Raw genomic sequence first — 1153433 nt, forward strand, 5'->3', positions numbered from 1 at the left:
GAAAGATTGAAGGCAGGAGGAGAAGGAGATGACAGAGGACGAGATGGTTGGATGGAATCACCAACTCAATGGATGTGAGTTTGAGCAAACTCTGGGAGATAGTGGAAGACAGAGGAGACTGGTGTGCTAAGTCCATGGGGTCTCAAAGAGTAAGACACAATTTAGCGACTGAACAACAACAACAAAGCAAATGGGTGTTGAACCAGATCCAAGAAAGAGATGTGCCTAAAAAAGGAATGATGAGAAAAGGTCAGACTGGGGCTATATGATGGAGTCTTGCCAACAGGATTTGTTGATGGCTTAGGCATATAAGCATGAAAGAGCAGAGTTGAGGATACTTCAGGATTTTTAGATGGTGCCCTGTGCTGAGGTGGAGAACATCACAGGAAGGTTAGAATTACTTTTGCTAAAATGGGAAGAAGTCAGTTTGTTTTATTGTATTCATTTATATTTATTTGGCTGTGCTGCACAGCCTATGGGATCTTAGTTCCCCAACAAGCCCTCAGCAGTGAAAGTACAGAGTCTTCCCTGAACCTCCAGGGAATTCCAGGAGGAAGGCAACTTGAAGCTTTCAAACTTTGTCTTTACATTCTTTGTTTTACAAATTTGGGGATTATTCATAACATAAAGAGTAGTGGGTAATTTCTAAATCCATAGAAAAGATAGCTAAAGATTTCCATATAATTTAGCTTCCTCAAACTTCACAGGATTCTGTTGCCTAATGTTGACATCTGATCAATCCAAGAAGTCAATTAATATTTGGAAATAATCTTCGTTTTGCAAAGCCAATGTACTCTCCCTTTGATTCATTTCACTAGGCAGAAACAAAAGATGAGAAAACAGCCCATTGTTGCCTTTCTGCAGTGTTTGGAGACTTCTGGACAATGCCTTTAAGAGATATAACTCCTGATCCCCAGGAGTGGTAGTTTTTCTTCATTAGGGCAGAGGTCCCCAATGTCCAGGGTCTAATGCCTGATGATCTGACATGCAGCTGATGTAATAATAATAAAGATAAAGTGCCCTATAAATGTAATACACTTGAATCATTCTGAAACCATCCACTGCCCACCCATCCATGGAAAATTTGTTTTCCACAAATCAGGTCCCTGATGCCAAAAAGGCTGGGGACAGCTGATTAAGGAGATACTAAAGGCAAGGTCTTAAATGCATCCAGGGAATTTGGTTTTCCTTACTTGCTCAAAAGTACATTTTTAAATACTTACTGGTTCTTCAGCAGCCAGGCCAGATGTGTCCTTGTCAAACTGAGTGGATTCACTCCCTGGGTACTGGCCAGTCACAGACTGCTACTTATCTTGGCCTTGTAATGGTGGTCATGGGGGGAGATGGGGAAGCCAGGGAAAATATAGATCAGAGAAAGAGCTTCAAGAACCCTTAACGATCACACAGATCAATGATTCTGAGCCTTGCCTGCAATGGGAATCACCTTGGGGATCTTCTAACAACACTAAGGCCTGCCTCCTACCACTCAGATTTTGACACAAGTATCTGGGAGTGTAGCCAGGACATCAGTAATTTTTAAACACTCCTCCAGTGTTTTTCATACACAGCTTGGGTTAAGAACCACTGACTTTGTTCCCAGTGAGAACAAAGCTCACTGAATCCCAGAACTTCTAGGCCACATGGTTTGTGAGGTAGTATATGAGGTTTCAAACTCAGGCTTTGCACATCTTCTGTCAATGGTCTCAAGAAGAAGGAGGCATAGCCAGAGAGAAAAGAGAGGCAAACTTATTTAGAAGGTTGGTGGGAATGCTTGTGAATTCACTGAAAGTAGATAATTTCTGTGGTTCACCTAAGAGTTGTGATTAGATCACTTCAATATGTTCCCCAGTGAGGGGGCATGGCATGGGCAACCACAGACAACAGCCTGGTTAGCCTTTCTCCTCCAAAGCCATACCCTCCCTTGGGATTGGTGCTCACCCCTCTGGGTAACAGAATTCAAGTGAGAAAGAACAGAGCTCATGGAGAATGCTGGTTTTGGTCTTGGTATTCCCAGGGCTGAAGAATGTGAATGGGAACAGGACACCTTTGCTTATGACATTAAAGGGGATCATTGGGAAAGTTTATAGGAACAAAAAACAAAGTTAAGAATTCTAAAACTTTATTTTTTTCAACTTCATTTATTTAAAAAATTTTGGAGTATAATTGATTTTCAATGTTGCACTAATTGCAACTGTACGGTAAAGTGAATCAGTTATTCATATATATGTATCCATTCTTTTTTAGATTCTTTTCCCATATAAGTTATTACAGTGTGTTGAGAAGAGTGCCCTGTGCTATTCAATAGCTCCTGAAACAACTAGCATTTTTTTTGTGTGCTTAATAGGCTTTTGGAAGTCTTTTCTGGTGAAATGTGTATTCAAATCCTTTGCTCATTTAAAAATTAAAGTATTAGTCATGACTGTATTAGCCGTAGGAGTTTGAGTTTGTTTGCTTGCATGTTTATGTTTTGATAGATTCTTTAGGATTTTCTATACACAGAATCATGTCATCTGTAAATAAAGACAGTTTTTTACTTCATTCTTTCTAATTTCAGTTCAGTTGAGTCACTCAGTCGTGTCCGACTCTTTGTGACTCCATGAACTGAAGCATGCTTGGCTTCCCTGTCCATCACCAACTCCCGGGGCCTGCTCAAACTTATGTCCATTGAGTCCGTGATGCCATCCAACCATCTCATCCTCTGTTGTCCCCTTCTCCTCCTACCTTCAATCTTTCCCAGCTTCAGGGTCTTTTCCATTGAGTTAGTTCTTTGTATCAGATGGCCAAACTATCAGAGCTTCAGCTTCCTATGAATATTCAGGACTGATTTCCTTAAGGATTGACTAGTTTGATCTCCTTGCAGACAAACGGACTCTCAAGAGTCTTCTCCAACACCACAGTTCAAAAGCATCAATTCTTCAGCACTCAGCTTTCTTTATAGACTTGTTTTATCTCTTTTTGTTGCCTTACTGCAGTGACTAGAACCTCAAGTACAACATGAAATAGGCCCGATGAGAGGAGACATTTGCCTTGTTCCTGATCTCAGGGTAAACCAATCAGTGTTTCATATTTAGTATGAAGTTAGCTGTAGGTTTTCCACAGATACCCCTTTACAGACTGAGGAATTTCCCTTCATTTCCTGTTTTATTGAGAACTTTTATCATGAACGGTGTTGCATTTGTCAAATGCATTTTTTTTTTGAGCATTAAAATACTTTATAACAACAGAAGGTAGCTGGAAACACTACATGCTAACAGACAATATGACACATAACTCGGGGTGGGGGTGCAGAGGAGTCAGCTGGGAGTGTGGCTGAGGCCACCGGTTTAGACCAAGAGCCTTTCGATGGACTGCTGGGTGGACTGGATCTGCTGCTTCAGTTGTGAGCCCTCTTTGATGGTGACGGAGCAGGCGATGACAGGGCTGGAGACCCCGCAGGCTCGCCCCAGAGCCTGCTTGGAGCGCACGAACACCTAGGGCACGTTCTTGTCCTCACACAGCAGTGGGAGGTGCAGGATGATCTCCAAGGGCTCCACATCTGCAGCCATCACGATGAACTCAGAGATGCCTCTGTTGAGGGTTTTGGTGGCCTCATTGGCTCCTTTTCGAAGCTGCTTGTAGTTACATGACTGCTGAACAAGGTTCAGTAGTTTCTTGGTGAGGTGGGCATCTGCAAGAGGGTAGGCCTTTGGATTGATGTCAGCCTCGGTCATAGCTGCGGTTCAGTGGTACTGTCCCTCCTCAAGAAGCACAGACAACGTCAGAAAAGGTCAAATGCATTTTTTACAAGTGTTTGAGATTTGATAGACCTAATATTGGAAATAGACCGTGGGTGGAGCTGGAAGAGGAAAGTCTCAAGGCTGCAGCTGGAGGATCAGAGGAAAAGTGATTAAAGGCATATTACTGGATTCAGATTGCTACTGTTTATTAAGAATTATTGCATTGATGTTCATGTGGATCAGCCTTTAGTTTTCTTGTGATGTCTATCTGGCTTTGTTGTTAGGATAATGCCAGCCTCATCTAATGAAGTGGGAAGTGTTCCGGTATCCTCAATTTTTTGACAGATATGTAGGAGATATTATTATTTTAAATACTGAATGAAATTATCCAGGTGAACTTTTACAAGCTTATTTCAAATTATGTCTCTTTTTGGCTTAAAATCCTGTTGGTTTCCTTTCTTTCATTTTTCTGGTTGTGTGGCTTGCAGAGTCTTAGTTTCCCAACCAGGGATTGAACCTGGGCCCTCAGCAGTGCAAGTGTAGAGTCCTAACCACTGGACCACCAGCAAATTCCCCAAATACTATTGCTTTCTATTTCATTTAGATCAAGACCCAGCCTCGTCACCTGACTTATAAAAATCCTAAGTGGCCCCTTCTGTCTACTGTTCCAAACTCACCACTTACCTGTCTGCCACCTTCTCTTATTGTACTTCAGCCACCTGAGTTTTGTGTGTCCCTCAAACATACTGAACTTGCTTTAACCACACACAACTTGTTTCCACCTCTGGACCTTTGCATCCGTTGCCTTCTGGTCCTGAAACCTCCTTTTCCCTACATGATGTCATCATTGGTGCCATCCTGTTTTTAGATCTCAGCCTGAACCTCACCTCCTCAGAGAGGCCTTTCTTAAGATTAAAGGATCTAGTTCATCACTCTCTACCCCATATCCTGTTTTAATTCCTACATAACAACTACCTTGGAGTTTTTCTTGGCTATTTATTAACCATTTCTTGGTTATATTATTAACCATCTTATTGGAATGTAAGCTCCGTAAGAGTAGAAACCTCATTTTTTTTTTCCTGGCAAAGACTTCCCACTACCAAGAACATTACTGACACATAGTAGGGGGTCAGTAAACGTTGGTTGAACAAATAAACATCTCTAACAGCTGCTCTTTGGGAGCAGGCACTGATTAAAGTGTTTACAAATGATATGTAATTATCATAACCCTAGATGCAGATATGATCTTCCTCCATTAACTGAGAAGGAAATGAAACTTAGAGGCACTAAGTAACATGGTCCTGGCCACCCGCCAGTTAGGGTGCAGAGTGAGGGCGCACCCCACTTTGTCTGATGGCAGAGCCAGAGCCAATCTGTGCCTAGACATACCTCCTCATTGGTTATAGACAGAAAGAGGTGATCCAACAAAGGACAGGTAGTGACCTCAGGCTGACAAGCCTTTGCGGAAGCCCAGGGTGAGGCCCCTTGGTTCCGAGCAGTGATCTGTGTGGACCAGAGGAACTGCTACCAGGGGCCCCTTCCCTCTCCCCAGACAGGCTCAGGCTGTGCTTTCACATCCTCTTTTTGAGAACAGATTCGCTTCCTTAATCACAGCTGACTTCATCTTGTGCATAATGCAAATTCTTACTCCTGTCTTTTGTGAAATCAGTCAGTGACCTCCACATGTCTGTGAGCTAAAGCATTGGTCTTTTAGACAGGCTGGTCCCAGAAATTAATAATAACTAAGAATCACTTGAGAGGTCTTCTGCTCTAAGCACCAAGAACATCTCAGGGATGACCTCACATCATCCTTGCAACAGCCCCAAGGGGTAATTCTGACTATTATCCCATTCTATGGATTAGAACTCTGAGGCTATACAACATTATGATTTATAAGAAATATATACAATTAGATCTACCAGATGATCAGAGTATATTTCTCAGATATATTTGGTCTTCATCCACAGTTCCCCAAACCCTTGACATTTCCTGAGCAATAAGAGGAATGGGAACATCTTTTGTTATAATATTTGGTCTCTTGTCCTTAATTCCTAAAAAAAGGAACTTCTTCAGAGCCAAGAAGATTAAATTGGTGCCTTGTTACTTATAACAAGCCCTTTCCACCACAACTAGGTTTATGTTAATGAGACGACTTCTGTAAAGCATCGAAGTGGGGAGGGTGTTGCCATAGCAACCACATAGGCAGAAAGGATTGGAACTTTTAGTCTCACCTATGATTTCCAGGGAGGAAAGAGGGGCTGGAAGTTGATTCAGTACCCAGTGGCCAATGAGTTAATCAATCATGTCTATGTAATGAAGCCTGCATAAAAAAATACACACACACAAAAAGAAGGCTTTTGGAGAGCTACCTTGGTGAACCAGAATACTTCCACGTGCTGCTGGGGCCAGGCTCCAAGCTTCCCAAGGACAGAAGCTCCTTTGTTGGGAACTTCACCCAGTGTATCTCTTCATCTGGTTGTTGATTCATATCCTTTGACATCCTTTGTAATAAATTGACAATCTAGTGAGTAAATGGTTCTGTGAACTGTTCTGGAAAATTCATCAGACCCAAAGAGCAGGTCATGGGAACTTCTGATTTATAGCCAGTCAGTAAGAAGCACAGGTAACAACCTCAGCTTGCACCTGGCATTTGAGGTGAAGGGCAGTCTTGTGGGGCTGAACCCTTTACCTGTGGAATCTGATTGTGTCTCTGGGTACATATTGAGTTTGTTGGTGTGGGAAGCCTACACACACACACACAGACACACACATTGGAATTGGATGCAGGAACATTTTCAGGCTCAAGGAGGTTAAATTACGTGTCCCAAATCACATAACTAGTCCAGGGCAGGTCTAGCACAGGATATGAACCTATATCTGTCTAGACTGCTACTGCCTACACATGCTTACATCACTGAGTGCAGTATCTGGCAGAGAACCAGGCATTATGTGATGTTTCAGTTCAGTTCAGTTGCTCAGTCGTGTCCAGCTCTTTGCGACCCCATGAATCGCAGCATGCCAGGCCTCCCTGTCCATCACCAACTCCCGGAGTTCACTCAGATTCACGTCCATTGAGTCAGTGATGCCATCCAGCCATCTCATCTTCGGTTGTCCCCTTCTCCTCCTGCCCCCAATCCCTCCCAGCATCAGAGTCTTTTCCAATGAGTCAACTCTTCGCATGAGGTGGCCAAAGTACTGGAGTTTCAGCTTTAGCATCATTCCTTCTCTTACCTTTATACAACAGAGAGAAAACGATGGTGATGAGTTTGCGGCATTTTGATGGCTACATTATCTTACTAGGGCCCTCTACAGGGTGCTGTTGGGTCCACACTCATCACTTTTAATTGGCTACCCTTCCCACGACAGTTGGGAATGTTGGCTTCTCACAGCTCTCATCTGTTTCCTCCTTCTGAGGCCTGGGCTGCCTAGAAATGATTGCTTCCCTCTGTCAGCCAAGAACTGACAGATATGGGCTGCAGAAGCACAGTCCCTTGTCTCAAGGCTGGATAAGTCTGGTGCCATCAGTGCTACAGAGTTCCCTGTGGGGTCAGACTGAGGTCAGAACTCAGATGCGCCACTTCTTTCTCGGCTTCTTCCTCTATCCTCTTCCACGTCCCTCATTCCTCTTCTCCCCAGAGCGTTCCTACCGAGAATCTCCAACTCAGGTCTTGCTTCTGTAGAACCTCGGACAAGCCCTATGAGTCCACAGCTACTCTTTGTATTTTTGCAGAGTGAAATTGTGGAGGTGCTGCCCCAGTAAAGTCACCTCACATAGCTTCTGGAGGTGTGACATGACTTTGGGCTCCCTGTCCAGGGAGGGGAGGTTTCTCCTCTTTGAAACTACTGCTTCCCGAGTATAAGAGGAGAAATTTCACCTTCACAGGCTCTCCACTGTCTGGGTTCACTCTTATTTCATCCTTTCCCTGGCTTCTGTCTCAGCGTTGTCCTGCATCATCTGCTGTGGACCAAGGCTATCGGACACACGCAGGCAAGCTAGGGGCTGAGGCAGTCATGGATTTTATCTGCTGGCATGATTTTCCTGAAGGATGATGCTGTGAAGGTGCTACACTCAATATGCCAGCAAATCTGGAAAACTCAGCAGTGGCCACAGGACTGGAAAAGGTCAGTTTTCATTCCAATCCCAAAGAAAGGCAATGCCAAAGAATGCTCAAACTACTGCACAATTGCACTCACTTCACATGCTAGTAAAGTGATGCTTAAAACTCTCCAAGCCAGGCTTCAGCAATACATGAACCGTGAGCTTCCAGATCTTCAAGCTGGTTTTAGAAAAGGCAGAGGAACCAGAGATCAAATTGCCAACATCTGCTGGATCATTGAAAAAGCAAGAGAGTTCCAGAAAAACATCTATTTCTGCTTTATTGACTATGCCAAAGTCTTTGACTGTGTGGCTCACAATACACTGGAAAATTCTGAAAGCAATGGGAATACCAGACCACCTGACCTGCCTCTTGAGAAACCTATATGCAGGTCAGGAAGCAACAGTCAGAACTGAACATGGAACACAACAGACTGGTTTCAAATAGGAAAAGGAGTGCGTCAAGGCTGTATATTGTCACCCTGCTTATTTAACTTCTATGCAGAGTACATCATGAGAAATGCTGGGCTGGAGGAAGCACAAGCTGGAATCAAGATTGCTGGGAGAAATATCAATAACCTCAGATATGCAGATAACACCACCCTTATGGCAAAAAGTGAAGAAGAACTAATGAGCTTCTTGATGAAAGCGAAAGAGGAGAGTGAAAAAGCTGGCTTAAAGCTCAACATTCCAAAAACTAAGATCATGGCATCTGGTCCCATCACTTCATGGCAAATAGATGGGGAAACAGTGGAAACAGTGGCTGACTTTATTTTGGGGGGCTCCAAAATCACTGCAGATGATGAATGCAGCCATGAAATTAAAAGACGCTTACTCCTCAGAAGGAAAATTATGACCAACCTAGACAGCATATTAAAAAGCAGAGACATTACTTTGTCAACAAAGGTCCGTCTAGTCAAGGCTATGGTTTTTCCAGTAGCCAAGTATGGATGTGAGAGTTGGACTATAAAGAAAGCTGAGCGCCGAAGAATTGATGCTTTTGAACTGTGGTGTTGGAGAAGACTCTTGAGAGTCCCTTGGACTGCAAGGAGATCCAACCAGTCCATCTTAAAGGAGATCAGTCCTAGGTGTTCAATGGTGGGACTGATGTTGAAGCTGAAATTCCAATAATTTCGCCACCTAATGCGAAGAGCTGACTCATTTGAAAAGACCCTGATGCTGGGAAAGATTGAGAGCAGGAAGAGAAGGGGTCAACAGAGGATGAGATGGTTGGATGGCATCACTGACTTAATGGACATGGGTTTGGGTGGACTTTGGGTGTTGGTGATGGACAGGGAGGCCTGGTGTGCTGCGGTTCATGGGGTCACAAAGAGTTGGACATGACTGAGCGACTGAACTGAACTGAACTGATGATTTTCCTCCTGTCCTTCCCACTGATAACACAGCTTGCCTCCCCACCCCCACCTGATTTCAGCCACATGTGGGCACATGACACGGCTGAGCCAGTGCACTGTCTCCTTCAGGGTGCAGAGACTTGTTCAGAAGTGAGTGCATGCTCAAGCCAGGCCAATTGGCCCCAATAACAACCAATCAGAGCCCTTATTGGGGCTGTTTTTTGGAAACCAAGAGAAAAATCTGCTTCTGAGATGCTGGAAGGATTTGAACCTGGGTCTGTGAGGGGCCATCTTCCCTGCGATGTGGAAAGAGCCCTTCTGAGGTCAAGGAGACTAAGCCAGCATCCAGGGAGCAGCAGCACCAAGAGGTGGCTGGAGAGAAAGCAGTGGTCCTGACAACATGGTGCAGTCCTGGATCTGTATGCAGGATAAATCCTATCCTTCCCAGTTACACAAGCCGGGGCAGGCCTGTCATCGATTTCTGTCTGTTGCACTTGAAAAACTTCTCAGCTGCACTGAGCACAGCTAGATGTAACTTGCAGGAGGAAGCATTCCAGGAGACAGGCGAGATTTCCCAAGGGCATATCACCAGCTCCATCATCAGAAGGTGAGAATTAGCACATCAGAAATCAGTTTCTCCTGATTCTGGGTCCTATTCCTTTTATTACAACCTTCCAGTTTTTCCAGTGAGAGAATTACCAGCCCTTGCACCTGGGTAATGAATGATCAGGGTGCAGATCAGCTAGAAAGAAGCTCTGAAGATGTAACTATGTCTAGGTGCAATGGTTCTCAACCTTTTTTGACACGAGGAACTGGTTTCATGGAAAAGAGCTTTTTCATAGATGGGACGGGGAATAGTTTTAGGATGACTCAAGAGCATTAAATTTATTGTGCACTTTATCTCTATTATTATTACATCAGCTTCACCTCAGATCACCAGGCATTAGATCCCAGAAGTTGGGGACCCCTGGTCTAGAGAATCTGATCCAGCCAGAAATCCCCCAGCAGAGCCATCTTCCCCCAGGTCTTTCCGACAGGCAAGGATCTGAAGTCGGGAAAGGAGCTTGCTAAAAGGGATATCTCAGGGATATTTTTGGCCTTTGCTGAACCCCAGCAAGGCAGGGTGTCTTCATGGGACTTTCTGTCTTACTGTGGTTTTTGCTACTAAGTTTATTCCTCCAGGGAAGTTTTAGGAATCTTCTCACTGTGTGGTTGGGAGTTCTGATTAGAGTTCTTGCAGATATGAGCCACCCCAGGTCTGGCTGGTTCTGGGGGACACAGGGAAGTACACACCAACTTCCCTCTTTTTCCTCCTCCACATCACCTGACTGCATCTCCTGTGGCCATGCCCCTCCCTGCAGTAAAGTCTCTTCTTAGGAGGGGATTGAATATCCTGTAACTATGCCTTCATGTGGGTTTTCCTGGTGGCTCAGATGGTAAAGAAACTGCCTGCAATGTGGGAGACCTGGGTTTGATCCCTGGGTCAGGAAGATCCCCTGGAGAAGGGATGGCAACTCACTCCAGTATTTTTGCCTGGAGAATTCCATGGACGGAGGGACCTACAGTCCATGGAGTCACAAAGAGTAGGACACAGCTGAGCAACTAACACTTACACATGCCTCCATGTGAATATGACACATTGCATCTTCTTCTCTAGGAGATTTTGGGAGCTAGATACATATTTGGGTAATAAAAAATAAATTTGGGTAATAGTTTCCTGTTAAAAGATTTCAGGGAGTGATAGGTATATGAGGCTTTTTTTTTTTTTTTTTTTTTTGGTGGGAATGGAGAAAAAAGTATCTCTCCAGAACCTTCTGTTTTCATATATGAAGATGGTGGTACTGATGTTCAGTCGTGTCTGCCTTTTTGTGACCCTATAGACTGTAGCTCACCAGGCTCCCCTGTCCATGGGATTCTCCAGGCAAGAATACTGGAGAGGTTGCCATGCCCCTCTCTAGGGGGTCTTCCTGACCAGGGATTGAGCCTGGATCTCCAGTGTCTTCTGCATTGCAGGTGGATTCTTCACCACTGATCCATTAGGGAAGCCTCACATGTGAGGCAAGGGATTCAGGTTTGATCCCTGGTGGGGGAACTAAGATCTCACATGCCATGTGGTGCAACCAAAAAAAGAAAAAAAATTCCTCATCTGTATCATGGAACCTCAGCCAAACTTAGATGACCTCTGTGGCCTCATCTAACTCTCAGTTTTGCACAATTATTAGTCTGGCTTTCTTTTTGGCTAGGCACAATAAGTAACTATGTCTTTTACACAGAAGTCAAAGTCACTCAGTCATGTCCGACTCTTTGTGACCACATGGACTGTAGCCTGCTGGGCTCCCCTGTCCATGGAATTCTTCAGGCCAGAATACTGGAGTGGGTAGCTGTTCCCTTCTCCAGGGGATCTTCCCAACCCAGGGACTGAACCCAGGTCTTCCGCACTGCAGGCAGATATTTTACTGTCTGAGCCACCAGGGAAGCCCAAGAATACCGGAATGGGTAGCCTATCCCTTCTCTAGGGGATCTTCCAGACCCAGGAATCAAACTGGGGTCTCCTGCATTGCAGGGAGATTTTTTAATCAACTGAGCTATCAGGGAAGCCCCAATGTCTTTTACAGATATTAAGAAATCAAGGTCTAGTGATGTATGAGGACACACTGCTCTGGCTAAGGGTGAACTATAACCCAGTCACTTGTCTCTTCATTTCCATTAGATCAAAGAGTCATAGAAGAGGTCTTTCTTACATGTATTGTGTTTGGATATAGAACAATCTGAGCCTGTTTCAACAGTGTTGGAATCTTGAGATGAGAGCTCAAGGTCAGACCAGGACTTGAAAGTCAGAGTCAAGGTGATGAGGAACAGCTCAGGGTGATGAATTAAAGTCAACTTTCAAGTTTATAAACAGCTACAAAGCCTCATGGTCCCATGAGGGAGTGCCGCTGGGATTACTATTTTGGAATGAAATCAGGACATTTTTTTTTAACCTATTAAGGGGCTTTTTATTAAAATCTTTCTGTTTTCTACCTTATCAGTACTTACAATTTTCAATCTTTTCATGAGAAAAATGGAAGAATATATCACGAACGAGAAGAACAAATATTTCAGCCATTATAGATGGGTTGCTTGGAGAATTGGCTTCTAAAATCCTGCATAGTTCAGAGAAAAACTACATTGAGTACTTTTAATAGGGTGGTTGTTTATTCACTCTTTCTTTCATTAAACCAAGGAATGCTGCTGCTGCTGCTAAGTCGCTTCAGTCGTGTCCGACCCTCTGCAACCCCATAGACGGCAGCCCACCAGGCTCCCCCGTCGCTGGGATTCTCCAGGCAAGGAATATATACATACATATTTTTAAAATTTATGTTATTTATTTATTTTATTGTCAGCTGTGCTGGGTCTTTGTGGCTGTATGCCGGCTTTCTCTAGTTGCGGTGAGCAGGGGCTCTTCTTTATTGCAGCGGGCAGACTTCTCACTGTGCTGGCTTCTCTTGCTGTGGAGCACAGGGTCTAGGCACATGGGCTCAGTAGTTGCCTCATGTGGGCTTAGCTGCCCTGTGGCACGTGGAATCTTCCCAGACCAGGGATGGAACCTGTGTCCCCTGCATTGCAGGGTGGATTCTTACCCATTGGACCACCAGGGAAGTCCCTTAAGAAATATTTTTATTAAACAACTACCTTATGCCAGCTACTATCCTAGACCCTTGGGATACATCAGTAAATAAAATGGGCAAAAGCCCTTGTCCCTATGGGTCACACATTATAAATATATTTGATGGAGGGTGGCTCCAATTACACCACCCTCAAATTACAGGTCACCCTGTAATTTGGGTCTTTGGTGACCCAAATTACAGACAGGTCATTTGCGTACGCCATGCGCAATGGCAGAAACACTGAGGGCTATGGGACAGGGGGACTGCTCAAGGACCATTCATGGGAACTGAGTCGCTGAGGCTGAGTCTTGGGCAGCTGTTTCCCCCTCCCACCTACGCAGCTGCCTCTCCTTTCAGTGGTTGTACACATGGTCCAGATGGAAGGGTGGGCACTTGTGCTGCCAGATCAGATTCTGTGGTTTCAGTCTTGGCTAACTGCTCCCAGCCCCTACTCCTCATCTATGTGGTTGTGGGAAAGTCACTCTCAACTTCTCTGAGCCTCAGTTTCCTCCACTGTAAAATGGAGCCGTGTGAGGATGACTTTCTATAGTGGTCATGAGTATTAAGGGGCTTCCCTGGTGGCTCAGTGGTAAAGAACCCGTCTGCCAATGCAGGAGACGTGGGTTTGATCTTTGAGTTGGGAAGATCCCCTGGAGAAGGAAATGGCAACCCACTCCAGTATTCTTCCCTGAGAAATTCTTCTGTGGACAGTCTAGGGGTCAAAAAAGAGTTGGACACAACTTAGCAACTGAGCAACAACAACAACAACATATGAGTATTAAAGACTGGAAAATTCTTGCCCCAGAGTATCCCTGATTCTGTTACCTGTTTGCACTTCTGGTGCTGGGCTGGGATGAGCCCTGGGGCAAATAGTTAGCCTGAGATTTGAGCAGAACTGAGGAAGACAAGCCTGTTTGTGGATGGGTTTGAGAGGGCAGACAGGGGGCACTGGGGATAGCTGGGAGAGGGCAAGACATTCATTCATTTGTTTATTCAAACAATGTTCACCAAGCCCTCCTATGTACCTGTACACTGTTGAGACCCAGAGAGGTTGAAAGGAAAGATGTTCACAGTCAGGTGAACGGGACAGACAAGTAGCAACTCCAATACAGTGTCATACATGCTCTGATAGAGTCAGGCACTGGTGGGCTTCCGAAAAGGAGGCTCATCTCCCAGCCTTGCCATGGGGAGAGTGTTAGAGAAAGTTTCCCAGGCCACATCACCACTGAGCTGAGGGCATTAGCCAGATGGAAACACAATCCAGGCAGTGGAAAAGCAAGGGTAAAGGCAGAGTGGTGAGGGAACATGGTGATTCGGGGGAACCCATGTGAGTGTGGCTGGAGTTTAGGCATTGAGCAGGGAGAGGCCCTTCAGGGGTCAGAACATGGAGTGCTTTGGTTGTCAGGCTAAGGAGCTAGGAAATACTAACCCGACATAACGAGGAGCTGTTGATGGGGAAAGACATGACTAGACTCATTTCTTTCCTTTGGGGTGTGTGTATGTGTAGAGCCACGTGGTTTGTAGGATTTTAGTTCCCCAATCAAGGATCAAACCCAGGGCCCTGGCAATGAGAGCTCCAGGTCCCAACTCCTGGACCACCAGGGAATTCCCTTAACTCATGTTTTCAAGCTGTTTCTCAGACTGCATTGTGGAGAGTGAGTTGGGTGGGAGACATTAGGAGGCTCTTGCTCAATTCTGGTGACTATGAGAGTGGCCAGACCTTAGGAAAACAGCCATGGGGCTGGACCAGTCATTCTGCCTTTGACTGCATAGAAATCACCTAAACAAATTTTAAAAAGACACTTACGTCAAGGCTATACCCCAAATTAATTAACTTAAATTATCTTGGGTGGGCTTGGCCATAGGTTTCTAAAGTTCCCCCAGTGACTGTAATGGGCAGTCAAGGGGGGAAGACCACTGGGTTAGAGAGATAGGGGAGAGGAAATATCTTTGATGGGGTTTCTTAGAATTACCTGGGAGCATTTATTAGAAGTACAGCCTCCTAGTCCCATCACTCAAGAGTGAATCTGAGTCTCCGGAGTCCTGATCTGGGACTCTGCATTCACAAAACAGTGATTCTTAATGCTCCAAGGTTGGAAAAGCACTCTACGGGATAGTAAGGGTGGTAGCCAACCGAACCTAGGAGGAGCAGAGGTCTTCCTGCTCCTGGGAGCACTGCCAGCAGAAGTCCAAGAGGACACAAGGGAGAAGGGACCCAGGGATCACCCAGACAGGGATGGAAGGTCAAGGGAGCTCCATCCGGTCCAGCCAGGAGTTTCCATCGCATGCCTGGGCTTGGGCATTGTATTCATTAGTTGGGCTGCCATAACAAAGTACCACAGACTGGTTGGCTTAAACAACAGACATTTGTCTTCTCTCAGTACTAGAGGCTGGAAGTCTAAGATAAAAGTGTCGGTTGGGTTGGCTTCTTTTGAGGCCCTTCTGTTTGGCTTGTAGATGACTGCCTTTTCCCTGTATCTTTACACGGTCTTCCCTCTGTGTGTGTATGTGTGTGTGTCCTAACCTCCTGTTCTTATAAGTGCCTGGTCATATTAAATTCAGGTCCATGCGTGAGTGTTCAGTTGCTCAGTCATGTCTGACCTTTTGCCACCCCTTGGACTGTAGCTTGCCAGGCTCCTCTGTCCATGGGATTTTTCAGGGAAGGACACTGCAGTGAGTAGCCATTTCATCCTCCAGGGGATCTTCCAGACCCAGGGATGGAACTCATGTCTCCTGTGTCTTGGGTCCACCCTAACTTAAGTACCTCTTTAAAGGCCCCCACCTCCAGTCACATTCTGAAGTACTGGGACTTCGGTCTTCAACAAATCAATTTTGGGGCAACACAGGCAACCTGTAACAGGCATCTCAGAGCTGGAGAGGGAGAGGAAGACTGATAGGCTCTGACACCCATAAGAAATGAGAGCACAGAAATAGATCCTTTTTCTCAAAGGCAGGCTGAGAGAACACAGGCCTGAGATATAGCAAGAGGGTTTTAGATTACACCTCAGAAAGCCTCTGACAGAAGGAAGCAGATCACTGGGAGACCTCATTCAGAGACTGAGTCAGCTCATCAGGGTCGTGAATAAAAGGGACAGAGTTATGATTTTAAAAAAAACCTAGAAAAATATTATGGAGGAGAGGACAAAAAATTGTGCTTATGGTTGATGGCAATGGGAAGGAAAGTTCTTTGTATTTGTATCAAATATTTTGTATTAAGACTTCAAATCCCTTCCAGGTAACCTTCTAGCAAAGTGTCTGGGTGTGTTTGAATAGATTCTGGTGTGAAGGCAGGGGGATGGCTGGGTAACTCCTGGGCTTCATTTCAATCCTCCAGTTTCATCAATTTCAGGTTCCTCTTTGGTCCAATAACAGTTTTATATCTCCCAGTCTGAACTCTATTTCTGCATCTGACTTTTATTTCCTTTCAATATAAATCAACAATGAAATATTTACTACGCCCTTGAGAGAGGCAGTATAGCTCATATCTATATTAAACAAAATGATAAAAGAAAAGGAAATTGTTCTTTGGATAGAGACTGGTAGAGATGTACCTGCTGACCTTTAAAGAACACTGTGTCCTCTTGTGTTTATAAAAATCATTTAAAAATAGCTTTCAAAAATTATGGCTGATTCATGTTGATGTATGGAAGAAACCAACACAACCTTGTAATTATCCTCCAATTAAAAACAAATAAATTTAAAAAAATTACATCTTCAGTTTACGATATTGTTCAGAATGAAATGGTCAACATAGAGTTTTTGTAAAAGAAATGTTTAAAACAGTTTAAATGTTTACCAATAAAAGAAATGGTTAAATAAATTATTGCTTACCAGTATGATAGAATATCCTGTAATTTTAAACCGGAGGTAGATTTATATGTATATAAAGTTGCAGAATAATGTGTTATAGAATACTGTGATCCCATTTTTTTCTTTTTAGTTAATTTTCCCATTTTATTTTAAAATTAGGTAAGTTTATGTATAGATGAGTGTATGTTTAGACCAAAAAAATAAAAAAAGACTCAAAGGATTTTTTTTAAAGGATGTTCACTGTAGTGAATAATATGGTGTCCTCCCTAGCATCCATCCACGGTTGCATGCCCCATTGTCTAGTGACCTGAGTTTGAATGGAAAGGACCCTATGTCCACCTCTAGAAATTGGCCCTATTCATGGAGCCAACTAGGACAATTTCATACTTTCTGCCATAAAGGTTGAATTCAGGAATGGGAATTGACCCAGTCAATACTTGGCATTCCCCAGGCCTCAGTGGTGTGTTCATAAATAAGCATGTGGCCAGATTTGGTCCGATCAGAATGAAGCCTGTGACATTCACTCCATGGTTGCTGAGTTTCTCTCTGTCTTGCTTTTCTTTCCCTCCCTTCTCCCCTCTTTGAAGAAGCATGTGGCCCTTTTGGCAGTGTTGGGGAGAAAGAATTTTCCTCTACCCTTCAATGGTTCTTTTGGCTGGTCTAATAATCAAATGGATATGAGACAGATTAATACAAGAAAAAATAAATTTTGCACATCCAGGAACCCCACATACATGGGAGATTCAAAGATAGAAAGGTAAAATGAAGGATATGGCCATCCTGAGCTGAGGAATAGGGTAGGTTCTGGAGCTTCTGAGGACAGAAGTGTCATTCACAGGACGATAAGAAGGGGAGCAGATGGTGGGTGATTACCTGTTCGCCCTCTCATACAGACTGGTCCCTCAGATGATGATACTCATTTTGGGAAAGATCTCCAATTTAAATTCTTCTAGGGAATTCCCTGGCTGACCAGTGGTTAGGAATCAGTGCTTTCACTGCCAAATGCCTTTTTAGTCCCTGATTGGGGAGCTAAGATCCCACAAGCTACACGGTGCAGTCAAAAATAAACAAACAAATTCTTCTAGGTAGTCAAGGAAGGGTAGAAGTTTCTCTTGACCCCACAGAGTCTCCATTACTTTAACCTCAAAAGAATCCACATGCCATGGGGACTTCCCTGGCCTTCCAGTGGTTAAGACTCTGCACTTCCACTGCAGGGGGCTTGGGGTCAATCTCTGGTCAAGCAACAAAGATCTCACATGCCACTGGACACAGTCAAAACCAAACAAACCAAAAAGCGTAGCTTCTGTGTCTAACTGAATCACTTCACTGTGCACCTGAAACTAACACACTGCAAATCAGCTGTGCTGTTGTTCAGTCTCTAAGTTATGTCTGACTCTTTGCAACCCCATGCACTGCAGCGTGCCAGGCTGCCCTTCCTTCACTCTCTGCTGGAGTTTGCTCAGACTCATGTCTTTTGAGTCAGTGATGCCATCCAACCATCTCACCCTCTGTTGCCCCCTTCTTCTTTTGCCCTCAGTCTTTCCCATCATCAGGTTCTTTTCCAAAGAGCTGGCTCTTTGCAAAGCATTGTAGCTTTAGCTTCAGCATCAGTCCTTCCAATGAATATTCAGGACTAATTTCCTTTACAATTGACTGGTTTGATCTCCATGAAGTCCAAGGAACTCTCAAGATTCTTCTCCAGCGCAATTAGAAAGCATCAGTTCTTCAATGCTCAGCTTTCTTTATGGCCCGGCTCTCACATCTATACATGACTACTGGAAAAACCATAGCTTGACTAGACGGACCTTTGTTGGAAAAGTGATATCTCTGCTTTTTAATATACTGTCTAGGTTTGTCATAGCTTTTCTTCCAAGGAGCAAGTGTCCTTTTAATTTAATGGCTGCAGTCACTGTCCACAGTGCTTTTGAGCCCAAGAAAATAATCTGTCACTGTTTCCACTTTTCCCCATCTATTTGCCATGAAGTGATGGGACCAGATGCCATGATCTTAGTTTTCTTAGTTTTCCCTCTTTTACCCTCATCAAGAGGCTTTTTAGTTCCTCTTCACTTTCTACAATTAGAGTGGTATCATCTGCTTATCTGAGGTTGTTGATATTTTTCTTGACAATCTTGATTCCAGCTTGTGATTCATCCAGTGCAGAGTCCTAACCACTGAATCATAAACTATGTGGCTGATGGCAGACAGTGGTGAAACTTTGAAGGGACTGATAATATTCTGTTTATTGAATTGGCTCCATGTGGGAGTTTGCTTTGTGAAAACTGAGCTTTCACCTTAGGATTTGTGTACTCTCCCACATGTAATGGGTTGATCCAAAAGGTCCTTCAGGTTTTCCCACAATATTTTACAGAAAAACCAGAATGACCTTTTTGGCCAAAGCAATATGTTAAACTTCAGTAAAAGATTTACATAAAAACAATGCAGACTTTCAGGAAGAGGGTCTGCCAAGTTTAAAACCATGTCAATTCAAAAGCGTCTGCCATTGAGACCTAGGTGCGAGGGGGTATCTGCCATCTTTTAAGGGGATGGTACAAATGATATGTTTTTTTCCCCTTATTTTAGCAGTTAACTAATGCTTGATATACGGCTTCCCTGATAGCTTAGTTAGTAAGGAATCCACCTGGAATGCCAGATCACTGGGTTCGATCCCTGGGTTGGGAAGATCCCCTGGAGGAGGGAAAGGCTACCCACTCCATATTCTGGACTGGAGAATTCCATGGACTGTATAGTCCATGATGTTGCAAAGAGTCGGACATGACTGAGCAGCTTTCACAAGCGCTTGTTATGGGAGTAGCTGAATTTATTCATTTATTCCTTCAACACTTTAAAAAAAAAACTCTCTGCATGCATTGTGATAAATGCCTCAAACACTAGGATGAAAAAACTGTGTTCTTGCCTTGAGAAATTTCCCATCAAGCAGAGAGAAGTAGGTGTATAAACAAAATTAGAGAAATAAAGTGTTATTCAGGCTATAACAGAAGTATGGATAGCTTATGAATAGTGGGAGAGAAACAGGAGGAAAGATCAGAACACCTTAGCAGGTGGGTGTATCAGGAAAGGCATGCAGAGAATGGAACTGTAGAAAGAACAGAGGGTAACTGGGTGTGCCTGTATTTGGCTGGGATTGAGAGAGTGTCTAGAAAGCTCTTCCAGGAAGAGAGAATCACAAAGGCAAAAGCACAGAGGTGTGAATGAATTATCCAGGCAAGTTTGGGAAACCAAGGAGATTTTGCTTAGTTGAAGAGGCAGGGACTAGAGGAATGGGGAGAGTCGTGAGAGAACAGCAGCAGGACACAGATGAAGAGGGCTTTCCCTACCAACCAAACAGATTTTTAAAACCTTTATTCTATAAACAGTAGCAGAGGAGTAGCATGGTCAGAGTAACTTTTTGGAAAAAGTGCTGTATAACAGAAGGTGGAGGGAGTTGGACCAGAGGAAGACACATTGGCAGGGAGACCATGGCGATGATACAGGCAAGAGATGGTGGGGGCCTGCAATAAAACAACAGGAGCCTGATAGAAAAGGTAGGTCTGATATAATGAATGTCAAGAAGGTGGAAGAGGTCAGTCAACAATTACCTGCTGCTTGTAAGGTGTGAGCAAGAGTGAAGTCAAGAGGAGATGTTTTTAGGAGGCTGGCTCAAGCTGACAGTGGATGGAGCTGTAATTCTCCAAACTCAGCATGTCCAAGGCAGACCATGTTATCTTTCCCCCCCAAAACCTGAGAATCTTCAACCTACCTTTATTGACTTGGAGGGGTTGTATCTCAGGGCTCTGTGGAGATGAGAGGAGAATTGGGGAAAAGTAGCGCTGAAGAAAGCTGAGCGCTGAAGAATTGATGCTTTTGAAATGTGGTGTTGGAGAAGACTCTTGAGAGTCCCTTGGACTGCAAAGAGATCCAACCAGTCCATTCTGAAGGAGGTCAGCCCTGGGATTTCTTTGGAAGGAACGATGCTAAAGCTGAAACTCCAGTTCTTTGGCCACCTCATGCGAAGAGTTGACTCATTGGAAAAGACTCTGATGCTGGGAAGGATTGGGGGCAGGAGGAGAAAGGGACAACAGAGGATGAGGTGGCTGGATGGCATCATTGACTCGATGGACGTGAATCTGAGTGAACTCCGGGAGTTGGTGATGGACAGGGAGGCTTGGCGTGCTGCGATTCATGGGGTCGCAGAGTCGGACACGACTGAGCAACTGAACTGAACTGAGACACCATAACTTTTACTTTTTACATTAGCAAAAGAAAATGCAACAGTGTTTTTTTTCTTTTTTTTTGAGTTTATATGACTCCATTTTCCCCTTTGTACTTCATTCTTTTTAATTCCCTCTTCCTCCCTATCTTTGATGGCCCACTGAGCTGCAATGTCTCATTAGTTCTGCTCAGTGTCCCTTGGCAACTTCTGATGGGGTTCAGTACAGTACAGTCTGCTTCTGCCAAGGAAGACCTACCCTCACAATCTAGATGGATATTCTGGAGAGAATTTTTATAAATATTTTGATTGCAAAATAAAACACACACATTGCAAACCACACACACACACACACACAAAGTGTGGTGTAGTAAATTACTATAAAGCAAGTGCTCCCCAGGTCAAAAACTAGAACTTCCCCAGCCACGCCAGAAGCCTGTTTAACAGGGCCTGTCTTCATCCTCACTCCAACCCCCTTCCTCCCCTAGGTAAGCACTATATGGAGAGAATTGTAGGTCTGTATATATTTACACAAAGTTTGAGCTAATTTTATCACAGAATCTTCATGCCTATATTTGCCCTTTCCTGCGATGAAGTGAAAGTGTTAGTCACTCGGTCATGTCCCACTCTTTGCGACCCCATGGACTGTATATAGCTCACCAGGCTCTTCTGTCCATAGAATTCTCCTGGCAAGAATACTGGAGTGGCTAGCTGTTCGCTTCTCCAGGGGATCTTCCAGATCCAGGTATAAAACCCAGGTCTCCCATATTGCAGGCAGATTCTTTACTGTCAGAGCCACCAGGGAAGCTCTGAATATTCTGGTGACATAGGTAGGCCTCAGAAAATTCCCACAAACAGGCAAGGTATAAATACCTGGCTAGGGAATTAGCTATGTATGGATGTGAGAGTTGGACCATAAAGAAGGCTGAGCACTGAAGAATTGATGCGTTTGAGTTGCGGTGTTGGAGATGACTCTTGAGAGTCTGTTGGACTGCAAGGAGATCCAACCAGTCAATCCTAAAGCAAATCAGTTCTGAATATTCATTGGAAGGAATGATGCTGAAGCTGAAGCTCCAATACTTTGGCCTGATGTGAAAAACTGACTCATTGGAAAAGACCCTGATGCTGGGAAAGATTGAGGGCAGGAGGAGAAGGGGACTACAGAGCATGAGATGGTTGGATGGCATCAGTGACTTGATGGACATGAGTTTGAGCAAGCTCCAGGAGTTGGTGATGGACAGGGAAGCCTGGCATGCTGCAGTCCATGGGGTCAAAGAAAGTTGGACACGACTGAGCAACTGAACTGAACTGAAAGGAATTAGCATGAGATAGTGGAATCAGAACCATTCCAGTGTTCTTGCCTGGAGAATCCCAGGGACGGGGGATCCTGGTGGGCTGATGTCTATGGGGTTGCACAGAGTCGGACACAACTGAAGCGACTTAGCAGCAGCAGCAGCAGCAGCAGCAGCAGTGGAATCAGACAGTGTGTGTGCGCTAAGTCGTTTCAGTTGTATCCAACTTTTTTGTGACTGTATGGACTGTAGCCCGCCAGGCTCCTCTGTCCATGGATTCTCTAGGCATTAGAGTGGGTAGCCATGCCCTCCTCCAAGGCATCTTCCCAACCCAGAGATGGAACCCATGTCTGCTGCATGGCAGGCAGATTCTTGAGTGCTGAGTTACTGGGGAAGCCCTTTCCTGGGATGCCCCGCTATGTATCACTGTTAGTGTTCATCCCCCTGAAACTTGTCCAGATTGCCGTTTTCTCTATGTTGAAGGACCACAGTGTGTGTGTTGAGCATCAGTGAATCCCAGAGGGTAATGCCCTAGGTCCTGCTCCCTCTCTGTACTGTATTACTAGTTATTCATGTTTTGTTGTTTGATTTTTTTCCCTTTTGTCAGTTTTTTCCCCATATGTCCCCCATTCCTGACTATATTGTAAGTCTTTTGAAGTAGAAACCAAACCTACTGCTCATGCATTCCAGACCCTTGACCCTTTCTATTCAGAGGGTGGGTCATATGCCAGTACTGGCATCACCTAGGAGTTGGTTAGAAATGCAGAAAACTGGGCCCCTCACCAGGCCTATTGAATTGAAATCTGCAACTTACCAAGATCACCAGGTGGTTCTTGTGCACATTCCAAGTTAAGAAGCACTTTCCTGGAGAAGTGCTTTCTTAACTTGGCTACAAGTTGGAATAACTTGGGGGTCTTCCCAAAACACTCATGCCTAGGTCCCACCCTTAGTGCTTCTGTTCCAATTGATCAGGGAGTTGATTTGGACCTTAGGATTCTAAAGTATATCCTTACTGTCCCATTTTTCCTAGAATTTTTTTTTCTTTAATGTTAAGACCAGAAATATCCTTAGCAAATGAGGGCAAGTCGGTCACTCTAGACCTGAAGATTATAACATGCAGATAGAGTTAAGATGCATTGTTTAAGAGCAGATGTCAAAGGTAGGGATGCAGGTCTAGACCATTCTTTTAAGTCCCTTAAAGATAGATTGCTTAAGAGCAGATATCAAAGGTAGGGGTGCAGGTCTAGACCATTCTTTTAAGTCCCTTAAAGATAGATTGCTTAAGAGCAGATATCAAAGGTAGGGGTGCAGGTCTAGACCATTCTTTTAAGTCCCTTAAAGATAGATTGCTTAAGAGCAGATATCAAAGGTAGGGATGCAGGTCTAGACCATTCTTTTAAGTCCCTTAAAGATAGATTGCTTAAGAGCAGATATCAAAGGTAGGGATGCAGGTCTAGACTATTCTTTTAAGTCTCTTAAAAGTAGGCTTCCCTTGTGACTCAGTGGTAAAAAAATTTGCCTGCCAACGCAGGAGATGTGGGTTTGATCCCTGGGTCAGGAAGATTCCCTGGGGAAGGAAATGGCAACCTGCTCCAGTATTCTTGCCTGGAAAATTCCATGGTCAGAGAAGCCTGGTGGGTTACAGTCCATGGGGTTGCAGAGTTGGACACAAATTAGCAACAACAACAATAGCAGCCAAACAGTGTATTGATTAAGAGCAGGGCTCAGTGAGCTCCACTCCTGGGTTCATTAGCAATGGTACTTAACCTTATCTCTAAGATGGAAATACTGTTAATACCAGCTTTACAGGGTAGTAAGGGCTAAGTGGACTCTTTCCTGCTATATCCTTAGAAGTCATGACCTTAGCAAGTGGCTGTACCAGAGGTAACTGCAGCTGAGGCTCTTATTGCCTGCTTTGTTTTTTGGGGCTTCTTGTCCTTTCTTCTCTTTCTTGCATAAATACCTAGGATTAGGGATCTGGCTTCAGACTTTTCTTATGCACCTTCCTTACCTCTCTTAACCTTCATTGCATTGAAGGGAATTAGGGCTTTGTTCTGAGTGGGGCTTTGGCTTAAGGGAATATTGTGTTTGGTCTGATTCTCTATCCAGATCACTGAAACTTTTTTCATATTAGCAGGAAGGCTGTTTTGCTTTCTAACCATTCATGTGTTCCCTGGAGTAACACTTAGTTCCTTCAAGAACTTTTCCTTTGTATTTGCAAGGAGGCTAACTGTTTAGGGAGAGAGGTCTAGCTTTTTGGCTTATCTCAGCTTTTGTAATGCTTTCCTCATAAGCTTAGTCATTTCTAGTCTTTGACTTACAGTGAGAGAGGTGTCAATCTTCCTTTTATTTGAACACTTAGAGGCCAGTGTAGGGTTATTAATTGGCCTGATGGCTGGTGACAGAGCAGTCAGAACACACACCACATTTATCAGTTGAGGTCACCATCTTATGTGGGCTTGGTTTGTGGAGCCCCAGATGATAAAGAGACTGCCTGCAGTACGGGAGACCAGGGTTCGATCCCTGGGTTGGGAAGATCCCCTGGAGAAGGAAATGGCAACCCACTCCATTACTCTTGCCTGGAAAATCCCATGGATGGAGGAGCCTGGCAGGCTACAGTCCATGGGGTTGCAAAGAGTCAGACACGACTGAGTGACTTCACTCACTTAAAACAATTACAATGGTAACATCAAAGATTCCTGATCACATATCATAACAAACATAATAATAATTTTTGAAGTTTGAAATATCTTGAGAATTAGAAAAAAGTGAAACACAAATGAGCAGATGCTTTTGAAAAATGATGTCAATAGACTTGGTGAATGGGCTTCCCAGGTGGTGCTAGTGGTAAAGAGCCTGCCTGCCAATGCAGGAGACATAAGAGACATGGGTTTGATTCCTGGGTCGGGAAGATCCCCTGGAGGGCATGGCAATCCATTCCAGTATTTTTGCCTGGAGAATCCTATGGACAGAGAAGCCTGGCTGGCTATGGTCCATAGCGTTGAAGAGTCGAACACTGAAGTGACTTAGCATGCAGACTTGCTAAATGCAGGATTGCCACAAACCTTCAGTTTTTAAAAAAATGCTATCTACAATAGAATGAGGCATGTGATGTAAAAGTCACTCAGTTGTGTCAGACTCTTTTCCATCCCATGGAGTGTAGCCTGCCAGGCTCCTCTGTGGGATTCTCCAGGCAAGAATACTGGAGTGGGTTGCTATGCTCTTCTCCAGGGGATCTTCCTGACCCAGGGATCAAATCCAGGTCTTCTGCATTGAAGGCAGATTCTTTACCATCTGAGCCACCAGAAAAGCCCCCAAATGAGGCATACCTGTATTGAACATGTAAAAGGGAATAAATAACAAAAAAAGACACCACTCAATCTGTGTATTTCAGTAGTCAGGTTCATGTGCTTTTACCCAAATGTGACTTTCCAGAGTGTCCTGGTGGAAGCCCTGTTCTAAGAATTTGAGATTTCACAAGATTCACAAAACTTCCAAAATCCTTAAATATACTAACAAGTCCCAGGAAAAGCTAGTGGGACTGGATTAAAATTGTGACTATTAGTTTAATTCTTGGCTGAGTACCAAAGAATTGATGCTTTCAAAATGTGGTGTTGGAGAAGACTGTTGAGAATCCCTTGGGCTGCAAGGAGATCAAAACAGTCAATCCTAAAGGAAATGAGTCTTAAATATTCATTGGAAAGACTGCCGCTGAAGCTGAAGCTCCAATATTTTGGCCACCTGATGTGAAAAACTGACTCATTGGAAAAGACCCTGATGCTGGGAAAGACTGAAGGCGAGGAGAAGGGGACTACAGAGGATGAGTTGGTTGGATGGCATCACTGACTCAATGGACATGAGTTTGAGCACACTGTGGGACACGGTGAAGGACAAGGAAGCCTGCATGCTGCAATCCATGGTGTTGCAAAGAGTCGAACAACAAAATCCTTTCTCACCATTATTCATGAACATTGTACTCCTGATGACCATATTAAAATTTCCAAGAAACTTTAAAGTATTATTAAAGTACCTCATGTACTTTGCCTTTCCATGGTTTCGCTTCAGCAATGGGCAAAATTGAAGGTTAGGATGTCTACCTCTCAGACTCAAGCCTTCTCATCTCCCCCCACTTTATTTTTTTTTAAAGTAGACTTTAATTTTTAGGATAGATTTTTTTGATAGATTTCAGGAAAAATGAGAAGATAGTATAGCAAGTTGCCATAAACCCTGTACTCCGTTTCCCCTATTATTGACGTCTTATGTTAGCATGGTACATTGCTTTAATTAGTGAAGTATAACTGATACATTTGGATATGAATTTGAGCAGACTCCAGGAGATAGTGGAGGACAGAGGAGGCTAGCATGCTACAGTCCATGGGGTCACAAATAATCAGACACAATTTAGTGACTGAACAACAACAAATTGATACAGTATTATTAACTAAGGCCCCAGTTGTTTTAGAATTTAACCTAATATTCTTTTTCTGTCCCAGGTTCCCATCTAGGAAATAATGCACTTAATTGTCATGTCTCCTTAGGTTCCTCTTGGCTGTGACAGTTAAGCCTTCCCTTTTATAACAGTTCAGTTCAGTTCAGTTACTCAGTCATGTCTGACTCTTTGCGACCCCATGAACCGCCGCACGCCAGACCTTCCTGTCCATCACCAACTCCTGGAATTTACCCAAACTCACGTCCATTGAGTCGGTGATGCCGTCTAACCATCTCATCCTCTGTCATCCCCTTCTCTTCCTACCCTCAATCTTTCCCAACATCAGGGTCTTTTCAAATGAGTCAGCTCTTCACATCAGGTGGCCAAAATATTGGAGTTTCAGCTTCAACATCAGTCCTTCCAATGAACACCCAGGACTAATTTCCTTTAGGATGGACTGGTTGGATCTCCTTGCAGTCCAAGGGACTCTCAAGAGTCTTCTCCAACACCACAGTTCAAAAGCACCAATTCTTCGGCGCTCAGCTTTCTTTATAGTCCAACACTCACATCCATACATGACTACTGGAAAAACCATAGCCTTGACTAGACGGACCTTTGTTGACAAAGTAATGTCTCTGCTTTTTAATATGCTATCTAGTTTGTTCATAACTTTCCCTCCAAGGAGTATGAGTCTTTTAATTTCATGGCTGCAATCACCATCTACAGTGATTTTGGAGCCCAGAAAAATAGAGTCAGCCACTGTTTCCACTGTTTCCCCATCTATTTCCCATGAAGTGATGGGACTGGATGCCATGATCTTAGTTTTCTGAATGTTGAGCTTTAAGCCAACTTTTTCACTGTCCTTTTTCATTTTCATCAAGAGGCTCTTTAGTTCTTCTTCACTTTCTGCCGTAAGGGTAGTGTCATCTGCATATCTGAGGTTATTGATATTTCTCCCAGCAATCTTGATTCTAGCTTGTGCTTCCTCCAGCCCAGCATTTCTCATGATGTACTCTGCATATAAGTTAAATTATTATATTATTGTAAGTTATTTTGTATTAGTTACCATTTTGATCATGAAATAGAATGCATAGTACCTCTACACATAGTTTAACATCAATATAATGACAAATTATAAAAAAGAAGTAAAATAATATTTAACATGTATTTGCTTTTGTAAATGCTCATATCTGCATCAGAAGTCAAAACATAGTAGTTAGATCAGTTCGGTTCAGTTGCTCAGTTGTGTACGACTCTTTGTGACCCCATGGACTGCAGCACCCCAGGTTTCCCTGTCCATCACCATCTCCTGGAGCTTGCTCAAAATCATGTCCATTGAGTCGGTGATACCATCCAACCATCTCATCCTCTGTGATCCACTTCTCCTGCCTTCAATGTTTTCCGGCATCAGGGTCTTTTCTAATGAGTCAGCTCTTCACATCAGGGGGCCAAAGTATTGGAGCATCCGCTTCAGCATCAATCTCTCCAATGAATATTCAGGGTTGATTTTCTTTAGGATTGACTGGTTGATCTCCTTGCAGTCCAAGGGACTCTCAAGAGTCTTCTCTAACACCACAACTCAGAAGCATCAATTCTTCAGTGCTCAGCCTTCTTTATGGTCCAACTCTCACATCCATACATAACTTCTAGAAAAACCATAGCTTTGACCAGACAGACCTTTGTCGGCAAAGTTATGTCTCTGCTTTTTAATATACTGTCTACGTTTGTCACAGCTTTTCTTCCAAGGAACAAGCATCTTTTAATTTCATGGATGCAGTCACCATCTGCAGTGATTTTGGAATCCAAGAAAATAAAGTCTGTCACTGTTTCCATTGTTTCCTCATCTGTTTGTCATGAAGCTATGGGACTGGTTGCCATGATCTTCGTTTTCTGAATGCTGAGTTTTAAGCCAGCTTTTTCACTCTCTTCTCTTGCCTTCATCAAGAGGCTCTTTAGTTCCTCTTTGCTTTCTGCCATAAGGGTGGTGTCATCTGCATATCTGAGGTTATTGATATTTCTTCCGGCAATCTTGATTCTGGTTTATGCTTCATCTAGCCCGACATTTCGCATGATGTACTCGACATTTAAGTTAAATAAGCAGGGTGACAGTGTTAAAGCCAAGGGAAACAGACTCACTCAGGACAGTGTGGATAGTGGAGTGCAGTTTGTTACATCGGTGGGTCTGAGGCAGAGTTTATTCTTTAGCCAGGGACCCCAACCAACTTTTGTGAAAACCTTATATACCTTAGGTGTAAGTTCTCAAGTCCACATCCCCAAATTCCTTAAATCTAGACTGGAAAATGTTAAAGGGAGATACAATCAGGTTATAGCCATGACTCATAATCAGAAGGGTCAGCTGGCTATACATTGTAACCCACACCAGTGGGTGCCATAAAGATTGCAAAGGTGATTGACTACATAGGGGATTATTACATTCTTTATGGCGAAGGGAAATCTTAGTATGGAATCTGGTGTCTATCAGTCCAGGAGGCCTGTTCAGCCGTAGGTATGTGATCTCCATTGCTACCAGACATATAGTCCAAAGTTCACTGGGAATGTAAGATGGAATTTCCTTCTTTTTCAAGATGGTGTCAGCTCAGCCTATTCCTTTCCTCCTTCAACAGTATACAGCCCTGATGTACTCCTTTCCCAATTTGGAACCAGTTCGTTGTTCTATGTCCAGTCGCTTCTTGACCTGCATATAGGTTTCTCAGGAGGCAGGTAAGGTGGTCTGGTATTCCCATCTCTTTAAGAATTTTCTACAGTTTGTTATGATCCACATAGTCAAAGGCTTTAGTCAATGAAGCAAAAACAGCTGTTTTTCTGGAATTCTCTTGTTTTTTTTCTATGATCCAATGGATGTTGGCAATTTAATCTCTGGTTCCTCTGCCTCTTCTAAAACTAGCTTGAACATCTAGAAGCTCACAGTTCATGTACTGTTGAAGCCTAGCTTGGAGAATTTTGAGCATTACTTTGCTAGCATATGAAATGAGTGCAGTTGTACTGTAGTTTGAACTTCCTTTGGCATTGCCCTTCCAGTCCTGTGGCCCTTGCTCAGTTTTCCAAATTGGCTGGCATATTGAGTGTAGCACTTTCATAGCATCATCTTTCAGGATTTGAATGAGCTCAACTGAAATTTCATCACCTCCACTAGCTTTGTTCATAGTGATGCTTCCTAAGGTCCACTTGACTTTGCACTCCAAGGTGTCTGGCTCTAGGTAAGTGATCACACCATCATGGTTATCTGGGTCATGAAGATCTTTTTTGTATAGTTCTTCTGTGTATTCTTGCCACCTCTTAACATCTTCTGCTTCTGTTATGTTCATACCATTTCTGTCCTTTATTGTGCCCATCTTTGCATAAAATATTCCCTTGGTATCTCTAGTTTTCTTGAAGAGATCTCTAGTCTTTCCCATTCTAATATTTTCCTTTATTTCTTTGGAAGGAAGGCTTTCTTATCTCTCCTTGCTATTTGGAACTCTGCATTCCGATGGGTATATCTTTCCTTTTCTCCTATGCCTTTCACTTCTTTTCCTTTCTCAGCTATTTATAAGGCCTCTTCAGACAACCATTTTGCCTTTTTGCATTTATTTTTCTTGGGGATGGTTTTGATCACTGCCTCCTGTACAAAGTCATGAACCTCAATCCATAGTTCTTCAGGTACTCTAATAGACCTAATCCTTTGAATCTATTTCTCACTTCCACTGTATAATCGTAAGGGATTTGATTTAGGTCACACCTGAATGGTCTAGTGGTTTCCCCTACTTTCTTCAATTTAAGTCTGAATTTGGCAATAAAGAGTTCATGATCTGAGCCACAGTCTGGTCCCGGTCTTGTTTTTGCTGACCATATAGAGCTTCTCCATCTTTGGCTGCAAAGAGTATAGTCAATCTGATTTCTGTAGTGACCATCTGGTGATGTCCATGTGTAGAGTTGTCTCTTGTGCTGTTGGAAGAGGGTGTTTGCTATGGCCAGTGCATTCTCTTCACAAAACTCTGTAGTTAGGTATTTATACCCATTTAAATTTAAGAGCCGTAAGACAAGACTCTGGTATATTATTAACACTTTTTCTTTATTTTTGACATTTTGAGGTTAGAGCTAAATAAAAATATTTAGATACATGTTTGGAATTACTGGGCCTGTGACAGTTACGCATTTGACAGGTGCTGATGTATTGATTGCTGACTCACAAGCCATGAGTGGGACTGGTGTCATTGTCCTGATTTTTCAAAACAGTGAACAAAGTAGTCTTCCCTAGATTTATACAGTAGTTGCATTTACAGAAAATGCACTGTGTATTCAAGTGGTGCAAAAATATTTTGCTTATATGGAAAACAGAGTTGAAGTTCTAATGTAATAGAAGCATATTTTAACTGCCCCAAAAGTCCAATCTGACATATGAAGCCCATGCAGGACACAAACAATCACTGTGTTGCAAAATCCTGGCCTGGCAGGTCCTGCAACCTCCTCCACCCTCCACTTAAATGCCACTTCCCTCTGCCCCTTGTTAGACTCAATTAAAGCATCTGTAAATTTCCAAAATACCCCCTAGGGGGCGGTACTGTTCTGGGCTGTAGTGCTAGAGTTTAACAGGAGACTTACCATCTTTTTTTTTTTTTAATTAACTTTTATTGGAGTATAGTTTTTTAAACAGGAGATTTGCCTTGATATCTTCCTTTGTAAAATGAGGAGAGTAGTAAAGGGATGGAAACAATTCATGTAAAACACTTAGTGAGGTGCCTGGCACACAGTACATGCTCCAGAATGTAAGCTAATATTATCTCCCAGTCAGTCAGCAGAGATTGTTCCCCCAGGTAGATGTGGGTGAGTGAAGATAGGAATCAGGCACGCACCACATCCCCTGCTTGCATCAGCAGTGAGTTATTAAACACTTACAGTCCGCAAAAAGGAGAGCCCGGGGAGAGCTGGAGTCAGAGAAATCTTTCTGGAGGAGACAAGAACGGCTTATTGAGCCAGGGCAGCTGCAACTTGAAGGAAATATATTTATCCCATGAATAATAAATAACTCCTGGATCCTTGCTTTGAGAGTGTGGTCTTCAGACCAGCGGCTTCAGCAGTGTCTGGGGGTTTGTTAGAAATTTTAGCCTGTACCCCAGACAGATTTAGAATCTGCATTTTAACAAGAATCTTGGGTGTTCAATTGCACATTACAGTTGTGATGTGATGGACTAGAGAACCAATTGAGGGACCAGAGGAAAGAACAATGATACTTTATCCTTTGAGAAAACACAGATCTTGGGTGTGTTTCTGACAGAGGGAAGGAGGGAGAGGGAGGAGGTGGGGAGAGATGATGAGTGAGTAGGGGGCAGGTTAGTCAAGATTATGGAGGGCAGTTAGACAGATTCTCAAAGGTGGTCGTACAGCAAATCATCTACATTAGAATTTGTATTATTTAAATGAATATTCTCAGCCAGATCCCAGATCTACTGAATCAGAATCTCAAATAACAAGGAGTCAGTATTTAAATAAATTTAAAAAAGAAAAAACTTCTCCAGATGGGTTAAAAATGGGGAGGGAGTATTTTTGTTGGTAAACTCCCCAGGTGATTCTAATGTTTGTGAGCTAGTGACAGGAATTAAATGGGAAAACCCGGAGGAAAAGTCTGGGTGGGAGGGAGTAAGAGGTGTCTGCAAATACCTGAAGGCTGTTTACCTCAGAGTGAAAGTGAAAGTCACTCAGTCTATCCGACTCTTTGCGACCCCATGGAATATGAGTCCATGGAATTCTCCAGGCTAGAATACTGCAGTGGGTAGTGTTTCCTTTCGCAAGCAGATCTTCCCAACCTAAGAATCGAACCTGAGTCTCCTGCATTACAGACAGATTATTTACCAACTGAGCTGTCAGGGAAGCCCCAAATTAGAGGTCGCTCAGTCTCACCAACTCTTTAGTCCTCGGAATTCTCTGGGCCAGAATACTGGAGTGGGTAGCCTTTCCCTTCTCCAGGGGATCTTCCCAACCCAGGGATCAAACCCAGGTCTCCCGCATTGCGGGCAGATTCTTTACCAACCGAGCCATCAGCGAAGCGCCTCAGAAGACAGAAGCAAGACCAGTGGGTAAAGTTTATTTATTTTTGTGTGTGTGCTCAAATAATCATAGCGTTTTTCTTCTCCCCCCTCCATTTCCCCCTTTCCTAGCAAGAAGGGGCCTTTGAAATGCCCTTGTCCACCTCTTAAAGTTTGTAGTTATTGTTTAAAAAAGGTAAAGTAAATTGGCCAAGGTCAACTCAGATATTCTCAACCCATCCCAACGGCAGCAACAAAATGAGACCCTCTTCCCAGTGCTAGTGATATTTCCACTGCACGACAAAGGTATTTTAATCCCACTCGGATTTCCATCGCAGGCAAACCGAGAATGAGAAACTGGTTACTCTTCAAAAAACAGGGTGCCCTCCCCCAGAGTAGGCAGGCTTTAAATAAGGAATTGGCATTTTAGAAGACTCATTAAATCTTAAGACTGATGATATACATAGGAAGAAGAAATCTATCTTTGTGAATCTGGATACGGATATTATATTCAAGCCGAATCTGAATAATGGCCGGTCCCCTTTGGCACCTCTCCGGGTTACACCACAGGGCGTGGGTCCCAGGGTGCACCCACCTCGTTGGTTCGCTGCGGAGACGAGCCGGACCGCTCGCCAGGGGTCGAGCTCCGCGCGGTTAGAGGAGGGAACAGCTGGCCGCGCCAAGGAAGCCAGCGGAGGGCTTCCAGTAGGAGGGAGGCTTCGATCTGAAGCCTAAAGTATCAGCAAGACTTGGCTACTCAGAGAGGAAATAGCTGGTGGCGGACAGGCTGGATCCACGGTCCAAGGGCAGTCTCAGTGGTAGTGGTGGTGGTGGTGGGGCGCGGTTAGGGTCCAAACTTCTACAGAACGCCCTGTGGTCCTAAGACACCCGGTCTCTTTAAGTTGGTGTGGAGGGTAATCGACGCTCTTAGAAGACGACCCAACACCGGTGGGGGTGGAGGCAGGTGAACCTCGTTCTCCTGAGATGGGCGATGAGGATGGCAGCCCAGGCAGGAGACCCTGCTTAGTCTGTGAAGCCCGTGCAGCGCCAGAGAAGGGTGCCACATTAGGGCGCTGACCGCTTTCCTAACCAAGCGCGGGCACAGCCTTCTCGGACAGTAAAGGAAGCGGGTCCGAGGCGATCTCCTCTGCTCACCATCCCGCGGCACGAGTGGGGCGGGTCTCCCATCACACCCTCAGCAGGCCCTGCCCGGGTTTCTGCCGGTCCCGGCTTTCCCGGTAGCCCAGCCCACACCCCCGAGCCTCCGGGCTTCAGGCCTGGCCGGATCCCTCCCTCCCCACCGGCCTCGGGGCGCGGGCTCCGGCGCCGGGGCCTCGGGGCGGGTCCCTGCCGCACGCACCTGCCCCCGGGGGCGGAGCGCGGCAGCTGCTGCTGGGCCCGAGTCTCTGCCACCGGCCACGCGAGCCGCGCGGCTCCCGCACACCCCCCCGCCCCCTGCCGCCGCCGCACCTCCACTCCGCGGCGCCCGCGCGGTCGGTCCGTCCCTCCGCCCGCTCCCAGCCGCGGCGCCTCGCACTTCTAACTCGAGTCCCCGCCGCGCTCGTCGTCGCCGCCCGGACCCGCCGCCCCGCGCCATGGAGACGGCCGCGGGCAGCGAGCGCCGCGGCACCCCGGGTCCCGCAGTCCCGCCGCCGCCCAGGGGCCACGCGCCCTTGGCCACCGCCTCCGGCCCGCTGAGCTCCCCGGCGCGCGAGCCGCCGCAGCCCGAGGAGGAGCGGCAGCTGCGTATCAGCGAGAGCGGCCAGTTCAGCGACGGGCTGGAGGACCGAGGTGAGCGCGCGCCGCCCCGGGCCCCTTCCCCTGGCCCGGCCCCTTTCCCCGGCCGGGCGGGCGCGATGAGGAGCCGCTGCTCGGGGCCCGCCTTTCCGCTGGCGGGTGGGGCCGGGCTCGGCGCCTCGGAGCGCGCTGGGGCGCGGAGCTCCGACTTCCCGCGAAAGCGTGCAGAGCAGAGGGCGGCAGCCCCACCTTCCGCGGCCGGCACCGCCCGAGTCGCGGCGCCTCCGCCGGAACCCGAGAACCCGACTGCCTCCTGGGAGACCCCGCCGGGGCCCGCACCCTCCTCTCGGCCAGCCTTGGCTCCTCCAGCGCCCACTGGAAAAGTTTCCTGGAGGCGTGTGTGTGTGTGTGATTTTTTTTACCCCCCTCCGCTTTCCGAGCCGAGCGCTCCCGGTTGACTGCGGGTCGCGCTCAGTTGGGAGGGTCCTGAGCTCAGAGCATGCTCCTTCCCAAACCCCGTTCGGCTCCGTGGGTTAACCAGGGAGAACTAACTTATGCGGATTCAGCTTCGAGGGGCGACTGCCCCGGCGAAGGGGAGTCGGGTGACCTCCGACCCTCATTTACTAGAGACCCAGTTTATCGTGGGTCGCTGCCCCGCTGTCTGCCGATACAGAGGACTGGGACACTTGGATTTGGACCACTGATCCTGGATGGATGCCGCTGGAACCTGGTGGTTCTCGGAGCGCGCATCCCAGCCCCTTCAAAATCCCTGGATGCTGGCAAACGTCCCTATCCCAGGAGGCCAAGCCCGACCCTCCGACAGATAGCCGGTTACCCCTTTGAATTGCCCACATAAAACGCGAGAGACTGCCCTATTCATTCCTATGTCTATCTCCTACATTTCTCTTTTTTCCCCTCCCTAGTTCCCTTTCAGCCCGCTTCTTGGCCACGTCTGTACCTTTTTTGTTTCTTGCAGAATCGAATCCAAATCGGCCCCCTCAAAAAGACTCAATGGCTCTGCTAAAACCGGTTAGTGGCCGAAACGGGATTCTGACAGCCGGCCGCTCAGGGGGGAGCGGCTCGTCGCCACCTCCACCCCCTGTTCTTGGAAGCCTTATTTTGTTGGCTGTGGCGGATTTGTATATTTCAGTCTTAGCAGGTTTCTGTATATTCTTGGTATCTCCTGTACATTTTTATTCCGGTTTAGTGTTCGGAGGCACGATCTCATTCCTTAGAAATTTTAAACTGTAGCATGTGAAAAACAGAATGACATGGAAGCGGCAATTCCCAGAGAATCGGCAGGGATGCTCGGGCGAGAACTGGAGCCACTCCGGTTGCAACGAGTTCCGCACCTATGTTGCAGTTTCTCCTCCTATTCTCACCTAACTCGATTATCATTTTCGAGCTGATGATGGGTGACATCACAAGCACCCAACAAAATCTATCATTTTTATTGTAGATCGTGTTAATTACCTTTCTCTCTGCAACTGATGCTGTAGAATTTAAAATTTTTGTATTGAAGAAAGACCGAACTCTGGGATGGGCTTATTTTTGTAACATTGCAGGTCTTCTGTATCAAGCTGGCCTATTTCTCCCTATCTCACAAAAGGATAGGAGGGGAAAAACGTGCTAGGGCAAGTTAATATTTAGTGTCATTTTGTAGCTTGGGCTCAAGCGTGAAAAGCCCGTCTAAATTCATTCTTAAGGTTATTTTTCACTGGTCAACTGAATTTTATTTTCCATTATGTTATTGCATGAAAGCATTCACTGTTCATAAACTGTCACTGTGTAAAAGCGCTGCTGTCACACACTGCCAGTCTGTTGAGTCCTGTCCCCCAAAGAACCCGGCTTGGTGTGGCCTTGAAAGCTGAAAGTCAGTGTGACATTATTCTGTTTGACCCGTTCCTGGTAGCCAAGAGTTAATGCTGAATGAGTCGTTTCTATTAAATAAATCAGAAGCTTATCTAGGGAGGTTTCTTAAAATATTTTTGTGTCATTTTTTCTTATGGGGCTGCATCTTTTCAATATCGATTTTTTTTTTTTTTTGTATCCCTTGGGAATGGTTCGATTGCTACTACTGCTATATTTTTCCTAATAGTGAGAGGCTTTGGAGAGGAGGAGGCCTCGGCAGCTGCCTGCTATGTATCTCTACATCATGCCTGGCTTGCTTGTGTTCTAAACCTAAATACCTACCTATGGGTGTGTGGGAGGGTGGACTCCTGGTTCTGTACCCATATTTGGCCTTCTCTCTTGCCATAAATTCCTTCTGAGCTGTCAGGACCCTGTTAACAGTCTCAATCTAACTTTGATCAAAGGCTTGCTTATAAAAATCTAGTGTTCGGGAACTTTAGAGGTTTTTTTTTTTTTTTTCCCCCATAGAAGTGATGTGGCTGGTTCCCAGAAACCTAGCTAGCTCATATTGTCAGTAACTGCAGTGCCATTTGGTTGAGCCTTGTAGTTCAGGGAGCAAGAGCTTTGCGGTCCAATACTGACTAAAACAAACAAAACATAGGCCAAGTTTGTCTTAGGCATTTCCACACCCTCCCTTTCAATGCCCACTCTTCTCCCCACAAGTGTTTCCCATCATTCTGCCCCAAGGCTTAGGGCCCTAAGAGTGTTATCTGCTTCAGCATTTTCTACTGCCTTCCTATCTAACGAATATTCCCCTTCTTTCTGAGAATCCAAGCATGACCAGTTCTTAGGAGAAAGCGGGGGAACTAATTCATACTAGCATGGAAATGACTGATGGCTTCAACCTCCCTGTGTATATTTGCATCTCCTCAACCCCAGTATCAGTCCTCCATTAATACAACCCTTATGCTTACTTATGCTTACCTTATGCCAGGGTCCAAATTACAAATAGGTGAAATTTGAGTGAGATTAACAATTTGAAGGTGGAGGCCAACTAAAGGCCTCTTTCTTGTAGGAGCCAGCCATGTGTGCAAATGTGAGACCTGCCTTGGGTTCTGTAGGCTGTGCTACCTTTCTTATACTTTTGAAACACAGCTTCCTGAAAATTTTAGAAATTCTCGTCACATCTCTGGCTTGCACATGTGCATGCAGCTAACACAGGTTGGAGGGGGGAGGTAGAGGAACCTGTGTGCAGACAATTCATTTATAAGCCAGGTCTTCATAGATCATTATATCCCACTTCCCTTTGAGGAGTGGAGAGTCATCCACTCTAGGTTTTAGCTCTGTTTTTAGGAAGGAAAACTAGTAGGAAGCAAGTGAAGGTTGAATAGGAATGGGAAAGTTTCTCCCTTCCTGGACAGTCTCCATTACATTTACTCCGGTGTTTAAAGTGTGAAACGTCTCATGGGGAAGCACATACAGGATCAGATCTGGGGAAGAACTATGAATCCTGCTGACTAGGTGCAATCCTGCACCACCTTAGCAGGACAGTGCAGTCCAGGTGAGCTGGCAGCCCACATTCCCCCAAGGGGAGTGCTGGCCCCCTCAGGGGTGAGGTGTGTTCACTGGCCGTGCAGTCAGCTCCAGTCACATTGTTGGAAACAGCTGGCTTTGGAAGGAAAAAATAAATGTCATGTGTTGGAATCAGAAACCCAGATCATGGTTGTTTCTCTTAGAAAATTAAGTCTTCTAGAAGGAACCTTGTTTTTTCACCCCCAGTGGATAACCTCTTGAGATTGTTGCTGTCAAAGTACCCAGCAAATGAACTGCTTACTTGAGTCAGTACTTAAATGTTACAGCTTCACTTCTCTTGAAAATCAATTGGCCAGGATGAAAGAAAGATTTCTGTGTCATTTGGGAAAAGGGAAATAAATTATAGGGAGTCAGTGGGACCTGCATAATATTTTTGGTTGTAGCTTAAACTGGAATCAAGGGTGATTGCAGTTGAAAATTAAAATGGGTGTTTTTAGCAGCTAGGGAAATAGGCAAAGGGACAAAAAGAAGTAGACCAAGGGACAGTTTGAAATCATTTGTACCCAGGGCATAATGTGATGGGAGGTTTTTCTTTTTTCTGTCCAAGTGCATTTTTTAAAGGAAGGTTTGGTGAGATTTTTACAGTGAGGTGATGGAGTTTATACCTACCTTTTGCAAATTCATCTCCCTTTTGGTTGTAAATGTGTCTGCAGGTTTCAATGACTAAAAAATCCGGCTGTACACTGGACTCACTAACCAGGCTTCATGACTTTTCCCTGTTGTTCAGGACTTGTGATCTGAGTAGTTAATGGAACTGGGAACTGGGAACTGTGGTGTTGGAGAAGACTCTTGAGAGTCCCTGGACTGCAAGGAGATCCAACCAGTCCATTCTGAAGGAGATCAGCCCTGGGACTTCTTTGGAAGGAATGATGCTAAAGCTGAAACTCCAGTACTTTGGCCACCTCATGCGAAGAGTTGACTCATTGGAAAAGACTTTGATGCTGGGAGGGATTGGGGGCAGGAGGAGAAGGGGACAACAGAGGATGAGATGGCTGGATGGCATCACTGACTCAATGGACATGAATCTGAGTGAACTCCTGGAGTTGGTGATGGACAGGGAGGCCTGGCGTGCTGCGATTCATGGGGTTGCAAAGAGTCGGACACGACTAAGTGACGGAACTGAACTGAACTTGTTATATTTCAAACATGATGCAGTTCTCAGTAGCCCAGTGCTTAATGTGGTGCCCAGTCAGTCTAGTGGGAAGATGCCTTCTTACACTATGTGTAAGTGTGATTTGTTGCATGCTGTGTAGTATTTTACACATGGGTGCTTAAACCCTGACTACCAGTTTCTTTATCATTTGGAGCAGTTGTGATAAGGCTGTTCCACCTCTACGAAGTATATAATGGGTTATTTGGCTAGAGATGGTGTCCTGTTTATGTGGAATGTGTGCTTAGTCACTCAGTTGTGTCCGACTGTTTGCAACCCCATGGAGTGTAGCCCGCCAGGCTCCTCTGTCCATGGGGATTCTCCAGGCAAGAATACTGAAGTGAGTTGCCATGCCCTCCTCCAGGAGATCTTCCCAACCCGAGGATGGAGCCCAGGTCTCCTACATTGCAGGCAGATTCTTTACCATTTGAGCCACCAGTGGGATGCTGGGCTGAGAATTTGGTTCTCCATGCAACTAAGAGATGCCGTATATGATCTCTTTTCAAAGGAGAAGAAAAAATGTCCATCAAGATCATACTGATGTTATACTTTGACTCAAGGCTGTTGAAACTTGGGCATTGTCTCAGAGGCATCCTGTATTTCTGTTGTTGAGGACTCAGTGTCGAAAGCATAGGAGATGAAATCAAACCTTTTATTGTATGTGGCATGCCTGGGAAGAGACCCCTAGTTTTAGTAGGTTTACCCCACTTAGTCTGAGAATTTTTTGACATAAGCTTGATACAAAGGAATAGATGCTATAAAGCAGAAAGAGGAGAGAAGAAAACATGGCATGTAATTTAGGTCAGCTGGCTGTTAGTTGTGTTTAAAGAGAAACGGTCCGTCTGTTAATTGATGAGGGGAGCCACGAGGGCATTTGTATTCCATGACCCATTGCTTTGGGCAAAACCCAGTCCACCAGTACCGGCCAGGATGGTGGATCAACGCAAATTGGTGCTGCAGTTGAGGAGCCCAAAAGCCCAACCAGATGTGGGCTATTCATGCTGTTTTCTTAATGAAAGGCTTTGTTAGAAGGAGCTGCACCTGCTTGAGTCAGTGAGCCAAGGGAGTTAACACAGGGGCAGGGGCATGGCTGGGGTCATATGTCCTCAGGTCAGAGGTTGGTGGGCTGGCAGGCTCCTTTATAAAGAAGACAGCTGGCATTTCCCTGTGGGAACATGAACCAGATACGCTTGAGCCAGCGATCTTTCAAGAGATGCCCCAAAGCTTGATTTCCATGCCACTCTCCTAAAACACCTCTTGGATAACTGACTCACTTTGCTGCACACTGAAACTAGCACAATATTATAAATCAACTATATTTCAATTAACAGCCCCCCCCCCCCCCCAATCTTGGCCCACAGGCTGTCGGTTTATAATCCTTGGATAAGAACATATAGCTCTAGTTGTGGGTTTCTTAATAAGGAAATGCCTAACTTCCTTTTCTCCTTGTATTTGTCAGGCTTACTAGAAAGCAGCACTCGGCTAAAACCTCATGAAGCCCAGAACTACAGAAAGAAGGCGTTGTGGGTCTCCTGGTTCTCCATTATTGTCACACTGGCCCTGGCGGTGGCTGCCTTTAGTGAGTATTCAGTCTTGCTGATCGATGTAGTTTATGGGTGTTGTCGGTTTTATTCTCGACTCCTGTGGGATGCACTTTTGCTTTTAGTTGACTATTATTGATGAGTAAATTTTTTTTCGATGGTGACATAGTCACATGCTTATAAATTAGTAAAATGGCTTCTCTCCTCTGCAGAGGCGAGAGGTAGTTAAGAAGAAGACTGGGAGTCTAGGCTCTAATCAGTATGCACGTTTGTGGCAGTCAATTCTGGCTGCCAGCTGAAATAGTGAAAATATTCTCTTGGTGGATGCCTTCAGCCTGGGCTGACATGTGACAAATATATATCCTTGAGACTGGTATTTTGAACCTCATGCTACCAGATGAGTGTAATATTGTAGTACAACCTCTCCTCCCCACCCCCACCCCTGAATTATATTTGCCTGAGGTTTAGAATAAAATCATCTGAACATTTTAATGCAACAAAAATGGGAGGATCCCCTTGCAAGTTTTCAGTGGCCTTGGAAACAAAAATATTTATCATAATCGAGAAGAACTAAGAAAACTGAACGCTTTCTGCCCATGGATAATCCAGTTTCCCCGTTAGGAAGCCCCATGACATGCATTTTCTCTACTAACATTTGCAGCCTATAGAAATGTGCATGTGCTGTTTATTCTTATTAATGTGCAGTGATTCGCAAGCTTAAGCAGTGACATTCAGCTTCAGCTCAACCTTGCTGGAATCCACAGTGATTTTTTTCTTTTTAATGCTAGGAAAAAGAATGTATGATATGCATTCTGTGATTAATTTATGGCCTTAACAGATTTATACTCTAAGTAATGAGTATCATACAAAGTGTCTCATGTGACAACCGCAGAGTAGGAGAAGGAAGGGCTGTGTTTGCTGGAATATACTACCCTGTGTGTTTTTAAAATTCCATTCTGCACAGTTAGAGCTGCTGCTGGAAATTGGTGTTGGCTCCCAAGGGGGAATATTAGAATTTGACCAAGTGTTCCTTGCAAAACTCAGTGTATATTCCTTGAAGCAATATCTATTTGGAAACACTGTACCACATCTTGGCTTTTTTTTTTTTTTTGCCACTTATTTAGCAGCCAAGGATAATTTCAGGGTAGAAGCATTTATCAGTGAGCCAAAAATCTGATCAAGAGGAATTTTGATCCCTGAAAATAGCTACTCCTTCCTTTTTTTAAAAAAATCCTGAAACAAGAGTAACAGCCCTATTGACATCCCTGGAGGATAATTTCGTTGCGGTGGCTGGTGGTGGGCTCCAAATCTGACCCTGTGATTTACATATGTAAAGAAAGAGGAATGGCAGGAAGGGAAGTGATTTACAAACAGCGTAATAGTTACTCTGACTGATAGAGCTGTTATGACTTTATAATGTGATTGTTTGAATGAGGACCTGAATGTGGAGAAATACTGAGCAAGTTTTTCCTTTGGGAGAAGAATCCTACATTTGATGTGCTTAATCAGAATAAGAAAAAAGTTAGGAAATTTTGGGTTTCCATATTATGCCTGTTCAGCTGGGTTATCTTAAAAATTTTGTTCCATTTCTTATAATAGGAAAAGACTGTTGCATAATGCATATGCACTTATAATATTGCTTTATGAAAAGGGTTCTGTTTCTCTTTAAAATGATTTTACCCCCTTTTTATAGCAAGTAATTTAACTCTTGTAACTTCTTGCCTATAAAATGTTGGCATTGGGGTATACATGGCATCATGATTTTTGTTGCTTTCTGTGGTACATTAATTTGTTCCCAAGTTGCTTTCAACTTGTTTTGGTACAGTTAAACCAAAAAATGTAAAAGCTAAACTATGTATTTTCTCATTTTAACTAGAGTAACTTTAATGTGTGTGCACATGTGTGTGTTTTATCTTTTAGACCTTCGAGGTGGTCTGTGGCTGCATTGTTAGGGTTGTTGGTTTTATTCTTTAGTTCCCTAAATCTATTTGTAATATGAAATATTAAAAACTTTTAAAACATCACTTACATGTTGATAGACTTTCGCTCAATCCTTTTCACAGTTTTGAAGGGGAAGAAAGTCAATAGAGATTAAGCAATATAAGCTGACTTTTGAAATTGTTTAAATTAGTATTTAAAGGAAAATGGTATGTTTCAGAAAGCACAGTAAATGTATTTTTTAAAAAGGCTCAGAAGGAGCCCTCAATATTCTGCAAGGAGGTGGTTGACAGAGAGATGGGATAAAATGGAATAGGCTGGCTTGGTGAACAGCTGTTGTATCCAATGAAATGGTCAGGTTGAACCAGTTAACATTTTAAAGAGAACTGCTATGGAATGCAGTGCTGTGAGATGGCAGAGAAGTGTGGTGTGTGTGCCCGTGTGTGCATATGTGTGTGGTGTGTGTGAGTGTGGTGGTGTGTGTTGCCAGGAGGTGATAGTCATGGTGAAGAAGAGGACGATATTTATTGTCACGTCTTCTTGCTACTACTGGATGGTAAACTCTTCGGGGCAGGATGAACATCCATTTTTACTTGGAAATCAGTATTCAAGATTGTTGAATGAATAAACTGAGAAACATTTTCTAAAATGCAATTTTTTTTTTTAAGTTGGGGGAAGCAAAAGATTTCTTAGAAATAAATTTCATCTAAAGATTTGTTTAGATACCAGATTTAGGTCTTATTTATTTTATAAACAATTGAAATCTATTTAAGACAATTGGATAATCCTATGGCCATTCTCTTACTAAGGGCCTTTCTTGGAGCTCTGTGGCTGGTTCAGTTAGAAACCCATCTTTGTCTCCTTATCTGCCATTTCCTCTTTAATTGTACATGCTGATTTTGAGCTGAGCATCCTCTGGAGAGATGCTGTTGTCTCTTTTGTGTTTGGAAATGAGGCTGATGGATATATGTAAGTTTGGGGATGCCTCTTTTTTCAGGACTGGAAAGATTCATATTTTTACACAGTGTGTACATTTGCAAATAAAGACTATTATCCTTCACTTCCTACCAGCTTCCAAGTAATCAGGTACACTTTATTTTCACAGATTAGTAGTTTCTAAAAGACCCAATGATAAAAATAGCTTTGTTTAGTATTACTGAGTGATCGGTGATAAATCACTTACACATGTAAGTATGGATACAGGATGTCTGACATACAATGGATGATGTAAATGGATGTCTGGTATAGTCTGAAAAATTAGGTGAGTTTTCAAAGTTTGTGTCTTTGAAAGTATTTTGAGAGGAATATGTGCTTTGAAAGGGAGATGAACTATTTTTGGGAATCCTTGGTAATGTAGTGATTTTTGGACCTGCTCAAATGCTGATATAAAACCAGATGGTAATACATCTTGAATATTTCAGAGAGAGTTTTAGTTTGGCTTTAAAATTACTTCTGTTTATAATCGGTAGGCAGCATGGAAAATGGCAATCCTGTTATGAACAAACCTTAAAAAATCTGTTTTAATAATGAGGTTAGAAAGAGAACAGAAGTTCTGTTTCACAGTTCAGGGTTTCGACATCATTGATGTCTTTGTTAGAATGATTTAGGAAAGTGCATTCTGACTCTGAGGTTTGAATGAGTGTGAGTTAATTTTTAGGCACTCAATACATGTTCTGTGGGAAGTGAAGATCTATTTGAAACATTCTCAGGGGAAAACCTTTTCTAAGATACACAGTTCCACTTTGAAAAAAAAATCCAAACCAAGATCTCAGAAAAAGTTCTCTCAAAAATTTTGTGAATCAGTAGATTTAAGAATTGGAAAATTTTCTGAAAGGAGTGGTTTCTATACTTGGGGGTTTTAAAATAATGTATCTGATTGTTGTATAAACTCTTAACCCTTAAAAATGGTGGAATAAGTATACTTATTCTTTTTATTTTTAATTTGTGAGTCTAAGAGTTGAGCAGAGAAGGCAATGGCACCCCACTCCAGTACTCTCGCCTGGACAATCCCATGGACAGAGGAGCCTGGTGGGTGCAGTCCCTGGAGTCGCTAAGAGGCAGGCACAACTGAGCGACTTCACTTTCACTTTTCACTTTCATGCACTGGAGAAGGAAATGGCAACCCACTCCAGTGTTCTTGCCTGGAGAATCCCAGGGATGGTGGAGCCTGGTGGGCTGCCATCTATGGGGTCGCACAGAGTCAGACACGACTGAAGCGACTTAGTAGCAGCAGCAGCCAAGAGTTGAGAGATAGATAAAATGAAATTATAGGTGCTTTTATAAACTCAGCAAAATATGTCTAGGAATTTATTATGGTATCTCTCAACTGACACGTGTGTGAGGTGGGAAAGGCAAAAGACTCTCCAGTGGCCCTCTGGTGCCCTGAGAGAGACATCTAAAGAGTTACAGTGGCTTAAAATGTGTGGCCTGACCTGGCCTTTGCCCCCCCTTACTCAGACATCCCAACTTCCCAGGACTGGAGCTGGCATCTTTCAGCAAAACATCTTCTGGTAGACCTTCATGTGGCTGAATCCTTTGAGGGCCTCACCAGCCATAAGGACTCATTTCCCAGAGTAGTTTTATTCATTCTTCGGTGTGTTTTCTTCATGCCAGTTTTCCCCTTTGTGTCCCACCTGCATTAGGTCAGGATGCCTGTGAGACCCTCACTGCTCCTGCGGCTGAACCTAAGACCCAGCCCCTACACCATTTCCCTAAAGACTTAGGGGGCTTCCATTCTGCTCCTTCCTGTCATTCGCTGTTCTTGCTTATTTTTCTTGATGAAAGAAGGACATGCACATTATGAAAGTTCATGAGGCCGGAAGTACACAGTGCCAATCTCTTTCCCATCCTCAACTTTTTCTCAGTTACCCCTCACCAATGACAAGCCTTGTTGCCAGGGTCTTATATTTCCTTCTAGACGTTCTCGGGGCATAGGAAATGCAGGTGTGGTCCCTGTGTGTACAGTCCCCCGTTGCTACTTAGGTTAGATATGGGTCTTATTCTTGCTGATCTTTCAAGGAGCCCGGCCTCTTTCCAAGGTGCTGTTTCCCCAGGGTAGTGTGGTGGGGAGTTTTCCGGAACAACTTCCCAACCACTGCCGGTCTGGGCTGCTGAGCTGAGCGGGGAGGATGTGGGCAGGAAGTTTGTGAGCCACATCCTGGGCCTCTTTAGGGGGATAACTTGCTCCCCGGGAGAGCGCGGGACAAATGATAACCAGAGATGCTGATTCTGAGAGGTGGAAACCAGGAGGGAGGAACAGCTGAAATTCGGTTTGGGCACCTCATGTTGACAACACGCCCTGCCTCTGGGTTCTTCCTTCCTGCCCTCATGTCCTTGTGGGTTGTGGACTCAAAGGGTGATGCCTCATCTCCCCACCCCAAGAATGCCGGCTCACAGATGATGCCGGCTCACGGATGCTTAGTATCTTAGTTCCGCCCCTTTGCTCACCTAGAGGCCCCTTCTGATCTTGCCCCTCCTGCCTGGCTGAACTCGGCTCCTCCCATCCCCCCAGCCAAGCTTGCCCACAAATGCTTCCTGCAGTTCCCCAGACACTGCATCCTGCTCTTCGCCCCCACATCCATGCACCTGCTCTGCCCTTGGTGTCAGAGGCCCTGTGTTCCTGACCCCTATGTTTTCTTTTCTAGCCAAATTTTACTTATCCCTCAAAACTGAGATGAAAGAGCCCCTAGTCCAGGAAGCCTCCTCTGACCCTCCGTTTTCTGATGAAATGCATTTTGGGAATATAGCCAATATTTTATAATAACTATAAATGGAGGAAATATAATTCTTAAAAATTGTGAATCACTATGTTGTATACCTGAAATGTACATAAGTAAGTAAACTATACCTCAATAAGAATGATTTAAAAATGGAAAGAAAAAAAAATGCCCTTGGTTTCCAGAGCTTCGTGGGCACTGGACAGTGTATCAGGAACGTGATACACGATACTTACATCATTGTGTTGTCACTCGGTGAACCCTCCTCAAAGGCAGGGCCCCGTTTTCTCTGGTCTGCCTTCTCAGCCCCTAACACAGTTGGCGCTCAGATGCTGGTTCAGTTAGTTCAGTTCAGTCTCTCAGTCGTGTCCGACTGTTTGGGACCCCATGTACTGCAGCTTGCCAGGCTTCCCTGTCCATCACCAACTTCCAGAGCTTGCTCAATTCATGTCCATGCCATCCAACCATCTCATCCTCTGTCATCCCCTTCTCCACCTGCCTTCAATCTTTCCCAGCATCAGGGTCTTTTCCAGTAAGTCAGTTATTTGCATCAGGTGGCCAAATATTGGAGTTTCAGCTTCAGCATCAGTCCTTCCAGCGGATATTCAGGATTACTTTGCTTTAGGATTGACTGGTTTGTTCTTCTTGCAGTCCAAGGGACTCTCAGGAGTCTTCTCCAACACCACAGTTCAAAAGCATCAGTTATTCGGCACTCAGCTTTCTTTATAGCCCAACTCTCACATCCATACATCACTACTGGAAAAACCATAGCTTTGACAATATGGACTTTTGTTGGCAAAGTAATGTCTCTGCTTTTTAATATGCTGTCTAGGTTGGTCATAGCTTTTCTTCCAAGGAGCTAGTGTCTTTTAATTTCATGGCTGCAGTTACCATCTGCAGTGATTTTAGAGCCCAAGAAAATAAAGTCTGACACTGTTTCCACTGTTTTCCCATCTATTTGCCATGAAGTGATGGGTCTGGATGCCATGATCTTCGTTTTTTGAATGTTACATTTTAAGCCAGCTTTTTCACTCTCCTCTTTCACTTTTATCAAGAGGCTCTTGAGTTCCTCTTCGCTTTTTGCTATCATAAGGGTGGTGTTATCTGCCTATCTGAGATTATTGATATTTCTCCCAGCAATCTTAATTCCAGCTTGTGCTTCATCCAGCCTGGCATTTCGTATGATGTACTTTGCATATAAGTTAAATAAGCAGGGTGACAGCATACAGCCTTGATGTATTCCTTTCCCAATTTGGAACCAGTCTGTTGTTCCATGTCCGGTTCTAACTGTTGCTTCTGATACTGATGTTTCAGATACTGGGTGGACTGGAGTAGTTTTTAACATCTCCCTGCTGAGGCCACTGTGGCTGCAGCAGGTTGAGGATGTATGTTTGTAGGTGAAAATCTCAGAAAAAGGAATGGCAGCTTTTTCAAGTGAATGGAAACAAGCGGGAAAGCCAGTGGGGATGGGGGATGCAGGGCCCTTGTCTCTCCCTCCCCCCACACCCCCACCTTCCCCTCTCCCTCTGCCTCCTCTTGGGCCAACAGATCCAGGGTTCCATTGATCCAGACTCACTCATGGCTGTTAGGAGAGTGCATCTTCCCAGTCCCCAGGCTTACAACGAGCTGTTGTTTCCAGCCCACAGTAGAGGAGGGGTCTTAGCAGCTGCCTGCTTGTTCTGCTTCCCGTCTCCCTGCATTCTGCACACAGCCTTTAATTAAAATGTGGCCAGGGTGTATTAGCACAGAGGTGTCCTTGTCGCACAGCCCCGGCGCTGACTCAGGGAAGCTGGGCAGTGAGCCTTCTGGACTCATTAGGCCGGGTGGGTCCTTGCCCCCTCCTTGCTTGTGTCTGGGCTCTGCTAACAAGCCTTCCAGAGTCCTGTGGGAAACTCCTGAGGGCTTTTCCTGTTGCCTCTCAGGCTCTTTCCAGGCACAGTTGTTAGCCGGTGGGACAAGAAGGGGTTTTCTGGTCTGCTTGTGCTTAATGACTATGATCTGGTCCTCTGGGGATTTTCCCTTGAAGGTGAAGTTTCTGGCAGAGTTGATGAGAGGTTATTTCCTGGAGCCTTGTCCTGAGGGCTGAAGATGAGGTTGAAGGGACGGAGAGGACTCTCCTTTTCCCAGTAAAGGAAGCTGTTTCTCACTTTCTGCTGTTTCCTCCTGCGTGTCCTTCCAGGCTGTGGCTGTGTCCATCCAGTCCTTAGCGAGAGCCTGTTGCCTGTCTGGTGTTCTGGGTACCACAGAGAACACTAGGGCCTGGGACAGTTTGTCATTCCCTTGATAAGCTTGGGTCTAATGGGGAGGGGATTCTGTGGACGCTGGAGCAAATGATAGGGTAGTGGGGTAGGGCAGATAACCTGTCAGACACATAGGATGCTCAAGAAAAGATATCACTGGTCTGTTAGAGAAAGGACAGTCTGCAGCCTCCCCAAGAAAGAATTAAAGGAAAATCAGAGCTATGAATGCAGAAGCTAAGGCTGTCCCGAGGCCGGAGTGCAGGAAGACTTAGGAGGGGCTTTGGAAACTAAGGTTTTGGAATAAAGTGAATGCACTAGAGGATTTTACCTTCAGTGAAGAGATGGACCAGAATAACCCACCCCATCAACCCAGGAAGACCACTCAACTCTGTGTGTGGGGAGGCTTCTACTAGAATTTGTAACCATGGGAATGACCTTGTGCTCATTTGCTTTTGAAATTTTCATAGGTTGCTTTCCTAAGAAATAGACTCTGACTCGGAGAGTCACTGCAGGAGGTTTATTAGGAATGGGGGCTGGGAGAGGCTCTCAGGAGAATTTCTGAAAGGAAGCAAGGGAAGCAGGATTGGGCTGGGGGAGAAGTTGAACGACAGTGCTGTTACCTCAGAGACTTGTCCCATAGGGACTTGGAGCCGGGCTGGCCATTCAGAATTGTCTTATTGAAGCAAGGTTGCTAGACTCGTCATTGGTATGGGCTGCCCCATGGAGAAGCGTGACCTTGGGAGAGGCAGCTTCCTTCAGTAGAGGGCGGATCCAGGAGAGGGATGAGCTGTGAGCCATTGGCAGCCCTCATTCCTGGCAGCTGAAGGAATGAATGGGGAGTCCCCGAGGGAGAATCCAAGGGGTACACCATGGTGTCCTATATAGGTGCTCATCCTGCCCGGGTATCCTAGGAACCCTCAAGCTGAGATACTGACATGGATCTGGTTCCATGTTGCAAAGACCCCTGGAATGCCTGAAAGAAGCAAGTGTAGAACCTCCACTAAGTCCCAGTAGCCTCACATGGATGACACACCACCAATGCTGAGCTCATAATCCAACATTAGGAAGCTCCTGAGAAAGGATTTTAACTAGATGACTAACAGCATGATTAGAACTTGATGAGAAGAGACTCTGATAGAATCTGTAAAATGCATATATTTAATGAATAGACAATAAAAAAAGGAATCAAGCATGTGAAGGACACTGAAAAGAACAACTGGGAAACAAACAAATAAATATGTATTTTTGTTGTTTTTATGGAAGCCATAGCATGAGTGTAGTTTTGTTTTTTGCTGCACCGCACAGCATGAAGGATCTTAGGTCCCTGACCAGGGATTGAACCTGTGCCCCCTGCATTGAGAGCACAGAGTCGTAACCACTGCACCACCAAAAGAAGTCCCATGTGGGTGTGGTCTTTAAAGTTAAGAACTGTAACAGCACCGCGCCCCCCATCCCCGCCCTGCCCCCGCAACTCTCCTCTCTGTTTCGTCCTCATCTCCATGCTGGCAATCACTTGGCCTCTCTAGTTGATTCTTTTCTTATACCTTTAAAAATAACAGGCTTCTAATGCCAGTTCTTGAATTTTTGTTGTTAAGGTATTGCTTGTTGACTTCCCAGCAGGGAAGAAGATAATTTACTCTCTCCTCTCCTCCTGGCCCCACACAGACATGCTGACTTCCTGAATTCCCATCCTTGCATAATAGTTATGGTTTGCATTATTATGCCTACATAAATCTTGCTCACTGAGCTATATGGCAAAGAATGATTGCCTCTTTCCTGCACCATTTTTTATTTTCTCTGGTTTTAGTATTTGATATGTAAGTTCTGCTTTGTTTGTTCCTATGTTTACTTTTCCCTGCATCTCTTTATTTTTGAAAAATTATTTATTTATCTTCGTTGCTGCTCTTGGGCTTTCTCTGGCTGCGGCAAGAGGGGCGATTCTGTTTGTGGTGCACGGGCTTCTCACTGCAGTGGCTTCTCTTGGTGCAGAGTGCGGGGTCTAGGACATGCGGGTTTCAGTGGTTGCAGCACACGGGCTTAATTGCCCCACGGTGTGTGGAATCTTCCCCAACCAGGGACTGAACCCGTGTCCCCTGCATTGGCAGGCAGATTCTCAACCACTGGACCACCAGGGAAGTCCCTCTGCATCTCTTTCTTATTAAATTCTAATTCAGCATTTTTATGTCAACCTCAGCTTCTTTGTAATATATTCAGATGCATCAATAATTCTGTCAGTGTTTTCTTGAAGAAATCTCTTTCAGAGCTGTTTGACATTTGTTAATCTGTTTGGTTGCCCTTTCTATTTGATGGGCATCCTAACATCCTGCATCCTAGCATCACCCTTCACCACGGATTTGGGCATTCCCTGTATTTCTCCTCTGTTGAGTCCCCTGTTTCCTGGATGCCATGTTTTTCTCTTCTTTGGTTGACACGCTTATCTTCTCTTAGCTCCCCTAGGAAGGAGCACATGGGAAGGGAAGCTTTTTCAAGCCTAAAATGTCATTAATATATCCTGACACTTGACTGATGGCTTAATAGAAAATTCTCAGTACAAATAATGTTCCTTAAGAGTTTTGAAGCTCTTATTTCTAGGGTTACTATTTAAGTCCTAAACCTTTCTAAATCATAATCCTTTGTATGAGACTTGCTGTGGTAGGGTCTTTTTCATAAATGTATGCCCCTCCTTTCTATTTTTTTTCCCATTTATCTTTTTCTGTCTCTCTGCTCTACATTCTGGGAAATTTCCTCCACTTTATACTCCTATGTTTGTATTGAGCTTTTCATTCTTACTGTCAAGTTTATTTTTAATTGCCTGAGTGTGCCTTTTAAAAAGTCCTCCGACTCTTGTGTTACTGATCTTTTTCGTAGACCTTTTCTTATCTTTTTGGGAAAATATTAATGACATTTAAAAAAATCTTTTTCTGGTTCTTGTATTGTCTTTCTCTGAGGTGCTATTTTTTCCATTTTCCTTGGGTTTATTGTTTTTGTGAGGAGTCCTGTGAGCGGTAATCCTTGATAGGTCTGCTCATATTAAGAGTGGGTGTTAAAAAAAGTAGATGTGTACCCTATGTTCATAGCAACACTATTTATGTTAGCCATCCCTCCCAAAAAAACCCCCAAAATACAATAGTCAAGACATGGAAACAACCTAAATGTCTATCAATAATGAATGGATAAAGAAGGTATGTGTATATGCTACAATGGAATACTACTCAGCCACGAAAAAGAATGAAACAATGCATTTGGGAGCAACATGGGTGGACTAGAGATTCTCATTCTAAGTGAAGTCAGGCAAATACCATGTGCTATCACTTCTGTGTAGAATCTAAACTATGACACGATGAACTTACATATGAGACAGACTCACAAACATAGGGAACAGACTTGTGGTGGCCAATGGGAGGGGCGTGAGGGAGGGATGGATTGGGAGTTGGGGACTAGCAGGTTGAAACTATTATACCGAGAATGGATAAACAACAAGGTCCTACTGTAAGGCACAGGGAACTAATTTCAGTATCCTGTGATAAACCATAATGAAAAAATTAAAAGACAAAAATAGTAGGTGTTTAAAAGCTGACTGGAGTTGTGAATATATGGGTGGACTTTGTGGTGGACTGTTTTGTTGGGTGGATCCCAGTTTAATGCTTCCTGGTCCTTCCTCCTGGGCTTCCCAGGTTGCCCAGAGAAGGGCCTTCTGATCTGCATGGAGGGTAGACACTTACTGCTTGAATTATGTGTGCTGAGTTGAGGTGGAAGATTGAGATCTCATCATTCTATTTGGAATTCTTCACTTGGTCTGCTGGGTAAGAGTTCAGTTCGATTTTCCCACCTTTAGCTGAGTCTGGCGTTCCTCAAATAAGAAACTGTTGTACCTTCTTCAGAGCATAGATCTCTAATGTCTGACAGGAGTTGGGGAGGGAACCTGGAAAGGGCTTTTAAAATAGACTTTGAACCAGTCATTCTGTTTTCAGTTTTCTCTTTGTTACACTGTGCTACCAATTCTGTTTTTTCTTCAGTGCCCTGAATGTAAATTGAGTTGGCTTTTTGCTTTCACACTCTGTCTTAGGAATTTGCTTTCTGGAGTCTGTTAAATCAATTACTAGTTGCCCATATGTTTTCTAGCATCTAAAAATTGTTTTTGTTGCTTCTTCCATTTTCTTTTTCTAATGGGTTTGTCTTTCTTTTTTTTTTTTTTTTTTAATCTTTCTACTCTTAGTTTAGAATTTTTTTTAGGAGAAGCAAAGGGGCTTCCCTAGTGGCTCAGATGGTAAACCTTTAGTGCAGGAGACCCAGGTTTAATCCCTGGGTCGGAAGATCTGCTGGAGAAGGAAATGGCAGCCCATTCCAGTACTCTTGCCTGGAAAAATCCCATGGACGGAGGAGCCTGGTAGGCTACAGTCCATGGGGTTGCAAAGAGTTGGACACGACTGAGTGACTTCAGGAAAAACAAAAGTAACCGTGAGGAACCATCCTGCCATATTTCCCTGGAAGTGGCACACACAGCAGTTTATCGTGAAAATATACGAAGTGAATTAGAAACCAATCAGAAATAGTGAACCAAAATATAGTCTGAGAAACTTACTCAGAATGTAGCCCAGAGTGATACTTCTCTTTCATGTTTTCTAAGAGACATGAAATTATGAAAATTTCTAATGTAAATGAATAAGAATTCTAAAAGTAGAAAAAAGAGGAAATAGAGAATAGTCACTGTTTTTAGAGGTGTCTGAGACTGTTTTGGAATTGGTGGAAATTTAAAAATTGATGTCTTTGAACTATATCATGCTGACCATTGTGTGAGTGACTTGATGTCAGAGATTTTAAAATAAGAAAGAAAAGTACACTAAAAACATGTCTCTTTCATTTAAGAAAGTGCTGGTCACAACCTATCAAACTGATTTTATGTGCCACCAATGGGTTGTAACTTTCAGTTTAAAGAACACTCACCCAGTGGGTCAATATAGAACCATGCATCCAACAAGTCTGTTTAACGTTATGGAACATTTATAAATGTGACCACTTCCATGGTTATGAAAGAAGTCTCATTCAGTTACTAAGAATTTGTATTTTACAGTGTTCTTTATTCACAATGCAATGAACATTTGAAATAGCATGTAGCTAAAATGCTTCTGTATGTCACAACATATGTGGGAAATTAACACCTTTCTGAGTATCACAAGGGGGAGAGGTGCTAAATATTTAAAAATATTTAGAACTTCAGTTCAGTCACTCAGTCGTGTCCGACTCTTTGTGACCCCATGAATCGCAGCATGCCAGGCCTCCCTGTCCATCACCAACCCCCAGAGTTCACTCAGACTCAGACTCACGTCCATCGAGTCAGTGATGCCATCCAGCCATCTCATCCTCTGTCTTCCCCTTCTCCTCCTGCCCCCAATCCCTCCCAGCATCAGAGTCTTTTCCAGTGAGTCAACTCTTCGCATGAGGTGGCCAAAATACTGGAGTTTCAGCTTTAGCATCATTTCTTCCAAAGAACACCCAGGACTGATCTTCAGAATGGACCGGTTGGATCTCCTTGCAGTTCAAGGGACTCTCAAGAGTCTTCTCCAACACCACAGTTCAAAAGCATCAATTCTTCAGCACTCAGCCTTCTTCACAGTCCAGCTCTCACATCCATACATGACCACTGGAAAAACCATAGCCTTGACTAGACGGACCTTAGTCGGCAAAGTAATGTCTCTGCTTTTGAATATACTATCTAGGTTGGTCATAACTTTCCTTCCAAGGAGTAAGCGTCTTTTAATTTCACGGCTGCAGTCACCATCTGCAGTGATTTTGGAGCCCCAAAAAATAAAGTCTGACACTGTTTCCCCGTCTATACTATATAAAACAAGAGACTAAGAAACAGAAAAGCAGTAAATCCAACATAGGTGAAAGGAAGAAAACAGTACATTTAAGAGTACAAATTAATGAAAGAGAAAAAGATAAAATAGAATCAATAATACTAAAAGCTATTTAATACAATTAGGTTCAGCTCTAGACAAACTGATCATAACAGAAAAGGAAGGAAGGAAAATTAATTGCAAGTTAAATGAGGAGTAATAACTAGGAATAAAGAAAAACATAGTCAATCAGACTGTTCACAGTTTTATGCCCATAAATTTGAAAGCTTAGGTGAAATGCATAGTTTTCTAGAATCATAATCTGTTATGATTGACTCAAGGAAAAAAGTGACCAAAATGGCAACCCACTCCAGTGTTCTTGCCTGGAAAATCCCATGGATGGAGGAGCCTGGTTACAGTCTATAGACTACAGTCCATGGGGTTGCAGAGAGTCGGACACGACTGAGCGACTTCACTTTCATGCTTGATTTAAGTTAAAAAAGTTAATCTAAGCCATTGGTTCTCATCCAGGTATGATTTTACACCTAACTCTGTGCCCCCTCCTTTCCCAGAGGACATTTGGCAGTGTCAGGAGACACGTTTGGTTGGCACAACTGGGGCAAGGAATGCTACTATCATCTGGTTGGCAGAGGCCAGGGATGCTGCTGAACATCCCACAATGCGTGGGGCAGTCCCCCACAAAACAAAGAATTACCTGGCTCGAAATGTCAATAGTGCAAGGTTGAGAAACTCTAATCTAGGCCAACATGGTTTTATAGGTGGTTTTATGAATATATAAGGATTAGATAATCCCATTCTTATGTATTCTGTTTCACTGAAAAAAAAAGGAATACTTCCCATATAATTTTTAAAAAATTTATTCTTAATTAATTTTGCCCAAGCCATGTGGCATGGGGGGTCTGTCTAACCAGGGATGGTACCTGCGCCCTCTGCACTGGAGTCTTAACCAAGGGACTGCCAGTGAAGTCCTCAATGTTATTTTGAGGGTACCTCAATACCAAAAATGAAAGACCTTAGAGAAGAATTTATAGATAAGCAAGCTGAATCTGTGTTTATATAACAAAACAGTAAATAACCATCTTTACCACATTGTGTTAATTTTAGAATGCAAGGATGGTGTAGTCCGAATAGTTATTATGTAATTTACCATGTTTGTAAATTAAGAGGAAAAGTCATAGTGTCTTTCGGTAGATATACAAAAGGCATCTGATAGAATTCAAGGCAAGATAAAACTTTTAGCCAAGAAGGGAATTACCCTGATAAAGACTATCTAACTTAAAATGTTAACAATTGTAAGTGGTAAATATTAGAAGCAATCTTGTAAAATCTAGAATGAAGATAAGGATGCTGCTGTTATCATTTTTCTCCAACATTATTTTTGATGTTCCAGCCATTGCGGTAAGGCAAGGAAAAGAAACAAAAGTACATACATAGACTGGAGATGGGGAAAATAAGAAACCAGCTTTGCTCATGGATAGTATAGTCTGCTCTACATAGAAAAGAAAAGATAGTTGGCAGACACTATTAAAAGAAATGAGAAATTTCAGCAAGGTTGATGGGGATGAGTAGAAGTTTAACATACAGAAATCAAGTGTGTTCCTGTACAATAGCAACACAGTTGCTTAAAGTTGTTTTTCAGTTGCTCAGTCGTGTCCAACTTTTTGTGAACTCATGAACTGCAACACACCAGGCTTCCCTGTCCATCACCAACTTCCGGAGCTTGCTCCAACTCATGTCCATTGAGTCAGTGATGCCATCCAACCATCTCATCCTGTGTCGTCCCTTTCTCCTCCTGCCTTCAATCTTTCCCAGCATCAGGGTCTTTTCCAGTGAATTGGCTCTTTGCATCAAGTGGCCAAAATATTGGAGTTTCAGCTTCAACATCAGTCCTTCCAATGAATATTTATTCAGGGTTGATTTCCTTTAGGATTGACTGGTTTGATCTCCGTGCAGTCCAAGGGACTCTCAAGAGTCTTCTCCAGCACCACAGTTCAAAAGCATCAATTCTTCGGTGCTCAGTCTTTTTTATTATCCAGCTCTCACATCCCTACATGACTACTGGAAAAACCATAGCTTTGACTGTGTGGACCTTTGAGGCAAAGTAATGTCTCTGCTTTTTAATATGCTGTATTCAGTTCAGTTGCTCAGTTGTGTCCAACTCTTTGCAACCCCATGGACTGCAGCATGCCAGGCTCAGATGACATCGCCGTTATGGTAGAAAGTGAAGAAGAACTAAAGAGCCTCTTGATGAAAGTGAAAGAGGAGAGTGAAAAGTTGGTTTAAAGCTCAACATTCAAAAAACTAAGTTCATGGCATCCAGTCCCATCAGTTCAGTTCAGTTCAGTTGCTCAGTCGTGTCTGACTCTTTGTGACCCCATGAACTGCAGCATGCCAGGCCTCCCTGTCCATCACCAACTCCCAGAGTTCACCCAAACTCATGTGCATTGAGTCGGTGATGCCATCCAACCATCTCATCCTCTGTCATCCCCTTTCCTCCTGCCTTCAATCTTTCCGAACATCAGGGTCTTTCAAATGAGACAGCTCTTCGCATCAGGTCGCCAAAATATTGGAGTTTCAGCTTCAACATCAGTCTTTCCAATGAACACCCAGGACTGATTTCCTTTAGGATGGACTGGTTGGATCTCCATGCACTTCATGGGAAATAGATGGGGAAACAATGGAAACAGTGACAGACTTTATTTTTTTGGGCTCCAAAATCACTGTGGATGGTGACTGCAGCTATGAAATTAAAAGATGCTTGCTCCTTGGAAGAAAAGCTATGACCAATCTAAACAGAATATTAAAAAGCAGAGACATTACTTTGCCAATAAAGACCTGTCTTTTCAAAGCTATGGTTTTTCTAGTAGTCATGTAGGGTTGTGAGGGTTAGACTATAAAGAAAGCTGAGCGCTGAAGAATTGATGCTTTTGAACTAGTATTGGAGAAGACTCTTGAGAGTCCCTTGAACTGCAAGGAGATCCAGCCAGTCAATATGCTGTGTAAGTTTGTCATTGCTTTTCTTCCAAGGAGCAAGCATCTTTTAATTTCATGGCTGCATCACCATCCATAGTCATTTTGGAGCCCAGGAAAATAAAATCTGTCACTGTTTCTATTGTTTCCCCATCTATTTGCCATGAAGTGATGGGACTGGATGCCATGGTCTTCATTTTTTGAATGTTGTGTTTTAAGCCAGCTCTTTCACTCTCTTCTTTCACTTTCATCAAGAAGCTCTTTAATTCCTGTTCGCTTTCTGCCCAGGAGTAGAATTTTTAATTTTCATCACAATGCCATGTCTTATACTAACAAACCAAAAGGAATAAATCTAATATACAGTTCCTTAAGTTTTAAAATATCAAAGTGCATTAAATCTGAATAAAGAAACAAATCCTGTTTTCATGGTTGGGAAGACGATAAAGATATCAATTTTCCTTATATTAACCTGATTACATGCAATTTTGCTAAGAATTCCAATAATTTTTTTCTAGTAAAGCTGTAAAATTTATGTGGGGGAATAAAGGGCTAAGTATAGTTAAAGTGATTTTGAAGAACAAGGTACATGGACTTGTCAAAACTTTAAACAGTAGAGCAGTTGAGGACTTCTGTGGTGGTCTACTGGTTAAGACTCAATGCTTCCACTTCAGGAGATGCAGGTTCAATCCTTGGTCAGGGAACTAAAGATCCTGCAGGCTGATCCATGCTGCATGGCATGGCCAAAAATAACAATGACAAAAAAAAACTAGAGCAGTTGAGATTATGATATTTTTAGGGACAAATAGACCAAGGAAGTGAAGTAGGCAGTTCAGAATTAGTACCACACATATGGAAATTTGATATTGAGAGAAGTAGCCTCACAGATTGCGGAGGGAAGTAACCGTACTGGAACAACTGGCTGTCTGTGCAGAAAAAATGAACATAAATGTCTATCTCCCACCACAGACAAATACAAATTCCAAGTGAGTTAAGACATTAAACTGAAAATCAGGAATCTAAAACTTTTAAATGGAAGTATGAGAATATGCATATGACCTGGCAGTAAAGAAAATTTTAAAATTTAAGACACAGAGAGCACAAGCATCAGTTAATTTAATTACAACCATAAAAAATGAATAAATTTAACAGTAAAATAAACATTCATAAATTTGTCTACAAGCAGACTGAAATCTTTGTGCATAAGAAAGAACTATATAAAATGACAGATGAGCCTACAACTGGGAGAAGATATTTACAAAGCACGCAACTTTTATACGTGTTCAAGGAGATGCACAGACTGTTCACAGCACTTTTGTTTGTAATGGCTAAACCTCGGAGGGAGACAGATGTCCACCAACAGGAGAACTGATAAACTCCATGTCTTAATTCTGTGACTCTCTCTACATAGCATCACTTCAGCTTTGTAAGATCCAGGGTACCCTTTTTATAGTTTTCATATATATATGTTTTTAAATTATTTATTTATTTATTTATTTTTGGCTGTTCTGGGTCTTCAGTGCCGTGCAGGAACGTTCTCTAGTTGTGGAGAGCAGGGGCTACTATCTAGTTGTGGTACACAGGCTTCTCATTGTAGTGGCTTCTCTTGTTGCGGAGCATGGGCTGTAGGGCATGGGGGCTTCAGTAGTTGTGGCTCTGAGGTTAGTTGTCCCAAGGCATGTGGGATCTTCCCAGACCAGGCACTGAACCCATGTTCCCTGCATTGGCAGGTGGATTCTTAACCAGTGGACTACCAAGGAAGTCCTATAACTCATATGTTACCATACCCATTCTACTATCTTAAAATAAACTCCCATCTATACATACAATTTATAAAAATAACATTATATCCTAAATGCAAAGTAATGGAAAAATAAAAGCAAGATAATTTTGAAGAAAATCGTGTATATGTGACTGTATAAATGCTTGGTATGATGATATTTTTAGATACAGTTAAGCAGTTGTTTACACTTGTGTATAAGGAGGAAATTGGGGTCTAAGAGAGAAGATTTCGTTGTTTACATTTTATACATGTCTACAAAAGATGGGGCATTTTGAAAGAAGGACTGAAGAGGTTGATGTTGTTGACGTGGACATGTAGAGTCATGACAAGTGTGACGCCTACGAGGACAGATTGATACAGATACAGATTGATTGATACAGATTGTTTTGTATTGTGTCTTGAAAACCTGGAGTGGAGTTGCTATTAGTGACCTAATATTTTGAACTGGTTTATAACTCTTTGTTAAAGTCTCACTAAAACCAATCATGCTCTCCTTTTCATTTACATGGTATTTCCTGTAAAAAATCAGTGTATATATAAAACTATGCAAAAGAAAACAAACAAACAAAGTTTCCTGTAGAGGTAAAAATAGAATTGAGTTCTAGGCTCAGATACTTTTTCACCTAAATGAGTATCTTGTGGGTTTTCTGAAATCCTATGGGAAAAGAGAAAATTTTTCATTGCACAGGAGTCTCTTCAACATTTTAGAATATTAAGATCCTTGGCTCCCTGTCGGTCACTAAATACTACCTTCTCCCCAGGCCCACATTTAACAACCAGTGACAACCCAACACATTTCAAACATTACCCCTACTGTTCTATTGAAAATGGCTCAACTAGAACTTCTAATGTGGATTCATTGGAAAACAGTGCTTAAGAATGGAAGACTCTACCAATGATATAATCTTAACCAATACTAATGTGTTGTTAACTACTGCAGTGTTTGTGAATACAGAGGTGTAATAACAAACATGGGAATGGTAAGATAAACTCAGGATGGTGTCTTGCTTGGAGTGGGTGGACACAAGGGATCAATGAAGGATATACAGAAGGCTTTATCTGTAACAGTAATGTTCACAATCCCCCCACCAAACCAAAAGTAATAAACAATAACCAACCCCCAAAAATACCCTTTTGGTGTAAATGTAGTGAAGTGTTAAGATTTTTCAAAACTGATGGTATGTGTAAGGTGTTCATTCTTTTATTGTTGGATCCTTGCAATATAATGTCAAGTGAGACAAAAAAGAGGATGACTTAAGATAAAGGTCAGCTAAAGGATTAAGGTTTTATCTGTACTTAATTTTTGCTTCCATCCCTCCCCGCTTTTTTGCCGTTGTCTACTGATTCCTTACTATGGATTAGTAACCTTTTCTTTCTCCTCCACTGTTTTCCGTAGCATCTAATTTGAAATACCCTTTTCCTCACAGCATATACCCATAAGCAGTCAGTAAACATGTTTTTTTCATATACTCTTTCCCAGGGACAGAGGAGCCTGTTGGGCTGCCGTCTATGGGGTCGCACAGAGTCAGACACGACTGACGTGACTTAGCAGCAGCAGCAGCAGCAGCTCCCTGCTTCTTCTCTCTTTAAAATATTATATAGTATTCACATTGTCAGATCAATGTGTAGGGAATTCCCTGGCAGCTCAGTTGGTAAAGAATTCAACTGCAGTGCAGGAGACCTGGGTTCGATCCCTGAGTTGGGAAGATCCCCTGGAGAAGGAAATGGCAACCCACTCTTCTTGTCTGGAGAATCCCGTGGACAGAGAAGCCTGACGGGCTACAGTTCATGGTGTCACAAGAGTCGGATACAATTTAGTGATTAAATCACCAACCACTATATTGTGTTTCTTATAGCCATCATTTAGTCTTAGTTTTACAAGTAAATACTATATTGTTGTATATTGTCTATTGTTGACAGTCATTGCCAGTCCTTATACTGATGTTTCATTTCAGTTCTTTCTCTGCTAGATTCCTCAGGGAGAATTCATGGGAACATTTCTGGAACTCTTGCATGTATATAGTATTTTTTTACCTTTATACCTGAAGCTCATTTCAGTTCAGTTCAGTCGCTCAGTCATGTCCGACTCTTTGAGACCCCATGATTCACAGCACGCCAGGCCTCCCTGTCCATCGCCATCTCCTGGAGTTCACTCAGACTCATGTCCATCGAGTCCGTGATGCCATCCAGCCATCTCATCCTCTGTCGTCCCCTTCTCCTCCTGCCCCCAATCCCTCCCAGCATCAGAGTCTTTTCCAATGAGTCAACTCTTCGCATGAGGTGGCCAAAGTACTGGAGCTTCAGCTTTAGCATCATTCCTTCCAAAGAAATCCCAGGGCTGATCTCCTTCAGAATGGACTGGTTGGATCTCCTTGTAGTCCAAAGGACTCTCAAGAGGCTTCTCCAACACCACAGTTCAAAAGCATCAATTCTTTGGCGCTCAGCCTTCTTCACAGTCCAACTTTCACATCCATACATGACCACAGGAAAAACCATAGCCTTAACTAGATGGACCTTAGTCGGCAAAGTAATGTCTCTGCTTTTGAATATACTATCTAGGTTGGTCATAACTTTCCTTCCAAGGAATAAGTGTCTTTTAATTTCATGGCTGCAGTCACCATCTGCAGTGATTTTGGAGCCCCCCAAAATAAAGTCTGACACTGTTTCCACTGTTTCCCCATCTATTTCCCATGAAGTGATGGGACCAGATGCCATGATCTTTGTTTTCTGAATGTTGAGCTTTAAGCCAACTTTTTTGCTCTCCTCTTTCACTTTCATCAAAGCTAGTGGAGGTGATGGAATTCCAGTTGAACTATTTCAAATCCTGAAAGATGATGCTGTGAAAGTGCTGCACTCAATATGCCAGCAAATTTGGAAAACTCAGCAGTGGCCACAGGACTGGAAAAGGTCAGTTTTCATTCCAATCCCAAAGAAAGGCAATGCAAAAGAATGCTCAAAGTATCGCACAACTGCACTCATCTCACATGCTAGTAAAGTAATGCTCAAAATTCTCCAAGCCAGGCTTCAGCAATACGTGAACCGTGAACTTCCAGATGTTCAAGCTGGTTTTAGAAAAGGCAGAGGAACCAGAGATCAAATTGCCAACATCCGCTGGATCATGGAAAAAGCAAGAGAGTTCCAGAAAAACATCTATTTCTGCTTTATTGACTATGCCAAAGCCTTTGACTGTGTGGATCACAATAAGCTGTGGAAAATTCTGAAAGAGATGGGAATACCAGACCACCTAACCTGCCTCCTGAGAAACCTATATTCAGGTCAGGAAGCAACAGTTAGAACTGGACATGGAACAACAGACTGGTTCCAAATAGGAAAAGGAGTATGTCAAGGCTGTATATTGTCACCCTGCTTATTTAATTTCTATGCAGAGTACATCATGAGAAACGCTGGACTGGAAGAAACACAAGCTGGAATCAAGATTGCCAGGAGAAGCTCATTTTGGCTAAATATAAAATCCTTGGTTCACTTCCCCCGCATCCCCGCCAAATATCTTAAATATGTTACATCATTGTCTTACGACATAAGGCATTCCTGTCAATGTTTAATGACATTGATTTTCTTTCTTAAGAGTAATTTGGTCATTTTCTCAGATGTATAAATGATAACTTTCAAAAAATGACCAGGAGTCTTCCCAAACTATATTTTAGTGATTGTTTTCTGGATCAACTTTTCCCAGATAGAAGGTGTAGCTTGATGCCTTTCTATTTCAGAAACGTTTCTGAAAGTATCATTTTTAGTATTCGATTCGATTGCTTTGGTTTTATGCCTTAGAAACTTCAGGGGTGGGTCTGTTGGATCTTCTTTACCTGTCATCTATATCTCTTGCTCAGTCATATCCGACTCTTGATGACTCCATGGGCTGTAGCCTTCCAGGCTCCTGTGTCCATGGGATTTTTCCAGCAAGAATACTGGTGTGGGTTGCCATTTCCTTCTTCAGGTGATCTTCTGACCCAGGGATTGAACCTGGGTCTCCTGAATTTGCAGGCAGATTCCTTATCACTGAGCTACCTGGGAAGTCCTCTGTATCTCTTAATTTTCCTCATTTTATCTTTCAATTCTTTTTGAGTTTGAAGATTTTCTTCCTTTCCATTTTCTAGAAAATAGCACTACTGTTTATTTATTCTTGTCATTCTAGTGTTCTCTTCATTGCTGACATGAAAATTTTCTCTTGGTTTTAAGCCTTTGCTGAGTTCTGTCACCTTTTTTAGAAGTTTTGTTTCTCCAGCCACATGTTGCTGGAATTTTAAATTCCGGTATGTATATATTTCCATATGGGCTTCCAGGTGGCACTAGTGGTAAGGAACCTACCTGCCAGTGAGGGAGACGTAAGAGAGACGGGTTCGATCCCTGGGTCAGGAAGATCCCATGGAGGAGGGCATGGCAACCCATTCCAGTATTCTTGCCTGGAGAATCCTGTGGTCAGAGGAGCCTGGTGGGCAACAATTCACAGGGTCACAAAGAGTCGGACGTGACTGAAGCGACTTGGCATAGCATGCACATTTCTCCATACACATGCCACTTTCTTTATTACGGTGTACTCCTTTTTGAGATCCTGTGTTAGAGTTTGCATCACTTTGGTGAGTGTGTGCTTTGCATCACTTTTTTCTAGTGTGCTCACCACATAGAGGGATATTTTCCTGCTTCTCCTTCTTTTATTTACTTGAATAATATTTGAGTGCAATCTTTTTCTGTGACTCATGTTTAAGTAAAACAAGACCTCCTTTACATCTATGAGGAAGGATAAGTCTGGAGAACTTTTTGAGCACAAGAGCTTCTAGGTCTTTTTTTCCTATAAAGCAATTTAAAAAAATATGGCCTCCTTCCCCGGATTTGCCTCTTTGGTTTTGCTCCTGTTTCTCATCTGTCATTATGATAGAGCTTTTCTTTGCCCCAGTTGCTTGTGGCCTATTTAGTTTGAATTCTGTTCTAGTAATTTCTCCCAAGTATGGAGCTCAATCCTAAGAGAGAGCTTTGCCTTTAGTTCAGCACACATAGCTTTAGCAGACTTAATTGCTGTCCCGTGTCCATGAGTTGGAGTTTGTAAGACTTTCTTGCACTTTGGACTGCCTTCTAAGATTGACTTACTACTAATTCCAGTGGTTATCTGTTTTAATTTGGTGGTTTTTCCCTGTTTCTTCTTTTTTAAAAAAATCTATTTATTTATTTGGCTGTGCCTGGTCTTAGTTGCAGCATGTGGAATCTTAGTTTCCTAACCAGGTATTGAACCTGGGCCCCCTATAGTGGGAGCATGGAGTCTTAGCCACTAGATCACCAGAGAAGTCCCTCTGTTTCCTTGATAATTTCTGATCAGTGTTCAGATAAATACTGATCACAGTGTTCAGGTCAGTGTTTATATTTTATGCTTTCTGGCATTGCCTTTCAGCTAGTTTTGTTGTCAGTGTTTGAGTTTTTGTTTTATTTTTATCCTACTTTCTCCTATGTTTTTATTAGAGGACTTCAGAGAGATTAATAAGCACTACTTACTGCCATTTCCATTTTTCCAAAAAAAAAAAAAAAAAACCCTTGGAGTTTATATTTCTTACTTGGGTCTGTTTTGCATAGTGCTTTTTTTAATCCAAGGAAATTTCTGGCATTTCTGTTACTTACATTTAGAAACATTATAGCATTTTTCTATGACAAGTGAACTTTGTTTATTTGATGAAGTACATTTTCAAAATGGAGACTTCTTGACTTTTTTTTTTTTAAAGAATAATGTGTATATATATTTTGTGAGCGTTTGGATCTAATCCCAGGTTATTCTTTACTGGGAATGAGGAAATCTGGTATCAGAACTGAAGAGATATTTATTATTGAATAATTGATGTACCAACCTCCTGAAAGCAGAGGCTTAAACTTTACATGTCCCATAAATAGAGCATTCTTAGGGAATGATTTTTATACAAAAGATGGCTATCTTTTTGTTCTAAGCAGGGACAGATGCAATTTATTTCTGATGAAATAAGAATAACTTCTTAGTTGCAAATAGATTTCATTACCTTTAAGTGATGAAGTCACTGTGCCAAGGACACTAGTCCTTCAGTTCTCTAGTACTCACACCATAGATCAGGCACCGTCATATCTAAATTACCATTGTGGGTCGGGTCTTCACTCTCCTTTGCACAGACCAGCACCCTAATGTGTCTCTCTTAGTGGTCAGGGTATCTCCCCCCACCCCATCACACTGAAACATCTCAGCAGCAGGCACCTGTTCTCTTCTGTTGGGTCTTGCCAGCACCGTGACACTGCCTGCCTGGAGCCAGTAGCCGGGTGGTCAGGGTTTATTGAACTCATTGATTCAATGAGTAAGTTGAATAAGAGTAAGTTGTTTCTCAGAGTCAGAGAAACCCTGTACAATTCAGGGTTCCATCTTTATTTTCATAGTTTATTCGGGTTACTTTGGCATTTGTATTTTGCTAGTATTAATGGCACCCCACTCCAGTACTCTTGCCTGGAGAATCCCATGGACGGAGGAGCCTGGGGGGCTGCAGTCCATGGGGTCGCTAGGAGTCAGACACGACTGAGCGACTTCACTTTCACCTTTCACTTTCATGCATTGGAGAAGGAAATGGCAACCCACTCCAGTGTTCTTGCATCTTTACTTTCTTCTCTCTTTATTTTCATAGTTTATTCGGGTTACTTTGGCACTTGTATTTTGCTAGTATTAATGGCACCCCACTCCAGTACTCTTGCCTGGAGAATCCCAGGGACGGCAGAGCCTGGTGGGCTGCCGTCTATGGGGTCGCACAGAATCGGACACGACTGAAGCGACTTAGCAGCAACAGCAGCAGCCTTTGCATTGGTGGAACAGCTCCAGTTTTGATTGTACAGGGTCTAATGGGTTAACCTGGAGAACCTCAGTGTAAAGAAAGCTGAGGTCAGAAAGTTTTTAATTGTCTAAGCTTGGGTCAGGTTAGTAAGCTTTTTTACTAGTTTGTTCAAGGCTCTGAAGAATTCAGTGGCTTTTCCTCTGATGAATTAAATCTATCCTTCACCTGGATTAGTGACTTTTTATGAATTGCTGATGTAGCTTGTTAGATAAATGGATGGATTTTCAGTTAATGTAAAGCCAGAGGGGCAGGTTGAATGTTACTTCTGGGCTGTATGTGCAGTTCTTTGGAGAAACCCCATTTTTAAGAGGGGACGGCTATAATACTTGCTTAGGCATTCATTTGAAATAAAGTCCATCTGTTGTGATTTATGTTACGTTGAACTGTTCAAATTAGGAAGCCATAATATTTGGTTGGGTTTCTCAGGTGGCTCAGTGGTAAAGAATCCACCTGCCGACATAGGAGACATATGTGGGTTTGATCCCTGTGTCCGGAAGATCCCCAGAAGAGGAAATGGCAACCTGCTCCAGTATTCTTGCCTGGAGCATCCCATGGATGGAGGAGCCTGGTGGGCTATAGTCCATGGGGTCACAAAGAATTGAACATGACTAAGCATGCATGGGGTCGCTAAGAGTCGGACACGACTGAGTGACTTCACTTTCACTTTTCACTTTCATGCATTGGAGAAGGAAATGGCAACCCACTCCAGTGTTCTTGCCTGGAGAATCCCAGGGACGGGGGAGCCTGATGAGCTGCCGTCTATGGGGTCGCACAGAGTTGGACACGACTGAAGTGACTTAGCAGCAGCAGCAGCAGCAAGCACACATGCAGCAGCATCAGCCATATTTAGTTAGAATAGCTCAAGATATTAGCTTTTCTAATTGCATCTGTCTTGCTTAACTCATTCATAAGTACTGGGCAAAGGTGAACTGCAAATGTTTTCCTCTGTTTGTTCTAGCCTGGGAGCAGATCTCTCTGAAAGCCCCTGGGTCCCCATTTCCTCCTAAGTGGTGGCAAGCTTCTTAGGCGGCATCATCTTGGAGGGGATGTTATAGCACTGATTGTTTGCGAATGTGATCTGGATGGCCCATGAGTCTACAGCAGAACTGTCTAATGGAAACAAAATAGAATTTGAGCCACAGATGAGAGCCGCTGCTGCTGCTGCTGCTGCTAAGTCGCTTCAGTCGTGTCCGACTCTGTGTGACCCCATAGATGGCAGCCCACCAGGCTCCCTCGTCCCTGGGATTCTCCAGGCAAGAACACTGGAGTGGGTTGCCATTTCCTTCTCCAATGCATGAAAGTGAAAAGTGAAAGTGAAGTCGCACAGTTGTGTCCGACCCTCAGTGACCCCATGGACTGCAGCCTTCCAGGCTCCTCCGTCCATGGGATTTTCCAGGCAAGAGTACTGGAGTGGAGTGCCATTGCCTCCTCCGGATGAGAGCCACATAAGCCATTAAAACATTTCCAGGAGCTACATTAAGCAAAATAAAAAGAGACGGGTAAAATTAACTTCATTGATATTTTTAATTACCCTAATATATCCAAAATATCCAGCATTTTGTAATAAAATGTAAGAATCATTAATGAAGTGTTTTACCCTTTCTCATGCTAAATCTTTGAAATCCAATGTGTGTTTTGTACTTACAATGCATTTTATTTTATTCACACTATATCTCATATACTCAGTAGTTACATGTGTTTCCTGGGTATCATACTGGACAGCATCCTTCTCAAGAGTGGGTGTGTTTGTGTCTTGGGAGCGAAGATATTCCATTGTTCAGTATTATGAGATATTTGAGTAGGATTAATACTTTGATGAAAACTGAAGGTCAGATTTTCTGTTACTGCCAAACACCTGTTGTTTCCCTGGAAATGAATGTCTATGAATGCGTCTAGTGGAGAAACTGTTTTAGCTGAGAGATTTGGTGATGGGAGAACTAATTATTTCCTCCCCAAATTACAAACTTATTTTTACCTATTTAAGAATATCTGGAGGATTAAGCATTCCCATATAGAAAGACTGGGAGAACATAGGAGTTTGTATAATGAGGAAATTGTTAGGGGCTTCCTTGTTAGCTCAGCTGGTAAAGAATCTACCTGCAATGGAGGAGACCTGGTTTGATTACTGGGTTGGGAAGTTCCCCTGGAGAAGGGATAGGCTACCCACTCCAGTATTCTTGGGCTTCCCTGGTGGTTCAGACAGTAAAGAATCCACCTGCAATGTGGGAGACCTGGGTTCTATGCCTGGGTTGGGAAGATCCTGTGGAGGAGGGCATGGTGACTGTTTTTGCTTGGGGATTTCCCCATGGACAGAGGAACCAGGTGCGCTACAGTCCATGGGGTCGTAAAGAGCTGGACACAACTGAGCGACTAAGCACAGCACAGAGATTTTCAAGTTTCTCCTTTGCTGTTGGTTGATTGCTATATTTTCATAGTGTGTCTTGTGTATCTACTGCAGTGACATTCCTTTTATTTTATTTTCTGTCTGCCAGCCTCTCAACCCCTCTCCTGTCTTTGGAGACTCTCACCATTTGGTCCTTGGTGGGACCAGTAGGGCTCTAGGAGAAAGTTGCTTTCCCAGGGCCGAGGCACAAAGCCTGCAGGGGATTTGAGTCCAGTGAGGCTGTCCTTTAAGGTTCCTTCCTGGCCAGGAGTCAGGTAGCTTGGTGCTGAGTGACCACTAGCGGCATTGTAACCAGAGTCACCTGGCCATATTATTGACTCTGTTCTCAGCACCTTGTCTTGCTCAGTTTCCACCAGTGCTTGTTTTGTCATCCTTCTGGTCTGTCTTCCGAACTCAGAACTCCTTCCAGGGCAAATCCCTTCTCTTTCTTTTTTTAAAAAAGTTATTTCTTTGGCTGCGTCAGGTCTTAGTTGTGGCACACGGGATCTGTAGTTGTGGCATGTGGGATCTCGTTCCCTGACCAGGGATCAAACTCAGGCCCCCTGCACTGGGGGTGAGAAACCCTTAGCCACTGGACCACCAGGGATGTCCCCCATCTCTCTGTGTTAATCAGAGGTGCTGAATGGTGTTAGCAACCAAGAATTAAGCTCCTTGAGTTTGGGAACTGTTTCCACACTTCTTTGTACCATCCTGTGGAACGTGGCTCATCATCTGGTAATCAGATAAACTGAGTTCTGCTTTTCACTAGTGATTCATTGGTGAAATAACCCTGGGTACATACACGTTGATCGTGGTGTGTGTAGTCTATGAAGAATTGACCTCCACTCGGAATAGCTTTCCTTAATTGTCAGCTGGATCATGCATTTCATAGTTACGTAAGACCCAATATTACCATCTCTGCTGTACGCGTGGTCACAGCCACATGCGTCACTTCTAGAGAGGTCTCTGGTCTGTAGTGTTTGCGTAAATTGTTGAGATGTATCTGGAGAATAAATGCACAGTGGTTGTGTCTTGTTAAATTTTTATGTATTTAAGATGAATTTTATTTCTTAAAATGATACATGCTGATGATTGCAGTCAGAGAGTGCTAAATTCGATAACAAAAAACTGTTCCCTCTGTGTTCACTCCCCTCCTTCCTCCTCACATAGCTGTGCTTACCCCAGAGACAGCCACTTCCCAATGGTTCTTCTGTGCTTTTCTGTAAACCCTGTGTTTCTCAAGTCTTTACTTTTTGGCGTTTCTATGAACACATTATGGAGATTTTAACTTTATTCCCCATTGGGAGATAATTCTCTCTGGGTCCTGGGTATTTCCACATGTCTTGCAAGCAGAGGTGCTAACTCCTGTGTTTCAGATCATCTTTTCAAAGATACAGCCTTCAAACTAGCAGTAATATCTCCTCCAGAGCAGAGAGCGGTTTGCTTACAGTCTTGGAGGGAGAGAGTGTTTTCCTCCAGACATAAGAGCAGGTCTGCCTACTGCCTGTGAGGAAAGGTTCAGCTTTAGAAACCTGGGGTTCTTCTCTTGCAACACAACTCATGATGTGTATAGGTATCATGAATGTGCATGGCCGGGGGATAGAGGCTTTTAGAATCAAGGGGAAAATGAGGGTCTTCCCTGCTGGTCCAGTGGCTGATTTCATGCTCCCCTGAGTGGTCAGGGAACTGGATCCCACATGCCACAACAAAGAGGTGTGCCACAGCTAAAAAAGATCATGCGTGCTCCAGCTGGGGCTCCCATGACCTGCAGTGAGGATTGAGGATCCTAAGTGCTGTGGCTGGGACCTGGTGCAGCCAAATAAATAAATAAATATGAATATTTAAAAAGGGAAAGATGTCACCCTGGCTACTGCTATTGCTGTGAGTAATAAATTATCCTTTGTCTCTGACCCAAAAGTCTCATGTCTTCTTCCAGCATCAAGAACCTGTCAGGATAACTTGTTAGTTTTAAAGTCAGGTAAAATCTGTGACCCTTCACAACTTTTCATTTTTACCTCTCCAGTTTTCCCAGAATTAAGGTTTTTGGTTAAATCTGTATTAGGTATAATTTTGACTATATAAAGATTGTACACTGATGAGGCGAGGAGCATCTGTGATTATACCTCCTTTCCTCTATAATTTTTGTTGCTCGTAAAGTTGCTAATTGCCTTTTAAAGATATTCAGTTGATGAGTTTTCTTTTTTTTTTTTTTAAAGTATTTATTGATTCGGCTACACCAAGTCTTAGTTGCAGCAGGGAAGTCCCTGGTGAGTTTTCTTTAATCTCTCTTCACATCTTCCCATGATTTCTAACAACTCTATAATATGTTAAAAAAAAAAAAAAAGACAGAAGCTGAGAGATAGACTGTCAGATAATCTACCAGTTCTTTTTAACCGTAGACCTACCTCTTGGAGCAACCACCATCCTGTTCTCACGTGTACCTATTACTTTTAGGGGCTCTATAGTTGTTTTCGCTGAGCCTGTGGCAGGCTTCCAAATCCCCATCCATAACTACTTCCCCATTCTTCCATCTGCTTAGAGGCTGGATATGTTACATTTTCTCTTCCCTAGCTTCTGCAGTCTGGGGTGTCTATGTAAAACTTCTGGCAAGTGATATATGAGCAGGGGTTTATCAGGGAAAACTTTTACTTTCCTGATAAAAAGGACAAGAAGGACTCAGGTGGTATTCCTTTCCTCATGCTCAATGGTGGGCATGATACTAGGACCTGTGACAGTCATTTCTCTGAAAAGGACACAGGGGTTTATAGGATAGTAGGGTCCTTGGCCTAAGCCACACCTAACATTAGTTTTGCTCTAGATTTTCTTTTTGTAACATGAGTCAATATTTCTCTTTTTTGCTTAGGCCAGTATGGTTTGGATTTTCCAACTCTAATGATGAAAAATTCCAAATGATTGTAAAAGCTTTTCATTATTCCTGACCTGGTAATGGAGAGTATGATCATGTTCAGGAATCTCTAAGGTGCAGAAAATGGGTTTAATGACTCTCTGATTGATTTGTAGACAGAGAATCCTTTCGTAGTTTTGACTGTATTTCCTTCTGCCATGTTCTGTAAAAGTTTTATAGCGATGTCATGAAATGCTGATGGAAAGAGGTGGGAAGTGGGGCCTGTGGTGGGTGTTCTGGATCCAGTTAAGCTACTGGTGGACCTTTCAGTGACTTTTCTGGAAAATCTCTAATTTTATAACATATGGATGTAACCTGATGCCAAATTATGCTTTATTACTCATAAATAATTCATTTCTTTAATTTGATATTCTTAGCATTCTCAACTGCTATTTTTAGCAAAGGGCAAAATTTCTCCCCAAATTGCTCATGATAAAAACTTCTAGTTACTGATTGGGTTGTTGATTTGTTGTTTTCTACCTACTGTGATTGAAAAAATATTGCCTGCCCTGCCAGTAAACAAACAATGTTGCAGCCATTGCATTATAGTCGCCCTGATGAGGGAACTCAGGATGGAGGCAGGATGTCCCCCCATCTAGCAGTCAACAGCTGCAGCTCCCCCACTGCCAAGGTGCACCCAGAGATTCAAGAGGAGAAAACACAAGATACTGGTCCCAGAGAGCTGAGGGGCATTTCAAAGGAATGATTTCAATGAATCATTCAATCACCTGAATGCAAGTGACTCTTGCATTTTCCCATAGATAAAAAAGCAGTAAATTTCTTGAGATGTCTGATTTTCTTTCACAGTAATCTTTTGATGTTCCAACTACCTGGTCTTTATTACAAAAACTCCTATGTATCCTGGCTCCCCACTTGCCTCTTCTGAGCAGTGTCTCAGAGTTCTCTGAGATGTCAGTTTCGTCCACCAAATAAAACACAACTCATCTTTTAGGTTGTGTATATTTTTTCAGTCAACATTACCCAGAGGTCTTCTTGGATTAAAAATTTATTATTCAGGATGTTTCAATGATATGTGTAGAGGAAGAGAGTCCTAAGTGGTAGGTTTATAGTGGAAGTCTAGAGCAATTAACTGAGAATTTTGGAAGCAGTTATTTTTAAAGATCAGACATCCCTCAGATGTAAGGAGTGGCTTCAGGAACCTACTCAGCCATGATCTTTAAACACTGTGCTTGACTTTGGGGTGGGCGCACATTCAGCCAATTACTTGTCAACTTGGAATCCAAGGGAAAGTCTGGAGAAGCACTCCTGTTTTATTTTAGTTATGACACCAGTGAGGTAAGAATGTGAAGACTGAGACGTAGATTGGAGAGAGTGGGCGTTGTTGGAGTGCCATCTTTTTCCGTTTATCTGTTTTTTAGCTGAAGTATAGTTGATTTGCAATGTTGTGTTAATTTCATGTGTACTGCAGTGCCAGGTTTTGTGTGGACCTTGATCTTGGGAGCTCATTCATTCTGCTCTATGTCTTCTTTCTGGTGTTGCCAGAACGCTGGAGTTGTAGGGCACCATTTTGCTCTCACGCCCTTTTTTGGTACCTTTAGAGTCCAGCCTCGCCATCTGATGGCCCAACTCCCAGGGGCCTCCCTTGGAAGAAAATGCCCTTCCCATCGTCCCTAGCCTTGAGAGAATTTTCCATTCCTTCAAGGCCCTGCCTAAGCTTTCCCTCCTGCTCAGGGTCAGAATTAATGGCCATGCTTCTTCCCACTTATGCTTCTACATTACTGCTGCTTATGGTTTTACTTGGTGCTCATTTCATCTTGCCTTGTAGTTGAATGTATCTATAAACTTCACTAGAGGAGCCCCTCGAGTAAGCTTTGTAGTTGATAAATTCTTTCAGTTGCTAGATGATAGAAGATGTTGAGTTCAACATTTGTTAAGAGAATGAATGGATATGTGGTGTGTGTAATAAGGCAGAGACCAAAGGCTGTGTGTTTTCTCCATGACCTGAGACTGTGCGCTGAACTTTTATGTGTCTTGCTTTCCCCAACTGAGATAATGATACTTGATCAGAGTATTGGAGCTCATGCATGCCACTGCTTAGGATGTGGGAGCACACACACAGGTGGCAACTATTGTCATCAGTCGTTGCTAATAAATTGCCCACTTTACTGCTTTGAATTTTCTGTAAGTTAAACTGTACTCTTCAGAGACCACTTGAGAAATCAAGGGCATAGTGTAAAAAAGGGTTCCTTCTGTGTTCCCAGTGGTAAGGATCTTAGCATCTTAGCAAATTTAGGGAATTGCTGATCAAGTCACTTTAGTGCCTCCATTGTCCTTTTACCTGTTACTGGCCACATTTCTTTTCATAGCACAATCTGAATAACTCCCCTCCACACCCCCATGTCTATCAGACACTTGCGTGAAGCCAAGAGCTGTGCTGGGAACCCAGGATAGAGTAAGGAAGACCTGCCATCTGCCATTCAGTGTGTCCAGAAATGAGCAGGACTTATTACAGATTGGATCAGGAGGTTTGCAAAATCTTTATGAGCAGATATTTAGGTTCTGGTGTCAAGTGATTCAGACTTTGGAATTCCCCCTGATGTTTGCTCTATCAGAAAAAAAAAAAGTTCTCAAAAAAAAAGAAAGAAAGAAAAGATATTCCTGTTGTTTGGAGCTTAACAAATGAGCTTGGTTTGAAATTAGGGGTAAGTGCAGTGGACAGAGTATGGAATGGGAAGTCAGGAGGCTTGGGCTCCCAGCTTGGGACTCTGCAGTCGCTGCTGTTCCTGGAACCTTGGCTTCCACACTCTTTGGCAAGATCTGAAAGTGAAGAACTCCCTGGGGGCTCTTCCAGCTCTAGCAGCCTGTGGTTCTGAGGACTTAGGACACCTTTCCCATTAATTTTAACCCCATATGCCTTTCCTAAAGGGAGGGACAACCGATCCCTGTGGTTTACTTTGCGTGATGATGAGGCATGACATGATCAGCTGACTGAGACATGGCTTTGACCGCCCCCCGCCCCCCAAAATGAGCTGAGTATGATCTTGGCTTCCACAGACGGGAAGAGAAATTTTAAGCTGTGTGAAGCAACCGAGGAAAACAAATACAAATTTGCAAGAAAGTTCCCCATCCTCCAGCCTTTCTCAGCCTCAGCTTTGCAGGACGATAAAGCCTTACTGCCTGAGGAGGCATGCTGAGTGCAATGAATTAGTGCCCGTCTTGTGCATCTAGAAGAATGGAAGCCATGCACCGTGAGTGAGGAAACTCAAGCCCACCATTTTCTGGGGCCTGTGGTTGAGATGAGGAATCCTGGTTGGAATGGATTGTAAGGCCAAGTGGCAATCTCTGGGTTAATCACATGCAGAGTCTTCTGTATTCATTTTCTCAGACATCTCTTAAGTATTGGGCATGACCATTGTATCTACTACTGTGGGCAGGAATCCCTTGGAAGAAATGGAGTAGCCATCATGGTCAACAAAAGAGTCTGAAATGCAGAACTTGGATGCAATCTCAAAAACGACAGAATGATCTCTGTTCATTTCCAAGGCAAGCCATTCAATATCACAGTAATCCAAGTCTATGCCCCAACCAGTAACGCTGAAGAAGCTGAAGTTGAATGGTTCTATGAAGACCTACAAGACCTTTTAGAACTAATACCCAAAAAAGATGTCCTTTTCATTATAGGGGACTGGAATGCAAAAGTAGGAAGTCAAGAAACACCTGGAGTAACAGGCAAATTTGGCCTTGGAATGCGGAATGAAGCAGGGCAAAGGCTAATAGAGTTTTGCCAAGAGAACGCACTGGTCATAGCAAACACCCTCTTCCAACAACACAAGAGAAGACTCTACACATGGACATCACCAGATGGTCAACACTGAAATAAGATTGATTATGTTCTTTGCAGCCAAAGATGGAGAAGCTCTATACAGTCAGCAAAAACAAGACCAGGAGCTGACTGAGGCCCAGATCATGAACTCCTGATTGTCAAATTTAGGCTTAAATTGAAGAAAGTAGGGAAAACCACTAGACCATGCAGGTATGACCTAAATCAAATCCCTTATGATTATACAGTGGAAGTGAGAAATAGATTTAAGGGCCTAGATCTGATAGATAGAGTGCCTGATGAACTATGGACTGAGGTTCATGACATTGTACAGGAGACAGGGATCAAGACCATCCCCATGGAAAAGAAATGCAAAAAAGCAAAATGGCTGTCTGGGGAGGCCTTACAAATAGCTGTGAAAAGAAGAGAAGCGAAAAGCGAAGGAGAAAAAGAAAGATATAAGCATCTGAATGCAGAGTTCAAAGAATAGCAAGAAGAGATAAGAAAGCCTTCAGCGATCAATGCAAAGAAATAGAAGAAAACAACAGAATGGGAAACACTAGAGATCTCTTCAAGAAAATTAGAGATACCAAGGAAACATTTCATGCAAAGATGGGCTCAATAAAGGACAGAAATGGTATGGACCTAACAGAAGCAGAAGATATTAAGAAGAGGTGGCAAGAATACACAGAACTGTTCAAAAAAGATCTTCATGACCCAGATAATCACGATGGTGTGATCACTCATCTAGAGCCAGACATCCTGGAATGTGAAGTCAAGTGGGCCTTAGAAAGCATCACTATGAACAAAGCTAGTGGAGGTGATGGAATTCCAGTTGAGCTATTTCAAATCCTGAAAGATGATGCTGTGAAAGTGCTGCACTCAATATGCCAGCCAATTTGGAAAACTCAGCAGTGGCCACAGGACTGGAAAAGGTCACTTTTCATTCCAATCCCAAAGAAAGGCAATGCCAAAGAATGCTCTAACTACTGCACAATTGCACTCATCTCATACGCTAGTAAAATGACGCTCAAAATTCTCCAAGCCAAGCTTCAGCAATATGTGAACTGTGAACTTCCAGATGTTCAAGCTGGTTTTAGAAAAGGCAGAGGAACTAGAGATCAAATTGCCAACATCCGCTGGATCATGGAAAAAGCAAGAGAGTTCCAGAAAAACATCTATTTCTGCTTTATTGACTATGCCAAAGCCTTTGACTGTGTGGATCACAATAAACTGTGGTAAATTCTGAAAGAGATGGGAATACCAGGCCACCTGACCTGCCTCTTGAGAAACCTGCATGCAGGTCAGGAAACAACAGTTAGAACTGGACATGGAACAACAGACTGGTTCCAAATAGGAAAAGGAGTACATCAAGGCTGTATATTGTCACCCTGCTTATTTAACTTATATGCAGAGTACATCATGAGAAAAGCTGGGCTAGAAGAAGCACAAGCTGGAATCAAGATTGCTGGGAGAAATATCAATAACCTCAGATACGCAGATGACACCACCCTTACGGCAGAAAGTGAAGAGGAACTCAAAAGCCTCTTGATGAAAGTGAAAGAAAGAGAAGAGTGAAAAAGTGGGCTTAAAGCTCAACATTCAGAAAACTAAGATCAGTGCATCCAGTCCCATCACTTCATGGGAAATAGATGGGGAAACAGTGGAAACAGTGGCCAAGTTTATATTTTTGGGCTCCAAAATCACTGCAAATGGTGACTGCAGCAATGAAATTAAAAGATGCTTACTCCTTGGAAGGAAAGTTATGACCAACTTAGATAGCATATTCAAAAGCAGACATTACTTTGCCAACAAAGGTCTGTCTAGTCAAGGCTATGGTTTTTCCGGGGGTCATGTATGGATGTGAGAGTTGGACTGTGAAGAAGGCTGAGCGCCGAAGAATTGATGCTTTTGAACTGTGGTGTTGGAGAAGACTCTTGAGAGTCCCTTGGACTGCAAGGAGATCCAACCAGTCCATTTTAAAGGAGATCGGTCCTGGGATTTCTTTGGAAGGAATGATGCTAAAGCTGAAACTCCAGTACTTTGGCCACCTCATGAGAAGAGTTGACTCATTGGAAAAGATTGATGCTGGGAGGGATTGGGGGCAGGAGGAGAAGGGGACGACAGAGGATGAGATGGTTGGATGGCATTACCGACTCGATGGACATGAGTTTGTGTGAACTCCGGGAGTTGGTGATGGACAGGGAGGCCTGGCGGGCTGCGTTTCATGGGGTTGCAGAGAGACTGACACGACTGAGCGACTGAACTGAACTGAGGTGGTTTTTCCTTTGTAAGGTGTGTACCTCTTTCCTAAAGCACTAGCTTTTTAGTTATTACTTTTAAAAGTTCCCCTTATTTTTGGTTTCCTCATTTACACTCATAAAAATAAACCTACCATGAGGGTGCTTTGGGGAATATGAAAACTATACTGGCCACATATGGACATCAGGTTGTTTTATTCCTCGAGGAAAAAGGTGCTTGTTGATCAACCACAGACCCTGATTGACGTCTCTGTGCTGGATGCCAGGGTCATCACATGGCAGGCAGGAGGACTTGTATACTGTGTGTGATGCGGATGCTCTGCTCAGGAAAGGCATGGTGCCTGGGTCCAGTCATGGAGGCTGGATAGTGGGGTTTCCAGGTAGCTCTTATGTTCCTCTTTGGTTAGGAGACTGTGTGCATGTATTGGTGGGGGCAATAGGGAGAAAGAGCTCTTCAAAAGCCTTGTGCCTTTGGGAAATTGCAGGTTGTTAGATCAGTTTGACAGGAGCACAGAGATGGGGTTTGTGTGAGAGGGGCGACGTGAAGTCAAGCTGAGGAAGTAGGGACAGGGAATGCAGGGCTGGCTTTTCTGGCAGGGAGAGGAGGCTCTGTCTAGCAGTACTGAGCAGGGTCACTGAAGGAGGTCACACGAGAGTGTGGCACAACCTGGTGTGTGTGTCAGAGACGACCACGTGGCCTGTGTGGGGTGGAGGAGGGTGCCCTGCTAGCTGGCTGTGGTGGACACTTGGGCAAGAAAGGAGGGGCTTCATTGTGCATGTATGATGTGCTGAATGGACAGGAAAGGATAACTTAGGAAGTTAGGGTTGCTGTCGAAGTGCCCTTAAACCACCCAAGGATCTCAGGCAGTTAATCTAAGTTTGGTGAAGACATACCTTTATTATCCAGTCTCTATTCTGCATTATCAAATGCACCCTGTTTAACCAAGTTTTTGCTTTTTTTAGTTCCTTTTTTTTAAATTAACTAATCCATGGCGGTTGTAGCAGTAACCATTATAAAACAAATCTTTGTTGAGCACTTCCTGTATGTCAGGCCGTCTTCTAAGCCTTTCTTATGTTTTTGTGTGATCCTCATAACAACTCTGTGTAGAAATGGCAGCGTGCGGAGGTTAGCAATGCGCTCAAGGTCCTGCTGCCCACATGTGATGGGGCTGGCTTCCAAACCTGGGCCCCCCGGCTCCAGCGAGATGGTCGTTCTTTCTGCATGAACCCTGAGGAGAAGAAGCCCTGCTGGCCTGAAACCTCTGATTTTCTGAACAGGAAAGGGAGGCTGGTCCCACTCTCGTGAAATGGACAATGGGCAGCAGGTAGGGAACTGTCTGTCATACAGATCGGCTGTCTGAAGGACTGATGGGAGGCCTGTGCTGCCACTCAGTTTGTAACGAGCCTTTGGGAATACAACACCAGTGGAGAAATACAAGTTTTGGTGATTTAGTTAATGAAAAAGTGAAAAATATGTGGGAGGTGGACATTTGGTTAAATGTGACTAGTGACTTTAAAGGCTACTATTTATAGGTTTCTTCTTTGTGCCTTAAATCCTGCCTTTGATTTAGTCTTTTAATTTAATCCTTTTATCACTCCCTTGTGGGTAAACATCCATTTAAATGAAAATTCCATGAAAACAGTAATGAATTATTTAGAAAATGATTAAAAATTTTAAGATCTCATTAACATTTTTTGCTCCAAAACCTTATGTTGAAAACCTTATTTTCCCATGCAGCCATTTACGTGATTTAGACTTCTAAGCTAGCAACCTCCTTCGCCAGCTCTCATGCTGAGTGGCACAGAGCCACGGAATCCAAGGTATTTCTGTCCCTGTTCTGTGGATACATTGGTTCCCTTGTGTTTTCAGAGGAGTTGGTGTTTAAGAAGTGTGCGTGCCAAGTTGCTTCAGTCATGTCTGATCCTTTGTGACCATATGAACTGTAGCCCGCCAGGCTCCTCTGTGCTCTCCTCCAGGGGCTCTTCCTGACCCAGGGATCGAACCCACATCTCTTAGGTCTCCTGCATTGGCAGGTGCATTCTTTACCACTGAGCCACCAGGGAAGCCCGTTTAAGGAGCAAGTTAGGTTTATGCAGCTCCAGGGTGGAGTCATTAGGGGAATGGGAGGCGGGGCAAGTCTCTGGGCAGAGTGGAAGAGGACCTTGTGGGTGAGCCCCTCCCAGTGGCATCACTCAATTGTGGGGTGGTGGTGGGGATGGGGATGAGCTTCTGGGGTTAGGAAACTTGTTTCTAGATAGGGCACCACTTACTAGCTCTGTGACCTTGAGCAAGACCTTGAGTCTCTCAGAGCCTCCCCACCTGTCTGTACAATAGGGACAGTGATGCTCACCATTGGCCCTTTCCAAGGCAGGTATATGAATCAAATTAAATGCCATAGAAAGCCCTGGTCTGCTCTGGAATCATTTTACAGCTCCTTACACTGCTCTTCCTTCCAGCGCAGAGCTCTTCTCCACTCCATCACTTGGATGAAATCGCTCTTTCTAAATGTAAATTCTTACAGGAGCCAGGAAGGCATGAAAATGAGTGAAATGGGCACAGTGGGTGGGGTCCATGGCACACACCTGTCACCTATTTGAAATGCCACTGTGCCTTAAGTGGAGGAGAAGACCTCTTCTTTTTTTTTTTTTTCAAATTATTTATTTGTCAATACCAGGTCTTAGTATGGCATGCAGGGTCTTTAGTTTCAGCATGTGAATTTTTGGCTGCGGCATGTGGGATCTGGTTCCCTGACTGGGGGTCAACTTGAGCCCCCTGCATTGGGAGCACAGAATCTTCGCCACTGGACCACCAGGGAAATCCTGAGGAGACTGCTTCTAATATGTGCAACTGAAAATGAATGAGTTTGTTCTACAGCTGATGGACCAAACAAGTAAAGCTATATAGTTATATACATGTATGGAACATGTTTGGTCATAAGTACATATTCTCTAGCCGAGGGGTTGGGGGTCAGTAGTCCCTACCAGGATGGCTTTGCTGGTTGTTTAAAGACCACTTGGTGAGCAGCCACTGGCCCAATCTCCCTGCCTCCACCCTTGCACCCACCCCTACCCCCTGCCAAGATCCTGTGGACATACCCACTAACCAGCTGCTGAAAGGGTGTGGGCCTCCAGGCCTGACCTCAGCCCAGGAACAGATGCTGTTCTTTATGGCTGATGGAGGCCAGAGCTCTGTTGTCAAATACGATGATCATCATCTCTGTGTACAAGGCTATTGTTTTTCTGTACATACATAGATCTTGACAGTGTTTTTCACCAGGCGAAAGATTGGCATGGTCATCTCTTGGGGAAACAGTTGTTCTCAAATACAGTGGCCTCATTAAAATCTGGCTTATCTACTTGGAGTTAGAGGTGAACAAAACAGCTCAATAAAAATTCATTTTAAAGCAATTAAAAACCAATAACTTGAAAGATTAGTGTATTCAGCAGGCATTTATTGATCCCCTGGAAAAATAATAACATATCCCAAGCAGTGACCATTGGCTTGGCTCAGTGAATGTATCACAGCTTGTGATGGCTCTGGATCCTTGCTGCCCCGGGTACCTCCGGTGGTTTGGTTTTACAGGTTTGGAAAATGAAGGAGCTTCTGGGGGTGATTTGAGTAGCAGAGACTGGGTGTAAACCCAGGTCTGAAGATTCCAGAACCACTGCTCTCACCTCGATGCCCAGCAGCCTTGCCCCTACTAGGGTGACCGGAAGGCTGAGTAAGATAGATGATTCTGGATTTTGCTGCAGGAGCTCATTCTAGTGAGAAAGATCTAGACGTAAACATAAACAGTCCCCACAGCACCATGTTACTTGCAAAAAGAAACCTTGTCCCCCTTTTTTCCTGTGTAATTCATAAGGCCTGGAAAGGCAGCCAAAGAGAGGAACACATCCCTATGCTCACGTCAAGGGAGGGGGGACGAGGCAGGTTGCACCTTGTGTATTGTTTTGGCAGTGAGCCTCGACTCATGTCTAGCTTTCAGAATAGTGGGATTCCTCCCTGCCCTGGTGTAGCCTGTGAACCTTAAACCTCAGAGCTCCTTGGGGTCTCTGTCCAGCTCTCCTTACTCTTGGGTGTTTGCTAGTGGCTCGGGGAAAGGGCAGATGTTAAAGATGATTTTCAAGGGCTCAGTGCAGTTCTAGAAAATATGCCTTCTGGAGCTGCAACAGCAGAATCAGTCCTGAGACCAGAGAGAAAAAGTAACCCTGACCAAGAGCGCACGGCAAGTCCTGTTGGGGCAGGGCTGGCCCGCATGTCTTCCTGGTTTGGCTGCAGGTGAGTTTTCTGGAAGGTGGAGGAGCTTTTCACGGCCAGAGCTTCTCCTTGCTGTTAAACCCTATGAGGAGAATAATGACCTTGCTTGTTCTTGCCGAGGTGTCCAGCAACATGGGAAGAGCTGCTGTCCATTGCATTATGAATTGATGTAACATGGGTTGCGTTTAAATTAAAAAGATAAAAGGCTACTTGGGTATTTATTACCAAGTAATATTATGACAGTAACACATCATTTGGGGAAAAAAAAAAAAAAGTACTCCTCTGTTCTCCCATATCCCAGGGACAGCCATTTTAATATTTTTTGTTCACCCCTGAACTTTCTTAATCTATTTTAAGAATCATATATCTGTGGTCGTATTATAAATACAGTTTTGTATTCTGTAGTTTGGGTCGACTTTGTTATAAACAGACCTTCCGAAATAGAAACTATCTCCCTTCTATGCTGCCCCTGCCCTGAAGTGAAGTCTTCTTTCGCTTATAAGAGTTTAAACCATGGTATGCTTTTTAAAAAAGGTACTGAAAGATGGTGGTTTCTTTGTTTTAAAAGGCTACCAGCACCTTCATCTTCTGTCTTCCCCATGCTTTTGCTACATGGATTTTGCAGTAAGGTTTTTGTCCGTAGTGTTTCTCTTACGAGGAGTGGGATTTCATTGAGGGAAGGGCAGCCAGATGAGCTGCAGAAACTTGGGAGATGCTTTTGAAAAAAGCATTTATTTATTTATTTTTTTGAAAAAAAAAAAGAAAAAAAGAAAAGGCCCCATCACGGCATTCCAGCGGGCCTCAGGCTTCTTGCAGCTTCCTTCCTCACATATGAGAATCCTGGCACGTCTTCAAAGGCAACCTTCCTCTGCATGGTCAAGGCTAGGGTGTCTGTGGGAGGAAGGCAAAGAGCAGGGTCACGAGCTTTGATTGTACAGCCCTCACAAGTTACACTAAGGGGATGTGGACACATTCATGGTATTTTACATCCTTCTGCCTAGGGCCTGTGTCTGTGGAAAAGAAATTGACAACAGAAAACATGGATACTCCCCTCAAGTTTTTCCTGCCCTATTTACGATGTCTTATCAGTTGGTTCTAGGAGAAAACAGTGAGGGTGGTTAAGTTTTTCACTTCGCATTGCCTCATGTAGCACTAACTCACTATAGTCTGTTCATCCCAAGTATTTTTTTCCTCTCTCTCTTTTTTAAAAATTATTTTATTTTTGGTTGCATTGTGTGTGGCAAGAGGGTTCCCAACCTGCAAGCGTGTGGGCTCTGTAATTATGGCACGTGGGCTAGTTTGTTGAGGTGCACAGACTTAGTTGCCTCGAGGCATGTGGGATCTTAGTTCCCCAACCAGGGATTGAACTCTCATCCCCTGCATTGGAAGGCAGATTCTTAACCACTGGACCACCAGGGAAGTCCTATTCCCAAATATTTTTATGTTTAAAAATATATGTATAAAATTACATGATGTCATGTATGTGAGATACCAGAATAGGCAAATGTATAGAGGCTGAAAGTATATAAATGTTTGCCTAAGGCTGGAGGTGTTGGGGGAAAGTTAAAGGTGACTTCTAGAGTGTAAGGAGTTTGTTTTGGGGAGGGTGACAATATTCGATTATAATATTCTAAACTAAGCCACAGTATTGTTTTTACTTTGGCTCCATCTCTTCATTCTTTCTGGAGTTATTTCTCCACTGATCTCCAGTAGCATATTGGGCACCTAATGACCTGGGGAGTTCCTCTTTTGGTATCCTATCGTTTTGCCTTTTCATACTGTTCATGGGGTTCTCAAGGCAAGAATACTGAAGTGGATTGCCATTCCCTTCTCCAGTGGACCACATTCTGTCAGTCCAACTCTCACATCCATACATGACCACTGGAAAAACCATAACCTTGACTAGACGGACCTTTGTTGGCAAAGTAATGTCTCTGCTTTTCAGTATGCTATCTAGGTTGGTCATAACTTTCCTTCCAAGGCAGTGAATTATATGGTGTGTAAATTATGTCTCAATAACACTGTTTGAAAAAAATATGAATACATATATGTCCAGTGCAGTACTAAACAATATATTAATATAACCCATCAGAAAGATATGTGTTTGAAGAGAGAACACACAAAAAACCCAATTCTTTATGTAAGAATTCATGGAGGTTCAGGCATGTCTGTGAGATATCACAGTTTTCTTTTGTTCTTTTGAGAATGGGTGAAGAGGTACTCAATGGAGTCTTCTGGCTTTTGAGAGCCAGTTGCTAAATTTTCAGGATTTTTGTAAATTCCTGACATTGAGCTAGTAGCTTGAAATTGGCAACAATGTGTGTATTTACACAATGGAAATTGGCAAATGCTGTAAGTCAGGGCTTTTTCTCCCTCCAGGGAGCCACCACAAGACTGCACCTTCATTGTACCTTGCATCACACACAAGTCAGCTTTCCTCCTGGCCATTGAATTAAGAGATAAGTTTAGGAGAATTGTATTGATGAAGGTGAGAATGGTGTGGTTGGGAGAATCATTGTCCTGGGTCCTTGCTAAGCTCTCACATTCTTTCTGTCTGAAAGCATCTAATTGACATGTTTCTTTGCCCTTGGTGGCTAACCTGAGGGGTCTTCTCTTTTTTGGGAGCTGTGCTCTGTGGAATGTTAGGAAATCATCAGTGATAGCTTTTGCCTGGCTTCTTGGCTTTTGAGAAAGAAGACAATTTGATTCCCAGATTCCAAGACCTGATCAGTTAGTGCCATTCTCCCATGGAGGTGGCCCTGTTGTGGCTCTAGATAAAATTTCCAACTATGACTTGTAAAGCTAAGGGACAGAATCTACTTTCCTTCATATTCATCTTCTTTAATTAATTCAATCTGATTTAGGCTTACATATCTAAAAGTAATTTTTTCCAGGCAGGAAATATCTGAATTATTCATATAGTCCCCATTATGAACTGTGCATATTGGTCCCCTGAGAAATCAGAGCTACGTGTCTTACTGCTGTTCCCCTGTGGTAGTTTGTCAACATCTCTCAGTGAGATTAGTAATTAGACAGCCAGCCATGCTGGAAATTGTGGAAATAATAAAGGGTTTTGGAAAACCTCAGGTGATCCAAGTGGCTGAAGTTGAAACCCAGATACAGTTATCTTCATGCCTACATGGTTCACATTTCTTTCATTGGTTCATCATTTTTTATTAATAAGAAAAGTAGTGGAATGATGTATTTCATTGAATTATATTAATACTTGGTCTTTTTCCTTTGTGTGATGATCAGAATGAAATTTTGACATGAAATTTCAGGAAATGAGTTTTTCCCTGAAATAGAAATTTCTTCATATATGTCTTTTTGTTTTAATACATATTTATGAAATATGATTAGTACATAGAAAGTAAAAGCTAATGTTTAATCTTGTCCTCAGAGGTGTCCCTCCCTCAGATGAGGAAGAGATATTTTTGTATTGAGAAAATGCCTGTGATACCATATATTAAGTGAAAAAAAGGCAGATTAGAGACTGTTGTGTATAGTACTATCTGATTTATGTACAGGAAAGTATACCCCTAATATACCCCTAATATATCTATATGGAAGAATTTATATCCTGGATAAAAGTGTGTGTTTGTATGTATCTATAAATGATAAATATATCAACCTTTTGTTTCCTAATGAATGTGAGATACTTAAACTAGTCCCCTGTTGATAGATGCTTAGAAACACAGTTTTAGAATTCTGAACAGTGACGTAATGAGAATATCCTACAATATAGTTGTGTATATAGGCTTTCCTGATGGCTCAGCGGTAAAAAATCCACCTGCAGTGCAGGAGATGTGGGTTCGATCCCTGGGTTGGGAAGATCCCCTGGAGAAGGAAATGGCAACCCACTCCAGTATTCTTGCCTGGAAAATCCCATGGGCAGAGGAGCCTGGTGGGCTACAGTCCCTGGGGTTGCGAAAGAATTGGACGTAACTTAGCGACTAAACAACAAATAGTTGTGTATAGTAATTTATGTTAATTTCCTATTACTTCTGTAATAAACAACCACAAACCTAGTGGCTTAAAACCCACACAAAGTTATTATCTTACAGCTCTTGAGATCAGAAGTCTGAAGTCAGCTTCAGTGGGCTAAAATCAAGTTCTTGACAGGGCTTTGTTCTTTCTGGTTTCTCTGGGTCTCCCCGGAGCTGTTTTCTTGCCTTTTCCAGTTTCTAGAGGCTTTCCCACTTCTTGCTGTGGGGCCTCCATTCATCCAGCAATCATATCCCTTCATTCTCTCCTTCCATTGTCACTTTCCATTCTCCTCATTTCCTTTATAAAGACTGTTGTGATGATATGAGGTCCACCTGAAGTATCCAGGATGATCTCTGCAGCTCAAGATCCTTAATTTAATCATACTCACATAATCCTTTTTGCCATTAAGGTAAAATCTTGACAGGTTCTGGGGATCAGGACATGGACATCTTTGGGGGGCATTATTCTGTCATATGATTTAAAACAAACTACTAGCTTATACTTGCTTATGTTGTTCAAGTCATTTTCATATCTGAGCACTCGGTCCTAGGAAAACAGAAATGAATGGCATAGTTTTTCTTGGGGGTGGGGGACTTTTCAGGGAGTTATAGCACTGAACGGAGAAGGCAACTCATGAAAGAATGTGGGCTGTTGGAGGGTCTGTGGGTCATTGAAGTACAAGGTGAGAGAGAGTTGGAAATGAAAGTTCTTCAGAGGCAGACCAGCAAGTGCTGGTGTGAATCTATGATGTGGGCCTTGACTTTTCGATCAGGGCTTCTTATCCTAGGTTAATGGAAGGACACCAGAAGTCTCTTGTACCACCTGACCTGTGTGTGAAAGTTGAGGTGTTGTGCATTTTCCTGTGGTGGGGGTTGATGATGTTTATTAGATTTTATATGGGGTTTGTAAACCAAAAGCTCGGGAGGACCACAGCTGTGGTAGGACCCTGGAGGACTCCATGCAGGGAAATGATGGTGTGATTTAATTTGCACCTTGGAAAACTGGTCCCTGTGGGGCTTTGGGGGGCACAGATAGAAGCAGAGACATCCTCAGTAAGCCCCCCAGGGATGGCAGCTAGCGATGGTGAGGTTGGGCAGATGATGGAACAGAGCAGCAGTAGTGGTCTATGGTAGGTGAGAAAGGAAAAACTGATGGGAACAGGATGACTTTGATTGAGGGGGGTGGAGCATAATTTGCCAGTATGCAGGATGGATGACTTTAGTGGACTGAAGTAATGTAGGATGATGGTCAGGATTAGGGGTCATTCATTTTCAGGTGGGAGGGAGATGATAAATTCAGTTTTGTGTATATTCATGTCATGTGGCCTATGTGGTCTATCCAAGGGGAGGTCAGTAGTATACAACATATAAGCACAGAGATTTCTGGATTACAGAGGTGTTGTTGTTAAGTCGTGTCTGACTCTTTGCGACTCCATGAACTGCAGTACGCCAGGCTTCCCTGTCCTCCACTGTCTCCCGGAGTTGGCTCAAGCTCATGTCCATTGAGTTGGTGATGCTGTCGAACCATCTCATCCTCTGCTGCTCCCTTCTCCTCTTGCCCTCTGTCTTTCCAAGCATCACAGTCTTTTTCTAGTGAATTGGCTCTTTGTGCCAGGTAGCCAAAGTATTAGAGCTTCAGCATCAGTCCTTCCAATGAATTTTTTGAGGTTGATTTCCTTTAGGATTGACTGGTTTGATCTCCTTGCTGTACAGGGGTATAGATACTCACTAACTGTGTTTCTATATTTTAATTTCTTCCCATGTAATACCATCCACTCTGTTCCTTAATGGTAGAGTTAAACCCTTAAAATGAGCAGGATCCTAAGGTTAGGGATTTTGTGGGGGAGACAAGTAGCAATGGCTATAAATTTTTCATACTTTTATAATTTACAGAGTATTTTTTCACAAACAGAATCCCCTTCTATCTTTATATCCATCTTATGAAGGGTGGCAGTAGATGAACTGTAAGTGATGTAAGGATAATGATAATAATTGTTGATAACATATATCCAGCATTTACCATGTCAATCTAGGTTCTGAGTATTTTACACATATTAGCTTAATTCAGCTTCACAATAGCCTTCTAAGATGGTTTCTTTCACTATCCTATTGCACAGAGGAGGCAGCCAGGGTCCAGAGAAGTTGGGTCACTTGCCCTGAGTCACAAGCTAGTGATGGATGGAGCTTGGCTTTGAATTCAGGGTGGAAGTGTTAGTCGCTCAGTTGTGTCCGACTGTTTGCAACCTCATGGACTGTAGCCCGCCTGGTTCCTCTGTCCACGGAATTCTCCAGGCAAGAATACTGGAGTGGGTAGCCATTCCTTTCTCCAGGGGATCTTCCTGCCTCAAGGATCGAAGCCAGGTCTTCTGTGTCTCCTGCATTGCAGGCGAATTCTTTACTGCTGAGCCACCAGGGAAGCCCAGGTGTGACTCTTCAATTCTGTGTCAGGCCTCTCAGTAGTGGGGCTCAGCCTGCATTCCTGCTGATCATCTCCACTTCCGTGCTCCTTGCACTTCACCATCCTGTCTCTCCAAGGATGGAGGGAGATGACAGTTGCGTTTCAGTTTTATAGCCGGTGATGGGAAGGAAAGTGCCCCAGGAGAGGGTGAATGGGGCAGTGTCAGGATGGAGAGGAGCAGCATTCCAGGGGTCAGCAGGATGAAACAGGAGTCTCAGTCCCCAGCTCTGGACAGAGGACTTGGTTTGGGGCTTTAACCCTGGGAGGTTAGTGTTCCCGGAGAGTCAGGCTGTGGAGAGTGATTCCAGACACAGGAGGGCATGTGTATTGGTGTCTGGTGGAGCCAAAACAGTCTGGGAAGAGTTAGTAGTGACTGATCCTAGAGGCTTTCAGGGACCAGGAGTTGGGGAGGGGTGGGCCTTCTCGCTGGTGGAGCAGCTTGGGTGATTTCAGCAGAGAATCACCTGAGTGTGTTTGGGCCTCTGAATTGGCTTTGCTAATAGTGAGGATTCTGCAACCCAGGCAGTACTCTCAACCTTTGGGGACCTGAGTGCCTTGGGTCTGGTGCCAGTCTCAGCATTGTTAGTCTTTATTGAGGGCCAGTGAAGCACTGGCAAGGACAGACAGGGCACGTGGTCCCACTCACCAGGCTGCAGACAAGGCTTCGTGGGTCGATGGAAAACCTCTCCAGAGGGAAGCCTTTGCAAACAGCATGGTGTATGGAGGGCAGGCCTTTCCCAGGACGGGGACTGAGTTACTCAAAAAAGATGAGCCATCTGTAAGGACAAAGGGATCAGCAGCTGAAAAAAAGAAATGAGCCAGAAATGAGCAAAAACATCCCAGACGCGTTTTATTTATGTAGGCACCTAACACGGTGTTGGTTTCAAAGGCCTCTAAAATCGAGGACTTTAATGTCAAGTATTTGGCTCTCTGTGGAAAAGTATCTAGCTACAGATGATCGATCTCGCATTCCAGCCAAACTCGGTTTAAAGGCCTCTGGTTTCCTGAAATGGAACCTCCCTGATCCCAGGGCACGCCCTGCTCCCTTAGCTGTTCCCAGTAAGCCTTTCTTCCCCTTACATGTCACTTCCTGTTGCTGCCCACAACCATTGGATTGTAGCAACTCTAGCCAGTTGAGTGTCACCAGTCCATTTTTTTGTTTTGTTTTTGATTGACAAGTGAGCCTGATTCCCAGTGTCAGAGGCTTGCTCACTATAGCTGTTGTAGTGGAGGAAGGATGGTGTAAGGGCAAGAATGCTTAAGATGGTGTGGAGAGGCCCCCATTTCACCCACCTCTGTGGGTCCTCTGCTGTGGGTCTGCTCTTCGGGAGCACAGGAGGTCCCTTCCCTTCTAGCTCTGAGGATTACCTAACCCCAGTTTGAGAGGCCTTGAGGTCTCTCAAGGAATCCTAAAAGAGGTATTGTCAACATCTTAAAGTGAAAATTTAAACTCATTTTTTAAAAAGTGCCATTTAGCCTACCAGAAGTTGAGTTGTGAAACTACATGCTGATAAGATGTTCTAAACATACCCCAGAGATGGTAAATAGCTATCTTGGGGGATAAAGATCCTGGGTTCCAGTCACTATGTTGCATAAAAATATAGTGGTTCCAAACCAACAATGACCTGCATTTCGTGGTTTCTGTGGGTCAGACATTTGGGTGCAGTTTAGCCGTGTGGTTTGGGGCTGGGGCCCCTGGTGAGGTTGCCATCAGAGAATGGTTGTGGTTTAGGTCATGTCAAAGGCTTGTTTGCTCACATATCTGGGGTTGTGAGGAGACCCTTGTACAGCTGGGGGCTGGCACAGAGGGGACTTCGTGCACATCTCTCTCCACTCCCATGGAGTCTTTCCATGTTACCTCTCCAGCACGGTGGCATCAGGGTCACCAGACTTCTTTGTTGGCTCAGGGCTCTGAAGGTATGTGTCACAAGAGAGAAAGAATTGGAAGCAGATGTAGTTTGTGTAGTGTAGCTTAGAAGCTGTGCCACGTTCTCTTTGTTGAAGTCGCAGAGCTCTACCCGGGTTCAAGTGAAGGGAATGTAGACCCACCTCTTGGTGGTAAGTGTCAATGTTACTTTTGTCGATGTTACGTTGTGAGATGCACAAGTGGGATGAGAGAGCTACTGGTGTAGCTGTCTTTGGAAGCTGGCTTGTCAGAGCTGATGAGCTTTGGAATTGGAGTGTTAGAGAATCTTCATTAGGGATCCAGTTTCTTTCTTCCAACTGAAGGCACTGTTTACAATAGCCAGGACCATGGAAGCAACCTAAATGTCCGTTGACATATGAATGGATAAAGAAGATGTGGTTCATATCTACAATGGAATGTTACTCAGCTATGAAAAGGAATGAAATTGAGTCGTTTGTAGAGATGTGGATGGACCTAGAGTCTGTCAACAGTGAGGTAAGTCAAAGAGAAAAACAAATACTGCATATTAATGCATGTATGTGGAATCTAGAAAAATGGTACTGATGAATCTACTTTCGAGGCAGGAATAGAGACACAGACATAGAGAATGGACATGCAGACGCAGTGGGAGAAGGGGAGGTTAGGGTTGACATATATACACTATCGTGTAAGCTAGCTAGTGGGAAACTGCTGTGAAGCACAGGGAGCTCAGCTTGGTGCTCTGTCGTGACCTAGAGGGGTGGGATGGCGGTTTGGGAGGGAGGTACAAAAGGAAGGGGATGTGTGTCTACATACAGCTGATTCAGTTTGCTGTAGAGCAGAAACTGGTGCAACATCGTAAAGCAATTATTCTTCAATAAAAATAAAAGTTTAAAAAGTGGGGCTGGGGGGCATGGAGGTGACTAGGGCTCTTTATTCTTATATTTTCTTTTCCCGTGTGATTGGAGGATAAGATTAGATCTGAAATGACTCCCTAGGCCATCGCCAAGATTGGAGGGACTTTGCAAAGGGAAGAAACAGCTCAGAAACATATGATTGGGCATCAGAAGGGGTTTCTGTTAGCTTTTGGGGAGGGACTTTGGTCCTTATAGAGTGAGCAGATCCTGGAAGTGATCAGAAGAATTTCCATTCACTCCCTTGTCTTGTTTTTCACCAGTGAGGGCAGGGAGCCCAAGGCTCTGCTTGAGCAGGTTGCTGCTGTGGTTGGGAAGTGGCCGTGGGTATACCCTTGCCACTTCTTTGATTGCCTCCCCTGTGGTGGTCTCTTTCATGAGGCACGAGGCCTGAAGTGCTGCATCGCTTGGTATGAGAGTTCCCTTAGGAAATGTCATTTAGTCAATGAGGAGGACAAGTGACCTCATGTGATGGATTTTCACTTCCCAAGTGTGAAACAAACATGGGCTCATCCTGTCTCAAAGGAAAATGATGTAAACACCCAACCTCCTTTGTAAATTATTTTGTGGTTGGGTTCTTCAGTCAGTTCAGTTCAGTTCAATTGCTCAGTCGTGTCCGACTCTTTGCGACCCCATGATTTGCAGCATGCCAGGCCTCCCTGTCTATCTCCAACTCCCGGAGTTCACTCAGACTCACGTCCATCGAGTCAGTGATACCATCCAGCCATCTCATCCTCTGTTGTCCCCTTCTCCTCCTGCCCCCAATCCCTCCCAGCATCAGAGTCTTTTCCAATGAGTCAACTCTTCACATGAGGTGGCCAAAGTACTGGAGTTTCAGCTTTAGCATCATTCCTTCCAAAGAACACCCAGGACTGATCTCCTTCAGAATGGACTGGTTGGATCTCCTTGCCGTCCAAGGGACTCTCAAGAGTCTTCTCCAACACCACAGTTCAAAAGCATCAATTCTTCGGCACTCAGCTTTCTTCACAGTCCAACTCTCATATCCATACATGACCACTGGAAAAACCATAGCCTTGACTATTGATGCTTTTGATCTGTGGTGTTGGAGAAGACTCTTGAGAGTCCCTTGGACTGCAAGGAGATCCAACCAGTCCATTCTGAAGGAGATCAACCCTGGGATTTCTTTGGAAGGAATGATGCTAAAGCTGAAGCTCCAATATTTTGGTTACCTCATGCGAAGAGTTAACTCATTGGAAAAGACTCTGATGCTGGGAGGGATTGGGGACAGGAGGAGAAGGGGACGACAGAGGATGAGATGGCTGGATGGCATCACGGACTCGATGGACGTGAGTCTGAGTGAACTCCGGGAGTTGGTGATGGACAGGGAGGCCTGGCATACAGCGATTCATGGGGTCGCAAAGAGTCGGACACGACTGAGTGACTGAACTGAACTGAACTGACTAGAAGACCTTTGTTGGCAAAGTAATGTCTCTGCTTTTGAATATGCTATCTAGGTTGGTCAAAACTTTCCTTCCAAGGAGTAAGCGTCTTTTAATTTCATGGCTGCAATCACCATCTGCAGTGATTTTGGAGGCCCCCCCCCCCCAAAATAAAGTCTGACACTGTTTCCACTGTTTCCCCATCTATTTCCCATAAAGTGATGGGACCAGATGCCATGATCTTCGTTTTCTGAATGTTGAGCTTTAAGCCAACTTTTTCATTCTCCTCTTTTACTTTCATCAAGAGGCTTTTGAGTTCCTCTTCACTTTCTGCCATAAGGGTGGTGTCATCTGCATATCTGAGGTTATTGATATTTCTCCTGCAATCTTGATTCCAGCTTATGCTTCTTTCAGCCCAGCATTTCTCGTGATGTACTCTGCATATAAGTTAAATAAGCAGGGTGACAATATACAGCCTTGATGTACTCCTTTTCCTATTTGGAACCAGTCTGTTGTTCCATGTCCAGTTCTAACTGTTGCTTCCTGACCTGAATATAGGTTTCTCAAGAGGCAGGTTAGGTGGTCTGGTATTCCCATCTCTTTCAGAATTTTCCACAGTTTATTGTGATCCACACAGTCAAAGGCATTGGCATAGTCAATAAAGCAGAAATAGATGTTTTTCTGGAACTCTCTTGCTTTTTCGATGATCCAGCAGATGTTGGCAATTTGATCTCTGGTTCCTCTGCCTTTTCTAAAACCAGCTTGAACATCTGGAAGTTCACGGTTCACGTATTGCTGAAGCCTGGCTCGGAGAATTTTGAGCATTACTTTACTAGCATGTGAGATGAGTGCAATTGTGCAGTAGTTTGAGCATTCTTTTGCATTGCCTTTCTTTGGGATTGGAATGAAAACTGACCGTTTCCAGTCCTGTGGCCACTGCTAAGTTTTCCAAATTTGCTGGCATATTGAGTGCAGCACTTTCACAGCATCATCTTTCAGGATTTGAAATAGCTCAACTGGAATTCCATCACCTCCACTAGCTTTGTTCGTAGTGATGCTTTCTAAGGCCCACTTGACTTCACAGTCCAGGATATCTGGCTCTATGTGAGTGATCACACCATCATGGTTATCTGGGTCATGAAGATCTTTTTTGTACAGTTCTTCTGTGTATTCTTGCCACCTCTTCTTAATATCTTCTGCTTCTGTTGGGTTTTTAAGGGATCAGTTATTTGTTTAAAGTTAATAAACTCTGTGTTTATCATATGTAAATCCATTACAGGATATGAAGAGGAGAAAGGCCACTAGAAACCTCTTTGCCTCTTTTCTTTCTTTTTTTTTTTGCACAACCTCTATATTAATAGTGAGAGAGGAACCAGAAATGGCAGAAACAAACAAAAAAAAGGTGAGGATCTGCTACCTGGGGATTGAATTTGGGATCTGATTATTTGGAAGAATTTTTTTTTTGCATTTTATAAGGAACTTAATTAAACATTTTTTTTTCAATTAACATGCATCTTTATTATATAGTTGCCAATAAAAAGGACAGGGTACATATTTATAAAGTAGTATAGGGACAGACAATACATGAATAAATGAAACAATAGCAACAACTCATCATATTGTGGTTCCAAGGGAATGAACAGGGTAGAGGAGGTGTCTTAGTTTTACTGCTGGGGCGTATACATAGGGGAGACAGGGAAAGCTCTCCAAAAGGTAACGCTTAGAAGAGAAAAGGGATTAGAAGAGCAACAAAAACATCTTAACAAATAATTAAGCAATGGATTTTTGACAAAGGGAATAACCTGGGTTGGGAAAATTCCCTGGAGGAGGGCATGGCAACCCATTCCAATATTCTTTTTTTTTTTTTTAATTTAACTTTTAATTTATTTTTAAAATTTATTTATTTTAATTGGAGGCTAATTACTTTACAATATTGTAGTGGGTTTTGCCATACATTGACATGATCAGCCAATGATCAAGAGACTTTGTATACCACAATCTGTATTCTTCCCTGCCCCACCCTGACTTCACCAGTTACCTGGGTGAGAGGAAGATGTGGCCAGTAGTGGGCACACATCCAGACACACACACGGAAACTCTCAGCTTATTCCAGAAGAGGGTTGTGTGCCGACTGGGGTTGAATGGTAATGTGCCAGTGGCTTATGGGTTTGATGGATTATTCTTTTGTGTTTGGGGTTTTCATTTTGTGTCTTTACTAGTTTTGTTTCTCTTTCCAGTGCCTACTGTCAGGCTGTTTTTTCCTTTGGTTGTGGGGTTTTGGTCTCTGCCCCCGAGAGTCTCAGCCTGAGTATTCTACTAATATGGGAAGTGAGGGTGAGTCTCCATGGTCTTGCCCTCCTGGGCGGGGCTGGACCCACAGCCCAGATCCAGTAGCAGCAGGTCTGGAGCTTTGTCCACTAGAGTTCCAACTGTGTGGTTTCAAAAACTTGGCAACACATTGTAAATGTCACTGAATGCGTTTGGTTGAAATTGTCAGATTTAGACTATTGGATTGATTTTTCTTCCCATCTCAGGAGATGTAATGATTAACTGTACAGTGTGTGACTCATTAAACAAATAACACTCTAATACTCTAGCTGACTGAGTGTTCCCTTCTAAGGAGTCACTTTGGGATATTTCACAGAATGTTTTCCTTGCTTAAAATGTATTTTAAACTTTTCTTTTGCAATTACATTTAGAAACGATTCCATGTCTGAATTCGCTGGACTGTAGGTTTGTTTGCTCTGAGAGACCCCAGTTGGTCGTGGCTTAAGCACACTGCTGAGGCATACGCGGTCCAGGGCTCCTGTGACGGCTCCATTGTACCAGAGAGGCTGTTTCCTTTCTTTGTGCTCTGCTTTCTCTAGCATGTTGATTGCCTCCACGTGGCGAGATGCGCTTTCCATGGCCTAGATTTCATGTTCACATGCCAGCCAGTGGGAAGGGGAATGAGGTGGGGATGCAGGGGAAACACCACAAGATCAAGGCCACAGTCCTGCCATTGGCCATAAGTTCCTCATGGGGCCATCCCTAGTGGTAGGGATGCCGGAAATAGAGTCTTCATCTGGGTACTGTGCTGTTCAGTCGCTAAGTCGCGTCTGCCTGCTTGTGACCCCATGGAGTATAGTGTGCCAGGCTCCTCTGTCCTCTACTGGAGTAGATACTGTCCTCTACTGTGTCTCCTGCAGTTTGCTCAAATTCATGTCCATTGAGTCGGTGATGCTATCTAGCCATCTCATCCTCTGCTACCCTCTTCTCATTTTGCTTCAGTCTTTCCCAGCATCAAGGTCTTTCCCAGTGAGTCAGCTCTTCACCTCAGGTGGCCAGGGTAGCAATAGTCCTTTCAATGAATATTCGGGGTTGATTTCCTTTAGGAATGACTGATTATAGTCCAAGGGACTCTTAAGAATCTTCTGTAGCACCGCAATTGAAAGCATCAATCCCTCAGAGCTCATCCTTCTTTACAGTCTCTCATATCCATACATGACTACTGGAAAAACCATAGCTTTGACTATGCAGACCTTTGTCAGCAAAGGTCATGTCATATGGCCAACTATAAACTGGGCTTCTGCAGAAGAAGAACAAAGAGGGAATAGATACTGAAGGATGACCAGCAGCCTCTGCCACAATTGATTTTTAATTCTTCTCACATGGAGCACTTTTTTTGGTGTGTGTTTGATTTGGGGTAATATTAGACCCTTTGAGCTAAATGGGCGAATAAGAATGTTCAAGCAGTAGGTCATATTCGTGCTGGGATAAACAAGGAGTCATCATGAGTGCTGAATGGAGTTCCCTAGTAAGGCTTATACTCTGGGTCAGAAAGGTACAGTGTCATCGAGGGCTTTCAGTGATGTTCTGAGGATGGAAGCTTTGATAGAAAAGACTGTGGCCTCCCAAAGCGACATCTCTGAAGGGAAACCATCAGAGTATGTAAATTCTGGTAACAGGTTACATTTATTGAACACTTACTGTATGCTAGACATTGTTTGTTATGTGGGTTATCTCATTTAATCCATGTAAAATCTTTATATAGATGATACTGTCTATATTTTTATTGAAGTATAGTTGATATACAGTGTTGTGTTAGCTTCTGGTGTACAACAAAGTGTTTGTGTGTGTAAACTTTTTCATATTCTTTTCCATTATGGTTTATTACAGAATACTGAGTATAGTTCTCTGTCCTGTACAAGGAACTTATATCTATTTTGTTGTTTATCTTTTCTATATAGTAGTTTGTATCTGTTAATCCCAAACTCATAATTTCTCCCTCCCCCACCCCCATCCCCTTTTGCCTTTGGTAACCACAACTTTTCTGTCTGTGAGTCTGATTCTGTTCTGTAAATAAGTTCATTGTATCATATTTTAGATTCCACATATAGCGATATCATATGGTATTTGTCTTTGGCTTACTTTGCTTCCCTTGTGGCTCAGCTGGTAAAGAATCTGCCTGTAATGCGGGAGACCTGAGTTCAATCCCTGGGTTGGGAAGATCCCCTGGAGAAGGAAAAGGCTACGCACTCTAGTATTCTGGCCTGGAGAATTCCATGGACTGTACAGTTCATGGGGTCGCAAAGAGTCAGACACGACTGAGCAAATTTCACTTTCACTTTCTTTCCTTTGCTTAGTCTGATAAGCTCTAGTTGTATCCATGTTGCCGCAAATAGCATTATTTCATTCTTTTTTATGGCCAAGTAGTATTCCGTTGCATGTATCTACCACATCTTGATCCATTTAGCCTGATACTATTATAATCTCCTTTTTATAGATGAAGAGCTGGAGTAAATTCTCCAAGGTCATAAAATGAGAAGGTGGTGAAATAGGGTTTTGAAGCCAGGTAATCTGGCTCCAGAGGCCCACTTTGCATCCTGAAGTGAAAGTCTGCCCCTCTGGATGGTGAAGCTGATGAAGTGCAGTCTTCTACTTACTCCAGAGAGCCAGGGTTATTCCATACACCCCCAGGCAGGAGCATGGAGGGCTCCTACCTCAGCAGTTCAGCCTATCCTGGCTTTGCTAGAGGTGAAGAAGGTGGGCACCAAGGAAGGGCTTTCGAGGCAGAAGATGCGGCATAGGTGGAGGCAGAAACAAGAATGGATTTGAGGAAGCAGTTCCGTAAGTTTGGAGTAGATGGTCTGCGTGGACGAGAATGAATGATGACGAGTCGGTAGACTGGAGAGATGGGCCCCTGATGGAGGAGCTGGATGGGCAGAGTATGGTTCTTTTTTAAAACAGTTTATTTGTTTCCCTGTGGCTGTGCGGCGTTTCATTGCCGCGAGGGCTTTTCTCTAGCTGCGGTAAGTGGGGGCTACTCTTTAGTTGCAACGCTCAGGCTTCTCATTGCAGTGGCTTCTCTTATTCCTGAGCACAGGCTCTACGGTACGTAGGCTTCTAGTGGTTATGGCAGGTGGGCCTAGAAGTTTTGGCTCCTGGGATCAATAGCTGTGGCCCGTGGGTTTAGTTGCTCTACACAGCATGTGGAATCTTCCCTGATCAGGGATCGAACCCGTGTCTCCTGCAATTGCAGGCAGATTCTTTACCATGGGCCACCAGGGAAGCCAGAGGACATAGCTATCAAAAATCTTCCTACTCTCTTTTTGTTGCTATTTCTAATAATTTGAGAACAGGATCAGATCTTAGAGGGAGCTGCTTACAAATGTGTCAGTAAACATATTATCAAGAAGGAGGCTTCTGTTGATCAGAGTAGGGCATGGCCATTCAACTACCTTAAAAGCAGTTTCAAGTCACAAAAATAACAGAAGTAAATGTTTGAGTGCTTTCTATCAGCCAAGCAGAACTTAACACACATCATCTCATAATGCTCTCAATAGTTCCTTAATACTTGACAGAGGCTGCTTGTGGTGTCCCCAAGTTACAGATGCAGAAACCAAGGCACAGAGAGATTAAGTGACTGGCTGGACCACAGGGCCAGTGAATGGTGGGGCCTTGTGTTGAATTGGGCTCTGTAACCACTTTGCTGTGCTCTCTCCCTCTCTGTAAGTTAAAGAGAAGGGAGGGGGTGGGTACGGTGTGTACTCACTCAACTTGCAATATTCATAGTGTTCTGAGTCCTCATCAGATCTTCCAGGGGACTGACCATTCCTCAAAGTGGCATTAGGTGTGGTGTGGCCAGGGATAGATGGAGTGCAGAGTTCTCAATGTGTGGATCCTGACCAGCTATATCAGCAACACTGCCGTATTAGTTTCCCATGTCTGTTGTTACAAACTACCAAAATCTAGTGGCTCAAAAAAACCGAAATGTATTCTCTTACAGTCTGGAGGCCAGGAGTCTAGGCTGAGTCTTATGATGCTAAAGCCTGTGGAGAGTTTGTTCTTGCTTCTTCCAGCGGGTGGTGGCTGCCAGCATTCTTTGGCTTGTGGCCACATCACCCCAGTCTCTGCTCCTCATTGTCACATTGCCTTCTCCTCTTCTGTCATTGACTCTTCCCTAGCTTGCTTCTCATAAGTACCCTTGACATTACATTTGTGACCTACCAGACAATCCAGAATAATTTTCCTATCTCAGCATCCTTAACTGAATCACATCTGCAAAGGCTCTATTGCCATAAAACCTACATATCTTTGTGTGGGAGGGAGGAGGTGACATTATTTAGCCTATCATACTGGAAACTTTTAGAAATGGACTTTTTTGACCCCCTCAGATGTGTAGAATAGTGGTCCCCAATGTTTTTGGCACCAGGGACTGGTATCATGGAAGAGAATTTTTTTCACCCGTGGGGTGGATGTGGGGGATGGTTTCTGAATGGTTCAAGTGCATTACATTCATTGTGCACCTTATTTCCATTATTATCACATCGGCTTCACCTCAGATTATCAGGCATTAGATCCCAGAGGTTGGGGACCCCTGCTGTAGACACAGAAACTCTAGGGGTGGGGCCACTGATTCATGTCTTAACAAGTCCTCCAGATGATTTTGTTGGATGCTGAAGTTGACATTGAGCTCACATAGCTCAGCCGGTAATTGGAAACTGCTGAATCAGGGGTCAGGGAAAGGGTAGTCAGGGCTACAGGGATCTTGTGTTACTCCTTATTGATGTCCACAAGGGTGTGAGTGTTAACAGGAACCAATATGCACTAGGCATGATGAGAGCCTGACTTTGCTGCTTGCTAGGGAACCTGGTCTGAGGATTCTAGACCTGGAATTTATGAGACAGTAGAGGGCTACATGGTGTACATAATGCCGTGACGCAGGTGGGAGAAGAGGAGGAGCCACAGAACAAAAGTGGGAGAGATTACAATGGTTGGTCCCTTTAGATCACATCTGTAGGGTTACTGAGGGTCAGCAGGTTGGCCAGGTTGGATGTTTACCTGACAACGTGGCCTCGGGCACTTTAGAGCATCTGAGAAGGAACAGGTGTGGTGGAAAGGGCAGGATTCAAATGTTGAGTGTCTCGGTTTTGTTACCTTCTAGCTGGGTAGCCTGGGCATGTTACCTCCTGTCACCACATCTCCTCTCAGCTGTGGGATGGAGGCAATTCCTGCCTTGCAGGGTTGGAGGAAGGTGTGGGGAGATGCAGGAGGCTGTGTGCACGGAACATCCGCATCCTTGCCCAAGGTAGAGAAGATCAGTGCAGTCCTCTTGATGGTGCTTCAGACTAAGACCACAGCAGGGGTGCTCAGGCAGAAAGCGCCCTGTGATGCAAGTATTTAGAGCACTTGACCACACCTTCTAAACTATCACCCTTCAGATTCATCCCAGAATGCAGTGCAACACTGGTCCATACAGCCAAGCCGGGGCCTCCTACAGGGCTTATTACTTTGATTTTTTTAAGGAAGTGGCAAGGAGTTAAAAGGAATTTTGATTTTATGAGCTTCTGGGGTCTCTGCTGAGTTCTGTCCTACGTGTTTGCTTCATGAACCAGACTGAGAACTTCAGGGGCCACCCCACAGGCTTCAAAATGTTAGGACTAATGAATTTCTAAGAAGCAGAAACCATCCTGAAGTGTCTTCAGCCAAAATCAGGGCTGAATCCTAAGGCTTATTCCTATAGGAGGGGGGACCTGGAGCTCAGAGCTTGGACTGTCACCAGGTCCTAGAAAGCTGCTGGGACTACAGCCCTCATCTCCCACCTTCGTGCCTCTTTCTGGGTCTGTTTAATTTCTTCTTTTGCTGCAGCTGGGCTTTCTTCACTGCCCAGGCCACTGGGTGAAGTAAGGGCTTCTGCTTATAAGAAAGGGTTGGTCACACAAAGGGAGAGAAGAGTCCAGCAGATCCAGTTCAGGGTTTTCTGGCCAGATGGGCTAATTGGCCTGCGGTGGGTGCTTTATACAAATCATGTCATCAGTGGTGGTCTGGAGGATACTGTTGCCCAAGTCTACCAGGCCTGGCACAGAGAAACTGTAACTTGGTTATTAGGCATAAAGTATAATGAGAGGTCTTGGAAAGCCCCTGGTTCTTCCTCATTCTTTGGAAGCACATGATTAGAAGTGTCTGGGGTTCTGGTGGATTTCAGGTCAGTGGTGTCAAAAGATTGCTACTGCTAACTCACTCCAGTCGTGTCCAACTCTGTGCGACCCCATAGATGGCAGCCCACCAGGCTCCCCTGTCGCTGGGATTCTCTAGGCAAGAACACTGGAGTGGGTTGCCATTTCCTTCTCCAATGCATGAAAGTGAAAAGTCAAAGAGAAGTCGCTCAGTCATGTCCGACTATTAAAACAAATAAATTACGCCCTTTCTCCCTTCATTTCTTCTTTCTTAGGAGATAAATACAAAGGAAGAGAATAATAATCACTCACTTCTCAAATCCCAGAATGAGTCACTATCAACATTTTAATTACATTTGTAGCTAGTCTTTTCTGTATCTGTCCAGAAATTGAAATTATATGAAAAATTATGGACAGAACATCACGCATTAAGTTGTTTTTGATCAATATTCCCTTTCTAGCCTTGATTCCAGTATATCTAAAGATAGCCACTTTTGTGAGTTTGTCATATATCATTTTGGTCCTTTCATTATATCTTTCGTTACATCTTTATGTATGAACTCTACCCGTTTCAAATATCCATCTTAAAGAAGGGGAAACTATATCATATGTTTGTGCATTGGTTCCTAGGGTGGAAAGTGAATGAATGAAAGAAGTAACCCACAAATATTTCCTTGAAAGGCTAAAATTTTGTTATTCGTTTTGAATTCTGACTCCATTAAAAAACAAGACACCATTTTTATTTATTTTTATTTACTTATTATTATTATTATTTTTACTTTACAATATTGTATTGGTTTTGCCACACATCAACATGAATCCGCCACAGGTGTACATGTGTTCCCAATCCCGAACCGCACTCCCACCTTCCCTCCCCCAACACCATCCCTCCGAGTCATCTCAGTGCACCAGCCCCAAGCATCCTGCACCCTGCATTGAACCTAGACGGGCGATTTGTTTCTTATATGATATTATACATGTTTCCATGCCATTCTCCCAAATCATCCCCACCTCTCCCTCTCCCACAGAGTCCGGACGACTATTCTATACATCTGAAGACACCATTTTTAAAATCACATGATTCTCTAGGAAATACACAGAGTCTTCAAGTGCTTAATCTTGGATTGGCAATATATTTTTTCAAGACTGTGTGAGCTGTGCCAAATTTGCTTAATGTCTGAATGAAGAGAAGTTAAATTAGTCTTTATTCAATAGAATTTGCATGAGTTCTGTATTGTGAATGACTCACTGAGGTCATCATAAGCCTCTTGAAACTTAACAAATGTTGCTGTGTCCTACCTGAAAAATTAAGGACTTGCAAAGTCTTCAGATCCAGTTGCATAAGTTTTGTCTAGAGAGGCTATAGAGGATTACTTAGGGATGATGCTGTGCTGCTGGGTGAAGCCGTTGTTTTGGAACATGAAGATGGCTACAGATATCACTTGCCAGTTAAATGAAGGAAGTTCTCCTTTGAATAAATACCAAGTGAAAACAATGCCTTGGTATGTGAAAGTACTTTTTTCCTAGGGTCTCCTTCCATTTCTGAGCTATCAGGAAAACACTATTTCTCCCTTTCTCTTTCTTTTCTCTCTCTCTCTGTCTCACACACACAGCCATGGGGCACTTGTTTTGGAGATCTCCAGCAAAACCAGCATGCATGCATGTGACTACCTGGCTCAACTATTTAAAGTGCAGAGCTGCTGGAGATCTGATTTAGGTTTGTCTAATGGCCTAGTTTCTCTTGCTCCTCTCTGCCATAGACTGGCCCCATGGTAGACCTTAGTTGGCTGACTTCAAACGCTGGCCATGGGTTGCCTGGTGGACCTTGTTTGGAAGCTCAGGTAAATCAGTACCACTACAGAGAGATGTCTCTAAGGATGCACTGCTGATTTGGGGATCAGGAAAGGAATTGGTTTTATTAAAATCAATTTGTTTTATTTAAACAAAAACAATTCCTTTCAAAGCAGTCTGATTTTCTACCAGGGACATGCTTTTTTAAAAAAAAAAAAAGTTAAAAAAATTTACTTATTGATTTATTTTTGGCACGCTGGGTCTTCGTTGGTGTGCAAAGGCTTTCTCTAGTTGTCGTGCATGGGCTTCTCACTGCGATGACTTCTCTTGTTGGAGAGCACAGGCTATAGACACGTGGGCTTCAGTGGTTGCAGGACATGGTCTCAGTAATTGTAGCTTATGGGCTTAGTTACTTCAAGGCATGTGGAATCTTCCTGAACTCATGTCCCCTGCATTGGCAGGTGGATTCTTAACCACTAGACTACAAGGGAAGTCCCTACCTGTGACATTCTTGATTTACTCTTTCTTCTTATCCATCCATCCATCCAGTCCCTCTGAATTCCATTAGCAGTTGTCCAAAATGTTCCCTGTTTGCCCAATCCTCAACCATCTCTGCTGTTCCAGGCCACCATCCTCTCTTGTGGGTACCATTCCAGTGGCCTCCGACCAACCCTGCTTCCAGTCCCCTCCCAGCTGCCTTATCTCTCCCTTTCAATAGCAGAGAGATCATTTTTTTTTTTTTTGAACTATAAACTAAACCTTCCCACTCTCTTACTTTAAACTCTTCCATTGCTTCTCCATTTCTCTGTTATATGAAAATCTAAATTCTTTCCCCTGGCCTAGAGATCTGCAGTGGTCTGACCCTACTGGCCCTTCAGACCTCATGGGTAGACTTCCTATGACTTACTCCCTATAGACTATAGCCACTTTCCTTGGTTATCCAGCATACCCAGATTCCTCATCCACATCTTGCCTCAAAAATCTCCTCTGTGGAGGCCTTCCTTGATCCTCGTCTAAAATAGCCCCCTGTTGCCCATATCACTTGATCAAATCACCTTCTTTTGTATTTTTTGTAAGTTAGACATCACCAAAGGTTTTCTCTTGTCTTTGTTGACTCTTTCCCTTGCTTCAGTGTAAGCTCAGTGGTGGGGACTTGTCTTTCTCTCTCACCAGGACACCCTCAAGGCTTAGAACAGAAGGTACTTGGCAAATGTTTGTGGAATGAATTAGCTAACATGCCCACAGGAGATGGTACCAGCCAAGGAGCAGGCCTTACTGTTCCTTGCATGGTGTGGATGGTGGCAAGCCCCGAGATGCTTCAGTCACTTTATGGTGTGTTCTGAGAGGTCCTTCACAGGAGGGATCCTCAACCCCCAAACCAGGGACTAGTATAGATCCATGGCCTGTTAGGAACCAGGCTGCACAGAAGGAGGTGAGCAGCGGGCAAGCAAGCAAAGCTTCATCTGTATTTATTGCTGCTCCCCATCGCTCGCATTATTGCCTGAGCTCCTCCTGCCAGATCAGTGGCAGCATTACATACTCATAGGCTCGTGAGTGTGCTGCTGTGAACTGTGCATTCAAGGGATTTAGGTTGTGAGAATCATCCTGAAAAACATCCCTACCCTCTCATCCGAGGAAAATTTATCTTCCAGGAAACTGGTCCCTGGTGCCAAGAAGGTTGGGGACCACTGCTTTACAGGGTCTGTGCTCAGTATGGCAGGGAGCAGGGTCAGGGTGGGGTGAGGCCCTTGATCTTCTTTTCATCTCTCAGACTTTAAAGTCTGTTGTCCTTACTCTTTTAGAAGCATTTTAAGCTTCTTTGCAGGTCAGAGTTTCATAAAAACGTAAAGGATTTTTATGTTATCTTCTCTTTGGAATATGCGTTCTGCTTTTCATCTGCTAATACAGTTGTTTTGCTCATGTCAGTACTCAGAACAAGGCCAGTGTATTTGTTCTGAAAACATTAAAAAATACTTAATTTTTCAGATTTATGCATTGTGTCTCTGTATCATGTGGGGGTGGAGGCAGGGGAAGAACTTGTAATTCGAACAAAACTCATAAAGGCCTTTCATATTATTTTTACTATCTTTGACTTAAATAGAATTCTGAATCGAAAACTGGCTTTCTGTGACCTTAGAGCTGTTGGGTTGGAACAGTGAACATTCATGGCTGAATTTTTTCTTAGCAGTTTTCTTTCTGCAAGGGCTGCTCATGTTTTGGGCTGTTGCTTTGTGTCCTCATAGCCTTTCACCCACACATCATAGAAGCTTCCTGAAGTCTGTAGGAATCTGCATGTGGATGGCTATGACCCACCTACTGAGTAATAAAAGTAACAATAATATTTGATTCTCGTTCTTACCTGTTACAGCTACTTCTTTGTAAAACAGGCTTTTACTTAGAAATAAACCTTTCAATCTCGAATTGAAACTTTGTCAACACCTATAATTTCACTGCTTCAACACTATTTTAATTTTTCACTTATTTCACTTATTTGATTTTGAATATACAGACGGTTAGGTTCTTTTAATTTAAAAGTAACACAGGTTGATAAAAAAGTATATGTTATAGAGAAAAGTATATATTATAGTTAAAAATTACAGTTTCCAAGCATACTTTTTAGGTGTTAATGTTTGAAATATGTAATTCTAGATTTTTAATACATATAAATCTTTTTTTTTTTTTTTACATAAAAATGTGGTCATACTGTGCATATTGCGTTATTGTTTAGTTGCTAAGTCATCCGACTCTTTTGTGACCGCATGAACTCTAGCCTGCCTGGTTCCTCTGTCCATGGAATTTTCGAGGCAAGAATACTGAGGTTGGTTGCCATTCCCTTCTCCAGGGGATAGCCACGACCCAGGGATTGAGCCACCGCCCCTAGATTACAGGCGGATTCTTTACCACTGAGCCACCTAGGAAGCATAGTGCCCCGCACCGTCGTTTTTTACTCTCAATAATACATGGTGGACATCTTTGCATGCTGCCACATAAAGACCGACTGCATTCCTTAGTGTGGCTACACATAGTGTTCTCTTTTGTGTTATGTTAGGTGCTTCCTCAGTAGAGTTTATATGAGGTTTTTTTTTTATTTCATTGGAGTATAGTCAGCCCTAAAGGAAATCAATCCTGAATATTCATTGAAAGGACTGATGCTGAAACTGAAGCTCCAGTACTTTGGTCATCTGATGCGAAGAGCCGACTCATTGGAAAAGACCCTGCTGCTTAGAAAGATTGAAGGCCAAAGGGAAAGAGGGCAGCAGAGGATGGAATGGTTAGATAGCATCATTGACTCACTCGACATGAATCTGAGCGAGTCTGGGAGACAGTGAAGGACATGCTCTAGTCCGTGAGACCGCAAAGAGCTGGACGAGACTTAGTGACTGAACAACAAATAGTTGATTTACACTGTTGTGTTAGTTTTACACGCACAGTAAAGTGAATTAGCTATACACATACCAGTCTTTTTTAGATCTTTTTCCATATAGGTCATTACAGAGTATTGAGTGAAGTTCCCTGTGCTATGCAGTAGGTCTGTATTGTTTTATACACAGTAGTGTGTATATGTCAATCCCAGTCTCCCAAGTTACCTCCCCTCTCCCCACTTCCCGTTCCCCATTCCCCACTTCTGTATCTGTGAGTCTATTTCTCTTTTGTAAATGAGTTCATTTGTATCTTGTTTTTTTAGTTTTCACATATGAGTGACATCATGCGCTATTTGTTTTTGTCTGGCTGACTTCACTCAGTGCGGCAGTCCCTAGGTCCACCCATGTTGCTGCAAATGGCATACCCAGTGTTCTATAGCAATAGTTATGTTATTTCACCCATTCCAATGGTTCCAAAGTTTTAGTTATTAAAATATGCACTCACATTTTAATGTAATTTCAGGGTACTTTCAAGTTTTTAAATCATTATACACATTTATCCATGTTTTTGTTGTATAGTTACTGTCTAAAAGTGACACCTTTTAGCCAAAACATTACCCAATGTTTTGTAATGCTTCTAAATTCCACCTCTTCATTACTATAGAGAGTACTTCAGTGGATTATGCTGCACTGTTGTTTGCAGAAGGGACTGTGAACATTTCCAGTGCAGCAGGACTTGGAGGATGTATTGGTCACTGGTATTAGTTCTGAGTACTGGGCATGAGAGGGGTTTAGAGGGGAGTGAGTGTTTGTGTTCTACTGAGCATGAGACTCCTTAAACTTTTGAGTACTGGTTGAAACTGAACATTTCAAGTGTTTATTTCCTTTTCTATGAATTGTGCACATGTAGTTTGCCCATTTATTTCTTGAAGCTTTGATTTTTTTTAATGAGTTTGAGATTTTGTGTATCATATTTTGTTTTTTAGCCGTGAGCCATCCACTGTAGTAATATCCTGAGGAAGTGTTTACTTCTGGTTGAAGTGAATCATTTATGTCCCATATTAGCGAGGGTTGAATGAATGTAAGAAATATCACAATTTAATACTGTTGGCAGGAAGTAAGTTCTTAGCACCATGAATCATGAGATTGACTTCAGAAAGGTTATTATAATTAGAAGCAGTAATGCTTACACAGATTGCTTCGTTATAAGTTTGTATGAGATTGTTGTCCTTTCCTTTTATGTCTGAGTGTATAATTCAAATAGAAATGTAAATACAATACTTTGTTGTTGCCAGTTGGACATTGGCTCTTCTTCACATACTTAATTTGTGTCTCTTCTACGCATCAGTTGGTTTTCCAAATATTCAAAGCTGGCGGTGGGCAATGTGTGTTTATTTTTTAAAAATAGATTTATTTATTTATTTGGCTGTGCCAGTCTTAGTTGTAGCTCATGGGATTTTTAGTTGCGGTATGCAAAGTCTGAGTTGTGGCATGTGGGATCTAGTTCCCTGACCAAGGATCAAACCTGGCCCCCACTGCATTCAGAGCATGGAGTCTTAGCCACTGGACCACCAGGGAAGTCCCAGGCAATGTATTTTTGATGTGTTGGCGACTTTTCAATATCTGTGGGATATAGAGAACATAAATTCTTCTATCAGGTGACTTTGGCTGCCACCTCCACAATTTACATTGAACTTGGCTGCTCTATCCAATGAGAATTTAAATATTATTCCCACTGTACACGAGTGCTCAGAAATTATTGAAGAGAATCTTTCACAGGTAATTTTAGGGATTGGTAGAACATTCAGAGACTGTTAGATTCTAGTTCTGTTTGATAGATGAGAGATGCTGGGGTGGGGAGAACTAACTTTTATAGTTTAAATTTTATAAATGACTGAGATTCTTTCATTTATGACTGTGTTTTGTGTATAAATGCTTCCTCTTTATCAGTTTTCTTTTTAGTGCTTAATAAATATGCTTCCTAGACATTTTGATTAATGAGTTAGTGGATAATAATATAAACTCAATTTATGTTGGAAGGGAATATTGGAGGGGTCTCCCTTTTGTGAGTGAGGGAATTAAAGCATGGAATGGTTAAGTAGCTTGGCCAAGAACCCACAACTGACTGAAGACAGGTCTGGTTTTTCTGAGACATATCTAGTGTCTTTCTTTTCCGTCTCAAGTTGAAAATTTGCACTATGCTTTTTGTCAGTGTTGACAGAACTTTCTGAGTAATTTGGGTCTGGAAATAAGGACCCAAATTGGGAATAAACTTTAGCTGATTTGCCTTTAGCAATTATATAACTCCAGGTGAATGCAAATTATGAAGATGAATTGTTTGTAAATATGAGTTATCATGAACAGTTTCTTGTGTGGATTTATCATGAATCTAACCACAATGTGTTTCAGTCCTCAGGCTCTTTCTAATGACCCAGTCTTTTCATTTAATTAGAAGAAGGAGAGTAGGTGTTGATGCTAAAAACAAACAGATGATCATCAAAAAAGCTATTCTGTGCATGTACATATTGAGACTCTATTACATATATTAATCTTCAGTTACTGGAAGTAAATAAACATACAGGAGAAACTTAATATTAGAGGCAAAATCTGTTTTTTGAAAACTTTACTAAGTTAACATAGAGTAAAATTGACTTTGTTTTGGTATATATACTACTATGGCTTTTAAAACATGTACAGACTTGTGTAATCATCTCTGTAACCAGGATACAGAACAGTTTTATTACTCCCCAAAAGTCTGATTGTACCTGCCTCTCACAACTAAGCCTTGCTGCTGCTGCTGCTGAATTGCTTCAGTTGTGTCCAACTCTGTGCAACCCTATGGACTGCAGCCTGCCAGGCTCCTCTGTCCATGGGATTCTCTAGGTAGGAGTACTAGAGTGGGTTGCTGTTCCCTCTTCCAGGGGATCTTCCTGACCTAGGGATCGAACCTGGGTCTCCTGCACTGCAGGCAGATTCTTTACCGCTGAGCCACCAGGGAAGCCCAGCTATGCCTTGGCAACCACTAATCTGTTCTTTTTCACCATAGCCTTGTCTTTTTGAGGATGTCATACGGTAGAATTTTACAGTATGTAACCTTTTGTGCCTGGCTTCTTTCACTCACTTAATGTCTTTGAGATTCATTAAAATTGTGTGTCAACAGTTTGTTCCTATTTCTTATTGGCTAGAATACCATTGTATGGATATAACACAGCTGATTTATCCATTAACCTGTTGAAGGACAAACATTTGGGTTGGTTCCAGTTTTTGATGATTATAAATAGCTGCTCTGAATATCTGCATTTTGTGTCAATTGAAGTTCTTTTCTCTAGGACAGATGTTGGCAAACTTTTTCTGTGAAGGGATGGATAGTATTAATAAATATTTTTGGCTTCGTAAGCTGTACAGTCTTTGTTGCAAGTGTTCAACTCCACTGTTGTCAGAAGCAGCCAGAAACAATACAAAAACAAATGTGTCTGGTCCAATTTGGATGCTGCTGAATTTGGCCTGAGGGCTGTAATCTACATGATGGTAAATTCTTAGGAACAGGATTGTTGGACTGAATGGCAAGTTTATGTTTAACTTCTAAGAACCTGTCAAATTCTTTCCCCGAGTGGTTCTATTATTTTGCATTCCTACACTGATAAGAAGCGTTCCAGTTGCTCCATATCCACTTGGTATTAGCAATATTTTTTTTAATGCCATTCTAATGGAGTTGTATCTTACCAAGATTTTCGACTGCATTTTCCTCTTGGGTAATGGTGACAAGCACCTTTTCATGTGCTTGTTTGCTATCTCTGTATCCTCTTTATTGAAGTGTCTTTTTATTCATTAAAAATGAATTTTCTCACAGTTGAATTTTGGAAGTTTTTTTTAATAAATTCGGAATATAAGTCTTGTTTGATACATGATTTGAAAATATGCTCTTTTAGTCTGTAGCTTGTCTTTTCATTCTCTTTATTGTGTCTTTTGCAAAAAATGTTTTTAATTTTGCAAAGGCCTTTTATCAGTTTTTTCTTTTATGGATCTTGCTTTTGGTGGTGTGTTTAACTCTCTGGCTAACCCAGGGCTCCAAAGATTTCTCTTAAAATTTTGATAGTTTCATGTTTTGCATTTATGATCCATTTTGAATAAATTTTTGTACCATGTGTGAGGTATAGGTTGTGACTTATTTTTTTTCCTTTACATGTGAATGTCCAGTTATTCCTACATCACTTGTTGAAAAGACCATCTTTTCTTTATTGAATTGATCATATAGCTAATTTGTAGAAGATCAAGTGGCCACATTTGTGTGAGTCTGTTTCTGGACTCTTGTTTCGTCGATCTATTTGTCTTTTTGCTGATACCACACTGCCTTAATGACTGTAGCTTTATAGCAAATTTTCAAATTTAATAGTATAGTTCCTTTAATATTGTATATTTTTTTCAAAATTGTTTTAACTAATTCTTTTGCCTTTCTAAATTAATTTTAGAATCAGTTTGTCTATATGTAGAAAAAAAATCTTGCTGAAATTTGACTGGAACTGTGTTAAATGTACAGATCAGCTTGTGAAGAATTTGCATCTTTACTATGTTCAGTCTTTCAATCCATAAATATATAGTGCCTATCCATTTATTTAGTTCTTCTTTGATGTGTTTCATCAGTATTTTGTAGTTTGAACATACTGCTACTGGACATGTTTTATTATGCTGTTGCTGCTGCTAAGTCGCTTCAGTCGTGTTTGACTCTGTGCGACCCCATAGACGGCAGCCCACCAGGCTCCGCCTTCCCTGGGATTCTCCAGGCAAGAACACTGGAGTGGGTAGCCATTTCCTCCTCCAATGCATGAAAGTGAAAAAAGTGAAAGTGAAGTCGCTCAGTCGTGTCCGACTCTTAGCGACCCCATGGACTGCAGCCTACCAGGCTCTTCCGTCCATGGGATTTTCCAGGCAAGAGCACTGGAGTGGGGTGCCATTTATACTCACCTGTATTTACTTTTTTAGCGCAATTGCTGCTGCTGCTAAGTCGCTTCAGTCGTGTCCGACTCTGTGTGACCCCATAGATGGCAACCCACCAGGCTCCCTCATCCCTGGGGTTCTCCAGGCAAGAACACTGGAGTGGGTTGCCATTTCCTTCTCCAATGCATGAAAGTGAAAAGTGAAAGTGAAGTCGCTCAATCATGTCCGACTCTTAGCGACTCCATGGACTGCAGCCCACCAGGCTCCTCCAGTACTCAAAAAGTTGTTTTTAATCATGCACTGTTAGTGCATAAAAATTTGGTTGATTTTTGTATGTTGATCTTATATCCCATATTCTTGTTAACCTTACTTATTAGTTACATAAGGATTCTTTTTTTTTTTTCGCTGTTTTTAAGATTTTGTATGTAGACAATGTCATCTGCAAAAACAGTTTTCTTTCTTTCCAATCTATTTGTCTTTTATTTCTTTTTCTTGCTTTATTACACTCGCTAAGGGTTCTAGTGTAATGTTGTATAGGAATATTGAGAGTAAACATTCCCTTCTGTTTGTAGTTTGTAGAGTTTTTGACATGAATGGATGAATATTGAATTTTCAAAATTTTCAGTTGAGGTGATCATGATGTTTTTCTTGTTTATACTATAAGTATGTTGGATTACATTGGTTGATTTTTGAATATTTAACTGGCTTTATATTCCTGGGATAAACCTCATTTGCCCATTATGTATTGTTCTGTTTCATATAATTAGACATTTGTTGTGAATTTTTGCATCTGTATTCATGAGGGATATTGGTCTGCAGTGTTTTCCTTTTATACTTTCTTTGATTGGCATCGGGGTAATACTGGCCTTATAAAGTATTCCCTCTTCTTTTATTTTCTAGAAGACTTTATGTGGAATTGGAGTTATTTCTTTCAATTTTGGTAGAATTTGCTTGTGAAATTATGTGGACCTGGAGATTTAGTCTGCAGAAAGGTTTTAATTACAGATTCAGTTCCTTTAATAGTGATAGGGCTATTCAATTTTTCTTTTTCATTTTGAGTGAATTTTGGTAGTTTGTTGTTTATTTGAAATTGATCAATGCAATATAAATTGAAAGAATCATGTGTATAGAGTTTTCTGTTATTCTTATATCCCCTTATTCTTTTAATGTTAGTGGAATCTATAATGATGTCTCCTCTTTCATTCCTGGTGTTGATAATTTGTGTCTTCTCTCTTTTTTGGTCAATCTTGCTAGAGGTTTATAAATTTTATTTTTCAAAGAACTGGCTTTTAGTTTTATTGATTTTTTTCTCTTTCATTTCTTTTCTTTCAGTTTCATTGATTTCTGATCTTTATTATTTCCTTTCTTCTGTTTACCTTGCTTATTTTGCTCATCTATTTCTAGTTTTAAAAGGTAGAAGCTAAGATTATTGATTAGATACTTTTCTATATAGGCAAATAATCCAAATGTTCCTTGAGGCACTGCTTTGTCTGCATCCCATAAATTTTGATACGTTGCATTTTCATTTTAGTTAAAAAATTTCTTTTGCAATTTCTTTTGAGATATCTTGTTTAACTCATGAATTATTTAGAATTATATTAAGTTGTAAATATTTAAAGTTTTTGGGTCAATTTTCCATTGATTTCTATTTTATCCTGTTATGCTCAGAGAATATATTTTGTATGATTTCAATTTTTTTATTATTAAGATTTGTTTTATTGACTCAGAATATGGTCTCTCTTAGTGAATATTCTGTGTGCACCTAAGTATTTGTTCTACTGTAATGGGTTAGTCTATATATGTCAGTTAGTTCCAATTAGACGCTAGTGTTATCCAGTTTCTACTTCCTTGCTCACTTTCTTACTAGTTCTGTTAATGAGAGACTAGTATTGAGGTATTCTACTGTAATTATGAATTTGTCTATTTCTCCTTTCAGTTCCTCTTTCATGTGTTTTGAATTTCTGTTGTTAGGTGCATATGCATTTAGGATCTTGTGTCTTCTTGATGACTTGACCAATTCATCCTTACATAATGTCCATCTTTATGCTTCGTGGTTCTTTGTTCTGAAATCTACTTTGAAGTGATGTGAAAGTTGCTCAGTCATGTCTGACCCTTTGCAACCCCATGGACTGTAGCCCACCAGGCTCCTCTTTCCATGGAGATTTTCCAGGCACGAATCCTGGAGTGGGTAGCCACACCCTTCTCCAGGGGAATCTTCCCGACCCAGGGATCAAACCTGGGCCTCTTGCATCACAGACGGAGTCTTTACCAATGAGCCACCAGGGAAGCCCTGAAATCTACTTTATCTGATATTAATATAGCTTCTTCAGTTTACTTTTGATTCATGTTAACTAGCATATCTCTTTGACTTTTCACTTTTAACTTATTGATATAAATGTTATTTGAATTAATTTTTTTCCAGGTGTCAGAAAATCAGGTTATTTATTTAATTAACTTATTTATTGGGCACTCTGCATGGCATGTGGGATCTTAGTTCCCTGATCAGGGATGGAATCCGTGCTCCTTGCAGTGGAAATGCAGAGTCCTAACCATTGGACTGCCAAGGAAGTCCTGATAATCAGATTATTTAAAAAATTTTTTCTATCTTTTAAAATTGATATTTAGACCATTCACATTTAATGTAATTATTGCCATACTTTCCTTTAAGCATATCATTTTATTATTTGCTTTCTGTTTGTTCCCTCTGCTTTTTGTTCCTCTGTTTCTTCTCTTCTGCCCTTTTTGAGTTATTTGACTAATTTTTAGTATTCTATTTTGACTATTGAATTTTTGATGATCTCTCTCTAGATATATGAACATGTATGTATTTCTAGTAGTTTCATTCATTTACATATCATTTTCTCCCTCAGCCTGCTGCTTGACTTTTTATTTTCTAATCATATCTTTTTCTGAGGAGAAGACTTAAAATTTAATTTCTCTCTTTTTAAAATGATCTTGCTTTCTGTGTTATATTTAAGAAATCTTTGCCTATCCTCAATTTGCAAAGATGTATTCTCGTGTTTTCATCTAGGAGTTATATAGTAGCTTTCATGTTTATGCCTACAGTATTTCAAGTTAATTTTTATGTATGGTGTGAGATAGGAGTCAGAGTCTGTTTTTTTCCTTTCAAGTGGATATTCATTTATTCCAGCAACATTTGTTAAATTGGTACGCCTTTTGCCCTTGAAATATCCTGGCATTGCATCTTTGTTGAGAATCAGTTGATCATATATATATATGTGCATCTGTTTCTGTTTTTTATGTTCTATGCATTGTTTATTTAACTGTCCTTATAACAATTTTGATTACTATTGAGCATTTGCACTCATAGGCAGTTTCCACTGGTTTTCTAGTTATTTTTCCTTTCTCACTGTGCCCTTTATGAACTTTCTAAACAATGCTATGCACCTTTTCTTTTTCATGTTTGTAGTATGTTTGCACATTTGCTTGCTGTTTGTCATATGGCTCAGCTCAGCATGTATAGCTCTGTTTAGGCCTATTTTTTATTTTAATAACATGAAGCTGATTTCTCCATGACACCCTTTTCATCTGAAATGATACTTGCTTGCCTTCCTCACTGAACTGGAATTTGAGGACTCTTAGTATTAAAAAAATTTTATTCCCTGAAGATACACTGTGAGTGGAAAGGGTGGGGAATGGAGCTTGGTTAAAGCTGGGTACAGCCATTTTGAATGACCTGAGCTGTGCTTTCTCTTCTGAGATTTGGTTAAAGGTTTTAAACCTGGATTTACCCTCTTAGAGTTAGAGATATGCCTGTTCCCATGAGGTGAGAGTACGTGCAGGCTTGGAAGCATTTTCCCAGTTCCCATGACACTTCCCAAGTAACAAGCTCTGCCAGTGTTCCTGACTTCTACTAAGATCTCGAGATACTACTGTGATGGTTAGAACTCATTCCTGCTCATGCCACTGAGCTTGATACTTCTTAGCTATTATCCATTTCCTCATCTTGCTTCTCTTTAAATTGATGGGTGTTGATAGACATTTTCAATGTGTTGCAAAAACATACTGCTTCATTTTTGAAAACCTACCCATTTTGTTTTTTTCTCTTTTGGGGCTTCTATTTTTCACCATTTTGTTAGGTATTAATTCAGGGAAGGAGTGCTGGTCCTTAAGCTTTGCCATCTTTACCCAGTTGTCTGAAAGAATCATTCATTTTTCCTTTTTCTGGATTATTTATAATTTTACCTTTATAAATTTTACCTTTATGGATTTTGCATTTTATGCCCATTTTATTGACATGAGTTTTAACCTGTACCTTAGTACTGGTTGCAGAGCTGGTACTTTAAAAACTGGAGCTCTATTATGGTAAATAGAAGTGACAATAAAGGGAAGCAAAGTCTTAGATTCTTACAACTTGGGAACACTGATTCTTTTAAGGGAAGTTAAATTTTAGGCATTGTTTGTGTTTGAGAGAGAAGTAAGGAAATGATTTAATGTCTGAAATTTAATTTGCTATTCATTTATAATTAAATTTGTAATTAAATTTAATTTGTTGAATTTAATGATGTTACTGACTTGATAGTAAAGGAATGAACCAAAGAGACTTTAGCATTTTCCTTCCCTGGAAGAATGGGGCATATTCAGAAAAACTAATTTTCATTTCATTTCCAACAGTAGTATCTAATACCCTAAGCTTTGGGAAGAGTTATATGTCATCTTTTGATTTGCTGCTTGTTTTTGTGACATTTTCTAGGTCTTTATTTCTGATTTAGCAAACGAATTGCTATAACTAGACAAAAGAGTCCTCCACGGACAAGATTATACACAAATACAGCACATTTAGATGGCAGCTTGTGTTAGTGACATTTTGCTGTGAGCCTCTTAGATGCTTAGCAGCTCACAGCATCTCCAATGCAAGCAAAAGGCTACCAGAAAATGAGAAATTGGACTTGGAACCAGAAACCAAAAATAAAAGTAACCATGGCAGTGTCTAAGCAGTGTGACAGTAAGCTGATTTTCAGATGGTGGGACTCTTATATTTGTCATGATACTGAGGTGTTCGGGGCCAATAGTCCTGAGATTCTGCATGTCAGTTGCCTCCGTTGTCTTCAGTTCTCTGCTTTTTTTTCAGTGAAGCCTTTTCTTTGACATGGGAACTCTGACTGTCTTCCAGTTTTCCTTAGAAAAATCTCATTTTCCTGCTGTTCTTGAACCCTGTGTCCATTCTGCTTGGTTGAATGCAGCTTCCACCCTGCTTCCTTGCATTTCTGTGGTGTCTTTTCCTGTTGTGTTGAAGATTGGGCCAGGATGCCGCATCATCCCTTTACTCCTCTGCTGTGGGCTTCTCTCTCCCTTCAGGCTATTCTCTACTTGACTGACCCCTCTGTTGGCTTTCATGACACACTATTGTGCTTTTTGTTCCTGTCCTTTCTGTTCGATTGCCTTGTCTTGGCTTCCTAACTGTTGGTGACACAAGAGAGGTGGCATCCTGCACCCTTCTTTCCTTGGGTGGTTCTGTCTGATTCCAGTCATCTTTCTGGGTGCCCTAAATTCCTATTTCCATTCCTGTCTCCTCTCTTGAGCTTGGTGAGACATTTTCGTCAATAAAGTTAGTAAAGTCTACCTGGTTGTGCCATAGACTCTCCACATCACCACGGGCAGCATGGAACTCTCCTTCAAGTAGAAGAGTGCAACCCACACTAAGGGTTGTGTTTGCTACCCATGTCCTCCTGTGGTCTTGAAATCCCTTAAAATTTTTTTTTTAATGTTTTAAGGTATGCTGCTGCTGCTGCTAAGTTGCATCAGTCATGTCCGACTCTGTGCGACCCCATAGACAGCAGCCCACCAGGCTCCCCCGTCCCTGGGATTCTCCAGGCAAGAACACTGGAGTGGGTTGCCATTTCCTTCTCCAATGCATGCATGCATGCTAAGTCACTTCAGTCATGTCCGACTCTGTGTGACCCTATGGACAGTAGCCCACCAGGCTCCTCTGTCCACGGGATTCTCTAGGCAAGAATAGTGCAGTAGGTTGCCATTTCCTTTTCCAGAAATGTGAGTATTTATTTAGAATGAGAAAAGAAATCACAGCAAATTAGGAATTTTTAGAAATGGACAACATCACAGACTCCCAAAATAAAACATGACATCTTTGTTAACTGCCCAAAATACTTTTTTCCTTTATTATTTTTGGTTACATATTCTTTTTTTAATTCCAATTTTATTGAGATGTAATTGACATACAGTGCTACATAAGTTGAAGGTGTACAGCCTATGGTTTGACTTATATACATCATGAAGTAAGTGATTGTCACAATAAATTTAGTGAACATCCATCATCTCATATAGGTACAAAATTAAAGAAATAGAAAATTTTTTTTCTATGATGAGAACTCTTAGACTTTGCTCTCTTAACACCTTTTACATGTAGCATGCAGCAGCAATAATTATGGTTATGTTTTACCTCACATCCTCCCCTTTCTCTCTCCTTGCCCTCAATCACATCTTCCCACCTGCACATCCCTGCACCTTCTTAACTACTCTTTTTCTGTCATCCCCTTTCCTTGAATCATTTACGCTCTTCTGTCCAGATGTCTCACCTTGACCTACAGATGTCTCTGATCTTGTCTCCCTTTCTTTTCTTGCCTCTGCCACTCACTCAGGAACATTCAGTGGTGCATACACTTTGACACAGCATTTCTACTTCTACTAGGATTTATCTTGCAAATTTACATAGACACGGGCATGCCAAGACTGACACTCTGTTTTTGTGCTGTCTTGTTTTTAACAGCTGCTACTGCTAGGTCACTTCAGTCATGTCCGACTCTGTGCGACCCCATAGATGGCAGCCCACCAGGCTCCCCCGTCCCTGGGATTCTCCAGGCAAGAACACTGGAGTGGGTTGCCATTTCCTTCTCCAGTGCATGAAAGTAAAAAGTCAAAGTGAAGTCGCTCAGTCGTGTCTGACTCTTAGCGACCTCATGGAATGCAGCCCATCAGGTTCTTCCATCCATGGGATTTTCCAGGCAAGAGTACTGGAGTGGGGTGCCATTGCCTTTTCTACAGCAACAGGGGATAATAACCTCTGTCCATCAATAGAGCACTGCTTGAATGAATAACGGTAGAGCTGTATAGAGAATAGGATGTTCTATGGCGATTAATAATAGTGAGGTATGTATGTATTTGCTGACATGTAACAACTCCAAGACACATTGGTCAGTTGAAAAAAAAGGGTAAGGGACATGATAGTTGTTGTTCAGTCACTAAGTCATGTCCAGCTCTTTGCAACTCCATGGACTGCAGCATGCCAGGCTACCCTGACCTTCACTATCTCCCAGAGTTTGCTCAGATTCATGTCCACTGAGTCAGTGATGTCATCCAAGCATCTCATCCTCTGTCGTCCCCATCTCCTCCTGCCCTCAACCTTTCCCAGCATCAGGGTCTTTATCAGTGAGTCAGCTCTTCATATCAGGTGGACAAAATATTGGAGCTTCAGCATCAGTCCTTTTAATGAATATTCAGGGTTGATTTCCTTTAGGATTGACTGATTTGATCTCCTTGGTTTGATATCTGACAAAATGTGCTCCACTGGAGAAGGGAATGGCAAACCACTCCAGTGTTCTTGCCATGAGAACCCCATAAACGGTATGAAAAGACAAAAAAGTATGTATTTTAATATGTTTCTATTTGTGTTTTTTAAAAGCAGGATGAGTTTATATACACAATTGAATATTCATAAAATATTTGTGGAAGTTTACCGGACAGTTTTGCAGTTTATTTTTAAACTGTGTGTATATATTGCATTTTTCCTACAGAAAATTTAGAAAATAAATAAACAAAACCCTTCAGGCACTTCTTGGGGCTATAGAAGCAAGTCTGAATTTCTGAACCAGCTTTCAATGAAAATGCTTTTAGATATGGCACTGTGGGTGTTGCCAGTCTCGTATGTATTCCTTCCTTTTGTACGGTCTTTATCCCAACCTGAGCCTACTGAAGAAAGGCATAGACCTCTCACCGTTGGTTTGGTAGGTGTGATTTGGGCACAGCCCCAATTGAGGGGCTGTCACCACTGGGTGTCATGTTTTCACTTTAGTAAGTAGATTGCGTGGACAAGTGAGAAGTTGGGGAGGGTAGCCAGGGTTATGGTAGCTGAGTTGGGTAAGACAGGAGAGGGTGGCCTGGGGAGATAGTCATATACCTTCTGATATGGACCTTTGGGGGGTTTTAACAATTGGCCAACCATTCTGTTCTCTCCCCTCAAATATCACCCCAAGGCATCTTTTCTGTGGCCTCTGCTTGCTAGCTAAGTATGTGCCTGTATCCTTTGGTCTTTTCCTCTTGGAACACCCTTCCTAATCTCTGCCTTTGCAGATGCACCCACCCTTCAAGGCATGCTAAGATCTTCATCTTCATTCCCTCCAGTTAGTCAGTTCAGTTGCTCAGTCGTGTTTGACTCTTTGCAACCACATGGACTGTAGCACCCCAGGTTTCCCTGTCCATCACCAACTCCTGGAGCTTGCTCAAACTCATGTCCATCAAGTCAGTGATGCCATCCAACCATCTCATCCTCTGTTGTCCCCTTCTCCTGCCTTCAATCTTTCCCAGCATCAGGGTCTTTTCCAATGAGTCAGTTCTTTGCATCAGGTGGCCAAAGTATTAGAACTTCAGCTTTAGCATCAGTCCTTCCAGTGAATATTCAGGACTGATTTTCTTTAGGATTGATTGGTTTGATTTCCTTGCAGTTCAAGGGACTCTCAAGAGTCTTCTCCAATACTACAGTTCAAAAGCATCAGCTTTTGCACCCTGCTTTCTTTATGGGCCAACTCTCACATCCATATGTGACTACTGGGGAAAAAACCATAGCTTTGACTCTATGGACCTTTGTCAGCAAAGTAATGTCTCTGCTTTTCAATATGCTGTCTAGGTTGGTCATAGCTTTTCTTCCAAGGAGTAAGCGTCTTCTAATTTCATGGCTGCATCACCATCTGTAGTGATTTTGGAGCCCAGGAAAATAAAATCTGTCACTGTTTCCATTGTTTCCCTGTCTATTTGCCATGACATGATGGGACCCAATGCCATGATCTTCGTTTTTTGAATGTTGAGTTTTATGCCAGCTTTTTCACTTTCCTCTTTCACCTTCTTCAAGAGGCTCTGTAGTTCCTCTTCTCTTTCTACCATAAGGGTGGTATCATCTGCATATCTGGGGTTATTGATATTTCTCCCGGCCATCTTGATTCCAGTTTGTGCTTCATCCAGCCTGACATTTCTCATGATATCCTCTGCATAGAAGTTAAATAAGCAGGGTGACAATATACAGACTTGACCTACCCATTTTCCAGTTTTGAACCTCTCCATTGTTCCATGTCTGTTTCTAACTGTTGCTTCTTGACTTGCATACAGTTTTGTCAGGAGGCAGGTAAGGTGGTTTGGTATTCCCATCTTTTGAAGAATTTTCCATAGCTTGTTGTGACCCACACAATCAAAGGCTTTGGTGTAGTCAAAGCAGAAGTAGATGTTCTTCTGGGAGTCTCTTGCTTTTTCTGTGATCCAACAGTTGTTGGCAGTTTGATCTCTGCTTCCCCTGTAGGTTATCAGGGTCTGCTCTCTGAAGCTCTGAGCCTTTTGTGTGTCTGGGTTTTCACATTTATCTTTTTCTTTTCCACATCTTTCCTTGCCTTGCCTCCCCTGCTGATGACATGCTGATAAGACCAGAGTAATTCATCACTATATTCTCTTTGCCAAATGAGGTTTCCCAGGATTCCTGTGGTGTTGAATGTTTGGTCTGGTCCCCTCTAAACAGAGTGATATTCCTTAGTCCAGTGGTCTTGTGAAATGGAATATTTCCTGCCATATCAATAAACAAGTGTGTCATAATAGCCATTCCGACCCTCCAAATGTGAATTTCAGAGCCGGAGGGCAACCAGGAAGGAGAAGGGTGAGCCAGGAACTAAGGATGTGAAAAATCAAGTCAAAGGATGCTGGCCCCATATAGCTGAGATGCATATGACAGGAGTGATTTCCTTTAAGCCCAGACTCTTGTATCTTCCCATACATAGAAAAGTGCTAAATTCCTTAACTCGAGATACTTGGTTTTCCTTATTTACAATGATCTTTTGATGTTCAGGCAACATGCCCCTTGTTGGAAACTTCTATATAACCTGAGTCCTCCCCTCCCCTCCTCGGAACAGTTCTCTCAGGGTCATTGAGATGCTGTCTCCTGGGCTTGAAATCCTATAAGTTCCCACCAAATAAAGCATAACTCTCAATTTTTATGTTGTGAATATTTTTTAAAGTCGACAGTCTTGACTTCTTGTTTGGAAGATTTGGACCCTGAATGATGGGTTAAGAGAAAGGGAGAAGGATGAATTGTATTTCTGCTCCTTTAGCAAAGGAAATTAGCAAAGCCCTTTCTGGGGTGTGTCGGGGGAGTGGGGGGCTCAAGGATGCACTGAACCAAGGGCTGGAAGAGCCCTCCTCCATGGCAGTGAGCGCAAGTTCCTGTCACCAGGAAGTAAGGTAGTAGTATTGGTATTTTTCAGATCAGTCCAAGAAGCTTAGCAAGGAATCAGATGGTAATTCTCTCAATGTGCAGTGTAAATGGACTTTCATAAATGTGTTTACTTATGTGTTTCTCTAATTATTTTTTCAAAGGTATTTTATTTTTAATTTTTTAATTAACTTCTTTGGCTGCACTGGGTCTCTGTTGCAGCATGCAGATCCTTCGTTGCTGTGTGAGAACTCTTAGTTGTGGGATCTAGTTCCCTGACCAAGAATTGAACTCTGACCCCCTGCATTGGGAGCCTGGAATCTTGGCCACTGTATCTCCATAGAAGTCCTTCTAATTCATTATTTTCCATGAGACTTTTTCGTGTTTTTTAGTCAGTCCTTTTGTCCTCCCTTTTCTTTCTTCTCAAGAACAAAGAAGCACTAAACTTGTGAAGCCAGCTGTCAACATTGGAAATTCTGCTAGGTGAGATACCTGATCATTTGATCTTACTTTGTCTCGATATGTTTCTCATATCTCTGTTATCTTCTCTAAACTTAGCTGCTAGAGTTAGAAGTTTAAGAACGTGTGCCTGGTTTGGTTCTATTCCATCTTTTTATTGCAGAGTCAGTGAACTCTGGCTGATTGCTCAGTCACTAGCTGTTTCTGAGAAAGCTTTATTGGGATACAGCCACACCCATTCATTTATGGATTGTCTGTGGCTGCTCTCCTGATGCAAAGAGTTGAGTAGTTGTGATGAGGACTATATGGGCCTCACACCCTAAAACAGTTACTCTCTGGCTCTTTTCAGAAGAAGTTTTCTGATCTTTGTGCTGATTTGTGTTAAATTGTCTTCCACTCCGTCTCCCCACCTCTACCCCGTGATCATGTTTTCTTCTTGGTTGATGCTTTTCCAGTGTTCAGACCATGTTGGTTGGTTGGTTTGTTGCTAAGTCATGTCCGACTCTTTTGTGACCCCATGGACTATAGCCCACCAGGCTCCTCTGTCCATGGGCTTTCCCGGGCAAGAATACTGGAGTGGGTTGCCATTTCCTTCTCCAGGGGATCCTCGCGACTCAGGGATCGAACTTGCGTCTCCTGCATTGGCAAGTGGATTCTTTACCAGGGAGTCACTAGGGAATCCCCTCAGGTCATGGCAAGTATTCAGGTATTCAGCAGACAGGACTGGCTGGTAGAGAGCAGAGCTGCTCTTCACCTGGCTGTCTTTGGAGGGGGGTACTAAGTCACTGGCCTTCCTGGTGCCCATGGAAGAGGGTCTGGAGGAGGTGTTGAACACCGCTGCTGTTGTTAAGGAAGCAGGTGCTAGGCTCAGTGCTTCCCATGCTAGGGCTGTGCTTAGTAGCTCAGTCGTGTCTGACTCTTTACGACCTCATGGATGGTAGCCTGCCAGGCTTCTCTGCCCATAGGATTCTCCAGGCAAGAATACTGGAGTGGGTTGCCATGCCCTCCTCCAGGGGATCTTCCCAACCCAGGGATCAAACCCAGGTGCAGGCAGAGTCTTTACCAGATGAGCCACCAGGAAAGCCCTTTCCATGCTTAACCTCCCACCGCTTACATGTAGAGAATGGTATCATCTTTGTTTTACTGGGGGAAAAGGAGGCATGGAGCCGTTTATTAACTTGCTGCAGAACATGACGGGCAAGGGCCAAGCCTGAATATGCATCACGTCTAAGATCTGTCTGACTCCAGAGAGCAGTGTCACCTCCTGTGCTTGGCTGCTGCCTCACTGAAACCAAACCCAGCCTGAGGCGCCACAGGCTTGTGTTCCAGCTGGTTGTACTTGATCTCTCTGGTGCGATTGAATGCCTGCCTACTGTTGGCTTCCCTACCTCTTCCACCTAGAGATAGAAGTTCTTTCTTGGTTTCTTTACCGTACTCTTCCTCTTTTGCATCTTAAATCTAGGCACTCTTTCAGATTCTTCTTTGTCACCCGTCTCTTAGGGATCTTATTTGTGGTTGAAGCTTGAAGAGCCAGCATTCTACAGAAAACCCTAAACCTGAAACTTTTGGAACTAAACCTTGGTCCTGTTGTTCTCCCAAAAGTTTATCCCTTTCTTTCTATTGTCTTGGTGGACTTTTCTTGGGTGTCCCCCTGAGATCATGAACTCATTTTCTTCCCTGGGTTTCTGTACATGGCACTGCTGTTCTCTCACTCGTTGAGACTCAGAATGTAATGGCCAGGTTTCATCTTATTCTTTCCTCTCAGTGCTTCTTGTGTCTGCATTATCTTGTGTGTTTGCTGCATTTCTGCCACATCAACCCCACGGCAGCCCTCACAATGCCTTTTGCTTAGACTGGTAGACTGACTCTTTCTGCCTATCTTTAATGTTTCAGGCCAGGAATGACAGGCTGCTTCATGGTTCTGTCTTCTCTTGGCCAGACTGGGCTTCAGAAGCCTTCTTAACACAGTCAGTGATGGCACTCCTGTCCATCCCTTCTCTGATTTATTTATGCAGTTACAGTGATATAATTTCCTGAAAGTGCAGCGCCATTTGTATCATTGATCTGCTTAGTAGTTAGGCAACTGAAAGATCCCAATGGTTCCTTGCTTCCCACCCCCAAGCTAATCCTTCTCAGAATGCCTTTCTCATCTTGCAAAGCTCATCTCAGTTGCTGTTTCTTCTGTGGTTCCTCTGATTTCCAAGCTAAGGTGAGTTTTCTCCCTTCCAAGACTCCATTTTGCTTTGATTAAAACTTTCTTATGGAACTTGGCTCTTTACACATGTGTTGTGACTGGTGGACTTATCTAATTTGTTTATTTACTGTGGTCACCCATGGCAGTGGGGTGGCTGTGGCATGCAGCAGCTTGAAAGGGGGTCTGTTTCCTGACCAAGGGCTGAACCTGAGTTGGATCAGTGAATCCTAACCACTAGACTGCCAGAGATAAGTGGCTAGGAGCAGGGCCCCATCTCTTGTCTGCTCTGAAGAAAAACCTCAGCAAAGAAATGAGAAGTAGTGAGGCAAGTAAAATGTTTATTAGGAGAAAAGATATGTGCAGAGAAAGCATGGGCAGGCTTAGAGAGAGGGGGATGCTGTGTTTTTGTATTTAAATCACTTATATGGGAGCAGTTCTTCTGGGTTTCCTCTGGCCAATCATTTTGCTTTGTCTGGCTTTGAGTCCGCCTTTGGTCTGACTCAGGGCCCTCCCCTGTGTGCACCCCTATCTTTTAGCTAAGCTGGATTCTAGTGCAAGCGACAGAATATATTATCATATGGCGCCCCCTCCCCTGAGGATCCTTTCTGCACATGCCTAGCTTGAAGGAGTCAGGGGAGGGTCTCCTTAACCTCAAGAATGAGAAGTCTGTGACCTCTTTATCTTTTATCCGAGCAGGACTCAACTTCTCCTTGCCTCTATTATCTTTGTCTTGGAGTATCTGTCCACAGGGGACAGATTCCAGCTGCTCAGCCTGGAGCCCACCTCTGTCCTGCCTCAACCGCGCTGCCGATGCACTGAAGCAGGGACTCTTCTTGACTTAACTAATGTTCAAGATCCCTTGAAAATGCTTAATAAATATTTGTTGAATCAGTTCGAATGGGAGCATAGGAGAAAAGTCATAAGGTTGGTCATGAAGTTTAATAGCTTCTCATTCCAGTATCTCTAATATACTATTAAGTTCTTCAAAATATGCCTTTGGTAACATTCAAGTTTTGAAATACTGTCACCTTCAGTTTAAGCCCCAGTACGAGTCAGTTCATTACGACAGAACACAAAGCACCAAGGAGCAGCTTTCATGGCACGTCCCTGTCTTGGTTTCTAACTCAGCTCTGTGGCATTGAGGCTGCCTCTTGGCCTTTCTAGGCGTCAGTTCTCATCTGCAAACTGGGTGTGGATGAAGATCCTTTTGTTTTCTTAAAAATTAAAAAAAAAATTACTCTGTTTTTGACTGTGCTGGGTCTTCGCTGCTGCGTTTGGGCTTCCTCTAGTTCCTGTAAGCAGTGGCTCTTGTGGGGCTTGGGCTTCTCAGTGCTGTGGCTTTTCTTGCGGTGGGGCACAGGCTTTGGGCATGTGGGCTTCAGTAGTTGTGGCACATGGCATGTGGAATCTTCCTGGACCAGGGATCGAACCCTTGTCCCCTGCACTGGCAGGTGGATTCTTACCCACTGCACCACTGGGGAAGTCTCAAGATCCTTTTCTGATAGAGCAGCAGTGCCAGGGGATGATTTTGTTTCCTAGGGGACATTTGTTAATGTCGGTACATTTTGGGTAGTCCTTACCCAGGGATGCTGCTAAACTCCCTCATTGTACTAGACAGCACCCAACAAACAATTATTTGGTCCAAAATGTCAAGAGTGTTGACGAAACCCTAAGGTACAGGATACTATGACTCAAAATTTTATTTTAATTGAATAAGTATCACAAATCTGATATTTTAATTATGATTTAATGGAAGACATTCTTTTTTTCAGAGGTGTTCTGAGATCTAAGATTGTTTTCATTTTTTAGTGTCTAAACAAATGGGAATAATTAACATCAATGTGTGTGTGTGAGTTACTTACTCAGTTGTGTCCGACTGTTTGCAACCCCATGGACTGTATCCTGCCAGGTTCCTCTGTCCATGAGATTCTCCAGGCAAGAATACTGGAGTGGTGGAGGGAGGGTGGGGAGTTTATTTATTTATTTATTTTTTAAAAGAATATTGGAGTGGGTTGCCATTCCCTTCTCCTGGGGATCTTCCCGACCCAGGGATCAAACTAGGGTCTCCTTCATTGCAGGCAGACTCTTTTACCTGAGCCACCAGGGAAGCCCTGATTAAACGTCAGAATGGAGGCTTAAACTGTTTGTAAAGTCATATCTACCTTCATCACATTGGGTCTCTAATTCTACAGGTTTCTGTCTTATTAGAACATTTGAAAGAATTTGCAGGGAAGAAGTTTAAAAAAAATTGGAAACCATGTGTATGTGGGCTGAACGTAAATGGAGGAATTAAAAGTGAAACATTTTGCCCTCTTATTCCTCTAAGTACCACATTTACTGGTGTTGTCTGGGGAAGTTCCTGAAGCCTGATGAAGGTGGGGCCTGGGTAATTTGAAGGTGGGACTATTTGCTATTCCTTGGGACCAGTACCCAGTTAATATTGCTTTGTAATATGGAAAGTTTATCTCGCTAAAAACCCCAAAGCCCAGAAAAGGAATAAAGCTGGTGTGGAAGTAGCAGCCGGGTCCAGTGTTGTTTAAGTAATTGTTCCCTTGGAATACCAGGGACCCAGTCTGTGTGCCCCTTGCCAACTGTAGAAACCAAAGGGGATACCCTCTTACCATGGATGTGTTTGGAGTGAGTTGGGAGAATAAGGTCATTTTCTCTTGCTTCTTCCTTTTCTTCATCCATCTCTCCACAGATGAGCTTTGGAATGCTACCAGGTACAAGGAGAGAAAATGTAGTTTATGGAGAATCAGTTTTGGAATGAACTCAGAATCGCATTCTAAGAAATTAGTGTGAAGTTGGAACAGTTGCAGTGAATGGCAAAAATACAAAAATAATTGAAATATATTGGAGTGAAATGAAACTGTTCACTAATTAAAAGGATTAGATGATTTGGTAATTGCACCTAATTTTACTGTGGTGCCATTAACTGATAATGAGAGAGACGCCACGATTCCAGCAGAATTCCTGCAGGAAGACATGTAGAAAACCTGACTAGGGTGACTTAGCCGAATGGGAGGTTATTCTTCTAGTTTGAATCCAGAGGAAGGCAGTTCAGAATCCTGCCAGGCTCCCAGACTTTCTAGCTTTTACTTCTCTGTTCTTAGTAGCATTAGAGTTTCATTGTCATGTTCATAGGATTGCTATTTCGCTTCCAGGTTTGGCATCCCACATGCTTGGCAGACAGAAGAGGGGGAAGGGTCTGAGCATGCTCTGCTCATAACCCATTTGGCTGGTTCTGGTTCACATGGCCACCTTTGTTGCAAAGGAGCCTGGGAATCAGGCAACCTGGATCAGGATATTGCTGTCTTTCCAGAAGTGGAGTTGTCATGGAACAGGCTAAAGCAGAATGAATCTCAGAGAGGCCCATGGAGTGTCTGCTGCTCAGTGCTTTTGTCCAGTAGACCTCACGGATTGTAAGCTCATTCCTTCATTGGCCTAGGAGAAATAGATCCGGGAAAAGAATTCTCCCCATGTTTTCCTGCTGCCTTTCTCTTTCAGTGGCTGGGCTGAGAGTTTGTCTTGTATTTGATTCCTTTTTGTTGCCAGAAAGACTTTAAAATTATCCTTTGCTATGTGCAGCATCATTGTGTGATTTCCCTGCCAGGACTGAAATGTTCACTTCCCATGCTGGGGCATAAAGGCTAGCTTAAAGGCCTTTGAATGCTGCTCCGGTGAGAGAGGCTGGAGAACATGGGTGCGTTTTAATTTAGAGAGAGGAGCATGAGCCCCTTTTTATTTTCATGTCGGTTAAGTGTATGGTGAAATGTTCTTTCAGAGGAAGATGCCAGCTGTTCAGGTTACCTGTGTTTCTGGAATTTTCTACTCATGAGTGGGTGGCAGTTCTGTGGAAACTGGTAAGCAGTGATAGCCACACAGATGTTGGCTTATATGCTGTATGCTGACTGTAAGGTGAATACAGACACATGCCTGCCCAGATGGTTTATTATTCTTTATTGTTCACTGTGGTTACTGAACAAGGCGTGTTTATATTTTGATCTATGTCAACTGCCTGCGACAGTCAGAGCCTCACTGTCCACCCTGATTTACTGCTGGCCCATTTGAGTCAGAAATCTGATGAACCTCCTTTGGGGCTTTTTCCTTTTTATTGGTATGTCCTTCTCTATACCTTGAAGAGACTCTGGGCTGCCTTTAATCCATTTCTTTTAGGTTCCTGTTTGTACTTGGTTGCTGATTTTCCTTTTTCAACCAATTTTTCTTTTTCTCAAGTGTTTGACACTTAGCTGAATGAGGCTGTCAAAATGTTTTCCTTCTATCATTAGCATAGCCTATCTTAGCTCGGTATTGTGTGTGTTTGTGGTAGGTTTTTGTTTAATCTGCCGAGCCACAGATTAACAGCCAGACCTCCCCCTCTTCCCCTCACACATCTCCCATACAGAACACAGATATAAAAAATTAGTTTCAAAAAGCATCCTAGACATTTCACATCGCTGAAGAGGACAGGCTGCCTGCCTCACTGACTGGAGGTGGTGTGTCTTCTTGATGGAGGGTTGCCATGGCAACCGTGTGCAAGCTAAGGCGTCCTGGGAAAGGGGGAGGGGGTCTAGCTGTCAGACCCTTGTTCAGCCCCTCAGATATGTCTTATTTCTTACCGCACTCTTGGGATTGACATTCAACTCTCCAAGTGCACGATGGATGTCGACGTGTGGAGATGGCTTTGTCAACTGTGCCCTTATCTTGGTTATTTCCTTGTGCCTTTCTGTCACATTCCAGTATCAGGTGTTTTCCCCTCTTCCGGCATCTCTTACTCTCTGCTCAGTGCTGCATTGGAGATGAGGGGCCTTATAAAGAAGATTCAGCTATATTAAGCCATCACTGACTTGAAAATGCTGGAAATGAAAGGAATATTATTTAGAGGGTTTTTTTTTCTTGCTTTTTGAAATGGGCTGGTTGTGTGGTAGGTGCATTAGGAGTGATGATACCTTTCTTTTATTAGGTATCTACTGTGTTCGAGAAACTTATCACATGTTGTCTCATTTGCTCCTCATAGCAATTCTCAAATGTGGATAATTATTATTCTCACTATACAGGTAAGAAAAATAGGATCAGGGAGGTTAGATAACTTCCTTAAGTTCACAGCAACTACATGACAGAAGTTAAACCCAGGATGTTACTCGTTGAATATCGTGAACAATCCTGACATAGTAGGCACTTACAATGTAGGTTGCATGATTGAATTCAGTTGCTACTGACAAGGGCCTCAGAGGGTCTGTGAATACTGATATTGATGTACAATTCAACATGTCCTCTCATTAGAAAATGAGTAGCTCACTGATATTCAGATGTAGCTGTTTCCATTAGTTTGGATGTCTACCTGAAATGCCCAGTCAACACAGATCAATTTGTCCATCAAACCCTTTCTTCACAAGCAACAGATGTCAACTTTGAGCCAGCCCAGCTTGGAATCACAAGTTCTGAATTACTGTTTCAGGAAAATTACTGTTTCCTTTATTGATAAGGCTTTGCTTCTGTGTGAAATCCATGCAAATAATTCTAATGAATATACTGATAGAGTTTTGTTGGAGAACTTGATAAGAGTGATACTGAAGTTTATTTAGAAAAGTAAATATGCAGAAATAACCCAGACTTGGGACAGAGATTGGTGACAAAGGACTAGGGTATAACCAGAATTACAATGAAGTTTAAATTGAAGACTTTAAAAATAGAATGGTGCAGGCCTGGTCAGTGAGAGAGAACAGAAAGACCAGAAACAGCATCCCCTTACCACCCCCAAGTGTCTATAAAAACTGAGCGTACGATAAGGCAGATCTTATAACTACCAAAAATTATTATGTTAATATATGCTTTTACATCAAAATATAACATATATGAAAGTTCAAGGTAAAAGTAATATCTTTTCTTCCTGTAATCTCACTCCTAAGAAGAGATTATTAATATATGTTTTTTGATGTATATTACAAATGTACCTACAGACATGCATACATTTTGGGAGACAGGCAGCACGGTGCGTTGGTCGTTGTTGTTCAGTTGCTCAGTTATGTCCAACTCGTTGTGACCCCATGGACAGCAGCACGCCAGGATTCCCTGTCCTTCACCATCTCCCGGAGCTTGCTTAACCTCATGTCCATTGAGTCGGTGATGTTATCCAACCATCTGGTCCTCTGTTGTCCCCTTCTCCTCCTGCCTTCAATCTTTCCCAGCACCAGGGTCTTTCCCATTGAATTGGCTCTTCTCATTGGGTGATCAAAGTATTGGAGCTTCAGCATTAGTCCTTCCAATGAAGATTCAGGGTTGATTTTCTTTAGGATTACCTGGTTTGATCTCCTTGAAGTCTGAGGGACTCTCGAGAGACTTCTCCAACACCAAAGTTCAAAAGGATCAATTCTTCAGTGCTCAGCCTTTTTTATGATCTAACTCTTACATCCATATATGAGTATTGGAAAAACCATAGCTTTGACTCTACGGACCTTGTCGGCAAAGTAATGTGTCTGCTTTTTAATATGCTGTCTAGTGAAGTTAAGTGGGCCTTAGGAAGCATCACTACGAACAAAGCTAGTGGAGGAGATGGAATTCCAGTTGAGCTATTTAAAATCCTAAAAGATGATGCTGTGAAAGTGCTGCCGTCAATATGCCAGCAAATTTGGAAAACTCAGCAGTGGCCACAGGACTGGAAAAGGTCAGTTTCATTCCAATCCCAAAGAAAGGCAATGCCAAAGAATGCACAAACTACTGGACAATTGCACTCATCTCACACACTAATAAAGTAATGCTCAAAATTCTCCAAGCCAGGCTTCAGCAATACATGAACCGTGAACTTCCAGATGTTCAAGCTGGTTCTAGAAAAGGTAGAGGAACCAGAAGTCAAATGGCCAACATCTGCTGGATCATCAAAAAAGCAAGAGAGTTCCAGAAAAACATCTATTTCTGCTTTATTGACTATGCCAAAGCCTTTGACTGTGTGGATCACAATAAACTGTGGAAAATTCTGAAAGTGATGGGAATACCAGACCACCTAACCTTCCTCTTGAGAAATCTGTATGCAGGTCAGGAAGCAACAGTTAGAACTGGACATGGAACAACAGACTGGTTCCAAATAGGAAAAGGAGTACATCAAGTCTGTGTCTTGTCACCCTGCTTATTTAACTTCTATGCAGAGTACATCATGAGAAATGCTGGGCTGGAAGAAGCACAGGTTGGAATGAAGAATGCTGGGAGGAATGTCAATAACCTCAGATATGCAGATGACACCACCCTGATGGCAGAAAGTGAAGAGGAACTAAAAAGCTTCTTGATGAAAGTGAAAGAGGAGAGTGAAAAAGTTGGCTTAAAGCTCAACATTCAGAAAACGAAGATCATGGCATCTGGTCCCATCACTTCATGGGGAATAGATGGGGAAACAGTGTCAGACTTTATTTTGGGAGGCTCCAGAATCACTGCAGTGGTGACTGCAGTCATGAAATTAAAAGACACTTACTGCTTGGAAGGAAAGTTATGACCAACCTAGACAACTGTGGTGTTGGAGAAGACTTGAGAGTCCTTGGACTGCAAGGAGATACAACCAGTCCATCCTAAAGGAAATCAGTCCTGGGTGTTCATTGGAAGGACTGATGCTGAAGCTGAAACTCCTGTACTTTGGCCACCTGATGCAAAGAGCTGCCTTATTTGAAAAAACCCTGATGCTGGGAAAGATTGAGGGCAGGAGGAGAAGGGGATGAGAGAAGATGAGATGGTTGGATGGCATGACCAACTCAATGAACATGAGTTTGAGTAAACTCGGAGTTGGTGATGGACAGGGAGGCCTGGTGTGCTGCGGTTCATGGGGTCTCAAAGAGTTGGGCGCGACTGAACAGAACTGAACTAGGTTGGTCATAGCTTTTCTTCCAAGGAGCAAACATCTTTTAATTTCATGGCTGCAATCACCATCTGCAGTGATTTTGGAGCCCAAGAAAATAAAGTCTGTCATTGTTTCTGTTGTTTCACCATCTATTTGCCATGAAGTGATGGAAGTAGACGCCATGATCTTAGTTTTTTGAATGTTGAGTTTTAAGTCAGTGTTTTCAGTGTCTTCTTTCACCTTCTTCAAGAGGCTCTTTAGTTCCTCTTTGCTTTCTGCCATAAGGGTAGTGTTATCTGCATGTCTGGAGTTATTGATATTTCTCCCGACCGTCATGATTCCAGTTTGTGTTTCATCCAGCCCAGCATTTCTCATGATGTATTCTGCATAGAAGTTAAATAAGCAGGGTGACAATATATGGTCTTGATGTACTCAACTTCCAATTTTAAACCTGTCCATTGTCCATGTCTGTTTCTAACTGTTGCTTCTTGACTTGCATACAGGTTTGTCAGGAGGCAGGTAAGGTGGCCTGGTATTCCCATCTCTTTCAGAATTGTCCACAGTTTGTTGTGATCCATACAGTCAAAGGCTTTAACGTAATCAATGAAGCAGAAGTAGGTGTTTTCCTGTGATTCTCTTGCTTTTTCTTTGGTCCAGTGGATGTTGGCAATTTGATCTCTTGTTCCTTTGCTTTTTTAAAATCCAGCTTGAACATCTGGAAGTTCTCAGTTCATGTATTGTTGAAGCCTAACTTGGAGAATTTTGAGCATGACTTTGCTAGCATGTGAAAGTGCAATTGTATTGGTTAAGAATGTTGACTTTTGAGGTAGGACAGTTAGTTTCATGTATGGATGTGTGCCCTTGGATGTGTTATTAAAACTGTGTGCCTCAGTTTTTCTCATCTTTACAGTGATGGTAATAAAAGTACTTGTAGGGTTTTTGTAGGGGTCAAATGGCATAATATGTGCAAAACTCTTAGATAAAGCCTAGATAAAGATAAGCACATAAAACATCATAAATGTTCAATAAAAGTTAGCTTTTAAAAGTGTAAGGCTGTACCAGGTATGTTTTGCAATTAATTTATATTTGTTGTAGGCATATACTGTGAGTGGATACTCTTTCATGTATGTGTGTTTCATTCCTTTCCTTGACTGTATATTGTTCCATTGCACCAGTTTATCAGACTCCTGTTGGTAGTGTGTGGGTGTTTCCAAGACCATCCTCAGGCTTACTGGTTCACTAGCAGGACTCACAAGATGTAGAAAAGATGTTACACTTACAGTTATGGTTTATTACAGGGCTTCCCAGATGGCTCAGTGGTTAAAAAAAAAAACAACAAAGAACAACCACCTTCCAGTGCAAGAGATGCAAGAGACATGGGTTCAGTTCCTGGGTCAGGAAGATCCCCTGTAGAAGGGAGTGGTAACCTACTCCAGTATTCTGGCCCAGAGAATCCCATGGACAGAGAGGCCTGATGGGCTATAGTCTATAGTGTCACAAAGAGTCAGACACAACTGAGCACACACGCATGCATGGTTTATTACAGTGAAAGGATATAAACTGGAATAAGCACAGGGAAGAGGCACATGGTAATGGGGTCAAGTCAATAGAAACCAGAAATCAGCTTCCAGATTTTCTCCCAATGGAGTCACATGGATGCACTTAGTTCTTCCAGCAATGATGTTTGACAACACATGTGACGTCTTGCCAAGCAGGGATATTCACCAAGCCAGGATATTTATCGGGAGTCATTATGTAGCATGCATTGCCTGAGTGACTGGCCTCAGCTCACCACACTCTAGCCTTTCAGAGCAAAAGCAGGTGTCAGCCATATATCATATTAGCATAAACCATCTGATCAAATTGGTACTGCAGGCATACAGATACACTCTTATCAGACAGAATGTTCCAGGGGCTCAGAGCTTATCTCCCCAGAGCTAGTCAAGAATCAGTCCTGAAGATGGGCCTTCCTTGGAAATGTGCAGAGTCTGATCAGTATGGGTCTATTGATTTAACCCTATTCCACAGATAGGCATTTAGGAGCTTTCTAGCATCTTGTAAATATTGTATGTAAAGAATACTTGAAGAAGTAGCTGTATACATATTGTCTTAAGGATTTCTGTGAGTGTTTTTATAGTATAAATTCATAAACCTGTTGAGTCAAAGAGCATATAGAATTCAGCTTTTGACAGTTGTGTGATTTTATCCATGAGAAGGTTGCTCTCACACTCTGACCAAGGAAATCAGTGGTGGCATTCTGCTCCCCTGCCACAACCCTGCCACCCTCTAGAGTGTTTTATATCCTAAACCTTGGTGATCGTTTCCAAACTGATCATGACAACATGTCAGTTTAATTTGCAGTTCATTGTGATAAGAGAGATTGTCCATTTTTAATTTCTTTGTTTGAGTTGAAGTAGCCTGTCAAATTTAAAGGATAGAAGGCTACAATAGAGTCAGGACAGTTGGTTAAATTTCTTTGAAAAAGAGTAGGTTTATATTTTTCTCAATATGCAATAAAGTACATCTCGGATGAATTGCTTTTCTGTAAAGGACCAGGTAGCAAATACTTCAGGCTTGGTGGGCTGTACCGTCTCTGTTGTATGTCCCTTTCTTTTTTCTCGAACAGCTCATGGGCCATAAAAAAATAAGTAACAAGTCTCATAGTTTGCTGGCCCTGTATTTAAACAATTTACTGTAAGAAGTGAGTCATCTGATTCTTACATGGTTAGTATGAGAATATTTTTATATTAAGTAAGACCCAAATATAGAACATTTTCTACTTGCAGTTCAGTGTTCTGTTATACTCCAATTATAAGCAATAAACAAAGTCAACATAAGGGAAAATAATGTACCAAAGGGAAGAGCCTGATGACTAAACACAATTTTTAAATGAGGATTTAACGGTTTAGTCCCAAACATCCATAAATGCAGTGCAAAAAGAAGGTGAAGAACTAGATATTTTAAAAATGCCTTTATAAAACATATTAACCAGTGTAACAATCTTAATGACAGACATGGCTACCCACTCCAGTATTCTTGCCTGGAAAAGTCCATGGACAGAGCAGCCTGGCGGGGTCCAGTTCATGGAGTCTCGAAGAGTCAGACACGGCTGAGCCACTAATACACACACAGGAAGAAAAGTCCTGTCATATCAGAAAATGGGCAAAGGACACAGCCAGACAATTCCAAAGGAAGAGATTCAGTTTACTAGTAAATATGACACCTGGAACACATTGTCACTGGAAAGAAAAGAAATACATGTTTAAACATTAGGCTAACATTTCCAACCAAATTAGCAATGATTGAATAAAATAGTAATATTTCATGATGGCACAAGTGGTGTGAAATGAGCACTCTAATACGCTGCTGCTGGGCATGTAAATAAAAGGTCTTTCCAAAGGACAGTTTGCAAAGCTCATCTCAAGAGCCTTAATCAGGAGCTCAGATTCTTAGATCTGAAAATAACTGCAGGAATGCTGAATGATTTAAACGATACAATCGGTATTTTAGCTTGGGCTACTGTAAGAAAACATTGTAGACCCAGTGGTTTATCAATAACAGAACTTTATTTCTCATAGTTCTGGAGGCTGGAAATCTGACATTAGGGTGCCAGCCTGGTTGGCTTCTGATCAGGGGCCCTCTTCCTTGTTACAGGTAGTAAGCTTCTTCCTGTATCTTCACATGGTGGAGAGCAGAGAGACAGAGCCAGCTCTTGTGTCCCTTCTTACAAGGGTGCTAATGCCATTCATGAGGGCTCCACCCTCATGACCTAATTACCCCAGAGGTCCCCCCTCCTCATTCTATCACAGGTTAGGATTTCAACGTATGAATTTAATGGGGAACACAAACATTCAATGCTCTTAACATATCTATTTCAACATACTGAAAACACCAAAATATTTAGAAGCAATTTGATAGAAACCATACCTGAGTATGTTACTTACCCATAAGAGGGAACATTAAACATGCTAAAATTCATATCCCTGGAGAGTGTTTTACTACTAGGTGTGTTTTAGGCAGAATAAGCCCCACCCTCCACCCATGTTCGTCCCTGGAACCTGTGAATAGGTGACCTTACACGGCTAATGGGACACTAAAGAGTTAGGTGTGATTAAGTAAGGGATATTGAGATGGGAGGATTATCCTGGATATTCTGAGTGTGTCTTATGGAATCACAAAGCTACTTCTATGAGGGCGGCAAGACGGTCAAGGTCAGAGAAGGTGATGTAATGACAGAAGCAGAGGTCAGAGTAATATGGGGCCAGGAGCCAGGGAATGCAGGCCACCTTTAGGAGCTGGAAAGGCAAGGAAACATTACAGAGCCTCCAATAGACTGCAGCCCTGCCAACACCTTGAATTTTGCTCACTTAGTTGCTCAGCGACTTAGCAGCAGCAGCAGCAGTTGCTCAGTAAGACTGATTATGGACTTCTGACCTCTCAGTTCAGTTCAGTTCAGTTGCTCAGTTGTGTCCGACTCTGTGACCCCATGGATCACAGCACGCCAGGCCTCCCTGTCCATCACCAACTCCCAGAGTTCATTCAGACTCACGTCCATCGAGTCAGTGATGACATCCAGGCATCTCGTCCTCAGTCGTCCCCTTCTCCTCCTGCCCCCAATCCCTCCCTCTCTGATATAATAAGATATAAGATATTATATATCTTAACATATAATAGATATGTTAAGTTGACTCTTTTCCAATGAGTCAACTCTTCGCATGAGGTGGCCAAAGTACTGGAGTTTCAGCTTTAGCATCATTCCCTCCAAAGAAATCCCAGGGCTGATCTCCTTCAGAATGGACCGGGTGGATCTCCTTTCAGTCCAAGGGACTCTCAGGAGTCTTTTCCAACACCACAGTTCAAAAGCATCAATTCTTCGGCGCTCAGCCTTCTTCACAGTCCAACTCTGACCTCTAGAACTATAAAATAATGAACTAGTGTTGTTCTCAGTCATTAAATTTGTGGTAATTTGCTATGGCAGCAGTAGGAAAGCCATACTCTAGTGGAAAGCTCACATAGTGACAGTGGGATGGGGAGACAGGATGTCACCACAGTGAGGTGGTTGTTGGGGGGTGGTGCAGCCCCTGCAACAGACTCTCTGATAAGCTGTTGACCCTGTCTGCCGAAAGTGTACACTTGCTGGATTAGACAACTTTAGGCTTAATGTTGTCCTGTGTCACAGTCCTTTTTGTATTACTGTTTAGGAATGACATATGAAACGATCCGTTTTTCCTTTTTTAAAAAATATTTATTTGGCTGCTTCGGGTCTTAGTAGTGGTGCATGGGCTCAGTAGTTGTGGCCCGGGCTCAGTAGCTGCTTTGAGGCATGTAGGATCCTAGTTCCCTAACCAGGGATTGAACCCAATGCCCCTGCACTAAAGGCGGATTCTTAACCACTGGACCACCAGGGAAGTCCCATGATCTGTTTTTCAATGCATGATATTCGCAGCCATTCAGGACCTATCTGACTTTTGAGTTAATTTTAGCATCAGCCAGGTGACATCTCACATAAAGGAAAATTCAGAATCATGTCCAGGTATCTCTGCTTCCAACCTCTCAAATCCTCTGAATGTTCATCTCCTTATAGTGTTCTGTATAGTGACTCTGGCCAAGAATGGCACATGGCTTGTGATCACAAAGTCCTCCTCTCCCCCAACCCCAGGAAAGTAAGGATGTGCAGATGAATTCCATCAAGAAATGTTGCTAACCAAACCTTGTGAAACTTGCTTCACCTGTCTGGGCCCCATATGCCTATATTCCCTTAATAAAAAATAGGTGAGTTTAGATGTTGGGAACTTTCTGGTCTTTCCATGTTGAATGTTCTAGAATTCTTAGTTGAATCTAGTCCTCAGATGTGAGTGCCACTTTCACAAAGTGTAAATGGAGGTCACAAGATGAATTTAATATGGTTGTCCCTTGGTATCTGCGGGGGATGTGCACCCTCCCCCTCCCCCTGCAGATATCAAAATCCCTGGATGCTCTAGTCTCTTGTAAAATGATATATGATTTGCATACAACCTGTACACATCCCCCGGGATACCTTAAATCACCTAGAGATGACTTAATACCTAATAAAATGTAAATACTATGTAAATAATTGCAAATACAATGTGCATAGTACAGTGTAAATAGTTACCAGCACAGCAAATTCAAGTTTTGCTTTTTGGAACTTTCTGGAATTTTATTTAGAATTTTTTTCCCATGTCAAGGCATGTGAGATCTTAGTTCCCTGACCATGGATTGAACCTGTGCCTCCTGCAGTGGAAGTGCGGAGTCTGAACCACTGGGCTGCCAGGAAATCTCCTTTTTGGAATATATTTGATCAGGGACGGTTGAATCTGCAGGTGCAGAACCATGGATACAGAAGGCTGATTGTATACGCCTGGGTACATAGACTTAATTGATGGCTGGGGTTTGCATGGTTACAAAGGAAAAAGAACACACAAAGTCAGTGTTGATGAGAAGGTGAAGTTTCTGTCCCTTTATTTTTTCTTCTGTTCTTTTTCACTACCACCAGAAATCATCAGAAGAGGGATAGAAAACAGGATGGGAGGAAAGATATGGTGTGGTCCCCTGAAAGTCCTTCTTAAGAAACTGATGCATGGGCAGAGGTTAGAAAACATTCTTGCTGATTTGTGTTTTTGATACCACCTCTCTGCTTCTACCTTCTTTCTGCTTTCTTCCTTTGGTGAGAATAGATTTTGTTTAGTGCTAAAATACTCCAGGGGCTCCCCTGTGCTTCTGTGTAACCAGTGCTCCATTCAGCAAGCAGGCTAATAGTTTTTCAGAACTTGAGAAGATTGCTCGATTTAATATTATAAGAATCAACACACACCATAACTTAAACATCTGCATCTGGAGTTTTCTTCTCGTAATACTTACTGCTGGGAATTTACTTTTAAGTCAATGGGGGTTAATAGAAACCAGTATCATTTATCCCAGTACTGAAGGACATACCACACTCTCTTAGTGTCTTAGGCACTTGGAAGCCAAATGCTTTAGTACCAGTTTCAGCACAGCCTGTTGGGGATGCAAAGACTAGCCTTTGCTGTAATTTAGCAAAAAGATCTTCTTGGCAAGTTTCATTCCACAATTAGCATTCTCCCTGTTAGGGAGTGAAACCATGGATTTCCTGCTGCGGGAGTGACAGAGGCAGTGTAGGGATGGAAAACAAACGTATTTGCTTTGCTATCCAAGCTATGATTTTTGTTGAGGTATAATTTACGTAGAAGATCTGACAGTTGTAAAATTATTGAGTTATGCAACCATGATTCATTGCCTCAGCCCCCAAAGTTCTCTAATGCCTGTTCACATTCAGTGCCTGTTCCTAGCTCTAAGTAACCACAAATCTTTGTTTCTATAGATTTGCCTTGCCTAGAAATCTCATATAAAGGAAACCATGTAACATGTAGTCTTTCATGTTTTGCTCCTTTCAGATGGTTTTGGGTTTCATCCATGTCCTAGGAGGTGTCAGTATTTTATTCATTTTATTTAATTGAAATATATTTGATATATAATATTGTATAGGTTTAAGGTACAGTGTGCTAATGTGATACATTTATATACTGTAATATGCTTATCATTTTATCATTAGCTAACACCTCTATCATGTTGTATAGTTATTATTTCTTTTTTGAGCATCAGATCTCCAGGACTTATTTATCTACTAGTTGTAAGTTTGTAGTAACACCATCTCCCCAGGTCTGCAGTTCCTCGGCCCCTGGTAACCATCATTGTGTTCTTTGGATGTTTTGTGGGGGGAGGGGCCGCACTGCACAGAATGCAGGATCTTAGTTCCTAGACAAGGGATTGAGTCTGTGCTTCCTGCAGTGGAAGCAAAGAGTCCTAACCATTGGACTGCCAGGAAATTCCTTCTGTTCTCTGTTTTTATGGCTTTAGCTTTTTAAAGATTCATACAGTGAATATTCATATAGTGGTATCTTATAGTATTTGCCTTTTTCGTCTGATTTACCGTCATTTAACATAATGCCCTCAAGGTACCTTGTTACTGTTGCAAATGGCAGGATTTCCTTCTCATGGCTGAGTAATATTCCATTGTATGTATGTACCATATCTTCTTTATCCATTAATCCATTGATGGGCTCTTGTTTCCACATCTTGGCTATTGTGAACAATGTTACAGCAAACATGGAAGTTCAGACATCTTTTCCATATGCTGTTTTCACTTCCTTGGATATACACCCAGAAGTGGTATTGCTGGATCATATGGTGATTCTATTTTTAATTTTCTGAGGACCCTTCATACAGTTTTCCATAATGGCTGAGCCAATTTACATTCCTACCAATAACATTCCCTTTCCTACACATCCTTGCCAACAATTGTTATACTTATCTTTTTAATAATAGCCATTCTAACAGGTGTGAGGTGATATCTCATTGTGGTTTTGATTTGCATTTCCCTAGTGACTAATTATGTTGAGCATCTTTTCCTGTATCTTTTGGCCATTTGGATGACTTCTTTGGATATGTCTATATAGTTAATCTGCCTGTTAAAAATCATATTGTTATTGAGTTGTATGAATAATGTATATATTTTGGATATTAACTGCTTATTGACATTTGGTTTGCAAATATTTTCTCCCATTCCATGGTTTGCTTTTTCATTTTGTTTATTATTTCTTTTGTTGTGCAACTTTTTAGTGTGATATTGTCCCACTTTTGATTTTTGCTTTTGTTGCTTGTGCTGTTGGTGTTAGATCAAAAAAAATATTGCCAAGACCCAACGCCAAGGAGCATCTTCCTTTTGTTTTCTTCTAGGAGTTCATGGTATTAGGTCTTATGTTTAAGTCTTTGATCCATTTTAAGTTAGTTTTTGTGAGTGGTATTAGGGTCTCATTTCATTATTTTGCATGTGACTTTCTAGTTTTCCCAGCGCCATTTGTTGAAAAGACTATCCTTTATCCATTGAGTGTTCTTAGAACATTAATTGACTGTATATGTGGGGTTATTCTTTTTAATCGTTGAATAGTGTTCCATTGTACAGATACCCAGCATTTAATTTATCCATTTAGTTAATGGGCATTCAAATTGCTTCCAGTTTGGGGTCTTTATTAGTAATATGCCTATGAATACTTATATATTGTGTGTATTTTCATTTTTTTATGTAGGTTTTCGTTTCTCTTGGTTATATATTGAATTATATGGTAACTCTTTGTTTAACCTTTTAAAAACTGAAACTGGTTTCTAATGTGGCTGTATCATTTTACATACCTATTAGCAGTATATGAGAGTTATATTTTCTAAATCTTCTGCTAACATTTGTCACTGTTTGTTTTTCTATGGCTAGTCATTCAAATGGGTATTTAGTAGTATCTCATTGTTTTAATTTGTGTTTTCCTAATGACTGATGTTGTTAAGCACCTTTTCATGTACTTTTTAGCCATTTGTTTGGTAAAATACTGTTTAAATTATTTGTCTGTGTTTTTAATTGACATGTTTGACATTGAGTATTATGATATATATATATATGTATGTATATATCAGTCATTGATCAGAAATATGACTTAAAAGTATTTTCTCCCAGTATTGGCTGGTCTTTCCATTTTGTTAATGGTATCTTTTGAAGTACAGAAGATTTACATTTTTATCATATTCAGTTTATCAACTTTTTCTTTTATGGATTGTGCTTTTGGTATCATATCTAAGAAATCTTGACACTTAATCCAAGGCCATAAAGATTTTCTCCTACTTTTCCCTCCACAAGTTTTACAGTTTTACAAGTCTTATCCATCTATTTTAGTCAACTGTCCATTTTAGTTAATGTTTTTTTCAGGAATAGGAAAGATTTTTTACTTGGAGCAAGTAAATGATCCCCAAAGCAGTATCTCCCATTTTAGTTAATTTCTTTTTTGTATAGGGTATAAGGGTAAGGGTCTGTATTCATTTTTCTTCTTTTGTGTGTAGACATTTAGTTTCCCAGTGCCATTATTGAAAAGGTTGTCATATCCCCTTCGAATTGCATTGGCACTTTTATCAAAACTTAATTCACCATAACTTAAGTTTTTTTTTTTTTTTTTGGACTCTCAGTTCTGTTTGATTAATAATTGTATCTGCTTTTATGCTAATATCACAGTTTTGATTATTATAGTCTTTTGCTGCTGAAATCAGATACTGTAAATCTTCCATCTTTGTGTGTCTTTTAAACAATTATTTTGACTTTTCTAGCTCCTTTGAATTTCTATATAAATGTCATGAACAGCATGTCCTTTTCTTTTTATAAAAATATATGGATTTTCAGGACTTCCCTATTGGTCCAGTGGCTAAGACTCTGGGCTCCCAAAGCAGGGAGCCTGAGTTCAATCTCTGGTCAGGGAACTAGATCCCACATGCTGCAACTAAAAGATCCTATATACCATAACTAAGGCTAGGTGCAGCCAAAAAAAAAAAAAAAAAATATATATATATATATATATATATATATGTATGGATTTTCATAGTATATCTATTAAATTAATAGATTGATTTTTGTAGAATTTCTGTCTTGGCATTACTGGATATCATAGTACAACATTTTCCCTTTCATTTAGCTCTTTAAGTAATGTTTGTAGCTTCTAGTGTAAAAACCTTGCACTTCTTCTGTTAATTTTCCTCCTAGGTATTTCATTCTTTTCAAACCATTGTGAATGAGGTTGTCTTCTTCATACCATTTTCAGACTGTACATTTGTAGAATATAGTGTATATAGAATAACATTGAACACCTACTCTGTGTCCAGAGCTCTGTTTAGTGCTGAGAATGTGATGAGACATGGGCCAGAAAGTGGCAGTACTCTGGGGATGAGACTTTTTAAGGAGCCTCAAGCCCAATCTACCTCCTCTGCAACTGGGAGTGCAGCCTCAGCCGAGAAGAGGTGGGCGTAGTTTCTCCAACCTCTGGTCCATATCAACAGTCTTTTCTGGCAGTGGTGCTACTAGTTTTCACATTCAACTTGGCCCTTGTATCACCATCCTATTCATTGAACTGGGCTGGGTGGTCGCTCTTGTCAGAGTCCTACTGTACGTACCCAAAGCTGAGCATTATTTTATGAACATATGCATCCCAATTTATCATATGCCTTTCATTATTTTCCAGAGACCTGAAACGATTGTTTTGACAATTTTATCCAGGTATTGGGTTATTTTTAGAGAAGGGATTTATTGACGTCTTCTTTCCTTTCCTTCCTTACCAGAAGTCCTGCCTATGATCTTAAATGTCTAGACTATGTAAGGCATGGTGGAGTATGTGTGAAAGCCTAGTGGAAGAAAAACAAGGTTTATAATGAACCTCCTTCTGGCATTCCCAATTATATATATTGTGATCATTTAGTAATATGAACTCAAAGTGAGTGTACAACACCACCTTGTGTTGATGGGACCCTCCATCACAGTTCTCCTTCTGTCATAGTGTTCTTATTTAGAGAAACAGGAAAAAATCTTATTTTCCCAATGTGATAATTTTATGAAGATAGGACGTATTGATGGAGGTTAAATGAGAGAAACTTGTTTGTGTATGTGTGTGCTCAGTGGTGTCTGACTCTTTGAGACATTGTGGACTATAGCCTGCCCTGCTCCTCTGTCACTGGGATTTTCCAGGCAAGAATACTGGAGCAGATTGCCATTTCCTTTTCCAGGGGATCTTCCTGACCCAGGGATCAAACCTGCCTCTCTTGCACCTCCTGCATTGGCAGACAGATTCTTTAGCACTTGCCACCTGGGAAGCCCAAGAGAGACTTAAATACTGTTAAAATTAGACTTGGTTGGTTTGCCACAGATATTAATACTTCAGTATTCAAGTCTACTATACTTTGAGTTTCAATAGAATTTACAGAAGAAAATACAGGTTATAATCCAGTTTAACAATGCCATTTAGGTAAATAATATAATAATATAATTAATACCGATTTTTAGTAATTTGTTAGTTTATCATTAAAGGTTTAGGACAAAATTCTAAGGTTACTGTAAGCTTTAAAGTTCTGAGGCATCACACAAATTAATCACCTAGCACAAGCAATATTATTTTTAAATTTCTAAGACAAGTTGGTCAGTCTTCAGTGCAGCATTGTAGTCTTTAAAAACTTATTTATTTTTGGCTGCGCTGGGTCTTCATTGCTTCACCCCAGCCTTTTCTAGTTGCAGTGAGTAGGGGCTACTTTTTGTGGTGGTGCACAGCCTTCTCATTGTGGTGACTCCTCTTACTGTGGAGCTTGGGCTCTAGGTGCCCAGGCCTCAGTAGTTGCAGCCCTTGGGATCTAGAGTGTGGGCGCAATAGTTGTGGTACACAGGCTTAGTTGCTGTTTACTGTGTGGGATCTTCCTCCACTAGGGATCAAATTGTTTTCCCCTGCATTGGCAGGCGGATTCTTAACCACTGGACCACCAGAGAAATCCCCAGTATTCTGTTTTTAACAGTGATAGCAAAGATCATTCCTCAAGAAGGCAGGATTATTTTATTTTCAAAGTTAAAATGTAGGCTATGTATTGTCAAACTGAATCCATCAATATGTAAAAGCATTATACTCAATAACCAATGAGATTTATCCCAGGATGCAAGGTTAGTTTAACATCTGGAAATCAATTAATGTAATACTTCATATTAATAAAATAACAAAAGTCACACAATCATCTGAATAGACACAGAAAAAGCATTTCACCCTACCCTTTCTGGGGGCTTCCCTCGTGGCTCAGCTGGTAAAGAATCCGCCTACAATGCAGGAGACCTGGGTTCAATTCCTGGATTAGGAAGACCCCTGGAGAAGAAGGGAACGGCTACCCATTCCAGTATTCTGGCCTAGAGAATTCCATGGACTATAGTCCATGGGGTTGCAAAGAGTCGGACATGACTGAGCAACTTTCACTTTCATTTTATTTCATCCTTTCTGTATCAGAATCCTCCACAAACTAGAAATAGTTACCCTAAATCTGATAAAGAATGTTTATGAAAAACCTATAGCTTACCATCGTACTTAACAATGAAAGACTGAATTCTTTTTCCCTAAGATCAGGATATCTACTCTCACCATTTCTATTCAGTGTGGTTCTGGAGGTTCTAGTTAGGGCAATCAAGCTAGAAGGAGAGATGTATCCAGATTGAAAAGGAAGAAGTAAAATTGTATTTGTAAGTGACAAAGTCTGGCTCCAACGGTAAAGAATCTACCCACAATACAGGAGACTCTGATTCCATCCCTGGGTGGGAAAGCTCTCTTGGAGAAGGGAATGGCAACCCACTCCAGTATTCTTGCCTGGAGAATCCCATGGACAGAGGAGCCTGGTGGGCTACAAAGCATGGGGTTGCAAAGAGTTGGACATGACTGAGTGACTAACACTTTTTCAGTTTTACTTTAGTCATCCATACAGAAAATACTAAATATTCACTAAAAAGCTCTTCGAACTAATAAATGAGTTCAGCAAGTTCGCAGAATACAAACTAAATATACAGAGTCAATTATATTTTATGTAATAGCAGTGAAAAGTTTGAAAAGGAAGTTAAGAAAACAATTTCATGAACAATGGCATCAAAACAAATAAAATACTTAGAAATAACATTTTTCCTTAGGAATTTGTTTCCTTAGGAAAAGAAGTACAAAACTTGAATTTTGAAGCTACAAACCACTGTTGAAAGAAAATAAAGAAGATCCAAATAAATGGAAATACATCCATGTCTGTATCTCATCATACTTGCTAATCCCTGCTCCCCTGGTGAAATAAGATTCACTTTCCTTTCTGGCTTCACTGTACCCTATAGAAATAGCTGTCACAGCACCTTCAACACTTCATTATACTTTTGGTTTGTTTAGATACTTGTTGCTTTCTTTTGGCCTGTCAATTCCTTATAGGTAGAGACTATATTTCTCGGTCTTATTAATTTTTGCATCCCTACCTCTGTGCCTGGGGGTGTAGCAGGCTTTCAGCAAATGCTGAATGGATATGTGGGAGACTTAGGGGAAATCAAGTATGGGTGAGCGATCCTGGTCCCTTTCGTGCTGGGATAGCCTGGATTCTATTTTGTGGAAATTACAGGTGTGTGTGTGGGTGTGTGTGTGGTGTGTGTGGTGTGTGTGTGTGCTTCCCTGATGGCTTTAGTGGTGAAGAACCTGCCTACCAATGCAGGAGACCTAAGAGATGTGGATTCGCTCCCTGGGTTAGGAAGATACCCTGGAGGAGGGCATGGCAACTAACCTACTCCAGGATTCCTGGAGAACCCCATGAACAGAGGAGCCTCCTGGCTACGGTCCATAGGGTTATAAAGAGTTGGGCACGAACTAAAGCTACTTAGCATGTGTGTGAGTGTATGTGTATGAATGAAGAGAAATAGTAACTGACTTTTGACCACAGGGTACAAATTTTGGGTAATTGCCCATTAAATTTTTGGTTGTTTCATTTTTGTTTTATTTTATATTGGAATGTGCTTGATCAACAATGTTGTGTTAATTTCAGGTATTCAACAGAGTGATTCAGGTGTACATATACATGTATCTGTCCTTTTCAAATTCTTTCCCCATTCAGGTTATTCCAGAATACTGAGCAGAGTTCCCTGTGCTATACAGTAGGTCCTTATTGGGTATTTATTTTAAATATAGTAGTGTGTATATATTGGGGAAAGAAATGGCAACCCACTCCAGCGTTCTTGCCTGGAGAATCCCAGGGATGGCGGAGCCTGGTGGGCTGCCGTCTATGGGGTCGCACAGAGCTGGACGTGACTGACGCGACTTAGCAGCAGCAGCAGCAGTGTGTATATGTCAGTCCCAAACTCCAAGCTTATCCCTCCCCTAACTTGTTTTTTTTTTGTTTGATTTTTCAAAATACTTATATCAAGATCATTTGTTTTAAATTATGTCTTGTTTGTCTGCTTTGTGTACAGCATCCTGTGAACTAGTTATTTGAACATGGCTGACCTGCCTCTTGTAGAAGACAGTTGCGGTAGTTGAAATTACATTCTTGGTAAAGAAGCTCTTTGGATTTAAGGATTTTGCTCAATCTGTATAATTATCCCCAGCCCTAGGGTCCTTCCACTCACTCCCATTCCTTCCAATGATTCCCTAAGGCTGTACTTCTCAATCCTGCTGCTCATTGCATTCACCAGGGGAGCTTAAAAAAATATTTCTTATCCCCTCCCATGGACAAACTGCCTCCAAATTTCTAGGGATGAGATCCAAGCATGGATAGCTTTTGTAAAACTTCCAGATCAAAACTAAGCAGGACTCTTGTGGGGCCTTCCTGGGTCTTAGAAACTTTCTGTGTTCCCTGATTATTGTTTGTAAGGAAAAGACTTCATCCTCCCAGACCTTCCCTGAGTTCCAAAGGGCAGATTCAAGCAGGTAGTGATTAGGGAAGTGAGGAAATGCAGGAACAAAGGAAAAGCAGTCAAGAAAGAATAGTAGAGTAACAAAGCCGAGTCATGGTCCCCCTTCAAGGGATGTACTTAGCAATCTGGTACACATCTTAGGGTTCTTCTACCAGAACTAAGGCCCCCAAACAGGTGCAGGATGGTGACTCCATAATGAGTACAAGATTCCTGGGGCACTGCTCTGTTACCTCACCACCATCAATCAGAAGAAAGTCATATACCCTGAATCTCAAATGTTGTTTTTAAATAAAAAGTGTTGGAGAGTTCGAGCCTTTGAGTATGAGCTTCCCATTCTCCTTGCGTTTAGCCCTTGCGATAAATAAGCCTTTCTCTGCTCCAAACTCTGAGTTTCAGTTTGTTTGGCTTCACTTAGCATCAGGCACAGAGACTTGGGTTTGGCCATGAGGCAACTGCTGTGCAGACAGTGTTGAGAATCAAACTCTGTGGGCATCCTGGGGGTCTTTCAAGAATGATGCTGGCAGTATGTGTTTGAACTTTTGAGTACAAATACCTTCTTTGGGAAGATGAAATAAAGCAGATTCTCAAAGTGTGGGTCAGCAGATCAGCAGCATCAGCATCACCTGGAACTTCATTCAAATATGTATGTCCTTGGACCTTCACCCCAGACCTACTGGATTGGAAACTCAGGATTGGGGCTCAGCAGGCTCCTTTCGCAAGCACTGCAGATGACTGATATGCTCTGAAGTCTGAGAATTACTGTGTTAAAAAAAAATCAGACCTCTGTTCTTGTAAGGCATGAGGCTAGACCACAGCTGGCGATGGTCCCCGAGCTGGGCATCTGCACTCAGGCCTCCTGTGTTGCAGGAGGTAATGTGGGGTGTGAGAGGATGGTCACATCCCCGGTCTTAGGTGAGTCCCTGGGATGACCACCAAGTGTGAGTTCTTGGCTTCATGCAGGAAAGAATTCGAGAGTGAGCCATAGTACAGTGAAGGAAGGTTTATTCAAGGAGATATAGGCTCCATAGACATAGTGTGGGCCATCTGAGAAGGCGAGAGGCTCCGAAATATGGGGTAGTTAGTTTTTATGGGCTGGGTTAATTTCGTAGGCTAGGGAACAAGGATTATTCCAACTATTTTGGGTGAGGGGGTGGGGATTTCCAGGAGTTGGGCCATTGCCCATTTTTTGACCTTCTTGGTCAGCCTCGGGAACTGTCATGGGCCCTGTGGGTGTGTCATTCAGCTTGCTGATAGGAGTTACAATGAGTGTGTACTGAGGCTCAGAGTCTAGCGGAAGTCACCTTATCGACCACCTTGGATTTAATCAGTTCTAACCAGTTTATGTTGTCCTCAAAGGCTGTCATTCTTTTCAAGGTTGTGCCCTACTCCCTTCCTGTCTCACCTGTACCCTCAACAGAGCAGAGAGCCTGCCTCTGCCTTGATTAAGGAGGTGACGGTCCATCCTGGGCTAGTTTTGTTTTCAGCAGCCTTTACCCCTCCTCTCATAGGTATCGGACCTCCTTGTTCTGGTAAAGATGGTGCCTTGGGGTGTTTTGTTTAGCCCACCTACCCTTCCGGCTTCTTGCAGGATCTTCAGTCCTTTTGCCTCCCCCTCACTCAGCATCTTGGGTTTTCTCTCTCTGCTTTCCCCTTCCTGGTCCCCTGCAGACCCTGTTAGCCTCACCCATAAAACCTTCCAGCGTTTTCAACACCGGAGTGCCCAGGAGTCTATACTTTTTGCTGCGCCACATACAAGCCTATGTACCTGTAACTCACTTCTTCATTATTCTAGTGAAACTGCTTTTCACGGAATTAAAGTTTACCAAATCTAAATCCTCCCTTCCCCCACCATTAATCATAGTCTTCTTTGAATTTTCTGTGTTGTTCGATGTTCTTGGTCACTGTTTCTGGATTGATAGATACTTTGTGCCATTTGTGTGTCACCCTCTTAATTTTGTTTTCCCTGCCTTCCATTAGTTTGGCCCCAGAATTCTGTCCTCTGCTCACTTATTCCTCTGATGTTGACATCCATGCTGTGTCTGACGCTCTGCTTGGTCCTGGGGATACCATAACACACAAGACACAGCTGTCACCTTCCTGGAGGCCGTGGTGCCCCAGCCTGACTCTTCCAGGGAGATGGGCTCTGGGAACACTTTGGGCGGAGTGATGATTCTGCAGGCCTGGTCAGGAGTGACTCAGAGGAGGGGACTTTGTCTCAAGGAATGCCCAGGAATTTGCTCGTGGCAAGGGCAGGGAAGAAAACATTCATTGTGAGCAGGGGAAACAGCATGCCATTTTCGGAGAGCAGCGGTTTTAGTGTTAGATCGTGGGATTCATGACAGCAAGTGTTGGGATTTGAGCCTGGAGGGGTTTGGGGAGCCAGATAAAGACATTACATGCTGTGTTTAGACATTTGTAATTTATCCTGAGAGCAGTGAGTTAAAAAAATACACATATACGTTTCCAATTTAACTTTTGCCCCAAATAACCCATTCTCACTATATCTCCGTCTACAGTATCCCCTCTGTAGTACTCAAGTATTTAAAAGGAAAAGTGAATGCCCTCCCCCACCAGAATCATCCCAGGGGCCGACTTCTGTTACCAGTTTCTGTGTTCCAGATATTTATAAATATAAAACTTGCTATAGTCCCTTGAATAATACATTGCTGTCATCTTTACACGCCAGCATGTTTGGATCTGCCTCATTCTTCTTAAGACCTGTGGCATTTCCTTATACCAATGTCCTGTATTTTGTTTAACCACTTTCCTATTGATGGGCATTGAGCATTGAAGTTGTCAAGTGTTCACTATTGTGAATATGTAACAGTGTGCATGCGCGCGCGCACACACACACGCACGCACATAGCAGCACACATCCTTGTCTATGTTTCTTTGTTCTTTTGAGTTCTTCCAGTAAACTTTGAGGAACTTCAGAGGAAACACAAAGGGGAAACTGCCAAGCCCAAGATTAAGCTCATTCATGTCCCTCCAAGGTGCTTGGAGCCAAGAGAAACTTTGCCAAACTGATGGGTGAAAAAGAGGCACGTAATATTTTAGTAGATATCCCTTTTATGAGCAACATTGAGAATATTTTCCTATGTATGTTGACCAATAATTTCTTCTGTGAAGTGTGTATCGTTTGTCTGTTTTCTTACTGGGCTGCTTTTTTTCTTACTGATGCAGGGAGGTTTTAAAAAGATTTGAGTTATTATTTTTTCATTGGCATTTAATTACCATTTTAAATTAATATACAGTTTGTGAATACTTGTAGATACAAGTTTTGAATACTCATGAGGGCAGTCGCTCCATCTCCTTCCCTCAATCCTATTCTGTGTCCCCTCTGCCCCAGGGCTCTTACCAGTTTGGGGAGTGACTTTTCAGTGCCTTTTATATCCCTTTAGACACCTTTGTATTGAGAGAAAATATCTTCAGGGTTTTGTGTTTCATTAGCTGCTGAAGATACATTTCAAGTTCTGAAACTTTTTCATGAGCAGTATGTCTAGTTCATTTTCTCTGTTGCTATCAATACATATAAAACCAGCTATCATGCTTACCTGCTGCATAATATTCTGTATGTGGCCGTAACGGGATTTATTTAACCATATCCCCCATGGATTAACCTTGCCCCCTTTCCCCCCAGTCTATCCTGTGTTATAAACAGTGCCACACTTATAATCCTTGTGCATTCCCCCTTGATCACTCCAGTGTTTGTCCTGAATGGTTTAAAGCAAGAAAGTTTGGATCAGAAGTGTCTGCAGGAGCCACTCTGACAACAGAGTGAAGGAAAGGCAGCTAGGTTGGAACCAGTTAGGAGGTTATTGCAATAGTCCAGGTGAAAGAGAAAATGAATCTGAATTGATGCAAAGTTTGGAGAAAGAGGAGACCTGTGAGATGGGTGTGGAGTGGTTTAGACTGCCCACAGACAGTGTTTGAAAATTGGAACAAAGCTTCTTTCTTTTTGTTGATTAAGTTGGTGCATGGATTTGGCAGATATGAGTAGAACAGTGCCAGCTGTAGCGTTGTCTTCTGCAATGCTAGTCCTTGGGGAAGGAGAGAGCCTTTAGCCCAGGGAGGGTTACAGGTGACGCCTGTCACTCTGTCTGGCAGGACCCAGTATGTGCTTAGGTCAGGGGTGTGTGTGTGTGTGTGTGTGTGTATGTGTGTGTGGTCCTAGTGACCTGGAATCCTAAGGAGTGCTACTTGATATTCTTTTGTCAGGTAAAGGACAGCAGCTGTGTGAGTGGTTTCCAGAAGGTGCCATAGTAGTCACTTTGTCTAGCCATGGGCAGAGCACTGGAAGACTGCTGCTTTTGTGGACTGCTGCTTTTCTGGGAATATATGGGGTATATTCACTCACTATCTTAAATTACTTGGCTAAAATCTCTCATGATCTTCAGTTCAAGATTTGAGTCCCCTTTAGGGCCAAATCCAAACCCTAATGAAATTCCATCATCTTTTATAATAATATATAGAACCTTTGAACTTGAACTAATTTAAAGGAGAGCCTGGTAGGGAAAGGGCAAAAACCTTGTTAAAAGATAAAATATACCTATGGCCTTGTGCCTAGAAGGGAAATTTTCTGGGTAATCACTTCCAGCAGAAAGATAGAAGGTTGAAATGACCTGCTGTTGGATATGGGGCTGGGAAAGAAAAGTGGGAGTCAAGAGCGACTTTAAATTTGTAATTCAGGTGACCAGAAGGATAATGTATAGATGGGACAGCAAAATACATCTGTGTTAGAATACAGATTTAAGTTCACAGTGCCCATAGCCCACACATTAGTCAGGGCTCTCCAGAGCAACAGAACCAATAGGAGAAACACCCACGTAGACACACACGAACACACACGCACACACGCTCACGCAGACGCTCACGCGGTTATTGTTCAGTTGCTAAGTAACATCTGACTCTTTGTTACTCCATGAACTGTAGCACTCCAGGCCCCTCTGTCCTTCACTATCTCCTGGAACTTGCTCAGACTCGTGTCCACTGAGTCAGTGATGCCATCCATCCAACCATCTCATCCTCTGTTGTCCCCTTCTCCTGCCTTCAATCCTTCCCAGCATCAGAGTCTTTTCCAATGAGTCGACTCTTTGCATCAGGTGGCCAAAGCATTGGAGCTTCAGCTTCAGCATCAGTCCTTCCAATGAATATTCAGGATTGATTTCCTATAGGATTGACTGCTTTGATCTCCTTTCTGTCCAAGGGACTCTCAAGTGTCTTCTCCAACACCACAGTTCGAAAGCATCATTTCTCTGGGGCTCAGCCTTCTTTATGGTCCAGCTCTCACATCCGTACATGACTACGGGAAAAACCATAGCTTTGACTATATGGACTTTTGTCAGCAAAGTAATGTCCCTGCTTTTTAATATGCTGTCCTGTGGTTATGGAGACTGAGAATCCCCCAAGCTCGAGGTCTAAGAAAGAGGTGGAGTAGTTTAGTCTGAGTCTGCAACCCAAGGTTCCAGTGGTGTAAATCTCACTCTGAAGGCAGGAGAACACAACATCCCAGCTCCAAAGTCAGGTGGGGAGGCAAGTTCTCTTTTTCTCAACCTTTTGGTTCTATTCAGGCCCACTGTAGATTAGATGATGTCCACCCACATTGAAGAGAACAGTCTGCTTTCCTCAGTCTACTGATTCAAATGCTAATCTCATCCAGGAACATCCTCACAGACATAATCCAGAAATGATGTTAGCCTAATATTTGCTCTCCCTGTGATCCAATAAAGTTGATACATAAAGTTAACCATTGTGTTCCATAAGATAGATGTGTCTCATAGGGATTACAACTCAAGATAGGTGAGGACTACAGGTACACTGTACCTGCATAGGTACAGGTGCACCAGTGACTGTGAAAGTGAAACAAAGATTTTAGAGTGAATGGGATCCTCAGGAGGATGTGTCAGTCAAGTTAGACCACTGTGTGTCAAGGATAGGCAGAAGAAATGGAATAGCTAGTGAGACAAGCAGAAAATCAGGGAAGAAATGGGTTCTTGAAGTCTAAGGAAGACATAATTTCAGGGAGGAAAAGATGAGCTAATTTAGACATTCCCCTAAGATGAGATTTGATTAGTGTCCTTGGAAATCAGGACATCTTCATTCACCCTTTTCAAAAGAGGGTGCTGGTCATTTCCATTTTAAGTATTTGCTCTGTTGGGCTTCCCAGGTGGCACAGTGGTAAAAGAACCCGACTGCCAGTACAGGAGATGGAAGAGACATGAATTCCATTCCTGGGTCAGAAAAACCCTCTGGAGGAGGAAATGGCAACCCACTCCAGTTCTTGCCTGAAGAATCCCCTGGACAGAGGAGCCTGGCAGGCTACAGTCCACGGGGTCACAAAGTGTTGGACACAACTGAGCGTGGACACAGACAGATCTGTTCTTCAATGGTGTTCTCTTGTGGCATTCAGAGATTTCAGTGTGTCTATTGCAAAATTAGGGCAATTCAAGCTAGCTGCTGTAATAACAGTCCTAGAAATCTCAGGGGCACGACACAATTAACTTATAGTTTCTCACTGTATATGGGTAGAGCACATATGGGGTACCACACACTATATGGGTAGGGCAGCCCTCCTTGGCAGCAGCCCTCCAACAGTGATTTGGAGGACTGAGACCCTTTTATCTTATGATGCTGCCATCTTTAAAATGAGATCACTTGAGTATTCTTGCCTAGAGAATTTCATGGACAGAGAAGCCTGGTGGGCTATATTCCATGGGGTTGCAAAGAGTCAAACAGTGACTGAGCAACTAACTGTTAACTGTTTGTAGTTGCTGAGGAAAGGCAAGAGAGAGCATGGACAGTATTGCAGAGGTGTATGGCTAGCTCTGGAAGGAGCGTAATTAACTTCCATTCATATTCTTTTGACCGGAACTGAGTCACATGATCTCGACGTAATTGCACAGGAAAGTCTAGACTGGGAAATGGTGAGCATTTAACCCTTCTCTGTCACAATACCAAAGGCATACCTACAGCCTTCACCTCTGTCTCTAGTTACAGGGTCCACATGTCTAATTTCTTAGTGGGCATTTCAGGCTCTACTTGATTGAATTACAATTAACCCTTGAACAATCGGGTGTTAGGACACTGACCTTCGGAGCTGTTGAAAATCCATGTATAACTTATGGTGACCCTCTGTGTATGGAGTTCCTCCATATCCATGATTCTTCTATGCAAGTTTCCACATCCTTGGATACAACCAACCTCAGATGGTGTGGTGTTGTGGTACTTACTATTGGAAAAAAAAATTGCATATAAGTGGGCCCTTGCAGTTCAGATCTGTGTTCCAGGATCAACTGTAGATCTTACTATTCCCTTCTTCCTGCTATAATAGAGGTTGCTTTCAGTGGCTGATAACAGATTTTAGTTTTCTCCTTTAATTTTCTCCTTAAGTTCCTTTCAGTTAGGGAGTCAGAGAGGTACATTCCCTTCTCCAAGCCCTTGCTTGAGCTATTGCCTCTTGCCGGAATGTTTTCCTTCAGGTATTTATCTCACTGCTTTCGTGTCTCTGTGAAACTTCACCTTAGCTAGGATTACTTTGTCGTGTCTATTTAATATTGTGATACACACCCCCACCTAGAATTCCTGATCCTCTGCATTCTACCCTCTTTCTTTATATTTCTTACACCTTCAAATGTGCAGTATGCTTGTTTATTATACTTAGTTTTATATAGACTGTTGTCCCAGAAGAATATTAGCCCCAGGGCAGGGAGTTTTGCTTTCATTTCTTAACCAGATAGATCAAGTGTCTCAGACAGTACCTGGCATATAGGAAGCCCTCTATAAATATTTGTTGAGTGAATTGCATTTGGATTGCTTAGACCAAAAAATCTTGGAATCTGTATAGAAGATAGGAGCACAGTGAGGGTCTGGTTGGCCGTCAAGCCCAGCAGAGTTGTTATTGCGGTGGCCTCTTTTCCCTGGCATGCTCATGGTTTAGTTACTGCTGCTAAGTCACTTCAGTCATGTCCAACTCTGTACTACCCCAGTGATCCCATGATCATTGTATGAACACAGTTCTTGTACATGGTCTGGTTTGTGGGATGTAGGTGGGGGGATGTGGCAAGAGAAACCTGATGTTCCTTGTTCCCATGACATAGGTTTAGGTTGACTTGTTCTTTGTAATAGGCAGTCAGTCAGTTCAATCACTCAGTCATGTCCAACTCTTTGTGACCCCATGGATTGCAGCACTCTAGGCTTCCCTGTCCATCACCAACTCCTGGAGCTTACTCAAATTCATGTCCATCGAGTTGGTGATGCCGTCCAACCATGTCATCCTCTGTCGTCCCCTTCACCTCCCACCTTCAATCTTTCCCAGCATCAGGGTCTTTTCAAATGAGTCAGTTCTTTGCATCAGGTGGCCAAAATATTGGAGTTTCACCTTCAGCATCAGTTCTTCCAATGAATATTCAGGACTGATTTCCTTTAGGATAGACTGGTTGGATCTCCCTGCAGTCCAAGAGACTCTCGAGTCTTCTCCAACACTGCAGTTCTAAAGCATCAATTCTTCAGCACTCAGCTTTCTTTTTAGTCCAACTCTCACATCCATACGTGACTACTGGAAAAATCATAGCTTTGACTAGATGGACCTTTGTGGGCAAAGTAATGTCTCTGTTTTAATATGCTGTCTAGGCTGGTTATAACTTCTTCCAAGGGGCAAGTGTCTTTTAATTTCATGGCTGCAATCACCACCTGCAGTGATTCTGGAGCCCAAGAAAATAGTTTCTCATTGCTTCCCAATCTATTTCCCATGAAGTGATGGAACTGGATGGATGGATCTTAGTTTTCTGAATGTTGAGTTTTAAGCCAACTTTTTCACTCTCCTCTTTCACTTTCATCAAGAGGCTCTTTAGTTCTTCATTTTCTGCCATAAGTGTAGTGTTATCTGCATAGAGACTTTCTTGGTGGTTCAGAGGTTAAAGTGTCTGCCTCCAATGCAAGAGACCTGGGTTTAATCCCTGGGTTGGGAAGATCCCCTGGAGAAGGAAATGGCAATCCACTCCAGTATTCTTGCCTGGAGAATCCCATGGTCGGAGGAACCTGGTAGGCTGCAGTCCACGGGGTCGCAAAGGGTCGGACATGACTGAGCAACTTCACTTTCACTTATCTGCACATCTGAGGTTATTGATATCTCTCCCGGCAGTCTTGATTTCCAGCTTGTGCTTCATTTTGCATGATGTCCTCTGTATATATAAGTTAAATAAGCAGGGTGACAATATACAGCCTTGACGTACTCTTTTCCTGATTTGGAACCAGTTTGTTGTTCCATGTCCAGTTCTAACTGTTGCTTCTTGACTTGCATAGACATTTCTCAGGAGGCAGATAAGGTGGCCTGGTATTCCCATCTCCTTAAGAATTTTCCACAGTTTATTGTGATCCACACAGTCAAAGGCTTTGGCATAGTCAATAAAGCAGGTGTTTTTCTGGAACTTTCTTGCTTTTTCAATGATCCAGGCAATTTGATCTCTGGTTCCTCTGCCTTTTCTAAAACCAGCTTGAACATCTGGAAGTTCATGGTTCATGTACTGTTGAAGCCTGTCTTGGAGAATTTTGAGCATTGCTTTACTAGCGTGTGAGATGAGTGCAATTGTGCGGTAGTTTGAGCATTCTTTGGCATTGCCTTTCTTTGGGATTGGAATGAAGATTTATCTTTTCCAGTCCTGTGGCCACTGCTGAGTTTTCCAAATTTGCCAGCATATTGAGGGCAGCATTGTCACAGCATCATCTTTTAAGATTTGAAAGAGCTCGACTGGAATTCCATCACCTCCACTAGCTTTGTTCATAGTGATGCTTCCTAAGGTCCACTTGACTTCGCATTCCAGGATGTATGACTCTAGATGAGTGACCACACCATCGTGATTATCTGGGTCATGAAGATCTTTTTTGTATAGTTCTTCTGTGTATACTTGCCACCACTTCTTAACATCTTCTGCTTCTGTTAGGTCCATACCATTTCTGTCCTTTATTGTGCCCATCTTTGCATGAAATGTTCCCTTGGTATCTCTAGTTTTCTTGAAGAGATCTCTTGTCTTCCCCATTCTATTGTTTTCCTCTATTTCTTTGCATTGATCACTGAGGAAGATTTTCTTATCTCTCCTTGCTATTCTTTGAAACTCTTAATTCAGATGGGTATATCTTTCCTTTTCTCCTTTGCCTATAGCTTCTCTTCTTTTCTCAACTATTTGTAAGGCCTCCTCAGACAACCATTTTGGCTTTGCATTTGTTTTTCTTGGGGGTGGTCTTGATCACTGCCTCCTGTACCATTTCACAAACCTCTGTTCATAGTTCTTCAGGCACTCTATCAGATATAACCTCTGAATCTATTTATCACCTCCACTGTATAATCATAAGAGATTTGTTTTAGGTCATACCTGAATGGACTAGTGGTTTTCCCTACTTTCTTCAAGGTAGTCTTGAGGGCCTAAAAATAAAAATATTTTAAAAAATATTTTAAATAATAAGACCCATAAAAATATTTTAATTTCTTTAAAAATCAATAGAAAAGTAGAACTTTTAGGTTAAAGCAAAAGTTTTCATCTATAATAGAATATACTCATATACAAAGTTGGAAAATATAATATGTAATTAATAGATCCTTGCTATGTAACTAATATATAAATGCTGGCTGCTGCTAAGGCACTTCAGTCGTGTCTGACTCTGTGCGACCCCATAGATGGCAGCCCATCAGGCTCCTCCATCCCTGGGATTCTCCAGGCAAGAATTACTGGAGTGGGTTGCCATTTCCTTCTCCAATGTGCGAAAGTGAAGTCACTCCGTTGTGCCTGCCTCTTAGCAACCCCATGGACTGCAGCCCACCAGGCTCCTCTGTCCATGGGATTTTCCAGGCAAGAGTACTGGAGTGGGTTGCCATTGCCAAGAGGCAAAAATGACCAGTGCTTTTAAAAGTCAGACCCCTGGCTGTGACTTGCCTGGGGTCAGCTAGAATATGGTGGACTTAGGCCTAAAATTGCTTTCAAGTCCCTTTCCTATGAAACTGGGGCCTAAAGAGGCTGTGCTAGGCTGAAAACCACACACTATTGAGCTGTTGAGGTCATTTGTAAGTCTTTTAAACCTCTGGCTAATGCTTCTTGCCTGTGTGCTGTGCCCGTCTGCCTGAAAAACCTTCCGAAGAAGTAACTTAGATGGATATCATTTCCAAGTATATTTCATTTATTTTAATTATTTCAACAGATGATTATTGACACTCTATTCCTTAGTCATTTATAAGGAAGTCAGCAGTAAGTGGCTGTGCAGTTTCAATCACTCTTCAATCATGCTAGATAAAACTTTTTACTGTTACTAATAAGCCAAGTCTTAAAGGAGAGTAAGCTAAGGGGCCATTAGGTCCACAGATACTACTCTTAAGGAGGAGGAGACCTGCTGTACAGATTTTTGTGTTTTCAAATGAAAATGCATCTGGGGGCTTCTGGTCGTGAGCAGTCAGGTATGACTTGATTCCTTTCCTTTCTCTTCCATTAGGCAACATTTTTAGTCTTCTGCATGCATCATGTTTTATGCTATTGTTTGTTCATTATCCTGTTGGATCAGAGACAAGTAAAGAATTAAATCATATAAAACAATTAAGTCACATATAAAGACCGCATTCACCTTCATTACTGTTTCAATTCCCTATGCTGTTTTGCTCATCTAGACTGAGTTCCACCTGGCCCATATGACAGCTGCATTTCATTCTCATTCATCACTTGTACAGTCATTCATTCAACAAATGTCATTTGATTGCCTTGTAGGTGGTGGGCAATTTTCTAGGCACTGGGGATGCAGAAGTAAGCAAAGCTGGCAAACCCTGCTCTTAAGGAGCTTGATGTCCAGTGTGGGCAGCACTAGATTTGTTTGACAGTGTTTTAAATTTTGACATTCTCGATAGCTCTGATGTGTGTGTGGGGAGTTTATATGTGTAAAAACTCCTACACATAGCAGAAGCCTTTTTATCAGATCTGATTAAGACTGGGTGTTTTGTTTAAGAAAAAGTACAGTAAACCTGGGAACTTAGAGATATCATCAGTGTTAATTGTAATTTTATGTGTTTATGCGTCTACACCTAAAATATGTCCCCTTTTTAAATATGGATTCAGTGGTCAGTGTTTTGAATTGAGCTTGTTATGAACCATATCCAGAACATGCTGCCCCTGATTTCCAGTTGCCTGGGGTTAATACAGAGCAAGCATGTACATGTCAAGACATGTCAGGTCATCCAAGCCCAGGATTTTACATTTTTATGATTTTTTCCTTTCTTCCCAGTCTTTCACAAATATCTTGTCCATACCTGGTGTGAGTTGGTTATTTTTCAACAAAATGGTTTTAGCAAGTCTTTCTAAAGCATTTAACCTAATTTATAGAAACTGTGTTTTCTTTTTTATCCTGATGAATACCAATCCATCTAATATTTGTGTAGGCTAGCCTAGTAGTTGAAAGTGCAGGCTGTGGAGCCAGACTGCCTATGTTCTATCATAGCTCTGCAGCATTTAGCTTGAAACTGGGTTGTGGCCTGTTTTCTCATTGATAAAATAAGCCTAATTATCAGACATATCTCACAGGATTGCTGAGAGAATTTTATCAGGTAATTAAAACAAAGTCCTTAGAGCAATCCGGGACATAGTATGTGTTGACTCTTATGATTACTGTAAATATTTAGTATTAAGTAATTGTATTCAGAAATTCAACTGGCATTTGCAGGACTGGGAGCAGGCAACAGCGTTTCTTGGCTAAAAACTGGTGAAATTGGAATGGAGAGGGCATCCAGGGAGAATAGTCTAGATCCTTGGGCATCTTATAGTAGGACTAGTGGCTGCGACTCTGGCAAGTATGTTAGTGGAGATGAGTTGAGAGAGCTTATGCTCAGTGTATTATTGATCATCTATGTGCAAATCCTGTAATTCAGAACATGCATTGAGCTGCCTGTTAATATACTGTCCATCTTTTTATTTTGTTCAGTGAAAGCCATTACCTTGTTAGAAAACCATTCTCTCTGATTCTCTCGGAGAGACAATGAGAAAGAGAGACTGGTCTTGAGGTCATGCTCCATGTCACGCTGTGGAGCTAATATTCTGCAGACTCTTTGGGATCCAGAGAACTGGCCGCTACACTCTCTTCTGAATTTGGCACACTGTGGGCTTGAGGAAATATTTACTTACTGATTAGCTACACTAGTAGATGGAAATAAACTGAAAGTAACCAGCTCAGCAAGCAGAATATCTGCTGTGGGCGTGCCTCCCTGGTTTACAGTTTTGCCGCATGCATCCTCGCCTCTTGTGACGGGGAGGGTAACTTTTTGCACCACATATGTCTTTGTTTTTATCCTGCTGTGTGTGTGAGAGGGCATGGTGACAGGCAGCGTATAAATAGTTAGCTTCCATTTTTATTTTTAGTGGTAGTGACTTTTTTTTTTGAAATGTGATTTCTTATTTAATACATTCTGGGGTGTAATTACCACCTCGTCAGAATGCATCACGTTGATTTGCAACTCTCAGTAAAATTGAAGTCCACGTATAATAGAATAAAGTAAGCCTGGTAATGAAACAGATAACCTTTAGGCTGTTTTAATGTTCACTATTTCCCTCTCTCTCTCTCTGCCTCCCTCTTTCCCTTCCTTCCTTCATTTTTAATAAATTGGAATTATGCTGCTTAAAGCTGTTTATGGAGTGAGCTAGACGGCACGTGTTTTCTGATATCCCAGCTCTCCCATTGTTCAAGGGTTGTACTTATAAGTGGATTTTCCCCTTTGCATCTTTATTTACATAATTGCCCACAGCCTTTAAATTTGTCCATCTAGAGAACCTGAAGTCTTCATTAAATGACTTTCCTGTTCTGTATCCAGACAGGCTATGTGCTGGCAGAATAGCCTTCATAGGGGTTAATCCCTACAAGACCGCCAGCATCTTCCTGAGTTAAATCTCTGCGTGCAAAAAACCACCCCAGAATCAGAGTCATCTTCAATATTTTATGAATCACGCTTTTAGTCACTCGAAACCATCAACCCTGCAGTCGTAGGCGTTCTGAAGGGCCTGTGTCCAGATTGGAGAAGCAGTGACTAACGGCCGGTTTTGGACTTGGGTTACCTCCCACCCTCTCCCATCCTCTCCGGCCCCCTCCCTACTGGGCTCTGTTCTTACCATTCAAGGGCTGCACATCCAAGGCTTTTCATCAGAGTGTTTCTTAGGTGATCCCCTCCGAAGAGAACTGCAGACAGCGCCAGGGCATGTGTCTATTGAAGAGCGTAGTGTTGGCTGGTCCTGCATAGCTTCTCGGAGGTGCAGAGGGCAGTGGTGAGGGGACTGTCTGCTTCTGCCTGGGCTGCTCTTTTCAGCAGTCAGTCTTGCGGGCAACAGCGTGGTGTCATGCATTGCTTCCTCATTGACTGTCGGCTCAGTGCTCAGAAAGGGGTTCCTCATGTCATCTTAAGTGAATGCATTTAGAATCACAGTGGGACTTTTAGGGGATTTTTATGTCCTCTGAAAAGCTGAGAGCACCTTTTTCTTCTCCTTGTGTCTCAATTCTGCCCTCACCTCTAGTTCCTTTTTTTTCTGACTGCACTGTGTGGCATGTAGAATCTTAGTTCCCTAACCAGAGATCAAACCTGTGTCCCCTGCTTTGGAAGCATGGAGTCTTAACCTCTGGACCACCGGGGAAGTCCCTACCTTCACCTCTAAAGGTCACCTCAAGTTCTCGTCTGGCCTGATGGCAGGTCCTGTGTGTTTACATGGATTTCTCCTTTCTCTGAGCTCATAGGAGCTTAATCTGTACCACACAGCCCAGATATTCATCACTTATTTTGTCTCATCTTCCTGAAAGCTTCATATTTTTATTCACAATGAAACAGAAGCCCCTGGAGCCTAAGCAGATTAGATGATATTATAACACTGGTCTCCTCTCGTTTCCAAGGATATATGATATTTATGTCATGCCTGTCTGATATGTGCACATTTCTGGGTTGTGAAGTCTTCAGGAAAACATAACCTGGTGGTTCCTCCTAAGAGCCAAATGGGAGGCAGCCGCACATATAAGGCATGGCATTTGACTGGCTGTGGGAGTCCTAGAATGTCAGACTGTGGAATTCGAGCTTTATTTGGTAGACACTTGAGGAGCTATGATTGAGGTCATACCTGAATGGTCTAGCGGTTTTCCCTACTTCCTTCAATTTAAGTCTGAATTTGGCAATAAGGAGTTCATGATCTGAGCCACAGTCAGCTCCCGGTCTTGTTTTTGCTGACTGTATAGAGCTTCTCAATCTTTGACTGCAAAGAATATAATCAATCTGATTTCAGTGTTGACCATCTGGTGATGTCCACGTGTAGTCTTCTCTTGTGTTGTTGGAAGAGGGTGTTTGCTATGACCAGTGCATTCTCTTGGCAGAACTCTATTAGCCTTTGCCCTTCTTCATTCTGCATTCCAATTTGCCTGTTACCCCAGGTGTTTCTTGACTTCCTACTTTTGCATTCCAGTCCCTATAATGAAAAGGACATCTTTTTTGGGTGTTAGTTCTAAAAGATCTTGTAGGTCTTCATAGAACCATTCAACTTCAACTTCTTCAGCATTACTGGATTACTGTGATATTGAATGGTTTGCCTTGGAGACGAACAGAGATCATTCTGTTGTTTTTGAGACTGCATCCAAGTACTGCATTTCGGAGTCTTTTGTTGACTATGATGACTACTCCATTTCTTCTAAGGGATTCCTGCCCACAGCAGTAGATATAATGGTCATCTGAGTTAAATTCATCCATTCCAGTCCATTTTAGTTCGCTGATTCCTAGAATGTCGACATTCAATCTTGCCATCTCCTGTTTGACTACTTCCAATTTGCCTTGATTCATGGACCTAACATTCCAGGTTCCTATGCAATATTGCTCTTTAGAGCATTGGACCTTGCTTCTATCACCAGTCACACCACAACTGGGTATTGTTTTTGCTTTAGCTCCATCCCTTCATTCTTTCTGGAGTTATTTCTCCACTGATCGCCAGGAGCATATTGGGCACCTACTGACTTGGGGAGTTCCTCTTTCAGTATCCTATCATTTTGCGTTTTCATGCTGTTCATGGGGTTCTCAAAGCAAGAATACTGAAGTGGTTTGCCATTCCCTTCTCCAGTGGACCACAAATTCTGTCAGACCTCTCCACCATGACCCTCCCGTCTTGGGTGGCCTCACATGGAATGGCTTAGTTTCATTGAGTTAGACAAGGCTGTGGTCTGTGTGATTAGACTGACTAGTTTTCTGTCAGTCATACCATTCAGGAATGACCTAAATAAAATCCCTTATGATTATACAGTGGAAGTGAGAAACAGATTTAAGGGACTAGATCTGATAGATAGAGTGCCTGATGAACTATGGAATGAGGTTCATGACATTGTACAGGAGACAGGGATCAAGACCATCCCCATGGAAAAGAAATGCAAAAAAGCAAAATGGCTGTCTGAGGAGACCTTACAAATAGCTGTGAAAAGAAGAGAAGTGAAAAGCAAAGGAGAAAGGAAAAGATATAGGCATCTGAATGCAGAGTTCCAAAGAATAGGAAGAAGAGATAAGAAAGCCTTCTTCAGTGATCAATGCAAACAAATAGAGGAAAAGAACAGAATGGAAAAGTCTAGAGATCTCTTCAAGAAACAGTTCATGCAAAGATGGGCTCGATAAAGGACAGAAATGGTATGGACCTAACAGAAGCAGAAGATATTAAGAAGAGGTGGCAAGAATACACAGAAGAACTGTACAAAAAAGATCTTCGTGACCCAGATAATCATGATGGTGTGATCACTCACCTAGAGCCAGACATCCTGGAATATGAAGTCAAGTGGGCCTTAGAAAGCATCACCATGAACAAAGCTAGTGGAGGTGATGGCATTCCAGCTGAGCTATTTCAAATCCTGAAAGATGATGCTGTGAAAATGCTGCACTCAATATGCCAGCCAATTTGGAAAACTCAGCAGTGGCCACAGGACTGGAAAAGGTCAGTTTTCATTCCAATCCCAAAGAAAGGCAATGCCAAAGAATGCTCAAACTACCGCACAATTGCACTCATCTCACACACTAGTAAAGAAATGCTCAAAATTCTCCAAGCCAAGCTTCAACAATATGTGAACTGTGAACTTCCTGATGTTCAAGCTGGTTTTAGAAAAGGCAGAGGAACCAGAGATCAAATTGCCACCACCTGCTGGATCACGGAAAAAGCAAGAGAGTTCCAGAAAAACATCTATTTCTGCTTTATTGACTATGCCAAAGCCTTTGACTGTGTGGATCACAATAAACTGTGGAAAATTCTGAAAGAGATGGGAATACCAGACCACCTGACCTTCCTCTTGAGAAACCTGTATGCAGGTCAGGAAGCAACAGTTAGAACTGGACATGGAACAACAGACTGGTTCCAAATAGGAAAAGGAGTACGTCAAGGCTGTATATTGTCACCCTGCTTATTTAACTTCTATGCAGAGTACATCATGAGAAATGCTGGACTGGAAAAAACACAAGCTGGAATGAAGAATGCTGGGAGAAATATCAATAACCTCAGATATGCAGATGACACCACCCTTATGACAGAAAGTGAAGAGGAACTCAAAAGCCTCTTGATGAAAGTAAAAGAGGAGAGTGAAAAAGTTGGCTTAAAGCTCAACATTCAGAAAACGAAGATCATGGCATCTGGTCCCATCACTTCATGGGAAATAGATGGGTAAACAGTGGAAACAGTGTCATACTTTATTTTGGGGGGCTCCAAAATCACTGCAGATGGTGACTGCAGCCATGAAATTAAAAGATGCTTACTCCTTGGAAGGGAAGTTATGACCAACCTAGACAGCATATTGAAAACCAGAGACATTACTTTGTCAACAAAGGTCCATCTAGTCAAGGCTATGGTTTTTCCAGTAGTCATGTATGGATGTGAGAGTTGGACTGTGAAGAAAGCTGAGTGCTGAAGAATTGATGCTTTTGAACTGTGGTGTTGGAGAAGACTCCTGAGAGTACCTTGGACTGTCAGGAGATCCAACCAGTCCATTCTGAAGGAGATCAGTCCTGGGTGTTCTTTGGAAGGAATGATGCTAACACTGAAACTCCAATATTTTGCCCACCTCATGCGAAGAGATGACTCACTGGAAAAGACTCTGATGATGGGAGGGATTGGGGGCAGGAGGAGAAGGGGACGACAGAGGATGAGATGGCTCGATGGCATCACCGACTCGATGGACATGAGTTTGAGTGAACTCTGGGAGTTGGTGATGGCCAGGGAGGCCTGGCATGCTCCAATTCACGGGGTCGCAAAGAGTCGGACACGACTGAGCGACTGAACTGAACTGAGGAGCTATGAACCTTTGTAAATGGAAGTGGTGTGAGGATGCTCTGCATTTCGAAAGACTTATCTGGAAACAGTGGGCAAGAGCTGGTTGGAGCCAGACCACAGGTGTGAGATAGGGAGCTGTCGCAGTGGTGCTCATGCCATGTGAAAGCGGCCAGCCTGAGTTGGGGACTCTGAGAGCAAGGGGGAGGGTTGGGTGGAAAATTTCAGGGAGGGAGGCAGGTAAGAACATAGGGCTAGAGACAGACAAGCTGGTCTGGCTACTGGCTGTGTGACGTTGGGCAAGTTCCTTAACCTTTCTGTATCTCTACTTGGTCCTGGTCTGAAAATTGGGTCCTTAACCTTAAACTTCATAGGATTGGATTAGGTGTAGCTCATCAGTAACTCTTAGAAAAAATAAGAATCAGAGGATCTTGGGACTTGGGAGGATAGGGGAAAGCCTGAAAGATGATGGAAATTTTAAGTCTAAGTGACTGATGAATAAGAGCAAGTTATCTTTATCCTTCAAGTTCAGATTGTATGACTGTTGCTGTTAGTAATGTAGTTCTTGATTTTCTACCTCCCTCAGGTTTCTTAAGGGTTTGGGGCAGTGCGTTAGTCTTATTTGCATTGCCAATGCACTGCATGCAGTAGGTACTCAGTGCTGAGTGCTGGCGTCTTCTTTGATCTGTGCCTTCTCTTTCCAGTGCCCAGGTCCTGTGCGTTTTGTCTGTATGTCAGAGCTCACCACCTCGGTTGCTCTTTCTGCTGCTTTTTGCTTCTGGATATCAAGAACTTGTACACAGACCATTGCAATAACTTCGTAATTACACTCTGCCTTCAACCTTTGTCTTGTCCAGTCCTTCCTGGGGATTCCTGGGTAATAGAATAAACTTTTTAAAGCACATGCTGGGAGGGATTGGGGGCAGTAGGAGAAGGGGACGACAGAGGATGAGGTGGCTGGATGGCATCACCGACTCGATGGACATGAGTTTGAGTGAACTCTGGGAGTTGGTGATGGACAGGGAGGCCTGGCATGCTGCGATTCATGGGGTTGCAAAGAGTCAGACACGACTGAGTGACTGAACTGAACTGAGGAGCTATGAACCTTTGTAGATGAAAGTGATGTGAGAAAGCTCTGCGTTTCGAAAGACTTATCTGGAAACAGTGGGCAAGAGCTGGTTGGACCCAGACCACACGTGTGTGTTCCCTCTAATATTGTGTTCCCTCTAATATTCAGTGACCCCCATTCCTTGGAAAATAAAGCCCATATTCCTTAGTCCTCTGTTTAAGGCCCTATATGAACCCTACCCTACCCTTCAGTCTAACTGGTCTTCTGTCCTCCACCAGGAATGGCCTCCTTTTCTCTTGATTTTTTGTATATCTGATTACCATCCTGCAATACTAAAGCTCAAGTGTCACCTGCAGCCCTTCTTGATTCCACCATCAGCAAGCAATCTTATGGCCTGTTGGACTTTTAGGACAAACTTTACCTTGTGATACATTTGCCTTGTGAATTTCCAGGTGTCAGGGTGCATGTGTATATTCTGGGGTATGCACGTGGGTAGGTTCTTCACCACCTCATCTGATAGATGTCTTTTGCACACCATAGGTGTCTAATGAACATTTGGATGGAAAACTCTCCTTCTGAGAGGAGCTGTGGTGTAGCCTTGGTTAATGGTACGTGCCATCCCTGTGTCCTGGGAGGGTCTTGTCAGTGTCCTGAGAGGGTCTTGTCTTCCCTCAGATTTCATCTGATTTTAAACTTCCCTCCAGTTTTATCTAATTTAGGGACTGTAGATTGGACCCCAAGGTGGTAATTATGTACTTTTTTGGCTTTGCTTCTCTGGTCTGAATGATGCTGTGTGTGTGTGCATGCTAAGTCACTTCAGTCATGTCTGACTATTTGTGACCCCATCGACTGTAGCCTGCCAGGCTCCTCTGTCCATGGGATTCTTCAGGCAAGAGTACTGGAGTGGGTTGTCATTTCCTTCTCCAAGGGATCTTCCTGATGCAGGGATCAAACCTGCCTCTCTTTGTGTCTCCTGCATTGGCAGGCAGGTTGTTTACCACTAGCGCCACCTGGGAAACCCTGAATGATGCTGTGATATGAGGTGACTGGCTTAGGTAGGCTGTGGAGGCAGATGCCTTTACTGCAAAGTCCTCTCTCTTTCCCCCTTCTTTCTTGTTCTCTAATTCACTCTTTTCTCTTGGAGTTGCCAGAGAATGGCTTTTTAATTTCATTCACAACTTAACAGCTTTCCAGGTCTGTGGGCTGACTGGTTCTCCAGGTTCTTCTCAGCTCTCCATGCAGTAGGGTTTTTTGGAAAGACAACAGTCCTCATTCACAGCATGAATTCACTTGGCTCCAGAAGTGTTCACTTAGGACCCCAAGGTAAGCGGACTTGGACTTAGGGAGATACTACAAGTTTGGTACGGATCTACCTGACATTGAAGGGATTTGGGTTCATTTCTCCCCCCTGGGCTTCTGTAACGTTTTATTTCCTTTTAGCTGTGGCAATTTACAGGCATTGTAAACTACAGGGTTATTTTTTCTGGTAGCACAACAGGGAACACAATGAAGTTGCTTTCTTCCTGAAAGTAAATTAAATATAAACACTGTGGTCATTGGATTTGAAGTGCATCCCTTCTTGTTCTATGTTTGAAGACCTTTTCATCAGTGCCTGGGAGGTCTCTGGAGCCTTTAGGTTTTTAACATCACCACGTGGCTTAACTGAATCTCTGTTACCCAGGAAAGGAGTCCCACCAGTCGGAAACCCTGGGGCAGCATTTGTGCCTCTCTGCTTAAGCGGCTGCTTTCCTACTCAGAGTCTTAGCATTCCAGAATTAGGGTTCCTTGGTCCCTGTGCTGTGATTTATCTAGGAGTTCCTGTCTCTTTTGTGTCTTCATCAGCAGGAACATATATGCCCAGACAACATGTTTTGTGTACATGGCTCTTTTAACCCAGCTTCCCAGGTAGAGGTGATATTTTGGTTCAAGGTAAAGGGTAAATCTTCTTCTTTTTTTTTTTTTTAAGGACTTTAAAGACCATAGGCTTTCAGAACTCTGGAAGGAGATATTAAATAAAAAATTGACCCTTAATCAACCCTTCTTTTCCCACCTTTTCATTTTCCCCAAGTCTCATGGGAAAGGAAGTGCTACTCTGTCCTCTGTTCTTAGGTGTGGAAAGGATAAAAGGATCCTTTTGGATTTTTCTGGTGAATTAAATGTTGGTGATGCTTGCTTTAAGATGACTTGCTATAATAACCCCTGCTGCTCCACTACCTTTATGTGGTTAATTAAATCCTTCATAACGGCTGCCACTGGGACCTACCACCAGCCTGTGATGGGGTCTGGGGTTCTGTTGGGGCTGCAACACCAATGCCACCAGCAGGACAGGCCTGGACTCTTGTCAATAGCTGTTATGGGTTGACTTGCATTTCCCAAAACTCATACGTTGAAATCCTAACCCCTAGTACCTCAGAGTGTGACCATATTTGGAAGTAAGATCCACAGCTGTAATTATTCAGTTAAGATGGGGTTATACTGGAATAGGGTGGGCTGCTAATCTAGTGTGCCTGGTGTCCTTATAAAGAGGAGAAATTTGTACATGACACAGGGGGAATGCCATGTGAAGACAGAGTCAGAGAATTAGGGTAAAGTAGCCAAAGCCAAAATGGACAAAGCTCACCAGTAAACGATCAGAAGCTAGGAGAGAGGCATGGAGCCCGTTGCCTCTTACAGTTCTCAGAAGGAACCAGTCCTGCAGACGCCCTGATCTAAGGCTTCTTGCCTTGAGAGCTGTGAGACGATACATATCTGTTGTTTGAGCCCTAAGTCTATGGTGCTTTGTCACGGCAGCCCTGGCACACTAATACAGACTTGGCCTGAGATTAAGGGATCCCCAAAGAAAAGAAGGGGCTTCCCTGGTGGCTGAGTGGTAAAGAATTTGCCAGTAATGTAGGAGATGCAGGTTCGATTTCTGGTCCAGGAAGATCCCCTGAAGGAGGGCACGGCAACCCACTCCAGTATTCTTGCCTGGGAAATCCCATGGACAGAGGAGCCTGGTGGGCTACAGTCCGCGGGGTTATAGAAGAGTCGACATGACTGAGCAACTGAACAACAACAGAAGAAAAGGAAGTTGCCCTCGAAACAGCCCTTTCTGCAACAAGTGTCATCCAAAGACTTTATACAGCATTTAATACCTTAATATAAAGCTTTTTACAACTGATGACCCAGATTTTGAACACTCTTTGGAGATCCTTAGGGCCTTGCTTGCTATTCATTACTATGATAAGGTGTTTGTACTAAAATTTTGGCTTTATGTAAGTAAGTTTTAGTTGCTCAGTCATGTCTGAGTGTTTGCAACCCCATGGACTGTAGCCTACCAGGCTTCTCTATCCATGAAATTCACCAGGCGAGAATACTGGAATGGGTTGCCATTCCCTTCTCTAGGGGATCTTCCCAACCCAGGGATTGAACCCGGGTCTCTTACATTGAAGATTGAACCCAGGTCTCCTACATTGCAGGCAGATTCTTTACTGTTTGAGCCACCAGGAAAGCCCACAGTTTTGGCTTTTTTTATATTTAATGAATGAAAAAGCAGCTATCCTTCTCTTTCCATGGTTGCATTTTATGAATGAAATATCTTAATTTGACATCATGTTTATAAGAAATGTTAACAAGAATAGCTAACATTTATTGGGCATTGACTATGCCAGGCTCTCTTCTAAGCGCCTTATTGTACTAATTTATTTGATTCTCACTTCAACCCTCTAAGAGGCAATGGAGGAACAGAGAGATTAAGTAATGTGCCTAAAGTTGCCCAGCAAGGAAGTGGAGGTGAGATGATAAAGAGTTTTAGAGATATTCAATTTGCAGCCTTCACCTGAAAATGAATTAGGTTAAGAGATTGCTATCTCTTTCTATTGTTTCTGAGGAGGGGTGGGTGGAAGGGTTGAATGTATCACTTTAACAAATGCCTTTCCATGTGATGTAGTTATAATAGACTGAATATGTCTGCAGGCAGAGCATCAGTTTTAGGGCCTGTCCTTTAAGTTCCTAAAGAACATCCAAGTGTCCATGATGTGTCTTGACCATGAGCATCTGTAGGGTAGTGGGCAGGTAGTGGGCAGAGACCTGTGTGCAGTTGGGGTCCAGAGCAGGGCCTTGAACTTTGCAACTTACCAGCTCTGTGGTTCTGGACAAATCATGGCCTGTGGTCGCCTGAGCTTCCGTAGCTGTAAATGGAAATACTACCTTATGTTTACAGGCTCATGCCTGAGCCTGTTGTTGATACTTTCACCTTATAGATGGTTTTGACAAACTTTCCAATATGAATCCAATATAGGTTGTTTTTTTCTTTCCCTAGCAAGAATCTTGGGTTTTCATCCTGTGTTTTTCAACTATTCTTTATAAAGCAGTTTCAGAGAGTTCTTTTAGAATGAAATGGTCAACAAATCTGTGGTTCTGGGTACTTTGTCTTCCAAATAAACCCTGAGGATTGTATCTTGCTTGAAACTTAGTTTGTGGGAGGAATTTTTCACCTGTGATTTTTACCTGGGTAACAGTGAAGGGGTTGTGTAGACCCCCAAGCAACGCTACTATACATTCTCTGGGTGATTGTTCCATGACTTAGGAGGAGCTCAGTGAATGCATGCCTTTGCAGAGGTTGCTTTGAACACCATAGCTGAGTCATGAGTTTGTGGTTTTTGTTGAAGGCTGTTGCCTTTCTTTGATCCAGCCTTCTATTGACAGGCTTCTATGTTTATGCTTTTGATTTCAAGGCAATTGCCTTGTTCCTCAGCTCTTCTCCTGATGACAGTTGAGAAATTTTACTTGGGTATATCAATCAGTTCAGTTCAGTTCCGTCGCTTAGTCATGTCCGACTCTTTGCGACCCCATGAATCGCAGCACGCCAGGCCTCCCTGTCCATCACCAACTCCTGGAGTTCACTCAGATTCACGGCCATCGAGTCAGCGATCCCATCCAGCCATCTCAGCCTCTGCCATCCTCTTCTCCTCCTGCCCCCAATCCCTCCCAGCATCAGAGTCTTTTCCAATGAGTCAACTCTTCACATGAGGTGGCCAAAGTATTGGAGTTTCAGCTTTAGCATCATTCCTTCCAAAGAAATCCCAGGGCTGATCTTCAGAATGGACTGGTTGGATCTCTTTGCAGTCCAAGGGACTCTCAAGAGTCTTCTCCAACACCACAGTTCAAAAGCATCAATTCTTCAGCGCTCAGCCTTCTTCACAGTCCAACTCTCACATCCATACATGACTACTGGAAAAACCATAGTCTTGACTAGACGGACCTTAGTCGGCAAAGTAATGTCTCTGCTTTTGAATATACCATCTAGGTTGGTCATAACTTTTCTTCCAAGGAGTAAGCGTCTTTTAATTTCATGGCTGCAATCACCATCTGCAGTGATTTTGGAGCCCAAAAATATAGAGTCTGACACTGTTTCCACTGTTTCCCTATCTATTTCCCATGAAGTGATGGGACCAGATGCCATGATCTTCATTTTCTGAATGTTGAGCTTTAAGCCAACTTTTTCACTCTCCACATTCACTTTCATCAAGAGGCTTTTTAGTTCCTCTTCACTTTCTGCCATAAGGGTGGTGTCATCTGCATTTCTGAGGTTATTGATATTTCTCCTGGCAATCTTGATTCCAGCTTGTGCTTCTTCCAGCCCAGCATTTCTCATGATGTACTCTGCATAGAAGTTAAATAAGCAGGGTGACAATATATAGCCTTGACGTACTCCTTTTCCTATTTGGAACCAGTCTGTTGTTCCATGTCCAGTTCTAACTGTTGCTTCCTGACCTGCATATAGGTTTCTCAAGAGGCAGGATATATCAATAAGGGCATCCAAAAATGTGATTTCATCGTACACAAACAAGGAGAGTTTAATGGTGCCTCCGTTTATCATTAAACCTTTATTTCTAACAATAGCATGCATTTTCTGGGCAGCAATCTTGTAGCCCATTTGTGTAGCACCAACTACGTGGCAGATGCTGTTCTAGATCCACGAACAGAAATCCTGATCCTTATGGAGCTCAAAAGAAACAAAATACATATGCAATTGTTAGTAGTGCTATGGAAAAAAGTGAAAATGAAAAGGGACTAGAGCACAGAAATAGCAGTTCCATGTTAAATAATGGGAGAGAAAACCTTACTGAAAAGATTACACATGCGAGGAGGATGTGAGGGAATCAGCATGCAGGTGTCTGGGGAGGTGCATTCCACACACAGGGATGGACAAGGCAGCAGGTCGTGAGCAGGGCAGTGGGCTTCTCAGAAGAGCTGCACAGCCAGTGTGCCCTGAGCAGGGGTGGGGCATGGGGGCAGGTATGAGTTCATATGAGAATCTGAGCACAGAATAGGAGCCTGCTGAAGTCTGAGAGTGTGGGTTGAAGGTAGTGCCCGTGAGTGTGGTGAGACTCCTTTCCTGGAATTCCGTCGGCTCCAGCTCCCTTGTTGGCCCTTGAATTCCACTTCAGTTGAAGACATGTGGCCTCCTGCATCTGAGGGTCTGTGGCCTTCTCTACAGGGGTTAAGCGAGAGGCCTTATTAGCCCTCAATTTGGTTTGTTTTTTCCTTCATTCAGTAGGAGGGTTTTTGTCCTCTGAAAATTTTGTCACTGAGTAACAAATATGAGCATCAATAGGGTGATGATGATGAGAGCTAATTATTAAAATCTTACCTGCCAGTAGGTGTTTACTTTATGTCAGGCTTCTCTGGTGGCTCAGACCATAAAGAATCTGCCTGCAACGTGGGAGACCTGGGTTCGATCCCTGAAGATCCCTGGGAGAAGGAAATGGCAACCCACTCCAGTATTCTTGCCTGGAGAAGTCCATGGACAGAGGAGCCTGGCAGGCTATAGTCCATGGGGTTGCAGGGCTGGACACAGCTGAGTGACCAACACTTTCACTTCACTTTCACTGAATGCTTTACACGTGTCAACTCCCTCCATACATGGCAACTTCATGAGCTGGAAATTATTATTCCCATTTTACAAGTGAAGAAACCGAGGCACAAAGACATGAAAGAATTGGCTCATTTTTCAATGCCAAGCAGGGGTGGGCTGAGTATTCAAATCCAGACCACTGGATTCTCAAAGCTGGTGCTCTGAGTAATTGCTTTGCCAATAGTAACATTCCAAGGGAGCTCCAGAGATTCCACTCCCACAATTGTAAATGAAAGTGAAGCTATTATAATATTTTCTTTTTTTCCAAACAATCATTGCACACTGAGATGCCTCCTAAAATAGAGAAGTATGTTTTAGTGCCATTGTTATAGGAAGTAAAGTAGAGATGTGTAGTAACCATGTGAGGCATGTTCCAGCAGATGGATTCTTTTCTACTTATTGCAGGTAAGGGGTTAAGCTCTTTGAATCCCCAGAAGTGATTCTTTTGACTTCCTCTCTCCCACTTCCCTCTGCTGCTGCTGCTGCTGCTGCTGCTGCTGCTAAGTCGCTTCAGTCATGTCCGACTCTGTGCAACCCCTTAGACGGCAGCCCACCAGGCTCCCCTGTCCCCGGGATTTTCCAGGCAAGAACACTGGAGTGGGTTGCCATTTCCTTCTCCAATGCATGCAAGTGAAAAGTGAAAGTGAAGTCGCTCAGTCGTGTCCGACCCTCAGCGACCCCATGGACTGCAGCCTTCCAGGTTCCTCCATCCATGGGATTTTCCAGGCAAGAGTACAGGAGCAGGGTGCCATCGCCTTCTCCGCACTCCCCTCTGCCTCCTCTCAATGTGGAGGCTGCCCCTCCACCTCCACCTGAGATAGCACCACCTCCTCTTCTTTGGGTGCCAGTGACTTAATGTTGCTATAAAATAAGGTATCAATTTGATACAAGATTATATTTTGCTCCTTCTTCCAGAGACTATTTATTATGATTAATTGGTTCTATGCACCTGGTTGTCCTAGAGGCAGGACCAAGTTAAGCAGAGATTTCTGACTAATCCAGTTGCATGCCTTTGCAAAACTTACTATCCCTGACCTAGCCTCTGCCCTCTCTTTATTTTATTTATTTTTGTTATTGAAATATAGTTGATTTACATTGTTGCATTAGTTTCTGGTATACAGCAAAGTGATTCCAATATATACATTTTTTTCATATTCTTTCCCATTATGGTTTATTATAGGATACCAAATATAGTTCCCTATGCTATTTAGTAGTGTGTTTCTGTTAATCTCAAGTTCCTAATTTGTACCCCCTCCCCAGCCCCTGGAAAGTGAAAGTAAAGTCACACAGTCGTGTCTGACTCTTTGCAACCCCATGGACTGTAGCCCTCCAGGCTCCTCCATCCATGGGATTCTCCAGACAAGAATACTGGAGTGGGTTGCCATTTCCTTCTCCAGGGGATCTTCCCGACTCAGGGATCGAACCCAGGTCTCCCACATTGCAGGCAGATGCTTTAAGCTCTGAGTAGGTAACCATAAGTTTGTTTTCAAAGTCTGAGAGTCTGTTTCGTAAATAAATTCATTCGTATCATTTTTTTTAGATTTCACATAGGAGTGATATCAGATATTTGTCTTTGATTTACTTCGCTTAATATAATAATCTCTAGGTTCATCCACAAATGGCATTATTTCTTTTTATGACAAGTAATATTCCATTGGACGTATGTACTACATCTGCTTTATCCACTCATCCTTCAGTGGACATTCAGGTTGCTTCCGTGTCTTGGCCATTGTGAATAGTGCTGCAGTGAACATGGGGTGCATGTATCTTCTTGAGTTACAGTTTTCTCCGGGTATATGCCCAGGAGTGGAGTTGCTGGATCATATGTCTGCTCCCCTCTTTTGTTCCGTTCTCTTTCAATAGGTATCTGTCTATATAGCACACAGCTTTCTTTCTTTCTTCCCTTTTTGAAATGATCATACTTGGCAGAAACCCTTTGAAAGTTTCCTCAATCTCCTGCATTTCTTGTGTCCTATCATGGACCTCTGCATTTGGTGTGTGTGTGTGTACACATGTGTGCAAATCTGAGCAGTTCTGATGAAGGTATCTCTTGGTATTTCTACCCACACTCAGGGTGATGGAGCTTCATGACACCATTTGGAAGGGGGGAGTCCTCAATTACAGGACTATTTTCCATTGAAAATATTTAATGGAGAATCAGTGGCCCAGAGGTTGGAGGGATAGTTACCTTTTTGGTTCTAGTGCTTCATTTTAAAGGTGTCTTCTTTATGATTGATATGGAATAATTAGTGTACATGTGCTGATATGTATGGTGGGAAAGGATGAGGTAACTAAAAGTATTAATAGAATGTCCCTTCATCAAGGTCATAAGAAGCTCTCCCACCCCAAAGAGTATGAAGAATATTCTAAACTCCTGTACCTGGGGGATTGTTAGGGGGTGGGCTAGGGGAGGCTCCATATAGCAAAGCAGCCAGAGTGGGCTGGTAGTTGCTTTTTATATTTAGATGAAAATGGACCCAGGTCTGAGCTTCCCTGGTGGTGCAGTGTAAAGAATCCACATCCAGGGCAGGAGACATGGGTTCAGTCCCTGCTCTGGGAAGATCCCACATGCCACAGAGCAACTAAGCCTGTTCGCTACAACTACTGAGGCTGTGCTCTGGAGCCCAGGAGCCACAACTTCTGTATCCCATGTACCGCAGAGCCTTTGCTCTGCAACAAGAGAAACCACTGCAATGAGAAGGCTGAGCACCACAGCCAGAGAATAGCCCCCACTCGCCACAGCTGGAGGAAAGCCCTTGCGGCAGTGAAGATCCAGAACAGCCAAAAATAAATACATAAAACAAAATAAGAAGCCAAAATGGACCCCAGTTCCGGAATGAATGTGAATTGTTGACATGCAGTTTTTCTTACCAAAGTAAAGTGGAGAATTTCAGGTATTTCTGAAAGAGACAAGCAAGGTGTATTGTTGAGTCTATGTGCATATATACACTTGTGAAGAGGATGTGAAGGTTGTTTCTGTAGTGTGTATTTTCTAGTTAATTAAAGAGAAGCAATTGTCTTTTTAAGAGGACAGAGGCTGAGTTACTTTTCAAATAGCTACTTTGGGTGATAGAAGGTTGGTCTTTAAAAAAGGCAAAGGAAAGAAAGAACAGAACCAATGGAAATGTTGCCTCAAGATGCTGCTGGTACCTCTGGACTCCAGGTTCTTTCTGCCGAATTGGCCCAGTGTGTCTAACCCTAAATGTGGCATCTCCCTGCTCTGACTCCATTCTTACTGGCACCAATGTCTACAATGGTCAGCCAGTTTGTCTTCATTACAGCATCTTGGAACTAAATTGAATCTTAGTGTTTACCTCATGAAACCTTTCCTGGAAAGGCTGGTCGGCCAGAACCACTATCCACATCTGGAGAAGGAAATGGCAACCCTCTCCAGTATTCTTGCCTGGAAATCCTATGGACAGAAGAGCCTGGTGGGCTGTAGTCCACGGGGTCACAAAAGAGCTGGGCCCGACTGAGCACACATGCGTACTGTCTGCATCTTCCCTGTGTCCTAAGGTTGTTGACCAAAGATGGGCATCCTTAGCATAGGGAATGAATGAAACCATTTTATTACATGTATATTAGTGTGTAGTTTGAGGGAAAGCTGGAGAGCTGAACAGGATTTTGTGTTACTCTTCTTTTTTTTTTGTAAAAGGAGTACTTTATAGCGTCATGTAGTCTGTCCCATCAACCTGCTTAATTGGGCTTGACAGTTAGGTTTTGGTTCTTAAACAGTTTTGTAACCCTCCTAATTAAAATCCAGTGTTCGGTGTTATGTCTCTTAAATTGATGGCTGTGACTCATGGGGTTGAGATGGACTAATTAATTTTCAATTCTTAATGAATTCTAACTCTTTTCACCTTTGTTTCCTTCACATTGAGGTCCAGACAATAGCATTTAATGTGCTGTGAAAATTCATCTTCTCAACTGAAGAGAATTCCTTTATTAACATGTGATTGGACAAGTGAAATACTTCTGCTTTGCTTATTGAAGCTCTTGATGAAAGCCTGGAGTTTCGATTTAAGTACCAAATCTTCCCTGGTTTAATAGTCAATAATGTGCTTTTTTCCTGTGACTTTATATTGTTTTTGTAAGGTTAGGTTTTTCAATTTGGTATCACATGAGATCTTTTATATCATATATAGGAAAAGAAATTCTTAGCATTAACCAATTGCCAAGAATTAGTTTTTTTTAAAGCAATATCCATAAATAAGTAAATTGGGTACTACATGATTGATATTTTACATATGTTCCTTCTAATTTTTGAACTTTGTGAGTTAGTATTTAACTTTTCAGAGGTGAAAACTGAGGTTTAGAAACATTAAATAATTTGCTCTTACTTATAGCTGATGTCATGAATGGATATGAGAGGTGTACTATAAGAAAGCTGATCGCCAAAGAACTGATGCTTTTGAACTGTGGTGTTGGAGAAGACTCTTGAGAGTCCCTTGAACTGCAAGAAGATCAAACCAGTCGATCCTAAAGGAGACCAGTCCTGAGTGTTCATTGGAAGGACTGATGTTGAAACTGAAACTCCAATACTTTGGCTAACTAATGTGAAAAGCTGACTCATTTGAAAAGACCCTGATGCTGGGAAAAATTGAGGGCAGAAGGGGATGACAGAGGATGAGATGGTTGGATGGCATTACTGACTCAATGGACATGAGTTTGGGTAAACTCTGGGAGTTGGTGATGGACAGGGAGGCCTGGTGTGCTGCAGTTCATGGGGTCGCAAAGAGTCAGACATGACTGAGCGATGGAACTGAATTGAATAGCTGATGTAAGGTTATAACTGTATTCAAATCCAAATCTGTCTTAGTGCCTTGTGTAGACAGCTTGACCCCACTACCCCTGAAAGAACACTTATTCTTCCTTGTAAGGGAACAATTAGGGGGAAAGGTGCTTAGTGAAAGAAATTTTAATTTTACTTAAAAAGAAAACATGGAGGAATGAATCACCCTGAAAAGACTGAGTCAGTTAGAGGATCAGTGTCCTGTTTGTAGTTAAACAGATTTATGGTGGTGTGGTTTTAAATCCATTTTGTTTTGTACTGTGAGAAAAACAAATGGAGTTTTGAAAAAGAATTCTGTGTCCACACTATGTATGTTTTAGCAAACTGGAAATTTTATCAGTAATCTTTGTGTTGAAAGCTCTTATAGGGATAGTTGCCGTTTTGTAGATACAATGGCGCCCCCTTGAATGGCCTTGGGTCAGCGGGGGGTTGCCAAGGACACAGTTACAGGGCAGCTGGGGCTGCTCTTGAAAAGCGGGGTGGGGCTTGGATGGACCAGAGCTACCCCTCACCCACCCACCTCCGAGTCTAGGAGGGCTTGATACCATCCTGCTGGGATTTTTGTTTGTTTGTTTGTTCACTTATTTATGGCCACATCAAGCCATGTGTGGAATCTTAGTTCCCCAACCAGGGATTAAACCTGGGTCCCCTGCATTGGGCTTCCCTGGTAGCTCAGCTGGTAAAGAATCCGCCTGCAGTGCAGGAGACCTTGGTTCAATTCCTGGGTCAGGAAGATCCCCTGGAGAAAGGATAGGCTACCCACTCCAGTGTTCTGGCCTGGAGAATTCCATGGACTGTATAGTCCATGGGGTCGCAAAGAATTGGACACGACTGAGCAACTTTCACTTTTCTTTCCCCTGCATTGGAAACACAGAGCCCCAACCACTGAACCACCAGGGACATCCCCCATCCTGCTGGACTCCTTCCAAGCGCTATGCCTGCTGGAAATTTCTGCTCCACCTTTTGATATCCTCTAGGAATAATCGAACCATGCTGTTTACTTTTGGATTGTCTATTTAGATATTGGATGGATTCAGCATAGAGGTTTGTAACTCTGTGGTAGGGGATTTGGGGATGGAGGGAATGCAATATATTAAGTTGTTGGGGACTAGAGCAGTCTTTTCCTCTTTATTTCCTCAGTACATGGTCAGGTACCACTTGGCTGAGCTGTTTAAAAAAAAAATGGTTGCTTCTTATGTACATGCATGTGGAGACACACACATACACACACACATGCATGAGTTATTTATGTATTCACGTGATCAGAATTACCTCATCTAGGCTTCATGTCAGATTCCTGGGACAAGACAAAAGGGGAGTAATTACCACTGCATATTAGTGTCATTTTGGATGTGTACAGTATTTTCATATTAACTGTACAATTGGGAAGTGTTACCTGATGCCTTTTGCAGTTTGTTACCAAATTAGTCTTCTCAAAATAGCTGCATGCAACATTACACATGCAGAATCTGTTAGCACACTGCTCGCCTGGACCTGTGCCAGGGTCCTAGGCTGGGCAGGGACCCCTTGCCTTGGTTGGGGAGGTTCTTTTTCTGTTTGAATTTGCACAGCACTTAAAGAGCACAAGCTTTTATTCAATGGTTAAAGAATGGAGAAGTGGGAACTTAGTTCCCAAATCAAGTTCTCAACCTGACTTGGGCTGAGTCACTATATATATACATATATGTATGAATATACCTATATAACACAGGTCCAGACAAAAGGGAGGGAATTGAGTAAAGGAAAGAAGGAATATTCATGAATTCTCTTAGGACATGGGTGTGGTTTGGATCCAGAGCTGAGTTGTTCAGTTGCTAAGTCGCGTACGACTCTGCAACCCCATGAACTGCAGAATGCCAGGCTTCCCTGTCCTTCACTGCCTCCTGAAGTTCACTCAAATTCATGCTCATTGAGCTGGTGATGCTATCCCAACATCTCATCCTCTGCCACCCTCTTCTCCTCTTGCCCTCAGTGAGTTGGCTCTTTGTATCAGGTGGCTAAAGTATTGGAGCTTTGGCTTTAGCACCAGTCCTTCCAATGAATGTTCAGGGTTGATTTCCTTTCGGATTGACTGGTTTCATCTCCTTGCTGTCCAAGGGACTCTCAAGAGTCTTCTCCAACACCATAGTTTAAAAACATCCGTTCTTCAGTGCTCAGCCTTTGTGGTTCAACTCTCACATCCGTACACGACTACTGTAAAAGCCATAGCTTTGACTATACACGTTGGCAAAGTGGTGTCTCTGCTTTTTAATATTCTGTCTAGGTTTGTCATAGCTTTTCTTCCAAGAAGCAAGTGTCTTTTAGTTTGATGGTTTCAGTCACCATCTGCAGTGATTTTGGAGCCCAGGAAAATATGGCAACACTCCTTTTCAGTCCTTATATGGACTCTTCCTGTTGTTGTCTTGGTGGTAGGGTATATGTCCTTTAGTCTTGGAGCTTCAGCATCCAGTCTTTCCCTAGTGGCTCAATTGGTAAAGAATCTGCCTGTAATGCAGGTGAATGAGGTTCGATCCCTGGGTCGGGAAGAACCCCTGGAGAAGGGAATGGCAACCCACTCCAGTATTCTTGCTGGAGAATTCCATGGACAGAGGAGCCTGGTGGGCTACTGTCCAGGAGGGTCTCAAAGAGTTGGACAAGACTGAGCGACTAACACTTTCCAATGAATTTTCAGGGTTGATTTCCCCTTACGATTGACTGGTTTGATCTGCATGCTAATACATTACAGTGAGTGTATAATGAGGCTCAGGGGTCTCCTGCCATCTTGGGCCCCTCGTGAGTTCTAACTAGTTTTTGTTTTTCTCTTTGCGTCTTCCTCCTTTCGTAATTGGACCAGAAACTCGGATAAGACCAGTTACTTTTCATTCTAGGGAGGGGCAGGGGTATGATTCTAGGGCAACAGCCATGGTAACGTAATGGCAGTGGTAAATGCATGACTGTTCACTTGTGTAGCAAGGTGAAGTATAATTGGCTGATGTGAATGTCACCCATGGCATTTCTGGTTCTAGAGAGATTATACTAGTGCAGTGGAGGCATTAACATCACCAAAGTGTCCTGCCCTTCCCTTTGGTGTGTCTATCTGGGTTCTCCTGTTTGACTTTGGTGAGAGTAATTGTTTTGAAATGAGCAAATCCAGAACACAGAATGTGAACAGAATCTATATGTGGACATTTTTTTTTTTCTGGTTAAATCCTGTAATTAAGACTTTTAATGTAAACCTGCCAGGATATTGCATATCTTATTTGAAAACTACCCTTCTCTTATTTTTAAATTATGAAACTCATATATTACCAAAATCAGGAAAATTGGAGGATTAAAGGAACCATTCAGCTGTCATTTCCCCTCATTTAGGACAGCAGTAGGTAACCTATGGGCCTTGAGGCTCACAGTGGCAGGTGGAGGAGGAGGAGGAAACACCTCCAGCTGATGTGGGTGTGACCTGGGTACTTGGGAGCCTCCTGCAGGCAATTGCAGGTAGGGAGGGAGGATGGGACACTTCCCTGGTGCCTCTGTCCTGGCTCTGAGCCTCTGGCAGAGCAGCCCTGTGGGGACTTCTTTCAAGAGCAGCACCTCTTGCTGGACTCTAGGCTCCTGCTGGCTCTGGGGACACTGTCACCTCCCCTTGTCACTCCAGCCCTTGAAGTGGAACTTAATGTTCACCTGTGGGTGACTCGCCATCTGAGTTTGCTCCCTTAACCCTGCAAGGGAAAGTCACTTCATTTGAACCACTTAGGGTGACTTCTGTTCCCTACTGGGACCTTGGTGGATGGAAGGGATTCTTGGGGAAAGGAAAGGACCATCCAGAAGAGAGAAGATGTGATTCCCTTAGAGAAAGAACAGAGATTTTGGTTTTCCAGAGGAGCTGATTTAAAGTCCATGCCGTACATTTATTGTGTGTGTGGTGTATTGAAATGTGTCGTGCATGTATGTTTGTATGTATATTATAGGCAGAATTTGGGGTGAGGGCAGAAGGGTGTGTGACTTTCTCCTGATTGGTTGGTGCTGAGGTGTTAATAACAGGGCGGTGCTCCAGGATTCTTGTGTCCCGCCTGAAGTTACCATCCTCCAGGTTGCTGGGGGTCTTAATTCTGCTGAAGAACTCAAAGATACTATTCTTTATGTTTCCTGAGGATGAACCAGGACTCTGCCTAGGCTGCACTTTGCTTTCTTGTTTGTTCCTCATTTGTTTCTGCTTTCCCTCCCTTTTCTGATGAGCAACTGTTTGAACCTGTCCTTTGAAATTCAGGGAAAGTCAAGGAAGGTGAATGAAGCCCATTTCCTAAAAAACAAGGAATAGGGGATAAAGAAAGAACTTGTACAGGGAGGGCCTCGCAGGGTCTTACTCTATTTCATGTATATATGACATACATATATCTGGCTATCTGAAATGCTAAAAAAAAAAATGGCCGTTGCCTTCATGAAGTTCAGGAAATATTTATGGGATGCCTGTTTTGGCTCAGCCTCTTTGCTTAGCCCTGGGGTGAGGTTAGAGAAGGGGCTTACAAATGGGAATAAGGTACTAATAGTTGCGGCCCCTGGGGAGCTTCCCAGCTGGAGATGTCAGAACCAGCAAACTGGTTTGTGTGGGCTGTGGTGGTGCACAGATCAAGGTATTTACAAGATTTAAAAAGCACTGGCTGCACAGCATATCAGCAGGGAGGATTATTATTAATAGTATCTCTGTGTAATGATAATTTCATTTTTAGCAGACTTCAAAGGATTGTCCCTACCTCCTATCCTCAGACAGCATTTGTAACTGAAAGAAAGGAACCCTTGTGCCTTAGAAGAACGGAGGAGGGCCTGCTTGCAAGTGCAAAGAGTGCTATCTCTGCAACTTGAAATGCTTGCAGATGTATTAGATCTGGGGGAAGGCGTGTCCCCTGCCGGCCCTAAACCCTCAGCTTTGTAAGCAGAGAGGCTCAGGCTCAGCTCAGCCATTATCTTCCTCTCCTGCTGGTTTGTGTGGGAGACCTTTCTCTCCTAGAAAAGAAAACCTTGGCCTCTGAGAGGCATTCAGCCCAATTGGTAGGGAATCCTGCTGGGACCTTTGTTGAGAGTTAACATTCTCACTGCCGCTTAATGGGTGACCTTGGTGGACTTTCATTTTGGGAGAGCTGACCTTGCAGGCTCCTCTGGGGTCAGACCCTTATAACTGAGTGTGCAGCTTTCCCTGTACACAGGAATACCAACAGCCCTATTGGCATTTTTTCAATTTCCTAATTTAGGGTTTAGTGAGAAATATAACAGCAACTGGCCCTTCAATGACTAAAACCACTTTGCAGAATTTCACAGAGAGGTCATAGTCTCCTACTTAGTATTTAGTGACTTTCTTTTTAAGATCGCCCACAAGTTCCCAAAGTCGTCACATTCCCTCTGTTCTTCCTTTGTCTCTTTTGCCCTCATTCCACCCACTCAGGTGAGCAGTCAAGTGTCCTTTTCTCAGAGGTTTGTCCACTGTTGATGTCCTGCCCCACCCGATGCAAATAAAAAATACAGAGACAGAGTTTGGAGGTAATAGAAAGGTGGCTTTAATTCTCAGCTTGCGTAGATGGGAAGACAGTAGGCTCAGGCCTCAAGAACTGTGCCCCCACTCCATGAGGAGTCTAGGGGCTTAGATAAGATGAGGACTCACAGTCAGGAGCTGGTGATGAGCAGAGCTGTTAGGATCTTGATTTTTTCCCTCTTTTCTTCTTTCAGAAAGAGTCACAGGCTGGTGACAGTAACCCGTAATTGTGTCTGGCAGGTAGCTCTGAGGCCTTCTTTCTGATACATAACCACAAGGGGAAGAGTGTCCTAAGGGTGAACACCAGATACAGGATGTATTTGGCATAGAGTCAAAGGAAAATAGGTGTGAAGTGTAGCTCCTGCAGAGTTAGGGGCACAAAGGCAAGCTTAGTTACAGACCTGCAGAGCTAGGAGCAGGTAAAAAACCAAACGAAACCGAACTAGGAATGCTCAGGCCTGCTCACTCTTCTCTTTATCTTCTTGGTTCTCACGAGTGATAGTCTCTCGGTTGTATCCAACTCTTTGCTACCCCATGGACCGTAGCTTGCCAGGCTCCTCTGTCCATGGAATTCTCCAGGCAAGAATACTGGAGTGGGTTGCCATTTCCTTCTCCAGGTCTCAGGAAAGGGAAAGAAAAAATCTCATTCCTCTTTTTTTTCCTTTTCACTGGGACATGCCAGCACACCCCTTAAGCACTTCAGGCACTAGACGTCCTAGCCCTCATTTTCCCCTTCCCCTTGGCTTCTTTTTTTTTTTCACTGGCTCTTCCGTTTTTTCCTACCTCTTAAGTATAGGCAGTCCCCCAACCTTCAACCTTTGCATGGTGAATTCCCCTTCCATACCCAGAGTCCTCTGTAAGCCATGGGTTTTGGGTAAAGAGAAGAATGGCTTTATTGCTTTGCCAGACAAAGGGAGACACAGTGGGTTCCTGCCCTTGAAAACTATGTGTCCCAACTCAGGAGGATTGGGTGAGGAGTTTCATAGCAGTAGCCGAGGGTGGTGTGGCTGATAAGATTAGGGTCTGTGCAGGGCCTGCACGCTTTAATCTTGTCTTCCTAATCTTGATGAGCTTCTCTTGTTCCTTTAATCTGGAATGAAGAATACTCTGTAGCCATCATGGCCAACAAAAGAGTCCGAAATGCAGTACTTGGATGCAATCTCAAAAACGACAGAATGATCTCTGTTCGTCTCCAAGGCAAACCATTCAATATCACAGTTATCCAAGTCTATGCCCCAACCAGTAACGCTGAAGAAGCTGAAGTTGAATGGTTCTATGAAGACCTACAAGACCTTTTAGAACTAATACCCAAAAAAGATGTCCTTTTCATTATAGGGTACTGGAATGCAAAAGTAGGAAGTCAAGGAACACCTGGAGTAACAGGCAAATTTGGCCTTGGAATATGGAAGGAAGCAGGGCAAAGGCTAATAGAGTTTTGCCAAGAGAACGCACTGGTCATAGCAAACACCCTCTTCCAACAACACAAGAGAAGACTCTACACATGGACATCACCAGATGGTCAACACCAAAATCAGATTGATTATATTCTTTGCAGCCAAAGATGGAGAAACTCTATACAGTCAACAAAAACAAGACCAGGAGCTGACTGTGGCTCAGATCATGGACTCCTTATTACCAAATTCAGACTCAAATTGAAGGAAGTAGGGAAAACCGCTAGACCATTCAGGTATGACCTAAATCAAATCCCTTATGATTATACAGTGGAAGTGAGAAATAGATTTAAGGGACTAGATCTGATAGATAGAGTGCCTGATGAACTATGGAATGAGGTTCGTGACATTGCACAGGAGACAGGGATGAAGACCATCCCCATGGAAAAGAAATGCAAAAAAGCCAAATGGCTGTCTGGGGAGGCCTTACAAATAGCTGTGAAAAGAAGAGAGGTGAAAAGCGAAGGAGAAAAGGAAAGATATAAGCATCTGAATGCAGAGTTCCAAAGAATAGCAAGAAGAGATAAGAAAGCCTTCTTCAGCGATCAATGCAAAGAAATAGAGGAAAAGAACAGAATGGGAAAGACTAGAGATCTCTTCAAGAAAATTAGAGATACCAAGGGAACATTTCATGCAAAGATGGGCACAGTAAAGGGCAGAAATGGTATGGACTTAACAGAAGCAGAAGATATTAAGAAGAGGTGGCAAGAATACACAGAAGAACTGTACAAAAAAAGATCTTCATGACCCAGATAATCATGATGGTTTGATCACTCATCTAGAGCCAGACATCCTGGAATGTGAAGTCAAGTGGGCCTTAGAAAGCATCACTATGAACAAAGCTAGTGGAGGAGATGGAATTCCAGTTGAGCTATTTCAAATCCTGAAAGATGATGCTGTGAAAGTGCTGCACTCAATATGCCAGCAAATTTGGAAAACTCAGCAGTGGCCACAAGACTGGAAAAAGTCAGTTTTCATTCCAATCCCAAAGAAAGGCAATGCCAAAGAATGCCCAAACTACCACACAATTGCACTCATCTCACACACTAGTAAAGTAATGCTCAAAATTCTCCAAGCCAGGCTTCAGCAATACATGAACCGTGAACTTCCTGATGTTCAAGCTGGTTTTAGAAAAGTCAGAGAAACCAGAGATCAAATTGCCAACATCTGCTGGATCATGGAAAAAGCAAGAGAGTTCCAGAAAAACATCTCTTTCTGCTTTATTGACTATGCCAAAGCCTTTGACTGTGTGGATCACAATAAACTGGAAAATTCTGAGAGAGGTGGGAATACCAGACCACCTAACCTGCCTCTTGAAAAATCTGTATGCAGGTCAGGAAGCAACAGTTAGAACTGGACATGGAACAACAGACTGGTTCCAAATAGGAAAAGGAGTACATCAAGGCTGTATATTGTCACCCTGCTTATTTAACTTCTATGCAGAGTACATCATGAGAAACGCTGGACTGGAAGAAACACAAGCTGGAATCAAGATTGCCAGGAGAAATATCAATAACCTCAGATATGCAGATGACACCACCCTTATGGCAGAAAGTAAAGAGGAACTCAAAAGCCTCATGATGAAAGTAAAAGAGGAGAGTGAAAAAGTTGGCTTAAAGCTCCACATTCAGAAAACAAAGATCATGGCATCCGGTCCCATCACTTCATGGGAAATAGATGAGGAAACAGTGGAAACAGTGTCAGACTTTATTTTTGGGGGCTCCAAAATCACTGCAGATGGTGACTGCAGCCATGAAATTAAGTACGCTTACTCCTTGGAAGGAAAGTTGTGACCAACCTAGATAGCATATTGAAAAGCAGAGACATTACTTTGCCAACAAAGGTCCGTTTAGTCAAGGCTATGGTTTTTCCAGTAGTCATGTATGGATGTGAGAGTTGGACTGTGAAGAAAGCTGAGTGCCGAAGAATTGATGCTTTTGAACTGTGGTGTTGGAGAAGACTCTTGAGAGTCCCTTGGACTGCAAGGAGATCCAACCAGTCCATTCTGAAGGAGATTGGTCCTGGGTGTTCTTTGGAAGGAATGATGCTAAAGCTGAAACTCCAGTACTTTGGCCACCTCATGCAAAGAGTTGACTCATTGGAAAAGACTCTGATGCTGGGAGGGATTGGGGGCAGGAGGAGAAGGGGATGACAGAGGATGAGATGGCTGGATGGCATCACTGACTCGATGGACGTGAGTCTGAGTGAACTCTGGGAGTTGGTGATGGACAGGGAGGCCTGGCATGCTGCAGTTCATGGGGTCGCAAAGAGTCGGACGTGACTGAGCGACTGAACTGCACTGAGTTCTGTAAAGAGCTGAAAGATACCGTTCTGTGCATCCTCTGCGGAGGGAGCAGGACCCTGCCTCGTGGCTGCATTATTGTTTCTCGACTGCTCCTCCATTGTTTCTCCATCCCTTCCCTTCCCTGATGGTTGTTGTTGCTCAGTTGTGTCGGACTCTTTGCAACCCCATGGACTGCATGACGCCAGGCTTTCCTGTCCTTTACCATCTCCTGGAGTTTGCTCAACTCATGTCCACTGAGCCAATGATGCCATTCAGCTGTCTCATCCTCTGTTGCCCTCTTCTCCTCCTGCCCTCAATCTTTCCCAGCATCTTTCTGAGTCAGCTCTTTGCATCAGGTGGCCAAAGTATTGGAGCTTCATCTTCAGCATCAGTCCTTCCAATGAAGGGTTGATTTCCTTTAGGATTGACTGGTTTGATCTCCTTGCTGTCCGAAGGGACTCTTGTATTCTCCAGCATCATAGCATTGAAAACATCAATTCTTCGGTACTCAGCCTTCTTTGTGGCCCAACTCTCACAGCTGTACTGGAAAAACCATAGCTTTGACTATACAGACCTTTGTCAACAAAGTGATGTCTGTGCTTTTTAATAGACTGTCTAGGTTTGTCATAGCGTTCCTTCCAAAGTCCAAGTGTCTTTTAATTTCATCGCTGCAGTCACCGTCTTCAGTGATTTTGGAGCCCAAGAAAATAACATTGCTGTGTTGATTCAGTTCAGTTCAGTTCAGTCTCTCAGTTGTGCCTGACTCTTTGCGACCCCATGAATTGCAGCACGCCAGGCCTCCCTGTCCATCACCAACTCCCAGAGTTCACTCAAATTCACGTCCATCGAGTCAGTGATGCCATCCAGCCATCTCATCCTCTGTCGTCCCCTTCTCCTCCTGCCCCCAGTCCCTCCCAGCATCAGGGTCTTTTCCAATGAGTCAACTCTTTGCATGAGGTGGCCAAAGTACTGGAGTTTCAGCTTTAGCATCATTCCTTCCAAAGAACACCCAGGACCAATCTCCTTCAGAATGGACTGGTTGGATCTCCTTGCAGTCCAAGGGACTCTCAAGAGTCTTCTCCAACACCACAGTTCAAAAGCATCCATTCTTTGGCGCTCAGCTTTCCTCACAGTCCAACTCTCACATCCATACATGACTACTGGAGAAACCATAGCCTTGACTGACCTAATCTGCCTTTTGGAACTCAGGGAAAGTCAAGGAGCCCTACAAACAAGGCACAGGGGACAGAAAGGCTTCTTTGCCCAGGGAGCCCCACAGGGTCCTGCTTGGTTTCAGTGCCTCTGCTGTTTGAAGATTGTCTCCCCAAAATGTGTCTTGTTGTGACTTGGAATATTCTCTTTGGCTCACCTGTTGAAATCCTGCCTCAACTTAAAATAGAACCAGGCTCATCTGTGAAATCTTTTGTGTTCTCTCCCAGCCCAATTTGACACTGTGCAGCTGCAGGAAATTCATTCTGCCTTCGAGAGGCTGGGCATGGCTCCCTATTAATGAGAGACCTATCTCATTAGAGGGTGACCCAGAGAGACGGTGTGGAGCTAGGAAAAATCCCAAGAACACCACCTATGTGTCTGTCTCGCCCACCAGACTGTGAGCCCTGGGGCAGGGATTTTTCTGTTCACTTCTGTGCCTGAAACTGTTGTTTAACTCAAGTCCCTGTGCCTGAGTCACAGGGAGGCCAGACAAATCGAAATGTCCGAGTTTGGAGCAGAGAAGGGTTTATTGTGGGGCCAAGCAAGGAGAACAAGGTGCCTTGTGCTCAAAAGACTGGAACTCCCAGATTATTTCTAGGGAAGAAATTTGGAGTGAGGGCAGCAGGATGGGTGACCTTTCTTCTGATGGGCTGGTGGTGAGGTAACAAGGTGATTCTCCAAGAATCCTTTGCTCAGCCTGAAGTTGCCATCCTCACCTGGGTGGGGGCCTTATTTCCCGTAGAACAGCTCTAAGATGTATTATCAGATTGTTACCACATCTCTTGAGGATGAACTGGGATCCTGCTTTATGGTACACTGTTGTTGGACTGCCTCTCCTATGTTCTGCATTCCCTCACTTTCCTAATTAGTAGCTGCTTGACTTGTCCTTTGGAACTCGGGGAAGGTCTAGGAGGCGAAGTCTTTTCCCTGCAAACAAGAAATGGGGGGATACAGAAAGGCTTTTGTGCCCAAGGGAGCCCCACTGGGTCCTGCTTGGTTTCACAACCCTGCACACATGGCAGGCCCTCCGGCAAAGGGTGTGGAGCTGAAATAAAGTTAGATGTGAGCACTACCCCAGGGAATTGTCTGACACCCTCAGAGGCAGTTCTAAGCCTCAGCTCCTGGATGAACATAAGCAGGAATGATGGGAAGCTAGAGGGGACAGGAGGAGGGTGGGGTTGGGCCATGGTATAGATGGGTTGGTTTCCAAGGTGCTTAATCATTTTGTAGGTGAAAACTAAGGCTGAGCATCTTTATAAAGGTATCCTAGCTATCAGTATGTGTGCTTTATGATCATTTCCTTCCTCTTAATTCTTTCCCCTTAAGCTGTGCTGAAAAAAAAATCCACCAGGGCGAAGGAGGTCACCTTTCTCCCTCCCCTCCTCTCTGCTCTGTCTGACCTTCCAGGCTGCATGCTTATGACTTACCTCCTTTCCCCCAGAGCTAGGCAGGTCTGGGATGGCCTGGCTAAGCAAATAGTTCCTATCTCACTCTCTACCACTAGGCCATAGGACACCTTTGAGCATGTTAGAAAAATGCCCTCTTTCCTGAATCTGGATGTAGGCCCCACAGCAAAGTGCTCAGCTTGAGTAGTCCACCAGCCCTCACTGAACCCCCTCGGCAGGAAGCCCTTGCACAGTGAACAACCTTCACAGCTGTACGGGGCTTTACATCAATCTGTGCTATCATGCGATCTCTTCCCATCTTGCTGCTGGGAAACCCGCAAGCACAACAGCTCCTGTTCATAAGTCTGCCCTACCATTTGGTCTTTAGAGAATTTCTTCATCCAAATTAGTGTTTTCTTTTTTCGTTTTAAAAAAAAAAGTTTTCCCTTATTTCTGGCTGTGCTGGGTCTTTGGTGGGGTGCATGGGCTTCTTTTTGTGGTGGCTTCTCTTGTTACAGAACACGGGCTCTGGAGTGTTCAGGCTTCGGTGGTTGGGGCGCCACCTTTAGAGCGCGGGCTCAGAAGTTGCAGCACGCAGGCTTAGTTGCCATGTGGCATGTGGGATTGTTCCGAACCAGGGATTGAACCCGTGTCCCCTGTGTTGGCAGGCATATTCTCAACCACTGGACTACCAGGAAGTCCCAAATCGGTGTTCTCTTGGTGCAGATTTGAGGAACACTGAAAGATCTTGACAAGTACTAAGTAATTTGGGGGTGGGGGCCTTGAGCACACCTGCCTGGCTCTTTGGTAAATAGTTGGTACCCTGCTTCTATTTTACTCTCTTCATACTTGGCCATTCCCCCACTATAGACACATGATAAGCAGATCTTATTTATTTTTATTGTATTCTCCCACTCTGTCTCCTAAGTTACCAGGATCTGCTGTTTCTTGACTGCTTGGCAATGTGCATTTTATTTCTCACTCCTAATTACTGTCTGGATTTACCAGTGTGTTCATAGTGGGTTTAGAAAATTTTACTCTAAACCCTTAGGAACGTAATTAAAAACACAAACTGCTGGGTGGTAACCAGGAGCTCTGGCATGCAGGCCATGTAACAGATGATAGCAGCCCGGACAAGCTCCTGGCTGTGGGTCCCTCTCCAAGTTCACCTGAGGGTCTTAACTCCCTGAGTGCTGACAAGGAAGCCAAAACTGAAGCTGGCATCTCAAGTATAATGAGCAAATTCTAGCAAAACACATTTCAAGTTTTGCCGAATGAAGGATACAAGCCTTAAAACAGTGAAATAAACAAACCAAAACTCTTTCTAAATATTTATTGCAATGTGAATCCTCTGGTTAATTAAGTTATGTTTTAAATTCCTTTTTAATGTTTGAAATTATATTTATGTATCATCATGCTTCACACTAGAGTACCACAGAATTCTTAGAATCAATCTGTCTACACATTCTTAGAACTGCAAATTGGCCTTTACCTCTTTAGAGTAGTTCTTGTCCTCAGCGCTGTTCATACTTTTGTCCAGTTAAATTTTGTTGGTGGGGTGAGGGGGGAGGCTGTCCTGTGCCTTGTAGGACGTTTAGCAGCATCCCTAGCCTCTCCTCACAAGATGCCAGGAGTGTCCCATCTCCCAAGCTGTGACAACAATGTCTCCAGACATTACCAGATGTCCATGCCTCCAGGTGAGAAGCACGGGGTTTGTACTTTTCTCATACAACTTGAATGTCACTTTCTAGACTGAGCCCCTTCTATCCATCAGTTTTTTTTAATTTGACACGTATTTCACAGTAGAATATGGAAGCAGTCTCAGCATTTGGGTCTCGCAGTTGTGGACTGCATACGACAAGAATCTGTTCTGTAGGGAAATGATCGGTTTTCTGTCTTCGTGTGCCTTGGGGCTCTCTTCCTGTCTTGTGATGATGATAATGTGCTGGGGTGCCTGAAATCTGTTTCCTCTGGCCAGGAAAAGCCCTTTGGTGTTCTTTCTTCGGCACACAGCTTCCTCAGGAGTTTGGGCGTGGAAGGCCTTTTGGTGGTCAATCTAGTGACTGTATTTCTGGGCCATCGGTGTCTTGGGCATAAATTTTTGCAGATTCAGCACTGTGTTGTACTTCTGGGGTAATCATAAATATTTAAATGAGGATGCATATACAGCATCTAAATGTCATATTAAATATCTTCCAGTGCAGGAGTGATTTTCATTAGTTTTCTAATTTTCTGTTGGTTCTTTGCAGAGCTGTACAGATTTGCACAGGTCATGAAGAGGACTTTATTTCAAATCATTAAGCACTTAAGGGCCTATAATAAACATATATGGTCTTCTGAGCGATGACCCTGGGCTGATAGAATAGCAAAAGGCACTCGAAGGTCATGTTACTTGATGTTGGGAGAAGAGGGATCTGGTTCCAGGTTTCTTTCTTTTTTTTTTTTTTTAAAGAAATTTAATGTTTATTATTTTTATTTATTAACTATTCTGTTTATACATCATTTGATGTCTCTCTAGTTGTTTTGGTTGTCTAAAGCTCATTTTGTAGTCGTTTCTTAAGGAAGGACTCGTGGGGATAATACCCCCTGATTGGTTCCAGTTTCTAGACACATTGATGATGGGGCCTCAGTCAAGTTGCCGCCCTCTCTGGACCCCAGTGCTTCTTCTGTTAAATAAAGACGTTGGACTAGACAGACCACCTCTAAGGACTCTTCCAGCTTTAAGTGAAAATGAATGATTTTAATTAAAGTGATAATGAGCTTGGTATTTTCAAATATAATTAGATTGAGTCAGAGAGGTGTCTTTTCTAAGAGGAGGGTTAGTGCTACAGTATTAAAAAATTATATGTATTCCATCAGTGAAACTTTCAAGTAATGGATGTAATTAATGTTACCATGGAGAATTTGTGGCTGGAAAATCAAAGCTCTCTTTGCATCTTCTTCATTTGCAGTCTCTGCTCTGAAGCAAACATCTTTGGACGATATGTGTCTGGAGGCCTAGGGTGGGACTGACTCTTTGTCTCTGTGAATCTGGAGACCTGGGTACCAGTTCTAGCTTTCCTCTGTGATCTTGGGCAAGCCACTTTGTGTCTCAGGGCTCCATTCTCACTTTGATATGAGTAATTAAGCTTTCGTCCTGTGCAGAAACTATAGAAACTATTAACTTAGCAGGTGGGCCACTGCTGTTGTAGAAAAGGCTGCTTCTTGGATGGCACATGTGGAGACTTGACTAGCAAAGCACGCATATCACACTGTCTCTCAGTGATCAGAATGGCTCACTGAGCATAAACTGTCTGTACAAACAGTGTGGTTTATGCTGAGCACCTGCTTGCCTTCTGAGAATCTGAGGTTTTGGTATCTGCTAACTTCCCAGGTGGCTCAGTGGTAAAGAACCCACCTGCCAATCCAGGAGACATAAGAGAAGTGGGTTTGATTCCTGGGTTGGGAAGATCCCCTGGAGGAGGGCTTGGCAACCCATTCCAGTATTCTTTCCTGGAGAATCCCATGGACATAGGAGCCTTGCGGGCTATAGTCCATAGTGTTGCAAAGAGTCGACATGACTGAAGCAACTTTGCATACATGCACACACAGACAGAAGGTATGTACAAGACGATCCCAATAAAATCCCCAGGTGCTGAGTCTCTAATGCACTTCTCCAGGAGTCAGCATATCCGCTGTGTTTCCCAACTTGTTGCTGGAGGAATTAAGCACGTTCTTCTCCATCTGCCTGGGAGAGGACTCTGGAAGCTGGGTCTTCCCTGGAGTTCTCTCCAAGCACCTTTTCCCTTTGCTGATTTGACTTTGTGTCATGTTGCTGTAATCAGCCTTAGCTGTGAATATGACTAAATGCTGATTGCCGTGAGCCCTTCTGGTGAAGGGCTGCTGACATAGGTACTCTAAAACTCTTCCAAAGTCTATACAGTAGCATTCTTTGGATATTTTTCTCCCATGCCATAGGCTTTCCCCAGTCCTGAACTGAGCTGGGAGACATCCCCCTGCTCTGTGGTTAAACCATAGCCTGAAAGTGAAAGTGAGAGCTGCTCAGTTGTTTCCTACTCTTTGCGACCCTGTGAACTATATTCTCCAGGCCAGAATACTGAACACTTTCCCTTCTCCAGGGGATCTTCCCAACCCAGGAATTGAAGCGGGGTCTCCTGCATTGCAGGCAGATTCTTTACCAACTGAGCTATCAGGGAAGCCCAAACCATAGCCTCGTTGGTTAGAAAATAAGCACCAGTGAGAAAGGATCACTGCGAAGTGAGTTAAGTAGGCAAGACCATTTCAGCCATCATCCTGTTAGCTGTGTGTTTTACATGTTGGTGCATCCTTCTTGTTGTTGAATTGGATATAGTTGGATTCTTAAGACTGAGGCTGTTTAAAATTTGAGGGGAGCTTACAGAAATCCTCCTGAGAATCGGTTCCTAATTTATCTTCGAAGTGAAGCCAACACGAGTGGGGGAGTCTTGTTTATTATTGTGTCCTGATTGAAAAAGACATTCATGTGTTGTAGCTGTCAAGATTGTTCCAGTTACAAGCAGGAGAGATCCCTCATTAATTTAAGCAAAGTAATTGAGAACACATTACCGAGTGCTGTTCGCTGGATCCGTGCCCTCACGTGATGTTGTTAGAATGCTGTTGCGCTCTCCTGCCTCTTTCATTCTCTCTTCTCTCCTTTCTTTTGTGTCAGCCTCTTCTCAAGCCGACTCTCCAATATATGGTGGCCTTGAATTATCCCCAGAGTCAGAGCCATTTTAGTAGCAATAACCCTCAGTGGGAAAGGGCAGATGTCCTCAAAAGAAAAAATTTATATTACCTGTGCAAGGAGCAGAGTGAGCAAAAATAACTGTCTTATGTAAGTGGATCCCATATAACAGTTCCATGGTGTCCACAAAATTGAGTCTATGGGGCCCCTTGATTGGTTGCGTCTTTAAGAACCATCACTGAATATGGGAATAAAATATGACTATTTTCCCTGATGGGTAATAAATGTATTAGAGGCTTGATATGGGCCAGGGGCTGGGCATTGTCTAGAATACCAGTCCCACCTACAAAGTCCCATCCCCTTATTATTATGCAAAGGGAACCTTCATTTACATGCATTTTCAAGTGTTTTTTATATTAATTAACTCTTTACAGCTAAATTTTGACAGAACCCTAAATCTTTTTTAAATTTATTTTTAATTGGAAGATTATCGCTTTACAATGTTCTGCTGGTTTCTGCCATACAACAGCATGAATTAGCCATAAGTATACATATATCCCTTCCCTCTTGAACCTCCCCTTTACCCCATCCCACCCCTCTAGGGGTCACAGAGCACCAGGTTGAGCTCCCTGTGTTATACAGCACCTTCCCATTAGCTATCTATTTTACATATGGTAATATGTATGTTTCAATGCTACTCTTGCAATTTGTCCCATCCTCTCTTTCCCCCATTGTGCCCACAAGTCTGTACTCTATGTCTGCATCTCTATTCCTGCCCAACAAATAGGTTTTATCAGTACCAGTTTTCTAGGTTCTATCAGTTCAGTTCAGTTCAGTCGCTCAGTTGTGTCCAACTCTTTGTGACCCCATGAATCGCAGTACGCCAGGCCTCCCTGTCCATCACCAACTCCCGGAGTTCATTCAGACTCACGGCCATCGAGTCAGTGATCCCATCCAGTCATCTCATCTTCTTTCATCCCCTTCTCCTCCTGTCCCCAATCCCTCCCAGCATCAGAGTCTTTTCCAATGAGTCAACTCTTTGCATGAAGTGGCCAAAGTACTGGAGTTTCAGCTTTAGAATCATTCCCTCCAAAGAAATCCCAGGGCTGATCTCCTTCAGAATGGACTGGTTGGATCTCTTTGCAGTCCAAGGGACTCTCAAGAGTCTTCTCCAACACCACAGTTCAAAAGCATCAATTCTTCAGCGCTCAGCCTTCTTCACAGTCCAACTCTCACATCCATACATGACCACAGGAAAAACCATAGCCTTGACTAGACAGACCTTAGTCAGCCAAGTAATGTCTCTGCTTTTGATATGCTGTCTAGGTTGGTCATAACTTTTCTTCCAAGGAGTGTCTTTTAATTTCATGGCTGCAGTCACCATCTGCAGTGATTTTGGAGCCCCCAAAAATAAAGTCTGACACTGTTTCCACTGTTTCCCCATCTATTTCCCGTGAAGTGATGTACTAGCTGCTCTAAGTAGGGCTGCTATGAGCATTGGGGTACATGTACCTTTTTCAGTTATGGTTTTATTAGGGTATAATGCCTAGTAGTGGGATTGCCGGATCATATGATAGTTTTATTTCTAGTTTCTTAAGGAATCTCTATACTATTCTCCATAGTGGCTGTATCAATTTACATTCCTACCAACAATGCAAGAGGGTTCCTGAACCCTAATTCTTAATAGCCAAAAAGGAAGTTGCTCTGCTTGAAATGAGGTAGGAGTGGGCTGGGAGATCTGTATTATCCCTAAAGGTTGTAAACCTAGAGAGCCTAAGGAATTCATTTCGAAAAACCCTGAGGTGGATGGGCCAGCCACGGTTAAGAGTTTGAAAATATTTCATTCTCTATCCTGATACATAGTTATGAGTTATTTATTAGCACTGAATGGAAATAAAGCTGGTCCTATCAGAAGAAATATTGTCATAGGATCAAGAAAAAGCCATGATTCCTCAGTTTTACTTTCTTCTGGGGAAATCAGCACTGATCCATCTTTGATTCATAACTCAGTATCACTGGGAGATTGTCCTGGTTCATATAAAATGCCAAACACACACCTCTCTACCTGTAAAATCCAACCAGTGCTCAGCACAGGCTGTTTGTCTCAGGGTAACTGTGAGTCTTTGGCTTAGTGACATCATGGAGTGTCTATATTTCACATTCAAGGCTTGTATCGTCCATGTTTGTTCTTGCGACTGAGCCTAGGCTTCTCCTGTGAAGTTGTATTGATCGTGTGATGGGTCTGCTGATGTCTTTTTTTTTTTTTGCTGTTGTATTCTCTCCACTTTAGAATGCTCATGGGGCACATGTACAGCTGATGCATTTGTTGACTTAGAAACCAAACTTAAGATTTCTTTCCTTTATTCTTGTTTCTACCTTTTTCTAGGCTATGACTATTCATGCTCGAGGTTAATGAAAGCTGACAATACTTTACTGAAACATAATAGACCTGGCTGACCCCCAAATATAACAGTTAACACAAGATTTCAAATACAGTAAAGTGAATACTGTTTGTTGAGTAAATTGCCTTATTCTAGTATAAATCTTATTTGAATCTCATTTTACTGTTTTGAGTAATAAGCATGCTAAGCTCATGCAATTAACTACTTCAGATGTGATGGTGGCTTTTATATAAGAAAATATATGTGTTTTTGGTAGTTTTTTAATTTTAAAAAATTTAAATTTTGTTGAAGTATAGCTGATTACAATGTTTTCTTAATTTCTGTTGTATAGCAAAGTGATTCAGTTATACATATATTCATAGATATTTCCATATTCTTTTCCATTATGGTTTGTCACAGGATATTGAATACAGTTCCATGTGCTATACAATAGGACCTTGTTTGTCCCTGAAAGTTTTCAACCCTTAACAGAGGGGGCAGTGTAGCCAAGCGGAGTCCTAACCTTTTTAGCTACTGCAGAATATATTCTCTGACCTTTGTGTCTAGGACACAAAGTGAGTGTCCGGGACAGTTGTATGATTGAGGATGTTTGTATTTGGTGCTCCTTTTCTTGGTTCTCCATTACCATCATCCCCAACTAGGAAGGCAATGCTTTGTTGCAATGGAGAAAAGGTGCTGTCCTGGAGCCATTAATTTTGGGCAACCTCTGACCTGTATTTTTACTTTGTTGCTATTGTTGCTGTTCAGTTGCTCAGTCATGTCCAACTCTTTGTGACCCTATGGGCTGCAGCATGCCAGGCTTACCTATTCTTCACTATCTGCTGGAGTTTGCTCAAACTCCACGCCCATTGAGTTGGTGATGCTATCCAACCATCTCATCCACTGTCACCCTGTGCTCCTGCCCTCAATCTTTCCCAGCATCAGGGTCTTTCCCAGTGAGTCATCTCTTTGCCTCAGGTGGCCAAATTATTGGAGCTTTACCTTCAGCATCAGTCCTTCCAATTATTCAGGTTGATTTCATTTAGGGTTGACTGGTTGGATCTCCTTGTAGTCCAAGGGACTCTGAAGAGTCTTCTCGAACACCACAGTTCAAAAGCACCTTTGGTGCTCAGCTTTCTTTATGGTCCAACTCTCACATCCGTGCATAACTGCTGGAAAAACCATAGCTTTGACTATATGGACCTTTGTCAGCAAAGTGATGTCTCTGCTTTTTAATACACCATCTAGGTTTGTCATTTACTTTCTGGATGTTGACAAATAGCAGGTCTAAGTGATTATTTTTTCTGTTTTTTGTTTGTACCATGCAGCCTGCAGGATAGTTCCTCAACCAGGGATGGAAGCCTGGCCCTCGGTAGTGAAAGCACAGAGTCATAATCATTGGACCACCAGAGAATTTCCTAGATGATTTTTAACTGGAGAGTGGGCCCAGGTGGTCTAAAAAGTCAAAGCCTAGCAACTCTAATCTCCATCTGCAGAGGCTTTTTGGCCAAATCCAGTTTAAGTGTGTGATGGCACATAACTGTAGTAACTGATCTGCAGTGACCATATCTAAAGTGGTTAGGCTTCTTTCTTTGGTTTTGGTGAATGAACCTTGGAAATACATGTGGGACATTAAGTATAAGTAGAGAGTAAAAAGCCAAAAGGATGTACAGTGGAATGAGAGCATCCTTTCAACTTCACGTTTGCAGTACCCTTCTGAGGTCATCATCATCTACAGTTTGTTGTGTAACTTCTCTGAAATTTTATCCATGTATGTATGCATTTATTTCTGCACATACAATCTATTACTTTGTGTTATTGACTCACTACATTTTGCAGCATTACAAACTTTTTTCAGAGAGCTTAATGAAAACATCTCATAGAATGAATGTGTGATAATTTATTAAATCACTCCCTTCGAAATGGATACCTAAATGGTTAATGTTTTGCTGTTTTACATCTGTAATAAATACTCTTGTATATATTCTTTCAGAAACTGTGGCAGTTCAAGTATAGAGTATATTTCTCACCGTATAGCTGCTGGGTTCAATGTATGTGTAGCTTACATTTTGCTAAACATTTCCAAGGTTTCCCATTGAAGAGATTTTCCCATGATATTGAATGAGAGGATTTGTATCCTATGCCCTCACCAACACTCAGCTTTTAAAACATCCTTTTATTTTTGCCCTTCTAATAGGTGAAATAGAACTGATGTTTTCTTGTATTCAATATTTTTGTCTTATGTTTATTGGCTGTTTTAGATTCATTTTTCTAAAGCTGCTTGTTCATGTCCTTTCTTCACTAAAACTTTTTAAAAAATAATTTTTATTGGAGTATATAGATGCTTTACAGTGTTGTGTTATTTTAGTTTCTGCTGTACAGCAAATAGAACCAGTTATACATATACATACTCTTTTAGATTCTATTCCCATATAGGTCATTACAGAGTATTGAGTGGAATTTCCTATGCTATATAGTAGGTGCTTATAGTTATCTATTTTATATATAGTAGTATGTATATGTCGATCACAGTCTCCCGTTGTATCTCGCCTTTTCCCCTTCAGTGGCCATAAGTTTGTTTTCTACATCTGTGACTCAATTTCTGTTTTGGAAATAGGTTGATTTGTACCGTGATTTTTTTTTTTTAAGGTTCTACATATAAGCAATGTCATAAGATATTTGTCTTTCTCTGTCAGACGTACTTCACTTAGTCTGACAATCTCTTAAGTTCATCCATATTGCTACAGATGGCATTGTTTTATTCTTTTTTATGGCTGAGTAATAGTCCATTATAAATGTACCACATCTTCTTTATCTATTCCTTGGACTTTAAAAAAATGCTGATTTATAAGTATTCTTGTGAAAAATTGAAGTATAATAGATATACACTAGAGTGTCCTGATCAAAATTATACATTTTAAATTTTCATGAAATGAACACATCTGTGTAACCACCACTCACACTCACTCATCTTTTCACCTGAGAATCCCTTCTCCTTCCCTCTCCCAGTCATTGCTCCCTGCCCCAGAGGTAACCACTGTCCTGAATTCTACCACCGTACATTGCTTTGTCTGTCTTCGAAGTTATGCAAACAGAATCATAAGTAGATTATCTGTCCAGTGAATGCTTTTTGTTTGTGTTCTTTTCCATCTCATCATCATTTGTTGAGACTCATACATGTAATTGTGAGTAGCTGTAATTTGTTTATTGTCACTGTTGTGTGGTGTTCCATTGGGTGAATATACAGTACCGGCCACTTATCCACTCTACTGTTGAATATTTGGGTTGTTTACAGTTTTGACACTTAGGAACACTGCTACTGTCAACATTTGGTAAGCATCTTTTGGTATCCATATGTGTGCATTTCTCTTGGGTACAGGGGAGTAGAATGACTGGGCCATAGAGCATGACTAGCTTTTATAGATACTGGCAACCAGTTTTCTAAAGTGTGCCAATTTACATTTCTACCAGCAGTTTTTAAGAGTTCCAGCTGTATCATCTCCTTACTAACATTAGAATGGTCAGCTTTTTTTTTCTTTTGTCATGGTATCTCTCTGTGGGTTTTATTTTCCTGGATGACTAACGAAGTTGAGCATATTTTCGAATGTTTATTGGTCACATATCCATCATCTTTCATGAGGAGCTTGCTTAAGTCTTTTGCCCATTTTCCTAGTGGGTTGTTTTTCTCTTTTTTATTCATTTGTTAGACTTAACATATTCTGGATTCAAGTCTGCTAGTAGTTATCAGTGTTATAAATATCTTCTACCCTGTGGCTGTTTTGCTCATTTAGTAGGGTCTTTTCATGTAGTTTAATCTAATGATCTTTCCCTTTATGATGAGTATATTTAAGTCCTATTTAAGAAATTGTTTATTGCCCACAAGATTATGAAAATATCCACCCATATAATATTTCCGATATCTCCTATGTTATCATTTACTTAGCATATTTATATCTATAGCTCATCTACAGTTGTGTTTTGTGTATGGTGTGAGGTAGGGTCAATGGCCCAGTATCATTTATTGAAAAGACCTTTCTTTCCTCCACTGTACCTTAGGATACCTTTATTGTCACCCTATATGTGTGGATCTTTTCATTCTGTGATCGTTTTGTTTATCCGTGTGTCAGTACTATTCTGTCTTAATTACTATAGCTTTGAAATAAATTTTGATATCTGGTAGTGACTGTCTTCGGAGAAGGCAATAGCACCCCACTCCAGTACTCTTGCCTGGAAAATCCCATGGACAGAGGAGCCTGGTGGGCTGCAGTCCATGGGGTTGCTAAGAGTAGGACACGACTGAGGGACTTCACTTTCACTTCTCACTTTCATCCATTGGAGAAGGAAATGGCAACCCATTCCAGTGTTCTTGCCTGGAGAATCCCAGGGACAGAGGAGCCTGGTGGGCTGCCGTCTATGGGGTCGCACAGAGTCGGACACGACTGAAGCGACTTAGCAGCAGCAGTAGCAGCAGTGACTGTCTTCTGTGTTGTTCAGTACTATCTAACTACTCATGACTCTTTGTATTCTGCTTAAACTTTAGAATCAGTTTATCAATTCTCATTAAAAAACTGCTAGAATTTTGATTGCTAACAGTAACTCTTCTAATCCACGAACATGGTATTGTCTCTTCATGGTGTGCTTACTCTAATTTCTCTCAGCAATGTCTTATTATTTTTCTTGGTAGAGCTCTTATGCATTTTTTATAAGTTTCCCCTCTAGATATTTGATTTTAATGCTGTACCTTTAAAAATTGTATCTTCTTACTATCTGGTATAGAAATAACTTGTATTTGTACATTGACTTAATGTCTGGTGGCCTTGCTAAATTAACTTCTCATTTCCCTTTGGTTCTCTGGTTCTGTCTGCCAGTTTGCCATACATCCCTGTCCTAATATCTGGGGATGTTTGCAGAGCTGCATGCAGCTTTGAGTACCTTTTCTCTATACATTTTCCATCCAGTCTCAGTTATAGGGAGCATCTTCCTGCCTTGTGAGCAAGAGAAGACTGCATGGCTGACAGTGGAACCTCTGCTCCTTTCCCTGAAGATGCCATTGATTTCCCAATTGCCTGAATCTTGTACCAGTGCTTTCTAAGCAACTGTTCCTTTGGTTTCACCTTCTTTGCTCTCTGGTGTGTGAAATGTGGGAAAAGGGATCAGGCATGGATGCTAGGACTCATTCCAAAACTTGCTGTTGCTTGTAAGGGGTCATCAATTGTATCCTGATGATTGTACTATTGAACTGAGGAAAATTCTGAGCTCTGCATAAGATTTGATTGACGTATATTATCAGCTCTCAGCACATTCCTTCTATTTCCTATAATGTAAGGTTTAATGTATTTGATCAGTTCAGTTCAGTTCAGTCGCTCAGTCGTGTCTGACTCTTTGCGACCCCATGAATCGCAGCATGCCAGGCCTCCCTGTCCTTCACCAACTCCCAGAGTTCACTCAGACTCACGTCCATCGAGTCTGTGATGCCGTCCAGCAAGTCCGTGATGCCATCCAGCCATCTCATCCTCGGTCGTCCCCTTCTCCTTCTGCCCCCGATCCCTCCCAGCATCAAAGTCTTTTCCAGTGAGTCAACTCTTCGCATGAGGTGGCCAAAGTACTGGAACTTCAGCTTTAGCATCATTCCTTCCAAAGAAATCCCAGGGTTGATCTCCTTCAGAATGGAGCGGTTGGATCTTCTTGCAGTCCAAGGGACTCTCAAGAGTCTTCTCCAACACCACAGTTCAAAAGCATCAATTCTTCGGCACTCAGCCTTCTTCACAGTCCAACTCTCACATCCATACATGACCACAGGAAAAACCATAGCCTTGACTAGACAGACCTTAGTCGGCAAAGTAATGTCTCTGCTTTTGAATATACTATCTAGGTTGGTCATAACTTTTCTTCCAAGGAGTAGGCGTCTTTTAATTTCATGACTGTAGTCACCATTTGTAGTGATTTTGGAGCCCCCCAAAATAAAGTCTGACACTGTGTCCACTGTTTCCCCATCTATTTCCCATGAAGTGATGGGACCAGATGCCATGATCTTCGTTTTCTGAATGTGGAGCTTTAAGCCAACTTTTTCACTCTCCTCTTTCACTTTCATCAAGAGGCTTTTTAGTTCCTCTTTACTTTCTGCCATAAGGGTGGTGTCATCTGCATATCTGAGGTTATTGATATTTCTCCCGGCAATCTTGATTCCAGCTTGTGTTTCTTCCAGTCCAGCGTTTCTCATGATGTACTCTGCATAGAAGTTAAATAAGCAGGGTGACAATATACAGCCTTGACATACTCCTTTTCCTATTTGGAACCAGTTTGTTGTTCCATGTCCAGTTCTAACTGTTGCTTCCTGACCTGCATACAGATTTTTCAAGAGGCAGGTCAGGTGGTCTGGTATTCCCATCTCTCTCAGAATTTTCCACAGTTTATTGTGATCCACACAGTCAAAGGCCTTGGCATAGTCAATAAAGCAGAAATAGATGTTTTTCTGGAACTCTCTTGCTTTTTCCATGATCCAGCGGTTGTTGGCAATTTGATCTCTGGTTCAGATGCATTATATTTACTCTTTAAATTTGGGGTTTGGGTTGGTCATTTCTTAGTGTCTCTGGTTATTATATTCTTTCTCTAGTTTTCCTTGCTTCGTGTTGCTTTGGTGGGTTTTATAGAGGACAGTGGTAGGGAAGGAGAGGAGAAAAGTCCTTTTTCTGCCTTGTTTACCTTTTATTCTCTGAGTGATAGTGTTAATGGTTTTCTAAGGACTTTGATTCAGCTCAATTAAGTACATATTTTTCAGCACAATTTTTTTTTAAAGCCAAGTCTTTAAAGTCTTATTCAGTGTATTCTTCTTCCCCAGAATATGTTTTTTTTTTTTTTAAAAGTTCCATTAGCAGTTGTTTTTACCAAAGAAGTCCAGTGTGTGGTGTGGTGTCATAGGTGCTGGACTAAGGGGCATCTTAAGTCATCTGACAAGGCTGGACTTGGGTGGCAGGATCTATCCCCTTGCCAGCTCTCATTGCCCATGGCATTAGCTTTTGATTAATCCTTGCATGTTAAATTAAAAACCAGATATTATTATTAGGTTTAGGGATTTCGCAAGCATTTATTGCTCAGTAAGCATTTATTATGCCCCCACTATGGGCTGGTGCTTTCACAGACCCTGGGGATAGAAAGTTGAATACTATGGAATGAGCCTGACTTCAGGTTTTCACAGGCTGGTTGGAGAAGACACCAGGATCTCTTCTGCGTGGTGAAAGGTGAGGGCAGCAGGGACAGGGGATTTGGGTGCCAGAGGAGAGATGCTAAGCCAGCTAAGAAATAAGGGTTTGAGAATGAGCATTCAAGCTTCAAATTTCTAGCAACCACACTCAAACAGGGGCTTCCCAGGTGGTGCTAGTGGTAAAGAATCCACCTGCCAGTGCAGGAGATTCAAGAGACACAGGTTCGATTCCTGGGTAGGGAAGATCCCCTGGAGTAGGAACGGCAACCCACACCAGTATGCTTGCCTGGAGAATCCCATGGACTGAGGAGCCTGGCAGGCTATTGTCCAAGGGATTGCAGAGTCAGTCATGACTGAGCAGAGTAGACACTCAACAAACTGTCAGGGTTCTGTTTTATGAAACTCTCCCACCTCTGTTTTCTGTTCAGTGAATGCTTTATTTATGAGGCAAAAGTAGCAGCATTCTGTCATGAAGGGATAGTTAGGACTTTTAGAGGCACGTTTTATCAAATCACTGGGCAAGTCATGGCTGTATCCCCAGCTCATCACAGCAGTGAATGGCACATAGTATATGCTCAATAAGTATTTGTTTATTGAATGAAGGAAGATTAAGGAGCTCAGGCTGCTCTGGTTGTTCTGGAGAGGGTTTCAGGTTAGGGTCTAAGTATCACCTGAGGACCCCTGGCCAGGCCTGTCGCCCACAGGCAATAGAGCTGTGCTGGCATCCCAATAACCAAAGCACAGGGGGGCGGGAGTAAAATAATATGTAAGGGGGATTGTTAGAAACGTGCAGGTGATGTTCCCCAAGAACCCAGCTCCTCCCCTTAGTTCTGGCAAGTGAGAACTTTGGGATGAATGTAGCAACCAGTGAGGGTTGATGGGTTACTCCACTGACAACAGTCTGTAAGTGATCATCAGAGGTGGGTAATTGTGTTTCCAGTAGCACTTCTGCCTGTTTATTCCTGGTTTGTAGAAGAAGGAAAGTGAAAATGTGCTGCTGAAGAAACTCTAGCTTGAAAAACTGGGCTTTTCATCCCTGAGCTAGTGCTTCTTGTGCCTAGAACCCCTGAGAGCCTCTCAAAGGCTATTTCTCCCTATTAAGTGGCAGTTGTCCCATTCACGTTCTAGGAAGACTGATTCCCGCTCTGGGATGGGGGTGAGTGCCTTTCATGTTACATTCACTGAAGCAGAGAGAATGACCATCTGCTGTGTGTTGGAAGGAGTGAGATGCCCTGGTGCAGGGTGGAGACTCGCCCTGGGTTGTTTTCATTCTGACTTCTTTTGAATATATGTGTACTCCTTATTCTGTCTGGCTCTTAACTTTCTGAGTTCAAGACTATTCTGGCCCTTCCCATAGTCCTAGAGTTTTGCTCTTTCCAGATGCTCCAAATTCTCCTTCAGGGAATGGGCCTTACAGAGGCTGCTTTCTCTGTGACACCCTGCAGAGTGCAGGCTGCCACTCCTGTTTGCTAAGGGAATGGCTGCTTGGTCACCCATCGAGGCCTCTGTGCATGTGGAATCCTAGTCCTGTCTGCTGTCTCCCTGAAGACTCTATTCACTGCAAGTTGGAGGTAAGGGGAAGGTATTATTTCAATCAGCCTATCAATCTGAGTGTTTTCATGTGTTCAGGCAGTGATTTGGGTATGTGAGAGACACTAAGGAATAAAAATGAAAAGCCTACAGCCTTTGTGGTGCTTACATTCTAGTGGGTGAAGGGGGCAAATGGTATACAATATTCGTAGATTAGTAAATGGGATGGTGTGGTAGATGTATGTGTTCTGGATAAAGGAACCCTAGAGCCTGGTAAAGGGAAGGTTGCAGTATTAAGTAGGGAAGTCAGGACAGGCCTACAAACTGAGCTTTGAGCAGAGACCTGAAGGCAATGAGGGACTGGATCAGTTGGATTCTGGGGTAAGAATGCTCTGGGTGGAAGTACCAGCTAGAACCCAGGCTTTCAGGAGTGTGCCTGGCTCAGGGGAGGTCAGTGAGCAGGTGCAGCTATAAGGGAAGGAGGTCAGCGCATGGGGCCTCATCCATCAAAAGGACCTAGGCCTTTCCTGGGCGTGGGGCAGGTAGAACCACTCTGGCTGCATGTTGAGAATGGGCTGGGGCAGAGGTGCAGGCAGGGGGACAGTTAGGAGGACGTGGGAAGTCCAGGCAAGACACTTTGGGATTTTCCTCCTGTTATAAACCTGAATGCAAGTGCATTGTTTACAGCAAAGCTGCCCAAGTCACCATCAAATGACATTCCCTGCTCCAGAGCAGTAGCTCAAGAGCAGTGATCTCTAACGTCTTCATACACATTCTTGTTGTGGTCACACAGGTTATTGTGTGATGGGATGGGGGAAGGAACTTTATGGCTACTTTCTGTACATGACTGCCTGTCTCTTGGTCACATGGAAGAAAGAGAAACCTTCATAGTCATTCCTGAGGTCTTGGCAAGGACTCTCTGCAGATAGGCAGAGCCCTGGACGGTGGGTGGTCAGTGCCCATGGCCTGACGGGGCTAATGAAAGCTTCTCAGATTCCAGGGAAGATGAAGCTCTCAAAGAATGGTGTAGGCTTTGAGAACTGACCCATGATACAGCTTTCTGTAATTTGCCAAGAGCCACACCTGACACTGGAGATGTCAGACGCTAGTGTTTGTGAAGCCCACGTGAATATTTAGCAGGCATTTTGCTGGGTATTGCAGGCATGGGGATGATACTGCTATCTCTTCCCTTAAGCTGCTCAGGGCTACACCACCAAGCCTGCCTGGTCAGCTACATACCCAAAGGGGCCAGTTGAGCGAGGCCAGCCAGGTCCGATGCTGCAGGAAAGACAGCTGCCCAAGAACACGTCCTGTCTGAACGCAGCACTGGCTCTGCTGAAAGGGACTGCTCAGCACCAGCAGATCTCGGGTTTTTGAGACAAGCCGAAAAGTCAGGTGGTTTTTTTCCATTCCTTCCTTCCTTTCCTCCCTCTCTCCCTTTTCTTTTCCTAATTTGTGAAGTCTCTCAATTAAAAATTTTCATATTTCTGATACTTGAATCATACTATATGGGTCGAACAAAAACTTCTAAATTTCATCCTCAGGGGGCCCTCTTGCAGATGCTGGTCTAGACAAAGTACAAGGCTGTTACTGTGCTGCCACTGAAGAGGAGTAGCTGAACAGGTTCAACAGTGTTGTTGATTTGTTTTTCTAACTGCGTCCCCTCTTTGCCGTCAGTGATGGCTGAATTCCACATCCTGTCACTCGTTTTTGGTAGTACGTTATATTCTTGTTTGAGTGGGAGGGAGCGTCTGCAAGCTGTCGGAGGTTCTGTTTAAGTGAGTCAGAACATCGGTCAATTTTGTCTCCTCCTGCTGCCTAGATTGCAGCCAGTATGATGAAACTGGATGATGGAAAGATGGGTTCACAAGTCGAGTTAGTTCCATGGCTGTGGGTGAGGTGGTTGCTAGGCATCTGAGTGACAGAGGTGGTCTAATTAAAGTGGGATTGATTTATTAATGGAGCTTTACTGGCTACATAATTTAGCAACCCAGAGGTGTTATGGGGCCTGGGGTATTACTAAAAGAGTGCTAAGACTCAAGACAATTATTGCCTGGCTTTGGTGAGAATGACAGATGGGTCCTCATTGTTGGTTAAATTTTGCCTGCAGTTGAAATGGCCTTCTTTGTTTCATCCTTGAGGGGCTCCAGGCCGTGACCCTCAGCTGCCTCGCTGGCTCTCTCACCTCTCTGCATTTCCAAGGCACTTTGTCTGCTCCTCCCGAAGCCTCTCCGGGAGCCCACTGCTCCTGCTGCTTACTCAGCTGCGTGATTTGCATGCGGTTGGGCCCTGACAATGGGTTGCCTGGGTCTGATCCATTTTCCAGCTGTCCTTCTGTTTGAATTGGAGTTTCCAGCTGAAGTGATTTCTGGCCTGAGTGGGATTTATTTAAAGAAGGTCTGGTCTTTAACTAGACCTGTATAAATATTTATTTAGGACTTCTGTTGCATGTGTGCTTCTGGGAGTGTAGCTCTTATTACCCCCTTGACATGTCAATGAAAGAAGAGTGTAGGACCCACAAAAACTAGGGAGGCTGGAGGACCCTTAGGGTGGAAGTGACATTCTGCTTGTGTCCCTGGCCTGTCTGCCCCCACTGAGCTTCTGAGAACTCTTTGGAGGCATTTCCAGGCTTTTCATGTAGGTGATGTAGCCTTGGGGAAATGGGTTTCAGAAACAGAGACGTAATGAAGATGTGTCCGGTAGCTCGCGTTCCTCTTAACCAGAAGCTCATGTGTGCTCATGAGCTCACAATGCCGCCTGCTCCCTGGTGTGCGTCATACATATGATTTCTGCTGCATTGTTATGAGTTGGGTAACTTTTCCCTCAAATAAAATGTATTTCTTTTTCTAATTTGAATGGACGTGTAGGCTGGTTGTGGAAAATATAGGCAGTACAAAGAAGTAGAAAGAAATCTATTCAAATATTCCCACCCACCAAAGATTAAGTGCTGTTATCGTTTGATGGATTTTTTAACTAAAAGTTGTTTTTAGTGCATTTCAGTGTATAAATGGACAGTATCACATATATCATCTTGTTGCTTACCTTTTCTACCTATTTTCAAACAGTAAGGAGATCTATTATCTCACATAGCTCCCCTCTTACTCCCTTTTGTCTCAGGCCAAATGGCCTCATACGTTCCAGGTACTCCATCTCAGGGCCTTTGCACTGACTCTTCCCGTTATCTGGACGTTTCTTCATCTAGATGACTGTGTGACTCACTCCCTCACCTCCTCCAGATCTTTGTTCAAATCTCACCTTCTCAGTGAAGCCCCTTCTGACCTCTCCATTCAGTTTGCATCTGTACCATCCAGGGGGCTTCCTTAGTGGCTTGGACGGTAAAGAATCTGCCTACAATGCGGGAGACACGGATTTGATTCCTGGGTTGGAGACATCCCCTGGAGAAGGGAAGGGCAACCCACTCTAGTATTCTTGCCTGGAGAATTCCATGGACAGAGGAGCGTGGTGGGCTACAGTCCATGGGGTTGCAAAGAGTTGGCCATGCCTGAGTGACTAACACTTTCACTTTTCAGCCAGAACTGCTCCTGACCTGGACCCATTCCTTTCCCGTGACACCAGTACACCAGCTATTTATTATCAATATTATTATTCTTTCTTGTATGCTAAAATAAGCATTAGCCAGCGGCACACTTCCTAAGCATTTTTGAACAGCTATATATATAGCTTATTCTTTAGATGGATCATTCTTTAATCATTACCCTACTGCTGGATATTTAAATTGTGTCCAGTGTTTTGTTATTATAAATCATGCAAACCTGCTATGAACCTTTCGGTAGAAAGTGTTTGTCCATTTCTTAGGCATTAAAAGAGATTTTTGGAAAGGGATGATTTGGGTCAAGATGTATTATATCCAGTGATACAAACTCAACTCAGACTGGCTGAAGTGGCTTTGGTTCGTTATCTTCATATCCGCTTTCCTCTGTATTGGCCTCATTCTAAGCTGGCCTTCATCATTGAGTGCAAAATTGCTACTGGCAGCTCCTGTTCTCATGCTGCCAGCTCTGTGTCCCCTCTTAGACAGAGACATCCTCTTCCCAGTATTTTCAGCAGAATCTCAGGACAGGTTCTCACTAGCTCAAATTGAATTGTGCCATCTTTAAATCATTAACTTTGGCCATGGGACAGGGGGTAGGCTAGAGTGGGGGTCGTGGTGACATCCCACCAAAACCCCATAGTCTGAGGGTAGGTGACCTCCTGTTTCCCAGAGGAGTCTCAGGGCCCTTCTGCCCAAATGGGGAATGGCTGCTAGGCAGGCCCCAAGCTGCAGATCTTCATTTGACTTAGGAACATCCTAAGGACTCTGAGTCTTAATCTATTAAAAAACAAACAAACAAACAAAAAAAAAAACAAGAAAGCAGGGAAAGTGAGAGGAGCCCCATTGCTATGTGTGCGTTTCTGGGTGTGTAAGGTCAGCCTAATCAGATGGCAGCCTGCTTTCACTCTCATCACGGGGAAGTGAGAGGTGGGGAGTAGTCTAGGTCTCAGCTCCTTAGGGAATGAGACTCGGTGGCCTGTAGGTAGTACTGCTTCCCTGAGTGCATGGTTCAGTGATGAATGTTAGAGAGAGTCTCTGAATGTGAGGACCAGAAACATTGCTGAAAATTTCCCCAGTTTCCCCACTGGTACCAGTGGTATCCAGATGAATCTGGAGGCTGCTGACAGTTGGAATGTGTAGCCAAGATTCATTGTCTGTACACTGTTGTATCATACTGAAATGTGGAGACAGGTTTGGGGTGAAGTAGCAAAGAATAGCTTTATTGCTTTGCCAGGTGAAGGGGGATACAGCCAGCTAATGCCCTCAAAACTGTCAATTCCAACCTGGAGTGGGTAGTGAGGAGTTTTATTGCAGTGGTTCAAAGAGGAAGGCATGATCAGCTCATGGACATTCTGTGATTGGTTGGTGGTGAGGTAATAGGGAGCATCATCAACCTTCTGGTCCTTACTGGTCTGGGCTATGAGTGCTTGTGGACAGCATACAGTTAACTTCTCCCACCTCATGGGAGTTTCAGTATATACCAAACTGCTAACAGATCCCTGGAATAGGAAATGGCAACCCGCTCCAGTATTCTTGCCTGGGAAATCCCATGGGAGCCCCTCCTCCCACAGAGGAGCCTGGAAGGGCTACAGTCCATGGAGTCACTAAGATACTGCTCTGTATATATCCCTTGAGAGGGAACCAGGATCCTGTTGTAAAGCCTGAACTTTTGTTTCTTGGCTGCTCCTCCCTTCCCTTATTAGAATCTGCTGTTTGGAACTCGGGGAAGGCCTTGGAGGCTGAGTGAAGCCTGTTTCCTGCAAACAAGAGAACGAGTGACGCAGAAAGGGTTTTGTATGCAGGGCCCTGCTCAGTTTCAGGTGTTCTATTCAGGAGCAGCTGCAGTATTAAACAGCCTCACACCACGTGCTGAGAGCCACAGAGGCTTCATTACCTTCAGCTGGACGTCTGCGTCAACCAGGAACAGCCTTCCTAGGAGAGCTTTGCCCTTGCAATGGGGTTGGACCTTGGCAGCTTGCAGCGTAATGGCCTGAGGTCAAAAGGGCCTTTTCCTCTTTGTTGTCCAGCATTGAGTCTAGCACTTGCGTGAAAAGCACCACTGGACTTTTGATGGATCTTTGCTGGCTTCACAGCTCCCCTCACCCAGGTACACGTGGGCTGCAGGGCCTTGCTGTAATCTCTGCCTCGGTGGGTCATTCTGGCCCAGGACTTCTTCAAATGGAACTCGTTCCGAGTGTGAGGGAGGTTGAAAATGCCATGATGAAAACCCCACAGGTGGCTCTCTTTCTGTGGGAGCAGGGGCTGTCTAAACTAGTCCCACCTTTGAGGCCCTTCTTATCCCAGAACTAGAGTATGTCTTGTCCAGTTATGGCTCCCCACACTCCCGCCCCCTCCAAGTCATTTACTCTTCAGAAACTCCTAAAAAGCTGACTGATCTCTTCCACTGGGTCCTGTGCTAATGACTATTTGCTGTTCTGTCATCTCAAAAGCTTGGGGATTGCTCCCATAGGACAGCTGCCAGAGCTGTGGCCAAGTGGAGGGCCCTTCAGTGCACCCTCAGTTCCCCACACAATCTTCAGCCTTTCTCATCTAGAAAATTAGATGGAACCAATTTAGAAGTAAATGGGACATGGGAATGCCTGCCTTCTCTTCTGGACTCTAGGTGGTCCTGGAGCCCTCCTGCTCCCATTTTCCTTGATGCATGGGGGTGTAGAACAACATGAAGATTTCACTTGTCCTATCAGTGATTCATCCACTGGGCAGGCTTAAGCCACACAAGCAGAATTTTCTAGTATAGTTCTGAAAGTACATGATATCATGGGCCTTGACTGCCATGGAGTCAGGGAAATCCCCTTCAGTGGCTGTATCCATTGCTGGATTCTAGAGTCTCTGAGACAAGGTTCCTTGTGTTTCTCAATAAAATCAAGTGGGTGTCAACTTTGAAATCTGTAACTTGTGGAGCCCTATGTCAGTGTCACAGGTGTGGAGACCTATAGCAAGGTCACAGGACAAAAATCTCTGGAATTAACCAGGTTCCATAGCAACTGTTGCCATGAGCCTCCTGATCTAAACCTGCCAATTCCTTGACCCCATATTAGGTAAAATACCCACTCTGTTTAATCTACCCTGGTGTCTCAGACAGTGAGGGAATGGCAACCCACTCCAGCATTCTTGCCTAGAAAATTCCACGGACAGAGGAGCCTGTGTTTATACCCCATGCCTGTCTCTCTGCTCCTCAATCTGTGTAACAAACCATGGCCAACCCTAGCTCTGATGTTTCCAAGTTTCAATTCCAACAGGGTACATTGACCAACTAGAATCCCAGTCTCAATTATGCGTTTAATTTTTAGTTGGAAACTTTACTAGAACACTTGCCAATCACGTGTCCCAATTATCTATAAAAATCAAGTCAGTAGTTGGTTGCTTATAACATTCAAAGGGGCTTTCCTGGTGGCTCAGTGGTAAAGAATCTGCCTGCCAATGCAGGAGACTCATTCAGTCCCTTGGTTGGGAAGATCCCCTGGGAAAGGAAATGCAACCTAGTCTAGTATTCTTGCCTGGGAAATTCTGTGGACAGAGAAGCCTGGAGGGCTACAGTCCCTGGGGTTGTGAAGAGTTGGACATGACTTTAGTCACTGAACGACAACAGCAGCATTCAAAAATCCATCAAATTGTTGCTAGGCAAAGAAGATAGGTATATTGACATACTAGATTAGGTCTACCAGGAACTTGGTCAGAGTTGGGAGAAATGAGTTCTTAGTGTATTTATCAGCTACATCCTTTATAACAATAAAATTCTTAGATTCTGTTTCTGCTACACAGAGGAATTCCTTATACATAGAAAATGAAACATGTTTGGGTTACCTTGGGTTGGATGTCCCCCCCACCCCCCCACCCCGTGGCTGAGGGCAGGAGTACAAAGCCCAGTATGGCTGCCTGGGGTCCATGTGGATAAGCATAGAGCAACTCTCAGAGAAGGGACAGGTGCTGAGTTGAGTGGGAGTCCAAAGGGATGTTGACTTCCATGCTCTGTATACACGCCTTCCTTATTCCTTGAGTGAGTGCTTGTAACACCTGTGCCTGGAACAATCCACTTCACAGCCTTGCTGACCCTCAGGGTTGGTTTTCATTCTTTGTTAGTGAGTGGGCATGTGCTTGTTTAATACGGCTTTTGCCTGGAACCTTGCCTTATTAAGTCAAATTGAGAACTGTCTTGGAAGCTGTACGTGGTTTTGGCACAGAACAGATCACAGAATCAGACAAAAGTGCTACCCAATCGACTTGCCCCCCAAAAGGTAGATTGGTTTTTGAGTATGGATGAAATATGTCCTAATTATAATTGTGGCACCTACTTTTGTAGACATCTCTTGTTTAAGATAATTTATTCTTATTTTCCTAAACAGTTTTATTGAGGTCCACACTGGATTTTAAGCTCTGGAGGGCAAGAGATTTTTTTCCAATTGTGCTAGCAATGGTGTGTGTATCAGTAAATACCTTATTATGAGAACAGTTCAGATGGTTACAGTTTCACTTTCAAAGTTTAATATGGTTCCTAGCCCTCTATTCCCAGTTGTTAAATTCTCAGAGTCTCAGCAGTCATTTGATTGACAGTCACTTGAGCGTTTTCATTCAGAAGCTGGCCCTTTGGTGCTTCAGGATACACTGGGAAGGGAGATCCTTGAAAGTGAAGTCTGGAATCTTTTCATATCACTCTTGAATTTTTTTTTTTTTAATTCTCAGAAATGACAAGTACAGTTAATTTTTAAATTCATTCTCATAGAACTTTTCCAGTGATGTTTAAAAGGCCATATCAAATATATGGATACTCTCACAAATGAGAGAAAATATTCACAAGATCTTAAAATATTCTGAATACTATTTTCTTTCTTTTTAGCTGTCTCCGTTATGAGGTACAGCGCCTCTGCTTTTGGGTTTGCAGTAAGTAACCTGAAATGTACTTTTATGAAGTTTTGCACGTTTCTCCCGGGCCCACAAATCTCATGCTGGGGCCTCTGGTTTAAGAGGGTGGTTAGCAGATGAGAGAGAGAGCATGACAAACATACCTTTTATGGAAGTCACTTCTACAAATAATTATAATTTGATAGAAATAAACTGCAACAACAGTGTATAATTCTCAACAGCTGATCAGGGCCACCATGTTTTCTGCAAATCCTTGAGAGGATTTTTTTTTTTTAAAGGGTTTAGCCCACTTAAGGTTGTAGGTTTGAAAATGGGCACATACTGAAGTGAAGCATTTGCTGGTGTGGGCAAAGGTGATGTGAGTTAAGATGGGGCTGCCGTCAATAGAATGTCAGTCTTCAGCCAGACTAGGGGTACCCTGGTTTCTGAACCTGCTTCCTGATGGGAGTTAGTTAGAGAAGATGGGTCTCAGATACTGAAAACTTGGGTAAAGTCTCCCCACATCTTCGAGAGAGCATTAGTGCTTGTAGTTTTCCAGACGAGAAGTGTGTTGGGGTGAGGTGACTCATGCAAAGAAAGCTCATTTCAACAGCTCTCCTGCTTCAGGGCTTCCTGTACCTGATGGTGTGTGTTCCTGTTCCCAAAGCCACTTTTCCTGTTGTTTTGAGAACTTAATGTTTTGAGGCTGGCAGATTCTTTTCAGAATCTTTTGAAACGTGTGGACTGTCTCTCCAGAAATTACGCACACGTCACCCTCCTACTCTGCCCACCTCTCTCACTCACACTCCTCTCTCCTTCCCCTCCTTTCTTCACTCTCTTCTTACACATTCACTTGTTCATTCGAACAAATGCATTGGTTTTTGTATCCAATTTCACAGTGTTGGCAGACTTCATGGAGCACCCTGGGTGACCCCACCCTCACTCCTGGACCCCAGGTAGAACAGTCCTATTGAGAGCCAGAAACACAGAGTCCTTGGGCCAAATCCTTTGCTTGGGATGTACAGGAAAATGCTGAAATTATCTTGCCTGCCCTGGGGAGACCAATTTCACATGTGTCATAAGTATCAGCACCCCACCCCCATCGCCAGCATTCTGGCAGTCAGGGGTCCCTGGAGCAGAGCTCAGCGCACATAGAGTGTGGCTCTCCCCGTACCCCTGGCAGCAAGCGACCAGGAGGAGCCACGACCCTAGCACCACGTGGGCGTGTTGGGTGCCCTGACTTAGAATTCCCAGGAGCTCCACCTTGAGGATGCTGAGTGGCCAGCATTGTAATGATGTGAAGCCTCTTTGCTCTGAGGTCACTGGTTCAGCTGTTCCAAGTCACAGAACAATTGCCATGTGTCCTCATGGTTGTGACCTATTAACTCTGGAAAACCACTAACGCTGTGTCTCCTCCTTCTAGTTTGATGCCATCCTCGATGTCCTGTCATCAGCAATTGTCCTATGGCGTTACAGCAATGCGGCCGCTGTACACTCTGCCCATAGGGAGTACATGTAAGTGGATTTTTATCTTCTTTCACGTTGTAGAACCCTTGCCACGTAATCAGGCTGTCAGCACGGCTCACCTTGCAGCTTTGGTACAGTGATGAGAATAAGGTCCCCAAACTGCCTTTGAGAGTGGCTGGTGTGATATCATGTATATGATTGGCCCTTCTGGGATGCTCAGAGAGATGGGGTGTGCCCTTATAATTTTCCCTGTTCTCTGCTCTTGAGCCTGGAGTGAATGTTTGTGTGCTTATTTGTCTGTCCATCCATTCACCTATTCATCGGTCAATCTGAAACTGCACAGCTCAGATTGGGACTTGAACCTACTGTCTTAATTGAAATCATACACTCAGTCTCAGGACTTAGTGAAGCTCAGATTCTTTATGGCTCAGCACAGAAAGAATTTAGTAAGAGACACAAAGTGACAGCTAAGAAGTGGATTTATTTAGAGAGATACACATTCCATAGACAGAATGTGGTCTGTCTCAAAAGGCTAGAGTGGCCGTGGGAGAAACACACTCCACAGATGATAGTGTGGGCCATCTCGGAAGGTGAGAGACCCTGAAATATGAGGTGGCTAGTTGTTTCCTTTTTTTAAAACAACTTAGTTGTGGCATGTGGAATCTAGTTCCCTGACCAGGGATCAAACCTGGGTCCCCTGCATTGGGAGTCTTAGCCATTGGACCACCAGGGAAGTCCTGGGGTGGTTAGTTTTATGGGCTGAATAATTTCATAGACTAATGAGTAGGAGGATTACTCCAACTAGCTTGGAGAAGGGACAAGTATTTCTAGAACTAGGGCCACCACCTACTTTTTGGCCCTTCATGGTTTGCCTCAGAACTGTCATGACATTGGCGGGTATGTCATTTAGCTTGTTAGTGTATTAACAATGAGCGTATGTATAATGAGGCTTCAGGTCCACTCGGCATTGGCTCTTCACTAGTTGGCTCTAACCACTTTTTGACATGTCCTGTGTCAATGCCCAATGCCCATATCCTATGACATGTGCCCACGTCATTCTTTTAAAGGTCATGCCCTGCCTCCTTCCCTCCTGTTCCAAATCCATCTAACATTCATCCTTCCATCTTCCTTCTCTTTGTGTTACCAAAATTTTTGTTCCTTTGAATTTTCATGCTTGTTTTCCCTTCCTTTTTAAGTAAGATGTGTTCTCCACTGTGATTTACGGAGGACATTTTGAAAGCGTTCTAAATTATTCTACTTGTCTTCTGTCCTTCTGTGTATTAGAAAATATTGCTTCCTCGGTCTCCGCGTTTCTTGGGTGATTATTTGTCTTTGAAGTACTTGTGTTTGTGACCATAAAGCATGTCTTTTTCAATTTCCATTTTTTATATTCTTGGTAATTCCCAGGTTCCAAGGTCAGATTTGTTGACTTTGAATCTCAGCTCCACAACTTGTCAGCTTTGTGACCATGGGAAGCTGTCTTAACTGCTCTATGCTTTGTTTCCTTATCTGGAAAAAAGCAGGTATTTGACAATTATGTGAGTGAGATACTAATCATCATGATATATGATATAATATCATATTATATATATAAACTTATGACAGTGTCTGGCATGTAGTTCAGTAAACTTTAGCTGCCATCATTATTAAGGGGGTTCCCCTGAGACTGAGTCACCGTGGCTTGTCATTAGAGCAAGAGCTTTACTCTACTTCTATAGCTTTTGGACAGCTGAATACAAACAAGGAAAAGCCCTGCTGCTGGTGGTGGTGCCCAGACAAGAGGTACTCTTTTTTTTTTTTTTTTTCTTTTTCGACAAGAGGTACTCTTGAGGGAGATGCTGTGTCACACTCAGCCATATAAATGTTGAGTGTCAGGGGACTCAGGAAATAGTAATATATCTGAGGTTGCTTGTGCCAGATGGAAAGATGATGCCAAAACTGACTTGCAAATGAGAGCCAATTTTAGTTTAGTTGTTGGCTTGAGATAGAGCACTAAAGCTGCTTTTAAGTGTTAAATTGGCCCTTTTAAGAAATATAATTAAAATATCAAATCTGTAACATCATAGATGATGTTATTTAGGATAAAGTTAAATTTTGAAAAAGTGAGTCAGTTTACTGGTTGGAAAAATCAAGAAGCAATAGTAGTAAACTGATTTTGCAAAAGATACTGATGGTTCCATAGTGATCAAAGTTGAATTACCAGCTGTCTAGCCAAAGGAACAGTGAATGCCTCTACCCAGGATGTTGCTGATTGGTCTTTGAGGAATACAGTAAGAACAGTCTAGCGAGTGAAGTATAGAGATATGCTCGACTTTCAAGAGCTAGTCCCTGTCCTGTCAGATGAACACATTCTTTGGATCCATAGTTCTGTTACCAATAGGGCAGCCACTAGAGGCTGTTTTAGCATTTACATGTGGCTGCTCCTGAGAGGTTAATACACACACCAATACACTATTAACAGAGGTTAATAAGATATACACCAAATCCCGAAGATGTAAGAAAAAAGAATACAAACATTTTATTAATATTTAGAAAACAATATGGATTACTTGTTGATATAAGAATATTTGGGATATATTGGGTTAAATAAACTATTAGAATTTTTACTTCTGTTTACATTCTTAATGTGGCTTTTAGAAATTTAAAATGACATATGGGACATGTATTAAATTTCTGTTGGGCCTTGCCCTCTGAAAAGAAAGCTCTTCCCTCTGCCTTGCTTATTTTAGAATCAATAATCCAGAATTTGATTTGTAATTCTAGAAGGAATTGTGTTCACTGTTTCTCAATTTCTGTTTTCTAATTTGCTTTTTAAATCTGATTTCCTTTATGCTGAAGTGAGTCTCTTACATATTAGTCACAAAGCCACAAATTATTGTGGCTTTTCTATAGTGCTGGGATCTCGGTGAACATTTACCAGGTGGCCAGCATGTTATCCAACATTGATTGATGATAAGAAATGTCACTGGTTTCACTGTTTTTAACGATTCCCAAATATATACCCTTAAAAGTGTGTCTTTAATAATACCCATAAGGCAGAAACTCACCAATTTGCTTTGATAATTCCCGGATGATTGTTCCATGTGATGATGCCCATGGATTCATTTGGAGATTCTTAATCTAGAAATTAAAACAACACTCAGAATCCTCTGTATTGTTGGTTTAGTTTAGAATTTCAATCCCTGGCTCATCCTATGTAAATTAAAAATTCATGAAATCACTGCCAGCTGAGAAACTGGTGTCTGCATATTAATGAGCATGAATGAATTATAAGGGGCATAGCTAGAAAAACTACTGGTTTTCAGTTAGTTGCTGGAGAATAAGTTTTGAGAAAATGAGGACATATCCAACCAGTCCTTAGTTAACTCTTCTAACTTTCCCTCTTTTATTTCTAAGCTTCAGAGTGAATCTTGAGCTTGGAATTGCCAATGCAAAGTGATAGAAACCCTGCTCAGCCTTCTGCCTGATGACTGTGTGCACTGACTGTGGGTGTGATGGGTGTTTGATACTCAGAGGGCGAGAGCGTGCCTTCAGCACCGCCACAGAGCAGAGCGCCAATAAGCTTTGCTTTGTGTCACACGTCTTTATTGTGGGGAAAAGCATGCCATATTTACCATCTTAAATATTTTAAGTTTACAATTCAAAAAAAAAAAAAAGTTTACGATTCAGCAGTGTTAGGTGTATTCATAGTGTTGTGAGCAGATGTCGCAAATTGAGACTCCATACTCGTTACACAGCTTCCTCTTACGCCTCCCCCAGAGCTTGGTAACCGCCCTTCTACTTTCTCTCTCTATGAATTTGATGACTCTAGGTAGGTCCCTCATATAAGTGAAATCGTACGGTTTTTGTCCTTTTGTGACTGGCTTGTTTTACTTAGCATGATGTCCTCAGGGTTTATCCTTGTTATAGCATGTGTCAGAGATTCTTTCCTTTTGAAGGCTCTGTAATATTCCATTGTATGTATAGACCATATTTTGTGTATCCTTTCATCAACCAATAGACATGTGGGTTGTTTTCCCCTCAGCCTTAATAAATAATGAACTGTGAGCATGGCTGTACAAATATCTCTTCATTGACCCTGCTTTCAATTCTTTTGGAAATATACCCAGAAGTGAGATTGGTGAGGCACATGGTAGGACTATTTTTAATGTTTTAAGAAACCTCCATACTGTTTTGCCATAGCAGTTGCTCCATTTTGTAATTCCACCAACTAGTTATCTATTTTGAAAAGCTCCAAGTTTAATCAGTTACCATCTTGTCACAGGGAATATGTACATGGGGAAAGCGAACCGTCTGGCTTACATGTTGTCAGGGTTTTCAACAGGAGACCCTGATAGAAGCAGGGGCAAGGGAGGGCTTCTGAGAACACACCAGGACATCCAGCTGGCTGAGGGCTGGGAGGGAGGACCAGACGAGGTGAGTGAATAGTCGTGCTGGGTTAGAACCCCACTGCTGTTGGTGGCTGTTGGTGTGGGGCACTGTCTTGACAATGGGCTGCTAAGAACCAGGATTTCGCAAAGTGGTTCATTTATTGGTGTGGATTTAGGGTGGGAGTGGGTGGCTGAGGTAGGTGGCTGATAACCTACTTACCCCTCCCCCCCCACCTTTCCCCTTTGATAACCATGTTTATTTTTGAAATCTGTGTGTCTATTTTATAAATAGATTCATTTGTGTCATTAAAATAATTAGATTCCACATATGAATGATACCATATTTACACATTCATCTTGCTCTGTCTCAGCCAGGTTTCATTAGGGCAAGGGGTAAGGGAAAGAGGTAGAAAAGTCTGGGTAGGTGGAAACTGGGAATAGGATGAACGTGTTAGTGAGGAAAGGAAGCAGGGCCACCCAGGAGGGCACCCAGGAGTGTGGCTGTAGGGTAGGGTGGTGACGGTTGTCCTGGTGACTGTGGGCTGTGAGGCCACACAAAAGAATGCAGCGCTCTTTGTACACTTACATTGTCATCTCTGAGGTTCACTAAGTGAGGAAAGCCTGGAACCAAATCGTGCTTAAAGTCTTTTCTCTTTGGTTTTAACAAATGAGATTTGCATCCACACAGACTGTTTGGACATATGAAAAAAACTTCTGTGAGCACACAGAGGAGACTGGCAGCAGGGTCGCCTCTGGGAGGGGGACTGGGGACAGAAAAAGAGGGCAGACACTTTCTTTGTATCCTTTAGACCAGAGCTGTGCATTGAACTCTCTGTGATCATGGGCATGTTCTCTGTACTGTCCAGTATGGTAGCCACTAGGCACATGTGACCTTCGAGCCCTAGACATATGGCTAGAATGATGAATGATCTGGATGTTAAACTTTATTTAATGTCAATTAATTTAAATAGTCATACCTGTGGCTAGTGGCTACCATGTTGAACAAAGCCTCTTTAACTAGTTTGATCATTTTTGTGGTGTTTTAGTCACTAAGTTGTGTCGACTCTTGCGATCCCGTGGACTGTAGCCTGCCAGGCTCCGCTGTCCATGGGTTTCTCCAGGCAAGCATTCTGGAGTGGGTTGCCATTTCCTTCTCCAGGGGATCTTCCTGACCTAGGAATTGAACCTGGGTCTCCTGCATCGCAGCATCATTTTTAATCTATTAAAAAAAAAAACCAACAAAGTTGTTAATAAATCAGTGTCCAGGGAATTTGGAAATGAGAGGAAGATATGGCGGGGAGGAGGTGATGGAGGCAGAGGGTGTAGGGGAAATTAGTGCAGGAGGAACTTGGCAAGGTTGGAAGACATGGAGAATTTCACGCCTCTCTTAGCCATGCCCAGCCCTGGGTACCGTGTAAGTCCACGGGAAGTATCACAGCCTCCCGCTGCCGTCTGCTGTGGAGGGCCATCAGGATGCTTGCCGTGGAAGGTACAGCTTGATGCTCGCTGGGGGCCGGTGACATTTTGCATATGATTGCAGCACAGGTGGGCAGCCCCCTGAAGGTGCCCCAGTGCCAGCTGTCTGTTTGGGCCATTTATCCATCAGCTCCCTGAGATGGAGAGGTGGAGGCATATGGGAGGCTGTGCACCTTTACAGGCTTCTCATCCTGCTACAATGAAGCAAAAACGGAGCCTGGGAGGTTATTCTCTTGTGCCAAATGTACCTCCAAATGGCATTATGCTCTGCAGCATTTCAGGAGGCAAATGTGAGAGGAATGGAGAAGTATTCTGAGACAGAATCTTTTGTGTGTCTTCTCCTGTGAAGAAGCTGGGACACGCTGATTCTCAAGGAGGCAGGGTATTCACTCTGTTTCTCTTTTCATTTTGCTTGGCCTGAAAACTGCCAGTTGACAGGATAGCTTGATAGTCTTTTGATTCCTGGTTTCAGCAGCATCCCTGCTGGTTTTGAAGCCAGTGCCAGAAAATGAAAAAGAAAACCGATGCAGTCAAGAAAGGATGGATTGGTAATTTGCTTTTGGCGTCTGGTCTAAGTGGATTGCAAAGGCGAGTGTTGTACCGGGAACATAAAATAGTACCACATCCCCCCACCCCACCTTCTCAGGGAGCATCCTATCTGATCATAAACTGAGGGCTCTGGGAAGGCGAATTGCATTTCCCCCACATTTGTCTAGTGCTCTTAACTTTACAAAGCTCTTGAGTGTGTTTTAGCTCAAGAGCAGACCTTGAACTAGAAAAATAAATAACTTCGGAGATGCCCTCTGTGACTGATGAGAGCTAATGTAGAAGGTAAGGCCTTCTATCAATAGCAGGACATGAGCTTATTCATCTGCCTGAAAGAATTTGGGTTTAGTCTTGCCTGAAGGCAGAAGGGAGTTGCTTCCAGCAACCCAGCAGCTGGCAGAGGCAAGGAAGCCTTCTGCCCTGTAGGTTTCAGAGAGAGTGTGGGCCTGCAAACACCTTGATTTCAGGACTTTAAGAACCCAAAACTGTCAGACAATAAGTTTCTTTTGTTTTAAGCCCCCCGGTTTGTGGTGCTTCGATAACAGCAACACGGGAAACTAATATGCTCCCTGAGAAGAGTTCTCTATCAGGCCTGCACTTCTTTGCTCTGAGCTTCAGTGACACAGGCATCTTTTGAAATTTCAGTTTTCTCTTGTATGAAAGGGGGAGGGCCATGATAGCTACCAAAGGTCACTGAGATGAAGCTTAAACACGATATTGAATGTGATGTCAATATATGCTCAAAAATGTCAGATCATTATGTTCCATCTTGAGAGTTTTGAATTTTTTTTTTCCAGTCATACTGGGATAGTTTTTCATTGTCTTCTCTATTGTTTTGTTTTCCTTTTCAAGAGTGTGGAATAAGAGACTCTGCAAAGAAAAATGGGAACAACTCAAATACATGGTTTGGCATATGTAGAAAGTTGCTGTCAGCCTTGAGCTATGGGGTAGCCGTGTAGTGAAGTGATAAAAGATTATTCCTGATTTCATCCCATACACTCCACACCCCCACCTCCCCCAAAGTCTGAAACAGGACAAAGCAATACATGATCATTGTAAAAGGTTGAGGTAATTTCCAGTGGCACAAATACAATAAAACTTACTAGCTATAGGACCCCCTGGAGCTAACATTTTGATGGTGTGTGTGTGTGTTTGGCATGTGTGTGCACTAAAGCACTCACGTGCATGGTTACATATACATCCTTTTTTTCCCCCATATTGAGATGATCTATATTTACCCCTTTGAAAACTGGGTTCTCTCTGCTACCACCATGTTTTGAACATCTTTTCATCTTAGGACAGAGATATGTTATTTTTTTTATAGCTATGCAGTATTCTATGTATGGATTTAACATAATTTGTTTAAGCAATTTTCTACTGAAGACATGGGTTGTTTTCAAAGTCTTGGGGTTAGAAACAACCTGAAATAACTGTCCTTACACATTTTTATTTTTATGCTTGTCCTCTTATTTCTTAAGGATAAATTACTAGGCATCTGGGTCAAATAATATGCTAACTTACAATTGTGATACCTGGTGTTAAACTATGCTCCAAAAAGGTCATACTGATTTACACTCCCACTGGCAGGGGTGAGGATGTGTGTTTACTCACTTTTGCCAGCACTGTGTTCTCATTCTTTTTGATCATAGCCCTCTGTCCAGGTGGAAAATTGTATTCTCTATGCTAAAGTACATTTAAAAAAATGTTAGTTACCAGTCTAGCTGAGCATATTCGCGTATGTGTTTTTGGCATTTGTATTTCTTTTGGAAAATGGGTTGCCAGAATTTCAAATAGGATTAAAAGTCTTTTATTTCCGTTTTGGGACATTGCCCAGACTCTGGTTGCTAGAACTTTGGTGACTGAGGAAGTACAACTTCCTTCTTGCTCTGGCCACCATCACTCATAATTATTTTTCTTTCTTTTGCTGTGCCATATTTTTTTCTTTCATAAATCTAATTACCTATGATATATTTAATAGATGTATTAGTAAATTTGTTTATTGTCCATCACCCTCGCAAGATTTTATACTCACAACAACAAGGGTGTTCCTTAACTGTCTTGTTCTTTTTATCTCCTAGAACAATGCCTGGCATTTAGTAGGTGCTGGTTAAAGAGCTGTGAAATAAAAAATTGAGCTATGGAACCCCTGCATCTTTCTTTAAATTAATTTTTATTGGAGTATAGTTGCTTTGCAGTGTTGTGTTAGTTTCTACTGTATAGCAAAATGAGTCGGCCGTACACTTACATGCATCCCCTCCCTTTTGGACTTCCTTCCCACTCAGTCACCACAGTGCATTAAGTAGAGTTCTCTGTGCTAGAAGTTTGTTAACTATTTTACAGATAGATGGAACATATATCTCATTTGTTATCTGTTTTATACATAGTATCAATAGTGTGTATGTGTCAGTTGCAGTTTGCCAGTTCCTCTCACCCCTGCCTTTCCCCCTTGGTGTTCATACATCTGTTCTCTGTGTCTCTATTTCTGCTTTGCAAATAAGATCACCCAGTGGAACTGCTTCATCTTATGTAAAGTTTTCATAGCCTTTATTAAGAGGATAATAAATATTCCCTGAGCACCTGCTCTGTGCCAGGTATGCCAGGATGTGCATTAGGTACAGATATTATTTAACACAATAGAAATGGTGAATATTGCTTCTGAAGGCTCATGGCTGGTAAATGGATGCACCTGGGGTTTGAACCTAGGTCTTGCTTGCCTGGACATTTGCATGTCTCCATTATGCAACCCTGCCTCTCCAAATGAACATTTGTGTGTCTTAGTTATACCACTTAAAAAAAAAATCCCTTCCACCCCCAGAAATGACCCTTGCTAGCAATTAACTGCAACCTAAAATAAATGGAGGGAGAGGTAAAGTGGAATTAAGAACTATAAAATTAGGCAACGTGAAGTGCCGTCCTGGGCTTTGGTTCTGTGTGTGGCGGTGAGATGGTTGGCAGTTGGCCAGACAAGGATAAACTGCCCAGGCCACCTTGGGAAAGGCTAAGGACTGGAGTGGCTCTCCCAGGAGCAGGTGGTCATGTCCTGGGTCACCTGGCAAAGGACGGCCATGACAGGCACTGTAGCCCTTGGTATCTGAAAAGCCTTGCAAATGAGGATCATTCGCCTTAGCTGCCATGCTCTTTGCAGCTTCGGTTGCTGTTTTCAGGCTCAGCTGGCCGCTGAGCAGGGCTTTCTGCACCGTGGGCTGAGGGCTTTGCCATCGAGGAGTAGGAGCCCGTGTTGGTCCGCAGCTGTGGCCTCTTCTCTGGCGCCTGCTGCGGGGTGGGTGCCTGCTGTTTAGTCTCACCCTCAGGTGGTCACCTTTGGAAATTTGGGCCTGAAAGTCTCGTTGTCTGTCACCCCTTTATCTTCCACTCTGGGCTGCGGTAGCCTAAGCCACTGCCTGTTCTTGGAGGTGAATGGGCTTAGTTCAGGAGCCCTCTTTGAAGCGGGAAGGTTTGAGGCCTTTGAGAACGAGGCCTGTCTCTCTGCTGGCAGGAGACGTTGGTACATACTTTCCTTCCTCTGAGGAGTCCTATTTTCAGAGGAAAACTCTGAGGGCTTGGTTCCTTCACAGTTTTCTTTGAAGGTTCAGGGTCAGAATTTTTATGTGTATTTCTTCTCCCTTCAGTCTCTAGAGCTTGTTCTGTGTGTTAGCTGTTGAACATGTAAAATTAAATTTTGTGTAGTACTTGCCACTAATGACTAGTTAACACTAAAATGTTGATGTTGGTGATAGCTGGTGGTGACTTTCTTCTGTATGCTTTCTGATTTTTCTGAAAAATATTTTCCAAGGTACATGCGTTAGTTTTTAATCCTGTCAAGCTCTCTATTTTTCCTCTGGGGGAGTATAAAAGGCAAGCCAGTGTGGGAACAAAGAATAAAGCTCTCCTCTCTGTTGGTTTTCCCTGCCATGATTATCCTATGGGTGCTGTTGTTCTCACCGTCAATGTCACAGGGTGCTTTTAGCTATGATACTGCCCAGCACCCAGCACAGTTCATGTAGCCTTCCTTTGTGGGTTGGGGGTGGGGGGAGTCAGTCAGTGAAATTGCCTTGATTGTAATTCTGGTAACTTTTTTCTCCCTGTCTCCTTTCTCTAAATAGACATACCCTTTTAAGCTTTTAATTAGCACAGGTTTTACAAACATGTCTATATGATTTGGCTTCTTCATATCACTAAATAGAAAGCAGCTAAAGGGATACTTCAGTTTTTTGGGTTTTTGTTTATTGAGAATAGTTTCTACCCACCTCATAAAATGGTTATGAAGAGCCAGTAAGATAATATAGGTCAAGTTTCTGGTCATAGTATTGCTTGTTACATACAGTAGGTATTGGATAAATAGGGTTATTTTTAACAGTAGGCTCTCTAGGCAAAATAGAGATAGGTTTGTTTTTTTTTTAATGGCTTTATTGAAGCAGACTTGGAGATCTAGAGAACAAACTAGTGATTACCAGTGGAGAGAGAGAAGGGGGCAATAAAGGAGTGGGGAGGAAGAGGTACAAACCATTAGGTATAAAGTAAGCTACAAAGTAGACAACAAGGACCGACTGTATTAGCACAGGGAACTGTATTGAGTATCCTGTAATAAGCCATAATGAAAAAGAATATGGAAAAGGGTATATATTTATATAACTGAATCACTTTGCTGTGTAGCAGAAATTAACACAACACTGGAAATCAGCTGTACTTCAATAAAACAAATTATATATATGAAAAGAAAAAATACAAGGATATATTGTACAACACAGGGAAGATAGCCAATATTTTATAGTAACTATAAATGGAGCTCAACCTTTAAAAATTGTGATTCACTATATTATACACCTGTAACTTATCTATTATTGCGCAGCAACTATACTTCAGTAAAAATATTTAAAATAGCCTTATTAAAATATAGTTCACACAGCATACATGTCAGGAGAATGCAATGGCACCCCATTCCAGTACTCTTGCCTGGTAAATCCCGTGGATGGAGGAGCCTGGTAGGCTGCAGTCCATGGGGTCGCTAAGAGTCGGACACGACTGAGCGACTTCTCACTTTTCACTTTCATGCATTGGAGAAGGAAATGGCAATCCACTCCAGTGTTCTTGCCTGGAGAATCCCAGGGACAGGGGAGCCTGGCGGGCTGCCGTCTATGGGGTCGCACAGAGTCAGACACGACTGAAGCGACTTAGCAGCAGCAGCAGCAGCATACATGTTTATGCACTGGAAGTGTACATGTCAATGGCTTTTACTATATTTGCAGTTCTGCACATCTATCAATATAATGAATTTTAGAACATTTTTACCACCACCCAAAGAAGCCTCATTCTTTTTAACTTTTACCACTCCAACCTCTCCTAATCCCCTTTCCCCCCTCCCAGTCCTTGGCAACTGTGATCTCCTGTCTGCCCCTGTGGTTGCCCATCCAGGGCCTCTCAAGTAAGTGGAATCATACCCTGTGTGGTTCTTTACTTAGCATGTTTTCATCCCTTAATTAGTCTGTCATTTAGCATAGTATTTTCCACATCTCCATACCATAGTGGGTATCAGTGTTTCCTTTTCGTTGCTGTAAAATATTCCACTGTATGGATGTGCCACAGTTAATTTATCCCTCCCTCCATTGATGGACATATGTGTTGTTTTACATTTTGGCTTTTATGAATAATGCTGCTGTGAACATTTCTGTGCAGATGTTTGCATGGAGACATGTTTTCATTTTAAGGGGGTTTATACCTAGGAGTGGAATTGCTGTGTTATATGGTGACATTTGAGGAATTGTCAAACTGTTCTCCAGAATTGCTGTACCGTTTTACATTCCTGCCAGCAATTATGAGAGTTCTAATTCCTCCATATCCTTGCCAGCACTTGTTATTATCTGTCTTTTTGATTCTCGCCATACTAGTGGGTGTGAGTAATATCTTTGTGGTTTTGATTTATATTTGAGAGTTCACATGCTTTGGAAAAATCACCGTTTTCTTCTTTGTTTTAGTCTTGGTCTTGATTCCCACAGACCCTTTAGAAGTTGCATTACTCCTGCTAGTCAGGTGGCTTGTGTCCAGAGAAGCCTTCCTCTGAGAGGTCCTCTATCCCACTGATGATGTCCTCTGGCCTCCTTCCGGCTCTGCAGAGTCTGGCTTTTGGCCTTCCAGGCTGAGGTTTGGTTTTAATGGCACAAGGACAGGGAACTCAGCTTAATCAAGCTTGTAGAACTGACTGTAAAAATAAGGTGCCAGTTTATCGGTGGATGCAAAATGTCTCCATCATAAGACCTTGTCTGGGTATCCATGTGGTTTTTTTCATCTTTGTTCCTATAGGTAGACCAGTGTAGAAATCCCAGGCATCGGAACAAGCAGGGGTTAGATGGATCAGTGTTTAGTGGGTAGAGCTCTGAGACCCCGGTATCGACATATTTTGTAGTACATGCTCAGTTGTGTCCGACCCTGTGACCCTGTGGACTGTATAGCCTGCTTGCCAGGATCCTCTGTTCAGTGGATTTTCCAGGCAAGAATACTGGAGTGAGGGGGTCATTTTCTCCTGCAGGGAATCTTCCTGACCCAGGGATTGAACCCAAGTTTTCTTTCATTTCATGCATTGGTTTTTTACCAACTGTGCCACCAGCAGAGATACTATTCAGGACTAAAAGGAACCACCTTTGAGACCAGGCTACTGGCTGAGAGTCTGTCTCCTTTGAAAAGCACACTTTGGAGGAATTTACCATATTTGTCTTCATGATTAATTTTTCTTTGTGTTTCCTTAGTTGACCAACCCATTTCTGTTTTATGAGATTTTTCTTCAGTTATGTCAATAGTGTCACCATCTGGTAGCAATGGAGAACTTCCCATTCTCCTTTTTTAATTCTGTGTTTTGAGTGCCTATAGACCCTAAACATACAGCTGTGACTTTCATAGCCTGTCAGGGAACGCTTGCCCGGCGTTGGAGAGCTGGGATGTATGCTGATGATCTGCGCTAAGCCCTGCTGGACTCCAAAACCTGGTGCTGCCTTCATTTTGGGATGGCTCCCTGTAGATTTTGCTCGGCTGAGAAGCCCCGTGGATTCCTTGTGTGCTGATGGCAGGAATGACTTGGGTCCTGAAGTAAGCGGGAGTCAGGAGAGAACAGCTGGAAACAACCCCAAATCTTCATCAGCACCCACAGGGATGTCTCAGGGCTTCCCAGTGAGTTGGAAAGGGTTGCTGAATGGATCTCCTTTATTTTTCCCAGCAGCTCAGAAAGAAGTCACCTTTCAAATTTAAGAGGCCCCAAAACCATGTTTCAGGTCTGTTTCTGCTACACAGAATGTAACTCCCTTTTGCTTTTATTTCCTCATTTATTAGGTAAAGATTAATCTTTATACCTGCCTTGGGGGTATCCAGTAAAATATGAAAAGAAGGGGTGTTCTGAAGAGTCAAAGTGTTACATCTTGTCTATGTATACATGTGTATGTACATATACATACATGTATACATAATATATAAGTAAATACATAACATTTTATATGTATCCTTAAATACAATCAAACTAATAAATTTAAATTCTTTAAAACAATCTTTATTTTATTGTAGTAAGAACACTTAAGATGATGATGTTGTTCAGTCGCTCAGTCATGTCTGACTCTTTGCAACCCCATGGACTGTAGCACACCAGGCTTACCTGTCCTTCACTGTCTCCTAGAGTTTGTTCAAACTCATGTCCATTTAGTCGGTGATGCCATCCAGCCATCTCATCCTCTGTCATCCCCTTCTCCTCCTGCCCTCAATCTGTCCCAGCATCAGGGTCTTTTCCAGTGAGTTGGCTCTTCGCACCAGGTGGCCAAAGTATTGGAGCCTCAGCTTCAGCATCAGTCCTTCCAATGAATATTCACCCCCTAAAAACAAGCCTGACTTTACCTACTTTTAGATCAAAGTTCAAATCCTCATCCTGTCCCAAGGTGAGTGAGGCCAAGATGATGGGAAAACCAGACTGTCCAAGGTGCAGTTCTTCCAGGATGTAAAGTTATATACCAGAGTCTAAAATTACATTCCCTTCAAAAATAGTAGTGGTACAGAGGCTCTGTTGACAAGTCCTGTCTAAGAATGGATGGAAATTTGACAAATGACATATTTGCATATTGCAATACCCTCTTTTATCCTTCTGTGGAGTAAACATTTTGTTTGCTCCAGCTAAGACCAATTTGGCTGTGTATCTGCTCTTCCTCAGGGCTCCTTTGGCTGCTGGGGTTGACAGTTCAGGAAAGGTGGTCCTGGAGGGGCTCCTTCCTGACTTCTGCATGTGTAGGAAGGATTCATGAATAAAGAGACTTCTGTGAAGTATGAGTGACTCTAAGCCTCATCCCTCTTTTGAGTTCTGTAGCTCATTTGCGTTTTTGGGTGATGATCTAGACATCTGGTTTCTGGTCGGATATGTGTTCTGTCAACTGTGAGGAGCTGAACTAAGTTATTTATTTGTTCACCTCATATGTGAGGAACTAAACTTTGGGCTTCCCAGGTGGCGTAGTGGTCAAGAACCTACCTGCCGGTGTAGGAGACTCGAGAGACGGGTATTTGATCCCTGGGTTGGGAACATCTCCTGGAGGAGGAAATGGCAACCCACTCCAGTATTCTCACCTGGAAAATTCCATGGACAGAGGAGCCTGGTGGGCCACAGTCAGCGGGGTTGCAAAGAGCTGGACACGACTGAGTACACATACTGCACTCCAAACTTTGTTTCGAAAAAGTCCAGTTTTCCTGATCAGGAGACGTATTTTCTAACACCTGACTCTGATATGTACTCATTGACTCAGCAGTGATTTGTTGAGTGCACACCAGGGGCCAGGTACTTTTTGAGAAAAACCAAGAAACAGGCAAACACGCTTCCGCTCTAATGGACCTAAAAGGAGGCGACAGAGAGTAACGTAATTGTATAGAGAAGTAAGAGCTATGAAAAAAATCAGCCAGGTATTGTGACAGAGAACGTGTGAAGGGCTTCTCTGAAGTTGGGGGTCAAGGAGGGTCCCAGAACTGTATTTCGGACGGCAGCAAAGGGCCTGGAAGAGAAACATCTCTGGGCAGAGTGATTGCTGCAAACAGAGGCCTGAATGTGGGAACCAGCTTGGTGTGTTTGTAGGTCAGAAAAAAAGGTTCTTGTGACTGGACCCAGTTAGTGGGAGGTGGGAGGAGAGATGAACCCAGGAGGTGGACAGGACTTTGGGGCCCTTGGGAGGAATTTTGATGATAAGAGCAGTGGGAAGCTTTGGGCAAGTTAAGCCGGCTGGGAGGGGCGTGAATTGATCTGATTATAGAACTGATGTCAGAGAGCTCAGGTGGTTTGTCATAAAGAAATTTGGCCGTTCTTATAAATGTATGAAGCTGTTTGTTGTTTCTTTAAAAATGAAAATATTTATGTTCATTTCACCAGTTGTAAATACACATATTTGTGGGTCAATTACGTTTCAATTCATAACATTTTTTTGAGAATTAAAAAAAGATTTATTTTATATTGTAGCATAGATAATTAACAATGTTGTGATCGTTTCAGGTGGACAGCAAAAGGACTCAGCCTTACATATATATATATATATACACACACATATACATACATGTATCCATTCTCCCCCAAAGTCCCCTCCACCCAGACTGCCACATAGCATTGAGCTGAGTTCCCTGCGCTATACAGTCGGTCCTTGTTGGCTATCCCTTTTAATACAGCAGTGTGTTACATATTGATCCCAGACTCCCTAACTAATGACTGATTTTTTTTTTAAAACAAAATGTTAGTTCATATAAATTTTAAAGTGAAACTTGGTCTCATTCATACTTACTTTCATCCTTTCCTCTTTCTCCCCCTGAAAAGAGAATTACACTGAACAGTTGTGTGTATGTTTTTCCAGAATATTTTCTATGTGAATACAATATAATACACTACCCATATGCTTTACATATACACACACACACACACACACACACACATATATGACTAGGTGTAAATGAAAATAGAATCTGTACATATTGTTCTGGAACTTTCCTCCTTTTTCAACATAAAACCCAAGGACATTTTAAAATCCCCTACCTATGGATCTAACCTACCCTTTTTAATGGCCTCATGCAGTTTTGTTGTTGACTATATCAGAACTGATTTTGCACTCTATTGAGAAATCTGAGTTGTTCCAGCTTTTCTGTTGTAAGCTATAATGCCATCTACTGCTTGTGTGTGAATCTGTACATACCTCTTTGTGTCTGAAATATGGGGTGCTTTTTTTCTTTAATGAGAGGCAGACTGTGAGTTGAAAAGTCCTGTAGTGCATCCTAGCCAAGTCTGTTTTCTGAATGTGGGTGAATGCTGGTCTGTTGGCAAGAGCATGCCTTACACAGGAGACCTGTCAGTCCTCACGTATGGTGGGGCTGTTGTTTGCCCCTGCTTCGTAACCTTGGCAGTTCTTGGAGTGGCCAATGTGATTGGAAATGGTGCCAGCCACAAATGCAGGGGAGAATGAGGAACATATGCAGGGGCTGGTAAGCTCACCTACTTTGTATGCATGTCAAGCTGGCAGGATTCCCCAGGCACCCCTCACTGTGTGGGCCCAGCTGCAGGTCTGCATGTCTTCCCGAATATCATGAGTAACTAAAGCCCGGGGACAGGCTTACAAACAATCAACTACCCAAAGCTAGGTCTGCCCTTTGCATAATTAACCTGCGATTCTGCATTTCCAGAAATGTGATGGTCGGAAGGAGTGCCAAGCCCGTTCAGGATCAAATACAGTTTCTTATTATCTAATCTGCATCTTGCAAATGTCACATTCTATTAAAAGCAAAGGAGCTTAGGAGGAAAGATTGGGCTGATGCAAAGTCTTGGGAGAAAGAAATGACTTAAGAGTAATTTTCTGCATGTGTGGTCCCACCCATTCCCTATGATGTGGCCATCCCTGAAAACCAGTCTCACCAATACTTTTGGGGAGGAAGTGCACGGCCCTTGGGGCTTGCTGTGTGTGAGTTGGACGTGAGGCCCGAATCCACCCCCATCCCCCTCCTATGGTCTCTATCCACTGCCTCTCTGTGCCCAGTCACCAGCAGCGAGGCCGAAGCCCCCCTGAGAAGGTGAATGGGCTTAGGGTATTAGCCAGAGTACATATCTCAATGGCCTTTTAAAAGGGGGCTTTTTTTTTTTTCCTTATGGCAGAGCAGCGCAAATGTACATGTTGTTACTTCCTTCTCCACATCAGAATCAGACTGTGGTATAAGCTGATGAAAGGCATCGGTGCTCAGGTCAGAAGGAATCAAAGCACAGAGAAGGAAATATAGCAAAGTCTGTCAATGGGTTTCTCTTTGGGGCCTAAGCATTTTTATATTTGGCCCATTTCAGAGGGAGAGTGTGTGTGTGCACATGTGTTGGGAAATTGTACTGTGGGAGGAAATGTATTTGCACATTAGTTAGTTTCCAGAAATAATTGCTTTGATTTATTCCCCCTCCAATCCCAGAGGGAAGCCCAGGTTATTAGGTTTAGCTCCAAAGAAGGCATATGTTACTGAGTTAGAGAAAAAGCCTTAAACTAGTAATTCACATTTTTTTCCTTTTTATAGAATAAAAAGTATCTGGATAGATTTATTGAGGAGGAGATTTATTGAGGAGGACACTTTTTGCATCTCTCGAGGGCCCATTTTATATTGGGAAGTCAGTCTCTTTTCCCTCTGCCTCTTAGAAAGTAGAATTGGGGGAATCCACATGGATGAAAGAGCTGTTTCTTGGGCATCTGAGCAAATGGGTGTTTGTAGGATGAAATTTTACTTTGGGATTCAGATGGGGATATGGGACTTCGTCGCCTGTGATTTTAATTTTCCTGTGAAGGCCTGGACAGGCCACTAGATTGGAAGGGACCTTGAGGCCCCCAGTGCATCTCTTCCTCAGTGTTGAAATCTTCCCTGTGGTGTTTCCATTATAATCCTGGGTGGGGGCCCTGCAGCCCCTGCCTGGATTCTCACAACTTAACCATTTTAAGATTTCTGAAAATTAGGGGTAAAAAAAAATGATGTTTTATGACTTTAATATATATTTATTATTTTAAAATTGAAAAATAATCTCAAAGTGTAAAAGTAAAAACTACCTCTTATCCCTCTCCCCAGAGAAAATGCTTAACTTTCTTTCCATCTCTTTGATATCCATGCACAGGTTTGTGGCTACTTTTACAAAGCTGAGTTAATGTTCTGTGTACTGTTTCTCTCCCACTGAATTTTCTAGAGAGTGAGCATTTCTCTGTTGTTAAAAATCTTGATATTTCATGAAAAAAAAAACATTTATTTACTTTTGTTTGCAAAAAGTAAACTTTTTTTTTTTTTTTCAAAAAGTAAACTTAAAAAAATTTTTGGCTGTGCTGGGTCTTAGTTGCGACATGCAGGATCTTTAGTTGCAGCATATATACTCCTAGTCACGGCTTGTGGTTTCTAGTTCCCTGACCAGGGATTGAACCCCAGCCCCCTGCACTGGGAGCGTGGAGTCTTAGCCTCTGGATCACCAGGGAAGTCCCTGATATTTCATGTTAAGTGTCAGTATTGCGTCTTATCAGTAACTGTTCCTGGTTGGTTAAATACTTGTTTTTCTTTTTCTTTTTCTATTATAATCCAGCAGCAAAGAGTGTGTTACATTCTTGCCTGTATCTGATTAGTTTTTAGGGAGAAAATTCCTTGAAATGGAATTTGTAATCTGATGTGATACATATGACTACATTGTCCTCTGAGAGGATTATATTCCAACTGACACTGAAGTTTTTCTTTTTTAAAAAATGGGCAATTTAAGAGGCAAAGTGGTATCCGTTACAACTTTGTTTGCTTTTCAATTTTTTTCTGAGACATGACCTCACTCCAAATTGATTGTGTTTAGCTAATCAAGATTTTCCAGAAGGGTTATCCAACCAGAATTTAGTTCACTTAACTGCATCCTCATTTCTCTATCTTGTTCATAAGAATGTCATAAGAAAAAAACTCTTGGCCTTCATGAAATAAAAATCTCTAATCCAAAGCAATATGCTGGTTTACCAGACTTCTAAAACCATCTGTGAAGGAGATGAAGTTCAGCCAGTGCAATTCAGATGGACAAAGTCTTGCTCATTTTGAAATCTTCTAATAAATCTGTTGAATAAGTCAACTAAGAGTTTGCAGTAAAGCTTTTTTACCAATCTTTAATTTCTAAGATCTGTTTAAAAATAATAAGACTTGTTTTCAGACCTATAGAAATATTTTCTGTTTGCCCTTGTTCTTTTTTCAAAGGCTGCTGGCACATTTTCCATAATAACATTGAATGGTGTTTCAGTGTTTGGGATGATGGGGTTTGGGACCTGGATGCTGTTAGTGTGACTGAGCACTTTTCTTGAGTCTCTCTGCGTGTGTGTGTCTTCATGAATTTTCATTTTCTGTGCTTGTGCCTTGTCCACTTGGAAGGTCAGGATGAAATGAAGAGGAAGTGGTGCTCGTTCTGTTTTTTTGGATCTTCTCTTAACATGGACCATTTTCTTGGGTTGGAACCCGCCTGAGAGTTTTTCTCTGAATAGCACTTGAAAAGGTTTCGTTTTTGCCTTAAAAATAAAAAAGATGTTCTCAAGGCTCAGCCCGTGTGGGACCTATGTTTAATATACGTATTTGCACTATGCATTTGATCATGTCTTTGAGTAATTAATTGGTTGAATATTTTCTTACATTCCTCTAAAATCTCACCTCATCAGAGAATTTCTCATGCTGTCACAGTGATGAATTTATGGGCATCTTTTCTTTCAATCTTGATGTTTTCCAAGCCAGTGCTCCTGGTTTCAGCCGGGACCAGAAATGACTCCCAAGATTAGGACAGGTAACTCTGGTAGCCTCGCTCAGGTTTTTGCAAAGACAGGAATTGGAAAGCCTCTGAGATGTTGGTCTCATTGCTACATGCTTCTCTGGAAATTATAAAGCCCTTGTCCCTTGAAAACTGCCTGCCACACCTCCTTCTCTCCACTCTCGCTCGGCCTTGAGCTATGTTAGAGCAGGATTTAGGACTCTGGGACTTTTTAATATCCTTTGCAGATATTCAGAATTTGTTTTATTCCCCTCTGGAAGGTTTTCTGTTACTTTCTAAAGTTGTTTTTTTTATTTTTTTTAACAAACTTTCCAAGCTCTCTCCCCTTCCTTCGTCTGTCCGTCTGTCTAGTATATGTATCTCTGTACATCCATATGTGCACACACACACACACAAACATGTACATGGCACATACATGTAGACACACACGCACGTATACATCCAGGTAGAGATTTGCAAAGGAGCCAGGAGGAGTGAAAATGAGAGAATGAAAGTGAGACAAATGTCTTAATGACAATGGATATGAGATTTATTCCTGGTTATAACTCATAGTCATGTCTGAAAATGGTCTGTGCTGACTGGAAAGGAAATGAGGAAATAGGAGATATACTTAAAACTCTAGAAATACTTAGCACTCTAGAAAGACAGTTATTTGCCCCCATTTTGTTTTGAGGTGAGACATTTTTATAAGGCCTTAAGGCCTTCCCAGGTGGCACTAGAGGAAAAGAACCTGCCTGCCAATGCAGGAGACGGAAGAGTCGCAGATTCGATCCCTGGGTTGGGAAGATCCCCTGGAGGAGGGCCTGGCAGCCCACTCCAGTATTCTTGCCTGGAGAATCTCATGGACAGAGGACTTAGCAAACATGGTTTAGGGCTCAAAGCTTAAAGGGTGAATGGTGGGAACCTCCATCTGTGCATCTGCCTCCAGCAGGCACACTGGGCCTCGCTGTCTGGTAGAGGTATTCTGTGCATTTTTTTTGAATCAATTTTTGCCTGTGCTGGATCTTGGTTGCTGCACAGGGGCTTTCTCCAGCTGCCGTGAGCAGGGGCTGCTCTTTGTGGCGTGCGCGGGCTTCTCATTGCGGTGACTTGCTGCAGAGCACAAGCTCCAGGTGTGTGGGCTTCAGCAGTCGCAGCACTCAGGCTCAGTACTTGTGGTGCATGGGCTTAGTTGCTCTGCAGCATGTGGGATCTTCCCAGACCAGGGACTGAACCCGCATCCTCTGCATTGGCAAGCAGATTCTAATCCACTGTGCCACCTGGGAAGACTTGTGTACATTTTTATTATTGGATTTTCCAGTGAAAATTTGATGGGAGCTGGTAAAAGACAAAGTGTGGAGGATATGTGTTTACCTTGTCCTTCTGAAATTCTGATGGCCCAGTTAGGACAAAAGCAGACACAGAACTTCAGAAACTATGATGTTTGGAAGTAGATTTCCTAAAGGACCTATCAGTGCACTGCATTGCTGGGTGGTGTTCTGTGCTGTTTCTAAGGCAGTGTGAGCTCCAGTTTTAGAAGTAGGTAACCTAGATGAAGAAGCTTCATGAATTACACAAGGGTTCATGTCAGGCAAGCAGGTTGTCTGTCATAGTGGTAGCATGGATTTTAATTCAACTCCTCCCCGACAGCCTTTTGACATGGGTAACCATTTTCCTTAAAGTATTTTACAAATCTTGGGTGGTTTTATAAAATTCTCTTGTCATGCTACATGGTCCTGAAGCATCCCTTCCCTTTTCTTTCTCTAAATAGGAGGGGGAACAATGCCTTTGTTCCTCCCTATTGGCTTTGGAAAAAGTGTATTAATTCCGAAGTGATAGTCATCGTGTTTTGGGACCTGTTGCAGGCAGAGCAGATCTAGCTATGAAAGCTTTATGCCCAGGACTGTGGTTGGCACTGGAAGAGACCTGGCCCAAACCATCTCTCCAGCATACTCTCTGCAGGAACTGCCTCTCCGAGCCTGAGGGGTGAATTCATTGTGCACTTTAAATACCTCTTCCTACCTGTTTGTGTTCCTGTGTTTCTCCAGCCTGCTCCCTCCTCCCTCCACTTATCCTTACCTGACTCCCCTGAAAGTCACAGCCTCCTCTGGAAAGGTTTTCTGGACTCTATACATATACTGGGTGTGGCAGGTTGATTAGAAGGAAAGGCCCCTTAAAGTCTGGCCAGGGACCAGGGCAGGTTCTGTGATGGTTCGCAAGTGGTGCCCACCCTGCACTCAGGCTATCAGGAGGCAGATTTCAGTGGGTCCTTCCCCAACTACAGAGTTGGAAGTCAGAGTTCATTTGCACGGTTCCAAACTGTCTATATGTGCACCTTTACCCCAGAGGTCAGTCTCAAAAGCACGTTCTCTAATCCACTGGGCACACCTTCATACAATGCCTGCAGGGCCACAAGGAAGGAAACCAGGGCCTTCAAAGGGCTGCTCAGTGAGTGATTTTGGAATAAGTGGAAGAACACAGTGATATAATTCCAAGCAATCAGAAACTGATGGGTGGCTGGGGACATGTCATTTACTGCAGCGCTGCTCACATTCAGGGGCCCTGGACCCCCTGAGGACTTGCCAGAGCTAACCTGTGGGGCCCACCCCAGAGTCTCTGATCAGGAATGGAATGAAGGTGAGAGTTTGCATTTCTAAGAAGTTCCCAGGTGGTACTGATGCTAATGGTCCAGGGACCACACTTTGAGTAGCCCTGATAAACTGTATTTGAAGACAGCAGTTCTTACTTGACTGCACATCAGAATCACTTTAGACTGCCCCTCAGACCAGTTCCCCCAGATGTCTGAGCATGGGACCCACATGTCCTGTGGCCTGGTGATTCCCAGGAGCAGCCAACTTTGAGAACCATTTTTCTAAGACTTCTGGGGATTACAAATGTTAATACATTTACAAATGGCTCTGGGAGGTTAAAATGCAGACCATGGTTCAGGACTGGAAATGGACCTGTGAGCTGCTGGCCCATGAGCCACATTTTGGGTGGCAAGGGGTGAAAATATTGGAGTAAAACAGAGTATCTTAGCTTCAGTGCTGTTGACATGTAGAGTCCGGTGATTCTTTGTTGTGGGGCTGTCCTGTGCATTGTAGGATGTTTAGCGGTGACCCTGGCCTCTACTTACTAGATGCTGCTAACACCCACCATGCATGTATGACAACTAAAAGTGTCTCTTCCTTTAGTTGTGTCCGACTCTTTGTGATCCCATGGACTGTAACCCACCTGGCTCCTTTGTCCATGGAATTCTCCAGGCAAGAACACTGGAGTGGGTTGCCATTCCCATCTTCTGGGGATCTTCCCCACTCAGGGATCAAACCCAGGTCTCCTGTATTGCAGGCAGATTCTTTACTATTTGAGCCACCGGGGAAGTCTTTAAAAATGTCTCCACATGGTGCCAAATGCTACCTGGGGGTAGAGTTAGGGATGAACTCACTGGAGTAAGGGGAATTAACTGAGGTTGGAAGGGCCCCATCTCCCTTCTTCACATCTCTTTTTCTTGAAAGGAAATTTTGTTCCTTTGAACTGGAGAAAAACCATTTATCCACATGTAGACTGATCCTAAGTGCTTGGCAGAGGCCATACAGTGACTGGAGTAATTCATAGCAAGATGCATGAAGCTTCAGCTTCTTTTGCCGAAGGCAGGGGAGGATGGCAGAATTATGATGAAGGAGTAGGTGCCTGAGAAGTTGTAGGGCTGGTGGGCTTGGGGTGCGGCACAGAGGTACCCAAATAATTTTTTCAGTAATGGATTTTGAAAGGTATCAGTAATTGCTTTATGTATATTTCCATGTGAAATTTTGCTTGTTCCTCATTCCAGTCATCTCTGAGTTTTAAAAACATTTTGAACATAACATGTCAGCTCATTTCTGTTAAGTGAAATTTTTGGCATGTGACCTTTTAACAAGCCCATGAATAATTTCCTTAATTGACTGGCCGGTGATGTTTTTATTCAGCCATGTCAGTAGCAGTCCAGTGACAGAACACACACTCCCACCCCGACCTACACACCCACTGACAAGCTATTAAATCAGCCAAGGGTGCAAATCGCATATCTCTTTCATGCTTTTGAATTGGAATCCTTTCTTACACAAAGCCTGTTAATGGTTAATAAAACTACTGTGTACACAGACATCAGTCTTTATCTACAAGACCCTAATTTTCTAATTGCTTGAACCACCTCTGGCATTAATGGTGCAGATTGAATGTACGTAGTGATTACCCAGGGCCTCTTTATATAGGCTCCATTAGGGGTGGTGTCGTTCTTTTCCATCTGTCAGGAAGCCATTGGGCTGGTAATTAGGAAGGGAATGGGCATTGCAAGGGCTGCTCAGAGCCACGTGGCATTTTTCTTTCAACATGTACAGGACCGTATCTTTCTTAAACCCTTTTTGTTTTTTTTAAGGCAGTGACAGTTTACTGTAATTCAAAACCACTAGGCAGGCAAATAGAGCAAAATGGGGTACTTGGAACAGTAGGTAGAATAATTATGATGGGAATAATAAATGACTTTCCTCTTTACTGCTCCCATGATCATTCGTTCCATGTGGCTGGCAACCTGTCCCTACCAGGATCTTTATGTCGGTGGTTGATAAAGTCTCTGTTAGATCTGAGGCCCCCAACACAGGCAGAGTGTATTATTCACAGATGGGCCCCTGTAGTTTCTGGTTGTGGGATTTAAGAGGGCAGATTATCTAGTATGTGTATCCAAGAAGCTCTAGGTTCTGACACTGTTAGTACCAAAATAGTATAGGAGACTAACCCGTTTAGGTGAGACACATTTCCTGTTTTAGGAGCTGGCTTCCCCGCAAGAAGGGCTGCAAATTCCCTTGTGACTGATCCACTGAGCTGGTGTTTTGTTTTATTTATTTATTTTTGATTCTCAGGGGAACCTCTGTCTTTTGGTAACAAAGTTGTCTCCACTCTCTATGGGAAACAAGTCCCCGCAACAGTCAGTGTCAGTAGGAGGCTCAGATGAAGGCCACTGAAGTACAGTGTCTGGGTCCCAGATTTCAGGGCACTCCAGAATCATCAGTGGAGCTTATAAGGCCCCAGAGTTGTGTGGGTCCACTGGAGAAATTTTCTACAGATTTGGGGTGGGGTCATGAAATGCTAGGTGCAACAGGAGCTTCAGATCATGCTTTGGAAAAGTGAAGATCCAGAATGAGGTGAGAAGCAGCATGGTGGGCAGCCAGAGAATGGGCTTCTAGTGATGCAGATGAACACAGGGCACACCTCAGCTTGAAAGCCTTCAACATGCTCCTGAAACCCATTGAGCCTTGGTTTCCTCATCTGCTCAAGCCAACCAATAACATCTGTCTTAAATGGGATAGTGTAGCAAAGCCTCGAGCCCAGGGCCTGCCCCTTAGTAGGGTTATTCAGGAGGTGGAGTTAGTTGGGCGTTGAAACTGACACCCATGGATCAAAAGGAATCGCTCTTGTCTGATGTGTCTCTTATTATGGGTATGTCCTTCTTAAGTAAGTTTATCTTCACCTTTCGTGCACAGAGGTTATGGCAGCCTTTCTCTGAGTTAATTGCTGCTCTTTCCAAAGGTTTTGCCCTGCATCAGTCCAACATGTGTTACCCAACTTAGATCTCTTCTCTCAGTTTGATGAACTTGGAAACCTGAAGTCCATGCACTGGGCATTGCCCAAAGAAAGTCACACACTAGAAATGATTGAGAGCAGGGTTTTTCAGTGTTGGCATGGTTGACATTTTGGACTGGATAGACCTTTGTTGTAGGTGCTGTCCTACACTGTAGAATGCTGTCAGCATGTCTCACCTCTACCCATGGCATGCCAGTAGCATCATCCCAAGCTGTGACAGTATAAAAACTCCAGGGACTTTCCTGGTGGTCTAGCAGTTAAGACTCTGTGTCTCCACTGCAAGGGGTACAGGTTTGATCTCTGCTTGGGGAACTGAGATCCCACATGCCTCATGGTGCAGCCAAAAAAAAAAAAAACAGTATCTCTAGATATTGCCAAATGTCCCCTCATCTACTGGAGGATAAAATCACCCCAGTTGAAAACCATACAGACTCAGAGCCTTGCCACTTCCTTAAAACTGATGTCCCGAGCCTCTTGCTTCATAAAATACCAGGAGAGCGCTATAAAAATAAAAATAAAAACAAAAACAACCACCACCTGCCTAGACCCTGCTGTAGACTAGAGTCAGCTCTTTGCAACCCCATGGACTATACAGTGTATGGAATTCTCCAGTCCAGAATACTGGATTGGGTAGCCTTTCCCTTCTCCAGGGGATCTTCCCAAGCCAGGGATCAAATCCAAGTCTCCCACATCATAGGTGGATTCTTTACCAGCTGAGTCACAAGGGAAGCCCTAGACTACAGAGTTGGAAATGTCAAGGAGTACCTACTAATCTGAATTTTTTTAACCCTATAGATTACTCTGATGAGCAGCTAGTTTGGGGACCCAGAAATGTACCTGTTGCGGTTCCCTTGCCGGTAGCTCTGGGTGGACTTGCCTGTTACAATCTCATTCTAAAGATGAGTTGGCTGTCTGCCTTGCTGGATCAAAGAATTAGTAATGGTAAAGGAAGATTGTAGATGAGGAGGCACTTTGGACTTCATGTGATGAGTTATAGGTCCCCTGTCATAGGAAGATGGGCATGTGGTCCAAGGGAAAAGTTTTTGTTTGAATCAGTTACGTTTTCTGCATCATCCAGCTATATGCGTGTGCCTGTGTAGTCTCTCAGTTGTGTCTGACTCTATGGACTGTAGTCCCCTGGGCTCCTCTGTCCATGGGATTCTCCAGGCAAGAATACTGGAGTGGGTTGCCATTTCTTCCTCCAGGGAATCTCCCTGACCCAGGGACTGAACCCACATCGCCTATGTCTCCTGCATTGGCATCACACTCTTAAAATAAAAACAAAAAAACCTCTGTGCCTAGGTTCTGTGCCAATAAGCTCTGTATGGGAATTAATTCATGGTAATTATTCCTATTACACAGATGGTGAAACTGTGGCAGAGAGAGGTTAAGTAGCTCTTCTGAGGTCATATATTGCTAATAAGCACTGTCACCACGATGTAGCCAGACCCTGGGTCCGAGCCTGTGCTTTGAACACTGCTTTCTACTCCCTCTTTTTGTATCAAGAATGAAGGTTTGAAAAAAGAAGCATAAGTCCCTCAAAAATTTTTTAAAGGAAAATAGAAAAAACAAAAAACAAAGAATGAAGTTTCAACTAGAGCTTTCACTGTTGCCAATAATTGGGGCATTAGGGTTGATTTCACAGAACTGAAATTGGAATTGAAAATGAATAATTCCTTTTTAGAGGTGTCCACATCCTTAATTAATGAGTTGACAAATCAGTCATTTTTAGGACATTGAATTGGTTATTTGGAGGAAGTGAGAATACATCACAGACAGGAGGCCTTTTAAAAATGGTCCCTCCCTCTCTTTGGTAGTATGTATAGTTAGCAAAATTAAAGCAAGATTTTCTTGATGCCCCTCACCCTTATTTTTTTCTTTTCTTTTCTTTTTTTTTGACTCCTCCATGAGGCATGCAGGATCTTAGTTCCCAGACCAGGGATCAAACCTGTACCCTCTGTAGTGGAAGCATGGAGCCCTAACCCCTGCACCACCAAGGAAACCCCACCCTTACCATTGTATTGGTTGTACGAGTTTGGTTTCCAGACAAACATGGAGGATAGGACTGGTGATGTGAACTATCTTGTCCTCTACAGTTGGTCCTCCGCATCAGCAAGTTCTGCATCTGTGGATACAGAGGGCAGACTGTATTAATTACACCATTTTCTATAAAGGATTTGAATATCCATAGATTTTGGTATCTGCAGAAGTCCTGGAGGGCTTCCCTGGTAGCTCAACTGGTAGAGAATCAGCCTGTAATGTGAGAGACCTGGGTTGGATCCCTGGGTTGGGAAGATCCCCTGGAGGAGGACATGGCACCCCACTCCAGTATTCTTGCCTGTAGAACCCCCATGGACAGAGGAGCCTGGCTGTAGTCCACGGGGTCGCTGAGGCTCGGATTGAGCAACTTCACTTTCCCTTTTCACTTTCATGCATTGGAGAAGGAAATGGCAACCCACTCCAGTGTTCTCGCCTGGAGAATCCTGGGGGTGGCGGAGCCTGGTGGGCTGCCATCTCTGGGGTCGCACCGAGTTGGACACGACTGAAGTGACTTAGCAGCAGCAGCAGAACAACTAAGCACAGCACAGCACAGTGGTCCTGGAACCAGCGCCTCGAAGATCGAGAGGGACAGCCCTGAAAAGTGTGTCTTACGATTCACTCTTTGTCTGCCTTTCTGATTGAACTTTTTCAGATGACTCAACACTCAGGTCCTCCCCTGCATCCTGGACGGTTGTTGTCCAGCCGCTAAGTCGTGTCCCAATCTGCGACCCCAAGGACTGCAGCACGCCTCACCTCCCTGTCCCTTACCGCCTCCTGGAGTTTGCTCAGATTCATGTCCATTCAGTTGGTGACACCAGTCAACTACTTCATCCTCTGCCGCCGTCTTCTCCTTTCGCCTTCAGTCTTCCCTGGCATTGGGTCTTTTCCAATGAGCTGGCTCTTCACATCAGGTGGCCAAAGTACTGGAGCTTCGGCTTCAGCATCAGTCCTTCCAGTCAGTATTCAGGGTTGATTTCCTTTAGGATTGACTGGTCTGATGTCCTTGCAGTCCAAGGGACTCTCAAGAGTCTTCTCCAGAACCATGGTATGAGTCTTCTGAGTCTTGTGGCCAAATTTCTTGTGTTCATCTGACCAGAGGAAGCTAGGAAGCTCACGTCTCTTTCTGCTTCAAACTCACCCCAACCTCCTAGTTCACACCCGGATGCAGCTCTGTTCTTGGTGCTTATTTGTGGCACAGACCTCAGCCCTGACTCAGCAAGGCCTACTTTTATGGAGCTGGTCTAGATTTTAAAGACTGCCCCTTCAAAGGAGGGGGAAAAAAATCACAGGACTTCAGAGGCAAAGTATATAATGATCTGAAGGGCGAAGTCTCACTCTCTTTGGCTCTCTGATCTCCTTTATTTGGTTTAGTTTATTCATAAACTAAATGATTTTGCTTCTGTGAGTTTCTTATAGGGTAATGGGGAGTTGTAGGGTCCTACAACAATTGTGCTCAAGACTGTTGCTTTTGGTTGGATGTTTAAGCCTGGGAGAACAGCCCAGTTCTGGGGGCCTTGCCCAGATTTAATCTGCAAAACCAGGAGAATGTTGAAGTGGCTGTCCTGAGTCTACGTTGGGTTGTTCCCATGGAAGTTTGTGATCAGACACTGAGTTTAGCCATGTTATCTTACTTTCTCTTTGACATTATACCATGGCCGTCTTTCCTCTCGACTCTTCCTGGAACAACTCCTGTCTCAGATCGGGGCCTCAGGCAAGGAGCTAGCTGCAGGGGAATGATGGGGAAGTGATTCTGGAGTGATCCCAGGAGGCAGGAGGAAGGAAGACTTAGGGAGGGAGGAGAAGCCAGTATAGAGGTTTGGAATTATGGTCCCTTCTGTCGTGGGGGCTTGATTCTCCCCAGACTCTGTCGGAGAGCCTAGAGCCTTCCACCAGCCATCATCTGACCTGGGGATATGATGGGCTCTAGACGCATCTCCTATACCTCCCAGCCTCCTGCAGTCAGGTGACACCCGCGCTCCCCACCCCCATCAGTGGTTTAACCCCACCTGTTTACTCCGAGATGTCCTGGTGTTTATTCTGCACTGCAGCAAGTTGTGTACAGATTCCTTAATTCCCCCATTCCGAAAATGGGCAGGGTGATGATGCATGTGTGAGTATTAGCGTTTCTGTCTTAAGATGGTATAATCTGTGATGTTTTTAGCTTATACTGCTGATTGGGTCCCAGATCAGTAGCCTGTTTTTAGGCAGATGTAAATTTTATAGGGAAGTGTTAGCATTTTCTGACTCTAATGAGAGAAATCAATGGAACTTAAAGTTCCAGAGTTCTTAGGAACTAGCTCCTCCAGGTGAATGCTTTTGCTGCTGCTGCTAAGTCGCTTCAGTCGTGTCCGACTGTGTGTGACCCCATAGACGGCAGCCCACCAGGCTCCCCCATCCCTGGGATTCTCCAGGCAAGAACACTGGAGTGGGTTGCCATTTCCTTCTCCAGTGCATGAAAGTGAAAAGTGAAAGGGAAGTCGCTCAGTCGTGTCTGACTTTCACGACCCCATGGACTGCAGCCTACCAGGCTCCTCTGTCCATGGGATTTTCCAGGCAAGAGTACTGGAGTGGGGTGCCATCGCCTTCTCCGGAATACTTTTAGGGTTACTTATTAATGTGCTTTTTCCACATATAAGTTAGTGAGGCTACAATGTATTTCACGTTATTCAAATAATTTAAAACTGTCACTCTCTTTGGAAAACTAGTTGCCCAACTCGATGGATGCATAACATTGTCTTTTAACGTGCTCTCTTTCGGTATTATCTATTTTTTTCTCTCTCACTGTGGGAAATGTCAGCCTTTCAAAAGAGTGGAGTGTGTAGGTCACGGAGAAGTTGCAGAAATAAGTAGGAGCCAAAAATGTGGTGAATTTTTCTTGCTGTCTGACAGCTCTGTCGTAATATATGAAGGGAAGCCCATAATTTATACAGCACTCAGTGGGAGACTCATATTTTTTCCCCTAACTTGCCAGTAGGTAAATAATACCCACTCTTCAGTTCTTACATCTCAGCTCTGCAAATCAATCTGTGCCTCAAACCTGTTGATTTAAACTAAAAAGCTGTAATGAGCCAGAATTCCCATTGCTACATTTAGACTTGAATTGTAGAATGTCAGGACCTTGGTGTTTAAATCAGCGTTGTTGATTTTCATATGAGGGTGGTGAGGTCTGGAGAGGTGTCACCCATTCTACTATTCTTCTCCAAGTTCATGACAAGGATAGATCTTGAACCCAGAGCTTCTGAGCTATTTAAGTTGGAAAATTCTGTAAACAAAACCATGTACAAATACCTTATGTGTCAAAACTGACAGAACATCCAAATAAATACAACTCTAGCTTGTCTGTTGTAAGGCTCAGGTCTGATTTGAGTCTCGAGTTAGCTACTGACTAGCTTTATAATCGTGAGCAGGTCACGAGCTCTTGCCTAGCTCTCTCTCTGCCTGAATCGTGCTCTCTCCGCCCTTTCAATTTATCAGATGGCAGCCCTGATACGAGATCAAGTCCATGGAAGTTCTCTGTAAACTAGACTCTTAGCCACATGCCAAAGGGTGTTTGCCCTGCGGGAATTCATACCTATTGGATTTGGTCCTAAGACCTGCTACAGACAGGCCATGCTAAATAGTGGGTCCCAGATACGGAAGAAAATGCCATAGGATTGATTAGGTTAGAAATGTTATTTTTATTAGTTTACATATGTTCAGTATCATCTTAATACCATACCATTTTATCCACTGTCTTCTCTGTGTTCAAAACAGTTTTGGAAAGGAAGTGGTATTTTTATCATCCCCATTCTACTTATAAGTAAACTGAGTCTTAGAAAAGGGGGCATGAATCACAGAGCTTGGGTGGAAGCTTACTATATTGTTCAAGCAACAGTACTGTAACCCACTGAAAAGCATGCCTTCTACCTGTGTGCCCCTCACTTTGCAGGACATAGAGTAGATGCTCAGTTAAAACCTGATTAGTTTGTACCATCAAAGACCAGTGTTTGCTCTCTTATGAAGATACAATAAAAGGAAATGTTAAAAATGATACAGCTGGAGAAGGCATTTTTAGACATTTTCTTTTCATTATAAAAGTACAACACAGAGAAAAGTAGAAGGAAAAAAAGTCCACCTTCTCACTACTGTTATTCTTCACTGTATTTCCTACTAAAAATTTTCCCCCATGCTTTAGATTATTTTTACATATTTCTAATCTCCATGGATATAATTTTATGTTTTTCATTTAATATTTTATCTGTTGAACACTTTTTTTTTGTTGGTAGAGACAGTTTTAAGTAGCACTTAATAGTCATCTGAATTGACATGTCACCTGTACTTAAACCCTCCTTTTGTGGCACATTTAACTCCCCCGTTTTTAAATATGAAGAATGCTATCAATAAAGAATTCAGACATTCTTCTGTAGAAAGCTTTTTCTTTAGGGATACATTCCCAGAGGTGGATCAAAGAGAATGAACAATTTAAGCCAATTACTTTAAATACAGTAATCAAGAAGGTTAGAAACACTGGAGAATAGGTTACCAAGGCAATGATACAGTATTTTTGTAGGGATGAAAAGAAAGAGAAGATTCAATTAACCAAGTCACGCTGATAAGCATGTCTCCTGAAGGCTCAGAGCCTTTCATTTCCCGCAGAGACAGAGGAGTGGAGTTGGTGCCAAATACCTGCAATGCAGAGGCGGGCCTTCCAGAAATCTAAGAGGCCTCCACTCTTGTATCCCTTTTTGATGCTGTAAGAGTAATCATTAAGAAGTGGTTTTCCTTGCATATCTGTGACACCAGGATTGCCTGCTTTACAAAACGGACTGAAATCTCTGCGATCGGGCTTCTCTCGTGGCTCAGGTGGTAAAGAATCCATCTGAAATGCAGGAGACCGGGTTCAATCCTTGTGTCAGGAAGATGTCCTGGAGAAGGGAATGACTACCCACTCCAGTGTTCTTGCCTGGAGAATCCCATGGACAGAGGAGCCTGGAGGGCCACAGTCCTTGGGGTCTCAAAGAGTCAGGCGTGACTGAGTGGCTAACACTTTCTTTCCACTTTACTCTCTGCTGTAAGCAAACTGTCGTCAGACGTGTTGTACAGCGGTCCTCAAATAGCCAATGGCGCACTCCAGTTCCAGGGCGGCTTTTTGGAGACAGCCTTTTGCTGCCACTGCCATAAGAGGTTTCTCTTTCAAGAACCTTATAACTGTAAGTTTTGCTGCAATAACAAACTACCCCCTCATCTCAGTCCCTTTAAGCCATTTTCCATTTAAGCTGAGGTTTCGTGTTGGTCCTTTTCCACCTTAGTTTCTCATTCCAGGTCTTGGTCCAGAGGATTGGCTCCTCTCTGAGGATTGCTGTTCCTCTGGCAAAGGGCAGAAATGAGGCCAACCAGACAGAGCTTCTGCTCAGGTGTGGTGTATGTATTGTACATCATCTCCACTCACATTTCCTTGGCCCAAGGAAGTCACATGTCCACGAACGTGGGCAGGATGCGCACTTCCCCTCCTCAGAGGTGCTGTGAAGCGCATGGCAAGGGTAGGAATGTGTAATTGAGAGGAAACTGCTGTGAACAAAGATGCAGCCTACCGACTAGGAACTGGCGTCCTTCTTTTCTTCTGATCTCCTTCCATCCCCTTGTCTGCTGCAATAGAGAACCTAGCTCTCCGTGTGAACTGCTTTGACTGCCCCCGGACGAGAGGGTCTCAAGATACAAAGGATTTGCTAACTGAATGTGTGACCTGTCGTTCCCCTATAAGAGATGATGCCTCTATCTCTTCTCTGTCATCTCAGCAGGCCTATATAGTCACTCATAGCCGATAGAATGTTCTGGAAGGATGCTGGAGTCTTCTGCCTGATTCTTGGGGATTGCTTGCTCTGGGGGAAGTCAGCTGCCACATATGAAGAAAACCTGACTGCCCTGAGGGATATTGGTTAACGTCTCTGGTCTAGAGTCCCCACTGACCTCAGCCTTCTACCGCCCCTGCTGGGGGGTGAATCATCTCTGTATTCAGTCTTTGTTATTATTCATCTTAGATTCAAAGACCAGGGAAAGAATATCTGATTAGCACAAGCTTGGGTTAATTGCCTAGGTTCAAGGCCAGCTGCAGTGATTGTCAGTCTTCTCTTTGAGGAGCTGCTGCTGCTGTGTTGCTTCCGTCGCGTCCGACTCTGTGTGACCCCATAGACGGCAGCCCACCAGGCTCCTCTGTCCCTGGGATTCTCCAGGCAAGAACACTGGAGTGGGCTGCCATTTGCTCCTCCAATGCATGCATGCATGCTAAGTCGCTTCAGTCGTGTCCAGCTCTGTGTGACTTTATGGACAGCAGCCCACCAGGCTCCTCTGTCCCTGGGACTTTCTAGGCAAGAATACTGGAATGGGCTGCCATTTCCTTCTCCATCTTTGAGGAGAGTGGGGCCTAAAAGGGGAATGATGCAAGTCAGAGCCAGCAGAACTACTCCAGTAGTTCGTGGGGGCTACTGACTGAGTCAGCTGTTGAAATGCAAATCTAATCATCTTACTCCATGTTCAAAGCCATTAGGGGCTCTGTATGGTTTTCATAAGAAAGTTTATACAACTTTGATTGGTCTGTGAGTTTCTTCAGCATTGGCTCTTGGCCCCTTCTCTCCCCAGCTTCCCAGACAGGATCCCTCATGGAAACTTGATTCCAGTCTTACTGAGGCACTTGTAATTGAACAAATGATCTCATCCACTTTCAAGGCTTTCAGTACAATCTGTGTGATGACTCCTGGTACATGTCCCGACTTGGACTTTGAAACTAAACTCTTGTCTCCAACTGCCTTCTCAGCATCTCCACGTGGGGACCTAACAGACATCCCTAGTAGTAAGTCCAAAACCCAAATCCTGATCACCCCTACCTCCCTGCCCCACCCCAAACCCTGCTTCTCCTATATTCTTCCCCATCTCAGGAAATGATAACTATTAGCCCTGTTTCTGCCTTTGCCAAGCAGCAGCAATCCTGTTAAAACATGTGACCTCATGTCTTCTCCAAGTCAGAGCCTCTAGTGGCTTCCAGTCTGTGTAAATACCTAAATCTTTACAGTGGCTTTAAGACTTGACATGACCCTTGGCCTCTGCCTTCACCTACCATTTTCCTGCTTCATCTTTAACCCTCTGGCTGCCTTGATGTTCTTCCATCAAGTCAAGCAGACTTCTGCCTCAGAGCCTTGCTCCTCCCTCTGCCTGGAAGGTTCTTGCCCCATATGTCTGTGTGGCTTCTACCTAGAATGGTGCCTGACACAATGAAGGCTTGTAGGGAAATGTGCTAAATGAATGGATTCTGACAGGCCTTTGGACATAGTTTCCTGGGAACATACTCTTCTATCAAGCTGACTTCTTTTGGTTCTTTCAGTCAACTTAAATCTCAGCTTCTCTAGGACTATTCCTGTGATTTATTAATATATATCCCCCTTTTTCTACTCTTTGAGGAAAAGGACTATGTCTTATTTGTCATTGTATCTAGTGTATCACAGGTTTCTTTGCATCTGGTTGACCCTCAGAAAGTATTTCCCTCAATCTCAACATTGATGCAGTATTTATTTTAATAGGTGGTACCCGTACATGGTTTACAAAATACATAACATGCATGCTAGGGTATATAGGGAAAAGCAAGCTTCTGTTCTCCACATATTTTCTGTAGAGACTGTCATCCCTCTTATTGGGTATCTCCCTGCATATATTCTATGCAGAGACCAGCAATTAAACACTCAGTATTTGTTGTTACTTTCTCTCTAAGTCTTATATGCCTCTTTGTGACTCCATGGGCTGTAACCCACCAGACTCCTCTGTCCATGGGATTCTCCAGGCAAGAATACTGGAGTGGGTTGCTATTCCCTTCTCCAGGGAATCTTTCTGATCCAGGGATTGAACCCACATCTCCTACACTGGCAGGTGGATTCTTTTACCACTGAGTTACCAGGGAAGCTCTAATATTCAGTATTTGTTTAAGAAAAAAAAATTGAGATTGGTGCACAGATAATTGACACCAAATATAATCTTAAATATAAACTTACTTACATATACTTACATGGTTCACTCTGGGTAACCAGTTTGCTTAAGTAGTAAGATTTCTTATTCTCCTGAAAAACAAGTGTTACCCTGAAAGTCCTTTTTAAATCTCTTTAAAGCCCATCAATTCACTTTGTACTTCCCTAGGTTGAAAACAGTGACTGTCAGTACATTTGCCTTGGATCTCTCAAGAGCTGTAGAAACCAGCCCTCTCTCCCCATCTCCACGTCTCCTGCCCTATTCTAGCAGCATCTCTTTCCAAGATCATTGTTGTTACAGAATTAAGTCTTGTGGGTTTTTCTAGGGCCCAGGGCTGTGGCGAAGGCTTTATTTCTCTTCCAGTTCCTGTAGCCAAAAACGAAACCAAAGCTGAGACTGAAGCAGTGGAGGCTTTATTCAGTGGTCTGAGAATGGAAAGGCAGGAACTTTGTTTACAAATCAACTTCTCATCCCTTGGTGAGATGGGATTTGATTTTAAACAGTAGAGACAAAGGGAGGAGGAGTGAGGTTGGTGAGGGGAGGCATGTGTACCAGTTCATCAGGGAAGGGGCAGCGCTTTTGATGGCATGGATACCACCCTCTCTTATCTTCTTTTGGTCCTTGATTTCTGATCATGATGCAAGTAGGTGTGTCATGCTAATGTAATAAAATCGACGTATAATGAGACTGTGTTGGAGGTCAGGTATGTCACCATCTTGGTTCCAACTGGTCCCATTTGGTTTTTGTTTTTCCCTTCCTATAGCTTCCTTTCTGATCTCTTAAAGATTTGTGATAACTCCTATTAAATGTGGGGACAGGTGGATTTTGAGAAAGGGAGCTTCCCCGATCGCTCAGCAGGTAAAAGAATCCACCTGCAATAAAGGAGACACAGGAGATGTGGGTCTGATCCCTGGGTTGTGAAGATCCCCTGGAGAAGGGAATGGCGACACACTCCCGTGTTCTTGCCTGGAAAATTCCCTGGACAGAGCAGCCTGGTGGGCTGCAGTCCATGGGGTCACAAAGAACTGGGTATGTATGACTTAGCGACTGAGCATGAACACTGGTCCTTGTTCTGGCAGCATTATCTTCCCTTGGCCTCCCTGCCTCCACCAATGACCCTCTTTGGTGTGCTCTCAACAGAGCACCCAGATTGATCCTGCGAAAAATAATGTGAGTCATTTCTCTGTTCAATCCATTGTTGGTTTCCCATCCTGCTCAAACTAAAAGCCGAGTCCTAGTATGACCATGTATGCCAGTCAGGAGGGCTCCATCGCTGTTCATTGAAAATGCTGGGTTCCCTCTGTTACCAGGCCCTTTCCAGATCCTTCAGCAGCAACACTATGGAAATGAATATCACTTCCATCAGACCCTTAGACCCTCAGATAAGCAAACCTTTCTTATTAAGAGAGGGAGCTTGTGCACAAGGGAGAAGGCAGAAGGAAATAGTGCCAGCTCCCTAAGTAGAAGGGACAAGCTGCTTTTATAACAAAAGGGAGGGTTTGCCTCATGATCGCTGATAATTTCCAGAAATTGTCCACCTTTTTTGATCAGCAGCAGGTGGCTCCAACTGGATATTGGGAATAGGGAGCGTTTCTGTGAAGGGAAAGGAGTGCAGGAGAATTTTCTGTGAGAAAACGTCTGAGCAGATGTGTCTAGAGTTTAGAGTTGAGGGACTTCCCCGGCAGTTCAGTGGTTAAGACTTCATGCTTCCAGTGTAGGGGGCAGTGGGTTCAATCCCTGGTTGGAGAACTAAGATCCCGCGTGCTGCATGGCATGCCTAAATAAGTAAGGCAGTCTTATTAAACCTTTTTCTATAGTTGAACTTCTTGTCTTCTGGCAACTAAGTATATTCTTGGGTGTAACACAGGTAAATTTAATGTTTTATTCCTGCAAGTCTGGCTTTTGTCTCTGGGACTTGGGCGTTTGTTCTTTAGTTGCCAAGGCCTGTTTTGCCCAAGGCTGTTTCTTGGCCTTATTTCCGGAATGGCTGCGCTCATATCTTCCTGCCTCGCCTGCATGGGCACCTTTGCTCCTCGTGCTCTCTGTCTAGAGTGCTCGTCCCCGGGTAGCTGTTCGGCTCACTCTCCATCTCTCAGGTCTGTGGTTAAACACCCCCTCCTTAGAGAAGGGAGAGGACTGTGTGTAGAATACAGGCCTGCTACTCTCCTCCTTTACATCTGTAGGATGTTCTTGTTTGTTCACATGCTTATTGTCTGTCTGCCCCTCCCCGTGTAAGCTGCATGAGGGCAGGCTGTTATTCATGTGCTTCTTTGGTGCTGAACCCTGGCACCAGAACACTGAAGGCATCAATTGGTAATTGTGGATTCAAGGACACTGATGAGGCTTGGGTCTCAGCATACAGCCCCCTTGCAGCATATATGGGAAGCAGAGGTACTGGTGGAGTCTGGCAGTCACTAGGAAGGTCGTTCCCAGTTCCTTTCTCTCCTTGCATCTCTCTATACCCAAGAAACAGCATCCTGAGACCTAGGGGCCCAGGAAAGTGGCCTGGGCAGCACGGCCTGGGTGATGCTGCTTCCATAAGCTCCAGGTATCTGGCTGTCTGGACATTGCTCCTTGAGCTTTGTGAGTCCTAGACTAGACTCCCCACCAGCTCCCCACCCTGGTCTCACTCCTCCTGCTTTGAGATGTGTCGCTACCTCTTTCCTTTCGGAAAGAAGGATCAGGTTTTCCTGGCATCCTTCTCTGCTGTTCAGTTGGTTACCAGGGTCCATCCCTTCTGCCTCCTCAGGGTCTTTCCTATTGATCCCTCTCAGCTGTCACGGCTACTCTGTAAGGGGTCATCACTCGTTTCCTTGACTACTAGCCTTGTCTCCCAGCTGATTTCCTTGCTTCTAGTTTCCTTCCCTTCAACTCTGCCAAACTCCCCCCAGTTAGAAGGTCTTTGTAAAGCGCAGATCACATCATGTGCCTCTCTTGCTTCAAACTGTTTAACAACTTCCTGTCCCCACTACAGGCTTCCTCAGCCTTAGGCATGTGTGTTCCACCTTGATGGTTTGTGCCGCACCACCTATGCCATTGCTTACTTAACATTTATTTAAATATAACCATATTTGACATTTTTCCTTCAGCAATAATATCCTTGTAGGCATGGAGTAAAAATCAGTTTTCCTAATGTATATTAAAGTACAAAACTATTATATATAATACACTGGTCTATGTACTGTCTAAGATGCATTGTAAATATCATGTTGTCAAATTCTTCCAAAAAATTGTGAAGAGGAAGGAACACTCCTAAAGAGATTCTCTGAAGCCACCGTCAGTCTGATATCAAAACCAGACAAAGATACTGCCAAAAAAGAAAGTTATGGACCAATATTTTTGAATATAGATGCAAAAATTCTTAACAAATTTCTTAGCAAACTGTATCCAGCAATATAAAAAAACTCCTACACCATGACCAAGTGAAATTCATCCCAAGTTCCTAAGGCTGGTTCAATACATGCAGATCAATCAGTGTGATTCACCGCACAAATGAAAGGGAAGACAAAGACCGCATGATCATCTCAGTAGATGCAGAAAAAGCGTTGTGCACATCGTGGGTGATGTTGTGCCTGCCATCTTGAGGGGACTGCCAGGACACAGAGGGCCTTTCCTCGTGTGGCTGTTGCACGGCTGCTCCCCTAGCCTGATGCTCCAGGCAGAGCCTCTCCAATTTGGATTTCCGTAGAAGCAGGAGCGACAGTGTGGGGTCTTATGAAGTTCCCTGTGCCTGGAGTGCCCTCCACAGCCTTTCAGTTTCTCTGCTTGGTGGCTCATGTCTAGTCCTCTAGACCCAGCTTACCTGTCACACCACAGCGCCATCCTTCCTTCCCACTCAGTCCCCAGGTTGTTTCATCGCTTTGATTTCTTTCTTCATTTTGTTCTTTGTCCATTATCAGTTTTCACATTCACTACTACTGACTGTCCCGTAATGGTTTTCAGGTTTCCTGTCCCAGGTGTGTGCTCTCGGGCGGCTGGGGCTAGGTTTTGTTTTCTTACCTTGGCATTCCATTCACCTTGAAATGTGATGAATGCAGTTACCCCAGTGGAGCAGCAGATGTCCTAGGATCGCTTGAGATTAGATGAGATCAAGAGTGAGGCACGTGAACCTGGGAGATGGGGGTTAACCGGACGGAGAGAGGAGATGCATTGATTGAGAAAGGCACCAAAGGCGCGATGTCCCTTCACAAGGCTTTTCAGAGTAGAACCTGCTAGACTTCCCTGATGGCTCAGATGGTAAAGAATTTGCCTGCAATGCAGGGGACCCGTGTTCAGTCCCTGAGTTGGGAAGATCCCCTGGAGAAGGCAATGGCAACCCGCTACAGTATTCTTGCCTGGAGCATTCCATGGACATAGGAGCTTAGCAGGCTGTAGTCCATGGGATCACAAAGAGTCAGATACGACTGAGCGACTAGCACTATCACTACCTACTGCTGGCCCACATCAACTTACCTGATTGTTCGTGTCTAAACAGATTGTTCGTTTAAACTAAACAGAGTTTTTGGTGAATGTCTGTGGTTTCAACCCAGCCATTAGAGTTCCACCATTCAAAATGGTTGTCACTAACCACATGTGGTCATTTGTTTTAATTAATTAACATTTTAATTAATTTAAAAAGCACTAAAATTTAATTTCTTCCATTGCATTAGCCACATTTGAAGTCTCTGTAGCCGCATGTGGCTAGTGGCTACCCTTTTGAACAGAACAGAATGGAACATCTCCTTCATCACAGAAAATTTTATTGGTCTGCACTGCTCTAGAATCTGAGTCTAATAAATCCCCCATGCTGATTTTTGTCCCTACAATTGAAGCCAAGAAGAAAGTCCCATGTCAGTGAGATTCCACTTGGATAGGATTAGTCAGCTTGTTTATTGTTCATCTGTTGAGTATGGAGAGGTTGTTAGTGATTCAGTCTTGAGGAGATGGATGATCTTATCATGGACAGGGTTTGACCATGTGCCTGTGGAGCCCTAGCCTGAGAGCCATCCCTGGTCCAAGCCACTGTCCCCCTCGCCACAGCCTGTTCACAAAACAGCAGGTGGATGAGGTTAGAGCTAAAGAGAGAAGAGAGAGGAGGACACAGGTAGAGAGAGGAGATGGAGATTTAGAGCCTCTGAGAGTCAAGCAGGTAAGATGAGGAAGAACAGAAAGCGAAGGGGAGCAAACTCCTGCAGTGGAAGAGGAGGTGGGTATTGGTGGTCATGGCATCAAGGGAGGCAGGGAGTCTTGAATCAAATGTTGGCTGTTTGGCAAAGCCATTATAGAGAATGAGAAATGGCTCGTGGCATTCCTGGAGCACTTTCTCTTGTCTCCTAGCTGATTTTGTGTGTTGTTTTACTTAAAATGGCAGACTACATGGAGTAAAAGAGGACCAGCTAGAATGAAACAGCATTAGAAATCATACATCCCTAAGAACCACGTGTACTTGCCACTTGACTGTCTTTCATTTTTTATTTCATGTTTGATTGAAGATGGACCCAGATTACAAGTGCTGTGGAGGCTGGGGTGGAAAATGATAAAACATTACACTTGAAGCTGTGGACTGAATTGGTAAAGTGCCAGAGCAACTGTGTTTGAAGGCTTTTTGTAAATTAGGGGATGATTAGAAGAAGTTTCTCTTTGGCAAATAACTTAGAATTGATATGATAAGACCCAGGCTTTATTCATATGATTTCAGGCCCTTAAGCCTATAGTTGACTGGGGACCAAACTTCCAACCTTCTCTCACTTGGGCTGTGAGAGTGTCTGCCAGTTGGTGTCCTGTACAATTTCAGAGGCAAAAATTAATGCTGACTGCAAGGTGATAGATTTACAATGCCGAAGAAATTTGCAGCTTTTAGGAGAATAAAAAAAAAATACCAGTGGCTTCAACTATTTCTTTGGATTTTGCTAATCTTTCAGATATTATTAATAAGTATATCTTTGACAAGATTGATACTACAGTGTTTCTCAAACTGCAGTGAATGTCTGAAGGAGTTATTAAAATACGGATTGCTGGATCCCCATCTGCAGAGTTTCTGATTCAGTAGGTCTGGGTTGACCTCCGGCATTTTCATTTTTAACAAGTTCCCAGGTGATGTGGAGACTGCTGGTCCATGGACCATGCTTTTATAATCACTGTTTCTGTGAGAATTTAAATGCAGCTTCAGTCTGGATTGGCACATTGTGTTCAAGGAGGGGGCAGCAGTTCATTTGAGGAGCAGGGGGTGACAGAGGATGAGATGGTTGAATGGCATCACCCACTCGATGGACATGAGTTTGAGCAAGCTCTAGGAGATAGTGAAGGACAGGGAAGCCTGGTATGCTGCAGTCCCTGGGGTCACAAAGAGTCAGACACAACTGAGTGAGTGAATAACAACAAGCAGTTCATTTTGCCTCTTTCTTTTTTTATTCAATTAAGTTTTATTTCTTTTATCTTGTATTTTTAAAAGTTGTGTTGAGCATACTATAGTTGATTGATAAGGTTGTGTTAGTTTCAGGTGTAAGCAAAGTGAATCAGTGATATCCGCTGTTTTTTTTAGATTCTTTTCTCGTATAGGCCATTAGAGAGTGCTGAGTTCCCTGCACTGCACAGTAGGTCCTTATTAGTTAGTAGTGTGTATACATCAATCCCAATCTCCCAATTTATCCCTCACCCCAATTTTATTATTTTTAATTGAAATATAGTTGATTTATAATATCATATTAGTTTCAGATATATAGCATAGTGATTCGATTTTTTTTTTTTGTAGATTGTATTCCATTAAAGGTTACTACAAGATATTGGAATAATTTCCTGTGTTATACAGTAAATCCTTGTTACTTGTCTGTTTTACGTATGGGCATTTGTATCTAGGAAAGGGAAAACTACAATAGGGAAGGCAAATGTATAGTGAGGATGGAAGAGCTCTTAAATAAGCCAGTACATGGATTAAGAAACAATCCAGAAAATTATAAAAGCCATCTTTTGCTTCTTCCTGGCTCAATGTTTTCCTGCTGTAGGGTTTGGGCTGGAGGGAGGAGTTGTGTTCGCTGTGGTGACCTGGCTCTACACTGCCTTCTTTCCCTGCCAGGCCAGCCTCTCCTGGTGAAGGCCGTGGTGCTCTGATGGAGCAGGTCCCTTCCCCCATCACTCACCGCCTCCCCACAAACCAGGAAGCAGCCCACACTTGCCCATTAGGAAGCAGCCATATTTGCAGCATTTGCTCCTGACCCAAATCTCTGCTTCTGGGAGATCGCTGCAGTCCCAGGGCAGTGGTGGCGTGAGGATGTCACGTGAAGGCCCAGAGCCTTTGAGTGGCCAGGGAGGCTGACCACTGGGAGGACGTCAGGAGACCTGGCTTCTATTTCTGGGTGGACTTCAGATTCCTGGGGTGACCTTGGGGAAACTTGCCAATCCTCCACAATCCCATTTTGACTCCTTGTGTCTGTGAAACAAACCTCTCTCCACCCCTGACCCCTCCAGTCCATGAAATAACAGAAAAACAAAAACCTAGGTCTGGTCAGTGGCCACCAGGGCATTTAGGAGCTGATGTGCAGAACTCTGAGTGCCTGAGGAGAAAGCTGCTGTGTAAACACAATATATTATTAATAACATGTTAAAAAAAATAGCATCACACGCTCAGCTAATAATAGCTGCTTTCAGCTATGGGGGAGCTCTGACACACAGGCTTCCAGCAGTGTTGATGAAAGAGTGACTGGCTTCTGAATTTGCAACACATTTAAAAGAAGATGAAAATAGGTTTTTAAAACATTTGGAGCATATTTGTAGGTATATTTTTGAGGCAAATATGATGACAGATCTGTAAAATTCGACATGAATAAACAAATCATCGATTTCTTTGGATTTTTTTTTCATTACATTTCGGAGTTGTTTTACAGTGTGGGCTATTCCACAGGCATTTTGGCTTAAGTGTTAGGAGTCTCTTTCCTCTTCCCATCCCCAGTGGTAAGTGGTTGATGCCCCTTTAAACTCTAGGGGGGGACGTTACAAATCAGTCAGTGGTTAGGTAATCAGTTAATATAGGGAGGTGGCTCAGCTGGTAAAGAATCTGCCTTCAATGCAGGACACCCAGGTTCGATCCCTGGGTTGGGAAGACAACCCACTCCAGTATTCTTGCCTGGAAAATTCCATGGGCAGTGGAGCCTGACAGGCTACAGTCCACAGGGCCACAAAGAGTTGGACATGACTGAGCAACGAACACTTCATTTCAGGGAGTCAAACCTTCCTGGGTGGACCCCATTTGTGGCTCCAATCAGTTAATGATTATATATACTCTACAGATGCTTGCAGGGGCACCTGCCAGGTGCTGCTATAGATACTGAGATGTGAAAATGTGGTTCTCACCCTTAAGGAACTTCTAGGTAGTTTTGGTTAAAGATATATAAGCAAGATATTATGTAAGCAGACCACTGCATCTCTTATACCTGTCTCCTTAACAGAATCCAACAAAACCCAAATCCGTATTATCAAGGTGTGCCTGTGTTGACCGGGAGAAAGAGAGAGGCCTGCAGCATCACTGGTCCCTGTCAGGAAGGAGCTCAGACATTTGTTCCTGCCCGCTCTGGGGAATTTGGAGATGGAGGCTTCTTGAGGATGTTGTGGTCAATGCTCTACAGAAGGTTTAGCACCCAAGTAGTGCCTCTCACTTGGGTTCTCTCATGCTTCAGTGAGAGAAGACTGATCAAGTAACGGGTGTGCTGCAGGTTTCTCAAGGAACGTTAGACCCCTCCTTCCTCAGCAGCTGGGGGTCGGGGGGTCCCTTCTGTTCAGAGAAGGATGCATTTTCCCCCATAGTGGAAGCTCTCTAAGGACAGGGCCTTCCCTTGAACTGCGCCTGGGACTCAGCCCTGAGAGATTGTTCAGGGAATTGCCTGGGGAGCTTTATTTTTCTACTGAAGTATAGTTGGTTTACAGTGTTCTGTTAGTTTCAGGTATACAGCACAGGGATTCTGTTTTATACGTGTGTGTGTGTGTGTGTGTGTGTGTGTGTGTGTGTGTGTGTGTATCTTCCCTGGTGGCTCAGATGGTAAAGAATCCGCCTGCAATGTGGGAGACCTTGGTTCGATCCCTGGGTCAGGAAGATCCCCTGGAGAAGGGAATGTCTACCCATTCCAGTATTCTTGTCTGGAGAATCCCTTGGACAGAGGAGCCAGCTGGCTATAGTCCATGTGGTTGCAAAGAGTCGAACATGACTGAGTGACTAACACTTTCACTTTTTCATGTATGGGTATATACATGCATATTGGAGAAGGGAACGACAAGCCACTCCAGTATTCTTTCCAGGAGAATCCCATGGACTCTAGAGAAGCCTGGCGGGCTACAATCCATGGGGGTCGCAAAGAGTCGGACACGACTGAGCAACTAACACTTCACTTCATATACGCACATACATACGTTCTTTTTCAGATTCTTTCCCCTTATAGGTTATTGCAAGATATTGAGTAGAGTTCCCTGTGCTGTCCAGTAGAACCTTTCTGTTTATCTACTTTATATATAGTATAGCATGGGTGCTCAGCTGCGTCCAACTCGACACAACCCCATGGACTGTAGCCCGCCAGGCTCCTCTGTCCAAGAAAGACAGTAGTGTGCGTATGTTAATCTCAAATCTCCTAGTTTATCCCTCCCCTACTCTTTCCCTTTGGTATCCATAAATTTGTTTTCTATGTCTGTGGGTCTACTTCTGTTTCTGAGAAGCAATTTAAAAAGCAAATACAGATGTCTGTATTCACCCCTAGAGATTCTGATAAGATTGACCCTGAGAAAAATTCCTCAGTGGGGTGTAAAGTGTGAGGGCTAGAAAACCGAGTTGGAGATTAAATTTATCTGAAAGGGTGAAGCAGAGAGAGCATGTGTGCTAGTCACTTGAGTGGAGGCCTGACTTTGAGGCTCTTTTCCTGAAATGGCACCTCTCACGGTCCCATTTGCTAGCAGGGAGAAGGGGTTACTTCAAGTGCTGGGCACCGTGGGTCCATAGTTGTTTGTCCTGTGGGATAGCTGGGCCTTGGGCCAGTTGCTTTGGGAGCTTTGATCCCCCAAGCCCTGGAATCCCTGGTCCTGCCCCAGTGTCTGGTCACTAAAGGGCCCTCCAGGAAGCCGTCTCATTCCTGCATGATGCCCCTCTTGGCTGTGGTCCCCTCCACCCTGATTACCCTGCCAGGACTGTGGTGACCAGCGCCAGGCACTTCACCTACTGTAGCCTTCTTCATTTCTGCTGCTGTGTCCCTGGGTGCTTTTTGCCTGTAATCTCTACACGCCCACACCCACCCTCCCACCCACCAACCCCCACACACCTACCTGTAATCTCTCTACACACATGCCAGCACACACACTCACACCCCACCACTCCCCCACCATCGCCCACCTTGAGTGTATGTTTCCCCCCAGGCTCTTTATGAGGATATATGGCACCTGGGGTGGATCACCTGCGTGGTTATAGGTCCAGGATTCTCTTTAGCTCAGGTCTGTACCAAGAGCCCCCGCCTGCTTATTACTTTTCCTTTTTTCTTTTGTGTTTCACCCCAGCCCACATTGATCACTTCTTTCCGTGTTTTGATTTTGTGATTTTACATTTTGGCCTCATGCTAGAGCATGTGGGATCTTAATTTCCTGACCAGGGATCGAACCCACACCTCCTGGATTGGAAAGTGGAGTCATAGCCACTTGATCACCGCTGAAGTACCTTCCCATCTGTGTTTTTGAGAGAATAAAACCTACAACTAATGTGTTGATAAGAAGCCTTTGGAGTGAACTCCACGCAGCCTGTTTACCCACTTATTTCTGACCCTTAGGTTTGGGAAAAGGTGTCTGTCTATAGGCTGGTTAGGATTCTAAATCGGTGCCACTTTGGGTCCTTCTGTTAGTCCAGAACATGGTAATTAAAGCATGGGCAATGAAAAATGGTTTTATTCTGTGGCTCGGGAGGAGGGCTGAGAAGGCTTCTAAGTGATGGTGACCTCAGGTTGGGACAGGAATGATGTAGGGCTGACTGTAGTTATTCTTGTATTGGTTTCTTTTCTGTTTCTCTTCGTTTTCATTTAGTATTTTGACCCTTCTATCTCTACCATCATTTCCTCAGGTTTACTTTCATTTTCTGTATTTTTCCCTCCTGTGAGTGTCTGGGTTGCCAGCTGGTGCATCCCAAGCCCAATAGTCATCCTTCCAGCTCCACCCCACTCCCCTGGCTGGGTGTCCTCTGACTTTTCCCATGACCTCATTCCTAACTTGCTCTTTCCTCTCCTGTGCATGGTGTCTTGGTTGACTTCATCCTTCCTTTTCTCCTCTCATTTATTTTTTAAAAGAATTGCTTCATCCTGCCATGAACACTCTATTTTTTTGCTTTTAATTTTATTTTGGAATATAGTCAGTTAACAATGTTATGATAGTTTCAGGCGGACAGTGAAGGGACTCAGCAATCCATATATATGAACCATCCCCCCACCCCCGACCCAAACTCCCCTACCATCCAGGCTGCCACATAAGATTGAGCAGAGTTCCCTACGCTATACAGTAGGTATTTGTTGATTATCCATTTTAAATACAGCAGATGAACTCTCTTCTTTTGTCATTACTGAATCATTCCTCTTTATGTTTGAGAAAATCCAAAAGTGTCTGGCCTGTCCTATCAGCAAGAGACATCCAGGGTGTGCTTTTCTCTTCCATCATTTAAGCCAGCATTAATGGATTAATTTTTTATGCTCTCTGCATTATCTTATTTTATCTTCAGGTAGGAAATATTACTCCCACTTGACAGATGAGGAAATAGAGGCTAAAAGAAGTTCGGTAGCTTGACCAAGATCAAGCAGCAGGTTAAATGGTAGAACCTGGAAAGTCTCACTTCAGAACCTCCACTCTTTGCTATTAACCTCTGTACTCCAGCTAGAGGAGGAGTAACATGTTGTGTTGCCAGGCAGGAGAATGGATTTCATGGCCTTGAAGACCCTTCTGTACCAGCATTCATGGGATGCTGCGAGGTCATGTAGGATGGTGAGACCCTTTCCCATGGGGTTGGTTTTGATGATAAATCACTGAACTGTGTTCTAGAAATGATTCAGCATTAATTCTGATGCTGTGGGTGGGCATGGTGGGAGTATGGCAAAGTATGGTGGGTCCTAGGGCCTCGGCTTGTATAATCGTCACTGTCATTGTGTAAACTAGCCAGATGGAGTTCTCCCAGTTGAATCCCTATGTTCTGTTTCTTTGCAGAGCCTGTGTCATCTTGGGGGTGATATTCCTTCTGTCATCTGTGTGTATAGTGGTCAAAGCCATCCATGACCTCTCGACTAAGCTGCTCCCGGAAGTTGTAAGTTTCTTCTTTTTTCTTAAGAGTCTTTCCTGAGGGTACTAGCCTCTTGTATTACCTCTCACCCCATACTGGGGGAAGTTGGGCAGGTGGAGAGAAAATAAACAGTATCTTAGGAGTCCAGAAGACCTCATATTAGAATGTAAATGACTCAGCAGAGAAAAGCACCGGGCAAGACAAAAAGATAGTTGAGCTGGTGCGTGTTCTGTGCCTTTGGACTACTTTTAATGTCTTTTATATTAACAGAAATGAGGTGATTTTTATATAGCAGTGCTCCAACCTGTGTTGTTTGCATCTGTTCTGCATCCACTCAATGACTTATAGTAAGAATTATGTTTGCCTTTGCACCTCAATTCAGTACTAAATCTATTCACATTAGATTTTCTGACACAACTAACATTCGAATGCAGAAACTGGAGGACACAATTTCATATTAAAGTGTGTTTCCGCCTCATTTTCTTGGTGAGAGGCACCAGATTCTTTTTTGTTGTTGTTTTTTTACACTCTGATTCTATTTTTGCCCCGCATCTTATGAATACTGATAAAGAAAGATTTTTGCAGTCTCCTGAAGGCTAATTTACCTATCAGGAGATGAAGATACTGCCATTACAATGATTCTCTCTGCAGACTTACCTCAGAGATATGACGGGTTTCGTTCCCAACCATCACAGTAAAGCAATTAATGCAATAAAGCAAATCATCCATTTTTTTGGTTTCCCAGTGCACATAGAAGTTATGTTAATACTATATTTATTATATGTAGCCTATTATGTGTTCAATGCCATTATATCTTAAAAAACAAAACCAATGTACATACCTTGATTTAAAAATACCTATTGCAAAGATAATGTGAACTATCATCTGAGACTTGAGCAAGTCACAATCTGTTTGTAATGGTAACATCAAAGATCACTGACCACTGTAAGAAATGTGATAAAATGCGGAGGGGGTGGGTAGTAAATTGGGAGGTCAGGATTGACATATATACATGAGTCTATATAAAATAGATAACTAATATGGACCTGCTGTATAGCACAGGGAACTCTACTCAGTGCTCTGTAACGACCTATATGAGAAAAGAATCTTTTAAAAAAGAGTGGCTATATGTATATACGTAACTGATTCTTTTTGCTGTACGCCTAAAACTAACACAACTTTGTAAATCAACTATCCTCCAATACAGATGTCTTTAAAAGTTTGAAATATTTTGAGGATTAACAGAATGTGACACAGGGATAGAAGGTGAGCAAATGCTGTTGGAAAAAATGGTGCCAATAGACTTACTGGACACAGGGTTACCACAAACTTGCAATTTGTAAAAATAATAATAATTATCTGTAAAGTGCGGTGAAATGAGGTGTGCCTGTTTATGAGTTGCATAGTGATGTAATGCAAAATTACGGGCTCTTCTTTTAGGGTGTGACTTGGTTTGCGCTCGACTATGTGCACCATCTTATAAAAGGCCTAAGTTATGAGACCTTTAGTTTCACTTTTAGAAAAACACATGTTAATCTTTTGGGGGTAATGTATTGCATTTGTGTGTGTGTTTTTATGGGGAAAAAGAAAATGGAGTGGGCATTACACTGTATTTAGTAGAGCTGTTAAAGTGACTGCCTTAAGTTGTCCTGTGTACCTAACGCCCCCACCCCTTGCCAACTTGAACCTGAGATTAGAGCCATTTCTTTGGTACCTCCTCAGGATCTTAACTGTTATTTATCATCGCAACTAACAGCTCAGTGACACGGAGGAAAGATGGATTGGAGGGTGATAGTGTACCTACCTATGGGTTTCATCTTTTTGAGAACAGCTGGCTCAGGCAAATAATCCCATGTCTTCTACTCTGTATGTTATATCTTATCTTACCGTGCTCTTCCTGGTTACCTTGAATCTGGACTTGTTCATCGTCTTCCTTCATCAGACTGACTATCATGTGTTCCATTCCATCAGAATCTGAAGCTTGAGAAAAGTGAAAGTGAACATGTTGGTTTCTCAGTCGTGTCCGACTCTTTGCAATCCTATGGACTGCAGCCTGCCAGGCTCCTCTGTCCATGGGATTCTCCCAGCAATAATGCTGGACGGGTAGCCATTCCCTTCTCCAGGGGATCTTCCAGACCCAGGGATTGAACCTGGGTCTGCTGCACTGCAGGCGGATTCTTTAGTGTCTGAGCCACCAGGGAAGCCCTTTAAAAATTAGTTGCTCAGTTGTGTCTAACTCTTTGCAAACCCATGAACTGTAGCCCGCCAGGCCTCTCTCCACAGAATTCTCCAGGCAAGAATACTGGAGTGGATAGCCATTCCCTTCTCCAGGGGATCTTTCCAACCCAGGGCTCAAACTTGGTCTCCTGCACTGCAGACAGACTCTTTACTGTCTGAGCCACATCTAGACATAAAAGTATTGTGTGATCAATTAAGATGCCAGTCAGATAACATCTTTGGATTTTACAAGGAATGGAAATCTGACTCTACTCTAAGAAATGTTTATTGGTGGGAATTCTCAGCACTGGGCTCGTTGACATTTTCATTTATTTAGGTGTTAAAAATTAATGTGAGGCAGGGCTTACTTGATGTAGAATGGATAGCTGTGCTTGTAGACCCTTGTTTGTGGCCCTCCTTGTTTTTGTCTTGAAAGCTGAACAGGTTTTAGCTAGAAGCAGCCTTATATCTTATGGTACAAATATTCCTAAGAGAAGAAGCTCACCAAGGTAAAATCCACATCATTGCTAGGGTGTCTCATGCCCAGCCTAGGTGAGATCAGAGAGGGTGAAGACCTCTGTGATTGAACCAAGACTGTCCCTGTCCTGGTAGGGTTCACGCCCACTGTATGTTATTAGTCCCGGTGTGGGATTTAAAAATCATACCCATTTATGGTCATCCTGTCAGAACTCTAAGGAAAGATGTAAGGTGGTCTGTTGTATTTGTTTTTTTAAACCTTCAGAGTTGTGGAAACTCTGGCATAATTATGTAACCAAGTAACCAAGGCATATTTATACTTAAAATATTTGGGGAACCCTGGTTAGGAGCAGGTGATTAGTTTCCGGCAGACCAAATGCAGTCTGTGCCTCTTGGTGGCTCATAGTTTGTGGTGGTTGAAACCAGGGAGATTGGAGTTTAGGGTTTTGATATCCTAAATTTTAGGTCCGAGTTACAGCTTCACCCTTGCCCTCATCTGCAGAATTGCCTTTTTTTTAAAAGATTTTTTTATATGTACCATTTTAGAAGTCTTTGTTGAATTTGTTACAGTATTACTTCTGTTTTATGTTTTGGTTTTTTGGCCATGATGTATGTAGGATCTTGGCTCCCCAACCAGGGATCGAACCTGTACCCCCTGCATTGGAAGACAAAGTCTTAACCACTAGACCACTAGGGAAGTCCCCAGAATTACCTTTTGATGTGTGATTTCCATCAGGTTGTTACATGGGTTTGTCTGAAGCAATGTTTTCCCCGCCCCAGGCCTATTTTCTCAGCAGCTTTCTTTTTAATGTCACCGGCACAATTCTTAGAGTGCGAGTAATCTGTGAGAATGGGTGAGTTTTGAAAGAAAGCCATGCGGTTAGGAATCGCCCTCCTGTGAAGTCGGCTGGCCCTGAGCCATGGTGTCACCTGCTCCTCAGCGGCCTCGTGCTGGAGGAGACAGGCCAGCCCATTCTCAGGGGACCCCGAAAGGATTCCACAGTGTCTCCTGCTTCTTGGGCAGATGGCTTGTTTGCTCCCTCATGGCCTGCATGGGGTCTCATTGGATCACTGACGAAGCATGTTCTAAAAGAGCCTTCTCAGAAACTCTGCAGGAACTATGGTTCTAGAAGCCGGGGAGTGTGGGTGCTGCTGCAGATGCGCTGGCAATGGTTTGGTATTATGTCTGTGGCTGCTTTGACATGAGCATCATTGTGTTGCTGTTTTCACACCCACCACACCCTAGAAGGGAAGGCAGGGGCCGGTGGCACAATTCTCTCTTGTGGTGGCACCTGGGGGCTCTGAAAGCAGAAGTGTGCTTCCTGAGGTCATCAGCTGGCTGGTGGCAGTGCCTGGATTTGAACCCTTGTCTCCTCGTCCCGGCTGTCTTGGCTCCTGATACTGTGGAATTCCGCGGTCCCACTGTTCATTGGCTTTTCAAGTCTGAACCTTCTGTCTTATTTCTTCTCCTTTTTTTTTTTTAACCCCCTCCATTTGTTTTTTGCTTTGCTTTTTCTTGACTTCTCGTGTTCGGGTGGAGGTGCCTGGCCCCCAGCTGATTCCATCCCTGGCCTTTTCTGGCTGCCACTGCTGCTCCCGCCACACGGGACCCCTGCAATCTGTGCTGCTGACCAGGGTGTGCTCCTGTTGCGTTGTCTGTTGAAAAGCATGCAGGCAGGTGTACCGAGAAGCCTTGGAAGAGTAGAAGTAGGGAATGAGGGAATTCAGGGGTTACATGGAGTCACGTGGAAAGAGGGGAGGGCGTGGAGGCTGAGTGACTCCCCCCGCCCCAGTACCCATGAGACCACTGCAAGCAAATTGCTCCATCTCTCTGACTCTGGGCTTCCGGATATGCCACATGGGGACAATATTTTCATCAGGGGTTTATGATAAAGATCAAGTGAGCCATTTATTTAAAATAATATTATTAACAGGAGACAGTGCTACTATGGTGGTGACTACTCTGAAGGTTCCGATTTTAGTTTCGGAACTGCTCGTGGCCTGAGTGCCTTTCAGATGGGCCCCTTGATCCCTCTTTCCTGCCTCCTGGTCCCCTCCCTCTGGCTGGACAGGACTAGTGCTTGTCTCTCTCTGGCTTCAGGTGGCCACAGCCAACTCTGGGCCCCTTCCTTTTGGGAAACACCCAGTACAGTGTAGGCAGGGTGTCCTCTAAGTCTAACTCACCACTCGTTGGCTGTGAGACTTCCAGCAAATTGTGTCTTCTCTCTGAGAGACAGTTTCCTTCTTGGTAAATGGGTGTCATGCCCCCTGCTCCACAACAAACATTGTGAGAACTAAATGATGCGATGAATGTGGAATTGCTCCATCAACTGTTGTGTGCTTGGAGAAAGCAGAAGGCATTATGTCAGATCCCATGACCCAGGAAGTCTCATCCTTCCCCATGCACTTTCTCTCAGTGACCTGTTGAGTTGTACTGGCTCATTACACTTGTTTACCTTGAGCTCTTGACAGTGTCTGGGCCTAACCTCCTCCTTAAGTCACATGCACTAAAAGTGATAACAATTATAATTAAAATGATGCATTGTTCCCAGTTGGCAATGAATAACATATGGTCATATGCTGATAATAATAATTGCTACCACGTGAATGCCTACTGATCCTTACTGTGCCTACTGTCTAGGCACTGGGGATTCAAAGTCAACTAGCACTGACGGTTAGTGTTTCTTCATTGCTTTGCAAAGGCCTTGACTTCTCCTGCTGCTGCTGCTAAGTCGCTTCAGTTGTGTCCGACTCTGTGCGACCCCATAGACGGCAGCCCATCAGGCTCCACTGTCCCTGGGGTTCTCCAGGCAAGAACACTGGAGCAGGTTGCCATTTCCTTCTCCTAGGAGCTGGCATTTGCTCTCCAGGAGCTCACAGCTGGGGAGAGACCCAGAGAGCTTAAACATTTGATTTCAGTGATGAGGGGTGTAGTAGAGATAGTCAAGCCTGCTATGGGGGAGGCATGTTGGGGCCTCCACTGTGATCTGAAGGAAGAGTGGACACTGGGGAGACAGGCTTGGGTGAGGAGGTTCTGAGGCTGAGGTCCAGGGAGGAGAAGGCTCTTAGAGGCAGAGCAGCCACAGGGACCAAGGGATCTGTGTGAGCTTGCTTTCTTTTTCTCAGGCATTTGTTTCCTGTTTGTTTCCAGTGTGTCTGGATAGGAAGAAGGAATAGAGAAGGGAAAACAGAGAAGGAAGAAAGGAAAAATAACTCTGTTGTGGGTCAGGAGTGGTTGCTTGGCATCGTTTTGATTCTTCTTCCTTGAGTCGCAGGCTTGCTTTCAAATCTCCCCTTGTTTTCTCTCAGCTAATTTCTTGCCTGAGATTCCATCCCACCCACCAGAACAAAGGAGCTTCCACCAAGAGGAGGGAGCCTCCCTCACAACTGTGTTCTTTCAGGCAACCAGTCGTCAGCGCTGTTTCATTTCCAGGCCTCGTGGGACACGAAGGTGGCTCACAGTGTGGGGTGGCCACCTGCTTTCTGGGCACATCTCTTCCCGCAGTGTTGCTATATCTCCCTCACACAGAGGCCTGGCTGGCTTTGCAGAGCTGGGGGCGGTCAGTGGTGTCCTTGCACGGGCCCCTGATGGGATTTCACTCTCAGGAACAAAGCTAGAGAGATAACTCTGGTAAAGGATATATTAGGATTGTACTTGCAAGTCCACAGGTGAAAACATTCCCCAAGGATCTTCCTTCACAGTGAGTGTGACTCTTAGATTTGTAGGCTTTTGTTTTTGTGAGGTGTTGAGCATTCAGGAGTTACTAGGAAGAGTTCCTTAAGTTCTTCAGTAGCTTGTCACCTCTTGGTCCATCTTTACCAGGTGGAGAGGATGGAACCAGCTTAGCCTGCCCCCTCCCCACACTCCTGTTTGTCTCCTCCCCTTCCTCCTCCCCTCTCACTCAGGGCCTCTCCCTTCCCCTCTGAGCTCCCACCTTGACAACTTCTTTGGAAATTGAGCCTCTGCGCTCACTCCTCCTCCTGGAACCCTCAGTCACGGCCTGCCTGACTCCTCCTCCTCCTTAGGCAGATCCCTTCAAGTCCTTCCCACCCCCTTCTAGCCCCTGTTGCTCTCACAGGTGCTCTATCTGAAGACACTCATCGCTTCCTTCCCATTCCTCTTGTCCCCTCAGCTTCAAACCCAGCCTCCACTCAGCCTGCCCCAGCAGTCTTTCAAATCCATTCTGTATGACCTCCCTTGGGAGGTAGGAGATGGTTAGCAGGAGGGCATGAGACAGGATGGAGGGGCCAGGAGTGGAGGCTTGGGGCCAGGTGAGCAGGTTCACAGAGATGCTGCCTACCCAGTCAGCTTGTCTGCCTCAGGTCTTCTGGAGCAAGTGCCTCATCCATGGGAGTAAGTTTCTTGAGGCTTTTGTACTGAGTGAGTACTCTGAAGCATGTCACCTTGTGGTTAAACATGTGGGAGAGAATTCCCTGTTGATTCAGTGGTTAGGACTCTGCCCTAGATGAGTCACAAGCTGGAATCAAGATTGCTGGGAGAAATATCAGCAACATCAGATATGCAGATAATACCATTCTAATGGCAGAAAGTGAAGAGAAACTAAAGAGCTTCTTGATGAGGGTGAAAGAGGAGAGTGGAAAAGCCAGCTTAAAATTCAGTATTCAAAAACCTAAGATTATGGCATCCAGTCCCATCACTTCATGGCAAATAGATGGGGAAACAGTAGAAACAGTGACATTTTATCTTTTCGGGCTCCAAAATCACTGCAGATGGTGACTGCAGCCATGAAATTAAAAGATGCCTGCTCCTTGGAAGAAAAGCTGTGACAAACCTAGACAGCATATTCAAAAGCAGAGACATCACTTTGCCGACAAAGATTCCATAGGAAAAAAAAAAAAAAACTATGGGTTTTTTTCTAGTAGTCATGTAAGAATGTGAGAGTTGGACCATGAAGAAGGCTGGGCACTGAAGAATTGTTGCTTTTGAATTGTGGTGCTGGAGAAGACTCTTGAAAGCCCCTTGGACTGTAAGGAGATGAAACCAGTCAACCCTAAAGGAAATCAAGCCTGAATATTCACTGGAAGGACTGAAGCTGAAGCTACAATACTTTGGCCACCGGTTGTGAAAAGCCGAACCGTTGGAAAAGGCCCTGATACTGGGAAAGATTGAAAGCAGAAGGAGAAGAGGGAGGCAGAAGATGAGATGGTTAGCATGACTGACTCAATGGACATGAATCTGAACAAACTCGATGAGACTGTGAAGGATTGGGAAGCCTGGCATGCTGCAGTCCATGGGCTCCCAAACAGTCTGAACACGACTTAGTGACTGAACAGCAGCGACAGCTTCCACTGTAGAGGTCAAGGGTTTGATCCCTGGTTGGAGAAGTAAGATCCTGTATGCCTGCGGTGCAGCCAAAAAAAAAAATGTGGACACTGAGGTCAGGGAGACAGAGCCCAACTCTGCCTCTTCCTAACTAGAGAAAGATGGGACAGGAGTCCCAGCTTTCTATGTCTCAGTCTCTTTTTTGTAAAATGGAAATAGTAATAGCAGTCTTCTTGCTAAGCTTGCTAAGAAAGAAAATAAAGCAATATAGATGATGCATTTAGAGATAATTGTTGAGTGAACATTGACTAATACTATGGTTGTTGGACCAGAGAAGAGGTCTCTAAGGAAGTTGGTGGACCTTCTGATGCCTTTCATTCTGGAAGCTTAGTCTGTATTGAACCATCCAGGAAATGCATTCAGGGATCCTATTTTCAGCTCAGATTGGGTAATGGTGTAGGCACCTTCTTGTGCAATAGCCTATAATTCCTGAATCTGCTATGAGCAATAGATTCATATTCCCATATGACATGCCCTCAAGCATAACTCTGAATTTAATTTGGAAGTTGTATTGACTCCCAAATACCTTAAAAACAGACACTTGTACACAGTCAAGGTCCTCACCATCCATCCAACCTGCCAACATCACCCCAGCACTGCACAGAGAAAGGCAGAAAATTACTGCTGTTAGATCACCAGTGGTGTCCCACTCCTACTACTTTAGACAGAATTATTCCATCACCTCAGCAAGACTGACCTCTTCATTTATTCTAGAGCTACAGCCCACAAGTTTCTAAACAGAAGAGAACTGAGCTCTGATGAAAGTGAGTTATATTGGCTTGAGTGATCTCATGGAGAATCAGTTCAGTTCAACCATGAACTTCCAGATGTTCAATCTGGTTTTAGAAAAGGCAGAGGAACCAGAGATCAAATTGCCAACATCATCTGGATAATCAAAAAAGCAAGAGAGTTCCAGAAAAACATCTATTTCTGCTTTATTGACTATGCCAAAGCCTTTGACTGTGTGGATCACAATAAGCTGTGGAAAATTCTGAAAGAGATGGGAATACCAGACCACCTGACCTGCCTCTTGAGAAACCTGTATACAGGTCAGGAAGCAACAGTTAGAACTGGACATGGAACAACAGACTGGTTCCAAATAGGAAAAGGAGTATGTCAAGGCTGCTTGTCACCCTGCTTATTTAACTTCTATGCAGAGTACATCATGAGAAATGCTGGGCTGGAAGAAGCACAAGCTGGAATCAAGATTGCCGGGAGAAATGTCAATAACCTCAAATATGCAGATGACACCACCCTGATGGCAGAAAGTGAAAAGGAACTAAAAAGCCTCTTGATGAAAGTGAAAGAGGAGAGTGAAAAAGTTGGCTTAAAGCTCAACATTTAGAAAACGAAGATCATGGCATCTCGTCCCATCGCTTCATGGGAAATAGATGGGGAAACAGGGGAAACAGTGTCCGACTTTATTTTTGGGGGGCTCCAAAATCACTGCAGATGGTGACTACAGCCATGAAAGTAAAAGACGCTTACTCCTTGAAAGGAAAGTTATGACCAACCTAGACAGCATGTTGAAAAGCAGAGACGTTACTTTGCCAACAAATGTCCGTCTAGTCAAGGCTATAGTTTTTCCTGTGGTCATGTATGGATGTGAGAGTTGGACTGTGAAGAAGGCTGAGTGCTGAAGAATTGATGCTTTTGAAGTGTGGTGTTGGAGAAGACTCTTGAGAGTCCCTTGGACTGCAGGGAGATCCAACCAGTCTATTCTAAAGGAGATCAGTCCTGGGTATTCTTTGGAAGGAATGATGCTGAAGCTGAAACTCCAGTACTTTGGCCACCTCATGTGAAGACCTGACTCATTGAAAAAGACTGATGCTGGAAGGGATTGAGGGCAGGAGGAGAAGGGGACGACAGAGGATGAGATGGCTTGATGGCATCACTGACTCGATGGATGTGAGTTTAAGTGAACTCTGGGAGTTGGTGATGGACAGGGAGGCCTGGTGTGCTGCAAATCATGGGGTCTCAAAGAGTCAGACATGACTGAGTGACTTTTAACTCATGGAGAATAGAGCCCAGAAATAGATGCATACATATTTGGTCACCTGGCTTTCAACAAAGGTGCTAGGGCAATTTAGGCAGGAAAAAAGTCTCTCTTCAATAGATGGAGCAACTGGAAAGCTTTATGGACAAAAATGGACATTTCAGTTCAGTTCAGTCGCTCAGTCGTGTCCGACTCTTTGCGACCTCATGAATCGCAGCATGCCGGGCCTCCCTGTCCATCATCAACTCCCAAAGTTCACTCAGATTCACGTCCATCGAGTCAGTGATGCCATCAAGCCATCTCATCCTCTGTCGTCCCCTTCTCCTCCTGCCCCCAATCCCTCCCAGCATCAGAGTCTTTTCCAGTGAATCAACTCTTCACATGAGGTGGCCAAAGTACTGGGGTTTCAGCTTTAGCATCATTCCTTCCAAAGAACACCCAGGGCTGATCTCCTTCAGAATGGACTGGTTGGACCTCTCTGCAGTCCAAGGGACTCTCAAGAGTCTTCTCCAACACCACACTTCAAAAGCATCAATTCTTCAGCGCTCAGCCTTCTTCACAGTCCAACTCTCACATCCATACATGACTACTGGAGAAACCATAGCCTTGACTACACGGACCTTAGTCGGCAAAGTAATGTCTCTGCTTTTGAATATGCTATCTAGGTTGATCATAGCTTTCCTTCCAAGAAGTAAGCATCTTTTACTTTCATGGCTGCAGTCACCATCTGCAGTGATTTTGGAGCCCAGAAAAATAAAGTCGGACACTGTTTCCACTGTTTCCCCATCTATTTCCCATGAAGTGATGGGACCAGATGCCATGATCTTCGTTTTCTGAATGTTGAGCTTTAAGCCAACTTTTTCACTCTCTTCTTTCACTTTCATCAATAGGCTTTTTAGTTCCTTTTCACTTTCTGCCATCAGGGTGGTGTCATCTGCATATCTGAGGTTATTGATATTTCTCCCAGCAATCTTGATTCCAGCTTATATTTCCTCCAGTCCAGCGTTTCGCATGATGTACTCTGCATAGAAGTTAAATAAGCAGGGTGACAATATATAGCCTTGACATACTCCTTTTCCTATTTGGAACCAGTCTGTTGTTCCATGTCCAGTTCTAACTGTTGCTTCCTGGCCTGCATACAGATTTCTCAAGAGGCAGGTTAGGTGGTCTGGTATTCCCATCTCTCTCAGAATTTTCCACAGTTTATTGTGATCCACACAGTCAAAGGCTTTGGCATAGTCAATAAAGCAGAAATAGATGTTTTTCTGGAACTCTCTTGTTTTTTTGATTATCCAGAGGATGTTGGCAATTTGATCTCTGATTCCTCTGCCTTTTCTAAAACCAGCTTGAACATCTGGAAGTTCACGGTTCACGTATTGCTGAAGCCTGGCTTGGAGAATTTTGAGCATTACTTTACTAGCATGTGAGATGAGTGCAATTGTGCGGTAGTTTGAGCATTCTTTGGCATTGGAATGAAAACTGACCTTTTCCAGTCCCGTGGCCACTGCTGAGTTTTCCTAATTTGCTGGCACATTGAGTGCAGCACTTTCACAGCATCATCTTTCAGGATTTGAAATAGCTCAACTGGAATTCCATCACCTCCACTAGCTTCATTCGTAGTGATGCTTCCTAAGGCCCACTTGACTTCACATTCCAGGATATCTGGCTCTAGATGAGTGATCACACCATCGTGATTATCCGGGTCATGAAGATCTTTTTTGTATAGTTCTTCTGTGTATTCTTGCCACCTCTTCTTAATATCTTCTGCTTCTGTTAGGTCCATACCATTTCTGTCCTTTATCGAGCCCATCTTTCCATGAAATGTTCCCTTGGTATCTCTAATTTTCTTGAAGAGATCTCTAGTCTTTCCCATTCTGTTCTTTTCCTTGATTTCTTTGCATTGATCACTGAAGAAGGCTTTCTTATCTCTTCTTGCTCTTCTTTGGAACTCTGCATTCAGATGCTTATATCTTTCCTTTTCTCCTTTGCTTTTCGCTTGTCCTCTTTTCACAGTTATTTGTAAGGTAAATGGACATTTACCTTTATATAAAAACTAGCTCAAAATGAATCAAAAACCTCAGTGTAAAATCTAAAACCCTAAAACTTCTAATGGAAAGTAAAACAGAACATTTAGGTATTTAGGTGAAATTTATTAGATTTGGCAGTAAAAGTTTGCACCATAAAATTAAAAGATTGAAAATTGGACTTTATAAAAGTAAGAAACCTTTGCTATGGCACCATTTATGACAAGAGTGCACAGACAGCATACATAGATCAGACAAAAGAGTTGTGTCCAGAACATGTAAAGAACAGTTTAATAAGAAGACCCAATAGTCATGTACGGATGTGAGAGTTGGACCATAAAGAAGGCTGAGCACCAAAGAATTGATGCTTTGCAACTGTGGTGCTGGAGGGAGAAGACTCTTGAGAGTCTTTTGGACTACAAGGATCAAACCAGTCAATCCTAAAGGAAATCAACCCTGAATATTCATTGGAAAGACTGGTGCTGAAACTCCAATACTTTGGCCACCTGATGCAAAGAGCTGACTTACTGGAAAAGATGGTGATACTAGAAAAGATTGAGGGCAAAGAGGAGAAGGGGATGACAGAGGATGAGATGGTTGGATGGTTGACTCAATGTACATGAGCCTGAGCAAGCTCGGGGAGATAGTGAAGGACAGGGAAGCCTGGCATACTTCAGTTCATGTGCTCACAAAGAGTTGGACGTGACTTAGCGACTGAACGACAACAACAACATAAGAAGACAAACAAGCTGATAAGAGAACAGGCATAAGATTTACAGACAGTTCCTAGGAGAAGAGATAAATGAAGAGCCAGTAAGCACATGAAAAATTGCTCAATATTATTAGTCTCCATGGAATTACGAATTAAAACCACCATAAGATACCACTACATACCCATTTGAATGTCTTCACTTGAAAAAAAACAAAAATATGTGGACCATTTACAGCTGTCATACATTGATGATGAGAGGATAAAATGGTTCATGTACTTTGGAAAAGAGTTCAGAGATTTGTTAAAACATAAACATCCATTTACAATATGACCTAGCCATTCCTTCCCTAGATATTTACCCAAAAGCAATGAACATATACATTTGTAGGAAGACCCTCAAACAAATGTTTATTGCATTTGGGTTTCTAATATCAAAACCTAAAACTAATCCAGGTGTTTATGAATAGGTGAAAAGGTCATATATCCATACAGTGGAGCACTACTCAGCAATAAAAAAGGCAGTGCTGACTCATACAGTGACATGGATGAAACTCAGAATAATTAAAGTGGGTTCCAGATGCAGAGCCAAAAGAAATACATTAATAGTGTACAGGCATACCTTGGAGATTCTGTGGATTTCATTCTATACCTTTGCAAAATATTGCAATAAAGCAAGTCATGTAAATTTTTAGATTTCCCAGTACATAGAAAAGTTACATTTACACTACACTGTATATAAGTATGCAGTAACATTATATCCAAATATATACATATATACCTTAATTTTAAAAATAGTCTATTGCTAAAGATACTAACCATCATTTTTAGCCTTCATTGAGTTGTAGGTATCATCAAACATCATGGATCACAGATCACCACAACAAAAATAATAATAATAAAAAAGCTTGAAACAGTGTGAGAATTACCAAAATGTGACAGAGACACAAAGTGAGCAAATGCAGTTAGAAAAATGGCGCTGACAGACGTGCTCAATGCATGGTTGCCACAAGCCCTCAATTTATAATAAATACAGTAGCTGCGAAGCACAGTAAAAGGAGAGATGCCTGTATCATTCCACTTATATAAATTTTTAGATGCAATCCCAGTAGCCAAGACATGGAAGAAAGCTAAATGTCCATCAACAAATAAATGGATAAAGAAGACATGGTGTATATATACACAATGGAATATTTCTCAGCCATTAAAGAGGAATGAAAAAATGCCATTTGCAGCAGCAGGATGGACCTAGAGATTATTGTACAAAGTGAAGTAAGTAATAAGGAGAAAAACAAATACCATATGATATCGCTTATATGTGGAATCTAAAACATGACACAATGAGCTTATCTACAAGGCAGACTCACAGACATAGAGAACAGACTTGTGTTTACCGGAGGGAGGGAGGGAGGGAGGGAGGGAGCGAGCGCTGGGGCGGGAAGGACTGGGAGTTTGAGATTAGCAGATGCAAGCTGTTATATATGGAATGGATAAACAACAAGGTCCTACTTAGCACAGGGAGCTATACTCCATGTCCTATGATAAACCATAATGGAAAAGAATGTGAAAAAGAATGTATATATAGTATAACTGAATCACTGCTGTACAGCAGAAATTAGCACATTGCCAATCAACTATACATCAATAAAATGAATTCTAGGTGCAGTCTAATCTATAGTGACAGAAGGCAGATAGTGGTTGCCAGAGGATGGTGTTAGAAGCAGGAGGGATTATTAAAGAGTCATAAGGAAGCTTTTGGGGGTGATGGAAAATATCCTCTTGCTTTTGGTGATAGTTTCATGGGCATAAAGATATGTCAACACTGATCAAGCTGCCCGCTTTAAATATATACAGTACAGGTACATCCAGATGATACGCTTGAACACAAGTGACCTCACAATGCCACACCAGATAGGAATCCTGCTCAGATCTAACAGGATAAATATCTTAAGTTGCTATGAAGTGAGAGTGTAGTTTTCTGACTGTAACCCATACCTAGAATATAGACAGCACTGCTAAAATTTATCCTGTAAACAGTCAATGCTATGAAGACAAAATAAATGATGAGAGAGGAAAGTGCAAATAGTAGGCTAAATGTAACAGCTGTCATCAGAGGTAGCTAGTAAGAGGAGCTTTTGCTGAAAATGACTGATCTCATGTAGTTGCCAGAAATACCCCTGAAGTGCCTGCTGGTGGATCAGTTTCTTGAGTGAGGGTATTAACCGTTTTAAACCTGAAAATGTGGGTGGTCTGTCTTTTCAGTTCCTTGCATGCAGTGTGATTTGTCAGTTCAGGTGTTACCTAGGAAATCGCTCTGAAGGATCTCTTAGGTTCTCTTTTCCTTGCTGTGTAAGCCTTGGATTTTAATCAGAATGTGATGTCTGTGAGCAGTCTGCCATGTTGCTCTATTTAATTACACCTCTTTGTGCTTTCTGTTTCGTAAAAGCACTTTTTAGCTTGAGGCTCATTAGACTTTCACAGTATTTCCGAAGTGGGCAGAGATACCACCATTTTACAACAAGGAAACAGATCTTCAGATAAAAAAATTAAAATGACTGTGTAGTGTCCAGTGTCAGAGACACACACGGCAAACCAGGACCTGGACTGGCTGGGGGCTCTTTCTTGTCCATGGATTGCCTGCTGAATACTACAGAGTTTGAGACCCAAAAGCAAGCTTTTCAGAAAAGCTAATACAGCTAGCTGACTTGCTTTCCAGGCTGACAGAATGCAGCCCACAGACTCCTCATAGGCGATTCTGAATCAGCTCCTTGTCTAGGGTTTCCCACACTCAACTTATGGGGGTGAACTCTGTCCACCCCTGCCATCTTCCCTGTGGCCTTGAAGATCCCAAGATGACATGTGCTATGAAAACCTGTCTAGGAGGCTTCTGGGTTATGGGAACAAAAATGGAGAAGAGAAAGGAAGGGAAGGAGAAAGGGAAATGTACTCATTCTTCATCTCCTAGAAACATCTGTATATTTAAAGATTTGGGTGTTTATCAAAGGAGGATGTTGCAGGGTCAAGGTTGAATACATTGCTATTTAGATGCATCTGTACTTGACCTCGGAAAGTTTATCTCTTGGTGCTTGTTTTCCCAACTAGAATGAGAGAATTTATCATGCTAACTTAGCACTTCTTTTTCTTTGTAATATTTTGAGAGTGCTTTTATCTTTGCAAGAATAACATTTTTTTCAAAAGTGGCTTAACATTTTAAGGTAATTAGTTTTTTCATTCACTTCCCTAAGTATAGCTTGGACAGTACAGTCCTCATAACATTTCTGATTTTCTGTTTATTGTTTAGCTAATGGAGAGAATCGTACTGAATGCCTTTTTAATTCTCAAGCTTTGACTGAAGTACGCCTGTATATCTGGGGCACACAACACATCCCAGTACAGCAGAGCCATGGGGACCGTTTCCACAGTGATGAGAGTGCCTTCTGTAAATTACTTGTGCTCCATTCCCCCATTACATGAGCAGTGCTGGTACTTTGGAATAGTCTGCCTGTGACTGGAATATATTTGGTGACAAAGCCACACGTTACTGGGTTGTTAAGGAAACATTTGATACTGGGAAATATTAGGTTGGACAAAGTGTTTGTTCAAGCTTTCCCAAACATGTCAAACTTTTTTGCCAACCCAATAGTTTGGGCACATTGGGTAAAAATTCTTAAATTATCCTGTTGAAAGTGGGCTCTCTCATCATCTGAGCCTCCATGGACTCAATATATAGGACCTTTAGAGGACCTTTACTCTAAACATGTTATGGGAAAACTCAAATTTCTTGGCCAACTCAATAGTTTGGGCACATTGGGTACAAATTCTTAAATAATCTGGTTGAAAGTGGGCTCTCTCATCATCTGAGCCTCCATAGACTCCATATAGGACCTTTAAAGAACTTTCTGAACAGAGATAAAGCTTGAGAACTGAGCTGACTGTGGGCGCTCATGAAGGTCAGCTGCTACAGGAGGGACCCTGGACTTTCTCCTTTGTTTCTGTACAGTGGCTGTTCACAGAGGGAGGCTGTGTGCAGAGACTGTTACAAGAGGAAACAGCTGAGTTAAGGCTCTCACTGTTGAGAGCTGTGGTCATCCACGGTCCCCCTTCTGCTAGTGAGAAGCAGCGTTGGTGACCGTGTTGCACTAGGCTCTGCCTGCTGTTCTTCTGCTTTACCTAACCCTCCCCCATCTCCATTTGGCATTATCCAAATACCACCCCACTCCAGTATAGGCGCCCTGCTCCCGTGACACCTCCTGTTGATTGCCGGGCACACTATAGTGTAATTTCCTGTCTGCTTGTCTCCCTGAGAAGACTGTCGGCTCTTTGATGACTTAGCCTTGCATGTAGCAGAAACTCAGTAAATGGGCTGCATGCATGAGGCTATTGTCCCTACCAGGCAACAGGCTAGAGCCACATGTAGCAAAAGGTTGTAACTAAGAGGAGCTTATCTCTCAAGGAAATCCAAGCAGAGATTACCTGGGACCTTGCTCTGGACACTTACTGATCTCTGTGAAAGAAACTCTGCTTGCAAAGCTGGCTTGTCTCAAACCCCTGCCCCCGCCATCCATTTATATCCTGAAGTTTTCTGTGCTGTGGTGCTAGAGACGCATGTGAAGAGGTGATACAAGGGTGAGGCACTCCATATCTCTGGTTCCTTTAGACCGTTGATGATGCTAATTGCCCATCATATAGATTCATGAACCTCTCTCCCATTGGTGGACACTGGGTAATTTCCAGCTTTGTCACTATATCAAAGCTATTAGAATGAACCTTGTCGTATTATCATGGTACTACGTAGTGTGTGCAGATGGTGTTTGTTTTTTCTTTTACTTAAAAATTTTTTTTTATTAAAGTGTAGTTGATCTACAATGTTGTGTTAATCTCAGGTGTACAGCAAAGTGAATCAGTTATACATATACATATATCAGTTATACGTATACTTATGTCCAACTCACTTTTAGATTCTTTTCACACATAGATCATTACAGTGTGTTGAGTAGAGTTCCCTGTGCTCTACAGGAGGGCCTTATTAGTTATGTTTTATATGTAGTAATGTGTATATGTCAATCCCAATTCCCAATTTATTCCTTTCCCACTGTTACCCGCTGGTAACCATAAATTTACCTTCCATAATATATCTGTAACTCTATTTCTGTTTTGTAAGTTCATTTGTATCTTTCAAAAAAAAATCAGAGTATAATTGCTTTACAATGTTATGTTGGTTTCTGCCATACACCATAGTAAATCAGCTGTCAGTATGTATATCCCCTCCTTCTTGAATCTCCCTCCTACTCCCCCATCCAAAGACACCAGCCTGCCGCTCTAGGCCGTCACGGAGCGCCGAGCTGAGCCGGCTGTGCCGTGCAGCAGCTCCGCACTGGCATCTGTGTCACACACGGGCTGGGCTGAGCTGAGTGTGCACATGCTGGTGGTGGTCTCCCAGTTCATCCCGCCCTCCCCTCCCCACCGTGTCCACCTGTCCATTCTCTTAAGTCTGCATTCATATTCCTGCCCTGCAAATCAGTTCCAGATGGTGTTTCTTGAGAACAGTATTTTGGAGAGGAGTTTTTGGATAGTAGAGGATGTGTGTGTGTTTTAATAGGTACTGCCAATTTGCCCTTGAGTGTGGCTGCACCAGTTTACATTCTCAGTTGTCACTGTGTTTGATAACCTTCAAACGTACCAGTTTTCCAGTCTAATGAGAGAAAAATGATATCTCGTTTTAGTCTGCTTTCCCTTGATTATTGGCGAAATCAATGATATATTAAAAAGTATATTTTCTGTTTCCTCTTTTATAAACTGCTACTTTGCCCATTTTTCTGTTGTCTTTTTCTTATTGGTTCTTAGGAGTTATTTATATGCTCTGTGTACCAGTCTTGTTGTATACAAGTTGCAGTTGTATATAATTTTAGAAGTAACCCCTTGCCCTCATCTTGCTTAAGTGTCATGAAATTTACCAGTCTTTTCCTTTGTGGGATTGTGATGGTTGTGTTTTGCTGGAGAAGGTAGGGGGTTAAGAATGCTTTTACTCCTGTGAATTAGATAATAATAATGCGTGACTGTGAATAAATGAATAAATCCATCCTTCAGTTTATGCATAATCCTCCAATAATAGAACCTGAGAGTCTGCATTAGGTTTTATTAGGGTAAACAGTTATTCCTCATTCCTGCTCCTTCCATTTATATGAAAGAATCTTCTTTTGAAATAATTTTGGCCTATCTCTACCCCAGGGAAGAAGTGGCTTTCTTATCTGATCGGTGTATTAGGGAGAATACACCGATCGGTGTCTTATGTTGTTTATGCCTGTTTGAGACCTGCGGTTCTGTGGACAGCGCAAGTTCTCTTAACCTTTGCTCATTTGATGCAGAGGCTCTTCCTGCACCTGAATGCACGTGTGCTCGGTGTGTCCAACTCTTTGCCACTGATCGACTGTAGCCCATCAAGCTCCTCTGTCCGTGGGATTTCCCAGGCAAGAATATTGGAGTGGGTTGCCGTTTCCTTCTCCAGGGGATCTTTCTGACCTGGGATTGAACTCGCATCTCCTGCGTTGCAGGTGTGTGCTTTACTGAAGACCTGTGCTTTTCTTGTCTGAATAATTAATACAGCTCAGATTTGGAAACCAGTTTGGCACATGTCTAAGCTATGTTCTCCAACATCATCTTTAATGGTAATAAAGCTTACATTTTGGTTTAGAAAGAAAAGTACATTACTGCCCGGATGCTGTAAAGATATCTTTACCTTATTTTCTTTTAATACATGTAAGAAATTAGACTTTAAAATTGGGCCTTTAGTTTATCTAGAGTTTATTTTTGTGTTTGGTATGCGTTAGATATTCAATTTTGTTGATTCACCCTGCCCCCACCTGAGGTGATTATACTGCTTTCCCAATACCGTTTCAAACACCATATCCATCATATGACACATTCCCATGGGTGTGTGGCTGGCTTTGAATTTCATTCTTGAGGTTCAGTGGATCTGTCAGTTCATTCTGTTCTAGTGCCATACTTTTAGAATTTCTGTAATTACAGTAAGTCTTAACATTCAGTCACCCTCTCTTCTAGGGTTTTCGAAGAGGTTTTGACTAATGTTGCATTTGTAATACTCCACATGAATTTTGAAGTCATTTTGACAAGTGGGATGAAAAATCCTTTTGGAGTATTGTGAGTTGCATTCAATTCATTAATTGTGAGAGAAATTTTCTTTTTTTAGCTATTTAACTAACTCTCCTCCATTTCATCCATCTCCATGAGGACCTTAGACCTTTTTGCTAGGGCTATACCTTTATAGTTTGTAAGTTTTGCTGCTTTATATTTATTTCCTTTTCTAAATTATTACTGCATAAAAGAGGTAATGATATTTGAATATTGATTTCATTAGCCTGTAACCTTGCTGATTTTTAAAATTAGTTTCACTTTTCAGTTGATTATTTTGGCTATATCATATGACAGTTTATTTTTTCTTTCCATTTCTAATATTTCTCTTTTTGTCTTATGTTGTTTATTAGCCAATCTTTAGTACAATATTGAATGATTTGCTGCTGATTTCTGAGCAATGGCTACATTTCTTATTTGCAAAGGATTTGTTTGTTTGTTTTTTAAATCACAAAGAAATGTGGAATTTTGAGTATCTTTTCTGTGTACTCTGAGATGTTTCTTTTCTTTAACATGTTCATATTTTAATTAGTATTCTAATATTAAGGCATCCTTGCACTTTCAAGTGAATCCTGCTTGGTCAGATAGTCCTATCATCTTAGTCTATTGCTGGTTTCCACTTACTATTTCATTTAGGAATTTTGCATCTGTGCTCATAAGTGACATTGGTGTAAAGCTCCTGTCCTTGTGTGTCACATATAATGAACTGAGTAAACTTTTCTTCATTTTCTGTGCTCTGGAGTACTGATTATAATGTAGGAATTACTTGTTCCTTTAGGTTTTAGTCGAGCTGATCTGCAAAACTGGGGCTGCTTCCCTTTGGAGAGACAGTGAAGGATGTCGTCTGTTAAGATGGTGAACTCCGGGGCCAGGCTGCCCACATAAATTAGTGGCCCTGGGACCACTTACTTGACCTCTGGTTCCAGTTTTCTCATCTGTAAAATAAACATTATGTCTCTTTCATATCGTTGTAAGACTTAATTCAGTTAATAGACATAGAAACAGTTAGTCTTAATGATAGGTGTTTGTGGCTTCTATTATCAGCATCATCATTATTGTTATTATTGAGGCTTATTTCTTGCCATCTCAAATATTTTATAGTTTTTGTTTTGGGAACATTTTTCAAAATTTGTTTTTTGTAGAAAATTGCCCATTTTATCTAGGCCTTCAAATTTACTGCATTAAAGTTGTTTGTATTATTCTCATATAATTTAAAGGTCTCTAATTCATCAGTACTTCTGTACCCTCTTATTGCTTGTGTTTTTTGATGCTCTTTTTGTCTCTGAAGCTAGCTTGCCAAAAGTTTTGCCTTTAAAATAAGATCTGCTTTTGATTATGTAGATCCAGTTGATTTGCTTTCTAGTTCATTAAGCTCTCATCTTTATTTTGTTCAGGCTCACTTTTGCGGGGTGATTAAGTGAGTTTCATGTTTGCTTCTTTTCCTTTTTAGGTTTTGCTGTTGGCATATTGTTTTTCCTTTTCCAAACTATGGGAGAGACAAACATTCATTCATGTAAGGAGCTAGCAAAGTCCGTTTGCTTGGAAAGGTGTTCTGCATGGCTCTTTTCCACATTGTCTCTTTTAGGTGTTAAACTTTCAGATTTCTGGCTACCCTCTGCCGTGGAAACTGTGCCTAGTAAGCCCTTCTGATGTAGCCCCAGTATGCTTAAGTGTGAGGAACAACTCAGGTTCTTTAGTGGCTGATCCGCCCAATAGCTGCTCTTGGGGTAACTATCTGATGAGAGTGTGTTACCCAGTGCCATGGTCAGTTTAACGTGTCAACTGGCTGTGGGTACACGTTAAGTTGCTTTAGTTGTGTCTGACTCTTTGTGACGCTATGGACTGTAGCCCACCAGGCTCCTCTGTCCATGGGATTCTCCAGGGAAGAATACTTGAGTGGGCTGCCATGCCCTCCTCCAAGGGAATCTTCCCAACCCAGGGATCGAACCTGTCTCTTCTTACATCTACCTGCATTGGCAAGCAGATTCTTTACCACTAGCACCACCTGGGAAATCTATCAAACCACAGGTTTTTAAAATATTTTATTAAATGTCTGTTAATTGATTTCCTTTATGATCTGTTATATATTTTATGTTATGTTCCTAAAGTCATTTTCTCTGTTCTCGTGGGCTAGTCAACTTCCCAAGGCAGTAGGTACACTCCCTCAACTCTGTCTTTTCTGTGTGGTAATCCCTCCTTCAGCTGAGCCTGGTGAGCCCAGTGCAGAGACCCTTTATCTTGCTCTCTGCAGTGAATGCGCTTTCTCTCCTGCTGGGGAGCAATGTCGTCACCCTCTGGGAAGTGGGGGAAGGGTGTGGGCCTCTGAAGGACCTAGTCAGTGAATCCTCCTGCTCTTAGTCTCAGGCCTTTCACGCCGTTCCCAGGAGTGCCTAGTGAGCAGCTTTGATTTTTGAGCCTCTGGGAGTTCTGACATCTTGTTTCTCGACCGCCCCCTCTGTGGCTAGAGTGCACCATTCCCTGCACCTCTAAGGCAGCTACCATTCTTCTGTTATCCCTTCTCCTGTTTGCTTTGTCCTTGTGGGTTCATGCCTTAAAAAAAGAAGAAACTCCTGTGCTACCATTTAGTGGCCACAAAAGCTGAGTATATGTTTTCAATCCACCATCTTTAACTGGAATCCCTTCTGATTTTTTAGGCATTTTCAAATATATGAAGCAGTCCTATCAGCACTGTGAACTGTTTGTTCCTCAGCTTTTATTTAGCCAAACTTGAGATCCAGGGCCATTCCTTCAGGTGAAGGGTGATAGATTTTCGATCGGATAGATAGGAGTTTGAATACTATCAATGTCATTGATTACCTGTGTGAACTGATCATAGCAGCATGAATTTAACCTTTCAGTTTGGAGGCCATAGTTTCAACTGAGCAGGTATCTTCTGATGATTTAAAATAAAGTAATTTATTAAGCCTTAGGAAAAGAGCATTGCCTCTAATGGGCATTGATAATAATATGTGCTTATATGACTCAGAGGGTAAAGCATCTGCTTGCAATGTGGGAGACCCGAAATCGATCCCTGGTCAGGAAGATCTTCTGGAGAAGGAAATGGCAACCCACTCCAGTGCCCCTGCTTGGAAAATCCCATGGACGGAGGAGCCTGGTAGGCTACAGGCCATGGGGTTGCAAAGAGTTGGACATAACTGAGCAGCTTCACTTTTCCTTTTTTATACGACTGTCGTTTAAGGAACTCTCTAGTCTGATCCTGGAGTGTTGATGTGACATTATTGGCATGGTATTCATACTAACAAAGGGAGCAAAAGCAGTCAGCCAGCAGATTCTGCTTCCTTTGCAGAACAGAGCTTTTCAAGGGTGGCAGTGCCTCTGTCCTGAGGGTTTAGCAGAGGGGATGTTAACTTGGTCCTGGTTTTAGGGAACCCCAGAGTTATTAAAATACCTGGTGATGATGGGCAGGAAGATTGTGAGCCCCGCAGGATGGCTCATCTCAGATTCTGTGGCTTTGTCCAGGGATTAGAGTGCTTGTTCCCCAGTGAGCCTTGTGCTCCTATCTTGAATCAGAAAAGAACAATCAGGGAATTCCCCGGCAGTCCAGTGGTTATTAAGACTTGGGCTTTTACTACTGTGGACCCGGGTTCAATCCCTAGTCAGGAAACTAAGATCCCTCAAGCCACAAGGTGTGGGCCCCCCCCTAAAAAAGAAAGACAAGAAAAAAAGAAAATGACAATCAGACAATCAGATGCTTCGCTTAACAGAAGCCAGGCTGCGTCTGGGAGTGTGAGGCAGTCATGGTGCCTCAGTCAACGCTGCCTGTCCATCCTGTGACCCCGCCAAACTCAGTTTCATGATGCCCATAGAGCCAGACATCTGCGTCCTTCCCAAGCCTTTGCAGGGACTCCACGGTCAGGTTGGCCAGTGCAGCCAGGAACTGCCAGGACTCCAGCTCCCAGTCTGTCCTGTAAGCTTGCCAGCAACCCCGACATCCACTCTCTGCAGAACCTCCTGGCTGCTAACCTGGTTATCTAAATACCAACTCTCTACCCTCCCAACATCAGAATGGCTTGATGCTAATTTAAAAATTGTGAAGTCATTTAATGTGACTCTGTGGCAATTTGTCAATATAATTTAATAACCAGGGGAAATTGCAGGCTCGTGCTTGGTGTCGTTTCCTCCACATCTGCCGTCTTCTCTCATCGGCTGGGGTGGGGCGGGGAAGGGGGCAATGACAAGATCTAGGGATGAGAGTGACTTTTAATTTCACCTGGGGCCATGAATCGATACACATTTCTTATTCAGCCAGCACTCACATTTCCCTGGGTAATTCTAGAACACATGTAGTGTCAGGAGGGTTTGGAATTTGTCCTCATTAGGAAAGCAAAGGACACTTTTTTTTTTTTTTTTTTTTTGCAGACATTAGCAAGTGAGACGCCACACTCTCCACACTCTCCCCCACCCCCAGCTGTCACACAGCTTATGAAAAGGGAGAGTGTTGGTCTCCGGGGGAATAGGCAGTCTGAATTTCCAGACGTGACCTCTGGTTGGTGTTAGTGGCCACAGCTCCCTGTGACCTGGCATTGCAGCTAATAGTGTCACCCATGATAAGGCATAAACTGAATATAGGAGGTGACAAGTGGCACTGCAGAGAAAAATGTCAGTGCTGCCAAATGTTCTTCTGTGAGCAACGCCAGGAGTCAAATGCTTTGAGATGAGACTGTATGGGAAAATGTGGGGGGTGGCAGGGGGGAACAGAGAAACTCAGTGTTACAGTGTTAGAGACTGCTGCTGGCGGCTGGCCAGCCAGAGACAAGGATGGTCCGTTTCATGTGATGATGTGAATCTGTCAGAAGATGAGTTGGATTTTCAGGTGTTGATTCACACCCCCACTTCCCTGTTGATATATAGGATATTGGTGGGCGTGATGAGGGTGGGGGCCCTAGCCATTCTGGCTGCTGTAACAGTGTGTCAGTTACAGTATGCTGTAACTGACCCAGTGACTTTTAAAAAAAGTATTTATTTATTTGGCTTTGTTCAGTCTTAGTTGTGGCATGCGGGATCTTTGTTCCCTGTTGGGGGAACTTTCACCGTGGCTCAGAGACTCTCTAGTTGTGGTGCTCAGGCTTTGTTGTCCCGAGGCATGCGGGATCTTCCCGGACCAGGGATCTAACCCATGTCCCCTGCATTGGCAAGTGGATTCTTAACCACTGGACCACTAGGGAAGTCTCAGTTATATTAACTTTAAATTTAAATAGTCAATATGTGTTTAAATGTGAAAAGCGCTATCAGAAAAATCAGGTTAGAATATAGGGAAGGATTATTAGTCAGGGACCATCAGAAAGCAAAGAGGAACTAAAGAGCTTCTTGATGAAGGTGAAAGAGGAAAGTGAAAAAGCTGACTTAAAACTCAGCATTTAAAAAATGAAGATCATGGCTTTTAGTCCTATCACTTCATGGCAAATAGAGGTGAAAAAGTGGAAACAGTGACTGATTTTATTTTCCTGGGCTCCAAAATCACTGCGGGCGGTGACTGGCCACGAAATTAAAAGAGGCTTGCTCCTTGGAAGAAAGGCTGTAACAAATCTGCACAGTGTATTAAGAAGCAGAGACATCACTATTCCAACAAAGGGCTGTCTAGTCAAACCTGTGGTTTTCCAGTAGTCATGTACAGATGTGCGAGTTGAACTATAAAGCAGGCTGAGTGCTGAAAAATTGATGCTGTGGAACTGTGGTGCTGGAGAAGACTCTTGAGAGTCCCTTGGACAGCAAGGAAATCCAACCAGTCAATCCTAAAGGAAATCAACCCTGAATATTCATTGGAAGGACTGATGCTGAAGCTGAAGCTCCAATATTTTGGCTATCTGATGTGAAGAGCTGACTCATTAGAAAAAACCCTTATGCTGGGAAAGACTGAGGGCAAGAGGAGAAGGGGCGACAGAGGATAAGATGGTTGGGTGGCATCACTGACTCAATGGACATGAATTTGAGCAAACTCAGGGAGATGGTGAAGGAGAGGGAAGCCTGATGTGCTGGAGTCCATAGGGTCGCAAGAGAGTTGGACATGACTTAGTGACTAAACAACAATCTCACCAAGAAGGTGATACGTGAGCTGTGATATGACAGAAGTAGGAGAGTGAGTAGAAACAGCATGTGCAAAAGTCCTGAGGCAGGAGCACACTCAGTGTGTTTGAGGAGCAGAGAGGAAGCTGAAGTGGCGGGAGCTGGGTGAGAGAAGGAGCAAGTGATAAAGGTGAGGGCGGAGGGGTCAGCTTCGTCCAGTGGGTTTAATTTGGTTTGATTTCACTGAGACGAGCTAGAAAAGACCATCATGCTATCAACATCCATCAGGTTGTCAGTATGCTTATCTACCAGGTCAGCAGGCTATGTGTGGCGGGCAGTGCAAGGACCCTGTGTCTTTCCGGAAAAAGCTGACCGAGACCCAGATCTGGCTGACCACAGTCTCCTGAGATAGTGTGCAAGTCACACGTCAGCACAAAGATCTTCCCCAGATCAGCTTTTATCAGCTCTGCCCTGATTGCTTTTGAATCTTAAAATTAGCCCTGTTGCTGTATTCTAGCCTAGACTTAAAGAACTGGAAGGGGTTGGTGATGCCAGGCTGCTGAGAAGGAGGCAAAGAGTAGGTGAGAGCCTCTGCTGTCTTTGGAGAGCCACCTGCTCTTCCCAAGCCTGTTTCCCCTCCTGAAGCATGGGCTATATGACCCATGCTTTTCCGACTCCAGTGCTCTGTATTTTTCAGACCACTTCATGTTTATACAAACAGCATGCCCTCCCTTATCCGGTGGTAGGCCAGAGCTGGGGAGCTGGTGGTGGTGATGCTGGCTGGTGTGGGGGGTGCTGGAGAGGGGCTGCTGGGGAAGGAGCATGATCTCTACGGCCTGATCTCTTGGCTGAGACAGGATTAGTCTTGGCATAAATCAGAGTTTGCGGTGAAGAGTTTTTCATACTGCAGGGGTCTATCAGGTTTTTGGAATTCTTCTCTAAATGATTCATCCCACTGAGTAAAGGTGTTTCTTCTTCCATTGGAGGATCAACAAAGTTAGAACATTACAGAGTAAAGGCATTACTGGCTCTTATAAAAGACATGCCCCTCAGATGGACTGACCATTATCACATGCTCTCTGGAAGGTAGAGGCCTTGTGGAGGACAGGCTGAGGAGGGGGTGCCTTCTCCTAGGCTGGTCTGACGTTTGGGCTGGGAGTCGTGGGTGATTGCTCAGACAGGCAGGAGGCACTCTGCAGGTCTGGGGTAGGCCATGGGGTGGTGGGGCGGGCCTGGGGCAGCAGCCACTGTCAAGTCCTCGTGTCCCACATCCCTGGCTGCAGACCCAGCTCATATCTGGCATCTTCAAGTGTGAGTGAGGCCATGAGTGTCTGTCAAACCAGGATTCTTCTGATGTCGCAGAATTTCAGGCTTGCCCTCACCGATGTCCTCTGTCCAACAGTCCAGGGTCACAGCTGGTGCTCAGGAACTGGGGTGGTATTTCTTCCCACTCCGAAGTACATTCCAGCATCTCATTTAATCATGAGGAAATCAACCAGCTTAACCCTCTCCTCTCCCCACCCCCACCAACCCAGGCAAGCATTTACCACTTAGATTTTTAAGCTTATGTTCCTTACTTCCATGAGGGTCAAGATGACAGCTATGTGGATAAATGCTTCTGCAGCTTCCATTAAAACTGCTTGTAAAAGACTTTGTTGATTATGATTTTGGTGTCTCTCTCTGCAGCATAGTAGTTCACAGCACAGATTTTTTTTTTTTTTTGCAATGGGTTTAGCTCCTGGGGTGGATGAGAAAGGACCTCTCCACACAGTGAGCTCACAGGAGAGGGGGACAGTGAAGGAAGGAGGGGTCATAGGACCTGGGAGAACATGGTTCCAGGGGCTCATGGAGTGGAAACATTGTCAAGAAATGCTTAATAGAGGAGGAAACACTCAAGATGAGTCTATAAAAGGAAATTTACTCACCCAGATGGTAGAAACACATCAGTGCAGGAAATTCATGAGACTCAAAGGCAGTCCATCTGGGTACATATTCCACCACTGACCTCTCAAGCCTCTAATCTAATCTTTATTTGATTAGATTAGATCTCTGTCCTGACAATGAACGTTATGTCCTTTATAATAATGTGCATATGCTGAATTGCATAAATACTAGTAATCATCACCTCAGGATCCCTGAGGTAAATTGCTTTTTTTTAAAAAAAAATTTTTTTTTATTGAGATGCAGTGTGCATACAGTAAACTACCGCTCATATATTTTGATGGGTTTTGACAGATGTTTATAATTACAGAACTACCACCATAATGAAGGTAGAGAATATTTTTGTCCAGTAAGTGCCGTCATGTACTTTTGCGGTCATCAATTTATTCCTCTTCCCAGCTACTGATCTAGCTGCCAGCATGGTTTTCCTTTTCTAGAATGTAGTAGAAATGAATCATCATGACCTGTTGACTCATGTCTGCTTTCTTTCATGCAACATTTGCTTGTCAAGTGCAGCTGTGTTCTTACTGAATGCACCGCTAGTCCTTTTTCATTGCTGAGTAGTATTCAATTGCCTGGCAATTTATCCATCAAATAGATATCTGTTTATCCACAGTTTGTTTATCCATCACTTGTTGAGCATTTAAGCTGTTTCCAGGTTTTGGATGCTATGAACATGGTAGCTAAGAACAGTGGTGTGCAGATTTTTGTGTGGACTTCAGCTTTTTTTTTCTCTTGGATAAATACCAGTGAGCAGAATTGTTGGGTGCTATGGGCTTCCGTGGTGGCTCAGACAGTAAAGACACTGCCTGCAGTGTGGGAGACCTGGGTTCAATCCCTGGTCTGGACAATCCCCTGGGGAGGGGAATGGCAACCCACTCTAGTATTCTTACCTAGAGAATTCCATGGACAGAGGAGCCTGGCAAGCTATAGTCCATTGAGTTGCAAAGAGTCAGACATGCCTGAGCGACTAATATTAATATATGGTAAGTCTATATTTAACTTTGTAAGGACTGGCCAATCTCTTGCAAAGTGTCTATACCATTTTATATTCTTATTCACAGTCCAGGAGAGTTCTTGTTGTTGCAGATTGTACCACAATTGATGTTCTTTCTCTAGTTTTACTAATTCCAATATGTATGTAGCAATATCTCATAGTGGCCCTGATTTACATTTCCCTGTTGACTAATGATGTTGGCTGTCTTTTCATCTGCTTATTTGCTAGTCATGTATCTTCTTGGTGAAGTGTTTGTTCAAAGCTTTTACTCATTAAAAAAAATTGAGTCATCTGTTTTCTTCTTATTGAGTTGTGCATGCTCAAGTCCTTTAACAAAGGTGTTTGCAAATTTTCCCCCAATCTGTGGCTTTCCTTAATTATTTTAATAGTGTCTTTCAAGGAATAGAAGTTTTTAATCCTTTTGGTTAGAGGGAAAATGGTATCTTGGTGTAATTTTTTGTTTCTTTCATGAGTGTGTTTAAGCATCTTTCATATGTTTAACATTTGCTTAATTTTTGTGCTTGTCTTTTGCCCATTTTCTATTAGTTTCTTGGTCTTCTTTTGGATTTCTAGATTAGGGAGACTAACCCTTTGTGATAACATTTTTTCCCAAGCATGTATAATTTATCTTCTGCATATGTTTCAATTTTCCATGTATTCAAATATATCAATTTTTATGCCTTTGAGATGGCTATAAAGCCCTTCACCACTACAAGGTCATAAAGAAACTTACCAAAATGAACATGACTTATGTCGCTTTCACCTTTAATATACATTTACCCTCGGCTTCTGAGTGAGTGGCTAGTTGTCTGGAACCTTTTTTCACTAATTTCTAATCATTTAGTGATGACCCAACTGTGAGAAACCACAGTCAGCCAGCACTGCAGCAGTGGAGACAGAGTGCCTAAATGAGGGAATGCCTGTCCCCCTGTTTGTGCAGGGTCCACAGTCAGTACTGTGAGAGATGCTTAGGCGGCCATGGTTGAGGCAGCCTGGTGAGGTTTACAGCTGGGAACACATCCAGGTCCTGCTTCCAGCTGAGTGACCTTGGGCAGGTCGTCTCACTGCTGTGCATCTGTCTCTCCACCTTTCAGATGCCTGTTTGACTGGGCAGTGAGGATTGAGTGGGACATGATGGGTGCGGCCGCACTTGGAGAGAAGCCATCAGCGGTGCACACCTGCTCGGGTTCGCAATTTCTCTTCCTTATGTAGCATTTACCTTATGTACCAGCCACGTCTCATCTGGCTTCCCGACTCTCGGGAAGGTTACAGTCAGAATCACCTTAACTCAGGATGACATAACAAAATGCTAGGAACTTGGTGGCTTTTATTTCTTATGGAATTTATTTCTCATGCTTCTGGAGACTGGAACTCTGAGATTAAGTTGCCAGCAGGTTCAGTATCTGGTGAGGGATTGCTCCTTGGATCCCAAATAGTTGCCTTTTCACTGTTGCCTCACCTGGCCTTTCTTCAATGTGTGTAGGTGGAGAGAACAAGAGAGAGAGCGAGATTTTTTTCTTCTTGTTATAGGACGCTAATACCACCATGAGGGCCCCATCCTCATGATCTGATCTACTTCTAATCACCTCCCTCATTTCCATCTCCAGATTCTATCACAGTGAAGATTAGGGCTCTCACATGGTGCTTTTGGGGAGGACACAAAGGTCTATAGGAGGGACTGATGTCTTGAGCAGGCGGATGACTACTTCTCTGTGACATTATGCTCGTGCTAACCATAGATATGGAGGCTGGGGGAAGAGAGAAGACCCAGGTGGGCTCTGGCTGGGAGACTCCCAGTAGACTTCTAGGATGTTGAAGGCTGGTTTGGGGTGAGGGCATTGGCAGGTCTGTGCCAGTCCAGTCCTCCATGAGACTGGCTACGAAGTTAATTTTGTCTGAAGTAGATCAGTGCAGCTATGGTGGGCAAAGCCTTGTAGCTCTTGATGAAGCTTTGAGGTGGCCCCAGTCTCTGTTTTCCCAGACTTGAGGAAGGCAGATGTTCTTTCAGAGCTGGGAGCAGACTGGTTGGTGGGAATAATCCACAGACATGAAAACCCCGAGTTTGGCACCTTGGCTTCTGCACTTTTAAATATATCATTTATTCTGTGCCAGGCCCTGTTGGAGCACTTTGGAATATCCTTTTGAGGTAATATGTGAAGCTTAAGCAAGGAAGCAGAACTACTCTTAACTGGTCTGGATGGGGCTTTGTTTCAGAATGGCAGGAGGCTCCTGCTTCAGAGTCTGGCCCTGAAGTTAGCTGGCTCCCCAACAAGAGAGGAGCAGAGCAGGACTGCCAGAGACCCTGAAGGAGCTGCATTTGAGTCTCAGGGTCTCAGCCTCAGGGACACGGGTGATCTGATCTGCAGAAGAAGCTTTTGGCATGAAACCACTGAGCACCTGGCCCAGGACTCAGAGGTTGGAGGAGGGGAGCCAGGGGAGCTGGCAGATCTGAGGGCCTGGTGTGGCCCTTCTCCCTCCACTAAGAGGAGCCAGTGGATCAGCAAGATGTGCCCCGCAGCTGTCTTCAGGGACAAGGGACCGCCGCATCACCTCCACTTTCCAGATCTCCTGCAGATGTCTCTGCTGGCCGAGTGTGGCTTGGAAACACCTAGCAAGGGGATTCTGGGAAACATAGCTCCAGCTGATCCTTGTGGACATACTACACAGCCACCAGATTGTTGTTGTTGTTTTTTTTTTTTTTGCATTTTACAAGTGCTTACAGGGAGGGAGGTTTGGTGACTTGCCCAGAGTCATATAGTTATTAAGTGAGCCTTCTGCTTGGGTGCCTTTAATTATCATATGATGCTTCTACTTTATTACATCAGGAACCCCCTGCCCTATTCCTCCAGTATTCCAGTCCACGGAAAGCTTCTCCAGGGTAAAGGGTAGGTCCTGAGCGCTCCTTCACCCTTGTTAAGTCACCACGGATACCAACCACAGTTTCTCTTATGCTTCTTTACATTGCACCAGGTGTGGTTTTCTCTAGATAATGAATTCCTTGTGTTTCCTGTATAGGAGTACTTAGCATGCTGTGTCTGGGGCTCACCATTAGCACCTAATGTGGCTGTTTGGTGAGATAAGTTAGCTTGTGGATAATGCATCTTGTGCCTCTAACAACAATTACTACATTTAACTGCATACCAGCTGCCTGCCAGGGGCTGTGGGTATCACACTGCTCTTTGTGGAAGAGAAAATTGAGATCTGAGAGCCTCAGTTTGTTTCCCCAGTGAGAAGTGGAGTCTAGTTTGAGCAAAGATCTGCTGGTGCCTCACGGTCCTTTGTCAGCCAAGCCTGCATTCAGCAGTGAGCTCCCCAGGTGAGCAGAATCAGGGGAGGACCAGCAAAGCCCACTGCTCTTCTCGAGATGCATCTGGGGGTGGGAGGGGTACCCTAAATCCCAGCTCCCTGGGGCTTAGATGGGGTGAACACAGTCTTTCTCTGTCTTTGAAAAGGTAGGGATGAGGGTTTTGTGGGCAGATTGAGTGGAGCTAGAAAGGTTTCAGGCAGGGGGTGAGCACAGTGAGAATTTAGCTCTTCAATCTGGGGTCTCACCGTACTTAATTGACTGTCTCAATCTCCCAGTTTAGGCTTTTCGAATCCTGTCTTCATGTGGGTCTGTGTTTGTATGTGATTCCTTATCATATTTGCATTTTTTCTTATGCACTGTTGTTGTTCAGTTGCTCAGTTGTGTCCCACTCTTTGCGACCCCATGGACCTCAGCATGCCAGGCTTCCCTGTCCTTCACCATCTCCCAGAGTTTGCTCAAACTCATGTCCATTGAATCAGTGATGCCATCCAACCATCTTATCCTCTGTCACCCCCTTCTCCTCTTGCCCTCAGTCTTTCCCAGCATAAGGGTTTTTTTTTTTTTTTTTAATGAGTCATCTCTTTACATCAGATAGCCAAAATATTGGAGCTTCAGCTTCAGCATCAGTCCTTCCAATGAATATTCAGGGTTGATTTCCTTTAGGATTGACTGGTTTGATTTCCTTGCTGTCCAAAGGACTCTCAAGAGTCTTCTCCAGCAACATAGTTCAAAAGCACCAGTTCTTTGGTGCTCAGCCTCCTTTATGGTCCAACTCTCACATCTGTACATGACTACTGGAAAACCATAGCTTCGTCTCTATAGACTTTTGTTGGCAAATTGGTGTTTCTGCTTTTTAATACACTGTCTAGGCTTGTCATAGATTTTCTTCCAAGGAGCAAATGTCTTTTAATTTCATGGCTGCACTCTGGGTCCACAGTGATTTTGGAGCCCAAGAAAATAAAGTTTGTCATTGTTTCCCCATCTATTTGCTAAGAAGTGATGGGACTGGATGCCATGATCTTCGTTTATTGAAAGTTGAATTTTAACTCAGCTTTTTCACTCTCTTCTTTCACCTTCATCAGGAGGCTCTTTAGTTCCTCTTCCTTTCTGTCATTAGAGTGGTTATTGATATTTCTCCCAGGAGTCTTGATTCTAGCTTGAGCTTCATCCAGCCAGGCATTTCTCATGATGTACTCTGCATAGAAGTTAAACAGGATGACATTATACAGCCTTGATGTACTCCTTTCCCAATTTTGAACTAGTCTGCTGTTCCACGTCTGGTTCTAGTTATTGCTACCATCTCGCATAGTTAGACTGAGTTCCCACATGAAGAAAGCTTTGATTTGGGGAGGGGGGGGTATCCTTCCCCAACACCATCCCTCTCCCCCTGTTATGTAACCTCATGCACAGCAGGGACTTGGGATCTGCCAAGAGGCCAGGTTTGGCATAGTCCTTACTGATCTTTTGAGGAACTGAAACTTTAATACAGTGACTGTTCTAAAAAAATGCAAAATTTGGGATAGTGTTAGATTTATGCATCAGTTACAAAGACAGGGTTTCCCTGATAGCTCAGTTGGTAAAGAATCCACCTGCAATACAGGAGACCCTGGTTCAATTCCTGGGTTGGGAAGATCCTCTGGAGAAGGGATAGGCTACCCACTCCAGTATTCTGGCCTGGAGAATTCCATGGACTCTATAGTCCATGGGGTCGCAAAGAGTTGGACACACTGAGCAACTTTCACTTCGCTTACAAAGACGTTACAGAGAGGTCCCGTATGCCCTTCCTCCAGCCTCCCTCAACGTTAGCATCTCATGCAGATGCCCAAGGCGCCTTTACTTACACTGCGAGATGATGATGTTCAGCCACTAAGTCGTGTCCAACTCTTTGCGACCCCGTGGACTGTAGCCCGCCAGGTTCCTCTGTCCATGGGGTTCCCCAGGCAAGAGTACTGGAGTGGGATTGCATTTACTTCTCCAGGGGATCTTCCCGAACCAGGGAACCGACTCACGTCTCCTCCATTGGCAGGTGTGTCCTTTGCCACTGAGCCACCTGGGAAAAACGCTATGAGATGGTAACACTGTTAACAGAATGCCAGCCTCTGCGCTGATTTCCCCAGATTTCCTGCTAATGACCTTTTCTATTTCTGTGGCGTTTTATCCTCACATCCCCTTAGCCTCCAACCTGTGACAGTTTCTCAGTGGTTCCTTGTCTTTCATGATCTTGACATGTATGAAAAGTAGTACTCAGGTGTTTTATAGACCATCCTCAATGCTGTTTATGTTTTTTCACAATTCAGCTGAGGTTATGGATTTGGGGTAGGACACCCAGAAGTGTGCTTCTCACATCCCATCCTATCAGGAGGCATGTGTAGCAGTATCATTGTGGGTGGACATGCTCACCTTGCTCACTCACCTGGTTTCTACCCTATAAAGTTATGTTTGGGTTGGCCAAGAAGCTTGTTTGGGTTTCTCTTTGAAATGTTATGGAAAAACCCAAATGAACTTTCTGGCCAAACTTGTTTTTCCTCTTTTCTGTATCCTGTTAGATTCGAGTCATGAGTTGAGCTGACATGCAAAGGACCAGGGGATTAGGCTGTGCCTTTTGCGGGGACGCAGTGAAGGATTTGTGGACATATGTTAAAGCCAACCACCACTGATGAGTGTTGTGGAGGAGGTGCTTTGCAGATACCCTCTTTCTAGAGAGGTGATTTTTCAAATCACTTTACTCAGGTTTGAACCTGGGGAAGCAGGCTGTCTTCCTAGCTTTCTATTACTTGGTTATTTGAATAATAAAATGCTTAAGGAATTCTATTCTTTGAGTATGTGTGTGTGCATGCTGAGTCGTGTCCTACTCTTTGTGATCCCATGCACTATAGCTCGCCAGGCTCCTCTGTCCATGGGATTTTCCAGGCAAGAATACTGGAGTGGGTTGCTATTTCCTTCTCCAGGGATCTTCCTGTCCCAGGGATTGAACTTGCATCTCCTGCTTCTCCTGCATTGGCAGGCAGGTTCTTCAGCACTGCGGCACTTAGGAAACCCATTCTTCGAGCACATATGCTGTTCATCAGATTTGTGCTGGCAGTGCCTTTCCATGTTGGGGGATCTGGAGGCTGTGTCTCATGGGAGTGGTGCCTGGGAGCCCTAAGCCGAGAGCTTCCATGGGCCCTGCTGTCAGGCAGTAGACACAGTGCTACTCGCTTTGGCATGTGACTCACTCACTTGCTTCCACAGGTGAGCTAACAACTTAGAGGAAGTGCTAAGATAACATCAACAGCAAACTATATTTTTAGATGCCTTGTCCCACCTTGAAAGCTATATTTGAACTTCCGGTGGCTTCTGTGAAGTTAAGGAAAGAATACGGCTAGAAGTAGCCATATTGATCAGCCATAACTGACCCTGTGGCAAGTTCAGTTGGCCCTGTTCTCGAGCCGCTGGTCTACTTACTTGTTCCAGACTTTACAGTAATCAGCTGCTTTTTGACTTATCCTTGGAAAACTCTACATAGAAGTTACTACTGTTAGCACTTTGACCAACTCCGTGATTGATCAATGATTGCCAACCATTTTGGTGGAATAGTGGGAAGGGAAATCTCCTACAGGAAAAGAAAATGTAATTGGTTTCTGAGGTTTCTAAAGAAATATAAATCTGGATCATGTGTTTCTGATCCTCCTTTTCAGTTTCTGGTGACACAGGTAACAGGTATGAAAGCAAGCAATATACTCCCACCTGGTGGCAGCATCTGTTCTTCAGTCACTGAGTGACTCTGCCACCTCGTGGACTGTGGCCCACCAGGCTCCGCTATCCACGGGATTTCCCAGGCAAGAATACTGGAGTGAGTTGCTATGCCCTCCTCCAGGGGATCTTCCCCACCCAGGGATCAAACCTGCATCTCCTGCATTGGTGCGCGGACTCTTTACTGCTGAGCCACCAGGGAAGCCGAGTGGCAGCATACTCAACTGTTAATTCTGGGAGCAAAGGCCAGTGGTTTGCCGATGATCTGCTCTGGCATGAGCTGAACCATTGAAATCTGGAACTTCCTCTTCTAGGATGATTTCCTGTTCAGCGTCTCCATTTTAAGTGGGATCCTATGCAGCATCCTGGCTGTGCTGAAGTTCATGCTGGGGAAGGTTCTGACCAGCAGAGCACTCATAACAGATGGTGAGTAAGGCCAGTGTGCCTGGCCTCTGGGGGCTGAGCTCACAGTGAGGGAAGGTGCTGTTTGGGTCACTTTCAGCTGCTCATCTTGCAGAAGAGCTCAACAGCTTGGAATCTGTTCCCCACTGTTCTCCCTTCCCCAGGCTGTTTCATGATTCTCAGGGTTCCCTATCAGGGTAGATGTTTTGCGCCTGGGAATTGAATACACTCTTCCTAAAACACCTCCACCCGGACCTCCTAACAGGGTAACTCAGGGCTTGCCTCCTAATCATAGAGCACAAAGGGCTTCCCAGAGTCTTGTTTATTGTGCATCACTGCAAATAAAAAGTAAGCATATTCCCTGGATGCTATGAAGGTCTGGTGCGTGTTCCACACCCATTTCCCCCTTACCGGGGAGTTCAGGTAGCAGTGACCAGGGCTTTGCTGGGGAAATGAGCCACGTGTACTTTGCTCAAGACCCGAACCAGGTCAACGTGTCCCTCTGTGTCCTGTGGGTCATGAGGAGCCTCCTGTGTGGCCTTTGGGCAGACAGAGAAGGGTGTGTGAAAGTAGGAAAAGCACGTTTCAGTTTTTGCACACTGGTGCTGGCATGTAAACTAGAAATGTGATGAACACAGCCTCCCGGCTGTTTTCTTTCTCTTTATCCCAGAACGTGTGAAGTTTCTGAGGGTCGGGAGTAGAGATGTGCGCCCCTGTGCCCTGGGGTGAGAGGTCACAGGGTCCAAGCTGGTGGGCTGGTGGATGTACCTGCACAAAACAGAGCAGAGATCGTAAGATTTTTTCCCCCCTTAGCCGTACCACGAGCCTTGTGGCATCTTAGTTCCCTGACCAGGGATTGAACCCAGGTCCCTGGCAGTGAGAGCACTGAATCCTAACCATGGTCCACCAGGGAATTCCCATGATTTCTTGCTAAAGAACCACTCCCTGCTCCTTAGACTCTCAGAGTTCCCGCCTGTGTGAAATATGGGGATGCAAACATATGTGGGGAGCTGCATTTCCTTAACATGAAGGATGGGAAGGTGGGCCTGGGGGGAGGCTGTACTGGTCAACACAGCGTACATGCTAAGTCACTCAGTCATGTCCGACTTTTTGCGACCCTGTGGGCTGTAGCTGACTCCTCTATCCATGGAATTGTCCAGGCAAGAATACTGGAGTGGGTTGCCATTTCCTTCTCCAAGGGTTCTTCGCTACCCAGGGATTGAACCCATGTGTCTTACGTCTCCTGCATGGGCAGGCGGGTTCTTTACCACTAGTGCCACCTGGGAAGCCCTGCATTATTCCTGTAAGTCTGTCCTACATTACACCCTAAAGTCACAGAGCCTCTGTGCTGACATAGCATCAGCACTTTCTCTGTTCAGTTGACTACAGCTGAGATGCTGGACTGGAGGCCCCAGCAGTCAGACCATGCCCCCCAGCTGCCAGGCAGGAGGCCCTGTCCCCTCCCCACCCATGATCCTGAAGCTTGACCCCTTTCTTCTCAGAATAGTGGGACCTCTCCCATGACAGGCGGTCTTCCTTAACATTTTAAGAGAAGCCCCCAATGATAAGCATGTGTTTTCTAATGAAGTGACTCCGGAGTCCATAGTTTTCACCTACAAAACCATCCAAACACATAAATGGTCTTCCCATCTGCCTCCTGAACCCTCAGGAAGGGGTCATTACAAGGAGGAGTGAATAGTTTAAGGGAAAATTGTCCCACAAACAGGCAAAGCGGAGACAGGCACTCCTCAGGGAGAGGGAACCGAGGTGGGAGGGAGCCTGTGGCCTCGGGAGGGGATTGGGGGGCTGTTGTGAGGAAGGGTCACAAGGTGAGGGGCCTTGCCAAGTGGGCAAGGGTGGACCATTCGATATGCCAGGTCAAGTGCGGGATTTTTGGATGTTTTGTTAAATATTTAAACAGATGAGGGGGTGACATGGTGGATGTTTCTAAATGATCCTTCTGGCCAACAAGGTGGAGAACAGAGCAGAGAAACTTCTGGGAGGGAGAGGTCTCTGGGGATCCCAGAGGGTGGTGGCCTCCGAAGGTGAGGGCAGAGAGGTGGGATGTGGGGGAACTGAGGAAATGTCGGTGATGTTTATAAAATGGGCAGAGCTCAGGGACAAACAGGCCGTGGAGGCTGAGGAGAGACAGAGCAAGGCTGCTGCAAAGCGTGGAGGCAGCACTCCCACCCCAAGCCCGCCCCATGAGCCTCGTTGCCTGGGGGTGGGGGGAGGTTTGGCACACTCTGCAGTCCCTCACTTAGTGGGAGTATCAGCAAAATATGCAGCAGTAATTACAGCCTCCTGCTAATTGCATTGTCTGGGATCCTGATTTTCTCCATTCATTGATTAGCAGAACAATCTGTAATTATGTCCTTACTTGGGGAGGTAGGGGGCAGGCTAAGGTTCAGGAGGCCGGCCTGCCGTTCCTGTTGGCTTGGCCCAGGGCAGGGGAGCCGGCCAAGTGCTTTCTCTCCAAGAAGGAAGCAAGTCCAGCAAATTGCTTCTGGTGCGGAAAGGCCAGGCAGGTCTCACTTGTCACCTGGTGAGGCAGCTGCTTCCCAAGCTGGAGTTACGTGTGAAATGGGTGGGGCCGTGTGTGTACTGGGCCAGGCTGACTCCACCAGATCCGGTGTCCCTGGGTCCTGTTCTTACAGTCAGGAAGCATATCTCCAGGGAAAGAGGGGCAGCAGGGTGCAGGTGGATTCCAGACTTCCCCATGCTGTGCAGGAAATCGTGTCTAATTGGGTTTTCTTGCTCTGGGTATTTAGTGATGTGATAGCGTGCGATCATCGCTATCAGGACTAGGCTGAAGCTGGCTTTGTATTATTTAAGACAAAATGATTTTGTGTAGGAAGTTAATACTACAAATCAGACAGAGGAAGATTGTGGCAAGGTCCCTGGGGGGAGTTCTGCACCCTCGAGGGGCCAGGGTTCTGGCTCCAGAGCTGCCTGCAGGACAGCTGGAAGCCTCTCTGAGATGAGGGGCCTGGGCTGACTCTGCCCAGAGCCTGTGGTGGTTTTCAAGTACATGAATAACTTTGAATGAGAATTTTCTGCATAAAATCAATATGTGCTTAATTATATAGATGCTTATCTAGTCATTAAAGCCAGACTGTTAGAGCCTCTAATCAAGATTGCCTCAGACGTTCTTATGTCTTCCGAGGTGATGACAGCATTTACTTTTTGCAGCTGCTCTGGTGGTTTTTTTTTTTTTTTTAATTTATTTATTTTAATTGTAGGCTAATTACTTTACAATATTGTAGTGGTTTTTGCCATACATTGACATGAGTCAGCCATGGGTGTACATGTGTTCCCCATCCCTCGGGGTGATCCCAGTGCACCAGCCCTGAGCACCCTGTCTCATGCATTGAACCTGGACTGGCGATCTGTTTCACATATGATAATATACATGTTTTAATGCTATTCTCTCAAATCATCCCACCCTTGCCTTTTGACAGGGAACATGGGAACGAGCTTATGGGCATGGGAGTTCGGGGTGGGGCCCCATAGGAGGTGAGGGCAGGGCCCCGGAGGTGAGGGACTGATGAGACCTTGTAGGCTGCTTTGGTAAGCTGGGAGGTCTGTGGGTTGGGGCTGTGAGGTTAGGGTCCTTCATGGGGAATGGCTGTAGCTGGGAAGGCTCTAGAATCCTGAAGGATGTGAAAGGGCAGATACAGAATTGTCCCCTGGTCCGGTGTGCTGGTTCCAGTGTTTCCGCCAGGCTCACAAGAGGTGCAGCTGAAATAAGCCATAACCAAAGGTGGGTGGAGAAGGTCAGATGCTCCTGGAGGGGATGGGTGAACAAGGTCGAAGTTCCACCTGCTGTAGGGTCTGGTGGGTCCTCGCACTGTCCTGGGCTGGCTGAGCCTGGTGATTTGGTGGAGCGAGTGGACATCTAGTGGCCGTCTGGGGGAACCTCACTCTCTACACTTTCTGAGCTCCAGCGGGCTGGCTGAGGGCTCCAGGGCCACTGTGCCCACAACGAAGGTGGAGAAAGTGGGGTGTAGGATTCCAGTCTGCGGGGGCCGCAGCCGTCTCCTTCCTGTCTCTGCCTTTCCCCAGCCACCCCTCAACACAGAACTCCCCCAACTTTGAGGTTGCTTGAGAGGTCAATTCCAGCCCAGGTAGCCCCTGCACAGAGTAACGGCTTCTGCGGATGCTCTGTGTGGCCCTCTGTGAGAAGATGTGGGCTCCAGAGACTTTTTTGATTCTGTGCGTGCTTGTGTGTTAAGTCGCTTCAGTCATGTCCGACTCTTTATGACCCTGTGGACCGTAGCCCTCCAGGCTCCTTTGTCCGTGGAGTTCTCCAGGCAAGAATATTTGAGTGGGTTGCATGCCCTTCTCCGGGGGATCTTCCCGACCCAGGGATCAAATGTGTCTCCAGCATTTCTCACATTGGCAGGTGGGTTCTTTACCACTAGCGCCATCTAGGGTCTGATTCCATTTGTTATTAATAAAAAGAATAGGAGGAACCAAGGGACAGCCAGAGGCAAGGGGGTGAATGCCAGCCTCTTATGATGGGAGAGGGGAAACACTGACGATCTCCACATGTCAGAAGACAGGAGGGAAATACGACCTTGCCGTTCTTAGAGTGGACCTGCTGTCCCCCTACTTGGGGAGACGAGGCAGAATGGAGGGTGTGATGTGCAGAGGCCGAAACCAGGGGCAGGGCAGAGAGGGAGCTCCAGGTGCCCTACATGCAAGGAGCTGGGAAAGACTCGGCCGGCACCCGGCTTCGCGTGAGGTGACAGAAGGCTGGAGGGGCATCAGCTCCATGAGCTGCGTGGAGAACAGAGACAGAAGGGAAGCAGAGTCCGCTTCCTCATTATCTAGAGGTGAGCGAGCGTGGAGGAGCCCCAGAAACTCACACCACAGGGGCCTGGGCTGCAGCCTCGCCCCGGGCACCCTGAGAAGGGGCACCCAGGGAGTCACCTGCCCCTGGCCTCCACGGCGGGGAGGTGGAAGGTTGAGAGATCTGGCCTTGCGACTTGGTGTGGTGGGACACATCTCTGGTGAAGCTCCCCCCAGGACACCCAGAGGAAGCTCCTTGTCAGACTGGCTATCTACCAAGGAGGCCTCAGTGGGTGAGGGGTGGGAGGCTCACGGTGGGCGGTGGGCAGAGATCCCCGGGTACACAGAGAGGGGCAGGAGAGGCCCGCCTGGAACAGCCCTCACCAGCCACAGGCACCCAGCAAGTCCTGGCCTCCTTTTCCACACAGTTCCTTGGACGGGCCTCCCGAGGATGTGGACCTGGTTGGGGGAAGGTGGAGGGGTTTGCCTTTCCTCATCCTTGTCGCCTGCATTGAGGTGGTACTGGGTTGGAGAGGCCCACTAGGTGTGAACCTTGTGGAGTGGCGAGGTTGACTCTCCATACGGCCCCCAACCACACCCCAAAGTCTCAGAGTAAGCCCTCTGCCTCGCGGTGGCTGTCCGCCCGGAGCTCTAGCTACAGGCTCTGCCTTGGTAGGGAGACCCCAGGGCCTGGGCTGTAGAGGCCTCATCTCTCTTGGGATAGCTCAGCCTGGCGAGTAGGCATCCTCTTAGCAAGACTGAGGCCCTTCTGTCCATCTGTGAGGTCAGCATGAACGCAGCAGTCAGTAGAGGCCCTGAGCAGTAGCAGCCTCCATTCTGGGACTCAGAATACAGCAGGAGAGAGACAAAACTCCTATCCATAAGCTACATTTCTGGTGGGAAAGAGAGGGATGTTTGTAAAAAGAAAAATGGCAAAAAACACCATGTGATGAAGAGCCCTGGAAAACAGTGAAGGAGGGGCCATGATGAGAAGGTAGGAGGGTGTGTCGGGGCTGAGTGCAGGCCGGGGAGGAGGCGGCCTGGGAGACCCCAGAAGCAGGGGTCCGGTTGGGGGGGGGGGTGCTCAAGTCCGGTGTGGCCGGAGCACAGAGGGTGGGGAGGTCAGGGGACCTGATGTGAACAAGGCTGAAGGGGCTGGTCACACACGGCAGGGCTTGTCGGCCGTGAAGAGTGCACAGGTTCCAGGGCGGGCAGCTTGTCTGCTGGAGGGTCTTGGCTGCTGTCCACTACCACGGTCACTGGCTGCTGTGAGGGGGAATCATTGTGAGGAGGGAGATGTGGGCAGGAGGGGAAGGGGATGGAGGAGGAAGGAGGGGGGCTTGGCCTGGGGGTAGATGGAGCGTGACTCTTGGAGGGAACAGTTGACAAGAATGACTTGATGGATGGATTAGATTTGCATGTGAGGAAAGTCCAGGATAGACTCCTAGGGTTGTAGCTTCAGCAGCTGGGTGGATGGGGACGCTGTTTACACAGAAGATGGCTGAAAGGTAAGTCATTTGGAGGCAGAATTTTTTGCTCTGAACATGTTCAGTTTGAGATGCTTCTGTGTCTGCAGCTGAGGGGGAAGGTCAGGATGAAACAGAGCTAGGGAGACGCTGGCTTATGGGATGGAGGTGAGAACCTGCAGGGAGAATGTTGATGGAGGAGGATTTCGGGGGACTAAGCCAGGAACTCGGATGGGGGTGACTAGGAGGATCCAGTGAAGGAGAGTGAGGAGGAGCAGCTGGAGGGGGAAGAGAGACAGTGGCAGAGGGCGGTGTCACGTGAGGCTGGAAGGAAGCATTCCCAGGAGGGCGTAAGACGAGGACGGGGAGGCAACCATGGCTTGTGACAGCCTTGAGCCATCCATGACCAGGGAGGGCTCAGGGGATGGGAGGACCTGAGGGGTGGGAAGGCAACCATGGCACGTGGCAGCCTGCAGCCATCCAAGACCAGGGAGAGCTCAGGGGAGGGGGGATGTAAGGGGGGGGTAGGGTAAAGAGAACGGGAGGTAGGCTTAACGGGGGTAGACAGCTCTTCAGGGAGTTTTGCAAAGGGAGGTAGTGAATGGGGGTTGTGTTGGGGGTGGCATGGAATCAAGGGAGGAGGTGGAGGTTTATCCCAGTGGGAGTGATCCAGGAGAGGGAGAAGAAATTCAAGAACAAAGTCCTTCAGTGAACAGAGACAAGGGCACTGGTCTGACATAGGAACAGGGGTAACTGGAGAAGCAGCTGAGGATGTGGGGGCAGCGGGCCCAGGTGAGTCATGGGTTTGGTGTTGGCAAGATGAGGTATTGTGATCTGAACCTATGTGCTCTAAGATGTGCAAGGCCGAGTCCTCAGCTGCGAACTGGAGCAGGGAGGTGATGGAGGTCTGACGGGAGAGAAGCGCGTGTGATGCAGACACCAGAGATGACCTTGCAAGCCTAGCTTCATCTGGGTCCCATTGTTGGAGGCAGCCTGTTGAGGTCTACCCTGTGGATCTTGAGAAGGGGTTTGGCCTAAGTCATCTCTACCGTACACTCTTCTTCCTTTCCCCCTGCTTGTCATTTAGAACGTCCGCTAGTGGTACAGCCCCCACTGAATGCATTTAAGATCGTTTGATCTCAACTCTCCCGCTGGAACCTGGAGTTAACCGCTTTTGAGTTCAGCAGAAGCACGGCGCCCTCACACAGGCCGAGCTGCTGAGGATGGAGCAGGACCTGCTGTTGGAGAGGTTCCTGGCCTGCCTGAGCAGTGTGGGCCTGCCTGCGGCTGCTCTTGGGGCTCAGTTACACTAAGGCAGGCAAGGAGCCTTGTGGCTCACAGCTCAGTGAGCCCCTGGGAGCCCCTCTAAGCTGTTCCCTCTCTTGTAGCCTTGGAAAAGCTACACGTAGACTGGAAGTGTGATGTCCAAGTTGTAGGGACCCACCGAGGTGACATGAGGAGGAGATGGTGATTGAGGTGTGTTGTGTCCAGTTCTTGTTTGATTGCTGTTTCTGTAGCGAATTCGAGACTTTGCATGTCCTTCCTGGAGAATGAAAAGCCTCAGGTGGCTTAGGGAGACTGTTGGGAAAGGATGTGGGTTCTGGTATCACCCAGCCTTGCCCCTTTCAATCCATGTAACCCTGGTCAGTTTGTTGAACCTCCCTCATTCATTCTGTTAACTTAAGTTTTATTGTTGGTAAAATGGGGGTGATAATCTGACTTGACAGAATTGAGAAGATCCCAACTCTGTACTTGCCCAGCAGACATCAGACAGATGTGAGTCCCTGAGCATTGAATGTGTCCCGTGTGTTCAGCAGGCCTGGTGCCCCTCCCCTCTCAAGGCCTGCATCCTAGCGTGTGAGAGGGAGGCATTGGGAACCACACATAGGCTACATCACTTGAGCAGGAGTGCCTGGCAGGGGATGGACACTGATAATGGGGGTGATAACTATCCAGGGGGTCTCTGGTGACATCTGAGTGGAGACTTGGCAAGCCACGTAGGTGTCTGAGGTGGTCGCTGCCGCTTGCAAAGTGCTTCTGGAATATTCCTTCCAGCGCACGCTCTGGAATGCAGAGGCACACCTGGCATTTGGGGGGTTTTCCTTGTGGCCTCGCCGGGCACTGGCCTCACCCTCTCTCTGCTTCCCTTGCAGGGTTTAACTCCCTTGTGGGGGGCGTGATGGGCTTCTCCATCCTTCTGAGCGCCGAGGTGTTCAAGCACAACTCGGCTGTCTGGTACCTGGACGGCAGCATCGGCGTGCTGATCGGCCTCACCATATTCGCCTATGGGGTCAAGTAAGTGCTGCTTCCTCTTTGCCCTCTGGGCTGCCAGGGGTGCTGTATTCCCCGCTTCTGATAACTACGTCCTGTCCCTGTGACCCTCCTGCTCCTGGGCGAGGTCGGGGACTGGAACAGCCCCGGGCAGCCGTCACACATCCTTGTGGCTGGGAGAGAAGGGAGGTAAGTGGTCCTGCCTTCAACTCTTGGTGCCAGATCAGTGCCCCTTCCTTCCTCTACAGTGAGGGTCATGATGATGCACCAGGCAGGCCTGTGTGGTATCCTCACCCGTTAGCTCCCTCTGCCACTTGGGGCAGTCAGTAGGGAGGTGGTAGAGGGGGCTAAAGCACCCAGATTGAGAAAACTTTTTATAAAAGGGACTTTGTGCAGTAAGGGCTGCATGTAGAAAAACCCACCCAGGCCTTGGGTTCTAGTCCAGCCCGAGGCCACTCACTAAAGTGCCCTGTGGGCATCACTGGCTCTGTATGCAGCGTCCAGGCTGGAGTCAGCCTCTGAAAACAGTTTCTCAAGCTTTTAAATGTTAACACACTTCTCTCTCCCACCAGGATGGCTTTAATACAAGAGACAGTAAGTGTTGGTGAGGTTAAGGAGAAATCAAATCTCCACATTCTGCTGGTGGGGATATAAAATTGTTTAGCCATTTCAGGGATAGGTTAGCAGTTTCTTAAAGTGTTAAACAGAGTTGCTATTTGGCCTGGCAGTTCCACTCCTTGATACGTAATCCAGAGAAATGAAAACATATCCACGTAAAAACTTACACACGAATGATCATAGTGGCATTATTCACAGTGGGCAAAAAGGTAGGAAAAACGCGTATGCCCAACATACAACCCATATGCCCAACATACAACCCATATGCAGGTTTTAAAGAACACAGATGTCCATTGATTAAATAAAAGGTGGTAGAGACATAGTGGAGGATTTATTCAGCCAAAAGAATGAAATACTGATTTGTGCCACAGGGATGTACCTCGAAAACACGCCCAATGGAAGAAGCCAGTTATGGAAGGCTACATGGTGCATGATTCCAGTTACAGTCAATACGTCGAATAGGCAAATCTTTAGAGAAAGTAGATTAGCGGTTGTTGCGGGGGGTAAGGTGGGGAGTGACTCCTAGTGAGTTTGTTTTTAGGGGACTGATGAAAATGTTCTAGAATTAGGTAGTGACAGTTGCGCCACCTGTGTGTACACTAAAAAGCACCGAATCACAGGAGTTTTATGGTATGTGAATTGTATTTATAGAAACAAAGCCCCCATCTGTTCCCCAAGCCCAGGGCTGTGGAGGGTCCTTGTTGGGGTGACCGGTCTGCTTCCTCCTCGCAGGCTCCTCATCGACATGGTGCCCAGGGTGAGGCAGACGCGCCACTACGAGATGTTTGAGTGAAGGTGGCCCGCACCGGCTGCCCCACCACTGCATGAAGACTGTCAGGACCAGGAGACGTTTCCACGCAGGCAGATGGTGCCCATGTTTAACTGAACATCAGCTTCTCTCTCGGAAAGCTTGTGCTCACAGGAACGAGGTCTACCCCGCAGGTCGGACTGCCTTGCTCTCCTCCCACCACCGCCCCCGCCCGACACCGTAGGACAACACTCACCGAGCGGGGACCCTCCATGGGAACTGACCTCGTCCACCTTCTGCTATAAAACAGGTTCGTGTGGGGAGGGTACACGCCCTTCTGTGGTGCTCCCAGCCTGACATGGTTAGTGACTCGCCAGGCCCACCTCCTCGGGGCCCACCTCCTCTGGTCTCCTGGCAGATTTTAAGAGAGGACCGCACCCTTTGGTCCCGCACCCCTTTCCAGAACCATCGTGTAGATCACCCCCTAATTTCTATGCGTGTATTTCATTCGTTTCATACTGTTTTACTAATCCTCAGTCTAAACACTGGATTTGTTCTAAAGGAGACCATTCTATTTTTAAAGTACTTAGTGATAGATGTATGAGCTTTGCATGTATCGAACTCAGCCCCAATCCTTTCTTGTACATTCAGAGCCCAAACATATATGTGTAAACACAGGATCCCTTTTGGAGAGATGTGAAGCTACAGTTTATTTGTAATAAATTATATAATCTATCCACAGATGCGTAGATCTACATGCTGTGTGAAGTGGTAATGGGAGGTACATCACAGTCTTCTCGTGATGGCTTCCTCCTCTGTAAGGAATTAGATGTTCTCGGTTTATGTAGCGTTAGTCGTAGACTCTGTACAAAGCAGCCCCCACATGCAACATTCTGTCCTCCAGCACTGCTGCTTGTCCAGGCAGCGGTGACCAATAAAGACCTTTTCCTGTTTTGTATGGTATGGGGAGGTGATCGCCAGAGTTGTCACTGCTGTGGGCAGGTTTTTCTGTCATGGGTGAAGGACGACTTGTGCCCGGGTAGAGCCCCTGAAGGGCAGGTGGTCTATTCTAAGAGGTCACTGACCTTGGTTCAGTCTGATGCTTTCAAGAGTGCTTTTCTCCAACGGCATTCTGCAGCATGTTCTAGGGGCTGTTACCATGTCGCACACACAAAAAACAGACACTGTTCTGGTCTGGGAAATACAAGGTGCAACAGGTTCCTTTGCTGCAGGTTTTTCTTCCTGTATTTAATGTTTAATGTAGTTCCCACTGTGGAATCTTTGTGTAGCATCCTCAAAACTTAAGCACTTAAGTTATGCTCACCTTTCTGGGGACCTGTGTCCCATCAAAGATGCCAGGTGTCTCCCATGGAGTCTCTGCTCTGGGCAGCATCCAGGCACTCTGCTGTCTTCAGAGAGGCTGCACCATGGCCCTCTATCACCTACAAGAAGCCCCTAGTGGGAGCGTGAACTTGACCTTCCGGGGCACGTGCCTAACCAAGTGCTCATGGACCACTGAGCTCTGGGGTCAGGGTGTTCTTTCTGAGGCAGGGTAATGTGGTCCAGGTTTAATAAGCCCACAGCCAGCCTCTTAAGGGCTACCGTACTAGTACATCCTGAAGGAGTTTAAACATCCATTGTAGACCCCGGTTATCTAAAAAAAGAAAAGCCTAGGAATCCACTGACAAATCTAGTTCCCCTCTAAGTGTGTACAGGGGAGGAGGAGTGCTCCACTGTCAGTACCGGTGGATGCGATCGAAGGGAAGAGTCTTACACAGTGAACACTTACCCCTCCCCCAGTGCCTTAAACCTACCTTCCCATCAAGGTTTCCAGCAGCGTGTCTGCAGACGGTGAAACCGCGGCCACCAGTGCTGGGGGAGTGGCTGTATCGCACCTCGTGCACCCACCTGGACCCTCCCACCTCCCACCCCCCACAAAGTAGGTCCACCTGTCACACAAGAAAAGTTTATTGAAAAATAAAGTTCTCCCTAGTTTTCTCTACAACAGTGGAAAACAAAGCAGTGCTCTCTACGCCAGTACAGTACATGTTAACAGCAACACCTCGTTGGCAGAACCTTGCACGACTTAATCCCGGGGAACAGCAGCAAACGGCCGCACCAGGAGCTGGCTGAAGACACAGATGCGGATGGCCATTAGCGTACAGACACTGAGCTTGCGACAGCAACTACGGCAGAAAAGATGTTACCATCTCCTTTGGCATCGGTTGTCCCACTCCCATTTGTCCTGGTCATACCTGGGCAAGACAGGGAACAAATGCTTCCCAAGTTTGCGCCATCTCAGAGGTGGGCAGAGGTGGCCGACTGCACTAGGTTCCTGTCCGGCTGTCCCAGGGAGACCTCCTGCAAGTGGTCTGAGCACCCAGGACCGCACCCCCTGACTCCCCAGACACGGGGCCCTGGTCCCCGCATGAGCACACAGCTGCCCTCCATCCCTCTGCCCTGTCTCACCAGCTGCAGGGGGCTAGGGCTCCACAAGATCTGGGGAAAATCGAGGAAGTGCTTGGAAGAAGGTGCGTTCCAATCTTACATCCACAGACATGTAAGACTGCTGATGCAGCTGAAGAGAATGCAAAAGATCTTAAAAAGACACCAACAAATTCCTCCATTTTCCACAAATGCAGTCTATCCAGAATGGCACCAAAATAGGAGAGGAGATAAAGCCTATTTAGGGAAGTAAGAGGCTGACACCAACCGTGCCCACCCCCCCCCAAAAAAAAAAGCCAACTGACATTGAGGTGATTTGGAAAAACATCACTAAGCTAGGAGCAGCCTCTTGGAGTTCTGAAGACCCCTCGCTCTCTCCACGGAACTAACCTTTAATTTGATAGAAACATAACTAACCAGCCTGGGAGTCTGATCCTCTTGGACTGGACACTGGAGAAGCCACCCTGGCCAGCAGGGGGCAGCAAAGGGACTTCCAGGGGAATGAATATGTTCAAGAGGTCATTCCTTTTCCCTTAAATAAAAAAAAAACAGACACACCTCTATTATTGCATTTCAGAGGAAGATGGGTAACTTTAAGGGAACTGTCAGAGGATTTAATTTCCAGCTCAAAAGGTTCTGCACACACCCTGGAAGGGTTCAGAAGATGTCAGTGGGGTAGGGTCGGGCATGTGGCCACTCTATGTCAAGCTGACTAATTTTGCAGCCCAGTTCCACTTGGGGCTGAAGTCAGGCATATTTTCAAATCAGTCAGTGCATCCAGGGACACAGTACCATTTTAGTCAGCAGGGTGGACACAGGACTTGGGCATCTTAAACCTGTAATTCCTACAACATTCTATCAATCAACTTGGAGTATCTTCCTGCACCTACAGGAATCAATGATAGGAAGTGAGCTCAGCTCTTTCCCTCAACTTTTATGAAATGTGAAAAACAACAATATTTAACATTTACTAGGACTTTTACTATATGCCAGACATTGCTAAACACTGAATCCTCACAAAACCCCTAAGTGCTAAGAAAGCTAGGGTAAATTTTTTTTTTTCTGCATCTGACACTAGACAGCTAATTTGGCCTTTTGCCATATAAACTTGGGTTTTCCATTTTGTTGTTGAAGCCAACAAGAAGAAAAAGAACCCACCCTCCGCTTTAGGCAACTCCCACCTTCCTAGAGCAGCCTGAATCTCTTGACATCTGTCCATCTCTTCACATGAAGATGGTCTGCAGCCTAGGGGATGGGCAGGATTAGAATGAAACCACTGTGGAAATGAAAATATTCTTCAATAAATAAAATATTCCAGGCTTGGGAGAGTAACACAACCACAGCCTGTCGTTAATAGAACTTTTTTTAAAATCAAGAATTGGTGTGTGTGTCGGGGGTGGGCGAGGGTGGCAATGTCCCATTTATATACATATCTAGTAGGGAAACCACCCCAGGAAGGGGTGGCCTGATTGGCCTGGTGTCAAAAGCCCAAACCTGCCCATAACAGCAGTCTCTGCCTAACTGCTCACAATCACAGTTTTACTACCAGTGAGCTGCACTGGGGCGCCAAGGGAGCTTACTGGGAGGCTGATGTTTGCCAAGGAAATAAAAACAGGGGGTACATATTATTTCCCCTTCATCATGATAAGGGAGATAGAATGATTTGGGGCCAGTGCTTCCAATGAGCCCAGCAGGGCCTGCTTCCCTTCACTGCAACCCCTCACACAGGGTTGGTTCTCTGCCCCCGCCACCCTCCACCAAGCACCCAGGGTGGCACCTGTCAACCATCTGTCTCCAGACAAACCCAGAGACCTGGCCGAGCAGCCTGGGAGGGTGAAGGTTGGTCTGGAGGAAGTCAACCCTCTTCTTGGGGCCCTCGTGGCTGCATGGGGGTATATGCACACATATGCTGCGACCTGAGGAGCTTGGAGGGCATGTCTGGCATCCAGCCTGGGTTGCCCTCAGTCTCGCAAGGACAGGTCCTATCTATCTCCAAGCTGGAGGAGTCTGCTAGCTTCCTTCAACTAAACCCGATTCCAAACACCGACACCAGATTCCAAAAACCAACCCCAAAGAAAAGTGAAAAGGCACCTCAGAGAAACAATAAATATCACCAAAGAAAAGATCACTTAATACTTACAAACATATAGCAAACACAAAGTAAAAACCCAATCTAAGCAAAAATGCGAAAAGCTTCTCCCAATTGTGCACGTGCAAATCAAACTGCATACAGAAATAAATGAGGTGTTTACTGGCATGAGAAGTGTGTTTTCCCTTTCAGGAATTTTTACTCCCAAAAGTGTTTATATTTCAAAGGAAAGCTTTCTCTCCTTTAATAAATTAAACCTTTTCCCTCAAGTTTTTTAAGAACTTAGGATCACAGTGGAGGAAAAATAAATCCAAACTTTTAGGAAAAAATGTACAAAAAACTAAAAAACCAGGCAAGAGGTGAGAGATGCTCAGAGCACAGGAAGACGCTAGTCCTGACTGGGGATATCGCTCCCTGTGGAACTGTCATCGATTACAAGGTGGTTCAGGAGTCTATCAAGATTGGCACTGGCAAAACCACCCAAGGCTTCTAGCCCACACCCTGAAAGGCGCCTTCCTCTCACATAGCAGGCAGCAATTGCAGCCCTTCCTGCACAGGGCAGATAGAGACCCCACCCTAATGTCCTCTGGGGTCACTGACCAGACTGGGGCCAAGTGTGTGGAGGCCTGGGAACCAGTATACATTTGGTGTCGCCCCTTCTGCCCTCAACAACTGGAGTGTGGGTTTCTTTGCACCAGGAGCAGCAGCCACGTCAGCCCACCCCCGGGGCAGAACGCTGGCTTACTTCCGGTCAGTACTGGGATGGGGGGAGCAAGAAGGATCTTAAGGTGGGGAAGTGCTCTCTGGGCTGCCTGACTGAGGGGCCTGGCGTAGAGAAGAGGAATTCTTGAGAAGGCAGAGTCCCTGAGCTCAGGGGCAGCCGGCAAACAATCCCTGCAGCTTCTGGAACACAAGGCCGGCACACCGTGTTTCTGAGAACTGGGCTTTCCAACCTTGCTTTCAGAGTCCCTGTGCTTGTTGTAACGGATCTCTGCCAGATGGGTTAGTCTGGCAAAGCGTGGGAAACTGGTCTCGGCCTGCAGGCTCCCCCTGCTGGTCAAACACGGGCACGCACACCCTCAGCACCAGAAACGGCCAGAAGGGCCCAGGAGAGGGCAGCACTGGCCCAGGAACTGCAGGTCTGGGCGCTAAAGCGAATTCCTTCTACGAAGGCTGCAGCCAGGAGGCCCGTTCGTAGCAAATAGTGGTTCCCGACAACAGGGATGGCAGCCGTTTCCTCCCCCTGCAGGAAGCACTCAAGAGCACACTGGCACTCACACCCTCTTGCCGAGTTTCCTTTCAACTTCTGCCCTTGTTTCTATTCTCAGCCAATCTGTGAGGGCGGGGCCCTGGCATCCAGGCTCAGCGTGGAGGTGTCCCCATAGGAATTCTCCCCAGCACGGGTACTCGGGGGCCACCTATGGGGCGGGGGAGACCCTGGCTGCCCTAACTCCCCCACTCCATTCTCTAAGATCCACTGAGGTTAGTCTAAGGAAAGAAGGCTGGCTATGCATTTGATATTAATTTTATACCCAAGAAGAGGAATCGAGGAGTGGGTGGAATCTAACCTCCCATCCCTCACAGCCCCACATTCCTCCTGGGGGTGGGGGTGGGCCTCAGACTTGAGAATTCTAACCTGAACCTTGCGTCCCGAAGGCTCACCCAGCCATTAGCCGTGTCCCGCTTTTCTGCTCAGCAACCAAGCCACTCGGAATCTTCAGAGAGGGCTGGGTGGCTCATGGGACAGCTTTCAAGGGGGACATTCTGCCAGGGAGAAGGGAGCTCACTCTTACCAGCACGGAGATGCCAGGGGCATCACAGGAAACGCGCGCACGCAAAGCACTGAAGCACGGCGTGGGGGGAGGGCAGTGGGAAGGCGCTGGGGGGGAACTTGCACAAGAGCAGAGCACGGGGACGCCAGGGTTTGGTCCAACCTGCTGACCGGTTCAACACCCTCCTCCCCAGTATTTCTGCCTGGAGGAAAAGCCAGTATCAGATTCCTACCCTTTGCAAACCACACCCACACTCATAGTCAGCAGCCAAGACAGTGCACATTGATCCTGGCCTGCCCTTGCTCCCCCAGCCAACATCAAAAGTTCACTGAGAGCCCCATCCCCTGGACTTTGGTGACATCGGACCGAGTGAATATAACACAAGCCCAGCTCAGGTGGTGCCACTAGTTCTTAGGGACCAGCTTCACTCCTGTCCAAATCGCAGTTCAAAGACACCCCTTCTCAAGGGGGTAAAGGGCACCACCTCCAAGTGCAAGGGTAGCTTTTAATCCTAACCAGAAATGACAGCCAAGCTGTGTGGGGGTGTGTTCCACCTTGGGGGCAGGGATGGAACAGAGGAAAGGAACCTGTCACTGCAAAGCAGCCCATCTCTGGTCCCTGCTGGGCTCTCTGGACCACACAGGCATTTCCCCGGACAACCAGGGGGTGCCTATCCCCTAGCCTCTGCCACCTGCTAAGCACAAGGAATTTCTTTTCTTCTGCCACCATCCACTTTGAGGAGCTAGGCACCCACAGCTGCCCTTGATCATGCCACCAGCCCCACGGCACACCCTGCCCAAAGCAGACAACAGTCATGTTATAGTGAAGAGGGGTGGCCCACAGAGGAAAATCAGAGAAGTAGCAAGACGCGCAATCAATCCCTCTTTGCCCTCCCCAGCTCCCCCTCCCTCCCTCCCAAATAAATAAATTAATGGATTTAGGAATGTTCCCATAGAAAGTTCTTTCCGACTAGCTCAACTCCTCCTCTGGTTTTGTTTTGTTTAAACGAATATTGAGATTCTCTTTTTTCACCCTGGAGCAGCTGCACAGTCTGCCTACAGTAGCTCCTCCAAAATTAAAGACGAAGTTGTGCCAGGGAGAAGCCAGGTTCCCGGCCTGAGGTTGGCTCTCATTTTGTTTTGGTGAGAGCTCTGCTGTGATCCTTTCACCAAAATGTTCAGGCTCTGGGGAGAGTCCCTGAATGGCGTCTGTGTCCCTGGCCCACCCTGATGGGGCTGGAGCCACTGTCTCCCCCCTGGCAGAGCGTGGGTGCGGGTGGAGTGGTGGCCGCTATAGACAGTCTTTACAGAGAGCCACCTGGCCCTTGATGAAGTCCCGGCAGGGGCAGATCCTCCGGTGGTGGGCGTGGGCACCAGCACAGCTGAACAGCAGGAGGTCGCCTTGAAACACACAGTGCTTGTTCTTGGGGTCGAAGGAGGGTGCCACGATGTCCTTGGCCAGCTCTGAGCTTTGGCAGTTCACCTCATACCTGAAGAGCAAGAGGAAGGGGTTGGAGAGGCAGGGACTGTCCTCAGCCCTGGCCCCTTCTGCCACCCTCCAGTGGAGAAGGCTGTTTGGGGCTCCTGTTGGCCACCCTCTGACCCAGCCATCCTCACTTCTGGGAATCCGGGCTGGAGAAGGGCGTGCTAGTGCCTGGATGTGCATGTGGGTGCGGTACGTGTTCAAGGCTGCTTAGTGAAGCCTTGCCTGTCATGGAGAAGAACTGGAAATAACCTGAAGACTCAGCAGGTGGGGAACGGCTGGATCCCCTGTGGCTCAGCTGTGTTATCAGAGTCACACGCAGCACTTGACAAGGAGGTAGGAATGTGAGCACCAGCATGAGAGCAAGTAATAACAGGGGGTGCAGTGTATCCAGGTGCGTGTGTGTGAGTGTGGGAGGGAGAGCGAGGGGGAGAGAAAGGGAGGAGAGAGAAAGAGAGAGGGAGACAGGAAGAGGGAAAGAAAGAGCAGGTATGCTAAAGACTTAACAATGGTTACTTCTGAGAAGTGGGACTGGGACAATGATATGCATTATTTAAATGCATTTTAGAACATTTTAAAACTATGTCTATTTTTAAAACTAATGCTTAGAGGGATCTCTGTTATATGACCTTAGTTTCCCGCTGGAGAGCAATCAGATGGTTTCCTGGGCATGGTGTGTCCTGGGGCCTCAATTCACGGGACCTTTGCAGCCGCCTTCCACGACTGTGGCCGTAGAACATTCTACCACCCACCCCAGTCCCCAGCCCTTGAGGGTTGTGGATGTGCAGAGCAGGGACTGAGTCCAGGCCCTGATCCCGAGCCCAGGTTCTTGCTGCTCCCCCATCTTATCCCACCCGTCTGGCTGTGGGCTGCAGACCCCTGGGGTTTTGCTTCCTCAGGCTGAAACCCCTACCTAGGGGGCTCAGGAGAACAGTGTTGGCCTCTCATCTCAAAGAAGAGCCACGTAAATTCTCTTCTTAGATGGGGTGTTCACGTCCCACCACCTTGTCCCCCATTGTCCCACATGCCTGGTGGGGACCAGCTCAGAGAAGGGGGTGTAGGAGGGCCAGACAGATCTGGGTTTGCATCCTGGCTTTATCTCTTATGAGCTGTGTGGCCTTGGACCAATGCCTGAGCCTCCCTGTGGCTCAGTTTCCTTTTCTGTGAAATGGGGATGAATAACCTTTGACTCACAGCGAAGGTCATGTGCTTAGTCGCATAGTCATGTCTGACTCTTTGCAATCCTTTGGACTGGAGCCCACCGGGGGCTTAGTATCTATGGGATTTTTCAGGCAAGAATACTGGAGTGGGTTGTCATTCCCTTCTCCAGATCATCTTCCTGACCCAGGAATCAAACCTGCATCTCTTGTGTTTCCTGCACTGCAGGCAGATTCTTTACCCACTCACAGGGGGACGGTACAGGGATGAAATTAATGTTTACCGAGCAGCTGGCAGAGTCCAGCTCTGAGTAAGCATTCAGCACATGAGAACTAGCATGATCACTCCCACTGGCAGATGCTGGGTGGACTGCCACCTTCTGCCCTCACCCCACACTGTGAATTTACACACATGGCAAGTGTCTCCATTTTGCTTTGTTCACAGAAGTCCTGATTCCTGCTGACAGGGAAGGGATTTGGGCGGGGAGCCTGAGGTTTCCTGCCACTTCTGGAAAGCTTCCAAACGTTGGGAGAAAAGCATCTCACCCCCACCCCCTCCCAGTGTTACTCCTGCCTGCTCGTCTTCCTTGAGCCAACTAACAGCCTGGGCCCACTCGCCCCCTTGCCAGCATTAATCTGTGATTTCCAGCGCATCTCCTGGGCTTCCGGTGAGTTCTCTGAGGCTGCCAGCCCAGCTCCTGGCTCTCAGGAGGGCAGCACCCCCTCCTGTCCTGGGCAGTCACCAGGGAGCTTTGTGACTTCTCTAAGTGGCCTAACACTTCCTGATGTTAGGTGTGCCAGCTGGGAGACGGAAGCACCTAGAGGGTTAGAGTCATGGCCAAGGCAAGGAGTTGGGGGCTCTACGGATTTCAAGTCAGAGTCAGGGCCCACCTGGTCCCATTTCCTGGCCGACACTGAAATGGAGTCCCCGCAGCCCAGCTGGGCATGAAGTTTCCACATGGAATGTAGCCTTGGGATCCAGATTTGTGCTTATGCTATTTATGTATTTAGGTGAATCACGGCAGCTACTGTGTCTTAACTCAAGCCATCTGCCTGGCACACGGCTCATCAGGGGCGTGAAGCCTCCAGAACTCATCTCGGACCCCGTGGTGAGTGGGAGGGACTGTTAAGAGCCAGGGAGAAACACGCCTGCTCCTGGCCTCCTGGACTTGGACTCCAGGCCCAGCGTACCACGGTGTGAGCACATGTGCCCGTGGCCACGAGGCTGCAGCAGCAGCAGCCTGTCCAAGGCCGATGTCTAAAGACCACCACAAAGCACTTGAACAGCGGGCGTTCCCCAGAGCCACGGGTGACCGGGCCCAGCGAGCTCCCCAGAGGCTCAGCTGAGTGGTGGTGGGGCCGCCCTCGGATGCAACCCAATCCCTGGCCTGGGGTCTCTGTCCCACGCCCAGGCCTGCAGAGAGGCCCCTCACGCATCCTTGCTGAGCTCAGCAGGGGGAAGGGACCTTCCCAATCGCTAGAGCACATCCTCACCCCCATGAGGCCCCTTGCCCCCAGGGCGTGTGCTGCTGTCCCGCCTCTGTCCCTAACATGTCTGTCCTGCCACACACACCTCGTGCTGTTTCCATCTCACACACACACACATACACCCCTTGTGCTGTTTCCATCTCTCTCTCTCTCACACACACACACACACACAACCTTGTGCTGTTTCCATCTCACACACACACACATACTCCTTGTGCTGTTTCCATCTTACACACACACCTTGTGCTGTTTCCATCTTACACACACACCTTGTGCTGTTTCCATATCACACACACACACACACACATACCTTGTGCTGTTTCCATCTCACACACACACACACCCCTTGTGCTGTTTCCATCTTACACACACACACACACCTTGTGCTGTTTCCATTCTTACATACACCCCCCCACACACACCTTGTGCTGTTTCCATCTTACATACATACACACACACACACACACACACACACACACACACACCCATGTGCTGTTTTCATCTTACATACACACACACACACACCCCCGTTGTGCTGTTTCCATTCTGCAGCCCTGGGGTGCTCGCCTCTCTCTCTCTAACTGCTCTCAATGTCTTCTCTCACAGGATAGGAACTGGGGCTTCTGAGGCCCTTCAGCCCTCGCCGGAGAGCTTAGAGCTCTTGAAACAAGAAAAAGGCCAAGCCTCCTCCTTCCCATGCGGCTGCCTATTTCCCAAGAGGACAGAAGCCCCGCAGCCCTCTCCACACACACCCATGCAGGATGAAAGGAAGGAGGCCGGGCCCCACCTGCTGGTCTCCCTCCTCCCCCACCCCTCCACCTTGCTAATCCTAGCCCGTATCCACCAAGTCTCCCCAAGCTCCCTTGTCACCGCTCTGAGGCACTAAGGCACCACAGCGCTCACAGTCCAGGCTTCATGGCTTAGAATTCCTCTTCAAAGAAATAAAAAACCACCCCAAACTCAATACATTAATATTCTAGAGGATACACCTGGTAAAGGTAGCAACATTACAAAGGAGGTCTTCCACTAACATGTGTTTCTGTTTCTGGGGGTGAGGTGCTCCCCCCGGACCCCATCAGCATGGACTCCAGCTCTTTCTAGGATTTCTGTCCTCTGACCTCACAGGGCCTGGTCTGGGTCAAGTGAGGTTGCACCTGAATCACATGTGCTCTGTGCACAGGGGTTTGTGGTCGCGTCTCGGTCACTCCCATAGCCCCAGCTGAGCAGGAGCCCCAAGACCAGCTGCCTGACTCCCTGAGCCAAAGTGACAGCACGGGACCCTTGACATCTGTCACATCAAGGCATGAGGCACGGCCGGGGACACCGGAGGCGGAAAGGAGCTTAAACTCAGAGCCAGGCCCCAAGCCGGAGGAGAAGCGGCAGCAGGGCTGGGAGGCGCCGCTCACTGCTAAGTGGCCATGAACATGGATCAGCCAGGATGGCTGCGCTGAGGAGGCACTCAGCAGACCTGCCAGAGAGCTACAACATTATCAGTATTTACAAATGCAGAAACAAAGGCATTCAACAGGGCTCTTATGCTCAGAAAATTAATTTCAGGCAGCTCTATTGCAAAATTAGCATTCGCAGCAGCCTTCTAGGGAGAAAACCCACAGATCTACAAGGGGATGGGTGGGAGGGGGCTGCTAAGTAATGCCTTGGCAAAGGGCCTGGCCCAAGGTAGCCCCTCACCCAGGCCTTCTTCTCCCCTGGGCTCAGCCTGGTGTACGGGATTGCCGGGATTGCTGGTGAGGAGTGGGGTGGGGTTTGAGGTGGGGGCGGGGGACTGGCTTGTCTGGTCGCAGCCTGGTGACTTCAGGCCTGCTTTGTGGCCCACATCCTGGAGGAAAGGACTTTGCTGTATACTGGCTCACCATCACTGGGGATGTCCCTATTTTACAGGTGGGAAGATTGACAGAACAGAGGACATGGGTCCATTGGCTCCCCTTCCTGTTCCCCTACAGGCTCGCTGGGGCGCTGGGCTCTCTGAGCCCCTGGCCTGGCCAGGAAGGCCCACGCCTCTGAGCAGCCCCATCAGGGTTGCCTCCTCCAGAGGTAGGCGGGGCTGCACGTGGACTGTTGGGTGTGGACAGCTAGCAGTCTTCCCTAGTGATGCCAGACTTCCTGTCAAACAGAGGGAGACACTTGGGGTTCTCAGGAAGCCACCTTGGTACAGGAGTGGTCTGCAACAGGGGTGAGTGGGAAGCTCCTCCTGCACTTAGAATTGGGGACATGTACTCTGGAGGTAGAAGCTTCTAGCATCACAGACATCAGACCAGCGCTGCCTCTCACACGGCTGCAGAACAGGATGCCGACCAACTCTGCTGGTCTGGCCTCTATTCTGCTGGTGGAATTGAGGCCACCTCTGATCCTGGTCTTCATGTTAAAAAAAAAATGAGAAAAAATAGAATCCCCCGAGTCCCTACTCAGGAAAGGAGCCCTGCAGGCAAGATGCTAGAGATCACGTTTCCTCTCTGAAAAGGATTTTACACCTTATTACTTGAGGTGAGCATAATAAGGCTTACAGACAGGGCCAGGTCAGCTCAGACCACTGTGCCCAGATAAATGCAGTGGCCAACTGTGCTCTAACAGGGCGTGAAGCCAGAATGGAGACCTGTAAGCCTGGAGCCCTGAGTCCACGCTGTTCCCTAAGACTGGAGCAGGGGCTTCCCTGGTGGCTCAGGTGATAAAGAATCTACATGCCGTTGCAGAAGACACAGGTTTGATCCCTGGGTGGGGAGGAACCTACATGCCAACCTGTGTATCACAACTGCTGATCTGTGCTCCAGAGCCTGGAAGCAACCAACTACTGAGCCCACGTGCCACAAAGCAACTGAGCCCAGGCTCCACAACTACTGAAGCCTGAGTGCCTGGAGCCCACGCTCCACAACAAAAGAAGTCACTGCAATGAGAGGCCCATGCGCCACAACCAGAGTAGTCCTCACTCGCTGCAACTGGAGAAAATTCTGTGCAGCAACAGAGACCCAGCGCAGCTAATAAATAAGTTACAAAAAAAGACTGGGACCAAATGACTGCTCTGCAGAATATCTGGGGTTGGGAGAACAAATCCCCTAGGGGAAAACACCACATTAGAGCTATTAAGGTTGGGAGGGAGGTGATGGGTAATTAACTAGGTTGTGGCCCAGTGAGTGAAAGTCGCTCAGTCATGTCCAACTCTTTTCGACCCCGTATACAGTCCATGGAATTCTCCAGGCCAGAATACTGGAATTGGTAGCCTTTCCCCTCTCCAGGGGATCTTCCCAACCCGGGATCGAACCCACATCTCCCTCATTGCAGGTGGAATCTTTACCAGCTGAGTCACAAGCCCAGGGTGGGTGCGATAAATATCGAGGCACAGATTTAGCCCTGACTGAGGTCATGAGTCAGAGGCCGGAAGAAACCTCAGATGAAAATGTGGAAAATGCCAAACTCAAAATGCCACCACACAAGGAAATTAACGGTGTTCCTGACAGTAACTGCTTCCCCGGTAGCTCAGTGGTAAAGAACTCGCCTGCCAGTGCAGGAGAGGCGGGCTCATTCCCTGGGTCTGGAAGATGCTCTGGAGAAGGAAACGGCAACCCACTCCAGTACTCTTGCGTGGAGAATCCTATGGACAGAGGAGCCTGGCAGACTATAGACCACGGGGTGGCAGGGTTGAACATGACTTATCGACTAAACAACAACTGTAACAGAAGCAGCACAAGGGAAGCAACACTGGCGAGAGAGAGACCACACTGGGCGACTCTGGGCTGTGATCCCAGGGCTGTGCCCGCCACCCTGCTCGGGGACCCTCAAGGACCTGGCAGGGCCAGGCTCACAGCCGCTGTGATGCACTCATTCCACAAGGGCTGGAATAAAGTGCTAAGGGGATGGGGCTGCAGGAGGGGAGGGCAGCAGGGGATTTGCTGTGGGCAGTTCTGTGCCAGGTCCTTGCCCATATTTTTCATTCCTCCCTGACTCCAGGGTTGAATCACTCTGCTAGATGCCATCTGGGGACCTGGCTTCAGCCTGGGACCTCAGGGGCGGGTCCATCCATGCTTGCGGTTCTGGGCCCATGTTGGCTCTTACGCTTCTTGGGTATGAATTAGCTAACTGACACCTCCCACCATCTCCAAGCCCAGACTTGGCATTATTTATGCACATACAACACCCCCATTTGAATTCTAAATGTATCAGCAGGCCAGGTGAGCTCATCTACCTAACAGTAAAAATGCTAGGCCAACTTTCTCTGGGTAGGGGGAGACGTGGTGTGACCTGCTCCTTCTCCACAATTTATTCCAACAGCCCCTGAACCTAGAGCCTAGAAACGCAAACTTCATCCCTGTCAACCCAACTGTAAGCCCGAGGCGAGCTGGAGGCGGAGCTGCCCCTCCCACGCTCCGGCACTTACTTCAGCAGGTCCTTGTCCTTGTTGAGATGCTGGAAGAAGGACGGCTCACAGATGAGCTGGTTCTCCTGACACACCTGCTTGCAGGACTGCCCGGGCTCAGCAAATTTTACCTGTAGGGCACTCAGGGGCGGCCACATCACTTGCCCGTGGCAGAAGTCCTAGAATGACAATGAAACTGTCAGTCAAGGGACCAGGGATGCAAGCGGGGGATCCTCAGTCTGCCAAACAGTCCCAACAAGCTGGGGCACTGGCTATGCGAGAGCAGAGAGGGGCAGTGGATGGGAGCCAGATGGACTCAGGTTGGGATCTCAGCTAGAACACAGCCTTGCCCTTGACACCTCTAATCACCAGCTTCCTATGCCCAGCACCGCGCCTGCAGTAACAGGAGCTATCCCTTCATGTCACTGTCCGTGATGATACAGTCGAGCTATTTAAAGTCTCCGCCCCTGAAGGCCCATCTCCAGGCCCACGTTCACCAGCTGTTCTGTTCCCTCTGCCCTAATTCCTAAGACATTTTCAGCGACTACCTAATTTGACATAGAATTTAACAACGGTTACCTAATATAACACTGTTTTGTGAGTGCTAGTTTCAACTCAGGGAAGCAAAAGAGGTCTGTAGGTCTCTGGAATAGAACCTATCATGGGGACATGGTCTTGATAGAAGCTCAGTTGGTTGAAACAATTATAACACAAATTCAATAGCTAGAGAAGCTGTCTGAGGATGTGGGATAGGAGGTGAAGTCACCTGGTACCCCCTAAGAGGAGAGGCACCCGGAGGCAGGGGAGGTGGGGGTGTGCTCAGGATGGGGCTGGTTGGTCATTCCCAGGATCTACAGGGAGCGGGGGAAATGCACACGTCCAAGGGAGTCATGGGCAGGGAGGACCAGGAGGAAACGCGTGCAGCATGGATAAGCTGAGCGGAGAGAAAGGTGAAGTGGGACCAGGGATAGGGCAGGTGAGGAGCAGGAACTCTCCCCGACCTGGGACCCCAGCTTTCATCTCAGCCATGCCAGGAGCAAGTCTGAACAGGTACCGGGGGTGGGAACTCAGATACCACTGGCACCCAGAGCCCGCTCTGCTTGAATGTTGCTGATGGAACCCTAGTCAAAGCCTTCCAAATCTCTGGGCCATCCAACCTGCAGAAGACAAGCTGTGTTTAACTTCTTTGGGGGTGGGCTAGACCTCGGGGTACCCAGTGATGGTTAGGATCCTGGGCTCTCAATTCTACTTGGAGGAATGCACCCCAAACATATGGGACACATGGGGCAAAGAAACATACTCAGGACACGAGGAAACCTATGCAATATTGTCAAGAGGAGAAGTGAAAGACGAAACAACCTAAAGGTTGTATATAAACAGGTTGTATTAAAAGGTTGTGTTTAAACACCTAGAGCCAGACATCTTGGAGTGTGAAGTCAAGTGGGCCTTAGGAAGCATTATCATCAACAAAGCTAGTGGAGGTGATAGAAATCCAGCTGAGCTATTTCAAATCCTAAAAGATGATGCTATTAAAGTGCTGCACTCAATATGCCAGCAAATTTGGAAAACTCAGCAGTGGCTATAGGACTGGAAAAGGTCAGTTTTCATTCCAATCCCAAAGACAGGAAATGCTAAAGAATGTTCAAGCTATCGCACAATGGCACTCATCTCACACATTAGCAAAGTAATGCTCAAAATTCTCCAAGCTAGGCTTCAAAAGTATGTGAACCAAGAATTTCCAGATGTTCAAGTTTGATTTAGAAAAAGGCAGAAGAACTAGAGAGCAAATGGCCAACACCCATTGCATCATAGAAAGAAAAGATAATTCCAGAAAAATATCTACTTCTGCTTCATTGACTAAGCCAAAACCTTTGACAGTGTGGATCACAACAAACTATGGAAAATTCTTAAAGACATGGGAATTCCAGACCACTTTACCTGCCTCTTGAGAAAGCTGCATGCAGGTCAAGAAGCAACAGTTAGAACCGGACATGGAACAATGGACTGGTTCCAAATCGGGAAAGGAGTACGTCAAGGGTGTATATAGTCACCCTGCTTATTTAACTTATATGCAAAGGACATCATGCGAAATGCCAGGTTGGATGAAGCACAAGCTGGAATCAAGATTGCTGGGAGAGATATCAACAACCTCAGATATGCAGATGACACCACCCTTATGGCAGAAAGCAAAGTGGAACTAAAGAGTCTCTTGATGAAAGTGAAAGAGGAGAGTGAAAAAGCTGGCTTAAAACTCAATATTCAAAAACCTAAGATCATGGCATCCAGTCTCATCACTTCATGGGAAATAGATGAGGAAACAAGAGAAACAGTGACAGACTTTATTTTCTTGGGTTCCAAAATTACTGCAGATGGTGACTACAGCCATGAAGTTAAAAGACGCTTGCTCCTTGGAAGAAAAGCTATGACAAATCTAGACAGCATAAAAAAGCAGACACATTACTTTGTTGACAAAGGTCCATCTAGTCAAAGCTATGGTTTTTCCAGTAGTCATGTATGGAGGTGAGAGTTGGACCATAAAGGCTGAGCACTGAAGAATTGATGCTTTTGAACTGTGGCGTTCAAGAAGACTCTTGAGAGTCCCTTGGACTTCAAGGAAATCAAACCAGTCAATTCTAAAGAAAATCAGTCTTGAATATTCATTGGAGGGACTGATGCTGAAGCTCCAATACTTTGACCACCGGATGGGAAGAGCTGACTCATTAGAAAAGACCCCGATGCTGGGAAAGATTGGAGGCAGGAGGAGAGGGGGAAACAGAGGATGAGATCGCTGGATGGCATCACCAACTCGATGGACATGAGTTTGAGCAAACTCTGGGAGTTGGTGATGGACAGGGAAGCCTGGTGTGCTGCAGTCCACAGGAGGGGCTGAACTGAAGTAAAATAATCTAAAGGTTGTATTTAAACAGGTAACTGTTCAGATACAAAGAAAACCAAGCAATGTAACAGGTTACTATGTCCTGACATGGAAATATGCCCAGTACAAATTGAGAAGAGAAAAATATTGGTCGAATGCTGGTATACAATGTGTTTCCATTTGTGTCAATACACATAATCAGGCCTGTGTTCCTGTAAGAATATCTCTGGCATCACAAAGAAGAGGAAATGGGTAACGGGGTCAGGGATCATCAGGGAATTTGCTTTTCAATGTACGTCCTTCTGGAATATTCTTTTTCCTCTTGCTTTCTGTCTATCCTCTTTGTGGATGGGGAGCTGGTTAACCATCTCAGGCTTTCAGAACTGGAGCCAGCAGGGACAGGTTCCATGCTCCCCCTGTTGGTCACATGGAGCATTGCAGGAGGACTGGACCCTGCAGGGTCCCTGAGCAGTGAGGTGGGTAAAGCCCCAGAATGCAGGCCAGAGCTACATCCAGGGGGCCCTTCTGTGCTGTTTGCATTTTTCCTCTTTCAAATCTCAGCTTCCTCATTAGAAAAATGTAGGTGATGAAACTGATGGTATCTTATGGTTCCTGCTTCTCCCCACTTCCTTCCAAAAAGAGGTGATGCTATTACACGTGGAGGAAGGTAACCGGCAAGTAGGCTTCTATTCCAGTCTCCTCATCAGGGCTTGCGATCCCACCAGCAAGATGAACTTGCTGTCGGCTCCCACATTACATCCTGTCATGTGAGGATGCACATGCTTGAGCCTGAATGAGTGTGTGCTCAGTGGCTTCAGACTCTGCAGTGCCACTGACTACAACCCGCCAGGCTCCTCCGTCCATGGGATTCTCCAGGCAAGAATACTAGAGTGGGTTATCATTTGCTCCTCCAGGAGATCTTCCCAACCCAGGGATCCAAACCCTCCTGCATCTCCTGCATTGGCAGGCGGGTTCTTTACCACTGGCACCACTTGGGAATCCCAAGTGAGTTTGGGGCTTAACAAATATTTCACAGCATGAGGTCAGGAAACCTAGAGCCTTAATTTGTATCAGCTGAAAATAGAAGACTCCAGAAGGGTCTAATAATTCAGAGATGATAGAAATGCACTGGTTTAATAGGATCTAGCTTAAGGTTTTGACAGCCCACAGAGCAGGACAGTATGCAGAGTGTCCTCCTATCTCACAGCCCAGGGCTGGAAGACCTCATCTAGTTCTTCAGATTTGTGATCATCTTCAGCATAATCCATGGAGTTGCTAAGGCCTGTGTAACACAATTATTTCGGTCTTGACCCCGTTACTAAGGGTGACAGCATGATGGCAGACCCAGGCACCCTGAATGGGAACCCTGAGTGTTCCCTGGTGGCTGTCACTCTCTAACCAGGCAGGGTATGGAAACTTACTGGCTGAACTTCGAAAATATGTCCATCAAATAGGAAGGGAGACACATGATGATCAACATAGTTATTGCTGATCAAAGCTGAGCATGTACATGGATATTTGGAAAAGGTTAAGCATTGGTTTTTTGGTTTGTTTTTCTGGCTGGCTACTGTAAGCAAAAGAACTGATGCTTCTGAACTTTGGTGTTTGAGAAGACTCTTAAGAGTCACTTGGACTTCAAGGAGATCAAACCAGTCCATCCTAAAGGAAATCAGTCCTGAATATTCACTGGAAGGACTAATGCTGAAGCTGGAGCACCAATACTTTGGCCACCTGATGCGAAGAGCTGAGTCATTAGAAAAGACCCTGATGCTGGGAAAGATTGGAGGCAGGAGGAGAAGGGGACGACAGAGGATGAGATTGTTGGATGGCAACACTGACTCAATAGACATGAGTCTGAGCAAGCTCTGGGAGTTGGTGATGGATAGGGAAGCCTGGCATGCTGAGTCCATGGGGTTGCAGTGTCAGACATGACTGAGTGACTGAACTGACCAACTGTAAGCAACTTTGCCTATAATTCTTTAGGAGAAATCTGATAGCATTTATATCCTTTAAGTATTATAATAAAGAGATTCAAAGTCTAATGGACACCAAAGCCTACTGTGTGACTGTACACAACAGGCAAACAACTAGGAAACCTAGATCACTGGACACCACGACAGCTGAAGATGCAAACGCTGGCTTTTACAGCTTGGTAAGAACACTGCAGAATGTCCCTCCTACAGGCAGTGAGAGCTGAGGGTGGTGTCTACACCTACTGAGTCTGGTGGACTCTTAACAGACTGCTTCTTATTCATTCTGAGCCTCATGTGGTTATGTGACGCTGTCCAAGGGACAAAACTGAAAGGGGGAGAAAGATTCTTCATGTTAAACTAGGAGGTGGTGGGGCCTCCGGCACACTGCTCAGCCTGGTCCTGCCTCCATTGCTGGTCCATACGGAGCGATGCTGCCAGACTGTGGGTGATGCAGCTAAGCTGAAGGCTGGCAAACAGCAGGCGCTCCCTTAATGCTCATCACCCTCCTCTGGTCCCTCTGTGGAGGCGGGGCCTGTGCCCTGTATTGGACTCTGGAGGCACTGCAGCACTGGCATGGGCAGAAGCGGGGCAGCGCTGGATACACGGAGCACTGTGCCTTGTCCCAAGCAGGGCAGACCTAGCCCACCTGCTCAGTTCATAAGAAACCCCTGCAGCCCCCAGTGCAGGTTCCCTTTATCAGGAGAGCTTAACTCAACTCCACATGAACTCTTGGGTCCCGGTCACCCTTGCTTTGGCTCAGCGGGGGCTGGTCCGGTATCCTCTCACTAGTCTGTTCTGGGTACCAGTAGGACCAGAAATAATGAAGATATATTGGTGGGAATGTAAACAGGTGCAGCCACTGTGGAAAGCAGTGTGCAGGCTCCTCCAAAAACTAAAACTAGAGTTGTCACATGGTCCAGCAATCCCAGTCCTGGGCATACACCTGGAGAACACGCTCATTCGAAGATACAGATGCCCCCCTGTGTTCACAGCAGCACTACAATGGCCAGGACATGGACACAACCTAAATGTCCATGGAAAGACAAATGGCAAAAGAAGATATGATATACATACATATACATGATGGAATGCTACTCAGCCATGAGAAAGAACGAAACAATGCCATTTGCAGCAACAGGGATGGACCTAGGGTGCCATATTAAGTCAGAAGGAGAAAGATCACTGCCATATGATATCACTCATATGTGGAATCTAAAATAAGGTGCGTGACTTTGTCTATGAAACAGAAACAGACTCACAGAAGCAGAGAAAAGACTTACTGTTACCAACGAGGGCAGGGGGGTGAGGGAAAGCTGGACTGGGAGTTTGGGACTAGCAGATGCAAACTATTATATATATGTAAAACTGGATCACTCTGCTGTACGCCAGAAACCACAGTACCTTGTAAGTAACTATACTTCAATAAAATAAAATAAAAAAAGAAAGAAATAGGGAAAATAGCAGCAGGCCCTTTTTAAGGCTTGGTGAACCATGTGGAAAGCCTGAAGGTGAACAGGCTTGAAGAGAGGGAGAATGAAAGCGTCCCCAGTCAATGTGGCAACAGGTAAGGCAGGAGGGAGTGGGGATCTGAGTTATGGTTCCGGCTCCCAGCTGCGGGACTTCACAAATGCCCCTCAAGTTCCCTCTGCCTGCTTTCACATCTAAAATGCAGATAATACCATTTGTCTTTTGGTCCTTATATAACTCCTATGAGATAAAAAATGAAGTGACTCTTAAGAGGGTACCCATGAAAGTGTTAGTCGCTCAGTCATGTCCGACTCTTTACAACCCCATGGAACACAATCCACCAGGCTCCTCTGTCCATGGAATTCTCCAGGCAAGAGTATTGAAGTGGGTTGCCATTCCCTTCTCCAGGGGATCTTCTCGATCCAAGGATTGAACTCAGGTCTCCTGCACTGAAGGTGGATTCTTTACCATGTGAGCCACCAGGGAAGGCAAGAGGGCACCGAGAGATGTTAAATATCCCAAGGTAGAACATTATTTGCTGCCAGGGTTCAGAGGGAAACGTCGAGTTGCCTGGATTACCTATGACAATCGTCCACAAGGGCCATCTCTTTGTCCAGCTGCTTGCAGGGCACAACTGACACTTTGTCATAAACCTCTTCTCACCCCAAGTGCCCAGCCCCACTGGGTACTCACAGAAAGTGAGAGGTCCTCTGTTTCACTCAACCTCAGCATCAGCTAACAGGGCAACACCAACTGGCCTCGTCTCCTTGTTCACTCATTCAACTCACTCGTTTGTTCATTTGACAAATACTGTACTTGCTATGAAGCAGGAAAGCATAAGGGTTTGGAGTTTGGATTGCTTAGCTTTGAATCTCAGCTCCTCCGAGCAGCTGAGTGGTCTTGGCAAGCCCCATAACCTTTCTTTGCCTCAGTTTCCTCAACTGTAAAATGATGAAAATGTCAGCAACCACCTCAGAGAGCTGTGGGGAGAGCGGGAGTAAATTAATTATACTGTGTAAAGTGCTCAGAAATGTGCATGATCAAACACCATGGGTTGGCTCTTACTGTTATTATGAGCAAGGGACTTTTCTATGCCCTTGGGGATGACTTGGTTAAAGAAAAAAAAAAGGAACTAAAACACCTGCCTTTATAGAGCTTCTTTTCAGTGAGGGAGATAGAGAAACAAAATAAATAAATTATATGTAATGTTAAAAGCTAGTAATTTCTCTAAGTAAGAATGAAGTGAAGATAAGGAATTGGGACTGTTGGGGAAGAGGGTATTCAGATAGGGCATCACTGAGAATGCAACATTCAAGAAAAGACCTGAGGAAGGATAAGTATGGGCCATGCAAGTGTCTGGGAAGGACATAACAGAAAGCAGCAAACGAAGCGCGAAGGCCGTGACAGCAAAGGGTCTGGCAGGTTCCAGGAGGAGCGGGCAGTTCCACGCAGCCTGAGCTCTGTGTGTGTGCGTGTGCCCATATGTGTGTGGTGTGCATATGCATGTGTGTGCATGCGTTGGGGGTTGGAAGTAGGAAGAGTTGGTATCTGGGAGGTCAGAGCACCCAGAGCTTGGGGCGGGGGGTGGGGGGTGGTTACCCATATAAAGCCTTGGCTTTTCCTTGGAGTGAGATAGAAGATACTGGAGAATTCTGGGCAGAGGAGTGACAGGATCTGCTGAGCTGAGAACAGTAGACAGGAGCAGAAGCAGGAACAGAGAAACAGTTAGGAAGCAATACAGCAGTGCAGACTCAGAGAGAGAGAGGACAGCCTCAGGCATCTTTTTCCAACAAACCTCCCTGAAATGCTCATAGGGTGGCTTTGAAAGGTCTCTCAGGCATCCATTCAAAACTTAACAAACAACTATTAAAACTTGCCCTGGGTGCTGGAAATCTGAATGTGAATGAGACAGAGTCTCTGGGGACAAAAGCCCACAGTAAAAAAAATTACAGAACAGTACACAACAGATGTCCAACCAGGATGTAAAGGCCACTGAGAGGAGAGAGAGAATTAACTCTGGGGACGGGAAGGGGTGGGGAGTAGTGTCAGTGAAGGCTTCCAGGAAATAGGGACTTCCGGGCTGGGTTTGGTAGGCTAAATAGGAGGTAGCGGCTTAGCACAAACACAGTGTTTTGCAGATAATTGGTGCTTAATAAAGAACCACTGAATGGTTTTGGCATCCTGGGGCTTTGATAGAAATAGAAAAAGATACTATTCTAACCCAGAAGCTTTACATAACCAGAAGAGACATAAACAGTAATTTCCAATCTGGTTAACAAGCTCACTTAGACACAGAACATCTGCATTCCTCTCTAATAATGATTTTAGCCAGTCACCAAATTTCCCTAAGTTTGCTTCAGTATGAAATTTCCCTATAGTAACAATAGTAAGAAAGGTCTATTAATCAACACATTTATGAGAAGTAATGTTCTGAACCAATGAACACAATGTACTATGAAAATGAAGTAAGGGTGCTGCCTTTGTAACAAAGGCTAAGTAACAGTTTGGAGAAAATGTGATTCACCTAACACCCAAAGAGGTGGAGAAGACGGGGTGGGGAGAGGGGGATGCTGCTCCCTTGGAGTGAAGCACTGGGATCTCCTCCATAAACCTTCTACCTTGAGTGGACGTCTGGCTAAATCTTTGATTGAGTTATTACACCGTGACATATCAGGTGCAGGTGGATTCAGATACAAGTCTGGAAGCAGGATCTAAAGCAAGTAAGGTCAGGAATTTGCAAAAGAAAAAAAAAGGGGTGGGGAGTGGGAAGCAGGTTCAAGGCTATGAAATTGGGATTTGGGCCAAGTTTAGCCAGCTAGGTAAGGAGTAAGGAGCATATTTGTTATTTATGTTATAGCAGAAGAATCCAGAGCCAAGCACAGAAAAAGTGTTCAATACATCATGCGTGACCGATTGGATTAAACACATTTCAGTTGCTTGCCGGTACCTGCCATTCTCAACTTGTCCTGTCCTCAGAGTGAACTCTGTCCATGGGTGGCCCCTGGGGCTGATTCCCAGCAGCAGGTGCAAATTTACATTTCCACAAGGGCAACAGAGAAGGTGGTCATGAAGCTGAGCTGTGGTGACTAATCTCTATGGTGATCTTTACACTGCAAGCCAACAAGTTCATGTTGCAAAGATTTAGACATGAACCTCCCACATTTCAAACTCTTCTACAGAGGAGACTATTGGGAGAAACAAAAACACATGTGCACATACATACGAATGTTCAAGGTAGCACTCCACTCTTCACAAAAGCCAAAAGGTGGAAATGACCCATATGTCCATCAGTTGGAGAATGGGTAAACAAACTGTGGTCTGTCCATGCAATGGAATACTATTCAGCAATGAAAAAGAATGCAATGCTAAAGCATGCCACAGTATACATGAGCCTTACAAACGTTATGCTGAGAAACTGCACAGGGGCACAAAAGAGTCTTTTAGGTGATGGAAATGTTGCGGTAGTAATTGCCAAACCCTAATAATTAACAGCAACAAAAAGCCCCACTGAATTGTACCCTTACATAGAGTGAATTTGCGGATCTGTAAATTACATCTCAATAAAGTTGCTAAAAAAAAAACAAAAAAACCACCTGAAATGGTCTTACAACATGCTCTTCAGCTGTATTTTCTACTTCCTGTAAAAACCCTATAAATACTATACAGGATGATTGTGCTCACATCGTTTTGCAAGAAGCTGTGTCTTTTATGTGAAAACCAAGTAAATTGGTTTCTGGGCTCCTGCAGCAGAAGTTAAGGCTTTCAGAGGACCTACTCTGTGCGAAGTACCTTCTCAGCCTTAAACATGTATTCATTTCTTGATTCCTCTACCAACCCCATGGGGTAGGTAGTAGTATCCTCACTGTACAGAAGAGGAAACTTGACCAAGGTCACTGAGAGTAGAGGCTAAGCCAGGAAGTGAACTTGGCTGTTAGACTCTAGGGCCCAGCACTCAACCATTATCCATTTAACCCTCCTGGGTTCAGGAATGGCTGGGCAAACAGCAACCACCAATCTTTCAAAACAGTGAATACTTCTTAAGCAACTGACAACCTTCTCCCTGTTTCGGTTCCTCTTCCTCTTTCCCTCTGACCTGGCGCTTCCACCCTCCCCTCTACGTGGAGCTATCCAGGTTCCCTGCCAGGTTTGTTCTTGCATCTAGAACATGCCCCTTGGAGGTCAGGATGGGCCCCCATGAACCAGATTTCCCAGGAGCTAAAGTTGATTCCACTGTGGCTCTTGGAGTTAACTCTTTTCTCCCTCTCCCTATCTCCAGAGTGCTCTTCTCATAAATGATACAGCTCCTTGCAAAATAATGTGAGCATGGCTTTCAGAAATTAACCTGAGTATTGACATTCCATCAAAAGAACCTGCTCTACTTTCTGGCCTGAGGCAAGCACCGAAGTCTTTCCCAAGAAATGCATAACGAGAAACTTAACAAGCCTGAACACACCCAGACTAGGGGAGAAGAGTGCTCTGGATCTTAGAATACATTGGGTTTTTCTCCTCGCTCCTACTGCTGGAGAGGGTGTTTCTTTTGGAGAGCAATGCAATAGGGCTCGCTATGCAAATTGACACTACTAGCACAGTAGAGGGAATGGGGGCATTAAGGGAAAAAGCAAGTGGTTTTCCTAAAGCCAGGATTCATTCCCTATGGGTGCTACCTGGTCTGCAGAGGGAGGTTGCCTGCTGTCAAGCACTCTGAACAGAGTACACACTGAGGCCCAGGGCTTTCTCAATTGAGGTCAAATGGCATCCTCTGGCCCCCGTTGCCTGGGGTGAGTGTGATGAACAACCTTGAAAGGGTTCTGGGATAAAAGCTTCCTTATTCCCTTAGCAGATCACACGGAGGGCTCTGAAGGCAGAGATCAGCCTAATTAGGGCTGTGGTGCTCCTACAATTTAAGAGACAGCAAGCGTGCACTGCCGCCACCCTTCAGAGCTTGAGGCTTTCCTGTTCACACCAGAAAGAGCCTCTCTCCTCTCACTGCTCTTTGAAGATAGTAATGAACACTCCAAGCTCTGAAACACCAGAGCCTGGAGCTAATCGTTAAGAGGCAAAAGATCCAATCTGTGAACCAATGGGGTCTTGGCTTCCTAATTTCCTTCTGGAGTTGGGGAACATTATGGCTTCAAGAAAACCCTCCCCGGAGGCCTAGGATAAACTCAAAATAGGCCCCTTTATTGCTCATTAGCAGCACTGACAGAATGCTGAGTAAGAAATGCCCCTAAACACAAGCGATTCCTAGAGTCACTTTTCTAAAACACCAATCTGATAGCATCACTGCCCTATTCCTGAGTTAAAACCTGTCTTCAGCCTCCTCTGGTCCCAGAATCAAATTCTGAGTTCTTGAACTGAGCCTCAGCATCTTTTCAGGATGCGTCTCCTCCGACCTCCTCTTGCATCTTCTCTCTCTCTTCAGTCACAGCCAACCTTCCAATTCACCACCATTTCTTTTTTCCCCCCCAGGCCTTTGCATCTCGACCTCTCGGGGACCCCCACTTTGCCTTCAGGACTCATCTCCCGCAAAGTGCTTCCAGACACTCTCCCCGTCCTCCCCTGTCCCCAACCTGCACCTGAGCTACACGATCCCAGAGCACACCTGGGGAGTCGCTGCGACAGATGTGATCAATGGCGGCAGCACTGCCTATCATCTTGACCTTGAAGCTACTTAAGGACAGAGACTCATCCTTTGACACCTCTTCTTCCCCAACTCCAGGAACAGTCTGCAGTCCCCTCCAGTTGACAAATACTTACAGAGCGGATGCATGAATAACAGCAGGCAGAAAAGAAACCCCTGGGTTTCTGTGAGCTGCAGAGCTCTGCAGAAGAGCTTCTTCTACCCAGGAGAAGTGTGGAAGGGCACTTTTATTAATTGTCTCTCCAAGTCATTAGGGTCAAGATGAGCCTGCTGGATCTTGGCACACAGGAATGAAAAGCACACACACTCATCACCCTCCTATTCATTTAATCATTCTTTCAGTTTTGTTCACCTTCTCCCTGACAGGCAGAGGGCTAGGCACTTGGATGTCAAGGGGACCAAACCGGGTGTGGCCCTGCATCACTGAGCATTTAACAAGGTCTATTTGCGGAACAGGACCTTCCTGTTTGAAGGGAAATCTAGTAATAGGTTTAAAAAGAATGGGTTACATGATAACTTCTAAGACTGGCTGGCATTCAAGAATTTTAGGGAAGAAAGAAAAATGGCCTTCAAATAAATATGATAAAGTCTTTTCAAATATCATATGATACCACTTATATGTGGATTCTAAAAAATGATATAAATGAACATTTTTTTACAAAACAGAAACGGACTCACAGACAATAGAAAATAAACTTATGGTTACCAAAGAGGAAAGGTGGTGGTGGTTAGGGGATAAATTAGGAGTTTGGGATTAACATATACACACAAGTGACAATGACAGTCACTCAGTCGTGTCCGATTCTTTGCGATCCCATGGACTGTAGCCTGCCATGCTCCTCTGTCCATGGAATTCTCCAGGCAAGAATACTGGAGTGGGTTGCCATTTCCTACTCCAGGGACTCTTCCCGATCAGGGATCGAACCCAGGTCTCCTGCATTTCAGGCAGATTCTTTACCAACTGAGCCACCAGGGAAGCCATATGCACACTAATATATATATATACTAATTAACAAGGACCCATTGTATAGCACAGGGAACTATACTTAATATTCTGAAATAACCTATATGGGAAAACAATCTGAAAAAGAATGCACATGTATAACTTAATCACTTTGCTGTATACCTGAAACTACTACAGTATTGTAAACCATCTATACTCTGATATAAAATTCAAAATGACTTTTTACAGTGTGGTGGTGAGTAACCATTTTCCGTGAGAGGAAGTGGAGACAGGAAAGGTGGAAGTGGGTTTTGGCAGGGATCCTGATAAGATCTCAGCCTCCAGGAAGAGTATAAAGTCTGTGATGTGTTAAAATCTCACTGCCACAGGCCACAGCATCCCCGTCTGCACCGTTGGGGAAGGGCTGGCAGCTTCTTGAGATCATGTCATCGCCTGAGGCTCTGGCAATGCTGTTGGTGCAAGCCTGCATGGGCTCAAACCAACCCAGCATCCAACCCTGATTCCATGCCGAGAGCATGGAATCATTCCAACCCTGAGCCCTATGGCCGAGACTCTTGGTTCTTGTTATCCAGAGAATGGGTGATGATTGCTACCTCCCAGGATTACTGTGAGGATAAATGAGATGATGAGTTGGGATGTAAAGTCTGTATGAAAAGGGCTGCCCCCATTAGGATAATGATACTGTCATTCTTAAGTTAAGTGTCATATAAAGAGTGAATGAGATAGTGACTCAAATGCTCAGCTCTCGTGGTAAAGTCTGATGAATACTACTGTAGAATACATTGTCACATAATAATACTATAATGTATATTAAATAATCAACAGCAACAGTGTGTCTTTATTGAACATATGTGTCGGCCTTGTTCCAAGCACTTCATATGTACTAGCTCATTTCACAGTAGCCGCTTGAGGTTCTAGTATCATCCTCATTTTGCAGGGGAGGAAACTAACACATCCAAGTCATACGGCCAGAAGGCCTCAGCGGAGGGGCTGGAACACCAGTGGATGGCTGCACTGTAGTCCCTCTTTCCATTAACAATCATTCAGAACATCAGGCCTGGGCCCCTGAAGCCTCTGTCTCTGGCTGGCCTTGTCCAGCGGCTGCATTCAGGGTTGTCCATGGTTTACCACAGTCTGTGGCCTCAAATCTTTCCTTGGAAACCTGCCTTGGCCTACAGTCCACGCCTACTTTCACTCTGAACACACCATTTCTACTTTCAGCCTTCAGAGTCCTCCCTGCCTACGTGTCAAGATCTCTTGATCACACTAAGATGCTCTGCTTTGAAGCAGAGCTCCTCATCTCTTGCACCTGGTCAAGGACCTCATATTCCCCTACCCACGGGGGCTCTTGGCCTGCCTATTTCTAGCTCTGTGTTATTTTTGAAGGCTAAGGAATTAAGATGTTTTAAAATGATGGCAATGACACTCTTGGCCTTTACTTCTCTGAGCACAAGACACAGTGTCCCAACTCTGTTGGGGGTGGTGGGACCCTAGGAGCCCTCCCCAGCTTTGGAAGTAAAGTTTTGCTTTTATCTGTTTTATATACTTGGATTTCAAGTAAAGTTTCACTTGAAAAGGAATCCTATTTTTAAAAACGTTTGAAAACCACTAAAGAGTCCTACCTATTTGGAATTACTGACATATTTTGAGCCATCTATCTGTCCCCCTCCCCACCCAAGTCTTTGTGTGGTTCCTGGACAAGGCACAGGTCTGATGGTGAAGGAGGTTTTCATCTTGACCATCCAGTCCCTCCCTTCAGTATCCATTTGACCTTCCACCCACAAGGAACATTTTTATTCCAATGACAGCCAGACTCTTCTGGGTGACCATGGCCGTTCATATGTTAGAATTACAAGAAGCCCTCATCTAGCTTGTGGAATCCTCCAAATCAGGACAATCCCACAGAATCATGGTGAGCTTTTACATATTCATGAGCTGCCTGGGGTACCAGCAGGGAGGGAATGGCGAGGGCAGATGGACTTGGGAGAGTCTTACCTGTTTTTCGATGAAAGCATTGATTCTCTGTAGCATCCCCTCGCATGTGAATTCATACGGCATGTATGGCTCAATCTGCAGAAACAGAACAGATCATGACAGAGGAGGACATGAGACATGTAATCTGTACCCAGTTCTCCACTGATTCACCCACACTCAGGTGCCACTGCCTGCAGGCAGTCAGGTGAGGGGCTAAGAATATGAACTTGGAAATCAGCAGACCTGTCTTCACAACCTCCCTGTTCCTTATCAGCTGTGGGACCCAGAGCAAATGAACTACCATCTTTGAGCTCAAGATCCTTCATGTGTGAAATGGTGATAAGAAAAACCCATGCTTTGGAATCTGTGGTGAATATTACATCGAGGGAAAAAGTCAAGTGCTTAGTTCAGTGTCTAACACATGGCAGGCATTCAAGCAAAGGCAGAGAGGGTCAGTTGTTGGAAGGTAAGATCTATGGGGCAGGGTCCATGGCTGTGGGATCATGTGTACCCTGGTGCTGAGCAGCAGGGCACACACTGGAACCAGCAAACATCTGGTAAATGAATGCAGGCCTCCTACCCTGAGAAAGGCATGTGATGAGTTATTTCATGACAGTGAAAAACTTCCTTTTGCACTGGTAGGTGAATATGTTCCCAAAGAACTCAAGGATCAAAACACAGTGATCACGCATCACAGAGATTTCAGCAAGAGGTCCCAGGAGGCTAGAAGGTCAAAGCCAACTTCTGCTAAAATGTTGGGCTCTTAAGATCATCTATGATTCTAGCAAGCCAAGACTGAGGGAGGACCAAGATATGGCAGATGTTCTAGAGGGAGCAAGTAGTGGGAGATTAGACTTGAAAGAACTAGGATCATGGAAGCTAATGAGCTAGGCTCGAAAGCAGCTCACTGAATTTCCACAAAGGACTTGAGATTTCTACCCTAAGGGGCCTGGACTTTATCAGAGGGTGCAAATAAAGCAGAAGGTGCCTCCCTGGGGTGGGGGAGGCAATCTGATCAATATTGTGATACCTGATGGAAGGGAAAGAAAAGTGGGTTGGAGTTCTGCACTGCCTATGCCAACGTTCTGAGGCCTGTGTCTTCAGGGGCAGCCGTCTGGCATTATTAACCTGAAATGGACATTACACTTGGGAGAAAATCACCAGTAATCCAATATTTTACAGCTTCAGAGAACCCAACAGCAGTTAGCACGTTCACCACTTCCCTCCTAAGTCTGTACTTGCCTATCTCAAATCTACAGGGTGGAAGCCTGGACAAAACATCTGTGAGGTGAAGCCTGATGAAAATGGGAAATTGACAGAGAAGATACTCATCTGCGGGAAGCCAAGCAGTTGGGCTCAAGGCATATTCTCCCGTTTTCTGTGTTGATTCATACATTACATTTGAAATCTTCATTATCTATCATTGTTACTTTCATAACGTGTCTTTGCATACACAATTAGATGACATATCACACAGCCATTGCTGCCCACATCCACCCAGAGAGAGCCAAGAGAGGCAGAGTCATAAGTACTGTCATACCAGGGCAGGACTATTCTGCAAGAACTGAGGTCCTTTTGTCCCTAGATAGCTCATCTCAGACGAGCACAAAATTCTTTAACTGACTTACATCTTCCAAGCCTGCATCCTTTCATCCCAAGCTTTTGCACTTGCTGTGCCCTCTCTAACCCAAACACAGTCCTTTACACCCAATGTATACTTATTATTTTCTTTTAAAGAATATTTATTTAACCAACCTGTGACTGATTCCAGAAGCTTTCTCTAATTGGCTAGAGAATATGTCTCCCCCCATGTTTGTGGGAAAATATACGGAGGAATAAGAACAACAACAAAAAACATATAATAGAGGACTTGGCATATCAGTTTCATTTATAAAGGGATAAGAGGGTTTCTAGGGTGAGGTAAACAAACAGCAGTGGGCATGTGTCATGCCACCAACAGATCCCATGTGGTAGGAAGCATACTAAACACTCAAAGGGCATTCCTACAACATATTCCAAAGGGCATCCATTAGAAATGAAAGTGAATTAATTCAAGAGCTCATGCGATGAACACAGAAAAACGGCTCTTCCTATGTCACCCTACCAACCAAACCCAGGTTAACCAAAGGGATGCCGACTCATTACCTGCTCTGTGGCCAGTTCACTGTTCTAAAAGATAAGAAACCAATTTTCCTACAAAGGAAGAGCCAGAAAGGAAAGAAACTATATTCTTACGCCATCTCTGCCAGTGAGTCCCATGAGCCATCCTGCTGTGGATGGGAACAGGGTCCCTCTGTGTGGGAAAGCTCTGCAGCTTAAGAAATATGTTTTGTGTGTGTGTGTCAGTGAGACAGAGAGAGAGTTTTCTGCATAACAGTCCTTCAGGGAAAGTCAAGGCTTCTTTGGGGGAATGGAAGGAAAGGGAATGTGAAACCACAGTGACTGAGAATCCCAAATAGGGCCAGTTATGGAGAAGCAGGGGGAGTTGTTCGATCATCCTGCCTGGTGGAAGAAGGACTGTTAGTCATGGCCACAGGAAGGATGCCTGCAGACTGCACCATGCAGTCCCTCCTGGCCTTGGAAACTTTCCCTATCCCCCCACATTTTCCTTCATTGTCTCCTCTTTACCTTTTTCCTTCCTGTGGGATTTCCTCTCTCCTCTAGCATTAGTCAGTGTTCTAAGTCAGAGTGTGGATTTCTATGGGAACTACAATCTGAGATCAGTTAACCCCTGCATGGCCCCACCTGACACGTGCCTTGGCACCAGTATATGGTCTTAGCAGGCAGAAGACCACGGGTTGAGTCTTATCTTCTCTATCTACTAGGTAGAGAATTTTAAGTTAGACACTTCATGTAAGTTCTCTTGATGATTTCAAATGTAAGACAGGTCATGCCATTCCACTGTTCAAAACTACCCATCATACTTAGAATAAAATCCATAATCCCTCTTTAAGGGGGGATTTCTTAAGGGCTCTGCAGCCTTTCTCTTCAAAGGCTCTACACATTCTGGCTCCTCTGGAATCCCTTATGGTCCTCATTATTTCCAATAGGAAGTTGGTCGTCTTTCATACTGTTATTCCCCTGAATGTAATAAATTTTTCTCTGGCTACTTTCAAGATTATTTTCCTTATCTTTCATTTTTGGCAGTTCAGCTACAATGTACCTAACCGTGTTCGTCTCCATATTTATCCTGCTTGGCCTTCACTGAGCTCCCAGGATCTGTAGGTTGATGTCATTCATCAATTTTAGAAAATTCTTAGCCATCGTCTTTTCACAAATGTTTCTTCTGGTCATTCTCTCCTCTGAGACTCTCATCACACATCAGTTGGGTTGTTTGATGTTGTTCCACAGATCTCATATGCCCCCTCTCTTTATCTTGTTTCTCTCATTTCAATAATTTCTACTGACAAGTCATTAAGTTCACTGAATTATTTTCCTCTGCTGTGTACATATGCTGATAAATCCAGTGAAAGAGTTCATTTCTGATACTGTCTGTACCTTTGGTTCTAGTATTTTTTCATTTTCCATTTCTGCTTAAATCCCCCATCTGTTCACATACGCTGTCCACTTTTTCCATTAAACATTTTAATATATTTGTCTCAGCATTTAAAATTTGCTGTCTGATAATTCCAACATCTGGGTCATCTCTGGGTCTGGTTTTATTGACAGAGTCCTCTCTTAATGATGCATCCTGTTTTCTTGCTTTTTTGAGTGTCATGTAACCTAAAACCTTGTAATTAAATATGAGAAATCTTGGTACCAAATTTCTGACACATTTATAACAAGCTTAAGGGCTATAAGAACTCACTGCAAATGGTGATTGCAGCCATGAAATTAAAAGACGCTTACTCCTTGGAAGGAAAGTTATGACCAACCTAGACGGCATATTCAAAAGCAGAGACATACTTTGCCAACAAAAGTCCATCTAGTTAAGGCTATGGTTTTTCCAGTGGTCATGTATGGATGTGAGAGTTGGACTGTGAAGAGAGCTGAGCACCGAAGAATTGATGCTTTTGAACTGTGGTGTTGGAGAAGACTCTTGAGACTCTTGAGAGACTCTGGAGAGTCCCTTGGACTGCAAGGAGATCCAACCAGTCCATTCTAAAGGAGACCAGTCCTGGGTGTTCATTGGAAGGACTGATGCTGAAGCTGAAACTCCAATACTTTGGCTACCTCATGCGAAGAGTTGACTCATTAGAAAAGACTCCGATGCTGGGAGGGATTGGGGCAGGTGGAGAAGGAGACGACAGAGGATGAGATGGCTGGATAGCATCACTGACTCGATGCACATGAGTTTGGGTAAACTCCGGGAGTTGGTGATGGACAGGGAGGCCTGGCGTGCTGCGATTCATGGGGTCGCAAAAAGTTCGACACGACTGAGTGACTGAACTGAACTGAACTGAACTAAGGGTTATAATGACAATTGTTTTTGTATTACACTCATCCCTTATTTTATCTCTCTCACTCTCACCGTTTCCTTTACTTCATTTCATGCTGTTTTTCTTTTAAAATTTTATCTTAATAAACCAGTCAAAATACTAGTTTCTATCCAGGCCCTACTACTTACTAGTTGTGCAATTTTAAGTAAATTATTTAATTTCTTTAAATCTTAATGTTCTTATCTGTAGAATGATTAAATGAGATAAGGCTCATAAAGATGTACAGAGAGATTCTACATGTGTAGAAAGAGCTTCTCCCTACATATCATCCATTATAATTACCACTCCCCCCCCCGCCCCCCCAGTTAAGTGGCCTTAGTTTAAAATTATTTAAACAAATCTGTGTTGCTTAAACCACCAAGGGAAAGGGTTTTAAAACGTGGAACAGTAGATGTTCCATGGAGTGAACAGAGCCTCACTTAGGAGTGGACAGAACTCGGCACCCACTCAGTGCTGTATGTGTCAGGCATTCCTGTGAGATTTCTGTCTGACAAAAGGGATCTATTAGCTACAACGTTTTGAACTTTATGATCCAAGATTTTCTGTCTGTACATTAATTTTCAATTATTCCTCTTTGAGGCCATGCACACTTAACTAAGTGTTGTGGGTTGAACTGTCCCCCCAAAAAGAGATGTTGAAGTCCTAACCCTGTGAATGGGATTCTATTTAGAGATGCAAATAGATACAATCAAGTGAGATGAGGTCATATTGATTTAGGCTGTACTCTAATCCCGTAAGGGCTTCCCTGATGACTCAGAGGGTAACGTGTCTGTCTGTAATGCGGGAGACCTGGGTTTGATCCCTGGGTCGGGAAGATTCCCTGGAGAAGGAAATGGCAATCCACTCCAGTACTCTTGCCTGGAAAATCCCATGGATGGAGAAGCCTGATGGCCTACAGTCCATGGGGCTGCAAAGAGTAGGGTACGACTGAGCAACTTCACTTTCTTTTCTTTCTTTCTAATCCAATATGACTGATGTCTCGGTAAGAAGTGGAGAAGACAGACAGACACACATATGGAGACCATTTCGTGACGACAGAGACAGGGGTTAAAGTGTTGCAGCCACAAGCCAAGAACACCAGAAGGTGGACGAGACAAGGAGGAGCCCTCCCAGAGGGACTTCAGAGGGCGCATGGCCCTGCCAACATTTAACTTCAGACTGGAGCCTCCAGAACTGCGAGGGGATAAATCCGTGTTGTTTAAACCACCAAGCTGTGGTTCTTTGTTATGGCAGCTCTCGAAGCTAACACCTAGAGGACTCTGAGACTGAAGAAAAAAGAGCTTTCAATCTTTATGAGGAGGACCCTCTGGTGGGGAAGATTCAGACGTGCGGCAGACACTTGAGGCAGCCAGCCTCACTAGGCACTTCATCTCTCAGCTTGGCCACCAGAGGTCTGGGGAACTTCTGCCCTAAACTGTTGAGGCAGAGATGTTATTGTACACGTCACTGATGGGAAGCTCTGAGCAGTCACCCCAGAGCTCAATTAGTATATTCCCTCTAAAGGGACATGGACAACACTGGAATGCTCCTGTTCCCTGGAGATGTTCTTAGTAAGCTGAAACTGGCTCTTGTGGGGTACACATTTTATTTCTCAAAGGGGTCAGATGGTCCTTTACATGGCCAGCTGGTGACTCCTCCCAGGATACATGTCTTTCTAGACTCTTCCCCGTGACTCTCACTGTTCCTCCAACTCTTATCTTCTTGAACCCACATCCCAGTTTAGGTGTGCAGATCCCTACTCATCCTCTGAGACTTAACTCAATGCTGCATTCTCCTTATAAGAAGCAGAGAAGACACACAGAAAAACCTACAGTTACCAGAGGGGAAAGGAGCAGGGAGGGATAAATCAGGAATTTGAGATGACAAACTACTATATATAAAGTAGGTAAACAACAAGCTCCTATACTGTATAGCATAGGGCACTATATTTAATATCCTGTAATAAAGTAAAATGGAAAAGAATATGAAAAAGAATATACATATGTACCTGAATCATTTTTCTGTACACAGAAAACTAACAAAATATTGTAAATCAACTATGCTTCAATTAAAAAAAAAAAAAGCAGAGAAGACAGACCCTTCTCAATCTCTGGCATGTTGGTCTTGGCACCAAACATACTCTGCCTTAGTGTGTGATTTGCAAACATCTATCCTCACTCTCTCCATGCTTCCCATCCACCTGTTAGGTACATCATTATGCTGGGTCCTGAGAACACAGCAGTGAGACAGATATAGTTCTTGCCTATGTTGCTTATAATCTAGTGAAAATCAAGACTATCACTAACAAAAATAAGAATATTATAGTATTACAATGGCTGTGACATACAAACAACCTAAATGTCCATTGATGGAAGAATGGATAAAGAAGACATGGTATATATATTACTTACACACACACACAAAAAACATACCCTGGAATATTACTCAGCCACAAAAATGAAATAATGCCATTTGCAGGTACATGAATGGACCAACAGCCAACAGGTGAAGCAAGTCAGAGAAAGGCATATCATTGTATGATAGCACTGATTTGTGGAACCTAAAATACAACACAGATGAACTTGTCTACAAAACAGAAACAGACTCACAGACACAGAGGATAGACTTGTGGTTGCAGGAGAGGGCTGGACTGGGAGCCGAGGCTAACAGACGCAAACCATTACACATAGCATGGACAAACAAGGTCCTACTGCAGAGCACAGGGAGCTATATTCAATATCCTGTGATAAACCATAATGGAAAAGGAATATGATCAAGAATTTATACATGGATAACTTCACCACTTTGCTGTGTACTTGAAACACAACTCTGTAAATCAATTATACTTCAATATAAAAGAATACTATGGCATATGTGATACTAACCCTGACTTCACGTGTGCGTGTGTGCTAAGGCACTTCAGCCATGTCCAGCTCTTTGCCACCCTATGGACTGTAGCGTGCCAGGCTCCTCTGTGCATGGGATTCTCAAGGCGAGAATACTGGAGTGGGTTGCCATGCACTTCTCCAGGGGATCTTCCCGACCGAGGGATCAAACCCATGTCTCTCATGTCTCCTGCATTGGCAGGTGAGTTCTTTACTATTAGAACCACCTGGGAAGCCTACTGGTTTCATACGATTGACTAAATGTTCATTGTGATGCTGACACTGCCTTTAAACACTTTATATTCATTGTCTCATCGAATCTTCTCAAGCACTTGTAAAGCAGATGAAACTATCCTTCATCAAGGATGAGGAAGGTTAGTAACTCAGAGGTTAAGTAATTGCCCGAGGGGGTGCCGCGAGATCCTAAGTGGAACAAGCCTCCTTTATGTTTATGAAGTAAGCATCCCCTACAGTGGTTCAGAAAGTGCTGTGCATACAGTAGGTATTTAAGACATGATGGTGAACTGATCAGGAAAAGTCCAGAGAAGTTAGTTTCTTATATAAAATTCTATAAGATGTATAGGTAGAAAAGCCAAATAAATAGATGCTATAGAAAAACATTTCCCAGTAATTCCTTGATTATTCCTTATCCTGCTAACTTCTTTTTTTTTTTTTTGCAGGGGAGCAGGACTATCTTTTATGATCTTTAGGAGAGCTACATAATTAGGTTGAAGACTCAAGTAACAATTCAAGCTTCTATTACCGTACATGGGACCCAGGATTCGTGTCGAAAGATCTGCAGAATCCACACTCATTTGGACACCAGCTCCATTTCCATGTCATAGAACATCCACCAAATCCGCAGGCCAGCCCTTTAGCTGGGCTGTTTTCTAATGCCAGAGTTAAGCCGACATGGAAATGTTCTAACTACTCAAACAAAGGGCTGGGATGCTTTCCACACCATCTCATTCACATTACCAATGGAGAAGATGGAATAAAAGAAACAACCTTCTGACTTAAAATCGCTTTCACGGCATCCTCGACCTCCTCCTGATTGCCAAGGTCAACGGTCCAAACGTGTGGCCGGCCAATGAAAACTTCAGCGTAAGGATGCTGCGACGTCAGCTGGAAAAGGAAAAACAGAACCTCAGTCTCACAAACGCTGACTTTTTTCAGCCTTCTGTGCCAGGTGAAGTGTAATGCTTTTTATGATTCAGAGTCGGACTTGTGTAGGTAACGAGTCATTTTCTGTTCTTCCTCCTGACGATGGAAACCTCCTAAGCACCCTATAAGCAGGCGTGCAAGCTAACTCGCTTCATTTGTGTCCAACTCTTTGCAACCCGATGGACTGTAGCTTGCCAGGCTCCTCTGTCCATGGGATTCTCAAGGCAAGAATACTGGAGGGGGTTGCCATGCCCTCCTCCAGGGGATCTTCCTGACCTAGGGACTGAACCTGCGTCTCTTGCCTCTCCTGCACTGGCAGATGGGTTCTTTACCATTGTGCCACCAGGGAAGCCAAGTCAACCCCATAAGCAGATGATAATAAAAGGGGGAGCGCTCCATAGCTTCTCTGTTTTTGACCTAGCAGGACATCCACTGGGCCCTCCTAAGTCAGGACTGGATAAGTATACCCTCTGGATTCGCACGCACAGCACTGACAGGTTCAGGTAAGGAAACCAAGGCTGTAAGGTGTGCCCGGCTGGTATCACCCTTAGTGCCTGTGAGTGCCCATCAGGTTCACATGGAACATTTAAAAAGATACATGGGGACCTCCCTGGTGGTCCGGTGGCTAAGACTTCGAGCTCCCAACTCAGGGGACCTGGGGTTCAGTCTCTGGTCAGGGAACTAGATCCCACATGCCACAGCTAAAAGTGTGCATGTCACCATTAAAAGACTGTGACAAGCAAGATGTAACATAACACAACAAAGATCAACAATCCCGAGTGCTGTAACTGAGAGCTGTCTCGAGCAAAGAAAAAATATTTTTTAAATTAAAAAATATATATATTAAAAAAATAAAAGACATATAGCCAGGCTGTCTTAGACCCTCTGGGCCTGGATCCTGGGCACTTTAGAGGGGATCCTAGGAGTCTAGGGGTCCCTGGAGAGTGAGATGTGCACCATGGCCCTGCCTGAAACCCACAGGGCAGCTCCAGTGATGTCTGGATACCATACCATGAATACCCTTCGGGAGAAAGAGTTACAATGTCATAACTGGGTGATGTGGAGGCTGTTATAAGTGGCTGTTCAATCCCTCAAATCACACCAAGAAATAATGAACATTATTTCCTCAATTATATCCCAGCCCTGAAAATCACCTGGATGGAACTAGTATCTACTATACAATACTGGTTAGGACAGATAAGCATAATAAAATTACAGTAAAGTCATTACAGGTTTTAAAGTCATAGAAGGACACGTAATGGCACATATGAAAGGCGACAAAAAGAGAAACAAGAAAACCAGAAAAAACAGAATTTTTGGAATAATCATCAGCAGAACATTGAAACCATAACAGTCATAAAGACAATTTGTGATCAGAAAAGCAAGGAAAGGCAGCTTTTGTTCTAAAGGAGGTTTTATTTTAAAGACAGCAACCGAAGAGACCCAGAGGAAGACTGGTAACTCTCAGTTCTTGAAACATCCAGTTTTTAAGAAGACTAAATTTACCCCTGAGACTTATCCCCGCCTTTATTCTTGTATCCCTATAAGGGTGTGATATAAAGACAGCATTCTAGACCCTGTGAGCACATGCTCAGTTCTTGGGTTGGTGAGTGCTTTCCTAGCCCCTGGCTGAGGACCAAGGATGCCAGACGCCTTGAGATGGGATAACAGTCCTGCGTGGGGCAGAGCTGTCCACTCCCCACAGGCCTTCACATGCCTCCCAAGTTCTCATGTGGGTTCACAGAATCTACTCTTTGGCACAATTTGAATACACACTGAGTTTTCCAGGAATATAACTGCCATGTAAATCAAAGAACCTTTGTGCTCTGTTTTATTTGAATTTCACCAACGAGTCATTATTGTTTCAGAAAAATCATGGCGTAAAGTCAATGCCACGCAGAAGCTCTGGGTCTCCAGGACAATGTACCCTAACTAGTCCATATTTGAAGCTGTCACAGTAATGCCAATTGTGTATATCTGCGTATCTATGTGTAGGCACCTTTCTATTTAGCTTATCTTTCCTGATGGCAGTTATAAGCAAAAAGGGCTGAGCAGCTTCAACTCAATGTCTTATTCCTCTTAAATACAAACATATTCACTGCAAGGAGGCATGAGACACCATTGCTGCCTTCCAGTGTGCTTTGTGGGTTCAGTTCAGTTCAGTCGCTCAGTCGTGTCCGACTCTTTGCGACCCCATGAATCGCAGCACGCCAGGCCTCCCTGTCCATCACCAACTCCCGGAGTTCACTCAGACTCACATCCGTATGGTATAGCATTTCTGGACTATGAATATACAAAATATCTTTTACCTTTTTGCAAAGTATTTTCATTTCTCTTTCATATTAGAGTTAGAGAATCAGCCTTTTAAAAAATTATATATGTTAGCAGGGCATATTATTTATGAATTCATTTCAGGACAGAAAAGTAGATGTAATAATACACTTAAAAGAAGGGGCGGCGGGTTCTCTCTTTCCCTTCAGACCCCTGTATGCTCAGAGGACTGGAGGAGTCAATGGGAAGCTCTCCATCTTGCTTTTGACCACTGTTCTTTGTGTCTTACCACATGAATGATGTGCATGCAATGGTTGGTGGTGGGGAAGGGGGGAGAAGATAAATTACTGGGCATCCACGCTGAGCCTTCGCTGGCTTCCACTCATACGCTTCTAGATGCAGGGATCCTAGGTTTTATTTTCGCCTCCTCTGCCAGAGTCACGCTTCTTGCCAGCCTGCAGTTCCCCATCCATCTGACGTGTACCCTCTTCTTTTTGCTCATCTGTGTGCTCAGTGAAAGAAGGAGAGTGGCTGCAGGCTCTTAGAGCTGGGGGAACATCCTTTTCTTTTTTTCAGCACATATTGTAGATTGAGCACTTATCACCAAAGCCCCTCGTTGGGCCAGGCACTCATCACCCATGCATTATTTATTTATCAGGTTTCCCGTGTTAACAGCGAGGATTCTCAGGTTTAGAGGGGTTTACAATTCCTCAGGACTATATAGCCAGAAAGTAACAGAGCCGATTCAACAGATCCTTCAACAACTTTTGACCTTTTGACAAAAAAGGAAGATGACAATTTTAAAAGATGGTCTTGAGTTCTTAAGACAAAGACCAAAAGAAGCTCAATGTAAACACCAGCCTTTTCATCATTTTTTAAAAACTTGCTAAAAAAAGAAAAATTACAGGACTGAATGTATGTCTGTATAAGACCTTCCCTGAAGCTGAGCAAAATGTCATACCATTTTCATTTTGTGACCTGGAGAACCAACTAATTAATTCTTCCAATTGAATCAGGGTAAATGAAAATTGCCATCAATGTCACTATTTAGCAGTCTATCTCCCCTCTGCCTCTTAAGGTCCCTGCTTATTTACAAGGTTGCTCTAGGTACTTAGAAGATACGAAATGCTGAGCCATTATTATCATGTTCATTTACATTTATGGAGGGTTACTTAATTTTATGAGTAAGGCTTTCTGTGATGTGTTATTCCCCATCTGAATGTTACATTCCTCCTTGTTAATTTATTGAGAACCATCTGGTTTGAGCTACTTCATTGTATATCCATTAGTATGTTTACTGAAGTATATAGTTTGTAAAAGTCATGAAAATCTTATTAACTATGAGACATTATTTCAGAGTGGCCATTAAATCTCCAGGAAGAACATGAGTTCTCTTTATGGAAGAGGAAGCCCTGGAGCCAGAGAATTTCCAATGGTTTACAAAATGTCAGAATAATGATAAAAAACCTGCTAATATGTTTCCCAATATAAAGATTAAAATACAATCCATAGTACATTTCAAGTATAACTTGAATGAACCACACTATACTTAAGGCACATGGAACTTCTCTTCCTGAGTATGTAGAGCGTGGTTTTAAAAAGGGGTCCAACGAAGGGGATATCGGTTCAATCCCTGGCTGGGGAACTAAGATCCCACATGCCTCAGGGTGATGGAGCCCATAATAAGGTCTACAGCCCGTGTTCCACAACAAGAGAAGCCTGCACACAGCAAATAGACAGAAGCTCCCGTGCAGCAACAAAGAGCCCACATGCCGCAAGAAAGGCCCAGAGCAGCCAAAAAAATAAAAATGGGTCCAATGCAAAACTAAAAACAAAGCTTTTTCCCCACTAAATACAAAGAAAAATTTAGACTTCTCTTCAAATGAAGGCAAAGAAGAGACATAGATACAATTTATATGGATCAATTGTTGCTTAGCTCAGAAGATTAGCTAGGGCACAAAAAGATGGCTATGTAATTATATATGCTTCGGTTAGAATTTTTCAATTTGTTGAGGGGAAAAAAATGATACCTTCTAGGGATTCCTGACCCTTAGAAATCTGTTCAAGTGTTGATAGCTCTTTCCCAATTAAAAGCATCTTTGGTATATGTGCTGCCGAAGTGGACACTAAAAGCATCTTTGATCAGGGGGATTCTGTGAGCTGAAAGAGCAGAGTGCGGTAGCCCACATGCCCCTCAGGTCAGGTTCACTGGCTCCTCTCAAAGCTGAGTCATGTCGCTGGCCATCAGCCTGCTCTCTGCACTGTCTCCAGCAGAGAAGGAAATGGACATCAGATGGAACCTGCCTTCCTGCATAAAGCAAAGTGACCTGCTTGGGGTTTCCCTCCAACTCATCAATGTTCATGCTTCTCAAACTCGAAAAACCCACCTCTTCTTTTCCTTTAAAGCACAGCTCCTCCACCAGCCCCATCTCACCTAACCCAGCCTACCCACCCCCTGGCAACACTCCAAGTTAACTAGCCTTCTTTAATGTACTCGGTTATTTCCTTATGCATTCCCATTGATTAAGCATCATTCTTATCATGCTTCCAAATCAGTCTGAGCTCCTGGGAACAGGAAATGTGTCCTGATAAGTTCCCCTAATGTAGTGACTTAGTACCACAGATCCTGTGGGGATACAGTGAACATCCGTTAGCTGACCTCTGCATCCCAGCCCTCCTGTGGGGGCCCATGGCTGATGGAGTCACCTGTGGGAGGTCACTCATTGAGCAGCTATTGAAAGGCTCTGCCAGTGCCATTCTAACTGGAGTCTCATTCCAGCACTGGTCGGACTATGTGAAGGAACAGGAGGAAGCAAATGCCTGGGTGGCAGCTCCAGCACCTATTCCCTTTTTATGCTGTGAAGGATGAAAACCCTCTATCATCTCAACAGAGAAGTAAATTACTAAAGGAACGCAACTGACAGGATGAACACCCTCAGCAACTGCAGCCTGATCTGATCTATGTATCATCACATTACGTCACATCACACACAGGGAAAGGGTTAGACTGTGTTTAAGAGGGGGCCTACATTTTTTTTCCCCCAGGAAAAAGTAGTCAGTTGCAACACAGTGCTATCAAAATCTTCATGAATCAAAATTTAAATTATTATCTAATTCTAATGATCTAGAAGGTACCAATCTAAAATACTCTTGATAACTCATTTCCCAAAGGCTTGTTATAGAAACTGCAATAAGAAGAGATGGGCTTCTTTGCTTTCCATGCACTAAAAAAAAAAAAAAAAAAATCAAGATGACAGAAAAATCACCATTAGAACACCACTGTAATAATGGTTGTAAGCAAGATCTACTGACACATGGTAAAAATAAATGGTCAAAAGTTGGGGGATCTACAACAGGCTGAAGGGTAGAGTGGGGAGGGAGATGGGAGGGAGGTCTGAGAAGGAAGGGACATGGGTGTACCTATGGCTAATTCTTGTTGATGTATGACAGAAAACCAGAAAATTCTGTAAAGCAATTATCCTTCAGTTAAAAAAAAAAAAAGTTGGAGGATATTTGCATGGTTTCAAAGAACTTCCCCCCAAAATAGAAAAAAACTAGTAACTTCACAGTGGAGAAAAGCTGGCCAACATGACCTTGACCAAGTGATCAAGGTTACATCATCAGTAATAAGACACTGACATCACTAACCTCCTGATATGATACACTGAGGTCCCATCACTTCTGCGGGATTCTTGCCAAAAATGTCTAACCTCAAACTAATCAGGAGAAAACACCAGTCAAATCTGAACTGAGGGACAGTGTTTAGAATCCTTGACTGGTACTCAAAATGTCAGGGTCGCGAATGACAGTAAAAGACTAAAGAACTGTCACGGATTGGACGAGACTAAAGAGACACGACAAGCAAAGCCCACGTGCGATCCTGCACCAGAGAAGGGATATTAGTGGAAAAACTAGTGAAATCCAAACAAAGTCTAGCTTAGATAATGCTAGGGTACCAATGTTAATGTCTTGGTTTTGACAATGACACTGTAGTTTCATAATATGTTACCATTAGCGGAAGCTGCATGAAGCACATAACCAAACTCTGTACAATTTTTGCAACTTTTCCATAAGACTAAAATTATTTCAAAATAAACAAAAAGCAAGTTCCAACAATGCTGCTCATAGGTATATATACCACAAAGAACGGAAAGCAAGGATTCAGACAGATACCTGTACCCCCCTGTTCACAGCAGCATTATTTGTAACAGACAAGAAATGGAAGTAACCCAAGTGTCCATTAACAGATGAATGGATACATAAAATGTGGTCCAATCATACAATGCAGTACTATTCAGCCTTACAGAAGAACAAGATTTGGACACATGCTACAACAGGAATGAACCTTGAAGACCCGCTTAGTGACATAAGCCAGTCAGAAAAGGACAAATGCTGCATGATTCCACGTATACGGGGTAACTAGGAGAGGTAATGGAGAAGGCAATGGCACCCCACTCCAGGACTCTTGCCTGGAAAATCCCATGGATAGAGGAGCCTGGAAGGCTGCAGTCCACGGGGTCGCGAAGAGTCGGACATGACTGAGCGACTTCACTTTCGCTTTTCACTTTCATGCACTGGAGAAGGAAATGGCAACCCACTCCAGTGTTCTTGCCTGGAGAATCCCAGGGACGGGGGAGCCTGGTGGGCTGCCATCTATGGGGTCGCACAGAGTTGGACACGACTGAAGGGACTTAGCAGCAGCAGCAGCAGCAAGAGAGTTAAGAGACAGAAAGCAGGGTAGTGGTTACTATTCTGTTCAGGGCTGGGGCAATGGAGAATGGGGCGTTATAGTAATGTACAGAGTTTCTGTTTGGAACAATCAATGTTAAAAGATAGTAGTGAGTGGTGATGATTACATGATATTGCAAATGTGCTGAATTCCAGTGAACTGCCCACTCAAAAAAGGTGAAAATCATAATTTTTCATTGTGTATAATTTATTGCAAAAAGTGGAAAAAAACACTGAAAATTACAAATAATTATCCAATTTAGGCAGACATAAAACTTCAGGTTTCCTACACTCAAATAAAAACAGAGGAATGATTTGATACCCCACACTTTTTTCCCAGAGCTCCAAAGTTTCAAAATCAGTCATAGGCTAAGGCACAGACGCCTAAATTGAGATGTTCTCACTGCTGGAGAGCATCTTTTCAAAGTTTTCCAAAGAATAAGTTCTCAAAGAATAAGACTGAAGGTTCCTGATCTGTGCCCTGGTGCCTCCCACAGCATGTGAAGTCCACTCACTCACCCCTCCAAAACAAAGAACTCGAATTCATAAATATTAGCAGAAGGAAAAAGCAGGCAAATATGCACACACGCACACACACATACATACACTCACTCACTGACTCACACAACCTGTTAACCTGTGTCAGAGGTTATCTGGGTCACAGGTGCATCTCTTTTCAGGATAATCTGTGGTCCCGCTGATCTCCCCCCATCTCCTTTGGCCCTTTCACCAATGATGGGGAGGGTCAAAGAAAAAGAACTCTCAGAATAATCAACTCTATTAACTAGTCAGCTGTCTGACTGGTAAAGAGTAATCATGGAAAATGTGCTTTATTCACTGGGGGCATTTCAGGAGCATTGTCCTATAAAGGTTTGAAAGTAGCAGAGTTGAAAACAGTATGCTTTAAAAACATGTCTGGGGGTCGGGGTGGGGAGGGCTGACAGCAGAATCATCCTTTTGTCCTGAATGATAGGGCACTGGGATAACTCAACACTTAAAGACTTCCTCCTCGCAAGCAGCCCGCAGAGCCACTTACTAACTAAATAAATACGAAATAATAAGAAATTGATCTTACTGTCCCTTGCACATGCTTGTTTTCTAAGCAGATATAGACATACCCAGCTTGGTCACTCACATGCACTTTTGTTTATTGTCCCAAATAGAATCCAACTGCCTTCAACAGTGATTCATTCCCCTCTGTGGATTTTCAAGGGAACCCCTGAAGTCAATTCAGATAAGGCTTCTACAAACAGTTCAAGCAACAGCAGAACTGCTTTTCTCAGGGTGGTGCTGGCCGACAGCTAAAATACCAGGCACACTATTTAGTCACTCCTGATACATCATTTCTCTTAAGGATGATGATTCTTTAAGGAAGGACCCCACAGCCCACTTTTTATTCCCCAAAGCTCATCACAGAGAGTAGGTTCTTTAAAAATACCCATTAATGATCCAAAAGGATGCATGCACCCCAATGTTCACTATAGCAATGTTTACAATAGCCAAGACATGGAAGCAATCTACATGCCCACCGACAGAGGAATGGATAAAGATGTGGTACACACATACAATGGAATATTACTCAGCCACCAAAAAGAATGAAATAATGCTATTTGCAGCAACATGGACGGACCTAGAAAGGGTCACACTGAGTGCAGGAGGTCAGAGAAGGAGAAATATTCTATGACATCCCTTATATGTGCAATCTAAGAAGAAACGTTACAAATGAATTCACAAAACAGAAAGAGACTCACAGACTTATAGAATGAACTTATGGCTTCCGAGTGAAAGGAGGGAGGAAAGAGAGAGTTGCGGAGTTTGGGATTGACATGTACACACGACTGTATTTAAAATGGATAACCAATAAGGATCTCCTGTATAGCACATGGAACTCTGCTCAATGTTATGTGGCAGCCTGGATGGGAGAGGAGTCTGGGGGAGAACGGATACATGAGCCCCTTTGCTGTTTACCTGAAACTATCACATTTTTAATTGCCTATATCACAATACAAAATAAAAAGTTAAAAAAAAAAACCTGTTAACCAGTTAATTTTCTTTTTATTCCATAAACTAATCATTCAGAAAAATAGAGTCCAGCCCATTAGAAGGCTGGAGATATCTGTTCAAATTAAGATGGAGATGGGGTAGGGTGAAAAGAACCTATATTTTGTAGATGGATGGAAATTAGACTGGATCTTGGCTCTGAAACTACCTAGTGAGGGGATGTAATCAAACCATCCATGTCTGAATCCCTGTACACCCTCCTCCTTCCACCCAACCGTATTAAGTTCCCTACATACAAATGAGTTCCCTTCTGAGAGCACATTCGAAAATCTAGTTTGTTTCTGAGTTCACCAAAGGTAACCGAGGTCCCTAACTAACACAATCGGCTATACGGTAGTACTGCGATAGGTTTATAATACTTTTCATACAAATAATATGTAAAAACAAATACAAAAAGTAAAGGAAACATTTTTAATCCTGCAGTACAGTATCTTAGAAAGTGCAGTAGTATAGTGCAACAGCTCGCACAGAGGGGCTGACATCAAGTGAGCAGGCCAAGTACCAGCTACATCGCCGCTGCTTTTATGCCTGTTTCTGGACATCCTGGGCTGGAAATACAGGTACTGTCCTACTGCACTCCACAGAATACTGCAAAGTACACAAAACCACAACCGCTTGTAGAGGATGCAAGCACATGCCAATGCCTCCCAGACACGTGAACTAATGTGATTGCTTAGTGCACATACGTTTGCATCTTTGAAAGTTCACAACTTGAAGGTGCGTATGTAGGGGAGTTACTGTACATGAAATGAAGTTGGCAATACCCACCGCCCAAGGCTCGGAGGTTCAAATGGGCTCCTTGCACTCCATAAAGAGGTACCATTCATGCGAGTGAAAGTAGACTGCGTTTTATAGATGCTTACCTCTCTCAGAGTTGGCTTGCCAATGAAAAAGTCCGTGTTTTTGCTGCTTTTGGGTGGGTTGAACTTGGGATTCAGAAAAGCACATCCATTCGCAATGGCCTCCAGGGGAGCTGGGCCCTCGTACGGGAACCCAAGCCCAACAAACAGCTGTAAGACAGAGAAACACACCACACATAAACACAGCGACCAGGACTGGCATCCCTGGCTCCCAGGGGCCTCTTCTGGGCTCCATGCCTGTGCAGACATCTCTGAGGCTGGGAAGTTCCAAGGTCCTGGGGAGCTGTGGTGATGAGAAGCCAGTTTACAAGAGGACCTGAAAACCAAGACCAGGGACCTTTAAAGGCCCAGGAAGGTGCTCAGGTCATCAGGAATTTCACTTCTTTGTGAAAAAAAAAAAAAGGAAAGGAGTAAGTGTCAGGGGTGGGTAGTTGAGGGGGTAGGGAGGTGGGGGTATTCAAAGAACAACAACAACAAACCTCAAGACTTCACAATAATCTTTCTGTAATGCAACAGGAGACATGACTGGAAAAACACTTGCTTAACTAAACAGAAGGTTTCTTCATTGAACCAAAGGAACAACAGGCCCTTTCAGGGATGCTGGGCACAGGGACAGAAAGGTCGCTCGGCAGTGTGACTGCAGTTCACATGGAGCTGCTTGGAAGTGATGGGAGGTCAGCAAACATGGGTTTTCATAATGGGGTTTTCACTGGGGGACATCAACATCTTGGTTTTTATTTTCTTCTCGATGTGGGGAGAGGGTGCGGAGCTGTGACTAGGCAAGGCTTTCCCTCTCCATCAAGTACACCCTGAGTTGTCCCCACAGCAGACAACAGATGGCAGCAAAAACACATCTCAGAGTCCTTGTTAGAGAACGCTGCGGCCCAGAGCCCCTGTGACAAAAGGGACTTGCTGCAGTTCAGTGGCACTGATTCGTGGGACCAGAAATGAAACATCATCGCATAGAAAGGCCTCCCTGTGTACCCGCCTCCCAGGGCGTTTCACACCGCTGGGGGGCTGTGCTTCCTGACGGGCAGGGTCTGAGTCTGGGCTTGGTGACATGTGAGATCTCCCTAGCCACATGAAGAAACTGCTCCTGAAACCTCTCCAGTCTCTGAGGTACGTCCAGTGGCAAAGGACAACTGGGCCCCAGAGCGTCCTTTCCTTCTGCCATCACATTGGGGAACAACCACATGGCCAGGCCCCCAAAGTGAAGGAAGCTGCTGGCTTGGATGTGGCTGGATGCCTGGTTCTCTTTTCCTGGGTCCTCTCCCCAGCCATCCTATCTCTGCAGCTTTAATTGAATGATGATTTGGAATGGTTCTATCTAGAGAGCCCTGAGTACAAGCTGCTGGGTTCCCCAGGCAACACTGGAAGATGAAGCATGTATGTGCTGGGCACCCAATTCCAGGGCTTAACCCAGTGTGGCCCACGTTGGCCATACTGAAGAGTCAGGAAGCCCCCGCAGGGAATTTTCTGGGGCAAGAAACTAAAATCTCAGGTTTTCTGCAGAGACATCCTATAACTGTATGTTCTTTTGCACAGAACAGCGTACTGAAGTGTTTTGTTGTTTTGGAAGAATAACCTTTCATATCTTGTAGACCTTGAGATGATTCTGAGAGATATCCACAGGGGAAGGAATTGCGGAGGAAAAGCTTTGAGAAGCCAGCTGAGCTCCCTCTGCTGGTGGGGGTCATTTCTTCTGGAGCAGAAGAACCAGAGACACGGAGGGGAAGGAAACACGGCAGCCGGAACCTAGAAGCTGTCTGGTATGAGGGGCATCTCCCCCACCATCTGGAGCCCCTGATTTTGGATCTTATTATGTAACTAACTTTATTTTCTTGGGCTCCCAAATCACTGTGGATGGTGACTGCAGCCTTGAAATTAAAAGACGCTTGCTCCAATAGCTATAACAAACTTAGACAGCATATTAAAAAGCAGAGAGATCACTTTGCCGACAAAGGTCCATCTAGTCAAAGCTATGGTTTTTCCAGTAGTCACGTGTGGATGTGAGAGCTGGACCAAAAAGATAGCTGAGCAGCGAAGAACTGATGCTTCTGAACGTGATGCTGGAGAAGACTCTTGAGACAAACCAGTCCATCCTAAAGGAAATCAACCCTGAATATTCATTAGAAGGACTGACGCTGAAGCTGAATTTCCAATATTTTGGCCACCTGATGTGAAGAGCCAACTCACTGGATAAAACCTTGATGTTGGGAAAGATTGAGGGCAGGAGGAGAAGGGGATGACAGAGGATGAAATGGTTGGATGGCATCACCGACTCAATGGATATGAGTTTGAGTAAACTCTGGGAGATAGTGAAGGACAGGGAATCTGGCATGCTGCAGTCCATGGGGTCCCAGTCAGTCAGACATGACTGAGCAACTGAACCACAACATGTAGCTAATAGGAGTTAGACTGTCAGAAAGAACTTCTGTGTACAGGGTATGGCCTGTGCATGCGGCTTAGCGGGCTGGGGTGGGGGTGGGGGGGGGGGTTGCGCGGCGGTGTAACTGACAACAATAGAAGAAACGAAGGAAAGGGTGGGAGATCTAGTTCCAAGACATCCCAGCTTCATTAAACGTGAAGAATCCGGGATACTATCCTTGAGGCTTTTGATCTCTGTGATCTGTCACTCCGGCGGATTTAGGGGAGGAGGTGCCGGCTCTCTAGGGAAAAGAGGACCTCTATCAGGCTGTGGCTGAACTCAGGAAACACAGGGCTTCCAGATCCTGAAAGATGCAGACAGGGGTCTCCATTGGTTTAACCAGAGACCATAGTATTTCCCAACCTCTGAAAAAGCAGGGCCTGCCATGAAGTGCTGACACTGTCATCAACACTAAACTGCAAAGAATAACTTTGGAGGAAATGCAGGAACCACAATGCTTGTCTACTTAAACAGAAAATCCTGGAAAAAGAAATTTAATTAGCTCCTTCAGACCTACCAATCTGAACCCATTAATTAAAAGGATTTGAGGCTGTTGCTTAATGGACTCGAATGTGACCTAGGTTTAATTATATCTGAATAACAATTTGCACCATCTCTTCTGCCCTGCTGGCAACTGAGTATCTCAGTACACATAAAATAAACACTTTGGGCTAACTCTCCAAAACCTCACCAGTTCATAATGAATCTTAAGCAAATACCACACAACTTCTTGGCAAAGAGTCTTCGTCACACTAATTAGGATTGCAGGAAATGCACTACTTGCAAACACCAAAACAACAGTTCTTTGTCACTTCTGTCAACAAACAACTTTTCTTCTTGCTTCCTGTGTCCTCATTACCTGTGACGTTCTAATGCAGCAGATGTATTAAGGTCAAATAGCATACTTGAGGTTTGAATGACAACAGGATAGGCAGAGAGTTTGTCACCACCAAGGGCATTCTGTGACCTTGTGAGGGCTTATGGTCTTGCCACACACTGGCACTTAACCACACTGAATTGCTTTTCCCCCAATTCCCCACTCCCCCATCATTCTGCCCACTTAGATTTCCTTAGCACAGGAACAAGAGAGACACTGCAAGAATGCATTCAAGTGCAAAGGCTCAACTCAGGAGGAAGCAGCATGTTTTATTGATACTTCATCTTGTCTTCAGAAGCCTAGACTGTAATGAGGATATTCCAGATGACAGAACATCTCCATGGCTGCAGCTTGACTCCATCAATGAGCGTTTCTAAACAGAGCTCTAAATTACATGCTCTAAAATTTAACTTTTGAACTAATACTAAGGAAGAGAGAACAGATGAAGCTCCAGGACTGGGAATTCCCTAGGTATCGACAGAGTTCAGTTAAACTACTCAGATTTTCACTCTGTGTGAAAGGAGGAAAGAAATTGTTTTAAACCCCTAAGTGGAGTAGTTGACAAAGAATCCCTTAAGAGTAGATTAAGGTAGTTCTTAGACATCAGTGCATGTATGTGGAATCTAGAGAAAAAATGGTACAGGTGAACTTATTTGCAAAAGAGAACTAGAGACATGGACGTAGAGAACAAGCATATGGACACTGAAGGGGTGGGAGGTGGGAAGAATTGGGAGATTGGGATTCACATATATACACTATTAATACTATGTATAAAATAGATGACTAACGAGAACTTCCTCTATAGTACAGGGAACTCTACTTGGTGCTCTTCGTGACCTAAACAGGAAGGAAATTCAAAAAAGAGGAATATATGTATACACATGGCTGATTTACTCTGATGTACCCACTCCAGTGTTCTTGCCTGGAGAATCCCAGGGATGGGGGAGCCTGGTGGGCTGCCATCTGTGGGGTCACAGAGTCGGACACGACTGAAGCGACTTGGCAGCAGCAGCAGCACAGCAGAAACTAATACAACAATGTGATGTAACTACACTCCAATTAAAAAAAATTCTGTTTGTTTTTCAAAAGGTAGTCGTTAGGCAGATTCCATGGCGGTGGTCAGTTTCCAGGCTCTTTCTCAAGTAGAATATCCAGGATAACCCAAACCAGGAGACTGCATGCCCAGCAGACACTTTCCTGACTTGTTTTCATTAGCCAAGTTGATGGAGCCACTCAGGATGGAGTCTGAGCAACCAGTCAACCTCAGTTTATCCAATGAATAGATTATCAACACAAAGTGATCAGGACAACAAAGTGATTAAGAACACAAGCTCTGGAGTCAGGCCGACCGGGTTTCTAAGCCTGACTGTATCATCTCCTAGCTCTGTAACTGCGAGAAATTGTTACACGCCTCTCTCCACGGATTATCTGAGGTCCAGTGATAATGCATTTTCTCTAGTTACGGGTCTCAGTCAAGGTAACACAAGCTCTCTGAACCGGTCTCTTCATGTGTAAAACGGTTGAAAGTAGTAGCGCTTCATTTCATGGGGCTGCTCTGAGGATTCAAGGAGATATTTCACAGAAAGGATGAATTCCAAGGTTTGGTTCTTGGAATACAGTGTTTAATGAACACTGACTAAGTTCAAACCCAAGTTCCACTTGGTACTCCTGCGGGCCACATGCTGTGGCTAAGTCTTAACTTGTTTACCTTTCAAATAATGATTGGGAATCATTATTTGGTAACAGGTATCCCTTTTATATTTTTAAAAAGAATCCACACGAGGCTAGGTATGGAGCAATTTTAATGATGCTTTCATGTAACCCAAAGGGTCTCTCTCTGGACAGCTGTCTTTCGTTCAGTACTGAAAGAAGAGACAACGGTGGCCAAATCTCTCCGCTATACATTTAGCTACTTCCTTCCCTGATCTCCAGGATTCCCTGGTGGCTCAGATGGTAAAGACTCTGCCTGCAATGCAGGAGGCCAGAGTTCTATCCCTGGGTCTGGAAGGTCCCCTGAAGAAGGAAATGGCAACCCACTCCAGGATTCTTGCCTGGAAAATGCTATGGATGGAGGAGCCTGGCGGGCTACAGTTCATAGGATCGCAAAGAGTTGGATATGACTGAGTGACTACACTTTCACTTTCTCCTGACCTCCATAAGCCCCTAACTGATACTACCTGAAAACTGTCTCCTAAAGATCCACAAGGACAAAGGAGACAAAGGCAATATTTGCCAAGCAGGTTTAAGTGCCCAAGGTTAGTTGGATGTTAAATCCAAGTCCGTTTCCTGGAGACCAGCTCATTGGGCAGACTCCTAGACTATGCCCAGCTACTTACGCAGCCTTCCAGAAACAAAACAAAACATATAGTAACATCAAAACCACACGATTGGCTTGTGCAAAGTCTCTGCACTTTGGTCATTTGGAAGCCCCAGCACAAAATCAAACACATCACAATTTGCACTGCAAATCCGTGACTTTAAAGACGAGGAGTAACAGAACATTCAGATACATGTACAACTGCAGATGGTGACCATCTTCAACTGTGCCTGCGTGAAATGTCTACACGAAAAGGCAGTTCAGGTGCACCTCCTTGGAGAAGCCTCCCCCGCGCACGTCTCTCACCCCAATTCCATGCCAGGCCAACCACTCAGCTCTCAACAGTGAGGAGGCATCACAGGCCTGCTCACTATTACAGTAAGATGGGCTCTAATGGTTCTGAGGTCAGAGGACCTTAGTGATGAAGAGATAATTCATGCAAAAGGCTTAGCACAAGGAAAGGTTAGAGAAAATGGGTGTAAAACCCTGTGGTATGTGTACCATGGTAACATGACCCAGTTAAATGTGCTACAGCTGGCTCCTGCCCTCCACGTGGGCTCAACTTAGTGCTTTCCTGATGTCACCAATCACAGGGCAACATTTTCCACAACCGAATGGCTGACCCTGCATATGAGGGGTCCCACTCAGTGAGGTTTCCTGTCGGGATTACTATTTTTTTTCCATTATTACTCCTCCTACCTGTGTACTTTTCACACAGTTAAGTCGTCACCTATCTACCTGTCTGCCTCCTCTGCCACAGTCGTTTCCTCCTGTAGGCATAACTGCCTTTGTCAGCCTCAGATCCAGAAGGCCTAGCACAAGTCCTGGGATATATTCTTTACTTCACCAACATTTGTCAGATAAATGGGCAAAATAATAAATATTGCCAGATCTTCCAGCAATCGAGCAGCTCTGTAAGGAGAGGACGAGCAATTTTTGTGTGCTATTTGTGTGTGAGGAGGTACCTTTGTTCTTGAAGTCCCAGAGGTTAATTGAATCCTATGTCTAAAACATTCTTCATTTTACATACATATGTGTGAGGGGAGGGGAGAGGATGGGGTGTGTGTGCATGTGTACACAAAATACTCTCCATCCAGTTAAGAGAATGGCTTTTGCAACCAGTCACTTGCTTGACTGCCTGAGGGTAAATATTTCAGTATCTGAAATAGACACAGAAGATGGATTGCTCCATCAGTAAGCTCACTCTTGGGCTCTCAAACAGGGCTATGTGGGCATAGCACAGAGAGGCAGGCAGGCATTGGGTAACAGAAGGACCTAGTCCCCTGCTGGGGAGATATTGGAGATCAAGGCACACGATTCTTGAGAAATGCAAGAAATCACTCCTAGGGGCATGGCTCCAAGATCCCAGATGACCAGTGGACTTCTCTTTGTCTCCTTCATCATTCTTTATACAGTTACCCGAAGGCCTCTGCAAGCCAGGCCCTGAGAAGGCATCTGCCAACAGAACAAGTGGAGCCCTTGAATTCTCCTGGAGCTGCGCAAGGAGTCTGTTCCATCTCTGGTCCCTGGATAGAGGTTGCCTGGAGCCCCGGGTTTTTGAGAGAGCTTGTGCAACCACATCCAAGCTCATGGGATGAGCCACAGTTGATTGAGGAGGCCAGACTTAAGGAAGGATTAGAGCAGGGACAGAAGTGCACACTGCCTGTCTTCCAACCCTATCTAGGCTTCTTGGGGAGCCCCACAGCTAAGCTGCTGAGCTGACCTGGTAGGGAAACAGGGCTGTCACACCCTACCAAGGCTGGAGGGGGACATGGCCAGAGGTGTGGGTAGAAAAGGCACGGGGCAACAGCAGGAGCAGCAGCTGCTACTTCCTCTGCATTCGTACAGGCACAATATATTCTCGACTTTCACTGTCAGAAATGGGGGATCCTGTTTGGGCTCACTCCAAATGGTTCTCCAACCCAGTGTGGGATGTGAGCACCCCATTTCATAAGGAAATTCCCTGGTGAGACTGAAAGGGGGGTATGTGGGCACAGGGAGGTGAAATTTGGGAAATGGAAGAAAGAAATCTCAATAACAGAGATGGGGATTGAAGCTAAAAATTAAAACGTGCCACCCCACTCAGCCCTTAACCGCTGGCTTAAGTTGCTCTGGATTTTGCTGGCCTGAATGGCTTGTCTACAGTCTTCTGATACATCATGAGTTCATCCACATGTATATGCCTATTAGAAGACTCTTCCAGATTTCAACAATTTCCTGGCTCTTTGAGCCCTGACGTTAGGGTGACACAGATCCCATCCTGTCTCCATAGGCTCCGGGTACCTGGGCCCCTCCTGGCATACCAGGACAAAATTCTGCTGAGCAGATGGTCTCCTGGCTTGATGCAGAGATTCAAAAATGGTTCATAAAGAAAAATAATGAGTCAGAAGCTGATTATGCATCCATCATTTCAATCTGTGTCTAGACCTCGAGGGGCACCCGACCCACTTCCCGCTCTCATAACAAGTCTGAGGAGCATGCAAGTCCCATTCATTCCACGCGCATTTGCTTCTCTGCATCCCCAGTTCTCCACTTTCGATGTGGATTGGAATAAATCGCTTTTAAATTGCTCAGAGACACTGAGGAAGGAGTTAGAGGCAGAAAGGGTTATAAATGCAAAGCCTGACTAGTCTTTAGTGTCATTATTCCAAAGCCCAAGATTCATTCATTTCACTGCCTGCTGCTGTGTTCTGGGTATACGGGGAGGCTCAGTGATACACTGCCTCATTTTCATCGCATTTACCAACTGTTTTAGCTGTAATTCTACTTGGAGAGATTTCACATGTGCTAGTCAGAGGAACAAGCAATACAAAATGGGATCAGCGACATCCTCTGAAGGTACCAGTTTTTCAAGGATAAATAGTTGCTCTTGCACTCAAAACTCCAATGTGATCCTCGGTTCCTGGGCAATATCTTATATCATGGCCTACGTCTTCCAGACCCCCTCTCTGCTCCTCCCCAAATATCAGGGACCCCAGCTTCGGCCTATTTCCCATTCTCTAACAAGGTAAGTGGATGGTCAGTAAGGAAGGGTTCTTTTAAGATTTACAAAGCTGAGTAAGACATTCATGTGGCTAGGTTAACATAAGCATGTGAGACAGTGACGACGGAGAACCAGGGCTGCCAGTTGTACTTTTAAAGGAGCTTGAGCTGCCTCCACATTCTGATATGGGGGAAAGTAAAATGAGGCAAAAACACTGCCGCCAAAGAGCCCTGACATTCTAATGTGTCTAAGTGTCCTCCTAACACAGAAGGTGAACGCAAAGTCAACAGTAGAAACTGGTGAGCACACTTCACTCTGGAATGGCCCCCGTCATCAGCCTGCAGATGACCTTGTATGGAAATAAAATCTTAAGCAAACCAGATCTTTGGCCAAGAAGAGAAAACTATCAAATGAATGTATTCACAGCACCACGTGCATGACTTAGGAGGCAGCAATGTTCAAACGCAGATAGGAGATGCACATTCTTTCAGCTGGTGAGTATCCACTGAATATTCTTATGTTCATGTGTTTATTCATTAGGATGGTTCATGAAGGGCCTAGCAGAGCTTTCATTTGCTACCCCCTCGCCAAAAAAATTCCTGAGTCATGGTTATCTCCAGGGTGACCTCAGTGACTGCAGATAAGCCCAACTCCATAGTCTTGTTTCCTCCTGTTTAGAATAAAGTTAATAGTGATACCTGCCCCGCCTGCCTCTGCTTACTTACGAGAAGTGAACAGGACAGCATTTGTGAATATGCTTTCCCACACTGATGTATCATACACACAGATCAGAAATGCTGTGATGCCACAGACGCTCGTCCACCCGGCCTCTGTCCTCTACCCTGGAAATGAACATGCAGCCGGCAGGGACCAGCGCTCAACACTTCACTGTTGACAATGTGCTTCCCTCGGCCTGAAGAAACATTTGGGCAGAGAGCATGCTTGGTTCTTTGCTCTTGTGTCCTGTGTGTGATGCCTGACATGCAAGAGCTGCTTGAGTCATGTGTGTAAAATTCACAGAGGAGTTTAGTTTTTCACTGTTTTGTTTGTAAAATTGGGGTGTAGTTGCTTTACACTGTTGTGTTAGTTTCTGCTGCACAACAAAGTGAATCAGCTATATGGGTGTGTATATCCCCTTCCTCTCGGACCCCTCACCACACCCCACCGCACTCTCTAGGTCATCACTGAGCACGGGGCTGAACTCCCTGTTGCTACCCTGCAGCTTCCCACTAGCTATTTTACACATGGTAGTGTATGTACGTTAACCCCAACCTCCCGGTCACCCCATCCCCACTTCCCATCCCACATGCTGACATGCCCATTCTCTACATCTGTATCTCTATGCCTGCCCTGCCAGATAGATTCATCTGTTCCATTTTTCTAACTTCCACATATATGTGTTAATTAATAAAGATGATTTTCATATGCACTGCAATTTTATTACCTAACAGTTCTGTGGTTATTGAATATGCTGCGGTTTCAATTCTCTTATTATCTAAACAATTCACTGTAGCCTGATGTATCTGTCTTATACCTGTGATGCTATCGTGTTCAATACTATAACCCTTTAATGGATTGTAGCATTTTACCTAAAGAACGTGCAGCATTTTTAGGCAGCCTTCGGGAATCTACGTTATAAACGTGTGAAAAGGTAGTCTATCTCGCTCAAAAAATGAGAAAAGTATGAATACTGACAGACTATATAATATCTGTGGAGTCATTTTGGCTGTAACCTTTAAAAATGTATCTATCCTTTAGCCCAGCAATTTCTGATCGGGAAAGATATATTTATACATGTACATAAACACGCATACACATTTATTCTGGATATTTTCAATACTAAATATGTTGGATTAAAAAAAGATTAAGAAACATGAGGAATACACCAAAGTGCCAGCCAACCCTCAGAGGTCCAGCAGTGACCTATTTGCAGGCCCCCTAACTTCACTGGGTGCATCCAGAAAGGACAGAGACTGCCAAGTGGATGCCCTTATGGTGTCAAAACCACGCTTATCATGCCACAAAAACGCCCTCCATCAGTGGCTCTCCCACCTATCCACACACATAAACTGAATTCTACATCTGTGACAATCAGATCCTCAGCTCCTTGTCAAATTTTACCTTCCACTATTTCCCGACACAGGCTCACTGGGTTAGTCTCTTGACTCTCCTGAACGTATCATCTCCGCCTTTGCGATCTGACTCACTCCTGTTTGTGCCAAATGCCAGGCGCATCCACACCCCACCCATCTTTCATCTCTCACACCGTTCATGACGCTTCCTCTGCTCCTTGAGCCCCAGAGACTCTCTCCTTATCTGAACTTCTCTGTTGCCCAGTACAAACTTTTTGAACAAGCAAATGTGATGAAACACTAACAGAGGTGCCTGGGGAGGTGGGGGCATTAAGCACTGCAGGCTTGCTGAGAAAGCTGCTGCTCTCTGAGAAAGTGTGACAGCCTCACCTTTCCTGCTTGTCACTGTGTCTCCAGCCCCTCGCTTAATGGCTGGCACAAAGCAGGTCCTCAGCAGATAAGCCTTCAATGGTAGCAACCTCCTTCCACAATTCGCTACCTTTTAAGCTATACCTGGTTGAAAGTATCACTACCCAGAGTTGACCAGAGGATCAATACACCAATGAAAATAAAGCATGGAAGATGATCCCATTTTCAACACCAACAGAAAAAAGCCTCTGCCCAACATCATGGATGCATTTTTATAACAACAATGAAAAACTGACCTTGGTTTCTCGGAGAAGAAACTGCAAGTCTCGTCCGCTGAGGATCCCGTGGTTTTTCACGTAACTGGGAATGTTCTTCGTGCTGGAACCGTAAACAGTCGCGTGTACTTCCGTGTATGTGTGGATGATGTCCAAGTAGACCTTCTTATTCTAAAGAGGGGACACAATGAGAAGGCGTTTCTCCTTTCATTCTCAGAGAAACCTGTCTCATGGCTGGAGACCACCAAGACAGGAGTTCTTAACATGGAGACTGCACAAATTTAGCAATCCAACTCGTAAAACTTCTTTTAAAAGTAATCTGGCTGGATTTTAAGGGCAAAAACAGTCACATGGGTGCTGTATAACTTTGCAAGAAGAAATATATTATATAGTGACCTACTACTGAATACCAACGATGGCTCAAGGTTGACTGCTCTTTCAAGTACTGTCCTTGCCTTGCAAATTACCACATCCAACACTATGCTTTTGGCTTGTCTTCCTTATGAGGGAGGAAGTTTGGGGGAAGGAAAGCACAGAGGAGGCAGTCAGTTGGACTGGAATACTTATCTGGAGATGGTAAGCTGTCCCCGAGGAACACAAACATCCCCAGCTCTTGCCAATATTTCTAGTGATGATTAACTCATGTTTTCAGAACTGGATCCCACCTAATTCGGATCATGGGGAGATGAGCGTTTCCCACAGTATACACTGATTGACTTGGCAGATAGGAGAAATAATGAGAACATTCAGGTAGACAAAAGGTGGAAGAAAGATTAAATGTAAACTTGGATGAGTCCTGAAACATTCACGAGTAGTCTTACTTTTCTTAGAGGCAAAACAGAACCTCTCGTCTGTTATTCATGAGCAATGAATTTGAGGCACCTTTTCTAAATCAAAACCACCTGCGAGGAGGAAGTAGGCTCTCTCTCCCTCTTCACCTTTCTGTGTGACTAAGTTATAGAAGCCGGATTCTGTGGGTTGTCCTTTGAGGTGTTTTTCTCTTTTTGGACATTTGAAAGATTCAAGGTCTGTAATGTTTTCCAGTTGTAGGAGGGTGGGACAAGGTTTTTCCCATTTGAAGCCTGTTTTCACACACTCCAGGCAAGTATAATAATCGCCAGTTTTGTGACTTAGGACCACAAAGGACCTGGGGTTGTGGCATCAATGGCCACTGAGCCCGAGTCCCTGATGCGGGAGAGGGAGGGAGGGGAAGCAGAGAGCCCCTGATGGGAAGCAGCTCTAATGAGAAGCAGCAGCCTTGGGGTGGGACCTGCACTCTGACCTGGGGGGCAGCTCCCCCCACTAAACCAGCATCCTGAGCCCTGTTCAGTGTCTGCCCCTGCTTGACCGCTCAGTGAGGATATTACAAAGCACTCAACTTTGGGGGATACATGTTTCAAATCAGGCATCCAATGTCTTCATGATGGAGAAACAGTACACTTCACAGTCTCTATTTTATGCACAGAAGAAATTTTTGTGGGAATAAGCAAGTCGACCTTGGACCCCACTGTATGAATAAAATGAACACTCCAACTGAAAGTCTAATTTCATGCCATGTTTGGTGGGACCACAAAATGCTAAATTCATTACTTGAGAGATGTATACCCTTCCATTCATGCAGAGGTGACTAGGAACAGTTTACAAACCATGACTCCAACTCACAGCTTGAGCCAAATGTAGGATCACCCTCCTGGTGTGAGTTAACAGGAGGGGTCCTGTTTTTGTGCATAGTTTTTGTGCTAGAGGGACCTGATCACTTCTTCTCAGGGGCTCTACCCTTCTCTGCTAGCCCTTGCTAGGTAGGCAGGGGCTTCTGTAACCCTGGCCCACCCCCTGCCACTGCTGATGGGCCCAGGTGTGTCTTTCCTGAGGGGGACCCATCCCCAGGCTGCCTGCCAGCCTGGGACAGAGTGGCTGGACTCAGGAAAATGAGCTGAGCCAGTCGGGACCCTCTCTAGGGGGCTTCGAATCCTAGTCACAGAGAGATGACTGCCAGATGGCCAGGGGCTTTAGAGCACCAAGGTCATGTGGTGTTGGAGTCTGGGCAATTATAGACCAGATACAAGTCAGCTGCCAGTTCTGGGGGGTGGGAGTGGGAAGGGAAACAGATAAGAGCTGGATGGAGCAAAGAGAAAATAATAATAGGGACCTAGAGTGCCTGAGCGGAGAAGGCAATGGCACCCCACTCCAGTACTCTTGCCTGGAAAATCCCATGGATGGAGGAGCCTGGTGGGCTGCAGTCCATGGGTCGCAAAGAGTCGGACACGACTGAGCGACTTCACTTTCACTTTTCACTTTCATGCATCGGAGAAGGAAATGGCAACCCACTCCAGTGTTCTTGCCTGGAGAATCCCAGGGACAGGGGAGCCTGGTGGGCTGCCGTCTCTGGGGTCGCACAGAGTCAGGCACGACTGAAGCGACTTAGCAGCAGTAGCAGCAGCAGAGTGCCTGAGACCTAGACATTCCTCCTGTAAGTGTGCCAGGGAAAGGGCGGGGGGCGGGGGGGGTGGGAACGGGGGGGGGAGGTGGAGGAGGGAGAGAGAAGGGGGGAGGAGGAGGAGCAAGGAAAGAGGAGGAGGAGTGAGAAAGGGGAGAGGGAGGAAGAGAGACAGATGGGAGGGGGAGACTGATGAGGGAGAGGGAGGGAGGGGAAGCGGAGAGTTAGAAGAGGGGAGGAGGAGGAAAGGGAAGAGCAGAGGGACAAAGGGAGACGGGGAGAGGAGTGAGTGAGAAAAGAACGCAGGGAGATGGAAGAGAGGAAAGCAGGGTCAGAGGTGCTTCTGGGTACCACCCCGTCCGCAGCTGTTCCCTGCCCTAAACCCCCAGGTCTTTCTGGATCCTTACAGTAGCAACACCTTCCCAGCACTTGTATCTGGGCCACTGCAGGCAGATTCCTACCATCCAAAAGGAGGTCTGCTAGGACATCAAGCTGGGCTTTTGGCAGGGATGGGACTGGGCTGGGGATGAGGTGGGGGGCAAGCATCCTTCCTTTAATAAAGCAAAAAAAAAACACATTTCCCTGTGAAGAGCCAGTTGCTAACCAGTGAGGATGGACCCACAGCCTCTGACCAGGTCCACCGTGAACCACAAAGGAGAGCAGGGAGAGATCACCCGGGTCCTAACTTGGAGAAGAGCGCTCACTGGGTTCCCAGACTGAACTCTGGGGAAGGGAGCAGGAGTAGACAGGAGCTCTGCCACTCATCCCAGAAAAGGCTGTGGTGCCTTGAAGTTTCACCAGGGGGTAAGTTTAGGCAAATATGAAGAAGTATTTGCCAAGGTCAATGAAGTCTATGAACTTATTAACATGAAAGCATGGTAAAATCTGAAAGCAGAAGTACCCTTCAGAGATGATTCTGTTAATTTCACAACAGGTTCTGAGGGGTAAAAAAAGCTTTCCGACTAACTGTAACCTTTCAATTGACACGACAATGAAGAAATTTCCATCTCATGTTATCACTTGTTCTGAAGAAATTGAGGGTGAAACACACTATGGATTCCAGGCAAAGGAATTTGAACCATGCATGCTGAGTGCCCTGGCCCCCTCCCTCCCAAGTGAATGCTCACTGGATGCTCAGGGAGCCCAAAGAAGCATCTCCGTAGTTTCCCAACCACTGTTTGAATTTGAGGTCCAAAAATGCAGCTGCCTCCTGAACCTCCCCATCTGTGTTGCCACAGACACTTCCAACTCTTAATGGGTCAGAAAGGGAATGCAGTGCCTGACTTTCCCAGACCAGCATCGCACTGCCCCTCCCACCCCCCATCTCAGTGACTAGCATTATCTGCTAGCCAGTTACCAGAATCACAGTTGTCATTCCACACATCAAACTAGTCATAAAGTCCTGCTGATTCTGCCTTTGTAATGTCAAATTGTCTCCTCCCCTCCAAGCTGCAATCCTTGCTCACCTGGACTGGACTAGGATGAAAACAACCAGTATCTTAACAACCTGCCTGAGGCTCAAAAAGATGACGCAACTTGTCCACGGTCCAGCAGCCCTAGGACAGATTGCAAAAGAATCTGTATGGCTTGATGCCATTTTTTAACCATGAAGAGCAGTATTATTCAATGGTATGCATATCAATAATACTTTACATGGATATTTGTAGTTAACTATAAAAATATGCATGGGGATGATAGATACCAACTTCCGGCTACTGATTACTGAGAAGAAAAGGGAGGATTTGGGGAAGTGGATGGAGCTTGAACGATATTTGAACTATATCATTTTTCTGGTAAAGAAAACTACTGCATAGTATCAACATCTGTACATCTGGGTGGTGGGTATGTTTTATATATTTCACAATTAAAAGAGAGAAAAATTAAAATGCATGTAATCAACAAAAAATAGAAACCAGTCTGTATGACACTGAGGCTTACATCATTGCCATCTCGCATCTCTTGCTGGGCTCTTGTACCTGTACCTGTGAAAGTCGCTTAGTCGTCTCCAACTCTTTGCGACCCCATGGACTATACAGTCCATGGAATTCTCCAGGCCAGAATACTGGAGTGGGTAGCCTTTCCCTTCTCCAGGGAATCTTCCCAACCCAGGGATCAAACTCAGGTCTCCCATATTGCAGGCAGATTCTTTACCAGCTGAGCCACAAGGGAAGCCCAAGAATACTGGAGTGGGTAGCCTACCCCTTCTCCAGTGGATCTTCCCCACTTGGGAATGGAACAGGGGTCTCCTGCATTGCAGGTGGATTCTTTACCAACTGAGCTATCAGGGAAGTCCCCTTGTTGGGCTCAGTTCTTTCCATAAAGAGGTTCAAAGGATCTCCTTTTCTCTTCCATGGATAATGCTATCTTTTGTGTTTAAGAAACAAGGATAAATTAGGAGGCTGGCATTAATATATACAGACTGCTGCTGCTGCTGCTGCTGCTGCTACTGCTAAGTCGCTTCAGTTGTGTCCAACTCTGTGCGACCCCATGGACGGCAGCCCACCAGGCTCCCCCATCCTTGGGATTCTCCAGGCAAGAACACTGGAGTGGATTGCCAGTTCCTTCTCCAATGCATGAAAGTGAAAAGTGAAAGTGAAGTCGCTCAGTCGTGTCCGACTCTTCGCGACCCCGTGGACTGCAGCCTACCAGGCTCCTCCGTCCATGGGATTTTCCAGGCAAGAGTACTGGAGTGGGTTGCCATTTAGGTAATTCACAAGGATATACTATATAGTACAGGGAACTCTACTCGATCTTCTGTAATAACCTATAGGAAAAGAATCTGAAAAAGAGCAGATATATGTTCATGTATAACTGAATCACTTTGCCCAACACCTGAAGCTAATACAACATTGTAAATCGATTATAATTATATAAATACAAGTTGTTTTTTAATCTATAAAAATAATATAAAAGTTGTTTAGAAAGAAAGAAGGTACTGAAGTTCTGTAAGTCAACCATGGTCCTGGCCTGTCTTTCTCCACCCACGCGAAGGTCCACAGCAGGGAGGGATGTGTGTGCAGAGGGAAGAATATTTTCCAGCAGACCCCTCCCCTCCTGATTTTGGACATCCAGGTTCAAGGTCAAGGTGACACCCCGGAAATAGGAGTCCTGTTGATCCAAGAACTAGGTCAGTATCACTCCTTAGAAAGTTGTCTTCTCTGACTTAAGAGGACAAGGTCAGAGAAAATTACCGCCTCCATAAACCCTATCAGGCGTCTCTGGTGGCTCAGATGATAAAGAATCAACCTGCAATGCAGTATTCCCGGGTTCAACCCCTGGGTCAGGAAGATCCCTGGAGGAGGGCATGGCAACCCAACCCAGTATTCTTGCCTGGAGAATTCCATGGACCAAGGAGTTCAGGGAGTCGCAAAGAGATGGGCACGACTGAGCGACTAACATTTTCACATTCTTTCATAAATCCCTATTACCTACAAATTTGCTGAGACGTAGTCAGAAGGGGCTTGCACAGTCACCACACTGCAGCATGCCACCACCCCTGTCTCAGAGGTGAGACATGCCTCCAAAATGCCCCACCAAGCAGCCTGCAGCCTCTTAAAGCTCTCAGTCTCCAGTTCAATTTAAATTCCCATTAAAAAAAAAAATCAAACTGATTAAAATTTCAATCTACCTAAGCTCATTTAGATCTACCTAAACTCATTAGGGGGTCTTCCCTGGTGGCTCAGTGGGGAAAAAAAAAAATCTGCCTGCAATGCAGAAGACCCGGGTTTGATCCTTGAGTCAGGAAGATCCCTGGAGGAGGGCATGGCAACCCACTCCAGTATTCTCGCTTGAAGAATTTCTTGGACAGAGAAACCTGGCGGGCTACAGTCCACGGTCGCACAGAGTTGGACACGACTGAAGCGACCAAACAGCAGCAGCAGCAAACTCATTAGGAGGCGGAGGAAGGGACGATGCCAAGGAAAGGAGAAGGAAAGAACACAATGGAGCGGGCTTTCAGTGCGTCTTCAGTGGCTGTGATTGCAGCTGGAGGCAGCTCTGTTTGCAGAGCTGGTAGGAAGATACACAGAGGTTTAATAGAGAGCTTCGGGAAAACAATTCAATAAAGCAACACTTGCCCGAGTCCTTAGCAGGAGGAGAGGTAGAAGGCAGAACCACAGAATCAGGAGCCCTTTTCTTCTCCAGCTGGCGAATTAGGGGTTCAGGAAGGTTCTTTGGCAAATGGCAAAAGGTTCTGAGCTTTGGGCCGCAGGGGCGTTATGTGCGTTTCTCCTCATCAACACCCTTGCCCCCCAGGGCAGATAGGCATACCCCTTCTCCTGGACCGTGTTTCGCCTCATCCACACGGCACTTTGTAATAATTCTGCCACCCTGCACAGAGGTGGTTGGTCCATGGAGAGTGCCTGGTGAGTGCTGAGCTAGCGGGCATCCTCCCCAGGAAGGGCTGAGTGGTGTGAAGAGTCATGCTCTCTGAGCCAAGCAATCAGTTAGGAAACCAGCTGCTGAAGCCAGTGTGGGTCCTGTCCCATGAAGGTCAGGCTCCAGACGGAGAAGAAGAAAGTCCCCTCACAGAGAAGGCCAAGTGTGAGAGAGGGTATGTCCCGGCGGGGTCATGGTCCCTAGTTCCAGTGATATCTCTGCCCAGTGCATGGGTGCTGAGAGTCTCCCAATCCTAAGCTAGGAGAGCTGGGTGTCTGCCATTTCCGTAGAAAGAATTCTGATAGGTACACTTGTGATCAGGTTCCTTATTTTCATCCCCTTGGATTTTTAACCATTTTTCAAGTGGTAGCTTCCTCTTCTTCCCTGACAAATACAGGAATTGGATTATTCCATGACTTTATGAATGAGTATTCAATGATGAATCATATATTTTCTTTAGGAAACTTCAGGTCCATAGAGTATGCCTAGCTCCAGACTAGCCATGGGAGCCCTCTACTGACTGCTGTGGTTAGTCACTCAGTCGTGTCCTACTCTTTACCACCCCACGGACTGTGTCCCACCAGGCTCTTCTGTCCACGCCATTCTTATTCACTCAAGAATACTGGACTGGGTTGCCATGCTCACCTACAGGAGATCTTCCCAACCCAGGGATTGAACCTAGGTCTCCCGCATTACAGGTGGATTCTTAACCATTTGTGACCCCAGGGAAGCCCAAGAATACTGGAGTGGGTAGCCTGTCCCTTCTCCAGTGGGATCTTCCCCAATCCAGGAACTGAACCGGGGTTTCCTGAATTGCAGGGAGTCTCTTTAACAACTGAGCTACCAGGGAAGGCCCTACTGACTGCTGCTGTGATGTATCTCCTTGAAAGGTCGGGGAGGGGCTTGTTGACTCTACTGAATGAAGATCTTGCACACCTTTCTCTACACTGGCCCCCTCTGTTCACTCTGGCATCCATCCCCTCCTTCCTGGACTGATGTGACAGTCTCTGAGAGGAGCTCAGTGTCTGACTGGTGGCACCCCCTATGGACCTCTCAGATTCCCCAGACTGCCTGTTCTTTCTCTTTCTCAGCTCAAGCTCACAAACACAAGGCTGCCCTCTGCTGTCAGACTGGGAAGAAGCTACACCAGGGATGGGTTGGGGGCTAGGTTGTGGAGGCCCCCATCCCAGAACAGCATTCCAGAAGTATGGGACACCAGTTCCCTGTGATGTGAGCCAAGAAGCAGGAGGGAGCCTCTTTTCTATCTTCTACAGGCTATGCCAAAGGAAGAGTCAGACCCTCCCTGCAGACCTTAATGGGCGTCCGGAGTGCCCAGTGTCTGTGTGGCTCCTGGTAAAGCAGAATAGTGGTACTACTTCAGGTAGTACTACTTCAACCTTTGCTGCAGGCCCTGCTTTCTAGAAGCTCTGGGTTAAGACACTGTTTCTAGGATCCCAACCCTTCAATCCACCCTCCCCAGTGCCACAGTTTTCGAAACTGAAGATTTAGTCCGCCTGTATAAAAGTTTTCAAAGGTGAAAGACCATCTCCTCAGCTCTGCACACACAGGGATCTTCACCAACTGGGTTTCTACGGGCTCTGCAGCTCACCACTGGCCATGCCCTCTCCTCCCTTGCCTAAGGTCCACCTACACTTATCCCGTATTCCCAAACCTCTCACGCTCTCTCGCCTGTGTCTGACCTGCCATGGCCTTCCCCGGAGACACCGTTCTTCCCTCCCTACTTTTCTCTCCTGAATGGATTCCTCCCCCCTCTTCCTGGGCTTGCCGAGGTGAGGTCAGCTGCTACCTCCTCTGAGCCCTTGTCACTGTAGGTGTCCACCCAGTGGGTATGCAAATGTTGGGGAAGGACACTGTAGGTCCCATGTCTGTAGGTGTGGCACAGACTGACAGCGGCTGCATAAGGAAGACTAAGGGAGCGCAGGAAACACAAGACATTTGCAGGAAGAGATGTCTCAGGGGCCAAGTTCTTCTATATCAAAGCCTGCTCTCAGCCAATGAGCTTAATGTCTGTGACTTTACCTAAGGGTGTATTTGAATCAAAATAAAATAAAAAGAGAGCTGCAAACCTTAAATGATCTATTTCATGGTTGATTCATCTTCCTTTTAACGTAGCAATCAAGTATGAGGTTCTCACTTAGGAGCTGTGAGGTCAAAGAAAGGGAGGGAGCGAGAGAGACAAAAAGAAACGACCTCATCTGCCTGTTACTGGAGTCAAAAATTCAACAAAGATTCTTTTATTCCAAGATTAGAAGTCGAGTTCTAAAATGCAAATCTCTGTGAATTTCAGCAGTGAAGCAGAAACAATTTACATCACAAAATAAGTAAGTCCTTGGCTTTTTCTGGGTGAGTCCTTGGCTCGTTGATTTCAAGTAACTTCCCAAGGTGAAGGTGTGTGTGGGGGCTGGGGAGTCCTTGCTCCCCAGCTGAAGAGTCCTTGCTCTGTCCCACTCCGGCCACTAGGGCTCTTGAAGACTCCAGGCAGCTAAGATTCTTAAAACCTACCCACCTCTGACTCCTCTCCGAATCCTTAGCTCTCTGAGAGACAAGATGGTGCTCAGTGATTACAAGGGGAATAATTGTTCTCTTGTCTCCAGTCTGGCTAGTGGTCCAGCTATGGGCCCACAGGTAATTAAAAGGGGGTCTTTCTTTGGCTGTAGTGGATTCTATACTTAAACTCTTTTTATTTAATTTTTATTTTATATTGAAGTACAATTGACTTACAATGTTTTGTTAGTTTCAGGTAAACATCAGAGTGATTTAGTTTCATATATATATATACACACACACAAATATACACACATATTTATATGTATATATACATATATCTATTATTTTTCAAATTCTTTTCCTACTTAGATTATTACAGAATATTGAACACAGGTCCTATGGTATACAGTAGATCCTTGTTGGTTATCTATTTTCAATATTTATTCTTGACTGGACCTTACTTGGTATAAATTACAACTCACCTAGAGCAGCAGGTGCAATAGCTGGTTGTGAATAGTCTGCCCTAAAGTATGACATGAGTGGTTCTCTTACTTACCTTTGAGTTTGGGATAGAGTGAAAAGGAAGAATTTTCAGGAGCCCTTGACTTATTATACTTACAATACTTTGGCCACCTGATGCAAAGAACTGACTCATTTGTAAAGACCCTGATGCTGGGAAAGATTGAAGGCGGGAGGAGAAGGGGCCGACAGAGGGTGAGATGGTTGAATGGCATCACTGACTCAATGGACATGAGTTTGAGTAAACTCAGAGAGTTGGTGATGGACAGGAAGGCTGGTGTGCTGCAGTCCATGGGGTCACAAAGAGTCAGACATGACTGAGCGACTGAACTGAACTATTATTCTCTACTATCTGATCAGATGAAGAATTTGGTCTCTGGCTTAAAAAAAGAAACTGGGAGATTTCTGAGGCTAAATATATGAGTAATGCAGACAGAGCCATCAGTCCTGTTTTTGCAACCTGATGGATCTATAAACGGGATAATATCACCTCCCAGTTCTAGCAGACACCCACTAACTGCTGAGCTAGAAATGGGAATAATGAAATGTATGTAAAAGCTGTTTAAATACATATTCTTAGTGTAAAGCAGAGTGCAGATACTACCCTGAGCCATCCAATGGGACAAACAAGTGCTGAGTCTGGAGATGGTTAGAGCCTTCACCCCACTGGCCACACCCACAGCAAACTGTTCTCTGGGAACCAGCGGGTTAGTTGCTATGCTTCCCTGCTCCCAGCATTTTTATGTTTCTGGGATTTCTCCGCCTTTGCACTGGAGCTTTCTGCTACTTAACGAATGCCTTTTAAAGGACCCTGGGGACTTGCTAGCCAGTTTGTGAAAACAAGAAGCCCTTTGACACGACCTCCTTTCTGCTTTGAGATAGGCAGGAGGTCTTCAAATTGTAAAACTGGCTTGTTTCCTCACCAGTGCAGACGGAGTCACTTAGGGATAATGTTATCCCTCACTTGGCTCCAGCCCGAGAAAAACAAAGCCCCCCCAGCTTTGCGACTGTGCTCAGAAAACAGGCTGAAAGGTTAAAAACAGACCGCTGCAGCCTAAATGTGTCACCTGGCTCCTTCAGGAGCTCTGCTAATCAGTAACTGGCGGAAAGACTGGCCGGTGGCAGAGAGCTATCACGAGGGAAGGTCAGAAAACCAGGAGGCTGCCTGGCAACATGGAGCTGCCTTTTTTATGGAACTTCCACAGGATCAGGGACTTGAGGATGGAACGGACTTGACCCGAGAGATGCATCCACTCCTGACAAAGTGGAGGCGATGTTACCCTGTGGGCTTTGGCCGGCGACCGGCAATCAGATGCTGTCTGATGGCAAAGGAGACCTGGCTGACAAAGGAGTATTGTGTGCATCTCCAGGGAAGGCTTTGGAGTGCTGGGGCTGGGTGCTGCCTCAGCAGAGCAGCAGGACACGCATGGCAGGTGTGACCGTGTGAACGTGGGCTTGCCCTATCAATTACACCGAGGCCCCAAAGGCCGGCTACTGAACAGGGGTACCACACATCTCTCAAAGTGAGCAGCCAGCCTACATCCCCACACCCTGAGAGGTAAGATGGGAGGTTGTCCTGAGGGAGCTGTGGACTTGTTTCCCTCTGCTACCTAAGCTGGTGAGAAGGGCCTTGAGGGGACTACTTTGCAGAGCTTCACTGCACCCCTGGGAATTTCTGAGGCACACAGATCAGTGCCAGGGCCAAAGCCTGCAATGCCTCATGGTGGAGACGGAGGTCGAGAGGATGCCTGGAAGGAGGATTCCTGAGCAGAGTCCGCGTGTGCATCAGCAGGAGCTCCCACAATTTCTCAAAGGATCAGATGCTGTTTTCTCTTGTTGCAGGTGTGAATCCCACAGAAGGGTGCCCAACTGGGTCCCACTGGGCAGAGCTCTGTAAAAGGGGCCACAGGCAGTGTGGGCTACCAGAGACTGGTGCTAAGAGGGAGCCACATGAGCAGTCCAAGGGGGCATTGCCAGTGATGTGTGTGTGTGGGGACACAGACAAGTGAGGAAGGGCCACACTGTCATTCCACCACGCACACTGGCAGCAAGGCCATGGCCCAGGGACTCAAGATCACTCTCTTTACTCCCTTTATCTAATGGCAGGAACAGAGGAAGGCAAGAGGAACCAGGCCAAACGGTTCTGAGCAGGGAAAGTGCACATGGAGGGAAAAGGTGGGTGGCAGGTCGCAGAGTGAAGAGAAAAAGGAAGTGGTCGACTTTCCCTCAATGTTCTCTTGCTTTGCAAAAGTCCAGGGATGGAAAGCTTCCTCCTCAATGACACTCTCACCCTACAGCAGCTGTCAACTGCAAACATCACGCAGGAATTTCCTCCCCTCTGTCTGGATTGTGAGTTTCTCAAGTTCACCCCAAAGGAAAGTCTTGAGTGAGACCAGGCAAGGCTATTCAGAATGAAGTGTTTAGGAGGCAGGACACCTAGGTATAAGCTTAGCTCTTCTGGAACTACTAGCTCTTCTGGAATGACTGAGAGAAGCCTGAACAACCTACTTTATCTACTGTAACGTCAAATTCCTCGGTTTTAAAATGAGGGATCCAATGGTTTGAAGGTCCTTTGAGCCCTACAGTTGCAAGATTTTTAAATTTATGACTTAAAGCACCTTCCTCTCTGCTTTCCCAGGGGTGATACCTATTTGTCTGCAAAGGAAAGGAGGTATGGTGACTGCTGGCGGCCAACCGGGTCCCCCTTCCCCACCGTCCCACCATCCCTGGGTGTTTGGCTCTGACCATTAACCTCACAACTACCCTATCTCTAGAGAGCAGCTCTGCACTGAAGAAGGCCAGAGGCTGTCAAGGGTTCCAAAAGGCAGACCTCTTGTCGCAAGGTGGGGTCACCTCTCCAATAATCCCACCAAAGAATCAGACTAAGGCTGGTCTCTAGCCGAAAACCCTCAGTATCCCTGGACCACCTGACACCTGAAGGGGATCATTTGTTAACACCCTCTCCTCTGGATCAAAGATTATTTTCAGTAATAACCATGAAATGAAATAAATAGTAATAATGGTCAGAAAAGACACAGAGACTGTGAATATTTTCTTTCCTGAACTTTGTAATAAGATCTATATAATCATGTCAATTAAGAATAAAAATATGACCATGCAAAAACAAGTGATAGAATAATACTTTTAAATCACTTACTGTATTTTTCTATTTGTTGTTGTTGTTCAGTTGCTAAGTTGTGTCCAACTCTTTGCAATGCCATGGACTGCAGCATACCAGGTTTCCCTGTCCTTCACTATTTCCCAGAGTTGCTCAAATTCATGTCCGTTGAGTTTGCGATGTTATCTAATCATCTCATCCTCTCTTACCTCCTTCTCCTCCTGCCCTCAATCTTTCCCAGCATCAAGGTCTTTTCCAGTGAGTCACCTCTTTGTATCAGGTGGCCGAAATACTGGAGTTTCGGCTTCAGCTTCAGCCCTTTCAATAAATATTCAGGGTCGATTTCTTTTAGGATTGACTGGTTTGATCTCCTTACAGAAAAAAACCTCTCTGTTGGTCTCTCTCAGTTATGAATAACAAGATGACATTTTCTGGTTTCCAGTGGCAGCTTCTGTGGATTTGTCACTGACTCCACCAAGATCGGTGCTTTTCATATTGTCATGTTACAGTGTAGCCACATCTGTCCACCTAACTTTATCATAGTTTATATGGAAATACTTTTTATTACTTTCAAAAAGTTTCTTTCACATGAATAAGCAAACACAAGGTAACTGGAGGAATACAAACCTAACCTGGATGTACACAGGATGAAAGGAAACTGCTTTTCTTCAATTTCTGACTTTCCCACATTACAGAGGGGGGTGGGGGGCGGAGGGGAGGGAAACTGTCTCCAAAATCACACGGGGAAGCCCTGGAGGGTACACTTTCAATGCAGTGACCGTGTAGCGATCTGGGAGGTGGAATAACAGAGACAGCCCTATTTGGTTGGGAAACCAGGAAGGGAAGGTAGCATATGACACACATCTACGGGACACTGCACACTTGCATCCCTCATTCTAAACAGGGAGGGTTTCCCACGGGCCTCACTGTCATGCGAGCCTCTCTCAGCTCTGAATGAGAAAGAAAGCTCCAGTTGCTGAACCACACACACAAAGACAGGATTTACACTGCACTGAATACGTGTGTGCTTCTTCTTGGACCTTGCAAAGATGGGAGTGAGAGGGGGCACAGGAAGATGGGCTCCATTAATTTAATTCTGAGTTATACAACCATAAGACCAGGCTGCTGCGTTGTATACAGACAGCAATACACAGTCTGGGACTGAAAAGTTTCCTTTAGGGGAAAAAAAAAAGCCTTGTTTATGGTTTCACTGATTTTCAGAGAATTAAAAAAACGATTTGATTCTGTGGTAGTATTCGGAGGTATCTTCTCTTTGAAGCCTTAATGAATAATCAAAAGTACCCTGTTGGGGAGACCAGGACAGCCACACAGATCAGGCAGGTCACAAATGTGGCCAGCGGTGCTGTCCCAGATCCTGACTGTGAAGCCTGCACAGGAGGGGGACATTTCTGAATAAGACATAATTACATGTCCAGGAGGCTCTCACTGTTGGGCCGGTTACGTGTTGGATGACGAACAACACTGTTTCAAAAACACTGAGGGCTTTTTGAAGATCCTTATGCTTGGGGTTCTTACCAGCAGTTGGCACTCAGCGTAAACGCCATCTCCCAGAATGGATGGCAGACGTGGGCCACCTGTCCCGGCCTTGTTTCATTATTCGGAGTAAGGAGGGGAGGGGACTGCTGTCTGCCTGTGGACAGCCTTTCCATGGGCAGGCCAGCCCCTACCCTGATCTGAAGTCATTTGGTCCCTTCTGGGGACCCACCCACACTTGTGTAAAATTTAGTAGGCACTTTGGGGTCAAAAAAGAAGCAATCTGGGCTTTTATGCCAGCTCTGTAACTAACTTCTTATGGGACCTCTGGGCAAGTTCCCAAGCTTGGTTTTCTTATCTGTAAAATAAGGCAACAGCAAAGCTGCCCTATGATCTCCTAGGAGCATCTGCAGAAACAAATGACTCTTATCACTACATGACAGGGTCACAATTCCTACCATATTATCTGACACACAGGCAGAGTCATGCAACCCACTCTCCACAGGCCTCTGAAAGAATACCCATGCTTTCTCCAGGTTGAGACCAGGCACCCCACTGACCCTGAGGGTGCAGTGCCTCCCTGTGGAACAGGACAGATCCTTCACTCACAGACGGGTCTTTTGTCCTTGACACTAGGCCCATGATGGAGGAGATCCCACCTCTAGGTGGGTCTTCACAGGCTCGCTTCCACTGCAGTTTCAAATTTCTAGGCTTAAGCTCTACTGTGTCAGGGCTGTGCTTGTTAAATTTCTTCTCCAAGGCATTCAGCCCAGCACCATATGCATTAATACCCAGGAATTCATGATGATGGATGTGTCAGTTGGTAATAATGTGCATAATCTCTCTCCTCTGAATAGCAAGTGTCAACACATCTTTGTTGTAAAGGCTGGGACCTGACATGTGATAAACCAGGCCATTTAAAACACAAGACTCTCTGTCTCAGACTCTTTCCTTGTCCTGCTCCAATCAAACCAAGAACAACCTTCCCAATTCCAGGCACAGGCATAATACCCTGTGCTTTTTGGGGAAGTCAGAGCATACAGATTCTGACTTTGGCATGGCAGAAAATGTTCCCTTTGATGATGGCTAACCACTGGTCTTTAAGTGAAGGACTGATTTTTAAGAGGGAAGCTAAAAATACTCTTTTCCACTCCTTGAAGTAAATCACATGTCTCTTGAAATCTCTTCCCGTCATTCCTCACTTTCTGAAAACATGAAGTTAGCAAAATACAAGTGATTAGCCTAATCACACACATTTGAATCTAAAATGCCACAAATAAATATATTTAGAAATGAAAAACAGCCAAAGTGTCTAATTTAGAAGCAAGAGTTTGAAAACAGAAACAATTAAAATACACTGGGAATACAAAGCTGAGGTCTAACGCTTGCCCATCACTTTGGAAACTCCTTCAGGCTTTCTATAACCCCCTCTCTCCTCCTCAGTCCACACCTCTTCCCCCACCTCTCACACCTTTCCAAAGATCTGCCACCAAACCAGCACTCATCATAACCTGCCCAAGGGAGGCACAGGGAAAGTGGTGAGAGACCAGGAGTCAGGAGACCTGGGTTTCATCCTGGGTTTGGCCATTTACCAGCTTTGTGTCCTTGTACAAGTTGTTTTACCCACTTGAACCCAGATTATTCAGGTCATAACCACCATCCCTTCCAGAGAGGTCCAAAAAAATTACATGAGATGATGTGGACAAGTGACTCAAACTATAAAGAGCTGTGTCAGGGTTAGCATTCTTCTTAGGATTTCTCAACCTTGTCAAACCTTTCTTCCATCCCGAGCTCACGGCTCAGATGCACCCCGATGGCACCTTCTTTCTCCCACTTTCCTCAAGCTAATCACTAATGGCACCACCTCCTCTCCTACTCTTCTAGCTGCCTCCCCCCAGCCCACGGACCACTGTCCTCCCTGCCTACTATTTCCTATCTCCTTAAACAGTGATGAGGATGCAGTATCTATGTTCCCATCTTGATTCCCAGTTTCCAGGGAAGGCAAAGACCTAGTCAAATATGTCTCTGAGCACTAGTCTAGATCAACACCATCAGAAAGCACAGCATATCCTCTAGAATAATGAAAATAAAAACAAAAATAAATAAGTGGGACCTAATTAAATGTAAGCTTTTGCACAATGAAAGAAACTATAAGCAAGTTGAAGAGAGAACCCTCAGAATGGGAGGAAATAATAGCAAATGAAACAACTGACAAAGAATTAATCTCCAAAATATACAAGTAGCTCACGCAGCTTAATACCAGAAAAACGAACAACCCAATCAAAAAGTGGGCAAAAAACCTAAACAGACATTTCTCCAAAGAAGACATACAGATGGCTAACAAACACATGGAAAGGTGCTAAACATCACTCATTATCAGAGAAATGCAAATCAAAATCACAATGAGGTATCATCTCACACCAGTCAGAATGGCTGCCATCAAAAAGTCTACAAACAATAAATGCTGGAGAGGGTGTGTAGAAAAAGGAACCCTCTTACACTGTTGGTGGGAATGCAAACTGGTATAGCCACTATGGAGAACAGTGTGGAGATTCCTTAAAAACCTGGAAACACCCATGGCTGATTCATGTCAATGTATGGCAAAAACCACCATAATATTGTAAAGTAATTAGCCTCCAATTAAAATAATTAATTAATTTTAAAAAATAGGGAAGAAAAAAACCCTGGGAATTGAACTGCCGCATGACACAGCAATCCCACTGCTGGGCATACACACCGAGGAAAACAGAACTGAAAGAGACACATGAACTCCAATATTCACTGCAGCACTATTTACAGTAGCTGGAACATGGAAGCAACCTAGATGTCCATCAGCATATGAATGGATAAGGAAATTATGGTATATTTACACAACGGAATATTACTCAGCTATAAAAAGGAACACATTTGAGTCCATTCTAATGAGCTGCATGAACCTGGAGCCTATTATACAGAGTGAAGTAAGTCAGAAAGAGAAAGACAAATGCTGTATATTAACACACATATATGGAATTTAGAAAGACGGTACCGATGATTCTGTATGCAGGACAGCAAGCGAGATCCAGATGTGAGGAACAGACTTTTGGACTAGTGGGAGAAGGAACGGGTGGGATGATTTGGTAGAGTAGCACTCAAGCATGTTCATTACCATGTGTGAAACAGAGGAGCAGTGCAAGTTCTGTGCATGAAGCAGGGCACCAAGAGCTGGTGCTCTGGGACGACCCAGAGGGATGGGGTGCGGAGGGGCAGGGGAGGGGGGTTTGGGGTTGGGAGGGGACACGTGTATACCTGGGGCCGATTCATGTCGATGTATGGCAAAAACCACCACAATGTCATAGGGTAATTATCCTCCAATTAAAATAAATAAATTAAATAATAAAAAAGAAGTTGCTCAACGTGCATCTGTAAAAATAAACAGTCAGGAGTGCAAAAGGCAAAGACCTCTGGGGTCTGACACGGGACACAGAGCAGCACAAGTCTGAGGGCTGGTGTAACTGATACTGAAAAGGGGGTGTTTATCCAGCAAAAGAAACTGTGGAAAATGGTGGGAAGTGGCCTACTTCAGGGGAGACCTGGCCCACAGATAACTTAATGTTCTAAAGGAACTGTGCACTGACTATTTTAACAGAAATCAGTGACCACTATCATAGATTGGGGGGGGGGGGTGATAGGAGTTTCACATATTAAATACATATCATGTAACTTCACTTTGGCCTCGGCAGTAGTCACATTATTTCATGTATGAGTGGACATAAGGTCAGATTCAAGTCCTTCAAGAAGTTCCACCTTTGAAATGGTTATGGGGCCCTGCCTGTGATTATGGGGCCCTATGTTTCAAAATAAAGTTTCACTTCTGAAGACAGTAAAAATTTTTACATTGAAAATAATCTCTTACTGTATTTCCTGATTTTAAAAATTAGTTAAATTTTGCCTTTGAGGTATGGTTTGTCTGGAGGTTACCACTGCCTCACTGGAACTTCATTCAGCGTCTACCCTAACTGATGAAGTGTATACCCAAAGTGGGATTTGCAAGGAAATCCAGTGGGATGTAAGACAAAAAAAAAGTGAAAATGTTTGTAGTTTACAAGGTTTTCAGAATACACATAACATTATTATAGTCCTGTTCATTTTTTATCAATATATTAACATCCATAGACTGACAGGGGGAGGGGGTGGTCTTGCTCCAATTTTTTTTTTCATTGACATGGCTGTAACAATTAAAATCAAGCTGGAGGCCAAGGAGCAATCCAGCTCTGAAGAGATGCTTGCAAATAACCACTTTCCTACTGAGAAAAAAATCTGGCAAGTCAAATTTTCCTAGAAGGAACGGTTGGGAAAAGCTGATAAACCACACGAGTGCCTCATTGGTCTTGGTCATTTGCAGTTCTCAATTTAGAAAGAGGAAACATAAAAGAATGGCATGGTCTTCCAAATCCCAGCAGAATGTAAAAAAGGGAAAGTGAATGTCCTCCTTAAAAAGGTTCAGAAGAGGAGGCCTTTGATCTCCTGTGTCCTAGACAGAATTTCTGAGCTCAGGGCTATATGGCTTCCCCACAAGGGAGTTACCTAACATCCACTTAGGCATAAACAGAAATATTCCACATTAACGGTAAGACAGCTTGCCATATTCCACATTAGTTCTGATTCATATTTATTCAGGTCACCTTCACACACCATTAACTCAGTTACTCACCATTAGATACCATATGTGCACCATTGTGGGCCTCTGGGTCTCCAGGAAAAAAATCAATCACCAGGGAACCTATCTAGCTGGTAGGTCTGAAAGTTCAGCTGGTAAAGCATATGGACATAGCACAGGGCTGAGGCTTAACGCCACTTAAAAACATTAAAGTGAGAAAGCTTTAAAAAAGGAGAAAATCTGGAAAAGGCAGAGGGTGCCAGCACAGTGCAGATGTTAGCAGGTCTCTTAGATGAATTTTCAGATGTTCCCAAACTGAGCATTCACGAAATTTAAATAGGCTGAATTTAAAAGTCAATAATATTAGTAGGAATAACTTTCGCAGACTGAAAAACATCTAATATATTTAAATTAAGTGAGTTTGTAAAAACACTTAATTAGAAAATCACCATTTGCAAGCACTGATGAACTAATGGATCGAGGCAATGATTCTTAATAGCTGAGAACATCAAGAAAAACAAGATAAACAGACTTCTGTACCCCCTGAGGGTGGTCCCCAACCACACCTCCAAAGTGGCCTTCCAAAGAGTCAAACCTGAATTTGATCAAGCTGGAATCTCTTATCAACCGATTTCAGAAAAGAGAGTAGGGAGAGAAAGATGGCAAATCACACCATGAGTATGCAATTAATAAAATTCAGACTGTGGGAATCTACAGGATAAATAACCCAGTTTCTTCAACAAATGAACCTCCATTAAGAGACTTATATAGAACATACCCAATCATAATGTGTGGATCTTATTTGCATCCTGACTGAATAAACTCAAAAAGATTATGAGTATAGTCTAAGAAATCTGTATTCAATGTTAAGAACTTAATAATTATTTTCAGGGGTGATAATGGTACTATGGTTAAACTGTTTTGAGACTTGATAGAGGTACACAATGAAATACTTAGGGATGAAATAATGAAATGTTTGGATTTGCTTCAAAATAATCTGGGGGTGGGGGACAAAGAGGAAATATGGCTGGCCATGAGTTGATAACTGGTGAAGCTGGGTGAGGGGCTCATTATAGTAATCTTTTACTAGATATTCTCCATGATAATATACACAAGTCATCATACTTTATTCTGAGAAAAGCTTGCAAACACTCAGAAGTGTTCAAACGTTTTTTTTTTTTTGCTGTCCAAGGTAACGATTTTGATGTTTCCTAATTTCTCATCACTCAGATTGCTGTAATCATAGGATTGATTGTACGTAGGGGAATAATCCTGATTCTTCAACACTCACCTAATCAGTCACCTTATCTTGGGGATTTCCAGGCAAGTTATCCACTCACAGACATGTTATTTCTTCTGGCTCTGGAGCTCTCAGGTACACACTGAAGACACAACTCTCCCTGTCTATAAGTCAGCTTCTTCCTCCTAATATTTCTGGTCCTTCTCATTCTTCTTCAGCAGACAACTGTTGAGGACTGGGTCAGGATGAAAGTGATCCCTCCCTCGCCCTCCAGCATGAGGTTAAAAGACCTTGCCAGCTGCTTTGTGCTCGGCTGAACAGGACTCCTAGCAGCCACATTAGTGGGCGTGGTGCGCTGTGTGCTGGGCTCTCAGTCTGTGCTGTGACTTTTCATGCAGCATTTCAATTAATCCTCACAACCACTTTAGGAGGAAGGGATTGCTGTTGCCACCTTACAGATGGACAAACTGAGGCTCAGAGAGATCAAGACGCCTGCCTAAGGTCATCCTGCAAATTACATGGCAGAATCAGGATTGGAACAAAGCTCTTCACCATCACTCTATGAAAGTGAATGTCTCTGACAGCTTATTTAGTAAAGAGACTCTATCATATGTATCTTTTTTTCCTGGCCAAGTGCTCTTTGACATACTCCTGTTGGGGCAACATCTTTATTGTTCTTTATTTTTACCTCTATCCCAACTTTAGTTTATCTTGAGACGTTGTCCTACACAGGCATATTTACTGGGCATCCTCCCTACCCTTCATTTAATACAAAGATTAGCTCAGCACATATCCCTCTGGTGGTAGAGACAGCTGGTAGTCACACTCCTCTTCTTATGAACAAAACTCCACTTCTATTTAGGGCAAAAATAGTTCCAGATAAAAGGTCACATTTCTCAGTCTCCTTAGCAATTAGGGTAGGTCAGGACTGTGTACAACTCTCAAGAAAACTCTGAAGAGGGCTGCCTCACCTGATGGGAAGGGAATTTGGGGAGAATGGACACATGTATATGTGAGTCCCTTCACTGTCCACCTGAAACTATCACAACATAGTTAATCAGTTAGACCCCAATCCAAAATAAAGAAAGAAAAATAAAGAGGGCTGCCTCACCGGAGATGTTTCCTTTCTATCCTCCCCTCCTTCTCTTGCATCCTAAGTGGACTGAGGACCTAACGTTTGTAGTTTCAGCATCCATACTGGATCAAAAGATAAATTTGAGGATGGGTGGGCTTCCTCCATGGCTCAGCAGTAAAGAATCTGCCTGCAAGGCAGGAAACGCATGACAACCCACTCCAATATTCTTGTCTGGAGAATCCCATGGACAGAGGAGACTGGCGGGCTGCAGTCCACAGGGTTGCAAAGAGTCGGACACAACTGAAGCAACTGAGCACACACGCACGAATGCACATCATTGTGGCAGAGCAGGAAGACAAAAATAGGCTGGATCCCAGATGACAGGCCACTAAGCAACCCTGAGTTGCCTGTTGTTCTCAAATAAGAGAAAGTAAAACCCTTAATTTATTTGTGAAATTATTTGTGTCTGTGTGACCTAATATTCACATTTGAAAGCAGTTCCAAGTTTAGTTAACACAACCAGCCATTGCAACACTCCAATTTGGGGAAACTTTAATGCCAACATTTTATCTATGCAGTTACTCATTTGACTGGCATTTCCTCTAACACTGCTGAGGTCACTCTTCCCTTTTGCATTTTCCATCAATGGCTTGTTCAAATATTTCATATTTTGCCTCTGATAGCTGCTCAAACCCTGACACTTAACTGGCTCTCTATAGTCTGGTCACAAGCTAATTCTGCACATTTAGAAATAACCCATTATTTTACTTTGCCTCAAATTTTTGCTCTGACACCCTTTTGAGGATTTCTGCCAGCATACCAAAATGTTCCCAGTGCTTACTATTATGTGATTCTGGCTGATAACAAGGTGCTCCTTACACCTTATCTCACCTTCCACAAGACTGCTGCTGCTGAGCACAGCTTCTGCTGAACTGTTCTTTATTTTCTCTGTTAAGACCAATATGACCTCATTGTATATGCCCCAAGCAAAAAAAATACTAGATTTATTTCTTTTAACAATATTTTTCAAAGTCTAATTCTCTGTATTTCTTCTTCCTACTGAGAATGTTCAATATTCTTCAACTCCAGCGGGTTTATTACTTTTCTCTAGTGTTACATCATTATGGGTTTTTCATTTCTTATTGTCCTACCCTATTCATGTGTTGATATATACTTATAGATACCCAACCTTACATGTGTCTTATAAAAAAATTATTCACAGAGACTTCCCTGGTGATTCAGTGGCTGGGAGTCTGCTTGTCAATGCAGGGAACACAGGTTCAATTCCTGGTCCAGGAAGATTCCACGTGCTATGGAAAGACCTAGCCGATGAGCCAACACTATGGCGCCTATGCTCTAGAGCTTATGCTTCTAGAAGCATAAGCCTATGCTTATAAGCCTATGCTTTTAAGCCTATGCTTCTCGTGGTCTTCAACTATTGAGTCTTTGCGCTGCAACTACTGAAGCCCATTGTGCCTAGAGCCCGTGCTCCGCAACAAAAGAAGTCACTGCAGTGAGACGCCTGTGCACCGGAGCTAGAGAGCAGCCCCAGCTCTCTGCAACTAGAGAAAGCCCATGTACAGCAACAAAGACCCGTGCAGCCAAAAATGAATAAATAAACACGCTACTCGATCAGCAGCTGATAATTTCTCCAATGGGGAGCCAGAAGTGAGGGCCTTTACCTGGCACAGGGAAAGATCAGGTGATTAATAACCTTCTAGTCAACCTTTTATTCTTCATTCTCTTTGGATTTAATATATACTGTGGTATATATATGCTATCTTGACATAAATGATGACCTGGGATTTTTAATGTTCATTTTGCTTGTTTTTTGAGCCAGTTACTGGGATTCAGATTCTTTTCCCATACTGTTGTTTAATACATAAAATTATTTTGAGAAAGGGAAGAAATGACAGAGTCTAAAGGAGAAAAGTACAGTCAGTTCTGCTAACACACGTTTCCTCAATGCCAATAAGCTTCTACATGAGGGATAAGGAGTGATGTGAACACAGCATGTTAGTGGCGTTCATACACGATTCCCCCCCCAGTACATTAATGTTCTATAGAATCAGAAACAGCAGATGAATGCAAAAGAAAACTCACTCAGCTGTATGCACAAGCCACAGAGGGACAGAGGACTGGACATCATGAATGTTCTCCCTCCTGGCTCAGTGTGGCCATAGGCTTCATCTGGGAAGTACTCCCGTGGGGTTCTCCTCCATCACTGTGCATCTGATCCTGTTCCCATGAAGTGGAAGGAACCTCCATCACTGTGCATCTGATCCTGTTCCCATGAAGCGGAAGGAACCTCCAGTCACCTTAACCTCCCCTCTTTCCCAAGCATACTGATTTGACCTTCTTAAAGGTAAAGTTATATATTTATTATAGTATTTACTTCTTAGGCGTTAAATGTATCTTTTCCAACCCTGCTGCAGTTTTTATTAGTATTATCTTTGTGGCTGTGGTTCACAGCATTCAGATTTGTAGTCGTCTGCTCTGACCCTTTTTTCTCCTAAGTTCTGTTATTTTCAGTCTGTGATTTTGCAGTTGGAGATGTCTTGGGAATATAGATATGATATAGCAGCAGTGCTTGTACATCCAGCCTCAAAGAGGTAATGGTAGCACCAAAATAAATAGGAATTTAAAATAAATGTGTATTTGTAGACACTAGTTATTGATTCATTAAAAATTAAAAAAAAAATTTTTTTTTAAAGCTGAAATCTGACTTTACAAATATTGTATACTTCAGAAGATCTAGGAGCTTGAGGTCTTATACACCAGAGGATTGGCCAGAATTAAATAGGTGAACAAAGAACCCCTGAAAAACTGACCCAGTTACATTCAGCACTTTTACTTTAAAGCCAGGCTATAGGCAAGCCCTCAAGGACAGTGGAAAAGTGTAGGACTAGAAGCAGTGGCTCCCCAGAGGGACAGCTAAACAGAAAAGTGATTCGGGGAGAGCTGGCATTTCAGTTTGAGGTCCACCACTCTTTTCTTAAAGGGCCAGATAATAAATATTTTAGGGTCTCTGAACCAACATATAAATTCAGTAAAGTTGCAAGATACAAAATAAGTACACAAAAATCTGTTGTACTTCTATACACTAATAGTGAGCTATCAGAAAGAGAAATTAAAAAAAATAATATCATTAACAATTGCATCAAAAAAGAATAAAATACTTAGGGATGAATTTAAGCAAGGATGAGAAATAGCTGTATATTGAAAATGACAACATGTTAATGAAAGAAACTGAAGAAGACACAAACTGAAAGGTATCCTGTCCTCATGGGTTGGGAGAATATTGTTAAAATGTTCACAATGCTCAAAGGAATCTATAGACAGTATGCAATTCTATCAAAACTGCAATGGCCTTTCCACAGAAATAGAACAAAGAGTCCTCAAGTTTGTAAGGAATCATAAAAGACCCCAATTAGTCAAAGCAATTTTGATAAAGAAAAAAACTGGAGGTATCAAACATCTTGATTTCAAACTATATTACAAAGTTCTAATAATTGAAACAGTATGGTACTGGCATAAAAACAGACACAGAGATTAATGGAACAGAATAGTGAGCCCAGAAATAAGCACATGCATATATGGTCAATTAACTTATGACAAAGAAACCAAGAATATACACCTGGGAAAGGAGTCTCTTCAATAAATGGTGATGGAAAGACTGGACAGCCACATGCAAAAGAATGAAACTGAACCACTATCTTACACCATATACAAAAATTAACTCAAAATGGACTAAAAACCTGAACATAACAAAGGAAGTTATAAAAGTCCTAAAAGAAAACATGGGCGGTAAAGTTCTTGTCACTGGTCTTGGAAATGATTTTTTGAGTTTGACACCAAAAACAAAAGCAAAAATAAACAAGCAGGTCTCCACAAAACTGAAAAGCTTCTGTATAGCAAAAGAAACAGTATAGCAAAGGAAACCATCAAGAGAATGAAAAGGAAACCTACTGAGTGGGAGACAGTATTTGCAAGTCATATAACTGATAAGCGGCTAATATCCCAAAATATATAAAGTACACATACAAGTCAATAGCAAAACCCCCCAAAACAATCAGTTAGAAAATGGGCATATCTGAACAAACATTTTTCCAAAGAACATATAGAGATGGCCAACAGGTATATAAGATGTTTACATCATTAATAATCAGGGAAATGCAAATCAAAAACACCAAAAGATGCAAATCAAATTAATAATTAGGGAAATGAAATTATGGAGGTTCCCCCTCAAGATTATCAAATGATCCAAAAATTCCACTTCTGAGTGTTTGCTGGAGAAAACAAAAACACTAATTTGAAAAGTATTGCACTCTCATGTTTATGGCAGTATTATTTACAACAGCCAAGATATGGAAGCAACCTAAATGTCCACTGATGGGTGAATGGATAAAGAAAATGTGACACATACATACACAAAATAGAATATTATTTAGCCTTTAAAAAAACGGACATTCTGACACCTTACAACATGGATGAATCTTAAGGACATTATGCTAAGTGAAATAGTAAGAGAGATAGAAAATGTCAAATACTGTCTGATCTGTCTTATATGTGGAATCTGCTGCTGCTGCTGCTAAGTCGCTTCAGTCGTGTCCAACTCTGTGCGACCCCATAGATGGCAGGCCACCCCGCTCCCCCGTCCCTGGGATTCTCCAGGCAAGAACACTGGAGTGGGTTGCCATTTCCTTCTCCAATGCATGAAACTGAAGACGCTCAGTCATGTCCGACTCTTAGCGACCCCATGGACCACAGCCTACCAGGCTCCTCAGTCCATTGGATTTTCCAGGCAAGAGTACTGGAGTGGGTTGCCATTGCCTTCTCCCATATGTAGAATCTAAAATCATGTATTTTTAAAAATTTGTTTTCAACCATTTAAAATCATAAAAACCAGGCTTAACAGAAATTGAAACTATAATCAGAAATCTTCCAGCAAACAAAAGCCCAGGACCAGACGGCTTCACAGCTGAATTCTACCGAAAATTTAGAGAGGAGCTAACACCTATCCTACTCAAACTCTTCCAGAAAATTTCAGAGGAAGGTAAACTTCCAAACTCATTCTATAAGGCCACCATCACCCTAATACAGAAACCTGACAAAGATGCCACAAAAAAAGAAAACTACAGGCCAATATTGCTGATGAACATAGATGCAAAAATCCTTAACAATATCCTAGCAAACAGAATCCAACAACATACTAAAAAGATCATACATCATGACCAAGTAGGCTTTATCCCAGGGATGCAAGGATTCTTCAATATCCGCAACTCAATCAACATAATACACCACATCAACAAATTGAAAAATAAAAACCATATGATTATCTCAATAGATTCAGAGAAAGCCTTTGACAAAATTCAACATCCATTTATGATAAAAACCCTCCAGAAAGCAGGAATAGAAGGAACATACCTCAACATAATAAAAACTATATATGACAAACCCACAACAAACATTATCCTCAATGGTGAAAAATTGAAAGCATTTCCCCTAAAGTCAGGAACAAGACAAGAGTGCCCACTCTCACTATTACCATTCAACATAGTTTTGGAAGTTTTGGCCACAGCAATCAGAGCAGAAAAAGAAATAAAAGGAATCCAGATTGGAAAAGAAGAAGTAAAACTCTCACTGTCTGCAGATGACATGATCCTATACATAGAAAACCCTAAAGACTCCACCAGAAAATTACTAGAGCTAATTAACGAATATAGTAAAGTTGCAGGATATAAAATTAACACACAGAAATCCCTTGCATTCCTATACACTAACAATGAGAAAACAGAGAGAGAAATTAAGGAAACAATTCCATTCACCATTGCAATGAAATGAATAAAATACTTAGGAATATATCTACCTAAAGAAACAAAAACCTATATATAGAAAACTATAAAACACTGGTGAAAGAAATCAAAGAGGACACAAATAGATGGAGAAATATACCGTGTTCATGGATCAGAAGAATCAATATAGTGAAAATGAGTATACTACCCAAAGCAATCTATAGATTCAATGCACTCCCTATCAAGCTAACAACGGTATTTTATAGCCTTTTTTCTTATTAAAATATAAACTCCATGAAGGCAAGCTTATGATCTATTTACTCTTGCAGTATCAGACCCTGGAACAATGTCTGGCATACAGGCATTCAGTATGAATGAAACAAATGAATGAAACAAGGTTCTTGCCTTCTGGAAAGTTAAAAATGGAGTCTAACCCACTGAGCCTCAGTGGGGCAAACACAAAGCAGCTGAATGCGGCAACATCTAATTCTATGTTGGACAGCGAAAGCAATACAGAATTGAGACACAATCGCAAAAAAAGATGGCTTTCATTCTCAGACAGCAGCAACGTTTACACTCCTCTCTTGTGAGGTCTATCTAGCACGTGTGCCAGGTAGTGAAGAAGAAATTGAAGCCTGGAGCAGACAGGTGGCTTACTGACAGCTATAGCGCTGGGAGGTGAGAAGGGTGCAGGGGGGTGGTGTGCCCTCGCTGAAGCACAAGCAAAGCTAGGGAGGACGCATGTACATTTTAGGTGCCTGAAAACAGAGACAACTGTTTTTCCTTAAAAAGCTAACCTAAGTGCAGCCACAAATGCTGAGTATTGGTGTGACATCATAAGGTAATAGTAGTTACTGTTTGCTAAGCAAGTACTATGTGCCTGCCACACCAATGTGTATTTCTAGTTTACTCCTTTCCACAACCCTTTGTGTGTGTGTGCTGAGTCATCTCCGACTCTTTGAGACCCCATGAACTGTAGCCCATCAGGCTTCTCTGTCCATGGAGTTTTCCAGGCAAAAATACTGGAGTGGGGTGCCATTTCCCCTTCCAAGGGATCTTCTCGACCCAGGGATCAAACCCACGTCTCTTGCATCTCCTGCACTGGCAGGAGATTCTTTACCTCTCAGAGGAATCCCACAATCCTCTGAGATGAGCATCATCATCCCTGTTTAGCAGATGAAGTTTTAAAACCTTCTTGAGTTGAGCAGATGTGGGAGAGGATGACTAGAAGACAATCTCATATACCCTTTCTTGGTGCTAAAACGCTGAGTCTGAATGATGCCTTCCTTGACTTAGAGGAAAGGAAGCTGCCAGCCAGCTTTCCTTGAAACTCTGTGGCAGACACTAAATGAACCACTCCCTGACCTTCCTTATTTCATCTCTGCAGCCCTATGACCCAGGCACTGTTGGTGTCATTCTTGTTTTACAGATGAGAAAGCTGGGTTTCTGGAGGTTTAAAGGTGCTCAGAGCACATGACGGAGTTAAGAGCAAGTCCAGAGTCCATGGTAAATTCACTCACTGCAGAAATGCAACTTCAAGATGGCACTCTTTTTTTTCTCTTTCACTGTAAAATGCAGGAGTTGCTACTGAGAGGGGCTGGAATAGACAGCACACCTCCCTGGCCAGTTCACCCACATGTTCACATTTCACTTCTAAGAAGATTATTTTGTGCCTCCTGTGGCCTGAGTCTGGCTGGGCACCAGGTTCAAATGTGAACAAGACCCACAGTGCCTGCCCTCAGGAAGCCTGCTGTCCAGCCCACAGCTGCTTGCTGGTACAATGAGTCTCAGTATGACTGGAGGCAGCACTTGCCCACAGAACCATTTGCTCTGGGTTTCCTGGTGCTGGTGGGCTGCCCCTGTCTGCTGGTTTGCCTGCACAAAATGTAATTCTTTGAACTCTATATCCAGCTGGAGGAGGGGAGCCCTCGAGTTACAGATGTATCCTCCCAAGGACAAGAAACTACTTCGACTGAGACCTCTGTGTCTGATCCTGAGCCGTGACTCATCGATCTTTCGGGTCTTGGCCAGAATAATGCTGCCTTCTTATCTTATTCCTGAAAGAACAGAACTAGAAAGGGAACACTTGACCCTGGAGACAAGTAACACGAGCAAGTCATCACAAGATAATAAAATACTCAGAACAAACACATGTGCATTTCTGCAAGGCCCTGAGCAAATATTTCTAAACTGTTTCATCAAGCCCTTGTTAACTCATCACAGCCAAAAGCTAAAAATAGGGAGAGAGGATCAAGAGACGCATGATGACAGGATGGATGAGCAGGGGAGAGCAGAGAGTGTAGAGACCAGAAAAAGAGAGAAAGGCAGAGGTGAAGAGGAGGTGAGGCAAGAGGCCTGAAGCCACGTGGACCCACACGTAAGTGAGGATTCAAAGTGGGAAGGACTCAGGAGTCACCTGGTCCCATCACCCACAGAGAGCCTTCCAACAATCTACAGAGTGATTACTACATACAATGCACTTCACTAAATGTTTTCATGTCTAACAATGACCTCCAGTATTCCAGATAACCCTGTAAGTTGTACATTACTCTCCCCATTTTACAGCTGGGAACACTGAGGCTTAGATGAGTTCAGTGTCAGGTAAAAGAGCGCACAGTGAGTAACCGGCAGACCCTGGAAATGAATCCTGGTCTATCTCTGAGGCCTGTGCTCATCACCGCTGGGTCCTGCCTCTAAGGTTCTACAGGCATGTCTATGGTCAAACAGCCTGTGAAATCTGACTTTAAGGGTAAATAAGACAGACAAATTTTAGAAGATGAGAATCGCACCACAGGCTCTGCTTTCCAGATGATGAGCCCTGAGCCCACATACTCTGCCCCGGTGACATGGTCCCCACTTCCTCTCTCTGGCTCGAGGGCCTGGGTGCTGCAGGAGCCACAAAGAACCAGATGCAGAATCCTTTTTCTCCTACGTCTTTCATGCACTCTGTACTGACAATGTTCGAGAGCCAGCTACAAAGGAGAAATATTTCCAAGGCCCAGATCCACTGTCACGGAACAATTAGAAAGAGTGAATTTATACTGAGCCTCAGTAAGCACGTACCTGGCACACTGGCTTACCCTCCTGCCAAGGGCAAGAAACTTCCTGGAGGCCTAAGTGGGGTTGGGAGTGGAGGGCTAGCAAAAGCACCCAGGTGTGTGCTGGGTATAGTAGACGCCGCATGGACTTTGTTGAGAACTGTGCTGGAATTAAGCCCTTGGTCCCTGCTTGGACTCATCGGCTGATCAAGCCAGTATAAGCATGAGCCAGTTCTCTGTAAAAGAGAAGCTGGGGGCAGGTCTGTTCCTGAAAACAGGTGGAAAAAGAGGATCAAATCAAGAAAAACTGATCAGTGTTTATGGCGAGAGCCTCTGAACAACCAAGATGCCTCAGGTGGGGCAGGCAAGGTCCTGGGGCACACACACTTTTTACTTTTTCTCTCTCAATATTGCTGATGAAGTGTTCTATCTCTGAAGTGTCATCTGACTGTGATAAAGAGAAAGGGGTATGCCACAGACTCAAAGTCCACTTCGCTCTCCTCCTGCCATGTCACAGGAATCCCAATACCCTTGAGGTCCCTGGAATCCTGACTGATGGCCAATCACAAACATCCCTTCCTCCACCTTCCCTGACTCCCTTGTGACCATGTGATGCCAGTCAGAAAACAGCACACATCAGGGGGAGATGAGCAGAGGGTGCTTCTGTGTCTATGAAAGGAACAGACATGGCTGGCTCCAGCCTCTTCACCCTCCTTTCTGCTTTGACCACAGACAGGATGAGTTCTTGTGACCAACAGCTAGCACACTAAGGTAAGGGGGGGGTGGGTGGGGGTGGTCAAGCAGAAAGACAGAAGCAGCCCAGGTCCTTAGTGACCCTCAAGAGGAGAAATGCTCCTGCCATGGGCTGTTGACTCCCAGGTGAAAAGTAACCTCTTGTCTGCTGGTGAGGTACCCTGCCCACTCCTGCTGAATGAACTTCTACTGGGTCTGAAGCAATGGGTCTTGGTATTTTCTCAACTATATCTTGTTTGACTCTTATGTCAACCCCCTAAAATAGGTGAAACAGATGCTGTGAGCTCACCTGAAGGATAAGGACATGGCTTAGCATGTGAAGCCATTAGGTCAGAGCACTAAGATGACTAGTGGCAGAGCTGGGGTCTGAGTGCGCTGAGCTCACATCACCCTGGACAGCACTGGTACAAAGAGGCACCCTGCCAATGGCTGCCAACTGAGTTCCATTTCGGGGGGCAGTTATCCTTGGATTATGATCCTGCAAGAGTCAGCACATGATCACAAAATAAAAGGAAGCAAAACTAATCATTTGTGTCCTGGCTTCAGCTGAAGGATGGGAAGAGGCCTGCTAGTTACAATGGCATTGGACAAGCCACTGCGTAAGGATGGGGAACAGCTTTCTCCTTCCTAAGGTTCCTGCAAACCAGGAGATATGCTGTACTGGGGGTCAGTGAGGATTATTATCTGGCCCAAACGGTGAGGAATTTGTCCAGGAAAGTGGCCACACCTCCCCTTCTCCTTCAAGTTGTTACCAAACTGCCTCTGGTTTAAGTCATCCAACTGCCAATTCATTCCAGGTAAACATCAAGCCTAAGTTAACAAAATGAAAAAGACACTGTCTGATTTGGGACAAAGTCTCTATACCAGCAGATGAGCTATAGCAACTCTAGTAAATGATCTAAATATTTTAAAATACAGAAAGAGAGAAGGAAGAAGAGGGAAAGAAGAGGGGAGGATCAAAGGAAGGAAGAGAGGGAGAGAAGGAAGAAAGAGAGGAAAGGGAGGGGAGAAAAGAGGGAAAGAGGGAAGGGAAGAAGCACGGAGACAGGAAGGGACAGGAGGAGACAGGAAAGAAGAAAGAAAAGTCTTTGAACTGGATGCATCCCTTCTTTGGCAGGGGTTCAAATTCCATATCTCCCAGACCCAGTTTCCTCCTGGTAAATGCAGGTAACAGTGCTCCTTACAAGGTGGTGGGGAGGCCCTGCGTGCCTGTCATTACGCACTGGCACCGTCCGGAGATCTGGCCAGACCCTGGCAGGTTGTGGACCTGGAACGACCACTGGTCAGTCTGGATCCACAGGGCTGTGTGCTGCCCTACTCCATTCCCTAAAACGGTAATGGTCGTGACCTCTGGGGGTGTGTTGAGGAAGAGCTGCAGGATCCTATGGGGGAGCCCCCTGCTGACTCCCACTGCAAGCCTCCAGCAGTCTTCAAACTCCCAGCAGTCTGGACAGAGGATGAAGATACTGGGTGAAAGACAGTGCGGGTGGCTTCCTAAGCTCCTTCCCTCTCACCACCACCACCCCCGGCCCACCCTCCCCCTCCTTCACTTGAGCTGTGAATTGTGACTCCATTAAGGAAATCAGATGGAGTCCCCCTAACCCACACATGGACTATCACTCACCCCTTATAGGGGCCATCCTTATCCTCCAAGTCCTGACATCTTCAAAAGCCATTTGGGCTCATGGGAGTACTCTCCCACTTCCTTTTAAACTTCATTTTTAAATACTCCTCCCCAGCCCCGCCACTTTTCTCTTGTCTAGGTCAGTATTTGTCTCACCAAGCTCTGTTAAGGCGGATATGCCTTTGCAAGTCCTGATATTCAAGTAGGTTCCTGATAACTGGTTCTACAACAACTGTTTCAAATACAATGAAAACAGGCAGGTTTCATCTTTGGATCTGGGGCAGAAGTAAATGGTTTCACCCATTCAGTTTAAGTTGCCACACAGAATCCCATAAAACTTTTCCTTGAAATCTATCCATCATAGATATAATCAGGCTCCTGGGATTTGAGGGGATAGGCAGGAGAAAGAGGAAGAAACTATGGAGAGAGTCCATTTCTTGGGAGATGGTCCAGTGTAGGGGCTGCAGTATACAACCCGTCAATTCAGTCTTGATTCAGTCATTTATTACGTGTGGGGTCTTAATCTCTGTTTGCCTCAGTTGCCCACTCGAAAATGTCTGAGCCACCAGGGGAGTCTCAAAAATATGGAGTGGGTAGCCATTCTCTTCTCCAGGGGATCTTCCTGACCCAGGGATCGAACCTGGGTCTCCTGCATTCCAGGCAGATTCTTTACCATCTGAGCCACGAGGGAAGCCCCACTAATAGTACTGACTTGACAGAACTGTTGTGAGGATCACGCCTGTTATATAGAAGTCCTCAAATACTAGTTATTATCACCTCCCCAAGGAGCTCAAAGTAGTTAAAAACAGCATCAGAGAAGAGAGATGCAAAGCCAGCTAGCTGTAAAAATTTCAACTGACTATAGATAACTCCAGTCTTCCCTGAAGCTCCCTCCAGCCCTAAGGTTGGACCAGGATTCTTGAGGGGGAAGTCCTGCGTTATCTTGAGTACAGACAGACTCACTTAGTGCTAAGGGCTGCACAGCCAGATTTTATGAGCATATGCTGTTTATATGAATTTTACTTAAGTATAAAATTGTATATAGATGCTAAATATGATTTTGAGAAGCATACATATTACTACATTATAAAAATCTTCTCAATTGGTTTATCGGTTTCTCAAAGGTCATAATACCTCTTCTTATAATAAAATGATAAATTTTGCTTCCAGAAACACTTGACATTGTAAACAATGCTCTCAATCTGTATTTTTGCTATAAAACTCCACCAACCAGCTCTGTCCTTGCAGGGCCTGTTTCAAAGTCTCAATGACTGGCTTTGCACTGATGCAGAAGGTCATGGTGTCAGTTCTCAACAAGAATGATTCCTTGGGGATTCAGGCTAGCCTAGGAAGCCAGCTGGGAGCCAGCTCACACAGACACCTCGTATACCTGGTCCCTGAGGCAGTGAACACAACACCAGGAAGAGGTCAAACGTCCTTCAACTGGCCCAACACACTCAAGTGTCTTATTTGACTACCACTCTCAGATTTATAATCCGAGTTGCCTCTAATCTCATTTTAAAACAACACGTCTACCTGGCTCTTTTCTCTGAGAAACAGCCAGAAATCCACACTTCTACTTCCTTCTACTGCCGTGGGTTGCTTTCTTCACTGAGTTTCTCAACAAGGGAGGATAAACAGACCACAGGGAACCCAGGTAAAGGCATCCTCTCTTGGGTGTGTCTGAGCCCCTCTCTGGCAAGGCCGATGGGGAATGAACTCCCTCTCCCAGGAGGTGGCCAGGCAGCCTCAGGGATCTGCCTTCTCCACAACCTCTCCACAGCTCTCAAGTCTCCAGGGACTGAGCATCTTCTGCTAGGCTGAGCCACTGCAGCAGGTGTGTGGGACCACCACCCAGCTCAGCCTCCTCTCTCAGTCCCCCTGCGTTTCACAGGGTGGCCACATCATCTTGGCCCAACCAGCTTCCACCGGGCATGGCAGAGCACAGATGTCCCCTAGAGCTGTGAGTGTGCTTCTGGAAGAACTCGAATGATGCCTCAAAGTTGCATCCCAAACCATTTTCCTCTAAGCTGTGCTTGCATAGTGTTCTATCTGAGGGATTCATGATACCAATATGATATCTCAGTTGTCCTTATAAATCTGGGCCTCACATTCAGAAAGGCACGCCTTTCAGACTATCGTAAATTCACAGGCATTATGTCTCTCTCCTTTCAAGAACTATCTTAACCCTTTCTTCGCTTGAAAGGAACAATCTCTCAAGGCTTTTGTAACTCTTCTTTACACAGCCCTCTGGCTCTTCTCCATGCTGGTGAGCATGTGGGTACCTGAGACCCGCTGGCCACCCCTTTTCAGGGAGCATAGCTTCCGCACATTTGGTGTCCTCAGTGGCTCCTGGCCACAGAAAGCTGTTGCTCTCGGCTCACAGACGGCAATTTCTTTTCCCATCCCTAAACACCATTGTTCCCATACCGTGTGCCAAACTGTTAGGGCTGGAGTAATAGTAAAAAGCCTCGAGGCAAATTACAACCACAACAGCTGTGTTTACTAAGAGCTTTACAAATGAACTCATCCCAGCGTCATGAGAGCGGGCAGGCAGTGGCTCGGAACCTTCCAGAAACACCCCACCCTCAGGATGATCACTGGCTGCCTCGGCCTCCTGCTATCCCAGCCAGTCCCAGCTCTTGAAGGAGACCCTATGCTTTGCACCAGGGACCTTTTTTCACCCACAATACGTTGATCTGTATTCTTCTCCCAGCTGTAATGATTTACACTCAGCTGTTTATCTTCCGGGAGGGCTGCCAGTCACCGACAGAATAGGCAACTGGATGCCGATTCTGCAGAGGCAACAAGAAAACAACTGTCCACCCTGAGGGCCCTCGAATGACTCCCTAACCACCTGCGGCGAGGCCTGAAATTCCACCATTCATCATTCACACCTTTGGACCGTTGGTGACCGCTCTAAATGCAATACATGTTGCAGTGCATGGCATCAAGAGAACTATCACTCATCCATAACTTTATGTGCATTTGTTTCTTCTAAGCAGGTGGCTTCCCAGCTGGCACTAGTGGTAAAGAACCCGCCACCCAGTGCAAGAGAAACAAGAGACTTGGTTTCAGTCCCCAGGTTGGGAAGATCCCTTGGAGGAGGGGCATGACAGCCCACTCCAGTATTCTTGCCTGGAGAATCCCATGGACAGAGAAGGTGGGCTACAGATCCTGGGGTCACAAAGAGTTGGACATGATTGAAGTGATTTAGCACAACAACTCCAAAACTTTGTTTTGTTACCTGTAAAACTGACACATGCTTCATGAGGCTATGTGGAAGCTGCTTTGCAACTTCTAAAATTCCTGCAATTCGTATTTGAATTACTGGATTAAAAAGCGAGCATTCTTGAGAGAGACTTCACTGGAACTGGTACCGACTCGGCACTCTTGCATGGATTAATTTAGGCAACTGACTATTACCACGGAAATGAGAGGGCGGGTCCTTGGGCTATGAGCACAGGATACAGCCTAGTAAAACAAGGGCATGCACGTCTTCTGAGCACGGGGTGGTTCTCAGCCAAGTAGCAGCCATCCACCAATCCACCATGTGGAAAAAGAAGCCATTAAGGTTTTACTCCCCTAGGAAAATTCGGACTCACTAGTACAACTTGCCTGTTTAAAAGAATGACCCGGAGCAACATACAATTCCCAGGTCTCTTTGGTGGAGGTTCTGATTCGATGAGGCTGAGCAGGGTCCCTTACATCTGGATGCTTCACAAATTCCCAGGTGGAACGTACAATTGGGCAAGTTTGTTTAACACTGACCTAGATTCTAAGCACCAACTTCAGCTTCCCTGTGGTTCCTTGGAACAGAGGCTGGAAATCATTTTTTAAAAAAAGCAAAAAAACCCCACAAGTCTCTGCTACCCCCAGAGCACCAGGCCAGTTCCCTGCACAGACCTACAATACAGCTGCTGCTTGAAACTATAGCCCTGAGAAGCTCTATCAGCTGGGTTCAAAGGGGAGGTCTTCACTCGCAGGCGGGAAGGAGTCTAAAGACTTTATTACATTATACGTGAGCAGTGAGCTGACAGGCTCCACGTCCCAGACACAAAGTCGATGATGGCCATGCATTCTTTCCGGGCTCCCTCAGTCGCCAACACAAAAGTTGAAACTTCATTTCAACCACAAGACCGCTTGGCAGAAACAGCTCTGGCAGCGTATTATCAGGGTTGGGCTCTGACAAGAAGAAAAACTCAAAGTCTCATAGTTAGATTTCAAGAACCTGGGCTTCCTACTAGAGCCGCAGCTGAAAACGGCCTTCATCTTCCTCTCAAAACTTCCCTGATATCCACATAGGCCACTCAAAGGATGCTGTGGCCCAGATAAAACATGGACTTCATTCTCCCATTCCAAGTTTCTTCTGTCATTTCACCCTTTTGTGAAGAAACACATTCTCTGAGAGCAGGAGATAGAAACGGGGGCTTCCTTCTGGCCTCCAAGGGGCAAGTCACAGTCTCAAACACCTCTGGGGGCCGAGCAGCTCATGGAGGTTAGAGATGGACCCGGAAGGACTGTCACCCTGGAATATCCCCTAACCCCTACGTGGCAGTTGCCACTACTCAGCTCAGCCACCCTATGGTGTGTAAAGAGAGTCCAGTTTGCCACCTACATTTTCAAGAGAATCTGGGGATTCTGGCTTTTCAGATGAACTTTCCCAAATGGCAAATGTCCCAATTTAAAAAATGTGCTGGGAATTCCACGGTGGTTAGGGCACTGTGCTTCCATCTCAGGGGCCATGGGCCCAATCCCTGGTCAGGGAACTAAAATTAAAATCCTGCAAGCCTTGCAGTGTGGTGAAAAAAAATATGTTGTGCTGGCTAAACAAAAACATTTGTGGGGTAACTTATATGGGAGAAGAATCTGAAAAAGAATATGTACATATCTTATACACATGTATATAAACATACATATATGTATTCTCTTTCAGATACTTACATATATATATGTATACATATGTAAATATATATAAAACCAATTCACTTTGCCATACACCTAGAAACTAACACAACATTGAAAATCAACTATGTCAATAAAAAAAATTCATCAATTAAAAAAATGTCTGTAGGGGATGTCAGTGGGGGCTTTCGCTCCTTGCAGGGCCCTCTCCTCTCCCTCCTTCCTGCCCCTTTCCACCCACCTTCTAGACACATCCTTTCTGGCTGCCAGTACCACACAAGTGGCCCGTCCCCCGGCACCAGTGACCCCTCTCCCCAAACCTTGCCAGTGTTCCTGCAGCCAGCAGCAATGAGGGGCAGGGGCTGGTGGCTTCCCAGGTGGCCTGTCTCATCTCTGGACAATGACGGCTGAGCTGTACTTCATCTGATCTTCCTTGAAAGCTCGACAAGTTCAAGAGCAGCCTGTTTACCATCCTTTGGTGGATTATCCAGGACCAGTCTGATTCCTCATCTCCTGGCTGCCCCTGTGGAGTTCTCACCTACAGCCTCCATCATGCTCACAGTTTCCCAGCCAAACACGCTAGGTTCTTCAAGCAGTCTTTGTAAAGCAAGCTCCGAGTCTCCGTACATTGTACTCCTTCCAACAAAAGGTCTAATTTACCTAGATGATAACAGTAACAGTGAAACCTCACAATACTAAGGAACACCAGGCATTGCTTTAAGAGCTTTGTATTTATTAACTCGTGCATTCTTCCTAAGAATGCTAAAGAGGGGTGCTGTTATTACCACCCATTTTACAGATGAGAGAAGAGAGGCACAGGGAGCCTAAGGCACTGGCCTGCGACCACACAGCTGGTCAGGGTAGAACCAGGATGGAACCCCATTAGAAGTCACCACCACACCCTAGAGCATAAAGTGTTCTCAAATGGATGGGAACACCAATCCTTCATCACTGAAGGTCCATTATCCACACTGTTGACTCACATAAGCTTACTGTCAGTGACTCTCTGAAATCTCTTTTACATACACGAATGCTAAGTCCCAGCAACCCCATCCTTTCCCCAGGCGGTGGGTTTTATGGACTCTGTGCCTGGCCTGGTCCAATTACCATCCTGCTGCCCTATTTCTGATGGCCCATAACATTGTCCTGGAGGTGCTCTTCCCTGCGTCCCTGCTCTTAAAAGAACTAGGAGGAGGCCAAGGAGGAGTTCAGATTATAGAATCATGGAACTCTGGGGAACCAAACAAAAGAACATCCAGGCCTCCACCTCATTTTACAGATAAGGAAAGTGAGACCGGGAGGGCAAATGAATTCCAAGGACAAGCAGGCAGCGAGCGGTGCAGTCGAAATTAGAACCTGGTCATCTGCTTCCCACCCAGGGCTCCTCCAGCTGCTCCAGACTGTTTTCAGCCCACGTTTCTGGGCTTAAACAGGATGATGAGTAAAATGTGCTCTATGTGCCAGTCTACAAGGAAACCTCATTGGGTTTAAGATGACAGCAGAGAGCTGGCTGAAACAAGGGGCAGACCGCCACAATGATAAGACTGGGGAGGGAAAAGGCCACCCAAGGCTCTCTGAGCTCTGAGTTCAGCATTCAGTCCTGCACAGGTTAGCTCCTACACACCGACGGGCTCATGCCAGATGCCCTGCGGGCTTAGGTACAGTCAGCTCGCAGCCCAGGCTATTGTTCGAAAAGTCCGTAAGTCTTCTGGACTGTAGCCTTTAAAATCTTAAAAGACAATGATTCATGCCTGATGTCTCTCTTTGCGTTTGGTGTCTCTTCCTTGTTCCCCTGCCCCACACCCCTAAGCTTATACTTGAATGTGGGCAAAGGCTCTGCAGAATGACTGCCCTTTTCATAGGCCAGGCACTGGGCCAGACAGGACAGCACGCACAGGTGACCAAGGCTTGGCCAGCAATCACCCAGGAGGAGCATGTCCACTCGGGGACATGGAAGTCATCCCTGAGGGGAAGAGACGTACTCCTGCCTCTGGCAAGGGTGGTCTCACAGGGATCGTGATGGGGTCTTTTCTGATTGCTCATTCAAGGGGGATAAACTGGGAGAGATACAGGGATGCTTCCAAAGGCTCTTTTAATGGAAACCAAAACCAGGACCTATGATCACAATGCCTACATTTTCCGGAAAAACTTCAGTAAGACTGATTCCAATTTCATTATTTCAAAATATATAGGCCAATTTGACTTAAGGTAGGCTTAAATATGGGACTTCCTACGTGGCCCAGTGGTAAAGAACCCACCTGCCAATGCAGGAGACACAGGTTCAAGCCCTGGGTTGGGAAGATCCCCTAGAGTAGGAAATGGCAACCCACACCAGTATTCTTGCCTGAGAAATCCCATGGACAGAGCAGCCTGGAGGGCTAAAGTTCGTGGGGATGCAAAAGAGTTGGACATGACTTAGAGACTAAACAACAACAGATTTAAATGTATCTGGTTTATCTCCATCTCATCTGGGAAGAAAAGTCTGGCCAAGTATTTTAAAGAACAGGATGACAAGGCTTAACCTGCTTACAAAAACATGTTCCTTTCAAGGATTTCAATACATCCTTTAATGACAAAGGTCTTTGGTGATTCATTAAAACAACATACTAAGAGCAGTTAATCTTCTTATGAAATAAAATGGCAGTTCTCCAAACAACTCCCATGTCCAATTTTGCATTAATTTAAATTAAGTCCAAATCAACAAAATTAGTGAGCTAGATGACGACAGTTTCTAGAATGAGATTTTATCAGTCTCAGAAGAGAGACTTTCAAGATTTATTTCTGGTTGTTTAAAGCAGCTGTACTCTTTCTCCCAGAGAAATCTGACTGGACTTCCAAATCTATGCCACAGACAAACCAGAGCTGCTGTAGTAACTGGGCCCAGAGGAGCTGGTCTCCAGGGCTCTGAAGGACACAGGTGAATAATCACTGATCTCATCCAGGGCTTAGCAAACTTTCTCTATAAATGGACAGGTAGCAAATATTTTAGACTTTGTGTGAACACGTATGGTCTCTGTCATATATCCCTTTGCTTTTACTTACTATTCATTGTATTTTTTACAACTTTAAAAATGTAAAAACCATTTTTAGCTTCCCGCCAAAGGCCCACAGGTCACTGTTAACTTTGACTTAATTTTTAACAGCCTTATTGAAGTATGATTGGTGTATAATAAACTGCATTTTTGTTTTAAACTTGCACCCATGGTCAGGTGTGTTTTTTAAAAGCAATATAATAGTTTCGGGCAACATCGTAACAATGAACATTTTCTCTCCCAGAAGCTTGGCTTCTGAGGCATCTTGTACAGAATAACATATTCAAAAAGACTGCTCCTTCCCCAACATGGTCATCTGTTCAAATGTTTGCCCCTCCTCCAAGGAAAAAAAGTGGCACATGTTTAAAGTGTGCAATTTGTAAGTGCTGGCATATGGATATAACTCGGACCCATCACCACCATCAGGACAGCAGACATGCCCACCTCTCTCACCCCTCCGCCAGGCAACCAGCCATCTGCCTTCCATCCCCATGTATTAGTTTGCATTTTCTAGAGTTTCATATGCAAAGGCTCATACAGTATAGCCTCTTTCTCAAGTTTGATTCTTCCACTCAGTGTCATCATTTTAAGGTGTGCTGTGTTGTTGTGTATATCAATAATTCAGTCTTCTTCATTCCTGTGGTTGTTTATTTGCTCAGTCACGTGAGACTCTTTGTGACTCCACGGACTGTAGCCCACCAGGCTCCTCTATCCATGGGATTTCCCCGGCAAGAATACTGGAGTGGGTTGCCATTTCCTCCTCCAGGGGATCTCCCAAGCCAGGGATTGAACCCTATCTCACTGCATTGGCAGGAAGATTCGTTACCACTGAGCCACCAGGGGAGAGGGCAGGAAAAGGAAGCTGGAAGTGCTACTCAAAAAATCCCACAGATAGTCCAGCCTCTTCCCAGGCTCTCTCACTGCTAATTTCACCAGAGCTTTTGGAAAAAAAAAAATTTTTTTTTTGACTGTGCAGTGCAGCATGATGGATCTTAGTTCTCTGACCAAGGATTGAACCCACATCCCCTACAGTGGAATCACAGTCTTAACTGTTGGACCACCAGAGAAGTCCCTTGAAAACCTCGACACCTCTTGATGGTCTGAGGAACTTGCACAAGGACCTCCACTCCTTTCCCCTTAAATCCCTCCTTCCGGTGTCCCTCAGGCCAGAGAGACTTGGAATCTTCCAAGTCATACCCTAAATTGCACAGATAAATCAATGTGAAAAGAAATCAAAAGAAGACTGATTCATTCATCCAGTAGGTACTGCGTGCCTACCGTGTGCCAGACACTGTGCTGGGTAGAATAACATCAATAATGATTCCTGTCCCCAAACTGCTTCATTTCTTAGCAGTCAAGAAGAGACTGACAGAAAAAGATAAGTATATGATCACAAAATGCTTTACATAAAAAGTAGGTGAGAGGATGCTGTGTTTGAGATGGGGAGAGGTGACATTTGGTTGAGAGCATACACATGGGACACGATGGCCCTAGGAGGTGAGGGTTGGGGCAAGCCGGGACAGGGAGCAGCCCTGTAGAGCCTGAATCCCCATGGAAACTGGATTTCACAGGAAACACAATGTGCTCCAAGTTTACAATGAAGCCATTGCTGGGACTCGAGGAAAGGAGGAACACAATCCAATTCATATTTTTAAAAAGATCACATGGGCCACTGCTGTGTGGAGACCGGATTAAAAAGGGCAGGAAGTTAGAACAGAGAAGGGAAAGGCTGTGGCACATTTCTGTTGGTAGCTGTAGGGATTTATATCCTGGATGATGAATTACATGTTCAGAAACTGGTTTTGTTCTCCCTCATTTGCAGATTATTACAGATTAAAGGCAATATCATCTCATTCTAATGCACTGCCAAGTTTACCAGGAAATGCCTCAGAGACAGAATTTCAACTTTTAGTTGATTTATCAGAAACTTGAATATGGGGTAAACTTTGAATGTGAGAAGCAACCGTGGTAGTGTTACATTTTTATTGAAAAAAATGGCAGTTCTATGGGATATCTGTTTGGAAATTTCATCGTTTAATAATTGAAATGTGATAATAAAAGTATATTACAAGTAAAAAAAAAAAAATCACCCTACTCCCTGGACCCTGGGGCCTGTGGGTACTGAACTATGTGTCACTTTAGAGGAAGCTTTAAAACCACAGTCTTTTATAAAGAACAGACTCATGGTTGTTAAGCGGGGGCAGGGGTTGGGAAAGGATGGAATAGGAGGTTGGGGTTAGCAGATGCAAGCTGTTATATACAGGATGGATCGACAAAAAGGTCCTACTGTAGAGCACACGGAACTATATTCAATATCCTACCTAAACATAATGGAAAAGAATATGAAAAAGAATGTGTATATATATATATATATATATATAATTGAATCACTTTGTTGTACAGAAGAAACTAACACTTAACTATACTTAACAAAATTAACTATACTTAATTAAAAAAATAATAAAAAGAGTGCACAGTCTTTGTCAGCTAGATAAAAAGGAAGTTTCCAAATTCGGATGAGACTATCTGACTTTGGTTGCTGCCAGGCAGGCTAGGGCTGGGGCAAGTCAAGCCCCTGGGTCTGGATTCAGAAACAATTGAACGTGCTCAAATCAGGCATATTTACTCTGCAGAACTGGCTGTGAGGCTGTTGTTGACTCTGTGTGTGGTAAGTACCCAGGAGCAATGGTTTACCGGTTAATGTTTGCCCAGTGCACCAATATCACCCATGCTTCCTGGTTTCTGAATCCTGCTTGAAGCATGGATTCCCCCTGCTCAAGCTCCTAGTGCAAGTGGCAGCCAGGAGGCATGTTTCCTAGCGGGAGGCTGGAACCTTGACCTGGTTCTGGATTGGTCCTGCTATGGGCCACGCCCCTCCATCTCCTTGAGCTGGTTTCTGTGCTAGAAAGCAAGCTGGTGAAGGGAGTGACAGCTGATACCTCAGATGGAGTCACCATGACTCCCTAAACAACGGCTGCGAAAGGCCCAGTTCACACCAGGTCAGTTCAGTCTCTCAGTCGTGACCGACTCTTTGCAACTCCATGAACCGCAGCACGCCAGGCCTCCCTGTCCATCACCAACTCCTGGAATCCACCCAAACCCATGTCCATCGAGCTGATGATGCCATCCAGCCATCTCATCCTCTGTTGTCCCCTTCTCCTCCTGCCCACAATCCCTCCCAGCATCAGGGTCTTTTCCACTGAGTCAACTCTTCGCATGAGGTGCCCAAAGTATTGGAGTTTCAGCTTCAGGATCAGTCCTTCCAATGAACACCCAGAACTGATCTCCTTTAGGATGGACTGGTTGGATCTCCTTGCAGTCCAAGGGACTCTCAAGAGTCTTCTCCAACACCACAGTTGAGAAGAGTAAACCCTGCACTAATATTAGGCCCTCTTTCAGTATAGTGTTGGGGTTTTCCTTGTGGCTCAGCTGGTAAAGAATTCACCTACAATGAGGGAGACCTGGGTCAGAACCCTGGGTTGGGAAGATCCCCTAAAGAAGGGAAAGGCTACCCACTCCAGTATTCTGGCCTGGAGAATTCCATGGACTGTATAGTTCATGGAGTCGCAAAGAGTTGGACACGACTGAGCAACTTTCAGTTTCACCTATTTTCACGTTAGTTATTGAATAAGTGGTAGCCTCAGCAGACTGCCTACTATCAAGAGATGTCAGGCCCAGGGCTGGGGACTCCGTCTTTACAGTAACACAAATCTTAGTAAAGTCACACTTCATTTTCCATGGATTGCTTATCCATCAGCCTTAATTACACAGAACATAACCAAAAATCCTCAAACAGCTAAAAAGACCTGATGAGATCCATGCCAGGGCTGTTGTCCTCCTTCAAGACAGACTCAGTTTAGAAAGGACATGGTGTAGTTCAGAGGTCAACAAACTTTTCTATAAAGGGCCAGATAATAAACATTTTAGGCTTTGATGGTCATACAGTGTCTATCGCAACTATACCACTCTGCCACTTTAGTGTAAAACCAGCCATAGACAATGGGCAGGTGTACCTATGGTCTTTTTTTTTTTTTTTAAATAGTTGGTTTATAGTATCTTGTTAGTTTTTGTGTATAGCAAATGATTCAGTTACAACTATATGTTTTTTCTTTTTCATATTCTTTTCCATATGGGAATCACAATTTCTATTAAAAAAAAAAATTTCTTTCTCTTTTTTCTTGGCACATCACCAAGAATGTGGGATCCTAGCTTCCTAAACAGAAATCAAACCTGTATCCCCTGCACTGGAAGGGCAGAGCCCCAACCAGAACGAGCTATGCTCTAGTAAAATTTTATTTACAAAAACAGAATTGGCTCAAGGGCCACAGTTTGCCAACAGAGTTTAAAAACTGGCATCTGAATATCTGAGAGCAGGTTTGTAAATGCAGTTCCTTACAAGTCCTACCCTGAACCCCAGCTCCTCCACGACCTCACATTGCCATCAGTTCTCATTATGTTTCCGATCTGACCCCAATAATTATGTTAATAATAGTAAACATTTAGACTTACACTGTGCCAGGCCCTTTTCTAAGCACTTTACTTACATTACCACATTTAATCACTGAAGAAACCTTATTGTCATCATTCCTATGAAAAACGAAGCCAAGTCAAGTTAAGCAACTTACCTTGGGGTGTAGAGGCAGGATTTGAACCCTGCCATCTGGGTTCTTGACCACTATGCCCTACTAACTGGCAGGTACCAACTGTACACATCAGGATGACAGATAACTAGGCAGGTACTGAGCTTTCTACCTCCTTGGAGAGGCTACTGTTGACCATGGGCTTGCCCCACTCAAAGGGGTCAGGTGCCAGAGACTGGCAGGAGCAACTCTTTGCAAATGTGTTTACTGGGAAGTAAGACTGGGGGGCTAGTGGAATGAGTAACTAGCATGGGTAAAAAGTAACATGAGAGCGGGCAGCCCGACAGGAGGAGCAGGAAGGCCAAAGTAAAGAGGAAAAAGGAATGATTTATTCATGGATTAGCCAGCTACCCAGGGCCAAGCACTCTCCACAACCCCAAGCATCCCAAGGCCCTGTGCTTTGATCAGCCTCCCCTGGGTATCACCTGGGAGCTCGTGTGAAATGCAGGATCTCGGCCCTGCCCCAGAAGGTCTGAATCAGAGTGAGCATCTTCTACAAGGCCTCATGTGGTTCCCCTGCACTCTGAAGGCTGAGAAGCCCTGCCCTACATGGCAGTTGTTACTGCTCCCATTTCCCGGGTCACGCCCCTAAGGCTCAAAGAGGTTAATTACTTCCCATACTGGTGAACTGCAGGCTTATGTCTGAACTCCAGCTTGTTGTTTAGGGGCTATTCCTATTTCTCGGAGGGGCTCAAAGCAAGTTCTTCAAGACATTTACTTCAGCAGCAAATGTGTATCAAGAAGTAATACGAATATCATGGTATGTAACATGTTGACCTACCATCAGTAGAAAATTGATGTAGATCAATAGATGTAATTTGCTCAGGATGAATTGTTAAGAAACATGAAAATGAAAAACTCAGTTAAGCAAGTTTCAATGACTTAATTTCTACAATTTTCAAAATCTCTTACTTTTAAGAAACTACCTTATTTTTTACTCCCTGATGACTTAAGGTAACAGGAAGCTGAAGGACTATGAATTAAGACACACAGGACAGATGTCCCTCTTTCTTGGCACAAGTATTAGCTGGCGACAGTGACCAGACTGCCCCATAGATAGATGAGGACAATCTAAAACTGTGGGTTCTTGGGCTAGGACACAGGTTTGTACTTGGGATCAGGCTTTTGCAATCTCATTTGTTGCTAAAGGTCTTGAGTAGTGATGCTTTCTAAGTGGGCGTCTTTGGGATTCTGGACTCAAGACAGCAAGGTCCTCTCTCTCCCAGTCACCTCTCCACTATGCATTATAACATCAGGAGAAGACCAAAGGGTACTCCACCATGAATTAGGGAAGAGCTGAAGAGTTAAGCCCACTCCTCCGTTGCCTGTATTTTTAACAGACTGTATTTCTTGACAGGCATTGGAAGGTAGGGAGGGTATCTTAGAAAATACCCTTCACATTACAATAAGAAACAGAAACAACCCAGAATACTACAAGGGAACACAATGAGATAGAGATGCATGATCCAGAAAAAGAAAGCTTCCAGGACTGCCTTGGTGGTCCAGTAGGAAAGAATCTTCCTGCCAATGCTGGGGACACAGATTCAATCCCTGGTCAAGGAAGATTCCACTTGCCGAGGGGCAATTAAGCCCATGTTCCACAACTACTGAGCCTGCACTCTAAAGAACGAGAGCCGCCAGCTACTGAGTCATTGCACCTACAGCATGTGCTCTGCAATAAGAGAAGCCACTACAATGAGAAGTCTGTGTGCCACAACCAGAGAAATGCCCGCATACAGCTACAAAGACCCAGCACAACCAATAAATAAATGAAATTTAAAACTGCACATGCTCAAGCGCACACACACACACAAAGAAAGCTTCCAGGAGCTCTAGCAGCTACTTTCTCCTTCTTTGTCTCCAGGCTGCATGGGTGGTTTCTGCCTATCTGCCTTCCTACCTGCCCCCAGCACCCCCACCCCAGCCAAGGCACCCCACAGCTCTCCCCCGCTGTGGTTCTGCCCCCGTCATCCTCTCGACAGCATCCACTCCCTTCCTAAACTGGTCCTGCTTCCTCCTCGCTGGCCTCCTGGAAGGCTTCTGCCTTGGCCTCATCACAACACTGGACACATCCTTTCAATTTCTGTCCCCATGGCTCACTGCCCCTCTAATTTCCAATGTCAAGTGAAGAATCCCATCGATCCAGTATGGCTTTCTGAGCCAGAGTCAGGGCAGCCAACCACTGAAGAGCCCTGGGGCTGCCTCGGGCCAGAGGACAACCCCCTGGGCCAATCAGCCCAGGGTGGAGGAGTCATGGGGCAGCATTCCCTAATCACATGCCACGGAAGGTGGGGAGCATGTGGAGCGGGAGTAAGAGCTTCGCAGCTATCTTCAGAGTTTCAGTGAGTCTAGAATCTCAGGGTGAGCGAGGACCTCCTGAGTCATCGGGTCCAAACTCGTGCCTGCCCACAAGCACTCACTGCAGTCCCCAACCCCGCAGGATTGACGGCGTCACTTCCCTTCTCAGCAATGCTGGGTGGGAGGGGAGAAAGGGACAAGGGATGGGAAAAAATTCACTGACCTTCCTGCTGAAGTCAGTGTTGAACACGACTCTGGAAACGTGACTGTAATAACACTGCACTTAAAGGGTGTGTGTGATTTCTATGAACATCCACTAGGCACTACAGGATGGGGAAGATTTGAAAGAGGAAGCTCAGTTCTCATATACTGTGCCGTGTTCAAAAGCCTGAGAGGATGTCCTGAATTTATGTTAATTTATATGCCATCTTTTGGGGCCTTTCACATCAAAGAATGTTGGGTAGTTATAATGCATTAAAATGGAAACAACATCCCAGATTTTTGGCACTCAAATTCTAAAGTAGACACGCTGCTATCCCATCTTTTGTAATACTTCCAGCACATGGGAGGTCAGGTAACCTGTGGAGTTTTGGAGGAATTTCCAAATCACATCCCAAATCTCTTGGCCAACATGGTTAGTAGTTTAGGATTCTGACTGGCATCATGGAAATCACCCTTTTAGTGGCAGTATTACTTTGTCCAAGGTGGCTGAAAAGCTTTCAGAACCAATTTACTCTTTTGTTTTTCTAGGGCTAGATGGCTCAGTCATGTTTGATTCTTCGTGACCCCACGGATTGTAGCTCACCAGGCTCCTCTGTCCATGGGATTCTCTGGGCAAGAATACTGGAGTGGGCTGCTATGCCTTTCTCCGGGGGATCTTCCCACCCAGAGATTGAACCTGTGTCTCCTGAGTATCCTGCATTGGCAGTTTTTTTTTTTTTTTCCACAACTGAGTCAGCTGGGAAGACCCTTGTGAAACTGAAAAAGCTGCCAGAAGCACCTAGAGGGAAGCTGCACTTGGGTCCAAAACCAATATAGTTTCAAGTCCATGTGGACATACAAACTACCTTTCTTTTGAGCAGGTACAGGAGGGAGAAGGGAGTTACTATTTTTCTTTTTTTTTAAGAGCTCAAGTCTTACTAAAACCAGCTTTGAAAGTCTTAAAACTAATACTACGATCCACTTATTTTACAATGAAGCAGAGAATGACAATATCCAATGTGCACTTTTAAACCCAAGTTCACCTGAATGGCAGCTGAGAAATGCTCCATTCATAAGGGGCTGGTTTTGACACAAAGGAAACAAAGATGTATACATTCAGGGGAATATCTTAAGTAACCATCTATAATCTCAGCTGATTTTATTTTACTCCAGAGGAGCTGAAAAATGCCCCATTCACAAAGGGCTGATTTTGACACAAAGGAAACAAATATGTATACATTCAGGGGAACATCTTAAGTAACCATTTATAATCTTAGCTGATTTTATTTTACTTGAGAGGAGAACACATGGAATAATATATTAGGAAATAAATTTTGTTAACCAGCCCTAGTTTCTCGGCACTACTGACATTTTGTGCCAGGTAATTCTTTGCTGTGGGGCTGTTCTGTGCACTCTTGGGTGGTTCAGCAGCATCCCTGACCTCTACCCAGTAGATGCCAGGGGTCCCTACCCTCTGTCACGACAACCAAAATTGTCCCTAGACATTGCCCGATGTTCCCACCGGAGAACCACTGTACTAAAGCAAAACAAGATTCTAGCTGTTACAGCAAAGGCAGTTATCTGGAAATAAATTAGTTTCCCTGGAAATAGGCTGACATGCTGTCCCTTCCACATAGTTAGCACTTAGAACTGAAGAGGGGTGGTAGTGCTTTCCCTTTTCTGAACATGAGGTCCAGTAACCGAAAGCAAGGGAATCTTCTTTGTATACATCACGTGTGCTCCCTCAGCAGTCAGACGTCCAACTTCCTGAGTAAGGGAGACATGGGACCATGAGACCACAGTCCCTTATCATTCCAGAAAGCAAGTAACTTTTACGTTTAGGAAGACGCATATTTTCCAAGTCCTGGAGACTGTTCTGTCTTGTACAAACATATCTTCCAAAAACACTCGCAACTTCTGCATGCTAAGGAAGACTTTTCTTCTAAGAGGATTTGCATGCCATGTGGGCAGGTCACACCCTCAATCCAGTTCCTTTTTTATCATATTTTTTTTCAGATGGGGCCTGAAATCACCCAGGAGAACCAAGGGGCCTCCAAGGGCCCAACAATCCAATGTTCTTGGAAAACTTGGCTGAGTCTGTGGCCAAGAATGCTGTTTCAACCAAGATGTCCTCAAGTAAACTGTCTGCCATCAGCCCAGGCAGGCATCTCCCTTCCCTGGTTAGCTGAGTACTGACCACACTAGTGACCAAAGCCAAGAGGATGTGAGGGCCAACGTCCTCCCCAGGCAAAGGGAGCTGCCTCCCCTTATGAACCATTTCACAGAAGGCACAGGAAATGAGCCACGTGGCAAAGGGTCTTCCTGTGCAATGCCTTGCTCCAGAAACGCATGCAGCCTCTGAGGGGCCCGGGCTACTGGGAGCAAGCCTAGGATGGGAGAGGAGCCGACACATGTCACTTTCAACACGCAAAGGATGAGGGGCCCTGCGGGGCAGCCACTGTACAGATGAGCAGATACAGCTTTGATCAGACACCCAAATACCCGTTGGCCCAAATACCCACATGTTCTTATTTATTTCTAAGCAGACCCTATTAAACTGTGGGCACTTGGCTTGGTTATTCCCTGGATCAAAGCTGAATTAAATTACACGGCAAGTTTCTTTTGAGGGTGAGAGGCACGCACATAGGCCGACTCACTTTCCAGAAGCTGTCCACTTTGCCGTACACGAGTGACTGGTTCTGCCTCTTGATTTCGTTGATGTGGTGGATGTCGCTGGAGTTCAAGTGCTGCTCGACCACAAAGCCCAGGAAGCTGTTGTCTGGAGTGTGAGCTGGTGTGGAGAGGACGGGACATGGCAGTTAAAATTCAATCAGCAGGAACAAACACCAACCATTACCAATTTCACTCAAGCTGTCGCAAGCATAATTAAATGTTTTCATGTCACCTCGTTCTTTCTTTACCTGGGAGGGGGTTCAAGAGGGCCTGCTCCCACCCAGCCCCAACTCCACCTTCACAGAGAACTAATTCTTTCCAGGATGGATTAACCCAAGCCCAACCCTGCTTTTCTCAGTGGAAAGTCCATGTGTTTAAAAACCATTCAGCTGCGTCCTCCCCTCCATCCTGTCTCCTCAGCACAAAGACACTGGCTCCCGACAGAAATGCCCTCATCCAGGTTATACCAACTAGGGGCTGGAAACCTGGAGGGAGCAGGGCCGAGTCCACGATCCCCATCAGGGTGAGCAGACCCTGCACACTCTCCTCCGACTCCAGCGGTACTCACCGTCCAGTGAGCCAGGCAACATCACCCGCACTCTGCACTGCTTCTAAGAATCATTCACTAGTGAAAGATGTAATTCTGAATGGATGGATGGAACGAAGACAGAATGAAAGGTGAAGCTCACTGGGCTGTGAACCACTTCTGAAAAGCCAACCAACCTAAGAAAGCATGTCTAGTCTCCAAGACAGACAACTCTGGAAGAGAAAAGCATGCTCCTCTGGATCATTCATCATTTGAATTCTGCAACTTCTCTATTTTATTTTTCATTTATTTATTCTTTTCTCTTTTGGGCCACACCATGTGTGGGATAATCTTAGTTCCCCAACCAGGTATCAAACCCTGCATTGGAAGTGCAGAGTCTTAACCACTGGACTGCTAGAGAAGTCCCTAAAACTTCTCTGCTTTAACACCTGACAAAGAGAGAAAGCAAGCCCACAGCCTCTGCAAACATTTATCTCTCATGTCCATAATTTTAAAAAGGAATTTCACCAGAAGGCAACCATCAGCAAACAGTCTCTCCAAACATCTGGCCAGAGAACCCTGCAGAAGAGGACAACCCAGCAGAGGCCCCACCACAGGAAAAGCAACTGCTTGGCTTGACTTTGACCTGAAGAGAACTAAAAATAACTTAAATGGAGAGAGACTGAATATTTAATAAAATCTACACAGCAATGATCCCACCCTATTCAGTCACAGGTGGGTGGCTGACAACCTACAACCGGAGGCGGAAGCTGGTTCCCGTGTCTTGCTTTGGTTTTCTCAGGAGTCTCCCAGGCAGGAAGAGGGCACAGAAGCCCTTTAAGATGCTCCAGGGATCTGAAGGCCCGGGTCCCCCTCAGGCACCCGCAAGAAGATGAACGAGGGAGCTGGGCAGAGAGCCCTGAGCCGTGGACGTGAACGAGCTGCATAAATACTTGTGATCACCATCCTGTCTCCTAGGCTGCTGCTTAATGGGGGTGACAGAACGAGGAGATAATAGGGTTGTGACTGGGGAGTTGTGTGCGGTCTGGCCAATCTGTTATTTCATTTCTGCGTTTTGAACAAGTGCCCAGAGGCAATGGCAATGGCTGCAGTTGGCTGGAAAGTAAATTACTGAATAAATTCTACTGCCAATGATAGGCAATGGTCGCTTTTTTATTTCTCCCCCGTTTGGAAGAGCTGGCGAGGAGGGGGTTTGATGGGGTTTAGGGGAGGGGCAGACAGCCTGTGTGCATTTGAAATGTTGATAAGGCAGTTTAAAAAAAAAAAACAAACTCTTTCTAAAACTTTTGATGCATTGTAGAAATTCTGAAATAGAATCTGATGCTTTAAACCTTGAAATTGTGGTCTTGTCTTCAAAAAATTTATGTGGTGACTAAAGCTCCATGCTTTAGATATTTGTTTCTGCAGTTCCGTTATCTAGTCTCTAGGCGGGACTGTTTTAAAAAATGAAATAATCTAACATCTAAAACACTTAACAGGTTAGAAAAATAGATCAGGTACTAAGGTGCTTTCAAAAAGAAAATGCTCATCAAGACCCAAGAAGAAAAAAAAAAATGGTCTGTTTATATTTCTGTGTCAAAGATTCCCCACAGCTTGAACAATAAGAAGGAGGGGAAGCAAACAATCTTCTCAAAAAAACTTGTGGGGAATGGTGGGCTTTTACCATTTTATGACTGGTCATTTGGTATCAAACTAACTTGGACACCGTGTGAAGAAAGAATTACACATACAAGCTCTCCTCTTAAGTTTTCATCCACACACCTTACTTCAACTCTTCTCTTGTCCCCAGGTATAAACTTGGGGACTGACAACCAGCAGGAGCCATTTAAGCAGCTCAGGTGAGACTTAAGGGGAAATACGGTAGCACTTACAAACACACTGCCACATGTCACGAGCACCAGGCAGGTCGGCCATGCCTCTTTCCAGGCCACAGTGGACCTGTCCTGGGACACTGAGAGTCTGCAACACGAGCAGATGCTTGCCTGAGATCTGCCGGGCAGGAGACTTGGAAGTAACCACAGAGCAGGTACGCCTGGCCTCCAAGGAGCTGGGTGTCTGCCTGGTGACAAGCCCTTCGAGAGCCTCCATCTGACACAAGCCTCCTTCCTGAAGCTGAGGATAGTAAACCACAAGCCACAAGTGCAGGCTGATGGATCTGCACGGACCTTTCTGTGGAGACCTGCCCTCAGGTCAAGCTTTGTTTTTTGCTTTGCCTTCAGAAGGGAACACAAACTTCAGCTGTGTTGGGAGGGCTTCAAAGGGAGGGTATTTACATTTCAAGGTAAATCAAAGAAATCCCATCATAAATGAGACACAGGAAATCCTGTACTTTTGGAAATCACTCCATCCTAGGAGGTAAACAAATGAGATTAAAAAAAAAATAGCTGACAATCTGAGCGCTTTATAGTGATCATTTCATTATATCTTTACAAAAACCTTATAACATGTTTGTACAGATGAGAAAACAGAGAGTCACTTAAACTATCCAAGCTGACATGCCAGGAAATGGCAACGTTGGGATTCAGAGTCAGACCAGCTGTTCCCAGAATCCAGCCTCCTTAAAGCACTTTAATACACAGCTTCAGACGCCAAGTATCTTATTTTCCGGACTCTGTGAACTGTAATTGTAAACATGCTTTACAGGAAAATAATCTTATAAGGCAGACCAGGATATACATGAAAGAACAATAAAGTATAAATATATATATGGAGTCTTCAGGATTGATGCTTTCTAATTGTGGTGCTGGAGAAGACTCTTGACAGTCCCTTGGACAACAAGGAGATCAAACCAGTCCATCCTAAAGGAAATCAGTCCTGAATATTCATTGGAAGGACTGATACTGAAGTTGAAACTCCAGTACTGTGGCCACGTGATGCAAAGAGCTGATTCCCTAGAAAAGATCCTGATGCTGGGAAAGATTGAAGGCAGGAGGAGAAGGGAGTGACAGAGGATGAGATGGTTGGATGGCATCACTGACTCAATGGACATGAGCTTGAGCAAATTCTGGGAGAAAGCAAAGGACAGGGAAGCCTGATGTGCTGCAGTCCATGGGGTTACAAAGAGTCAGATGTGATTTAGCAACTGAACAACAGCAATATGGAGTCTTTCCTCAGTTTCTTGAGCAACTTATGTTGTATGTATATGGAACCAAGCTGATTTTTTCTATATGCAGCAACTGGAAGGGACACTGTTTCTGAGCTGACTCCAGCAATGATTTTTTTAAAAAAGAATTACTGTTAGTTTGAAAAGTGAAAGTGTACTCAGTCGTATCCAACTCTTTGTGACCCCATGGACTGTAGCCCACAAGGTTCCTCTGTCCATGGGATTCTCCAGGCAAGAATACTGGAGTGGGTTGCCATTCCCTTCTCCAGGGGATTTTCCTGACTTGACACACAATTTAGAGGACTTCTTCTGCAAACCAATTTTATGTGCCAGGTATTGAGGAATTACAACATAAAAATGAGTTTCTGCCCTCATGAAGCTTACCAACTACTTAATAAAAGAAGGACAGATACACCATATTCACCAGGCAGTTATAATGGCCTCTTTGGAAATGTAATTCACAATTTTTATCAAGTTAAACTAAGCCTTCTTTCAATGGCATAAATTCTCCCAGGTCTGATTTTTCAAACAGTTCTAAACATCTCTAAGTAAAAAATTCATTCTAACAGATGTCTGCCAGTCTCCAACTGCAGCTGGCCCTGCAGCTTTGGGGACCCCCATGTCACCTGGTCACCAAGGGCAGAAATTGCAGGGCCAGCTGGCCTCCCTCTGCAGCCCCACAGCCAGTCAGTCATCAAGTCCAGGGGATGTCAGCTTCTGAAAACCCATCATCTCCTTTTCTCCTCTTCACCTACCTAGTTATGACCTCATCAAGTCCTGTCAAAACTTCGATAAGTTTTTCTTTTCTTTAAATAGAAACATTCTCAGTGTATGACTTTTCTCAGACAATAGAGAATGATAGAAGGAAAGAAAGATGTCATCCATCAATTTTACCACCTAGAAATAACTACTATTAGGCTCCTTTTTTTCTAGACTCATGGAGCCTTTTTAATCCTCAAACCAAAATTGGATCTTACTGTACCTATTCTTTTGTGAATTTCTCTTTTCACTTACACAATGTGCCGTGGGTATCTTTCTAGGGGTAATAACCACAGTGCATCACAGCTTGTTAAAGCAGCACAGTGCTTCAGCGCCTGGATTCCCCCATTAGATGGAATGCCCCTGGTTCTGGTCTTCCAGCATTGCTATGTGGAACTAACCGCCTTTCCCAACCAGCCATGCAATTCTGTTCCATTCAGATAGCCTGAACTGGTGCCAGTCCTGATCCCTCGCCTCCCCAGCTCCCCATGCCTCCAAGGATGGGCACTTGACCGAGAGGACTCTGCCTGACCATGGCTCAGTTGAAAGATGGGTTTATAACCCAAGTTCCATCTGTCACAGTTGCTCCATGATGAGTGGCAGCTACTTTTGGGGTCAGCATCTTTCTGCTACAGTCACTGAGCTGGCAGGGCGGACATCCTGAGCTGCAAATGCCATCCCTGTGTCTGTGAGGGGACAGCCTGCCTGAGAATAACGCCAAGACAGAGAAATGCTAAGGCGAGAAAGGTAGAGACTGAAGAGATCCTCCAAGCCTGAATCCTGCTCTGCCTAAAGCCAGTTTCCTCCCATCAGGAAGCTTCTACAAGCCTCTCATCCTTATCCATCAGAGGGCAGACAGAACAAAAACCACAATCACAGAAAACTAATCAAACTGATCACATGGATCACAGCTTTGTCTAAATCAATGAAACTATGAGTCATGCCATGTAGGGCCACCCAAGTGGGATGAGTCATGGTGGAGAGTTCTGACAAAATGTGGTCCACTCAAGAAAGGAATGGGAAACCACTTCAGTTTTCTTTCCCTGAGAACCCCATGAACAGTATGAAAAGGCAAAAAGATATGACACCGAAAGATGAACTCCCCAGGTCAGCAGGTACCTAATATACTACTGAAGAGGCTGAGCCAAAGCAAAAACAACGCCCAGCTGTGGATGTGACTGATGATGAAAGTAAAGTCCAATGCTGTAAAGAACAATATTGCATAGGAACTTGGAATGTTAGGTCCATGAATGAAGGCAAATTGGAAGTGGTCAAACAGATGATGGCAAGAGTGAACATCGACATTTCAGTATTCAGTGAACTAAAATGGACCAGAATGGGCAAATTTAATTCAAAGGATCATTATTACATTTACTACTGTGGGCAAGAATCCCTTAGAAGAAATGGAGTAGCCATCATAGTCAACAAAACAGTCTGAAATGCAGTACTTCGGTGCAGTCTCAAAAATGACAGAATGATCTCTGTTCGTCTTCATGGCAAACCTTTCAATATCACAGTTATCCAAGTCTATGCTTCAACCACTAATGCCAAAGAAGCTGAAGTTGAATGGTTCTATGAAGACCTACAAGACCTTCTAGAACTAACACCAAAAATACACAAAAAAATATCCTTTTCATTATAGGGGACTGGAATGCAAAAGTAGGAAGTCAATAGATACCTGGAGTATTAGGCAAGCTTGGCCTTGGAGTACTAAAGGAAGCAGGGCAAAGGCTAACAGAGTTTTGCCAGGAGAATTCACTGGTCATAACAAACACCCTCTTCCAACAACACAAGAGACAACTCTACACGTGGACATCACCAGATGGTCAATCCCAAAATCAGATCGATTATATTTTTGCAGCTGAAGATGGAGAAGCTCTATACAGTCAGCAAAAACAAGACCAGGAGCTGACTGTGATTCAGATCATGAACTCCTTACTGGCAAATTCAGACTTAAATTGAAGAAAGTAGGGAAAACCACTAGGCCATTCAGGTATGACCTAAATCAAATCCCTTACGATTATACAGTGGAAGTGAGAAATAGATTCAAGAGATTAGATCTGATAGACAGAATGCCTTAAGAACTATGGACAGAGGTTCGTAACACTGTATTGGAGGCAGTGATTCTAACTACCCTCAAGAAAAAGAAATGCAAAAAGGCAAAGTGGTTGTCTGAGGAGGACTTACAAACAGCTGAGAAAAGAAGACAAGAGAAAGTCAAAGGAGAAAAGCAAATATATATCCATCTGAATGCAGAGTTCCAAAGAATAGCAAGGAGAAAGAAGAAAGCCTTCCTCAGTGATCAATGCAAAGAAACAGAGGAAAACAACAGAACGGAAAAGTCTTGAGATCCCTTTAAGAAAATCAGAGACACCAAGGGAACATTTCATGCAAAGACAGGCACAATAAAGGACAGAAATGGTATGGACCTAACTGAAGCAGAAGATTTTAAGAAGAGGTAGCAAGAATACACAGAAGAACTATCCAAAAAAGATCTTCATGACCCAGATAACCAAGATGGAGTGATTACTCATCTAGAGCCAGACATCCTGGAGTGCAAACCCAAGTGGGCCTTAGGAAGAATCACTATGAACAAAGCTAGTGAAGGTGATGGAATTCCAGCTAAGCTATTTCAAAGTCTAAAAGATGATGCTGTGAAAGTGCTGCACTCAACATGCCAGCAAATTTGGAAAACTCAGCAGTGGCCACAGGACTGGAAAAGGTCAGTTTTCACTCCAATCCCAAAGAAAGGCGATGCCAAAGAATGCTCAAACTACTGCAAACTGCACTCATTTTACATGCTAGCAAAGTAATGCTCAAAATTCTCCAAGCTAGGCTTCAACAGTATGTGAACTGAGAACTTCCAGATGTTCAAGCTGAAATTAGAAAAGGCAGAGGAACCAAAGATCACATTGCCAACATCCGTTGGATCACAGAAAAGGCAAGAGAATTTCAGAAAAACATCTACTTCTGCTTCATTGATTATGCTAAAGCCTTGACTGTGTGGATCACAACAAACTGCAGAAAATTCTTAATGAGATAGGAATACCAGACCACCTTACCTGCCTCAAGAGAAATCTGTATGCAAGTCAAGAAGCAACAGTTAGAACCAGACATGGGACAATGGACTGGAACCAAATTAGGAAAGGAGTACATCAAGGCTGTATATTGTCACCCTGTTTATTTAACTTATATGCAGAGTACATCATGAGAAATGCCAGGCTGCATGAAGTACAAGTTGGAATGAAGACTGCCAGGAGAAATATCAATAATCTCAGATATACATACGACACCACCCTTAGGCAGAGAGTGAAGAGGAACTAAAAAGCCTCTTGATGAAAGTGAAAGAAGACAGCGAAAAAGCTCACTTAAAACTCAACATTGAAAATACAAAGATCATGGCATCCAGTCCCATCACTTCATGGCAAATAGATGGGGAAACAATGAAAACAGTGATAGACTTAATTTTCTTGGGCTCAAAAATCACTGCAGATGGTGACTGCAGCCATGAAGTTAAAAGATGCTTGCTCCTTGGAAGAAAAGCTATGACCAGCCTAGACAGTATGTTAAAAAGCAGAGACGTTACTTTGCCGACCAAGGTTCATATAGTCAGAGCTGTGGTTTTTCCAGTAGTCATGTATGGATGTGAGAGCTGGATCATAAACAAAGCTGAGCACCAAAAAATTGATGCTTTTGAACTGCAGTGTTGGAAAGGAATCCTGAGAGTTCCCTGGATTGCAAGGAGATCAAACCAGTCAATCCTAAAGGAAATCAATCCTGAATATTCATCGGAAGCACTGATGCTGACGCCCTAATACTCTGGCCAACTGATGTGAAGAACTGACTCATTAGGAAAGACCCTGATGCTGGGAAAGATTGAAAACAGGAAGAGAAGGGGATGACAGAGGATGCGATGGTTGGGTGGCATCTTGAGCAAGCTCTGGGAGTTAATGATGGAAAAGGAAGCCTGGTGTGCTGCAGTCCATGAGGTCACAAAGAATCAGACTGAGTGACTAAACTGACTGAACTGAAAGCCAGTTTCAATTCTCAGTGTCACAATTGCCAGTGACAAGCACCAAGAAACCCTTGAGACCAAGTCAATTTGAGAGAATTTCTAAGACACCCTACCACACTTGGGATTTTTCCAATTTTTGACTGTCTAGATCAACAAATATTGAACATCACTGCACCCTGATAATTTCTGCAGTGGATTTCCAAGTAGTCTCCATAACTCCAGCCTGGGCCTCTTGATTTCTTTCTCACTGCCCTCTAACTCTAGTTCATGTTCTCTGTTGCCTGACAAGGTATTCTTTGAAACAAGTATGTGACTATGACAGTTTTCCACTGAAAAGTTTCACTTCCTTCAGGGGGAAGCAGGGCCCAGCATTCATATCATTTCAGGTCACCCTTCGGTGGGCACCTCTGCTCCATGATGACCTACCTGGGGCTTTTAATGCCACGTTTTCCATCTTATTTCCCAATGGTATGTGTCTGGCATGTCTATCACTTCTGCTTCCCTTTAAGTTTCAGCTCTTGTCACCGCTCAGGTGAAAGGTTCCCTGACTCTCTAAGACTGAGCTAAGCAACTTTCTTCTTAGATCAGGAAGAGTTAGAGTTCTTGTCATACATCACTATTTCTACTTTCTATATACTCCTTGAGGACTGAGTCATGTTTTGTGTGTCTCTGACTCTTGGGGGCCCAGAGCATAGCAGGAATTGAGAAAATATTTTTTGCATGCACGAATGATTAAGCTTGTTGATTAATAATGAATGTTTAATTACCTGGTGTGACTGACTTCATAGGCAGAGCTCCATTATTAGGCAGCAGAGGCCATGCTGCCTGAACCATTTCCAGCAGCACGTTCTTTGCACACAAGCTCCCAAGCCCATTCTTCTCAAGATTCATCATTATCGAAGGTAGCTCACCACCCTATCCTAGAACCTCGCTCAGGCCTGGTATAGTACAGGTGCTTAATGAATATTTATTAAATAGATAAATGAGCATATCGTTTTTTAAAATCTAGGTCACAAAGTGTTGGGAAGAAAGGAAACAAATCAGTCATTTGGGCTTTTAAAATTCTAACATCACAAGTTTCTAAATATCCTCATTCATTCAACATTCAGCACATTTACTGAGCACTTACTATGGACCAGGCAATAGCTTAGGAGTTAAAGATGGACCAGTGAACAGCATAAGCATGGATGAAGCTCCCCTCATTGAGGAGAAAGAAAGTAAATAAGTAAACAGAGTAATTCAGTGAAATACATAAAAATAAACACAACTCATTTGGTGACTAGTATTGAACTCTAGTTAATGATGTCATGCTGCAATATCCAAGGGTTAAGTGTTCTTTTATGCAAAAGAGAAAAACAAAGTTGGATTGATGGATAGGGAGAAGACAGACATATGGATGCACAGCTCATGGAACAAATAAAGCAAACTGTACCTGCGGAGTCCAGGCTGCAGGATTCTATTGTACATCCCCCCCCCCCACCCCCGCCCCGCACTTTCAAAATATTTCACAAATTGCATAACAAAACAGGGAAGAATATTGGCTGCACGGCATTCATAATGTTGATGCTCATTCTGATGATGATGAAACTGACATGACAGAAAAAACTCCACCAAAAAAATAAAGTTACATCACACAAGAAGCCATTTGATTTTAAAAACTGTACACAGCGATGCAATGCTTCAAATTTCACCAAAACTGATGTTTTTTCCCCAAATGGTAGTGATGCTAGGCTCTTTGAGAGATAGGAGGCTGGGATATAGGCTGGGGAAACTATTATGTTCAGTTGAGTTGAAAAGGATGAGCAACTGAACTGTTGACAGAAGGCACACCAGAGTAAATTTTTCAAGTGTCAAAAAGCAATTTAGGAGGGAATGGACCCCTTAGAAGAACATCATTCCTGAAGGCTGAGACTCAGACTGAAGGAACTGCAAGGCTGATCCTATTACTCACTGGTCTGCACAGAAGTAAAAGGCAAGAGCTCCTGATCCAAGTTAAAGGCCAAAAGGGCCGTCTGAATCACAAATAGCTCCTCTGCTTGTCAGGCTCTAAAAATAAAGTCGTACATGGAAGCAATGCATCCTTGGCTGAAGCCAGCATGTTCGTCATTTGTATGAAATGAAACTAGCTTGTTTCTAAAATTCCTGTTTTGTCAGGCAAAAGTTTTGGTCTACAAGCCAAATTCTACTATTCTGACTCAGCTGCAAGCCCCAAGCCCCTGGAGAAACTGAGTTAGAATGTCAGCAACAACAACCATCAGTAGGACTTCAACAACTCTCGAAAACCTAACCATGTGAATAAATTCTGCAGGAAGACAAGGGAGAGTAACCTGAGGTCACTAGCTTCAAGAAGCGTCTGTACTCTCAGATTTCTTTTTTTTTAATTTAAGTATTGTAGAATTACAACGTTGTGTCAATTTCTGCTGTATAGCCAAGTGATTCTCATCCCATCTCAATGAGGTGAGGATGAGATGGTTGGATGGCATCACCCACACGATAGACATGAGTTTGAGTGGGTTCTGGGAGTTGGTGATGGACAGGGAGGCCTGGCTTGCTGCAGTCCATGGAGTTGCAAAGAGTCAGGCATGACTGAGCGACTGAACTGAGCTGAGCCAAGTGACTCAGTTATGTATATATATATTCTTTTTCATATTCTTTTCCATTATGGTTATTAATATCCTACAATGGTTATTACAGGATGTTAAATATAGTTCCCTGTGCTATATAGTGTAATATATAGTGTAATCTTAAGATTTGTACATTGGTACCTTCCTTATTTTTCCCTACATTGTTGCGTGGACTAAAAACAGAACAGACATTACCATTCAATTTAATTAAATCAGTAAGTATTTTCTGAATGCCTACTATGTGCCAGATAGTCTTCGAAGTGTTGGAGTCTCAGCGATGAACAAAATAGACAAAACTCGTACCAACAACTATCAGAATCCGGCAGAGGAAAAGAGAAAATTAACAAAAGTCTGTGAAGTATAAATGCTGCATGGTAAAGCAATTAGAGGAAAAGAAAGCAAGGAAGGGGTGTAAGAAGTTGCGGAGGAAAGAGTCGCATTTTAAAAAGGGGAAGGGGGTCAGGATTAGTCTCACTGAAGTGACATTTGAGCCACAGACCCAATTTAAGGGAACAATGTTCGGAAGATGGAACAATCAATGCAAAGGTCCTAGAGTAGAAGTGTGTCTGCCCACCTAAAAACAACAAGGATGCCAGAGAGAAGTGAGTAAGAGAATAGGGAGTAAGAGACGAGGCCAGGGGAGTAGCGGGGCCAGACCCCTTCAGGCCTTGAGGCTACTGGGGTGACTCATCTTCCCCTCCAGTGAGAGGCTACATCACTCTGGAAATAGGAGGGTCAGGATGCAACTGACATTTTAATTAACTCCATTCTGTGGTTGTGTCTATCTGTTCTTTTTTTTTTTATCTTTTTAAAAATTAATTAATTTATTTATATCTGTTCTTTATTCATTATTTCAACACACATTTATCACCTCTGATGTTGCTTCAGATGTGGAAGACTCAGCAGTGATGATGCTCGTGGAGACCACAAGGTGGGATCGGGCTGGCACATGGGAGCGGGGAGGACACAGGGCAGGAGCATGTGGCTCAGGGCGGGAAGGCTTCCCGGAGGACAGCACCTCCCCAGAGGGTGCGCAGGGTGAGGGGGAGGCACAGGGCTCCCAAAGGAACAGCACATGCAATGGCCTGATGTTGTCCTGGGGGACACCTAAAAGCCGAGAAGAGGCAGGACGACACCAAAGAGGCCAGCAGGGCTGAGGTAGGGTAGCAAAAGGAAAGGGGTTGGAGGTGAAACCGGGAGGCATTAATGCCTCCAGAGCCCCTCCAATCTGTTCCTCACTCAACTATCACAGCTTCCAAATTTCCACAGGTGCCAAGAAACACTGAACATCCCCCAGCCTGGACTACATGACATGAGCAGCCAGAAGGCAAATTCTCAAAAATCACTTAAGTAAAAATAAACTAATGCAAACAAGACTTTGCCTCAAGAACTGGAAATATTCTAGGACAGTGATATGAACAGTGAGATTGCTAAACAGACTAATAAATGTTACTGAAACTTTTCAATGACAGGAGGTAAATACACACCTGAGATGCAATTTGCCTGAAACCAGGAATGAGGACTCTGGTAATTTCTGCTATTGCTGCCTTCATCCATAGTCTCCACAACAAGAGAGGAAAATAATGCAATTAGATGAAGATGTTTTATCACTGCTCATGTTTTCACATAAGCCAGAAGAAGCTGTGAATGAGGGCGTCACAGAGATAACCAGAACACTATCCAAACACGGGATAATTCAAGACGCAAGACACCAACTTCAGGGTTTTATTTTCTCTTGTAAATGGTATAGGCATGTGACTTCTCTATTTGATTTTTCTGTGTGGGCAGATTTCTTTCATTCCTTTACTGGGGTATAATGCACCTTGTTTGGGACTGAGAAAAACAAGAGCATGCCTTCAGGAGCTTAGTAAAGTATAGACAGCAGATTAAAGGCTATTGACTGAAATAATGCCTAAATATAGGGTCAAGTCCCTAGCAAGTCCAGAAAAAGCAACTGTTAATTCTCAACAAGAAATAGCAAAAGTATCCCCAAATAAATCAAAAGTCTACTTGACAGACTACCCAAAACAGTCCTGGAAACACCAGTTTAAAAAGTAGAACCTTGAGGATTCATATATATGTATTCATGGATTCATATGTATGTATGGCTGAGTCCCTTTGCTGTTTACCTGAAGCTGTCACAACACTGTTAACTGGCTATACCCCAGTACAAAACAAAAAGTTAAAAAAAAATGTAGAACCTTGAAGACTTCCCTGGCGGTCTAGTGGTTGAGACTCCACCCTTCCACTTACAGGAGGCATCAGTTCAGTTCCTGGTTGCGGAACTAAGATCCCACACACCAAGAGGCACGGCCAAAGAAAAAGTACGACCTTCAAAAAAACTTTTGATGTATTAAGTGGCAAATTAATGGGAAGAAAAGGAGACACAAAATTATAGTATGCATGTTACAATGATGTAAAAATGTACCCCTGAAAAAAGATAATAATGCTTATATTAGGGTATGGGAACCTTCTTCCAAGGGGAGGCTTTCCCTGTTTTTGTGATAGGGTTAGTATTAGTAGTATTATTTTATTTGATTGGAAATACAGAAGGAATCATACTTCAAGAGAAAAAATGAAATCCTGCTATTGGGGTGATCTAAAAGAGGCAAAGGCGGTGAGGAATCACAGGGGCTCCTTCAGGGAGCAGCAGGCTGTTGGTTGAGGCCAGGTTCAGGGGAAGGGCAGTGGTGGCGGAGAGAAGACGGAGGGTTCAAGAGCTATGCTGTGGCCTCTGAATCCAACCCCAAGGGCAAGGGGAAGGCACTGTGTCTGTGAGGAGGAACAGCCTGGTCCAAGCTGAGCCTTTCCAAGCTAGCTCTGGGGCAGGAGGAGGGTCTCAGAGTCCAGCTCAGAAGCCACGCTCAAAGCCATACGAGTGTATGGACAAGAGGGAAAAGCAGGAACAAGAGGCCTGCCCTGAGGGAGGAGGAACCACACTTCTCAGCTCAGCGTCCTGGGGGAAAAAACACCATTCAAAGATCTAATTAAATGCCCTTACTATTCTCTGACCATTTGGTTTGCCCCTATAGAAGCTGCGTCGGAAGGTGCTGGGAAGAGTCTATGCTCATAAAAATGCTCAAATGCAAACAGAATACACGAAGATAGTTCTCTGAAATCCTGAGAGTTGGGGCAAAACAGTAAAGAAAAGCCAGCCTTTCCAACTTGTAGAATCTCTATCAACTTGGTGAGGAAATGAGCTAGAGGAGAAATATAAGCAGCCTCAAAGGGAGGTGCTTTCTGAATCTTCAGCAGTATCTATCTGGCCAGGGGCATCCGTCTCACTTCCCTGCTCCTAAAGATGCTTCAGCAATGGTGGGTGTGTTTTACTCTCTACTTATCCTCCTGCTGGGCCCTTTCTAACTAGCCTTTCCCACCCTCCCCCTGCACTCCATACCTGCCAAACACTAAGACAGATGGGGTTGATGACAACTGATGACAATGATTTTACAAGTACATTATTTCTGTGGTCTCCAAACTTCCTGTGCAACCATCCCATCAGGAGAAAACAATCTAAATACATCCACAGTGTATGTGCACCCTGTTGTTCAGCAGCTTAATTTGTGTCCAACTCTCTGTGACCCCACAGACTGCGGCATACTAGGCTTCCCTGTACTTCACCACCTCCCAGAGTTTGCTCAGTCTCATGTTTATTGAGTCGGTGAGCCATCCAACCATCTCATTCTCTGGCACCCCCTTCTCCTCCCGCCCTCAATCTTTCCCAGCATCAAGGTCTTTTCCAATGAGTTGGCTCTTCGCATCAGGTGGCCAAAGTATTGGGGCTTCAGCATCAGTCTTTCCAATGAAAATCAGGGTTGATTTACTTCAGTTATGTAAAGATTACTATCAACCCATCTTTTAAGTGCTTTTAAGCCCTTTTAAGGGCTTCCCTGGTGGCTCAGAGGGTAAAGCACCTGCCCGCAATGCGGGAGACCTGGGTTCGATCCCTGGGTCAGGAAGATCCCCTGGAAAAGGAAATGGCAACCCACTTCAGTACCCTTGCTTGGAAAATTCCATGGACAGAGGAGCCTTGTAAGCTACAGTCCACAGGGTCGCAAAGAGTCGGGCAGGACTCAGCGACATCACTCCATCTTTTAAGTACTAGTAACTGTTTCACTTTTTTTTTTAATTGACAGGAGATAAGTAAATTTTTGACACTTTTATCTTCTATTCAAAGGAATGGTTCCCCGCACCCCACCCCCTCCACTTCAGGTTGTGAGAACAGCCACATATACCCAAAGGGCGGGGGATGGAAGGTTCTGTGGGATCAACTGGGTTAGACTGGATCTGGCCCCTTTGTCATGTGGGAAGGGAAGGACCCTCTCTGAGGGGTGCAGCCAAATTCTCTGTGGGCAGGCTCCGGAGATAGGGTGGAGCAGGGAATCACTGCTTTTTTCCTACAAGTTCTCCAACCTCAGGCACATCCTCAACAAGATCAAGGTCCCCAACTGCTTCGTTTCCCTGTTTCCTCCATTCAAGACTGCCTGGGCCATAAGGATGCTTTCCATCAACCTGTTCACTGATGGATTTTGCCATCACTGATAATCCCCACCTTGCTCCACTGTCTTATTAAGAGTTGTAAGATGTTGATTTTCTAATTTTTCATTCCTTTTGCATGTATTAGCTGTGATTTCTCCATAATTAACAATGTTCTCTCATCAACTATCTGATTATCTTCAAATACAATTTGTCCTAGGAAAGCAGGATCAAAACTGGATTCTTTCCCTTTATTATTCAGAGTAATGAAGTGGGTGTCCTAGCCACTTCTATAGCTGATCAATTGATTTTGTGGGTTTTTCTTGCTTGGACTGTCATGCTGGACTCATGGATTATTTTCTGTTGGTTTGATTCCCTCCACTGCAGTCGTTATTCTTTTTTTTTTTTTTTTTAATTTATTTGGCTATGCCAGGTCTTAGCTGCAGCATGCAGGGATTTTAGTTGCAGCATATGGGATCTAGTTCCCCAAACAGGGACTGAACCTAGGCCCCCTGCACTGGGAGCCCGGAGTCTTAGCTACTGGACCACAGGGAAGTCCTTGTTATTCTTTTTGATGCTCAAACGACCTCATCTTTGGCTCCTATGTCCTTCTGACTCCATCCCAGGGGTCTTTCTTAGTCTCCTTGCTTCCAGATTAAAGATGTCACATTTTTAATGTTTGCTGCCCTAGACCCATTTATCACCCATTTATCTTAGAAGGAGGTTTCTTCAGTGGGAAATGTACTTAGGAAATCTCAAACGAGTGTTAAGGATACTCATTGCCACCTGATTGTCTTTACTTTTGATCCTCTTCGAAGTACAGAGTTAGGAAACATTTACTTTTTAAAGAAAAAATATAAGTTCACATTGATTTTCCTATTCAAGCCAAATATTATACAGTCTTAACTTCTTGAAGCACTCCCTCTTCCTATACACTGCAAATTCTGGTTCCCACGGTATTCCTGGAATAGTTTCAAATAGTAATAAATATTCCCCACTACAAATGTACGGTCCAAAGACTGTGTTTTAAAGTCAGTTGAAATAATTATTTTATCTGTGTGAGAGACTAGCACCAACCGAACATATCACTAGCTGTGTTTCATGTTTTTTTAATCTCTTCAATCTTTAGTGAATTCTTATTTCTCTTTAAATAAAACATTTATATGGTTCCAAAGTCAAAATAAAGTACATTAAGAGATATCTAGCACAGAGAACTATATTCAATATTCTGTGATAAATCATAATAGGAAACACTACAAAAAAGAATATATAGATATGTGTTACTGGATCACTTTGCTATACAGCAGAAATTAACACAACATTGCAAATCAACTATACTTCAGTTTAAAGAAAAAAAAAAGACATCTATTTTCTATCCCTGTCCCTTCAAACACTCCTGCAGGGGTAATCATTTTTATTAGCTTGTTTTTTAATCTTCCATTGTTTCTTTTGAAAACACAAGCGCATTCACATACATCGGCATACACACATTTTCCTCCCACTGCATACCCTTCTTGCACAGAAAGGAGGGACTCCACGCACTGCCCTGAACGTTGGTTTTTATCACTTAATATAGACGAGACATCTCCCTTCAGACAGTATAATCTTTCCTCAGTCCTTCAGCACAGTTACACACGATTTCACTCTATCAATGGACTATATGATTCACTCAGTTCTCTAATAGGAACCTCTGGGTTATTTCCAGTCTTTCCTTAGTACAAACAGTGTCAGGGTACACGGCCTTGTATGCATGCCATGTATGATCTTTGCTCACTTGTCTTTGGGGTGGATTCCTAGATACGATCTGCTCAGGCAAAGCAAAGATGCCTAGAAGCTGTGCTAGACGGTGACAGATCCCCTGGCACGGGGCAGTGGCAGCCGGGCTACATTCCCAGTGCTCTCCTGAAGTCTCACCTGAGGAAGAGCTGCGTGAGCAAACTTTCAGCTTCTTGCCAATTTGATATGTGGGACATGGGATCTTGGTGCAATTTTAAAATGTACTTCTCTTATTATGCGTGAGGTTAACATGTTTCATATATTTGGATCAATACGTTTCTTTTTTTCTCTGGACTGTTTTTGACCATTTGCCTACAGGATTGTGGAACATTTTCATTTCAATTCTTGGCAGCTCTTTATATATCAGTGATATTAACCCTCTGTAACAGAATATGCTATGGTGTTATTTTTTTTGATATTGTTGTTTTTGGCATACAGGTCTTTTTTTTAAGGCAGTCAAATGTATTGGCTTTGCCCCTGATTCTTGCTGAATTCTGAGTTATTTAGAAAACTATCTCCTTCCCAGGTTAACAAGAACTGATCTATTTTTTTCCATCTTTAGTTATATTTTAAGCAGTGAATGGATTTCAATTCAACCAACACTTTCAAATCCTCCATTCATAGAAAATAAAATAGGTTTCTCAGGACTCTGAATCCCAGCATTCTAAATGAGAACTTATTTTCTGGAAAAGCCTCCTATGTTTATGCCCCAGATGCAGGGAAACACCATCCCATGGAGGGTATAAATATACCATGTCATTTAAGCAGTTCTGGCCATTTGGCACAACATGGCTAAACATTGTATTTATGTGAACTAACAGATAAGTCACCCCATTCTGGCTCCTCAAAGTTGCACGGCCGTGTCTCCCCATGCTGCCAGCCACCTGTCACCCACCACCCCTATATTAGTGTGCCCCCTGAATTCTGCCCCAGGAACAGACTACGACAGCAGGATGACAGAGCTCCAGAAGCAGTAACAGTAATGTTTATGATGCATACAGAACAATTTCACACACCTCTCTGAGCTAAAATGAACACTGAAACATGAGCAGATTTCCCCACCTGCCACAGCCCTTAATTCTTCTTCCTTCTCTCACTTCACACTCAAGGAGCAGTCCAGTGTATTTGTTGTTGTACTCAGTGAACCCAACAAAAGGTCACCTTTAGGTGGCTGTTCGTGAGGGGAAGGGGTCAGCACACGGGGAAAAGGTAAGGAGAGGGGCATTGTGGGTCTTAACAAGGGAAACAGATTAGCTTTCAGATAGTAATTCTAGGATGGAAAGCTCTGGATTAAAATTACTCCAAGAATTTAGGAAAACAGAAATCTGCACTCTGAGTGTACAAATGATCTGTTTACCTTGGGGGAATGGTCATTTCCAGAATAGGCATTCACCTCATCAAGGGGAATTATGTATAAAAAAGATCTTCATGACCCAGATAATCATGAAGGTGTGATTACTCACCTAGAGCCAGACATCCTGGAATGTGAAGTCAAGTGGGCCTTAGGAAGCATCACTATGAACAAAGCTAGCGGAGTTCATGGAATTCTAGTTGAGCTATTTCAAATCCTGAAAGATGATGCTGTGAAAGTGCTGCACTCAACATGCCAGCAAATTTGGAAAACTCAGCAGTGGCCACAGGACTGGAAAAGGTCAGTTTTCATTCCAATCCCAAAGAAAGGCAATGCCAAAGAATGCTCAAACTACTGCACAATTGCACTCATCTCACATGCTAGTAAAGTAATGCTCAAATTTCTCCAAGCCAGGCTTCAGCAATATGTGAACCGTGAACTTCCAGATGTTCAAGCTGGTTTTAGAAAAGGTAGAGGAACCAGAGATCAAATTGCCAACATCTGCTGGATCATCAAAAAAGTAAGAGTTCTAGAAAAACATCTATTTCTGCTTTATTGACTATGCCAATGCCTTTGACTGTGTAGATCACAATAAACTGTGGAAAATTCTGAAAGAGATGGGAACACCAGACCACCTGCCTGCCTCTTGAGAAACCTATATGCAGGTCAGGAAGCAACAGTTAGAACTGGACATGGAACAACAGACTGGTTCCCAATAGGAAAAGGAGTATGTCAAGGCTGTATATTGTCATCCTGCTTATTTAACTTATATGCAGAGTACATCATGAGAAACGCTGGGCTGGAGGAAGCACAAGCTGGAATCAAGATTGTTGGGAGAAATATCAATAACCTCAGATATGCAGATGACACCACCCTTATGGCAGAAAGTGGAGAAGAACTAAAGAGCCTCTTGATGAAAGTGAAAGAGGAGAGTGAAAAAGTTGGCTTAAAGTTCAACATTCAGAAGACTAAAATCACGGCATCCGGTCCCATCACTTCATGGGAAATAGATGGGGAAACAGTGGAAACAGTGGCTGGCTATATTTTTTGAGGCCCCAAAATCACTGCAGATGGTGATTGCAGCCATGAAATTAAAAGACGCTTACTCCTTGGAAGGAAAGTTATGACCAACCTAGATAGCATATTCAAAAGCAGAGACATTACTTTGTCAACAAAGGTCCGTTTAGTCAAGGCTATGGTTTTTCCAGCGGTCATGTATGGATGTGAGAGTTGGACTATAAAGAAAGCTGAGCACTGAAGAATTGATGCTTTTGAACTGTGGTGTTGGAGAAGGCTCTTGAGAGCCCCTTGGACTGCAGGGAGATCCAACCAGTCCATCGTAAAGGAGATCAGTCCTGGGTGTTCATAAGGACTGATGTTGAAGCTGAAACTCCAATACTTTGGCCACCTGATGCTGAAGAGCTGACTCATTTGAAAAGACCCTGATGCTGGAAAAGATTGAGGGCAGGAGGAGAAGAGGATGACAGAGGAGGAGATGGTTGGATGGCATCACCAACTCGATGGACATGGCTTTGGGTGGTGATGAACAGGGCGGCCTGGTGTGCTGCGGGTCATGGGGTTGCAAAGAGTCGGACACGACTGAGTGACTGAACTGACCTGAAACAATAAATTTATCTCTGGCATGAATACTCTCAGACTTGGCATTTGGCTTTACAGTCCTCAACTAATTGTAAATGAAATAAAACTGCAGGCAGGTAGACTGATGGCAGCAGTGAGAAATGGTCAGTGTGGGAAAGAAACCCACACAAAAAAATGCTGAGAGGCTACAGCTGGGGCCAGTGTGTTCATCATCTTTTAGTCCGTCCATTACATCACTTTGCAAAATAATCACTGCTATCGGTAACAAGACATCACATGAGCAAGAGAGCGTAAGATTTCATCCTGAGCCCAGGGTTTAAGAAGTCGGTAAGGTATGAAACAGATTTTTAAATCATTCCATCTTGAAAAGGCTGGCTTTTTCTTAATAAAGTTTGATGCCTAAAATAATGAAGGTTCAATTACAGCGTTTGGAAAAATGTCTAGACATGGAAGATCTCATTCTTCCTGAATCATCAAGTGGACCCTAAACAGGGTCTGTGTGGCAGGAAGCATGTTTAGTGTCTGCCAATCAAAGACCACTGAAAGTCTTTCCCAAGTGGTTTCCAGTGATACTTTAATATTGAATATTTTCCTCCAGAACATTTCCAAGGCTTTTCGCAAAATGTTCACAGAGCCTTTCAATTCTAGTTTTAAAAAATCCAGTTATTCTCAAGTAAAAGGTTCCACAGCACACATTTTTCTACAGCTAAAGACCCCAGGAATCACAAATGCAAACACACGGCAGTCTCATTTCTTCTCCCATTTGTCTCTGATGGGAGTCTGGAAAGCAGAGCTGAGACATGACTACTCACGGAACATGGTGTAAAACTGCTGTGGGTTCAGATTCCACTTGCCCCAGGGCGTCTTGTGGCCTTTCAACTGGGCATAGCTGGCATGGTTGAACTCTGGCTCTGTGCCAAACGAGTCCAGAATTCGGAGCATGCACCTGAAAGATAAATGATGCCATGAGTAAAATAACAACCTTGACCCCAAAGTCAAAAGACCAAAAGCTCTACCCTCTCTCTCTCTCAGGAACTACCAAAGATGGACAAATTCTTTAAGCAAGAAATGCCACTGGGCAGGAATCGAGAGGTCTTACACTAGCCTGTCTACTAAACATCCCCAGGTGAGCCAGAGCCGATGTCCATACAATCTGCTTTGGACAAGTTGACTAATCACAGAAGATGCTCAAATACCAGTGAAATAAAAAGTTCCCTAAAGCTAGAACTGTAGAAGGCCATGGTCACTGCTGCGCCCCTAGCCAGGGCCAAGCATACAGTGTTGGCTGTTAATGAACAACTGTGGAAAAAGAAAAGAATTAACATTTTTAGAGGTTACTATGGTATGAATGCTAATCTCCATCCCCCACCACCAGCCCCCCACCCCTGGCAATTCAGCAATTCATATACTGAAATCCTAAGGAGATGGTATTAGGAGGTGGGGCTTTGGGGAAGTGATAAGCTCATAAGGGTGGAGCCCTCATAAATAGTATTAGTGCCCTTGTATAAGTGATTCCATAGAACTCCAGAGCCCCTTCCACAGTATGAAGACACAATATGAAGTCTGCCACCTCTCCTGACCATGCTGCCATCCTGATCTCAGACTTTCACTCTCCCCAGTATGTGAGCAATACACATTAACTATTTATAAGTCACCCAGGATTTGGTTCAGCAGCCCAGGCACACTGAGACAGAGGTCTTATTCTGCTCAAAGCACAAAGCTTGCTCTTCTTCAACAATTATTCAAGATTTTCATCAACTGACTAGAGTACAAGATTTTTGGTAAAGCTTAGAGTCTCACTCAGTAGGCAGTCGTGATTTGTATGTATTTGATAGTAGCAGGACATTATTGTTTTCTCCCAGAGCTCAAAATGAATTGAAACTGAAGATGTTTCATTTGGTTATTCCACCAAAGCCTTAGAACAGCATCAACCAAACCCAGTGTATTGCCTGTTTCTGTGTGGTCTTCTAGCCAAGAATGGTCTTTACATTTTTAAATGGTTAAAAAAGGGAGAACATTTTGTGGTGTGAAAATTACATGAAATTCAACTTTCACTGTTCAAAAATAAAGTTTTATTTGAACTAGCCAAGCCTAGTTGTTTCTGTATGTCTATTGATTACCTGGAGTAAGAGTAGTTTGGTAGCTAAAATGGAGACTACATGGCCAAGCAAAGGCTAAAATATTTATTATCTGGCTCTTTACAGATAAAGCCTTCTGATCATTGCTTTGGAGTACATAAAGAATGATCAATCAGAAGAAAGAAATCAATACTAAAACAGAATTTATTGATTTTGGTTACATTTATATCATCACTGATTTTCAAGACACCGATGTAAATTTAACTCACGACTGGCCAATGAAACAGCACTATTTTTTGTATCTATTATTATTTCAGCACTATTATTATGTATTAATAATAATTGTGAATGGCTCTTACTGGACCAATAAGCATAACAGTAAAGAGGGATCAGAGCCCACATTTTAGAATCAGATGATGACAATAACTTTTTGATTTGATTCAGTTTCTGTCTTCCTTCCCCCACTAGTAAGAAGTCCATCTTTCAGTCAGTTTTACGTCACTGCATGATGCAGAAAAAAAGAATGCAAACACCAGACTGAATTTTCCAGGAAGAGCAATATTAAGTTGTCATTTTAGTGTGATGATTCTCACATCAGCATTATCTGTCTACACAAGGAAGAAAAGAAAGAGGGAAGGAAAGGTGGAAGGCAGGTGGGCCATGACCAAAAAGTAAAATACAAGCTGACCACAGAAACAGTGTCCTTCTTCCAGGTCCCCATATGGTTCTCAAGGAACAGGGGATCAAGCTAATGACAGAATTTATATGTACATGTAACTGGATCACTCTGCTGTACACTTGAAACTAACGCCATATTGTAAATCAACTATACTTCAGTAAAAAGAAAGAAGAGAAAAGAGCTGGGATGATGGCAGCTCTGTAGAAGGTCGCTACAGGAAGGGGAAGGACACACACTGACTTGTGGGACTGGGGAAGATTCAGCTCCCGAGAGACGAACAGAGCTGGGGGTCAAAGGTGACAGTGCTCTGGGCAGGCGCGGCAGGGAGAAACCAGCCACCCTCCTCACAGAAACCTTTGCCTTGGAGGCTTTGGCTGTCTACACTTGTTTGGAATGGACTCTAACACTCTCTAGCTTGTGATTCTATTTTTAACTTAGAGTTTTGCTGGTGTTATTTTATATTTGGATAATTAAAACAAACCCTGATGAGTAAAGATGCCTGGCAGGAGCCTCACACTTGAAATCCTGGACTTTTAGACGCAGCCTAAATGTATGCTACATGATGCTGGCTTCTACTCAATGGAAGACTACAGAATGACTGATGATGGGACGTCTCCACTTGTCTCTAAACTTCTAGCTCTACATACTCAAAGCTTTGATCTGGGAATTGTCCTTTTTCTTTTCTTTTTGAGCTTATCTTGGTTTGTTTTACAAACCAGAGGCAAGAGACTGATCACTGTCTATGACAGGGGAGGCTGAACATTATAGTTTTCCCTCTTCAATCACTTTCTACATCTGTGTGTTTTGGAATTGGGTTTGTGTTGTTAATATTTATGCTGTTCCTCTAATGCCTTTTCTGTGTCCGGAGCATCAGGAACAGACTGATGACTTTAAAAGATATTTGCCTCGCTGCCCGAGGCAGCTGGCTTCCTAACAGGGATGGCTGCAGCAATGCCAAATGATTCCTGGAACATTCTCTCTGTGCTAAGCCCCGCTATTACAAGATTGGATACTCACAACCTCCTTGCCAGGATCTACTTTCTAATTTGGAGTTTGATGCGAAACAGTGTATCTTGGACTATTTGCATCTCACTTTCCTGTGTGTTCTCAATGCCCAGCAAAGGCCTCACATGAAGCAAAACAGATATGAGTTTCGCAGTACCTGGCAGGACGCTAGTTGCATGTAGATATTCAATACACATTTAATTGAATGCCCTCAGTGCAGTTTAGTCACTCAGTTGTGTCCGACTCTTTCCGACCCCATGAACTGCAGCACACCCTGGGTCCCTACATAAATTGGACAGAATTTATATTTTTTCGAGATCAACAAGACTCATAAGTTTGTGCCTAAACAAAACATCAAATGATAAACTTTACATTTAACAGAATTCCTATCATCTTCCATTACCCATGATGAATACAGGGAGCACCACTAATTTCTAATCTTTAAAAGGAAAAGAAATAGGAAGGAAACTTTCTAGAGAAACTGCTTGGCCTTTGGATGAGAATCTCAGATTTATCACACCTCAAAGACACAAATGCTAAAGTCCTAACAGACCTCCTGCCAGCTAATATCACTGACACAGATGATTTATTAAAGAATGGAGGGATTAACAGTACACTCTCCCATAAAATCCCCTCTGAGATAGAGCCTTTTCATCCAACAAGAATCAAATACCCATCAGCAGTGACCATTTTAATAATAAAATCATCCTTTTTAATTGACCTAAATGCTACCACTGAGAATATATTTCCATCCAGACAGACTTTCTTAATGGTGAGAATATATGAGTCCAGGGACTCTCAAAATGCCCAGTTCCTTTGGCATGTTTATCAGATGCCTGCTACTCGCAAAAGCCAGAGGAAAACAGCTCTGTCTTTCTTGTTTTTAATGCTGTTGCTAAAAAGAAAAAAAAAACCTTATTCACTGATAAGGCCTATTAACCAAGGATAAAGATGGCTACTCCCATGTAACAGAGAACATTTATCGTGGTCTGAAGATTTGAAAAGAAAACAACAAACTACCATCCTGGACCACTCCAGATTTATATTTTGTTTCTGTTTTTTAAGAAACTACATGCACACCTCATTTTACGGTGCTTCACTTTTTGCGTTTTGCAGAAACTCATTCTTTTTTCAATTTTTTAATACAAATTAAAGGTTTGTGGCAACCCTGCACTGTCAGATGTTGGTTAGCAATTTTTAGCAATAACCTATTTAAAAGAGTTTCCTTTCCCTTTCCAGTTTTACTGAAAAATAACTGACACACAGCACAGAATGTTTCAAGTGTATAGCATAATGATTTGACTTATATACAATGTGTAATGAATACCATAAGCTTAGTAAACAACCATCATTGTAGAGATACAAAATAAAGTTTCTTTTCCTTGTGATAAGAACTCTTGGGGCTTGATCTCTTAACAGCATTGGTAAGTAACACAGCAGTGTTAATAATATTTATCACATTATATATTACACCCCTTACTTATCTCACAACTGCAAGTTTATACCTTTTGACTACTATCCCCCCACTCCTCCTCCCCGACTCCCCACTTGTTATAACCACAAACCTGACCTCTTTTTCCATGAGTTTGCCTTCATCTTTGTTTTTGAAGTATAACTGACCTATAACACTATGGCAGTTTCTGGTGTGCAACTTAGTGATTCCATAGTTCTGTACATTACAAAATGATCAGGATAAGTCTCATTACCATCTGTTACCATATCACTGACTATATTCTCACACTGTGCATTTCATAATGGAAAGTATTTTTAAAATTAAATATGCACTTTTTTTTTTACTCATAATGTTGCACACTTACAGTATAGGGTAAAAACAACTTTTATATGCACTGGGAAACCCACCCCCCTCCCAAAAAAGAAACAAAACAAAAAAAACTGTGGGACTCAATTTATTGTGGCATTCACCTTACGGCAGCTGGATTTGATGTGGATTCAGGTCGCCCTTCCTCCCGGAATGCTGGCAGCTATCACCTTGCTATGGGTGGGACTGGAGATGGAGGGGCTAGAGCTGAAGTTGGGGGTGAGGTGGGGCTTCCTCTGGGCTAGGCGGCCGTCACCTTCCTATCAGAGGTGATCTGATCCTAAGGTTCTGGAGCAGAAGTCCTGAGATTTCGGGTCAAGCTGGCTCTGTTCCTATCTATCTGGCTGCATGGGGCAGCACACAGTAACTTTGCTGCATCATTCGATATTTCTGTTCTGGTACGTGGGCTCTAGTCGCGTCTCATGGGCTCAGCAGTTGTAGCATGCAGCTTTAGTTACTCTGCAGCCTACGGGATCTTAGTTCCCTGACCAGGGATTGAATCCATGTCCACTGCATTGCAAGATGGATTCTTTACCACTAGACCACCAGGGAAGTCTCATCTCTTCCTTGTTAAGTGTGTGCCTTCCCCTGTCCCAGCACTGGGACCCTCACCCCAGAGTGCGCAGTGCTGAAGCAAGGGCAGAGGGTGCAGGCTCTCAGCCTGTCAGCCAACCACAGAGAGCCGAGCTGTCTCTGACATGCTCTCTGTGTGGGCACTGTTTCCCTTCCTCCACTGAGATGTAGGCTTGGGTCCAAGTACCTTCTGCTGCTCACAGCCTTTTGCCGCCCCCAGTCTCCTCTGTTTCTGCCTATTTGTGGCGTTGCTGACAGGTGGAGCCTGCGTGCCCAGGTATTTAGGATGAGCTGCCATCAGAGATCTGGGCTGCTTCTGATGCGCTGCTTGAGGAAGCATCAACAACAGCCACTGCCGCCCACTCAGGTTCCACCCTGGGACCAGGTCGCCTCCGTGTCCCACTGTTTTCCCTCTCTCATCGTGGCCCCCCTGGATCCAGGGCCATGCTGTGACATGGAGTAAGAGGGGCTGGAGCATTTAGTCAGCTAGGGCTGGCACACACTGAGGCAGCTGCAGGAAGCCTCTGCTCATCCTCTCTGCCCTGCCTCATGGGCAAGCCCGGCACACGTGCTCCTCACAAGCACGGTCTAAGCTTCCCACAGATCTCCTGTTAGTACCGGTGGCCCACCAACTTAACAAGGGGGTTCATCTCTCTCTCGGGGAGGATCCCATGACTCAGGGCCCCAGTCTGGCTCTTACCACTTTCCGGAAAAGGGCAGTATCCCTTTTCCGGAGCCCCCTCCCAGGGATCCCTGCCTGATCGCTTTTCCTTCCTTCCTCCCCGATTACATGTGGGTCTTTCTTACAGTCTTGGTCATACGGGACTTTTTCTGCAAGCTTCCAGTTAGTTTTCAATGAGAATTGTTCCATGTTTCGATGTATTCTGGATGTGTATGTATCAGGAGACAAGTTCCACATTTTTCTACTCCACCATCCTGATCAATCCTCCTATTATTCCTCATTAATAAGAATTATTCAACTCAAACTGGATACTTTATTTTGCCTGCTGAACACTGAGACTTACAGCTATTCTCATGCAAGTATTAAAAGTAGTGTCGGGGGGATATATGTATACCTAATGGCTAATTCACATTGTTGTATGGCAGAAACCAACATAATGTTGTAAAGCAATTATCCTCCAATTTTAAAAAAGTAGTATCTGAGACACAGCAGCATCAAACTAAGCCTCTCTTAGAAAGAGTGTAAGGAAATTGAAAAATTAATAAACTTCATTATAGAATTCAATGCTTGTGTACCGTGTAAAACTATTCCAAATACTAAGGCATGGTCTCAAACCCACATATAGGGAAATAATAAAACTGTGCACAGAGCAACACTGAACTCTAGTCATACTAAGCATAAGGCTTATCTTTAAAAATATAAGACCCTAGCATTTAGACAAGATACACCCAGCTTTTTATTCCAAGAATGATAACAATACTGATTGAGGCAAGGGACAGAGAAATGAGTCATCATCTCAAATCTAAAGAACACAAGAAATGATACTGTTCATATTTTATCAAAATTGTTATTTGATTAAATGTATGAGATTAGTGTATGCAGACAGAGACGCAAGCTAAGTGTTAGGGGAGGAAAAAAGAAGGCTGGACATTTGGATTCTAGTCTTAAATCAGTGAAACTAAAGAAGAAAGTTGAAAGTCAAAAGACACCGTGGAGAATCTGAACTTCAATTAGGAATGAGAAACACTCTACACAGCTCAAAAGATAATATTCGATAAGCTTTTTCTACCTGCAACCATGTAACTCTTGTTAACAAAATAAAAAGCTCTAAAAATTTAAGAACAAAACAAGTAAGAGCACTTACTGGTAATGAACCCAGGATGGTCCAAGGGTTTTCTTGAATTGAGCGAGTCCTACAATATCAATATAAATGAGCTCAACGATTCGATCTCCTACAGTTGGGCAGCCAGATCGGTTTCCAACAACCTTCTTCATTATTCTAGAGAAAGAACAGAAAGAAGAAAAAAACAAAAACAATTTACCACAAGCACTACACTTAGCAACTTTAATAGGCAAAGAAACATCCCAAGAATGCTTATCAGGGAGAATGACATGGCTGTTCCCAGTCAGCTGCCTATCCAAATTCTGCCCAGTCATCAGGTCTATCCAAAGCCTCGATTCTGAGTCTTGCAAAAGCAAATGGTGGTATACAAACACAGCCTTAGAAACCAAAAAAGATCTGGGTCTCAGTCTATCTCTATTTAATTTGCTGGTCAAGAAGATTATGGAGGTCTTTAAGCATTGGTGAAAGGGCCAGATGTGTTATTTAAACAGATAGTTGTGGAAGCAACATGGAGCAATGGTTCCCAAATATGCCTGCACATTAGAATCACTCGGTGATCTTGGTGGATTTTCCTAAGCCCAGGCCATATGTATTCCAGACAACATAAATCATACTCTCCAAACTAGCAGCCATGAGATCTTAGGAAGTTAACTTCTCTGAATCTTTCCTCATCAAAAACAAAACAAAAAGGATTAGATACAGAGAAGATGGTAAGACAGAAACCTCTCGGGAATTCTTTTTTTTTTTCCGGGAATTCTTTAGGTAGTTGAAATAGGTATTGAAAGGAAAGCACACATACTGGATACTCAGTACCTATCAGTTTCTCCCAGAGTCTGTTCTTATTATACAGCCCTTACTGACCTCCTTCCATTTCAACACAAGCCTCTACAGTACAAACTTCTTTCTATACTGCACTGTACAGAAAATAGTTTGGTCAAGAAAATGCACTATCATAGCAAACACTTTCTTTCAACAAAATAAAGAGATGACTCCACACATGAACATCAACAGATGTTCAATATCTATACCATACTGATTATATTCTTTGCAGCCAAAGATGGAGAAGCTCTATATAGTCAGCAAAAATAAGACCAGGAGCTGACTGTGGCTCAGATTATGAACTCCTTGTTGCCAAATTCAAACTTAAATTGAAGAAAGTAGGGAAAACCACTAGACCATTCAGGTATGACCTCAATCAAATCCTTTACAAGTATACAGTGGAAATGACAAATAGATTCAAAGGATTAGATCTGACAGAGTGCCTGAAAAACTATGGATGGAGGTTTGTAACACTGTATAGGGGGCAGTGACCAAAACCATCCCCAAGAAAAAGAAATGCAAAAAGGCAAAGTGATTGTCTGAGGAGGCCTTACAAATAGCTGAGAAAAAGAAGAGAAATGAAAGGCAAAGGAGAAAAGGAAAGATATACCCATCTGAATGCAGAGTTCCAAAGAAGAGCAAGGAGAGATAAGAACGTTTTCCTAAGTGAACAATGCAAAGAAATACAGGGAAACAATAAAATGGGAAAGACTAGAGGTCTCTTCAAGAAAATTAGAGATTCCAAGGGAACATGTTATGCAAAAATGGGCACAATAAAGGACAGAAATGGTATAGACCTAACAGAAGCAGAAGATATTAAGAAGAGGTGGCAAGAATACACAGAAGAATTATACAAAAAGATCTTTATGACCCAGATAACCACAATGGTGTGGTCAGTCACCTAGAGCCAGACATCCTGGAGTGAGAAGTCAAGTGGGCCTTAGAAAGCATTGCTATGAACAAAGCTAGTGGAGGTGATGGAATTCCAGCTGAGCTATTTCAAATCCTAAAAGATGATGCTGTGAAAGTGCTGCACTCAATATGCAGCAAATTTGGAAAATTCAGCAGTGGCACAGGACTTGAAAAGGTCAGTTTTTATTCTAATCCCAAAGAAGTGTAATGCCAAAGAATGTTTAAAGTACTGCAAACTGCACTCATTTCACATGCTAGCAAAGTAATGCTAAAAATCGTCCAAGCTGGGCTTCAGCAGTATATGAGCCGAGAACTTCCAGATGTACAAGCTGGATTTAGAAAAGGCAGAGGAATCAGAGATCAAATTGTGAACATCTGTTGGATCACAGAAAAAGCAAGAGAATTTCAGAAAAACATCTATTTCTGCTTCACTGACTATGTTAAAGCCTTTGTGGATCACAACAAACTGTGGAAAATTCTTCAAGAGATGGGAATATCAGACTACCTTACCCACGTCCTGAGAAATCTTTATGCAGGTCAGGAAACAACAGTTAGAACTGGACATGGAACAATGGACTGGTTCCAAATTGAGAAAGGAGCACATCAAAGCTGCATATTGTCACCCTGCTTGTATAACATATATGCAGAGTACCTCACGCGAAATTCTGGGCTGGATGAAGCACAAGCTGGAATCAAGATTGCTGGGAGAAATATCAATAACCTCCGATAAGCAGATGACACCACCCTATGGCAGAAAGTGAAGAACTAAACAGTCTCTTAAAAAAGTGAAAGAGGAGAGTAAAAAAGTTGGCTTAAAACTCAACATTCAGAAAACTAAGATCATGGTGCTCCGTCCCATCACTTCATGATAAATTGAAGGGGAAACAATGGAAACAGTGACAGACTTTATTTTCCTGGGCTCTAAAATCACTGCAGATAGTGACTGCAGCCATGAAATTAAAGGCCGCTTCCTCCTTGGAAGAAAAGCTATGACCAACCGAGACAGCATATTAAATAGCAGAGACATTACTTTACCAACAAAGGTCCGTCTGGTCAAAGCTATGGTTTTTCCAGCAGTTATATATGGATGTTGAGAGTTGGACTATTTAAGAACTGGCACTATGGTTTATACTTTTTCATTATCCTTCCATCCATCCACTAACATAAACCTAATCATCTATTTAAACGCCCGCTTGCACTCAGAGCCAACATACTTGATTGTAGGTGACCTTCACATGGTGAAGCATATAACTGCTAACCATACTGCCATCTGCCCAGAAATTGGCCATTTATCTATTTATCCCTGCTCACATCCCTTAACAGTCCTTAACCAAACTATGGACACCCTACTCCAAAGGACAAGAGTCATCAACAGGCCTCTGCCTACAGCTCCTCAATGACACTGCTCTAGGCACCCTTTTCTCTACTGGGTTTCTGAAAGAACCAATTTCTTACCAGGTAGTAAATACTTTCATCTTCACAGGCTACATAGTCTCTGTCACAGTTATTTAACTCTGCTCTTGTAGAAGGAAAGCAGTCACAGGTAATATACAAACAGTGGGTGTGGCTGTGGGCTCATGAAACTTGATTAATAAAAGAGGATGCCTGTGCTATACCTGAGAGCATCAACAGAGAGGTATGCCTGAGCCTTACCCCCAAAAGCTGGCATTTAATTAGTCTGGGATATGGTCTGGGCTGGGGGGAGTCTAAAAAGATCTCTAGGTGATTCTAATGTGTAGGCATGTGTGGGAACCACTGCTCCAAAATTAATAAACACATCTGGCTTTGACACCAGGGCTTCAAGACCTCCATGATCTTCTTGACCAGCAAATCAAGTCTCTGCCTAGTAGATCCCTAATACGACCTTTTGGGCCTCCCTAGGGAGTACCTATCCCCAGAGCACCCACCCTCTCTCCCATTGATCTCTTCACTTATTTGTTCAGTAAACAGTTATGAGTACCTGCTGTTCTAGGTGCTCAATACACAGTGGTGAGCAATATTCACACTTTCTCCACTCCCTGTACTTATCATCCTCACCTCAAGTAGTACTAATCACAGTGCAATTAGTGTCACTATTGTATAATGCATCAGTTGTAATTATCAAAAGGTTTGCATCTCCTTGACCACAGGCTGATCATCTCTACGTCCCATACCAAGAACCAGCCCAAAGGAGGAGGTGAAGGAATGACCGTACAATGTATGAATACACCCACTTCAGAGATTGTGTCCCCAATGTGTTTTTTTTAAGGAAGCAGGGCAAAGGCCATGGCAGGCAGCTACTAAAGAGTGGTGAAGGGCTCAGAAAGACCTTGGGTTTCTCAAGCTTTGAAAGGAGCATTGTGGTTCCATGGTCAAGAGCACAGGCTTTGAGGTTAGACAGAGGGCTCAAATCCTGGCTCTCCCACATACCCTCAATAGGACCTTGAAGAACCCATTTTTGGTTTGAACCCCAGTTTCCTCATCTTTAAAATGTAGAAAGCAACAGTACCTACTTCTAGGCTTGCACTAAAGACTAAATAAAATATAACATATGAAGTGCTTAATATCTGGTGCACAGGAAGTGTTCAACAAATGTTAGTTCTAAATGGGCACTATCAATATTATGGCTGTCATAATTGGTGACATATGATATTTTCACCATCAATATCATAACTGTTGATATTACTGCTATGTAACTAAAGCCCGGATCATGGTTTCAGCACATGGAAACCATTTAACAAATGAGAGCTGACATTGTTTCATTGATAATACTGCTTTTTCATCTCCATACTGCCTCTAATCCTGTGTGGACCTTGGACCTAACACAGTGACCTCGCTGGACAATAAAGTAGGAGCAAGGTGGGACATATGCTGTCTTACGTCTTCCATCTCTAGAATGTCCCTTCAAGTGTTTTCTTTTGGAACAGTTGACATATTGCTTCATGCTAACTTGGCTGTTGGGTAGAGAGTCTCAATGGGCGGTTATCCAAAAAGGAGGAAAGGAGAGCTAAGCACTTCTGCTTGGTCAGCCGTGTCAGTCTAAAAGTGATTAACGGCAGATTCAAACTAGAAGCACATTTCAATGAAACCAAAAAACCGAGGTAGAATTAACAGACTCAGAGTTGCAAGTGGGCTAATTGAAATAGGATTGGATCAGTGCTTTCGAGAAATTCATCTTCTCCAAATTAAATTACAAACAGGAACCTGCCCTGTTTGAAGATTTAGAAAGTGTGATGCTGAGGAGGGAAGGGTATACATTTCAGCAAGAGACAGGGAATTAGGAAAGTTAACAATGTTTTGTGCTGCAGATGTTGGAAGCACCTGTAACAGCAGAGAATAAGCTCCTTAGTTTGAATTTTCTGGCATTCATTTATCAAGCCTCTGGAGCTTGAAGCTACAATGAAAACATATTAGCCTTTTCACAGTGTATGTATTTAGCTCCTGAAAATAATCTTCTTATCTCCTGTTTAGTGAATTATCACTTTCATTTTTCTCCACAAGAAATTACACACTAATAGAGGGCTGTAAGAGTTTACAATTTCTTTTTTGTATTCTGATTTTAAAATTGAAAAGTAATCTCCTTACTCCTTGAGCTCTGCCAGTGAAGCTGAAATCCTAATGTCATGGCCCAGTAAGTACAGAGATGTAATTAAATCACTCCACTGAACTAATTCACCAAGAGGGCCACCACTGAAAGCTGTCTCTGCAATCTTAAATCCAGATTCCTTAGTCAGGAGGCCCAGGTGAACAAGGACCTGAAAAAAAAAAAAAAGAGGGACATACTGATTCTCATTGGATCAAGTACAAATTCCACAGTAACCTACCAAAAAACCACTCACCAATTCCAAAAATAAAATCTCAACATGGGGTAAATAATTTTTCTAGAAGTTAAATAGAAAGAAAGGAAATGATCTCTCATTGTTGTTTTAGAGAAATAAAGTCATTTCTGCATTCGGTATGGCTTTGGACAGATAATCCTGCTTTCCAAAGGTAAAAAATCAGGATTAAAGGACAGTCAACCAGGACAATAAAATATCTTTTAACAATACTGGGCTTTTTTGCCACAGATGGAATATTTTTAAGCTATTAACATGATAAATTTCAAACACTAACAAAAACAGATATGATAATACAGTCAATTCTGATGTACTTAACAATTACTGACTTCAACAATGATTAACTCCTGACAGATCTTATTTAGTATACACCCCTCACTTTCTCCCAACCCCTCCAGCTTATCTTGAAACAAATCTGAGAGAGCCTATCATCTGTAAAAATCTCAGCTGGAATTTCTAAAAGAAATACATTTTCACTTAAAAAATACAACTGTAATATCACCGTCACCCCTAACACAGCTATTAATTTCTTAGTATCATCCAATATCCAGTTAGTGCATACACTTGCTCAACTGTCCCTTATTTTTCCCAAGAGCAGTTATTTGAACCAGAATTCAAATAAAGTGCATAAACTGTAACGTCTTATACCTCTCTTAGCCTTCTCTAACTGTAGGTTAACTGCCTGATCTTCCTTTCTGGGAGGGAGAGGGGCTTGTAATTTACTTGTCAAAGAAACTGGGTTGTATTTCCAAAAACCCTCTAGGTTTCACTGACTGTAAAACAGATTTTTCTGTCCCTTGTATTTACGGTAAATCAATAACTACAGCTGCAGCCATGATCAAATTTGTATTTGATTTTTTTGGGCAACACTACTTCATAGGTAGTGCTGTGTACTTCCAGTGGTAGGAACAGTATCTGGGCGTTTCTGTTTTGTGGTGTTTGCAGCTATTGATGATCACTAACTAGATGCATTAATCCATTACGGCTTGCCATTGATGACATTCTATCATCCCTTCTGCATTCATTAGCTGTAATATTGGTACTTCTAGAAAGAGAAAACTATCCCTCATGGACAGCTTACATAAGAAAAAACCTGGTAAATACCTGATTATTTCCTTTTACTTATTGGTTTTCAAAATAACAGATTTGTTCTTTAGCATTCTCTGATGATGACAAAGGAAGATTTTTTTTTAAAAATATGTGTATTATTATACATGAACATGAGCATAAGTATATTTGATGGGTTTCAGTACACTGCAGTTATTATTCTTACTGATTACCAAATTGTGCCACCTTGGGCAATGGGAGGCTATTAAAGTTGGCTTTCAAGTTCTTTGAAAAAATTCTAGTAGTCTTTGATAATTTCTTTTTTTTCATATATAGAAAGATATTATGCTCACATGAGATTCATATTTAATACATATCAGTATGTTTTAGCTGACAGTGAGAACAGCATTCAGTATGGGTTTCCAGGTGTAAATTCAGAGTAGCAAGGCAGCTTTTAATGTGATCCAACTGACTGCAGTCTGAAAGGAAAACAGCGATGTTAGCTTAACTAAACCTAGGGTATAAGAGCTTCACACTCAGGGATATTACAAGGGTTTCCCAAGCATCTCCTCGTGAACGTCAAAACAAACTTGCTCAAGTTCAATTTACAGTATCTCTGTCTCAGGAACACAAGCAGAACCGCCACCAAACACAGTAGCAGTGAGACTCCCCAGCTGGTTGCCCAAATGGCAGAACGGACAAACACCCAGAGTATGAAACTGTCATGATGATGTAACACGAAGTTCTTTAAGGTTGTATTCGAGTAAAGAAAAGAGAATTAAACTTCCTGATGCTACTGAGAGTGAGTCAGATGGTACATAGGAAAATCTTACAGGCAGATATTCTGCCTGGCTTCACTGAAGAAAAACGCGTGCTAGTTTCTGCTAAGATTGTTGTAAACCGGGGAGAAAGCCCAAAAATGGCTGTACAGGAAGACTCTGTGTGGACTCGCCCCCAGGGAATATCACTGGGGACGTGACATTTCTCTTACTCTCGTCTCCATGAAAATCAAATTTTCAAGAAACTGGCATTCAGCTGAAGTGAATTAATCAGAAACTCACTTTCTTCCGCTTTCTCTTCTCAAGATTCTGCTTCATTGCCAAAGACTTGATTGCTTGGATCCACGCATCAGCCATTCGCCGGATCCGCAGTCTCATCCATCGGAATTCTTCATGCTTTTTCATCATACTGTAGAGAATATTAACATCTGTACGAATTTCTGCCTAGAAACAGAAATTTAATAAAAATGAATAGGAGATAAGAAGCCCAAAAGCATAATGGTTTTCATGATGTGACGTTTGAAAACTTGAAAGAGAGAGTCAATTAAACATGTGGCTTCAAAAGGGAGTCTGGTTCACTGAAGAGCTTTGCTTGAAGGTCCTGAGGCTGCAAATTGAGGCAAAGGGTCACTGACTGCTGCTCTGCTATATAAGGGGCATCATTAAAAAATTAGAAGTGGAGAAAAGCAGCACAGGCATTGCCAAGCCCTGAGCTAGGTCAAAATGTGTATTTTACAGTGAAATGTGCTTGATGCATCTTGAAATTGTCTGCACCCGAATTTATTGGCCCTTTGGATCTACTTTGGGGGAGCAGACTCTTGGGAAAACTGAAGTTAATCCTTAACAGGCTACCTGCCATTGTGGAGGCTGCTACAAAGCCTCATTCCATCTACAAAGTAGGAAAATACATGCTAACCCTCTAGTCTTGCCCCAATCCAAATAAGCAAAAGTTTATTATTTTCTGCAAGGAATTTAAAAGCCAGGAATATCACTTTACTATTGTAACTGAATAAAATTTTGAATTCAAGCCAGAATAACTTAAAAGTCAGAAAGAGTATTTTTCTACAATAGCTGGATGTAATCAGTGACTGAAAGAACAGGGAGAAATAATAACATTAGTAGTCTTTTCATATAACATCTAAAGAAAGCATGATGAATCCATCTTTCAGCAGTCACCATAATTGATTCTAAATACTCATCTGACCATGCCATGACTCAGTTATGTCCCAAGAATCCCATGGTCTAAGTGAGGCTCAGCAAACTAGCTCTTTGACCAAATCTTTCTCAGTTCAGTTCAGTTGCTCAGTTGTGTCTGACTCTTTGCAACCCCATGGACGGCAGCACGACAGGCTTCCCTGTCCAACACCAACTCCTGGCGCCCACTCAGACTCATGCCCATTGTGTCATGTGATGCCATCCAACCATCTCATCCTCTGTCGTCCCCTTCTCCTCCCGCCTTCTATCTTTCCCAGGATCAGGGTCTTTCGCATGAGTCGGTTTGGTGCATCAGGTGGCCAGAGTATTGGAGTTGCCGCTTCAGCATCAGTCCTTCCAATGAACACCCAGGACTGATCTCCTTTAGGATGGACTGGTTGGATCTCTTTGCAGTCCAGGGGACTCTCAAGAGTCTTCTCCAACACCACAGTTCAAAAGCATCAATTCTTCAGTGCTCTGCTTTCTTTATAGTCGAACTCTCACATCCACACATGACTACTGGAAAAACCACAGCATTGACTAGACGGACCTTTGTTGGTAAAGTAATGTCTCTGCTTTTTAACATGCTGTCTAGGTTGGTCATAGCTTTTCTTCCAAGGAGGAAGTGTCTTTCAATGTCATGGCTGCAGTCACCATTTGCAGTGATTTTGGAGCCCAAGAAAATAAAGTCTGTCACTGTTTCCATTGTTTCCCCATCTAGTTGCCATGAAGTGATGGGACCAGATGCCATGATCTTAGTTTTCTGAATGTTGAGTTTTAAGCCAACTCTTTCACTCTGCTCTTTTACTTTCATCAAGAGGCTGTTTAGTTCTTCTTTGCTTTCTACCGTAAGGGTGGTATTATCTGCATATCTGAGGCTATTGATATTTCTCCCGGCAATCTTGGTTCCAGTTTGTGCTTCATCCAGTCCAGCACTTTGCATGATGTACTCTGCATATAAATTAAATAAGCAGGGTGACAGTATACAGCCTTGACATACTCCTTTTCCGATCCAGAACCAGTCTGTTGTTCCATGTCCAGTTCCAACGGTTGCTTCCTGACCTGCAGACAGATTTCTTAGGAGGCAGGTCAGGTGGTCTGGTGTTCCCATCTCTTTAAGAATTATCCACAGTTTGTTGTGATCCATGTAGTCAAAGGCTTTGGTGTAGTCAATAAAGCAAAAGTAGATGTTTTTCTGGAATTCTCTTGCTTTTTTGCTGATCTCCTTCTTTCTTGATGATCTTCCTCATTGCCTGTTTTTCTACATAGTTTTGTGAGAACACAGCCATGCCCACTCATTTGCATATGGCGAGGGCTGCCCTGTGCTCAAGGTCAGAATGGAGTAGGTGTACAGAGACTTTCTTATGGCCTACAAAGAGGAAAGTATCTACTATCTGGCCTTTCACAGAAAAAGTCTGCTGACCTCTGAGGAAAAGAATAAGGGCTTGAGTTTTTAATATGAAGCTTTTCACAGCCCCTACCTACCTTTCCCATCTCTTCTTCATTCCAGCTCATTCAGACCCCTATGGCCTTGTCCCAGGCTCTTCTGCTGAAAATGCCAGGCTCTTGTATGGGCACTTTTTTACCTCACATCTGAGACATCTTTCTCTCCTTGATTTGGTGTAAATCCATTCATCACTTGAAATTCAACTCCAAGGTCATTTTCTCTTTACATCTCTCCTGACCCACGCAGGCTGTGATGGCCACTTCCTCACTAATTTCCATGGGCCTGTGTTTCAGTGTCGACATGGGTGCAGTCACCATTTACAACCACCACCTTCATTACCAGATCACTGAGCACCTCCAAGTCTGGTACCAGGTCTTACTGACTTAGGAACCCTCAGAGAACTGCTCAATAAATAAACATAATGCTAACGGGGTTGATGTGGCCACACAAATTTCCACAGGGCTGGGGACAGAAGTTCTTCAGTTTACTATTATTTCAGATTACAGCTGGCATCTCTAGAAGTCTCTACATGTATCACTTGGCAGCAGCCCCAAATCACAAGCCAGGTAAGAGGTTTCCAAAACCACTTACCAATGAATTACGATCAGCTTCTTCATAGGGATTTTTCGCTCTCCAAGGTAAATGGGGACACCAATTTTCAACCTGAAAAACAGGAACCAGAGACTCTAAGTATACCAGTTCATTTGCAAATGAATTAACATCTGTGCCAAGCTGGAGCACAGCGCCTTGTACACAGAAAGTGGGTTATTATTAATACCATTATTAGTCAGACTCCCACACTCTAAGCCAGCAACCCAGAGAGGTCTGCTCTCAGATGCAACAATAACCAGTCAAGGTCCCAAGGAGCCTATGATTACACTGTACATCCATCCTTCAAAAACGTCATAATGACTAGTTCCTTAATCATTTAATCTTCATAATTCTATGCAGAAGGAGAGGGGGGCTTTTATGGTAGAAAGTTAAAAGATCTGAACACTGCCGCAGGGGGTAGGAATGCAAAGGTGCTTCTGTGCCATTTATTTAGCAAAAGGACAGGAATGATTTGTTATTTGCTCTGGCGTGTCTGGAAAGGTAACAGCAAGTCATCTGACGCACAGAACTCCATCATTTATCTCAAAATTAGGAATGCAACTGAGAGTTTAAGGCTAACGGATCAAGGCTTCCCCTCATTTTGTGGCTGTTCACTTCACACTATCTCAAGGAACAGGGTGATAAAACCTATTGGAAAGAGAGATGAGGAAAGAAAAAACCCTTCAGCAATCTTGTGAGAGCCATTGTGGAAGACTGATTGTTCTGTCAATGCACCAGAGTTTAGAGAGCAGGAGAGGAGGAAAGAGAAAGCAGAAGTACCAAATTTTACAGGAAAGGTTACCAAAGAAAAATAAGGCAGATTTACACTTTCTAGTAACTGAAGAATGCACTGACTGATATTGATGTCTACCCACTTTGCCAAAACTGGCCATATAATTCCAAGACAGCATATCACCCATTCACTAATATGAGATTATTAAAGATGGTTAATAAACAGGAAATGAAAATAGTGTTTCTATGGCCAGGTGGACCCATAAAAATGAACAGAGCCAGAGGGCGGGGGGCATCCTTGGAGGATCATGGAGAAGGCAGGGATGTAAGTGAAGTTAGACTTTCAGGTCAGCAATGCAAAGTCAGACGAGCTGGTTAGTCCCCCAGCTCTGGGCGAGTTTTCAAAGAAAGCAGTTTCACTACTCTAGAAATAAGGCAAGGTGATTTTGACTAGGACCCGAAATAATTGGGCAATTTGCATAAAGCCCTCTGCTGCTGCAAGTGATCTGAAAGCAATATGCAGAGGGCAGCTAAGTGTGGGGTGGGTGGAATCCCTGGGTAGGAAAAGTGTCATGCTCTCTTTTCTTTTTGTGGAGTGAGATTAGATTTGACCAGCTTTGTGAATGGCTTCAGAGACTCCAAAGGGCCGCTCATAAGAAAGGGTGCAATGGTTTTCACTCATAAGAAAATAGCAACTTGCCTGAAATGCCTATGTCTAAACACTGAGCACTTATACAGCAGCATCACCATGAAAGGCAAAAATCACAAAGGAAAAGCCCTCTATAAGTGAGAAAAGTGAGGAAGAACCAGCAGAAAAGAAGCCTCCAAGGGGACGAAGCTGGTCCCAGCAGCACTGCACACATCTGTGCCTTGTATGCTTAGGCTGGACTGAATTATTTAATTCAAATTAAATTTTTGTAAATGGACTCAGTAAGACAGTGCTTTAAAGCATATTTATACCATGAAGGATTCAAAAAGATTGCTGACCTGACTGCGAGAACTTCCATTGCACAAAAAAGCACGAGGATAAGCGAGCAGGGCACAGATTCACAGTCAATCCCATATTAAATAAATAACAAAATGCACACAGCAGCATGTCAGAATAAAAAATGTCCTCATGAAGGGCATGATAGGGAGAGATGAGACATGACTATGAATAAAGAAAATCAAGCAAAAGGAGACACATTAGTGAGATCAGATAAAGGAGAGTACATTCATTCCTCTGCCCTTCGAAGAATCTTCCAAAATTTACTCTGATGAAAATACAGTCCAAGGTGATCTTCTAAAGTATGAGTTCCCTACAGAATACTCAAGACTTTAATTCCTCTTTGAAACTGATCATTTATCTCAGTTCCTCTTACTCTAAATCACTGGATAATACCATGTGAGATTTCAAGGGCATCTCAGAAAGTATGGGAAATGGAGTCAGTGTATTTTGAATTTAGCAAGAAATCTTACCATTACATACACACTCATAATAGAGGAAAAATCCATTCTGAATATCTTGACCCAGAATGAGGACAGTGGGTTTTCAGGGTAGCTGTTTCTGTACACAGTGATAAGCTAACTGGTTAACAAAATAATTAAATTATACATAAATCAATTACTCCATGGGGAGTGGAGTAAAAAACAAACACACACATTTCTTTCTGAAATCTCAGTGGATTACCAGGACTGGAAGAAAGCCAGGCCTGGCAGTAACTCCACGTATTGAAACAAAACAGCCCTCAAACGAGCAACATTTTCCTAAATAAGAACATCATTGACAACACAGGGAAAAATCTTGTTCAGGGATTGTAATTCAACTTCCTCATCCCTAACTGTTTTGTCCAATCTACCCTGGCTCCCTAAATGTGTCTAACCACCCAGCATATCATCCTACCTAAGAAAGCTGGACCCCGGAGAGAGCCCCCCGTCTTCCTGATCTGGAAGCTCTTCCACTTTAGCTCACTCTCATCATCTTAGTGTTCTTCTGGCTCTCAGAACCCCAGGGCCCTATTTCTGCCTGTGGTCACCTACTGGCTTGGCTACAGTTTTCCAACTGCAACCTTAGAGCTCTCTCTGGGATTAAATCTGTGGTGTTGGACCCTCCCACTGCCTACCCTCACCTCTACCCAACTCCTGCAAGCTGGCAAGTCCTCGGTCAAGCCCTCTGCCAGGGAAGGGAATGGGCAGCCTTAACATCTCCCACGAATCACTGTAGTGAGTCTAAGAATTGAAAATCATTCAAGTTTAGGGCAACACGCATGCAGCAATCAATAGAGAAGCAGAACCATGACTATAATTACCTTTGATTTGAAGGTGAAACTTCTATAGAACTAATCTTTTTAGTGCACTAGCTCCAGGCTACAAAATGAAGAGGCAGGGGAGGAGAGGGTGAGATGTATGGAAAGAGTAACAAGGCAATTTACATTACTATATATAATGATAGCCAAGGGGAATTTGCTGTATGGCTCAGGAAACTCAAACAGGGGCTCTGTATCAATCTAGGGTGGTGGAATGGGGCTGGAGATGGGAGGGAGGTTCAAAAGAGAGGGGATATATGTATACCTATGGCTGATCCATGTTAATAACAAAATTCTGTAAAGCAATTATCCTTCAACAAAATAAAAAAAATATGAAGAGGAAGAAGAAGGAGGCAATGGCACCCCACTCCAGTACTCTTGCCTGAAAAATCCCATGGACGGAGGAGCCTGGTAGGCCGCAGTCCATGGGGTCGCGAAGAGTCAGACACGACTGAGCAACGTCACTTTCACTTTTCACTTTCATGCATTGGAGAAGGAAATGGCAACCCACTCCAGTGTTCTTGCCTGGAGAATCCCAGGGACGGGGGAGCCTGATGGGCTGCGATCTATGGGGCCGCACAGAGTCGGACACAACTGAAGCGATTTAGCAGTAGCAGCATGAAGAGGAAATAGAACCAGAAAAGACCAGCCAGGCTAGACCTTTGGAACATGAAGGCATCTCCCAGAGAGAGGGCACAAAGAATCACTTTTCTTGAGCAAGGAGATCTAAAATTAACCAATTTTATTTTTGACATTCCTCCATCCAATGATTTAAACTTCTTTGATCCGAGAAGGTTTTGCAGCTTCATCAACGTACAACGTAAATCAAAGCAAAGTCCCTAAACAGACATCAGGTAGGTCATACTTACTTTCAAGCTCTTTCAGATGGACAATTCTTACATTTAAGAAAAGAGACACTACCAACAGAGATGCCTACAGCTCGAACTGGACTTTAAATAGGGAAAAGAAATAATAAAATTACAGCAAAAATGAGTAGGAGATTTAACGCATATCTACGTGTACGTCTGCAGAACTAGACTTCATCTCTGCAGTAATATTCTGTTCTTTTGAAAGAATAATAATCAGGCTTTGACATGGCCTCTTCTCTCATGGATAATGTGAAGGGTTTTGCTTTAATGAATCACTGACATACAGAATTTCACCAGTATTTTTCCAAGAGTTAAGTGTGGTCAAAAAGTAAATACGCAAAATGCATAAGAAAAGTCTAAGATTACCTCTAGAGGTTGATGTCTTGGATGCTTAGGATTCTCTTCTTTATGTAAATTTTCATATTATGATTTTTTTTACAAAGAACATTTATTGAGTAATTTTTAAAGGCATTACATTATATAAGCATACAATCATTGACTGAAGGTTTATAGTTCAGTGCATCTGGGAAAAAAACAAATGAACTTGACTGTATCCCATCATTTAATCCCCTGAAGTGCCCGACAAGGTGGGTACCATGCCCAGATTACACGTGAGGAAAGCAAGACTTGAAGGTGCTAAGAATTGCAGAGGTCCACTCACTAGTGACTTCCCCGGTGGCTTAGATGGTAAAAGAGTTTGCCGACAATGCGGGAGACCCAGGTTCAATCCATGGGTTGGGAAGATCCTCTGGAGAAGGAAATGGCAATCCACTCCAGTACTCTTGCCTGGGAAATTTCATGGATGGAGGAGCCTGGTAGACTAGGTAGGCTACAGTCCATGGGGTCACAGAGAGTCGGAGACTGAGCGACTTCACTTTCACTTTTCACTCACTAGTGAGTGGAGGGGCTGGGTGATGACTGAGATCCCGTCCCTGGACCAGAACATGAAGTGTCAGAGACACTTTAAGGGGTAGGGACAACAGGGCTGCTGAATCTGGAATCCACCAAAACAGATTCTATGTCCAACTCCACAAACAACTAGGGGTATAACCTTAAACCATCTGACTTTCAAGTTTTCTCATCTACAACATAAAGGTGCTGGCTTGGGTACTCTATAATAATTCTATTATCTATGAGACCTAAAAAATATAGTTAGACACCACCATGTGGGTTACCTAGCAAAATGACACGATTGATTATATTCATTAGATAAACTGACGATACACACAGGTATATGCATACACATATTTGCTGTACTGATAACCTATCTAATGTAGCTACTCATTAAGGAACATGCTTAAAAAATTTTAAAAAAAGATCCCTTTACCCCACTCCACGCTCCTCCCAGGCCTACTCTCCTTTTCTAAAGATTCAAAAAGGAAATGCACATGGTAAAAGATGTCTCCACATGTGAGCGGTCCCACTACCTGGCCCCATCCTCTCCATCAAACACCTGAGCTGATGAATATTTTGGCCAAGTGGCTTGTTAGGAAAGGCTGTGCCTGGGGAAGCAGGTAGATGACAGAGAAGAACAAGAAAACCTACAGTGCACCAAGAGCCAAGCACTAGGGAAAGCACTTCATACACACTGTGTCCTCTGGTTTCCACGTAATCATATGGGCAAGGTCGCTCATCATGGCAGATGAAGACGTGGGTGCAGGGCGGCCCCATGGCTGGGGATGGAAGTGCCATCTGTCCTGTCCAGGGCCGGCACTTAGCAGGGAAACCAGACATGTGGTTCCTGCAGTCCCATGAGCACGCTCCAGCCTCCAATATCAGAGTAGGACTGCCTAGACCTTCTCCACGGAATTCTTCAGAAAGGGTTCCCTCCGCTCCCGCTGCGGGCAGTGCTGGAAGGGCTGTGATGACAGATGTCACCACTGTGCGACAGTGATGACAACTTGCTGCCTGCAGCCTTCTTCCCTGTCTGCTCTGTGCAGCAGAGGTGATCACCTAATCCTAAACTGGATTATATCCCACACTAACTCAGACCCTCCAGGGGCTTCTCCGTGTCTTTAGAATAAAACTCAGAATTTACCCTCAGGCTTACACTGCTGTCTCACTCCCCCTGCCCTCCAAACAAGAACCTCCTTCCATATCCAAACACCCGCCAGGTTCACTCCTGCCTCTGGAGGGTTGCCGGATTTGTGACAAGAGGGGAAAAGATGCTCAGCTAAATTCGAATTTCAGACAAAGGATGATTTTTCTTTTTAGTAAGCTGCATGCAGTATTTGTCATACGTGAAAGTGAAAGCGTAGTCGTTTAGTCATGTCTGACTCTTTGTGACCCTGTGGACTATAGACCACCAGACTCCTCTGTCCATGGGATTCTCCAGGCAAGAATACTGGAGTGGGAAGCCACTCCCTTCTCCAGGGCATCTTTCCAACCCAGGGATCAAACCCAGGTATCCCGTATCGTGGGCAAATTTTTTTTTTTATCATCTAAGCCACCAGAGAACCGCCATTTGTCATATACTCACAGTTCAATAAATAAAACACTCTACCTGAAATTCACGATCATTGGGCATCCTATATTTTACCTGGTAACCCCACACCTCAGGCTTCAGCATCCACGCTCTTTCTACCTGAAACACTCTTCCTCCCAGAGTGCACATGCCACCCTCTCTTCCCTCCTACACACTATGCTCCAACTTTTCCTGGGAAGCCTTCCCTGATCTGCTTACCTGGCCACTCTACCTCCTTACTCTGCTTTTCCTTGGCACACACACCACATGCAGAAATTATCTGACCTATGGCATGGCTACTGTTTACTGCCCCAATGAACGTTAAGCTTCTTAGGGACTTCAGTTGGCCTGTTCAGTGCTCTTTCCTCAATCCAGAGAACAGGGCCTGGCACACAACAGGTCCTCAATCATTACTTGTTACATACTGAATGAAAAAATGGGTGACTTGAGTGCTAAAGATATTTATTATATGGATACTCTTTTCCTTTTAAGTGGCACAATGTATCTTCATCATTGTTATTAGAATCTTTCAACAATACCCTGAGGCAAGCATGGCAGGCTTTACCTTGACCTCACGGAGAGAAACCAGTCTGAAAACTCAAGGAAAAGTTCTAGGCCACACAGGTAGGAGCTGAATCCAGACAGACATTTATTATTTTTTTCATGGAAAGGCATTCTAAACATAGCAGTGTGTGCATGTCAACCCCAAACTCCCGAGCTACCCATGCATTTTCTACAACATGCATTGCTGCCCCCACCACAGCAGGGAAAGCAGGAATATCAGAAACAGAAAGTATGGAATCAATCGTGTGCAAGAGAGCCGAGGGCTGGGAAGGCCTGAGACAGGACTACTCAGGATATTAGGGAAGGGATAGGACTTCAAGAGAAACTGCTGTGAGTTTCCAACACACCCCAAACCAGTGGGGTTCTAATAAGAGGATGTCAGAGTTTCAAAAATTCATCCCAAATCTCTCTGGGAAGAGACCTGTCAATTTCCTTTAAACAGGAGAGGCAACAAATTATTCTTCTGTCATGAACTATTCGGATAATAGAGAGATGCTTCTTACACTGCACAGAGGCAAACTCGGCCCCACCGGGCCTGCATTCACATTGAGGACAGTAGAGCCACAGTCACCAGCTGATACAAGTGGTCACACTCCAGTCACCAGCAACAGAGCTCCTCTTCTGTGGCCGTGTGCAATTTTGCCTTAAGTGTGCTGCTGCTGCCGCTAAGTCGCTTCAGTCGTGTCCAACTCTGTGCGACCCCATAGATGGCAGCCCACCAGGCTCCCCCATCCCTGGGATTCTCCAGGCAAGAACACTCGAGTGGGTTGCCATTTCCTTCTCCAATGCATCAAAGTGAAAAGTGAAAGTGAAAGTGAAGTTGCTCAGTCATGTCCGACTCTTCGCGACCCCATGGACTGCAGTCTACCAGGCTCCTCCGTCCATGGGATTTTCCAGGCAAGAGTACTGGAGTTCGGTGCCATTGCCTTCTCCATGCCTTAAGTGTAGACCCAGGCAAATAATGCTGAGTAACAATAAGAAAGGGCTTCCCAGGTGGCGGTAGCAGTAATGAACCCACCTGCCAATGCAGGTAGATGTAAGAGACGCAGGTTCGATCCCTGGGCTGGGAAGATCCTCTGGAGAACAGCATGGTAACACACTCAAGTATTCTTGCCTGGACAGCGGAGCCTGGCGGGCTACAGTCCACAGGGTCGCAAAGATCACACATGATTGAAGCGACTGAACACACACACACGCAGAACAGCTCTTCTTTTGCAGTAGTATGCGATTTTGCCTGAAGCGTCGACTCAGGCAAATAATGCTGAGCGACAATAAGAATAAAAGCTGGGCCAGAAAACTGTGCCTTCTAATATAATTGGCTAATTCCATTCTAACAGTCTAACCTGATCCTCTGCTTTCCCCTATAGATAAAATATTAAAGAGCATTATATTAAAATTGTTAATAAGTGCTCAGAATGCCCTTGCTTCATGTCTCAAACTTAATGTTTTTAGCAGATTTTAATCTTAAAATTTTACAAAAACAATTCTTCAAGATTAGAAAGTTGATAGCTGGTGAAGTCACCCACTTAGAACAAAGAGACAAAAAAGCTATCAACTACTTAAAAAAATGCTTTAAATAGTCATTCATTCAATAAATATAAATTTATTGTAAATAAATTACTCCTGTAAACAAAACAGACAAAAATCTCTCTGGAGATGACTTTTCATATACTTTTTCTTAATGCTGGATGTTGATGGTCACCCCAAGACCTTTGCACTGACTGTTCCCCCCACCTGTTAAATACTTGTGTCAGACTTCTGAACCTCTTCCTCTCTCACCTCCTTCAATACGGTGCTCACACATCCTCCTCCCACATTTTTCAGTAGGGCATTTTCTGAACATGCTATCTAAAACTGACACCATCATTCCTCATGAGCATTTTGAGTTCCACCTCAGTTTTATTTCTCTCCACAGCTCTACTGTAATCTGAAATATATATATTTTACTTTTTGTTGACTGTCCCCTCCTATAAAACATAACCTGAAGAAGTGTTTGCCTTTTGGCTCACTGTCATATGCCCAGCATCCAGAAAATCCCAGTAGCAATGAATTACCCTGGTACCCAGACTATGGATTGTCTTATTTCCCAGTAAGAGGAACCAAGGGGACTCACAGAAAACACCCAGGGTTATGTCAAAAGGCCTCAGAAGACAATATGCATTGGCTCCCACTGGTCAAAGAAGGAGGAATATGAGAACTAGCAAGAAAATAATTGGAATGGATCAAACATATCAAATATAGTTCGGTCAAAGCCTTGATTGAAACAAGGTGCTGATTGAAACAACAAGCATTAAAACAAGCAAGCAAACAAACAAACTACTGGTCACCAGTGGAAGATGGTAGGAAATCAACAGAGAAATCAAGGTTTCCTTTATGAACTGTTCCTCAGGGTAACCAAATACCAGATGAGGACTCACTTCTCTATAAAGAGTATTCGTGATATATTAAGAACGAATCCTGATGAATCCAGGCAGTAATTTTCGATGGCTGCTGATATCACAGAAAGAGAAAGAGCTAGGCATTTATGTGTCTCCTGCTAGAAGCATTTAATACCATCCATGAAACAATTTTGAAAAAAAATATTAAGCCTGACTCTGATCAAGCCTCAGATCTACTATCAATTTACAGGAAATACAAGGGTTGGGGAAGCAGGTTATCCAACAACATGGGGATATGGTCATAAAAACTCAGCGTACAACAAACTCTTCTAAGAGTACAGAGTACAACAACAGCTTCTAAGGCAAGTAAAGTTTCATCAGTGAAAAGCTACAAGGGGCACCAGCAGTTGTTATTTATGGTCATTGCTTGAAACTCCATTCAAATAAATAAACTTCAGGTTACAAAATGGTCTACAAAATGTGAATAGTAATCTGATATTTGAAGATATTATGGAATTCTGTGATTTTAAAAACATGTAATAGTTTTAAAAAAGAGCCTCTTTTAAAGGTATGTAGTGAAACATTCACAGATGATGCGATTCAGGGGATTTGCTTCAAAATAACCATCTGGGAGAGGTGTCAGTGAATGAGATTGGCCACAAATTGGCACTTATTGAATCTGTGTCACAGACACAGAATTTCCTTATATCTGTTTCTTTTACACAGGTTTGACATTTTCCACATTAAAAAAAGTTTAAAACATAAAACTTTACAAATGTCTTCTTGGTATATAATATGAATGATCAGAGACAATGTTTAAAAGTTTGTAAAAACACAAATTGGAGATGACTGCATCAAAGCCCCACTCTGCCACATGTTTCCAAAGAGCAAACAGGTAATGGTTTGGGGTTTGGCAAGTCCCTTTTAATTTCTGGAAGGTGGAGCTCAGAGTAAGAAATCTCAGTCTAAATGTTGTAGTTTGTGAAAATAATAATTTTTAAAAAGAAGCAAAAAAAGATATTAAACTAAATGCCGTAGTATGTGAAGCTGACAAACAGGAGTGGTTATGAAAGAAGGAACTTAGAAGATAGAGGTGGAGGGAAACTGAGAGGTCATTTAAGCTGACGACAAACATTGTTCAGTAAAATCAGGATTGTTTTAAAAAAGTGGTTTCTAAAGATGTCTTAGGATTCAGGTAATAAGAGCCACAAAAACACACAGATAAAGAAGATAAAAGTAAAGGCTGAATTCAAGAACGGAAAAGAACAAGATCATAAATCTGTCACTTCCCGTGTTGCCAAAAAATATTATCTCACAGAAAGAGAATTTCCTGTGTCAAATGGCCAAATATTTAAAAGGTGTGTGTGGGTAATCTCAGGCAACAGTCTAGAGGTATTTTTAAAGTACTCCCTGCCCTGTCCCAAAATGTTAGTTATATTTTCTCATTCAGGTTTTCTCCTGCAACCTGAACAGTCAATTCTTCACCGTGGCCCACTTTGACAAATTAGTCTGTGCGACACCATTTCCAAGATATCTTTAGCAGCCAACATAGTCCATAAATCCAAATCATTGTACTGGTTATTAGGATTTCATTTCATGCTCACATTCACAAACATTTAAGCTTTCAACCTTTGCTGTTGGGCATTAATCTTGGCATTAATCAACGGATTAACTGCGCTGAATTTAAACTCAAGGTTAATAGCACGCTCAGCCAATATTAGTTTTACATATTGCCAAGGGAGAACAGGAAGACATGGAGACCTTTATGCCTGTTGTTTCTGAAACATAAGAAACAGACTGATGAGTAAGGCATGAAATTGCTTCTTTTGTTCCTTTATGAGGGACTCACACATACAGGTGGGTGTGCACACAGACACAGACATACACAGTCACTCACTCAACCAGGTCAAATCGGCATTTGAAGCAACAGCTTGTACACATCCTAAGATCTAGCAATCAATCACTGAGCAATCGAATGGCAATATAAGTCCTTAAAAAAATAGTACAAATTAAGAAGTCTAGCAGGGTATGATGGTTGCTAGTTGCTACAATAATTGTGTAGACAGCAAAAATGTATGGGCATCAAATATATAAGCACCATCTATCAATATAATATCAATAGGGGTAAAGACATTTATTTTCAATTGTGTAAAAGCTGACAGCAGTAAAAGGCTCTGCAGAGGGCTAAGTTAATAATACCTGAAACAATGACATTCAGAGTAATTACTTGATAGGCTACTGTCTCTAACGGGAGTAGTTACATGGCTCACAAAAACAGATATAGAAAATGAACTGCCCGATGATCTGGAAATGCAAGGCTGGTTAACGGACATGAATCATTCATTTGCTCCCACCTGAGTACTTGGTTTTCACGAGTTGTATCTTCAGGAGAATTGGTGCTGTTTTGGTGGGAGAGGGGGCTAGTAAAGTATTAAAATTATGAGTATTTGAAAACTAGCAATGAAGACTGATTAATGGAAACCAGCTAACTTAGAGCTGTATTTCAAACACAGGTGGATTTGAGAATAAAACTGAAAGCAAAGGCAATGATGACAAATGACTCCATTTGAGTTCAGCTTTCATTTGACGTGAAAGGGCAACAGTAATGGTGAGTGCAGAAATACTAAGCAACTAAACCTCTTAGAGCCTCTAAGATGCAGCTCTCCGAGCTGGGGAGAGGCTGAAACGGCACTGTGCATTTGAGGTGTCAGGTACACACGGGGCTCAGTCATGCTTCATTCTTCTCTTTCTGCCTGCCACCCAAGAAGGGCAATGCTGAGACTTTCAGCACCACACCCAGGCCCTAATTCAGTGTCAGACACATTACAAGCATCTGTGGGGATAATGAAGGATAAACACTGATGGCTTTACCTTCTGAGAGTCCCCGTAAGAGGCTGGTAGACTACTAGTTGGTGAGGGGAAGATTAGAAGTTTCGGGAGAAGAAAAATGCAGGGAGAGTGCTGTCTTCTAAGACTGGTTTGAATCTAAACACCTCGATTCAACTAGTGACTGACTATGGGAGATTTTGCTCCATGTCCTCTTTCATATTCGTCAAAGCTCTGAAGTTAAACGTACATGGAAACGAGAACTGGCCCTTCTTCAGTTTTTGTTGTTGTTCAGTTCCTAAGTCAAGTCTGACTCTGTGCAGCCCCATGGACTGCAGCACACCAGGTTCCCCTGTCCTTCACTACCTCCCAGAGTTCACTCAGATTCATGGCCATTGAGTCGGTGATGCTAATCATCTCATCCCCTGCCCTTCAATAAGGATTAAGAAAAGAATCAAAGTCACCAGTGTATTCACTGATGAAGTAAAAAAATCAGATGAAAATGTCTGTCAATCACCTTCCCAACTGCAAGAGTAAGCTGGCATACGATACAGGTTAAATGAAGTAACAAAAGAAGGAAAGTGTGAAGAAAGCAAGAGGGAAAAAAAAATAGACAAACACAGCACCACAAAGCCATAGATGTTGTCCAGGATTTACAGACTACTAGAACAGAATTAACAGGGTTTAGGAAACATCTCTAATAATTTCATTTTAACAATGGCAAAAGGTGCACTGCGGCTCCACACATCCGGTTCATGATTTTAATATGAACAAGCATCACATCCTGAGAAAGGAAGCCAAGGAGAACTATATTCTTCTATACTACTAGAAGTCTAGGGATCTAGAATTAAATGAGATCAGTGAATGAGAACCAGAAATTCATTCTAATTCTGAAAGGAAATCAAGGTCCCCATAGAAAATGTCCCGGGCTATATGACACTCCACAACTGTACTCAAATAATGGGAACATCAAAAATCTATCATGCACAGACATAGAAAGCAAACTTATGGTTACCATAGGGGAAAGGTGTATGTGGGGGACAGATAAATTAGGAATTTGGGAGTAACACACACACACTATTTTATATATAAAATAGATAAACCACAAGGACCTACTATATATCACAGAGAATTATACTCAACATGTTGTAATTATATAGGAAAAGGGGGCTTCCCAGCTGGCGCTAGCGGTAAAGAAACCACCTGCCAGCGCAGGAGGCGTAAGAGATGCAGGTTCGATCCCTGGGTCGGGAAGACCCCCTGGAGGAGGGTGTGGTACCCACTCCAGCACTCTTGCCTGGAGCATCCCATGGACAGAGGAGCCTGGTGGGCTACAGTCCATAGGGTCGCAAAGAGTCGGTCACAACTGAAGCACCTTAGCACGTATTAGGGAAAAGAATTTGAAAAAGAATATATATATATTTCATATACACACACACACATAGACCTGAAACTAAGACAACATTGTAAGTCAGCCACAGTTCAATAAAAAAACTAAATACCCTCCACGAAAGTAAAGTAAAAAAAAAAAACTTATCATGAAAGCATCAGTTAAAATAATTATCATTTATCAGGCTCTACTCTAAGCATGGTCCCATATAGACTCAGGAATCCTCAAGGTAGGATTCTTTAAAAATAAAATTAAAACTTTTATATTATAAAGGAAGAACCCGAGGCACAAAGAGAGCAACTTTTCCAAGAGCACAGAGTTTAGCAAGCATCAGAAACAGAAGCTGAAGTCAGGAGTGAGGCTCTAAGACAGTATTGACTACTGAAAGGCTCATATTGATTACATTTCTTCTCTTATAGGGTACCTATTAAGATGCTTTGAAAAAAGAAAAAAAATTTGCTTTACGTGCCAGAGTTTCAAGATAATTTTCACATTAAAATTTTGAAGAAGTTCCTAGTTGTTTCCCAGGACCCCTTCCTGGCTCAATTTACCTGGACCCATGCTTTCCCTTCTATTAGACTTTAAAGATAATGAATGCATAGCATGGTGCCAAGCAAATGAATTCTCAGTAACTGTTGACAATCAATGAACAGAACAGATGTTCAATAAGTGCTCACTGAACTGAGTTCAGTGGAACAAAAAGAAAAGTCTGATCATTTGCATAATAAAAGAATAGAATAGGTAGAAAGGGCAAACAAAGCACCATTCCACGTCCAGGAAGGAGGAGAAAACGGCTAAAGGTTCTGAAACAAGACACCCAGGCTCCGGTGTCCAGTCTACAGAATCCATCACATCTTCATGCAGCCCAGCCTATCCCACACTCCTCTCAATTTACGTCCACAGAAGTTCCCTCTTCTCTCATCTCAGCTACATCCTCCCTTCCCTTCTGGTAGTGGTAGGGGGGCTGTTTCAGAGGAAGGGAACCAGGTCATACGTAATCGCAGTCCTCTTCATCTGAACCATCCTCCCGCACCTCCCCAGCTCTGGCTCAGGAAATGAAGACCCAGGCTGGAGCGGGCACCTCAAATCCTCTTCCTCTCCCTTCACTTCAGCAGTCCTGCCCAAGATGCAAACTGTTAGGAAGGTGTGGAATTAGCTCAGTTTGTCAATCAGGGAGCCCAGCCAGACGGTGGCTAAATTCTGTCAAACGGAAATGGGGAAAAAATGGGACTTTTTGCTCAGGGCAGGAAAGGTGCCTTCAGTTGACTTCTCACTGGAGTGAAGGTTCACCCATAGCCCCAGGTCTTACTCCCCTGGAGAAGAAAGTGGGGAGGCGGGCCCCAGGCTACCCAAGCGTGAAACACACTCAAGTACACGCCACAGAATTAACTTGTCAGCAGCCTGCTAATAAGGTACATCACACACCCAGCTCTCAGAGCTTTTTCATTTCCAAGAGGCATTTTGACTATCATTTACTCTGACGGTTCCCATGATGGCCCTGGGGTGGTCATGGAGCAACCTCATCCAAAAAAAAAAAAAAAAAAGTCTAACTCTTACAGAGGAAAGAGAAGGATGCCGAGAGGGACAAATCCCACAGATTCCAGGGCCACATGCCCTACAGCAATACTGGTTTGGCTTCCATCCCCTATCATCTTATGCCACAGGGGAGAGACACCTGAATCCCACAAGGAAAAGTATGGCAAAAACATTTCATTTAGCCTCAGAATGGAGGCATTCTCCTCTCTGCATGGCATCACCAGGGAGATGTTATTAAGTACTGGTTAAACAACAACAGTACCAAAACCAGGGGTGCAAATAAAAGAAGATGGAAGCCAAGAGCCTGCCAAGCGCACAACCCTAAAAATTAGCCAGCGTCCATTCCACAAGCTCTGAGGGCTACTGCTACTGCCCATAAGGGATGGGGGATAGAGCCAATGGAGTTTTCATTCCCTGCTCAGTTCTCTCCTGTAGCTGGCTCTGAATAAAGTCTTAACCCCACCCCACTCCATCAACCTTTCTAAAGGTGAAATGAATCACTGAAGCATGTAACAGATTCCATGTGGTCTGTAAAAATGCCCTGTGACTCTTAAAAAACAAGCTGCTATTTAAATTCAAGGGTACAAATGAAAATGAAGTTCAGATAAAAAGGTGGAAAAAAGGGAGAAAGTTAATAATTCAGTCTGTAAGTACAATAAATAGCTCACTCAGCCAAGAAGCATATGAAAAGATGCTGAATATCATTAATCAGTAAGGAAATATAACCAGTGATACAACGAGTGAGATACTCCCTCATACCCATTCACATGGCCATTAGAAAAGAAAAAAATAGAAAATAACAAGTGTTGGTAAGAATGTGGAGAAGTTAGAATCTTGTGCACTGTTGGTGGGAATGTAAATTGGCGCAGCTGCGATGGAAAATAGTCCGGTGGTTCCTCAAAACATTAAAAATAGAATTACCATATGATCCAGCAACTCTGTTTCTGGATATATACCCAAAAGAATTGAAATCAATCAGCGTCTCAAAGAGTTACATGTACACTCATGCTCACAGCAGTGCCATTCACAACTGATGAAAGCTGGGGGCAACCCAAGGGCCCACTGACAGATGAATGGGCAACAATATGCAGTCTGTATACATAATGGAATATTACTCAGTCTCAAAAAGGAAGGGCATTCTGACACCTGCTATAACATGGATGAACCTTGAGTACACTATGCTAAGTGCAATCAGCGGATCACAAAAGACACATACTGTATATTTCACTTATAGGAGGACTTGGAGTAATCAGAATCTGAGGCAGACACAGTAGAACGGTGGTTGCTGGGGCTGGAAGAAGGTGGAGGCTATGGAGTCACGGTTGGATAGGAACAGTTTCAGGTTGGCAAGACGAAGCGTTCTGGAGATGGATGGATGGTGGCGATGGTTACAGAGCAACATGAATGTACTTAATGGCACTGAACTGTACACTTTATGGTTAACCTGGTAAATTCTGTTACGTGTATTTTACTACATTTGTTTAAATTGGTTAAAAAAAAAATTAGTGAACTCAGACTATTTTTTCCTCAAGGGGGGGAAAGAATCATGCTACTTGGGGACAGAGGAGAGCAATGAAGAAGGAAATCATAAACTGTTCATGTAAAAACAATATACATTTTTAAGCTCTTCAAATTCCAGGCTCAGCTACGAAACAGACCAACTACACACATGGACTCCACCCCCCGAAAGACACATGAAGCCGCTCACCTCACTGAGGTAAATAAAAAAGGAGCAGGTGGACCCATCCACTCCGTATTCTGCGTAGCAGGGATCTGAGCGCCACATATTCTTCATCCACTGAAACGACCAGAGCAGGAAGAGCGCTGATGAGCAGCCATTCACTGAGCAGGCACGTCGGCCTAGAGGCCGTGAGATGGCTCCAGCAGCAAAGCCCAGGAGCACCGGTGGGAGGAATGTTTCCTCAAGGGCAAGTGCCTCACAGACCCTGGCATGAGAGTGCCCTCCTGGAGACCTACAGTTGCACCAGCCCCAGCATGGAGCCTGGAAAACAGCACGGGAATCAAGGCAGGGGCACAGTGCGTACTTGAGTCCCATATGGGAGCCATTTAAAACGCTCTGGGGTTTCTCTCGCCATCCTAAGCGATGTCTGAACAGAAACTTTCCTCTGAAAACCACTGAGCAGGGAGTGGTCTCCCCAAGGTTTGGCCACATAAATGCAGTGAAAAACAAACAAACGTTAAGAATCAAAGAGTGGCCAACAGCGTCTGGGCACTCAACTGCACAGGCAAATGTGACATTTAAATAACAAGCTGGAGACCTCACAGCTGAGGCCTGGGGACTTGGTAGAAGGGAGCTGGACACTAAATCACGGAAGCCCCTTGTCTTTGGCTCTTGAAGGATCACCCGCTGGAGGATGGGAAAGAGAGGGAACGCAATTTCAGACACAGCAGGTGCCTGCAATGGCCCAGCTCTTTCAGTCTGACCAGTTAGTCACTGTTGACTAACCCCATGGAGCTGGCATAAGCAGGGAATGGTTGTCATGGCCACAGCCCCAAACTGGCAGGGCTGATACACCCCTTAAATGACTTCCTTAAAGAGGGCTTGATCACCCATCTGCATCGCTGGGGAGGAGAAGAGAAGGGAGGGGAAGCCAGGGGCTGTCAGCGCAGGTCAAGGAGGAGGGAGTGAAAGGACATTGCTCTTTACTTACCTTGATTTTCCCCTCGCAATGGGGGTAGCCATCCATAGGAGGCAATACGCATTTTTCTTGAGCTCCATTAATGATATCTGAAAAAGAGGGAAAAGAACAAAGGATACCATCAAGTTTATGGCAGGTGAGGGGCAGAAAGAGAAACAGAAAAGAGAAGTCTATCCTGGGAGCCACATTGGCTCTGACCCCTCCAGCTGGTGACATGATGACTGGTCTGCAGTGAGGACTTAACCCAACCACAGCCAGTCTCCAGGGTGGTCGGAGGCCTGTGATGGGTGAGGCCAAGTTTGAAAGGAAGAGTCAGGCCAACCATAGTGATTACTTAGAAACTTGCAACTGTGAAACTGACAAAGCAAACAAGTGGGCGGGGGTGGGGGGGCGCAGGAAATGAAGCCAGGAGATTAGGAGGGTCCCTGGGTCAAGCCAGGCTGGGCCACGAGGACAAACTGAGGTCATGAGCAGCTTCAGGAACACGTGTGCTTGTCACTTACAGAACTGAAAACAGTGGTACAAATGAACTTATTTACAAAACAGAAATAGACTCACAGATATAGAAATCAAACTTACAGTTACCAAGGGGAAAGTGGGGGGTGTAGTAGAGGAATAACTTAGGAGTTTGGGATTAACAGGTACATACTACTATATATAAAATAAATAACAAAGTCTTACTGTTACAGCACAGGGAAATATATTCAATATTTTATAATAACCTGTAAGGGTAAGGAATATGAAAAATATATATATATATATAAAAAGGAGAAACCATTTTCCTGTATATCTGAAACTAACACGACACTGTAAATCAACTATACTACAATAAAACAAAACACACAAGTGCCTGAGCTGAGGCAGCCCAGGAGAGAGAGAGGTGAAGGTGTGCAGAGGTGCAAAAAGCCCCAAGATGCTTGTGCAAGGTACAACTTCTTATAGACCCGGTTCTTATATTTCCACCAAGATCTCCTTATTTTTCCAATCTTTTTCCCAATAAACTCCCTTTCTATCAGCAAGCTCAAGTGGACTCCTATTCCTTGTAACTACAGAATCAAAACTAAAAAGAATGCCCTCTAGAAGCTTACGGTTAAGTGACGGACAACAGACAAACTGGTCAACAACTGAACAGTAGCTTAAAAGGCCTTATATTAGGGAGGGGCCAGGGAAGGATGCTCATACCAGTCTCTAAGCATCAGAGAAGACTTCCTGCATCCAGAGACATCTCGGCTGAGATGTGAAGATGCAGGGGTGAGCCAGGTAGAGGGACATGGTAAAGATGGTGTTCAGCGAAACGTCCACATGTAGGACCTGATCTGATGAGAGTGAATGAGGGTGAGGTACTGAGATGCGAAGAGCTAACTCCACTGGAAAAGACCCTGATGCTGGGAAAGATTGAAGGCAAAAGGAGAAGGGGGTGGCAGAGGATGAGATGGTTAGATAGCATCACCCACTCCATGGACATGAAATCTGAGCAAACTCCAGGAGACAGTGAAGGACAGCGGAGCCCTGTGTGCTACAGTTCATGGGGTCACAGAGTCGGACACAACTTAGCAACTGAACAACAACAACTGAGAGTCAGGCAGGACCCAAACCAGAAAGGCCACAAAGACTCCAGCCTCTGTGCTAAGGGCATGGCTGGGTGGAGCACTAAAAAATTTTAAGGAGAAGTTAATTATGATCAGGTGTTTGTTTAGGAATGATCATTTCAGTTGGAAACTAGGACAATCCTAAACCTACATGCTTCTCTTCTGGGACCAACTATATTTTCCAGACATGCTTGGAAAATGTCCCCATTTCTCACTGCTGACCATTTTCAATTCAAAGTACTGGTCAGAAATTAGATCCCAAACTACAATGTCATTTGACAGTGGTATTTAAACAATGTTGATGGCTGTTAGGGCTAAAACAGAAGTTAGTGCAAAGAGGAATTTTAGTTGTAGCTGTTCCTTGAAATTCAGTTCATCTGAGAGTCTAAAACAGAAATCTCAGACCTCCTGATTGAGCCTTTTCAATGAGCATTCCACCTGCTAAGGATAACTAGAGCATAAAATCAGTATCTTCCTTATCATAGGTTGGAGGCTGTCAGTTAGTTGATAACATAAAAAACACTTAGCTTGTTGGAGTCTTTGTTTTCCCATCTGTAAAATCAGAATCACTGCACTTCTATTTCATGCAGGTCTTATTAAATAAGTTAACATTTGTAAAAAGCCTGGTTGGCACTCCTATCGGCTGGTATCAGAGACCATGGCAGGTGCTTAAGAGTTGGCATTTGCTGTATAATTCCACACAACTTTCAATCGCTCTATCCAGGAAAGCAGGGTTTCAAATGCACAGCTGCTTCTGGAAATGAATTCTCTTTGTTTTTAAAATAACCGCAGGCTTGAATGTTGGATCTCCCGAAAGTTCCCCTTCTGTCTCACTCGCACGGCGACTGCCAGCTCCAGTATCCTCAGACAGATGGGTTGCCTTACCAAGAAGAAAGATGCTTTCCAATGACTACTGCTCCGATGACTGATTCCAATTTTGCTCACATTCAACAAGCAAATAAGAGGCAGCACAGGTTCTGAGAAACTAAGCAGAGTCTAGAACTGCTAAAGTTTGGGGGTAACTGAACATTTAAGGGGATCCTTAGGGGTCAGTAGGCTTCCTAGGTGGTGCTGGTGGTAAAGACCCCCCTGCCAATGCATGAGACGTAAGAGACTCGGGTTCAGTCCCTGAGCCGGGAAGATCCCCTGGAGAAGGGCATGGCAACCCACTCCAGTATTCTTGCCTAGAGAATCCCATGGATAGAGGAGCCTGTTGGGCTGCAGTCCATAGAGTTGCAAAGAGTCGGAAAAGACTAGAGCGACTTATCATGCATGCATGCATTAGCGGTCAGTACCTCTCTTTTGTTACACACAATAGGTATTATTCTAGCTCTGGATGTTTGGAGCCAGAAGTTACTGCAACTAAATGAGTTGGAAGTATGCTTGTGTGGGGCAAAGAGAAACCGCCAGGTGATAAAATTAACCAGCAGGTTCATGAAGGGTGCAGGCAAAGCCTGGTTGCTGGCAGTGTGGGCCCACTTCATCTAAGCGTTTCAAGGGAAAAAACTACGTTATGCCAACTTATTCTGCAAAGGGCTAGACAATAAATATTTAAGGCTGGGCAGACCACATGGTCCCTGGGATGTAGCAATCACAACAGGGGAATGGAATGATGTGTGTGGCTGTGTTCCAATAAAACTTTATTTACAAAAACAGGTTCAGCCCCTGGTGTTTGCTATGCTATGAGAACCCCCAAAAGAGGATCCTCGCTTCTTCAAAGACCTGCTGAACTGACGTTTTAAAGGACATCTGCAGGTACTCTCCTGCCAGGTGTGCCCTTCCTCCATGCACTTAAAGCCCTTCCTCCTTTTTAAAGCCGAGTTGGAGCATCCATCCCCACCTGAAGAAAGCCGAGATCCTTCCTCCCTATCCCCATGTTCAATCAAGACTGAGTTAGGATTGAGGGCTGCCCCTTCAGCTCCTGGCCCTCCCATGGCAGTGAGCAATCCTATTCTCTTTTTTGCATCTGTCCACCCCCTTGCCTAGGACATGAGAGCATTGTGGGAAGGTTACGTCTTTCCGCTCCATCACCAGGCATTCAGCGAGTGCTGCTGGACTGAATGAACACTCACATGTTCTGCCTGACCGCACCCCCCCAACCCCCAACACCTGGCACTTTGCATCAAGAAGCAGGAGACTAAGCTGAGACCACAGTGTTTTTCACTCCTCTACCAAGTGGCAGTGTGTCAGCTCATCCACAGGCCTCCCCTGCATTTCCGTGATCTTAGGAGGGCTTTTTTCGCTATTTGTTACACAGCGATGGGTTTGAATAGATGGCGGCTTCCAAAAGTGCAGTTCAGCAGCTGAAGGCTCTGAGGTAGGTGGGATCTGTGAAAGGGAGACACAGGAAGTGCCAGCCTTTCTTCTGAGCATGGGGTTGAAATGCCCCCCGAATCCGACCACCAGTAAGTAACCTGAACAAGACCCTCCACTACCTCCCAGGCCCTGAAGAGTCTCAGCACACCTCACAGGGCAGCTCCCCATCTTGCTTCCATCACGAGGACAAAAACCCAATGAATCATGTTTTTATTAGATTTTCCTAACAGAAACAGAAGACTTTTCTACCTCTGGAAGAGCCTCCAATCTCAGTTCAGTTCAGTCACTCAGTCGTGTCTGACTCTTTGTGACCCCATGGACTGCAGCACGCCAGGCTTCCCTGTCCACACCAACTCCCGGAGCTTGATCAAACTCATGTCCATCAAGTCCGTGATGCCTTCAACCATCTCATCCTCTGTCACTCCCTTCTCCTCCTGCCTTCAGTCTTTCCCAGCATCAGGGTCTTTTCAAATGAGTCAGTTCTTCACATTGGGTGGCCAAAGTACTGGAGCTTCAGCTTCAGCATCAGTCCTTCCAATGAATATTCAGGACTGATTTCCTTTAGGATGGGCTGGTTGGATCTCCTTGCAGTCCAAGGGACTCTCAAGAGTCTTCTCCAACACCACAGTTCAAAAGCATCAATTCTTCAGTGCCCGGTTTTCTTTATGGTGCAACTCTCAGATCTATACATGACTACCAGAAAAACCATAGCTTTGGCTAGATAGACCTTTGCTGGCAAACTAATGTCTCTGCTTTTTAACATGACTACTTTTCAAGGGGCATTTAGCTTACTGTTCATGAGGCCCCTCCAAAAAAGGAGACAGGATTCTGCCAAGATATGTTACTAGAAGGTTCTTCCTGCTATTTTCCCCATGCTCCCCCACATGTCAAATTGTTTTTTTAATGGTGAAAGGGCAAGGTACTAATATAAGATAAAATGCAAATGTAGAATAAGATGCTAATGCAAGCAAAGAAACTCAGCTCTTACTATTGTTCAGGATTCAGTTTCATTTCTCACCCCCATAACCAGCCCAAGTAGTGCCCCGCACTGAAAACATCACCTCTGAACTGATTCTATGGTGCTGTCGACCAGGTATTAGAAAAAAGGCGGGATATCTAGGTGTGAAGACTATCGTTTTATCAGAGCAGTAAGAGGTCAAATATTAGGCTGAATCTAAGAGAACAGGTTTATTATCAAAAACGTTTACGACTCAGGAAGAGCACATGAACCGCAGGAGAAGTGACCAAAGATGCCATAAACACACCCAGAGCGAGGCGCTCCTGTCAAGCGCGGAAACAGATTCTCCCCGACAGCCCTAACATGTGTATACACACTGAGAGAGACACAACGGGATTGCAACTATACATTTGCAAGTGACAGAGACCGAGAGATATGCAACCAGGCAGATAGACTTTTTAACTCATGCGTTTCTCTGCCCGAGGAAGGAAGGAAGGAAGGAAGGAAAGTGGGAGAGAACAGGGTGGGAGTACATGGTGAAGACAATCTCAGAGGGATGGTGACAACAGAATAAGGGTGATTCAGGAAATGAAGGTGGATGATCGTGACCTCTCAAGATATACGACCAGCCTTTTGAAAGTGCTGGTACACGCATCATCACATTTTACACTCACCACATCCTCCTGAACAAGGAAGACAATTACCTCATCTTATGGTTTGGAAAGAAGCTTCAAAATCCTCAGCATCTACCTCCAAACTCAGCCCACAGTTACTCGGAATTTCTCCCCAAAGCCTGTGGCTTGCCATGTGCTGAGATGTCAAAGCCGCATCCTTGAAAGATATGGTCTGCATCCTCGAGGAGCTCCTCAGGGCTTGAGGAATGACCACATACAGCAGAACGAAGCACACATCAGCGGAACCCCATCCTCAGATAAACCTCCTGCAAGGCTGGACAGCCACTCTTTGGCTAGCCCCCGCCTACTGCCTGGCACCCTGGCAACTCTGCAGAATTTTTTTAAAACAAATAAATGAACTACCGTTACAAAGGGATGAAGAGCCTCGGTTCCAGAGAAGTGCAGGGAGGAGAAGGAGAATGAGCCACAGAAGAAAGGGGATGAGCAGTCCTCACTGGGAATCCCTTAACCAGAAACTCTGAGTTCCAGACCACGTACTAAACAAGCCGAAGGAATCTGAGTTCCACATGAGGGAAAATGACAGAAGGAGGGAATATGACAGAAGGAGCAGCAGTGAAAAAACGACTTGTTTCCCAAGCAGAGAGGAAGTGGACCCATTCCCTGCGTGGATTACTGATATTCATACCTTATCAGTATTTAAAAAGAGAGGCTTATGGTTTTGTGAGATATAATCTTCATGAGCTCTATGCTAACTGTCCTGATACATTTACAAACCAAGCACAAACACTGGGCACCACACAAGGAAACCTTTATCTTTTAACTGCCCAGTTCAATGCACATACATGGAGATGCTGTTGTGTTTTTAAAGTAAACGATCAACCATGCAGCATCATAAAACACTCACCTACTCAAACTCACATTAAGTTAATGATAACCATTGTTCATTTTGAGGGACAAAAGTGATCCAGAAATACAGTTATAAAAAGAAGCTCATAACAAGAGGCTGGCAGCCAGGTGTCACTCTTAATCTGATTCTGTCAATGCTTGTGGATGGTACCACCTGTAAGAAAGTCAGCTACATGCTTCTGGTTGATGATGATAAAGTGAGGACATGGAGGGGAAGGGAGTGGATGTGTGTGGGGAGGGTGGGGGCTGAGGAGGAGGTGGGAGAAAGGAAGAGAGGTGTGGTTGTAAGTGAGCCCCACACAGAAGAGAGTTATTTCAGAATGAAAGCTGCCCCTCCCAAGAGAGACTCCTTTGCGAAGGCTCACTTTTCTGAGTATTAATTATAGCGAAGACAACATGTATTTTGAAGTGGCATTTCTTTTTAAGACTTCCCTGTAGCTCAAACAGTAAAGAATCTGCCTGCCATGCAGGAAACCAGGGTCCGATTCCTGGGTTGGGAAGTTCCTCTGGAGAAGGGAATGGCAATCCACTCCAGTATTTTTGCCTGGAGAATTTCATGGACAGAGAAGCCTGATGGGCTGTCCGTGGGGTCACAAAGAGTCGGACACAACTGAGCAACGAACATATTTCTTTTTAAGAACTTGTAAAACACGGGGCCATTAATTTTTTAATCTAGAACTCAACAGGCATTGATAGATTAAGGGTTTCTGATTTCCTCACCATCACTATTTTAACAGAAAAGGGGAAGAAAGAAAGAAAAAGTATTTTAGAAGCCTCTCAGAAACCTCAAAAAACATGACCATCTGTCCACCAAAGTTTTAGGAAACCTAGTTCAACCTCCTCGTCCAGTTCCATTGCCAACAGCTCAGATAACCATCTTCATGAATGAGGGCTAGATCTGCCCAAAGGTACCCCACGCATATTTCCTCTTAAAAGATAAAGAGTCTCCAGTGATCTGCTGTGTGTAAGACAAGGAAGTGCTTCTCTGGGAACACCTGATAGGAACACACGGCCCCAGTTATCAGATGGCCCCTGCAGGGCACCCACGTGAGCACTGCGCCAGCCGGGAGCCGACTCCAGCTTGCACTCAGCCTGGAGACCAGGCTCTTGCCAGCACCTCTATCAGCTGGCCTTGTGTCAGGAGTTAATAGCAATAAATCGGACAGAAATCAGCCATGATGAAATGTAATCTCCCATTAAAGGTGACCTCACCAGTCATTCTCAGCTTGGCAAATATTCATTCAGGGCCACTTTATATCTGCATTATGAAAAAGTGATTTAATTTCTATAACTGAATCATGTACACATATTCCAGACCCAGGGCCCACAGGAACAGGAAACTCTCTGCCCTCTGAAGGAACTGGGGCAGTCATGATGGGTAATAGGGCATGACGCACTCAAGACTCTCAGGGGTGGACAATGAGCACCTTGAGAAGGGTTGTCTGCATTTTGTTGGTTTTGTTTGGCTTTTCAGCCTAAGAAGCTAGAAATGCAATCACTGAACCAAAGAATTTCAGAGTTGCAGAGGACTTTCTGAGGCCATATTAGTAAGCTGTTGACTTTTCCTGATTCACAAGAATGCACTGAGTGATGAAGTGCCTTCCTTATTCAGTGATTTAACAAAATTCACTAATTACCTCCCATGCACAATGCATTCTGCAACCCTGGCCTCTGTCTTCTAAGTCAAGATTGTTTCCACTTCTGGCTTTTGGTATTAAAAGGCACACCACCACCAGTATATTCATGTTCTATTCTAGAAATCTGAAGTCAACACTGAAGAATAAAATGACCAACTTTCACTTGTCTCTGAATAAGTACTCCAAGGGCCTCATGGACTCGCTAAAAACCTGGAGCTACAGTATTGCACATGAAGAAATGCTCTAGGTGTAATGGAAGTCAATAGGAAAATCACATTTGATGAAGCTTTCCAATTATGCACAGCTTTTCAAGGATGGTATTAATGTGTAAAAAGAAAGACATAGTGAGGACTATGAAAATACATTACCAAGTATAATCAATGTCAAAATTTCAAATCACAGTAATAGCTAAATAAACCTATATTATTTACATTTTCTTCTGTTACACACCCTGTGTCATTTGTTTATCAATATTTATTTTTGCAGGGTTTCTACCTAATTAAGGTTTTAAGCTAACATTAATAAGGTTTCATCTTTTTTTGGTAAACAGAATTAAAAAGAAGATCTAGGATTAGCACCTAGGATTCAGATTCTCAGTACAATGAGGTATCACCTCACACCAGTCACTGGCCATCTTTAAAATAATAAGTGCTAGAACTGAACTGAACTGAACTGATGAATAATAAATGCTGGAGAGGGTATGGAGAAAAGGGAACGTTCCTACACTGTTGATGGGAACGTAAATTGATGCAACCACTATGAAGAATGGTATGGAGGTTCCTTAAAAAACTAAAAATAGAGCTACAATATGATCTTGCAATCCCACTCCTGGGCATATATCTGGAGGAAACCATAATTTAAAAAGAGAACATGAACTCCAGTGTTCATAGCAGTACTGTTTACAATCGTCAAGACATGGAAGCAACTTCAGTGTTCACTGACAGATGAATGGATAAAGATACGATGCGTGTATACACACCGTTAAAAAGAATGAAATAATTCATTTGCAGCAACATGGATGGACCCAGAAATTCTCATGCCAAGTGAAGTAGGCCAGACAAACAAAGTCAAATATCATATGATATCACTTATATGTGGAATCTAAAAAAAAAAAAAAAAAAAAAAGAATTTACTTACAAAACAGAAACAGACCCCAAAACACAGAAAACAAACTTATGGTTACCAAAGTGGAAGGTAGGGGAGATAAATTAGGAGACTTGGATTGGCATGTACACACTACCATATATAAAATAGATAACCAACAAGGACCTACTGAAGCGCACAAAGGACTCTACTGAATATTTTTTAATAACCTATAAAGGAAAAGAATCTGATATGTGTGTGTGTATATATATATATAGTATATATTCATACATATATATGACTGAATCCAAAATCACTGTTCTGTGCACCAGAAAGTAACACAACATTGTAAATCAAGTACACTTCAATGAAATAAATTTTTTAAATAATTAATTAAAAGATTCTAGGAGGGGCAGGGTCCATAAGAATATTGGTCCACACACACACACACCCTATTCTGATATGCCCCCAGGTACTGCTTCTGATAAATCATGTCAGATTCCCTGGAATTCACACCTAGGACCATATATGCATAGTGGGCAGAAAACAGCTAGGGTTAAACACTTGCCAGTGACTTTAAAAAAAAAAAAAAGCTCATCATTGTTAGTCATCAGGGAAACTCAATCTAAACCACAATGAGACATTACTATACCCGCTGAAATGGCTAGAATAAACAATTCAGGCCATAACAAGTGTTGGCAAGGAGAAATCAGACCCCTTAAGGACTTTTGATGGGAGTCTCAGGTGATGCAGCTATCTTGGAAAACAGTCTAGCAGTTCCTTAACAAGTTAAACATGGAGTTACCACTTGACCCAGCAATCCCACTCCCAGGTAGATACCCAAAACAAATGAAGACCTTAGACCCATACAAAAGTTCACAGCAGCATTAATCATAAGAGCTGAAACTTAAACACCGAAACAACCCACATGTTCAGCAATGGATGAATGGGTAGACAAAACACGGTATACCCATACAACGGGGTAGCATTCAGCCATAAAGGGAATGAAATACCAATTCATCCCACAACATGGATGAACCTTGAAAAAGCAAGCTAAGTGAAAGGAGGCAGTCACTAACGACCACACGTTACATGAAAGGTGCAGAATACACAAATCAACAGAGACAGAAAGTAGCTTAGTGGCTGCTTAAGACTGGGGGAAAGAGAGGTTGGGGGTGTGGGGGCAGGTTGTAGGTAATGATAACTAACTGGTACAGAATCTTTTTTGAGGTGATAAAAATGTTCTACACTCAATTGTGGCAATGGTTGTACAACTCTGTGAATATACTTAAAACCTTTAAATTATACTCTTTAAAAAGGCAACCTGTAGGGTATACAAATTATATATCAGTAAAGCTGCTACGAAAACCCCAAAATCCCTGCCAATGACTCATTCAACAATCACTGCACCTAAATGAGTACCTGTGATGCTTTTAGCCCCATCCTAAGATGTATACCGGGGCTTCCCTGGTAGCTCAGCTGTTAAAGAATCCGCCTGCAATGCAGGAGGACCCTGGTTTGATTCCTGGGTTGGGAAGATCCACTGGAGAAGGGAAAGGCTACCCACTCCAGTAATGTGGCCTGGAGAATTCCATGGACTGTCCACGGGGTCGCAAAGACTTAGACACGACTGAGCGACTTTCACTTTCACTTTAAGACGTATACAGAGGAATATAAAGTAATCTTTACCTTGAGGGAGCCTAGAATACACCTAAAACTTGCCCATCAGAAAAGGCAGGTGACAGCCTGGTGCCCTAGAGAATAAAGGACCGCAGATGAGCAGTAGGCGGCAGTGGCCCGGACTTGGCAGCCAACTGCCACTCCTCCAGTCTCATCTGCCTCTACGTCACAGTAACAGAGTTTTAAGCTGAACCCCTGGCTGGCCAGGTAGGGCCTCTGTTACATCTAGATGTGACCAGGAGACTATGCTCAGGCCAAGGAGACACGAGAGGAAGTTACAGACAGTCCTCAACCTCAGGACTCTCTGCCTGGCCAGGTCTGCAGTTCTGATCCCCTCCCTGTGGGCTGGAAGATAGATCTGTGATGACTCAGCAACATGGGAGGGATGGGGAATCTCGAAGGGCAGTGAGTGTGTGGACAAGAGCCACCTGGGAGGCCTGACTGTTGGCTGCTGGATTATCATGGGAGAGAGAAGACACGCTGTCTCACCGAAGCACCGTATGTGGGTCTCTTCGTTACAGCAGCTTAGTCTGTTCCTGAAATAAGCCCCAGGCAAGTGGGATTTCAGTTGAGCTTCAAAGCAGAAGTAGGAGTAGACAGGAGGGAAAAAGAAAGATAAACAGTGCCTAAAACAGTGGTGAGGACAACCAGTACTGAGCACCGACCAAAATCCATGCATGTGAACACCCCACTTAATCCTCACAGTAACTTGAGAGCTAGTAATACATACACCATCTCCATTCTACAGCAGAGGACACTGATGCCCAGAAAGACTGACTAACCTGGCCAAGGTCACAGAATAAACCTGCCCTTCCACATAGTAAAATCATTTAGGGGGCTTTGAAAAATGGACTGTACCCTCCAGAGATTCTAATAGTCTGTGGAATGCTTTGGTCACTGTGCTTTTTTATGCTCCATTTACCTAAGGTGATTTTGATGGGCAGTTACTGTTGAGAAACAATAGAATAAATAGGGAAGTAAGATGGGTACCCAGAAAAATAGGAAAGGATGGAAATGGAAAACAGATTTTTACCTCTTGTTTTAACCCCGAGTGTCCTACTGAGACAGCAAATCCACCCCTCAGTGGGTGAGAGCAATCCATCCACCATCAATGTCTGAGAGGGTATGGGAGAGGGGAAGGGGGTCAGTCTGGCTAAAGCAGTGACCTCAGAGCAGGAAGAGACAGGCTGGAAAGACAAGCCGGCATCACACCTCCCAGAATCACAAATTACCCACTGCGGGAACACTCTGCATACACTTGGGGCGTGCCTGCAGTGGCACTGGGGAAGAAAGGCAGTCTTTGAGGAGAGAAGCAACACCCTCAAAAATGTGAAATCCAAGGAAAAAGCAGAGCAACAGCCACGTGCAGGATGAAACTTTGATCCTGTGGACTTCATCAGCATCAAGTCTTCATAGTTGAGTAGAGTTTATCTTGAAAGTTGTAAACTGTCTAGGAGCGGAAAGCTGTCTTTGCTGGTAAGGAAGCTCATGCTATTTTTCCAACATGGGATCTTGAAAGATAATTATGAATGTTTAAGCCCTTCTTTGATTTATAGCCATTTCTAATGCCATTCTTCCTCCATTTACATTTAATGAAATTCTCATTGATGCCTACTTGGCAGGAAGGGGTAAATTCTTTTCAAATTTTCAAATATTTTCCAAAATGATGTGGCATAAGCCTCTCAAGTTGTAAAATGATAAATATCTGTCTTCTGACTATAGTTAACACTGCTGTGCAGTTTATCTCAAAGCTGCTAAGGGAGGAGATCCTAAAGTTCTCATGACAAGGGGAAACAAAAAAACGCCTTTTTTTTTTTCCCTCTCCAGCCTCTTTTTCTTATTGGAGAGGCTGGATGGATGCTAACTAAATTTACTGTGGCAATCATTTCATAATATTATGTGAGTCAGGCCTCCATGCTATACAACTTAAACTGACACAGCGCTGTATGCCAGCTGTATCTGAATAAAACAAAGGAAAAACATTGGTCTTGTCCATGCTTCAACTAGTACATCAATCCTCTCACGAAATGCTATCTTCCCACCCCAGCCACCATACTACATGCCTTCTCACTATGAGGCAACCTGTGTCTGGAACTGACACAGTAAAACATTCCAAGAGAAAGCAGCCCTCCATGTCCTGGTATTTGAGTACTTGACCACATTGCACCCCAGCAATGGAAACGGTAGAAAAGGTGAGTAGAGATTCTGTGCTGGAGAGGACTGCCACTGGGATTATCGCTCAGGTTCCTACCATCTAGGAAGGTTACTGGACCTTCCTGAGCCTGTTTCTTCCTGCAACAGATGGAGTCGGTAAAACTTTCTAACACCTGAGTTATCACCTCTACTGTGTCAGGTACAGCCCCTGGCACTCATTTACGGTCTCACGTCATCCTTAGCTTTCAGAGTCAAATAAGAAACGCTGGGGGAGATGGAGCTGTAGGGAAGAGAGAGGCATATGTTACACTGAAATATCACATGCTGGCTCTCATTCACTCAGTTCGCCTATTTGTAAAATATGCTTGTTCTACTGTCTCTTATCTCTCTGTGTCGTTACCCATCTCTGATTCATTTTAATGTCACAATGCTTGGTGGGGTGTGAGATACAGCCAGTGACTAAAATGCTTTGGATTTATGGAAGGAAAAAAGTTCAAAGTCTTTTTAAATGAATGGCACAATGGCATACACTGTATATTCCAAGAGCTCTGGGACTGGAAGATAGAACTGAGTGTGCAATATGATTTAGGGCATCAGCATTCTTTTCATGCATAAATCTACCTATATTTATCTCCATGAAGTATCATATTCTATAAATTTGTACTTCATTTCTACTATCATTTCTTCTGCAACAAAATGTTCTTTGGCACTTTAAGTAACAATGTAAGGGACATAAAATGTTCCATGTGGCTATTATGTATCCAGTCATAATAAATGGACATAACAGTCACTAAATTGGGAGAATGTCACTTTTGTGCATCAAAAACAAAATAAAAAGTTGTAACGGTATTGTATTTCCAGAAAAAATAGTTTCCATATATAATATTTTAAAAAATAAGATAAATGTGGTTTGCGGCAACATAGATGGACCTATGAGGCAAGCCAGATGGAGAAAGACAGATATCACATGATATAATTTATATGTGGACTCTAAAAAGATTCAGAAGAACTTATTTCCAAAACAGAAAGAGACTCACAGACATAGAAAATCCATTTGTGGCTACTAAAGGGGAATGGTGAGGTGGTGGGTGGGAGACAGGGATAAATTAGGAGTTTGGGATTAATATATTCTTCCCTGGAGAATCCCTATAGACAGAGGAGCCTGGCCGGCTACAGTCCACGGGGTTGCAAAGAGTCAGACATGACTAAGCAATTAAGTATAGTAGTATTATATATCGGAGAAGGCGATGGCACCCCACTCCCAGTACTCTTGCCTGGAAAATCCCATGGACGGAGGAGCCTGGTAGGCTGCCGTCCATGGGGTCACGAAGAGTCAGACACGACTGAGGGACTTCACTTTCACTTTTCACTTTCATGCATTGGAGAAGGAAATGGCAGCCCACTCCAATGTTCTTGCCTGGAGAATCCCAGGGACGGGGGAGCCTGGTGGGCTGCCGGCGATGGGGTTGCACAGAGTCGGACACGACTGAAGCGACTTAGCAGCAGCAGCAGCAGCAGCAGCAGTGCTATATATAAAATAGATAAACAATAAGGACCTACTGCAGAGCACTGAGAACTTTACTCCATATTTTTTAATAACTTATAAGGGAAGAGAATTTGATAAAGAAGGTGTATAGTTGTAAATCAACTATACCTCAATAAAAAATTACTAAATAAAAAAATAATTCTGACATTCAAATAAAAAATAAGATATACTACTGACAGATTTTAATGCTTTCTCAGCTGTCAACTTAGATTCAAGAAAGATTAAATGGGAAGTAGATGGCAGACATTAAAAATTCCAGACTTGTAAAATTCTCAAGTTGGGAGCCTTAAGGCTCACACCTATTCTCCTTTTTCTATAAACAGGAGAGGGCTTTTCATAATGTCCCTCTTTTCACATGCAGCTTACAGTAACAGCCACATGTCCCTGACACTTAAAGAATATACTAATCTTCCCTCTCCCCTCCAACAACAAATACTTCCATTTTTTTTCTAAAACACGGTTAGGCACAGCTCACACATTTCTAACTATTCGTATCAAACTGATAAGTGTTTGGAGTTTGGATTTTGTTAAGTAAAAGAAATGTACACACAATGTATGAATGTGTGTATTCTTTGTTGAAACTAAAGAAGAAGAGCAAGCAATACGGAATTAATAATGAGAAGATTGGCTATGTGTGTTAAGTCGCTTCAGTTGTGTGTGATTCTGTGCGACTCTACGGACTGCAGCCCGCCAGGCTCCTCCGTCCATGGGATTCTCCAGGCAAGAACACTGGAGTGGGTTGCCGTGCCCTCCTCCAGGGGATCCTCCGGACCCAGGGATCTAACTCATGTCTCTTAAGTCTGCCTGCATTGGCAGACAGGTTCTTTACCACTAGCGCCACTGGGGAAGCCCACCCCTAGGCTATTTTGATTGTACAACTAGAAACTACTGTTCTCCTCCTTCACACAAGGCCCCTTTTGAACCACATGTCATAAGCCTTTTGGTAGCTGTTGGTAAAGACAGGAATTATGATTGGACATCAGACATCTACAGGCAGTGAGGAAGTTCTTTGATTATCCTTTTAATGGGAGATCAAGATAAATTTTTTCATTCACTCACATGAACTGAGTTTTTCATTTTGTTTTGGTTGCTTGGTTATAGCCTCTCTCCTCGCTTTTTAGCATGGAAAAATGAATTGTAAATTAATTTAGAGTCAAGATGACACCCTGATAATAAGTTTTAGGTACTACTAAAAGAAGCAGAGTGAGAACAAAACGTAACAAAAAAAGAAGCTTAAGGTCTACAATATTGAGAACACCCTCCAGTGCATCAAACCTTTGAGTACATGTTAGAAGACAGGCTGAGAGCTACTTAATTTTTAGGTCCATTTGACTTATCCCGAGTTGCATGAAATTTGCAAGCCCCCTGGCACACCACATACATGCTCTGCCTGCTAGACATGTCCTTGGCTAGGGGGTTGTCTCTCAAAAACCAGGCTGTCTTATAACCTAATTCCTATCTCTCCTAGCCTTTAGTAGGTTTTTCTTCTTGTGGAAAGGAAACATGTCTGCTTAAGACCATATAAACTTGGACAATGGTACTCAGTTTGAGAAATTACGAGGCTAATGTCCATATACTTAAACATTATGTCTTACCCTGAAATGCTAGTCATCTACTCAATATAAAACATTAGTAAATACTTGAACACAAGTTCTTTCTAGTATGAAAAATGGTTTTCAACGGCCTAGGTATCTGTTTCAGGAAGTAGGAAAGTTGGTTTTTGAGTCAGTTCTTTGCCAGCGCTGACCCTCTTGCAGTGGGATTACCTGAAGGTCTTCACCTAAGGACCCATGCTACCATGTCAGTATCCAGAGCAAACTGCACTCACCCACTTGCTCTTCAGTCATGGCGTCTAGGAGAGGGAGAATCCTCATTAAAAACACATCCTCCTTGTCAACGTAGAAATGGAGGTTGTTGCATGAAAAGAAAAAGAAAACTCTACAGACAGAGGAGCCTGGAAGGCTACAGTTCATGGGGTTGCAAAGAGTTGGACATGACTGAGCAGCTGAGCACACTGGATAAAACCCACATTAAACAGCTTTGCCTTGAGGGGACTCTGGGTGGTGGTGGGATCACTAGAAGGTTAAGCAAAAGGTTACAGTCTTAGGATTAAGTTTGGGTAATCAGGATAGCAAAGAAACTGAGGCAGGAAGTTTCCATAAAGAAGGAACCAAAGAAGGGGAGCCCCCAAACTGGCCTATAAACTACCTTAAAATCCTTGAATGACCCTATCACTGAGCATTTGTCTGGGAGATTCCAAGGAAAGCTCTAAAGGCAGTCAGAGATTCAGCTGCTGCTTGCTGGTAGGGAATCAGAGTTTGAAACTGAACGTCAGAGGGGTTTGGCCAACATTTCAAGGTTTCTACTGAAATCACAGAAAGCCTTGCATCAGGCCCAGGACTTCAGACTTCCTAAGACTAGGATAAAAACTGAAACAGACATGCAGAACAAAGCATAAAATCAAGACCTCTTAGGCTCATAGTGGTCAGTAATTTAACTGCCTGCTAGAATGAAAAAAGCAACTCTTCAGAGGATGATAACAGAATTCACACACTCAACAACATATTATAATGCCAAATATATAACAATTATTAGACTTGTGGAAAAACAGAAAATGTGAACCAGGGTCAAGAAAAGCAGTCAACAAAAAACATATCCCAAGATGATGTACTGCTGGAATTGACAAATAATTTAAAGCAATTACCATAAATATGACTAAAGATAAAGAAATGGACAGTTTTTAAAAACAGAAATTCTGGGACAAAAATGGAAAGTTGACAAATGAAATTAACAACAGTTTGAAGATGGTAAAAGAAAGGGTCAATAAACTCGAAGTGAAAGTCGCTCAGTCGCGTCCAACTCTTTTTGGCCCCATGGACTATACAATCCATGGAATTCTCCAGGCCAGAATACTGGAGTGGGTAGCCTTTCCCTTCTCCGGGGGATCTTCCTAACCCAGGGATCGAACCTAGGTCTCCCGCATTGCAGGCAGATTCTTTACCAGCTGAGCCACCAGGGAAGCCCAAGAATACTAGAGTAGGCAGCTTATCTCTTCTCCAGGGTATCTTCCCAACCCAGGAATCGAACCGAGGTCTCCTGCATTGCAGGTGGATTCTTTACCAACTGAGCTATCAGGGAAAATAACAGTTCTTCAATCTGAAAAAGAGTGACAATGAAGACTGGAGGAAAAAACTGAGGAGAACCTTATAGTGACCTGTGGGCATCATATAAGCACTCTGTAAAAATGAATACCTAAAGGTAGAAAGGAGGCAAAAAATGGGGAAAAAAATAACTTGAAGGAATAATGGCCAACTACTTTCCAAACTCAGATTCAATATCTCAATGAATCACAAGTAAGAAAAATACAAAGACAATTACATTCACCACCATCAAAATGCCAAAAGCCAAACATGAAGAGAAGATGTTGAAAGTAGCCAGAGAAAAATGAGACACATTACATTACAGAGTGCAAAGACAGAAATGTTGCCTGACTTCTCATCCACAAAGGATGGAGGTTTAAAAAACCAAGAAACAGCATTTTTAAAGTCCTGAAAGAAAATTACTATCAATCTAGAATTCTCTACAAGAAATGCTGAAAAATGCTGGTTCCCAAAAAGCCGTTTTCAGATAAATGAATAATGAGAAATTTTACCACCTGCAGACCTTTGTGGCAAGAAATAAACAAAAGTGGTTATTTGCATTGAAAGGGAAATACCTTAAGATGGAAACTTGGAACTACAGAGAGGAATAAAAGTCATTAGAAATGTTAATATGTAGGTAAATATTAAAGACTATCATTTTTCCTTCCCTTAATTTCTTCATTAATTGACTTTCTAATACAATAATCAAAACAGGGTACAGTGAGGTATAAAATATATGTAGATGTAAGATATTCAACAACAGTGCAAAGGATAAGCAAGCAGGATTAACAGAATTAAACATGATGTTTGCAGTATTAACCCCCAAGTAGACTGTGGTATGTTAAGAAGGTCTATTGAAATTTTTAGAACAGGGATCAGCAAACTACAACTTAGAGGTCAAATCTGGTCCACTGCTTATTTTTCTAAATAAACTTTACTGGAATACAGCCAATCCATTCATTTATGCATTGGCTATGGCTACTTCTGCACTATAGTGTCAGAGTTAAACAGCTGAACCAGAGATCGTATGTCCACAAAGCTAAAATATTCACTATCTAGTGCTTTACAAAGTTAGTTCAGTAATCTCTTTGCTATAGTACCCTTAGGTCAGTCTTAGTGCTGAGAAAATTTTGGGGGGCTATCTAGGAGGTAGGATGTAATGATTTGCTTCCACCAAGTTTCTTTTTCAAGATAAAGAGCCCCAGCCTCTGTAGAACATTCATATCCCAAGGACAGAGCAGGAAAAAAATAAGACTAGGGTGTCACTCTGTCATCATCCGGTCCAGCTCATACTTGTGGATTCCGGCATGCTATTATTTTCCTCTGCTTAACATTTATCTTCCCTTGCTGGCTGTCTGACTTACAGATTTCAAGTTTCAGCATCAGACACGAAAGCAATACCTTACAGAAACTATTAAACCAACTCCCCCAGCTGTGTATGGTCAAAACAAATTCCTTAATAAACATGTGCTTACACACACACACACACACACAAAACTAGTGGTTCTGCTTCTGATTTAATCCTGACTGACAGACAAATTAATAAAGCTGAAGTTGACTCTTTGAAAAGACGAATAGAATTTAAAATTCCTAGCAAAAGTGATCAAGAAAAAAAAGAAAATTTAAATGAGCAATATTAGGAATTAAGAGAGCAATGATGCCAAAAATCCTACAGATATTCAAAGCGTAAGAACAGGAACAACTTATGGCACTACAGTCTAGAATTTAGAAAAATATGATGGGCTCATGTATTTTTGGCAGTATTCATAACAGTCCAAAGCTGGAAATTATTCATATGTCCATTATCAGGAAAACAGATATCATCAATTATGTTTATACTTATAAAGCAGAATACTATTTGGTGATTAAAAAAAAGAACAAACTGATAAATGCAATACCACGGATGAATCCAAAAATACCATCCTGAGAGAAAGAAGCCAGGCACATGCTGTATGATTCCATTTTTATGATGCTCAAGAACAGGCAAAATTAATCTATGATGATAAAAATCAGGACAGTGGTTTCCTATAGGGGAGAGAGAATAAATGCAAGGAGACTTGAGGGAACATTCTGGGGTGAGGAATAGGTTTGGTATCTCGCCTGCAGTATTGCTTTAATGGATGTACACATCTATCAAACCCATCAAATGGTACACTTAAGATCTGTGTCTTGCATTATATGTAATTTGGCTCTCACATATGCCAAATTGCTTTAAAAAAATGTATGCTTTCTCTATGCTTAGGAATATAGATGAAGGAATACTATTCTCCTTTGCTAATTTCCATTTATTAATTCTTTGCCAAACATCTTCAGAAGAAAAGATACATTCTCCAATGAGCTCACACACATCTTAAAGCATCTCACAATACCAGTGCCTTCAATGGTCTCTAATACACTTTTCACCATGGGCTGGCTGTGCTGGGGGCTCCCTCATTTAGGTTGGTTATGCAAGCACAGAGGGAACTGATGTTTAATTTTTCTTCTAGAAATTACAATCTCAGAATTAAACACAATCTGTTGGGAAAGTGCTTACCCACCTCCCCCCGGTTACTGACTGCATCAGGGTGTCCCTTATTTAGAGTAGACCAGTTAATTGTGCATTTACAGTGCTCAGCATGAAGCTGAAAGAGGTGTTTAAATAATATCCTACACTCTAAAATGTAACTGCACATAGGCAGAGTGAAGAGTCAGCAGTCCTAGGAAATAATCACCCAAAAGACACTCAACAGAAGAAAGGATGTGATTTCACTCCTCCTGTCTGCAGCCTGCGACAGAAATCACTTGAATTCAATTTGCAACATGCAGCTCTGATTGCTCAGTCTATTTGTAATATGTGGATTTCTGCCTCTCAAGCTAAGCTCCTAAACAAGTACTGAGAGGAGGGGATGGTCTAAGTCAGGGGTCCCCAACCTCTGGGATCTAATGCTTGATGATCTGAGGTGGAGCTGATATAATAATAATAGAAATGAAATGCACAATAAATGTAACATACTTGAATCATCCCCAAACCATCTCCTCCCGGGTCTGCAGAAAATTTACTTGCATGAAACGGGTCCCAGGTGCCAAAAAGTTTGGGGATCACTGATCTAAGTGAGGCAAATGGGAGAATTGGGAATTTTTCATTTTTCAGCATGTACAAAGATAATAAACCAAAGGGTCAGAGAACGGTGGCTTCTTGTAAAAGTTAAAGTGAACAAGCAGGACTGTCAGGACTAACTCTTGACTTCCATTCTGTTCACTAGAACACAGAAATGAACTTAACAGTAACAAGTGCCAAAGATGACTTCCCTGGTGGCTCAGATGGTAAAGAATCCACCTGCAATGCAGGACACCTGGGTTCAATCCCTGGGTTAGGAAAATCCCCTGGAGAAGGGCATGGCAGCCCACTCCAGTAGTCTTGCCTGGAGAATCCCATAGACTGAGGAGCCTGGCAGGCTACAGTCCATGGGGTCGCAAAGAATCAGACACAACTGAGAGACTATGCACAGTGCACAGTGCTTCAGAACTGCGGACAGAGAAGTAATCAATAATTTCTACATCTATGTGACAAAACTGCAGGATATGAGCTTGGAGATATTCAAAGAGTTCCAAATAAGTTTAGGGCAAGGCAAGGAGAAACCCAGGGAGTAGTCCATTGGGAAGAAGCAAAGTTTAAGGGGTCAGTATTTGCTACAGGAAGGGGACACTGCCCAGGGAGGCCTTTGGGATTAAAGGGAGACAGCTTTGAAGTGGAAAAAAAAAATCATTATTATCTTTTTCTTTTCTGGAAACTGTACATGTTAACTCTGAAGTTCTAGAGGAATCAAAGGTGAGATGGGAAAAATAACTGACATTTATCCAAATATTATCTAAATGCTACATAAGAGAGGGCAAGAATTTCTAGGAGTTGCCACAGATAATTCCTGTTTGTATTGGTCTTCCCACTTGGAACTAGAGGACAGGGTGCAACTACCCTTACCAACACCTGAAGTTCACCTTGCTGGAATAAAGAAGATCTTGATGCAGATGGAGACTGCAGCCATGAAATTAAAAGACGCTTGCTCCTTGGAAGAAAAGTTATGACCAAGCTAGACAGCATATTAAAAAGCAGAGACATTACTTTATCAACAAAGGTCCATCTAGTCAAAGCTATGGTTTTTCCAGTAGCCATGTATGGATGTGAGAGTTGGACTATAAAGAAAGCTGAGTGCCGAAGAATTGATGCTTTTGAACTGTGGTGTTGGAGAAGACTCTTGAGAGTCGCTTGGACTGCAAGGAAATCCAACCAGTCCATCCTAAAGGAAATCAGTTCTGCATATTCATTGGAAGGACTGATGCTGAAGCTCCAATACTGTGGCCACTGGATGTGAAGAACTGACTCAGTGGAAAAGACCCTGATGCTGGGAAAGATTAAAGGCAGGAGGAGAAGGGGACAACCAAAGGATGAGATGGTTGGATGGCATCACTGACTCATTCGACATGAGTTTGAGTAGGCTCCGGGAGTTGTTGAGGGACACGGAAGCCTGGCGAGCTGCAGTCCGTGGGGTCGCAAAGTGTCGGACACGACTGAGCGACTGAATTGAACGGAACTGATGCAGACACACTTAAAACAAAATCAAAGAGCTACAAAACTTTAAATATAAATCCTGTATCCACTTATTCAGTGCAATAAAGGTCACGCAAGTAGCTTTCAAAATCTTAGCCAGCCTGCAGACAGAGCTCAAAGCTTTGCTTACCTACAAACTTGGCAGCATCACTTCCACTCAAACAGATAGCCTGGATTGCTTCTGAACATCTGTAGAACTTTTAATCTGTACTGCACAATCTAGGACTGTTGTGTGTTCGTTTTGCCCTCTAACTGAGGTGTGTTTGTGTGTGCACAACCCCAAAATACTGCAAAGTCAGTAAGATTAACTTCTGCAAGGTCAGTGACTATAAATCAGCTTCTTTTCTATTTCCCAGAAGAACAGAACAACAATGGCTCACACAATTGATAAGGTTTGTGAATTAAAGATGGTGTTGGTAGTGCCTGTACTTGAAAAGGTCAGATAGGAACCCCAGGGGAGAACAAAAATGATAAGTTCCTGTGTTTCTGAGCAAGATGGAAAAGTGCTGTCAGAAAGACCTAAGTAAAAATATTATTCTCAAATGAGGACATCACTCTTTCAGAGAAAGAATCATTTTCTAAATGTCACTTTCCTCTTCTGTTGCCTTTTTCGTTCAGAGGGAAGTCATAGTCTTAACCTGCATCCATGTCTGCTATTATGAAATCACCTCAGCTGTATACATTATATCCAACCCGCCCCAGTTTCAACCCATGGCCCTGGCCACCCAACATAACCAACATACATGTGTGCCCTACACACACATATACACTCAACCACCATCACCACCACCAAGCAAAGTCACCCCTTCCCCTATCCCCAGCCTAGATGCAGTTCTTTGATACACTTTCAATAACAACTAGTAAGATACCCTAAGAGACTACCCCAAATTATCTGTGGTCCTGATACAGGTCATACTGAAAATAGCTTCCAGCACCTGGAAACTGGAAATCTATATTTAGTTGACATTACTTTTTGATAAACAAGGATTTGTAACAACAAAATTTGATTTATATGATGTCCAGTTTCCACTATAAATAGCTCCTCCAATTATCTGATCATTCTTAGGGCTGGAAAAAAATAAGAGACATGACTTACTACAAATAGAAATGATGTTCTAACTCTAAATTTTCAATTACATTATTTATAACAAAGAATTCAATGCTAACACATAAGGAAGTACACAGTTCAGTTCAGTTCAGTCGCTCAGTCGTGTCCGACTCTTTGCGACCCCATGAATCGCAGCACGCCAGGCCTCCCTGTCCATCACCAACTCCCAGAGTTCACGCAGATTCACGTCCATCGAGTCTGTGATACCATCCAGCCATCTCATCCTCTGTCGTCCCCTTCTCCTCCTGCCCCCAATCCCTCCCAGCATCAGAGTCTTTTCCAATGAGTCAACTCTTCTCATGAGGTGGCCAAAGTACTGGAGTTTCAGCTTTAGCATCATTCCTTCCAAAGAAATCCGAGGGCTGATCTCCTTCAGAATGGACTGGTTGGATCTCCTTGCAGTCCAAGGGACTCTCAAGAGTCTTCTCCAACACATTCACACTCAAAAGAAAAAAAAACTGCTTATGTGACCTTACAATTTGGACAAACAGAAAACAAGACAGATTTAAGGTCCTGGAAGTTTTTTAAATTACCTAGGTTATTTTTTCTAAGTTTCTATTAGAAAAAAAGGTGAAACATACCCAACAGTAGAATGCACTAATAAACCTTTACCACCCATCACTTAGCTTCAACAGGAAACAATACACTGCTGGAGAGAAGTGACGAGAGCAGACAATCTTGCCTTTCTGCTGATCTCAGGGGAAGAGTCTTCAGTTCTTCTCTATTTAAGATGCTGTTGTTGTTTAGCTGCTAAGTCATGTCTGACTCTCTTGCAACCCCATGGTCTCTAGCCCACCAGGCTCCTCTGTCCATGGGATCTCTTAGGCATAGTGGAGTAGGTTGCCATTTCCTTCTCCAGGGGCTCCTCCTGACTCAGGGATTGAAGCTGTGTCTCTTGCATTGGCAGATGGATTCTTTAATACTGAGCCACCTGGGAAGTGACTTAAGTGCATTAAGATATTATTTGTAGGATTTTTCCTAGTTTATTGAGAATTTTTCCAAAGTTAGATTTCCTCAAATGGTTTTCTTCATCTATTAAGATGATATATAACCTCTGACCTTTGTTTCATTAATATGGTATATTAATGATCCCTGAATGCTAAAGCAACCTTGCATTCTTGGGTTAAATTCAACTAGTCATGATATATAATCCTATTTATATCTTGCTAGATTTGGTTTCCTAGTACTGTAAGAAATTTTGTGTCTATGTTCATAGGAATCCATGGTTTGTAGTTGGATTACTTGTGATGTCTTTGTCCAGTCTTTAGTGTCTAGGTATTAACACTGGACTGCTACAATGTGTTGAGAGGCATTCTTTCTTCCTCCACTTTATGGAATAGTTTGTGAAGGGTTGGTATTATTTCCTCTTTAAACTTTTGATAAAAGTTACCAATGAAGCCATATGAGGGTGGATTTCTCTTTGTGGGAAGAGGTTTAAATACTAACTCAATTTCCTTATTTGTTACTGAGATATTCAGACAATTTTGAGATAGCATGGATTTTTTGCATCTTTTGGGGAACTTGTGGAAATAAATCCTGAATGTTCATTGGAAGGACTGATGCTGAAGCTGAAACTCCCAATACTTTGGCCACCTGATGCGAAGAACTGACTCATTGGAAAAGACCCTGATGATGGGAAAGACTGAAGGAGGGAGGAGAAGGGGATGACAGAGGATGAGATGGTTGGATGGCATCAGCAATTCGATGGACATGAGCTTGAGTAGGCTTCGGGAGCTGGTGCTGGACAGGGAAGCATGGTGTACTGCAGTCCATGGGGTCACAGTGTTGGACATGACTGAGCAACTGAACTGAGCTGAGGAACTTGCACAATTTTATCAAAATTGTCATATGTGATGGCATAAACTTCTTCATAGTATTTCCTTATAGTCTTTCTAATTTCTGTGAGGTCATTTGTGATGTTCCTCGTTTCATTCAGGATTTTAGTAGTTTACATTACTCCTTTCTTTTTTTCATCAGCCTAACGATTTGTCAATTTTCTTGATCTTTCCAAAGAATCAACCTTTGATTTCACTGATTTCCTCTGTTGTTTTGATTTCCATTTTACTGACATTTACTCTGATCTTAGAATTTCTTGATTCCTGCTTGCTGTGGGCTTACTTTGCTCTTCATTTTCTCATTTCTTAGTATAGAGGCTTAAGTTATTGATTGGAACCTTATTCTTTTCTAATATAAAGATTCAAACTTATAAATCATACCAACATATGTTATAAACCCAAGAATATTTCATTAAATCCTAAATAAGAAAAGAAAAAACATACCGATATTTATCGACTGATATAATCTTTCATATTTACCCATACATTTACTTTCTTTGGTGTTCTTCATTTCTTTGTGTGAATATAAGTTATCATGTAGTATCATTTCCTTTTAGCATAAAGGACATCTTAAGTTTTTCTTGTTTGTCTTTCTTAAGGCAAGTCATAGTTAGCAAAAAATTCTCTGAGTCTTGGTCTGGGGATGTCTTCATTTTGCTTTCACTACTGAAGAACAGTTTTGATGGAAACGCTATTAACTGCTGTTTTTTTTTCCTTTCAGCACTGTGTATTAACAGTGTCTTCTAGTCATTGTTTCCGACGTGATGAGTTATTTTCCACTTGCTGGTTTCAAAAATTTATCTTTGTCTTCCAGTGGTTTGCCCATGATTTGCCTCTGTGTGAATCTCTCTGTTTATACCGCTCTGGGTTCATTGAGCATCTTGGTTGCTAGGTTAATGCTCTTTATCAAATTTTGAAAGTTTTCAGCCATTATTTCTTCAAATGTCTTTTTCTGACCTCTTTCCCTCTCTCTCTTGTTGGGGTTCCTATGAAACATATATTAGTATGCTTGAACTCATACAAGTCTCTTGGGTGTACATTTCATCATTCTTTTATACTTTGCTTTTCAGATTGGATAATTTCAGGGCCTTCCTCGGTGGTCCAGTGGTTACAACTTCACAATTCCACTGCAGGAGGCGTAGGTCTGATCCCTGGTCAGGGAACTAAGATCCTGCATGCCACACAGTGTGCTCCGCACCACCTCTCCAAAACAAAAAACAAACTCAGAGTGGATAACTTCTATTTACCTATCTTCAGGTCCACTAATGATTTCTTTTGACATCTCAAATATAGTCATGAGTCCCACTGGTGAATATTTCATTTCAGTTATTTCATGTTAGAATTCCAGAACTTCCATTTGGTTCTTTTTTTTATAGTTTATCTCTTTGCTGTGATTCTCATTGTTGAGTTATTGTCATCATGCTTTCCTTTAATTTTTAAAACATGCTTTCCTTTAGTTCTTAAAATAACTGCTTGGAAGTGCTTTTCTGGCAAGTTTAAGATCTATGCCCACTCACAGAGAGCCTCTATTAACTGCTTCTCTTGGACTCCAAGTACAGTTTTCCTTCCTGTTTCTTTGCCCAGCTCGATGCTTTGGATATCTATCACAGCAGCTCTGGGGTCTGTCCACCACCACCACCTCACCCCTGCTGGAAGCTGTTGTTGCTAAAATTTTGTTTGTATAGCAATCTGCCTAGACTAAATCTGAAATCTGTTTCCTGCTTGGTATTTGGCTGATGCTTCTGCTCAAGTTTTTTGTTTGTTTTTTTATTCCTGGTTCTTACTTTTAAAGTCCAAATCCTAAGAATCAGCCCTGTGTCTGCACAGCTTAGTAGTCAGCCAAACACTTGTCCACTACAAATTGGCATTTGCCATTGGCCCTTGCTATCTACCTCTATAAGAATTAAATCATGTATTTCCATGCTGATTTTCAACACCCTCTGAAAGGAGTTCAGGGTGGAGAGCAGAAATGAGGCACTCGGTACTCTGAAAAAAAATGGCAAAACAGGTCTTCAGATAGATATTTTCAAGAGCCAATTTTATGAGCCCAATTCTTGTATCTCCTCATATCTAGAAAAGCACTAAAATCCTTCATGGTGACAACTGCTCCTCATAACGAACAGAAAACGTCTGCAAAAAATAAGATGCTTGATGCATATATTCCTCCTTCACCAAAATTATATATACACTGACCTTCCCCCTACTTCTCTGGAGCAGTTTCTCAGAGCTATCTGAAATGTGGTCTCCCAAACTGTAGTCTTCATTTTACCCCCAATAAAACTTAACTTGAAACTCTCACATTGTGTATTTTTTTTAATCAGCACATTGTTCAGAGATTTGTCTGTTGACAGGGCATTCAATATTCAGCAGTATTTAAATCCATCTGGCTTCTATATTCTGCCACAGCCCCTTGTGTTTCCTCTGTATGTGCACACAGGTTTATGGTCAGCTAAGGATGAGTAGGCAGCTTGAGCCCTCTTTGGTCTCTCCTGAGTAGATTTGTGGAAAGCTTATAAAACCGTCTTATGACTGTCTTATTTCCCAGATCTCCATATCTGGCTAAGTCTTCTGGTTCAAGCTTGCCCCAAACCAGGAAGCAACCTCCATCCAGCTGAGCCAGTGGTGTTCACATTCATTTGCCAAGATCACTACTGGTACTGACTGGACATGGAATTTTTCTCTGCTTTGCTCCAAATCAAGTCAATCTCCTTTCTATCAGTCAAGCTGCTGGTTTTCTCACACTGTCTTTCCCCGCTAGACTGAGTTGGGGTGGAAAACAGCAGCAACTCCAGGCAAAGGCTATCAACTATTTCAGTCCATTTTAGCAACATGAAATAACAGAAGAAAGAGGGGTTACATGAAATAGATTACAACATCTGCAGAATAAGGTCAATTTTTAAGATTCTCTATTTTTGACTGTCTCTCATATACTCGGTAAGAATAAGAAAAGTGGTTTTTTTCTTTCAAGTATTAAAATTAACTCCAAAGGGTAAAATGGAGAAACATGAAGGACAAAAAGAAGAGGAAGTAAAAGAACCTTAAGTTCTGGTCCTATGCTCCAAAGTTGTTGTGGGGGGTGGAATATATATATTTAAACTCCTACCAATAAAAACTTGAAGCCAAAGATATTAAGAACAGGAAGTTCAGAAAAACTGAAGGAGCCAGCCACTCCCTCAATACCAAACCAAGTAATTTAATATTTGGTATTTATTTAGTGCCCACAATTTCCAGAAAATGACTTCCAGGTTCAGCCAGTTATATACGATCATAGTGACTTTTAAAACTGTGTAGGGTTTTTTGAGTACCAGGTGTCCATTCTCAATTGCCGGAAACGCAGCTGTGTGGAAAACAGAGCAACTCAAACACAGTTGGCTTTGCCAACCATACTACACAAAATTTAATGAATTTAGTCTGTTTCCCACGCTTTTCTCCCTCCACCCCATCTTTTTGCCTAAACAGTCAAGAACATAATATTTCTTTGTCCAAAGGGTCAAAATTCAAATAAGAACAAACACATGTGCTTGAGGCTGCCAAATACTACCAGATGAACTACTATTTACCTCCAAAGGATTTCACCTTACTTTCCACTTCACAAATAAACTTGTAGTCATTTTTGGATCCCACTACAAACCATAAACCCACAGATTTCTACGATTCAGAAAGAACGTTGTGAAACCATCTAACCATCCCCCATCCTTAAGGAGAACTTAGATTAAGACAGAGGAATATTCGTTGTGTTAAGGCTGAGCGACCGACCTGAAAGATGAACTGCACCTTGGTGTAACTCAAGCTTCCTGAAACCACTCTGCTGAGCATCAAAGCTGCGCAGACAGCTCCTGACACTTCCAACAGAAACTCTGAATAGTCCCATCCCATTTGGCTAAAGCCAGCGACATAATCAATAAGCCACAATCAGGCCACTACGTGGTTCTTGTAATTCTTGGAGAGAATCTATGTGCTGTATTCAAATAGAATGAATATTCTTGGTAGAATGATCTTAAAACTACCTGCCAAAATTAAGACAGAGAAGAGTGAGAATAAAAGAGAAGGCCAATCAGGGGAACAAATATTTTTAACATCAAGAAGATTTCTTTCCAAGTATCATCCTATTTCATAGTGCTGATGTTTGAAAATTACTGAAAGAGGACATTCAAATGACTGCATCTTCCCGGCCTGACTGCAGAAAGCCATGCAGAGGACTTGGGTCCACTGACCTCCCCCTCACTGTCCACATCCTGCCCTGCCCCCATCCCCGCTGTCAGCCTCAGCAGATACTTCTAGCACAATCTGAATGTACTATGGTTAAATCCAACTTATCAGTACCTTACCCATAACTTATCCATTTCAAGTCTCTACTTGTTCTTTTCTGACATCTTCAAAGCCCTTTAAGAGTCATCCAATGTCAGTCAATATATAGGCACCCAAAAGTATATATCTAGACTAGCCTTTTATGAAACCACAACTCTCAGCATGCAGAGCCTTAATACAGAAGTTTATCTGTAGTGAGATATGCCTGGGATAAAAATCCCTTGTTACACTACGTATTTCTAAAGTTTGTCTCAGAAATAAGAGCATCATACTTGGAATACTTAATCCTAAGGGCTTTTGAAGCAAAGTCACCCAGCATCCCAATAAAATCCTTATGTTGAGTTCCTATGTTAAGACTTGGAAACATATGAAAATACAAATGAAAAACTTAAACTGAAGACAGATACTTTACTGCCACTATGTATAAGAAACCCTCTCACTACTTACAAGGTCTATGGGGCTAGACTGCAAGTGTGAACGTGAAAATTTTGTGAACCCAAGGACTATACAGATTCTCCAGGCCAGAATACTGGAGTGGGTAGCCTTTCCCCTCTCCAGGAGATCTTCCCAATTGAAGGATCGAACCCAGGTCTCCCACATTGCAGGCTGATTCTTTACCAGCTGAGCCACAAAGAAAGACAGCAGGTGTAGCCCTTAGTTAATGCCCAAAATAATGCAGACTGGCCACCATGAAGGAAGGCAGAACACAGTTTCACCTCTCTCCTCTGTGTGTCCCTCACTCAGAAGCAAAAGGATTGTGGCCCCCAGAAAAAAATGCAGAAGATCTCTTTGTTGGATGGGAAATTCTGTGTGAAGCAGTCCAAGAAGTAGCCCCTGCTAGATGTATCTTCTGTCCATTAAAACACCCAGAGAACAAGCAGGCAGGAATCTGGGAGGGGCAGAAAAATAGTGAGTCATTTCTCCCATGTGGTCCACTCTCCCACCTCCCCACTGTCTTTCACATCCATGGAATCCTGTGCAAGAAGAGACAGAGAGTATGAATAGAAGGGGGTCTTACCTCATTCTAGCAAAGCCGTGATCACACACCTGGAAGAGGCTGCACATTCCCATGTCAGCCCACTCTAGCATCCAGCGGCTTAGCCACTATCAAAATACACACTTTTCCAGCTCAGGTCTTCTTTGATTGAAAGGAGGAGAGAGGAGGCATGAGAAGAGGAAGGAAAGGGGGAAGAAAGGGGTAGATATGTGGATGAAGAGGGAAGAAAAAGAAGGGAGCAAAAAATACCCACTTACTTGTATCAGTATCCACAGGCTTCTATAACTGCCCACCCCCCAAACTTATTATCCTAAAATCACAGCACGAGTAACCAGCCTAGCGCTTGGAGCCAAGTGCCAGCTGATAATGGATTCATTTGCAACTTAATGAATCTACCATGAATTTTCAATTTTCATTATTTTCCACTCAATGAATAGTAACACTTATTATCATATACATGTTATAAAAACAGGCAGGAGGGGCCAGGATGCACAGTGGTGCCCAAAATGAATTGTAATTAAATGAGAAGTAGCTACCTCTCCTGTGTGAAGGTCTGGTAAGAACCTGGGTTCTCCTGGAGGCATGTATGGTTGTACTTTTACCAGTGACAACAGTGGATTTGCCCTGAGCCTGAAACCCATCTGGGAAGGGGTGAGTGGAGACCGATGATTTCTCATCTGAAAGCTATTTGGAGATCTCACCATGAAACATGGCCTTTGAGGTACCTACCTGTTCTTATCAACTCAGGTATTTGGGCCAACTGCAGTGGCTTGTCAAAGAGCTGCAAGAACCAGGAGTCACATGCTTTGATAAAGAGTCCCTGCATGGCATGGAGAGCCTAGAGCACAGCCACTGGGGACTAGAGTTGCCTGTGCAATCTCCAAAGCAAAATTTAGCCACCAGCTATGGTCCAAGGCCAAGAATAATGAGGAAGACAGATCCTAACTCGGGGTGGGCGAGGGGAGGCGGATAGTTGGGGAGACATACTAAGTGGTGGCTGGGATCCTGGACTGGTTGGGGTAGGAGGGTGGGGGGAGATAAACCTAAATTCTATTAAAATCACAGAATTTTGGAGCTGGAAGACCTCAGAGAGAATCCAAATCTTCTAATTCCAAAAATAAACAAAGCAGAATCTGGCTTTATCCTCAGGTTAACACTCCACTGAGCAGAACTGACAAGAGAAGCAAAGTCTCCTGTGACAGGATACAAATACGATAGACTGTTTGAAAGAGCTCAGAGTCAGGTCACAGATGTTCTAGTTAAGAACAAGAATGGGAGATCTTGAGCAAAGGACACTCCTCTCTGCTGTCCTGCAAAAGAGAACTAGCGGGGATATTCTCGGCCTGCTTCCTGCAGGGCACTCTGTTCTGAAGACACACACAGCATCCGAAAACTCATCACTAAATGAGGCCATGTTTCCCAGCCAAGGTACTGGAAGGTTTCCATTTGACTCACTCATTCTAAGGGGGCCCAACACTTTCACATGTTAAAAATGTCAAACTCCAGATTAAAAAAAAAAAAGATGATATGTATGTATATAGTCCCAGCCTACTGGGTAAATGCCTTTGAGAGGGGAACCTTCTAGATAAACAGTCATGGAAGGTCCCAGAATGGACCAGACTCTACGACTGCTGGTAAACAGGCAGAGACAGAGTACCATACTTCATAAAGCCTGTTGTTGTTGTTTTCAGTCACTCACTCATGCTCCACTCTTTGCGACCCTGTGGACTACAGCCCACCAGGTTCCTCTGTCAATGGATTTCTCAGGCAAGGATACTGGAGTGGGTTGCCATTTCCTTCTCCAGGGGATCTTCCCAACCCAGAGATCAACCCCACATCTCCTGTATTTGGCAGGTGGATTCTTTACCACTAAGCCACCAGCCTGGGCAACCACCAAATACAGAGCATTCACAGATTCTAGCAGGGCCCAAGTTTTATAAGCTGTTAGTAACACTGGACTGAAGAAGTAATAATCATAGCAGCTACTGTCACAACTACCAATATCAATATATCCTTCCAGCAGCCAGTGAACAATTCTAACATGTCTAGCAAGGCTCTCAAACCTCAGCCTGTATCCCTTTCCCCCTTATTCCCTGCTCTGTGGCCACACTGGCCTCACCTGGACCTACAGACATGCTAAGGAATGTCCCAACTCCCAGACTGTCTCCCTGCTGTTTTCTCTGTCTTCAATGCCTCTCCAGGCAGTGGCTCCTTCACTTCATTCAGACTTCTGGCTCATAGGCCTTTCCCACCCATCAGAAATGTACTCTCATCCAGCCTCAGGTCATTCTCTCTTAAGCTTGTGTATGGTTTTTACTTGACGTTAATATATGTAAGCTTGTTCATCTACTGCCTGCTATACTCACTAGAATGCAGGCTCCCAGAAGGTAAGTCCTTGTCCATTTCATTTCCTATTATGTCCCAGCACCTAGAAGAGGCTGCACAAACACCTACTGAGTTCTGTAAATAATTTTCAGGCTCAGCGTACCCAATCTAATCATGAACTGGTCTTGCCCTGCTCAGTTCCACTGGTGAAGTGTTCTCTGCTATGCTTTTCTGCCACCACTGTAAAGTGCGGAAGAAATTGGTTTTCTCCCTCCAGTATATCTTTCTCTGCTGGCTACAGATATGAAGCAGAGAAAAAGTCACAGAAGCAGCAAGCCCCTCTGTCACAGGGATCAACGATGTGTGATCAGCCCGCTGGTGTGCATTTTCAGGGGGGCACCCCTTTCAATGCAAAACCAGTGGGGAACCGAAGGGTGATTGGGAGAGGTTTCAAAAATATATATATATATATATAGTCAAACATCAGTACAACATCAGTACAAACCCAACTGCATGACGTGACTAAGACAGGAAGAGATGTCTCATTCGCGTGGAATGAACACAGGAAGGAAGAGTGTGACAGGGCGGGGGTGGGGTGTGGCAAACCACTAGTCTCACATTTCTTGTACTGTGAGTGGAATTGATCGTGGTCATCTGTTTTCATCTCCCACAAATCCCCGAAAATACACCAAAGCAGCACAATCAGAGAAACCCAAAGGGGACAGCTACTGTCGAAATGCTAAGAGCTGAAGCTCAGAATGCACCAAAATATATCAAGTGGCCAAGAGAAGGCTGGTGGGAGCAGCTCTTCTCAGTTTCATCTCATTGGTTCAAGTGTATGCTTTCTGAAAGAGAGGGTGAACCTGAGAAAGTGTGTGTACGATGATCCGACACCAGGTAGCCTGTCTTAAATCTGCATAGCCTGTGAGAGTCCCGACATCCTGACAGCCAGCCCCAAAAATATCTCCTCGTGTCAGGGGTCAGTATTTGAGACTGCTCCTAAGTTTGGCGATTCCAAAGACACAGCTAAGATCTATTTCAGCAAAAGTAAAACCAGCAAAGGGAAAAGGTGCAGGTGGCTGAGTCATAGGAAACGAGGTAAAAGTCCTCTCCCAGTGGAGTCACATGAGATGCAGTTAATTCCTCCTGCCACGAGCTGTAAACACACAAGGGAAATGTCATCCAACTTATTAGAGACTCGATGCTCTGTGTTTTTACTGGGGACTGGTCACATAGGGACTCTCTGTCCAGCATGAGCCAAGACTCGAAACTCCCAGAAGAAAAGCAGGTGTTTGGCATGAACCACATTGTCTGCACAGGTGATTTGGGCACAGTGAGCCACTCCTATGAGGAAATGGTAGGGACCTTCCTGAATTCCGAGCCTCCAGATGCCAGTCACAGGCCAACCTTTCACGCAGGCCTGTCTAAGGATAACAAGTCTCAGGATCACAATGTGAACCCTTTCCGCATGGACACCCCTACACCAGACCCAAGTCTGTCACCTCTACATACACACAACACACACGGCACTGCTGCCAAGAGGTTGTGTCTCATGTAGTGTGAAAAGAGTGGGCAGGAAACAGCAGTTGGCAGCTTTGTGTCCAGGCCACTACCGAGGGGTACTATCGTTGGCAGGGACTCTAGAACAGCCACGCAGGGGATATGAGTACCAGGAAAAGAGAGGCTGTCTCCAAGGGCACAGAGCCCAGCAGTAATTCTCCTTCCACAGTCAGAGAAGGAGAGGCAGGGCCACACCACAGAAGACAAGCCCCACCCAGCAAAACCAAGGCAATCGGAGCCACCCATGCATGCCCCAGGGCCAGCACAGCCAGAGCGTGGCTCCTGAGGGGTTGGAAGGGGCGGCCATGGAAGCGTGTGCAGAAGCCACAGGAGGACCACTGGGGCACTACAGACAAGTGAGAGGAAGGACATCCAAAAGAGACTGGTGTTTCAAACATATGGAGGGGCATTCAGTCTCTACATGCTAACCACCGGCATCCATCTGCTGGCTGCTTGTGCAACGCTTTGACAATAGACAAAACAAGGTCTGAGAAGGCTAAGCCAATTTTCTACATCTGGTATTTCCGGAAGGTAAGAGGTGAGGAGGAGAAGAGTAGAAAAAAGAAGTGGCGTGGTTTGCAGGTAGGATGTGGCTACAAAAGCAGTATTCCTGGAACCCTCCTGCACTGTTGGTGGAAATGTAAATTGGTGTAGCCACTATGGAGAACAGTACACGGTTCCTTAAAAGGCTAAAAATAGAGTTACCATATTATCCAGCAATCCCACTCCTGGGCATATATCCAGAAAAGATAAAAATTCTAATTTAAAAAGATACATGAACACCAGTGTTCACAGGAGCACTATTTACAATAGCAAAGACATGGAAACAACCCACAGGTGTCCATCAGCAGATAAATGGATAAAGATGTGATACATATATACAATGAAATTTTACTCAGCAGTAAAAAGAAAGAAAGAATGTCATTGGTAGCAACAGGGATGCATCCAGAAATCATCAGACTAACTGAAGTAAGTCAGAGAGACAAACATCATATGATAGCACTTACTTGTGACATCTAAAAAAAAAATGATACAATGAACTTATTTACAAAACAGAAACAGACTCACAGAAAACAGAAAAACTTCAGGTTACCAAAGAGGAAAAGGCGGAAGGACTAGATGAGGAATTCGGGACTAACAGATACACATTACTATATATAAAACAGATAAACAAGCACCTACTGAATAGCACGGGGAACTATATTTAATATCTTGCAATAACCTATAATGAAAAAGAACCTGAACAGGAATATATAAAAATATGTGTGTGTGTGTATATATATATATATATATATTTTATAGTCATTACGTCATGTCTGACTCTTTTGTGACCCCATGGACTGGAGCCCGCCAGAGTCTTCTGTCCATTGGATTTCTTGGGCAAGAATATTGGAGTGGGTTGCTGTTTCCTTTCCAGGGGATCTTCCCAACGCAGGCTAATTCTTTAACACTGAGCCACCAGGGAAGCCCCATATATGTTATATATACACACACATATATATATGTATCAATAACTGAATCACTTTGCTATACACCTGAAACTAACACAACATTGTGAATTAACTATGCTTCAATTTATAAAACAGCAACAACAAAAAGCAATATTCTCGGAAACCAATTATCTGGTAAATTCACTGAAGGGTGGACTGACCAGCTATTACACCAACATACATCACTAGAAGAAAGATGACTGCCACTGTCATCTTATTAGTTTTTGCAGAAGGCATGAAAATTACATTGATTAGTTTTTGTTAATAAGAACGAGGAAGCAGCAATTTTCCTGAGCCTCTGCAAATACGTATATGGTATGAAGGAACCAACAAACATCTAGTTCAAAGGTTTGTGAACTTTTTTTTAAAAAAGAGCCAGATCATAAATATTCTAGACTTTCATGGTCTCTGTCTCAACTATTCAACTTCTACCATGAAAACAGCAAGAAAGTAGCCATAGGCGACATGTAAACAAATTAGCATGACTGTGTACCAGTAAACCTTTATTTACATACCAGGATGTGGGCTCGATTTTCGCCCATGGCCCATCATTTACCGACCACTGGTCTAATTTATATATAGAACTAAAACAGGTCTTGGATAGCCTTTAAGGTTTTTAGTTGAACTGGTGTTGACCTATCTGAGAAGAAATGCACATCATGGGTCAGAGTAAGTATTTCAGGTGGCTCTGTCCTCACATGAGGGTGCTGCTGCCGCATCAGGGAGACACAAAGCCAACAAATATAAAGGAAGCCTTCACTTCCAGACACCAGGATTCAAACTTCAGTGGCTTCTCAGGAGAATAAAGCCAAAAAAGGACATGAACAGAATATTTATGAAATATACGAGTCCCATGAAACATATGGAAAACATCCAACCTCTCTATAATCAAAGAAACACATGTAAAATATCATTTTCTATTTATTATGTTGGAAGACATCTTTTTTACAAAAGGAAAATATCAAGAATTTAGACCGAGAATGTGAAACAGGAATATTCAGACATTACTGGTTAACAGTGTCATTTGTAACATCTATCCTTCAGATGCTTACACTGGAGATTTCCAGTCAGAAACAGCAATGGTTTATTCTCTGGACCCAAAAAAGTTTCTGGATCTAGAACAGAAGGGATAGAGAAGTGTGGGAGAGGTCCCTACTCCAAGTTTTAAAAGGCCCCAATCTCCAGCTTTGCAACAGTTTTAGAAGTGATGCTTTTTGTCCCCTGCATCTCTGAGGAAACCAACCAGAGAGAGAAAAGCCTAAAATCAGATACCCGGGGGCTTCTTCCCCTATGGTTCCTGTGAGCTGGCACAGCAGCTATCAATACTCATCTATCGCCAAGCCCTGTGGTCTCCATACCTTTCCCTCTAGTATGAAAAAATATCTAAGTGAAAGAAATCACAATAAATTCATAAACACAAAGGGAAAGAAAAATAACTCAGAGGAAACAGAGGTAGCACAGACAACAGAAAATGATTTATTAATAACGTTTTTTAAATATAGTAAATATCTGACAGAGGCCAAGAAATACACCGATTCAGGAAACCGGAACAAGAACAGCATGCTTTTTTTTTTTTTTTTAAGAGGAATCCTCAGAGAACAAGCAGTCTTGGAAATGAAGACTAAAACAGAAGAATTAACACATTCGGTAGAGGAGCTGAATATAAAGCTGAGGAAATCTTCCAGAAAACAGAGCAAAAAGATGAACAGTAGGATAATAGAAGAGAAAAATTAGGAGGGAGGAGAGGGGAAATCAATTACAAGTGCAAATTCCAACTGATGTTTTAGAAGAAAAGGTAGGGGGAAATGGTGAGGGTTGGGCGGACAGAGAGAAAGAGGAAGATCAAACATAATAGTTTAAGAATACTTCCCAGACAGAAAAGCATAAATATCCCAATTGAAAGAGTCCACTGAAGGGTCAGAATCATGATGAAACACAGCCCACACCAGACGCAGGGCAGAAAGCAAAGGCCACAAGCTTCCAGAGGGGTCACAGGTTCACACCTAGGTATGAGACTACAACCAGGTATCTCAAAATAACACAAAGGAACAGGTCTTCAAATTTTTAAGGAAAACAGTTTTCAAAGTTAGAATCTTATATTCAACTACTCAGCAGCAAAGAATCCACCTGCAATGCAGGAGACATAGGTTCAACCCCTGCATTGGGAAGATCCCCTGGAGAAGGAAATGGCAACCCACTCCAGTATTCTTGCTTGGGAAATCTCATGGACAGAGGAGCCTGGGGGGCTAAGGTCTATGGTTGCAAAACAGTGGGACACGACTTAGCAATTAAATAACAGCAACAATTTCCCATTCAAGGTAGAACAAAGATACTTTCCATTTACTGAGACTTACTGTGATGAGCATTATGCAATATATACAAATATCAAATTATTACACTGTATACTTAAAACTAATATGACGTTACATGTCAATTAAAAAAGGATATGTTCCAACAGTCAAACATTTTCTCCCCATGTACCGTCTCTTAGGAAACTATAAATGAGCTTTACCTGGATGAGGTAATAAAACAATTTTAAAAAGGAGCAAAAGAGAGGGAAAGAATCTTCCCAGGTGTTGGAAATAGGGCAGCAGCCCCAGGACAGACTGAATAGGAGGGCCAGAAACCAACCAGGCCTGGCTGCAACAGGAGGGTACAAGTTTCCAGGAAGAAAGCTGCTAAATAAAAATGCCTCCAAGAAACTATCTGATCTGCTGGCCAAGTTAACAGAAATTCTGATGCAAAGTACAGGACTGAAGCTTGATGAGGGCAAGAATTTGTTTCTGTTTTGTTCAATAATGTATTCCTGGCACCCTGAAAGTAACTAGTAAACATTTACTATACTTATTCAAATGAAACAAATATAGAAAGTCAATTATTAACTCTGGGACAAACAAAAAGATGTATCAGGAAGGCAATTCAGTATCACAATATTTTACTAGACAGCTAATCTATGTCTTTATACTTAAGTACTGACAGCTGATTTAATTTAAAAAGAAGAAAATCAGAATATCAGAATTCTAGCAGATGGGAAGAGAAGTGTGTATGGGAAGGTTCCTGATAATGGCGGTATGTGGTGTCAGAAAGTTACATTCTCATCTTCAACAACAGAAAACCAGGAGGTAACACTGCAAACTACAAGATAAGGAAAAGTAGCACAGACATGTTAATGAGAAATACAAAGATATATATTGGAAGGAACAACTAAATAGAGTTAAAGGTATTTACACTTGTCAGGGAGAGGGAAGAATGAATAAATACAGGACAGGTGACTGGTTTTGTAGAAGCCTGGGATCAATTACGTGTATGTCCTAATTTGATAAAAACAAAAATTAAATCTAAGACGAGGCTTATGCTTTAGGCCTAGCCATCTGATAGCCACGAACTCTCCCAGGAGAATAATCAGAGATGCGAAGATTTTTGTTCACTGTAACAATCTTCATAATAGAAAAAACGGGGTGATCTATTGATATTATTTCTTTCATAATAGAAAAATTAGAGGTCTAGGTAATGAAATAAGAGAACATTATGTAGTTATTTTAAAAATAAAGCTTTTGAAGAACAATGAAAACATACTAGAATGCTCCTTTAAAGAGAAGGATTTGGAAACTATACAGAGCACAAGGACAGTTGCACAGAAAAAAGAAACAAGCAACCATATGTTAACAGCCAGGTGCTCTAAACAGGAGGTTTACAGGCCATTTTTATTTCCTTTACACACTTTTGTGTATCTTCCAAATTTCCTACAGTAAATTTGTATCACTTGGTCAAGCACTTTTACAGTGATTTTAATTTACAAAGTAGGAAAAATATAAAAATTGGAAAACAATTTTTGGTATTTCTCTAGGAAAAATGACCTCATTTGAACACTTAATGGTTAAGAAGAAAATCAAAGGGTCATCAATGCACAACAGCAAAAAGACACTCCCTCCCGCCCAAAATCAAAGACCCACAAAATAAAGTATGCGTGGTGCCTGACACATGTATAATACAGAATTACCAAAAGAGGTCCTGTTATCTTCCACCGTTACGGCTTAAACCGACCTCATCTTTTAAAACACCCCGGATATGACCTTGGCTTGAGGGGCAATGAAATTCCATTGTCTCAGCTGTGGGTGTCTCCGGATGTGCAGTTTTGCTCTGAGCCAAACAGGATCTGAGTCCCAGCTCAGGTTTTCACCAATTTAGGCAGATGATACCCTCTCTCTTACTCTGCTACTCCTCTATTAAATTGGGATCATTATTTTGCAGCCTTGCTCTGAGGTAAGAACTAGGAAAGTATTTTTAAATGATTATTTGTTCGTGGGACACAGCAATCCATCAATAAATGGTGGCTTTTTTGTTGTTGTTTTATTTAATGAACACCCCACCAGTCAAATCTGTTTAGCCACAGTCACTAATACAAAGTGTGTACTCATCTACTCACCGACTCCTTCTCCCAAACTTAACTATGGGCCACATGTGCTTGATCTGAGAGTGGGAAAAGGGATGACTTATTTCAAAGAACTACACAGCAGTGACTAGCTCACTGTGTCCAATTTTTACAACTTCATCCTTTATTAAGAAAGCAGCTATCTCCAAGGGAATCTGATCAACTTGCAAAGGATTTGTGAGTTTCTTTTTATTTTTGACAAATAAGAAATGAAAGTTCAAGAGGTACAAGGAATGTACAGTGGTGAATAACAAAAAGCTACGCTGTACCAAGGTCAGTGTGTTACAGCCACACAAGGCATACTTAGGTGATTATTTTCATAGTAATTTCATACAGGGCTTTAAACATTTTTAATAGTGTTTTCAACGACTTTGCTTTTAATTTCTATTGCCAAAATCTGTAGGGTGGCAAAGTATAAGTATGATATAGATTTGAAGGATGGGAATACCTGCACCATTATCTAGAAATTGTTGAGAAGACCAGAGACGGCCAAATGTTTCCCCCATTCAAATGTGGTAGAGGAGATAAGATTATGAAAAGAATAAGCTTCCTGTTCATTCCTGGCAAATTCTAGAGCAGATTACTACATAAATGACTTAAGAGTAATTAGAGCACCAACTAAACTATCATTATCCACAAACGCATCCCTCCCCCTTCGTAAAGGGGTACCAGATCGGGAAAGGAGAGAAGGGTGAAATGTCCTCTGATGTGACATCTTGACGTCACTCCTAATGATATCCCTGCGATTAAGATGGGAAAGGGACTGGCTAACTAGTTGCATTGTACCTGGTCCAGCAATTATACCAGTACCATACTGATCACTGGGCCAATGTCAACCTGGAAGTTGTCTCTAGTGCTCTCACCATGGCTCTGCTCTTTCACTGCTTAAATGAAAGCCAAAAATGGAAGAAAAAACTATTAATTCAGAAGACAATAAAAACTTTAAAGCATCAAGAGGAAGGTAAGGCCCCTCCTTTCTTCCAGGCTCTGAACCATGCAGCTAGTTTCCAGAGGAATGAACACAGCCCTGGTATCCCACTGTAAGCGCAGAGTCCCGGCAAACTGGAGCATGCTCAGAGGCCAGCATGGGGTCTGGGGGCGGGGGGGGGGGGGGGAATGGAGATACCACACATCATGCAGGAATGGACTGGGACAGATCTGAGAGGGTGAGGACGGAATGCCTGAAAAGGAATACTCTGCAGTCACATGACACAAGTCTCAAAGATTAGGAGTTATTCTAGAAGGCAAAGCCAAGATGAGTAATCAGAATGGCCCCAAGCTCAGACGGTTATCTTTCATGTCGGCTGAGCCCTACCAGGGCCATAGCTCATAAAGCACAGGCCGTGCACTGCACTCCAGGGAGCACCACTCATTTAGAGCCGGGGCAGCAAGCTTTTTCTGTTAAGAGCTAGGAAGTAAATGTTTTTCAGCTCTGTGGATCATATGGTCTCCACCACAACTTCTCAATTCTATATTTGTAACATAAAAGCAGCCACATATGGAAACAAATGGATTTCAATGCTTTATTTAAAAAACAGGTGGTGGGCCAGATGTGACCAATGGGCCATAATCTGTTAACCCCTCGTAGACAGAGATCCACTGATGCTTCATAAGATCTAGGCTAGAAAAGCAGCCCACCAAGGATTTCAGAAGGTTGCAGTCACTCAATGTGGGGGAAAGGTTAGAGTAGCCTTTAGTCTAGAAAGGGTGCTCTAAATAGAAAGTCTTCCCTATTTCTAAAAGTCCATGAAAATCTGTCTATGAAAGAAGAAACAGAAACACTGATATCACAGTCAGTTCTGAGAGCGGTAGATCTAGAACCCAGACCTCCTGGGTTCTATACTCCTATACTCCTTCACCATAGCTCACTGCACAAAAGGCCTGGCATTCCGCAAACTTGTGGCCAGCTTACATTCAGAAATCTTCTAAATGCCAGCCAGTCAATCATGAGCCACTCACATATTCTCCGAAACCTTCCATCATTGATGCCCACATCTTGGCATCCCTGACATCACACAGAGAAAACCCAGTGGCCAGGGGAATGCACACGATTCTCTCCTTTGGATCTAAGAACAGAGCAGGCAGAGACTGGAGGTCGTGTGTAGAAGGAATTCTTGTGGAGCTGGGATGCGGGGCAGACCTTCGTCTCATGACTCCATGTGTCCAAGAATTCATCTTGAGTCAAGGAAAGCAGAGGAGGCGACTGAAACACTAAGAAAATCTGCATCTTGGACCCAGATACACCATGATGACTTCTCATCTACATGGCATCTCTCAGGAAGCAGTAAGCTGAGAGCTAAGAACCGAGTGTAGAGCAAGCGACACAAACACCACACAGGACCAATGACGACATCACTGTGTCCTTCTGAGGACTCTGTCACACACCGACATCCCCAAATCTGAGAACAGTTTCTACAAAAACAAACACTACATTCAACAATGGTTTTAAATCTGAAGAGACAGGCAAAAACAGAGAAGCTGTTGATCTCCAACCAAATCTGCATGTACTTGATGACAGAAAGCTCAAACCCCACCCCAAATGTATGATCCTTCTGTTAAAGCTTTGATTATATTAAGCCTACTTGGCAAATGAATGGAACTTGTCCCCACTCTGGTGCCTTAAATACAATTTTTTGAAACTTTACTGAAGGATAGTTGATTTACAATGCTGTATTACTTTCTACTGTACAGCACAGTGATTCAGTTATACTTAAAACCATTCTTTCTCATATTCTTTTCCATTACACTTTATCACAGAATATTGACTATAGTTCCTTGCACTATACAGTAGGACCTTGTTGTTCATCCACTCTAATAAATCATAATTTACATCTGCTAATTCCAAACTCCCAATCCATCTCTTTCCCACCTTTCAGTACAACGGACAACAAGTGTTTTAGATTTGGTTAAAGCGTCTATGGAACAAAGTCACCTACCATTTGCCAAAACCGCATTTTGATCATCATCATGAGAGCCAGTGTTTTCTGGTCACTTTCTGTTTGCCATTACTTCATATGCACCTTCTCACAAGGTCCTCCCAACGTCCCAGTGAACTAATTTCTGTAGTACAGACGAGGGGGCTGAGACTTGATTTCTCTAAATGACTTAGCCAAAGCCACATGGCTGGTGGAAGTCAGATTCAAACTGCAACAGCTCGAGCATGGGGCCTGTACTCATGGCTTCTACACACACGTAGGTCATCACCTACCAAACCACTGCGTTAACACAACAGCTGACCATGGTTCCGTTACCATCTCACAGATACCCAGTCTGAGCCTAGCAGAAGCATAAACCTCAAGTGATACAGTTGATAGTAAATGTTTTCTTTGAGGGTTTTAATAAGCCATCTTCTGCAGTAAAAGATTTAAAGAGCACACAAGTGTTTCTTGAATGCACCTAGGAAGGCTGTGCCAGGGATCCCTGTGCAAAGACCAACCTTCCCCAGGTGGCCTCGTGGCTCGCTTCCTCGTTCATCTGGATTTCCATCCATGCCACTTCTTCAGAGAGATTTTCCCTGACAACCCACCCAGCCTGAAACAGCCCCCTTCCGCATCTCCTCACCCTGCTTAGTTGTCTCCTGCATCATTTACCGCCACTGGGCACAGTGTGTTTCTGTATTTGGTGATCATCTGCCTTCACTGCTGGGATGTTACCTTCATGAATGAAGACACTTGGTTTTGCTCACCCCTCTATCTCCAGTGGCTAGGAAGCACCCAGCACAGAACACACAGTATCTGGTAGGAGAGCAGCAAATCAATTAATCTCTGGGTGATAGAATAACTGCTGCTTTGTATTTTTATCTTTGTGCTTAGCTGCAATTTCTAAATTTTTAGCAGTCAAATTTTATCCCTTTTTTATAACACAGAAGTAAAGTTCTGTTTATAAAAGCCTTTCCTTTAGAGACTAGTACCCTACTATTACATAAACTCAAAGACAGAGATTATGGCTACTTTTGGTCACTGGTAGCCTAGAGGCATGAAAACCATGTTAAATTAATCTCCTGGTGCCCTCAGATGACAGGTCAGCATGGCCAGCCAGGGGCAGGCACTCATCACGGCCTTCCCTGGCCAGCTCAGCTGTTGCTAATGGCCTTCTGCCTTTAGTGAACAACATCCTCCCTGCATGGCAGAGCCATGTGCCAACAGCTACCTTCCTAATCCTCACAGCATGCCTGGGAGTACAGAGAAGGCAGTTTCTCTACATTGCCATGTTACTCTGTCTTATGGGGGCCAGAAATGTAAGGAGAGACCAGAGCTCACAACTGTCCCCCAGAAGACACCCACTGGCCTCCCCCAGCTCAGTGCAGGGGAGCCACCCAAGAGAAACCCTTGGAGCCTCACCCAAGAACTCCACTGTATTTCCACATCAGACACCATCAGACTCAGCTTTTACTAATCTTCTCTTTACTCCAACCCAACTGCACCCTGAAATAAAGTCTTAAATATTTACTTTGTTCTTTAGCTCATCTTGCTATAACATGTACTGCTCCTATTAACCAAACTTAATGAGAGCAATTATTGAGAAAGTTATATTAGCATAAAGTTTAGACAGGTTAATGACTGCCTTCCCTTGGGAGCTGAGCTCTACAGCGTAAGAGCTCCCCACCCTGCTCTGGAGTGAGACGGTGCAGTGAAGGGTCAGCACAGTTTCCAGAAGGCCAGACTTGGCTGTGACGAAGGCCATATGACAGCCATCGTTTAGTGGACATTCCTTCTGTGCCAATCCCTGTAGGCCATTCCCAGACCGATCCCCAGATGGCTACAGAGTTTGAAGGTCATTCTCCAGGCAAAGCCAACAGGTCCCGAAAGAAGCTCTAGGCTGAAAGCCAAGATAGGTACCATGAGCACCGTCAACCTCTCTTCCTTCTCTGCTACATGGCGAGCCCTGTATTGCCCACAGTAGCCTTAGCTTCTGACCTGGCTGCACCACCATCTGCCCCCGAACCGCCCCCACACCCCCACTGCCCCAAGCCTGGCATGAGACCCAGCACCCTCCAGGCAGGGCTGGGTATAAAATGCACATCAATGTTTGCTGTATTATGTTTGGACTCCTCCCTTCCAACAGGGCACTAACCACAAAGGGTGGGATCTATAGGTAAGTGGGGACAAGATGCCATGCCAGGCTCCCAGCACACGTTTGTCTCATCAAACACTTGCCACTAATGGGGAGAACACGGGCATCACTATGTCTCTGGCACCTATGACAAAGCTGCTGCTAAGTCGCTTCAGTCGGGTCCGACTCTGTGCGACCCCATAGACAGCAGCCCACCAGGCTCCCCCGTCCCTGGGATTCTCCAGGCAAGAACACTGGAGTGGGTTGCCATTTCCTTCTCCAATGCATGAAAGTGAAAAGTGAAAGTGAAGTCGCTCAGTCGTGTCCGACTCTTCGCGACCCCATGAACTGCAGACCACCAGGCTCCTCCATCCATGGGATTTTCCAGGCAAGAGTACTGGAGTGGGGTGCTATCGCCTTCTCTGATGACAAAGCTAAGACTCTGCAATAGTAAGAAATCACCAACAGCAGGTTAGAAAGGGGACTGAGAGTTCTGCTCAAGATCATTTGATACCAACTGTCCAGTCTGTGAGTGCTAGAAACTTCCAGGAATTTCGTTCCCCAGGTCCAGTTTTCTCCAGGAAAAATGGCATGAGAACTGGGTGGTTCACACACTCACCAGGCACTGACCATCTTCTGCCCGCCTGGCCCACAGGTCCAGCCCTGAACTGCGTCCTTAGGCTGTGCATGTCCCGGTGCCCAAACCCTACTGAGCTCTTATTCTGTGTGTGGCCTTCAGTGTTTTCCAAGGAGCAAGTCACAGTCTTCACAACAGCACCACAGCCCAGGTCCTCTAATCCCATTTTACTGATAAGGAAATTGACTGGGTTTCTCCAAGGACACATGGCTAGGACGGGGAAGAGCTGGGATGTGAACCCAAGCAGTCAGGGTTCAGGGTCTGTACCAGAATCCTATGACCGCGGTTTGACCACCCTCCCCTCCCACTAGACTTCACTTGCTGTTCACCATGGTCCTTTCATAATGACTCTGTTTCAAGAGCCCATTTCCAGCTGCACCCAACAAACAGGAAAGTCTCCACTGTAGATGCTGACTTGGGAAGTTCACCAAGATGAGACATCAAGACAGCTTTAAAGCAGTTCAAGACTTGTGGTTCCCAAGGCGGGGGAAGGTGGAGAGAAGTAGACAGGGAGTTCGGCATTAGCAAAGGCACACTATTATACCTAAGGATGGATACACAACAAGATCCATGTAAACCATAATGGAAAAGAACATGAAAAAAGAATATATGTGTATATATATGTACAAGTGAGTCACTTTGCTGTGCAGCAGAAATTAACACAACATTGCAAATCAACTATACTTCAATAAATTTTTTTTTTTTAAAGGAGTTCATAGTGTAGCTGGTCACCTCAGACAAAGCACATCAAAATGCACTGTAAACCCTCTGTCAACCCGTGACAGGAGCCCCTCTGCTGACTCTGTCAGTGCAACAGACCTTCAGTCCAGCACAAATGGACCTGGGAGGCTGTGATCATGCACATGGGATATGCCCAATGTCCACAGGCCAAGGAGGGACAGAAAAGGAGACCGCCATGAAATGAGGTCAGCAGGTTGAACCATGGGGCAACTCAGAACCTCTCCTCCACGTTTCAAACTGGACACCTTTTTCCTTCATTTCTAAACTCAGCCAAGAACTTCAGACCACTTTTACCACAGAGGCTGCATTTCTTCTTTTTCTGAGATCCAACGAGGACAGAAAAAACTGAACTGGCACCTGATTTTCATTGAGGCTGCCTAATTTTAGAAGCTAGGGATATGCAAAGCAAAAGCACGGCTTAAAAGAAAATCCCTCAAAACCGCAAAAGCCTCTGAACGGAAAAATCCTTTTCAACCACGTGGAGACAGAGACAGTCCCCTGCTTCCATCCAAACAGCTTTCATTCCAAAATGTTGCTGGGTTTGTACATCTCAGGATCTAGGTGGCTTCTATTGAAGTAATGTGTTAAACAGGTAGAGAGAGGATGAGGCGGCAAAGACAAGGGAACATCTTGGGTAAAGCATATGCGGGGCTGTCACTGTGGAACGTCTTTTGAATCAATACCATATGCAAGCTGATAGCACAACTGTATACACATACCTCATTAAGCCAAATTAGAGCAAGTGGGATCTGTCGCCTTCTGATTAAAACAAACACGTCTAATTTTGGCATGTCCTATCTCCCATCCGCAGAACCACCCTGGAGGCATTTTCATAAACACAGTAAAGCCTGCACAAGTTCCCAAGGCCAATGCCATGCAAGCTCCTAAGGGCTGCTGTTCCCCATGATGCCTTCCTTCAAACAGCTGGGGAAGCATGGGATCCTCCCAAAGGGATACTCACTCTCACTTTCTGAAATGGAAAAAGCCACTTTGAAGTGTCAGTAATGAGTCCAAAAGCACTAAGACTGGTGGGTCCCCACCTCTCTTCTACAAAAACTCTTCATTAGAAATCCCTAATATAAGACTTCCCTGGTGGCTCAGATGGTAAAGAATCCACCTGCAATGCTGGAGACCCAGGTTCGGCCCCTGGGTTGGGAAGATCTTCTGGAGAAGGAAATGGCTACCCACTCCAGTATTCTTGCCTGGAGAATACCATGGACAGAGGACCCTGGCGGGCTACAGTCCACAGGGTTGCAAAGAATCGGACACAACTGAATGACTAATATTTTTCACTTTCAATACAGTGTAGCTGGTGAGAATTCTTTTTTAATCCTACTTACATTTTCATAATTACCTGTGAAAAAAATGACAAAGTAAATTACCTTATTATGGAATCATAATTTCCAGAAAGCACAGGAAAGCAAAAGTATTTTTCCTTCTGAGCAACTTAGCAGTCAACTTTCTAGGTACTTTCAGGAATTCCTAAAATATTCAGGAAACTGCCAAGGCAGCAGACACAGTGATTCAGAACTGAGAGTGTAGACCCCAGTGTTGTGCTAAAAGTTTCAGAACTGTGGCTGACCTGGTGTGTGGCCAGGATGTGTTCAGTTGGACAAACAATCCTCCCGTTCAGGATGTGGGAGGCATGCGTTCAGCTGGACAAACATTCATTGAGAACCTGCTATTTACCAGGCTCCCTGCAAAGGCGGAGACCTGGGTTCGATCCCTGAGTTGGAAAGATCCCTTGGAGAAGGGAAAGGCTACACACTCCAGTATTCTGGCCTGGAGAATTCCATGGACTGTATAGTCCATGGGGTCACAAAGAGTCAGACACGACTGAGCAACTTTCGCTCACTGCTATATACCAGGTTTATAGGGCTGAAAGGGAAAATACAGGCTATTTTGCCCATGCCTTTGAAGGGCTTGGAGCCTGGCTGTGGAAACATCCAGGGATCACACAGTAGTTGTGGGGAACATAAAACATAAAGAAATCCCTGAGAGCAAAGGACCTGAAGGAAGCCTTCTTATGGGAAACAGTGCATCAGGTGAGTCTTGAAAAAATATGATAAATAAAGGTAAGCTAGAAAAATGGAGGGCATCCAGGCTGAGGACAAAAACAAAGCAACATTTTGGGCACACACAAACAATACGTTGTAGGCTGGGCCAGTTCCTAGAAGGGCTGGGGCACACACTCAGGCACAGCAGCATTTAAATTGGAGGCAGGAGACTTCTCCAGCCATCCAGCAGTTAAGACTTCACCTTCCAATGCGGGGGGCGAAGGTTTGATCCCTCCTCAGGGAGCCAAGATCCCACATGCCTCCCAGCCCCAAATCTAAAAACATAAAACAGAAGCAACACTGTAACAATTCAATTCATTAGACTTTAAAATAAAATGGGGGAGCAGAAAGGCTAGCATTCCAGAAGACTTGTCCTCTGAATCCTGCTGGAAAGAGAAGCCTGAGCTGGGCTTATGACGACTCTGGAAATCCAAACCATACATGATAGGAGTCCCTGATCATTGTCTATGTTCTATATGCTTGTTTGGAATCTTTTTAGGGACACTCTCCCATCATGAAATCTCGGGGTGACCTGACTGGGCGATGCAGGCCCAGTCAGTCAGGAGGTTACTGCACACTGTCAGTGGGTCGTGGAGAGGCATACACTGCAACCCAAGCTGTTCCCAAATAGTATTGCCAGAAATCTAGAGTCTCCGGCAACATTTCTGCCACCACCCTGTGAGGATGGCCAAAGAGTGACGCCGGTGCTAATGGCAATACCGCTGAGGTTCCTGGAGATGGTTCCAAGCCTGCCTGCACCCAGCAGTGTGATCTCGGCCTCATCTTCCAAACCCGCCAACTACATGGACCCCCAATTCTATTTCTGCTTGATTACTGATAAATACGTGGATTTCCTCTCAGTATTGATAACAAAAATCTCTAAGAATAGACAAGAAGGTCAGCTGGGAAACTTCAAGTTTAAAATACTCAAGGAAGTAACATACATGTATGAAAATATTTTCTTATCCATAAAACACTATTCAAATATGTTATTAGTTTCACTGTGGTGATATTAACAATTAGTCAGTATTATATTACATATAAGATTAACAACTAATAATTAGTCAATCTGGTCTTCATTCTTATATCAATATTCCAAATGTGTAGCCTTTAAACTGTAACTAACAATGTTTATTTAGTGCTGACTTTGCAACACGTATGTTTCTAGGTAGTTTGCTAATCTCATTTAACCCTCATAAACAACCCCCATTATTATTATTGGGGGACTGTTGGGCACTATTATTATCTTCCCAATTTTATAGAAGAGGAAATGTAAGCCTTGAAAGATTAAGAGAGACTCCCTGGTGCTCAAGGGGCTAAGAATCCACCTTACAAGGCAAGGGACTCAGGTTCCATCCCTTGTTGGGGAACTAAGATCCTACACTCTGTGGGACAGCTAAGCCTGGGCGCTGCAACCACTGAGCCTGTACACCACAACTAGAGACGCCCACGTGCCACAACGCAAGACTCCCACACGCCACAGTGAGGATTCCACGTGCCACAACTAAGACCCGACACAGCCAAATAGATAAATATAAAAAAAGAGAAACATTAAGAAACAGACCCAATGTCACGAAGCAGAGCAGGGTGTGAGCCTGGGTAGCATGGCACCCCACTCCAGTAGTCTTGCCTGGAAAATCCCATGGACGGAGGAGCCTGGTGGGCTGCAGTCCATGGGGTCGCTATGAGTCAGACACGACTGAGCGACTTCACTTTCACTTTTCACTTTCATGCATTGGAGAAGGAAATGGCAACCCACTCCAGTGTTCTAGCCTGGAGAATCCCAGGGACGGGGGAGCCTGGTGGGCTGTCATCTATGGGGTGGCACGGGGTCAAACATGACTGAAGTGACTTAGCAGCAGCAGCAGGAGCATGGAACAAACACTGCCTTTCACGTCCCTCATCTCCTGAGAACTAATGCTCCAACTTCCTTTAAACTGGTATTTCTAAACAAATGGCTTGCAGCAAAGCAATTTATACTCCAAAGTCCACATTAACACATGGCAACGGTCTTTCCCAAATCTTGCCTTTGCTGGCTTCTTTCCTCCATAAATGCACCACCCCAGTGTTCCATCATACAAGCTCCATCCTCGAGAATCATTATGACGCCTCCTCCTTTGCTGCCTCCCATGGTCCACCAGCAACCCCGTCAGGTGAGCTCCACCCGATGTGGATCTCAAATCCTCTCCTTCTCCCTAGCCTCCCTCACACTCTCTTTCAGTCCTTCTACACAAGTCAACTAAACTTTCACCTGGCTTCTCTATGACCCCCTTTGAAAGCATTCTGCATCCACATTTTTCTCTGAAAATATAGACCTCATCTAATCATCTGCCTGCTTTAAACCTTCATCAGCTGTCACTGCATACAGAATAAGACAGAAACTCCTTAGTACTACATTAAAAACTCTTCGCAGATCCCCCAACCTACTTTTCCTGTCTCATCTTCTTTTATGTTGCTCTAGTTAAGGTCTGGAAGGTATTTCATGCTGTGAAGTAGATCTTTAGGGACCTCTCTTGCTTCCCTTAACTTAGTTAATTTACTCGCTCATATCTAGATAATTATATACTTAAAATTAATAAAGTGGAATTTCTTCTAAAACATCCTGGTAATTTACATCCACTCTCTCCAACTACTTTGCCATCATTATTCTGAATTAGTGGCTCTTTTATGAAAAGAAATAATTATATTCTATATAAGCCAGAGTAAAATGCAAATTACCAAAATTGTACAGTTTGGGTCCAGGAAAGAGGCTTCTTAAGGTCAGAATCCTAGAACAGTCTTCTGGGAGTGTATAACATTTTTCAAAGGTTTCAAAGACCAGTTGCAAAGCTAAAAGTGGTGAGGCTTGCAAACTGCCTTGGTAGGAATGGGGAAGGAGACTAAAGGTTTCAGCTGGTGATCAGGAAACCTCAATGTCTCAAACATCTTTCTCCACCGGTGATAAGTGGGAAAACCAGTTTTCAACAATGCCTTACAGATGAGGGTTTCTGAACTACCACACAATTGACATTTGGGGCTAGATAATTCTCTGCTGTGGGCCAGCCTGTGCACCGCAGGCTGTTCAGCAGCATCCCTGGCTTCTGTCTACTAGACATCACAACATTCTCTGTTGTGACAACCAAAACTGCCTGAGGGGGTGGGGAAAAACCTCAGGCAGTTGAGAACCAATGATATTAATATCCAGGCACAGAGAAATCAAAACTACAATGAGATATCACTTCACACCAGCCAGAAGAGCTATCATCAAAACATCCACAAACCATAAATGCTGGAGAGCATGTGGAGAGAAGGGTATCCTCTTAGACTGTTGGTGGGAATGTAAATTGGTGCAGCCACTATAGAGAACAGTATGGAGGTTCCTTAAAAAACTAAAAACAGAGCTACCATATGACCTTGCAATCCCACTTCTGGGCATATATACGGAGAAAAACGTGAACTGAAAGGTGCATACGTGCACCCCAATGTTCACTGCAGCACAGTTTACAACAGCCAAGAATGGAAGCAATCTAAATGTCCACTGACAGAGGAATGGATAAAGAAGATGAGGCACACACATATAATGGAATACTACTCAGCCATTGAAAAAAATGAAGTAATGCCATCTGCAGCAACATGGATTGACCCAGAGACGGTCACACCGAGTGAAGTAAGTCAGAGAAGGAGAAACACCCTATGACATTCCTTACATGTGGAATCTAAAAAGAAATGATGCAAATGAACTTACAAAACAGAAAGAGACTCACAAACTTAGAGAACTCTGGAATTTACGGTTGCCAGGGGGAAGGATGGGAGGAAGGGATAGTTGGGGAGTTTGGATGGACATGTACACACTGCAATATTTAAAATGGATTACCAATAAAGATGTGCTGTATAGCACATGGAACTCTGCTCAATGTTGTGTGGCAGCAGGGATGGGAGGGGAGTTTGGGGGAGAATGGATACACATATATGTATGGCTGAGTCTCTTCACTGTTTACCTAAAACTATGACAAGCCTATACCCTAATCCAAAATAAGAAGCTTAAAAAAAAGAAAAGAAACATACCCAGGCACACAGATCAGCACCACTCCTCCTGAACTGTATTTTCTTCCTTTTCCTCCTTCCTTGTGATAAAAATCAAACTGCCCTTGACCACACAAAGTGAAAACCAGACCAACAAAGACATCCATTCTCTGAGATGGTACTAAAGGGACTGTTTCTGACAAGTAGCCAAATACTTACTGCCCCCTGTGCAAAGAATGACACAGAAAAGGACAGGTAGATGGATAGAAGGAACATACTGGTTTCTTGCTCGGATTAATAAAAAAATCTTTCTTTAATTAATAAAGATCAGTCTTCTCTCTCCCCTTTCTCTCAGGCAGCACCTGGAGTGACACTGAAGGCTGAAACCTGATCCTGGGAAAGTCATCCGCTGCGCTGGTTTCTGGGCGGGGCTGGGACACCCCAGGTGCTGGGCCAGCATATCTGACGTCACAGGGACACAAACAAGGCAACAGCACAGGTGTGACTTCATTTCAAGGTCCATTAGCAGCACCGAGAGGGGAGAAGCTGTACTTCCAAACACAGTCCCTGGAACTCAGCAGGAACATTTTTTAATTTTCGAATGCTAAGGATAACAATTATGGTTCTTTTCTTGAGAAAAATATCCCAGTTCAAATACACCGCACTTCAACTCCAAATACTAGAATATGTTGCATGCTGAAACTGACATTTGGAAAACACAGGGCTGCCTAATGTTCAATTTAGACTCAGTATCAGAAAGCATCCTTTTGAGCTGTGCCTGTATTTTCGATTTTGCGAATGTTTCCCAATTCATTCACCTTGCAACTGTAAGCGATCATAGCACAAGCGGATGGATGTGGTCATGATGTTCTGTCTTCTAATCAACTGTCAGCATTGGCCAGTTATTCAGCCGATGCTGAATGACAACAGGCCCTTGAGAGTATAAATGAATAAATTTGCACACACTAGTGCCCACACTCCTGCCTCCCCGTCCCTCACCAGAGAGCTGCACAATATCCCCACTCCCCACAAATATTACAGCCTAGAGTGGGAACCATCACATACTATAAGGGCTCCAGAGCACCAAATCACCCACGGGAAGTTCAGTCATGGTCGAGAAACACGGAGTTGTATTTCTTAGATGGTGTCTGCCACTGTTGTCTAAAACAAGAAAATGAGAAGCCAAGTCCCACTTGTAAGCAAATCCCTGTACATGTAAGTGGAGAAGGGGAGCTACAGGGAGGAATTCCTTGCAGAAGTGAAATGCTCTCCCCTCCAGCATAATCCAATCCATGTGGACAGTACTTACTAAACACCTTCAACAGCCAGGCTTTGAACAAGACACAGATGGCCAAACAAGGATAGAAGCAGACAATGACAGTCCTCAGCAGGCCAGCATTTTCACATCACACACCTGTAGCTCTTTACCTTTCCCCTATGTCAATACATGGCCAAGAACCACCAACCCTGACCTATTCTCTCCACTTCAGAATTCAAAATCACAAATCCAGAGAAAAGCAGAATTGGTCTTTCAAAAAAGAAAAAACCCAAGTGCCATTCCCAAAATAAGTAATTTTGACAAGGAAATATACAAGTTCTATCACTGATTAAACCTGGAGAAATCATGATTTCTCATGATTGAAAAGTTTTTTTCAACCTATTTTTTCATTTCTTTGATTCACCTTCCTCTTCAGTAAGATAAAGATTGCTCAAAAATGCAGTTCAAATCTCATTCTTTACTTTCCTAAAGTCCATTTCCACCACAATTTCTCTAGGGGAACATTCATTTTCACATAATAAAAAAGCCCTAGAGTAATAAATTTGGCAAGACAAGCCATTTTGGATAAAAATCACATACAACATAGTTAAACAGAGCAAGGAAAGGGGAGACACATACACACACACACATATCCCTAAAAAGAAAATAAATTTAGAGAATTCTTCTTCAACTGCTATGGTATCCAATTTAGATACAGTTTATAGTCAACCAGAAGATATATCAGCGAGCAATAAGACACAACAGTAAGCAATCAGAAACATCCGTTAGCAATAAGACACCAGAGTAAGCAGTTAAAGACACACCAGGGAGAACATTTCTGAGCAATTACCACATGTCTTAATGCAGCGAGCGGGGAAGAACAACCTCACTCAACTAGGATTGGAACCCTATAAAAAACGAACTCTCATAGCTCAAAAGCCACCCCTGCTATGACAGGAGGGATGTGAGAACTGCTAGCCTGGCAAGGATCAGGGAAGAGGGCAAAGAAGCCATTGAGGGGCTGACGATGCACTAGGACTGGGAACTTCAGTGCTCTGGCCCTCTTCGTGGCACACTAACCCACAGACCTGGCAAATAAAGAATACGTGTGTGTTCTCTGACAAGATATCACGGCCCCTCTGACCTTTGGAGGAAATAGAGGCAGATGCCTGCATTCTTCACGGCACATCTGTAGTCACTGAGGCTAGCGCAGTGTCTGGCAGGGGAGCATGTGCACGCACGCACACACGGAAGGATGACATTTCTTTTTGTTGTGGCTTAACACACAGGTCAGGCAAAGAAACAGACCCTCAGACAGAAAGAACTTCCATTTTAGACAGGATATTAAGTAGTCCAGGAAACTGTCAGCTCTCTAGGAACCTCGAAGAAAATGGGAGCACATTTTTCTAGACGCAACGTTTGAGATGATTCACAAAATGGAAAGCCAGGAGCGGGGAAGACAATCTCTTCTCTGCTTGGCACTACGAGGTCTTTACCTCAGTCCCACCCCATCCCACATACTTAAACTCATAAAACCTGTGAAAGCACTTACTTCTGAGATGCTGAGAAGAGTAAACAAAAGCAAGGCTCCAAGTCCCTCCAAGGCTCAGGAACTGGAAACAGTTTAATGGCAGAGAATGGCCACTTTCCTCTCCTTCCTTCTAACTTCTTACCTGGGCAGCAATCCATCTCTACTCTGTGTCTCCTCCTCAATCCTCAATTGCCTCCGTCCTAACCACCTTCTAAGTTTACCTTCCTATCAGAAGCCTTCCAAAGACAGCCCCTCTTACAGTGACCATAGTTTGTGTTATCCCATGCATGTGTATTATTTTTCTAATTGGCCAGTAAAAATCTCAAAGGTATGGAGCATGTCACACACGAAAGATGAAAACAAGTAAGAATGAGGTTAGTTATCCAAGGCAGAACTTTAAATTAGCTCCCTTTTCCCAAAAAGGAAAGATAAAAAACCAAGTACTCTGGTTCTATAAATATTAGTAAAAGCACAGTACCAGTGGCACTTTTAAAGAAGCCCTTTTCAAATCCAATGACTTTGTGCAGAGGTCCCCAATCTTTTTGGCACCAGGAATCGATTCAACGTAAGACAATTTCTCCATGGACAGGGAAGGGGAGGTGGTTTCACGGTGACTCAAGTGCATTACATTTATTTGCACTTCATTTCTGTTACTATTGTATCAGCTCCACCTCAGATCATCAGGCATTAGATCCTGGAGGTTGGGGACCCTTGACTTAGAGAATGTGCTTAGAGATATTTGTTAACCAAGTGTACTAGCTCCAGGCACGGGTCAGGGACTCCATTTGAAAAGAGTGGTCACCGCCTCCATCACATTTCATTCCACAATTGTGTACCCTGGGACTTGAAACTCAGACAGGAAATCTCCCTGTGAGCCTGGCACACAAACAAGACAGTCAGAGGCAGCAAGATCCCTTATCAGGGAAGAGAATGATGGTAGACACATGGACACGGGACCTCCAGGACAGAGGCAGTGGGAGGCAGCGATGCCAGAGACGGAACACCACCCCGCCCCCTACACAACCCTCTGAAACAGGAACCTACGGAACTGCCAGGAAATCAGAGAGGACCTTCTCAACAGCACTTCTTACTGGGAACAGGAGTGGAGGAGTGGAGGCTGGAGAGGCCTGGGTTCCATTTATTAATAAGCAGCTCAACACAGTGGGAGGTTTTCTTGTCTAATTACAGAAGCTGCTGGAAACTGCAAGGAAGACAGGATTTATGGCCCAGATGACACTGCCTCTGTGTTGTAATTAAAAGTTATTTTTAATGCCTCTGTTTGGTCAGATACTTTGGATTATTAGAAATATAGTTTGCAATTTAAAACTTGCTAAAGGGCAGAGAACACAGCAGAAAAGTAATACAACAAGCTTGCATAATATGAAACAGTTAAATGTTTTGACACTGGGAGGTAGGAAAGGAAAAGAATCTTGTTCCACTTAAGGCTGTGAGTTTCCTATAAGAAAGGGAGAGAAAAACAAGCCAGAGAGGATACTAAAGTCGATTTTTAAAATTTCGAAAGTAACCCAGCTACTTATTTTATCTATTAGCTAGAGCTTGTATACCACCCACCAGGAGTATAGACAACTCATTCACAGCCATTCACTCAAAGCACCTAATCCTTATCCTCATCAAAGCTCTTTGCTTTGTCCTGGGTCCCCAGGAAATGACAGTGGTCACCCTAACAAGGCCAAGGCCTAGCTTAACCACAAAAGCCAAGAGGCCAATGTCAGGGCAGAGCAACGCTGCGGAGGCGGCGGCGGAGGAGTGGGTGGGTGGGTCCAAATGTGAGCTGTGGACAATATACGTTGTGTATGTTATGGGGATTGTTTTAAATCCATTTCCCTTCTTTTATCCAGGAGTCCAGTTTCAAGAAGGGGGTCAGACACACACATTCAGGTGTCCACAAGAGGCTACAGAATCAGGCCAAGATCAGGCAGGGGCCATTTATTCCCCGAATGCCATTTCTAGAACGCCTATTTCCCCGGATACACAAAGGAGGCAAGTCTGCCATGGCTCTTCTTTAGCAGCAGGGAGGAGAGAATTTATTATGTGGAACAGACTTTTGAAATTGTTTGATGAAAATGGGGAGGGGAAGGAACATCTACCTGGTGTGAGCCTCCCAGATCACCTCTGTATTTCCTTTATCCCTGCTATGAATCTTCTCATTAAAAGTAATTCCAGGAGCTCATTATGGGAAACATATCACAGAAACCACCCAATATTACACATCATGATGAGACTGTAAAAGCCTTTGAACATATTATTCAAAAATAAATTTAAAGTTAGGGTTATAGGGACCATACTAAGTTGATGGGATTTATCTTATATCAATAAGAACCACTGTGCCCCTGTGGTTCTCCTCCTAGTTCAGAGCAGGCCTTGACTCCACGTCTGGGCATAGACTCGTGGTCCTTACCTGCCACATTAATTTTCTCAAGTAAGCTGGGAACAGGTGTGGTGGAGTTGGTCAAGTTTGTCCCTGTGCCGTTGCTTACGAGGTTGTCCACCTTTGACTCCAACTTGCCAATGCGCTGCAGAATGTTATCCAGCAAGACAGCAAGAGTCTTCTTCAGATCTGCAACAGCAAACATGCACAGGATTTAATGCAACAGCTCGGACATCCTCCGGTCCCCCTCACATCAGCCTGGCACACACATGCACACTCACGCTCGCTCTCTCTTTCCCTCCCTCTGATGTGAAGAACAAAATGTGGCCGTTCAAAAGGCACCACATGAAGACCTGTCCTAACAAACTCCACCTGAAAGGCAACAGAGGCCACACTCAAGGGGCCCAGAGAGTCCAAAACACATCAGTTTGCTCTGTAACACAAACTTCACAGTAAGTGACATAAAACTGTTCAGCTAGTAGGTTGAGAGATGCTGTTATTTAGCATCCTACCAAAGCATTCAATTCTTCCTCCTCTCAATGGTGGTTACTAACACACAGAATGACAAGCCCCAAATGCAAGAAGGCCTTGAAAACGTCCAGATCAAGCTCATTGTTGTTGTTGTTTTGTTTGTTTTTTAGTGCTGTATACTCTTGGGCTTCCCTGGTGGCTCAGAGATCGGGAGACCCGGGTTCGATCCCTGGGTCGGGAAGATCCCCTGGAGAAGGAAATGGCAACCCACTCCAGTACTCTTGCCTGGAGAATCCCATGGACAGAGGAGCCTGGTGGGCTACAGTCCACGGGGTCGCAAAGAGTAGGACACGACTGAGTGACTTTACTTTACTTCATACTCTTGCAAGTCCCGATTTTTTGAAAAGTCTTTACTGCTGTTGGTTACTTAATAAAAAGTTATGGGCTTTCCTGGTGGCTCAGCGGTAAAGAATACACCTCCTAATGTAGGAGATGCGGGTTCAGTCCCTGAGTTGGGAAGATACCCTGGAGAAGAGAATGGCAACCCACTCTAGTATTCTTGCCTGGGAAATCCCATGGACAGAGGAGCCTGGCAGTCTACAGTCCATGGAGTCACAAAAGAGTCAGACACAATTCAGCGACTAAATAACAAAACAAGATAAAAGCTACAGTTTCAGATTTCAGATATGCTGGATAATCCAAAGTTAACTATAATGCAATTTAGAAGCACACTTAAAGACCAGACTCATTCATTTATTCAAAGTGAAAGTCGCTCAGTCATGTCCGACTGTTTGCAACCCCATAGACTATACAGTCCATGGAATTCTCCAGGCCAGAATACTGGAATGGGTAGCCTGTCCCTTCTCCAGGGGATCTTCCCACCCCAGGGATTGAACCCAAGTCTCCTGCATGGCAGGCAGATTCTTTACCAGCTAAACCACAAGGGAAGCCCAAGAATACTGGAGTGGGTAGCCTATTTCTTCTCCAGTGGATCTCCCCAACCCAGGAATCGAATGGGGATCTCCTGCATTCCAGGCAGATTCTTTACCAACTGAGCTATCAGAGAAGGAGTTCATTCTTTCAAGATATTAGTTAAACAACTACTATGTGCCAAGCATTGTTCTAGATGCTGGGACCATTTTCTTCTGGTGCTTACATTTAAGAGTTGATTCTCTTTCTTACATATCTGGCTATGGGTTACAGAGAAATGTACTTCTCTCCAGATAAATTACAGACGCATTATCTTCAGGCCTACATAAGTATTTACTAAGTTTGTATACAAGGTAATCTACACACAGAGAGAGATTAAGTTAGCCCCCTCCTCTGGAAACTCAAAGACAGTCTGACTTGAACATGTGAGAAAGGCAGGAGGACCACAGGGCAGCAGCTATGTGAACAGAATCCAGATTCACTTATGAACTGGGAGTATGCCAGGGGAGCAGGATGCAGCAAAATCCTGAATTCAGACAAAGGGGAACCTTCCATTCTGCTGGGAACAGAGCACACTTGCAATGAACAGGTGCTCAGATCTGGCCAGGAAAGAAGCACACACTGGGCCAATCCACCAACCCCAGAGCACAGCCAATGACTGTCCACTAACAAGCAGGCAGCCTTTCTACTTCCAGTCAAGAGAGAAACACTCATCTGAACAGAAACAAGACACATAACTGACATGGACATGCAAGTTTGCATTCCCAGGGTTAACAGACAGCATCACTGAAGCTCACTAAAGACTGGAAACAGAACCCACATCTTTATCCTGGGAGTCTGGATCTTTGTGCGTAGCATAATCTCAATCTCCCCAGCACTCCCAACACCAAACCCAAGACTTCTTCACAGCATTAAGACCTGTAGCAGTCTGTTCATTCAGTCTCTCTAACAAACATCTGACCAGGTCTACTTTTTATTCTTCATTGAGGATGTTACCCACAGATTCTAAGACAAGCTGGCCATGCAAAAGAGCAATTGGCCAAAAATAAGTTTGTAACAAAGAAGGTTAAATAGGAACTAAGAGTTCCTGAATGTCTATCAGGTGCCATGCACATATATAAGGAACTGCATTTATTAATAACTTCACATTCTCCATGAAGCAGGTGTGACTTCATTTCACAGATGAGAAAACTGAGGTTCACAGACAGGAAGCAATATGCTCGTGGTTCCAGACATACAAAATCACAAATGGGGACTCAACTCAGGTCTGCCTAATTCCCAGATGCCTCGCTGCTACCAGCCAGAAGTCAAGAGCCAGGGCTGAGAAAAGAAACCAAGTGTGAAATTCAGTGACTTTCAGCCTAGCGATTAAGGGCTTAGACTCTAATCACTTCCTAGGTTTGAGTCCTCACTCTCCACTTCTGTACCCTTATTTGTAAAAGAGTGAAAAGAATAAGCCTACCTCTTTGGCGTTCTAATGAGACATAATGAGTTAATATTTGTAAAATGTTTTGAACACTGCCTGGCACATAATAAGTTCTACATAACTGTTACATACGTAAGTTAAAAAAATAAAACCTTTGGAAAACGCTCTCATCCTTCCTAGAGAAATCTCTCCCCGAGTGATGCAAAGCTTTATCGTTTTATCCAAAGGGTCATAAGATCACGCTCCTCGGGGGCTGCAGCCTGACAACCAGTGTGACTCACAGCCTGTCCCTGACACATCATTAGCTGGCACAGACAGCAGGAGTCAGCCACCAACTCTGGTCTTACACTGACTCTGAAGCACTGACTGCCTCTCCAGAGCTCTGAAGATTGCCAGAGGCTAGCCACACAGATGGGGGCCATGGTGCTGCTCAGAGGTGGCTGCGTGCACTCTAAAGAAACCACTCCTCAGATAAATGATATCCATCTCCCTTGCCCTGCCTCCCAATCTCAACGTCTTTGCCCAGAGCCTGAATTGTCAGCCAAGGCATCCACGTGTAAAAAGGGCATTTAACTCTTACCAGCAATTGTAGTTAGCCATACACAGAGGCCCAATCTGCTAGTCTGGCTTTACTCAGGTTCCTCAGTTTCTACGCTATTGACACTTGGGCCAGATAATTCTTTGCTTGCCAGGAGGGTGGGGAGCAGGAGGAAGGAGGCTATCCTGCACTGTAAGGTGTCTGTAGCATCCCTGGACTCTAGCCACTAAATGAGAGTAGCAATCCTCCTGTGTGAACCAGAAATGTCTTCAGACATTGCCAATGTCCCTTCTGGGGAGTACAACTGCACTCCATTCGAGAACCACTGAGTTAAGCACATTCTCCCAACGCTTGTCTTCCGCACTGCCCTTCTGCGGAGCTATCAAGATAGAACTTGGACACAAGGATTATGGGAGAAAGAATGAAGAGTGAAAAGACAGTCACTAAACTTGCATTATGTATGACTTCCATGGTGACACTACTGCAAATATAATGGAAAGTACAATGAGGAAAGGCGGGAGCTGACAGCCCATGCTGCAGGTCTCTCAAGAGCTGGTAACCCCTTTCAGGCTTCTGCCCTTTTTTTAAAAGGCAACAGGACTCCTGGAGAGAGTCTCCCAACCCACAGCTTTTGGTGATAGTTATTGGTGGCATACACACCCTGGATAAAATACACGGTGGTCACATCGGCATTAAGAAGACATTCTTCCTTGATTCTTAAAACACAGTCCATCAATAAATGTGATTTACTATCTCTTGTTGATCCCACCTACACAGATGGATCTTGTGTGACTCTATGACACGGTATAAAGGAATTCATGATGATGAGCAGAACGCTGATGTTCACCATCATCACTCTACTCCAATGCTACCACTGCTAAGGTTGCTACTGCTGCTATTATCACTATACTGATGCAACTGCTACTACTGTTCCTCCACCAGCACCAGCAACACCATTTATTAAATCTCATGTGTTAGTTACTGGGCTAAGCATTTTACCTGGATTAATTCATTTGGTCCCACCAAGACAATATGAGAAACTTGTTGCCATTCCCACCTCCATCATACAGATGAGTAAACCACAGTACATAGAGGTTAACGAATTTGTCCCACATGACTGCAGATCTGGGGTCCAAACCCAGGCAACCTGGTTCCAGACCCAACAGTTCTTACCCACCATGCTTTACTGCTTCTTAAGGAACCTTATGGACCTTCCAGCCAGCAAGCATCTCTGACTTGCTGCTTCTGAACACACTTAGTAGGGATTAAGTCCTGGGCTTCTGCAATGTGTCCCTGTTAAATCATACCCCAACCTCCCTCAAGACTCACTGATGGGGCAGTTCTGTGAGCAACTCCAACACTTAAACATAATGAAGAACTTGTTTTTCTGTGTCTTCTCCCTTAAATTCCTTGAATTGAATACAAGGCTATTAAAAACCTTGGCCTCTCTAGACACTTTACCTGGGTAGGCATGTTTTCTCTCTCAATGTGGAAAAAAAGAAAAAAGTTAATTTTCAATTCAAGCAGCTATTTGAGTCACTATTTCTAGGCATTCCAACACAAGATAAAAGATAGTTGTGTCAATAAAATATACAAGGGTAAAGATGATCCCAAGTTCATCTCTGAGTCCTTACAAACTGGCACGGTGCCTGGCACATTACAGTAATCAGTAAGTGTGTGTTACCTAAGTGGATAAGTAAATGAATGAACCAACAAATAAATGAACTACAGTCTTCCCACAAATAAGGCTGAATAAGCAATACCTTTCTAGGTGATGCAATTGTTTCTCACCTTTGTATTTCACAGCTAAATCTGTAAGAACTGTTAAAGAGTTTTATTGCAATTTTAAACTTAACACAGAGTATTTTTGTATGCATTCTTAGTCTTAATGTTAACCCATATATTTGATAAGACTGAATACTCAAGACTAATTTCATATAGTTTAATAAAGAAAGGAAAGTGAAAATATTCTTCCAAATTCCAGTATAATATCTTCATATTTATCATTGTGTTTTATAGTTATTACAGCCATAAACTGTATCCTCAGCAGGATTACAATTTCCAATTACTAACAGACTTTTAAAATTTTGTTTGTGCTTCAAAGCCTCAGTAATAAAAATTTAATCCCAACATTACTATTGCAATTCTGTGTTCTGAAAACTTATTGAACATGACAAAGATGAGATCAAAGTAAGTGAAAACATTTTAAATGTCCCTCTGGGGAAAGAAAGCTTTGGTTTCTATCAGGCCAGGAGTTCTTTGATAAAGGGTGAGATCAACAAAATCTCAGAACAGGTGCCCTGGCAGCTCCGTAAGTTTTCATTTCTAGAAAACCATGACAGTAATGGTGAGAGAGGCTGGAAGAGGTTTTCATATCCTTGAACAGAACAGTCAAGGATTTATCACTGCCAGCTATACCTTCCCCCATAGCTGGGATCCAAAGAGATGGAAACTAAAGAAAGGGGGTCCTGCCGGTGGAAAAAGATCTATCAGTTCATAGGTCTATTGGCTAAAGCTGTGAGATTGGGTGATAAACCCTGACTGCCCAGATCGGCAAGTCAGTTAAGCAAGGCTGTGCTGACCCCACCCCGTTCCCCTGCGACATGCTTCCCAAGCAGGGGTTCTCCAGCCTGCAGTCTATCAGGCTCAGTTGCGGAGTCAGAGGTACCAGGTTCCATCCTCAAGCCGCTCCACTGGAACCTGCACAATCCACACATCAAGGATTCTGGGCCCAGCCACAATCGAGAACTATATTTAAGGCGCAGCTGCCACGATTCACTGGCACAGAGCCAACTGTGCAATGAGCAAGGACTTACATCAGAACTGCCAAAAATCATTTATATCTGGGCTTCCTCCTAACGCAAATCCCTCTCTACCATGGCCACCCTCAAGGGCAGAGCTCGAACCATAAGACCACAGAGCAGATTCATTCACTGCTCTGGAGAAACCAGCAAAAGACAGGGCGATAATGAGAAAGGAAGGTGCTAATGAAAAATGAATTAACCCCAACCTCCCATTCCCACTGACTGCCAGGAATGTCAAGTTTCATCAGTTACATGTTTGAAAATTAATTTGAAAGTGACCTTTCCACAGAAAGATAATACGGTTAGAGCAATGACCAAAATACAGTCCATTCATTTTGTACAAGGACATTCGAAGCAGTGTTAGTCATAAAAGAGAACAGTGTTATTTATTACAGATAAGCTGTGGACACTACCCAAACACCAGCAAAAAGGTTACATTATATGATGTCCAACTATTCCTAAAATGGAATAAATCACTAGATTGGAGCCCGGGGAGGGCGGAGAGCAGGTCCATCCTGTCATCTCTGTTTATTGCCACCAGCTATTGACCCCAAGAACTCAATAAACGTTTACTGAATGAAACGTTTGGATGAAAAAGGAAAAGTGTGTGGTCATTAAAAAGACCTAATGGATGAGGAAATACAACAAAGATGAGTTTTAAAAGCTCTGTATAAAATATTCCAATTTAAAAAAATAAGCATACATATATCCATCTGCATTTAAATAAAGGACAAGAGAGAAATCAAACTTATCTGGGTTTGGGGGTAAGGAGTATTTTCTTTCTTATTCTTTATTTGTAAGAATGCGATGATGGACTTGGGACTATCTCTGCCCTTGTGTGTTTTATGGAATAGTATCTTTTATCTTGTGTTGAACAGCTTTGAAATAGTGACTCACATGGCTGCTGGAATTGAAAATCAATTTTTTTTCCTTTCACAATTGAAGAAAAAAGAAGCTGACCCAGGAAAAGTGCCTGGAGGGTCACACGTTTTCGTCAGCCTCAAGTTTCAGATGCTCTGAATTTTCTATCAGTGTTCATATCACTCTGACCATCACAAAGGTATGAAATGCTATCTGGAAATGCAGTCAGAATAATGTATTCTACCTCAGAACTCCAAAACACTGGCCACAGGTACCCTGACACCCCCTACCCTTCCGAGAAGCATTTCGGTCACTGACCAAGCTCCATTTCATCTGAGTTCTTCAAGCCATTCAGAGGACAACTCACCCACATCTAAACTCACCAATGCGCCCTTCACCCTGCAATTGTCACAGACAGCCAGACCAGGTCACAAAGGGAACAATTACCACACAATGAAGAACAGCTTCAGAGGCTCAGCATCACTGACTGCATGCTCTCCTGGGTTAGCTGTAGGCAATTAAGCTGTGACTTGAACTTGCACCTAGAAGTGAACGCTATTCCTGTGCTGTGGGGAGGGTCGTGAGGATTTCAAGGAATTCTGAGGCAGCACAATCTGAGACTGGATCTTATCTAGGCCTCTGGACAGTAGTTAGTGCTTTACGGAATCTGTAAACAGCCAGGATGGAGTTCTTGGGCTGCTCTCTCCCTTTTCCTAACACTTTGCCAGCTGCATGGAAAAGGACTCAAGCAACTTAGCAATTGGTATAGAAAAGTCCACAGGCTCTGAAAGGTCAAGTCCACTGTCATCCGAAGTCCCCAATGACTCCAGGGCATCTTCCTTGTTGGGAAAGAGGAGCCACAGCATAGCCCCACTCACCATCCACCCCCAGAAACTGCTCCAAAGGTGCCCACTTCATAGACAAAGTGAGAGAGGCAGCACTGGTCCATCCCACACCCATTAGAGAAAGACTTATCTTCAAATAGGAAGACAATGACAATCACACATTCTGTTTCAAAGATGCCAAAGTCACTCAGTGGTGCTAACACACCTTTAAAAAGGGACCCAGGGCAGCGCCAGACTCTCCATAGAGTCCAGAGCAGTGGGTCTCAACCCTGGGGTGGAGCCCAGCATCTGTGTTGTCACAGCAGCCCTGGGGATCCTGGTGGGCACGCCTTGCCAATCTTGTTTAGGAGGGAGTGGCAAGCCTGCTTCCTCCACACCACAGCTTATTTCCTCTCTTGTCTGGTTGGGTCCTGTCCTCTGTAAATCCTAAGAACAGCCACAGAAACAAGCTCCTGAAGCCCCATATTCAAGTGAAGAAACAACATCAGGTCTACACTGACCGTTCTCGTTGGCTCGTGGCTACTGCAGGTCCGTGCAGGCCAAAGTGAGCAATAATTCATAACAAATACACGTTACTAGTCTAAGTGATTTGATAAGCTTGGTCGCATGCAATCCTTACAGCAAGCCTATAAGGTCAGTGATATTTTATCTGCTGTTTCTTAAAAGAGGAGGTGGGTTTTTAAAACATCAGTGACTTGCCCAAGGTCACACATCTAGTAAAGAATCCTTCCACAAGCCACAAATAAACACATTCCCAATGCCTTCCAGAATACACAACAGTTCCCATGTCCGGATCCTGCATAAATAGTTACTTGGAGGCATCTGGACACCCAGTTCATAGGGAATCTCTTCTCATTTCCTGTCTCACTGAAAACATCACTGAGTCACTGTGATTTTCAAATTAGCCTCAGCTGGAGCTGTACTACACAGAGTCCGAGTGGAGGGAACACTGCTGCTATTCACCCGCGGGCCCCACTATGTGCTAGGCAGGTGCTGAGGCCCCAGAATACTGTGGGGAACAAAACAGATACAACGCCCTGCTCTCTGGGAGCTTAATCTAAGTGGGGGAGAAAGGTGATGATAAACAAAGTCATGACAGTGTCATGACAGGTGGTTTAAATGCCATGAAGAACGAGAAGGAAGCAGGGGTGGGGCTCTGCTTCTGAAAGGGCCTGGAAGGAGAGAAGGGAGCCGTCTCTGTGGAGGAAAGGCATGCAGCTGGAGGGAAGAGCAATCGCTGAGGTTCAGAGGCAGGAAGATGCACGGCCATCACCCAGCATCTGGTCCTGGGAGATGGCTGCGCCACGAGGCAGCATGAGCAGGGTGGACAGCTCTTCAGGGTGGCCGGGAGCTCTGTCCGAGCAGTTCTGAGCAAAAGAGCCCAGGGACACATCTGGAAACACAGCTGGAGGAGCTACGGCCCCCAGGGAAGGTGAAGGACCTACAGTTCAGGGCGGGATCTGAGTCTGAGGCCAATCCCTTCAACACCTGTGTTCCCTTCTCCAGCCAGGACCAGAAGCAGCGGTGTGGTGTGAAGAAAAGGACTTGAGGACAAAGGGAAAACAAGAAAGAGTGTCCAGTTCCTCCTGGAGACCCAGATTCTGATTACAGAGCTGTCCCAAACACACCCGAGGGCCTCCTCAGACATCCGGACTGGGCAGGCGTGCCCGCGAACTTGGCCTGGCTCAGACAGGCACGCTGCGGGGGCCAGGCCTCTACCACAGGCTCCCTGGAAAAGCCCCAAGCCTCAGAGAGGCCTGTTTTCAGGTTCCAAGCTTTTAAAGCAGGGCCCTTTCTTGAATCATACCAGCCATATCACTGTAGAGTAACCAGGGCCTCCTCAGACAATCAAATGGCTCATCTCTCTCATTTTTTTTTTTTTAACCCCCTACCTGGTTCACTCCAAGAAGAATGTATTTCCCTCAAGGGCAGAGAATTTCTGCCTGGGCAATGGTGGTTTTTCCACATCACCCAGCCCTCCGAAAAATGTCCCTTGATCAAATTTGGAGGAACAGAGGCAAAAAGAAAAAATTTTAAAAAACAACAAATCTTCACAGGCCTAGCCAATGAAATCCAAGTTCGTTTCTTTTTTTTTCCTAACACTAAATGGTGTTAGTCTTGGAAATGGACATCCCCAGGCCAAGGAGGGCCACAGAAGCCCAAAGCTGCTACTGCTCCACTGCCCACTGGCCGGCAACCAAAACTCCACCCTAGTTCTCCACCCCCACGTCCCTAAGGAAACAGAAAGAACTCCCTTCCTTCTTACCTCCCTGCCCTGCTGTGTAAATGACGGTGGGCAAGAGGACAGGGGCAAGACAGGCTGAGCTCTACAGAAGGGCATCCACCCATCTCACCCCCGCCACTCCCATCATACCGAGACCGCAGCCTGCAAAGCCATGGCACCCACACCCTCTGCCTGCTTCTCCCACGTCAGCACCAGCCAAGCTACTCCGTGCTTACTTTCTTCTAGCTGCAGTGGCCTCTGCTCTGCCCCGGGACTGCACATGAGGCTTTGCTGCTGCTGTTGTTCAGTAGCTAAGTCATGCCTGACTCTTTGCGACCCCATGGACTGCAGCATGCCAGGCTTCCCTGTCCCTTCACTATCTCCCAGAATTTGCCCAAGGCCTTAGGACCTGGCATACACCATGCTTCTTGCCTGGCCTGATCTGCCTCCATCTCTCACCTCCCACCTCGCCCAGTAGCTCCTCGGCATCCTTTGGGCTAAAAGACACCTCCCAGGAGAAGCCTTCTTTGACCTTCTCCTCCAAAGTATCAACAGCTCCACAAGTACTTAAAAAAAATTTCCCTCTAATCATTTTTCTTCCTGGAACTTACTGTTATCTGTCATTCTCTTGTTTATTACTTCTCCCTCCAAGTAGGTGTAACCTCTGTGAGAGCAGGAACCCTAACGGTGTTTTCCCAGCTGTGCATTCGAAGCTTCGATGGCACTGACAGATACCAGCCCACAGCACAGACATGGTCCAGTGTGGCAGGCTGGAAGGGTAACAACCAATCTAGGGGACAGTCTAGGCCCAAGGAGTTCAGGGAACCAGGAGACAGGAGGTTAGGCAGAGCATGTGTACAGACCTGGAGGCCAAGAGGAAGCAGGCAGCACGGAAACAGGATATTGGTGGGGGCTGGCTGAGAAGCTGGGGCTCTCGACTGCTTCAGCCTGAGCTGATGACCTATCCAGGTCAGAGCGTCCCAGTGCACAGAGAATCAAGTGAGAGGAGTCAAGGCTAATAAGGTGAGGATGGACCCCTTGGTTGGGGAGAGGTATGTCTCATGAGCCCAGGTTTCTATTACTTTGAGAACAGGATGGACCATGCCTGGCCTATTAGAAAAGAGCTGATCACTGAGCATCAGAATTTGGGTCAGGCCATTGGAGACAGACATCAGTTCAACTCAGAACAAGCCCAGCACTAACTAGAGCGAATGACACCCTTTGTGATGCAATTCCTGAGAAATCACGGACAGGCACGGCCCTGCCAGTCATGCTGGAGGCTAAGCTGTGGATGGCGCTGGCCTTACACACTCCTCTCCACAGTGACAGGGGAGCACTCAGAAAGGCCCTCCACACCCCAGGGATGACTGCTCCAACTGTTCCACACAGGCTGCCAGGGACATCTTTCAGGCGCTGCTCCTGAATGACCAAATCCCAAAAGAAAGTCAGAAGTCTCTTTTTGTACCACCAGACCAGGGTTGGGGGAGGAGGAGATATCATTTGAAAGTTCTTCTACTGTTGTCTGAGGATCAGTCAAATGGACAACCAACTGCAATCCCGTTGGAGACTGGCAAACATTTTTGGCAAAGGACCAGAGAGTTAACATCTTAGGCTTTGTACTCTCTGCAGCAACTACTCAGCTTTGCAACTGTCGCACCAAACAGCCACAGACAATACAGAACAATGGAATGCTGGGTTCCAAATCCTTCCAAAGCCGTATGAAAACAAGAAGATCTGGCCCAAGGCCATGGGATTCCTGGGAAATTGTTGACACAGGAGGGGTATGATCAGATGAGCATTTCAGAATGAACTATGGAGGCTTCTGAAAGATAGAGTCAGCACACTTTAGATGTTAAGTGAAATAAATCCTGGTATTGTCACGTTTGTCTGTTATTAGTTGCTATAAACAAATGACAGTGTTTGTGTTTCAGTCAAACTTTATTTACACAGAGTTCCAAATGTGACCCACAGGTCATAGTTTGCTGAATACTTCTGCTCCAGCATCTCAAGTCACAAATTTTAATAAGTCAGTAATACTGTGTGCGTGTGTGCTCAGCCGTGTCCAACTCTTTGTGACCCCGTGGACTGTAGCCTATCGGGCTCCTCTGTCCACAGAAACTTTCAGGCAAGAATACTGGAGTGGGTTGCCATTTCCTACTCCAGGAGATTTTCCTGACCCAGGGATTAAACCCACGTCTCTTGTGTCTCCTGCTTTGGCAGGCAGATTCTTTACCACTAGTGACACCTAGGAAGCCCCCAAATCATCCACTACTGTTCTTCAAACACCTGCTGCAGCTACTGAAGACACATTGAGAGCCTCTGATTATACCAATATGGGACGAGAGATGGAAGACATTTTTTTTTTTTTTTGAGAGGGAGGTGGTCTATTAATTGGATTCATTCAAACCAGACACGGGTCCCAGCCACTGAGGGTCAGCTCTTCACTGTCCCAGAACAGACGTCCAGGAGATGCTCTGTGCATGGGTTGTGTTTGTGGCAGAAAAACACAGCAAACCAATGGCTCATGTATCCTCATCCCCACGCCTCCAGCCCAGCTACACCACTGAACATTCAGCAGTCTCCATATCTCCATCCAACATACAACCTCACCCACCAGAGCTGCCCAGCTACTGACATGCCCACACTGCTAGTGATGTAGTGAGGGATTCCAGGGGAAGCACATATCCTCACAGTGGCTTTCCAGCTTCCCAGGACTGGGCCTGGATTATACATTGGGCTCAATCCCAGTTGTTGGTGCCCAGAAATGAGAACCAGGGAGAACCAAGCTGGCAAAATTTAAATATCAAAATTCAATTATCTGCTTGAGGACTTCCATGAGAAGATGCCATTAGATGGGTTTGTTGTTTTCAGCCTTAGTGCAGTGGTTCTCTAAGGTGAGGAGAGGGGAAATTTTGCCCCCCAAGCCTGGAGATATTTTTGATGCGAGTGGATAGACACACCAGAGATGCTGCTAAGCATCCTACAAGATACACCATGCACAGAATTATCCGGCTCCAAATGTCAATGGTGCTGAGAAGAGAGCCTATGTCTTGGTAAGATTTCATCTCATGATGATCCTCAAACCTCAAGCACAAATGCACAGTCCAATTAAATTCTTGAAACTCAGCTCCAAGGACCACTTTGATTGGCAGGCTGAGTTGATTAGATGAAAGAGAAAAACAGGTTAGACTTGCCGTTTGGTTGTTTCTCTGTTGTTTCTGAGGAACAGAATTATTCTGCTAAAATTCCTCTGTAAAGGGAGAAAGTTGAAATAAATTTCTGTAGTTTCTTTGAGCTCCAAAGTCTTATGATTATAAACATATAAGGTGGTTGATATTCTAACTAGGCTACTCTGAAGTTTTCAATAACTTTCTAAAAAAAATATACTGTCTCTGTGAGGCTGAAAAGCTAAGACCAAATCATTGCTCTTTAGTGTGGAGGAAACTCACGCTATGAGATGTTTAGCAGTACACAAGAAATAAAACCACTGCAAACAACTAGAAAACAAAAAGTCTATGCATTTGCCATTCAAGTGGTTTTTCCTTTCCATGATAAAGATCTGAGAGAGAGGAACAGGAGGAAATTACTACAGGACTAGACCCCTTTCTCTACAAATGTGCAACATGGAAAGCACAGAACCAGAAACTGGAAAGCAGTACCTGTTTTACTCATGACATTTACTTGTAACACAATAGAAACACCAATGGTGACAATTTGCTTTATTTATCTTTTTCTGGTGGTTTACCTATAATATTTGGGTATTAATACAGAAGATCCAAGTCAACACGTAATTTAAAATGCACCCTCCGAAAAACTACCTAGCTGTTTTTCAACATCAGCTCTCAAACTCGTCTCAGTTTTTGATCCATCAGATCAAAGAAAGGTGACATTTAGATGTATTATAAAAACCAGTGCCAACAGACACTGCCAAATCCTGAAAGACTGGACTAAAAGCAGTTTGTGTGATCATCCAAATAGTGGGCACTGAAAAAGAAAGTCCACATTGTATATGGAAAACAATCATTTCCTCCTTACCAAAAAATATAGATATATATAATTAAAAAGTAACCGTATTTCTTGGATTTCTTTTAAAAAGAAAAAAACATATATGTACAATTGAGTATGATTTCTGAGGTGGCTTAGTGGTACAGAATCCTCCTATGGATTCGATCCCTGGGTTGGGAAGATCCCCTGGAGAAGGAAACGGCAGCCCACTCCAGTATTCTTGCCTGGGAAATTCCATGGACAGAGGGGCCTGGAGGGCCACAGTCTACAGAGTCTCAAAAAAGTTGGAGATGACTCAGTGACTAAACAACAACAACTCCTGTGTTTGAACTTAAAGTTCAACACCTGTGGCTACACATTTTCAGGAATCATCATTTGGACGCTAAAGAAGGCCAGCAATGCCTCCCACCTCAACCAACCCCACCCTTGTATCTGATTTATATTATACCTCAGGCTCCAAACCTTGAGGCCACGGAAGTCTCCATTCAATGGCCAGACCTGTCACTGCACGACTTCACAAAGGTCATCCACTGCAAACCAAGTCCACTCTAATACTCAGTGACCACAGGAGGGCTGCACCTTGGATTTTCCGAAACACGGTCTGATCCAAATTTCATTTGCAGTTTGTGTTTTGTATGTGTGTGGTGGTTTAGTCGCAAAGTCGTGTCTGACCCTTGCAACCCCTGGACTGAAGGCTGCCAGGCTCCTCTGTCCATGGGATTCCTCAGGCAAGAATACTGGAGTGGGTTGCCATTTCCTTCTCCAGAGGATCTTCTTGACCATAGGAACCAAACCTGGTCTCCTGCATTGCAGGCAGATTCTCTACCGACTGAGCTACGAGGGAAGCCCCCATATTGTATTTGTGTATGCTTTGGTAAATATTTTGTGTCCGCATATATTTGTGTGTGAGTGTGTATGTATATACATATATAACAGAAAGATATACACTGCAATGTTAATTGTGGTTATTTCCCACAGTGGTAGATCTATATGTGATTTTCCTTAATCTTGTTTTTTTTTTTTTTTTTTGGTTTGTCTACAGCTTCCAACTTTTCTATATTAAGCCTAACTTTTGCCGAAAGAAAAATAATATTCCATATGCATATCTTTTCACTCAACCTCATTTCAAAAAGGATTTTGAGCACCTGACAAAAAAAGCAACGAGTACCAAAAGATCTCTTTCAAAGTGAGAGCAATCAGAGACACGAGCAAGAAACGAGAGAGCCATAAACTGTGAGGAAACCCAAGGTTAAAACTACTGATCAGCATGTAGGCTCTGATGAAGTGTGTACTGGCCGGAGGGAGGTACACATTTGGCTCTGAGTTTTCTGGCAGGCCTAGAACATTCCTCCTCACCGTCCTTACCTCCCCCTACCCGTCCTAATTAAGTTTTGTTTAGGGAACAATAATGAGACTATTTTTCTACATTCCCTGAACATCCTCCCAGATGAGATCATGCAATCCAGCCATGTGTCCAGCGAAGAGGCGCCAGCTGCAAATACAACCACCAGAGCTCCAGGAGGGAAGCCCCACTGCTCCGGGCACTAAGCATCAGTGTGGATAAGAGGTCAGAATCTCCCAAAGGGCACTGCTGTAACTCTCGCAAGGCGTCCCTTTGTGTGCAATGTGTCGCCAGGAGCGGCAAGAGGTAGACTCAATCCATGACCAAGTGTCAGAGCCTCTGGGGTCCCTTGGAGGCAAAGCAGAACCGGACAGAGGCGCCCCGGCAGTGCAGAACTTACCGTAGGCTGTCATGACCCCCGCATAGGGTCCATCCACCACGTTCCTATTTTCTTCAGCCAGCGCCTTTATGTACCTCTTGCTGAGGTCCAGGATCTGCTCCCGGAGCATGGAGCTGCTCTCGGGCTGAGTTCGCTGCTGGATGGTAAAATGCAAGAGCATCATACCCCAAATAAAGCCAAAAGTCACGAGGAAGAAGCCCAGCTTCTGAGAGGACAGCTTCCACGGAGTGAAGAAAGCCATTGCTTTCTGCCGACTTCGCCTGCCCCGGGCTCCTACAGCGCAGAGGGGAGACGCGAGCTCATGGTACTGGCTGGGTTTGCGGGTTTCCTCGACTCACTCTGGCTCCTGCATCAGCTGATTTCCTTGCCTTGGTTCCATCCTGCTGTGAAGAAGGGGGAAAGTTAGAGTCCTTGTGGCAAAACACGGCGAAATAAACCAGAGCCTTGTTTTCATTCAAACAGCTCTGAAACGTGCAGTTCCTTTTTTCTTCATCTGCTGGTAGCCTATCTCGTGTTATGATTTAGGATCTGTAAGCCGAGAGGGGAGATCTGGCTGGTCGACAGAAAGCTCTACAAATACGGAGGGGAGGAATGTCTGTCTGCGCGTGTTCACAGGTGTAGTAACAGGGCTGTTCCAGTCTGGACCAAGCTCAAAACAGGAAGTTTGTTTTGCAAGGTGGGGAGGAGATGGAAGGATATTTCATTAAATGTCAGCAAAAACCCAAGAGGAGGGTGAAGTCGTATCACCAGCAGGCACTTCTGTGCCTGTGAAACTTGAACTTACCAAGTCAAGATTCTGTGCTCTGGCAAGGATTAGAGCCCGCAGCTGGAGAGGTGAGCCAGAAAGTGGATGCCCCCTAGGGGGTAATCAGACAAGGAAAGGAGAGAGCCCCCCACAACCGGTATTATTTGAGCATGGTCAGCTTTCAGTAGCAGTGTCTGGAGCCAAGCTGAAGTTCTCAGGGCCACCAGGTGGCCTCTCCCCAGACAGCAGTGCAGACAGGCTGTGCAAGGGGTACCCGACTATCTTTCCGTGCCAGCTGTACAAGTGAAAGCTGCACAGTACTTCTCACTTGCACACTTCAGCAGAGGAAATGTGGGGCACATGACAGCCTGCTTTTCTGTGGTTCTCATTTTTACTCACACCATGGGGCAAAATGAGAGGTTACAAGGCATCCTCTCAATACCAATGCAGCAGATGCTACCTGGTATCAGCACAGGCTGCACTGTGGTCCTGAATCAAGCCTTCCCAACAAATGAGGCTGAAGCATGGGTTACAAATGCATTGCAGTGGCACAGGTGGGCCCCCTTCTGAGAGTCCTGGGCTCACAATCCAGCTGGCTCACAAATGGCACAATTCTTTAGGGGTGTGAAAGCAGAAGCTGAGCATCCACTCCTTCGAGGGACTGACCCAGGATGTATTCTGTCTGTGCCTATGTTGCGAGTCAAAGGATTCCTCTTCCTGAGCAGCATAAGAAGAAATGATAGGGGACCCTGGAGCAATTAGCTTTCAGGGTCTATAATGAACCAGATCTGTGCTGGTCTTCCTCTCTCTTTTCTTCGCCTGTCAACGGTCATCAGCAGCTGGTAATACCTCTACTGATACTAATAGTAAATGATAAATAAATTCTAGTGATGTCCCAGGCACTGTGATAGATGCTTTTTATGCCTTAGCTCATTGAATTCTTAAAACAGTCCTATACGGTAGAACTATTAATGTTATGTCTGTTTTATAGACGAAAAAAACAACAACATGGAGATTACCTTGACAAAGGTCAGTCAGCTACATGGCAGAGAAGAGAGAATCTACAGACATCCAACCCAGGAGGCACCAAAGCAGGCCCTGCCTTCCCTAGACCATTCCTCTTCCCTGCCAATCTGTTTATGGCCAAGAATGGTCTGAACAGGCTTAAAGGGTTGTGAAAAGCAATGAAGAATATGTACCTGAAATCCTACTTAGTTCAAAAGCCTAGAACATGCACTCTTGTCCCTTAACAGAAAAAGTTTACCAGCTGCTGAATTCTAAGCCAGTGGTTCCCAGAGTGTGGTCCCCAACTCAGCAGCGGCAGGAGCATCAGTGAGAAAACCAAATTCTCACTTCAGACCTACTGAAGCAGCAACTGGAGGCGGCCAGAAAGTGGTAGGAGGGGTGGACCTATGCTTCAATAGCAATAGCAACCAGCAACCTGTGCTTCAATAGGCAATTCTGATGCCCAGTCAAGTCTGAGAGCCCCGAACGCAAGCAGATCCCCTCACAATGCTGCACCATGGCGCTGCCAGTCCGTGTGGTGGTATCTCCCTCTTCTCATCCCATAAGTTTCTCTGGTCCACCACACCCTCCACATCCGCCATTCTACTAGCCCCTTAACCCCCAGGGTCTCCCTGTCTTTCCTCAAGCTGCTCCCCAGACCTGGCTGACCCTGCCCCACATCACACAGATCATCCAAACCAAGCCTGTCTCCGCCTCCTCACCCCCACCCCGCTCCATCCCCATCTGCTTCACACTCCTCCCCTCCCTCCAGGGCAGGACGCTCCCTCCCAGTCTGAAGCTGTAAAACACTGTCTACCTCGACTGTTTACCAGTTTCTGTATGGGATCCATGACACCTTTAAGAGACTCCCCGCTTGTGTTCTCAGAGAACGATGCTGCCAGGGACCAATAAAATTCTTACAGACTGGATGAGCTGGTTACCCAGGCTCGGTGGCACTTCATTCAGCCTCTTCTCACGTGGGCCAGCCGAGAGGCACCTGCGTTCACTGCTACAAGGATGCACTGAGCACATGCAGCTATTGGGCCCCGGGGACTGAACAGGGATAAGACAGGGCTCCCATCCTCAAGACCTGAGGCTTCAGAAGCCACCCCCCAACCCAGGAAGTGGCTGCACTTCCTTTTCAATTAGCCATGCCAGTTAGTCGATGTCACCCCAGGGCTGAAGGGATTTTCCCAGAGCAAGCAAACAAGATGCTTACCAAGAAAGACAGCGTCTGGTAATTTTCTTTTGCTATTTTAGGAGAGCCCCCAAAGCAGATAGGAATTACCTGTCAGCTTTCATACAAGAAGCCCTGCTTTGCTTTCCCTAATGAACCCCTGAAGAAGCCGCTCAAGGCTGCAAAGTTTAAGCAAAGGAAAGAGCAGGCCCAGAAACTGAGCAAGGACCTAATAGTAGGTGGTGCTTCTCTGCCTTGGCTTTGGGGACAGTCAGGACCCACCCAGGTGATACATGCCAGGGGCAAAAAGACCGTCTGAAAACCCAGACATGGTAAAATCACTTCCTAAAAGAACAGCGATCACTTCCTCCCTTCCCGTCCACTCGTCAACATGCTGAAATATGGTTTCCCTTTTGAAATGTGATCAAAGATCACATTTGACAAGGAAATACATCTTAATTTAAAAAACAAAAGTATATGAAAAGATACTCAAAATGACTAGCCTTTAAGGAAATGCAAATAAGAAGCACAACGAAATTTCAATTCCCCTCCATCAGGATGGCTATAATCAAACAAGACAAATAAGAACAAATGTTGGTGAGGATGTAGGAATAGGAGAACCCTTATATCCTGTGGGCGGGACTGTACAATGGTACAGCCGATGTGGAAAACTGTCTGGCACTTACTCAAATGACTAAGCAGAGTTATCAGATGACCCAGCTAACTCCGCTCCTAGGAATTCTCCTGAGAGAAATGAAAGCATGCGTCCACACAAAAACTTAAATGTGAACTTTCACAGCAATATTATTCAAAATAGACAAAGAATGAAACCCAAATGGTCATCGTGACAAATGGATGACCAAAATGGGGCAAATTTGTTCTATTCAGCAATAAAAAGAGATGAAGCACCGATACATGCTACAACATGGATGATCCTCAGAAATCCTAAGTGAAAAAAGGCAGTCACAAAATGCCACATATTATTGATTCCATTTATACGAACTGTCTAGTAGAATAGGCAAATCCTAGTAGATTTACACAGTAGTTGCTTAGGGTTCTGAGGGGAGTGGGGGTGGGGGTGGGATTAGTAGGTGACAACTAAGTCTTGCAGGGTTTATTCTGAGGGATAGTGAAAATGTTCTAAAATGGATTGTGGTGATGGATGCACAATTCTGTGAATATACTAAAAACGCTGAATTGTATACGTCAATGGGAAAATTGTATGATATGTTAAACATATCTTAATAAAACTTTTCCAAAAAACAAAAAGCAAGCAAGCCCACCTCCAAAGTTGGGGAAGGAGGGAGAGCTGAATCGAAGACAGCCAGAGGAGCCTCATGGGTGCACTGTGGCCCCAGTCAGGACCCACCCCCCTTCCCCTTCTTTCACAGCCGAGATAAGGCTGGACCCTTACTAAGGGCTGACCACAGGCCCTGCAACAGAAGGAAGTTACGCAAGGAAATTTGCCACCTGTTTACCAGACACCGCTAACCCTTCTCAGCTCTGGATCACTCACTCTTCAAGGTGAGGCCTGCTTTGCCTGCCAGATGCCAATTTCTCAACACACTTGAGGAAACTCTCAAACTCAGCCTTGTTCTGAACAGAACCAGTCTGAAGCAGTGAGGGTGCTCCTCCAAAGGCCCATCCGACATTAGTGGGAGACCATTTGTCACACCAGGACCCGTGTCTTTGGAGGATGGATGAAGACAGAAATGCCTGTCCCTTCAGGAGCAATACCAGCCCCAGCCACGGAGATCTGACCTTTGCCTCGGGCCCACAGGACAGTCCCGACACAGCCTGTAGGTACCACATGCACATGGGCAGCACGACCTGAACTTAGTCATTCCCACACCTCTGCTGTCCTATTAGGGGTCACCTGATCTTCCCACCCGTCTTTGGATGGCAGCCATCATGGCCTACCTCTCGCCTCCCCCTCTAGAGTAATATTCAAGAAATCCTATTTGTGTTCTCAGAGGCTGCTGCCACGCCACCATCACTCTCTGGCTCTCCAAAGCCAGTGCACCCTCTAGCTCACCAAGCTCCAGCGACAGATGAAAGTAAGAAAAGAGGTCTCTACACAGGCTGCCAGGAAATCCACCCAGGGTAAAGCATCAAAGGAGCAACTGGCTATGCAAGCCGCTCACGGGAGTGTGCCCTCTGCTAGAGGGGTAAGAGAAACCTCACTGCTACAGGCCTGGTGAAATTGATTCGCAAACTTTCCTTCCTGCGTCTGGTGCCGGAAACTGCTCAGGACTGCAAAACAGATCTGCGTTTCCAGACTGCAGCTACTGGTGCTCTGCAGGAGGCAAGCAAGACCTGCTGCCTTTTAAAACACATCAACCTGGATTGTATCTATGCCAAATGTGTAACCATCATGCCAAAAAGCATCCAGCTAGTACACCACATCCCTGGAGATCCTGCTTAAGAATCCACTATGGTGAAAAACATTTAAGAAGAGTTCTCTTCTTCCTATTACTGGTAGTTCTGAATGTTAAAATATTTTCCCCCCATAAGGGTCAAAAGATAACTAAGTATATAACTGCAAGTGGAAAATGGGTTGGGGGTGGGGAATCAGTATTGGCAATTTTTCCACTCTCGTTTCCGTGAATTTTTAATATAAATGTGGGGACGTAAAGCATTAATGCAAGTCAAAATGTTTCAGTGAACAAGTTTCAGCAGTTCAACTTGATAACAATATAAATAAACCTGTTAAAATTTTCTGGGCAATGCCAGCATTTGGATTTTTTAAAAAACAGGTAAATTTCTTACTGACTGTAACTAAATGGTATTTGTAGCATTTTTATCATACAATAGATTCCGTTCATTCACTATACTTTTCTGAGTTGTCCTACGTGCAAGTACATGTTTTTAAGTTTGCTACTGAAATACATTAAACTATTAAACACACACACACACACAAATCCTGAGTCCACTGTACTCATCCATGTTGCCTTGGAAACCCCATCACTAACTCACAAATGAACCCCATATCCTATCTAAAACCTTTCCTGGATCCCTGGACTGAGGAGGGCCCATCCTCCTTGGAGCATCCCCCAGAAGTATGTGCTCGTTCTAAAGAGCTTCTTTACTTCTCTGTAGGATAATCTTCTCTTTCATTTCCCCTATAGGGTCTGTAAGTTCCCTGGAGACAGGAAGTGCCAGGAATGGGACTGCCTTGCACACTGGGGATGGTCATTATGTGTTTGTCAGATGAAAGAATGGGACGACAGGGATGACAAAACACAAATGAGTAGTGGCCTCTGGGACCACCACCTGGGGTGAACTGCAAAGAAGCCAGACACTCTGAGGATGTAAGTTAACCTCACCTGTTAGGAGTTCTTAGATTTGTCACATAGCAGTGAACGATTATTATGCCCTTGACTAAATGGGGGTTAAACTAAAGAGGATGCGGCGGTAGATGGGTACAAAAAGAAAAAAAAAGGGACAACAGTTTCAGGAAATAATTCTAGAAGGGGCAGTGACTTTGGCACCAAAGAGCTGTCCAAGACAAGGGATGGGAGGGGAAACAAGTTTGGGGGGAACTTAGGTAGAGGCCGTTGGTTCCATCATCAGGTATCCAAGATGATCCCAGGACATCAGAAGGGTGATGAAGGGGAACTGAAAGAACTCCTGCATCTAGGGCCTGGAAATCCACAGCCGGTCCCACCCATTAGCACTGTGGGATTGTAGACAAGTCTGTCTCAGGTTCTGCATAAGTAAAATGAGGAAAGTTGTAGAACCACAGAACACACTGGCAAACTAGATGAATGTGGGCTACTGGTCTTCAAACTGTGTTCCAAGGACTTTAGGGTCCCCAGAGATGTTTCTGAGGTTCCATAAATGTTTTCATTTGAATTTTGTCTTCCTTAGCATAACATTTCTTCCTTTAAAAAACTTGGTTAGGAAAAGTTTTATGCTATAGACTCTCAACAAAACTTCCACATATCTCTGTATGTGGAGTTTAAATTTTGAATTCCTATGCTAATTTGGTAGGAAAATTAATGCTTGGCAGTGGTCTTATTTGCTTATTTGTTTTATAAAATTCAGGTCCACATATCTACTCATGTAAGATTGCATGATACCAAACACTATGAGACCCAGATTAAATGCCAGATGAGGATCCATCATAAATTGTATGTTTCAGAGACATTTTGGCTGATCATTCTTCATTACAAGTAATAATAGCAGTCTTTAGAGAATGCTAATGACTCAACTCTGAAACAATTCCCTACCACTTCTCTTTCTAGCCTCTGTACGAAGTTACATTAATAGCAACTTAAGAGTGCCTGGTGTTAAAAAATAGTAGCCATTACCATTTGCTATCAGGGTGAATCTGGACTTCCACTATTCTACAGCCAAAATTCAGCACAGAAATCAACTGTGTGCTAACTAGATATGAGTGCACACCACCTCACTAATTCTGACTCTCCAGAGTAGCTCACTGGCCTAGTCATCCACTTTAAAAGGAAGTAGGATAAATTAAAGCATATAAAATAGCTGTATGCAGACTGGGATACTGCGTGAGATCTGGCTTAGGGAAATAATAACCAAGTACAAACTCTTCATTCACAGAGAAGGACAACAAGGTTCAGAAAACATTCTGCTTTCCAATGAGAGTCAGAACCAAACCATAACTCAAGCTTCCTGATCCCATTTGATCTGCTCCACACCAAGCTGTATCTCCCAGCTGCCTGCAGGAAACTCAAAGGGGAAGAAACTTATCAAATGAAACACCAACCAGAAACCACAGTTCAGTGACAGTAAGGACCTGAGTCTACTGTGATGCCGTACCAAGCTCGAGGAGCTGGGAGAATCAGCAAATGAAAAGAAGAAAAACATACATTCATGGAATTACTGGTGCAAGGCAGGCAGATGGCCTGGGGTGGGAGTCTTGCTCTAAATGTGGTATCTTCTGTTGTTAAAAGGAGAAGCTGAGCAGGAGGGAAGGACAAGCAAAACAATTTTTTCCTCCCAAGGAAGTCCAAATTCCTAGGAAGATGCCCCAAAGCTGGATACTCACTGCCTGCACGGTTCAGTGCCACCAACCTGAAGCCAGTCCCGGGGCCCACTCTGAGGTGTGAGTCCTTGAAAGCTGTGCTAACCATGAGCTCGCCTCCCAATGTGTGGAGCAAAAGAGCCCAGAAAACAATGGTGTTGGAGGCACTGATGGAACATGTACAGACAGGGCCCTCTTCATCCACCTTCTTGACTGGGTCCTCTGACACATTCTAGTCCTTTATAAACAGGAAAAACACATTTGAAGTGAAAACAGCCTGTTCTCTTTAGAACCAGCTAAACAAGTCTTATTTTGGGTCACTAACCAAAGACAATTGCTAAAACAACACATCTTTGCTGTGGGGGCGGGGGGTGGTTCTGATGTTTAGGTTTTATATGACCCATGCCTTTTACATCTGAAGTGATCAAACCAAGACAGCGCTGTGCCTGGTTTGCATTTATCAGGCGGCACTTGCATCCTCCATGTGGACAGACAGAAGGGAAACGGCCAGCCATGCCCACTTGAGGCAAGATCTGCCTTGCAGTTACACTGTTGACTAAGAGTAGTTCGGAGCTCTGTAGCTGGCATTAATAAATAAGTTTTCAAATGCTGTAATAAAGCTGATGACTCTGTATCCAGAATAGGCCCTCCTTCCCACCCTCTCTATTCCATCCCTTCCCCACTTTCACCGCCAACTGTCCTCTGGTGTATGTGGCCATCTCCACTAGGGGGAGCAGAGGGGCAAGGAAAACACTTGCAAAGGTACCTGATGACTGTATTCTGACTTCCCCTCTTGCGCATTATGGGCAGACGGACAAAAAGGAAAGGTGACAAAGGATTGCGGAGGAAGCTGTCACTTCTGGATCAGATAATATCTTTGTTCTGTAAGTTTCATTTACCAGGCTCACAGGTTATTCACAGTTGACAGAATTTCCCATCATCAACAACAACAAAAGATGAAACCACAGCAAGTCCAAGAATTCAGAAAACATCTATTAAGCCACAACAAAAAGCATGGGTCCCTGAAAAATGAAATAAACCCATTTAATCCAAGATGTCTCCATCCTTGGCACAACTGACATTTGAGGCCAGATCCTTCTTTGTCATAAGGGGCTGTCCTGTGCATTATAGGAATTTGACAGCACCCCGTCCTCTAGCTACTAGACACCTTTAGATAGATGCCTTTAGAACCTGCCACTCCCAACTGTGACAATCAAAAGTGCTTCTTGACAATGTCAAATGTTCCCTAAATGATCAAAGCACCCAGGTTGATAACCACTGCCTTAGCGCACCAGCAGGACATCACCCACCCCACTGGATGAGGCTCAGGGAAGGTGAGGCTGTAGGACTATATTGAAGAGCAAGGAGAAGCAAACCAAGCAAACTCAGGAGTCAGTCACCAGCCCTGAAGATGCGCAGGCTCAGAGGCCTGAGCTAAGACTAGAGGCCATAGACAGACAGGGCAGAGCAGGGGGAGCGGCTGATTCCTGATGCTGTCCCAAGCTGACTGCCAGATGAGTCTCATTTTTTCCACATCCTTCAGTCCCAATGCTATCCTGGTACCTGCCAAGGAGCTCATGCCTGGGCTGGCTGCTGCTGCTGCTAAGTCACTTCAGCCATGTCCGACTCTGTGCGACCCCAGAGACGGCAGACCACCAGCCTCCCCCGTCCCTGGGATTCTCCAGGCAAGAACACTGGGGTGGGTTGCCATTTCCTTCTCCCATGCATAAAAGTGAAAGTGAAGTCACTCAGTCGTGTGCGACTCCTAGCGACCCCATGGACTGCAGCCTACCAGGCTCTTTCGTCCATGGGATTTTCCAGGAAGAGTACTGGAGTGGGTTGCCATTGCCTTCTCCGGGGCTGGCTATGCCCCCATTTACTAATTAGTACATGGCATGCAGGCTCCACTCCACAAAGATCCAAGCCTACAAATCAAGGCACAGGGAAGAAGCCTTTGAGAAGACAATCTCTGATGCTACATCAGACAGTCTTAAATAGAAAAAGATTGTCATCTGGCTTCCAGCCCAGGAAACCATGAACACACATTATGACAGGTCGATAATGACTCTCTAGGGAGAAAAAAGGAATGGTCTGTGAGAAGATCACATAGTGTGTAAATCTGTTGATCTCAATGTTGGATGAAACACTCAAATATTTGCTTCCACTCAGGGCCAAAGGACAATAAAGCCACAAGGGAATTTTAAAAGTATGAAATGTACTTTTTCCCCCTGAGGATCAGATTTCTGATAGCTCTCTATATGTAGAAAACATCTACAAATGACAACAGGCCCTAGAGGACCCTGGAAAAACAGAGTCACAAAGATCATCAAAATTACTTCCAGAAAGTAGGACAATGCCTCAAGATAAAGCTCACTATTCAACAAGTGCTCCCAGAACCCTATAAGCCGATCAGCCCAGAACCCTACTCCTCCACCTGGGTGGAGCACAGGCTGAGTGCTGGACCACAGCGTTCTAGCTGCACTGTCTGCAGAAACAGCACAGCTCTCTGAGCACTGGATCTGATAAAGATCAGCATGTTAAAAGTTCTTTTTCAAAAAAAAAAAAGACTAGCTGGTGAGTGAGAAGATGAGTGCACACACACGCAAACATGCACACACCACTGGAAGTGGCCAATCAGAGGCTTATCCAACACAAACAGTTTAATGAATTTCCCATCACTTCTAAAATGGGGTTATAGCAAATCTCCATGAAGCACAAAGTCCTGGACTCTGGCAGATCCTGGGTCATAAATGCCCCAAGGCTAAATTTTCTTAAAGAAGAACTTAACCATCTGACATGAGATGATAAGCTTACTTGTCCCTTAATATATAAACCAAGGTCAGCTCGCCCAATCACTACAAATATCTGGTCACAAGTTACAGGATTACACAAATGATGAATTATCTCCAGTTAAAAGTTCCCTGCCCTCCAAGTTAAGAACTGCCTAAATCCAGGCCTTTCATCCCTAATGCATTTAAAAATCACCTGCACGTGTGTTTAGTCACTCAGTCATGTCTGACTCCTTGCAACTCCATGGACAGTAGCTTGCCAGGCTCCTCTATCCATGGAATTTCCCAGCAAGAATACTGGAGTGGGTTACCATTTCCTCCTCCAGGGGATCTTCCTGACCCAGGGATCAAACACACAGCTCCTGTGTCTTCTGCATGGCCAGGCAGATTCTTTACCATTGAGCCACCTGTGAAGTCCAATAATCACCTGGGCTCCTTAAGAGAGAGAAAAAAAAAAAAAAAAAAGATGCCCAGGTCTCATACCTAAAGATTCTGGTTAACTTGGTTTGAGGTGTTACCCAAGCAAGGGTATTTTTATTTAATATACAGGCAGATGTGATAACCATTACATCTTTGGAAAGATAGCCTTTCTATCAAGTCTATGGATCCTATCTAGTGGGATCCAAAACATGGTCTACCCAGTATTTACAAAGATAAACCCTCTTCTCTGTACTAATGCAGGTGTGCTGTTTACTAGACAATATATATGCAAGGCCCTTTGGTTTTCTCCTTCAGGAATCACACGCTGATCTTCTTGGGTCAATGCCCAAGGCACCCTGCCCAAGGAGGCAGCCTTTCAGGAAGGGCTAGACGACTACAGAGCCCTGTTAGACCTCTGTGCTGTGGAAGGACATGTTGAACTAGAATGTTGGACTATTAGGGCTTTTATTAATCTCTCCTTGGCATTTGGCTCCAAAGATGAGAGATTATCTGAGGCTAAAATAATGACCTCAATGTCTACCAATGTGTCTAGTAACCAGCACCTCTGTAACCTTGTCTGACTTGTGGACCGGCAGCACTGAGATGAGCTGCTAGATTGTTGGAAATCTCAGGCCCAATCCCAGAGCAACTGAATTGGAACTGGCATTTAAAACGAGATGTACAGGCATTTGCACATTAAAGTTTGAGATGTGTAGCTTTTTATCTCATCCAGGATACTAAGAATGAGAACCTCTAAGACACTAATTTCCAGTGGGGTATGGTGGAGAAAACAGCATAATTCTTCTATTTTTAATGTGCAAAGAAATGAATGATTTGGTATTACTTTTGAATGGAGTTTCCCTGGTGGCTCAGTTGTAAAGAATCTGCCCGCCAACAAAGGAGATGCAGGTTCGATCCCTGGGTTGGGAAGATCCCCGGGAGAATGAAATGGAAACCCACTCCAGTATTCTTGCCTGGGAAATCCCATGGACAGAGGAGCCTGGCGGGTAGAGTCCATGGGGTCACAAAAGAGTTAAACACGACTTAGCGACTAAACAACAATAAATTACTTTTGAATAAACTGGAGGCATTTCAGGAAAACCACTTATCTAATAGACTTAGTTACTTTAAGATGCATCCAGAATGGCATCTGCAGGATTTTGATTCATTTTGCTAAAATCCAAGACATGGTTTGGATCCATGTCTTTCAACATTAACTCTGATACAGCAAGTAACTCTACACTGCAAATCATTCTATGCAGCAACCCAACATATACTCTATGCTGCTCAAAGTTAGATATCATCAGGGGAAAGGGGGTTACTGGGTTTTTGTGTTTTAATCGCTGAAGCGCTCAGTTTAGCAAACTTGCTTAACAATTCTGACTATTGTCCCAGATGACTTCAAGTGAAACAGTCTTCAACTCAGGTAACCATCCTTATCAGAGGATGCTTAATTTTGCCTAAGATGATGTAAACCAATATTTAAGTTTCTAGAAGAGCCTCTAATTCTGGCATTTTCCAGGGCACATAACTGACTTTATGGCCACTGTAAGCCTTTCAATGTTTTGCTGAAAGAAACTATTTCTGAAGGATGACTAAAGTTCTTTCTGAAAGAAACTCTGTTTGAAGGATGACTCCATCCATCCACTGTTATAGATCGACTTAGCCCAGCCTTTTGTAACAAATGAGCTCTTTAATCATCTTTCATTCTCTTACACACATACGCACAAGCACACGTACCTTAGCAACTTTCTAAATATTTCTTAATGCCTATTTCATTTTTGAAACAAGATATTAGTTTATGAAATTCACTCATTTTGATACCGTCTTTGTTCATGTGCAAAATGACAAATTACCTTTTGCCTCTTTAGGCTGTTACATACAATCAGCTCATTATATGAGGAAAAACTATGATTAGTCAACAAAATCAATTTCACAATTACAGTCTTATTAGTACACATTTGGGGTGGGGACCCAATGCCTATTCAAAACCAGAAAGCAATCTAATTACCACTTCCAGCAACAAAACCAGACAGGAAACAGCCCAATTTCTTATATATGAATTTAACAACAAATCAAATGGTTTATAAAAGGAGGACCCTTTACTTCCTCTAGACACATTTTCACGTAGAATGTGTGTTCCACTTCCCAGTAAGAACCACAGAGGGGACTAAAACTACTCTATCATCAGTGCTCACAGGCCTTCTGGGGCAGGAAGGACAGCATCTCAGTGGGGAGGATGGGGTGGACGGCTGGGTTTCCTGCCTTGGGGTGGGGATGCAGTCTCCCATTTCCCTGCCTCCAGGAGTTAAAGAGACGGGGCTTCTCTACCCAGCAGAGTCCGCTCATGGCTTCTTGGCCAACACCCAGGCAGCTGTGCAGATTTCCATCTAGGATGGGTCAGAAGTCTTACACCCAAGATCCGCCTTCCAACCCAACTTACTCGAATAAAGCTGGTACTGTAATCTTCATCTGGCTTCTACCATTCCCTCTACTTCAGAACCCAGAAGGAAGGAAGGGTATAATTAATTGGCATCTCCAACTCCCCATAAGTTTATTTTTTAAGTTTTCCTTGTTTTGTTTCTAAATATCAGGGTAAGACAGGTGGTTTCCAGCAGCTACTTGGAAGCATTTCTCCACAAATAACACATTGCAGGTGTATGAATCTTTAATTCTAATAAATTAGAAGACAAAATGACTATCACAGTCAAAATATTTTCTCTTTCTAAATATTGATTTAAAAAAAAAATACTGTAAGATATGCCAAAAGAATCCTGATCAGATGAATCCAACTTTTGGCTAGAAGGAAGATAATCTGGAGGAAATCTGGCAGAATTGTCAGTAAAATGATCAAATTTATACTTTAACCTCAGTGTTCCTTATGTATTGTGTCTGTAACCAACAGCCTATTAGGGATATAAATAAATGTTTTTATAACATATCACTTCCAAAACTTCCTGGGTTTCTGGTTCAGAACTACTGACCACAATATAAGCTCTTCATAAAGGCTGGTAGACTTTCAAGCCATTCCATCTTAAACAGGAATTGGAGATTATGTTTGTAAATATATATTATATTTAATGACTTTCAAAAATAGAAACATTAAAAAGGACATCACCACCATTCAGGATGAAAGCCTAGGGCAACCCCAAGAGCCCCCAGGGCATAAGATCCATCACTTGGCAACTGCTGTTCTAGACGTTTCCAATCCCTGGATTTGCGCTGACCCTAGACAACATTTCTTGGAAGAAATCTTCAAAGGAATGTATATTTAACCTAAATAGAAAGAAGTAAAAAGGAAATGGCCGGATAAAACGTATCTCTGTGTTTACCATAACCATGGCAAAGGTTTTCCTCATTATCCTTTTTTGTTTTCCAAAGGACTGGAGAAGAAAGTTCTTTCATCTTCTTACCATGTTTTTGCTGTGCTCAGTCATGTCTGATTCTTAGCGGCCCCATGGACTGTAGCACTCCAGGCCTCTCTGTCCATCAAATTTTCCAGGCAAGAATACTGGAAAGGCTTGCCATTTCCTACTCCAGGGGATCTTCCCAACCCAGGAATCGAACCCGTGTCTCCTGTGTCTTCTTTGCGGCAAGTTTTTTAACATTAGCGCTACCTGGGAAGTTCTCTCAGTATCATCTGGGCATCTGAACAATTAGTTGGATTTTACTCAATGACATGTTAAAATGTAAGCGATATTGCTTCACCTTTCAAGTGCCTAGGAAAAGCTGAAAGCCAAAATCACAGCCCACTTCTAGGAAACAAATTGGTGTCAATTTTGTGTTTAAACCTCATTCCTGACTCTTCATTTCCTCTAATTTTCTCCCTGCTCCATTTTTTCCTCTTCATTTTAAATGTATTACATATTTTAATCTTTTTTGAAACATATAAATAATTAATTAAACAAAAAGGAACAAGACAGCTGTAGCATACAGAATAGTGGTTCTCCACATATGTCCACATTCTATCCTCAGAACCTGTTATATTATATTACAAAAGGGGGATTACAGTATTGGATGGAATTAAGGTTGGCAACATCTGTAGGATCATCAAAAAAGCAAGAGAGTTCCAGATCCAGAAAAACATCTACTTCTGCTTCATTGACTATGCCAAAGCCTTTAACTGTGTGGATCACAATAAACTGTGGAAAATTCTGAAAGAGATGGGAATACCATACCACCTTACCTGCCTCCTGAGAAATCTGCATGCAGGTCAAGAAGCAACAGTTAGAACCAGACGTGGAACAACAGACTGGTTCCAAATTGGGAAAGAAGTACGTCAAGGCTCTTTATTGTTGCCCTGCTTATTTAACTTACATGCAGAGTATATCATGCGAAATGCCAGGCTGGATGAAGCACAAGCTGGAATCAAGATTGCCAGGAGAAATCTCAATAACCTCAGACATGCACATACTACCACCCTTATGGCAGAAAGTGAAGAGGAACTAAACAGGCTCTTGACGAAAGTGAAAGAGGAGAGTTAAAAAGTTGGCTTAAAGCTTAACTTTCAGAAAACAAAGATCATGGCATCTGGTCTCATTACTTCATGGCAAACAGATGGGGAAACAATGGAAACAGTAACAGACTTTATTTTCTTGGGCTCCAAAATCAATGCAGATGGTGACTCAGCCATGAAATTAAAAGACGCTTACTCCTTGGAAGGAAAGTTATGACCAACCTAGACAGCATATTCAAAAGCAGAGACATTACTTTGCCAACAAAGGTCCGTCTAGCCAAGGCTATGGTTTTTCCAGTGGTCATGTATGGATGTGAGAGTTGGACTATAAAGAAAGCTGAGTGCTGAAGAACTGATGCTTTTGAACTGTGGTGTTGGAGAAGCCTCTTGAGAGTCCCTTGGACTGCAGGGAGATCAAACCAGTCAATCTTAAAGGAAATCAGTCCTGAATATTCATTGGAAGGACTGAGGCTGAAGCTGAAGCTCCAATACTTTGGCCACCTGATGCAAAGAACTGACTCATTGAAAAAGACCCTGATGCTGGGAAAGATCGAAGGCAGGAAGAGAAGGGGACAACAGAGGATGAGATGGTTGGATGGTATCACCAACTCAATGGACATGACTTTGAGCAAGCTCCAGGAGTTGGTGATGGACAGGCAAGCCTGGCGTGCTGCAGCCCATGGGGTCACAAACAGTCGGACACAACTGAGTGACTGAACTACTGAAGGTTGCAAATCGGATAACCTTAAAATAGGAAGATGATTCTGGATTATCCTGGTGGGCTCACTGTAATCACAGGATCCTTAAAAGTAGAAAAGGGAGACAAAGGATAGGTCAGAAGGATACAACAGTCTCAAGAACTCACACTGACTACTGAGTTGTTTTGCATAAAATCAAGCACACTGATATAACACATTTGGTCATTTAGTTTCTCCTGGTAACCTTTGGTTCTACTACAGTAGTGAGAGAAACAAATAAGGAGGGCATGAATGGAGATGACAGGACAGAAAGTAATTGCAGAAAAGGGCCATAACTTAGGGCCACTTGGTATAACGGCCAGCAGCCTCTCAGGAGGGCCTAGGAGCATCCTGTGATTCTGACCAAAACTGATTTTCATAATAATGACACTGCCTCACTCTTTAACAAGCTGTGATACAGAATTCTGGGATACTTCTAGAAAAATTCATATAGCTGAGCTCCTCACTTACAGATAAATGAGGTATGGATGGGGGATGGAGGATAGAGAGAGGGAAGACCATACGGTGAGATGGGAAAAGCACTGATGGGGTCAAACGTCATGTACGCTGACCACGGTGCTTTCCCCCCTTGATCCTGGCTTCCACGCAGGTATCCACTCTCTGAAGGTGGGACTGTCCTCTTCCTCACTGCAGTGAGAGCTGTCAGTTATCACCTATCGTACATCCTCTCAGCTGATCAGGTGGGGACGATGACTATCCTCACTTAGAGCAGGGGAAACTGAGCTATGGAAGACCATAAGCAATCTGTTCGAGGCCACACAGCTACAAGTGGCAGAGCTATTACGGACTCCAGCCATCTGGCTTCTTAACTATGGCCTCAGCACCTATCAGAGAGCCTGACACCTTGAAGGTATCCCCCTGATGAATTAATGGAGTGAGTCTGCGAAAAACCAAAGGGATTAAATCACTTGCTTGGGCACACAAAATAAGCTGTGCTTAGTTGTTCAGTCATGTCCCACTCTTTGAGACCCCATGGACTGTAGCCTGCCAGGCTCCTCTGTCCATGGGGATTTTCCAGGCAAGAATATTAGAGTGGGTTGCCATGCCCTCCTCCTCCAGGGGATCTTCCCAACCCAAGTCTCTAACACTGCAGGAGGATTCTTTACCGTTTGAGCCACCAGGGAAGCCAAAACAATAAGTACTTAATACATAACAGTTGTTTTCCACTGAGTGTTAGGCTTTTCCCCTGATTTGAAGGAAACCCTAAGTCAGCTCTTCAAATGAGGAGCTGGGGAGATATATAATAATCATGGAGAAAATTTTCAAAAGATATAGCCTTGAGCAGAGCCCTCCCTCATCCTCTTCCCACAATTTAGTCATCCTGAGTTGGGCTTCTATCAGGAGATTAAAAAAGAAAACCACTTTCTAGGTGATCATGCAAACACCCACTCCTATCCCCACCCGAAGCCAGCAAAGCATCTCTGTTATAAGGTGTCTTGGCTCCTGTGACAGGGAGGAGAACCCAGAATGGGCTGAGTGTGGAACCTCATACGTGTGTGCTCAGCTGTGCCTGACTCTTTGCGACCCCATGGACTGTAGCCGACCAGTCCCCTCTGTCCATGGCATTTCTCAGACAAGAATACTGAAGTAGATTGCCATTTCCTTCTCCAGGGGATCTTATTGACTCAGGAATTGAACCTGCATATCCAGCATTGACAGGTGGATTCTTTACTACTGAGCCACCTCATGGTGTAGACTTGATTCCAAAGGTATGAGGAGGCGCAACCAAAATTGATACGATCAGCAAAATAATTACAATATGAGAGCTTTGGCAGCCAGATATAGAAATGGGATGGACACACACACATACCTTACACTGCAGAGGCTATCCTGAGGAGAATGGGAGATAAACGATCATGTTACCTATTTAGAACGAGATCACAATCTTACTCTTTTTCTCATGTGATTTCATCAGAGTGATATTAAGGTGGCATTTTTTTTTTTTAGTATTTTCCATAGAACAAAACCAGAGAAGCTGACTAGAGCATAGAGACCCCCATCAGTCAAACATGCAGGAAGGAGCTCACTGTGTGCCCTTCATGGTTCTGTATGGTGTAGAGAAGACACCAAAGGTTCAAGAAATGGTACCTGCCCTCAGAGACAAGTGTCACCACACACCCCCCCCCCCCAACACACACACACACAGCTGTGCAGAACATGCTAACTCTGGGCTCTGTCCAAGGCACGACACCAGGGTGTCCCAAAGACATAGGGGATGAAGAGAAGCCCCCCAAAAAGTTTCAGAGACCCCCTGACATAAATTGGGTCTCTTCCCTTCATTTTCCCTCATTTTTCAAGCTCCAACTAATGCCAGGCTCCAGACTAGTCATTCATAAAGGATGAATAAAAGTTCTGGAAGCTACTGACTGCAAGCCACAAGCTTGAGGAAGGGTACGCAGCAAGGGAGATACCCACTTTCTCTGCAATCGCAAGGGTTCGGGGAGAACAGCTCTAAACTAAAGGGAGGGGGCCATGAGGCACAGACTTCTAAAACTAGGGACAGAGTTTTAAATGAGTTATTTAACATCTCAACACCTTGGTTTTGTCTGACCTTGAAAGCAAGCAGCAGATAGGTGATACCTAAGTCCCTTATATTTTAAGATTCAAATAGGAACATACGTTTATGACCAACTACTCAAATGTTTTGATCATTCAGGATGACCACTCTCATAACTTAGAATGCAATCCTGGCAGGAGCGGGATGGGCAAGTAGGCATCAGATGGCAGAACCTGATTTACAGTGAGGGAATTCTACACAAATGAGGCCATTGTGCAAAACAGAAACCACCAAAGTTCATTTTAACTGTGTCACCTCCATTTTATCCTTTGCCTGGAACACACTAAATTCATGTGTCACTTGCCTCTCAGGACCACTAGATTTATAAGCCCATTAAAAAATACTTTGATAATCATTCTGTGCAAAACACTATGGTCATTATTATAAATGATTTAAATGCCTGCAGCAGTGCGGCAAGATCTGGGGGGAGTTTATTAATGCCTTAGCAAAATGTGCCATGAATACACCCTTGGGATATTTGCTTTGAGAAAAAGTTCCTAGTTTTTTCCAGTCAGCTCAGTGTGTGGCTCAGACAGTAAAGAATCCGTCTGCATGCAGGAGGACCCAGGTTCCATCCCTAGCTCAGGAAGATCCCTGGGAGAAGGGAATGGCTACTCCAGTATTCTTGCCTGGAGAATTCCATGGACAGAGGAGCCTGGCGGGCTACAGTCCATGGGATCGCAGAGTGGGACATGACTGAGCAACTAACACTTTCAGCTCCCATTGTGTTCACATTGTGTAGGGCTCAACCAATAGAACAAGGTAAACTGTTTCCCCATTTCCTCTGCCCCATGGTGCTTCTCCTCACTGAAACCTACATGAAACCAGGATCATGCTAAGGCCCTGGTTCCAACCCTTACAGTGCATCAGAACCACCTGGGGAGACTTTTTAACTACAAATGTCAGCGCAGCTCCTCCCCAAGATGATTCAATTGGCCCGAGTAAAGCCAATATAATTTTAAGCATGTACCCCAATTCTAAGCACTATTGGGCTAAGGTGTCCACCTTACCAGACAGATAATTCAATGGGGTAGAGAGAAAAATGGGGGGAAAATGTGTTTGAGGGGAGAAAGTGGTGGATGAGGGAAAAACAGCAGTCGTGATGAACCAGAGACCCATCTAGAGGTGGCAACCACTTTGCAGATCCCAACATGGGACCACTTGAGGGAAGAAAGACAGTCTGGGGTTGGCTACATCTTTCAGTCTCCAGAGAACCAGAAAACCAAAGTCTTATGACAGATCTCTCTGTATGTATCAATGTCTGCACTAACTTAAGTTCAGATGGGCCCAAGTTCAAAGGAGTTTAGTATTGTTCACCTGCTCAGGCCACCTCATCACAGGTATGTTACTTTATCCTAATCGCCTAACCATTCTTAACCTTCTAAACAGTAACCACTGTTGTTCTCAACCAAACACTAACTTCTGATCATCAGTCTCACCGGCTCCAGAGCTCTAGCTTCTAGGCCACATGTTCTACCCAACACAAGCTTGTGAATTAGTGACATGTAATTGCCACCCCTGACTCTTTGCGACCCCATGGACTGTAGCCTATCAGGCTCCTCTGTCCATGGGATTTTCCAGGCAAGAGTGCTGGAGTGGACTGCCATTTCCTTCTCCAGGAGATCTTCCCGACCCAGGAATCGAACCCAGGTCTCCCGCATTACAGGTAGACGCTTTACCATCTGAGCCACCAGGAAGATCTAAGAACTGGAAGGGCATTTAAAAGCCATCTAGAAAGAGAGATGCAGATCCCAGGATCCAAAAAGTGTAAGTGACCTGCCGAGGACCACAAAGACTGTTGAAGGGGGGGTGACCAACTCTGCCCTCATAGAAACTGTTAGTTGCTCAGTCATGTCTGACTCTTTAGCCCACCAGGCTCTTCTGTCCATGGGATTCTCCAGGCAGGAATACTGGAGTGGGCTGCCATTCCCTTCTCCAGGAGATCCACCCAGGGATTGAACCCACATCTCCTGCATGGCAGGCGGATTCTTTACCATTTGAGCCATCAGGGAAGCCCATCCTGCTATAAGCGCCCAGGCAAACCAGGATGGTTGATTGCCCTGAATGAAGGACAAAGCCACATGGCTGTCCCTTGGGAAGGCATCTCTATCATCTGGAATTCTCGATACATATATACATTGTAGCTTCATGTAGCCCTGTTAAGATTCAAACTCCTCAAAGGAAGGGATTCAAGTCTTACAAATTAAGTACTTAACATTTGTTGGGGCAAGTCTTTGCAGCTCCGTGGTCAATAAATATGCCTGCCAGTGTTGTCCCAGGAAAATCCAGGCATCACTGCTCTGGGAATCTCTTTTCAGAACCTAAGGTCTTGACCATTCACAGGAGCTTCCATCTCAGCCCCCGATGACTGCTTCACCACTTCACTGACAGCGTGAGAAACCCGAAGAAATGAACCAGATGACTAACTTGCAGCTGGCTGCTTCCTTCTCTCCTCGAACCACTAAGTCTCCTTCCTGCCTAATGAGGTTATTACCCATCATCAAGGGACACGGTGTCTAGCGCATTTTGAATTCTCCACTCGGAAGGCAGCCTCTCAGCCATGAAAGAAGTCAGACTCTGCGGTCCTCTCTCAGACGAACTCAGTGTCTTGCACGGATGCAAAGGCAATCGGGTGTGGCAGCAAGATCCAGATTCAAATTTCAGAACTGGCCCTGAGCCCTTTTCCTTTGGGGCTTTCCAGATGGCAATAGTGGTAAAGAACCCGTCTGCTAATGCAGAAGACGTTAAGAAACATGGGTTTGATCCCTGGGTTGGGAAGATCCCCTGAAGGAGGGCATGGCAACCCACTTTAGTATTCTTGCCTGGAAAATCCCATGGACAGAGGAGTCAGACACGACTGAAGCAACTAAGCAGGCGCACATACACCTCTCCCTTTGGTAAGTTATAGAAATGGAGATACAGCGTCTCTGCCTATAAAATGTCTAATCTGCAGGATTTTAATTTGCAACAGAGCTGGTCTTAATGCGAGGTATTACTGAATGAGTCTCAGGACTCCTATAAGGCTCCCCAGCAGCCTCTGTGACTGAGGTGAGAACTCTCTCCACTACTGCCTTATTTTAGAGCCTACCACCAGCCTCCGCTAACCAGGTTTTATTCTGAATCAGACAGTGGTTTCCTTACTGCCCCTCAGTTCCTTTTTTTCAAAAGATGCAAGCTAATCTGTCTGAGATGCAGAAAGCGGAGGCAAGTGTCAGCAAAATGTCATCATGACTGACACAAAGGATTTTTCTAGTTCGCCCATCAGTTTTGATGGAGAAGGGAGCAGAGCTCAGTCACCAAGCCCAAAGCCTGGTGTTGGTAAAGATTACGGCTTCAAAGAATGTCCTAGGTCAGCACCTAAAAGCCTGAAACCCATCCCCCTGAAAATCATTACTATAAGCCATAGTAATTCAGCAGGACTCCGTCACTGAGAGCAAAACTTCACTTTCAGATTCACAGACTCGAGTCATTCCCTCCAAGCAGCTGTAGTTTAGAATTATGACCAAAACAAGACCAAACAACAATGAAAAAACCATCCCTATGCCCTTACATTTTACCATCTAAACAAGATAAAACAATGCAAGATCTACACGTGCCTGGGAAACAACACACACGGACATCATTCTAAGCGAACTGTATCTTAGATTCAAGAAGAGTAACGGTCTGCACTGTTCTTCTAGCATAAAACTGTTGTGGCAGTTCTGGCTTTTTACATAAGAAAGTTATGCCCTCAGGTCACCAGATAGAATTACAGTGCTCAGATTTATTTCTTGGGGGTATAATCCACTTTTCAAGGATAAACAAGTGACAGCTATCAAAATCTTACAGACATTCACATACAGCAAGGACCACTGCCATGACCATCAGTGTTCACAGAAGTAAGACTGTCCACACTGACCTTGAATCAAAATGTGTCACAGGACTTTCCTGGTGGTCCAGTGGTTAAGAATCTGCCTTGCAGTGCAGGGCACATGTGTTTGATCCCTGGTCAGCGAACTAAGATTTCACATGTCACAGAGCACCGAAGCCGGTGCGCCACAACTAAGACCAGACGCAGTAAAATTTAAATAAATGTTAAAAAAACAAAGTGTCCCAACGAAGTTGGGAAATAACCCATGAGTCCACATAACGAGAAGTTTGACATTCTAACCTAGCAAGAGAAATGGGCAATGAAAAACATTACTTGGGTCTAACAAACTAATACTCAAAATTCTCCAAGCTAGGCTTTAACAGTGCATGAACTGAGAACTTCCAGATGTTCAAGCTGGATTTAGAAAAGGCAGAGAAACCAGAGATCAAATTGCCAACATCCATTGGATCATAGAAAAAGCAAGAGAATTCCAGAAAAACATCTACTTCTGCTTCATTGACTACACCAAAGTCTTTGATTGTGTGGATCAAAACAAACTGTAGAAAATTCTTAAAGAGATGGGAATATCAGACCACCTTAACTGTCTCCTGAAAAATCTGTATGCAGGTCAAGAAGCAACAGTTAGAATCAGACAGGGAACAATAGACTGGTTCCAAATCAGGAAAGGAGTACATCAAGGCTGTATAATGATACCCTGCTTATTTAACTTACATGCAGAGTACATCATGCAAAATTCCAGGCTGGATGAAGTACAAACTGAAATCAAGATTGCTGGGAGAAATGTGAATAACCTCAGATATGCATATGTCACCACCCTTATGGCAGAAAGCGAAGAAGAACTAAAGACCATCTTGATGAAAGTGAAAGAGGAGAATGAAAAAGCTGGCTTAAAACTAAACATTCAAAAAACGAAGATCATGGCATCTGGTCCCATTACTTCATGGCAAATAGATAAGGAAACAATGGGAAAAGTGACAAACTTCATTTTCTTGGGCTCCAAAATCAATGCAGATGGTAACTGCAGCCATGAAATTAAAAGATGCTTACTCCTTGGAAGAAATGCTACGACAAACCTAGACAGCATATTAAAAAGCAGAGACACTACTTTGCCGACAAAGGTCTGTCTAGTCAAAGCTGTGGTTTTTCCAGTAGTCATGTGTGAATATGAGAGTTGGACCATTAAGAACGCTGAAGAATTAATGCTTTTGAACTGTGGTGTTGGAGAAGACTCTTGAGATTCCCTTGGACAGCAAGGAGATCCAACCAGTCCATCTTAAAGGAAATCAGTCCTGAATATTCATTGGAAGGAGTGATACTGAAGCTGAAGCCCCAATACTTTGGCCACCTGATAAGAAGAGCTGACTCACTGGAAAAGACCCTGATGCTGGGAAAGATTGAAGGCAGGAGGAGAAGGGGACGACAGAGGATGAGATGGTTGGATGGTATCACTTACGTGATGGACATGAGTTTGAGCAAGCTCCAGGAGTTGGTGTTGGACAGGGAAGCCTGGCATGCTGCAGTCCAAGGGGTCACAAAGAGTCTCACACCACTGAGCAACTGAACAGTAGTCAATGTCCTGGCATACAAAATGACATTGCTGAGGGAGGTGGGTTCATAAAACTCTCTGTACTATTTTTGCAACTTCCTATTAAATAATTATTTCAAAACAAACAAAAAAACCTTGTTGCTTTTCAAAGCATTATTTATTGAGTTTCTGCCTGTTTGGGGAGATTTTTCAATATCTTTCATAATACAGAAGCTCAAACTCCATTCCAAATGCCCCCTTTCTACTGATGGGTCCAGGACAGGGCCTATACCTAAATACTTTGAAAAGGTCTGCAGATGTTTCTGGACAACCTCCCCTGTTCAATAAGACCCCCAAACAATGTAAGTTACTGGAGACTTTTAAAAGCAGAGAGACCGCCACATTTGATCTTGGCTGCTATGTGGAGGATCTAAAGAGGGCCCGACCATAGCTCCGGAGGCAGGATTATGCAACTCTGGGTGGGGACTGAGACAGATAAAGGCCTCAACAGGGTAATGGTAGACATGGTCGGTAGACACAATCAAGAGGTCAAATCTGCAGGACAGTGAACAATGACTAAGTGAAGGGGTAGAGGGAGGAGTCTCAGATGACCACTAGACTTTCATCTTGGGCAGCAGGGGCTATCATGCATCAAGACAGGAAAATGAAGAGCTGGTGTGTGAAGGAGGATCAGAAAGGCTGCCATAATGTTCTACAGGGCAACAGATTTATGTATTATCTTCTGCAGTGGAGAAATCCCTTTTTCCTTATCTGATGGGGCATAAAGAACTGGGGATGGACAAGTTAGCACAGGGGGTGAGAAGGGCGGCCATTGTTCAGCCACATCAGCCACGTGGCTATGTTCAGACCATTCTCACAGTCAACCACACTCCCAAGCATTAACCCTACGTACCTCCACTTGGAAAAGAGCTACCCAACCGAGATGTCCCCCACAGGATCTAGAGATGTTAGATTCCAGCATTAATATAAACAGAACTAAATACCACAAGAAATCCAACTTAAAAGTTTTTTTCAAAATTGAATATCCTACAACAGATATTTCTACATTTTCTTTTACATGTAGGAGTACAGTTTATTGGGAATAGGAAAAGGGTCCCTGGACAAACATTTCCTTGGGTGGACTGCCACAACCACTCAAAGTTATATTTAGGAATGCATTTCTTTGAGGCAGAGAATTCAAATTTCAGAACAACTGCAGCAAAAGAAATGTTCCTAGAATAAATTACCAAAAATCATAAGAAGGAGAAAGGACCTCAAAAACAGTTACTTCAACTGTACTCCTGAAACTAATGCAAAATTGAAAATCAACTGTGCCTCAATAACTGGGCTTCTGAGGTGGCACTAGTGGTAAAGAACCCACCTGCCAGTACAGGAGACATAAGAGACACAGGGTCAATCCTTGGGTCAGGAAGACCCCCTGGAGGAGGAAATGCAACCCACGCCAGTATTGTTGACTAGACAATCCCATAAACTGAGGAGCCTGGTAGGCTACAGTCCATAGGGTAGCAAAGAGTCAGACATATAACTGAAGCGATTTAGCACGCATGTCTCAATAAAAATAAATTTTAAAAAGTTAACTTCTATTACCTTCTCTATAACCTAAATGAATCCTTTCAATGTCACTGATTATCAGAAATTAGCTTCTTCACCATCTACCCCATCCTCCACCCCAATCGTTACCTACTGAAAGGCCATTTTCAAATGAAACGTTGCCCTGTTAGGCTGTAAACACACAGGATTCCTCCCGTCTGTTTCTCTCTTACAACTTTTGTGAAATGTCTGTGCTAGGGTCACTTTTGTATTTGGATTATTCCTGACTATGTTATTTTGTTATAAGAACTATTTCTTGAGTGCTTGCCATGCACCAACTAGAAGCTTTATGTAAATCTTAATTCTCACAGCCAGTATAGTATCTGCTTTACAGAAAAAGAACCCAAGACTGAGAGATATTGATTCTGTAGTAAAGTACAGAAATGCTCTTAGTGATACTTCTCTGTCCTAATGCAGGCTGCCTCTCCCTGTAAGTTTATTCCACATTACATATGTGATGTAAGGGTTTTATCCCCAGCACACTGAATTCTGGTTTTCCCACAAAGCTGTCCCCAGAAGAAAAAGACTCTTTAGTGAGTAAAGATACACAATGATTATTTGATAAACTGCACTAGCCCCTCCCCAAGCAGGGCTACCCTCTGCCTACACGCCCTGTAAGTCAATGATTCCGTTAATGAGATCTCAGTGTTCCCAGTGGGATCCTATGTTTGCCAAGTTCTGGGACTGTCAACTTCCTTAATCTGGAATCCCTACTGCTAGAACCATCTTCTATCATCTGTTTCATCATCATATAGTACCTACTAGGTGCCAGGTACAGCTTTAAGGCTTCACAAACATTAACACGGTTGATTTTCACAACAGTCCTGTAAGGCTGATGCTACTATACCCATTTTACAGATGAAGAAACTGAGATTCAGTGAAGTTAAACAGCCTGCCCTCGCCATTCAGTCATTAAGTGATGATCTGGGGTCTGACTCAAACTTCATGGTTAGTTTCCTAGAACTCAGAGCAATCTGTGGCTCTTATTTAACCTTTCTGATCATAACCGAATTAAAACCACCACAGCTTTATTTATAATTGGAATTACCATTAAGCAGGGTCTTCTCCACTCTGAAAGAAAGTGAAAGTGAAAGTCGTTCAGCTGCATCTGACTCTTTGTGACCCCACGGACTGTATGGAGCCTGCCAGGCTCCTCTGTCCATGGGAATTCTCCAGGTCAGAATACTAGAGTGGGTAGCTGATCTTTTCTCCAGGGAATCTTCCCAACCCAGGGATCGAACCCAGGTCTCCCACATTGCAGGTGGATTCTTCACAGTCTGAGCCTCCAGGGAAGTCCACTCTTCTCCACTCTGGGTTGGTATAGTTGTTTTGCGTTTACATGCATGACTTCTTACTTACCGTGGTACCTTTCTTATCCTTGGGGGATATGTTCTAAGACCCCCAGTGGATGCCTGAAACTGTGCATCGTTCCAAACCCTATATATGCTATTTTTTTTCCTATACGAACATATCAGTGATAAAGTTTAATTTATAAATTAGGCACAGTAAGATTAACAATAACTATTAATAAGATCAACAATTATAACAATACATTGTAAGAAAGCTTATATAAAAGCAGTCTTTCTCAAAATATCTCACTGTACAAATTTAAAGCCTCCTCCATGTTAATTAAATACCACACGCTGTGCTGTGGCTATAACTTTTGCAGTCTAAGGAGCAACAGCATAACTCGCACAAACATCCTTTTTCTTCTTTACAGCATCTCAGATAGAAGATTCGTTTTTACTGCAGATGTTACCAACCTCAATAAGTTGAGAACTTTCACCTATGCGTTAAAGAAATCACTTTACAGCTTCTCTTTGGCACATGTAAATTGCCAGCATCACCACTCCAGTGCATTGGGGTCAGTATTAAGTAAAATAAGGATGGCTTGAACACAAGCCCTGTAGTATCACAGCTGATTTGAAAACTGAGATGGCTACTAAGTGGCTAATAGGTGGATATGCAAGACAAAAAGATGATTCACATTCGGGCAGGAAGCAGTGTATTGTTGTTATTCAGAATGGTGCACAATTTAAAGCTTTTGAATTGCTTATCTCTGGAATTTTCCATTTAACATTTTCATACTGTGGTTGACTGTGTGTAACTGAAATTGCAGAAGGCAAAACTGCAGATAAGGGGAGGCTACTGCATACCCAAGACATTAATATTGTTAAATTCGGCCCATTGGTCTATCCCACTGTTTTTCTTTGATTGTTTCTGTCCATTAAAGTTCTAGATATCATTTTGGCTTTGCATCACTTATAAATTAAATAATTTACTAATTCACAGATTCCTTGGGCAGCTACTATCACAAGACCCTGAGCAGAAAGGATATAAAAGTACACCTTAAACACTTAAGTAGTAATGGAAAACGAGGAGAAATACAAGTTCAGACAATGCATTGGTTCTCCAAACTGTTTCCTATACTGGAGAGCTAGAGAGGAGAGGAATGCCCTGTTAAGAAATCATACAGTTATTCAGTTCATTTTGCAATAATCTCCCTTAAAGAAACGGTCTCCAAATTAAAAAGGAAAGTTCTATGTGAAAGGACATCCAAAGAGAAAGCCCTTCATGACACTCCTCTGACCTGTGGACAATGGACCTGTACGTTTATACACCAGCAGCATTTACTACCCACGACTGAGGGATGTGGTTTACCTGACTATCATTTGTCTAGGTTACCTGTTTTTGGTGACAGCTTTATTGACATATACTTCACATACCATACAATCCATTCTTTCAAAGTGTGCAATTCAAAGTTTTTAGAATGTCCACAGAGTTGTGCAACTATCAAATCAATCAATTTTAGAATATCTCCATCATTCTGAAAAGAAAACCCTTCAGTTCACTTCCTAGTCCTCTACCCATCCCCCAGCTCTAGGCAATCACTAACTCACTTTCTGTCTCCATAGATGTGCGTATGGCAGACGGTTCATATAAACAGAATCCTATACTATGTGGTCTTTTATGATGGTCATCTTTCACTTAGCACAACGCATTCTTGCTGTTCAGTTCAGTCGCTCAGTTGTTTCCGACTCTTTGCAAACCCATGGACTGCAGCAAGCCAGACTTCCCTGTCCATCACCAACTCCTGGAGCATGCTCAAACTCATGTCCATCGAGTTGGTGATGCCATCCAGCCATCTCATACTCTGTCGTCCCCTTCTCCTCCTGCCTTCAATCTTTCCCAGCATCAGGGTCTTTTCCAATGAGTCATTTCTTCACATCAGATGGCCAAAGTATTGGAGTTTCAGCTTCAGCATCAGTCCTTCCAACTAATATTCAGGACTGATTTCCTTTAGGATTGACTGGTTTGACCTCCCTGCAGTCCAAGGGACTCTCAAGAGGCTTCTCCAACACCACAGTTCAAAAGCATCAGTTCTTCAGCGTTCAGCTTTCTTTATAGTCCAACTCTCACATCCATACATGACTACTGGAAACACCATAGCTTTGACTAGACAGACCTTTGTCGGCAAAGTAATGTCTCTGCTTTTGAATATGCTATCTAGGTTGGTCATAACTTTCCTTCCAAGGAGTAAGCGTCTTTTAACGTCATGGCTGCAATCACCATCTGCAGTGATTTTGGAGCCCAAAAGTCTGACACTGTTTCCACTGTTTCCCTATCTATTTCCCATGAAGCGATGGGACCAGATGCCATGATCTTAGTTTTCTGAATGCTGAATTTTAAGCCAACTTGTTCACTCTCCTCTTTTACTTTCATCAAGAGGCTCTTTAGTTTTTCTTTGCTTTCTGCCATAAGGGTGGTGTCATCTGCATATCTGAGGTTATTGATGTTTCTCCTGGCAACCTTGATTTCAGCTTGTGCTTCATCCAGCCTGGCATTTCACATGATGTAATCCACATACAAGTTAAATAAGCAGGGTGACAATAAAGAGCCTTGACGTACTTCTTAGCCAATTTGGAACTGGTCTGTTGTTCCATGTCCAGTTCTAGCTGTTGCTTCTTGACCTGCATACAGATTTTCCAGGAGGCAGGTCAGGTGATCTGATATTCCCATCTCCTGCAGAATTTTCCACAGTTTGTTGTGATCCACACAGTAAAAGGCTTTGGTGTAGTCAATGAAGCAGATGTTTTTCTGGAATTGTCTTGCTTTTTCGATGATCCAACGGATGTGGGCAATTTGGATCTCTGGTTCCTCTGGCTTTTCTAAATCCAGGACTGGGGAAACTGAGTATTGGAGGACACAAACAAAACCTTGTGGATGTACCCTTAGTAGACAAGAAATCATTTTTCCTTAATGACTGAACAACATTTGAAAAACAGGGATATTTAATATAAAAAAACTGAGTTTCTGGCAGCTCCTGAAAAATGGGACTATCTGGTCACACTAAACCCTTTCCTCTGAGAGGACTTTAGCAATAGTGTTGGGCAGAGCCCTCCAATTTTCCATGGAAACCATGCAGACTTCTTTATATATCTGTTACCTGCCTAGCATTTAAGTCTTATACTAAATGACTGTAAGATCTAAGGAGGGCATATTCATAAGCATATTTCAACACAGTGTCAAGGGCACAGTGACCAGCAACTGGGCCTGCTGGATCCTAGGCACTTGGTATCAAATACTGTGCTAGACCCTCTGTCCACAGCATTTCATTTCATTCTTACCCTTTTGAAATAATTGCTCATCACTTTACATGATGTTCAGAGAATTAGCCAACTGCCCTTTCAAAGCTCACCCAGCTAGTACTGATCCAAGTTTATGTGATTCCAAAACAAAGGAGTGTGGAAAAGCAAGTAAGGGTATAGATAAAGAGTTTCTCATTAAAAAAAAAAAAAAAACAAAACACCACAGCAAGAGGCAAACACTCTGGTTTCCCAGATGCAGTTTTTGTTCTACATCTGTCAACAGAAAGTACACACTTTATAGGGTCATTGCTTCTTTCTTCTGCAAAACTCTTAATCTTGCACCAAGAGAGGCGGGCAAGGTCTCACTTATCTTCTGAGATGGCCCACACTCTATGGAAACTTTTCCTCTCAGGGCCGCTCTCATTTTCTGAGATGGTCTGCACTCTGTCTGTGGAATGTCTTTCTCTCAAGGATCCTCTAGCTTTCTGAGACAGTCTACACCCTATCAAATGCCTTTCTCTCAGTGCCTCTCTAGGCTTGAGATGCTCCACACTCTGTGGAATGCTTTCTCTCAAAGCCTCTCTAGCCTTCTGTGAGTTCACACTCTACGGAATGTGTTTCTCTCGTGGTCTGTTAGCCTTCTGAGATGGTCCACACTCTGCCTGTAGAATGTGTATCTCTCTAAATAAACTCTTCCAGTTTAAAAGAGAGAGAGATAGCCAAGATCTACCTCCTAAATCTTCAAATGGGTTAATTCAGCTATAGGGATTAGTGACCATGCTTCCAGCTAGGCAATTCAGAAGGAAAAGCATTCAGCTGAAACATAACATGCCTTCAGTGTGAGATCACAAAGACAAAAAGTCACATCAGGAAGTCATTCCACGGAATAGGAAGTAGGGATCCTTAGCCAAGGGGCAGAGTCCAGAACAAGCACTCAATGACAAACATTCTCTCTTGGGCTACATACCAGTTGACCAGTAACTGAACAAATTGCTATTTAAGCTACTTGCTAGAAAACACAAAAAGTGCTATGCAGTCAGAGTTTGAGGAGGCATCATAGAAGCTCCCAGAAGAGGTCAGATTCTGGTAAAGGTTTAAAAATGACTTTATCATATAGGGCTGTCCACCTATCAATATCTACTGAGATGGATGACACCTCAGCAGTAGGACAAAAATCTACCCACTCTTTTCTCTGGTTCTTATGAATCACAAGATATACTACAAGATGAAATCACTCTTTTAATGTTTATCCTCCTGGACCAGACTCCTCAAAGTCAGAATCAAGGTCTTACTGCTTGAACCCCCAGAACCTTCTACAGTGATTTCCTACAGTGGGTATGAGTAGGTAGTCAAAAGGATTCTTTTTCCGATCTACACATTTGCTTCAACACTCACAGCAAAGTACCGAACAAATCACATGCAGATATATATTACAGATACATATATATTTACTTTATGATAAATTCTAACACAAAGTGGCTTATATGTATTTGTGTTAGAATTTATCATAATAGTGATAAGAAATCAGAACCACATCTGACGCAGGGAGGGGCCATGCCCATGACACAATGCCTCAGAGAGATTTGACTGCTGCCCATGAAACAGGCTGAGCCTAGAACTTTGCTCCCTGAACATTCATGTGCCTGTGAATCACCTAAGACTCTGGTTATTCTGTAGATTCTGAGTCTGTGGGCCTCAAGCATCTGCACTTATTCGTTTTTTTTTTTTCTTTTTGCATTGAATAACATTTTTTAATCACAGTTTTTTTAAGATTTTTTTTGTTGTTATGGATCATTTTTTAAAGTCTTTATTGAATTGAATGTGTTACAATATTGCTTCTGCTTTACTTTTTTTAACTTTTCAGTTTATATTGGAGTATAGCCAATTAACAATGCTGTGACAGGTTCAAGTGGACAGCAAAGGGACGCAGCCATACATATATGTGTGTCCATTCTCCCCCACATTCCTCTCCCATCCAGGCTGCCACATAACATTGAGCAGAGTTCCTTGTGCTATACAGTAGGATATTGTTGGTTATCCATTTCAAGTACAGCAGTGTGTACACATCAATCCTAAGCTCCCTTTTTAAAACTGATTTACAATGTTGTGTTAACTTCTGCTATACAGCAGAATGACTCTATTATACATATATACATTCTTTTTTATATTATTTTCCATTATAGTTTATCCCAGGATACTGAATACAGTTCCCTGTGCTACACAGTCAGACCTTGTTGTTTATCCATCCTATATATATTATAGTTTGCATCTGCTAGTCCCAAATCCCAGTCCTCCCTCTCCTAGCCCTTGACAAACACAAGTCTGTTCTCTGTGACTGTGAATCTGTTCCTGTCTCATATGTAAGTTCATTTATGTTGTATTTTAGATCCCACATAGAAATGATATGCTTTTCAATAAGTGCTAAGTGATTTGGTATTGGTCTTTCTCATTCTGACTTCCTTCACTTAGTATGATGATCTCCTGCTGCGAGAGTCTGCACTTCTGATAAGCTTCCAGCTGTTGCCAACACTGCCAGTTTGTGGAGCGTCTCTGAGCAACAAGGATCTAAAAGCTCCAACAAGGACCCTAACCGCCTTGGTACCTTGCAGCCTATGCCATGCCGTAAGGAGCTGGGGTGACAGGCAGCAGAGGGCAGCACTGATGAGATGTGCTTTCGATGGGAAATTCCTAAGGCAATGACCTTTCCCTTTTATTTCATTCAAGCTCTGACAGTCTATCAGCAGTCATGCCTAATGGGTAAGAATTAGTATGGGGTGGGGGGAAGAAACCTTTCAAAAACAAATTTCAAACACCTTCCTGACCACCCCTTGTGTGGCTGCCACAGCTGTGGTGATCTGGGCCATGCACCTCCAGATGCCTGGTGAGGGCTTTATCCTCACTAGAAACAGGTATCTGCATGCTCCTGCAGCCTCGATTCTTTTCTTCCAGATCATACATTGTTAACTTCCAGTCCCTTCTGTTGTTAACTCACTCAGTCGTGACCGACTCTTTGCGACCCCATAGACTGCAGTATGCCAGGCCTCCCTGTCCATCACCAACTCCTGGAGTTTGCTCAAATTCATGTCCACTAAGTTGACGATACCATCCAACCATCTCATCCTCTGTCACAGGAAAGCTAAATATTGGGGGCCCACAGAATCCAAGGGGAATCTGAAAAAAGCTATGAACACTCTCTGCTTCCCAAATACCCAGACACTAAAGATTATTTAACATTTCAGAGGTTTCATAGACGGTGCTGAATCTATAAAAGGAAGCCTGGGCCCTGTCTTCTAGAAGCTGTACTTTAAAAAGATAAAAATAAAAAACAGGTTAAGACTTACTCAGAACACTTCATTTTTAAAATACAAATCCTTTTCTACAAATACTCCATGGGAGATATCATGTCCCTGCCTCTGGAAACTTTTCTGCAGATCATAAAATGCCTGCAAACAGGTGTCATGCCTTGTTACAGAGCGAGATGACAAATGAATGAAAGCCCAAATTTCAAAACAAAGCCACCAGCCTGGAAACAATAACTATGCTGGCCACTACTCCACCCACATTTTCTTAAAAGCATGCAAGAGATGGTGGGACTTGTTCTGTTCAGCCACAGAGGACTGTAGGATGGAGGGGACCAGAGGAGAAGCGGAGAGGAAAACTAATTAAAAAGCAAATGGGGAAAAATGAGCTTGGAAAGGGCTCACTGAACTGCTGACAGCCTAGAGTGCGGAGGTGAAAAACAAATGCAAAAGAGATTTGGCAGAATCCAAAAAGAGCAGGATCAGAATGAGAAATGAGGCCACGACCAACTCCCAGCTACAAGTCACAGAGAGGAGTCAGAGTGACATTTACGTGGAGGAGAAAAGAAAAAGTTCCCTGGATGAAAGGGGAGTGAACAGAGTGGACTGAAGGAAAGAGAGAGATAAGGAGGACCATGGACAGATAGCTGCTGCAGAAAATAAAACATGGCAGCATCACAGTCACACACACATAGAACAGCAGAGAATCTTACCAAAGCCATCAAATGCCCTCTTGAGAAAAAAGAGGGAGGGGACGATGAGCAGCCTAAGCCATCACAGATCAGCTTAAAATTACGAATGAAAGCCTACCCAGTACATGGAAGAATTTGCAGGCACCTGCAGGGGCGCCTCCCGGGCCCCACCCTCACATCACAGGCCAGGTGGCTCCTGCTCACTAATGCAGGAAACGACAAGCCAGAGAGACACCCTCTTATGCTCCTTTTATCTGAGCCACTGATGGTGGAGACAGGTCATTTCACTGCGGGCAGAGGTGGGGATGTGGGAAAGAGACTCTGTATGCATGCAGGTGCCTAAGGACAAAACTTTGAAACAGAGCTGCATCTGGAAAGTAAAGTTTCCTGAAATGAGAGGCTGTGGGAGAACCAGGATCCCATGGCCAGGTGTGAAGATGCACAGCACTGCCCTGCAATGTCACACAGAACAGAAAGTCCCACTGGCCACTGAAAGACTCGTGGACTTCTCTGCAGACCTTCCTTCCAACAAGGGGTACCTTGTTGTTGGTACCTGTGCTGTGCTTCTATAGACTCGGGGGGGGGGGGGGGGGCGCGGCGTGGCGGGGAGCTGTGCACGCACGTGGGTGCACACTCAGGTGCTCAGTCCTGTCAAACTCACTGACACCCTATGCTTCTGTCCCTTACAAAAGACAATGGACTCAGCAAGAGCCCAATTACAGGCGTGATGCTGAATGTTAAGGCAGCTAGCCAGTTAGTGTTTACCCACTACCAGGCTCCACTAATAGCCTTTTACTTATACAAACTCATTTATTCCTTTTGGTCACCCCAGAGGGAGGCAGCATCTCCACTTTACAGATGCAGGACCAAGGAAGCAACTCACTTGCCGAGGTCACACCTCTAATCAGAGGCAGGGGGCAGCATTTGAACCCAGGACCCTTAGGAATTTCACCAGCAGTTCCCAAACTCAGGGGCTTCCCTGGTGGCTCAGACAGTAAAGAATCCACCTACATTGCAGGTGACCCGGGTTCGATCCGTGGGTCGGGAAGACCCCCTGGAGAAGGGAATGGCAACCCACTCCAGTATGGGAGAATTCCCATGGACAGAGGAGACTGGCGGGCTACAGTCTATGGGATCGCAGAGTCAGACACGACTGGATGACGAACACTTTCAGCCTTTCCCAAACTCAAACTTTCCCACTTTACTGTGCCTTTAGAGATTTAGTCTTCAGTCATTTTTTCAGGACACCCTTTGGCCAGAAGAAGTAACTAAGGAAAGCTCCACTTACCAAAGCATTAGGTCCAAACAACTTTGTGGTGGTAGTGAGGTAGTATCTGGCAAAGAGAGCTATTTTCCTCACAGTTACACAATATCCTGTGACTTTCACTTAATCTCATGACTTCCTCGGGGCACCCCAGGGTGCCTCGGCACACAGTTTGAAATCCACAGAACCACACTTGCCTGCCTTCCTCTTTCTGGTGAGGAAAAGGCATCAGCCTGCAATAATCACACTGGCTGTTCCTTCCAGTACATGTGTCAGAGAGAAAAAAGAAGTCTGCCAACAACTGGCCTCTGGCTGTCAGGAATGGCTGTGCCCTGAGCGCTCTGAGCTGCAGGGTCCACCCGGCCCACTCGACTTCCTGCCACTTCACCCTAACAGGGACCCAAGCCTTCCAGAACAAGCTGCTAAGGTCCTGCCATCTGCCTTCCCTTCCGTCCAAGCCACTTCCTGCTCCCAGTTCCTGGGTGACTTAGTTCCTCTTCTGAGCAGTCTCTCCACAGAGAGACCTGGTTCACCTCTTCCTCTGGGTCAAGGCCCACTTTGCACACAAGATTTGCTGGGCGACTCCAACTGGCCGTCTTCATGTGTACTTCCCCCTCCCCTTTGGTGATGAACTTTTGCAGGGTGGGCTCGTATCTCACTCATCTTGGTGATTTCTTCAATGACTCTGCACAGTAAATGGCACACAGTCTTTTGAGTTTTAATTAATAAAGAATGGAACAAGAGCAAAGGATGGCTTGAGGAACCATAAGAAGGATTACGGGGTGAATGAAAGAAAAGGATAAATATAGGAGATGTAGGGCACTGATGGCCCCAGTTAGGGAAATCCCTTATCCACACACCTTGCAATGAGACTCCGTAGCAACTCTCACCAAGATGAGTCTCCATCTTACCCTTTGAATCTGGATACATGCTGCACCTTGCTTTGCTAATAAATGCGGTAGAAGTCAGGAATGCCAGTTCTGAACCTGGGCCTCAAAAGACATTCAAGCATGCTTCTGCTTACCCTATGACCTGGATCAAACAGCTGCAAGAGGGCAGGCCATGTGGAAGGGAGCCCAGCCAACGCCGGCTGGGACCTGGGAGCCTTTGCTGCAGTGTTTGCACCTAGACAAATATCTCCCAAACAACAAGATACAGAGAAACTATAAGGGACTAAAAATAACTGTGAATGTATGAGTGAGTGAGTGAAAATCACTCAGCTGTGTCTGACTCTTTGTGACCCCATGGACTGTACAGTCCATGGAATTCTCCAGGCCAGAATACTGGAGTGGGTAGCCTTTCCCTTCTCCAGGGGATCTTCTGCTGGGCAAATTATGGACAAAAAGACCAAAAAACCCAACTGCCACTTCTGAAGAGCCCAGAGCAAAAGCAGGGTACTGTGCATGCCCCCGGCACCCAACACCACCTACAGGGTGGTGGTAAGCCACCCCTCTGGCCACAGTCCCACCCTCACCCTATGAAAGGAACCAGCTCACTCTCCCAATGGGGAGCAAGTGAGCAAAGGAACCTGTTACTTGTTTTCACTCCCCTCCTGCTGCACCAGGGGCCCCAGTAAAGTCCTGCCTGAATTTCTTGTCTGGCCTCTTACTAATTTCAATTGATGAAGGAGGCCAAGAACCCTGGTTAGTTACAGTCTCAGCTGAGACAATCCTGGACCAAACTCAGCCAGCCAACACCCCTCAAACATGTGAGAAGCCCGCTAAGGACAGCAGACTGACCCCCTAATCACTACATGAGTGAACCCAGGGGAAACCAGAACCACCACCCAACTGACCCAAGTCCCGGAAACACCAATAAAAAACAGTGTTTTAAGCCTCTAAGAGTTGGGATAGCTTGTCATGTTGGTATGACAATGGCTGGCTGTTGATGAACAGTCTAACTTAGGGCAGTCAAGTCCCTAGAAGGCAGGGGCTGTGAGTGTCTGTCCTGTGCTGAGCACCCACGTTATTGAGCAGATTGTGGGCCCATCTTAGGAGGTTACCTCATGATCTATCGTCAGGTATTTTTTGTTTGTTTGAAAGAATGAGAGTTTTATTCATGAGCACTTAGATGTTTACCAACATTATATATATATATTTTTTCAAAAATACTGATTTCATATCAGTCTTTACAATCACACTCACATCTAGAGAGAAACACTGTTGTAGGGATTTGAACAGAGTGTTTCTGAATTTTACAAGGGATTTACGTGAAGTTAGGTGTGGATTCATCGTTAGCCTCATCTGTAACACTACCTCTCTGCATTGTGATCAGCTTTCCTGAGGAAAGAAAAGGGCAGAAGAGGAAAGAACCTACTTCCTATTGTGCCTCCTAGAAGGCAGCAACAATAGTCACAGCCAGCAGGTATTCACACCTGTCTTACCCACCCTCCCCTGGAAACCAGCTCCCAGTGCGTCTAAACAACCATTTCCAGTGATGATGTCAAATCCTTTTGAGAAAGGGCAAGGCATAAAAACATTTTTCAAAGTTACAGTTCTCTTTTTTTTTTTCCTTCAACGTTCTGTGTTTTCCCCCCTTCAATCAACATATTGCCTATTTGTGCTCGGCACTGAGGAAACCAAAGACCTGTCTTCTGCCCCCAGGGAACTCGTCTGACTGACCTAAGAGGCCTACTTCTCTTAACAAGAGCCTAGTAAAGGCCCATCCTTATTCCTTCTGGCTATCAAAATCAGACATTTACAGCAGGTGGTGAGCCTTAGGGCTGGCAATCTAAAATGAGAAAGCCTAGTGACCACCCCCTCCCCTCCACCACGGTGGTTGTCCCATTGGCGCTGTAGAAAGCCTCTAATTTCAACCCCATTTCTGGGATAAAGAAGGTCCTTGTGGAGGGTGACTGCTGCTTTTGTTGCAGGAAAGGGGAGGCACTAGCAAGAGGGATTCTGGGAAGTGGACGGACACACGGTGTCTCCTTTTGAGCTTTCCCGAACTCTTCCGGTTGGTGGTGGCTTATTAGTTCTGTATTCCTTACCAGGATCTCCTGTCATGAATCAGCTCACGCAAATGGTTACTATGGGGCCTGGCCAGGGTGGGCGCTTTCAGTCAGCATGCTTCCCCTAACACTTTGATGGCACATGCAGTGTCTCTCCACGACGCATTTCCTCCGGAAGGCAGCTTTCAGTTCAGTTTTTAGGTGCCTACACCCACTTTCCCTTACACTTTCCCAGGAAACCCTAGTCCAGCAAATTCTCAAGGCCTGCAAGCCTTAGTTTCATACCTACAAAGTAGAGAAGAAATGAGGTTGAATAAGTTGTTATGACATGAAAATCCAAAGGCTGGGCACAGTCCCAAGCACCTATCAGTGCTCACAAATGTTTGCTTTCCTTCCTTTCAGCTACAAAAACACAGGTGCTACCCTCCACACAGAAACAAACATATACACACTCACACTCCTTCAGGCCATACGTACCCTCTTCTGCCCAATATCATGTCACATTGGTAATAGCAGTACGAGCACAATGTTCTGAAAGTCAGATCCTCAAACACAGACATTCATTCAACTTTTACCCAACATCACACTGGGTATGATCAACGTGGGAAGCTTGAGGCTCCCACCAACCTCCAAGGAGACTATTCTTACTAGAAAGGATCATGACAACCTTCTGAACAATCCACAGAATATCTAACAAGCAAACAAGCCACTGGGGTCCTAACAAACAGTATCTCATTATCCTACTGAAGTCAGTATTCTGCCAAGTCCATAGTGACTTTATTTTCTGGCAAAAGCATCTTTATGCTAAGCAAGACTCCCGACATGTCCAGGCGAGGGATCCGATCTATTCAGCTGGCCCTCAACTGTCAAGCACAAGATGGATCATGCCTCCTGCTCTGGAGACCTACTTCCCCACTCCCACCTCCCTCATTCCCCGAGCACCTGAGCTGGTCCCTAGATAAAAACAGTCACAGCAAAAGGAGCAACATAAAAAATGATGCCAAATCTGTCTTCATTAATCACCTTCCTCTGCTGGTGTGAAACTCTCAGGAAAAGAGCCGGAGAATGACTCAGATAACCCGCTTACATAAGGAGACCTGAGTCTCTAACATGCTTCATGTACCAACACTGTTTCCTAATGAGCCTTTAATTTCCCCTCAGGATCTCCATGGTACATTCTTTAGATCATGCAATTGCCTCAACAAACAGAAAACCTTGAACTCCATTCTAGGAAGTAATACTACAATGTGCTTTCAGGTTGTCAGGGGTTTTGAGCTACTTCATCTTCATTTCTCTTCTTTGGAATCCTTCCATCCTGAAAGTGTATCCGTGACAACAGGGGAATTTCCCACTCAAAACCTGAAAATCAAGTCTGGTCTCACCAGACCTGGATTTGAACAAGATTCAGACTTCTCCATCTTTTGCCCGCTGACTCCTCTGGGTTGTAAATGCCCACGGTGGGTACTAATCAAGTCAACTAGACCAAATTAAGCCAGCCTGACTTAGACCTTGTTCCTTATTTTTGCTGATCTCACTGCAACCAACCATACAGTGAGCAGAATGGTTATTCAGTACAAGACACCAACTTCACACGCTTCTCCCCTACAGAACAGCTGGGAGATGGTGGGGTCTATTAGAAAACATCAGCCTCTTTGGAAACTTAAAAAACCTGAAACTAGTAAGGATTACAAAGTCCATTATAAGCACCAAACAAAAGCACATAACCAAGTCCTTTGGAATCAAATACAAAGGATGAGATTAAAACCACAACATAATACCACTACACACCCGCCAGAATGGCTAAGGTGAAATGGACAGGAAATAGTGTACTGAGGACACAAGGGAGGTCAGCTCTCACACACTAGTCAAGGTACAAGCTGGTACCACTATTTACTGAAACTGGCAGTTTTCTCATATAGCTGAGCATGCATACTCCCTGTGGCCCAGAAATAACACTTCTAAGTATATGGTCAATGTGCAACGTGCCCCTATGTCCACCAAGAGCCATATACTTGAGTATTTCCAGAAGCACTACTGAGAAGAGCCCCAAACTGGGAATCATCCAGATGCTCATCTGTGGCAGAATGGACCAATCGATGGCAGCTTAGCCACACAACGGAAGACTCTACAGCAATGAGAGTGGATGGTCTACAAACACACACGATGATATGAATTTCATGGCACAACACTGAGCAAAACACGCAAAGCCCCAAATAGCACACACCGCACGAGCTCATTCATACAGAGTACACAGAAGCAGACCAAAGCCATCTGTACTGGAGACGGTCAGGAGAGTAGTGGGGTAGTGAGTGACCAGAAGGGGTGAGACAAGGTGGTTCTGAACTGCTGGTGATGTTCCGTTTGTCTGTCTGGGTGGTTAGGCGGGTGTGTGCACTTTGTCCAGATCCACCAAGCTGTACATGTGTCATGGGTACTTCCCCGCATATAATATGCCAATTAAAAAGTTAAAAATAAAACCAAGGATGGTGTTTTCCTGGGTAAGTCCCTGCTTGCCTCAGTAACTAGCCAACGCTGGTTGGCCAGTAGGTGGAGCTAAGGTTCTTGCTGACTGCTACTCTGGGACTGGTAACCAACTGGCTTAGGCACTAGCTGGTTTTGTGACCTGGGGCAAACTCTTTTACCCCACTTGCCTAAACTTGTTAATAAGACTGGACAGAATGCTGGCTCAGATTCCTTCGAAGTTCTGATTCTTGAAGATCATAATGTTGCGCTCCTCATCCATTCCTTCACGAGGTGGATAGGAATCACAGGGGAAGGTGGCTGGGGTTTAGGGTCCTGCTAGAACCAGAGGGAGCACTGGAATGGACCCTCTTCATCTCAGCATGCAAGACTTAAAAGGACAGAGGCCCAGGTCTCACTATCCAGAAGTGTTTGATGTTTCCAAAACCAATCCAATTTCTGATTAGACAAAATGGCACCTCACCATCTGGATCTGCAATTTCAACCCAAGAGCTCAATTTGCTGCTCACCTGTCACTTGCCTCCTTTCCTTTCCTCTAGGAAAAGGAGTCGATAGGGTATAAGCAAAGTGATGCTTTTACACAAGTCAGCAGCAAAGGCCCTCTGAAAATAAAGTGCAAATATTCAAAAGGCTCATCCATATAGGGCTCCTCCAAAGAACAAAACCTATCTCAATGTCAAAGAGAAGACAAGCCAAACATTTTGCTCCTGCGCTGACTTCAGCAAATCAGCCTTCCTTGCCCAGTGAGGCCCAGCACTCAAGCTGGTTCATTTACCCACACCGCTCCCTCTGGAGTCTCAAGGTCTTACTGACATCCTCCCTTGCCCTGGTTTGACACAGCACAACTGAATAATGAAAGGAGTATTTGTGAAGAAGAATGAGAAGATGGTGTGGGCGGGGAGGTGGACGGAACGCAAGAACCAGGGAAATTCAAGTTTTCCCCACAATTTTCCATGTAAAATAAAACTTTTGTTTTGAGGAGGGAAGTTGGAGATGCTCCAAATTTCCAGAGACCTCTGATTCTACATTCTCTCAAAGCTGGACAAGAGGAGGCCAGGAAGCAAGGCGATCATTTCAAGGTGTTTTATGTTGTACAAAGAAGCCAACCCCATATACAACTCCCCTGACCCCCTAAAAGCAAGAGAAAGAGGAAGACAAGTGACAGATGGTGACAGACAATTGCAGGACAGGCCTTGGTCTTTCCACGCACAAGGCCTTCATGCTGGCAGAACAGAGGCCACCCAGCAACACTGCTCTCAAGACCCTGGGGATATCTGACGCTGATCACAACCCAGGGGCCCTTCCCTACTGATTCTTTTTATTATTGCTTTAGTTTCCCCCAGAGGCTGAAAGTAAGACCAAGTGTTATTAAAACAAAGACTATCACACAAAAAGTTTTAAAAAGTTTAAAGCCCAGTTGAGAAAGGTCAAACAGAGTTTTGTTTATTACATTTTTGCTTCACTTGAATATTGAGTTTCATGGTCTGGTGAGGGCCCTGTTTTGACCCTATTTCCATATAAAAGTAACGTAACTTTTTCCGTAGCTTTTATTCCCAGTAGGATAAAGATGAAGGTTTGTTGGGCCTTTTTTTTTTTTGAGGGGGGCAGTGAGGGGAGCAGGATACACATCTCTGTGTTATCTATATTGTAAATACTAGTGTCGGTAACTAAACTCTTTTGCTTGCTGGGACTATCAGCTTTTCCACACCCCAGTGGACAGGAATTCTATTTGCAATGCTTCTAAATAGCTAACCAGCCATCCTCTTAGCTGCTAAAGCTAACAGAAGTCTGGCTGATGACTCTGTCTCCCAAGAGCACCAAACCCCCGGGGCAGTCAGCATAGTCTAATACAGGTTTGTTCCCAGTGTTCCACAGGTGCACTCTGAGAGTACACAGAATATCCAAATACAGTTTTGATTCTAGTTGTTCAGTAATTATTTCAACCCGTACACACACCAGATGTGTATCTTTGTATATATTGTCAATTAGGAATTAGGATAAGACCAAATTAAAATACATGATAAATTTATTATATATAAACAATACATTCTTATTAAAACAAGAATAAATTTGAAGAAAAAATACGTTAAGTAACTAATACAGGTGGCAATAGGAAGATGGCAGAAACTATGCGTGAAGTTTGGAAAATAGTGATCTGCTTTAAAAGAAAAAAGTCCTGCCAAGATTCAAAGAGCTGTGGTTCTACGGCTGCCTGTCTGTGTCCTTGGGGATCCTCCACCTTCCTTCCCTGGGCAGCCGTTGCTAGAAGAATGACAGCAACGAAGCTGACAGGGTCAGGGCAGAGTGACAAGCACGAAATCCTCTAAAAGAGAACACAAGGCCTTTCTGCCTTCAATTAAGGTGTGGCTACTGTCCAGCTGAGTCTCATGGACCAATATAGTTTTGACACATACACCGAAAGGGTAAGAGAGTGAAAGCTTGAACCTCCGTAGAAGCTCCCTGAGCTGTGGAAAGTCATCCTGCCAAGCCTGCAGGCATGGACCTCCCGAGGTCTGCTTGGTGGTGGGCAGGGGAGAGCAGATGGTGGCACACCAACAATACATATCATTGAGGCCTAGAGTCTGATCTCAGTGACAACCATGCCCAAGATTCCCAGGAAGAGAATGTTCCAAAGTCATTCATCACTAGGCTCTCAAGATCACTTTTGAGCCGAGCAGAAGCAAATGACCAGTATCTCTGGTGAGCAACTATCTTTTTTTAACCTGTCAGTCTCATCCTGGGGTTTGCCATGTGCCTTGAGAAAGCAAGCTTGAAGGCTGAAACATGAAGGTCTGATTGGCTCAGGGATTGGAAGAGGAGTATAACACCAGGTGGGCAAGTTAGGTTTCCCAGAGAAGACCCATTTTTTCACCTTATATACTACTGTTGATATAACAATAGTATATTGTTATATACTATTATTGACTGGCAGATTTCTGTGGAAACAAATGCCTGTGGCGTGAATACGTCTCCAGTCAATAATGTGTTAAGTAACTGCCCACCATCCATAATAAGCAGAAAATGCCTGCCTGCCCCCTAAAAAATGCCCCTGTCCTAATCCCCAGAACCTGTGACTGTTGCCTTACATGGCCAAGGGGAATTAAAGCTGCACACAAAGTATGCAGGGTGGGGATGGGTGACTTAGGGGAAGGGGATGAAAGGTACGAGCTACCAGTTATAAAAGTCACAGGATGTAATGTACAGCTCAGGGAGTGTAATCAATAACATGATAACAACTCTGGATGGTACATAATCTATAAAAAATATTGACTCACTATGCTGTGCTCCTGAAACTAATATTTTAGGTCAACTATACTTCAGTTGACCAAGAGTGCCAGGCTGCGACAGCGCAGTAATAGCCGGGAGGAGATACCCCACGTCTGAGGCCAGGGGCGGCCGGGAGCCTCCCCACGCCCGAGGCCAGGGGCAGCACCCGGGAGGAGCAACCCCATGCCCAAGGAGCAGTGGCTGCCCGGGCGCAGGAAGGCCGAGAGGAGCTATCCCACGTTGAAGGTCAGGAAGGGCGGCGGTGAGGAGATACCCCTCATCCAAGGTAAGGAGCAGCGGCTGCGCTTTGCTGGAGCAGCCGTGAAGAGATACCCCACGACCAAGGTAAGAGAAACCCAAGTAAGATGGTAGGTGTTGCAAGAGGGCACCAGAGGGCAGACACACTGAAACCATACTCACAGAAAACTAGTCAATCTAATGAGGCTAGGACCACAGCCTTGTCTAACTCAATGAAACTAAGCCACGCTATGGGGCAACCCAAGACGGGCGGGTCATGGTGGAGAGGTCTGACAGAATGTGGTCCACTGGAGAAGGGAATGGCAAACCACTTCAATATTCTTGCCTTGAGAACCCCATGAACAGTATGAAAAGGCAAAATGATAGGATACTGAAAGAGGAACTCCCCAGGTCACTAGGTGCCCAACATGCTACTGGAGATCAGTGGAGAAATATCTCCAGAAAGAATGAAGGGATGGAGCCAAAGCAAAAACAATACCCAGCTGTGGATGTGACTGGTGATAGAAGCAAGGTCCGATGCTGTAAAGAGCAATGTTGCATAGGAACCTGGAATGTCAGGTCCATGAATCAAGGCAAATTGGAAGTGGTCAAACAAGAGATGGCAAGAGTGAACGTCAACATTCTAGGAATCAATGAACTAAAATGGACTGGAATGGGTGAATTTAACTCGATGACCATTATATCTACTACTGCGGGCAGGAATCTCTCAGCAGAAATGGAGTAGCCATCATGGTCCACAAAAGAGTCTGAAATGCAGTACTTGGGTGCAATCTCAAAAGCGACAGAATGATCTCTGTTCATTTCCAAGGCAAACCATTCAATACCACAGTAATCCAAGTCTATGCCCCAACCAGTAACGCTGAAGAAGCTGAAGTTGAACAGTTCTATGAAGACCTACAAGACCTTTTAGAACTAACACCCAAAAAAGATGTCCTTTTCATTCTAGGGGACTGGAATGCAAAAGTAGGAAGTCAAGAAACACCTGGAGTCACAGGCAAATTTGGCCTTGAAATGTGGAATGAAGCAGGGCAAAGACTAATAGAGTTTTGCCAAGAAAATGCACTGGTCATAGCAAACACCCTCTTCCAACAACACAAGAGAAGACTCTACACATGGACATCACCAGATGGTCAACACCGAAATCAGACTGATTATATTCTTTGCAGCCAAAGATGGAGAAGCTCTATACAGTCAACAAAAACAAGACCAGGAGCTGACTGGTCTTGAGGAAAGTAGGGAAAACCGCTAGACCATTCAGGTATGACCTAAATCAAATCCCTTATGATTATACAGTGGAAGTGAGAAATAGATTTAAGGGACTAGATCTGATAGATAGAGTGCCTGATGAACTATGGAATGAGGTTCGTGACATTGCACAGGAGACAGGGATCAAGACCATCCCCATGGAAAAGAAATGCAAAAAAGCAAAATGGTTGTCTGGGGAGGCCTTACAAATAGCTGTGAAAAGAAGAGAGGCAAAAAGCAAAGGAGAAAATGAAAGATAAAAGCATCTGAATGCAGAGTTCCAAAGAATAGCAAGGAGAGATAAGAAAGCCTTCTTCAGCAATCAATGCAAAGAAATAGAGGAAAAGAACAGAATGGGAAAGACTAGAAATCTCTTCAAGAAAATTAGCGATACCAAGGGAACATTTCATGCAAAGATGGGCTCGATAAAGGACAGAAATGGTATGGACCTAACAGAAGCAGAAGATTTTAAGAAGAGGTGGCAAGAATACACAGAAGAACTGTACAAAAAAGATCCTCATGACCCAGATAATCACGATGGTGTGATCACTCATCTAGAGCCAGACATCCTGGAATGTGAAGTCAAGTGGGCCTTAGAAAGCATCACTATGAACAAAGCTAGTGGAGGTGATGGAATTCCAGTTGAGCTATTTCAAATCCTGAAAGATGATGCTGTCAAAGTGCTGCACTCAATATGCCAGCAAATTTGGAAAACTCAGCAGTGGCCACAGGACTGGAAAAGGTCAGTGTTCATTCCAATCCCAAAGAAAGGCAATGCCAAAGAATGCTCAAACTACCGCATATTTGCACTCATCTCACATGCTAGTAAAGTAATGCTCAAAATTCTCCAAGCCAGGCTTCAGCAATACATGAACTGTGAAATTCCAGATGTTCAAGCTGATTTTAGAAAAGGCAGAGGAACCAGAGATCAAATTGCCAACATCCGCTGGATCATGGAAAAAGCAAGAGAGTTCCAGAAACACATCTATTTCTGCTTTATTGACTATGCCAAAGCCTTTGACTGTGTGGATCACAATAAACTGTGGAAAATTCTGAAAGAGATGGGAATACCAGAGCATGTGACCTGCCTCTTGAGAAATCTGTATGCAGGTCAGGAAGCAACAGTTAGAACTGGACATGGAACAATAGACTGGTTCCAAATAGGAAAAGGAGTCCGTCAAGGCTGTATATTGTCACCCTGCTTATTTAACTTATATGCGGAGTACATCATGAGAAACGCTGGACTGGAAGAAACACAAGCTGGAATCAAGACTGTCAGGAGAAATATCAATAACCTCAGATATGCAGATGACACCACCCTTATAGCAGAAAGTGAAGAGAAGCTCAAAAGCCGCTTGATGAAAGTGACAGAGGAGAGTGAACAAGTTGGCTTAAAGCTCAACATTCAGACAACGAACATCATGGCATCTGGTCCCATCACTTCATGGGAAATAGATGAGGAAATAGTGGAAACAGTGTCAGACTTTATTATTTTGGGCTCCAAAATCACTGCAGATGGTGACTGCAGCCACGAAATTAAAAGACACTTACTCCTTGGAAGGAAAGTTATGACCAACCTAGAAAGCATATTCAAAAGCAGAGACTAATATTACTTTGCCGACTGAGGTCCGTCTAGTCAAGGCTATGGTTTTTCCTGTGGTCATGTATAGATGTGAGAGTTGGACTATGAAGAAGGTTGAGCACCAAAGAATTGATGCTTTTGAACTGTGGTATTGGAGAAGGCTCTTGAGAGTCCCTTGGACTGCAAGGAGATCCAACCAGTCCATCCTGAAGGAGATCAGCCCTGGGATTTCTTTGGAAGGAATGAGGCTAAAGCTGAAACTCCAGTACTTTGGCCACCTCATGAGAAGAGTTGACTCATTGGAAAAGACTCTGATGCTGGGAGGGATTGGGGGCAGGAGGAGAAGGGGACGACAGAGGATGAGATGGCTGGATGGCATCACTGACTTGATAGATGTGCGTCTGAGTGAACTCCGGGAGATGGTAATGGACAGGGAGGCCTGGTGTGCTGTGATTCATAGGGTCGCAAAGAGTTGGACACGACTGAGCGACTGAACTGATACTTCAGTTAAAAAGAAAATACAAACTTGTATCTGGACTTAAGGTTGCCAGCAGGATGATACTGAGAAGATGAGACTGGATCACGCAAGGGGGTCCATAAGGGACGTTACATGTGGACTCATGTCAAAGTCACAAGAGTCAATGTCTAACAAGCATCAGGACAGATTTTTAAGATGGAAGAAGGCCACGAGTAAGGATGGCAGGCAGCCCCCAGAAGCTGGAAAAGGCAAGTTAGCATTCTCCTCCAGGCTCTCCGGAAAAGAAGGCATCCCTGCTCGCCATGAATTTAGTCCAGAGAGGCTCCATATTAGCCTCCTATAGCTGCTGTAACAAATGACCACAAACCTAGTGGCTTAAAACAACAGAGATCTATTCTTTCAAACTTCTACAGTCCAGAAGTCCAAAAGCCATTTCATTAGGAGGAAACCAGGGTGTCAGAAGGGCCCTACTTGCCCCCCACCCCCACCCACCACCCAGAGGCCTAAGAGAGAATTTGTTGCTTGGCTCTTCCAGCTTCTGGGGACTGCAAGCACCCCTTGGCTTGCGGCTGCATCAGGCCAGTCTCTGCCCCCACAGTCACTCTGCCTTCTCCTCTCCTGTGTCTGTGTCATCTTCTCCTGACTCTCTGTGATAAGGGTATCTGTGATGGCTTTTAAGGCCCATCTTAATAATCCAGGATAACCTGCCCATGTTGAGATGCTTAACTTGTATCTGCAATGTGTCTGTCTCTTTTTCCATACTTGTTGCTGTTCAGTCACTATATGTCCAAATCTTTGCGACCCTATGGACTGCAACACACCAGGCCTCCTTGTCCCTCACCATCTCCTGGGGTTTGCCCAAGTTCATGTCCGTTGAATCAGTGATGCTATCCAACCATTTCGTCCTCTACCACCCTCTTCTCCTTTTGCCTTCAATCCTTCCCAGCATCAGAGTCTTTCCATATACGTTATTGTTTATAAGGTCAGAGCCTAAAATGTGTGGAGGGCATTATTCAGCCTACCACAGACCCACTTCAGACTTCTGACCTCCAGAACCTTAAGATAAATGTGTGCTGTTTTAGGTCACCAAGTACGGTCACTTGTTACAGCAGCAATAATAGGAAACTAATAAGCTCCTGTCTCTCAAACGTGGGCTACAGATGAGGAGACAGCCTGGATGAGGGAAAGGAGCTAGCCCATCCCTACTAGTCACATCCGGGGGGGGCGGGGGGGGCTTTGTATCTAAAGATGACACCCCTCTCACCCCACCAGATGTGAAAGACTGCTAAGATTCCGCAGCAGGTGGCCAACGGAAGCTTCAGAAATCACCCTTTTCTCTTTCCTTTCAACTACTGCAAGGTTCTTAAATAAACTTTATGGTAATGCATAAAGCAAAGCTTAGGGGTGAGAAAAGAACTGCCATTCATTTCCAGGAATTCCTCTATCATATAATGAGTAGGCTCCATCCACAAATGTCAACGGGTTTTGCTCACAAAGCCAATAATCCTTACCACAAATATAAGATAATATAAGACCTTGAAGGACTGTATCCCTCAATTAGGAACAGCCTCTTCTGATAGCTTTCCTATCCTTACAGGGCCGGAACATCACACTTTCAAGCACCCATTCATCACTGTTCTTTCTCAGGGAAGGTTATACTGCTGAATTTCTGCCATCTCTGTAGGGGTTTCTATTTACAGAATTGCGCCTTCTCACGGATCAGCCTTCAGGACACTACAGCAATTCCTGGGCGGACTCCTATCCCAGAGTTCACCATGCTGGCACACCCATAGGTTCTGTCTCCAGCCCTCTCCTCTCTGGGTTCTCTGCCTTAGTGACTGTACCCTGTCTACAACCTCAGATCCATATACCCAGCCTTGACCCTCACCTGAGAGAGCTCCAGTTTCAAACGTCCAAATGCCTCCTCCACTTAAAATGTTTAGAATCTCCCCAATTTGGCCGGTCCCCAAACAGAGCTGCTAGTCACACAAAGAAGCACCCATCGGCTTCATAAATGCCACCACCATCCACCGGAGAGCTCTGATGAAACCCACAGCTTTCACATTACGATCTCTTCATCCCTTCTTGCCCCTCATATTTAATTCATCAGCAGGTCTACCAGCCTCTGTCTCCAATATTTTTCCCAACTCCGAATTATTTTTCAATCTAGTCCAAGCTCCCCCCACTTCCCAATCTGACTATGAGTGTGTTTGTCAGTTGCTCAGTCGTGTCCGACCCTTTGTGACCCCACTAACTTTAGCCTGTCAGGCTTCTCTGTCCATGCGATTTTCCAGGCAAGAATACTGGAATGAGTTGCCATTTCCTCCCACCCGGGGAACAAACCGGGGTCCCCTGCATTGCAGGTGGATTCTTTACTGTCTGAGTCACCAAGGTAGGCCCATTCAGACTATAGCTATTGGCTACCAGCTGGTCCTCCTGCCCCGGGCCCTGTTGCCTCCAACCTGACCCTCTACCCTCCTCAGGGCTGTTGGTCATCTTTCTAAATTAGAAATCCAATCCACCCCGCACTGTGAAACTGACTTCCGGCTACACACAGACTCACACTTGACCTTGATCCTGAGGTGATCTGGCCACTGCCTAGCCTACAGGCTCTCTTCCCCTTTGCTCACACGCACACACACTAGCCTCTGTCCTCATCTGGAATATGAAAGGTTTATCCCTCCTCCGAGCCTGGGTGCCTGCTGCCTCCCACCTGTGAACGCCCATCCTCCAGATCTTCGCATGACTGTCCTCTTCCATGCTGAGGCCTCACCTCAAAGGTTAAAGACCTGAGCACAGGGGAAAAGACCCTTCAGTGACCATTTTTCTACTACTCTACTTTGTCCTCTTCAGAACAGAGTACCCGAATAGGTCTTCACTGTTTGCAGATATAAGTGTGGTGCCCTTCTGGGGGAGTGCATGCTCACAGAGGGCAAGACTCTTTACCACAGTCTCCCCAGTGCCTGGCATGTCTCGGGGACACAAGATATACTTGGTCACAAGCTGCTAAGGGTTTTACAATCCAGTCATGTCCGACTCTTTGCGACCCCATGGGCTATACAGTCCATGGAATTCTCCAGGCCAGAACACTGAAGTGGGTAGCCTTTCCCTTCTCCAGGGGATCTTCCCAACCCAGGGATCGAACCCAGGTCTCCCACATTGCAGGCGGATTCTTTACCAGCTGAGCCACCAGGGAAGCCCTTACAATCCAAGGGTAATATCAAATCATCTTAGTCTCTTTTAGCTTTCTTTTTTTTTACACTATTTTCCCTTTTTTTAAATTGAAGCATAGAAGACTCATAATGCTATCTTTGTTTCAGATTTACAGCAAAGTGATTCAGCCTTATATATATAGACCTATTCTTTTCCAGATTCTTTTCCACTGTAGGTTATTACAAGATACTGAATATAGTTCCCTGCGCTATAAAGTAGGTCCTGTTGATTATCTAATTTATGTACATTAACAGTAATGTGTATGTTAATCCAAAACTCCCAATTTTTCCAATCTCTTCGACTCTGAGAAAGAATGATTTCCTGGATTCCAACAGGGAAGGCATCAAGAGCCCCTTCCCACACAACATTCCCATCCCCTTTCCCGGCTCGTCTGCTTTCTTACATTGTGTCCCATTCTCTGCTTCCTACCAGCTAGCTGGCTTCCTAACCTTTCATTTTACATTGTTTCGGCTTCCATATGGTTTATCACAGGATAAACCATAGAGCTCAGTGGGTCACTATACTTGGTAACAACAAAGCTTCCTCTTACATCTCTCAATTCCTCTTCCCAGGAGACCGTGTCCCTGGCCTGAGTATAGAACGAGAGCACCCAAGCAGAACTAGGAGTTCTAGTACTGAGATGAAGAAATCCTCCCAGCAGTAGTGGGACCAAATGCATCTCCATTCCTTCTCCCTGGAAAGATGAGCACGCGACCACAGGATCCTCCCAAAAGGGTGGGAGGGGCGTCAAATCCCGCAGCTGGTGGGAATCACGAGGACATGTGAAATGAGAATGAAGATTAGCAGGGAGACAAATCTCTGCGTAAACAATGTGATTCATTAAGAAAAATTAAGCAGTGCAAGGACACGTCTGATCCTTCCTTAAATGCCTGTACAAAGGCTTGCTCTTTGGTGGAAGGCTTCCTCTTGGCCCACGTACAACAACTCCAATTTGTGCTAGGTAGTAAACATGCTAGAAGCTTTTGCTCAAATCAGAGCTAATGCCTACAACACGCCTGCAAAGGAACTACAACCTCCCTTTTCAGGAGAAGGAAAAGATGTTCACAATGGCGTAAGGACAGTTTATCTGGGAGGCATGACATGTATGGTATCAAGGGCCCGATAGCATACATAAAAGGAAACTTTTAGGGGCCATGAAAACGCTTTCATGTTTTGTTTGTCTTTAATAAGAAGAGGAAAGTGAATATAGTTCACCCTGAATGCAATCATTAAAACATATGCAATGCATTAAAATGAATGCAATCATTAAATTTTTCAGTACTTTCACAGAGGAAGGTGTCTGTTAAACTCAATGTACCTGGGGCCCTCGAGAGTCCTAGGGTGACTCTGAAGAGGTGGAGTGATGTACCTATGGTCACTAGAAGCTAAGAGCTGAGAAAAGGCCAGACTAGCCCTGCTCTTTCAGAACACCACTCATACTTTTAATGTCTCATGGAGCCCTGAAAACTCCCAGGTTTTAAAATGTCTCCATCACTTCCTGAAAATGTATTTTTTTTTTCAATGCAAGAATAAAGGAGCTATATAACACAGGGAACTATATTCAATATCCTGTGATAAACCATATGGAAAAGAATATGAAAAAGAATGTGTGTGTGTGTGTGTGTGTGTGTGTATAGACAGATATATCTATTTCTCTCCATATATATATATATATATATAAAATCACTTTGCTGTACCACAGAGGATGAGATGATTAAACAGCATCACTGACTCAATGAACATGAATTTGAACAAACTCTGGGAGACAGTAGAGGACAGAGGAGCCTTGTGTGCTACAGTCCAAGGGGTTGCAAAGAATCAGACACAACTTAGCAAATGAACAACAAGAAGAAGAAATTAACACAACTAACAAAATTAACACAAACACTTTGTAAATCAACTATACTTCAGTAAAATAAATTAACAAAAAAGAATCATAGACCTAGAAATGTACCTTTCAGGACTCACCAAATATCAGACCATTCTTCCTGTGCTTAGAAGACAAGTTGTTCCTAACATATTAAAATAAGTAGGCTCTGAGTGTTCCTATCCCCAGGACTTTCTTCAGGGAACCCTCAAGGCAAATAAAGACTGGTTTTCAAACAGCTTGTTTCAAAGCTTGTCCTGGGACTAATAACTGCTCTGCGATGACGAGGCACACTCCTTAAAAATGTAGATTCCAAGGCCCTGGGGCTTCCCTGGCATGTCAGACAGTAAAGAATCCACCTGCAATGCAGGAGATGGGTTTGATCTCTCAGTGGGGAGGATCCCCTGGAGAAGGGAATGGCAACCTACTCCCATATTCTTGCCTAGAGAATTCCATGGAGAGAGGAGGCTGGCAAGCTACAGTCCATGGGGTCATAAAGAGTGGGACATGCCTGAGCAACTAATACTTTCACCTTTATACTTTCCAGGGCCCCACCCCCAGACCTGCGGAACCATCAGGGTTAGAGACTAGGAATCTGCATTATAAACAAGCACCGCAGGGGAGTCTGATCTGCTGTGGAGATTAAGACCCACTGGTTAGGCGCCCAGATGGGGACAAGCTACTCCTTGCACAGTTTCAACATCTTCTAAATTATCGCAGAACACAACTGCTATGTACAATGAACCAAGACTTACTTTGCTTTTTCTCAACTTTACCACAAGCTACTAAGCATTAAAAAAAAAAAAAAAAGAAAAGAAAAGAAAAGAATCCTATCACTGATGACAAAACCACTCCTGGAATATGAGTCACCCAATCAACCAGGTATTGAGGGTTGTTAGATTTATTGGTAATATTACCAGTACCTACAGGGATCTGATGATGTCATCTCAACTCATTAGTACAGTTGGGTCCAAGCATTTAGATAATGAAATACCTATTTGAGTATGTACTACTTTCATTTCTTTTTCACATTAGGAAGTTGCATTGATTTTTTCCCCTCCAATTATGTGTGCTGGTAGGTTTTATCATCTGTGACTTGCATTACACATGGCAAAGAGAGCAGGACAACAGAATTGTTATATAAGAAGACAATGGGCCTTATAGATTAAAATTTAACTAAAAAAGATCCTGGCTAAAAGGTACTCTTTGAGATGTGGCTGCCAGTCTCACAAGTAGGGGAGGTCCCAAAGGACATTGCCCAGCCATCCATTTAGCCACATACAAAAAAAAAAAAAATGAGCAGGACTCTGCAGATACCTACAGCAGCACCTCTATCCAGGAACTGACCCCTGGGCCAACCACAAGGTAGACAAGCTGTATGAAAAAACAATAAACATAAAATTCTGGCACAAGGGGCAGGAGGCAAGGGATGGGAGAAAGAGGAATAGAGAGATATGAGTTCCTGGCAAGTCCAAGTCCTTGGGCTGGGTGGTTTCAAAGTTATTCAATAACAACAACAATAGCAACAATAATAACAATGCTATGAAACTAGTTGCATGTATTCATTCGTATCAATCAACTACTGTATCATAGAAAGGAAAATGATTAACTTAGCAATAGTACTAAACCCTGGCAGCTTGCATAACAGACAAGAAGCAACACGTTAGCACAGAGCCCTTTAAGCCTGAGAACTCATTGGCAGCTTCTGAGAGGGATGGTGAGTAGTCACTGTTCTCATATTAATAAAAAGAAATTTAAAAAAAAACCCAGCAGCAGCAGGCGCTTGGCACCCGGATCGCGGCCTCCTGAGCACTGTGTCAGGCAGATAAACACGCTGGCGCCTGGCGGCCACCGAGGCCACCACAGGCCACCACAGGCCACCATTCTGTTTCCTCATTAGCATCGTGCAGCTGTTACCTCACTAGACAATAACACCCGCCCTGGGGGATCTGACAAGCACAGGTCGCCCTGAAGGCGAGGGGAGAGAGGGAGCCAAAGACAAATCATAGAAATTGTTTCACCCTGACTGGAGCTGTCACAGGTTGACTAGACACGGCAGAAGATGGCGACTTCTTTTCCAAGGGCCTCTGCAGGATTCAAAAGTGCACTGGACTGCCTTCTCTTCCCGCCCGCCTCCCCCCCCCACCACCATCATCTCATCTTTCCTAACAGTTGGTTACCTAACATAGAAGGATATGAAAATAGGAGAGAGGGGAAAATAATTTGCTGCTCGTGGCCAAAACCTAAGAGAGGAATCCTCCCCTACATTATTCCATCATCGCAGAAAAGCGGACAAGCCCCTTTTTGGTGCCCCCCAAAAGACACATCTTTGTGCCCCCACTGACCCCTGGATCTGCCTTTATATGACACTTAAGACTTCACTGTACCTACTGATTCACAGATGCACCTGCCCAACTATGTCAGAGAGGATTCAAGAAAGTAAAGACCACATCCTCTCCATTTTTCAGAAACAGCACCAGGAGTAAGACCAGGCACAAAGCAGGTCTTTAATAAAAGTAATTGAACAAATAAGTACAACAGATAAGCTCCCCCAAACTGAATCCATTTTCTGTGTGTTCAAACTCCAAAGTAGCTTGTGGAACACCTAGGCACTGACATGGCATAAAGTCCACGACTGTGCATTTTATTATCCTATATCACACATGACCTTTAAAGTCTTCATGAGCCCTGGTGATAACTGACAGGAACATAAGAGGACGAGATAGAAAACTCCAGGCACAGCCCCAGATGGGGACAGTAAAGGAAAGGAGGGTTGAGAAAGCCAGCCACAGCTCCTGGAATGTGGAGACCCAGGATCTGCTCCAGGTACTCTTCATTCAACTTCTTTTCTCTCTCCCTCCAGAATCCAGAGTCAAGAAGGAGTGTTAGTTAATATGCCAACATAGGGACAGACAGGCAGTCAGAGATCGGCCTGAGCTCACCTTCCCATGGCAGCTCCACGAGTCAAGATGATCACCAAGTACAGCTTCTGCAGTGGCAGACAAAGCCCTTGGTTGTGTTAGGATGAAGTTATCAAGGAGGAGAGAATGGCATTGCATGTCACTTCTAGGAAGGATATCAAGTGTATAACCTGGCACCTGGATCTCAATGCCCACATACAATAAGTAACTCAGCCTATTGACCCTGACAGAAATGTGAGGTTGTTGGCACAGACTTCCTTAGTAGGCCTGTCTTCCTTATTCCAGTGATGTCCATTACACTGCAGGGAAAATTCACAGCTCCTTCCCCTGGCTATATGCAGACTATCTCAATCAGCCACCTCCCCAACCTCATTTCATCCCACTCCTCACTCCTCATCCCCATCTTTGGTGATGAGAACAAGGCCTACTGCATAGTAAGTGCTTAACTATTCCCTCAATGAATAAATATGTGGAGAAGGGCTAACGGTCAACAGAGATGACACTGAAAGACACTTGACCTGTACCAAATTGGGTTTATCTGATTATAATTAGAGAGGGAAGGTCAAAGAGTGGCAAAACAGAAAAGAGAGGGAGACCAGTGGCACTGCTAATTGGCAAGGACAGCCCTGGTCCAGGAACAACAGCTGCGTCCCTGCGAAGGCAACAACACTGCAAAGATGAGAGAAATTTCCAGAAGGACTCACAAAGGAAGCCAACGTCAGGAGACCTCCAAACAGCCCTGTCTGAAGCATTCAGGCTGAAAGCTACACTCCCTTGACAGAAAATCTGTTGAAATCCTTCAGGCATGACTATTAACAGTGTCCTTATCAAGGTCAGTCACCCACATATTTCTGGAACACTTCCCCCAAATTGTGACTTTCTCAGCCCTTATTGGTGGGGGAGTGAAGGGGGCAAGAGGATCAGCTAAAACAATCATCTTTGTCCAAATAAAAGGCTTACAGCTATGTGCAAAGTCCTACATAATCAACTCTTCGTTTCAGGGAAGTTTACCTAAGACAGAGAAAACAAATTCTCAGGTATTCCAGAAGCACACTTCTAGTCAACTGCTTTAATGATGCATGAAGTGTTATGTTTGCCAGACTACAGAAGTTCCTTGTGGGCAAGAATGTTCAATTCTGCTATCTGCTCCATTTCAACAAAAGCAGCACGCAGTATGTACCCAATCAACACCAGCCTCCCTTAAACCAGCAGGGCCAATGGCAACAATGAATACCAGCCATTATGCAGGGCCATTTCCCAAGCAGAGGATTTTCTGGGTCACCTTCCCAAAGTTGAAAGTTCAAATAGTAAGGGAGGAGAATAAAAAAGCAAAGGATTACAGGTAAACCCTAAGAAAATCCTGAATGACTAAGGGAACAAAACCACAGAATGAATATCTGAATGATCAAACAGTTGGAAAAAAAAAAACACAGAATAAAGACATGAAAGAGTTGTTAGGCCAGCATGCAGAATGGCGTAAAAGTCATCAGGTTTCTCTCAACAGAGATTTAATCCTTCAGTCCCCACAGAGTGAAGGGAACAAAGAGGTACAGGCTACTGTTTTTAGAAAAAGAAAACAGAGCATGCAAACAAAAGACAGCTGCAGCCAGCCCTGAAATGCCAGCTTCCATCAGAAACCAACCTGACTGTCCACAGGTGGCACAGAGGAAAAGTAGCTTTCTGTCAAAGCTGGTCCCACAGCTTCAGCCACTTGACCCTGACTCCCTCCAAGAATCCAGCCCCATCCCGCGAGATTTTGTCTCATGAGATACACAAGCTTCTGAGTCCTACCAGCAAGCAGGAAAACATACTATCTTCCCATGAAAGGCAGAGGATGGGGGGCAAAGAAGTGTAGTTAAGAAAGGAAGGGAATTTGCTTCTCTAAGATTCTAGCCAAATTACGCGCAAAAGATTTCCCTAACGAAACACTGGCACAGTCTAAAACCTCCAGAATGGAGTTTAATGTTTACTTTCCAATCTATCACCAGTTTTGGAAGATCTGAAAGTATTTAATTTCCCTGAAATGGTACACATGCAACATTTCCTGGTGTGCTCATTTTTACCTTCTGTTAACCAAAATGTTTTAAGACAACTTAATATGCCATGAGAATACATTTCAAGGGAGCCTGGGAGCTGCACACAAATATCATTCATTCAGAAAATAAACTTTTGTCTCTTGAATACTTACTGAGCATCAGAAACAGCCCAGGGCTTTGCACTTACAAGTTAAGCTGTAATACAAACCCCTCAGTGGAAGGGGAAATGAGATGCAGTTCAAGAGAGTTGTAAGTAGTTAAGGGAAAGGTTGCAAAGCAATGGGTCCCAAACCTGACCTAACGTTAAACCCACAAGGAGGCGGTGTTGCTTAAATGTCCATTTCTGGGCATCAACCTAAGAACCTGCTAGAGCTGGTCTACTGTGGTGGATTGCAAGAACCCACAAATTTAACCAACCCCTCCCTCATGTGATCACAAGGCAGGTTTGGGAGCAGCTGCTATAGGAAGCATGGCAAGGGTGAGTTGACTGTGCTCACCCACACCATGTGAACTCAAAGTCTATAGGCAGCTTTGTACCAAAATGCCCACAAGATCTCATTAACTCAGCCACCTTGGAGGGAGTCCAGATGGCCCAAGACAGCCCAGCCTCCCATCCAGCTGGACTCTGGAGCAAAAGGAGTACACTTCCTGAGCATTGCTGCCAGGAGCCTGGCAGTTCTGAAGAACACTGGGTCAGAATGCTAGAAATCTTCAGAGCAAGATATGTGCATGTCTGCCTGGGCACTTGTATTGCCCATAATGGTGAAGGTCACGGAGGGCAGCAGGAAGCCGACTATAAGGCTTAGGGAGTTGGAAGAGGGAGACAGAGAGGGTAAGGCCTGTTTCATTTTTCACTCTGAGAAAGTAGGCTGTGGCTAACCTCCTTGATGACTCAGGGGTTTTAAAGAACCTTTTACTTGTAGTTATCAACAGCTTCAGCTGCAGAGGACAAGGTCTAAATAGGGCTATGATGGACTGCTAATGTTCACCCCTAACCATTCTCCACTCATTCCAAAGACTCAGAAATTGAGCAGAGCACCAGGATCTCCTGCAGCAGGTAGCAGGGGTAAGAGATGAAGAAATGTGTGCAACTTCTAGGCCACTAACTGCCCTTGCCCTTCCTCCCACATTTTATCCTCCCTTGCTCTTGCTTAGTCGCTAAGTCGTCTGACTCTTTGTGACCCCATGGACTGTACCCCATCAGGCTCCTTTGTCCATGGGATTTTCCAGGCAAGAATACTAGGGTGGGTTGTCATTTTCTTCTCCAGGTAATCTGTCCCTACCCAGGGATTGAAACCATGTTTCCTGCATTGCAAGCCAATTCTTTACCACTGAGCTACCAGGGCCAAATGACAGAAAGAAACCCAATGGAAGGAGTTCAGGCCCTTTAGCAGAAGAGAAGTGCTGTTCTAACCAACTTGAGTAAAAATCACTGCAGATGGTGACTGCAGCCATGAAATTAAAAGATGCTTGCTCCTTGGAAGAAAAGCTATGACCAACCTGAACAGCATATTAAAAAGCAGGGACATTATTTTGCCAAAAAAGGTCCATCTAGTCAAAGCTATGATTTTTCTAGTAGTCATGTGTGGATGTGAGAGATGGACTATAAAGAAAGCTTCGCGCCGAAGAACTGATGCTTTTTAACTGTGGTGTTGGAGAAGATTCTTGAGAGTCCCTTGGACTTCAAGGAGATCCAACCAGTCCATCCTAAAGGAATCAGTCCTGAATATTCATTGGAAGGACTGATACTGAAGCTGAAACTCCAATACTTCGGCCACCTGATGAGAAGTGACTCATTGGAAAAGACCCTAAAGCTGGGAAAGATTGAAGGCAGGAGGAAAGGGGGGTGATAGAGGATGAGACGGTTGAATGGCATCACTGATTCGATGGACATGAGTTTGAGCAAGTTCCAGGAGTTGGTGATGAATAGTGGAACCTGGTATGCTGCAGTCCATGGGTTCGCAAAGAGTTAGACATAACTGAGAGACTGAACTGAAACTCTAGGTTGTTTAAGTCACTACTGTTTTGCATTGAAGCAGCTGCTCATGTATTCTAACAAAAGGGCTTTCTTTCACACACGGAACACAAAAACTACTGCCCTTCATACTCCCTTTTCCTCCTCAGTCTTTCAATATGACAGACATTACCATCTTCAGCAACAAAGGATAGCTAGATAGCTAGTTAAGGTCAGGAGACTCAGAAATCTCTCTTTAATCCCCAACATCAAACTTCTTAGGTGCTAGACACACCTGAAAAAAAAAAAAAAAAACCTTTCATCTTCTACCCAACTAATGTCTCAATCTACCTTTTGAAGTGAATTTTCTACCAGTAATTACTATGTAAACTATTCGCAATTTCTGAAACAAGTCTAATATCACTTCTCCAATGCTAATGGTGTTCCCTCTGCCTGGAAGGCCCTTCCTGACCCGGAAATTCCTCCACATCAGGGCAAATTTCAAATGTAGAAATGTCCCCACTCCTAAGGGCTTAGGACTTCTTAAAAAATGGATTGGAGTATATTGTGGTAAACATGCCTGTTAATCCTCAAGGCTGTTGGGTTTTTGATATCAAGAACAGCTGACTCATCTTTGTAACCCCATCGACATCGCCAACTCCATGCATGTCAGTACCTAGCATAGTATGAATGAATTGAATATTTGGTGAACTAATGAATAAAGGTATTGAATTAACTGTGTTAATGATATCTTGAAAATAATTTCAAAATTGTTGAAAATTCAAAAGCAGAGCATATGCCTTAAGGAAATTTCCATGTAAATCAAACAACCACAAGTATTTCCCTTAAATTATTCAATATTATACTTTAGTCTCTTAAGGTAGGCAACTCAAGATTTTAAAGGATAACAGTGGAGTTAAAGATCCATGGCACTTATGAGCAACAACTATCATTTATTAAAAGCTGCACTTAATGGAAAGACAGTTTTGCACCAATCAGAAAAACAGGTAGTACACTAAGAAGTCTGAGTGGCCATATTTTTTTCAATGATCCTTTTGCTTTGAAAGCACATCCTACATTGAATCAAAAACATACACACATTAAACAACGTTTTTAAAAGTCCCCTTAGATGGTATGTAGATTTGTTTTTACCTAAAGATCTGAAGCGGAAAAAAAGTATATACACATTCCATATGCTAGCACTTAAGCGCCGGAAGCAACAGCCTAAGGTCTCTCTTTCCAAAGATAATGGAAACAGTATTTTCACAAACACCAAGAATAGGTCATGGGTCACAATTCCCAAGTACAAGGCAAATCTGGACCAACTCTATGCTCAGTAGAAATTCCCACTTTTGTGACTTGCTGACAGCATAGCCTGGGGACTAAGCAAATGTCTAACTAAAGGTTAAAGAACAGGAAAGACTCTCAAATAATACCACATTCAGAATATAAAACAGGAGCCTGAGGGGACCCACCTAAAATGATAACCTGAGGAAAAAGTTACTTCAAATTCTGTAAGGATCAATGAAGCCTTTTACCCTGGAGTTCCTGAAAAATAAAGCAGGTAATTCTTAAAATCACAGCATTTTAAAACTGGAGGGACCTTCAAGACCATTCATTCTAGATGCCCAGATATATTTAATGACTTTCTGGAAGGTGGATGGATGAACCGAGAGCCTGTCAAACAGAGTGAAGGAAGTCAGAAAGAGAAAAACAAATATCATATCTTAACACATATACATGGAACCTAGAAAAATGGTAGCAATGAGCCCATTTGCAGGGCAGGAATAGAGACACAGCATAGTGAAGAGACTTGAGGGCACAGGAGAGGGAGAAAGTGGGACAAATGGAGACAGTGGCACTGACATTCACACACGACCACGTGTAAAACAGATAGCCAGAGGGAAGCTGCTGTATGATGCAGGGAGCTCAGCCTGGCGCTCTGCGACGACAGAGAGGGGTGGGATGCTGGGGGAGGGTCAGGAAGGAGGCGATACATGTGTACTTATGGCTGATTCATGTTGATGCGCAGCAGAAACCAACACAACACTGTAAAACAATTATCCTCTAATTAAAAATAAATTAAAAATTAAAAAATGACTTGCTGGAGAACACAAGCCAGTTACGGGCACAGCAAAGCCTCGACTCCCCAGTCCTCAAAGATCTAATCCAGGGTGTCTCAGCACAGCATAAAGAATCAAGACTACTCCTTAACAAAATCTACACAGAGAAAACCAACTCCAGGAAAGGAAATAATCCAGTCCATTCAGAAATCCATCTTACACACACACACACACACACCAGGCATTCAATGCAGCAACAATTACAGACATTAAAAAGCCTCCAGGCAAATCTTACACTGGGATTCACTTAATGCAGCAGGTATTTACTAGGAATTAAAAAATGAGTGAAGCTAAAAGAAACACATTCCAACAGAGTTCACAGTAAGCGAAAGAAACAGAGGGGCCTACATACATAAATTACAAAACCACATGCTTCATCCCATATGGGAGATAAAAACAGAGTATTATGGGACATTTCGGACTCCATGATTAAATGTTTATTTGAATCTTTCCTCCCTCTGTAATTTCTAGGGTAATGTCTAGAAAATTATACTCTAAGCTAAGTGGATAAGATGCAAGGAGTTACAGACAATGCCCAGACTAAAATCAAAAGACTCTTTCAGAACCTTTGAAAAGACAGATTGAATCCTTCTCCAGAAGAGGAAATTCATCCTTGAAACTTTTTTCTAAGTCAAGTTTAAAAACATTGAGGGTATTGCATTTGTGGAAGACTAACGAGGACTCAATTCTAGTACAATATCTTCTAATTCAGACTTAGGTCACCTTCTCAGGTGGGTGAGAAATAGACCTGAACCACTGACAGGAATATCCCAAGCTGTCTTTGTCTTGAAGGTCGACAAACTCCATTATGCATGACCCCAATATCAACTGTGTTCTGGGGAAATTTGAAGTCAGAGACCACGAAAATAAAATAGACATGCGACCTTCACTTCCAGAACCACTAATAAAATACTGGAAGACATTAAGTACCTGAGCAATTGGCTCAGATCAGAGAGAAAAGATTTGTGAGTATTAGTAAAACAGCTCCCAACTTTAGCTCTCTCTTTGGCTTCCTGAAGCAAGGGTCTTGTTGGGGTTGCATGGACCATCCGAACCACAAAATACCAACCAATATCAAGGAGAGGAATAAACGCTCACAGAAGACCTCCCACCAGGGCCTTCACCAGAGAAGTGAGGCCAGCACAGAAGAACGCTCCTACCGCTAGAAGGGCTAGTGAATGAGGTGGGATTTCAGAATCCACTCAAGGGACTGGAGCAAAACTGTATTGAAGAGGGATCTACACCTCCTGGGGAACAGAGAGAATTCATGTGGGCAGGACCAAAACATTTGGATTCTAAACATGCCCCATCATTTATTACATTTTTTTAAACACCAAAAATATTTTGTATTGGGGTGTAGCTGATTAACAATGCTGTGGTAGTTTTAGGCGAACAGTGAAGGGACTCAGCCATACATATACACGTATCCTTTCTCCCCTAAACCCGCCTTCCATCCAGGCTGGCCCATAACATTGAGCAGAGTTCCATGTGCTATACAATAGGTCATTGTTGATTATCCATTTTAAATATAGCAGTATATACCTGACCTTTCCAAACTATCCCTCTCCTCACTCCCTGGCAACTACAAGTTTGTTTCTTAAGTCTGTGAGCCTCTGTTTTGTAAGTAAGTTCATTTGTATCATTTATTTTTAGATTCCAGATATAATGGATGTCGTACAATATTTCTCCTTCTCTGTAGAACTTAACTTTACTCAGTGGACACACTCTAGGTCCATCCATGTTGCTGCACTTATTGCATATTTTGTGAGCAAAAGTTTTGAGTGACTCAGACATTTATTTTTACTGCACAGCACCCAGAAAGTCATATCTTCTTAAAGCCGTTGACCAATTATGGGGTGAACTTAAGACGTAACAGTCTACACACACACACACACACACACACACACACACTAGTGTATATAAAATAGATAACCAACAAGGACCTACTGTGTAGCACAGGGAACTCTACTCAATATTCTGTAATAACCCATATGGAAAAAGAATTGGAAAAGGAATATATAAACATGTATAGACATAAAAGTTATGACCAACCTAGATAGCACATTGAAAAGCAGAGACATTACTTTGCCAACTAAGGTCCGTCTAGTCAAGGCTATGGTTCTTCCTGTGGTCATGTATGGATGTGAGAGTCGGACTGTGAAGAAAGCTGAGCGCCAAAGAATTGATGCTTTTGAACTGTGGTGTTGGAAAAGACTCTTGAGAGTCCCTTGGACTGCAAGGAGATCCAAGCAGTCCATTCTGAAGGAGATCAGCCCTGGGATTTCTTTGGAGGGAATGATGCTAAAGCTGAAACTCCAGTACTTTGGCCACCTCATGTGAAGAGTTGACTCACTGGAAAAGACTCTGATGCTGGGAGGGATTGGGGGCAGGAGGAGAAGGGAACGACCGAGGATGAGATGGCTGGATGGCATCACTGACTTGATGGATGTGAGTCTGAGTGAACTCTGGGAGTTGGTGATGGACAGGGAGGCCTGACGTGCTGCGATCCATGGGGTCGCAAAGAGTCAGACACGACTGAGCGACTAAACAGAACTGATAGACATAAAACTGAATCACTATGCTATACGGCTGAAACTCATACGATATTGTAGATCAACTATACTTCAATTAAAAAAAAACTTTTTAAGAGTTAATATTCTACCCTGCCTCCTTGTTACTGCCCAAAGTTGTACCAGGAATGAGTGAGAGAATGGACATGAACACTGCAACAGAAATGATGTTATAACCACCCACACCACTTTTCTGCCCTGTTCACACTGATACCTACTCGCATACTATTCTACAGAAGGCAGCAAAACTGTATTTTAATGCTACCCTTGCAGATAACTCTGAGAAAAAAAAAATGTACTTTCCTCAGAAGTTGGCACATGTGTTTATTTAGGGAGACATATCTATACCACACTAGCAATAAAACTAATTCAACTTCTGGGAACCAGAGAGTCGATGTCACCTCTATCTCCTTCCCAAAATTCCATGAGGGAGAGGGGAAAAAAAAAGCAAATTGCCACTGGCAGAGTTTCGTGTTTAAGGTGCACAGAACGATTCAAGAGCAAGTCAAGGTTTCCCAGCAAATGCCTATTCATTTACCCGGTAGGAGGTGCCACGCCATCTGGCACTCACGTCCAGTGAAAGATATATTGCTTAGGATCAATGCTGAGCAGCGAGCAAGTTTATTTTTATCCTTTCATGCGCAAAACTACAAGGACATAAATGTCTGCGTTAGACACGCCAGAAAGACTTAACGAGACTGGAAAATGGAATCCAAAAATGGGATCTGGCAGGAACCAGCTTTCATGGAACTTGATTAAATAACACCCTCCTCCTGACGCCAAGGAATCCCAACAAACCCCTCAACGCCTCAGCTAGAGACTCCCTGGGAGTGGAAGGGAGGGGAGACAGCCTTGCAGCCACTGATGTCAAAGGTCTTGAAGGGGCTCACACCCCAGCCGGGACTCTGGAGGCTGCCTGGGCACTTCAGCCTGAGTGCAAGGCCAGCCACAGGGGACGGTCAGCCCATCACTGGCTGCTGGACTGGCCACTCTGTGGTCTTCTCCCTCTGGGGCTCTTTGAGTCTTCCAGAACCAACCAGGATCTTCTTTTTCCAAGTGAAGTTACTACCTTTTTCTTTAACAGAAACATTATGTTTCTCATGCCAAAAATGTACTCAGTGACAAATCATCAGAAAAGCACAAATAAAGTTAAAAAATCAGTTGTCACCTCACCACTCACATATTTACTGCTACGATTTTGGTATATTTCATATATACACAGAGAATGTGTGAATACACATATATATGTATCACAAAAATACTATTATATTTGCTTTCTTATAGCCTGGTTTTATGGGCTACCCAGGTAGCTCAGTGGTAAAGAATCCGCCAGGCAATGCAGGAGACAGAGGAAAGGTGTGTTTGATTTCTGGGAGGATTCCAGGGAGGATCCCCTGGAGGAGGAAATGGCAACTCACTCCGGTATTCTTGCCTGGGAAATCCCATGGACAGAGAAGCCTGGTGGGCTATAGTTCATGGGGTCACAAAGAGACACAGCCGAGCACACACACAGCCTGCTTTTATATCTTAAAAACACATTTTAAGTGTTTTCTCAGAATAAAGAATATCTTTACACCACAATTTAAAAGGTAAATAGTACTCCACTATTCCAGTGGTCATGTATGGATGTGAGAGTTGGACTGTGAAGAAAGCTGAGCACCGAAGAATTGATACTTTTGAACTGTGGTGTTGGAGAAGACTCTTGAGAGTCCCTTGGACTGCAAGGAGATCCAACCAGTCCATCCTGAAGGAGATCAGCCCTGGGATTTCTTTGGAAGGAATGAGGCTAAAGCTGAAATTCCAGTACTTTGGCCACCTCATGCGAAGAGTTGACTCACTGGAAAAGACTCTGATGCTGGGAGGGATTGGGGGCAGGAGGAGAAGGGGACGACAGAGGATGAGACGGCTGGATGGTATCACTGACTCGATGGACGTGGGTCTGAGTGAACTCTGGGAGTTGGTGATGGACAGGGAGAGCTGTGATTCATGGGGTCACAAAGAGTCTCAGACACGACTGAGCGACTGAACTGAACTGAACTGATGTTACCATCCTAAAGGAAATCAACCCTGAATATTCACCGGAAGGACTGACACTGAAGTTTCAATACTTTGGCCACATGATGCGAAGATTCACTGGAAAAAACACTGATGCTGGGAAAGATTAAAGGCAAAGGAGAAGGCGGTGGCAGAGGATGAGATGGTTAGATAGCGTCACTGACTCAGTAGACATGAATCTGAGCAAACCCTGGGACAGTGTGAAGGACAGAGGGGGCTTACAGGCTGCAGACCACAGGGTCACAAAGAGTTGAACATGAGTTAGCAACTGAACATCAACAACAATTGGGCATTTATTTTTCTCCCAATTTTTCTCTGTTAGAAAATAATGCAACAGCACAATGTCTCTCACTCCAATCCTCGCAATTTCAGAAATAGAAAAAAGGAATAACTAGATCAAAGAAGAGAATTTTTAGGCTGTTGGTATAGTAATATTACCACATTGTCTTTCAGAAAAGTTATGCCAACTTATACTCCCCACTAACAAGGTACAAGGATGCTCCTATATACCCAATGCTCTCAAAGTTTTTATTATCTATATTTTATTGTCACTTAAAAAATGAGTTACCAGTAAGGTGCACATGACCACTGATAATAATAACAGTAATAATAATAATACAGTCATGACATTCACCAGGCACTTACTGGGTACCAGGCACTGTTCTAAGAAGTTTACATGTGTGAAGTATGGCTATATTCTAGACCCCACTATATGGATGGGGAAAATGAGGTACAGAAAAGTGAGGTCATCTGCCAATGTGTAAGTGGAGGGGTTGGGGGTTTGAATCCATGTGATCTAGTTCCAGAGTCCAGGCTCTTAATCACTAGACCACACAACCACAGGGGGAACTCTCAGGAAGAAGGAGAGAAGGGATCACTGGAAATATCTCCGGCCTGTCACACCCTGCCCTTTATTCACATGTTCAGTTATCACCACTGGTGAGGTTGTCCCATAAGTGACAAGCAAGAGTTGTCTGTTCTAACAAACTAAATCTGAGAGCAAACTATGTACTTCCTATTGGCTTACTCATTAAAGTGACCTGTGTTTATTTCTTTCACACGTAACTATTTGCCCGGTCATACCAGTCACATAAAAGGAAGTGGCTTACTTGTCTCCTTGTAAAATAAAGTATTTAGGACTCAGTAATTTCACTTCTGGGTAGAGAGATACCCCTAAAGTACTGAAAGTAAGAACTGGAACAGATATATCTGAACACCTATGTTCAAAGCAGAATTGTTCACAACAACCAAATGGTGGAAGCAACTGACCATTGACAAGGAATGGATAAACAAAATACAGTATACATGTCCAATGGAATATTATTTAGCCTTAAATAGGAAGAAAATTCTGGCACGTGCTATAGTATAGATGAAACTCGAAAACATTAAGCTAAACAAAAGCAGTCAGCACAAAAGGAGAAATATTGTAGGATTCCACTTCTGTGAAGTACCTAAAACAGGCAAAGGCAAAGAGACAGAAGGAAGAATGGTGGTTGCCGGGGGCTGGGGGTGGCTGCCAGGGGCTGGTTGCCAGGGCCTGGGGGTGGTTGCCAGCAGCTGGGGGCAGTCAAAGGAAGCAGGGGTTGTTCTTTAATGGGTACAGGTGGGAAGATGAAACAGTTCTGGAGATGAACAGTGGGCAAGGTTACACAGGGATGGGAATGTACTTAATGACACTGCGCTGTACATTTAGAAATGGTTTAAATTATACCTTTTATGTTATATGTACTTAACCACAATTAAAAACATTTTTTTGAAAGCAAAGGGCCTCCTATGAACTTTGCATCTAGTTAGGATGCTTCAGCCACTCAGGCCCTCATCAATTCCCCATAAACCTTTCTGGGAAAGGCTACCCAACAGAAGTTGAGAGGGAATACAAATGATTAAGAGATGAAAATGCTTCTAGAAACACTCAGTCTTAAACTACATGGAAGAACTTGTACTGACTTCCACATAAGTGAGCAGTCTGAATACCAAAAGAAAAAAATGGATTCCAAAGGATGGACTATAGAACCACACCTGTACAGGAATCAAAGAACCAATGGGAAAATGAGGTGAGCATTCCCTAATTAACTGCTGAGGATAACAAGCACAACCACAGGAAAGGTGTTCCCACTAGCCTATATAGGTCAGCAAACCTCAGGTCTCCAGTGGCCAAGAATATCAGGTACAGAAAAACTGTCCATCCACAAGTCAGGATTGGGGCACGCTTATTAAGAAGGGTACCTCTGGGAGTCAGGAAGATAGCTTCTGAACACTCAGCAACTCACTGTATTCACACAGCATCACAGAATAGTTTTAGAAAGACTCAAATGCAGAACTGTTGTCTTTGTGACTTATGTAATAGAAGGTCACTATAACATTCCCAGAGACAGCTTAATCACCATGAGACTATATAAAGCTCTTCTAAAGAAAGGAAAGCTAGAACTATCAAGGCTAATCACATATTACTGCCTAACCACAAACCCAACTCTATAGACACAGGATTAGACAGTCAACACCAAGACAAGGGCTGGGATCACCTACCAGGCCACTATCTTATATCTTGCTAGCTCAAATCCTCCCTTATACAGTAAGGGGGGATCTTCCCTGGTGGCTCAGACAGTAAAGCATCTGCTTACAATGCTGGAGACCTGGGTTCGATCCCTGGGTCGGGAAGATCCCCTGGGGTCGGGAAGATCCCCTGGTGTCGGGAGCCGCGTTAGGCATTACTGACAAAATGGAGGCACAGTCCCCAGCCCCCTCTCCTCATTCCGCAGGCACGGTTCTCGGGATGAAGGAGTTAGGCCTTGCAATTCTGACGTCTTTTCCTTTCCTTGGCTGAGGTGACTGAAAAGGAATATTAAGGTGCTTTAAGGTGCTTATTGTTCTTGAGAGGAGCATGAGAAGGCATAAAGCCTTCTGCAGCATTGCTCAGAAAATAATTCATAAAGTTAATCACTGACATTTGTTCAAGGACTTTTACAAAAGAGTGTTCCAAGATGAGCACATAGGCCGTAGCTTGAGGCCATGGGAGGGATTGATATCTGAAGCCTATTTTCGAGGAAATGTTTATGGCGAAGGAGTTTAATGAATTTAGGGCTTAGAAATAATTAAAACAGTTAGAAGTTAAAGATTTAAGGAATGTTGTAAAGTTAGCATATTTTGCTCAGAGAAGGTGATGGCACCCCACTCCAGTACTCTTGCCTGGAAAATCCCATGGATGGAGGAGCCTGGTAGGCTGTAGCCCATGGGGTCGCGAAGAGTCTGACACGACTGAGCGACTTCACTTTCACTTTTCACTTTCATGCATTGGAGAAGGAAATGGCAACCCACTCCAGTGTTCTTGCCTGGAGAATCCCAGGGACGGGGGAGCCTGGTGGGCTGCCGTCTATGGGGTCACACAGAGTCGGACACGACTGAAGCGACTTAGCAGCGCAGCAGCAGCATATTTTACTATAGCTTATAGGAATTTTTAGAGACACTATAGCTAGAAGCCTTTTTAAGAGACAGTGAGCTCAGGATGTTAGGGGCAAACAGGACTTAGGAAGATAAGTAGTAAACTGAGGAATGTAGCATGAGTTACAATGTAATCACAAGTTAACTATAAGACACATTAGAGGAGGTAGATAATAGATAAGGTTAATTCCGAGAGAATCACTGAAGCAGGAACTCTGAGGAGCAACAACGATTTATGGAGATAATAAATCTGGGAGAGGGGGAACTGAAAATGTCAAACCTCTGGGCTAATGTTTTTGTAAAAGTATAAAAGAGAATCTTAAACTTGGAATAAACAGGCAGTCCATAGAAAATTGAGAGGCTGTCTCATCGCCGACACCGTTCATCTCTTCAGGTTGAATCCCTGGCTGCTGGAGTTAGACTCGGGCACACTGGAGAAGAAAATGACAAACCACTCCAGTACTCTTGCCTGGAAAATCCCATGGACAGAGGAGCCTGGTAGGCTACAGTCCACAGGGTCGCAAAGAGTCGGACACGACTGAGCGACTTCACTTTATATAATAAAGAATCTGACTGATCTTAGTCCTTGGTTCTGGAGAAGGCAATGGCACCCCACTCCAGTACTCATGCCTGGAAAACCCCATGGACGGAGGAGCCTGGTGGGCTACAGTCCATGGGGTCGCTAAGAGTTGGACACAACTGAGCGACTTCACTTTCACTTTTCACTTTCATGCATTGGAGAAGGAAATGGCAACCCACTCCAGTGTTCTTGCCTGGAGAATCCCAGGGACGGGGGAGCCTGGTGGGCTGCCGTCTATGGGGTCACACAGAGTCGGACATGACTGAAGCGACTTAGCAGCAGAAGCAGCAGCATCAGTCCTTGGTTCTTGAAAGGGAGACTATAAATCCTTGGAATTTCCTGAGTAACAGAAGTGTCTTTGTTATTCATGAGCTGCTTGGATCACACCTGAGGTTATCTAAGATAAGAAGACTCAGACTGGGGGCTGATCATCAGTACGAAAAACCATGTGATTAGAGAGGTGGGGCTTTGAGGCAGCCCAATCCTGAGAAGAGGAGAAAGGCTGGAGATTGAATCATTGGCCATGTGGATGGACTCAATCAATCATGCCAGCATAATGAAACCCCAATATACTCTCTGAACACCAGACTCAGTGAGGCTTGCCAGCTGGTGAATACAACGATGAGCTGGAAGATGACAAACCCTAATTCCACAAAAAGAGGGTATGAAAGCTCAGCGTTTGGAACCCTCTCAGGCTGTGCCTGTGTCTCTTTATTTGGATAGTCCTGATCTATGTCCTTTAAAATTAAACTCCAGGCAAGAATACTGGAGTGGGCAGCCATTCCCTTCTCCAGGGCATCTTCCCTTCCCAGGGATTGAACCTGGGTCTCCTGCATCACAGGTAGTAGATTCTCTACTATCTGAGCCACCAGGGAAGCCTGATCTACATCCTTTAAAATTAAACTCTAATCATAAGTATAGAACTTCCTTGAGTTCTGAATCATCCCAGTAGATTACTGAACCTGAGGAGTCACGGGAACCCCCAGACTTGGCAGCCAGTCAGAAGCATTAGTGGTTTAGGGACCCCAGTTGAAGGGTGCACCAGTTCCAGGTGGTCAGTATCAGAACTGTAACTATGTGGTATTAAAATAGTCCTCCCAACACACACTCCCAACTGACTCAAGTGCTATACACTGGTTCAGCACTGGAGCCCACACAACAGAGCTTCATCTGCTACCATTTAGGCAAACTGCTAATGACTAGAAAATTTTCCCCCATTCAAATACTGCCATGTGCAGCAACATGGATAGACCTAGAGATTATCATACACGTAAAATAAACCAGGAAGAGAAAGAGAACTATCTTGTGATATTCCCTTATATGTGGGACCTAAAATGTGATATGAAGGAACTAAAAAAAAAAAAAAAAAAAAGCAGAAGCAGACTCACAAGGATAGAAAACAAACTTATGGTTACTAAGGGAAACAGGGTTGGGAAGAGAAAATTAGGAGTTTGGGATTAACATATACATACTATTATATATATATATATATATATATATATATATATAATAAACAATAAGGTCCTACTGTAAAGCACAGGGAACTGTGTTCCACATCCTATAATAAACCATAATGGAAAAAAAACATGAAAAAAAATACACACACACACACAAATATATGTATATATAACTGGATCACTTTGCTGTATACCAGAAATTAAAACATTGTAAATAAACTATTTTAATTTTAAAAAAAAACACACAAAAAAGAAAATTTTCCCCATTCAGCACTCGTGCTCCTGTTTAGTCGCTCAGTCGTGTCCAGCTCTTTGTGACCCCACGGACTACAGTCCACCAGGCTCCTCTGTCCATGGGATTCTCCAGACGAAAATAGTGGAGTGGGTCGTCATGCTCTCCTCCAGGGGATCTTCCCAGCCCAGGGATCGAACCTGCATCTTCTATGTCTCCTGCATTGGCAGATGGGTTCTTTACCACTGAGCCACCTGGGAAGTCCCACCCCTCCAAGGATTCACAGGTCATTGCCCCACTCCCAGTTGCTCCCATTCTCCATCCTTATAGCCATGTGCCTAGTCCCTTGGGGAAGACAGCATGCTTTCTGATGATAGATTTATTCAGCTTTGAGTGGAGCTCAGGAAAACTAATTTTGAGAACACTACAGTACTGGGGAAGATTAACTGTTTCCCTGAAAGTCTTTTCCAACAAAAATACAAAATTAACAGCTGGATTACATCTGGAGCCATCCAGCTGTTAATTTTGTATTAAATTTTGTGACAAATTCCCCTGCAATCAATGAATAGATTCAAAGTTGTTCCTTTTCAATACTATCTCGCTCACCACAGGCAGAACCTCTCCACAGGTGACATGAATCCCTTTCTCCCTTCTTTTTTCCCCTAATTACTTAAAAGTATTACATAAATGCTTCTTCACTTTTATTAAATTGGTATAAGGTTAATGTTTTCAGTATGCTTAGTACTACAATTAAAAACCTCAGCGGTCACAGTGGTCATTTTTCAAACAGAAATGATGTAAGAAGGACATCAGCTGACTGTCCTTATAATTCATGTCCTCTTTTCAGCATTCAAGGCACTCAGGACTGGGCAATCAGAAAAGTCTGCTTGCCCTCAGGGCACTTACATGCCAGCAGGGGATAAAATCAAAAAAGGGAGAGGTGTGGGCAGGCATGCACTGTATGTGTACATATGCACAAACAGGGGAAAAGATCAATGATGTTAATAATAGCATGAGTGTAGATATGTGGAAGAACAGGATGTGTGTTCCTGGAGTGAAATCAATATTTTTCATTCAAAAGGGTAGGAGATGAAAACACAGAGGGATCAGATGCTTCTGAACTAAGGTATCCAACCCCTCATCACTGTCTCCTTCCCCTCCCCTGAATCTCTGCCTCCTTACACTGGACATTTGACTTTCCTACCTGACCTCTAAGGCTTCCTTACAGCCAGTTCTCCATCCAAGCTAAATGACCTTTACAAAACAGAAATTAGATCAGGTCACATCCCTGATCAAAACAATCAGTATAAAACTAACTCCGCACCACGCCAGCGAGGTTCTCCATGTTCCAGAAGTGTTTGCCCTCCAAACTCAGCGTCTTGTTCCCCTCTGCCCACACAGCCTTCATGCTGAGTCAGGTTGCTCCTGCCTCAGGCACCTACACCTGCCATTTCTTCCTGGAGCTTCTTTTACTCCGGATATGTGGATTCCATTGTCATTCACATCTGGGCAGGAACATCCCTCCAGGGAGCAGCCTCCTAGACCACCGAACCCTATATAGCACCCAATACATACTTCTTATCCCTCACCCAACTGGATTCTTCTCCACCTTCATCTCTACCTGACATGTGATTTACCTCTTTCTCCACTTCCTCTATCTTTTTGCACTACTGTATCTGCTGCGCCTAGACTGATGCTGGGCACACAGTAGGGGCTCAGTGAACAGCTGCCAGATGGAGGGATGAATGGCTTTGAGGATGCCACCAACCTCCTAATCCACAACCAGGTGAATCTGGGCTCTCCATGCCCCCTGCTCCCAGATCACATACTCTTGGGTCAGCTCTTATCGTCAGCCAGCACAGAAGACAACACTTTCCACCAGATTAGGCCAACTGCTCCAATTCCCTCCCCCTGTGATTCTGATCCTAAGAGCATAAGGACGTCCTACAAAATCATCCGACAACCCAACATTTACCAAATGGCCCCAAAGTGCTTCTTGGTCAATACATTTACCCAAATAGTGAAATAAGGATCGTCATCCTTTCCAACAGGCAGTGGCTAGAGAAGACTCCTGGGGAGGTAGAAACCATCTCCAGGGCTCCCTTTTCTTGCACAGACTCAGTCACCACTCACTGAACTCCTTCCAAGTGAGGGCTGTGAGCTCAGCTCTGAAAGCACAATGAATCTCAAGTCAGTCCCTGGGGCAGGGGGCTTCATGAAGTCTAGTATGGGAGAAAGGCAAGACTGGACATCCTTCAGACAGCCACTATGAGCCTCAGTGCTTTGTCCTCTCAAAAATCACTATTGGAAACAGACTCACAGAGAATGAACTTTTTGGTTACCATCAATGAAGGGTGGGGGGAAGAAATAGGGAGTTTGGAATGGACATGTACACACTGCTATTTTTAAATGGATGACCAACAACGACCTACTGTGCAGCACAGGAACTCGGCTCAGTATTCTGTAATAACCTAAACTGGGAAAGAATTTGAAAGATATACATTTATATGTACAACTGAATCACTTTGCTGTACACCTAAAACTAAAACATTGTTAATAAACTATATTCCAATATAAAATTAAAAGTTAAAAAAAAACAAAACAGCATGGCTGTCAGCAACCAAACTGAAATCTCCTTTGTGTGTGTGTGTACGTGCACTCATTGACTCAGTCATGCCCAACTGTTTTCGATCCCAAGGACTGTAGCCCGCTAGGCTCCTCTGTGTGTGGAATTCTCCAGGCAACAATACTGGAGTGGGTAGTCATTCCCTTCTCCAGGGGATTTTTCCAGACCCAGGGATGGAACATGTGTCTCCTGCATTGGCAGGCAGATTTTTTACTGCTGAGCCGGCCGGCAGGGGAGTCCAGAATCTCCTTTGAGACTACTTCAAATTGCCAATATAATAAGTGACTATATTACTGCACAAAATAAAACTTTAGCAGGTACGGTCCCCCTTTCTGAGATAGTTTAAATACACAAATACCATATTTGACTAGGAATTACCGTGATAAAGTATGGCAGCAGTCATTAAAAGATGGCTTCCAGTGTCCATGTAAAAAAAATTTTTTTTAATCGCTGTTGGGGAAAATATGGTGTCAATAACTATACCTCAGGGTGAAAAGTAGGTGACCGAAAGACCTTCTGGCCTGGTGGGAAGGCTTGAATGGGGTGTGGGGGAGAAGACTGCCCGAAATCTCACCCCTAAGGCTGCCTTCAACACGTTCACAGAGGTCAAAGACAACTTTTCTCCTCTTCTCTGGCAAGGGCAGTGACCCGAAGGACAAGTTTGTGGTGACTGACAGGGCCTACCAGCCTCCTGCCTTCAATCTTTCCCACATCAGCGTCTTTTCCAATGAGTCTGCTCTGCGCATCATATCACTCCTGGGATTCAGGCTCTTCAGGCAGCAAGGAGACACACCCTGTGAGCCATGAGCCTCAGGCAACTCACCTCTGCTTGTGAGCCAGGGACCCCCAAATGTGGAAAAGAGCAGAACCCCTAGCATCTTGGCTTCTGGGACATGAACACGCTCTTTCTGAACCAGGAAAAACCCAACTAGCAGGACAGGGTACAGGCTGTGGACAGAGGCCTCAGCATCTCAGAAACAGGAAGATTAATGTTAAAGTCATATCTGCCTGCTTTCCTACAGCATGTTTTACTACGGTTCTTCTTTCTACCACCCATGGGTCTTACTGATAGATAGGTGATTGCCAAAGGTCTAAGCAGGTTAGAGGAGGGGAAGGAAAAAAAAAAAAGACAACTTTGGGAAAGCTCTATGCCATCATTTAATTTTTTTCTGGGAACTGAAAAAATACCACTATGATTCTAGGCACTAAGTATCTGATTCCAGGTAAAAGCACTCATGCCAAAATTACTACAGAAACAAGACATGCAACACACAGAGCCTTTGTTGAGCTGCACAGTCATCATGTAAAAATGACAGTTATTTCCCTTAAGGGGTGATAATTAATATTGCCTTTACATAAGCTACTGTTTTTTAAGTTTTCCTTTTTTCCTGATGTTTTCCTGCATTAGCAATCAGCAGGGTGATCGACATCACTGTCAGGCTTTTTCTCTGAGAGATGAACACTTTCACCAACACTTTCCTGTAGGCAGAGAAGTATTCCCTTTTGAAAAATAAAGCAAGGGGAGGGGGGTTTTAGGGTATAGTTCTTGCCCCACAGCATTCTGGGATTCCCTTGCACCTGATCCCAAACCCACTGGATGAGATTCTGTCCATACTCAAGACTTAACACAAGTGAATGTGGTACAGGAAAAACTCTCCCTTGCTTCTAAAATGCTCTCCCCATCAGGCCAGCCTTGCCTCCCAGCCATTCAAACATCCCCCGCCACCCCCAACCCCCAAACCCCCAGGCCACGACACTCACAGCTTATGGGATCTTAGTTCCCCAACCAGGGATCAAACCCAGGCTCATGGCAGTGAAAGCACCAAGTCTTAACCACTGGACTGCCAGGAAATTCCCAATTCAAACATTTTTGAGTACTTTTGTCAGTTACTCAGTATGTGCTGATGAGTAGGTATGATCCCATCCCTCAAACTTGAGTGGAAAGATAGACAACAATGGATCATTCAACTATAGCATAAAAGTAGAATCTACCTAGTGATTCCACAAATGTTTGCTGAGCGCTGTTCTGGATGCCAAACACATGCTGGTACACAAAACCAAGAGGACATACACAGGATAATCACAAGAACACAGAAGAAATACATCACATCCTATCCAGGAGGATCAAGAAAGGCTTCTCTGAAAAAAGGAACCCCTGAAAGATGAAAAGATGGTGGAGGAAGGCATCCCTAGCAGGGAGGTGACCAAGGACACCCCAGTGCCCGTTCCACTGCACTCCTGGAATGGGAGGCAGGGGGCCAAGAGCAGTCTTGGGAAGCAAGACAAGGTAACCGGGACCTTGATGCCACAGCAGGACTTCCCTGTTGTTGACGTTCAGTCGCTAAGTAGCACCCAGCTCTTTGCAGCCCATGGACTGCAGCACGCCAGGCTTCCCCGTCCTCAGCTATGTCTCGGAGTTTACTCAAACTCAAGTCCATTGAGTTGGTGATGCCATCCAATCGTCTCATCCTCTGTTGTACCCTTCTCCTCCTGCCTTCAATCTTTCCCGCATCAGTGTCTTCTCCCATGAGTCTGCTCTTCGCATCAGGTGGCCAAAGTTTTAGAGCTTCAGCTTCAGCATCAGTCCTTCCAATGAATATTCAGAGTTGATTTCCTTTAGGATTGACTGGTTTGATCTTGCAGTCCAAAGGAATCTTAAGTCTTCTCCAGTACCATACAGGGCTCTCCTGTAGTTGAGTAAATCTGAAGAGCCTGAATCCCAAGAGTGGTGTGATCCAACGTCCATCTCAGATATATCATGAGATGGTTTTTATCTGCAAGTATTGCCTCTCCTGCCTCAGAGGCTTGAAAATGCAAAAGACAAGCAGATTTAGATTAAGTAACTGGATACAAATACATTTCCAAAAAAATAAGAATCTTCTATTCCCCAAAATAGAAGATTCTTCCCTGTTTTAATTAGAGAAGATGGCTAGAAACCACTAAGTGGGTGGGAGGGGAGGAGGGAAGGAAAAGGATGTTTTTTTTTCACAAGCCCCCAAAATTAAGTGAGCAAAAAGCAGTTTCCCAGAGACAAACAGTACTGACTTAGTAATTCTGCTAGAACTGTTCGTTTTCATCTCTGCTGGGACCAACAGAAGCTGCGTGGAAACGCTCTTCACGTCCCGTGTGGCCTGCTGCCACTTCACACCTCAGTAGGAGCCACACCAGCCTCCCAGCTTTGCCGCCAAGCTCGTCATGCAAAAGCCAGCCTCTGACAGATCCAGAAAGGAGTCGTACATATTCTCCCCACAGAGGATGGCTGCAGAGAAGGCTGTTTTTTCCAAATAGTATTTTACATTAATTTAATAGTTCAACATTCCCAAGGGCCTTCAGACTGAGGACTGCAATTCTACAACATGAAGGACAATTTCAGATCCCCACAGCCCAAAATTCAACTATTAAACATTCCATCCCTATAGACAAGATACACTTACTACTCAGAAAATGGTACCCTGAATATAATACACTGAAACAATGAGATCACACTGCGACATTATAGTTTCCAATCAAAATCTAATTAAAAGTTGCTATATAGTGTATCCTGATTATTCACCAAAGTTTAAGCCTACCAGCTATTCTAGCTTCAAATGAACTTGATAGCTTTGATACAACCACAAACTCCAATTTGATAACTACACAATTATCTGCCTTCCAAATAAAATTCTAAAGCCCAACAAGTAACATCATAATTAGGCTGGTTACATTTTTTATTATGGAAGGAAGCATATTAAATGTTACTACCTGGAAGGCCAATGTTTCTCTTAGGGAAGCCACACATGAAACAAACTGGGGAGTTTTGTTCATCTCCCACTACAATTTGCCAAGATGTTTAACTGCCACATTTTAGAACACTTCAAAAGTTCCCAATCAGAAATAAAATTGAGAGATGGGTTAAAAAGTAGTTTTCTTGGACTTTCCTGATGGTCTAGTGATTACGAATCTGTCTGCCAACGAAGGAGACATGGGTTCAATCCCTGGTCCAGGAAGATGCCACATGCCTCAGGGCAACTAAACTCATACGCCCCAACTACTGAAGCCCCCGAGACTAGAGCCTGAGCTCCACCACAAGGGAAGCCAGGGCAATGAGAAGCCCGAGCACCACAATTAAAAGTAGTCCCCACTTCTCGCAGCTAGAGAAAGCCCTCATGCAGCAACAAAGACCAAAACCTGCTTTACCAGACATGTTTTCATTCTCTTTCGTTCATTTTTCTTAAAGATCCCAACCATATGTTCATCGCAGCATTATTTACAATCATCAAGGTCTAGAAACAACTCAAGTGCCCATCAATGGATGACTAGATAAAGGAGAAGTGGTATATATGCACAATGGAGCAATACTCAGCCATAAAAAAGATGAAATCTTGCAACAACGTGGAACAATACTCAGCCATAAAAAAGATGAAATCTTGCAACAACGTGGATAGACCTTGAGGGTATTAAGGTAAGTGAATAACACAGAGGAAGACAAATACTGTACAATTTCTCTCATGCGGAATCTAAAGAACAAAAAATAAATAAATGAACAACCAACAGAAAGAAACACATAGACACAGAGAAGAGCAGTGGTTGCCAGAAGGGAAAGGGTCAGGAAGGAGGGACGGGAATGGATAAAAGGGATCAACTGTTAGATGAAAGATGGAAACTAAGTTTTTGGTGATGAGTATGCTATCGGGTATATGGAAATAATAATATGATGTTGTATACTCGAAACTTATATAATGTTATAAACCAATGTTACTTCAATAAAAAATAAAAATAGATCTTAACCATCCTAACAGTTGTGTACCAGCACAGGGGACACCAAGCATGGACCATTATTTAACCATTCCCCTCCTTCATACAGCTCAACTATGTCCAGCAACAATCACACAATCATCATCATTCTACTCTTGAATCCTTTAGTTTTAAACTAAGTATTTAAGTCATGCGGCAGCCTGGATGGGAGGGGAGTTTGGGGGAGAAATGGATACACGTACATGTATGGCTGAGTCGTTCTGCTATGCACCTGAAACTATCACAACACTGTTAATCAGCTATACCACAATACAAAATATAAAGTTTAAATAAATAAAATGAAGGCCAATTTTAAAGTAACTTCTAAAACACAGCACAATTTTTCTTCCATGATCTAAAATACACACTTACCCAGCAACATGACACCTAGGAGTTCTCACTCTCTCTTTTAAATCTTAGTCACATATTAAAACCTCCAAACGGTCACACAGAGTGACGGAAGTGAAGAAGCTCAATTTCTGTTTCTTCATCTTAAACTGCACTATCACTGTTTATCTCGAAGTCCTATTTAAATTTAAGAACAGGTTGTACCATAAGGACGAAAGGCACGGAGTACTTCTGAAGAAGCTCCAACACAGCCAAAGCACTGGGATCTCACTCTTAAGTCAAGGAGTATCACTTAGTCCATGAGAGTCAGGGCCAGCCGGATAACAGAGCTGCCCAAATTAATTTCCACGTACAATACAATGCTTATTAAAGGGAAAGCTTTTAAAAACATGTGCTAATCTGATTGTGTAACTAAATATATACTTGAAAAATCAAAGTGTTACTCACTCAGTAGTGTCCAACTCTTTGTGACCCCATGGACTGTAGCCTGCCCTCTCCTCTGAACATGGAATTCTCCAGGCAAGAATACTGCAGTGGGTAGCCATTCCCTTCTCCACGGGGTCTTCCCGACCCAGGGATCAAACCCAGGTCTCCCACATTGCAAGCAGATTCTTTACCATCTGAGTGTTTATGTATATAAGGGCTTCCCAGGTAGTGCTCGTGGTAAAGAACAAACCTTCCAATGCAGGAGACATAAGAGATGAGGGTTCAGTCCCTGGCTCTGGAAGATCCCCTGGAGGAGGGCACTGGCAACCCACTCCAGTATTCTTGCCTGGAGAATCCCATGGACAGCCCTGGCGGGCTACAGTCTACGGGGTGATAAAAACATCAGACATGACTGAAGAGAATTAGCACAGCACATCTGCATATAGTTATTCTGGCACTTTTTAAATATTGGAATATAATTGCTTTGCAAAGTTAGTTTCTGCTGTTCAACATCATCAACCAGCTGTGTGTGTGTATTAGTCGCTCAGTCATGTCCGACTTTTCATGACCCCATGGACTATAACCCATCAGGCTCCTTTGTTCATGAGATTTTCCAAGCAAGAACACTGGGGCAGGTTGCCATTTCCTACTCCAGGGGATCTTCCTGGCCTAGGGATCAAATCTGCTATCTCTTGCATCTCTTGCAGAGGCAGGCAGATTCTCTACCACTGGGCCACCTGGATTACTTGGCCATAAAAAGGAACAAAATTGAGTCAGTTGAAATACTGTACTAATAGACGGTCCTAGAGTCAGTCATACAGATTGAAGTAAGTCAGAAAGAGAAAAACAAATACCATATATTTACACAGGTATATGGAATTTAGAAAAATGGTACTTATGAACCTATTTGCAGAGCAGGAATAGAGATGGAGATGTAAAGAAAGGATTATATTATTTATATGTTGTTTTCAGTCTCGAAGTTGTGCCCGACTCTTTGCAACTCCATGTACTGCAGCATGCCAGGCTTTCCTGTCCTTTACGATCTCCCAGAGTTTACTCAAACTCATGTCCATGGCGTTGGCAATGCCATCCAACTATCTCATTCTCTGTCGCCCCCGCCCCCAATCTTTTACATGTATATTATACATATACAATTTACATAATCATTTATAAATTATTCCCTGGAGAAGGAAATGGCAACCCTCTCCAATATTCTTGCTTGGAGAATTCCCTGGATGGAGGAACCTGGCAGGCTATATAGTTCATGGGGTGGCACAGAGTCTGTCACAGCTGAGCACACACACATATATATACATCAATTACTCAGGACTTAGACAAGCAAAAGGGTTTTTCCCAGAAAGTATTTTATCATCAGCTTTGTTTAGAATTGCCCACACAAGCTGATAACGAAAAGCAGCAGAAGGCTGAAGTCAGCTGTATTGGTTTTAGGCCCTCTGACAGCCCCATTTGGAGTGGACCATGCCCATGGCGCCACCCATGGGAGGCAGCTGCGCACAAGCAAAAGAAGCCTACAAACAGAAGCCTTCTGAACACACAAAAGTGTAAAAGGTCAGACACAGAAGATTTTGTGTCCCCAACGTTTGTAGTGAGGGTAAAACAGGGCTTTTCAACGTCAGCACTGCTGACAATCCGGGCTGGGCTAGTCTCTGTTGTGGGCGTGTCCTGTGTGCCAGAGGGTGTTAATCTGCATGCCTAGGCCCTACCTACTGCACTCACAGACCAGCAATACATGCCCATACCCTCCACCCTAAGAGGTGAGAAAGGTCATCCCCCATCACTGGACAGCTGAGAGCCCCTGGGGTGGAGGTTAGAACACCTTGGAACAACACACAGATCAAGCCAAGTGCTCACTCCAGGGAAGGAGACTTTTTTTTTAATAGCATCCTTTTAATTCTTAACAAGTACATCTATTTCTTATTCAAACACACACATTTAAATACACAAAGAGTATGCCACTGAGAAAAACACCAGCAGCCCTCACAAACTATTTTCCTTTATTTTAAAATATTTCCCTAGTGAACAGAAACAAAACTAGCATCTTCCCAAAAAGGCCATTCAAACCAGTGAAAGATACTCTGTAAACAAGGACATAAATGATTATTTTAAATAAAGTGTTTCTGGATTCTCCCTTGGAATCACTTCTTTCACGCCCTGTTCTAACTTGCTGTGGCTTCTCCAGGTCAAAGCAGCCTGGAAGGAGCCAATCGGAAAGGTGGTGTCAAGGCCAGTATTGGGTACCCAGAGAACCTGGCAGAGAGGCAGCCTGGGTGTTACAAAAAAGCCTAGCTTGGAAACCTGGCTTTGAGTCTCTGTTCTATCTAGTACTTTCTCAACCTGGGGCCCTGCCCAAATCACAACCTCCCAAGAAGCCAGCTTTTATTTATGAAATCAGGGGTGATGTATGCTTCTGAGAGCTGCCCTGAGAACTAAATCATTTTCTAACAGGAGGGAAGGGGGCAGGGCACAACTTTTGAAAGTATGACATAGTCCAAGGACACAACATAAACCAATTAGAATCAAATGGGTCCAAGATGGTGGACAAGTCCACTTTGAAGGATCCTCAATCAGCAAGCTAAATGACACACCCAGAGGCGCCAGTTCCAAGGCACTGTCAAAAGACCAAGCAGTGGGTGGTGGCCCAATTCCTGGAAATCTCCACCCCTTCTCCAAAATAGATGAAACAATCCTCCCACTGATTAGCATATGAAATTACCCAGCCTATAAAAACTAACCACACCACAACTCGCCCTCGGTGATGGCCCAAACAGTCTGTGGAATGTGCTTCTCTCTGAATCTGAATAAATTCATTTCTTAACTATCACTTTGTCTCTTCTGCAATGACACATCAAGAACCTGAACTTCATTAGGCCCTGAAACCAGGTACCGTGGGTTTTATCTGGGTTCGACTCCCAGCCAAGTGGGTTTGAGTCCCAATGTGAGGTAAATGGTTTCAATTTGAACTATGTGGAGGTTTCCATACACGTGTCAAATATTATGACCTTTATTGTAGAATTATACATGTCAACAATCTCAACCAGAGGTAACTATTGGCCTTACCCATAGGAGTTTTATCACTGAAAAGAGCTGCAAGGTTGGTTCCAACAGCATCAACAGCAGATTCAGGAGATGGAAAAGAGTAGGAAACAAATATGAAAGCATAGAACACGTGGCGAAGGGCAGGGAGCCTGACTGCCTGGGTTCTCATCCCATTGGGTGATGCTCAGCAACCTTCTGGCCTTATGCCGCCTTGGTCTCCATCTACAAACTGGGAAAAACACTGGCACCATGATGGCCATCATTTAAAGTCATGATGCTCTATAAAATCTACAAAAATTGTGAACACTGCCTTGGCAAATATTAAACCAGTGCTCCTAGGGAAAGGGAATATGGGCTTAGGTTTCCATGATCCTCTAATTAGAACATTTTGGTCATCTGATCAATGCATAACCATCCACTTGGACTTCCCTGGCAGTCCAGTGATTAAGACTCTGCTTACACTGCAGGGGGTGTGGGTTCAATCCCTGGCTGAGGAGCTGAGATTCTGCGTGCCCAGTAAATAAATAAATAAAACGAATATTTAATTTCACCTACTAGTTTTTCTAAAAAATAAGAAATAAATTATTTTAAAAATAGATCACTCTGTTTTATGTGTTTCTGTTTTAGGACACCTTATTTACTATATAGTGTTGGTTCATTACACTGAAATTGCTTATGTATATAGCTTATCGAATATACCTGTTTTCTCCCTATGGCACAGCACAAACTTCTTGCCCTCAAGAACTCTAGATACAGTCCGAGCCCTAGGCTTGGGGGCCATTTTAAACAACAAAATCACCAGTCAAAAAGAAAAACAAAACTCAAAAATGCCAAGAGTCGCACTAATTATACCATAAAGAGGAAAGGGAAAGTGAAGTCATTCAGTTGTGTCCGACTCTTTGTGACCCCGTGGACTGTAGCCCACCAGGCTCCTTAGTCCATGGAATTTCCCAGGCAAGAGTACTGGAGTGGGTTGCCATTTCCTTCTGCAGGGGATCTTCCCAACCCAGGGATTGAACCCAGTCTCCCCCATTGCAGGCAGATGCTTTACCTCTGAGCCACCATGAAGAGGACACCTACTTAAAGTATAAGACCTGAAACAAAAAGGCAGAAGATCTCCTGAGCTGGGAATGAGCACATCAGTAGGTCAAGCTGTCCTCCACTCTGTGTCTGTAAAGGGTTCCACAAGTACTGCAACTACTGATTTGGGTGTTATACACATAAATCTTAACAAGGAAGCAAATATGTACATACAGAATGTGCAAATAATGAGGATCAACTGTACTGACTTGCTCTGAGTGGGTCTGATGATTCAATGAATGAATACAGACAAAGTGCTGAAACACTGCCTTCCCCGTGTATAGTAAAGTGTAAGTCGCTCAGCTGTGTCCTACTCTCTGCAACCCCATGGACTACACGGTCCATGGGATTCTCCAGGCCGGAATACTAGAGTGGGTAGCCTTTCCCTTCTCCAGGGGATCTTCCCAACACAAGGGATTGAACCCAGGTCTCCCGCATTGCAGGCAGATTCTTTACCAGCTGAGCCACAAGGGAAGCTGTGTATAAAAAGCACTTCACAAATGTTCTCTGTAATTATTATGGAGTCAAACACGTCCATAACATATCACATGGTGTAAAAAGTTGAATTCTTTCAAATCCTGAAAGATGATGCTGTCAAAGTGCTGCACTCAATATGCCAGCAAATTTGGAAAACTCAGCAGTGGCCACAGGACTGGAAAAGGTCAGTTTTCATTTCAACCCCAAAGAAAGGCAATGCCAAAGAATGCTCAAACTACCACACAATTGCACTCATCTCACACGCTAGTAAAGTAATGCTCAAAATTCTCCAAGCCAGGCTTCAGCAATACGTGAACCATGAATTTCCAGATGTTCAAGCTGGTTTTAGAAAAGGCAGAGGAACCAGAGATCAAATTGCCAACATCTGCTGGATCATGGAAAAAGCAAGAGAGTTCCAGAAAAACATCTATTTCTGCTTTATTGACTATGCCAAAGCCTTTGACTGTGTGGATCACAATCAACTGTGGAAAATTCTGAAAGAGATGGGAATACCAGACCACCTGACCTGCCTCTTGAGAAACCTGTATGCAGGTCAGGAAGCAACAGTTAGAACTGGACATGGAACAACAGACTGGTTCCAAATAGGAAAAGGAGTACATCAAGGCTGTATATTGTCACCCTGCTTATTTAACTTCTATGCAGAGTACATCATGAGAAACGCTGGGCTGGAAAAAGCACAAGCTGGAATCAAGAATGTCAGAAATATCAATAACCTCAGATATGCAGATGACACCACCCTTATGGCAGAAAGTGGAGAAGAACTAAAGAGCCTCTTGATGAAAGTGAAAGAGGAGAGTGAACAAGTTAGCTTAAAGCTCAACATTCAGAAATGAAGATCAAGGGATCCAGTCCCATCACTTCATGGCAAATAGATGGTGGAACAGTGGAAACAGTGTCAGACTTTATTTTTGGGGGCTCCAGAATCACTGCAGATGGTGACTGCAGCCATGAAATTAAAAGATGCTTACTCCTTAGAAGGAAAATTATGACCAACCTAGATAGCATATTGAAAAGCAGAGACATTACCTTATCAACAAAGGTCCATCTAGTCAGGCTATGGTTTTTCCAGCAGTCATGTATGGATGTGAAAGTTGGACTATAAAGAAAGCTGAGTGCCGAAGAATTGATGCTTTTGAACTGTGGTGTTGGAGAAGACTCTTCAGAGTCTCTTGGACTACAAGGAGATCCAACCAGTTCATCCTAAAGGAGATCAGTCCTGGGTGTTCATTGGAAGGACTGATGCTGAAGCTGAAACTCTAAGAATTTGGCTACCTGATGCGAAGAACTGACTCATTGGAAAAGACCCTGAAGCTGGGAAAGATTGAGGGCAGGAGGAGAAGGGGATGACAGAGGATGAGATGGCTGGATGGCATCACCGGCTCAATGGACATGAGTTTGGGTAAACTCCAGGAATTGGTGATGGACAGGGAGGCCTGGCGTGCTGCGATTCATGGGGTTGCAAAGATTCAGACACGACTGATCATCTGAACTGAACTGAAAAAGCTTAATAAAATTGTGAAAAAAAGACTACAGATGGTGACAGAGAACCACAGAAATATGGCACGGAAGAAAGAAATAAAATTTTAGAAAATTTCTTCCCTAAAGCTATCATCCATTCAATCTATTATCTTCCTTTCTCTCCACCAAAAGGTTACACTCTCCAGGCCAACCCTCTACGTGTCTGCTCTGACATACATTCTCTGGACACCTTGTCATTTTTGCAACATATTGTAGCAAACTCCATTTATCAAACTCTCCGGCCAACTAGCTTCCACTTAGGCGGGTACCAGCAGCTCTTAGGAAGACAGGAGCTGGAGAAAGGCCGGGGTCTCTCACCCCTTTTCCATCCACCCACCGGCATCTCTGCCAGGGATCCAGTCCTTTCTGGTATCATGGCCAACTCCCATGCCCCCTGCAGCCCCAGGGTGGGTATCTTCCGGTGGCTGCACAGACTCTTTGGCATGTCACTCTCACCTCTTCCATCACCTACAAACCCAGCTTTCTGTAGAAAGTTCTCTGTTCACAATGTTTAGTCCAGTTATCCTGATATGCCACCACGCATGACTCCAGAAGGACGCTAAACCAGGCAAATCTCCTGCCAAGACCAGCCCCACCACACACAGATGCCCTGTCCCTCCTGCAACCTCACCTCTCACATCTGGACTCTTTGGATTAAGGACAGATAAAGGTCCTTTGGTTTCTCTTTTTTAATTCACTGCTTGCAGGGGGAAAAAAATGCACTTACAAAACTATTAGAACTAAACTATGAGAACTATTCTTCAGCTTTTTATCAAGTATATTACCTTCCCCAGCTTTCAACATAGGCTCCTGGCTGCCCCTGCACCAAAGGCTTCTCACTGTTTAAGTGTTATTTACTTTAAAAAGATTAAGCAGTACTCTCAACTCCTACAAACCTTGATTTTTTTAAAAAAAAGATCCAAATGCAGCCAAGGGCACATGGCCAATTTACTGTCCTGGTCGGCACTGGCCACTGCTGGCTGCTGACAGCGGCTGGTATAATCAATGTCCATTAATCCTGAGGCAATTTCCAATCTTCTCCTCCCATTGTTTCTTATCCAGGGCATATAAAAATGTAATGCCTGACCATAATCACGTATAAGCATGAAAAGAGAAGTAAACCAGCCCATGTAGATAAAGGATGCAAGAGTGAATCAGAGAAGCAGGAGGTGGTGGGGGGGGGGGGGGATTGCGGGCAATGCTTGCTATGCACAGAACGCACATTCCTCTTCTCCCTGGACACACAACTGGAGGAGATGTCTCAGCAAGGGGCAGGGGCGGGGTCCAGGGGACCTGTATCTGTGCCCCCTTCCAGGGGCTAGAATGAGCACTGCAGGGTGACCCTGGAGGACAAGGGTTCACAAAGTCAAGCCCTATCCAGCCTTGGTCACTAAACAGCATTTTTTTTCAGTTGAAGTATAGTTGATTTACAATATTGTGTTTCAAGTATACAGCAAAGTGATTCAGCCATACATATATATCTACATTCTTATTCTTTTCCATTTTAGGTTACTGTAAGATGTTAAATATTGTTTCTTGTGCTATACAGCGAATCCTTGTTATTTTATATATGGTAAAGGGCTTCCCTGGTGGCTCAGAGGTTAAAGTGTCTGCCTCCAATGCGGGAGACCCGGATTCAGTCCCTGGGTTGGGAAGATTCCCTGGAGAAGGAGATGGCAACCCACTCCAGTACTCTTGCCTGGAGAATCCCATGGACGGAGGAGCCTGGTGGGCTACAGTCCACGGGGTCGCAAAGAGTGGGACACGACTGAGTGGCTTCACTTTCACTTTCAGTGTGCATCTGTTAACGCCATACTCCCAATTTCTCCCTCCCCTCTTCCCCTTTGGTAACCATAAATGTGTTTCTTTGTCTATGAGTCTGTCTCTGTTTCATAAACAAGTTAGTTTGTACTATATTTTAGATTCCATATAGAAATGATGTAATATTTGACTTCCTGACTTACTTCATTTAGTCTGATAATCTCTAGGCCCACCCATGTTGCTGCCAATGGCATTATTTCATTATTTTCATGGCTGAGTAATATTCCGTCATATATTTGTACCACATCTTCTTATCCATTCATCTGTGAATGGACACTTAAGTTGTTTCTATGTCTTGACAATTAAATAATGCTTCAAAGAAGAACACGGGGAGCACATATCTTTTCCAATCCAAGTTCTCTCCAGGTATATGCCCAAGAGTGGGATTGCTGGATCAGATGATAACTCTAGTTTTTTTGAGGGACCTCCATACTATTTTCCTCAGTAGCTGCACCAATTTATGTCCCCATCAACTGTGTAGGAAGATTCCCCTTTCTCCAGAATGTATTATGCTGAATGAATTCTTTAAAAATTTTTTTATTTTTAATTAGAGGATAATTACTTTACAATATTGTGATGGTTTCTGCCATACATCAACACAAATTGGCCAAATGTCCCCTCCCTCTTAACCCCCCTCCCGCCTCCCTCCCCATCCAACCACTCTGGGTTGTCACAGAGCACAGGCTTTGGGCTCCCTGTGACATACAGCAAACTCCCACTGGCCACCTATTTTACACACGGCAATGTATATGTTTCAGTGCTATTCTCTCAAATCATCCCACCCTCTCCTTCCCCCACCGTGTCTACAAGTCTCTTCTTTATGGCCGCATCTCCTTTGCTGCCCTGCAAGTATGATCATCAGTACTATCTTTCTAGATTCCATAATTACATATTAATATATGATATTTGTCTTTCTCTTTCTGACTTACTTCACTCTGCATAACGGGCTCTAGGCTCATCCATCTCATTAGAACGGACTCAGATGCATTCCTTTTTATAGCTGGGTAATAGTCCATTGTGTATATGAACTACAACTTCCTTATCCATTCACCTGTTGATGGTCATCTAGGCTGCTTCCGTATCCTAGCTATTGCAAATAGAGCTGCAATGAACACTGGGGTTCATGTGTCTTTTTCAATTACAGTTTCCTCAGGGTATATGCCCAGTAATGGGATTGTTGGGTCATATGATAGTTTTATTCTTAGTTTTTAAAGGAATCTCCATATGTTCTCCATAGCGGCTATATCAATTTACATTTCCACAGCAGTATAAGAAGGTTCCCTTTTCTCCAAACCCTCTAAATGACTTTTTATTTAAAAGGGATCATTTCCCCATCTCCACCAGCCTAAAACTATGAAAGAGGGGGGAAAAAAAAAAAACTTGCACTGGGTACAAAATGACTATCCATATCGAAACACACACATGTGCACACACACACACGAGGTCCTTCTGTTACAGAAGGTCTTGAACGCATGGATGTGTACTTTTCAAATGAGCTGGGCAGACATCTGCTCAAAGTGGCCACGCGGGTACGTGAAATAATCCCCAGCTTGTCCCTTCCAGACAGATCTCCAAAGGGAGAACCATCTGAGTGAGGGTCACAGGAATAAGCACTGTTCCTGGTTCCCCAGGTCCTGTTAGGGAGAACTGTGCCCTGCAGACCAACAACGCTTTTACTGTGTAGTACAAAAAAAACAAGGATTCAGAGAGGTCAGGGTGGGCCTTTCAGCAAAAACAGAGCTAAGACCCCTGTCTCCCAGGTCAATGCTACTCCAAGCGGGGTAGGGGCACATCCACAGAGCAGGGCCAGTCCACAAAGAGTTGCTGGTCTTTGAAGTACCAAAACGGAGGGTAAGTGTTAACTTTTACAGCCAGTGGACAGGGTAATTTTATGTCTTTGAATCTCATAATAAAATCGAAGGCTTGTATTTTAGACTTCTTTTTTTATCTCACTTTTCTAGTAATTTATTTTTATGGAAACAGTCTGTGATGGTTTAGAATTTTAAAAGCTGGTTCTCTTTCTGTCGGCACCCAGAGTCCCCAGACTCTTCTACCAAGATCACTGCACCCTCTTCCCCAACCCTTCCTGCCTCAGGCTCACCCAGGGTCTCCTCCACCCACCTTTCACCCTTCCTTTCCAGGAGGTGCCTCCCCTTAGACAGCTGAAGTTTCCCGGAGACCCTCCAATGCGTGCGCTGAGGACACCGATTCCTATGAGCCATCCTGAGCTCAGGCCAGAAGGAAATCAAGAGATTGATCAGTCCTCCATCCACACAGCTACAATAATACAGGACCCTGGTCCCAGAAAGGCTTCCCTGCTGGCTCAGTGGTAAAGAATCCATCTGCAACGCAGGAGACCTGGGTTTGATCCCTGGATCGGGAAGATTCCCTGAAGGAGGATATGGCAACCCTCTCCAGTAGTCTTGCCTGGAGAATCCCATGGACAGAAGAGTCTGGCAGGCTACAGCCCATGGGGTCATGAAGAGTCAGACACGACTTAGCAGTTAAACAACAATGACAACAACTAGTCCCAGAAAGCAGTCACAGTATAAGAAGAAAGGACTGGAAACCTGTCAGTGGCACTTACCCACATTAATTAACCCAGGAGAGAAGCTCAGCATCCCTGACAGATGCTGTCTATCCATTATCTCAACCTGGGATGACAAGTGAAGGGGACTTTGCCTCTCTACTCCAGGGAGATGGGGATACACGGAGAGATCCCACACTGGCTTAGAGAGAAAGGAGAGATTATTTACAGAGTGAGTCATGTGTGTGAGTGTGTGTAAGCATGCGTGCGTGAGTGTGCACACATAAGAGAGAGTGTGCATATCAGAGAGAGTGTGTCTGTGTGTGCGGCATCAGGCAGGATGAAGTGTTATGGGAAGGGAAGGGGATGTGGAGACCACATTAGCTCTGCCCAACAGGACCCACTGAACAACCCTTTACAAGGGAGCCCAAGCTAGTGGGGAGGAGGACCTGGAGAGAAGGATTTAAACACATACATCTCCTTGAAAACGAATGAAGAGAAAACCAGCCAGATCACAACGATGGCCATGACCTAGCAGAAGGAAGAAAAGAAAGCCCAGGAAACAGCAGGGTCAGGAACACCACCCCTTCCCAGAGCATGGACACTATGCGGGGCTCAGAGTCTGTCTCAGTTCCAGGGAGACCACATTTTTTCAGAATTTCCAGAGACCAAAGGATGGTAATTTTAATTTTCAGCACCTCTCAGTTATTAAGACATGTGTCAACCATGGATCGGAAAGGCAGGGAGTCAAGGGGGATGTAAATGAGCGAGTGTTCTGCTAAGTTGCTGCACTTTTCTGGATATTTGAAATTTAAAAAAAATTTTTTTTTTTTTTTTTTTTTTTTCAAATAAACCAGAGAACAGATGCATGATGCTGTTTTGAAACTTCTTGCCACGAACAGGGAGCTCTGATTAGATCCTGTCCAAACTGGGCATGCCTTGTGAAGACAACTGCTCTGCTGTTCCCTGTCTGGCCCAGGGACAAGACAAGGGGCAGCCCCTGCCCTGACCTCCGCCCTGCACCCCCACCTATCCCCGAGGCCAGCAGGGCTAACCCAGTGTGGTTATTATCAATAGGCAGCAGCTCTCTAGATAGAACATAGGCACCTCATGGGCTTTGAGAAGCAGGACTGGGATGGAGTTCCCATGCATGCCACAGGCAGAGGGCCAGGGAGGTGACAACCACCCTCAGCTGGTTTTCTTCCCAAAGCCCGTGGCCACCATCAAGCTGGCTCAAAAGCCTGTCCCTGCCCCACTCCAGGCAGGCCACACACTGGACTCAGCTGCCTAGCACATGGCCAAAGTCAAGCACTGACACTTCTTAAGATGAGACTCATCCCAGGAACCACAGAAAGAAACTGGAGCACAAAGAGCGAAGGCTGTTTCATTTTAATTGCACCCCAGGCATGCCATCTAAGCACCCGCCTTTCTGTTACACCTCTTCCAGGATTACTCATCTTTGACGCCAAGAGGAAAACATCATGAACTTGAAACCCCATCATCTGGATTTCTGGATGACTGTACTTCAGTGCCTGCACTAGCAGGATACAAATAAAATGAAACCAACCTTCTCTACCTAAGACCTGTTTCTCTCTGACATTCGTTGTTTCAGCTCATCCTGAAGCCGCATGCCAGGATCTTCACTCCCCGCCGATGATGTGAAGGGAGTAAGGCCAGTCCTTCTGCTCAAGAAATTTACAGTTTACACAGACCCACAATGAATACAACGCCTTCCGCTGCCCTCCCGCATCTTCTCCGCTTTCTTTTGCAGTGTGTTCATGTGATCTACTGGGGTGGCTATGGTTTTAGTTTTTATGTTTTTATCATCAACACTGCATCTTTCAGACATCCCTGGTGGTCCAGTGGTTAGGAGTCCTCCTGTCAATGCAGGGGACACAGGTTCCATCCCAGCCCATTCCACAGGCTGCAGAACAGCTGAGTCCATTCATCACAACTGTTAAGCCCGTGCTCCGCAAGAGAAGCCACTGCAATGAGAAGCCCACACCGCAACTAGAGAAGGCTTGCACACAGCAACAATAACCCGGTACAGTCAAAAATAAATAATTTAAAACAAAACACGACATCTTTCTCTTCCAGTCCTATCTCCAGAAACAAAATGGAGAAGATGTTTCTTTGAGAAATTAAGGCATAAAAAAAACAGGTGTGGGATCTACCAACCTATCTGAGAAACACCCCCCCTTTTTTTTTTCCCTACATGCATTTCTTACCACAGACTCCGCAGAAGAGCTCGAGAGTCATTTGTTTGCAGAAGCCAACCACCTCCCTGATCTAAACTGTTAGTTTAGATCATATGATTATACATAAACCCAAGCAGAAAGCCGGGACATCTTTTTCGCAGCTGAGTCAGAAGAGAGATGACGGTTTTACAAACTGGCCAGGGGACAAAGGTAACTGCTTCTTCTCCCTTCAGGAAGATCCAACCATTGCCCGAGCCCCGGGTGTCGTCGAAATGTGGAGTGTGCTTTCTATCCTGAACGCTATTTAAAGGATGATAAGAAACGCAAACTCATCTGTGATATGGCTTTCAAGTTATAGATGTCAGTGACAGCCAGTCTGCTGCACTGGGAACTCCTCCAACAGGTTGACAACGGCCCAATTCCACGGCTCTGGAGGAGGCCGACAGACAGCTGCTCTTTCAGCAGTTATTTCAAAAGGAGCCAAGAGGCCCTTCCAAAGGCAGCTAGGTGTTGGCGTGCTGAAGGGGGAAGGTGATGCCACTCCTGGACAGGCACACAGGCACAGTCCAGGAGTGCCACGAGATGCCAACATGTCTGCCTGCTCCATGGAGACTGCAAACCCAACACAGTACAGGGGGGCAAAAAATATCACCGGAGAGCCAGAAAGATGAGCACAGGCCACAGCACCTGGGTACCGGGGACCACAGACCCAGTCCTGAGTCTTCACCATGTCAGCCTGCTATGCCCCCAGGTGCCACGCTTGGCAACTCTTGGAGGGCAGTGAACGAACCTCCCTATCTGTCCACACTAGTTTCAGACAGACCCTTGAAGGCAGATGGTTTAACTAAACCAGTCTCTGAAATGAAGCTCATTCCCTTTAAGTCATGTGTGTGATGTGGGGGTGGGGAGGGTGTGTAAGATGGGATTAAATATGCTTGTTCCACCTCAGACAAAATCCTGTATCTTTAGAGAGGCAAAATCTCTTTGAGGTTCTGAAGGAGACAGTTCTTATTTTCTCTGGTTTCTCCCAGCGGGACAAACTCTCAAGGTGACAGGGAGAAGCCTCTGATAAAAGTCACACGATCACATGATTTGAGTTCTAACTAAGGCTTTTATTCACAGACATTCATCTGCTTGTCAGTTGCTGGGGTGGTTTTTCCTTCTGTGATGTTGTTAAGGACAAAATTTGTTCAAAGACCCACACACATGAAAGAAACACCAATTATGAATGCTTAATGTTTCATTCTGCTGGCCCCATAACCTCAACACCCAAATCTATCAGCCTGTAAAATCCAAAAATTCTGTTCCCAAGTTGAAAGTCTGATTTACCAAGGTGACTCTCAAAGGTAGCTTAGATCATGGTTTTAAGCACTCAGGACTATTCGTACTAGAACAGGAACGTACTTAGCAAATTGCTTCCTCCATAAAATATGTTCATAACTGGGGCTAAGGAAAATATACTCTTTTACAACATTCTTGAACACGGACACAGTTCAGAGATCACGCAGTCATCATGAGTCACACTCTCCAGTTCATTGGCTTTGTTATGTTCACACCACGATCCTCTGTGTCTGAAGGGGCCCGCACTTCTATCTAAGAGTATCTGGGCAAGATTCAGTTCAATACAGTTATGTTTGATAATGACTGAATACAGTAATAGATGACCTTCTGCTCCAGTCACTTTATTAATTCGAAGCAGATAAAATATCCTTGCCCAATTAACCCAAATAATACATTTCACCAGGCCTTAACCAGATAGCCAGAAACGTACATGCCCGTGGGACTGAGCCGCACTAGAATAGTGACCCCCTGGCCCTTCGGGTCTTGATGGCTCCAAACGCTCTGACTCAGTACTCAGTGCTCTCCCTAAGGGCAAATATCTCAGTCTGTGCTTAAATATCTGATTATAGTACTTACATGGGCTGATGGTTCTGCCTCCAAAGTCCACTTTAGAACAGTAATCACTCCTGCAATCACAAAGACAAAGACATCTTTAAGTTTCTCCTCTTTACGGACTTGAGCCACTGCAAACAGGCTGACAAAGAGCTTCTACGAACTATGCCTCACATTTTGGAACCCAACAGCCTTTTAAGATAAACACCTAAAAATAGCTAGATGAGAATTCCCTATCACTCCAACACCCAGAGGCATATCTCTAAAAAGTTACATTATCTCACTTGTTAGGATCCAAATCCATCCATTATTAGTTCAGCAGGAGTAAGGCTCCATTTGGCAAAGATGGAGCATCTCCACAAAACCACTCTCTTGTTCTAAGTCTCAGGAGGCATTAAACCAAAGCTTTTACCAGTCCTCATGCTTTCCAGACTAGACTACATTAATTCATACACATAGTCTCAAGTATATGCATACACACAACTTTAAAAATACACAGCTCTGTGACAAAAAAACCAAGGAGTTTGCAATACGCGATAAAACCAATTGAATGACAAGCCTGTTCATTTAAATATAACAGATTCCTTGCAGCTGCTTCACCTTGAGAAAGCAAACCAGAAGAGCAGTAAAAAGCCATTTTAGAAATATATCTACTATGTGCTTGTGATATCACTAATATTTTCCCTAAATAACACTCCTGTTCAGTAAAAGGGGGAAAACAGTCCTTTTACAGATACATACAGTGTGTTTCTGATATTCATGGAATTTATCAGCAGATAATTATAAAACTGAGAGCTCAATAGAGAGAGAGGCGGAAGGAGGGAGAGAAAATAAAGACCACGCTGCACAGGTCCATCTTCAAGGTGCCGACCCAGAAGGTTTTTAAGACTAGCCAACAGGCCTACCTCTTCCGTGAGCCCCTCGTGGAAGAACGTGCACCCTCTTCTGCTAAAAGACATTTGATAAGGTTTTGCTTTTTATTTCCAAATATGGTCTGCAACATATAACTTCCCTTCACAGTACTAACATTTTTGTCTGTGTCAACAATCTCTCAACAACAGCAGAGGGCTGTGCACTGGGGCAACTTATAAGAGCAGATTCAATCTATTATTCCAAAACCATGATTTCCATGAAACAGTCTGGCCTCAAATGTTTGCTGAGGAAGGGTAGAAGGCTGGAAGGGTACCAAAGCAATGCCAGTGATCACATGACCCTTTTAATGCCAGCTATTATCTGAGATGGCTTTGAGGTGAAGGAATGGGTTATGAAACTGGGTTATTATGATACAGGAAAAGCTACTATCTCCTGTAAGCAACACCAAGATATATTTAGAGAAAACAATCCTAAGCACCTTCATCAACGTCAAAAATACATTCTTTTGTAGTGGTATCAGCTAACAAAATGAACACCTGTGTGCCTCCGACCTGAATAGAATCAACTTACTTTCAGTGCTCTTTTCTGTATGTTTTCATAAACACCTAATTTGTTGTATTACATGGTAGTTTGCCTTTGAATATTGTGATCAAGTGCACAGGCTGTGGTGGCTAATGAATCACACAGTAGTGAGACTGGTATGATTCATAAGTCAAAATGTTCATGATGTGCCAAAAGGGAAAAAAAAGTTCATTATCTTTTACCTCCCCCAACGCTTTCAAATCTGGATTTTTCATTCTTTCATAATACTCATACTAATAAAGAACTCAATCTTGACTTCACCTTAAAAATCAGGCAAACTACTCCCTGCGTCATATGAAAATATACATTAGTAAAATTCATGGTCACCAGGAAGCCCAAAGGCCAGTCATCTTTATCCTCAGCAAAACTTTAAAGTTCAGCTAATCTTAAATATCATTTCCTACAGAACCAAGCATATAATATTAATGAAAGTTTAGAACTATTTTTAGCGGTGTTTATAGGTAAATGTCTTAGATAAACGTTCTCCTTCCCCATTTCCCAAACAGCACCACTCCATAGCTTTCATCAAGATCTTACCCAAAAGTATCTTTTCTGTAAGTTCCCTCAATCTCATCTTGGGTATATACTTTGATTTCCCACCTTAATTAAACTTAACTGTGAAAGCACTTGTAAATAGATTCTTCAGGCAAGAATACTGGAGTAGGTAGCAGTTCCCCTCTTCGGGGAATCTTCCTGACCCAGGGATTAAACCCGGGTCTCCTACATTGCAGGCGGATTCTCTACCGTCTGAGCCACCAGGGAAACCCGAAATAGAGATCATGGGAGTGCAACTCAATCTGAAAAGAGTAAGACAGCAATCACTGGGGATGGACAGTGAAAGAGTAGTTAGGAAAAACTGGAGTGTCATTTTCAGACATTTACCCCTCTCAATTTATAATGTGGATAAAATATATTATGAATGACCCACAAACAAAATAACCTGCGTAATGAGTTCTGCCCTCTAGAGTGGCATTCTATTAGAAATCTGCATCTGAGTATTTTGCCTATCGCCCCTTCCCCATTCAAAGCATCTTGAAAGGGGAGCCACGACAAGCCCAGCTTGCTGAAGGACCACCTCTGCAATGTCCACTCTGCATCTGATGGCACAGGACGACAGAGGCCAATTCCAGGCATGTGGATCCCACACCTTCCTGTCCCTAATGCCTTTCAACACTCAAGCGTCCCTCTTCTTATTTCCTATGGACAGCACCTCTCCAAATGGAGAATCTCAGAATCTTGATGTAACCTCAGATACAACTCCAAGCAGGCTTTCCCTCCCTGCTTTTCCACAGTCTAAGCAAAGGTGACTCACTGAGAGCACCAAAGCTGTCTCGTCTATAGGTTCATGTGAGCAAATAGTTCAAGGGAGCCTACTGCTCTGCCTAAAATACTTTCATGCCTAGAACAAAGATTTTCAATGATAAGACCACTGAATGGTACACATTAGAAACAAATCATGACCATCATCATATGCCTTACTTTTTAAAATTTTTTCTTCAATTCTCTAAAGAAGTTTTTAAAATTAAAATGTAGTTGATTTACAACTTCATGTTAGTTTCAGGTGAATAGCACAGCAATTCAGTTCATGCATATGTATATACACACATATACACTTCTTCAGACTTTCTTCCCTTACAGGTTATTACAAAATATTGAGTATAATTCCCTATTGTTTTAAGTCATTCAATCTCCCCTAAAGAACATCAGAGAGTCACAGAGGAAAGAAGTCCCATAATTACACTCCGGCTTCATATGGCTGTCAGCCGAGGTTGGGCAGACTGACTAAACGTACTGCAAGTGCAATCCTGCCCAGTAACAAAGATCTAGAGTTGGCCTTGACGACGGAACTTGCATAATCTTGACCTTTGTTTGGCTTTGTCACAGGTCTCTCATCAAGGCTCCACGGAGAGCTTCCCAAAGTAGACTCCAATCTAAATCCGCCCCCCCAAGGCTCCCACTGCCTGGACGCAAACGCAAGGCTCAATCTCACAACCAAAGCCTCTATCTTCTTGTGTCTGAGGCAGAGGCAACCTCAGTGCCTCTGTCAGAAATGATGGGGGGACTCACAGACTATCACAGACAAAAAGCGCAGCTGCCACATCAGAGGGGCAGCGAATCCTCTACAAATGTTAGTGATTATTACTATTGTGTTGTTACTGCTATCAGAGGATAATAAACTAATAGGATAATAAAAGGGCAGTTCTAGAACCAGTCAGAAGTCTGGAAGCACAGCCTAGTGGTGCCCAAGGCGTTACATCTTCATTTTGCTAACAGCTATTTTGGCAGGTGGCGGATCAGGAATAAAGAATCCACATGCAATGCAGGAAATACGGGTTCAATCTGTGGGTCAGGAAGATCCCCTAGAGAAGGAAATGGCAACCCACTCCAGTATTCTTGCCTGGGAGATCCCAGGGACAGAGGAGCCTGGCGGGCTATACTTCATGGGTTTGCAAAGAGTCAGACACAACTTAGCGACCACATCACCACCATTTTATCAGGCAGGTGTGACAATTACAATGATTCAGTGGCTTGGACCCCGGAATACCCTTACTTAACAAGACTGTTACCCTGTAGATGGTTCCCAGGTAAAGTGCTTGATTTACAAATTAGAAAAAAATATTCAAATCTTGCAACGTTCCAATTAATCACTAACTTGAATTAGAGAGAGAATACTTGTAGCCAAAAAAGTTTATCCAAGATTTTATCAAGACATGATGATAGCAGGTCAGGGGACCACTTATGTAGGCTTGCAACTATTTTTAACATTGACAGTGTCACAAAAAGCAGGTCCCCTTTACAAAACTTGTACATAATCCCAAACAAAACTTGCTATTTTCATTAAAATTATTTTAAGAGGCACAAGGGAAATTCATCTTAAAATTCTGTTTTTGAAACCATCCCCACATTACACCTGTTTCTCTCCCACAGCCTAACAGTTCTCAATGTATAGGCCCAGATCCAGAAACACTAACATCATCTGGGAAGTTGGAGATGCAAAATCTCTGACCCTGCCACCACACACCTACCGAATCAGAAATTCAACTGGGGCCCAGCAATCTGTGCGTACGAGCACCCCCAGGAGATGGGGATGTACCCTCAAGTCCAAGAAGTGCTGACAATACGCTATTCACATGTGCCCAGGGACACCACTTCAGGCAGCTCTTTTTCCTAAAAGACGATCTGGCGTTTTTCTGTTCCTTAAAAACCTGGTATAAGATGATGTCAACTGTTCCCTTCTATTTTTAATTCCTCATGATGAGGCTGAAGATGATTCATTCGGCACCTTATGTGATCACTTAAATAGTAAGGCTCCCTGTCTCCCACCCCTAATGGAAGGTGACTGCTGCCTGTTAGCGCTGATGTAATTACAAGAACAGCTCAGCAACAAAAGCCTGTCCTTTATCAACCTCGGTGAAAGCTGTAATAGAGAGTTATAATTATAATGCTCCCTTCTTTTCCATAATGTGTTCATAATAATGTATCCTTTGAAACTGATCATACCGCATGTCATAACAAGGAAACACACAACTCGGGATCAAATTTAGTTTATTGTAAATAGAAATCAAAACTGCAAGTGTTTGGGCAAATCCTTTCAACTGACAGGAAACAAGGATGCATTAACCATCTGGCTTGATCTCACTTATCTACATGGAATATGAAAAAAAGAAAGTTGCCTTAAGGCTTTCCATGGGCCCTAAGGTGACCTCAATACTGAAGGGTCTTATCACCAGACATCACCCATCATCTAACTTGATTATCAAAGCGGGAAGCATTAAGGGGCATTTCTGAAATAATAAATAATCCTTTTCTATACCTTTAACTTGTTGAAGTGTATATTAATTCAAAGTTAATATCCTACCTGCTGTGAGGCCTCCTGATGGATTGTGACTACCAATGTTATTATTAATTTCCCTTTCCTTTTTGATTAATTTCACACTTAGGCTGGAGAAGAAAGGCGAGATTAATGATGTCTGGAAGACAATGTTTGGTTCTTGTAAGATACTAAATTAACTTCAAGTGTTCAAGTAAACAGAGAACCCAGATAAGGATATGATAATGGAATCATATCCCAAAGATGACTGAGGTGCCATGCAAACAAACACCCACAACCCCAGGGAGTGTGTGAGCTGTGAACTCCAGTTAATACTCTTCTGGGATGTAAGGAAAATGAAAGTTGGAATTCTGAAGATTGCAATACACACTGATAAACTTGTGCCCCTACCAGTGACTGCAGGCATGCGTTTATTTATCATACTATAATTTTTGATTTTGCAAGGGTCCCTCTGTGTATTACTTAGCCTCTTCACACCCTTCTTGTCATCTCTCCAATCTCTCTGGGACAATCTCAGGATTCCTTGCCCAACATGTGAAGAGACAGATCTCCTTCAGAGGATATACAGAAAAGGAGTATAAACTCAGTTGTGTGATGCACTTTAATAGTCAGGGAACTGTGTGTATATATGCTAATCCTATTTCCAATAATAATGTCTACATTCTTTGAGAACCTTCTATGTGCCAAGACACTAGAAGCTTGACACTAATATAAGTCATCTAACATAACAAAAGCTCTTGGAGGTACTATTGATATTATACACATTTTACAGATCAAGTAAAGGCTTAGAAACCTAAAGATCTTGCATAGGCAACCACCATTTTCATACTGATCTGTCACTGCTTCCCTGGGAGTGCAAAGAAAGAGAACACATATACCTGCATGGACTTTATTCCAGATGACCTAGAAGCTACAGGCATGCCATTATCCTCTAAGAAACTTTCCTGCCCACTCTAGCTCCACTGACCCAAGTCTTTGACCTTTGAAGTCTAAGATTTTTTAAAAAAATTTATAATACAGCATAGTTGATTAACAATGATGTGTTAGTCACAGGTGTACAGCAAAGTGATTCAATTACACCCATACAAGTATCCATTCTTTTTCCATTTAGGTTAGTACAGAATATTAAGCTGAATTTCCTATGCTATACAGCAGGTCCTTGTTGGTTATCAATTTTAAATGTAGCCATGTGTACATGTCAATCCCAAACGCCTCATCTATCCCTCCTCCTCCTCCCCTTTCCTAGTGGTAACCAATAAGTTCATTCTCTAAGTCTGTAAGTACTCCTGTTTCATCAATAGTTTTTTTTAACTTACAAAGTTCATTTGTATATACATTGTTTGTTGTATATGTATTGTATATATATATATATAAAATTTCTGAAGTCTAGCATTTAAATAAAATTCAACAATTCTACACTATCTCTTAGACGTTCTCATATCCCTTAGAGTACCCTTAAGACATCGCCCGTCACAAACAAGCCTGCTCAACTAGGACCTATATTCATTGCTAAACACAGCCAGCAGTCATCTCTGGCCACTGTCTAGATCAGGGTTCGTCGATATAGTTGTCACTTACTACATATGGCTATTTAAATTTTAATGACAAGTAAATAGAATGTACAATTCAGTTCCTTAGCCACACTAGGCACATTTCAAGTGTTCCATAGCTTCACATGGCTAGTGGCTGTCACAGTGTAAGCAGAGATACAGAACATCTCCATCATGGCAGAAAGTTCTGCTAAACAGCACAGGGGCAGATTTATTTCAGGACAGCACTTTTGCATCTAACATCCTTCCAACACTGTGTAGGAGGACACAGCCTCTTCACAGAACTAATTAAGGGCTTCAGACCTATGAGTTTTCAGATGTCATCTTTTAAGGAATAACACTGAGAAAACTTATAAATAAAGCAAGCAGACCTAGCTCCCAGCATAGCGAGTGTCAGAAGCTAGAGGCACTGAGAAGCAATCATTATAAGGCGCTCCATTCAGGAACAGCCACTCTCACGGAAGCACAGGTCCCGATTCACCAGGAACAACCACACAGACACTTGCACAGCCACCCACACACGTTCCTCTAGGCTCGTCCTCACCCAAGCCCTCTCCACTATTTCTCCTGGGCAAGACAAGAGCCCAACATTTGTTCTTTTGTTTCTAATCACAAAGCAAGAAAATCACTTTTCAATCACTCTCAACTGCTTCATTAAAAGTTGGGGAATTAGTAATGAGACAAACTTTTGGTGACAGAGACAGTAAGCTTGAAAAGAGAGCCTCAGTCCCCTCAGTGACCCCTGTCCTGGAAATAGTTACTAAAAAGATTTCTAAGAATTAAAAAATTCAAGAAACTCTGGGTATAGCTAACCTTTGGGGGAGGATCCCAAAATACAGTGTTCATTACTGTTGGATTAGAACAGCCTTGGGTGGGACTCACTGAGTGATAAAGAGGCAAAATCACGAATCTGACCTTTGACTGTTACAATCTGCAAATGCCCTGCACGTGGCATTTCTTCTCTCCCTCCATTCTTCATTGCTTTCTCCTTCCTCCTTCCCCACTATCATCAGACCTCTAGGATTGAACGCCATGCCCAAGACAAGCCAGCCTTCATGGCTGCTGACATTGGTCCAGAAAGTGGTAGACAGATGTCTGAATGCCACCTCCACTGCTGAGAAGGAGAGTTTTCTGAAGAAAATGCAAATCAAGTCATCCTCAGTTAGGAGGAGGTGATGATAAACTAACATGTCCCTCTCTTAGAGCCTATGAAAGTCATCTCATCTCTTATCTCCCAACTCAATCACAAGTAAGACGGACTTCTGCTTCTCCTGTCGGCATTACTCACCTTTGCTTAAGGACCACAGCCTACTGAATCACTAACTCTAAGGAGAGGCCCAGCATTAACCCTTTCCTGGCCAGTAGCTCACAACAGCTTTCTCACCGGGGGGACCTTTCTCCAGCCTCATCCGTCCACCTCCCAATCCATTCCTGACCACCTGCCTGATGAACCTTGGGAAGCACCTCCCAGGCCAGGCCGTTCCACATCAACCAAGTGCCACCATCTCTAAGATCAAAACTTGGCCTCTAAGGTTCTCCTGAATTAGGATGGATGGCTCTGCTCAAGCCAACTTGTCTACTTTTTCTCCTTCTTGCCTTCAGGTCTTCCCTGCCCCCAATACAGCCAACTTACTCTCCATAAACAACATCTGCTCTGGGGAACTTTCGCAGGCCCTGAAATGCCCATCGCCTCCCATGTGTGGTAAGACCTATAGCCAGTCAGCTCCTCAAGAACAGCGCATGTCCTACACTTCCCAGTATCTCTGAATAGCATTTCACACCCAGACTCTTAACACACAAATCGATGCTCTGCAAGTATTTGATAATCCACTGAAAATAGCTTCTGTCCACGCTTGTAAATCCATCCTTTCAACAGTGGATTTTCAGACCACTAAAGCCTCTTCCCAGAGAAGGCACTGGCAACCCACTCCAGTGCTCTTGCCTGGAGAATCCCATGGATGGAGTAGCCTGGTTGGCTGCAGTCCATGGGGTCGCTGAGAGTCGGACATGACTGAGCGACTTCACTTTCAGTTTTCACTTTCATGCATTGGAGAAGGAAATGGCAACCCACTCCAGTGTTCTTGTCTGGAGAATCTCAGGGACAGAGGAGCCTCTTGGGCTGCTGTCTATGGGGTCGCACAGAGTCGGACACGACTGAAGTGACTTAGCAGCAGCAGTAGCAAGACCCCTTCCATATCCAGTTTGCTCACTGTGAGCCCAAGGAGGCTCTGGACTCTGTGTTGTGATTCCCACTCCACCATCTTCCAGGAAATGTACTTAACACCTCGAAGTCTCGGCATCCTCTTTTGTGAAACCAAGGCCCTAACAGTAGTAGTAGTTGCAATACCACCACCACCAACACCCCCCACGAGCTGTGGGCTAGAAGCAATGCGAAAGCGCTTAGCACAGGGCCGAGCACACAGCAGGCATTCAGTAACTGTTCCCTCTACCTCTTTCTCCTATTATTAGTAAGTTTCCTTAAAGGGGCTTCCCTTGTGGCTCAGCTGGTAAAGAAGCCGCCTACAGTGCGGCAGACCTGGGTTCAATCCCTGGGTTGGGAAGATCCCCTGGAGAAGGGAACATCTACCCACTCCAGTATTCTGACCTGAAGAATTCCATGGACTATATGGTCCATGGGGTCGCAAAGAGTTGGACACGACAGAGTGACTTTCACTCACTCACTTCTTTAAGGGGACATGGAACATAGTTGCTTTCACATGGTCCTGTAATAACAACTTGTGTTCAGATCCCAACTCAGCTCAGATCCCAGCTGTAGGACCTTGGGGAAATTATTTCACTCAGCTTCAGAATCTTCAGCTGTAAAAGGGGTTAATAATCCACCTTAAAGGGCTAGTTTAAGAATAAGGGAATACACCTCAAGTTTCCAGTACTTAGTCAGCAATTCACTTCATGTCATTTACAAAACATGATTTTACTTCAGTCAAAACACCACTGAAAAGGGGAAAAAATAAATCCATGTATCCTCTCATCACTGTCACTCCACCCCCCTTTCAGTCACATTAACCCCATACACAAGGCCCTGGGCATTTTGAAACTGAGCAGGACCCTATGGGGGGCTCTCTTGGGTACAACAGTCTTTCCAGTGCCCTGTTTTTGTTTGAGGGAAAAGGGCTGCAGCCTCCTGAGCTCCAAAAGGGCAAACAGCTACTACTGAGGGAGTGAGGGAACGCAGAAAAGAAAGGAAAGGAAGTCAAACAACAGTGCAGGGCCTGATTCTGTGCCTCCTGGGGGACGTGGGGAACAATCTGACAGGACTCTGAGCTCCTCTACAGGAACCAGCCTCCCACCCTCCCCGGTGGAAGGAAACGTTCAGAGCAAAAGCACATGGACCCCAGATTGGCTGGAACCAGAAGGCTGATGACTGAGACCCCTGGACCACCCCTCTGTTCCTCCCCAACAACCAATCAGAGGAAGACCATACACCCTGCAGCCCTCACCCCAAATTCTGCCTGTGAAAACTCTTCCCCCAAAACCATCAAGGACTTCAGGTCTTTTGAGCACCAGCTGCCCCGATCTCCTTACTGGGCCCTGTTACCAACTTTACTCCACTCCAAACAACCATGATTCTGTTTGTTTGGCCTCACTGTGTGTTGGGGACATGAATTCGGATTTACCAAAAATTTCAGCTGCCAAGCCCTACCTCCGGGGACATCAGCCAGAGTCTTCACATAGTGAATGCCAGAACATTCCATTCAGAGCTGCAAGGAGACCCATTTCCTGAAGGCAAGTATCTAGGTTCTCACTTCCATCACTTTCCTATCTCCAAATAGTCATATCTACTCAGATTTACACTGAGAACCAGCAAGGTCCTTCCTGAAAGGAAAATTCACTAAGATAACAAGCTACTTATCAAAAACAAACCTATAATTGAAGCCATTCTAACCAAACAAGAGCCCCATGTGCCATCCACAGGTTTGAATATTCAAACAAGTGGTTGAAATGATACTACCCCAGAAAGGCAGCTCCTGGCCAGAATCACACTCCTATTGAAAAGAAACACTACTCTTTCAGATCAATTTGCAAGTTTCTGAAAACTCAGAGCGGGAAGTCAGAGCAAAGAGAAGCCTGGTGCACCCACTTTTGCCTTGTACGAAGCTCCGGGGTTCATGCCTTCCACCTCCTCCCAGCTCAAGGCCAGGGCCCAGAAGGCCCCAGTGCTGAATCCTTGGCTCAGGTCCCTCCAGGGCTGGAGGTGAGAGGAAGGGCAAGAAGCCAGCATCCAGGGTGACAGGAGTGAGCAGGTAACCAGGTTCCCACCAGAAACATGTGTCTTCCCTGCAATGGTCTTACTCCCCAGAGCTGAAAGATGACTTCCTTTTCTTCCCCAAGCACCCACTCGGCCACCCCCTTGATGCCCTGGGCTCCCTCAGGCTCACAGGCTCTTATTCCAGTCCTGCTCAGTCAGCTGGTACAAGGACAGTCATTCCCCCGATGCAGGCCAAGGAAGGCTTGCCGGCACCCAGGGCAAGGGAGCTGTGCTTCACAAGAGCCCAGGTGTCTAGAGCTGCGGACCCACCGACGGCCCTGGAATCCACTGAGCAGCTCTCTGCCACACGCTTCCTCACCTCCTTTCACTACCACCTCCTCCTCCACGTGTTGTCAGGTTTTTCCCCTCGCCCAAATCTGCCTGGGGTTCATAGGTGTTCCTCGTTAAACCTATTAAATTAGCCGGATGTTCCCAGCCTGAGGTTCACCGGAAGTACTCAGATACCAGGGCAGAGCAGCAACAGGCATCACCCACTGCTCTCCAATCAGCCATGATCTCCATGACCAGTGACTTTTACAAACACCCTCCTGTTTGCAGATGAAGGAACAGAGGCTCAGAGACTGCAAATAACCAGCCCCAAGTCACACAGCTGACAGGTGGCAGCGCCAGGATGTGAACCCAACTATCTAACCACAGAGCTCTCCGTCATAACCTCTGGACCAGTCTCGTACCTTCCAGCCACTCTCCACCATCTGTCCTCTCACTGTTCTTTCACTGCAGGAACAGATGACCTCTTTATAAGCCCAACTCGCCGTCATCGGGGGCTGCATGCTGGGTGGAGTGGGGCAGGGGGGACTGGCTGTGTCAACCCCCAGCTGCACGCAACTCCTCATGAGCACCTCTCCTGAGGGACTCAGGAAGCCAAACAGCGCTTTGCAGAAATGAACACTGGAGGCTTATGCTGCAGGCAGGGCTGCACTGCCCCCTCCCAGTCAAGCAAATGTCAGGCAAATGTGTCCAGTGACTTGTTGGGTGCAAATCAGCCTCATTCCTGGGAAACACCAGCGTGCAGAGCTCAGAAATCTGCATTTCACTCCCCATATGACTCTGATGCCCCTTAGGAACACCTGGACCGCCCCCTCTTCCCCAGAGTGGTAGTTCTCAAGGCAGACTTGGGGAAGGGAATGAGAGACACCCGTCTCAGGAGCTGTTAAAGAGATGTGCCATGACCCCCAACAGAAATAAAACCAAAGAAATAAGCCAAGAAATCTGGAATCTTCCAGGGCATAAACAGTAAGGTGGGAAGATGGGAGACAGTGAATGACTTCCTAGCTTTGTGGCCCAGGATAAAGCACTCGCTGCCTTTTCTACTGAGCAACTTCATCATTCTTGAAAGGATGTAACATTCCCAGAGATTCATTTAGCAGGCTCAGTAAAAATAGTGAAGAGAGAGGGGGGAGGGGGCGAGAGAGAGAAAGAGAGAGGGAGAGAGAAAGGAAAGAAAGACTAAGGAAGGAAGGAAGGAGAGATGCCTCTTACCTGTCACAGTGACAGGAATAACAGGGCCCTACACACACACACGCGCGCGGATTTAGACCAGCACTCACCAAAGAAACAGATGAAATTAATTTCAGTGCCGTTTATTTAACCCAATATAGCTAGAATAGTATTGTAAAACATACAATCAGCATCTTGCCATCATTAATGAAATCTTCTACATTCTTTGCTTCATAGTAAGTCTCTAAATGTCAGTGTGTATTTACAGCATATCTCAGTTCAGATTAGCTGCACTTCAAGGGCTCAAACAGCTACATGTGGCCAGTGGCTGCCACATTCAACAGTCTGGATTTAGACAGAGATGGTCAGCTAAAGGGGCTTCCCAGGTGGCTCAGTGGTAAAGAATCTGCCTGCTAATGCAAGGGATGCAGGTTCAATCCCTGGGTCTGGAAGATCCCCTGGAGAAGGAAATGACAACCTGCTCCAGTATTCTTGCCTGGGAAATCCCATGGGCAGAGGAGCCTGACAGGCTATATAGTCCATGGGTCACAAAGAGTCAGACACGACTGAGCGATTAAGCATGCACACACAGGCAGGTAAAGAGGAAAAAGAAGGGGTGGAAATAAAACCTTGAACAAAGAACTAAGGGAGTATGGCGCCCAGTAACATCCATGACCCACAGTCAGTGTTTATAAGGGGTGAGATGTAATTACCTTCAGACTCAACAGTTAGTATGTTAGCACAGTTACTAACCAAGGGAGAGCTGGTGTCACCTTTTGGGTGCCCAAAGCACCAAGCCCAAAACTGAAGAATCAAAGTCTGTTAACTCAGTAACATGGCACCCAGTTGCACATCACACACACCTGCTAGACTTCAAACCTCAATGTGAACTCTCCCTCACATAGAGCTCAGGCCTCTAAGGGAAGTAGCTGAGAGCTACCCTCTCAAGTCCTGTGGGCATAAGCTCCACCCTGGGAAATCAAATGGCAGGGCCCTCCCATCTAAAAGCTGTAAAGGGGAAGAAAAACACAGGCAGCTGAAGAAAGGAAAAGATGACTTAGCACTTGAGGTGGGCAAAGTATTGGCCCACGATCACGTCCTTGTCCAACTCTGAGAACTCGGCAATGTTGCTTTACTTGGCGAAAGGGACTTTGCTGATGTGATGCAGTTAAGGATCTTGAGATGGGAAGATTACCCTGGATTGTTCGGATGGGCCCAAGGTTTCATAAAAAGGGTTCTCATAAAACAGCACCAGGAGAGTCAGAATCAGAGAGGCGTGGAATCCCAGAAGCAGAAGTCACAGTAACGTGATCACTTGCTTTGAAGATGGAGGGAGTGCCAAGATCCTCTAGAAGCTAGAGAAGTCCAGGAAACAGAGTCTCCCCTTCCAGAAATAATGCAATCCTGTTGACACCTTGATTTTAGCCCGGTGAGACCTCTACTGGTCTCCAGGACTATAACGAATCGGTATTAAGTCACCAAGTTTGTACCAACTTGTTACAGCAGCAGTAGAAAACTAGCATACCATCTGCAAAGTGGTCAGCTAGACACACACACGGGTTATGACCCTGCAAGGTGTCCGAAGTATTAACTGTAGCTGTCCCTGTAGTAATGGTAATGGCCACCTTTTGTTGTTTAGTCACTAAGTTGTCTCCAACACTCTTTTGTGACTCCATGGATTGTAGCCTGCCAGGCTCCTCTGTCTACGGGATTTCCCAGGCAAGAACACTGCAGTGGGTTGCCACTTCCTTCTCCAGGGGCTCTTCCTAACCCAGGGATTGAACCTGCGTCTCCTGCATTGGCAGGCGGACTCTTTACCACTGAGCCACCTGGGAAGCCCCCTACCATGTATTGAGGGCTTACTAAATCACAAGCACCCCAATCACTTCACCAACATTTTTAAAAATACATTTTTCATTTTGGAATAATTTTTAATTTACTGAAAAGTTTCAAAGATTGTACAGAGTCCCTGCATCTGTTCACCCAGCTTCCTGAATATGCCAACCTCTTACACAATCATGAAACATTTGTCAAAACCAAGAAATTAACATCAGCACAACACCCCTAATGAAACTACAGACTTTCCCTGGATTCCACCAATTGTCACAAATATTTTATCTCCCGAGAACCCTGTGAGGTGAGTACCATTCTAATTGCCAGTGATAAACGAGGATGCTAAGGCTTAATAAGATCCAGTCACTGACTCATGATCATAACAGTGAACACTAGCAAGGCCTTTCAACTTGATGCCACTGTTTGGCTTTTCAACTTGACCCCTGTACCATAAGCTCTCCTGGATATCATCATTCCCGTTTTATAGGACAGGAAAGTCCAAGGAGAAGCAAGTTACCCAAAGGCTTGCTACTAGAAGCAGCAGCAAGCCTGGAGGTGTCTGACTCCAAAGACCACGGTCCAGCAACACCATCTCCCTCCTGGACACAGAGGGATGAGAAGCTGCCAGGGCCCATGAGAGCCTCCTGAAGTCATAAAATACGGTGGCTGTGATGGGAAAGCAGGGGATCAGGCCTCCTACCTATCTAGGGCCACTAGTTAACTATGACTCTCAGGCAGCAAATAGAAACCCAAGGGGCCCCCTAGAGAGTCCCTTACAAGGAGCTTTCTTAGAGGATCTGGCAGCAGAAGGAGCTGCCACCAATGACTCTCCTGAATCCAACTTCTATCAGACCTCCAGGATCCTTGCCCTGGGGCCTTTACATGATTACAATGAGCTCCTTGAAAACATTCCTCCCCCTAAAGCAATTATATTTCAATTAAAAAAAAAATTCATTTCCTGGGGGATCCTGCACCTCCCACCTTTTAGCCCTGAGATTCTACCACTTCAGTCCAAAAAAGTAGAAAGAAGAGCTTTTCCCACTGTGAAGTCATTAACAAACTCACACACAACAACACACAAGTGAAACAGGAACCAGTGCAAACTGACCTGGACTGCCCACAACAAGCCACCTTGTTCATTCTTCCCCAGTCTTTCTTTCTTCGGTGGCATTCCATGATTTACAGGTCTCAGAGCACTGTGTCAGGGACTATTTTGCTATCTACACATCTCTCTCAGTGATTCTCAAACCAGCACCCTCACCTGGGAGCTTGTTAGAAATGCAAGTTCTCAGGTCACATTTCAGGCCTAGGGAATCAAACTCTGGGGGATTGGACCCAACAATCAGCATGTTAACAAGTCCTGCTGGTGTTTCTGATGCCTGATAGCTTGAGAACCAGTAAACTCTATAACCCCTGTGATCCTCCATGGCCGACCTATAACCTAGGCATGTTTGCAAAATTCTGTGTCAGCAGGCAAACATGATGTCATACACCAACTGCAGGCCCAGAGCAGGAGATCACAGCCTGGCTGGGGCAGCAGTATTTATTCATCACATATTAGGAAGCAGTGTAAGCCAGTGCAGGCCAGGCCTGTGTAACGTGCTAAGAACCATCCTTGGCTTCGAGAAAAGACAGCCTCCCTGGTGGCTCTGATGGTAAAGAGTCTGCCTGCAATATGGGAGGCCCGGTACAGTTCCTGGGTTGAAAAGGTCTCCTAGAGAAGGAAATGGCAACCCACTCCAGTATTCTTGCTAGGAAAATCCCACGGATGGAAGAGCCTAAAGGGTTACAGTCCATGGGGTCACAAAGAGTTGGACATGACTAACACACACACACAAGGGAGGAGAGCTTGAAGGCATCAGTCAAGCAAACCTATAGATGAACAGAAATTATAAACTGGCAAACACTATGAAAGAAAAAAATGGGAGTGCCATAATACAGAATGGCAGGGTTCTCTTCTCACCTCAGTGGTCAAGGGAGGCCTCCCTGAGCAAAAGACACTTAAACTAAGACACAAAGGAGGAGCAGGAGTCGGCCAGGCAAAGAGGGAAGGAGGCGAACATTCACAATATAGAGAAAAGCCTGTGCAAAGGCCCTGCGGCAGGAGAAAGAATAGTGCTTTGGAGATGCTGAGAGAAGCCAGGGTGGGCAGAAAACAGAGAAGGGAGCAGGAGAAGTCCTTGGGAAATAAGAGCAGCTGTCCAGCCTTGTATCCTGCTGCATCTCAGAGGCTTGGTTAGGTATCTGCGTTGGAGTCTAGACTTAGAAGATCCACGAATTTTAGGTGGAACATCGACAATAAACATAATTTATTCAGTTGTGGTCTAAGTGTTCCATGTAAAAAGATAACCCTCACAACAACTCATGAGTCGGTTCTATTAGCATCATCATCTCCATTTTGCAGATGAGGACAGAATGTAAGTTGCCCCAAGTCACCCCGCTAGTGAAGGATTAGAATCCAGTAGGACCAACTTCAGGCTTCCCTGGAGCTCAGTGGTAAAGAATCATCCTGCAATGCAGAAAACACTGGAGACACGGGTTTGATCCCTGAATGGGGAAGATCCCTCCAGGAGGACATGGCAACCCACTCCAGTATTCTTGTCTGAAGAATCCCACGGACAGTGGAGACTGATGGGCTACAATCCAGAGTTTCGCAGAGTTGGACAAGACTGAAGTGATTGAGCACACACACAGGACCAACTTCAGAATCCAAGCTCTGGATCACCTCGAGCCAAGCCTCTCAGTGGCAGAAGACAGATGGCAGTGATATGGTTTGCATTTCAAAAGCCTGTGGAAGATGTTGTATAGATAGGGAAGAAAAGACAGATGCAGAGGCCACTGCATCTTCCCAGGAAGAAATAGCATGTCTGGGTCTGGGTGGTGGGAGAAAAAGATGTTCATCAAGAGAAATGTCTGGGTGCAGAGAAAAAGTGGTCTCTCCCAGGGTTGCTTGCCTAGTTCTCAAGCTCCTGAACAAAAGTCAGTGCATCCTAACCCATAAGAGCTGAGAGGGCTCCCTGTCCTGGGAGATAAACCCAAAACACAGGGCTGTCCTTGTGACAGAAATAGAACTTGGCTTCTTCAACTGGAGCCACTGCCACTCTTTAATTTTTTACGGGTGGCACAGCAGTAATAATCTGCCTGCCAATGCAGGAGGCACAGGAGACTTGGGTTCGATCCCTGGGTCGAGAAGATTCCCCCAGAGAAGGAAATGGCAACCTACTCGTTTTCTTGCCTTGGAAATCTCATGGACAGAGGAGTCTGGCGGGGCGACAGTCTATGGGGTCCCAAAGAGTCGGCCACGACTTAGTGACTAAACAAATGGTTGATGTTGTGTTAGTTTCTGGTATACAGCAAGGTGATTCATTCATGCATATTTTTTTCAGATTCTTTTCCATTGTAGTTTATCATAAGATATTGAATATAGTTCCCTGTGCTAAACAGTAGGACTTACTGTTTCTATTTTAGTGTGTATATGTTAATCCCAAGCCCCTAATTTAGCCCTTTACCCCCCTTTGATAACTATAAGTTTGTTTTCTATATCTGTGAGTCTGTTCCTGTTTTCTAAGTAAGTTCACTTGTATCTCAAACTTAAGCATTCTGAGGAAAAAGTCCGTTGCTTGTTCAGAATGGATGTCATTTGCCACCAGGAAAGGTCACCAACAGCAACAGAACCGTATCAACAAGGAACAGATTCAGACGTGGAGATAGAGGCTTCCTGCAAGCATCTGAGTGAACAGAGTTTCCTTTAATTTCCTTGACTGCCTCGTAGTTCATCAGGGAAAATAAGACAGCCCATCCTTCAGGTGGCTGACAATTCCAGAAAAGTCCTATCTATGACTTGATGAAATGGTATGGGTCTTGGGGAAGACAGTATTCATCCATTTCCTTGGGTTCCATTTATAGTCCGAGGGGTGTGGTCGGTGTGACCTGACTTTAAAAGGGTGAGCAGGGGTATGAGGCTTCACTGAATCATCTGACAGAACCTGAGACCCAGCACCACTGACTGAGAGCTGTGTTGGCAGTGGGGAACCCCCACCAGCCTCCAGAGCCTCTGGGCTTCCTGTCTTCTGCAGGTCTGGAAGCCGCGGGGCAGCCATTTCCCCATAATGAGCCTGGCTTCAGCCCTCTAACCCGCAGGTGTGGATGCAGCTTGGATGGGCCAGCTGTGGAGCACGGCGGACCTCAACAGGAGAGGCTGGGCCCTGATAGGAGACAGTGGGGACCATTTCCTTATATAAATCAGTCCCAGCCTCACTTACTATAGTTGTGAAAAGGCTCCGTGGATTTCAGAGTTCTGAAGAGCTTTGTCTTTGAAGGCTACAGAAGTGGGCAAGCTGTCCTTCTGCAGCCTCCCTGGCATCCATTCCCCGCCCACCATTCTTCTGTCCCATACTCTTCTTAGCACTGCCTGCCTTATTGAGCTGCAATGTCTCTGTTTTATACATTGAAACTGTAAAACCTGGAAAGTGAAAAATGCTACATCTTGCTCTTGTTGACAAAAGTATGAAACTGCCTCTTATTTTGTAGGGCTCTTGTATCTTTTCCCTTAGATGACAGTGAATCTTAAAAAGAGCTACAGGAATTCCCCTGGTGGTCCAGTGGTTAAGACTCCATGCTTCCAATGCAGGGGGCATGAGCTCAATCCCTGGTAGGGGACTCGGCCAAAAAAAAAGGAAAAAAAGGGAGAGAGAAAGTGGACTTCCCTGGTGATCCAGTGGTTAAGAATCCACCTGCCAATGCAGACATTGTTTCAATCGCTGGTCTGGGAAGATTCCACATGCCTCAGAGCAACTAAGTCCAGGAGCCACAACTCCTGAGGCCCAAGGGCCTAGAGCCCATGCTCCGCAACAAGAGATTACCCCCCGTCCTGTGCCTCAACTAGAGAAAGCCCACACACAGCAATGGGGACCCAGTGCAGTCAAAATTTATTAATTAATTGAAAATAAATAAAATATCATCTGTGAACAACAACCCCCCCAAAAAAAAAGAGAGAGAGAGAGAAAGCTACAGCCCTGCCCTTGCTCCACTTGAATGGGCCAACAAACTTCTGATGACGTAGGAAACATAAAGAGACAGGATGGGAAAGAGAACCCCATCTCTCTGGGCCTGAACCCCCACAGCATGAGCCCCTGAGGAGCCTCCCTTCCCAAGGAAACATAAGCAACGGGTAAAGCACCACGCAGGGAGCTCTGGGGGAAGTACAGCCGCGATCTCGGAGCTGATGGTCCTCCAGCGGCCTTTAAGATGCCGAGTGAATGGCTTAATCACCCAGCAGGGCCTAGAACAAGATACACAAAACTCCTCCGAGACAGCGGGCCTGTAAATGGAAAACATTATCATTTGTAACAAGATTAATAACAACACAGGCTTGAAACCAACGGACACCACTGGATTATTTTTCCAACCTCTTCAGGCAGACCACTGAATTCAAGAGATGGTTTTATTTCTTTGTTTTCAAGCAAGACAGAACTTCCTCCCAGTAGACAGTAGGACTCCTGGGCTGCCTCCAGGGAATTTACTTCTGATGCATCTGTCCTGCCAAAGACAGGCTGCTTGAAGTGCAGGGGTCAAAAAAGCAAAATTAAAAAATACAGTCTGGAAGAAGGTCCAGAGGATTTTTACAATTCTGATTAAAAAAAAAAAAAAGACCAAAGATCTCCAGATCAAGTATCAGTACCTTAAAAATGGCTTAAGGGGAAGCAGGGGTGGGGTTTTGGAAATAGGAGGAAGATAGTCAAAAGGTACAAACTTCCAGCTATCAGCTAAATAAGTACTAGGAATGTAGCATACAGCATGAGAAATACAATTAACATTGCTGTTATACTTGTTACGTCATATTCAAAAGTTGTTAAGACAGTAAATCCTAAGAGTTCACCTCACAAGGAAAAAATGTTTCCATTTGTTTAATGTTGTATCTATATGAGATGATAGATGTTCACTAAACTGACTGTGCTCATCACTTCATAATGAATAATCATTATGCTATACAACTGAAACGTATACAGAGCTGTATAAGTATATATCTGTATGTGAAACAAAGTTGTTCAGTTGTGTCTGACTCTTTGCGACTTCAAGGACTATATGGTGGTGGTGGCTTAGTTGCTAAGTGGTGTCCAACTCTTGTGATTCCATGGACAGAGAAGTCTGGAAGGCTACAGTCCATGGGATTCTCCAGGCCAGAATACTGGAGTGGGTAACCTTTCCCTTCTCTAGGGGATCTTTCCAACCCAGGATCGAACACAGGTCTCCCACATTGCGGGCAGATTCTTTACCAGCTGAGCCACAAGGGAAGCCCATATATCTGTATATATCTCAATAAGACTAGAAGAAAATAAAAACTTAGGAAATGTGGAAGTGTTTCCTAAACTGTGCTTCTTGAACCACCTGGGGTGTTGGTTACAAAGGTGGACCCCGTGTCTTGGGACAGGGTTGCAGGGGCTGAGATTTGCCTTTTTAATAAACTCCTTCAGTCCTTTCTTATACAACTGAAATAGGTAAACTACTGCCCTATGCACGGCTGAAGTCTGAGACTGATCCCAACTTTTATTTATTTTTTTTCAAGATTTTTTTTATATGGATCATCTTTCAAGTCTTTACTTAATTTGTTACAACATTGCTTCTTCTGTTTTACCTTTTGAGTTTTGGGCTGTGAGGCATGTGGGATCTTAGTTCCCTGACCAGGGATCAAACCTGCAACCCCTGCATTGGAAGGCAAAATATCAACCACTGGACCATCAGGGAAGTCCCCCAACTTTTCTTTTAAAACCATGATAGTTTCAATCACGTCTGTGTGTAACTTGGGAGATAAATCAGAGTTCACCATGCTCACCAGCCCAAGTCTCTGGCCTCTAAATCTTTCAACAAGCACTTATTATTTTTAAAAAATTTTTAAAATTGATTTTTACATTTGCTTTCTTTGTTTCCCTTTGGTGAAGTCTCTATGGACTCACTGCTATCTACAAAAGTCAGCATCTGGAGACAGAAAGATGAGGTATCCCCATGGTGGTGAGCTAGTCCACCTTGCTCCATGAGAAGTTCCTGCAAGTCTCCCTTACTTAAGTTTTATCAGCCTGACAATTATGCAAAACACAGACATACTTTCCAAATCTAGGTCTCAGAAGGCAGAGAGGGAAGCTGAATCAAAGCACACAGAACCTGGAGGGATGGGGATTAAATTTGGCAAGAGCCCAAGTCACAACAGCCTCAGGCCCAGACATCTGACACTTTCTCCCCCTGAGTCACAGAGCCTCACAAAGATACAGCGATGGGGCTGAAGAGGAAGTCATTCTATCACATAACTTTGAACAAATATCCTATTACCAGATCACACCACCCAGAGTGTGCGCTCTCTCCATCGTTTTGTAACTCCTCTAATTATCTTGTGGAAAACATGATTAAGTCATATTATGTTTTTTTGTATTAAAAACATGCAATTCTTACATATAAACATTTAAGATTCTCTAGGGTGATGTTAATCCTAATATGCATCTTCCCACTTTTCATATACATTGGGAGGCTCTAAAGATGGAAGCAGCTGGATCTTCTCTTGAGTTCTGAGAGGCTGACCTGCAGAATGGCTGGTGAGGCTGACTGGGCACCAGTGTGGTCTCCTAGCTGCCAGAGATGAAATCTACTACTGGAGATCTCCAGGCATGGGTGTCAGGAGAAAGACAAGAGCGTGTTTCCAATTGACATCTTCTCAACTAGGCCTCTGTGTCTTTGGTGTATTACCTGCCCAGTGGCAGTCATGAACTAGGGAGCAAAAAACATTGATAGCTTCTCTACACAGACACCAAGAGAGCCAGAGCTCAGAAAAATAGGACAGATCTTGATTTGAGGGTTTGCTTTTTAATAGGTGAAGGTCTCCCTCCTTCTCTGTCTCCCTGAATAACCTTGCTGGTGTTTCTTTCAGACAGGGTTGAACAAGCTGCATCTAAATCTTAAGAGGCCAGGGGAAGGGAACACCATGTACTGGGCCCCATTTAGGTGCTCAGCCCACTGGCGAGCACTTCATTCACTTCTGATGTCTAACAGCCACTGTGTGTGCTGCTTATCTGGTTATTTTCTGTGGCCGCCTCCAAACAGTCCCAGCCCTAGCCTGTGCCCTGACCAGCTGGCACCTGTGGATTACATCACCAGGACTCCTCTGCCTGCTGGCTTCCCAATGGTTGGGCCCAGCAGTAGATTGGAGAATAGAAGAGCCAGGGCAGGGTATTTCTTCCCAGCGCCATCCCTTCTTGGATGCCACCATCTTGGGGGTAGATTCTTCTTGAATGCTCCTCTCCAGTTCCAGATTCCACTGGGCTCCAGTAACTCTACTTTCTCCCATCCCCCGCAAGCCTAGCAGACACACTGGTTTCCCACTGTTGTCCATCCTCGCGTGCCTCACAGTACTTGGCCAACGCCTCGGTAACTGCTCCTTTCCTTAGTCTTCATTCAAACCATCTGGTGTGAATTCTGTTTTTGGTCACACCAAAATACTGGCTCTCACCCTAAACATAATTGCTTCTGCAAGTGAGATGAAATACAAAGTCAATATGCTGGGGTCGGGGGTAGGGCAGGTTGTCCATTTCTAAGAATATGTTAATCTGATCTAAGTACTTCCCTGAGAAGAAGTGATAAGGCTAACTCATCATCAGTGTGGCCTTGGACCCAACTCCTAAACCAGCCAGATGATAGCAATCCCAAAATGTGGGTTCAGGGCCTCTAGACTGTCTGCAATGGTTGCAGAGGGATTTTTTTTTTTTTTAACTTACCTCTTGTTTTCTGTGTACTAATTGAAAAAAGAACTCTGAAAGGACCAAGGACTACATCAAGCTCCTTTGGGGAATACAGTTTGCAAAGAGAGTCCTGATAATAGCTGGCTACACTTCCGGCAGATTCTTTACCATTTGAGTTACCTGGGAAGTCCCACTTGATAATAGCTACCTGTCACCAACCTTGCACAGATTTCACAGCAGCCCTGAGAGGAAGCCTTCGTAGTCCCCATCTGACAGATGAGCAAAGAGATTCAGAAAAGTTTGCAAGGATAAGCGGCTTGCCCCAAGGCCCACACCCCAGATGGGCCTGACCCCAATGCTGTTCTTTCCTGTCCATCCCACTAGTTCTTAAAAGAGGGAAATAAGAATCCATAGTCTTCCAGCTACTTCTGAATTGTGCCTATAAGGGATCAGGCTCCCTAGTTGAAGGCAAATCAAAAACAGCAAAGAAAAGGAATTTAATCTCAAGGACCAATTTAGCTCAGAAATTAGTTTTGAAAGCTCTCTATGTGAAATAACTTGTATAGTATGTCTGCATGGGGTAACATGTATAGTATAATCCCACTGTGGGTGTATGCGTGGATGTGTGTGTCTATAAGGATTAATTATGCAAAAAAAATTGTCAGCAACAGTTATATCTAGGAAGGTGAGTGAGCTGTGCTCTTTGTACAGTTTGAATTTTCTATCGTAAGCATGAAACTGAAGTTCTTATTTAAAGAATCAGAAAGGAGGCAGAGGGAGAAAGCAATGGCAACCCAATCCAGTACTCTTGCCTGGAAAATCCTATGGGCAGAGGAGCCTGGTAGGCTGCAGTCCATGGGGTCATGAAGAGTTGGACACGACTGAGCGACTTCACTTTCACTTTTCTGCAGTGGAGAAGGAAATGGCAATCCACTCCAGTATTCTTGCCCAGGGACGGAGAAGCCTGGTGGGCTGCCGTCTACGGGGTTGCACAGAGTCGGACACGACTGATGTGACTTAGCAGCAGCAGCAGCAACACACTGGGATCATAGGCCTCACTTCCATAAATTCTAATTAATTAGTCTGATAGTCTGGCATTATGACTCTGGTGGGGCTTTCCAGGTGGCTCTGTGGTAAAGAATCCACCTGGCAATGCAGGAAGACTCAAGAGATGTGAGTTGGATCCCTGAGTCAAGAAGATGCCCTGGAGGAGGAAATGGAAACTCCCTCCAGAACTCTTGCCTGGAGAATCCCATGGACAGAGGGCAGGCTACAGGCCATGAGGTTACGAAGAGTCCAATACGACTGAGTGCACGCGCACACACATGCACACACGCACACACACACAAATGATCCAGGCACCAGCAATACTTGAAGCCCCCAGGTAATTCGTATAGGCAGCCGAGGTTGAGAGTCACTCTGTTAGTCCCAGTTCCTTGGTATAAAATTTAAATCACAAAGAGGAGGGGCTTAACCTTTTGTATGCCTCAGACCCCGGGAAATGAGGTGATGCTTCTAGAAGTCTCCTCCATATGATGTTTTTAAATACATAAAACACAAAACATTTCAAAACAAAGGATACTTAGATTTCATCATCATCATGTGTTAAAACTGTGATACAGTAATATATAAGTGTTTCTTTATTAATACAAGTAATAAGATGGAAAAATAGCTCTGGGATCTAGCATTATTTTGAAGTAGTGATGTGTGCGTAAAACATCTGGTGGTTTCTGCACAGCTATAATTCAATACAGATATATAGGGACAAAATCAGGATCCTTTTAACACTACTTTGATTTGCTGCCTAGGTTCATAATGGAAGAAAATGCCAAACTTCAGTTAGAATTCATTGTACATAAAGATGGATTTTTTTTCCCATTCAAGCTCACAGATTCCCAGGTATTGAGGGAGGAGGACAGGTTACACCAGCATCAATATTACCACAATAAGCTATGGTATATGATCTTACACTATAAGGTATAAGATCTCAAACAGAAGGACAAGGGAAAAACAACTTTAACTTTGTTGTTCGGCCACTAAATCAGGTCTGATTCTTCGTGACCCCAAGAACTGCAGCATGCCAGGCTTCAAATTTTGAGTAAACTCCGGAAGACAGTGAAGGACAGGGAAGCCTGGTGTGCTGCAGCTCATGGGCCCACAAAGAGTCAGACACAACTGAGCGACTGAACAACAACATGTCCATTGCGTCGGTGATGCCATCCCAGTATCTCATCCTCTGTCGTCCCCTTCTCCTGCCCTCAGTCTTTCCCAGCATCAGGGTCTTTTCCAATGAGTCAGCTCACCACATTAGGTGGCCAAAGTATTGGAGCTTCAGCATCAGTCCTTCTAGTGAATCTTCAGAGTTGATTTCCTTTAGGATTAACTTTAACTTTATCACGTGCTAATTTCCAGTAGAAGCTGAACTCCCCCCACCCCCCACCATTTTTTTAAAGTAACTCTGTAAGGCTCCTTCAAGACATGAAAAATGCACATTTCCTGAAAACTAACTACACTGTATGTTTTAATTACAGAAGTATTTTTCAAGTATCACTTCGTGTGAAAGGATCCCTGTTCCTTCCACTCAAAAGACTCCACTGTTTTATCTGCCTCAAGACATCCATCACAGGAGTGCCAATATCTTGGGACTTAAAAGGAGGTTTTTGGAAACTTTCTAAGAGTTTAATCAATAGGTTCTTTTTCATACTGTGCTGTGCTGCCTACATAGAATCTGAATGCTTTTTTTTTCCCTTTCATCTGAATTTAAAATGGAATTTACCATGTATTGACTGACTGTTACATTGCAGGCACAGCACTGGGCTCTTTTCCTGAATTAGTCCTAATGCTCATATCCACGCTGACCACTATCCCACCCTGTAACACAGAAATAAAAGAATGAGGAGTTTCACAACAGAGCCTGATATTATAAAATCACTCTCTCAGGAAGGAAAAAGGGAAAGGAAAAGAAAGCCCCCAATATATCAATATCTGTGTTGAAACTCCAGTTTTAAATTAAAAGGTAGTTATTTTCATCTAAACAACAAAATATTTTAAAATATTTTCCTGGGGTGGGGAGGGACTACCACACCTAGTATCCTAGCAACAGACTGAGCTAAGTAATTCAAAGGCTATTTTTTCTTCATATCCATATTTTTCTGAAGCATGACTGCTAAAGCTTCTTCCATCCTTCGATTCTCAAAGTATACAGCACCCTGATTAAGCACAAGAAGAGAAGAGCATAGTCAGATCCAGACTGTCCACGCAAGCAGCACCCAGACATGAGAGAAACCCAGCCTCTAAGACAGGCACCCAGCAAGCCTGGCCTCTGTAACAACAAAACAGCTTGGGGAGGGTCCCCAGGCCACCAACATTGTCATCATTTTCAGAAAAGAAAGTTCTTATTCTGTAACTACAAAACAGCTTTTGAAACAACCCTCAGTTCAGTTCAGTCGCTCAGTCGTGTATGACTCTTTGCGACCCCATGAATTGCAGCACGCCAGGCCTCCCTGTCCATCACCAACTCCCAGAGTTCACTCAAACTCACGTCCATCGAGTCGGTGATGCCATCCAGCCATCTCATCCTCTGTCATCCCCTTCTCCTGCTGCCCCCAATCCCTCCCAGCATCAGAGTCTTTTCCAATGAGTCAACTCTCCGCATGAAGTGGCCAAAGTACTGGAGTTTCAGCTTTAGCATCATTCCTTCCAAAGAAATCCCAGGGCTGATCTCCTTGCAGTCCAAGGGACTCTCAAGTCTTCTCTAACACCCATTGTTTGAAATGCTCTCCGAACTCATTTCCTTTGACTTAATATCTGAAACTGGGGTGGCAGTGGGGGGTGGGGGGGGGAGGGTATTTGCATTATTTTGTTTTCTGCTTCTTGGGAAATCAGTTCCTCAAGAAGGCACTTCATGAGGTGAGGAAGCCTCATAATTAAGGAGTTGTTTCAACATTAAACACCTAAAGAAAACTCAGGATGTCCCAAACTCTCCTTGAGACAGTATAGAGGCTGGGGAAAGAAACCCACGAAAGAGATCACAAGGCAAAAGGCAGCAATGTTAAGGATACCTTTAAACCAGCGCAATAGGAGGTCAGCGATTCACCCTTTGTTCTTATCTGGCTCCTCCACCAGGGCAGAAAAATACATGAGACTGGGGGTGTGGTGAAGAGTTTCCAGGAAGAGAAAAAACTGGCATTTACTGAGCCCGTCTGAGTGAACTCCGGGAGTTGGTGATGGACAGGGAGGCCTGGCGTGCTGCGATTCATGGGGTCGCAAAGAGTCGGACACGACTGAGCGACTGAACTGAACTGAACCGAGCAAGTTTAAGGGGCTTCCACAAGTGTCATTAACTCTTCTGATCTTTCCCATAACCTTATCAGATAGAAAATCACCTCTCCGATTTTAAAATAAAATCAGTTGTCAAAGAGGTTAAGCGACTTCGCCCAGAAGCACAGAGCTCATAACAGCAGTCGGGATTGGAAGAAAGATTGCCTAGACCCAGGACCCCACTTTCTCCTCCCCTGACTCCTCAAATCTTGAGTTATTTCAGCTCAAATTCCAAGGTTTAGGAAAACATTATCCCAGGTTCTTAAAATCTCCTCTAGGTCATAATCTCTTGGGAGGAGGGGGAACAACATTAATGAATATTCATGAAATCAGAAGAAAAGGGGGGAAAGGTCCAACTTAAAAAAAAAAAAAACTGGGTTGGGGATGGATTCCAGAAACAATTGATGTTGATTTGTATTCAGGTATTACAAGGAATATCCATCAACTTGTTGGTGATTAATTTTAAAAGGTGATCCACAGTGCATAATGGGTTTGCACAAAGCCAGTGACTCCACAGAAATTTTATGCCCTTTGTGGAAAATACCCATACCTGGCTAACCAGGCGATGGTGAGAGACACAGGAAACACAGGACTTCTCCTTCAGCAAGTCATATGACCTGCTCTCCAATGTGACATTACTCCCAAAGATGTCATCCCAGGCCTGTGAACCTCCCAAACCAGTCACTATCACAACTATTTTCTCTTTTTTCTCTTATTTTATTTTAGCATACAGCTGATTTACAATGTTGTACAGAGCAAAGTGATTAAGTTATACGTACCCAGGTCTCCTGCACTGCAGGCAGATTCTTTACCATCTGAGCTACCAGGGAAGCCCCTATACATATACAAATATATATTCATTATTTTTCAGATTATTTTCACATGTAGGTTATTATAGAATATTGAGTATAATTCCTTGTGCTATACTGTAGGTCCTCGTTGATTATCTATTTTATAATATAGTAGTGTGTATCTGTTAATCCCACAGATACATAGATATAGACAGTAGGGTGCATCTGTTAATCCAAAGGTCTGTCTAATCAAAGCTATGATTTTTCCAGTAGTCATGTGTAGATGTCAGAGTTGGACTGTAAAGAAAGCTGAGTGCCGAAGAATTGATGCTTTTGAACTGAGGTGTTGGAGAAGACTCTTGAGAGTCCTTTGGACTTCAAGGAGATCAAACCAGTCAATCCTAAAGGAAATCAGTCCTGAATATTCATTGGAAAGACTGATGCTGAAGCTCCAATACTTTGGCCACCTGATGCAAAGAGCCAACTCATTAGAAAAGACTCTGATGCTGGGAAAGATTGAAGGCAGAAGGAGAAGGGGACAACAGAGGAAGAGATGGTTGGATGGCATTACCAACTCAATGGACATGACTTTGAGCAAGTTCCAGGAGTTGGTGATGGACAGGGAAGCATGATAGATTATGGGGTTGCAAAGTGTCAGACACGACTGAGCGACTGATCTGTTAATCCCAAACTCTTAATTTATCCCTTCCCCCACCTTTCCCCTTTGGTAACCATAAATTTGTTTTTGAATTCTGTGAGTCTGTTTATCTTTTGTAAATAAATTCCTCACAACCATTTTGACCAAACATTCCATTAGTAAAAATGAGCATGCACCCCTAATTTATTTATTTAAAAATAAGAAACATGTAAATATACCTAAAACAAAAATCCTCTATTCTCGAGGGAAAAATACAAGTTAAAGGGAGCGGTCCTTGAAGGAACATGATGGGGAGACCACTTTCTCCCCTACAAATTCATCGAAAGAACATTTGAACACTGAGCAAATTCCACAAAACAATCTCTGAACGCTGGCAGAGGACACCAGGCACCCAGAAAGGCAGCCCATTGTTTTTGAAAGCAGTGCTGTATGGATGGAGAAGTTTTGAGACTACTGTAAGAATAAGAAAACCAGAAGATGGAGGCTTAAGTCCAAAAGCTGAGAACACCAGAGAAATCCTGACTCCAGGGAACATTAATCAATAAGACCTCATCCAAAAGCCTCCATACCTACACTGAAACCAAGCTCCACTCAAGAGCCAACAAGTTTCAGAGCAAGACATCATACAAATTCTCCAGCAACGCAGGCATATAGCCCTGAGCTGAAATATACAGGCTGTCCGAAGTCACACCAAACCCATCAGTTCAGTTCAGTCACTCAGTCATGTCCGACGCTCTGCGACCCCATGAATCGCAGCATGCCAGGCCTCCCTGTCCATCACCAACTCCCGGAGTTCACTCAGAGTTGCATCCATCGAGTCAGTGATGCCATCCAGCCATCTCATCCTCTGTCATCCCCTTCTCTTCCTGCCCACAATCCCTCCCAGCATCAGAGTCTTCTCCAATGAGTCAACTCTTCGCATGAGGTGGCCAAAGTACTGGAGTTTCAGCTTTAGCATCATTCCTTCCAAAGAAATCCCAGGGTTGATCTCCTTCAGAATGGACTGGTTGGATCTTCTTGCAGTCCAAGGGACTCTCAAGAGTCTTCAACACCACAGTTCAAAAGCATCAATTCTTCGGCACTCAGCCTTCTTCACAGTCCAACTCTCACATCCATACATGACCACAGGAAAAACCATAGCCTTGACTAGACGGACCTTAGTCGGCAAAGTAATGTCTCTGCTTTTGAATATACTATCTAGGTTGGTCATAACTTTCCTTCCAAGGAGTAAGCGTCTTTTAATTTCATGACTGCAGTCACCATCTGCAGTGATTTTGGAGCCCAAAAAAATAAAGTCTGACACTGTTTCTCCGTCTATTTCCCATGGAGTGATGGGACTGGATGCCATGATCTTCGTTTTCTGAATGTTGAGCTTTAGGCCAACTTTTTCACTCTCCTCTTTCACTTTCATCAAGAGGCTTTTTAGTTCCTCTTCACTTTCTGCCATCAGGGTGGTGTCATCTGCATATCTGAGGTTATTGATATTTCTCCCGGCAATCTTGATTCCAGCTTATGCTTCTTCCAGCCCAGCGTTTCTCATGATGTACTCTGCATAGAAGTTAAATAAGCAGGGTGACAATATACAGCCCTGACGGACTCCTTTTCCTATTTGGAACCAGTCTGTTGTTCCATGTCCAGTTCTAACTCTTGCTTCCTGGCCAGCATACAGATTTCTCAAGAGGCAGGTCAAGTGGTCTGGTATTCCTATCTCTTTCAGCATTTTCCACAGTTTATTGTGATCCACACAGTCAAAGGCTTTGGCATAGTCAATAAAGCAGAAATAGATGTTTTTCTGGAACTCTCTTGCTTTTACCATGATCCAGTGGATGTTGGCAATTTGATCTCTGGTTCCTCTGCCTTTTCTAAAACCAGCTTGAACATCAGGAAGTTCACGGTTCATGTATTGCTGAAGCCTGGCTTGGAGAATTTTGAGCATTACTTTACTAGCATGTGAGATGAGTGCAATTGTGCGGTAGTTTGAGCATTCTTTGGCATTGCCTTTCTTTGGGATTGGAATGAACACTGACCTTTTCCAGTCCTGTGGCCACTGCTGAGTTTTCCAAATTTGCTGGCATATTGAGTGCAGCACTTTCACAGCATCATCTTTCAGGATTTGAAATAGCTCAACTGGAATTCCATCACCTCCACTAGCTTTGTTCATAGTGATGCTTTCTAAGGCCCACTTGACTTCACATTCCAGGATGTCTGGCTCTAGATGAGTGATCACACCATCATGATTATCCAGGTCATGAAGATCCTTTTTGTACAGTTCTTCTGTGTATTCTTGCCACCTCTTCTTAAAATCTTCTGCTTCTGTTAGGTCCATACCATTTCTGTCCTTTATCGAGCCCATCTTTGCATGAAGTGTTCCCTTGCTATCTCTAATTTTCTTGAAGAGATCTCTAGTCTTTCCCATTCTGTTGTTTTCCTCTATTTCTTTGCATTGATCGCTGAAGAAGGCTTTCTTATCTCTCCTTGCTATTCTTTGGAACTCTGCATTCAGATGCTTTTATCTTTCCTTTTCTCCTTGGCTTTTTACTTCTCTTCTTTTCACAGCTATTTGTAAGGCCTCCTCAGACAGCCATTTTGCTTTTTTGCATTTCTTTTCCATGAGGATGGTCTTGATCCCTGTCTCCTGTACAATGTCATGAACCTCATTCCATAGTTCATCCAGCACTCTATCAGATCTAGGCCCTTGAATCTATTTCTCACTTCCACTGTATAATCATAAGGGATTTGATTTAGGTCATACCTGAATGGTCTAGCAGTTTTCCCTGTTTTCTTCAATTTCAGTCTGAATTTGGTAATAAGGAATTCATGATCTGAGCCGCAGTCAGCTCCTGGTCTTGTTTTTGTTGACTGTATAGAGCTTCTCCATCTTTGGCTGCAAAGAATATAATCAGTCTGATTTCAGTGTTGACCATCTGGTGATGTCCATGTGTAGAGTCTTCTCTTGTGTTGTTGGAAGAGGGTGTTTGCTATGACCAGTGCCTTTTCTTGGCAAAACTCTATTAGTCTTTGCCCTGCTTCCTTCTGCATTCCAAGGCCAAATTTGCCTGTGACTCCAGGTGTTTCTTGACTTCCTACTTTTGCATTCCAGTCCCCTAGAATGAAAAGGACATCTTTTTTGGGTGTTAGTTCTAAAAGGTCTTGTAGGTCTTCATAGAACTGTTCAACTTCAGCTTCTTCAGCATTACTGGTTGGGGCATAGACTTGGATTACTGTGATACTGAATAGTTTGCCTTGGAAACGAATAGAGATCATACTGTCATTTTTGAATTGCATCCAAGCACTGCATTTTGGACTCTTTTGTTGACCATGATGGCTACTCCATTTCTTCTGAGGGAATCCTGCCCGCAGTAGTAGATATAATGGTCATCTGAGTTAAATTCACCCATTCCAGTCCATTTTAGTTAATTGATTCCTAGAATGTTGACGTTCACTCTTGCCATCTCCTGTTTGACCACTTCCACAAACCCATAGACATCTCAAAACTCACTACTAGACACTTCATTGCATCCAGAGAGAAGAAATCCAGCTCCACCCACCAGAACACCAATGCAAGCTACCCTAACCAGGAAACCTTTACAAACCACTAGTCCAACCCCACCCACAGGGAGGAACCTCCACAATAAAGAGGAACCACAAACTGCCAGAATACAGAAAGGCCACCCCAAACACAGCAATCTAAACAATATGAAAAGGCAGAGAAATACACAGCAGGTAAAGGAACAGGATAAATGCCCACCAAACCAAACAAAAGAGGAGGAGATAGGGAGTTTAGCTTAAAAAGATTTCAGAATAATGATTGTAAAACTGATCCAAAATCTTGAAAACAAAATGGAGTTACATATAAATAGCCTGGAGACAAGGATTGAGAAGATGCAAGCAAGGTTTAACAAGGACCTAGAAGAAATAAAAAAGAGTCAGTCAATAATGAATAATGCAATAAGTGAGATCAAAAACACTCTGGAGGGAACCAACAGTAGAATAACTGAGGCATAAGATAGGATAAGGGAGGTAGAAGATAGAATGGTGGAAATAAATGAAGCAGAAGAGGAAAAAAGAAAAAACAATTAAAAGAATTGAGGACAACCTCAGAGACCTCCGGGACAATGTCAAATGCCCAAACATTCGAATCATAGGAGTCCCAGAAGAAGACAAAAAGAAAGACCATGAGAAAATACTTGAGGAGATAATACTTGAAAATTTCCCTAAAATGGGGAAGGAAATAGTCACCCAAGTCCAAGAAACCCAAAGAGTCCCAAACAGGATAAACCCAAGGTAAAACACACCAAGACACATATTAATCAAATTAACAAAATACAAATATTAAAAGCAGCAAGGGAAAAACAACAAATGACACACAAGAGGATTCCCATTACGATAACAGCTGATCTTTCAACAGAAACTCTTTAGGCCAGAAGGGAATGGCAGGACATACTTAAAGTGATGAAACAGAAAAACCTACAACCCAGATTACTGCACCCAGCAAGAATCTCATTCAAATATGAAGGAGAAATCAAAAGCTTTACAGACAAGCAAAAGTTTAGAGAATTCAGCACCAGCAAACCAGCTCTTCAACAAATGCTAAAGGATCTTCTCTAGACAGGAAACATATAAAAGGTGTATAAACTCGAATCCAAAACAACAAAGTAAATGGTAACAGGATCATACTTATCAATAATTACCTTAAATGTAAATCGGTTGAATGCACCAATTAAAGACAAAGACTGGCTGAAATGGATACAAAAACAAGATCTCTATTTATGCTGTCTACAAGAGACTCACCTCAAAACAAGGGACACACACAGACTGAAAGTGAAGGGCTGGAAAAAGATATTTCACGCAAATGGAAACCAAAAGAAAGCAGGAATAGCAACACTCATCAAATAAAATAGACTTTGAAATAAAGGTTGTGAAAAGAGACAAAGAAGGACACTACATAATGATCAAAGGATCACTCCAAGAAGATATAACAATTATAAATATATATGCACCCAACATAGGAGCACCACAATATGTAAGACAAATGCTAACAAGTATGAAAGGGGAAATTAACAATAACACAATAATAGTGGGAGACTTTAATACCCACCCATACCTATGGATAGATCAACTAAACAGAAAATTAGCAAGGAAACAGAAACTTTAAATGATACAATGGACCAGTTAGACCTAATTGATATCTATAGGACATTTCACCCTAAAACAATGAATTTCATGTTTTTATCAAGCACACATGGAATCTTCTCCAGGATAGATCACATCCTGGGCTATAAATCAAGCCTTGGTAAATTCAAAAAAGTTGAAATCATCCCAAGAATCTTTTCTGATCACAATGCAGTAAGTTTAGATGTCAACTACAGAAAAAAACTATTAAAAAATCCAACATATGGAGGCTAAACAACATGCTTCTGAATAACCAACAAATCACAGAAGAAATCAAAAAAGGAAATCAAAATATGCATAGAAATGAATGAAAATGAAAACACAACAACCCAAAACCTATGGGACACTGTAAAAGCAGTGCTAAGGGGAAGGTTCATAGCAATACAAGCTTACCTCAAGAAACAAGAAAAAAGTCAAATACATAACCTAACTCTATACCTAAAGCAATCAGAAAAGGAAGAAATGAAGAACCCCAGGGTTAGTAGAAGGAAAGAAATAATAAAAATGAGGGCAGAAATAAATGCAAAAGAAACAAAAGAGACCATAGCAAAAATCAACAAAGCCAAAAGCTGGTTCTTTGAGAAGATAAATAAAATTGACAAACCATTAGCCAGACTTATCACGAAACAAAGGGAGAAGAATCAAGTCAACAAAATTAGAAATGAAAATGGAGAGATCACAACAGACAACACAGATATACAAAGAATCATAAGAGACTACTATCAGCTACTATATGCCAATAAAATGGACAAATCCTTAGAAAAGTATAACTTTTCAAAACTGAACCAGGAAGAAATAGAAAATCTTAACAGACCCATCACAAGCACAGAAATTGACACTGTAATCAGAAAACTTCCAGCAAACAAAAGCCCAGGACCAGACGGCTTCACAGCTGAACTCTACCAAAAATTTAGAGAAGAGCTAACACCTATCCTACTCAAATGCTTCCAGAAAATTGCAGAGGAAGGTAAACTCCCAAACTCATTCTATGAGGCCACCATCACCCTAATACCAAAACCTGACAAAGATGCCACAAAAAAAAGAAAACTATAGGCCAATATCACTGATGAACATAGATGCAAAAATCCTTAACACAATCCTAGCAAACAGAATCCAACAACATATTAAAAACATCATACATCATGACCAAGTGGGTTTTATCCCAGGGATGCAAGGATTCTTCAATATCCAAAAATCAATCAATGTAATTCACCACATTAACAAATTGAAAGATAAAAACCATATGATTATCTCAATAGATGCAGAAAAAGCCTTTGATAAAATTCAATATCCATTTATGATTATAAAAACCCTCCAAAAAGCAGGAATAGAGGGAACATACCTCAACATAATAAAAGCTATATATGACAAACCCACAGCGAACATTATCCTCAATGGTGAAAAATTGAAAGCATTTCCCCTAAAGTCAGGAACAAGACAAGGGTGCCCACTCTCACCAATACCATTCAACATAGTTTTACAAGTTTTAGCCACAGCAATCAGAGAAGAAAAACAAATAAAAGGAATCCAGATTGGAAAAGTAAAACTCTTGCTGTTTGCAGATGACATGATCCTCTACATAGAAAACCCTAAAGACTCCACCAGAAACTTACTAGAGCTAATCAATGAATATAGTAAAGTTGCAGGATATAAAATCAACACACAGAAATCCCTTGCATTGCTATACATGATCAATGATAAAACAGAAAGAGAAATTAAGGAAACAATTCCATTCACCATTGCAATGAAAAGAATAAAATACTTAGGAATAAATCTACCTAAAGAAACAAGAGACCTGTATATAGAAAACTATAAGACACTGGTGAAAGAAATCAAAGAGGACACGAATAGATGGAGAAACACCATATTCATGGATTGGAAGAATCAATATAGTGAAAATGAGTATACTACCCAAAGCAATCTATAGATTCAATGCAATCCCTATCAAGCTACCAATGGTATTTTTAACAGAACTAGAACAAATAATCTCACAATCTGTATGGAAATACAAAAAGCCTCGAATAGCCAAAGCAATCTTGAGAAAGAAGAATGGAACTGGAGAAATCAATCTGCCTGACTTCAGGCTATACTACAAAGCCACAGTCATCAAGACAGTATGGTACTGGCACAAAGACAGAAATATCAATCAATGGAACAAAATAGAAAGCCCAGAGATAAATGTACACATCTATGGACATCTTATCTTTGACAAAGGAGGCAAGAACATACAATGAAGAAAGGACAATCTCTTTCACAAATGGCACTGGGGAAACTGGTCAACAACTTGTAAAAGAATGAAACTAGAACACTTTCTAACACCACACACAAAAATAAGCTCAAAATGGATTATGGATTAAAGACCTAAACATAAGACCAGAAACTATAAAACTCCTAGGAGAAAACATAGACAAAACACTCTGACATAAATCATAGCAGGATCTTGTATGACCCACCTCCCAGAGTAATGGAAATAAAAGCAAAAATAAACAAATGTGACCTAATTAAACTTAAAAGATTTTGCACAATGAAGGAAATTATAAGCAAGGTGAAAAGACAGCCTTCAGAATGGGAGAAAATAATAGCAAATGAAGCAACTGACAAATAATCTCAAAAATATACAAGCAGCTCCTGCAGCTCAATTCCAGAAAAATAAATGACCCAATCAAAAAATGGGCCAAAGAACTAAACAGATGTTTCTCCAAAGAAGACATACAGATGGCTAACAAACACATGAAAAGATGCTCAACATCACTCATTATCAGAGAAATGCAAATCAAAACCACAGTGAGGTACCATCTCATGCCAGTCAGAATGGCTGCAATCCAAAAGTATACAAACAATAAATGCTGGAGAGGGTGTGGAGAAAAGGGAACCCACTTACACTGTTGGTGGGAATGCAAACTAGTACAGCCACTATGGAGAACAGTGTGGGAGATTCCTTAAAAAACTGGAAATAGAACTGCCATATGACCCAGCAATCCCACTGCTGGGCACACACACTGAGGAAACCAGAACTGAAAGAGACACGTGTACCCCAATGTTCATCACAGCACTGTTTATAATAGCCAGGACATGGAAGCAACCTAGATGTCCATCAGCAGACAAATGGATAAGAAAACTGTGGTACATATACACAATGGAGTATTACTCAGCCATTAAAAAGAATACATTTGAATCCGTTCTAATGAGGTGGATGAAACTGGAGCCTATTATACAGAGTGAAGAAAGCCAGAAAGAAAAACACCAATACAGTATACTAATGCGCATATATGGAATTTAGAAAGATGGTAACGATAACCCTGTATGTGAGACAGCAAGAGACACAGATGCATAGAACAGTCTTTTGGACTCTGTGGGAGAAGACGAGGGTGGGATGATTTGATAGAATAGCATTGAAATATGTATATTATCATATGTGAAACAGATCACCAGTCCAGGTTTGATGCATGAGACAGGGTGCTCAGGGCTAGTGCACTGGGATGACCCTGAGGGATGGGATGGGGAGGGAGGTGGGAGGGGGGTTCAGGATGGGGAACACATGTACACCCATGGCAGATTCACATCAATGCATGGCAAAAACCACTACAATATTATAAAGTAATAAGCCTCCAATTAAAATAAATTAAATTTTAAAAAATACAAGTTAAGGTTTTCATCTTTTCTTCCCATAACCTAATGGGTTATCCCAAGTACCAAATTTGGGAAATGACTGCCCCAGCAGTACTGTGACCACTTGGAGGCCTTCAGTGGCTGTCACCTCACTCCACCTGAGCCACACCCTCGCCTCCAGCTCAGGTCAGCTGTCCAGGTCCCAACACCAATGACCTGCTCTTCATTTCTTAGAGTTCAGGGATCATTTGCTTCCATTTTCTCCATGTCCAGAGCTGACCCCTCCAGAATCCCTTACCTCCCTGAACTATTACCACCAATGCCCTCTCTTTCCCCAAATCTTGGTCTTTCCATTGTAATCACCCCACCCCTTGTAGCAGCAAACTCAACCTCATAGGCTGCCTGCTCCTCTGCACTCAACACTACCAGGAAAAGCATTTGTTCCAGGTGTCTTCACACCGTCATCTCCTGCAGGCCATGTTTTACCATCAGGAACCCAGGCTTTTATCCTCATTTCCATTTCCAGTTATCCTCAGCCAAAGATTCCAAACCAGCAGCCCCTACCGCACTCTACATCCAGGAGCCCGTATGACCTTCCACCCTATCCATCCAGGCCACCATTCTTTCATTCATTCCAACATCTACCGAGCACCACCACGTGCCGGGCGCTGCTCCCGTACTAGACAGGATGGAATCTCACAGCCCTGTCTTACTTTCTAGTAAACAAATTGCCATCAGCTGTTGGGAGATGCTGACAATAAAGCTGTTACATAACAGGGAGCAAGCAGGGGCCAGAGAATCCTGGTCACCGGATGTGACCCACTTTGCATTTTTCCCACTTGTCCCCTTCCAATTTTTTTTTTGAGGTAAAATTTACATAACTTTGAATTAACCATTAAAAATTTTCAACTCAGTGACATTTAGTACATTCACAATATTGTGCAACCAGCACCTCTGTCCAGTTCCAAAACAATTCTGTCTCCTAAGAAAGAAATCCTGGACCCATTCAGCAGCTCACCCCATTCTACCCCTCCCCCAGGGCCTGGCAACCAGTAACCTGCTTTCTGTCTCTGCAGATTTACCTTCTCTGGATGCGTGCGTGCTCCATGACTTCAGTAAGGTCCGACTCTCTGCAACCCCATGACTGTAGCCCACCAGGCTCTTCTGTCCATGGGATTCTTCAGGTAAGAATACTACAGTAGGTTGCCATGCCCTCCTTCAGGGGATCTTCCTGACCCAGAGATCAAACCCACATCTCCTGCATTGGCAGGTGGATTCTTTACCACTGAGCCACAGGGGAAGCCCCACCTATTCTAGCTATTTCCTATGGAAGGAACCCTAGGATTCCCCTTCAATTCTGACAACAGCTCTGACCTTCCTGCTTTCTTCCCTCCAGCTAGCTCCTCCTCCTCCTCCTCTGTGTTTGCCATCCACCACCTGACACACGGGTCCTGAGTCCCCAGGGTGACGCCTGCCTCTATCTTCAAAATCTCCTTATGAGCCGGCTCGTTCTTTCAGAAAACAAACCTTGACCTTAACTCCTCTTGCCCTCAAGACAGTTTCAACATCCTCCTCTTCTCAAGCTCTGCTTCAGGATTTGCAAAGGTCTGCAAAGATTTCCATACTGACAAAACACATACAAAAAAACCAGGCTGGGGTGAGGTGGGGGGGCAGGGGGGCGGGAGGGGGCTCATCTCATCAGGGCAGTCAGGCATGTGATCAGGGTGGTCTGGCAGGGCAAGGCATGTGACCTTGGGTAATTGTGACTAACGCTTTTTCCCTCGATTTTCTCTTTTGTAAAGAGGGGATCAGTATAACACTTACCTCATAGGGGTTTCATAAAGAACAGTTGAGTGGAAGCACTCCCAGTGCACGTCCATGTGCCAGGCACACTGGAAGGGCTCAAAAAATGCTATCACCTCGGTGATCAGTTCCATAAAACCTGCGCCGCCCGGCTCTGTTCCAGCAGGACCAGGCCTCTCTGGCCTTTGCTCTGGGGCTTCTTTTGGGCTCAGCTTCCAGGGATTGGCTCTTTCGAGGTAACACTGTTTGGGGGAAGATATCATCCACTCTCCTGGCTTTAACCAGCACCTGATGCAGGCACTGCCCAAACCCCCATCTATCCCGTCTTCTCCCCCAGCTCAGCTAGTTTGCATTCACCCAGAAGCACGTATATGGCACACGTCAGCAGCCCAGGACCCTTGAACTCAACATACCCAATGTTAAATGTGACCTTCCCCTCCTCTCCCTCTAGCCACCTCCACCCACGCACTCACACCGGCATCCCAAGATCTCTTTCTGGGACCACCGCAGTAACTTCTCCCCTGCCCAATCTTACCCTTGTTCCTTCCTCTCTTTACACTGTAGCCGGAACACCCCAATCTGAAATCCATAGCTGCCCATGTCACTCCCCTTGTTTTTGGGAGTTCTGTCTCCACTGTTCTTAGGAGCAAGCCCAAATGACTTCCCCAGGAAGGCTTCTCCTGACCTCACCCCATCTCCATCAGCCCCTGCCTGACCATCTCTGTTCCAGGCATAGCTACCCGGGGGAATGCTACAGTTAGTTCACATGGCTCCTCTGCTTGGCATGCCTCTCCCACCAGATTCTCCCAAATTCTGGTCATCTTTCAAGGTTCAGTTCAGGTATCAGTCCCTGAAGGAAGGTGTCTCTGATAACCCAGATTGGACTAAGCACCCTTCCTGCCTGACCATGACTGGCATTGGGTGTTTATGAGTCTGTTTTCCTCCTTTAACTCCCTGGAGACCTTGTTTATCTCATCCATCCATCTATCCATCCGATTATCTAGCCAGTCAGCATTCTGACCATCCATTCATACATCTATCCAACCATTCATCCATCCAACCAACATCCATTCATCCATCCAACCATCCATCTATCCATCCATCTAACAAAAATGCCTCAAAAGCCTATGTTCAGCCAGGCACTAGGACTACAACAGTTAACAAGACAGAAGAGGTTGCTGCCCTCAGGCAGCTGACCATCCAGCAATGTACACAATATGTGACAACCACCCCACCCCCCACCACCACCACACACACAGCAGCTGCACAGTGTGAGCTCTAGAGCCAGGCCCACTGGGTTCAAATCCCAACTCCACCAATGGTTAGCGTGAAACCTGGGACAAATTACTTCATTTCTCGGTGTCTCTTAGAGTAGTCTGCCTAACTCACAGGGTTGTTGGGAGGATTAAAAGAGCTAATACAGATGAAGATAAATGGAAAGTAAATATAACCCTGCCTGGCATATAACAAAAGCTTCCTAAGAGTTAGTCGTTCTCCTTGCTGATGGGCCAACAGGGGAACTTATGACAGGGCCCCACCCTAGATGTAGGGCCAGGTGATGCATTTGTGCCCCTATGCCTGACATAGAGGTTCACTGGGCCACTCTGGTTAGCCCTGCAAAGATGGTTCAGCATCAAAGACTGAGAGCTGTGTAACCTCTGACCCAACTGGCCCACTTTTGCAGAAGAAAGTGAACTGGTGGGAGGGAAGCACCAGCCCCCAGATCTCGTGACTTCCCAGCCTCCTGTCCTGTTCCAAGAAGACTCTGGTTACCCGAGACAGCACAGCTGCCCTGCAGCCTCCACGGGTTCTCATTACCCACAGCAGAAAGGCTGTGGCCACCTCTTTTATCCCCTTGCTTCCCCTCACGCCTCTCGTCCAAGACTGTTTTCTTTTTCTGTCTTGTAACCCATGGTTCTCTTATTTCCAAGGGGAAATCTGGCCCTTCAAAAAAAAAAACAAAAAACACCCCACCAAGGATTGCAGTCTTCTTCATGGAGCTAGCTGCTCAAACAAATCACAAGCAGGTGCAATCCCTGAGCCTCCCAGTTCCGCTCCTGCTCCCACTAGCTGGGGAAGGCTTCTCCTCCGTCGCCGGAAAGTTTCATTTTGCCTGCTCTGGGAGTCAGTCTTTTTTGGATGCTCCAGGTTTCAGAACGCACATCCCTCAGGGGAATGAAAGCCAAAGAACAGCTCTCATTTCAAAGCCAGATCCCATATTTCCAGCCAGACACATAACTCTTCCCCACCGGGCCAGCTAGCTCTGGTTCCCAGCAGCGGCCTTTGAATGGCATGCCATTCTCTGGCATCGCTGACTTGATGACGAGCGGCAATCCAGCAGATTTTTTTAGAGGCCATGGGATTTACAGAAATGTTCTGTTAGGAAACTTTCGCTTTCACACCTCAGTTTGCCTGGAAGGTGGCAAGAGAATGAGACACAGAGAAAAAACAAATCCTGGAGTGCTGTGTAACGTTCTTTATTATTTTCCGTGGTCAGGCTGTACTATCAGTTTTAAGTACCTTGAGTTTTACCTACCTTTGTGCCTGCACTTCTGCTAGCTGTATTCACACACGCATGTCTGAGGCTCACAGAGGCTCATTACAAACCAGGGTATCCAATCCTGGGAGTGCAATATATTTAAATGTGAGGACTTTTATCTTAAAATCTTGCAGTAATGGTTATACCACACAGATCTGCCTTGTTAATAACAGTCACAGACAGAGTACTAAAAACAAGGGTAGTAAATGACCTCCACACCTTACCATGGAGAATTCATTATATTACCCTCTATGGCAACAACCACTGACTATGAAGATGTTTACCCTGCATATGGAATTTTATGAGTCTTTCTCTATCTTTCTTGGAAAGGCTACAGCAGACCCATTTTTTTCAACAACAACAAAAGGAAAAACCATTTTTCTAGAAGAGAAAAACCATCTGCCCTTCCAACAAAACCCCTTTTACCTTTTATATAAAAGGTCTCTGCTGCTGCTGCTGCTAAGTCGCTTCAGTCGTGTCCGACTCTGTGTGACCCCAGAGACGGCAGCCCACCAGGCTCCTCCATCCCTGGGATTCTCCAGGCAAGAACACTGGAGTGGGTTGCCATTTCCTTCTCCAGTGCACGAAAGTGAAAAGTGAATGGGAAGTTGCTCAGTCGTGTCCGACTCTGTGCGACCCCATGGACTGCAGCCTACCAGGCTCCTCCGCCCATGGGATTTTCCAGGCAAGAGTACTGGAGTGGGGTGCCATTGCCTTCTCCCCAAAGATCTCTAGTAGACCTTTTTCTTGCCAAAGGGAACTTTAACCTAGCCTAAGAGGAATTTCTCTTTGGCTCTCTAACCAGTGCGGAACTCACCTTCAGAAGTTTATTCAATATGTGCCTTAACAATTTATTTGTAGCAGCCCAGTTTAATGCATCTAATTAAATACAGGTGAGCAGACAGGCTCTGGAATTGGATCTGAATTAAACCCCCAATCTGTACCTTCTGTATTAGTAAGAGGGCCACATGTCCCCATTTATGGCTGTTATCCTAGCTTCATTATTAATTTAATAGCACCCCTTTCACTCTCAAGAGTGTTCATGTTTCAGGACTTCCCTGATGGTCCAGTGGCTAACACTCTGTATTCCCAATGCAGAGGGCCCTGATTAGATCCCTGGCCAGGGAATTAGATTCCACATGCTGCAACTAAGAGTTTGAACGCCTCAACTAAAGAGCCCTCCTGCCAAAACGAAGATCAAAGATCCTGAGTGCAACAACTAAGACCTAGTACAGCCAAATAAGTAATTAAAAAAAAAAGACTTCTCAGGTTTGGATGATAAATTATAAGATCACCTTATAGTTATGTGAGTCACTCAAGACAGAACATTTAACTTTCCCATACTTTGGTTTCACATTTGTTCAGTGAAAACAAAAGATTCTAATTTACAAGGCTGTCATGAGCATGAAATTAGACAGTGTCCTCAAGGCTTGGTTCCCAGGAGGGCCCAGTATTCCTGCAAACACTAGTTACGTGCTCAAGAGGTCCACCTTCTGGAAAAGGCGTTACTCTGTGAGATCTTCACCTTTAGATCATCAGTTTGAAGACAGGACCTGCATTTTCCATTTTTCATTGTGACGATATCTATAAAATGGAAATGGCATCCGTGTCCAGCAGCCATGCAATCAATTCTGCCATCTCTGACCAGCAGGTGAATCACTTATGGAGATTTTAGCTCCTATTCTCTAGATCTTCAGGACTTCATTTAATCTCTCCACAAAGGTAGGATTAAGACCAAAATTACCCCCAAACCAAACCTCTGTGAAAAGTAAGCCAAGTGCTTGTGGCTCAAAACAGGAACAGGGGAGGGATAAGAGATCCTTTTAACTGAGTGAAAGCCGCATCCCTCAGCCAATGAGCTCGGTGAATTTCTTGCTTTCTCAAACCAAAAAAATTTACCAATCCAATGATAGGATAGTTTATCAATAAAAGGATCCAACATATCTCTCTTTAAAAATTAAGCCCACAATCATACAATTGCATCTGTAATTGCATCATCAGTTCAGGAAGCATGTGTTGTTCCCTTTTTACAAAGAGAAAGAAAAATGCCATCACTTCACTGACAGCTTGTTAAAGACACCTATGTTCACATGAGCAGGAATAAGATCTTGTAATGGGGCTGATCTTACTTCAAGGTAGTAGTTTTGACTCAATGAGAAATATGATCAACACCTAAACCCAAAGAAGTAGTCCATTGCCCAAGAAATAGGTCATACAATTAATTGGCTGCCGGGGTGCTTTCCTAATTTATGGGGGAAGGACCATTTCCCAGCAAGTAGGGTTTGGGGTGAAGGCTGACAACTTCATAAGGGGTGCCCTTTGTCCTGGGTGCTATCTTGCCATTCAGTGAGTCCGCCCTAGAAGGTGCTATGCCCCAGCTGTAACATGCCTTTGTGAAGGCGCAACATTTGAAACTATTCGATTCCAATCTTAAATCATAATATTTTCTGAAACACAAAATGAACAAATGCAATTCCCATTATTAGGTAATATGGTTGCTCAAGGTATTATTAGTATTGCATGCGTAAAGATCCCTCTTGCGCTCAACTTCTAAAGAACTAGAAAGGAAATTTTCAGCATTTTCAGGCTCTTAACTAAATATAGAAGCTGTGCGACAAAAAAGATGTACATAGCAGCACAGCAGTAACTGCGTCCGGAGGACATCGAGGAACAACAGCAGGCTATTCTGAGGTCAAGACAGTTCCTCCCCACAGAAGTTTCTAGTAACAGAAAAAGACTTAGGCCATTCCCAGAAATCCAGTTACAGCTGGGGCACGGCACCCTCTAGGGCGGACTTGCTGGGCAGCAAGGTAGCGCCAAGGACAAAGGACACCCCTTATGAAGCTGTCTACCTCCACCCCAAACCCTACTTGCTGGGAAATGGTCCTTTCCCCACAAATTAGGAAAACACCAAGGCAGCCAACTGAATGATCTATTTCTTGAGCAATGGGCTACTTCTTAGAGTCCTGTGATTCTAAACTCTGAAACACACAAAGAGGAAAACAGAAGTTCGCCTATACACAGGGAACTTTCCTGCAGGATGTCTATGGTTTTTCTCCACTTGAAAAGCTCAACCAGAAATCACACTTCTGTTCCAGATACATTTGGCTTTAAATGCATCAGTACCTTGTACTGATCAATGCAAACCTTCCCTGAAGACTGTTCGGACAATCTTGCCTCCTCGTGTCTGATAAGAGAATGAGCCAAGGGCAAACCAAGAACCGTTCTTTGACCAGGTCTAGGAAGAAAAAGCCAACTGGAGAAAAGTCCACGCCCCCTACACACCCATACCTGGCTGTCTTGGGGAAAGGCTGAGTTAGGAGGTAATCAACTCCCCAGTGAAAGCAAGAGACAAAGCAGAGTGCGGGGCTGTAGCATCTCGAGGACTCCGCAGTTCTACTACACAATTTCTGTACCACCCAGACCTACATAGGTTGATGAGGGGGTACTCCTCCAAATGCTTTAAATGCATAAAATTCATAGAATTAGAAAAAACTTTTAAAATTGTAACATAGTAACACATTTGCTTCTTTGTTAATACATAGAAGGCAATGGCACCCCACTCCAGTACTCTTGCCTGGAAAATCCCATGGGCAGAGAAGCCTGGAAGGCTGCAGTCCATGGGGTCACTGAGGGTTGGACACGACTGAGTGACTTCACTTTCACTTTTCACTTTCATGCACTGGAGAAGGAAATGGCAACCCACTCCAGTGTTCTTGCCTGGAGAATCCCAGGGACGGGGGAGCCTGGTGGGCTGCTGTCTCTGGGGTCGCACAGAGTCAGACACAACTGAAGTGACTTAGCAGCAGCAGCAGCAGCAGCAGCATGTTATAACCACTGTAATTTCTAAGTCATAATGAGCATGACATTTCAAGGTTATCTGTTAGATACCTAAAATGTGATACAAAAATATCAAATTTCTATTGGTGAAAAAGTTGCAAACAATGCCAATATTACTGTGGGTCGTGACCAATATCCAGAAGTTAAGGGATTGCTCAATTTTGGTCAAAAGTGTGTGAAAATCAAGGTGTAATGTTTTTCCATGCAAGCTCACAGATCCCCTTGAATCTCTTGCAAAGAGGTCTGTAGTAGTTCACATGAAAACTCAGGTGATAATTTCATTTCATCCCCTACTCTTCAGGCTCTTCCAGAATCACTGAAATCTACATTAGAACCTGAACCCAGCAGCAGCCTCAGCCACCTATAAGGGAGGGGAGGGGAGGATCTACACTAAGGACAGTCTCTCGGAAGGAGCAGGGTGGGGCCAACATCTGTATTCTTTTTTTCTCTGTCAGCTATGTGTTAAGGGTTATTTAACACATTGTTGTGGGAGAAGGCAATGGCAACCCACTCCAGTACTCTTGCCTGGAAAATCCCATGGACGGAGGAGCCTGGTAGGCTGCAGTCCATGGGGTCACTGAGGGTTGGACACGACTGAGTGACTTCACTTTCACTTTTCACTTTCATGCACTGGAGAAGGAAATGGCAACCCACTCCAGTGTTCTTGCCTGGAGAATCCCAGGGACGGGGGAGCCTGGTGGGCTGCTGTCTCTGGGGTCGCACAGAGTCAGACACAACTGAAGTGACTTAGCAGCAGCAGCAGCAGCAGCAGCATGTTATAACCACTGTAATTTCTAAGTCATAATGAGCATGACATTTCAAGGTTATCTGTTAGATACCTAAAATGTGATACAAAAATATCAAATTTCTATTGGTGAAAAAGTTGCAAACAATGCCAATATTACTGTGGGTCGTGACCAATATCCAGAAGTTAAGGGATTGCTCAATTTTGGTCAAAAGTGTGTGAAAATCAAGGTGTAATGTTTTTCCATGCAAGCTCACAGATCCCCTTGAATCTCTTGCAAAGAGGTCTGTAGTAGTTCACATGAAAACTCAGGTGATAATTTCATTTCATCCCCTACTCTTCAGGCTCTTCCAGAATCACTGAAATCTACATTAGAACCTGAACCCAGCAGCAGCCTCAGCCACCTATAAGGGAGGGGAGGGGAGGATCTACACTAAGGACAGTCTCTCGGAAGGAGCAGGGTGGGGCCAACATCTGTATTCTTTTTTTCTCTGTCAGCTATGTGTTAAGGGTTATTTAACACATTGTTGTGGGAGAAGGCAATGGCAACCCACTCCAGTACTCTTGCCTGGAAAATCCCATGGACGGAGGAGCCTGGTAGGCTGCAGTCCATGGGGTAGCTAAGGGTCGGACACGACTGAGCAACTTCACTTTCACTTTTCGCTTTCATGCATTGGAGAAGGAAATGGCAACCCACTCCAGTGTTCTTGCCTAGAGAATCCCAGGGACAGGGATTGGGGAGCCTAGTGGGCTGCCATCTCTGGGGCTGCACAGAGTCGGACACAACTGAAGGAACTTAGCAGCAGCAGCAGCAGCAACACATTGTTGTACGGCAAAAACCTATACAACATTGTGAAGCAATTACCTTCCAATTAAAAATCAATTGTTTCAAATGTGGAGAAAGAAAGTTATTCAATTCAGTTGACTCCTAGGTAGAGGGGAATTTCTTTCCAGATCACTTGACCTAGTGCTGTGTTATAAACTCTATAAGCCCCAAAGCTCAAGGCTTACAGCAAACTTCCACCTCTTTACTTCCTGAAATCAATTCTTAGATAAACTTCCTGAATACATTTTCAAACATATGTATTTACTGCTTTAATAGTAGTATAAATGAGACTAAAAGGAAAATAATTTATAACAAACTAAACCTGTATTTCAGTATGCAATTAGTTGGACAAAACCAAGCTAGAAGGTTTAAGAAGTCGTTAGATGCTTGTGTCAAAAACCAGGTGAGCTAAAAGTAGTTGACTAACAGGTGATGTGGTGATGCCACATGATTTTCTTCATGGTAAATTTCCCAGTAAAACAAACCACAATCTTTCTTCACAGACTGGAAAAGTCAACATTTATTTGAAACATGCAAAATACTCCTTATGTGTAAGCTAGGTCTCTAGGTTCAGGTAACAAATAGGTTTTGCATCCAAGATCACCTTGTAACCAAACTGGTCAACCAGACCTGGGCTGGGGTCTTAACCTAGGCAGAGGCCCCTTGTCTCAGCCTAGGTTCTTTTTTTTTAAATCAGGTTTGTATAGCCAATAATAAAGTCATTGCTGCTTCAATGGTCAAAAAGTAGAGAAGCAGGAACTCAGTTCAGAAGTCAATTTAACCCAATTTGGCCAAAGACACTGAATATATAGGAAGGTGGAGGTAAAAGGATTTGGAAAGGGTGGAAGAAATATTCATGAGTTATCTAAGAACAGGGGTGTGGTTTAGACTTGGAGCTGTACCGACTTGCTCCTGGAAAGAAAAGCTATAACCAACCTAGACAGCATATTAAAAAGCAGAGACATTACTTTGCCAGCAAAGGTCCATATAGTCAAAGCTATGGTTCTTCCAGTAGTCATGTATGGATGAGAGTTGAACGTTGAAGAATTGATGCTTTTAAACTGTGGTGTTGGAGAAAACTCTTGAGAGTCACTTGGACTGCAAGGAGATCAAACCAGTCAATCCTAAAGGAAATCAGTCCTGAATATTCATTGGAAGGACTGATGCTAAAGTTGAAGTTCCAATACTATGGCCAACTGATACAAAGAACTGACTCATTGGAAAAGATCCTGATGCTGGGAAAGATTGAAGGCAGGAGGAGAAGGGGACAGCAGAGGATGAGATGGTTGGATGGCATCACCGACTCAATGGACATGAGTTTAAGCAAGTTCCAGGGGATGGTGATGGACAGGAAGGCCTGGTGTGCTGTAGTCCATGGTGTGGCAAAGAGTTGGACACGACTGAGCAACTGAACAACAACAAATTTCTCAGTAAAATATATATATATATTTTTTTTTCCCAAAGTCTTTTCAGTTCTATAAGTCCATGACTTGATGTCTCTAAATTTTATTATGCTCAAAAAGAATACTAACTCAGAAATGTGACAGTAAAGACTAGGTGCCACAACGGTGTTCTGAAAGAGCCCAGGGTGACTGTTTTCCAACCTTTTCCCACTAATGGACTCCATTATATCACAAAAAGAGGCACTGCTGGAGTCTAATGAATAAATAACTAGCACTTGAATAGAATTTGTGTCCATTTTAATTCCAGCTACTTTCCACAAGAAAGCCTCATTTATATTAGAAAGAGGGGAGCATGCTTATAATGAAACATTTTCAAAACCCTTTAAAAGTTTCCTATATAAGTCAATCAGGTATAACGTTAAATATTAATAGCAAAAACTTAACTGTTGAATCTAAGTGAATAATCCAGAGAGCGTTCGTGTGACACAGGAAAAGGGTTAGTTTTCACATCTGCTGGATTTGTTTAGTGTAACTTCCAGATGCATTATGGGGAGAGCTAAAGATCCCTTAAACAGTGTGTCTTCTAAATGGAGGATCACAAGTTAGCCATGGGTTATGAAACCAATTCGGAACAGGGGGTCAGAAAACTTTGTCTTCAAGAGCCGAAGTGTAATACCTTAGGCTTTGCAGGCCAGATAACCTCTGTTACAACTTCTTGACTCTGTCACTGCAGCTTGAAAGCAGCCATAAACAAACCATGAACAAAGGGAATTGGCTGTATTCCAACCAGACCTTATTTACAAAATGGGCTGCAGGCCACGTTGCTGACTCCTGACCAGCATTTTTTAAACAAATAAAATATAGTAGGATACATCAGAGGCCATGAGGACAGAGAGTAGTTACTGTCTCATGAAACTTTTCTTGCTGCTACACATTTCAAACTGTAGTGTTGAAGAAGATTCCTGAGTCCCTTAGAATGCAAGGAGATCAAACCAATCAATCCTAAAGGAAATCAGTCCTGAATATTCATTGGAAGGACTGATGCTGAAGCTGAAGCTCCAGTACTTTGGCCATGTGATGTGAAGAGCCAACTAAACTGTAAAAGACCCTGATGCTGGGGAAAACTGAAGGCAATAGAAGAAGGGGGTGGCAGAGGATAAGATGGTTGGATGACATCACTGACTCAATGGACACAAGTTTGAGCAAACTCTGGGAGCTAGTGAAGGACTGGTGTGCTGCAGTTCATGGGGTCACAAAGAGTCAGACACTACCTAGCAACTGAACAACACACACACCTGTATATGTGAGCTTTTAGTAAATATGCATTTCTTACTGTAGGTTGAGGGTCAAAAGCCACCATATTAGAAATGATAAAAAGAATCTGAAAAGAAAAACACAAGTCTGCTTCTGAATGAAACTGGTAAGAGTTTAAAGACTTTCATGTTCCCCCCTCCCCCCCAAAAAAGCAAAGAAAAAAGGGTAGAAATAATGGGCAAGTTCTTGAGCCTAACATATAATCTTAAAAATATTTTTAAATTTATTAAAATTTTGAAAAAAGAATATGAATTAGTTACAAGCAGTCCAAAATGGTCTTCAAAAGGACATTAAAATCACTTCTACGTTCTGCAAACATCCGATAGAAACTGTATATCAGTTAGCAAGAGCTGCATAACACACTTTCCCAGAACTCTGTGGCTTAAAATAATCATCAGTGCCTTCTGCAACTCTACACGTCAGCTAGCTGGTTCTGATGACCTAGGGACAGATCTTGGCAAGATAAGCTCAGGAGACTTCGAGCAGCTGGTCATTCACTTGGGAGCCAGCTAGTCCAGAAAGGCCTCAGCTGAAACAATTTGGCTCATTCCCCTGCATCTCTCAGTCCCTCCCTTAGACTAGCCTGGGCATGCTTTCGTGGGGGTGGCAGGGATCTGAGTGAGCTCGCCTAGCTGTGCAAAAGGCAACAGAAATGCATAGGCTCTTAAACTCTGTTTATGGCATCAGCTAACATCCCAGGGGCCAAAGTAGTCATGAGGCCAGTAGTAGGGGAGAGGGATGGGGACTAGTAAGTTACAACGCAAAGAGTGTGAACACAAAGAAGGAGGCCATTAATCGGGGCCATTAGAGCAATCACTCTGCCACAGACATTATTACTGTTTGTCACCACCTTGGCAGAAACAGAGAGATTTTACATTATTTTAGTTTTCCCATTATCATTTCTCATTCTGGTTTTCCATTATCACTCCTAAGGCAGGAAGGCAGAGTGAAAAGAACACAGGCTTTGGAATCAATGAGATCCACTTTCACAGCCTGGCTCTGCCACTTTTGGCTACCTGACCCTGGGCAAGTCTCCTTTGCACCTCAGTTTCCCCATCACAGCAACTACTAACATAACATGAGCTGGAACACAGAACATGTGTAGGTCAGTGTCTGGTTATCTCAGAACTCAAACCTTAGACACTGTATGTTTGTGAATAGCTAAGTATATTCAAAAAGATGAGGAACAAGGAAATAGGCAAATTTCCTGGGAAGTAAAGTTTCTTAACAGAAAAGAACAGTTCCTTTACATAATAACTAAAAAGTCATTTCTTTGCAAAGAGTTTTGGGGACTGTGGCAGGCAGGAATATGGCACCAAGGATGTTCACATGCTAAACCCTGGAGCCTGTGAATATGCTACCTAACAGGAGAGGTATGATGAAGTTAAGGACCTTGAAATGAGATTATCTGGAATTATCTGGGTGGGCCCAATCTAATCATATAGATCCTTGCTGCTGCTGCTGCTGCTAAGTCACTTCAGTTGTATCCGACACTGTGCGACACCATAGACGGCAGCCCACTAGGCTCCTCTGTCCCTGGGATTCTCCAGGCAAGAATACTGGAGTGGGTTGCCATTTCCTTCTCCATTGAATGAAAGTGAAAAGTGAAAGTGAAGTCACTCAGTCGTGCCCAGCTCTTAGCGATCCCACAGACTGCAGCCTGCCAGGGATTTCCAGCCTCCGTCCATGGGATTCTCCAGGCAAGAGTACTGGAGTGGGGTGCCACTGCAGTCAAGGAATCTTTCCAAGCTGGGGTCCCAGTCCAATGGCAGAGAGACAAGGAGTCAGCCCAACACTGCTGGTTTTGATGCTGGAGGAACGAAGCACAAGCCTGTGAATGTGAGCGGCCGCTAGAAGCTAAATGACGCAAGGAAAAGGATTCTCCCCTACAGCTTCCAGGAGGAGTGCACACCTTGGTTTTAACCGGTGAGACCCGTGTTGACCTCTGACCCACAGCATAATAAATAGTTTATGTTGCTTTAAGCCATCAAGTCTGTGGTTATTTGTTACAGCAGTGACAGAAAGATGATGTAATCTTGTTATCTTCATAGAGAGGCTGACAGTGAGGAAATAGGAAAGTCCCTCAGAGCCCCTGAACCAGGAGGAAGAAACTATGGAATCCAGAGAGGACTAACTAGGCATGGCATGACAAAGGAGAGCTGCATCTGATTCTGGTTATCAGGGCAATTAAAACAGGCAGTATGACAGAATAAGCAACTCATTATCAGGGAAAACACGTTACTGCAGTCTACAAGGAAGTACAATAAAATCATTGCTTATCCACACTGTCTCCAAAGATCCCTGGTTATAACTGACAAGCATGTACTAGGAGAAAAACCGTATTTTAAAAATCCTTCCACAGAAACTTTCTAAAGGTTTCATTTCACTGAGGGCTGTTTCAGGGATGCAGTTCCAACTCTGATCACTTTCATTTCTGTTTGTAGATAATATGACAATAAGATAAGAAGCCCTAGTGGTATGCGGACATGAACACACACACACACAGTTCACAATTTATGAGACTTCACGAGCCCACAAATAATGCTCATAAAGAGGGAGAACAATGTGTACACCCAAAGCCCACTCACGGATTTAAAACACAGAACTCCAAGCCACAGCCAAAGAGGAACTCAAAATAGGGACACACTTGGAACTTCCCTGGCAGTCCAGCGATTAAGACTTCCTGCTTCCATTGCAGGGAGCAAGAGTTCAATTCCCAGTTAAGGAACCGAGATCCTCATGTGGTGCTGGCATGGGGGAAAAAAAAAAAGGGGACACACTTAAGAATACCTTGATAGATTAACAGTCTACAGCAGATGAGTATGCTGGGCTCAGCCAAGAAGTCAGACTAGTAGAATCCCACAGATGCAGGAGACACTAAAAGATGCCTCACGTAACAGATGAGAAACCAGAGTCACAGAGCAGTGAGGTGACCTGCCCGAGGACAGCCGGGCTAACTGCACAGAGACCTGCCCTGCCTGAGCAGCAGCTTACCTGTGCTGCCCAGCTGATCACACGACTCTGGGGTCAGGCCTTCTGCAAGGCAGTGGGGCTTCCAGTCATGCCTATAGAGCTTGGCTCCTTGCTTAGAAACCCTTGGGGCCAGATGCAGTTTTTTAACCAACCCGGGTTGCGGAGGGCGGGGAATGCTCCCTTTCTGGAGCTCCCATCAGAATAGGAAATAAGGAATGGTGGACATATAGAAGAAAGCTGATAATATTTGCCTAAAATATTACATTGGCCTGCACTTATCTAGTACAGTGAAAAAGTACCCACATGAAAGTGAATGTGTTAGTCCCTCAGTCATGTCTGACTCTTTGCAACTCTGTGGACTGTAGCCCACCAGGCTCCTCTGTCCATGGGATTTCCCAGGCAGGAATACTGGAGTGGTTTGCCATTTCCTTTTCCAGGGGATCCTCCCAACCCAGGGATTGAACTTGGGTCTCCTGCACTGCAGGCAGATTCTTTACCATCTGAGCCACCAGGGAGGCTCAACATAACATTGCCTTTAAATCTAGCAAGCACAGCAGTTAGACATGATAGAAAGGGGAGGAGGGAGAAACTGACCATTCTTAGCCACTGGAGCTGAGAATTCTGTTAAGGAAGGTAGGCCATTCTGATGGACAGAGGGGCTGGAAGCTAGGCTTGCAAAGATCTCAGTTAAGACCAAGGATTCCTCAGTCCATGGGGTCACAAAAGAGTTGGACACGACAGAGACTACACAACAACAACTCCTCATATGATGAACATTACTGGGGAGGGAGATGGAGAAAAGCGCCCCTTCCCTTCCAAGTTCCCCCCTGAGGACTGTCTCTAATCTTGGTGGCTCTGAAAAATTCTAGGAGACGGGGTGAGAGAAGTATAGCAAACACAACTACTAAGGGAAAAAAAGAAGGAAAACAGAAAGATTGTACTTAGCAAGAGGTATAGACAGTGCTTTCCTAAACAAGATGTGTAAAAGAAAGAACTGGTCATTGAGAACATTTCTTATTGGAATGTGCTTAGTTGCTCAGTCGTTTCCAACTCGGCAAACCCATGGACTGTAGCCCTCCAGGCTCCTCTGTCCATGAAGACTCTCCAGGCAAGACTACTGGAGTGTGTAGCCTATCCCTTCTCCAGGGGATCTTCCCAACCCAGGAGTCGAACCAGGGTCTCCTGCACTGCAGATAAATTCTTTACCAGCTGAGCTACCAGGGAAACTCATTAGAATAAATACTAGTAAATGAAAAAATTAAAGTTGAAAATAACAGATGGCCAAAGAAAAAAAGAAAAGCAGCTTCAAGGAGATTGTTATCAAAATCTCTATTCTTTCAACATAGTTGTTTCACAGGGAAGCAATAATGAAGGTATGTAAACAGACTCTGGCCCAGCTTGTGGCAGTATAAACACTTAGCCACTTTCCTGAGGGTGCTGTGCTGGGTCTCGAGGGTGCTGTGCCTGAGAACCAGAGAACTCTGGGAGTCTGGTCATCTCTGCTCTTTGAATCTCAACTTCCCAAGAGGGGAAAAATAGCTTCACTAGGGGAAGCAGGTTATTTTTAGGCTGAGAAGGACCACAACCTTTTATTTCTAAACATACAAAAACACATATCCCAAAAGACAGTGATGGTAGAGGGCTAGTTCTTAGGTAAGCAATTCAACTGTCTACTAAAGAGTCTTCCAGCAAAGAAAAAAAACAACTTGAGCTTCTTCTCGATCTCTTTTTGTTCAATACCGCTATTTTATTTCTTTATTCTACACCTCCTTTGCCACATGTGTAGCAATTTGAGGACTGAATGGAACCTTGGATCTTGTTCAATCCCCGCTTAGTCTATAATGTAAAAACTAAAGCCCAAAGCGGTCGCATGGGCTGAATTAATGTGTTCTTCATTTGCATATTTATTTTAACTGAACTTAACTCTTCTGTGTGGGCCCTGCCCAGGCCTAGACTTTAAACTCCATGAACAGCTGCTGCTACTGCTGCTGCTAAGTTACTTCAGTCGTGTCCGACTCTGTGCGACCCCAGAGACAGTAGCCCACCAGGCTCCCCGTCCCTGGGATTCTCCAGGCAAGAACACTGGAGTGGGTTGCCATTTCCTTCTCCAATGTACGAAAGTGAAAAGTGAAAGTGAAGTCACTCAGTCGTGTCTGACTCTTAGGGACCCCATGGACTGCAGCCTTCCAGGCTCCTCCGTCCATGGGATTTTCCAGGAAAGAGTACTGCAGTGGAGTGCCATTGCCTTCTCCACCATGAACAGCTAGGGACTATCTATTAACCACAAAAGTTCAGAATCAAGAACAGGTGAGAACAATGACGTCCCTAATATGAGGCCAGTCAAATATAAGGAATAAAATGAAGAGAAATAGCGCTCAACGGTACACTTGATGGAAAAATTCCATGAAATATGAAAATCTTGGTGGTCAGAGGAATATTTTGTGGGACTTCAGCTCTATCTAGGGTCCCAGAGACACTGGGGGAACATCCTTACAGGCCTTTCATTGGAAATGCTGGGGCATAGCCCTAACTCATCTGTCAGATTACCTCTGGCCCACCCCATGCCCTGAAAGCGTGGAAATCAACACCAAGCAGGGGACTTCCCTGGTGGTCCAATGGTTAAGAATCCGCCTCCCAATGCAGGGGACGAGTGTTCGATCCTTGGTCAGGATACGAAGATCCCACATGCCATGGGGCAACTAGAGAAACCCACATGACACAAAGACCCAGCACAGCCAAAAAAACAAACAAACAACAAAAAACCACAGCCAGGAGCCCTAAGACACAGAGACAGAGATCCAGAGACAGAGAATGAATATTTAAGAATGAAATGTAAAAGCTTTCCCAGACTATATCCCTAAGATGTGAAATTACAAGGTGACATAAGCAAGGGAACGCCTCATATAAGTTGCTCAGATTCTTCTACTTGGGTATGCACAAAAGACAGGGCCACACACACCTGCTCCCCACCAGACTGCAGGGTGAGACTGGATGTGAGCACACAGGGTACTGGGAGTGGGAGGGACAGATGTCAAATAACCATCACATTCTCTTCCTGGGTCATGACTATAAACAAAGCAGGCACACATCTGCTATCAGTTGTTATCACTGTTCCTAAGGGACCAAGGTCCAGCTTTGCCACTGCCATCAGGCAGGGAGACTTCAAGCAGGTCCTTGAAGTCTACTCTACACCTCCAGGACTGCAGCTAGAAAGAGAAGGGATCCCGGGGGATCTCCTTGAGGTCCCTTCCAACCCAAGTGACTAAGACTCTTCTTGGCCTTGTTGGAAAGAAGGAGCTGGCCAGTACAGGGTGAGCTTGCTAGCCTAAATCTAAGCTAATGTGGACCCTGGACCTAGACCACCCAGGTACAAATCCTCAGCCAGCTGCTTGCATGGCCTTGGCCAGCTTTCATAACCTCCCAAATACCTCAGTCATCCTACTGTATAAACTGGGAATAACAATAGTCTTCATCTCAGTGTTGTAGCAAGGATTAAACAAGATACAAATGAAGCCTTTGCAATCACGTCAAGTATAGAAGATACATTTTTCATCTCCATCTCTCCAAGCTTCTCGCCCACCTGCTCTGGACATTTTTCCACCCAGATATACAATCACTGCAGATGGTGACTGCAGCCATGAAATTAAAAGACACTTACCTCTTGGAAGAAAAGTTATGACCAACCTAGACAGCATATTAAAAAGCAGAGACATTACTTTGCCAACAAAGGTCCACCTAGTCAAAGCTATGGTTTTTCCAGTAGTCATGTATGGATGTGAGAGTTGGACTATTAAAGAAAGCTGAGGGCCAAAGAATTGATGCTTTTGAACTGTGGTGTTGGAGAAGACTCTTGAGAGTCCCTTGGAATGCAAGGAGATCCAACCAGTCCATCCTAAAGGAAATCAGTCCTAAATATTCATTGGAAGGACTGATGCTAAAGCTGAAACTCCAATACTTTGGCCACCTGATCCAAAGAACTGACTCATTTGAAAAGACCCTGATGCTGAGAACAACTGAAGGCAGGAGGAGAAGGGGATGACAGAGGATGAAATGGTTGGATGGCATCACCAACTCGATGGACGTGAGTTTGAGTAAACTCCAGGAGCTGGCGATGGACAGGGAGGCCTGGCATGCTGCAGTCCATGGGGTCGGATATGACTGAGCGACTCAACTGAACTATACAATCTTTGCTGATCACCCAACAGAACACACTCTCATGGGTGGACAGAGACATGAAAGAGATCCACAACTATTATACTGGAAGACTGTTCCATGTGGGATATTATTTTAAAAAAAAAAAGGCATCTTACCAGCACACTAGGACTTAGCCACCTGGGCTGAGAATGCAACACTAGGGAGTGGAGCTTGAGCAGGACTGAGTGGGCGGGGCTTAGGCAGGAGCCGCTGGACAATATACCTTACTTCAAGGACCAGCACCAACCCGCAACCCCTCCTTTCCCCATGAGAGAGGGATGCAAAATCAGGGAGGCTGTTATTCTTCTATGGATAACCTTGAAGTGATGACATTTTTAAACAAAGTAAATCAATTGCAAACACCAGTACTTAACTCTTGCAGATAAGGAAGTATTTGGATACATCTGGCTGCTGAGTTCATAGGCGACAAGGTGGGATCAATACTCCTTAGCCATCTTAGGGTGCTGCCCCAGCTGGGGCCAAGGTCCAGCAGGCATTAACATAGGCATGGCAGTGGGGGTGCCCATTTAAAGGGAGAACTGCCCCCCACAAGCCCAGCCACAACAGCTTAACCCCCCTGCCTGTCCAGACTTTTGAGGCTGGACAAAGGCCCTGACAGAAAGGCCCCTGTCCTGTTTCCTGAAGGCTAGGTGCTCAAACAAGAGAACTGTGGGATTCTGAAGAAAAAAAAAGATTCCTATGACCTTTCTCATGCACACGTACAGCTTTCCAGATATGACAAAGTCAGGGAAGGATAGACTTAACTGTGGTAATAAAAAACAAAAGAAAAAAATGAGGAGGAAATGGCAACCCACTCCAGTCTTCTTGTCTAGGAAATCCCATGGATAGAGGAACATGGTGAGCTACAGTCCATGGGGTTGCAGAGTCCAACATGACTGAACACACACACACAAACAAAGAAAGTGGGCAAACAGATCAAGTCCCAGCTCTTCCAGCTGAGAACACTGTTACAGGACTAAGGCTCCTGGGACCCATCGTGGCAACTTTCCAAGGGCTATTAGTTTGCCTTAACACAGGGAAAGAGAAGGTCAGATGCATTAAAAGTGAGAAGATAATTTTGAAGGAGGACGTCTTCATACCCAGCACCAGCACCCACCAAACCCCGCTCAAAGTGGCTGCCTGATAAACACTCAGTGAAAAACCCACAGCTGGCACTGAGGTCACAGCTATGCTCAAACTTTTCATGTTGACTGTTCAGGGGCACGGCTTAGACTAGCAACTTTAAGAAGATGGGGTGGGGGAGACCATAACTCAATTTCAAACAGAAATCTTAAAGTTTAGCCATCTATTCAATATCGTGGAATAAACCATAATGGAAAAGAATATAGAAAAGAATGTATATATGTATATGACTGAGTCATTTTGCTATACAGCAGAAATTGATATAACATTGTAAATCAACCATATTCTGATTTAAAGAAAAAAAAATTTTTTTTTTAAGTTTAACCATCTTCCAGCCATTAAGAGTGACTCTATACTTCAAAGCAATTATGAACTTTAAAGGCAGCCTAGTAAAACGTGCCCTAGCGAGTACCAAATTTATTTCTCACATAAGCCTCTCAACTGTCACCCACCTGGCACTCTCTCCCAAATATAAAGGTATTACCTCTCTCTTTCTTAAAGTACCTAGATTCTGAAACACACGCATCTTCCTTCAGCCAAAACTATCTGTTAACAGTTCACCTGACACCAAAACCCTTCCCCCAAATTTGACATCCCCCCTAACAAACCCCCAGAGATCATGCCCCCCACAGGACCAACTTTTCCAAGACCTCCTGTGGTAACATCAGTGCAGAACACCACCCTCAACAGCCACTCCACCCTCCTACAGCTAGGAGGCCAAGACACACGAGGAGGAGAAAAGAATGAATCCTCTCTGCTCTTCAGGCCTCTAGGGAAGGAGGAGAGCAACTACCTGCCTGGAGGACCAGAATGCAAAAGGACAAGAACTTCCCAAACAAGGTCTTACTGATGAATGCTCCCGGCAAGTTTCCAGATAGCTCTGCAGGGGACAGTGGTCACCATCTGTCCCCTGCCAAAATCAACCTGAGAGTGACTCTGCAATGACTTAGAGAATTAAGTCTCTGCAATGACTTAAAGCCACATGGAGTATTAAGAGGCTCACTTCACAGCAGAGGAATCAAAGACACTCCCTGGGCTAGGATCACTGGGGATTCTGGCACTGCAATGCTTTTGGAGGCCAACTGGGCAAAGGCTGGTTGGTTATGTTTAAACTGAGAAAACTGAACAGGAAGGGAGCAAATTTGAATTCCTATGATTTCCTAAGGTCCCTTCCAGCCCCAAGCTGCTACCAGAGAACACTGCATATGCACACACATGTGTACACGCTTCTTTATAAAAACGCATGTACGGATGTGTGAATATATATATATGAGTACCATATTCACAATTCCAAACACAAAGCACTTGAGATGCACACAGCTGAGGCAACTCAGAGACGCTTGAGCTGCTGGAACACAGATGCAACTGGCAGATCTGAGCAAAGCCACTCAGCCCACCTGCCTGCCACTGCGGGCGCCTTCAAACTAACCTGCAGCCGCTTGTGTAGGCTCGAACCCTGCAAAGTCCCAAACTGGTACAGTAGGCTCCTTTCCCGGTGACTCCAGTCACAAGCCTCCCAGACTCGAGAAGGTGGGCTGGAACCAAGGAGGGGATGAAAAAAGTAAAGACCAAACCTCTATCCAGAAACCCAGGTTTGCCAGTCAGGGGTCCGGCAGAGCAGGGTCCTTCTTTTCTCCCCCCTGCACCGTCCCTAAGAGAGGCAAAAGGTCACCCTCTTCTGCCACTGCCATCACCTCTTCTCAGGGTCTCTCTACTTCAAGTTGACTACATGGATTTCGAGTTGGTAACTGAAGAAAGTCTAGAAAGCGGAGCTTTGCTCTAATCCTAACAGAGCTAACCAAATTTAAGGGTTTCCTATCTCAGCCCTGAACAATAAGAACGAAAAGAATTTATGCTGTGTGTGGGGGGGCGGGGGGGGGTAGGGGTAGGCGGGAGGAATGAAAGTTCATTTATTAAGAAACACCTGGGATGGTTTACCTGTCCGTGAAAAACATTTTGGTGATTTTCTCCAATCAAAATCGAAGAACTTCTAATCCGAGTTAAGGATCAGGATGGATGTAGGTAGCTAAACTGGAGGGCGGGGTGGAAGGGGGAGGTGGGGGGTGGTGGGTGTGTCTCTCGGAATAAAAACCCACGGAGTCGCTCAGGTCCTGGCAACCAACGGAGGCGGGGCGCACCGGCTTCCCACCCGCCCCTCTTTAGAATGAGATTCCACCTCTAACACTCGATCCGAGTTGTTTACAGGTGCAGTGCTGTCATTCCCTGGGGAACCCCGCACAAACCTCAGCCTTCCCCTCCCCAACTTCCCCGCTCCCAAAGTGCCCAGCCGTTCCTAACTGGGCCGTCAGGGCCGGGTGCAGACGGAGGCGTCCGCCCTGGGCCGGGCCTGGCAGTCAGCGACAGGAGTACCGGGCCCCAGACCTCGACTCGGGCATCTCTGAAAACCCTCTGCATCGCCAGGTTACCTCAGCCCGCAAGCGCCCGGCACCCTGTCTGCGCTCCAAACGCCGCCGGACAATGCAAGCGCCACCTCTTTTCTCTTCCGCGCGGCAGCTACGAAACCACGGCTTTGTGTGTGACAGCAAGTGTGTGCGCGCGAACGTCCCCGGGCTCACACACCCCCTTCCATCCAGTCTGCTCACCGCGCCTGGTCCGCGCGCGCGGCGAGCGCATCCCGAGCGGGTCCTTACATCAGGCGGCCTCACCGCCATGCCTCTGGCCACCCGGCCTCGGACCTGGCCTCGGGAAGCTGGGGGCGACATTCACGCCCCCGTTCTCAGCCGCAGGGACGACCGACGGGAGCAACGCCGGGAGCCGGGCAAAGACGAGGAGGCGAAAGGACCACTGGCGCGCGCCGCGCCCCCAAGTTTGGCAGCCGCGGGCCGGGAGGGGGCCGGGAGGGGGCCTGGGCGGCTCGCGACTAGGCAGGAAGTTCCCAAGGCTGCACTGAGCATGCTCTCGGGGATTGTGTGAGCGGGTGTGGGCTCTGCGCTCCCCGCAGCCTCTCCGGCCAGGCAGCCTCCGGAGCGCGCGGGCGGGATCCGCGGCCCGCGAAGGTCCCTTAATGGTGGGGGGCACCCCCAGGCTTCCCTGGTCCCCTGAACCACAGCACCCGCCCCCCACATCTCTCTTTCCCAGGAGCCAGGAGCCAGCCTTCTTTCACTCCCCAGCGGCCGGTGGCTGAGCCCGCCCTGCGCTCCCAGGTCCCGGGGACCCCAGCCCGGCCCACACCCTCAGCGTGACCCCACCAGGCTCCTCCGCGGTCCGAGCGCCCATCTACCCTCCCTGGCCGCTCGCCTCCAGTCCGCGCAACTAAAGCCTTCTCCGGACAGTCCCTTGAAAAGCCCACAACCCCCACTTCCCAAGGGCCATGGAGTCCTGCAGTCTCCCCAGGGAAGCGGTGGCCCCGGGCAGGTGGGCGCCTCAAGGCGTATCCCCGGCCGCACTCCCGGGTCTCTCAACCCGGCCAGGACACCCAGGCTGGCGGCGGGGTAGCGGAGGGCGGAAGACCCCAGACGCGTAACCCACGGTGCAGACTCTTCCCCCACCCCCGCGCCCAGCTCCCCGCGCCCTCCGCGGTCCCTTCTACGTTCATCTCCCCGCGGAGATGGAGAGCTTCGACACCAACGCCCCGACCCACTAGCTCTCACCTCCTTGTTTGAGCAGTAGCAGCAGCCGGGAGTGCCTGCCAGCCGCTGTCCCCGGGGAAGCCCAAGGCGCGGCGGGGCACGGGGTCGCGGCGCCCCGAGCCTGCGGCGCGGCTACCTGGGCTGGATCGCGCCCGGGGCCGCCGCGGCAGCCGCGGGAGCCGCAGGGCCGCCGCTGAGCGGGCCGCGGCAGGGACAGTCTGCAAACTCTCAGCCCTGGCGGGGCCGCGCGCGGCGCGTCCACAGTCGGCCTGGACACTGCAGAGACGTTCCTCCGGGGCTCAGCCGACCAGGGCTGGGGGTCTGTCTGCAATTTCTTCCTTCCCTCCCTTACGGACCCCTCCAAGTTCCCCCTAGTTTCCGAGCTCGCAGCTCTCTAAGGCAGGGATTCCGGCCAGGGACGTTCGGCAAACTCCCCGCCCTCCCCGCGGAGCGCTCAGCCAATTCGGAACGCCCCAGCCTCTCAGGGGCCGTCTGCAAACTCCCAACCCTGTCGGAGAGGACTTCTTCCAACCCCTCAGCTCCGCAGCCCAAAGGGGAAAGGAAGCAAGGGAGACACTTTGCTGCCACAAATAATAATCTAGCAAGGTCAGGGGCAAGTATGCAAATACTGATGTGACAGTGCATCCTCCAGAGAGGTGCAGTCCAGGCCACTCAGCACCAGGGACCTTCCTGCAGCAGTGAAGCCCAATGGGGGAAGATAAGGGACTCCACCATCTATAGGTACGGGCTGCTTGAATCGATGCCCTGAGCCTCAATTTCCAACTTTGGGGAACGGGTTACATGAAGCAGTATAAATTTCAACCTGGTTTTTGTGACCTTGAGCAGGCCACCTAACCATCTGAATTCAATTTCTTTATCTACGAACATGATAAATGGCGTTTCTTGAGGTTATTTTGAAGATGAAATAAAATATACCTAAAGTGCTTAGCAATACTAAGTGGCACATAGTAGGTGTTCAATAAATAAATTCCATTTCTCTTACTCCTTCCCACTCCCACCCCCAGGTTTTATGAACACCCTGGACCGCCTAACCGAACGTTGCACGGTTATAAATTCAAAAAGAAATAAAGCATCCCATGCCCTGAAGGCACCACAGAGAACATTGACTGACATGACATATTAAATCCAACCAAGCCCCAGGAGAGAGAACATTGTACATTTACATCGCTAAGTATTATAGATCCTTGTTAAGCAGTATCTGGAATGGAAGGAGAGTGGCCTGGTGAATTACCTAGGGGTGGAAATGACAAGGTTAATAACTCCATCGAGTTCCAAGCCCTTGTCACTGCATCAGGTTACTGTAGGAGGGTTTATGTTCAACTTCCCCTTACCCTCCCTGCAGAATTTCTCCACCCACATTTTACTGTCCCCCTAGGGTCTTCTTTCTTCAACTTAGATCACCCTACTCTGATGCTCACCCTCTTCAGCAAAGGCATTTAAAAAGTAAAGATAATGGAGTTCTTAGACCCCAGAAATGACTTAGTCCAAGAGCCTCACATTGTAAGTAAGCTGTCCTGGCCACCCAGCTGGTTAGGGAGGTCTCCTGTCTCCAGAATCTTAGTATCCATAGAACATACCCTGTAGCCTCTCTTGCACTGAGCTACCCTAGGCACATTAGATCGATCAGTCGTATTTTTAATTCAAGCTGAAGGAAATGACTCTAACACTTCCTGACCAGATGAGCCCCAAATTATCAGCCACTTATATCGTCTGCTGTCAGGAACTGTCTGGATAATGACCGAAAACCACAAGGAAATCTGTATGGGCAGGATGATTCCTCTTAATGAGACCTTTTGGTAAAATCCCAGGAATGTTGGGAGTCACGTTTTTCTCTCAGTCCCTTGAAAGAAAAACATCTCTCCGTCTCTGGACACTGGGAGGGAAATAGAAGGATGGTGACATCTGGTGGTCAGGACTATCTGTGCTTCGGATATGGATGGTACAGACTCTGATCCTAATAAATTCACTTTGAAGCCAAGTTCCTGCGGGTGCTTAATAATTGTACCACCTGGTTGCCTAGTGATTTCTGAAAGACATCAATTATTTGAACTCTGAGGACCCACTGCTATAAAGAATATGACAGATGATTATTATTTCAGGATATTTTTTATACAAAAGGGTATGTGTATAGAGAGAAATAAAGTATGTTTAGGTGTAATATTCATATGTATATATACCATATGCATTTATATAATATATATTTGTATTACATCTATTCTATTTGTATGAATAATATACTTCAATGCTTTTGAGGGAAATTATATTATCTCAATTGTTTTCTTTATAGAGTTAAGGTTGTAACTTATAATAATAATTGCTAAAGAACACCACTTATAGATGTAAAGATGCTTACTAGGATAGAGTTGTATGTTTCATCATGTTCTCTCAAGAGAGAATTGATTACAAGTTTAGAGAGGAAGAAAATAAGACAGTGGTGTTTCAATAGTGAAAGCCCTGGCAGCTGATGGTCAAGCCCAGGCTTACATGATGAACAGTGATTCATTTTCTGCATTTCATCACTTGTGAACAATGGTGTTAGGTTCAAAGAAGAAAATGTTTGAAATTAATTCACAACAATGCAACAGTGTCTGTTGGTGTTACTAAACATTCTCCATTTCTTTCCATGTTTGTTCCAGGTACCATCCTTTAGATAATTGCTCAAACATAAACTTAGAAACTACAACTCTGTCCAAACAATCAAGTCTATTGTTTCTCAGAATTGCTTATTAAATTCTATGTGAATTATGTTAAACTTTTTAACAATTTATAGAGTAGATTTTACTATACCCATTTTATAGAAAAAGAAGCCAAGATTGAAAAGTTAGCTAATATACTCACCAGAAGGCACTACTGAGTAGTCAGTCAGGATTAAATGGAAATTTTTCCTCACCCCAGAGCCTGAATCTTTCTACTATGTTGTGTTGCCCTCCCTCAGGAAGAAATGAAGATCAGAAACCACTCTGAAGGATACACTGAAAACTAAGGGGGAAACCTAAGGTACTACAGATAAACCACATTTCCTGACCTTTTCAAATTGAAAATTATAAGCAACAAAATAACAACTGTACATGTAAACCTTATAAAGCTGAGATTTATGTGATTCTGTCTTTGGAGCAGCTTTCCGAAGTAAAGGAATTTTTTTCCTGCCCAGTACCTGACCTATCTTTAATGGCTTGAGAATTACCCACTATGTAATCCTGAGTGACTCCTAACATTCCCATTAATGATTGTTGTTCCAGCACAGGTAATTTTTCACTTTAACTTTTATACTTGTTTATAATTGCTTATAAAGGAAATTTCTGTATTTCAGATCCTATTAGTCTAGTCTGTTGTCACTAAATTGTGTCCGACTCTTGTGACCTCATGGACTGTAGCCCGCCAGGCTCCTCTGTCCATGGGATTCTCCAGGCAAGAATACTGGAGTGGGTTGCCATGCCCTCCTCCAGGGGATCTTCCTGACCCAGGAATCGAACCTGGGTCTCCTGCATTGCAGGCCAATTCTTTACTGACAGAGCTACAAGGGAAGCCTCTTGGAAGACAAGTTGGTCCCAGTATGAAGCCCAGTCACATTTGAGAATGTCAAATGTTTACAAATTTCATACCTTAAAAATGATAGAGTATATTTTAAAGATAACCATAATGCTTAAGATGACATTATTTGTAAAAGCAGGGGAGTTAGGTTTCTTCCTATATATGATTGTATTGATGGTGCTTTATTAGTTTCCAATTGCAAAAGTAACAAATTACCACAAACTTCGTAGCTTAAAATAATGCAGCCATATTATCTCATACAGTTCTGGAGGTTAGAAGTTCTAAATGAGTATCAAGGGGATAAAATCAAGTGTCACCAGAATTGGTTTCTTCTGGAGGATCTAAGAGAGGATCTATTCCTTGTTGCATCTAGCTTCTAGAGGCTGCAGCATTCTTCAGCTGCTGGCTACATCACTCCAATCTTTGCTTCTGTCATCACACCACTTTCTCACTACCTCCGTCTTATAAGAGCCCTGTGATTATATAGATCACTTGGATAATCCAGGATGATTGTCCCACCCACAGATGCATAACAGTCATAGCTGCGAAGTCTCTTTTGCCATATAAGGTAATATTCACAGGCTTCAGAAATTATGTTGTGAACATCTTTGTTGCTGTAGTTGCTCAGTCACTAAGTCATGTCCATCTGTTTTTGACCCCCTGGTCTGCACAAGCCAGGCTTCCTTGTTCTTCACTATTTCTTGGAGTTTGCTCAAACTTGTGTCCTTTGAGTACGTGATGCCATCCAACCATCTCATTCTCTGTCCCTCCCTTCCCCTCATGCCCTCAATCTTTCCCAGCATCAGAGTCTTTTCCAGTGAGTCAGCTCTTTGCATCAGGTGGCCAAAGTACTGGAGCCTCAGCTTCAGCATCCGTTTTTACAGTGAGTATTCAGGGTTGATTTCCTTTAGGATTGACTGGTTTGATCTCCTTGCTGTCCAAGGGACTCTCAAGAGTCTTCTCCAGTCCTGGAGGATCCTTATTCAGCTCACCAGACTGTCTTCTGGCCCCTAAAGATTTACATCTATCTCACATCAAAATATATCACCCTTTTCCAACATCCTCCAAAGTCTCAACTTATTACAACATCAATGTACAGTCTAAAATCTCTTTGCATATTTATCAGTTCGACAGTCCCAAACCACTTTACTAAATCATGGAAATTAAGAATGAGTGAGACTGTGGGTATAATCCTGGGCAAAATTCTTCTCTGTCCCTAGAACTGTGAAATTCTAAAACAAATTATCTGATCCCCCAAATAGAATGGTGAGATAGCCATAGGATAATAGTTAGAGACATTCCCACTCAAAAAGGAATAAAATAGAAGAAGCAGCCATTAGTGCTGAGCAATTTTGAAGTCCAACTATGAAAACACTATTTCAAGGCCTGTTTTAATCTTCTGTGGTTCTGCTGTCTAAGCCCAGGAATCCACTCTCAGTCATGCTTCCTTTTTAAAGAAGAGTAAGACCAGTTTTGACCTGAATAGTTTTATCCATCTGTTTCATGCCTGTGGAATTTTGGGAGTTCAACAGTCTTTTTAGGTTTTGTCCTCTCTCTGTGCCCTTCAGTTCAAGCTGGCAATATTTCTTCTCATATTACAACATCAAAAACCTCATGGGTCTCCCATGCATGTCCCAGAGATATCTTCCATTAGACAACATGCTTCTCCACATATTTTTTCTGGATAGGTCTATGAGATGGCTAAAGAGATTGATGGATCACAGGCTTAATTGTTTCAAAGAAACCATTGTGCTACAGAATATATATATATGTTGTTGTGTCCGACTCTTTGAAACCCCATGGACTGCAGCATGCCAGGCCTCCGTGTCCCTCACCATCTCCCGGAGATAGATATTTGATTCCAGGTACTAGCAAAAGACTGTCCAGCCACATCCTTGGCTTTCCCTCTAGAGCATGCTTCCCTAACTGTAAATCTCCTACTTTTAGCCAAAATTTGTATAGGCTGAGAATTTCCAAAATTACTTAGTTCTGTTTGCTTAATAGTACTTTTATCAATTTCTTTCTTTCTTCTTGGATTTTACTAAAAGCAACAAGACTAAGCCAGGTTGTACCTTCAATATGTTGCTTGGAAATCTCTTCAGTTAAATATCTAATTTCATGATTGACAAATTCTTCTTTTCATGTAAACGTAGGACACAATTCAGCTAACCTTTCTGCTGCTATATATGAAGAGCAAGAATCTTCTTTTCTCTGGTTTTGAATAACATTTTCTTCATTTCCTCCCAAGCCCTTACCAGCAATCTTTAACACCCATATTTCTACTAACCGCGTATTCCAGGCAATCTAGGCTTTTTCTATCATGCTCTTTAGAACTTCTCCTAGCGTCTACCACTTATCCAATTCTGAAGTCATGTCCACATTTTTAGATGTTCGTTACAGCAGCACCTCACATCCAGATACCAGAGTCAGTAGTGGTTTTCAATTGCTGCCCTAACAAATTACCACAAACATAGCGGCTTAAACAACGCCAGTTGACTCTCTTACAGTTTGGAAGTCAGAAGTCTAAAATCAAGGTGTTGACAGGGCTGCATTTCTTCTGGAGGCTTCAGAGGACATTCTGTTTCCTTGCCCTTTCCAACTTCTGAAATTGTTTTCTGTCCTTGGCTCATGGTCCCATATGAGATCACCTTTCCTCCCTCTGCTACCATTGTCCCAGGTCCTTCTTTTAACTCTAATCTGTCGCCTCCCTCTTATAAGGACCTTTGTTGTTACATTGAGCAAATCCACAAAATCCAGGATAATTGCTCCATCTCAAAATCCTTAATTTGATCACAGTGTGACAAATTTGTGGTGCTCTTTTCAGCCTACCCTAGGCCCCAGTTCACCACTCCTTGGAACTGTGTCCCTGGTCATGTAATTTTACAGTGCCCTCTTTCTGTGACGGGGGCGTCCTCCTCACCCTTGGACTCAGGTTGGCCATATGATTTGCTCTGACTCATAGAAAGAGGCAAGTGATGTCCTCAACGGGTCTTTCAGATTTCCTACTGCCTTTGAGCTCTTGCCATTGCCATGAGGAGGAATGTTTCCATCAGTCTAGCCCAGTGGTCCCATGAGATAGATGAGGAATGTGTGGGGCACAGCTGCCCCAAATAAACTCAGTTTAGGGTGGAGCCTCCAGCTGCTCCACAGACAAAATAATAAGTGCAGTTAGAGCGGATAGTCTCTGCCACTAACCCTCAAATGTGAGAAATAAATGCTTATTGTTGAATTCCACTTACTCCAGGGTGATTTGTTAAGCAGCAAGACAATTCTTTTTGTCTCCATAATAACTGTAAGGCCTAAGGGAAAATTACCCATGCCCATCCAATTGTTCAGAATATCTACAGACATGTGAATTTTAGCACACATACATACACGCACTTCATTTTATAGAATATGAAACAAACTTTTAATGCTTTATAAAAGCTGCTTCCAAAGAAAACATCATATGGGCTGAAGCAAAGAGGAATCAGAGAAAAATTGGAAAAGGCAGTGATTTAAAATAGAGGGACCACATATCTTGGAGCATCCCCAACAGAAGTTGAAATTATGAGGGAGGGTGTTTACTGAAATAGGTTTCCTAAAAGACCCGAAATTCTGTTAAGTACACCTTCAGGTCATGCACACTGACTCTTCCTTGTTTCACAAATTTTGCAAATTAGAGAGTGTTTCCCAAAGTATTCTTTGCAACCCTAGTTTGGCTGTCTTAACTGATGCTGTTGCTATTGTAGGTGTAGTCATTGTGTCCTGACAGACAACAACCGTATACATCTCTTTCCAACTCCACATTCAGTGGTTCAGTGACATCAGGTGACAGCTAGCAGTGAACTTTGGTGGAGCATTTACACCACGGAGATCTTGCTTCGGCTCTGGACGTATGCACTGAGTCATAATAGCAAGTGTATTTCTTACACTGGGTCATAGTCAGAAGCTCTGAAGGCCATGGCTCCCATAGTGATTGAGTAAACTTCAGCTTCCTGCAGTGCTAATGATCTATTTGTGTAAAACATTTTTGCCCCTGGAAGCAAAGCCTGACACAGTAACAAAGCAAATGGTAACATTACCCACATTAATTTGGAAACAGGCATTTTTCTGTGGACGCTTCTGCCATGGGTGTTTAGGTTTCTGAGTTTCTCTTTGTCCTCTAGCGAGCTGCAGCAGCTGGGGGGCAGAGAGTATGTGTTTGTAGATATTTTATCCTAATGCTTCAGGCTACAAATTACAGTTTATGTCAGTAATAAGAAAAGAATGGGTGTTTTCTTTGGCTAACTTCAAAAGATGGCGGTGGTCCCTTCCCTGCTTCTCTCAGACCATGCCGTTGGCCCAGCAGCGCTATTCAGAAGTGAGGTGGGGCACAGCACTGACTTTGAACCATGCTGGTGGCCCTTGTCTGCATCCTGCAGGTCCTTGCCCAGCAATTTGAAAGACTTTATGCTCAAGAATAATTCACCAGCTCACCTGGGCTGGGAACTTGAAGCAAATCCTGTGAAGGTTGGAACAATCTCTGGGTTAACACAACAATGTTAAAAGCTAATTTTGTGTATTCATCCTGATGAGGAGGCTGAGATGTTGCTCTTCATCGAATTTCCATATTTTGATGAAACATCATATGTTTTGACAAGCATACCCAATATTTTCTCTTGCTTTATGACCTTCTGTGTATCCTGAGTCTCAGACACACTTAAGAGTCTGGGTGCCTCTCTGCCCGTTTTACTGTTTCCCACTTTCACTGTAGCAGAAATTTAAACAGGGGCACCAGGGATAGATACTGATGTAAAAGGCACCTTCCTGGAGCCATATGGTGCTAACCATCTGAAAAACCCTTAGTCAAGTTTATTTCCTACCTCTACCCTTTCACACACACAGTGAGGGTGGCATTGGCATGACTTTACCCACATCCCCATCTCCAAAGCCTCACTGTTTGATCAATTGACTAGTCACTTTCACCTAAATAGCCATCTGATATCAAGTTAAGCTCTTACCCACCTCCACAACTTTCAACTAGATGGGTGCCACCAAGCAGCTCCCGCAGGGGCGCAATGGAGGCCGACTCATGTTGGCTTTCCCAGAGAGCAGCAGTTGACCAAGGAAATCCTAAAAGAATAACAATGGTGGAAGGGCTAGTTGATGTCATAGGTAATTCTACATGCCAGACATCATTCTTGGGGCTTCACATCTATTAAATCACACAACTTTTCTAAAACAGATGCCATTAGCATCATTTTACAAATGAAGAAAACCAAGGTTAAATAACCTGCTCAAGATCTCAGAGCCATTTAGTGGCAAAATCTGGATCCAAACCCAGAGAGTTTGGCCCCAAGGGCTCAGACTTTTAGCAAGACACCCCTGACTCCAAACCCTTTACCTCCTTCTCCAGACTGAGTTCTAACTTGTCAGAGAGGCCCAAACGGCCCTCCTCATCTTATCCTCTGTTGTCTCTCCAGCCTCAACTTTCCCTGGCCCTCCTCTCTCCACCTCTCCCCACACTGACCGACTCTCACTGCCCTGAGCTTGCAGCACTGCTTGAAGACACTTTGGCACAAGTTACTCCCGTCCCATAACACATCAAGCGAATAGGAAGGTCACTGGCTATGTCTAAAGTTATGTTTTTCAAAGACAAATCCCTTTGCAATATTAGTGTTCGACTTACATGTAGTAAAAAAGAAATTGTTATGATGCATCTTACAATGGAGTACAATGATCAGTGTGGTATGGTGCCAATGTCAAAAGCCACGAAGATGACAATAATATCTAGAGCTTCCATTTAGTTGCTTGATAAGCCCTCGATATTTTAAAACTTGAGTTGAGTCCTGACTCCTGGAAAAAAGCAGCAGTTAAGAAATCTATTATTTTCTTTTTTTTAATTGAAGTGTAGTTGAAATATAGTTGAAGCTCCAATACTTTGGCCACCTGATACGAACAGCTGACTCATTGGAAGAGACCCTGATGCTGGGACACATTGAGGGCAGGAGGAGAAGAGGGCGACAGAGGATGAGATGGTTGGATGGCATCACCAATTCAATGGACGTGAACTTGGGCAAAATCTGGGAGATAGTGAGGGACAGGGAGGCCTGGCATGTGCTGTCCGTGGGGTCACAAAGATCAAACACAACTTAGCAACTGAACAACATAGTTGATTTACAATGTTGTGTTAGTTTCAGAGCAAAGTAATTCAGTCCTATATATATATATATATATATATATATATAAAGAATCTTTAAAAGAAAATCTGTGTGCATATATATATGTGCTCTCTGAAGCACATAGAGAATTTCCCCCCCAAATGCTTTAGTATCAATTGCTATACTGTGACAAAACAAGAATTTGGTTTCCTCTCTATTAAAATGACAAAATTTGCTGAGATGATTGGTCTGCTCTTTTAAGAGGCTGCAAAAGATAATTTTTACCTTCTGTGTAATCTGCCTAGATACCAAAGATTCTTTATAAGAATAATTTCTTATTCTTGATGTTGACTGTCATGTTCTTGATTAGGTAAGAGAATAAAGCTTGCTCACTTTTGAACAAGCTAAGTAAGTGTTCCTGAACACCACAGTACCACCTATGTTTCCTTTTTAAATGTTATTGTCACTTTGATTAAATGGGTATCCAAGTATTTATTCTCTGTAACCTATGATCCTCTTTTAACCAGTGTTCCAATCTCCTGACAACTTTTGATATTTTGCCTTCTCCAAATTAAATCCTAAATGAGATATCTTACTTTTAAAGCTGTCTTTAAGATTTCCTAGAGGGCCCCCAGAAAATCACAAGCAATTTCTTTCAGCTTCTGAAGAGACGTGCTGAAAATAGGTTTATTTGGTATGCTACAATTGTTGAATTGCATGGAAAACACTGTCAAATCAGAAAAGATACTTAAATTTTCCTAGGTCAAATTTTTATGGGTAAAATATTATTAATATGATTATTTTGAAATGATAAGCCCTAACTTTAAAGTAACCTAATATGAGAGTGCTGTTTTCTGTTGGGACTCTGGTTGACATAATTAAAATTTATTTTAACCTCAGGAGACATTTTGGTTTGAGGGAATCCACTTTCCAAACATTCCTTGGGAGGACAATGGCTTCAAAGATTTTCAAAGAACAAGGCCCACCATGATCTGGCCCCTTTCTCATCTTCATACCTCTTCTCACACATTTTAGGCTTGAGTCAACTGAAATGATCAATATTTGAAGTTGCCCCAGTGTGGAATGTTATTTTACCCCATCATGCTTTGATCCAGATTGAAAAACACACTCACCTAATCTGGCAAATTCTTACCACTTGTCAGGGATCCAAGGCAAGTACCCTTTCTAGAAATCTCCCCTCCCTGTGCCTTTCAAGCAGGGGGCCCACTCCCTCCTCCACAATCCCTGGCACTCACTTCCAGTTCTGCACCCGCCATGCTGTCCTGGAGAGGCCGTCTCCATGTCTGTCTCCACGGGACATTCCTAGCCCCTTGAAGATGGTGTGTTGTGCATGCCAAGTCACTTCAGTCATGTCCAACTCTTTACAACACGATGGACCCTACCCGACCAGGCTCCTCTGTCCATGGGATTTTCTAGGCAAGGATACTAGGATAGCTTACCATGCCCTCCTCCGCAGGCTCTTCCCAACCCAGGGACTGATCCCAGGTCTCCCACATGGCAGGGAGATGCTTTATTGTCTGAGCCACCAGGGAAGCCCCTTTGAAGATAGGGTCTTATTTAATTCATGCTTCCTTGGGTCAGAAAGATCTGCTGGAAAAGGGATAGGTTACTTACTCCAGTATTCTTGTGGCTCAGCTGGTAAAGAAACCACCTGCAATGCAGGAGACCTGGGTTTGATCCCTGGGTTGGGAAGATCCCCTGGAGAAGAGAAAGGCTACCCACTCCAGTATTCTGGCCTAGAGAATCCCATGGACTGTATAGTCCATGGGGTCACAAAGAGTCAGACACGACTGAGCGACTTTCACTTTTCACTTTCATTTTCAGCATATAGCTTGGGTCTTCCCAGGTAGCACTAGTGGTGAAGAATCCACCTCCCAATGTAGGAGATATAGAAGACTCAGGTTTGATCCCTGGGGTGGGAAAATTTCCCTGGATTAGGAAATGGCAACCCACTTCAGTATTCTTGCCTGGAAAATTCCATGGGCAGAAGAGCCTGGCAGGGTACAGTCCATGAGGCCACAAAGAGCCAGACACAACTAAACACCATTGCATTGCAGAATATGGCTTGCATATAACTAGTCTCAGTAAATACTGGGTTTGTTGAATTAATTTACAACTGATTGAATTAAACTGGGGGTTCAGTTCACATTGATATAGTGAAGAAAGAGAAGGGCATAGAAATGGAAGGGGTGGGAGGTTCCATCCTGACTTTTTGCCAGGGGCAGGTTCCATGTACCTTTTACAGCCATAATAAGAAAGAAGAGAAAACAAAAAGCTTCAGAGTTAACATCTTGGTGGCAAAATGGGTCATAGTGAAGCTGAGGGTATTTAAATTGGTCTTCTCTCTAGGGAGGCATGCTACATAAATTAATACACTGAACCTTGGCTTGAAGGGCCCCGAGGCTTTAATAAATAAAGAGCTGTACTGGGCCAAATAAGAACATAACACTGCCAAACGTCCTGATGTCTCAGTTACAATAACAATGTTTCCTGGGCGTGGGCCAGAGAGCAGCTCAAAGAACATTAAAGAATTTTTGTGCTCCTCTTAAATTCCTCTTTGATTGAAGAGACAACTTTGGCATCTTCCAAAAGCAAAGTGGGCATCTCCAGTCTGCTTAGGCTCCTGCCTGACTCTGGCTTGAAAGGAAAGGCTATCTCTGGAGCCTCTCTGCACTGTTTTCTTCTCTGAGGCTTCTCCATTTATGTAGGATGAAAAGCCAGCTGATGTTAAAGGGACAGTTCTGCTGGGTATGCTGGGATTTTGTTAACAAGACCTCTTTTACAGAGGAAAAGAGGATACTTCTTGGGATGAATTCCCTCTATCCCACTATATAATATCATGATATTTAAGCTATACAGGATCTTAGAAGTTATCCAGTGTCTTATTTTACAGATGAAAAAACTAAGGTCCCAAGGATGATCAAACACACTCACAGTCACAGAGTAGGGCCAAAATTAGTTTAGGGTTCCAATCCGGTGCTTGATTCATTCAGCACTTCCTATTGTTTGAATATCTCTAACTTTCCATCAAAAGATTGAAAAAAAAATTTTTTTTAAACAAAGATTGATATTTGGCCATTCATAGCACCATGGATGGACTCAGAGGGTATTGATGTTTAGTTGCTAAGTCATGCTCTTCGTGACCCCATGGACTAAAGCAAGCCAGGCTTCCCTGTCCTTTACTATCTCCTGGAGTTTGCTCAAACTCACGTCCATTGAGTAGGTGATGCTATCCAACCATCTCACCCACTGTCACCCCGTTCTCCTCATGCCCTCAATCTTTCCCAGCATCAGGGTCTTTTCCAGTAAGTCAGCTCTTCCTATCAGGTGGCCAAAGTATTGGAGCTTCAGCATCGGTCCTTCCAATGAATATTCAGGGTCAATTTCCTTTAGAATTTAATGGTTTGATCTCCTTGCTGTCCAAGGGACTCTAAAGAGTCTTCTCCACCACCACAGTTTGAAAGCATCAATTTTTCAGTGCTCAGCCTTCTGTATGGTCCCACTCTCACATCCATACATGACTACTGAAAAAGCCATAGCTTTGACTATAAGAACACTGGTCGGCAAAGTGATGTCTTTGCTTTTTAATACTGTCTAGGTTTGTCATAACTATTCTTCCAAGGAGCAAGCATCTTTTAATTTCATGGCTACAGTCACCATCCTCAGTGATTTTGGAGCCCAAGAAAATAAAATCTGTCACTGTTTCCACTTTCTCCCCTTCTATTTATGCTAAGTAAAATAGTCAGAGAAATAAGTATACTGTACAATACTACTTATATGTGGAATCTAGAAAACACAACAAACTAATGAATGTAACACAAAAGAAGCAGATACACAGATACAGAGAATAAAATAGTGGTTACCAGTGGGAGGGGAAAGGCAGTCTTAGGGGTAGGGAAGTGGGAGGTACCAACTACCGAATGTAAGATAGGCTAGATGGTTGTACTCGACAACATAGGGAATGTAGGCAATATTTTGTAATAATTGTAAATGAGGTACAACCTTTGAAATTGTATTTAAAAACTTACTAGAAAACATACACAATAAAACCTTGTTTAAGAAAAAAGGAAGCTACTGCAATAAGTAATCCATATGGGAGGTGATGAATCTGAAAAAAGGATGGACAGCAGAAGTGATGAGGCAAAGACAGGGACTTCCTTGGCAGTCTAGTGTTAAGATTCCACTTCGGGGGGTGCAGGTTCAATCCCTGGTCTGGGAACTAAGAGCCTGCATACCACGTGGCCAAAATAGAGGTAAAGACCGATGAGACATGTATACGGAGGTGGGCCCAAAGGGCTGTAGAGATGGAGTGAATGAATAGAGAGGGAGTGATCAGTAATCTGTGGCCAGCCACAGAGAAATACTCTGCACAGCAAGATTTCTCAAGCTTTCCTCAGCACCATTAATATTTTTGGCCAGATAATTCTTTGTTAGGAGGAGATGTGTGGCTGTCCCAGACATTTTAGGATGTTTAGCATCACCTCAGGTCTTTACCCACCAGATCCCAGTACCACATCTTGCCTTCCCCCATTTATGACAACCAAAATGCCTTCAGGTATTGCCAAGGGTCAAGGCAGGATGAGGGAGGGGAGCAAATCATCTCCCAGTAAGGTTTCTCAGCAACTGACCTGAACACCAGCAGCTTTGGCATCACAAGAAACCTTGTTAGAAAAGCATTTTCTGGATCCCCAAACCAGATCTACTAAGCCAGAAACTCTGAGGTGGTACCCAGCAAGCTTTGTTTGAATTAGGCCTCCCAGGGAACTGTGAGAACCAGTGGTACCAGGGGGAGGAAGGAAGATGAGGTTGAGGTTAGAGGCTCTGGACTGGATAGTGTACTTCTGACCTGAAGAGGGTGTGTCCTAGAGGGAGATTAGGTGTCTCCTAGTAACTCTGCTTAAAACAAGGTCAGACCACTTTTTCCTGAAGCCAGCATGTAAGGGGTAGAGAGACAGCTAGAGGATCATGCAAGGTCCAAGGATGGTGATTTATTTTTTGGACAAAGCTAAAGTATCTGTACAAGTGTAGTCCAAAGAGCCAGCTGGGACAGGGTTCAAAAGCTGCAAAGACAGACATAGAAAAATCTAAGAGAGAGTAGTTCAGAAGAAAGTAAAATCTGTAAGTAAACAATGTAAAACATCAAAGAATACAGTGGCAGAATGGTGTGGTTTAGACCACAGTCTCATGGGAGAGGTAGGGGAAAGTTCATTATTCAGGTTCAAAGTCAGCCTTGGGAATGTGCCTGGATCCTGCAAGGGTCTCATTGAAGATTCAATTCTGGTGTATATTCATGCAAAATACCTATTGTTTCAGGCCAAGGAGAAAGAACTAAGTCCTCAGTTATTTGGACATACCAATTAAAAGGGTTTCCTTTACTTAATGAGTTTCATTGCTCAAATTAAGAAGCTCTTTTCCCACCTTATCAATCCATTTATCTTGCTCACAGATCCCACTTCAGTGGCCTGGAAACTTCAAGTTCATAAATCACTGTAAAGTCCTGGACTCTTGGTGTGAGAGAGTACCTTAGAGGTGAGCTGGTCTCTGTTCTCTGTTTGGGCAGGGAAGGCCTATTTATGCTCACCATCGTAAGTAATTCAACTGAGCACCCAAAAGAGAACGAGATTTGCTCAAGGAAACAGAGTCACCTTGTCAGGATGTTACACATTAAATATTAAATGATGTGCTTGATACTGACGGCTCCATGACTGGATGTCTGAGCATTATCAGGGTATAGACCATAACTGACAATTTCAGAGTGATGAATACAAACCCTGAAACAAATAATGCTCATTGAGAAGATAGTTAGTTGATGTTACATAACTGGAAAGACCGTATGGACCCAAGAGGTAGATTCTCGGGCCATTTGCTGTGCTCACAACTCCCTTAGGGACCTCCTTCCAGTGAGTCATCATGCTGGTTCCCTCTGAGCCTTTGCTCCTCCTAACCTTGGCAAACTGGGCAAGAAGTAGACACTTGATCTAAGTACAACCAGGGTACAGGCTCTGCAAAATCTCTGTTCAAACAGAAACTTCACTGATCAATCAGATTCCCCCTGTCTTTAGACTCTGAATTGCAGTTGAAGGGAGAAAGGTGGTTAGTTGGTATTGTGAGGACAGTTGAGAGGGGCTTGGAGAGAGGAGAAAGAAACTTTGTCACAAAGATAATGGAGCCCTAGAGTGAGGCTTACAGTAATCTAGGCACTGGGGTTGCTTTGGATTTGGAGCAAACTCTGAACTCTTGACTAGATTCCTAGGCTCTGGTGAGCCCCATTTGCCCCCAGGATCCTAGTGATGCTACTCCTGGGCTAACATTAGAACAAGCCTGAAGCTGTGATTCCAACCAAACCAAACCAAATCAAACAACAACAACCAAAAAGCTCTTTCTTCCTTCCTTAAGGAATTTGGAATCTCTGTTGTTTGCAACCAGATATGCCTGGTCTGGCAGTCCGCTCTAGAACCTCTATTACTGCCGTAGCCCCTACACGTGTGTAATGTGCATGCTAAGCAGCTTCAGTCATGTCCAACTCTCTTCCACCCTGTAGACTGTAGCCTGCCATTGGATTTTCCAGGCAAGAATACTGGAGTGGGCTGCCATGCCCTCCTCCAGGGGATCTTCCTAACCCAGGGATCAAACCTGCGTCTCTTGCATCTCCTGTATTGGCAGGCAGGTTCTTTATCACTAGTGCCACCTGGGAAGCCCCAGGCCCAGCACATACATGTCCTAAAATGAGGCCAGAGTATCCCAGCAAAATCCCCATGTGCTAGACCTTAGATAACCTTCTATCAAAGGACTATGTTCAGAGGGAAGGAAGATCAGAGTATCCACAGTTGTCCTCTGTACTTGCAGTATGGACTAATGCAGCTAAGGTTAGTGATAATAGTAATGTCTGTGGAGGAGAGGGTAAGAAGCACAGTCTAGCCTGCAGAATTCTCAACAAAGTTTTCAGTAACATACTTACCATTTTTCCTTCCATCAGTCAGTTTTGGGTGTGCAAAATCTGTTCTCTGTTCTCAAGAAGCTCATTGTTTAGTTGGAAAACTACTATGCAAGCAAGTGAATGTAATACAATGTGACAGATATGGTGATTGTTGCAAATACAGGGGAAGTGAGAGGATACACTAAAGAGAGACCCGGGGAACAGGCCATACTGAAAGAGAGAAGGACATGTGTGAAGCCCTGGAGGCCAGGAAGCATGGGGAGTAGCACCCAGAGTGCAAATAACGCAAGAGATATGGGTTTGACCCCTGGGTCTGGAAGATCCCCTGGAATAGGAAATGGCAACCCACTTCAGTCTTCTTGTCTGGGAAACTCCATGGACCAATGAGCCTGGTGGGTTATAGTCCATGGAGTTGCAGAGTCAGACACGACTGAGCAACTGAGCACACACACCCAGAGTGCTATGGATGAGGGAGCCAGGGAGAGCCAGAGATGAGTCAGGCCAAGCCAGGTCAAAATGGGCCTCATCAGAGATCCCCAAACTTGCTCATTTCTCTGCTCTCTTAGTTCGTGAGTTGTTTTTTCATGGTGCCCGGAAGCCAAAAGAAATATATGGAATTAATACAGTTCCATGTATTAAATGGTTGGGTTTAAGCAATTAAATGGATATTTATGTCTTAACGATTATTGCCACTCGAAAAAACATACATAAATTAAATGAAAAACACATATTACCACTCTGTTCTTAAAAGATCATGATGAATTATGAATAGGATTCAGGTACCTGTTGGAACCAGCACAGTTTCTCAAACCTTGGAATCAGATTGGACTCTGCCACATCATTTTCTGCTTCAACTTGAATTTTGGGTGATATTTCCTTTTCATCATTATTATCACACAAAACCCAGCAAAGCTGTAGTGTTATTAAAGGAATGAGTTGGGTGGGATGCTGAACTGTGAACGGTCTCAGACTGGTGTCCCTCAGCGTTAAAGACTGCTGCATTTCCCTCAAAAAGGTAAACTATCCTGGGTTCTCCTGTGAGTTCTCTTCCAGGTACTCTGATGCACTTCAGAGTCCAGCGTGGGAATCCTGGGGCCATGATATGGTTCCTGGTTTCCCAAAGAGATAAAACAATGAGACCACACAACGGAAAACTTGAAGTTAATACTGGGATCCTTAGCAATTGTTGGCATTGCTGGTGAAAGATAGAGGAACTCTGGGGACAAAGAGGAGATATATGTATACAAATAGCTGGCTTAAAACTCAATGTTCAAAACTAAGATCATGGCATACGGTCCCATCGCTTCATGGCAAATAGATGGGGAAACAATGGAAACAGTGACAGGCTTTATTTTTTTTGGCTCCAAAATCACTGCAGATGGTGACTGCAGCCACGAAATTAAAAGACACTTGCCCTTGGAATAAAAGCTATGACAAACATAGACAGCATATTAAAAAGCAGAGACATTACTTTACTGACAAAGGTGCATATAGCCAAACCTATGGTTTTTTCAATAGTCATGTATGGATATGAGAGTTGGACCATAAAGAAAGTTAAGCGCTGAAGAATTGATGCTTTTGAACTGTAGCGTTGGAGAAGATTCTTGGGAGTCCCTTGGACTATAAGGATCAAACCAATCAATCCTTAAGGAAATCAGTCCTGAATACTCATTGGAAGGACTGATGCTGACGTTGAAGCTCCAATACTTTGGCCACCTGATGTGAAGAGCTGACTCACTGGAAAAGATCCTGATCCTGAGAAAGATTGAAAGCCAGAAGAGAAGGGGATGATAGAGAATGAGATGGTTGGATGGCATCACCGACTGGATGGCCATGAGTTTGAGCAAGCTCCAGGACTTGGTGATGGACAGGGAAGCCTGGTGTGCTGCAGTCCATGGGGTCACAAAGAGTCGGACATGACTGAGTGACTGAATTGAACCGAGAGCTGATTCACTTTGCTGGACAGCAGAAACTAACATAACCTTGTCAAGCAACTGAACTCCAATACAAAAAATAATAAAAAAAAATAAAGTTATTTAAATAAAAAGCAAACAAACACAAAAGAGAAACTCTTTGGACACATGCAATGTAGATGGAGATAAAGGAACAGTGGAAGGTAGAGATGATAGCCAGGGAGATGCTGTGTACTTGAGAGATTATTATTAAGCCTCTCTAAAGGATTTTGGTTTCTGTTACCCAGTAATAACCCTCAGCCTGGGTGAGAAGAAGCAGGCTGTGAACTCGAGTCAGCCAGTCCCTCCGAGGTTTGAACATGGCAGTGTGTACTCTGATGACCCCCTACTCCACCCTCTGTCGCTGTGGTGGCTGTGTGCTGTCTGTATGTAGGCACTTCATTTCTGTTTCCACCAAACACAAAAACACTGAAATAATTGCTGTGGGCCCTAGGCCTCTTCCATTCTAATCTGCAGTTTTCTGTCCATTGTGAGTGGAATTCCAGGGTTTCCAATGGACTGTAGAGGCTACAAATGTCAAAGGAGACCAAAAAGGTTAAAAAAAAGAGAGAGAGAGAGAGAGAAGAGTCAGCAGGAAGCAAACACAGAACTTAACAGGAATGGAAAGACACCTTCCGTGAAGGAGATAAAGCAGAGAATGCCTGACCTTTATTCACGGGAGATGAGATACAGTCAAAAGAGCAGATGCCCTGAGAAGAAAGGGGCAAGAGAGTCCTGGAGAGACAGGAGCATTTTTCTATCACTGGGATAGTGGTGAAATTATTAAGTCCCTGCCCGAGTTGCCTCCTACAGGAATTGTCTCTCTGGGCTGCCTGAGGAATGGGTAGAGACGCTCCTAGGAAGAACAGGCAGCCGGTGGCATGGAATAATTAGAAAGTCACATAAACTCCCCAGCCCTGGACCAAAAATAACCTCCCAACAGGCCTTCCACCAAACCTGGAAGGCTCACCATTGTCACACTGCTTTTGAATTGGGGCACTGTGTCTCCAGGGTTCTTCTGTTAAAATAGAAAGGTGTTATTCAGGGAGGATAAAGCATTAACCCAACAGTGTTTGCCCAGATTTTAGCTCAGAATGGCTAATGGTTAGCCAATATAATCTAATGAATTATCTACTAATGTATATTTCTGTATCTCACATCACCTATCCCTGTAAGACAGATTATCTCAAAATTAGTGGCTTAAAACAGTAAGAATTTACTCTCATAGTTTGTGTGAGTCAGAAATTTGGGAGTGGCTTTGCTGACAGTTCTGGCTTAGGACCTCTCAAGAGAATGTGGTTAAGATTTTGGCTGCAGCTGCAGTTCTCTGAAACCTTGAACACTTTCAGGATGGCTCACTCATTTGGCTCTTGGCAGGCAGGCTCACAGGCTTACCAAACGTGCCTCTCCAGGGGGCTGTCTGAGCATCCTCAGAACATGGCTGCTGGCTTCCGTCAAGAGTGAATGATCTAAGAGCTGGAAGCAGAGAAGGAAGCTACAGTGCCATTTATGATCTAGTCTCAGAAGTTATGCTGTCTCACTTCTGACAACACCCCGTTCCTTGGGATAAAATCACTAAGCCTAGGCTATATTCTGGGGGAGAATGATTAAGCTCCATCTCTTGAATGGAAGAGTATCAGAGATTTGTAGGCATGTCTGAAACTCATCACAACTCATCAACCAATAGCCAAAGTATCAGAGATTTGTAGGCATGTCTGAAACTCATCACAGCTAATCAACCAATAGCCATAAAGAGATAAGAACTTTTTAAAAAATAGATTTCTTGTACTATATTTGATATAGCCATACAATCTACCAATTCAAGGTGTACAATTCAGTGGGCTTTAGTACAATCAGGGCTGTACAGCCATCACCAGTAATTCCAGATCATTTACATCACCTCAAAAACAAAGCCTGTACCCATTAATGGTCCTTCCCCATTCCTCCCACTCACCAAGCCCTAGGCAACCACTAACCTACATTGAGGATTAGGTTAGTTTTTAAATGTTTTTAGTTTAATTAAAAAATTTTTATTTATTTAAACAATTTTAAAGGTTACTTTCCATTTACAATTATTAAAAAATATTGGCTACATTCCCCATGTTTTACAATCCTTGAGCCTATTTTTACATCCAATAGTTTGTACCTCCCCCTCCCCACCCCTATATTGCCCGTCCTCCAGGTGGTAACCACAAGATACTGGTAACCATTAGGTTACTTTTGATAGTTAGTAAAAGAGAAAAGATCAGAATAGATTTCTGTGCTGGTCTTCCACCTTGCTGAGGAGGGCATGGCAACCCACTCCAGTGTTCTTGCCTAGAGAATGGCATGGACAGAGGAGCCTAGCAGGCTACAGTCCATAGGATCGCACAGAGTCGGACACGACCAAGTAGCAGCAGCGGCTCCCACCTTGCTAAGGCTGGTCAGAGGAGGGCAGTTGGAGGCAGGAACCCAAAGAAGGCAGTGGCAGAGGTATCGCCAGGCCCACCCGTGTGCTACACACAGCGGTCAGAGACCACTCTGGGCTTCTCACCGTCAGCCTCCAGAGCACAGACGCTGCCTAGGAAACCGGGTCTGCCTGATGGTCTCTGCCCTGAGCAGCAGACCAGCAACCTGCGGACCCTCATGCCTTGTAGCAGGGCTCCGTGCTACAGGCTGAGAGGCACTGGATCTAGAATCTGATACACCTTTGTTAGGATCCCAGCTCTGCTAACTCGGGTCTCTAGTCAAACTGCGTGAATCTATTGAAGTAGAGCTTTCCTTGGAGGGTAGTACAAATTCTCTTTTTAATTTTTCTCCTGCCTACTAGTTCCTGAGACTCACCACAGAAGTACCAAACTTGCAATTTAGTTGTAAGTATTAGGTAAAGTAGATAACTAATGAGAAGTTACCGTATAGGACAGGGAAATCTACTTGATGCTCTGTGGTGACCTAAATGGGAAGGAAATCCAGAAAACAGGAGATATGAATAGCTGATTCACTCTGCTGTACAGTAGGAACTAACAACACCGTAAAGCAACTGCACTCCAATAAAAATTAATTTAAAAAAAAAGGAGTATATGAATATACTTAGCCTGAGTATATGCATGCGTGCTCATTTGCTTCAGCCCTGTCCGACTCTTTGTGATCCCCTGGACTGTAGCCCGCTAGGCTCCTCTGTCTGTGGGATTCTCCAAGCAAGAATACTGGACTGGTTGCCATGCCCTCCTACAGGGAATCTTCTCAACCCAGTGATCGAACCCACAACTCTGATTCTCCTGCATTGGCACGTGGTCTCTTTACCACTAGCACCACCTAGGAAGCCCCAATAAAAAAGAAGCATATCAATACAATCAGCCTGAATACTTTGCATATATTATGTTTTCAACAGAGGATGATTATTACTACTATTATTCACAAGGTTGCCTGGGAATCACTTGCATTTAGGCTGAGAGCCTTAGCACTTGGGGATAGGAATCCAGGTGAGTCGAGTCTCCTTTACCTTTCTCCAGCGTGGGAGACACCTCTTTTGCCTCCTTTGGGGATGCTCTATGTCTTTCTTTTGAATGGAGGGTGAATTTGAGAAACTATTTTGTTCTCACTGCACTTAGAAATACAGCAAGAGCTTAGAAATACTGCTATGTAAGCTTATACATTTATATAAAAGTTGGTTTCTTCCGTTTTGAATGCACACCATCTCACAAACACATATGTACACAAATGCGCTGCTCTGCCATGTTAGCAGAAAACACAGTTCAAACAACAAACAAGCAGATTAGCCCAGCTGCAGAGGCAGCTGGAGAAAAGGCAGGTAGCCGGATGGGCTCCTCCCCAGGGCTCCTGTTTCAGATTTGCCCATGGGCTAGAGCGGTGTTAATATTACCCTCACTGCCCTGCTTGGCGCCATCAGCCCCAGACATGCCTCACGGCAGAGAAGCACCAGGAAGAGGACCTGTAATTTGAGAGAAAGGAAAGCAAGCTGCCCCTCTAGCATCCTTCCTCCCCAAGGCTGGCCCTCCCTTAGCACTGGGTGGGCACAGAGGGTTTACTCACGACCTCCATATCTTTACTTCCTTGTGTGATGGGGCACTGGCTCAATAAGGAGCCCCTGAATAGGTCACTTTTCTGATTTCCCATCTTACTTGGGCACCCTCTCCATCCACTCACCATGAGGTCTCCACGTTTTATCCTTTTTTTTGGCCATGCCACATTGGAAGTGTAGAGTCTTAGCCACTGGTCTGCCAGGGAAACCCTCCACGTTTTATTTCCTTCATGGCAGTATACATCAAAATCTTTTGTTTGCTTCTTTGTTCACTCTCCCCACACTATATGAACATAAACTCCGATGGTGCCAGGGATTTGCCATCTTTCCATCCAGTTTCCTGGTTTCTGGAACTCTCTGTGATGCATGGCAGACACTGGGCAAATATTGCTGAGAGAGTGAATAGAACCATCCAGCACTTCGCATCTTACAAAGCTTACAAAGCATCTTACAATGTTCTTTCATGCATTATCGCATCTGATGCTTCCCCAAACTCATGAGATAACCATTTTTATTGACTTTATTTTATAGATGAGGAAATGGAGGAGTCTAACCCTTAAATGACTTGTCTAAAGTCACGCAACTAGAAAGAGAAGGAGCCAGAATCAAACCTGCTTCTCCTTTTTTTTTTTTTGGTATAAGTTTCTGATTCCAGATCCTTCATTCTTTTTACCAAATCCTGCAACCATCCTGTGTGCCCCACGATGGTGTCCCCACTTCCAGTCTACCTCCACCCACACTCCCACCACTGCTCCTGTGCAAGACTGGTGAGCTATTAATACCATGTTCTTTTTCCTCAACAGGAACTTTCATCTTCCATGATCATGTCTTGTAAGAAGGCCACCAAATAGAAATACATACTGGTTGCTAAAAGCTTAGATTCATGATCCTTTTCATACATTAAAAAAAACTGCCTTAAATTCATTGGAACTGATGTGAAGTAATCTCCAAAATAAAAGGAAAAAAGCAAGATGCAGTACATTGTTTATGGAATACTACTGCTCGGGTAAAGAGGGAAGGGAGATCATTTGATCCAGCAAATGGTATTTACTCAAGTGAGCTGAAGCCTTATGTCCACGCAAGGACCTGCACACAGATGTTCATAGCAGCTTTGTTCTTAACTGCCAAATTTGGGAGCAACTGAGATGTACTTCAGTAGGTGAACAGATAAACAGACTCTAATATACTCAGACAATGTAATATTACTTAGCACTAAAAAGAAATGAGCTGTCAAGTCATGAAAAAAGCATGGAGGAATCTTAAATGCATAGCACTAAGTGAAAGAAGCCAATCGGAAAAGGGAAAGCATGGGATTCCCACTATATGACATTCTGAAAGAGGCCACACTATGGAGTGATGAATAGGAGGAACGTAGAGTATTTTTAGAGGGTTTTATTCTATACGATTGAAATTATGCAATTATACTACATGATACTACAAAGATGGATACATGATATTAGGCACATATCAAAATCCAGAGACTATACAACACCAAGAGTGAATCCTAATGTAAACGATGGTCTTTGGGTGATAAATGTCGTGTCAGTATTGGTTCATCAGTTGTAACACACGTACCACTCTGGTGGGGGATGTTGATAATGGGGGAGGCTGCGCATGTGTGGGTGCAAGGGGTAAATGGAAACCTCCATACCTTTCTTTCAAGCTTGCTATGAATCTAAAACTGTTCTAAAATAGAGTCTATTTTTTTAAAAGCTCAAAAATTAAAAAATTAAGTTAAAAGGAGAGAGGAGAGAGTACTTAGACATGTTTGCTTATATATGCATTACGTATCTGGCAGGATAGATAAGAAACTAATTACATTAATTGTTTCTAGGGAAGTAATTAGGTCCCTGGAGTTAGGGATGAGGGGAAGACTTTTCACTGTGTACCCTTTTGTTCCTTTAAAATATTACAGCTCATGACTATGTAATACTTTCAAAAATAAAATACCTCATACCAACCAACAAGAACCTACTGTATAGCACAGAGAACACTGTCCAATATTCTGTAATAACCTAAATAGGAAAAGGATTTGAAAAAGAATAGATAAATGTAGATGTATAACTGAATCACTTTGCTGTACATCTGAAACCAACACAATATTGTTAATCAACTATGCTCCAGTATAAAAGAAAAAATAAATACCTAAATGATAGTCATTTAAATACCTAAATGACTGACCATTCCCAGTGTCGGCTTTTGTCTAAGTCTAATGACACAGTTGAGTTCTGAATACCCAGTCGGAGTTTCCCTCGACTTTCCACCAAAAAACAAAAAAATAAAGTAAGAGAAAATAAAAATGTCAGGGCCGCAAGATCCCAGCCAGGGACTGAGAGCAGCTCCAATGTCAATCTCTCCCACCCAAATCCGCCCACATGAGGTGCTGGTCCTGGCAGGAAGTATGGCTCCTGGCGCAGTAAGTGAGCGTCCCTCTTGGAGACTCCAAGGCCACATGCTCTGACTCCCCTTCCACCCTCCAGTCCTCAGAAGTAGAGATCGGGGCGAGGCGGGCATTCTGGGGAGTAGTTGTTTTCCTGAGCATGTTTTCTAAAGTGTTTTTTCAGTATTTTTTCCCGCCAGGTAAGCTGTTGATATATTAGTTGTTAGAACTAATGATAAAATTTTTTTTTTCACCAGAGAACATATCTGATAGAGTTGGCAAAGGAAGTTGCTGCTCTTTTATTTATTAAAAAAAATTTTTTTGGAGTACAATTGATTTATAATGTTGTTAGTTGCAGGTGTACAGCAAAATGAATCCACTATACATATACATATAGCCACTCTTTTTTAGATTCTTTTCCCATATAGGCCATTACAGACCATTGAGTAGAGTCCCCTGTGCTGTACAATAGGTTCTTACTGGTGGGAGTTGCCACTCTTTTCTTTCACCAGTTCCCTCTTCCGTCAGCTACCAAGCACATGGCTGGGTCATCCCTAGCACCCTCCTCCTCCCTGCCTCCAAGGTGAGAGCATCTCCATCTCCCTGCTTGGCTCCCACAGTCAGCTTTTTCCTCTTTGAAGACAAAACAGTGAGAATTATGCACAAAAACTTAAGATCCTCTTTTCCCCTTCTAGTCTCTGCTAGACAGCTGGCAACACTTCCCTCCTGTCCTGGATTTTAACGCCCAGGATTTTAAAGCTTGTACTGCTTTCAGAATTGATGGCAGATAATTTCCTATTCACTGCAACTCCCCCACCTCGTCAGAAGCTAAGAGCATGCTTGTGACCTCACTGTTAACAGAAAGACACCAAACATCCCCTAGAGATTCCTTAACCACCCAGAGCCCTATCCACTCAAGTATCCATTAAGCGCAGTGCCTGCTCTCAGGCACCAGTAAGGCAGAAGGTAACAATCAATCTGAAAATATGTACCATTGTCTGAGGAAGTCTTGACTCAAATAGGGGAAGCACACATCATACTTAAAAAAATCCCAAACATAATAACATAGTGCAGTAGCGACAGAACATAAGTATGCAACTAATTACAGATAGGAAAGCAGATGGCCTCAGCCTCATGGAAGAGATGAGGAAAACCTCTGCTGAGCAAGGTTAAGTGACAGCTCTGATAGGCCTGTGGCAGATGGAAGAAAGGCAGGCTTTATCTACCGTCTCGTCTGTCCTCCCCACTCTTTTCAAGGCTAGAGAATTTCTCCGTCATTAGCCTGTCAGAGCAACAGTTGTAAATAACGAGAAGAGCCCCCACCTTTTTGGCAACTTGAAATACAGAGAGGATAAAAGGAGTTGAGAGGAGGAAATGAAATGCTGCTTTGAGCTGTTTCCTCTGCCCTTCCTATTTGGAAGCATTCCATCCAGGGACCGTCTCTGACTGCATGTATCCCCTAACCAAGCTTGGGAAATGCTGGTCTTGCACATCTTCACCTTGATTCGTGTGGTTGTTACGATCATAGCCCTCAAACAAGTCCATGTCTTAATCCCAGAAACCTATGAATCCGATATTTGCATGGCAAGGGGGAATGAAGGGAGACGATAGAATGAAGGTTGTTAACCAGCTGACTTGAGGAAAGGAGGTGATCCTGGGTTGTCCAGGTGGGCCAGTGGTCCTTCCATCATGTGGTCCCTCCATCACACATAGAAGAAGGATGAAGAGGGGTCAGCGTCACAGTGATGCAGCAAGAGGACTCAGACGGCTATGACTGGCTTTGAAGATGGAGGGAGGGGCCACAAACCAAGGACTCTGGGTGGCTTCTGTGTACTCCATCACTTAGTCGTGTCCAACTCCTTGCAACCCCATGGACTGTAGCCCACCAGGCTTCTCTGTCCCTGGGATTTTCCAGACAAGAATACTAGAGTGGGTCACCATCTCCCTCCCCAGTGGGTGGCTTCTAGAAGCTGGAGAAGGTAATGAGAAGAAGTCTCCCCTAGACTCTCCAGGAAAGAACACAGCCTTGTTGACACTTTGATATTAACCCAGTGATATCCGCGTTGCACATCTGGTCTCCAGAACTATAAAATAAGTTTCCTTTTTTCTTTTCTTTGGTTGCACCACGCAGCACGTGGGATCTTAGCTCCCCATCAGGGATGGAACCTGCACCCTTTGCGGTGGAAGCAGGGAGCCTTAACCGCTTGATGGCCAGCAAAGTCCTAAAATAAGTTTTCGACCACCTCGTTTGTGGTAAGTTGTTACAGCTGCAACAGGAAATGAATAGAATTAGAAAATCAGATCCTACTTGACTCAGGTTGAGGTAGGACCTGCCTCCAAAGCTGTCCTGGAGGGAGTCAGCTCCAACATCATCATTCACAGATGAAGGTCAAAAGAAAATGAATTCCACCCACTGGCTCTGAGCTAAGGCAGCAGGAAGGCTTGAGAAGGAGTCTCTGACATTTAGTTTCCAATATCTTGGGGAGAACTGAAATTAAATGGTGCCCAGTACTCATAAAAGAAGATGACTGGAGCAACTGCTTAGAGGTGTTGGTACTAAGTGTTCGAGTCAGTCATGGTAAGAAAGCACTGCGTGACCTCAGGTGGCAGAAGCAGACCGGGCTTTGGCCTGAAGGTTGTAAGGATCTAGTGAAGTGGAACCAGAGGAGGACATTGTAGCCCGAGGGGTCCCCAGGAACCGAAGCCCTCTGGTGGGAGAGGTGCTTATTCACTCTTCAGAAAGAACCACCTTGGCCTGGAGGACTCACTGACACACAACACAGAGTATCTCCTGAAGCTCTGAACTTCTTGCAGATTACAAAACCAAACCTTGTGGATTCATCAGAAAGGGGTAATGACCACTGAATGGTGTGACAAGTACAACTTTAAAAAATTCAGTAGAAACTCATTACTAATTCATTCCTAGAATGAGCTTTTAAAAATCTCTATTTTCAGTGCTCAGGAGGTTCGGAATTAAGCTTCACAAGCTGTTTATTTTTCTCCCAAAGGAAACACAACGCATAATGAGTCCAAGCTTCTCTTTATTTCTCAACATTCCCCCAGCTGACTCCATCTTTTATCCCCCAGGAAAATGTTGGGGAGAGGGAAGTGGCTGTGGAGAGGAAGCAGAAAAGCATTTCTTGGCCATCCTGCTTACTGAAACATGGAGCATGACCCCCAGAAGAGGGTGGTGGCCTGAGCTGGAACAGGTTGGAGTATGTGAGAAGAGGGCACAATGTGATAAACAGAGCAAGTCTAAGCAATGCACTCTGGGTTCCCTTTAGCTGGAACCCAACTCTTAGCTGTGAAAACTCTAGAAGCAGAGCTCATGGATGTTCACACATTACATCCCACCGGAACCTCTCCGTCCCAGTACCAAGTAGAGTGCTGGGCACAGGACATTCCACTAAACCCCAGCTGAATTGCATGGGATTTGAATAGGCAGCTGGGCTTCCCTTGTGGCTCAGCTGGTAAAGAATCCACCTGCAATGTGAGAGACCTGGGTCTGATCCCTGGGTTGGGAAGATCCCAAGGAGAAGGGAAAGGCTACCCACTCCAATGTTCTGGCCTAGAGAATCCCATGGACTGTATAGTCCATGGGGTTGCAAAGAGTCGGACGTGACTGAGCGACTTTCACTTTCACTGAAGAGGTAGCTAAGGTCTTCCTTCCCTTCCAGCAGCTGTGACTGATGGGCTCTCTTGCAGCAGATGCCAGGATTCTCTCTGCACCAGGTCACAGGAGTTTAAATGAGACTATGTAGCATTAATGTAAATTGAAAAAGTTGTAAAAATGCCTCTAACTGGAACATTACTGGATGGATAATTTGGGGTGTAATCTAACTTCTCAGGAAAGCAAATCTATGATAACTGAGCTCGTCTCCTGCTCCATCCACAGTCTTCCAGTTTCTCTCCCTCTTCCACACACTAACTGAATGACTCAGTTCTCTGCAATGACCAGGTTCTTTGCAGCTATTCCTCTGCCTGGAATGCTCTCCCTGTTCCCTCTTCCCCATCTATCTGGCAAACTGTCATTCTCAACACAACATTCAAAAAGCCAAGATCATGACATTTGGACCTATCACTTGACGGCAAATAGGGAAAAAGTGAAAACAGTGACAGACTTTATTTTCTTGGGCCCCCAAATCACTGCAGATGGCGACTACAGCCATGAAATTAAAAGACAATTTCTCCTTGAAAGAAAAGCTATGATAAACCTAGACAGTGTATTAAAAAGCAGAAATATCACTTTACCAACAAAGGTCCCTGTAGTCAAAGCTATGGTTTATAAAGTAGTTATGTATGGATGTGAGAGTTGGACCATAAAGAAGGCTGAACGCTGAAGAACTGATGCTTTCAAACTGTGGTTCTGGAGAAGACTCTTAAGAGTCTCCTGGAATGCTAGGAGATCAAACCAGTCAATCCTAAAGGAAATCAACCTTGAATATTCATTGGAAGGATGGATGCAGAAGCTGAAGCTCCAGCACTTTGAACACCTGATGCAAAGAATTGCCTCATGGGAAAATATCCTGATGCTGGGAAAGACTGAGGGCAGGAGAAGGGGATGACAGAGGGTGAGATGGTTGATGGCATCACTGACTCAATGGACACGAGTTTGAGCAAGCTGCAGGAGATGGTGAAGGTCAGGGAAGCGTGGTATGCCGTAGCTCATGGGGTCGCAAAGAGCTGGACACAACTGAGTGAGCAAACAACAACAACAACAACAATTCAGGTCTCATCTCTCTCGAGAAACTCTTCCTGATGCTCCAGGCTGGGCTAGGTGCCTCTTCCCCAGGAACTTTTACTGACTGTCACTTGTTTCAGGCATAATTAATACTTGTCGCCTTGAGGGACTGTGTCATTTATCTTTGTATCATCATAGCCTAAAACAATACCTGGAGTGTAGTAAACTCTCTACGAATGTCTTCTGAATGAACGACCCAGTATTAACAGATACGTTTATTGGGCATATTTTACTCTGGGCATCACATTGTTCTAAGCTTTATGTGTATACTATTGCATTTAGTCATTTCAACAGTCATGCAAATGTCCATCTGCATATGAACGGATAAAGAAGATGTGGTACATAAGTATAATGACATATTACTCAGCTACAAACAAGAAAGGCTTTCCAGGTGGTTCTAGTGGCAAAGAGCCCACCTGCCAGTGCAGGAGACAAAAGAGATGCAGGTTGGATTCCTGGGTTGGGAAGATCCCCCGGAGGAGGGCCTGGCAGCCCACTCCAGCATTCTTCCCTGGAGAATCCAAGGGACAGAGGAGCCTGGTGGGCTACAGTCCATAGGGTCACAAAGAGCTGGACACAACTAGAGTGACTTAGCACACGTAAACAAGAATGAAATATTGCCATTTACAGCAATGTAGATGACCTTAGAGATGATCATACTAAGTGAAGTAAGTCAGACAGAGAAAAACAAATAGACGATATCACATAGGTGGAATCGAAGAAAATAGCACAAATGAACTTACTGACAAAATAGAAGGAGACTCAGACATAGAAAACGGACTTAACAGTTACCAAAGGGGAAGTAGGGGAGGGGATAAAGTGGGAGTATGGGGTTAACAGATGCACTCGATGTATAAAATAAATAAACACCGAGGGTTTACTGTATAGTGCAGGGAACTATATCCAATACCTGGTAATAAACTGTAATGGAAAAGATTTTAATATGTACATATATATATATAAGGGCATGTATACATACATATATGGGGCTTCCCAGAGGCTCAGTGGTAAATTACCTGCCTGCCAATGCAGAAGACACAAGAGATGTGGGTTCTGTTCCTGGGTTGGGATGATCCCCGGGGAAGGAAACAGAAACTTGCTCCAGTGTTCTTGCCTGGGAAATCCCATGGGCAGAGGAGCCTGGCAGGCTATAGTCCATGGGGTTGCAAAGAGTCAGACATGACTGAGCACAGCATAGCAGTTTATACACACATATATGTGTAACCTAATCAGTGTGTTGCACCTCTAAAACTAATACAATATTCAACTATACTTCAATTTGAAAAAAAAGTAAATGTGCTCTCCCATTTTATAGATTTAGGAACTGGGGTCTGAAGAAGCTGAATAATCTTCCCAAGTTTACCGAGCCAATCATTGGAAAAGCCATCATTCAAATACAGAAGTTTTATCAGATTCTCTCTGGGGTCTTCTAAGGTTCCTAAGAGGGTTATGGACCACTGCTTTAGTTTAAAATAGAAAAGATCAGAATGGTCATCTTGTGTTTCCCATGTGTCCTCTAGTACATACCCTTTATCATGTGAGTTTGCAGCTCCTACCGTAAGAGCAGGAGTTAATTTCTGGCTCCATTGATGTTGGGTTTGGCTGTGTGGTTTGCTTTGGCCAAAGGAATGTTAGTGATGGGAAAGGAGGACAGACTTTAAAGCCATCAATGGGATTGGGCTGGTTCTTTGTGCTCCTGCTTTTCCCCAAGGGAACACCATGTCTCAGGATACCACTGATCAGAGGAGAATGAGGGACAAACTGGGTAACCCTGGTCCCAACCACAGCTTGATGCCAACGTAGCTGAGGTCAACCTCGATCAGTCAAATCTCTCACAACCTACAAATACCTGATGAAGAAATCAGCGCTTTTGCTAAGCCACCGAGTTTTGAGATTGTGTCTTAGGCAGCATATTTTTGGCACAGCTAACGAAGACATTTAAGAAGTAACTTTAGACACATAAAATATAATAATACATGAATAATATCTTTTCCCAGTGAAGATTTAAAAGGACCTCTAGCTTTTAGATTCATAGGAAAAATAATTTGTCAATGGTTACTGTGTTATCCTATATTGGTTAATTGGGAAACACAGGAAAATTTTTTCCAGAAGAGCCTCATAAAGAGTCATTTTTCTAGAATAATTTCTTGCAGAGACTCAGATACAGTAATAAGCTAGAAGACCTTTAAAAATCCCTTAAAACCTGGAGATTTTGCTGGCCTGTAATGATTTCTAAAAGGAGTTGAAAAGTCTTTGAAGTCACAAATATGTAACTGAAAAAATTTAAACTGGCAACCTTTTGATTAAGTAGCAAAATGGTGCTATTTACTTTTTGGCAAGGTTGTTCTTGGGAATGGCAGTACTGCTCTGTGGTTAAGGTAGGAATGAATCTAAGTTAGAGGCCAAAGAAAAGAAAGGATTTGGATTCAGGAAAAATACGCACACACAGATTATGAAAGCTTTCAGTATGTTCCCATCACTCACATACTTCCATCAAATTCTCTGCCCTCTAGCAAGTTGCTGCTGAAATCCTCAGTGTGAGAAGCACTTCTCTGGGCTTTCTGAGGAAGGATGTCAAGCTGAGAGATGAGGTTCATTCCAGGCTCCTCTTCCTGGGGCTCAGTCTTGGCCTTTCTCTGGCACTGTGTCAGCCTCCTTCTCAGACAGCAGGAGGGAGATTGAATGTTTGTGGTCAAGCATGGCAGGCTACTGAGGCATCCACTGTAGCGTAATTGCCTCACCACCCGTCCTTCTTTTGATGATAATTTTCATGTTGATGAACTCATTGAGGGTAGAGATGAAGATCATCAGTCCTTTAGGAGCTTTTCTTTTTCTAGGGTGATTTTTCTTTAATTAATTGAATGAGTTCCCCTCCCTCTTAACCCCCAAGTATAGCCAGTGAAAGAATTAAAGAGAATTGTTGAGATTTATAGCAACACAGTCTGACCTACTTCGGAACAAGCACATTCTGGGAAGCCCAGATTTCAACTATCTGTTCTCTTTGTATCTAAATCCTTTGCTCTTTTAGTAAAGAAGGGCCAAAGATAAACATGGTCTCACTGAGATTTAGAGAATTCCATTTTCTGTGGTGGATAGTTGACTAATAAGCTTGATTCTGATGCAAGTGAAGGCCATTACGTAAAGGAATAGCCTTTGTAGCTGGGTCAAGAGAGTAATTTTTACTTCAGCTTCTTTAAAAACTCAAAACTTAGGGCAAACATCTTAGCACTTGCTAAAGCTGACCAAATTGGAAGGCTAAATGTTTAACTTTTTCTGAGAGTCTTAAAAACAGAAAGGGAAGGTAGAATTTCAAATGAATAAATGTTATTTGACAGTGCTGCTTTAAGTCTTCTAGAGCCATTTCTTAAAAATAGCTATTAAAAAAATTCAGAGAAGACAATGGTGGGGGAAAAAACACTATTTCAGATCCAGAGAATCAGTCAAGTGTGTTTGAATAACTTTCAAATCCATGACTTTTAAAATTTAATGATCAAAAAGGCAAAGTCTGATTCAACTGCTTCCCAACCAATAAATATCTGAATATATGATCCCACATCTCATAGAGGCCTCAGAATTCCTCCAAGGACAAGAATTTGGGAACTGATCATAGGGTGGCATCAGAGCCACGGTTTTCCCCTAGGCCTCTTTTCCTTATTCCACTTGTTAGAAGGGTATTCCTTACATATATCTCCACCTGCCAAGTCGTCATGGATCCAACTCACCTATTGCACTATTGCTCTGTCTCCTTTCCACCCTCCCCAGGTTGGCATGCTAGGCATTTAGTTACAAGAGAACAGTGCACAGCCACAGATAACTAGCATCTCCATGTATCTGGGGAGCAGCCATTATCACAAATAATCTCCACGTACTTGCCACTTAGCTTAGCAGGCAAAGCATAGCAAGATCAGGGGATCTCTGCTCACAGGTGCACCACTGTGATAGTGGAAATGTCCTAAAAATGTTCACAAGCCTAAGGACAGGTAAAAAATACTGTGAAATAGTCATAATATAGATTACTACAGAGAATGAGACATGGGTACACTTTAAAAAATGCTGGGAAGAAACGGTTGCAGAAGGGTCCCGAACTATGACAGCAGAAATATACAGCTTAAAAGATGCAGAAAATATACTATCTATTAGATGGTAGTAGGGCTTCCCTGGTGGCTCGGTAGTAAAGAATCTGCCTGCCATGCAGGAGATGCGAGGGTCAGGGATTGATCCTCTGGAGAAGGAAATGGCAACCCACTCCTGTATTCTTGCCTGGAGAATTCCATGGACAGAGGAACCTGGCAGGCTACAGTCCATGGGGTCGCAAAAGAGCTGGACATGACTTAGCGACTAAACAACAGCAGCAAATAGAGGATAGTAGTAAAGGCAGGAAGATCTTCATGGGGACAGAGAACAACACATTCAGGACAGAGGTCACCACTTGGGGGTGAGGTGGGAGGAAGAGCAGGAGTCTTCATTTATATTTTTATTTCTGATGTCAAGTGGTGGCCACAAGATACTTGCCTTATTTTTGCCTTACTTTTTTTATATGCCTGGAAAAATCCATTATAATAAAAATATGAGAAAGAGAGTGCTATAGACTGAATGCTTGTATCCCTCCCAAATCTGTGTTGTGTATGTTAAAACCTAAGCCCCAGTATGAGGCTGTTGGGAGGTGGGGCCTTTGGGAGGTATTAGGTCATGAGTGTGGAGCTCTGATAAGTGCGATTACCGCCCTTGTAAAGGAAGCCCCAGGGCACTCCCTCAATCCTTCTGATTTTTGAGGATACAGCAAGAAGATGCCACCTTGAACCAGGAAGAAGGTCCTCACCAGGCACCAAACCTGCTGGTGCCTTTCTCTTGAACTCGCAGCCTCTAGAACCTTGAGAAATGAATGTCTGTTCAGAAGTCAGTGGTATTTCCCAGTCCATGGCATTTTGTTACAGCAGCCAAATGGACTGAGACAGTGAGCAAGCACCCGGGCAGGGCTGGAGTTCTTATTCCATGGAACTATCCCTCATTTGCTCTCTCAGCCTTGGCTCTTTAGACCTCACTTTTCTAATCCATGAGCTAGAAAGAGTTGGCCTCCATAATCTAGGATTTTAGATACCTGCCTGCAAAAAAGGAAACACTCCATCTGTCTGCTTGTCAGCATCCTTCTAAGACTGTGTCTGCACAACAGTGAGGATGAGTGAAAAACTGAAGTGATCAACACATGTGCTAGGTCACTTCAGTCATGTCCGATTCTTTGTGGCCCCATGGACTGTAGCCCACCAGGCTCCTCTGTCCAAGGGATTCTCCAGGCAAGAACACTGGAGTGGGTTGCCATGCCCTCCTCCAGGGGATCATCTTGACCCAGGGATCAAACCCATGACTCTATGTCTCCTGCCTTGACAAGCATGTTCTGTACCACTGAGCTACCAGGGAAGCCTTGGAGTGATTAAAGATGACACCAAAAGACAGGCATATCTAATTTTTTTTTTTTTTTTTAATTTCACTGACCTGCTATTTCAGCACCTGCTGAAGGTCCCCTGGCTGCCTGGGACTCTTCTGTTCTCAAATTTCTTCTAGAGAAAAAAGATTCTACAGTTTCCCTTGGTAGCACTCCTAGTTTCTGGCAATCTCTACTAAAGAGTGTAATGCATGAGGAAATAATGCTATAATCATCCTTTTCCCCTTTACCACTTAGCATTTTTATATTAATAAAATTATAGATTTAGATAAAAATTACATGTTAAACATGCCATTGTAAGAACTTCCCTGGTGGTCCAGTGGCTAAGACTCTGTGCTGCCAGTGCAGGAGGTATGTGTTTAATCCCTTAGCTGGTAACAAAGATTCCACATGCCAGTGTGGCATGGCCAAAAAAAATGCACTGTAATAATCTTTTTTTTTTTTTTCAGAGAAGACTTAAAGATTTCACAAAATGCCCATGATGTAAAGTTCTATAATGGAGGATATACAACTATGTATGGTACGATTCCAATTCTGTTAAAAAAAAAAAAATCACACACACATACACATGACTGGAAGGAGGACGATGGAAGGAAATGCATCTAGGGAATGGAATTATGAGTGATTTGACATTTTCCTTCATATTTACATGAATTTTCAGATTTTTCTACAATAAGTATGTATTACTGTTATAACAGATTATCTATGTGCATGCATTACTATATATTTTAAAGCATGGTTTGTTTTGAACTGGAAGCCAGGTTTCTAGCACTACCCTCCTGCCCGCAGTCCCTGCAGTGGAGGAACCTGGGCCGGGCTCTGAGTTAGGCAGTGGGAATGCAGCACAGAGCCTTTCTGAGAGTCGCTTGTACGCTAAGCCAGGTGTTCCAAAGCCTGGTTTCCTAGAGGCATCTGAAGCTCCATTTGACACATGGCAGAAGAACAAACGCATTGCCAGAGAGGATTCTGTTGCTTCCAGAGAGTCATAAAGAGTGGAATCGAGTCGGTTCTCATTGCCAGCATAAAGTCTGCATCTAGGGGGTGATCAAATGCCCCGATACATCTCCTCAGCCAGCTCAGCTGCCCAAAGTCTTAGAAGACATCCCCTTAAACCACACAAACATCTCTGTCTTAGTTAGCTTGGGCTGCCATACAAACACCACAGACTGTGTGGCTTAAAGTTTATCTTCTCACAGCTCTGGAGACCGGGAAGTTCAAGATCAAGGTGCTGGCAGCGTTTGCGCTCTGGTGAGACCTCTCTTCCTGGCTCGGTAGACAGAGCTTCTTGCTGTGTCCTCACATGGCCTTTCTTCCAAGCGTGCATTTGAAGAGAGCACGAGGGCAAGCTCTCTGCATCTCCTCTTTTTATTAAAAAAAAAAAATTATTTATTTATTTGGCTGTGCTGGGGCTTAGCTGTGGCACATGTGACCTTTGTTGTCTTTGTGGCGCATGGGCTCCAGAGCTCAAGGGCTCAGTAGCTGAGGTGCACAGCTCAGCATGTTGGATCTTCCCTGACCTAGGATTGAGCTAGAGTCCTCTGCATTGGAAGTGAAGTGAAAGTTGCTCAGTCATGTCCGACTCTTTGCAACCCCATGGACTATACAGTACAGTCCTTGGAATTCTCTAGGCCAGAATACTGGAGTGGGTAGCCTTTCCCTTCTCCAGGGGATCTTCCCAACCCAGGGATCAAACCCAGGTCTCCCGCATTGCAGGCGGATTCTTTACCAGCTGAGCCACAAGGGAAAGCCGGGTTCCTAACCACTGGGAAGTCCTAGCATCTCTAAGGACATTAATCCTATTAAATTAGAGCCCCACCCTTATGACCTCATCTAAATTTGCTGCTACGGCTAAATCGCTTCAGTTGTGTCCTACTCTTTGTGACCCCACGGTCTATAGCCAGCCAGGCTCCTCTGTCCATGGGATTCTCCAGGCAAGAATACTGGAATGGGTTGTAATTTCCTCCTCCAGGGGTTCTTTCCAAATCAGGGACTGAACCTGTATCTCTTATGTGGTTATCTTGGCAGGTGGGTCTTTTTCCAGTAACAACACCTGGTAGCTCCATCTAACCTTAGTTACCTCCTAAAGGGCCTCTCTCCAAATACAATCATATTGGGGGTTAGGGCTTCAGCATATGAATTTGAGTGGATTGTGGGTGTGTGTGACGAGGGTGGACACAATTCACCTAGCAATCTTCTGAAAGTAAACTTTGGACAGAACCCAGTTTTGTTTTTCTCTTTTGGGTCAACCAGCCAATGCCCTTGAACCTGCATGGACCAGTTCTTTAAAGAACATAATGGAAAGGACACAGGCTGATGTATTGCGTTGGCCAAAATGGTCGTTCAAGTTCCTGAACGAACTTTTTGGTGAACCCGATAGAACTAGGTGGAGAGTAGACAGCAGTGATGGCGGGTACAGGGTGACATCCGGTGAGGGGGAACACTTGTAAGGAAACCCTACTGGCTTCCTAAACAAACCACCAGCCAATCCTACAAGGCTGGAAATGAAGGGAGACATTTCAAGTGTGCAGAAATGGCTGGAATTTGGGACCCAAAGACTTATCCTTCTCTCCGGAAATCTGTCCTTATTGATGACAATCACTATGACGGCCTAAAGGATGTCTGTTCTCTCTTATGAATCCCCCTTCTAAGGGTGTCATTGATTTTTCTCTTCTAAGTTCCCTGATGTATATGAACAACCAGAGGGGATCATCTCCCCAGCAGGAGGGTATTTCTTTATGCTCTCTTGGGTACCCAGGGGTGACCTGTTCCTCTCAGACTTAGTCATTGAGGACATTCCTTAGTTGACAACTCAGGGTATTTTGTTCAATATTACCTCCTACAGTGCTAATCTTAGACATAGAAATGACTAGATGGCAGAGAGTGATTTTACTTTAGAACAGTTAGTAAAGTAGCTGTGGAATAAGCCTGGGTCCTCAGAGATGCCTGTTACTCTGTCAGGTTCATTACCAACTTAGGATGGCAGATGGGCCAAGGAGAGGATTTATTGTTCTTGTGGCAGAATGATGGCATGCTTCAAATTACCTGGCATTAGTCTAGCACCTGAGCACCGTGTAGGCACCTCAAAAATATTTGTTACTGTATACACGAATGAAATGGCCAATCAGGGTGACAAGCATGGCGATGCTCTCATTATCATCTTCATCAATAACAAGTTCATCCTTATTGAGCATTTCCTATGACAGGGGTCCCCAACCCCTAGGCCACAGGCTGGTATAGGAACTGGGCCACACAGCAGGAGGTGAGTGACCAAAGCTTCATCTGTATTCACAGCCCTGCCCTATCACTCGCATTACCACCTGAGCTCTGCCTACTGTCAGATCAGTGGGGACATTAGATTCTTATAGGAACACAAACCCTAGTGTGAATTGCAAATGCGAGGGATCTAGGTTGCACGCTCCTTATGAGAATCTAATGCCTGATGATCTGATTCTGCATTATGGTGAGCTGTATAATTATTTCACTATATATCACAATGTAATAACAATAGAAACAAGTGCACAATTAATGTAGTGCTCTTGAATCATCCCGAAATCATTACTCCTCCTCCCTCTGCCTCATCTATGAAGAAATTGATTTCCATGAAACTGGTCCCTGGTGCCAAAAAGATTGGAGACTGCTGTCATACGAGGCCAGAATAGTTGAATGTGCTTTTGAAAAAGAAAGTTATTCACAAATCAAAGACCCACAGAAGTCATAGAATCTAGTGTTCTCACCTAAGAACCCTAGGGCTGCCCAGTTATCTCAGAGGATGTGTGCTGGGATAGCCAGGGGGAAGTAGCATCATTTCTATCTGTCTCCTATATTGGCAATCTCTCAAAACAGGGTATCAAGAGAAAAAGGGTTCCACTGCTAAAATCTGAAGAGCATCGTTTCATTCAACACTCCTATTGAAATAATCAAGTACCAGAGTTAGAAAGAGGCTCAGCAAAATGTTACACAGTTAGTAAATAACAGAGCTGAGACTAGAAACTTGGTCTCTAAGACAGTGCTCTTTCAATCCATGACTCTCTGCCTATGATAATAAATACTGTAAAGGTAACAATGTACTGATTTTTGGATTATATACATTGAGTGACTAAAATAATAGAGGCTTTGTTGAGTCCTTGCTATGTGCTGGGCATTGCTAAGTACTTTGTAGGTATTTGTTTAATTTTCTCAAGAATCCAGAGAAGAAGATGCTGTTATTGCTGTCATTTAATAGATTCAGAAATTGAGTCAACAAGAGATGAAATAACTTGCCTATGGCCTCAGAGTAGGAGTGTGATAAAGTTAGAATTTTACCTCAAATAATATAGCTTCAGAGTTCATCTCTGAATATGTTAGCTAATATATTATTCTGCATCTCAAGATTAAAAATAATTCATACTGCAGCAACATGAATGGACTTAGAGGGCACTAGGCTAAGTGAAACAAGTTGGACAGAGAAAGACAAATACTGTACGATATCACTTACATATGGAAGCTAGTGGATATAACAGACACAGCTAATGAACTAGTGGTTGCCAGTGGGAAGAGTGGAAAGAGAGGCAATTTAGGAGTGAGGAGGGGGAGACACAAGCTATTTGGAATAAAATAGGCTCAAAGATGTATTGTCAAACATGCGGAATACGGCCAATATTTTATAACAACTATAAATGGAAAGTAATCTTTAAAAATTGTATGAAAATTTTAAAAAAGAATTCACATGAAAGCAAAGATGCACAGTGTTAGTCCTTAGCCTTTTCTGTCTGCTCAACAATTCCTTTTTGCTTGTCACCTTATTTCCCAACCTTTAAGAAATGAAAATTATAGAATTCTCAGTGGATTCATTGCAATCTCTGCAGGGACGAATTAACGGTGAAAGGAATGATTTCTGCTTTATAGATGAGATGCCTCACAGAGGCTTGTAGGCACAACTCACATTTCTTATGCAGAAAATGCAGATAAAGTGGGAAATTATATTGGTTTGAGTCCCCAAGCTTGGTTCATCTGATAGTGTGAGCTGCCTAGGAGCAGAACAAACAGTTGCACGTGCTTGTGTGGTGGGAGGAGATGAAGTGAGGACTGGCTGTTGAGAGGTGAGGCTGGAGAGGTTTTCAGGGGAGGCGGCCTCAGTGGCCCGGAAACTCTTCAGTTGCTGTGCTTTACATAGAGGCCGCAGAAGAGCTTTAAGAGACTGAGTGAACAACAGTTAGCATTGTGTTTTGGAAATATCACTTTCCATGGTAAAGACTGGGATGCAAATTGCTGCAGCCACTATGGAAAACAGTATGGAGGTTCCTCAAAAAAGTAAAAATAGCACTACCATATGATCCAGCAATCCTACTCCTGGGCATATATCCAGACAAAATTATAATTCAAAAAGACATGTGCACCCATATGTTTATAACAGCACTATTTACAATAGCCAAGACATGGAAGCAATCTAAATGTTCATCGACTGGTGAATGGGTAAAGAAGATATCCTTTATCTTCTCTGGATATCCAATATATCCATATATATTATATATCTATAACTTCCTCATATGAAGAATGGAATACTACTCAGCTATAAAAGAATGAAATAAGGCCATCTGCAGCAACATAGATGGACCTGGAGATTATTATACTAAGTGAAGAAAGTCAGAAAGACAAATCCCATATGATATTACTTAGTGGAATCTAATATACAACACAAATGAACATATTTATGAAACAGACTCACAGACAGAGAGAACAGAACATTAGGCAGACTCCTGCCAGGGCAGCAGGAGGGGTGGGGGAATGATGGATTGGGAGTTTGGGACTAGCAGATGCAAATTATTACATATATTGAATAGAATGGATAAACAACAAGGTCTTACTCTATAGCACAGGGAAGTATATTCAATCGGAGAAGGCAATGGCACCCCACTCCAGTACTCATGCCTGGAAAATCCCCTGGATGGAGGAGCCTGGTAGGCTGCAGTCCATGGGGTCGCTAAGAGTCGGACACGACTGAGCAACTTCCCTTTCACTTTTCACATTCATGCATTGGAGAAGGAAATGGCAACCCACTCCAGTGTTCTTGCCTGGAGAATCCCAGGGACGGGGGAGCCTGGTGGGCTGCCGTCTATGGGGTCACACAGAGTCGGTCAGAAGCGACTTAGCAGCAGCAACAGCAGTATATTCAATAACATGTGATGAGCCATAACGAAAAAGAATATGAAAAAGAATGTATATATGTATAACTGAATCATTTTGTTGTAGAGCAGAAATTATTTTTATTTTATTAAATTTTTTTTTGTACAGTAAAAGTTAAATACAACATTGTAAATCAACTAGACATCAATAAAATTTTTAAAAAAGACAATTGGAGTTGGCTAATCTTGAAAACAGCATAGGAGAGTGGGGGTCAGGGAGTTGAGTTAGGAAGCTGATACAGCTTCCCAAGAGAGAGACGCTGAAGCTATTTGAGCAATGACAGAGGTGTCTGACCACATTTGTATGCAGTCCCCATGCCTTGAGCTTTCTACATCTCAGTGATGAAAAATACTCTCTAGCATCCCTTAAGCCCTCAGGAAACCCTCCAGTGTTGATTGGCTATAACGGTGGCTGAAGGCTCATGGTGTATGGATGCTTGATTGGAGATTTCAAACTAACTAACCTCTGTCCCTAGGGGCAGCAAAGGATGAAAATTAACATACATAGTTATTATATTGTTAAGACCACATAATTGAAAAGTGAAGTACGCAGCTAACAGCAGGACTGAGTAATGGGAGAGTGAATGACAGGGAAGGTGAGTTGGAAGAGATGCTTACACTTTGGAATTGTTTCATCTAGAAGGAGGATGAAATGATAACAGTGGACAGGCATTAACTGTTCAGGTGAGGCCAAATAAGACAAAGGATCTAAGTGCAGGTCATTAAGAGTGACGAATGTCCTCAGGTTGGCCAGTGGTAAAATGGACTGGTCAGGAGTAAACTTAGCTTTTTATTCATTTCGCGGTGATGTGCCAGGCTCTGTGGAAATACATTAGTGAACAAAAGAGATGAAAACATTCCTCGCCATGGAGGTTTTAATTTTTTGGAGATATTGTTAGAGAAGGTGGGTGAGACTTGAGCTGGCTACGGAAGGAAGCAGAGCCTTGATTGGCAGAGAGCAGACAACATCAGAGAGGGGAATATTAGTATGAAACTCAGGCACACTTACATGGGAGATAACATGAGGAGGCTTGGGGGGTGGCCAAGGTGACTTTGTACTTGGGGGTGGGGACATCAGGAAATCAAATTGGAGAATGAGGTTGGGACTGGGCTTGAAAACTTGGCAGGGGAGAATGGACTTTATCCTGTAAACATCCCAGGGGGATGGGAGTGGAGCTTCAAGCTGAAAGGAGGCGGCAGAGATAGCAGAGCAGATGGTGGGGGTGAAACCTGTGACCATTTCAGAAATTAATTATTTCTCTCTCTCTGTCTTGTCATTTTCTCCACCCTCTGAGTTTTAAAGATATCTAAAATGTTGTAATTATGTCTGAACACATAAGAAGAGTAGAACCAGGTGGAAACAGCATACAGATCCACTGAAATGATTATGTAAATGACTTAGCAATAATCTAGCCAGTGTTCCCAGAGTGAACACTTAACCATTCTTACACTAGCTACTTAAACATATTGTGAGCTTAAGAATAAATCTAGGAGATTGATGTGCTTGGGTGAAGTGGGTCCCTGGGCAGGGTCATCTGGATATAGTTCTTCTGTTGGAAGTCCCTCATGGAGAATTTAATTTTAAATGGGTGATAATAAAGTGGAGAATTAAGATTCAATGAGAGGGAGGGAAAATGGGTAAAGACTCCAAGGGCTTCTCTCTCTCTCTTATGCATACCACACACTTTATGGAATCTTTTATCATTTTGACACTTGCCATTTATAGCCCCAGTGTCTTCTCCCAGATTTATTTTACCGCTGAGGAGAAATAAAGCTGCTTATGCAAGTCTCTAGCTTGCTCTGCAAAGAGCAGCATCCCTATGATGATTTCAAGAGTCCGTCATCTCTGAAACTTCTTAGAGCAAAGGTGAGGATCATCTTTACCTTGAAAAGGAATGTGGGAGCCTTTCCTTGATCAACCCAGAGGTACCCAAGCTGATGATACAAATAATCATGGGATGACTGTGGAAGCTCAAAGCTTGGGCACAGAATCCCTCAGTGATCTAAGGGAGTCTCCAGACGTGCCTTACTTGTGCTCGTGTCCTCCTTCTGCTCCTGGTAAATGTGCAAGAATGCATTCTGCTTGGCACACCGGTCCTTGAACCCTTAATCACCTGTGTCTTCAGATGACAATGCCACAGGGTGAGCCCCTACATCTTATCGTGGAGACCCCAGAGCATCACTGCTAGTATCCAGTCTCACAAAGTCCTTATGTCTTTCAACTTTGAACTCTTCTGTTCACAGAGCTCAATAACAGGCCATCAGAAATAGGCAGAAGAATGTGTATTGCAGATGTGCTTTAGCACTGAAGGACCAAAAATACATTGATTTCCCATCGAGAAAAGAAATTGACTGAATATATCATGATATATTCATACTGTGAAATTATAGGTAGACATTAAAGATAATGAACTAGAACTATTTCAGATGACTTGAAAGGACTGAGTTGCAAATGAAAGAGGTAGAAATGTATATGAAATTTGATCCCATTTTTGTACAAAATGGAACCTGTGCAATAGTGTAACCTGTACAAATAGTGTGTATTTGTACAGGTTACATTGTACAGTGTGTTATACATTATTTGTACAATAATGTACACTGTCAATCTGTATGTTTTAATATATGTGCATATGTAAAGGAGTTAATAGGGCATTTATGAGATGCATTAATATTAAGAAACAAGACATAACTTAGGCTTTTGCAAAGGTATCAAATACCTCTTTTGCCTCAACATCTTTTTCAGTCCACCTGCAAAAAAATTTTATTAAAAAATTTAAGAAATGTGGTAAAGTACACGTAACATACAGTTTATCATCTTGACCATTTCTGAGTCATAGTTCTGAGTGTATAGTTCAGTGGCACCATGTATATTCACCTTGTTGTGAATATACTAATACATCATCATCATCCATCTCCAGAAAGCTCGTATCTTTCCAACTGACACTCCAAACCTATTAACCAATAACTCACTGTTTCTTCTCCACAAGCTCTGGTAACTACCATTCTACTTTCTGCCTATGAATTTGGCTACTCTATGTACCATATACAAGTGGAATCATACAGCATTTGTCCTTTCGTGATTGCCCTCAAGTTTCATCCATGTTGTAGCATGTATCAGAATTTCTTTCCTTTTTCAGGCCAAATGATATTCTATTATCTGTATCGAGCACACTGTCTTCATCCATTTGTCTGTTAATCATCACATGGGTTGCTTCTATCTTTTGGCTGTAGCAAATAATGCTGTTCTGAACATGACTACTTTCAGTTCTTTTGGGTGTATACCCAGTAGTATTGCTAGATCATACGATAATTTTAGTTTTAACTTATTGAGAAACTGCCCCACTGTTTTCCATAGAGATTGTACCATTTTGTGTTTCCTCTTATAGTACACAAGGTTTCCAGTTTCTTCAAATCCTTGCCAACACTTATTAGTTTTTGTTTTCATTTTTGTTTTTGACAGTAGCCATCCTAATGGCTGTGAGTATCTAATTATGGTTTTGACTTGTATTTCCCTAATATTTAGTGATGCTAAGTATCTTTACATATACTTACTGGCCACTTGTTTATCTTCTTTGCTGAAATGCCTATTCAAGCCCTTTGCCCTTTTTTCCATCTGTTTGTGTGTTTTGTTGTAGCTATTGAGTTGTAGGAGTTTTTCATATACTCTGGATATTAACTCCTTATCAGATATATGATTTTTAAATATTTTCTTTCATTTTATGGGCCACCTTTTTACTCCATAGATTACCTTTTTGTTGCACAAATGATTTTACTTTTGATATAGGCCCATTTGTTTATTTTATTCTTTTGTTTCCTGTGCACTGGTTTACCTTCTTTGCCAAACTTTCTGGAGCTACTAGCTTCAGTAGACATCACTTGGCCGCACCTCACTTCAACTCCCCTTCTTCCACTCCAGATCTCTGGTGCCGGCTGGATGCACCCAGCATTCATACCTGCCTACACAACCTGCAGGTTCCAAGTGGTAAACACTCATGTGGCAAACCTTGACCAACAGGGCTTGGGTGTGGTGGATTAATCCTCTCCTCTTTCTCTGCTGAGATGGGCAACTCTGAGGTGCATTTTGTTGAACTCCTCAGATGTCTGCAGTCAGTTAAACGACCTGCCCAGAGAGATCCATGTCAAATCTCTAGATCGCTATGAATGTTAGTTTGTTTGGAAAAAGGGTCATTGCAGGTGTGATTAAATTATGGATCTTGAGATTATCTTGGTTTATCTGAGTGGGCTCTAGTTTCAATGATAAGTGGCTTTTCCAGAGCAAGGCAGAGGCACCCTTGAGACAGAAGGAAAGACAGAAACAGGAGAAGGTGATGTGAAGACAGAGCAGAGGGAGGTGTGGCCGAAAGCCGAGGAGCACCAGCAACCCCAGAGGCTGCGGCAAGCAACGAAAGAATCTTCTCTAGAAGCTTCAGAGGGAGAATGGCTCTGCTGACACCTTGATCTCAGATTTTTACCCCATGGAACTGTGAAAAAATACACTTCTATTGTTTGAAGCTGATAAGTTTGTGGTGATTTGTTACTGCAGCCAATGGAGCTAACAGTCTCCTGGGCGGGGTGGGGGGGAGCGGGTTCTAGCCCTAGTTGCCCACAGTTAGGGCAAGCTCAGTAATTGAAGGACTGGCTTTCTTTCCTTCTCTGTCTCATTCATTCTCAACCACCATTTCTGTTCGCTGGGATCATTTCCCAAAATACATTTCCTGCGTGTAAACCCTGGTCTCAGTCTCTGCTTTCTGGGGAAAATCTAGGTGAACAAAGTTAATTGCAGCAGTGACCCTGGAAAGCAGAACCTCAGCTGGCATTGTGGGATTGGTTCACTCACTGATCAGACAGTGATAAGGACCCCATTGCTGGTGGGAAGTAGACTGGTGATAACCGCTGGCATCTGGCACACTGGTGATGTGTTTGAGGCCCCTGATGACATGGGAGGTGCAAGAACAGTCCCAACAAGTTGCCAAGCATAACTGATTCTTTTCTTGTACCTCCTATACCAGGTAAGAGACATTATACTTGTACCTCTTTCAATTCTGGAGGTTACACTGAACACATTTGGGAATACAGCTCTTGTCCTTTGATTGGGTCACTCAGAGTCCTGTCTGTTTTGAGAAGGTTCTGCAGCCCGTCTTGGCTTTGGGGCAGGCTGTTCTCCTACTTGAGTCATAAGACTTGTAGATACTGAAGTATCTACAGTAGATAAGAATGCTGTGTGGAGTCCTTGGAAAACCCTTATAGGGAAATCACAGCATAGAACCCTAGGGATGTAGTGCAAAGTCACACCTTCTGCAGCAGAGATTAACTCACCATTTGAAAAGCAAATGTATGCTACTTTGTATCCTGTTAGGCTCTAGTGGACACTGACCATCTGCCATGAACCATCAAGGGACTATGTGACCTCAGCTGCCAATCCAAAGTTTGGCATTATGGCCTGCACTAAATCCTGTGATTAGACAGGCACAATAGCAGGTACTTGTCCAGAAAGAACAGTAGATTTTTGAACTGCATATGAATAGGCACTGAGGGCACAAATAAGTGACATAAACAGGCAGCCCTGACTCCCATGTCGCCTGCCTCTGTGGTACCGTTGCCTCCTCCTCAACTTAACACAGGCAGCCATGGGAGAGAGGGAGTTATGACCAACTGACACAGGAGGAAAAACCTTGGAGGGTGTTCACAGATGGGTAAGTTCAGTATGTCGCTGGATCCCTCTGCACTACAGCCCCACCCAAGGGGGCCCTACGGGATGGTGAGAAGAAAAGTCCTGTTTGCAGGAAGAGCTACAGCAGTACATTGATGATTTAATTTACATGAGGGCAGAGATAATCTGAGATATGTCTTATATACAGACTACTGGCAGGGGTAAGTGGCTTGGCTGAGGGGCTAAGGGCCTGAGGAACAAGACTGAAAGATGAGAGTTGAGGAAGTTAGGAGATGAGGCATTTGTGTCCATGAAAGTGGGCATGGTGTGTAAGATTTTTTTGTCTCATGTTAATCCTTACTACTACTACTGCTAAGTCGCTTCAGTCGTGTCCGACTCTGTGCGATCCCATATACGGCAGCCCACCAGGCTCCCCTGTCCCTGGGATTTTCCAGGCAAGAACACTGGAGTGGGTTGCCATTTCCTTCTCCAATGCATGAAAGTGAAAAGTGAAAGTGAAGTCGCTCAGTCGTGTCCGACTTCACGACCCCATGGACTGCAGCCTACCAGGCTCCTCCATCCATGGGATTTTCCAGGCAAGAGTACTGGAGTGGGTTGCCATTGCCTTCTCCGCATGTTAATCCTTACCAGAGAGCATTTACCACAAAGGATAGCCCTTTTGTGGAGATAACAGCCAGCTTCTCTCCTTGGTCACCAAGGTCTTATTCAATGGTCTCTTGGATGCCATGCTGCTGCTAAGTCGCTTCAGTCGTGTCTGACTCTGTGCGACCCCAGCGACGGCAGCCCACCAGGCTCCCCCGTCCCTGGGATTCTCCAGGCAAGAACACTGGAGTGGGTTGCCATTTCCTTCTCCAATATATGAAAGTGAAAAGTGAAAGTGAAGTCGCTCAGTCGTGTCCGACTCTTAGCGACCCCATGGACTGCAACCCACCAGGCACCTCTGTCCATGGGATTTTCCAGGCAAGAGTACTGGAGTGGGGTGCCATTGCCCTCTCCTTGAATGCCATAGAAACCAAAATAAATGCTATATAACTAGTCTATCACCTGGAGCTTCTTATTGAGGTTGATCAAGTTATTGCCACTGATGAGTGCCTAGATTTCCAGCCAAAGTAATCATAGAGAAGCTTTTGATGGGATAACATCACTCAATGAGACCAATAAGTCACCTGGTGGTGCGTGAATTTTTTCAGATTCTTTTCACCCTGGTAGGGCAGCAGTTTGTTCTTACAAGAAGCGACATCTACTCTGGATATGAGATTATGACCCCAGGCTGTCAGCATCACCAACCAAGGGTCTACAGAATGCCTGATTTACCAACATAGAGCCTACAGAACATTGTCTCAGACCCATTTTATAGCGAAAGACATATGTCATTGCATGCATGGGTGTACGAATCACTGGAAGTTGACAGCTAAGAAGAGGATGACGGATTTAGTAAAGATTCCTATAAAATGTTCTCTTGGGCACAACACTCAGTGGTGTTGGAATGTAACTTTCATGATATGTTACACGCACTGAATCATGGCCAGAATATGGTTTGTGTCCAAATAGCTAGAATATGTGGGTCCTGGTACCAAGGGGTGAAAGAAGATTAGCTATTCTCACCATACTCCCAGGAATCTACTTGAGGAATTTGCACTTCCCACACTGAGACCTTCTACATGGTCAGATTGGTGCTTACAAGGGGATGGAGTAGAATAAGGGTTGAGAAGCATATTTGCTCTACTGGATTTGAAGTGATAACTACTGCCTAGTCATTTTAGCTTTCTTGAGCAAGTGGACTGTAAATAGCTACATTGGTCAGGATAATGGATCCTGATTGCTATAAGGAGCTAGAACTGCTGATCACCAATGCAGTAAGAAAGGAACCTGTCTGGAACCCATGGAACACTTGTGCTTCATGTCAAGTGGTAAGTAGAAATGGGCCATCACACAACAACCATGACTAAATAGGGGTAAGAGAACTAAGGCCTTGACTCTGCAGAGATGAGGGATGAAAAATCTGGCCAGGGTGAGGAAAGTCTGGAATGAGCATGGGGGAAAGAAGCAATGCACATCAACAATGGTATTGGGACCGTGTACAGCTGCCACGACTGTAGCTTGGTCTACAGACTCTCCTGTCTCTTTTGTAGTGACTGCTGCTGGCCATCACATTAAAGCAAAACAGACTCATAAAAACAGAGGACAAACCAGTGGTTGCAGGGTAGGGGTGTGTGGCAGGGGGTGGGGGTGTGTGGCAGGGGGACAGATGGAATGGGTGAAAGGAATTAAGAGGAATGAACTTCTCGTTATAAAATAAATAAGTCTCAGGGATGTAACGTACACATAGGGAATATAATTAATAATATTGTAACTATTTTGTATGGTGAACGATGGTAACTGGACTTATTGTTGTGAAAATTTCACAGTGAATAAAAATATTGAGTCACTATGTTGTACACCTGAAACTAATATAATATTATATGTCAAGTATAACAATGAAAAAGGAAAGACCATGACTGAATAGACTCCAGGAAGGGCTTGAGTGGGTGCAAGTAGTGTCAGGAGTGAAATATATTAATCACCTCTCATGCCTCATGCCTTGTTTCCCTTCAGCCTACCTTTTACCATGTCCATTGCTGAAGTGACCAGCTTTGTGCAGGTGTGACTAGCTTCGTGCAGGTATGACCTTCCAGCATCTTCCCTGAGCTGAATCTCATTTCTCACTTTCTGCCTGGAGCTCTCTCTGAAGTCACCTGATGAAATGGCTGCTAAACTAGTCTGGCAGCTGCCCACTTGTGCACAATCTAGAAATAAAAGGAAATTGATATTCAGGGGGCAATCCTTGACCAATGAGAGACAGAAATTAGTGAATAAATAAGTGCTTCCATCTTCCCCTCCCACAGGTGGACAATTCTGAGTTGTATTCCAATAGCTCCTTAGCTGGTCCCTGGGAGATTGAGTCCTAGTTGCTCATGGCCATAAAGAGCGCTTGTATTGACTTTCTTTCTTCCTTGCTTTGCTCTTTCCAGCTCTTCATTCCTGTTCCCTGGGTCACTGCCTCAAATAAACTACTTGTGTGTCAGTCCTTGTCTCAGGCTCTGCTTTCTGGCTAAGACACAAGGGTTAATTGGGGAAAATGGAGATGGGTATGGGCTGCTGATTGGGGTGAGGACAGAGAGAGGTGGGGAAATGTGTCCACAGGAAAAATGATCATTTATATAAGATCCCATTTTTGTAAAATTACATAGATATGTGCATGTATGCATAAAGAGATGCTTGCAAAAGTGGTCGCCAAAATATTAGTCTTTGTTATTCAGGATGGTACCATTTTTATAAAATAAATAATATATAAAATAAACTAATAAAATAATCTATGAAATAAATTTTATAAAATAAACATTCTATTACATTTTTATATTTTAAAGTATTATATCTTTATAAGTTGTTGGGATTATTTACAATGAATGTGTGATAGTTACATATTGTAATCAGATGACATTGTAAGGAGACGGGTATACATGGTGGGAAAAAAACGTAGGTCTTGAAGCCAAGATGGGATTTCTCTGTCCAGATATCTGTGCACAAAACTCTCCCTCTTTCCTGAAGCCAGGAAACAAATCCTCTGTATATACAACTCAAGGCAAATAGAAATTCCAAGGCATGATGGGACCCCACTAGTACTACAGCAGGGAGTGAAATCATTGAGATTTGATATTTTCTCAAAATTTTCACTTATGCTAGGCAGCAAAGAAAGCTACAAAGCTTATAGATTACAGAGGATGAGCTGAACCCTCTGAAAAATGATGCCTTCTATTTATTATTGTCTTTCTTCCTTTAGTCAAAGGTCACCACCTGGAGATCCTAACACCATCTGATGCTAAAGGTCACCAGGCAGCCCACAGCTTCAAGTGTCTTATTTAAATAAAACTGCCCTCAGCACAGCTTGGCTTAGTTCACCAGCAAACCAGGCCCCCGGGTAAAACACAGGCAGGACTTGAGGCTGTACTTTTGGGAGGTGGATGAAGCTGGGGAAGTCTTCTTTCGGACTAGAAATTGGATTTTGGAAGATAGAGGAAAGTTTCTAATTTGAAGAGTGGGTTGTCATGCCCCTGACAGAGGAAACCTTCTGGGTAGAAGATTCTAAGTACGAAAGATTTTTAAATGTGACCTAGAAAAAAGAAGGTTGGTGAAATCAGATCTCAAATCCCGGGTTGACAGCAGATTTATGTTATTAAATCCTGACTTTAGAGTGGAAGGAAATTTCCCACTGGAAAAAAACAGAATCAAAGCTGATACTTGGCACTGGACTCGACAATCAAGGAGAGAGAAAAGACATCTTTCTGTAAACATCAGTTTAGGGATTTAAAGGCAGCAGGAGCATCTTTTTTTTCAGCCTCTAGACTGAAGTTTTCACCCCTCAGTGGCTATTAAACAAACCTTCAAGCATTATCATTCTTTATTGAAAACTGTAATTTACAAGTCAAGCCTATCAGGTTTCACTGCTGTTTTTCTCTTGTCCACCACATTCGAATTTTCCTTAAACTTCACATTCACTGCCATCCTCATGCAGCTCCCATTCTCCTTTCCCTTGCCTTAAGCAGGGTCCCGGTGGGATCGAATGCCTGATGATCAGAGGTGAAGCTGGTGTAATAATGACATAAATAAAGTGCACAATAAGTGTAGTGCCCTTGGTAGTTCCCTGGTGGTCTAGTGGTTAAGAATCTGTCTGCCAGTGCAGTTGACATGGATGCGATCCTTTGCTGGGGAAGATCTCACACGTCAAGGAGCAGCTACACCCACAAGCGGCAACTACTGAGCCCATGTGCTGAAACTATCGATCGAAGCCTGAGTGCCTAAAGCCTATGCTCTGAAACAATACAAGCCACTGCAGTGAGAAGCCATCGCAATGAGAAGCCCACGCTCCGCAGCTGGAGAGTAGCCCCTGCTTGCTGCAACAGAGTAAACCCCAGGGTAGCAATGAAGAACCAGCACAGCCAGATTTAAAAAAAAAAAAAAAAAAGTAACGCACTTGAATCATCCCCAAACCATCCCCCTGCCTCAGTCCGTGGAAAACTGTCTTCCACACAACTAGTCCCCGATGCCAAAGAGGTTGGGGATCGCTGCCTCTTAAGGTTTCCTTTATTTTGTCAAGAAAATGTTCTCAAGGGCATGAGGCTGCTTGGAGAGGTTCTGAAGTTACGTGCCTGAATGTCTTGCAATTGCCTTTAAGAGAAAATTTTCCTCCAATCTCCCCTGACTACCTCTAGGAGTCCATTACACATCAGGGATAAGCTGGCCACCCAGGCAGAGGTCACAGGAGGCCTCAGTTTGCATAATATGTAAATATCATGTCCATATTCGTGTGCCCTAGGAACGCTGTGGTGGTGTTGAAAACATTCTCTATCTTGGTCAGCATGGTGGCTACCAGATCTATAATAAATCAGCTTTGTACACTTGGTTGTGTATATACTGCAGTTTACAAGTAATTTTAAAAATGCCTTCAATATGTGCACAGATAAAACCTCACACTGTCCTTCTTATTCCTACGAACATTGAAATACGACTAGAAGCCACAGCTATTTTATAGGAAGCCAAACATCTCTACGATGATATACATTTTGAACCAACAGCAGATTTGGTTCATATTTGCATCTTGTAACTGCAAAAACATTTCTTGGGAGAAACATCAGAACTCAGAGAAGAAAGGGAACTTTTATGGAATGGCATTGTGATGGGAGGCGGTTGTCTGCAGTTAGTTGACTGGTTTCTTTTTCTTTTTAAGGTGACATCTGATTTATACTTGAGAGTACCAAGGAATACAGGTTAGTTTCAAAACAGAAAATCCTCAGTTCTTGAGTGAGTTGTGGACAGCTCCTGCATTCAGGATCCTTCTCCGGGAGACTACCTTGGACAGCCTGCAGGACTGTGTTGCTGGCGGCTCTTGGCTAGAGCCGGAGGGCTGGAAAGGGACCATCCCTGATGTTGTTCCACTGGGGAGAAGTCCCAGGCACTCATTTTGTGTGTGGCTTCTGCTTCTCCGACACTAGGCTCTTGGAGAGGACAAGACACTCTGCAAACCACAAGCCAGGTGTCTGTTTATAACTTGGAATTTTCTGTTTTTATTCTGTGAAATCAGCCACTGTCTGAGCAACCTGAGCAAGCTTTTGACTTATCGGGGCTTCCTTTTTTTTCATCTGTAAAATGAAGGAGTTGGTCAGACCCAGTGGATGATAGCCCTCGAGGTGGGAGAAACTGTAAGATTTAACCAGAACAGAAAGCAGGTGCTATAGCAGACGTTTTTCAAGGCTCTGGTTTAAAAAATGCAGATACAAAGTCTGCAAGGGAGCAGGACCCTCTGGTGCCTTCCCAGGGACAGACCTCTCCCCCATATCCTCTCCTGTAGCATACCTCCATATTTCCTGAGTTTTTCAGATGTTCAAAACCACCACCAAATGGAAGAAATTAACTACTTGATGATCAAGAGCACGTAGCTCCCAGACGTACTGGTGCCTAAGGATTGATCATATTAACTGCCCTACTACCTCAATATCAACCAATAAGAGAATTGTGGATGAGTTAATCACATACCCTGAGACCCGCCCCCCTCCTCCCTTTCTTTTAAAGACCTTGCCTTTAAAACCTTTTGCTGAAATTCTTTGAGGATTTGGGGGTGTTTGGGGAATGAGCCACCTGTTCTCCTTGCATGGAAATCCAGTAAACCGTTCTCTGCTCCAAACTCCCACATTTCTGTATTGTTTAGGCTCACTGTGTTTTGGGCACATGATAAATCTGTATTCTGTAACAAGCCCCTAAGTTTTTTAAGTCATGGAGGACATGCTTTTAAAAACACACTCCTGTACTCACAGACATAGAGAACAGACCTGTGATTGCCAAGAAGGCGGGTGTGTGGGAGAGATGGATGGGGAGTTTGGGATTAGTAGACAAAAACTATTCTATATACTGTAGGATAGATAAACAAAACAAGGTCCTATTGTATTTCACAGAAGATTATAGTCAATATCCTGTGATAAACCATAATGGAGAAGAATGTGAAAAAATGTGTGTGTGTATGTATAAATGTGTGTGTGTATGTATATATGTGTGTATATAAAACTGAATCACTTTGTTGAGAGCAGAAATTAAATCAACTATACTTTGATAAAATAAATTAAAAAACACATGTTCATAAATTCAGATAAAACCCTAATTTGAAAAGATATATGTACCCCAATGTTCATAGTAGCACTGTTTGCAAGAGCCAAGCCATGAAAGCAACCTAAATCAACAGATGAATGGATAAAGATGACATGGCACGTCTTTGCAGCAACATGGATGGACCTAGAGATTATTTTACTAAGTGAAGTCAGACAGAGAAAGATGTATCATATGATATCACTTATATATGGACTCTAACAAAACGATACAAATGAACTTATTTCCAAAACAGAAACAGACTCACAAATACAGAAAACAAACTTATGGTTACCAAAGGGGAAAGAAAGGGGAGTAATAAATTATGAGTTTATCCTAACTTTAGGGATTAAAAGATTCACACAACTATATTTAAAATAAATAAACTATAAGGATCTACCATATAGCACAGGGAACTATATTCAGTATCTTGTAATAATCTATAATGGAAACGAATCTGAAAAAGAATATATATATATATATATATATATATATGTATAAAACTGAATCACATGTATATACCAGATACTAACACAGCGCTGCAAAATATCTCTACTTCAATTAAACAACAAAAGTAAAACATGCCTGGTGAAACAGTCATTGTCCTCCATCCCACTGAGTGACATTCAGAACGCACTAGCCCTGCAATTAAGCATTTTATATAATCTGTCCATTCCTCCCTGTTCACGCCGCCTCAAGTCATCCCTAAACATTCCCTGTTAGGGTCAATGAAGCTATCATTCAGTTACTATTATTTTTAACCTTTGTCTTTTGAAATAATTTTAACTACAAGATATTGCAAAAGGAATACGGTAAGTTCCTGTTTATCTTTCACCCAACTTCCCCCAAAGACAGCATCTGACATAACCATCCTCACTGGTCATTATTTCATAATATGATTTACATCATCCCCACTCCTTAACCTCAATCCATCTTGGGATATGGAAGAGCCTAATATCAAACAGCAGCATATTTGCAACAAGAGAGTGAGGATCTGAGACAAAAACTCGCTTCCTGGTTCCTAATTCAGAGCTTGTGTGTCTTTATGCGATCTGGCTTCACAAGGAGGTTAAAAACAAATCCTCAAACGAAAACCGATGGTTTATTTATTTAAAGTAGATGCAGTGAATAACTCAGGAATTCATGCGTTTGGTTATTAGTCTCCTTTGCAGTGGAGATGGATGGATAAATCAATTTATCTCTCTGCCTACGCATTTCTTTCCACCAGGCAAGGAAAATGAGATAAGCTAGAGAAGGCAGTGAGGTGTGATAGGAAAAGGACATCCCTGAGACTTGGGTAGCGGAAGATTTAGTCCTGGTTCTGCCAATGGGTCGAACTTGGTAAATAATTTTCTGAGCCTTCATTTTCTTGTTTGTAAAATGAGAGAGGAGACCTGGGTGGAGGTACCCTCAGAGGCTCAGACTGTATATCTATGAGAATAGGCATGGTAGGTTGGGTTCCCTAAGTATCTGACTTAGAGAAGGGGGTTAGCTTGCAGGATGCTGGTTAAGGAACATGCGGGAGCAATGTCATAGAAGAAGGAGGCAGAGGGAGAAGGTGAGGCCAAATGAAAGACTTGGCCAATTGCATGGAGAGCTCTGGAGCTGGAATGCCCTTGGCATAGTGAGTAAAGGTGAAAGGGCTGGGTGCTTATACACCATGTCCACCAGGTGGGCTGTCCCAGGGTAGGCTGGCACTCTCTGCAGCTTGAGGCAACTCTCCCCAGTGACATTCCTAACATCTGAGTAATAAAGTCTTCACTGAAGGGTCCTCACCACTATGGCCACCACAACGGGAAAACATTTGTTGTTGCCATTGTTTAGTTGCTAAGTCGTGTCTGACAGCCTCATGAGGTGTAGCCCACCAGGCTCCTCTGTCCATGGGATATCCCAGGCAGGAATAGTAGAGCGGGTTGCATTTCCTTCGCCAGGGGATCTTATCAACCCAGGGATTGAACCCGGGTCTCCTATATTGGCAGGTATATTCTTTACCAGTGAGCCACCTGGGAAGCCCTGCGAAAGCACAGGTTGCTATTAATTAATACTATCCTAGGAAGGATAGGATGTTAACATACATAGGGATATTAGAAATCATGCAGCTTGGGGCTCATCTGGTGGCTCAGTGAAGAGTCCGCCTGCCAATGCAGGGGACACAGGGGACACAGGTTTGATCCCTGATCCGGGAAGATCCCACATGCCACAGAGCAACTAAGCTCTTGTGCCACAATTATTGAGCCTGTGCTCTTCAACAAGAGAAGGCACTGCAGCAAGAAGCCTGTGCACCATAACTAATGAGTGGCCCTGCTCACTGCACCTAGAGCCAAGCCCTCACAGCAACGAAGACCCAGGACAGCCAGAAATATATAAATAGATAAACAAGACAAGAAAAGAAATCATGTAGCTCAATTTTTTCATTGAACAGAGAAGGAACATGAAGGGTTCTGTCTTGCCCAAGTGAACCTGGAGAAATGCAACTTGCAGGGCTCTGGGGAGCTCTGGCTCTTCATGTCTTAGCATAGAAAGAATTCAGCTGGAGTCTGTCTTTTCTCCCTGGCTCCTGGTTAAAAGGGGGAAAGTTAAAAAAGCATTAGTATTAGGCCCGGCGGTAGCAGTTCCTCAGTGCCTTCAGCCACATGGAAAACTCTTTAATTCATCATGCAAGGTACCTCAGCTGGTAAAGAATCCACCTGCAATGCAGGAGACCCCGGTTCATTGGGAAGATTGGCTGGAGAAGGGATAGGCTACCCACTCCAGTATTCTTGGACTTTGCTTGTGGCTCAGCTGGTAAAGTATCCACCTGCAATGTGGGAGACCTGGGTTCGAACCCTGGGTTGGGAAGATCCCCTGGAGAAGGGAACACTACCCACTCCAGTATTCTGGCCTAGAGAATTCCATGGACTGTATAGTCCACGGGGAGGCAAAGGGTCAGACATGACTGAGCGACTTTCACTTCACAAAGCTGGACTGACAGAATCCGGAACACAGAGCCAAGCCTGAGAGGATCGGGAACAGGCTTTTTTCCCCGGATTTGCACAATTTCATCCACAACGTATGCTGGGGCCTGGATTGGAGAGGCCCACGTGGCTGGATAACGAACGCTTGGGTCTTGCCGAGAGCTTCCTTGGGTGCCTGGCAGCACTTGGTGAGGTGCGGGCGGGAGTCAGGGGGAAAGAGTGTCAGAAACAGTTACATTTTGTTAAGAGACGTGTCTTATCTTGTTCCATTCACAGAGGAAAAGAAAACATCAGTTCCAGAGCCAAACCTATTTCTCCAGGTAATCCATCTCTGTACAGCTGCTCCCTGCAAAGCTCTCCTGTGTTATGCTTCCTGGGCTTCAGACTAATTCACGCACTGTCTCGGAAATTTAATAAGAGCCCTGTGTGTCTTTTGTGATTCCTGTTTCTGGGTGTTATCTCCACATAATGTGTTAATATGGAAATTAATTTCGTGCTTATCAGATAGTGGAGTGAATTGTCAAGGTGTGGGTTTCTTTTGGCTTTGTTGAAGTTCTTCCTGCCCCATTCTCTCACAGCCTAGTACTTAATGTTATCCAAACAGGAGGAAATTACCTTGCTACAAACACAGAGAAACTACTTTAGAGATGAAGGGATTCCTTAACTTTCCAAGCCTGGATCATAGCTAGCCTTCCCTGCTCAATCTGTTTTCCCATCACTCCTACCTGTGTCCCCCTCACTTGGGTACCTTTCTAGAAGATTCCTAAATGCTCACACTGTTCCAAGTCTCTGTCCCTTAATATATGCTGGTCCCTCTGCCCAGGCCTGTCTTCCCTCCCTTCTTTACAGGAGAAACACCTTCACATTTTTGACCGGCATGGGGTGCGCGGGGCAGGGTACACACTGCGTGCATGTGGGATCTTAGTTCCCCGACCAGGGATTGAACCTGTGGTCCCTGAATTAGAAGGCCATTCCCTGGACTGCCAGGGAAGTTCTTCACCTTTTAAGGGTGTTAAAACGTCACTTACTCCAAACAACAGGGATTGGGGTCCTTCCACCCTGAAGGTGTCCTCCGCGGCCGGGGCCAGGGACACACTCCTGCGGGTGGGCCTATTTGACCTCCTTGGGGATATGTGATTCTGATTCTTTGCACACCTCCCTCCACGGAGAGAATTCCTGCAAGGGAGACCAGCTCCTGCTTCCGGGGGCTGCCCTCCAGCTATGGCTTTCAGAGTTCTTACCTTTGTTTGGCGCCTCCTGGGTAAGTCGTCAACAATTCCCCTGTAGGGACCTGGCCTGCCATTGTTGGTTTCCAGCCCTTAGCAGGCTCAGGAAGGGGGCAGCTATTAGCATTGAGTCTTTCTCAATGAATACATGAATAAAAGAGGGAAGTCATGAAGTAGGAACAGGAAGTAAATGTGTTTCCAAGGGAAAACAACTGGGAAAGTTTTTTCCCCTCTTATTTACAAGATAACAGTTGTTGTTTGTTTTTTTTAAGTACCCTTCTCGTTAATAGAGAAAAAAGTTAAAAAAGAAAAAAAATAGCTATGAGTCAGAAGCCAGAAATAATTTTCACAGTTCTGAGACATGAGAACAGTAAATTCATTCCCCTTGGACCCAAAAGGCATGTGCAAACTGCCTCACCTGGAAGGGTCCCTTTGTCTGAAATATTTGGGAAGAGGAAGCTTGTCTCGAATGTGCTGCCCTGAACTGTTCCTCTTTGGAACTGGGGCTCTCCTTTCCACCCCAGCACAGCCACAGGCCTCTTTCCTGACCACAGGTCACTTCTGGTAGCCCTGGGACCCCTGCATCCTTACCTGCATCAGTACCACTGCTTTGAGTGTGAGGGCAGGAGTGTGGACAGAGTGCCCTTCCTGTTACCTCCCCCAGCAACTTTGCACAACCCCGTCTCTGAAGGCTGTGTGGGTGGGTCTGATTTCTGAAGGGTGAGGAGAGGTAAGAAGCAATGCAGACACAGGAGGGAAACATTAAAAAAACTGAGCTTTATATTGCCACCTACGGTGGCCAAGAGAAAAAAGCAAAGCTAGCCGCTCATAGAGGCGACATGCCCAGTCCCTACTCTGCTTCCCTCCCAGCAGATCAGCTTCCTCTGAAAGAGAATCCGGGGCTGCCATGTACACTTACTGAGAGTGTGGGTGAACTAGTGCCCCCTGGAGTTGTGCAATGCAGCAGCCCTGGAAAGAAGCCCTTTCAAGCCTTCACATCCTCAGGAAGGAGACCCCAGAGGGCAGGTCTAATTTCACTTCCCTCCATCCTCCATGCCCAACTCCCACTCCCCTCTGGGGACAGCTAGACACTAGACACAGCAGGACACTCCTCAGTGAGCCTTGGCAGCTGTGTTGGCCTCTTTGGAGTTCTTCCTGCCAGTGTGAGATTTATTCACATTGCATAATCTTGTTGCTGTCCTGGGGATAACTATTGACACAATTCCCAAAATCATATATAGGCATACTTCAGAGAAATTGCGGATTCTGTTCCGGACCACTGCAATAAAGTGAATATCACAATGAAGCAAGCCATGCGAATGTTTTGGTTTTCCAGTTCATACAAAAGTTATGTTTAGACTATACTGTAGTCTGTCTAGTGTGCAATAGCATTATGTCTAAAAAACTAACTATATATATCTTAATTAACAAAACTTTCTAAAAAGTACTAACCCTCATCTTACAATTCAGATTGCCACAAACCTTCAATCTGTAAAACACTCAATAAACCAAACAGCGCTAAAATGAGGTATGCCTGTATTAAGTCTCTCAGATTGTATACTCTGTTTTGTTTTTCAGTTGCTAAGTCATATCCTACTCTTTACTACCCCACAGACTGTAGTCTGCTTGTCAGGGTCTTCTGTCCATGGGATCTGCCAGCCAAGAATACTGGGCTGGGTTGCCATTTCCTTCTCCAGGGGATCTTCCTGACCTAGGGATCGAACCCGTGTCCCCTGCGTCTCCTGCATTGGCAGGTGAATTCTTTACCACTGAGCCACCTGGGAAGCACTGAAGAAACTGAGACATTATATTAATATATAATAAATACATCTGCACAGAAAATTCCACACCTAGGGCCCAATGAGAGTATAATCACTTGACATGGCTTTGTAGCCCACTCGACCGCATGTAGGGCAACCCATGGGCAGAAGGAGACCCTAAGTTGTCAAGGTGAGGTTAACCACTGAGAGGGAGTAGCAGGCCTAAGTGGAAAAAAAATGAGAGAATGATACCAAAGACCAGGGGTCAGACCCAATCCCACTACTTAACAGCCATGTGACCTTTAGCAAGTCCCCCTCAGATTCCCAGTTTCACATTCTCATAGCGGAACACAGGGTTCTTGTGAAAACAAGATAATATACATAGAAAGTCCTCTGTGAGTTTAAAAGCACAAAGTAAATGTTTGAGTTTAATTATTCAGCTCCATGTTTAAGAAGACATGTGTGCAGGAAGATTTGAAAAGAGTTCCGAATGGGAAGGGATGACTCTCAGTTCTTTGAAGATTTCACTTAAGTAAATGTGTGTGGGGTTTCCCAGGTGGCTCAGTGGAAAATGCAGGAGATGTGGATTTGATCCCTGGGGTGAGAAGATCCCCTGGAGGAGAAAATGGAAACCCGTACCAGTTTTCTTGCCTGGAAAATCCCATGGACAGAAGAGCTTGGCAGGCTATAGTCCATGGGGTTGCAAAATCTTGGATGTGACTGAGCAACTGAGTACGCATGCATACGTGATCGACGTATGTCTATCTACCCATCCATCTATGAACAATATGAAAAGGCCAAAAGATATGACACTGAAAGGTGAACTCCCAGGTCAGTAGGTGCCCAAAATGCTACTGGAGAAGAGTGGAGAAATAACTCCAGAAAGAATGAAGAGACAGAGCCAAAGCAAAAAGAACGCCCAGTTGTGGATGTGACTGGTGATGGAAGTAAAGTCTGATGCTGTAAAGAACAATATTGCATAGGAACCTGGAATATTAGGTCCATGAATCAAGGTAAACTGGAAGTGGTCAAACAGGAGATGGCAAGAGTGAATACCAAAATTTTAATAATCAGTGAACTAAAATGAACCAGAATGGGCAAATTTGATTCAGGTGACCATTATATCTACTACTCTGGACAAGAATCCCTTAGAAGAAATGGAGTAGCCCTCATAGTCAACAAAAGAGTCTGAAATGCAGTACTTGGGTGCAATCTCAAAAATGACAGAATAATCTCTGTTCATTTCCAAGGCAAACCATTCACTATCACAGTAATCCAAGTCTATGCCCCAACCACTAATGCTGAAGAAGCTGAAGTTGAACAGTTCTATGAAGACTTACAAGACCTTCTAGAAATCACACACACACACACACACACACACACAAAGATGTCCTTTTCAACATAGGGGACTGGAATGCAAAAGTAGGAAGTCAATAGATACCTGGAGTAACAGGCAAGTTTGGCCTTGGAGTACAAAATGAAGCAGGGCAAAGGTTAACAGAATTTTGCCAAGAGAATGCATTGATCATAGCAAATACCCTCTTCCAACAACACAAGAGACAACTCTACACATGGACAATACCAGATGGTGAACATCATCAGATTGATTATATTCTTTGCAGCCAAAGATGGAGAAGCTCTATACAGTCAGCAAAAATAAGACCAGGAGCTGACTGTGGCTCAGACCATGAACTCATTGCAAAATTCAGACTTAAATTGAAGAAAGTAGGGAAAACCACTAGACCATTCAGGTATCAAATGATTAAATCAAATCCCTTACAATTACATAGTGGTTGTGACAAATAGCTTCAAGGGATTAGATCTGATAGACAGAGTGCTTGAAGAGCTATGGACGGAGGTTTGTGACACTGTACAGGAGGCAGTGATCAAGACCATCCCCAAGAATAGCAAATGCAAAAAGGAAAAATGGTTGTCTGAGGAGGCCTTACAAATAGCTGAGAAAAGAAGAGAAGTGAAAGGCAAAGGAGAAAAGGAAAGATATACCCAGCTGAATGCAGAGTTCCAAAGAATGGTAAGTAGAGATCAGAAAATCTTCCTCAGTGATCAATGCAAGAAATAGAGGAAAATAATAGAATGGGAAAGACTATGAGATCTCTTCAAGAAAATTAGAGATACCAAGGGAACATTTCATGCAAAGATGGGCACAATAAAGGATAGAAACGGTATGGATCTAACAGAAGCAGAAGATATTAAGAAGAGGTGGCAAGACTACACAGAAGTACTGTACAAAAAAGATCTTCATGACCCAGATAATCATGATGGTGTGATCACTCACCTAGAGCCAGACATCCTGGAATGTGAAGTCAAGTGGGCCTCAGGAAGCATCCCTACGAACAAAGATAGTGGAGGTGATGGAATTCCAGTTCCAGTTGAGCTATTTCAAATACTAAAAAATGATGCCAATAAAGTGCTTCAGTCAATATGCCAGCAAATTTGGAAAACTCAGCAGTGGTCACAGGACTGGAAAAGGTAAGTTTTCATTCAAATCTCCAAGAAAGGCAATGCTAGAGAATGTTCAAACTACTGCACAATTGCACTTATCTCACACACTAGCAAAGTAATGCTCAAAATTCTTCAAGTCGGCTTCAACAGTACATGAACCGAGAACTTCCAGATGTTCAAGCTGGATTTAAAAAGGCGAAGGAACCAGACATCAAATTGTCAACAACCACTGGATCACAGAAAAAGCAAGAGAGTTCCAGAAAAGCATCTGCTTTATTGACTATGCCAAAGCCTTTGACTGTGTGAATCACAAAAAACTGTGGGAAATTCTTAAAGAGATGGGAATATCAGACCACCTGACCTGCCTCTTGAGAAACCTATTTACAGGTCAGGAAGCAACAGTTAGAACTGGACATGGAACAATTGACTGGTTCCAAATAGGAAAAGGAGTATGATATGTCAAGGCTGTATGCCACCCTGCTTATTTAACTTTTATGGAGAGTACATCAAGCAAAATGCAGGGCTTGATGAAGCACAAGCTGGAATCAAGATTGCCAGGAGAAATATTAATAACCTTAGATATGCAGATGACACCACTCTTATGGCAGAAAGTGTAGAGGAACTAAAAAGCCTCTTGATGAAAGTGAAAGAGGAGAGTGAAAAAGTCGGCTTAAAACTCAACATTCAAAAACGAAGATCATGGCGTCCGTTCCCATCACTTCATGACAAACAGCTGGGGAAACAAAGGAAACAGTGAGAGATTTTATTTTCTTGGGATCCAAAATCACTGCAGATGGTGACCACAGCCACAAAATTAAGACACTTGCTCCTTGGAAGAAAAGCTATAACCAACCTAGACAGCATATTAAGAAGCAGAGACATTACTTTCCCAACAAAGGTCCATCTAGTCAAAGCTATGGTTTTTCCAATAGTCATGTATGGAACTGAGAGTTGGACTATAAAGAAAGATGAACATCAGAGAATTGATGCTTTTGAACTGTGGTGTTGGAAAAGACTCTTGAGAGTCCCTTGGACTGTAAGGAGATCCAACCAGTCAATCCTAAAGGAAATCAGTCCTGAATATTCATTGGAATGACTGATGCTGAAGCTGAAGCTCCAATACTTTGGCCACCTGATGTGACGGTGACTCATTGAAAAAGACTCTGATGCTGGGAAAGGTTGAAATCAGGAGAAGGGGATGACAGAGGATGAGATGGTTGGATGGCATCACCGACTTGATGAACACAAGTTTGAGCAGACTCCATCAGTTGGTGATAGACAGGGAGGCCTGGCGTGCTGCAGTCCTTTGGGTCACAGACAGTCAGACACGACTGAGCGACTGAACTGACTGCACTGATCTATCTATCTCTCTCTTTATCCATCCACAGAGAGAGAAATGGAAAGTTTCATTGATGGTAAAAGCAGAGGTTCTGGAGTCTCTTATGTAGAAAGTGTATGTTCATTCATTCATTGATTTCCTGAGTGTCTATCAGGGAGCAGGGGCTTCTCAGGTGGTTCAGTGGAAAAGAATCCACTTATCAATGTAGGATACAGGGAATCAGTTCCTGGGTTGGGAAGATCCTCTGGAGAAGGAAATTGCAACCCACTTCAGTATTCTTGCCTAGGAAATCTAGAGGAGCCTGGCGGGCTATATCCATGGGGTTGCAAAAGAGTCAGATATGACTTGCTGACTGAACAACCAGCATGGAGCAGGCCCGAGGCTAGGCACTGGGTATTCAGTGGTAAGAAGAGACCAATATACTCGTGTCCATTTTAACCTAGGGGAAGCATTAATAAAATAATCCTACTAAAGAATGTATTTTTAAAAACTGCAATGGTTGCCCTGAATTATGGCCTGGTGGTGCCAGGTTGCCTGGTTTTGAGCCCAGAATTCTGGCAGGGTGAGATTTGGTATGTTACTTAACTCTGCAAGGCTTCAGTTTCCCCATCTATTAAATGGGGAATTATAACGACATCTCTTAGGGTTGTTGTGACGATTAAATGAGATAATACCCCTAGAGTAGGGATTCCTAATCTTGGCATGATAAGCATTTTGGGCTGGGTAATTCTTCATTGTGGAGGATTGCGCTGGACATTGTAGGAGTTTTCATCCCTGGCCTCTACCTGTTACATGCCAGGAAGCACTTTTTCCCGACACTATGGCAACCAGCCATGGCTCCAGACACTTTCAGATGTCACCAAATTCAAAAGCACTGGTCTAGAACATTTAGAACAGTGCCTGACACATGCTGGATACTCCATATATGTTGGCTTTTATCATTTTCATGAAGGGAGGGTACACAGAAAGACTTGGATTCAAATCATGAAACTGTCATTGACTGGTTTCTGGGGTCTAATTTGGGGAAGATTCAGATCAGTTCAGTCGCTCAGTCATGTCCAACTCTTTGTGACCCCGTGAATCACAGCACGCCAGGCCTCCCTGTCCATCACCATCTCCTGGAGTTTACCCAAACTCATGTCCATCAAGTCGGTGATGCCATCCAGCCCTCTCATCCTCTGTCGGCTCCTTCTCCTCCTGCCCTCAATTCCTCCCAGTATCAGGGTCTTTTCCAATGAGTCAACTCTTCACATGAAGTGGCCAAAGTACTGGAGTTTCAGCTTCAGCATCAGTCCTTCCAAAGAACACCCAGGACCAATCTCCTTTAGGATGGACTGGTTGGATCTCCTTGCAGTCAAAGGGACTCTCAAGAGTCTTCTCCAACACCACAGTTCAAAAGAATCAATTCTTCAGCGCTCAGCCTTCTTCACAGTCCAACTCTCACATCCATACATGACTACTGGAAAAACCATAGCCTTGACTAGATGGACATTTGTTGGCAAAGTAATGTCTCTGCTTTTGAATATGCTATCTAGGTTGGTCATAACTTTTCTTCCAAGGAGTAAGCATCTTTTAATTTCATGGCTGCAGTCACCATCTGCAGTGATTTTGGAGCCCCCCAAAATAAAGTCTGACACTGTTTCTACTTTTTCCCCATCTATTTCCCAGGAAGTGATGGGACCAGATGCCATGATCTTCGTTTTCTGAATGTTGAACTTTAAGTTAAGATTTTCACCCTCTTCTTTCACTTTCATCAAGAGGCTTTTTAGTTCCTCTTCACCTTCTGCCATAAGGGTGGTGTCATCTGCATATCTGAGGTTATTGATATTTCTCCTGGCAATCTTGATTCCAGCTGGTGCTTCTTCCAGCCCAGTGTTTCTCATAATGTACTCTGCATATAAGTTAAAGACATGTAAGTACCTTGGTTTCTCCATCTCAAAAAAATGTTGATTATTACACTAGTTTACTTTGTTGATCTTAAATAAATTATATGTATTATTGTATATGAAACATTTAACCAGCAAGGACCTACTGTATAGCACAGGGAACAATACTCAATGCCTTGTAATAACCTATAATGGAAAAGAGTCTAAAAAAGAATATATATGCAATATATAAATGTATATAAAACTGAATCACTTTGCTGTACACTTTTAGTGGATCTTAAATACTATATTAAACATTAATTTAGCTCCACATGAGTATCTAAAATAATGTTTGCACCCTTAAGGCAAAAGTTGACAGATACCACCCCTTTGATCAAATCTGGCCTGCTGTCAGTTTTTGTATAGTGCACAAATAAAATGGCTCAATTTTTCTTTTTTTTTATTGAGTTTAAATTCAGGTAACATAAAATGAGCCATTAAACATTTTAAAGTGTACTGTTCAGTGACAATGGCTCTTAGGATTTTTAATGGCTGAAAAAATAAAAAGAAGAATATTCTTTTCCAACATGTAAAAATTATATGAAATTCAAATTTCAGTGTCCAAAAAAAAAAAAAAAATTTCAGTGTCCACAAATAGTTTTGTTCTAACAGAGCCCCCACTCATTCTGTGGCTGGTTTCTCACTGTAACAGCAGGGTTAAGTAGTTGTGATGGAGACTGTATGGCCCAGAAAACCTAACATATTTACTATCTGGCCCTTCATAGAAAAAAGTTTGCTGACCTCTGATTTAAGTGTTAGTAAGATGGAAAAAATAAAGCCCTGGTTTTTAGGAAGTATGTGCTTCCTTCTTTTTTACTCTGCTTGCTGATTTTAATGAATGACAGAGTGTACTTGAAAATAGGAAGTGCTATTATTTCCCTCCATCAATCTGGCCTAATAGGCAAGATGTGTAGACTTGAGGTCCTGGAGGCCAGTGAAGAGGTTGGTCCCATGAGGATCTGGGCGGGGAGGTGGCCTCCTGCTATCTGATCTTCAGTTTCTGCTCTTGATTTTCCTTTGCTGTCTGGGGCCAAAAAAGCTACCTCTGATCTTGAATGGTTTCATTTTGGAAGGCTATGTCATTTCAATTTCTGGTCATAAAACCAGGCTGTCTTTCTATCCTTCAGTTCAGTTCAGTTCAGTCGCTCAGTCATGTCCGAGTCTTTGCGGCCCCATGTATTGCAGCACGCCAGGCCTCCCTGTCCATCACCAACTCCTGGAGTTTACCCAAACTCATGTCCATCGAGTCGGTGATGCCATCCAGCCCTCTCATCCTCTGTCGGCTCCTTCTCCTCCTGCCCTCAATTCCTCCCAATATCAGGGTCTTTTCCAATGAGTCAACTCTTCACATGAAGTGGCCAAAGTACTGGAGTTTCAGCTTCAGCATCAGTCCTTCCAAAGAACACCCAGGACCGATCTCCTTTAGGATGGACTGGTTGGATCTCCTTGCAGTCAAAGGGACTCTCAAGAGTCTTCTCCAACACCACAGTTCAAAAGAATCAATTCTTCAGCGCTCAGCCTTCTTCACAGTCCAACTCTCACATCCATACATGACTACTGGAAAAACCATAGCCTTGACTAGATGGACCTTTGTTGGCAAAGTAATGTCTCTCTTTTGAATATGCTGTCTAGGTTGGTCATAACTTTTCTTCCAAGGAGTAAGCGTCTTTTAATTTCATGGCTGCAGTCACCATCTGCAGTGATTTTGGAGCCCGAAAAAATAAAGTCTGACACTGTTTCTACTGTTTCCCCATCTATTTCCCACGAAGTGATGGGACCTGATGCCATGATCTTCGTTTTCTGGATGTTGAGCTTTAGGCCAACTTTTTCACTCTCCACTTTCACTGTCATCAAGAGGCTCTTTAGTTCTTCACTTTCTGCCATAAGGGTGGTGTCATCTGCATATCTGAGGTTATTGATATTTCTCCCGGCAATCTTGATTCCAGCTTGTGCTTCTTCCAGCCTAGCATTTCTCATGATGTACTCTGCATAGAAGTTAAATAAGCAGGGTGACAATATACAGCCTTGACGTACTCCTTTTCCTATTTGGAACCAGTCTGTTGTTCCATGTCCAGTTCTAACTATTGTTTCCTGACCTGCATATAGGTTTCTCAAGAGGTGGATCAGGTGATCTGGTATTCCCATCCCTTTCAGAATTTTCCACAGTTTATTGTGATCCATCCTTGGTGTCACCTATTTCTATCTATGGTATCTTTCCTATGTTGTTTCTTAGTTGCATATCATGTCTGACTCTTTGTGACCTCATACACTGGAGCACCCCAGGTTCCTCTGTCTGTGGGAATTCCCAGGCAAGAATGCTGAAGTGTGTAGCTATTTCCTTCTCCAGGGGATCTTCCCCACTCAGGGAACCACATCTCCCGCATTGGCAAGCAGATTCTCTATCACTGAGCCACTTGGGAATACCCCATAAAACATTTTATTCTCCTGTTTCCATCCCTGGTATAAATTAATCAACCATGGAACACTGCTTGGTCCAGTGTTTAAAAAGAGATTCCCATTACTGCTTAGTTCATGCTAAATCATTAGGCTGTCTGGTCTAAGAAGTTTATTAGAATATGAAAAAAAGCACAAGAGAGAGAACTTGAAATTATGCTTTCCTTTGAAGGTCATGAGGCTTCCCTGATAGCTCAGTTGGTAAAGAATCCACCTCCAATGCAGGACACCCCAGTTCAATTCCTGAGTCAGGAAGATCCACTGGAGAAGGCATACGAGACCCACTCTAGTATTCTTGGGCTTTCCTTGTGGCTCAGCTGGTAAAAAAATCTGTCTGCAATGCAGGAGATCTGGGTTTGATCCCTGGGTTGGGAAGATTCCCTGGAGAAGGGAAAGGCTACCCACTCTATGATTCTGGCCTGGAGAATTCCATGGACTGTATAGTCCATGGGGTCACAAAGAGTCAGACACAACTGAGCAACTTTCACTTTCACTTTGAAGGTCATACTGTAGGGAAAACCTGAGGAATATTTAGCTTGAGCAGATACAGTTAAGATGGAAGCAGGAAGAAAATCTTTTATAAGGTACAAAATTCTTGAGTGCCTCTGACACAAGTACTCTAGACTGTGGAAAACTTGAATCAACACTCAAGGAAAAGGCTTCTCATGTCCCTGGAAAACCCTTCCCGAGGGTCTATTCCCATAGTCCCCAGAGTGAGGCCCTGGGATTCTTTCCTGGCTTCTGATAAGAGCTGAAGACCTTCTGGCCATTACTCCCCAGGACCCTTAGAGGATAATATCTAGATAAAATGAAGCCACAATACCAGACTTTTCACCCTAGGAAGCCTTATTTTTCACAGTGATTGAGTCAGAGTCCTTCCTTCCTGGGTATATATTATACAGACGTGGAGGCTTCCTCTGAATAAATGTTATTTTGATATTGATAATTCTGTAGATCAACTTATACCCTAAGGATCCCTTACTATGTCTCTCAGGCTGGGTCTGAAGTAGTAGCCATGGTGACAATATCAGAAAGGACTGGGAGGATTCACAACAAAGCTTGAAAGAATTTTTGATGTAGCAGATCTCACTTAGGAGGAGGTCAAAACGCTTCTAGCAGTAGCTTTGAGCCTCAAAAATGGTGAATGTTGATTCCCCCTGAGGCCGACCAGTCACATCCTTGTCTCCCAATCTGAAGAAATTTTAGACTCTTAAATTTCCTTAGCTCTGAAAAGCTAGCTTGGAATGAAAAGAATTAATGCATGGCACAGGAGAAGTATGCCCATTAGTTTTATATTAGGGAGAATTATTTAAAAATTAATGTAATAAAAATAGAAGTCAGAAAAATGCCTTCAGGCTTCTTAAAATCACTTCAGGAAAGTTTTGTTTTTCCACCAGGGTGGGGAAAAGACAGTGACAAGGACTATGGTGGATGGACAATGTGCACCATACCTGTGTGACACTGCATGTGTGTGCATATTCAGTCCCTCAGTTGTGTCCGACTTTTTGCAACCCCACGAACTGTAGCCTGCCAGGCTCCTCTGTCCATAGGAGTTTCCAAGCAAGAACACTGGAGTGAGTTTGCCACTTCCTCTTCCAGGGGATCTTCCTGACCCAGGAATCGAAGCTGCATCTCCTGGGTCTCCTGCATTGGCAGGCGGATTCTTTACCACTGTGCTACCTGGGAATCCCCTATCTATATGATGCTAAAAAGAGCAATAATTTCAACCTGTATTTTGGGGGCTGTCATATGGACCTTGAACTCTCCTTTAACATTTGGTGCAAAATGGAGAAGTGGGACTTTTTAACTTCCTGAAGAAGGGTTTCCCGGGATATGAGACTTTCAGTGCTAACAGCAGGACAGACATAGGTAAACCAGTTTGGTCACCATAAACTGACCTCCAAGAGTCCACGTGACTTTACCACCACTTTCTCCTAAATCATGCTCTGGGTGCTGGAAGCCTAGAATTCCTTGCACAAATGGTCCCAAGACCGGTTCTGGAAACTGTACAGCCACCCTCCTGGATCTACTCTTGATTATGCCATTGGTTTTCATTTGCCTATGCCTACAGTGAACGTGTTGGGAGGGGTATACTCTTTGCAGGTATAAGGATAAGCTTAGCTAGGTGGCTAGGGTGTCTACATGCATGGTGTAGCAGTCCCTGGAAATATACAACAGAGCAGGGCTGGGGAGAGTAAGGCTTGGCTTGAGACTGACTCTCTCCATGTCTCCATCTTTGATACAGAACTCTAAGTAGTCTAAGAATTTTAACTTGAATATGGGCTTCCAAGTTATTAGGATATCTTTTCTTTAATAATTTTCTAGCTTGATGTGTAACTTTTAAATATGTGTAGAAACAGCTATGTGAATATCCATTTGTAGTTTTACCCCTTGTACTGGCAAACATTAGGCATGGGTTTTATCTATTTTCCTTGCTTGCTCCGTGGAAGAAAATTTATGACCAACTTAGACAGCATATTAAAAAGAAGAGACATTACTTTGCTGACAAATGTCCATCTAGTCAAAGCTATGGTTTTTCCAGTAGTCATGCAAGAGTTGGACCATAAAGAAAGCCAAGCACTGAAGAACTGATGCTTTTGAACTGTGGTGTTGGAGAAGACTCTTGTGAGTCCCGTGGACTGCAAGGAGATCCAACCAGTCAATCCTAAAGGAAATCAGTCCTGAAATTCATTGGAAGGACTGATGCTGAAGCTGAAACTCCAAAACTTTGGCCACCTGATGCGAAGAGCTGACTCATTTGAAAAGACCCTGATGCTTGGAAAGACTGAAGGCAGGAGGAGAAGGGGATGACAGAGGATGAGACGGTTGGATGACATCACCAACTCAATGGACATGAGTTTGAGCAAGCTCTGGGAGTTGGTGATGGACAGGGAGGCCTGGTGTGTTGCAGTCCATGGGGTCGCAAAGAGCTGGACACAACTGAGCAATGGACCTGACCTTGCCTATTTTAGTCTTATTGCTTGAACAGAAATTCCATAGGCAGTTTTGTTTGATAGAATATTTTGAAGGTCCTAGGCAGGTATGTACAGATGTGAGAGCTGGACCATAAAAAATACTGAGCACCAAAGAATTGATGCTTTTGAATGGAAGTGTTGGAGAAGACTCTTGAGAGTCCCTTGGACTGCAAGAAGATCAAACCAGTCAATCCTAAAGGAAATCAGTCCTGAATATTCATTGGAAGAACTGATGCTGAAGCTGAAGCTCTAATACTTTGGCCAGCTAATGTGAAGAGCTGACTCTTTTGAAAAGACCTTGATGCTGGGAAAGATGGAGGGCAAGAAGAGAAGGGGGTGACAGAGGATGAGATGATTGGATGGCATCACACACACAATGGACATAAGTCTGAACAAACTCCAGGAGATAATGAAGGACAGGTTAGCGTGGCATGCTGCAGTCCACGAGGTTGCAAGAGTCAGACATGACTGAGTGACTGTACAGCAACAAGAGGCAGGTGTTCTCCGAAATTTGTCTTTAAAGGATGAGTTATTTTTAAAAAAATGAGATTCTGATCCATTTCTTTTGTTTTTTCTTTCCATTATCTGGTTGAATGATTATTGCCGTAAGAACTGAAGAAGAGCAATCAGCATCATTTTACTAAATGACTTCAAACCATCTCTCAACCCTTGGTGAATGAACATACCTTTCTCCTTGACCTGTGTGAGTATTGAATTGACTTTCGCTTTGTAAATTAAATATAGCAATGTTTATTTATATTTGCAAATATAATGCAAAATATAGCATTTTGCACATGGACCAGATTTTCCTACCTGGACAACCTTGAGTGGAAAATACAATGACTAAATCAGAAGCACTGTACTTGTGGTTTAGTTTGGGATTTAGTCAGTTCGGGACTGACCTTTGTAGAAGTCCCATCTGTCTGTGGGGAGATACCCTAATGAGATGGGACATGAGCTCAGAGTACTTCCTGCTAAAGCCAAAGTCAAATTGCCTATGTGGCCACTTTGATGCCCTAAAATCCATGTTCAAAAGAAGCAGAAGTTTTGAGGGCTTCATTAATAACCTCCTTGAACAGGATGTCTTAGTTCTAATCCAGAGTCCACTAGACACTTAGTGAAGAAAGAGGTTGGGGAATTTTAATTCTGATGACAGACATGTCTATTGCTTTGCTGAAACCTTTACCACATTCATTTGTATGTCAGCCCAGTTCATTCCACAGTTCCTAATTCTAATACCATCCAGTATCCCAACTCAGGTCGCTATTGTTTTACCTGGCCAAAGCATTATTTTTCCTCTCCAGTATATTCCTAACCTCTTACGCTTTCTACCATGACCAATAGCTTACATCAATTACACAAACGAGATTAGTCGGGGAATTGCTTGAGCTGTTGCAGCCACTGAAGCTGCTTCTCTCAAGGACCATATATTTCCTCTTGCCACTTACCAACAATAAAACAACTATATGACTTAAAGAATGAGGCCTCTGATTAGAAAAAGGCCATCAGAAAACAGCAGCTTGCCTCCTTCACCCTTTTTACAACCTGTTTATATCCACACAGTCATCTCATAACTCCCGAGTCCCCTCTGTCAGTTAATATATCAGTTGGAGGGGACATCCAGGAAATTCGAGGCAACAGAACAAATTAGAACTGCCTGTGTGCACCTGCATTATCCAACAAAGCAGCTTGTTATTGTGTGTGCTCTCTGCTTATGGCTCGGGGCAGCTGGTGCTGGAATCATCCAGGACTTGACTGATAGCTGGATGCCCTCTATCTACTAGTGAATTAAATGTATCAACAGTCTCCTATCAAGTGATAACCCCAAGTCCTAATTATAATATGCTTATTTTACAGAAGGTTGAAGGATTTTCCCTAGGAGAAAAGTTTCCAAACTACTGGAAACAATGAACTATCAGAAAGGGAAATAGCAAACTCTCACAAAGAGAAATTAAGGAAACAATTCCATTTACCATCACATCAAAAAGAATTAAATACCGAAGAATAAACCTACCTAAGGAGGCAGAAGATTTGTACTCAGTAAACTAAAAGAAACTGATGAAAGAAATTGAGGATGACACAAACATGTGGAAAAACATACTGTGTTCTTGGATTGGAAGAATCAACATTGTTGAAAATGACCATAGTACCCAACACAACCTGCAGATTCAATGCAATTCCTATCAAAATACCAATGACATTTTTCACAGAACTAGAGCAAATTCAAAATTTGTATGGAAACACAAAAGGCCTTGAATAACCAAGAGTACCATATCTTCTTTATCCATTCATCTGTTGATGGACATTTAGGTTAATTCCATGTCTTGGCAATTGTAACTAATGCTGCTATGAACATCTGGGGTGCATGTATCTTCTTGAATACTGGAGGCAAAACAGGATGTTGGGAACAAATACAGAGTACTGTGCATGCCGCCTGCACTAAACACCACCAAAGTGGTGGGCCAACTACCCAAGCCACCCCTCTGGCCTGATCCTTGGGCCTGTCCATACCTTCACTCCATATAAGGAATCAGTTTTTCCCTCCTGGGGAAGTGAGCAAGTTAAGCTGTTGCTTGTTTGCTTGTTTTTGCCCCCCTCCTGCAGCTGCAGGGGCCCTTGCTTGAATTTCCTGTGTGACCTCTTATCAATTTCTATTAATTAAAAGAAGGCCAGGAACACTGGTCAGTATCACAGCTACTGAGGAAAACAGTATGGAGGCTCCTCAAAAAGCTAAAACTACCATATGACCTAGCAACTTCACTCCTGAGTATATATCAAAACAAAACAAAACAAAACAAAAAACAACCCAAAAGACTAATTCAAAAAGATACATGCACCCCAATGTTCATAGCAGCATTATTTGCAGTTGCCAACATATGGAAGCAAACTAAGTGTCCATTGACAGATGAATAAAGAAGATATGGTACATATATACAATAGAATACTACTCAGACATAAAAAAGAATGAAATAATGCCATTTGCAGCAACATTGATGGACTTGGAGGGTATTATGCTAAGTGCAATAAATCAGACAGTGAAAGACAACTACTGTATGATATTACTTATATGTAGAATTTAAAAAGGACAGCAAATTAATGAATATAATGAAAAAGCAGACTCACAGATATAGAGAAAAAAAATGATGGTTACCAGTGGAGAGAGGGAAATGGGGAGGAGCAGCATAGTAGCAGGGCAGTAAGAGGTACAAATTATTGGGTATAAAATAAGCTACAAGCATATATTGTAGAACACAAAGAATATAACCAATCTTCTATAATGATAACTATAAATGGACTTATTGTTGTTCAGTTGCTGAGTTGTATCTGACTCCTTTGTGACCTCATGGACTGTACCTCAACAGGCTCCTCTGTCTATGGGATTTTCCCAGGCAAGAATACTGGAGTGGGATGCCATTTTCTTCTCCAGGGGATCTTCCCCACTCAGGTATCAAACCCACGTCTTCTGCATTGCAGGTGGATTTTTTACTGCTGAGCCACAAGGGAAGCCCATAAATGGACCATAACCTTTAAAAGTTGTAAATCACTATATTGTACATTTGTAACATATAATATTGTACAGCAACTATACTTCAATTAAAAAATACAGGTTTCTGGGCCACACCTCCAGTTCCTCATTCAATAGTATGTGGTAATGCCTAAGAATCTTCATTTCTAAAGACTTTCCAGGTGCTGCTAGTGCTATCAATCTGGTGACCACAGTTTGAAAACCACTGCCCTAGAGGAAAGCAGACATATGACTTTGCCAAAACCTTGCTCCAAAAACACATTCCTCAATGTCGACTTTGATCAAGTTTCTAGGTTTATGGGATAAATTTTCCAATTTTTATGTAAAGCCCCCGGCATTGAATTCTAACCACAGAACCCAGAAGCTTGAAAAGCTTTGACAAGGTAGATTATGATGTGAAGCAAGAATTAAGTAGACTTTTCAGTGAAGACCTTAAATGGCCTGAGACCTCTCCAATTATCATAATGAACATGAAGTTCTGTAGCCAGAGAACTCAGCCCATGTGAATTGTAAGGGGAACAGCTCAGGCTGGTTCCAACTTATGTTCCAGCTGTTTTTCTTTAGAATGGCAGTTGGGAAACTATGGCCCACAGGCCAAATCAGGCCTGCCATCTGTTTTTGTATGGTCTGCAAGCTAAGAATGGTTCTTATATTCTTAAATGGTTAAAAGGAAAAAAAAGATAAGGATGACTGTTTCATTGAATGTGAAAATTATATGAGATTCAAATTTCATTGTCTGTAAAGTTTTACTGAACATAGCCATGGCCAGTTTGGCATGTGTTGTCTATGGCAAAGTTGAGAAGTTACAACAAAGACACTATGACCCACAAAACCTATAATTTACTGTCTGGTCCTTTACAGAAAACATTTGCTGACCCCTACTCTAGAGGGGAAAAGAGGTTACCTTATGGCATCTACTGAGTGAAGAGGTGAAACCTGCAAAGACATGAAGAACTCTTTGGAACCACAGGCCATGTGAACTCAGATGTTGAGATGTGCATTTGAAAATGCTGAGTTTCCATGTTCCCACAGGATTATCAACCATCTTTACGTCGCTCACCATTGCCGTTGCTGTATCTGCTAGGAAGACCTTTCCTCCTGCCATCTTCATTATCCGTGTCCAACACCCCAGCAGAAGGTTTAGAAACCAGTTCCCTAAACCTAGCAGTTGCGCTGGAGAATAAGTCAGTGCTAGGCTTGGGTGTGTGCATGTATTCAGTCGCTTCAGTCATGCCTGACTCTTTTTGACCCTATGGACTGGTAGCCCACCAGGCTCCTCGGGCCATGGGATTCTCCAGGCAAGAATAGTGGAGTGGGGTGCCATGCCCTCCTCCAGGGGATCGTCCGGACCTGGGGATCAAACCTACTTCTCCTGACTTCTGCATTGGAGGCTGATTCTCTACAGCTGAGCCACGAGGGAAGACATGTGTATGGCCCCCTAATGATAGTGAGCCTTCTTTTCACAGACTTACTATAAACGTTTCATTTTGGAGCAGTTTTATGGGTTAAGGGAAGGCTTCCAGGTCAAAACAGTTAGAACAATGCAGGAGGCTGCAGGGCCACCAGTGTGCTCACATACAAGCCTCACAAGCTTCACAAGAGGAGCCCACAGCCAATCACTGGGTCAGTGGCCTAAGAGCAGCCCACAGTCTCCTGTGCCTGCCCACTGATGGAACATACTGGATCACAGCAAACTCCCCCTAAACACAAACATTCAGCAAAACAAACACAGATACTTTTGAATAACAGTGGTGTTTTGTATTGCAACGTCTCAAGAATGACTGACCCCTTGGAACATTCCTTCTAAGCAAACAATAAAAAAAAAAAAAAAACCACTTGACTGAAAGTGTAAAGTTTCCATTGATAAAGCTGTAAGTACTCTGTTTGGAGATTCCCTAAAATCTGTGTGTTTTTATAATGAGGAAAAATACGTGAATTTGTTTGTATACAACTAAAAATTATGAAGTAAACTGTTTTAAAAACAAAACTTCTATTTTTCCACCACAGTCTTAAGCTCAGAAACTTCTGATCTGCTAATAAGAAAACACAAGCCAAGGAATGAAAAGTCCTAGTTCAAGAAAGCAAACATGTGGGGGTGATTTTTTTGGTTTTTGGGTGATCTTGTTTTTCTAAAACATATTGTTCAAATATAGACTTTGTATGCTGCTGTTTAAGCACTAAGTTATGCCTGAGTCTTTGTGACTCTATGGACTGTAGCCTACCAGGCTCCTCTGTCCATGGGATTTCCCACGCAAGAATACTGGAGTGGGTTGCCATTTTCTTCTTCATGGGATATTCTTGACCCAGGGATCGAACCTGCATCTCCTGCACTGGCAGGCAGATTCTCTACCACTGAGCCAGCAATTTGTTACTACTTGCCTGGAAAGACTGTCCTCTCACTGCCTGGCAATTCCTTGACCTGATAGTTACCAAGCAACATTTCCCGTGTCATTCATAGCAAACACTGTAAACTCGGTGCAGTAAAATGGAAAGACATCATTGTAGAAGAAATCTTCCCTCCCTCTTTGTCCCACAACAATAAAGTTGCTGTCACAGAGACTGATAGTTTAGACCTTGGAAAACAAATAAGAACCTTGTGTTTTAGTTCTACTGAACAAATAGTGTGACCTCTTTCAAAAGTCCGTAAAAGTATGCTTTAGAAATTTCTAACCCAGGCTCCGGTTTAAGAGAACTGCACAGACCACCTTGCCATGTTGCGGTATTTGGCTGAGATCAGTTTGCTTCTTATTTAAAATAATCCATTGTACCTAAAAGAATCCATTGTTTCTTTGGTAGATTTAATTTGTAAGCTGAGAAAGGTCAGTCAAAGGATGGGGTGTGAGTGTTGTAGAAACTTTTTGTCATGTGTGTATGTGTGTGTGTGTGTTTCCCTCATTTCTTCCTGTATGAGGATTTTGGGTTAGTAATAAAGTCTTCTTCAAAGTCTGAAGTCTGAGGACTTATCTTCTACAATAATCAAAATTACTCTTGAGAAGCCTGTGATGTAGTGGCTGGGAACCCAAGACCTTCTTCAAGGGAAAAAAACAAAAAAACATAACCTGTGAACTGCTTTCACAGGAAGATGGGTTTTGTGTCTGGAGAGACCCTCATTTTGCTGAGTACCTTGACACAGTTCCCCAGGTGAGTTGTTCTGTATAGCTGAGTTGGGTGAAGCCTTTGAAGTGTCCCCCATCTAATTGCCATGAAGTGATGGGACCAGATGCCATGATCTTATTGTTTTTAATATTGAGTTTTAAGCTGGTGTTTTCACTTTCTTTCACCCTCATCTTTAGTTCCTCTTCACTTTCTGCCATTAGAATAGTATCATCCACATATCTGAGGTTGTTGATATATCTCCCCGCAATCTTGACCCAGCTTGTAACTCATCCAGCCTAGCATTTCATATGATGTGCTCTGCATATAAGTTAAATAAACAGGGTGGCAATAAACAGCCTTGTTGTATGCCTTTCTCAATCCTGAACAATAAAGAAGACAGAGAGCCAAAGAATTTATGCTTTTGAACTGTAGTGCTGGAGAAGACTTTTGAGAGTCCCTTGGAAAGCAAGGAGATCAAATCAGTCAATCCTAAAGGAAATCAACCCTTAATACTCTTTGGAAGGTCTGATGCTAAAACTGAAGCTCCAATATTTTGGCCACCTGATGTGAAGAGCCAGCTCATTGGAAAAGATCCTGATGCCAGGAAAGACTGAAGACAGGAGGAGAAGGGAGTGACAGAAGATGAGATGGTTGGATGGCATCACCAATTCAATGACCATGAACTTGGGCAAACTCCAGGAGGTGATGAGAGACAGGGAAGACTGGAGTGCTGTAGTCCATGGGGTTGCAAAGAGTCAGACACTACTTGGCAACTGAACAATAACAACAGCAGCAACCCATGGCTCTGTTCTGCTCGTGGTGAACACATGACCTCTGTCTGTCACTTTGTATGTACACAATGCAGGTGGCGAGGAAGAATGCACGATAAACACCTGCTTATAAGAGAAATGTAGTTAAAAAACAGGAAATGAGTAGATTAAATATTTCCCTGAGGTACACTGAGAGCCCTTATTAGGACTGCTGAAAGGGCTTTGTGATTTCTTCCACCTCCTCATATCTAGGTAGCACTTTTAACTTCTCAAAGCATTTTCCCCGTCATCTAATTTGTTGTTTACAACTACCCTGGTGTAGGCACAGCAGTTCTTACTCTTTCACTTCTTCTACAAAGATATATTTAAAACACAAATTTACCAGAATCAGAGCAAAGATTCAAAATGGAATAAACAGTGATATTTCTGAGAAGGATACAATGGCTCCCTCCTTAGAGAAAATTCAAATGAAATGAAATATTTAACATATAAATAATTCCTTTCTGCTGAAGCATAGCACTAAGTGCTTATTAAAGGAGAACACATTTTTAGGTCAATTTTTTCCAAGAGAGAAAATGCTTATAAAAAATTCAAACAATATGGCAGTGTTGTAGAGAATACTTAAAATTTTTTGCTCACCTGAAAAAGAAAAAAATCAAAGAACTTGTGTGAGGCTGAGTCCAGCTAGGAAACAGAAATAACAATAGTTATTTGAATGAAGCAAATTTTATCTAAAGAATTGCTAACTAGGTATAAAGTGGTTAACTAGGTAACTGAAAGAGTAAACAGAGAAAAAGGCCAAGGTCTGAAAACTATAATACAACCTGTGGGCCAAATCTGGACAGCTGCCTATTTTTGAAAATAAAGTTTTATTGGAACACAGCCATGCTCACTTCCTTACAGACTGTTTATGGCCACTTTGTGCTATAGTGGTAGAATTAAATAAGCTCAACAGAGACCACATTGCCTGAAAAGCCTAAAATATTTACGATCCAGCTCTTGGCCAGAAAGGTTTGTGGACCTCTGCTCAGTATCAGTATCAAGGGTTTCCCAGTATTTATCTCAGTGGTAAAGAATTCCCTTGCCAATGCAGGAGCTGTAGGAGACGTAGGTTCAATTCCTGAGTCAGGAAGATCCCCTGGAGAAGGAAATGACAACCCACTCCAGTATTCTTGTCAGGATAATCCCATGGAAGCTCCAGTACTTTACCTGATGCGAAGAGCCAACTCATTGGAAAAGATTCTAATGCTGGGAAAGATTGAGAGCAAGAGGAGAAGGGGACAACAGAGGATGAAATGGTTGGATGGCATCAATGACTTAATGGATATGAGTTTGAACAAACTCTGGGAGATAGTGAAGGACAGGGAAGCCTGGTGTGCTGCAGTTCATGGGGTCACAAAGAGTCAGACACGACTTAGTGACTAAGCATCAATCCCATGGACAGAGGAACCTGGTGGGCTTCAGTCCATGGGGTCACAGAGTCAGATATGACTGACGGAGCTCGCACTCCTGTTTAGTTTCAAGGAGGCAGCAATTGCAGGAAGCAACTTTGACCTCTAGAAGGGTGGGAACAAAGAGAAAGAGTTGGAATTATTAACGCTTAGAAGCTTGGAGGAGCCAAAAGCAAGACCAGAGAGGAGGGGTTGCAGTCTGGCTGCTGCTGGAGTTTCAGGGATGGGGCACCATAATGCTGGTTTTCCAAGTGTTGGAAGAACTATAAACTTTGTCCCTTTGAGCCAAGAAATGAGGCTCACAAGGGTTAAGAGCCTGCCTTCAGACCACACAACCCTAGGAGCAGAACTGTAAGTTCCTCCAGGAAACAGTTTTTCAGAATTGCCATAAAAACACTGGAAAGGAGAGAGAGCTTGGTAGGATGGTAATGTTGGAAGAGTTTTCTTATTAGGGAACAGCTCAAGGTGGGAAATGCAATGCGGGCGTTAAGCTTCGGGGGAGGAAAAATGAAAAGGGTGCCAGATCCTCTGCCCAGGCTGCAGCTCAGACAGGTTAAATCAGGGACTCTAGGCATGGTTCTTGAGCATCAGTGGTTCTGAAAGCCCTGAAAGTGATTCCAAGTGATTCCAATGTGGGGCCAAGGCTGAGACCAAGTGCTTGAAATGAGACATGGATGCATTCATGTTTAAAATCATCCTCATGCCCCCTCCCTGCTTCACTCATGGTATCTTCCACCTTGGAAGGAGTCCATTTTTGGGGATGGAAGGGATCACTTCTGCACTGGGGGGCAGAGTGGCTGTGGGCAGGAGAAACAGCAGCCCCTTTAAGAGGAAGAGCAGTCTCTTATTCCTCAGCAAACAGAGACCTAGGTACACCTTGGTACTGCAGCCACAGGGGTGAGCAGCTGTTCCCAGACTCTTGGCTTAGAGCAGCTTGGCTCCACCCCCTGTGTTTCTCTTGCAGTCAAGCCCCTTAATCAAGCTTTCATTGAGCGAGGTCATTTTCAGAGCATTAGCACTGGTGTGTTGCAGAGAAAACAAACCCTCATGAGGGAGGAAAACACCCACACAGGAGGAGGCTAGGGCAGGAACCTCCTGACCCCAGGTAACTCTGAGCTGGGTCCTCCTGTGGAAGGTGGTACCAGAAGGATCCAAGGGAGGCAGCTTTGCTGAGCAACACTTCCGGGGCCTGATTCTTCTTTAACACTCTTTTTCCACAACAAAAGAAGTGCATGTTCTTTTTTTTTTTTTTTAATTTGAAAAATCCTGAAAAGCACAAGGTAGAAAATCATCAGCTGTATTCCACTCCTCAGAGATGATTACAGGTAGAATAATAGGGTAATTGGCCTGGACAAGCCATGAATACATAAAATAAAATATAGATAAGAACAAAATTTGGATCATATTGATTGCACATCTTTGTACTGTTATTTACAAACTTAATATATCTTGAGCATTGTCATCTGTAGTGTTATTTTAAAGAGTTCATTCGATTCTATTGCATGAATAGCATAGCTTATTTAACACTTTTTTTTTGAGAGTAGTTTAAGGTTCACAGCAAAATTAAGAGGAAAGTACAGATTTCCTATAAATCTCCTGCCCCCACACAAGCATAGCCTCCACCATTATCAAATCACCCATTGGAATGGTATATTTGTTACAGCTGATGAGCCCACACTGAAACATCATAATCACTCACAGTCCATAGATTACATTAGGGTTCTTGGTGGTGTATTTTCCATGGATTTAGACAAATGTATAATGACATGTATCCATCATTATAACATCATATAGGCTTTCTTTACTGACCTAAAAATCCTCTGTAGCATAATTAATTTTTCCCCTGTTATTGGACCCATGGGTTGTTTTTTATTTTTCATTCTCATAAATATTAATGATCATCCTTACAGATAAGTCTTGATACCGTTGCTACTGTTTAGTCGCTAAGTCGTGTCCTATTCTTTGCAACCCCGTGGATTGTAGCCTGCCAGGCTCCTCTGTCCATGAGATTTCCCATGCAATAATAATTGAGTGGGTTGCTATTTCCTTCTCCAGGGGATCTTCCCGGCCCAGGGATCAAACCCACATCTTCTGCATCTCCTGCTTGGCAGACAGATTCTTTACCACTGAGTCACCTGGGAAGCCAAGTCTTGACACATGTATTGATGATTTTTCATTTCCTCTTAAGTTCTGAGATGTGGGCTTTTATACCCTCTGTCTGTAACACTTCCCTCTCTCTAGGCTCGTTACTTAGTTAACTGTGAGCCTAAAATATCAATTCCTCCGGGGAGCCTTCCTGATCCTAAGGCTAGGTTAGACCTACTATTATATAACTTGGTAACTACTGTACTTTACTTTCACAGCAATAGGACATTTATTTCTGTCTTGTTCTCTCCCAAGCTCACAGAAATTGAATAGTATCTGGTCTACAGCAGGTATATAAGCATATGCTAATTGAATTTATATGGTCATAATGCTTCTCAGCAGGGTTTTCAGATATCTTTTCATTTTTCAGAGAAAAGTTTTAGAAGACTGATTTAACCTCCAGTTCACCCATTGTCCTAAGGCTGCATTGCCCAGTTTGCAGGTAATGAAGTCAAGGTCAGAGTCTGATCATTTCAACTGTTGATTAATTGTGTTTGCCTGATGACCATGGTCAGATCCTCCAATCTAGGCCCCAAGAAACAAATTTATCTTTACTAGAGGAAAACCTACATATCTCTGTAGCCAGGCATCATCTGTCAGCCTGCCCACCCATTCATCCATCTTACTCAGAGTGAACATGTATTATTCCTTCTCTCAAAAATATTTATTGAGTGTCTACCATGTGCCAGGCATGGTTCAAGTTTAAGCGAAAATGATGGCTAACATTTCCTTTTTCTTGGAGCTTATACTTCATCTATTATATGGAAAACATTGCACCATCAATTTAGAAAATGCTACAGAGAAAGAGACATGGTTCTGATTCCTAAGGAACTTAAGGTCTACTGATGAGTTATGGCAAGCACACAAATAGCCATAATACAAGAAGATATGAGAGCTATTAAAAGAAACTAAGAATTGCCACGAGTTAAGCATTACCTCCTTCATGATGGAGTTCCCCTATTCCCATATATGGAAGTTCCCATATAATTTCAGCTCTTGGTCCAATGGTGGGATGTCATTCAAACTGATCACTATCCTCTGGTCAAGGTGTAGAGAAGGAATCTGCTTCCTTCCTTGGAGTATTTCACATTAAAATCTAGAGTATCCATTTCTTTCTAAGAGTGTACATTTTAAGAGGAAAAGTTCCCAGGAGCTGTAGGCAGCATGTTTCTTGATATGTGGGGGGAAATGGGCTGCAGGGAGAGAGAATGGAGCCTACATGAAGAGGGTGGAGAATCTGGTGCCTTTCATTCATGGTTCTAGCTGTTTCTGCAGACTAGCTGTGATTTTTTGGTCATATTGTCTGGTAAAGTCTTCCTTATATTTCAACAGCTGACATATTTACCACCAGTATTTATTGCTTAGGGTTGGGTTTGTATCACTTGCAACTAAAAGAATCCTTTCTAAAACTAAAGGCTTTCCAGAAGAGGTGAAATGTGAGCTTGAACAATAAATAGGACTGAGGGTTTTAAGTTTTGACTTTTGCTCCAAGCCTGAGCTACCAGATAAAATGAGTCAAATCACATTTCAACTGTCATTTTGTATTTGGAAAAAAATTGAAATAACTTTTCCCCTGATGATATTAAAAATATGAATATTTCAAATAATACAGAAATAGTGTTTATCCCTAGTGTCATTTAATCCTAGCCTCAAGAAATAACCACTGTTAACAATATGGGATGAATACACAGTATTCTATAATCTACTTTTTTCCTCACTATGGGCTTCTTTTAAAATCATTTTATTTAGAAAGTTTTTTTTTAAATTTGGCAATAATATCAAACTTACAAAAATTTGAAAAATTAAAAACAATACCGTGAAAAGAAAACAAACCTACATTCATCTTATCTCATTTACTTTTCTTTTGCTTTCTCTCTTTGAGTCATTTGAAGGTAGACCATATACATCAGGCAATGGCACCCCACTCCAGTACTCTTGCCTGGAAAATCCCATGGACGGAGGAGCTTGGTAGGCTGCAGTCCATGGGGTCGCAAAGTGTCAGATGCGACTGAGCGACTAAACTTTCATTTTCACTTTAACCTCTAAATTCTTTAGTGTATATACGTAAGTATAGGAACATTCTCTTATATGACTATAGCTCAGCTGTCAGTTTCATAACTTTATACCAATAAAACTGTCTACAGTCCAGTTTTCCAGTTATCCTAATGATGTCCTTCACAGTCTTCTTCCCTCTCAGGACAGGATTCAATTTAGGGCCAGGGACTGCGTTTAGCTGTCATGTTTCCATAGCTTTATTTAATCTGGAATGTTTCCACAGCCCTTTTTTGTCCTTTATGACGTTAATATTTTAAAAATAGAAAATGCTTCATTTTGTATTCATTTGATATTTCCTTGGGGCTTCCCTGGTGGCTAAGCAGTAAAGAATCCTCCTGCAATGCAGGAGACAAGGGTTCAATCCCTGGGTCAGAAAGATCCCCTGAAGAAGGAAATGGCAACCCACTCCAGTACTCTTGCCTAGCAAATCCCATAAACAGAGGACTAGCAAGCTAGTCCATGGGGCTGCAAAAGAGTGGGACACAACTTAGCTACTAAACACGAACACACACATGCTATTTCCTTGTGATTAGTTTGAGGTTATTTATTCTCTCCCAGAATATTGCATAGGTGATATTATAGTCAGAGTATTTCATCTAAAGGTGTAAATTACATGCAGAAAAATGCATGAATCCAAAGTGCATAGTTTAATGTATTTTTTAAATTGAAGTATAGTTGATTTATAATATTGTGTTAGTTTCAGCATATGGTGAAGTGATTCAGATATATATGTGCATAAAATATATATGAAAAATACATACATATATATCTATATTCTGACTCTTTTTCTTTTCCATTATAGGTTATTACAAGGCACTTAGTATAATTCCTGGTGCTATACAGTAAATCCTTGTTGCTTATCTATTTTATGTGTAGTAGTTTTTTATCTATTAATCCCTACTCCAAATTTATTCCTTTCCTCTTCCCTTTCTCCTTTGGAAAACAAAAGTTTGTTTGATAATTTTTCTTCACATATTCATATACCCATATAACAAGGTCAAAATTTAAAATATTTCCATCCACTCAAAAAGTTTTCCTGTGTCCCTTCTCAGTCAATGCCCACTCTCACCCCCACCTGAGAGAACCACTATTTTTCTGTCAATTTATATCAGTTTTTTGTGTTCTTGGACTGCATATAAATGGAATCATACACATGTTACTCTTCTACACCTTACTTCTCTCATTTAACATAGTCTTTTGAGATTCTTTCATATTGTGTATATTAGTAGTTCACTTTTTCCCCCTTGTTGCTTCGTACTCTTCTGTATGAATGCACCACAATTATTTTTATCCATTTTCCTGTTGATGAAGAATGTTTTCAGCTTTTGGGTATTGTGAATAAAATTGCTATGAAAAACCTATTTACAAGCCTTTTGTGGATATTCAGTTTTATATGTCTTGGGTAATTAGCTTGGAGTAGAATTGCTTGAGAAAGCTTATGCTTACACTTTTTTTTTTGAAATCACTAGTTTTCCAAAATAGTTCTATCAGTTTAAACTCGTAGCATGAAAATCCTGTTGCCCCACATTCTCACCTAGGCTTACAGTTGTCAGTCTTTCACCTTAGCTTATTCTAGTGGTCATACATTAGTTTCTGTCTGTGATTTTCATTTGTATTTCCCCGATGATTAATTATTTTAAGCATCTTTGCGTGGACCTTTGGGTCATTGGATGTCTTCATTTGTGAAATGCCTTCTTGAGTCTCTTGTTTACTTTTTTTAATGGGACAGTTTGGTTTTTCTTCTTGATTTCTCAGAGTTCTTTGCATATTCCAGGTACAAGTTATGTCAGATATGAAGATAGTGAATATTTTCTCCCAGTTTCCCCTTAATTCTCTGAATCATGTCTTGTCAATGAGTAAAAGTGTTTTATTTTGACTGAGTCATAATTTCAGCTTTCACATTCACATATCTACGTATTATTTTTTGCATATGGTGAGAGATAAGGGTCAAAGTGTCATCCTATAGGTGTTACAGGCCCTTGCCTCTAGCAGGACTCTGGACCGCAAGCTCTGGATGCCTGTGCCTCTCTCTCTGCCCTCCAGCCAGGCTCTAGTTTCTCCACCTGCTGTCACTGCACACCCAGCACTTGGGATGGGAAGAATTGGTGGACATGGAGAGTTCGCTCTGCGCTGAAAGCCCTAACAGATCCCAGGCTCTCTGGCCAACCGAAAGACTTTTTGAGCTCCACTGGTTTCTCCTTATCCCTATAAAGTCTGCCTACAAGGATGGATTCTCCATACACTTATGTCAAGATTCAGCAGATACCTCAAAGGCAAAAAGCAATCTGTAATCTCCTCTCTTCTGAGGAGATCCCATCCTTTGCTGGTACTTTGTTCCCTTAGACTTCTTTGCTCTCCCAAATTCTGGAGTCCTTTAAAAATGTACATTTTATTTGGCATATCCACTTTTCAAAAAAGTTATTACAGGGAGTGTGATGAGCCACTACAACTGTCTCTGTCAGAACCGAAGCTAGAAACAGAGTTCCATGAATTTCAACAACTATTGTCCTGTTGTTGATTCTCAGTTGTTTATTTTGAGCCAGGATTATGCTAATGAATCCCAGACTTTTATCTCTAGTTATGCTAATATTCTATTACCCTCTGACATTTGCAAAGAGTAATACACCAGCTCCTATCTGGAATTTCCTGTCTTGGTGAATACCATCCCCACCCACCCAGCCACTCAAACCCCAAACTTGTTGATTTTTCCTTCTCTTTCTCTATCCTAGCAATGGGTTACGATAATCATTTCACTGGTGTCTTCTTACAAATCCATTCTCTGATTCCCCTACCTCTGCTGTACTCAAGGCCTTCAGAATCACTGGCCCGAACTATTATAACAGCTTCCTGACTGAACTCTGGTGCCTCTCTCTGCCTCTCTCTCTATTTCTTTTCTAGAAACACACCACATACACAGACACACACACGCACACGCACAATTTTACTTACTACTTTAAGAATGATCTTTTAAAATAAATATCATTTCAAAGAGTCAAACATGGTTGAATAACTCCAAGACTTGGGCTCAGTTACAAGGATCTTTGAATTCTAAACTTATACTTTCTTCCATGGGAATTAAGAGCGCTATCAGGAATAGAGTAGAAATTCTTTAGACCACAAAATCCTTTATAACCTAGCCCAAACCTACCTTTCTAGTCACACATCTAGTCCTCCCACTTAGATGCTTGTGGACCAACTGATGTGCAGATTCTGGGCACCATTCATATGGAATTTTATATAAATGGCATCCTGTAAAATGCAATGTCACTCACTGGAGTTTTTGCAGTGAAATAGCTTGGTTATACTGTAGCATCTCTAGATTGTTTTCTGTTCCCCTCTAAATAAATTACATTTACACCTTTGTATTCCTTCTCATGTTCCCAGGAGACCCCTTCCATAGGTGGCAAAATTCCTCTTCTTACTCCAAGACCCAGCTCAGATGGCTCCTGGCCACCTTAGGTTTTTCTAAAAGCCCCCACATCCTACACAGAGGAATAAATTATTCCATTGTGTTATAGTTGTTTGCTTCTCTCTTGCTCTCTCTTTCTAAGCAGTCAGATTTGAGGAGAAGCTTATGCGGTTATATATCCTCATCTACTAGGCTGGGTAATCTTTGCTCTTTTGAGTTAGAAATAATTTAGATGTCTGGGTGTGGCTGTTGTTGAGAGCTTTGAATATCAGTTTGTGGAAGTTGTGTTTATTCTGCCGACAATGGAGAGGCGTTAGGATTGGAGCTGGGTGAGTGGTAGGTAATAAAATGAGCTCTCCTGTGCTTAACAAAAGAAGTCAGCATCAAACAAAGGAACAATTCAGGTATCCGTGGAGGCAGGAAGGGCAGCTGGGTTGCCTGCCCAGCCCACATGCGTCAGTAATAATTTCCTCACACATTACAAACAGTCATGTTGTTGTTGTTATTCAGTCATTAAGTCATGTCCAGCTCTCTGCAACCCCATGGACTTTAGCCCACCAGGCTCCACTGTCCATGGGGTTCTCTCGGCAAGAATACAGAGTGGGTTGCCATTTCCTTCTCCACAAGCAGTCACGTGAAGGCGTTATTTTTGCAGAAGAGAACAATTAGCCAATTTCTGAATTGTCCCCCTTAGCTTTCAATCTGAATGTCCCATTTAATGGTCCAAGCGTCGATTTGTTGCAATCTCCCTGGAAACATATTCATGTGTATTTCTTGATGGCTTTGGCTAGGCTGTCTCTAGGTATAAGGAGCAGTTTCTTCATTTATGATATGACTGCATATTCTGCTTTCTGCTGGGATATGTGGGGAGACAACCAGTCAGCTCAAGGGCAGGTGTAGGTCCAGTCTCTTCTGCATTCCCTTGTTTGACTGTTTTCCTAACTGGATCTCACTGACTCCTCTAAGCAAGCCTAGAGCCCTTCCTTGCTGGACATACAACATTTTATTTCAGGACAGAATCAAATCATTTTTGCAGTTCCTCCGTTTCTCTCTCCTTTCTTTATTTGCTTTCTTTGTTTCTCACTTGATCTTGATTTTCTATTTCATTAACCTCATTGTATATTTCTGTTGCTGAAAGCCATGTCAAATATACTGTACAAAAGGCAGGCTATAAATAAAACCAAGAAAAAAATGAAACAATAGCATGCTTTTGAAAAAAGCAATACACTTGTATTACAGAAATTTTATGACATGTAGACAGGCAAAAAGAAAAAAACTATTTAGAGAATAGCAGTATTAACATTTTGGTATATACCTGTAGACAAAGAATGCTGCCCACCACCAAGCCATCAGCCAGTGCCCCACCCCCTGTAGCAAACAGGGCACTTTGAAGGGAATTCAGGATGGAGAAAATAGGATATTAGCCCTAGAGAGTTAAAATGTGTATTAAAGGAATAATTTCAATGAGCCCAAACTCTTGCACCTTTCCACATATAGGAAAGCACTGACATTAACTGGAAATGTCTGTTTTGTGATTAGCAGTAATCTTTTGATGTTCTACTACATATTTTTTTCAGCACACATTCCTAGGTATCCTGGCTCCTTCCTTACCTCTTTGGAACCATTCCTCAGAACTATCTAAGAGGCACTCTCCCAGGCTACAGTCCTCAATAATATCTCCAAATAAAACATAATGCACAATTTTAGGCTGTGAGTTTTTTTCAGTTGTCTTGCCCTTACAGATTTTTACATAAAATTTCTACACTATAGTTTTCCATATCTATATTTGTGGGCTTCCCTGGTGGCTCATATGGTAAAGGATCTACCTGCAATGCAGGAAACCTGAGTTTGATCCTTAGGTTGGAAAGATCTCTTGGAGAAGGGAATGGCAACCCACTTCAGTATTCTTGCCTAAAGAATTCCATGGGCAGAAGAGGCTGCTTCCTCAGTCCTATATACACATATATATCTATATCTTTAGGTTTCAGTATAGATACAGATATATACAGAAACATTGATCAAATATGTATTTTTATAACAATAAAATGCTTATTTCATAACCTGCCTTTTTATCGATTTATTTCTCCATGTCAATCTATATCCATCTAGTTTCCAGATAAGTGTAGTTAAATGAAATTGGAACTTAGAGTTTATTTTTCTCTCTGTCTAATTAAATAAAAGCAGCAAAAGCAAAAACAAAAAATAAAACCAATGCAACCAAATAAATAAACACAACCTCATTATAACCTAATATTCTTTTTAAAAAAATTTTTTTTTTTATTTTTTGACCTCACTGCATGGCATGTGGGATCTTAGTTTCCTAACCAGGGGTTGACCAATGCCTTCTGCATTCGAAGTGTAAAGTCTCAACCACTAGATCACCAGGGAAGTCCCTAGCCTTCTGATCAGGAAGACAAATACTTCTTTTTCCAACCCTCAGAAGCAGGTCATGAAAAAAAGAATATTAATCAACAAAGCCCTGAGAGTTTTTGCAAATATTTTCTAATATGAAAGGAAAAAAGAATAAGAGTTAAGCAGGAAGCTCAGGATCTTTTCTATCTAGGGAAGTAAGAACATCTGCTAGGAAGAGATGAGTGAAAAGAGAAAGTAAACAACAGGAACTGACAATCTCATATGACATATAGTTTCTAGGGAGTCATACTGAATTAAGCAAATAATCCAACGTTGAAGTGCAGAACTAATACTTCCCATTTTATTAAGTGGAGCCCTTTTACAGGACATTTCAGCTCACTTGAGTTGAGAGTGAGTTGACAGGAGTTGAGTTGAGAGGTCAGAGCCAAGTTTTCCAGTGAAGATTGCATACAGTGCAAGCTGATCCCTTCCTCTATCTTCAGGTGAATCAAATTTCATACTTAGTTGATTTGGAGCAGAAGGAAACAGATGTCAAGTGGGAAGGAGTCAAGGATAATTCATTTATCTTCCGTTATAGGACAGAACTTCCGTCTTATGCATGCACTTAGGCCTTTGTACTAATAGTATTAAGAGAAATAACAATAAGTGAAAGGAACATGGAACGCAGCTGACAGCTGAAGATTCCATTCTGGGAAAAAAAACCCTAAGAAACAGAAGAAAATTGTATGCAAATATTTCATTCTATACAACAATTAGATGAGAATTTGAATGCAATATTTAGAAGAGCTCTGAAATTAGATGATAAAATATCTAAATGAGATGGATATGGAGCTGCAAAACTAAGGGGTGATAATAAATAAACCACTATTACTATAGAAGTTATTACTTAGAATAATTTAGAAACAGGAAGGAATGGAATAATTGCGGTTGGAAATGTAACTATGGAAATTTAGGAGAAGCTAGAGGTAATTTCAACAAATTTAAATGATTTAGGAACAAGCTAAAGGAATTAGAGAAAGAGAAGATAACAGCTATAGAAGGGAGATAAGAATAATCAAACATTGATAAAGATGAAGCAGAAAATCCATCAAATAGAATATAACATTTATTAAATTTCATAAAAGAAAAACGTCCCTGCAAAGAATACTTGAGTTTGATACAGAAGATAATCTGTGCTGTAGAAAATCATTGGTCCAGATGGTAGACTCTGAATTATATCCTTTTAAACTTATTGAAGAAGGGAAAAACAGTATTCTTTAGGTCACCATGAATAAAAAGTCTTTTGAACAAGAATCAGGTTATCTTTAGACTTTCCATAGCAATATTCAATGCAGCAATGCCTACAATTAATATGAGGGAAAGTATGAAAAAAAAAAAAACACTTAGCAATTAACAAACATTAAAGAATGAGGGAATAAGCACATATGAACCATTCTTGAAGCAAATAAATCAACAGTTACTTTGTAATAAAATTCAGTGATCAAGAGATGAATGGAGAGGCCATAGGGAGAAAAACAACAACAAAAGGTTAATGGAACAATTTATACAAGAACACAGTGAAATAATGTCTACAAATTTCTCAGGTGAAGAAAGTGTGACTCAAAGATTTTATAGTCACATTGATTTTATAGCAGAAAAGTGAGGACTCCTCTCCACAGCCCCCAACATACACATGTGAGAGTTGAATTTAGTGATTAGACTCAGAAGTCTTGCAAAACAGAGAGTTGAAGTGCTCTGGTGATGAGCAGATGCTCTGCGGAACTTTTACCTTGGATTATTGCTGCCTTTGTGCCATCTCATATTCTGACCTCAGTATCTCCGCCACTTTGACTTCTATCTCCTTGGTCTGCCACTAGAAAGAGTGAGATAGGCCTGGGACCTGGAACCCTTTGCTGTAGTGCTGCAGTGCTTGCACCTGGATACCCCCTCCTCGAGCAACAAAATGCATTAAAAAAAAAAATGTATAGGACTGAAAATAACTACATGCTTGTGCAGTTGGATTAAATTCTGGACCCCACAAATCCAGAGAGACCAAAATATCCAACTGACAGTTTGGAGGAGCCTGGAGCAAAAACAGAGTGTCAGGAGCAAAAGCAGGGTACTGCACACACCCCCTGCACTCAACATCACCAAGGGGGTGGGCAGACCATCTAGGCCACCCCTACCCTCACCCCACTTAAGAAACAAGCTTGCCCCACCATCAGGGAGCGGGCAAACAAGGGAAATGGGTGTTTGTTCTCACTACCCGCCTGCTGCAGCTGGGGTCCTAGTAAGCCTTGCCTGAATTTCTTGTCTGGCCTCTAGCTAATTTCTATTCATTGGGGAAGGCCAAGAACCCTGTCAGTAACAAGAGCATGATACTTAATGCAGGGATTCTGAGTTTATATTCATAAATGCTGCTGCTGCTTGAGCTAAAGTGTTACTTTCTCATAATGTCCTTGCTATTTTTGAATCAAGGTGATGTTTACCTTATGAGTTAGTATGTATTTTTTTCAATAGTTTGGATAAGATTGGAATTAATTTTCTTTAGTTGTTACGTAATAAGTGTTTTTAGTTGTGAATCTCTATATTACTAGCCTAATAGTAAGAAAGGATAGTTTGATGATGTCAGTTGTTTGAAATTTACTGATATATCATATGGCCTAGTACAAATACCATTCCCCAATACAAATATCAATGTCATTCTTACAAATGCTTAATGTTTGCTTCATATGTTTTATTTTATTATTGGGTCCAGAATTATATATGTGCTATTAGGTCAAAATTGTTTATTATGCTGTTCAAATTGTTTATACTCTTATTTATTTTTTGTCGACTTGAAATCATACAGTCACTTCCAATCATGTCCTCTTTCTTTATATGCTGTTTTTGTCATTTATTTTCATTGTAATTTTGTTTTATTTTCTTGCCATAGATATTGTTCTTTGATAGTTACTTATTTGGTTTTCATAATACAGCCCATAGTCCAAAAAGTCAAAATACTGAGATAGGTATGCTAAAATCTCCCACTATGATTATGAAACATTCATCTATCTTTTAGCAGTTCTGTCAAATTTTGCTTTATTTTTTTGAGGCTACATTATTAGAGAAATACTATATTAATTACATCAGTCATATCAAATGCTATGTAATTAAAACTTTGCTTTTAGAAAGTCTTTATATTTTAAAATGGATTTTTAAAGTTTGACAGACTTTGTGTATGAATGAGCAATCTATTTACATATATTATTATTTGTGTATTTAGATTTATCTCTGCCATCGTGTGTTGTGTGTTCTATCTGTTGTGATTTTTCTCGTTGTGGGTTTTCCTCTCTCTCTTTTTTTGAAAGATTAAATATTTTTTCTTTATTCATTGTTTGGTCCACAGATTTAGAAGTCATACGCTACTACTTCTCTTCTGTTAGTCATTAACCTAGGATTGTAACATTAGTGCTTAACTTACTACCTTCTAGGGCTTCCCTGATTGCTCAGTGGGTGAAGAATCTGTCTGCAATACAGGAGACACAGGAGACATGGGTTCCATCCCTGGGTTGGGAAGGTCCCCTGGAGGAGGAAATGGCACCCAACTCCAGTATTCTTGCCTGGAGAATTCCACGGCCAGAGGAGCCTGGTGGGCTGCAGTCCATGGAGCCACAGGGGCCGCAAACAGTCGAACGTGACTGAGCATCTGGCGCATCTCCATCCTAAAGTTATACAGGATGCTCGGTTAACATCTCAAACAATAAACGCCAGTTCCAACCACGTGCTCTTCCTTTATATGCTGTTTTTGTCAGTGATTTTCACTGTAATTTTGTTTTATTTTCTTGCCATGTTGTTCTTTGATATTTATTTGGTTTTTATAATACAGCCCATAGTTCAAAAAGTCAAAACACAACATTAAAGGGGAAGTTTAATAAAAATTCTTCCTTTGTTTCTGACTACAACCCACCTCCCTACCTCTCCAAAGAGAAGATTTTTATAATCTTCTAGTATTTCTTAATATTTGTACAAACAGCTATAAATATAAATTCTCATTTTTTGACTTTCATAATTGCCAGCATACTGTAGAATGCTTGTGTATTTTGATTTTTAAGTTTAACAGTGTACCTTAGAAATGATTCATATTAATACATGGTTGTTGTCATTTAGTCATTAAGTCATGTTCAACTCTTTGTGACTCTATGGACTGTAGCCTGCCAGGCCCCTCTGTCCATGGGATTTCCCAGGCAAGAATATTGGAGTCCTTCTCCAGGGACTATTCCTGACCCAAGAAGTGGACCTAGGTCTCCTACAGTACAGGCAGATTCTTTACCACTGAGCCACCTGAGAGGCCCATAAATACATAGAGATTGTCATTATTCATTTATATAGCTGCACAATATTCTACTGTCTGAGTGTATAGTAATATATTTAACAAGGTCTTTATCATTGGCAACTTGGGTTGTCTCCAATCCTTTCCTAATACAAACAACGAAGCAATAAATACTCTATATGTGAAAACTATCTTTTTATAGGAGGGCAATTAAATCTGGACTGAGGTTTGTGACATTGTACAGGAGACAGGGATCAAGACCATCCCCATGGAAAAGAAATGCAAAAAAGCAAAATGGCTGTCTGGAGAGGCCTTACAAATAGCTGTGAAAAGAAGAGAAACGAAAAGCAAAGGAGACAAGGAAAGATATAAGCATCTCAATGCAGAGTTCCAAAGAATAGCAAGACGAGATAAGAAAGCCTTCCTCAGCGATCAATGCAAAGAAATAGAGGATAACGACAGAATGGGAAAGACTAGAGATCTCTTCAAGAAAATTGGAGATACCAGGGGAACATTTCATGCAAAGATGGGCTCGATAAAGGACAGAAATGGTATGGACCTAACAGAAGCAGAAGATATTAAGAAGAGGTGGCAAGAACACACGGAAGAACTGTACAAAAAAGATCTTCACGACCCAGATAATCATGATGATGTGATCACTAATCTAGAGCCAGACATCCTGGAATGTGAAGTCAAGAATGATAACCCTGTATGTGAGACAGCAAAAGAGACACAAATGTATAGAACAGTCTTTTGGACTCTGTGGGAGAGGGAGAGGATGGGATGATTTGGGAGAATGGCATTGAAACATGTATAATATCATATAAGAAATGAATCGCCAGTCTAGGTTCAATGCAGTATACAGGATGCTTGGGGCTGGTGCACTGGGATGACCCAGAGGGATGGTGCAGGGAGGGAGGCAGGAGGGGGGTTCAGGATGGGGAACACGTGTACACCCGTGGCAGATTCATGTTGATGTATGGCAAAACCAATACAATATTATAAAGTAATTAGCCTCCAATTAAAATAAATAAATTTTAAAAAAAAGGCATCACTTAGATGCTTAGAAAGCATCACTATGAACAAAGCTAGTGGAGGTGATGGAATTCCAGTTGAGCTGTTTCAAATCCTGAAAGATGATGCTGTGAAAGTGCTGCACTCAATATGCCAGCAAATTTGGAAAACTCAGCAGGGGCCACAGGACTGGAAAAGGTCAGTTTTCATTCCAATCCCAAAGAAAGGCAATGCCAAAGAATGCTCAAACTACTGCACAATTGCACTCATCTCACACGTTAGTAAAGTAATGCTCAAAATTCTCCAAGCCAGGCTTCAGCAATGTGTGAACTGTGAACTTCTAAATGTTCAAGCTGGTTTTAGAAAAGGCAGAGGAACCAGAGATCAAATTGCCAACACCCACCGGATCATGGAAAAAGCAAGAGAGTTCCAGAAAAAACATCTATTTCTGCTTTATTGACTGTGCCACAGCCTTTGACTGTGTGGATCACAATAAACTGTGGAAAATTCTGAAAGAGATGGGAATACCAGACCACCTGACCTGCCTCTTGAGAAACCTATATGCAGGTCAGGAAGCAACAGTTAGAACTGGACATGGAACAACAGACTGGTTCCAAATAGGAAAAGGAGTACATCAAGGCTGTATATTGTCACCCTGCTTATTTAACTTCTATGCAGAGTACATCATGAGAAACGCTGGGCTGGAAGAAGCACAAGCTGGAATCAAGATTGCCGGGAGAAATATCAATAACCTCAGATATGCAGATGACACCACCCTTAAGGCAGAAAGTGAAGAGGAACTAAAGAGCCTCTTGCTGAAAGTGAAAGTGGAGAGTGAAAAGTTTGGCTTAAAGGCACAACATTCAGAAAACTAAGATCATGGCATCCGGTCCCATCACTTCATAGGACATAGATGGGGAAACATGGAAACAGTGTCAGACTTTATTTTGGGGGCTCCAAAATCACTGCAGATGGAGATTGCAGCCACGAAACTAAAAGATGCTTACTCCTTGGAAGATAAGTTATGACCAATCTAGATAGCATATTTAAAAGCAGAGACATTACTTTGTCCACAAAGGTCCATCTAGTCAAGGCTATGGTTTTTCCAGTGGTCATATATGGATGTGAGAATTGGACTGTGAAGAAAGCTGAGCGCCAAAGAATTGATGCTTTTGAACTGTGGTGTTGGAGAAGACTCTTGAGAGTCCCTTGGACTGCAGGGAGATCCAACCAGTCCATTCTGAAGGAGATCAGCCCTGGGATTTCTTTGGAAGGAATGATGCTAAAGCTGAAACTCCAGTACTTTGGCCATCTCATGTGAAAAGTTGACTCCTTGGAAAAGACTCTGATGCTGACAGGGATTGGGGGCAGGAGGAGAAGGAGACGACAGAGGATGAGATGGCTGGATGGCATCACTGACTCAATGGGCGTGGGTCTGAGTGAATTCTGGGAGTTGGTGATGGACAGGGAGGCCTGGTGTGCTGCGATTCCTGGGGTCACGAAGAGTCGGACACGACTGAGCGACTGAAATGAACTGAACTGAACTGAATTAAATCTGTGAAACAAATTCTCAGAATTGTGATTGTCAGGTCACAGGATATATGTAGTTTTCATTGAACAGATCTTTCCAAATTGCCCTGCTGGACTTGGTTTGCTAATATTTTGGTTAAGAGTTTTTACATCTATGTTCATGAGTTAGATGGACTTGCTTTCTTGTCATGTTCTTGTTAGATTGGGGTATCAGGATTATATTTGTTTCAGAAAACAAATTTGGGATATCCCCTTATTTACTTTGGTAGAGTTTGTATAAGGTTGGTTTTATTTTTTATTTATTAATTATTCAGTAGAATTTGTCAGGAAAGCCATCTGAGCCTGGAGTTTTCCTTGTGGGGAGGTTTCAAATTACAGCTTCAAAATTTTAATTGAAATATATGGCTTGCCATTACCAGAAAGGAAACTCCCTATGGCCTTATTATCAAAAGAAATCTTCACAGGTTAAAAATTCAGGCTGATATTTCTCTCAGCACAGAGAATTGATTGAATATAGTGGTCAAGGGCATAGTCTCAGAAACAAGGCTAACTTGATTTGAATTTTAACTCTGAAATTTACTAGCTGGATGAACCCGTTAAGAGTCCTGCTTGACATGGGGTGTCCCTGGTGGCTCACTTGTACAGAATCTGCCTGCCAGTGCAAGAGACGTGGATTTGATCCCTGACCCAGGAATATCCCAAATGCCACAGAGTAACTAAGCCCGCGTGGCACAACTATCGAGCCTGTGCTCTAGAGCCTGGGAGCCACAGCTACTGAAAGCCTCGGACCCAGAGCCCATCTCCGTAAGGAGAGTAGCCCCTGCTCACCGCAACTAGAGAAAAACCTCCACAGCAAGGAAGACCCAGCAAAGCTAAAACAATAAAAAACAGATTCCTGCTTCAGTTTTCTTATGTGTAAAATGAGAAGAGTATCAGTACCTACCTCCTTGTGAGTCTGAGGAGTGAATAAACGGGCTGTGAAGGCAAGAAAAGCCCTTAGAACATTGTTAGGTACAATAGGTACATTCTTAGGTACCATGGAAGTGCTGATTTCTATGATTCACGATATTACCCTACGATACCGCGGTTTTTCCATTGAGAGGAGACTTGGACTTTAGCTTTTGCTGCTTTGAAATTAACCTGTGTTTTCTTCCTGGCTACTTGTATGATCTGCTTTTTGTTTGTGGTATTTCCGTTTGATTATGATGCATCCCAAGGTATATTTTTCTGTATTAATCCCCCTGCTTTTTAAAATTTTCTGTTCTCTATTGGAGTATAGCCGATTAACAATGTGGCAGCTTCAAGTGCACAGCAAAGTGAATCAGCCATATCCTTTCTTCTTTTTAAATATGTGCATAACAGTAATACAACTTTTTGAAAACGTTGAGCTCTTATCTCCTCAAAGACTGCTTCTGTCTCATTCTTCTTCCTCTCTTTTTGGAGTTCTAACAATATATATGTTGTACCTTCCTGCTTTTAACTCCTTTTTGTGGGGGGATGTGTTATTCCATCTCTTTGTGTCTGCTTAATATTGGATAATCCCTCTATTTCTCACTTTGAGCTCACACTGTCTTTCTTCAGTTGTGACTAATCTGTTTTGTAGCCTATCATCAAAGTTTTAATTCCAATTATTAGTGTTTATTTTTTTTTAAATTTCTAGCAGTTCTGTTGGGTTCTTCTTGAAATCTGGGTATACTTCATATTTCTAGTTCCTTGTTCATTTTTCAAGTGTCCCCTCAGTTTCTCTAAGCATGATAAACGCAATTTTAAGTTATGTGTCTGATAATTCTAATATCTGAAATATCTCATGTTGCTTTAGCCCTCTTTCTTGTTTTGGCTTACTCTCAGACCTGGTGACTTGTGTTCATGTGTGTTTTATGACATTATATTCTACACTGCTCATTTTTCTTGGAACTTGATGCATAGGAATTCTCAGGACCTGGGATGAGTGGGCCCTTCAGAGAGGAACTGTGTTTATTTCTTCTCTGTATCTTAAGGCGGCATCACAGTCTGTCATGATTTGAAACTATTTTTGGTTTGAAGATTTTTAAAACATAAAGAAGTATGAATCTGGGGGTACAGATTTAAGCAAAATTTAAATTTAAGAAAATCTAAGTAAAATCAAATAAAATTAACTTTAACACTTTGAAAGTAACAGTATCTACCTGTCTGTTCAGGTGTGCGTCCGTGTGTCCCTGGATCTATTTGTCTAGGTTTCTTTGAGTATATGTGCTTAGAATTGTCTGAAATGACATCCATCTAACAGGAAGAAAGCTTATTCCTCACTGATGCAACTTGATGTTTTATTCTTTGGTCTCTGTTCTTTTTTGTATTGCTTAATTTTATGTTATTATGACCACATGTTCATTTCCTAAAACAGTGAAGTCATTTTACCTTGAAAACAAATGAATATGTAAATAATTTTCTATGTATGCATAGTCTATAAAACATTCCCCCTCAGTCTGACCAGGAGGCATCTTATCTGGTCTCTCCTTGTGTTTTGTTCTGTGACTGAATTCCTCTGGTCCTAAATCTCTTTTATGACATTGGATGAGAGTCCAGTCTCTGGTTTCTCATCCAGCATGTCCGGCTTCCCTAGTTGCTGCCAGACGTTGAGCCTGCCTGCTTGCTTTTCCAATCTGGCTGGTGGGGAGAGTCTTCCTGCCAAGGCCTGGTGTCCCAGCAGGTCACTCTTGTCAGATCTTGGTGCTGACTGCTGTCTTGGTATCGCATTGGGTGTCTCTGGTCCAGCCCTCAGGATGGTGTGCTCAATCCAGGTCCTCTGGACGTCTTCTGCTGGACCTGGGCTTCCTTTGGGGCAAAGCTACTTGCAGGTGCCAGCTGTTTATTCTTTAAATCTTTCCTTCCCTCACTCTTTCTCCATGGTGCCTCTTCTCGATTCCCAGTCCCCCTTCCCCTCATGATCCTATCCCACCCCCTTTTCTTTCCACACTCCATTCCCCTCCCCTTCCCTTCTACCCTCAGCCACCCTCCATCCTTTCATCCTTCTCCCCTCTTTTCTTTTTCTTTTTCCATTTCTCTTCCTCCTCATTTCTTGTCTATAAAATGCTTTGTTAGAAGGGCTAAATGGGATGATAAAATGTCAGTTTTTAGCATAGTGTTGATTACGTAGTTAATGCCTGTTCTATATGGGCACCGATACAATTGCTATCTATTTACTGAATCCTTCATTCAGGCAACAAACTTGAGTGAGCCTACCACACACCAGGCACAGGGTTAGGCATTCACAGTTACAGTGAGGATTCAGATATTTTGTCCTCAAGGAGCTCACAACCAAGTAGGGAGAAAAAACACACGAGAGGACAGATACTGTGCAGCTAGCTGGCCATTTCCGCTCCTGTCACCTTGTGCACAGAGGCTGGGGATTGTCAGCTCTGGGGCAGAATTCGAGAGAACTGTCACTGTTGCTGCTGAAGGATCTGCTCCCTGAGTGAGGAGGGGAAGGGCAATAGCAAAGATAGATTCTAACCTTAAATAAATGGATCTCTTTGGTCTTCTCAGAACTGTGTCAGCCTGCTTAGTCTCTAAGCTGGGACAGCTCTGAAGCAGAGGTTAACGAATCTGTGTTTGAGCCACTTTTATTATACAAGCAAGGCAGTAAATTGGAAATCAGAGGGAGCGATGACGCTTGCAAGAGGCAAACTCGGTCTCATAAGAACTGAGGTGTCCTTTAAAAAAGAATCACCATGCATTCTGCCATTTTCATTATGAGCCAGATTTGGGCCTCCTGCACCTCTTCTAACACACAAAATTTTGCCTTTGGAAAATAAGATGTCCTAAGCCATTCAAAGGACAATTTTCCACAAAGAGTCCAACTGCTTTTCAAACAATCGTGTGTGAAATGTGCTATTCCCAGCTGTCTAGGCCAGTCGGCCGTCACAGTAGCCCCCCTGCCAAACCGCTGTGCATGTTAGTTGTCCCAAGGTGGAGCGGTTTAAGCATGGCCCTGCAGTGAAGCCCAGGCAGGAAGCCCTGTGGCCAGGCTTAATGTTGTTTGTGCATGTCAGCCTTAGCGCCTCTTCTCCAGGTCCCCTTCCTGGGTGTGCTCCTGGATACGTACAGCTGCCCACTGCTTCTTCCAGGCTGGGTGGTGTGCCCTGGAACTTTGGGTACCAAATCTGCCAGCAAAATCAATCTGTCACCCATCTCCTTAGACTTCTGGAGGCTTCTAGCGCTGTTGTTGTTCAGTTGCCAAGTCACATCTGACTCTTTGTAATCGCATGGACTACAGCATGCCAGGCTTCCCTGTCCTTCACTATCTCCAGAGTTTGCTCAAATTCATGTCCACTGAGTCGGTCCTCTCATCCTCTGTTGCCCCCTTCTTTTGCCTTCAGTTTTTCCCAGGATCAGGAGCTTTTCCAATGAGTCAGCTCTTCACATCGTGGGGCCAAAGTATTGGAGCTTCAGCCTCAGCCTCAGTCCTTCCAATGGATATTCAGGGTTGATTTCCTCTAGGATTGACTGGTTGGCTCTCCTTGCAGTCCAAGGGACTCTCAAGAGTCTTCTCCAGCAACACAATGTGAAAGCATCAATTCCTCAGTGCTCAACCTTCTTTATGGTTCAACTCTTACGTACATATATGACTACTGGAAAAACTATAGCTCTGACTATATGGGCCTTTGTTAGCAAACTGATGTCTCTGATTTTTAACACATGTCTAGGTTTATCATAGCTTTCTTTCTAAGGAGCAAGTGTCTTAATTTCATGGCTGCAGTCACCGTCTGCAGAAAATTAAAATCTGTCACTGCAGGCCTGTGGGATTTGCTTTACCCATTGAATCACACCTATTGGGTGGCTGCTGTCTTTGTCTTTAAAAAGATGCTGTTTTTGTTCGTTTGTTTCATTTTTTGCTGTTAAATGTCTATCGCACAAGGTTCTGAGAAGGGAAGGGCCAGGCCAGGCCTGGAAGGAAGAGTGAGTGCCCCAGCCCTTGGTCAGTGTCATTTTCTAGGATTATATTAGAGAGGTCCCAGCCAGTAAGTCTCTTTTGAATAATACTTTTCCTATAAAAGTATCTTCTGAATAACATATTTCCTATATATTTTTTTCAGACTTCAAGAGAAATGAGTGCTTGGTTTAGGTAATTAGAAAAGTTCAGAATGGACAGAGTTAAAAAATATAAATCATCCATAATCTTACAGCCTAGTTATAATCACAACTACCGTTTGGTGTACATTGTACTTGTGGTCATAGATAGACAGACAGATAGATGGAGAATCCTTAACATCACTACGTTTAGCTATGTCCAGTCCATGGTGTTCCTTAACTTTCTAGAAGAGTGGTTCTCAAGATATCATTCCTGAACTAGCAGCATTTTGGGGAAACTTCTTAGAAATGCAAATTATGAGGCCCCATGTCAGACTTCACGGGAGTCCAAAGCTCTGGTAGTGGGTCCAGTAATTTGTAATTTAACCAGCCCTTCTGGTGATTCTAATGCACACTAAAGCCTGAGGACTTCTATGTCTGTAACTCACCTGATCCTCTGTGCCATTCTGACCCCTAATCCTCCATAACCACACAGGCTTGCTAGACAAGGTCTTCCACTTAGCTCATTGGAGTCAAAACTTAATCCACACTATTTATGTAGTCTCTTTAGGTTTACCTTCATCTTGGGACAATTGTTGAGTCTTTCAGATTCTCACCCAGCTCTTCTCCAAGTAGCATTTGGGAAATACAGGGCTTACGCTTTCGTGTCCCCATAGCCAGAGGGACCCCTGGCCCTGTGTTGGTGTCCCCTGTGTGCTGCCTGCTGATGACGAGAGACGACTGGCCGAGTCTCCTCTTGGACATTCTGCTGGCATTTGCCTCTCCTGTGTGGCTGCTGACATGTGTCCTATTCTTTCCCAGCTTGTCTGGGGGCCGGGAGCCTCCCTCTGCAACCTAGGTCCTTCCACGGCTCCTACAGGTGCTGCAGCCCCCTGAGTTTCTGTCGTTTCTTATTTACTCTTGATCAGCTTGATCCACCTGTCCACATCTAATTCGGATTCCACAGCCACGAGGATGCTTGCTCTACCCAGCTGTATCTCTCTGCTATGAGTTGTGCACATGGACTTGTCTTGCACCTTGGCCTTGCCCTCTTCAGGAGGAGACCTGGGGAAGATTCTGTCTGCCTTCAGTCCCCTGAGCTCAGCAGAGACAGCTTTCCCACTCTGTCTCCATTTTCCTTCTCTCTAATCCCTTATGCAAAGCTATTGGCTTCCCAGCTTTCAAGCCCATCTCAGGTGCAAAATTCTCTTTTGAATGTCAAAAGCTAAACAGTCATTCTTTCCCTTGGCATCTGTAATCATGCCTTGCCTCTAGGCAGATGGAAGTAGGAAGGCAAAATAGAAAAACACAACAATATGTTTCTAAATCTTACCGGCTTCTCCTAATCAAACATACACACCACTTCCATACAGTTTTAATTCTACTGCACATTCTTTTGGATAGGCCTTTTTTGTGTGTGACTTATCCATATGCCATGAACACTGTTTCCATGTCATTAAATACTTTTCTACAACATGACTTTTAATGACTCTGAGGAATTCAATTAAATGTGTGATGGGAAGGAAAATAAATTGCTATTTTAAAAGCCATTGGCAATTTGTCTTGGTTTCTCTAGAATGTGGTAGCAAAATTCATTTGAGGGATAATTTTTTTTTTTTAGCTGATACGAAAGAAACATTTCAATGGGTCTTTGATGATGCATAGTAAAGAATGAATTCCTTCAGTGGAGCCAAAGTTTGAAACAAGGAGGAAATAAGTGGCAGCTAAAAATGCCTCTTTAGTTGTTCTAATAGTTATTGATTTTTGGCTTCCTTTGGGGGCCTGGGGCCAGGGTTACAGGCTTTGGACACAGAAAAGTGAGAAGAACATGGATATAAGTAAGAGTGGACTTTTGAGGGTGGGGGTGGGGAGAGAGTGGTGCGGTAGGGGATGGACCAGGACAAAGAGGTGAGGTCAGCAAGGAGATCCTTGTATTGAAGCACCAAAGATGGATTTACGAATATTGATGTCTGATTTTGAGATTTAAGTTCAGTGTTTTTGGTCTTGAACTCTATGATCTCCCCAATCAAGATTCACAGTCACACACCCAAGTGATCCCTTGAGAAATGAAACAAGGGGGCTATTTCCATGTTTGCAGTAAAGTGGAGAGAGGGTAAGGATACCACCAAAAGATACTCGAAGTCAAGAGAGCATGAATCCAGGGGTGAGAGCCACCACCAATTACTATGGCTACTTCCTAGGACTTGTTAGAAACATTCAGGAGTCTCAGTGTCACAAAGAATAAAAAATCCAGTTGATTCATTTGAGAATTAAATAGCAGGGTGACTTCACAGGGTTGGAAAGCCTGGGACACTTTAACCATAAGTGTATATAACTTATTTAACCACTTCCTAATTTGGGACATTTTCCTCTCCATTTTCCACTATCATTCATAACACTGCTATAAGCAGCCTTATAGATAAATTTGGGGTAGATTATTGATTGCATCCTTAGAGAAAATGCTAGAAGTGGAATTGTGTGGGTGATGATATGCCCATTTCAAAGGCATGTTATGTAGAGCAATTTTGCTTTTGTCCTTGAACTCCCTAGAAGAACAGCCATCTGTAGGGTCATGTGTGTATCAGAACTGGCACCTTGCATGTAGTCTGTGAGCCGGACAGAGGAGTCTAGTGTTTGAAGGAACGTCTACATCCTAGGCTCAGACTCTGGCACCACACCATGGCCTGGGACACCAGAAGTGAGTCAGATGTCTGAGACTTTTCTGGTTGACAAATGTTGCATATAAACACATATATGTGGACTCTAGAAAAATGGTGCTGTGTGTGTGTATTAAATCATTTCAGTTGTGTCTGACTCTTTGTGACCCTATGGACTGTAGCCTGCCAGGCTCTTTTGTCCATGGATTTCTCCAGGCAAGAATACTGGAGTGGATTGCCATGCCCTCCTCCAGGGGATTTTTCCCGATCCAGGAACTGAACCCACATCTCTTATGTCTCCTGCATTGACAGGTGGGATCTCAACCAAGGGCACCACCTCGGAAACCTATTTCCAGGGCAGGAACAGAGACACAGATGTAGAGAACTGACTTGTACACACAGCAGGGGAGGGGAGGGTGGAAAGAACTGGGAGAGTAGCACTGACATATGTACTACCGTGTGGAAAATAGCTAGCCAGGGGGAACTTGCTATGAGCACAGGAACCTCAGCTCGTGCTCTGTGACACTCTAGACGGCTGGGATGGGGATAAGGGTGGGGTAGGGTGGGAGGGTGGAGAAGGCAATGGCACCCCACTCCAAGACTCTTGGCTGGCAAATCCATGGATGGAGGAGCCTGGTAGGCTGCAGTTCATGGGGTCGCTAAGAGTTGGACACAGCTGAGCGACTTCACTTTCATTTTTCACTTTCCACTTTCATGCATTGGAGAAGGAAATGGCAACCCACTCCAGTGTTCTTGCCTGGAGAATCCCAGGGACGGAGGAACCTCCTGGGCTGCCGTCTGTGGAGTCACACAGAGTCGGACACGACTGAAGCGACTTAGCAGCAGCAGCAGTAGCAGCAGGGTGGGAGGGAGGTCCAAGAGGGAGGGGATATATGTATACTCATAACCAATTCACTTCATCGTACAGCAGAAACAAACGCAATATTGTAAAGCAATTATACTCCAATTTAAAAATTTTTTAAAAAGGAAAAAGATAAAATGAGGATGATTCCATATGAGACTTATCAGTTTGATTTCATGGAAATTACACGTAGAAAGTGTGTGGAATTTTATGTACACTAAAAAAAATCATAGATATTAAAAGCACTGAATTCTCTGCCATTTTTTTATTTAATAGTGAAAGAAATGAAAATTTCAATGCTTTCATCTCTACAACTCCAGAAAGGAAAGAAAAATAAACCACATATAACCTGCTTGCTGTGGTGGCTGCGGTCAGCCATTAGCCCCAGTAATTAAATTCAAGGATATTTATGACCTACTTTTTGAATCACTGCAGCCCAAGCAGTGCTGTTTCTCATGTTCTCTTGCTGAGAACTCAATGTCCAAGCAGAGGCTGTGTGGTTTTCCATAAAGAGGTGGGTAGAATTTCTCTGGAAATTCTGGAAACCTTTCCAAGTGTGCAGCACAAGCTACGAGAATGATGGAGACAGGCTGTCATGCAAACCCATGCAAGTCTGCTCTCTCAGTCTTGCAGCCATGAGCCTGGGGGAAGTTCTTGCCTCCATATGTGCTCATCTCTCTGACACTCACTGACAAGAATTAGATCCCATCCAGCCAGAAGGATGGGCTCTGACTCTTTCTCAAACACCATTATTTCACTGAGAATTTGTTGTTCAGTCCCTCAGTTGTGCCCGACTCTTTGGACACAACACTCTTGATGGGGTGTGCAACCCCATCGACTGCAGCATGCCTGGCTTCCCTGCCCTTCACCATCTCCTGGAGCTTGTTCAAACTCATGTCCATTGAGTCAATGATGCCATCCAACCATCTCATCCTTTGTCATCCCCCTTATCCTCCTGCCTTCAATCTTTCCCAGCATCAGGGTCTTTTCCAATGAGACAGTTCTTCACATCAGGTGGCCAGAGTATTGGAGCTTCAGCTTTAGCTGAATATTCAGTGAATATTCATGATTGATTTCCTTTAGGATTGACTGGTTTGATCACCTTGCAGTCCAAGGGACTCTCAAGAGTCTTCTCCAACACCACAGTTTGAAAGTATCAGTTCTTTAGTGCTCAACCTCTTTATAGTCCAACTCTTACATCCATAACTGACTACTGGAAAAACCATAGATTTGTCTATGGGTTTTCATGGCTGGTCATTCACGGAGAATGGCCAGGCACATAAAAGGATGAAATTATGGCATTTGCAGCAACATGGATAGACCCAGAGATTATCATACTAAGTGAAGTAAGTCAGAAAGAGAGAGACTCATATCATATGATGTTACTTATACAGGGAATTAAAAATGATGCAAATGAACTTCTCTAGATGACAGAATAGACTCAGAGACATGGAAAAGAAACTTATGGTTCCCCAAGGGAAAGGAGAGGGTAGGGATAAGTTAGGAGCTTGGGATTAAAAGATTCACACTGCTGTATATAAAATAGATAATCAACAAGGTCCTACTGTATAGACAAGGAAATATATTCAGTATCAATAAACCATAATGGAACAGAAAGAAAAAAAAAAAGAATGGAGTCATGCCAGTATGGACAGTGGGTGGAAGAGGGAAAAGAAATATTTTCAACTGTGCTTGTGCCCCTTGACAACTGAGAGGTCAAATCCCAGCCACAGATGATAGTTCCTCGCGAGAGCATATGCAGTGCAAAGGGGTAGAAGAAGTCGTTGTTGAGTGTGTCTTTCTAGCTCCCTGATCTTGTTCTGGAGGCTTTTTAAAGAGATGATCTCATCAGGGCTGGGCCTGCGGGAGGTGAATGAAGGGCATTGTGCCAGTGCAGGGGTGGATCCTGTACTTAGAATTTGGAAATTTTGTTCTTTTTTTTTTTTTTGCATGAATATTGCTCTAAGAAATATTGCTGTGGTTGAATAGTGTCCCTTCAAATTCAGAACCTCAGAAGATGACCTTATTTGGAAATCCATAGAGTCTATGCAGATGTAATTAGTTACAATAAGATCATACGAGATTTGGGTGGATTCTAAGACCAATGGCTGGTGTCCTTATGAGAAGGCTACCATGTCTATGTGAGATTCAGAGACACAAAGGGAAGACATCCATGTGAAGGCAGAGGGACGCCCAAGACCACCTGCAACCAGCAGAAGCTAGGAAGAGGCAAGGGAGAATTCAGGGGAGCATGTATCTGCTGACACCTTGCCTTCTGTCTTCTAGTGCCCAGAACTGAGACAGAATAAATTTCCATTATTTTGAGCCACTCAGTTGTAATACTTTGTTATGGCAGTGCTAGGAAACTAACACAATTGCATTAAAGTATTGATCTGACTACTGAGGTTTTGTGTGCCCCCTTAAATATTGATTCTAGTCTGTGAGTCTGTTTCTGTTCTGCTCTAAATAAATTCATTTGTGTCATTTTTTTAGATTCCACATATCAGTGGTGTATGATTGATACTAATGTAACTTTATTTGAACCTCTGGTTGGTGAGGTCAACATATCCAAGCTATAGATGTGCCTAGTGGCATTCATTCATTCATTTAACAAATACTAGGTACGAGCAGTGTCAGAAACTGTGCTGAGTGACAACGCTGAAACACAGAATCTCTGCAGTGAGAAGGGGATATAAGAGATGGACACAAGCACCACAGAAAGAGATGGCATAGAGTGGGGTCCACAGTCCCCCAGAGGTTTTCATCTGCAAGGATCCTTCCAGGCCTTTTGCAAAACACTCCCTGGACCTTGTCCTTCTTATCCACAGGACAAGAGATGGAGCTGTGGGAGAGCTTCCTGTGCCTTGTTCCCTCCCTCCTGCTTTCTGATAGGTGTGGTCCTCCTGGTGGTGTGCCAAAACCTCCTCTCTCTTGGCCAAGGTTGTGAGTGAGGAGGTCAAGCTCATAATGGTGTCAAAACAAACATCCAGAGCCAAGACACCCACGCCAGGGCTCAGAAAGCACATTGTCAACATAAAACTAGGAATACACATTTCTCTTGGTATGAGGGAGTATGGAGAGGGGACCTCAGTGGGGCTCGGGTTGAAAAGCCACTGAGCATGTGCCAACTGTAAGAGGATAAATCAGATTCCTGTTGGTTTCGAAAGCCAGTTGGACAGGATAGGCAAGAAAGAGACAGGCTGATGGTCCCAGGAGCCTGGGATTTGCAGGTGCTGCCATAGTGGAAGAAGAACATCAGGGGAAAGAGAGATGGGCAATGACTCTGGTACAGAATTTTCCCAGCTGGAGAAAACTCAGCCTTCTTGGAAACAGCTGTACAGAAAACCATTTGCCTTAGTGATGCAGGTTAAAAATAGTGGTAATTGCCAGCTGCCTGAGTGGCCAATTATTACCATTATTATAGCTGGACTGGAAATTAACCCATTGTGTATGGAACGCACAATACATCCACACTTGTTTCAGGCCAGCTGGTTTGTAAAACACTAGCGTTAGTGCGGTTGGTGCTTTCTTGGAAGAACTCAAAGCAGGGAAGGAGGGGGTGGGAGGGATGGTACCAGCTGTAGCCCTTGATTTTTCCAAGCTCTGCGGCAGTTCTTTTTTTTTTATATACTATTTTTTTATTGGAGTATAGTTGCCTTACAATGTTGTATTAGTGTCTGATGTACAAACAAAGTGAATCAATTGTACATATATCCCCCTTCTTTCTAGATTTCCTTCCCATTTAGGTCACTACAGAGCACTGAGTAGAGTTCCCTGTGCTATACAGTAGGTTCTCATTCATTATCTATTTTATACATAGTAGAGTATGTGGGTCAGTCCCAATCCCCCAATTCATCCCATCCCCTGCAAGTTGATCTCTACATCTGTATCTCTATTCCTGCTTTGCAAATAAGTTCATCTATACCATTTTTCCTGGAGAAGGCAATGGCACCCCACTCCAGTACTCTTGCCTGGAAAATCTCATGGACGGAGGAGCCTGGTAGGCCGCAGTCCATGGGGTTGCTAAGAGTCGGGCATGACTGACCAACTTCACTTTCGCTTTTCACTTTCATGCATTGGAGAAGGAAATGGCAACCCACTCCAGTGTTCTTGCCTGGAGAATCCCAGAGACAGAGGAGCCTAGTGGGCTGCTGTCTATGGCGTCACACAGAGTCGGACACGACTGAAGTGACTTAGCAGCAGCATACCATTTTTCTAGATTCCACATGTAAGCAATATTATATGATATTTACTTTTCTCTGTCTGACTTACTTCACTCCGTATGACAGTCTCTGGCTCTCTCCATGTCTCTGCAAATGGCACTATCCCAGTTTTTAGGGCTGAGTAATATTCCATTGTACATATGTACCACATCTTCTTTATCCATTCCTGTTTATGGACATTGATATTGCGTCCTTGTTCTAGCTATTGTAAATAGTGGTGCATATATGGTTCCAAACTAAGATTTTCCCTGATATATGCTCCAAAGTGGGATTGCTGCTTCATATGGTAGTTCTATCTTTTGTTGTTAAGGAGCCTCCATATTGTTCTCCATAGTGACTGTACCAATTGACATTCCCACCAACAGTGTAGGAGGGTTCCCTTTTCTGCACATCCTCTCTAGCACTTATTTTTTGTAGATTTTTTTGAAGATGGCTATTCTGCATCATTTCTAAAGTCTAAAGCTAGGAGAAGCTGTGCCAAGGTGCTGAGTGGCTTTGCCCTTCCTGGTGAAGCGGCATTCAGCCTCACTATTGTGATGTGTTTACCTGCTCTCTAGGGGTGATGGGGACATGGCTGATGGTGAGACCTGTGTGTTAAAGAGGGTGTGAAGAGGTCCAAGGTCTCTGAGAACTCCCAGCTGACTGAAATTCTGAGGCTCACTTAGAAGGCTTGTTCATTTTGGAAAATCAGATCTAATGGGAAGACACTGCCCTGAACAACATGGTGAGGGGAAAATAAGGGATTAAAATTAGGCCTGCAAGTGGCCCAGGATGCAAAACTTAAGGAGGCTCTCAGTCCCAGCTTCACACAAGTACACTGTTAGCACTTGCATGAACCTAAGAGTGAGAGCCTCCTTAAAGTTTGTGCTCTGGTCCCAGCACTGCTATCTGGTGCTTTTCTTAATCTGAAGAGAAACGTGAGCATGATGCCTGTGACGGGAGTGACCTAGAAAGGAGCTCAGGAAAATGGGAGCTTTTGTGGCAACAGTTGGTTGCCGTCTTCAAAGTTCATTTCTCTTTCCTTCTTAGGAATAGGAGCCCGATTTTATTTAAGGGGATGAGCAATGAACCTAGTTTAATAAAAGCACATAAAAGATTTCCCTGGTGCCCTTGTACCTTACAGCTTGGTCATGAAACTGACTTGTCCTCCCTGAAAGAGAAGCATAAACGCATGTCATGTGGGCAGCAGTCTGCTTAGAAGGAGCTGATTAAACCAGACAAGGCTCTTTCTTTCCTTTTTGCCATTTCAACTTTTCTCTTCCTTCTAGCCTAAAAGTCAGAAGCTCCAAGAGCATTTTGAATCATCAGGTGACCTTGAGAATGGAAGCCTTGTACTAGGCAGACACAGTAGGATAAGAAATCTGGGTCCTTAATGCCAGTGTGGAGCTGTTAGTGATGCTGTTATTAAATCTCATATGAGACAGGTCTTTATAGATAAGGAAGCATGCTGCTGAGGGATAAAGTAACTGGCTTCACATCTTTTTCCTAAGAAAGGCCAAAGAGTACTTGAAACTCAGAACCATCTGATTACAAACCTATGTTCTTAGCTGCTACTGCCTCATCCTACTATGAGTCAAGGGTGATTGTGGTCAACCTTTGGGAAATAAGTTGTACAGGGGCCTGTTTGGGGCGGGACTAGAGGTCAGCCCCTTCCCTGATACAGCGGGAAGGTTTCTGCCAAAGTTCCCCTGAGTGGCGTGTGCTACCCGGACCTGAAGCCTGATTACTAGCTCTGCAGTCCCCCCACCCTACCTCCATAGGCCAGGCCTAAGGATCAGCTTCCCTGCTGGGACCTTTGAGCTCTCAGCTTCCAGAGCGCCAGCTTCACTGCACTGGTCGACCTGCCCAGCCAGGACGGAAACCCTCCGTAGGGCTTGTTTTTCCAACCCCCACATGCTCAGTCAGATTAGGTTTCCATGAAATATGTATGCTTTTTCCTATGGTTCTGGGAAGTCTATGCCTGCCAGGATCAGCTGGGTGGGCTGATAAGTCAGGCTGACGAGAGCTACTTTTTTATTTAGCTGTTTGTCCTCCACCAACAGTCAGACAGCAAAGAATCCATCTGCAATGCAGGGGACCCAGGTTTGATCCCTGGGTCGGGAAGATCCCTTGGAGGGGGGCATGGCTAACCTCTCCAGTATTCTTGCCTGGAGAATTCCAAGGACAGGGGAGCCTGGTGGGCTACAGTCCATGGGGTTCCAAAGAGTTGGATACAACCGAGTGGCAAACACTCTCACTTCATTAAGGGGCTGGAGTATCTTCATGTTTTGAGGGCAGCTTGGGATCAGAAAGGCTGCTCACCAACTGGTTCTGTGGTGGCAGGGCAGGTACAGTGGATTGTTCTCAGGCAAATCATTCAGTTGAGAGGCAGGGCAGGGCCTATCTGATGTGACATGAGGCCCCTGGTTCTATCCTGCTGCCCTCAAACTTCCCACTTGTCTCCAACCCCAGAAACTCTACCAATAGCAGAGATGCATATCTTTCATCTTGAAGCCTGTGAGATCTTCAGCGGGTTTCCCAACCCAGTTGAAAATTTGAATTGTGTTTAGGGTTAGGGTTGTGTTTATCTTAGGATTCAGCCTTGCCTAATCAAGTGGAAAGCTGATGGTGGGGTGCCATGAGAGGCCACTGGTGGGGGTTGGGGGTGGGTTGCTACTTGTATGAAAAATAAAAGAGTTTGTGGGGAAGGATCTTAGATTTAGAGAAGGGAAAGTTAAAGCCATACTTTGGTTCAAAGGGTAAGGAAGGGGATGAAGGTGAGGTGGCGCAAGCTCTTTTTCCATCAGAAGAAGCAGCCATGGTAAAGATTTGGTGCCAGCCACATGAACTATGTGTGTGTGTGAGTTGTACCATAAAGAAGGCTGAGCACCAAGAATCGATATCTTTGAACTGTGATGCTGGAGAAGACTCTTGAGAGTCCCTTGGACATCAAGGAGATCAAACCAGTCAATCCTAAAGGAAATCAGTCTTGAATACTCATTGGAAGGACTGATGCTGAAGCTGAAACTCCAATACTTTGGCCACCTGATATGAAGAGCTGACTCATTGAAAAAGACCTTGATGCTGGGAAAGACAGGTCAGGAGAAGAAGTGGGAGACAGAGAATGAGACGGTTGGATGGCATCAGTGACTCAGTAGACATGAGTTTGAGCAAACTCTGGGAGACAGTGAAGTTCAGGGCAGCCTGGCGTGCTGTAGTCTACGGAGTTGCAGAGTTGAACATGACTTAGCGATTGAACAATAACACTACGCATGAGCTGTGTCCCTGCCTTCTTTGTGGAAGCCTCATGCTGCTCTGTATCAGCCCCATTAGCTCCAAGTGATGCACTGACTGTGAAGCGTGGGCCATGGTGCTGGATATCCCTGAACTCTGTGTACCCTGGCGCAGCTTTAGTGGCATCAGAGGCAGTGTCAGTGCTGGGGGACAGCCACCCCAGCAGACATAAGCAGCACAGCTGCCACCTCTGTCGCTAGCCCTGGGGGGGGGTGCTTAATTTTAGGTGTCAACTTGTCTAGGCGATGGTGGGAGACTGGGAAAAAAGCAGGTTGCTTTTCTTAATGTGTGTGGGCCTTAGCCAATCAATTGAAGACCTGAACTGAACAAAAAGGCTGACCTACCCATAACTTGAGAGAGAATTCTGCTTCCTGCGCCTTTCAAACTGGGACGTCAGCTCTTCCTGGTTCCACGGATTCTGGATTTTGGACTCACTTGTCAGACTCCAGAATTGTGTGTGTCAACTCCTTATAATAACTCCTTTCATCTGTATCTATATCTATACCTAAAGCTAATCTCCTAATGATGCTTTGAAAAACTCTTAACTGTCCAGGAACATCACCACAGGGGCCCAAAATAAAGGTTTACCTTTAACCTCATCATACCTGTCATGGAGTAGCCAAACCACCTGGGGAAGCTGAGTGAACTGAGAAACACATGTGGACATTTCTAGAATTATCTGACTAAATCTTTAGAAAGAATGTTTTATTTCCTTGCAGTGAGTGAGAGCTTAGACGATGTCACCAAAGAGATACACTTGTGAGGCCTTGTGGTAGGCTGAATAATGGTCCCCTAAGGATGACCATAGGCTTCCCTGGTGGCTCAGATGGTAAAGAATCCACCTGTAATAAGGGAAACCTGGGTTCAGTCCCTGGGTTGGGAAGATCCCCTGGAGGAGGGCATGGCAACCCACTCCAGTATCCTTGCCTGAAGGATCCCCATCAACAGAGGAACCTGGTGGGCTACAGTCCATGGGGTCACAAAGAGTCGGACACAGCTGAGCAACTGAGCACAGCACAGCTCAAGGATGACAATGACCTAATCCTCAGAACCTGTGGCTGTGTTACCTTTCATGGCAATAGGGACTTCGTGGTGAGTAAGCTAAAGGTTTTGAAATGGGGAGTTTGTCCTGGATGGTCCAGGCAGGCTCAGTGTAACTGGAATGGTCTTCGTTAAGAGGCAGAGAGGATCAGAGAAGAGGATGAGAGATGTGAAGCTGTTAGTAGCAGTTGCAGCGGTGTGCTTTACAGATGGAGGAAGAGGTCACGAGCCAAAGATGCTGCTGGTCTCCAGAAGATGGAAAAGGCAAGAGAGACGAATAGCTGGAAAACACATTACTGTCCCTGAGAAGGGTGGGGCATGAAGACATCAGTTGAGCAGAAGGCAAACCTGTCTCTACACAAGTAGGAAGGCAGACCCCGAGGACGGCTCCCCAAACTGCACAGACTAATGTACTGATAACACAGAGCAGCTGAACTGATCCTGGAACTAGCTTCCCCCCAACCGTCTTATTACATCACAAAAACATATGCACCCTTCTGGGTGAGGTCATTGTTTAGGAGGGTTTTCTGATGTGACAGCCAGATGTGTCTGAACAGACCCAAATCTTGGCTGAGTCTCCTGGGGGCATCTCAAAATATTGTGTGGGGGCTGGGCATTTTTCAGACACAAAGGTTTGCAACTTATTTCCCTTGTGCATAAGGCGGGTCCATCCCACGGGAGAGAAGGATGTGGAGACCCTCTTGCTGCCCCAGGATTTTGCTTTGTTTAATGGTAGCACAGTACTAGAGAAGGCAGTTTGCTTATCTAATCTGAAGGCTTTGATGTATGGTGCAGGTGACCTGAGATGGTTTCTACAGGGAAGGAATAGTGGAGGAAGAGAGGGCTGCTCAGCCAGCCCACAACAAGGAGGGGTGTAATTGTTGCTGGGGAGTGAGGCTGCGGTTCTGTTTTCTCTCTCTCTCTCTCCCATCTTGTAGTTTTTCTAAGTTTGGCTTGGCTGCCCAAATAATCTGATTTTCACATTCTGTCTTTGTGTTTGCTTTAACTATTTTTAGATCCTTAGTTGGCAGCTGCTCTTCCCTCAAATACTTGAAGATCTTCCAATTTCACAGTCAGATGAGGCAAAGTTGAGGTGGCTGGGAAGAAACCCCTTCCCACTGCCGCCTTCCTGAGTCACCAGGACGCGGGTGACCTGGACCCAGCAGGGCGTGCACTGGCCCGCAGTTGGCGTCCTCTGTGGGAAAGCTCCAAAGGAGGCTTTCTCACGCGACCAGAGAGCTCACGTCACCTCCTGTGAATGCAACTCATGGCAACATTTTGAGGGCAGCCCTAGAAGTCCTTCCCTGGGAGAACTCACGCTAGCTCTTCTAAGGTTCTGTTTGCCAGAATGGGCAAAAGTAGGATATCAGATGGCAGACTTCTATGGCAAATGCGTGGGTTTTAAACTCAGCTGAGATTGCAATACTACTTTCTGATCCCTCAGTCATTCCCTGGGTATTTCTTCTCTAAATCCTGACATTGCTTGGTGCCCACCTGGGTTCAAGTCCTGGCTTTGCCACTTTCCCCCACGTGACCATAACCTCTAAGCCTCAGTTTTCTCTTCTGTAAAATGGATGTGATGATAATAGTGTCTCCCTCCTGGAGTTGTGGGGAGGATTAAATGAGTCAATATATATAAAACGCTGATGACAGTGCCTGACACATAACACACTATGGAGGTGTTAGCTGTGTTCTCAGGCAACGGTGTTGCTGTGTTGCTGTCTCATGACTGAGGAAATAGAGGCCTCTACTACCAATGATCTCAGCTCTGTTCCATTACAAAAATTGATATTTCTAGTTCAAATCTTATATTCTGTGTATGTTAATTTTACAATTAGACAAACAACATCAACACTTGGCCTTGGATTGTTTTTAATTGATTGAGTACCCAATAAAACCTGAGTTATCTGAAAAAAATTTGGCATTACATGAATTTTTATCCTCTTCTTGTTGCTCTCAAAGGACAAACAACCCCTCCTCTTTGCCAGTACTAACCCTTCTGCCGGTGGGCTTGATCACTGCTCTTGTCTTTAAGTCTGGGTCTCCAGGGCTTTCCCATCTTGGGTTACTCCTTCTCTTCGTGGCTATTCTTCTTAATTTCAAAGGAAGTCCTGAGTAAAATACTTTCATAGTAGGATAAAATATAAATAAATTGAAAATATCAACCATAATCTCACTGAACTGGCCCCCTCTCCAACTTAAAGATTATGAGTGGTTCTTCCCACTCATATCAATTAGTCTTTTATGTGTCTATTTCATTACACCACCCCCTGCCTCCAAGGGTCTCCACTTTCCACAGAAGAATATTCATCTTCTTCAGGTTGCTCCTGGAGCTCTTTGTCATCCACCTTCCCATCCTCCTCTCCTTCCCAGGAGGCTTTTGTAAGCCCCCAACCTTTGTTCCAACTTGTTTCTCTACCTTGTAAAATTCTACTGGTGATTCAAGCTCCACAATGAATGTTGTCTGTTGGGGAAAGCCTTCCTTTTCTATCAGCAGTCAGCAGTGTGATCACATTGTGTTCAAACTTCTAATGAAGCCCTTATCACACATTACCACCTGTGCAGGTGCATATTTACACGATTCTTTAGATTCATGGCATTTGGCTGTTGTGTGATTCTCTCTCACTCAGCACTCCTGGAGATGGCTGAAATATCAGCAGGGAGTTCTTCCTCAAAGTTGCATGCATAGGCGTTTAGCTTACTTTTGGAAGTAGCATGCTACGAATAGCCCTAGATCTCCATTTGCAACTGGAGGAGGGCATTTTAGGGGCTTGTCTTGTGAGCACCCCTGTCAGGTGTATCTTTTGGTGGTTTCTTCAGGAGACGGGTAACTCATCTATGTCAAGTTTTCTGCTGTGCATTTGCCTTCCTGAGTTATTTAGAATCTGCTCCTTGCTGAACTTTGAGTCAGGGGTTCTCAATGGCAACCCACTCCAGTATTCTTGCCTGGAGAATCCCAGGGATGGAGGAGCCTGGTGGGCTGCCGTCTATGGGGTCGCACAGAGTCGGACATGACTGAAGCGACTTAGCAGCAGCAGCAGCAGCAGACTTCAGCAGATGTCAGAGTCACTTGGCAGTGGAGGTGAGGGCTGGTCAGAGGCAGGTGAAGAGGGGAAAGGAGAATAAGGATGTGTTAAAATGCAGATGGCAGTGGCCCCACCTCCAGGGTTTATGATTCCCAGAAGGTCCCAGATGGGGAACTCAAATGTGCATGTCAGCTAAGGCCCCAGGAGAGGCTGATGCTGCTGCTCTGGGGGCCATACCTGGAAAGCTTGTGTTCTGAAAAGAGGGACAGGCCAAGACCCTGCTTCCCTCCACGGTCACCGCCCTACATTTTCCTTCTGTCTCAATGACAACGGCCACAAGTTTTTCCTCTGCTTATTACCATCACTACTTGTGACTTCCGATCATTTTATATCCATTCCTTGCTTTTCCCTAGCCCTCTTTTCTTTCTCCAACATGCCTATTATGAACACCCAAAGGACAAAGATTATGCCAGTGAGGTTTTTGTATCCTCATTGTCCACAATGAGCAACACACACTAGGTACTTGAATAAACTTGAGAATAATTGAGGTGGATGTCTGGTCCTGGCCCTGCTATTGCACTTTGTTCTTTTGGCAGTGAGTTAAATACTCTCCCATCCATTTCTAATGTTGGTAAAATGAAGGGAATGAAGTTTGACAGTAGATATGCATTAGAGAATTGGGTACAAAAACAAGTCTGCCTAGGAAGGTGAATTAATAACCTGTTAATCAATCAGGTGGAGGCAGTGTCCACTGGTGATACTGGGAGTAGTCGTGCTGGACAGCTGAGAGCCCAGGTGGCCTGCAAAGCTGTTTCCTGGGTAGGCTGCTTCCAAGATTTGTTCCTTAATGTTCTCCACGGGAACACAAGCTACTGCACCATCCACGAGAAGAATTTTCCCCAAAGAATTTCAGTTTGGGAAAAGAAATAAGGAAATGTGAGCCTTTACACAGCTGCTCTGGCCTAACACTTCACAGGATAGTAATATAAAAGTTGACTTTAAAAAATAATAATGTCTACTTTTTTCTGACTTGAAAAATTAATTTACATTTTAGAAGTTTCAGGACACAAAATGTATCCTGAAGGACATAAGTTATCTACAACCTTCATACATAGAAATTACCTGCATTTACATACTGAATTATTTTCTTCCTTTCAGTGTCTTTTTTGACCTTGTGTGTGCATGCGTGCATGTATGTGTGTGTGTATGTGTGTGTTGGAGGGGCAGAATATTTTATGGGGTTTTAGGCACCCCACTCCAGTACTCTTGCCTGGAAAATCCGGAGGAGGAGGAGTCTGGTAGGCTCCAGTCCATGGAGTTGCTGAGAGTCGGGCACGACTGAGTGACTTCACTTTCACTTTTCACTTTCATGCATTGGAGAAGGAAATGGCAACCCATTCCAGTATTCTTGCCTGGAGAATCCCAGGGACAGAGGAGCCTGGTGGGCTGCCATCTATGGGGTTGCACAGAGTCGGACACGACTGAAGTGACAGCAGCAGCAGCAGCCTTTATATGTGTCCTACTTAAAAAAATTAACCTTGCATTGTAAACCTTTCTCTGTCATCCATCAATCTTCAAAAACATAATTTTTAGAGATTTCTTTGGCAATCTAGGGGGCATGTGTTTGATCCCTGGTCAAGGAGCTAGGATCCCACATGCCAAATGGTGTGACCAAAAAAATACCCAAAATTTTTCATCTTTATTTTTTTAATTATAAAAAATTATAGTAAGTAAACCCAAGGATTCACAATTTTATATAGTAGAAAAGAGAAATTTTCTCTTCTCTAAATTCATTCCCTAGAAGAAATCACTGCCAACAGCTTGAGACTTTTTATTCCAGGCATAGTCAGTAATTTAAAGTTTAAAGAAAATAAACAAATGGGTTTATATCATTCTGTCACTTGCTCTTAAAAAAGATTTAGCATTTTGTAGCCACTTCTTTTATACAAAAAAAGTGAAAACGTGATTTTTTTCGCTAGCTATTCCAAGATTCTATTATCGAACACTTTCATTGTTTGGCATTTTCAATATTCTAAAGAATGCTGAGAACACCCTAATATAGACGTCTTTGTCTGTGGGAGGTAGTGAGTGAGTGAAGGTCACTCAGTCATGTCCAACTCTGAGACCCCATGGACTACACAGTCCATGGAGTTCTCTAGGCCAGAATACTGGAGTGGATAGCCTTTCCCTTCTCGAGGGATATTCCCAACCCAGGGCTCGAACCTAGGTCTCCCACATTGCAGGTGGATTCTTTACCAGCTGAGTCACAAGGGAAGCCCCAAAATACTGAAGTGGGTAGCCTCTCCCTTCTCTAGTTGATCTTCCTGACCCAGGAATCAGACTGGGGTCTCCTGCATTGCAGGCAGATTCTTTACCAACTGAACTATGAGGGAAGCCCCCATGGGAGGTAGGACATTTTTAATGGCACTTGTTTGCTAAGCAAGTCAGTATCAAGGATTCAGTCTTCAAATAGGGCTCTTGATTTTGGTCTCACCTTTACTCCTGACCTCACCTCTCATTCCCACCAATGTCTCAAGGACTTTTGGGGTTGAGTGCTGTCTGCAGGGTGGATCACTGAACTCTGGGTCCCTTACTTGGTCCCTCAGGTCATGCTCAGGGTGGCATTTTCCCAGAGGAAGGAAATGTTTTGAAAAATTCAGAGCAGCATAAATGTCCTGGAGGGTAAGACAGTTCTTATCATTCATTCCTGTGAACACCCAGGGTCAGGGGGTCAGGGGTGAATCCTGCTTCCCCCTTCACCCCCTCAATTGGAAGACTTCTAGCTCCATCTCTGCTCCTGAAACCCACTAGAACAAACAGCTTTTGTATATGGTGCTGAAAACTCAGCTTCTCTGTACAGCAGTGCCAAATCAAATCTCAGAGACGGAGTCCTGGGTGAGGTAAAAGAGCTTTATCGCTTTGCCAGGCAAAGCGGGACACAGTGGGCTAATGCCTTCAAAACCATCAGTCCCCACTTTGGAAACATAAGTTTTATGGTAAATGAGGGCATGATCAGTTTCTGGACATTTCTTCTGATGGGTTAGCAGTGAGGTAAGTGGGAGTCAGCATCAACCTTCAAGTCCAACTGGTCTGGGTCTGCTTGCTTGTGGACAGGATACCATTAACTTCTCCCACCTAGAGGGGATTTCAGTATCTGTAAAATAGCTCAAAGATATTGTTGTATGTATTGATGGGGAAACCGGACCTTGCCCCAAGGCTGCTCTTGACTGTTTGTTTCTCCCAAGTCTTGCATCACCTCCCTTCCCTAATTAACAACCCTTTGAATCTGCCTATCGGAACTCAGGGAGGGTCATGGAGGATGAGAAAAGGCTGTTTCCTATAATCAAAAAAAAATGGGGAACACAGAAAGGCCTTTGTGCCCAGGAACCCCACAGGGTTCTGCATGGTATCAGATAGAAACTTCTGAAGTTATCAGGATGATTAAATGTGGAGGACAATGTTACTGGTCCTCCTGGAAAGTCAGATTCACTGCTTATGTGGGGTAGGGGTGGGACTTTGAGAGAAAGCTCTCAAGAAAATGGATAGCAGAGCTGAAGTCTTTTGAAAGGGAGTGCGTAGACCCCTCTTGGATGAAACCAGAAATACATGCAGTTTTACGTGACAGGAATATGTGCTTCTTGGTGAAAGACTGGAGAGGGTTCACAGGTCACTGGTAATGAGCAGGAAATCACCTCCTTCCCAGATGCACAGAGATAAGGGAAGAATCCTGAGTCCTTGAGGAATATAGCTGATGTGTGATTATTCCAGGCCTGGGACACAGTTTAAAGGTCTTGGCAGCCATTTCTCATTTCCTCCAGCATTATTGCTCTGGATTCATCCCTGTCATAATCCCCTCCCTGAGATGGTGCAATATGGGAAAGGATGAGCCTAGAAAGAAAAGAAGCCATAAAGGCACAAAGACTTCTCCTCCAGACCCAGGGTTGGGAGTTTTATGATGGATGGTTATTGTGCAGACTGAGGGCTCTTCAGAGTCTCACAGGGTGTGTACCTGGTGGTCACCTCTCTGATCCTTTGAGCTAGACCTACCAAGCAAGAACCTATGGGACCTTCTAGGGACAAGACCCACCCTCACCCCTTGACCACCACTCCCCACCCATGATCTGTCTGCTTCTTGTTTCATGAAAAACTTTAGCTTTCTAGGCCTTCCCTGAGTTTCAAAGAACATATTTAATCTGAGAGATGAGAAAATATAGAAACAAAGGAAAACAGTTAAGCAAGACAAAACAATAACAGTTTAGCCATTAGATAAAGTCAAGGACCTCTAGTGCTTCCTCGTTGGCTCTTGATGATATTCTGAGTCATATCCTTGAGTTGAAATCTCCACGAGCTGGAAGAAATCAACAGCATGCTGACTGCAAGCACATAGACCCCATACTAGCTGGAACCAGAAGGTTGATGATGCTGACTCCCGATTACCTTACCACCAACCAATCAGAAGAATGGCCAAGAGCTGATCACACATCCTGAAACTCTTTCCCTCACCCTGTCTTTAAAATATCTTTTCATAAACAGGGAAGTTTGGGCCTTTTGAGCATTAGTGGCCCACACTCCTTGCTTGGCCTTGCAGTAAATGCTGCACTTTCCTTCATCACAACCTGGTGTCAGAAGACTGGCTTTATTTCAGCAGGGTGAGTGGACTCAAGTTTGGTTTGGTAACATATGGGTCAGGACTCAATCAGAGAAGCAGAGTCACTGGGAATGAATATCTATACCAGGGACTTCCATGGTTGGACAGTGGACAAGAGTCTGTCTACTAATGCAGGGGAAACAGGTTTGATCCAAGGGAGGATTCCACGTGCTGAGAAGCAGCTAAACCCGTGCACCACAACTACTGAGCCTGTGCTCCTGAACCCATGAGCTGCAACTGCTGAAGTCCTTGTTCCTATAGCCTGTGCTCCACACCAAAAGTTCCCACAATTAGAAGCCTGCACACCACAACTAGAGAGTAGCCCCCACTTGCCACAATTAGAGAAAGCTGCATGTAGCTACCAAGATCCAGCATAGAGAAAAACAAAACAAATTAATAAAAAAGAATATCTATCCCAAATCCCTGCAACAAAGTATTTGTGTGTATTACATATAATATAATATAATGCTTTTATATTATATATTTGCACAGATAGTTCTCATTATTGGTAAGGTCAAATTCCTGCAACAAATCATAGATAGATAGATAGTTGCAGTTGACTAATAATATTATATGGGGGAGACTATTTATTGGTCTCTATTCATACTATTTATTGGTAAGGTCAAACTTCTGAAACACATTATATGCCTATATATGTGACTGTAAAGTAGAAGAGAACAAAGGACAAGCTGGAACCCACCGGATGAGTGGAGTCTCATGAGGATAAACTTAAGCCCATGTCAGTTCTCACTGCCTCTGAACTGGGTGGTATGAGCACCACCATAAGAAGCTGAGGCTCTTCATCAAGGTGTGAAACACACTCCTGGTCCAGGAACTGCACAAGCTGAAGGAGAGTTCAGGAGAAGGCAGAGCAGTTGCAGCCCTGACTTCTTCACACCAAAGAGATGAGCCAGCAGATAAATGAGCACACGCGTGAGCTTTTCAACACCTGCAGCTTCCATCCCTTCCATCTCCAACTCCAATCTCCCACAAGAATATCTCTTGTGGCCCATCCTAACCAGAGACACTGAGCCAAAAAAGGGAATCTAGCAAATGTAGGGTAGCTTAACCACACTGACACATCACACAGATACTGGAGTCTGCTTTCTGACCATTTGGCACTCATACACACTCCTGAAACCACACTTTTTAATCTCCAAATAAAGACAGTAGCAAAGTCATCCTTCCACCTACCATAATATGACTATTTAATGGCACCCCACTCCAGCACTCTTGCCTGGAAACTCCCATGGACGGAGGAGCCTGGTGGGCTGCAGTCCATGGGGTCACGAAGAGTCAGACACAACTGAGCTTTTGCTTTCATGCATTGGAGAAGGAAATGGCAACCCACTTCAGCGTTCTTGCCTGGAGAATCTCAGGGATGGGGGAGCCTGGTGGGCTGTCAGTCGAACATGACTGAAGCGACTTAGCAGCAGCAACAGCAGCAGTGTGCAAACAGAAACACTCCAGCCATTTCTCCAAAAAAGAATATAGAATCCTTTCTTTGGTCTTTGGGTAATGTTTCTTCTTCCCCTAGGAGATTCGCACACCTCTTTTATATCCTCTACTTTAAATATTGAGATTAAAATACCAGGAAGGTAGATAAGGCATTCTGTAGGTTCATAGATAGTAGTTTTGGCAGAAGACCTGCAGGGAGGAAAGGCAAATTTCTACCCAGAGTAAGTGACTACTCTTCCATAATATTCCATAAATATCCCATAAATATCCACTGGGAATATTTCCCTTTTCCACTGTCCTTCTGGCTCATCCAAGAGTGAGGCTATAATGAGGCAGCCACCCGCTTTCAGGTACAGAATGAACTGTGAACCATACCCAAAAGTTCTTCGTTCTTCTCCTCAACCAACTGTCATAGGGAATATCCTATGAGGCCATAGGTGGGGGTTAAAAGAGAGAAAGTGATTAGAAGATAGAGGAGCTGTGGTGGTGATGGTTTAGTCGCTAAGTCAGGTCTGATTCTTGTGACCCCAGACTGTAGCCTGCCAGGTTCCTCTGTCCATGGGGTTCTCCACGCAAGAATATTGGAGTGGGTTGCCATTTCCTTCTCCAGGGGATCTTCCCAACCCAGGAATCGAACCCAGGTCTCTGGCGTTGCAGGCAGATTCTTTACCGACTGAGCTATGAGGGAAGCCCTAGAGAAGCTGTAGGGATCTGATTTACTTCTTTGTGCAACTTGAATCTTAAAAACCTGCTTGACTCTGATCAAGCAGGGTACATCATATGTACCACTTCCATATGATAATGGAATGCTGTGGGTCAGACAACCCTCCCTCCCCCACCCCAGTTTACAATGTGTAGCTCAAGTCATATAATAATGTAGTGTCCTATGGTCAGGAGTGGAGATGCAATGGCAACCCACTTCAGTATTCTTGCCTGGCAAATCCCATGGATGGAGGAGCCTGGTAGGCTGCAGTCCATGGGGTTGCTAAGAGTCAGACATGACTGAGTGACTTCACTTTCACTTTTCATTTTCATGGCTTGGAGAAGGAAATGGCAACTCACTCCAGTGTTCTTGCCTGGAGAATCCCAGGGGTGGGGGTGCCTGGTGGGCTGCCATCTATGGGGTTGCACAGAGTCAGACACGACTGAAGCGACTTAGCAGCAGCAGCAGCAGCATGGTCAGGAGCATTTTGTCCCCATCAGTGCCCAGTAGAAAGCCCAAAGCTGTTGTTGTTTCTCAAAGGAAAGTAGTTATCTGCAGAGGATAGCATGACTTTGCTTCCACATCCTAAGAATCTACCCTGTGAATCACATACAAGTGCCTTCCAAAGCCTCCAGACATCATGCCTACCAGCCACTGCCACTTCAAGCGTGATTGGGCCTGTGGGTTCCGTGGTCCAAGTGTCAGAGCAGCTGGCATGGCAGACCTGCTTTAAAGTCTTCTCTTGTTCTGGGACCCACTCAAAACAGGAAGCTTTTTGAATCACTTGGTAAATGGGTATGTGTTGCTTCCAAAATCCAGAGAACCATTATGCAGGATGGGGCAGATATAGCAATTTGGCCTTCACATTGAAAGAGATATTGCAACATGCCTCAGACAATGAGATTTCATTAAGGTTTTTGTGTAATCTATTTCCCTTACCTTACTTAGATGTTACCTCAATATGCCTGAAGTTTGCTCACCAGGTTCAATTATTATAATATCATCAATGAAATGGACAGTATCTTATGAGATGGAAAGGTAGTCATGTCCCTATGGACTAGATTGTGGAACAGGATTGGAGAGTTTCTATAGCCCTAAAATAGAACAATGAAGGTGTATTACTGGCCTTGCCAGCTGAAAGTAAACTACTTCTGATGATCTTATTAATAGGTATAGAGAAGGAGGCATTTGATAGACCAATAGCAGCATACCAGGTGCCAGAGGATGTGTTGATCTGCTACAACAACAAAACCACATCTGGAAGAGCAGCTGCAACTAAATATACCACCTGATTAAGTTTAAGGTAATTCAAGTTCCATCTGTTTTCAACACAGGCAAACTATTATAGGCTAGTTGTATGGGATGTGGTAGTAATCACCATGCCTACATATTCAAGTCCTCAGTAGTGACAACAGTCCCCACAATCTCTCCTGAAATGTGGTACTGCCTTTGGTTTATGATTTTCCTGCATATAGAGAGTACTAATGGCTTCCCTTGGTCTTTTCTAGCACAATAGTCCTCATTCTACAGATTAGGGATTCTGCTATGTCTATTCCAACTATGCAGCCCAGATCTGGGCAAGTAACTGCAGGATGATTTCAAGAACCCACTGAGCCCCCTATGAAGTGTAACTGTACCAGAATTCCATCAATCATTTGATCAATAGAACCCCTGCTCTGACTGGTAGACCACGGTGACATTTTAGACTTTCTAGGAAATCATGTACATCCAGATTCAGTGTCCCAGAATCCCTGAAAAGTCTGAATGTGTCTCCTTCCCCAGTGCACAGCCTCCTTGGTAAACAGTCAGAGATCTTTGGAGAGAAGGATGGGAGTGGGTTAAACAAGATATATTTTTGATGCTGGAGAGGTGTGGAGAAAAGGAAACCCTCTTAACACTTTTGGTGGGAATGTATTGAATAAACCAGTGCAGCCACTATAGAGAACAGTATGGAGGTTCCTCAAGAAGATAAAAATAGAGTTACCATATGATCCTTTAATTCCACTCCTGGACATATATCCAAACAAAACCATAATTTGAAAAGATATATGCACACATATTTTCATAGCAGCAGTATTTACAATAACCAAGCCATGGAAGCAACCTCAGTGTCCATTGACAGATGAATGGATAAAGAAGATGTGGTATGTATATATATAATATTCATATTATGTTGTATATAATATGAATATTGAATGAATATGAATGAATATTATTCAACCATGAAAAGAATGAAATAATATCATTTGCAGCAACATGGATGGACCTAGAGATTATCAAATTAAGTGAATTAAGTCAGAAAGAGAAAAACAAATACCATATAATATCACTTGTATGTGGAATCTAAAATATGACACCAATGAACATATCTATAAACAGAAACAGACTCACAGTCATAGAGAATAGTCGTGTTTGTCAAGGAGGAGTGGGGGAGAGGGAATAATTGGGAGTTTGGGACTAGCAGACACAAACTGTTATGTATGGGATGGATGAACAACAAGGTCCTACTGTATAGCACAGGGAACTATATTCAATATCCTGTGATAAACTATAATGGAGAAGAATATGAAAAAGAATGTATATGTGGATACCTGAGTCACAGCAGAAATTATTACACAACACCATAAATCAACTATAATTCAATAAAAAAGAAACATTTTTGAGAGTGTGGCAGGCTTCTTCAAGGACCCACTGCATCTGGGCTGGTGAACTGGCTTAAGTTTGGAGATGGACTGAAACACTAAAACTTTCTAGTTTGGTAGCTTGAGTCAGAATTCTGTTCACTTAACTTCGAGCTTTGATGACTATTCAAATAAAATAAGGCCTTAATATACCGTCCAACTATTTTGGTCCTAGGGATAGCAGGATCAGTTATTCAGTGCTAAAGATCTCTGTGAGTCAGACTTTTGATTACTGCCTGGACTCTTCTGTGCCACTCCAGAGTCCAATCATTCTCATCATACTTAGGAATCACAGTTGAGTCACAAGTCACACTATAATATCTGACCTACAGAGAAGAGCAATCACAAAACTCTTCAGCAATGCTGGTGGAGGGTATCCTCTAATTAATTTATCACAGCCTTAGCGAAAAGTGTATCCTCTGGATCCCGCCCAGAGTGGATGAGGTGGTATTATACAATCTCTCCATCCTATCCATCCCAATCTCAGCAAGGAAGTTTGGGCATCTCATCTTCATTTACTATAGACCACTTTTGGATACAAATTTCACTCAATCAATCAGGCAAAATGTGAGAGCTATTCCAATTTCCTTGAGCTAAATCCTCAATTATGGATTCTTTACTCAGTGAGTCTGTATTAATTAGATCTTTCCAGAGAAACAGAACCAATCAGGTGTGTGTGTGTGTATGTGTGTGTGTGTGTGTGTGTGTATGTGTGTGTGTGTGTGTGCATGTGTGTGTGTGTGTATGTGTGTGTGTGTGTGATTTATTACAAGGAATTGGCTCACATGACCATACAGATTAATTCCAAGATCTGCAAGGTGAGATTTGTGAGGTGAGTCCTAAGTCTGTAGGGTGAGTTTGTAAACTGGAGACCCAGGAGAGTTGATGGGATGGTTCCAGTGAGAAAGTGGGCAGGCTTGAGATCCAAGAAGAGCTGATGTTTCAGTTCAAGCCAAAGGCATGAAAAAGTCAATGTCCTAGCTTGAAGGTCATCAAGCAGGAGAGCTCTTCCTTACTTGGGAAAGTTCAGCCTTTCTGTTCTATTCAGATCTTTGACTGTCCACCCACATGAGAGAGAGCAACCTGCTTTACTCAGTCTACTGATAAACGTTCATCTCACCCAAAAACAGCTTCGTAGAAATACCCAGTATAATATTTTACCAAACATCTGGGCACTCTGTGATCAAATTAACACAGAGAATTAAACAATTTAGAGTCCTTATCAATAAGTTTGGATTGATTCCAGTTTATAATTCTTCTATCTGAACTAAGGCAGGAAAGGAGAGGGAGTGAAGGAGAAAGCTAGGATAGAGAATCTATATGGTATATAATGATCTTACTGGTCACTATTTATGCCATGATGTACATTCTTTAGAATCCCCAAGAGATTCATAAGGCACACTTCCTAACTAGCAAGGCAGCTAGCTTTACCCTTATTAACTTATCTTCGTATTGTCAGCCTATTCTTAATTTTTGTGTTGAGGTGAATAGACAACAGAACTAGGAAAGGATGCTATTGTCACCTGGATTCTATTCCTGCTCCTTCTTTTTGGAAGGAAAAGTATCTAAATTCTAGTTTCTTTCTCTTTGAATGGGGTGTTGTTTTGTGGAAGTTGTGATGATTAGAGACATTGTAAAGACCTGAGTTCTGGCTTCCAAGGTGGCACAGTAGTAAAAAATCCACCTGCCAGTGCAGGAGATGGAAGAGACTCTGGTTTGATCCTTGGATTGGGAAGATCCCCTGACATAGGAAATGGCAACCCACTTGAGTATTTTTGCCTGGAAAATTCCACGGACAGGAGGAGCCTGCTGGACTATAGTCCATAGTGTTGCAAAGAGTTGATCATGACTGAGCATGCATACACTACTGTAAAGAGCTTGGCACAGAGTCAGCATGAAATAAAACACTTGGTATCAATTCTTATCATTAGGCCTAAGCATGCAAATAAATCCCATTCCCATCCTTTTTGCTTGAATACTTCTGGAGAGCTTTTTTGCCTTTAAATCTTGAACTTTGTGTAATCAGAAAATTATCCCTTTCATACCCCTATACAATTCCTTAAGAAAACTATCTGACGGACCTGACATCACAGAGATAATGAGAAGGTGCTCTTTTGGAGCATTAGAAACATACCAATGACTAGTTTATTTTGCACAAACCTCAGTGCAAATGCTGCTTGACCACATGGGGACTGGGGTGGGGGCAGAAACCAGGGTAGTGGAGTGTTTCAAAGCATATATTCTAGAGCCAGTTGGTGAGGGTTTGAATCGTGGCTAGGCATGGCTTATCAAATCTCTTTGTACTTTGGCTTCTTCAACTGTACAGTGGGGGCTACTGTGCCTACTCCCAAGGTTTGCTCTGATGATTAAAGGTGTTAACACATTAAAACCCTTAAAACAGCTGCTGGTACACTGACCTTGTGCTCAGTATGTATTGCTATTGAAAGCAGGTCTCTGCAGTGTACTGTGGCTATGTATTAATAATATATGATCTTCGGGGGAAGCAGGGTGAAGGGGTTCATGAGAATAATTTTCACTGTTTTTGTAACATCTTGTGTGTCTTAAATTCTTTCAGAATAAAATGGCATATAAATAAAAGGGAATCTCCTGACTCCAAAGCCTGTATCCATCCTTAGATGTCTCTTTCTTCATTATTAGGAAAAGGCATTTCTTAAATGTTCCTCTACAGTAACTGCTCTGGCCTAAAGGACTGCAAAATTAATCAAACAGTTCTTCAGGGTCCAACTATACATATAGAGAACAGTGTTAACTACTTATGGAGCAACTAATTAAACCTAGAAGGAACTGCAAGTAACTTCTAGTTGAGAAGCCCAGAATTTAAAAGCAATGACAGAAATATCACTCTGCCCAGTTTAACTATGAGTGGGAGACATTGGCCAAAAGTCTTTAGTAGCCTGAGTTCAGGATGTGTGTGCATATACACAACACACACTTGCCTTAGGAACCTCAGAGGTCATCTACTTGTCATGTGTATATGGCTCAGGTGTCCAATAAAACCCCGTGTAAGAATGGAGAACATATGGTATAATCTTGTGCATCACATAAAGGGAAAGAAACAGGAGGAAAACACCCAGGAATATAATTTTTAAGACATTAAAAAGAACGATAGAAGTTGCAGGACATAAAACCAACACACAGAAATCCCTTGCATTCCTATATACTAATAATGAGAAAGTAGAAAAAAAAATTAAGGAAAAAATTCCATTCACCATTGCAATGAAAAGAATAAAATACTTAGGAACATATCTACCTAAAGAAAGTAAAGACCTATATATAGAAAACTATAAAGCACTGGGGAAAGAAATCAAAGAGGAAACGAATAGATGGAGAAATATACCATGTTCATGGATTGGAAGAATCAATATAGTGAAAATGAGTATCCTACCCAAAGCAATCTACAGATTCAATGCAATCTCTATCAAGCTACCAGCGGTATTTTTCACAGAGCTAAAACAAATAATTTCAGAATTTGTATGGAAATACAAAAAACCTCGAATAGCCAAAGCAATCTTGAGAAAGAAGAATGGAACTGGAAGAATCAACTTGCCTGACTTCAGGCTATACTACAAAGTCAGTCATCAAGACAGTTTGGTACTGGCACAAAGACAGAAATATAGATCAATGGAACAAAATAGGAAGCCCAGAGATAAATCCACACACCTATGGACACCTTATCTTTGACAAAGGAGGCGAGAATATATATTGGATTAAAGACAATCTCTTTAACAAGTGGTGCTGGGAAAACTGGTCAACCACTTGTGAAAGAATGAAACTAGAACACTTTCTAACACCATACACAAAAATAAACTCAAAATGGATTAAAGATCTAAACATAAGACCAGAAACTATAAAACTCCTAGAGGAGAACATAGGCAAAACACTCTCCGACATAAATCACAGCAGGATCCTCTATGACCCACCTCCCAGAATACTGGAAATAAAAGCAAAAATAAACAAATGGGTTCTAATTAAACTTAAAAGCTTCTGCACGACAAAGGAAACTATAAGCAAGGTGAAAAGACAGCCTTCTGAATGGGAGAAAATAATAGCAAATGAAGCAACTGACAAACAACTAATCTCAAAAATATACAAGCAACTCCTGCAGCTCAATTCCAGAAAAATAAATGACCCAATCAAAAAATGGGCCAAAGAACTAAATAGACATTTCTCCAATGAAGACATACAGATGGCAAACAAACACATGAAAAGATGTTCAACATCACTCATTATCAGAGAAATGCAAATCAAGACCACAATGAGGTACCATTTCACACCAGTCAGAATGGCTGCTATCCAAAAGTCTACAAGCAATAAATTCTGGAGAGGATGTGGAGAAAAGGGAACCCTCTTACACTGTTGGTGGGAATGCAAACTAGTACAGCCACTATGGAGAACAGTGTGGAGATTCCTTGAAAACCTGGAAATAGAACTGCCTTATGACCCAGCAATCCCACTGCTGGGCATACACACCAAGGAAACCAGAATTGAAAGAGACACATGTACCCCAGTGTTCATCGCAGCACTGTTTATAATAGCCAGGACATGGAAGCAACCTAGATGTCCATCAGCAGATGAATGGATAAGAAAGCTGTGGTACATACACACAATGGAGTATTACTCAGCCATTAAAAAGAATACATTTGAATCAGTTCTAATGAGGTCTATGAAACTGGAGCCGATTATACAGAGTGAAGTAAGCCAGAAAGAAAAACACCAATATAGCATACTAACACATATATATGGAATTTAGAAAGATAGTAACGATAGCCCTGTATGCGAGACAGCAAAAGAGACACAGATGTATAGAATAGACTTTTGGACTCTGTGGGAGAGAGGGTGGGATGATTTGGGAGAATGGCATTGAAACATGTATAATATCATGTAAGAAACAAATCGCCAGGCTAGGTTCGATGCAGGATACAGGATGCTTGGGGCTGGTGCACTGGGACGAGCCAGAGAGATGGTATGGGGAGGGAGGTGGGAGGGGGGTTCAGGATTGGGAACTCATGTGCACCCGTGGCAGATTCATGTGGATGTATGGCAAAACCAATACAGTATTGTAAAGTAAAATAAAGTAACAAAAAAAAAAAAAAAAAGAACAATACATCCAAACCCCTACTGATCAGGTGATTTTTGCTACTCTCAGTTCAGTTCAGTTCAGTTGTTCAGTAGTGTCTGATTCTTTGCGACCCCATGGACTGCAGCAAGCCAGGCCTCCCTGTCCATCACCAACTCCTGGAGTTTACTCAAACTCATGTCCATTTAGTCGGTGATGCCATCCAACCATCTCATCCTCTGTTGTCCCCTTCTCCTTCTGCCTTCAATCTTTCCCAGCATCAGAGTCTTTTTTGCTACTCTAGGGAGGAACATGAAGATTTTTGAGGAAGTCCCTCATCAAATGGTGATATGGGTTAAAAAAAACTATTGACTCAGATAACTAAAAATAGAATTAGCATATGATCCAACAATTCCACTCCTGGGTATACATCTGGACAAAATTATAATTCAAAAAGATACATGCACCTCGATGTTCAAAGCAGCACTATTCACAATGGCCAATACATGGAAACAACCTAAATATCCATCACTGGTTAAATGGATAACGAAGATGTGGTGCATGTATACATTGGGCTACTACTCAGCCACGAAAAAGAACAAAATAATGCCATTTACAGCAACACAAATGCAACTAGAGATTATCATGCCAAGTGTGTCAGAAAGAGAAAGACAAATACCATATGATATCACTTACATACAGAATCAAAAATATGACACAAAGGAACTTGTCTATGAAAGAGAAGCAAACTTATGAATATAGAGAGCAGACTTGCAGTTATCAAGGGGAAGGGATTTGGGGAATGGATGGATTGAGAGGTTGGCGTTAGCAGATGTAAGTAAGCTATTATATATGACTGGATCAACAACAAGGTCCTACTGCCTAGCACAGGAAACTATATTCAATATCCTGTGACAAACCATAATGGAAAGAATATTTTAAAAAGAATATATATATATGTATAACTGAATCTGCTGCACAGAAGAAATTAACACAACATTGTAAATCAACTATACTTTAATAAAAAACAAAACAATTTATATTGACAACTATTAAATATATATAAATTTATATTTTATATTAAATAACATATATTAATAAGCATTTTAATTTATGTTTTTAATTAAATGGCAGATGAGCTTATTGAAGGCAAATGATACAGCAGAAGCGGCAGAGTATAAAAATGCACAAGGAATGGTAAATTTGAAGAGAAGTTTTATACAATGAAGAATAAGTGGTTCTGAAGTCATTAGTCAACAAGGGAGATTCTTTACCATTGGAGCCACCTGGGAAGCCCCTTCTTCTTTTTAAAATGATAGAACTTTTAAAAGTAGCAATATGGCATTACATTTGTATTTTCTTACATTGTTTCCAGTCACAATTAAGTCTTAAAAGAAACTAGAAGAAAATCTATTGAAAACTTCTGGACTAGATGGTACAATTCTCAGATACCCTACATCTTATTTGCCCCCCCACCCCCCAACAGCTTTTACCTCCCTATCTTCCACCATTGGCTAAGACAAACTGGGATGACTGCTAAATATTAGCAGACATTTTTCTATGGGATAATTGAGGACTCAATATTTGGAAGGGGAGTTGGAGAAACATTTTTCCATGGATCTCTGCTCTTTCACTTGTCTAAAAAAGCAGAATTCTCTGAGCTTTGGAGAACAGATCAAGGTTTATTTTTTTCCACCTGGTTTCTATGAATTACAGACTACATACACATCAGCTCACACCTTCCCTCTGTAGTCCTGCTTGACAAGGCTAACTGCTAGACTTGAATCCTGTTTCAACAGCTTAAATGCTGAACTGTATTGAGTGACACATTTTATCTCTCGGAACTTCCATTTCCTCATCTATAAAGTAAGAAGGATAAAAAGAGTACTCTTAAGGTGGTCATTGAAATGCTTAAATGAGATAATGCACTTAAAGTCCAGCACTTAAAAAGTCCTCAGTAATATTAACTATCATTATTAATATCTGGGGATAGAATTAATTGATCCTTTGCTCTCCTTCACCTAAATGCCACCTCCATGTGACTTCACACATGTCTTCAGTACTATCATAGGATCTTATGTAAATGACTGGTCATGTTCCAAGTATATATTTGTTGTATACATAAGAAGATAGTCAACTAGAATCAGCATTAATCTGTAATTTGGACAGTGGTCAAGATGGAACCTGGGTATAAAAGGCTGGATTCCAGATGCTTCAACCTGGAGCATCTCTCTGGTCAGGAAAGGCCATAGTAAGACCTAATAACAATCCTTGATCTTGCCCACTAAGTCCTTAAAAGTGTTATCCTTCTTGGGCTTTCTTCTGGGAAACCTGAAACATCCCAAGTTGTAGAAAACAGGACCTTGGTTGCCCACTCCCTTTTCACTCAGAAGTGCTTCCAGCTTGTGAGGACCTAAAGAGTATGGGTCCCCATCTTGGTAACAGATGAGCAGTTTTTCCAGCAGACAATCCAGTGCCTAAGGCTCGCTGAACACCCAGCCTGCATGATCCTGGATTTTCTCTCTGTGAGCTGAGTCTCTTCTGAATGGAAGCCAGCTGAACTTTGTGAAAGTGACCTCAGGGTGACTCACATTTACATTTCCAATTTTTTTCCTCTTTGGCATTTTGTTTCTATTTTTTATGCTCCTTTTTTTGGTATTTGATATATCATTTTAAGCCATCTGCCATCCTTTCTGGAATAAGATGGCATATAAATACATACATAGATGCATACATAAAATGAAATGCTGAGATTTGAGAGAGACATCAAACACAAATGCATCCCTCTAGGTTATTGATATTCAAGATAGTGACGGGGAGGGGAAAGGAAAGGGAGCTCTATGTTTCAAAATATACATTCTAGTATTTTTTTTCTCATCCTTCCCTACCCCCACTCCCCAGCTTCCTGGGTAATATGAAAATCAAGGTGAAGGGTGGATTTGTATTTTGAAACATTCTTTCAGATGATTTTGATATACCTCTTTGTCTCCCAATCCTCTCCCCAGAGCTCAGAGCCACATCTCCAGTTTTCTCAGCTATATCCTTGTGTTTGGTCAGGAAGCAGCTCGTTTTGCCAGACTAGCTCATCTCTCCATGGAAATGCCATTCCAGAGTTATGATGGAGAATCATGCTCTTGGCTCTTAAAGTGGGATAACATGAGAAACAAGCAAGAGAGTTGAAGGGCATTTCTGAATCATTTGCAGAAACTTAGATGAGGCCACTGTCTGCTGTGTGACCAAATGTCACCCAAATAAAGATTTCTCTTCTTGGTATTCAGTCCCTGAGAAAGATATGACTCTCCAGGAAAACTTGACTGTCTATAGAGGAGAACTGCAACGCCCATCATTCTGTCATTTCCTCCGCATTATCTTTCAGGGGATTCTCTTCAATGCAGCAAATACTGGATGCTGGGAACCATGTTACACTGGTTTATAAAGATGAGCAGGGCCGCCTCTGGGGTCTGGAACATTTATTCAATATAGTCTACAGGATGCAAAGTGAAATACATGTTCCATTATAGTGATACTTTCCTCAGATTCTTCTTATGACATCTCCTCACTTTCTCAGTAGTGCCTATAAAACTTTTTTATATGAATTTAAAAAAATATGATGAATGGATAAGAAAGCTGTGGTACATACACACAATGGAATATTACTCAGCTATTAAAAAGAATGCATTTGAATCAGTTCTAATGAGGTGGAGGAAACTAGAGCCTATTATACAGAATGAAGTAAGTCAGAAAGAAAAACCCCAATATGGTATATTAACGCATATATATGGAATTTAGAAAGATGGTAACAATGACCCAATATGCAAGACAGTGAAAGAGACACAGATATAAAGAACAGACTTTTGCACTCTGTGGGAGAAGGCGAGGGTGGGATGATTTGAGAGAAAAGCATTGAAACATGTATATTATCATATGTGAAATAGATCGCCAGTCCAGGTTCGATGCCTGAGACAGGGTGCTCAGGGCTGGTGCATTGGGATGACCCTGAGGGATGGGATGGGGAGGGAGGTGGGAGGGATGTTCAGGATGGGGAACACATGTACATCCATGGCTGATTCATGTGAATGTTCTGCAAAAACCACCACAATATTGTAAAGTAATTAGCCTTCAATTAAAATAAATAAATAAATTTTTAAAAAGAAAGAAAAACACTAATACAGTATATTAATGCATATATAGGGAATTTAGAAAGATGGTAACAATGACCCTATAATGCAAGACAGCAAAAGAGACGCAGATGTAAAGAACAGTCTTTTGGACTCTGTGGGAGAAGACAAGGGTAGGATGATTTGAGAGAATAGCATTGAAATAGGTGTATTATCATATGTGAAACAGATTGCTAGTCCAGGTTCGATGCATGAGACAGGGTGCTCAGGGCTGGTGCGTTGGGATGACCCTGAGGGATGGGATGGGGAGGGAGGCAGGAGGGGGGTTCAGGATGGGGAACACATGTACACCCAGGGCAGATTCATGTCAGTGTATGGCAAAAACCACTGCAATATTGTAAAGTAATTAGCTTCCTATTAAAATAAATACATTAATAAAAATATTTTTATATAGTTTTTAAATATTACTTTGCATTTATAGTTATAGAATATGGCTATATTTCCTGTGTTGTACAATATCTTCTACACGTAAAATGTTGTACATCCTTGAGCCTATCTTACACCTGACAGTTGTCTGAATTTTTTAATGTCTTGGCTTTGGTTTTCCCCCAGTGAAAGACAGACTTTTGGAGGGGCTTTCTGTTTTGTTTGTTTGGTTTTGGCTGTTTGCTGTCCTGTATTTTCTATCTCCCTGTATCCACTACTCAAAATCTCTTTATAAAGCCTCATGTGCAGTGTAACCCCTCCTCCACAGTCACAGGTAAATGGACTGGAGGTGACCGCCTGACCCAAGCTGGGCAATAAGGTTTTTCACACTAGGAATTTGAAATTGGAACTCTTAGAAACAAATCAAGTGGTCTCGGGGGCTCAGGTTACCATTTTGAGGTCACTGTGGTGGAAAATGAGATGAGAATGATGATCTTCAGAAAGGAGGAGACTGAATTAAACAGCCAAGAAAATCTGACATAAAAACCATAAAGAATGAAGGGAAAATGGGTATAAGTCTAAGAGGGTGAGAAAAGCAGATGGCAGCACATGAAAGTTCTCTAGATTATTTCTATTTTCTCAGCGAAATGAAAGGTGAGGTCTTCAGCTGAGACGAGCTGTGGGAAGGAGGTGGGCAGCTTGAGAGGAGAGAAGGTGGTGTGAATTACTCATCATGCAATGGGGGAGTGAATTGACTCAGGGAACGTGGTGGGTGTGACAATCAGTGCTACAGGCTCACTGGAGTGACTAAGTGGAGACAAGTCATCCTAGTTGTATGCTTTTCTCTGACCACTTTCAGCTGTGTGGATATGGAGCTGTCAAGTGAATATGACAGAGCAAGAGAGGAGCAAAGGAGTCGACTATGTCTATGAAGGATTATTCCAGTAATGGACCATGGAATTTAATGAGGGAATGGACAAGTGAAATGATGACAGGGTTCATGATCCCAATGTAGTCAAAGCATCAGTGATACTGGAGTACAGAGGGAATAAGCTTGAGACAAAAGACTGAGAATCAGTTCAGTTCAGTCGCTCAGTCATGCCCAACTCTGCAACCCCATGAACTGCAACATGCCAGGCTTCCCTGTCCATCACCAACCGCCAGAGCGTGCTCAAACTCATGTCCATCGAGTCAGTGATGCCATCCAACCATCTCATCCTCCGTTGTCCCCTTCTCCTCTCGCCCTCAATCTTTGCCAGCATCAGGGTCTTTTCCAATGAGTCAGTTCTTCTCATCAGGTGGCCAAAGTATTGGAGCTTCAGCTTCAGCATCAGACCTTCAAATGAATATTCAGGACTGATTTCCTTTGGATGGACTGGTTGGATCTCCTTGCTGTTCAAGGGACTCTCAAGAGTCTTCTCCAACACCACAGTTCAGAAGCATCAATTCTCTGGTGCTCAGTTTCCTTTATAGTCCAACTCTCACATCCATACATGACTACTGGAAAAACCATAGCTTTGACTAGACAGACCTTTGTCAGCAAAGTAAGTAGTCTAGGAAAAACTGGAACCAGTTTGTTGTTCCATGTCCAGTTCTAACTGTTTCTTCTTGACCTGCATATAAATTTCTCAGGAGGCAGGTAAGGCGATCTGGTATTGGTTTACTTGGAATACAGATTGTGGAAGGGTGTGGCATATTGTAACAATGAAGAATAAAGTGATGGTGAGCAGAAGTAGGAAGGACAAAATAAGTGGAGAAGAGAGGATCAGGAAACTGGGAGGTAAAGTCCTGGAGGTATTATCTATGTGAATACTGGAACTATCAAGTGTTGTACCAGGAGTACTAGAAGGAGAGAGAGGGAAACAAAGACCTTCACATGGCTCTGATGAGATGATACCATATGGTGCACAAGCATCATGGAAGCCATGCCTGTGTGTGCTTGTTTGTGTGTTTGTACAGGAGGAATGAAGGTCTGAAAGCTGCATTGAAGAGGAAAGAGGATATGTTTCCCACATATAACCTCAGTGGTTGGAGAGGAGTGAGATAAATCTTGGACTTGAGAGGGCTGCAGGGGTTGGGGAAAGTCCTCAGGGAAAAGAGTCAGGCTTCAGCCAGAGCACCAAGAAGGAAACATTCAACTGTTAAGGATGGATGGGATTTTACTGATGGTGGATCATGAGTTTCAGAATGCACAATGAAAGAGTTATGAATAAATAGGAAATTGGATTTGATTAGGGGATGTTTTGAAGCTTATGGGGGTGTGAGTCCAGGTGGAAAAGAAAGACTGGAATTGTGGAATCTTGTGGTGACTTAGGGAAACAGGAATGTAGGATTAGATGGGAATGGCATTTATGGTCTCTGACTGGGAGGTGGACAGTCCATTGTAACTGTATCTTTTTTTGTATCCTCTTCTTAAAAGTAAATTCTCAGGCAGATGGTAACAGTGAAGAGGAAATCCTGGTGACAGTTGTTTGTGATGTTCCTGATGGTGGAGGCATGACTGGATAGGCATGGTGGCATAGAACATAGGAGCAGGCATGTGACACGTTCAACCAATCACAGACCCCAGCTCCCATCAGAGATGGTCTCTAACACTAGAAATCAGTATCCAGGTTTTAATGATCTTTTATCCACATCCTTGTAGCTCTACCATCTCTTATCCCTTATTCGGAAATCCTCCTACTTTGAAAATCAAAGTTTTATATTATGCATTTATTGGCAAAGTCTGGCCTGATCTGAATTAACAAGAAAATTTGCATTAACATCATTATCTTGAAAGTATGACTCTTCAAACATTTTACCATAAAAGATTGCTTGAGTTGGATGATGGAGTACTGCTCTACACTCCACTGATAGGGATATATAACCTTTAACCTCTGAGCCACCAGGGAAGCCCAGGGATATATAATATATACCCTATATTATGTTTGTAAAATCTGAAAAGTTATAAAACTTATCTGACTCCTAAGGTCTTGGGTAGAGGTTTTTGTATTTACATATGTAACCAAGTGTGCAAAAATCTCTCCCAAGCCTCTCAAATGTGGGGCAGCTTCATGGGACTTGGCCCCACCTGGGAACACTGTGAGAGCTCCCAGGACCTGGGAGTCCTGTGGGCTTGACCTGCTTATTCTCCATTCCTGCTCCTAGTCTTTCTCTATAGGCCAAAACAAGATCGGAAGAGAAGCAAAAATACAGCCACAGAAAAGAACAAAATTTTTTTAAAAAAGAATGAAATAATGCCATTTGAAGCAACATGGGTGGACTTAGAGATTAATAATATCATAATAGGTGAAGTAAGGCAGAAAGAGAAAGACAAATATACCATATGATACACTCATATGTGGAATCTAAAAAATTATACAAGTTAACTTATTTACAAAACAGAGATAGACTCACAGACATAGAAAACAAACTTATTGTTACCATAAGAGAAAGAGGTGGAGGGAAGGATAAATTCAGAGTTTGAGATTAGCAGATACAAACTATTATATATAAAATAGATAAAAAGAACCTACTATATAAGCACAAGGAACAATATTCAGTATCTTGTATTAACCTATAATGAAAAAAAATCTGAAAAAGTATATACATATAGATATATGTACACACACATATATATGTGCACGTATAACTGAATCAATTTGCTGTACACTTAAAATTAACATGTTGTAGCCACGTATTCCAGGAAACAAACTCACTCAGAAGGACAATGCAGATAGTGGAGTGCAGCAGTCTATTACACCAGCAGGCCCAAGGCAGAGTCTCCTCTTAGCCAAGGATCCCCACCAGTTTTTGTGAAAACCTTACATACCCTAAGTGTATGTGCACAAACCCACATCCCCAAATTCCCTGACAATCAAAGTTAACCCGTGATTCATACGCCTTAAGCCTAGGTAGTTAACAGTGGACAAGTATCAATAGGCCTGTGGTCATACCCCAATAAGCATAATAGAATGTATGATTCTATTCAGTTACACAGATAATTAAGGTATTCTTTTAGTGAAGGAAGAGGGGCTCTTCCTTCTGGGGGCCTGGTTTTCCAGTTGGTATGTTGTTTCCATAATACTGGGCATATAGCTCAAAATCCACAGTTCAGCCCAAGATGGAATCCTGCTTTCAAGATAGGGCCTGTTCTGATTCCTCCTTCAAACACACTATAAATCAGTTATGCTTCAGTAAAAAATAAAATTAAAAGAAGCTATAAACCTCTATCTTTCAGCTCTCTTTATTGATAGGAGAAAGAGAAGGAAATTTTATTCAGGTACTGAAATTCATACCCACTAGAGATTCCACGGAGAAGGCAATGGCACCCCACTCCAGCACTCTTGCCTGGAAAATCCCATGGACGGAGGAGCCTGGTAGGCTGCAGTCCATGGGGTTGCTAAGAGTCGAACACGACTGAGCATCTTCACTTTCACTTTTCACTTTCATGCATTGGAGAAGGAAATGGCAACCCACTCCAGTGTTCTTGCCTGGAGAATCCCAGGAATGGGGGAGCCTGGTGGGCTGCTGTCTATGGGGCCACACAGAGTCGGACACAACTGAAGCGACTTAGCAAGAGCAGTAGCAGAGATTCCATGGCTGCTGGTGGCCATGGTTCCTGCCCTTAGAAAAAACTTTCTTTAGGGAGTAAAGATGAAGCCAAGATTTTAAGACAACATTGGTGGAAGGCAGGACTAGAAAGCAGGTCCTAACTATATTCCAGTCCTGAAATCTATTATTTGTGAGTTCCCAAATCCTCATCTCCTGCTTAAGCTGGGTCAAGTATTCTGTTCATACATGACACAGCAGGAATGCCCTTCCGGTCAAGCGGTGTAAAGTGACAGAGATCCCTGGACCTGGGGATGCTGGGCATCTTAGAAGATAGGTAGTTGTGAGTACTATGGAAGTGTGTCAGCCATTGCCAAAGTCTCTGTTAGGTAGGTAGAACGGGAAAAAGGAGTCCAAAATGGCGGTGGCTACAAGACAAGGAAGGGAAAAGCCCGCGAAAATGAAACAAAAGAAGGTCCGAGAACCGGAGTGAGGACCTCAGGTAAAACAAGCAACACTCCTGGCTGGCCCAATTTACATAGGACAGGCTCAGGGAGAAACATATAAACAGAAGAGCCAAAGCTAGCTCTCTCTCTCTCTCTCTCTCTCTCCCCCCCCACCCCCCCCCCCCCGCACGCTGGGGCGCTCTTCTCATGTCTTTGGATCGACGTGCCCTCCTGCCTCCAAGATGGATTTTCTTCGCATTCCCCCTCTACCGCGGGAGCTTCGCTGAGTTGGGCTCCGGCCGTGCTTGGCCTCTTCCACGCGGAGGTTGTTTCAGCCAGGTTATATCTGAGTCACGGTACTGTAGATGTCACACGAGTGTATGTTCCTCGGTTCTTTGTCTCGTCACAACAAAGATTTGGAGTGACGGACATTAAAGCCCCCTCGGTGTGTCACAGCTCTCAGGTCTTGGATAGACCGTGTTATAGCTCTCCGGTCTTGAATGGACCATGTTATAGCTCTTAGACAAATCAGTGTCACAGCTCAGTGTTACAGCTCTATTTTATTTAGAAGATAGCAGGAAGGTCCATCTTCTAGGCGTGAGGGCACGTTGATCTACAGACACAAGGAGAAGAGTGCCCCAGCATGCGGGGGAGAGAGAGAGAGAGCTAGCTTTGGCTCTTCTATTTATATGTATCTCTCTGGGCCTGTCCTATGTAAATTGGGCCAGCCAGGAGTGTTACTTGTTTTACCTGAGGTCCTCACTCCGGTTCTCGGACCTTCTTTTGTTTCATTTTCACGGGCTTTTCCCTTCCTTGTCTTGTAGCCACCGCCATTTTGGACTCCTTTTTCCTGTTCTACCTACCCTGGTGGCTCAGAGGTTAAAGCGTCTGCCTCCAATGCGGGAGACCTGGGTTCGATCCCTGGGTCGGGAAGATCCCCTGGAGAAGGAAATGGCAATCCACTCCAGTATTCTTGCCTGGAGAATCCCACGGACGGAGAAGCCTAGTAGGTTACAGTCCACGGGGTCGCAAAGAGTCGGACACGACTGAGCGACTTCACCTTCACCTTCACCTACCTACCAGATAGAAGAGACTTGGTGAATGAGCACACACCCAGAAGAGAAGAGAAGCAGATGAGAGGGAAGATCCTCAAAGAGGAATGAAAGAGGTAGAGTCGAGAAATTCCTGAGTTGAAGAAAGGGTAAGTGTGGCTGCTTTTTATGGGATATCTGTGGCTTAGGTTTTGAGTACAGAGAAAGCTGCTAAGGTAATAGTTCACTGGAGACAGCAGACACACAGTGGTCAGAACTGTGGCACAGGATTGGGTCTGGACAGGACTCTCAGATGAGCCAGATTGTGGTAACTGTTATGCTTATGGCCCCTAGGAAGCCATGTGTCTCAGTATTCACACTCTTGTGTGGTCCTTCCCATAGTAGTGACTCTGGGCTCAGCCAGATAACTGCTTTGGCCAATGAGATGTCAGCAAATCTGATTAATTAGAGCTCTGATAAGCATTTGCTCATTGACTTTACACTCTCAGAATTCTCCCTCTTTGAACTCTGAAGCCACCATGCTGTGAGGAAGCCCAAGTTCGCCATGTAGGCTCTCAACATGGAGGACAACCAAGGAACTCAGCCAAGAACCAAACTCTAGGTCCCCCAGTCGGTCAGTCCCCCATCTGAAGCTTCAGATATCATGGAGCAGAAACGAATCTTCTCCATTGTGTCCTTTCCATTTCCTGCTGCATAGCACTGTGAACGAATCAAGTAGTTGTTGCCTCAGGTTACTAAGTTCAGGGCCCTTTGTTATGCAGCAATGGGTAACCAAAACAGGTGACCTCCTATCTACAAAGTTGCTGTCTTAGGTCAGAACTGGCCCTAAAGCTAGTGGGTTCAGTCAAGCCTACAGGTTTCTAAATTAACTGTTTCTTTAGGGGTTTGAAAGGTGGAGACTTGACCCAGGCCTGACATGGTGATCTGTCTGCAAAGGGTGTTGTTGGTTATCTGCTATTTTTTATTTCTCTTCCTAACAGATTCTGACCAGGTATACATCTCTACTCTAGGTGATTTGTAGAAAGATGACCCCAGTCCCCAGGGGTAGATACTGGTTATGGAAGGAATATGTGGCTTAGTTTTGACCAATGAAGCATGAGGGTGATCCTGCAATGGGGATATATATGGTTTCTTTTTTGTTTTATTCCACTTTTTAAACAAGTATAATTGATTTACAATGTTGTGTTACTTTCAAGTGTACAGTGAAGTGATGCAGTTACAGTATATATATATATATATATTCTTTTTCACATTCTTTTCCCTTATAGGTTATTATAAAATATTGAGTATAGTTCTCTGCCTCTATAGTTTCTTGATCCTAACAAAGTCCTTTTCCTCTCAATAGTCATTGCCCACATGACTTGATGACCTATCATCATCTTTCTACAAAGCCTGTTAATGAAGTCAGCATAGGAGGAGTGGAAGGAATGAAAAAGTTACAGAGATATGGGGCTGGAACTCTAATACAACATGTCTGGTCCCCTCTCTGCCCCTGGTCTTCTTGTTAATGGGTTAATGTGTTAACGTTTTGTGTGAGCTTTTCAGTAAATTCAGTTACTTGTAGCTGAAAGTGCAATATAGTGCAACAATACAGGCTTGGGCTTTGTTGTCTTTTTAATCTTTGGAAATAAAATTCTTGACATGGGTGTTTATTGCAAGCTGGAAATTCTATAAATAAAAATATTTGCAAACTACTTCCCATCTTCAATGGAAGGCTCTATCACTGTGTGCTTACTTTCTTCCTACCCAGTCCCCTCAGGACCAATTTCTAAAATGCACTGGGATGCAGCAAGGAGCCAGACTGGTAATTTTAGAGGATCACAGCCATGCAGAATTATTATGGGTTATATGTATTCATTTTGAACTAAGATAGACTTTTTGGTTCCAATTGTCATCTTGTGACCCAAGTGGGCAATACCTATTTATCCTTGCTCCAAAGGGCGTTGGGGGCACAACAGGTATAAACACTTCTCTTATCCCTTCTTGCTCAGTGCCTAACACATCTGCTGTCTTTTCCCTCTGGTGCTTGAAACTTTAAAAAGGCAATAAAAGACACACATAAATATGTTAAAATAACCGTATCTTCCAAATATCATATTCTGGTTTTCTGGACATAAAAAAGTGTACAATAGCCTTCTGTAAAAATAAAAGCACAGCTTATAACACTATTTCCATCTGACATGTTCTCCTGCAAAGAAGACTGTATTATATTTCCTAATGTTTCCCCAACATCTACTTGAGTATCAAGTTGTAAGATGCTGTTATAGAAATTAGTAGTTATTTATCTGTAATTGTCTTCAGGTTCAACTGTATCTATAATAAGTCACTGTGCTGAGGTCATTAAGCTCTAAATAAATCAGAGGATGGGAATGACTCGTATCTATCCCCACTACTGGGTGAAAACTCAAAGCTTGTCCTTATTACTCACTCTGGGGTGTCTTTCTAAAGAGAGAAGAACAAGGCTGAGTTATTTGGAGAAAGCTGAAACCTGTGAATGCAGAGGCACAGCAGTGATCAATGGAGCATCCCCATCATTCATCACTGGGAAAGTCCAGAGAGGGACTATGTGCCCTATTTCCTCTCACTACCCTTAATGGAACACAATCTCATTGCTCCATCTCTCCCCATAGCCTGTGCAAGAGCAAACAGTTTTGGGATGTGCACACTTCAAAGCAACCCCATTAAGTCAGGATGGCAAATGTTGTAAAGAATTTGCCATTCCTCTTTGGAGAAGTTGGATAAATGTGGCAAGTGGTAAAGACTTTCCTACATAAAGACTGTGACAGAGCATTAACTAAGTTTAGAACAATAGGTCAAGGTCCTTTCTCAGAGGAGAAACAGATTACTTCCACTTGGTGTGGTAGCTATACTAGAAACCTGTGGGTTTGCCCTAAGGCCGTAGCTGGAAGCAGGGCAGATATTGGGACATTTAGGCCAGAGTTCTTTCCTCTGAGCAGTGCTGCTATTACAGGAAGACTCTAAATGAGGTAATTCAAGTGTTCAATGGATTCTGTGTTTTAGTCTCCATCACTCCGTTGACACTTGCTCTTATCCTATTTCCATCCCTTTCTTTTTGATCTTATGCCAGCTGTCTGCAAATTATAGGACTTCTTCCATACCCAACTAGAGGGTATCTGGTCACTACATTTCCACATGCTGCCAGAAGCCAAACAGGATAAGAAATTCTAGCAACTCCTTTTGCCCATGGAAAGGAGATAGATGGTAAAAGGGAATTTCTGTTTAATTCAAGTAAGAATGTATGAAGTACCACATACTGATGAGGCTGTCAGGGGACACAAAGGTGAAGGAAGCATGGTCCATCTCAAAGACCTCACTATCTAGAGAAAGGGTTGGCAAACTACATCTGAGGGCTGAAGACCGCTGCCTGTTTTTGTAAATAAAGTTTCATTAGAACACAACCATGTTCATTCATTTACACATGGCCTATGGCTCTTGACGAAAGTGAAAAAGGAGAGTGAAAAATTTGGCTTAAAGCTCAACATTCAGAAAACGAAGATCATGGCATCTGGTCCCATCACTTCATGGGAAATAGATGGGGAAACAGTGGAAACAGTGTCAGACTTTACTTTGGGGGGCTCCAAAATCACTGCAGATGGTGACTGCAGCCATGAAATTAAAAGACACTTACTCCTTGGAAGAAAAGTTATGACCAACCTAGATAGCATATTGAAAAGCAGAGACATTACTTTGCCAACAAAGGTCCGTCTAGTCAAGGCTATGGTTTTTCCAGTGGTCATGTATGGATGTGAGAGTTGGACTGTGAAGAAAGCTGAGCGCCGAAGAATTGATGCTTTTGAACTGTGGTGTTGGAGAAGACTCTTGAGAATCCCTTGGACTGCAAGGAGATCCAACCAGTTCATTTGGAAGGCGATCAGCCCTGGGTGTTCTTTGGAAGGAATGATGCTAAAGCTGAAACTTCAGTACTTTGGCCACTTCATGCGAAGAGTTGACTCATTGGAAAAGACTCTGATGCTGGGAGGGATTGGGGGCAGGAAGAGAAGGGGACGACCAAGGATGAGATGGCTGGATGGCATCACTGACTTGATGATCGTGAGTCTGGGTGAATTCCGGGAGTTGGTGATGGACAGGGAGGCCTGGTGTGCTGCGATTCATGGGGTCGCAAAGAGTCGGACATGACTGAGCAACTGAACTGAACTGAACTGAACTGATGGCTACTTTCCATCTACAGTAGCAGAGCTGAAGAGTTGTAACAAAGATTGTATGACCCACAACGCCTATGACATTTACCATCTGGCTCTTTACAGAAGACGTTGGCCCACCTCCGTATAATTCAGTGACTTTTTAAATATATTTACAGAATTATCACACTCATCACCATTACTGAATTTGACAACATTTTCATCACCCCAGGAGAAACCCAGTGTTTATTAGTAGCCAACACCCTAACCCCTGGCAACCAATGTAATACCTATCTCTATGCATTTGTCCATTCCTGACATCTCATATAGGTAGACTAATATGTGACCTTTCGTTACTGTCTTCTTTCATTCACCAAGTATACTATTTTTCAAGTTTATCCAGTTACAGCATGGATCAACACTTTATTTCTTTTTATTGTCAAACAATATTCCATTGTGTAAATATACCACATTATTCCTTTTTATCAGTTGATATTAAGATCATCTCCACTTTTGGACTATTATGGGTAATACTCCTCTGAACATTTGGTTTGTATGGTTTAAGTTTTCTATTCTCTTGAGTATATAACTAGGTGTGGAATTGCTGGGTCACTGAAATTGAAGGAGGTGGAGAAAACCACCAGACCATTCAGGTGCGACCTAAATCAAATCCCTTATGACTATACAGTGGAAGTGAGAAATAGATTTAAGGGACTAGGTCTGATAGACAGAGTGTCTGATGAACTATGGATGGAGGTTCTTGACGTTGTATAGGAGACAGGGATCAAGACTATCCCCATGGAAAAGAAATGCAAAAAAGCAAAATAGCTGTCTTAGGAGGCCTTACAAATAGCTGTGGAAAGAAGAGAGGTGAAAAGCAAAGGAGAAAAGGAAAGATATACCCATTTGAAGGCAGAGTTCCAAAGAATAGCAAGGAGAGATAAGAAAGCCTTCCTCAGCGATCAATGCAAAGAAATCGAGGAAAACAATAGAATGGGAAAGACTAAAGATCTTTTCAAGAAAATTAGAGATAACAAGGAAACATTTCATGCAAAGATGGGGTCAATAAAGGACAGAAATGGTAGGGACCTAACAGAAGCAGAAGATATTAAGAAGAGGTGGCAAGAATACACAGAAGTACTGTACAAAAAAGAACTTCATGACCCAGGTAATCATGATAGTGTCATCACTAATCTAGAGCCAGACATCCTGGAATGTGAAGTCAAGTGGGCCTTAGAAAGCATCACTGTGAACAAAGCTAGTGGAGGTGATGGAATTCCAGTTGAGCTATTTCAAATCCTGAAAGATGATGCTGTGAAAGTGCTGCACTCAACATGCCAGCAAATTTGGAAAACTCAGCAGTGGCCACAGGACTGGAAAAGGTCAGTTTTCATTCCAATCCCAAAGAAAGGCAACACCAAAGAATGCTCAAACTACTGCACAATTGCACTCATCTCACACACTAGTAAAGTAATGCTCAAAATTCTCCAAGCCAGGCTTCAGCAATACATGAACCATGAACTTCCAGATGTTCAAGCTGGTTTTAGAAAAGGCAGAGGAACCAGAGATCAAATTGCCAACATTGGCTGGATCATGGAAAAAGCAAGAGAGTTCCAGAAACACATCTATTTCTGCTTTATTGACTATGCCAAAGCCTTTGGCTGTGTGGATCACAATAAACTGTGGAAAATTCTGAAAGAGATGGGAATACCAGAGCACCTGACCTGCCTCTTGAGAAATCTGTATGCAGGTCAGGAAGCAACAGTTAGAACGGGACATGGAACAACAGACTGGTTCCAAATAGGAAAAGGAGGACATCAAGGCTGTATATTGTCACCCTGCTCATTTAACTTCTATGCAGAGTACATCATGAGAAACGCTGGGCTGCAAGAAGCACAAGTTGGAATCAAGATTGCCAGGAGAAATATCAATAACCTCAGATATGCAGATGACACCACCCTTATGGCAAAAAGTGAAGAGGAGCTAAAAAGCCTCTTGATGAAAGTGAAAGTGGAGAGTGAAAATCTTGGCTTAAAGCTCAACATTCAGAAAACTAAGATCATGGCATCTGGTCCCATCACCTCATGGCAAATAGATGGGGAAACAGTGGGAACAGTGTCAGACTTTATTTTGGGGGGCTCCAAACTGCAGATGGTGATTGCAGCCATGAAATTAAAAGACGCTTACTCCTTGGAAGGAAAGTTATCCTAGACAGCATATTGAAAAGCAGACATTACTTTGTCAACAAAGGTCTGTCTAGTCAAGGCTATGGTTTTTCCAGTGGTCATGTATGGATGTGAGAATTGGACTATAAAGAAAGCTGAGCACCCAAGAATTGATGCTTTTGAACTGTGGTGTTGGAGAAGACTCTTGAGAGTCCCTTGGACTGCAGGGAGATCCAACCAGTCTATCCTAAAGGAGAATAGTCCTGGGTGTTCATTGGTAGGACTGATGCTGAAGCTGAAACTCCAATACTTTGGCCACCTGATGGGTATAGCTGACTCATTGGAAAAGACCCTGATGCTGGGAAAGATTGAGGGCAGGAGGCAAAGGGGACTACAGAGGATGAGATGGCTGGATGGCATCACCGACTCAATGGACATGGGTTTGGGTGAACTGTGGGAGTTGGTGATGGACAGGGAGGCCTAGTGTGCTGAGGTTCATGGGGTCGCAAAGAGTCGGACACGCCTGAGCGAGTGGACTTAACTGAACAGAACAGTAACTATATGTTTAACATTTTGAGGAACTAGCAAGCTGTTTCACAAAGCAACCGCACTGTTTTACAAGCTTAGCAGCAGTGTATGAAATTTCCTATTTCTCCAAATCTTGCTAACACTTCTTATTGTCTATCTTTTTTATTCTAGCCATCTAACTGGGTGTGAGGTGGTATATTATTATGGTTTTGATTTGCATTTCCCTCATGATGAATAAGATTGATCTTTTCAAGTGCTTACTAGACAATTATATACTCTCTTTGGATAAATGGAAGGAAAATTACATGCTTTTTTTGGAGAAATGTCTATCATATCCTTTGCCCATTTAAAATTTTGAGTTATTTGTCTTTTTATTGTTGAATTGTAAGAGTTCAGTTCTTTATATTCTCTTGATCATAGTCATTTATCAAATATATGACTTGCAAATATGTTCTCTCATTCTGTGTGTTGCTCTTCACTTTTTTGATGATATACTTAGAAGTAGAAAAAAGATGTAATTTTGTTGATGTCTAATTTATGTATTTTTTTGTTCACTTATGCTTTTGGTGCCATATCTAATAAACCATTGCCTAAACCAATATCACAAAGATTTATTCCCATGTTTTTTCCTAAGAGTGTTATGACTTTAGCTTTTACCTTTAGGTCTATCATCCATTTTAAGTTGATTTTTTTATATAGTGTGAGGTTGGCGCCCAATTTAAAGTTTTTGCATATGATGTTATTTGTTGAAAAGATTATTCTTTCCCCATGAACTGTCTTTACATCTTTGTTGAAAGTCAATAAACTACAAATATGAGTTTATTCATTGATTGTGAGTTCTGTTCCATTGATCTATATGTCTATCCTTATGTTTATACCACACTGTCTTCATTACTGAAGTTTTGTAATAAAGTTTGTAATTGTATGAGTCTTCTAACTTTATTCTTCCTTTTCAAGACTGTTGTGGTTATTTTGGATTTTAAGAAATTTGTTAATTTCTGCAAAAAAAAAAAAAAAAAAAGCCATCTGGGATTTTTGATTGTTGTTGTTCAGTCACTCAGTCACGTCCAACCCTTTGCAACCCCATGGACTGCAACACACCAAGCTTCCCTGTCCTTCACTATTTCCCAGAGTTGGCTCAAACTCTTGTCCATTGAGTCAGTGATGTCATCCAAGTTTCCTATCCTCTGTTGTCCCCTTCTCCTCCTGCCCTCAACCTTTCCTGGCCAGCATCAGTGTCTTCCAGTGAGTCATCTCTTCACATCAGGTGGTCAAAGTATTGGAGCTTTAGCTTCAGCATTAGTCCTTTCAATGAATACTCAGGGTTTATTTCCTTTAGGACTGACTGGTTTGTTCTCCTTGCTGTCCAAGGGACTCTCCAGAATCTTCTCCAGCACCACAGTTCAAAAGCATCAAGGTGCTAGCCTTCTTTATAGTCCAACTCTCACATCCGTATATGACTACTGGAAAAACCATAGCTTTGACTAGGTGGAGCTTTGTTGGCAAAGTGATATCTCTGCTTTTTAATATGCTGTGATTTTGGAACCCAAGAAAATGAAATCTGTCACTATTTCCATTGTTTCACCATCTATTTGCCATGAAGTGATGAGACTGGATGCATGATATTAGGTTTTTTAAAAATATAAATTTATTTATTTTAATTGGAGGTTAATTACTTTACAATACTGTATTGGTTTTGCCATACATCAACATGTATCCACCACAGGTATACACGTGTTCCCCATCCTGAACGCCCCTCCCTCCTCCCTCCCTGAACCATCCCTCTGGGTCGTCTCAGTGCACCAACCCCAAGCATCCTGTATCCTGCATCGAACCTGGACTGGCGACTCGTGTCATATATGATATTATACATATTTCAATGCCATTCTCCCAAATCATCCCACCCTCTCCCTCTCCCACAGAGTCCAAAAGACTGTTCTATACATCTGTGTCTCTTTTGCTGTGTCGCATACAGGGTTATCATTGCCATCTTTCTAAATTCCAGATATATGATTTAGTATACTGTATTGGTGTTTTTCTTTCTGGCTTACTTCACTCTGTATGATAGGTTCCAGTTTTACTCACCTCATTAGAACTGATTCAAATGTATTCTTTTTGATGGCTGAGTAATACTCCATTGTGTATATGTACCACAGCTTTCTTATCCATTCATCTGCTGATGGACATCTAGGTTGCTTCCATGTCCTGGCTATTATAATCAGTGCTGCGATGAACATTGGGGTACACATGTCTCTTTCAATTCTGGTTTCCTTGGTGTGTATGCCCAGCAGTGGGATTGCTGGGTCATAAGGCAGTTCTATTTGCAGTTTTTTAAGGAATCTCCACATTCTTCTCCATAGTGGCTGTACTAGTTTGCATTCCCACCAACAGTGTAAGAGGGTTCCCTTTTCTCCACCCCCTCTCCAGCATTTATTGCTTGTAGACTTTTAGCTTCTGCACAACAAAGGAAACTATAAGCAAGGTGAAAAGACAGCCTTCAGAATGGGAGAAAATAATAGCAAATGAAGCAACTGACAAACAACAAATCTCAAAAATATGCAAGCAGCTCCTACAGCTCAATACCAGAAAAATAAACGACCAAATCAAAAAATGGGCCAAAGAACTAAATAGACATTTCTCCAAAGAAGACATACAGATGGCTAACAAACACATGAAAAGATGCTCAACATCACTCATCATCAGAGAAATGCAAATCAAGACCACAATGAGGTACCATTTCATGCCAGTCAGAATGGCTACGATATTAGTATTTTGAATGTTGAGTTTCAAGCTAGCTTTTTCACTTTCCTCTTCCACTTTCATCAAGAGGCTCTTTAGTTCTTCACTTTCTGCCATTAGGGTGGTGTCATCCACACATCTGAGGTTATTGATATTTGATAGCAATTGTGTTAATCTGCAGATCAGCTTGGGGATAATTCTAGGATCAGTATTCACCCTTTTGTTTACAAAATGTGAGGATGGATCATCTGGGTAACTTTCCTCAATGATGTCCAACAGTTTTGAACATCAATATCCCTCTATAATACAAATTATTACTGTTGGCTCCTTAAAGGGTAAAAATTGTACTTTTAAAATTAATAATAATCATTTATTGCCTAAGTACACAAGAACAAAAACTATTATGAATTTGATAATGCATTCATGTGAATTTGTATTTTATCAATTCACAGTTGCATCTATATAACATCCAGAGTCATAAGCCATAACATGGAGAAATGCTAAGTACTCTGTCTTCAGTCATATGCTGTTTATTTATGCCATTGTTGTATCGTTTGCCCAATGGCTCCCATGCTGAGAACCTCTGGTCAGAATAGAAATCCTTCTTATGTATTCCATCATAGCATTCCTTCTTTCTGTACAGAATGTCTCAGCCACAGAAGAAGGAAGTTTGGCCAGCACTGGCCCGTGAGAATTAGTCCACAATCAATCAAGTGCTTGTGATAACCTGATTTTCTTGTGGGAGAAGGAAATCCCTTATTGAGCCACTGCCCTGCCGTCTCAGGCCAACCATGCTGATTGTCTCACCTGGCTTAGGAATCCTTGCTCCCAAAATGATATAACAATTGAGCTAATTGGCAGTAATACTCAGATGAACAAATTAGCCACAGAGATACTGTAACGTTTTTCCTTTGACACCTCCAATTACCAGTCTTTATAAAAATACAAAACAAGCAAACAAAACTTACGAAACATTCTGATCTTTCCTGCTGCTACCACTTTTCTTTCTATTTGAAACAAAGTGAAGAAATGAAAAATTATCATTTTTTAAATGAGTCAAGGAGCTCTACTGAATAAAAGAATGAAATATGCTGATTGCTTACAACTGCCCAGAGAGATGTTTAGTTTTTTCATTCTCTTTTACTTGGAAAGATCCATTTGCCACATGTTAATTGAAAGATCACTGATTTTAGCATAAAAATATTTGAGCTCAAGTCTCAGCCCCCTGTCTTGCCAGCCCACATTTCTTTATCAGTTATAAAATTAGTAATAGCTAACTTTTGGATATGAGAATTAAGGAGAAACTTGAAGAGAAGTAGTTCAATAATTTAAGTATATTTTTGTCATTAGTGCACCATTTCCACATTAATACTAATGTGGATGTGCTCAGTCATGTCTGACTCTCTGCAACCCCATGGACTGAGCCAGCCAGGCTCCTCTGTTCATGGGATTTTCCAGGCAAGAGTAATGGAAGGGGTTGCCATTTCCTCCTCTAGAGGATCTTCCCAACCCAGGGGTCAAACCTACATCTCCCTCATCTCTTGCATTGGCAGGTAGATTCTTTACCACAGAGCCACCTCAGAAGCCCTCTTTAATACTAATGTGCCTGATACCTAAGAAGATCCCCAGACTCTTCTAGAGGGTCATCTATTTTCAGACAGCCATGAGTCTATGTGGCTTCCCTTCCTCTGGAACAAGTAGGAGGTGTGCGCACTCTCAAAAGTGTGCCCAAATCATGGAATGCTCGAGGTGCCAGGTTCTAAGAGTTGGTTTTTGGGACAGGAGTTCTTTCTTGCTGATGGCAGGAGTTGCCAAAGGCAATGGGCCACAGGCGCATGAGACAGCTAGGAGAGAGAGAAGAGCATACAATTTTTCTCTCTCCAACCTCTCACTTGCCCAGGTAACTGACATTGCTTTCATTTTCATGTGCCCTTTGGGTCCCTGGGTCTTCTATTTTCTTTTTCAGTATCAGTATTTTCTAGGCTTCTGGCTTGGTGCAAACTATTTGCCTTTATGGAAAATAATACTTAAAAAAAAAAAAAAAAGATTCACAGAGTTTTAAAAATCCCTCTAGTTTCCCCTTCTTTTCTCTCTTTTCCCCCTTCTGACAAACCAGGTTCCATTTTGTGTTCATTGCCTCAGGAGCACCTTGAAAGGGCAGGCTAGCTTGCCAGTCACTGGCTTCATATTTCTGAATCCTGACCCATGAACAAAAGTCGGTAGGGTGCCCTGGGTAGGATTGGGGGATAATAGGAAAGCATGAAGATGGAGGAAGTGGGAATGCCTCTGAGGAAAAATGCCCAAGGTCAACAGAGAAGAGGTTCTTCCACCTACTCTCCTTTCTCCAGACTAGAAAAGGATCCTCTGGGCTGAGGGTTAGGTTCAGGGGGAAGAGGTGAGAGCAGAAAGTTAACAAGTCAGAGAAGTTGACTTGTGCACCCTACTTTAAAGGCAGGGCCTGGGATCCCATGCAGCCACAGAAATTTTGGGGAAGCTGGAGAGCAGGTTTGCAACCTTCCTCCATGGCAATAGTCCAGAGAGGCTGCAAGTGCCTAGATGGATTATGTCTGAGCAGGATGTCCCACAAGATAGGGCACAGGAAACCTGGCTGAGAATCTTGTGTTCTGTTCTGCTCAGAAACTTCACAATGGGTCATAAATAGACCAGAGAAGTGCAGCCCCAAAGGGGCTACATGAATAAGAATGTTAGGATGTTGGCAGGTGACAGGAGCAAGTGGGGTAAGGCATATTTGGGTTAATACCTGTGACTCAAGGAACAGCAGATGCCTTCCCTCTACCCCCACCCTCATGGCCTTGGCACTAAGTAATCTCTCCTGAATTTAAAAAAAAAAAACAACGACACCCTGGGCAAAGAAGAAGTGGATTCCTATCATGTGAGATCACATCTCTGCCATTCTGGCAGAATGAGGGCTCAAATAAAACAAACTGAGTTATAGGAAACTTTGTACTTCTCACATGCTTGAGTTGGTGGAATGAAAGTCATACCCATCACGTGTTTCTTTGTTTATTCCTTATATGTATTTCTACTCTCCTCGGTGTGTGTCCTTTGGATTGGATTACTTCTGATAAAACAATTATAACTGAGCCTACCATTTGCCTAACTGTATTAGGTGCTAGGCACACCCATGTGACTTGAATGAAGCTTCAAGGAAAGCCCAGGTGATCCCTACCTCCTTGGGCAATTTCCCAGGTCTCTTGGTTTTTCTGATCTTCTGAATCCTCTCCGTTTGGGTATAGGCTGGACCTAGTGACTCACTTTTAGCAAAGAGAATATGGCAAAAGTGATGGAATGCCATTTCTAATATTAGGCTATGATAAGACTACTAAGGAAATTCAGCTGCCATGTTGTGAGCCACCCCATAAATAGATCCATGCAGAAAGGGATTGATGTCTCTTGTCAACATCCAGTGTGTCTTGTCAATAGCCATGTAAGGGAGCTTGATTTCTTCCCATGTTGGACCTTAAGCTCTAGTTGACCCTTGATTACAGCTTTGATTGCAGGAGGTGCCCTGAGACAGATACCCAGAGAAGCCACCTGGATTCCTGACCCTTGGAAACCATGAGATGAAAAATGTTTTCTTTTTGAAGCTGCTAAGTTTGGGGGGGGGGGTGGTGGTGGTGGTGGCATTTGTTATGCAGCCATAGATAACTAGTACATGGTCCTTCTTCTCCAATAACTTTTGCTCTAGGATGAGAATTTCTTTGGAATGGGCATCCATGATAATAAATGTGAGCTGGGCAGAATGACATGGATTTGGTTAATTAGGCTTCAGGTGGTGAGATGGGAAGAAGGGTATACTCAGATTGATGAACAGGCAATAATGGCTTTTGACGTCTGTGATGGATTTCCTCTAGACACGGCATTCTCTTTAATTACAAAAGTTCATTTTCTTGAAATGACAATATTTGTATTTTCAGTTGGGTGGCAGAAGTTGGAGAAATAGCATCAAGTGGTAGAAAAAAATCAGGGCTGTTCTGCTATTGAATTTAGCTCAAATCAACATCTATTTGGGGGGGCATGTTGATGCTATACTCGTGTATGCTTCGTATACTCACACATGTTCTGCCCTAGGCCTTTACTGAGGACATCTTTGCTAGGAAGGACTGCCTGTGAGTGACATCCTTAGTCCCCATCTCTTCTGTGATTGGAACACATAGAATGGATGGGAGCTCTGAGTCAGTGATTCTCATCTGCAATCATTTACCAATGATGGAACCAATTTTGGAACTACTTTATTGAAAATGGAAGCGGGTGGTGGTGGAAGTGAAGGTAGTCATGAAAGAGAAATTGGACAGTCACCATTTCTCCTAAAAAGTCTCAACTTAGCCCAAACATTGGAAGCAGTACTTTTATATATTTATTTATTTTATTCTGCTACCTACAGCTGAGGATCCCTAAACCACTATCAAGGTAAACTGCCTTTTCATCCCAAATAATGTATTCTAACAAAAGCAGCCCTGGGCATCTAGATCATTTTCCTATCTATTGATTTTTTTTCCCTTGAGTGTCATCATATTGGAACATTATTCCTGGCTCTTTGAGTGAGGAGAGTTCAGAAGAAAAGCTTCAGACTGAAAGAGGGCATTGATATCAATTATAAACCCATTAGCCTGAAACAGTTCCCTTGTTCTTTTTCTCTTTTCCCCATTTCTGTATTGGCAAGTCCCCACACATACTGCATTTGGGTGCAATCAAACTGCTCCAATCTTCTGATAACTGCCTTGAATGTCAGAAGTCACAGGGAGTACCAGCAGTCAGGCAGCATTTCTGCAGAAACACCACTGAGTTATATGGAATTATGTGAATCTTATTGGAACAGCTTATGTTTCATCTTGTGAGCCCAATACCTTAGCTTACTGCTTGTATTTGCGATGTTTGAGAGATAACAAAGGTATTCGCTCTTTTGTCTTCTGTTAATAGCACTGACTTCCTGGGGAGTAGATCACACTCTTGGTCCACATGATTGGGTGGGACTGCTCCCACCCTTGGCTCTGGAAGGAGGCACAGGACCCAGGGATGAGCCTTCAGAGCACTGTATCTCCTGGATCTAGTAATTGGTTTAGGATGGACTGATTACCCAATCCCAGTCAAGCCATCAAGACTTGATTCCCAGATGTTTATTAGAAGGGTTGTAAAAAGCATGCTTTGTTTTGGGGTTGGTGATGGTACCCTTCTTCCAATCACAAGGGAAGGGCCTAGAGGTGAGTGGAGACAACATAGAGGAAAAGGGAACAGAGAGAAAAGAGAGAGAGGAGTTTTGTGAGTTGATATATTTCTCTGTATCTTCTTCTTCCTTTTTTTTTTTTTTTGGTTTCATTTTGTTTAAACAAATTTAAGCTGGGTTTCTGTAATCTGCAGCTTGAAGGGTCTTGGGTAATGTCAGGGAGCAACCTGCATGGGCCCTGCACACTCCTGCTGGATATGCCAAGGCCTCAAGGCCCTGACTGATCTTTTTTTGATACACTTTTCGGGACTGTGTTTGCACAGAGCAACTTGAGGGATGAGGTGACCTCTTCCATAAACAGCACACTTGTTTCCAAGTGCTATAAAGGTGGTGAATCCTCCAAGCTCAGTGTTCCTTTCCTATACCACCACTTACCATATTTGCAGACATTCATTTGATCCAACTGTGTGTGCTGTGAAGCCTGGGAGCGGAAACAGGAGAAGAGACACAAACCAACAGAATGTTGACATTTTCCTGGCTGTGACTGCTAACGACCTTTGTCGCTTACCCAAGAGTCTCATGTCTCCTGCCAACAACCATGAAAAAAAGTAAGGAAGTAATTTACTAGCTTGAAAAGTAAAGCAAAATCATAACCTTCACCCCTGTTGACACTGTATAGTTCCTAGGGCTTCCCTGGGCCAATGTGGGTGCATGCTGTTTCACTAGGGCATGCGCCAAATAGGAAGACAGACAGTTGATTCTAGGCTCTGCCACTGACTGGCTTTGTGATTATGAGTTCAGTTACCTAACCTCTTGCACTTCCCAGGTGGTGCTAGTGGTAAAGAACCTGCCTGCCAATGCAGGAGACATAAAAGATGTGGGTTTGATCCCTGGGTTGGGAAGATCCCATGGAGGAGGGCATGGCAACCCACTCCAGTATCCTTGCCTGGAGAATCCCATGGACAGAGGCTGGCAGGCTACGGCTCATAGTGGTGCAAAGAGTCAGACACAACTGAAGGGACTTAACACTCATACACGTGTATGTAACCTCCCAGGCTGTCTGCTTTCTCCTCCGTGGAATGGGGCTACTATTGCTAATCACAGATTTTTTCCATGAGGACAGAACAAGAAAACAATTGTAGTGCACCTGACACAGAACTTGGCATAGGGTAAGCTCAGCAAGTGTTAACAATTATTAACTCCTTAGTCATAGCATTTAGTACATTATATTATTTTAAAAAATATTCTGAAATATTTTCTCATTACAAAAAACTTTATTGTTGAAAAATTAGGAAATACATATCAAAAAATAAGAAAAGCTTTTTAAAAGTTATAATTCCACAACCCACACACTTCTTAATATTGTTTTGCTCAATATCTAGCTAGAATTTTAGTGTGGATGTATATGTGTGTGTGTGTGTGTGTGTATGGGTGTATGCATATCTGGTTCAAGGCAGGGTCATAATGTACACATTGTTTTGTTGTCTCTTTTTCCTTACTTAACATACCATGACCAGACTTTCTTTTCAGGTTTTACTTCAGTTTATACTTTGCGGCTGCTGCTGCTAAGTTGCTTCAGTCGTGTCAGACTCTGTGCAACCCCATAGATGGCAGCCCATCAGGCTTCCCCGTCCCTGGGATTCTCCAGGCAAGAACACTGGAGTGGGTTGCTATTTCCTTCTCCAATGCATGAAAGTGAAAAGTGAAAGTGAAGTCCCTCAGTCGTGCCCAACTCTTAGCGACCCCATGGACTGCAGCCTACCAGGCTTCTCCGTCGATGGGATTTTCCAGGCAAGAGTACTGGAGTGGGGTGCCATTGCCTTCTCCAGTTTATACTTTATACTTCGCTAAAGAATGACTAAAGCGCGCTGGCTGCGAGGGACCGCACAGAAGCGTGGCCACCCCTCGCCAGAAGTCAGGGACGGCGGCCAAGGGGAGCCACCCCACGTCCAAGGAGCAGCGGCTGCGCGGGCGCAGGAGGGTGGAGAGGAGCTACTCTACGTTCAACGTTAGGAGCCGCGGCTGTGAGGAGATACCTCTCATCCAAGGTAAGGAGCAGCGGCTGCGCTTAGCTGGGGCAGCCGTGAAGAGATACCCCACGACCAAGGTAAGAGAAACCCAAGTAAGATGGTAGGTATTGCGAGAGGGCATCAGAAGGCAGACACACTGAAACCATAATCACAGAAAACTAGTCAATCTGATCACACGGACCACAGCCTTGTCTTAACATAATGAAACTAAGCCATGCAATGTGGGGCCACCCAAGACGGGGGGTGGGGGGGTGGGGGGGTGGGGGGGTGGGGGGTGGGGGTGGATGATGGAGAGGTCTGACAAAATGTGGTCCACTGGAGAAGGGAATGGCAAACCACTTCAGTATTCTTGCCTTGAGAACACCATGAACAGTATGAAAAGGCAAAATGATAGGATACTGAAAGAGGAACTCCCCAGGTTGGTAGGTGCCCAATAAGCTACTGGAGATAGTGGAGAAATAACTCCAGAAAGAATGAAGGGATGGAGCCAAAGCAAAAACAGTACCCAGTTGTGGATGTGGCTGGTGATAGAAGCAAGTTTTGATGTTGTAAAGAGCAATATTGCATAGGAACCTGGAATGTTAGGTCCATGAATCAAGGCAAACTGGAAGTGGTCAAACGGGAAATGGCGACATTCTAGGAATCAGAGAACTAAAATGGACTGGAATGGGTGAATTTAACTCAGATGACCATTATATCTACTACAGTGGGCAGGAATCCCTTAGAAGAAATGGAGTAGCCATCATGGTTCACAAAAGAGTCCGAAATGCAGAACTTGGATGCAATCTCAAAAACGACAGAATGATCTCTGTTCGTGTCCAAGGCAAACCATTCAATATCACAGTAATCCAAGCCTATGCCCCAACCAGTAACGCTGAAGAAGCTGAAGTTGAATGGTTCTGTGAAGACCTACAAGACCTTTTAGAACTAACACCCAAAAAGATGTCCTTTTCATTATAGGGGACTGGAATGCAAAAGTAGGAAGTCAAGAAACACCTGGGGTAACAGGAAAATTTGGCCTTGGAATACGGAATGAAGCAGGGCAAAGGCTAATAGAGTTTTGCCAAGAAAATGCACTGGTCGTAGCAAACACCCTCTTCCAACAAAACAAGAGAAGACTCTACACATGGACATCACCAGATGGTCAACACCAAAATCAGATTGATTATATTCTTTGCAGCCAAAGATGGAGAAGCTCTATACAGTCAGCAAAAACAAGACTCGGAGCTGACTGTGGCTCAGATCATGAACTCCTTATTACCAAATTCAGACTCAAATTGAAGAAAGTAGGGAAAACTGCTAGACCATTCAGGTATGACCTAAATCAAATCCCTTATGATTATACAGTGGAAGTGAGAAATAGATTTAAGGGCCTAGATCTGATAGATAACAGTGCCTGATGAACTATGGAATGAGGTTCGTGACATTGTACAGGAGACAGGGATCAAGACCATCCCCATGGAAAAGAAATGCAAAAAAGCGAAATGGCTGTCTGGGGAGGCCTTACAAATAGCAGTGAAAAGAAGAGAAATGAAAAGCAAAAGAGAAAAGGAAAGATATAAGTATCTGAATGCAGAGTTCCAAAGAATAGCAAGAGGAGATAAGAAAGCCTTCCTCGGTGATCAATGCAAAGAAATAGAGGAAAAGAACAGAATGGGAAACACTAGAGATCTCTTCAAGAAAATTAGAGATACCAAGGGAACATTTCATGCACAGATGGGCTCAATTAAGGACAGAAATGGTAGGGACTGTACAGAAGCAGAAGATATTAAGAAGAGGTGGCAAGAATACACAGAAGAACTGTACAAAAAAGATCTTCACAACCAAGATAATCATGATGGTGTGATCACTCATCTAGAGGCAGACCCTGGAATGTGAAGTCAAAAAAGCATCACCACGAACAAAGCTAGTGGAGGTGATGGAATTCCAGTAGAGCTATTTCAAATCCTGAAAGATGATGCTGTGAAAGTGCTGCACTCAATATGCCAGCAAATTTGGAAAACTCAGCAGTGGCCACAGGACTGGAAAAGGTCAGTTTTCATTCCAATCCCAAAGAAAGGCAACGCCAAAAAATGCTCAAACTACTGCACAATTGCACTCATCTCACACGCTAATAAAGTAATGCTCAAAATTCTCCAAGCCAGGCTTCAGCAATACATGAACCGTGAACTTCCAGATGTTCAAGCTGGTTTTAGAAAAGGCAGAGGAACCAGAGATCAAATTGCCAACATTGGCTGGATCATGGAAAAAGCAAGAGAGTTCCAGAAACACATCTATTTCTGCTTTATTGACTATGCCAAAGCCTTTGACTGTGTGGATCACAATAAACTGTGGAGAATTCTGAAAGAGATGGGAATACCAGACCACCTGACCTGCCTCTTGAGAAACCTGTGTGCAGGTCAGGAAGCAACGGTTAGAACTGGACATGGAACAACAGACTGGTTCCAAATAGGAAAAGGAGTACGTCAAGGCTGTATATTGTCACCCTGCTTATTTAACTTATATGCAGAGTACATCATGAGAAACGCTGGACTGGAAGAAACACAAGCTGGAATCAAGATTGCCGGGAGAAATATCAATAACCTCAGATATGCAGATGACACCACCCTTATGGCAGAAAGCGAAGAGGAACTAAAGAGTCTCTTGATGAAAGTGAAAGAGGAGGGTGAAAAAGTTGGCTTAAAGCTCAACATTCAGAGAACGAAGATCGTGCCATCTGGTCCCATCACTTCATGGCAAATAGATAGGGAAACAGTGGAAACGGTGTCAGACTTTATTTTTTTGGGCTCCAAAATCACTGCAGATGGTGACTGCAGCCATGAAATTAAACGACGCTTTCTCCTTGGAAGGAAAGTTATGACCAATCTAGATAGCATTTTCAAAAGCAGAGACATTACTTTGTCCACAAAGTTCTGTCTAGTCAAGGCTGTGGTTTTTCCAGTGGTCATGTATGGATGTGAGAGTTCGACTGTGAAGAAAGCTGAGTACCAAAGAATTGATGCTTCTGAATTGTGATGTTGGAGAAGACTCTTGAGAGTCCCTTGGACTGCAAGGGGATCCAACCAGTCCATTCTAAAGGAAATAGTCCTGGGTGTTCATTGGAAGGACCGATGCTGAAGCTGAAACTCCAATACTTTGTCCACCTCAAGTGAAGAGTTGACTCATTGGAAAAGACTCTGATGCTGGGAGGGATTGAGGGCAGGAGGAGAAGGGGACTACCGAGGATGAGATGGCTTGTTGGCATCACCGACTTACTGGACATGAGTCTGATTGAACTCCAGGAGTTGGTGATGGACAGGGTGGCCTGGCGTGCTGTGATTCATGGGGTCGCAAGGAGTCGGACATGACTGAGAAACTGAACTGAACTAAACTGAACTAAAGAATGAGTAGCATAGAAGTCATTAAGAGGGATAAAATGAACACCGAGGAGCCCACCATATAACTTAAACAGGAGAATATCCCTACAACTCTGAGCCTCCTACGTGCCCCTTCCTAATTACATCATCTTGCCTCATTCCTATGTTCTCGTGATACCACAATCCTGGGTTTCTGTTTATCATTCTGTTACAGTTTGCATAGTTTTATCATTAATGTGTAGATTAATAAGCATTGAATCATTTGGCTTGCTCTTAGAAGTTAGTAGACATGGTATTATGCCACATATGTTTTCTGTGACTTGCTGTTATGCTTGGCATGTGTCTCTGAGATCCAACCATGTTGACACATGCAATTCTTCTTTTGTTTTTCAGGGATGTATGGTCTTCTCATGTAGACATATGACTCTGTTTAGTCAATGATATTTGGCTAAATTGCCAAGGAGATGGGTTTGGAGAAGGATGTCTATCTCCCTTGACAGGTGCTTAAGACTCTAGGTGGGAGATGGGAGTCCCACCCCAACCTAAGCTATTTGCTCCCAGGCCACTTAGAGGTTTCCCAGCACTAAACAGACTGATCCAGATAAGACACATCCCAGGGGTAATGTGGAGGAGACACTTACAAGCACAGAGGAGAACAAGGAGGGTTGGTGGTTCAAGGCTATAGATAGAAGACAGTATGGATGCCATAGGTAGATTGCAAATATTGCACTGAGGGAAAACATTTTCCCATAAGAATAAATGGCTGGAGATGTAGTACTGAGTAAGTTAAGATTACTCTGCCTAAGAAAAAGCATGGAAAATGTCATGCCGTTTAAAACTAGCTATGTGGGCTGAGTGTGTGGGTAACTGACACTCTCTAACATTGCTAACAAGAGGATAAATTAGCAAAACCTTCACGGAGGATAATTTGGCCGAATTTACAAAAATGTAGATCTAAAATGTGCCAAAAATGTACCTTTGAGCCACTGATTAAATTTCTAGGAATTTATCTTACAGATGAGTACAATTATATATGTACTTAGTTACTTACTGCAGCATCATTTATGATAATAAAACACTGAAACAATTTAAATGTCTTTCTATAGAGAATTAGATAAATTACATTCGTTCCATCCAATGGAAAAAGCATAGCTGTTACAGAGGATGAGGTAATCTCTGAGGTACTGGTAGGGACAATCCCCAAGTTTTATGAATTGAAAGGCAGAGTGGAGAGATTTAAAAAAGAAACTGTTGTGTGTATTTTCTATTAACAGAATATTCTTCGTGGTTGCTTCCATGAATCTGGATTATAGGGAATAAAGATGGGAGAAATACATTATGGTTGCCTTTTGTGCCTTTACAATATTGTGCCATACAAATGTATCAGTGAGCCAAAGGGTAATAAACATAATTAGAGGTGAGAAGCTGCAGTCAAAGTGAGGGAAGCAGGGGAGTGAAGAAGATGCAAGTACAAGCTGGAGCTTTGAGGAAAAGCAGGAGGGTTTGTCCTGAAGGAGACTGTCAGAAGATATGGTGTTAAAGAGGATTTTTGAGAGGTTTTACAGACTGTTGGAGTAGTATACCATTGTTTTGCCAAGATGCCCTTTGCCTGAGGAAATCTTCATTCTTAATGCAGTTTGTGAAGTTGGATTCTTTTTCTTTTATTATTTCCATTTTGTTTTTCACCTTTAAAGTGAAAGTTGTAACAGTGGTAATAACAATAATAGTAAAATAGTGATAATACTAATATCAACAATGAAGATTGGTTACTATTTTGGCATTTAGAATTTGACAGCCATTGACTAAGACTTCACATGCTTGATCTAATTTAGTTCTTGTATCAACTGTAGGAAGTCAGTGGCACTATAATTCCTGCTTTATAGATGAGGAAACTGAGGCACAAAAATATTAAGTAACATATATTAAGATTACATAGATAGGAAGTGATAGCACTGAAAAGTGAGCTCATTTTGGTCTACCTTCAAAGACTGTGCTTTTATCCATTTTGCGGTATTCTTTTCCTAATAAATGAGAAATCCGTTAGAAAGTATAGTAGCTTGAAAGCATACATACATGCACACACACACCCCTCATCTAACTTCAGATGTTAACTGCTTACAAATATCTATGGGCCAACTTTCAGGTAGAGGTGGGATAAGAACAGGGAATTGATGTTGTAATCTTGTTCACCCAAGAAAAATCTAGAGATATTAGGACAATAGGCAGGGTAGTCATTTGGGGAGTGTTAGGAGGAAAGATGACTGCAAATCGACAGTCAAGCAGGTGTTGCTACCATTACTATTAGGCTACTGGGGATTCTCAGAATGTGAGGCTGAGGAGGAAATCAAATCAATACTTTGCTGACTCCACTAACTTGCAAAATATTTTCAAAACTCCAAGCAGATTATTGCCCACTGTTCAGGGATTCTCTGACTTTTGGTGATATTTCAGAGATAATGTGTTAAGCCAAAAGCTCTCACAAATCACCCCAGAGCTAAGATGAGCCAAGCTTCTTCAGCTCACATGGGGCACGAAGGAGCCACTATTTTCCCTGAAAGACTAGTTCTTTCTTCCTTTCCCTTATTGTTCCAACAAAGCTGATTATTTCAGTAAGTTTTGGAGAATAATTCAAGGCCTATTTTCTCCAAAGGGAGCTGAAGTAATATTAGTATCTTTGTTACCACCAAAGGAGAAGTGTATTTCCATATTGTTCCCCACCTTAAGCTTTGATTTATTTGGACAGAAAGTTTCTAATCAGGTACTCATATTCCCATCAACACCAACACTTTTAAACTCTGGTTTAAAAAGACTAGAGTAGATTTGTGCTATTGGGGGCTATAGTCCCGATGGCTCAGTGGGTAAAGAATCTGCCTGCAATGCAGGAGACACAGGAGATGCAGGTTTCAGTCACTGTGTTGGAAAGATACCCTGGAGGAGGAAATGGCAACCCACTCCAGTATTCTTGCCTGAAAAATCCCATGGACAAAAGAGCCTGGTGGGCTACAATTCAAAGCGTTGCAAACAGTCAGACATGACTGAGCAACTAAGTCCACACATACACACACATATGCTGTAATCACTAGTCTATGTGGCTACTGAGCACTTGAAATGTAGCTAATCTAATCTGAGCAGTTTTGTAAGTGTGAGATACATATCGTGATTTGAAGACTTTGTATAAAAAAACAATGCAATATATCCCAAACTTTTACATTGATTATTGAAATGATAATATAGGCAATCCTTGCTTTACAGACAGTGCAAAACCACAAAAGTGACTTAGTAAGCCAAAACTACACTTAGTAAGCCAAAATGATTGCAATAATCAATGGAGGGGAGTTATGGTTATTACGTGACCTTTAGTGCTCACTTTGGCAGCACATATACTAAAATTGGAATGATGCAGAGAAGATCAGCATGGTCCCTGTGCAGGGATGACACACAAGTTCATGAAGCATTCTGTATTTTTAGCACGAGAAAGGAAACATTCACTCAAGTCCACTTGAAATATTCAGTGAGAGTCCCATAGATTACTCCAAGGAGGAACACATCGAGACACATATTAATAAAACTGACAAAAGTTAAATACAAAAATATTAAAACCAACAAGGGAAAATCAACAAATGATATACAAGGGAACTCCTAAAAGGTTATCAGCTGATTTTTCAGCAGAAACTCTGCAGGCCCGAAGGGAGTGGCATGATAATGTTTAAAGTGATAACAGGGAAATACCTACAACCAAGAATACCCCACCCAGCAAAGCTCTCATTCAGATTCGATGGAGAAATCAAAAGCTTTACAGTTAAGAAAACATAGAGAATTCAGCACCACCACTCTAGCTTTATAACAAACATTAAGGAATTTCCCCAGGCAGAAGGAAAAAAAAAGAGACCACAACTAGAAACAAGAAAATCATAAATGGGAAAGCTCACCAATAAAAGAAAACATACAGTAAAAATAGGAAAGCATCCACACGCAAATATGAAATCAAAACCAGCAAACACAAGAAGAGGAAAATACAAATGCAGGAAGTGGAAGGTGAAATTAAAGAGACAAGCAACTTAAAACAACTTTGTATATAAATAGACTGCTATATCAAAACCACTGAAAACTGCAAACCAAAAAACTATAATAGACACATACACACAAAAGAAAAAGCAATCCAAACACAATAATAGTCATCAAATCAGAAAAGAACTATGGAGAAAGGGAAGAGAAAAGCCCTACAAAAACAAACCCAAAAACAATTAAGAAAATAGCAATAAGAACATATAAATTGATAACTACCTTAAATCTAAACAGATTAAATGCTCCATTCAAAAGACATGGACTGGCTGAATGAATACAAAACCAAGACTCATATATATGCTGTCTATAAAAAGACTCACTTCAGACTACAGACTAAAAGTAAGGGGATGAAGAAAGATATTTCATGCAAATGAAATCCAAAAGAAAGCAAGAGTAGCAATACACAAATCAGACAAAACAGACTTTAAAATAAAGATTGTCGCAAGAGATAAGGAAGGACACCATATAATGATCAAGGAATCAATTCAAGAAGATATAACAACTGTAAATATATATGTACCCAATGTAGGAGCACCTCAGTATATAAGGCAAATGCTAACAGTCACAAAAAGAAGAAATCAACAGTAACACAGTAATAATAGTTGGAGACTTTAATACCCACTTACACCAAAGGACAGATCACCCAGACAGAATATTTTCTGTTTTTTGTCACAACCACGTTCCTCATTTCTGTCAATACGTTTACCTTCACTAAGTTTCTGAGGCTATTCATCTAGTCTTTGAACAGTAGAATTGTCAGAGTCCCCGCAATTGTTCATCATCACCTCTGCTTTCACTTCCCATAGTATCTTTTAAAAATTTCTTTGCTGATCTCTCACTTTATCAGGCAACTCCCTAAATGATTATCCATTTTTATAAAGTGTTATGTGGGCTTAACACTGAGCTACAAGAAGGCAACACAACTATATGCTTCACTGTCTATGCATGAATTGAATAACAGGTGTGCAGTGAACAATTACCAACAGACTCTGAAAGAAAAATATGTTTTGATTGGTCACTGATAATGACGCTCACTTGTTGTTCAGGTAGTTGTTTGTGGACTGAAAGTCTAGTAGTGAAGTTTGTACTTTATGCAACTACTCACAGTTATTATATCAGAATAATAGAGATTCAGATCATGTTATTGGAAGACTACTTTTATTAAACTAAATGGTGATAACTGAAATTAATGCATGCCAGAACCATGCCAAGTAAAATTTGCCTGTATTTTGGATACTAAGTCAAATAAATTATATGATTAAAATTAATTATACCTGTTTATTTTTACTTTCTGTGGCTAATAGAACATTTTAAATCACATACGTGGCTTGCATTACATTTCTATTAGACAGTGCTGCTGTATACCGTATATTAACAAAAATGTTACAAGAACAAAAAGAAATATTCAGCTAGGAAAGAAGCAAACACTGTCACAGTTTCCGAGTGAGAAGAGTAGTCACAAGCAAAGGAACAGATTCAAATCTGCATAAACTGAACATAAGTTTATGGTGAAAAACAGCAAAGCTAAAACTAAAAGATAATAAATTGGGAAAACATTTGCAATAAATATGAGCCAAGGGTGAATTGCTGACATTATAAAATTACCCATTCAAATTTATTCTAAAAGTATCAAGATCCCAGTAGGTTGTAAAACAGATGAATAGGCAATTTATATGAGAGGAAATTGAAGTAGTAAGTAAACACCTAGAAAAGTATTTATCTTGTCTAGTTATCAAAGATATGAAAATTATTGCAACTTTCAGTTACAATTTAGTATCCACTTTATTAACAAAACAATTACAACACCCAACACCATGGGGAAATTTGTGAATTCATGCATGATAACTGGCATTATAATTAGATATAGTACTTTTAGTAACCAGCAATGTATAAACAGGAAGAGCCATACAGATATTCCCAACCCTTTGACCTCATAATGCCACTCCTGAGAATGACCTGAAGGAAGTAATTCAACAAGAACAAAAAGTTATATATATAGTAAGATACATACTGTATCTACATCATTGCTTATAATAGCAAAAACCTGGAGATATTCTAAAAATTTAATGTAGAAAACTGCATTCAACAATGACAGAATACACAGTGTTTTTCAAATGCATATCAAACATTTACTAGAATTTACTGTATGCTGTGTCATAAAGCAACCTGCAATATATTTCACAGGATTGAAATCATTCAGGGTATGCTCTCCAAGTATAGTGGAATTTCTCTCAACACCCATAACAAAAGCTAATTAGAAGAGTACCAACTGCTTTTAAAATTGAGCAATAAAATTCCAATCAATCCATGAATCAAGTAAGGAAATACATAGAAATTAGAAAATATTGAGCTAAATGACATTGAAAATATGGCATATTAAAACATCTGGAAGATAGTTACATGATGATCAAGAAAATAACTACCAACCTGTAATTCTATAATCATCAAAAGTATCCTTTAACTTTATCTTCAGATTAACAAAAACTGAGAGAATTTATGCAGTTCCTAGAGGAAAATTTATATTCTTAAATGTATATATTAGAAAGAAAATAGGATGCTATTCATCAGTGATTCAATTTTCTATCTCAAAAGAAAAAGAATGGCACATACAATTAATTAGTACAGAGAAAGTGGAAGGAAAGAAACAATAAAAAATAAAAGCAGAAATAGAAACAGAAAACAAAATACAATAAAGAAAATCAACAAAATGAAAACTTTGTTCCTTGAAAAAAATTAATCAAATTGATAAAACCCTGGAAAGACTGATGTAAAAAGAGACAAACAATATACAAATATCACTAATGAATAAAGAGACATTCGTATAGGTCCTATAGATATTTTAAAAATAAGACTGCAAATAACTTTATGCCAATTTAAATGAAATAAATTCCTTAAAGAATATAATGTACTGAAACTGACACAAAAAGAAAGAATAAACAGAATATCATATATCTACTAAAGAAATTAAATGTTTTATTTTAACCTCTCCACAAGTATTCTCCTAGCCCAGATGGTTACTTTGGTGAATTCTAGCAAACAGTAAAGAAAGTAGAAACTTCAATTTTATATATACTCTTCCAGGAAATAGAAAAAGAAGCTACCTTTTCCAATATTTCTATGGTATCAGCATAATCTTGATAGCTAAATTGTAACAAAAATTAAAAGAAAGGAAAATTACAGATCAATATGCAGCAGGAACATACACATATAAAAATTTAATAGATTAGAAAAGGGAATTCAGTAATATATAAAATGGATAATGCATCACAATTAAATGAAGTTTATTCTAGGAATGCTAATAATCAGTTTAGTTCAGTTCAGTCACTCAGTTGTGTCCGACTCTTTGTGACCCCAGGAATCGCAGCACGCCAGGCCTCCCTATCCATCACCAACTCCCGGAGTTCACTCAGATTCATGTCTATCAAGTCAGTGATGCTATCCAGCTATCTCATCCTCTGTTGTCCCCTTCGCCTCCTGCCCCCAATCCCTCCCAGCATCAGAATCTTTTCTAATGAGTCAGCTCTTCGTGTGAGGTGACCAAAGTACTGGAGCTTCAGCTTTAGCATCATTTTTTCCAAAGAAATCCCAGGGCTGATCTCCTTCCGAATGGACTGGTTGGATCTCCTTGCAGTCCAAGGGACTCTCAAGAGTCTTCTCCAACACCACAGTTCAAAAGCATCAATTCTTCAGCGCTCAGCTTTCTTCACAGTCCAACTCTCACATCCATACATGAGTTTACCATTAATAGGACTTCTGGTAAAGAATCTGCCTGCCATTACAGGAGATGAAAGAGACATGAGTTCAATCACTGGTTCGGGAAGATTCTCTCGAGTAGGAAATAGCAATCCACTCTGGTATTTTTGCCTAGAAAATTCCATGCACAGAGGAGCCTGGTGGGCTGTAGTTCATGAAGTTGCAAAGAGTTGGAAACAAGTGAGCGACTGAACACACACACACAATAGTCAATATAATTCAACACATTCACAGAAAAATGGAAACAAATAAAATGATGATCTTAATAACTAGAGAAAAACTTTTGATAAAATATTGATTTATGATGAAGACTCTTAGAAAATCAAAAAGAGAAGTTAATTTAATGGCAAATTACTGAAACTTTCTTCCTGAGATTAGGAACACTAGATGGATTCTACTAACACTATTTCTATTAAAAGAAAAAATAAGATCTTAACCAATGCAATGAGGCAATAAAAAGAAACAAAAATCATAATATTTAGGAAAAGAAAAAATAAAACTCTCATTACTCACAGAAAATATAATTTTATATAGAGAAAAATCTTTTTAACAATCTAGAGATAAATATCTAGAATTAACATTTATTATTCAGGTTGTTGGATCTAAGGTCAATGTATGAAATCAATTGCATTTTTACATACCAGCAACAAAAGGTTTGGAAAAGAAATTAAGGTGATAACACTTATAGCAGCATAAAACCCATTAAGTCAAAAAATGTATTTGATGATAGATGATCAGGACCTCTACACTGAAAATTGTAACACTTTGTCAAAAGAAATGGATAAAGGCATAATAAATAGATAAATTATTTTCCCTCATTTTCATATACTGGAAGAATTTAAAACTGTTAGAATGCAAATTTTTCCTAAATTAATTTTTAGATTAAAAACACAATTCTGATTAAAATCCCAATACATCTGTGTAGAAATTGACAAGCTGATTTTAAAATTCATATAAGAATTGATCATTAATAAATAGAAACAAGCTGGAGGATTTATACAGCCAGGTGTCACACCAATTAAAAAGCTATTAAAATTAATATAGATTAAAGGTAGTATAAGAATAGACTAAAAAAAAAAAAGAAAGAAAAGAGTTCCACATCTCAGGGCTGCCTCAGATTGGCAGAGGTGGCACTGTGGTGTAGTGTAGAAATATTGCTCTTTTTAACAAATGGTGCTAGGCTATTTGGATTCCCAAGTAAGAATAGTTACTCTTTACTGTCACCCTTCACAAATCAATTCTAGGTGGATTATAGATTTAGATATGCAAAAGTCAAGCAAAGGCTTTTAGAAAAAAATTGGACAATATTTTTATTAGTTCAAGTAGACAAAGTTTTCTTCAATAAGATACAGAATATTCTAATCATAAAACATTAACTTTAACTATATAACTTCCCTGGTGGCTCAGGTGGCAAGAATCTGCCTGCAATCCAGGAGATATGGGTTTGATTCCTGGTGGGAAGATCCCCTGGAGGAGGCATGGCAACCCACTCCAGTATTCTTGCCTGGAGAATCCCTATGGACAGAGGTACCTGGTGGGCTACGGTCCATGGGGCCGCAAAGAGTCGAACACGGCTGAGCAACTAAGCACATATTAAAATTAGGACCTTCTTCCTCAGATGACACCATTCAGTTCAGTTCAGTTCAGTTAAGTCGCTCAGTCGTGTCCGAATCCATGAATGCAGCACACCAGGCCTCCCTGTCCATCACCAACTCCCTGAGTCCACCCAAACTCATGTCCATTGAGTCGGTGATGCCATCCAACCATCTCATCCTCTGTCGTCCCCTTCTCCTCCTGCCCTCAATCTTTCCCAGTATTAGGTCTTTTCAAACGAGTCAACTCTGCATCAGGTGGCCAAAGAAGAGAATCAAAACTCAAGCCACACAACATTGAATATATTGGTAATTCATATAAAAAGACTCATATGCAGAATATATAAGCAACTAAACATTCAATATAAAATAGGACAAATGACTTAAACAGTCAAAGAGGATAGCCAAATGGCCAATAAACATATGAGACATGTTTAACTTTATCAATCATCAAGAAATGCAACTTAAAATGGCAAAGTAGTATCACCACACATTTAGCGGAATAGCCAACACAAAGTCAGACACTACCAAATTTTAGCAAAGGAGTAGAAGAACTGAACTCTCATTCACTGCTGCCAATTTAAGTGTAAATTCATACAACCACTTTGGAAAAATGCTTGACAGTCTTCTAAAGCTGAACGTATATATTTTGTATGAGCCAGTAATTTCTCTCCTAGGTATTCATTCAATAGAAATACAAACGCAGGGCATCCCAAAACTTACAAGGAAGTTTATTGTACTATTTGAAATAGCTCTGAACTGAAATGATATGTATTTGCCAATAGCTGAATGTGTAATTTTTGTATGTTTATACAATAAATACAAGTGATAATAATGACCCACTGCTACATGCAACAAAGAGCGAATCTCTAGGAGTGACATGTGCATCATGGAAGCATAAGCTACCCCTCTGTCTCCTTCTTAAACAACTAATTAGACGTCCATGACTGAACAAAAGTGCTTCCGTACATTACACCAAGGCACTCAGCAGGTTTCTAGCCCACCTGTGCATTTGAAAAACAAGTGAGCCGAGCCTGGGAAAGAGCTGAGGATTCAAAGGCATCAGCAAGCCTGTCCCACCCCACTAGTCATGACGGGGAGAAAGGAAACCCAAATATTGCACATGTAGGCAGATGCCCACGGATGAGAGAGAATTTGCAGAAGTGCAACCTGCCTAAGGGGGAGAGTCTAGAATAACACTGGAGAGGGAGAGGGATGAGTTTGAATGCAGAGGAGAGGGAGGAACTTGCCAAGGTGACAACCCTCACAAGGGTGACCTTGCAAAGGGTTGGACTTTTGGTGGCAGAGAGACGTGTCCAGCAAAGGAGGAGAAGAGCAGTGACTTTTCCTATGGAGCAGGTGGAGAGCAAAACTGATGAGTAACTGCCTGGGTACCCCAGTTAATGAACAGAAGGAGCTCTTTACCAAAGAGAGTGAAATTAAAACAAACAAACAAACAGAAATTCTGGATCTGAGTAATTCAATGAATGAGATAAATAATACAATAGAGGTCACTGGTAATAGGGCAGACCGCATGGAGGAAAGGATAAATGACTTGTAGGATAGAGACATAAGTAATTCATTAGAAGAGGAAAGAGTTCTAAGATTTTTTTTTAAGTGAAGAAACCCTACAGAATCTATTGGATTTGATAAGAAAGGTAAATATAAGAATAACTAGCTTATAAGAAGAAGGGAGAAAGAAAAGAAACAGAGTATACTTAAAGAAATAATAGCAAGAATTTCCCAAACCTGGGGAAAGACTTGAACATAAAATTCCATGAAACTAATAGAACACCTTATTATTTCAATGCAAAAAGATCTCCAAGGCACATTATGGTGAAACTGTTAAAAACTATAATTAAGTATCTTAACAGTAGCCAAAGGGATAAAAGAAAGTAACTGACAAAGGAAGCCCTGTTTGGATATCAGTAGATCTCTTAGCTGAAACCCTACAGGATAGTAGAAAGTAGAATGATATGTTTGAAGTGTTTAAAGATGAATTTGTCAGGCAAGAATAATTTCAGCAAAGTTATCCTTCAGTTATAAAGGAAAAGATTTTTAAAAAACTAACAAAAAATTAGAAAAGAAACAACCAAAAGACTGAGGGAGCACACCACCACCAGACCTGCCTTGCAAGAAATAGTGAAAAAAGTTCTTCAAGCTGAAATGTAAAGAGAGTAACTGGCAACATGAGAATATATGAAGGGATACAACACACACTGGTGTAGGCAAAAACAGAATTTAAAAAATGTAGTTCTGTATTGAAATGGTGTGTTAACCACTTAACCAGAGTATAAAAATTAAAGGAAAGGAATATTAAAAATAACTATAGGTACAATAATTTGTTGGGTTTCCCTGGTAGCTCAGCTGGTAAAGAATCACCTGTAATGCAGAAGACCCCAGTTTGATTCCTAGGTCAGGAAGATCCCCTGGGAAAGGGACAGGCTACCCACAGCAGTATTCACGGACTTCCCTGGTGGCTCTGATGGTAAAGAATCTGCCTGCGATGTGGGAGACCTGGGTTCAATCCCTAGTTGGGAAGATCCCCTGGAGGAGGGCATGGCAACTCACTCCAGTATTCTTGCCTGGAGAATGCCATGGATAGAGGAGCCTGGTGGGCTACAGCCCGTGGGGTCACAATGAGTCAGACACGACTGAGTGATTAAGCACTATAATTTGTTAATAAATATACAATGTAAAAAGAGATAAATTGTGACATCAACGGTATGAAAGGGGATGAGTATAAGAGTGGAGACTTTATAGGGGAATGGAGATAAGTTGCTATCAGTATAAAACCAAATGTTTTATCTGTAAGATGTTTTATATAAGCCTCAAGATAGCTACAAAACAAAACTCTATAATAGATTCATGAAACATAAAATAGGGCAACAGAGCTTACCAGAAGGAAAAAAACAAAACAATGGAGATACCCAACAAACAGGAGGCAAACAATACCACAGCAGTAGTAAGTCCTTGTTGCTGTTGTTCAGTTGCTAAGTTGTGTCTGACTCTTTGCAACCTTATGAACTGCAGCATGCCAGGCTTCCCTGTCGTTCACTATCTCCCTGAGTTTGCTCAAACTCATGTCCATTGAATCAGTGATGCCATCCAATCATCTCATCCTCTGTCACCCCCTTTTCCTCTTGCCCTCAATCTTTCCCAGCATCAGGGTCTTTTCCAGTGAGTTGGCTCTTCACATCAGGTGGCCAAAGTGAAAGTCCTTACACATCACTAATCACTCTAAATGTAAATAGATAAAATTTACCAATCAAAAGGCACAGAAAGGATGGATAGATAAAAAGTAAGACAACTATGTGTTGCCTATAGGAGACTCACTTCAGCTCTAAGGACATACATAGAAACAAAGTGAATAGGATGAAAGAAGATATTTTATGCAACAGGAAACCAAATGAAAGCAGAGATACTTGTATTTATATGACACAGATTAGACCTTTTAGGCCAAAAGTGGTAACAAGAGGCAAAGAAGTTCACCATGGGTAAAGAACAGGATGCTTGATTAAAAAAAAGGTCATGTGGAATCAATTATTTCTCTATGAAATTGTCATTATCTTCACTTTATGGATGTGGCTTAGAACTATTAAATAACCTATGACTATACAGCCTAGTAATTCACTGGGGTGAGATCTGAACATGGATCTATCCCACTCTAAACCTTATTTCTTTCATAAAATGTAGCCCATAGCTGTTCACTGTACAAGCAATTCAGTTACAGGAACTCACACAGCAGAGAGAACACTGCAGGCTGGGTTGATCTGGAAGCTGTGTGGAAGAGGGGGATACCCTTTCAGATTGGATTTAAACAGGAAACCCATGGAGAGGAAAGAATCCCTGGTTGAGGTTGGAGGTGGTCAGGAAAGTCCTGGGAGTTTCAGTGGTCAGTAAGCAACTTGTTTGATTGAAGAAGATTTTCAAGTTCCCTGAAGTCAGGGATTGTGTCTGTTGTGAGAACTGAGTTATTCCCAGAGCTTGACACATTTTAAATGCTTGATTAATATCTGTTAAATGAATGAAAGGGTAAATGATAAGTTTCATATCAAAATTGATTTGAAGCAACCTAAATGTCCATTGACAGAGGCTTGGATAAGGAAGATGTAGCACACATATACAATGGAATATTACTCAGCCATTAAAAAGAAAAAGATAATGCCATTTGCAGCAACATGGATAGAGCTAGATTGTCATACTGAGTGAAGTTAGAGAAACACAAATATTGTATGACACCCCTTATGTGTAGTATCTAAAAAGAAATGATACAAAAGAACTTATTAAAAAAAAACAGAAACAGACTCACAGACTTAGAGAATGAACTCATGGTTACCGGGATTGGGTTGTCGGGGGGGGGGGGGGGGGAGGATAGATAGGGAGTTGGAGCTCAACATGTATACACTGCTATATTTAAAATGAATAACCTACAAGGACCTACTGTATAGCACAGGGAACTCTGATCAGTGTTATGTGGCAGCCTGGATGGAGGAGAATGGAAAGATGTATATGTATGGCTATCTGCTCTGTACCTGAAACTATCACAATATTGTTAACTGGCTATACTCCAATATAAAATAAAAAGTTTTAAAAAATTCGGCTAAAGGTAACTGTTTATAGATGGCATAGTTCATTTACTCCATGAATAACACAATTTGACACACCAGTTAAAAAGTACCCAGAAAATAAGAATGTATCAGCCAAACTTATTGAGACAATATTCAGGGAAATTGAGCTTTCCAAGCATGACTTCGCATTTAGGTGCTGGGGGTATCTTCGAGCACAGGGTGGAGGTGGCTTGGATTAGGGCCAGCACACGGACATGTTACCCAAGGCATCTGCCTCAGCCCTTCCATCTGGGGCTTTAGAACCTTTGTCCTTCCTGGCAGAACTGCCTTTCTTGGAAATTTCTTTCGGAGTTCTCTTTTCACTAGAAATACAATTTGTTGAGATAATGATCTATACAATGCTAAAAAATATTTCAGGCGCCACCTCTGCTTTTAGGGGGAAGATTGGCATTTCAGGTCACTGTTAAAGAATTTCTCTTTTTTGGTGTTGCAGGAACACTGCTCCTCAAACAGTTTCCTCCTGGGGGAGGAGGAGATGATGAATCTCCTAACCTCAGTGTCTCTGACATTTACATCTGTGGGCTTCAGGTAAAGACTCATTTCCAAGATATCATGGTTGGTTAATTACAAAAGGTATTGATTAATGGACTCAAGTCAACCTTGAAAAATGTTCCTAATGGATTGCAACAAGGTTCTGTGACTCTATCCATTTTATTATCTAGTCGTGAATATATGAAATCCAGACTTCAGACAGACAATTGGAATACATTAGTAATATACATTGGATGAGAAATTCCAGTAAAAATTTCAGGCTTTACAGATGTGCTGAAATTCAATCAGTACAAATGATGTCATAGGTTCACAATATCACAAATACAGAATGAGACACATGAGACTATACATCAATTTAAATATAAATGGAAATTAACTGCTAGTCAAAAAAAGAAACCTAAAACATTGTATTCTCTAGTAAACACTTGCATGCCCACTTGTACCACAACAAGACCTGGTTCCCTGCCCATAGTTAAGGGGTCCAGGAGTGGGCATGTGACTAAAAAACGAGATACCATCGCTTAGTTCTGATTTAATAATTATTAAGTTCATAGTAATTTAAAAAATATGATTATTTTGATATAGAGAATGGTAACCCAGTCTCCCCCTGAAACCCTAGGTTCTGAAAGGCAAAGCTCTGGATTTGTAGGCAGCCATGTTTTCACCACTGGGGCAACAGAGGAATCTGCCATGGAGAGAACATCAGACGAGAGATGAAAAAAGAAACTTCTGTTGAAATTTGGGTTCCTTGGGTCAGTTGTGCCTGTGACTCAGCTCCATTCCTCCTTTCTTGACATCATTCTATTCTAATAGCCTAATGTGTGTGTGTGTGTGTGTGTGTGTGTGTGTGCGCGCATGCACACATGTGCACATGTGTCTGACTCTTTGCAAACTCATGGACTGTAGTCCGCCAAGCTCCGCTGTCCATGGCATTTTCCAGGCAAAGATACTGACGTGGATTGCCATTTCCTTCTCCAGGGGATCTTCTCGACCCAGGGATCAAACCCTTGTCTCTTGTGTCTCCTGAACTGGCAGACAGACTTTTTACCACTAGTACCACCTATAACTGAGCAGAACCTGAGAAATTACTTTTTAACTCAAGTTATTTAAGTTTCTGTTATTTATAATACAAAGTGTCATAAGTAATAATACACAAACTTAAGCTCCAACTCTAGTGTCTGGAATAATGGTGGGATAAAGTTATGACCAACCTAGATAGCATATTGAAAAGCAGAGACATTACGTTGCCAACAAAGGTCCGTCTAGTCAAGGCTATGGTTTTTCCAGTGGTCATGTATGGATGCAAGAGTTGGACTGTGAAAAAGGCTGAGCGCCGAAGAATTGATGCTTTTGAACTGTGGTGTTGGAGAAGACTCTTGAGAGTCCCTTGGACTGCAAGGAGATCCAACCAGTCCATCCTACAGGAGATCAGCCCTGGGTGTTCTTTGGAAGGAATGATGCTAAAGCTGAAACTCCAGTACTTTGACCACCTCATGTGAAGAGCTGACTCACTGGAAAAGACTCTGATGCTGGGAGGGATTGGGGGCAGGAGGAAAAGGGGACGACAGAGGATGAAATGGCATCACCGACTCGATGGACATGAGTTTGAGTGAACTCCGGGAGATGGTGATGGACAGGGAGGCCTGATGTGCTGTGATTCATGGGATCGCAAAGAATCGGACACGACTGAGCGACTGAACCGAACTGAACTGAATCATTAAATACTAAATCTCTAGGTAGCTATAACCTGAAGCTCTGTCCTGGCCACACTAGTATGGACTGTTGTGGTCATTCCTGGGTTCAACTTTCTACAAATGCCTGTCAACAGGGAGAAGTTTTAGAAGAGGAGGATGCAGCTATGTAGGAAAGTTTAAAGGGCTGCCATATGGAAGGCAGAGTAGATGTTCTATTTGAGTCAGTGGACAAAACTGATCCCAGGAGTAGGAAGTTAGAATGAAGATTTTGACTCAATATAAAGATAGCCTTTTGTAAATGGAGACATATTTGCATACACACTAACGTATGCAAGTAAATAACCAAGGGGAATTTTCCTTATGACAGGGAACTCAAATGGGGGTCCTGTAATAACATAGAGGGTTGGGAATAGGCGGGAGGTGGAAGGGAGACTCGAGAGGAAGTGGACATATGTACACTTATGATTAATTCATGTTGATGTATGACAGAAATCAAATCAATATTGTAAACCATCAATCAATTAAAAATAAATAAATATTAAAAAAATAAAGGTGGCCTTTCTAAACCTTAGAGCTATCCAACAATGAAATGGATGACCTAATGAATGATAAAGTTCTCCATCAATGGGAAGGTTGGCTCTGAACATGGACAGTCACTTATTTGGTAATTTGACAAATAGGCAGCAACTATTAGCTATAATCTGTTGCAGGCTTCCTGTATGTAAAGTGCAGTGGCTAATACACGCTTTATATAAATTTACTCATGTAATCTTTATAACAGTGAGTGACTATCACACACTAACAATTTTGCAGTACTCTTAGGGCCTTCCTGGTGGCTCAGATGGTAAAGAATCTGCCTGCAATGCAGGAGACCTCAGTTCAGTCCCAGTCGGGAAGGTCCTCTGGAGAAGGGGATAGCTACCCACTCCAGTATTCTTGCCTGGAGAATTCCATGGACAGAGGAAACCGGTGGGCTAGAGTCCATGGGGTCGCAAAGAGTTGGACATGACTGAGTGGCTAATAAGACAGACAAGACTCATTTAATCTCTATAACAATCAAGCAAAACAGACATTTCATATCCATTTTTTAAAAAGTTACTAAATATTGTACATAGGGCAATATTTCAATAATATTTAAGGTAAAAAATAATGTATAGAATTATACTACGGGTAGTGTCAATCTTTGTCATAAATACTTGTAATTTTACTATTTCATGGTTATTTAAGTTGATAAATAGTTCTCAACTCACTTCTACAGCAAATGGTATCCTATAAGATTTTTAAATATGGACAAGATAAAGCACTTTCATCTCCATTATGATTAATTCAATATGTTTGCCCAACAGCCTCCCTGTAGTGTCTTCAGGACCTAGTGGATAATGGCTTTTCATTTATTCTATAGTAGGAAAATTGACCTTTGTTGTCCTAATATTCACTAGTTGTGAAGCTCAAACACTTTCTTTCATAAGTGGGTAAGATAAGGAGTTAAAGTGCCTGCTTTACTATTGCTCATCAACTCCAAATCTTTAATATTATCTGCTACATGAAAATTCCAGAACCCACCACTGCTTAACATCAGCCTAGAAATGAATCATTTCTTTTGGAGGATAACCTAACTTTGATAACTAACCCAACCTACCATACTCTTTATATAATAAGGAAATCTTATCCATCACACTAACTTCTAAAATATATTTTTGAGTTTTAAAATATTGTCTATAGCTATCTATTCAATTTTGCATTTACTTTTTTTTTTTACCAGGTACTGTAACAATTTTGCGACAGTACGTCAGTATTGTTTGCCCTTATCTCTTTTCTTAGTTTGCCCCACATTCTTTTTCTTTATAAAATGTCTTTGAAAAGACTAAACATAAACATACAACGAGCCCAGCTAAGCCAGATGCAGAGAGACTGACAGTTACTGTCAGATGCTGGAGGTTCTCTTCAAATTAAATATTCAGCACCAGGTGTTTGAGTTGGCCTAACAAAGGAACATGTGCTTACGAGGGATACAAAGATGAAATTAGAGGGACCAATTCTCATTTGGATAAATTATTTAATCAAAGTATGTAAAGAGGGTTTGAAATCAGAGTAAAAATGAGATTAACTTAAATCATTCATTCACAGGTATACAAAAGGGAAATATTGCAATTTGTAAAATTTCTTTTCAAAACTCATACTTAGGACAAATGCTGATATTTGTAATATAGCTAAAGGAAAAACCTCTTTAATTTGCTTTAGTGACAGCATAATATTGTCTGTTTCCAACTCCCTACAGATTGGTAATATTTAAAATAATCAATTTTTTTCATCTGACTGAAAGTAGAAATGGAATTTCTCTCAAAAATATATTTCTTTACTGAAAAATCTCACAGCTGAAATTCAGGTTGATGCCTTTACAATTGGCTACAGTAAGTGAACTGACCACACAGTATGACTTCACACAGAAACTAGTGACCTTAGCAGCATTCTAAGATGCTTTCTTAACACAAGTAAAGCAAGTCATCACAAATGCACTGTGAAATGTGTTTAAGATAGATGTTTACACATATATGGATGATGCGGGCAGGTGAATATTGCTATTGCCAAAGTTGCCACTGTTTCAGAAAGCTATCATGAAGGCAGGATGCTAATTTTACCATAAGATGCATTTATCAAGGTAGCACTGTCATCACTTACATTTATTTCATAAAAGTTACTTTTTAAGAATATAATATAGATGAACGAGAAAGTAGCCTCTTAAAAACATTTCAGACAATATTAACAAACAGCAAACACAAATGTACAGCTGTATTGTCAACACATAGGAGTCTCCTTTTTTTTTGCCAACCATCACCTTGCAGAAATAAGCTGAATACACAGAAGAACTGAACAAAAAATATCTTCACGACCCAGATAATCATGATGGTGTGATCACACACACTCACCTAGAGCCAGACATCCTGGAATGTGAAGTCAAGTGGGCCTTAGGAAGCATCACTATGAACAAAGCTAGGGGAGGTGATGGAATTCCAGTTGAGCTATTTCAAATCCTGAAAGATGATGCTGTGAAAGTGCTGCCCTCAATATGTCGGCAAATTTGGAAAACTCACCAGCGGCCACAGGACTGGAAAAGGTCAGTTTTCATTCCAATCCCAAAGAAAGGCAATGCCAAAAAATGCTCAAACTACTGCACAATTGCACTCATTTCACACGCTAGTAAAGTAATGCTCAAAATTCTCCAAGCCAGGCTTCAGCAATACGTGAACTGTGAACTTCCAGACATTCAAGCTGGTTTTAGAAAATGCAGAGGAACCAGAGATCAAATTGCCAACATCCACTGGATCATGAAAAAAGCAAGAGAGTTCCAGAAACACATCTATTTCTGCTTTATTGACTATGCCAAAGCTTTTGACTGTATGGATCACAATAAACTGTGGAAAATTCTGAAAGAGATGGGAATACCAGACCACCTGACCTGCCTCTTGAGAAACCTATATGCAGGTAAGGAAGCAACAGTTAGAACTGGACATGGAACACAACAGACTGGTTTCAAATAAGAAAAGGAGTGCGTCAAGGCTATATATTGTCACTCTGCTTATTTAACTTACATGCAGAGTATATCATGAGAAATGCTGGGCTGGAAGAAGCACAAGCTGGAATCAAGATTGTCAGGAGAAATATCAATAACCTCAGATATGCAGATGACACCACCATTATGGCAGAAAGTGAAGAAGAACTAAAAAGCCTCTTGATGAAAGTGAAAGAGGAGAGTGAAAAAGTTGGCTTAAAGCTCAACATTCAGAAAATGAAGATCATGGCATCCAGTCCCATCACTTCTTGGGAAATAGAGGGGAAAACAGTGGGAACAGTGGCTGACTTTATTTTTTGGGGCTCCAAAATCACTGTAGATGGTGATTGCAGTCATGAAATTAAAAGACACTTACTCCTTGAAAGGAAAGTTATAACCAACCTATTCAGCATATATAAAGAGCAGAGACATTACTTTGTCAACAAAGGTCCGTCTAGTCAAGGCTATGGTTTTCCCAGTGGTCATGTATGTACGTGAGAGTTGGACTATGAAGAAAGCTGAGTGCAGAAGAATTGATGCTTTTGAACTGTGGTGTTGGAGAAGACTCTTGAGAGTCCCTTAGACTGCAAGGAGATCCAACCAGTCCATTCTGAAGGAGATCAGTCCTGGGTGTTCATTGGTAGGACTGATGTTGAAGCTGAAACTCCAATACTTTGGCCACCTGATGCAAAGAGCTGACCCATTTGAAAAGACTCTGATGCTGGGAAAGATTGAGGGCAGGAGGAGAAGGGGATGACAGAGGATGAGATGGCTGGATGGCATCACCAACTCAGTGGACATGGGTTTGGGTGGACTCCAGGAGTTGGTGATGGACAGGGAGGCCTGGCATGCTGCGGTTCATGGGGTCACAAAGAGTCGAACACGACTGAGCAACTGAACAAAACTGAACTGAGAGCTTATCATTCTGGAATGGATTCTTTTAAGTTTTCAAACAGCAGATTATTTTCATATTAAAAAAGGTAGGAAAAAAGCACATTTCATGTCTGTTACTGATACATTGTTGGACTTACTATGGTTTACAACAAAATACACATTAATATGGTTTAAACTGGCTCTAAAATCCATCTTTTATGTTGAAAACCTTTAGAACACTGAGTCCAAAGTCCTCATGTTAGTCATTATCATTAGAGGCTGAACATGGCAGAAATCAAGAGAACATAGGACACCCCATTAGTCAAATGATAGAACTGTAAATGAAATACCATCACTCTCATGTAAACATCATATATTTCATGATTTCACAAATATAATGATTCAAATGCATACACTTTAAGCATATAACACTGAATATTTAAATGATATGGGATATGCTTAAAATAAAATGAAAAATACAATAATAGAATAATGTAAATAATAATCTTGTTTGTTACAGAATGGCTGGATAGTAACTGGTTAATTCAGTTGTAATATTATGGTAAAATATTGATCTTGCAGTCCAAGGGGCTCTCAAGAGTCTTCTCCAACACCACAGTTCAAAAGCACCAATTCTTCAGCTCTCAGCTTTCTTCATGGTCCAGCTCTCACATCCATGCATGCCTAATGGATAAATCATGGATTCATGGACCTTTCTCGGCAAAGTAATATCTCTGCTTTTTATAAGCTGTCTAGGTTGGTCATAGCTTTTCTTCCAAGGACCATACCTATGGCATACCAAATGGTTTTCACTACCTGTGGCGTACCAAGTCGACTATGTCAAAATCTAAGAAACTTAATATTTTTTAGTATTTTTACCATAATATTACAACATCATTTTAAAGGTTACATGCATTTTTTAAAAAATAAGACTTTCCATAAAAACATTCAGAACCTTCATCTATGCTAACCCACCACCAACTCCCTCTCCCCTTAAGTTCAGTTCAGTTCAGTCACTCAGTTGTGTACGACTCTTTGCGACACCATGAATTGCAGCACTCCAGGCCTCCCTGTTCATCACCATCTCCTGGAGTTCACTCAGACTCAGGTCCATCGAGTCGGTGATGCCATCCAGCCATCTCATCCTCGGTCGTCCCCTTCTCCTCCTGCCCCCAATCCCTGACAGCATCAGTCTTTTCCAATGAGTCAACTCTTCGCATGAGGTGGCCAAAGTACTGGAGTTTCAGCTTTAGCATCATTTCTTCCAAAGAAATCCCAGGGTTGATCTCCTTCAGTGGACTGGTTGGATCTCCTTGCAGTCTAAGGGACTCTCAAGAGTCTTCTCCAACACCACAGTTCAAAAGCATCAATTCTTCAGTGCTCAGCCTTCTTCACAGTCCAACTCTCACATCCATACATGACAACTGGAAAAACCATAGCCTTGACTAGACAGACCTTAGTCGTCAAAGTAATGTCTCTGCTTTTGAATATACTATCTAAGGTGGTCATCACTTTTCTTCCAAGGAGTTATCATCTTTTAATTTCATGGCTGCAGTCACCATCTGCAGTGATTTTGGAGCCCCCTCAAAAATAAAGTCTGACACTGTTTCCACTGTTTCCCCATCTATTTCCCATGAAGTGATGGGACCAGATGCCATGATCTTCGTTTTCTGAATGTTGAGCTTTAAGCCAACTTTTTCACTCTCCTCTTTCACTTTCATCAAGAGGCTTTTGAGCTCCTCTTCACTTTCTGCCATAATGGTGGTGTCATCTGCATATCTGAGGTTATTGATATTTCTCCTGACAATCTTGATTCCAGCTTATGTTTCTTCCAGTCCAGCATGTCTCATGATGTACTCTGCATAAAAGTTAAATAAGCAGGGTGACAATATACAGCTTTGACGTCCTCCTTTTCCTATTTGGAGCCAGTCTGTTGTTCCATGTCCAGTTCTAACTGTTGCTTCTTGACCTGCATACAGATTTCTCAAGAGGCAGATTAGGTGGTCTGGTATTCCCATCTCTTTCAGAATTTTCCACAGTTTGTTGTGATCCACACAGTCAAAGGCTTTGGCATAGTCAATAAAGCAGAAATAGATGTGTTTCTGGAACTCTCTTGCTTTTTCCATGATCCAGCGGATGTTGGCAATTTGATCTCTGGTTCCTCTGCCTTTTCTAAAACCAGCTTGAACATCAGGGAGTTCACGGTTCACGTATTGCTGAAGCCTGGCTTGGAGAATTTTGAGCGTTACTTTATTAGCATGTGAGATGAGTGCAATTGTGCGGTAGTTTGAGGATTCTTTGGCATTTCCTTTCTTTGGGATTGGAATGCAAACTGACCTTTTCCAGTCCTGTGGCCGCTGGTGAGTTTTCCAAATTTGCCGACATATTGAGGGCAGCACTTTCACAGCATCATCTTTCAGGATTTGAAACAGCTCAACTGGAATTCCATTACCTCCACTAGCTTGGTTCATAGTGATGCTTTCTAAGGCCCACTTGACTTCACTTTTCAAGATGTCTGGCTCTAGATTAGTGATCACATCATCATGATTATCTGGGTCGTGAAGATCTTTTATGTTTAATTTTTCTAGCTATTTCTTCTGGAATTTATTCTGAGTTGGGTTTGTGTGTGTGTGTGTGTTGGGGGGTGGTGGTTGGTATGGATAGTGTTTATTTTTGTTTTGCTTTTTGACTGTGCCATATGACTTGTGGGATCTTAGTTTGCTGACCAGGGATTGAACCCAGGCCCATAGCAGTGAGAGCGCCAAGTCATAACCACTGGATCACCAAGGAATTTCCTCTGTATTTTGAAATAACATGTGTGTGCTATACTATTGCTTCCTGAGAGGATGATTTAGTTTTCTGTTGCTTGTGTAACAAATGACCACAAACTTCGTGGCTTAAAAAACACAGACTTACTGTCTTACAGTTCTGTATAAGAGAAGTCCAACACTGGCCAAACTGGGCTAACACTGAGCTGTCAGCTCTCTTTTCTCCTGGATGCCCGAGAGCAACATCTACTTCCTTACCTTTTCCATCTTCTAGAGGCCACTCACATTCATTGGCTCCTGGCCCCATTCATCTGTCTTCAAAGCCAGCAACCTTGTATCACTGCGCTTTTCTTCTGTAGTCACATCTTCCTTTGAGAGATCCTCGGCCTCCCGCTTTCATTTTTAAGGATGCTTATGATTTTCTTGGGCTCACTGAATCATCTAGGATAATCTTCCTGTTGTAAGGTCGGATTATTAGCAATTTTAATTCTATCCAGTAGCTTAATTCCTCTTTACCATGTAGTGTAACATATTCACAGGTTCTGAGGATTAGGATGTGGATATTTTGTGGGGAGGAGTAGGTATTTGTTTCAATTAACAAAGGCGTCATGGGAATGTTGCCATCCAAAGAGAAGAGTTTTGCTCAATTTCCTTGTTTTTACTGCAACAGCCTATCTTGTCTATTCTTGGTGTCTCTGAGTCCCTTGGTTCAACTTCTCATCTAGTCTTTGGCTGCTGTGAAGGAAGATCTGACCACATGCAGCTAGAAAGGGAACCTAGGATTTTATCTGCTTCCTCCACCTTCCCCTATCCCCTTCTCCCACCCTCAGCCAGGTAAGAATACTGGAGTGGGTTGCCATATCCTACTCCAGGGGATCTTCCTGACCCAGGGATTGAACCTACATCTCTTGTGTCTCCTGCATTGGCAGGAGAATTTGTTTATGCTGCACCAGTTGGAAAGCCCTCCACAGTGTCATGTCCCCTCCAAATCTTGAAACTCTCTGAGGTTCTTTGTGTTGTGAATCGACTTCTTTCCCTGAAAGAAATTGGCTTCTTTCTGCTTACAAGCATTTCTGCCCATTTTCCCCTCTCTGTCTCTTGTTTCTTGTGGGTAAAAAATTCTTTGCTGCAATTTATGAGAGTTTAGAGAGAGAGTGGAGACAAACATGTGTGTTCCATCAGCCATGTCCAACCAGAAATTTAGGATGCTCATTTTGCAGAAGAAAAGGAAAGTCCCAAAGCTATCAAATAACTTGCCTATGCTCACAAAGCCAGTTAATTTGGAGCCAGAATTCCTGTCTAGGCTTTTCTGATTCTTGCATTGGGAAGAAGATAAAATGAGATGAACTTTAAGTTCTCTCCTAATCTAAGACTTTATGGATACAATTAACCACAGTGATTCTCAAGAGTTACTGCCTCTCTGACCAGAAAGGCTATTTAAATTTATATACATGCCATATAATATCTAAAAGATGATAATTACCTTGAGAATTTTATATATCTTTTTAACTCATGTGTGTCATAAACATAATGGTCACCTGATAAAAGAATTAAATAATAAAAAAATTTTTATTTGAGAACAGATTTGATCTCCAGGGTCTCCTAATCTATAAGTCTAGAAATGGTTAGTGTCAGAGCTAGAGCTCAAATCCAGCCCCTGATATAATGTGAGGGTTACTCTACAGTAGGATTTCTGTGCTTTGTGAGTCAGCAGTCTGCTCATGTGGTGTTTCCAAGGCTCTTTCAAAAGCACTTGTAAGACAAAAGGCCATGGACATCTATGTGGATTATTAGCACTTGGTATATATTGGCACAGAATCAAAATTTTGGATAATTTTTCTTGTTGGCACTTTTGGTATTTGGGGCTGGAAGACATCAGTGTTAGCAATAAAGTTCTTGTAGTTTCCTATTATCAGACAGAATGGAGATGGTATTAAGCCTGGGCTATAACTTTAAAGGATTTGAGAATTGTAAAATTTATAGTGTCCAGAGAATGAGAAGATAAACCACAGAGTTGGAGAAAATATTGTCAAAATACACATCTGATAAAGAACTGTAATTCAACATATACAAAAAATAAAAACTCAACAGTATGAAAACAAACCAACTAAAACAGGGAAAAGACCTTGGCAGATACTTCACCAAAGAATATATACAGATGGCAAACAAACATATGAAAAGACATACCACATCTTGTCATTGGGGAATGCAAATTAGCACAACAATGAGTTACCACTACACACCTATCAGAATTGCCAAAATCCAGAACACTGACAATACCAAACGCTGACAAGGCTGTGGAACAACAGGAACTCATTCATTGCTGATGGGAGTGTGAAGTGATACAGTCAGTTTGGAACACAGTCTGATGATTTCTTACAAAACTAAACATACTCTTACCATACAGTTCAGCAATCATAGAGTCTAACTGTGCAAACTGAGGCAAGTTGTGTTATTTCTCCAAACCTCAGATGCTTCAGTAACATTTGCTTTAAAATACCAACCCCTTAACACATACATACTACTATACATAAAATAGAAAACCAAAAAGTATCTATTTTATAGCACAGGGAACTATACTCAATATTTTGTAAAAACTTATAAAGGAAAAGAATCTGAAAAAAATAGATATATATGTATGTATAACTGAATCAGTTTGCTGTACACCCAACACATTTAAAATCAACTTTATTTCAATAAAAAAAGAGAAAAAATTTTTAACAAACTCATTTAAAAACTTATTTCATCTTCTATTTGTTTTTTCTACCTGTGCAAATACATGTGTTTAAATGAATAAAATACATACTTTCCACAGATGTTTACTTAAAAAATAAAATACCAATCCCTTAGAAGGAATGTGAGGGAGAAATGGAAAAATACATTAGGAGTTAGCGCCTGCCAATAGGTATCAGTTCCATTCCCCCCTTTCTCATTATAAATAAGGGGATTCTGGTGACAATAATGCAGTACATTTTACTGTAATTTAAAAAATACAAAGCAGGTTCATATACATTCATAGAATGATCAAATATTAGTGTTTGAAGGATAATTTAAAAATTATCTCATTCTTTATTCCTACCCATGAATAAACTGGGGTTAAGAGACTCTATGTAAAATGTATCCAAGATCACTCAGTTAGATAAGGGCAAGATTAAGATGAAAAACGTGGGTGACACTCTGTTCCTAAACACACCTTTGAGTGAATTTTATCTTTATGGATGATGTAGACTAATATAGCGGTAGCTCTTATTTATAATCACTTACATACAGAAATCAAAGTGATTACATTCTTTGTAGCCAAAGATGCAGAAGTTGTATAGTCAGCAAAAACAAGCCTGGAGCTGACTGTGGCTCAGGTCGTCAGCTCCTCATAGCAAAATTCAGGCTTAAACTAAAGTAAACTGGGAAAAGCACTAGGCCAGCCAGGTATGACTTAAATCAAATCCCATATGAATTCACAGTGGAAGTAACAAATAGATTCCAGGGACTAGATCTAGTCAACAGTGTGCCTGAGGAACTATGGGCAAAGGTCTGTAATACTGTATAGGAGGCAGTGAACAAAACCATCCCAAAGAAAAAGAAAAGCAAGAAGGCAAAGTGGTTATCTGAGGAGGCCTTACAATTAGCAGAAGAATGAAGAGAAGTGAAAAACAAGGGAGAGAGGGAAAGGTACATCCAATCAAATGCAGAGTTTCAAAGGAGAGCTAGTAGAGATAAGCAGGCTTTCTTCAGTGAACAGTGTTTAATAATAGAAGAAAACAACAAAAGGGGAAAGACTGGAGAGCTCTTCAGAAAAATTGAAAACATCAAGGGAACATTCCACCCAAAAATGGGCACAATAAAGGGTAAAAATGGTAGAGACCTAGTATATGCTGAAGAGATCAAGAGGAGATTGGAAGAAAACATGGAAGAACTGTATTAAAAAGATCTTAATGAACCAGATTACTATGATGGTGCAGTTAGTCACCCAGAGCCAGACATTGGAGTGCAAAGTCATGTGGACTTTAAGAAGCACTGCTGTTAATAAAGCTAGTGGATGCGATGAAATTCCAGAAGAATTATTCAAATCCCTAAAGGAGGATGAAATCAAGGTTTTGCATTCATTATGTCACCAAATCTGGAAGACCGAGCAGCGGCCACAGGACTGAAAAAAGTCAATCCTCATCCCAGTTCCCAAGAAGGGTAGTACCAAAGAATATGCTAACCATCGGACAGTTGGACTCATCTCCCATGCTAATAAAGTCATGCTAGGCTTCAGCATTATGTGAACCAAGAACTTCCAGATGTCCAAGCTGGATTTAGAAAGGGAAGGGGAACTAGAGATCAAATTGCCAACATTTGCTGGATTATACAGAAAGCAAGGGTATTTCCAAAAAACATCTATCTCTGTTTCATTGACTGCACTAAAGCTTTTGACTGTGTGGATCATGACAAATTGTGGAAAGCTCTTAGAGAGATGGGAATATCTTACCTGTCTCCTGAGAAACCTGTATGCGGGTCATGAAGCAACAGCTAGAACCCTGTATGGAACAACTGATTGGTTCAAGAACAAGTAAGAAGTACAACAGGGCTGCCTGCTGTCTCCCTGTTTGTTTAATCTGTATGCTGAGCACATCCCGAGAAATGCCAGGCTGGATAAGCTGGAATGAAGACAGGTGGGAGAAACATCAGCAACCTCAGATATGTGGATGATACCACTCTAATAGCAGAAGGCAAAGAGGAGCTAAAGAGCCTCTTGATGAGGGTGAAGGAGAAGAGTGAAAGAGCCGGCTTAAGACTAAATATTAAAAGAAAACTAAGGTTATGGCATCTGGCCCCATTACTGTATGGCAGATAGAAGGGGAAAAGGTAGAAGTAGTGATAGATTTTCTCTTCTTGGGCTCCAAAATCACTGCAACAGTGACTGCAGCCGTGAAATCAGAAGGCGTTTGCTTCTTGGCAGGAAAGCAATGACAAACCTACACAGTGTGTTGAAAAGCAGAGACATTAGGTCCATATAGTCGACAAAGGTCCATATAGCCAAGGTTATGGTCTTCCCTGTGGTCACGTACGGTTGTGAGAGCTGGACCATAGAGAAGGTAGAACACCAAAGAATTGATGCCTTTGAACTGTGGTGCTGGAGAAGACTCCTCAGAGTGCCCTGGACTGCAAAGAGATCCAACCAGTCAATCGTAAGGGAGATCAACCCTGAATATTCACTGAAAGGACTGATGCTGAAGCTGAAGCTCCGGTATTACGGTCATATGATGCGGACAGATGACTCATTGAAAAAGTCCCTGATGCTGGGAAAGGTTGAGGGCAGGAGGACAAGAGGGCATCAGAGGATGAGATGGCTGGATGGCATCACCAATGCAATCAACATGAACTTGGGTGAACTCTGGGAGATGGTGAGGGACAGAGAGGCCTGGCATGCTGCAGCGCATGGAGGCTGCAAAGAGTCAGATACGACTGGGCGACTGAACAACAACAATAATCATTTATCAAATTCTAAGATTTTCCCAATACCTTCTCATCTAATTCCTACCACAATATTCCAAGGTGGGTACTATTATTTCCCCATTCAAGGAATTAGGAGTGGGGGCTCAGAGAGGTTGAGGAACATTTACAAGTTCACTCAGCCAACAAGAGACAGTGTAGGAACAGGTCTGACAAATTCCACAAAAGTGTTGTCAAATGGAGTTATTAAAGGACAGTTTGGGTGGAATTAGTTGCACTGTTCAAACCACCTGTATGAGTAACTCCCTGAAACTGGTATTTATTGCTAGGAAACATGGTAGTGAAAAGTCTATCCGCTTTGGAGTTAGGCAGACCTGGGTTGGAGTTGGAACTTCAGAGGAGATCTTTTGAGTGGAGTGGTTGAGTATGGACTCTGGTGTCTATCTGACCCATGTTCCAGGCCTGGCACTGCCACTGACCAATTATGTGATCTCCAATTATGTGCTACTTGTCCTCTCTAACCTCTTTCTCCCATCTGTGAAATAGGCATAGTAATAGTATCAACCTCGCTGGGTTGTTGTCAAGAAGAAATGAGACCAAGAATGTTTAAGGAAACAGTAGAGACACAGCATTTTGTACCATGCTTGTTACCTAGAGGGTGCTTACTGAATGCTAACTCTCATTATTATTGTTTTCAATAATTTTCTAACCTCTCTGAGTCTTGGATTTTTTTATTAGTAAAATGGGAAAATTTATTATAGTATAATCATTAAAGAAATGTATGCAAAGTACCTGGCACCAAATACATGGCAACTCACAAGTCCAGAGCACCCTAGAGACTTTGATCACTGAGTCTCTGCAGATAAATACTAAGCATTCGGAAAAGTGTAGATAAGTAGTCTCAATGCTAGTAATGCTGTCCCAGATGGGAAGTTGCTTCCTTATACTCATGTTCTTGGAGAAGGAAATGGCAACCTACTCTAGTATTCTTGCTTGGGAAATCTGGAATGGACAGAGGTTCCTGGTGGGCTGCAGTCCATGGAGTCACAAGAGTCAGACACAACTTAGTGACTAAATCACTACCACCACCCATGTTCTGTTTTGTAAAACCGACTATCAGAAGTAAATGAAAAGCTACAGATTAGGAAAGATGTCAGCTTTGCCTGGGACTAATTTTTTTAAATGGCTGAAATGCTCTCAACCCCAAGGTTGAAAAGAAAAATCTGTTGTTCTTTTGCCTTCCTCCAACATTCACTGACAACTGAGTTTGCTGAGACATTAGACTTAGCTTATAAGAAAAATGCTTTAAACTAGTTAAAATAGCAGTAGTTCCAGAAGGCTCTTGAGGAGGGAATAAAATGGTGGGCGTTTCATGGCTTTGCAGAGTGTTGAGTGTGATGCCTTTTCTCAAGCGTGCATTTTGTGCCTCATGATTCACGCTATGTGGTGAGGTACTGCTCATATCACACCCAAGTGGCTGAGTCTTCTCCTCATGCTCCTTGGCAGGCAGAGAAATGAGTGGTTTTCTGAAGCTAGCGTCTACTTGGGGATGGGGAGGGGCTGCGAGTAGCATGGTGGGTTGGGAGCAGGGGTCCTGGATCAGAAGTTCCCTTGAGTGCACAATGGCTAGGAAAAACTATACATCCCCAAGATTCTGTCATGGGTGGTAAGCAGAGAGACCACTCAGGAGAGCCCTGATGGGAATGTGACCTTGCTGGGTGCCTCTGCCTTCAGCCACAGTGCCCTGAGGTCTCCCTACCTAAAGCCTAAAGAAGGCTTAGTGGGGGTGGTTCCTGACATCGTGGTAGCCCTTCTCCTTCAGATTCCCTCACAGAGGATAGGGTGCACAGGGACAGAATGGGATGTCAGAAACCACTGGGAAACAGAGAAGGCATAAGACAACCCCCAGCTCAGTTTTTTATCAGCTGGGGACCCTGGGTAAGTAAATAAATCAACACCCCTATGTTGCTCCCTGACTCAACCATCTGTAAAATAAGAACTGTGAAAATGGAACGCAGAAATGTGTTTGCAATGATGTATTGTGGGTGCTCCAAAAATGTCTAAAAATCATTAATGTTAAATGTTGGAGAAATAGAGAATACATCATAAACAGCAACAACAAAAACAAAACAAAACCCCTGAGCCAAAACCAAACCTGAGCTTTCCAGGCCTCCTGTTCAAAGCATGAAATAACACCCAGTGGATTGTTTTGATGATTACCTCAAGTCTAAATTGGTAGTACTATTTAAAAAATAACCACTGATTTAGATTTTACTGGCTTAAAACTCCCTTGAAAGACGTTTTCATCAGTGACATACTCTTTCTAAATTAATTTGAGAGATTAAGTCATAGGACTGTTTGAAGTAACTTAAAAACAATTCTTCTTGTACACTTGTTATCTCAATAAATAAATGAATTTCTAACTTTGGTATTCCAAATGAAGTAATCACCTATTGTCTAGAAAAAAGTCTTTTTATATTTCTGAAAAGCTTCCTACTATCATCTTAATTATGACAAAGTATTTTATTTTGTAGGAATATTGCCCTTTTCACAGCTCACATGATTGCACAAAGATCAATTAATGGATTCTGAATCCCTGATTTGCATAGTTTAAGGCTATAACTACAAAGGCTCAGAATATTCTTTTTTATAAATTAGCTCATTTCCAACTCCAGTACTCTTGCCTGGAAAATTCCATGGACGGAGGAGCCTGGAAGGCTGCAGTCCATGGGGTCACTGAGGGTCAGACACAACTGAGTGACTTCACTTTCACTTTTCACTTTCATGCATTGGAGAAGGAAATGGCAACCCACTCCAGTGTTCTTGCCTGGAGAATCCCAGGGATGGGGGAGCCTGGTTTGGCTGCCATCTATGGGGTCACACAGAGTCGGACACAACTGAAGTGACTTAGCAGCAGTAGCAGCAACAGAAGCTCATTTCCAAAGAGCAGCCAAAACTGGATCCCCTGACTATTCCAACCTTTCTCTTATAGGAAATAAAGGTACAGGAAATACATTTCCCCAAATAGAATTTGTAGGTTTCCATATAGAAAGGCAAAATCTACATCTCCCCAAAATAATAGTGCCCAAGGAGAGGAAATAGTATTTATTGAGCATCTGCTTTGGAATCTAAAAGCATTAGATGCATGATCTCATTATACTTTGACAGGATCCATTTCATTTTAATCCTTACAGCAACACTATGACATAGACATTGCTTCCATTTTCCGCATCCTGCGTCCCAAACCTGTCTCTCTCCCCATGCATCCTCCCTGCTTCAACTCCAGGTAGACATTACTTCCCAGCATTTTCATATCATGGCATTTGCATGGCTCACTGAAACAAACAGCAGAGTCTTCTGAAGCACTTTAGATAAGTCTTGGTGAAATATACATATATAAAATAAGAAAAATAAAACACATATATTATAGAAGATATTAAATATGAAATTTGTACCATCCTTACAAATTAACATTTTTTGAGAAACTTAAAGCCTACTTTTGCAAACAATACTTCATTTTTTATTGGAAAAGTTTATTGAAGCTTCACATTCAGTGAAATATACCAATTTTAATCCACTTTTGATCATTTTTGACAAGGGAACAAATACCTACCCCTCAATTGAAATACAGAACATTTTTTTCACCCTATAAAGTTTTTTTTTTGTGCTAGCAATCAGTCAATGGCCCTAGAAGCAGCCCCTTGATCTGGTGTCTATTACTGTGGAAAGGACTTCATACAAATAGAATAAATCAGTGTATACTCTTGAGTGTCTGACTGCTTTTATTAAGCTTAATATTTTAAAGATTCATTCAGTGTGTTGCATGTATTGGTAATTTGTTACAGGCATACTTCATTTTATTGTGTTTCATTTTATTATGCTTTGGAAATACTGCTCTTTTTATTCCCACAAATTAAAGATTTGTGGCAACCTTGTGTTGAGCAATCTATTGGGACCATTTACCATTTTTTCAACAGCATTTGCTTACTTCAGATCTCTGTGTCACATTTTGGTAATTCTCATAGTAGTTGAAACTTTTTCATTATTGTTATAGTTGTTATGGTGATCTGTGATCACTGATCTTTGATGTTACAATCAAAATTTTGTTGAGGCTCCATGAACCATGCTCATAGAAGACAGTGAACTTAATAGATAAATTCTGTTTGTGTTCTGACTGTTCCATGGATCAGGCTGTTCCCTCATCTTTCTCCCTCTCCTTGGGCTTCCTTACTCCCTGAGATACAATATTGATATTAAGCCAACTAATAACCCTATTCTGTCAAAGGAAGATTCACATGTCTTTCAATTTAAATCAAAACCTAGAAATGATTAAGCTTAGTGAGGTGGGTGGTGGTGGTTCTCGCTAAGTCGTGTCCAACTCTTGTGACCCCATGAACTGTAGCCCACCATGTCCCTCTGTCCATGAAATTTCCCAGGCAAGAATACTGGAGTGGGTTGCCATTTCCTTCTCCAAGGTATCTTCCTGACCCAGGAATTGAACCTGGGTTTCCTGCATTGCAGGCAGTCTTCTGCACTGCAGGCGATTCTTTTCTGCTGATCCACCAGGGAAGCACAAGCTTAATGAGGAAGGCATGCCAAAGCTGAGATAGATCAAAAGCTAAGTGAATGTATGGCAAAAACCACTACAATATTGTTAAGTAATTAGCCTCCAATTAAAATAAAAAATTTACAAAAAAAAAAAAAAAAGAAGCTAGGTTTCTTTCACCAAACACTTAGCCAGCTTGTGACTGCAAAGGAAAAGTTGTTTGAAATTAAAAGTGCTACTCCAGTGAATACATGAATGACAAGAAAGCAAAACAGCCTTATTGCTGATATGGAGGAAGTTTTAGTGATCTGGACAGAAAAGCAAATTAACCACAACATCCCCTTAGGCAAAAGACTAACCCAGAAGAAGACCCTAACTCTCTTCAGTTCTATGAAGGCTGAAAGAGGTGAGGGAATTGCAGATGAAAAGTTTGAAGCTAGCAGAGGTTGGTTCATAAGGTTTAAGGAAAAAAGCCATCTCTGCAATATGAAAGCGTGAGGTGAAGCAGCAAGTGCTAATGTAGAAGTTACCTACAAGATCTAGCTAAGATAGCTATGGAAGGTAGCTACACTAAACAACAGATTTTCATTGTAAACAAAACAGTCTTGTGTTGGAAGAAGATGCCATCTAGGACTTCCATGGCTAGAGAGGAGAAGTCAATGCCTGTGTCCAAAGTTTCAGACGACAATGTGATTCTCTTGTTAGGGGCTAATACAGCTGGTGACTTTAAATTAAAACAAGTGCTCATTTATCATTCTGAAAACCCTAGGACCCTTCAGAATTATGCTAAGTCTACTCTGCCTATGCTCTATACATGGACCAACAAAGCCTAGATGATAACACATCTAGGCTATCCAGTTTACTGAATATTTTAAACCCTCTGTGAGACCTACTGCTCAGAAAAATGATTCCTTTAAAAATGTTATAGCTCCCTGACAATGTACCTGGCCACTAAAGGTCTCTGATAGAGATGTACAAAATTCATGTTGCTCTCATGCCTGCTAACACAACATCTATTCTAGAACCCATGATCAAGGAGTAATTTTGACTTTCAAGTCTTATTATTTAAGAAATGCATTTTGTAAGGTTATCACTGCCATAGAGAGTAATGGATTTGGGCAAAGTAAATTTTAAAACTTCTGGAAAGGATTCACAATTCTTGATGCCATTAAGAAAATTTGTGATTCATGGGAAGAAGTCAAAATATCAATATTCACAAGAGTTTGAAAGAAGTTCATGAATGATTTTAAGGGGTTCAGGACTTCATAGGAGGAATTAACTGCAGATGTCATAGAAACAGCCAGAAAACTAAAATTACTAAGTGGAGCCTGAAGATATGAAGATGAAAAACATTAATGGATTCAGTTCAGTTCAGTCGCTTAGTCATGTCCGACTTTTTGCGACCCCATGAATCACAGCACGCCAGGCCTCCCTGTCCATCACCAGCCCCCAGAGTTCACCCAAACTCATGTCCACCGAGTCGGTGATGCCATCCAGCCATCTCATCCTCTGTCATCTCCTTCTCTTCCTGCTCCCAATCCCTCCCAGCATCAGGGTCTTTTCCAATGAGTCAACTCTTCGCATGAGGTGGCCAAAGTATTGGAATTTCAGCTTCAACATCAGTCCTTCCAATGAACACCAGGGCTGATCTCCTTTAGGGTGGACTGGTTGGATCTCCTTGCAGTCCAAGCGACTCTCAAGAGTCTTCTCCAACACCACAGTTCAAAAGCATCAATTCTTCGGCACTCAACTTTCTTCACAGTCCAACTCTCACATCTATACATGACAACTGGAAAAACCATAGCCTTGACTAGATGGACCTTTGTTGGCAAAGGAATGTCTCTGCTTTTGAATATGCTATCTAGGTTGGTCATAACTTTCCTTCCAAGGAGTAAGCGTCTTTTAATTTCATGGCTGCAGTCACCATCTGCAGTGATTTTGGAGTCCCCCCCAAAAAAAGTCTGACACTGTTTCTACTGTTTCCCCATCTATTTCCCATGAAGTGATGGGACCAGATGCCATGATCTTCATTTTCTGAATGTTGAGCTTTAAGCCAACTTTTTCACTCTCCTCTTTCACTTTCATCAAGAGGCTCTTTAGTTCTTCTTTACTTTTTGCCATAAGGGTGGTGTCATCTGCATATCTGAGGTTATTGATATTTCTTCTGGCAATCTTGATTCCAGCTTGTGCTTCTTCCAGCCCAGTGTTTCTCATGATGTACTCTGCATATAAGTTAAATAAGCAGGGTGACAATATACAGCCTTGACGTACTCCTTTTCCTATTTGAACCAGTCTGTTGTTCCATGTCCAGTTCTAACTGTTGCTTCCTGACCTGCATTTAGGTTTCTCAAGCGGCACATCAGGTGGTCTGATATTCCCATCTCTTTCAGAATTTTTCACAGTTTATTGTGATCCACACAGTCAAAGGCTTTGGTATAGTCAATAAAGCAGAAATAGATGTGTTTCTGGAACTCTCTTGCTTTTTCCATGATCCAGCAGATGTTGGCAATTTGATCTCTGGTTCCTCTGCCTTTTCTAAAACCAGCTTGAACATCAGGGAGTTCACGGTTCACGTACTGCTGAAGCCTGGCTCGGACAATTTTGAGCATTACTTTACTAGCATGTGAGTTTTGCCAAGAGAACGCATTGGTCATAGCAAACACCCCCTTCCAACAACACAAGAGAAGATGGACATGGACATCACCAGATGGTCAACACCGAAATCAGATTGATTATATTCTTTGCAGCCAAAGATGGAGAAGCTCTATACAGTCAGCAAAAACAAGACCGGGAGCTGACTGTGGCTCAGATCATGAACTCCTTATTGCCAAATTCAGACTTAAATTGAAGAAAGTAGGGAAAACCACTAGACCATTCAGTTATGACCTAAATCAAATCCCTTATGATTAATGGATTTGGAGTTGCTTTCTTATGAATGAGCAAAGAAAGTGGTTTCTTGAAATGGAATCTACTGGTGAAGATGCTATACGGTTATTGAAATGCCAACAAAAAATTTAGCATAGGACATAAATTTAGATGATAAAGCAGCAGCAGGGTTTGACAGGATTGACTCCAGTTTTTTAATACTGTGCGTAAAATGCTACCAACCAGCTTTTCACGCTACAGGGAAATTATCCATGATAGGAAGATGTGGCTTTGCCACAGCCATCCCAAACTTCAACAGCCACTACCCCAATCAGTTAGCAGCTGCAAATATCGGGGCAAGACCAACACCACCAACAAAAGATATTCCCTCAATATTCAGATGTCGGTTAGTTTTTTTTTTTTTTTAAGCAATTAAGTATTTTTAAAGTGGGGTATGTAAACTTATTTTCAGACATGATGATATTGCACACTGATCATGTAATGGAGTACAGTCTAGTATGAGCATAACTTTCATAGGCACTAGGAAACAAAAAATATTGTATGATTTGCTTTATTGCAGTATTGCGATATTTACTTTACTGAATGGTCTGGAACAAAACCTGCAATATCTCTAAGGTATGCCTGTATTTAGATATCCAGTTGTACATCCATCACGCTTTAATGATACTTTCCTTTTCTCTTTGAATTTCTTAGGTGCCCTTGTTGAAAAATCATTTCACTATATATGTGTGGGTTGCTCTGTTTTGTTCGAAGAATCTATTTGCCTATCTTTTAACCAATATCACACTGTTATGATTAATGTAGCTTTTAAGCAAGTACTGAAATGAAGCTAAGTCCTCTAAGCTTGTTTATCCTTTTTGAAAATTTGACTCTTATAGATCCTTCTTGTTTATGTAAGTTTTATATATATATATATATATATATATATTTTTTTTTTCCTTTGGCTGCATCTCATGGCATGAGGAACTTCCCCGACCAGGCATCAAACCTGCACTCCCTGCAGTGGAAACGCAGTCTTAACCACTAGGCCACCAGGGAAGCCCCTTGTTGAAGTTTTAGAATCAACTTGTCAATTTCTACACATAGTCTGCTGTTATTTTGGCTGGGTAGCACTGACTCTAGAGCATTTGAGTAGAATTCCCACAGTAACACACTGAATCTTCCCACTCAAGAACATGGAATTTTTCCCATTTATGTCTTTAATTTCTCTTAGCAATGATGCTTAGTTTTCAGTATAAAAGTGCTGTGTATCTTTTGTTAAATTGATCCTTAAGTGTTCTATATTTTGGGGTGCTTTTATAGGATGGTATTTTAATTTAGATTTTCAGCTGTTTATTGTTAGTATATAAAAAAATCATTTGATTTTGTATATTTTTGTATACTTTGTATTCTGTTGTTGTTGTTTAGTTGATAAATCGTGTCCAACTCTTTTACAATCCCATGGACTATTACCCACCAGACTCCTCTGTCCATGGGATTTTCTAGGCAAGAATACTGAAGTCAGTTGACATTTCCCTCTTTAGAGGATCTTCTCTTGACCCAGGGATTGAACCTGCATCTCATGGTTGGCAGGTGGATTCTTTATCACTGGGAAACCAGGGAAGCCCCTTGTACTCTGTACCTCTGTTAAATTTTACTTATTAGTTCTGATAGAGTTTTTGTACATTCCTTAGTATATCCTATACACAAAATTATTCCACCTATTAAAAAAACTGCTACTTTTTCTTTTACAAATTCTAGTCATTAAAAAAATAAACTTTATTTATTTTTGATGATCTTATTGTGCTGGGTAGGGCCTCTAGTAAAATCTGTGATAAAAGGTAAAGTAGTAGACAAAACATTCTTATCTTGTTTCCAATCTTAGGAGGAAAGCATTTAATATTTCATTGATATTAGTAATAGGTTAATCATAGATGACTTTTATTACATTGGGAATTTTACTTTGATTCCCAGTTTAAGATATTTTTGGCTTACGTGAAATAGTGTTGAATTTTGTCAAATGATTTTCTGAATTCATATGATTCAGGAGAATCATATGATTTTTTCCCTTTAATCTGTTAATGTGGTTAACTACATTGATTTTCCAAGGCTTAAACAGACTGGTTCCAAATAGGAAAAAGAGTACGTCAAGGCTGTATATTGTCACCCTGCTTATTTAACTTATATGCAGAGTACATCATGAGAAATGCTGGGCTGGAAGAAGCACAAGCTGGAATCAAGATTGTCAGGAGAAATATCCATAACCTCAAATATGCAGATGACACCACCCTTATGGCAGAAAGTGAAGAAGAACTAAAGAGCCTCTTGATGAAAGTGAAAGAGGAGAGTGAAAAAGTTGGCTTAAAGCTCAACATTCATAAAACTAAGATCATGGTATCCAGTCCCCTCACTTCATGGGAAATAGATGGGGAAACAGTGGAAACAGTATCAGATTTTATTTTTGGGGGGGCTCCAAAATCACTGCAGATGGTGACTGCAGCCATGAAATTAAAAGACGCTTACTCCTTGGAAGGAAAGTTATGACCAACCTAGATAGCATATTCAAAAGCAGAGACATTCCTTTGCCAACAAAGGTCCGTCTAGTCAAGGCTATGGTTTTTCCAGTGGTCAGGTATGGATGTCAGAGTTGGACTGTGAAGAAAGCTGAGTGCTGAAGAATTGATGTTTTTGAACTGTGGTGATGGAGAAGACTCTTGAGAGTCCCTTGGACTGCAAGGAGATCCAACCAGTCCATCCTAAAGGAGATCAGTCCTGGGTGTTCTTTGGAAGGACTGATGCTGAAGCTGAAATTCCAATACTTTGGCCACCTCATGCGAAGAATTGACTCATTGGAAAAGACCTTGATGCTGAGAGGGATTGGGGGCAGGAGGAAAAGGGGATGACAGAGGATGAGATGGCTGGATGGCATCATCAACTCGATGGACATGAGTTTGGGTGAACTCCGGCTGTTGGTGATGGACAGGGAGGCCTGGCGTGCTGCAATTCTTGGGGTCACAAAGAGTCGGACATGACTGAGAGACTGAACTGAACTGAAACAATCTTTTATTCTTCCAATAGACTCCACTAGTTCAGAATGCATTATTCTTTATGTTAAACATATATGTATATTTCATATTTTTATATGTGTCTTTATATTTTATGTATACCTGAGTTCAGTTTGCCAATATTTTGTTAAGAATTTTTGCATTTACATTCATGAGGACTGGGGTTCTTGTAGGAAATTTTAATTGACAAATTCAATTTCTTTAATGGAGCTAGGAATTTTCTCTTTTTTGTTCTGTTAAAAATGCTTTTCAAGAAATATGTCTGTATCATTTGAGTTATCAAATTATTAGAATAAAGCTTCTCCTAATGTTCTTTTATTATCACTTTAATGCCTGGAGGATATAACCTGCTTCCGTCATTATTGATATGGGTATGTGTGCTTTTTCCTTTATGGTAGTTATTTATCACTCTTTTCAAAGACTCTACATTTACTTGCTGATTTTTCTCTATTGTTTCTTTTCTATTTTTTTGGCTTTGTTGTAATCTTTTCCTTTTATTTATGTAATTTGAATTAACTACGCTACCTTTTTAGCTTTGTAAAGTGGAAGCCTGGATCACTGATTTTAGATTTTTACTCTTTCTTAATATAGACATTTAAAACTATGAAATTTCCTCTAAAAACTTTGATCTGTATTTCATAAAATTTGAAATTATGTGTTTCACTATGATTCTGTTAAAAATATCTTCTAGTTTATCATGCTGACTTTAAAAAAACCATGTGTCATTAGAAATGTATTGTTTAATTTCCAAATATATGAACATTTTCTAATTTTCTACATTTTTACTAGCTAGTACAGTAGCCACTAGCCATATGTGTGTATTTAAATTTTTATTAATGAAAAGGATTAGAATTAAAAATTCAGCTGCTAAGTCACTCTAGTCAGATTTTTAGTGCTCAACAGTTACACATGGAAAGTGACCATCTTATTGAGCAATACAGATACAGAATATTTTCATCATTACAGAAAAATCTATTATAATATTTTATTGTTATAAATTTCTAATTTAACACATTGCAGCCAGAGAATACTCTGGCTTTGACTTTTTGAAATTTATTGAGATGTGTTTTATGGCCCAGAAAAAAGTCTATCTTGGTGAATTTTTCATGTGCACTTGAGAAGATTATACAGTCCTTTTCTATCATTGGGAGTATCTGTCAGTTAACTTGGGTTACATCTTCCATGTCTTGGGTACTTATTCTTTTTGTCTAGTTGTCCTATCCATTGCTTAGAGAAAAGTGTTAAATTCTTCAATAATTGTATATCTATATATACTTTTATTTAGCTCTGTTTCATTTAAACCTGTTGTAGTCTTTTTTTCTTTGATGTGGACCATTTTTAAGGTCTTTATTGAATTTGTTACAATATTGCTTCTGTTTTATGTTTGGTTTTTTGGCTACGAGGCATGTGGGATCTTAGGTCCAGGACCAGGGATCGCTGCATTAAAAGCGAAGTCTTAACCACCGGATCACCTGTTATAGCCTGTTGATCACCTATTCCCTTTATCATTGTGAAATGCCTCTCTATCCCAGTAAGACTCTTTATCTTGATGTCTACTTTTGTTATTAAGTAATGGTAGATTTTTAATGATTAGTATCTGCACAGTGTATCCTTTTTCATGTTCCACTATTTTACTTTCAAATTTTCTGTGTCTTTATGTGTCAAGTGTGTTTCTTGTCAACAGATAGATGCACTTTGGTCTTGTCTGAACATCTCTGACTTTCAGTTTGGCTCTTTAGTCCATATTGCAGCTTTTGGTGTGTGTGTGTTTGTGTGTGTGTGTTAAGTAGCTTTAGTTGTGTCTGACTCTTTGTGACGCTATGGACTGTAGCCCCCCAGGTTCCTCTGTCCATGGGATTCTCTAGGCAAGAGTACTGGAGTGGGTTGCCATGCCCTCCTCCGGGGATCTTCCCGACCCAGGGATAGAACCCACATCTTTCCCGTCTCCTGCATTGGCAAGCAGGTTCTTCACCACTAGTGCCACCTGGGAAGCCCAAGTTACATGAATTTTAATCTACCATAGTGATCATAGTGATCTTTGATTTATATTGTTCCATCTGCTTTTTTCTTTGATTCCTCCTCTTCTGCCTTTTTGTGTGTGTGTGATTTAATTATTTTTAAGTATTCATTTTATTTTTATTTTCCATGCTAGTTATTATCAACAGTTATGTCTCTCCCTGTTAAAATTTTAATGGTTGATCTAGAGATTATCATAGGCATTTCTAACTTGTCACATCTACAATGAAAAGTTGTTTACTACTTTACAATGTAACAATCTCAAAATAACATGCTTTAATTATTATCCTCTCACTCTTTGTCCTCTTGTTATATATTTTACTTCTAAATATGCCAGAACCTCACACTACAATGTCATTATCTTTACTTTAAAAGATTAATAGTCTTTAAAATGTGTATTTTTGTGTATGTGGCTTCTAATATCCTTTATATTTACTGACATGTTTTCTCTTCCTTCCCAAAGAACTGGTTCTCTATCTGGTATTGTTTTTATTCAGCTAAAATAATTCTTTGTATTCCTTATAGTAGAGGTCTCTATGCCACAATTTCCTTCACTTTTGTCTGTTTGAAAATACCTTTATTTTGCCTTTTTAATTTAACAATGTCTTTATATATTATTGGAGGACCCCAGTATTGCTCCTAAGTCTATCTATTTTGGGTAGTCCCCAAGACATATCTCCATAAGCTCACAAAACTGACAGTAGCCAATTTTCTTATCTCCTGCTTCAATGCTGAGATCTCAGAAAGTCTCAAAAAATTTGCCAAGGCATTAATTTTCCGAGTTCCCAGATAAAGGCCTTCAGCTACAGCCAAGGTTGTTGCCTCGGGTGTCTGCTTTTTCCGAGTCTCTTGTGCCAGCCCTAAGAATCTGCTCTGATGCCGGAACCGTGTGTGTGCGCTCAGTCCCTCAGTCATATCTGACTTTTTGTGACTCTGTGGACTTTACCCTGCAAGTCTCCTCTGTCCACGGGATACTCCAGGCAAGAATACTGGAGTGGGTTGCCTTTTCCTACTCCAGAGGATCTTCCTGACCCAGGGATCAAACCCATGTCTCCTGCATACATATATTTCCCCTGTTTTTGATTTCCTTCCCACTTAGGTCACCACACAACACTGAGTAGAGTTCCTTGTGCTATTCAGTAAGCTCTTGTTAGTTATCTATTTTATACGTAGTAGTGTATATATGTCAATCCCAGTCTCACAATTTGTCCCACCCTATTTCACTTTTCTTAATTTTTAGGAAATAATTCCACTAGACCTAGAATTCCAGATTGATTTCTTTTCTCCTTTCCTTAAAGATGTCATTCCATTGTTTTCTCCATTGTTGAGAAGCTATCATTTCTATTGTTGTTCCCCTAGATGTAATGTATCTTATTTCTTCTGGCAGCTTTTAAGATTTTCTCTTTATGTTTGTTTTTCAGCAGTTTGGTTACAATGCTCTAAAGGTGCTTTTATCATTATTTCTTTGTATTTATCTTTCTTTGGGTTTGCTGAGCCTATTGAATCATGGGTTGATGTCTTTCATACATTTTAGAAAGTTCTAGGCCATTCAAACAATTCTCCAGGAACTCAAATTACATGTTTGTTTGGACATTATATATATCCCAGGTATGTGTGTGTGTGCTAATATAAGCTTTAGTGCAAACAGAATTCAAAAGTGATCTATTTTCAATTTCACCAATTCCTCCTGCTGTGTCCGGTCTGCTAATAAACTCATTGAAATGAATCTTTATCTCTGGTATATTTTTTATGTCTAGCATTTCCACTTAGATATAAAATTGTTCATCTGTTCAAACATGTTCACATTTTCTGTGTTATCATTTTATATATATATTGTTATATAAAAATGCCTGATCATTCCAGTAGCAATGCTATTATTTACTAGGTCTGGTTCTATTTACTGTTTTCTGTTTAAGGGAAGAGTCATTTTTCCATGTGCCTTGTAACTTGATTTTGACTGAATTCAGACATGATAAATGATCAATGAATAGTAGAGTCTGAAGAAATCAATAGACAATGGTAGACCTTTATTTTCTTTTCTGACAGACCATTCGGGAGAATGTTTGATACAATCCAGTCTGCCCTTGATTCAGGTCTGAAAGCTTTGCTGCTGGAGTTAGATTTAGTTCACCATATGCTTCATGTTAATGAGAACCTTTCCTGTGGCAGGGCTTGGAATATGAGTGCTTGAGGGTATGTTATCAGCACTTTGCCTTGTGCTCATTGCCACATCTGGGGGTTTCTCTCAATAGCCCTGTTCTGCCCCTGGATTCTAGCTGGCCCTATGCACTTACGTTCAGAGCAAGGTGTCTTCCTCAGCTCACCAGCTCCTCCCCTGGCAGGGAGAAGGATGGAATCTGGTAAGGTAAGTAAGGTCTTTTAGTGTCTATGGAGTTTCTCTCCCCTCTCCTTGGACTCCAGCAGGCTTCACCCAGCTGCACGTGGGGAAGCTTTCCTCAGCTCTCCAGTTTCTCCCCCAGGAGTAGGCAGTTACTCCTCAAAATCTGCACCAGGATCTTAGAGCTGAAGGAATTCCCTAAGTTCTCTTGTGCAGACGTCTGCAGTCTCCACACTCCTGTGCACTGGGGGTCTCTCAGCAATCTTACCATACCCTAGTCTGTCCTGAATACACTCTGTGAAGGCTTGTGGAAAGAGTTGGTGGGGAGGGGCAGACCCCTCTGTGTCTGAGCTCCTGAGGCTTTAAACACTTTTGAAATTGCACTAAATACATGCACCTCAGTATTCATAGCAGCACTATTTACAACAGCCAAGATACAGAAGCAATCTAAATGTCCACCGACAGATGAATGATTAAAGCTGTGGCACGTCTGTATGTTTTCTTTGGAGAGATGTCTGTTTAGATCTTCTTCCCATTTTTGATTGTTGTTGTTTTTTTTTTTTAATATTGAGCTGTATGAAAAGTTTGTATAGTTTGGAGATTAATCCCCTGTTGGTTACTTCATTTGCAAATATTTTCTCCAATTCTGTGGGTTGTCTTTTGGTTTTGTTTATGACTTCCTTTGCTGTGCAAAAGCTTTAAGTTTAATTAGGTCTCATTTGTTTATTTTGACCAAAAAACACATGAAAAGATGCTCAACATTACTAATTATTACAGAAATGCCAATTAAAACCACAATGAGATATTCCCTCATATTACATATACATATCTCATATTATGAGATATTACGCCAGTCAGGATGGTCATCATCTAAAAACCTATGAAAACAATAAGTGCTGGAGAGTATGGAGAAAGGTGAACACTCTTATACAGTTGGTGCTAATGTAAATTGGTACAGCCACTTTCTTTCTCATGACAGTTCCTTAAAAACTAAAAATATAGCTACCATATGATCTAACAATCAGATTTCTGGGCATATATCCACAGAAAACCATAATTCGGAAAGATACATGCTCCCGAATGTTCATTGCAGAACTATTTACAATAGCTAGGAAATGGAAGCAACCTACTCGTCTATCGGCAGATGAATGGATAAAAAAGATGTGATAACATATATACCATGGAATATTACTCAGCCATAAAAAGAATGAAATAATGCCATTTGCAGTGACATGGATGCACCTTGAGATTGTCATAGTGAATGAAATATGTCAGACAGAGAAAAACAATTATCAATGATATAGCTTATATGTGGAATCTAAAAAAATGGTACAGATGAACCTATTTACAAAACATAAATAGAGTCACAGTTGTAGAAAACAAACTTATGGTTATCAAAGAGGAAAGGTGGGATGGGGCAGATAAATTGGGAGATTGGGATTGACATATACACACTACTGTATATAAAATACATAATTCATAAGGACTTACTAGATAGCACAGTGGAGAAGGCAATGGCACCCCACTCCAGTACTCTTGCCTGGAAAATCCCATGGAAGGAGGAGCCTGGTGGGCTGTAGTCCATGGGGTCGCTGAGGATTAGACACTACTGAGCGACTTCACTTTCACTTTTCACTTTCATGCATTGGAGAAGGAAATGGCAACCCACTCCAGTGTTGTTGCCTGGAGAATCCCAGGGACGGGGGAGCCTGGTGGGCTGCCGTCTATGGGGTCACACAGAGTAGGACACGACTGAAGCGACTTAGCAGCAGCAGCAGAAAACACAGGGAACTTGACTCAATACTCTGTTATGACCTATATGGGAAAAGAATCTAAAAAAGGGTGGACATACGTATATGCATAACCAATTAACTTCGCTGTACAGCAGAAACTAACACATTGTAAATCAACTATATTCCAATAAAAAGTAAAAAAGATAGATAATGGAATATTGCTTAACCACAAAAAGAGAATGAAATAATGCCATTCATAGCAACATGGATGGACCTAGAGATTATCATACTAAGTGTCAATAAGTCAGACAGAGAAAGGCAAATATCTTCTGCAGTCACTTACATGTGAAATCTAAAAAAAATAAAACAAATGAACTTATTTACAAAACATACTTATGGTTACGAAAGGGGGGAGCAGGGGAGGGAGGGATAAATTAGGAGTTTGGGATTAGCAGATACAAACCACTATACATAAACAACAAGGTGCTACTAAATAGCACAGGGAACTACACTCAATATCTGGTAACAACCTGTATGGGAAAAGAATCTGAAAAAGAATATATGTGTGTGTGTGTGTATATATATATGAATCATTTTGTTGTGCTCTTGAAATTAATAGAACATTGTAAATCAACTGTACTTCAATAAGAAACATTGCCCTCAAGATTCAGCTGTTTTCTTATCAGCTTCCTCTCACATTGACAGTGCTGCCAAGGATAGAAAAAGCTCTCAAGAAGGATGTTGTTACTTTTTGGACTTGGGTTCATTAGGTTTCTTTATACTCATACCAGCTTTCAAAAATTATGACTTTCTAGATTATCTGGCTTGCGCTTATTGTTAGGGTGAGAGCAATGTTCTCCTGTGACTTTCCATATCTCAAGTAGAAAGGGAAGTCAACATAGCTTTCTCTATCAAGTTTTATGTTGCAATGGTTATAAGCAAATCCTAATAGGCTTTTTAATGTGTTCTTGTCAAATCCTCATCATCACCATTGAAAACAGAGTTTCATGTAGAGATGAAAAAATACTTGAAAACATGTTTTACAAACATTCAAACAGTTGCAAGAGCTAAAGCTCCTTTAAAAACCTCAACAGTGCTTCCCTGTCTTGTATGGACAAAGTTATGTTAAATTTTGTTTTGTAATAATGCAACCAGAGTTCACCTCTTCTTAATATCTTCTGCTTCTGTTAGGTCCATACCATTTCTGTCATTTATCGAGCCCATCTGTAGCAAGAATACATGGAAGAAATGTACAAAAAAGAACTTCACGACCCAGATAATCATGATGATGTGATCACTAATCTAGAGCCAGACATCTTGGAAAGTGAAGTCAAATGGGCCTTAGAAAGCATCACTACGAACAAAGATAGTGGAGGTGATAGAATTCCAGTTGAGCTATTTCAAATCCTGAAAGATGATGCTGTGAAAGTGCTGCACTCAATATGACAGCAAATTTGGAAAACTCAGCAGTGGCCACAGGACTGGAAAAGGTCAGTTTTCATTCCAATTCCAAAGAAAGGCAATGCCAAAGAATCCTCAAACTACCACACAATTGCACTCATCTCACATGCTAGTAAAGTAATGCTCAAAATTCTCCAAGCCAGGCTTCAGCAATACGTGAACCGTGAACTCCCTGATGTTCAAGCTGGTTTTAGAAAAGGCAGAGGAACCAGAGATCAAATTGCCAACATCCGCTGGATCATGGAAAAAGCAAGAGAGTTCCAGAAACACATCTATTTCTGCTTTATTGACTATGCCAAAGTCTTTGACTATGTGGATCACAATAAACTGTGGAGAATTCTGAAAGAGATGGGAATACCAGACCACCTGATCTGCCTCTTGAGAAATCTGTATGCAGGTCAGGAAGGAACAGTTAGAACTGGACATGGAACAACAGACTGGTTCCAAATAGGAAAAGGAGGATGTCAAGGCTGTATATTGTCACCCTGCTTATTTAATTTAAATGCAGACTACATCATGAGAAACGCTGGACTGGAAAAAGCACAAGGTGGAATCAAGATTGCCAGGAGAAATATCAATAACCTCAGATATGCAGATGACACCACCCTTATGGCAGAAAGTGAAGAGGAACTAAAAAGCCTCTTGATGAAGGTGAAAGAGGAGAGCAAAAAAGTTGGCTTAAAGCTCAACATTCAGAAAACGAAGATCATGGCATCTGGTCCCATCACTTCATGGGAAATAGATGGGGAAACAGTGGAAACAGTGTCAGACTTTATTTTGGGGGGGGGGGGCTCCAAAATCACTGCAGATGGTGACTGCAGCCGTGAAATTAAAAGACGCTTACTCCTTGGAAGAAAAGTTATGACCTAGATAGTATATTCAAAAGCAGAGACATTACTTTGCCGACTAAGGTCCGTCTAGTCAAGGCTCTGGTTTTTCCTGTGGTCATGTATGGATGTGAGAGTTGGACTGTGAAGAAGGCTGAGTGCCGAAGAATTGATGCTTTTGAACTGTGGTGTTGGAGAAGACTCTTGAGAGTCCCTTGGACTGCAAGGAGATCCAACCAGTCCATTCTGAAGGAGATCAACCCTGGGATTTCTTTGGAAGGAATGATGCTAAAGCTGAAACTTCAGTACTTTGGCCACCTCATGCGAAAAGTTGACTCCTTGGAAAAGACCCTGATGCTGGGAGGGATTGAGGGCAGGAGGAGAAGGGGATGGCTGAGGATGAGATGGCTGGACGGCATCACGAACTCGATGGACGTGAGTCTGAGTGAACTCCGGGAGATGGTGATGAACAGGGAGGCCTGGCGTCCTGCGATTCATGAGGTCGCAAAGATTCGTACACGACTGAGCGACTGAACTGAACTGAACTGAACCAGAGTTCAAATGCAAACTATCTTTGGCGTATAAAGAATTTGAAAATAATAATGAGGCTTTAATTTACAGAACATACATAGCAACACCTTTACCAGGAAGATACTTGGATTGCTAGTAAGAACACTTCAGCCACAAAGCAACACTTTCTAATCTGTGTGAAAGAGGTTTGGATCTACACTATCCAGTCTCCTAGGGCCCTGGCCAACAAGTTGCCCCTTGGACTATAAGCCCTGTTCTGTGGGCATGTGGAATACCCCTGGCCACCGTCACTGCAACAAGCTACACCTTCACCTATGACCCCTGTTATGTGGGCACTTAGAATGTGAACCTTAGTGGGTCCATGGGTCCCATGGCTGTGATGGGCAGCTGAGTGCTTTACAACTGGCTGCTGATATAGAGGTCCACCTGGAACAATCTAGATGCTACCTGAGGAAACCAGGGGCCCACGATGAGACCTCATCATGCCTTCATCAACCTTCAAAAAGCCCTAGAAGAGACTTCTATGGCTACAAGTGCCTGGCCTTGTGTTCACCTTCACCCACTGGCACGCACCAATTAGGGAACTCAGGGATAGAAGTAGCCTTGCACTGTTTCCAGGCCCCCCGGCCTCCCTTGCTCTTCTCCACTTAACCCTGCATTCTGAGCTTGGTTCTCACTTGTAAGGTTGCCAAGTAAAATGCTGGAAAAAAAATCAGGTAAACATAGATAACGTTTTCCTATGTCTCAAACATTTCAGGAAACATACTTTTACTTAACATTATTTTCTATCTGAAATTCTAATTTTACCGGGAGTCCTATATTTTTATTTGCTAAATCTGGAAAGGCTACTCACTTGCAGATTGCCCTATTACTGGCCAGTAATAAGGCAATGTCCTGGTTATTTTAGTCTTTGATTAGCTATAATGAGTTGGCCAACACACTCAACCTCTGTACCCTAATTAGCTACACCATTGAACAGAGTAGGGTAAGATTCAAATGAGATAACACATGTGAGTGCTGTTGGTGTATTATGAACTTCTCTACAGAAGCAAGGCAGCATAAAGATCACAGAAATGACAAAATCTAGTTAAATGACTAATTGTAACAGAGAACAAACCTGACGCCATAGTGGCTCTATTCCTTTAGCTCTGACCCTTGTGCTTTGTCGCATGTGCTTAGTCATGCTGGCCCTGCACTTTTGTAAAAGAATATTGCCCATAGCTTGAAATATCTCAATGCTCTGCCTTTCAGTCTTCGCCTTTAAAGGTATAACAATTTTCCATTCTTACAGAGACAAAAAATTGCAGAACAGAAATAACAATTGTTTTGGAAGATTATAGGAACATTGTAGACTTAGCAGGACAGTTGCAAGGACAAAGGATTCCAGCACCAAGAAATTTGCAACAGCTAGCCACACTTCCTCCCCTGTCTGTAGAAAAGAAGCTTGAATTCTAATTCTGGTAATATAGTTCTTTGGGACACTAGTCTACCATCTTCTCAGACTGCTGGTTTTCTGAACAAAATTGCTTTTCCTTGCTCCAACACTTTGTCTTTTGATTTATTACCGCGTCACGCAGAGAGCAATATGAGCCTGGACTCTAACACAGCCGTTTAAAAAAGTCTTTTTACACTGTTCTCATTTCAGGCCGCATGTCTGTCCGTGGGGGAGACAGGATAGCGAAGTTGGGGAATTCTACACTTGAGGCCTCAGTTGGAATCCTGACTCTTCCAGTTAACTGGCTGTGGGATGTTGGACAATCTGTTATGTCTGTGCCTGAGGCCTAGAGATCCTGTTAGTACAGAGCTCCCAGGGTACTATGTAATCACCTTTAGAATAGCATCAGCAAGTAGCAAGTTCTCAGTGTGTGAGCAGACCCTCCCTCTTTTGCATCCAACAGGAGATTGCCTCCTCTACCTTTGTATAAGCATTTTCTTATGATATTAATAGATGTTCTGAGGAAAAAAAAGTTTATGTGATTACAAGTTTGGGAAGTGCTACACATTACAAGCCCCTTTGAAGCTTCATAGCATGTTTTGCATATCAAAGCTACTGAGATGATCCACTGTAGAGAAACTTCTTCTATTTATTGATCCAGGATTTCTAAAACTTATTTATACATAAAACACCTTTTTAAAAAATGGTTCATCTATTAACAACCTGTGTAACTATGTTCATCTGTCAACATTCCTGTTAAAAATCCTACCAATGCAAGGGAGAAAGTCAAGAGGTGTTATTATTTGTAGACAATGGAACAAGACATAATGCTGTGGAATATATGACCTAAAGTGACAAAAATAATCATTACAGGAAGTACAAACAGTGATAAACCTTCAATGAAGTTAGGAATTGGGATGATTTTTATAGTTGAGCTAAATCTTCACCTACTAAAGAGGGTCAGGAGATCTCTTAGGTTATCACACAAAGCAAGAGTGACAGAAACATGTTTTTCTAGGCAAGATAGGAACAACCCAGATAACTGAAAACAGGGGTGTGGGGTGGACAGGGGCAGAAATGTTTTCTTTTATTACCCGTTCCTCGGTAAAAGCCTGACTTTTTAAAGAATATATGCTTGTACTATTTGGATAAAAATTTAAAATAAAAACTCAAAGTTTTCAGGCTTGGGTAACTCTAAGTGGGGCCTACATCTGATGAAAAAGGAATTTCTTGGGACTAAGACCCCCTACCCCACCCCACCCCACCCCACCCCTCTCACCTCCACCATTTTGACAACAAACAGAGCAGTGATCAATTGACACCAGCCAGTTGGAACTTCATGCATGGCTTTCTCCTTGCTCTGTTTCAATTTTGTGCTTGCTCTAATACTCTTCCCTCCCACCCTTCTCTCTTTTTCACATTTCACGCCATCCTGCAGTTCTATATTGTGGGGTAAGATTAAAAAGAAACTAATAAGCCCAGGGCAACTGGCTGATTGGCGAATTCAGCTACCGTACTATCTAGACAATATTATGACTGTGTTTCCTCCAGCAGCTCCACATATGCCTGCTCCTTTATGGCTTTCTTTTTTTTTTAGTGAAAAGATGCTGAAAAGTCTTAGTAATCCTAAGATAAGAAGAATTTCAAGATGCAGCAAACTTCAGAAATGGCATCCAGATGCATTGTTTAAGCCCCCTGACATCACCAAGGTAGCCTGCCTGACTGATTAAATGATTAATTCTGCCTGGATTTAATTTCTGGCTCTTTTAGAATTCCGCTGTGGTCTAGATTAAAGCATTAGTCTTTTACCAAGAAACATGAATTTGGTTTACATGTGCAGCTCCCATTAGGAACAAGTTCTCATCCATCAAATCTCAGCTCATAATTCACCTCCTTTCTCAACTCCATTTCCCTCCTCCTCCTTTGATTTTACTCCTAATCGCCTATAGGTCTCATATGTACCTTTTGTGCCAACATCTCCTATGCTATATTACAACCTTTTTACCTGTTTATCCTCACCTTACTTACTACAACGTACATTTTAGACACAAGATGGTATATAAACGGAGGTGTACGGCCCCCTCCCCCTGAGCATAGGCAGGACCTGTGAATATGACATCTTATCACTCTGTTGCCCTGGTTACTTTACAGGGCAAAGGTGATGGGAGAGTCCCTCTGTGATTACCTTATGTTGTGTAAGACTCACAGCAGATAGCAGGGACCTGCAATGCTGATGCCTTGGTTTTAGCCCACTGAGAAAGATCTTAGGACTTCTGATCTTCAGAACTGTAAAATAATAAATGTGTGCTATTTTAAGCCACTAAGTATGTGGTGATTTGTTACAGTAGCAACAGGATAGAGATTTCAACCCCATCGCCATCCTATATTCTCTTGGTGACTATCAGTCACTGTGCTTATCCTGCTTCCTCTCCAAAGAGAAGATAGGATTCAGATTTCCTATCCTGGAATATGAATTTTAAATGAACTGAGATCAGGATCAGAAACGGAAGGCTTCTGGAGCTAAATCATTACAGGGCAACACCCAGAGTAAGGCTCTTAAACAAATTCCAATTGCTGAGATCCCTATAGGTGCATCATTCTCAAGGCTGATAGTTTCGATAACACTTTGAGCCAGTTAGTGTCCCGGCATCTTTATAAATTTCTCTCTCTTTTTTTTTTTTTTGGCTTAAGCTAGCCAAATGCAATTTCTTTTGCTTGCAGCAAAAAAAAAAAAAACCCTAACCAACAAACAAAACCCTACCAGCTATCACCAGGTCAGCACTTATTCTCTCTTTCCTCAAATATTCTCTCCAGCTTGACTTTCCCTCCCAGGTATTGTGCTTTGTCCTTAATTATATTTTAACTCTATTACAATGAGGGCAGGAGGAGAAGGGGACGACAGAGGATGAGATGGCTGGATGGCATCACTGACGCGATGGACATGGGTTTGGGTGGACTCCGGGAGTTGGTGCTGGACAGGGAGGCCTGGCATGCTGCAGTTCTTGGGGTCGCAAAGAGTCAGACACGACTGAGCGACTGAACTGAACAATGATTAACTCTTTATAGTAACTCTTATAATTTTAGGATTAGCTATTAGTCATTTCACTGATGGGAAACAGACACAAAGGATAAACTTGCTCAGTGCCACATGGCTATTTCATGGCAGCACCTGAATTCGAACACGGACCTCTTATTCTGAAGGTCCATTTGCCCAGCCATGAAGCTATATTGCTTTAAAATAAGTGATGTTTGTTGAAGAAAGATGAAAGAGGCACTCCTCAGAGGGAACAGAAGAATCTAAGGTTGAGGGCAAGGAATAGCCTATGTAGATGTTGTAGCTACAGAAGCTAAAGTGAAGTGAAAGTTGCTCAGTCATATTCAACTCTTTGTGACCCCATGGGCTATACAGTCTATGGAATTCTCCAGGGGGAGTCTATTTTCAAAGGGCAGGAAAACTCCTGGTTAGAGGATGAATCTATCAACCAGTGTAGGCTGTTCCTCTCAGTATTGTGTTTGGTGCTGTGATATTTGGGCCCCATATTGAGCAAAAGAATTATGAGGAGCAAAAGGCATAGTTTCTGTTCCCATGAATATCAGTAATCTATTTTTGATGATAAAAACCAGTGGTAGCAAGGGAAAGGGCTGTTGGAGAGAGCAGATTACAGGAGATAATGCAAGGAAATCTCTCAGCAAGGTATTTGGCCAGTATTGAGGCTAAATAAATATTTACTCTAATTCTAGGACTTCAAAGCCCTCTGTTAAGGAAGAGAGTTTTCCTTTATATACTATGGTAGTGCCTCCACCTGAGATTTGCCACAGCTTACAGCCCTGATCCAGTGTTGCTTGGTTCCTGTTTGTGTGTTCGAAGGCTATATTATTTTTTTCCTATTTCAATTCCTCAGAGGACTTTTCACTTTCGGTTCTCACACATTGTTACCAATGCCTATAGGATAATGTGGCAGGATGAAACTTTTTTCTTTTACCCAAGGCTCTCCCATCGTCTCCTTTCCCCAACTCTGCGGCCAGAAGACCATCTTTTATGAGACAAAAAAATGTGAACATAGCAATGCATCAGAGCTATCCTTCCAGTGATATTAGGTAGAAAGTTGATTGTCTTTGAAGATTCCCACTTACTCTGGATTATTCAATCTAATATCCTCCAGAAATTTGGGAAACTCAGCAGTGGCCACAGGGCGGCAAAAGGTCAGTTTTCATTCCAATTCCAAAGAAAGGCAATGCCAAAGAATGCTCAAACTACCACACAATTGCACCCATCTCACATGCTAGTAAAGTGATGCTCAAAATTCTCCAAGCCAGGCTTCAGCAATACGTGAACCGTGAACTCTCTGATGTTCAAGCTGGTTTTAGAAAAGGCAGAGGAACCAGAGATCGAATTGCCAACATCCACTGGATCATGGAAAAAGCAAGAGAGTTCCAGAAAAACATCTATTTCTGCTTTATTGACTATGCCAAAGCCTTTGACTGTGTGGATCACAATAAACTGTGGAAAATTCTGAAAGAGATGGGAATACCAGACCACCTGATCTGCCTCTTGAGAAATCTGTATGCAGGTCAGGAAGGAACAGTTAGAACTGGGCATGGAACAACAGACTGGTTTCAAATAGGAAAAGGAGTACGTCAGGGCTGTATATTGTCACCCTGCTTATTTAACTTACATGCAGAGTATATCATGAGAAATGCTGGGCTGGAAGAAGCACAAGGTGGAATCAAGATTGCCGGGAGAAATATCAATAACCTCAGATATGCAGATGACACCACCCTTATGGCAGAAAGTGAAGAGGAGCTAAAAAGCCTCTTGATGAAGGTGAAAGAGGAGAGCAAAAAAGTTGGCTTAAAGCTCAACATTCAGAAAACAAAGATCATGGCATCCGGTCCCATCACTTCATGGAAAATAGATGGGAAAACAGTGGAAACAGTGTCAGACTTTACTTTGTTGGGCTCCAAAATCACTGCAGATGGTGACTGCAGCCATGAAATTAAAAGATGCTTACTCCTTGGAAGAAAAGTGATGACCAACCTAGATAGTATATTCAAGAGCAGAGACATTCCTTTGCCGACTAAGGTCCGTCTAGTCAAGGCTATGGTTTTTCCAGTGGTCATGTATGGATGTGAGAGTTGGACTGTGAAGAAGGCTGAGCGCTGAAGAATTGATGCTTTTGAACTGTGGTGTTGGAAAAGACTCTTGAGAGTCCCTTGGACTGCAAGGAGATCCAACCAGTCCATTCTGAAGGAGATCAGCCCTGGGATTTCTTTGGAAGGAATGATGCTAAAGCTGAAACTCCAGTACTTTGGCCACCTCACATGAAGAGTTGACTCATTTGAAAAGACCCTGGGAGGGATTGTGGGCAGGAGAAGAAGGGGACGACCAAGGATGAGATGGCTGGATGGCATCATGGACTCGATGGACGTGAGTCTGAGTGAACTCCGGAAGATGGTGATGGACAAGGAGGCCTGGCGTGCTGCGATTCATGGGGTTGCAAAGAGCCGGACACGACTGAGCGACTGACCTGAACTGATCCTCCAGAAAGAGTGAAAGTGAGTGTTGGTTGCTCAGTCATGTCTGACTCTTTGTGCCACTGTGGACTGTAGACTGCCAGCTTCCTCTGTCCATTGAATTCTCCAGGAAAGAATATTGGAGTGGATTGCCATTCTGTTTTCTAGGAGATCTTCCCAACCTAGGGATCCAGCCTAGGTATCCTGAATTGCAGGCAGATTCTTTACCATCTGAGCCACCAGGGAAGCCCTACGGAGTAGAAGGATCTAAAATCTTTTCCAGCACTCTCTAGGGGAAACTATTGCAGAGTTGGGGTCTAGAGGGAGAGATGAAGAATGGGGGAAGAGCAGAGATAAAAAGACTGAAAGAAACAAAGAAGAGAACTGGGTAGGACAGAGACAAAGTGTAATGAGAGACAAGAGGGACAGGTACACTCCATTCATTCTATGAATATTTGGGGGGAATCTACTACATTTCAGGGAATGTGAGCATGGCAAAAGAACGCCCCAGACCTCAAGGAATTCACATGACAGTGGGCAATAATGAACGAGATGATTACCGAGAGTGGTAAATCCTAAGACTAATATACAAGAGAATGATGTTATGGAGAGCATCTAGGGATGAGAGGCAAGGGAGTGATATTGGTTTGGGGGCCTGGGAAGGCCTCTGAAGAAGTGGTGGGTAAGCTAAGATCTGAATGATGAGCAGGCAGCATGTGAAGATGAAAAGAAAGAATGTTCCAGGCAAAACCAAAACTGCAAGTCAACACGGAGGTGCAGAGAAAGACTGATCCAAATAAGAGAAGGACCAAAGTCTCAGTGGTCATGGACCTGCTGTGGTCAAGCAACGGGAAACAGACTTCAAGCAGAGGAGTTCCTGCTCCTTCTCTTGGAGCACAGGTACAGGTAGCAAGGTCCATGGCGAGAGTTTTCTGTAGTGGACTCCTCTCCACTTTCTCAGATAGTACCCTTCCAAATATTCAAGGGAAGCACAGGGATAATGATGTACTTTTTAAAAGATGAGGAAACCTAGGCACAAAGGGAAAATGACACTCCCAGAGAAACAGAGAAAATGAGTGGCTGAACCAAGGGTTCAAAGGTATCACAGCCACATGATGTATGCCTTAAGCCACACAGATGTTCTCTGGGTTCAGCTGTTGGGTTGCCTCCTTCTAGAAAATAAACTTCTCTCTTCACTAACATCCTGTCTGCTGTGGATGTTACAATTTCTTTATTTGGCTACATCAAGTCTATTAGTTACATTAAGTAACCAATAGTTAAACTTCCTTTTTCAAAAATTTTATTTTAAAAGTATTTATTTATTTTTATTGGAGTAGAATTACTTTACCGGGCTTCCCTCATAGCTCAGATGGTTAAGAATCCACCTGTAATGAAAGAGACCTGGGTTCAGTCCCTGGGTTGGGAAGATCCCCTGGAGAATGAAATGGCAACCCACTTCAGTATTCTTGCCTGGAGAATTCCATGAACAGAGGAGCCTGGCAGGCTACAGTTTACGGGGTCACAAAAAGTCAGATGTGACTGAGCAACTCTCACACACACAATTGCCTTACAATGATGTGTTAGTTTCTGCTATACAATGAAGTGAATCAGCTGCATGCGTGCATATACCCCCACCCTCTTGGACTTCCTCCCATCCCACCCCCCATGCCACCCATCTAGGTCATCACAGAGCACCAAGCTGAGCTCCCCGTGCTTTAGAGAATTTTCTAAGTGTATCCTTGAATAGCCCTTGAAATCTGACAGGTATCGTATCACTTGGGTCCGATAGCTCCAGTGCTTCCTGGCTGGGCTTCACCTCTGAAACCCTAGGGGGAAAGCATGGAAGGCTGTGACCCTGGTGTCAAGTGTCCACCCTCTCTTGGTGGCCAAGGAGTTCTTCCCTCTGTCCCACCTGGCACTGTTCTTCTGGAGGCCTCAACAGAGCTAACTAGGGAAACAGAATTCCTCTCCTTACCCACTAGGGAACCACTCAGGAATCTGCATTTAACGTAAGTTACCTTAAAGAATTCCGACCTAGGTGGTTCTTGGACTAGCTTCCAGTAACACTGCCTTAGGGAATATACTCTGGGCTCGTCTGTTCTCTCATTCATTTTATTCTCTCCTTCATTGATTCACAAGTGTTTACTGACCCCTACACTGCTCCAGGTGCTGCTTTAGACACTGAAGAAGGAGCAGTGATCAAAGCAGGCAGAAGTCCTGCCCTTGTGGGATTCCATGTTTCTCTGTTAGGCAGGCAATAAACAAATTAACAAAGAAATACACATAGCATAGGGTCAGGCAGTGATGGAGAGAGGGATGCTAGGGAAAGGGAAGAGGGGCAGGGGTGCTACTTTGAAAAGGGTGATCAGGTCTCCTGGAGAAGATGTCACCTGGGCAAGGCCTGGGAGCAGTGAGGCTGTTCTCCAGGGAAGAGAGTCCTGAGCAGAGACCAGCATAGGTCCGAGGCTGGGGTGAGCCAATGTCTCTGTGGGAAGCCAGGTAGGACAGCTTGAGCAGGAAGGGCAGGATGAGGGGGCAAGAGGAGGAGGACTGAGTTATACGGCCGGGCAAGGCCACTCAGGAGGTCACTGGGGTCTTATTGAGGGGATTCACATTTTTACTGGATTTCAAAGGATGGACCTCTTTGGATGCTGGGGATGATCAGAGTGCATGGTGCTGGTGCCCTGCCTGGAGCCTCTGGGACTTCCTTTCCTTGCTCTGTGTATCCATCCCCCAGCTTCTGTGAGTGTTCAGAGGACTGCCCAAGCACCCTGTAGCCATGATCCCAGGGAGATCTGGAAGGGCTACAAGAGCTTGAAAGCTTACAGCCTGCCTGAGAGCTGTGGCCCCAAACCAGTGCTGACTGATGTGGTTAACAGAAGCCCGCCTCCTCCCCTTCCCTAGCATGCTGCCTGCCCCACTCTCTCACTGGTGTTTTGTCACTTGTACTAAATCTTTGGTTCAAGTTCTGCTTCTGGGATGAAGTTCTGCCATGACAACCTCCGGGTAGGCTGATACTCAGTGAGCCCTCTCTTTGTCAGACCAAGTCCCTCGTCCCTTGGGGCAAGCAGGCTGGCAGCCTCCAGCAGTGATTCTGTGTAATTCTCACTTGCCTCCTATTCATTTGGCTTTATCTTCCTGATCTTTCTGATTTTCAACATCTCCCTATGACTGAGAGTTCAAAGTGTAATTCTGGGGTGGCAGACTTTCCAAGAGAGTTTTGGTCTTGGCTCTGACACCTGCTGCTTGTGTGGCCTGTGCCATCTGACTTGCGGTTTTCTCTTATGGAAAGTGGTGACAATCAAGCCACCTGGCCAGGTGGTTGTACAAGTTAAATGCCACAAAGCATGTGAAGTGCCTGGTTCCCAGGGTTTGCTCAGCAAATGCTGTAACTTTCCTCTCCTCTCCTACCCTTACAGCTTAAACTCTCCTCTTCTCCGTCTCCTCAAGGAGCTGAAGAAGGCTTTTGAAAATGGTTACACAATAGCAAACATATTTGCATATTGACTAACATCCCAGAAGAGTGTTAAACACTTTGCACATGGTTTCTCTCTGAGTTCTCTTGTGTTAACTGTGACTTACTTGAAACTTTTGAACCAATGTATTCTTGCGTGTATGTGTGATTGCAGTTAACCAGTTGCCTGGATGCAGCTGGCATTCCAATGTGGGCTGAATGGCCAGAAGTGGTCTGTAAGCACTCTACCCAAGAGGCCTCTCCAAGGGCTAATGCAGGCTTTTGTATCTGCATCTCCATCAAGCTCAGATGCGTTGCCTGTTAGCTCAGAGAATGTCAGAAATGTTTCCTTACTGGTAAAATTAATGGCTTATTAAGTAACATAGCAAGGGCTTCTTTGGTAGCTCATATAGTAAAGAATCTGCCTATCATAAAGGAGACTTGGATTCAATCCCTGGGTCGGGAAGATCCCCTGGAGAAGGGAATAGCAACCCACTCCTACATTCTTGCCTGGAAAATCCCATGGACAAAGGAGCCTGGCAGGCTACAGTCCAGGGATGGCATAGAGTTGGACACGACTGAGCAACTAACACTTCACTTCAAATATCATGGAAACTCTTAGACATGTATTTCAATGGGGAAATAAAAATCTTCAAGATGTTTGGGCTGGATAAAACATTTTAGAAATGCTCTACAGCCTGACTCCTTAGAAATAACTCACAAGGACTAAATCTCTAATCTGTCTGATGTCCAGCATAAGCAAGGAAAAGTCTGGTACCTGGTGCCAACTAGAACATAAACTGAGTCCCTGCCTCAGCAGTCACCGTGTGTCTGCCCTGAAGGAATCTCCCAAGCAGACAGAGGTGGAAACACAGAGGGGCCGAGAACTTCATGGAGCTTACAGACAAGCACCCACTGCGAATTCTTTGGGGTTTGCTTTCTAATAACTGTGTAGCAGAATTGTCAAATCTCCTTCCTTTTTAACCTGGTTAGCTTGTAGAGGAGGAGTTGGCCAACTCTTCTCTACCTCAACCCTCCGTTACCCACATCTACTACCAAAAAGAACCCAAGAAATGTGCAAGATCATACTCCATTAAAAGTTATTACAAGAAAATGGGTGAAATTCCCTGTGCCATAAAATATATCCTTGTTGCTTATTTTGTTTTATACACAGTAGTTTGTATCTCTTAATCCCCACCCTCCTAATTTGCCCCTCCCCAGTCCCTCTCTCCTTTGGTAACCACTAGTTTGCTTTCTATATCTGTGAGTCTATTTCTGTTTTATATATACATTTGATTTTCCTATCAGACTGTTTCACATGAACCTGGCTGAGATGCCTTCTGCCTGTTCCTTTAGGAATAGAGGCTGCTTCAGTGAACTGCTTCAGTGAACTGCTTCTGCCAGTTCAGCCACTGGCCTGTTCCTTTGGAATAGGGGCTGCTTTCTGGAAACTGGCTGATAAAGCTTTTGGTCCAGCTCCTCCCAGACCAAGCTGTCTCCTTAGAACTGGCTGGCAAGTTGCTTGAATTGAGTTGTTTGTACTGTAAGCTGTTTGAACATGATTTTTCTACTCTATAGGGGGAAACCTCTGAGAAATGGGATCCCAGTTATCTAATATTTAAGTGAATACGTCCACCAGGGACTCTGGCTGATTTTATGTTTAAAAACCATGATTCTTCTTCATGCATATTTCTAACTAATTGGATTGACCTAACAAAAGGCCACTGGGCTTCCCTGGTGGCTCAGATGGTAAAGAATCTGCTTGCAATGAAGAACACCTGGGTTCGATTCCTGGGTTGGGAGGATCCCCTGGAGAAGAGAACAGCTACCCACTCCAGTATTCTTGCCTGGAGAAATCTATGGGCAGAGGAGGCTGGCAGGCTATATATAGTCCATGAGATCACAAAGAGTTGGACATGACTGAGCAACTTTCACTTCACTTCCGAGTAATAAACAATATTATTATCCTTCAGGTTTCCTAGGTGGTGCAGCGATAAAGAATCTGCCTGCCAGTGCAGGAGACACATGAGACATGGGTTCGATCTCTAGGTCAGGAATATCCCCTGGAGTAGGAAATGGCAACCCGCTTCAGTATTCTTGCCTGGAAAATTCCATGGAGAGAAGAGCTTGGCAGGTTGCCGTCCATGGGGTCACAAAGATTCAGACATGCCTGAGCATGCATGCACACACACACATTATCCTTTAACACTCTTTTGCTTCTAATCCTCATATATTACCAACATCCATTCTCACCAGAAATAAACTTGTTACTGTAATTGATTTACACAGTGCATTCTTTAGTACTGCAGTTGATGAAGCCAGTTGATACCTTTTGGCTTTCACTTGGGAAGAAAATAGTTCACCTGGTTAGTAATGCCTCAGGGTTTTACTCAGTCCTTCTTGCTTCTTGCAAATTCTAAAGGCTGACCCGGATGATATAAGGTTCCCTAGAGGTTCTACTTTCTTATAATATCTGGATGATTTGCTTCTTTTCTCTCCTTCTCAAGCTTCCTCAGAGGAAGACAGCATCTAATTGCTAAAGCTTTTAGCCTTAAAGAAACATAAGGTCACCAAAGGACTGTGCAGATCCATAGAGACTTCACGGTGTCCTAAGTTTCCCCAAACCCCAAACTAAGTGCCAACTGCAAGGTTTTCTCAGGCTAGTTGGTGCTGCTGAAACTGGATCCCAAACTTCTCTTTTGACTAAACCTCTATGTGTTTTACTCAACAATAACAAGCCAAAAGCAATTTTATGGGAACACCAGGATGATATTGCCTTTAAAATCTTAAAGAGAGAATTTGATGAACTCATCTACCTTTGGGCATCCAAATGATCAGATTTCCTTCCTCCTTTCTGTACGTGAAAAAGAAGGGAATGCCCTTGGAGTACTCACTCCAAAAGACAGGGATCACCGTTGACCCAGAGGCAATTATAGACAGCAACTGGACCCTGTTAAATGGGGATGCACTCCTTGCCTTAGCGTCATTACTGCCGTTTTGGTTAAGGCCACTGAGAAAATTATTGTGGGCTCTCCTTTAACCATTACTTGTGCCATATGCAGTAGAAGTTCTCCTGAATTCACATCACATGCAACATTTCTCAGCCAGTCACCTCACCTTCGAGGTAGTCCTTTTGTTAAGTATTCTTCACAGAACTCTTTTATATTGCCGTAACCTTAAAGCCCACTACTCTCCTCCCCTCCCTCACTGACAAAGTCTCTCATGACTGCTTAATGCTGACGGACCACCTCCTGACTCTGTGATGATCTATGTGAAATTTTTTGGGGTGTAGTTTTGACTTTTCATGGATTGCTAATAGTTCTTACTTAGAAGGTGACAATGGTCCAACTGTGTTGGACATGCTATTTTTGATATTGTTGATGCTGTAGCTTTACATATGGCTATTTCAGCCCAACCAGTTGAATTATTTGCTCTTACTTGGGCTTGTACTTTAAACAAGGACAAAACTGGCAATTCTTATACTAACAGTAGTATATTTTTGGAGTAGCTAATGATGTTGGAATATTGTAGAAGCAACATACTTCCTTACTTTCGGAAGAAATAAATTAAAAAAAAATTGTCTGTTTAGGTCTTTCTCCCACTTTTGGATTGGGTCATTCGTTTTTCTGGTATTGACTTGTAGCAGGCTGCTTATCTATTTTGGAAATTAATCCTTTGTCAGTTGTTTCATTTGCTCTTATTTTCTTCCATTCTGAGGGTTGTCTTTTCACCTTGTTTATAGTTTCCTTTGCTGTGCAAAAGCATTTAACTTTAATTAAGTCCCATTTGTTTTTATTTCCATTACTCAGGAGATGGGTCATTGAGGGTCTTGCTGTGATTTATGTCATAGTGTTCTGCCTATGTTTTCCTCTAAGATTTTTACAGTTTCTGGTCTTAAATTTAGGTCTTTAATTCATTTTGAGTTTATCTTTGTGTATGGTGTTAGGAAGTGTTCTAAGTTTATTCTTTTATATTTAGCTGTCCAGTTTTCCTAGTACTACTTATTGAAGAGGTTATCTTTGCCCCATTGTGTATTGTTGCCTTGTTTGTAAAAAATAAAGTTCCCATAGATTTGTGGATAAATCTCTGGACTCTCTATCTTGTTCCATTGGTCTATATTTCTGTTTTTGTGCCAGTACCATACTGTCTTGATGACAGTAGCTTTGTAGTGTAGTCTGAAGTCAGGAAGGCTGATTCCTCCAGCTCCATTCTTCTTTCTCAAGATTGCCTTGGCTGTTTGATGTCTTTTATGTTTTCATATGAATTGTGAATTTTTCGTTCTAGTTCTGTGAAAAATGCCATTGGTAATTTAATAGGGATCACACTGAATCTGTAGATCGCATTTGGTAGTATAGTCATTTTCACAATATTGATTCTTCTAACCAAGGAACATGGACTATCTCTCCATCTGTTTATGTCATCTTTGATTTCTTTCATCAATGTCTTACAGCTTTCTGTATATAGCCCTTTTGTCTCCTTAGGTAGATTTATTCCTAGATATTTTATTCTTTCTGTTGCAGTGGTAAATGGGATTGATTCCTTAATTTCTCTTTCTGATTTTTCATTGTTAGTATATGGGAATGCAAGTGTATTGATTTCTGTGCATTGATTTTGTATCCTGAAACTTTGCTAAATTCAGTGATTAGCTCTAGTAATTTTCTGATAGTATTTTTAGCATTTTTTGTGTACAGTATCATGTCCCCTGCATACAGTGAGAATTTTACTTCTTTTCCAATCTGGATTCCTTTTTTCCCCCCCTCTGATTGCTGTAGCTAGGATTTCCAAAACTATGTTGAATAATACTGGTGAGAGTGGGCACCCTTGTCTTGTTCCTGATCTTGGAGAGAATTCTTTCAGTTTTTCACCATTGAGAATAATGTTTGCTATAGGTTTATCATATATGGCCTTTACTGTGTTGAGGTAGGTTCCTTCTATGCCCATTTTTGGAGAGTTTTTACCATAAATGCGTGCTGAATTTTGTCCAAGGCTTTTTATGCAACTATTGACACATACAGATGGCTAATAAACACATGAAAAAATGTTCAACATTACTCATTATTAGAGAAATGCAAATCAAAATTACAATGAGATATCACCTCACACCAATCAGAATGGCCATCATCAAAAAGTCTACAAACAATAAATGCTGGAGAGGGTGTGGAGAAAAGGGAACCCTCTGGCACTGCTGGTGGCAATGTAAACTGATACAGCCACTAAGGGAGACAATATGGAGATTCCTTGAAAAACTAGGAATAAAACCACCATATGACCCAGCAATCCCACTACTAGGCATATACCCTGAGGAAACCATAATTGAAAAAGATCCATGTACCCCAATGTTCATTGCCATATTATTTACAATAGCTAAGACATGGAAGCAACCTAAATGTCCATCGATAGACGAATGTATGAAGAAGCTGTGGTACATACATACAATAGAATATTACTCAGCCATTAAAAGGAACTCATTTGAGTCAGTCCTAATGAGATGAATGAACCTAGAGCCTGTCATACAGAGTGAAGTAATGGACACGACTGGGTAGGGGATGAAGGAGAGGGTGGGAGTTATGGAGAGAGTAACATGGAAACATACATTTCCATATGTAAAATAGATAGCCAGTGGGAATTTGCTGTATGATTTAGGGAACTCAAACTGTGCCTTGGCAACAATTTAGAGGGGTGGGATGGGGAGGGAGGGTATGGGAAGTTCAAGTGGGAGGGGACATAGGTAAACCTATGGCTGATTCATGTTGATGTTTGGCAGAAACCAACACAATTTTGTAAACCAATTATCCTTCAATTAAAAATAAATACATTTTTAAAGAAACAACAAAAAAACTAAGATCATGGCATTTGGTCCCATCACTTCATGGCAAATAGAAGGGGAAAAAGTGGAAGAAGTGACAGATTTTCTTTTCTTGGGCTCCAAAATCACCGCAGATAGTGACTGCAGCCATAAAATTAAAAGACGTTTGCTCCTTGGAAGGAAAGCTATGACAAACCTAGGAAGCATATTAAAAAGCAGAGACATCCACTGTGCCAACAAAGGTCCATCTAGTCAAAGCTGTGGTTTTTCCAGTAGTCATGTACAAAAGTGAAAGTTGGCCCATGAAGAAGACTGAGTGCCGAAGAATGGATGCTTTTGAATTGTGGTGCTGGAGAAAACTATTGAGATTCTCTTGGACTTCAAGGAGATCAAACCAGTGACTATGAAATAAAAATGGTCTCTATGTTCACACTGACTCAATGGATATGAATTTGAGCAAACTATGGAAGATAGTGAAAGACAGGGAAGCCTGGCATGCTACAGTCCACGGGGTCGCAAAGAGTTGGATACGACTTAGCAACTGAACAACAACAAAGTTCACAAATTACCTGCTGATGCAATACTTTTACCTGCTGATTTATCTGTTAAGATTCTCAAGTACTCTAAACTTCACTCTCTAGATGCTAAGGGAAATTAACTTGCTGTTATTTCTGCAAAGAATGCTGCTTTTAAAAAGACCACCAGCAGCCAAACTGCTACCACAGTCCAAAGGCATATTTTCCCAAATGATAACTTAGAAAAATTGGCTACAGAAGCCCGACAATTGACCTCTGAAAGGGAAAAACAAGATTGGAAATCCAACAATTGTTGGTTGATAAAAAGAGAAAGCTCTGGTTTGGACCAAATAACACCCCAGTCCTAAAATCCCCACTCCTCACCACTGTACAAGCACTAAACCAGAGATCTACCAACACAATGATAGCCTTCATGAATCAATACTGGTGGAGAAACATAAACAGGACTGTAAAAGCGCGACCACACTTGCTCCAGTTGTCTGAAGTATAACCCAGGGACGAGTGTTCTTACTACTCCCAGATGTTTTAAACTGCGTAATGGGCCATGAAAGTTCTGGAAAATAAAATTTATACCACTTTCTCCATCTTGTGGATATAAATATGTTTTAGTCATGATCTGTATGTTTTCACACTGGACTGAAGCCTTCCCTTGCAGACAGGGTACTGCCTGTTCTGTGGCTAAAGTCCTTTTAGAAAAGATTATCTCTACATGTGGACCTCCCCTTGAACTTCATAGTGATCAAGGGACCCGTTTTACTAGTCAAGTACTTCAGCAAGTTTGTGCTGTTTGGCCTGTTTTACAATACTTTCACTGCTCTGGTTTAGTCAAATGTACTACTGGCATTGTTAAAACTAAGCTGACAAAATTTGTACAGGTGTTCTAAATGCTCTGACCAAAAGTGTTGTTGTTGATCTTTCTAAATCTTAAATTCACCCTCTTAAAATCTCACTTGATAGTCACAGGGCACCCAGTGGACTTAGCTCCTGACTTTTTTTTTTTTTGACCTAAAACTGATAAAAAAAAAAAAAAAAAAGAGCTATTCCAATATTATATACAGAAGTGAAAGTCACTCAGTTGTGTCTGACTCTTTGCGGCCCCAAGGACTATATAGTCTTTGGAATTCTCCAGGCCAAAATACTGGAGTGGGTAGCCTTTTCCTTCTCTAGGGGATCTTTCCAACCCAGGGATCAAACCCAGGTCTCCCACATTGAGGGCAGATTCTTCACCAGCTGAGCCACAAGGGAAGCCCAATATCGCAAAAACCTAATTGTTTCTATTGAAATTAACCATATTTTGATAGAGCACTCTTTACAGTGCATTCTCAGGAGATGAAGACCTGAAGCATCACATCTTGCAACCTGGAGGTTTTGTCTTTTGGAAAAGATCTCTCCAAAAGTGTTCTCTTTGACCTCATTTGAGTGACCACTCTCAGGTACTGCTAATCTATCCTTGGGTCACCAAACTCCAAGAAGCAGACAGATGGATTCACAAGACACGCCTAAAGAAAGCACTGAATCCTGACTGGACTGCATGCCATCTGGTGATTTAAAAGTGAAGTATTTCCTGGAGTTGAAGCAGGTAACATCTGTTAAGATCGTTTTCCCTGGAGATCAGAACCAGGCCTGTTGGAAGTTTATCCCCACATCTTTGATGATGACATATTGCTTTAGATGATCTCCAACATCTATGATCTTGAAAATATATGGACTTTAGACTAAAAAGTGCCTGAGAATTCTTCCTTGCACCCCCCCCCCCCCCTTTTAACTCAAATGTGACCTTCGTAGGTTTCCAATCTGTTAATTTTCCCTCTGACATGGACACTAACCTACGAAAGATCCCTTCTGACACTGAGGGACAAAAAGCTGCTGAAACTGCAAAAGCTAACTCTTGATAAATGATGCTTTCAGAGAAAAATCTTAATCAAGAGGGAGAAATGCAAAAAACTAATAAACAGAAACCTCAATTAAGCAGAGTTGGGAGGCCAGAAGGAAGAGCTCTTATGCCCTGCAATGGTAGCAGAGCCCAACTGAAAGTACAAAGACTCCTCTTCTTTTCTGGCAACAACTTGGCCAGTGAAAAGTCATGGAATCTTTGTTTACTATCGCACTCTCAAATTCCTTTCTCCCCTCTATAAAAGAGTTCTGCTTCTCCTGTAGCATGAAGACTTGCATGTGGCTCACCACAGTTGCGGACCTTGAATTGCAATTCTCTGCAAATCCCAAATAAACCCATCTTTGCTGGAGAAACACCTTGCAGTCTATTTGTTTTAGGCCAACAGGACGAAGAGGGCTCAATTTTCAAAAACTTTCTAAACAGATGAAAGATATTATTTGCAGAGACAGAGAAAAAAGAAAGATAGGAAGATAGATACTGAGAAAGAGATATAAAAACCATCTGTGTTCACAATCTCACCACATCTGTCTTATTTTATATTCTCACAACCACTATGTACAGTATATGCTATTAGCCTGATCTCCCCTTCATGATCACTACCTTGTCATGGTGAAGGCATTTGCATAACTCCATGAAGCTATGAGCCATGCCATCCATGTAGGGCCATCCAAGACAGATGAGTCATAGTGAAGAGTTCTGACAAAACGTGATCCACTGGTGGAAGGAATGGCAAACCATCCCAGTATATTTGTCGTGAGAACCCCACGAACTACATAAAATGAGAAAAAGATGTGACACTGAGAGATGAGCCCCCTGGGTTGGAAGGAATCCAATATGCTACTGCAGAGAGCAGAGGACAACTACCAATAGCTCCAGAAAGGATGGAGTGGCTGGGCCAAAGCAGAAGCAACACTCAGTTTCAGATGTGTCTGGTGATGAAAGTAAAGCCCAGTGCTGTAAAGAACAGTATTGCATAGGAACCTGGCATGTTAGGTCCATGGATCAAGATAAACTGGACACGGTCAAGCAGGAGGTGGCAAGAGTGAACATCAACATCTTAGGACTCAGTGAACTAAAATAGAAGGGAATGAGTGAATTTAATTCAGATGACCATTATATCTACTACTGTGGGCAAGAATCCCACAGAAGAAATGGAGTAGCCCTCATCATTAACGAAAGAGTCCAAAATGCAGTACTTGGGAATAACCTCAAAAATGACAGAATGATCTCAGTTTGCTTCCAAGGCAAACCATTCAACATCACAGTAATCTAAGTCTATGCCCCAACCACCAATCCCAAAGAAGCTAAAGTTGATTAGTTCTATGAAGACCTAGAAGATCTCCTAGAACTGTAGAAGGTTCTATAGGACTTTCTAATACCAAAAAAAAAGATGTCCTATTCATCACAGGGGATTGGAATACAAAAGTAGGAAGTCAAGAGATACCTGGAGTAACAGGCAAGTTTGGCCTTGGAGCACAAAATGAAGCAGGGCAAAGGCTAATATAATTATAGAGAACACACTGATCATTGCAAACACCCTTTTTTCAACAACACAGGAGACAACTTTACACATGGACATCACCAAATAGTCAATATCAAAATCAGATTGATTACATTCTTTGTAGTTGAAGACGCAGAAGCTGTATACAGTCAGCAAAAAGCAAGACCTGGAGCTGACTGTGGCTCAGATCATCAGCTCCTCATAGCAAAACTCAGGCTTAAACTAAAGAAAATGGGGAAAACCACTAGCCCGGTCAAGTACAACTTAAATCAAATCCCCTATGAATATATAGTGGAGGTGATGAATAGATTCAAGGGATTAGATCTAGTAAACAGAGCGACTAAAGGACTATGGACAGAAGCTCATAATATTGTACAGGAGGCAGCGAACAAAACCATCCCAAGGAGAAAGAAATGCAAGAAGGCAAAGCAGCTGTCTGAGAAGGCCTTACAAATAAAAAAGAAGCAAAGTGTAAAGGAAGGGAGAGAAAGATACACCCAACTAAATGCAGAGTTCCAGAGAATAGCAAAGAGAGACAAGAAGGCTTTCTTCCATGAATAATGCAGAGAAGCAGAGGATGACAATAGAAAGGAAAAGACTAAGAGATCTCTACACAAAGTTGAAAATATCAAAGGAATATTTCATCCAAATATGGACACAGTAGAGGACAGAAATGGTAAAGACCTAATACAAGCAGAAGAGATCAAGAAGCAATGGCAAGAACACTCAGAAGAACTACACTGAAAGATCTAGTGACCCAGAGAGTGTGGCCACTCACCCAGAGCCAGACATTCTGGAGCGTGAAGTCAAGTGGGCTTTAGGAAGCACTGCTGCCAATAAAGCTAGTGGAGGTGACGGAATTCCAGCAGAGCCATTTCAAATTCTAAAACATGATGCTATTAAAGTGCTGCACTCAATCTGTCCGCAAATTTGGAAAACCTAGCCGTGGCCACAGGACTGGAAAAGATCAATCCTCATCCCAGTTCCCAAGAAGGGCAGTACTAAAGGACGTTCAAACTACCGGACAATTGAACTCATCTCCCATGCTGGTAAGGTTATGCTCAAAACCCTTCAAGCTAGGCTTCAGCATTACATAAACTGAGAACTTCCAGATGTTCAAGCTGGGTTTAGAAAAAGCAGAGGAACAAGAGATCATATTGCCAACATTTGCTGGATCATAGACAAAGCAAGGGAATTCCAGAAAAGCATCTACCTCTGTTTCACTGACTGTGCTAAAGCCTTTGAACTGTGTGGATCACAACAAACTGTGGAAACTCTTAAAGAGATGGGAATACCAGACCGTGTTACCTGTCTCCTGAGAAACCCATATACAGGTCAAGAAGCAACAGTTAGAACCTTGTATGGAAGAACTGACTGGTTCAGAATTGAGACAGGAGTATGATAAGGCTGTTTATTGTCACCTTCTTTATCTAGCTTATACACAGAGCACATCATGTGAAATGCCAGGGTGGATAAGTTACAAGCTGGAATCAAGACTTCTGAGAGATATATCAACAATCTCAGATAAGTGGATGATACCACTCTAATGGCAGAAAGTGAAGAGGAACTAAAGAGCCTCTTGATGAGGGTGAAGGAGGGGAGTGAAAAAGCCAGCTTAAAACTCAATATTTAAAGAACTAAGATCCCCACCTCATGGCAAATAGAATGGGAGAAGGTAGAAGCAGTGACAGACTTCCTCTTCTTGGGCTCTAAAATCACTGTGGATGGAGACTGTAGCCATGGAATTAGAAGATGATGCTTCTTGGCAGGAAAGCTATGACAATCCTAGACAGTGTGTTAAAAAGCAAAGACATCACTTTGCCAATGAAAGTGCATATAGTCAAGGCTATAGCCTTCTAGTAGTCATGTATGGATGTGAGAGCTGGACAATAAGGAAGGCAGAGTGCTGAAGAATTGATGTTTTCAAACCGTGGTGCTGGAGAAGACTCTTGAGGGTCCCTTGGACAGCAAGAAGATCAAACCAGTCAATCCTAAAGGAAATTAACCCTGAATATTCATTAGAAGGACTGATGCTGAAGCTGAAGCTCCAAATCTTTGGCTACTTGGTGCAAGAGCTTACTCACTGGACAAGTGAGTCTAATTTCCCTAATTCTGGGAAAGATTGAAGGCAGAAGGAGAAGAGGGTGACAGAGAATGAGATGGGTGGATGGCATCACTGATTCAATGGACATGAACTTGGGCAAACCATGGGAGATGGTGAGGGACAGGGAAGCCTGGCATGTTGCAGTCCATGGAGTCATGAAGAGTCGGACATGACTTGGTGGCTGAACAACAACAAGCCCCATTTAGTACTAAGGAAACGAAAGATCCAAAAGTTTAGATCCTAATGCCACACAGCTGATAATAGAGGAGATCGAAATCTAGTACTCTCCACCTTTAAAGGCCATGCCCTAAAACACCGCCTAGCAGACTTTAACTCTCAATGCTGGGGCACTGTGTTAATAGGGCAGGAGATACCTGCCTTGGGACAGTGTTTCTCAAACAGTCTGCAATGGGGGCCAATCTGTTTCAGATCAATAAGTGTGTTTATTGCACAGGACCCAATCCCATCTCATGCCACAAATGACTTACTAGCAAATGAATAACGCTCACTCTCACCGTCTGTTTTTACCTTCTTGTGACTTGGTAGCAAACCATTCACAGAAAAGAAGCACTTTGTGAACCACACTCAGTATCAGTGGTGCAGGGCCCAGCTCTTGCAGGGAATCCAGCCCTCCAGCAGGGCCCTGAGGTCAGGGAAGAGACACTGCCCAAGGAGCTCTCATTCTTCCTGCTAGCCACGTAGTAGCAATCTCTAGGCATTTTACAACTCAGCGGATGCACAGCTGGCTCTAGATAAATAATTTGACAATGTCCTCATTCATGGGGAAGAATATCTATGACTCCTTTGAGATGCTAAATGAAATATTTTCAAAGTTTCCTTTGCTCTCCGTGTGATGTTAATTATAGTGTATTTATGGCTGTTGCTATGCGTTTTTGCCTAGGAGGCAGTTGAATCATTTAAGAGCTGCGATTTCAACAAGGACTTGTTAAGGTGTTTGGACATCCTCACTGTTGGTGATTGTGCCTATAATTTTTCTTTTCTTGGAGCACCCGCGGGGATTTCTGTGTGCTCCTGGTAAACACGTGTATTTAAATAGTCTGCTTCTCCCAGGATTATGATTTTTCACTGGAATACAAACATTAGGATTTGCTGCTATCTTTTTCTGTCATCATTCAACACCTGAGGAAACGTGTTTTCCAGCCTGCTTCTTGGACCCTTGGCTTTTTTCCTCTGGGCGGCTTTGCTCCCTGTTTGCATTCGGTTCACCTCCACAAACGCCCCAGAGCAGAAGACCACTGTACTTGCTAGCTTTTGTCTCAGACGTGCTTTTTTGGTGCCACCTAGTGGCCAGTTGGAGAAGGCAATGGCAACCCACTCCAGTGTTCTTGCCTGGAGAATCCCAGGGATAGCGGAGCCTGGTGGGCTGCCGTCTAATGGGGTCGCATAGAGTCGGCACGACTGAAGCGACTTAGCAGCAGCAGTGGCCAGTTAGGTTGATTTCAGGCCTTGGAATTGTGACTGGTAAACTTGGCCTCACATTGTTTAAGGAACATCTCAAATGTTTGAAAAATGAACGTCTAGAATTGTTTGGGTCCCCACGCCCCCGGCGAAAGACCCTACTGAAAGCAGAGTTTTGAGAACCTGAAACTCATAGTTTTGAGTCAGGTTTGGGTTTGAACACTGACCGAGACTTGCTACCTGGGTGACACTGAACACATTACTTGACCTCTTTGGTCCTGGCTTACTCATGTATAAAAAGGGGATAATACATGCTGCTGCTGCTGTTGCTAAGTCGCTTCAGTCCTGTCCGACTCTGTGCGACCCCATAGACGGCAGCCCACCAGGCTCCCCCGTCCCTGGGATTCTCCAGGCAAGAACGCTGGAGTGGGTTGCCATTTCCTTCTCCAATGCGTGAAAGTGAAAAGTGAAAGTGAAAGTGAAATCACTCAGTCGTGTCTGACTCTTAGTGACCCCATGGACTATAGCCCACCAGGCTCCTCCATCCATGGGATTTTCCAGGCAAGAGTGCTGGAGTGGGGTGCCATTGCCTTCTCGGTAATACATGCTAGTGAGGATTAAACAAATATTTCTGGGATAAATAGTGCTTGGAAGAACAGTCAGACTTGCACCCAGGAGAAGCCTGGAAACATTTGGTAGATGACGCAGATGAGAGCCCTGTCCAATCTAAGAGCAGACCATCTCTGCCCAGGTAACCTCAGGCTCAGTGCATTCAGGTATATAGGGGTTTGTACACACATCTTCATAAATTCAGGACAGATGCAGAAAAAGGAAGGGCATGGAATTAACTTTCCACACCTGCCTTCAAACTTCCCTATTTAATTCTTGGGCAGTGAGGTGGTCAGAGGCAAGGAGGACTCTGCCTACAGACTTAATAAGTTAAGAAAGGGCTGAGGAGTTTCACAGAAGCATCAAGAGAGGTACTTTGCTCTCCCCCATCCCCAGTCCTGATCTCTCTACTTGAGGGGTTCATGTGACCAGAAGGAAGGGGCACTGCCCTAACCCAGGCTCTCCATGCCTCCTCCAAAGATTCCAAGAATGCATAGGAACAGAAGTCTGTTACACCTGACACTGTGGGCTCCTCTGCAAGGAGAAGGGTGTCTGCAGGCACCAGAGGGGAAGACTCAGTCTCACTCCAGGAGCTGCTCTGAGGGTTCCTCTTCCATATCATTAAAAACAAAGTATGACTTCAGATGTGATGCTATCGGGTGGGGAGTGTACAGCTTCTTGCGTGGCAGAAGCAAGCTGCACTTTAAGGAAAGGACACATGAAACTGGAGATAAATTAAGGACTGGCTCTTTGCTCTATGAAAGGGTGCTTTGATGTAGAACGAAGATTTGTCATGAAATTTAAGATACTGGATATATGACCTGAGCTACAAAATCTCAGTTTGTATGTAACATTACAAGAACACATGTCTTTTTTATCTGAAGCTCATCTAAATATTGGAAGCTGAAGAATAAGAGGCCATTAACATAAAATAATAGACACTGAGTCCAGACAGGGAAAAGTCATGGACTTTGGGTCATGCAGAAAGGTACTGAACCCTGTCTCTGCCCTTTACTCTGAGTCAAGTGGTCTTACAGAGGATGCGCATCTAAATGTCTTCAATGTGCAGGAAACCACATACCTCAGGGTCTCATAAGGAGTCCACAGGCATGTAGCTTTAAACTGGCACTGAGCTGGCTCTTAGCAAAAGTTTATTTTTTTCCTGTTCCCCAAGTTGATCAGCATGGTATTCTTACTGCATTTGTGTCTGTGAATGTGACTGTGTATTAGAGTCTGTGTATGTGTCTCTAGACAGACTTGTTTGGTTTCAGAGGGAGCAGGGTAACAGACTGGGCTTTGGTCTATAAGAATCTCCTGTCTTTATCTTACAGCAGAGTGAGGTCAAAGTGAAGGCAATGGCTAAAATTCCCTGCCAGTCCAGTGGTTAGGGCTCCATGCTTCTACAGCAGGGGGCACAGATTCAATCCCTGGTCAGGGAACTAAGATCCCACATGCTGCACAGCACAATAAATAAATAAATGAAATAAAAAGTGAAGGCAATGACTTGGGTTGCTCTTCAGTTGCCTCTAGAAGGGCCCCAAGTCTCTCCCTCTCATGATGTTAGAGAAAAAGTACTATACATAACGTAAAAACATTAGTAGGTTGGCAAGTCCCTAATATTTAGTTACCAGAAATCATGGGAGATTGTACTTTATCCACAAAGTTGACCAGGAAAGTTCCCCTGTTCTAGCCAGGTGGGTGGGAGAGGAAGGGGTCTAGAAGTAGCATAGCCTACTACTGCTTCCTTGTCCAGAATCCTGGAGACCTTGACCTCATCTGACCACATCCATCTGTGAATCTGTGCCATAATGTCATGTCAGACTCTTTGTGACCCAATGGGCGGTAGCCACCAGGCGCCTCTGGAATTTCTGTCCATGGAATTTCTCAGGCAACAATACCATTTCCTACTGCAGGGTATCTTCCTGACCCAGGGATCAAACACACATTTATTGAGTTCCCTGCATTGGCAGGTGGATTCTTTATCACTCCACCACCTGGAAAGCCCATGTCCATGCTTCCCTAGAAAAAAAGGTTGGGAAACCAGCAGCAGAGTTCTGAACACTCAAATATCATTCTCTGCCAAAGATGCATGAATATGTTTTATTTTCCACCTCCTCTTCTTTAATTTTTTAAACAAATATTATTATTCCTTTTGAAGATTTTAAAAATATTTCAGATATGAATGCACTGATTTATCTCGTCTCCCCTTTGTACCTCTCTGTTCCTGCTCTGTCTCTTTGGGGGACTGACTTGCTCATTCCTGAATTGTGGAGGCCCCTCTCTTTCCCCTTCACACTTTCTCTTCTCTCCCCAGGCAATACAACCTTCACCTGCAGTTTCAGGAGATGCCACCTCAGGCCTCCTAAATTCAAATTTTTGGATGAAACCCATGTCCAGTTACCCAATGGGTGTCCTTATGGGATTGTCCCACTGACATCTTAAGGTCACCATGCCTTGGGCTGAACTTAGTTCCTACATGGATCTGAAAGTTGCTCAAGCCAGAGACCTGCATGTCCAATTTTACTGCTTTCTCTCCATCAGCCCTCATGAAAAGTCAATGGGTGTAGCCTTGCTTCTGTCCCTTCTTATGGTCAGTTCAGGCTAGATCAGGCCCCTGCATCACCCTCCTGAAGGGTCTTTGACCTTCCATTTTGACCTGCTCCAATTTGTTCTCTGGAGAACCATCAAGTATCTTTTTTAAGAATGCAGGTTGGGATATTTCTTTGCTTAAAAACTTGCAGTGGCTCCCACGCCCCATAGAAGAAGCCTCACTCTTCCTAGTAAGCCAGGAAGGGGCTCTGAGGTCTGGTTCATCTTCCTCCACCACCACGCTGTATCAGCATCAGTGGTCTTGCAGCTCCCAAGCTCATCATGCTGCTGCCAAGCTGTGTTCTGTTTCTGGAAAGCCTTTTTTTCTGCTGTACACTTGGTGAACCCAAATGCATCCTTAGATGTTAATTTTTCCTCTATAGAGTTGTCTCTGCCTTTCGGAACTGAATTAATCACTCCCCGCTCTGGGCAACTGCTGTAACTCCCACCATTGTACCTCTATTGTTGCACTTGAAATTGCTTTTGATGAGTTCGTTTTTCTCTCTAGACTGTGAGTGCTTGAGGGCAGGAACTGAGTCATATTCATCTTCGTGTCATCAACTTCTGGCCCGAGGTCATATTGTCAATATTAAATAGATCACATGGTTCAGACCTTAAGTGTTTCACAGGAGGTTTTCTGTACATTTAGTAGGAAGAGGCACAGGAAAACCATCTGTCCAGCCCTTGTGGCCCTTCCTGCACAGCTCCAAGAATTGCCTTGATATCTGAGAGCTGTTCCCTAGCCTCCCCACAGCATTTTTCTCTGGTCTATAAACTTTCTGAAGTAGTTTTTCTTCTGAAACTGTGTTCCATTTTGCTTTCCAATATGATGGATAAGCTAACCTGGACTAATTTTCACAAAGGTATTGATGGCTGATAATGACATAAATACTAACTATAGGCAGTATTTGTTGCTGTTTAGTTGATAAATTGTGTCCAACTCTTTGCAACCCCAGGGATTGTAGCCCGCCAGGCTCCTCTGCCCATGGGTTTTCCCAGGTAAGAATACTGGAGTGGCTTGCCAGGGGATCATCCTGACCCAGGGATCAAACCCACATCCCCTGCATTGGCAGGCAGATTCTTTACCACTGAACTGCCAGGGAAGCACCATAGGCAGTATGAATTTACATAATGTAACTGCTCTTTGGGTTATTTATGCATTAGTAGAGATGGAAACCTTATTTTTCTTTTTTAAAGAAAGTTGGTTTTGTATGCATATTATGTCTCCTGCATTGCAGGCAAATTCTTTACTGGCTGAGCCACCAGTGAAGCCCTACTATGGTATTATGGCATGCATATTCCTGGGCTTCCCAGGCGGCTCAGTGGAAAAAAATCTGCCTGCCAGTACAGGAGACGTGAGAGATGCAGCTTCAGCACCTAGGTTGAGAAGATCCCCTGGAGTAGGAAATGACAGCTCGTTCCGATATTCCCTGTCCCATGGACAGAGGAGCCTGGGGCGCTGCAATTCAAAGGGCAGCAAAGAGTTGGACATGACTGAGTGACTGAACACAAAGTATGGTTATCAATATGAATATAGAAAAAGAATCTCAAATAATTGCTGAACTTTAGCTAAAAGTTTTTTCTAGCATAAGAGAGAGCAGTGTTTTTTAAACTTAAATATTAAAATATTCATAAAGTTATTACATAATGTCAGGAATTAAGAGTCAGTATATTTGTTTAATCCACCCGTTTCAAATTCAGGCAGTGTCTACTGAGTCCCTTCTTTCTTGCTATAATTTTGTTTAGGTCTCACCCTTTTGAAGTGAAAGTGAAACTTAGTTACTCAGTTGTGTCCAACTCTATTTGATACCATGGACTGTAGAGTCCGCCAGGCTCCTCTGTCCATGGAATTCTCCAGACAAGAATACTGGAATGGGTAGCCATTCCTTTTTCCAGGAAATTTTCCCAACCCAGGGACAGAACTCAGGTCTCCTGATGCAGGCAGATTCTTCATCATATGAGCCACCAAAACTCACCCTCTTACATGTCCTAATTAATTTGTGCCCATCATGATAGTTCCATTCACCTTGTTAGAGAATGAATGAGGACTCAGTTCTGGCAATGAAATGTGGAAGAGGGTCTGCAGGAAAGTCTTGAAAAAAATTTTGGTTTTTTACTCTTCTTTTGGAGATGATCACATCTACATGGATACCTGTAGATATGCCAATCATGGAGAGGGGCAACCGAGGGCCACCCCAAGATGAAGATCACAGGGCGGACACATGGAAGTGATCTGGATCCTTCATGACATCACAGCTGCTGAATTAACCTACCTGGAGCCTCTCTACATGGGAAGTTTTGCAACGTGAGCAAGTAAATCTTCCTTCTTGCTTACTACAGTGGTTCTTTGAAAAGATCAACAAAATTGACAAACATTTAGCTTGACAGATGAAGAAAATGAGAGAGAAGAATCAAATTAATACAATCAGGAATGAAAGAGGGAGCCCCATTATTGACCTTACAGAAAGAAAAAGGAATATAAGGCCATCAACAATGGCATGCCAAAAAATTAGAAAACTATGATGAAGTGGGCAAATTCCCATGAAGAAAAAAACTATCAAAAGTGGCTCAAGAAGAAATAAAACACCTGAGTAAACCTATATCAAACAATAAGGTTGAATTAGTAATCAAAAAATTCCCCCAAAGAAAATTCCAGGACCAGGCTTCACTGATGAGTTCTTCCAAACACTTAAAAGAGAATTAAAGCCAATTTCCACAGTCTTCCAAAAAAATAGAAGAAGAAATACTTCTCAATTCATCCTAAAACAAGACAAAGACAACATAAAAATCATAGATTAGTATTCCTTATCAATATAGATTAAAAATCCTCCACAAAATACTATCACACTGATACAGCAATATAAAAAAGATTATACACCATGACCAGTTGGGATGTTTCCCCAAAATGTAAGGTTTGTTCAAGATACAAAATTTAATCAATACAATATTAATAGAATAATGGACAAAAATACATAATCCTCTCAATAGATGCAGAAAAATCAACACTCCTTTATGTTAAAAACACTCAATAAACTAGGTATTTAATGGAACTTTTTCAACCTGAAGAAGGGTATCTATGAAAAACCTACAGCCAATATCATACCTAATGTTTAAAAACTGAAATCATTCCCCCTGAGATAAAGAACGAGACAAGGACGTCTGCTGTCACCAATTCTATTCAACATTGTACTGAAGGTTCTAATCAGGGCAATTAGACAAGAAATATAGGGCATCCAGGTTAGAAAGAGGAAAAAAAACAACCTATCTTTTTGCAGATAATATGATTATATATATGAAGTCTTAAGAAATTCACACCAAAAAAAATCATTAGAGCTAATTCATTCAGAAAAGCAGTGGGATAGATGATTGCTATTCAAAAGTCAATTGTATCAATAATTCTACATACTGGCAATGAACAACCCCAAAATGAAATTAAGAAAACAATTTTATCTATAATAGCATCAAAAAAATAAATAAAAAGCATCAAAAAGCACCATAAATCAAATACTTAGGAATAGATTTAGCAAAAGGAATGTAAACAGCATATACTGAAAACTACAAAATTCCACTGAAATGAATTTAAAGGCTTAAGTAAATGGGAAGATATCTCATAAACTGGAAAACTTAATATTGTTAAGATGACACATCTTCCCAAATTGATCTACAGATTCAGTGTAACCCCTATCAATATCCCAAGCAAATTTTTCTGCAGAAACTGATAAAATAATCATAAAATTCATTTGGAAATGCAAGGGACTCAGAATAGCCAAAACAAATTAAAAAGTTGGAAGAGTCACATCTCCCAATTTCAAAACTTAGGACAAAGCAACAGTAATCAAGACTGTGTAGTACAAATGTAAAATGGACATGCTGTTACTGTTGTTGTTTAGTTGCTAAGTTATATCCAACTCTTTCGCAACCCCACGGACTGTAGCCTCTGTCCATGGGATTTTACAGGCAAGAATACTGGATTGGGTTGCCATTTTCATCGAAAGGAGATGCATCAGTTCAGTTCAGTCGCTCAGTCGTGACTGACTCTTTGCAACTCCACAAATCACAGCACACCAGGCCTCCCTGTCCATCACCATCTCCCGGAGTTCACCCAGATTCATGTCCATCGGGTCGGTGATGCCATCCAGCCATCTCATCCTCTGGCGTCCCCTTCTCCTCCTGCCCCCAATCCCTCCCAGCATCAGAGTCTTTTCCAATGAGTCAACTCTTCGCATGAGGTGGCCAAAGTACTGGAGTTTCAGCTTCAGCATCAGTCCTTCCAATGAACACTCAGGGCTGACCTCCTTCAGAATGGACTGGTTGGATCTCCTTGCAGTCCAAGGGACTCTCAAGAGTCTTCTCCAACACCACAGTTCAAAAGCATCAATTCATTGGTGCTCTGCTTTCTTCACAGTCCAACTCTCACATCCATACATGACCACTGGAAAAACCATAGCCTTGACTTGATGGACCTTTGTGGCAAAGTAATGTCTCTGCTTTTGAATATGCTGTCTAGGTTGGTCATAACTTTCCTTCCAAGGAGTAAGCGTCTTTAATTTCATGGCTGCAATCACCATCTGCAGTGATTTCGGAATCCAAAACAATGTCTGACACTGTTTCCTCTGTTTCCCCATCTATTTCCCATGAAGTGATGGGACCGGATGCCATGATCTTCGTTTTCTGAATGTTGAGCTTTAAGCCAAGATTTTCACTCTCTTCTTTCATTTTCATCAAGAGGCTTCTTAGTTCCTCTTCACTTTCTACCATAAGGGTGGTGTCATCTGCATATCTGAGGTTATTGATATTTCTCCCGGCAATCTTGATTCCAGCTTGTGCTTCTTCCAGTCCAGCGTTTCTCATGATGTACTCTGCATAGAAGTTAAATAAGCAGGGTGACAATATACAGCCCTGACGTACTCCTTTTCCTATTTGGAACCAGTCTGTTGTTCCATGTCCAGTTCTAACTGTTGCTTCCTGACCTGCATATAGGTTTCTCAAGAGGCAGGTCAGGTGGTCTGGTATTCCCATCTCTTTCAGAATCTTCCACAGTTTATTGTGATCCACACAGTCAAAGGCTTTGGCATAGTCAATAAAGCAAAAATAGAAGTTTTTCTGGAAATCTCTTGCTTTTTTCAGTGATCCAGTAGATGTTGGCAATTTGATCTCTGGTTCCTCTGCCTTTTCTGAAACCAGCTTGAACATCTGGAAGTTCATGGTTCACATACTGCTGAAGGCTGGCTTGGAGAATTTTGAGCATTACTTTACTAGCGTGTGAGATGAGCGCAATTGTGCGGTAGTTTGAGCGTTCTTTGGCATTGCCTTTCTTTGGGATTGGAATGAAAACTGACCTTTTCCAGTCCTGTGGCCACTGCTGAGTTTTCCAAATTTGCTGGCATATTGAGTGCAGCACTTTCACAGCATCATCTTTCAGGATTTGAAACAGCTCAACTGGAATTCCATCACCTCCACTAGCTTTTTTCGTAGTGATGCTTTCTAAGGCCCACTTGACTTCCCATTCCAGGATGTCTGCCTCTAGGTGAGTGATCACACCATCGTGATTATCTTGGTCATGAAGCTCTTTTTTGTACAATTCTTCTGTGTATTCTTGTCACCTCTTCTTAATATCTTCTGCTTCTGTTAGGTCCATATCATTTCTGTCCTTTATCGAGCCTATCTTTGCATGAAATGTTCCCTTGGTATCTCTAATTTTCTTGAAGAGATCTCTAGTGTTTCCCATTCTGTTGTTTTCCTCTATTTCTTTGCATTGATCGGTGAAGAAGGCTTTCTTATCTCTTCTTGCTCTTCTTTGGAACTCTGCATTCAGATGCTTATATCTTTCCTTTTCTCCTTTGCTTTTCACCTCTCTTCTTTTCACAGCTATTTGTAAGGCCTTCCCAGACAGCCGTTTTGCTTGTTTGCATTTCTTTTCCATGGGAGGGTCTTGATCCCTATCTCCTGTAGGAGAACCTCCATCACGAACCTCCGTCCATAGTTCATCAGACACTCTATCTATCAGATCTAGTCCCTTAAATCTATTTCTCACTTCCACTGTATAATCATAAGGGATTTGATTTAGGTCATACCTGAATGATCTAGTGGTTTTCCCTACTTTCTTCAATTTAAGTCTGAATTTGGCAATAAGGAGTTCATGATCTGAGCCACAGTCAGCTCCCGGTTATACATTAATGTAAAACAATTGAGAGTCTAGAAATAAACCTTACATTTGTGGTCAGTTGATTTTTGACAAGGGTACCAAGATATTTTAATGAGAATAGTCTTTGTAACAAATAGTGCTGGGACAACTGGATAGCCACATGTAAAAGAATGAATCTGGGCCCCTCTGTCATACTACATCAAAAATTAACTCAAAATAGATTATAGAGCTAGGTGCAGGAGCTAAAACTATAAAACTCTTAGAAAAAAATATAGGAATAAATCTTTGTGAGCTTGAATAAAATAATGATTTCTTATATATGACGCAAAGCATAAGCAACAAAAGAAAAAATAATAAATGGAATTTCATCAAAATTAAAAACTTTTACATTTCAAAGGTTTCCAGCAAGAAAGTTAAAATAACCCACAGGATGGGAGAACATAGTTGCCAATCATACACCTGATATTGGACTTATGTACAGAATATATAAAGAAATTTTATAGCTCAAAAATAAAAAGATGAAATTAAAGACAAAGTAAAAATTAAAAATGGGCAAAGAATTTGAATAGTCATTTCTCTAAAGAAGATATTGTAACAATCAATAAACACATGAAAAGATGTTGAACATCTTTAGTCATTAGAGAAATGTCTATAAAACCACAATAAGATACCATTTCACACAAACCATGATGGCTAGAATAAAAAAAGACCAACATTAACACATGTTAGCTAGGATGTGGAAAATCAGGAATCCTCAGACATTTCTGCTGGGAATTTAAAATGGTGCAGACTTTTGGAAAGATTTGGGCAGCTCTTCAAACTGCTAAATGTAGAGTTGTCATATGAGCCAGCAGTTCAACTCCTAAGTATGTACCCAAGAGAATTCAAGCATATATCCACATATAAACTATTCATAGCAGCATTATATGTAATAGACAAAAAGCTGAAACAACTCAGATGTCAACTGGTGAACAAAAAAATGTAGTATATATCCATACAATAGAATATTTTCAAACCATAAAAAGGATCAGGTACAATTCATGCTACAACATCAATGAATTTGAAGACAGTATATTAAGTGAAAGACACCAGTCACAAAAGGTCACATAATGTATGAATTCATTCATATGTAATGTCCTGAATAGGCACATGTGAAGAGACAGAAGATAGATTAGTGGTTGTCAAGGGCTGGGGGTAAGCATCATAGAATGTGACCAATAATGAAAGCCAATAGGCTTTCTTTTTGCAGTGAAGAAAATGTTCTGGAATTAGATAGTGTGATGGTCACACAATTTTATGAATGTACAAAAAGTCACTGAATTATATACTTTAAAAAGGTGGATTTTTAAAGATATATCAATATACCTTAATAATTTACATTAAATATAGAGAGAATAGGGATAGTTTATTGGAAGTGTTTCTGTTTCATATTCCTCTCTCCTAGCCCTTCTAAAGAACTAAAATCTGTCTTAATAGAGATGCCCTCTGCCTATTCTATGACTGGCTTTGATCTTGAAGCTTTAAATGAAGTATTGATGGATTTAATGTCATGGACATTGGCTACTGCTTTTATGGTAGTGAACTGTATCTTATTTACCAAAGTATAACACACTCAGAAAATTACGCCAACCATAAGTACACAAAGTGAACATACTTGTTTAACTGTGAATCAGGTCAAGAGAAAGAGTATTTCCAGGATCCTAAAAGTAAAATTTGTGTATCTGCCCATTCCATAACCTTTCTATTTTCCCTAAACATAACCACCTGACTTCTAACACCATAGATTAGTTTTATCCATTTTTGAAATTTTATAAATGGAATTACACATTATATACTCTTTTCTTTCTGACTTCTTTTGCACAGCTTCATGTATGTGAAATTCATCCATGTAGGTTGTTGCATACAACTATAGTTAAGCATTTTTTGCTGTACTGATTTCATTGCTTGTATAAATAAAAGAGTTTTTAATTTTTTCTGCTGTGATGAACATTTGGCTTACTACAATTTGGAGCTGTGACCTTTGCTGCATATAACTTTTGGTGCACATGGGCATGAATTTCTCTTTCTATAACTTTCAAAGATTTTTAAAAATTAAATAATTTCTTGGACACATATATAGGAATGTATGGGTTATTGACCATGTATATATTTAAATTTAGTGGATACTGTCAGACAATTTCCTAAAGCATTTACACAAATGTATATTCCTATCAGCAGTAAGTGAGAGTTTCAGTTGCTTTACATATTTGTTGAACTTAGTTTTGCCAGGCTTTTAAATTGAGGCATCTTAAAAATTATACACTGGTATCTTACTATAGTTTTAATATGTATTTCTTTTAATGAGTCTGGGCACATTTTCCTTTCTTAAAAAACTGTGGTAAGAACAATGAGATCTACCCTTAATTTTGTCTTTCTTTTATTTTTTTGGAGGACAGATGCTCTATAATGGGTTGGTTTCTGCCACACATCAATACAAATCAGCCACAGGTTACCCTCAATTTTTTAAAATGTAGACTACACTATTGTTAACTATAGGGATAATGCTGTAAAGAAGATTTCTAGAACTTCTTTATCTTGGGTAGTGGGAGACTTTATACTTATTGAACAGCAACTCCCCAACCCCCTTCCCCAACCAGACCCTGGCAATCACCATGGTATTCTCTGCTCCTAAGAGTTTGACTATTTTAAATATAAAAGTGGAGTCATGCAATATTGGCCCTTCTGTAACTGGCTTACTTCACTAAATATAATGTTCTGAATGTCTAATTCATGTTGCTCCATATGGCAGGATTTCCCTCTTTTTAAAGACTGATTAAATCCTATTATATGTATATGCCATGTTTTCTTTCTTTATCCACTCATCTGTCAATGGACATCTAGATTTTATCTATGTCTTGGCTACTAGGAATAATACTGCAATGAACACGGGAGTGAAAATATCTCTTTGAGATACTGATTTTAATTTTTTGGGTAAGTAAACAGAAATGGAATTGCTGCATTTTATTTTTAATTTTTTTAGGAACTTATATTTTTAATTTTTTAAGGAACTTCCGGATTATTTCTGTAGTGGTTGCACCATTGTACATACATCCATATATATTTAATATATATATATACACACAAATATATATACATACATATATGTATGCACATCAAACCCCATTGAATTATACACACTATATATATATGTATATATACATATGGGCTTCCCAGGTGGCGCTAGTGGTAAAGAACCCAACTGCCAAGGCAGGAGACAGAAAAGATGAGGGTTCGATCCCTAGGTCGGGAAGATCCCCTGGAGGAAGGCATGGCAATCCACTCTAGTATTCTTGCCTGTAGAATCCCACTGACAGAGGGGCCTCGTGGGCTACAGTCCATATGGTCGCAGAGTCGGACACTACTGAAGCAACTTCACACACACACACACACACACACACACACACAATGGCCATCCTAACGGGTGCGGTTTTAATTTGCATTTCCCTAGTGGTCAGTGGTTTTGAGCATCTTTTTATGTACCAAAGAAGATATACAAATGGGAACATTTTCACCGATTGTTGGCCATTTAAATATCATTTTTGTGAAATGCTGCTACTGCTGCTGCTAAGTTGCTTCAGTTGTGTCCTACTCTGTGCGACCCCATAGACGGCAGCCCACGAGGCTCCCCCGTCTCTGGGATTCTCCAGGCAAGAACACTGGAGTGGGTTGCCATTTCCTTCTCCAATGCATGAAAGTGAAAAGTGAAAGTGAAGTCACTCAGTCGTGTCCAACTCTTAGCGACCCCATGGACTGCAGCCTGAAATACTCATTCAAATATTTTGTCTGTTTCTAAATATATTAAATTGATGGGATTTAAAAATTTATTGGTGGTATTTCTTAATATAGCCTGGATATGTGTCCCTTTTAGCTACACACAGTGTGTAAAATCTCCCATTTTTGTGGCTTGTCTTCTTGCACTCATAGCAAAGTCTTTTCATGAACAGTTACTTTTACCTTGCTCTAATTTGTTATCTTTTCCTTTATGGTTAATAGATTTTGCCTTCTTTTCAGAAATCTTTGACTACTCCAAGTTCATAAAAATATTCTATTTTTTCTTGTAGATCGTTTTATATTTTGCATTTATGTAAACAATTAATCTGAAATTGATTCAAGGTAGCGATTGGGTTTCGTTTCTTTATATACAGATATCTAACTGATCAGCAAGGCTTAATGACAGAATCGTCTTTTCCCTGCTGCTTTCCATGCCACACTTGTCATAAATCAAGTATAATACTGTATGGGTCTCTTTCTTGGCTTTCTGTCCAGTTCCATTTTCCTATTTGTGTTTTCTTGCACCAATACCACACTGACTTAATTACTACAATGTTATTATAAGTCCTTGCATCTTTTAGACATCTTTGAATTTATATTGAATATTCCAGGTATTTTACACTGCCATACCAATTTTAAAGGGAGTTTGTCACATTACTTACACTCTCACACACACACCACATCCTGCTGAGATGTTGTCTGGGACTGTGTTGAATCTAGAGATCAATTTGAAGAGAACTGACACATTTACAGTATTAAAACTTCCAATTCAGGTACATGGTGTATATATATATATATATATATATATATATATATATATAAATTTATTGTCTTGTTTAACTTCTCTCAATAATGCTTTAGAATTTTATGTGTAGCCATCTTGCACATCCTCTCTCAGATTTATTTCCTAGGCATTTGATTTTTTAATGTTATTAAAAATAGTATAAACATTTTTATTTTCAAATTATTTGCTCCTAGAAATACAATTTGTTTTGTGTATTTACTTTTAATCCAGCGTAATTGCTAAGCCCATTTCTTAATAATTTATCTATAGTTTGTGTTTCTAGTTACAGAACTATCTCTTATGAAAATTATGACAGTTTTCCTAATTTAAAATTTTTTCCCTTTCTTTGTTAGACTGACTAGGACTTCCAGTACAATGTTAATTAGAAATTAATGAGTTTCATTATTGTTTCATTTCCAATTTTAGAAGGAAGGTGTCCACCATTTCACTAGTAAGCATGACATATGCTTTTAGATTACTGAAGATCCCATTTATCAATTAGGAACTTCACTTCTATTCCTAGTGTTCTAAGATTTTATCATAAATAAATGTTAAATTTTATCAATCTTTTCTCCATGCCTATTGAATAAAATCAAGTACTTTTTCTTTTTTGTAAATGGAATGAATAACTTTGAGCTTCAAAACTTAAACCTCCCTTTTACTTCTGAATTAACTTTTGCACCATTTATTATCTTTCTCATATATTACTTGATTCTTTTTGACGATATTTTGTTTAGTACTGTTGGATCCTGGTATTGTTTCTGGGATTCAGGTGTTTGAATCATGAATTCATGTTTGGTGTGAATCCCTATTTGATATGTAACTTTCCTTTCTTGTAACATCCTGTATCAGGTGTTGGTACTAAGGTTATCCTAGCCTCAAAAAATGACTTAGGAAACACTCTCCATTAAAAAAAAAAAAAGTCCCTGGAAAGGTTTATAGACAAGTACTGGACCCTCTTTCTTAGTGACCCTTGACCTTGGGAAAATCTGAATCTTCCATGAAGCCCGAGGCAGATGCACTGGCCCTCCCCACATTCCCTCAACCAGACTCAGGTCTTGCAGGGCTTGGTTTACTTACGCTTTGTGCACACATTTGTTTCCTTACTTTATTATTAGTGTTTGGTGGTTTCCTTCTCTCTTTTTTTAAAAATATAATTACTTTACAATGTTGAGTTAGTTTCTGTTGTACAACGGAGTGAATCGGTTTTATATATACATATATCTTCTCCCTCTGGAACCTCCCTCCTACCCCTCCTTACTTTATTTAAAGTAGTGTTATTTCTCTATCTTTTGTCTAACTTTTCAGTTTTAATTAATTTTTGCAGAGAGAGTCCAGCAAAAACAGGTGTATTTTTCTACCTCTCAGTGAAAATTCTTCTCCTCTATTTTAATATGGGAATCCTTGCTTTAAGACAAAGAAATGAATATGTCTCTTCTAGACATCTAAGATGGGAGAATGCAGGGATTGTATTTGGAGAAGTGAGGCTCTTAAGAGAAAGACCACAACATATAGCAAGAACGCTGGATTAGGAGTTAGCAGGCCTGGGTATTTGACTATGTTTCCTCTCCTATTATTTGCATGAGGCACTAAACTTCTTAGAGCTTTAGTTTCTTTTCCTATAAAACACAGAGAATAACACCAGCCTTACAAAATTCAGAGGATTAATGGGAGGATCAATATTATTACCAATAATATTAGAGTAAACAATATTATTCTATTTGCAAAATGCTATAGAAATATAGCATGTTATTTTCATGCCTTCACAGTGAACACTCTGGAAAACTGTCAGGGAACACGAAACAAAAGAATGTCATATCTCCTGTTGCCTTTTTATTCTATTTTAATGAATATCCCCCAGCTAAGCTGTAGTCACAGAGTAGTCACATTAATATGGAACTTATATAAATCATAAACTGATACAGCAGCCTGGAAAGGCTTTAATCAGTTGCCTTCACTCCAAATTATTTTAAAACTTCAATAATGGCCAAATGAGCTGCATGGCAGTTTAATTAATTTGCATTAAGCCCAGAGGTCCTGAAAGAGTAGTGCGTTTATGAACACAACGCCTCAGGGTTCGGCAGGAGTATGTCAAGCCTGAATGGGTATCTGGGCTGGTTCCCTTCCATTTCTCCCAAGCCAAGCTGTATGTGTGTGTATGTTGCATTCACACAATTTGTCTCCCTGTTTATTACATTAGAATTGGCCTTGAAGCCTCTGAAAATGAGCTCACTTGCTGTCACTTGCTAAAGAAAAGCTTTGGAATTATCCGTGAATTCCAATTGCCTCTGCTCTCAGTGCTCCAGTTTCTATGCAGCGAGCTGGCTGCATGCCATTTTTATTTTTGTGGAGGAGAACTGATGCTTTTTATTCCCTGCCCATCACACTGGCTTGGTCATTAGTATGTTACAATGCAAAAATCCCACTGGGTGATATTGGCATTCCTGAACTGTTTCAGTCTGAGCCAGATGCTGCACTGAGTTGGCCCTGCTCATTCTCAACCTGGAGGCTGTCTTCTCAGGCATGAGTCTGGGCAGGATTTATCACCCACATTACCATTTCTCTGAGTTTGGAGTCATACCCATTCCAACAAGAGACATTTATATCCACATGGTCAGGAGGGCAAAGAGGAAGAAAAACAAAGTAGGTAAGTAGAGTCATTTATCTGATTCATTGTATTGGTCTTCTATTTTTATATCAAATGCAGCCACCAAATGTGTGATATTTTGCAATGGCAGCATTAGCAAACTAGTTCAAGGGACAATAATGTATTAATACTACATATATCCTAAATTGTGAAGATTTAATGATGCGCAGTCTGTGAAGCAGGTCCAACAGAATCTAGTGTGTAGTAAAAAGAGTGGGTGTTTACTGAACATTTCCTATCTAAGTGTAAGTCCTCTTGCCGAGATGACTTATCACCCTGGTATGTGTTCAAACTCTTTGCGACCCCATGGACTGCAGCCCACCAGGCTTCTCTGCCCATGGAATTCTCCAGGCAAAAATACTGGAGTGGGTTGCCATGCCCTTTTCCAGGGGATCTTCTCCCACCTAGGGATTGAACCTGGGTCTCCTGAATTGCAGACAGATTCTTTACTATCTGAGTCACCAGGGAAAGTGAAGTCACTCAGTCGTATCTGACTCTTTGCGACCCCATGAAACCTGCCAGATTCCTCCATCCATGGGATTTTCCAGGCAAGAATACTGGAGTGGGTTGCCATTTCCTTTTCCAGGGGAACTTCTCGACCCAGGGATAGAACCTGAAGTCTACCACACTGCAGGCAGACTCTTTACCATCTGAGCCACCAGGGAAGCCATACTTATTGAACATTTCCTATCTAAGTGCAAGTCCTCTTGCTGAGATGACTTGGTACTTGTGCAAAGAACCTAGGGTGGTTCTGTTACTTAGATCATTCTGTATCGATAGGAATGTAACATACCACTATTCAATATGATAGCCATGGCTCACATGTGTCTCAAGCATTTGAAGTGTGACTAGTGAGACTGGGAAACTTAAGTTTTATTGAATGTAAGTGTAAATAGCCATAGCTACTGTATGGGAAAGTAACAGATCTAGACCGCACTCGAAGAGGCCCATTTAAACTTGAAATAGTTACAATACGATCTCATCCATCAGCATGGGGTGCCACATTCCTTGCAGCCCTCTAGGTTAGTCTAGAGCGCCATCAATGTCACTGTCACCAAGAATTACAGTAAATCCCCTATATATGAACATCTAAGTTGAGAACTTTAAAAGATGTGAACGTGGGTCTGGTTCCAGCCCTTCCTGGAACCCGTCCCATCAGTGTCAGACATGAATGAAACTGCAGCTGGCCCTCCATCTCCTGCTGCTGATGATCCTTCAGCTCTACCATCTCCCGGCTCCTCTCTTTCCTCCAGTCAGTAACTCTTCTTGCCTGTTTACTCGATGCCAGCCCCTATATGCCAGCTGCTGTACTGTACTACTGTACTTTTCAGGATAATACTGTAAGATTAAAAATGTTTTATTATTTGTGTTTGTGTTTTTTTATGTGTTACGTGTATGGAAAATATTACAGTGCAGAACTATACAATATTACATGCGTGCATGCTCAGTTGCTGAGTTGTGTCCGACTCTTTGTGACCCCATGGACTGTAGCCCACTAGGCTCCTCTGTCCACGGAATTTTCTAAGCAGAAATACTGGAGTGGGTTGCCATTTCCTCCTTCGGGGGATCTTTCTGACCCAGGGATCGAACCCAAGTCTCCTGGGTTTTCTGCATTGGCAGGTGGATTCTTTACCACTTCACCACTTACAGTACTGTACTATATATAGCTGATTGTGTTAGTTGGGTTCCTAGGCTAACTTTGTTGGACTCACGAACAAATTGAACTTACGAATGTGTTCTCGGAATGAAATACTCCTTCCTGTGCAGGGCACTTACTGTACACAATGTCAGATCTTAAGTACCCAGCACATAATTTAATTGAATGTGTTGCTGTTTCCATCCAAACATGTTAAAATCTCCATTGTTGCACATTCTAGTGGTAGAAAATAATACTTAAAAAATGGCCTGAAAGAACCCTAAAAGGCTTTTATTTGCTATTTGAGGGAATTTTCATCTCTGCTCAGGTTTGCTTGGATCTCTGTGGTGTAAGAAGGAAAAGTTGAACGTGGTAAGGAGTTTTCTGAACAGGATTGGAGGTATGAAAGTGAGGTGGAGATGATGAAATGTGGTTTAGAGGTGAGTAAGGATCTGGATTCTCACTCTTTGCTTTCAAGGGAGAGCCTGGTTGAGAAGCCTCTGCTTTAACCTTAGTGGAAAACCATTACCCCATAGCTTCAACATATTCTGTTGTGTCAGAAACACAAGTCCAGCAGGAAGAGCTGATGGTAGGATGAGGAGGAGGTCTTTATTAGTTAAGTCAATATCTGTCTATTACCTGGGTATCAGTCCGCTAGGCAGGGAATATAGTGAGCAAAAGTTGGTGCTGTCCTTGCCCTCATGGCACTAGCAGGCTAGTGATACAGACAAACATGATCACATAGTGACACAAAAAGCCATAAAAATGAAAGTCACTCAGTTGTGTCCGACTCTTTGTGACCCCATGGACTATACATCCATGGAATTCTCCAGGCCAGAATACTGGAGTGGGTAGCCTTTCCCTTCTCCAGGGGATCTTTCCAACCTAGGGATTGAACCCAGGTCTCTCACATTGCAGGCGGATTCTTCACCAGCTGAACCACAAGGGAAGGCCCCCAAAACTGTAGTGACAGGCAAAAAAATTTGCTGAGGAAGGAAGGTCTGGGCTGAATTCTACAGGATAGGTCCTGGCTTAGGGAGTGCCTCCTGTGACTGAAGATGAAAGAGCAGAAGATTATAATACTTTTCACTCAATACCTTAGTATTTGAGGTACTACATTAGCTACTAGTACAAGATGCAAATGTGACTAAGATGATTTCTTCCTTTGAAGACCAGGGGAGGACTTGGAATGGGGTGAACTGGAGGAGTAAGTGTGTACAGAATAGATGCCAAGGCAAATGCTGGAATGCAGTCAATGTCAAATGGTGGGGGAGGCCAAGAGATGGGGTTCAGAAGAGGCAAAGATCTGTCCTGATGGCAACATTGGGAAGGCCTTGTTGACAATGGGCTTTAGACTGGACTTTGGAAAAAGACAGGAGGGGGTGGAGTTCCCTGCTTCAACTTAACCAGGTGGGCTTGAGCAGTGAACACCATGGCTGATACCACCCTACTCAAATGACAAGACCATGCTCATGTATCAGCTTCCCTTTTAAACTCAATATTGTTTCATGGTGCTGGTGGCAGGGCAGATGTGAGAAAGAAGCTCACCAGTGGCTGAAATTTAATGTTTCTCCAGCTAGGCAATAGGGATTAGAACTAATTTAAAATGATACAGAAGAAGAATAAAGTGATCTTTGCTGTACCTTCAGTTCAGTTCAGTTCAGTCGCTCAGTCATGTCCGACTCTTTGCGACCCCATGAATCACAGCACACCAGGCCTCCCTGTGGGTCTGCAATGAAAGTCATACTTTTTTTCATACACTGCCTGAAAATGCATGATTCCTACCCTGAGAGAGCTTACTGTCAGGAGGATGGGTGGATTAAAAAAATGTGTTAATATTTTCTACAATGTAATTAGTGCCATAGATGAGGCATCTTATAGGACATTCAGAAGATGGAAAGGCCACATGGTAGAACAAAAAAAGTTTTAGAGTATGAAATGATATTGGTAATAGCTCAAAGACAACAGTGAGATTTCATAGAGGGGAGGGAATGGAACTCCAGTAGGGAAAAGTGCTTGAACAAAGACTTGTGAAATATCCTTGTTCTAGGGGTAGAGATGAATTTAGTCCTTCTAGGGAAGACTGGCAGAAACATCTTGCCTTCCCCTCGCTCAGGGTCTGACCATTCTTTACTGGGACAAATTCCAACTGAAAATCAGTATATTTTTCTTGTATTCCCCCAGATCAGGGATATTTTATTAAGATGTACTTCATGTAGTTTGTATTTAAAAAATGACACAAATACTTATTATTTGAAATACAGTATAATATTGGACATGCTTTTTATAAAATATAAAGGACCTTACTCATTGTCAATCTTCCTCCTCATTTGAAAATCATCAGAGTTTACTTGGGTTTAAGATATGTGTATGTGGAGCTATGAGAGTTAATATTGGGAAGCTTGGATCAGACTTGGCAGTTAATACTGAGTGGACACAGAAGAAAAGGATAAGATCAGAGGACTCTGATCAGAGTAGGATGAACTTAATCAAGGAAGCCATCTTGGGAATGGTACCGTGAACCAGGCATTGATGAGCAAAAAAGAAAAGATGGTGAAAGGATAGTAGGGCTGGGGGAAGGAACACCCACTTAGTGCTGCATTGCAGAATAAGCAGTTAATGATTAAATGAATGAATTAGTGCAGGTGATGTGAAATTATTCAAGTGAAAGATCCTGTGGATAGAATGAGCCACTGAGAGAGAGTCTCTTTAAAGATGAATGAGTCAAAAAAAAAAAAAAAATGCATGGCTCATATTTGGAACTCTGTAGGTTTACAGCAGATAAAGAAGAAAAACAGTATTGCTACTATCACATGAGAGGAAAAGGTGTCCTTGGGGCTAATTGAAATTGAGTGCTACCACCAGACTAGTTACATGGAGTCAGCGGGAGCAGCTGTTAGACTGAGGGGTAACCTGGGAATTTTATCTACTCTCAGCTAAAAATCAGAGAGGTCTTCTTTTCATGTGAAATAACCCCTAAAAAATCTTCTGGGTCTTCAGTAGATTAACTGGGAGCAAAATTCAGGCAGAAAATAGAGGTGACGGGCTGATGGGCAGGCTGTGGTATTGGCTGTTGAACCCAGGGTATGGAGTTGGATTTAATTCAGCAGAAAATGATTTTCAGGGTGAACAGTCCACCCAGTTGGACTCCCAAGACTGAGGCAAGATCAGTAATTTTGTGGCCTCCCAGCAGTGGGAAGGAGGATGGAGGAACAAGTGCATTAGTATTTGGAGGGAGGAGAAGCTTGTTTTATCTGAGATGTAGGGCCTCCTGCCTGAAAGTCAGTCACATAGAGTCCAACTTAGTGGCCTTTACTGTGGGGATGTAGCCAGAGAACACTTTGTAGGTGGCTCTCGTGCCAGAGTTCTACTACATTTTAAAAGAGAGGGGAAAGCACAGTAATTTTCTAGAAGGTTTGAAACCTGGTCAGCTCCCTTTCTCTGTCCAGGTTCTGAATGGTTTGAAAAGGAAGACAAAAGAGCTGCAGATAGAAGCCAGGATGGTGGGTATGGCTCTGGGTCTGTCAATGCCTCCAGAATTAGGCACGCTTTTCCCTCTCCTCACAACCTGGAGAGGGAAACATGTTCTGGAGGAGTTCCAGAAACCACCTGCTCCCCAAGGGCAGCTTATTCCCCAGAGGAGAGAAGAGGGGCTGAGATTAGCAGATCCAGTGGTTCTCAAACCTATCAGTCTGGCCCATGATGGTGTGTGGTGCCAGCAGCAGGAAGAAATAAGGTTCTCCTCCAGGATCTGGATGAACCAAGCGGTTTTCCTGATTCATTTAGAAACTGACTCAGGACTCAGAAGATGGCAGCTCCCTCCACCCTTCCCTTCCCCATCCCTTATAGATCTACTATGGACTTTGAAATCAACTGGATTCTCTGGGTACTATATAGCAAAGAAGGCAGCTTTTTTTTACGTTCCTTACTATAAAGGGACTGGAATAAAGTGCCAGTTCCTTGAAAAGGTATCTGAAAGTGTTTCAGAGGTTGAAGGTGAAAGTGTTAGTCACTCAGTTGTGTCTGACTCTTTGTGACCCTATGGACTGTAGCCCACCAGGCTCTTCTGTCATGGAATTCTCCAGGCAAGAATACTGGAGTGGGTTGCCATTCCCCTTCTCCAGGGGGTCTTCCCAACCAAGGGATTGAACCCGGGTCTTCTGCATTGCAGGCAGATTCTTTACCATCTGACCCATCAGGGAAGGTTGAATTTATTCAGTTCAGTGAACTTCTCTCAGATCTACTAGAGAAATTTTGGATTCTGGGTACTGGGAGCTGATGATAAACCTGTACTCAGAACTGGCTATGTAATCTGAAAGGCCTACCATGAAGGGAAAAGCAGGTCCCTGGTTCAAAAGTTATTAAGAACTGTAGGATGGCGACAGCATGGCACTGATCCATGTTTGGGACCTTATCTATACAAGGTCTGGTGCAACTGCAAAGCTCCCACACCATGTGAAGTTAGCCCTTGATGCTCCTGGATGTTATTTGTGGCCTGTAGGATAGTTTCTTCCCTGTTTGCTCTCCAGCCAGGAGCATCTCTTTCTCTGTCTTCATTTTACACATATACACACACAGACTTTAAATGTAATTTATGTTTAACATGTATAGGAGAAATTTTACTTATCAGTAGTGTGCAGCTTGACTGATCTTTCGCAAAATAATCACATCAATGTACCTACACCAGTTCACAGAACATTACCAAAATCTCAGAAATCCCTTTGTGTTCCTTTCTAACCATTACCTGTCTTTTGTGATTGGTTTCTCGCAGTCAGTTCCCTTTTTGAGATTTATCTGTGTTGTACATGGCTGAGTTGGTTCATTTACTTTGCTGTGTTTTAAGTCATTGTACTTATTCACTGATGTCTTTATTCCGTCTCTGGTTAATGAACATTTCGGTTGTTTCTAGTATTTGGTTATTATACTTAGTGCAGCTGTGAACATTCCAGAGAATCTCTCCTATAGCATACATGCATTCATTTTGTTGGAGTTGCTGGCTCATGGAGTAACCTTATGCTCAACCATAGTGGCTACTGGTATTTCCCCAAAGTGGCTGACTAATTTACCCCCCTATTAGGCTCAGACAGTAAAGAATCTGCTGTTGTGCAGGAGACCCCGGTTCAATCCCTGGGTCAGGAAGATTCCCTGGAGAAGGGAAGGGCTACCCACTCCATTATTTTTGCCTAGGAAATCCCATGAACAGGGGAGCCTGGCGGGCTACAGTCTATAGGGTTATAAAAAGTGGGACACAACTGAGCAAAACACTTTAGAATATATGAGAGTTCCATTTGCTTAATATTTAATACTCTTGCCAACATTGGTTTGTCTTCTTATAAAACTGTTTTTATTTTGACCATTTTGGTTAGAAGGGTATATAAAATTGATTCATGTCAACGTTGCCTAATTCAGAAGGGATGGAAATTTTCTTATACTTGCGCATAAAACACACCTCCTGTCTCAGCTTCTCTCTGTCCAGTGGCTTCAGTTTTGCATCATTTTTTTTTTCTCCACCTGGTGGCAAACAGAGCCACAGCAAATTTTTATTGCTGTCAGAATTTGGGAAAAGAGAAGCTTATGGACTAAAGGAGTCAAGGGAGACTTTGTAGAAGTTATGAGATTTGAGTTAGATTTCTAAGAACGTCAACAAGGTGGCAGGTTGGCAGGGAGGGATTCTTAGGTGGATTAAGGTGGAGAGAGTGGTCACATCAAACCTGCTCTGGCTGAAACGGCAGATTCTGCTTGGGAGCAGTGGTCAGTATGGATGAGGGGCTACAGGGCCAGAGTGCATGCAATGACTCCCCGTGGCTGAGAAGGTTGGTTGCTATCCCTGGTTTGCTCATGTCTGGTTTAGGAAAATTAACCTGACCAAGGTCCATTCAAGGGAACCCAAGGGGAAAGGCTGGAAGCTGGCTAGGACAAGAGGAAAGGATGATGGCGGGTGGGGGGGTGGGGGGTAGGTCTGAATTAGGGTTTCCAGTAGTGCCAGAAGACCAAAAAGGAGTTGGATATATTTGGAAGGAAGGATGGATGGTCCTTCATATTCCTTGTTCCTATGCCAACATCATAGGAACAAGGATCATCAGAGGATGCTCGAGTAGATGGCTCATGGAGAGGCGCCATGCTATCTCCTTGTCCGGGTCCCTCTTTCCCTGCCTCCAGTACAGAGCATCAGTATATAGATATGCATATTAGGCACATCTACGAAATCCTTATCTAACTGACTAACAAAACTGTGGCAGTGCCTCTTCATTCTGAATTAAGAAGAATATGACAGAGGTACCTGAAATCATACATTTCAACTGATTTCATGATTTTTCATTAAGGAAAGGAAGGACTGGATTTAAAAAAAATTTTTTTGTAAGGATATAAAGATTGTTTTGGTAGTTGGAAGTCCCAAATATATGTTGAATATATTTGCATGCAGGACATGATATAGGCTATTTTGTGTAGTTCTTTTTCTCCATGGTTGCAAATGATGTCTTCCTGCCAGTTTCGCTGGAAAAGGTACAAGTTACTGCTTGTTTCTTTCACATTTCAATACTTGCTTATCATGCTATTTGTATATGAAGTTGATTGCCTCTCTATAGGGGTGTATGCAGTTCTTTTAAATATTTAAAATAATATTTTCCCTAAAGACGCCACACAAAACTACTAGAACTGATAAACGAACTCAGCAAAGTAGCAGTATATAAGATTAACACACAGAAATTGTTTGCATTTGTTTACATGAACAATGAAATATCAGAAGGGGAATGTTAAAATTGCATCAAAAATGTTAGGAATAAAATGGTATTTCATTCTGCCACATTCCCAAATGCCTATTTTAGGATGCAGGATAAATGTACCTAGCTCTCTCTTTTGTGTCCAGAAGGCATGAACTCATATACAGAATGAACTTTCAATGGCTTGTGATGAAGGGTGGTGGTGGTGGTAGGTGAGTGACCAGGGGTCTCCTTCTTTGCCAGGATCTCCAGTCTTTCTCACTTAAAGCCAAATGGTTGTTGTTGATGCATGTGGGTTTCTGTGCATGTGGGCATCTTCAAAATAATCTGTGGTGGGTAAGAATTTGGAGAGTAGTATCCTGAATGAGGGCTCCAATTAGCCAATGACTAGGAATGGCTGTATATTTCTTGAGTGATGGTTTCCTGTCCTTTTTCCCACCATAAATGTTCATAAGCTTTGGGACCTCCTTGGTAGCCCAGAGGCTAAGACTCTTCACTCCCAATGCAGGGAACCCAGGTTCAATCCCTGATCAGGGAACTAGATCCTGCATGCCACAGCTAAAGATCCCACATGTCACAGCTAAGACCAAGCACAGCCAAATAAGTAAATAGTAAAGTGAAAGCCACTCAGCTGTGTCCAACTCTGTGACCTCATGGACTATACAGTCCATGGAATTCTCCTGACCAGGATACTGGAGTGGGTAGCCATTCCCTTCTCCAGGGGATTGTCCAAACCCAGTAATTGAACCCAAGTCTCCCACATTGCAGGTGGATTCTTTACCTGCTGAGCCACCAGGGAAGATTTAAAAAAAAAACTGTCCAGAAGCCTCAAGACAATGACCTACACTCACTGGACCTCAGTTTCCAACTGTCTAGGTTGAAGTTAAGGCCATTTGTCCTACTTTTCTCTCAGCTATATTGTAAGCACCCCATACACATGAAAGGTATATGGGAGGCTTACATAAAGGATTTCTGTTATTAATGAAATAAACACTTCAGAAATCCTTCAGAGATTCCCCTGTGAGAGCATTTGACTTTACAGAGTTAGAAAAACAGGAAGAGAGAATATTTATTACCAGTTCTTATTTATGTAGAGTTTGCTTATCCTGTTTATCTAAAATAAGAGGCAACAATCTGGAATGGTTTTGATTGGATCTAAATATTTCTCCACATTTGAATGGACTCCAAGGGTATATTTCAGCATTTGGGCCAAGAGATCTGCACGTTCTGCAGGGGAGCGAGGTTGTCTGTGTGGGCAGTGGTCCTGCTCTGGCTGCACACAGGCGATGATGTCATGTTCCCCCCACCCTAGCTGTCACCATCACCTGCCTTCCTCTGCTCTAAGCCAATGGTGGGCTAGGGTCCCTGGAATTATGAGAAGCAATCTTCTGCTTGTCGCAACTCAGGACACTCTGGACATTTCAACTCTGAGAAACTGGCCTTTGTTCAGGTACTGTTCATACTTTGGAAGAGAAGAATTATCATAGCTAATATTTATTGAGAATTTATGTACCAGGTATAATTCTAAACACAGTCCTTTTGCTGACTCATTTAATCTTCCTAACACTTGAGGTAGGCAGTGTTACTCTTCCTAGTTTACAGATGAGGAAACTGAGGTGTTCAGTTCAGTTCAGTTGCTCAGTCGTGTCTGACTCTTTGCGACCCCAAGAACCGCAGCACTCCAGGCCTCCCTGTCCTTCACCAACTCCCAGAGTCCATCCAAACCCATGTCCATTGAGTCGGTGATGCCAGCCAACCATCTTATCCTCTGTTGTCCCCTTCTCCTGCTCTCAATCTTTCCCAGCATCAGGATCTTTTCAAATGAGTCAACTCTTCACATCAGGTGTCCAAAGTATTGGAGTTTCAGCTTCAACATCAGTCCTTCCAATGAACACCCAGGACTGATCCTTTTAGGATGGACTGGTTGGATCTCTTTGCAGTCAAAGGGACTCTCAAGAGCCTTCTCCAACACCACAGTTCAAAATCATCAATTCTTCTGTGCTCAGCTTTGTTTATAGTACAACACCCTTACATGACCACTGGAAAAACCATAGCCTTGACTAGGTGGACCTTTGTTGGCAAAGTAATGTTTCTGCTTTTTAATATGCTGTCTAGGTTGGTCATAACTTTCCTTCGAAGGAGTAAGTGTCTTTAATTTCATGGCTGCAATCACCATCTGCAGTGATTTTGGAGCCCAGAAAAACAGTCAGCTACTGTTTCCACTGTTTCCCCATCTATTTCCCATGAAATGATGGGACTGGATGCCATGATCTTAGTTTTCTGAATGTTGAGCTTTAAGCCAAGATTTTCACTCTCCTCTTTCACTTTCATTAAGGGGCTCTTTAGTTCTTCTTCACTTCCTGCCATAAGGGTGGTATCATCTGCATATCTGCATAACTGAGGTGTAGAGAGGCTTAATATCTTCAGTCCACCCTGCAGTAAGGGACAACGTGGGTGATATTCAAAAGCTGTAATGAGTAGGATGATTCAGACATTGGCCAATCAGAGGCAAGACTGTGACCTCAGAACAGATGCTACATGTAAGCAAAGGTGGCATGGCTCCACGGGTCCTACAGGCTGAGCATCACTCCAGGTGGGGGTTCAGACCTGGGCAGGCCATCTACAGGGTCCACATTCTTGCCGCTCCCCTGTAACAACTCTTTGCTCTGGGAAGATGCTCCATCAACAGTGAGCAAAAGTAAGGTGCTATGATCCAAATGCTCCCTTGCGGGGGGTGGGGGGAGTTCTGTTTTTTCTGTCTCCTGCCCCTCCTCTTGGCGTTTACAACACCCAAAGCATGATTGTGCTCTTGTGGAACCATTCCTAAGTGATCTTCTGGTTTCTGCTCCATAGTACTCTTTCTCTCTCCTTGTCAAGACCCAGGGTTCACCAACCTGCTTCCAGTCTTTCCACAAACAAACAACCCTTTACTCTACATGTTAATACACCCAACAGTTCTGCTTTTGCTCTTCTGTCCCATGCCATATGATGGCTTCCCTAAAGGCACTGAGAATCTGTGGTTTTCAAGAGGTGGCCTAGGCTGGTCCTAGAAAATGTCGGGCAGGAAGAAGAGGCCCACGCAAGGGTTTAATGACCAACCCCAGTAAGCCCTTCAAGTTCCCAAGTGTCTTTTAGGGAAAGAAATAGAATATATAGACTGGAATTTCTCCATAGACGGAAAACTGACACAGAGGGCTTCTCTGTTGGCTTGGCGGTAAAGAATTCACCTGTCAATGCAGGAGACACAGGATTGATCCCTGGTTGGGGAAGATCCCACATGGCGTGGAGCAACTAGGGGTGTACTCCAGAACCTGGAAGCTGCAACTACTGAGCCACATGCCTAGAGCCCATGCTCCACAACAAGAGAATTCACTGCAGTGAGAAGCCCTTGCACCACAACTAGAGAGAGCAGCTCCTGCTTGCCAAAACTAGAGAAAAGCCTGAGCAGCAACAAAGAAATAAGAAAAACTATATATATATTTAGATATATGGCACAAGTAAATAAGTAAAACTATGTATATTTATCAGCCGTGTCTGACTCTTTGGGACCCCATGGACACCAGGCTCCTCCGTCCATGGGATTTTCTAGGCAAGAGTACTGGAGGGGGTTGCCTTTTCCTTCTCCAGAGAACTTCCTGACCCAGGGATCGAACCCAGGTCTCCTGCATTGTAGACAGATGCTTTACCATCTGAGCCACCAGGGAAGTACATATATATATTTAGAAAGCTGACACAGACTTTCTGATTCAGTAAGTCTGGAGGGAATGCTGAGAATCTGCATTTCTAACAAAATTTCCAGGCAATGCTGCTATTGCTGGTCTGGGTACCATACCTTGAGATCATAGCACATTATTCCTCTGTCTTTAGAGCCAGCCCACCTTCTCAGTGATTGATTTCACCTAGGAAAGGCTTCCTGGATCAAGGCTCAGGGCTTGTTCTAGTTATTTCTCAGTAGCATTGGCTGCATCCTCATTAAGGGCACTTGTGTGAAGAGTTTATCCTGATCCATGTCCAATACTTGGGCCTTGCTGGCCTGAAACCAAGGGCTGCTCTGAGTGTGGTGTGGTATGGTGGTGGTCATGGGCAATCAGGAGTGCTTGTGATCAGTGTCACTAGGAACTCATCAATCTCCAATTCCACATGCTTGCTACTGTCCCTTTGGGATCCTGATGTCGAAAGGCACAAAAGGGTGCCTAGTGGAAATTCCCCCTCATACCGCTCCCCACCGCCGACTCCCAAGTTTTCCTCCTGAGAACAGTCTTACCTCTTTTCTGGAATCTTATCATCCCTCTGCAGCTTTCGCTTCTGGGATTCCTGAGCACTCCTTCCCATCAGTTTATGGCACTGATTTAGACTGCAAGCAGCTGGAGGGCATGTCTCGCTGCCTTGTTGATCCATGTCAAAGGGCAGAGCACACTGCAGGCACTCTCGGAATATTTGATTATTGCTGTTCAGCTACTCAGTCGTTTCCGACTCTGTAAACCCATGGACTGCAGCACACCAGGCTTCCCTGTCCTTCGCTACCGGAGTTTGTTTGAACTCATGTCCATTAAGTCGGTGATGCCATCCAACCATCTCATCCTCTGCCGTCCCCTTCTCCTCATGCCCCCAATATTTTCTTCCACCAGAGTCTTTTCCCGTGAGTCGGCTCTTCATATCATATGGCCACAGTACTAGAGCTTCAGCTTCCGCATCAGCCCTTCCGATGAATATCCAGGGTTGATTTCCTTTAGGAATGTTTGATAAATGAAACAAAGACACCACCTACGAAGATAACACAACACAACAGAGGTAAGGCAGTCTGACTCTGGAGTCATCTGACCTGAGTGTAGGTTTCAGTTTTGTCATTTGTTAATTGCAAAACCCTGTATAGGAATTACTCACCTTTGTTCTCAGTTTTCTAATCCGCAAAGTGGATACAACAGTATCTTCCTCATAGAGCTGTTGTATTAAGATAATACATATAAAGCTCTTATCACTGGGCACAGAATCGGTTCTCAGACAATGGTATTTATTAGCAAAAGAACCACTTGCTAAACATATGAGGGGTGGGCACAGAAAGAGGAATCTTGGGACCTTTATGCTTCAGGCTTTCACCCAATATCGTATTTTAGCTTGATCTGCTGAAGTGGGATAAAGCAAGACTCTAGAGGGCAGATGTGTCGTGTCTGAAGGGACAGAACAAGGAGAGTGGAAAGAGACAAGGCAGACCCAGCAGGCACTTCACAGCCTGTCTGGCCTTTGTTTCCATTTCTGTGTTTGTTTCTAATGGTGTTAATTCTCTGTCTGCTCTCTTTCACAGACACCCTTTCTGTCTGTATTCATCAACAGATACAATAAAACCTGAATCACCCTGTGCTGAGAACTAGGACACCAGAGATCTGTGTTTAATAGGTGTTTGGGAATGCCACTGCTTATTAGTATACACGATATGTCAGGGCTGTTAAAAACACAGCTTGCTCAGTCCTCCAACCTGCGCTTGACTCTTGCATTTGCTAACTTCCCTTTGGTGCTGTGGAGAGGCACACCATGTAACGTGGCAGACATCCTGGGTGCCAACGTCACACTAGTATCATGTCCAGCTTTCCTTCCCTTCCAGGCATGTGGACGACAGGCCCCCTGTAGTTGAGCAAGGCCCTGAGCCTGGTCCTGGGTGGCTTGTGAGCAGAGGCAGTGAAAACCCCCCACAGCTCTCTTTCTGAGGGCATGCGATCCTGCAGGAGGCCTTGTTTTAGGGGCAGAGCTTCAAGATTGAAACAACCTGGACCCTGGGCTGTACCAGTAGGAAAGCTGCCTTAAAGAGGTATTTGCATCATCCCAAATCATTTGATGCATGAAGGCACTGAAATTTTGAGGTTGTTTGTGACTGTCAGATACCCTGGCTCATTCTAATTTTTAAAAATCAATAAGAAAATATTACAAGTCTTTCCACACTTTTCCCATCATCAGTAGGTTATCTGCTTGTGCTTTTCATATAGTAGCCCAGGCACGTCAGTTTATAATGTTCTTGACAATTCTCTTTTTGGCCAGGAGCCTTCTCTTCATTCTCCACTACCCACTCCACCCCCCAATTTTGTAGGCCAGGTGGCACTAGTGGTAAATAAACTGCCTGCAATGCAAGAGACATAAGAGATGCAGATTCAGTTCCTGGGTTGGGAAGATCCCCTGGAGAAGGAAATGGCAACTCACTCCGTATCCTTGCCTAGAGAATCCCATGGACAGAGAAGCCCGGTAGGCGGCAGCCCTTAGGGTCGCCAAAAGCTGGACATGACTGAAGTGACTTAGCTTGCTCATAGCACACATATTTGCCAAAACTCTTCAAGAAAGATCTAGATGCGATCCTGGTTGGATCAAACCTATCCTTCTCCTGCTGAAAAATATTTATATTTCACTTGTGGTGAGAAAAGAGTGCCAGCTGCTTTCTAAACAGAATCAGATCTCCAGATGGATCTTTTAGTGATAGAGTCTAGAGAAATACATGAACCAATAATTTACTTTATTTTTGTTTCTTGTGTGTGTGACCCCAAGTAAGAAGTAGCGTAGCGTGGATATCTAGATGAGGGACTGTGAAACTGGGTTTATAGAGGAGACTTGACTGGAGTCAGCAGTGTGGTTGAATGTCGTCATATATCCTGGGTCGCTGCTCATGGGTCTGAAAGACACTGCCTATTGTGTGTGATAGAACTGGGGCCTCTGGGCTCAAGGAGCACAGGCGGACTGCACAGCAGGGCAGGCCCTGAATGTGTCCCATCTGCACCTCCGTTTCCTCACTGTGGGATGGGACTGTTGCATACCTCCCAGGCCTTTGGAAAAGACACAATGCTTGGTACTGTACTGTATAGCTTTGCTTTTTCTTTTTTACTATGGGTAAATTTCTAAAAAATATCCACAAACAAAAAGGATTTCCAAAGAACCTAGGATCAGAAACATGGATAAAATAAAAATTCTGACTGATTAAACTATATAAAACTCTCAGGGGTATATCAGGATAGAGTAGGTTGAAGGGCTAGCCTACTCTCCCTAACTCCCACCCTGGGACCAGATCGGGACTCCTGATTATTTCTGTAAATAAAGTCTCATTAAAACACAATCAGGGTTTCCCAGGTGGCTCAGTGGCAAAGAATCTGCGTGCCAGTGAGGGAAACACAGGAGATACGGGTTTGATCCCTGGGTCAGGAAGATTCCCTGGAGGAGGGCATGGCTACCCACTCCAGTATTCTGGTCTGGAAAATCCCATGGACAGAGGAGCCTGGTGGGCTACCGTCCAGGAGGTCGCAAAGAGTCGGACACGACTGAGTACGCACTCCCACACAAAACAAACTCAAGCTCATCCACCTTGCACAATGCTCGTGGCTGTTTTCATAGTACGATGGCAGAGGTAAATAGTTGTGACAGGAATTTACGGCTCACAAAGCTGAACATATGTAGGATTTCGTCCCTTCTTCCAAGACTACAACAGTGGTTCTCAAACTTGAGTAAGCATCTTAGAATCACATGGTGGACTTATTAAAATACAGATTTCTGAGCCCTACCTCTAGTTCAGTAGGTCTGGGGTAGGGCCCATGAATCTGTATCTATCAAGGTCCCATCCAGTGATGCTAATGTTGCTTGTCTGGGGACCACATTTTGAGCACCATAGGACTAGAGATTATGGCTGGCAAGCTCTGATGATGAGACAAATTCTAATAGAACAGAATGGGCACCAGCCGTGTTTGGCACACTTCTCCAATTTCCAGAACAGAGTGGAGGAAGAAGGGGGTGCCTCTTTCTCTAGGACTCCTGGACTGATTATCGTTGCTTGGCTTCATCTCCCAAAGGCTACTCCCAGAGCTCAGCAGTTGACGCCCATCAGTAAGAAGTGATAATGGATGAAAAAACAAACAAACAAAATCGGATATTCCAGGGCTGCACAGAAGTTACTGTACATATATTTGGGGAACTCCATGAATAAGGCTGTCTATAAAACAACTCCTTTATTTGTGGGTGTGTGGGAATACTGAAGATCTGCAGAGCCTGAGGCAAAATGCTTCTAATGTACAATCAGCAGGTACCAACTTGTAGCTATATAATTACTGAATTCCAGATGAACATGTTGAAATTCACCAGGTATCACTTCTCTCTGAGGGTTGTCAACTGCTAAACTCTGGGAAGTAGCCTTTGGGATATAAAGCCAAGCAGTGATAACCAGGATTTTTAAAATACTTACTTATCTTAGCCCCCATACCCCCTTTGGAACATTAGTTCATTGGTATAGGGATTGAGAGGAAGCCACTTGGTATAAAAAAGGAAGAAGATAGGTGGCAAAGTCAGTCCCAGAATAGGGAATGAAATGGAGGTTGCCCACAACAATTCTTGTGCTGGAAATTCAGCTGTAAAGGAAGAAGGCTAGAGTCTTCTTACCTGTGGGGATTCAGAAATGAGATCCTGTTTTTATCACTTGCTTCTGAAAATTCTCTCCATATAGCCATGCAGCAAGGAGGATGAAGAGGGAGGTTTCCGGTCCTTAGTGTTCCATACAAGTAGGACTTAATTGCCTTTCAGGCTGGGCTAGGGTTCTTTGGGAAGGAGCACTCAGAGATAGCAAAGGAAAGCTGGAATTCACCCAGAGCCTCCTCTGCCCCATTCCCTCCACACGCTGCTGCTTGCCTCTTCATCTCTTTAATGTGGGGCCCTCCAGGTGCAGAGAAAACACAGCTGTTGTGATGGCCCCACATGGAATCACCGTGTCAGCCCCACTGCAGGTAGTTTAAATTAGCCCAATCACGATGGTCCCGAACGGAGAATGATGGCAGTTAGGAGCCTGGCTGACCATTTAGACAAGGGCTGATGAATTAGGTATCAGGTTTGCAAAGCAAAACTCCCAAGTACACCTTTTACAGACCAGCCAAGGGGCACTTCTTGCTCTGGGGCTTGTCTCTTCCATGTAGGCTCAGAAGACATCAGACCAATTAAGAAGGGCAACTGAGATGCATGGATATTCCAGGGCCTCTGCATCTTCCTTTGTCTCCCTGGAGGCCTCCTTCCCATTCTGTAGATTCAGTGGTAGGATCACCCTTCAGTCCTGCAGAAGCAGGCTGGCTTTCTGCTTGTGCTAACTAACTCTCTGCAAAGGCACACTCTTGCTTCCATCAGTAATGTGCACAGGGACCAGGCCATGGGGTGAGGGGTTTGTGGAAAGGCATGCAGAGTATTGGGATACCTACAGGTGAGGCATCCCCAGTGCCTCACAAGAGGCCTTTCAGTGGAGTCTCTGATGTGGTTAGTAGGATCTGTGTTCCTTTGATGAATTCTGTTCTGAGCCTGGGCTGATATTCTTTCAGTTGTTCACCACTCCCCGGCATGAGATTGGCAATTCAGCATTCTGAGCGGAAAACGAAAGCAAAAGTCGCTTTGTCCTGTCCGACCCTTTGGGACTTCATGGACTATACAGACCTTGGAATTCTCCAGGCCAGAATACTAGAGTGGGTAGCCTTTCCCTTCTCCAGGGAATCTTGCCAACCCAGGAACTGAACCCAGGTATCCCACATTGCAGGCAGATTCTTTATCAACTGAGCTATCTGGGAAGCCTATTCTGAGAGGGGTGAGAGGCAAATGTCCTTCTCTGGCAGTGACCAGCACAGCTGTGGAAGTCGGGAGTTTACTTACATACTCTCACTCTCCCCATGGGAGGGATCACGGGCTGATTCCTTGTCACTGTCCTGTCCAGCGATCTGTCTTGTCCCTGAGCTGTGCCTCTTGGGGGAAGGGGTTAACACAGGTAAAGTGAAACTATTCCTTTCATCCTCTTCAGTGTGTAAAATCTTGGATTTTGTTTTGTTTGTTTGTTTGTTTTTTGTTTCTGCTTTTGCTCCAGCAGTGTGCTGGAACCTCTCTGCTGGAATCCCAGGCTTTTGCAATGCCCTTCTTGTCCTTTGGTGACTGTCAACATTGGTATTCTTTGAGCAGAAGGTGGTAGAAAACTTGCATTTTGCCATGTTGATGATATCACTTTCCTCATTTAATCTCCATAACAGCACTGTGAAGTAGGTATTATTATTATGCCCATTTTATAGATGAGAAGACTGAGGCAGAAAGAGGTTATAATTGCTCAGGATCACACATCTCATAAGTGACAGAGCTGGTATTCATAACTAGGCAGTCTGACTCGAGTCTTAATTACAGTGCTATACCACTTCCCCTTATGAGAACCATTTATTCTTTCTTTCATCCTTTATTTCTAGTTTCTAACACCAAGCCAGGAATAAGGAAAAACTAACAAATGTTTTTGAAAGAAATAATAGAGCACTTATTTGCTAGGAAGACAGAGGACTGAATACTTTTTTGGAATCAGTACATACATATTCCATTTAATGGAATCCACACTGTGCTAGTTTATTATGTTATTTGTCTCTGGAATTATTTTCCTAACAAAAATATATATGTGTGTGTATGAAAAATCCCTTGTAGATTTCTGTTACATATTTTCCACAATGTGCCTTTGTATGTTTTCAAATAAAAAGAAAGTGAGAGTGCAGACTTAGAGAATAAATAGACTTGCAGTTGCCAAAGGGGAGGCAGAAGAGAAGGGGGGAGGGCAGAAGGCTGTACTGAGAGTTTGGGATTAGCAGATGTAAACTATTCTATATAGAATGGATAAACAACAAGATGTTACTGTATAACAGGGAACTACACTCCGTATCCTGTGATAAATCACAATGGAAAAGAATAAGAAAAATAATATGTATAAGAAATATGTATAAGAAAAATAATATGTGTATATATACATATTATTATATGTATGTTTACATATGTATACATGTTTTTATATATAAACATATATGTTTATATATGTGTGTGTGTATATATATATATAAAACTGAATCACTTTGCTGTATAGCAGAAATTATCACAACATTGTAAATCAACTATTGTTGTTTAGTTGCTAAATCACTTCTGCCTCTATGATACACTTCAATAAAATAAATTTTAAAAAGGCAAGAGTGGAAACTGTCCTCAGTTCAGTTCAGTTCAGTCACTCAGTCGTGTCCAACTCTTTGTGACCCCATGAATCTCAGCATGCCAGGCCTCCCTGTCCATCACCATCTTCTGGAGTTAACGCAAACTGATGCCCATCGAGTCGGTGATGCCATCCAGCCATCTCATCCTCGGTCGTCCCCTTTTCCTCCTGCCCTCAATCCCTCCCAGCATCAGAGTCTTTTCCAATGAGTCAACTCTTCACATGAGGTGGCCAAAGTACTGGAGTTTCAGCTTTAGCATCATTCCTTCCAAAGAAATCCCAGGGTTGATCTCCTTCAGAATGGACTGGTTGGATCTCCTTGCAGCCCAAGGGACTCTCAAGAGTCTTCTCCAACACCACAGTCCAAAAGCATCAATTCTTCGGTGCTCAACTTTCTTCACAGTCCAACTCTCACATCCATACATGACTACTGGAAAAACCATAGCCTTGACTAGACGGACCTTTGTTGGCAAAGTAATGTCTCTGCTTTTGAATATACTATCTAGGTTGGTCATCACTTTTCTTCCAAGGAGTAAGCGTCTTTTAATTTCATGGCTGCAATCAGCATCCGCAGTGATTTTGGAGCCTCTAAATATAAAGTCTGACACTGTTTCCTCTGTTTCCCCATCTATTTCCCATGAAGTGATGGGACTGGATGCTATGATCTTAGTTTTCTGAATGTTGAGCTTTAGGCCAACTTTTTCACTCTCTTCTTTCACTTTCATCAAGAGGCTCTTTAGTTCCTCTTCACTTTCTGCCATAAGGGTGGTGTCATCTGCATATCTGAGGTTATTGATATTTCTCCTGGCAATCTTGATTCCAGCTTTTGCTTCTTCCAGCCCAGTGTTTCTCATGATGTACTCTGCATATATCCCGGACACTCTTAAATAATGAGTATTGGCATCCTCTGATGAAAACCCTCTATGCCAGTGAACCCTCTACGCTCACTCTTCTTCTTTTTGTTTTTTGGCCACTGCATGGCTTGTGGGATCTCAGTTCCCTGACCAGGGACTGAATCCAGGCCATAGTAGTAAAAGCCTGGAATCCTAACCACTAGGCAACCAGGGGATTCTTATGCCCTTATTCTCTTGAGTATAGTCCATAAAGAGGGCTGTTAATGCTTCTATAACCTCTCTTTCTGCTATGTACTTTGTATCCCAGTAGATTATTTTAATCTATAGTTACTGACCACGGAAATGTGTAAATTAAGGGTCTGAGCCTGTATCAAAGAAACAGGCAGAGGATCGAGTTGGATCTTAAAAGACAGGCAAGGTTGTTCGCTAGATCTGGCAAAGGTGACCACTAGCACAGCTCTGAAGTATAATATTCTATAAGCAGCTCTTCATCCAAGAGAAATTAGAGAACCTCTTTAATCACCTCTAAAGTGCAAAGCAAAGAGCCATGAACAAAAATATCTGGAGGCAGACCTAGATGACGGGACAGATTCAAACACTGTAGAAACCTACAAGGGTAAAATGTTTAAGGAGGGAGCCAGTATTGACCAGCAAGCTGCGTTTGGATTCTCCAGCACTCCAAGGACTTCACAAGCCTGATATTAACCCTCCTAGCCTATCTTCATTGTGGATAAACCTGGCCTTTATTGGAAGCATGTGTTACTAAGTCATTTGACTCTTGAGAAAAGAGCAATGCATTAGGTTGTAAAGTCACCAAAGATAACCTCACATTCTTGCTGGAGACCATGCTTTGGCAGAGTCTGACCTGAGCTCCATGACCGTCCATTATTAAATGTGAGCCAACACTTTATCTTCATGTGGCTGCATTTGTTATACTGGGGCTGTGCTGTTACCAGACATGTATATAACTTCCTGAATATTGTTTTCTTTTATTCATATGCATTTTATAATATGCAATGTTTTAATTAGTGTGCTTATTACTTGTACTACAGTTTAAATAATCAAACCCATGATTCTTAGTAATAAAAAGTTTGGGTGGTAGGAACACATCTCCATTGGGACTATTATAAAATGTCCCTTTACTAAGCACTTAGTCAAGGCTCAAGTTTTCAGAAGTATTCACAGTACCAAATGCTATGTGCCAAGTTCTGTGCTAAGCTTTTTACATATTTTATCTCATTCAGTAGTTAAGATACAAACTTAGGAACTGCAAGGTTGGAATTGCAACCAGGTAATAAAATGCAGATATTATCCAAACTCATTAACGCCTTTGCATGTGTTTGTGAATTGGTAGGCAGATATTGAGTGCCTCTTTAGTACTGAACCCTCTTACTGAGTACCTGCAATTATACTAATTAAGAAAAACATCTTTCCTTCCTTCATGACTAACCAGGCAGTTGGTTATTCAATAATAATTGTCCTGTATCACTTATGGCTTACATTCAGCAGCAAATATCAGACATTAAAGAACAGTGACTTATTCCACAGAAGAGTTTAATTTTTCTAAGTATGGATATAGTCAGTTCAGGACTGGAAGGGCGACTCCATAATGTAATCAGAGACCTAGAAGATTCTAAAATCTTTCTGCTCCATCATCTTTAGTACATGCTTGTCTCATGGCCCCAAAACGACTGCCATCCTCCAGCCAGCTTATTTGCATTCTTGGCAGGTAAAAGACAATGCTGCTGCTGCTGCTGCTAAGTCACTTCAGTTGTGTCTGACTCTGTGTGACCCCATAGACGGCAGCCAAGCAGGCTCCCCCGTCCCTGGGATTCTCCAGGCAAGAACACTGGAGAGGGGTTAAAAGGAACATGCCAGCTGAGTCAGCTTTCCTTTAATGCGGCTTTCCCAGATTTCTTATCTATGAACTACCTCTTGCTTCTCATTGGCCAGCTTTGTGGGTCATATTCACTCCTAAATGAAAAGGCAGCTGAGAAAATTAGTTACCTTTTTGAAAGGGACATATAAACCTGCCATGCATCTTTGAGATTTGGTTTACTGTTTCCAGCTTATGTAGGGACGGGGTGGGTACAGACACAAGCAGACTCACAGCCACCTACATGGTGTGGATTAAGGAACACTGGGTAGGCTCAGAAGCCAAGTCATATTGTCAGGTAGTGACAGAAGCTGGAACCAGCACCTTTGAGCCTCTCATGACCTTGCCAGTCTTATCATACTTGACCCAAGAACTCAAATTCCTGTAAACTGACAGCCCACTGAGTAGCTGAGTGAATGGCTCCAGGCAATAAAGGTTCTTTCTAAGCCATATGACCTCCAAGTGGCCAGTAGGACATTTACAACCCTAGGGTATCAGTTAAGAATGGAAAATGTCCAGATGGTGCTCTTTACTTCCCAGCCTCTGGGCAAAAGCAAAAGAGGATGGATAATTCTAGACACAATTGAGCCATTATCTGTCTTTACTACAACCATAGATTGAGGTTGGAATACAGGAGGAGGGGAAATTCTTTATATTGTAAAGACACAATTACAGGACAGAAAAAAGAAAGTGAACTACATTTGTAGTTAAAGTCATTTTTGACGTGGTAGGAGCCTCATAGTAGCCAGATTTTAGACAGAATTTAATAAAATCATGAATAACATAGTCATATAATTGATTTTATCCCATCTTTGGGGCCAACTACACTCAGGAGCTCTATACTCATTAACACATTTAATCCAGACTGTGTGAATCACAATAAACTGTGGAAAATTCTGAAAGAGATGAGAATACCAGACCACCTAACCTGCCTCTTGAGAAATCTGTATGCAGGTCAGGAAGCAACAGTTAGAACTGGACATGGAACAACAGACTAGTTCCAAATACGAAAAGGAGTATGTCAAGGCTCTATATTCTCACCCTGCTTATTTAACTTCTATGCAGAGTACATCATGAGAAACGCTGGACTGGAAGAAACACAAGCTGGAATCAAGATTGCCAGGAGAAATATCAATAACCTCAGATATGCAGATGACACCACCTTTATGGCAGAAAGTGAAGAGGAGCTAAAAAGCCTCTTGATGAAAGTGAAAGAGGAGAGTGAAAAAGTTGGCTTAAAGCTCAACATTCAGAAAACGAAGATCATGGCATCCGGTCCCATCACTTCATTGGGACTGTGGTGTTGGAGAAGACTCTTGAGAGTTCCTTGGACTGCAAGGAGATTCAACCAGTCCATTCTGAAGGAGATCAACCCTGGGATTTCTTTGGAAGGAATGATGCTAAAGCTGAAACTCCAGTACTTTGGCCACCTGATGGGTATAGCTGACTCATTGGAAAAGACTCTGATGCTGGGAGGGATTGGGGGCAGGAGGAGAAGGGGACGACCGAGGATGAGATGGCTGGATGGCATCACGGACTCGATGGACGTGAGTCTGAGTGAACTCCGGGAGATGGTGATGGACAGGGAGTCCTGGCGTGCTGCGATTCATGGGGTCACAAAGAGTCGGACACGACTGAGCGACTGAACTGAACTGAACTGAACAATTCTTCAAAGCAGTTGGTTATCACCCTTGTGCAACTGAGAAGTCACTAAAGTTTAGCTGGTGAGCAGCTTGCCCTGGGACATATAGAGTGGCTGGGTTCAATTTAGCTGTTCCTAATCTTGTGTTTGGAGAAGGCAATGACAGCCCACTCCAGTACTCTTGCCTGGAGAATCCCAAGGACGGGGGAGCCTGGTGGGCTGCCGTCTCTGGGGTCGTACAGAGTCGGACACGACTGAAGCGACTTAGCAGCAGTAGCATCAATCTTGTGTTCTCACCACAGTATGCAAACCTTACAAGGCACTGCTAACATTTTCCATGCAAAAGGGAATAGATTTCTTTTCTCAAGTATCACAGTGTTTATTGATAGATACACATCTATAAATCAGGGCATGAACATGACTTGATACATTAAGCAGACCTAATTTCAATATAATAACAAGAGGGACAAGTGGAGCCCTGTACCAAGATCACAGGATAAAAATCTCTGGAACTGACCAAGCCCATACCAACTGTTGCCATGAGCCTCTGGATTTAAACTGGCCAGTTTCCTGACCCATATTAGGTAAAATACCCACCCTATAGCATCCTAACCAATCACCTAATGCCACCATTCCAGTGGGAATTTTCTCTGTCTTGAAGCTATAAAAATTGGTTACTAGCCTGAGAAAGAGGTCAGCTCTCCCTTGAGCTGGACTGCTGTTCTAACAGCATCTCCTACTCTAATAAACTTTATTCTCCTCCCTTCTGCCTCATGGCTGGAAATTCTTTTCCAACCCATGCAGGGAAGAAAACAGGACAAATTCAATTTCTCACCAACTGTTTTATGTCTATGAAAGCCACTTTAAAGGCATTAGCCATTTCTCAAAACTCATCAGTTTTGTGCAAGTAAACCATGTTTCTCCTAAAAAACTTGTGTACCTGCCCAGGCTCATGGATATTAAGTATTAGGAGATTGGAATTAACACATACACATTAATATATATAAAACAGATAACAACCAAGGACCTATTGCATAGTACAGGGGAATAAAAATAAACATCTGAATCACTTTGCTGTATATTTGTGAGATAGGAGGGAAAGGGGCAAGACACAACCTTTAAAAGAATCACATGGGCACAGGACATGACAAAAACTGGTTGGAACCAAGGAAGATACCACTTCCACCAGACTTTGAGCTTCATTATACACTCATTATAATACATTCTTGTTGCTGTTTAGTTGCTAAGTCATGTCCAACTCTTTGTGACTCCATGGACTGTAGCCCACCATGCTTCTTTGTCCATGGGATTTCCCAGGTAAGAATATTAGAGTGAGTTGCCATTTCCTTCTCCAGGAGATCCTCCCAACCGAGGGATCGAACCCAAGTGTACTGTATTGCAGGCAGATTTGTTGCAGGAAGGGGGACCCCTTCCAGGGCCCGAAACTGGGCTCTTGACTATCACTCGGAAATGAGTTGTCCGAGGAGACACATGTGGTAACAAAGCAAGAGATTTTATTGGGAAAGGGCACCTTCGCAGAGAGCAGTAGAGTAAGGGAACCCAGGAGAACTGCTCTCTGCAGTCTTGGATTTTATGGTGATGGGATTGTCTTTAGCCAATCATTCTGACTCAGAGTCCTTCCTGGTGGTGCACACCTTGTTTAGCCAAGATGGATGCCAGCGAGAAGGATTCTGGGAGGTGGTCGGATGTGTGGTGTCTCTTTTTGACCTTTCTCGAACTCTTCTGGTTGGTGGTGGCTTATTAGTTCTGTGCAGGACCTCCTGTCATAAAACAGCTCATGAAAATGGTTACTATGGTGCCTGGCCAGGGTGGGCGGCTTCAGTCAGTGTGCTTCCCCTGACAGATTTCTTTAGGACTGAGGCACCAGAGAAGCCCTATAATCCATTAGCGTATGCTAAATGACACACCCACCAGCACCAGGACAGTTCTGAAGTAACCATAAACAACCCAAAAGTGGGTGGTGGCCCAGTTCCTAAAAATCCTTGCCTTTTCCCCAGAAACATTTGGAATAATCCTTCCAATCCCCAGCCTATGAAATTACTCAGCCCATAAAAACTAACCACCCCATATATTGGCCCTCTCTCTCTCAGAGGCGAGTTGTGCCTTGTAAGAGGGCCCACACTCTGCCAGTGGAGTGTGTATCTCTCTAAATGCATCCACTTCTTACCTATCACTTCGTCTCTGAATTCTTTCTTGACAAAGCGAGACCTAGAATTCACCAGGAGCATATTGGCAAAGCCAGCCAGAAGAATTCAGGAAGCCTCAGCCTCTGGGCTCCCTTGTGTTTCCGTCACTGCCTCGCTTTCCGCCATTACTCTCCCGCTGTCTGTTGCTCCCTTCCTATCTCACTCTTACTTTCCACTCTTATCTCTTACTCTGCTGGAAAACCGGGAAAAGAAGCCTTCCAGGCATTTTCCACCCTTCCTGCCAGGTCTTCCCCTTCTTACTGTACACGTGCACAGGGAATGTCAGGGAAAGTTTCCAGCCATCCTCACAGGCAGCTTGAGACATGAACCATAGGCTCTTTGCCCTCTGGGTTTGCCTCATCTACCATTTAATTAACTGTTAACAGGTCCAGTTGTGTAAAAACATGAAATACAGCTTTATTTAGAGTCTATGCCACTGTTAAGGTGGCGACAGCAGTCCCTTCTGGAGCGCCCTCGAATTGCAGGCAGGTAGTCTGCGCGCGCATGCTCCCCAGGTGTTAGGAGTGGGGGATGGTCCTGCGCCACATGGTTGGGACTTCCGGTGGTGGGGCCATCAATCCCAACGTGCTGGTTTTGGCCAGCCCTTGCAGGGTCTTCCCTGATCCCACCTCCACTCCCTCCCTCTTAGGGCGGGGCTGGCTACTTAGGCTGGGTTGGAGGTACACTTGGCACAGCCCTGGAGATACACTCCTGGGCAGTGGTTCACATTTACCGTGCTTACTTCCTCCGGGTCTTACGATTGCGAGTGTCTTTCCGAGGCCCTGGGGTCCTCCATCCCCATAACTGCAGTCACAGTGCCTCCTCCTGGGCTGCCGTATCTGCCTCTGAATCCAGCCCCACTGCCCCACTGGCCAGAGCACGTGTGGGGAGAGGGGAGAGAGAGGATGACAACGCGGTCCCAGGGGTGCCTTCCACAAAAGGGAAAGGAAAAGAAAGGTGTGCCCCCCCCACCCCGCCCCCCACAAACCCTCTTCCTAATAGCCACTGCCTGATATTTGAAACTTACCACCTCTTAAGAGAAAAAGACTGGGGCTTAAATAGGTCTCAGAACAATGCGGATGTCTGTTCCAGGGGAACATATCCTGGAACACAGGGATTAATCTATAGAATCTGTAGAAAAACCTTCAGGAAGACCATCATGCATCATGGGTACCTCAGTTAGTCAGTTCAGTCGCTCAGTTCAGTTCAGTTCAGTTCAGTTCAGTGGCTCAGTCCTGTCCGACTCTTTGCGACCCCATGAATCGCAGCATGCCAGGACTCCCTGTCCATCACCATCTCCCGGAGTTCACTCAGACTCACGTCCATCGAGTCCGTGATGCCATCCAGCCATCTCATCCTCGGTCGTCCCCTTCTCCTCCTGCCCCCAATCCCTCCCAGCATCAGAGTCTTTTCCAATGAGTCAGCTCTTCGCATAAGGTGGCCAAAGTACTGGAGTTTCAGCTTTAGCATCATTCCTTCCAAAGAAATCCCAGGGCTGATCTCCTTCCGAATGGACTGGTTGAATCTCCTTGCAGTCCAAGGGACTCTCAAGAGTCTTCTCCAACACCCCAGTTCAAAACACAGTTGTGTCCAACTCTGTGCACCCCATGGACTGCAGCACACCAGACTTCCCTGTCCATCAGCAACTCTTGGAGCTTGCTCAAAGTCATTTCCATAAAGTCGATGATGGCATCCAACCATCTCATTCTCTGTCGACCCCTTCTCCTCCTGCCTTCAATCTTTCCCAGCATCAGGGTCTTTTCAAATGACTCAGTTCTTCACATCAGGTGGCCAAAGTATTGGAGTTCCGGCTTCAGCATCAGTCCTTCCAATGGCTATTCAGGACTGATCTCCTGTAGGATTGACTGGTTTGATCTCCTTGCAGTCCAAGGGACTCTCAAGAGTCTTCTCCAACACCCCAGTTCAAAAGAATCAGTTGTTCGGTGCTCAGCTTTATTTATAGTCCAACTCTCACATCCATACATGACTACTGGAAAAACCATAGCTTTGACTAGACGGACCTTTGTGGCCAAAATAATGTCTCCGTTGTTTAATATACTGTCTAGGTTGGTCGTAACTTTTCTTCCAAGGAGCATGAGTCGGACACGACTGAGCGACTGAATAACAACAAATACTTCAATTAAAAAATAGCACATAAATCTCATTCCTATAAGTAGAAGGACTATAATACTGCAACAACAATTATCAAATGATCTGGACATTCTCTTCTTCAATGTGACTCATGGGGAAATCCGTCCTTTCTCCATGTTTACAGTTCTCCAGCAGATGGCACCAGATAGCTTAGAATCAGTTGTAGAGAGAGTTAAACTGGGTTAAAGCGAACCTAGCAGACAGCGCAGGTGCCTGTCAGAGGGGAAGAATCTCAGTACAGACTTGGTACCACCAGCATTTAAGCATTCTCCATCTATTCAGGGAACTCTGGGCTGTTTCTGAGGTGGTTGAGACATGTAGCTCTCCGAGAATCAAGATGACTCATAACGTGAGAGGTGTTTGGGAGGAGGGCAGACTATCTGAAGGTGAGGCTGGCTTCTGAAAATGGAGATGTTGACTTCTGTGTAGTTGGAAGGAAACAACAGAACAACCAACTTCATTCTGTAAGGAAATGGACCACTCGGTGAAATCTCCCCAGGGATCTCATCATGTTACCTAAATATTTATTCTGTACAAAGAGAAATGGGTTGTCTAGGAACTACAGAAGGTGGTGCTAGTGGTAAAGAACCCACCTGCCAATGCAGGAGATGCAAGAGTCGTGGGTTCAATCCTTGGGTTGGGAAGATCCCCTGGAGAAAAGCACGATAACCCGCTCTAGTATTCTTGCCTGGAGAATCCCATGCACAGAGGTGCCTGAGAGGCTACAGTCTATGGGGTCGCAAAGAGCTGGACACAACTGAAGTGACTTAGCATGCCCACACAGAAGCCATAGGACAGGAAACAAGTATTGCCTCCAAGGGGTTTTCTTCTTCAGGCAAAACTGGAGAAAAAAAGAGAAGAAAACCAAAACCCAACCCCAAACATTTTTTTGGGGTCCAATTCCATGAAGGTTTGTCTACTAAAATGCCTATCTGCAAAAATACAGGTGACCCCTCACCATTTCCCCTCGTTGCCATTAAGTTGAGAGCAGCCAGCTACATGCAGCACAAGGTAGGCCTGTGTCAGCCCTGAGGTGGGCTTCTCTGAGCTGCAAGGTGATGTCAGTCGCCTGCCCTTATCTCTGGAGCCCTTTCAGGTTCAATTTCACATCCACAAGTCAATTTCACCTGCAGCCTAGAGTCACTGGGAATTTACCTGGGGGCCCAAAGTGAATGCATTTTGAGTTTGCCACGGGTATAATAATTTTTTTAGAACAGGCATTTATAGATATTATTAAAATGTTAACACCTTGAAGCCATCTGGAGGCAGAGACCTTGAAAGCAGCCCAGTTCAGAAACAGACCAACAGAGCACATTTTGAGGGTTTCCCTTTACCCTGCTGTTGTTTGCCTTAGAGAGCCCATGTGTGAATACATGCATTGGAAACTCAGAGTTGTATATTTCCTTCATCCTTGCTACTTGAAATGTAGTTCATGGACCAGTAGTATGGACATTGTCAAGGAGCTAGTTAGACATGCACCCTTTTGGAATCCAGTTGCATCAGAAACTGCATTTTAACAAGATCTCTAGGATTTTGTATGTTCTTTAGAGTCTGAGAAATGCAGCCCTATGATGCTCTTTTTAAAACTAGGAGCTAATAAATCCAACAGGGTTGGGGAGGATCCCAGAGCTGGGCTCTGCCTCCTGGGGTGGGTGTACTGTATTATTATTAATCACCAGGTACTGTGTTTTCTTCCTCATTGCCCTCTTTGAGGAAAGAGGGCTGATTGATAGGTATCAGCCCATTGCATTAGATAATAATAGGCAGGGGCTACATATCTGTGCCATTTCCAGGCATGGGACATGGATGAGTGATACACAGAGAAAGACAGCTCTTGCGATGAGCAAGTGATAGGTATGGAGTGTCGTGGAGGGAGAGGTGTCAGGAAGCGGCCAGAAAACAATGGAATCTCAGCACAGATATGTTCATTCAGGCTGCCAAAGATCACCTGGACTCATAAGGTGTCTCCTGAGATGAGAGTGGGATGGGCAGTCTGAGCTGGAAGACTTCAACCTTCTCAGGCAACACCCACAAAGATCAAGAGATTTTCCATGGCCAAAGGATTCCTGGTCTTGTCTCAGACTGTGCCCGGGGCCTGTCCCCAGCAAACTCTCGGTGCTAAATGAGACGATTTGGCTGTCTGGTTAGGTGGCAGATGGAGATAGAGTAGAGGTGCACAGCTCTCATAGTTAAGAGATTTTTGTGCCCATTAAATAAGAATATTAGTGGCCCAAAGGGGCCATTCCCATTCTTTTCCTGACCATCACAACTGCCTGTCTTGTAGCAGAGATCAGATCAATATCTGTGTCTATGCAAGTATTACAAGTACTTTAAAATAGGATCTAACTTTTGCCTGGGATGAAGACAAACTCTTCCTATGATATTCTCAGACTAGTGGATATAATCTAATCTGATTTTTCTTTTAAAATGAAAACAATATTAACTGCCACTGTTAAGGGAATAACTGGAGTGAGAAAGGAGGTGTTACCCACCAGAAAGGCAGGTTCACCTAGATTGTTTTGGGAAGGGGGGTGCTGGTGAGTGGTGGAGGGTAGAAGCAATGCCCCACTCATTTTTCACATCTGCAAATGTCGTTAGAAGTCAAGCTGCCCTTTCAGAGCATGCTTCATGTCCTGACCTACTCTTGAATCTCCAAGGCCACCCAAGTGTTTGGAATTTCATCTTGAGAAGAAGTAATATTTCTCTCTCATTGGTTTCTTTTTCCTCCTCGGGGGCCTCAGTTACTCATCAGGCTTTAGTTTCTATCTACAGAATATTACACAGAGAGAAATACAGCCCAGAGGGAAAATGGCAGCAGATCACATGGGGCCTCTGCTTGGCATGCTGGGCCTTGAAATTTGGTCAGAATCCTAAATCTAGAAGTTAAGGTCCCTGGCAGGCTAAAGTCTCCTCTGTGTGCCTCTGAGTTTCTCAGGCACAACCTGACACTTCAGAAGCAGTCAGCCATCATTTCTGGTTTCCCCTCGCCTGGAGTGTTGGTCCCTGTAGGACAGGGACTTGGTAATGACTTTGACCCTGCAGCCCAGTGGGTTGGTTCAGCTTGTTCTCTGGGGGCATCTGAACCATTGATGGTTAGGGCCAGCCAACTGTGTTAAGTGTGTCTTTTTATTCTGATATTTGGACATCTGGTACCTTGCAGACTCTGCGAGACTGCCTCCCAATGTTAGCTAATTCTTACAGACACTAAACCACCTTCCTGGAAGTTCATTCTTCATATGCAAATCAGCCAATCCAGAACCCACAGCCACTACCCTCTGCATCTGGCTTTTGGCTTTTATGACAACTAGAGACAGTCTCACAGCATGCCCCAAATATTCAAATTAGCCGATCCTTGGCTGTTTACCTGCTTCACCAAGGCCTTCCCATGGAAACCACAATGAAGCCTTTTGCCAACATCTTTTCACTCTCTCTGCCTCCTGCCTGACCCTGATGCTGTCCTGTGTGGCACTGCCTCCTGTTTCTAGAGAACTTTGAGTAGAAAAGCTTCTTCCTCCATGCCAACCATTTGCATGTCTCACCAAACCTAATTAAAAGAAATTCTGAAGAACATTTCAAACACCATCCCTCCTACCCCTAGATTGAGATTGGGTCCTTCACGGTGTTTCCTGTACTGGATGGGTCTACCTCCTGCCTTTTTTACTTCCAACGTGACATTATTTCCTTCCACATACTTTATTCGATAGCCTAGGGCCAGCAACATCTGGAAAGTAGGAATATGACTATCATGCATACCTCAAACACTGTACCTGACCCACTGAAATGCATTTTCCCAAACTGGTGCTGTTATTTCTGTGGAATGGATTCCAGGAGTAAAACTTCTGGGCTGGAGGATATGTTAATACAGTCAATTTTGATAGATGTTTCCAGATTGCGTTATAAAAACAAAGCTGTCAAAATTTATATTTCCACCAGCAAGAGATGAAATGAACCCTTTCCCAGAAGCTCCTTGACATTCCTAGAATCTAGCCCGTCAGCATCCCAGGTGGTAAACACTCTCTGCTGCCAAGAGGGTGGGGCTCCCAAGGGAGTGGCTGAGGCTGTTGGCAGCTCACAGATGTTAAAGCCACTTAAGGACCCAGGCTGACTGGTGAAGGCAGGGGTGCCTCCCACTGGCCTGCCCATAGTGGGTACTGGTTCTCTGAACTGAGATCATGCAGGCGACACTGTTTATGGGCCCCCTCCCTTCAGTTGGGACCCCCAGGCTCAGATCACTCTGCAGGAGAGTCAGTTATTGCTCTTTTGTATCAATTTAAGGGAGCAAGAGAGACACTTCCTCTCAAATAGCTCCTGCCAAATTTGCTTTCATAATTATTGAATACTAAGGATTTTATGGTTCCTGGGTTGATTTTTTTTTTTTTTAATCTTTTTCAAACCATTTTGACTTCCAAGTCAGGACTGGTCTTAGTGGCAATTAGCTGCTGGGGGTGGTGGGATTTCCTGGTGAAACCCAGGATACAGGGCTTGCTGCTTATCTTCAAGACCATTCTAGTGACTCCCTCTATTTATGCTCTAGGGCTCCCTATTAGGGATGTATTTTGTCTTTTTAGAAAATTGCACAATTGTTATTTCTTGGGAGAAAAAAACAACTAATAAACAGATAAAATTTTATTTAAATATGACTAACCAGAACAAACTGTGGAAAATTCTTTAAGAGATGGAAATACCAGACCACCTTACCTGCCTCCTGAGAAATCTGTACGTAGGTCAAGAAGCAACAGTTAGAATCAGAAAGTGAAAAATGAACTGATTCCAAACTGGGAAAGGAGTATGTCAAGGCTGTATATTGTCACCAGCTTATTTAAATTATATGCAGAGTACATGATGCAAAATGCTGGGCTGGATGAAGCACAAGCTGGAATCAAGATTGCTGGGAGAAATATCAATAACCTCAGATATGCAAATGATATCACCGTTGTGGCAGAAAGCAAAGAGGAATTAAAGAGCCTCCTGATGAAAGTGAAAGAGGAGAGTGAAAAAGTTGGCTTAAAATATTCTTTGCAGCCGAAGATGGAGAAGCTCTGTACAGTCAGCAAAAATAAGACTGGGAGCTGACTGTGGCTCAGATCATGAACTCCTTATTGCCAAATTCAGACTTAAATTGAAGAAAATAGGGAAAACCACTAGATCATTCAGGTATGACCTAAATAAAATCCCTTATGATTATACAGTGGAAGTAAGAAATAGATTCAAGGGATTAGATCTGATAGACAGAGTGCCTGATGAACTGTGTATGGAGGTTCGTGACATTGTATAGGAGTCAGGGATCAAGACCATCCACAAGAAAAAGAAATGCAAAAAGCAAAATGGTTTTCTGAGGAGGGCTTACAAATAGATGTGAAAAGAAGAGAAGTGAAAGGCAAAGGAGAAAAGGAAAGATATACCCATTTGAACACAGAGTTTCAAAGAATAGCAAGGAGAGATAAGAAACCTTCCTCAGTGATCACTGCAAAGAAAGAGAGGAAAACAATAGAATGGGAAAGACTAGAGATCTCTTCAAGAAAATTAGAGATACCAAGGGAACATTTCATGCAAAGATGGGCACAATAAAGGACAGAAGATATTAAGAAGAGGTGGCAAGAACACACAGAAAAACCGTACAAAAAAATCTTCACGACCCAGATAATCATGATGGTGGGATCACTCACCTAGAGCCAGACATTCTGGAGTGCGATGTCGAGTGGGCCTTAGAAATCATCACTACAAAAGAAGCTCGTGGAGGTGATGGAATTCCAGTTGAGCTATTTCAGATCCAAAAAGATGATGCTGTGAAAATGCTGCATTCAATATGCCAGCAAATTTGGAAAACTCAGCAGTGGCCACAGGACTGGAAAAGGTCGGGTTTCATTCCAATCCCAAAGAAAGGCAATGCCAAAGAGTGCTCAAAATACTGCACAATTGCACTCATCTCACACACTAGTAAAGTAATACTCAAAATTCTCCAAGCCAGGCTTCAACAGTACGTGAACAGAGAACTTCCAGATGTTCAAGGTGGATTTAGAAAATGCAGAGGAACAAGAGGTCAAATTGCCAACATCCATTGGATTATTGAAAAAGCAAGAGAGTTCCAGAAAAACACCTACTTCTGTTTTACTGACTATACCAAAACCTTTGACTGTGCGGATCACAACAAACTGTGGATAATTCTTAAAGAGATGGGAATATCAGACCACCTGACCTGCCTCCTGAGAAATTTGTATGCAGGTCAAGAAGCAACAGTTAGAATTGGATGTGGAACAAAGGACTGTTTCCAAATTGGGAAAGGAATACATCAAGGCTGCATATTGTCACCCTGCTTATTCAGCTTATATGCAGAGTACATCATGTGAAATGCCAGGCTGGATAAAGCTCAAGCTGGAATCAAGATTGCCAGGAGGAATATCAATAACCTCAGATATGCAAATAACACCACCCTTATGGCAGAAAGTGAAGAGGAACTAAAAAGCCTCTTGATGAAAGTGAAAGGTGAGAGTGAAAATCTTGGCTTAAAACTCAACATTCAGAAAACTAAGATCATGACATCCGGTCACACCGCTTCATGGCAAATAGATGCAGAAACAGTGAGAGACTTTATTTTTGGGGGTTCCTAAATCACTGCAGTTGGTGACGGTAGCCATGAAATTAAAAGATGCTTGCTTCTTGGAAGATAAGTTATGACCAACTTAGACAGCATATTAAAAAGCAGAGACATTACATTGCCAACAAAGGTCCATCTAGTCAAAGCTATGGTATTTCCAGTAGTCATGTATGGATGTGCGAGTTGGACTATAAAGAAAGCTGAGTGCCGAAGAATTGATGCTTTTGAACTGTGGTGTTGGAGAAGACTCTTGAGAGTCCCTTGGACTGCAAGGAGATCAAACCAGTCAATCCTACAGGAGATCAGTCTTAAATAGACATTGGAAGGACTGATGCTGAAGCCAAAACTCCAATACTTTGGCTACTTGATGTGAAGAACTGAGTCATTTGAAAAGACCCTGATGCAGGGAACGATTGAAGGCAGGAGGAGAGGGGGTTGACAGAGGATGAAATGGTTGGAGGCATCACCAACTCTATGAAAATGAGTTTGAGCAAGCTCCAGGAGTTGCTGATGGATAGGGAGACCTGGTGTGCTGCACTCCACGAGGTTGCAAAGATTCGGACACGACTGTGCGACTGAACTGAAAACTCAACATTCAAAATACTAAGATCATGGCATCTGGTCCCATCACTTAAAGGCAAATAGTTGAGGAAACAATGGAAATGGTGAGAGACTTTATTTTCTTGGCTCCAAAATTATTGTAGATGGTGACTGCAGCCATGAAATTAACAGACGCTTGCTCCTTGGAAGAAAAGCTATGACAAAACTAGACAGCATATTAAAAAGCAGAGACAGTACTTTAACAACAAAGTTCCATGTAGTCAAAGGTATGGTTTTTCCAGTAGTCATGTATGGATAGGAGAGTTGGGCCATAAAGAAAGCTGTGTGCCAAAGAATTGATGCTTTTGAATTGTGGTGTTGGAGAAGACTCTTGAGAGTACCTTGGACTGCAAGGAGATCAGACCAGTCAATCTTACAGGAGATCAGCCCTGAATATTCATTGGAGACACTGTTGCTGAAATTGAAGCTCCAAATCTTTGGCCACCTGATGTGAAAGTGAAAGTGAAGTCACTCAGTCGTTTCTGACTCTTTGCGGCCCCATGGACTGTAGCCTACCAGGCTCCTATGTCCATGGGATTTTCCAGGTAATAGTACTGGAGTGGATTGCCATTTCCTTCTCCGGGGGATCTTCCCGACCCAGGGATCAAACCTGGGTCTCCCTCATTGTAGACAGGCGCTTTACTGTCTGAGCCACCAGGGAAGTCCTCGCCTGTTGTGAAGCACCAACTAACTGGAAAAGTCCCTGATGCTGAGAAAGAGTGAAGGCAGGAGGAGAAGGGGTCGACAGAGGATGAGATGGTTGGAATGCATCACCGCCTCCATGGAAATAAGTTTGAGCAGGCTCCGGGAGTTGTTGATGGACAGGGAAGCCTGGTGTGCTGCAGTCCATGGGGTCGTCAACAGTCAGACATGACAGTGATTGAACTGACTGAACCAGAAATAATTGTTACTAATATTTTGGGTAGATTGTTTTGCAGACTTCTTTCTTGAAAAGATTATTATTTTTGTTTTGTCACCTGCATAAGACAACCTAAAATATCATATGCGTCATTCTTTGTCAGTATATTGGTTTACAATAGCACTTTCCATGGGTGCATGAGTATTTTGTCATGCATTATATTGTTTAAACAATTCTGTATTGTTTGATTTTCTCAGATTTTTGGTATTGTAATAACTTCTATAATAAACAGCTTTGCACATATGCTTGTATAATTGCCCAATTATATTCTTAGGCAAAATGCCTAGAATTGAGATTACAGAATTAAAGCATAGCTACTTTTTAAGAGCTTTGAGTTGAATTGTATGCTAGAAATTGTGTACCAATTTACTTTCTCCCAAGAGGTATTTGAGTAACTATTTCCCCAAACAGTCCTCAATAGTTAAGATTTGTAAAAAAATTTTGGCCAATTGATGCGTACATTGAATATATTTACCAGCAAGGGCAATAACCCCCTATCCTCAATTCTAATAAAGCCTTATCCTTTACCACCTCACCATCTAACATGAAAGGCTAAGAACTTGGGGTGTGCAGTCAGAAAGACCATATTTTTAGGACCCTGGTTTAGTCACTTAATTCTTACATTTCAGTTTCCTCAACTCTAAAATGGTGCAATAAAAAAACTTTATACCACTGATTATTGAGTGTTTAAGTGAAGTAATGCACAAACAGTGCTTACCCGTGCTTGAAACAACATGTACTTTTAATAAATATCTTTTTAGAGAATCCTCACAAATGTCCCATGGAGGATGCTGGAGGAAGAACCTTGGGTACTTGGCTGCATACATAGAGAAGTAGTGAATGAGGAGACATGTCTGTGTGCTGTCTTTCAATAAAGAAGAAGGGTAGGGGAGAGAGAGATTTTATACAGCTTGTTTTTTATTTTGGCCTCCACTCCACCATCCCAGCCTCTCTCGTCCCTCTGGCCACCCTGTGAGACCCAAGCAGGTCTAGAACTCTCACCACAACCTCAGAACATTTCTCAGAATCTTTTGATTTGCAGTTTATTCTAGCAGCTTTGGGTGGCCCCACAGGGCGGGTCATGGTGGAGAGGTCTGACAGAATGTGGTCCACTGGAGAAGGGAATGGCAAACCACTTCAGTATTCTTGCCTTGAGAATCCCATGAACCGTATGAAAAGGCAAAATGATAGGATACCAAAAGAGGAACTCACCAGGTCGGTAGGTGCCCAATATGCTACTGGAGATCAGTAGAGAAGTAACTCCAGAAAGAATGAAGGGATGGAGCCAAAGCAAAAACAATACCCAATTGTGGATGTGACTGGTGATAGAAGCAAGGTCCGATGCTGTAAAGAGCAATATTGCATAGGAACCTGGAATGTTAGGTCCATGAATCAAGGCAAATTGGAAGTAGTCAAACAGGAGATGGCAAGGGTGAACATCGACAATCTAGGAATCAGCGAACTAAAATGGACTGGAATGGGTGAATTTAACTCAGATGACCATTGTATCTACTACTGTGGGCAGGAATCCCTTAGAAGAATTGGAGTAGCCATCATTGTCAACAAAAGAGTCCAAAATGCAGTACTTGGATGCAATCTCAAAATGACAGAATGATCTCTGTTCATTTCCAAGGCAAACCACTCAGTACCACAGTAATCCAACCAGTAATGCTGAAGAAGCTGAAGTTGAACAGTTCTATGAAGACCTGCAAGACCTTTTAGAAATAACACCAAAAAAGATGTTCTTTTCATTATCAGTTCAGTTCAGTTCAGTCATTCAGTCGTGTCCGACTCTTTGCGACCCCATGAATCGCAGCACACCAGGCCTCCCTGTTCATCACCATCTCCCCGAGTTCACTCAGACTCACATCCATCGAGTCCGTGATGCCATCCAGCCATCTCATCCTCGGTCGTCCCCTTCTCCTCCTGCCCCCAATCCCTCCCAGCATCGGAGTCTTTTCCAATCAGTCAACTCTTCGCATGAGGTGGCCAAAGTACTGGAGGTTCAGCTTTAGCATCATTCCTTCCAAAGAAATCCCAGGGTTGATCTCCTTCAGAATGGACTGGTTGGATCTCCTTGCAGTCCAAGGGACTCTCAAGAGTCTTCTCCAACAACACAGCTCAAAAGCATCAATTCTTCGGTGCTCAGCCTTCTTCACAGTCCAGCTCTCACATCCATACAAGACCACAGGAAAAACCATAGCCTTGACAAGACAGACCTTAGTTGGCAAAGTAATGTCTCTGCTTTTGAATATACTATCTAGGTTGGTCATAACTTTCTTCCAAGGAGTAAGCATCTTTTAATTTCATGGCTGCAATCACTATCTGCAGTGATTTTGGAGCCCAAAAAATAAAGTCTGACACTGTTTCCACTGTTTCCCCATCTATTTCCCATGAAGTGATGGGGCCGGATGTCATGATCTTCGTTTTCTGAATGTTGGGCTTTAAGCCAACTTTTTCACTCTCCTCTTTCACTTTCATCAAGAGGCTTTTTAGTTCCTCTTCACTTTCTGCCATAAGGATGGTGTCATCTGCATATCTGAGGTTATTGATATTTCTTCCGGCAATGTTGATTCCAGCTTGTGTTTCTTCCAGTCCAGCGTTTCTCATGATGTACTCTGCATAGAAGTTAAATAAGCAGGGTGAGAATATACAGCCTTGATGTACTCCTTTTCCTATTTGGAATCAGTCTGTTGTTCCATTTCCAGTTCTAACTGTTGATTCCTGACCTGCATACAGATTTCTCAAGAGGCAGATCGGGTGGTCTGGTATTCCCATCTCTTTCAGAATTTTCCACAGTTTATTGTGATCCACACAGTCAAAGGCTTTGGCCTAGTCAATAAAGCAGAAATAGATGTTTTTCTGGAACTCTCTTGCTTTTTCCACGATCCAGCAGATGTTGGCAATTTGATCTCTGGTTCCTCTGCCTTTTCTAAAACCAGCTTGAACATCGGGGAGTTCACAGTTCTGAAGCCTGGCTTGGAGAATTTTGAGCATTACTTTACTAGCATGTGAGATGACTGCAAATATGCGGTAGTTTGAGCATTCTTTGGCATTGCCTTTCTTTGGGATTGGAGTGAAAACTGACCTCTTCCAGTCCTGTGGCCATTGCTGAGTTTTCCAAATTTGCTGGCATATTGAGTGCAGCACTTTCACAGCATCATCTTTCAGGATTTGAAATAGCTCAATTGGAATTCCATCACCTCAACTATCTTTGTTCGTAGTGATGCTTTCTAAGGCCCACTTGACTTCACTTTCCAAGATGTCTGGCTCTAGATTAGTGATCACATCATCATGATTATCTTGGTCATGAAGATCTTTTTTGTATAGTTCTTCTGTGTATTCTTGCCACCTCTTCTTAATATCTTCTGCTTCTATTATGTCCATATCATTTCTGTCCTTTATCGAGCCCATCTTTGCATGAAATGTTCCCTTGGTATCTCTAATTTTCTTGAAGACATTTCTAGTCTTTCCCATTATGTTGTTTTCCTCTATTTCTTTGCATTGATCGCTGAAAAAGGCTTTCTTATCTCTTCTTGCTTTTCTTTGGAACTTGGCATTCAGATGCTTATATCTTTCCTTTTCTTCTTTGCTTTTCACCTCTCTTCTTTTCACAGCTATTTGTAAGGCCTCCCCAGACAGCCATTTTGCTTTTTTGCATTTCTTTTCTATGGGGATGGTCTTGATCCCTGTCTCCTGTACAATGTCACAAACCTCTGTCCATAGTTCATCAGGCACTCTATCTATCAGATCTAGGCCCTTAAATCTATTTCTCACTTCCACTGTATAATCATAAGGGATTTGATTTAGGTCATACTTGAATGGTCTAGCGGTGTTCCCTACTTTCTTCAATTTGAGTCTGAATTTGGTAATAAGGAGTTCATGATCTGAGCCACAGTCAGCTCCTGGTCTTGTTTTTGTAGACTGTATAGAGCTTCTTCATTTTTGGCTGCAAAGAATATAATCAATCTGATTTCAGTATTGACCATTTGGTGATGTCCATGTGTAGAGGCTTCTCTTGTGTTGTTGGAAGAGGGTGTTTGCTATGACCAGTGCATTTTCTTGGCAAAACTCTATTAGTCTTTGCCCTGCTTCATTCTGTATTCCAAGGCCAAATTTGCCTGTTACTCCAGGTGTTTCTTGACTTCCTACTTTTGCATTCCAGTCCCCTATAATGAAAAGGACATCTTTTTTGGGTGTTAGTTCTAAAAGGCCTTGTAGGTCTTCATAAAACCGTTCACCTTCAGCTTCTTCAGCGTTACTGGTTGGGGCATAGACTTGGATAACTGTGATATTGAATGGTTTGCCTTGGAGACGAACAGAGATCATTCTGTCGTTTTTGAGATTGCATCCAGGTACTGCATTTCGGACTCTTTTGTTGACCATGATGGCTACTCCATTTCTTCTGAGGGATTCCTGCCTGCAGTAGTAGATACAGTGGTCATCTGAGTTAAATTCACCTAGTCCAGTCCATTTTAGTTCGCTGATTCCTAGACTGTCGATGTTCACCCTTGCCATCTCTTGTTTGACTACTTCCAATTTGCCTTGATTCATGGACCTGACATTCCAGGTTCCTATGCAATATTGCACTTTACAGCATCGGATCTTGCTTCTATCACCAGTCACATCCACAATTGGGTATTGTTTTTGCTTTGGCTCCATCCCTTCATTCTTTCTAGAGTTATTTCTCCACTGATCTCCAGTAGCATGTTGGGCACCTAATGACCTGGGGAGTTCCTCTTTTGGTATCCTATCATTTTGCCTTTTCACACTGTTCATGGGATTCTCAAGGCAAGAATACTGAAGTGGTTTGCCATTTCCTTCTCCAGTGGACCACGCTCTGTCAGACCTTTCCACCATGACCCACCCGTCTTGGGTTGCCCCACAGGCATGGCTTGGTTTCACTGAGTTAGACAAGGCTGTGGTCTTAGTGTAATTAGATTGACTAGTTTTCTGTGAGTGTGGTTTCAGTGTGTCTACCCTCTGATGCCGTCTTGCAACATCTACCATCTTACTTGGGTTTCTCATACCTTGGGCATGGGGTAGCTCTTCAAGGCTGCTCCAGCAAAGCACAGCCACTGCTCCTTACCTTGGACGAGGGGTATCTCCTTACCACCACTGTTCCTGACCTTCAGCGGGATGGACTGGAATGCAAAAGTAGGAAGTGAAGAAACACCTGGAGTAACAGGCAAATTTGGCCTTGGAATACAGAATGAAGCAGGGCAAAGGCTAATAGAGTTTTGCCAAGAGAACGCACTGGTCATAGCAAACACCCCCTTCCAAAAACACAAGAGAAGACTCTGCACATGGACGTCACCGGATGGTCAGCACTGAAATCAGATTGATTATATTCTTTGCAGCCAAAGATGGAGAAGTTCTATACAGTCAGCAAAAACAAGACCAGGAGCTGACTGTGGCTCAGACCATGAACTCTTTATTGCCCAATTCAAACTTAAATTGAAGAAAGTAGGGAAAACCACTAGACCATTCAGTTCAGTTCATTCACTCAGTCGTGTCCAACTCTTTGTGACCCCATGTATCACAGCACGGGAGGCCTTCCTGTCTATCACCAACTCCCGGAGTTCACTCAGATTCATGTCCATCGAGTCAGTGATGCCATCCAGCCATCTCATCCTCTGTCGTCACCTTCTCCTCCTGCCCCCAATCCCTCCCAGCATCAGAGTCTTTTCCAATCAGTCAATTCTTAGCGTGAGGTGGCCAAAGTACTGGAGTTTCAGCTTTCGCATCATTCCTTCCAAAGAACACCCAGGGCTGATCTCCTTAAGAATGGACTGGTTGGATCTCCTTGCAGGTATGACCTAAATCAGTTCCCTTATGATTATACAGTGGAAGTGAGAAGTAGATTTAAGGGCCTAGATCTGATAGATAGAGTGCCTGATGAACTATGGATGGAGGTTTGTGACATTGTACAGGAGACAGGGATCAAGACCATCCCCATGGAAAAGAAATGCAAAACAGCAAAATGGCTATCTGAGGAGGCCTTACAATTAGCTGTGAAAAGAAGGGAAGTGAAAGGCAAAGGAGAAAAGGAAAGATATAAGCATCTGAAGGCAGAGTTCCAAAGAATAGCAAGAAGAGATAAGAAAGCCTTCCTCAGTGATCAATGCAAAGAAATAGAGGAAAAGAACAGAATGGGAAAGACTAGAAATGTCTTCAAGAAAATTAGAGATACCAAGGGAACATTTCATGCAAAGATGGGCTCGATAAAGGACAGAAATGGTATGGACCTAACAGAAGCAGAAGATATTAAGAAGAAGTGGCAAGAATACACAGAAGAACTGTACAAAAAAGATCATCATGACCAAGATAATCAGGATGGTGTGATCACTCACCTAGAGGCAGACATCCTGGAATGTGAAGGCAAGTGGGCCTTAGAAAGCACCACTACGAACAAAGATAGTTGAGGTGATGGAATTCCAATTGAGCTATTTCAAATCCTGAAAGATGATGCTGTGAAAGTGCTGCACTCAATATGCCAGCAAATTTGGAAAACTCAGCAGTGGCCACAGGACTGGAAAAGGTCAGTTTTCACTCCAATCCCAAAGAAAGGCAATGCCAAAGAATGCTCAAACTACCACACAATTGCACTCATCTCACATGCTAGTAAAGTAATGCTCAAAATTCTCCAAGCCAGGCTTCAGCAGTACGTGAACTGTGAACTTCCAGATGTTCAAGCTGGTTTTAAAAAAGGCAGAGAAACCAGAGATCAAATTGCCAACATCCGCTGGATTGTGGAAAAAGCAAGAGAGTTCCAGAAAAACATCTATTTCTGCTTTATTGACTATGCCAAAGTCTTTGACTGTGTGGATCACAATAAACTGTGGAAAATTCTGAAAGAGATGGGAATACCAGACCACCCGATCTGCCTCTTGAGAAATCTGTATGCAGGTCAGGAATCAACAGTTAGAACTGGACATTGAACAACAGACTGGTTTCAAATAGGAAAAGGAGTACGTCAAGGCTGTATATTCTCACCCTGCTTATTTAACTTCTATGCAGAGTACATCATGAGAAACGCTGGACTGGAAGAAACAAAAGCTGGAATCAAGATTGATGGGAGAAATATCAATGACCTCAGATATGCAGATGACACCACCCTTATGGCAGAAAGTGAAGAGGAACTAAAGAGCCTCTTGATGAAAGTGAAAGAGGAGAGTGAAAAAGTTGGCTTAAAGCTCAACATTCAGAAAACAAAGATCATGGCATCTGGTCCCATCACTTCATGGGAAGTAGATGGGGAAACAGTGGAAACAGTGTCAGACTTTATTTTTTGGGCTCCAAAATCACTTCATATGGTGACTGCAGCCATCAAATTAAAAGATGCTTACTCCTTGGAAGGAACGTTATGACCAACCTAGACAGCATATTCAAAAGCAGAGACATTACTTTGCCAACTAAGGTCCGTCTAGTCAAGGCTATGGTTTTTCCAGTAGTCGTGTATGGATGTGAGTGTTGGACTGTGAAGATAGCTGAGCGCCAAAGAATTGATCGTTCTGGACTGTGTTGTTGGAGAAGACTCTTGAGAGTCCCTTGGACTGCAAGGAGATCCAACCAGTCCATTCTAAAGGAGATCAGCCCTGGGATTTCTTTGGAAGGAATGATGCTAAAGCTGAAACTCCAGTACTTTGGCCACCTCATGTGAAGAGTTGACTCATTGGAAAAGACTCTGATGCTGGGAGGGATTGGGGGCAGGAGGAAAAGGGGACGACTGAGGATGAGATGGCTGGATGGCATCACCGACTCAATGGACATGAGTTTGAGTCAACTCTGGGAGTTGGTGATGAACAGGGAGACCTGGCGTGTTGCGATTCATGGGGTCACAAAGATTCGGACATGACTGAGCAACTGAACTGAACTGAACTGAACTAGCAGCTTTAGTTATCAGACTCAACCAATAACAGATGAAAAACAAAGAATTGTAAAGCAGAACAGAAGGTATCCAGAAGGAAAAGGGATAGTCGACAAGAAGGCAGAAAAAAGACCACTGACACAGTTTGGGATTGAGTCATAAACTGTGTGCACCCAGCTAAGGGGCTGCCTGGAGCCCCTTGGATGGGCTGTCATTGTGAGCCCTCCTGTCAGTGAAGATTCTGTTCTAGCAGGAGTGGGATGCCTGTTATCCAGGCAGGTGCCTGCTGGTGCACTTGACTAAGAGGCTCACGGAGCTTATACTTGCATCCCATGTCTGGCACCAATTAATCAGATTCCTTATCGTGAGGACACATCTATCAGCCCGTCTGTGTCTGGTGGACGCCATTTGGAAACCAAACACAATGCCAGGTACATATTAGGCCTTTTGGTTCCCTGTCTCCCCGCCTGAGTTTTTTGAGGAGGGGTTTGGACCTGGGGCAAGAGGAGCTGGGCTGTATACTGAAAAGTTTTAGTTTCATAGCTAATCACTGCTATTTCTTAAGATCCACTGTAAGATGTGCCTGAATTTTGGAGGTGTTAAAAAGGAAAAAAAAATATGTATCTTAGAATTGATGACATGTATTATTGGTTTGGGAAATTCTTGCCTTTTGGAGATTTAGCCTGCTTATCAGTGTGGTAACAGCTCAAGAAGTCCTGGAGTAAAGTCACCTGCTTAACTTTGAGTTCTCTTCTCAAAGAGAAGGGTTCCTTTCTCTGAGTCTGTCAGATAACCCTCTCTGTATGGCTCCAATCAGCATTCTTTGGAACTTGCACTTCATGGGACATATCTTAGGTTGCCTTAAGTCACTTAGAAAAGTTTAAAGTTTATTCAATATACCTTCTTCATTGACCTTAGTTCTGTGATATGATATGTTTTAGGAAGATTTTTGTTAAACATGCTTAAAGACATGTCAATTTTAGCTACAGATTTGCATAAGTGCTTCAGGGAGCTTGGGACACTCCTGGCTTGCTCCAGGGGCTGATTTGCATAAAGTACTCTAGGCTTTGGGAAAATTGCTGCCCAGGCCTTCCTACATTTAGGTTAAGACTCTTCCCTCCAAAAGGGGTGATACAGAACATGTGGCCATCCCAGGACCACCAAAAGCCAGAAGTACCTTCTGTCCCACTGTCTTCCCATAGCCAGTGATTGGTGCTCAGCTGTAAAAAGTCTTGTCTGACAGTGAAACAAACCCTGTAGTAAAATAACCACATTAGATCACCCTACAGAATCAGGCTTAGGCTGTGATTTTGCCTCAAGTTTCCACCTTACCAAAATTTCCTCTTCCCCTACCTTCTTCCCTGATTCACTTACCAGGTTTTCCTGGTGTCATCTCTTTGATAAAGCACTGGCATATAAGTTTTGTCTCAGAGTTTGCATCCACGGATCCTAAACCCAGACAGACCCTAAAAACTTAATACTTCTTAAGCATTTAACACATTCAATTTGCATAAATTTTTCACCAGTGTTTCATTTATTTCTTTTACTAGTTTGCCTTTTGCATCAGAATCCAAATATGATCCACATATATCAATAGGGAGACTTTTTAAATCCCTTTTAGTCTTTAGGTTCCCTCTATTTTCTTTCCCATTGCAGTTTTTTTGTTTGTTTGTTTGTTTTGTTTTTGAGAAATGATCCTGCTTTCCTGAGAGTTTTCCACAGACTGGATTTGAGTGCTGGCATTCTCTTGGTCTTATTTAATGTTTTCCCCTGCCTTTGCTTTTCCTATATATTGGAAGTCACCTCTACATGCAGTATTTGATTCAGATTTTATTTTTGACAAGACTCTTTCTTAAGAAGTAGTGTACTCTTCCATCAAAAATTATCTAATTTATGGTTATTTTTCTCTTTGTGATGTTGGTATCATCACAATTGAATACTGATGCTCGATACTCAGATATGTTAATTCACTGGGGGTTGCCAAATGGTGATATTCAAATTCTAATATCTCTTCTTCATTAGTACAAATATCTTGAGAAACTTTCCTTTATCAGCTATTTGGTTATGTTGAAGTACAGTTTGTACAGGGAATTTGAAGAAGAAATATATGATTTTTATCCTTTAATAGCGTATTTTCAAAAATAATGAGTTGGTCTCCTAGCATGCTTGAAAGTTTTCTTACCTTACTAGATTTCCTTTTGTATCATGATGAGCTCAGGGATTTATCCATAGAGCATGTTTTTCAATCTACTGTAGCAGTATGAATTTTCAGAAGAAAATGTTATCTTACTGTATATTTCACTTTATAGTTTCCATTTAAAAACCTTTGAAGTACAACTGGCAGGTCTTTTCAGGCTTGTGTGAAGATCTACCTCATTCTTTTCTGCCGGGAGCCAGCACGAGGAGTCCGGTTCGACAGGCAAAGGCAAGGCCGGCGTTAAGGGAGCCTCGCTGAATCTGCTCATGCATCTGCCCCAAAACCGGAGTCTGCCTGCCTTACTGCATTGTGCTTTTCGCCTACTTTTCTGACATTAACAGGGGGCTGTCCCCCCACTACCTTTTTCTGGAAAAAGTTAATTTAGAGCTTTTAGATAATAAGTCTCCTGGGCATAATACGAGTGTTTCAATCCAAAAATCCCTCTGATGGCTTTCTAGCCTCCCTATAGGACTCTTAAAGCTGCGCATGTGATTGTTTGTGGCCTTCCAACCGCAAGAGGCACAGGAAGCTCAAAACATCCTAGGAATGCAGGGGCTTCCGAGGAGTCAAAATCATTAGAATAGGACTGAGTAAAGGTTTCATTTGTTGAGCCGATACTTGTCAAATTTTCATATCTTTTATTTGTTGATATAGTTGCTATATAGAAAAAAAAACAAGTACCAACATAGATCTTTGCGTTAAGTACCTTCTTTGTTATAACCCACTGCACCTTTGTTCTATAGGGATGTAACTTTAGTGCTTTGAGGGTGATGCAGATTAAAGAAAAACATTTCAGGGGAAATGAGATTAACATTCATTAAGGAAGAGAGCCATAAAGTGTTAACAGGCCTCTTGGCTAGAAGATAATGTAAATCACCTGAGACATTTTGTATACAAAAAGATACACAGAAAGGGTCAGGACGGCTGCCCCTGCATGACTCTGTATCTTCCATTATGTAAAACTTAGGATATATAAACACCTTTTGAAAATAAAGTTATGGGGGTTTTTGCACAAGCTTGGCCTCCCCCATGTAGACTCTCTCTCTCTCTTTCTCCCTCTCCCTCCCTCTCTTTTTCAGGCTGATCCCTTGGAATGTGGAGGCTCACTGAGTCTACTTATTTGTCAGGGCTTCTAAGACCCACTCGAGAGGGAGCCCAAGGCGGGGCCCCCTCCTCTATTCAAGCGGGCGCCTGTTGCCCAACGTAGACGGTGCAAGCTTCTTGTCTTGAGACTTTATTAGCTTTCCGTGTAAACCAAGGAATATCAGCCTCTTTTCTCCACTCATTTTTCTACTACACTATTTCTTTCTAATCTCCCTCCATATCTTTAATTAAGCAATTAATTCCTAGGATGCTGACTCCGTCCCCCTTTCTAATTCCCTGGATCCACTGGGGCTGGACCCCGGCACTTTTCATCGCTACTGAGTGTGACACTACATACATATCTTAAGGTTTACATTAGAGTCTTCCATACCAGGCTGAGCCTTTTATGTGCATTATTTCATATAGTCTTTAAGACACCTCATGACAGAAGTATGTAATTTTCCTGTTTTGGATGTTGAAGTGGAGTTCAAGGTTATCTAGCTTTGAAGAGGTAACCTGGGATTTGAGCCCAAATCTGCTTGACTTTGGAAATCCTCTGCTTGACCACCGAGTCTCTGGCTGGTCCAAGTGAAGATGCTTTTCTCTTCCAAGAGAGTTCTTCACATGACCCCTTCTTTGTCTGAGTCCAATTCTCCTCTGGGTGGAACCTCCAACCTCCTTAGGAATCCTGCTTTAATCAGTTATCCCTCTGGGTACACACATCTGCCTCTCAAGTGGACTCTTTCCCTCAGTAGTAAAACAGGCTCCATCCTAAGAAGACAGCCTGCTCACCCTTTGACCCTGTGCCCTTTGACACAGCCCACCTCTCTCTCCCACAGCTGCTGTTTATTTGATCAAGTCAGTTGAGAATAGGGTGGTCTGTGAACTGGCTTTTTGTTTGCTCCCTGAGTGACCTTTGGGCCTTTGTACCTGTCCTGGAGGGACTATCTCAGCCCACCCACTGCAGTTAGCTCAGTCTCTGTAGAAAACCCTACTATTGCTCCTACCTGCACTCCCCTGGCTCAAGCCTGAAGAGCAAGTAAATTTTGGAAGATCAAACATGGCCTTTGCACTTCTGGCTTGGAGATGTTGGGAAAGTTGCAAGAGAGAAATCTTATCTTAAAGAAGAGTATTCTTTTCATAGTCAGGAAATAATCTGTTTCTACAACCTCAATATTCATTCTTTCTTGATGAATTTTTCCTTGACGAGCTCACCCTTCATTAATATGTCTTCTTCTGTCCAATTATTTATAATTTTCTGCATATTTGGGTTACTCTGGTGGCTCAGACAGTGAAGAATCTGCCTGCAATGTGGGAGGCCCTGGTTTGATGTCTGGGTTGGGAAGATCCCCTGGAGAAGTGAATGGCTACCCACTCCAGTATTATTGCCTGAAGAATTCCATGGGCAGAGAAGCCTGGCAGGCTTGTTTATAGGGTTGCAAAGAGTCAGGCATGACTGAATGACTAACACTTTCACCTTTTCACTTTTCTCTGTATATTCAGCTTTGCATTGTTAGCCAGGTTGGAATAAGCATACTTATAAAATCTTTGAGGACTGGTATGTCTCCTATTCCCTTAAAATTACCTAACCCACTAATTACCCTCCACATGATGGGCACTCAGATTTGTTGGAAGATGGTTTAATTTTTTGTTCTTACCAGCCTTTGGGGAATAAATGAACTATAATAACAGACAAACCAGACAAACGAGGCTTTAGAAGCTATCTACTGATTTAAGGGATCAGACTGTGGTGACATTCCTGGGTAATGTCTTGCATGAGCTCCCCCTAAAAGCCTATTTCTGACGCCACTATTGTCTGAGATATCTGTTTTAGAATTTTCTGTTATTTCTGTGAGCTCTTCAGAGAGCCTCATTGTTCCCACCATAGCTGAATTATGGGGTTTCCTGGTGTCCAATCTTTCTAACATTAAGTAATAGGACTGGGATGGTATTCCTTTTGCCTGCCAAGAATCCCTTATGCTTTTTAAGAATATATTTTCCTTGAAAGACCACCCTGTACCTGTCATCAGTCCTCATAGTTGGGGTAAGCCTGATTTTCCCTCTTCTTGCCCCACTTCTGGGTTGTGCAGATCACATGAATGAAGTAAGGCAAATGAAGCTCAATTTTTTGGGGCGTGACCAAGAAAGACCCTGTCTGCTGGATTTATTAAAGTGGAATTAAGAAGCTGCCATGAAGACAGAGACTTTCTGAGAGAGATGCAAACACACAGTGGAATCAGAGCAATCAAGACAGAGCCAGGACTGATGACATTGTGTGAGCTTCTGGATCCATCCATGCCTGAAGACTGAATGCTCCCTGCATTGACAGTTATGTGAAACAACTGGTTCCTCATTTTGCTCAAACCAGCCTGTGTACATTTTCCATCACTTTAAACCTAAAGAGCCCTGTGAGCTTAGTCGCTCAGTTGTGTCCAACTTTGTGCAACCTCACTGACTGTAGCCCACCAGGCTCCTCTGTTTATGGGATCCTCCAGGCAAGAATACTGGAGTGGGTAGCCATTCCTTTCTCCAGGAGATCTTCCTCACTCAGAGATCTCACCCAGGTCTCCTGCATTGCAGGTGGACTCTTTACCATCTGAGCCCACAGGGAAGCCCATAGAGCCCTAACTCATAGCATATCTTCCACATTTAACTTAGATTGTTAGAAGAGTATAGTGTTTACAGGGGAGGAGCTTTGTTAACTTTGGTTTTTCCCATGGGTTCCCTATTTTCCTAAATGTTTTAACAGTGGTCTGGTGGGGAAAGGGAGCAAATCAAAGCAACAGACTCATGTTGTATGAGAACCTCCTTCCCCATCCAAGGAAGGGGATGTATCACTGGGGTACATCAGTTATAAATATGTTTGGCTTCAGGTAGTAGAAAATTCCAACAGAGACTTAAACCAATAGCCATGTAATTTTGTCATGTAACAAGGATTCTGTAGGTAGGTGGTTGGTGTAGATGAGCGAGTAATCATGTCTGCCAATCCTGTGGTGTTTATTGTTCTTCCTTCATACTATTGCCTCACGGTCATAAAGTGGCTGCTGCCACCCCAGACATCACACGCACATTTAAGACAAAGTGAAGATGGAAGAGAGAAGGGTGTTACTACCTCCATGGCTCCCTTTCCATTTGAAAACTGGAAGCTCCCTGAATCTCTGGGTAGATTTCTGTTTTCGTCTAATCTCCCAGAACTTAGTAACATGATCACTCCTACATTCAAGGAAAGATGGGGGAAAAATGTTAAGCTAGATGTATTGATTTATAACCCTTACAATTATACAGTACAAGTGACAAATAGATTCAAGGGATTAGATCTGATAGAGTGCCTGAAGAACTATGGATGGAGGTTCATGATATTGTACAGGAGGCAGTGATCAAGACTATCCCAAGAAAAAGAAATGCAAAAAGGCAAAATAGTTGTCTAAGGAGGCTTTACAAATAGCTGAGAAAAGAAGAGAAGCTAAAACCAAAGGAGAAAAAGAAAGATATACTCATTTGATTACAGAGTTCCGAAGAATAGCAAGAAGAGATAAGAGAGCCTTCCTCAGTGATCACTACAAAGAAAGAGAGGAAAACAATAGAATGGGAAAGACTAGAGATCTTTCCAAGAGAATTAGAGATACCAAGGGAATATTTCATGCAAAGATGGGCACAATAAAGGACAGAAATGGTATGGACCTAATAGAACCAGAAGATATTAAAAACAGGTGACAAGAATACATGGAAGAACTACACAAAAAAGATCTTCCTGACCCAGATAACCACGATGGTGTTATCACTTACCTAGAGCCAGACATCCTGGAATGTGAAGTCAAGAGGGCCTTACGAAGCATTGCTACAAACAGAGCTAGTGGAGGTGATAATTCCGGTTGAGCTACTTCAAATCCTAAAAGATGATGCTGTGAAAGTGTTACATTCAATATGCCAGCAAATTTGGAAAACTCAGCAGTGGCCACAGGACTAGAAAATGTCAGTTTTCATTCCAATTCCAAAGAAAGGCACTGCCAAAGAATGTTCAAATTACTGGGCAATTGCACTTATCTCACACACTAGCAGAGTATGCTCAAAATTCTCCAAGCCAGGCTTCAATAGTACATGAACAGAGAACTTCCAGATGTTCAAGATGGATTTAGAAAAGGAAGAGGAACCAGAGATCTAATTGCCAACATCTGCTGGGTAATCAAAAAAGCAAGACAGTTTCAAAAAAACACCTACTTCTGCATTATTGACTATGCTAAAGCCTTTGACTGTGTGGATCGCAACAAACTGGAAAATTCTCAAAGAGATGGGAATATCAGACCACCTGACCTGCCTCCTGAGAAATCTGTATGCTGGTCAAGAAGCAACCCTTAGAACCGGACATGGAACAAAGGACTGGTTCCAAATTGGGAAAAGAATACAACAAGATTGCATATTGTCACCCTGCTTATTTAGCTTTTATGCAGAGTACATCATGCAAAATGCCAGGCTGGATGAAGCTCAAGCTGGAATCAAGATTGCCAGGAGGAATATCAATAACCTCAGATATGCAAATAACACCACCCTTATGGCAGAAAGTGAAGAAGAACTAAACAGTCTCTTGAAAGTGAAAGATGAGAGTGAAAATATTGGCTTAAAACTCAACATTCAGAAAACTAAGATCGTGGCATCCGGTCCCATCACTTCATGGCAAACAGATGGGGAAACAATGGAAATAGTGAGAGACTTAATTTTTTTGGGTTCCTAAATCACTACAGATGGTGACTGTAGCCATGAAATTAAAAGATGCTAGCTCCTTGGAAGATAAGTTATGACCAACTTAGACAGCATATTAAAAAGCAGAGACATTACTTTGCCAACAAAGGTCTGTCTAGTCAAAGCTATGGGGTTTCCAGTAGTCCTGTATGGATATGAGGGTTGGACTATAAAGAAAGCTGAGTGCCGAAGAATTGATGCTTTTGAACTGTGGTGTTGGAGAAGACTGTTTAGAGTCCTTTGGACTGCAAGGAGATCCAACCAGTCAATCCTAAACGAAATGAGTCCTGAATATTCATTGGAAGAACTGATGCTGAAACTGAAACTCTTAATACTTTGGCCACCTGATGTGAAGAACTGACTCATTTGAAAAGACCCTAATGCTGGGCAAGATTGAAGGCAGGAGGAGAAGGGGACGACAGAGGATGAGATGGTTAGATGGCATCACCATCTCGATGGACATGAGTAAGCTCCGGGAGTTGTTGATGGAAAGGGAAGCCTGGCATGCTGCAGTCCATGGGGTCGCAAAGAATCAGACATGACTGAGTGACTGAACTGATCAATGCTTGTGTTTCTTTAAAAGAAGGTGAAGAATGGATCTTAGTTACTTAGCCAACACATGTCTGTTCTTTCTCAACTCCCTTATTGTGACTTCTCTACCAGGAGGCTCCTCAGACTTATTGCAGAAAGGCTCCAGCAGGTATCCCTTGCCAGGCTGTCAGATCTGTCTGAATGCCAGCTAAAAGTCATTCTCAGTCCCCTCTATGTTTAACAAAAGTGGATTCATCTGAGAAGATCGAAGGCTAAATTATAAGTACCAGTGTTCTAACTTGCTGTGTAAAAAGGTTATAATAAAAATTCTGCAAACAGTACCATAAAACACATAAAGTGCCTAATCCAGTATCCAGCATATGGTTGGCACAAAATGAGTTTTAATTTCCTTCTCCCTCTCTCTTTCCTGTCAGTATCTACCTCCTCCCTTTATCCCCTTATGTCAGTAAGACAGGTCATTGCAACATGCACTGGGCACTTCAACTTTTTGGTTTATAACCCAGAACACTCAGAACAGATCTCAAAGAACATATCAGTCTCCAAGATCAAAGGAAGTAAAGCAATTATCCTTCAATTAAAAATAAATAAAAAATTTTAAAAAGACCAAAAGAAGCCACAAATGTCACATATCTTTGTTTTAATTCAATTCTCAAGTTGTTCACCCAGAAAACACGAATCTATAGCAAACCAGACCCAATTCGTTCTGGTGCTTGCTTCATGGATCTGCTCATTATCCTGTAATAATGTAATCAATACTGCCTGCTTGGCATGGAGTAGAGGTTCCGCAAGATTCAGAGACACTGAGAGGCCATCCAGGTTGCAGCATGACAAAGAGAACTTATCCTAGTGTTTTGCAGCAGAATCAGTTCTGCACAGAGGCAGGAAAGATGGTCTCCTGTGTCACACAAGATCAAAGCAAGGACTTCTCTCCTGCTTTTATTTTTCCCTTCTTGCGAGATCCTGTGCTGAAGTAGCAGGAGCACCCAAATGACAGTCCCAGTACGAGTTTGAAATTTGGAACCACCACCGACTAAACTATACGATCCTAGGCAAATCATTCAGCCTCTCTAATCCTCCATCCTCCCTAGCCAAATGGGCTGTTGTGAAAATTAAAGAAGACTTCCATGAGAGGATATGGTACATGGTAGGTGCCAATTACTGCCTGTTTCTTCTCCTGCCAAAACAATAAGAGCATCTACTATGGACCAGGTATTTTCAATATGTCAGATCACTGATTCTCATTGTAAAATGAAGTATGGATAGAATTTCCAGTTACAGATGAGAGAGAGCTCTGAAGCCCTGAAAGTCTGAATAACCTGTCCTAAATCACACACTGGGTAAGTGAGGGAGCCAACATTTTTTCCTAAGATGGTTTTATTCCCTATTTTTCTATCCCCAGACATACTGCTTATCAGAGAGTCTTTTGACTATTCCTGGCCTAAAATCTTATGACTTTACCTATCACATTTTCATTCTCATAGGGAGTAAAGTTTAGACTAAATGGAAAGCCTTCATAGTGGCATCCCAGGCACCCGAAATTTAGGTGAGGAGATTAAGCCATCAACCAAAGTAAACTTGATCTGTAAGACTGAACTCTGAGACTTCAGCACTAACCTAACTATCTAATTTGGATAAGGGCTTCCCTGATAGCTCAGTTGGAAAAGAATCTGCCTGCAATGCAGGAGACCCCGGTTTGATTTCTGGGTTGGGAAGATCCCCTGGAGAAGGGAAAGGTACCCACTCCAGTATTCTGGCCTGGAGAATTCCATGTATAGTCCATGGGGTCACAAAGAGTCAGACACTACTGAGCAACTTTAAAAAAAATTTGGGTAAGCCCCCTTTCAAGACTCAAGACCCTAGTAAACCCACAGAGCTGAAAGTGAATGAGTGTGGTTCTAGAATCTGTCAGGGCAGAGTGATGTAGAAGGGCACTTCTACCCTAGTATGTGATTTGACTGACACTGGACCATACTAGCTTGAGATTTCCCCCCAAGAGAATTGGGTGAAAGCCACTTTATTATATGTGCATATTTCTATTTTCAAAAACAAACCATACCACATTACAGAGAAACATTTATACCTTGTTTTCTTCACTAAATGGTACGTCTTGGAGATGTTTTATATCAATGCATGTAAATCTATCTCATTTGCTTTAACAATTTTATAGTATTCTATTGTATGGAAGAACCATATTTTATCAGATGTTTAAGATATTTTCTATGTTTTGCTATTACACAATACTTGTAGTAAAAAAAGAAAAAGATGCTGCTGGACACTATGGCAAACGCTCTCTGCCAAGAGATGGATCATGAGGATGTATGAGCTCCCCTGTCTCCTCAGGCCTTTCTGGGAGGTCCACTCCTCTTTTCTCTTGTAGATCCTGGCACAAGGCCATCCTCCTTTATGAAATCCCAGCAGAGAAGGGCAACATTTTTCTTTATCTCCCATCTGTTGCCTTCCAAACAGTACAGAATCCCTATTGATTTTTTTTTTATGCCACAGGGAAACAGCAAAGGGTGAATAAAAAGATTAACTACTTGATAAATTATGTAATGTTAGGAAAATTCACGAAGCTATGGTGGGCATTATCCTTGCAGACGTGTAAATGTTGCTGGTCTCAGTTCTCCAGTCCCCTTGCCAGCCATACTCTCATCTCCTCCTTGGGAATATCCAGCTTGGTTTACATTCTGTTTATCCTCTGCCTTCTGCTCTTCTCTGGAAGAGTAACTTTCAACTTCACTGACATCACTCCAGGTCTGGCATCCAATAAACCTGCTTCGAATCTTAGCTCTACCCCTTGTATGACTTTGGATATTTCATCCCTCTGAGACTCAGTCTCCCCCTTCTCCAATGGCATCTCCTCATGGTGTTGTTATTAAGATCAGATAGGGACACAAAGGGCTTCCCAGGTGGCGCTAGTGGTAAAGAACCTGCCTGCCAAAGCAGGAGATGTAAGAGACCCATGTTCAATCTCTGGGTCGGGAAGATTCCCCTGGAGGAGGGCACAGCAACCCACTCCAGTAATCTTGCCTGGAGAATCCCATGGACAGAGGAGCCTGGTGGGCTATGGTCTATAGGGTAGCACAGAGTCAGACATGACTGAAGCGACTTAGGAGCAGCAGGACATACAAGAATGTGCTAGCACATGGTAAACAATTAATAAGTGTTAACCAGTGATAAGAATCATCATCCTGTAAAAACATCCAAATGAAGTCTTCATTTTGGTTTTTCCCCCCCACTGGATTTCCCCCCCTTCTGTGGAACTACAGTAACAACAAAAAAGAACTGGCCAACCCAGACCCCAAAGTTCAGAATCAATCATCATTCTGTATCTCTGTGACAAGGGGAAAGAATCATATTAAAAAAGATAAATCCTTTCGTTCATGGAAGAAACACACACGAGTCATAGATGGAATGATGGGAGGACTAAAAGAGAGTCTGTGAAGAGACTGAGGACATAATATATTGCCATAATGTCGCTGGGTTAATTTTTTTTTTTTAAGGAAGTCAGCAGACAATGGAGTGAAAGATTTGTCTGGATTTTTTCCTCTGCTTTTCCTTCTTTGATCTGAGATCAACGGGGTTGCTCTTTGAAGAGCTGGTTTCCGAGGCTTCTGATGAGTTGCAGGTGGCTTTCCAAACGATCATGTGATCGATCATTCATCAATCTCCATGACATATTTGCCAACACCCAGGTGGAAGTTTTGAAATCTTTTTGGCTGATTTATGTGTGCAAAATATGACAGGTACATTCTAGGTCTTTATTTAGGGTCAAAGGATGGCCCTGCCTGCTTTAAGCATGAACCCACACAGATAGCTATCAAAACATTCAGGGTTGCTAATGGGGACGGTGTCTGCAGACCACCCCAGTGGTCACTCAAACACTGTGAATCATTAACAAATGAACAACTGTTGTCTCTACATAAAGTGACTGTGTAGGCAGAGGCAAAAAAGCATATATTTTCAAATTTTTCCTGGTGAATGGGATGTTATTTTTGTGATTCTTGTAAACCACTCAGAGCATGATTTTTCCCCATATTTGTCATACATGTTAGTAGGAAAGAATCAAGGAAAATCAATGAAATAACTTTCATTATTTTGTGGAAATCTTAAGTACTATCTGAATTTGCTAACACATGAGTTCTTGCCTTGATATTTCTTGGGAAAATCCTTTGGATGAATAGTTCAGTAACTTAAAATGTTTACTCTGAGATTTTTCAGATTAAAATTGCTTTCATAATTTCCCAATTCAAAATCCCCATAGTCTTTGAGCCCAAACTGATAGTTAACAGGGTCTCCATCACCTGCTAAGTGGGGTGTTTTTTTTTTTTTTTGATCAGCACATCCAACAGAACTTTCTCTGGTGATGTAAAAGTTCACTGTCTATGTTGTCTAGTAATTTGCAACTAGGCAGTAGAACTGAATTTTTGGTTTAACTTTAATTATAAAAATTTTAATTTCAGTAGCATATATGGCTGGTCCCTTCTTTATTTGACAGAGCAGGGTTGGAGCATTCTGAGAGGGATGTCAGGGGACCTGCATTTTCCGAGCCTGACTGAGGTCCAGGAGAAGAGCCTCATGGCCTCTCTGGGTCAGGAAAGAGAGGCAGCACTGCAATGTGTCCTCTGGCTCCCAGCTCTCCAGCCCCACCCAAGTCTCCCCTGAAAGCCCTAACAAGATGCTCCCCCTTTTGGTACCCTGTAGATCACCATCCTTGCCCCTCTCTTGGTCCTCTGTGAGGCTACTTTCTGTAACGAGGTTTCACCCTGTAGGTCAACCCTCTGTCCCCCAAGACTGTAAGGGCACTGAAAGTCCTATCCCAGCATAGGGAGAAGAACTAATCCAGGCAAAAACTACGCAGAAAGACCACAGGCCAGGGCTTGTGAAATTCATCCCGAACTCACCTTGACCTGCTTTGCAACCTCGCCTTCCCTACGCCACCTTTATTTCCCCTTGCTTTTTAGAAACTCATTTTTCTTTTTCCTCTCCATCATCCTCTTTCCCCTATTAATGTCTTCTGGGTTTGCCCTCCCACTTGGTTCCCACTCTAGCACCTCTCTCTAGTTTGCAGTACCTTGTGAATTTTCCACTGTGTTTCTTGGTACCTGACCTCTTTGGATGAACACAGGTGTCCTCCTTAGGTCAGAGCCAGGGCAGATCCTGCCGAAGGTGCCTGGGGTTCTGGGGTTGTCTGCCTCCTTCTTTAGCTATCATGCTCATGTTTAGTCACTAAGTCTGTCCGACTCTTTGTAACCCTATTGACTGTAGCTTGCCAGGCTCCTCTGTCCATGGAATTCTCCAGGCAAGAATACTGGAGTGGGTTGCCATTTCCTTCTCTGGAGGATCTTCCTGATCCAGGGATTGAACCCACATCTCTTTTATGTCTCCTGTCTCCTGCATTGGCTGGTGGGTTCTTAACCACTAGCACCACCTGGGAAGCCCCTTCCATTAGGTATGTTGTTGTTCAGTCACTCAGTCACGTCCAACTCTTTGTGACCCCATTGACTGCAGCACACCAGGCTTCCCTGTCTTTTACCATCGCCCAGAGTTTGCTCAAACTCATGTCCATTGAGTCAGTGATGCCATCTAACCATCTGGTCCTCTATTGTCCCCTTCTCCTCCTGCCTTCAATCTTTCCCAGCATCAGTATCTTTTCCAATGAGTTAGCTCTTTGCATCAGGTGGCCCAAGAACTGGAATTTCAGCTTCAGCATCAGTCCTTCCAATGAATATTCAGAGTTGATTTCCTTATTGATTGATTGGTTTGATCTCCTTGCAATCCAAAGGACTCTGAAGAGTCTCCAACAGCATAGTTCAAAAGCATAAGTTCTTCAGCGTTCAGGCATCTTTACGTCCAACTCTCGCATCCATACATGACTACTGGAAAAACCATAGCTTTGACTAGAAGGACCTTGCTGGCAAAATAACATCTCTGCTTTTTAAAATGCTGTTTAGGTTTGTCATAGCTTTTCTTCCAAGGAGTAAGCATCTTTAAATTTCATGACTCCCATCACCACCATCTGCAGTGATTTTGGAACCCAAGAAAATAAAGTCTGTCACTGTTTCCATTGTTTCCGCATTCATTAAGCATTCAGTTCAGTTCAATTCAGTCACTCAGTCGTGTCCGACTCTTTGCGACCCCATGAATTGCAGCATGCCAGGCCTCCCTGTCCATCACCATCTCCCAGAGTTCACTCATACTCACGACCATCGAGTCCGTGATGCCATCCAGCCATCTCATCCTCTGTCGTCCCCTTCTCCTCCTGCCCCCAATCCTTCCCAGCATCAGAGTCTTTTCCAATGAGTCAACTCTTCGCATGAGGTGGCCACAGTACTGGAGTTTCAGCTTTAGCATCATTCCTTCCAAAGAAATCCCAGGGCTGATCTCCTTCCGAATGGACTGGTTGGATCTCCTTGCAGTCCAAGGGACTCTCAAGAGTCTTCTCCAACACCACAGTTCAAAAGCATCAATTCTTCGGTGCTCAGCCTTCTTCACAGTCCAACTCTCACATCCATACATGACCACAGGAAAAACCATAGCCTTGGCTAGATGGACCTTTGTTGGCAAAGGAATGTCTCTGGTCTTGAATATACTATCTAGGTTGGTCATAACTTTCCTTCCAAGGAGTAAGCGTCTTTTAATTTCATGGCTGCAGTCACCATCTGCAGTGATCTTGGAGCCCAAAAAAATAAAGTCTGACACTGTTTCCACTGTTTCCCCATCTATTTCCCATGAAGTGATAGGACCAGATGCCATGATCTTCATTTTCTGAATGTTGAGCTTTAAGCCAACTTTTTCACTCTCCTCTTTCACTTTCATCAAGAGGCTCTTTAGTTCCTCTTCACTTTCTGCCATAAGGGTGGTGTCATCTGCATATCTGAGGTTATTGATATTTCTCCCAGCAATCTTGATTCCAGCTTGTGTTTCTTCCAACCCAGCGTTTCTCATGATGTACTCTGCACATAAGTTAAATAAGCAGGGTGACAATATACAGCCTTGACGTAAAACAAAAATCTTTTTTAGAAAAACATTTCTGTTCTGTTTTGAATTGCTTCTCAGTGGTAAAAAACGTGCAATTGCTTTCAAAAAGCAAACCAAAATGGGGGTCATATGGGGGGATCTACCTACCCAATTCGATTTCTCCTCTTTGTTATTACTGACCTGCAGTGAGGTTTATAAGCCATCATGTTGTCTGTATCCAGTAGTAGTGTGGTGTGTTGTGGGAAAGATAAAGGGTCCCATTCATGTATCTTCAGTGTATGAGCAGGATAGCCCCAAAGGAATGAGATTTTCCCCCTGTGAAGGAGTGGGGAGGATTTCACAGAGATGAGAGGGGGCAGTGTTGCCTGGTTGGAAGGGTGAGTGTATCCTCGGGCTGTAGTTTGTTAGGCATGTGACCAGATGGTAAATGCTTTGGACATAAATGGAAAAGTGCTATCATAGGCTTCCCAGGGCAATTTTTAATCAGGAGAAAACTTTACTAAAATTTAGGCAGCATTTAACCCCTCTGTTGAGTGAGATGCCCATCTTGTAAGGCACTGCTGCTGCTAAGTCACTTCAGTCGTATTCGACTCTGTGCGACCCCATAGACGGCAGCCCACCAGGCTCCCCCATCCCTGGGATTCTCCAGGCAAGAACTCTGGAGCGGGTTGCCATTTCCTTCCCCAATGCATGAAAGTGAAAAGTGAAAGTGAAGTCCCTCAGTCGTGTCCGACTCTTAGCGACTCCATGGACTGCAGCCCACCAGGCTCCTCCATCCATGGGATTTTCCAGGCAAGAGTACTGGAGTGGGGTGCCATCGCCTTCTCCATTGTAAGGCACTAGATAGTTTTCTATAAAATATATGCATACACAGATACACACATAGATGCATGTACTCATAAAGAACTCTAGTGGAGTCATGGATAACTCGTTACACTCAGCAGTGCAAAAAAATGTATTTTCCTTAATCTGCCCGTTCAGTTCAGTTCAGTCGCTCAGTCGTGTCCGACTCTTTGTGACCCCATGAATCTCAGCATGCCAGGCCTCCCTGTCCATCACCAACTCCTGGAGTTTACTCAGACTCACATCCATTGAGTCCGTGATGCCATCCAGCCATCTCATCCTCGGTCGTCCCCTTCTCCTCCTGCCCCCAATCCCTCCCAGTATCAGGGTCTTTTCCAGTGAGTCAACTCTTCACATGAGGTGGCCAAAGTACTGGAGTTTCAGCTTCAGCATCAGTCCTTCCAAAGAAATTCCAGGGCTGATCTCCTTCAGAATAGACTGGTTGGATCTCCTTGCATTCCAAGGGACTCTCAAGATTCTTCTACAGTTCAAAAGCATCAATTCTTCAGCACTCAGCTTTCTTTACAGTCCAACTCTCACATCCATACATGACCACTGGAAAAACCATATCCTTGACTAGACAGACATTTGTTGGCAAAGTAATGTTTCTGCTTTTCAATATGCTATCCAGGTTGGGCATAACTTTTCTTCTAAGGAGTAAACGTCTTTTAATTTCATGGCTGCAATCACCATGTGCAGTGATCTGCCTGTTACTGACATGATTTTCCTCTGAGGCCTCTTCCTATGGGAGGGGGGCGCCCAGAAGGTACTTAATTTAGTCTAATCTTGCAGTCTTAGTCTGAGCCTATAGTTTGAATAGACTCTCCAGGTAATTTTGTTTCTTTGTTTCTTTCTTCTTCTGCCTTTCCTTTTCTGCCCCTCCCCACCTTCTTCCTTTCCCTTCCTTGGACAGATGGAGAGAGGGGTGTGGCTTAGGTGACTTGAGCAGTGGAGGGAAAATGGGGACTCTTGCATCCACAGGGCATCTTCTGGGTGCTCCCTGACTTCTGGTACAATGAGGCAGGACTGGCATGTGTGGGACTGGTACCACTGACCTGGAACTGATGAAATTGTCCAGATGGTCTGGTGGGCTGGTATTTATGCTGCAGATATTAGCTTCCACATTTCACACCCAGTTTCAAAGTTCCAAACTATCTTGAAGGTCTCTAGCTTCTGCTGGGCCATATGGCCTTGAAGCATCTCCAAGACCCTCATTAGGGCCTTTGAGACCCTACATGCCACACCAGGGAGACATACAAAGCCAACTCCTGCTAGTGCTGGGACAGCCCATCCAACAATGGTCTGAGGGGCTGCTTGGAGGTGTCTTGACTAGCTTGGGCTGCCATAACAGGATTCCTCACACTGAGTGGCTTAAATATCAGGAATTTATTTCTGGAGGCTGGAAGTCCAAGACGAAGGAACTGGTAGGGTTGGTTTCTGGTGAGACCGCTCTTCTTGGCTTGCAGATGGCCACTTTCTCACTGCAACCTCATATGACATGTTTTCTGTGTGTGTACCTCCCTAGGATATCTTCCTCTTCTTTAAGGACACTGGGAGTAACTTTAATTACAAAGTTCCTAATTCCAAACAGTGTCCCATGGGAGGTTAGGGCTTAACATATGTACTTATGGGGGGGGACACATATTAGACCATATCAGGGGACATCTTCTGGACGCTTCTTCCACTGTACCTGTGAGAGCTGCCACTGGCTGTCAGATCTTGTTCCCGGCTTCCTTTGTACCCATCTGGATGCTTCTAGACTACCTGTGCCTTCCAGAAATGTACCAAAAATGAAGACTTCACAATCCTTGTCTCTATCCCTCTTCCTTCCCACAACTCCTGAAGAAATTCTGTTGTCTGGGTCTTCCCATCTTCATGCCTGATAGGTTGAAAGCATCTTAGATGTGACTTTCTAAATAATGCTGGGCTTTCCAACTTCTTGTCAAAACAACATCCATTGTGACATTGCTCTTCTTGGGAGCTAATCCCACCCTGAAACACCAAGTGAGACCCATGGTCTGAAAGCCCCAGGGACAAGGAGGGTCACAGAGTGAGAAATATCTGTGAAAATGCCTTAAAAACTTCACATACCTACAGTATATGTTTATGCACAAACACAGAGGTACCTTCAATGCTCTATTTTTACTTCTCTGAAATTCAATGGAATTATTTATGTAAATATTAATCACTGTCAGTATATATCAATGATTAGTTGTATTTTAGTTATATTTAATATTAATACAGTTAATAATTTAAGAATGCCATTCATATCCATGGGTGGACTGGGAGGGATAATGCTTAGTGAAACAAGTCAGACAGAGAAAGACAAATACTGCATCCTTTCACATACATGTGGAATCTAGAAAATTTTAAAAGAAAAGAGTCATTATAACAAAACAGAAATAGACTCACAGATGCAGAGAACAAACTCATGGTTATAGAGGAGGGAAGGGTGGGGGAGGGACAAAATAGGGAAGGGGGATTAAGAGGTACAAACTACTAGGAGAAAATCAGTAAGTGACAAGGCTGTCATGTACAGCACAGGGAATATAGTCAATAGTTTATAATAACTGTGCGGAGTTAAGTCTATAAAAATATAGAGCTACTATGTTATATACCTAAAAGTAATATAATCATGTAAGTTAGCTACACTTCAATTAAAACAAAAAAGAATGTCATGTTCTGGAAGTATAATGTTCCAAATCCCGAGCAATGGGGTGGCCTAAAGGAATTTGTCCCATTCGTTTCTGACTCTTCGACATCCCATGGACTGTAGCCCGCCAGCTCTGTCCATGGGATTTCCCCAGGCAAGAATACTGGAGTGGGTTGCCATTTCCTTCTCCAGGGGATCTTCCTGACCCAACAAAGGAATTTGTTACATTTGCTTCTAGCCCTCACTGTCTGTGAGCCTCCTTGAACTAAATGGGGGTCATGGTAGGCAGGCATCCTTCAAGGTTCTGATGTGTGAGAACGCGAGGTCTTGGGAGAACACGGCATCTCGTACTTCCAGCCTTCAGGGCTCCCCTGCCTCTCCCCATGCTGCTCTCATGCCTAGACCCACTGATGCTTCCATCTCTAGGTTTGACATTTAAAAAACAAAAAAAAAAGATTCTGTCTTAAATGGTACCATGTGTTGTATGAAAGGAGAGAAGGTTAGCACTCCTCTTGACAAGGATGGAAGAAACTCTGGAGCCTGACAACATGCACATGGTTAAGGCATTTGCCAGGAGCCAGCAGTGAGGAACTCCACCCATGGCAAAGGTCATGAGGAAGGAGGCTTGGCATATGCAAAGGCGTGATCAAGCCTCAGGAAACCCCCTGTTCCTGAGCATCTACCCCCAAAACCAGAGTCTCTTTTATGCTCTCACCTACACCTCTGACTTTACGGGGGGTTCTCCCCCATCACCATTTCTCTCGGAGAAGGAGTTAACTTGCAGCTCCAAGTCAATAAAAATTCCTGGGCATGACAAGAGTGTTTCAACTTACGAACTCCTCTGAAGGTTATCTAGCCTACCTATATAGGTTCTCTGGCCACATGTGATTGTTTACAGCCTCCCAACCTGAGAGGCACGAGATGTTTTAGACTTACTAAAGGCAAATTCTTTTGGGGAGTTAGAAATTATTAGTATAGTGGGTTGGTTAGGAATTATATTGGTGAAGGGTTTTTCATTTGTTGTGCCAATAATTGCTGCTAATTCCCTGCCCTGGGTGTGACAAGGGTGTTTCAGGTCAAACCTCTCTGCTGACAGACTAGCTTGTTTGACAGGATTATCCATACTCCTGCCATTAGGCACATGATTGTTTACTACCTCTCAACCATAAACAGCACAGAGTTCTGGAGTATTTTGAGAATCTTAATTAGCATAGGGCTTTTCTCATTGTTGAGTCATGATTGCCGCCAGGCCTCCATATACTTAGGCACCTGGGAATATATTAATCAATGTATTTGGAATATAGAAAAGGAAATATAGTAGTTTTTAAGGTTAGCAATACTAGACTTTTTGAGTTAATGAATTTTCTCTTTTGTAATAAATGACTGTACTTTGTTATAAATCACTGTGTCTTTGCTATGTAAAAATGTAACTTTATCACTATCTTAAGACTAAATAAATCTTAAGGGGAACATTGGTGAAGGATTTTCATTTGTTGGGCTGATGTTTGCTGCTAAATCTCCATATTCCCTGCCCTTATAATGAATATAACTAACATATAGGAGAAATATGTATTAACCTTTAAGATTAATCATGTTAACCTCGGGTTAAATAAATTCCTTTCTTGATTGTAACTCACTACACTCTCACCCTATAGGAATGCAACTTTATTTGGAGGGTGGTGCCTGGTTTAAGAAAAAACACCCTTGGAAAAAATAAGTTTTTGGTTATCAGAAAGAAAGTGTCATAAAATGTCAGCAGGCCTCATGGCCAGAAGATGATGTAAAACCCCTAAGACATTTTTATACGTTTATGTGAAGCACCTGATTTTGATAAAGGTCAGGACTGCTGACCCCTGCATGACTCTGTATTCATCCCTATGTATAACAAAATGTATATAAGCAAACTTAAAAATAAAGAAATCAGGAGCAGTTTCCGGAAAGACTGATTCCCCCATGTTGTTCTTCCTTGCTCCCCATTTTTCTGGCTGAATTCCCATCTGGAGCGTGGGTGCTCGCCATGTCTGCTTACTTGTCCTGGTTTGCAAGCCCACGCAAGAAGAAGCCCAAGGAGGGGCACCTTCCGATATTCAAGTGGCGCTGGTGGCCCGATGTAGATGGTGCAGATCCCTTGCCTTGGAATTTTGTTGGTGTCCCACGTAAACCAAGTTATTCAGCCTCTTCTCTCCTACTATTTTCTGGCCGAATTCCCATCTGGTGCATGGGTACCCACCAAGCCTGCTAATTTTGCCTGGGCTTCTAAGATCAGACTTGGGGGGGGGCCTCAGTTCCTGCTCTCCTTCAGGAGAACGGGAAGATGCCTGCAGTCTACATAGGTGGTGATTGGTATTCCATGTAAACCAAGTTATTCAGCCTCTTTTTCTGTGCTAATTTTCTAATCCCTCTCTATCTGTAATTAAATAAATTATTTCCAAGGAGGCTGACTCCATCCCCACCTTCGAATCACCCTGGATCCACTGGGGCTGGACCCCGGCAGGCATTGCCACCTACTTCATGGCATCTAACCACTGTTCATGGGGCTTTCCTGATGGCTCAACAGGTAAAGAATCTGCCTGCAATGCAGGAGACATAAGAGAGGCAGTTTCGATCCCTGGGTTGAGAAGATCTAGTGAAGGAAATGGTTACCCACTCCAGTATTCTTGCTTCAGAAATCCCATGGACAGAGAAGCCTGATGGGCTACAGGCCAAAGGGTTGCAAAGAGTTGGACACTGCTCCACAAATTTCACCTGGCCTCCATCCCCCATCCTCCCACCCTACCCCAAATAGGTAACCATTTTTATTGTTTTTTAGTGTGGATATATGATGTGGGGGTGTGGTGGGGTGAGAGGGAGGAGTGAGCAGGGGGTGGGAGAATTTGAAAAGCAAAAGAAGAAAATACAAATACAGGTTTCTGTCTTCCTTACTTTCACATTGAAAAGGTAATATACTGTACTGACTGTTTTATACACTGCTTTTTTTCATTTCATTTTTTGAGAAAAATTTCCATGTTAGCATATAGAAAGCACCACATTTTTCTTCTTTTTAAAAGAAATCCTTTCAGAGTATGCAGTCTTAACATACAGTGATGAGAAACTATTATTTTATGATCTTTTCATTAAAAGCTTGACTGAAAGAAAAAAAAAAAAAAGTTGCCCAGGGACTTCCCTGGCAGTTCAGCACTTAAGAATCTGCCTTCCAACACAGGGGACACAGATTCAACCCCTGGTGGGAACTAAGATCCCACATACCCTGGGGCAACTAAACCTACATGACTCAAATACTGAGTTCTTGTGCTCAGGAGCTCCAGAGTCACCGTTGTAGCCACGCGTTCCAGGAAACAAACTCACTCAGAAGGACAAGGCAGATAGTGGAGTGCAGTTTATTACACCGGGGGAGCCTAAGGCAGACTCTCCTATTAGCCAAGGACCCTGACCAGTTTTTGTGAAATCCTTATATACCCTAAGTGCATGTGCCCAAATCCACCTCCCCAAATTCCCTCAAACTAGTCTGAACAAAGGGAAAGAAAGTTACAGTCAAAGTTAACTTGTGATTTATATGCCTTAGGCCTACGTAGTTAACAGTGGACAATAATCAATGAGCCTGTGGTCATACCCCAATAAGCATAGTAGAATTTATGATTCTATTCGGTTACACAGACAATTAGGGTATTCTTTTAGGCAACAGAGAGTCTAGGTATGAGCCCTGGGGCTCTTCCATGCCCGAGGGTGGGTGGGGGGCAGTGGGTGGAGGTGGGGTGGAGTCTGGTTTTCCAGTTGGTTTGTTGTTTCCATAGATACTGGGCATATAGCTCAAAGTCCACCATCCGGCCCAAGATGGAGTCCTGCTTTCAAGACGGAGCCTGTTCTGTCTCCTCCATCACAACTAGAGAAGGCTCTGGGTGCCACAACGAAGATCCAACACAGGAAAAAAAAAAAAAAAAAAAGTGGTTGCCCAGTAGTCCATTCTTTGGTTGTTTAAACTATTTAACTAGTCATTAGCTATTTAAATTATTTAACTGTAAACTATTTAACTAGTCTTCTATTAAGAAACACTGGATTATTTCCAGTCTTTGATAGAAGCAAAACTGCACTGAATAAACTCATATACATGTCATCTTGTACCCATCTTGCAGATATGTCTATAAGATAAATTCCAAGAAGTAGGATCAATGGGGCAAGTCTATGTTCTGTAGTGGATTTGCTAGCTATGAACAAATTGCAGTTTCCTGAGGCTGTTCCCAGGTGGTTCAGTGGTAAAGAATCCACCAGCAATGCAGGAGACATGGGTTCAATCCCTGGGTTGGGAAGATCCCCTGAAGAAGGAAATGACAGACCACTCCAATATTCTTGCCTGGAGAATCCACATGGACAGAGGAGCCTGACAGGCTACAGTCCATGGGGTCACAAAGAGTCAGACACAGCTGAGCATGCACGCATGCACAAGGCTGCCAATGTGTGCACGATAGTGTACTACCACCACTGAGAGGCACACTGGATCCAATCATGCATTTCTTAAATATCTTAGGTTATGAATCTTCAGTGTGACAGGCAGTGTTTAACTATAGTAAATTACAGTTGGCACCTCTGGCTTACTTTAGTGTCTCACTTCTCAGTAATGTCCCAGCATCTTCATGTCCTTGGGCCAGGACCTGCTACCAGACTAGACACAAGGTGCTTGCTCTCATGCAGGCCTGGTTTCCTCAAGATGTTGCTTACTTTATTGGCTTGAAATAACTTTTTCAGAATAATGCTCTCTTCTATAAAGTCTTGACTGCTCTTAAGGTCATCAGATTGTTACTAAACACAACTTGGATCTGCTTGCCCACAAGCAGTAAGGTCACTCTACTGACACCAGGTCGTGGTAAGGGCAAATGCAGCATTTACTGCGGGCACCAAGCCCTAGAGCAGTTAGTGCTTAAAAGGTCTGAACTCCCTGAAAGCTTTCAGGGAAATGTTTATAGAGACATAGAGAGGGAAGGGAGTTGTGGGGTATGGGATCCACTCACAGACATTCTTCTGATTGGTTGGTGGTGAGGTAATTGGGAGTCAACATCATTAACCTTCTGGTGCCAACCCATCTGGGATCTGCATAGGCAGCAGCATACAGTTAACTTCTTCTACCTGATGGGGGTTTCAGTGTCTAAAACAACTCAAAGGACATGGCTCAGAATAGTATCCATTGTCCTTGAAGAAGAACTAAAATCGGCCTTGACTTTGTTTAATGGGTAAGCTATTATTATTTTGTTTTCCTTTCTTTCTGAAATTTTTCACTTCTCTGATTATATTTACTCTTTGGAACTCAGGGAAGACCCAGGAAGCCACACTTTTTCTACAGACAAAAGGTAGGCAGAGGACAAGGAGGGGAAGAGGGGTCTTTTCCAACAAGGCCCCAAAGGGTCTTGCTTGGTTACAAAACTCACAGTTAAAGCTTGTGACTTCCAGGAGTGTGTATCTGGGAAATCCCAGTGCTCCAGCCACCCCTACCATATTTGTTTGCTTTGAGGCTTGGTTTTTCCTCTTAAGGGGTACGAGGGGTTTCTCTCTTTTGCATTCATGAATATACAAAGACTGCTTCTCAGAGGTACAAACACCATCTTACCAGTCTCTGGCCATATTAACCACTGCTTTCAGAAGCTAAAGCAGTCTTGTCTATGGTCATAGCCTCATCTTGGTTCTTTCTAGAAGAGTCTTCAGATGAACCCTTTGCTTGATCCTGCCTCTCCTCTTAGTTCCTCTCTGGAGCAGCATTTCCTTTTTTTCTGGGAGGGAGAGCCCAGTAATGGAAACAGCATATTGATTCTGCAGCCTTTGTTGTCTTTCCAAGCCTCAGTTTCTTCAGCTGTAAAATGGGATCATTAATAGCATCCTCTAAGCTTCACAGAGCAGTAATGAGAATGCTCTGTGCACTGAAAAGTGTTATAAAGAGTATATTTTTTTCTAATTTTAAATTAAAAAATTTTAATCGGAGTGTAATTACTTTATAATGCTGTGCTAGTTTCTTCTGTCCAATGAAGTGAATTTGCTATATGTATACATATATTCTCTCCCTCTTAGACCTCCCTCTGACTCCCCCATTCTACACATCTGCAAAAAGGAAACATTGAAGACATAAAAAAGGGGTCTGAATATTGTATATTAAAGCATATATATGAAATCTAGAAAAATAGAGACACAGACATCGAGAACAGACTTGCTGACACAGCAGGGGAGGGGAGACTGTGGGACTAATTGAGAGAGTACCCTTGAGGCAGATATATTACCAAATGTAAAACAGATAGCTATTGGGCAGTTGCTGTATAACACCGGGAGCTCAACTGGGTGCTCTGTGACAACGCAGAGGGGTGGGATGGGATGGGGAGTGGGAGTGAGGTTCAAGAGGGAGGGGGAATATGTTTACTTTTGGCTGATTCACAGTGTTGTTTGGCAGAAACCAACACAGCATTGTAAAGCAATTATCTTCCAATTAAAAGAAAAAAAGTCCACAGTCTAGTTATGCTAATCCCCACAATTGCTATTTTCACGTATTTTGTTTTCTCTTCCCATCCTTATCCCCACAAAAACAATCAGATATGATCCTGAGCTGAATCGCTATTCCCTCTAGGCTGCTCTCTGCCCTTCTGTTCCCCAGCACATGGGAGGGGAACAGAACCGAACCCCCTTCCGGAGGATGCAGGGTGAATGATTTATCTCTGAGTGTTTTGAAAGAGATCAGACATTTTATGCAGCATGATCAGGCTGCTGCAGAGTTTGCCTAACACCAAACCGATATACAACAGACAAAGAAAAAAACACTCAAAAGAGACTTTGTAGCAGTGATGACCTATTTTTCCAAGTATCTCATAGTTTTGAAAGGGTCTTTATATGTATTAACTCACTCTAACCTTTTAACAGTGCAGGGAGGTACTGAGCTCATTTATTTATTTTTGTTTTCTGGTTGAGGACAAGAAGCCCAAAGAGGTTGAATAATTTGTTCAAGGTTGTGGTTAGTTTGTGCTAGGGTTGGGCTTGGAACCCAGATTTGATAGATTCTTTTCTTGATCTTAAAGTTTTTTTAAATTTAATCCTTCATTTTAATCTCTGTGCTTGGTGGCTATGTACTAGTATTGCTTTTGTATCCATCTCTCCATGGTATCTCTCAATATACACTCAACTGATTATTTGATTAGTAAACTAATCTTGGAAGCTATATATTTGGTTATCTGAAAATCATAACAATTGTCAGATATAACTTACTATAACCCTTTCTAATGAACCCTAGTGACTACAAATCTGGTGGCTTTGTATTTGCTTGGAAGAAAAGGGTTCCAGACTTGAGATCTAATAATTCAGATATAATAGGACCCTACTTTGTATGTTATTAATACTGTAAAGTTTTCCAATCACTTTTATATCTTTTATTTCATACAGTCCTCACTGCATCTCTGAGGCAGTTATGACAGCTTTGAAGCCCTGATGCATCTGGGTCTGCCATCCTTCTGGGGTCACATTTCACTTGAACATACAAATAAGAAGACTCACATCTCCCTTCTGTGTGGTTCAGAAGGGAGCATTCAGTGGTTCCATGTATTTCCAGGGGAGACAAGCTTGGGGAGGAGAATGGAGAGATGAGTTCTGCTCCGCTTCAGAGGGGGCCCTTATGAGGGAAGTTTGCAGCCCCCCCGTCAGTGTCAGTGCCAGCCTACCCTGCTGCCATCTGCTGGCAGGATGCTGTCTGATCCTCACGAGAGCTGTACGCCACCTGACTGTCATCCTATGGACAGCCTTTCTTCATCCTGACAATTCACTATTCATACCAGATTGCTCTGTATTGCAGACTTCTTTGAAGTTTGGGGGAAAATGGAAGATAATTACACTGCAGGTAGAAAACTACTTTAACTGCCATTCAGCTGTTCTTGTTCATAGAAATCTACTAAGCACTTTTCACCACAGGGAACTTTTTATTCACCTGCTGCCATTTTGTCCGAGCCTTCTCACTGCCAACAAGGTCTCCATCTTTCCTTTCAGGCAGCTCTCCACCCCTTTATTCTGGGCCTAAATTTTCTCTTACTTTGATTTGCAAAGCAATTCCTTTCTTCAGTTTGTTTTTAACCTTCTCTTTTCAGACCATGACTCTGGAAGTTCTTACCTTTGATTCTCAATACTTTGATAAAGTATTTTCCTAAATAAAGAGCTATTAGATTTGAATTCCTAGCTATACCAAAGTGACTACAGCTGGTTCTTATATTAAGTATTGATTTTTCTTTCCTTTTCATGAATAATCTTTCCATTTAACAGATGAGGAAACTGAGGCTCCAAGTCTATAATTAAATGAGAACCAGAGCTAGTAAGTGGTAGTGCTGAGACCTTATTATTCCACTCTATTCTGTTTTTCAATAGACTTTAATGACAACTTCATTGTTTAATTATTGTCATGATATCAAGCTGTATCTTAATTTACTTTTCTCCATTATAAGTGATTACCTCAAAGAACACTTTTCATTGACTTTCCACTGATCAGAATGCAAGGAACAAAATCTTCACCCTAAGGAGCAATGGATGTCATAGCTGCTGTTCACACAGCTGAGTCAGGCTGTTTATATTCCTTGTAAAAGTAATTGTCTCATTAATCTTCACCTCAATGACCTAGTCCTGTGCCAAGGTCAAAGATGCAGGTGAATTGCAAATATGTCTCCATGCACACGGAACACAGTGCCCATGTCAGTTTTGTTTGACGTGGCAATGAATGCTGAGGAGTCAGAAGCTCGAGGTGAAAGAGATGGAGGCCCACCTTTTGCAAATGTGCACAGTGCCTCTACTTTTCGTAACACCAGAAATATGTATGTTAACCAGGCATGGGAAAATCCTGTTCAGCAAGGGAGGGCTAATTTCCCAAGGAATTAAATTCTACCATTGTTGCAGAAACCAGTACTTGAGAAACCACACACCACACTCAGAGAGTTGGAGAACTCAGGTTTATTATGCCAGCAGGCCCAGAGGAGTTAACACTCCAAGCTCTGAGCTCCAAACAAAGGGGTTACAGAGTTTTTATATATGGACAGGCATGATTAAGCAGGTTTGTGGGTTTGTAGGGGCTAAAGGAAATCAACCCTGAATAGTCATTGAAAGGACTGATGCTAAGGCTGAAGCTCCAATACGCTGGCCATCTGATGCGAAGTGTTGACTCATTAGAGAAGACCCTGATGCTGGGAAAGATTGAAGGCAGGAGGAAAAAGGAGTGACAGAGGATAAGATGATTGGATGGCATCATCGACTCAATGAACTTGAGTTTGAGCAAACTCTAGGAGACAGGGAAGGACAGGTAAGTCTGGCGTGCTGCAGTCTATAGGGTCACAAAGAGCTGGACATGACTGAGTGACTGAATAACAACAGCGACACATTTACTCATTTACTCGGTATTGAATTAAATGGTAAACTTTTACTCCATTCTTAGGCCTTTGTTTGTTTTTTACTCATCATCCTGCTGTCACAGAGGCAATGACTTAAATGCAGAAGCATCCATACAGACAAGAGTTTTCACATCAATGCTCAAGTTACATCACTGGGCAATAATTGGAAAAGAACTATATCACAGCAGGTCACTGATTTGTGGGCTAAACTTAGGAGAAAGAAATAAGGGAAAGGATCCTTAGAGATGGATTATACATCTTTTAGGAGAGAAAATCAAGTGTGTGCCTTTTAATTTGGTTTTCTTATTTGACAGTTATTCACTGGGCCAGGTACAGTATTAAATACAGGAAAAGCAACACAGAAGATGCTGAGCCTGTTTTCAGAAGCTGAGGGTAAACAGGTGATTATGTTATGACTGCCCAGATGAGCTGACAGGTGATGGGAGAGAGGTAAAAATCCAGGGTGCTGTGAGACCCTAGAGCGGCACAGCACAGTCTTGGTGGGCAGAGAGAGCTTCTTTGAGGAAGTGTAACCCAGAAGAGCCCTACGGGGCCTTCTCGGAACAGATTCCCCATCCCCATGTCCCCCACCTACCACTTGTCTGTAGAAAACTTCAGCCTCTTAGGCCTTCTCTGAATTCCAAAGACTAAATTTAATCAGAGAAGTGAGAAAATGCAGAAAGAAAGGAAAACAGATAAGCAAGACAAAATAATAGTTCAGCCGTGAAACAAAGTCAAGGACTTTTAGTTCTTCAAGGACTATGAAGAATATCCTGAGCCATGTCCTTTGAGCCATTGTGCAGATGCTGAAACCCCCAGCAGGTGGGAGAAGTTAACTGTGTGCTCCCCACAAGCATGGAGACCTCCAGACTGGTTGGAACTAGAAGATTGATGATGTCGCCTCCCAATTACCTCACCACTAACCAATCAGAAGAATGTTCACATGCTGATCCTGCACCCCACAATCCCCTCCCTCCTCCTGTCTTTAAAACATTTCCCTGAAAGCGATCAAGGATCAGTCTTTTAAGTACAACTGTCTTGACTCCTTGCCTGAAAGTGTGAAAGTGTTAGTCGCTCAGTTGTGTTCGACTCTTTGCAACCCCATGGACTATGTAGTCTGCCTGCTCCTCTGTCCATAGGATTCTCTAGGTAAGAATACTGGAGTGGGCAGCCAGTCCCTTCTGCAGGGGATTTTCCAGACCCAGGGATTGAACCCAGGTCTCCTGCATTGCAGGCAGATTCTTTACCATCTGAGCCACCAGGGAAGCTGGTTCCCTGCAATAAAGGCTGCACTTTCCTTCACCACAACCCAGAGTCAGTAGACTGGCTTTACTGTGTGCTGGCAAATAGAACCAAGTTTGGATTGCTAAATGGAAGTAAGCTGGTATCTGAAGGATGAGAAGGAGTTTGTTAGGCAAAAATAGAGGTGCAAGTGGGTATTCTAAACAAACGGAACAGCAAAGTTCAGAGGTTGGAAGAAGAATTGTGAGAGCAACTGCTGCTGCTGCTGCTAAGTAGCGTCAGTCGTGTCCAACTCTGTGCGACCCCATAGACGGCAGCCCACCAGGCTCCCCCGTCCCTGGGATTCTCCAGGCAAGAACACTGGAGTGGGTTGCCATTTCCTTCTACAATGCATGAAACTGAAAAGTGAAAGTGAAGTTGCTTAGTTGCGTCTGACCCTCAGCGACCCCATGGACTGCAGCCTTCCAGGCTCCTCCATCCGTGGGATTTTCCAGGCAAGAGTGCTGGAGTGGGGTGCCACTGCCTTCTCCTACTTTTGGGGCTAGCACTGGGCAAATGGGGCTTCCCAGATGGCGCTAGTGGTAAAGAATCCACCTATCAATGCAGGAGACTTAAAAGATGTGGGTTCGATTCCTGCGTCTGGAAGGTCCCCTGGCGAAGGGCATGGCAACCCACTCCAGGATTCTTGCCCAGAGAGTCCCTTGGACAAAGAAACCTGATGGGCTACAGTCCAAAGGATCACAAATAGTTGGACACGACTGAAGCAACTTGGCACACACATACTCTGCAAAAACTGTTTTTAGTTTCTTTTCACTGGGAATGTAAGAGGTTGAGGGTGACTGGGTGCTTCATATTAGGGCACAGATAATACCAAACTTGTCTTTTACATGTTGAGGAACATCTTAAAACTCTTCACAAGCCACCAAAGCTCTGGGGAAAACAACAAACAGTTTTCTCTCAAAGCTTGCCAAGCATAGCCGGGCCCCTTGCATCCTCTGAGGCGGGGGCAGGCCTCCAGAGCTTTGAGGGCCTAGAGAAACACGAATGGACACAGTAAATTCCTTCATTCTTTCATGTTTTGAAAGACAAAGGTTTTACTGTATGGAGTTGCCAGATCTGGTTCTCCTTTCAAAAACTTTAAACTGAACTTCCTTTCGGCCTCAGGCAGGACAAGCCCATTTCATGCACTGCCTTGGGCACAGGTAGCAGCACACCTTTGTCTCTTTTGAGTACTCTGTGCAGGGAGGCCAATACTAGGATCGCGTTCGGAGAGAAGAGTTTCACTCAGAGATCAACCAGAAAGAAGACACAAGGTAAAGCTCTCAAGTCTGTCTCCTGGCTCCAGGGTTCAGTGTGAGACATAAGGAGTTGGGGGGAATTTCAAACTTGGAAGCTGGTTGCTGGTCCTGAATTAGTCCAGACAAGCTACTCCTGCTGCTGGAAGTCAGATTTCCCTTACTGAAGAACTTCTTGCTTGCTAAAGGGTTCTGCCTTTGGGCTCTGCAGATGGAAGGTTCTTGGTTCCAGGTCATCCTGGCAGCATGGGTTCCCTCTGTGCACATGTGCAGTGCTGTCTCTAAAAATCATCCAAGGTTTGATTAATCAGCCTAAGGAGGCAAAACCAGTTAAAACTGGTCAATGTTTTACACATTAATTTACTGCCCCGCTTCCCTTTCCTTGGTTTTTTTCCCCTCTTTTTGTTTCTATTTCTAGCTTCCCCTTTCTTGCTTTTTTTCCACTTCCTTATCTTGCTTCTTGATTCTTTTTCTTTAAAAAATTTTTATTGTAATATTGTGGATTTACAATGTTATATTAATTTCAGCTGTACAACATTGTGATTCCACATTTTTATAGATTTATACTCCATTCCATATTTTAAAAGATTTATACTCCATAGAGATCACTTCAAGAAAATTAGAGATACCAAGGGAACATTTCATGCAGAGATGGGCACAATAAAGGACAAAAATGGTAGGCACCGAACAGAAGCAGAAGATGTTAAGAGGAGGTGGCAAGAATACACAGAAGAACTGTACAAAAAAGATCTTCAAGACCCAGAAAATCACGATGGTGTGATCACTCACCTAGAGGCAGACATCCTGGAATGTGAAGTCAAGTGGGCCTTAGGAAGCATCACTATGAAGAAAGCTAGTGGAGGTAATGGAATTCCAGTTGAGCTATTTCAAATCCTGAAAGATGATGCTGTGAAAGTGCTGCACTCAATATGCCAGCAAATTTGGAATACTCAGCAGTGGCCACAGGACTGGAAAAGGTCAGTTTTCATTCCAATTCCAAAGAAAGGCAATGCCAAAGAATGCTCAAACTACCGCACAATTGCACTCATCTCACATGCTAGTAAAGTAATGCTCAAAATTCTCCAAGCCAGACTTCAGCAGTACATGAACCCTGAACTCCCTGATGTTCAAGCTGGTTTTAGAAAAGGCAGAGGAACCAGAGATCAAATTGCCAACATCTGTTGGATCATGGAAAAAGCAAGAGAGTTCTGCTTTATTGACTATGACAAAGCCTTTGACTGTGTGGATTACAATAAACTGTGGAAAATTCTGAAAGAGAAGGGAATATCAGACCACGTGACCTGCCTTTTAATAAACCTGTTTGCAGGTCAGGAAGCAACAGTTAGAACTGGACATGGAACAACAGACTGGTTCCAAATAGGAAAAGGAGGACGTCAAGGCTGTATATTGTCACCCTGCTTATTTAACTTCTATGCAGAGTACATCATGAGAAATGTTGGGCTAGAGGAAGCACAAGCTGGAACCAAGATTGCTGGGAGAAATATCTATAACCTCAGATATACAGATGACACCACCCTTATGGCAGAAAGTGAAGAAGAACTGAAGAGCCTCTTGATGAAAGTGAAAGAGGAGAGTGAAAAGTTGGCTTAAAGCTCAACGTTCAGAAAACGAAGATCATGGCATCTGGTCCCACCACTTCATGGCAAACAGATGGGGAAACAGTGGAAACAGTGGCTGATTTTATTTTGTGGAGCTCCAAAATCACTGCAGATGGTGACTGCGGCCATGAAATTAAAAGACACTTACTCCTTGGAAGGAAAGTGATGACCAACCTAGATAGCATATTCAAAAGCAGAGACATTGCTTTGCCTACAAAGGTCCATCTAGTCAAGGCTATGGTTTTTCCTGTGGTCATGTATGGATGTGAGAGTTGGACTATAAAGAAAGCTGAACACTGAAGAATTGATGCTTTTGAGCTGTGGTGTTGGAGAAGACTCTTGAGAGTCCCTTGCACTGCAAGGAGATTCAACCAGTCCATCCTACAGGAGATCAGTCCTGGGTGTTCATTGGAAGGACGGATGTTGAAGCTGAAACTCCAATACTTTGGCCACCTCATGCAAAGAAATGACTCATTTGAAAAGACCCTGATGCTGGGAACGATTGGGGGCAGGAGGAGAAGGGGACAACAGAGGATGAGATAGTTGGATGGCATCACTGACTCGATGGACATGGGTTTGGGTGGACTCCGGGAGTTGGTGATGGACAGGGAGGCCTGGTGTGCTGCGGTTCATGGGGTCGCAAAGAGTCGGACACGACTGAGCGACTGAACTGAACTGAACTGATACTCCATTTAAAGTTACTATAAAATATTGGCTATATTCCCTGTGCTGTACCATATACCCTTGTAGCTTATTTATTTTATACATAGTAGTTTGTACATATTTATTCCGTGCCACATATGCCCCTCCTCACTTCCCTCTCCATGTTAGTAAACACTAGTTTATTCTCTTTATTCCTGGAAACCTGGGGCTCAGAGTTTCCTGCCTGAAATAGGAAATTCCTCTTATTTCAGCCCGGAAACTTGGGGCACAGATAAAAATATGGGAAATACATTTTCGCAGTTAACACCTTTTGAATTATTTTTGAATAAATCATCAAGATTTTCATATATCTTATGATACTCACTATGAGTACTCCTAATGAGAATGAGTATCAGAGGTACTTACTATCAGAACATGGACCTGGTAAAACATGGCTTTCACGTGGCTTTCTTGTCCATATTTATCTTGTTGGTAGATTCATTGGCTTCTTTTGACTAATTAGCTCTTTCTGAAGCAAAGATTAAAATGGTATATCTAGTTCATGTGGTTTTTAATAATCTCATCCAAAATAATTTCTCAGTTGGTTTTTCTATTGTATAAAATTTCCTATTTTCATTTTGTCACTTTTTTCTTCTTGTTGTTTGTAGCTATATATCATTTTTTTTAATTGCAGTAGAGTTGATTCACTTAACTGTATTTGTGTTGCAATACAACACAGTGATTCAATATTTTTACGGCATAAGCTTTATTTAAATATTACCAAGTTGTGAGCTGTTTCTTGGTTTTGGAGATGAATTGCTTGTGGGTGTCTTGGTTTGCAAATATTTCTTTGCATCCTGGGTTGCCTTCTTTCATTCCTTAAGGTCCTTTTTTGGGCACTTGCTTTGAAACTGAAGTAGGTCGTGTTTTCCTGGTGTTGGGTTTATTTCTCATTGCTCTATGAGATTGATTCAAAAAGACCTTGCAATAATGTCATCCAAACTCAAAAAGACCTTGTAGTTTATATTATCACATGTCCTGCCCATTTTTCCTTAAGACTTTCATATGGTATTAGAATGTTCTAACCTCATTCTCATTTTCTTTGTTTTAATAACCTTCACAAGATCCTGCAGAGTGTCTCTTACCAATGTATATCGCCAGCATCAGGGGAGCAATATTCCCTTTTCTCCACACCTTCTCCATCAGTTAGTGTTTGTCACGTTTCTGACAATGGCCATTCTGAGTGCTGTGAGGTGATTTCTGCTGAAACTTTCTGTTGTTTCAATATGCACTTCTAATATTTAGCGAAATTGACCTCTTTTCATGTGATTTCTTTTCAAGGGTGAGTTCATGTTACGTCTCGAGGAGGCTTCTTGTAACTCAGCCCTGTTTTGAATTCTTTTCTGATAACCACCCCTAGGACGTTTGTTGAGATAGTGTCCATCAGCACACCTGCTCCTTGGAAGAAAAGCTACGACCAACCTAGAGAGCATATTAAAAAGCAGAAACATTACCTTGCCAGCAAAGGTCCATCTAGTCAAGGCTATAGTTTTTCCAGTGGTCATGTATGGATGTGAGAGTTGGACTATAAAGGAAGCTGAGCACCAAAGAACTGATGCTTTTGAACTGTGGTGTTGGAGAAGACTCTTGAGAGTCCTTTGGACTGTGAAGAGATCCAACCAGTCCATCCTAAAGGAAATCAGTCCTGAATATTTATTGGAAGGACTGATGTTGAAGCTGAAACTCCAATACTTTGACCACTTGATGCGAAGAGCTGACTCACTGGAAAAGACCCTGATGCTGGGAAAGATTGAAGGCAGGAGTAAGGAGTGACAGAGGATGAGATGGTTGAATGGCATCACCAGCTCAAGGGACATGAATTTGAGTAGGCTCTGGGAGTTGCTGATGGACAGGGAAGCCTGGTGTGCTGCAGTCCATGGGGTTGCAAAGAGTTGGACGCCACTGAGCGATTGCAAGGAGATCCAACCAGTCCATTCTGAAGGAGATCAACCCTGGGATTTCTTTGGAAGGAATGATGCTAAAGCTGAAACTCCAGTACTTTGGTCACATCATGCGAAGAGTTGACTCATTGGAAAAGACTCTGATGCTGGGAGGGATTGGGGGCAGGAGAAGAAGGGGACGACAGAGGATGAGATGGCTGGATGGCATCACTGACTTGATGGACGCTAGTCTGAGTGACCGCCGGGAGTTGGTGATGGACAGGGAGGCCTGGCGTGCTGCGATTCATGGGGTCACAAAGAGTATGACACGACTGAGCGACTGAACTGAACTGAGCGACTGAACTGAACTGATCAGCACAGCTTTTCAAGATGTCGTTACAGAAAATGGCCACAAAGCGGCAGCATTATTCAACCCGACACATTCCCCGCCACCCCTGACCCCCCATCCCCCTTCACCTCCCCATCCCACCCCCACCCCGGTCATTTCTGTGTGATTTTACATTGGAATAGAGGTGATTTCTTTTTTTTTTTTTTTCCCATGGGGTGGTCTGCTGGGAGGGATTGGGGGCAGGAGGAGAAGGGGACGACAGAGGATGAGATGGCTGGATGGCATTACCGACTTGATGGACATGAGTTTGAGTGAACTCCGGGAGTTGGTGATGGACAGGGAGGCCTGGCGTGCTGCAGTTCATGGGGTCTCAAAGAGTCGGACACCACTGAGCGACTGGACTGAAGTGAACTGAGAGGTGATTTCTGATTTTATGTGTGTTTCAGGTGTACAGGAACTTGATTCACTAATGCATGAACAATTATCTATTCTCTTTCAAGTTCTTGTTCCCATCTAGGTGATTACAGTGTGTTCAGTAAACTTCTACCTGCTATTCAGTAGGTCGTTTTCCATCACCTATTAGATACATGTATGTGTATCTACGTGAATTCAAATCTCTTAATTTACTTTGCCTGTATCTAGAGATTGACAGAGAAGGCAATGGCACCCCACTCCAGCACTCTTGCCTGGAAAATACCATGGAGGGAGGAGCCTGGTGGGCTGCAGTCCATGGGGTCACTAAGAGTCAGGCACGACTGAGGGACTTCACTTTCACTTTTCACTTTCATGTGTTGGAGAAGGAAATGGCAACCCACTCCAGTGTTCTTGCCTGGAGAATCCCAGGGACGGGGGAGCCTGGTGGGCTGCCGTCTATGGGGTCACACAGAGTCGGACTGAAGTAACTTAGCAGCAGCAGCAGCAGAGATTGAGGGCTCCTGCAGAGGGCAAGAGGCACTCCAGAAACATCGCGAGGTCACACTGCCTGCCACATCCTCCCAGGACTCTGAGCCCCACAACAATCCAGCCTTGGGACCCAGGCCTGCCCAGTCTCCAGAGATGTGATTCCAGTCAAGGTAACCATGGGATGAGGGGAATAGAGTCAGTATATGCTCTATACTTATCGTGTTTATACAATTATTTGAACTTGAGTATATAGGTAAATTACAAGGCAGTGGGTATTATGTTTTTTGCTTTTTTCAATTCATAGCCACTTGATTCACTCACACATAGATGTGTATATGTTGTATTTCAGGCACTATTCCTGTATCGGTTATTACAGAAATTGGAGTATCATTCCTAGTGTTATCCAGTGGGTCCTTGTGACTTATTTTCTAAATAGTAGTATGCACATGTTAGTCAAGTAGCTCATTTCCATGTGCCCAACACCTTTTTTCTCTGCTAACGGTAAGAGAGAAGAGTTTTTTCTAAATCTGTGAACTATTAATCCTGGCTTAAGCAGCTCATATGTATCCATTTTTAGGTTCCACCTAGAAGTGACATCATATTTGTCGCTGCCTGTCTCTTACACCACTTGCTATGATCATCTCTACCTTCTTGCCTGTGCCTGAGCTTGGCATTGTTTCATTGCCCCTTATGGCTGATTAATCTACCATTGTGTGTATATAACCCATTTTCTTTATTCATTTCTGTGTCCTTGTACACTTAGGTTGCGGCCGTGTCCTTGCTATGGAAACTGGTCTGGCAGGGATGGCATGGGTACCCTTGTCTTTGAAAATGTTGTTTTTCCCTGACTATGCCCAGGCATATGAATGCTGTTTTCTAAGGCACTGCCATGTTTTGTTTCTTTTTTTTTTAATTTTTACTTTATTTTACTTTACAATACTGTATTGGTTTTGCCATACATTGACATGAATCCACCACGGGTGTACATGCGTTCCCAAACGTGAACCCCCCCTCCCACCTCCCTCCCCATAACATCTGCCTGGGTCATCACCGTGCACCAGCCCCAAGCATGCTGTATCCTGAGTCGGACATAGACTGGCGATTCGATTCTTACATGATAGTATACATGTTACAATGCCATTCTCCCAAATCATCCCACCCTCTCCCTCTCCCTCTGAGTCCAAAAGTCCATTATACACATCTGTGTCTTTTTTGCTGTCTTGCATACAGGGTCATCATTGCCATCTTTCTAAATTCCGTATATATGTGTTAGTATACTGTATTGGTGTTTTTCTTTCTGGCTTACTTCACTCTGTATAATCAGCTCCAGTTTCATCCATCTCATCAGAACTGATTCAAATGTATTCTTTTTAACGGCTGAGTAATACTCCATTGTGTATATGTACCACAGCTTTCTTATCCATTCATCTGCTGATGGACATCTAGGTTGCTTCCATGTCCTGGCTATTAGAAACAGTGCTGCGATGAACATTGGGGTACATGTGTCTCTTTCAATTCTGGTTTCCTCGGTGTGTATGCCCAGCAGTGGGATTGCTGGGTCATAAGGTAGCTCTATTTGCAATTTTTTAAGGAATCTCCACACTGTTCTCCAAGGTGGCTGTACTAGTTTGCATTCCCACCAACAGTGTAGGAGGGTTCCCTTTTCTCCACACCCTCTCCAGCATTTATTGCTTGCAGATTTTTGGATCGCAGACATTCTGACTGGTGTGAAGTGGTACCTCATTGTGGTTTTGATTTGCATTTCTCTAATAATGAGTGATGTTGAGCATCTTTTCATGTGTTTGTTAGCCATCCGTATGTCTTCTTTGGAGAAATGTCTATTTAGTTCTTTGGCCCATTTTTTGATTGGGTCGTTTATTTTTCTGGAATTGAGCTGCATAAGTTGCTTGTATATTTTTGAGATTAGTTGTTTGTCAGTTGTTTCATTTGCTATTAATTTCTCCCATTCAGAAGGCTGTCTTTTCACCTTGCTTATATTTTCCTTTGTTGTGCAGAAGCTTTTAATTTTAATTAGATCCCATTTGTTTATTTTTGCTTTTATTTCCAGTATTCTGGGAGGTGGATCATAGAAGATCCTGCTGTGATTTATGTCGGAGAGTGTTTTGCCTATATTCTCCTCTAGGAGTTTTATAGTTTCTGGTCTTACATTTAGATCTTTAATCCATTTTGAGTTTATTTTTGTGTGCGGTGTTAGAAAGTGATCTAGTTTCATTCTTTTACAAGTGGTTGACCAGTTTTCCCAGCACCACTTGTTAAAGAGATTGTCTTTACCCCATTGTATATTCTTGCCTCCTTTGTCAAAGATAAGGTGTCCATATGTGTGTGGATTTATCTCTGGGCTTTCTATTTTGTTCCATTGATCTATATGTCTGTCTTTGTGCCAGTACCATACTGTCTTGATGACTGTGGCTTTGTAGTAGAGCCTGAAGTCAGGCAAGTTGATTCCTCCAGTTCCATTCTTCTTTCTCAAGATTGCTTTGGCTATTCGAGGTTTTTTGTATTTCCATACAAATCTTGAAATTATTTGTTCTAGTTCTGTGAAAAATATGGCTGGTAGCTTGATAGGGATTGCATTGAATTTGTAAGTTGCTTTGGGGTAGTATACTCATTTTCACTATATTGATTCTTCCGATCCATGAACATGGTATATTTCTCCATCTATTAGTGTCCTCTTTGATTTCTTTCATCAGTGTTTTATAGTTTTCTATATATAGGTCTTTAGTTTCTTTAGGTAGATATATTCCTAAGTATTTTATTCTTTTCATTGCAATGGTGAATGGAGTTGTTTCCTTAATTTCTTTTTCTACTTTCTCATTATTAGTGTATAGGAATGCAAGGGATCATGTTTTGTTTCTTAACCATCCTCCATGCTGTTCTTTCTAGTGAATGAACCAGTGGACATTTCTAGTAATCCCATCCAAATTAATCTCTTGATGGGAATTTCTGTTCCTGAAATTTTCCCATTTTTATTTTGCTAACCTTCATTCTTGATTATTGCTTATATAAAGAAAACTGAGCACCAAAGAACTGATGTTTTTGAACTGTGGTGTTGGAGAAGACTCTTCAGAGTCCCTTGGACTGCAAGGAGATCCAACCAGTCCATCCTAAAAGAAATGAGTCCTGAAAATTGACTGGAAGGACTGATGCTGAAACTGAAACTGCAATACTTTGGCCACTTGGTGCAAAGAATTGACTCATTGGAAAAGACCTTGATGCTGGGAAAGATTGAAGGCAGGAGTAAGGAGTGGCAGAGGATGAAATGGTTGGATGGCATCACTGATGTGATAGACTTGAGTTTGGATAGGCAGGCTCCAGGAGTTGGTAATGGACAGGGAAACCTGGTGTGCTGCAGTCCATGGGGTTGTAAAAGTCAGACATGACTGAGCAACTGAACTGAACTGAAAGATATTATAACATCTTGGCTATATTTCTCTCTGATGCATACTATATCCTATTTTCTTCTTACATTATACATAGTAATTTTTGTCTCAATTTTTACTTCAATCTGGCAACACCTACAACTAAATCCCCACAGGCATCCATTTTCTGGATTTGTGAGTCTCTTTCTGCTTCATAGATAAGTCCATTTATGTCTTATTTTAGATGGAACTGAAATGTGATTTCTTATGGCAATTTTCTCTGTGTTTCTGACAACCTGGCCTTAGATGAGAATATGTAAATACATTTTTCTGAGAAGAGTATAATTTTCAGGAATAGTATAATGTCAAATAGAAGTTTATTCTCTAGATCTATGAGTCTGTTTCTGTTTTTTTATATTATTTGTATTATAATATTTGTTTGTTTTACTTGTTCAATTCCACATAAGAATGATAAGGTACAGTTTTGTTTTTCTTTGTCTGACTTTTATTTCACTAAGCATAATACCCTGTATGTCTACCCATGTTGCTGCAAATGACATTATTTCATCCTTCTTAATTGCTGAGTAATATTCCATTATATGTATACACACACACACACACACACACACACATACACACTCATCTTTATCCATTCATCTCTCCATGAACACTTAGATAGTTTCCATACCTTGGTTATTGTAAGTAATGCTGCTATGAACATTGGGGTGCATGCATCTTTTCAAATTAGTGTTTGCTTCTCTAGTCTTGCTTCTTTTTCTTGGTTCCTTTCCCCCTCTTTTCTGTATCACTTTTCTCATTTCTCTTTTGTTGTTTCCGATGATGGCTGGGCAGCTTCAGTGGCCATTACACTGCTTTCTCTGGTGCTTAACCATCCTACAGCAGTCTGGGGTTCTCTGCCCTGCTATACCAAGAAAGCAAAGCTATGACCATGAAGATAGGGGCTGGTGAATGTGTTTCTGGCTGAAAATCTGTCAAGAAAAAAGGCCCTTTTTGTATGTGAAGAGGGGGCTGGAGATGTACATCAAGGGATCATCTCATGAGTGAAAAGTGAGCTTGGTCCTCTCAGTCCAATGCCCCTAACTTCACAGCGATGGGTTCACTTTATTCTCAGTGACTTTCTCAGGCTGTGATTCTTTCCTCTTCTCAAGGTAGAACTAATTGCTTTTTCATCTTGGATGTCTTTGCTTTCATGTATTCTTGTGTTGGGGCACTATCACCTTAGAATAGAATTGGTTGTCTGGGGTCTGCTTCTTCCCTTACACAGTTGAGTATGTACACATTCACCCACAACACACACACACACACACACACACACAATCTTCTTTGAGGCCTTTATTCATCTCTATTTTTCCTTACATGGTGACTGGAACATAATAAGACATCAGTAAATGTTTGCTGCATGAATAAGTGACTGAATGAGAGTTGTTCCACCTAGGATTGCCTCCCTGTCTGTCCACTAGATCTTATCTGTGTGTTCCCTGTTATGAAAACACACATATATGTTTCACTGTTTCTTCAAGGTCCTGCTGGGTGACTGGCTCAGACATTTGATTTTCCAAACCATGGCAATGCAATAGTGAATACAATGGGTTATGTGTTTCCCTGCACTGGTGTTATAGGTAAGTGTCTTCTCATCTTAATCTATACAGAATGACTTCCCCATGTGCCCTCTTCAGCAATCCGGTTATTTTGTAGTGTTTCTGATCAAGTGTGCTTGTACTTCTCTCCTAAATGACATGTCTCCATCGGCTGCTTGCATTGCCTAATTATGGTGCAACCTTGGGTTAACTCCTTCTCAAGCTGACTGTCCATCTTCCCTTTTCCTCCACTGTTTTTTATCCCTGCAATAATTTCCAAACCATGGCAGCTACCTGGGACATGGTCATTTTGTACTGAGCTTCCCTTTTTGTGGCTGAGTGAGTCAGGTGGGGGATGCTGTTTCATATCTTCCTGAAGATATTGAAGGGAGTCTCCTGGCATCTCTAAAGGTGATGTGAAAGAGATTCATGTGTATTTGTGCCTGTGTATTAAGCCTGTGAGTGTGTGTGCTCAGTTGTGTCTGACTCTTTGCAACCTGATGGACTGTAGCCTGCCAGGCTCCTCTGTCCATGGGATTCTCCAGGCAAGGATACTGGAGTGGGTTGCCATGACCTCCTCCAGGGGATCTTCCTGACCCAGAGACTGATCCTGGGTCTTCTGCATTGCAGGTGAACTCTTTACTGCTGAGCCACTGGGGAAGCACATGTATTAAGCCTAAACTACTAAAACAAGACCAGGGGCTGACTGTGGCTCAGACCATGAACTCCTTATTACCAAATTCAGGCTTAAATTGAAGAAAGTAGGGAAAACCACTAGACCATTCAGGTATGACCTAAATCAAATCCCTTATGATTATAAAGTGGAAGTGAGAAATAGATTTAAGGACCTAGATCTGATAGAGTGCCTGATGAACTATGGAATGAGGTTTGTGACATTGTACAGGACACAGGGATCAAGACCATCCCCGTGGAAAAGAAATGCAAAAAAGCAAAATAGCTGTCTGAGGAGGCCTTACAAATAGCTGTGAAAAGAAGAGAAGCGAAAAGCCAAGGAGAAAAAGAAAGATATAAGCATCTGAATGCAGAGTTCCAAAGAATAGCAAGAAGAGATAAGAAAGCCTTCTTCAGCGATCAATGCAAAGAAATAGAGGAAAAGAACAGAATGGGAAAGACTAGAGATCTCTTCAAGAAAATTAGCGATACCAAGGGAACATTTCATGCAAAGATGGGCTCGATAAAGGACAGAAACGGTATGGACCTAACAGAAGCAGAAAATATTAAGAAGAGATGGGAAGAATATACAGAAGAACTGTACAAAAAGGATCTTTATGACCTGGATAATCACGATGGTGTGATCACTAATCTAGAGCCAGACATCTTGGAATGTGAAGTCAAGTGGGGCTTAGAAAGCATCACTATGAACAAAGCTAGTGGAGGTGATGGAATTCCAGTTGAGCGGTTTCAAATCCTGAAAAATGATGCTGTGAAAATGCTGCACTCAATATGCCAACAAATTTGGAAAACTCAGCAGTAGCCACAGGACTGGAAAAGGTCAGTTTTCATTCCAATCCCAAAGAAAGGCAATGCCAAAGAGTGCTCAAACTACCGCACAATTGCACTCCTCTCACATGCTAGTAAAGAAATGCTCAAAATTATCCAAGCCAGGCTTCAGGAATACGTGAACCGTGAACTTCCTAATGTTCAAGCTGGTTTTAGAAAAGGCAGAGGAACCAGAGATCAAATTGCCAATATCCTCTGGATCATTGAAAAAGGAAGAGAGTTCTGGAAAAACATCTATTTCTGCTTTATTGACTATGCCAAAGTCTTTGACTGTGTGGATCACAATCAACTGTGGAAAATTCTGAAAGAGATGGGAATACCAGACCACCTGACCTGCCTCTTGAGAAATCTGTATGCAGGCCAGGAATCAACAGTTAGAACTGGACATGGAACAACAGACTGGTTCCAAATAGGAAAAGAAGTACGTCAAGGCTCTATATTGTCACCCTGCTTATTCAACTTCTATGCAGAGTACATCATGAGAAACGCTGGGTTGGAAGAAGCACAAGCTGGAATCAAGATTGCCAGGAGAAATATCAATAACCTCAGATATGCAGATGACACCACCCTTATGGCAGAAAGTGAAGAGGAGCTAAAAAGCCTCTCAATGAAAGTGAGAGAGGAGAGTGAAAAAGTTGGCTTAAAGCTTAACATTCAGAAAACGAAGATCATGGCATCCGGTCCCATCACTTCATGGGAAATAGATGGGGAAACAGTAGAAACAGTGTCAGACTTTATTTTGGGGGGCTCCAAAATCACTGCAGATGGTGATTGCAGCCATGAAATTAAAAGACGCTTACTCCTTGGAAGAAAAGTGATGACCAAGCTAGATAGCATATTCAAAAGCAGAGACATTACTTTGCCGACTAAGGTCCGTCTAGTCAAGGCTATGGTTTTTCCTGTGGTCATGTATGGATGTGAGAGTTGGACTGTAAAGAAGGCTGAGCACCGAAGAATTGATGCTTTTGAACTGTAGTTTTGGAGAAGACTCTCGAGAGTCCCTTGGACTGCAAGGAGATCCAACCAGTCCATTCTGAAGGAGATCACCCTGGGATTTCTTTGGAAGGAATGATGCTAAAGCTGAAACTCCAGTACTTTGGCCACCTCATGTGAAGAGTTGACTCATTGGAAAAGACTTTTATTTGGGAGGGATTGGGGGCAGGAGAAGAAGAGGATGACAAGGATGAGATGGCTGGATGGACTGACTCAATGAACGTGAGTCTGAGTGAACTCCGGGAGTTGGTGATGGACAGGGAGGCCTGGCATGCTGTGATTCATGGGGTTGCAAAGAGTCGGACATGACTGAGCAACTGAACTGAACTGACTCATATTCTAAAAATCTGATTGTGGTCAAAGGAGTGAGTTCAGCACATGGAAATCAAAATTTAAAAAAAAAAAAAAGAGTGCTTTCCTTTCTAAAGTAGTATCAACGTTGGTGTTTACCCAGATCAGTCATTTTGCAGATGTTTGGGCTCTCCCAGTTCACCAGCATTCTGCCACCTGACAGCTGATAATTCAGAATTTGCTGATTCAGAGGCTGCTTATAGCTACAGAGATTTTAATCCACTTACTGTCTATAACTGATAGCTCCTCTGGTTATGTATAATCTCCCAGAGGAGCACTGAGCCTTGCATGTGCCAGGTTTTGGACAAGTGATTTTTGCACATATAGGATTAAATTATTTCACAGGGGAGAAAAAAGAACAAAGAATGGGAACATTGAAGGCTCCAGAAAAGGGGGGAGCAAGGTCACAGTAGCTCTTTTTTCTCAGATCCTACAGGAATATCTGTAAGTTTTCTGGCTTAGGGAAATCACTCTGATATATCAGAATATTTTTCTAAGATTGCCTTTTTCAAAGACCACAAGCCTAAAGGTTTGAACCCAAAAGGAACGGTTCAGAGTCAGGGCTCTGGAAAACTCTTCAGTCATAGAAATCTTTGTAGATATCCTTCCTCTTAATTTTGCAATACCTTATTTGCTGAAGCACCTGTTAGGTTTATTATTTTGACTGTTAGTGGTGTCCTTTAGATGAATGCAGCCACTATGAAGAACAGTATGGAGGTTCCTTAAAAAATTCATAATAAAACTATCATATGACCTGGAAATCCCATTCCTGGGCATACTCCCGGAGAAAACCATAAATCAAGAAGGCACATGCACCTCAAAGTTCATTGCAGCACTATTTACTATAGCAAGGACATGGAAACAACCTATATGTCCATTAACAGAGGCATGGAGAAAGAAGATGTGGTACATAGTACAATGGAATATTACTTAGCCACGAAAAGGAATGGAATAGTGCCACTTGCAGAGATGTGGCTAGATCTAGAGACTGTCAGACAGAGTGAAGTTAAGTCAGAAAGAGATAATCTCTAGGTTTCTTAATGACAGGGATTTGACTTCATTCATTATGGTAACTGTGCCTGCTATATACTGAGTACTCAAAGTCCTTAGCTATGAATGTTGTGATAAAATGTGGCAAATCTTAGAACTGACAAACTAGCATTTTTCAGATCCTCTTCTAATACGAAAGAGAGAGAGAGAGAGAGAAAGTTACAGTGACAGTGTAGTACGGAGAAAGGCCACAGGAGAAGGGGAGTCTGGGCCACTGAAGTGTTTCATGTAGAGGACCAGGTGTGTAGCTGAGGCCAGTAGACCTTGGCAGGCCATGCTGCGGTGGTGTCATGCTTTAGAAGCTTGGTGAGCGGGGGATCATACAGTGAAGCAAGTTGTAATCCTAACTTAAGCCAGGAGGATCACCTTGGTGCACAGAACATAGTCAAGGTGTCCAGAAGCATCACTCAAAGCATATCACCGCTGACCTCAATGGGACCAGTGTTCATTCTGTGATTACATTTGGGGTGATGGTGCCAGTGGTCAAATTGAACCTTACAGTTCTCTCTCTACTTGGCATTTGGAAGTCGCATGGACTCCTTGGGTCTGAAAAGGGTCTAGAATATCAAAGAATCATAGTAAATGTGGGTCTTAAGAAGAAGCATCTGGACTTCCTATTGGTAAGAACAGTTTAGTGCACCAGTGATTAACTGGAAAAACAAAAAGAAGTTTTTTTTTTGGTCCCAGGTTGAGGTGACCAGACACAAAGTTTCAAAGGTAAAATCTGACACATCTATGAAACATCAAGGTGGAGGTTCCAGAAGGTACATATGAGCCTCTAAACAAGGACAGGTTGGGGGTGGAAGTAAAAGCTTAAAAATCATCAGCATGTAGATAAGACTGTCTTGTATTTAGCTTAATATCCCAGTACCTATAGAGGCGGAGTGAAAAATCAGCCTTTGTTGAATGAACAACTTGATGAATAAGTGAATGAGTCAAGTTCCAACGACAACGTAGAATGATTAGTTTTTTAAAGCAAATATATTAGGAATTTTCATCTAGATTTTTCTCTACTTCAAAGTAATCATCTTGGATGTATTCCTGCAATATCTTTATTGCCCAAGGCAGTTTCGAGCTCCTGTAGGAGTTAATTGCATTCAGAGCACATGTTTTTACTTATCTTCAGGGGTGACAACTTTTCATCCTTTGAGGGGGACTGTGATTTTTGGAAACAACTGAAAGCAATTCATACCCATGTTTGCTGAATGATTTGGGAAACAGGAGAGAGAACACAATTTTGGTCATTAACAGTTTTAAATTCTAAAGTGAAAGAGCTTAATTCCTAGTTCTGAAGTCAGTTTTAAAATAGGAGCGCTAAAACCACAGCCTCCCATGGTGATTACTTTGAAGCCCAGTATTGTATTTATTTTAGTATAAAGACCTAAAACAAAAAAAACATTTATTTAAAAAATATTTATTTAAAAATTTCATTAAGTATAATGTGAAGATCTTCAGCGTTGGCCAAAAGTATGCTTTCTCAACTTTCTGTTCTTCCTCATTGGAATTCACTTTCTCTTTCTTTTTTGTTCCAATCCATATATCATTCCTTGAGTCATAACAGCTGGGTTGTTTAAAATGTCCTACGAGTAGAGATAAGTACTGCTGACAACAGGACAGACTCTGGCAAATGGCAGGAGATGGGGTTGATACCTCACTACACTTTGATTCTTGTGTCTTGCATTGTGTGTGTGTGCCTGTGTGCTAAGCTGCTTCAGTCATGTCTGACTCTTTGTGACCCTATGGGCTGTAGCCTCCCAGCCTCCTCTGTCCATGGGATTCTCCAGGCAAAAACACTGGATTGGATTGCCTTTCCCTACTCCAGGTGATCTTCCCAACCCAGGGATCGAACCCGCATCTCTTATATCTCCTGCTTTGGCATCTGGGTTCTAGCATCACCTGGAAAGTCCCTATTGCGGGATGGTAGGAAAAAACCCAATGGTATGCTCAGAAGTCCTGGGTTCCAGTTCTGCCAACATTAAAAATGTTATTGCTTTTCCTTCTACTATTACTGCTGCTGCTATGATTACTAATGTGTCTGTATTTTAGATTTACACAAAAGTTATGTATATTTTGTCTCAATTAATCTTCACAACAGCCCTGTGAAATAGGAAGACATCAATAGATCCATTTTCAGATAAGTAAAATGAGTACAAAGTAAACTTCTAATATTCAATCAAGAACAACATTGGACAAATCAGTTTAGATCCTGGAGCTAGACCCTCCAAGACTCATTTTATACTCTTTTCTTTTAATAGGGTGCAATATGTCATTATGTTATCACAGTATAGCTCTATATTTCATGAATCCCTCAGAAATGGGATCCTAGGGAAACACTCTCTCCTGGTAAGAGTTATTATATGTGCAACAAACAAGTTACATAAAGTTGAATACTTAAGGAAAAGATTAAGTCATGAAAGTGTTTGTTTTGAGCATATCGTAGTCTTCCTACTTTCCCCTCTAGGTTGGGTAGAACCATTACTCTTAGCAGAGAAGTTGCTATGGAAACCAATTTGCAGTGTCTCCCTTTCCCATGGTATTTTTCTTAGGCACGCTCTATCTCTCAAAAATCTTAACAGCAATGAAACAGACATTCAACCCCAGAGGATTAAAAAATAGGATTTGTATTTCTTCTCTCCAGCCTCACCCTCCTCCCTTCAAAGGCATGTCTATTGACAAATTGGTGGCTCACAAATTCCACCAACAATGATCTATTTTCCCCTCAGACAGATACTGACAGAGGGGCTGCTGCCTTGATGAAGGGAAGGCTGTGACTGCCAGTCTGTGACTCTCCTGCTGACTACAGTCCCACCTTCAGTGGACACAGGTGCTCTGTCCTGATTTGAAGGATGAGAGCCATTCATTGTACTGGGAGGGAGGAACATAGCAAACACAGAATTATTGTTCATCAACATCAAAAAGATCAAGCTGGTAGCAGAAAGAGGAATGAGAATGAGCCTAGTTTTATTTTTAGGGTTCTGAAGGCACTGACCAAATAGCCATTGGGGAAACTTGGAAAGAATCTGGAAACACTGTGTTTGTGGGGTTCTTAATCTTGTAGGAGAGTTTTCAAGGGTTCTGCTGCTGCTACTGCTAAGTCGCTTCAGTCGTGTCCGACTCTGTATGACCCCATAGACGGCAGCCCACCAGGCTCCCCGTTCCTGAGATTCTCCAGGCAAGAACACTGGAGTGGGTTGCCATTTCCTCTCCAATGCATGAAAGTGAAAAGTGAAAGTGAAGTTGCTCAGTCGTGCCTGACTCTTCGCAACCCCATGGACTGCAGCCCACCAGGCTCCTCCATCCATGGAACTTTCCAGGCAAGAGTACTGGAGTGGGGTGCCATCGCCTTCTCCTACTGCATGTCTAAAAATTGTCTCAAAACTTAGTAATGTAAACTCGCAGCCATTTTACTTTGCTCACCAAACTGTGAGTTAGAAATTCAAGATATTTCTGGCTTAGAAGCTCTCACTTAGGACCTCTTATGTGGTTGTCTACAAAGGTTGCCCGAAGTTACTGTCCTCTGAAGGCTCAACTGGGCTGGGTGCTCAGGATGACTCAGTTACAGGGTGGCATTTAATACTGTCTGTGGGTTAGTCATTCAGCCATAGCTGTTTATTGACACCCTACATGTGATATCAGAATGATGATTTCATGATCGTTGTATTTCTTGCATGGTGGCTGACTTTCCCTGGAGTGAGCATTCCAAGAAGAGTAGGTAAAAGGTACATGAGCTTTGATGACCCAACCCAAGTCTTGGAGCATCATTTCTGCCATACTGAAATTCGTGGCAGCAGTTATGAGCCTGAGAAGACACAGGAGAGAAGGATGTAGACCCTAACTTTTGCTGAGAAGGCTGTCAGAGAGCTCATGGTCATTTCAAAAACCTTCTAAATAGATAAATTTTCTGGAAAACTGCTGAAGACTTAAAGTGCAAAATTTTTAAAGGCAAATTCTTTCTGGATATCTCAGATCTTCATTAAGAGCATTTGTTAATGCACTATCTGAAAGTGTTATCTTTAGAGCATATTGAACTGAAAAATTTTCTTTTTAAAAAATGACCTTTTACTGAGGGCTTCCTCTGTTCCAAGTGTTTTACATGTTTTATATCAGTTAATATCTGTAATACTCCAATGGTAGGTAGATACTGTTAGCCGCATTTTAAAGGTGGGAAAACTGAGGATTAAAGACAAATTGCCCGAAGACACGTAGTTAATAGGCCTCAGAGGTAGGTGGCTAAGTTTGAAGTGGCAGATTGTAAAACCTAGACTTTTTTTTTTGGTGGGAGCGGGATGGTGTTCTTTTTTAAAACTGAAGCATAGTTGGTTTATAACGTTGTGTTAGTTTCAGGTGTACAGCACAGTGATTCAGTTATATATACATGTTAGATTCTTTTCCTTGATAGGTTGTTACGAACTATGGAGTGTAGTCCCCTGTGCTATAGGGTCAGTCCTTGTTTATCCATTCTATATATAGTAGTATGTATATGTTAGACCCAAACTCCTAACTTATCCCTCCGAACCCTCCCCACTTTGGTAACTATAAGCTTGTTTTCTATGTCTGTGGTCTATTTCTGTTTTGAAAATGCGTTCATTTGTGTCATATTTTAGACTCCACATATGAGTGATATCATGTAACATTTGTCTTTCTCTGTCTAGCTCCCTTCACTTACTATGACAATCTCGAGGTCCATTCATGTTGCTGCAAATGGCCTTATCTCATTCTCTTCATGGCTGAGCAATATTTCATTGTATATATGCACCACATTTTCCTTGTCCATTCACCTTTTGATAGATATTTATGTTGCTTCTATGTCTTGGCTATTGTAAATAGTGCTACAATGAACATTGGGGTACATATATTTTCAAATTTTGTTTTTCTCTGGATATATACCCATGAGTTGGATTGCTGGATCATATGGTGGCTCTATTTTTAGTTTTCTAAGGAATCCTCATACACTTAATGGTTGTACCAATCTACATTCCTACCAACTGTTTAGGAGGGTTCCCTTTTCTCCACAGTGAGGGTATTTTTTTTTAAAAAACATTTCCTCTTGAAGGAAATAGGGGCCTTCTCAGGCCCAGGGTCTTCTTCACGTTCTCTTTTCTGTCTTGAGGACAGCCACTTTCCACTATTCTGTGATGAAGCCCCTTCTTTACCTACATTTTTGAGTCCTTTTCCCTGATAAAATGATAGACAGAGAGGTCTGTTTCCTTGATTTTCCCTCTAGCTTATTTTACTGCCCCCAAAACAAACTAAGAAACACTTTGTGCTTAAAGAGTTTACTGCTGATCCTCATAGAAAAGACAGACAGATGGCAACAGAAATTTCACTTTTGCAAGCTTAGTAAGAGTCCACATAGCTTTAGTCTCTGGCCTAAAGTTCTTGATGATATTTTTGCTATAACTGGTAGATCTGGGGCTCCCAGTGCTTGCTTCTGAACAAGGTTAGATTTGTACTCATTATACTCAGATAGAGACTGACCTCCAGCCTGCCTCTCCCCAGCCTATTATTGAAAACCCTTCCTGGTGCTGTCTCAGGGGACCTTGTCACTAGATCTCTGCCAGCTTGTGTCTTCCACTCCAGCCTCCTCATTCTGCTATCTGGCCATGTCTCTGCTGGTGACCCTTGCTGGTGCCCTCCAATCCTGCCACCACCAATTTTGCCTCAGATGGGGGCAGTGGGCACAGACAAATCATTACCTCCCTGTTACCATGGCTTTCCAAGTGTGGAAGAGATCTTTCTCTGGATTTCCCACTGCACAGCCAATGCCAGGCTCCTTTTGATCACAAGCTGGAGATTCAGGTATACTAGGTGGGTTCTGGATTTCCCACTGCACAGCCAATGCCAGGCTCCTTTTGATCGCAAGCTGGAGATTCAGGTATACTAGGTGGGTCACACACCTCAGCAGGAACTAGTAGCTCTTACCAGACGAGCACCACCCCATAGGTCCCTGAACATGAACTTCTTTTCCCACAAAGGAACAGAGCCCTTCTCCACCTGAATGCTGGCCTGCCACCTACACTAGTAGGTAGTTCTGGTCTTAGCAGCCCTGAAAACCAGAAAGCACAGAAAAGACATCTCCTTCCCCGAATTGAAGTCCCATCCAGGACTCTTCATTTCCTGCCATAAGGCTGGCTTCTTTCTAGGAAGCTTGAGGGTAGGAATATTCACTTCCTTAGGGGAAAACCACCCCTCCTCTGTGGTGTATTTTTTGGCTTCTCCTCTCCTTTTTTTGGGGGGTGGGCAACTTCTGAGGTTTGGAGAGTGGCAATTTGGGGATGAGCGGTATCCACATCACTGAGATGATGAAATGAGGATCACCCACTAGTTCATCACCCACCTCCAAGCTCTGCAAGGGAAGATAGGACTTCACAAGGAGGGAGCAGCCCATATGTCTTGTGCGTTGTCTGCGTCTTGACTGGGGAGGGAAGGAGGTCAGGCTGGGTGGGAGTGGAGATTTCCCTCCACTTAGGTCCAACTTTAAGAAAAATAATTAGGAGCTTTTTATTCATCTCTTGGAAGTAGGGGATGTGAGGACATATAACTTATATAATGTATGAGGCATCTAACTCCTACCCAGTAAAACTTAGAGTTGTATCATGTGGCGTAAAAGTCAAGCTGGTCTTGGAAACGCCCTGCAGTCTGGGGGGTGCAGGGCACTCTGTAGGTATGTACTTCCTGTGGGTCTGATGTGAATTCTTTGAAAAAGAATCAGGCATCTGTCTTCTTTATTTATTGATTGGTTGTTCTGTGTCTCATTACTGCACGAGCTTTTCTCTAGTTGTGGTGCCTGGGTGTCTCATTTTCACGTGTGGCTTCTCTTGTTGCAGAGCACAGGCTTTAGGGTACTCGGGCTTTAGTAGTTCCAGCACGTGGGCTCAGTAGTTGCAGCTCCTGGGCTTAGTTGCCCCGTGGCATGTGGGATTCCTCCCAGATTAGGGATTGAACTTGCGTCTCCTGCTTGGCAGGCAGATTCTTTACCACTGAGCCACCAGGGAAGCCCCGGCATCTGTTTTCTTACCCTACTCAAGGGGACCCTCTGGAAGGGTGAGATAATTCCCAATAGGAAGAAGAACCCTAGAAAGCCAGGAGCTGAGGGAGCATCAGAAGTGAATAGCCAGGAGAGATGTCATTTGTGGCAGGGGAACTGCAGGTAGGAGGACCCCAGCCGCCGGCATGGAACAGGTTCTCCCTGTGCCTCATGGGAGATTTGGCACTTTTGCAATGGCGCACATCCAGAAGGCTCATGGCCTTCCACAAGTGTGCTGGCCAGAGAGGATTGTGTTCCCTCCTTTGCTCCCAAGCCTGGGCCCACCCAAGAATGGCCAAACAGCTCTGCTAGAGAGTAAGGAAAATTACAGGGAGAATAGTAAACTTCTTATCAAGCCTGTGCTCCCTACTGCTGGCTCCTAAGGCTGAAGCAGGAGATGAGACAATCCAGGAAGGCAAAGAGTGTCTATTTTAGGTGTTTAAGTACTCTGTATGATATTGTAATATTGGATATGACATTATGCATTTGTCAAAACCCAAAGAAATTTATGGAACAAAGAATGAATCTTAATGCACACAAATTTAAAACCAGTTCAGAATGTTAGAGGATTTCAGGAAAGAATGTATACTATAATAAAATAATCTAATTGTATCACGAATGTATGAAACAGCCCACTGAAGGATTTGCAGGGGGAAGGTGTTGAACTAAGTCACTTTGGAAATTAATGGAGTCTGTAAGACTAAAGGCAAAAGGAACTGCTTATAAGAGATATATTTTAGTTGATAAAGCTGGTTTTCCACAAGGGTACAGGTTAACAATTCTGATACTGCTATATATGTATAGTGGAGTGGACCAATTAAGCAAATGGATGGTGGATGGTGGGATCAAGGTTTCTCATTGTAGAAGTGGGAATTTACAGATAAGCAAGGGTGGGGAATGTTAGAATCCATGTAGGGTGGTCCAAAGGTACAAATTTCTAGTTATAAACTAAATGAATTCTGGGGATATAATGTATGGCGTGGTAACTGTAGTTAACACTACTGTATTTCGTATCTGAAAGTTGTTAATAGAGTAGATCTCAAAAATTCTCATCACAAGAAAATAATTGTAACTAGTTGTGGTGATGTATGTTAACTAGATTTATTGTGATGATCATTCCACAATATAAACAAATAACAAATCATTATGTAGTATAGGAAAAGGAGTCTGTCAAGGCTGTATATGGTCACCCTGTTTATTTAACTTATATGCAGAGTACATCATGAGAAATGCTGGGCTGGATGAAGCACAAGCTGGAATCAAGATTTCTGGGAGAAATATCAATAACCTCAGATATGCAGATGGCACCACCCTTATGGCAGAAAGTGAGGACGAACTAAAGAGCCTCTTGATGAAAGTGAAAGAGGAGAGTGAAAAAGTTGGCTTAAGCTCAACATTCAGAAAATGAAGATCATGGCATCTGGTCCCATCACTTCATGGGAAATAGATGGGGAAACAGTGGAAACAGTTTTGGGGGGCTCCAAAATCACTGCAGATGGTGATTGCAGCCATGAAATTAAAAGATGCTTACTCCTTGGAAGGAAAGTTATGACCAACCTAGACAGCGTATTAAAAAGCAGAGACATTACTTTGCCTACAAAGGTCTGTCTAGTCAAGGCTATGGTTTTTCCAGTGGTCATGTATGGATGAGAGAGTTGGACTGTGAAGAAAGTTGAATGCTGAAGAATTGATGGTTTTGAACTGTGGTGTTGGAGAAGACTCTTGAGAGTCCCTTGGACTGCAAGGAGATCCAACCAGTTCATCCTAAAGGAGATCAGTCCTGGGTGTTCATTGGAAGGACGGATGTTGAAGCTGAAACTCTTCAGTACTTTGGCCACCTGATACAAAGAGCTGACTCATTGGAAAAGACCCTGATGCTGGGAACGATTGAGGGCAGGAGGAGAAGGGGACAGCAGAGGATGAGATGGTTGGATAGCATCACCGACTCAATGGACATGGGTTTGTGTCAACTCTATTAGTTGGTGATGGATAGGGAGGCCTGGAGTGCCATGGTTCATGGGGTCGCAAAGAATTGGATGACTGAGCGACTGAACTGAATGTAGTATACCTGAAACTAAGACAATGTTATCTGTCAGTTATATCTCAACAAAAATCGTAAAAGAAGAAAGATTCATGTGCACTAGAGATAGAGACACCAATTAGAATTAATGTTAACTTAATGGAGCCATAAATAGTTATGTAGAAATAGAAATGTTTATAGAAAGTCACATATACACATATATTTGTTCTGCCCACTGAGAAGGCTGATAATTAATGAGCACAACTAGTGTCCAGATTTTAGTTTCTAATATCTTTCTCTAAGAGTAACCAGGGCTCCTTGGAGACATGGCTGATTCTAGGATTGGGGCAGGAAATATGCAAATGAACCAGAAGCATCTTGTAGTGCCAGAAAATAAGGAAGTCAATGAACAAAAACAAAACAAAATGAGACTCATTGGTGGGGCATCATTTGTGGGCTATGTCAAAGGGACACAGGAGTGAACTGAAAGAACCCCCAGTGGCTAAAGCTAGAACAATCTGAGTGACAAATTAAAGTAACACTGGGTCATAACCCAAAGTTCCTTTCTCCAGGGGATCTTCCCAACCCAGGGATGCAGTCTCCAGCACTGTAGCAGACCCTTTACCATCTGAGCCACCAGGGCATTCTTATACATAAATATATATATCCATGAGCCTCCAGATCATGATGCATTAATAAATGGGAGAAGAGACCATTTTCCTGTGCACAAGAATTCAAAATAAATTATGTAGATATTCCACTGCACAGGAGTATAACTCCCCACACCTTAAACGTGCATAGTAATTTCCTTCCGAAGAAGACAGTATGGAAAGATGGGAGGGAAAAGGAGTAACTTTACTGACAAATACTACCTCAGCCAGATAATCACGGTCAACATCAACTGTATACATCATGTTGATAGTGTGCACACTTGATACAGTGTGCTGAAAATGGCATTTTATGTCTGTGATCTTTCTCCCCCAAACCCATTACCTCGGTCTAATCATGAGAAAGCACCAGACTGGTTCTTATAAAGGGGCATTCCACAAAATCTCTGATCAGCTCTTGTCAAATTGTCTAAGTCATCTAAAACAAGGAAAGTCTGAGAAACTGTCAGTCTAAAGGAGCCTCAGGAGATATGATGACTAAATGTAATGTGGTGTCCTAGATGAGATCCAGGCGGAGATAAAGGACAGTAGGTAAAGCTAAAGAATTTGAGCAAAGTATGGATTTTAGGTAATAAAAACAGTATATTATCCTTAGCTCATTAGCTGTGGCATGTGTCACATCCTAATATAAGATGCTAATAATATGGGGACACTGGATGTGGGAGGTGGCTGGGAACTTTCAGTACTATCTGATCAATTCCTCTGTAAATCTAAAACTGTTCTGGAAAATAAGCTCTGCTGATTAAAAATTAAAGCAATGGATTCTAAACCTAAGCATGATCTTATCCAAGCTATAGGAAAGAGCAAGTTGACATGGCTTCAAGTTAGAAGACTGTGGAGTTCACGTCTTCTTTTCCATTAACGCTCCTGTGACCTTGTGATGGTCATTTGATCTCTCTAGATCTCAGTCGGTCTATTTATAAAATGGCAGTAATATTGCTGTATTCACCAGGGTTCTTCAGAGAAATAGAACCAATAGAATGTACTTTATATACGTATCTACAGGACTGCGCTGCTGCTCAGTCACTCAGTCATGTCTGACTCTTTGCGACCCTGTGAACTATATCCCACCAGGCTTCCCTGTCCATGGGATTTTCCTGGCAAGAATAACAAAGTGGGTTGCCATTTCCTCCAGGGGATCTTCCTGACCCAGAGATCGAACCTGAGTCTCCTTCATCTCATTCACTGCCAGGGGATTCTTCACCCCTGAGCCACTGGGGAAGTCCTCCATACATATACATATACACATACACACGCACACAGTACCTCCTATTGGCTGTATAATATGTCATATTATAAGGAATTGGCTTCCACAATTATGGAGGCTGTCAAGTCCCAAGGTCTTTAGATTGAGACCCAGGTAGAGACCCAGGAGAGCTGATGGTGTAGTTTCATTCTGAAGCCCAGCAGGCTCAAACCCAGGAAGAACCAATGTTTCAGTTCGAATCTGGAGGAAGGAAATAGCTGATGTCTCACTTTGAAAGCAGTTAGACTGGAGGCATGCCCTCTTACTCAGGGTAAGATTTTTCTTCTATTCAGGCCTTCAACTGATTGGCTGAGGCCTACCCACATTAGGGAGAACAATCTGCTTTACTTAGTCTACTGATTTAAATGTTCCTATCAGACGAAAACACCCTCCTTTGAAAGAGACATTAGAATAATGTTTGACCAAATATCTGGGCCCAGATATTTGGCCCAGTCAAGTTGGCACATGAAATTAACCAATGTAACTGTCTTTTCACATAAACCTTTGTTATGAGAATCAAATAAGATAATTAATGTTGTAGTGCTTTGTAAAAGCGTTAAGTGCCTAGCTATTGGTTTTGAACCACTCTTTGGAATAATGCAGGACTACTTTATAATTCTAAAACTTTTCTATTAATAAATATGTTTTAGGAATTTTAGGTATTTTTATATAATGATCCCTTTGTTTTCTTGGTGCCATCTTGTACTATCTTTTTATATCCTGTATGCAAAGAGCAGGCTTTGGTTCACCTGCCAATGCAGGAGACATGGTTTGACCCTTGGGTTGGGAAGATCCCCTGGAGAAGGAAATGGCAACGCACTCTAGTATTCTTGCCTAGGAAATCTCACAGACAAAGGAGACTGGTGGCTACAGCCCATGGGGTTGCAAAAGAGTTGGACACAACTTAGTGACTAAACAACAACATGAAAGGGCACTCTGATGTACTCATGAATTACAAGGCCTTTGGCCCTGCCTGCCCTGTCTGATTGCCTATGTCTCTCGCTGCTTCTGCTCACATTGTTTTCCTTTCAGATTTTGTTCTTTCTGGTTCAAACCCTATATTTTACTCTTAAGTTCCTGCTTGTTCATGGCCTTGGTGCATCAGAACTGACATCCGCTCACCCACTTTGTGACTATTCACACAGTCCATGGACTAGGTTCCTAGCCACTCTCTGGGTCCCCTGACTCCCTGCCCATTTCCTGATTATTTCATGTGGTCCCATCTCTGACCCGAACCCTCCTAGCCAGTATTTTGTCAGGCTCCTTGTTCCTTGAACATCCTCACTTGCCCTTTTTATTTTGCCAGGAGTCTATCGTGCCCTTTTCCCACTGGAGGGCAGACTGGAGGAAAAGGAAGGAAATGAAACGTGGGATCAGCTGGCCTCACCGGAGCAATTCGTCTGTGATGCTGGTATGTCAGGTCACTCATTCCCTCAGGACCCTCTGTAGCAGAGTACACAGAACTCACTCTGATGTCCTGGCTGAACGTGCAGGCAAGGGAGCTGCTCCTGTTTCCAGATTTGAGGCCCACACATTGCTGTTGTCATTACAAAATAATTCCCTTTCCACTGGCTACTCTGTTTTTCAAGTAGGAAAAAGTTGTCCCCCTAAATGGCTGACATTTGTTACTCCCCCTCTCAGATTGAATGCTTAGCTACACCCCCAGCTCAGCTTCATTTGGGTCTCAGCAGGTTCCTGGAACCAGTGGAGATTAACAGCGTGACTAATGTTGGTGTCTAATCAGTGACTAGCTTCCCAGTGGCCATGCCTCCAAGTCTCCCCGTGAAGCTTGTGAGTCCAGCTCGTTTTAGACCCCAGCCAGCTGCTCACATCTCTCCTAGCAGCTGCTGAGCATGCAAATGAGAGCTCTTTCAGGAAAATAGTTCTATGACTATCATGGACCTCCACTCTTATCGCAGAGAGGAAATGCTTATCTCTGAGTCATAATTCAAATGAGAGAGCTGCATAATGCCTCTCTCCTTTAAATTACAGGGCATCAGTGTCTGTCCTTCTGAAAGTTCCGCTCCCTCTGCCTGAACGTAAATGATGTCAAAGTAGGGAATGTCTAATGATGCTTGTCACTAACAGGACACTCAGCATCCTCACCAGGCAGGGCGGCCAGTAGGCGCCTCAGATATTTCAGATACTGTTGTCCCTTGAGATCTCCTTGAGGTTCCCTACATTAATTAATCTATTCCTGACATTCACATCAGATAAATACCAGGAGGAAACACTCAGGTAAAAGAGGGTTTTGAAACTGTCTCCCATGAATGAGAAAATTAGAGTGAAAATGCCCACCTGCTATCTTTTGTGGGTGAACTGGACCCTTTATGCAAAGATTATAAGGATGGCTGATTTTCTGCAGAATATTTTTCAGCCTGAAGGCTAGATAGCAATTTGCAGAGATTTGAAAAACCTATGATTATGGCTAGTTTGCTGATCTGATTTTTTTTTTTTTCTGTGCCTTTCAGAAGTATAGTGACTTACCTATACTTGGAAAGCAATAGTTCTCAGGAAGCTCTACATTACTCAATTGTTTTATGTATGAATGTTGGTTTAAAAGTGAAGTTATACACAACCATGTGTCAAATAGGGAGCTAGTGGGAAGCTGCTGTACAGCACAGGGAGCTCAGCTCAGGGCTCTGTGATGACCTAGAGAGGTGGGATGGAAGGCTGGGAAGGAGGTCCAAGAGGGAGGGGATATATGTGTATCTGTAACTGATTCATGTGCAGCAGAAATTAACACAACAACATAGTAAAGCAATAATACCTCAATTTAAAAATAAACAAAAAGTGAAGTTATGACTCATGTTTGGGGGCGGTGGGGCCAAATTTTATTATTTCAAGTCACTGCTACAAGCTTCTATATGGAATGCCACTATCAATGATGACCCATTTCCAGGAGTGCCATCATGGAGAGGGGCTGTGATATGGGTTAAGAACAAATTCCAAGTTCAGGGATGTGTTATGAAGCTATTTTTCTTGGGAAAGAACTTTTAGGAGGAGGAGGAGAAAAATGGAAAGCTATATAAAATGATGAGGGACAAAACTTTATTTTTAGAAATTGAGATATAATTGACATAGAAAATTGTATTAGTTTCTTGTATACAGCATGATGATTTGGTATTTCTATATACTGTGAAATGATCGCCACAGTCCATCTAGTTCACATCCATCTGCATACATAGTTATTGTTTTTTCTTATGATGAAAACTTTTAAGACTGACTTCCTTAAGCAAATGCATTTTTGGAATTCTCTTCCTGGGGTGCATTCTGAAGTCGTTGGAAAGCTGAAAGTGAACCTACCATTGGAAAGTTGAAAATGAACTGGGGTAGGGTCTAGGGGTAAGCAGGCATGGAGTAGCCTGTAGTTCAGGTGAACAAACCCCTTCTCATACCCTATTTGCATAGGCAGCTTACCAGGTAAAGATGACTCTGAACTTTGGTCCCAAAGGCTTAGCAAGTGTTTACAAAGCAGGGATTTCTCCTGGTTGCCTCAGACCTTTAGAAAGAAGTTGCCTCTGGCCATGTTAGGTGATAAATGAAACCTTAGAAACATCAGGATCTTGGGCCTCAGCCAGTGGAGGCTTACTACTTTTTTTTTTTTAATTGAAGGATAATTGCTTTACAGAATTTTGTTTTCTCTCAAACTCAACATGAATCAGCCATAGGTATACATATGTCCCCTCCCTCTTAAACCTCCCTCCTATCCTCCTCCTTACCCCACCCCTCTAGGTCCTAACCCTGTTTCTATTTAACATCTCCTAATAAAGTAGATACATGTGCCAAGTTACAGGATAAGGTTCTGATGCTGAGAACCTTGAAACTAACACAACATCATACATTACAATTCAATAAAAATTTTTATTTATATTTACTGGTTTTCCACTTAACCAAGCATACCTCCTACTGTCTTCCTGCCTGAACCTTTGACCTCTTAATACAGTGAATGGCATGCTTGGTCTACATACCTCTACAGGCTGACAAAACAATTTTCATATTTAAAACTCGTGACATATTACACACTTTGTCTACATGTCATATTTAGGAGTTCAGCTATTTTCAATGAAAGTTGTACTTAGCTGTGAGCTGAGACCTACAGTCTACCCTGTAGAGTGGCTGCAAGTCACCTAATGTTACATTGGGTTCACTAGTGTATTAATGACCATGTACTATTATTTACTCCAATCCCAAGTTTTATGTGATTAAGGAATGAGAGGCAGGGAAACAAATTTGTGGAAGTAATTATTTAAAAGGTACACATGTTGAAAATAATTTACTGAAAATAAAAACTTTTTTATTAAAGCATAATGTATGATGTTGTGTTAGTTTTAAGTGTACAGCAAAGTGACTTAGGTATATACATATATATATAGATATATACACCTTCAGTTCAGTTCAGTTCAGTTCAGTCACTCAGTCATGTCCGACTCTTTGCGACCCCATGAACCGCAGCACGCCAGGCCTCCCTGTCCATCACCATCTCCAGGAGTCCACCCAAACCCAAGTCCATTGAGTCGGTGATGCCATCCAACCATCTCATCCTCTGTCATCCCCTTCTCCTCGTGTCCTCAATCTTTCCCAGCATCAGGGTCTTTTCAAATGAGTCAGCTCTTCGCATCAGGTGGCCAACTATTGGAGTTTCAGCTTCAACATCAGTCCTTCCAATGAACAGCCAGGACTGATCTCCTTTAGGATGGACTTGTTGGATCTCCTTGCAGTCCAAGGTACTCTCAAGAGTCTTCTCCAACACCACAGTTCAAAAGCATCTATTCTTCCCTGGTTGCTCAGATGGTAAAGAATCTACCTTCCATGCAGGAGATCCAGGCTCAGTCCCTGAGTTGGGAAGATCCCCTGCAGAAGGGAATGCCTACCCACTCCCATATACTTGCCAGGAGAATTCCATGGACAGAGGAGCCTCGTGGGCTACAGACAAAGGGTCACAAACAGTCCAACATGACTGAATGACTAACATACAGTCACACACACACACGTTTCTTTTTTTCAGATTCTTTTCCAAAATATAAAATATTATAAGATAATGAATGTAATTCCCTGGGCTATACAGTAGGTCTCTGTTGCTAAAAATAAAAAAACAATTTTTTTGAAGTTTTGGATATAGAAAATAGAGTCTTAGATGAGCGACTCATGGCTTGACGTAGTTGTGAGGAGCATTTGGGAGAAGGTTATCAATAGCACGTCTGCCATTTTCCTTTAAAATGTTCTATGGATCCTTTCTTGTGCAGGATGGGTCACAGGTCTGACCATTTTATTTTGTATTTTGAGTCTTAACGCTGTGCTTAGTTAAGGAGACATCTTAACTAGAAGACATGCTGAGGTGACGTTCTTGAGTGCTCTTATGGACAAAGTCACCAGCTCTTCATCCACAGTTCTTACACCTAACCTACTGATCAATTTGGGTCTTGTTCTTTTCCGTAGCCTTGGAGGAGGTGCTGGTAATAAGTGTGACTCCCTAGAAAAGCAACAGGAGAGGAGGAGAAAGAACCAGATATTAGATGATTTACTCCCAGATGCTTTAAAATATTGACAGTATATTGCGTTCCTGTCCTTTGCCAAGAGAGAAATGACCTTGACTTCACTGAGGCAAGCCTCAATAAATCTTCCTCATGCTCAGGCAGTCATCATTAAGCACTTCTGGTCTGCCATAGGCTTTGAAGACTCACTTCCAGCCAGAGAAAGGAGACACTGGGTTTTATCCCACTCCTAAAATCCATGAACCGTTTGACCTCAGTTGTTTCTGTTACTTTCTAAGCTCATTTCTCATTCAGATGCTAACCAGCTGTATACCAGGACTATTCTTGGTGTCAATTATCCTGACATCTGGAATGATGGAATTCTCCATCAGCTCAGCTATGTGTGTTCTCAAATGTGGATTAGTTGAGTTGGCTGCTCTAGGAGCTGGTCACAGGCTGGTCCTCATTTCAGGGTTTCTAGGCTCTGTTTGAGGCCATTTCCCACTGGTCTATTTTCAGAGATTGGTGTGACGACATGGTAGATTTGGAAGACTTGGTTGCTTTAGAATTTCAATTTTCACTTTTTAATGAGATGGCACAGCTGCGGAGTTAGATTAGCTACTGGAATTTTATGGCATGTGAGATTTGAGATGTCAAGGGAAGGGAGGAGGAAACACAAAATAATTAGTTACAAATTCATCCTCTTAACTTTGTCCTCAGAGGATCTGTAAAGTTCACACTGGCAGCTACCTTCAGTGCTGTGGGAACTAGGTTCCATCCAGCTGCTGTCCCTGTCTTGGGGTGGGCCTCTGGCCAGCCACTTGTCCTCTTTGAGTCTTCATTTCATTTTCTACTAATGGGGATTTTGAGCTTAGGAACATTAGGATTTTAGCTTGGGTAACCCTGGCGTAGGAGCTTGTTGAACCCACAAAAATTAGATATATAAGTATGGATGTTGGGTGAATTTTTTTTGGAGGAAGAGTATCCAAAACTTTCATCTAATTCTAAAGGATCTGTGACTAGAATAATATTATGAGAGACTGTATTGGATGGTTTCCATAGCCCATTCTAACCTGGATGTTCCTGGATTCGGGAATGCTTTATAACAAAAAGAAGTGGACATCAGGCTCAGTTCCTGCCCACTGCCTGTGACGGAGCATCATCTAACTACATTCATCCATGCTGAACTCTGGTTATCTCCTGTAGGCTTTAATTAGATCATTCAATTATTCATTCATCCACTCATTCATCAAATATCTACTAGAAAGCCAATTAACAAATATTGATTGAGCAGCTACTCCATGTCAGACAGTGTCAAAATGAAGCCCAACTACTCAAATCAGGCATAATGAGCCTGAAAGCATTTTTGGAATCCCTCCTATACTTCCAGTACTACTGAAACTGGTGGGCTTTAATTTTGGCTGAATATTGGAGATCATTAAAGCTCTTACATCTTAGCCTTAGCCTAGACCCATTAAATCAGAATTCCTAGGGGTTAGAGCTCAGGCAGTAGGGTTTTTAAAAAATTGCCCCCATGGTCCAGTTGATTCCAAAGTGTGGCCAAGGTTGAGAACTGGTAATTGGGCTGGTGTTCCCTGGCCTGGAAATGACGTGAGTGGGCTAAGAAAGACCAGTAGCATGACTGTTTATAGCTGTCAAATTGGTTGGCATAAACTCCAAACCATGGTTTCAAGTCCTTAGAAAATCTGGCCCCTCTCCACATTTATTAATTCATTCCACAAGAATTACTGCATGTCCAAGTTGTGCCAACCAATGATCTAGGCAGTCAGGATAGAATGAGGATAAGTCAGATCAGTTCTTTACTCCCTGGAATTTACATTCCAATGAAAGAGGCAAACCATTGGCATGTAAACACATTTATTGATAAGGGAGTCTCAGTGGTGGTTGTTGCTGTTTAGTCACTATGTCATGAGTGACTCTTTTTGACCCCATAAACATAAAGCAGTTATAAAACTTGTGTAGGAAACAGGTTAGTGGTCCCAAGAGTGAAAGGATGGTGGAAGGTTAATTTAGGTTGACAGGTCAGGGAAGAGTTCTCTGGAGAGATAAACTTGCAGCTGAGGCTTCAATGCTTAAAAGGAGTCAGCTTTATGAAAACTAGGGGAGAAAGGACTCTAGGCAGTGATAAAAGCATATGCGAAGGTCCTGGGGCTAGAATAGTAAAAATGGAGATGAAATCTGAAGGTGGTCTTTTAACCGGGTGATTTAGAGCCTTGCAAGCATGGTTTGGATTTCCTTTGAAATGCCCTGAGGAGAGCTTGCACTGAGGCCCCACTTTAGAATTGGGCATTTATTAAGTATTTTTAGGTACAAGCCGTCCTCATAGTATATAGTACTACATGATCAAATCTCAGTTCCCTCTGAATCCTGCAAAGCAAGGACAGGATTCCTATGTGTACAAGCTCCACGTAACATGGTACCATGCAAAGTGAGGACAATTGTATCATGCATAGTCCTATAATTATTTTTATGCTAGTCTTGTTTTCTTAATATAATTGAGAGATCATCTGGCAGGGTGATGAGCCCTTGAGCTGGTGGATTATTGCTCCCAGCTATTCACTCCCTTTGTGTGACTAGCTTACACCTTCCGTGGGAGAAGTAGACAGCCTTGCCTAATTGACTTCGGGCTTGGTCACATGACTTACCTTGGCCAGTGGGATAAGTAGACTGGGCATTTGCTGTTTTCAAGCAGAGTCAGTAAACGTGTGTTCTGCTTAGCCTCCTTCTACTGTTTTGCAGTTCCTGCCCACTGCATGTCCCAGCTCCTCATTCATCCTGGTCCTACAGGGAGGAGACACACATGGCTGAGCTGAGTGGAGCTGAGCCAAGCCCAGCAGAGTCAATCAGAGTTGTAGTCAACCCACAGCCCTTAAGTAACATGAGCAAGAAATAAACGTTCATCACAGTAAGCTGCTAGTAAGTGGGAGTTGTCTGTTACTGAAGAGAAAACTGACTAAATATAGCCTAGGTGGTACTGAAAACGCAGGACTCATGAAACAGTCCTGAAATATTTAATGACTGATTTAATACAATCAGGAGCATGGTTCCTGAAGTCAGACTGCTTGAGTTTAAATACCAACTCTGACACACAATCTGACACACACACAGAGGTTTTTGTAATGATTAAATTAGTTCATATATGGAGTGAAATGAAGTGAAGTCGTTCAGTCGTGTCTGACTCTTTGGGACCCCATGGACTGTAACCTACCTCCGTCCATGGAATTTTCCAGGCAAGAGTACTGAAGTGCATTGCCATTTCCTTCTCCAGGGGATCTTCCCGACTGAGGGATCAAACCTGGGTCTCCCGCATTGTAGGCAGACGCTTTACCGTCTGAGCCACCAGAGAAGTCCATATATATGACTGTACATATATGTATAAAGCGCTTTTTAACATAGATGAAGGACTTAGACAAAAACACCGATTTTAAAAGATACATGCACCCAGATGTTCACAGAAGCATTATTTATAATTGTCAAAATATGTAAGCAACCTAAGTATCCATCAACATATGACTGGATTAAGAAGATGGGGTACGTATGTATGTGTATACACACACACACACACACACACAATGGAGTACTATATGACCATAAAAAATAATGAAATTTTGCTATTTTCAGAAACATGGATGGACTTGGAGGGCATTATGCTTAGTGAAATAAGTCAGACAGAGAAAGAAAGATGCTGTCTGATATCACTTCTATGTGGAATCTAAAAACTATTTTGAATATAACAAAGAAGCTGATTCACAGATTCAGAGAACTAGTGGTTACCAGAGGGGAGAAGAAGGGAGGAGGGGCAACACAGAGGTAAGGTAATAATTGGTACAAACTATTAGATATAAAATGTGCTACAAGGATATATTGTACAACATGGAGAATATAGACCATAGTTTGTAACAACTATAAATGGAGTATAATCCTAAAAATTGTTATTACTATATTGCACATCTGTAACATATAAAATTGTACAACTATGCCTCAATTACAAAAAAACAATAGAATTAAAAAATATATACATGAAGTGCTTAAAATTGTGCCATGGCACAAAGTATTTGCTGCTATTGTTATTATTCAATATTTAGCCTAGGTTAATTTTGACAATACAGTCATCTTTATTATACATTTTTTTCCTTCATTTTATACATTATTTAAAGTGACTTCTTACCAACCACAGTTCATTTTATTAAGTCAATTTTGTGTTGAGTATCTAAGAACTTCTTTGTGAATGTAATATTCCCTTGTATTCAGTGAACCTGTTTTTATTCTCATCTCAGGTCAAAGATGAAAAGTTTCAGCAGAACCACATTTTATACATATACACGTCTTATACATGATACTTCAGCAAGTGAGAAAGGATTTTTATTAAGTAGAAAATAATTAATTAAAAAAAAAACACAGAGTGAAATGAAATGTCAAGCAATGGAGGAGATTCCAATATTGGAAACTGGAATCATGACAGAGGAAGAGATGCTCATATTTAATAAAAGTGATGGACATGTGCTTAAAACCAAAGAGTAAAAACAAGAATCAAACTTGCATTTTCATTTCAGAGAAAAGTCAAAAGCTCGTAAGTCAGGAAGTCTGTCAGTACAAAATTTACTTTAATTTCTCTTTCTTATTTTATTGGTGATGCCTATTCACTCAAGCTTCTATTGTATAATGTACCCATTTTTGTGCAGCTTGCTGTGCCTCAATTAAGCTTTACCAGCCCACCCTAAAGCCTAATGAAAGCTAAAGGTTTTTCTTTTATTCCTTTATCTTTATTGGGCACCAAACCTAAGCCATCTATCAGGAGTTTATACTCAGTTCCTGAATAGACATTTGTTACCTGGAACTCTTGCCCAGTTTCCCAGAGTGTTCAAAATATTCACTGCCCCTTGAAATACTTTTACATCCAAAAATACAGACCTTTCAGCCAGAACGGATACTGCCACAATATAACTATTGATTGCCTCAGATTTTATTTTTGAAACATCATCAGACAGTGGATGTGAACAGAAATAGGTAAGTCATCCAGCTTAACTGGGTTTATCTCTGTGATAAAGATGTTCAGCAGCAGAGAATTGTCCCTGGTCATCAGAAGCCCTGAGAACAGAGGGAGAGTCATTGCTGAGGTTTTATTGCTACAGATCACCTTTGGGTGAGCTGATGATAAAGAAATAATAATAAAACTAGAAAACAAAATTTAGAGTTATTCGGAGACAGTCTGATGGACTGGAAACCTCATGGACTTGAGCAGCAGGTTATCTGTGATCTGATGTCACATCTTAGAATAAGTACATCTTTCCATAAGTATTTTAGGTCTCATTTTCCTCATCCATAAGAGTCTGAAGCATGCTTTGAGCAAAGAGAAAAAAAAGGTTTTTTCATGCAGGAACCGACTACCTTGTCCCACACTATTTCATCACCAACAACTCACAAGATGTAAACCTCCTATGGGCAGGGACCTTGCCTGATTTGTTCGCCTCTACTTTCAGTGCTTAGTACAGTATCTGACACACGGTAGACACTCAGGTTAGTTCAAGGAAAGGGGTGTCTTTGTACTGATGAGCTGGTCTCATGGGAGTTCAAGTTCAGGAACAGTTTCTGGCTGGACTTCATGAAGGTGAAACACCATGAAAATTAAGAATCTGAGGCAGGATGGGGGAGCAGTCCCTTTCACTCTCAGCTAATCTATGCCTCTCTGTGCATTCGCTAGTTTGTCTCCTTTCTTTGCATCGCTTCCTCCTAATGTGTATTTGCATATGGCCTTAAATATTTCCCCACGCTTGTCTCCTGACTCTCATTGGTGGCTGCCCGTTGTCTCTGTCTCTCAGTTCTCAATTCCTAAGAGAAGAATCTGCTTAGCTGAGTTCATCTGTTGAACTCAGATATGGTAACCTGCAAACCTGCAATGGGTACTGTTGGGTGACCAGGCTTGGTCTGGTCAGCTGTGGCTGGGGTGAGCAGAAAATGCACACAGTCCAATGCATGGCTTTTGGGGGAATGGATGGTTACACAGAGCAGTTTCCCTTAGAGTGGGGAGTGAGCCAGTGAGCGGACAAGTAATGAGTGGCATGTACATCAGGGCCCAGCAAGAAAAATGGCAGCAATCCCAGGGAGTTTCATAAAGGGAGTTTTTCAAAGGTATGAGCTGGGTGTAGGAAAACCATAGTGGGTATCACAGTACCTGGGGCTGGAATGCCTGAAGTAGAGGTACCAGCAGCTACCAGAGCTCAGAGACAGAGAGGGCCCCCCAAGTTGCTACCCTCTGTATGTGGTGGTGGGATCTGTGACTCTCATGGGCAACGGCAGGTGGGTAGTGAGTTACCCTGATCTTTCTCCCCCTTCCCCCTCTGCTCTCTTGCCATGGCTTCCATTAGCCAGACCCAGCTAGAAACTAGAGAGCAAGGAAACGATTTGGCAGGGAAAACGGTGGAGACGTGGAGAACAGATATGATGGGCACACTGAGATATCCAGCATGAAGGGCATCACCAGTCTGAGAGGACAGAAAAAGGCAAGGATGCTGAGACAAGGGATTTTCATAACACTCCCCAGAGGCAGGATTCACACCAGAACTCAAGTCTTTCACTAAGCAGGGACTTTTTGAAAAGCCTCAGGGGACTATTTTGTGGTAAAAAAAGGTCTCTGATTTATATCTCTGTTAATAACTTATCCTCACTTGGATTATTGGAGATGTAACTAAAGTGATTTTAGATATATATAGTCAAATGTTAAGTAGATTTTCAGACGCCTGAAGTTATAGCCACACTTTTGATTTAAGGCAAAAAAAAAAAAAATTCTTTCGTAAAAAAGGAATGTATTTGTGTGTGTACATATGTGTGTTTTTGAATGCATATGTGAAATATATATATAGATAGATAGATAGATAGATAGATAGATTTGTGATTTATGTCTATGTATGGATTTGTGTATGGGTTTCCCTGGTGGCTCTGTGGTAAAGAATCTGCCTACCAGTACAGGAGACACAGGTTCAATCCCTGGGTTGAGAAGATCCCCTGGAGGAGGAAATGGGAATCCACTCCAGTATTCTTGCCTGAGAAATCCCATGAACAGAGGAGCCTGGCAGGCTATAGTCCATGGCGTCCTAAAGAGTCAGATAAGACTTAGCAACTAAACAACAACAACAACAATGGGCTTGAATATCTGTGTATATAAACAAATATGGATTAGCCAAGAATATCTTAAAAATTTTTATTTGGCATATTAATTGTATGGCATATTTAAAATATTCATTGACATAATTGATTTACAATATTGTTTTAGCCATGGATAACTTAATGAGTTGATTTAACATTCCTAGTAGATGAAAATGTCCCAAGAAAACTGAACACGAGACAGGGCAAGGAGGGAGGTGGTGGAGAGGCATTGCACATGGAGGGAAGAACCACCAGAGGCAAGGAGGTAATGTCAACAGGAGGCTCCCTCTAGGATTCTGCTTTGGTGTGGCGCAGTGGTAAAGAATCCGCTTGCCAGTGGAGACACAAGAGATGCAGTTTTGATCTCTGGGTCAGGAAGATCCCCTGGAGGAGAAAATGGCAACACACTCCACTATTCTTGCCTGGAAAATCCCATGGACAGAGAAGCCTGGAGGGCTACAGTCCATGAGGTCAGAAAGAGCTGGACATGACTGAGCAGGCATCACAGGGGTATTCCCGTAGGAACCTTTACGCAAACAGCTGGGTATTTCACAGCCCCAGTTGAATGTTCTGCTGCCCCAGCTGTACATCTTCAATCAGGTCGTCCCAACCTAAACAGCATTCGTTTTTCTTTCTTTGTCCAAAGCCTACCGATCCGTGGGCACAGGTCAAACCAGGGAGCCCCACTACTCCAGGCCCCTCAGATTCACATAAATCCCAATATTTTCAACAGTAGCACTGCTTTCTTGGGCAATTATTCCATGCCAACCACTGTGCTGAATACACGAATAATTATTGCCTTTCATGCTCAGAAGTCTCCTATGAGGAAGGGATGTATATTCATATTCATAATAGTTCTGTGCTTTAAATAAGGAAGGTGGGGCCAGTCCCAGCCAGCGAGTGGTAGAGAGATACATAGTCCTGGGCTTTGAGGTTCCACGCCCAGACACCCAATTTCATGCCACCTGACTTATTAGTGTGCATTGAAAGTAAGTTCCTTTTACTTATGTCACCAGTTTATAAACAAAAACTTTGAGGATAAGAATGACATTCTTTTCTCGAGTATTTCTCAAGGCACATAGCTTGTTGCTAAGCCTAGTGAAGTGAAGTGAAAGTGTTAGTTTCTCAGTCCTGTCCAACTCTTTGCAACCCCATGGACTGTAGCCCACCAGACTCCTCTGTCCATGGGATTCTCCAGGCAAGAAAACTGGAGTGGGTAGCCATTCCCTACTCCAGGGATTGAACCTAGGTCTCCTGCATTGCAGGCAGGTTCTTTACCATCTGAGCCACTGGGGAAGCCTCTTGATAAGCATAGACCAGGCATCAAATAATGTGGACAGTCTGGAAGGGTCCTCCTTGGCCGTGCACACAAGCCTCTCCCACCCACGACAAGCTCTCCACCAACAGATTTGAGAAACTGAGGTTGGAATGCAATGATCCCCCTCTCCCACAGAGGGAAATGGGTATCTCCACTCAGAAAGTAAATGAAATGGCATTTGGGAGTGAACTTGGACCTCTCCGCCTTTCCTATTCAAGGATGTGGCTAATGATTCCTGTTTTTGGAAAATGAAGATGTGGTACTAGAACGTCTGCTGTGTTGATGCAGTCTCTGCCTTCCTTTGGTTCCCATGGCTGCTGCTTTATTTCACTGGGACTGGAACATTTCACTGCCTCGTAAACGACCACCCTCCCTCACTCTCTCCTGGGTATTCCACACAAGGTGTAATCTTGAATTTTCACTCCTTAGCCTAAATTTCTTCAGCTTTCCCCTTTCACAGAAGAAAGTGTGCCCTCTTGAGCATCACCTGAAGGCCCTCAAAAATCTGGCCTTACCCAGCCTTTTTGTTTGGTTCCACATACGTGCGTGGGTGCTAAGTTGTCCTACTCTTTGTGACCCTATGGACTCTAATCCACCAGGCTCCTCTGTCTATGGAATTCTCCAGGCAAGAATACTGGAATGTGTTGCCATTTCCTTCTCCAGGGTATCTTCCCAACCTGGGGATTGCACCCACATCTCTTGCATTTCTTGTATTGGCAGGCAGAGTCTTCACCACTGAGCCACCTGGGTCTGCCTATACCATCAGAAACGCAATCAGTTCATGGATAGGAAGATTACCTGTAGTCCAGATGTCAGTTCTTCCCAGCTTGATCTATAGATGCAATGCAATCCCAGTAAAAGTCCCAGCAATTTATTCTGTGGATAGTAACACAGGGATTCTGAAGTTTATAAGATGAGATCCCAAAAAGATCTGTTGGCAAAATATCCCCCAAACTAACATCGAATTGAAAGAGAGGAACAAAATTAGAGGACTGACAGTATCTGACTCCGAGTTGTGCTAGAAATCCAATCAGATTGGTTTTGGTTCCCAATTCCTGTCCTGTGCTTCCTTGCTTCCTTTGGGTTTGCTTTTGTATAGTGGGCTGAATGGTGCCCTCCCCTTGGAGGTGGGGGAAAGATATGTCCATCTCCTAATCCCTAGGACCTGCACATGCTACCTAATTTTAGAGAACAGACTTCTCAGAAGTAATTAAGTTCATGATCGTGAGATGAAGAAATCATCCTGTATTATCTGGTGGGCCCTGAATCCAGTAAGTGTCCTTTTTAAAGCCAAGTCCATGGAGATTTGACAAACAGGAGGGGAGAAGGCACGGAGGTAGAGATTGAAGTGATGCGACCACAAGTCCAGGGGAGCTGACAGCCACCAGAAGCTGGAAAAGGCAAAGAACTGCAGGGGGAGCAGGGCTGTGCTAAAACCTTGACTTCAGACTTCTGGCCTCTGGGACAATGGGAGGTAAATTTCTATTGTCTTAAGCCACCATTCCATGCTAAATTGCTTCAGTCAAGTCTGATCTTGGCGACCCTATGGACTGTAGCTCGCCCGCCAGGCTCCTCAGTCTATGGGATTCTCCAGGCAAGAATACTGGAGTGGGTAGTCATTTCCTTCTGCAGGGGATCTTTCCAGCTCCGGGATCCAACCTGCATCTCTTGTGTCTCCTGCATTGGCAGGTGGGTTCTTTACCAGTAGCACCACCTTAGGCCACCCAGTTTTTGCTAATTTGTTATTGCAGCCACAGGATACATTGAGCCCCCTTCACTGTCTGAAATCTTATTTACCATTAACAGCCCAGCTCACATGTGCACTCACTCATGCAGCCTTCCCTGATCTCTCAAGCTAATGCTAATAGTTATCTCTTCTTTATTTCCCTGTTGTAAATACTATGCCTCTCTCATTGGGTTGAAGACATCAGTCTTGACATCCATCATAGCTGGATGGATTGTTGTTGTTATTTAGTCACTAAGTCGTGTCTGACTCTTTGAGTTCCCATGGACTGTAACCTGCCAGCCTTCTCTGTCCTTGAGATTTCCCAGGCAAGAATACTGGAGTGGGTTGCCATTCCTTTCTCCAGGGGATCTTCCTGACCCAGGGATCGAACCCACATTTCCTACACTGGCAGGCAGATTCTTCCTGCTGAGCAACCCAGGACACCCAGCTGGATGGTTAGAGGTAGGTTAAAAATCCTACCTCTGCCTCTTGCTACCTGTCAATAGATAAATGGAAGCAGCTTAACCTCTTTGAGACTGTTTCCTCATCTACAAAATGGGTCTGATAATAATGCCATTGTTTTTACCCGTATCAGCGCTGTAACATATGTAACATGCTTGGCATAGAGTGAGCATTCAACTTTGGTAGTTATTATTATTAATTATTATTATTAACATGGCCCTTTGTATATCCTTCCATGCAGTATAGTATCAGTTCAGTTCAGTTCAGTTGCTCAGTTGTGTCTGACTCTTTGTGACCCCATGAACTGCAGCACGCCAGGCCTTCCTGTCCATCACCAACTCCCGGAGTTTACCCAAACTCATGTCCATTGAGTCGGTGATGCCATCCAACCATTTCATCCTCTGTCGTCCCCTTCTCCTCCTGCCTTCAATCTTTCCCAACATCAAGGTCTTTTCAAATGAGTCAGCTCTTTGCACCAGGTGGCCAAAATATTGGAGTTTCAGCTTCAACATCAGTCTTTCCAATGAACACCCAGGACTGATCTCCTTTAGGATGGACTGGTTGGATCTCTTTGTAGTCCAAGGGACTCTCAAGAGTCTTCTCCAACACCACAGTTCAAAAGCATCAATTCTTGTGCACTCAGCTTTCTTCATAGTCCAACTCTCACATCCATACATGACTACTGGAAAAACCATAGCCTTGACTAGATGGACCTTTGTTGACAATGTAATGTCTCTGCTTTTGAATATGCTGTTTAGGTTGGTCATAACTTTCCTTCCAAGGAATAAGCGTCTTTTAATTTCATGGCTGCAGTCACCATCTGCAGTGATTCTGGAGCCTCCCAAAATAAAGTCAGCCACTGTTTCCACTGTTTAATAGCAATATTTAATAATTATATAATAATTCTATTATATAATAATAATATATGTATATGTATATAAAATAACTATCTTCTCTCCTAATGAACCACATTTTTCTTGATGGCAAGGGTCAGGATTGGTTCATCTCTGCCCTCCCCCACCAAATGATTGTTGGGAGAACTTGTAGGTGGTCAGTCTTCAATAAATATTGAAAAATTTGGTTTTGCAAAAATAGCCGTATCTCTTGTTTTGTCATCTATAAAATGGAGATCAAACCATACCACAGTCACCTTCAAGACCTCTTTCATTTCCAACAGCATCAGTCCATGAGCCCAGATTCCAGCATCAAGTCGGCTCCACTGGTCATGGAACAGCATGACTGTGCGTGTGCGTGTGTGTGTGTGCGTGTGTGTGTGTGTGCGTGCGCACGTGTGCACGCACTGGGTGTGGGATACAACAAAATCTCCAGAAGTACCCTGTGGCTCTTGATTGCTGCTGGGCTGGGCTTCCTGTTTTGACTTTGAAGATGCTATGTTACTTTCGGAGGCAATTCTTTTCCCTAAATTTGAACATTAGTACTTTCCTTGAACATCATTAATAAGGGCATGTACTCTGGATTTAAATTGCTTGCATTCAAATCCCGCATCTGCCTCTTATTCTTTGTGTGGCTCCGGGAAAAATGACTTAGTTGCCCTCTGCCTCTCTTTCCTCAAGAGTGAAACAGGATGGCCAGAGTCATTGGGTGGATTTAGTAAGTTATTAGAGGTACTTAGGATTTGGCACATGGTTAGCATTCGATAAATATTAGCCAGCACCTTCATCACCACCACTACCATCATCACCATCACGACTCTGAATTCATGTTTGCTAAGGACTAAGCAAGTTAACGTTGTTTTCTTGTTCATTAACTTCCTATATCTTATTGTGAGGGCCTGGTTTCTTCTTCCTCCTTTCTCAGTTGTCCATTTCTGAGCCACTTCCAGCCTATGCTGTTAGGACTTATCTCTAATGGAAAGAAAACCTTAATAGTGGGTGGGTTAATAGGAGAGATTCTTGTCTTTAAGAATTTTCTATTATTAGAGGTCCTAATAATATTGTACCTCTTAATGGAAGAGAACAGTTAAATTTTTATGCTTCTTGGCTGAGCTGCAGATAGAACTGGTTTCAAAAGCCAGTTGTGAGGCGACCTGATTCAAAGTTCCTTCCCTGGTAGTTTCCCTGGTATCTCAGATGGTATAGAATCTGACTGCCAATGCAGGAGACGTGGGTTCAATCCATGGGTCAGGAAGATCCCCTGGAGAAGGGAATGGCAACCCACTCTAGTTTCCTTTCCTGGAGAATTCTATGGACGGAGGAACCTGGAGGGCTACAGTCCATGGGGTTGCAAAGAGTTGGACACGACGGAGCCACGCCACTAACACTTTCGCTAACACTTTCCCTGGAGGCTTAGATGATAAATACTTTGTATGAAATATGGGAGACCTGGGTCGAACCCTGGGTCTGGAAGATCCCCTGGAGAAGGAAATGGCAATCCACTCCAGTATTCTTCCCTGGAGTATTCCATGGACACAGGAGCCCCAGACAACTGAGCAACTAACATTTTCACTTTCTATCTATTCCCACCACTAGATAGCGCTGTACCCATAGTTTTAGTGTCTTCATTATTGGTTTAGAAAAATGAAACCAGCTCACAAAACATACAAAGAAGTTTCTCAACACGATTACTTGGTGTGAAAAGGTACCTCCCAGGATTAAATTAAGAGCTTTTAGAAACAGTTGGTGGATGGAACAATTTAAATCTCTTTTTGTGTTTTCTTAATTCCTGGTAAGATGATTAGCCAGCAAGCAGAAAATTGGTGAAATTCCTCTGAAAAGGGTAAAGTTGCTGCAATAGCTCTCTTAATGAAACAGCAGTCACTTTCTTTGCCCACCTTTCCTTCCCCCTCTTTAATCCTGAAATATAATCTTCCCACCTGTGCAAATGGAACTTTGAACTTATTTTTAAAGATGGCTATTAAGTGATACCAACAAAATAGTGAGGATTAGATTAATACCCAAATAGCTGAAATGAATTAAGCAATTAAAGATACTTTCCTTCACGAGTGCCCATTTGGATACAGGCATTTTTAGTTAGAGGGCTTCCCTGGTGGCTCAGGCATGAAGAACCTACCTGCCAATGCAGGAGACGTGGGTTCGATCCCTGGTTCGAGAAAATCCCCTGGAGAAAGAAATGACAACCCACTCAGTAGTCTTGTCTGGGAAATCCCATGGATGGAGGAGCCTGGTTGGCTATAGAACATGGAGTCGCAAAAGAGTCAGACACAACTTAGCAACTAAACAACATTTTAGTTAGAGTGCCTGCAATTTGCATATATGTGAAAGTAATTTATAAAACCCAAAGTATAGTTAAACTATTAATACCACCTTTAATTACATTTGTCTCATTGAACACAGGGGAATCATTTATTGGATTGTGATTTTTTTGATAGTGGCCAGGGAAAATTATGTTCAGGTAAGAAAATAATCACACTGCGAGAGAGAGAGATGAGAGAATGCTTCAACAGTACTGCAAAATGAATTAGACATATGGTAGCAGAGAAATGAGAAAGCAGAGATAAAGAACGGATGCATCTCTCATTTCTTCTGCCTTCGAGAATTTTCAGTGTAAGGGGAGAAATAAAACATTAGCATCTACGAAGAGTCATTTTGTGAGATAAACAAAAGCAAATATCAATTGGTTTAGGGCAGGGTATAGCATGCACCAACTGCTAGTAGGCGGCCTGTTGACCTAATAAGAAGGCAAGAGGCTTAATGATGGAAGGTTTCACAGTATGAATGGATTTCAAAATGAAAGAGAGGGACATGTGAGGCCTGTGAAAATGGCATTTGGGAGGAATTTGTGTGTTGGGGAGAGACAGGGCACCTCTGAAGCTTCAGTGATGAAGACAGATGGGAAGAGAATCCTGTTTAAATTATTGAGTATCCTCAGTAGATTCCAACTTCAGGGTGAAAATTATATTTCTCTAAGTATGCTGATTCACCGGTAAAATTAGGAGCATTGCTCCTGTTGGTTTTCAGCTCTCTCACTGATCCTACCTAACTCTCTCTTCTCAGAAACATAGGGCACCCATTCGAGATTGAGTTGACTGGTGGAGTGACTTTTCATAAAATAGGTTTTTGTTAGAAACAAGATTCAAGGTAATTTTTTTCAAATTCTCTTCTCTTCAGGTGGTTTCCATTTAGGGAATCAGTATGAAGCTGTGTCTCCACACAATTGGGAACCAGGGGTAGAGGCACTTGAAGGAAAGTGTAGGAAGGAAGCTGTCATGGCAGCGGGATGTCTATTTCAGAAACTATGAGACCATGATGCCGCCTTTCCTTTGGGCCTCGGTTTCTTCATCTGTGAAATGGAAGGAATATTGCCTGCTGTCTCTGATCACATGGTTGTGAAGTGGTAAACGGATGTGAAAACTCTGAAAAGTGGTGAAGAGTATACAAAACAAAGCCAAATATCATATTGATAAAAAGCTGTGTTAAATATGAGCAATGCCTTCATTTCAATGCCTCCTCACAACATCGATAGGCAAAATGCTCATCTTAGCATTGAGTCAAATATTGTGTTTTTATATCCTTTGGATCCATAACCTTATAAAATTTGTACTTAAGCATTTATTGTGCACAGCTCAAGGCTCCTTTCTTTTCCCAAGGAGCAGAAGAGATGCAAAGATCCTCGAATAAGCTCCCTGAACTTTTTATTACTACATGATTACTTTGTTTTTCCTTTTTTTCCCTTTTTTTAGTGGTGGGGAAAGAGAAATCTAGAAAATTGGTCATTAAGAAAGGCATGATTGTAAAATTAAAAAAAAAATGTGTTTGGGTGCTCATTAAAAGTATCCAATTACATCACTGCAAGTGAGTCAACTCATCACTGCAAGTGAGTCAACTCGTAACTGCCGCGTGTTTCCTACAGCATCTCAAGGCTGCATGTGGTCCTTCATTGGCCTCTGGGGTGCTGTCTGGGGCCTATCTCCTGAAGCTGGCAGTGCCCAGTGGAGTCTTCAGAGGCAGTGGTGGTGGGGACTGCTGCTTTACATTTGGCTGCTGTTTTGAATGTGGCTGCTGGTGGATTTTAAGTGTTCTAATTAACTTCACTTTTTAATTGTGTAAGTTTTCAGGATTTCTGAAATGAAGAGCCCTTGTTTTGGAAAAGGAACATCAACCACTGTCTGTTTAGCTCTGTGGGGTTTTGTCTGGTTTTAGGGGGTGCTCAGGGAAGGGATCTGGCTCCTCATTTCTGAGCTGCAGTGGGGAAGGCATTGAAATGAAGATGTTGCTAATATCTACCACAACTTTTTATAAATATGATATCCACTTTTGTGGCATAGCTGGGGATCAAGAACAAAAGACTGAATAATTGAACACAAGCAGCCTAGAAGTAGGGCCTGGGGGATATTGAGAATGCTGGAGTTGATCATTTGAGGGGAGCATGCTGGAAGGCAGAAGTGGGGTCAGGCCTCTGGAGGTCAGGACCTGGGAAGCTCACAGCCCAGACCCAGGGGCCAGAGCAGCCTGGGGACCTAGAATCAGATCAGCTGACAGAGGGTCCTGATGGACCACCAATATCTGCTGGACCTTGTCCCATGGGTTGGCAAGTCAACTCCCACTTTTGGCTTCCTTCCAAACTGCCACCCCCACTGATCGCTCTTCATGGAGGTACAGGCTCACAGAGATAGAGGAGGCTGAAAGCAAAATGTACTTTCACGTGCTCAAGGCTTGATGTTCATATTCTTCGCCTAGAATGCCATTTTGTGCCATGCTTGCCCAATGCTTACCAGTGATCCTGGACTCAGTTGCCATGTTTCCTCTTTCAGGAAACTTCCCTGGGTTGGTGCCTAGCCTTGGTGCATCTTGGGGGCCATGGTACATTCCTTTGTAATGCTTCACTTTCCTCATCACCCCTAGACTCTGAACTCCTTGAAGGCAGATGCCCCCTGACCTGAGTGGTGCTTGGAGCAGAGGTTGGTGCTTGGTCCTCACTCCAATGTTTGCTGAGAACATGCCAGGTGTCTAGATCAGGGTTTTCAAAACTGCATTTATTTTGATGCCTCCTTTGCAATTTTTTCCGTGCCCACAGGACCCCTTGTAATTTAATTTAATCTTTTTCCTCAAATAAATTTAAAATCAAATCATCCTTATAAAATTAGCTTTGTTGTAAGCGCTAATACCCATGAAATGACAGGTTTGCTATGCTGGCAATAATTTTTTTAATGTACATTTAAATGAATATATACAAATTAAAGCAAAAGTTCTATCTTTATACTCATCTTGCATGCCACTTATGCTGAATCCGTGTGCACTGGGGTGCTTACACCAGTCCTGGGTGACCGAATCCCCTGCTACTGCCCCACTTTGAGCATCACCATCACTCTGCTACAGCCACTAATGCTAGGGCACCGCTGCTGCCCACCTGCTTGCTCTAGATGCCCTTGGTCACACAGGACTCCCCACCGCCCCCCTTTTTTTTTTTTTTGTATTTTCCCTCTTTCTTTTTATTGGGGTATAGTTTTTCTTTCATTTTTCAAACTTAAAATTTTTTTATTAGAATATAATTACTTTATAATGTTGTGTTAGTTTCCACTGTACAACAAAGTCAATCTGCTACAGGTATATATATATATCCCCTCCTTCTTGGACCTCCGCCCCATTCTGCCTCTCTAGGTCATCACAGAGCATTGAGCTGAGCTCCCTGTTCTATGGAGCAACTTCCCACGAGCTATCTGTTGTTATACACATGGAAGTACATATATCTCAATGCTACTTTGCCTAAAACAAATCTCACCAGCTTCTTATGCTTGAGCGGTCTTGCTTTTACTTGTGAATAGTGCATTTTAATCTGTAACAAGGTAGTAAAGGTTATTAAGGTGATACAAATGAATGGCAACTATAGGCTACAGGGAATGGAATTTCTAGACAAGAGTGGCAGATTCTTTAAGGAATAAATTTGCAGTGGAGGGACATTTGGGGCAACTCTCATAACCTCTGTGGGACTTCCCTGATGTTTCAGTGGTTAAGAATCTGCCTTGTAATGCAAGGGAAACAAGTTCAGTCCCTGGTTTGGAAACTAAGGTCTCACATGCCGTGGAGCAACTGGCGCCACAACTAGAGAGCCTGTCTGCTGAAACAGAAGATCCTGCATACCGCAACTAAGACCCGATGTAGCCAAATACATAAATCAGAGACAAAAAGCAAAAACTGTACTCCAATGAAAAGAAAGAGAAAAAATATAAAACAAACAAAGACAGGAAAAAAGAAATGCAAAAGGGCAAAATGGTTGTCTGAGGAGGCCTTAGGAATAGCTGAGAAAAGAAACTCAAAAGGCAAAGGAGAGAAGGAAAGATATACCCATCTGAATGCAGAGTTCCAAAGAATAGCAAGGAGAGATAAGAAAGCCTTCCTCAGTGATAAGCAAAGAAACAGAGGAAAACAACAGAATGGGAAAGACTAGCGATCTCTTCAAGAAAATTAGAGATACCGAGGGAACATTTCATGCAAAGATGGGCTCGATAAAGGACAGAAATGGTATGTTCCTAACAGAAGCAGAAGATATTAAGAAGAGGTGGCAAGAATACATGGAAGAACTGTACAAAAAGGATTGTCACGACCCGGATAATCATGATGGTGTGATCACTCACCTAGAGCCAGACATCGTGGAGTGCGAAGTCAAGTGGACCTTAGGAAGCATCACTATGAACAAAGCTAGTGGAGGTGGTAGAATTCCAGCTGAGCTATTTCAAATCCTAACAGATGATGCTGTTAAAAGTGTTGCACTCAATGTGCCAGCAAATTTGGAAAGCTCAGCAGTGACCACAGGACTGAAAAAGGTCGGTTTTCATTCCAATCCCAAAGAAAGGCAATGCCAAAGAATGTTCAAACTACTGTACAATTGCATTCATTTCACATGCTAGCAAAGTAATGCTCAAAATTCTCCAAGCTAGGCTTCAACAGTATCTGAACCAGGAACTTTCAGATGTTCGAGCTGGATTTAGAAAAGACAGAGGAACCAGAGATCAAATTGCCCACATCTATTGGATCATAGGAAAAGCAAGAGAATTCCAGAAAAACATCTACTTCTACTTCATCGACTATGCTAAAGCCTTTGACTATGTGGAACACAACAAACTGTGGAAAATTCTTACAGAGATGGGAGTACCAGACCATCTCACCTGCCTCCTGAGAAACCTGTATGCAGGTCAAGAAGCAACAATTAGAACCAGACATGGAACAACATACAGGTTCAAAATTGGGAAAGGAGTACATCAAGGCTGTATGTTGTCACCCTGCTTATTTAACTTATATGTAGAGTACATCATGTGAAATGCCAGGCTGGATGAAGCACAAGCTGGAATCAAGATTGCTGGGAAAAATATCAACAACCTCAGATATGCAGATGATACCACTTTTATGGCAGAAAGTAAAGAGGAACTAAAGAGACTCTTGATGAAAATGAAAGAGGAGAGTGAAAAAACTGGCTTAAAACTCAACATTCAAAAACTAAGATCATGGCATCCAGTCCATCACTTCATGGCAAATAGATGGGGAAGCAACGGAAACAGTAACAGACTTTATTTTCTTGGGCTCCAAAATCACTGCAGATGGTGACTGTAGCCATGAAATAAAAAGACACTTGCTCCTTGGAAGAAAAACTATGAACAACCTAGACAGCATATTAAAAAGCAGAGACATTACTTTGCCAACAAAGTTCTGTCTAGTCAAAGCCATGGTTTTTCCAGTAGTCAGGTGTGGATGTGAGAGTTGGACCATAAAGAAGGCTGAGCACCGAAGAATTGATGCTTTTGAACTGCGGTTTTGGACAAGACTCTCCTGAGTCCCTTGGACTACATGGAGATCAAACCAGTCAAATCCTAAAGGAAATCAACCCTGATTATTCATTGGAAGGACTTATGCTGAAGCTGAAGCTCTAATACTTCGGCCACTTGATGCGACGAACCAAATTATTAGAAAAGACCCTGACGTTGGGAAAGATTGAAGGCAGGAGGAGAAGGGGATGATAGAGGATGGGATGGTTGGATGACATCACCGACTCAATGGACATAAGTTTAAGCAAGCTCTGGGGGATGGTGAAGGACAGGGAAGACTGGCATGCTGCAGTCGGACACACTGAGTGACTAAACAACATCTCATAACTTCTACACCATCACCCTTAGGTTAGAAATATCTTGAGTCTTTACATGCACCTCAGTGTTCATTGCAGAACTGTTCAAAATAGCCAGGGCTTGAAAGTAACCTAAATGTCCATCAACAGAGGAATGGATAAAGAAGATGTGGTACATATCTACAATGGAATATTACTCAACTATAAAAAGGAAGGAAACTGGGTCATTTGTAGAGATGCAGATGGACCTAGAATCTATGATACAAGTGAATGTGTCAGAGAAAAACAAATATCATATATTAATGGATGTATGCGGAATCTAGAAAAATGGTACAGATGAACCTATTTGAAGGGCAGAAGTAGAGATGCAAACGTAAGGAATAGACATGTGGACTTGGTAGGGGAGGGCAGTGGGATGAGCTGGGAGACTGGGACTGACATATGTGCACTGCCATGTGTAAAACACACCACAAGTGGGCACCTACTGTATGGCGCAGGGAGCTCAGCTTGGTGCTCTGTGATGGCCTAGATGGATTCGATGGGGTGGGGGTGGGAGGGAGGCCCAAGAGGGAGGGGATATATGTATAGACATAGCTGAATCACTCCATTGTACAGCAGAAACTAATGCAGAATTGTAAAAGAACTATACTTTAACTTTAAAAAATTATAAAAGTTTTTTAAATTAAAAAAGAAAATTATTTATTATTATCACATGACTGTAACATTTTCTATTTCAGGATTAAACAATCCTAGCTTCCCTAACTTTTGGCCTACTAGTTATTTTGTATCTGCACACCCCCCACCTTTTTTTCTGAATTCCTCTCCTTTTTTGTTCCTGAATTTTTCCTGATAGACTGGAGGCAGCAATTTAATTAGTGACTTCTGAGGAACTTAAGGACTCAGTGCCCGGGTTTATGAGTATAATTGTGCCCTGTTTCCTAAACACATGTCTGTGTATAAGAAACAAATGCTTTATAAACCTGAGTGCCACAGAGGCTAATGGGATAAGCATTCCTCCGGGAGAGCAGGTCCTAACCCTGCCTTTGTGAGTCTGAATTCTGTGACTGTGAGTCAACCATTGATCTTCTTTATTTTTTAGCTTCTCATCTGTAAAGGAGGGAAAGTGATATTTTCCACATCCTATTCACTCTAAGTTATGCTTATGGTGAGGAAGCAAACAGTGTGTGCTGTCCTGTACCTGCCAGCATTATCTCAGAGTGCTTGACACAACCTATGTCTGGTTGTGCTGGACACGTTGGCTGGCCGAGCTGAGGGCCACCTACCTCTCCTCTGTAAGAGAGGATGTCCAGCTGACAGTGTCAGAGCTACTGAAGATGCTTCAGAGACTGTGGGAAACTCAGGGGAAGCTGTGAAAGATTCTGAAACACCCCACACCTTTCGAGTCATTGTGTATCACATGTGGAGGCCACGCAGTTGACATGAACTGTAATATTTCTCTTATCCTTTATATTGGGTGAATTGAACCCACAATGTTTAGCCATTGCATTCTAAGATCTCCTTGTTTTTGTTCCATTGCTTTAAGGAGCCTGTAGGGCCGGCTCTGAGCCAAGTTGAGGGCAGTGGCTGCCAGGATTGTCCGAGAGCCAAGTGTGAGCCTTCTGTAAGCCCAAGGGGGCCACAATACCTCATATCCAGCAGGGAGGGAAACCCACAGCTCATAAAAGTCAGCGCAGGAGAACAAAAAGAGACATTGAAGTCGGTCTAACTCAAAGGGCTTTTCAATGGAGTCTGGCTGATAGAGGCTCAGATTCTGGACTCTTCGGTCAGATGGTTGCCTCTGGGGTGAATCTGCTGGGTCGTTGGTGATCTCATTTTTGCTCTGGAGAGACATGGATAGGTATCACAAGACTCTCGTCTGACCAGGCCTGAATGGCAGCCTCTGTTTAAGGACAGATGTCTGACAGGACCGGCCTGGCTGATGGAAGACGTCAGGAGAGCCCTGACAAAGACAGGGGTGGGTGGGGGCAGTCAAACAGTGTTTCCCTCTGTACCGGCTGGAACCAGTCGATGTCTCTGGAGGCTCTGTTCACGAGCCTCTTCTTCCTCCTCCTCGCCTCCCACCCAAAGCCAAATGATGTAATTGTGATAAATAACCTCACTGAGCATCCTGGCCGGCATAAATTCATCCTTGTTAATTTGTGCTTAGCTTGAAACCTTTGTCATCACAGATCACGCCTAATCCAAATACATGCCTAAACTTAGTTCTGGACCTGCAGTGTTATTAGTGAATTATGTGGGTTTGGATGAGGGTAGGATATTGTTAGCAAGCTAGTCAGCTGGAGGAGGGAGCTCTGGGTGTTCCCACAGGATCTGAATGAAAACACGATGTCTAATATTTCAGCAAGCACTCCCCGCACCGCTTCCAGAACCATTGCAAAACCCAGCCAGTAAGGCTGCTACTGGAATCTTGGCACATTCTTTCTGCCTCGTTGTTTTGGGAATCATTTGTAAAGTTATGTTGTGGCAATGTACTTGAATGATACTAATCACGTCCAGCTCTGTTATTTCTTTCACACGAGGGACTGTGTGTTAGTAACCAACTCAGAGCTTATTCCCACAAATCCATTTCTCTCTGTGAATTGAGGATGGAATTTCTTCTTTAAAAATCACATATGTTGATTACAGTTGACCTTTCTTTTGTCTAGAGATAAACACTAGAAACCATCAGTTTGAAAGGTATTTCCAAGATCATGTTTTGGGCTTGAGTTTATCTTTGTAGAAAGAATCAAATGAGTAGGGAGTATAGAAGGAGTGTGCTTCGAAGCAGCATTGACTCTGATTTCATGTAAGTGGTTTAATTATATTATATGGTTATTGTCTTTCTCTAATTAAAAATTTGGGTGGGGGGGGGCAGATAGCTCTTGAACTTTGTAAAAACTTCAAGTAGTACCAAAAGATATACAGAGTGAAAGTGAAGTTCACAGTTCTGACACTCAATGCTGCAGTACACCTGCACCACCGGCAACTGTTACCTGTTCTTTGTTGTCATTGCTGAGATGGTCTATGCGTATAAAATGCATTAGAGAGGTAGTTCTGTGTCCTACATTTTGTCTTGCTTACTGCTCTATTTCCAGCTTCCAAAATAGTACTGGGCACATAGCAGGATCTCAACAAATATTTGTTGAATGAATAAATGAATAAGCAGGAAGGTAAGCACAAGAACACACACGTAGTTTGTACTATGCTATTTACACTGGTCTGCACATTTCACATTTTTTATAGTTATACCTGTAGATTTGCCCCATTCTATTAACAGGTGCCTGGTATTAATACATTGTAGGAATGTGCTTGGTTTACGAAGCCACTAATAATGGGTATTTAGGATATGTCCATTTTTTCTCTATAGAAAAAAAAAGTTGCAGCACTATCCATGTATCTATGGCTTCATGCACATTTTGAAATCTCATCCATAAGATAAATTTCTGGTTAGGCTCTGAGATATCTGTAAAATAAAATTTTGGGAATGACTTGACTGAAGTATATGCATATGACATAGCTATTTTCTAAGTAACTAGCCCTTGCAAACTCTAAGAAGGGTTTCCCGTATTAATCAGTAAATGCAAAACTTTTCTTCACTGTTTCCTTTTCCTGAAACTGTCTTCTCATGCTCTTTAATTGGAGAATTCCTAGTTAGCTTTTCTGAACCATTCAAATGTTACTACATCTATGAAAATCTTCACATCACATTAAGTTATTATTTATTTGTGCACTTGTTTCTTTAAATGGACTGAAAATTCCCTGGTAACCAGGGTTGTGTGTTATTTAATCTCCATATCATCAATGACTGGCATAATGACTGCTATATTGTAAGTACTGATGAAGATTTATTTAATGGTGAACATGTCAGTGAATTTTAGAAAGCCAGTGTGGAAAACAAAAGTATAAGTTTTCCTCAATGTTGAGACTTTGGCAGTGGAGGCAAGAAGAAACATTTGAATTAGCACTGCGAGATTCAAGAACAGGACCAGAAAGCTAGGTAGGCTTGGATCCAGCCGAGCTGGATCTAGCTGGTCAGGTTAGATGGGACTTGAAGTCAAGGGCATAGCCTGTCAGTAGGTTAATGCTGAGCATCAGGCCTGGAACCACATGGATGGAGATACAAGAAAAAATCAAGAGGAGTCTGAACCCAGCTATTTGAGCAGAACTGACGGGATGAAAATTGGGTTAAGAATTAAGGTGAGCTGTCTTCAGGGAGAGTTTTCTTCAAGGACCAAGTGCAGTGTCTTTGGTTCAGGTATGGGCTTTTTAGCCAGAAGAAGCAAAGTCATATTCAAACTACTTCAAAGAAGTGGGTGCTCTTTGAAAAGAAGCTTATAAGGTAATACATGGACTAGATATCTCTCAGGAACTAAGAAAGGCTATTAATTATCTATTGCTCTATAACAAATTACTCCAAGACTTAGTAGTTTAAAATAACAAACATTTATATCTCATAGTTTGTAGGGGCCAGAAATCCAAGAGCAGCCTAACTGTGTGGTTCTGGCTCAAGGTCTCTTATAAAGTTGCAGTTCAGCAGTCATCTCAAGGTAGGTTGCGCTTCCAAGTTGACTCACATGGTTGTTGGCAGTTCCTCACTGGCTGTTGGCTAAAAACTCCTGTTCTTCTAGGCAAGCTCTCCATGGGCTGCCTGAGTGTCCTCATGATGGCAGCTGGCTTCCCTCAGAGTGAGTGATCCAAGACAGAGCCCAAGACAGAAGTCACAGTCTTTAATACCTAATCCCAACCTTAAAACCTAGTAGTCTTGAGGGGAGTTTCCAATAAGGCAGAGTAGAAAGACCCTCAGCTCACTTCCTTTCACAGGCATATCAACATTACAACTATTTACAGAATTACTATTGATGAAAAAGCCTGGAACCCAACAGAAAAAAAATCTTTTACAACTAAAGATACAAAGAAGGAAACACAATGAGAGGGGTAGTGTTGTGATATGTTCAAGACCCACACCCCTGGGTGTGTGATCCAGAAATGGGAGGATAATTAAAATGGCAAAGGTTCTCCCCAAGGAGTGAGGAGTCTGAGCCCCGTATCAGGCACCTGGAGGGGAAGAAGAAAGAAAGTCAGGCTTTCAAAGCCAGTGGGTTTCCTTTCAGGAGACCCAGAGGACTATGGGAAATAGAGACTCTGCTCATAAAGGGCACACACAAAACCTCATACATTCTAGGACCCAGGGCAGAAGCAGTAATTGAAAGGAGCCTGAGCCAGACCTTCTTGCTGATCTTGAAAAATCTCCTGGAGGGGCAGGAGGCAGCTGGAGCTCACTCTGGGGACATAGACACCAGTGGCAGCCATTTGAGGGATTTTTTTCTACCACAAGGATGCTGGTACCATTTTGGAATGCACTTGGTGCATTTGGAATGCAAGCACCGTTTTAGAATCCACTCTCAAGCTCATTAGCCTCAGGCCCCCGCTATGTCTCTGCCACAAGCCTATGGGCACCACTAGTAGAATATCTCAAGTCAAGCAATTAACTGGCTGGGGATGCAGCTCCACCCACCAGCAGATAGGCTGTCTTAAGACCTTCTGAGCCCACAGCCATCCTTGGACATGGCCTTGTCCACTGGAGGACCAAGAACCTGGCCCCAGACACCAGTGTGCAGACACTGTAATTGGGACCCACAGGACACTATAGCCAGAGACCCGAGGACCAAGATCCATACACCAGTGGGCAGGCACCAGACTCAGAATCACCTGAGCCCCAGACCTTCACCCCAGCAAGCCTGCTATAGCCAGGACCAGCTCCATCCTCCAGCAAGCCAGCATCAGCACTGGGACTGGCTGGGCCTAGATTCATCCACCAGCAGGCCAACACAAGTTTCAGAATACCCCAGTCACTGCAGCCCGGTGAGTCAGAAACTGGTCCTAGCCACCAGTGGTCTGACACCAGCCCTGGAAGCCCAGAACCCAGTCATGCATGCCAGTCATCCAGAACTAGACCCAGGAACTGGGATTGTCCTCTAGTGGACAGGCACCAGTTCTGGGATGTCTTGAACCCGAGAAGAAGACATAGGTAGAATACTTTTCGATATATATTGTAGCAATATTTTTTTGAATCTGTCTCCTGAGCCAAAAAAAAAGAAAAAACCAAACAAACCTCAGAAGCAAAAATAAACAAATGGGACCTAATTAAACTTAAAAGCACATGCCTGATAAATGAAATCATGATCAAAACAAAAAGACAACCTACTGAATGGGATAAGTGAGTGAAGTCTCTTAGTTATGTCCAACTCTTTGCTATCCCATGGACTGTGGCCTACCAGGTTCCATCATCCATGGGATTTTCCAGGCAAGAATACTGGAGTGGGTTGCTATTTTCTTCTCCAGGAGATCTTCCCACCCCAGGGATTGAACCCAGGTCTCCAGCATTGTAGGCAGACACTTTACTGTCTGAGCCACCAGGGAAGTATGGGATAAAATATTTGCAAATGATATGACTGATAAGGGGTTAATATCCAAAATATATAAGCAGTTTATACAAATCATTATCAAAAGGCAACCTAGTTACAAAGTGGGAAGAAGATCTGAATAGACATTTTTTTCAAAGAAGACATACAATTGGCTAAAAGGCACATGAAAAGATGCTCAACATTATTAATCATCAGAGAAATGCAAATTAAAACCATAATGAAATATTATAGCACACCTGTCAGAATGGCTATCATCAAAAAGAACACAAATAACAAATGTTGATGATGTTTTGGGGAAAAGATCCCCTGTACACTGTTGGCAGAAATGTAAATTGGTACAGCCACTGTGGAAAATATTATGGAGTTTATTCAAAAAACTAAAAATAGAATTACCACATGATCCAGCAATTCCACTTCTGCGTATATATCTGAAAAATGAAAACACTAATTTAAAATGATACGTGCACTCCAATGTTTATAACAGTGTTGTTTAAAATTATTAAGCTACGGAAACAACCTACATATCCAAACAGAAGAATGGATAAAGAAGATGTGATGCCTATATATACAATGGAATACTACTCAGACATAAAAGAAATGAATTTTCTCAATTTGCGACAATGTAGAATGACCTAGAGAGTATTATGCTTTAGTGGAATAAGTCAGAGAAAGAAATACTGTATGTTATCACTTATACGTGGAATTTGGAAAATAAAAAAAACTCATAAATATAAGAAAGAAAGAAACAGATTCAGAGATATGGAGAAAAACTAATGGTTACCAGAGGGGAGAGGAAGGGGGAGGAGGGCAGGAGCAGGGTAGGGGATTAAGAGGTACAAACTACTGTGTATAAAATAAATAAGCTGCAAGGATATATGGCACAGCACAGGGAAAATAGATAACATTTTACTATAACTATAAGTGCAGTATAATCAGTGAAACATGTGAATCACTGTTGTACCCCTGAAACTAATACAATATTATAAATCAACTGTACTTCAATAAAGAGTCTTTCAAAATCTAATCCCAGAAGTAATATACTATTACTTCTGCCATATTCTATTATTAAATACACCAACTCTGGGAGAGGGCTCCACGAGAGTGTGAATACTAGGAAGTGAAATACATGGGGTGCCATCTTCACTATTAGACAAATGAACTATACAACATCAGACCTCATTGCAGCTAGGGCAGGAAGACTATAGGTACCAAATCTACTTTTTCATTGGCTCTTTTAGAAGCTGTTTAGCCTTTTCATCATAGCATTGCTGCTACTTTATGCTCATCTTCTTCCCATTCATTCCACGCTCCACTAGTTTTACTCATTAACTTCCTCTCCTTATTCATCATTCATTGGCTGACACATGGTTCTACCAGGGCTTGCTGATCCAGCCCTGCTCATATGACTTTATTTCCTCTTCCTAACTGCTTGATGCCTTGATCACCCAATTCTAAATTTATACAAGATAAATCTGATTGTTCAGGCTCATCTTTTTACATCAAACCTTAGATAGTGGGTCAGCCTCTAGTGGAATAACACTTGGGATAAATGCCTACGTCCCAGCCTTCAGTCATTGTTAGGGGCTTGCTTTAGATGGTACCCAACAGGACCCCTGAAACATGAATACCTATGGTGGGAGGTAAGTCTCCTAGAAACTTTGTGGACAAGGTAAATTCCGATGGAAAGCTGGAGCTTTCCAAAGTAGGGCCTGAATCTTGGTCTGTAATTTACTAGCCATGTTTCCTTACAGAAGGTGTCTATACCATCTCTGTAAAATAGACATAAAAATAAGATTATAGCTTTGTGTTTTCATGAAAATTAAAGGACATTATACATTGGCACAGTGCTGGGAACATAACAAACTTAAATAAATGCTAGCTGTCATTTCTATTGAAATGACAAAACAGGTTTTGATGATGTTTTGGAGGTCAGTGGATGGAAGAGAAGATGTGTCTCTGTAAGTTTTAGCCATTCATTCATTCATTCATGAAACAAGTATTTATTGATAGATCTTCTTCCTTTCTCTTGGAATTTGCTTCTTGGTTATAGTATAGGCATTGAAATTATACATATGATCGATTCATTATCATGTGATTCACAAAAGCTCTTTCAAGCCTTTTTATTTTTATAAGTTCTCTACAGATGCCCAGCTCTGCTGGAACCTTTTCTCACTTTTCATGGATAATATCTTGTCTGCATTCCTGAGAAGAGGTAATAGTAGGTAATGGAAAGAATCCTGGAAGATGGCACAGGAAGATGTGAACTTGAGTCTTGGCTTTGCCTCTGATGGGTTGGCAAGTTACTTGTCTTCACTGAACTGACTGTCTCCTCTATAAAAGGGTTATAATATGACTTACCTCACCCTCACCTAAGAAGCCATAGGGTGTGGTGCTTAAGAATAGTCTCTTAAGCCAGATCATCAGGTTCAAATTCCAGGTCTCCCTCTCACAAGCTGACCCTGCTCAAGTTACCTAACCTTTTAGTGCCTTGGGTTCTTCATCTGTAGAATGAGATGATGATACCAGGACCATGTCCACAGAGTTGAGCTGGGAGGGTTCAATGAGCTGATGTAAATAAACCACTTAGAATAACCTGGCAATCATAATTGATACATAAATGTTATCTCTATCTACCTTTGCTCCTGACTCTGAGAACCAATAAAAATAACATTTTAGTGTCGTCATTAGACACAAAATGCAATAAGAACAAACGTTTAGAAGTTGGAAGTCAAGAGTTACTTCTGTCTCTCCCAGGGATGCTTTGCATCATAGTCTCTTCTTTGTTGCAATGTCCTTCTATGCTGTTTCTACCAGTTTCTATCACCAGCTTCATGAAAAGGGAAACCATTCCCAGTTACATTTTTGTTTTCAATAACTTCTGTCTTCATTGACCCTCCAGTCTGGTTTCTACTCTCCTGCCTATCTTCAGACTTCTGAGAGTCCCTTGGACTGCGTGGAGGTCAAACCAGTCCATCCTAAAGGAAATTAGTTCTGAATATTCATTGGAAGGACTGATGCTAAAGCTGAAACTCCAATACTTTGGCCACCTGATGTGAAGAACTGACTCATTTGAAAAGACCCTGATGCTGGGAAAGAATGAAGGTGGGAGGAGAAGGGGATGATAGAAGATGAGATGATTGGATGGCATCACTGACTCAATGGACATGAGTCTGAGTAAACTCCAGGAGTTGGTGATGGACAGGGAGGCCTGGTGTGATGCAGTTCGTGGGGTCGCAAAGAGTCGGACATAACTGAGTGACTGAACTGAACTGAACCTGTCTTCATTCATTCCTCCTCTTCACCAGAGTCACTTCCTTGACAGTCACTCAGGGCCTCCTCTTCTGGCATAGCTCCGTCTGCCTTCAGGGCTTCCTCCTTCTGAGCATCCACCTGGAATTCTGTTCTATGCACCACCTCCTTTTAAAAAACTTTGGATCACCCTTTTCTTTCCTTTTTTTCTTTTTAATGTGCTTTTCATTTGTTTTCTCCTCAATTTCCAAGCCTGTCATCAACAGCCTTCTCATCAAATAATCCTCTTGCTTTACAAGACAGTCTTCTCCAATGACTTATTCTCATCTCTGTGAAGAAGGGTTCCAAAGTGTAGTGCTGAGTCCAACTTGCCTTTCTGAGTTCAAGTTCTTTGAGTTTTATATTCAAAATGTCTGAAACAAAATTCATCTTCCAATCTAACTTCTCATGCCTCCTTACCTCTATAAATGGCATCTCCCTTGCCCTGATCACCTAAAGTTCAGAGTCATCCGCTCATGGTTCATTCAATTCTTTCAGCATCTATTGTGTAACAAGTATTTTGCTGGGCGTCAGAGTGCAAAGATGCATCTGATACAGTCCCTGGGCTAGGGAGAGAGAAACGTGGTGATGGGAGAGTTTGGTGTGTGTGAACGGGGCTCCTTCAAGTGCTCAATGTGCCTGGTGGGACTCACAAAAGGATACAAGGAGGAGGTATGGGCTGATCAAAATATCACAGGTGAGACTGTTTTCAACAAGAGCTGTGAAAAACCAAACAAAGAGTCTGAGCCAAAACAAGAGAAGAGAAACAGTCAAGAGCTGTCATGACATGAGCGCCTGCCTTGCCAGGCACTCTGGCTGGGTTTCCCGGCAGACCCAGAGAGATATGTCTCTGCCATTTGTCTTTGCCTCTCTTTCCCCAGTTCCTTATTCAGTCCTCCATCTTTATTATTCGTTTGACTTTACTATTATCCTTTTCTTATGAAATGTTTAAAACACATACAGAAATAGATGCTATCATAACTTCCCATACACCTATCACAGCTTCAACAGTAATCAACTCTATATTTCCACCTAGCCCTTCCCGTCTGTATTGTAACGAAGAGTCTCACACATTATCTCAGTTTATCCACAAGCATTCCTAAAAGATGAGTGTTAAAGAAACATAGCCACAACATACGATTTACAGCTCAATAAAGAAATTAATGTGAAGTCGCCAGTTGTGTCCGACTCTTTGCGACCCCGTGGGCTGTAGACTACCAGGCTCCTCCATCCATGGGATTTTCCAGGCAAGAGTACTGGAGTGGGTTGCCATTTCCTTCTCCAGGAGAGCTTCCCAACCCAGGGATTGAACCCAGGTCTCCCGCGTTGTAGGCAGATGCTTTCCCTAATAGTCATTTCTTATCATATACTCAAGTCTCAGACATGGCTTTATTTTTCATAGTTTGTTTCTATCAGAATCCATATAAAGTCCACTTTTGTGGTTGGTTGATCACTTTAAAATTTTTCTTTTAATCTATAGGTTCTGCATCCATTTATTTCCTTCTCTTGCAATTTGTTTGTTGAAGAACCAAGTCTTTTGTCTTTAGATTTTCCTATGGTCTGGATCTTGCTAATTGTATCCCTGTGTCATCACTAGAAATATTCTTCTATCTGTTGAATTTCTTATGAATTGATTGGTAGACCTACACATTTGATCTACAGATTAAACCAAGACGGCCTCATAGTGGCATGGGATGGACATAGTTTCTACTTATCTCTCTTTTAACATTACTGATGTTCAGGACCATTCATTCGTAAGAAGTAGCAAAATGGTGATATTCTAAATTCTATCTTTCCTTATTCATTTATCAGTGTAAATATTCTATAAGAGTAAACTTCCTTCATTTAACATGTGGGTTCCCAGTGGTACATTTCATGGAGGGGAGACAAGATCAATGCATGATTCTTTCCCTTACTTACTGGTTGGTTTCCCAGTGTCTTCGAATAGAGAACCATTAATGTTTTTCTTTTAAATACTGTTATGATATTGTAGATTTAACATCTGTGATGTGTTTTCATACCCTTCAATTATGATTCTAACTGGATGCTCAAATTGCTCTGTTTTTGGCCTTATGGTCACTTCTCCCAGTTGGCTCTGAGTTCTTTTTGTACAACCCAGTGGTCTTTGATAGCTTCTCTGTTATTTGACATAAGGTACTCCAGATTCATCTTGTAATCTTCTGGCCCAGACTTGGGACCAGCCATATCTCTGAGGACTTCCTGATTTCTTGTAGTGGGAAGTGTATTCCAAGACTACAGTTTGGGTACCAGGGGTCTCCATTACTTTTAATCCAAGCTACTATAGTGAACTTCACCCACTAGTTTCTGATTACTGTATACTTCACAATTATACTGCATTTCTACTGCCAGATCCTCCTGAATCCCAGAACTAGTCATGTCTTTCTTCCATGTAGCCATTTCATGAGCCTCCCTGACCCATCAGATCTACTACTAGCTGGGCATTCTAACATGTTTCCCAGCCTGTCCAACCTGAGTTCCCAGGTGTGACCCTGCTTCTCCCCTGTGTACCCTGCCATGTACCAACCAAACTGATCCACCAGCTCTTTCATAGTCTGCCTCCTACTTTCCCATCTCTGTGACATGGTTCATGCTAAATATTCACCTGGGCCTTTGGATTTTAGATGTCCTCTGAACCTGTGTTTTCAGATGTCCTCTGAACCTGTGTTTTTAGATGTCCTTGAAGATATGGCTGATTCCAAGTCTGGGACAGGAAATGCACAAGCTCTCCCTTAAATGTCCCTCTGCTTCGGGGGCTGGATTGATCACGTCATAATGAAAGCTCTCTTGTTTTTGAATTCCTGTGACTCTGTCTCATGGCACCAGACATACACATATCCCCTGTGGGACTATGAATTCCTAGAAGGCTGAGATCCTGGCTTATTTATTCTTTAAATTCCCAGGGCTAAGCATTTTCCCTGACACATAGCAGATACTCAGATACATGTCTTTTTAATGAAAGACTGTTTTGATGACTAAACAGTTACTTATAGTCTGCCTAGTGTTATGGCTATTAGCTCGCGGTCCAGCTCTCATCTACTCAGTCTCACTGGATGACAGTCTCCTTGAAGGAGGGGGGAGGGATGGAACTTCCTCACTTTTGTTTTTTCACCATTAACAATGCTAGCTAAACTTAGAGTAGCTACTGACTGTATATTGGTTGAGTTGAATTTATGGCAAAAAGAGGAATTTAAATCCAGAGACTCACTCTTTCGCTTCAGCCAACCAAGGTCTGAGCTTTTGACCCATTCTCTTCTGCATCAGTGACAGAAAATTTCAGAAGCAAAGGAAGGCACAGTTTGATTTTCTTTTTTTGCTGCTTTTCTTTTTATGCAATTCTGGATAGGCCAGCTTAATATTGCAATTCTTTCTTTTTTCTCTTCTTGCTTCTTTTCCTTCTCTCTGAGGCATCTTGTGTGATTGAGGCTCTTCTAAGCTCACTGCAGAGGCTCAGCATGGCAGTAAAAAGCTTCCCAGAAAGCAGTTGAAGAACAAACAACCAGTGACCCTGGGGATGACAGCACAAAAATGCTATTGACAAAAGATGGGCAGAGAGTGGCTGCCTTTATTTGGACAGAGTGAGGAAAAGAACTCGCACTGAGTCTGTTAGCCAAGCACACCCTGGGTGTTCTATTGCTCTTTTGGGGAGAGTCGCATGCCTGCAATATCTGAAGCGAGGGAAAGGATCCAAGACTCTCAGCGGCTGCCCAAGGACCTTCTGATGGTAGGGTGGAGATGGGTGACGAGCTGGACCACCAAATCACCCAGCCTGGTGTCTAGAGTTGGGACTTGGATTCCGTGGGCTGAATGTTTAGGGCATGTTCTTTCTGCCATGCCAATCTCTATTTTGTAAAGAAGCCCAGGGTTGGTTTTATTTCCTGAGGAAATGCAGAGGCCAGCAAAATATCATGGAAGCTGTGTGTCCTAAGACCTGCTTTTTAATTCTTGTTCTTTCAGTAACTAGCAGCAAGACACTAGTCTTCTGGTCTAATTTTCCTCATTCTTTTCATATACCTAATATCTGGTTACAGCTATCTTCAAAGTCCTTTCTAGTTGTAAATATTTTTAAATTAAATTTTCTGCTATTGGAAATTCTGCTGATTAAAGTAATTTCTAAACAGGCCTTTAGAATACTGTGGCTGATGATTTTAAAGAAATCATTAACACTGGAATTCTCAACTCTGCTATTCAGGATGATTCTTAAATCATAGAATTTTGAACACAAAGGGGGGATTTCCCAAACAGCAATGCATTGGCTTGTGCCCTTGGTCTCCTGGCCAGCCTATGAGAATCTTGCCCTGCTAGCATACTGCTTGACAGAAAAGGAGCTCACTCGTGTTAAGCGTGTTCCAGTTGCCTAAGGAAGAGAAAGATGCCTGACCACCCAGGACTAATATGAACAATGAAGTTCTTTTCTGAACTCTTGGAATACTCATGTCAGCTGACTGAGGCTGTTATTACTTTGGGAAGGCTGGGAATTTCCAGTTCCTAAATGCCTCCCCTGTGCTGGGCATGGGACTCAGTGCTTTACGTAGAGTCTCCAAATTAACTCTCACAACAGTCCTGTGAAGCAGTTATTATTTTCCTCAATTTCCTCATGAATTGAGTAGAGAGAGGGGCTTACTGAAGTGTTATTATGAGGAAGGGGAAAAAAGAGTGGGGAAAGGAGGAAAAACAGAAGAATTAATTTGCTCAAAACCACACTGAATAATGTACTCTGAAACCAGGTGTGTCCCATTCCAAATCTGGTGTTTTATTTCTTCCTAATTTTTATGGTTAAAGAAGCCTATGAACACCCCCCTTCTTCCACTTAGCATTTTATGGGTTAAGTCATTGAAGGGCTGTGTGCAAATACAGGTATTTCTTTTAAGAGGAAGAGATGGGAAGACTCTGTCCATCTTTCCTGTCTTGGGTGGGATTCCTTGGTCAGGCTCACTTCACCTTCCACCAGGGGTGGAGGCAGAGGCACTTGGCCCAGGCAAGTTTTAACCATGGATCTGAATAAAGACAGGGAGCTCAGGCATGCGAAGAAGCACCCAATAAAGTACTCATCTCATCCTTGTAGGGACAGAGTCCTGAAAAGAAGCACAAATGGATCCAAGTCCTTTCTGCTTGCCTCTCTCTCACTTCAGAGTGATGTGTACTATCCCAGTCTGTGCTGGTCATGAGTGGATTGGGCTCATCTCTGTCACATGACCAAGCCTAACTACTCATTAGAGAATTAGGCTTTTGATTTACACAGCTGAACCTTGTTCTAGGCATTGCTGCCCCTCTGTTCATTAGGGGCAAATAAGCAACCTGATTTTTACCCAAGTGCCCCAAGAATAGGTGGACACAATCATGGAGAGAAGGAAGGGCCCCTTAAGCCACTGTTGCTCCATGGTATGGACCAGCATCTGTGGGCTCCATTTTGATGTGACTCAGTCAACATTGCTTTCTTGACTTTGGACTCTCCTTTGAACCCTGACCAGCCAGCTTACAACACCAAGAAGTAGATCTGGGACCAGAATGTTAATGACTCAACACAGCTTTTTGTCTCCATGGTGAAGTCATGTATTTCACACGCTCCCCAGACAAGACTCACCACCCTACATTCCCCCTGCTCTGAGAAAGAAATGCTTCATTTCTTAAAGAGGAAACTATGATGGCCCAGGAGGAAGTTGAGGGGCTGCCTCAACTTATCTCTGCTCCCTACCCAGTGCCACTTCCTCACTGGCTTCACCTTGGGCAGGCAAGGAGGTAGTACTACTTTCTGTTGAGTGCTTTAGTTAAAATGTATGGACAAACGCTTTTGACTTCAAACATTTTCATGCAGCTGAAACAAGAAGATTGTCAATCATGTGACCAGAAGTCCAAGGACAACTAAAGACCACGCCCATTGTGTTTCCAGCAGCACTGTATCCGCAAGGAACCTCTTCCTGGTTGTGGATTCAGGCAGTGGAAGGAGCTCCATTTTAGCAGCTCTGACTTTGTCTACACTTTATTTAGCTGATGATTCCATTCTGAACTTGCTACTGCCATGTCCCCTCGGTTGGTTTACCAGCAATGCTATATCCTAATTCCTTGGGTTTTATCTGCCCCAGGCCTGTCTCACAAGTAGATTTCTAGTTCATTTTAATGATATGGTGTCCTTTGAGATGGCACCAGCCTTCAGCTCTGGCTCTGGTGTGACCTTCTCCAATTAGATTCACTTACGATCTCATGTTTCCACTCACCTTTGTGTTCCTCTGCTTCAACTTCTGGCAACTGATTTTCCCTCCCCTCCAATCTCTACAAAGGAGAGTTGATGGGGCCAGCCTGCTGGCCAGCTCTGCAAGGTTGCATTGAAAAGTGAGAGGACCCTTTGCCTACAACTGTGTCATGTAGGATCAGAAGCGAAGGTCAAAATTAGGGTTGTAAGAGCAAGGAGATTGGATGCAAATTTCAGAAACTACAGTTTATTGGATTGGGTTAGTGTCTCAGAGTTCTGTACTAGCCTATCTGAGAAAAGAATCTGAGAAAGAATGGATACATGTATATCTATAACTGAGCCACTTTGCTGTACACCTGAAAATAACACAACATTGGAAGTCAACAATATTCCAATATAAATAAAAATTAAATTAAAAAAAGATGAAAATGAGAAACAATGAGCAGGAATGAACAGGTGGCATAAGCCCTAAGCAATATGTATTATTCCCTCAGCACTGGATTTTGCACAGTTCCTTCCCAGAGTTTGTGTAGGTGCAGCAGCTCCATTCACAAAGACTGGACAGGTTGTGTCTCTAGCATATAAACCTATACTTTGGGGTCAGGTCACTGCTGAACTTGGATTAGACATTGCGGTTTTGTAACAAGAAGAGTGAAATCACAATGAAAACACAGGCAACTACATATAATATCTTTTTTTCTTATTCTGGGGACCTCAAAGAATTGAATAGAAAGAATATCTTTTCTTCCTTTTCTAGATGCCAAAAGTCTGACTCTAGTTTTCTTTAGCAGTTGACTTTGTCAAGCTTACTCCAATATAACAGCCTTTTGTATATTTTTTTCCGCCAAATCCCCTTGGCTTCTGAACTAAAGCAAACTCCACTGAATGTTATTGCTGAATAGCTGGCGGCATGTTTACGATATGTATGACTTTCTCTGGCTGACCTCATGGAATGGGGCTGTTGCCTAGCCAGGGACCCATTTAGAGTGGCAGAGGATGAGAAATTATAGACCGTCCAGCCTAACCTTAGAGGTGGGCAGGTCTGAGAGACATTAAGGAGGAATGAGCTCACAAAACATCTGGAGAAATATGAACTGACAAAAACTAGCCATTGTGGTTTTGTAAGGGTAAATCTTCTTTGACAAATATGGTGGGACAAAAAGAGAGAGAGAAAGAGGGAATAAAGGAGAAAATGTGGAAAGCAGAGGGTTTTGAGACAACGGACATCAACTATTAGAATATCCTAAAGACTGTAGATAAGGTATTGCTGAATAGGGGCACACATAGGATGGTACCTCTAGGCTTTCTAAAGGAGTGCACTTCAATCATTGAAATAAAGAGCTCAAGTCAAGCTGTAATTATCCTCTTTCTTTTCCTAAGGGTACTGTCTTAAATTCAGTTATTACACACTTGGGTGGTGAGACTAGAGCCAAGTAAAGCTGTGGAGTTTAAGACCTCCAACTTTCTCTGCAAGGTGGTTAAAATCATCAGTTGGCTTGGGTGTGCATACAAAAATTATTCAGGAAAGACAACTGAATCTCTTGAGGAGGACTGTCAAGACGTCAATGAAATAGATTTTTTGTTCAGTGGTCAGCCAACTACAGCCCACAAGCTAAATCCACCTGTGTTTGTAAATAAAGTTTTATTGGAACACAGCTATATTCATTCATTTACATATTATGGATGGCTGCTTTGATGCTCCAATGGCAGATTTGAATAGCTGCCATGATATGGTCCATAAAGCCTAAAATATTGACTGTTTGGCAATTTACAGAAAAAGTTACCAATCCTTGTTCTAGTTTATCTGCAACCTGCTCTGATCAATCATTTTATACAGTCCCTTGGTGAATCTATCACTTAATTTTCTTTTACTTTCTCATAGCACGTGTTATTTTTTAAACCATCCTGTTGAGTTTATACTTCTGAGTTTACACTTATACTTTGACTATTTCCTCCAAACAGAAAGAAAGTTCCTTGAAAACAGAGATCTTGCCTATTCTGTTCATCATGATATATCCTCAGCTCCTGGCACATAGAAGTAGTTCAATCACTTGTTATTGCATGAATGAATGAGTGAATGAATAAATGCAGGTGAGAAAACATGGTGAGAAAAATGGGAGTAAGAATGAAATGATGACAATGCTTAGTGACTGATAGAAAACAGAATAATCATATATTCCTATTTTCTGCTTAACTGACCAGATAACATTAGTTTTAAATTAGTTAGAAGAAGCATCCACATTGATCTACCCACTCTGTTATGTCAAATTTTATGATCCACTCTAAGTCATCCAATGAATGTATTTCTTTTCATGGTTTATAAGCATTTTCAGGAATGGATGTTGCATGTTTCCCAGGAAGGCCCAGTGCCTTTCTAGTTCTCCTGTGATTGTCTCATTGCTGAGTCCTTGACATCTGGGCCATGTCCCTGAAATGGGAAGACTGCTCACGGTGAGATGGATGGAGGCAAAGAAGAGTCAAGACCTTGGGATCCTCTCAACTAAGTCTGTTGCCATTTGGAACTTGGGTGTTACCTACATTATATTTGATTTTATATGAACTTTGAGAAGGAATAGTCTTCCCTAGTGGCTCAGACTAGGGAAAGAAAGAGCCTACCTGCAGTGCAGGAGACCCGGGTTGATCCCTGGGTTGGGAAGATACCCTGGAAAAGGGAATGGCAGCCCACTCCAGTATTCTTGCCTGGAAAATCCCACCCATGGGGATTTTCAAAGCCCCAATCCATGGGGTCACAAAGAGTTGGACATGACTGAGCAACTAATACACTCACTAGAAGGTATCACTACACAATTGGCCATTGCAGTTATATACACTTGTAATCTTATCATTGAGTCAAATAGAGCTTTGTGGTTTCCAGAAAACAATAATATAAGCCTCTTAACAGTTAATCTAGTGGCTCAGATGGTAAAGTATCTGCTTACAATGTGGGAGACTGGGGTTCAGTCCCTGGGTTGGGAAGATCTCCTGGAGAAGGAAATGCCAAGCCACTCCAGTATTCTTGCCTGGAAAATCCCATGGATGGAAAAACCTGGTAGGCTATAGTCCATGGGGTAGCAAACAGTCAGACATGACTGAGCGACTTCACTTTCACTTAACAGTTAATAATAATAACAAAATCCCTAATATTTCTTGAGTGCTTGGAGAAAAGTCTGCAAGATAAAAGGACTTGGCTCTAGCCTCTGAATCCCTGCCTTTTTCCTGAATCTCTGAAGCAAGCCTAGTTCAGTGGGTATGTGTGTGTGCTAAGATGCTTTAGTCATATTTGACTCTTTGTGACCCTATGGACTGTAGCCCACCAGGCTCCTCTATGCATGGGATTTTCCAGACAAGAATGTTGGAGTTGCTATTTCTTCCTCCAGGGGATCTTCCTAACCCAGGGATCAAGCCTACATGTCTATGTTTCCTCCATTGGCAGGCGAGTTCTTTACCACTAGCTCCACCTGGGAAGTCACATTTTGTTAGATAGGCTGCCATCTGTGATAGAAAAGCAGTGCTTATCTGCATAAAAATTCTCTTTATTCTGTGGATGTTTTAATTTGTCTTAAAATGACTGTCATGGGCTACTAGGGTCAAACAAATAGGACTCAAGGGCCAACTTTAACTAGGCTCCACTGGTCAAAGATGAAACAATTTGAGTATCAAACAAAGAAATTAACTGCACTGGATTGATATTCACCAAATATAGTGAAATCCATGAGTTCAAAATGGCATTGGGAAAAAAAAAGAAAATGAATTGCTCACTGTTGGAGGATACTACGAAACCAATTCATTATTATGAACTCTAAAGGAAAATTATTAAATATTTCTGTTGTCTGTCCTATATAAACTGTACCACTGAATAGCTAAAATATAAAGTAGTTGTGCGCATGCATAATAAGCTACTTCGTCATATCTGACTCTTTGCAATCCCACGGACCGTAGCCTGCCAGGCTCCTCTGTCCATGGGGTTCTCTAGGCAAGAATAATGGAGTGGGTTGCCATGCCCTCCTTCAGGGGATCTTGCAGATGTAGGGATCGAACCTGTATCTTTTATGTCTCCTGCATTGGCAGGCAGGTTCTTTGCCACTAGTGCCACTTCAGAAACCCATATAATAGATAATGGGAAATTCATAGATGTAGCCAGCGGGGAAGTAAAGAAAAGATGGCAGCATTGGAATGTCACGATGATGGAACTGCTAATGAGGGAGTGGATCCTGGCACTGAGCATGAGTGACTGCTAATAAAAAGAGACAACCACACATTGTGACTCTCCTGAAAAACACACCACTGCCTTTGAAACAGTCATACCAACAGAAAAAACTTGAATCTAATCAAGCCTCTAGATACAATAGCAATTTGCAGGAAATGCAGAAGACAAATGATCAGTGTAGTAGACACTGCATGAGTGCAGTTGGCAAAACCCAGATTGGCAAGCTCTGAAAATAAGTGATCTTGTTCCTTTAACAAATAAATTGTAAGAAAGAGAAGATGAAGGGGAACTACGGATTGAAAGAAAGTTAAAAAGCATCATTCAGTCATAATTAATGGGTCTTATTTGCAACCTGATTATATAAGCAGAATATAATAAATTGTTAACATTTATATTTCAATTGAACAGTGACTAAATGTTTTATAGTAATAAATTGTTGTTAATTTTTAGGTGTGACATAGATATTTTAAAGAGTCCTTTTAGAGATACTGAAATATTTTAGGTGAAATGATAACGATGCTTGAGATTTGTTTTAAAGTAATAGAGGGTAGAGAGTTAGGTGAGAATATTAGATGAAGCAAAGCCAGTTGTGAGCTGAAAATTTAAGGGCTCATTGAGTTCGTGGGGTTCATTATACTGTTCTCTTTGCTTTTATGGATGACTGACACATCCATTACACAAGAATTTTTTAAATGACTATCTTGGCAGAAAGAACAGCGGTTGTTCAACTAGTTCTTATAGTGGCAGACAGAGAAGGTGACATATGACTATAAATCATTCATTGTGAGACTTATCTATGGGAACGTAGACTATATATTAATAAATATTTTGTGTGTAATGTAATATTTTTTCCTATTATAACATTAGATTATAATATATATAGTTAATCACAAGGTGATCTCAGTGATTTGTAAATATTTAAGTAGTCACTTAAAAGATTTATTTAATGTAATATATGTCACTATTTCATTACTGGGTAACTATTAGACCAGGGCAGTTACAATGGGGGAAATACAAAGCTTAGTGATTAATTTCTTCTTTTTTTTGAAGAACATTTTTGAAGAGTCTACTATTAATATATGCCAGCACTAGGCTAGGTTCTGAAGATAAAACTCACCCAAATCCTGCTCCTCCCCTGGAGAAATTCATTTTCTAGTGGGTGAAACAGGCAAGTGGATACCGCACAACTACAAAATAGCAGCCAAGGAAGCCATGTCTCATCTACCAAGGGAATGCAGTCAACCTGTCCTGAAGAGAAGGATGCCAGCTAGCGGGTTGAACCTTCGGTATGTAGGAGACAGGGGAGGGATAGAGAAGGTGGAAAGGCAGTGACGGCAGCAAGGCACCCTGAGAGGACGTGCACCTGCCTTTTGCTCTGTATAGCAGGATTGTTGTGCGCAAGGGGAAGAGCGAGAACAGATGAGACTGGTCGGGGAACATTTAGTGCTCCATATCTCAGAGGAGGTGGAATAAGCAAAAGGCACACTGCTCTGTGCACGGCCCGTAGCATCTCATCCCACTGAGTTCCTGTCCTGCTCTTGACCATGACAGCTGACATGAAGCAAAGCCTCTGTTGCTCAGGAGCTGCTCCTCAAATCCCCATCTACACACTCCCTTCTTGCCAAGCCTTCCCTCTGCAGCCTTTCCTTCCTAACTTCCTGGTCTGTCCTCTCTCCCAGCCCTGGCTTCTTTTTCTTGCTTTTCGGTCCAAATCTCAAGAGGACAAAGGCTCTGTCTTTCTTTGCACTGCATTTAGCTTCACTTGCCTGCATTGGTGTTTCCCAGGAATCCTCATGGCTTTTTTTTCCATTTAAGTTTGTCAACTAGAAAAGACTTTGGGAATGAAACAATTTGACTTTTTAAATTGAAGAATGATCTTAAAGTGGTAGCTTGTTTTATATGATCACTTATCTCTATTGCTTTGGTTTAATTTACCCCTTTAAAGCAAGGGGGAGAAAAAACTTGAGCAGTCCAATGAGGGTAATTCCTTGTCATTTACTGAGAGCTTTTTCTTGGTCAAAGAAAACATTAGCATTCTTAGCTGTTCACTTATTTATACTACAGGAAACCAACAGTTAGGCAAAGTCATTGCCAACATAATCACGAGCTGCTGTGTGGAGTCTTAAGTACCTCATGGAAAAATAACTCTGAATTGGAATTCTTCCTGAAAGTAGACTTCATTAATGCTTTGACAACTGAGGTAGGCAAAAAAAAAAAAAAAAGAAAGGAAAGGAATCTAGAAAGCGGTTATAAACATGAATGGCTGTTAAACTTTTCAGCAGGGTGATTTGGTAAAAAAAAAAGTAAGATATTAGCACAAATGCTCTTGCAAGAGTACCATGACTGTGTCATGTCTTTAATTTACCTAGAATTAATTGTAGGTTTAAAATGCTTTATAGTTTAATGAACAAACAGAACACAGCCTTAAGCATGTTTATTAACCTGGTTGTACCTTGTATTTTAAAGAGTCTGAAAATGTGGGAGACAAGGAGTGTGTGTGTGTGTGTGTGTGTGTGTGTGTGTGTGTACAAAAACATAGAAACAGTGTGGAACACAGTGGATATTAGGGCAGAGGGTGTGGTTTGTTGACAAAGTCTTTATTTAAACTGTACATTTCACTCACTTTGCAATTCAGTTTTCAACGAGTACATTCTGGGCCCTTGTCTTTAAAAGGAATTTCTGGGTTTTTTGGTAGTTGTTCTTTTTATTTGTTAAATAGGCTTTGCCATGAGCATTTCCTACATGCATATTTTTTCCTTATAAGTGAAAGGTTGGAGCTATGAATAAGAGTAAGAACTTTGGAAATGAGAAGTGTTTCTAAGGTTATTGGGTACTTTTCATCCTTACTGAGCAAACAGGGGGCAATGGCAGACACCACCTTTTGGAACAAAAGTGGTCCTTTAATCTGAGAGATGATGGGTGGAGACTGGATTTCTAGGACTTAAATGCCTGGAACACTTCAGGGGGTGATCACTGTGTTTGTAGGTCAAGCCTTTTCCAACTTTAAAAATTGTCATTTGCCATCTGCCTCTACAAAGATTAAGTCACAAGCTGCTGCAGCTGCTGACCTTAAACACACCTTGAAAAGAGTTCAGGGTGCGGATCAGGAATGAGGCACTTCGTGCTTTAGGGAAAACTGGCAGAACAGGCCTTCAGGTAGTTAGACATTTTCAGAAGATTGTGTGAACCCATTTCTTGCATCTCCTTATTCCTAGTAGATTTGAGATTCTTGCTTTGTCACAAAAGAATTCAGAGATGAAGCAATAGGTAGGAAGTGGATTTATTTAGAGAGAAACACACTCCACAGACATTGTGCAGGCCATATCAGAAGGCAAGATTCCAATTAATTTGGGGGAATGGGCAGGGATTTCCAGAATTGAGCAGCCGTCTTTTATGGTTGGCCTCAGAACTCTCATGGCACTGGTAGATGTGTCATTTAGCAGGCTAGTGTATTGCAATAAGCATATAGTGAGACTCAAGGCCCATTGGAAGTCAATTCTTCTGCCATCTCAGACCCAGTCAGTTCAAACCAGTCTTTTCATGTCCTATGGCCAAGTCATTCTTTTAAAGGTTGTGCCCTGCCCCCTTCCCTCCTGTTTCATTCCCTCAGAAATTTTACTTCTGTATTTTTATGGGAAGAAGAAGGGTGATGGTAGGTCTGTCTTCTGTAACTGCTTCAAGACTGAGTAGGGGCATTGACCCTGCCTGTTAGGCAGTAAAAATATCTGGGTGCTTGATCTAGGGGCCACATGAGCAGGACAGCTTGTTGTGTTAAGTTGGTCTGGGATCCTTGCATGTTGGAACTGTTGTAATTGCTTCCATAGCCTTCCTATGAATCTCCTTGATGATGAAGTGCTTTTTGTAACAGCATCAGAGTACAAAAATGTCTAAAAATGATGAAAGACTTAGCATGGTTATAGTATAATGGATAAAGAAACTTGGTTACAATAACCAGAATTACAAATGATTTTATTTAACTTATATCAAATAATCCTAGTTAAATATTTCTCTTTGAGATACCTCAGGGACTCTAGATATCCCAAAGTTAGCTGGAAATCAAAAGAAGTTTAACTGAAATTTGATATTTGGGAAGTTTGTCCAGAAGTCTTAAAACACTTGGTCAAATAAGATCATAGGCATTGTGAGACAATACTCATTCCTTAACCAAAGTGACAAAAGATTTCAAGGGCAAATACAGAACAGGTCACTTACAAGCAAAGAAACTTAAACCTGTTATCATAGGCAGTTCAACATTTTAAGAAAATGTGTCCTTTTAACAGAGAGAAAGCCTAAATTCTGGTTTGTACCAGCTTACTTTCAAAATTCATTTACTCAGTAAAGTTTATTCTAAACTTGTTCAATCTTAACAATGCAAAAAACCCTTTTCTCAGAGTCCACTTTCCATAAACTTTCCATCACTTTCTTTATCTATCATTTTATTTGCTTTCCATCCAGAAACAACAAAAAGACAGATTTACCTTCTTTTCCCTTAGTAAAATGCAATTCCACTCCTCATACCTTCTTTACTGAAAACAGACATCCTACTTGACGTTTGAAAATCCCTTCCCAGTGACGGGCTGGGACATTCAATCAATACAAGAAACTTGTTAGTGATGAGAGCCTTTTCCTTTTCTTCTAAAAATACCACATTTTAATATAAAAAGCTATTGTTGCTGTTTAGTTGTTAAGTTCTATCCAACTCTTTGAGACCCCTTGGACTGTAGCCTGCCAGGCTCCTCTGTCCATGGGATTTCCCAGGCAAGAATATTTGAGTTGGTTGTCATTTCCCTCTCCAATAAAAAATTATACTATATATATTTTAAAAAGCCATGCTATGGTATGGGGAGGGAGGTGGGAGGGGGGTTCAGGATTGGGAACATGTGTACACCCGTGGTGGATTCATGTTGGTGTATGGCAAAACCAATACAGTATTGTAAAGTAAAATAAAGTAAAATAAAATAAAATAATTTTTTTAAAGCCATGCTATAAATTGCTACATAGTTATTGAGTAAACTCAATGCTCTGAAAAAAATACCACCTTGGAAAACCACATCAGAATTTCAAATTTGCAGGACCTGAATTTCACAGCAAACTCTCTGTACAGTGGCATTTGCAACATGGAAGAATAGGTGCTGCATCTTTGCAGGTGCTTTGGCACCTTCTAAGTCAGTTTTTCTAGGCTGGTTCAGTGAGGTTCACAAATATATTGTTTTGCTTTTGTTTATAGTTCCAAGTCAACTGATTTTTCTGATTAGTGATAAGATAGACTGATCCTAAGCTAAAAAGTTATCTTGCTAGGAAAGAGATCTTATAAAGGCACTATTAATAATATTTCCATAACCCAAACTCCAGCTACTTACATTTCTGGGGGGAAAAACACAAAACAAAAACTAACTTATTAATCACCTAAGACTGACTATTTTAAGTGCAAGTTAGAGGAGTGGTGAAATATTTCAGTTTTGGCTTTCCTTTGATCCCAACAATAGAGCCGGTTTCAGTGGCAAGGGATCCAGTAAGTTAGAAGCCAGGACACAATAAATGGCTCCTGGGTCCACTAGAAACTGGACAAGCTTACCTCCCATGTCAGTGGCCACCCATGGTTCCTCCCTTGTAATGATGACTGCCTTTTGGGGAGTCTTAGAGGTTCCCAGGTCCTGTCAATCGCCCATTGCCATGACTGGTGTGGGGGAATTTCCTCTCTTCCTTAGGAGCTGGGGGCCTTCCCTCTTGTAGCAGCCTGTCTTCTTGGAGAGCAGGCATGACTTTTGGAGTGTAGGCTGGGACTTGCTTCCTGAGCATTCCTTGCTCCAGTGTTCGGGACTCCCACAGCTGAAACCGGCTCTCTCACCTGGCGGAGGTCCTCTGGGAGTACTTTTAGGGTGACCAGGAGAGGGGTTTCGGTCTTGTCATGACAGCTGCCGAAAGTCTAGTGTGCCATTGTTCCTTCCTTAAGTCGTGCTGTTCCTTCTTTTCCTCCTCATCCTGGTCTCTAGTGTTAAAAAACCGAAGGCTGTGTCAATAAGAAGGTTGCCAGGGGTTTAGGGCCCCATGGCAAGCCTTTGGTCTGGAATTCTTCAGTGAACCCATTAAGGTCCTCTGAGAATCTGCCTGAATTGGTGAGGCATTGGTTAAGTTCAGGCAAGGAAAAAGGGTTGTGGACGCTGGTAATTGCCTGAGGTTCACCTATTCCTGAAGGGGTCAAAGAGGCTCTAGCTGTATTCCTGGTAAGCAAGGGGATAGAGGTAGAAGAGGGGCTGAAGATAGTAGAAGAGTGTTGGGACTTGGGTCTTCTGCCTGGGGTACCTCCAGGGCTTCCACTAGAGAGGGTTTTTCTGTGGGCTGAGTGAATCCCAGCCAGCAAGGTTCCCTGACATAGGGCTTACATAGCTCCAGGTTTTCTCTTAGGGCCATAAAAAGCTTATATGTAAGGAACTTTTGTCCATTTCCCCTGCCTTTTGCAAAAAATGTCTAACTGTAGGATGGTATTATAATGAAGGGTCCCATTTTCTGTCCAGGCTTCATCATCCCCAAGTTTTTACTGGGACCAGACTTCATTCCAAAAGCAAATGAACTTTTTTGCATTTTAAAGAATCTAAAAAAAACATATCCCAGTGACTCGGAAGATACCCAAGGGGTGAGTCCTTGGGGATGGAGGAGGTGTTCCCCATCATTCCTCAGGGAGAGGGTGCGTCCATACCAGAGAGGAGCACTAGTTGGGTTCTACGTGTCCCTGTCCACCCACTCTTACCGACTTCATTCACAGTGGAGGTCAGCTACTCCCCCATGTGGCTGTCCTGTTGGCCCCAGGGTCCTGGGGACTGTGTTCTGTTCTGGCACCTGAGGTACCCAGGATGAGTGATGAGGTTCCTGAAGGTTTTTCTACAGATTTTATAGATTAATCCCTGTGTTCCAGGATACATTCCCCCAGAACAAACATCCTCCTGGTCTGAGACATATTTAAGTCCCAGTCTTTTTCGTAAAAGATAGTCAGTTTCTGAAAACAGGCACTGGCCATTAAAGAAGATGGTTTGTGAAAAGGAAAAAAAAAGAAACCTCTCTTTTCCTTTCCCTTTTGTGGGAGGCATCCCTGGGGCCTTGGTGTTATTCTCCCCCACATCCCTGCCCACATGTTCTCTGGGCAGCAGGCAGTGGGGCTGGGTGCAGGGGTGAATATGGCAGCCAGTGGAGAAACCATGACTTCAATTAGGGGAATGGAGGGACAGTCCCAATCCTGTGACCCTGGGGAAGTAAGCACAGCCAGTGCAGGTCATTGCCTTCGGGCATATTTCCCTTGGGCTTCCGAGGTGGCTACTACAACTAGTCACTTCATTTGTGTCTGACTCTTTGCAACTTCATGGACTATAGCCCACCAGTGTCCTCTGTCCCTGGGGTTCTCCAGGCGAGAATACTGGAGTAAGTTGCCATGCCCGCCAGCAGGGGATCTTCCTGGGATAGACCCAGAGATTGAACCCGTGTCTCTTATGTCTACGACATTGCAGGCGAGTTCTCATGCCTGCAAATGCAGGAGATACAGGAGATATAGTTTTGATTTCTGGATTGGGAAGATCCTCTGGAGAAGGAAATACTCCCGTATTCTTGCCTGGAGAATCCCATGGACAGAGGAGCCTGGAGGGCTACAGTCCATTGGGGTCGCAAAGAAACGGACTCGACTGTAGGGACTTTGCACTTAGCATATTTCCCTAGGTTGGAGCCAAGTGCGAGAGCCACCCAACTTGGGAGGAGGGGTGGGTATGGGGTCAAGGTGGACCCTGGAGTGAGTGAAAGTGAAAGTCGCTCAGTTGTGTCCAACTCTTTGCGACCCCACAGACTATACAGTCCGTGGAATTCTCTAAGCCAGAATACTGGAGTGGGGAACCTTTCCCTTTTCCAGGGGATCTTCCCCATTCAGGAATCGAACCAGGGTCTCCTGAATTCAGACGGATCGTTTACCAACTGAGCTATCAGGGACCCTAGAGGGGGCGGGACAAACACAAGGAGGAGCGCAGTGAATGATGGTCCCACCGTCCCCTTCTCCTCACACCTGGCGGTAAGCACACAAACTGACTATGAGCAAGGACGCTCCTGCAGGAATTGCGGCCACTATAACCATGGCACAGACTCTAAGTAAGGCCGTATTTCTTGTTTTTACACAACTGGACCTGTTAACAGTTAATTAAACGGTGGATAAGGCAAATCCAGAGGGCAGAGAGCCCGTGTTTCAGGTCCCGAGCTGCTGTGAGGACGGCTGGAAACTTCTCCCGACATTCCCTGTGCGCGTGTACAGTAAGAAGCTGAAGACCCGGCGGCAAGGGTGGAAAATGCCTGGAAGGCTTCTTTTCACCCCTTTCCAGCAGAGTAAGAGATAAGAGTGGGAAGAGTGAGCTACGGAGGGAGCAAGAGAGAGTGCGAGAGAAATGGTGGAAAGTGAGGCAGCGCCTCCAGCACAAGGGAGCGGAGAGGCTGAGGCTTCCTGAATTCTTCTGGCTGGCTTTGCCAATACGTTCCAGGTGAATCTGAGATTCTTGCTTCGTCCAGAAAGAATTCAGAGATGAAGTGATAGGTAAGAAGTGGATTTATTTAAAGAGAAACACACTCCACAGGCAGAGTTGGGGCCTCCTCAGAAGATGAGAGGGTGACCTGAAATATGGCGTGGTTAGTGTTTTGGGGCAGGGTAATTTAATAGGCTAATGGTGGGGGGGATTATTCCAAGAATTGAGAGGATTTCTAGGAATTGGGCCATCACTCACTTTCTGGTCTTTTATGGTTGGCTTCAGAGCAGTCATGGCATCGGTGGGTATGCCATTTAGCATATGCTAATATATGATAATGAGTGTATAAAGAGGCTCAAGGTATACTGGAAGTCGAATATTTCACCATCTTGGACCCAGTTGGTTCTGATCAGTCTTTGTCATGTCCTATGGCCATGTCATTCTTTTAAAGGTTGTGCTCTGCCTTTTTTCCCTCTTATTTCATCCTCATATCTAGAAAAGTATTAAAATTATTAATGGAGATGTCTGCTTTTCATTACTAGCAGTAACCTTCATGAGCAACCTTCTTCAAAAATGTGTGCTTCATTGCACATACACCCCTTCACCAGAATCATGTATATCCTGACCTTCCCCTCTACTTCTTCAGAGCAGTATTCAGAGCTATCTGAAATGCTGTCTCCTGGGATATATTCTTCATTTGTAGTTAAAACCTAACTCACATTTCTTACATTGTGCTTTTTTTTTTAACTTGTCGCCATTTTACAATTTCTGTCAGTAGTTATGTAGCCATGGATACCCACACCCCCTTTGCAGCATACCAACTTCATTGTCCTGGTCTCTTGGCTGCTTCAGATGATTTTATCAATTTGTAAACTTAATTCCAAATTGGCAGGAGAAGGTGTGAGAGTTCAGTGTGATGTGGCAATGATGACTGTGGTAGCTAGTGTTGGTTCAAACTAACAAGGCACCAGGCATTGGACAAAACACTGGACCAGTCCTTATTCCCTTTATGTAGGTGAGGAAACCAAAGCTTAGTGTGGCCAGATTAAGGACAAAGATACATGTGTGGAAAACTGGATAGCTAATGCTAGAGCTTGGCTTTCATTTAGTGTGCTCTTGGGTGCCTCTCATCTCCTGAAACCAGAGGACTCCATTCAGCTTCCACTTTTGCCAGGAGACAAGTGGTTTCTCTCCAGATCGCTGGGTACATGTGAAATTTCCAAGATGTCCATGAATCCCACTCACATTCTTTTCGGTTTTAAAATAAAAAGCAGTATTTCTAAACCTGTTGGAGAAAAAGAGAATGTTTTCCCAGATTAGAATATTTTAGTGCAAAGGTGATTATGCTTATTATATTGAATAAAAATTTAAGCGTTATAAAATTATAAAAAATGAAACTTTTATTTCTTGCTTGCTTTTTATTTTAAACTCATCACATTCTTCATCATCCAATCAACTCTAAGCCCAGTTCCATTCACCAGATATAACCAAGGTTAAGAATTTAAAATCTGTCTCTTTATCTCTGTCTCCATCTCAGTCTCTTTCTTTCTATCCTACTCACTGCCCTTCACACACTACTTGGCATTGTTACATGGACAGACTCCGAGGCTGGACTCCCTGTATTAAAATTCTGATTCTGCCATTTATTAGCTAAGTGATTTTGTGCTAGCAGTCTCTCTGTGCTTCATTTTCCTTATCTGTTAAATAGAGTTAATATTACCTACATCATACATCATAGATTTATGTGAAGATGACATATATATGTATGTGTGTGTGTGTATATATATATATATATATATATATATATATAGAGAGAGAGAGAGAGAGAGAGAGAGAGAGAGTGAATATATAAAGCAGTTAGAACAGAGATCGCACAGATAAACCCTTGATAAGTGTTCTGTGTGTGTGTGTATATATATGTGTGTATTTAACACACATGGAGGTGATAATGTATAAATTATTTTATATCTTTTACTTTTGATAACATTATTTTTAGTAATATAAAACTTTAAAAAACTAATTTGCAATATTCCATTGCATACATATAACCTGTTAGCAGATGTTTAACTATGTCTGTTTTTCACTCTGAATAAACAATGCTGTAATAAACTTCTAGGTACATAAAGCTCTATAGGGCAGTTGTAGGATAAATTTTTAGAAATTTAATTGATGATAAAATTGTATGCAAATTTAAAATTTTGGTTGAAACTGCCAGAATGCCCTTCCCAAAGCCCATATCAATTTGCAATTCAGAACATAAATTTTGGATATTTCTTCACAACCCTGTCAATGATAATTATGAGAGTATTTTTTAATCCTTACTAGACTGATAGGTGAAAATCTTATTGCTGCTTTAATTGCATTTCTTTGATTACTAGTAAGATTCAGTTCAGTTCAGTTCTGTTCAGTCACTCAGTCATGTCCTACTCTTTGCGACCCCATGAATCGCAGCACAGCCAGGCCTCCCTGTCCATCACCATCTCCCGGAGTTCACTCAGACTCACGTCCATCGAGTCCGTGATGCCATCCAGCCATCTCATCCTCTGTCGTCCCCTTTGCCTCCTGCCCCCAATCCCTCCCAGCATCAAAGTTTTTTCCAATGAGTCAACTCTTTGCATGAGGTGGCCAAAGTACTGGAGTTTCAGCTTTAGCATCATTCCTTCCAAAGAAGTCTCAGGGTTGATCTCCTTCAGAATGGACTGGTTGGATCTCCTTGCAGTCCAAGGGACTCTCGAGAGTCTTCTCCAATACCACAGTTCAAAAGCATCAATTCTTTGGCACTAAGCCTTCTTCACAGTCCAACTCTCACATCCATACATGACTACTGGAAAGACCATAGCCTTGACTAGCTGGACCTTAGTCGGCAAAGTAATGTCTCTGCTTTTGAATATGCTATCTAGCTTGGTCATCACTTTTCTTCCAAGGAGTAATTGTCTTTTAATTTCATGGCTGCAGTCACCATCTGCAGTGATTTTGGAGCCCCCCAAAATAAAGTCTGACACTGTTTCCACTGTTTCTCCATCTATTTCCTATGGAGTGATGGGACCGGATGCCATGATCTTCGTTTTCTGAATGTTGAGCTTTAAGCCAACTTTTTCACTCTCCTCTTTCACTTTCATCGAGAGGCTTTTTAGCTCCTCTTCACTTTCTGCCGTAAGGGTGGTGTCATCTGTATATCTGAGGTTATTGATATTTCTCCTGGAAATCTTGATTCCAGCTTGTGTTCTTCCAGTTCCGCGTTTCTCATGATGTACTCTGCATATAAGTTAAATAAGCAGGGTGACAATATACAGCCTTGACGTACTCCTTTTCCTATTTGGAACCAGTCTGTTGTTCCATGTCCAGTTCTAACTGTTGCTTCCTGATCTGCATACAGATTTCTCAAGAGGCAGGTCAGGTGGTCTAGTATTCCCAAATCTTTCAGAATTTTCCACATTTTATTGTGATGCACACAGTCAAAGGCTTTGGCATAGTCAGTAAAGCAGAAATAGATGTTTTTCTGGAACTCTCTTGCTTTTTTGATGATCCAGCAGATGTTGGCAATTTGATCTTTGGTTCCTCTGCCTTTTCTAAAACCAGCTTGAACATTAGGAAGTTCACGGTTCACGTATTGCTGAATCCTGGCTTGGAGAATTTTGAGCATTACTTTACTAGCGTGTGAGATGAGTGCAGTTGTATGGTAGTTTGAGCATTCTTTGGCATTGCGCTTTTTTAATGAGTACAAATGACTATTCATTGTAGTCTTTGTGAAATGACTTCTCTTATTTTTCTACTGGGGTGTCTTTTAAACTGATTTTTAAAATGCTTATATATTAAGAATTTTTATCTCTTATCAGTCACATATATTAAAAACTTCCTGCGTATTTGTTGGTCTCTTTTTAAACATTATTTTTTTTTACTGCATAGAAATTTGAAATGTATACAGAGACAAATCTGTGCATCTTGTTCTCTCTGGATTAGAAAGTTCTTGGCATCTCAGGTTTATATAATTCTTCTGTATTTTCTTTTGGCAGTTTTGGGGTTTTTTAATATTGAAATTTGTGCCAAATAAGGTAAGGTTTATGAGTGCTATGGTATGAGGTGGGGAATTTAATTTCATTTATCCTTAAACAAATGGGCAATTTTTAGAAAAGTTGAAGAAAGAAGGAAATGTATATTTGGAAAAACTATAGCACATATTTATTCTTTCATTTAGCCAATTAATGAACACATATTTCTTGAATATTTATCCTATGACATGTACTGTATAAGTCAACACCAGCTGATAGAACTTTCTCTGATGATGAAAATAGTCTGTCTCTGTTTGTACTACTAAATACAGTAGCAACTAGCCATATGTGGATATTGAAATATAGCTAAAATTTAAATTTATTTAAATTTAAAATAGAAAGCTACTTTTGGCTTTTGGTTATCATAGTATAGAACAGTGAGGCAATAGAGATGATGGTAAAACAACAGAAGTGTGTGTGTGTGTGTTGAAAGAGAAAAAGACAATGTATGTAAGAATACAAAAAGCATAGACAAATGCTTTCTGTTGCTGCTACTGCTGCTGCTAAGTTGCTTCAGTCGTGTCCGACTCTGTGTGACCCCATAGATGGCAGCCCACCAGGCTCCGCCGTCCCTGGGATTCTCCAGGCAAGAACACTGGAGTGGGTTGCCATTTCCTTCTCCAATGCATGAAAGTGAGAAGTGAAAGTGAAGTCGCTCAGTCATGTCCGACTCTTCGAGACCCCATGGACTGCAGCCTACCAGGCTCCTCCGTCCATGGGATTTTCCAGGCAAGAGTACTGGAGTGGGGTGCCATCGCCTTCTCCGTGCTTTCTGTTAGAAATTGTAAAATTTTAGAAAAAGTCCAATTTTGGTATCTCTTGATTTAAGGATAGGAAAGTGAGGAAGTTTAGACGAAAGATAGAATACATTTTTGGCCTCGAGATTCCTGGCTCCCTACATAGGCAAGAAGGAGTCAGATAACAGCCCTTCTTTTTCAAGCGTTTATTTATTTATTTTAATTTTGTTTAAATTAGAGTAACTTAAAATTTTTTTTAAATTTAAATTTATTTATTTTAATTGGAAGCTAATTACTTTACAATATTGTATTAGTTCTGCCACACATCAACATGCATTTAAACTGCATCTCTGTCTCAGTTCCACAGATCCCTATCTCTTTTCTACCTCACATACATACATCTCTTTTTTGAGAAGGCTGTAGCAAACCTAAAAATCCAACAACCTGTCTCTGTATTAGATTCTCCCTTCTGGGGATAATGATAGACCTCCTTAAGAAATGAGCTAAGAAGATGGATATCAAATACAGAACATTCTGGATATGGATTTTGAAATTTCTTTGCTCTTTTCTGTAGGATCCCCTTAGTGTTTCAAGAGTTAGAGGTCATGGCTCTTAATTCACTTGCTACTGAATTGCTCAGAGAGTCATAGGGAATATTCATTTGATGATATCACCATGTCGATGTATTTGAGTGGTGGAAAGTCCTACAGATTTTAGGCAGTGAAACTTTTATTTCCATTTTGCTAAAGGAAATAGATCTATTCCTCTGTTGTGAAGACAAGCTGGTGAGAATTAGAACAAAGTTGTTCTTGTGGCTTTGGGAGCCTATGGTTGTACATGGAGGAGGAGGTTGTTTGTGTGTGACAGAAGGAGGGGTAAACACAAGCCTGGGTCCGGCAGCTTGAATCTGCAGGTGACCAGAGCCATGTGCAGGCTGTCAGGCATCCGGCCACCAGATTTATTACCAAGGTAAAAGGCATAGATTATGTGCAGAGACAGCTGGTCACCTGTCAGGTGCAGAGCTGAGGCTGAAAGCAAGCTGTTCAACATGGAGGAGATAACTGCTTTATGGGGAATCAGCAGTGGGGGTGTTAAAGGAAAAAACAAAATCCTTTCCTGCAAGGTATACCTGCATCATTTTTTGTGTGATAAAACTGGAGGATGAGAAAACAAAAGCAAGTGCTGTTGAAGTGTTAGACCTTGAGGTTTAGAGAATGTTTGATGTGGCACCTCATAAAACTTTAATCATGAAATTCATTCAAATTCATTGAGATGAGCAGGATGATAGGAACTGACATGTGGCAGAAGCCGTCTTGGTGTGCGGTGGTGATTTATGGGGAGGCAGAGCTCAAGATACTGCTGGCTTCCCCCTCCACTTTCTCTTAACAACTTCATTAATAACCCAGATAAACAAGCCATCTCCTTCATGAAAGCATCTGATAGTAAATTGAGAGGTGTTGGGAATAAAAAGGAAATCCTTAGCAGACTGTGGGCCCACATGGAGAAAAACAGAGGCTACTGACCAAAAGTAAGTAGGATTCTATTTGACTATGGAAGATATAGATGTTTATTTCTGGTCATCTCCAGACACATTTGAGAAAATAATGGAAATGCTTCAAGTAATAATTAGTAATTATTGAGTACCTATTAAATGCTCTCCTTGAATCTTCACACCAACCTTAAGACGTCAACTTTATTATCCTTTTTTTTTTTAATGCTGTAAATGCAGGGTTGGGAAGCAAAAGTAATTCATGTAGATAGTAAATACTATAGTTGGAATTGAATATCTAGGTCTCTTAGCCTTGGAAAGCTAGTGCTCTTTCTTCTGTATTCACGCTACTCGAAGTGTGGTCCACATGCCAGTGGCATCAGCATCATTTTGGAGTATGTTAGAAATACAGATTCTCAAGCTCATTCCTTGATCCCTTGGAAAGAGAATCTGCAGTTTTAGTAGGCTCCCTAGATGATTTATATGCACATGAAAGGACAGAAATGATATGGACCTAACAGAAGCAGAAGATATTAAGAAGAGGTGGCAAGAATACACAGAAGAACTACACAAAAAATATCTTAATGACCCAGATAATCATGATGGTGTGATCACTCACCTAGAGCCAGACATCCTGGAATGTGAAGTCAAGTGGACCTTAGGAAGCATCACTACAAACAAAGCTAGTGGAGGTGATGGAATTCCAGTTGAGCTATTTCAAATCCTGAAAGATGATGTTGTGAAAGTGCTGCACTAAGTATGCCAAGAAATTTGGAAAACTCAGCATGGCCACAGGACTGGAAAAGGTCAGTTTTCATTCCAATTCCAAAGAAAGGCAATGCCAAAGAGTGCTCAAACTACTGCACAATTGTGCTCATCTCACACACTAGTAAAGTAATGCTCAAAATTCTCCAAGCCAGGCTTCAGGAATATGTGAACCGTGAACTTTCAGATGTTCAAGCTGGTTTTAGAGAAGGCAGAGGAAACAGAGATTAAATTGCCAACATACACTGGATCATTGAAAAAGCAAGAGAGTTCCAGAAAACATCTACTTCTGCTTTATTGACTATGCCAAAGTCTTTGACTGTGTGGATCACAATAAACTGTGGAAAATTCTGAAAAAGATGGGAATACAGAGCACCTGACCTGCCTCTTGAGAAACCTGTATGCAGGTCAGGAAGCAACAGTTAGAACTGGGCATGGAACAACAGACTGGTTCCAAATAGGAAAAGGAGTACATCAAGGCTGTATATTGTCACCCTGTTTATTTAACTTATATGCAGAGTACATCATGAGAAACGCTGGACTGGAAGAAACACAAGCTGGAATCAAGATTGCCAGGAGAAATATCAATAACCTCTGATATGCAGATGACACCACCCTTATGGCAGAAAGTGAAGAAGAACTAAAGAGCCTCTTGATGAAAGTAAAAGAGGAGAGTGAAAAAGTTGGCTTAAAGCTCAACATTCAGAAAACGAAGATCATGGCATCCGGTCCCATCACTTCATGGGAAATAGATGGGCAAACAGTAGAAACAGTGTCAGACTTTATTTTGGGGGACTCCAAAATCACTGCAGATCGTGATTGCAGCCATGAAATTAAAAGATGATTACTCCTTGGAAGAAAAGTGATGACCAAGCTAGATAGCATATTAAAAAGCAGAGACATTACTTTGTCGACAAAGGTCCATCTAGTCAATGCTATGGTTTTTCCAGTAGTCATGTATGGATGTGAGAGTTGGACTGTGAAGAAAGCTGAGCACCAAAGAATTGATGCTTTTGAACTGTGGTGTTGGAGAAGACTCTTGAAAGTTCACTTCAGTTCAGTCCAAGGGACTGCAAGGAGATCCAACCAATCCATCCTGGGGCAGATCAGTCCAGGGTGTTCATTGGAAGGACTTATGTTGAAGCTGAATCTCTAATACTTTGGCCACCTGATGCAAAGAGCTGACTCATTTGAAAAGACCCTGATGCTGGGAAAGATTGAGGGCAGAAGGAGAGGGGGACAACAGAGAATGAGATGGTTGGATGGCATCACTGACCCAATCACATGAGTTTGGGTAGGCTCTGGGAGTCGGTGATGGATAGGGAGGCCTGGTGTGCTGTGGTTCATGGGGTCACAGAGAGTCGGACACGACTGAGCGACTGAACTGAACTGAAAGTTTGAAAGGCCCCTCTCTATAGTTGGTGGATGTGAGAGCAACATCTTCATGTTGACAGCTCCCTGTAATCCTCTCATTCCTGCCCTGGGGTCATCCTCATGCCATCTAATTCTCAGCCAAGGTCACCATTGCTCTCACATAGGCACTGGTGCCCATAGTCTCACATGCAGCCCTGTCCATTTAGGAAGTAAAGGGAAGTTTCCTGGCAAATAACTAACCTTTGCTGCATTCATAACCTGTGTTTCCTACAAACACAGCACTCAGTGGGCCGAACTGGAGTTGTTAGTGTAATTGTTGTTAATTTCCCATTAGCCTCTTAAGACTTGGAGAGCAAGGGATTGTTTTTACCCATCTTTGCATCCGTAACAGCTGGTACAGAGCTTCACCTGGCCCAGTGAAGGTGCCTAATAAATGCTACTGACAGACTGTGAATGAATGAATGAACACTGGCAAAGATTTAATTTCAACCTGGGCTCCATCTCATGGATGACTTACCCTAGATGCTTGAAAACATCTGGAAAGCTCTGGAATTCCTGCCCCACATTAACCACAGGTATATTTCCTTTGTAGACCCCAGCAGATGTTCTTTTCTGGCAAAAACTAAAGAAGGGAATTCTTCACTATCCTCTTGACAGTGAATTTAGAAATAAAAACAAGTTGTAAATAAGAAAAATTCCTTCACAGATGGACTTTTTATGTTCTCATTTCTGCTGCACGTTGCAATTTACAGTGAAAGGCACAGATCAGGATACATTTATTCACTCATTTGACAAATATTTATGAAGACCTTTTAAGGGATCAAATGTTGAAGATATTCAGATAATCAGATATATATCTTACCTGCTCTTGTGGAGCATAGAGATTGACAAGTAAGATAAGACTTTAAATTGGAATAACTAATTCAAAGTAATACATGAAGTTCAGTGAACTGGAGTCCCAACTGTGCACTGTGTGCACTGTGCCAGCTGCTGGGAGACAAAGATGCTTCAAACAAAATCCCTGACTCAGAACAGATCACAACGCAGGGAGACCAGCTCATAAACAGATCATCTCTCTGCTGTGATGGGGCAGAGATGGAGGGATACCCAAAATGCTAAAGGAGCACGACGCAGGGTGGGGGACATAAGTGGGATGTGGGGCAAAGCGAGGTGGGAATTAGAAGAGTTCTCAAAGGAGGAGATACCCAAGCTGAGTTCTTAAATATGAGTAGGGGTTTGCCAGGCAAGAAGGGGAAGAACAAGGAGTCAAAATTTCTGTGACTCAATTGAAGGATCGAAACAGCTAAGGGCCAGAATATAGGAGTACTGAAGTGCTCTGGGAATTCTGAGGAAGGAGAGATCAGTTGCATCTCAGAGATAGGTGGGACCTCATGAAAGTTGAGTAGGATTTGCAGCGTTGAGACAGGACATCCTATGTTAATGGAAAGTGTCTGAGCAGACATACAAGTGGTTTCCTGTCTCTCTTTCTCTTCCAATCTTGGCCTTTCTTGCTCTCTCAATGCTCATCTTTTGAAATATCTTGTACATCAAGAAATTCAGGTATTAAAAATTATATATTTTTAAAGTTTCAAAATTAAAACTATTTAAACACAAAAGATAATAATGAGATTCATTTCATGCATCAATTTTTTGTTCACTAAAGTTGGTTGGTATTGTCCAAGTAGTGGGCAAGGGATTAAAGATGTGTGATGCTCATCTTCACTTACCAATCTCATCCATGTATTTCTGTAATTAACTGCGTGAACAGGTTCTTTTGAGGATGGCTTCCAAAGTCTAGATTTGAAAGCCCCTTGAGAATGTGATGCTTGGCCCAAATGGTTCTTCTGTCTCAGATTCAGACTATGATAGATATTTTCCCTTTAATTTCAAAAAGTATCTGCTGAGGATGTCGTGGGTGTACTTTATGGTTTGGAAGGGATATCTTGGTTCTAGGGCACACACGAGCCCTCTGGCTGTTCCCTCTATGTTCTATCATGTTAGGCTTCCGCTTGGGGACAGAGCTTAATCCAGCCTCCAGGACCTTCCAATGAGAGCAGAAAGCTCTCCACTGCCCTAATCCCTGGGTGAGACCCAGATATAAAATTTGTTCATCTTACAAATCAATAATAAAATACTAGGAAAAGCTTGGTGCCTTCCTAAGATGCTGATGGAGAAACTCAATCGGAAATTCCAAGGCACTTTAGAGCAGTAAAGCTCTCAAACGGACTGATGTGAGAGGGAACACCAGTGCCGTTTTGTGTATTGTCCTCCTGTCCCCTGGTGAGCTCAAAGATTTCTCTTGATTTTTGCTGTGTTTTTAAATAGAGTTCTTCTGTGCTCTGGAGCTCTCCTCTTTGGTATCTAAGAGGAGAATTACAGGTAACATTGAGGGTCTCAGAGGGTCTGTGTGACTAACCACTGCTCATAAATATGAGTGAGGTCAGAAACCCCTGTGGCGATTCCTCATGGCTTCTCCCTAAATCACAGGCAAATTTTTCATGGGAGGATTTTCAGGGAAGCCAAAGGTTATGTTCTCTGCTTTCCTTTTAAAATATGTCACAGTACATTGGACCTAGAGACTTGGGGGCCCCTCGCAGCTAGTGGTACAGTCATAGCTGTGGTCTTCATTAAGATTTAAATCACTGAAGTCCCATAACTCTTTCACTGACCTCCAATGTAAAGAAGATGTACAATACCGAAAAGGGTTTTCTATGAGTCTATGATTTATTTTTAAAGTTAAAACACTGTTGACATAATAATGTGTAATTCTTTAGGTTACAAAATCTATGCCACATGATAATTTTTTTTCAAGTAAGCTCAGATGGTCAATTTTTTAAAATATAACAATGACTCCCTATTGTGGCATTTTTCATATTTCGTTCAAATGATATGTAATAGGGGATATGTTAGGTGATTTACTTCCACAAAGTCAAGTGTAGTTGTCTAGGTAATAGTAATAATGGTAGTAGTTGTGGAAATAGTGCCTTGATAGTGGAGTGGAATATGGATAATTTTCATGTCATTACTGTATAAAACCTATAATTCTTAGCAGCAAATCTATTTACACATAGCTTTAAGGGCCAAAAAAACTTGAGCAAATTTCCAAAGCTGGCTCTCATATTACCTAGCTTTCATGAATTAGACATATTTACTATGGAGTAGTATCATAAATACTTAAAATTAAACTACAACTGTCAAGACGAAGGAAATATACTTTATGATCCAGAATGTCTCCTTTTATGGCTATATTTAGTAGCCTCTCATCCCTCAATTTCATTAATCCATAAAACATTTCCTGTTCAACAATACAAAATAAGAAAATGCCATATTTTGGCTTTTAGTGTAATTTTTAAAGCAAAATTATTCTCCGTGTTTGTGCTAATTTTGGCAAGGGAAGGATAATTATTATTTTTAATCCTCAAGATTATACAGTAAAGTAATAAATAATAAGTGCCCTTCATCTTGTGAGTGTATTCTTTTTCTTTTTTTTTTTAGAGATGCACTGTTTGTCATGAATATGGCATTTGTTTGTTTGAAGCTTATTGTGGAATCATATTTGGGCTAAAGTTTAGGCTACTGTGTAGTCTCAGGCAAATCAGTTAACCTCTTTGAGCCTCAGTCTTTTCATCTATAGAATGGGGATAATATATAAATCTTGGGCTTTTTTGTAAGGATTAGTGATATTGCATATATGTTGTATAGTGCCTAGCTCCAAGTTGGTGCTAAAAAATGTAGCTATGATATGAAAATAAATTATTATATAACAAATAAATGCAAAAAATAAATGATAAGTAAATGTATCTATTGTATGCTAGGTACTGTGTTATCTACTGGAAATTTTTTGCAAAAGGAAATTTTAGCTTCTATTTGATTTGGGGAGACCAGAGGGCAAGAGAGATGCACACAGAAAATTATAAAATGAGCCAGACTATGTTTAGATTTCTGCACATGGGATTATGGACAGTGCTTGGGAGCCCAAAGGTGGGAGTAATTCATTTTGGCTAGGGTAAGGGAAAGGAAGGAGTCAATGAGATATTAGGGAAAACTTTATTTAAAAAAGATCATATTTGAGTACCTTGAAGAATAAACAGAATTTGGATCACTGGAAGAAGAAAGAACATCTCAGTAGGAGCAGATAACGTTAGAAAAGACGCAGTGGCATAGGACATGCCCACAGAGCTTGAACTGTAACTTGGCTCTTCCCAGGTCTCCAGACTCCTGGCCCAACCTGCAGATTTTGGGGTTTTGCGTGAGCCAGTTCCTTATATCAGTCTCTTTCTCTTGTAGATAGAGGTAGAGATGTATATATATATATATATATATATATGTGTGTGCATATATGTATTTATTTACACAAACATCCTATTATATATACACACACATCCTATATATATACAACCTGAATATATCCTATGTATGTGTGTGTGCATGTATATGTATATACACATACATTGTTTCTGTTTCTCTGGAGTCCCTAATATAGATAGGAAACTCATATTTAAGAGTTTATGGAAAATTGCTTCTATTTAGATATGAATAATGGCCATAAGCAGTGTCAAGATACACTACTATTTTCAGAGTCCCTCAGAAGAGACTCAACTCCTTTACTGAAGTCATTCTCTGTTTTTATTAACTCACTGTTTCTTGGGTTTTTAGTCACCCCTTTACTACATGGCCCTCCACTAGCAGCATTTTGGATATGATGGGGTTAAGGTGTGTTGCCAAGGCACCGTTCTCTGGAAGCTGCCTGAAATGATTGCATCTGTTGGGCTCCCTTTTCACTTTCCCCGCTTCAGGAGTCAGAGAGAATAAGGCACATGTTATCTTGTCATGTTTTCTGCATGGCTGTCTGAATTCCTTAACACCTAGAGGCACATTACCGGATTCCAAGGTTTGCAACCACTTGAACTGAATTATTCTTAAATGAAAACTGTAAAAAATCATATCTTTTCATGCCCTGCAAAAGCTGATGCGTGCTGCATTAAAAAATCAGGGGCCAGGAGTGGCTCCATCTTACTGATGCTTTTATTATAATAATCACATCTCATATTTGACGGCTGCTCCATTTACTGCTTCATTTACTTTTATATAAGTGTTATCTCATTTGATCTTCACAAATATTGGATCAGGAAGGAGTTCTTATCCTAATTTTATGTACAGACGCTTATGGAAGCCTTGAGAAGTCAGGTGGATATAAACACACAAGTGTGAAAATATTATTCACCCAGTTGTGTCTTACTCTTTACGACCCATGGACTGTAGCCTGCCAGTCTCTTCTGTGTATGGAATTTTCCAGACAAGAATACTGGAGTGGGTTGCCATGCCCTTCTCCAGGGGATCTTACTGACCCAGGGACCCAGGTCTCCTGCATTGTGGGTGGATTCTTTACTCGCTGAGCTATCAGGGAAGCCCATAAACACACAATCTGATGGTAATTGGGGGAGTTGGAATTTCCATCTTCATCTTCCAATTCTAAATCTCAGGTTTCCTCTCTCCTCTTAACCTCCCACCTCTTAATCCATCCTTCAACAACACTTATTAATTTCTATGTCAGGTATTGTCTCAGGTATTGGAGATACAGTGGGCAATGAGACAGACCTCTTCATGGACCATTTCCATGGACCATCTTTATGGACCTTGGAGTCTAATATAGAAAATGGGCATTAAAGAATATAAATAATTAATTTCAATTGTGAGAAGTGCTGTGGAAGAAAAATATAGGAGGGCTTTATAATGTATAAATATGCTCATTTATCCAGCCTTGTCTCAGAATAAAATGTTGCCTATAAGCAAATATTCCAGATAACTGAGACTGGCCCCTTCAAATGTAACACTTTGATTTTGGATGAAAGTGTTTTGAAAATGGATTAGAATCTTCTCTGCCTTCTTAGGGGCATGTGGGATATATGTTATCCTTACCCTCTGGATCAAGGAATGACCTATGGTTTTAGTACTGTATGGAATTCATACTCATCAGGAAACAAATGGCACACTCGAAAAAGGTAATTGGGGAGGAATTAAATGGAATCCTTACAAAGGTGTGCTGTGCTTAGTCTCTCAGTCGTGTCTGACTCTTTGCAACCCTGTGGACTATAGCCCATCAGGCTCCTCTGTGCATGGGGATTCTCTAGGCAAGAATACTGGAATGGGTTGCCATGCCCTCCTCCAGGGGATTTTCCCAACCCAGGAACTGAACCCAGGCCTCCCACATTGCAGGCAGATTCTTTATTGTCTGAGCCACCAGGGAAGCCCTATAAAGGTGTACTAAGTCCAAAACAAAGAGAGGGAACAGTTTCCAGAACCAAAGTTGTGTAGCTGTAGGAGAAGGCTGTTCCCTTCAGCCAAATACACACCAACCTCATTCTCCTCCTGCCCTCTCTGGTCTGGTGAGCCAGCCTGCATTCAGAGGGCAAAGGGGCTTATTAAATGTGCCCATCCAGCCACCCTCGTTAGGGCAGGTGAGAAGAGTGTGGAGGGTCTGGACTCGCAAATGAATGAATGGTAGATGAATAATAGCCTCTTCTGATCCTTGCTAGCTCATCTGATTCTCACAGACTTCTCTGCCACTATTTTTAACTCCAATAGCCTTATGAATGGTCTCCCTGCTTGCATGTGTAGTTGGCCTTTAGAGCAAAATCCCCTCTTTTGCCCCCAGAAGCCAAAGTGATTTTAGAAAAAGCCCATGAAGCAGATTATGTGCTCCCTGCCTCTACCCCGCTGCTTACAACAGGCCAAATGCTTCCCATTGCCCCTAGGTGAAAATCCAGATTCTTCCTTAAACTCGGGGCCCTACATAAGCAGCCCAGCCTCCCTTCCTAGCTTCTCTGGGTACCATTCCCTGCTTTGTGCGTTCCTGTTGCCTGTGATGCCAAGTTTGTTTTTGCATCAGGAGCTTCATACTGTCTGTTCCCTCTGCTTGCTGGTCTCTCAAACCTGGTAGTTTACTTCTTCCATTTCTTCTTCCTTTTCCTCTGCCCCCTCCTCCTTGTTCTCCAAAGCAACTTACTTTTTTTCTTGAGGTATAATATCATACGTTAATGTTTAAAATTATAAGTGTGCACACCTCAGTGAATTTTCACACACATATACATATGTCTCTCTCTCTATATATATAGATATAAGGCATTTCCAGGTACCCTGGTGCTCCTGCCAGTCAATATCTGCCCTCTTTCCTCAAGGTATAAAAGTATTTTGAGCTCAATCACCACAGGCCAGTTGTGCCTGCTTTTGAACTTCATATAAATGCAATGACACATTTGGGTCAGTCTTCTGCTTAAGAATGTCTATGAGATTTTTCCATGTTGTTCCTTATACCAGCAGTTGGTTGCTTTTGCTACATAGTATTGCAGTGCATGAATGAACTAGAGTTTATTTATCCATTCTACTGGCTGAAACACATTTGTTTGTAGTTGCTGTTTCTAGTTTCCAGTTGCTATTATGAGGAATACTGCTATAGGTTTTCTGTTGGGTATATATGCCCAGGAGTGGAATTATTGGGCCGCAGAAAAGGGTTTATTTTAGCATCTCCAACTCTGTCCCACACCACAAAGTCCCACTACTTCCTCCACCTCCACAAACTTCCAACTACTCCTCAGATTTCCAGGTATACCCACCTTTGGAGTGATTCACCACATGGGACAGACCCTAGAGTCAGGCTTGGGCTATGTGGGCAGGTCCGTGGGGTTCTCAAGACCCTGGAGTGCAGTCTAGAAGGCAGGGTGGGTTCAGGCTACAAAGTGGGTGAGTTCTCAAGGCCAACAGAATTCCCCTAATCCTTCCTCTCCACCTACCATGGGGTGGTCCAGGGCTTTGAAAGCCAGAGCAAGGCTGAGGGTGGCGGGCCTTCTTGAGCACATCCCTCTCCTGTACAAGTGTTTCTTCATCATTCTTCTGACTCTGAAGTTATCTTGTTTATTTATTTTTTCCTTGTTTATTATCAGTCTTCCCTACTAAAACTGATGCTGCAGAAAGGCAAGGATCTCATCTCTCTTATTCACTACTGTATCCGCTGGGTGTAGACTCATACCTGGAACATAAGTGAGAAAACAGACTGGACTTGTTAAAAAATGCCCCCTAATGACTGTCACAGACATTGAGATTAAGGGCCCAAAGGGTGAACTGAGGAGCAGTGACCCTTTTTGTTTGCTCTCTGTTTTTGTCAAGAGGCCTGGGATTACTAACCCATCTCTGAGACTTTCTTGGTTGTAACAATAAATTTCAATAAACAATAAATTTATTAACAATAAATTTCTGCCTCCTGACATCCTGGGTCCTGGGCAAATGGAGACCCCTGATTGATCTCCCCATCAGGTATGGTCAGAAAACTGGTTCAGGAAGAGTTGAATTTCTCTGATAGTTGAAGGGCCAACTTGGTCTTCTTAGCACCTCCTTACAGTGTTAAGAAAAAGAACACTTCTCAGAATTGAGTGAAGATGAAACATGTATGTTGTATTCTCATCAGAATTGGATTAAACATTATGTGATGAGAGATAGCCATTTTCAAAAGTATGTCATACCAAGGCTGAAAATGTGAATCGTGATAAAGAGGATGTAATTGGGATGACATCTCATTTTCAGCAGCTTTCTCTTCATTACTTTCTGAATGATGTTTAGGTTCTGTTCTTCCTCCATTTATTTAAAGATTTTATGAAAATGCACTACTTGATGACATTTTGGGCACCACTAATGATGAAGACTTATTGTCCATGATGCTAAGTTGAAGAGAACAGAAATTACAGTGTCTGAGGAAGGTCTGGCAGCAGCAGCACAGGGTCCAACACAGCCAGAAATTCCAATTCATTGGGGTAGAGTGTACATATACAGTGCTGCTCCCAGGAGGGTGCCCAGTCCCAAAGCGAGTTCTTGCTAAAGAAGACCATTTAACTGCTGAGACACCCCTCTCTATGAGGTACTCTTTGGATTTCTTTCTGCCGAGAGTTACAGGGACCTGAACAAGAGTTGCTAAACTTTGTGAAGGGGTTAATGTCTACCACATAGAGTGAAGTCAAAAGGTAGCCAGTTCAGGACTTCAGCTCCATTGTGCCAGCAGGGACTAGTTGCTAATTTTCTGTTTAGCCATTTTTACCTTGTGGGTTTTGTCCTAATGCTTATTTTATGATTCCAAGATGGTTGCTTTACCGCCTATATTTGTCTCTGTTCCAGTCAAGGAGGAACGGAAGAGTGAAAGGCAAAATGTGAGTGTCAGGGAATTAAAAGAGTTTTCAGAGAGGCATCATCTAACATTTCCTATTTGTATCTAATTGGCTAGAGCTGGGTCACATGGCCACCTCTCTGTCTCATTGGCTAGGACTTTATCAAATGGCCACCTATCTATCTCATTTTGTTGTTGCTCAGTCTCTAAGTCATGTCCAACTCTTTGTAATTCCATGGACTGCAGTAGGCCAGGCTCCTCTGTCTTCTACTATTTCCTGGAGTTTGCTCAAATTCATGCCCGTTGAGTCCATGATATTATCCAACAATCTCATCCTCTGTTGCCCCCTTCTCTTTTTGCCTTCAGTCTTTCCCAGAATAAGAATTTTTCCAATGAGTCAACACTTCAGGTTGCTGAAGTATTGGAGCTTCAGCTTCAGCATCAGTCCTTTCAGTGAATATCCATCTCATTGGCAAGGGCTGTGTCACATGGCTGATATCCATCTTATTGGCAAGGGCTGTGTCATGTGTCTCCTATAGCTGCAAAGGATGAGAAGGTAGTCTTTTTAGCTGGAAACATCACTGTTTTCCATCCTACCTCTATTTCAAATCAGAGTCCTATTAGTGGGGAAAAGGAAGAGCTATGGGGTAGGCAGTTAACAGTGTTAGTCACAAGAAAAGGGTCTCTCCATCACCTTCTCCAAGATTAGAAATCTATGTCTTATCAGGGTGTCTGCTTAGTTGGAGGGAGTGTATAAAATACAATAGAAACTCCAGGCAATGTATTACACAAAGTCCCTTGGTGAGATGAAGTACCACATAAATGGGACTAAGCAGTAGGAAGACTTCAGAAAATGTCATTTGAGTATAGTGCAAGGGAAAAAATCTCCAAACTTAACTTTATTTGGAAGAAATGAGAAATGCTTTATAATTAATCCAGCCCATGGTTCACACAGCAACTAAACTTATGATTTAACACTGTGCTATTGATTTGGGAGATAATGCTAATTGCTACTTTTGTCCTTTTAGATGATCATATTTTCACTGGTGATATAGGACTAATACATGGAAAGTTAAATAAGAACCAACTGAATAACTTCCCAATAAGAGATGGAGAGGTCACTGGGCTGAAGTCGTCAGGAAAGGCTTCATTGAGAAAGGGAGGCTTGAATGGGGATAGGGGATTGGATTTGTGCAACTGGAGAAATGGTGCAGGAGTCCCAGGGTTATTGCAGTTATAAACTTGAGATGAGTTGTTCTGCATGAGGATATATGAGAAAACCATCTTAAAGGTAAGTGTGCGGGGACTGCTAGAGGCCTACATATTACTGTCCTTTCCCCTTTCTTTCGTTGGAAAATCCCTACTTTCATTGGGACATTCTCTTCTTCATTGGGTATAAAAATATGTCCATTTATAAAAATACACTTCGTAGCATGTCTTGCAGCAAAAATGGCAAATGATGTATAACTGTAAATCTTTGGGGGAGAGCAATAGTCCCAGAAGAGATCTTTAAAAGGTCCTGATACAATTGTAAGTATGCACTTTTTGTTATTTTGTCTCTGTCTTCTGCTGCCTAAAACATTGATGTGATGGTTGCAGCTACAGTGGCCATTTTATGACCATGAGGTCATCTTGAAATTGGCAACTATAAGGTAAGTATTACAGAGCAAAAATGTATACAGTGCCTGTTGTTCTTTGGTGCTAACAATACACGGGAAGATTTCAGTGGTTATCTGACCCAGGGTTCAGATAATATGCTCAAGAAAAAATGTGGTGAAGAGTGAGATATACTTACTGTTAAGCATTGGGCTATAATCCCCAAATCTGGCCTCTTAAGAGTCTTGCCCAGAAAGGAGAATCAGGACCTACCTGTTTTATGGGATCTAGTGCATGGGTTCCTTGGATCTCTCAAGGGCCTTCCAGGAACATCCCCTGTCCTCTTCTAATGATCCCTCTTCCTTCCTAAGTCATTTGGATCCTCCATAAAGCCCATGCTGAGACTGAGTTAGGGGCACAAGAGACTGAGGCAAGGGGCCAGGGAAGGAGAAGAATATCTAAGAAACTTGGAGGAGCAAGAAGAGCAAGATGGCACAGGGAGAGATGACCAACCTCAGCCAAGGCAACAGAGGGCTTTGGAACATAGATGCCCATGAGAGGGGTCCTGCTTTGGGTAGAAATGGTCAGATACTCTTGCTGTCCCTTGATGATGGATGCCCAGGAAGGGTGTGGCCTCAGCAAAAGAGCTGAGAGAAGACCTGAAGGTGCTAACAGATGGAGGCCGTTAGCTCACTGCTTTTCTAGCTGGACAGCAGTTCTTCTTGAAAGGATCTTAGCAACACGTCCATGGCTGTCACAGCCCTCTTTCCACATTCCCCAGAGCTCCCTACCAGACTTCTGAGACTATCTACCCCATCTCAGAGACCTGCAAGTTCTGAATCCTCTCTTGCATCTGGCACATTTCTCCTCCTTGGATATCCACTTACAGCTGAGGCATCTCTCCTCTGCCCTTTCTGCTGCCATGTGATGCGGACAACAAAGTACTGTTTTAGGGTCTCCCAGCTTGGAGACTGGGAGGGAAGAGAGTGCGCACTGGCTATCTGGTGGTTGGGGAGGGCTGCAAAGAGAACTTCCATGCTGGCTGCAGCTTGTTCTTGGCCAACATATTTAAAATGCAACAAACCTCACAGCTCAAAGATGACTGTCTTCCACAGACCGCCATGTACACAGTTCGAACACTATTTTCTAAGAGCTATACACTCAGTTCGTGTTATGCTAAGAACGCATCTGTTTCCTTCCCAGAGCAGAATGTGTTTCCTGGACCCCAAAGGGAGCTGGGCTCAGTTCCCTGTAGTCCAGGTGACCCTCCCTGAGGAGAAGGAGACTCACTCAGGTCCACTTTGACATTCCACAGCGATCCCATTCCATCCCCATAGTCACCACACAATGGATTATGTTCATTACTTATTATTCCGGACAGTCAAGATGCCATGTGTTGAGGCAATTGAACAGAGGGAATGAGGACATGGATGTAGGTCCCCAAGGCAGCCAAGTCCCTTCACTGTCTGATGGCCCAGGCTCACTATGAGAGTCTGGACTGTATGGATCCATCCATTCATTTGTTCAGTATCAGGCACTTCTGTGAGCCAGCTGGTCCCTGATTCTGGTTAACTGTGTTTGATTTTTTTAAAATCATGTTATTTTAATTAATTAGTTTATTTTTGGCTCTGCTGGGTCTTCATTGCTCTACAGGCTTTTCTCTAGTTGTGGTGCTCAGGCTTTTCACTGTGGTCGTTTCTTTTGTTTTGGAGCACAGACTCTAGGTGTGTGGGCCTCAGTAGTTGCAGCACATGGGCTTAGTAGTTGAGGCTTCTGGGCTCTAGAGCACAAGCTCAGTAGTGGTGGCGCTGCTCCACGGGTTACCTGCTCCACAGCCTGTGGAATCCGTCTGGATCAGAGATCAAACCCATGTTTCCTGTATTGCCAGGTGGATTCTTTATCACTGAGCCACCAGGTAAGACCTGGGTAACTATGTTTTAAAGGAGGCATGGACACTAATGTTATCTGTAACCTTAGCTAATATGGACCAAACATTGCCAGACTCAGGCTGAGCCCTTCTCCTATGCTTTCTTCTCATAGCACTCCATTAAGAAGCAGGAGATATTTTCGATCTATGCTTTGCTGCTGATGAAGCTGAGGTTTAGCAACATAGAGCAGTTTGCTCAAGATCACATAGCAGGTGAGTGGCAGCGTTCTGACACCAGGGTTCAGATCCTCTGTTGCTAGGCTCTATGGCTGCTTTCTTAGGAAATGAGGAGACATTGGAGGTCTTTAAAGCAAAGCATGGACTGCTAAAATTCACATGTGGGAGAGAGTACAGGGCGATGTGCTGCTGGGCCATGTTGCCACCAAAGGCACCAGAAGAGCCAGCATGCTGGGACCCAGATAGTCTTGAGAGATGCAGCTGGAATGATCAAGGGATTTTCCCCTTAGGACCAATTTTTGAAAATAATCTGCAGTTAAGAAAGATTAAAGATGACCTTGGAATATAATTCCAAGTCCATAAAAGCAACCACTGGTTATAGACCATGTGAACACAGACTTATTTTTTAAATCCAGAAGATGAGAAACAGGTGGTCCCTCTTGTCCTAGGACAAAAAGAGGGGCTTGTTGCTTCCCACAGCTGGCAGTGTGTGTGAGCACTGGGGGCTTTATGTAGATCAGAAAGAGTAAGTACTTTGTCCTCCCTCAGGCCATTGCTGAGGGAATCTATGGTTTCCAAAGGTCTTACAGATAAATGTAGAGCTTTTGTTCAGATAACATTTTGTGAGACAAATCCAAGAGGTACTGCTGTTGGGGAGTGGAGGGCCTCCCAGTTTACAGCAGCTTCACAGAGCAGGACTGAAAACCAAAGGGAGAATTCGGGTTCCATGTCTGCATGCAACCAGTGTTTCTGAATCTTGTGATGCAATAACACTTCTGGGACATCAGGCAGCATAAGAACCTTTTGAGGTCATCAGGTAGTAAGAGAGTGAATAATAGACCTGGGAACAAGAAAGTTAAGAAGGAACAGCATGCAAGAAGTGGTATCTGCAAAACCTGGGAGAGAGGCCTGCAAAGATGCTGCCCTGGGCACAACCAGCCTGGTAGATGGAATTAGGAGGAAAGATGATGGTGGGGTTGTGGATTTAAGCACACACATCTGCTTCTCTGGGATGTTTGCTTGGGGAATTAAAGGAAAAATCCCTGTTATCAATTCAGCCTGAAATTGTACAATGCTTGTGATTTGTGAGAGTGGGATGTACAATCCAAGCATCTGGTCTGAGATGTGCTCATATCCAGTCATAAATTAGGATATGGCTGGGGGTAAGGTTTTCATCCAGTTATAAGATTTGTGGTGCTTATTTTTATGTTTTTGGTTTGGAAGTCAGAAGAGAAGTGCAAACCACATTTGGACTGACTTTCACTTTTGGAATGAGATAGTAGCTTTCAAACAATTTTTTCAGTTGCTTCCAAATATTTTTTTAAGGAGCAGAATTATTTTCAAATGAAATCTTACTTGGGATTCCATGATATTGAATAGACAATGCAGTAATCTATCAGCATAGATTTATTCTGTAAGTCTAAATGTGTAATATTTCTTTTAAATAAAGTTTACCAGGGAGAAAAATGAATCTGTTTTGATGATCAATGATATTTGAAATTAGAACTTAACATCAGTTAAGTTTTTATTAGTTTCCAAATCCAATTTGTTCCATGTGATTTTTCACTGTTACCACAGATTTGAGAAAACAATGGTATACACATATAAAGGGCAGTAAAAACTATGAGTTGTAAGTAACTTGCTGTTTCAGTTCAGTTTAGTTCAGTCGCTCAGTCATGTCCAATTCTGCAACCCCATGGACTGCAGCACACCAGGCTTCCCTGTCCTTCACCAACTCCCGGAGCCTACTCAAATTCAAACTCATGTCCCTCGTGTTGGTGATGCTATCCAACCATCTCATCCTCTGTCATCTCCTTCTCCTCCCACCTTCAATTTTTCCCATCATCAAGGTCTTTACCAATGAGTCGGTCCCTTGCAATTTGCTGTTTAGTCCCACAGAATTTTCTTTAATTAACCACAAGTAGAAGAAGGTATTTTATCCTAAGTTTTCCCTCGGAATAAGTTTCATTGACATATCAGTCAGTATACTAGCTTTTTGCCATTAACTAAATCTTTTAAAATTACAGTTTAAAAATAGACACTTTGGCTAGTCGTAGTTGTGGTACCCAGTGATATTTCTTCCTGCTATTTTCCTGTTTCAAATTACACCTGTTCTTAGGTAGTTCCAAAATCTTCTGGGACAACCCGGGTGCCATTTATGATCCATCATTTTACTGGTTTTTAATCTGAGTTCCAGGAATTCCTGGGAGGTCCAGTGGTTAGGACTGTGCGCTTTCATTGCTGGGGCCCTGGGTTCAATCCTTGGTCAGGGAACTAAGATCTCACAAGCCAAGGGGCTTGGCCAAAATAATAATAATAATAATGTGAGTTCTGTGTAACCCAGGAGTTTGATGATTTGATTTCATTTAAAAATATATTACCCATTTTCAAAATGTCATCTTAAAAAAACATACATATCTTATCACATCAGAGACATCTGATGCACTGACTTTACTGTGTATCACCCTAACTTCTTTGGACAGATTTGGCATAAAGCATATTCTGTTATCTTTGGTTAATGGAAGAGTGTACTGAGATTAATCAAGGACTTATCGTCTATGTATCAGAGATTTCTAATTACTTTTACAATACCCACTCTATGCTTCTCTCTAAAAATGGAACCCAAAACAGTGTACCCAGCTAGAAGACATTTCCCAGTCTTCTTTGCAGTAAGATGAGGTGGCATGACCTAGTTCTAGTCAATGATGTATAAACAGAATATTGTATTGCACTTTCAGGATATTCCTTATGGAAGATTCAGTTCTAGGGTATTCTCCTTTATTGTCCTTCCATACTTTCCCTTTCCTTTGTCCTGGAATGTGAATGTGAAGGCTGGGGTTTCAGCAACCACTTTGGACCATGAGGTGATCTTGAGGATGGCAACTTACAGATGATAATTTGCTTGATAGAAGAAACCTGAGTTCACGATGACTGTAGAGCCATTCTACTAGCTCTGGAATTCCTGCCTCTGCTGCTTTCACTTCTTGTTTAAACTGTACTTATATATGCTTACATGCATGTTCAGTTGCTCAGCCATGTCCAGCTCTTTGCAACCCCATGGACTGTAGCCTGCTAATAGTCAAATCTAATTCTGATGCTATCAGAAAACTCTGGTCAAGAAGGAAACTATGAATCTTTAGGTTGGTAGATGTTCCAGTTGACATCCTTTTGATTTCATGTTATGGATACTCAAGTAATGGTGGGTTAAATAATACATTTATTGTATATAATGGAAAGTCAGAAGATAGGTGGTTATAAAGTTGGCTCAGCAACTTGGTAATCTCACAGTGGATCCAGGCTCTTGCCCTTTTTCTGCTTTTCCAACCTCTGCATTTAGGAAATATCTCCCCATTCAGTCTCAAAATATCTATACAAATTCACACTTGACGAAGACAGCAAGGAGGCTGACCTATCTTTGAGCACCCCTAAATATATATATGTATATATATATATATTTTTTTTAAATCAAGAAGTATATATTTCCAATATACCCTCAAGTATACTTTGCCTTATTTGCCAGACCCAGAAATCTTGCCCATCACTTGACCGTTCACTGACAATGAAATGGATTACCATGATTGACTTAAAGGCAAATACAAGTTATCCCTTGAGATTGTGTACTTTGTAATGTAAACAAAACTGAGATTCTATAAACCAGAGGAGGAGAATTAAATGACTCCTGGATCAGTAACATAATAGACTTTCCTAAGAGATTTTTTAAATTGCATTAGCAGGTCAGCTAAAGAGCAGTAGCCTAATGGAACCAACCAGTATGCAGGGCCTCCTGGGACTCACCTCTGTCCATAAGGGAGGGTAGAGGTAACTCCGAGGCTGGCCTTATGAAAGCCAGAAAAGTCTGTCAGGCAGGACGTTCTCGAGAAATATTGTGGTTCTCCTGTGGCAATCGGGTGAAGCTGCAAGGGACCTGCTGTCTGCAAAATCTATGCCCACAAGCCTCAATTCATCTGCTATTGCTGGGAAATGAGGGTGACTACATTAACAAAATGTGTCTAAAGTGTTAAATCATTTTTCCTGTAGGCTGTGCTGTGTTCAGTCATGTTGACCCTGTGGACTGTAGTCTGCCAGGATCCTCTGTTCATGGAATTTTCCAGGCAAGAATACTGGAGTAGGTTGCCATTTCCTACTCTAAAATACTTTTTCCTAAAATATTTATTATTCAGCTTTCTCTGCTAAAATATATGAATTTTAAAAAATTTTGGCCACACCATGCAGCTTGTGGGATCTTATTTCTCTGACTAGAGATCAAATCAGCAACCCCTGTGTTGGCAGCATGGAGTCTTAATCAGTGGACCGCCAGGGAAATCCAGTATGAAATATTTTTAAGCATTTTTTGGTAGATCACAGTCATCTTCTTAACAGCTTTGTTAAGATATAATTTACAGGCCATAAAATTAATAACCTGTTTAAGTGCTCGGTTCAATAATTTTGGGGCTTCCCGGGTAGCTCAGCTGGTAAAGAATCTGCCTGCAGTGCAGGAGACCCCATTTCGATTCCTGAGTCAGGAAGTTATCCAGTGATTTTTAGTATGTTTGAAGTTGTATACCCTTCACCACTATGTAATTTTAGAACATTTTCACCACTCTGAAAAGAAACCCTGTACTTAGCAATTACTCCCTGATACCACTCTCCTATACACCTTCACGCATCCCTCTCCCAGCCCCAGCCATAAACAACCCCTCATCTGGTATTTGTCCCCATGAATTGGCTTACTCTTGGTATTTCAGGTAAAGGGGATCACATAGTCTTTATGTATGACTTCATTCACTGAGAGTGTTTTTGAAGTTAATTCACATTGTAGCATGTATCAGTACTTTATTTTTATTGCCCAATAGCATTCCATAGGATGGATATACCACATTTTATATCAGTGGATGGACATTTGCACTGTTTTCACTTTTTGGCTATTGTTAATTATATTGTCATGAACATGTGTATTTGTGGTTTTGTGTGGACATAAGTTTTTGTTTCGAAGAGTATCAATTTTTGTAGTGTTTTGTGGAAGAAGATGATGTTAAATAATAATAAGAGGCGTAAAGGTTTATAAATATATGGTAGGGTATGACTCCTCTCCCATATAATTTGTGTAGCAATAGTGATACTCTTTACGCCATTGAGAAAGGTTCAGAGAGGGCAGAATTCCAGTGAGGGGAAGAAGGGCAGTGAGAGGTGTGTGTGTGCGTGTGTGTATGTGTGTGTGAGAGGGACTGTGTATATACACATTCATATGTGTATCTTGCTTTAACCCTTAGTGTCATTTTCTAATCAGTCTTCTCCCACTGACTTACATCATAGTATCAACTCATTTTAGCAAACAGCCATTGAACCCTGCCAGTGTACAAGGCATTGAGCATCTCTATATTCACTGTGGCTACTAACACTTTCTCTAATGTCTGTCAGCTTCTCACTGTTCTCTGGCAGCTGCCTCCTGGTTAGTAAAGGAATATTTGGTAGGTTGGAGTATAGATGTAGGCAACATAATTTCAGAATTTTAAAATATATTTATTTATTTGGCTGTGCCAGGTCTTAATTGCAGCATGCAAAATATTTCGTTGTGGCATGAGAACTCTTAGTTGAAGCATGTGGGATCTAATTCCCTGACCAGGGATGGAACCTGGATGCCTGCATTGGGAGCTCAGAGTCTTAGCCACTGGACCACCAGGAAAGTCCCCTGAATGTTTTTCTAAAGTGCTTAATCTTTTTATAAATCAGATAACTTTTTCTTTCTTTTTTTTTTTTTTTTGTAGGTTTGGATATTTGTGAATATAGATAAAGAGTAAAAATAGCTACCTTTTAGTGCGTTATCTTTATTGCTAGGCAAGAGATTTTTCACCCTAGCTGCACATTAAAATCATGTGAAGGAGCTTTGAAAATGTCCTGGCCCCACTCCTAGAGATTACTGATGTAATTGGTCTGGGATGAGACAAAGGCATTAGTTTTATTAAAATATCTCCAGGTAATCCTGAGCTACATGCTGGCTTATGAGCCACTTACACCAAACAGTGTCACGGGATGGTGCTTTTCATGCATTATCTTTTCATGCAAATCTTCTTCATAACCTGTGTGGTGGATGTCAGTATAACCTATTACAGATTTTAGAAACATTTCTTGAGTACTTACTAGGTGGTAAGCACTCTGAAACATTGTACATGCATCGACTCATTGAATAATGACAATGACCCTTTGAAGTAGGTGCTATTATCACCTGCATTTTATAGATAAAGAAGCCGAGTCTCATAACATTTGAGTAACTTGCTCAACATTGTGTAACTAATAAATGGAGGAGGTGGAGGAGTTAGAATTGGAATTCCACAGTCTTAATGCTCAAGCTCTATTGCAGAGGAGGAAATGAAATTCCAATTTGTTCTAGGAAAATAAGTTATTCACAAAGCTAGTTTGGAAACCAGGCCTTCTGACTTCAAATAATAGCAATACTTCTTTAATACTAGACATAATTACCACTAGTAGTTATAACACTACTACTACTACTAAAGAAATGATCATTTCTACATTTCACTCCCATTTATTGAAGGCTTTCATGATTCAGATGTTGTGCAAAGGACTTTGTTTCATTTAATTCTTGTACCGACTTACTGAAGCAGCTCCTGTTATCTGCATTATTATTTTTTTTCTGGTCTGGTAATTGAAACTTAGAAGGGTTAATAATGGTACCTGAGGTCCTTGTTGGAGCTGGGATTCAAACCCAGGTCTGGCTGACTACAAACTCCCACTATTTCCTTGGCACTCTGTGCATATAAATATGAATGCATACACACAGGAGTATTACTATTCTGTTCAGCCCTTCCAGTGACTCCTTCTTAGGGGCAATCAGATTCCAAACTTTTTTTTAAAGTCACAAAAGACAGTTATTCTTATTTGAATAAGTGATTCTGAATGAATATTGGCTCATGTAGGAAGGAAAGTGGAAAAAGTTATAAAAATTTAGTCTGGGCTTCTGGGGTCAAAAATAAATTTCTGTCATGGGTGTATGAACCATGTCCAAAGCTTGGGTGCGCAGTAGAGGCAGGAGAACTCTAGGAGGGAGGAGGCACAGTTGAGGAGGAGGGAGAGATTGTCCCACCAAAAGAATGAGGGAAGACTGGAAGATGCCTTGTGGGACCATCTGACCCAGTCTGCATAACTGATACTTAGTCCTGGTGCAGGGAGGACTGATTGGCAGTTAATATAGAGGAAGACTTGTGACTTGATAGCATGAGGATGCAATTATTCATGTCCTGGAAACAGGCACTGTGTGCTCAGTTGCTCGGTCGTGTCTGACTCTTTGCAACTTTATGAACTGTAGCCCATCAGGCTCCTGTGTCCATGGAACTTTCCAGGCAAGAATACTGGGGTGGGTTGCCATTATCCTCCTTTAGGGGATCTTCCCAACCCAGGGACTGAACCCACATCTCTTGCATTGCCTGCATCTCCTCCTCTTTAACACTGAACGACCTGGGAAGCCCTGGAAACAGGTAGTCTGGAGGTCTAAAAGAGATGCAGACAAAGAAAGGAATGGCATTGGCTCATAGCTCATGATGGCAATTACAAATATAGGCGAATGGGAAGTGGAGGTCACACCTTTGAATTTTCAGTAACAAGAAAAACTGGGGAGAATTGATGAAACTAATGCTTCATGAGCATTTCTAGGTGACATTCTGGACAAAGTGTATGCTGAAAAGGCTTCAAGGTACATGCTTTGGGTCAAACTGACAAAACAGAACAGATATTGAAATGTTAGGTCACTGACTCCTTCGCCTGCAATAGGACCATAATCTTTCACTTATGAAAGGTGTTTAACCTGATTGAGAAAGGGTATAGCATTCAATTCTGATGTCCTTCATCAAGGGGCCCCTGGCAACTCTCAGCCTCCAGTGGGCTACTCAGGACCACATGGTATCCCTGACCACTTCTAAGTTTGGGAGTTTTTGGCAGCAGTGTTGAATTCCATGGACTTCCACCCAGAGGTGATGAATTTATTGAACAAATATGTTCTATCTGGAGAACAGGTCTGTTCACAGTCTGTCTCGCACAGCCTCTGAAAGCCAGTGTTGTTATTTCTCCCTGGTGTGTGAGTATGTGTGTGTGGGCACACATGTGTGAAGTTGTAGGTGGGAGCTGGAGGTGGGGAAAAGGGTGAAGGTCAATATTTATGAGTGGGTTTCTAAGATTTTATTTTTCTTATTTCATTTCCATGATCAACATATGCCTTCTGGTGTCTAAGACCCCGTGATTTTGCATTTATAAGTGACTCAGAACAAAACCTTATTATAGGAAATTAGATTCTTTTGCTTTAGCTTATTTTTCATTTTTGACTTCATAAAAATGGAAAGAAATTCTATTACCAGAGAGAGGGCTTTCACTTAGAATGCTATTAAAACAAATACCCCAAATGCCTGTGATCTAGACTGGACTCTTTCTGTAAAATTGCAAATATTAATACATTCAGCACATTGGCTGAGTTTTCTGCACACCTCTCTCTAGGCCCAGCCTTATAACATGCCTTTTCTCTCCTCTCCAGGCTGCAGGTCCCTTCTTGATTTCTTCCTTCTTTTAATTCCTTGCTGTCAGTATGAGGTACTTCTCCTCTTTACACATGACTAAACTTTGCCTGGAACTGCTCAGATTTCACTGGGGGCAATCTCATACCCATAGGCCTTCAGTTCTAATTATTTAAACCACATGACTAATCTATGGAAAATCCCCAGGTTTTAGCCATTTTCAGACATTCTGGCATCTTTGCAACAAAGATGTGATTTTTCCAAAAGACTGAGTTTCTTATTTGTTGTTGTTGTTCATTTACACCATTCACAGAGTCTTCCTGATGAATCCTGTTGCCCTTGCCAAAGAGATGACCTATTTTTTCAGTGTCTGGTGTGAGTGGGGATGTTGTTTTTGCCTGAGTATTGAATGCAGAGCAGCAGCAGGCGTTTATTGAACGCCTACTGTGCGCTTAATACTGAGACTGGCAGCTGCAAGAGAGTTGGAAAGAAAGCGCTGACACTGTCTTTGCCCTCAAGGAACTCACTCCCTAATGGGGAAATGGGGTGAAAGACAAACATAGAAGAAAACAGTTTAAGAAGAGAAAAGAATCAAATAGCAATGACCTCAAGTGCCCAGCTTTGGCTGTCTGCCTATGATGGGATCTGCCCCCGTCTCCCCCAAGAGCTGAACCTGAGTGGGAGAACAGGGAACAGGATGGAGGGCCATATCTTGGAGACATGGTCTCCCTAACTCAAATAACGAGTTATTTGGGGGCTATCACAATTGCTGCTATGTCCATTTCCTCATAATTTTTAAACATTTTACTCACTTTTTAAAGGTTACATTTATTTATTTTTTAAAAAATTATTTAAAAATTAGGAGGGAATATTACTATCAGTATTATTACCCTGAATGTAAATAGGTGGTAATAAAGCACATATGCCTTTGTATCCATTATAAAAGTACAATGAAAACAAAACAATATCGTGACTTTTAGCCAGCTCTTGCTGTCTGAGCTTGAGACTGGTTGTCTTGTTACACAGGGGAGACAGTAATAGTAGTGGAGACTTAACACAGCAGCATGGAGCTGAGACTGCTTCTCTGATGTAAGAAGGGGTGGGAAGAGAAGTGAAAGGAAATGATGTTCCTGATGTTGTCTCTGTGCTGTGGTTACAACCTGAAGGAATCTGTTGTCTGGCCTGGAAGGGGTCACACTGCAGAAAGGCCCTATCTGTCTAGGGACGGCACTCTAGTGAACGAGTCACAGTTAGGAGTCTGTGGCTGCTGAGGGTGGCCAGGTACAGTGGCCAACGTGGTTCAGTTGTGCTTTAGCAAAACCACTGCTGGATGGTCAGTTTCATGGGTGGAGCCAGGCTTTCCTGGTGGATGGGAGCAATTCAAAAGTCACCCAGGCTGTGATGGTCCATGCTGACAGCTCTCTCCTCAGGTCCAGATATGTACCTGTGAACAGTATGGAGAAGGCAGACTCAACCTGGGGAGAGGGACGAAGCAGAGATAATTGGCTGCACAGGTACTGGGAGCTCACTCCAACCTGGGGACCACTTCTGGTTCCACACTTTCCAGTTTTCTCCACCTCTCTGCCCAGCCCCTTGACTCCTGCCTTTCCTGCCCTGCCTATAACTTGATCTGCCCCTTGTTGGTTATCTCCTGGCTCCTTGCTGTGCCACCCACACAACCCATGAGACTTTAAGATTCTCATAAAAAGGTGTTAAAGGAAGCAGAATAAAACACGACTATAGCATTGATGGTCAGACTTTGAGAAGAAGGTATTGAAAGGGTGGTGCCTTCAGGGGCTGGCCCCACTTGCAAACAAGTATCTAGGTTCCTTCCTGCTAAAGGATTCAAACAAGAGCTTGCCCCTCCTGAGGTTCAGAACTGTCATGCCAAGGAATTCCACTTTCCCTTCATGCCCTGTCCCACTGTACCACCAGAGTTCTCAGTGGCTGTGTCTGTCCCCATGGCCATGGCTTGTCTGTGACCCGATGGAAGTCCAAGTCTCAGCCCTGAATAATAGCAAGATAGACAGAGGGAAGGACATGGGGGCCCAACAGTTGAGGCTGCACTTCATCCCTGGGCTGTGGGATTTAGAGTCCTACTAAGTGACAGCTTTGCACTAACGGCATCCCAGACTTAAGGGGTGGGTGGTGGCCTCTGTCTGTGTGTGGCAGAGGGTCTGAGGGTGGTGAAGTCAGTGTCCATTGCCTAGGTACAGAGGGGCATGCACCTTCCCAAGCAGCCCCTGCCTTCCTTGTGCCCTACAGCACTCGGATCTCTTTGTATGCCACTTCGCAGCTGTAATCATTGCATCCCATTGATGGGCTTGAGCCTATTCCCCATCCAGGCCATGGAATCTTGGAGGCTGCGTTCACATCTTTTTGTCTTTACATCTGTATCCTTACTGTGGTGTTTAGCCAAGTGTGGACATAGCAGCCAGCATTCTTAGCTGGTAGCAGCTGAGCCTCCTTTACTCACAGGAGAAAATGTACGAATGAAATATATGAGTTCACGTGTTCACAGAGTCTGTGCAAGGACTTGGAACAATGCCCACCCCATCTCCCCATCTCATGAAGGTTGCGAGTAAAGACCTTGAAAAAGAATGTGTGTGTATTAATAATAATAATAATAATAATACCCTGCTTCTACCACTGGGCACAAACACCTCAGATCCCAGCCTGACAAGGGCACTGTCATTGCTGCTGCTTCTCAGCATTGCTTCTCCACCACCACCAACTAGAAAAGCATTCCTCCTGGTTCAGCCTCCTTAGCTTCCCTTTACATCACCATCTCTTGTGAGCATCTCTGATTTTTGACATCCAAGGCTGAGAAAGATATGGATCTCTAGTTTCTATTAGGGAAAGTCAGAGCTCTTAAGGAAGCAAATTCTCCAAATATAGGAAGGCTGTCTAAAGGATGATGTAGGCCATGAAGCCTGATAAAGTCCCAACGGTAAATATATGTTGAAAGAATGAAATAGAATGCCTCATTTATTTTTTCAAAAATTCTTTAAAATGGACCCAAACTGTTGTTTTACATTCATGCCCGTATGGCAGGAGAATCTACATAGAGGGGAATTCCTGCAGCTGCTGGAGTGACTAAAATTTTCAAAAGCATCTTCTGGGTATTTGAGGACAGAGTGACCAAAAGCACTATTCAGTTTTCAAAGTGTAATCAACAGATATTTATTAAGCACCAACTATGTGCCAGGTTGAGCTTTGGACGGATTCCCACCAGTGTACTTAAACTCTGAGCCACATACTGACAGTTTTCCACACCATGAACGAACAAATGTGAAAACCTGAGAGAAATTACAGGGGTTTTCATCTGCATTGCATTGTGATGTGGGAGCTAGTCCCCTGGTTATATGGCAAGTCAACTGGAAAATTACTCCAGGCTGACCTGTCTCAGGAAATATTCTAATTTACATCAGTTCTGCAAAAAGGCAGAAGCTTTCTCCTTCTCTGTGGCTGTGTTGGAGGGCTTGTACCACATCTAGACAGAATTAAGTCTTTTTTAAAGCATCAGTTCTGTTAAGAGGTGGTTTTGCCTCTATTGGCTTACCCAGGTTTACTTAAACTGGACACCAGAATATCAAATAAAACAGTTAGCTCTGATACCCTGAGCTCAGAAACTTGTGTGCAACTATGCCTGTAGGGCTCTGTAACACTAGGCTTATGGCAATGACAAAAGAATTTGTTGAGAGTGACTGAAACCAAATTCCAAAAAGAGAATAGCTTTTATCAGTCACGTAGTGTGGGGTGGGGAGGGGAGAGGTGCAAATAACCTCGTTTCTTCCCCTAGTTTATAGTATTCCTCTCCCCCACCCCCCCGCCCTTATCAAAATGTAACATCACAACACTAGAACAAAATTTTAAAAGTATTTGCCAGGAATCTCAGAAACCATGAAGCACAATAATGAATGAAATCAGCTACACAAATTTTGAAACTTGCTTTTTGGTTTGAATTTTTTCAGGCACATAGTACATTTTTCAAATTTCCCATCATAGTGGTAACAAAAAGCAGGGTAAACTATTTTCCACATATCAAGGGAAGCCTCCACCACTGCCATGTCAGCTTATGCCTCTTCTGTTACAAATCTGTTATCTCTGATGTGGGGAAGGCAGGTGGGTATGTCTATAATTTAACTTATTACATATATGATTAATGAAACAACACAGTACGAGCCTGTGGACACCATACTGCTAAGTTAAGACAAATGGAAGGTAGCCAAGCAAGCTGTTAAACAGCTCTCCATATGCCTTTCTTGCTCCTGCTTCTGCTCTGCTGTGTCATTCTTGTTTGAACACCTGAGCCCCTACCTGGTTCTTTGTGCTTCAGCTCCTACCTTGAAAGACAATTATTGTCTCCTGTCACAGTCTCGTTTCCCTCTGTCTGGCTTGTATCCTGTCTGGTGTTCAGATTTCCCAAGACCTGGGAATGTACCTTGTTTTTAAACGGATACGGAATGTGGGTCTTTATATCTGGTGTGACTGCTTTGGCAAGACCCTTCTATCTGGTCCAGGCCATGTGCCAGCCCAGATGTCTGCAGTCACAGCTGCCAACCGCCCCCCCGCCCCCGCCCCCAACCCCAGCTACAGACTCTCTGTCTGGTATCTAGTCCTTGCCCTAGCAAATCCTGCCCAGTCAATTTCTGACTAGCTGGTTCTGAGAGTAGATTAATGTAAGTGATGGAGAAAATTGGTGGTGTCATCTCAGAATGCGGGTTGTTATCTAGTCAAGGAGGATTTTGAATGTTTATGAAAGGATTCAGAGTTCGTTGTGGAGATCATGGAGAGTGACTGTTCTCTGAGCAAGGTAAGGAAGGACAGGTTCTTAACTGTGGAAAGAAGTGATATCAGACCTATTTCTAGGCGAGAGAGGATGGGACATCATGGCAATTATACAGATGGAGTATTACAAAGGCCTAAAATAGGGTGGAGGGTACCAGAGTGGAGATGGAGGAAGGTAAATCAAGAATGACAAAAGAAATTTTTACAGGGACTTCCCTGGTAGTCCAGTGGTTAAGACTTCGCCTTCTAATGCAGGGGGTGCAGGTTTGATCCTTGGCCGGAGAGCTAAGATTCCACATCCTTTGCCCAAAAACCAAAACATAAAACAGACATGATATTGTAACAAATTCAACAAAGACTTCAGAGAAGAGTTATTCCAACCTACCTTAAAATATGTATTTTGTTTTTATATACCTAATATGTCTTAGGGATAAAATAAGCTAAAAAATAGTATCAAACTACTTAGAGTAGGCCTATTTTTGAGATAACTTTGGTATTATTTTTATGATAACTGACAATACATGTATTTTTCACTCAGCTGGTAAAGAATCTGCCTGCAATGCGGGAGACCTGGGTTCAATCCTTGGGTCAGGAAGATCCCCTGGAGAAGAGAAAGGCTACCCACTCCAGTATTCTGGCCTGAAGAATCCCATGGACTGTATAGTTCCTGTGGTCACAAAGAGTCATACACGACTGAGTGACTTTCAGTCAATCAATCTGATCAAAGAAATGAATAGTTATGTTGCTGTTATTAAGAATTCAGATTTTTGAAAAAGAAGACATACATGTACTGTATTCTATAAATAACGTTCTTAAAGATGGAATTTTAAAGAAAAACGCAAGAAGTACAGCACAAAAGTTAGGCACAATACAAAGATTTCAAACCAAATCTCTATTAACTACCTGCTGCTGCTAAGTCGCTTCTGTTGTGTCCGACTCTGTGCGACCCCATAGACGGCAGCCCACTAGGCTCCCCCATCCCTGGGATTCTCCAGGCAAGAATACTGGAGTGGGTTGACATTTCCTTTTCCATATTAACTACCTTGTTTCATAAAATTGTATAATGGCATTTAACACAACATTATATGAAAGCTTGATATATTTTATATCTATTATAAATAAATTTTATCTTTATAATTAAAAAATCTTTATTTTATTTATTTATTTTTTACCTTTTTTTTAAAGACATTTTTACATATTGAGATATAGGGAAATCGTTCTATCTTATGCATGAGTTAAGTTGAATGTTATGCTAATTAAAACAGCCTGTTGTGGCCTTCAGATTTCCTGAAGAAGGAAATGGCAACCCACTCCAGTATTCTTGCCTGGAAAATCCCATGGACAGAGGAGCCTGGTGGGCTACAGGAGTCCGTGGGGTCACAAAGAGTCAAATAAAACTACACGCATGCCACACGTACATTGTACATCTGCTTTAATTATTAGGGAAAAGGGCACACTGACCAGAAGTAAAGAATGTGTATGTTAAAAATAAAGATGAAATGCCCCTCTTCTTGGGATACCAATGCTGGTCCTCCTTTGATGATAAGACACTGTTCCCAGGCATCAAGGTCATACTGTACCTGCTGGACGTGTATGTGCTGGTCTTTTTTTTTTTTTTTTTTAACCTTGAAGAAGTGACTCCCTGACATGTTTAATATTCTTTGTTTTGACAAGGTGTAAAACTGTGTTAAAAGCCTGCTTCTCCAGAGTAGTTTCTCTGAGTTATCTGGGAAGCAGTTTTCCAAGCTAGCCCTCAGTTTGGCTCAAAGAAACTCTTTTCTATTGTTATTATTAATTGTTTGTTGATTATTTTCATCGACCAGAGAAAGGCACGGTGATGAGTTTCCACTTGAGTGATTGGCTGGGGCTGACTCATGGGATATGCTGATTGGGTTGGTAGGGAGGGGAGAGAGGATGAGGTGCTTTTGGATTTTCACATGGAAACTTTGGGTAGAGAAGAGGCATCTGTGAGGACTGATCCAGAATCACTCAGATGAAGGCATGGAGCCTGGTAGGAGGAGTGTGTGTCAATGTGGAGGTTTCTGACATGGCACTGCTCAGGTGCTCTGGTCTGAAAAGTCTTCGTACTCCATGTAAACCTGAACTTGAGCTCCAGGACAGCCTCAGGGACTCTGGATCCTGACACAGATGACACACACACAGACAAAGGAGTACAGGCTATTAGGCAGAAGAACTAAATTCAGACATAGCTCACCTGCTTAAGAGCTTCGTGCTGTGGGGCAGGTTACTTAACACCTGTGAGTCTGCATCCCCTCATGTGTGAAATGAGATTAGTGCGAATGCAATGGAGCAGGGTTGGGAGGCTCAGTGATGCATGCTTTCAGTGCTTCCGTGTTTCCTGCCACAAGGTAGGTCCATAGGAAATTGGAGCTATTATAATTCCTGACTTGAGTGTTCACAAATGATGATGATATTTTGTGAAGTCATTGAATGAGTCCCCCCTTATTTATATATTTTCTTTCTCACATTTGCTTTATTTAAATTTATTTATTAATTTAGCATTTTAACTGATGTGTAGTTTATGTATATGTTACAAGTGTATAATATAGTAAGTGATTCACAATTTAAAAGATTATACTCCATTTACAGGTATTATAAAATATTTGCTATATTCCTCATGTACAGTATATCCTAGTAGTTTATTTTATACCTAATAGTTTCTACCTCTTAATCCCCTTCCTGTATTGCCCCTCCCACCAACAAATGGGACTTAATTAGGCTTAAAAGTGTTTTTAACGGTAAAGGAAACCATCAATAAAACAAAAAACCTACTGAAAGGGAGAAAATATTTGCAAATGATTTGATTGATAAGGAGTTAATACGCCCAAATATACAAATAGCTTGTTCTATCAATATTAAAAAAACAAACAGCCTAATTAAAAAGTGGGTAGAAGAAATGAATACACATTTTTCCAAAGAGGAAATGTAGATGGTCAACAAGGGCATGTAAAGATGCTCAACGTTGCTAATCATCAGGGAAATTCAAATCAAAACCACAATGAAATATAACCTCACACTTGTCAGAATGGCTGTCATCAAAAAGAACACAAATAATAAACACTGGATGTGGAAAACCCTCCTACTCTGTTGGTAGGATTGTAAATTGGTACAGCTGCTGTAGAGAACACTATGAAGGCTGCTCAAGAAAACTAAAAATAGAACTACTATGTGACTGAGAAATTCTAATCCTGGGTCTATATTTGAATAAAGCAAAAACACTAATTTGAAAAGGTACATGTGCCCCAATGTTCATAGCAGCTTTATTTACAATGGTCAAGACCTGGAAGCAATCTAAGTGTCCATCAATGGATGAATGGATAAAGAAGATGTACTTTTTTTAAATTTAAAATTGAAGTTTTAATTCCATTAAAAATTTTAAGATAAAAGTTGTATATTTTAATGTCTACACCATGATAATTGTGTGTGTGTGTGTATGTTTAGTCGCTGAGTCATATCTGACTCTTTGTGACCCAATTGTGTGTGTGTGTGTGTATATATATATATATATATATATATACACTCAAAGGGTGAAATAATTATTACAATTAAGCTGATTAACATAGTCATATCTTCACAGTTACTTTTTTATTTTGTAGTGAGAACACTTGAAATTACTCTCTCAGCAAATTTCTAGTGTGCAGTACAGTATTGTTTACTATAGTCATCTTGCTATGCGTTAAGTCTCTAGAACATGTAAATTCTTTACACCTTTGATCATTGTCTCCTCATTTTTCCCAAACAGAGATCTTAAGCTGTAGAGGCTTCTTTATTGTACTTTGATTCTGTCCTTATTTTTGAAGGTTCTGATTTATACCTGGCATATCAGAAAAATTATTTCAACAAAGTATCCTGTTGTAAATTGAGAGCCCCAGCCATCATCTGATAGTTTTATTTCTTGTCCCATTCATAACTGAAAGTTACTATTTTGAAATTTTATATGTTTGTCTTGTAGTATTTTTAAAGATTTTATTCATTTATTTATAGCTGCCCTGGGTCTTTGTTGCTGCTTATGGTCTTTCTCTAGTTGCGGCAAGTGGGGGCTATTCTCTTATTGTGGTGTGCAAGCTTCTCATTGCAGTGGCTTCTCTTGTCCTGGAGCTCAGACTCCCGAGCTTGGGCTCAGTATTTGTGAAGCACAGGCTTAGTTGCCCCTCTGCGTGTGGAATCTCCCCAGACCAGGGATCAAACCTGTGAGCCCTGCATTGACAGGCAGATTCTTTACCACTGGACCACCAGAGAAGCCCAATGTTTGTTTTAAATTCAAAGCCTTTGGTAAAAGTCACATGTTAAGGATGACTGAAATAATTTCAAGGGAGCCATGTTGGAGTAGTTGTAGACAATGTATTTGAATTAATGTGATATAAAACTACAATTAAATTGAAATTTCATGTACTTGCCAAAATTCTCAGTTTGTAAAATAACCTTCATCTCTTTGGCATCAAATGCTTACATTAATAATAGTAAAATAAGATATGGACATTTTCCATTGTTGTTCAGTCACCAAGTTGTGTCCAACTCTTTGTGACCCCATGGACTGCAGCACACCAGGCTTCCCTGTCTCACACCATCTCCTGGAGTTTGCCCAAGTTGATGTCCATTGAATCGGTGAGGCCATCCAACTATCTCATCCTCTGACATTTTGCATAAAACATGACAAAACAAAACAAAACAGGAAATACTCTACTCTCTGTTTCTGTGAATATTTTTAGATTCCACATAGAAGTGAGGTCGCAAAGTATTTTTCTTTTTCTGCTGCATGTTTAAGTTCACGCGTTTCAGTAAGGCTCTCATGACTAGGCAGGGTAGGAAGGATTGAAATGTTTTATGGGTGAGGATCCTGAGGCTAGAGTGGGTGAGGCCTGTAGTGACACCATGGGCTCAGGCCTGCCCTTCACACCCACAGTTGTGAGAGGAATATGCTGCATTTCACCAGATTCTTAGAACTTCCCTCTTTCTGCTTTGAATTGAAAAATATCCCTGGGAACACAGATTAATTATATGCCTTAATTAACCACCTGGATGTAATTGCTTACTTGCTGTCCCCTTCAGAGTAAAACAAGTGCCCACCCCCATCCCCCAGCTCTTCAGCTTTCTGCGCAATTGATTTGTGCTAATCCTGAAACAAATTTGCAGATTGGAAGCCTTGTCCTCCAGAGTCCAGGATTCCACTTCCAACCCTGTCACCATCTGGCCAGACTGTGTGGAAATGGAGGTGAGGGGGATAACAGCAGGCAGCAGGCCCTTTGCAGGAGCAATAGTGCTGGGCTTTAACTTGCAGAGGGCCAGGGCATCCCTGCCATGTGCACCAGCATACAGGTCAGTGGGGCAGGTCAAAGGAGAGAGTGCAGGAACCCGGGAACAAAAACCTGTCTCTCATGGCTGTTCATTGTTGCCAGTGGAAGCCATCCATCATACTGCTTCTCTAAGCAGCTGGATGCCCCAGAGCTGCCTCCCGCGGGATCTTTTCTTTCTCTTGCCTGTCCCAGGAGCACTTGATGGCTGTCTTTTCAAAGTTATTAAGACCCTTATGCACAACGTTTTGAATGCTGTGAGGCCAGTCACATTTTGGACTCTTTTGAAGTTTTTGCGTTGTGATGGGTAGGGTAATATAAACCAGGGATCATCTTGGCTGATCCCTCAGAAGTTTTTCACAACAAAATGGGGGGAGCCTTGAAGTGAGGCTTTTAGTGCAAAGATCTGTGATGCTTTGGAGATCCCCCTTGTCATGATCAAGTAGGAAGAGCAAGTTGCATGCATCAGGCTGCATCTTGCTTGCATGAATCAAGTGGTTCTGACTTTTTTTCCCTTGACTGATGTGATAATATGAACACTGGACTCCCAGTGAATCTTTTATTTCACGTACACATAACCCAGTCCTTGTTAAAATGTTATTAAAGAACTTTTCCCAGAGTAACGAGTGAAATCTGGTTATGGTTCAGTTTGGATGGAAACTTGCTGCATGTATGTTGCAAGGTAACAGATTAGATTTAGTGACTCAAATGGGCTTAGATTTAATAGGACTGTAATTGTACAGTGAATTTTAAATGCCCTTTTGATTATTACATCAGGGTTATATTGAAATACATGCTTGTCATTATGTCTTGACATTTTAAAAACAATTACATCAAATCTAATGAGAGGGAACCCAGTAAAAAAAAACCCAATTACCTCTCAAGGGTGCCAGGTTTTCCATTTCAGCTCTATGGTTTTCACTGACCTTGGCGTTTTTCTCCCAGTGGTGATAGAAAGATAATAAATTTGGTTGGTATAATTAGTCATTATTCTCATCATAGTGTTTTCTAATAAGCACCCCAGATTATCCAGTCTGCATTTTTCTCCCTCAGCCTGTTTCCAACACCCTACATTTGTTTTTGTCTCATTCTCCAAAGGCTGGTGAAGATATATCATGGTTCCTGGGATAAATGTGCTCTTTAGTTTAATTCAACAATTTGAGTGCCTGCAACATGCCAGGTTTTAAACAAGATGTAGAGATACAAAAATGAATTCAGACATTATTTTGTTATCAATAAGCTTTCTCTTTTTGTCTTCCTCCTCTTTTTCCTCTTTCGTCGTCATAGTAGTCATTGTCTTTCTCGCATCTATTGAAATTTTACCCTAAAGGAGTCACTGTGTTTATTTCTTATCTCATGTCTCATCTTCTAACAACTGCATGATTAGGTGCCATTATTCCCCTTTGAAGATGAAGAAATCAAGACTTAAGTTAAATACCTTGCAGAGAAGCTGAGTTCAAGGTGAGGTCTATATGACTGCAGCTTCCACCCTGAGAACCATAAATGCATATTACATTTCATGTAATTCTGTTGTTCTCAACACTTGGAACAACTTTCCAGAACCTGCTGCATAGGGTGAAATGCTTAGGATGCTTCATAATGGAGCCTCAGTTACCTTTCCAAGCTCCAGCTCCACTTCTGT

The 1153433-nt window shown here is 43.1% G+C and overlaps 2 protein-coding genes, 1 non-coding gene and 2 pseudogenes across 3 annotated transcripts; 3 read left to right on the forward strand and 2 right to left on the reverse strand.

Moving 5' to 3' along the window:
• Nucleotides 1–3193: 3193 nt before the first annotated feature.
• LOC128043664 (NHP2-like protein 1) lies at nucleotides 3194–3749 on the reverse strand (annotated as a pseudogene).
• A 30421-nt stretch (nucleotides 3750–34170) lies between these two features.
• On the forward strand, nucleotides 34171–310254 carry TMEM163 (transmembrane protein 163). Its single transcript, XM_052635877.1, has 8 exons — nucleotides 34171–34366; nucleotides 40366–40485; nucleotides 213854–213897; nucleotides 215282–215373; nucleotides 263299–263395; nucleotides 299603–299714; nucleotides 308104–308245; nucleotides 309572–310254. The coding sequence occupies exons 1-8, from the start codon at nucleotides 34171–34173 to the stop codon at nucleotides 309630–309632; spliced, it is 864 nt and encodes a 287-aa protein (XP_052491837.1). The 3' UTR covers nucleotides 309633–310254.
• A 6929-nt stretch (nucleotides 310255–317183) lies between these two features.
• MGAT5 (alpha-1,6-mannosylglycoprotein 6-beta-N-acetylglucosaminyltransferase) lies at nucleotides 317184–549909 on the reverse strand. The gene is made up of 17 exons (XM_052663956.1): nucleotides 549669–549909; nucleotides 533853–534011; nucleotides 475884–475960; nucleotides 474920–475009; nucleotides 472571–472639; nucleotides 458168–458239; nucleotides 455218–455379; nucleotides 452859–453028; nucleotides 447585–447719; nucleotides 440417–440550; nucleotides 419339–419472; nucleotides 369010–369159; nucleotides 357671–357817; nucleotides 347592–347708; nucleotides 339302–339376; nucleotides 324408–324565; nucleotides 317184–317382 (listed from the first exon to the last, which is right to left on the reverse strand). The coding sequence occupies exons 1-17, from the start codon at nucleotides 549907–549909 to the stop codon at nucleotides 317184–317186; spliced, it is 2289 nt and encodes a 762-aa protein (XP_052519916.1).
• Nucleotides 549910–872648: 322739 nt separating this feature from the next.
• Nucleotides 872649–872755, forward strand: LOC128043987 (U6 spliceosomal RNA). Its single transcript, XR_008198984.1, has one exon. It is a non-coding gene; the product is annotated as a U6 spliceosomal RNA (small nuclear RNA).
• A 148608-nt stretch (nucleotides 872756–1021363) lies between these two features.
• On the forward strand, nucleotides 1021364–1021475 carry LOC128044081 (uncharacterized; annotated as a pseudogene).
• The last annotated feature ends 131958 nt before the right edge of the window (nucleotides 1021476–1153433 follow it).

This window comes from Budorcas taxicolor, chromosome 2 (genome assembly GCF_023091745.1).
Source record: "Budorcas taxicolor isolate Tak-1 chromosome 2, Takin1.1, whole genome shotgun sequence".
In the NCBI taxonomy this organism is placed as follows: Eukaryota; Metazoa; Chordata; class Mammalia; order Artiodactyla; family Bovidae; genus Budorcas; species Budorcas taxicolor.

Bases quoted from the DNA above. Each gene is read 5' to 3' on its own strand.
- TMEM163 (XM_052635877.1), top strand. From the start codon at position 34,171: ATGGAGACGGCCGCGGGCAGCGAGCGCCGCGGCACCCCGGGTCCCGCA. The intron at 40,486-213,853 runs GTGAGTATTCAG...CTTTCTTTTTAG, and splicing joins CCTGGCGGTGGCTGCCTTTA to CTGTCTCCGTTATGAGGTAC. The intron at 263,396-299,602 runs GTAAGTTTCTTC...TTCCTCTTCTAG, and splicing joins CTAAGCTGCTCCCGGAAGTT to GATGATTTCCTGTTCAGCGT.
- MGAT5 (XM_052663956.1), bottom strand. From the start codon at position 549,909: ATGGCTTTCTTCACTCCGTGGAAGCTGTCCTCTCAGAAGCTGGGCTTC. The intron at 339,377-347,591 runs GTTGTTTCTTTT...CTGTTTCTGCAG, and splicing joins AAGCGATTTTAAGTCAGAAG to ATTGAGCCATACATGCCGTA. The intron at 324,566-339,301 runs GTAAGACTCTCC...TTGTCATTCTAG, and splicing joins ATGCTTTCATCGAAAAACAG to GACTTCTGCCACGGGCAAGT.